The sequence below is a fragment of the Schistocerca nitens genome, chromosome 5 (assembly GCF_023898315.1).
Source record: "Schistocerca nitens isolate TAMUIC-IGC-003100 chromosome 5, iqSchNite1.1, whole genome shotgun sequence".
Lineage (NCBI taxonomy): Eukaryota > Metazoa > Arthropoda > Insecta > Orthoptera > Acrididae > Schistocerca > Schistocerca nitens.
This window is the reverse complement of record NC_064618.1, coordinates 651,763,491-652,916,923: the sequence shown is the minus strand read 5'-3', so window position 1 is coordinate 652,916,923 and position 1,153,433 is coordinate 651,763,491.

Sequence of the window (1,153,433 nt, the reverse complement as noted above, 5' to 3'; positions counted from 1 at the left end):
ACGTTCCGTGGGATTACTTTGGGGGTGGAACTTCGAAATGAAAATTGGTTTTATATTATGTTTCTCTAAGAATTTCTTCCAGGTAACACTCGTAAAATTTGAGGCATTGTCAATGAGTAATGTTTCTGGCGTTCCGAAATGAGGTATGCAATCATTTTCCAATTGGTTTATTATCGTTCTCGTGGCTGTTGTTTTTGTAGCAAATAGCTTTACAAACTTAGTAAAGTTATCTAGGACTGCTACGAGGCATTTGACCCCCCTCTGACAGTTGGCAGAGGTCCAGCGATGTCAATACTTAAAAGTTGGCGCGAAGCAGTTGGAACAATTGACTGCATTAATGTCTGCGATGATAAAGCACACGGCTTTACGCGCTGGCAAATCTCACATGCTCGTGTCATCCGTAGGATCTTTCTATACATGTTATTAAAATGGCAATATATTCTTAGTTTCGCCAGGCACTTCCTTGAACCGAAATGACCCCAAACATTATGTGTATATAGTATTAACTTTTGCTCACATTGCTGCGGAATACATAATAGCCAGTTTCGTGAATCCTCATGTCTTCTAAAGAATAACACATCCTGATGTAACATGTAATATTTACGCAGTTTCGAAGTAGGATCCGTCCTCAGTTGATCCTTGATCTCGTGCCAAATATTATCTATACCCTGTTTTTGTGCCATATTTTTACACATGTCTAGAAAATATTTACGATTGCCCACCATTAGTAACACTTTAAATTCCGATGCTTGCTCTGTGAGTTCACTAAATTGAGGTAAACCTTGGGGTAGCCTAGACAAAGCATCTGCCACAATACAGGGCTATTACAAATGATTGAAGCGATTTCCTAAATTGACATATGGTCACGACACACTACAGATACGTAGAAAAACTCATAAAGTTTTGTTCGGCTGAAGCCGCACTTCAGGTTTCTGCCGTCAGAGCGCTCGAGAGTGGAGTGAGACAAAATGGCGACAGGAGCCGAGAAAGCGTATATCGTGCTTGAAATGCACTCACATCAGTCAGTCATAACAGTGCAACGACACTTCAGGACGAAGTTCAACAAAGATCCACCAACTGCTAACTCCATTCGGCGATGGTATGCGCAGTTTAAAGCTTCTGGATACGTCTGTAAGGGGAAATCAACGGGTCGGCCTGCAGTGAGCGAAGAAACGGTTTAACGCGTGCGGGCAAGTTTCACGCGTAGCCCGCGGAAAATTGGCTCATGCCACAACTGGAGACCGACAGCGCCGACTTCATCTTGCAACAGGATGGTGCTCCATCGCACTTCCATCATGATGTTCGGCATTTCTTAAACAGGAGATTGGAAAACCGATGGATCGGTCGTGGTGGAGATCATGATCAGCAATTCATGCCATGGCCTCCACGCTCTCCCGACTTAACCCCATGCGATTTCTTTCTGTGGGGTTATGTGAAAGATTCAGTGTTTAAACCTCCTCTACCAAGAAACGTGCCAGGACTGCGAGCTCGCATCAACGATGCTTTCTAACTCATTGATGGGGACATGCTGCGCCGAGTGTGGGAGGAACTTGATTATCGGCATGATGTCTGCCGAATCACTAAAGGGGCACATATAGAACATTTGTGAATGCCTAAAAAAACTTTTTGAGTTTTTGTATGTGTGTGCAAAGCATTGTGAAAATATCTCAAATAATAAAGTTATTGTAGAGCTGTGAAATCGCTTCAATCATTTGTAATAACCCTGTATTATTACTTCCTTTGATGTAAATAATCTGGAAATCATACTCATGCAACGCTAATGTCCATCTTGCCAAACGTGCATGAAGAAGTTTACAGGTCCGCAGGAAACTCAAAGCCTGATGATCACAGTATACCCGAACGTGTCTACCATAAACATAATAATGAAATTTGCGAAACGCCCATACCACTGCCAATGCTTCAAGCTCTGTAGTGGAATATGCGCGTTCGCATTCCGATAATACACGACTTGCGAAAGATATTATTTTTATTTGCTCGTGTCTGTCTACTGTTTCTGTTTGAAATAAACACGCACCTAACCCAGTACATGAAGCATCTGAGGTTAATCAAAAATCCTTACTGAGATCTGGATGGTGCAAGATTTCAGCATTTAACAAGCAATGCTTGATCGTGTCGAAATCATGTGCACACTGGTCAGTCCACGCCCACGGCGCATTCTTTTTCAGAAGCCCCAATAGATGTTCGCTGTTAAGCCATTGATTAGGCAGGAACTTTCGGAAAAAGGATACGAGACCCATATATGCCTTTAATTGTCTTTTGCTGGCCGGATATGGACAATTTCTGTTAGCCTCGAGTTTCGTACTATCCGGGAAGATTCCTTCTGATGATACTATATGTCCTAGAAACTTTATCTCCGTCTTTCCAAACTTGGACTTCTTAAGGTTAATCGTAACACCTGCAAGTTCAAATTTGTGTAACACCAAGTTAATTAGTTTGATACGCTCGTCCCACGTTGGTGAAGCAATCTAACAAATATGGGCCTAGGACCGTGTCAAGTGCATTAATAAAGACTCTGGCACTGACATTCAATCCGAATGGCAATACTCTGAATTGAGAGCTTCTTCCTCTATAAATAAATGCTGTATATTTCCTAGATCTTTGCGTTAAGACCACCTGCCAGTATGACGCGCGGAGGTCAAGGCTTGATAGATACTTTATCCCATGGAACTTCCGCAATAGTTCTTCTAGATTCTCAGGCCGTGTCCTGACAGGCGTAATAATGTGATTAATCCGGCGAGCGTCGAGAACCAACCTTACGCTTCCATCGGATTTCATTACCGGTAAAAGTGGGTTACTGTATGGTGATAACGAGGTCTCAATAATTCTCCATTCCAGCATTCGTTTAATTTCTTTTGTTACTGCTTCCGTTTTCGCGCTGGGTATTGAGTACGTTTCATGACAGTAAATTTCATGGGGAAACACTTGCATGTCGTACACGTAACCTTTAATTAGTCCAGGTTTTTTTCAAAAATACTTTATGATAATTAGTAAGTGTGTCTAATAATTGCTTTTGTTGCAGACTGTGAAGACCAGAGGATTGTTGTACTTTTTCTACTATTTCAGAGAGGTGGATATTCTCCTCGTCCTTCACATCTTCCATGACCGGGAATGTACTGCAATTGAAACTATCTTGAAGCCGCCATAAATTTGCGCGAATCGGTTCTATCTTTAAAATTTGACAATATTTGCCATGCAATTCTTTGGTCTTTACCAAGTCTAACCAGACTCTCGTGTCACCGAAACACATGCTGCATTTACCCTTTGCGAGATCGATTATAGTTTCCGTCTCTCGCAAAATATCTAATCCGAGCAGACAGTTCACGGCTAAATTCTTTACAATAGGGAAGGTGCACTCTTTGGCTCCCATTCCAAAATTAATACAAATTCGTGTCTGTTCCCGAACTAGTTGGGATTTCTGACTAATGGCCCCTGTAACTCGACAATTAGTGACTGGAAAAACCGGAATCCTTCTAATCTTCTTTAAGTGAAGAAAGAACGATTTCAGCACAGAAACAGATGCTCCCGTATCTAAAATCACCGTAGTTTGAATACCATACGTATCACAAACTACAGCTGCTTTTACAACTTCCCGTTCAAACAAATTACACTTCTTCCGCAAATCTTGACATAATTCCTCTCGTATATCGACTCCGTCATTATATCTTAACATCTGCATAGTGGAACTACGTTGCTGAGCAACATCCACAGAATTATTCCTACACACTGCATCTTTTGCGTCGTTCGACCCGAACGCTGCTGATTCTATGCGACACACATTCTCATTGTTACTACAGCTGGTTGTCTGCACGCTTGGTTGCTCGTTATTACTAACATCATTCATGCAAGTGCCCCCTAGACACCCTGCGACTGACACACGGGAGCAGAATGTCGTCGCATCTAGTTTGACTGACTGGTACTGGTTGATGGTTGCGGTTCACTTACCTGAATGATCTTGATATTTTCATTCGGTGGTTGCCATGGCTGCGCATTCATATGCTGCTGCATGTTCTTTGACATATTTGTATTGTACGGGGGTTGTACATGTTTGTTGTTGTGATATTGCGGTGGCCTAGGCTGCTGCCATTGCTGTTGTGTATAATTTTGTGTTGACCAGTTATGCGGTGCTTGCATGTTTTGTTGATTATTTGAAAAATTACCGTTATTGTAATTGGCGTTAGCTCTAAAATCTCGTTTCCGTTTCTTTGAAAAGTTCCCGTTATTGTTTTGTCCACTAATGTTCTGTGGATGAATAATTCGGACTATTCCAATGATTTTGATTCCCATAGTAGGTGTTTCTATTACTATTGTTCTTGTGGTTTCGCCCGTTTCCATTACCATTACAATTATTCGACGATTTATTCCCAAAATGGTGTCTGTCCTCTTCGATAACCAAATCTAAAGAGTCCAGTACAGATAGAAAATGTTCCACGTTGTCTTCAGGAATGTGAAACAATTTCTCCTTTAGATCACGCGGTAACTTCTTGTTTAATATCTTTAAAACATCACACTCAGGAATTGGTGTGAATAAATATTTCACTTTGTCCAGATACTTTTCGAAATATTTCCGCAAAGTACCGCCTTTTCCATTAAATGGCTCAGGACTATAAACTTCTTTTCTTAATCGTTCTTGTACCCCACGCGACCAGTACTTGTTTAGAAAAGCTTGTTCAAATTCATCGAAGGAGCTGCATTGTTCAGCTTTCTGTATCGCGAACAACGCTGGCTCACCTTGAATATGGGTAATGGTAAAGACAATTTTGTCCCTTTCGTTCCAACTTTTTGGCATTATTCCGCGGATCCCTTTGATAAACACAATTGGATGGGGCCCGTTCTTATCATTGGTAAACTTCTGAAACTGTGAATTCTTCACTAAAACATCCTGAGTCACCAATGATTGTGTATGGTCTTGATAAACGGATGTTACTCCACGTGTTGGATTGAAATTATTGCCCGTCTGCCCCCTACTTTCAGTTAAAGGCGTTTCAGAATGATCAGGGTGTGTTTCTGTGATACTAACACACTCCGGTGAACTGTTATGAGATGTTCGCATACGTGTTTCATTAAGCACTTTCTGCACGTTTTGTAATTCAGTCTGGAGTTCATGAATCTTTGTGATGTTTCCATGTATCAGTTGTGTTCCTGCTCGTTGTAACACCCCAGGTAGTTCCTTCTGTATAACAGTACTAATTTGTTTGTCTTTGTCATTTAGCCATGTGTTGAATGTGGTCACAACGCGTTCTTCTTGTTCTTTGCATTTTTGTTCTATTACGTTTTGATTATCAACCGTAAGGTTTTCTATCCGTGTACTTATGTTGCGTATTTCTGCTTCCAAAGAAGTGTGTGTTTCTTGTAATTTGTCCACATCCGGGGGTTACTTGCTTCACATTCTGTGGTAAGTCATGGTATGTTTGTTGCATACTTGAAATGTTGTTCTGTATAGCAGACAACTGGGCATCTATTTGCTGTCGCAGCTGGCAATCGTGTTCTTTTAACCGGTCTTCAAGCTTTTGACCTATCTCTTTTGCGCACTATGAAAAGCTTAACTGCGTACGCTCGTCTAATTGACTGATGCGTTCATCCAAGGTCCTAATCCGTTCATCTATTCTGCTAATACGTTTATCTAAATTATTATTATCTCAGTTGCAAGCTGTTTAGCAGTTTCTTGTTCACGCTGTATCTGTGATTGTTCCTGTATTTTAAACATTTGTTCCATTTTCATCATTAAGAGAGAAAATGGATCCATTACTGTTTGTGTTGGCTCTACCGGTGGTAAATCGATTGTAACTAGTGTTTCTTGTGGTTCTGCTTCAGTATGCACTTGAACTACCGTCTGTATTCTGCCTGAGTGTTCTACAGCAGATGGATCACTGACTTTAATATTAGTGTCCTGTTCTATATCCTCTGTCTGATCTGAAAAAATATTATCAATTTCTACATCACTAATATTCCTTCCTCCTCTGAATGTTCTACAGTTACTTCCTGCTGTGTAGCTTTTCTTACACGTCGCACTGTTTTCACCATGTTTGCAAATGTTTGGGTGCAAGTCTAATCGGGAAAACGTCACAAGCAACACATCAATTACTCCGTCACACAAAACATAAAATAATTACTACACTGCACTTGATTGGAATCAGTACTATAAATGTTCAATTTCGTTTGATTAAAATTCAGTTCCAATCTCGTTCAGTTAACCTCTACTGAAAACACTTGATGCTGTATTTTACTGATCCTCCTCGCAGTTATTTAAATATAATTGACTGTTATAGCTTCCTAAGAGGACACACACACACAAAATGTATGTTAATTTATTTTTCTTTTCTTCATAATGTACAGCACCAGGTTGAAGAAGATGTTGTGTCTACCTTATGCAGTGCTTCGTTCTGCTACCGCTGGGATGGAATGGTACAGCAAAAGTATCGTGCTTAGGGTCGTCGTAGATTTCCGCTCATTACAGCATGAAACATATAGAAAAAACACATATTAGCACACACATATAAGTTAGTCCTGTCAATAGGTTTCCACTGAATTGCCCTCTCTGTTTATGGATTGGATAGCCACTGAATTGCTATTTATTTATTTAATGGGATAATAATAATTATTAAAAGGTGGCAATTTTATTTAAGCACTGTTTTTACTATTTCGATTGTTGCGAGTCAGCGATAGTGCAATGCTGCTCGCTTTGGAGAATACACATTTTATAAGAATTATTTGGTCCAGGAAACACTTTTGCGATCACGGTTGCGATTTATACGGTATTCGCATAATTGTACTGATTAAAAGTTATCGTTTCCGAAAGACGCAGGTTCGATTACAGATGTGTGCACTTTTGCGCGTATAACGAAAATATTCATAACACGTCGTGTAACAAAAAGAAACATGCGAATCACAACAGTGATCAAACGAAGAAAATATATGATAACATAAATGTTCTTCGCTGTTATTCAGGACAGGCTCAGATTAGACCTTGCAATTTTTAGCTATAGGAAATCACAAGGCGTTACTCTTTAGAGATATTTGTTTTGAATAACTTGTATTTACCTTCTCTCTCTCTCCTTTTTATAGCCTTTATACCTTCACATCGATTAAGGAACTTTTCCTTCTCTACCAACCACTACAAGAACAAAATTCAGACTCAACAAAATGTCTTACATCGAATTATTACATGCTTAACCCTTAACAATCATATATAGTTTCGTAGTACAAACAATGCTAATTTATTCTGTGCACTAGAAAGTCTTTGATACACTGAGCACAAAAATGAAAATAATAAAATTATAATTACATTTTTAATATCATGAATACTTCTTTAAATCATGAATATAAGGTTTGACATTGTCGTAATATTAATTTTCATCGTTGTAGCAGTACAAACGCCACCCTGCCTATCAACTCCTCCAAGTACTGGTCCGCCTTCCATCTCCTTACTGGTTCCCTTTCCGTTCCCCACTACCCCCTTCTCCATAACGATCGCCCCCTTCCTGACAACCTCAGCAAGGCCAACCACTTCGCTTCCCACCTTTCCGAGGTCTTCTCCCTCTCAGATGATCCCCACTTTGATTATTCTCTTTTCCCCACCGTCATGGAACGTGCCGATACCTCGGTCGCTCCACTTGCTCCTAGTCTCCAGTACTTGGGGCAGTTGCCCCCCTCTGACATGAACACTCCCATCACAACATAAGACATTAAACTTATCCTCCGGTCCAAACACAACACGGCCCCTGGTCATGACTGTGTCACCTACCGCCACCTTCGAGAAAGCCCCTCTTCCTTCCTGACCGTCCTCGCCCATCTCTATAATGTCATCCTCTCTACTGGCCTCCACCCTGACCTGTGGAAGACCTCCTGCGTCCTCTTATTCCTCAAACCCAACAAACCCCCTTCTGCCACCTCTTCCTATCGTCCCATCTGCCTCACCTCCGTCTTCAGTAAGGTCTTTGAATCCATCCTCTCCCACCATATCCATCAGCACCTTACTCAACACCACCTCCTCCCCCTTACCCAGTGTGGCTTCTGACCCTCCTTCTCTGCTGAAGACCAACTCCTAAACCTCATTCACCTTCTGTCCCTCCAGCTCAACTCGCATCGGTCTGCCATTTTTGTTTCCCTTGACCTCCAAAATGCCTATGACCATGTATGGCATCCCGGTCTCCTCTTTAATCTCCAAACCTACGCCCTGTCTTTCAACTTTGTCCATCTGGTCACTTCCTTCCTCTCGCACTGTCCTTCCTATGTCACCCTCCACAACACCAAATCCCGTATCTTTTATCCCATGGCTGGCGTCCCCCAGGGTTCTGTCCTCTCCCCTCTCCTTTATCTCTTGCATATGGCTGATATGCCCAAGCCACCCCCACCAGTCCACCTTCTGCAGTATGCTGATACACTTGGTGTAACCAGTGGTTCCTCCGTCTCAACCCCTCCAAAACGCAGGCAGTCATCATAGGCCGCACCACTCACTCCTTTCGTCTCCATGATTTCTACCTCACCCTTTATGGTCGTCCCATCCAGCTCACCACCACCCTGAGATTCCTTGGCCTCACCCACGACCGACACCTCACCTGGACCCCTCATCTCCAGACCCTCCAGCAGAAAGCCCATTCCCGCCTCCACCTTCTGAAACTCCTGTCTGGCCAGACATGGGGATTGCATCCTTCTACCATCCTCCACACCTACAAATCCTCATCCGTCCTATCCTCTGTTATGCTAACGTTGCCTGGATCTCCGCCCCCCACCCGCTTTTACAAGGCCCTCCAAATCCTTGAACACCATGCGCTCTGACTTGCCTTCCATATCCGCCTTCCTTCCCCCACATGGCTCCTGTATGAACTGATCCCCTTCCCCCACCTCCTCCTGTTCCTCCAACATCTCCGCATCCTTTACATTGTACGCAGGCTTGATCCCCCCCACCCTCTGGTTTCCTCCTTCCTCTCCACCCCCGCTCGTTGCCGCGCCTCTATCGCTGTATCCCTCTCTCTCTCCACCTCCACACCCTCCATCTCCTTCATCAGGGCAATTTCCAGCACCTCCCCCTCCCGGATGACGAACTTCGCCGTGACATCTACCCTTCCTTCTAACTATAACCTGACCTTGTCCCCCCCCCCTCCCCAGGGCCCCCTTTTTCCTCTCTCCACCTGCTCCCAGAGCGGGTTTTCCTCCTCCCTCCCCCTGAGACCCTGCACCCCATACTTGCCTCTTTCCTTCCCACATCCCTCCCTACCTGGCCCTCTTCAGCGCGCCCCCCGCCTATCTCCCCCCTCTCTTCCCCTCCCTCCCTCCCTCCCTTCTTCCAGTCTCCCTCATCTCCTTGCGCCTGGCAGATCCTCCATTTTCAAAAATGGTTCAAATGGCTCTGAGCACTATGGGACTCAACTGCTGTGGTCATCAGTCCCCTAGAACTTAGAACTAATTAAACCTAACTAACCTAAGGACATCACACACATCCATGCCCGAGGCAGGATTCGAACCTGCAACCGTAGCAGCAGCGCGGCTCCGGACTGGAGCGCCTAGAACCGCATGACCACCGTGGCCGGCTCCTCCATTTTGATCATCGTCAGTGTGCCACGTCAGTGTTGTGTTTAGTGCTGTTTCTCCTGTGTATCAAGAGGTGTGATTTTAATTGTGTACTGCCTTGAGGTTCGCTGTCAGTGTTTGTTATGTGCTACGCCATCCGTCGATACTTTTTATGCTCCAGTCATACTGTGCCTTGTGTTCTTTTAATTGTCGCAGTGTGTGGCTTTTTGTGTGTGCTACTTTAACAGTTTTTTATCTCCATTTTACAGTCGCCCCTTTTTTTGTCTATTGCCTTCCATGTTTTTCCCCCTTTTTTATATCTATGTTCACCATATTCTCTCCTTTGTATATTTTTCACTGTCTTCTATTGTTTGTTCTATGTCTTTCGGCTGAAGAGCAGCGCATATGCTGCTGCCAGCCCTCCCCGATGGGGAATTGAAATACAATAAAGAAAAAAAAATCTAAGTCAGTCAGTCGGAGTGACTCTGGGGGTCAGTTTGCCAGTCTCGGCGATTCGGGTCAGTTGGTCAGCCGGGTCAGTGTGTGGCAGTCAGTGTCTGGCGTCCGGAGTGCTAGTATGTGTTAGGCCGCCAGTGTGCTCGAGTTTGTTCAGGCAATGGGCACTGGCGGTTGGATCGATCGGTTGGTCGGTCGCGCACTGGAACACAAGATGACTTGTCCGTCTTGAGCGTCGGCGCATGTGAGATCGCCACGTCAGTCCAGTGGGCCGCGCCGTATAGCGAGGGATAGTGGCTTCGCGGCCGACTGGAGAGCAACGGGAGCCAACCCACGACATCGGTCTGGCCGGTGCGAGCTTGGACGTCGTGAGACGGGATATCGGCACGCCTTCCTGCGTCCGTTGAAGCGGCTGGCAGCGGGCGGTTAGGGAGAGCGTTTTGGGGGTGCTGCACCAGGTCTTCGCCAGGCATAGCAGTTTATTAGAAGTTAAGTGATTCGTGATATGTTGTTTTATTTCCTTGTTAAATTCTACTTATTTTCTTGGTCAATCTCTCGTCCCCAGCTAGCTCGTCTGTCTCCCGTCCGCATTTGTTAGTCAGATAGTGTCTGTCTGTCTGTCTGCCATACGTTAATAGCTGCCTCTGTCATGTTTGTCGGATTCGGTGTTAACGAATTTGTTGCTTAAGGTGTAAAGGCCGAATTCCTGAAATATGTTTTTATCTTGCCTATCATCTTGCGAGGTGGTGTATGTGTAATAGAGCATGTTGGTACATTTTATGTAAATCTGCATTTCATGGATTTTATTTAAATGGTCATTTTAGTATATAAAGTTGCCACCCTTCCACCGCAATAGTTCTTTTAAAAACAAATTGCACTTTCGGTGGCAAATAATTTTTAACGTGAATGTTTTGTACCATTTCCATCCCTCTTACAAGGATGCATAGTTTATGTGTTTGTGTGAGCTGTTAAAATTCTTACTTTAAAGTAAGTGGTGTGTTGCAGATTTGCACCAGTGTAGTCTTTCAGAAGTTGTTGTGAGCGGTCGTGACTGCGGCCGTGTTAAAAGGGAGCGGCAAGGTTCTCAGCCCGAAGGCTCATACTATAAATAATAAAAAAAGAAATATTTCTGCCTCTGAATTAATTGTTACTTGATATTTACAGCTTGCTTTCTGATTATAATTTTAAATCTGTTTCGAGAAAAAAGGCTTTTAGGAATAAAAATTTTTTTAAATTTGTTTCTTCAGTTACCATTGGCAACTACTTCCACGCTCACATAGTGTGATTAAATGTGTTAATGTTCTTGATGAATCGCTAGTAAATAAAGTAAATTCTTAAGAAAAGGTTTTGAAACTAAATTCACGGTTCAGGCTGGTCTATCCAGTGAAATGCAGCTCCTGTCTCAATTTTCTACACGGTGTGATTCAAAGGGCTGGGTACAAACTCAAGGAGCATATAGAATAGTCGAAATACAACAACTCTGGATTATAAAACAACTCGGACAAGCAATACACACGCGTCTTTAAGTTCGGAAAAGATAATGTACTGTCCACTCAGCTATATTCTGCATTACAGAAGGTGTACAAAAGGGCGACCACCACTTTCAACACTGGGTAACGTCTTCACAGAAAATTGTGGCGCACTCTACCAAGTGCACCAGGCATCACCGAAATGCTGCAAGATTAGCGATCTCATACAGCAGCTCAAAATTTAGCGTGGACTTCAACGCAAGATGCTTATAATAGTTTCCACAATGAAACTTTGCCTCGAAACCTAGCAGAAAATCCTAAGAGAGTCTGCTCATATGTTAAGTATGCTAGCGGCAAGACACTATCAGTGCCTTCTCTGCACGATAGCAATATAAATGCTACCGATGACAGCGCTGTTTAAGCAGAGTTACTGAACCAAACCTGAAATTCCTTCACCAAAGAAGTCGAAGAACTGCTCACATGAGCAGATATCCTCGGAGTAGTGAGCAACTTAGATCACTTAATTAATAAAAGCAAGTCTTCCGTACCAATTATGCTCCTTTCAAAGTCTGCCGATGCTATAGATCCATACTTAACAATCATATACAACCGCTCGCTCGACGAAAAATCCGTACCCATAAACTGGAAAGTTTCACAGGCCACACCAATATTCAAGAATGGCAATAGGAGTAACCCACTAATTTACAGGCTCATATCATTAACGTCGATATATAAAGAAATGGCACATCATCTTTGCTGAACTTTCAGCAGGGGTGTGGTCTTGTTGTTCCTGATATTCCAAAACTTTCAGTTGCTCAGGATTATTTCCAGGAGCATAAGTTCCTATTCTAAAGTTGTTTTATTTCGACTTTATCAGTTCCTTCAGTTTGTGCGCATCTATTTCAAACACTCTGCGTATAATAAAAGAAATGAAACGCATCAATAGCACAAAGTCAAAGCTACTTGATTTGCATACCTCAAAATTTAGGTTCAGAGCAAAAATCAAAAGTTAAAACCTCGTACGAATTCATTAACATATTACTTTACACAAACGTAAACAACTTCATTAACGTCTACCTCAGGAGAAAAATAAATAAATTATTGTCTGAACCTCTTACCCTCTCCCCTTTCCCCTTTTAGCAAGAAAGATAATTCTGCACGTTGGGGAAACATGTCACCCGACGTCATCCCCAAGCGCTTCCGTGGAACTCCAACGAATTTTACAAATTTCCGACATGTTCACAGGTTTTCGTTTCTTCTTTTCAACCAGTGATACAGGACTGTAGCTACTTGCCAATCCAAATGACTTCCTTAGCCTCTTATGACCAAAACGTATTAGGTCCACTACTACGAACACAATACAGAGGAACAAGGTGAGTAGCAGAAACATGTGGCTTCACCACCACATAAAAAAGGTGAAGACACAGCCGTCAACATGATCACTATTTCGTAGTCGGATCGTTTGTGATCTCTGACCAGCAATGTGGGATGACACAATATGTTGCAGGGAATCCATTAATTGTTCTCGGTTTCTAGATGCAGATATGAAAGTTGTACGAAAGTCAACAGCACGCCGATCTTCCCATGTGCGGGTCAGACGTGGTCAACCGAAAACTGGACGACGGGTATTCCTGTCCTCGGTTTCGTGTGCAGTCCAGACTCTGGTCACTACGATTACTGAATGCTCCTCAGAGCTAGACATGAGACTATTCGAACAGTTGGCTAAATGGCTCCTCTGAATGAGCTCCCTTCAGATACTGTCACTCAGCTCGTGCTGATAACGCTGTCTGACACGGCTAGCATCTCCGAGCCCTTCAAAGCGCTCATTCAGCATCTCACGCTGTTCACATCCCTTATACAGGTTGGTCCATTGATGGTGACCGGGCCAAATATCTCACGAAATAAGCGTCAAACGATAAAACTACAAAGAAGAAACTTGTCTAGATTGAAGAGGGAAACCAGGTGGCGCTATGGTTGGCCCGCTAGATGGCGCTGCAATAGGTCAAACGGATATCAAGTGATCTTTTTTTAACTAGGAACCCCCATTTTTATTACATATTCGTGGAGTACGTAAAGAAATATGAATGTTTTAAGCGGACCAATTTTTTTGCTTTGTGATAGATGGCGCTGTAATAGTCACAAACATATGGCTCACAATTTTAGACGAACAGTTGGTAACAGGTAGGTTTTTTAAATTAAAATACGTTGGAACATTTTATTTCGGTTGATCCAAGGTGATACATGTACCTTTGTGAACTTATCATTTCTGAAAACGCATGCTGTTACAGCGTGATTACCTGTAAATACCACATTAATGCAATAAATGCTCGAAATGATGTCCGTCAACCTTAATGCATTTGGCAATAGGTATAACGACATTCCTCTCAACAACGAATAGTTCGCCTTCCGTAATGTTCGCACATGCATTGACAATGCGCTGACGCATGTTGTCAGGCGTTGTCGGTGGATCACGATAGCAAATATCGTTCAAATTTCCCCACAGAAAGAAATCCGGGGACGTCAGATCCGGTGAACGTGCAGGCCATGGTATGGTTCTTCCACGACCAATCCACCTGTCATGAAATATGCTATTCAATACCGCTTCAACCGCACGCGAGCTATGTGTCGGACATCCATCATGTTGGAAGTACATCGCCATTCTGTCATGCAGTGAAACAGCTTATAGTAACATTGGTAGAACATTACGTAGGAAATCAGCATACATTGCACCATTTAGATTGCCATCAATAAAATGGGGGCCAATTATCCTTCCTCCCATAATGCTGCACCATACATTAACCCGCCGAGGTCGCTGATGTACCACTTGTCGCAGCCATCGTGGATTTTCCGTTGTCCAATAGTGCATATTATGCCGGTTTACGTTACCGCTGTTGGTGAATGACTCTTCGTCGCTAAATAGAACGCGTGCAAAATATCTGTCATCGTCCTGTAATTTCTCTTGTGCCCAGTGGCATAACTGTACACTACGTTCAGATTCGTCGCCACGCAATTCCTGGTGCATAGAAATATGATACGGGTGCAATCGATGTTGATGTAGCATTCTCAACATCGACGTTTTTGAGATTCCCGATTGTCGCGCTATTTGTCTGCTACTGATGTGCGGATTAGCCGCGACTGCAGCTAAAACACCTGCTTGGGCATCATCATTTGTTGCAGGTCATGGTTGACGTTTCACATGTGGCTGAACATTTCCTGTGTCCTTAAATGACGTAACTATCCGGCGAACGGTCCGGACACTTGGATGACGTCGTCCAGGATACCGAGCAGCATACATAGCACACGTCCGTTGGGCATTTTGATCAGAATAGCCATACATCAACACGATATCGACCTTTTCCGCAATTGGTAACCTGTCCATTTTAACACGGGTAATGAATGTATCACGAAGCAAATACCGTCCGCAATGGCGGAATGTTACGTGACACCACGTACTCATACGTTTGTGACTATTACAGCGCCATCTATCACAAAGCGAAAAAAGTGGTCCAACTAAAACATTCGTATTTCTTTACGTACTACACGAATATGTAATATAAAATGGGGGTTCCTAGTTAAAGAAAGATCACTTGATATTCGTTTGACCTATGGCAGCCCCATCTATCGGGCCAACCATAGCGCCATCTGGTTTTCCCCTTCAAGGTAGACAAGTTTCGTTCCTTGTAGTTATTTCGTTTGACGCTTATCTCGTGAGATATTTGGCCTCGTCACGATCAATGGACCACCCTGTATACCCTACCAGCCCAGGTAACAACATGGAAAACGAACGACAATGATGCATTTAGGTGGCTCTTCTACCAATATCAAGGAATTGCATTTGTATTCACTTATATATTCACCGATGGTGTGTACGTGTATGAAGTTACGTGGACATCGACCATATCTTCTGGGTGGTTCATTGTTTCAGTCAATCAGTGTATTTATATGACAGTTTTAGTTAGGAGGTTAATTTTGGTATTGTGTAATTGTCAGTGGCGATGGGATTTACGTTCTACCTTAAGGATTGAGCTGTTTATTTCATATATTATATAAATTCATTTCTAAAGTGTACCGTATGTCTGAACTGAATAATTAAACATATTAATGTACATCAACATTAAAATTATTTCCTGCTTTTTTTTGAGTTATCAGCCTTTTGGCTCGTTTAATGTGGTCTGCCACGAATTCCTCTCCTGCTGTTCAACCATTTCATCTCAGAATAGTTCTTCCACCATACCTCCTCAGTTATTTGTTGGGCGTGTGGAGTACAGTTTCCCCTATAGTTTTTACCTTCTACAGTTCCCTCTAGTAATATGTCCTATGTCCTGTCCCTTCTATTTGTCAGCTACTTTCTTCACCAGTTCTGTTGGGAATCTCCCCGTTCCTTACCAAATTTTCAACAGTCTTTTGTAGCACAAAATCTTCAGAATTTCTCTTCTGTTCTGTTCCGGTTTTCTCACTGTCCATGACTCACGCAATGTTGTGCCCTAATGTACACTCTCAGAAATGTCTTACTCAAGTTAAGGTATATATTTGATAGCAGTAAACTTCTCTTTGCCAGAAATGCCCTCTTTGTCTGTGCTAATCTGCTTCTTATCTCCTCCTTACTTCTTCCGTCATGGATTATTTAGCTTCCGAGGTAGTAGAACTCATTAACTTCGTCTTCTTCAGGACCGCCCCTTTTCATGTTAACTTTCTCGCTATTCTCATTCCTTTTATTTCAGGATTACTCTTAATCAATATCCTGTACTCAATAGGCTGTTTATTCGATTCAACAAATTCAGCAGTTCTTTTTCACTTTCACCCAGGGTAGGAATGTCATCAGCGAAATCTATCACTGATATCCTTTCCCCCTGAGTTTTAATCCCTGTTTTAAACATTTCTTTTATTTCCGTCACCGCATCTTCGATGCATAAACCGAAAGTAGGAGCGAAAAACTGCGTTCCTGTCTTACACCATTTTTAATCTGAACAATTCGTTCTTGTTCATCCAGTCTTACTTCCCTCTTAGTTTACGTACATACTGTATGTCACCGGTCTTTCCCTGTAGCTTATTCCTTTTCTTTCAGAATCTAGGAAAATCTTCCACTATTTCACACTGTCGATAGCTTTATCTAGCTCGACAAATCCTATGATTATATCTTGATTTTTCTTCAGTCTTGCTTCCATTATCAAGCTCAAAATCAGAACTGTCTCTCTGGTGCCTTTATCTCTGCTAAAGCCAAACTGATCGACATCTAACCAATCCTCAATTTACTTTTCCATTCTTTCGTATATTGTTCTTGTGTTCAGTGTGGATACATGAGCTGTTGAGCTGACTGTGAGATAGTTTTAGCACCTATCTGCCGTTGCTAAATTCGGAATTGTTGGGCGAAATTATGCCGAAAGCCTGATAGTAACTCGCCAGTTTCACAGATTCCACACACCATCGTGAATAGTAGTTTGGTTGCCATTTCCACCGATTTTGAAATTACGGTGGAATGTTACATTTAAAAAAAGCGATGCATAATCATAAAGTTATCCGAATGTGACGGAAATCCGTAGATTTGATCTACATATCGACACAAACAATGATTATAGTTTCAGAAAAACTGGATGATTTGTTCAGCAGAAACAGCTTCACAAATTGATCAAGTCAATGACACGTCGATTCAGTTGGGTCCTTAAGCAAGCAGTTATTCGGTTTAACATTGATTGACAGAGCTATGGATATTCTCCTGTGGGATATGGTGCCAAATTCCATTCAATTGGCGCGTTTGATCGTCAAAGTCTCGAGCTGGTTGGAGGGCCTTGCCCATAACGTTCCATACGTTCTCAGTTGGGTAGAGATCCGACAACCTTGCTGGCCAAGGCAGGGTTTGGCAAGCACGAAGACAAGCAGTAGAAACTCTCACCTTGTGCGGGCGGACATTATTTTGTTGAAACGTAAGCCCTGAATGGCGTGTCCGCAGCTCGTGGTCTCGCGGTAGCGTTCTCGCTTCCCGGGCACGGGGTCCCGGGTTCGATTCCCGGCGGGGTCAGGGATTTTCTCTGCCTCGTGATGACTGGGTGTTGTGTGACGTCCTTAGGTTAGTTAGGTTTAAGTAGTTCTAAGTTCTAGGGGACTGATGACCATAGATGTTAAGTCCCATAGTGCTCAGAGCCATTTGAACCATTTTTGAACCTGAATGGCGGGCCATGAAGGACAACAAAACAGGACGCAGAATATCTTCGACGTAGCACTGTGCTGTAATGGTGCCGCGGATGACAACCAAAGGGGTCCTGCTATCAAACATAGCTGTAGGCGATGATATTGGATGCCCCGCCATGTTGTTCTTCGTGGCAAACTATCCTGGGCTTACATTTCAGCAAGATAATGTCCGCCCGCACACGGCAGGAGTTTCTCCTGGTAGTCTGCGCAATTGCCAAACTCTACCTTGGTCGGGAAGATCGCCGGATCTCTCCCCAAACTGAGAATGTTTGGACCGTTATGGGGAGTTCCCTGCAACCAGCTCGGGATTTTGAATATCTAAAGGGCCAGTTGGGTAGAATTCGGCACGGTATCCCTCAGGAGGACATCCAAGAACTCTGTCAGTTAATTCCAAGTCAAATAACTGCTTGCATAAGGGCCAGATGTGGACCAACGCACTATTGACTTCTTCACTTTATGAAGCTCTTTCTCTTGAATAAATCATGCAGTTTTTCTGAAATTATAATCACTTGTTTGTTTGCACATGTATTTCACATTTATTGATTTCTGTCCCCTCTGATAATCCCACCTTGGTGTGTCTTTTTTGTCTGAGAGTGTATATCCCATCTGATTTGTTTGTGCTCATATCTTCCACGCCTCTTTTAAATTAATACTGGATCTCCTATATCTTCCTTATCGACTCCAAGATCTTCTTTTAAGCAATCAGACAAGTTTTCCCCAGACTGAGGCCTTCGGTTCACTCTTTCCACCTATGCGTTCTGTCCTCTGCGTTTAACAGTGGAATCACCATTGCTCCTTTGCTTTTAATTTCACGGAAGGCAGCTTGACTTTTCCACTGCCGAGTCAGTACTCCCGACGATGGTTGCATTTTCGAATTCATCACATTTTTCCTGCAGCCGATTCGCTTTGGCTGCCCTGCACATCCTTGTTATTCCATTGTGAAGTGATTTATATTGTTGCAGTATTGTGTTTCCCTGAACGATTTTGCAGTTCCTCCTTTCGCCGATCTTCCATTACCCAAAGTTTCTCGGGAGTTAACTTACTATTACATACAGTATGTTTGCCTTTCCTACATCATGATTGCCCTTTTACAGATGTCCGTACCTCCTCAACTGAAATGTGTACTATGATATTCCGTATCCGAGTATCAACATCCTTAGAGAACTTCAGTTTTCATCATGTTCAGTAGTTCAGTATGTTACTTTCATCCACAGTGATTCTTCTCTATCGTTATATTAAATTTCAGTCTTTTCCTCATCATTAATAAATTATAATCTGAGTCTACATGGGCTCCGGGGTATGCCTTACAGTCAAATATCTGATTTCGGAATCTGTTTCTGACCATGAAGTAATCCAACTGGAATCTTCGGTGTTTCCGGGTCTTTTCCAAGTATATACCTCCTCCTCTTGTGATTCTTCAACTAATTATTCCTTACTGCCATCTGAAATATATTGCAGAACACAATTAGTCTTTCTCGTCTCTAATCCCTAACTGCTAGGATGTATTCTCCCGTAACCCCTTCATGTGTTCCACTAATAGCGCGTTGCAATCCCCCATGACTTTTAGATTTTCACCCCCATTTACCCCTTCCATATCCTCATACACTTTGTCTATCTCTTCAAATTCTGCTTGCGACGTCGGCACGTGTATCTGAACTATCGTTGTTGGCGTTGGTTTGCCCTTGGACCTGATACGAATAGTTCTATTACTGAACTCTTCACAGTAGCTCACTCTCTGGCCTACTTTCCTATTCGTAATGAATCCTAACCCTTTATTTCATTTTCTGCTGCTGTTGATATTACCCTATATCCATGTGGCCAGAAATCCTTATCTTCTTTCCACTTCACTTCACTGACCTCCATTATGTCCAGATAGAGCATTTGCCTTTCGATTTCCAGAATTTCTAGGACGTTCGAGCTTCTGACATTCCGTGCTCCGACTCGTAGAATGTATTATCTCTTCTTTGATTATTCCATCGTTGACACTTGATATACAGGCCATACGTCTTGCAGATACACTCATACGTCTGCAGTTCAGTGGTTTTCATTGCCTTCTGCATCATCATGCCGATGATCATTGCTGATTATTCCGTCTTTTTTGGGACAGTTCACACACAAAGAGTAAGGGAGTGCCCGCAAGCTCTGTCTGCTCCTCCGTCCTCTTTGACAAGACCATTGGCGGAACGAGGCTGACTTTTTATGCCGGAAGTCTTCGATTGCCATTGCTGACGAATTGTATTGAAAATTTTATCAATGGCAGAACAGAAACCTGGGACCCATGAAGTTTTTGATAACTAATCAAAGACGCAACCGCTAGATTAAGGGTTGACTAAGAATACTGATGAAATTTTCGATGTTATTTACTTTTTTAGCTCGGCCTGTTCGTCTAAAATAATGTCAGGGCTGTGTAGTCTGCAGCTATGAGCCAAACGTCTGGAGCTGAGCACAGATACACAAAGTGAGTACACGATCCCAGGAAAGAGTGATCGATCTGGTCTGAGGAGCACCGTTAGCCACAGCCGGCGGACACAGAGTCCCGCCACGTGACGTGATGTAAGGTGCTGGGGCGTGGAGCAGCTTCACGTCGCCGCTTGTGCTTAACACTCGTTGAGCCCGGCGACGCCGGTGGTGAGGGCTGCGAGCGACTGTTTCGTATCCCAATAAAGCGTGAAACGTCCCCTTAGAGAAATTAGTGAATTACTGTGCTGGTAAACCCCTTACGTTATTTGATTTTCAAACAGATGATCAAAACTGAACGTACTCAGACATTTCTCTATTTACTTATTCTGATCATCACTAAACTGACACACAATATTTTTAGCGCAACGCAATCTGACTTTTAATAATCCCTACAAAAGAATGGCCCTGAATTACAATAAGCTATACCTTTCATGAATTACTTACCTCACAAAAATCTTCGCTACTCGAACTACTGCAATACAGCGAGCGCCAATACTGCCAGCTAAATAAAAGATTATAACTACTGAAGTCACTAACTTCTGATAGGCATAGTTAGCAAATGAAAGATTTTGATAAAGAACAAACAATGTATTTACCTTAATAGTATTCAAAAGTTATAATTTATATATCAGTTCATGACATCCAGTCTTACAAATTTACTGTCTCTGATGGACACACGTCCAGATCATCCGCTCTCAAAACTCCGCCATCTCTCTCCCAACATCCACCACAGCTGGCGGCTCACCTCCAACTGCGCAACGCTACGCGCTGTTAACAGCCAACTGCCCAACACTACAATAGCGACTATTTCAACAATGCCAACCAGCCACAGACTGCACACAGCATAGCCAGTGATTTTCATACTGAGCGCTACGTGGCGTTACCAATATAAAAACCTAAACAGCCTACTTACATAGCCCCCATGCTCCCCAAAAAAAATTTTACAAATTGTTTTGGGCAGTGGCCAATACAGATTTTAAAAAAAAATTTCATAATAACAATAACAAAGATATCAAATGCACACACTTATTTATACACTGCTGGTCAAAAGCAAAAATTGTTCTCATAAAGAAAGTCCTGATCATTTATCACAATAGTAATCACAGATTTTTTTTTTACAAAGTCTCATTAGTAAAAGAAAATGCACACGGAAGTAGTGGATTTCCATTCTGCCTTGAAGAAGTTCCAACGGAAAGACAGTTCTGACTTTTGACATGCAGACAGGTAATGGGCCACAACAGAGGAAACCTACCGCAGAGTTAGTCGACGTTTTCAAGAATATTGGTATGTAGGTCATCACAAAGCAGTAAATTTGTAAGACTGGATGTCATGAACTGCTATATATATAATGACTTTTGAACACTATTAAGGTAAATACATTGTTTGTTCCTTATCAAAATCTTTCATTTGCAAACTATGCTTATCAGTAGTTAGTGGCTTCAGTAGTTAGAATCTTTTATTTAGCTGGCAGTATTGGCGCTCGCTGTATTGAAGTAGTTCGAGTAACGAAGATTTTTGTGACGTAAGTGATTGATGACAGGTATAGATTATTGTTAGTCAGGGCGATTCTTTTGTAGGGATTATTAAAAGTCAGATTGCGTTGCGCTAAAAATATTGTGTGTCAGTTTAGTGATGATCAGAATAAGTAAATAGAGAAATGTCTGAGTACGTTCAGTTTTGATCAGCTGTTTGAAAATCAAATAACGTAAGGGGTTTACCAGCACAGTAATTCACTAATTTTTCCAAGGGGACGTTTCAAGCGTTACACCTTGGTATTTGTATAGTATGCTATGACTATAGTCGTAAGGTATTATGGGTTTTCGTTTTGTGAAGTACACAGTTTTAAATTCCTGAAAATTTAAAGCAAGTTGCCAATCTTTGCACCAATCTCTGTTCGTCTGCTATGGAGACAACAGTGAAGATTTTGGGGCTCTCCTGTGTCTTCGGGATGTGACGTCCAAAGCTACAAAAACGGAAACAAAAGGAGTGATGCTGTGGAGCATTTGGCCAAAAGTAAGAACTGTCGCAACAGATCGTCAAGAAAAAATGTTCAATTTAACATTTTCATTTTTCTTCTAAAAATTGAATTGGTTCCATTACAGATGGCTCTGAGCACTATGGGACTTAACTCCTGAGGTCATCAGTCCCCTAGAACTTAGAACTACTTAAACCTAACTAACCTAAGGACATCACACACATCCATGCCCGAGGCAGGATTCGAACCTGCGATCGTAGTGGTCGCACGGTTCCAGACTGTAGCTCCTAGAACCGCTCGGCCACCCCGACCGGCGGGTTTCATTACAGCCAGTCACAAATTTTACTACAGAGGTGCAATCCAGGGGGACTTACTTGCACGACAATGAGAAATGTTATGCAAGTACACATATTCTGGATAAGAATTATATGTATACATATTAACTAGATTGCTATTACCGCACCGCAAAAAAGCAGCACGCTAAATAGAGAGCAGCTTCTTGGGACAACAACAAGTTCTTATTTCTGTACTGTTACCGACTCCGAAACTGTGGATATGCGACTTTGTATAGCGACAGACGCAATATAATGTTTTGCGACTCTCCAGATACAATGGCGCGAGACATTATAACTAGGTGAAGAGTTGCTGACCGAACGAACAGAAAATATTGTTAGCAGCCATATTTCTGTATCTTTGTAACATTAATACAAACATAGTAAAACAAATGAAAGACAATGCTGGTCAAAGTCGGGAAAAAGGGCAGCACAGTAGAAAAAGTGCAGAAGATACTATTGAGCGTTCGGGAGGATGCTGTAGATTTTATATCATCTCTGTGCGACTTCAGCGAAATAACAAAGAGAAAGAGAAAAAGTAAAGGTTAGGGCTGAAGGAGCATCGGCAGTTCATCTTGCGCTGAATCTCGAGCAAGCTGCTCTCAGATCTTTCGTGGAGTCCACTCGAGCGCAATAAGGAACTTGAAGTTAAAGTCGAGCAAGCAAATACATGTGATATACGAGTCCAGGAATTGGCGCGATTTATGAACAGTGTGTGCCGAGAGCTGCCGCATAAGGCAGTCATTCAGATGGTAATTGAGTAAACGACTTTTTATTTCAAGAACTCGGCAGTTATGTGCTTCAGCCATAAATTTCAGCACACTGGAGATCCCGTTATGTAATCGAGAAACAAACAGAATCCCATTTAATTAAGGAGCTCTCTACTGGCGGTTACTGCGCGTTATGAGTTTGTATTACTCTATTTACTGCGCTCGCAGCGAAATGTCCTCAATATTTCCTCGCTCCGAGACTACTTAATAAACACCGCGGGAAGAGAAGATAAACCTGTTGGCTGTGAGAGAACGTTTCACACTGCGGCGGCCCTTGCTGCGAACACGAAAGTGATGGTCATAAGTAGTGACACAGGTTACCTACAATAGCTGCCGTTGCGAAAATAGGTACCTCAAGGCCAATTCACCGTTCTACAGCATTGCTAGTTACTGATAATTTTAAATGTTTGCAAAAATTCCGAAAAGAATATAAGATATGTCAGGTATTAATCCAGATAAGATGGCGTACTTTCGAAAAGAAAATTCTTGCCAAATGCTACAAAAAAAATAAATAAATAAAAACTGATGTTACACGAAATTTTGAAGAAAAATATTTTTTACTTCAATTCTTGGAAAAAGAGAACCAGTGACATGTTTGGACTGAAAATAATATGTGAACATTCACAAGGTTTCCAGAATGAGATTTTCACTCTGCAGCGGAGTGTGCGCTGATATGAAACTTCCTGGCAGATTAAAACTGTGTGCCCGACCGAGACTCGAACTCGGGACCTTTGCCTTTCGTGGGCAAGTGCTCTAACCAACTGAGCTACCGAAGCACGACTCACGTCCGCTACTCACAGCTTTACTTCTGCCAGTACCTCGTCTCCTACCTTCCAAACTTTACAGAAGCTCTCCTGCGAACCTTGCAGAACTAGCACTCCTGAAAGAAAGGATATTGCGGAGACATGGCTTAGCCACAGCCTGGGGGATGTTTCCAGAATGAGATTTTCACTCTGCAGCGGAGTGTGTGACATGTTGCATTGTCGTGCTGGAAGATGCCATCGTGCTGAGGAAAAACAAACTGCATGTAGAGGTGGACACGGTCCCCAAGGACGCAGAGCTCTGTTGATTCCTTGTGCCTTCCAGAGTAAGGAGATCACCCAGGAAATCCCACGAAAACGTTCCCCAGACTGTAATGATCCCTCCTTATTTGCTTCCAGAAGCGCCGATGACCATCTGTGCGATAGAGCTTGAAATGTGAGTCATCTGAAAAGGCCACCTGTCGGAAGTGAATGGACGTCCATTTTCGGTATTGGCGAGCAAATTCCAGCCTTCGTCGCCAATGAATAGCAGAAAGCATGGGTGCATGAAAGAGGCAGTGCTGCGGAGGACTCTACACGCAACTTTTCGTAAACGGTAACTGACCAGACGCTGTTGGTAGCCTCTGGGTTCATCTGGGCGGTCATCTGCTCAACGGCTGCACTCTTATTCTCCCGTACACATCTTCGCAGCCGTTGTTCACCGCTGTCATCCACGGCCCGTGGTGCACCACAGATGACTGGGCGACGACTTTGAATAGCGTTAATGTGCTATGCACCATATACTTTTACCAAGTCGACCCGTGAACAATTTACAGACTTAGCCGTTTCAGATATGCTACCAACCTTGGCCCGAAATCGATTGATCATGCTCTTCTGGAAGACAGATAAATCGCTTAGTTTCCGCATTCCGGCGGCGACTGCAGTGTTTACCGCGTCTCCAGAACTCGTGTTATATACTCGCCACTGCTAGTGCTGCTACTTGCCATCTGTGAGTGGTCATTGCACGTTGTTGTCGAACATAGGTAGTGGTCACATTAATGTATCTACACCATGTATGTATACACTGCTGGAAAGAAATTGCAACACCAAAAAATAATGAAAGTAGGGTAATGGAATTTTGGGAATACGTTTGCCCAGGTAACATGCTTGCGTTATTAATGTTGCAATGTCACAGGTGAAAGTAAGCTCGAGATATGGCATCGCAAATATGAAATGCTGCTAAATTAATAAAGGATGTAACTGCCAAAATATTGAATGCAGGCATGCAAACGTGCATACGTTGTGTTATATAAGTCAGTTTGTGGGACTAGAGTTCCATGCTAGTTGCATTTGGCTGGTCAATAACGGATGGTTAATGCTGGTTGCGGATGACGCTGAAGTTGTCGTTCGATGGTCTCCCATATGTGCTTCATCAGAGACAGATCTGGTGATCGACCAGTCCAAGGCAACATGTCGACACTCTGCAGAGAATGCTGGTTTGCAACGGCTTTATCATGAGAGCTGTTAGTGAATGGCAGCGGAACAGGTCGAATGATTAGTTTGACGTACGATTTCGCAGTCGACGAAAGTGCTCCAACGTCATGTATAATCGCACCTAGATCACAGCTCCAGGTGTAGTTCCAGTGTCTCTGGCACGCAGACAGGTTGGCTGCTTACTGGTGTCCTCCAACACGCTGCCATCACTGGTACGAGGCAGAATCAGCATTCGTAAGAAGACGCAACATATCTCCACCCTGCTCTCGCTTGACGCCACTGAAGTCGCTAATGGCGGTGGTTTGGGGTCAATGGAATGCACGCTACAGGGCGTCTGGTTTGGAGCTGACCTTGAAGTGGCTGATCTGTAACAGTTGTCTTCTTGCTACCGTACATTCTACATCTACATCTACATCCATACTCCGCAAGCCACCTGACGGCGTGTGGCGGAGGGTACCTTGAGTACCTCTATCGGTTCTCCCTTCTATTCCAGTCTCGTATTGTTCCTGGAAACAAGGATTGTCGGTATGCCTCTGTGTGTGCTCTATCTCTCTGATTTTATCCTCATGCTCTCTTCGCGAGATATACGTAGGAGGGAGCAATATACTGCTTGACTCCTCGGTAAAGGTATGTTCTCGTAACTTCAACAAAAGCCCGTACCGAGCTACTGAGCGTCTCTCCTGCAGAGTCTTCCACTGGAGTTTATCTACGTATCATCTCCGCAACGCTTTCGCGATTACTAAATGATCCTGTAACGAAGCGCGCTGCCCTCCTTTGGATCTTCTCTATCTCTTCTATCAACCCTATCTGGTACGGATCCCACACTGGTGAGCAGTATTCAAGCAGTGGGCGAACAAGTGTACTGTAACCTACTTCCTTTGTTTTCGGATTGCATTTCCTTAGGATTCTTCCAATGGATCTCAGTCTGGTATCTGCTTTACCGACTATAAACTTTATATGATCATTCCATTTTAAATCACTCCTAATGCGTACTCCCAGATAGATTCTAAAATTAACTGCTTCTAGTTGCTGACCTGCTATATTGTAGCTAAATGATACGGGATTTTTTTTTTCTGTGTATTCTCAGCACATTACACTTGTCTACATTGAGATTCAATTGCCATTCCCTGCACCATGCGTGAATTCGCTGCAGATCCTCCTGCATTGCAGTACAATTTTCCGTTGTTACAACCTCTCGATATACCACAGAATCATCCGCAAAATCGTCAGTGAACTTCCGATGTCATCCACAAGGTCATTTATGTATACTGTGAATAGCAACAGTCCCACGACACTCCCCTGCGGCACACCTGAAATCACTCTTAGTTCGGAAGACTTCTCTCCATTGAGAATGACATGCCGCGTTCTGTTATCTAGGAACACTTCAATCCAATCACACAATTGGTCTGATAGTGCATATTCTCTTAGTTTGTTCATTAAACGGCTGTGGGGAACTGTATCGAACGCCTTGCGGAAGTCAAGAAACACGGCATCTACCTGGGAACCCGTGTCTATGGCCCTCTGAATCTCGTGGGCGAATAGCGCGAGCTGGGTTTCACACGATCGTCTTTTTCGAAACCCATGCTGATTCCTACAGAGTAGATTTCTAGTCTCCAGAAAAGTCATTAGACTCGAACATAATACGTGTTCCAAAATTCTACAACTGATCGACGTGGGAAATATAGGTCTATAGTTCTGTACATCTATTAGACGTCCCTTCTTGAAAAGGGGGATGACTTGTACTCTTTTCCAATCCTTTGGAACGCTACGCTCTTCTAGAGATCTACGGTACACCACTACAAGAAGGGGGGCAAGTTCCTTCGCGTACTCCGTTGACCACTGCTGCCAGCAATCATGTAAGTGGCACATTCCTACCAAGTCTTTCTGCGGTATCGCAGGAGGACATCAGGCATTCCGTAGCCCTCTTATAAAACTCAGTGAGGTACTGATAGTGGCATCTATATCGCCTTAAAGCATCCTTGACTATCATCATCTCACTACTACCAATCTCAAAGGTAACTAATGCTCACGACCTTGAGAGCTTGTACTTAAAGCAAACCCCATTGCATCCTCATAGTGGCTTTAACAGTGCCACTTTCACGCGTCTGGCGTGAAATTTTACTGGACATCATCTTTCAGATGTAGAAACGAGTCTACCAACTTTTGTGTATGTCACACAAAAACCTTACTGCGACTTTTCCAGCATTGTATAACATGCCACTTTGTTCCGAATTTTAAACATTTCGAGGCGAGAATGCTAGAGTCGTGTCACGAGTTTTTGAGAGGAAGAAGTGCCGTCTCACAGCGAACGAGACGTGGAGACGTCATTCCGGCTGGCTTCGGGGTCAAGAGGCGGCAGAGGCCTGTTGCGCTCGGCATTTGTCAACTCACTGTGCAGCGCTGTCAGCGGGCGGCAGACCGATCGGGACTGGCTGTGGCTGCCCAAGTGTTTGCGGAAGCGGCCGATTTATCACAGCGGGCGGGGCTTCCCCTGAGGCGGGCCGGGCCGCTGGATGGCTTGTCGGCTCTCATAACCGCGGCGACGACGTCTGCCCTCGGGGGACTCCTCCAGTCTCCCTAGTCCACTTACTGCACGCGGGGCTCCTGTCCTTCCCTTCAGATTTCTTGACTGAATGATTAATCTCCTGCTCTGACGTGCGCGGCAGATGAATTCAGCAGGGAATTGTCCAATGTATCAGTCACTGAGCAGAAAGGAGGAGTTTCGCCTGCTGACGCTGAAACCATGCACACTCGGCAACAGGGCGCATCCCTTGTAATACCGATGGGTTAAATCAGAAAAGACTGTCTGATCATAAGTCTGACACTTAGGGAAAGAGAGCAACCGGTTTCTAAACACAGCTGAAAAGAGACGAACGAGCTGAGACGTAGAAGCAGTATAACAAATATATCTGAAAATGTCGCGCGCAGAATCAAGGTTTGCAGGGTTCTTGCTGCTCGGTTCCTAGTTGAGCTACGAACATGGGGTGAAAAGGTTTTGGTTTAGCCCGGACCAGCAGCCATTTGCATAGCCATTCGAACAAATGTCTTATTACAACTATGTTACAAGATATTAAGCAAAGTTGGAACAAAAAACTGAAGCCGGTGCCTAGGAAAACTTTTTGTATCGATTAATTGTTCCCAGAAAGAAATGTAACTGCTTTGAAATTAATTCTCAGCTGATAGAACTATTGGTATGAGCACCGTTCGGATTTTACGTGCAAAAACATGCATAAAACACGTTTTCCTAGGAGATTTTTGAAGTGATCCGTTCCTATACTTTACATTTGTAGTAATCGGTTCAAACTTTGCACGCAGATAGGTAAATGGGTAAAATCAAAACGAAACCTTTTTATCCAATAATCTACATCCGTTGTCGACGTACGATGGTTTAACGTCGAGCTAAATGTAGTACGTAAAGAAAGACACGTGTTTCTGGGAGGTAAATAAAGGTAAATAAATGGGTAAAGTCCAAACGATTTTTTTCATCCAGTAATCTTTATCCATTGTTGAGATACAATGGTTTAAAGGCGAGCTAAATATAGCATGTTAATTGCGTTATTATGTGAACTGGATGTGCAGAAACGGTTTAAAGTGAATCAAATAAATAAAAAAAAGCATTTTTACAATAAAGATGAAAATTCGGTAGCAAAAGTCTACTAGCTTCATTCGAATCTTACGCTAAAAATTAAAATTTGAGCCACCCACTTCTACGTTTCAAACTCACGAGAATCGGTTTGAATTTTGTAAGAAGGTAGAAACACACACGCAATTAATGGTCGTCCTATTGTTTTGTGAAAGCTTTGTCCGTTTCCACGATAAAGAGAACATAGTTAGAAGGACAATAAAAAACCTCCACCACATCAGTGGTCACCTGAGTCAACAAAAATCTGCATCGGTTGCCAAGCTATGAACGTCTGATGTCAAATTTATGGTAGAGTAAAATGGCAAATATGTTATGGGCAGAGTTAGGCGTGTAAAAGAAGGGAAATAGCTTTTAGATCTATCTGGCAGCTTCTAACGTATTTAAATCAAAACATAGTCATATATTCGCGCTTTTTTTACGAGTTAACCCTACTTTTCCAGCGCAGTGCGTTATCTTAGCTGCAAGATGTCGGCACATCTGTATCTTGCAATTTGTAGTCTAAAGGACCTGATCCCGTGTCCACAATCCAGAAGATTCATCAGTCATAGTAAATGATATATAATCTCACACGGCTGAAGAGCATACATGTTATTGCTAAAAAAGTTTTTCTGCCGTGATAAAATTCCTAGGGGGTGGATCAGTTGCTGGGGGGACGCTAAAACAATTTCTTGATTTCTGGGTGGGGGGGGGGGGATCTAATGTTTTCTTCGAGGGCACCTTTTCTTCACCAGACTCATACCTTGTTAAATGTACCCTGGGGGGGGGGGGTGCAAGAATAAGTAGACAAATTTATGTAATTCTAGAGAATGGGGTGCATCTACAATATGAAGTAACCTAGAGTAGGGTGCATCTACAATAAATATCCCAGAGCCGGAAGCTATGCATCTTAAACTTCAGTGAGAGGTTGTGTTATTGCTCGACGGGAGATATGCCATGCTGGAGGACACGATGACATGTGCGTCGAGTTACTTTACTTGCCACGATATGTTATATTAAATAACATCGATACACATACTCACAAGTAAGAAAGGGCAAATATTCGAAGATGCTTAGTTTGTGATGTCTTTGAAGCTGCCAGATAAGCCGATAAGCTAGTTCCTTTCTTTTATATCCGTAACTCTGCCCGGGAAGTATTCACCTTTTTGTACTATGATAGGAACATTTTTCATTCTGGTGTATATCTGTGTTGAAACTCAGATTTACAGCTGTGGGCTGCGCGGGATTAACCGAGCGGTCTTAGGCGCTGCAATCATCGACTGTGCGGCTGTCCCGGCGGAGGTTCGAGTCCTCCCTCGGGCATGGGTGTGTGTGTTTGTCCTTAGGATAATTTAGGTTACGTAGTGTGTAAGCTTAGGGACTGATGACCTTAGCAGTTATGTCCCATAAGATTTCACACACATTTGAACATTTTACAACTGTGGTTAAGTACGTCGTACTTGCAATAAATGTAGTTCAAATCGGTACGAGTCTGGAACGCTACAAGCGCTCATTATTCGTCAAAAATAAAGACGAATAAAATATTTATTAAAGAGCAATGCGGTCGCCAGCACACTACGGAAAATACCGGTGTGTAACTAGTTAGTTGTTGCAACAATGGTTTTCACAGTGTAGATACATACACGTGTTTACTATTATGTAAATGCGTCGCGAATACAAAGCGGAAACTCTCTGTTAGATTCAAAATTAAAATACTTTGCAAACACAGGCACGTCCAGCTAGGGACAAAGCGACCGTTGTGAATACTATACATACAAAGCGACCTGAGATCACAAACATTATGATTTTACTAACTGTTCCGCTCGTCATAATGCGGCATCGTATCTCTAACATTTAGAGTATTAGCAACAACATCAGATAAAGCGAATCACTAAGATCGGCTGAAACACATAAAGGCAATTAAACACACTACAAATGAAAATTAATAATAGCATGAGTATATTCCAGATAGCAGATAAAGGATCGTTGTGCTAGAAGGACACGAGATATATACTGAAAAGATAAGAAACCCTCAGAATTGATTACATGAACAGGATGAACTCAATTTGAACTGGTTTACCGCTAACTTAAGTGTTATAAAAGGTTATGCTAATATTACTCTTACTATCGCAATCAAATGTAAGCGCCTCCACACTTGTGCTTTGGTCACACACCTGACCATGATAAGAGTAAACATTAGAGATCCAGCGAACAAACTTCGTGTTTGACTGTGGTACCAAACGATACTTTTAAGTTCTAACTTGTTTGAACCATGGCAACGATTGCAATTTACTGCTTCGTAAGCGGAATTTGTGTGATATATTTCACCTGATGTTGTTGCTGAACAACCCAATTTTAAAAATTTGATGATGGCCATGTACTACAGGCGAAGCCGGAAATTAAATCAAACTGAGGACGAACTGTGACTGTTATCTCAATATTAAGATACTTTGGCTCAAAGAAACACTCTTCTTGTCAAACTAAAAAAAAATAACTACTGTTATTCAGATAATACTAACATGACATGCAAGCGCCTCGCCACACAATAACGCTTACCTATACATAACTACACTATCTGTTGTTGTTGTTGTGGCCCTCAGTCCAGAGACTGGTTTGATGCAGCTCTCCATGCTACTCTATCCTGTGCAAGCTTCTTCATCTCCCAGTACTTACTGCAACCTACATCCTTCTGAATCTGTGTAGTGTATTCATTTCTTGGGCTCCCTCTACAATTTTTACCCTCCGCGCTGCCATCCAATACTAAATTGGTGATCCCTTGATGCCTCAGAACATGTCCTACCAACCGATCCCTTCTTCTAGTCAAGTTGTGCCACAAATTTCTCTTCTCCACAATTCTGTTCAATACCTCCTCATTAGTTATGTGATCTACCCATCTAATCTTCAGCATCCTTCCGTAGCAACACATTTCGAAAGCTTCTATTCTCTTTTTGGCTAAACTATTTATCGTCCACGTTTCATTTCCATACATGGCTACAATCCATACAAATACTTTCAGAAATGACTTCCTGACACTTAAATCTATACTCGATGTTAACAAATTTCTCTTCTTCGGAAACGCTTTCCTTGCCATTGCCGGTCTACATTTTATATCTCCTCTACTCCGACCATCCTCAGTTATTTTGCTCCCCAAATAGCAAAACTCATTTACTACTTTAAGCGTCTCATTTCCTAATCTAATACCCTCAGTATCACCCGATTTACTTCCATTATCCTTGTTTTGCTTTTGTTGATGTTCATGTTATATCGTCCTTTCAAGACACAGTCCATTCCGTTCAGCTGCTCTTCCAGGTCCTGTACTGTCTCTGACAGAATTACAATGTCATCAGCGAACCTCAACGTTTTACTTTCTTCTCCATGGATTTTAATTCCTTCTCCGAATTTTTCTATTGTTTCCTTTACTGCTTGCTCAATATCCTGCCCGATTAAGGGATCTGACATTCCAAGCTCCGATCCGTAGAATGCCAGTTTTCTTTCTCCTGATAACAACGTCCTCCTGAGTAGTCCCCACCCGGAGATCCGAATGGGGGACTATTTTACCTCCGGAGTATTTTACCCAAGAGGACGCCATCATCATTTAACCATACAGTAAAGCTGCATGCTCTCGGGACAAATTCTGTAGTTTCCCCTTGCTTTCAGCCGTTCGCAGTACCAGCACATCAAGGCTGTTTTGGTTAGTGTAACAAGGCCAGATCAGTCAATCATCCAGACTATTGCCCCTACAACTACTGAAAAGGCTGCTGCCCCTCTTCAGGAACCACACGTTTGTCTGGCCTCTCAACAGAAACCCCTCCGTTGTGGTTCCACCTAAGGTACGGCTATCTGTATCGCTGAGGCACGCAAGCCTCCCCACCAACGACAAGGTCCATGGCTCGTGGGGGTGCTATAACAACCAAAATCATTGAAATAACTTTATCGATTAACAAATAAAACAATTTTGCATTTAAAATGGTAATTCATAGCCGGAATGCTGCAAAACTATCCACAACAACGTCAGTTCCGTGAGAATCACTTGAAATTAAGAAACGTGACTGTATGATGTCAGAAAAATCGTTAGTTAACAAATACACTTTAAATTGCTTTTCTGGCACTAATTAGTTTCTGACATTTTAGAGTAAAATTTAGTATTAAATACTTTACCTGTTGAGCCAATTCAATGAGTAAGAAAGCTACTTTAAACTACCATTCCAGATTGGAATTTGTGGCTGACTTATACGATATAATGATACTGTTTATTTCGTTAACCAAACGACACTCGTTTTTGTCTCTGAAATAGATACAGGATCTTGCCAGCTTACCGACAATCATTCTTCCCAAGCACTATTCGCGAGTGGAACAGGGCTGGAAGGATCAGATAGTGGTACCGAAAGTACCCACCGCCACACACCAATAGGTGCCTTGGGGAGTATGATGTAGATGTAGATGTAGAATAACGGCAGACACCCCCTACAATAAAAATGACGCCATAGCATTATTATTATTATTATTTATTATTACTATTACTAATACTACTAGATCAGCACTTCCACTGGTGCAACCTTTTACTCGTTAAACAGCCGGAAAGACGTCCCTTACAAATTGTCGACTTCTCCCTGGCGTCTGACGGTAGTCATCTTCAACAATCCATCGGGCTCCCTGTTCATCTACCTGGCCCGGCGAACATGGAATAAAGCAGATCTGGCTCAAAGTCTTGCCAGTCAGCGCCTGGCTCGCTACTACCCCACAGAGATGTCATGTAATGCGTGTGTTGGCCGATTCGCTATTATTCAAGCGCCACTCGCACCGAACAGCGAGCGCTACGAGTCACTAGAACACTGCGTCAACAACAAAACAGCGCCGGAACAGGTCTCGCGCAGCAAAGGATCAGTTTGCCAAGAAACTACAACTAATAGTTTCACATTACATTTTATACCTTGACGAAGCTCATTGTATACCCATCTCAGTTATGAGGAATATAGTGTGAATTTAATTTCAGCCGCGCGGGATTAGCCGAGTGGTCTCAGGCGCTGCAGTCATGGACTGTGCGGCTGGTCCCGGCGGAAGTTCGAGTCCTCCCTCGGGCATGGGTATGTGTGATTGTCCTTAGGATAATTTAGGTTAAGTAGTGTGTAAGCTTAGGGACTGATGACGTTAGCAGTTATGTCCCATAAGATTTCACACACATTTGAACATTTTTTAAAATTTCATAATCACGTTTAACAAAATTCGTCTGTGGAAACTACAAGCGCATGAACCAGCTACCTGTATCCCTGGTTCGTTCTTCCTGAACAACTTGTACGCCCTGCACCTCCGTCTACCACTAATTAGATAATTTTTTGTTGCATCAAGATGTGTCCTATTCACTGAAAGCTTCTGACAGATTAGAACCGTGTGCCAGGCCGACACTCGAACCTGCAACCTTTGCCTCTCGCGGGCAAGTGTTGTACAGTGAAAAGTAGTGGTCACAGTTTAGAGTCCCGGTCTCACGACCAGTTTTAATCTGTCAGGAAGTTTCAAAACTCTGAACACTCCACAGCAAATGAAAATTCATTTTGTCTTCTCAACTGACTCCTTTTTTTTCGTCAAGTTGTGCTATATTTTTTTTTCTCTGTAATTCGACTCCGTGAATCTTTATTACATATTCGATGCACTCATCTAATCCTGATACATTTCTGTTGTGCTACGTTTAATATTCTCTAATTTTCTTATTCTCTGTACTGTTTTTTGTCATGTGTTCCTCTCGTAAAAGCCTAGAATTCGAACACTTTCGGAAAAGTCATAACATTTAAATTATATTAAATGTTTACATACTCAACATTTCCAGGCAAGGATTTCTTTATATGACCGATCTGCACTTTGTTTCCGCTTTACTTCTACCATCGTCATTTATTGTGCTACTAATATTGCAAAATTCCTTTACTACTTTCAGCGTCTGACTCCTATTTCAGTTTAATCAGTCCCACTTGCTGTAATTCTATTGTCATCCATTACCCTTGTGGCTACTACCTTTCTAACAAATGAAGTTTGACCTCGATTAAATATCAGTTGAGGTTTCTCTCCATCTCTGCTGCTAAGATTCAAATACTACGGTTCTTACGTTTTGTTTCGAATGACCTTCGCAATAACGGACCATGATAAAAATCCCCTGGGAAAATTAATTTATCAGAATAAAAATGAAACCTGTGGCCCTAGAATTCGCAGCTGACTTCACTGAATAACTAACCTTTTCCCTGTGGCTTTGCCCACCTATGCATTCGACACAAGTTCAATACCTCCTTCTCACCCTCTCATTGTGCACCTCTTCCTCTCTCTGCTAGTCTATCATCCTTCATCTCCATGTACGTTTCATCTCCTCCTCCATCTCTCTTTGTCCATTTCCTCCAACCCCTCTCCCTATCCATATCATCCTTCCCCTTCCAGCCGACTATGCCCCTCACTCTTTCCATCACCACCTCCTGCTCTTCCTTTTCCACCTACCTACTATCCATCTATTCCTCCAACCTGCCTCATAAACCCCCCCACCCCCCCCCCCACCCCCCGCCTCTGTCTATCTCAACTTGTCGACAGCAATGCTCATTGGCATGTGCAGCCTCGGCTATACAGCAGGCTGATTCTACTCCCACAGCACACATGTCATTCTAAACCGTAGGGCCCAGAAAAACTGTTTGATTTCCCTAAAACGATATACCCATCACTCAGAGAGCGTATACACCAGGGGCTGGAAAAATACGTTTTTGTCCATATCTCCGCTTCTATTGGAGCTAGTGGCTTATGAACCAAACAGTGATGATACTTGCTGGGCTGCTGTCTTTGTGGCGAATTTGATTGAAATCGAACCAGGGGTTTGGGAGGAGATAGCAGAGGCACACATATACACTCTGCTTTGCGTATATAACTAATGTCCTGCTACTGTGGACGCCACTAACAACCATGCAATACAAAGTGGTCAGTCGAAGAGTAAAAGTCTGTCTCAGCTTCGTGCATGAAATTAAAAACAGCATGCCACACAAACTGACTGAAATTAAGAAACCTCACATTCACATCAGTTCAGCTTGCAAAGGAAGTGATGGCCTATAGAGAACAAAATAGAATATTTTTCCTTAATAACGCTACAGGCCCTGCACCTTGTAATATTATACTTCCTAACAGAAATTCAAATTATGAAAGATAACAGTAACAGCCCCAGCCTGGCACGACTATAAACATGTCAGCCTAGAACGAATACAATGCAAAGACTAACTAAAACTTATACAAAACTTCCTGGCGGATTAAAACTGAGTGCTAGACCAAGACTCGAACTCACAACCAATGCCTTTCGCTGGCAAGTGTTCTACTGACGTTTCCTTTACAGCTTGTATTGGAACATAGCAGACAAAAACAGAACAAAATAACATATAATTATATAATATTACAAATTAAATCGTTTCCAGTACATCAAGACAATGAATAGAACTATCTTATCCAGTAAGAACTATCTTATTGTGCAAACTGCTCAAATACCAGAACGTGCTTGGAAGATTAGTGCAATTGGTTTCTAACAATAGGCAAGTTTATATTTGAGATGCATAAGGTTCCTACATGCAGGACTATACAAAAATTTCCTACTGTTGCGAAATACACATTTGTAACTTATGTAATAGAAAAAACTCTACTACAATTGCACAGCTGATGTTGTAAGTTGATGTATGGTTTATGAAGTGTAATTCCTGAAATACTTAGCAGTGAAACTTCATTTTTCTTTATTACCAGTGGTACTATGTGCTTCCCAAATGTACAAGAAATCAAATATTGAAGTGACATGTGGACAGTGTTTGGCAAAACTTCTTAGAAAGGAAAGTGTCTTCAGTATGCAAAACCATTCATGACGAACATTGTAATATATGCACCACTGACTTTATAGCCAATCCAAGAACCCATTCTGAACATAAACGCATTCTGAAACGTAAGGATTTCCTAATACACGTGTTTCAATTTAAGTGAACTGACAAAATAAAAATCATACGATCCGACAACTAACAATTTTCGTAGAAAGAAATCGCCTTTGCGACACTCTCGATAAAGACAACCCACAGTCACACTACTCAGTGGAATTATTACGTTGGTGACGATGAAGAACGACGCATCTTCTGGCCTCAGATGGATCCTCTTCGTTATGAGTAAGTGGAACTGGCCCACTGAATCTGATAGAACAACATATTTTGTCTTTTCCAGGTTCGAAGTCCTCGACTTCAGAGCATTATCCACTATGACCGGGACTCTATCCGGATACTTTCGTCTAAATTTCCCGCCTTCTTTTCTTTCCTCAAATGGATGTTCTCTGTATTGAATCATGCTCCTAGACTAATGTTCGCATTACACAATGGCGACTGCACAACCCAAGCACGACACACGACCCACGCTCACTGCTGCACTTCCGCCAGTACCTCATCTCCTGCCTCGATACTTCAGCGGAGCTCTCTTGCAAAAGTTGCTGCTGACTTCTAACAGCGACTGCGGTATCGCATTTTTTTCCTGATTCTTCATGAGACAAAGGCTGGTCGTGCATGTTGTTTTTCTTATACCACTGTTTCGTGACTCCTCTGCTTTCACGCCACGTTTCCCGTGTGTAGCGTTCCCCGTAACGCGAAGCTGGTTGGTGGCTCGGACGTTCTTTCCAGACTACATGAAAAATTTTGTTTCAAGAGTATTAACAGAATGATTTTCTCCCACTTTTCGCTCTTCTCCCACGATTCAAAGAAGTCTGATATACGTTACCCTAATTTTTTATGGTTCAAACGGTTCAAGTGGCTCTGAGCACTATGGGACTTAACATATCAGGTCATCAGTCCCCTAGAACTTAGAACTACTTAAACCTAACTAACCTAAGGACATCACACACATCCATGCCCGAGGCAGGATTCGAACCTGCGACCGTAGCAGTTGCGCGGTTCCAGACTGTAGCGCCTAGAACCGCTCGGTCACACGGCCGGCCCTAATGTTTTAGCTGGAAAAAACGTAAGCAACTGTGACTAATGAGGAAGTACTGAATATAATTTGGGAGAAAAGAAATTTGTGACAAAACCTGACCATAAGAAGCGATCGGTTGATAGGACCCGTTCTGAGACATCAGTGGATCACCAGTTTAGTATTGGAGGGAAGTGTGGAGGGTAAAAATCGTAAAAAGAGACATAAAAGTGAACACAGTAAGCAGGTCCAGAAGGATGTAGTTTTCAGTAGTTATTCGAAGGTGCTGAGGCTTGCATAGGATAAGACAGCATGAAGAGCTACATCAAACTAGTCTTACAACTGAAGATTGTAACAGAAACACACTGTGTTTTAATAGAGAATAAAAAAAACTTATGTAAATGACACATCTCACCCTTGTTGATATTTGTATTGTAATATGTTTCCAAGACACTATCCATTCCTTCAACAGCATTTACAAGTTATTTGAGGCCTCCGTCAACGTTACAAGTACACGGACGCGGATGTCCTACGGCATACTGAAGAACATTCGCAGTTTTGTGCCTTTAAATTATAAATATGGAGTAATCTACCAAGCAGCGACGGTGGAATGACTGAACATGTATTACATCGTTAGCGGACATTTTAAAGTCTTTATTTTTGTCTATGACCTTTAATTCCCTTTCCAAATTTCCCATTGGTTTTCTTCAATGCTTGCTCAATACACTTATTCAGTAAAGTGGGGCCAGACAACAACCCTGATTATTCCCTTCATCAGCACTTCTCCCTTTCATGTCTGTACGAGTTATACATAACATTTTCTCTCCTGATTACTTCAGAATCTCAATGAGTGTGTTGCAGTTAGTATTGCCAGAAGTTTCCTCTTGCCTATAAATAGTCTAAATGTAGGTTTATCTTTGTTCACGTTATCTTCACTATGTCTGTATTATCTTCGAAACCGAAACTTATTTTCCTAGAGGTGAGTATCTATCAGTTTTTCCATTGTGCTACAAACAATTCGAGTTAATATTTTCCATGCATGATTTATGAAACTGGTGTTTAATGTCATTTACACCGGTTGGCACCTGCCATCCGTAAAATCAACATTTATATAGTATTATCTCAGTCCTGTCTATCTTGCGTACAACGTGGAATTGTTTTAGAATGGTAACCTCTCTCAAAGACGTAAAAGGTTCTGAGGGAGAGTCGTCTACCCCAAATGCATTATTTCGAATTAGTTCTTGTAGTGGCCGGCCGGAGTGGCCAAGCGGTTCTAGGCGCTACAGTATGGAACAGCGCGACCGTTACGGTCGCAGGTTCGAATCCTGCCTCGGGCATGGATGTGTGTGATGTCCTTAGGTTAGTTAGGTTTAAGTGGTTCCAAGTTCTAGGGGACTGATGACCTCAGAAGGTAAGTCCCATAGTGCTCAGAGCCATTTGAACAGTTCTTATTGTGGTCAGTCAATATCTTCTCGAAGTACCGCGTCACCCATCTCATCTGCAACCACTTCCTCTCCCGTTTCGATAATATTGTCTTAAGGCATATTTATTTATAACATTATACATTTCTCTCACCTTTTAGCCTTCCCTTCTTTGTTTACCATTGACTCACCTTCTTAGCTTTAGATATTCGTACGTCCGCTGCTTTAATTATCATTTACCCGACATTTGTCTTTCACATGTATAAAATAATTTTTCGCTCGCTCAGTGCGTGAATGATATGGATTGGAACTTTGGTAATGTTGGTACGAAGTTCAGTGCGCCAGATGCTGCACAGTAGATTTGAGACTTGATAGTGTGTTCAGAAACACAGTGAACAAACTCAGACAGCTGCGACAGAGTCAATGACAAACTTATTTTGTTAAGGAATCTGGTGCCGAAAATGTATTTTTAATGAGCACTAAGCATGTATAACAACGCACGTGGCGAAGGAGATATTAAAAAATTCCCGTCTCAAACTTGGTTACACTGTTATTGATCTGAGGTACAGAGCGTAGTGTTGTAACGATCTGGCCAACAAAATACATGTACGGCCGGAGAACCCGTGGTCACGGGATAGCGCCTTTGATTAGGCACCCAAACGTCCTCGGTTCCGCGTTCGAAACAACTCACATCTTACATTTTGATTAATAATCAGCATTGGTGGCCGAAGACATCCGGCATAAAATCTCACTCTCATTCTGCCAACGCCTTATGAAATACGGCGGAGGAGCGGACAGACGTTTAGAGTACTGTCTTGTCCTTGTGGTGCGAAACTGCCCCTAAAGCCGAAAGAATCTGCAGTGTTCAACGGCGTGAGGATGCAGAAGGCAATGGAAACCACTGTATTAGATACACGTAACGTATATCCTCAGGGCATGTGGCCTGTAATTGGAAAGTATCATGAAGATCTCTCCATTGACAAAAGATTCCGGAATAGTCCATTTGGATCTCTGGAACGGGACTCCCAAGGGGGACGTGACCATGAAAAAAAGATCGAATAACCAACTAAAAGATAACGTTCTAGGCGTGTGAGTGTGGAATGTCAGAACTTGAACGTGGTGGGGATGCTAGAAAATCTGAAAAGCGAAAGGGAAAGACTCAATCACGATATAGTAGAGGCCATTGTAGTGAAATGGGAAGTCGACAAGGATTCCTGGTCAGATGAATATAGGGTAATATCAAAAGCAGCGTACAATTTTGTAACGGGAGTAGGATTAGTTATGAACAGAAAGATGGGGCAGAGAGTGTGTTACTGTGAACAGTCCAATGATAGGTTTCTTCTTATCAGAATTAACAGCAAACCAAAATCGACAACGATAGTTCAGGTACACTTGCCGACGTAGCGAGCTGAAGATGAAGAGACAGAGGAATTGTACGAGGATGTTGAAAGGGAGTACAGTACGTAAACGGAGATGAAAATCTAATAGTCATGGGACACTTGGAATGAGGTTCTAGGGGGAGGAATAGAATAAATGGTTACAGGGGAATATGGGCTTGGGACAAGGAGTGAGAGAAGGGAAAGCGTAACCGAGTTCTACAACAAATTTCAGTTTGTAATTACGAATACTGTGTTCAAGAATTACAAGAGGAGGAAGTATACTTGGAAAGGCCGAGTGATATGGGAAGATTTCAGTTAGATTACGTCACGGTCAGACAGCGATTCCGAAATCAGATACTGGATTCTAAGGCGTACACAGGGACAGATACAGTCTCAGATCACAACACAGTAGTGATGAAGAACAGGCTGAACTTTAAGAGGTTAGTCACGAAGAATCAATACGCAAAGAAGTGGGATACAGAAGTACTAAGGAATGGCGAGGTACGCTTGAAATTATCTAACGCTATCGGCACAGCAATAAGGAATAGACAGTAGACAGTTCAATTGAAGAGGAATGGACATCTCTAGAAAGGGAGTTCACGGAAGTTGGAAAGAAAAACATAGCTACAAAGAATTTAACTGTGAGGAAACCAAGGGTTGATTGACGAAAGAAGGAACTACAAAAATGTTCGAAGAAACCCAGGAATACAGAAACACAAGTCATCGAGGGATGAAATGAACAGGAAGTGCAGGCAATCTAAGACGAAATGGCTGCACGAAAAATGTGAAGAAATCGAAAAAGTAATGACTGTTGAAGAAATCGAAAAAGTAATGACTGTCTGAAAGACTGACTCAAAATTTAGGGAAGTCAAAACAACCTTCAGTGAAATTAAAACCAAGTCTTTTAACATTAAGAGTGCAGTTGGAATTCCACTGTTAAATGCAGAGGAGAGGGCGGATAGGTGGAAAGAGTACACTGAAGGCCTCTATGAGGGGGTAGATTTGTCTAATGTGATAGAAGAAGAAACAAAAGTCGATTTAGAAGAGATAGGGCATCCAGTACTAGAATCAGAATTTAAGAAAGACACCAAATAAAACAGAAGGGATAGATAACATTCCATCAGAATTTCTAAAATTGGGGGGAAGTGGCAACAAAACGACTACTCTTGTTGGTGTGTAGAATGTATGAGTCTGGCGACAAAACATCCGACTATCGGAAAAATATTATCCACACAATTCCGAAGACTGCAAGAGCTGACAAGTGCGAGAATTTCGCACAATCAGTTTGACAGCTAGCATCCTAGTTGCTGACAAGAATAATATACAGAAGAATGGAAAAGAAAATTGAGGATCTGTTAGATGACGGGCAGTTTGGTTTTAGGAAAGCTAAAGGCACCAGAGAGACCATTATGAATTGACAGTTGATAATGGAAGCGAGACTAAAAAATCGAGATATGTTCATAGGATTTGTCGACCTGGAAAGAGCGTTGGACAGTGTGAAATGGTGTAACATCTTCAAAATTCTGAGTGAAGTAGGGATAAGCTGTATGGGAAGAAGGGTAATATACAATATGTACAAGAAACACGACAGAATAATAAGCGCGGACGATCAAGAACGAATTGTTTCGATGGAAAAGGGTGTAAGACAAGGATGTAGCCTTCCTCCCCTACTGTTCAATCTGTACATCGAAGAAGCAATGATGGAAATAAAAGAAATGCTCAGGAGTGGGATTAAAATTCAAGGTGGAAGGATGTCAATTGTAAGATTCGCTGATGACATTGCTATCCTGAGTGAAAGTGAAGAAGAATTACATGGTCTGCTGAATGGAATTCACAGGCGAATGAGTACAGAATATGGACTGAGAACAAGTTAAAGAAAGACGAAATCAATTAGATGTAGCAGAAATGAGAACAACGAGAAAGTTAACAACAGGATTGATGGTCACGAAGTAAATGAAGTTCAGGAATTCTACCAACCAGGCATCAAAATGACGGACAGAGCAAGGAGGAAATCAAAAGCAAATTACTACTGGCAAAGAGGGCCTTCCTGTCCATGAAACCTCTACTAATGTAAAACATAGGCCTTAATTTGAGGAAGAAATTTCTGAGAATCTACGTCTGGAGCACAGCATTGTTTGGTAGTGAAGCAGGGACTGTGGGAAAAACGGAACAGAACAGACTGGAGATTGCATGCTACAGACTAATGTTGAAAATTTGATGGACTTACACGTTAATTAGTGTCAGTAAGTCGTTTCTGAAAGTATTTGTATGGAGTGTAGTCATGTATGGAAGTGAAACATGGACGATAAATAGTTTGGACAAGAAGAGAATGGAAGCTTTCGAAATGTGGTGCTACAGAAGAATGCTGAAGATTAGATGGGTAGATCACATAACTAATGAGGAGGTACTGAATAGAATTGGGGAAAATAGGAGTTTGTGGCACAACTTGACAAGAAGAAGGGACCGGTTGGTAGGGCATGTTCTGAGGCATCAAGGGATCACAAATTTAGCATTGGAGGGCAGCATGGAGGGTAAAAATGGGAGAGGGAGACCAAGAGATGAATACACTAAGCAGATTCAGAAGGTTGTACGTTGCAGTAAGTACTGGGAGATGAAGAAGCTTGCACAGGATGGGGTAGCATTGAGAGCTGCATCAAACCAGTCTCAGGACTGAAGACCACAACATCAACAACATTCGTTAATGAGGTGGTTCCGCACAGAATCGGAGAGGAAAGGAATTTTTTGAAAACAGTAATTAGTACAAGGGACGGGATGTTAGGACATCTGTTAAAATATGAGGGGATGACTTCCATGGAGTTAGAGGGAGCTGTAAAGGGCAAAATCTGTAGAGGGAGCCAGAGATTGAAAACATCCTGCAAATAATAGAGGACGTAGGTTGTAAGTGCTACTCTGAGATGAACGGGCAGGCACAGGAGAGGATCTCGTGTTAGGCCGCATCAAATCATTCGGAAGACTCATGACGAGAAAAAAAGAAGACCGCTGTACTGCCAATACGATGCAAGCAGCGGTCCACAATGTGACACCTCCGAGACGTGGCAGCTGAGGGCAATGGTCGGAAAGCTCAGCGAATGTACCACGAACGCTTCCATGCATGAAGACACCCGCATTGTTGCACAATCCATAGCTACAGGGAAATATCGGGACGTTGATGTTGCGGCAGCCCAATGTAATCTGACCACAGAGCATGTGTATATTTGCGTTTGACGAAGACGTGCTATTAAGCTTTGAGAACGCGCGCAGGTCAAGCACCTAGCAATTAACGCCGAGTTTGATGTTTATCATATGCGAACTACTCGCTGTTGAGAGGAATGTCGTTACACGTATTGCCAAATGCACTGAGGTTGACGGACATCATTTTGAGCATTTATTGCGTTAATGTGGTATTTACGGGTAATCACGCTGTAACAGTATGCGTTCTCAGAAATGATAAGTTCACAAAGGTACATGTATCACACTGGAACAACCGAAATAAAATGTTCAAACGTACCTACGTTCTGTATTTTAATTTAAAAAATCTACCTGTTACCAACTGTTCGTCTAAAATTCCGAGTCATATGTTTATGACTATTACAGCGCCATTTATCACAAAGTGAAAAAAGTGGTCCAACTAAAACATTCATATTTCTTTGCGTAATACACGAATATTTCATAAAAATGGGGGTTCCTATTTTAAAAAACGCAGTTGATATCCGTTTGACCTATGGCAGCGCCATCTAGAGGTCCAACCATAGCGCCATCTGGTTTCCCCCTTCAAGCTAGACAAGTTTCGTTCTTTGTAGTTTTTTTGTTTGATGCTTATTTCGTGAGATATTTTGCCCGCTCACGATCAATGGACCACCCTGTATATCGCATGTCGTTACATGTACAAAACTTCATTCACATAAGGAAACAAAACAAAAAAACTAAATTTTGATCCAAATGAGTGAACTACCAGTTCAGTCATAGGAATTCAGTACACAATCAATTCTTAAAACCACTGAGCTAGAAGCATATCATGAAAATTGGGGATCACGAATTAGAAGTTATGGAAAAAAAGAAACAATGGACAGAGCAAGAAAGGCATGAAAAGCAGCATCGATAAAAAAAGTAACACATGGGAAACACTAACAAGAAGGATAGGCTGATAAGGACGTCTGTTAAGATATCAGGAGGTAAACGCTCGACACCAGCAGACTTCATTTCACCGCACAGTCTCCAAACAGCGCGAGGCGCCATGGGCGGCCACCGCTGTTGACCCTCGAGCTCCGCGCTATTTGTCGGCAACGTGCAGCACGCACCAACTGCGAGCAGGTCATTGGTTTCCGGTAGCGGATGGTAGTTGCGAACGCTGCAGCTGCCAAAATTACATGGTCACTTCATCCATCCTGTTGCGGCACGAGTGTGACGCACGGCTTGAAAGGAATCTCTGAGGCGGGGCAATCGACTGCGCCTTTCGACCCAGCACAGAACTCGTTGCTTCAACACGTTTCCCCATTTTCGTCATTCTAGAGTCATAGTTTTGGATCAGATGATTATACACCTGTAGTTTGTACTACAGTTTGTGCAATAGGTTAATACCAAACCTCAGTTGCGGTTTACATAATGTGCAATTGTCATAATTTGTGCGAGATCTTCAGAGAAAATTTGTAGTAAAACTATGGGCCGGTACCATGGGTGACTTCTTGCTTGGGTCTCACATGGTGCCCTCTTGACTGTGGTCAATGCACAGCTTGTTCTTGCAAGAGCATTTTCTAACTTTTTTTGAGGGGGCACCCTACGCAGTAGAGGGAGAATGTTGTTCCAGGATGTGGAGCTCCAGTTCTTTTGGCAGTCGGCGGATCAGCCAGAAAGTTCCTGTACGTTGGCGTCATCCCAGTGGCAAAGTGCATTCTACCTGTGAATTAAGTGGAGAAATTGACTGTAAGAAATCTATCAGTGACTACACATACAAAGAACACTCCATACATTTTCCATTGGACATAAGAGACCATGATGCATGGGTACTGGGTCTGTGTAGGGGTAAACAGTATTCAATTTACAAAATTATAGCAATTTTGATCAGAACAATGAAGGATTCAGACTCATTCAACATTGTCAACATTCATTTGCTCTCAGTCACACCAATTGATCTCCTAGATACTCTAAAATTCACTCAAAACGCATTTTCAACGCCTCTTCGATTAACGAAATATATTTGCTGTTGTCTCTGCTATCATATGAACCCTCATCATATCTGTCAGCTTGGGCACCGACTTTTTGAACGCCATGTGTGTAGATGCAGATAGTTGTCTTACTTAAAACGAGCTTCTTAAATAGCGCAGATATTTAACTAAAGGTGGAAATCTTTAAACCTTACATTGGCTCCTGCTATTGAGAATCTCCCAAAGACAAAAATGTAGAAGTTTTCGCTCCTTCCTCTGCCAGCTCAGCATCACGCGTTTATACTGGGTTGCTGGCTGGACGGTGAACAGGAGGGAACAAATGGTCCTGCCTCTCCCTTCCAGGCTGGGATGACGGGCGATGCGTCAGCGGGGCGCGTGTCCGCGGCAGCCGAGCAGCGTGCGGAGCGACGCCGGGCGTCGTCTGGCGGCGCCTCTGCTGACGTCACGCGACGCCTGAGGCGTGCCTCCCGCGGCGCCAAGTCCCGCAGGGCTCACTGCGCAATCAATGTCCGCCGGCTGTCAGTGTAGCCAGCGCTGGGACCCCACTGATTGCACGAGCTACAAATGTATACCCGTTCAGCGAAAGAAAACTGCTCTACTGGCCATTAAAATAGCTACACCACGAAGATGACGTGCTGCAGATGTGAAATTTAACCGGCAGGAAGGAGATGCTGTGATATGCAAATGATTAGCTTTTCAGAGCATTCACACAAGGGTGGCGCCGGTGGCGACACCTACAACGTGCTGACATGAGGAAACTTTCCAACCGATTTCTCATACACAAACAGCAGCTGACCGGCGTTTCCTGATGAAACGTTGTTGTGATGCCTCGTGTAAGGAGGAGAAATGCCTGCCATCACGTTTCCGACTTTGAAAAAGGTCGGATTAAAGCCTATCGCGATTGCGGTTTATCGTATCGCGACATTGCTCCTCGCATTGGTCGAGATCGAATGACTGTTAGCAGCGTATGGGATCTGTGGGTTCAGGAGGGTAATACGGAACGCCGTGCTGGATCCCAACGGCCTCGTATCACTAGCAGTCGAGATGACAGGCATCTTACATGCATGGCAGTAACGGATCGTGCAGAAACGTGTCGATCCCTGAGTCAATAGATGGGGACGTTTGCAAGACAACAACCATCTGCACGAACAGTTCGACGACGTTTGCAGCAGCATGGACTATCAGCTCGGTGACCATGGCTGCGGTTACCCTTGACGCTGCATCACAGACAGGGGCGCCTGCGATCGTGTACTCAACGACGAACCTGGGTGCACGAATGGCAAAACGTCATTTTTTCGGATGAGTCCAGGTTCTGTTTACCAGCATCATGATGGTCGCATCCGTGTTTGGCGACATCGCGGTGAACGCACATTGGAAGCGTGTATTCATCATCGCCGTACTGGCGTATCACCCGGCGTGACGGTATGGGGTGCCATTGCTTACACGTCTCGGTCACCTCTTGTTCGCATTGACGGCACTTTCAACAGTGGACGTTACATTTCAGATGTGTTACGAACCGTGTCTCTACCCTTCATTCGATCCCTGCGAAACCCTACATTTCAGCAGGATAATGGACGACCGCATGTTGCAGCTCCTGTACGGGCCTTTCTGGCTACAGAAAATGTTCGACTGCTGCCCTGACCAGCGCATTCTCCAGATCTCTCACCAATTGAAAACGTCTGGTCAATGGCCGAGCAACTGGCTCGTCTCAGTACGCCAGTCACTATCTTGATGAACTGTGGTATCGTGTTGAAGCTGCATGGGCAGCTGTACCTGTACACGCCATCCAAGCTCTGTTTGATTCGATGACCAGGCGTATCAAGGCCGTTATTACGGGCAGAGGTGATTATTGTGGGTACTGCTTTCTCAGGATCTAAGCACCCAAATTGCGTGAAAATGTAATCACATGTCAGCTCTAGTAAAATATATTTGTCCAATGAATACCCGTTTATCATCTGCAATTCTTCATGGTGTAGCAATATTAATGGCCAGTAGTGTATTTTCAAATCAGTAATTACAAGGTGTAACCATGTACCTTTGTTTATCAAACTGAAAAAAGTAAAAATACTTAGTCAGTCAAGTTTGTTTGCAGGTGCATGTCGGCAGCCCTGGTACACAAGGAGGTCCCCACGCCTCAGTACCGTAGCACCCCGCTAGAGGGGCCAGAACACAACGGCGCAGTACGGCGGAGTATCGTGTGGAAATTATTTTTTTGCATTTGAAGAGGACGAAGGCTGCAGCACTCCATCCTGAAGGATGGAAGTTTACGGCAAATATACACCATTATTAAATGGTTTTGACGCTTCCAGTGTGGTCAAAAACATCGCAACGGCGACGAACAAAGTGGCCGAACATCTCATTGTGAATCACCAGAAATAGCACGAAAGTAATGGCTCTACGTACGGCGTACCACAGTCGAGGAGAGAGCGGAAAAAAGTGAAAATAAGTCACGGATTTCTGTTAAACAACATGCACAGTATTTTGAACACGACAATGGTCATTGGTTGCTTGGTTCCGCTGCTGTTAGTACCCAGTCAAAGGGCGCGTCATACTGAGGCAGTAGCGGAAATGTTGCCACCCAGATAATTTGTTTCGTCCGACGTGAAAGAATTCTGTGTGTACACTGTGACACCAAAACAAAGGCGTGAAGCAAGCAATGAAGCCATATTAATTTACTACCACAGAAAATTGTGAGTTCCCAGTTATTTTCGGCTAAGATGATGATGAGAGTGTTCTGGAACTGCCATGGTGTGGTGCCAACAGACTATGCTCCTAAAGGACTCCTGAATATTTTACTGCAGGGTGCCAAGAAAAAAATAAGGCGAGAAGCTGTACAAGGGGGCGTTTATGCTCCATGAGAACGCCGCAGCTCATTCTACACAGTACGGAAGAAATGGCTGTTCAAATGGCTCTTAGCACTATGGGACTTAACTTCTGAGGTCATCAGTCCCCTAGAACTTAGAACTAGTTAAACCTAACTAACCTAAGGACATCACACACATCCATGCCCGAGGCAGGATTCGAACCTGCGACCGTTGCGGTCGCGCGGTTCCAGACTGAAGCGCCTAGAACCGCTCGGCCACACCAGCCGGCTGTACGGAACAACGTATGATGCATTCTTCAACTACAAAATTATCCCTCACCCCACATATATTCTTATGAAATACCACTCAGTGACTTTCTCCTTTTTGCTATGTTGAATAACGGTAGCGTGGCAGGCGTTTCACCAATGAGGACGAAGTTCTTGTCGAGGTGGAACGTTTCCTGATAGCTAAAATGTAGAGTTCTATAAGCAAGGTCTCCGCCAAGTCATTCGTTGCAGTAAACAGTGTGTTGGCTTGGTGTTTTTCGAGGTGATAATTAATACTTTAGGACTATCGCCCGTATCGTTAGTAACCTTTCTCTGTCTTCAAGTTAAAATTTTCTGGGTTGGTAGTCCGCGTCATATTTCCTTCTAAAACAAACGACGTTTCGACCCCTCTGCTGGGATTTTCTTCAGGATGTTTCAGTGTCCACTATTGCCAGAACATTAGTGTTCTAGCGATAGCGTACACCGAAACATCGTGAATAAGATCCCAGCAGAGGGGTCGAAACGCCGATTAATTTATAAGGAAACAACGAAGAAGATTTTAACTTTAGTGACAATGGCCACGAAAGTCTGCCGACTTACTTTTCTCTGTCTTGTTCACCACGCATTAAGGAGTTCGGGCTAACCCCATCATCAGAGATGACCAGATGTGCCTCTTTGTGGCAAGGTGCAGCACAAGTAGATGTAGAATTAAGGTTCGACCAAGAAAATATGCAAGGTCAGCAGCATACATAGTTATATAAACTGACTCTCTTTTAAATAAGGTAACAAATAATAAACAACTATTCCATAATTAGGAACAAGTTTTAAACAGTAAACCATCTTTTTCTGTCTCAAGAAATTTCCGAGAATGTACGTCTGGAGCACAGCATTGTATGGTAGTGAAACATGCGCTGTGGGAAAACCGGAACAGAAGAGAATCCGCGCGACTGCTACTGTCGCAGGTTCTAATCCTGTCTCGGGCATGGATGTGTGTGATGTCCTTAGGTTAGTTAGGTTTAAGTAGTTCTAAGTTCTAGGGGACTGATGACCACAGATGTTAAGTCCCATAGTGCTCAGAGCCATTTGAACCAGAAGAGAATCGGAGAATTTGAGATGTGGTGCTACAGACGAATGTTGAAAACTATGTGGACTGATAAGGTAAGGAATGAAGAGGTTCTGCGCAGATTAGGAGAGGAAAGGAATATGTAGGACTAGGTGGTGGGACAGGTTGGTACGACATCTGTTGCGACATCAGGGAATGGTTTCCGTGGTACTAGAGGGAGCTGTAGTGATCAAAAACTGTAGAGGAAGACAGAGATTGGAATACATTCAGCAGGCAATTGAAGACGGTGGTCGCAAATGCTACTCTGAGATGAAGTTGGCACAAGAGAGGATTTCTTTCGTGGCGGGCCGCATCAAACCAGTCACAAGACTGTGGACTAAAAAAAAAAAAAAAGAACGCCTCTTTGACCAGATACAATACACCGCATCAAGTACTTCCTGATGCCTCTTTTTCCTTTAATCACTGGACGGTAACAGGCAAGGTACAGAGCGTTCTAGACACATGTTTAGCAATCGCGGGCACGTCACAAACAAAAATAGCAACAGACCAACAACTTGGGTGAGACTAGCAACAATAGTACTCGGGGCTCGGCGCAAGGGCCTCACTACGCCAAACAGACCTATCACGCCCCAAAAGAAATGCATATATAACCGTGAGCAGGCTAATGCATGTATTCAGCCAGTACCAGGCAAAATTCGTAATTGATGGCACGACTGAGGCCGGCACACGCTAGGCCAAATTTAGAATTCAAGACGACAATGTAACACTTATCAACGAGGCACTAGTGAAACAACATTTAAGCTTCCATGGCAGAAATAACTGCTCTTATATCCACACATGACAATGAGATCTTGTGACATATTAAAGAAATGTTAAACCAGTTTCACAAAAGGACATTACTAAATCTGGGAGCCTCGGTCGTGTTGCCTAGCGTAACCTTACAATATGCTTCTGTGTAAGACCAAGCCATTACTACAGAACAGACAACCAGTAGTCAGACCAACGAGGAGTGGCCAGGGAAAAAACAAATTCACGCAAGAAACGCAACAGCCCACCACCAGTGTCTAACACGGTGAGTTCAATTTACACTTGGAAACTAAACCAGAAACCGGACGCCCGTGGCAATGTTCAAGATAACAATCATGTTAGAAACATGCTTAAAAGATGAGATAGAACATCAGACGCGAGTTGTATAACCAACATGAGTATTGTCACCCACTGCCACTTGAAAGAAGCAGCCTTCAGCAGATCCAGAGGTAAGAAAATACCATAACAGTGGAACACACTAGCAGATCCCCAGGAAGCAATCGGACAGGTTACGCCGGACGTCCACGGCACAGCCCAAACGACCGGGCCGCTCAAGAGCCCCACTCCGGATCTTGTTGCTCCCGCTGCCAACTCGTGCAGAATCAACACCCGACGCCGCTGGAAGAAGAAAGCTGCCGCAGTTCACCCGCCTCCAGTCCTCACTCCTTGCGATCCGGGGCCACTAATCCAAACTTCACGAGACGGCGGCCGAAAAAAGCGCACAACGGAAAGATAGCCCAATGCGTCCACATCTAGGTATCGCACACTAGGCAAACGGCTCAACACTTGATGCAAAGCCGGCTGCGGTGGTCTAGCGGTTCTAGGCGGCCAGTCCGGGACCGCGCGACTGCTACGGTCGCAGGCTCGAATCCTGCCTCGGGCGTGGATGTGTGTGATTTCCTTAGGTTAGTAAGGTTTAAGTAGTTCTAAGTTCTAGGGGACTGATGACCACAGCTGTTAAGTCCCATAGTGCTCAGAGCCATTTGAACCATTTTTGAACTTGTTGCAAAACATCAGTGATGACTTCTTGGCACCTCTCGCTGTGGACAGCGGAATCGATACCCTGTTATCATTTCTTCTTTTGGCTCCACCGACCGCGGCAATCACATGAATACAGCTGTTAACTTAATAGGGACTATGTAAGTAGACATGCAGTGTAGTACAAACACGCTGGACTGTACTTTCATTTGGTGAGCGTTGGAGCAGATAATGTGCTACATTGTACCTGATACAGATTTCGAGTTCTTTCTCCGTCTGGGTAATTTTTCAGATTGATCAGTTGTCAGACGACTGGAGGCTGACACGTCTATTAACTTCCTTGGAGAAATTCAGAACATAGCCGGTTTTTGAGCTTTCAGTGTATTTGTGTTGTCTGAAGAGCGCTGCAATGAATCAGATTAATTGCTCTGACACCAGGTGTTACAATGCTATAAACAATAAATTTTCTTTGGACACATGATGTGACTGACCCGTGTTAACCTTAGTAAATAAAACAAAGTTTTTTAAGTCTCTTCCTCTCTCTCCTCTCTCTCTCTCTCACCTGTCTGTTTATTGCAATACTAGCTCACTATCTGGCATTGCCTAGGTTTGTATTTATTCAAATCCTGTTAGCCCACCTCCTCCATTCCTTTCTCTCAGTCAGTCAGTCTCTGCCTCTCCTGCTGATCATTTTCTCTCTTCTCTCTGTCCACATTCTCTATCCCCACTTTCTGTCCATCTCCTCTTTCCACTCTCTATGTCCATCTACTCCTCCCACTACGCGTGTCCACCTCCACACGGGTACCTCGATATGAGTCTAGTAAACGATTTTTTTTATACACAGCGGTTCGGCAGATGCTTAAATTGTCATATGATCACCAACATTTGTCACTATTTTTGCCAAGTTCTCTGACGGTCGGTGTTATTTCCTTACACTCTATTTACTTCCTCTAAACTAAAATATTAGAGCTGTTTGTTTAGGAATTAACTGTTCAAACTACATAATCTTCCATTTTAAATTATTTCATTGTTAATAAAATCGACAAGGCTCTCGTAAGCAAATTTACGTTGTTCTCTATTTTCATGCCGTCTTGATTCTTAACATTCCTCGATATGTTGATTCTCTGTTTGCCTATACGCAGCGAAACAGATCTAGTGATAACTAACAGCTGACACATGCGAGTTTGGCAATTGACTCACAATCGCTGAATCTTTCTGCAATCGTTTTTATTGGTACTAATGTTTCTGGCTGAGGACAGGACATAAGTTGACACTTGTGTTTACCACTTGTCTTTTCCTTCTAGTCACAAAACTAGTATTCCGTATTGTCAGTTTAATTTGATGACCACGATGGAAGAGTCGCAGTGGATGAATCCTGCATTTATGTCGATTCCAATAAGTACTCTGCTGCTGAGGACACTTAGATGCTGCTGGGTGAAAAGATTCGTTTCTAAATCAGGCTTCTTGTCGGCTGAATTAGGCGTAGGTAATGTTAATGATGGTACGTGAAAAAGTAACGTGTGAAAGACATTCAATTATAAATCATAGCTTCAGCGTAGGTCAAGTAAAAGTTGCATGAATTAATATTAACATAAATATATGGAAAGTAAAAGCAAAATTCATATTTAACTTTATCAACGCTGTCCGAATAACCTTTAGAAAGTGAAAAATTATGAAAATAAAATTAAAACTCTTTTATGGAAATTGAATCAGAAAAAAGAATAAAATGTAAAGCAATTACAGTAATTTCGAATGGTTTAATTGTTCATTCAAGTGCTCAGACAATTTATTTATTTATTTATTCAGTGTTTCACAAATTTCTCTCACTATTTATTGAGCAAAGTGTCAACTTAACACCAGACAACTTCTGTTATTCTGGACTGTAGATATACTTGGATTCAAATGAGAATTAAATATTTTACAGTAAATAAACTAATTAAATACAATGGTCTTGTAAATTAGCACTGTTATAGACTTATATATTGGTCGCGGGAAGACTTTGATATGACTTCCTGGAAATTTCCACGCAGTTCTTGTACCTAAAAATATATGCAACACTAAGCTTCGGATATATAACATGTTTAGGATAATAACCAATAAAAATTCCCCAAAATTTAATTTTCATAATTTAGGACATAATTATACTTACATTAATATTTCTGACACATGTTAAATCTTGTTTGTTATATTTTTGGCTGAATGCTGCTACTTTTTTTATAATAAGTGATATGATAGCTTGAAGATTCAACCGGGTATCTGCTGAACTGCACATTGCGGTACTTGAAGGCTCTTTTTCGGATCAATAGTTTTAAATTACGTTTTTTAAATTTTTCACTGTCGAAATCACTCATATCACATACAAAACACGTCTTCACCTTTGCATTACAGCAAACAAAATGCACAGAGAAAGTGAGGAACACCTTGGTACGCTTACGAACACTAAATACTGAAAGGAAGTCGGCGAGCCGGCCGATGTGGCCGTGCGGTTCTAGTCGCTTCAGTCTGGAACCGCGTGATAGCTACGGTCGCAGGTTCGAATCCGGCCTCGGGAATGGATGTGAGTGATGTCCTTAGGTTAGTTAGGTTTAAGTAGTTCTAAGTTCTAGGGGACTGATGACACAGATGATAAGTCCCATAGTGCTCAGAGCCATTTGAACCATTTTTTTTAAGTCGGCGAACACTAAAGTTTCGGCAGCACTGCGCTAGTGAGGGTGCTACAATGTTGGAATCGGCAACGTCGTCGCTGGCGTGGAAACAAAATCTCAAGAAGCCTAAGATTTGCCTACTTATGCTAAGGCAAATCATGTTTACAAAACATTTGTCTACATTTTTATGTACACTTATATAAGGAAATTTGATGAGGGTAATTTACTCAAACTGCCTTCTCTGTTTACATATGGCAAGATGGCGTTTTACTTACGTCTTTTACACTTTAGAGGGATTGAATTAGTTAAGAAATTGCGTCACAATACCTATCGAAAAAATCAAATTCCTCTCCTGTGTAACCTCTTCATTACAGAGTAGTACTTTTAAGTTACGTCCTCAATTATTTTCTGGATGTAGTCCAATCTCTGTTTTCTCTACAGTTTTACCTTCTGCAGCTCCCTCTGGTTCCATGGAAGTTATTCTGTCATGTCTTAGCGGATTTCGTACTATCCTGTGAATTCTTCTTGTCATTGTTTTCCATGTGTTCCTCTCCTAGCTGGTTCCCCGGAGAACCTCCTCATTCCTCACCTTAACACCGACGTTTCAACAATCTTCTGTAGCACATCATCTCATATGCTTCGATTCTCTTCTTCTCCGGTTTTCCCACAGTCCATATTTCACTACCATACAGTATCGTGCTGCAAACATTACATTGTCAGAAACTTATTCTTCAATTTGAGGCCTGTGTTTGACACTAGTAAACTTCTCTTGGGCAGGAATGCCCTTTCTGCCAATGCTAGTCTGCTTTTTATGTCCTCCTTGTTCCGTCTGTCTTGGGTCATTTTACTACCTAGGTAGCAGAACTCCTTAACTTGTTCTGCTTCTTAATCACAAGTCCTGCTGCTACGTTTCTCCTGTTTTCATTTCAGTTAGTGCTTATGACTATCGTCTTTCTTTGATTTACCCTCAATCCACATTCTATACTCATCAGAGCGTTCATTTTATTCATAAGATCCTGTAATTCTTCTTCTCGTTCGCTGAGGATAGCAACGTCATCATTAAATCTTTTCATTGATATTCTTTCACATTGCATTTAAATTCCAGTCTTAAACATCGCTTTTATTTCACTCATTGCTTCTTCGATGTATAAAATCAAGAGTAAAGGCGGTCCCTTTCTTACATCCTTTTAATCCGAGCACTTCGTTCTTGGTCTTCCAGTCTTATTGTTGGCTCTTGGCTCTTGTACATATCGTACAGTACACGCCTTTTCGTATGCCTTACCCATATGTTTCTACATCTACATCTACATGACTACTCTGAAATTCACATTTAAGTGCTTGGCAGAGGGTTCGTCGAACCACAATCATACTATCTCTCTACCGTTCCACTCCCGAACAGCGCGCGGGAAAAACGAACACCTAAACCTTTCTGTTCGAGCTCTGATTTCTCTTATTTTATTTTGATGATCATTCCTACCTATGTAGGTTGGGCTCAACAAAATATTTTCGCATTCGGAAGAGAAAGTTGGTGACTGAAATTTCGTAAATAGATCTCGCCGCGACGAAAAACGTGTTTGCTGTAATGACTTCCATCCCAATTCGCGTATCATATCTGCCACACTCTCTCCCCTACTACGTGATAATACAAAACGAGCTGCCCTTTTTGCACCCTTTCAATGTCCTCCGTCAATCCCACCTGGTAAGGATCCCACACCGCGCAGCAATATTCTAACAGAGGACGAACGAGTGTAGTGTAAACTGTCTCTTTAGTGGACTTGTTGCATCTTCTAAGTGTCCTGCCAATGAAACGCAACCTTTGGCTCGCCTTCCCCACAGTATTATCTATGTGGTCTTTCCAACTGAAGTTGTTCGTAATTTTAACACCCAGGTACTTAGTTGAATTGACAGCCTTGAGAATTGTACTATTTATCGAGTAATCGAATTCCAACGGATTTCTTTTAGAACTCATGTGGATCACCTCACACTTTTCGTTATTTAGCGTCAACTGCCACCTGCCACACCATACAGCAATCTTTTCTAAATCGCTTTGCAACTGATACTGGTCTTCGGATGACCTTACTAGACGGTAAATTACAGCATCATCTGCGAACAACCTAAGAGAACTCGTCAGATTGTCACCCAGGTCATTTATATAGATCAGGAACAGCAGAGGTCCCAGGACGCTTCCCTGGGGAACACCTGATATCACTTCAGTTTTACTCGATGAATTGCCGTCTATTACTACAAACTGCGACCTTCCTGAAAGGAAATCACGAATCCAGTCGCACAACTGAGACGATACACCATAGGCCCGCAGCTTGATTAGAAGTCGCTTGTGAGGAACGGTGTCAAAAGCTTTCCGGAAATCTAGAAATACGGAATCAACTTGAGATCCCCTGTCGATAGCGGCCATTACTTCGTGCGAATAAAGAGCTAGCTGCGTTGCACAAGAGCGATGTTTTCTGAAACCATGCTGATTACGTATCAATAGATCGTTCCCTTAGAGGTGATTCATAATGATTGAATGCAGTATATGCTCCAAAACCCTACTGCAAATCGACGTCAATGATATAGGTCTTTAGTTAGATGGATTACTCCTACTACCCTTCTTAAACAATGGTGCGACCTGCGCAATTTTCCAATCTGTAGGTACAGATCTATCGGTGAGCGAGCGGTTGTATATGAGTGCTAAGTAGGGAGCTATGGTATCAGCGTAATCTGAAAGGAACCTAATCGGTATACAATCTGGACCTGAAGACTTGCCCGTATCAAGCGATTTGAGTTGCTTCGCAACCCCTAAGGTACCTACTTCTAAGAAACTCATGCTAGAAGCTGCTCGTGTTTGAAATTTTGGAATATTCCATTAATCTTCCCTGGTGAAGGAATTTCGGAAAACTGCGTTCAATAACTCCGCTTTAGCGGCACAGTCGTCGGTAACAGTACCATCGGCACTGCGCAGCGAAAGTATTGACTGCGTCTTGCCGCTTGTGTACTTTACATACGACCAGAATTTCTTCGGATTTTCTACCAAATTTCGAGACAATGTTTCGTTGTGGAACCTATTAAAGGCATGTCGCATTGAAGTCCGTGCCAAATTTCACGCGTCTGTAAATTTTAGCCAATCTTCGGGATTTCGCGTTCTTCTGAACTTCGCATGCTTTTTCCGTTGCCTCTGCAACAGAGTTCGGACCTGTTTTGTGTACCACGGGGGATCAGTTCCATCTCTTACCAATTTATGAGGTATGAATCTCTCAATTGCTGTTGCTACTATATCTTTGAATCTGAGCCACATCTCGTCTACATTTGCATAGTCAGTTCGGAAGGAATGGAGATTGTCTCTTAGGAAGGCTTCTAGTGACACTTTATCCGCATTTTTAAATAAAATTATTTTGCGTTTGTTTGTGGTGGATTTGGAAGAAACGGTATTGAGCCTAGCTACAACGACCTTGTGATCACTAATCCCTGTATCAGTCATGATGCTCTCTATCAGCTCTGGATTGTTTGTGGCTAAGAGGTCAAGTGTGTTTTCGCAACCATTTACAATTCGCGTGGGTTCGTGGACTAACTGCTCGAAATAATTTTCGGAGAAAGCATTTAGGACAATCTCGGAAGATGTTTTCTGCCTACCACCGGTTTTGAACAAGTATTTTTGCCAACATATCGAGGGAAGGTTGAAGTCCCCACCAACTATAACCGTATGAGTGGGGTATTTATTTGTTACGAGACTCAAATTTTCTCTGAACTGTTCCGCAACTATATCATCGGAGTCTGGGGGTCGGTAGAAGGAGCCAATTATTAACTTAGTTCGGCTGTTAAGTGTAACCACCACCCATACCAATTCGCACGGAGTATCTACTTCGACTTCACTACAAGATAAACCACTACTGACAGACACAAACACTCCACCACCAATTCTGCCTACTCTATCTTTCCTGAACACCGTCTGAGACTTCGTAAAAAATTCTGCAGAGCTTATTTCAGGCTTTAGCCAGCTTTCTGTACCTATACCGATTTCAGCTTCTGTGCTTTCTATTAGCGCTTGAAGCTCAGGGATATTCCCAGCACAACTACAACAATTTACAACTACAATTCCGACTGTTCCTTGATCCAAGCACGTCCTGTATTTGCCATGCACCCTTTGAGATTGCAGCTCACCCCGTACTTTCCGAGGTATTCTAACCTAAAAAAACCGCCCAGTCCACGCCACACAGCCTCCGCTTCCGCTACCCGTGTAGCCGCCAGCTGAGTGTAGTGAACTCCTGACCTATTCAGCGGAACCCGAAACCCCACTACCCTATGGCGCAAGTCAAGGAATTAGGGACCTCGTCGACCTCGATCTCTTTTCATAATTTTCGCGTCTCAAAATTGTGTTCCACATTCCCTTCAGGTATGAATCCGTCGCGAAGCACGCTTCAGATCAAATCGGGACTCATCTGCGAAAAAAATATTGGCCCTCTGTTCGACTGTCCATGTGGCATGTTGACGTCTCGACTTTAGACGTTCCCTTCTGTGAAGACGCGTCAGAGGCACATGTACGGCATGTTTCTGACAACAAAGGCCACTGTGTCGAGGCCTTCTCTGCACCGTTTGCCTCGATACAAAGCGTCCAGTGGATGCTTCGACATGCCCATTTCTGCACAGTACTAAGGCTGTACCGTCGTACCGTTACAGCCAAATAATGGTCCTCTCCTTCTGATGTCACACGTGGTCGGCCCTGCCGTGGTCTTCGTGATACAGTTTCGGTCTCTATAAACCGTCGCCACATCCGATAAACACCAGAACGATTCACATTAAGCCATCGGGCCACAAGAGTTGGCGACTGTCCTGCTTCAATTCTTCCTATGGCCCTCCACCGCAGGGGGTCTGGTACGTGTCTTTCCGTGCGGTACTGCAATTGCACTGTCGGTGACTGTGTACACAGCAACTGTGGATGCGGGACTATCCGGCAAACACTACTCCGTTTGATAGGTGTCCTGACGTCATGGCTCGCGTTGCTTTCCGTTGTCCGAAATACCATATTTCGCTCAGAACACGATCGTAAAGACATCTCTTGACAGTTTGTATGATTATATCGTCAATTAGACACAGTATGGGGTAATAGTGTTTGCTGCTTAAACTTAGGACACCAGTCTATTTGTTGTGTAACGAACCACCGGATACTGCCAGCTTCTGATGTCAAAGTACTAAGAAATTATCTCTGAACAAACTCCGTTCAACCCATATACTTACCCCGTCATGGATCTCCTGCTGCGCTTCGGGACTAAACTTATCGTCGTAACACCTTACAACCTATTCACACCACTCGAGGTACGCATCAGAATTTCGTACCGTGGTTGTCCTACTTCAAAATTATCAGTTCTGTAAGAATTCAGTGACTCATCTATTACAGGCGACGATAAGAAAGGGAAATGTGCACACTTAACACAGTACGAAGCAAACATTAAAATACGGTTGTACGCTGGATATAAATCTGCAACTACATCTACCTAAGTTATCTGTAAGCCCCACTTAAGTGCTTGGTAGAGGGTACATAGAACCACTCTCAGACTATTTCTCGACCATTCCACTCTCAAATACCAAATTCTTCTGTGATAGCTCTGAATTCTCTTATTTTATCACGATGGTCATTTCTTCCTGTGTACGTGGAAGTCATCAAAATGTTTCCGGATACGGAGGAGAAATTTGGCGGTTGAATTTTCATGAAGAGATGTCATCGCCACAAAAGACGCCTTTGTTTTAGTAATTACTAATACAATTCGTTTACGATATCTGTGACACTCTCTTCTCTATCTTGTGCTAATACGAAAGGAGCTACTATTCAGTGAACTGTTTCAGTGTCTTCCGTCAATCCTGTCTTGTTAGGATCCCATACTGCGCAGCAATCTTCCAGAAGAGGACGAACTAGAGTAGTGAAACGACTGACACTTTCAACGTTATGAGATTTGGTTGGTTTGGGGGATCAAAGGGACCAGACTGCTACGGTCATCGGTCCCAACGTTATGAGAACATAGCGCAAGTGCCGTTTCATGGTTAAATACTTGGCTTGCATTGTATTTGTTCTCTAGAATGAATTTATCGCTGTGTTTCCATATATTTATCTATCCCCTGTAAGTTAGAATCAAGAAAAATTTTGTTCAGGAACAAACACCTGGCATTTAGTTAAGCCGTTTCTCACAAGGGAACCTCCCCATCGCACCCCCCTCAGATTTAGTTATAAGTTGGCACAGTGGATAGGCCTTGAAAAACTGAACACAGATCAATCGAGAAAACAAGAAGAAGTTGTGAGGAAATATGAAAAAAATAAGTAAAATATACAAACTGAGTAGTCCATGTGACCATATGCAACATCAAGGACAGTGGTAGTTAAGAAACGCCGTGGTCCCGTGGTTAGCGGGAGCAGGTACGGAATGAGAGGTCCTAGGTTCAAGTCTTCCCTCGAGTGAAAAGTTTAATTTTTTATTTTCAGTTTATGTGACAAACTCTTACGTTTTCATCACTTTTTCGTGAGTGATTATCACATCCACAAGAAAACCTAAATCGGGCAAGGTTGAAGAATCTTTTTACCCATTCGCTAAGTGTACAAGTTAGGTGGGTCGACAACATATTCCTGTCATGTGACGCACATGCCGTCTCCAGTGTAGTATAGAATATACCAGACGTGTTTTCCTGTGGAGGAATCGGTTGACCTATGACCTTGCGATCAAATGTTTTCGGTTCCGATTGGAGAGGCACGTCCTTTCGTCTACTAATCGCACGGTTTTGCGGTGCGGTCGCAAAACACAGACACTAAACTTATTACAGTGAACAGAGACGTCAATGAACGAACGGACAGATCATAACTTTGCGAAAATAAAGAAAGTAAAATTTTCGGTCGAGGGAAGACTTCAACCAATGACCTCTCGTTCCGCAGCTACTCACGCTAACCACGGGGCCACGGCGCTCCTATGCTCAAGATCTGCTTGATATTGTATATCTTGCACATGGACTACTCAGTTTGTATATTTTCCTTATTTTATTCATCGTTCCACACAACTTCTTCCTGTTTTCTCGATTGATCTGTGTTCAGTTTTTCAAGGCCTATCCACTGTGCCAACTTATAACTAAATCTGAGGGGGGTGCGTTGGGGAGGTTCCCTTGTCAGCAACGTCCTTTCTTCATGGATTGCTAATACCAAAAGGTATGAAAGAGGATTTGCTTGACGTAGTGTCAGAAGTGGAGCCATGAGGGCAGTCTCAAACAGCTTTGCCTGCTAGTGGCAACGTTTCGGGTCCGAAAACTAGTGGATCACACAGTTTTAATCTGCCAGGAATTTTCTAAGCTGTACATACTCCCATGCCGAGAAAAATATTCATTATAGGGACTCTGAACATTTTTAAAACTACTTAGGCTGGTTTATTACAACCACACAGCACATGATCACTTCCTGAAGACATTTTTCACTACGTGTCCCAGGTAAGTGTTTAACAATGTTAGTGGTACACAGATTCCATATCTCATATGGTAGTCAATTAATCATACGTGTTTTTTATTCGACAAATCTGCTTTTTGTGGTGTGTCGTATTCAAATTGTTTGATAACCGGAATTCTTGAAAGACCCATGAAATAGTCTCAGTAGACTTAGTCCATTTATCATTAACAGATACTTGTCCCAGTTCCTCAAATACAAAGTGTACATTTCGGTTTTTCACCGAGTACATTTGACTGTCACTGGCATCCTCGCCGATTTCAGCCTTTCGCTGTAAACGCAGTATGACTATTCCTAGTAGGATAATTAGAAGAATCTTCAAGAAATGTAACTTATAAATGAAGGTGTTAACTTACGATATCTTCACTGCACTAGTTCTTGAGTAGTACGTGCCTTGTCGAGTACGGTTAGTAAACGTGATATGCTCAGCCAATTTCAATGGCAATCACTGCAAGACAAGCATTGTGCCTGACGGAAAAATGTGAGGTTAAATTCAGAAAGACCGCGTTGCAGTTGTGTGGTATTTCCCTCCATAAGGCATCTCATGAATGTCTGCGACAGAAATCTCAGAAAAAATTGAGTTTATGTAAAAGAAATTGAGTTTATGTAAAAGCTTTGCTCCTTTGTTCATCTCATACAGGAGGGATATGGGGAAACTTCCCAGCGAAACAAAATTAAGGGGTTACTTTTTTGAAAACACATCATTTTGACCCAATGCGACGCAGAACTTCAAAAGCTGCGTCGACGATGTCTACAACGCTCCTCTGTAATGGTGAATAAGCGTGGCGCCCGCGACATTACCTTCGGGCTCGGCGAAATTGCAAATGCCAATGTGAAAAAAAAAGGCCAGAAGTCCGAGGTACACTTAAGTTATAAGGTGGGTTAACTGACACTACTTTTCACCAAAATAACACATAACGCCATGAGAAGGTCGTCGTCACAACTCCTCTTACCAACGTCTAACCCGTTGTCTTAACGTCTCTGCGATGAAAGTCGCCAATGTGGCGTCCAGCATTAGAGTCACGTTGTTTTCGTATGGGCGGCTTAGGAAAACATTTTTACACACTACTGCACCGAATGAGGTAACAAAGCCCCAAGGGTGTCATTCAACGCGTGGATTAAAACATCCCTTTTCTTGAAGCGGTTATTTTCATATATTTCACAATCGAAAACGACAGTTCACAGCACAATGCGCAACAGACGACGTTCTTGACAACCTCTAACACCGCTGACTCCCCGAAACGATTCAAGCATTCTCTACGTACATCATGGGACTGCAACGCCGCTGAACGTGATCTCATCCCTTTGAGTGTAGCGTGACCGCAATGTTTCCTCTGGAATACAGAGTGCAACTTTTGGACGACATTTGAACGTAATCGAAAGCAGAAAAGGATATTCAGTCTTTTCATTCCTCCTTTTCACGTTCCCTTGAGGTGTGTGAATTACAGATCGGGAAGTGTGTTGCGACATTGACACACGCATAAGAAAGAGTCCCAGTTCGATAACACCTCTGTACCAACTATGTACCTTTGTTGCCCGCTTTAAAAGTATCCCTGAAAAGGGACACATATTCGCCGATTCCTAGGTGGCAGCAGGAGTGGCAACCCTTTTAACACCCCTCGGCTGTGTGCCACTACACCTCTGCGCTAGCGCCCTTCGCATGTGAAATCTGAGGTGTGATATTTGAAACTGTCTCTTTTCATTATAAGTTAACTTTATCTTACTAGCTAATTATTCACGTTTTCGTAGGAATAGCGCATATTCATTGTTAGCTCTAACTCCTTATATGGATTTTATGGATGCATGTGTTAATGTTTACCAATAAAGTACATTATTCCAATTGATATTAATTCATTAATGTTTTTGTTGTGTACATAGTTCCGCGTAGTCAGCGCGTACACAACTTTCCCACTAGAGCGCGCCCCGCTAAGCACAACAGCGCAGGCTCAGTGCTCGTCCGTCTCCGCACTACGAGATGGCGCTGTCATAGAGACGGAACAAATTCTGCTTCCGCCGATCCGCGTATTAATATGTAACGCAGTCAATGAGATTGCTGCTAACGTAGAACCTTTTCTCCTCGCGGATCACACTCGCGCAGTGATACCTGAACGCTCGAGGTATTATAACGAGTGTACAGACCTCCGATTAGTCAGTCTGCATTAGTCTGCATTAATCTGCATCAGTCTGCATTAGTCTGTACCAGTCTATAGTCAAGTTTCAGTCTGCGGCTAATGAGATTGTCATATTCCTGTACATAGCCATGAAGATAAATGAATAGACACTTTGTCAAGTATCAGAGATATGTGAGAATAAGATTAACATACCAAGACCAAAGGAACTTCAGATTGTCAATTGTAAACAGCATCCAGAATCAAGTTACGTAATGTCTATGATTTTTATTATTTTAATAAATATGTGTGAAAATTAATCAAGTTCTGTTTAAAGTTGGTCACCTTCAATCTGCTACTCTAAGCGTGCAAGTGGCATTTCTATCGTCTGACCTAACGGCAGAAGATAAACACGCCACGATAAGAGCACGAGACATATTGCTGACACTCGCCTATTTCGTTAGAGCGACAAGTCAAGTTATCTGATGGTGTGTGTACCGAAGGTCTTACAGTACGCACACCACAGTTTTAGTATAGTGCGGGCATATGATCAACGTTTAAATGACCAGTTCAGACTTTTTGCCATCTAAGAATTGCCCTCATATGATAATAATGCTCTCTGTAGTACGAACATGGTTTTTGAGCACATTTTGAAGAAAGAAAAAGTTGTGGGGCGTAACATCATTTCAGTAGCTATCCTATGTATAATATATAATTATATATAAGTTCTTTCCCATTTACATGAAAAATATTCATTACAAAAGATTTCTCCTATAGACTTTTGCATCCTCCCCTAGGCAACCCGACTGCCCATGGAATTGTGTGGAACTACAAATACCTGTGGTCACCTCTCCGACGGAAGGTAAAAGAATGTATAGGACGCGCAGCCAGTCAAATATCTTACCGAATTGATTAAAAGTTTTATTTCAAACAGTTTCACAAAGGAAGTTCTCACAGTGGCCTATGTGTCGGTGGAACTTGCAAACGTCAGCATTACACTGCTCCTCTCTTGCTGCTAGACAAGTTAACGTCGTTCCAACCTTTCTTCCGTTGCTGACAAATCAAGGTACACGCGCTACTTAGGCGACCAATAGGGAACGTGGGAGACGAGTCGTATATGTGGTTGTTGGAGCGTCCTGGAAGACAGGGCACTGTATAGAAGCTCTCTTGCGTTTCGCGAAATCGTATACCATTCTGCCGGCAATACAGTCTCAGCTTCAAATAAAGATAATGGAGGTGGATAGCGGATACGCATCGTTCTTCCTGAGGTGGACCACAAGGTTCAGTAGTATTGAGATCTAGTGATAGTGGTGGGCAGGGATATGTGACAGTCCATCCTCCTTCTCACAAAACCAGTCCTGGACGATGCGAGATGTTTGAACCGGGGCCTCTTTGTCTTGGAACACAGCATTACCATCGGAGAACAAAAATTATTCCACGGGATTGAATAGTTTAACCAAAATTGTCACATAATGCTAGGCACTAGTGGGACTTTGTAGAGTACCGATGGCGCCCATCGAATACAATGATATAATTGCCTAAATAGTCACCGAACCTCCGCCATATATCAGTCTCGGACCGCAGTCTCTGCTAGAACTTCGAAAGAGAGTGAAGTGAGACTCATCCGATTAAATGACTGTCTTTCATTGCTCCCTTGTTGAGGTTTCGTGGACTCGGTACCACATTTTACTGTTGGGGACATGTACATTACTGAGAATGATTCTGGATTTCCAGCTCACCCTGCAATCGGCTGCTTTTGGAGCTCCCTGCGCGTAGTTTTGGTGCTGAATGGGTTCATGAGTACGAGATTCAGATCTGCAATGACTTTTGCGGCTGTCGCCCCCTTATGCGTCGACACAATCCTAATCGGTGGCCATCTGTAGCGAACACTCAATATACGCTTTCGTCCGCGTTGAAATTTTCCACTTTCCCTGTAAGCAGTGTAAATCCTCGACGTGGTGCCTCTTGAAACGCCAAACACTTTGACTATCTTGGTCACAGAAGCACACATCATACGATCACGAACAATTTGCCCACGTTCGAATTCATTTAGCTGCGATACAATGCTTTCACAACTACACAGAACACTGTTCTGACCAAGACTGACTCTTGCAGCGTTTTTAAGGGCATTGCCCAGGTGTCGTTCTTGCTCAAATAGAACTTCATAACGTGCAAGCTTAGCTAGAATGTATGTTAATTGTGGTCAAGCGTGCATACGCCGCGCTGTTTCTGTGTTTTTACCCAAGCCCTGTACTTAATCAGAGATGAAAACGCTTGCACAGGACAGACCAGAGTAGGTATTTGCTTCAAGCCAGTCTTCAGTCTGAATACGGACACAGCAGTAAGTGATAACTTATTTCCATTGAAGATTTCTTCAACAGTATGGAAGAAATGTTGAAGGAGAATCAATAATTTGCCTTTGAGAACACTACAGCTGCCCTTCGGTACAGTTTCAAACAGTCCACTATTGAACAAAATACGTAAACACGGAATTTCCAAATAGATGTGCGTTTTTATGATAAACATCCTTTCGTACAGAGCTCTGAAAGCCGTTTTAATGTAAGGGTGTTGTCTGCAGCCAATGTTGCGTCCGGCGCTACTTTAGGTATTATGACGGGGGCCGATGCTGCACACGATATATGAAGATTACTTGGTGAATAACACCACAACGAGGTGACTGACTGGATGTATCCTTCGAAACTTGTTAACCCTGCTGTCCTGTTCACTTTCACTACACAAATGAAGTTTTCGGGTCAATGTGAACCGACTTAATAAAATGCTGAAAAAAATTTCTACTCACACGTATTTTTCGTACAGTTGTAAGCCATCGACATTGTTGTTATATTACAGTATGTTGTTAATGATCATACCAATAATAATAATAGTAATAATAATAATACCAATTATACCATCAACTACAGGAGTCATACCACACAATATCCACCAGTACATCAACGCAATACAGCTAGATCTAACCATATATATACAACTACAGAAATCTGTAATTATTGTTACATGTTCAATTACCCGAAAGTTCCTAAATGCAATGTAACATATACCGTACAGTTAAAAGGAAGTCACGCTTGATCAAGTTCCGCGTCACTTTCCTTTTTTAACCAGACATAACGTCTGAGAAAGGAAAGAATAATAATAATAATAATAATAATACACAGATTGTCACTAAAGGAAATTTATTATTATAATATTCACGCAGGGTATATTACGAACGACAGACATTTCCAACAAAAAATTATTCTAAACAACCATCTGTCCATCTGCCCATATCACGTTCTTTCCTTCTTACTAACTGCAGTTTGGACACAAGTAGGTGATGTGTGTTTCGCATACATGTTTATTACATTTTTTCCACACAACATGTTTCTTTTATTGTCATGTCGAAGGACAGAACTTACAATATGCACGTTTAGTAGAGTTTCTTGTTGTTAATGATTTTGCCACACTTGCCACTCCTTCAGGGTCTTGAATGCTCCTGAACATTCTCAAAGAATCCTCTGTTCGGGCAAAATGCTTCCTTGATGCAATGTGCTCTGCAACTAGTGAATTTCCAAGTTTTCCAAAAATATTCTCCTTCTAGTCCATTTTCTTGCATGGGCCAATTGAAGTCCACAAGACATATGCATTATAAGCTGCAACATCAAGAATATCGTAGAAAACTATCATGGCCCATCTGTTGGTTATATACCTACTAGCTCATTGAGTGTGTCTAAAGCCCCTTTGGTTGAATTATAATCTGAAACCATTTCTGGCTTCTTATCATCCATGTTATTTATTTCAGCGCCATGGTGGAGAGTGCTCATTAGGAAAACATTCTTATTTTTCTGAGGAATATAAATGACCACTGCAGTGTGATTTGTTAATTAAATTGAAGAACTATGAACCTCCTTGTTGGTCTTATTTTGTGAAAGCTCTGTCCTATTTTTACGTATGGTTCCTAACACTGTCTGGTTTCCTTTTCAGAAGCAGCTGTCCTAAATGATATGAGCTCGCAAATCAGAGGTAAGATCAGCAACTACTCTCATTCCCTGATTTTTTTCTGGTGCCGCTCCACTCTCCTTCCAGCATAAAAAAATGGCTCTGAGCATTATGGGACTTAACTGCTGAGGTCATCAGTCCCTTATAACTTAGAACTACTTAAACCTAACTAACCTAAGGACATCACACATATCCATGCCCGAGGCAGGATTCGAACCTACGACCGTAGCAGTTGCGCGGTTCCAGACTGTAGCGCCTAGAACCGCTCGGCCACCGCGGCCGGCTCTTCCAGCATCAATTTGGGTGTTCAGTACCTATGAAGATTTGCTGTCTCACGAAGTCCATATCTTGTACCCATATTTTGCCGGTTTGCTTGGGATGTACTGCTTGAATGGACACTGGCCTCTAAATGCTACCAGCTGCTCGTCGACGGTCAAGTTTTCCCCTGGAACAAAGAATTGAGGTAGGACTCGTAACCACTTCTTCCAGATACTGAAGATTGCGTCGAGTTTATCAGTACGTCTTTCCTCTCTTGTGAATTTCTTATCAAACCGCAAGACTCGCGATATTTTACAGAATGTTTCTAGGGACATGGTTGCTCGATATATGTTCCGCCCAGTATACCTATCCCACAAACTTTCTGTAGATTCCCCATGTGACCGATATACACCGGCAAGGAATAGTGATCTTAAGTATGCTCTAAAAAGAGAATCATCAGTGTATGTGCATAGTTTACCATAAACTCGTTGGCGCCCCCCCCCCCCACCCGCCAATATTTGACATCTCTATTATCTCATTCTGAAGTACTGTAGAAAATAGTACTTCAAATGAACTTTTTAAGTCACTTATTGCGCTGCTTGCATACCTGGTATTTCCTGAGGTACTCCGGATGACGTTCGAAGCAGGTAGGCAGCCGTGTTGTGCTGGTGGTTGTAACTGCCGTTGTTTGTTCCCGTTTTTAGAAATAGAAGTCTGTACACTACTTTGAACAGGCTGCCGACTATCGTGAATGTCATCAGAACACTCGCTTTCACGTCCATTACTGACACGATCTTCGAACTCGGAAACTGATACTTCGTCTGTTGAGCTATTTACTAATTCTTACAATTCAGCATCAGTCAATGACGTAATCGCCATGATGTCACAACTCAGATGGATCACAAAAGACAGAGAACACACACTGAGCAGAAACAATGGATAATTCAAACAGCTGACACACCGTAATGCAAGTCCACTGTTGTAAACGCAGCGCCTTTGTTGACTTGTTGAATGTTGAGAATAAGTATGGACAATGAAAGTCACTACTACTATAAAATATGAGCAACCAGAAAGTATTTGAGTTTTGAGTAATCATATTAATGTCAGGTCACATTGACGAGAACATTATGTATGTAACTGTTAAGGCTGATCACCAGAGGACTTAAAATATTTTGAAAATTTTTTGACCACATACTGCCGTTGCATTTTCAGACAAAGTCACCAAATTTCATAAAGTTACTGTGATATTTAAATAATAAGAAACGAAATTTATCACCATTTAGGATCATATAGACCCTAACAGAACAGAAGGGTTAAGAAATGAAGACAGAATCGCAGATAGTCAGTGCATGTTGGAGGCATTATTACCCTATTTTCACCGTAAATAAGCATAATGTACTGCACGTATATATTCAAAAGCATCGAATTCTGTTCGACGAGTGATGAGTCACTGGTACCAGTAACAACCATCAAGTAATTACCTCTTTTTTCCAGAGATGGTTAAAGTGACACGATGACAATAACTTAACCCATGCGTAAGTAGATCTCTGACTCATATTTATTGAAGGAATCTCTAGAAAGTGGACTCGACGGGGAAAGTTTCACTTACGTGCTCGTTAGTTTATACGATATGAAAATTTAAATAATACGATTTAGTCTCGTTCACTGTTCGCCTGTCTAGACTTCATTGAAAAGTCAAGAAAGATTCAAACAAAGTTGCACAGTTTGTCGCGGGGTGGCTTAGTAGGCGAGTGTCACAGAGAGGCTCAGCCAGTTGCAGTGGTAGACGTTGCAAGAAAGACGCTGTGTATTGCGGAGAGCTTGATTCACACAATTCCGACAGCCCAAGTTGTAAAACGAGTCAAAAGAGCTATCACTACCTGCATCTTATATCTGGAGTATTGGCTACGATGAAAAGGTTAGTGCAACTAGGGTTAATACAGAAGGATACTGGCAGCCTCCCCCTCCCCCCCATTTCATCAACGCATGAGGTGGCAAAGGCAGCGAAAATGATTCTAGTGGAAAGTGTACCCTCCCTTGCAAACTGCACTGTGGCTCGTGGATAGCAGATGTGGATGGTAGATGGCAGACGTTATATTGCCAGGTGTTTTAAGGAGATCTATAGCCGTATATTTCACTTCTTTGCTCGTCAAAACTATGAGAGGGTACAGTTACTCGTTGCACCTGTACAGCTGCAATATGCCCACTGTAACGGACGGGTAGACGTTTCTCTCAGGAGTGGTGTGTGGCCGCGTTCGCCTGCGGCTTAGGCCGCCCGGCAGACAGATGTCCACTCCGTGCCTCCACATCATAACTGTCCAGTGACGGATGCCTGGCCATCCGTGTAACCGCGCCTGGGGCGATTTATCGCTGAATTTCCTGCTGCCGGAGAGGCGACTGCGAACATCCGTCCAAGCGGCAGCACTGGTGTCCTCATCAAATCTAATGCCTGTGTGACGGTCACCACGGCGCTTAGTTATAAAGTTTTGATCATTACGTAATGCCTGTTTGCAGCTATAAGCCTCCAAATTAGCACAGCCCACCCGTAAAGTGAGGACTGGTTGTGGCAAGTGGGTTTCAAAGTTTACCAGGGACAGACTCCGACCTGCAAATAAACGAAAGGCTAATTACCCAACTGTATTGTTTCAACTGATACTTAAAACTTTGTGACTACACCTGGTGCATTATTGTGGCTGTGTATGTTGTCCGAAGGCTGGTTTCCTGCAACTCTCTATGCTACACTCTTCTGTGCAACTCTCTTCATCTCTCTATATGTCCAGCAACCAAAACCCATTTCAGGCAATTTACTGTACTCGTGGTTTTGTATGTCTGACCAGTTTTACGCCATATACTTACCACTGCCACGTAATTAACTACTCCTTTGTGCCTCAGGAAGTGCCTCAGTTAAGTGATGCCATAAAGTATTCGATTCAACACCTCATCATTGTTTATCAAATCTGCCTACCCAATATTCAGCATTCCTCTGTGGCACCCTATTTCAAAAAATCAGTTCTCTTCGTTTCTGACTGTTTATCGTCGACATTTCAGTACTGTGCAAGGGTACATCCAGACAAATACTTTCAGGATAGGTTTACTAACGCTAAATGTTATACGAAAAGCATTTAGCTTTCTCAGATTTCTTTTCCTGTCTGCATTTTACATGGTTCAAATGGCTCTGAGCACTATGGGACTCAACTGCTGTGGTCATTAGTCCCCTAGAACTTAGAACTACTTAAACCTAACTAACCTAAGGACATCACACACATCCATGCCCGAGGCAGGATGCGAACCTGCGACCGTAGCAGTCGCACGGTTCCGGACTGCGCGCCTATAACCGCGAGACCACCGCGGCCGGCGCATTTTACATCCACTGTCCCTCTCCCGTCGTCAGTTACCTTTCCGCCAAAATAGTAAACCTCGTCTACTATTTTAGTGCCTCATACCTTATTCTATTTCCCTCAGCATTTACGTGACTTCATTCTACTGTACTCCACTGCCTTTTTTTTTCCTGTAACCAATGTTCATCTTATAATCTAATTTTAAACATCATCCATCCTTTTGTATTGATCTTCCAAGTCCATTGCCATCTCTGGCAGAATTTGTGTGTTATCAATAAACATAACAGTTTTTATTTCTTGTGCCTGCACTTCAATTTATTTTCCAAGTTTCTTCTCAGTTTACTTCTTATTCTGTGTATAGCTTGAATAACAAAACGGGAAAAAACTACAGTCTCTCCCCGGCTGTAACGTCTCTTTCGTTACTTTCTGCTGTTATACTTGCAGTCTGGACCCAGTACACATTGCAAACAATCTTTCTGTGCTTATACTGTATCAATGACATCCATACATTTCAGTCAACACTGACAGAAAGATTTTAATTTACCTGAAAATCATAAAAAATATATTTCCACATGAGTAAGAAACAAAAAGCTGATAAAAACACTACATTTAAACCAAGGCACAGGACAACACACAAGTAACGTGGTTTACAGAGCTGTGCATGACGACATACTGAGAACTGAGTTTGGTAAAAATATCTTACGTGCTGCCACCAAAATAGATTACTTTTGTTATGGGATTTGAATTCATTGAAATAAGAGGATTAGTAGACAATACTATGGCAACATGATTCCTTAAACATTGGAATAGTACTAGATACAGCATACACATTAGTACAAGAGGTCATTTTTTCTGCGGTTTTATATATGTAAATCAGTAATAGACGTTGAAGAAGTAGAAAAAAATAATATTTTTCTTTCTGTGTCATCAGTCTTCTGACTGGTTTGATGCGGCCACCACGAATTCCTCTCCGGTGCCAATCTCTTCATCTCAGAGCAGCACTTGCAACCTACATCGTCAGTTATTAGCTGGATGTATCCCAATCTCCGTCTTCCTCTACAGGTTTTGCCCTTTACATCTCCCTCTAGTACCGTGGAAGTCATTCCCTGATGCCGTAACAGATGTCCTGTCATCCTACTCCTTCTCCTTGTCACTGTTTTCCACGTATTCCTTTCTTATCCTATTCTGTTCGAAACCACCTCATTACCGTATGGGTCCACCTAATTTTCAACATTCGTCTGTAGCACCCCATCTCAAATGCTTCGATTCTTTCGTGTTCCGGTTTTCCCACAGTCCGTATTTCAGTACCACACAATGCAGTGTTCCAGACGTACATTCTCAGAAATTTCTTACTCAAATTAAGGCCTATGTTTGCTGCTAGTAGACTTCTCTTAACCAGGAATGCCATTTACCCAGAGCTACTCTGCTTTTGATGTCCTCCTTGTCCCACCCAGTAGTATTCCCTAACTTCATCTACTTCGTCAGAATCGATCTTGGTGTTACATTTCTCGCTGATCTCATTTCTGCTACTTCTCATTACTTTCATCTTTCTTCTATTTACTCTCAATCCATAATCTGTGTTCATTAGACAGTTCATTCCATTCAGCATAACATGTAATTCTTCTCTTTCACTCAGGACAGCAATGACATCAACGAATGGTATCATTGATGTCCTTTCACCTAGAATTTTAATCACACTCCTGAATCTGACTTTCATTTCCATCATTGCTTCTTCGATGCACATATTGATCAATACAGGCGAAAGACTACATTCCTATCTTACACTCCTTTTAATCCTAGCACTTCGTTTTTGGTCACGCACTGTTATTATTCCCCCTTGGCTCTTGTACATATTTTATATTACCCGTCTCTCCCTGTAGCTGAAACCTATTTTTCTCAGAATTTCGAACATCTTGCAGCATCTTACATTGACGAGCGGTTTTTCCAAGTGGACAGATCCTATGAACGCGTCTTGATTTTTCTTTAGTCTTGCTTCCATTATCAACAACAGCGTCAGAGCTACCTCTCTGGTGTATTTACCCTAAAGCCAAACTTATGGTAATCTAACACAGCCTCAATTTTCATTACCATTCTTCTGTATATTATTCTTGTCAGCAACTTGGAGCAAGAGCTTTTAAGCTTATTGTGCGATAAATCTCATACTTCTCAGCTCTTGCTGTCTTCGGAATTGTGTGGATGACATTTTTCCGAAAGACAGATGGTATGTCGCCAGATTCATACATTCCATACACCAACGTGAATAGTCGTTTTGTTGCGACTTCCCCCAGTAATTTTCGAAATTCTGATGGAGTGCTATCGATCCCTTTAGCCGTATTAGATCTTAAGTCGTCCAAAGCTCTCTTAAATTCTGATTCTCTTCTAAATCGACTCCTATTTCTTCTTCTATCACATTGGACAAATCTTTCCCGTCATAGAGGCCTTCAGTGTACTCTTTACACCTATCTGCTCTCTCCTCTGCATGTGACAGTGGAATTCTCACTGGAGTCTTAATGTTACTATCCTTGTTTTGACTTCTCTGTATGCTGAGTCAGTCCTTCCGACAACGTTTCTTTTTCAATTTCTTCACGTTTCATGCAGCCCTTTCGTCTTAGCTGCCCTCCACTTCCTATTTATTTCATTCCTCAGCGACTTGTATTTCTACATTTGTGAATATCACTTAACATTTTTAAACCTCCTCCTTTCATCGATCAACTCAAGTATTTTTTTTTTTTTTTTTTGTTACACATGGCTTCTCCGCAGTGAGCTACTTTGTACCTATTTTTTTCCAACTTCTGTGATTTCCCTGTACAGAGATGTCCATTCCTCTTCAACTGTACTGCCTGCTGAGCTATTCCCTAGTGCTTTATCAATAGCCTTAGAGAACATCAAACGTTTCTCGTCTTCCCTTAGTACTTCTTTATCTCACTTCTTTGCGTATCGATTCTTCGTGACTAATATTCATCATTACTATATTGTGATCTAAATCTATATCTGCTCCTGGTTACGCCTTACAATCCAGTATCTGGATTCTGAATCTCTGTCTGGTATGATGAAATGTATCAGTAATCTTCCCGTATCACCCGGCATTTTCCTAGTATAACTCCTCCTCTTGTGATTCTTGATGAAAGTATTCGGTGTTCTTAGCTAAAATTAATTACAGAACTCAATTTGTCTTCCTCTTCTTTCCTTCCCCAAGGCCATATTCATCTGTATTCTTTTCTTCTACTCCTTCCCGTACAACTGCATTCCAGTCCCCCATGACTATTAGAATTTGATCTCTTTTTATGTACTGTATTACCCTTTCAATATCGTCAATACTTTCTCTATCTCTTCATCTTCAGCTTGGGATGTCGGCATGCATAGCTGCACTATCGTTGTCAGTTGCGGTCTGATGTCGATTTTGACAAGAACAACATCGTCACTGGACTGTTCACGGTCGCACACTCTTGGCGCTACCAAAAAATGGCTCTGAACACTATGGGACTCAACATCTTAGGTCATAAGTCCCCTAGAACTTAGAACTACTTAAACCTAACTAACCTAAGGACATCACACACACCCATGCCCGAGGCAGGATTCGAACCTGCGACCGTAGCAGTCCCGCGGTTCCGGACTGCAGCGCCAGAACCGCTAGACCACCGCGGCCGGCTTGGCGCTACCATTCTATTCGTAATGAATCCTACTTCCGTTATACTATTTCCTGCTGCTGTTGATATTAACCTTTACTCATCTGGCCAGGTATCCTTGTCTTCTTTCCATTTCACTTCTCTGAGCCCTACTATACTAGTTGAACCATTGCATTTCCCTTTTCAGATTTTATAGCTTCCCTACCACATTCTAGCTTCTGAAATTTCACGCCACGACTCGTAAGACTTTATCCTTTCGTTGGTTATACAATCTTTTCCTCGTGGTCACCTACTCCTTGGCAGTCCCTTCTCGAAGATGCGAATGGGGGACTACCCTGGAATCTTTTGCCAACGGAGAGATCATCAATGACACGTTTTGAGTTACAGCCCCCATGTCCTGTGGGTGCACGCTATGAGTCTTTAATGCAGTGGTTTCCATTGCCTTCTGCATCCTCATGCCGTTGATCATTGTTGATTCTTCTGTCTTTAGGGGGCAGTTTCCCACTCCAAGGACAAGACAGTGCAATGAACCCTTGTCCACTCCTGCGCCCTCTTTGACAAGGCCACTGGCAGAATGAGGGTGGCTTCTTATGCCGGATGTCTTCGGCCGCCAGTGCTGATTATTAATAAAAAATTAAATGGTGACGGGTTTCGAACTCAGGAGGACCGAGAACATTATGGTCACTAATCAAAGATGCTACCCCTCTTTTTTCATATTGTTCGGTATTTTCCGTTGGGTATCGTCTGGGCGGACGTCATAAGACATCAGTTCGCGTTGATCGTTGATTCCTGTGCAAAGTTTTTTATTACAGAGGGCGAGCAGCCCTCTGACCGAACACGCTGAGCTACCGTGCCGGCTCCCTAGACCACACGTGCATCTAACTAATGTTTATCAACTTCTAAACAATATATCTTGTCACTGTAATTACATGATCCCTTTTGTCATGTCCTCTTCATTACTTCATAATTTTAACCTTCTGTTACGTCCAATGGATATTTTGTAATTTTTCAATATAGTTGTTGAAGGTTGACTGTGTCTACGTAAGAGATTAGACATTTTCGTTTCCTTCTTCTTGATAAGTGCTTTCAGATTACTTCGCTCATTAGATTTCCTTGCCTCCCAGCTGGTCCTTGCTAACTTTCTCATAAACCTCATTAATACCACCAAGTCTTTACTCTTCAGTAAAATAAAAATGAAAATATGTAATAATTAGATGTTCTTCCGTCAGCTTCGCTGCACCGGTCGCAAACCCGGAGCATTTTATCGCTAATGATGAAGAAGGAGGGACGACATAAGTTCAAACATCGTCAAAAAACCAGGGCTCATCTAGCTCCTGATGGTAGCACACTGTCATAGTTCCCGCTGCCAGGTTACGGTAAACCTCAACGGCACCTGCGGGAAAGAAGGTGGACTTCGGCACGGCGTAGGTGGCTCAAATGGCTCTGAGCACTACGGGACTCAACTTCTGAGGTCATTAGTCCCCTAGAACTTAGAACTAGTTAAACCTAACTAACCTAAGGACATCACAAACATCCATGCCCGAGGCAGGATTCGAACCTGCGACCGTAGCGGTCTTGCGGTTCCCGACTGCAGCGCCTTTAACCGCACGGTCACTTCGGCCGGCGGCGTTGGTGGCGTCTCTACTCCAGAGGAGCGGCTACGAAAGACAGCTGACACTTCGTTATGGGCATCCGAATTTGAACCTAGCAGCAGGTACAAAACCCCCACCATGCACTGGCGACATCCCGGTCGGTCAGTCGTTGTTGTAACTAATAGGTCAATAGCGTAAGTTATATTACCGTAAGAAATGACAGTCATTGATTGAAAAAGGAGAACCCACTCCAACGGGACGGAACTAAGAAGAAGAAGAAGAAGAAGAAGCAGAAGAAAAAAAAAGTTGTTATGGTGTAACTTTTAAGATAATGCACATTAGAAGTATGACTTGTGAAAAGCTTTTATCGTCGGTCTATGGCTGGAGTCCGCATTATTTAGTCACAATTAAGTTCGTGAATAGGGAATTTAGTTTAGTAATAGTCACTAGCATGTACAGTCAGTCTGCATGTGTACCATTACCAGCATCTCTTGGCTACCCACACAACCAGAATAATTATTGTGCTATTAGAGGTTGACTGGAGGCAGTTTCAGAACGTATCCTCAACAAAATAAGTGTTCAAAGTCGAAGTAACTGTCAGATTATTTAAAGTTTCCTATAAAATAATAAACACATATTATTGGAACGAGTCTTACCAAATGCTTCACACACAGGAATCATTGATATCAGAGTGATCTGATACTTAAGTCGCATGGTATAGTTAATTGAATAGTAAGTCTCTGTTCTACCTAGTCCACATGTCCACATGTAACAATTTGTATAATGGGTGTATTTTCTCATATATGAAGCAATTCTGTTTTAGACACTGAACAAGCAAACTTTCCTTTGAAAGCAAAATGTTAGACCTGAACAATTAATTTCACTGCACTCCTACGTCACTTATGAGAATATTAACTATAAGAATAATTAGTTGTTGTTACAGTGAGGTGAAAACGATTATCCTTCAAAAACAATATAACTACCATTGCAATTTCAGTATTGTTCGTTGTCATTCGTTTTACATTACTGCAATAAATTCCAGTAGTTTTCAAAGTATACTGAACAATTTCTGTCTTCGGATCAAAGGAATGGTGGAGAGCAGTTTCTCTTGGTTCACCGAAAGAGTTCCGCGTTAACAATAATGTAAACGCAGAGATAAGTTTCCTATTTACAAACAACGTTTGTCACAGTGCCATTAAGAAAGTTATTGTGATTACAGAACTATATTGACTTATTAAGTTGTTGTTTATGTCACTGTAACCATTGCACAATTGATAAGTCTCTAAATTTACAACGAAGTGACATACATAGCAAATCTACATCTGTTTCCATTAGCGACCCAGAAATTAAACAACCGAGCTCTTGTAATTAAGTCTCGATGTGTGGTCTCGGCGTCAACTAAATCACTGACTCTTCATTCAAACCAAAATTATGCAGCTCGGAGCATAGCATCCGTCTTCAACATCAATGGCTCTCCATCATCGTAACACATCTACACTCGAAAAAGTTCTTCCTAAGCCATCAGTATTCTGCTGGAATAAAGTAAGCTATCAGCCTCATTCAATGGACGTCTTTCTTTCTGCCTGTTATTTAATCCAGCCTTACCACGTATGGGCGGGGGTGGGGAGGGGGTTGGGGTAGTCTCTCAGAGGTACTTTCTACCAACTCTTCAGACAAGGCGCAAGTAAAATTATTAACGACAAAAAATCACTAACATAAATGTGACTTAATTACAAGTAAATTAAAAAATTAAAGGTAAATTTATGGAAGTTTTTATCTATAGAAACGGGGCTTTCTTCATTTTTAAATAAAAATATTAATGAGAAAAGGTAAAACGAAAAGTAGTGAGAATAGATTGAAGATGTTGAAAATGTGATGTAAACAGTTATCTTAAAAAAAAAATCTTCAGTGTCACTAAAACTTTAAGGATCTGCCCTAGGAAAGGTCATCTGTTGTTGAAAGGTAGGAGGTGGGCATTGTGGAAGGTAGGAGAGAGGAGGTATAAGGATGAAGAAATGATCCATAATATTAATGGAATAGGAGTGGATGTTGGGAGAGAAGAAGGGAGGAGTAGTTGGGAGTATCAGTGAGGCCATAATCTGAAGGGAACAAGGGACTATGAATGAATAGGCGAAAGGGGAAAATGGGCAGGAGGATAAGGGGGGGGGGGGGAAGGAGAGGAAGCACTGATAATGTGGAATGGGTGGGTGCTTTTACAGTTGGCTGGATGAGTAAATTTTGGGACAGAGTTCTGGTCTTGGAGAGAAATACAGTTGAAATTTCCTGTGGAGAGGGTATGGAAGGTAGAAGGTTGATGGGTTGTGTTGGTAGAGGTGTAGCAGTGTGCTAGAATTGGGAATTAGAGAAAAACAGTGAGGATGAGTAGAAGAAAGGTGAGTCACTGTAGACGCAGAGGGCAGTGCGGATTCTAAAGCAGGCTGGAGACCACCTCCCCTGCTGTGACCTTTGGGCAATGTAAGTAGGTGGATGGTGAAAATGCTGTGGTTGTTTGGATCTCGATGTGATCTTGAAGGGGGTGAGGGCTGCAATAGGAGTGAAGGTGATATGTGAGATTTCGTGGAGGTCTGTGTGGGACTTCTGTGTGGAACTTGGAATTCATGGATTTAATAACGACTAATTCTTTCTGGGATATGGAGGAGGGAATGTCTACTTCTAGATTTCACGATGTAGGAATCTGGTATTAAGGAATTTGGAACCAAGGTCGGATATGCTATGTAGCAGTTTAGCAACAAACTGTCATACAACATATGTTATGCTGTAATAGGCACTTCCCAAGACTAAGCATAGCCGTTTCTTTGGTGCTGCATGACTACCGCGGGTAATATTCGCTAGTCCCAGTGATTGTGCAGACAATTACTTCTTCTGCTCCTTTCCTTTTACTATAGTGACTGGAACTGTTACTTTCTTCTGCCTAGTCAGCTATTTGTACCTGGCTGTAGACATGGGAGTTAATTAAGAGGGACCACAAAGTTACAAATTTGTTCCGAGCTGAAAGCAGTCCTCTGAATCAGGTAGGAGATAGAGAAATCAGTTTGTCCTATATCCGCAGCCTATCAGACATAAAACTGCTTTCTGCAAGATGCTACGAAAACTTTTGGGAAAGATAAAATTAGAAAGCCAGTGTAGCCCTCAGATCGACACAGAGTTTGACAGACTATTTCTCTGCGGCTATGCCACGTATACTCTTCTAGTAACAAAAGCGCTAATAGGCTCACAGTAATCATTTCTGTAGAATTCCAACACGTATGCTTGTTAGTTCAAATGGTTCAAATGGCTCTGAGCACTATGGGACTTAACATCTGTGGTCATCAGTCCCCTAGAACTTAGAACTACTTAAACCTAACTAACCTAAGGACATCACACACATCCAGGACCGAGGCAGGATTCGAATCTGTGACCGTAGCATTCACGCGGCTCCAGACTGAAGCGCCTAGAACCGCACGGCCACACAGGCCGGCGCTTGTTAGTTCGTCGAGGTTAGAAACCTGTCATGGAGCGTGAGATCTTTCTTACCTTCCTCCCTGTGCCAGACCATCACTGGTCAATGAATCACAATATATATGGGAATAAGAGTCTGTAAAACTTATTTACATAAATTATTATTTTTCAAAACCAGTGAAGTCTGTTGCAATTGGCTGGAGAGATTCCTACACGGCAGATCCACCCAAGTTTCAAAGAGTTAAGTCAGGGGCCATTGTCGCCTGAGCGTCAGAGAGAGGACACTTGCTTCATGGCCCGTTGATAATGATCGAGGTGTACCGTCTGTTATCTGGATAAGCAGCTAACTTGGGATTACTAGTCGTGTCGCGGTTTTGTGGAAAGAACTACAGAAACTGTAAATACTCTTCCACGTCCAGGTTATCCTATGTGTCGAATTTTTCATAAGAAGAATTCGTGTGATGGACATTGTATCTGCCAGAGGTGAATGAAATGAATGTTTGTTTTGTGCTGTTATGAAGGCTGGACTTTCGGCCCCACCAACAGTTATCAGTCTTTTGATACACACCATCAGCAGTGTAGCAGATTGCTTGCATTTCATTATCATTTACTTGGGGCCTTTGTCCCACTGCAACGCGGTGTCGGCCTTGTTACTATGGATTTTGGCGATGTTAGTGTCGAAGGGTGGTCGATAGCCCTTCCTGTCGCCACCCCGTATCAAATGGTTCAAATGGCTCTGAGCACTATGGGACTTAACATCTGAGGTCATCAGTCCCCTAGGACTTAGAACTACTTAAACCTAACTAACCTAAGGATATCACACACATCCATGCCCCAGGCAGGATTCGAACCTGCGACCGTAGCGGTCGCGCGGTTCCTGACTGAAGCGTCTAGAACCGCTCGGCCACAACGGCCGGCCCACCCCGTATCCCCTGGGACAGAATTAGTGTACCCCAACTATCTGCATTTAGTGTAAGCTATGAAATAGTGCTATTCCAAATACCTGCGAGTCCTGTAACTGAGGCAGGACATGGGGACCAGCCCAGTATTCACCTAGTGGGATGTGGAAAACCGCCTAAAAACCACATCCAGGCTGGCCAGCACACTGGTGCTCGTCGTTAATCACCTGGGTGGATTCGATCCAGGGCTGGCGCGCCTACCCAAGTCCAGGAAGCTCTCGACTAACCTGGCAGGTGAGTTTGCTTGCATTTCTTATTTAACATTTATATTCATACTTAGACAGTAATTTTGTCGCACACCATCAGCGTTGTAGTAATTCGTGCATCTTCCTAATTTTATGATGTTTATTATGAAGACGTACTGTAATTGTGCTGCTAACTGTTGCACACTGTCTATGACTGATGTCACAGTTACGACACGTATTTATGAACAGATGCCTCAGTGCGGTTATGCAACAGCGCAAGTGTTTGTACATGGGAATTTATCTACTGTTTTTGTATTCATGACATTTTATTACCATTTACACAGGTTGAATGTACCGCGATTGTGTATCTTGAGAATTTCCAGCTTCGTACTTCCACATAATCATACAGTAACACAAGTGTGCCACAATTTGCTATCACTATTTTTAGTTCGTAATGTACATGGCTTACTATAAACGTCAACGTATATTTATTATTCTTGTTATTCAGCGTGATGAACTATGTAGTAGGATATGTTCATAACAGAATGTACGATTTGGTATTGTAACAGAGAAAGTGTGAGTGCAGTAAAAAGAAATCGAAATCGAGTGCTTTTGAATGCAAGCCGTCCATGAGCATGTGAGATTATCAAGGTATTACCTTAGTTCATGAGCACTGAAAAAATAATTGGTATGTGCGTGTGTAGTATTGTATTGCACAGGGTGTCCAAAAATAATGGATACACTGTTTGAAACTGAACATATCTTTAACGAAAGGGGTTAGATATACAATTTTAGTGGTGTTAGGTGCTCGTGGTCCGACTTAAAGTGGTAAATGTTCAAACTGGTGTCCGTCCATCGCAATACACCGTCGGCAACAACTTTATTGTTTCCAACGGAATAGCATCACAGGCTTGCTCAATTTGCACTCTAAGATCATCCACTGCGTGTGGTCTCGCAGCGTAAACTGTGTTCTTGAGAGTACCCCACACAAAGGAGTCTAGAGGAGTTAAATCTTGAGATCGAGCGGGATACTCGACACTCCCTCTTCGTCCTATCCATCTGGCATGGAATGTACGATTGAAAAATGCCCTCACATCCAGGTGAAAGTGAGGTATTGCCCCATCCTGTTGAAAGTAATAATCTTCATTTCCAAACACAACGATAAGAGCAGGAGTTATCATTTCCAACATTTCCAAGTACGAGTCGCCCGTGACAGTGTTGTGAAAGAAGTACGGCCCGATTAACCATCTAGAAGACAGACAACACCAGACTGTTACTCCTGGTAGATTAACATGCCGTTGCTCAGTTACGTATGAATTCTCCCTGGCCCAGTACACGCAGTTATGGCGGTTAATTGTTCCATCAAGTTTAAACGTCGCTTCATCTGACCAAAGAATTCGATCTTGGAAACGTTGTTCCTCTTCACATCTGTTTATGAACCACTAACAAAATATGCTTCGCCAATCAGGATCATCCTCGTTAAGAACATGGAGAAGTCCTGGAATGTAAGGCTTAAAGTTATGAGACCGCAAGAGTCTATGAACACTGCTTCTGCAGATCCGAGTCTCTCGAGGGCATTGCCTCACAGATTTCTTCGGGGATCGTGTGTATGCCTGGATTACTGCATCAACGCTCTCACTGTCTGTTGAACTTCTCTTTCGTCTGCTATTTTCCTTCTTGATGTCATGCACCGTTCCTTCTACTTCAGACTTATCTCTGATTCTTGTAATTGTTACTCTTGTCGGTGGTGCTGTTCGAAATTCAGTTCTCCAACGTCGGCGAACCACACTCACATTCTCTGTTTTTCAGTAACGCCTTAGCACCCATTTCCCTTGTACAAATGATAACGTCAAAAATGTTTGCTAACGATCCTGAAAAAGAAAAGAAAGCATTCTGTTTCAAAGAGTGTATACATTATTTTGAGACACCCTGTGTAGTGCTTCTCTTTCATTATATGTTCTCCAAGTTAATGAACGCTAGGAGGCCTGTGCGTAAGTGATCTTCTGCATTTTCATGTTATCACCCTGGCTCATGTTAACCTTTTCCACCAGTGACATGAAATTTGTCAGTTGATGAGCACGCGAAACAAAACAAAAAAAGAAAAGAAACGAAATTATTACTCATACCCCAGCAAAAAAGTCTTTGATGAACTAATGCTACAAATTAATCTCAGGATAGTTTCAGTGGCATTCAGTTTGAAGATGAAGAGGAATTGATAATACATGGCAGTTCATCACTGAACTGTCGTGAATCATATTTTATATTGAAATATGCACGTCCCAATAGTATTGTCGATCCTTTAACACTGTATCATAACGGCCGATAATATTTACTACTGCCAATGATTGCACATCTAATTACTTCATCTGCTCCTTTCCTCTTAATAAGAGCCTTGGGAACTCTCTAGGTGGCTCTGGACATGGAAGTCAGAATCTCAGAACTGAAAGCAGCCCTCCAAAACGGGTAGAAGGTTGAGAATTCGCTACGCCCGATATCCATACAGCAGGGGACATAAAATTGCTTTCTGCAAGACGCTAGAAGAAATTCTTTTAGGAAAGATAAAATCTGAATGCCACGTGTAGCCCTCAGAATAGCAGAGTGTGGTATTGGCTATTTCTCTGCAGCCACACAATGAAAGAATCATGTTTTAAAATCCTAGCAAGAAGGAACCTGATTGGCTCACATTAATTATTTCTGTGGAAGTTGAGCTTTCCTTCGCTTATCTACGTCTAAGCATTACGGTTGTCCGAGGTTAGAAACATATAACAGAGTGGAAGACCTCTTTAGCCTTTCTCCACACAACAGTCATCATTGATGAACCATGACAAAATTCACGAGAGTAGGAGACACTGAAGGGAGTTCTCTTCCTGCTGAGGTGTCCCACAGAAGGACATGCCCACATTAGAACTGAGTACAGAGGTAGAGCTGGCCTGAGAATCTCGAGCCGCAACTGCTGACGTTTTCCACATTCACATCAGAGAAGAGTGGTAAGAATGAACCAATTATGCTGTCACTAAGTAGAGGACGATGTGAGGCTAGTTAACTTACATCGGGATATAACTGCACAGGTTTAACGCTCACAGCCAGCTAGGTGCTTGCATCATGGTTCAAAATGGTTCAAATGGCTCTGCGCACTATGGGACTTAACATCTGAGGTCATCAGTCCCCTAGAACTTAGAACTACTTAAACCTAACTAACCTAAGCACATCACACACATCCATACCCGAGGCAGGATTCGAACCTGCGACCGTAGCGGTCGCGCGGTTCCAGACTGTAGCGCCTACAACCGCTCGGCCACTCCGGCCGGCCGCTTGCATCATGCACTTTGGCGATTCTGCTGGTGACTGTATTTATTTTTCCGCGCTCTTTCTTTAAATTACCAACCGTTTCTGATTCGCAGTCGTTGGCCGTACCCCTGATATAGTCTCATGTTACGCTTTAAAGTGTCCACCCACCTGTGCCAAGGTTGTATTTCATAAATACAGTCCTTTTGCCCACTTAATTCAGTGTATAACTTATTTCTCTGATGTTTTATGATAATAATGGAAATTGTTATAATGCCCATCTTTTTTGTTGTTAGATAAGCCTTTTCATTAATGTAGCCATGTGAGGTGAGGTATCCGTGCTTTCATGTGTAATTCTGCCACCAATAGTACTTTTATTTCTTTCACTGCTCCCTACCTCCAATGGTTACATAGAAAGGATGGTGGCAGCAGTTGGAAGATATTAAACTGCCAGCCAACATTTCGCCGAACATTCCTATGTATACCACATTAATTGTATTCGTGTAGGTTGCTTGAATTCCTAAACATTTCCAGTTTTTATTCCAGTTTTTGAACTTGACGCCCCTACTGCAACTTCCATTGTAGCCCAATGATGTATTAGGGACATGTCCAGCATGTTTGTCAGTATTATTGTCCACCTGAGTAGCAGTTCCGCTTGGGATGCGAGAGCGACCGGACGTGCCGGTACTTCCCCGTAGTCGTAGCGCCGGAAGCCGTGTTTATAGAAATTCTTGCATGATGACCTGAGATATTCTCAGTGTTTCTTCATCACTACCGTCGTACACACGCTTCTTAATTCACTCACAGCGGTCTTGGCCGCTCATATAGTGCAGTTATGGCTCCCAGTGTACCACGTAAGAATACCCTGTGTTTTGCATTTGAGAAATCTTCCAGGAATGTGCAACCGAGTTCTCTAGAAATCCATGACTGGATCATAGATATTATTGGCATCATGGCCGACCAGGTCCACACAGCATATTATGATATGGCGGAACACTGTTTCTTTGTAGACCAGATACAACTGGAGAAAATTTTGGTGAATACTAGTGGCAACCCCCCATGAACCATAGACCTTGCCGTTGGTGGGGAGGCTTGCGTGCCTCAGCGATACAGATGGCCGTACCGTAGGTGCAACCACAACGGAGGGGTATCTGTTGAGAGGCCAGACAAACATGTGGTTCCTGAAGAGGGGCAGCAGCCTTTTCAGTAGTTGCAGGGGCAACAGTCTGGATGATTGACTGATCTGGCCTTGTAACATTAACCAAAACGGCCTTGCTGTGCTGGTACTGCGAACGGCTGAAAGCAAGGGGAAACTACAGCCGTAATTTTTCCCGAGGACATGCAGCTCTACTGTATGATTAAATGATGATGGCGTCCTCTTGGGTAAAATATTCCGGAGGTAAAATAGTCCCCCATTCGGATCTCCGGGCGGGGACTACTCAGGAGGACGTCGTTATCAGGAGAAATAAAACTGGCGTTCTACAGATCGGAGCGTGGAATGTCAGATCCCTTAACCGGGCAGGTAGGTTAGAAAATTTAAAAAGGGAAATGGATAGGTTAAAGTTAGATATAGTGGGAATTAGTGAAGTTCGGTGGCAGGAGGAACAAGACTTTTGGTCAGGTGATTACAGAGTTATAAATACAAAATCAAATAGGGGTAATGCAGGAGTAGGTTTAATAATGAATAAAAAAATAGGAGTGCGGGTTAGCTACTACAAACAGCATAGTGAACGCATTATTGTGGCCAAGATAGACACAAAGCCCATGCCTACTGCAGTAGTACAAGTTTATATGCCAACTAGCTCTGCAGATGATGAAGAAATAGATGAAATGTATGACGAGATAAAAGAAATTATTCAGGTAGTGAAGGGAGACGAAAATTTAATAGTCATGGGAGTCTGGAATTCGTCAGTAGCAAAAGGGAGAGAAGGAAACATAGTAGGTGAATATGGATTGGGGGGAAGGAATGAAAGAGGAAGCCGCCTTGTAGAATTTTGCACAGAGCATAACTTAATCATAGCTAACACTTGGTTCAAGAATCATAAAAGAAGGTTGTATACCTGGAAGAATCCTGGAGATACTAAAAGGTATCAGATAGATTATATAATGGTAAGACAGAGATTTAGGAACCAGGTTTTAAATTGTAAGACATTTCCTGGGGCAGATGTGGATTCTGACCACAATCTATTGGTTATGAACTGCAGATTGAAACTGAAGAAACTGCAAAAAGGTGGGAATTTAAGGAGATGGGACCTGGATAAACTGAAAGAACCAGAGGTTGTAGAGAGTTTCAGGGAGAGCATAAGGGAACAATTGACAGGAATGGGGGAAAGAAATACAGTAGAAGAAGAATGGGTAGCTCTGAGGGATGAATTAGTGAAGGCAGCAGAGGATCAAGTAGGTACAACGACGAGGCCTAATAGAAATCCTTGGGTAACAGAACAAACATTGAATTTAATTGATGAAAGGAGAAAATATAAAAATGCAGTAAATGAAGCAGGCAAAAAGGAATACAAACGTCTCAAAAATGAGATCGACAGGAAGTGCAAAATGGCTAAGCAGGGATGGCTAGAGGACAAATGTAAGGATGTAGAGGCTTGTCTCACTAGGGGTAAGATAGATACTGCCTACAGGAAAATTAAAGAGACCTTTGGAGAGAAGAGAACCACTTGTATGAATATCAAGAGCTCAGATGGCAACCCAGTTCTAAGCAAAGAAGGGAAGGCAGAAAGGTGGAAGGAGTATATAGAGGGTTTATACAAGGGCGAAGTTCTTGAGGACAATATTATGGAAATGGAAGAGGATGTAGATGAAGACGAAATGGGAGATAAGATACTGCGTGAAGAGTTTGACAGAGCACTGAAAGACCTGAGTCGAAACAAGGCCCCGGGAGTAGACAACATTCCATTAGAACTACTGATGGCCTCCGGAGAGCCAGTCATGACAAAACTCTACCATCTGGTGAGCACGATGTATGAGACAGGCGACATACCCTCAGACTTCAAGAAGAATATAATAATTCCAATCCCAAAGAAAGCAGGTGTTGACAGATGTGAAAATTACCGAACTATCAGTTTAATAAGTCACAGCTGCAAAATACTAACGCGAATTCTTTACAGACGAATGGAAAAACTGGTAGAAGCGGACCCCGGGGAAGATCAGTTTGGATTCCGTAGAAATGTTGGAACACGTGAGGCAATACTGACCTTACGACTTATCTTAGAAGAAAGATTAAGAAAAGGCAAACCTACGTTTCTAGCATTTGTAGACTTAGAGAAAGCTTTTGACAATGTTAACTGGAATACTCTCTTTCAAATTCTGAAGGTGGCAGGGGTAAAATACAGGGAGCGAAAGGCTATTTACAATTTGTACAGAAACCAGATGGCAGTTATAAGAGTCGAGGGGCATGAAAGGGAAGCAGTGGTTGGGAAAGGAGTGAGACAGGGTTGTAGCCTCTCCCCGATGTTATTCAATCTGTATATTGAGCAAGCAGTAAAATAAACAAAAGAAAAATTTGGAATAGGTATTAAAATCCATGGAGAAGAAATAAAAACTTTGAGGTTCGCCGATGACATTGTAATTCTGTCAGAGACAGCAAAGGACTTGGAAGAGCAGTTGAACGGAATGGACAGTGTCTTGAAAGGAGGATATAAGATGAACATCAAGAAAAGCAAAACGAGGATAATGGAATGTAGTCAAATTAAGTCGGGTGATGCTGAGGTATTAGATTAGGAAATGAGACACTTAAAGTAGTAAAGGAGTTTTGCTATTTAGGGAGTGAAATAACCGATGATGGTAGAAGTAGAGAGGATATAAAATGTAGACTGGCAATGGCAAGGAAAGCGTTTCTCAAGAAGAGAAATTTGTTAACCTCGAGTATAGATTTAAGTGTCAGGAAGTCGTTTCTGAAAGTATTTGTATGGAATGTAGCCATGTGTGGAAGTGAAACATGGACGATAACTAGTTTGGACAAGAAGAGAATAGAAGCTTTCGAAATGTGGTGCTACAGAAGAATGCTGAAGATAAGGTGGGTAGATCACATAACTAATGAGGAGGTACTGAATAGGATTGGGGAGAAGAGAAGTTTGTGGCACAACTTGACTAGAAGAAGGGATCGGTTGGTAGGACATGTTTTGAGGCATCAAGGGATCACAAATTTAGCATTGGAGGGCAGCGTGGAGGGTAAAAATCGTAGAGGGAGACGAAGAGATGAATACACTAAGCAGATTCAGAAGGATGTAGGTTGCAGTAGGTACTGGGAGATGAAGAAGCTTGCACAGGATAGAGTAGCATGGAGAGCTGCATCAAACCAGTCTCAGGACTGAAGACCACAACAACAACACTGGTGGGAAAGCATAGTTCCGACATCGTGATCAGTCGGTGAGTACAGTATCAATTACTAACGCTGAAATTGACTAAAGTGCGAGTGTTCAATTTGCCACCTGAGGTTGAGAATTGTTTTCTTAGAGATATCCTCGCCAAATACGGTGACATCCGACAGATTAGAAACGAAAAATGGGTGAGCCGTCTCAAACTCCAATGTTATAGTGGGGTTCGCTCAGTTGACATGGCCGTTAAAGTCAATATACCATCCTATATTATGGTTTGTGGTTATAAGGCTCATGTCATTTACGATGGACAAGTTGGCACTTGTTTTATCTGTAACACGAGTGGCCATTTACGAGATGATTGCCCACGGCGCGTTGTGGTACTTCGAAACAATCTGCAACAACGACAGAGATTAACATTGGCTGATGTCCTAACTCAAAATCAGACGCCTTCTGTGATTGACTCCCAACCAAGTGTATCTGTGTCAGAGAACAACGATCTCGGTAACGGCATCTTCCCACTCTTACCTCAGAAACCCGTGGCCAGTCACCCCTTAGCCGCCGGTGTTGCATTATCTGTCGGTAACAAACGACGCCGTACTAGTGACGGTAGTGGCTCCGGTGACCAGGTCGTAAAAAATCAAAACGATGACGCGGAGCCACGGGCCTCCACACAGGACACGCGTATATCGGATGGCTCAGTTACGACTCGCAAAATTCACATTGAAACTCACGACGCAGAAACTGTCAATACGAGTGCAGCCGAGTGTTTACAGCAATCCGTTCCGAGGCCGCTTCTCGACTCGCCATAGATGGTCCTCACACAAGAGGCGGCAGTCAGTCAACTGCAAACCGTAAACACAGAGGATGATGCACGCGGTGTAGAGCATAACATAAACACCCGCCAGCTGGGAACTGCTTCCAAACAACCTGAGGAACCGGAAAGCTGTATACAAACAGCCAGTGCGGCTCGAAACAGACACAGTGAGCCTACTGAAGCCGCGTTTTCGGACTTGCCCTCACCCGTTCAGAAGCAAGGACTTTTACATACTGCTTACAGCCATGACTCGCCGACTCCGCCGTCTTCTATGACACTTCGGACGACTGTGCGACGGCAAAATGAAGTTAAACCAAATGACTCCGGGGCTGGAAGTAAGTCAAAAGTACAGTCAGCGCAAAAACTGGTACAAAACCTGCAGATGCAGGTTCGAAGTCCGACGGTGAGATGGACCGGGCTTCCTACGCTTCCCAACACCCACACGTCTCTGACGATCATGACTCGAGCTTATAAGTTTTTGTCCCTGAACATTAATAGAGTTAGGACAGATTCAAAATTAGCAATGCTACGGCAGTTTATCTATGAGTCCGAAGCTGATATAGTTCTGTTACAGGAAGTGTCTATCTTAAGTTTTCATGTATCGCGATTTGCAACAATCGTAAACACCGCTGCGGACGGGGGTACAGGTACGACCATTCTATCACGAGACGGAATCCTAATGAGCAATATCGAAATGTTGGACTCGGGTAGAGGCATAGCCTGCCAAATGTTTGACGTCACCCTCGTCAATATCTATGCTCCATCTGGAACGACTCTAAAATTAGAAAGAGCTAACTTCTTTAAACAAGTTGATAATTAGTGGTGATTTTAACTGTGTGATCCACAGGAAAGATCAATCTCCAAACTTTAATTACTGTAGGGAACTACATGATCTGGTGCGTCACCTGCAGCTAAAGGATGCGTGGGAACCAAAACTTCGTACCCAGGTAAAGTGAAGGTACCTGACCTCCACCGCATGTAGCCATCTAGACCGTTTGTACATCTCTAAGAACATTTGCCAACATGTTCTGGACGTCGATGTCATTCCGGCTAGTTTCTCCGACCACTGCGCCCTCTGTCACGATAAATCTGGCCAAACAGCATACTAAATGGCATAGGATTCCGTGGAGCCTAAATGTTTCTATTCTCGCCGATGCCGCGCTACAAGATGTCATCTCCAGGACATAGGATGATTGTTTCAAGCAGTGCTGCAGATATCCGAGCAAGATAGCATGGTGGAATTTTGTGGTGGCAGCAGTTGGAAGATATTAAATTGCCAGCCAACATTTCGCCGAACATTCCTATGTATACCACATTTTGTGGTCAAACGGAAAATGCGATTATCCCTAAAAAACTACAGTTGGCCACGGGCGCAAGATGTCAAGCGCACGATTGATTTTTACCAGACAGTTCTGCGAGAGTTGTATGCGACTACGTCACCAACCAACATGCAGCTGACGACCATCAAACAAATAAAGGCGAAGCTTATAGGCATAAAGCGAACGCAGCTTGAAGGATTGAAGGACTGAATATCAGTTCTAAAGCAAAATCTCTTCAAGAGGACGAACTTGCATCGCTGTATCACCTCATAAAACATCCTGCCAATCGCAAGCGAGCTTTTATCGGGAAGCTGGACACAGATGATGGACTCCGTTTGACCCGACAGAGTGTTATTCTTACTGCAGTTTACCGGTACTGTACGCATGTGTACTCGCAATGCGATGCACATGGTGATGACGGCGGCAATATCGTGCCTGCTGCCATCTGCCACCGCCCTCCCCCCCCCCCCCTCCCTTCGTCACGCCTGCGGAGAATTTGGAGGTCGTACACGATTTTGCTCCAGACGAAGTCCTTGAACTGATTTCCGGCTCGCCATCGAATAAATCCCCTGGCCCTGATGGTTTGCCACGGGAATTTTATGTGCGTTTCTGGCCCATAATCGGACACGCATTTGTTCTCGATGAAGTGATGCGAGGGAGTGACGTGCCGGCCGAAATGAAGGAAGGTCAAATTGTATTAATACCAAACAGCAAACACCGAAAAACCTTAGATACCTTCCGACCGATTACTTTACTCAATTTTGATTACAAAACCTTTGCCAGGGCACTCAAAAGCAGATTGTCTCCATTAATGAAGCAAGTGATTCATAACCATCAATCATACTCCCCCGGTCGCACTATTATGACGCCCCTTTCGGAATATAGAGATGTAATAGCCATAGCGTCAGTCACTAACGTGAATCTCGAATTGCTGTTTATCGACTTTTGCAAGGCTTTTGATCGCGTCCGCCACCCATTAATGAAGCAAGTGATTCATAACCATCAATCATACTCCCATGGTCGCACTATTATGACGCCCCTTTCGGAATATAGAGATGTAATAGCCATAGCGTCAGTCACTAACGTGAATCTCGAATTGCTGTTTATCGACTTTTGCAAGGCTTTTTATCGCGTCCGCCACGAGTACCTCCTACAGCTACTGCAGCGGTGTTGTTTTGATCAACGGGCTATTAATGTCGTGCAACATTTCGTCACGGGCATTACTACCAAAGTCAGTGTAAATGGACCCATCGAGGTCCAAAGAGGAATGCCTCAGAGGAGCCCTCTCTCCATGATGTTATTTGTTTTATCGCTCGAGCCACTCTTACGCTCCATTCATGACAAACTTGAAGGCCTGTTGATCGCCGGGACGTCCTTCGTGGTTCGTGCTTACTCCGACGACGTCGGAGTGTTACTGCGCAAGGAGGGAGACGTATGAACCCTCAAGACCGAGGTAGACGAGTACTGTCGTACTTCCGGTGCTAAAATCAACGCCGATAAATGCAGCTTTGTCAACATTCGAGGATTCGATGCAGTTATTGTACCTTGGGCGAAGCGTGTCGAAGTTCACACCACTCTGGGGATGATTATCGACAAATGCCCGCTAAAAATGAATGCAGAAAATTGGAAGCTGGTCACCAATAAAATGCAGGGTGCCATCTATGAAAATAATTGGCGGTCCGTTGACATTCTCCAACGCATACGACTCCTCAGCAGTTATATATCCAGTTATATTACCAGTCCCCAAGATGCAGGCCAAACAAGTGATGAAACTCTCTAATAGATATATCTGGCAAGGGCATCTGTTCAAAGTGAAATACACCACGCCGACGTCTTCCAGATAGACCGGCGGACTCAACATGGCTGACATTAACCGAAAGTGTACTGCGTTATATATTAAACGAATCACCCACTTGTTAGTCAAGGAACCTCTCAGCGTAACCAGTTGGCTCTTCCGAACCTTACAACCCACCGATATGCATCCACCACTGATGTAGGTAAAATGCATTACAAACTAAGACATGTCAAGCAGTTCCTTCTTGAAGTAAGCTATATTGATGGAAACTATCTCATGCAGGATTTACCGACGACGCACCTGTTATTAAAAAGATGGACATCTCCAATGACGAGGATGAAACGTTACCCAAATTTCAGGACGATGTTTGGTAAGATTAAAGATATAATTTTTGAAAAACAAGGCGTAGAGTAATTCTTGACGCCGGTAAGGACGCAAATGACATGCACGACGATGTAGCGGACAAAATACACAAAGAATAAGGGGTTACACCAGTCCCCCGGACTGCTCCCGTCTTCTGAATGGTGTTATTAACTTCATTTAACGTTTTCCTTCATTTTGTTGCCTGTGCATGTCTTTGTTATTCGTTTGTATGCTCCAAATGACTTTCTGTGAAGAGTTTGGACGGTTGTGAATCAATTGACAGAACTGCAAATGTTTGCGATTAGGTTCTATGTCTCCATCTGGAATTTGGTATGTTTTATAAGCTTAAAAATGGCTTTATATGGCACTATATTGAAATGTGTTCTTCAGTCTATTGTAGGATACAATTCGTGTTGAAACAGTTCCAGTACTTCATTATTTTTTGTGCTTATGTGCTTATATGATTGTTTAATGAAGAAAAAAAAGTAGCTGAATGGTAACGTGTTTATCTACAATGCAGCGGGCTCGGGTTCGATTCCCTGTCGGGTTGAAGATTTTTCTCCGAACGTGGAGTGGGTGTTATGTTGCCTGCATCACCAACCCAGCTTCGCCGGCACGCACGCCGCCAAATGTGGCGTCGACTGAAATAAAACTTTCAACTCGGTCGTCGAACTTCCCCAGATGGGGCCTCCTGGCCATCAATGCCACATAATCATTTCACTTTTTTTCCAACCCTATATTTATGTCTAGGCACACAAGTATCTGCAGCTTCCCGAGCTCCTTAGGAGACATCTCCTACTTTGTTTCACCAACCTGTAGCCCAATAGATTATCGTAGGTTATATTAGAGAAATGTAGATCCAAGACATGCTCTTCAGACGAGATTGGTTTCTTCCACTGGGTTCCTGCACGATAGATCATGCATGTGTGGGATATGTTATTTTCGCATCCAGGGTTAACCCTATGTACTTTCTCACACCCTATACTGCTGGAATTTCGTCGAAGAGCTTAAGATTCCATTGCGTAGCATATGGATCTTCATTAACAGTACTACAAAGTTTTCCTGGAAAAACTTTAGATCCGTTTTCTTACACCTATTCTGAACAGCGTCCAGAGTGAATTGTGCCAACGCACTAGTTTTAACAGTACTTACAAATTTTCCCAGAAATAATATTACTAAATAGTCAACATATACTTGGCCAAAACGGTCTTTAGCATTTGGCTCATTTATGTGCTCATTCACGACTAGGTTTCACAGCAGAGTGGACAAGATCCTACCTTGTGCACACCCTTCACAAAGGGAACGTGCATACTCGTCAGCACCGATTTCCAGCAGATTCATATTATACGCAGAGCTTGGCCAAAAATTAAAGTAGCAAGAGTGGGAGATAGAGATGGCCCAGAGTTTGGAAAAAATAGCACGTTTGGCGCGTGTCTTTTGACGGATGAGCCATAACGTTACCGTATATTTCAGATAATAGACTGCACGGCGTACGCAGGAGCAGATATAGACTCAGATCACAGTAGTAGAGATGAAGAGTAGGCTGAAGTTTAACAGATTAGTCAGAAAGAATAGATACTCAAAAAAGTGGATTACAGAAGCGCTAAGGAAGAATGAGATACGGTTGAAGTTCTCTAAGGCTATAAATACAGCAGTAAGGTATAACTCGGTACGCGTTACAATTGAACAGGAATGAACATCTCTAAAAAGGGAAATCATAGACGTTGGAAGGAAAAACATACGTACAAAGAAGGTCACTGGGAAGAAGCCTTCGGTAACAGAAGAAATACTTCAGTTGATCGATGAAAGAAGGAAGTACGAAAATGTTCAGGAAATTCAGGAATACAGAAACGCGAGTTCTGAGGAATGAAATAAATAGGATATACAGGGAAGCTAAGACGAAATGGCTGCATCAAAATATGAAGAAATCTAAAAAGAAATAATCGTCGGAAGTACTGACTCAACATACAGGAAAGTCAAAACAACCGTCGGTGACATTAAAACCAAGGGTGATAACATTAAGAGTCGAACGAGAATTCCAGTGTTAAATACAGAGGACAGAGCGGATAGGTGGAAAGAATACATTGAAGGTCTCTTTGAGGGGAACATTTGTCAGAAGTGATAGTAGAAGAAATAGTAGTCGATTTAGAAGAGAATCAGATTTTAACAGAGCTTTGGACGTCTTATGATCAAATAAGGCAGAAGAAATAGATAACGTTCCAGCAGAAATTCGAAATGCATTGGTTGTTTCGTTTGTTTGGGGGAGGAGACCAGACAGCGAGGTCATCGGTCTCATCGGATTAGCGAAGGACGGGGAAGGAAGTCGGCCGTGCCCTTTCAAAGGAACCATCCCGGTATTTGCTTGGAGCTAAAAAGCATTGGGGGAAGTGGCAACAAAACGACTACTCACGTTGATGTGTGGAGTGTATGAATCTGGCGACATACCATCTGACTTTCGGAAAAATATCATCCACACAATTCCGAATACTGCAATAGGTGACAAGTGCGAGATTTCTCGCACAATCAGCTTAACAGCTCATGCATCCAAATTGCTGACACGAACAATATACAGAAGAATGGAAAACAAAATTAAGGATGTGTCAGATGACGATCAGTTTGGCTTTAGGAGAGGTAAAAACACCAGGCAGGTTATTCAGGCGCTGCGGTTGATAATGGAAGCAGACTAAAGGAAAATGAAGACGCGTACATAGGATGTATCAACCTGAAAAAAGCGTTCGATAATGTAAAATACTGCAAGATGTCCGAAATTCTGAAGAAATGAGGATAAGCTATAAGGAGAGACGGGTAATACACAGAATCACAGAATGTACAAGACCTAAGAGGGGATAATAAGAGAGGACGACCAAGAACAATGTGCTTGGATAAAAAAAGGGTGTAAGACAGGGATGTAGTCTTTCGCCCCTACTCTCAAATCTGAACATCGAAGAAGCAGCGATGGAAATAAAAGAAAGGTACAGGAGTCAGACTAAAACTCAAGATGGAAGGATATCAATGATACGATTCGCTGATGACACTGCTATCCTGAATGAAAGTAAAGAATTACTTGATATTCTGAATGGAGTGAACAGTCTAATGAGTACAGAATATGAATTGACAATAAATCTAAGAAAGACGAAAGTAATGAGTAGTAGCAGAAATGAGAACAGTGAGAAAGTAAACATCAAGACTGAGGTAATGAAGCTACGGAATTCTGCTACCTAGGCAGCAAAATAACCAATGACGGACGGAGCGAGGAGGACATCAAAAGCAGACTAGCACTGACAAAAAGGGCATATCTGGCCAAGAGAAGTCTACTAGTATCAAACGTAGGCCTTAATTTGAGGAATAAATTTCTGAGAATGTATGTGTGGAGCACAGCTTTGTATGGTAGTGAAACATGAACTGTGGGAAAACTGGAACAGAAGAGAATCGAAGAATTCGTGATGTGGTGCTGGAGATGAAAGTTGAAAAGTAGATGGGCTGATAAGGTGAGGAATGAGGAGGTTATGCACAGCCCCTGACTAGGAGAAAGGACAGGACAATAGGACATGTGTTAAGACATTTGGGAATGACTTCCGTGGCACTAGAAGGATCTTAGAGGGCAAAACCTGCAGAGGAAGACAGAGATTCGAATACATCCAGCTTATAATTGAAGACTGAGGTTTCAAGTGCTACTCTGAGAAGAAGAAGTTGGTAAAGGAGAGGAATTCGTGGCGGCGACATCAAACCCGTCAGAAGACTGATGAGTGAAGAAAAATATTCCAGGAAGCTGCTGGTGCAGCAGATACAGTGCAGAACGGTAACCTGAGGATCATTGGATCGAGTTCCTACGTGGAAACTTTTTTAATTTTTACATTACTTACATCGTAAATAAACCGAAATAATCCGCAGTGCATTATATTTATTAATACGGGAGTGGTTTTAAAACTTCTCAGAACCACCACGAGAGGTCAGCGCTAGCGCAACGAGTTGTTCACGTGATATTCATTGGACTGTTGCCTATAAACACTTGCCACGTAAGTGCTCTTTGAAGAGAGATGCCGTGGTAACATGGCTCTGTTGTTGTTCCTTCGTAATGATTTGCGAAGATAGAAAAAATCGAGATTTGAGCAATGATTAAGTACTTCGTAAAGAAAGGTTTAAAAGCAATGGACATTAATGTCGATTTCCAGAATACCCTGGGGGACTCCGTTCCTTCATATTCAACTGTTGTCAAGTGGACAAATGAATTCAAATTTGGTTGGAGAACTTAGTTGATGATTCGCGCAGTGATCGGCCAAGATGTGTCACTACTCCAGAAATCATTGCAAAAGTGCAAAAAATGGTCATGGAGCATCGCCGCTTGCAAGTGCGTGAAATTGCTCACGCTTGCCAGGTGACATCTCGAAGGGTGTATTACACTTTAACTGAAGAATTAGAAATGAAAAAAATCATCTGCAAGACGGGCGCCGCGACTCTTGACTCTGGATCGAAAACGCATGAGAATGGACGTATCAGAAGTTTGGCCCGTTTTAGGAGAAGCGAATAAGATTTTCTGCTCCAGTGTGTGACCACAGATGAAACTTGGGTGCACTACTGTAACCCAGAAAAAGAAAAGTAAAAGCAGTGGGAACTAACTGATTCTCCGCCAGCAAAGAGAGCAAAGAAAATTCCTTCGGCGGGAAAGATCATGGCATCAGCGTGCTGGTATGCGAAGCGGATTCTGTTTGTAGATTATCTCCGCACTAGGCCAACAGTTACTGGAGAATACTACGATAACCTCCTGAAGAAATTGCAACAAAAGATAGGGGAAAAATACCATGTTTAGCAAGGAAGAAACTCATCTTCCAACAAGACAATGCGCGCCCGCACACATGTGTCGTCGCAATGGCAAAATTACACGAACTAAGGTATGAACAGTTGCCACACCGCCGTTATTCACCTGATATAGCTCTGTCAGACTTCCATCTCTTCCCCAAACTGAAAATTCTCGGTGGACGAAAAAATGAATAAAATGATCGTATGACATGTAGAAGGCCGGGATATCCCCTTCGGCGTTCGGCCGCCATATTACAAGTCTTCTTAGTTGACGCCACTTCGACGACTTTCATGTCAATGATGAAAGAAACACAACACCCAGTCCGCTGCCGGGAATCGAACCTGGGATCCCTTGCGTGCTAGGTGGTGACGCTACCGCTGCGATACGAAGGCGGACGGTGGACGAACATTCACATCAAACGTAGAACTGATAGCCACAGTTGACAACTATTTTGCAGGCCTGGAGGAAACTCACCTTCGAGACGGGATCAAGGCACTGGAACATCGTTGGACCATGTGCATTAATCTACAAGGAGACTAAACTGAAAGACAAAAGAAGTTTCACTGATGTAAGTGCTTTTTTTTCTATTCCGTTCCGACAGCTTTTCAAACCACCCTCTATGTTCATAAAAGGAATGTAAAGAAAAGGCAAAAAAATTCGGATCGCAAATAAATTTCGAAGATGCAATTCGTATATACAATTAGGTACTGTTATTATTTTACGGTTGAATGTATACATGTGCTTCGTCGTAAAAACAGTGAAGCAGTAATTTTCTCGGTATCGTGCATACGCGTTTTTACAACATGGTTCCTTTAAAGTTTCTACACAAAAACAGCCTTGGTTCTCTCTCGTCGCACAGTCTTGCAGTATACCACGCGTAACTCGCCTTTTTAATTTACAGTGGATATATTGTGATGCAGTATTCTCGGGACATGATTTCTCTTTCTCTCTCGGCAATAGCAGTTTTGAAGCTTTTTGATGAAATTCTTTCGCTGACAATAAAAAGAGATATAGCTTGGTTCCACTAACGGTGAGCATTAGAGGGTAAAGAGATTAATATCGCAATCCTTCTTCATCTTGAAAAATTCCGTTGTACAGTTATGGATTTGTTTGTTCTCCACATGAGTCAATTAACAGAAGAAATTTGTTCTCCTGCACATAGGATTCCGTTATAATAGGTACAGTTGTTGAGTACTGACCATTATCTCGGTTTATTTGCCGTGCAAGTAACGTAAAAAAGCTATATAATTAAAAATGTAAATGTTAGTTTCTACAAAATCATAGATCACGGAATTTCTCCACCGATTGCTTTGAAATGTTGACAAAACGTTGGTTTCGAATACGTGCCTGTTTTTAATACCTATTATTGCGCCATATATGATATATATACAATAATTAAAGCGGAAATCAATATAAATATAAATTTACGTTGGTACAAAATCGTTTGTCTCGAAAAGTTTTCCCCGATAGCTTTGAAATTTGACACGACGTTGCACTTAAATACGTGCGTGTTCTTATATTCCTGCTGAAGTTCCATTGTACACACACACACACACACACTCATATATATACAGGGTGGTCCATTGATCGCGACCACGCCAAATATCTCACGAAATAAGCGTCAAACGAAAATACTACAAAGAACGAAACTTGTCTACCTTGAAGGGGGAAACCAGATATCGCTATGGTTGGCCCGCTAGATGGCGCTGCAATAGGTTAAACGGATATCAGATGCATTTTTTAAATAGGAACCCCCATTTTTTATTACATATTCGTGCTGCATGTAAAGAAATATGAATGTTTTAGTTGGACCACTTTTTTGCTTTGTTATAGATGACGCTGTAATAGTCACAAACATATGGCTCACAATATTAGACTAACAGTTGGTAACACGTAGGTTTTTTAAATTAAAATACAGAACGTTTGAACATTTTATTTCGGTTGTTCCAATGTGATACATATACCTTTATGAACTTGTCATTTCTGAGAACACATACTGTTACAGCGTGTTTACCTGTAAATACCACACTAATGCAGCAAATGCTCAAAATGATGTCCGTCATCCTCAATGCATTTGGCATTCCTCTCAAATGCGAGTAGTTCGCCTTCCGTAATGTTCGCACGTGCATTGACAATGCGCTGACGCATGTTGTCAGGTGTTGTCGGTGGATCACGATTCCCCACAGAAAGAAATCCGGAGACGTCAGATCCAGTGAACGTGCGGGCCATGGTATGGTGCTTCGATGACCAATCCACCTGTCATGAAATATGCTATTCAATACCGTTTCAGCCACACGCGAGCTATGTGCCGGACATCCATCATGTTGGAAGTACATCTCCATTCTGTCATGCACTGAAACATCTTGTAGTAACATCGGTAGATCATTACGTAGGAAATCAGCATACATTGCCCCATTTAGATTGCCATCGATAAAATGGGGCCAATTATCCTTCCTCCCATTATGCTGCTCCATACATTAACCCGCCAAGGTCGCTGATGTTCTACTCGTCGCAGCCATCATGGGTTTTCCGTTGCCAAATAGTGCATATTTTGACGGTTTACGTTACCGCTGTTGGTGAATGACGCTTTGTCGCTAAATAGAACGCGTGCAAAAAATCTGTCATCGTCCCGTAATTTCTCTTGTGCCCAGTGGCAGAACTGTACACTACGTTCAGATTCGTCGCCATGCGATTCCTGGTGCATAAAAATGTGGTACGGGTGCAATCGATGTTGGTGTAGCATTCTCAACATCGACGTTTTTGAGATTCCCAATTCTCGCGCAGTTTGTCTGCAACTGATGCGCGGATTAGCCGCGACAGCAGCTAAAACACCTACTTGGGTATCATCATTTGTTGCAGGTCGTGGCTGATGTTTCACATGTGGCTGAACACTTCCTGTTTTCTTAAATAACGTAACTATCCGGCGACACTTGGATGATGTCACCCAGGATACAGAGCTGCGTACATAGCACACGCCCGTTGGGCATTTTGATCACAATAACCATACATCAACACTTATCAACCTTTTCCGCAATTGCTAAACGGTCCATTTTAACACGGGTAATGTATCACGAAGCAAATACCGTCCGCACTTGCGGAATGTTACGTGATACCACGTAGTTATACGTTTGTGACCATTACAGCGCCATCTATCACAAAGCGAACAAAGTGGTCCAACTAAAACATTCATATTTCTTTACAAGCAACACGAATATGTAATAAAAATGGGGGTACCTGTTCCATCATCTTTCGGGCATGGATGACACTTTCATAGTGTGGCCCCACGGAGAGGATAAACTGATAGAGTTTTTGGAACATCTCAATTCCATTCACGGAAACATCAAGTTCACTATGGAGCGAGAGAAGAATGGCTGTTTACCGTTTCTGGATGTGCTGGTTCGCCGGAAAGAAGATGGATCCCTAGGTCATTGAGTATACCGTAAGCCCACACACACAGACCTGTATTTGCAGGCGTCTAGCTGCCACCATGTGTCGCAAATTATGAGTGTTCTGAAAACTTTGATCCACAGGGCTCATGTAGTGTCTGATGTTGACAGCCTGCACGATGAGCTTGTACAACTGGAGGCAGTTTTTAGGAGAAATGGCTATTCGCAACAGCATATTAAGAAAGCCCTGCAAATAAAAACAGCAGAAAAATAACAGGAAAAGGATGAGGAAGTGGAAAGGGAAGTGAAATCTACAGCCTTTCTCCCATATGTGGGTAATGTTTCTTCTAAAATCGCTATAATCTTGAAGAAACATAAAGTTGATGTGATATTTCGCCCACCAGCTAAGACTGCAGCCTTGTTGGGATCCGTTAAGGATGATCTGCTCTTGCAAAAGGTGGGAGTTATGAAATCCCTTGTGAGTGTGGCAAACGTTACATAGGGCAAACCACGCGCACCGTACAGGAACGATGCGTCGAACATCAGCGGCACACACGTCTTCTTCAGTCCAACAAATCAGCAGTTGCTGAACATTGCATTTCTACTGGCCATGCCATGGATTATATAGATGTTAAGATTTGAACTACTGTTTCATCTTTCTGGGACTCAGTTGTTAAGGAAGCTGTAGAAATACAACTAGCCGACAACCCGCTAAACCGTGACGAAGGATTTCATCATGACAATGCTTGGAAACCGTTTATTTCACACCTTCGTTCGGAAAGAATTTCTGCATCTTCACTTCCGACAGATGTTACCACTTTTAAAGATTAATTATTTATTTACAAGCACGGTGGATTCGCAGCAGCGTTATTTTGTTTGCACTCTGCGCTTATATGTTTATCTTTGCTATATACATCTTATCTCTGACTAGCGCAGTAGTGTTGACTTTGATATCTTTGGCGCATGCGCTTTCAATCCTCAGCAGCTTTGTATCACGTGACTCCCCGTATAAATAGGCACGCGCAAACGCTATGAACTCAGTCTCCGACTCGCCTTAAAGATGGCTGGGAGGTTTCTAGCCGAAATATCGCAAGAAGAATTGTCGCTGTCCCGAGTGCATGCCCGAAAGATGATGGAACATTATGTCCGCCGGGAAAACTTCAAGAATCACAATGGTGGTTCCTATTTTAAAAAAAACGCAGTTGATATCCGTTTGACCTATGGCAGTGCAATCTAGCGGGCCAACCATAACGCCATCTAGTTTCCCCCATCAAGCTAGACGAGTTTCGTTCTTTGTAGTTTTTTCGTTTGACGCTTATTTCGCGAGATATTTGGCGCGGTCGCGATCGATGGACCACCCACGAGGTTTGTCCGGAAAATACGTATAAAAGTTGAATAATGTCTTTATGTTACAAGTTGCAGTCACCGCCAGGTGGGATTACTGCTGTAATCAATCCCATCAACGCTCAGTTCGAGTCAGAGCACTCTGCGTGAAGGTGGGAGTGAGTGGCAGCTTGTTGACAGTTACCCTTTTTCACCTGCCGTCGGCATGGAGCTCTCTCTGATCGAGGAACAGCGCGTCAACATCAAGTTTCTTGCAATTCTAAGCAAGAATGGCCGTGAGATTTTTGAGTGTTTGAAACAGGTTTACGGAGACAATTCTCTGAAGGAACCAACTGTGAACAAGTGGTAAAAAAGATTCTGGGATGGCCGAGAAAAAGCGAACGATGACCCTCACCCAGGAGTTCCGATGCAAATGTTGAACGAATTCGGGCTTGTGTTCTTAAAGACCGTAGATTGACAGTCAGAATGATTGCTGACGAACTGTCAATCCGCAAAACAATCGTTCATGAAATCCTGACACAAAAACTTGAAGTGAAGAAATGGTGTGCGAAAATCGCACCGAACCTCTTGACGCCAGAACAGAAAGCAAAGTGGGTTGAGTGCTGTGAGATTGGTTGGAAGCAGAGGAACGAGGGACTTTCTCAACCGAGTCATCACTGGAGACGAGTCCTGCTTTTACGAATTCGATGTGGAGCTCAAATCTCACTGCAAGGAATGGAAACTAGCAGGAGAACCGAGAACAAAAAAGTCGCGAAAATCAAGGTCCAATGTGAAGACAATGTTGATTGTTTTCTTTGATTCTAGGGGCATTGTTCACAAGGAATTTGTCCCTCCCGGCCAGAGAGTGAACGGAAATTTTTACGTTGAAGTTCTGACACGTCTCAGAGCTCATGTGGCCCGAGTTCGAGCGGAGTTGGCAAAAGGGGGCAGGTGGATCCTTCATCACGTTAATGCGCCCGTTCACACGTCGCTCGTTGTGCGCGAGTTTTTGGCCCGAAACTCGATCACCGTGACAGACCAACCGCCTTATTCACCCGATTTAGCCTCGTGTGACTTCTTCATGTTCCCGAAATGCAAAATGGTGCTTCGGGGGCGGCACTTGAGAGATGTGGAAGCCATCAAGGCGGAAACTGAACATCATCACAACTAAAGACTTCAGTAATGTTATCAACAGTGGAAACGACGTTGGCAGAAGTGTATCGCGTCTCAGGGCGAGTACTTTGAAGGAGACCATATTGTAATACCTGAATAATTGTATAATAAAGTTATTATTCAACTTTTATACGTATTTTCCGGACATATATATATATATATATATATATGTATGTATGTATATATATGTCCGGAAAATACGTATAAAAGTTGAATAATATATATATATATATATATATATATATATATATATATATATATATATATATATATATATATATATTTCCATTAATCCGTTCGAGGGAGTGGAGAACAGCACGTTGCAAGGCATCATAGATATGCTCAATAATGTTCATGTCTGGGGAGTTTGGTGGCCAGCCGAAGTGTTTAAACTCAGAAGAGCGTTCTCGGAGACACTCTGTAGGAAATCTGGATGTGTGGGGTGTCGCATTGTCCTGCTGGAATTGCTCAAGTCCGTCGGAGCGCACAACGGACATGAATGGATGTAGGTGATCGGACGGGATGCTGACGTACGTGTCAAATGTCGGAGTCGTACTTAGGCGTATCAGGAGTCCCCAACCACTCCAACTACACACGCCCCACATCATTACAGAGCCTCCACCAGCTTGAACAGTTCCCTGCTAACATCCATGGTCCATGGATTCGTGAGGTTGTCTCCATACCCGTACACGTCGATCCGCAAGATACAATTTGAAAGGAGTCTCGTCCAACCAGGCAACATGTTTCTGGTCATCAACAGTCCAATGTCGATGTTGATGGTCGTAGGTGAGGCCTAAAGCCTTGTGTCGTGCAATCATCAAGGGTACGCGAATGGGCCTTCGGCTCCGAAAGCCCATATGGATGATGTTGCATTGAATGGTTCGCACGCTGACACTTGTTGATGGCGTGGCGCAGCACTGAAATCTGCAGCAATTTGCGGAAATGTTGACCTTCGTCGCGTTGAACGTCTCTCTTCAGTCGTCGTTGGTCCCGTTCTAGCAGGATATTTTTCCGTCTCAGCGATATCGGAGATCTGATGCTTTAGCGGTTTCCTAATATTCGCGGTACACTAGTGAAATAGTTGTACGGGAAAATCCACCATTCATCGCTGCCTCGGAGATGCTGTGTCCCATCGCTCGTGCGCCGACTATGACACCCCGTACAAACTCACTTAAATCTTGATAACCTGCTATTGTAACAGCAGTAAGATCTAACAGCTGCGCCAGACACTTATTGTCTTATATAGGCGTTACCGAACGCAGCGCCCTACTCTGCCCGTTAACGTTTCCCTGTATTTTAATTCTCATACCTATACCAGTTTCTTTGGCACTTCAGTCTGTATATATATAGAGTGGGGTTGGGATTGTTAGATCGCCTATCGGTCACCCCCCCCCCCCTCCCCGCACGCCCCAGGTAGCGGAAAGGGGAAAGCCTCCCAGATATAGGTAGTGTTGAGAAATGAAATACCTTGGGTGAACCAAATACTAACTTTGGCCTAAAACCATTAGTGGCTCTCCTGGCATATAGAAGCTAGTGGTTAATGTCTGTTCAGCAGGTTGGTGCCTCTGCTAGAAATATGTCTTGATCTCAAGAAACATGTCAACATTTATGATCTCCAACAGAGATCACCACAACCACCTTCAACTTAAGAAACTCATTATGGAATAGCATGAAAAATATTCACTACCCAACACCCCAGGAAATACACTGGAGTTTCCTGGTTATCGGATTCTGGGGAACCAGGAAGATCATGAGAAGGAGGTCAGAGTTTCTCGAAACCTATCCGCAAACATTATATTGGCACTCTCAACACAAATTCCCTCATGAAGATAGGGAAACTCAAACAGCATACGGATGATCTGCAAAAAATTCGCATGAGAATCCTCGCAATACAAGGGACACGTTTTATTGACGAAAACCATTTCAGCACAGAAGACTACAGAGTATACTAAGGAAAACCTGCTTCAGAAGAGGAACATCGACAATGTTTGGCACATGATTTGCTGTTCACAAATCATTCATAGACAACATCCTAGATTTCAGTTCAGTATCAGAAAGAATTCTACGAAAACCTTCAAATCAGCAATTAAAAGTTACACAACCATGAATGCACATGCACCTACAAACGATCACAGCAGAAAGAAACCACAAGAAGTCGAAAACTTTTGGGAAGACATTGGAGAAATAAGAAATAGAATACCAACAAACATGTTAAAGTTGTATTAGGAGACATCAGTGTACAACTAGGCAGAGCAGTTCTTGGCGCTTCAGTCCGGAACCGCGCTGCTACTACGGTCGCAGGTTCGAATCCTGCCTAGGGCATGGATGTGTGTGATGTCCTTAGGTTAGTGAGGTTTAAGTAGTTCTAAGTCTGACTGATAACCTCAGATGTTAAGTCCCATAGTGCTTAGAGCCATTTGAACGATTTGAGAAGAAGCACAACCAAACCACAGGCCCATGCACAGCACACAAACACACGAACAAAAGTGGGGAAAACCTCATACTTTAATGTAAAAATTTTATATCAGCGCAATTTGAAAAGCCAAAACGAAAACTCAAAACATGGAAAACGCACAAAAACATATGGAGATAATTTAACATAAATGACATAGCCATAACAAGCAGAAATAATGACTCTAGACCACAACCTTAGTATTACCGTTCTGCACTCTTCTCGTTGGACCAACCGCTGTCTGAAAATTAAGCTAGGGTAAATGAATGATTCGTGTCTCCCACGACCAGCATGTTCTAAAGGGTTGACCATCTGGAGCTCCCACTTAACTCGCTTTCATTTCCGGCCAGACTCTGGATATACAACAAATCTGGATGAAATCAGTAATGACGAGTACATTCGGTTCCCTTGTTAGTGGCTTATATCACAATTTTGACATTCATCTTCGTGATTTCCTGAACATGTAATGCTTTTCCGACCTTCCCAACAAGCTGATGAAGTGCTGTTACGTGTGATTTGCCTGATTGAATACGTTTTGTTTTTTCTTGTAGAGGAACCACAGTTAAGTTCCTTTTCCTAATATGCAAGGTAACAGTTTTTCGAATGTCTTTAGGAGGATGAAAGACAGACTGGTCTCATATCCGTAGCCTTGGTAGGATAAATTCACTCTGGCTCCGGAATGAAACAAGTTTTCACTGTTCACCAAGGTTTAGGAGTGACTCCTGCAGCTGAATTGACACTAAATAGCCTGCATAGGTGTCTGATTAACCCTCCTCTGCTTGTAGCAGCAGAGATGGTAAGATACCATCTGGACCTGTTGACTTGAGTGGTTGAATGTTCCCACTGCTAGCTGGATTTTTTGGAAATCCCCCTAGTTCCTAGGTAAATTACTAGTTCACCCATTGGTTAACTGCAAACCTCTACCTCAAACCGACTGAATCTTGGTGTAAGTCACCTACCAGGGTGAACTACGCAAAAAGAGTCTTAACGAGCACTTTCAGCATCTCATGCGCTGACCTCGTACCTCCTTTTTTAGGGTTCCTCTAGCTTCTTAATCGAAGCTGGCCTTGCACAAAGCACGAGCAATTATTCAATACTAATACGCAAACAAGAGTACAATCGTTTTTATTATTTTACATAAAGAGATGTATTTTACCCTTAAGCGTGTACACATGTGTTTATTATTGGTTGATATTACTTTCTTTATATTCCTTTACTGTGTGTTATAGCAATAATTCTTGAGTGCATAGCATGAATTATATTAAACATACTGTATGTTCATTGAACTTCATAAATATCTGGTTATTACTTGCTCTTTAACTGATTTGTCTAATTCATGTTAAACTTTCCTCCCCTGCGGGGGATGGTATTTTATATCTTTATGGCTTTTTTCTCTGTCTAAGTAAGTTCAGTTTGGTCCTTGTTCAATAATTGTGAATGTTGGTATTATTGTAATAATTACTGCTGATCTCCTTAAGATGCATAACACAGGTGCAGGTAATAACAGTGCAGTTGGAGTAGTTAGATATTTAGAATAGTTTTCACAGAAAATTTTATTTTGATGACACGTGCCCATCCTTTTAAGAACAGCTCATCATTCTGTACAAAGCACAGTGCTGGTGTAGCAAGGTTTGACAAGTAGGAGAAAAAAACAGGCTAAGGGGCTGGTAACGAAGTCAGAGAGTGGGCTCGGCGGGTGCGGACGGAATTGTAAACAAGCCGTGCCCTTATCTCCGCTGGCTGCTAATCAATTGGCAGGCGGGGTCGCGGCTGGTGACGTCGGCTCCGCCCCCAGCCCCCAGCGCCCCAGCGCCGTTATCGCGGCCTCTCGCCTCTCGCCCCCTCACCTCTCGCCCCCGTTATTAATGTTTTCCATTTCTCGCGGCCGCTATCGGGCCACGACTTGTTTTAATGTCGCGTCATATATAAAACTGGTCCGCCTACACACGAGCGGTAGCGTTTCGCCTGGCGCTGACTTCACGACTGGTGGGTGCTGTCTGCCTTTCTTCTTCTGCCCCTGTTTTCCTCTCTCCGTCGTCCACCTGAGACCATTATTTGCTCCGAACAAAGTATGGCCTCTGACGTGATACGCTGACTAACAGCGCTATAGACGAACGTTACTCCACAGCCCAAGGACAAGAAGAGGTACCACTAAAACACCCACAAACGGAAAATGCGTCAAAAGCTTTGTAGTGCTACAGCTCGAGAGGAGACTAGCGGGACATGTCACTGGTTGGTTGATCTAATAGTATCTGTGATATAATCTCTCACTAAAGTAATCTTCATAGCGGGCCATTAAAACTACATACCGGGGAGGATAAATAACGAAGTTATATTTATTGCACTCATACGGTACAGTAGGAAAAATACATCATAAAATTAGTGGTTAATTTACAGATGTGAAAGGTACAACTTTCCCTTTGAAGCAACAATGGCTCTCACCTGGCTGTGCATCGAATCGAACTTGGCTGCATCATGCCAAGCCGCTTGCGTTCTGCGCCAGAGTTCATCAGATTTAGTGGCTGACAAGTGGTGGCTTGTCAGTCTCTCGGTAATTGTTGAACGTATGTGAGAGATCTCGAGAACGTGTTGGCAAGAGTAGCACTCGGAAATCTTTGGTTCGAGATAGGTTTGGATACCAGGGACAATGTGAGGTATTGCGTTATGTTTTTGATAGATATCATCACGGAGACATCAAAGGTAGGGCACGTCGTGCTTGTTGTCGAAACTACCGGTTATGCGAATCAGAGGGAATTGTGTTATGTATCCAGAATTTTGTCACAAATAAGCTTTGTATGAACAGCACTTCAGTAAGTCATTTCTGCTTCTTTTCTTGTATCACAGGAAACAGATCTCTGCTGAAGAGATCCCCAGAAAGTATGTTCAACAGTGGGTTTAATTCATTTGCAGATTATTCGTGATAGTTAGTTAATATATATTACTTGGGGTTCTAGGGTCTTCTTGAGTGTAGGCCGCTTTTCTTCAACACTAATACTGCTTACTACCTCACTCATACTGACAGCGGTATAGTGTTGAATTATTGTAACATTCCCTGTCTTTCTTCTGTGAAGGAAAATTTGAAGATACATCACTCCAGGTTTTACATAAAATGTGTTCGCATCAGCTGTATAATGCAAAGGTGGCAATGAAAATTTGTGCTGGACCAGGACTCGAACAATGATTTCCGCTTATTGCGGCCGGTCGCCTTGCCATCAGGCTATCCGAGCTCGCTTCACAGAAATGGTTCAAATGGCTCTGAGCACTATGGGACTTAACTTCTGAGGTCATCAGTCCCCTAGAACTTAGAACTACTTAAACCTAACTAACCTCAGGACATCACATACATCCATGCCCGAGGCAAGATTCGAACCTGCAACCGTAACGGTCGCGCAGTTTGAAAGGTGGCTACACAGAGCCACAGCGCCAGAGATCGCGCTAGAGAGTATTGTTCCGCCGCCTCCACTGGCAGTGCTTGTCGAGATGTGGCAGTAGTCAGTTCTTGTTGAGAAGTCGTAGTCGGCAGTGATTATTGAGGAGTAGCGGAGGGAGTGCTTGCTGAGATGTCGTAGTGGGCAGTGCTTGTCGAGAGCAGATGTTGTTCCAATGGAGATATTGTATGATTATAGTGCTTTTCGTCAATATATATGAAGGTAACAAAACTCTTATCCTTTTTTTTCATTATTTCAATGTCCTGAAAAATGCGTCATTACAGGTTCAGTCAACAAAGCATCTGGCTTGTGTTCTTGGATTAGAGTGTAATTCTGGTTTTCTTGAGTAATTATGGTATTTCTATTTTCTTTAATTAATTCAGTATAAATGATATTTAAAATTTCTTGTGTTATTGAAGAAGAACCGTGCCAGGTGCGTACGTTGAATCACACTTCCACACACAGAACAGTTATACTTGTGCTTTGGTTTCGTAGGTTTTATAGTTGCTGGGGACTTAATTAATTAATTGTGTTAACGAAAATTTTCATTTCATTCTTTGTTGTTTTTATATGCAGTCAGATTGCGTAATAATACTAGTCAGGGCCAACCGTTTACGAGACTTGTAATCGGACATACAGATACTAAAAAATTAAAATTATTTGCATTCTAAATAATTAAGCCCCCATGCAAGCTCCAGACTGTAGCGCCTAGAACCGCACGGCCACCACGGCCGGCAGCTCGCTTTACAGCCAGACCCAAATTTGCATATGTCATCAACCGCGTGTGTGCAGCCTGCACTCGTGTACACATTACGTATATTTCCGCACAGAGGAGAATGCGATATTGCAGTGCCTATGTTTTTCAGAAGTACCAGGCACTGCGGCGAGTTCAGTCATTATGAAATACTTGAAATCTTCTCGCAGTTGCGAATATGGACAACCATCAGCTATATAATGTAATGGTGACAGTGAAAATTTGTACTGGAGTGGGACTAGAATTCAAATTTCCTGCGTATCGCGAGCGGTCGCCTTACCATTTGGCTATCAGAGCACCCTTCACGGCCAGACCCAAATTTCCATATGTCATCGACCAAGTGTCTACAACATACACTCGCACATCCATTTTCCCATATTCCCCGCCGGCCGCGGTGGCCGTGCGGTTCTAGGCGCTGCAGTCCGGAACCGCGGAACTGCTACGGTCGCAGGTTCGAATCCTGCCTCGGGCATGCCTGTGTGGGATGTCCTTAGGTTAGTTTGGTTTAAGCAGTTCTAGGTTCTTGGGGACTGATGACCTAAGATGTTAAGCCCCATAGTGCTCAGAGCCATTTGAACCCATATTCCCGTACAAGGGAGATTTTAACTGAAAGTCCTTTGCCTGCTGTCGGCGAATCAATACGATATTGCAGTGCCAGTATTTTTCAGAAATACGATGCAATGTTGCTTCGGACACGTATCCATACATGTCCGAAGAAACACTGCAGGGTACTTCTGAACAACACATGCATTGCAATATCACATTCCAGGTTTCGTTCCACTGTTTTCTATTCAGTTTCCAACTAGTTTACGCGTGTCTGGGGAACGATTCATGCACTAGATCACGGGTCGGAAACAAATTTGTAATATGTTTTATGAGTGAGATTCTTTCGCTGGCTGTAGTAAGCATTATTAACTGTGTAATTCCGCCCCCGTTAGGTGAGTGGTCAGCGCAAAAGAATGTCAGTCCTAAGGGCCTGTGTTCGATTCCCGACTGGGTCGGAGATTTTCTCCGCTCAGGGACTGGGTGTTGTGTTGTCATAATCATCATCATCATTTCATCCCCATCGCCGAAGTGGCGTCAAATTGAAAGACTTGCACCCGGCGAACGGTCTACCAGACGGGAGGCCCTAGACACACGAAATTTACACTTTCTTGTCAATTTTATGATGATTTTTATTGTTCAAGCTTTATTAATTATGTCAGTGGTACAGTGTAGTCATGATTTCAGTGGTTCTTCTCCCAAGTGCTTTCTTTGCCTACCGTGGTGCCATCAATTGATCCGTCCTTGTAGTGATACATCCAAATGGAAATGGATTTTAATAGACTCACTGCATGTGCTTCAAAATGTAGAGCCCAGGATTGCAAAGCTTATGTGTTCTTGGATTGAGTACACATAAAAAAAACATTGGTTGTAGTGTTATTACGTACGAGGGCTATTCGTTTATTAATGTCCGATTGGTCTCGTCATGAAACCACTATGAAAAAACAGTGAAGCTTTGCACAGATGTTCTCGACAGTGTCTTTAGTATGCCTGTTCATCGCGTTTTTTCCGTTCTGAGCGCACAGTGATCACGTAAAGATGCCTACAGAATGGTGTCTCTCACCAAGTATGAGGGACTGCTGAAAGATTTCAATTGATTTCATGCAGCCCACATAACGTAACTTTCATGCACTGCCTTTTTAATGGCAATGCTCCGTCGTAGACTGCAGGGGCAACGTGGACGTTGTTGCAGCGATTACGATGGGAAATGTTTGATTACCTCTAATTCAACTCCAATCTGACTCCCTCTGGGTTTCATCCCTATTCACACGGTTCAAATGGCTCTGAGCACTATGGGACTCAACTGCTGAGGTCATTAGTCCCCTAGAACTTAGAACTAGTTAAACCTAACTAACCTAAGGACATCACAAACATCCATGCCCGAGGCAGGATTCGAACCTGCGACCGTAGCGGTCTTGCGGTTCCAGACTGCAGCACCTTTAACCGCACGGCCACTTCGGCCGGCTATTCACACGGACCGCTGGCTATGAAGACAACATTTTCGCACAGACAATGACCTGCAGGTCATCGTAGAGGATTGGTAGAAAGTACAAACGTCTGCCTTCTGCGGCGAGGGTACTGGAAAGTTGGTACAGTGCTACCACAAATGTATAAGTAGAAGCGGCGACAATGTAGAGAAGTAACTGCAAGGTGTAGGTACTTGTAGCAAATAAAATATTTCTGGTTTTCAATGTGGTATCCATTTTGCGACCGATCCGACCTCAATCAAGGAATAGCCCTCTTAATTGGAGTAATCACAGTCATTCGATTGAGCAAAGAGAACTGTAAATACTAGGACTGGCGTGTCTCCCCAACAAATACATTGAAACTTGGCTTGCTCGAGAGTACGTTAGTGGGAATTTTCCGCTGGATACGTTGTTAGCGGCAGGCATGAGCCATAACGCGGGCTCGTAAATGGCGGACTGAGCTCGCGTGCGTTTGCTAGCTGCTACTTAGCAGCTTGGGAGTTTCTTACAAGCGTGACGCTCTTGTATTGCTGTTGGCAAAGAAGAAAATTCTGCCAACGTTTTATGCCATTGCACAATTTTGATGAGTTGTCTCAAATGTCGCATGGGGAGCAGTTCCGCACTATTGGTGCCGCCGACAAATCTCTCCACACGATTACGATATTCGATGACGCCAGCAGCACATAGACTGCAAGATCAATGTTTAGGAAAACAGGTAATTTAAATTGCAAATCTCAGTAGACCATATTATGTAGCATTTTGTGCCAGTAGAGATTTAAGTGGTAGACTTCGTAATTGACGTCATTATTGCCTGTCATAGGTTCCTGACTCTAAGATTACTATTTGCATAAAAAACTATGATAAATATGAACTTGATATAAAGGAATGAAATCTAATTTTATTCCTTTCAAAATTCATGAGTACATTTAAATTAACAGACAGCCAATGTACATTGTAAGAGGGATAGCACCTTTTTATTTGAATATAATTATTTAATACAATTTTAATACTGCCATGAATCAAACAAATTTGCTTTTGTTTCTGTATTGCTGTATGTTGAGGTGTACACTAATTCGGGGTTGTTTAAACAGTTGATGATTCGTAGTGAGTTTCAGTGGACTGAAAGTCTCACCTAATTAATTCACATGAAAATTTACTTTTGAAGGTATGTGTTAGTTTGCTGCGATTATACGTATATTTTTCACGTTCAGGGTCATTTCTAAGGTACAGGAGTCTCAGGACATTTTACTGGATTAAACGAATCCGGTTAAAACCATTGAGAAATGTGATTAGGGCATTGTAAATGCAGTAATTATTTGCATCTGCATACACGGTGCAAAATTATGTGCTCGACTTTTACACGACTGCTGTAATCAGTTGGTTTGGCAGTGAAGTAATCTAGCTGATCTGGTGACTGTATTATACCCAAACCAATTTGCTATTTTCCTGGAGACATATTGAGTCACAACTTTATCTTCGATACGGATAGAAACTGAAGTTAAAAGTCAACATTTGTGGCAAGGCCGGGATTTGAACGGTGGGTATTCTGCTTTCTAGTGAGATGTGTTAACCACTACACCACCTAATATGCAGGAGCCCCTGGTACAAATCCCAGTTTTGGCACAAATTTTAACTGAGTACGTCAGATTCTATAGAAGATAAAATTGAGAATATATCTCTAGGAAAATACAGTAACATCAGATCAATATCTCACCTATGTCTGAAGTACAGGTAGCATTTCCCCATTACGTACAAAGCTGGACTGCTATTCCAATATCGGAGAGACTAGAACAATAGTGACAATTTAAGAAGAGGAAAATAGGCTGAGGTATGAGTTGAAGTTCGTGTTAGGAAGGGCGTTAGACAAGGGTTGTCCGTGTAGCTGTGTGGGCCACAATACCGAGGTGGTGTAGTGGACGACACATTTGCCCAGAAAGAGGAAGGCAAAGGTCCAAGTCCTGGCCTTAGCACAAATCTTGACTCATTGCTTTACCTCCTCTCTTTATCGAAGTTCTTGGTATTAATTCATTTCAATAAACTAAACTATTCAGTCAGTATAAATACTTACGTCCGTGAAAGATCTGAACCAAATTTAATCCTTTTATTTTTTAATGAATCCATATGAGAAATAAAGCTGGGTTGACAACATGATTTTCGGCCGTGCTTTGTAAACGTTTCCCCTTGTCAATTGAGCAGGCTTCCCAGTAAACTGCCTTGCTTCAGAGATCCTTCTACCATACGGTCAAATGGCTTAACCGTTCTGAGCGTGGGGGTGTTAGAAGGCCGATTGATTCTTCGACCACGCTGCTTTCCTCACTTTCAGTGGCATGGTGAGAATTAGCCGTGATTGCAGCCCCACATGCGTGATTTGTATTGTGAAATATATGTACGTACAACTCTTTATTCCGGTGGTATGTGCTGCAACACTTCGAACAGACGCTTCACGACTTACGTGGTGTTGTCGCTTTTGTGCCTGTGTTGGTTGTTGTCGCCTTGCAAAACAGAAGCTCCACGGGAGACGCATCATGTAAGCTATAGGTGGAAAGGCAACATTTGGTCGCCGACACTGTTAAATAAACATCATGGTTCACTCTCACATTAACTTGCATGGCTTGTCCGGAACACTACAAAAATATCACAGAAACACGCCCAATTTGAACTTCACTCTCCAAACACAGCGGGTTAAAAGGCACATTGAGCTGTCGGTGCCCTTGATGACTTTCATCGTCTACAAAGAGGCCAAATCGTGACTCGTCAGTGCACATTTCACACCTCTTGTCAGATAATGTTTAATTTCTATGTAGTTCAGCCACTGCAAACGCACAGTTTTATGCGGCGCTGTGGGTAGTGACCTTCTACGAGATACCCGACTTCAAATATCCGAATATCCGCAGAAGGCAGCTCTGTTTGTAATGTTCGCTTGGAAAGTTTTTGAGGTAGACCTATATTCAGCGAGATTGGCAGTTCTTGTCGGATCTGAAATCGATTTTCATTCAAAAGACGTGACACTCATCTCTGGTTGCTGCCAGTTAGGATGTATCTACGACCACAGTCCTATACGGACGTTGCAACGCTCCATAGTGGCTAGTGCGCTATTTTAACGGGGTGATTAACATTTCTTCAGTTGACTACAAGCACGTATGCAACTCTGTAACACGGATGTGGTATTTCTTCCATTTTTTCTTAAATGTTGTCTAATTTTTCTACTAGAAGAAATACTGGTTTTTCTTAAACACCGAAGTTTAGTCAGTGAGCCAAACAAAATTTGTATTTTGTATTTAATACACTATTTGCCGAACGATTTTTAACTCTCTTTGTAGTTGTATATAAATTATTATTACACTGGGACTCAGTCAACAGGAAAAGGTTAAGGGAAGTTAGATGTTTCTGTACTTGTCAGAAAGGAAACTGTGATGGTACCAACGACACGTCGTCAGAATAAAAATAGGCGGGGAATGTTCTATTGTCAGGAGAGAACCAGTAACAGGAGAGTGGGTCAGTAAGGAGACCTCAGAGACATCGAACATGGGCTGGTCGTTTGATATCACAAGAGTAACAGATTCCTCAAGGACACTTCGATTCTACTAAACACACCCGAGTCGGCTACTGGTAATATGTTTGTGAAGTCGAAACGCGAAGGAAAAATCATAGCTAAACCAAAACTGAAGAGACCTCACTCCCTCACGGCCGGGGCCGTTGAGCATTGCGGAGGGTAGGAGTACAAAATATCGGGATATCAGCGGAAGGAATGACTCGTCAGCTCCGAAGTGCAGCAGGCAGTCCAGTCAGCACAATGACTGTACTTAGGAGGCTAAAAGGAATGTAGTTCACTGGTGGAGCAGCTCCTTATAGGCCACATATGGCTATAATCAATTACCTACGGTTGAGGTGGTATGAAGAGCGGTTCCGCTGGACAGTGGATGACTGGAAACAAGCAGTTTGGAGTTATTAATCACTTAATACCTTATGGCAAACCTATGGAAGGGGTTTTGGCGAATGGCTGGACAACATTACCTGCCATCATCTGTAGTGACAACAATGAAGTATGCAGGAGGTTGTGTGTTGTGGTATGAGGCTGTTCTTCGTGGTTAGGGTGTGCTCTTCTTCTTGAAGTTAAAAACGCTAAATGTGGAAGGATAGCCGACCGCGGTGGCCGAGCGGTTCAAGGCGCTTCAGTTCGGAGCCGCGCTGCTGCTACGGCCGCAGGTTCGAATCCTGCTTCGGGCGCGGATGTGTGTGATGTCCTTAGGTTAGTTAGGTTTAAGTAGTCCTAAGTCTAGGGGACTGATGACCTCAGATGTTAAGTCCCGTAGTGCTCAAAGCCATTTGAACCGTTTGTGGAAGGATATGAACACGTTGCACAGAACTGTGTAACTTTTACAATAAAGAAACTGTTCGAAGACGATGATTGTGTCAGCATGAGAATGCACCCTGTCATAAAGCTGCATTGGTGAGGCAATGGTATGTGGACAGTAACATTACTGCACTGGATTTGCTTCATGGAGTTCCGACCTGAACCTAAAGGACCACCCATGGGATGTGTTGGATGGTCGACTTCACTCCATACCGCACCGTCCAACGTAACTACCTTCTCTGGTTTCGGCTCTTGAGGAATAATATGGTGCCACTCGTATACAGACATTCAGATACCTCAATGAAAATGTCCCTAACAGAGCTTAAGCCGGTATAAATGTTAAGGAAGCACACACCCCATTGTAGTATCGACAGCAATTAAGAAATATATACCACATAAATTAATAAGTGATGGTACTGATCCTCCATGGTACACAAAACGGGTCAGATCGCTGTTGCAGAAGCAGCGGAAAAAGCATGCCAAATTTAAAAGAACGCAAAATCTCCAACTGGCAAAGTTTTGCAGAAGTTCGAAATATAGCGCGTACTTCAATGCTAGATGCTTTCAATAATATCCAGAACGAAACTCTGTCTCGAAATCTGGCAGAAAACCAAAAGAGATTCTGGTCATACCTAAAGCACATCAGTGCCAAGATGCAATCTATACCTTCACTGCGCCATAACAATGATGAAGTCATTGATGACAGTGCCACTAAAGTAGAGTTATTAAACACGATTTTCCAAAACTCCTTCACCAATGAAGACGAAGTAAATGTTCCTGAATTCCAATCAAGAACAACTGCCAAGTGAGAAACATAGAAGCAGATATCATCTGTGTCACGGAGCAGCTTAAAACACTTAATAAAAGCAAGCCTTCCAGTCCAGATTGTATACCAGTCAGGTTAATCTCAGAGTATGCTGATGCAATAGCTCCATATTTAGCAATTATATACAACCGCTCGCTCACAGAAAGATCCGTACCTAAAGACTGGAAAATTGCTCAAGTCACACCAATACCAAAAAAGTGAAGTTGGAGTAGTCCGTTGAATTACACGCCCATATCACTAACGTCGATTTGCAGTAGGGTTTTGGAACATATACTGTGTTCGAACATTATGAATTACCTTCAAGAAAGCAATTTATTGACACATATTCAGCACGATTTCAGAAAGTGTCGTTCTTGTGAAACAGAACTAGTTCTTTATACTCATGAAGTAATGAGTGCAATCGACAAGGGATGTCAAATTGTTTCCATGCTTTTAGATTTCCAGAAGGCTTTCTACACCGTTCCTCACAAGCGTCTTCTAACCAAACTGCGTGCCTATGGAATATCGCCTCAATTGTGCGACTGGATTCGTGATTTCCTGTCATAAAGGTCACAGTTCGTAGTAATAGACGGAAAGTCATCGAGCAGAACAGAAATAATATCCGGCGTTCCCCAAGGAAGCGCTATAGGCTCTCTATAGTTCTTGATCTATATTAACGACATAGGAGACAATCTCAGTAGCCGTCAAAAGATTGTTTGCAGACGATGCCGTGATTTACCACCTTGTAAAGTCATCAGATGACCAAAACGAAATGCAAAATGATTTAGATAAGATATTTCTATGGTGTGAAAAGTGGCAACTGATCCTGAATAAAGAAAAGTGTGAAGTTATTCACATGAGTAGTAAAAGAAGTCAGCTAAATTTCGATGACGCGATAAGTTACACTAATCTGAAGGCTGTAAATTCAACTAAATACTTAGGGATTACAATTACAAATACCCTAAATTTTAACGATGACATAAACAGTGTTGTGGGTAGAGCCAACCAAAGACTGCCTATCATTGGCGAAACACTTAGAAGGTGCAACAGGTCTACCAAAGAGACTGCTTACACCACGCTTGACCGTCCTATTCTGGAGTACTGCTGTGCGGTGTGGGATCCGCATCAGATGGCACTGACTGATGACATCGAAAACGTATATAAAAGGGCAGCTCGATTTGTATTATCATGAAGTAGGGGAGATTGTGCCACAGGCATGAGACGTGAATTGGAGTGGCAATCATTAAAACAAAGGCGTTTTTCGTTGCGACGGGATCTTCTCATGAAATTTCAATCACCAGTTTTCTCCTCTGATTGAGAAAAAATTCTGTTGGCCCCCAACTACAAAGGGAGAAATGATCATCAAGATAAAATAAGAAAAATAACGGCTTGCACAGAAAAATTTAAGTGCTCGTTTTTCCCGCGCGCCGTTCGGGAGTGGAACGGTAGAGAGACAGCTTGAAGGAGGTTCATTGAACCCTCTGCCAGGCACTTTATTGTGAATAGCAGAGTAATCACGTAAATGTAGATTGGGCAAAATACTGCAATTCGTCTTTCTTAATTTGCTAAATTGTAAATTTTTCTGTGAATAATAATGGGGATGGATTGCAGGTAACAACCGAATCTGTGACTTCAGTTTGGAATTGCGCTAAAATCAACTCATCATTAACCTCAAAGTTAGAAAAACAGAATATTGCGGGGCTTTATCCCTCCCCCTATCCTACCACAGTTAGCACTGAAAGCAGATCTATTACGAAAACGAATGTACAGCTAGAACATATAATGAATCATCTTCCTTTAACATTACCTTTTTTTCGTAGATAACCGATATCATGTATGCTACCGATTGTTGCATAGTTTAAAATTATCTGAGCTGTTTCGCTAAAAGAATTCATATGATTTTGTATACGATGTATTACAGTTCAGTCTAAAATGTATAAAAAGAAATTAATGTGTTACAATCGATAAGTACTAACAGTTAAAATTACTCTTCTTTTAAAAATAACTGAAATTAAAAAAAATTGTGGCGTGCTTAAAATTCATATTATTAATAGCACACTCTAACGCTAATTTTTAAATTTATTTCTAGATTTATTTACAAAATAATGATATATTTTAGCGAGGATTCTTCTTTGTTAAAGAAATTTTGTAAGCTCTTTTGCTTTGTAAACTCTTTGGAGTAATGTGAGCACCGCAAAATGTAAGTAGTGGTGGACATGCCTCTGATGGAAGTAGACGTTCTCTGAGTTTGTCACCAACAGTATAATTATTGGTTTTTTTGAATGTGATAAAGAATAAAGTTCAAGAATAATACACTAGGATCTTCTTAAATTATTTAGTCATTAAGAACTTACAAAATCGAAATTTCAGCTGAAAGAATGTACCCAAGACTGAGCCATCGACAACAACAACGAGGTAATGATGATAAGTAAAAAGTTATTCTTTTGTATATCTTACGCCTCACGAAGCTTTCAAAATTTGTACAAAAACAGAGAATTTTAATAGTGATGTGTGGGAGGGTAAGATTATAAACAGGACATCTAGACGGAGAGTAGGGCTGTTTATACAAACTTAAAATGTTCCACAATACACAAACCTTAGAGAGATTAGAACTTTCGAGAACTTTACAGAACTGATAAATATTAAATGACAAATAATAGTATGTGGTTCGGTTTAAAATGGCTACACACATCCTACAGGCAGTAACCACTAAGCAATGCTTCACGCAGCACACCTCGCTATAATATTATTCTGTGAATAAGTACTGCCAAAGCGATATTTTCTGAAGAAACAAAACTGCCCCCTCTTTATGTGTTGGTTGTCCCATGCAGGACAGCGATGCATAGACTTATAGGCTTACACGGGGACTGGAGTGTACGCTGTTGTTACCGGCCTTTCATGTTTCTCGGGCGTAAACACGACGGTGGTGCCGCCCTGGCTACGTGGCAGGTTCGCTTTGCCGTGTAATACAAGGAAGCACCGTGATTACCTCTGCGGCCGCGTCTCCCAGAGCACGAAATAAACAGCGCAGCCCTGCCACAGAGTGACAGCCACTCGCTCACGGGATGCCTGCAAAGACTGCACTCTCAACGACGACCCTGCTTCCACTCTGCCGGCCACCATAAAGCGTATATCGGAAAGTACATCACATACCACTATCACTTTCTACTTTCCTGTTCCGGTCGCGAATAGTACTCTTACATACACTGGAAAACGATTAGTGGTAGGCCTCATGTGAGCTCGCGTCTCTCTAATTTCACCTACTTGGCCTTTTCTGCAGATGCAGACGGGAGAAAGCAATATATCATTCGACTCTTTTAGGAACTTAGGCTCTCGGAATTTTAACACTAATTTAAAACATGACGCACAGTGCCTCTTTTGTAGCATCTGCCAATGGATTCCAGTCCGCGGAGAAAGCCGTGGGTGGTCGATGCGCAGATGGCAGGGCCCGCCTGGGGAAAGTGGTAGTGGTGGGGGTTACTGGCAGGCGCTGTGAGGTAAATGTCTAGTGCTGGAGGGGAAGTGTCGTTCTAAACTGAAGCTCACATTTTTTGTAAATATTCAAAATGTTCATATGTGTGTGAAATCTTATGGGATTTAACTGCTAAGGTCATCAGTCCCTAAGCTTACACACTACTTAACCTAAATTATCCTAAGGACAAAGACACACACCCATGCCCGAAGGAGGACTCGAACCTCCGCCGGGAGCAGCCTCACAATCTATGACTGCAGCGCCTTAGGCCACTCGGCTAATCCCACGCAGCTTGTAAATATTAAACAGGGCCCTAGACACCCATACTCTCATAGACACCTTTGGATAACTTCTGTCACAGCCGCGCGGAGTGGGCGTGCGGTTAGAGGCACCATGTCACTGATTGCGCGGTCAGTCCCATCGGAGGTTCGGGCCCTCCATCGGGCGCGGGTGTATGTGTGTTGTTCTTAGTATAAATTAGTTTAACTAGTGTGTAAGTGTAGGGACCGACGACCTTATCAGTTTGGTCCCTTAGAAATACACACACATCTGAAAATTTTTTTCTTCTGTCACCTCAACTTAGATTAGTATCTAAAAAGAATTCTGCGGACAATGTAACTTTTGAGAGAAGAGTCATGAGTGGTGAACGTTGCGTAAAACTTACACATTTCTCTGACATTCATAGTATTATTTTTTTTTTTTTGGCCAAAACACAGTGGAGTTTACACCGTCTCGTCTCACTAACATGTTGCGCAAGAGAATTCTGAAATAGTGGTTTATTAAGATTATTAAATGAGGTTCAAATGGTTCAAATGGCTCTGAGCACTATGGGACTTAACATCTCAGGTCACCAGTCCCCTAGAACTTAGAACTACTTAAACCTAACTAACCTAAGGACATCACACACATCCATGCCCGAGGCAGGATTCGAACCTGCGGCCGTATGGGGTCGCGCGGTTCCAGACTGAAGCGCCTAGAACCGCTCGGCCACACTGTATTAAATGAGGAACTGAGGAATAGCCAGCTCAGTAGCTTACGAAAAAGCACATCTTCGGTACAAGAAAAACCTGTAATGTTTCACTTATGTTATTCCAAAACCGAGAGCATATCTCGTTTGACCAGCTATCGAAAGCCCTTAAAAATTACATTCTTTCATTGAAAAAGTCTGTACTTAGTGGAATAACAAGGTAGATGATAAAGTTTTACGTAGTAAGGATAAGGGAAAATACTCTCTTCTTTGCGTGCTATCATTTGCCAAAATCTCATTCCGATATCTCAAACTGCGTATGAAAGATGAGGAATGTTGCAGCTATTTTACTCTGGTTTTATCACTGGAGCGGCGCGATCGCAAATGAGTGTGCTACGTCAGATCAGTTTTCTCCAGACTGGTGACAGGTACATAACTCTAAACCATTCTGAAGAAAAATTCAATATGTTAGCTAAATTTCACGTGACAGCATATAATATAACATGGAACCAACGCAAAATCATAGCGATCTCTAATTTTCACCCCAAACTTTCCCAAATTTCGCGTAATGTCTTAATTCTATGTAAATATCACAATAAATAGGCCATTAACGAAATGATAGGCACAAGATCATGAACCTGACACATAAAGCTGTAAGTAAAGCAAAAATTATATTTGTTACCGAATAGTTTCTGTAGAATAGTTTAAGAAGGATTGCGGGGCGTGATCATCGATTCTGTCATCGCTGACCAGCCAAAAGCTGCCTCCCCTTCTGAACAAACGAATGAACTCGCCCAGCATTTTGGAAGAAAACTGCTCACTGCACACTGGCACGGACTACAGGAAGAGTGTCTTCGTGATGCTTCTGCGTATACTAAATGAATCTGTGTCGAAATGCGCTGCTCTTCTTTGGAGCTTTCCAATTTCCTCTATCGGTCCTGTCTGGTAGGGATCCTAGCCTAAGGAACAATTTACAAGTGTTGGACGAAGAAACGTTCTGTGAGCTACCACCGTCGAGGGTGGACGGCGCTACTTGAGAATTCTTCTAATCAATCTCAGTCTGGGATCTGCCTTACCTGCGGTTAGTTTCATACACATACTCTCAACTGTTTCCAGAGCAGTCACACAATAACGGGTCCTTCTGCCTATTTGTGCCCAGTGTTCTACATTTATTTACGTTGAGAGTCAACTGCTAAACCTTGCACCGAGCCTCTATTCAATGCACATCTTGTTGCATTTCGCAGCAGTTATACAGGGTGGTCCATTGATAGTGAACGGGCCAAATATCTCACGAAATAAGCATCAAACGAAAAAACTACATAGAACGTAACTTGTCTAGCTTGAAGGGGGAAACCAGATGCCGCTATGGTTGGGCAGCTAGGTGGCGCTGCCACAGGCCAAACGGATATCAACTGTGTTTTTTAAATAGGAACCCCCATTTTTTATTACATATTCGTGTAGTACGTAAAGAAATATGAATGTTTTAGTTGTACCACCTTTTTCGCTTTGTTATAGATGGCGCTGTAGTAGTCACAAACGTTTAAGTACGTGGTATCACAAACATTCCGCCTGTGCGGACGGTAATTTCTTCGTGATACATTATACGTGTTAAAATGCACCGTTAACCAAATCCGGGAAAGGTCGATAGCGTTTTGATATATAGCTATTGTGATCAAAATTCCCATCGGGCGAGTGCTATGTATGCTGCTCGGTATCCTAGGCGAGATCATCCAAGTGTACGGACCGTTCGCCGGATAGTTACGTTATTTAAGGAAACAGGAAATGTTCAGCCACATGTGAAACGTCAACCACGACTTGCAACAAATGATGATGCCCAAGTAGGCGTTCTAGCTGCTGTCGCGGCTAATCCGCGCATCAGTATCAGACAAATTGCGAGAGAATCGGGCATCTCAAAAACGTCGGTGTTGAGAATGCTACATCAACATCGATTGCACCCGTACCATATTTCTATGCACCAGGTATTGCATGGCGACGACTTTGAACCTCGCGTACAGCTCTGACACCGGCCACAAGAGAAATTATGGGCCGATGACAGATTTTTTGCACGCGTTCTATATAGCGACGAAGCCTCATTCACCAACAGTGGTAATGTAAACCGGCATAATATGCACTATTGGGCAACGGAAAATCCACGATAGCTGCGACAAGTGGAACATCAGCGACCTTGATGGGTTAATGTATGGTGCTGCATTATGGGAGGAAGGATAATTGCCCCATTTTATCGATGGCAATCTAAATGGTGCAATGTATACTGATATCCTACGTAATGTTCTACCGATGTTACTACAAGATGTTTCACTGCATGACAGAATGGCGATGTACTTCCAACATGATGGATGTCCGCCACATAGCTCGCGTACGGTTGAAGCGGTAGTGAATAGCATATTTCATGACAGGTGGATTGGTCGTCGAAGCACCATACCGTGGCCCGCACGTTCACCGGATCTGACGTCCCCGGATTTCTTTCTGTGAGGAAAGTTGAAGGATATTTGCTATCGTGATCCACCGACAACGCCTGACAACATGCGTCAGCGCATTGTCAGTTCATGTTTGAACATCACGGAAGGCGAACTACTCGCTGTTGAGAGGAATGTCGTTACACGTATTGCCAAATGAACTGACGTTGACGGACATCATTTTGATCCTTTATTGCATTAATGTGGTATTTACAAGTAATCACGCTGTAACAGCATACTTTCTCAGAAATGGTAAGTTCACAAAGGTACATGTATCACATTGGAGCAACCGAAATAAAATGTTCATACGAACCTACGGTCTGTATTTTATTTTAAAAAGCTACCTGTTACCAACTGTTCGTCTAAAATTGTGAGCAATACGTTTGTGACTATTACAGCGCCATCTATCACAAAGCGAAAAAAGTGGTACAACTAAAACATTCATATTACTTTACGTACTACACGAATATGTAATAAAAAATGGGGGTTCCTATTTTAAAAAACGCAGTTGATATCCGTTAGACCTATGGCAGCGCCATCTAGCGGGCCAAACATAGCGACATGTGGTTTCCCCCTTCAAGCTATGCAAGTCTCTTTGTTTGTAGTCTTTTCGTTTGACGCTTATTTTTTGAGATATTTGGCCCGGTCACGATCAATGGACTACCCTTTATAGCGTTGCGGCCTTTTTTTCAAATAACAGTATTATCTGCGGGAAGTTTCATGGAACTAATGACGTTATGCGCTAGGTCATTTGTAAACACACGTCAAAGAAAGTTTTACATCACATCGGGTCCAGGAGTTCCGGAACCTGTACAGAAAATTGCAATGGAGACCAACATAAACATAATTTCAACCCCTTTTATTGCTCTCACATATTGTATGTTGTTCCACCATAACGCCAGACGTTAGAAGTGGTGGTCCAAATTGTTGTACACACCGGTACGTCTAATACCCAGTAGCACGTCCTCTTCCATTCATGCGTGCCTATATTCGTCGTGACATATTATCCACAAGTTCATCAAGGCACTGTTGGTCCACTCCTCAACGTCAACGATGACTCGCCAATATGCTGCCGATATGGTTGCGCTATAGGTCGGAGGATGGCATACACGTATCATACAGCCGTTACGGCGCTTTCTACGACCACCAGCGGCGTACGTCGGTGCCACATAATGCCACCCCAAAACAGTAGGGAACTTCCATTGCTGCACTCGCTGAATAGTGTGTCTAAGGCGTTCAGCCTGACCGGGTTGCCTCCAAACACGTCTCCCACGATTTTCTGGTTGAAGGCATATGCGACACTTATCGGTGAAGAGAACGTGATGCCAATCCTGAGCGGTCCATTCGGCATGTTGTTCGGCCCATCTGTACCGCGCTGCATGGTATGACGGCTGCAAAGATGGACCTCGCCATGGACGTAGGGTGTGAAGTTGCGCATCATGCAGCCTGCTGCGCACGAAAAGCGTTATTCAACATGGTGGCGTTGCTGTAACGGTTCGTCCGAGCCATAATCCGTATGTAGCGGTCATCCGCTGCAGTAGTAGCCCCTGGGAGGCCTGAGCGAGGCATGTCATCGTGTACTTCCCTCCTGGTGGAACGACTGTAACTGATCGGTTGTCGGACCCCCTCCGTCTAATAGGCGCTGCTCTTGCATGGCTGTTTACGTCTTTGGGCGGGTTTAGTGGCATCTCTGAACAGTCAAAAGGACTGTGTCTGTGATACAATATCCACAGTCAACGTCTATCTTCAGGAGTCCTGGGAACAGGGGCGATGCAAAACATTTTTTGATATGTGTATGTACTAATGGAGAAAGCCCCAGTATTTACTTACAGCTGTGCGTCCACGCCCATACCAAGCAACGTCTGGCCTTGTGCTTAATGCTTATGACGTCGTTACTCCTGATCTATAAGTCATATAATGATGTAATTTTTCATCAATATTCAGCGGCATATGAGGATACTGTCCTCAAAACGAGTTGCGGATAGAGTTAGTAGCAACCAAGTAATAAATTTAAAGGTGACGCATGAAGCGGCAGTTTTTCACTCATCTCACTGTTTATGACGTCATATCTCCTGAATTACGTGTCATACAGTGATATGATATTGTAGGTACATTTAGCAGTTAGAAGTGAAGAAGTAATAAATTATAACGTCATGCCTAATGTGTGGTACTTTTACTGCATGAACGGCGGGAAAGTGGTAAGCGATAAACATTTTTCCTTTCGTCATTCCGTAAGGGTTTTCAGCAATAGAATGTTTCATAAGGGTTTGAAATTATGTTTAAGGTTTTTTGCAGGTCACTAAATACTGCCATTCTCAAATGCCTGATCAGGAAATTCTGGGAATTCATGTGTCGTCGGTTATGCTTCTTTCTCATTTCACCCCTTTTCGTAGATAGGTGGTTCTTACCCTCACTTCTATTGTCTGCTGCCGGTGAGACATATATGTACGACGTTTATTTGAAATCGGTCTAGTGGCTTAGGAGGAGATATCGAACACATACATACACACACACTCACACATCCACACACACACACACACACACACACACACATATAGCCGGTCGGAGTGGCCGTGCGGTTAAAGGCGCTGCAGTCTGGAACCGCAAGACCGCTACGGTCGCAGGTTCGAATCCTGCCTCGGGCATGGGTGTGTGTGATGTCCTTAGGTTAGTTAGGTTTAAGTAGTTCTAAGTTCTAGGGGACTTATGACCTAAGATGTTGAGTCCCATAGTGCTCAGAGCCATTTGAACCATTTTTGTTCGAATCCTGCCTCGGGCATGGATGTTTGTGATGTCCTTAGGTTAGTTAGGTTTAACTAGTTCTAAGTTCTAGGGGACTAATGACCTCAGCAGTTGAGTCCCATAGTGCTGAGAGCCATTTGAACCAACACACACACATACATACACATACACACATACGCACACACAGAAACTTTTCACATATTGTGAAAAGTAATGGTCCTATAATTCATCTTTAGGGTATGCCGAAAGTAATTTCTAAGTCCGAAGATTTATGTTCGTCAAGAGTGGCTAGTTGTGTTCTGTTTGCCAGGGACCCTTCAGTACAGTAACAAAGCTGGTCTAATATTCTGTACGCTAGTATTTCGTTCATTAGGCGACAGTGCGAAATTGTATCGAAACCTTCTGAATAAGGAACACGGCATCGGCCACCGCGTCGTTATTTACTGCCTTCCAGGTTTCGTGGACGGACAGAGCGTGCAGAATTTCACACGTTCATTGATTGCGTAATCAACGTTGATTGGTACAGAAGGGAATTTTGCTTTCCAGAAACGTCATGGTATGCAAGCATAAAACATTTTCCAAAATTGTACAAAGAACCGATGCCAGTGATAAAGGCCTATAGTTTGATGCGTCCTTTCTTGTAAACGAAAACGACCTGCCCATTTTCCATCCTTTTCCTTTTGCGTACTCTATGTAGAATCGAATAGGTTTTTCGCGTCAGTTGTCATATATTTTGATGTTTATCACTTTGACGTAGATGCTTAAGTTGAATGGAGGAAGTGCAGAACGATCACCCTTAGTGAAACTATTTCGGAAGAAGAAATTTAGTCTTCATAAAAGTTTTCTTGGTATGGTACCACGTCATGTTGTATAAAACTACTGTTGGAGAAACCCAACGCTTCGGCCAAGGTTGCAGCGGTCTTCTTCTGGGTCTAGAGGTGTGTTCTAGCTATACTGTGTCCCTAATAGTCTGTTATTACTCTTCACTGCGCATGCCATTACGTCATAATTTTAAAAAGATACTTCATTTCATTTGTCACTTAACGAAGAACGAGCGGGAATTTTTTTAATTGGTTACTGCTATGGAGGGAGAGCGTAACCTTTGTTGTCTATTGGCTCTTGTATTTTGTGCCGTGATTGGAGGTCACCGGCAAATGATAAGTTGGTTTCTGTTTACTAAATGCTGGACGTTGGCCGCGCGGCGGCAGTTACCTGCCGATAGTGCTCCTGCCTCGAGTTGACAGTGCGGTTTGTTGGGCTCTGATTGCTGGCAGCCAAGATGGGTCAAGCATGAGTCCATCTCTCTATTTATGTTCATAGGGCGCTTAAGTATTTCGATGGTTACAGCGTTTCGTCATAACCGGCTGCTTGGCCAACACACAGGCTTCGCTGAATTTTATTTCTTTTCCGCAATATTGCTAATGTTCCGAATCTGCATATTTGTTGTGTTGCCTTGACGAATATACCGTTCGTGTTCCAGAATGCGCGTTGCTATTGGTCTGCGAGTCTCGCCGATGTATGGCTTTCCACATTCGCATTCCATCTTGTACACGCCTGCAGTGTGTAATGCATCCACTTTGTCCTTAGTGGAGCCTAGTAACGTTTTTTACATAAGGTAAGAGCACTGCTGGCTGCAGTTTGTCTGTTTCTTGCTTACATTGCTTACTTGTATTCGTCGACAAGGTTGTGTGGACCGACTTATGAGTGTAGCCATTGACTAGAAACGTTGTGCGTAGCCTTTTAAGCCGAGGTGTTACACTATGTGATCAAAATTATCCGGATCCCCCGCCCCCCCCCCCCCCAAAAAAAACATACGTTTTTCATATTACGCGCAGTGTGCTGCCACATACTACCAGGTACTCCGTATCAGCGACCTCAGTAGTCATTAGACATCGTGAGAGAGGAGAATGGGACGCTCCGTGGAACTCACGGACTTCGAACGTCGTCAGATGACTGGTTCAAATGGTTCAAATGGCTCTGAGCACTATGGGACTCAACATCTTAGGTCATCAGTCCCATTGAACTTAGAACTACTTAAACCTAACTAACCTAAGCATATCACACACATCCATGCCCGAGGCAGGATTCGAACCTGCGACCGTAGCAGTCACGCGGTTCCGGACTGAAGCGCATAGAACCGCACGGCCACCGCGGCCGGCTCAGATGACTGGGTTTCACTTGAGTCATACGTCTGTACGCGAAATTTCCACACTCCTAAACATCCCTAGGTCCACTGTTTCCCATTTGATAGTGAAGTGTAAACGTGAAGCGACACGTACAGCACAAAAGCGTACAGGCCGACCTCGTCTGTTCAGTGACAGAGACCGCCGACAGTTGAAGAGGGTCGTAATGTGTAATAGGCAGGCATCTATCCAGACCACCACAAAGGATCCGCTGCAAGTAGTATGACAGTTAGGCGGGCGGTGAGAAAACTAGGATTTAATGGTCGAGCGGCCGGTCATAAGCCACACATCACGCCGGTAAATGCCAAAATGACTCCTCGCTAGGTGTGAGGAGCGTAAACGTTGGACGATTGAACAGTGGAAAAACGTTGTGTGGAGTGACGAATCACGGTACACAATGTGGTGATTCGATGACAGGGTGTGGGTATGGCGAATTCCTGGTGAACGTCTTCTGCCAACAGGAAAATTCGGGGGCTGTGGTGTTATGGTGTGGTCGTGTTTTCCATGGAGCGGGCTTGTACCCCTTGTTGTTTCTCGTGGCACTATCACAGCTAGGGCCTACACTGATGTTTTAAACAACTTCTAGCTTCCCACGGTTGAAGAGCAATTCGGGGATGTCTATTGCTTATTACAACACGATCGAGCACCTGTTCATAATGCACGGCTTGTGGCGGAGTGGTTACACGACAATAACATCCTTTTAATGGACTGGCCTGCTCAGAATCCTGACCTGAATCATATAGATCACCTTTGGGATGTTTTGGAACGCCGACTTCGTGCCAGGCCTCACCAAGCGACATCGATACCTTTCCTGAGTGCAACACTCCGTGAAGAATGGGCTGCCTTTCCCCAAGAAACCTTCCAGCGCCTGATTGAACGTATGCCTGCGAGAGTAGGGGCTGTCAACAAGGCTAAGGGTGAGCCAACAACATTTTAAATTCCAGCATTACAGATTGAGGGCGCCACAAACTTTAAGTCATTTTCAGCCAGGTGTACGGAAACTTTTGATCACATAGTGTATGTTTTGAGCATCACTTAGGCGTAGCGTACAGATTGCCAAAGAACGGATGACGGAGTTCTTTCGCGTTGGGGCCGGCCGTGGTGGCCGAGAGGCTCTAGGCGCTCTAATCTGGAACCGCGCGACCGCTACGGTCTCAGGTTCGAATCCTGCCTCGGGCATGGCTGTGTGTGATGCCCTTAGGTTAGTTACGTTTCAGTAGTTCTAAGTTCTATGGGACTGATGACCTCAGATGTTAAGTCCCATAGTGCTCAGAGCCATTTGAACCATTTTTTTTTTTTTTTTTTTTTTTTTTTTTTTTTTTTTTTTGCGTTGGGTGGTGGTAATATTTGCCGTGCAGATACCAGTCTGTAGGTGTAGGCTTGCGATATACTCTTTGCCCCAGTGTGCCCTAAGTTGGCCTGTATACATCGACGTCAAGGAATGGAATTGCACCATTCTCGTACTGTGTGGCCATGGAAGGATCTGACTCGATCTCAGTTAAAAGCGTGATCGAGGCAGTGCAACTAATACTAGTACATACATATTTCTGTTTTACATATATAGTGGAGAAATATGAATCGAGATTTTCTGTGGCTAATAAAGCTTCCTAAACCCGATTCATTTTGTCAATTTACCTTATTGAGATTATGTTCCACTGGTTGTACGGAAATTGAACTTCCATCACATGAGGTTTTGTGTTGAAACTTTTCATGAATGATGCGTACTTTCACACAAAATTTTAGTGGACACGATGATAATGTATCGAGTTCTACACAAGAAAAACTATACATGACATTTTCTGTCAAATATGGGTTGTCATTTCCCTCTTCATGGTTACTATGTGAACGCCTATACGAAGAAAGTTTGTACTACGAGCAGTTTGAGAGGATAAGGGCTTATTTTGCACGTTTTATGTTTTTAATATTGCTATTTTGAGTAATATGTGCCTAAACATATGTGTGTTGACCCTGTGAGCGTCATCACTAGACCGTAAAATAGTTCTGTAGTTCGCTTTATTTCATATTTTAATATTTTGTGAGAATAAAAGATGTGAAGCAGCAGCCATTTTTATACACACATTTTTTATTATAATGTTAGAAGTGGTGCTGTGTCTTAGAATGAGCCCTTACGTTTTCATTTTACTTCGTTAGAAGTGGTGCTGTATTTAAGAGTGAACTCTTAGGTTTTCATCAGCAAAATGTACAAAATGTAAAAGTAATTTTTATCTAGTCTACACTATAGTTTTGTGCATTAGGTCTCTAGATTCCAACTGAGATTTTCTTAATTTGACACTCAGCATTTCTGGTTGAGTTTCTCACTTATGTTTTGATGGATGTCCTTTTCTGCTGCTTCATACACTTGGCACAGCTAATCTCCGTGAGTGTGAAATTTCATTGAAATTAACTTTGGAATTAGTATGTCTGCATGATAAACAGCTCTTTCGCGTTTGTGCACATGCAAACAATATCTAAAAAAATGGGTCAAATGGCTCTGAACACTATGGGACTAAACATCTGTGGTCATCAGTCCCCTATAACTTAGAACTACTTAAACCTAACTAACCTAAGGACATCACACACATCCATGCCCGAGGCAGGATTCGAACCCGCGACCGTAGCAGTCGCGTGGTTCCGGACTGAGCGCCTAGAACCGCTAGACCACCGTGGCCGGCCAAACAATATCTAAGTATCAATATAAATAAAAATAAAAGTGAAAAATTAAATCATGCAAGAAATATTACTGGACTACGTGGTGAATTTATTATAAGTTCGTGTTTTATACCAGAAAGAAAAAGTGTGTCACTTAGCAGTTTCATTGTAAGCCAGAGCTGCCATGCATCATTACTGGTGACCGAAGCCTTAATGAGTACGCGTTTATCAACCATTAAGCCATAATCCTGGCCTCAGCGTTACCTTTTGTGCATCCTTGTTTATCATCTCTGGTTCTTCAGCCAGGCACTTATATGCATCCATACTTACACTTTTCCTAACCTTGCTAGGTTCTCTCCGCTTTACGTCTCAAGGACCATTGCATAATTCAGCCGTGGTGTACCTTACCAACAAATACAGTACTACTACAGCATGTTATATATTATAAGTTACTGTAAAATTATGCTGTTGAAGCTGTTAGCTACAATGTTTTCAAACACTTCCGGATGGACTTGCAAATTTTTAAAAACTGTACAGTTTGCTGCGTCAGTTCTTAAAGTATATTAATCAGAGTGCTGCAATTTTGAGATGGCAGTAAATGAAAAAATCCAAAGGATGGCGGTGGGTTAACCTTGGAAGCCAAGTTACACTCCCCGCTTTATCTCTCCATATCGGATCACAATCGCGTGTAAGACAGCATCTTACAACTGCAAAATGCGTCTTCTACCACAATCGTCAACGCTGCACATGGGGAATATCCTCAAGATCCCGTCACAGAAACCGACGGTGTCTTTCTCCATTAAATTTTACTGGAAGAATGTGTGGCCTAATGAGATTATTGCCTTATGGTCCTTACCACACATTCCATGAGAACCATTACAAATGTGGGGATCCGTGAACGCACTTAATCTAAAAGTTTACAATACTAAAAAGGAAACACATTCCTAGTGTTCTGCATCAGATTATATTTTAAAAATATTTCTACTAACTACGAAAATATTTCATACTGAAGTCAGTGGTGACACGGATCCTTACATACATTATTATTTCGTTAGCTATCCACGTCTAGTGCGACATTTTTGCTTCTGTTAATTTTCGCTGTTAATTATGTTACATCCGGTATATGTAGCCACAGTCGTCAGGAACGGTTCAAATGGTTCAAATGGCTCTGAGCACTGTGGGACTTAACATCTGAGGTCATCAGTCGCCTAGAACATACAAGGGAACCTCCCCATCGCACCCCCCTCAGATTTAGTTATAAGTTGGTACAGTGGATAGGCCTTGAAAAACTGAACACAGATCAATCGAGAAAACAGGAAGAAGTTATGTGCAACTATGAAAAAAGAGAAAATATAGAAACTGAGTAGTCCATGTGCAAGATAGGCAACATTAAGGAACCGTGAGCTCAGAAGCACCGTGGTCCCGTGGTTAGCGTGAACAGCTACGGAACGAGAGGTCCTTGGTTCAAGTCTTTCCTCGTGTGATAATTTTAATTTTTTATTTTCAGACAGTTACTATCCGTCCCTCCGATGCGAAGTAACTGCGCCGTAGTATGGGGACGCTACACCTAAACAAGAAAACCTAAATCGGGTAAGGTAGAAGAATCTTTTAACCCATTCGCCAAGTGTACAAGTTAGGTGGGTCGACAACAAATTCCTGTCATGTGACGCACATGCCGTCACCAGTGTCGTATAGAATATATCAGACATGTTTTTCTGTGGAGGAATCGGTTGACCTATGACCTTGCGATCAAATGTTTTCGGTTCCCATTGGAGTGGCACGTCCTTTCGTCTACTAATCGCACGGTTTTGCGGTGCGGTCGCAAAACACATACACTAAACTTCTTACAGTGAACAGAGACGTCAATGAACGAACGGACAGGTCATAACTTTGCGAAAATAGAGAAAGTAAAATTCTCATGCGAGGGGAGACTTGAACCAAGGACCCCTCGTGCGGCAGCTGCTCACGCTAACCACGGGACCACGGTGCTCCTCAGCTCACGGTTCCTTAATGTTGCCTATCTTACGCATGGACTACTCAGTTTGTATATTTTGCCTTTTTTTCATAGTTGCACGTAACTTCTTCCTGTTTTCTCGATTGATCTGCGTTCAGTTTTTCAAGGCCTATCCACTGTGCCAACTTATAAGTAAATCTGAGGGGGGTGCGATGGGGAGGTTCCCTTGTTAGAACTACTTAAACCTAACTAACCTAAGGACATCACACACATCCATGCCCGAGGCAGGATTCGAACCTGCTACCGCAGCGGTCGCGCGGTTCCAGACTGACGCGCCTAGAACCGCTCGGCCACAGCGGGCGACTCGTCAGGAATCTAAAATTTTCTGTTCGGAGCGATTGTAGGTGTGACAACTACATAAATCCTTCCATGGGAAAGACAGATGGCATACTCGGATTTATAGGGAGAATCCTGAGGAAGTTCATTTCACGAACGAAAGAGATTACTTACAAAAGTCACATTCAACGAGTTAATGAGTGTTGTTTGCTGATAGGGCACTGTCACGATGTTGGATTAATGGAGGTAACTTAAAAGAATCAAAAAAGTACATGATGATTTGTCACGGGTTTGTTAATTCATAAAACCGCAGTGAGAAATGTTACAAGAGGAAAGGTGTGCATCGCAGACGGTCTTGCACTCAAAAGTGTGAAAGCCTGTGTTCGAAAACGAGTCGAGCAGACAGTGTTCCCCCGTCGTACATCATTCGTAATGAGAACATCGAATAGCTCGAGGAATTTGAACCCATGATGATTTGTCACGGGTTTGTTAATTCAAAAAACTGCAGAGGGAAATGTTACAAGAGGAAAGGTGTGAATCGCAGACGGTCTTGCACTCAAAAGTGTGAAAGCATCTGTTCGAAAACGAGTCGAGTAGAGTGTTCCCCCGTCGTACATCATTCGTAATGAGCACATCGAATAGCTCGAGGAATTTGAACCCATAAGAAGTGCTGCCGACGATCAGTCTTTCCAAGTACCATTTCCGAATGGAACTGGAAGGGTTGGCTGCCATACTCCACACATGGACGTAAAGTACGTAAGGAGGTTTTTCAGAAGTTCGTTGTTGAGGGTAATAAACTGTACCAACACCTAAACAAGTAAGACAGTGCGGAACCAAATTATATTTCTTTATATAGCTGACGGTGCACGGAGGAAAAAAATTACTATGGGGTACACCGAGCATATGCAGGAGGGAAAATATGATCGCAATATTAGCCGTTACTTGCTGCATCACACCAGATTCGTAATTAACTGGTGTGAAGAACTTAGCAAGTGTTTTCTTTATTACCGGAATCGGAAACAAATACCGATGAAAAATTGGACGGAACACAAACTACCTACGACGTTCAGCGAAGCACATGAAGCCAACTCTAAAATGCTGGCACTGTTACTAGAAGTAATGCTGAAAGAAAAACTACAAGAGAAATTGTAATTACTTGTGTCCAGCAGTGCAGTTGATGTCACCCTTAAATTTCGTGCAACCACATACCCGCACGATAATTTCATGAATGACAAGCTCAAAATCACTGACTGTCAGCACGGCTATCGCTGTAGCTGCTTCCTTTGACATGCCAGAGGAAACAGGTGCAGTCAGCAAACTCTAGACACTGAACTGGGACCACGTCGTCGTTTCAAACGAGTTCGCTTCTGCGTACAGCGTCATGATGGAAGCATCCATGTGTCATTCCTTCGAGGAGATCGGAAGTTGCCTGACTGAATTCGTCATCGTCATACAAGCTCAACACATGGAGCAATGGGGCAGAGTGACATTGACACACAATAAGATCACGTCTCATTCGTACTTTCTGTATGGTAAAACTAGAACAGACTGCCATATGCTGTAGTTGTAAAACGGCTGGAGTTATTCAGCTATCCTCTTTAAAGAGCTGCCGGTCAGCTGACAGTGAGCCTTTGCCGCGAGTGACACGTATGGTGCTTCCCTTGACTCTTCATTTCAACGAAAAGTAAGTGTTTTTCATGGCTTTAGTTTTTATTACACCTTGATATTATGTAATACGCCAATACTTTTTCCGTAAGTTAGATGAGTAGTTAAGTAAAATCACATTTCAGGGCAGCAAAAGTCCAGTTGTATAGCCTCATATTGTTTCTCTTCGCGTTCTCATCCACCATGTTTGATGACGTGCTATGGCCATCCTCTCTCTGGCGAATGGGAGATATGGCCATATGATCATTGCGATGCTTAGCCGCTCACTGAAAGTATGTCTGTTTTCTATTTACGACGGGATTTCATTTTTTTTGACAGATGCCAAATAAGTACATTCCGAAAATAGGTTCTGATAAAGGAAGATGGAGAGAAGAAAACTACTAATTTCAATTATTAATGCAAAACATTGATACTTATTCAGTCAGAAAAGGTTTTATAGAGTTTAGTATTCCAAGAGCGAGAAATAAAAACTGGTTGTGATTCAAGAACTGCATTGGGTACGGGTTCCTACACTGGTGTCCAAAATTAAAGCTGTAAGGTGTCAGGCAAATCCAACGCCTTCCATGAAAACCCTGACATGATAAGCAAATCCAGTAGTATGTCACATAGCTCCGAATAAATCGTGACATTAAATTAACAAAAGTAATACGAGTAACGAGTGAGCAAATGGAATACCACAGACTAACACAAGAATGCCTAAATGCATGTCATACCTTCCCACCGTGAGACAGACGCAGTTCCGAGGGGAGACACGAGAACAGAAGCCGAGAGCAGAACCGTGTTACGTTGGAAGGCCCTACGACAAGGGACGGACACCCACGTCGCCAGCTAACCGCTAGGACCACCCCCCAGCCCATGTTAAAAGCTAGAGCCCTGCAGAAGAAATGTATAGATCTTACGATAACACAAAAAGGGCTACCCCAGCCGCAAGTTTTAGCGTGAGACTTTTTCTCGTCTCTGTTACGTCAGGACAACCCCCCAGCCCATGTTATAAGATAGAGCCCTCCAGAAGAACAGTATAGATCTTACGATAACACTAAAAGGGCCACCCCCAGCCGCACGTTTTAGCGTGAGACTTTTTCGCGTCTTTGTTACGTCAGGACCACCCCCCCCCCCCAGCCCATGTTAAAAGATAGAGCCCTCCAGAAGAACAGTATAGATCTTACGATAACACTAAAAGGACCACACCAGCTGCAAGTCTTAGCGTGAGACTTTTTCGCGTCTCTGTTACGTTGCAAACTTTAAAAACATTGCCCCACCACGAAAAGTATAACGTTTCTCATTGGATGGACAGAATTTTTGTAGGCGGAGCTTAAGGTTAACATTGAGACCCTGATTGGTCAGATGAAAACACAGCCAGATAGTTTTTTTAAACCAACTTCGGTAAATTGTAGTAAAGAGAAGTTAGGAGAGAGTTGCCTCTGAGACGGCGAGGTGAGCGGAGCTGTGATGCCTGCCACCCCCTGACGAACACCGACAAGGTAATGAACGCACGTGATGCCGCATAACAGGGCATAAAGCTTCACTCAGAACTACAGAAGTCTCATCTGTTACACCCCGTTTTTTGCGTAATACTAGTGTCGATCGTCAATTAAAGCTCATGGTGTTCACATTTGCCACTTGAAGTAAAAATCTGAAAAGCGATGATTTTTCTGTTATATAGTTATTGAGAAGCCACATCAGTCACTGTAATTTAGTACAAGTTAGATAAGTAATTAAAGATAATTGAGGGTCACTGTAGACTATTTTGATAGTTTTCTCTTTTGTGAAACTTAATTTAAACCTAGATTATAGATGTGATATGGCATAGGTCATCCTTCGATCCATTGTACAACTTGGAAACCCACTCAGGTAATATTCGTTCACATTTTTGTTGAACGCAGTTGGCTTTTATCATCCTGTATTAAAACATTTCCTTTTATCAATAGCGCAATTTATAAACAATGTTTTGTGAGTAGAATAAAATTTCCAATGGTAAACTTAGCTGCTTTTTCGACGTTATTTTACCAGCTAACAAAAAATAGGGAAGCCTTGAACCCCTTCCACTAAATTTAGTTAGTATTAAGATTCTTTAACAGGGAGTGCAGTGGAGCTGACGCTGAAATCATTAAGTATTTGGTTATATGATCGCTAGTCTCACTGAACTCTTCTGAACTCTACATGTCACGTGTGGTCTGGCGTCTCGTTACCAGCAACAGGTCCCAGGTTCGAACTAGTCAATTCCCTAAAAAACACGCTCAGAGCGTCGTTGCGCGAAAGTGGTAGGGAGACACGATATAGAACAAAAGACACCACGCAGAATGTTAGAAAGCAACAAACGGGAATTTTGCAAGGCTGCCTCTTTTTCGCAAAACAATGTACACAGATAACAGTAAAGCAGAAAAAATATAATGAATGCAGAATGTAAGCGACTGCAACACTCATAACGGTAGATAAATATGTTCTTCCTTTCCTTCCAACTTGACGGATTTGCACACACATTCTGACTACTGGTTAGCGTGATCAGTTTGGGGTGTGCCCATCTCTAGCAGCAATACTGGCATGACAACGACGGGCATGCTGTGAATGATTTAATTAATGTCATGTTGAGGCAATAACGCCCGTTTCTCCTGCAGTGCTCCTCGAAGCTCTCGGAGAGTGAATGGTGAAAGCTGACGTGATGCAACACGTTTCCCTGTGCATTCCAGACATACTCCGTGGGATTCAAACCGGGGGAGCGAGCAGGCCCGGCCATGCATGCAATATCTTCCGTTTCCAATGCTCTATGAAGGCGAGCATTATCGTCCATTACTACGAAGTCTGAGCCCACAGAACGTAGCAAAAACTACACATGAGATCCCAAGATCACGTCACCATACCTGACGGCAATAAAACCTTGGCCTATTCACGCATATAATTGCGTGAAGAGGTGTTCGCGTGGTTAACATAATGCATCCCCACGCAGTGGGGGATCCTCCTCGATATCAGTCTCTTTCCATAGTCTTTGGAGCCGGCCGGGGTGGCCGAGTGGTTCTAGGCGCTACGGTCTGGAACCGCGTGACCGCTACGGTCTCAGGTTCGAGTCTTGCCTCGGACATTGATGTGTGTGATGTCCTTGGTTAGGTTTAAGTAGTTCTAAGTTCTAGGGGACTGATTACCTTAGAAGTTAAGTCCCATAGTGCTCAGAGCATTTGAAACATTTTGGGTCCCGAAATCAAGTTCCACGTTCCCTACAGGGGCGAATCCGTCGTGAATCACTCTCCAGATCATATCAGGGCTCATCTGTAAAAAGAACATTGGCCTACTGTTTGACCGTCCATGTAACATGTTGATGATTTCACTCTAGACCTTCCCTTCTGTGAAGACGCATCGGAGATACACACACAGCAGGTCTCCGACAGTCAAGGCCAGTCTGCCGCAGCCTTCTGTACACAGTTTACCTCGATACAACGCGTCCAGTGGATGCTGCGGAGTCAGATGCCAGTTGCTTTGAATTACTAAGGCGGCACCGCCGTGCACACACATCCAAATAACGGTCCTCTCTTTCTCTTGTCCCTGGTCTTCGGGATACAGTTTCGGTCTCTATAAACTGTCGCAACATCCTATAAACAACAGAACGATTCACACTAAGCCATCAGGCCACATCACCTTCCGACTGCCATTCTTCCATTCTCCCTATGGCTCTTCACCACAGTCTGATAGGCATCTTTTCTGTGCCATGCTGCACCGTATGTTACTGTGTACACTTACACTGAAGTTGTGGATGAGGAACTACCCGGCAAACACTACCACGTTTGATAGGTGCCCTAATGTCATCATTGGTGCGGTTTTCCGTTGACCGGAATGTCACTTTCCGTGCAGAACACGATCGTATGGACACATGTTGACAGTTTGTGTGATTATTTCATGAACTAGACACAGAACGTGGAAATAGCGAATATTTGCTTTAATTTTGGGCACTAGTGTATTTGGGTTTAGGCGATGAGGAACTACATTTACGATTACCGAAAATTTTTTGTACAAAATTCTTCTGAAATAAGTAGTTCAATGAAGAAATGTTAAGATTATTGGATACTCTTTTCATATGGTTAGCTCTTTGTTGTTTATGTGTTTTGGCAGCTGACCAGCAATCCTCTTTGTGTTGGGTATCTGAACATCTAACCCTAGTGTACGGGTTAAATGGCCAAATGTTACATAATTTTTGAAAAGTCGCAGTTCGTTTGAAATGTTGTATAACTTCGTGAACTAAGTCTTATTTTGTTTTTTATTAGCTGAGGGACTGACACTCCTCCACTCGTTAGCCACAACGGTTGATAAATTTTGGCACGGAGTTGGAGCAGCAAGGAATGACTTACCAATGTCTGTTATGTATTATCGGTTTCACGCAGTGCCCAAGCGAGTTACAGCCACTGTAGCTGCCAGAGATGAGATCTAAGCATGTATTCCCAAATCATATACTCATTTAACATGTACAAGGGGGCGATCAAGTCCGTGCAGTCCAGAATCGGTATGCCAATCATGCAAAATCGCAGTCAACATTGAGATAATCATTCCACCGCCGTACCAGGTTGAAGATACTCTTCTGGTAAAACACCATGTCCTCGTGTGTAAAGAAGTCGTTAACTGCGCACCGCACATCCTCGTCCGATGGGAGTCTTCGACCATTCAGGGTCTTTTTTAAGGGACCGAAGGCGTGATAATCGCATGGAGAGTGATCAGGGCGTTCTAGTGTCTCCCACTGCAGTTACAGTAGCTTCACCGTTACGACATTCGTATACGTGACGTGCAAGCAGCGGTACATCTTACCGTAGTTTTCCGGGACGCTTCGCCTTAATTACATCCTTTTCATTCTTCGATGGTCGTCTAACGGAGTTTGGCCGTCGGCAGCCCTGAAAAGAATAACTCCGCCGGCCGGTGTGGCCGTGCGGTTCTAGGCGCTTCAGTCTGGAACCGCGTGACCGCTACGGTCGCAGATTCGAATCCTGCCTCGAGCATGGATGTGTGTGATGTCCTTGGGTTAGTTAGGTTTAAGTAGTTCTAAGTTCTAGGGGACTGATGACCACAGATGTTAAGTCCCTTAGTGCTCAGAGCCATTTGATTTTGAATAACTCCTTGTTGGTCCAGTTTGGATAGAATTGGTAATAATGTCGCCATAATTCACGTTTACGCATTTACCGTCATGTCATTCCCAATTGAGAGAAGTCTTCCGAAGTAAGAGTGATTTCAGGTGTGCCGCAGGGGAGTGTCGTAGGACCGTTGCTATTCACAATATATATATATGACCTTGTGGATAATATGGGAAGTTCACTGAGGTTTTTTGCGAATGATGCTGTTGTATATCGAGAGGTTGTAACAATGGAAAATTGTACTGAAATGCAGGAGGATCTGCAACAGATTGACGCATGGTGCAGGGAATGGCAATTGAATCTCAATGTAGACAAGTGTAATTTGTTGCGAATACATAGAAAGAAAGATCCTTTATCATTTAGCTACAATATAGCAGGTCAGCAACTGGAAGCAGGTAATTCCATAAATTATCTGGGAGTAGGCATTAGGAGTGATTTAAAATGGAATGATCATATAAAGTTGATCGTCGGTAAAGCAGATGCCAGACTGAGATTCATTGTAAGAATCCTAAGGAAATGCAATCCGAAAACAAAGGAAGTAGGTTACAGTACACTTGTTCGCCCACTGCTTGAATACTGCTCACCAGTGTGGGATCCGTGCCAGATAGGGTTGATAGAAGAGACAGAGAAGATCCAACGCAGAGCAGAGCGCTTCGTTACAGGAACATTTAGTAATAGCGAAAGCGTTACGGAGATGACAGATAAACTCCAGTGGAAGACTCTGCAGGAGAGACGCGCAGTAGCTCGGTACGGGCTTTTGTTGAAGTTTCGTGAACATACCTTCACCGAGGAGTCAAGCAGTATATTGCTCCCTCCTACGTATATCTCGCGAAGAGACCATGAGGATAAAATCAGAGAGATTAGAGCGCACACAGAGGCATACCGGCAATCTTTCTTCCCACGAACAATACGAGACTGGAATAGAAGGGAGAACCGATAGCAGTACTCAAAGTAACCTCTGCCACACGCCGTCAGGTGGCTTGCGGAGTATGGATGTAGGTGTAGATGTAGATGTACCGCACGCATGTCGGAAAGACATGAATGCCACACTAATCCCTTGCCTATATGTCGGTGACTATAAATTACCATCGGTGTCTCGCTAAATTTCAGAATACGCTGCATCAACGCCCTCAATCGGAAACTTTCTGGTCATCCCTCATATTTTCCATGCTTCCGAATGCTGCATTCTTGGACCGAGGGACACAGATATATTGACCCAAGAATTTTTAAGTCTTCCAGACACATAATTTCACTACTATGTCTTACATCAAGCAAGAAGTTAGTATAAAAATTAGAGGAAATGACTACACCAAACATAAAGCAAACAATAGAATATTTCACAAGCTATAAATGGGCTAACTGGTCTGCTCAGTACCGTATTGTGTAAAAGAATATCATAGCAAAGTAAAATTAATGTAAAAAAACGGACTGGTGACCGGTTGTTTGATCCGTTACCCTCCCATCTGTCCCCACCCCCTAATCAACCAACCAACTATCCTGCTACATTGTATCCGCAAAAAAAGTGTAAAATATCGTTATTTGATATCGTTTATGGTGCTGCAGTTCAAACATTAAAAACAAGAACTACACTCTAATTCCACCTTAAGGCGATAACTTATTTCAATCATATGGGTATGTTAAGTTTTTCGTTCTGCCTGTTATCACGCCTAGATTCGCCATCTAACGGGGATATTGTACTGTAACAGGCACCTGAGTTGTTTAGTTGAGCTCTGCAGATTAATCGCGTAACGGAGCACTTACACGCGAGACGCTGCTTTTAGTCTCTCTGGTTTGATGCTTACTCAAGAAACGCCATAAAGCGATAACTAACCACCGCCGCCCCTATGACGCGTTGTGAATTTGCAGATTGTTCTTGAAGTCTCCCCCGTCTGAGCACCGCGCATCGTTTATAGCATCAGCAGTCCCAACTGGGCTCGCCTACGACTTTAATGACGTAGGCGGCGACGCGCCCCTCCCCGTCTCCCCCGTTTTTACGGGTGCCGTTTGCGGCGGGTGAATCCCGCGGTAATGGTGCCCCACTGTCGCATTTAAAACAGCGCCTGGAAATAATGCATCACCTGTTGAAAGTTGGCGCCGCCCTAGCGCCCGTGTGCCTCTCCTGAGGAAGTGCGAACTCACCGCGACCAGAATGCTGATGGCCGCCGGCTCCCGTAATATATTCCCCCACGCCACCCACCTCTGCCTTCCTTCCTCAGCACTCGCCACCGGGAAGGGCGCACAGCACGCGTGGCTCCTTTGTTCGATGCCACCGACGACCTACATCAACACCTAAACGAATCGCTGTCAAGTGCGTTAAGTGGGTACTTCTTACAGCACTCTTCGAGGTCCATTAGTTGTTAGAGCGTGGGAAGAAATACCGATTGTACAGCTCCCTGCGAGCTGTTATTTGCCTCAACTTATCTGTGCAGTCTCTGCGGGTTGGGTATGTAAGTTACTCACGAATTATACTAACGATTTTTTGATTGACACTGGGAATATGCAACTGAATAACGGCATCACTTGTATTACCACAAGCGCTTCGCCTCAGTTTATTACGACATCAGAAGTGGTTGTGTGTGTGCTGATATTGCTCCACTTGTGCTCTTGACGTCGGGATGACAGTTGTACCTTGGAACATTTTTCAGCCAGCCCTTAATATATGTCGTTTTTCATTTTTCACTTCTTATGTGGGTTGGGTTGTTTAGGGGAGGAGACCAGACAGCGAGGTCATCGGTCTCACCGGATTAGGGAATGACGGGGAAGGGTCGGCCGTGCCCTTTCAAAGCAACCATCCCGGCATTTGCCTGAAGCGATTTAGGGAAATCACGGAAAACCTAAATCAGGATGGCCGGACGCAGGATTGAACGGTCGTACTCCCGAATGCGAGTCCAGTGTGCTAGCCACTGCGTCACCACGCTCGGTATTTCTTACGTGGTGCAACCTTTTTCTGGAAGCACAAAAATTACTTCAGAAACTTATGGTATTTCCAAATGGGAACGTATGTTACGAGGTACAACACGGTCATGTACCTAAGAACAAATATTCTGCTGACATCTAAAAGCGTTACAATCGGGAAAATCTTGTCACTTTGGTATTTTATCATCTACCTGTTACTTTATCGCTCTACTATACATCAATAGTGACTTACTGAAATCAAATTAAGCAAAGATATTATCAAAAACCAACTTGAAGTAGAAACTACTGCAAACCAAGAAAAATTTCCTTTATTCAGGACAGGTAAAATTGTTAAGACATTAATGAAACTCAGTTTATTTGCAAATATCATTTGTTCCATGTAAAATATTGTTTTCTATTTAAAGGTACGACATGACGGATCACCAACGAAGAGTGGCTTAACTGTCTACACGTTACATAGTTAGTTTAAAATACTGAATTTTACTTTCATAAAATCCTGTAACTGAACAACAGATTACAAATAGTGTTAATAAATTATGTTGCACTAAAATATTTATAAATGCTACAATAAACACGATTTCAAGCCCATCAACAACAGCAAAAACTGTAGAGCATGATGAGACTGGAATAGAAGGGACAAGCAATAGAGGTACTCAAGGTACCCTCCGCCACACACCGTCGGGTGGCTTGCGGAGTATGGATGGAGATGTAGATATGGCACTATATAGTGGGCATTGCTTCATATGGCCATTCCTTCATTAGTCACTAGATTAAACTACTGACTAAAAAACATCGTGAGTAGCAAGGTACAATATCCTCTAGGTACAACAGTGCCCCTATTGCCGGTATAACTCTTGTAGAGTTTCCTCACAGGTTTACGTAGTAATACAGCATATATACAGGTCAGAATAAAATCTCTCAGACACTCGGCAACATGATTCAGAGCACTGGCCTCCCTAAACGGAGCCGGCCGGGGTGGCCGAGCGGTTCTAGGCGCTACAATCTGGATCCGTGCGGCCGCTACGGTCGCAGGTTCGAATCCTGCCTCGGGCATGGATGTGTGTGCTGTCCTTAGGTTAGTTAGCTTTAAGTAGTTCTAAGTTCTAGAGGACTGATGACCTCAGAAGGTAAGTCCCATAGTGCTTAGAGCCATTTGAACCAGCCCTAAACGGACAGAGTTACAGTTTAACTGATGCTGGATTATTTTAAGTCCGAATCAGCTCAACATACGAAAATTACATGTTTCAACAAATCTCAGACAAGATAATTCCGAGTGTTGGTGACTGTGAAAATAATCACAGTCCCAATTGAACCTCCAAGTGAAGTATTTCTATGTGTTGCGACCGTCGCTTCGAAAAACCTCTATGTTCTTAACCGACTGCTTGTTGAACTGCGTCCAACCAACTGCGAAAGAGACACAATGGCCGATCCCCTTCACCCGAGGAAATTACAAGAATTCACGTCACTCGACATGTAAGAGAAACCAGCGGCCTTACTCACATATTTGTGTAGACAAATCCTTTCTTAAAACTAGTTGCGTCATTAGAAGTGCACTACAAATCTTTCTAAAATGACGTATTACACTAATAATTCGTTGAGTAGTTCTCTCATAAATGTAAGTTCAATAATTATGTATTTCAATGTCAGTGATCGCTTTCCAGTCGTGGCTCACTCACTCGAAAAATTATGATACAGAAAAGTATGGCACATCTATCTCGCAGAAAATGATCCGCTCTTTTCACTGCTGCAATCTTAATTCACGGGGTGATCTTAACTGTGTGATTAATTTTTCGCTTACAGTTCAATTAAGAATGTAAGAAACTCAATTGATGCGTGTACATCAGATCTCTAATTTGATGGGTCGATTTCTTTTGTGTATGTATAATTACGATTGTTATTAAACATTTTGAGAAAACAGTTCTATAACTAATTACACTTCTAACTTTCTTAGTGTGTCTAAATATAATCTAAATCGTCTCTCTCTCTTCTTTAAGACGGTATATTGTGCTTGACTGTGGAAGGTTACAAACTGACTATTGACGACTAGCAGGAGGATGGACACTTCTTTGCATTTATTTAGTCTCATTTCATTGAATTATTGCAGGGAAACGTGTTTTATAAAATTATCAGTGGTCGTCGGTAAATGGACTAATAATTCCAGCCTGTGAATACGTGAGAAACGCACAGTGCTCTGAATGCGGTACGGGTGTTGTGCTGGCTTGTACATATCAAGTGGCTACCGACGAAAGCTTACGGAACTTATGGGTCCTTTTCACTAACTCGGGTTTAGCGGCCTGTGGCGCGAGTCGCCACTTGAGATGGCCGAGGGCGACAATTTCCAGTTCTTACTGGGACACCGAAATTTATCGCAGAAATGTACAAGTCTTGGAATGTTGGGGAAAACCACGGTGAGAACTGTGACCTCGGAAAATTCAGAAGTGTTACAAAACACTCTGATTCTCCCATCGACGGCTCACATCAGACGGAAATTTCTGCGACAAACTAGAGAGCAAGATATGCTCTGATTGACCCGTGACTGACGAGATATCGGGGTGAGAATTTGAAAAACGTGGCATTGACAAGAAATGGTTCAAATGGCTCTGAGCACTATGGTACTTAACATCTGAGGTCATCAGTCCCCTAGACTTAGAACTACTTAAACCTAACTAACCTAAGGACATCACACACATCCATGCCCGAGGCAGAAATCGAACCTGCGACCGTAGCAGCAGCCCGGTTTCAGACTCAAGTAACTAGAACCGCTCGGCCACAACGGCCGGCTGCCATTGACACATTATTGGCGGAGAACAGTAACGTTTTTCCTGATTGGCATTCGCGGCCAGACTGGTGGAAATTGCCGAGTCGGTAGTTGGTGGAAGGAAGAGGGACTCACTTGGTGGACGGAGACAGGTCGCTGGTTTGAGATGTCGTGGCGCTTGGAGGTGTTCGAGTCCTAATGAGCGAGATTCTGATTCTCCATTTCGACTTATTGCCATAGCAGTGTGATGAGAGTAGTTCACTATTTGGGGTTTAATGTTATACAGGAAGCGTCCCGTTGCGGCAGCTCCGCTAAATCCGATTCATGTCCTAGTGTCGTTTGTTGTGGCATTCGATCGACAACTGGAGTTTCTAAATGGATCGTTGAGTTGTATTAGATTTAATGTGCGGCTAGGATACGATAGCAATCGCTCCGCTTGCCTATGTTGTTAGTTGTCGTCTGCAATTAACTTTGTCTCTTCGTAAATTGTTTATACACATATTTTGTGATTGTTTAGTATGTTAAATTATGTTTACCATTTGCATTTTTATTTGATAGAGCACGTAGTTCCCTGCTGTTCACTGATCTATTCTGTTGATTAACGAATAGTTGTATAGTAGGATTATTGCAATTTCCCATCTTATGATTCTATGTTAGGCAATTTCAAGATAGCGATTGTGTTGCGTAACTTGCAGTTGAAATGGCCTCTTAAGGGGAGTGTGACGGAGTCTGGGTACTGTCTCACCCACCGTAAGTTATAGCCACTGTACTAAGGATTGTGCTGCATGCGCGCAAACGTACATAAAGCTATACATTGTGTGTTCTGTATTGACAGACATGACGTCATGTCTGGCCTAGTGTGAAGTTTGACAAGTGGACGTGCTCTCAGCGCCGGGCCCCGTGGTGGCCAGCGTGCCTCTCTGCAGGCTGTCTGGCCTCTGATTTCATTAAAGGACGTCATGTCACAAAGGCACAGCTGTATCGGACGTAAAAAACAGCACTGGTGTGATACAGAGTAATCAATCGCTAACGCAAGCGCTTTCACGGCGTGCGGCAAGCCGGTCCGGCCGAGTACTGTGCCCGCGGCGCAGGTGACGGGAGGACCGCAGCAAATATACACTGAGTATTGTGTACACAAGGAATAAAAGATAAAAGGGCAGTGCATTGATGGAACTGTCATTGGAACTGAGGTGATTCGTGTGAGCATGTTTTCGGCGTTTTTATGGCCGCGCGACGGGAACTAACAGACTTTGAACGCGGAACGGTAGTTGAGGCTAGACGCTTGGGACATTACATTTCGGAGTTCTTTAGGGAATTCCCTATTCCTGGATCCACAGTGTCAGTAGCGTGCTGACAATACCACATTTCAAGATTCACCCCTCACCACGTACAATACAGTGGCCGACGGCCTTCACTTAGCGACCAACAGCAGCGGCGTTTGCGTAGAGCTGTCGGTGCTAACTGATAGGCAACACTTCGTGAAATTCCGTTAGAACAGTGCGGCGAAATGTGGCTATGGCAGCAGACGACCGACACCAGTGCATTTAGTAACAGCACAATGTCACCTGCAGTACTTCTCCTGGGCTTGTGACCATAGCGGTGCGTCCCTGGAGTGCTGGAAAATCCTGGTCACATGAGTCCCTATTTCAGTTGGTAAGAGCTGACGGTAGGGTTCGAGGGTGGCGCAGACTCCACGAAGCCATGGACCCCATTGTCAGCAAGACACTGTAGAAGCTGTGGTGTCTCTATAATGGCGTGGGTGGTGTGTACATGGAATGAACTGAGTTCTGCGGTCCAGCTGAACTGACCATTTTCTGGAAGTAGTTATGTGTGGCTATTACGACAGCACTTTCGTGTTCCGAAACAACGATGGAATTTTTATGGATGACAGTGCGCCATTTCGTTGGGCCACAATTATTCACGATCGGTTTGAAGAACATTCTGGACAATTAGAGCGAATGATCTGGCACCGTCGATCATTTATGGGGGATAATCATCGTGCACTAAATCCTACACTGACAACACTTTCGAAATTATGGACGGCTATAGAGACAGCATGGCTAAATATTTCTGCAGGGGACTTCCAATGAGTTATTGAGAAGGCCGGCCGCGGTGGTCTAGCGGTTCTAGGCGCTCAGTCCGGAGTCGCGCGACTGCTACGGTCGCAGGTTCGAATCCTGCCTCGGGCATGGATGTGTGTGATGTCCTTAGGTTAGTTAGGTTTAAGTAGTTCTAAGTTCTAGGGGACTGATGACCATAGATGTTAAATCCCATAGTGCTCAGAGCCACTTATTGAGTACATGCTACGTCGAGTTCCTGCACTACTCCAGGAAAACGAAGGTCCGACACAATATTAGACGCTACCCATTGACTTTTGTCGCTTTAGTGTAGTACAGATCGTCGCGTGCGCCATTTCTAACATACACAACAGAAACACTTAAAAAGAAAAGTAAACTACTCCTTTATACCAAGCAAGGAGATGCTGGAACTGCCATTTTCATTGTTCAAATATTTCTGACCTGCTTATGGAACTGCTCGTTCCACTCTGCAGTTCCCTCTGAGAAATGGGAGCAAATCCATGACGAACGTTAGTTTTAAGTTCATCTAAAGCGCATGGATTCGATTTGCACGCTTTCTCTTTTAATGCTCCCAGAGTTAAAAATCGTAGTGGGTTAAATTTCTGTGATTGTGTGTGTGTGGAGGGGGGGGGGGGGAGGAAGTGGGGAGCCATACGTGTTTACTGATAACTATATCTTGAAACACGTTCCAAATTTGCTGAAAAGGGTAGTAGGCTGTAGGTGCAATAGCAGAGTTCTGCTGAACGGACGCGAAAGCACCTTATCTGTCAGTTAACTGGCCAAAAATAGCCGCAAAATGTTTTCCACATCTCTCACTGGTTATGGTTTCTTGGGAAAGGATAGGAACTATTATTCTCCCACCACTAATAGCGGACCACTGTCCTATCTTTTGACCATACAGGGCTGGCTCTGAGCACTATGGGACTTAACTTCTGAGGTCATCAGTCCCCTAGAATTTAGAACTACTTAAACCTAACTAACCTAAGGACGACACACACATCCATGCCCGAGGCAGGATTCGAACTTGCGACCGTAGCGGTCGCGCGGTTCCAGACTGTAGCTACTAGAACCGCTCGGCCACTCCGGCCGGCGACCATACAGGGATCCCTTGTTTATTACATTAGGTTTTCCAGTACTTCAATAACGGTTATTTTGTGAATTAACATATCCACTAAGGTGGAATCCCGATTCATGCGAAAATAAAGTTACTTGAGCGTCAATTTCTCCGTCATTCACCATATTTAAAACCCATTCACAAAACCGCATTTTTTTTGCTGGGTGACCTAGTTCAAGTTTTTGCGCTGCAGTTACTTTATAAGTTTGTAACTGCAGTAACTTTGTAGCCCTTTGAACAGAGCCATAGGAAATTCTTATTTCCTGAGGAGGATGAACTGATTTTCTAGGGGACCTTCCAGAAGCACGCCCAGTGTTATCCAGAGTTTCTTGTGTTAGTACTGTACACGGTTGTCTATGTCTCTTCTCAAGAAGACTTCCGATTTTACGAAACTTACGTATCAGTCTATGAATCGTACTCCGGTTAGGCACACTAACATCAGGAAATTCCTCTTCAAATAAACTCCTTACTGGATGCGTACATTTTATACTCATATGACATACATTTTGGCGAACAGAATGCTTGTATTTCGTAATTTCACTCAATACACTGTATTGCATGGCCCAACGAACATGTGCTACCTGCACGAAGGCCTCGCAGCGGAGGAGAAATATACTCCCAGCCAGTGCCGCCGCCAGTTGGCTGCAGGCCGGCAACAACATCCCTTCCGGGCGGTTGCGTTGAGGATAAATTACTCTTTATTTAACCGTCAAAATGTTTTTTTTTTCAAAGCAAGTACAACTTTCAAGACATGTCTAGAACATAATATGCTAGGAAAAGCGATTCTGTAAACGTCTGTGTGCGAACATTTCAGTATTATTGAAGCTCTATGAATCATAATTGTTAATCTTGCAGCCGTAAGTGCGCAGTTGATAGCTATCGATAGCACTGCTAGCTGCTTACTGAACAAAACTATAAAACTGAAAAAAAGGAAACGGTCAAATGTTTTATGAAATTATTTGTAAAAGTTATAAGTAGAACAGATTAGAAGAAACATTTGTTGCACCTTTGAATCATGCTCGAAATCAAGTGGAGCAAATCATGAATTTTTAACTCATAATCTTAGGATTTTACAGGGCTTAGAGAATATTTAGCTCGTGGAAAAAAACTGGACCAAACTGCTGACGTCATTGGTACCTAGACTTACACACTACTTAAACTAACTTATACTAAGAACAACAGACAGACATCCATGCCCGAGGGAGGACTCGAACATCCGGCGAGAGGGGCAGCGCAATCCGTGACATGGCGCCTCAAACCAGGCGGCCACTCCGCGCGGCTTACCTCGTGGATTATGCAGACCATGCAGCGTGTAGTGTGGCCTTGAAATGTGTCTGTCATCCATGCCAGGACAATATTTCAGTCAAAAAAGGTTTTCGGTAGTAAATCCTTCAGATTTAAGAATTGAGAATTTGTCTGGCGCAAAAAGAAATATCTTCCTTACAACTGCCGTCGTCACTATTCTTGGCACCCATGTACATGCAAAAAAAAAAAAAAAAAAAAAAAAAATTGCATGATTTCGATCATCATTCAAAGTTGCGTCTAATGTTTCTATGATATATTTCTTACTGTTAGACAAATAATCTCACAAAACATTTGACCATCTTTCTTTCGAGATTTTTTTTATAGTTGTGCATCTATTTTGCCGGCAGAGACTTTGTAGTGATACATCTACAACGCTCGCAGCAGCGAGCACGCAGATCAGTATTGCGCTTGGAGTTACAATTCGACGCTAGCTGAGTTAACTTCTGGAGACTTTTTTTTTTTCTCATTCATCATTTTTCTGACTCGTTTGATGCGGCACATCACAAATTCCTCTATTGTGCCGAACTTTTAGTCTCTGAGTAGCTGTTGCGACCTCCATCCTCAATTATTTGCTGGATATATTCCTATGCCTGTCTTCCTCTACAGTTTTAGCTTCTACTGCTCCCTGTAGTACCATAGAAGTTGTTCACTGATCTCGTAACATATGTTCTATCATCTGTCCCTTCTTCTTGTCAGTATTTTCCATATATTCCTTTCCTAGGCAATTCTGCTGAGGACCTCATCATTCCCTACCTTATCGGTCCACCTAATTTTCAACGTTCTTCAGGAGCACCACATCTCTGATACTTCGGGTCTCTTCCGTACCGGTTTGCCGCAGTCCATATTTCACTACCATCCAATGCTGTGCTCCCAACGTATATTCTCAGAAATTTGTTCCAGGCCACAATCTGAACAAGTGTGCGACTGGCCATGATATTTGACGACAGCCCTGCAACTGGCAATGACTGAGTGAGTAGGTACATGTTTCCTCAGTTCAGTTTTTGTCTGATGCACACCACTAAGGACACGGTAGGTTTTGAACATATATGTTTCAGAAACGTTAGTGACTAAGTTGACGTAACATTTTAAGGCGGCCACTGCAGTGTCCGACTGCATCTCAAACTGCATTTCACAAACAGTCAACGTATGGAGACCAAAACCAGTGTAACCAGCCACAACAGACCCAAATGACTGTCAGAGTATCAGAACTTGACATCGGTAACATGGCGCCGAACGCCGAATGCGCACAGCTCTTCATTTACCAGTTTTATGTACAAATTGATATTAAGGATAGAAAAATGACTTCCGAGGACATGCGGCAGAAGACGCATTTCGTCCCATAGTTCCACTTCACTTTTAGTCGTTAATGATCCAAAGGAAAAGTTAATTTAATCGTGACTTGACAATAGCGAAACGCCTTGATGAATTCGGGCACGTAGACGATCTGCTAAATGGAAGTAAACAAACGTGCGCCCACTCCTAAGGAGCACAACAGGCGAGACGCAAACAAGGCGTTCTTGCCTCACCACTGCTTTTGGCAGACTGACACTACACCAAGGCTTCTTGCTGGAGATGTTCGAGGGAAAATGGACTGTGTATGCTAAGGTGACAAGTATTTAAGCAGTTGTATCGAGAGGTATTTTATTTCTTACATAAACGTTGATCATAAGATATAAAGGTTCGTGCCGCACAAGAGATAAATTAGTGGACCATATGTCAACCTTTGTGATTCGTATGAATACTCATTGTTACCGTGGACAATGGGACGTGGATTAATTTACGGACGCGATGGCTACATTTACAGTCAGATTCATACCGAACCAACATGAATAAATTGTGGCATCTCTGGAAAAAACGGATTTTGATTTATGACATACAGCAGTTTGAATGAGTAGGACATAATAGTCAGACGTTCTCTGTTGTTTAAAGATTGATATACTAAGTCAATGGATATCGCTTTGTATTACACATGCTCGTTGTCACCACTAGTTATTATTTCCGGGCTGTATTTAATTAGTCTCGTCACCGGGCTAGCCACACGATTTTACCATTTTGTCAGCGGTGATCTCTTTGTAAATTGCCATCCTTTAAAACATCCGACTGCCTATGAATTATATGAACTGTAGAATTTCGAATAGGAAGGCAGTATATGCTATTCACCAAAACATAGACAAATAATTGTAGGTAGCTATGAGATTGGGTTGTTCTCGCAGGAATCACGTAAAATAAGTAATTAAATTGTATTTATTCATCACCACATCCTGTATGACTATTCATAAAGTTCATAAACTGCCAAATGTCTAAAACAAATAAACTTGTTAGTGAATAGTTAAATGAGGCCTAGCATTGATATTTGAAACTTTTCTCACTGGATCACTTTTATTTAATATAGTAGTCCCTCCACATATACATCTTACAACTGGCTTTGTTCTTCTTTCGATTTTAATGTTGTAAAATTTTCAGATTTATGCAGTATCATGATGGACATTCGGAAATTAAGTTATGTGTACATTAACTGTATTGTAAGTTTTCACATGTAAGCTTTAAATTAAGAATGGTTCAGATGAAGAATGTAACCTAGAATACAATGAATAATCTGCCAAAACATCCGGCATATTTATTGTTAGTTACACAATCAACAATACTACTATATAAAGGTCGACTCAGTGTGGATGGGTGGTCAAGACTATGACGGATCAACGACTGCCCTGTTAGGTTACCTTGTGAGAGAAACAATTAAGGAATTCAAGAAGCATTTGCGAAATAGAGATTAGAAATATTTAGACAACGTACTTACAATGAAATATATAATATATTCTGTAACGTGCTTAGGCTATTTTGAAGACTATTGTACTAAGATATTAATCTGAGTAAGTAAATTCATTACACCAAACTATTGTCTTGCAAGTGAAACCATAATGTCAAACAAAACGGAGACGTGAGTTTAGACAGCAACAAGGAAAGCATTTGATGATAATGTGAAATCATATTACAAACTATACTGTAAAATCTAAACAAATCATCACGAAAAAGGGTATATATTTTCAAGAAAAAATAGCTCCAGCAGTAGTAAAATTGAATGAAGAAAAAAGATCAGGGAAAAGGTGAGGTTTTTTTGAAGGTGGGTAATAAACTAATATAAGATATCCCAAAACTGCTGACACGCTGATAATTTTCTTTGTGTCAGTAGCAAGCAACATGTCTAAAACTTAATTAAAATATGGCATAAGATTTATAAGGAAATAATTCTGATACAAGTTTGATAAACGTAAATTACATCCCACAACTCCGAAAGAAGATTCAAATATATGAACTTTCTGAAGAATAAATGTTCAACTGTTTAGTATAAAACACGATTTCGTACCAACCGAAGGCTGGGAACAGTTACAAAATAAACTAAGAAGAAAAACGACAGTCAGTAATACTACAAATAAGTAGCAGGTGCTTAGTGCACTGTCTACGCCTGCTACCCACTGGTATTATTGCTGTTTCATCTTGCAACCATGAAATTTAGGCGGCTCTGATAATTCGAACTCCGTCCGAACGTTGGGAGACCGTGTACTTCGACGGACCAACTAGTTGTGTGAATATTTGTTCCCCTTTTTTTGTGATCAATTGCCCTTCTTTTTAACATTATTACACCTTTTAATTCATATTATATTTTTTCATAGATGTGTACAACTGAAGATGTGATCATATCATCACAAAACCAGTTGCGTGAGGTCCCATGATAATGAACTGCTAACAGTTAATGCGGCTACCAAAAAGTTTTTGAAGATTTTAATAGTTTGTTTATTTTTTTATATATTAAAAGAATAAGTTTCGTTTCCTATAGCAACTGGAGATATTCTGGACATTGTCTATGAATAGGTATATGAAGTTAAGCATACGAGAGAGAGTTGGGTGACGTAATCCTAAGAGAGGATGGCGGTTAGGGCGTTAGTGGTGGGAGGGAGAGGCAAGCAGCGGTGGCAGAGGAGTCTAGATGCCAGACAGCCGTGGTGGGTGGGGGAGGGGGAGGAGGGGGGAGCGACGCGGTGCGGCGTTCCGTCACATAACGCGGTTTGCCTGCTAGGGCGCTGGGAGCTCGACACACGCGTGGCGCGCCGTCACGCAGAAACGCGATTACAGGCAGCCGTGTGTGTGTGGGCGTGTGTGGCAGAGGGTGGGAGCAGCAGCAGCCTGCAGCCTGTCTGGGGACATCGCGCCCTCTAGCGTTCGTGGATCATGCACCAGCGGAGGCGCCGACTGAGGCGAAGTCAGCGGCTGCAGGCCCTGGCGTCAGTGTGGTTCAGCCAAGGGACTCACCGTAGTGACGGAGAGCTCTGCCTTCACACTCAGCTGACCTCACTGCTGGCGTGTGCCTTCCCTCCACTGCGGGGGTTTGTCACAAACTTTTGAATACCACTTCGAAGAAAATCAAATTGCGGCGATAAACCTGGAGACTGTGTTAGGCCTTCTGCCCGATTTCATCCTCCAAGGCCACATGTTCGTACGGTGGTTGATTTGGCGGAGAGTTTAATTGTAAAAGTCTGCACTTCGATGTTCACGAAACGAAATACTTCTCACAATTATCAATATATCCTCCTCCTATCTCTAAATTCCACCTCGGCGCTTATTCCTCTGATCAGCTATTTTGGAATGCGCTTCTTGCTGAACAGACTTCTGCTTTGACTTTCTTTTGCTGGCAGCGGGAGTTGTGACAAAGCTCAGCTTCTCTTCGCGAACTGCCAACGGATTTAGAGGTATAACACTACAATAACATTGATGATTAGTGGCAGAAGACGTCATAGAATCCCTCTGAAAATAGCTCAAACACATTATTTACAGCTATCGGTTGTTTTCACCGGAAATTTGTGCTCATGGAACTTGTATCGATGCGCCATACGTCTTGATGAATTTTTCCGTAGAAATAAAACTACGTGACGATATTCCCCTACGGACAGAGAAATTTAGCGTTAAGCAATAATCTTAGAATACCAGAATGTGCGAAACTTTTGGATATTGTTGTTGTTTTGGAGATCAGAAGGCAGTGTGGTGGAAGCAGCGCAGCGATGAGAGGCCCAGACACGTGTTGCTCTGAGTCTTTTCCTTTGGGGCAGTGCTAGAGAGTGGATGTAAACTCTAACTAAAATAAAGTAATCTATGCTTCCAACTGTGATTTTATTTGGTCCACCTAGCTGCATTTCAGTAATCAAATCGTTACACAACGCTAATACTGGCAACAACTATGTTACATAATCCACTAGAGAGCCAACAAGTTAACTGAAAACCTTGACAAGATGTCCGTAGTGACATGGACCGATTAAAGTTACAGAGGGGAAGTCAACGCCCTCCTTACCCCTCCTTCAGCATTTGGCATTGTGGCTTATTTTCCCTAGGTATCTAGGTTTCTTTGAAGAGAGAAGCAAATGACGTTCCCGCTATCGCTTGGTGTGGGTGGCTGAACACCGATTGCTAACACGCTTGCTCATGTAAGGTTTTCTGAGAACTGAAAACTGTCTCTTCCAAAGCCTAGAGTGCATTTGTTGTGAGTGATTAGTGAAGTGAAGAGGAAAGAAGACAAGGATTTCTGATCAGATGAGTATAGGGTAATACCAACAGCAGCAGAAAATGGTGTAACAGGAGTAACATTCGTTATTAATAGGAAGGTAGGGCAGACAGTATGTCTCTATGAACATTTCAGTGACAGGGGCGTTCGTATCAGAATCGACAGCAAACCAACACCGACAACGATAGTTCAGGTATATATGCCGAATTTGAAAGCTGAAGATGAAGAGATATAAGAAGTATATGAGGATATTGAAAGGATAATATAGTACATAAAGGGATGTGAAAATCTAATAATCATGGGGGACTAGAATGCAGTTGCAGGGGAAGGAGTCGAAGAAATGGTTACAGGAGAATACGGGCTTGGGACAAAGAATGAGAGAGGAGAAAGACTAACTGAGTTCTGCAATAAATTTCAGCTAGTAACAGCGAATACACTGTTCAACGATCATAAGAGGTGTATGTAAACTTGGAAAAGGCCAGGTGATACGGGAAGATTCCAGTTACATTACATTACATTATGGTGAGACAGAGATTCCGATGTCAGATACTAGATTGTAAGGCGTACCCATGAGAAGATTAAGACTCAGATCACAACATATTAGTGACGAAGAGTAAGCTGAAGTTTAAGTGTTTATGTTGCTGTTAAAATAGTTTATCTTGTCGCGAAATTGAAGTAGGTAGTTCCTATTTATTAGTATGGGCAGAGATCATTGTTGGCAACCGGAATAAAGTAATAATTGGATCCCTTTACTGACCTCCCAATTCAGATGATACAATTGTTGAAAGGTTCAATGAAGAGTTTACTGTCAAACACTTACTCGACTCATACAACTATAGTTGGTGGTGACTTTATTTTACCCTCGATATGTTGGCGAAAATAAATGTTTAATTCCGGAGGTACGCATAAAACATAATTAGGAATTGTTTTAAACGCATTCTCTGAAAATTATTTCGAGCATTTAGTTCATGAGCCCACGCGATTAGTCAACGGTCGTGAAAACACATTTGACCTGTTAGCAACAAATAATCCTGAGTTAATAACGAACATCAAAACGGATACAGGATTTAGTGAACATAAGGTTGTCATAGCGAGACTGAATAATGTAACCCCCAAATCCTCCAAAAATGAACGAAAAATGTACCTATTCAAAAAAACAGATAAAAATTTACTTGACGCCTTCCTGAGAGACAGTCTCCACACCTTACAGGTTAACGTTGTAAGTGCAGACCAGTTGTGGCTTGAATTCAAAGAAGTACCATCGACAGCAGTTGAAAGATTTATACCAAATAAATTAACAATCGACGGAGCTGATCCTCCTTGGTACACAAAACGGGTCAGAACATTGTTGCAGAAACAACGAAAAACACATGCCCAAATTTAAACAGACGCAAGATATTCAAGATGGACGATATTTTACAGGAGCTCGAAACTTAGTGCTGACTTCAATGTGGGATGCTAATCATAGTTGTCACAAGGAAACATTGACTCGAATCCTGGCATAAAATCCAAAGAGATTCTGGTCGTATGTAAAGTATGCTAGTGGCAAGACACAATCAATGCTTTCTCTGCGCGATAACAATGGAGATACTATCGAAGACAGTGCTGCCAAAGCAGAATTACCGAACACAGCCTTCCGAAATACCATCACAAAAAAAGAACAACAAAATGTTCTAGAATTTGAATCAAAAACAGCTGCCAACATGAGTAACGTAAAAGTAAGTATCCTTGGAGCAGTGAAGCACTTCATAGAAGCAAGTCTTCTGGTCCAGACTGTATACCAATTTGGTTCCTTTTAGCTAATGCTGATGCAGTAGTTCCATACTCTACCATCATATGCAACCGTTTTCTCGACGAGAGATACGTACTCAAAGATTGGAAAGTTGCACAGGTCACACCAATATTCAAGAAAGGTAGTAGGAGTAATCCACGACATTATAGGCCCACATCTTTAACGTCGATATGCAACAGGATTTTTGAACTTATGGTGTGTTCGAACATTATGTTTTACCTCGAAGAAAACGGTCTATTGACACACACTCAACACGGATTTAGAAAACATGGTTCTTGTGAAACAAAACTAGCTCTTTAATCGCACGAAGTGTTGAGTGCTGCGACAAGGGATTACAAACTGGTCGACTTCATCCACAGTTCATTAAACTGTGGATGAAGCCTGACCAACAGGCATTACATGCATTGATCAAAAATGATCGTGCATTGAGAACGGCTAGTTTCTATCTGAAATCTAGATCTGCCAATAAAATTTCAAAAGCACGACTGATAGCTGAAATCTATTATTTACAAGTGAAATATTATGTAGAGAAAAATGAAGTTTTCAGCTGAAAAAAATCATCATCTATCTAACTTATTAAATCTGTTTCACGATGACTTCCTAGTGGGGGAACTGAAGTTTTCTTACATATGGCAGCATAGTTTTTACAGTATTACAACATATGGTATTTCAGAATATATATTCAACCACAATTTCATCTGTGACCGACCTATTATCAACAATTTCAGTATCCAGCATTTGATATAAATCAAGTATCAGTCTGAGTTGTCTAATCTCATCCAGTCGTGTGCCATTCCAGGTTGGCTCAGTTGTTCAACTTCTCGCTCAAGCAGTTCTAAGTGGGTAATTTAGGAACAAGGATAAGAAAACTAGCTATGTCATTTTTAACTCAAATATTACATCATCTCCCATTTAGGGTTCTAGCCCTACCTTCCAGTGAGAAAACTGGTCAACTTGGTCGTTGCTCAACAGTTTTATTCGTCTTAAAGAACCTGAATTCATAAATCAGTTACATACATATCAACCCCCCCGTGAACCATGGACCTTGCCGTCGGTGGGGAGGCTTGCGTGCCTCAGCGATACAGATAGCCGTACCGTAGGTGCAACCACAACGGAGGGGTATCTGTTGAGAGGCCAGACAAACATGTGGTTCCTGAAGAGGGGCAGCAGCCTTTTCAGTAGTTGCAGGGGCAACAGTCTGGATGATTGGCTAATCTGGCTTTGTAACACTAACCAAAACAGCCTTGCTGTGCTGGTACTGAGAACTGCTGAAAGCAAGGAGAAACTATAGCCGTAATTTTTCCCGAGGGCATGCAGCTTTACTGTATGGTTAAATGACGATGGCGTCCTCTTGGGTAAAATATTCCAAAGGTAAAATAGTCCCCCATTCGGATCTCCGGGTGGGGAATACTCAAGAGGACGTCGTTATCAGGAGAACGAAAACTGGCGTTCTACGGATCGGAGCGTGGAATGTCAGATCCATTAATCGGGCAGGTAGGTTAGAAAATTTAAAAAGGGAAAAGGATAGGTTAAAGTTAGATATAGTGGGAATTAGTGATGTTCGGTGCAGGAGGAACAAGACTTTTGGTCAGGCGAATACAGCATTGTAAATAGAAAATCAAATAGGGGTAATGCAGGAGTAGCTTTAATAATGAATAGGAAAATAGGAATGCGGGTAAGCTACTACAAACAGCATAGTGAACGCATTATTGCGGCAAAGATAGACACGAAGCCCACACCTACTACAGTAGTACAAGTTCATATGCCAACTAGCTCTGCAGATGACGAAGAAATTGAAGAAATGTATGATGAAATCAAGGAAATTATTCAGATAGTGAAGGGAGACGAAAATCTAATAGTGGTGGGTGACTGGAATTCGGTAGTAGGAAAAGGGAGAGAGGGAAACGTAGTAGATGAATATGGATTGGGGCTAAGAAATGAAAGAGAAAGCCGCCTTGTAGAATTTTGCAAAGAGCATAACTTAATCATAGCTAACACTTGGTTCAAGAATAATAAAAGAAGGCTATATACTTGGAAGAAGCCTGGAGACACTGACGGGTTTCAGATATACACTCCTGGAAATTGAAATAAGAACACCGTGAATTCATTGTCCCAGGAAGGGGAAACTTTATTGACACATTCCTGGGGTCAGATACATCACATGATCACACTGACAGAACCACAGGCACATAGACACAGGCAACAGAGCATGCACAATGTCGGCACTAGTACAGTGTATATCCACCTTTCGCAGCAATGCAGGCTGCTATTCTCCCATGGAGACGATCGTAGAGATGCTGGATGTAGTCCTGTGGAACGGCTTGCCATGCCATTTCCACCTGGCGCCTCAGTTGGACCAGCGTTCGTGCTGGACGTGCAGACCGCGTGAGACGACGCTTCATCCAGTCCCAAACATGCTCAATGGGGGACAGATCTGGAGATCTTGCTGGCCAGGGTAGTTGACTTATACCTTCTAGAGCACGTTGGGTGGCACGGGATACATGCGGACGTGCATTGTCCTGTTGGAACAGCAAGTTCCCTTGCCGGTCTAGGAATGGTAGAACGATGGGTTCGATGACGGTTTGGATGTACCGTGCACTATTCAGTGTCCCCTCGACGATCACCAGTGGTGTACGGCCAGTGTAGGAGATCGCTCCCCACACCATGATGCCGGGTGTTGGCCCTGTGTGCCTCGGTCGTATGCAGTCCTGATTGTGGCGCTCACCTGCACGGCGCCAAACACGCATACGACCATCATTGGCACCAAGGCAGAAGCGACTCTCATCGCTGAAGACGACACGTCTCCATTCGTCCCTCCATTCACGCCTGTCGCGACACCACTGGAGGCGGGCTGCACGATGTTGGGGCGTGAGCGGAAGACGGCCTAACGGTGTGCGGGACCGTAGCCCAGCTTCATGGAGACGGTTGCGAATGGTCCTCGCCGATACCCCAGGAGCAACAGTGTCCCTAATTTGCTGGGAAGTGGCGGTGCGGTCCCCTACGGCACTGCGTAGGATCCTACGGTCTTGGCGTGCATCCGTGCGTCGCTGCGGTCCGGTCAAAGATCGACGGGCACGTGCACCTTCCGCCGACCACTGGCGACAACATCGATGTACTGTGGAGACCTCACGCCCCACGTGTTGAGCAATTCGGCGGTACGTCCACCCGGCCTCCCGCATGCCCACTATACGCCCTCGCTCAAAGTCCGTCAACTGCACATACGGTTCACGTCCACGCTGTCGCGGCATGCTACCAGTGTTAAAGACTGCGATGGAGCTCCGTATGCCACGGCAAACTGGCTGACACTGACGGCGGCGGTGCACAAATGCTGCGCGGCTAGCGCCATTCGACGGCCAACACCGCGGTTCCTGGTGTGTCCGCTGTGCCGTGCGTGTGATCATTGCTTGTACAGCCCTCTCGCAGTGTCCGGAGCAAGTATGGTGGGTCTGACACAGCGGTGTCAATGTGTTCTTTTTTCCATTTCCAGGAGTGTATTATGTAATGGTATAAAGAGATTTAGGAACCAGGTTTTAAATTGTAAGACATTTCCAGGGGCAGATGTGGACTCTGACCACAATCTATTCGTTATGAACTGTAGATTAAAACTGAGGAAACGGCAAAAATGTGGAAATTTAAGGAGATGGGACCTGGATAAACTGACTAAACCAGAGGTTATACAGAGTTTCAGGGAGAGCATAACGGAGCAATTGACAGGAATGGGGGAAAGAAATACAGTAGAAGAAGAATGGGTAGCTTTGAGGGATGAGGTAGTGAAGGCAGCAGAGGATCAAGTAGGTAAAAAGACAAAGGCTAGCAGAACTCCTTGGGTAACAGAAGAATTATTGAATTTAATTGATGAAAGGAGAAAATATAAAAATGCAGCAAATGAAGCAGGCAACAAGGAATACAAACGTCTCAAAAATGAGATCGACAGGAAGTGCAAAATGGCTAAGCAGGGATGGCTAGAGGACACATGCAAGGACGTAGAGGCTTATCTCACTAGGGGTAAGAAAGATACTGCATACAGGAAAATTACAGAGACCTTTGGAGAAAAGAGAACCACTTGTAAGAATATCATGAGCCCAGATGGAAAACCAGTTCTAAGCAAAGAAGGGAAAGCTGAAAGGTGGAAGGAGCATATAGAGGGTCAATACAAGGGCGATGTACTTGAGGACAATATTATGGAAATGGAAGAGGATGTAGATGAAGATGGAATGGGAGATACGATACTGCGTGAAGAGTTTGACAGAGCACTGAAAGACGTGTGTCGAAACAAGGCCCCGGGAGAATAGAACATTCCATTAGAACTACTGACGGCCTTGGGAGAGCCAGTCCTGACGAAACTCAACCATCTGGTGAGCAATACGTATGAGACAGGCGAAATACCCTCAGACTTCAAGAAGAATATAATAATTCCAATCCCAAAGAAAGCAGGTGTTAACAGAGGTGAAAATTACCGAACTATCTGTTTAATAAGCCACAGCTGCAAAATACTAACGCGAATTCCCTACAGACGAATGGAAAAACTAATAGAAGCAGACCTCGGGGAAGATCAGTTTGGATTCCGTAGAAATATTGGAACACGTGAGGCAATACTGACCCTACGACTTATCTTAGAGGCTAGATTAGGGAAAGGCAAACCTACGTTTCTATTATTTGTAGACTTATAGAAAGCGTTTGACAATGTCGAATGGAATACTCTCTTTCAAATTCTGAAGGTGGCAGGGGTAAAATACAGGGAGCGAAAGGCTATTTACAATTTGTACAGAAAGCAGATGGCAGTTATAAGAGTCGAGGGACATGAAAGGGGAGCAGTGGTTGGGAAGGGAGTGAGACAGGGTTGTAGCCTATCCCCGATGTTATTCAATCTCTATATTTAGCAAGCAGTGAAGGAAACAAAGGAAAAATTCGGAGTAGGTATTAAAATCCATGGAGAAGAAATAAAAACTTTGAGGTTTGCCGATGACTTTGTAATTCTGTCAGAGACAGCAATGGGCTTGGAAGAGCAGTTGAACGAAATGGATAGTGTCTTGAAAGGAGGATATAAGATGAACATCAACAGAAGCAAAACGAGGAGAATGGAATGTAGTCGAATTAAATCGGGTGATACTGAGGGAATAAGATTAGGAAATGAGACACTTAAAGTAGTAAAGGAGTTTTGCTATTTGGGGAGCAAAATAACTGATTATGGTCGTATTAGAGAAGATCTAAAATGTAGACTGGCAATGGCAAGGAAAGCGTTCCTGAAGAAGAGAAATTTGTTAATATCGAATATAGATTTAAGTGTCAGGAAGCTATTTCTGACAGTATTTGTGTGGAGTGTGGCCATGTATGGAAGTGAAACATGGGCGATAAATAGTTTGGACAAGAAGAGAATAGAAGCTTTCGAAATGTGGTGCTACAGAAGAATGCTGAAGATTAGATGGGTAAATCACATAACTAATGAGGAGGTATTGAATAGGATTGGGGAAAAGAGAAGTTTGTGGCAGAACTTGACTAGAAGAAGGGATCGGTTGGTAGGACATGTTCTGACGCATCAAGGAATCACCAATTTAGTATTGGAGGGCAGCGTGGAGGGTAAAAATCGTAGAGGGAGACCAAGAGATGAATACACTAAACAGATTCAAAAGGATGTAGGTTGCAGTAGGTACTGGGAGATGAAGAAGCTTGCACAGGATAGAGTAGCACGGAGAACTGCATGAAACCAGTCTCAGGACTGAAGACCACAACAAGAACAACAACATATCAAAATCCATGACACTATCATATACTGAAATCTGTTTTTCAACTGTTGTTTCCGACATCGACGGACCAATTTTTAATTTACACTTTGTACAAATAACATGTTTAATATATGAAATGAAATGGTGGTTTATTTATTAGATAAGGTACTTTCGCAGCTACATTTTTTTCACAATATCGGCCAGCGCTTATAACAGTAGATTCTACTAGTAAAAAACAATTACTTTCACGAGACTAAACGCAATACTCTGCCCACACGAACTCGCTATATCTAGCTTCATACTCCATATTGGTATCACTGAATCAGTTACATGATGAACATTATATCGATCTTCATCAACCACTATTCTTTGACACTGATCGTTCTGCTCTCCTACACTCATTAAGTCCTAGAAAAAAAGATGCACAAAACTCTCAAATGTCATTAGCAACAATCATATAGGAAAACACTGCTGCAGCTTAAAGGAAATTAAAGCAGTACTATGGAAACAGAAGATTAAAAATCATTTCAGTATCTCACAGAACTATCGAATGGATTAATCCCTTTCTGTAGCGAACATTTTCATGATAAACAATTATAGAAAACAAATTATACATTTTCAGATACAATAAATACAATTTTAACATCAAGGCACTGCCTTGCTATCTCAGTTTCAAGCTTATACCGTTTGTACCTATTACGAGAGACATACTAGTTAACTGGTTACATTACTTCAGTCATTAAGAATACCTACTGGGCTCATTTGTCTCCCAGAGATAAACCACTAAACTGAGTTCACAACTTAATAATGAAATAATCTCACACAAAATGAATGAAAGATACTTTGAAAACGATGGACAAACGTAGAATTCAACAATAAAACCAAATCATATCTTAAATACAATACGTTTATCGCTAATGCGTCAACTTCAAATGAAATTTTCTTGCACTAAATATCAATGAAATTTGTTCTGTAACAGTCATGGCTTTTTTGTCTTTCAGTTAACCAAACTTTCGACATTTTGAAACTTAGTAATTCTTCTAAGATTCCATAACGTTTATTTTCTGATAGACTAACAAACAGTATTAACGTCGAATCTTTCTGGCAGATTAAAATATATCTGACCGAGATTCGAACCCGAAAACTTTGTCATTTGCAGGCAGTTTTTCTACTGAGTGGCGGAAGTAATGTAGCGAGGACGGAGTGAATCGTGCTTGGGTTGCTCAGTTGGTAGAGCACCTGTCCGCAAAAGTCCCGAGTTCGGGTCTTAGACTCTCAGATAGTTTTAGTCTAACAAAAAGTTTTATATCAGCGGACACTCCTTTGCAGAGTGAAAATTTCATTCTGTAGGCTATAGTGTTGACTGTTTGAGTATTCATAATTATACGAAAAATTTCTTTCATTAAACACTTCTAAAGACTTCCAATAACAGTTTATCAAATAAGTTTTCGGACAGTAGAATTTAATTGTAACACTCAACTTTTCACAGTTATTATAATTATCAAACATTGAAATCAACTTTAGTTGTCACAGTAGCCATTCCATCATCTTCACGAACAGACAATCTTTCTGTAATAGGTGTAACACAAAAACTGAACATTTCCCAATTTTTTCCTATATTTTCTTCGTGTAATTGAACATATAATTGGCAAGAGACTCTGAACAAAACGATAGTCTCTTCTGGCAGTATCTGGCTGTCGGCTAACGTTTTCACTCTGACCGGTGAAGCAATTATCCACTCACAGCGAAGTATAAGTTTCCGTGTTCCTCTGATCTCCATATCCCCAACATGAAATATAACACTCTTCGTAACTATTTCCTGAAATTATTTTGTGTAAATCGCCTTTAAAGAGACTTTAACAGAAATATATTGGCTTACATCATTTAGGTGGCAAAGACAGCTATATGTGCGAAAATTCTGTCACGTTATATTCCTTCCCTCAGCATTTCTCTTCATCTTGTTTCCATTAAAAATTTGCCCTTGATTGGTTACAGGGAACGTAGATCTACATTTTTTTTTGAGTCATCGTTCTTCTGACAAATTGGATGCAGCCCGTCACGAGTTCATCTCCTGTACCTACCTCTTCATTTCAGAATAGCACTTGCCACCTAAGTCGTCAATTATCTGCTGGATGTACTCCAATCTCTGTCTTCCTCTGCAGTTTTAGCCCTCTACACCTCTCTCTAGTACCATGGAAGTAATTTCCTCATGTCTTAGCAGATCTCCTATCATCCTGTCCCTTCTCCTTATTAGTGTTTACCACATATTCATTTCCTCTCCGCGTCTGCGCAGAATCTTCTCATTTCGTGCATTATCAATCCACATAGTTTTCAACATTCGTCTGTAGCACTACATCCGAAATGCTTTGATTCTCTTCTGTTCCGGTTTTCCCATAGTCCATGTTTCACTACCATACAACGCTGGGCTCCACACGTACATTCTTAGAAAATTCTTCCTCAAATTAAGGCCTATGTTCGATTCTAGCAGATTTCTCTTGGTCAGGAATATCCTTTTTGCCATTGCTAGTCTGCTCTTGATATCCTCCTTGCTCCGTCCGTCATTGGTTATTTTCCGCCTACCTTGATATACTTCGTGACCGCCAATGATGTTATGTTCTCATTTCTGCTTCTTCTCATTACTTTCGTCTCCCTTCGATTTATTTTCAGTCCATATTCTGCACTCTTTAGACTGTGCATTCCCTTCAGCAGATAATGTAACTCTTCTTCGTTTTCACTCAGGATAGCAACGTCATTAGAGAATCGTATCATTGATATCCTTTCACCTCGAATTTTAATCCCAATCCTGAACCTTTCATTTACTTCCGTCATTGCTTCTTCGATGTACAGATTAAACAGTATGGACGAGAAACTATATCCCTGTCTTACATCCCTTATACTACGACCACTTCTTTCTTAGTCGCACACTTTTATTCACCTTCTCGATTCTTGCATACGTTGTATATCACCCATCTTTCCTTATAGCTTATCCTTGTTTTCCACAGAATATCGAATATCTTGTAGACTTTTACATTGTCGAAGGCTTTATTCAGGTCGAGAAATCCTATGAACGTCATGATTTTGCTGTAGTCTAGCATCCATTATCAGACCAAACGTCAGAACTGCGTTTCTGATGGCTTTACCTTTCCTAAAGCCAAACTCATCGTCATCCAACGCCTCCTCGATTTTCTTTTCCATTCTTCAGTATATTATTCTCGTCAATAACTTGGATGTATAAACTGTTAAACAGACTGTGCGATAATTCTGCACTTCTCAGCTCTTGCATAGTTAGGAAATTTGTGGATGATATTTTTCCGAAAGTCAGATGGTATGTCGCCAGACGTATACGTTCTACATACTAACTCGAATAGTCGCTTCCTTACCATTTCCTCCAATGATTTTAGAAATTCTGATGGAATGTTATCTATATATTCTGCCTTATTTGGTCTTAAAGTCCCCCAAAGCTCTCTTACATTTTGATTCTAATACTGGATCCCCTATCTCTTCTGAATCGATTCCCGTTTCTTCATCTACCACATCAAACAAATCATCGCCCTGATAGAGGCCTTAAGTGTACTCTTTCCACCTATCCGCTCTCTCCTCTGAATTTAATAGCGGAATTCCAGTTGCACTCTTAAAGTTACCAACCTTCCCGTTAATTTGACCAAAGGTTGTTTTGATTTTTTGTATGCTCAGTCAGTTCTCCAGACAACCTTTTCTTTTTCGATTTCTTCACATTTTTCAGGCAGCTATTTCGTCTTAGCTCCCCTACACCTACCCAGTGACTTGTATTTCTGAATTTCCCTGAACATTTTTGTACTTACTTCTATCATTGATCAACTAAATTATTCCTTCTGTTACCCATGGTTTCTCCACTGTGACATTCTTTGTACCTATGTTCTTCTTTCCAACTTCCGTGATGCGATGAGTATTCCTCCTCAACTATACTCATTACTGGGGTATTCCTTATTGCTCTGTCTTTAAACTTAGAGAATTTCAAGCGTATCTCGTCATCCCTTAGTACTTGTGCATCTCACTTCTTTGCGTATTGCTCCTTCCTGAGTAATCTCTTAAGCTTCAACCAACTCTTCATCACTACTACATTGTAATCTGAATCTATATCCGTTCCTGGGTATGCCTTACAATCCAATATCTGGTTTCAGAACCTCCGTGTGACCATGTTGTAATCTAACTGAAAACTTCCAGTAACACCCGGCCTTTACCAAGTATACCTCCTTCTCTTGTGATTCTTCAACAGAATTTTCGCTATGACTAGCTGAACTTTTTTATCAGTGTTTATTTGTTGCCGAGTCTTAAAAGAAAAATCCGATCACTGTACTGTCCACAATAAAACACTCTCTGCTCTACCTTCCCATTCACAATGAATTATACATCCGTTATACGGTTTTCTGCTGCAGTTGATATTACTCTATACTCATCTGATCATAAATCCTTGTCTCCTTTCCATATAACTTCACTGACCCATACTGTATCTAGATTGAGGCGTTGCATTTCCTCTTTCAGATTTTTTAGCTTCCATTCCACGTTTAAGCTTCTGACATTCCGCTCCGACTCGTAGAACGATACACTTTCATTGATTTTTCAATCTTCTATTTTAGAAAGTACTTACAGAGCCTCAGTTATTTGGCAAAGTACATCCCCTTTGGAAAAAAATCGACTTTTCATTTAAGGAGATTGTGAGTGACTTTCCATTTTTGTTGTTTTTGACAAACTCACTTTTTTATGACGCAATCAAAACCAGTTTCGGCCCACAATGACTATCTCAAGACGCTATCGCCAGCATTTGGTGAACAAATGTTCATGCATCACCCATATCATCTGAGATGGCCATTCTTGGCAAAAATAGGTTATAATTGTGTCATAAAAAGTGTCTACATGAAAATCACAACAAACTTTACAAAACGAATCACAGATAAATACAAATCACCGTTCAAAAACACTTCATTTTATTTGCAAGACTGTTCTACAAACCTTATTCTCTATATATTTTGAAGTTGCAAACATGATTGATTTCAAATCCATCCCAAGTGATGTTAAGTCTGAAGGATAACCTGCAAAATTGATAGCAATAGCCATAAGATAAGAATGCTATGATTTTACGATTTGAAGGATGCAGTCTGTCACTATCTTGATCGTAAGTCAACAGAGGAACTAATTACCATGAAATTTTTGGAAGAACTCATCTCATTTCAACTTTAAACCGTTAGGATATACCCATAATTCTACCAGGATAAATAGAAAATACCGAAGAATAACGTCGCATAGCACCAAACAAATTTTCTTTCACTACGTCATCTGCTTACTTTGCATATTCAACTCAGTTCCACACCTACTCGCATTGTCAGGTACAAATACTTCATTGGAAATCTAGTAACAGAATTTCACTGGCACTACTCTCACAACATCTTTCGACTCAAGGAACAGCTCAAATCTGGTGAGAGACTTAAAAAGATGATTTGAACTTTTCTCCATAACTACATATTCATCAGAACGTAACTTCAGCACCAACTGACTATACTTCAACAACACTACATCGCAGCCCAACTCAACAACTATTTGGTACTTAAAGAAAAAATTAATCTGTGAAATCGCAAAACTCGTAAAACAAAGGAATTCAATAACCACTTGCCTCTTCACATCTATACTTTCTCCATCATTTGCGTCTTTCGCCTGTTTCTACAGTAAAGGAAGAATAGGCCATGAACCTACACTACCACACCTCTGAAATGTCAACTCACTCGACACTAACATCTCCCTACCTGGGTTGAGGTCACAAGACAACAGTTCCCTCATATCTTCAGAATCACCATATTCCATTGTTCATACCTGTTGTTCGTCAATTGCGTCACCTGATTCGGCTGAAGACTGTAGTTGTCAATGATGTGGCATCAGTTTCTGTGCACAGACGACATTCCGCATATCAACTGATCATACCTCCATGGTACACTCATTAGGAAGTCCGTCATTTCGAAGAACACCTCTCCCATCCACTCTACTGCTTTCATTGTGACCAAACTACTTGCCAATCCATCCTTCTCTGTCTCTTCTATAGTCGCAATTTATATTTCGACTGAGTCTTTCCTCCGTATGCATCCACCTACCAGATTTATGTTTATCATGTCGCATATCGTATCACCCACAATAATCTCCCTATCTCTTGGATCAGAATAAACAAACCGATTACCATTCCTACCTTGATAATTCTCGTCATTATGTCATATTCCAACATTTGTAACAAGCACTGATAAGCCTCTACATCATCTTTCACACGGCCAGCAAGAAAAACTTGGCCGTAAAGTGGAGGAGGTGTCATAAGACAAATTTGATTCGATTTGGCGACACTGCAAGGATTGGGAAGTAATTCATTTGGATTGCCAAAACCGTAATTACTGAAATTGTTCATCATCAGAGTGCCACTTTAATTCTACATTGTTCTGCTTCAGACCAGTATGGAAACAAGATCAAATGTCTAAACTCCGCTTAAGATTCACAGTGTACGCATGCACACAGCAGGTTCACCTTCAAAGAAACCACGCAGAAATCTTCTACCCAGCAGGCAAAGTTGGTGGAAGTGATAAATTAAATTACTCTGAGCTCAAAGATGAATAAAATTTGCTGTATTTATAAAGACCTGGAATTTCTTAGTAGATAAAAAGTGATTGTGCTCAAAACCAACATGCCTCCCCAATGTATATTCTCAAGACTGAAATCTTTCTGTGTGATGGCTTCTGTTCCTGGCATAAATTGCACAAGTCTGGCTCCTCTTCATAACATGAATCCACAACATCATTAGAAGCGTGACATCTACTATAAAATGACAACCAGTGACATTATCACCAAGCGTATCCTAAGTCTTGGATAATTTCTCATTAATTATTGAGCTAACTCTCTTTGTCTCCTGCTTACATCCATCTAACCGTTCTTGAATCTTGACAATGATCTCACTTTCTTTTACTAACCAGCTTGTACAGATACTTACCACTAGAACTCTGTTCAGCATGAACAATGAATTGTGCAACAGAAGTCCCTAAATTGACAACTTGCTCAACTACGTGTCTAATTTCATCACTACTATCTGATATTTCTTTCTCTGAAATCGTCCTTAACTTTTCAAAATACTTTCCTAAACCTTGTAGTGTTGTAGCATAAGCTGAAATTTGCTTTTGAGTTTGCGTAACGATTTCTTGACGTGGTATCATCACAACCTCATGACAAATCTGTTTCATTCTCTTCACATTTCTCCTTTAAATTCTGAAAACCAGTTTGCAGCTACTAACGTGGTTCACTAACAACAATCTGAAATTAACTCCACATTTTTTTACTAGTGGTAAGTTTCTCTTCTACAACAATCTGAAATTAACTTCACATTTTTTCACTAGTGGTAAGTTTCTCTTCTACATTAAAATTCTCCCATCAGAATCTGTATGTAATTCTAACCTGAACTATGTGCCAAGCACATTAAATTTCCTTGTAATCTCTACGCTAATGGATTCACATTTTCGTTCTAAACTATGTATCTGTCACTGTAAGTAATAAAATGAGCCTCTAATTTATCAGTCAACTCCGTTGCACTAGCTTCAATTCTCTCCCTGATTTCTTCTCAAGCCCCTTCACACAAACTTCCATTTTCTATGAAAACTCTTACTCTACTTCTTATCTCTGTTCTGAAGTATCTCATTAAGAACTTTCATATCAGCTCCTAATTTTATTATTTTGCATTTTGTTTTTATTCTTCTTTTAACCAAAACTCCTACTCTACTTGTTATCTCTGTTCTGAAGTATCTTATTAAGAACTTTCATATCAGCTCCTAATTTTATTATTTTGTATTTTGTTTTTATTCTTCTTTTAACCCATCCACACTCTTACCTAAGATATGGCTCATGGCTGGTATTAATGTACTGAGCAAATGCTGATCAAAATTACTTCGGGGAACTCTTTTTATACTGTGTTCTTCTATTTGAACATGACAAGCAGCAGAACCAATGGAAGTAACCGGTGACACACTATAATTACTAAAAGACACCGCAGTTGAGCTATATTAGAGACAGCTTCACTCTCCCTCATGAAAACACTATATGTTTCCTGAATACTGACATTAACACACTGTAGACAGAACCCGAGTTTACTTATGTTTTATGTACCATATGTTACAACAGATCTCAAGGAAACGTGAGTTTTCTACAAACTGTCTGTAGACGGCACCTGCTGTGATGTGTATCAAGTACTTCATCTGTACATCAGAAGACAATATATAAAACTTTATTTCCTTCATGTACTTCCTACTTATCATTCTGATTGTCATTTGATTTTTCGATTACTTACTACGAGTTTTCGTCTTGAAGTTACTCCCAGTATTAGAGATTGCCTTGTTCAGAAAAAGAAAGGAGATGAACAAATCTGATTTACTTTTGAAGGTTATTGATGATGATTATGCAAATGTTCCAAGAGAGAATGAAGATCTGGTTGGATGTGTGAATGAATGTGTTTATGGTCCTGAGAACGTTTCCAGGGACAATGAATCATTAGCACTGTAAAGAAAGGGTGGCAGAGTTTTCTAGTGTACTGATAATAATGTTTCTGCTATTATAAATGATTCGTTGTGTCATAATGTTAATCCTTTGAGCCAATGCCCGAGTCTGACTCGAGTGAGACTTGCATCTGTGTTGAATGTGTTAATATCACTGGCTTCGACACCATCTACTTCAATACTAGGCATAATAACCAAATCACTATTGGGTACATGATCGCTTCCTAGGAGTGGCAATAGCTGATAAAACGTCTAGATCAGTGTGTTCCATCACTTCAGATTCTTCACCTCTCTGTTTTTTTTTTTTTTTTTCGAAACGTGCCCTCCTTGGCTCTCTTTGACTCTGTAGGGTTCTTCACCATATACTGAAGAGCAGTACCACCAAAAACAAAAAAATTCAACTACGACTTCTCAAGACAACAATTAACCAAAAAATGCCCAAGTCCTAACTATTTTCAATAATAAAATAGATTTACAAAATTATCGAATATTTCTCTAGAAAACATATACTTATCAAAACAATGAAGACTGCACTCAAATTTTCTCTCAGTGTCATAGATTACCATTAAAAACACAAACACAACAGAAATGAAATTCCTAGAAACAGTCTACAAAGTATTGATCATAAGAACTGTTTGACTCTCCAAAATAACATAAATACTCTCAACAATCTTTCAATAGCCCCAACGTTATCTCACACCCTGAAGCACAGACAAAATTGCTTAGTCCCAGATAACTTTTTTCCAAAAACAGCAAATAAATAACGAAGTGAGAAAAACTGTAAGGTCCCCAACTTTTGTACCATGTTATAATCATCCATAAATGGCACCTGAATTAGGTCTGTAAGACAACTCTTGCACTAAAAATTACATTTTAAGTCACAAAATCTGATTTTGCTAGAAGAACTGCATTTCAGATCATCCTTAATACTGTCAGTCTCTGCATTAAGACCATAGAATGCCAGATACGTATTCTTTTAGAAATACATTTTGCTTGAAACTACATGAAATGCTCAGCAATTCCTAATCCCACTCCAGCACAGCTAAACCACAACTAGTACCCTCACAGATACCAGTCCCATCAAAACATCAGAAAAATATTTCAAGCCGTTTTTTGGGGGGGGGGGGGGGCGTTTGTATGATCATGGGTCCTATCAGACATAGGAACGCGAAGAGAGGAGGCGGACTGTGCGTATACCAGATGTGAGATGTGGAAGACTGTGCTGCCTCCCGATCGTTTCCTTCTGATTGAAGTACACACACACCATCTAGGCTTCTTCCCGACATGAATACCGGACCTTTCTGCTGCTTACATTATTCTACGTCTACCACACAGCCTGCAACACACAAGGAACACACGGCACATGGTGAACATAGCTTTAATTCATCAGCGCCTTCTAAAGTGGCAACGATGTATCCTTGGACATATGATTATAGGAGCTTTTTTCCTCCATTTACAGTCAGGAATCCATCCCTCCAGTTCATCGATTTTATTACTATTCACTCTGTATAAAGGAAAGAACATTAACACTTGGCATTAGCCGGCCGCGGTGGTCTCGCGGTTCTAGGCGCGCAGTCCGGAACCGTGGGACTGCTACGGTCGCAGGTTCGAATCCTGCCTCGGGCATGGATGTGTGTGATGTCCTTAGGTTAGTTAGGTTTAAGTAGTTCTAAGTTCTAGGGGACTGATAACCACAGCAGTTGAGTCCCATAGTGCTCAGAGCCATTTTTGAACTTGGCATTACAAAATTAGTACTTCTCCTGATCACAAAACCTACTTAACTTCAGAATAAGGACGTTCACTCAAAAACCATAGCGGTACTTGATGCTATTCATTTATTTGATAATGTATCTGTCAGTATTTCCAAAATAAAAGTTAACTTTCACTGTTTATTTCAACATAAACCTAATAATTTAATCTCATCCTAATGTCACTAAATTCTGCTTTCTGCACTGTATCTTGGTAAATGGCACACTACATCAGTAACTATTGACAAATAACAATCATTCTCTATTAAACCCAAACATAAGGATCTCAGATGCCATAACTGAACTTCACCAGTATACTGTAAGAACTTTTAATGAATGCACTCCTCAATATACCAAACATTGTAAGTGTAGTTATTGTAGCTACATGAAAAAATTTGGCGATACAAGCAATCTGAACCCACGAGAAAGAGAAATTTTGTAAGTATAAACTGAAATTCTTTTATGAAAAATATGAAATGGAAGATCGTGTTTATATTACTAATCCGAAGGGAGAGAAGTTCTAAATATTGCCACAATTTATGGTGCCTATATTTTAAAATGAAACTGAATGGACATTGTAATTCTCACAGAAAACTGACTTCATGATAAATTCTCTTCTATTTCTATGAATTTGGATCCACGAAAATAGTATTATAGCGCAGTCTGACTTCATGTGGTAGATAATTTAACACAGATGCACTTACTTCGTACAATAGTTAAATCAGGCATCTGGACCGCTTAATTCTCTATAAAAATTAAGTTGACTATCAGAACAAATAACATTATACCTTACAAAATTTTCATACGTTACACCATGTAGGCAAAATATTGCATTGAGCATGTTTCACTCACAACTGTAATTCAGAAAACTTTTTTGTAAGAATCTGATAATACTGAATTTTCGTAGAACGTTGTATAGATGGTGTTGTAGTAATGGATGGTACACAGAATTCGAAGAGAAGTTACCATCTGTAAACTATAAGAAATCAGCTAGATATACTGAAAGCAATCCACGCTGTCGAAATGTCTCCACCACATGTAAAGCAATTCTCACTGGAGTGATACCTTGCTGAAGGCGAAAATTCACAGTAATATCCCATTACTGAAAAAAACCATTGACATATGGCTCCTTGGAAATAACCATTAAAGTCTATATTCTAGACTGAATTACGGGAAGGGGGGGTTAATATATGTAAAAGATTTTGGATCACTTGATAATTATTGCAAGCAAAAATATGTATTCGATTTAAGTGAAATGTAATTAATATTACAAGAACCATGTGGTGGATGTAACACGGGAAGACAAAGAATTAGTTTACAAATCCTTGTGAAAACGCCGAAAATATAATGAAATGTTGGGTGAATGATGAACTCTGCTCGGCTAGAAACTATTATACTGCATAGATAAATCGAGAACTGACACACACTAATCGGAACAGCAATTCCCATCTTGTTCCTAATAAAGGCTCAATACAGACACTAACACTTTGCTTCAACATGGCTCACGAAGCATGAATTTCTAGCAAATGTTTCCTTGTTTTTCGGCCCTCTTCCACAGAGGCATGCGGCTTGCAATTTTCATTATAATAACGCACTTGAAAGCCCAGGCTGTAGTAACATGTCATTCTCCTTCCTTCTCTACATATTTTACAGCAGCCACGTTTCATAAAACACCACAGCACACCCAAGAACCGAACAGAATGGCAGCCAGAACGGAATAGGAAGGTTTGATGTTGTTCAGAGGCACAGGCCATGATTTCTGCTCTGGCCACCTTGAATTCTCACTGGATGAGCTATCGCTCGCCCCGAAGACAGTAGTCAAGACAAAACACCGTAGCTGAGCGAGGAGTGATTAGACAGACATCACGGCAAAGACTATTCAGAATTTAACAGACGCATAAAACATGAGAAACTGGAGTTTGACAGTACTATAACACGCAATTTTCAACCTGTGATACAATTATACATATGGATTTTACGATCTATTTGTATATAATCTTTGTTCGTTTTGTTATCTGAATTCTAATGGTTAAGTTTAACTATGAAATAAGAAGCTTTTCTTGTCGAGTCTTACTTCTAATTATTTGTACACTCTTTCCATTTGCAGGTATAGTCACAACTAGATATTTAAAAGGGAACAACTTTTAATACTATAATCTCAGCTTGTGGTCAACACCTACTGTTGTCACATTCTCAGTAATTTTTACGTTTATTTTCATCTCACTGGTCATTCTTGAAATCACTTGCTCAGCGCATAGCTAGAAACTTAACTAATTTTGGCAATTATCACCTGGTCGTCGGACCTGGTGGTCTAGTGGTGAAGCGCATGTTTGTAAACGGAAAGTTTGCCTGTTCGAATCCCGGTCGGACCACGGATCGCCTCAGAGGGCACGAGGTTCGGATTCCACATTAAATGGTGGATCCTAATTCTGCAGTAAGATCATGGAGTAAGTTAATTGCACGTAAGTCACTGATGTGGCGTCCAATTGAAAGAAGTATACCAGGCAACTGTTCAACAGGGAATTACTGCTATACTTGGTTGTGGTTATTGTTGTTATTGTTGTGGTCTTCAGTCCTGAGACTGGTTCCATGCAGCTCTCCATGCTACTCTATCCTGTGCAAGCTTCTTCATCTCCCAGTACCTACTGGAGCCTACATCCTTCTTAATCTGCTTAGTGTATTCATCTCTTGGTCTCCCTCTACGATTTTTACCCTCCACGCTGCCCACCAATACTAAATTGGTGATCCCTTGATGCCTCAGAACATGTCCTACCAACCGATCCCTTCATCTACATCCTCTTTCATTTCCATAATATTGTCCTCAAGTACGTCGTCCTTGTATAGACCCTCTATATATTCCTTCCACCTTTCAGCTTTCCCTTCTTTACTTAAAACTGGGTTTCCATCTGAGCTCTTGATATTCATGCAAGTGGTTCTCTTTTCTCCAAAGGTCTCTTTAATTTTCCTGTAGGCAATATCTATCTTACCTGTAGTGAGATAAGCCTCTACATCCTTACATTTGTCCTCTAGCCATCCCTGCTTAGCCATTTTGCACTTCCTGTCGATCTCATTTTTGAGACATTAGTATTCCTTTGTGCCTGCTTCATTTACTGCATTTTTATATTTTCTCCTTTCATCAATTAAATTCAATATTTCTTCTGTTACCCAAGGAGTTCTACTAGCCCTCATCTTTTAACCTACTTGATCCTCTGCTGCCTTGACTACTTCATCCCTTAGAGCAATCCATTCTTCTTCTACTGTATTTCTTTCCCCCATTCCTGTCAATTGTTCCCTTATGCTCTTCCTGAAACTATGTACAACCTCAGGTTCTTTCAGTTTATCCAGGTCCCATCTCCTTAAATTCCCACCTTTTTTCAGTTTCTTCGGTTTTAATCTACAGTTCATAACGAATAGATCGGGTCTGAGTCCACATCTGCCCCTGGAAATGTCTTACAATTTAAAACCTGGTCCCTGAATCTCTGTCTTACCATTATATAATTTATCTGATGCCTTCTAGTATCTCCAGGGTTTTTCCATGTATACAACCTTCTTTTATGATTCTTGAACCAAGTGTTAGGTATGATTATGCTCTGTGCAAAATTCTACCAGGCAGCTTCCGCTTTCATTTCTTAGCCCCAATCCATATTCACCTACTATGTTTCCTTCTCTACCTTTTCCTACTATCGAATTCCAGTCACCAATGACTATTAAATTTTCGTCTCCCTTCACTACCTGAATAATTTCTTTTATCTCATCATACATTTCATCAATTTCTTCGTCATCTGCAGAGCTAGTTGGCATTTAAACTTCTACTACTGTAGTAGGCGTGGGCTTCGTGTCTATCTTGGTCACAATAAAGCGTTCACTATGCTGTTTGTAGTAGCTTACCCGGACTCTTATTTTTTTTATTCATTATTAAACCTACTCTTGCATACCCCTATTTGATTTTGTATTTATAACCCTGTATTCACCTGACCAAAACTCTTGTTCCTCCTTCCACCGAACTTCACTAACCCACTATATCTAACTTCAACCTATCCATTTCCCTTTTTAAATTCTCTATCCTACCTGCCGGATTAAGAGATCTGACATTCCACACTTCGATCCGTAGAACGCCAGTTTTCTTTCTCCTGATAACGACGTCCTCTTGAGTACTCCCCACCCGGATATCCGAATGGGGACTATTTTACCTCCGGAATATTTTACCCAAGAGGACGCCATCATCATTAACCATACAGTAAAGCTGCATGCCCTCGGGAAAAATTGCGGCTGTAGTTTCCCCTTGCTTTCAGCCGTTCGCAGTACCAGCACAGGAAGGCCGTTTTGGTTAGTGTTACAAGGCCAGATCAGTCAATCATCCAGACTGATGCCCCTGCAACTACTGAAAAGGATGCAGCCCCTCTTCAGGAACCACACGTTTGTCTGGCCTCTCAACAGATACCCCTCCGTTGTGGTTGCACCTACCGTACGACTATCTATATCGTTGAGGCACGCAAGCCTCCCCACCAACGGCAATGTCCATGGTTCAAGGGGGGGATACTTGGTTAAATGCGAATAATAGATAGTATAATTTGGCATCTACCACCATCGGGCTATACTTATTTCTGTATTGTCTTTAATACCTCTTGCAGGTAAATTTTAAATGACAGAGGCTCTCGTGAACAACTCTGTGGAAGGCCTTTGCTAAGTAGTAACTCCTCTGATAATACAATTGCCCACCTCTACTGAACTGATGCATCAACAATTTATGGCTGTATCTGCTTTAATGTGAACACAATTACCGTCCATGCTCAGCCATAACTTATTTAATGGTGTTCTGTCATAAATCTTTTTGTGTGTATGAATCTTAAATGGACTTTCAATATTTGTCAAGGCTGTATAAACGAGAGTTGCTAAATAGGATTGAGAAACATTTTATTGAAACACAAAAAGAAAACGAATTCAGAACTGATCAGTCTTGTTTATGCAGTATTTTCATCACTTAAAATAAATCGTTCAAACCATGTCATTTTTATTGTCATCAGTGAAACGAAATAAGACAATATAGATTGTTTATTCCAGTTTACAGTATAAATTTGGTTTCAGATCTCTGGAGTATAGGAGGGTATGCCTTTTGACTTCCTAGCAACGCACAGGATGTAAGAAGAACAATGTCCGTCTTTCGCGGAAGATGTAGAGCAGCCATTCCGTTTTACGTGAGAGAAAACTACCTAAGTTGTAAACTCTATCAGGTATATCTGAGTTAAACAGAGCAGAATAATGCGAGACGGGGCCGCAGCCACCGCACAAGTTTTATTGAGCGGAAGCAGCACCACTGCGCGTTCCGTTTTATTCACCGAACGCGGAAAGGGGTGGGGCTGACTTTTCCGGGAGGACGGGCATCCCTGGTTACTGTCGACTGCAAAATCAGCTGCTGCCTCCGTTTATCCGAAAATAGTTCTCAGAATTTTGAGAATAATCGATTGGGCTAATGGGTACTAGCGATTCATTTGCCATTGTCTTCTGAGTGAACTAAAATCCGATAGCGGACCATTATGCTTTATGACCATAGTTGGGCCACGTGAATCCGAAAAATTAAAGGGATTAAGTACTTCGTCTTTCTAAACGTGACAGTAGGTATGGGGCAGATGCCTCTAGTATTGTTTGTTACGAAATGATTGTTAATCTTGATTTGTCTCCCATTTAACATGAGCTGTTCGACCTTTTTCTTTTACCGTTCTTTCCACTTCGTGTACATACACAGCGTTCATCAGTCCAGGTCACTAAGTCGCTCCTTGCAAGATTATTGTGTTTCCTAGCAGTTTCCTCTCTCATCATATCATCATCATCATCATCATCATCGCCTGTCTAGTTATAAGCCTAGTGGCCTGTCACAGGTGTTTCCATCTCTTGCATGGTAAACCTACTGAGCTCTATCCTCTTGATATGTAAGTTAGAATCTGTGTTGACGTTCCGTTGCTCCAGCACTTCAATAGTCTTTTCGTTTGTAACTTGTATGATGTGGTGTGCGTACTGTAAGACCTTCAGTAGACACACCATCAGATTATTTGACTCGTCGCTCTAACGAAGTACGCGAGTGTCAGCAATATGTCTCGTGGTCTTATCGTGGCGTGTTTACCTTCTGCCGTTCGGTCAGACGATAGAAATGCCACTTGCACACTTAGAGTAGCAGGTTGACAGTGACCAACTTCAAACATAACTTGATTAATTTTCACACACATTTATTAAAATAATAAAAATCGTAGACATTACGTAACTTGATTCTGGATGCTGTTTACAACTGACAATCTGAAGTTCCTTTGGTATTGGTACGTTAATCTTATTCTCACATATCTCTGATACTTGACAAAGTGTCTATTCATTTCTCTTCATGGCTATGTACAGGAATATGATAATCTTATTAGAATCTTATTAGGCCCAGACTGAAACTTGACTAATCACTGGTACAGACTAATTTAGACTGGTACAGAGTGCTGCAGACAAATGCAGATTGACTAATTGGAGGTCTGTACACTTGTTATAATACCTCGCATGTTCATGTATCACTGCGCGAATGTGATCTGCGAGGAGAAAAGGTTCTACGTTAGCAGCAATCTCATTGGCTGCATTACATATTAATATGCGGATCGGCGGAAGCAGAATTTGGTCCGTCACTAAGGCAGCGCCATCTCGTAGTGTGGAGACGGACGAGCGCTGCCCCTGCGCTGTTGTGCTTAGCGGGGTGCGCTCTAGTGGGAAAGTTGTGTACGCGCTGACTACGCGGAGCTATGTACACAACATATGACGTGTTATAATTGTTTTCTTAAACTCGTTGACTATTGCTTCACTGGATTTATGAGTTCCAAGGCTATAGGCAGCTTTTTCCATGGAATTTTAAGTTCGGTGACTCTTAAGTCCTCAGTAGATGATATTCGAAAGGTCCGTGCTTCCTTAAGAAACTTTATAATATTTGAAATAAGTTTGGTTTGGACTTTTGTTAAATTTCAAAAAAAGTTACTGATAATTAATCAAGACTCTCACCTATGAAAAGTAATAATGAGCACATTGAATAATAAATAATATGTAAACGCAAATCAGACCTGAACACCAGCAAAATTTTATATTCAGATCGTGATATGTATCACAAGAATAGGCTAGACGCCTGTAGTGAAGGCATATTTACTCCTCTAAAGAAATACAACGATATCTAGTGAGAGTATTAAGATTACGAATTTCAAGTAATCTCGATGTAACAAGCATCGAAGGTGACAAAAAATCTGCTGCTTTTATAAGTGAGACATTATTTCAGAAACACTTGTTTAGAGAAAATCGTGGGTAATTTTCCTGATAATGCTATTATTACGTGGGCATAATCTGCTTTGTCAGTTTAACGTGGGAGAGCTATGCGATTATAACTGGAGCCAGACGAATTTCTCTGAGAGTGTCCTGAAAATTACTTTCAGAACCGACTACTGAGAGCAACGGCTTGAATCGGCTGGTAACGGACAGACACAAACATTTCAATTGAGACAACACCGAGGAGGAAATCAGTTTCTGTGACGCTGTTTTAGTATCATTGATTACAAGTACTCTATATTCTGAAATACACAAAAAAACCGACACACCACGACGGAATTGTCTGAATTGAACGGAAATCGATATGTGTGATGTACATCAACAGACAAACAAATGACCACATGTTCAGAAAATTTGAATGATTTTTTGAAGACAAAGAGTTTCACCAATGGAGGAAGTCAGTAAAGCGTTGGTCTATCTCTAATCCTTATTCAAGCGTTATTAGTCTTGGCTTTGATTGTTAGAGTTCTTGGATGTCGTCCTGAGTGACATTGTGCCAAATTTTGTCAAAATCATGTGTTTAATCGTCAAAATCCCGAGATGGTTGGAGGGTTTTTGTCTATAATGATCCACCTGTTCTCACTTGAGAAGAGATCGCGCGACCGTGCTGGAAAAGGTGGAATTTGGCAAGCACGAAGACGAGCTGTATAAAGTCTCGCCGTGAGCGGACGGGCATTATTTTGCAGAAATGCAAGCACAGGATAGCTTGCCATGAAGGGCAACAAAACGGGACGTAGAATGTAAAGGCTCCACGGATGATAGCCAAGGGACCATAATGTGAAAAGAAATGACACCCAAGACAGTTGCTCCAGGCTGTCGGGCTCTATGGTGAGCGACAGTCAGATTGGTAATAGAGTACTACCTGCGATGGGCAGAGGTCCCGAGTTCGAATCGCTGTCCGACACAGAGTTTCAATCTGTCAGGGAGTTTCATATCAGCGCACATTCAGCTATAATGTGAAAATTTCGTTCCAGTGTATATTTGCTTTGCAAGGGCTACAATGACTAAATTGATTATTACCTGAACGAGCAACATCAGACAGTGTTCTCTGAGGTCAATGTTGTTGAGAAAAAATCATTTAAAATGAGAAGTATTGCTCAAGATAGTTTAGAAATGTAGGTGCCGAACCAGGTTAGGAAGGATGGCCAAGGGGTATCCAGTATGGGTATTCAATACGATTATGTTGTTCTTCATGCAACCAGTTTCTTAATATATTTTTACAATGGTTGCAGAGACAAATCGTGAGCACTTAGCACGACCCGAGACACCTTCAATCATACAATCATACCGCTCCTTTAAGACATCAGCGACTTTTATCATAAACGAAAACTCTACAGATTTTCATCTGCCATATGCACCCTCAAGTTCGGAATGGCTTTGCGAGCAAGTTGTTGTATGAGCACAGTGGCAAAGCAAAGAGTAATGGGCGTCAAACGCACAGGTAAACACACGATCTGTGAGTTATGTGTTTGCATACATGTGTTGCAGTAGGGGAGACAATTCCAGGACAACGGAACAGTAGTTTACATTTGATGAAGTGTACACATGCTATGTCGTTGAACTACTCACCAGCAGCTGTTTCTGTTTCCACACGGAAAAGTACATACTTCCATATTTAAAACAAACCAAGTAGTTGTCTTAATTCAGCAATTATAATCGTTAAACATTTGTCGCAGACGTCAGAATTTTCGCTGCGTTATTCGCTGAATATACAGACAGAATACAAAACTGGAAGTGAGATGCGTTATAGAAAGGATAACATGGTCAATCGCTGCTAAACCGATACTCATGGTACTGGAATTGTTCATCCTTAAGCGAGCTGATTTTCGTTATTTTCAGAACAGAAAAAGTATTCATTCTGTTACACCCCAGGATGGTATCACTGGCAGAACGTAAAAAGTAGTCCAAGTTCTGCTCTTGGTAACTCCCGGAAGATGACTGCCTCTGTCAATGAACGTTAGACTGCCAGCTAGAGGGAAATGCTGAGCGACTTATTGCAGACACGCAAGCTATTGCAAGTAGTGGGCTAAAGCCTGTTCTGAGTCATTTGGTTTGTGTGGGTTGCTTACATTCAGGGCATTGTATCATTCAGGGCAAATTGACTCCATCCCCTTAACCAATTGTTATGCTTCTTAATTTATGAGCCCCTGCGGGCTGATTTATGAACACATGGGTATAATCCATCTTCCTGAAAACCTCAACTCCTCCCCCACACCTCTGGGAAAAGTAAATTTTTTTTTGTCGTCACTTCCCAGTTCACATCTGAGCTTCTTTTCCCCTATCCTTGGATATCCTCCAGCCCATTCCTCCCAATGCCTCTTCACCCCTCCCCTCTCCCAACTATAAGTTGGCGGGAAAAAGACCCAGTCTGTGCTGGGGAGGAAGGATGTCAGGAAACGAGATTCAAATCAATATCGATATCGATTCAATTTGCATATTATTTGTTCAATCAGTTTGTGGGAGACAGAGTTCCTCCTTAATCGAAAATACCTCAATTGCTGTACCTCCATTCTTATGGTGTCACCTTATGTCCTATTGGTGGATACTGATGCATTTAGGTAAAAATCATTACTACATCGAACCTACAACCCATTGGTTCCCCAGAAATATTGAGGCATGTTTGATTGATTGCTACAGTTCATTTGCATTTTTGGCACAAAATATCTCATAAAATTGGTTGACTGTGCGGAATATTGCAATTTGCAGAAAAAAAGCTCTCTTAAAAGCGTCACTGCACCTCATATTGGGTGAAAGAAAAACTTTCCCATCTCTTTGTCAGCTGACTTCAGGGATCCCAGGAACCATGCTGGTCGGGAGATCACGCCTTGCAGTGTGCTGGAATGGGCCACTTGCGCCATACCGACGGCAATCCTTTGAGTCCCAAGTGCTGGACTGGGAGGCTCTGATCGCCTGCAGAGGAATGTGTGACAGTGGATGTCGGGTTTCATCGAAATTTGAGACCAGACTCACTTTCCGTTTTGTTCCCACACATCATCCACAATAGCTCAGTGGAGGTAGTTGCACTATGTCCTCACCCTGCTATGCAGTTGTTGGCTGAGTAAGTTCACAATAACATCAGCAGAATACGCTGGGAGAAGCAACATACCCATCCCACCTTCTTCCAATCCCACCTCCCATACCCCTTGCCTCTTTGGTTACTTCCTGTCAGACAAAGGATCAGGTGGTGGCGAATCTTTGACATTGATATCTGCGAAATTCCTGCTCTCTCTCTCTCTCTCTCTCTGCTCCCTTCTTCTCTCTCCTTCCCTCTCCTCTCTCTCTCTCTCTCTCTCTCTCTCTCTCTCTCTCTCTCTCTCTCTTCCTCTCAAGTAGATTCTTCCTGACCAGTGAGCATCTGTTACATGCCACAAGAAACCGCACTAACCCCTCTTTTGTCCAGAACAGTGTAGAGGGTACCTGGTAAACTCCAGCCCTACTCAAATTGCTGGGCTTTGAATGTCTTGGAAGTAGCCCATTAGCGCTACCCCCACTCATCCAGATTGACTCAATAATTAATTGCCTCCATACCCTCCTTGTTGGATACTAGGCACATATGAATGGCATATTTGGTGGGAAATCCTGGAACTGTCTGGGATTCGATCCCGCAAACGCCCAGTTTCCAGGCCGTACTTTTCCCTCTTATGGATTATCCTTGCCTCCTATTGGCGGATATTGAGAGTTATGTAATTTGGTGGGAAATCCATTACGCTGGAATTATATGAAAATGGCAAAGAGAACTTCAAATTTCAGCTCAACTGTGCTACGTCTTCAATAAATTGCAGGAGAAAGGTAGGGGTGTGACTGGAGTGTGTTCGAAATACCAGTGTCGGAAACAATAAATTGTTCAATCAACTATTTGATGTCAAGACTGAAAGCAGTGGTATATAAAATGACAGTTGCAATTTCAAATTTCGTCAGGTATTTGTGCCGTCATGGATGTGTAATTCCCAACCACATACAGGTCTGCTAAGTGTATTTTTTAAAGCACTCTAAAGGTCTTCCTCTCTGCAAACTTGGTGAGAAATTCTGGGGCTATCTGGGATTCGATCCAGCAAACGCCCCGTTTGCAAGCCCTACGTTTCCACCTCCTGGATTTTCCTTGCCTCCTATTGGCGGATATTGGAACATTTGTGTAGTTTGGTGGGAAATCCATTACCCTGAAATTCGATGAAAATGGCAGCGAGAATTTCAAATTTCTGCTCAATTGCGCTATGTCTTCATCTATCTTGGATCATCTTTGGTCGTAATAGAGGTATACATTTCAACACTTTGATAGCCGTAAGGGGTATGAAAGATTTTATATGGAAAAATACGTCCAATCATAAGGAGGACACGGGTATTTCCAGAGCCAGAGTCATCAGGAGGACGTATTTTTGAAATTTCCCTCGTTGTTGAATACCAACTGATCAGTGCTACATCCTAATATTTAACTGTAGTTAAACTAATATTTATGTGGCTGGTTTCCTAGGATGACTCTGCTTGATGTCCGTGGGCACAGCGGAGGTAGCCGGTGGCTGGAACGAAACAACATTTCCAGGTTAAAGAGTGAGCCACCACTGAGACTCCCGAACTGGTCCGACGGGATACGAGGGTGTAGTTGACCTAACCATGTCGCCCTTTGGCTGGGTGAATAGCGACATAGCGACTAATGCTCAGTAAGTGTTGGCCAGCCTTTGTGATCGCATGTGTTGCGAGTACTCCCGATTTTTATGTAGAAATCAAAGAAGACCAAATATGGCGAATGTTTCCACAAGACGATTGTTTCCCCCATGTAAACTGAATGGTTGACAGCTGGGCGGTCACGGTGCCAGTCTCTCTGACCTCTCAGCAACTGGTACGGCAGTCTTGTGGACGCCAGGAGACTGGGGCACAGCTGCCGGCAAGGCCAATGTACGGTGGTGGCGCACAGACGCCTATAAAAGTTGCCAAGTTCTCCGACATCTAACCATGACAGCTGGACATCACATGCAACATTAGCCCTTACACCACTATTTTGCATCAAAATTGTAACCAATTGCACTGTCCACCTTTATATTACAGCAGAATTAAAGCAGATAATACCATATGCCAAAATATTACAGCAGACTGTAACAAATCACTTCATACATCACGAATGTTGCTTGCAGTTGCAACGAATTGTTGTAGCAAAATTATAAGTTGCCATATTCATCAGCAGGTTACAGTAAAATAATAACAAAGTGCTCTTAAATCGTCATGTTACAGCAAAATTATAAGCAATTGCTCGATCTATCATGATGTTGACGCAAAAATAGTAACAAGATAGCCATCACTGTGTTAGAGCAAAATTGTAACAAGTTGCCCCTGACATAGCAAAATTGTAGCATTTGCCCAAGATATCAACATATCACAGCAGATTTGTATAACAGTGTCACATACATTTACAGTGAATGACAACTAATGGATCTCAAACAGTATTTTAACATCACAAGCTGAGAGTGGGTGTAAACTTTTTTTTTCCTGGGGGGTGTAGCAACTGTCGTAGATTGTTGACTTCTTGAGGCTGGGCTAAGCGATTTTCAGATAACGTCATTCGTTGTCTAGACACTACTGGAACGTATTGTATTTGAATTAAATACACTTAAAATTAGATACTGTGTTATAGTCTACATGCTTTTCTGGCATTTGTCTAATAAACATATTTGCTTATACTTACAAGTACTCATTTTCAAAACAGAAATACTGATTTTTGTGTGGATAAGACTCTGAACATTTTTTTTTCATTATGTAATTCTTATACTGAAGTTAATGAGGCGTGCTGAATACTTTAACAAACTAATTTTTTTCAGTTTTTAACGCTATTAGCTCATTTAATCACACAGCATAGAGTAAAATTTCACAGTTAAAAAATAAATATTAACTGTAGCGCTATAGGCTTTTAACCAGAAAACTTCCCTAAAATGTTATTTTTATAGGTTATGTATCATGCTAAGGCCCACAGGCCTTATATCGTGAATTTGTTTCTGACGTGAACGGCTTTGAACTAGTAAATAGCACACCTTACTGAGGATTCGATCTTTTAGAAGGAACTCGTACTGAAATATGCCATTTAAATCGAGAGACGCAGTCAGCACGAGGTTGACATTAGACTGCGCTTGTCGAGCTTCTTTCGGTCTTGGTGATCCAAATTGCTTCCACTGGATCGACTGAACCCTTCTTTTGCGTCTTATCAATAAACCTATGTTTCATCACTTGTTATCACACACCGTTTCTGTAGTTCTGCACAGCTGTTGACTTCATCTTTGGACTCCTCAGCAACTTGCATTCGCGGCTGTTTTTGTTCAAAATTCAACAATTGTGGAACAGATTTTCTTCCACACATTGCATAATCAACACACCTGAAAAATGTTATGATACGATACGTTAACATCATCATAAAATTCTCTGATTGTAATTCTGCGGCCGTTTGCTGTCAGTTCTTTTATTTTTTACACGATTTCATCGGTTGATGATCACTAACGCCTGAAGCGCGTTCGCCATCTTCAACGTCTTCGTGACCTTCTCCGGAGCACTTATAACACTCGTAAACACCTGCATTGCTCACAGTGGACACACCAGAAGCGATATTTAACCTTCCAAAACTTCGCTCCTTTTTATTCCGTTTTAGCAAATTCTAAATGAAATTCCTTAATCTTTCTTTGCATAAAAGCAATAATAGCTACTATCACTAAGACACATGTCACCTTTTTGACTGTGACTACGGACTAAACATCCGATATGACTAACTCTGTACAGACGCTTTAAGACATTTTTCCCAATACAGAAAATAAAAAATTCGCTTTCATCGAATATATACACTAAGCGAAATTACAAATTCCCCACTACTTTTTGAATATATTTATCTATTTCTAAATTTCACAGATTACTTTCAGAGAATTAAGTAGCACACTAACCAAGTCTCGAAGGTGAGTCTAGAGGCAGAACTGAAAACAGCACAGGTAATTGAATAAAATGTGGTGTCATTTAGCGTTTACAGCACAAAAGTTTTTCCTCCTCGCTTAATGGTGGAACAAGCAGTGGTCTTGTGTTCCTGGAGCCGTTGGAGGGGCACGCACCGGCAAGTTCTGTGAATGCGGCTCAACTTCAGAGTGAGCTGTGGCCAAGTGCCACAGACGTCGGACACTTTGGTGACCAGAACTGTAGCAGCAACCTCTTGGACGCAGCACCAGGACCTGTGGACAGCAGCAGACAATTCATCGGTGCAGCCACACGGCAGTGCATAGCGCGCTGGCCACGCTTCTTTTGGTATCGACGTGGCTGACGTAGAATGTTCTCAGTGTCGGAGAGGTTACATGTAGATGCAGGGCCATCAGCTACGGATAGTCAGAAGCGTTGTAGTTGAGACAGTTCTGAACGGTCTGTGAAGGGGAACACTAATACACTCATGAAAAAAAATCGCAACACCAAAAAGTAATTAATGTAGAGAAATGAAATTTCGGGAACACGTTTATCTAGTTAACGTATTTAAGGGATCAACACGCAAGATCACTAGTTAACGTAAGCGCGAAATAAGTCATTGCAAATGTGAAATGCTGATATAGTAATAATCGATGTAACGGACAGAATGTTGAATGCAAGCATACAAATGTGCATGCTTCGTCTTTTGCTGTACCGGATGTCAGTTTTTGGAATGGAATTTCATGTCTGCTGCACTTGGTCGGTCAATACAGGGATGGTTAATGCTACCTGTGCTTGACGCTTGAGTTGTCGTCCAATGATGTTACATACTTGCTCGAGCCAGATTTGGTGATCGAATCGAGCAGACGGAGACAATATGTCGACAGTATGTGAGAGCATGTTGAGTGGCAACAGCGGTATGTGGGCGAGAGTTATCATTTTGGAAATCGCCACCTAAAATGCAGTTCGTGTCACCAACCTGAGTACAGTTTTACAGTCAGGGTGTGTGGGACAACTACGAAAGTGCTCCTGCTGTCATACGAAATCGCACCCCAGCCCATAACTACAGGTTTAGGTCCAGTGTGTGTAGCATGCAGATGTGTTGGCTATAGCCCGACAAGTGGTCTCCTTCCAATCAACATACGACCATCACTGGCACCGATGCAGAACAGGCTTTCATCAAAAAGCCAACATACTTCCACTCTGCCCTTCAGTGAGCTCTCGCTTGACACCACTGAAATTGCAAATATCGATGGTTTGGAGTCAGTGGAACGCAAGCTGCAGAACGTCTGGCTTGAAGCTGACCTTATAGTAACCGATTTATAACAATTCTTTGTGTCACTGTGGTGTCAGCTGCTGCTCATATTGATGCTGCAGATGAAGTGCAATGGCCGGCCGGGGTGGCCGAGCGGTTCTAGGCACTACAGTCTGGAACCGCGCGGCCGCTACGGTCGCAGGTTCGAATCCTGCCTCGGGCATGGATGTGTGTGATGTCCTTAGGTTAGTTAGGTTTAAGTAGTTCTAAGTTCTAGGGGACTGATGACCACAGAAGTTAAGTCCCATAGTGCTCAGAGCCATGAAGTGCAATGCGCCACAGCCATACGCCGAACACGATGATCTTCCCTCTCAGTAGAGGCACGAGGTCGTCCGAAGCCCAGTGACCACCGCTGCCAGCGATCATGTACAGTGGCAACATTCCTGCCAAATATTTATGCCATATCGCAGAAGGAACATCCAACTTCTCATAGCGCTATTACACGACCACGTTCAATCTCAGTGGGGTGCTGATAATGGAGTCTGTGTCGTCCTAACGGCATTATTGACTAACATCAACTCACCACACTCAATCTCAAAGAGAGATAACACTCACGACTACTACAGCGTAGAAACAGGTGTAGGAACACGGCTACCAAGTTTCGTTTAAGTCTTGTAACTCATTCTTGGCTTTGCGATTTGCTTTACGTCAAGAAACAATTAGGAGTGTGGTAGTAGTCGCTGGGAGACATGAAGCAGGGAGTTGCTCATGTCACACGGTCCCATGTCGATGGAAGAAGGTCGAAGGTCGATAGCTGCAGCGTTTCGTTACGAAAAGGCAGATATGGTGGGTTGGAGGCAGTTCGAAAAGGTCAATGAAGGAGAACTCTACTATCAACTGGGAGTATGTGAGCAGCGGCCAGGTGAGACGGAACAGGAAGCATTAGGCAGAGAAGCGAGGCAACCTCTTAGACGGACGGCCGAGGCTGGCTGGGGATGATGGTAGCTTGCTCTGAACATGGGACATAATTGCAGCCGGAGTAGCGGATGGTGTTTTCCTTCACAGATACAGCGAACACAGCGCAGCTAGGAGTGAAGTGTTGTTTGCCGTAACGCGTTCTCAGACACAACATTTATCGGAGAGGGTTGGTGTAACCAGTGCTAGCCGGCCGGAGTGGCCGATCCCTTATCACTTGTACCCCATTCTTCTTGCCATGTTTCGATTTTCCATTGTTTGAGGTCCCGCGTGATTGTAGGCGCTACAGTGTGGAACCGCGCGACCGCTACGGTCGCAGTTTCAAATCCTGCCTCGGGCATGGATGTCTGTGATGTCCTTAGGTTAGTTAGGTTTAAGTAGTTCTAAGTTCTAGGGGACTGATGACCTCAGAAGTTAAGTCCCATAGTGCTCAGAGCCATTTGAACATTTTTTTGACCAGTGCTAGCCTCTGTTGCATACCACTGAAGGCCGGCCGACTTAAATCGTCTAAAAACTACGTTTGTGGAACGGAACGAGGCCGCTGTTGCGTCTAAGGCAAATAATTGATAAAATTTTATTTAACTTATGTCTAGTGAGATTTTTATTAGTCGTTGCTGTTCAATATCATTGCTCTGTTATTCTAATCCTCTGCTTGGAGGAGGTCTGACTCGTATTTCCTGTCTTGGGTGAAGTAAGACGCCAGATTTCGTTGTAGCCTAGTCGATGAAGGCCAGAAAATGTCGACTGTGGGAGTAGGTTGGGGGAGTATAATGAATAACGTACTAAACAAACCGAACGTTGGGGTATGAGGGTGGAGTGGGAAGGCGGGGTTTAATAGTCACATTTTTGGGGTTTCTTGACTTCGAACTTTGGGGTATGAGCATGGGAGTGCGAAGGTGGGGTTTAAATGTCACAGTTTTAGGGTTTTCTTCACTATGTCGAAAACTGCAGGTATAGCGAAAATGTTTCCCGGTACAAAATGAAACTATTAGGTCTAAAAAGTCGTTATGGTTGAAGTGAGTCTGAAGGTGGTGGCATAGTCGGCGCACGAGCGATGGGACACAGCATCTCCGAGGTAGCAATGAAGTGGGGATTTTCGCGTACGACTATTTGACAAGTGGACCGTCAACATCAGAAATACGGTAGACATCAAATCTCCGACATCGCTGCGGCCGCAAAAAGACCCTGCAAGAACTGGACCAACGATGGCTGAAGACAATTGTTCAACGTGATAGAGGTGCAACCCTTCCGCAAACTGCTGCATATATCAATGCTGGGCCATCAACAAGAGTGAGCGTGCGAACTATTCAAGTAAATATCATCGCTATGGGCTTTCGCACCAAAAGGCCCAATCGTGTACCCTTCACGACTGCACGACACAAACCTTTACGCCTCTCTTGAGCCCGTCAACACAGACATTGGACTGTTGATGACTGGAAACATGTTGCCTCGTCGGACGAGTCTCGTTTCAAGTTGTATCGAGCGGATGGACGTGTACGGGTATGGAGACAACCTCATGATTCCAAGGACCCTGCATGTAAGCAAGCTCAGCAAGCTCTGTAATGGTGTGATGCGTGTGCAGTTGGAGTGATATGGGGCCCCTGATACGTCTAGGGATGACTCTGACAGGTGAGACGTATATGAGCATCCTGTCTGATCACCTGCATCCATTCATGTCCACTGTGCATTCCGATGGACTTAGGCAATTCCAACAGAACAATGCGAAACCCCACACGTCCAGAATTGCTATAAAGTGGCTCCAGCAACACTTTTCTGAGTTTCAACACTTCCACTGGACGCCAAAACGTCGCAGGCATGAACGTTATTGAGCATGTCTGGAATGCCTTGTCTACACCCTCTCGTACTCTTACGGATTTATGGACAGCTCTCCAGGATTCATGGTATTAACTCCCTCCAGCACTACTTCAGACACTAGTTGAGTCCATGCCACTAGTGTTGCGGCAGTTCTGCGCGCTCGCTGGGGCCCTATGCGATATTAGGCAGGTGTACCAGTGTCTTTGGCTCTTCAGCGCACCTGGGAACGTTGAAACGGGAAGTACCACCCCACCCGCCGCATCCAGTAGATATTGCTCCCTCTTCCACGTATCCCCATGAGTGGCACACTGCCTGGCTGACCAGCACTTTCCGTCATACGCAAAAAGTGAAACATGAGATCCATTCATGGATGTAGTCAAAGGGCCCGGTTCTTCTGCCACGGGATTCGTATGTTCTCCAAAACATACGAGGAAGTAGTGGCCAACGATGGTCAATATTTTGACTCGTAAATGTTTTTTAAATTCTTCAGAATAAAGTCTAGAGTTCCAAGAGAAGACGACGGATGCAAGACTGTAGACATAATACAGGGTGTTTCAAAATGAAGATACGGATTTTTGGAATTTGTAGCACATATTATATTCACCTTACCATTATAAGTAATACTCAAAATGAAAGAGAAACACAAACAATTTTTCTTACAATTATTCAGTGTGAACACCGATCACACACCGAGTCGATAGGCAAGTTGTTCCGAAACCTTGATCAATGTGTCACGAGTAACTGTCACAATAACACAGTTTCTAAAGTCGGATAGATAAGCAGGTATCGGAGGCACATACGTATCATCGCGTCAGATCGTGTGCGAACGTGGTCAAGCATAAAATGCTGTGTCAACCGGCCACTTGTGCCCAATCCACTGGTCGGATACAACGTCGTTTAACCAGTCGCGTACTGAGTTACGCCAGTGAGGCGGCGCACCATCTTGCCCCCAAATAAAGACGTGTTGTCCAGCTTCTTCCTATTGAGGCACGGGCAGCACATCAAGATAAGAAACGTGAGCTACAGTTGATTCACCGAAAAAGAAAGGCCCATAAACTTTCTGCGAGGATATTTCTTGGGGCTAAGCGTGAAAGACTCACACTCGTTCAACACGTTTCTCAGTCAGTCTTTGTCATTACATACTCTTCCCATTGCGATCAGGTATAGAAACATAACAGTTTGAGTTGCTCTTTCATTTGGTGTATTATTTACAATTGTAAGTTGAACCTAATAAATGCTACAACGCCTTAAAACCGGTACATTCAGTTTGAAACACCCTGCATATTCAATTTCTTACAAAAAAGGGCTATTGAATCATTCTCTAGGACTAGAAAGGTGCCGCATCACAAGGAATGGAAAAAGGCAAATTATTAACTATAGTGTCTGGGTGGTATAAAATAAAATGCACTATTAAATAACATGTGTTAAGAACAAATATTAATTCTTTGTACCACATGTAACTACAGAAGAATATTAATAAATCATAAATTGTGGACCCTTCTTGGACCTGTCACACCTCATCTGCCAGTAGCGCCACTGCACGACGTTGCTGTCAGTTGCAGAAGACGGCAGTCGGGCTCCGCGCGTCCTCGGAGTAAGAGGAAGGAAGTTTGATTGGTTTTCTATGGAGCAACGCGCGATCGCCCATCGAAATCCATAGTGAAATTCCGCCCCACGCACATATGGAAAAAAGTCTCTCTCTTTAAAAAATATGAGGTAGTGTAGTTGTGAGTTCGCAAAAGGCCATGATGATACGGATGTAAGTGAGCGTTCGTGGCGGCCGCGTTCGTCGCTGACTGACAACAACATTTGATGGCACTAGGTGCAACGACCAATGCCGGCAGTTATTGTTCCACATTGTCACGTCTGCGGGCTGCCATCGGGAGGAATAGCCGAGGGATTCGCAATGTGGACAACGTTGTAATCTCCGTGACAATGCAAGGCCACATGTCATTCTCTGGTCATTTCATTGCGAGAGTCTGGACCTCCCACCACGTTTTCGCTCCGCTGAAGAGGTTCCTGGCAGGAAAGCGATTAATTTGCACCGATGTGAGAAAAACTGCAGTCCAGAGGTCGTTCAACAGTAAGCCAGACGAATTCTATCACAGGGACATCTCAAATGTAGTTCTACAATGGGACAAATGTCTGAACCGTTGCGGGAAATATGTGAAAAAATAGTGAAAGATATGTAGAATTTTACATATACTTGTAACTACCTGTATGGTCCTTATTTCGGCTAACAAAAAACAGGCACCAAGTCTTTCTTATTCGGTCTCGTATTGTTATTATTATTATTATTATTATTACATTAATACATTTTATTTATTTTGTGGTAATGCAGTAATTTATTATTATTATATGAAAACAGTTTATGAGATTGTTATTGATGTTATACATATCATTGGCAACTTTGTAGTTGGACTGACGATAAATTCTCTTGAGTGGATGGGAGGAAAGGGGGGGGGGGGAGAAAAAGACAGTAATAATTGTGATTGTCGCAGAACTGAACATTGGTTCCAACCTCTGACCCTGGTTTCGTCCCTGTATCCCATTCTAGGCTGTCTCAGTAACACTGAGCTTGAACCTAGTGAATAATAAATAGTTCGACTGGAAACGTCTAGATTATGTGTGGCTGTGCGTAGCACTTGAATCAATTTCACGGAAATGAAGTAACTGGAGGTAACGAGGATGAAATCAGGGAAGGTGTCGTTACTTGAAATGATATCAACCGAAATTGCTCTGAAGCACTGGCTAGGCTCTGAGCACTGTGGGACTTAACTGCTGAGGTCATTAGTCCCCTAGAACTTAGAACTAACTAACCTAAGGACATCACACACAGCCATGCCCGAGGCAGGTTTCGAACCTGCGACCGTAGCGGTCGCGCGGTTCCAGACTGTAGCGCCTACAACCGCTCGGCCACTCCGGCCGGCCTCTGAAGCACTGAATTTGCAATTTAACTACCATATTGCCCTGTTTGGAATCATCATTGATTATTAATGTTTGAGTCAGGTTGGGGGTGGATTTCACATAGCCTAGAGGTTGAGATGACAGCTCGGGACACATAGGAAGTCGACGGTCAAGTACCTGATTGTCATAAATTGTCATTAGCTACGACGTATTCAGGGATACCTTATTCTGAAATACGTCAGTGTCGACACGAGCCATGGAAGGACATAAAACACGAGTAGCAATACAGTAAAGTGGGTGGACACCCCTGGATTTGGAACAGTTGCCCCTCAGAGGAAAAGAGCTTACGGGCTGTAATGCCGCAACTCGCGTGGCTGTTGGGCGGTCTGCAACCCCCCCACACCGTGATCCGGCTACTAATTACACGGGGATTAAAATCGGGGGTAGCAGAGAGGTGGGGGCGGTGCAGATCGGCCGGTGGCGGAATTCCCGTGGCGAGGGGCGGCCGAGCTTAGGGGTGGTGAGATTAACGGGCAGTCGCCAGCAGCTAAATCAAACCACCTGTCCTGCGGAGGGTGGCTTAGGCGACCGGCATACCTGACAACGCGGGAAAGACTTTGTGTCTCTCTGTGCCAGGAGGCAGCTGTAGTGGCACGAGCTGGGCATAATAACCCCACATTATACCGCTACAGTCCACTGAGACAGAACCTATAGTTCCCAACTGTTTACTGTAGGGAGGCCGTCTGGCCCACATCTCCCTCCACTCGGTGTTATTGTGGTGATATGGGTTGGTTGTAACGGCCAGACGTCTCACGCAGGCGTTGCAGGTGAGCATTTACACACAACAAGAATCTTTTTCCAAGTATGTTGCTATAGCCGTTTACCTTACGCAGTAAATATGTCACGATCATACTTCCGTTGATAGCACTCACCCTGACTGCAATGAGGATCGCTATAAGTGACTCATAAGCTGCTTGGATATTGGAAATGAGTATTCATACAGTCGTTCACAGATGCCAACAGCTATATATTTATCGTGAGAACCATTCTTATGTTATGTGTACCATTCGTATTCACCAAGACTTTGACTAATAATCAGAAACAATTGAAGTAAAGCGTAATTAAAAAAAAATTGTGGTCAGGTCCTATTGGACCAAACTGCTGAGGTCATCGATTCCTAAGCTTACACACTACTTAAGGACAACACACACACCCATGCCCGAGAGGGGACTCGAACCTCCGACGAGGGGAGCCGCACGAAGCGCGGCGAGGCGTCCTCGACCACGCGGCTACCCCGCGCTGCCGCAATTAAAATCCGCACTAGTTTTACAATCTGTTCTCGCAGTGTATTCGACTTCCTCCATGCACATTGATCTTCACATTGTACCCACCCTTCGTGTCATGCTGTCCTGGAGTCTCTATTGAAGAATTTTAGCCAATCACAGGACATTAAAGTCAGTTCTTCCGCATAAGGTGCGGAAAAGTTGACTTTATGCTACATTGCATAACATCGCAGTTTACATATACCGCATTTTTTGGCTGTCATGATTGTCTGGCTATAATCCAACTCCATGTTTCAGATTTGACAAAAATATTACGCACGCTCTGTGGTAAGTCACACAAAGTTTGTACAGGATTTGATCTCTTGTTCGAGGCGCACGTCTTCTTACTGTTGGACTCTAAAAATTTGTATACAGTACAATGAATTGTGGTGAACCGTTTACATTTTCATGGTGTGTAACTTACCTTGTACAACAAAATTCTTAAAACGTATTGAAAAATGACGAGAATCGCCGTTTATAACAATCAAAATTACACAGCGTATTTAATGTGTATTGTATATATATATATATATATATATATATATGTGTGTGTGTGTGTGTGTGTGTGTGTGAGAGAGAGAGAGAGAGAGAGAGAGAGAGAGAGAGAGAGAGAGAGAGAGAGAGAGAGATACTAGGCCTATACAATACATCTATGTCTGAACTGATTTTGACTGTCTTATAACCGTGCAACGTGCGTATGCATACTCAATTACAAGTCTTAATCCCACTATAGTAACTGTTGCAGTCTGAGTAAGTCTGTCTCATTGTAAATAGACAGAGCCTTCACCAGTGTGAGCAGTCCTTGTTACTTAATCGAATTCGAAATTATCGGCTGGTAAGCACAAATGAAAATGCATACGCGTCTGTTACGTATAAATTTCTAGTGCATTAATCTTACTCTCAAAAGCCAGTCATAACGTATCAAGCGCTAAAGTGTAAGAAGACGATTAATCTGCAAGTAATAATGACTATGGCTACGTAACGTCTCTGTAGTACTGCTCTGTGTCTTATAGATTCGGCTTATGGCGAAACTTACCTTGGAAGTGAAACTTACAGATAGCATGAAATGATGCAAACGGATGTAATTGCGACCTTAGGAATGGAGGGGTGGAAGTGTGGAACATTGAAATCGGCTATAAATTTCGATTGTCAATAGTTTTGATTAGTTGTATATTATTATTAGTTACAGAGATAATTGGGATTCTACGTAGATCATTCCTTTTAACACATGTGGCAAGCAGCTGAAGCTTCACGATAAAATACGAAGCAACGTATTGCTGAAGCCAAATCTGGTCAACACATCAGATCGATAATTTGTTCAAATTACTGTAAGTGCATGATGAAAAACTGATATGAATTGTACGTCAAAGAGCATACAAATTGAGGAAGAAGCCAAAGTGTCTACATGGACATTAAAATCAACTGTCTGTCAATTGTTAGGCAAATTCCATTACAAACGCTTTAGATGGGTCCACTATTTAACCAGAAAGAAAATGTAAGTACTTTGACCTGATTATGAATTTAATGTCTCCCAATAATTATCAAAACTGGTCTCCATATTAAAAACGCACTGCCACCTCCAAATACAGAGTGGTTCTAGATCTAGGCTATATGCTCGCCGAGATTTCCTGTGAAGTGAAGGTGCCCATCCACAACTGGATTGGCCGGGCAAACCGCTCGCAGACCACAGCTGCAATACGTTCGACTGTGTGGACACCGTCGACCGCTAGGCGGTCTCTACCTGTCTGTAGTGACGGAGTGTGGTCTGACAGGTAACGATCGTAGTACGCATATAGGGCTCGCTGGTGGAAGCGACGCAGTCTATGAAAGACAAAGAGGGCATTGCTGTCCCATGTACACTCTAAGAAAAAAAGAAATGAAAATACGCACCGTGAAGGAATTACCTGAATTGAACATAGATCGGTAAATTCGATGTACATGTACAGATAATAAATGGTTACAATTAAGAAAAGTTGGATAATTTATTCAAGAGAAAGAGTTTCATTAAGTGGCGAAGTCAATAATGTGTTGGTCCACCTCTGGCCCTTATGAAAGCGTTAATTCGGCTTAGCATTGATTGATGGAGTTCTTGGGGGCCAAATTCTGTCCAGTTGGCAAGTTACGTCGTCAGAATCCCGAGATAGTTGGAGGGCCCTGCCCGAAATGGTCCAAACATTCCCCACTGCGCAGATATCAGGAGACCATGTTTGCCAACGTAGGGATTGGCAAGCACGAAGACAAGCGGTACAGACTTCCGCGGAATGTGAGTGTGATCTGCAGTTGAAATGTGTTTTCGTAGGACAGAGCGGATCAGGTTATGGTTGTGGAAAGGGACCAAGATCAGTTACTGTTATTGGCACAAAATACACAAATTTTATTTTCCTAAAACACTTGATCACACATGTCCTTAAAAGGATTAAAAAGAACAATACGAGTGAAATCCTCAAAAAAGTTATTAAAATTGCTTTAAGGAAAACACGTGGCTAAAGGCCTTACTTAAAAATATTTCACCTAGAAGCTCAGCTAAAGGCCACATTCTGAACATAGAACAACTCAAGGCTTAAGGGCTTACCAATAGAGCAAAATTCCTCTTTCCTTTTTTTAAACAAAATTGGTTTAAACAAGAATCTTCAAAGTTTTAATTTAAGACGGCTGAATGCCTCATCTTAAAAAAATTTCACGTAAAAGCTCGGCTGAAGGCCACATACTGAACACTGAACGACTCAAGGCTTAAGGCCTGGATAACAAAGATTTCAAATGGAGCCAAGTCTCTATTTTTAAATAGTTTTAAACAAATCAATCTTGAAAACTTAGTTTAAGTCGGACGAAAGGCCTTATTTTCAAATTAACTATAGACGACATAAGGTCTCGCACAGTACTTCAGACTAACAGAAAATCACAATCTAAAACCAACAGAATTGTGGTGCTCAGAAGTGTCAGAAGGGTCGGCCTGAGGAGGTAACTCTAATGTAAAGGTAGGTGAGACCGGCAGCCAAAAGTAAGATAAAATAATCGGATGGCAACCCGACCCAGGGATGTCTGAAGGACCGACCAACCACCTAATCAATTCCTTTCCGCCCGACCAACGCCACGACAACGGAAAATGTCAGCGAGGAGAAGATACCAGCAGCAGTACGTCTTCAAATATTGGCGTCTAAATACAGCCAAGAGGCAGTAACCACTCAAAAATATTAACAAAACCAGAGGCTGCCGGACTATACGCCGTGACGGACTCTGTCCCAACCGACTGACTGATAACTCCAGTGCGCATGCAGAATTAACATAATTGCTCACTCGAAATCACAAAAGCTAGACACAGTTGCACGAAAACACTTTCACAGGGTCTCGAATAATGCTAGAAGCAATCACTGTGTAACAACAAGGACGAATCACAAGGCGAGACACACAGAGAACCCGAAGCGGTCGGCGACCAAATATACGTCGTTCGACGAGAGGATCGACCGGACGACCAACCAAGGTCGTTCCCACTCAAGTCATGTGAGTGAGCAACGGTCGGGCGAGTCTTGGCTGTCCGTACCTCACTGCAGCTTCATCCCGACTCCTCGATGTCCGTTCGGAACTCAGAGACACGACGACCCGTACACACTGGCTCGGACCCAACCATGCAGAGGGAACACTTGCCCATTGGCCACCCGACATCTCTGCACAAGGACGGAACCGACCCACGTTCGGCAATATAACCAACTGACGAGGCTAGGAAACGGTCAGAAGACCAAATACACATCGCCCGATGAGATGACCGACCGAAAGACCAACCAACGGTCGTTCTCGCTCCAGTATCCTTCCGTCCGATAGCGTATGTGTGTCACCAGCGGTCGGCGAGTACTGGTTGTCCGGACCTCACTGGCGCTCCGTCTCAACTGAAGTCTGACAGAGGACGACCCGGAAATGCTAGCGGTCGCTCCAGAGATAGTACGACAGTGTACTTATCGATAAGCGCCGCTGCTGCCACTCACGGGCAAGCAAACCAGCTACTTAGTGACGCCAGTAAATCGAATAAGAAACGAGGCGACAGTACCGTAAAGACAAGCTGTCAAGCAATAAACAGCATGAACACGAGCCGCGCACGGCTTAGTGAGTGACCATCTTCTTGTTGAAATGTAATCTCCGGATGGCTTGCCATCAAGGGCAACGACCGGGCTGTCGATTACCATCGACCTACCGTTGTACTGTAAGGAGTCACAAATGACAACCAAAGGGGCTCTGCTATGAAAATCAGTGGCATCCCAGACCATCACTCCTGATTGTCGGAACATATGGCGGGCAACAGTCGGGTTGGTACCCAACAGCTTTCTGGGCTTCTCCAGACACGTCTTCGCTGGTCGTCGGAGCTCAGTTCGAAGCGGGACTCATCACTGAGTACAATTCTACTGCAAACAGTGACATTTCTGGCCGGAGACCTTGTCTCGAGATAGACGGCACGACAACAAGGAGTGACGGTCTACGGTGCCATTTATTTTCTTAGGAGAACCGCTTTTGTTGTCATTCGCGCGCGCTTATAGCACCGCGTTATGTCGACGACATATTGCGTGCCGTTTTCATGCCTTCTATGACAAGCTATCCCGGAACTGAAAGGGGATTTCGGATTGATTCCATGTTACTACATTTCCAGGTGACTTCCGATACTGTATCTCACAAGATGCTTATAATCAAAATGCGTGCTTATTGAATATCGTCTCACTTATGTGACTCGATTCGTGATTTCCCTGGCCAAGCGGCTAAAGGCGCTACAGTCTGAAACCGCACGACCGCTACGGTCGCAGGTTCGAATCCTGCCTCGGGCATGGATGTGTGTGATGTCCTTAGGTTAGTTAGGTTTAAGTAGTTCTAAGTTCTGGGGGACTGATGACCTTAGACGTTAAGTCCCATAGTGCTGAGAGCCATTTGAACCATTTTTTTTTTTTTTTAATTTCCCGTCAGAGAGGTCACAGTTCGTAGAAACTGACGGAAAGTCATCGAATAAGCCAGAAACGATTTCTTGTATTGCCCAAGGTAGTGTTATAGGTACTCTGCTGTTCCATATGTACTGGGTGATCAAAAAGTCAGTATAAATTTGAAAACTTAATAAACCGCGGAATAATGTAGATACAGAGGTAAAAATTGACACACATGCTTGTAATGACATGCGGTTTTATCAGAACAAGAAAAACAAAGTTCACAAAATGTCCGACAGATGGCGCTGGACAGCAACACGTCAGTGACTGCGCATGACAATCATGTATAAAAGGAGCTGTAATGAGAGAGAGAATCAGATGCGCCAGCAGTCGCAGCATGTTGACGTTACCTGAAAAGGCGCTTTTAGTGAAGCTGTATTATCAGAATGGGGATGTGCTAGTTCAGAGTTACGATCCTATCGCCATAGGAAGGGGATTCGAACGTGAAAGGTCGGTTGACAAATGCAGCTGTGGCGAGAATGATTTCGAAGTTCGAAGCCACGGGTTGTTTAGACGATAGACCCCGCAGTGGCCGACCGAGCACATGGCGTAATGCTGCTGAGACAGTTCAGGAAGAAATGGAGACTGCAGTGGGTTCGTCTATGCACGGGGAAGTGCACGTCGCACCGGCATTCCATACACTACTGTTTGTTTGGCACATAGGCGTACCCTCCGATGCTATCCGTACAAAATCCATAGGCATCATGAACCGTTACCTTGCGGTTTAGTGAAGCGGAGGGCATCTGCGGTGTGGGCGTTTCAAAAGACGACGGAAGATGACGATTGGTTTAGTAACGTGTTGTAGACCGATGAAGCTCATTTCGCGCTCCGAGGGTCTGTAAACGTCCACAAGTGCAGAATTTGGGCTACCGAAAATCCTAGTACTGTCGTGGAAACTTCATTGCACGACGAGAAAGTCACGGTATGGGTTGGATTTACCACATCTACCGTTATCGGGCCTTTTTTCTTCGAGGAAATGCGTGATTCTGGTTTTGTAACTGCTACCGTGACGGGTGAGAGGTACGCCGATATGTTACAGATTCGCATCATCCCCAGCCTTGGTGATAAACACCTGCTGGAACGAACGATGTTTATGCAGGATGGCGCTCCACCCCATATGCTAGACGCGTGAAAGATCCCTTGCGCGCGTCGTTTGGTGATGATCGTGTGCTCAGCCGCCACATTCGTCATGCTTGGCCTCCCAGGTCCCCAGACCTCAGTCCGTGCGATTATTGGCTTTGGGGTTACCTGAAATCGCAAGTGTATCGTGATCGACCGATATCTCCAGGGATGCTGAAAGACACCATCCGACGCCAATGCCTCACCATAGCTCCGGACATGCTTTACAGTGCTGTTCACAACATTATTCTTCGACTACAGCTATTGTTGAGGAATGATGGTGGACATATTGAGCATTTCCCGTAAAGAACATCATCTTTGCTTTTTCTTATTTTGTTATGCTAATTCTTGCTATTCTAATCAGATGAAGCGCCATCTGTCGGACATTTTTTGAACTTTGTAATTTTTCGGTTCTAATAAAACCCCATGCCATTCCAAGCATGTGTGTCAATTTGTACCTCTCTATCTACATTATTCCGTGATTTATTCAGTTTTCAAATTTATACTGACTTTTTGATCACCCGGTATATAAACGATTTAGGAGACAAGCTGAACAGTCATCTTAGGTTGTTTACAGATGATATTTTCGTTTATCTTCTAATAAAGTCATCAGAAGATCAAAAGGATTTGCAGAACGATTTAGAACGGATATATGTATCGTGACAAAAAATAAAAACACATACAGCCGTCCTAATTATTTTATTTTATTTTCTCGCTACCAGTTTCGACGTTTCATTGCGTCATCTTCAGGCTGTTTTGATGCGGTACAGGTTGATACGATCCCCATGCATAACCTATCAGTTGCCAGCACTACTGGATTCGCAGATAATGTGTAAGTCCTCCAACTATCAACTCATGATTGGAGGGCTGACACATTATCTGCGAATCCAGTAATACTGGCAACTGATGGGTTATGCATGGGGATTGTATCAGCCTGAACACATCAAAACAGCCTGAAGATGACGCAATGAAGCGTCGAAGCTGGTACCGACAAAATAAAATAAAATCATTAGGACGGCTGTAGATGTTTTCAATTTTTGTCACGATAGTAAACGGCCGTCGTCCCAGAGACGTCCTGCTAAAAGGATGGACATACAAAAGATATATGTATGGTGCGAAAATTGACAATTGACTCTAAATTATGAAAAGAGTGCGATCGTCAACATGAGAGCTAAAAGGAACCCGTTCAACTTCGGTTACACGATAAATGAGTCGTATCTATAGGCCGTAAACTCAACTAAATACCTAAGAATTGCAATTACGGACAACATTAACTGGAAACAACACATAGATAATGTGTGGAAGGCGAACCAAACACTGCGTTCAATTAGCAGAACACATAGAATATGTATGCTAGACCGGCCTCTTTTGGAGTATTGCTGCCGGGCTGGGGTCCTTACCAAATCGGATTAACGGAGTACATCCAGTAACTTCAAAGAAGAGCAGCACGTTTTATCTTATCGATTATTATGAAGTACGTTTCATTAATCCCTTGCCAGGCACTTCAGTGAGATTTGCGGAGTGTCCATGTAGATGTAGATTACATTTCAGTAAGACAATGCCCACCCGCATCCGGATATAGTTTATACTGCTTATCTGCCTGCTTACCTAACACTGCCTTTGCCAGCGAGGTTGCCGGATCTCTCTACAACGCAGAATGTGTGTAGCTTCATGGGCAGCGCCCTCCAACCATTTCGGAATTTTGACTGTGTAATACGCCGGTTGGACAGAATTTGGCACGAAGTTGCATAGAAGAACATCCAACAACTTTGTCAATCATTACCAAGCCTAATATCTGCTTTCATAATGGTCTGAGTTGAACCATGCTTTATTGACTTGCTCACTGTGTGAAGCTCTTTCCTTTTAGTAAAGAATCCAACTTTTCTGAATTTGTAATCCATCTGCCGATTTCTGTAACATTCGGATAATACCTTCGTGGTGACTCGTTTCCTTTTTCTTCTGTCTCCCTTTTTTTTTTTTTTTTTTTTTGAACTAATGGTGTAAGTATACTGGTGTGAAGCATTTTTGAGGAAGACGTTTCTGTGAACGTACATTTGGAGCACAGCATTGTAGGGTAGCGAATCATGGACAGTGGGAAAAACTGGAACAGAAGAGAAGCGAAACTTTTGAGAATCAGCACGTTCCCTGCACAACTGGTGACAAAAGAAATATATGGAAAATAGTAACAAGAAGAAGGGATAGTATACAAGACAGGCGTTAGGGTATCAGGGATTACCCTCCACGGTAGTAGAGGGAACTGGGGAACTGCAGAGGGTAAAAACCGTAAGGGGAGACAAATATTGGGATACAACCAGAAAATCATTCAGGGGGTAGGGTGCAAGTGCAGCTCTGAAGTGAAGAGATTTGCGCTGGAGTCGAATTCGAAGCGGTCCGCATCAAATCAGTGAGGAGAGTGACGACTCAAAAAAAAAAAAAAAAAAAAAAAAAAAAAAAAAAAAAAAAAAAAAAAAAAAGAGAGAACGTCTAACCACTACGATAAATTTCTAGCAATATTTTCGTGTATTCTATTAGTTTTGTAAATATGGAAAGACATAATTAATCAACTAAAGCAGTATCCTATTCAAAGCGACGCTTCTAGAAACCAGGGAAGACTTTAATCAGGCGTACCACAGTGATACACTCCGAGGACACGTAAGGAAACCTATTTTTGGAGCTACATGTTTTGATTTCCTTGTGTAAAATATATCGCATGACCAACATTCAGCTAGATGAATATGGAGAGGTTCCAAAATTAATTTTAAATTAACCTGTAGAGCAGTACAGAATTTAATAGCCTAGGACCTAACGACGACCGTCTCGCCTCCCCAGCTTGACATAAGCCGGCACGCCCATTGGAATGCGGAATTCGTAGCGATGAGACTGCCTGTTGCATAGTGCTGCAGCCCAAAGAGATCGAGACGGAGCTGTATCAGGTCAGGACACGTTATTTCTCTTAATACTTCACTCTTTATTATGTAGAAACTTGGATTTTATGTTTCCAACCGATTCATAGTATAACATAGTCACATTTTATTCTGGGCTTACCATAATTCTTTTCAAGTCTTGTTTGTCTCGGCGATTCATATTTAAGCTTTGTGTATGTAATACTGATGAGAAAGGAAAGAAATCTCCCGGCAAGGGTGCCAGGCCCTGTACTACGTGTCAGACCGCTTCTATCCCTTAGCTCGATACGGTCTGTACGAACAAGCGGCAGACGGAAAGATGCGTACTCTTTGACTGCTGGGCAGCACCGATAACGCCGTCGCACCAAGACTGACGACCTAACAGACTTAAGCAATAAATTGATCACGAGGCCACAATTTTCGCATGACACTCGGCACTGCTAAATCTATTGTTTATGGAATCAGAGCCATTACTAGAAACGCGGCAGACTACTGAAATGAGTAACGCAGGACTTCTCTCGATTGGGCTGGGTGTTGTGCCGTCGTGGGCTTATTTCATAGAAGTATTTATTACTACCACAAGTGTTTTTGCAGTTGAATGTTAGGAAATTAATAGCAATTCAACAAAATTCTGCCCAGAGCAAATTACTATGTAAAAATGGGTATAACATAATCACACCATAAATAATACATCACTGATCATGATTTTCCGACGTCTTGTTGGTAGATGTGTGGAGGCATGCGATATTAGATGTCTACGCACAGGTCATGTAGTTCAAGTAAATAACGAGCCGCTGATCTGCGTAAGCTTAGATGGCGTCCGACGGCGACCAAGATGGGTTCGATAGCATTTATATCGGTCGAATTTGGTCGCCAAGACATCAACGTGAGTTCACTATAATGCTCCTCAGACAACTGTAGCACGGTTCTGGCTCCGGCACACGGACGGTTACACTGCTGAATCGTTGTCGGGGAAGACATCAAGCATGAAGGGACGTAGGAGGTTCGCAGCTGTTAGCGTGCCTTCGATTGCTACCACAGGTTTCATTTAAGCACTAGAGAATGTCTCCCATAGCGTAATACTGCTCCCAGTAGCCTGTATCCCTGGCGCGTTGCACGTTTCGAGACGACGTTCACCTCGATGGCTACGCTTGTGGAGACGACCATCGACCTAGTATAGTAAAAATGTGATTTACCCGAAGAACGGAAAAGTTTCCATTCATCGAAGGTCGAATACCGATGTTCGCCTGCCCACTGCAGTCGTAGCTGACGATGTCGTTCGGTCAACATGTGAATACATTGTAGTGCTCTGTTGCAGAGCTCTATTTTCAACAATGTACGATCAATGGTTGGCTCCGAAACACTTGTGCGCGTATCAGCATTGTGAGCTTTTGGCAGAGATGCGACAGATCACCATATCACCATCTCTTCTACTTTATAGAGCAGACAAGCCACCGAGCCCCCTGTTCGATGAACAGTTAGGTTAGGTTAGGTTAGTGTTGTTTAACGTCCCGTCGACAACGAGGTCATTAGAGACGGAGCGCAAGCTCAGGTTAGGGAAGGATGGGGAAGGAAATCGGCCGTGCCCTTTCAAAGGAACCATCCCGGCATTTGCCTGAAGCGATTTAGGGAAATCACGGAAAACCTAAATCAGGATGGCTGGAGACGGGATTGAACCGTCGTCCTCCCGAATGCGAGTCCAGTGTGCTAACCACTGCGCCACCTCGCTCGGTCCGATGAACAGTGGTGGACGTCCAACCATTTAGCGCCAGTTGGTAAGTTCTGTGTCCTTCAAACTTTTTCCGTGAACATTCGACCAACTTCACCGTTTTCGAGATACTGGTTCAAAGGCTCTGCACAGTAATAATCTGCCCTTTGTCGAAGTCGCCTATCCCAGTGCATTTCCACATTTGCATCCCATATCTTTGCTAGGGTGATTCGCTGTCCGTGTCTGTTCCACTTGGTCATTGGTCATAATGTTTTGGCTTTTGGCTGATCAGTGTGTGTGTGTGTGTGTGTGTGTGTGTGTGTGTGTGTGTGTGTGTGTGTGTGACATCCAAGCAGGCATCAACCAAGAACGACAGCACAGAAGCTCATTATTCACACACTGTGTCAGTGCTAAATTACGATCAGGCAATTATAAAAGTATAGTACAGTAAATGAATAATATCACAAATGGATCTACGTCTGTTTCCAAGGATGTCCACCAACGGTTTATTACTGCTACACAGGGCTAGCAAGGCTACCTATATCACGGTCGACAACACCAAAAAAAATCAGAAAGATAATAAGTAATAAAGTACTTGCAAACGCCTCCAGCCTGATTTAAAAAACAACACGAAAGTCACTCTTGTAGATAGAAGAACAAGCCCTAAGTGTGGAGGTAAGTCACAGTACAATAGCATACTTCAGCGGCCACACATGTCCACGCCGTCTAATATTGCAACTTGTAATGAACACTTTGTAAGTGAAACACACCACCTGTGGGTAGTACCCACCATACAGTAATCTCAAACTGACAACTTTTCAGCTGTTTATCAAAGACTGCGATACACTTAAGCACTCTCCTTGTGCTCCATATATTACAACAATATCAAAACGTCTCTCTTCCACATCTTGTTGAGTTGGCCATGTTTATGGCCTACCGCTAAACACACATCCACCTTCCGGTTAGGCGTCATCCACAACAACTTGACCAACCCATTCATTGACCGATGAATCCACAGGCTTAGGCTGTCCGGCTTCTCGGTGCACCACATCCCATACGAACTTCCACCTCTGTTGCTGGCAATCTGCCAAATACAGTCTGCTGGAACTGCGGTAGCAACACATTACATACCAAACAAGTCAAGATGCCGCTCCATACTGGGACCAGTACCGCCCCATGACTCACATGGCACCAGCCGGTGTGGCTTCTGCTGGAGGGGATATTTTTAGTCTCTACATATCCCCGTTGTGATGACCAACACTCCAGTCCCAGCCCAGTTCCATTGATGACCTCAGCCATCGATGAAGACAACACGCTGGTGGACTGTTGGCTGCTCTATTGCGGCCCTAGCACTGGCTTCCAAGAGCTGCTGACTGTTTTAAGCGGTACAGCTCTCACTCACTCTGAAACATCTTGGCCCAAAGCACCGATTCAGACAACAATGGCCACCGCACCGATCTTCGGTCCTGACGACGTTCCACAGGCATGTCCACTGCTTCCACAAGCCGGCAGGTCTGGCCTACAGGCTATGTTGTCGTTATGACTTGGTGCAGCAGATAAACCCCTTTCGTCCGCACCATCCAGCTATATTCTGAACGACGCTGTTGCGTCAAAAAACGCGCCAAGTTGTAAACTCTGGCCAAATCACGATAGCCAGAGTAGCGCAACCGTGGCCAGTTGGATTCGCAGGAAGAACATGTCGCGAATTTCAAATCCACGGCAAAAATTAATGAAAAGTTTGCACCTCAGATTCCAAGAGGGCAAGTACCACGTATTGGCCCCCGTTGTAGATGCCTGTGCTAACACAATAACAACAGTGTTTCGAGGAGCATGATGGTGAACGTATGTTGATGTCTTTGCCACCAAAATTCGCAGATGTGGCCGTGGTGGATACATCTTGGACGCTACCTGGTGCCAGATCCGCTCCCTCAAATCACCGGTCCGTAATTTCTGGCAACTGCGTGACCTAAGCGCAGACGTGTGGTGCCACGTACCTCCGGAAACCTTAGAAGGATTTGTTACATACATACCACGTAGAATCGCTGCTGTATTATGTTCCAAAGACCCACGCTATTAACCAAATGGTCTAAATTTTTCCCTCATCAGTATGTATTCATCTGAGCGTGTTTCTTCCTTTCACTAACGGTGTAAGTAGGCTGTTTAGGTTTTTTTTATTGATAACGCCACCTCAGTATGAAAATCACCGGCTGTGCCGTGTGCAGTCTGTGGCTGCTTTGCATTGTTGTAATACTCAACCATTGTAGTGTTAGGCAGCTGGCTGTGAACAGCGCGTAGCGCTGGGCAGTTGGAGGTGAGCCGCCAGCAGTGGTGGATGTGGGGAGAGAGATGGCGGAGTTTTGTAATTTGTCATGATATCAAGGTAAATACATTGTTGGTTCTCTATTAATATCTTTTATCTGCTAACTATCCCTATGAGTAGTTAGTGCCTTCCATAGTTCGAATCTTTTATTTAGCTGGCAGTAGTGGCGCTCGCTGTATTGCAGTAGCTTGAGCAGCGAAGATTTTTGTGAGGTAAGTGATTTGTGAAAGAGATAGTTTAATGTTAGTCAGGGCCATTCTCTTGTAGAGAATTTTGAAAGTCAGATTGCGTTGCGCTAACAAAATATTGTGTGTTGAAAGTCAGATTGCGTTGCGCTAAAAATATTGAGCGTCAGTATAAGCACAGTCTAGTAAAATTATTCAAAGGGGAAGTTTCATATGTCGACCCTTAGCCTAGGATACCTCACTGGAATCTTCTGATTTTTTCTTGTAGTTTGTATAATTAGTGTAGATTTTGTTTATTGCTAGCGCGTAATTGTAGAGAGAATCTCCATTGTAGTTGTAGTTTTTCAGTGTTGTATAGTAAAATAGTTGTGGCATGCATGTAGATTTGCACCAAGTATTTCGCAGCTGCAATTAACTAGATATTATTTTCAGTGTTATGTTAATGTGTTCTCTTATTTTTGCTCTTCAAATTGTGTTTTTTCTGTGTTGTCGTGTGAAATACTGTGACAATAATGGCGTGTGAAAAACGTAACACTAGGCTCCAAAGTAAATTGAGAAACGACAGCGAAGACGAAAGCAGTATGTTAGCGCCGCAGAGTAATGAATTAACTAATGTTAAAAGTAGTAATTTGGTACTTGCGCATAGGGAGATGGAGCGGGTTGCAAACAATGGTGTAGACAGCGAAACAATTAGAGAACAGGGAAGCATTATCGATCGATCGGTCGGCAATAGCTCGGCTCAGGAATCCGAAATGACACGAGATGATCTCACAAATACTGTAGATTCAGGTTTTGGATCCTCACCGTTTTCTCAAATAAGTCAAGACACATTTTCTGCTTGTCAAAATGTGAATGTTGCCGGTGAAAATGCACTGCCAAAAAGCATAGAGAAACAGATTCCAGACACTAATACATTATTATTGCAATTAATGCAACAAATGGAACAAAATCAGAGAGAAATGAAACAAATGGGACAAAATCTTCAAAAGTTAGACACAATGGAACAAAATCTTCAAAAGTTAGACACAGTGGAACAAAATCTTAAAAAGTTAGATACCACACTTGAACAAACACGTGAGGATTTAACTAATGAGTTACATCACATTGAATCGAAATGTCAAAAAGTCTGTAATGACGTAAAAACACAAATTTGTGAACATTTCCAACCTATTTTTTCGCGGCATGAAAATGCACTACAGAATCACGATGCAGCCATAAAAGAACTGCAAACTACTGTTCATGAAAATCATGAGACCTTGCAAGCTAAATTTGACTCAGTTGCATCTACCGATTCGGTTACGCAACTTGCAAAAACCCAGGAAAACTTAAAAGACACAGCAGAAAAACACACTGAGGAAATAAGTACATTATCGGATAAAGTAGCCGAACTTTCAGATCAGTTCACTAACTTATCTACGAGGGTAGATGATGATCTGAATGACACAACACCTGTAGCCTTCACTGACACAGAAGAGTATGAACAAATTAGAAAATTCAAACAAAATCAAAATCAAATTAATACGCAACACCAAAGAGAAATCCGCGAAGTACAAGATCAGCTGACACAGGTAATACAAGAATTACGTATTTCAGAGGACACTCGCGCACCAACACGGGAAGAGGGACATAGAAATACGGAACAACCACAAAATAATAACACAAGACACTTCGGAAATTATGAAAGAAATTGGCAAGGCACACCGAATTTTGAGATGGAACCGCCGACACGACGTAACAATGACCGGTATGCTACTCGCCGACACGATGATTTTGACTATAAGCTGTTCATTACTACACGTAAATTTAAAACATTTAAGAATTCTGCCAACGACATTCATCCACAAGCATGGCTCCATCAATTCTCTCATCGTTTTCCTCCCAACTGGTCGTTAGAACACAGATTAGAATTTATGTGTGGCTACTTAGAGAATGAACCAGCTGTAAGAATGCGATCGGTCATTCACGATTGCCACAGTGAAGGAGAATTTTACCATGCCTTCCTCTCCGCATACTGGTCTCAAGCCACACAAGACCGAGTAAAACATGGCATCATAATGATGAAACATTTCGAACAATCTGAATTCTCCAGTCTTGTGAAATATTTTGAAGACATGTTGCACAAAAATCAGTACCTGTCAAACCCATACAGCCCCTCAGAACTCATCCGCATTTGCTTAATCAAATTACCTGAACATTTAAGACATATTATTTTGGCAGGACGTTGCAAAGACGACATTGAAGCTTTTCAGGGACTGTTACAAGAACTGGAAATTGACACTGACAGTCGCGGGATGCGAAAACAGGAAAACAATCACTACAGGTCACATCCGTCACAATTCCGTGACGACAGAAATAATAAATGGACACGACAAGGCTACTCTCACAACACAAATCGTGACCAAAACAGACACCACCCTTATGACAACCGTTGGCAGAATAATAGTTACAGAGAAAGATCGCATTTCCGTAGTAATGACTATGACAGAGACAATCATAGAAACAGACAATATGGGAACCAAAACAATTATTATTATCAAGGGTGGCAGAATGACTTCAGACGCGACGGTTCGGCGCGCAGTTGCGATTCCGGGAGAGATTCTCCACCACATGACCGACAAACAAGAAACTATGTAAACTACCGACATAACGACAGACCTGAATTGCATCAGAAATGGCGGGATTCTAACAGAGCTGGGCCCTCTCGGCAAGGCGAATTTGTGGAGGTTCGGTCTCCGAATCCCATTAGCGACGCGCGCCAGTCGAGAGACAGACAATGACCCGCACCGCAGGCAGACACCTGCGCCGGCTGGCTCCGAGAAAAATAACATAGCGCTAACCTTGAGAAAAAAAATTCCAGTATTCTTTACCGACGTATACTACTTGACAATTGCGTTAAAGTTGAAACTCTGCATACTAGGAAGAGCAAAGGTTTACACCACATTTCACACGTAAAACGGTTTATTGAGAGATAATGTGCTTTTTTAACTTGAGATTTTAATGCAACATTTTGGTTTATTTGAAAATACATTCTGAAATTAAAGTGCTTTCTGTGAGATACCAGATGACACAGAGGTTAGTTTATGTGACAGCTACACGATGTTATCACGACGCTACTAATGTGTGACACAATTTACCTTGTTGATTTTGCGGTGTATCTGTTTTATATCTGCACAGTTTTCTGAATTCTTCTGGAAAGAAAAACATGTTTTAGTAGTAACTTTTGTGGTATAGCAATAATGAGGCAGCCTTTTTCGTGGCACAACAATACGTTACAGCACAGTACTTTCTTCATCACAACAATAAGCATAACTAAGATATCTATATGCAAAGCATTTCACTTTTGTGTATCATCAGGTAAGTACATTGACTTCTGCAGAACTTAGCTTTCGGAGGACGATAACTACGAGACTTCCACAGAGATTATCTTACAACATGACGCACAGTTTAGCGCTACAGGACACGTATTTGAGTGATTAATTTTGTACTTAAAACATTTATTTTTAAAGATTTTTGAATTACAAAGAAAGTTTTCTGAGATATATTTCACTCCATTGCTGTAATCTGTAATACCTGAGGGTATAATTACATTAATCCTCAGGGGAGTACACGCCTACTTTGTGTACCATGTGTTTGGCGAGCACAAGGAGCCCTAGCTAATATGGTATTTGCTTATACAACTTTACACATCGGTACCATATTCCTCTAACACATAATTACACAGCTATCTGATTATTTGACAGAGATAAACATTTTTTTACTACATCAGTGACACATGTTTACGCAATTACACAGTTGGGTAACTTCACACTTATGAAATTGTATTTTGTCTGTACTTTGTGAAATGCTCATATTTTTTCGGAACCATTGTGATACTATGAGAGCGTTGAATGATGTATTTGGTATGGGATCATGATTTTAAAGTACGTTTGAGGTAAATGACACTACTGACATGAGCAGAGAATTTTTTTAGGTTTTGAAATTATTGCAGAAAGCTACGACGTTTTTGAGATTTGACTGAGGTGTTATGATGTTATTTTGACGACGACGATGTGTTTTATGCTGCTGAGGTATGTTTATGGTCAAGAAGCTGATGCCATATGAGGAATTTGATTATGCTACGTATTTCATGTAATGAAATATTAAAGAAGCGTCGACGAATTTGTATATGTGTAATAAGGTAAGGAGTAATGAGTAGCGGTTAGGAACTCTGCCTTGTGAAGACGTATGTTGGAAACCGAGAATCGTACTTTTAGAATTATGAAATGTGTGTAAATGCGTGAATGTATCACAATGCCGACGAAAATTTTTGGACACTGTTATATTCATAGGATTTTGTTTTTACAGATTTGCAACGCTAATTCTTGACCTGTGAAATATTTAAGACTGCCATTGTAGTGGAAACTGCTGTCGTAAATATTTCCGTACGAAAGTTAAGTGACCACCTGCACGTAATACGTCGTGGGCACACAGCTGTGTCAGACACCTGGGCGACAGCCGCCCGAACAAAAAAAAAGCCATTAGCCTTCCAGCGGCACAGGTAGAAGAAAAAAGAGGCCATTATAATCGCTATTGACGTTCCTTTGTAGAAAGCATCGCAACATTTCACGGCTATTGTCGTGCTAGTTGAGAGAAATGCCATATGGCGACAGAAATGCCTAATGAAATGACGAGAAATATTTTTACACCTGCACACCTGATTACGACAAGCGTCTTTCTACGAGAGTTAACTTATGAAATGTCACATGACTATTGAATGATATTTTTATGCTTTGCCTTTCATAGTTGCTTATTTCATTTGATATTTAGTTTCCAGCTGTTTTGCAGCATGGGTTTTATATATATATATAAAAAATTTATTTGCTAATGTGAACACTTTCTGTCAACAGATCTATTAAATAATTATTTTATGACCCATATTCTTCGAAATAGGAGCTCTTGGAATGGAAAGGACAATAAGAAGGGACTAGTAACAGTAACTGCACACATAATTTTCTTCTCAAGTATATGGTAATATTTTTTTTACAATAAGTTGTTGTGGTGCACCACTTTAATTACGTAGTCATTAAGATGTGAATATACATTTCCCTTGTCTGCATTGTTGTCTTTACTGTAATATTTTTCTGCTTGAGCGTTGTCATGTTTAGATATAATTTATTGCTTTTGCTTCTGCTGTTTGCCAGGCATAATGTTACTGAATTTGACTTTGTATTACGCTGTTAAGCCAGTTTTACTAATGATTATTTTATTGTTTGCTGCGCATTGCCTCATATTAGTTGTATTGTTGAATTGCTTGGTAATTTAGATTTACTGTAGCTTGCTTTGCCATTTTGAAATTTTTGTCATTGGTGTTGATTGTTTTATGTGATGCTGCATTGCCTCGTCCCTTGGTATATATATCTGAGCTCAGTAGATTTAAGTTAGCTTAAGAGGGGGTAGACTATATAAGAAACTAACTATGATGAATTGGAAGCAATGCATTGACAAGGTATATAAAAAAAAGATTTGGGCCTAAATGAGTATTGTACAATGAGCCATATTTATTTTGAAAGACTTATGGTTGGAATACAGAAAAGAGGTACAGATAGGACTTTTTGGGAATAATGATGAACACAGGGAGATCTCCAAGAACAAAAAAGGTTTTGTTCGCACAATACTGCAGTACCAAAAGTTACACTGAAAACGAACCCTATCCATTCCTTTTGTGTCAGCCCTCTATGTGTTTGTGTACCCTTGTGTATTTGTGTTTTTCCTGTCTTTATGTGTTTAGCTGATTAGAGCTATGTTGTAGAATTTTTCTAATACTATGTTATTTACTTGGTAAATTCTGTTTTGTTGCTCATATGTGGAGGTGATGTTTCAAAAGTTATTCTGATCTTTATGTAAGTACTTATGTCATTATTTTTGTAACACTGATGTATATGTTTATTTCTATTCTTTTGTAAAGCCCCTATTACTACGAATGTTATCTCTACTATTATGTTTTTAATGATGTTTTCTGTACCCTTGTAATTGTATTCTTATGTTATAAAATTGTAATTGACACCAGGTCATCAAATTAAGTAACTTGTAAGTTACATTTCACTGCACACGTTTCTGTTGGTCATAGTATATGGACAATATGTGAGAAGTAGGGAGTGATAGTGTTTGCATGTGATTTAATGATTCAGCAAGGGACTGGATAACAGCATTGCTGGTTCTGAGGACAATTCCAAAAACTTTGTGAGTGCACAAGTGGTGGTTATGGACTTGCTACATTATCCGCAAGACTCTTCGATGGTGATTGTGCACCTGCACAGTCACAACAGATGGTTGCTGGCCATCTCTACAAGGACTACAGTGGGTCTGCACCTCTGGTGGCCCACCAGTACCGTCATTTCTACAAGGACTACAGTGGGTCTGCACCTCTGGTGGCCCACCAATACCATAATCTCTACCAGGACTACAGTGGGTCTGCTCTGTGATGACCTACCAAACGATATTCTTCAAAACTTCGATAGACTACGCTGTGGGTTTGCTCTGTTGTGGCCCATTACGTGTCAGCATGTCAAGAGTCAGCACTGTCTTTCCGTTGGAAGGACAACAATACTTCTTCAAGACTGCATGGAAATCCACTACGTCTATGTGCATTTTCTTTTACTGCTCAGACTTTGAGAAAAACACTGAAATGTGATGAATGATCAGGACTGTCTTTATGGACTGTGAGAAAATTTTAGCTTTTGACCAACATTGTATCAATAAGTGTGTGCATTTGATTTCTTAGTTATTGTAATTATGAAAATTTTTTTCAAATCTGTATTGGGCACTGCCCAACCCAATTTGTAAAATTTTTTGTGGGGAGCATGGGGGCTATGTAAGTAGGCTGTTTAGGTTTTTTTTATTGATAACGCCACCTCAGTATGAAAATCACCGGCTGTGCCGTGTGCAGTCTGTGGCTGCTTTGCATTGTTGTAATACTCAACCATTGTAGTGTTAGGCAGCTGGCTGTGAACAGCGCGTAGCGCTGGGCAGTTGGAGGTGAGCCGCCAGCAGTGGTGGATGTGGGGAGAGAGATGGCGGAGTTTTGTAATTTGTCATGATATCAAGGTAAATACATTGTTGGTTCTCTATTAATATCTTTTATCTGCTAACTATCCCTATGAGTAGTTAGTGCCTTCCATAGTTCGAATCTTTTATTTAGCTGGCAGTAGTGGCGCTCGCTGTATTGCAGTAGCTTGAGCAGCGAAGATTTTTGTGAGGTAAGTGATTTGTGAAAGAGATAGTTTAATGTTAGTCAGGGCCATTCTCTTGTAGAGAATTTTGAAAGTCAGATTGCGTTGCGCTAACAAAATATTGTGTGTTGAAAGTCAGATTGCGTTGCGCTAAAAATATTGAGCGTCAGTATAAGCACAGTCTAGTAAAATTATTCAAAGGGGAAGTTTCAACGGGGATCACTTCCTGAAGTCGCTCCCTTAGTTCATCTCCGTTCTGAAATTCAGTACTAGACCTAGCACTGACCTAAAATCCCTCCCCGAAACAATCAACTCAAATAAACATTGATGGTGTCTATTTTTTTAGATAACGACTACTTTTATCTGTCACTAGCAACTGAAAATCAGATGCAGAAGACACGTTATAGCTACCAATAGCCACGATATAACTAGTACTCAATTAGGAATTGAGAAACATGGCTGGAAACATATAGAAATTAATTAAGTATGAAACGTCCCCTTTTGAACAATATACACGACTGTCCTTAACCTGACGCACAATATTTTTAGCGCAACGCAATCTGACTTTCCACACACAATATTTTGTTAACGCAACGCAATCTGACTTTCAAAATTCTCTACAAGAGAATGGCCCTGACTAACATTAACCTGTACTTTTCAGAAATCACTTACCTCACAAAAATCTTGGTTACTCCCACTACTGCAATACAGCAAGCGCCACTACTGCCAGCTAAATAAAAGATTCAAACTATGGAAGGCACTAACTACTGATAGGGATAGTTAGCAAATGAAAGATATTAATAGAGAACAAACAATGTATTTACCTTGATATCATGACAAATTACAAAACTCCGCCATCTCTCTCCCCACATCCACCACTGCTGGCGGCTCACCTCCAACTGCCCAGCGCTACGCGCTGTTCACAGCCAGCTGCCTAACACTACAATGGTTGAGTATTACAACAACGCAAAGCAGCCACAGACTGCACACGGCACAGCCGGTGATTTTCATACTGAGGTGGCATTACCAATAAAAAAACCTAAACAGCCTACTTACATAGCCCCCATGCTCCCCACAAAAAATTTTACAAATTGTTTTGGGCACTGAGCAATACATATTTGTTAAAATTTTCATAATCGTAATTACAATAACAAAGAAATCAAATGCACACACTTATTGATACAATGTTGGTCAAAAGCTAAAATTTTCTCACAGTCCATAAAGATAGTCCTTATCATTCATCATAATAGTAATTACAGTTTTTTTTTCACAAAGTCTCATTAGTAAAAGAAATTGCACACAGAAGTAGTGGATTTCCATGCAGTCTTGAAGAAGTAGTGTTGTCCTTCCAACGGAAAGACAGTGCTGACTCTTGACATGCTGACAGGTAATGGGCCACAACAGAGCGAACCCAGAGCGGAGTCAATCGAAGTTTTGAAGAATATCGTTTGGTAGGTCATCACAGAGCAGACCCACTGTAGTCCTGGTAGAGATTACGGTATTGGTGGGCCACCAGAGGTGCAGACCCACTGCAGTCCTTGTAGAAATAATGGTATTGATGGATCATCAAATATGTAGACCCACTGTAGTCCTTGTAGAAATAATGGTATTGTTAGGTCATCAAAGATGCAGACCCACTGTAGTCCTTGTAGAGACGGCCAGCAGCCATCTGTTGTGACTGTGCAGGTGCACAATCACCATTGAAGAGTCTTGCAGATAATATAGCAAGTCCATAAACCACCACTTGTGCACTCACAAAGTTTTTTTTAATTGTCCCTAGAACCAGCAATGCTGTTATCCAGTCCCTTGCTGAATGATTAACACACATGCAAACACTAACAGTCCCTACTTCTCACATATTGTCCATATACTATGACCAACAGAAACGTGTGCAGTGAAATGGAACTTACAAGTTACTTAATTTGATGAACTGGTGTCAATTACAATTTTATAACATAGGAATACAATTGCAAAGGTACAAAATACATCATTAAAGAACATAACAATACAGATAACATTTGTAGTAATAGAGGCTTTACAAAAGAATCGAAATAACATATACATCAGTGTTGCAGGAATTATGACATGAGTACATACATAAAAGATCAGAATGACTTTCGAAACATCAACTTCACACATGAGCATGAAAACAAAACAGAATAAATAATGTCTAAACATGTTTACAAAGTAAATAACATATTATCAATGCAAATTATATTTGAGGATAACAGTATTCCTCATCATAGTTCATGTAGCTTAGTATTAGAAGAAGAAAAAATTCTATGAAACTACACAGAGACAGGAAGAAAACAAATACACAAGGGTACACAAACACATAGTGGGATAACACAAGGAAAGGACAGGGTTCGTTTTCAGTGTAACTTTTGGTACTGCAGTATTTTGCGAACAAAACCTTTTTTGTTCTTGGAGATCTCCCATCGTTCTTCATTATTTCCAAAAGTCCTATCTATCCTGCTTTCTGTACTTTACTCGTATAGCTTCTCAATGCATTGCTTCCAATTCATCGCTACTCATTCTCTTATAGGCTACCCCCTCTTAAGCTAACTTATATCTACTGAGCTCAGATGCTAAACTAAGGGACGAGGCAATGCAGCAACACATAAAACAATAAACGCAAACAGCAATGACAAAAAAGTGCAGATTTGCGAAGCAAGCAGCATTAAGAAATTAGCAAAGCAATTGTAATATTACAACTAATCTAAGGCAATGTGCAGCAAACAATAAAATTAAATCATTAGTAAAACTGGCTTAACAGAATAATACAAAGTCAAATTCAATAACACTATGCCTGGCAAACAGCAGAAGCAAAAGCAATAAATTATATCTAAACATGACAACGCTCAAGCAGAAAAATATTACAGTAAAGACAACAATGCAGATAAGGGAAATGTATAATCACATCTTAATGTCTATGTAATTAAAGTGGTGCACCACAAAAAGTTATTCTACCAAAAAAAATTACCCAGTAGTTGAAAAGAAAATTCCGTATGCAATTCCTGTGAAGTGAAATATTTTTTTTATGCTCCTTCGTTTTTTTTTATTTACTCGATCTGTAGACAGAAAATATTTACATTAATACATCTATAAAATTTTATTTTTACCAATGCTGCAGTGCAGCTAGAAACTAGATATTAAACAAAATGGGCAAAGCAAGGCGTGAAACGTCATTCACTAGCCATATGGCATTTCTCTCAATTAGCACGACAATAGCCGTGAAATGTTTCTCATCGTTTTCAAGTTCGACCCTGTCGTTTTTGCAATGCTCTCTACAAAGGAAGGTTAATGGCCTCCCTTTTTTTTTTCTACCTGTGCCGCTGAAAAAGAGGCTCGCAATAATGGCCCTTATTTTTTTTTTTTTGTTTTGGGCGTCTGACACAGCTGTGTGCCCGCGACGCATTACGTGCAGGTGGTCACTTAACTTTCGTACGGAAATATTTACGACAGCAGTTTCCGCTACAATGGCAGTCTTAAATAAAAATATTTCACAGGTCAAGAATTAGCGTTGCAAATCTGTAAAAACAAAATCCTATGAATATAACAGTGTCCAAAAAATTTTCGTCGGCATTGTGATACATTCACGCATTTACACACATTTCATAACTCTTAAAGTACGATCTTGGTTTCCAACAACCTTTTCCACAAATCAGAGTGCCCTAATCACTATTCATTACTCCTTACCTTATTACACATATATAAATTCGTCGACGCTTCTTCAATACTTCATCATTAGATACATAGCATAATCAAATTCTTCATATAACATTAGCTTATTAATCATAAACATACCTCAACAACATAATACACATCGTCGTCGTAAAAATAACATCATAACACCTCAGTCAAATCTCAAAATCGTCGTAGCTTCCTCCAATAGTTTCAAAACCTAAAAAAATTCTCTGCTCATGTCAAAAGTGTCATCTGCCTCAAACGTACTTTAAAAATCATGATCCCATACCAAATATATCATTCAAAGCTCTCATAGTATCACAATGGTTCTGAAAAAATATGAACAGTTTACAAAGTACAAACAAAATACAATTTCATAAGTGTGAAGTTATTCAACTGTGTAATTACGTAAGCATTTGTCACTGACGTAGTAAAAAAAATGTTTGTCTCTCTCAGTTAAATGATCTGATAGCTGTGTAATACTGTGTTGGAGAAATATGGTACCGATGTGTAAAGTTGTATAAGCAAATACCATATTAGCTAGGGCTCCTTGTGCTTGCCAAACACATGGTACACAAAGTAAGTGTGTACCCCCCTGAGGATAAATGTAATTATACCCTCAGGTGTTACAAATTACAGCAATGGAATGAAATGTATGACGGAAAACTTTCTTTGCAATTTAAAAATCTTAAAAAATAAATGTTTGAAGTACAAAATTAATCACTCAAATACGTGTCCTGTAGCGCTAAACTGTGCGTCATGTTGTAAGATAATCTCTGTGGAAGTGTCGTAGTTATCGTCCTCCGAAAGCTAAGTTCTGCAGAAGTCAATGTACTTACCTGATGATACACAAAAGTGAAATGCTTTGCGTATAGATATCTTAGTTATTACGCTTATTGTTGTGATGAAGAAAGTATTGTGCTGTAACGTATTGTTGTGCTACGGAAAAGGCTGCCTCATTGTTGCTATACCACAAAAGTTACTACTAAAACATGTTTTACTTTCCAGAAGAATTCAGAAAAACTGTGCAGATATAAAACAGATACACCGCAAAAGCAACAAGGTGAATTGTGTCACACATTAGTAGCGTCGTGATATAGTCGTGTAGCTGTCAAATAAACTAACCACTGTGTCACCTGGTATCTCTCAGAAAGCACCTTGAATCCATAATGTATTTGCAAGTAAACCAAAATGTTGCATTAAAAAAAAGCAGATTATCTTTCAATAAACGGTTTTACATGTGAAATGTGGTGTAAACCTTTACTCTTCATAGTACTCAGAGTTTGAACAATGCAATTAACATGCGGTATACGTCGTTAAAGAATACTGGAATTTTTCTCAAGGTTAGCGTCAATGTTATTTTTCTCGGAGCCAGCCGGCGCAGGTGTCTGCCTGCTGTGCGGGTCAGTGCCTGCCGCTTTGTTGGCGCGCGTCGTTAATGGGATTCGGAGACCGAACCTCCACAAATTCGCCCCGACGAGATGGCCCAGCTCTGCCACAATCCCGCCAGTTCCGATGAAATTCATGTCTGTCGTTATGTCGGCAGTTTACATAGTTTCCCGTTTGTCGGTCATGTGGTGGAGAATTTCTCCCGGAATCGCAACCGCGCGCCGAACTGTTGCGTCTGAAGTCCTTCTGCCTCCCCTTTTTTTTTTTTTTTTTTTTTTTTTTCCAACAGCTTATAGTAAAAATCATTGTGTCGGCGAGTAGCATATCGGTCATTGCTAGGTCGCGTCGGCGGTTCCATCTCAAAATTCGGCGCACACCGCCAACCTCTTTCATAACTTCCGAAATGCCCTGTGTTATTATGTTGCGGCTTTTCCGTATTTCTAAGTCCCTCTTCCCGTGTTGGAGCGCAAGTGTCCTCTGAAATTTGTAATTTTTGTATTACTTGTGCCAACTGATCTTGTACTTCCCGGATTTCTCTTTTGTACTGTATATTGATTTGATTTTGATTGAATTTCCTAATTTGTTCGCACTTTTCTGTGTCATTAAAGACTACCGGTTTTGTGTCATTCAGATTATCATCTACCTTCGTAGATAAATTAGTGAACTGATCTGAAAGTTCGGCTACTTTATCCGATAGTGAACACATCTCCTCAGTGTGTTTTTCTGAACCAAGTTTCAGAGTATTTACTGTGTCCTTTAAGCCCTCCTGAGCCCCTGCAAGTTGCGCAACCGAATCGGCAGATGCAACTGAGTCAAATCTAGCTTGCAAGGTCTCATGATTTTCATGAACAGCAGTTTGCAGCTCTTTCATGGCTGCCTCGCGACTCTGCAGTGCATCTTCATGACGCGAAAAAACAGGTTGGAAACGCTCACAAATTTGTGTTTTCACGTCATTACAGACTTCTCGACATTTCGATTCAATGGGATGCAACTCAGTAGCCAAATCTTCACGTGTTTGTTCAAGTGTGGTGTCTAACTTTTGAAGATTTTCTTCCATTGTGTCGAACCTTTGAAGATTTTGCACCATTCCGTCTAACTGCCGCTGTATTTGTCCCATTTGTTGTATTAATTGCAATAACAATGTATCAGTGTCCGGAATCTGCTTCTCCATGCCTTTTGGCAGTGCACTCTCACCGGCAACATTCACATTTTGACAAGCAGAAAACGCGTCTTGACCTATTTGAGAAAACGGAGAGGACCCAAATCCCGAATCCACAGTATTTGCGAGATCGCGTCGTGTCATTTCGGATTCCCGAGCCGAGCCGTCGCCGACCGATCGGTCGATAATGCTTCCCTGTTCTCTAATTGTTTCGCTGTCCACACCATTGTTTTACGCCTGCTCCATTTCCGTATGCACAATTACCAAATTACTACTTTGAATATTAGTTAATTCATTACACGATGGCGCTAACACACTGCTTTCGTCTTCGCTGTCATTTCTCAATTTACTTTGGAGCCTAGTGTTACGTTTTTCACACGCCATTATTGTCACAGTATTTCACACGACAACACAGAAAAAACACAATTTGAAGAGCAAAAATAAGAGAACACATTAACATAGCACTGAAAATAATATCTAGTTAATTGCAAGCGCAGCTGCGAAATACTTGCTGCAAATCTACATGCATGCCACAACTGTTTTACTGTCCAACAATGAAAAACTACAACTACATAGGAAATTCTCTCTATAATTACGCGCTAGCAATAAACAAAATCTACACTAATTACACAAACTACAAGGAAAAAATCAGAAGATTCCAGTGAGGTATCCTCGGCTAAGAGTCGACATATGAAACGTCCCCTTTTGAACAATATGCACGACTGTCCTTAACCTGACGCACAATATTTTTAGCGCAACGCAATCTGACTTTCCACACACAATATTTTGTTAACGCAACGCAATCTGACTTTCAAAATTCTCTACAAGAGAATGGCCCTGACTAACATTAACCTGTACTTTTCAGAAATCACTTACCTCACAAAAATCTTGGTTACTCCCACTACTGCAATACAGCAAGCGCCACTACTGCCAGCTAAATAAAAGATTCAAACTATGGAAGGCACTAACTACTGATAGGGATAGTTAGCAAATGAAAGATATTAATAGAGAACAAACAATGTATTTACCTTGATATCATGACAAATTACAAAACTCCGCCATCTCTCTCCCCACATCCACCACTGCTGGCGGCTCACCTCCAACTGCCCAGCGCTACGCGCTGTTCACAGCCAGCTGCCTAACACTACAATGGTTGAGTATTACAACAATGCAAAGCAGCCACAGACTGCACACGGCACAGCCGGTGATTTTCATACTGAGGTGGCGTTACCAATAAAAAAACCTAAACAGCCTACTTACAAGTACTGTTGTGATACCTTGAAGATTATTTCGTATCGAGACCATTTACGTCTAGTTATTCTGCAATTCACAAAGAGCTCAAATTTCTGTTGTAGCTCTATGTCTAAGGGCTTTGTAGGTTTCATTCAGGAAGTAGTTAGTGAGATAGTATTGCCACCAGAATATTTAAAAAGTTTCCAGAAAAAAAATTTGTGAACTATTCCTATAATGATTTGAACACGTAAAGATGTCTTCGATGCAGAAATATATGTTGAAGAATGATCTAGATGCTAAGCTAAATTATGCACGGAAGAATATGGCTCTCACCGTACGTCACATTTATTTTTGGCATCACCAGTATCAGGGCACAGGCCCGTTCCATCTTCTTATTGGTGCTGTTACCTTCTCCAGGGTCATCTGTGTGTTTTTCGACCCACTCTTTTGTATCGCCAAACCGTTTTGGCTGTACTAGATTCAAGCAAGTAGCGTGACCAGTTGCTTTTGTATTTTTTTTATCACAAGATTAATACCTTGAACTGCCATCTGGTATCGTACTGCATCACTCCTTTTGTGACAACCCATGCCTCGCAGGATCCTCACTTCCTCCTTTACTTCTTTTTGTTTGTTTGGTACAGCTATTAGAACTCAGTTTTAAATCATATACTTATCATATGATACTGATTTTTTCTTGAGGGGGGGGGGCAGTTTTCTTACTGGTTTGTTGCAGCCCTTGACGAATTGTGCTCCTTTGCCAATCTCTTCATCACAGAGTAGCATTTGCGACCTATGTCCTCTTAACAGATGCCCTATCATCCTGTCCCTTGTTCTTGTCCATGCTTTCCATATATTTCTTTCCTCGCCGATTCTGAGAAGAATCTCTTCATTCCTTATCTGTCCACCTTGTTTTCGACATTCTTCTGTAGCATCACATCCCAAATGCTTCGGTTGTCTTATATTCCGATTTTCCCACTCTCCATGTTTCACTACCGTACAGTACTGTGCTCCAAAGGTACTCAGTAATTTCTTCCTCAAATTAAGACCTATGTTTGAAACTAAGAGACTTCTCTTGGCCAGGAGCGCCCTTTTTGCTAGTGCTTACGTTCTCCGTGCTCCATCCATCGTAGGATATTTTGCTGCCCAGGTAGCACAATTCCTTAACTTCATCTACTTCGACGTCACCATTCCTGTCTTTAACTTTCTCGCTATTCTTACTTCTGCTACTTCTCATTACTTTCGTCTTTCTTCGATTTACACTCAGTCCACGTTCTGTACTCATTAGACTGTTCATCCCATTCAGCAAATCCTGTAATTCATCTCCACTTTCGCTAAGGATACCAGTATCATCAGTGAATCTTAACATTTATGTCCTTTCAACTTGAATTTTAATCCTACCCTTGAAACTTTATTTTATTTTCAGAATTGCTTCTTCGATGTATAGCTTCAACAGTAGAGGCGAATATCTGCACTCCCACCATGCACAGTTTTTAATCCGAGCACACCGTTTTTGGTCTTCTACTCTTACTGTTTCATCTTGGTTCTTGTACATATTTTATACTCCCACCTTTCCCTACAGCTTGCCGTTATTTTAATTTTCAGAATTTCGGACCTTTTGCACCATTTTACGCTGTCGAACGCCTTTCCGAGTTCGACAAATTCTGTGAACGTGTCTCGATCTTTTTCAGTATCGTTTCCAATACCAGCCGCAATGTCAGAATTGCATCATTGGTGTCTTTACATTTCCTAAAGCCAAACAGAAGATCATCTAACAGATTATCAGTTTCCGTTTCCATTCTTGTATATACACTCCTGGAAATTGAAATAAGAACACCGTGAATTCATTGTCCCAGGAAGGGGAAACTTTATTGACACATTCCTGGGGTCACATACATCACATGATCACACTGACAGAACCACAGGCACATAGACACAGGCAACAGAGCATGCACAATGTCGGCACTAGTACAGTGTATATCCACCTTTCGCAGCAATGCAGGCTGCTATTCTCCCATGGAGACGATCGTAGAGATGCTGGATGTAGTCCTGTGGAACGGCTTGCCATGCCATTTCCACCTGGCGCCTCAGTTGGACCAGCGTTCGTGCTGGACGTGCAGACCGCGTGAGACGACGCTTCATCCGGTCCCAAACATGCTCAATGGGGGACAGATCCGGAGATCTTTCTGGCCAGGGAAGTTGACTTACACCCTCTACAGCACGTTGGGTGGCACGGGATACATGCGGACGTGCATTGTCCTGTTGGAACAGCAAGTTCCCTTGCCGGTCTAGGAATGGTAGAACGATGGGTTCGATGACGGTTTGGATGTACCGTGCACTATTCAGTGTCCCCTCGACGATCACCAGTGGTGTACGGCCAGTGTAGGAGATCGCTCCCCACACCATGATGCCGGGTGTTGGCCCTGTGTGCCTCGGTCGTATGCAGTCCTGATTGTGGCGCTCACCTGCACGGCGCCAAACACGCATACGACCATCATTGGCACCATGGCAGAAGCGACTCTCATCGCTGAAGACGACACGTCTCCATTCGTCCCTCCATTCACGCCTGTCGCGACACCACTGGAGGCGGGCTGCACGATGTTGGGGCGTGAGCGGAAGACGGCCTAACGGTGTGCGGGACCGTAGCCCAGCTTCATGGAGACGGTTGCGAATGGTCCTCGCCGATACCCCAGGAGCAACAGTGTCCCTAATTTGCTGGGAAGTGGCGGTGCGGTCCCCTACGGCACTGCGTAGGATCCTACGGTCTTGGCGTGCATCCGTGCGTCGCTGCGGTCCGGTCCCAGGTCGACGGGCACGTGCACCTTCCGCCGACCACTGGCGACAACATCGATGTACTGTGGAGACCTCACGCCCCACGTGTTGAGCAATTCGGCAGTACGTCCACCCGGCCTCCCGCATGCCCACTATACGCCCTTGCTCAAAGTCCGTCAACTGCACATACGGTTCACGTCCACGCTGTCGCGGCATGCTACCAGTGTTACAGACTGCGATGGAGCTCCGTATGCCACGGCAATCTGGCTGACACTGACGGCGGCGGTGCACAAATGCTGCGCAGCTAGCGCCATTCGACGGCCAACACCGCGGTTCCTGGTGTGTCCGCTGTGCCGTGCGTGTGATCATTGCTTGTACAGCCCTCTCGCAGTGTCCGGAGCAAGTATGGTGGGTCTGACACACCGGTGTCAATGTGTTCTTTTTTCCATTTCCAGGAGTGTATTATCCCCGTCAGTAACATGTATGCGAGAGCTGTTAAGCTGATTCTACGATAATTGAGCACTTGTTGTCTCTTCCAGTTTTCAGGATTGTGTAGATAGCGTTTCTCCGAAAGTCTTTTGGTACACCACCAGTCCATACATTGTGCACACCAACGTGAACAGTTGTTTATTGCCACTTCGCTCAATTGTTTTGGAAATGGGAAGTTATCTAGCCTTTCTGTCTTATTTGATGTTAAGGTTTCCAAATTGTGATTCTGATACTGAATTCCCTATTTGTTCCCTATCATGGTTTTCTATAATGTCGTCAGACAAGTCTTCTCCCTTATTGAGGCCTGCTACCAGTTTATAAGATTTGAGAAGGTTTCTTACTGTACTCTGTGAGACGTCAGTAGTTGTGCGGTTCCAAGAAATCTCCAAACATATTAAGTTTGATGTTGGGGCCATGTGACTTACGGTACCATATATCAGAGTAAAGACATCTGCTGTGCTAAGGCATAACGCAAACTGTGTCGGCAACCAACATCACATCAGTGCTTCGAAGATGCCTAAAACATAGGGGAAAATTTTCTTGAAGACAGATGGATATGTTTAGATTGTCCACAATCAGCAGACCAAAGCGCCACTAGATGTCACAGGTCACAAAGACCTATTCTCTTCCCTAAGACTAATGATCGAAAATAGGCCTGCCAGGCAGCACTTGGACCTGACCAGATCAGTTCGTTCCGAATGAGTTTCATGGCACAGACCTCATTCTGCATGGATTCTATCAGTCACCATTCTCAGTCGAGAGCGGCCTCTACCACGTCGCTGCCATTCACGTCTGACTTCGCGATCCCAGCAGCTGCCAACTGTGGTCTTATAGTTTACGTGACCTCCTCTCTGAAAAAGATGGCCGCTCTGTCGTCGTGGCAGACATGTGGACTTGTAAATTAATTCCTGTTTAACTTTCATACGGCTACACACAGGACTTCGACACGTTTGCCTCCTACAGACTTTGACTTTTATGAAGTGTGTGTGTAATGAACTTAAAGTTGTCTTAAGCCACCAGGAGTACTATTGTTCTATGTCCGAAGAAATAGGTACCACGCATATAAATAACACACGCATTTGTGCCTTGATGGCGAATATTGCTACCTATAGTGTGGATGCACACTACATCTGAACTCCTTTGGGAATCAGGTAAAGCTGTGAGCAACGAGGAAAATGGGCAGTGGATAATACACCTGTAGTGTTCATCAAGTTGAGAATTTGGATTCGACAGAAAGCATGCTCACATAGCCAAAACCTATAAGGAGACTGCTCAAGTAAAATGGGAAATCTGGGTTGGAGTTCCAGTCCAGTAAAAATTTTCACTTGCCTCCATTGGTTACACAGTTTTTCAATGCCTGAGTGTGGTTGAAATCTCATTTTCCCTTATGTAATGTACGTATATTACCGCTGAATGAAAACGTGGTGTCTGTTCTTTGACATGTTATGTATGCAGTTTGACGGTAAATAATGATGGATCAGATGAAGAGGCAGTGGACGCTACATGTGTAATGTGCGACAAGTTGAGAATTTGAGTTGGACAGAAAGCGTGTTTGAACAGCCGAAACAGTTAAGGTGACTGCTCGCATGAAGCAAAAAGTCCAGTTTTACGTCCCAGTCCAGCACAACTTTTCACTTGTCGCCACTGGATTCATTTCAATGCTCAATTTCGGCTGAGGTCTGAATTTCTCCTCCATCTCGAATCTAGTTAGCATTAGCTCTCAAAGATCACCCTCCCTAGCGTCAGGTTACCAGTGGCTTCCCATAAAACTCTTGGGACTTCAGTAGGCAAAATGATTAAGACCAAAAGAAAAAAAAAAAAGAGAAAGAAAAGCAAGAGACACAGATAATACATTTTAGAGGTTTGGAGTGAATTGGGTTCTGTGGAAGGACGAATTCTTCCAAACCTGTTTTCATTCAAACCAGAACCCACAAACACCAAACATTATTTTCTTAATATCTACATCGCTGTAAGAATATGCTTGTTGATAATGATCGCAAAACACAGTGAAAGGGCTCCTTTTCGGAACTGATCGGAAACAGGTATCTTATCTCCATGTTAGAATACAGGTTCAGTGTTCTGGGATCACTCGATACTGAAAGTAATATTTGAAGATGCCTAAGCTATGAAGTCCTAGTACATAGGTTCACTAATATTAAGTGAAGGTGCAAAGAAATTAGTTAGTAATACTTTTTAGAACGTAATTTGAAAGCTCATAATTTGGGAAAATGTTGTATTTGATTTCAATATACGTGAAATTTGCTTGGTTCACACATTACTTCCATTACCTTAAATTTGTCAAACAGAAACATTTAAATATTTTTTTTCTCCAAAATTTAAATGCTGTATGTTACATAAGCAAGAATGTAGTCTATTGTTCTTTTATTGTTTTTCAAGTATGCAATTTTTTTATCGCGATTTAAAAACTATGTGCCAAATCATTAACTATTTCACATTTTCTCAAATTTAGTCTCATCAATACACTAAATATAAACTATATAGTGCAATTAATAAGATTAATTGATAAACCTGATATGCTGCGATATAGGATTTTCATTAGATGATTGTTCTAAAACGCTACTTTAGCATGCCAGATACCATAGACTCTGACCCGTGAGTTTGTACATTCTAAGTACAGTTCTGTCTGGATCAATGATGTGATTGTGACAGAGACAAATCATAAAATCATTTTAAGTTTTGTCTTGGTTTTGACATATCATATTAATGAGGTAATCACAACAGGATTCGACCACAATGACCATCTTCTGATGATATAAAAATGAATGGTGTACGTTGAGATTGAGAACTTGAAGCAAGTAAAAAGGTTTTAATTTCGTCTACTTGTGAACTAAGTAAAGTACCTTAAACTACATGTGGATCTTACGTAAGAGCAGAATTTTGTAAACAATAATTCATGACTTCACTTAAAACTTCCGGGCTGATAGGCCGTGGTCGAAGTATCAGTTCGCCGCTTTACCTCCGATGATGTCTCCCGCAGTCGGAGACGAAACGTTAGGAGACAGTTTTATACTTCGACCACGGCCTATCAGCCCGGAAGTTTGAAGTGAAGTCAATACCGGCCGTGAAAGTTTACATTGTATGATCAATAATTCATGAGTTGTCAATTAGAAAGTAACACCAAGACTCAAGGAATTATATAGATTCAACTAAGTGCTTTTCTCTCCCTACTCCCTCCGCTAAATGCGCTCGCTCACTACAACACAATCTTTACTTTTGAAACCTTGAAATATGAGAAATATTGGGTCCGCCTGCTTAGCTGGGTGGTCGCGTGGTCACCTCCCATGCAGGCGGGCCGGGTTCGATTCCCGGCCGGGTTGGAGATTTTCTCCGCTCGGGGACTGGGTGTTATTATGTCCTCATTATCATTTCATCCTCAACAACTGCAGAATGAGGTGGCGACTGAAATAAGTCTTGCACTTGGCAGCCGAACTTCTCCGGATGGGGCCTCCCGGCCGACGATGCCATACACTCATGCTATCAATATTTTTCCATCCTTCTGCAAATGTAAGTGATGGGCAGATGCTAAAACGTCAAAGCAAGTAACGGACGGCAAATTGCTGCACTAGGTCAGAGGGAGACCCCACCAACATACACGAAATATTACAATAAATCAATCACCATCCTCTTAAAAGAAAGACAGCTTTTCCCAAAAATTTCAATTGTTTGTGAGTGTGAAAAGGTAATTTTAAGATTTTTTTGTAACGCAGTAGAAGAGACCCGAACTGTCTGTTCTAACTGCTACGTTGATCCGTCATGGAGAGAGAGAGGTGCAAGGCAACTTAATTTGCAGTAGTTTCGTGCTTACACTTCGATCACTCACTCTTTCGACCAACTAGGACGCGTATTCGAGCTCGGAAACTCTTACAAACACGACTATAAATCTTGGGGCGAGTGCAGAGGGAGAGCAAGCGGCACAGAATTTAATTTTTCAATCGCTGGCGGTCCATGAATCACACCTCCCGCGACATCTCCCTGCAGCTTTCTTCTAATGCCCACACTGTGTGTTGCCGCCAGCTGCGGTTGGCTAGCCTGGAACCCGCCGCTCCTCAAACATTGAGCTGGGGCAGTGTCACCAGTCACCAAGCGAGGCGTAGAACTCTACAGTGATACTCAGGAACAGCAATATTATTCCACTTAGAAAAAGAATTCACTGTAGGTCCCATTCCATCCTTTGCAGCTACATCTTGATTGCCCCTTTATTTCTAGGTTACTTTATATACTTGGCTTGGAGAAGCAAACGCATACTGTTGCTATGTGGTTTGAAATTTTCGATCGAGATGTTTGATTTAATCCTCCGCCAGACACTGTAAGGATGCTTCCAGATCAAAGATGTAGGTGTAACCTTGTGATGTTGGCAGTTATAGTTCAACGAAAAGAAATAAAATCTTCAAGGTTTGCCGATAGTTTTGTAAATCTGCCACAGTAGGTAAAGGGCAGCTGAACGAAATGGATACTGTCTTGAAAAAGGGTTATAAGGTAAAACGCGAGTAATGGAGTTTAGTCGAAATAATTCACATGTTGCAGAGTAAATCACCGTAAGGACGATGTGAGAAAGTGGTAGATGAGTTCAATTACATGTGAAGCAAAATAACTGTCGACGGCCGAAGAAGAGATTATATAATAGGTATACTGTCTTTTACAAGAAAAATGCCTCTGAAAAGGAGGACAGTATTAACATTGAATACAAGTTTGGGAAGTCGTTTCTGAAAGTATTTGTCTGCAAGAAAAGCTTCCAAACAAATTTAATTTGTCCGATAAACATTTCCGAAGAAGAAAGGAAAGAGGGTTTAAATTTGCTTCTACAGAGGAATGCTGAAGATTAGTTGCTTCGATAAGATAACTTATGAAGAAGTAGCGAATGGAAATGGGGATAAAATAAGTGTATGACGTAACTTGACCACAAAAATGGATGGGTTGACAGAACACATACTGAGGGAGATAATGGACGGAGGCATGGGAGATAAAAATTGTAGAGAAAGCGAAGGTTTGGTTACAGTAAGTAGGTAGAAATGGATGGCGGTTGCAATAGATAAGCAGAGATGAAGAGGCTTTCTCGACCTTGACTGGCGTGGAGAGATGCGACGAACCGGACTTAAGTGCACAGAAAAAAAGACGCAACGACAACAGTTTACACCCAAATGTAATAATTTCCAAAATACTTCCTATCTTTGAAGACACTCCTCCAGCACGTCAGAGGAAGGCAGCCAATCTATATACCTTTTCTACTTCTTCCGGAGAAGTTCTGAACACGAAATCACGACAGTTGTATTTGTCAATGTTGACACCGTTTTTGAAGACGAGCTAAATCGTTCTAGCTGTTGTGAGAAGATTTTGGCTTCCGACATGAAATGAGCCCAGGCGTGGGTACGATCGATAGACAGCAGTTGCATGCAAACCTCTTCGTCTCAGAGTAGCATTTGCAACCTAAGTCTTCAATTATTTGCTGGATGTATTCCAATCTCTGTATTCCTCTACAGTTTTTGCCCTCTACAGCTCCCTCTAGTACCATGAAAATCATTCCCCCATGTAGTAACAAATGTCCTATGATCCTGTCCCTTCTCGTTATCAGAGTTTTCCTCATATTCCTTACCTCTCCGATTCTGCACAGAACCACCTCATTACTCACCTTATCAGTCCACCTAATTTTCAATATTCATCTTTAGCACCACATCTCAAATGCTTATATTCTCTTTTGTTCCGGTTTTCCCACAGTCCATGTTTCACCTCCATACAATGCTGAGCTCGAGACGTACATTCTCAGAAATTTCTTCCTCAGATTAAGGCCGATGTTTCATATTATTAGATTTCTCTTGGCCAGGAATGCCATTTTTGCCATTGCTAGTCCTCCTTGCTCCGTCCATCGCTCGTCATATTGCTGCCTAGGTACCAGAATTCCTTAACTTCATCTACTTCCTGACCATCAATCCTGATGTTAAGTTTCTCGCTGTTCTCATTTCTACTACTTCTCATTACCTCGGTCTTTCTTCGGTTTACTCTCAATCCATACTCTGTACTCATTGGACTGTTCATTCCGTTCAGCAGATCATGTAATTCTTCTTCACCTTCACTCAAGATAGCAGTGTCATCCGCGAATCGTATTATTGATATCCTTCCACCTTGAATTTTAATTCCACTTCTGAACCTATCTTTTATTTACATAATTGCTTTCTCGATGTACAGATTGAACAGTAGGAATGAAAAGCTACGTCCTTGTCTTTCATCCTTTTTAATACGCGCACTTCGTTCTTGGTCGTCCATGTTTTTATTCCCTCTTGGCTGTTGTACATCTTGTATATTACCCGCCTCTCCCCACAACTTACCCCTACTTTTTTCAGAATTTCGAACATCTTGCACCATTTTACACTGTAGATAGCTTTTTCCAGGTCGACAAATCCTATGAACATGTCTGGATTTTTCTTGCAAGTGCTTGTTCCTGTAATTGCGCTGCTTCTTATAACCAGCTAGCGTAGCGTTTCGCCATCACATTTGTCCTCGGTACAATGACACTGTTACTTGGTCAATAATCAGTGGTATTATTGAAGCCCGGGAAGCTTCGTGAAGGTTGCGGCAAGTGGAGTACGTAACACCTCGCTCGTTAGCTCAATAACAAGTGCCCCCCCCCCCCTCCCCCAATCTCCAACAGACTGGCCATCGAGCGGGTCATTGCTATCGAATCGGCGACTGCTGTAGAGCGGGCTGCTATCATGAGGCTCAAGCCACTCACATGGCATCCCCTGGAACAGCTGTCTCCATTCGCCATCCTACAAGGCCGCCTACTCAGGCGTTCAGCAACAACATTGCTGGGCCGATGGTGGAATTAAGGTGCTCTAAGCTTTAAATCTACTGGGCGTCCACTGACGCCGATGCCACCCAAGAATACCGACTATGCAAAGCCGCCACACTACTAGGCCACGCTGAGTGTGGGGGACCGCAGCCGTCTTCATCACAACGCATCTCCCACCGCGACCGTTCGTTCGTCGCCCACCCCTTGCTTGCCGTTCGTAGGCGTGAGACTTTCGCACTAAACTGTTGTAAAGAAGTAAACAGAGCAACTGCCTCCAAGCGGTACGTGAATGGAACTGTCCACGCGTACCCGCTACAGAATCCTGCACCCTACGCTGTTTCTAAAATAGGAAACTAGATCATCTGTAGGAAAAGGCAAAATAGGGTACTTTACGGAACGTAAAGGCATGGTATTCTTTAAGTATAGGGTTAGTGGTTCAAATGGTTCAAATGGCTCTGAGCACTATGGGACTCAACTGCTGTGGTCATAAGCCCCCTAGAACTTAGAACTACTTAAACCTAACTAACCTAAGAACAGCACACAACACCCAGCCATCACGAGGCAGAGAAAATCCCTGACCCCGCAGGGAATCGAACCCGGGAACCCGGGCGTGGGAAGCGAGAACGCTACCGCACGACCACGAGATGCGGGCTAGGGTTAGTGAATCGTAAGTCAGTCGCGTCATATAAATATTGGAAAGTAGTTGTTTGTAGGCATAGGATGTGGTAGTTATAAGTAAAGAAGAAAGGCTTTAGTTCATTTGTGAAGCAAGGAAAACTGCTGTTATTTCTGTAAATGAGATTGTATTCAAATCGCTTCGACAGTCCATACTCGAATATTGTTCATATGGTCTATGTGATGTCAGCCTGGTATGGGACAACGAGTGTATACAAAGTACGTGGTACAAATAGTTTCAGTTTTGTTTTATTGGGAAGAAACTGCTACAGAGATGTTGCAAAATCTTAATTGGCAGACAGTCGTAAAACGACGCCATAGATGTCGGTATCCCTCATTAGAAAACAAGAATAATCCGAAATGAAAATTTTTATTCTGCAGTGGATGGTGCGCTGATATGAAACTTCCTGGTTGATTAAAACGGTGTAACGGATCGAGACGAGAACTCGGAGCTTTGCCTTATGCGGGCAAACGCTCAACCAACTGAGCAACCCAAGCACTGCTCAAGAACCGTCCTCAATGATTTAATTTCGTCACTGCCTTGCCTGCTACCTTCCAAACTTCTTCCAGGAGAGATAGTCCCGCGAGTTACGCATATCTTCTGTGACGTTTCAAAGGAAGGGGACTGACGGAAGTAATGCTCTGTGGACGGATCGTGAGTTGTGCTTAAGGAGCTCCATTGACGCCGGGACGGTAGCTCAGCGTATTCTGTCAGAGGACTGTCTACCCTCTGTAACAAAAACACCGAGTGAACTGTTTAACGACGAAGTTAAAGGGGTGTCAAGAGACGTCCACCCAGACCAAAAAACGAAAACAATAACGAACAACACGACTAAAAAAGGTTGATAGAGCACATGTTCGCAAAAGGCGAAGGACCCGTGTTCGAGATTCGATTTGGCATACAAAAATCTGCCAGAATGAAGTGTGAGGAAAGAGACTATGAATATTTATTAGCCTCTGACGTGTCTGTTTTGTATGTATGGTACAAATAATTTAAGGCAAATAACATTTCGCAGGGAAGCGAAATTGCTGTACTCCTGCCACGCTTTATCCGTGATTGGGAGGGGAACAATCGTTACTACAGCACGCTTCGCCACACACTTCAAAGTGATCTAATGAACACAGATGTAGAGTTTCATCGATGAAAAAGACTCGAGTTATGGAAAGAGCATGTCAGATGGGGGATGTTTACTTTCATTCTTAGAGTACTAACAGTCGTCTCAAATTCAAAAATAAAATTCTCTGCCTTGTGCTGCTAATATAAGCGTGTGCAGCGCCAGTTAAGGTTGTTCGGTTGTCCGTCTGCAGACCTTTCCTCCATTTTTCTAACGATGAGACCACCTGTAAGCAGCCGAGTCGTCCGCTAACCGGCCTACAGATGGTGACGTCAGCTGCGACGCCCCTGCCTTGTTACGGCCGCTGCTGCTTCTGCCGCTGAGGCTCACCGAGTCGCAGCCCGCGTCCACTGGGACGGGCAGCCTCAGGGCTCAGGTCAAGGGCCTGCTCCAGCTACGTCATGGCTGCGTCACAGCCGCCACCAGCTGCCTGCTACACGTAGCACCACGCCCGCTGGGCTGCGAAACGACGTAGGAGCTCAGAAATTGCTGACAGACATACTCTCCCACTCGTGTGTAGTAAACTCAAACTTACATAACTAATGAAAGAATTTCGTTACAGAGTAGGCGTAAATATCGATCGCGTAGCGCATAAAACAATATAATATCAACACTCTGAGAAGAAAATGCTGACAAATAATAATAAATTAGATAGAAATGAAACAGCAATTTGTTCAACAAAGTATGTCTGGGAAATAAACGATTGCTTAGAAATGAAAAATTTCTGGCCTACAAGGCAGTAATTCGGTCAGAATGCACATATGCATCAGAAACATTAATTATAGAATCCTTTACAGAAAATATAGAAAGTATGAGAAAAATGTGGAATAGTTAGTAGGAAATAGAACAATGGTAAATACAAAAAAAATGGTTCAAATGGCTCTGAGCACTATGGGACTCAACTGCTGAGGTCATTAGTCCCCTAGAAGTTAGAACTAGTTAAACCTAACTAACCTAAGGACATCACAAACATCCATGCCCGAGGCAGGATTCGAACCTGCGACCGTAGCGGTCTTGCGGTTCCAGACTGCAGCGCCTTTAACCGCACGGCCACTTCGGCCGGCCTGGTAGATACATTTAAATTACAAACTGAAACAGAAGTGTATAATCATGTATAAAAAAATTACCCAATAAAGGAGCAAAACAAGACTGCTGTTCTGTCGGCACACCCAACTAATGAGTCCTCGGAGAAACACATGAGAAACTGAAGAGCATTTTGAAAAATTGAAAGACAAACGCAAATGGCTTAGGAAAGTACAGAAAGACCCTCCCTGATGTAACTGGCATTAACAAACCAGAAACTGGTACTAGAAGACAGAATAAAATGAAAAGATGAAGAAACATTAGAGAAAGCATAAAGCTTAGTGGCTCAAATGCGGGAGTTAACTAGCCTGTAACGAAAAATGAAAGTATCGTAACAGTTCGAGCCTGGTGTGCATCGGCACTGAAGAAATCATTGGCCGACCTCGCATTAATTATATATATATATATATATATATATATATATATATATATATATATATATATATGTGTGTGTGTGTGTGTGTGCTGTCTGTTCTTTCGGACATGTCCATATCCACTCTTCTGTGTTTCGAAACGTCTCATTTTGTAAAGAGGAGTCGCAGTGCTTGTTCAAGTTTGTATCTGCTCTTTGTTAAGATACCGTTTGCTTCCTTTTTCCGTTGCATGTTCTAAGGTTTTTGATATTGAAATTGTGGTAACAGCACTACACAGCTCTAAGCGCACATAATCGTAAGAGCTGTTAGTATGTACGAATATTATATATGTACCCGCTGTATACGTAAGAGTCATCAGCCACATTTTCTCAAATGTTTCTCCAGAAATTTGGATTGTAGCTGGAGTCAGTCCAAACAAATACCGCTCAACACGTTTCTCGTGCTACTCCAAGTGCCGACGAAAAGTAACTGCTTCCCTTTACACAAACACACACACACACACATAAAAGGGTTTTCAAAGGGCAATTATATTACTTATACTTTTGACCGGGCGGTTCGTTATTATTAATCTAGTATGATATTTGTTGTACTGAAATGGACGAGGGCGTAGGTAAAGGATATGCCACAGAAATTTTTATGTGAGTACACCCAAAGCTTTAAAATATTAGAAGGTTTTAACATTCTATATTTACGTTCCTCATTTCCAAATACGTGCATCTTCACGTAATCACTCTGCTAGTTACCTATGAACATCGAGGGGAAATGCATGAGGATTACTTATAGCAGACCACAGTTCTTTCTGCCGGCGAGCGCGAGTAGTTACTCTGTGCAACACTAGTTATTCTTTGCTGCTGTAGCATTCGGGACGATAACACGTGGCGCAGTCACAGTCTAACATATACAGTTGCGACACTCACTGCTGTGAAAATTGTTACCATCCGACAGTAGGTGCGACGTCAGCACCCCAAGCGGCGAGAAAGTAGCCGTAAAATTAAGGTTTGTTTTTAATAATTTTTATAGTTAATTAGCGAAATAGTTATTAAATGTTTGCCTTCCAAGCATTATTAAATTATCGAGGGACAAGAATGATCACGAAATACATTAAAAACGGCCGAATCTCATTGATTCAGTGACATAAGCTATAACTTAATTATGAAGATATACTTTCGAATATGTGCATAATTGCATCTTACTCCACTGAAAACGAGACAATATAAACACATATTTCATGCTTGCGATAACTGTACCTCTTTTGTTGTCTGTTCTTATGATGAAAGGCACTTTCTTGAAACGTAACAACGTTTTACGGAGCCTAATGTTTCGCACAGTCTCAAACTTCTAAATGTAATTACTTTTGTTAGGAAAGCGAATGTTTTGAAGATTTTTGCCGTTTGTGGCTCAGGAGCAGCAACAATTGTGGAATTCGATTCTTCTGTGTTGTAAAACAGTTTTATTGCTTTTGTTCTTTTATAATTGCGTCTGTGCGGTTTTTTCTTCAGTTACGGTTGTGGTTGCTTGTCTACTAGCTTAAGTAATGTAAGTATAGCATTTCATAAAGTTACCTATCTTCCACGTTCATTGATTTGACTGGAAGTGTTGCGAAGTAAACTCCACGTTTTTGAGTAGATATACGACGCGTTCTGCGAAAGGTCAGGTCTTCTGCTGTTTACTAGCAATTTTTTTCTTAAGGAACACGACATTCCCCAGTAAATACCTGTAGATTACAAGAATATCGTAAATAACCTATTTTGTAATGTAGCGGTTCACACCTCCTAGCGCCGTTAGGGAAAAAAAGGCAAATGTGTTTTCTTCTTGTTTTGGCTATAATTTATTGCGCTACAGATTCTGCCATTTGTAAAAACCATTCTGCAGACCACTATAAAGAATTACGATTCACTATCGTTTTCACAAAAATCTACCCGAATTCAACGTCATAACATCCTGACCCCTTGACGCGCTGCAAACGCAGTGGGTAACAAAAAAGAAACAGGCTGTCGCGACAGTTATGTTAGACTGTGGTGGAGCAGTGTCGAATTTGCGATCTCGTGGTGATGAATTTAAAAACTATGGTTGTTGCCCTGCCACTTTCAAGTTTTGTGAATTTACAATTTGGAGTTGTACTTTTTAGCCGGAAGGAAAAGTAGATGTACAGAGAAATGCTGTAGTTAATGTGGAAAATCTATTCCGAATCAGTTCGAACTATAAGGTATGTTTGGTGAACATTACTCTTATTAACACTTAAGGTTTATACACTACTGGCCATTAAAATTGCTACACCACGAAGATGACCTGCTACAGACGCGAAATTTAACCGACAGGAAGAAGATGCTGTGATATGCAAATGATCAGCTTTTCAGAGCATTCACACAAGGCTGGCGCCGGTGGCGACACCTACAACGTGCTGACATGAGGAAAGTTTCCAACCGATTTCTCATACACAAACAGCAGTTGACCGGCGTTGCCCGGTGAAACGTTGTTGTGATGCCTCGTGTAAGGAGGAGAAATTCGTACCATCACGTTTCCGACTTTGATGAAGGTCGGATTGTAGCCTATCGCGATTGCGGTTTATCGTATCGCGACATTGCTGCTAGCGTTGGTCGAGATCCAATGACCGTTAGCAGAATATGGAATCGGTGGGTTCAGGAGGGTGATACGGAATGCCGTGCTGGATCCCAACGGCCTCGTATCACTAGCAGTCGAGATGACAGGCATCTTATCCGCATAGCTGTAACAGATCGAGCAGCCACGTCTCGATCCCTGAGTCAACAGATGGGGACGTTTGCAAGACAACAACCATCTGCACGAACAGTTCGACGACGTTTGCAGTGGCATGGACTATCAGCTCGGAGACGATGGCTGCGGTTACCCTTGACGCTGCATCAGAGACAGGAGCGCCTGCGATGGTGTACTCAACGACGAACCTGGGTGCACGAATGGCAAAACGTCATTTTTTCGGATGAATCCAGGTTCTATTCACAGCATCATGATGGTCGCATCCGTGTTTGGCGATATCGCGGTGAACGCACATTCGAAGCGTGTATTCGTCATCGCCATACTGGCGTATCACCCGGCGTGATGGTATGGGCTGCCATTGGTTACACGTCTCGATCACCTCTTGTTTGCATTGACGGCACTTTGAACGGTGAACGTTACATTTGAGATGTGTTACGACCCGTGGCTCTACCGTTCATTCGATCCCTGCGAAACCCTATATTTCAACAGGATGATACACGACCGCATGTTGCAGGTCCTGTACGGGCCTTTCTGGATAAAAAAAATGTTCGACTGCTGCCCTGGCCAGTACATTCTCCAGATCCCTCACCAACTGAAACGTCTGGTCAATGGTGGCCGAGCAAGTGGCTCGTCACGATACGCCAGTCACTACTCTTGATGAAGTGTGGTATCGTGTTGAAGCTTCATGGGCAGTTGTACCTGTACACGCCATCCAAGCTCTGTTTGACTCAATGGCCAGGCGTATCAAGGCCGTTATTACGGCCAGAGGCGGTTGTTCTGGGTACTGGCTTCTCAGGATCTATGCACACAAATTGCGTGAAAATGTAATCACATGTCAGTTCTAGTATAATATATTTGTCCAATGAATACCCGTTTATCATCGAAATTTCTTCTTGGTGTAGCAATTTTAATGGCCAGTAGTTTATGTTCAGAGTTTTGTCGTCTTTTGAATAAATCGAACGGGAAGATGTGATTTGGGTGTAGGGATACGAACTTGCGAGCTTTACTCAGACAATCTTTTATTGAATGAATTTTCGATGAAAAGAAAGTAATACACTGTACACTTTACTTAGAGAAATTTGGCCCCAAGTGCCCAATCGGCATAGGCTGTTATTTCACTGAAATAATCTCTGCGTGTTTTATGAACGACTGAATGTTTCAAGTTTTAGCACAAGAACCACTGGCGCTGTGAATGAGACATCGCCGTGCAGTATACGCCGACGAGCATACAGATCTTCGACTGTTCAAAACAATAACGTTTTTATCTACAAATTCTTTACTTGTTTTGATGGGATAAAGTATCAGGTACAAAAATCGGCAACAGTTACAGAAAGAACTTTAACCATATTTGTAATAAGAAATTAAAAGTGTAATATATACAAATTTCAGAGTTTCTTTCTTTTCTGCAACAACCAGAAAAGGTAAGGTTGGGCTCAAGTGCAAAGTTTAAGCTCAAACGCGAATTCGGTTGTACATTTCTCACTTTAATTTCCCCATTTGGTGCAGATATTTAAACCAAAACATTTTAAGAGTGGAAGTCAATTAGAGGCATTCACTCACTTTTTCTCATTTCATATTATCTAAGACGCCTTACAAACCTGACCTCTGCTTGTACAGCTTCATGGCTATGGAAGTGAAATGCTCGAAGGTGTTATTTAAATTTTGGAAATAGGTGAAAATCGGGTGAGGCCAAGACGAGAGTGTACGGACTATGTTCGATGACAGTGAACCCAGTGCGTCAGGTTGTGCAGATGTCGCAACCCTCACGTGTGGTCTGAAAGTCCGTGGACGAACTCTTCGAATTCAAGCTTTCAGTCTTCTAAGCTGTTTCTCACGCACTGACATAGATTTACGTTACATACCATCATGTCATGTGAGACAATTTGGAATCCTGTATCGGTAGAGGGACATGAATGAAGAAGCAGAATATTAATAATGTCTGTTTTCTTTAAAACGACTTTAAGAATTTTGCCGTAAGAACTTCGGAGACATTACTTTTAAGCACTCCGTGTAATACGAAAGTAATCAATTGTAACACGGCAGTCTATTGTGAAGGGGAGAGACACTTTATTCACCCACAAACACTCGACCTCGAACGCACAGGCGTCTAAGATCAGGTCACGTTCGTGTTAACTGCTGTTATCAGCCTGACAGGAGCAGATAGAGGGCGAGTTTCACACTATGTTCCACAGACGGGGTTGCCTCTGGACTTCCACCGACCGCTAAGGTCACCGTGTGACCGGGAATTTCTATCCGTTGGACAGCACAATAGCCTCTCATTTCTCACTGACGCTTTTTTCGTCCAGTGAAAAATTAAAACTTAACGCATGAAGTTAAGAATAGCTTTTCTCACTAAATAGAAGAACATTAAAAGTAACCGCAGTACTGTAAATTATAGATATCTAGGAAATTGTGTGTGTAACACATAATTTAAATTGTACATTAATACTTACAAGGGAACCTCCCCATCGCACCCCCCTCAGATTTAGTTATAAGTTGGAACAGTGGAGAGGCCTTGAAAAACTGAACACAGATCAGTCGAGAAAACAGGAAGAAGCTGTGTGGAACTATGAAAAAAATAAGCAAAATATACAAACTGAGTAGTCCTTCCGCAACATAGGCAACAACAAGGACAATGACAGTTCAGGAGCGCCGTGGCCCCGTGGTTAACGTGAGCGGCTGCGGAACGAGAGGTCCTTGGTTCAAGTCTTCCCTCAAGTGAAAAGTTTACTTTCTTTATTTTCGCAAAGTTATGACCTGTCCGTTCGTTCATTGACGTCTCTGTTCACTGTAATAAGTTTAGTGTCTGTTTTGCGACCGCACCGCAAAACCGTGCGATTAGTAGACGAAAGGACGTGCCTCTCCAATGGGAACCGAAAACATTTGATCGCAAGGTCATAGGTCAACCGATTCCTCTACAGGAAGACACGTCTGATATATTCTATACGACACTGGCGACGGCATGTGCGTGACATGACACTAATATGTTGTCGACCCACCTAACTTGTACACTTGGCGAATGGGTAAAAAGATTCTTCTACCTTGCCCGATTTAGGTTCTCTTGTGGTTGTGATTATCACTCCCAAAGAAGTGATCGCATCGGACGGACAGACGGACTGATAATAATTGTCTGAAAACAAAAAATCAAAATTTTCGCTCGAGGGAAAACTTGAACCAAGGACCTCTCGTTCCGCAGCTGCTCACGCAAACCACGGGTCCACGGCGCTCCTGAACTGTCTCTATCCTTGATGTTGCCTATCTTGCACATGTACTACTCAGTTTGTGTATTTTGCTTATTTTTTCATAGTTCCACACAACTTCTTCCTGTTTTCTCGATTGATCTGTGTTCAGTTTTTCAAGGCCTATCCACTCTGCCAACTTACAACTAAATCTGAGGGGGGTGCGATGGGGAGGTTCCCTTATTAGACTTAGAAATCCGGAAAATGGAGGAAAGTCATAGAAATTATTATTTATGGATTAATTATGACACATAAAAGAGAACTGGTAACAGCATAACATTTCTCGGAAAATTTCCGCGTGATTTGATGTATCACATGTTAATAAAAGCTTAAAATTAAGAGTTTCAGCAATTTTTATGTTCGGTACTTTAACTGATTTCAGCAGTGCTTGACCGACGTTTCCCGGGAGAAAAACGGCATTCTGATGGAGAGTCGATGGTCGGACGCCGTTGAAGGCGGTAAGGCTGTGTTAGCCTGTGTTTCGACAAACTTTTATCTGATTAGCGGTGAAACAGCCACTAGTCCGCATGTCTTAATTACTCTGAGTTCCTACTTTTCGACACAGAAACTTTCGGCATCTGATGGACTTGTTATTTTTCGGATTGCGTGTGGTGTAAGCCCACTTAAAACGTTTACGTGATAACCACCGGAGAATTTCTAGTTTGAGACACTGTGGAACTTTAACGGTTTTCCGAGACAACTCACGCAATTAATCGTGGGTTACTCAGCCAATTCCAAGATCTTTATAAACTAGGTCAGCCTCTGAAATTAATTTATTCTGAACTTTGACTTTCGATTTTTCTATGTTATTATTGGAAATAAACTCGTATTTGTGAAACTAAGACATACTTCAGTGCGTACGTTATTTTTGCATAGCAAATCTTGCCTGCATTTATATTACATACATTTGTGAAACATTAGGTAGATAGCGACGAATATGAGTTGGTACCTCATAGACCAAACGTAGAAACACTTGTTGAGTCCAATTAAATTTTCGGAGGCCCATTGAAGTGTTTGTGATGCGTAATGTGTGGGTAAATCTTTTCGCGCAGTAGCATGTGGGGGTTCTGAGCTGATATAGAACTTGTGAACCGCTTAAGACTTTGATTTTGAACGATTTGATGAGAGAGATATAATTTTACTTCGTCATCCACACCACAAGCACGTTGCTTTACCATTTTTACGGTCGCACAGTAATCTAGAGCAACTGCGCAGCGCTGCTGCATGGCGGAAGCAGTGTTCGTGGTGAGGGCGGTGCTGTCGCTGCTTGAATACAGGATATTCTTTGGTTTTTGCTGTCCCAGTTAACACATATCGGTAAAACGCATTTAGCACTAGACTAATTTTGGACCGCTTTATCGAATGGACACGTAAAATTCCGCTTGAAAAATCATTTTGTTTGTAACGGAAAACAAACCGGCGCTCTCCGTCGACTCCGGGGGTTGTAAGAAAGACGTGAAGATTAGTATTTGTTTACGTTGACTCCAGCTGCACAGTGCAGAAACGAAATTGCAGGTACTTGCCGAAATACCATAGAAAATGCGTCTGACGACTCTTAGGAAAGACACCCTGTGTACTCTCATCATAATTAAGAGCGAAAACGGACGTGGGGGGGGGGGGGAGGGGGGAGTGTACGATAATTGAATTCAAGTCATTTGAATAAATATGCACTTGCAAATGAGCAGTTTTCTCTGAGTGGCTATTTACTTCTGTGCGAAATACAGTTGTGACAAGATTTTCGGTGTAGTGTACATATAAAATTGGCGGTAGTCTCGCGTACACAAGTTATAAAATAGCAGTTCATTGGCGGAGCTGTCATTTCTACTCGGGTGATTTACGTGAAAAGGTTTCCGCCGTTATCGTGGCCGCAAGACGGGAATGAACAGCATTTGAACGCACAGTGGTGATTGGAGCTAGTTGCATGGGACATTCTGCACCAGAAATAGTTAGGAATTCACCGTTTCGAAGTTTACAGCACCAAGAGTGCGCCGTGAATACCAAATTTCAGGCATTAACCCGCACCACGGGAAATGCAGTGGAGGACGGTCTTCACTTTACGACCGATAGCACCGTCGCTTGTGTATAGTTGGGAGTGCTAACAGATAAGAACAATGCGTGAAATAGCAGCAGAAATCATTGTGTAACGTACGATGAACGTATCCGTTAGGACAATGCGGCGGAATTTGGCGTTAATGGGCTGAGCCAGCAGACCACCGAAGCGAGTGCCTTTGCTAACGGCACGAAATCGCCTACAGCGCATCTCCTGGGCTCGTAACCATATCGGTTGGACACCAGACCACTGCAAAACGTGGCCTCGTCAGATCAGTCCCGCTTTCAGTTGCTGAGAACTGATGTAGGGTTCGAGCGTCGCACGGACCATACGAAGCCATGGACCCAAGTTGTCAACAAAGCACTGTACAAGCTCCATAATGGGATGGGCTTTGTTTACATGGATTGTACTGATTTCTATGGTCTAACTGTACTGATCTTTGACTGGAAATGGTTTTGTTAGGCTACTCGGACACCATTTGCAGCAAACAACGATGCAGTTTTTATGAATAACAATGCCCTATGTCTTCAGGTCACAACTGGTTGCGATTGGCTTGAATTATATTTTGGAGAACTCGAGCGAATGATTTGGCCACAGAGATCACCCAACATGAATCCTGTCAAACACTTATCCTGAACCGGCAACACTTTCGTAATTATGGACGATGTAATGTAGCAAGTCATTACAAGACGACATTCGTTACAGTAAGTCACGCAACCGTTTCGTACGGTGGCTGCAGGATGGCTACCGCTTTGCTCACAGCGCAGCTGACGCTGCCTGCCCTGAGAACTGCATACAGTAACATTCCGACGGTACGAAAATTCATACCCTCTACGAATCCTAATAATCCATATTAGTTATTATTCGATTTTGTTCAAATTTGGTACACAACCTTTTGCAATTAATGGAATGATACTGTCAAAATTTCAGATCTTTATTTATTATAGTTCCGGAGATAATGAAATTACCTAAAAGTCCTAAAACCGACGCTTATGTTTTAAAACCCAGTTGGGAACAATAACAAATCTATTTTCATTATCATTTGAAGCCATTACCAGAGAGTTCACATGCTCATAAATCTGAAATGAACTCACTAGGTGTTCATCTTACAGACTTTTCTTATGGAGCTATCTAACGTGGTGTTATACGTAGGCCGGTTAGCAAGCGACTATCTCGAACTATTCTACTCATTGCCAACTCCACTAAATTCGCGTGGGAACAGCTTAATTCTGATTGGCTGTTGGTCTAAACGACCAATCAGAATGTTCCTTCCAGATCATTCTCGCAGCAAAACTTGCCTTATCCAATCACTAAATTCAGTGCATAAAATCAATTAATTAGAATTTTCTTTTCAAACCTTTAGCTACTTTACATTATGTAATACAAAAATCGCTCAAAACTATTATTTGCTTGTAATTTTGCTGTGTGAGTGCATGATAATGACTGAGAGAGCGTATGTGGAACATACGCTAAAACTTAATATGTCATTTTATGTAAAACCTCGTACAAACGAACCGTGGGAAAGTTATGGTGCAACTACGATGAAGATGACGTATGTCGGTGTAAGCTTGCTTTTGTATAAAAGTAGCCAGAATGAAAGTTAGACAGAATAAGTTTATTTATCAGTTTGGAGAATATTATGCACTTTGCTTATTTGATTAAACAATATATTAGAGATTGAAATTTTAATGACGCTAATTACTATCAGAGTAGTGATTGGATAAGGCAAGTTTTGCCGCGAGAATGATCTGCAAGGAATATTCTGACTGGTCGTTTAGACCAACAGCCAATCAGGATTAAGCTGTTCCCACGCGAATGTAGTGGCGTGGGCAATGAGTAGAATAGTTCGAGATAGTCGCTTGCTAATCGTCCTACGGATAACACCACGTTAGATAGGTCCATAAAAATAGTCTGTAAGATGAACAACTAGTGAGTTCATTTCGGATTTATGAGCGTGTGAACTTTCTGGTCGTAGTAAAAATTCAGCCGGCTGCTGTAGCCGAGCGGTTCTGGGCGCTTCAGCCCGGAGCCACGCAGCTGCTACGGTCGTAGGTTCGAATCCTGCCTCGGGCATGGATGTGTGTGATGTCCTTCGGTTAGTTAGGTTTAATTAGTTCTAAGTCTAGGGGGTTGATGACCTCAGATGTTAAGTCCCATTGTGCTTAGAGCCATTTGAACAATTTTAACAATCCTGCGTGGCATATTTCGTGCTCTGTACGGAATACATTGGCGAGCACTTTTTATTAAGAAGACCACTGAAACGACCGGATGTTTAACTGGCGAAGAGTTAGATCGTCAAAATCAGTCGGGTCGCACTTGCAAAAATTCTGGCTATTTCCGAGTGAAAATGTGTTGTACAGACAGTGAATTTTTAAGAATGAATTTTATCATATTAAATTCGGACTTGATAGTCATTTCATGTGTTTCCCTATGAATAGAAAGCAGATTCAATCTAAATTTTAAATTACAAGTAGACTGCATCCTCCGAACGCCCGCTTTTTTAAAATATGTACCTTCAGAAGCTGACTCTCAACTCGAGTTACGCGACCTCTGTGTGGTAGGTAACAGGTGGTGGTTTCATCAACGCTGCTTTACACTGCCTAGCATGTATCTGCTACTACAGAGTGAAGGGACGTCGGAAGGAAGGAATATCGAGGTAGGTGGGCTTTCGAAAAGTGAAAGAGAGGACGAAGACGACCGACGCCGCCCCGCTGAAACAGCTATGGAGACAGCATGGTTTAATATTTCTGCAGGGGACTTTCGACAGCTTGGCCTCCAACAACATTTGAGCTCAATCATCTGAATTTTTCTGTATGCTAATAGCACTCCCACTGTGAAAGCTGAATAAGTGGAACAGCGAATAATAAAGTCATATCAAGTTTTGCGAGACGATCCGAAAGTGTGGCATGGAATGTTTTAAGTTACTACAGAAACGAGTGCAGTATTGCATCCAAATGCGAGGATGACACATGAAACACCTTCTGCAAGATGTGTGCTCTGCGCTTGGCAGAAGAAGGCAGACACGATATCAGGAGGTACTCAATTACTCTTGTCATTGTAGTGTGTTGTCCTGATGAGCGCAAATGTTTTTGAAATTTTAACTTTTCGACATATTAACTTAACTTTGCTCAAATATCACACATGGCTCGTGGCTGCAATATTAACTTGGTAATGTCCCCTTGAGGCACCGACAAATTTTAAGTCTGATGTCAGATGACATCTGATAGCAACGATGTCATCGAAAATGGATATGTCGTGCAGTGACTGCCCCTTGGCCTCCAACATGATTTGAGGTCAATCATCTGAATTTTTTTGTATGTTAATAGCACTCCCGCTCTCAAAGCTGAAGAACTGGAACAGCGAATAGTAAAGTCAATGTTAAAAAATATATCGGCTTAATCACTTGTTTATAGTGTAAAACACCAAGATTGACACGTTTCGGAAGTCAAGCTTCCATCATCAGAATAACAAAAAAAGTAAAAGAACCTGTTAAAACTCGCTAAAATGGAACATGCACCAGGCACAACAAAATTGATAATAAAATTAAAACATCGTGACCACTTCCCTTGCTGCAGCGGTGTTTTCCAAGGTGCATCCCCACATAGTCGTCAAAATATAAAAAAACTCTAAAATGGTGTCGCTTACGGCGTTCAACATCAAACCACATGGCTCTCTCCTCTATCGTCGTAAGCCTCCCGTGCGTCTTCGTTGATACCACACACGACGTATCCAAACACGACACTGAAACGCGAGTGAGCTCACGCCAAGTAAACAAGGAAGTCACAGAGATGTCTATACAAACAGATAACGCATACCTGTTCCAAGGATCTGATGAAATGATGGTATCCTGCCAATTGCTAAAAATGTAAAGAAACCAGTAAAATGTTTGAAAAAGTTATTTGTATCACCAGTTAGCTGTTCATTCAGTGTGTTCTGATTATCCACGCTATGTAACGTAATTTCCATCTGTTCTAGTAGATCCAGCTTTTTGCCTTTGTCCTGTCTATGTAAAATAACGAGATCCTGATCTATTCCCAAAATGGGGTGTCCCGTTTCCCAAATATGCGTGGCTACAGCTGACTTTTCGAAATTATTAAGCCGGAAAGCATCGCTATATTCTTTGTAACGTATTTTAAAGGACCTACCACTTTGGCCTACATAGTTGGCCTTGCACGTGTTACACTGAATTTTATAGACCCCAGCTCTCTCATATTTATCGCTTTCCTGCTGTAAATTATTTTTAGTTTAAACCGCAGCGTATTATTGGTCTGAAAAGCGGTATCAACTTTAAAAAGTTTGAAAATGTTAGCCACTTTTTGCGAAATATCACCGAAGTATGGTATTGTGACTCTCGTAATATTATTTGCTGTATTCTTCCTTGCATTCGCGCGCTGTTTCTGTCGTATGGATAAAATCAAAGAATAGTAAAGTCTTTTCAAGATTTGCGATCCGAAATTGTGACATGGAGTTTTTAAGTCACTACAGAAACGAGTGCAGTATTGCATCCATATGCGAGGATGACACATGAAACACCTTCTTCAAGATGTGTGATTGTACAGTTAATTGTAACACGTAAAGGGTCTGAAGTAATATTGTGTTTCTTCTTGCTGTAGACACCGTTGATGACATCTGAACCAAACTGAATGTGGATGCAGGCGAAAGTTTATGTTACAAATACATTCGTACTACCTAGGACAACACTAGCAGCTAGTAAGCACACATTCACAATTACCTCGCAAAAAGGCATATTTGCGGATCAATGTTCACTGAAACGTTGGTGCTTCTAATATAGTGTATTCTATCCGTATCAATTTTCGCTATTAATTATCATGCGCCGCATCCAATGAGCGATATATCGTACGTAAGAGATAGGCTCAGCAGAAGTTATTTCGACGAGCTTACGTGAGTTTCGTTACTTTTACGTCATGGCAACATAATGCACATACTCAGTAAAATACACTACTGGCCATTAAAATTACACCAAGAAGAAATGCAGATGATAAACGGGTATTCATTAGAAAAATATATTATACTACAACTGATATGTGATTACATTTTCACGCAATTTGGGTGCATAGATCCTGAGAAATCAGTATCCAGAACATCCACCTATGGCCGTAAGAACGGCCTTGATACTCCTGGACATTGACTCAAACAGTGCTTGGATGGCGTGTACAGGTACAGCCGCCCATGCAGCTTCAACACGATACCACACTTCATCAAGAGTAGTGACTGGCGTATTGTGACGAGCCAGTTGCTCGGCCACCATTGACCAGACGTTTTCAATTGGTGAGAGATCTGGAGAATGTACTGGCCAGGGCAACAATCGAACATTTTCTGTTTCCAGATAGGCCCGTACAGGACCTGCAACACGCGGTCGTGCATTATACTGCTGAAATGTAGGGTTTCGCTGGAATCGATTGAAGGGTAGAGTAACGGGTCGTAATACATCTGAAATGTAACGTCCACTGTTCAAAGTGCCGTCAATGCGAACAAGAGGTGACCGAGACGTGTAACAAATGGCACCCCATACCATCACGCCGGGTGATACGCCAGTTTGACGATGACGAATACACGCTCCTAATGTGCGTTCACCGCGATGTCGCCAAACACGGATGCGACCATCGTGATGCTGTAAAGATAACCTGGATTCATCCGATAAAATGACGTTTTGCCATTCGTGCACCCAGGTTCGTCGTTGAGTACACCATTGCAGGCGCTCCTGTCTGTGATGCAGCGTCAAGGGTAACCGCAGCCATGGTCTCCGAGCTGGTAGTCAATGCTGCTGCAAACGTCGTCGAACTGTTTGTACAGATGGTTGTTGTCTTGCAAACGTCCCCATCTGTTGACTCAGGGATCGAGACGTGGCTGCACGATCCGTTACAGCCATGCAGATAAGATGCCTGTCATGTCCACTGCTAGTGATACGAGGCCGTTGGGATCCAGCACGGCGTTCAGTATTACCCTCCTGAACCCACCGATTCCATATTCTGCTAACAGTAATTGGATCTCGAGCAATGCGAGCAGCAATGTTGCGATACGATAAACCGCAATCGCGATAGGCTACAATCCGACCTTTATCAACGTCGGAAACGTGATGGTACGAATTTCTCCTCCTTACACGAGGCATCACAACAACGTTTCACCAGGCAACGCCGGTCAACTGCTGTTTGTGTATGAGAAATCGGTTCTAAACTTTCCTCATGTTAGCACGCTGTAGGTGTCGCCACCGGCGCCAACCTTGTGTGAATGCTCTGAAAAGCTAATCTTTTGCATATCACAGCATCTTCTTCCTGTCGGTTAAATTTCGCGTCTGTAGCAGGTCATCTTCGTGGTGTAGCAATTTTAATGACCAGTAGTGTAATATGTTCAACTATACTGAATAATATGGCACTCCATAAAACAAGTGGATATGATCGTTTGAAGCTGCCAGTATTTACCGCAGGACTGGGAAGACGAAATTTCGTTTCCACCTTTCCGCTCTCAGCATCTTTCCAGCGCAGAAGATCGTGGCGTTGCTGTGGCTTGGCGTTCCTCTGCCCCGTTGCCACTACCACCAAAGCGACCTCGCCGCAGCTCCGTCCTACCTGAAGGGCAGCACACCGCGGATTCCGGCACGGTTTTTCATTTCGCAACCGCGGCGGGATTGCGGCCGCAGTGATTAATGTCCTGCCCGGCGCCTTGACCGTCAGCTGCTGATCCTTCCAACACATTTCGCCGCCCAAATTCCGCTCGAAATTGCGTCTCGGATGGAGGCGCAGGCTGCAACATCGCTTCTAGAAGAGAGGGATGGAGAAGGTGGTAGCAAATGCCTGAAAAACTCGAGAGTGCGCCTTCCATCGCGAAGTGTACTTTAAACGACTACTTCAAGAGAACCAATGGGTTGTATAAAACTGTTACACGCTACATCGCAACTGGGTGTGTGTTGGCATGTTCGTATTAAAACAAGACCGAAACACAAGTGACACAGCGTGTCTACTTGAGCGAATAAGGTTCGTGAAGTAGGCCAGAGGACTGCAGCTCACTGTTCCTCAGATTTGCCGTCTATTTTTGCTGACAATCAAACGTAAGTGGTATGACTTTTACAATTTTCTGAATAGTCCGACTTGTTCCCTCAAACGTCAGGGTGCCGTTTTTAATATGCTATCAGGGTAACTGGCTCATACGTGCTTTTAATAAGTGGTCAGCCAGCCGCTTATTGCTGTGAAAATCTTCTAGTTTTCCTCCAGTCTTCGCTGTGATTTAATTGAGTTTTTTTTCACATCTTCTCGTTTGTGGCGTTTTCCATGTTGTGCTTTATTGTGATAAAGCAGGTGATCATAGGTGAGATTGGGAGAGACTGCGTGCGGTTTTATCTGTTTGCCTTTTAGTTCTTTAATCGAATTTTCTACGTTTTAACCGTTTTGTTTCCATCGACCTTGGTATGGGCGCTGATAACCTCGATGTTCAGCACTCCAGACACAGCAACACACGAACATTAATTAGAGGTTTGAGAGGAAATAAATTATAACTGATTTATAGTGTTCTGTCTGGTGCAGAGTCTCTCCGTTTACTTTGGAAGACTGCAGTCTCTCCATCTTATCAGTTGGAAAATTAATTACAACTTCTGATCTTAGTTTGACCGCGTAAGACAGTCGCTTGCTCCTTTAATTGAAGTGGCACATAAACTGATTAACAGATGGTTCAAATGGCTCTGAGCACTATGCGACTTAACTTCTGAGGTCATCAGTTCCTAGAACTTAGAACTAATTAAACCTAACTAACCTAAGGACATCACACACATCCAGGCCCGAGGCAGGATTCGAACCTGCGACCGTAGCGGTCGCTCGGTTCCAGACTGTAGCGCCTAGAACCGCACGGCCACTCCGGCCGGCCAAAAACTGATTAACAGCTTTTGGAGGTATACAGAGGAGACACAAACAAATCAACTTCGTATCATAAAATATTCATACACTACAGCTAGGACATTGCAGAATGCCAAGAACAGTCTTCACAAACGTGCAGTAGGGGACACGAATTCACTGCAGACATCCATAAGTAAAGCGCTGACATCTAAAGGAAAACAACCACTGTTGATAATTTACCAAACAAATAAACAAACAGCTGTTACGGAGCAATGGAGAAAGGTGTATTTTTATAGAAATTAAATTTAACCTGCAGGTATTCTTTCGAAGTAAACTAAAGATATTATTGCATTCATGCCACTTCAATCGAGGCAGCGTAGGGGATGTTGAGAAGTTCTGATGTTTTCTTAAGAGATGGTAATGTCTAAAGTGGTTTGCAGGACCCGGCAGAATAGTACAATGTTCCTGTAAGAAACGGTTGCTCTCACCACTTCATATGTGTGTCTCTTGCCACGCTAATGAACGGAAAAACTGTAACGAGACTCTAGGCAGGAAGTGCCTGGAGCCAACTGCAGTACCGAACGAGGTGGCGCAGTGGTTAGCACACTGGACTCGCATTCGGGAGGACGACGGTTCAAACCCGTGTCGGGCCATTGTGATTTAGGTTTTCCATTATTTCCCTAAATTGTTTCAGGCAAATGCCGGGATGATTTCTTTGAAAGGGTACGGCCAATTTCTTCCCTATCCTTCCCTCATCTGATGGGACCGATGATCTCACAGTTTGCCCCCATCCCCCACATCAACCAACGAACGAAATGCAGTAAAAGTTGTAGATTTTCTAGAACGAAGCTGCTCTTCATCGGTCAAGAAAGAGTAAGCTGAGACAGTGACTTTACTGAGTTTTGTAGTGACTGCTATTCAGTACACTTCGGAAGTGAACAAATTGGTCGCCTGGCAACTGTTGACAAAAGGAGTTACCAATTTCTACCTTTTATGGCATGGACAGCGATTCCCCACCCGCTGATATAGTATACAGGGTGGTCCGCTGATAGTGACCGAGACAAATAAGCATCAAACGAGAAAACTACAAAGAACGAAACTCGTCTAGCTTGAAGGGGGAAACCAGATGGCGCTATGGCTGGCCCGCTGCATGGCGCTGCCATAGGTCAAACGGATATCAACTGCGTTTTTTTAAATAGGAACCCCCAGTTTTTATTAAATGTTCTTGTAGTACGTAAAGAAATTTGAATGTTTTAGTTGGACCACTTTTTTCGCTTTATGATAGATGGCGCTGTAATAGTCACAAACGTATAAGTACGTCGTATCACGTAACACCCCGCCAGTGTGGACCGTATTTGCTTCGTGATACATTACCCGTGTTAAAATGGACCGTTTACCAATTGCGGAAAAGGTCGATATCGTATTGATGTATGGCTATTGTGATCAAAATGCTCAATGGGCGTGTGCTATGTACGCTGCTCGGTATCCTGGACGACATCATCCAAGTGTCCGGTTGGTTGACCGGATAGTTACGTTATTTAAGGAAACAGGAAGTGTTCAGCCACATGTGAAACGTCAGCCACGACCTGCAGCCAATGATGATGCCCAAGTAGGTGTTTTAGCTGCTGTCGTGGCTAATCCGCTAATCAATAGCAGACAAATTTCGCGAGAATCGGGAATCTCAAAAACGTCGATGTTGAGAATGCTACATCAACGTCGATTGCACCCGTACCATATTTCTATGCACCGGGAACTGCATGGCGACGAATTTGAACGTCGTGTACAGCTCTGCCACTGGGCACAAGAGAAATTAGGAAACGATGACAAATTTTTTTCACGCGTTCTATTTAGCGACGAAGCGTCATTCACCAACAGCGGTAACGTAAACCGGCATAATATGCACTATTGGACAACGGAAAATCCACGATGGCTGCGACAAGTGGAACATCAGCGACCTTGGCGGGTTAATGTATGGTGCAGCATTATGGGAGAAGGATAATTGGCCCCCATTTTATCGATGGCAATCTAAATGGTGCAATGTATGCTGATTTCCTACGTAATGTTCTACCAATGTTACAATAAGCTGTTTCACTGCATGACAGAATGGCGATGTACTTCGAACATGATGGATGTCCGACACATAGCTCGCGTGCGGTTGAAGCGGTATTGAACAGCATATTTCATGACAGGTGGATTGGTCGTCGAAGCACCATACCATGGCCTGCACGTTCACCGGATCTGACGTCCCCGGATTTCTTTCTGTGGGGAAAGTTGAACGATATTTGCTATCGTGATCCACCGACAACGCCTGACAACATACGTCAGCGCATTGTCAATGCATGTGCGAACATTACGGAAGGCGAACTATTCGCTGTTGAGAGGAATGTCGTTACACCTATTGCCAAATGCATTAAGGTTGACGGACATCATTTCGAGCATTTATTGCCTTAATGTGGTATTTACAGGTAATCACGCTGTAACAGCATGCGTTCTCATAAATGATAAGTTCACAACGGTACATGTATCACATTGGAACAACCGAAATAAAATGGTGAAATGTACCTACGTTCTGTATTTTAATTTAAAAAAAAACATATCTGTTACCAACTGTTCGTCTAAAATTGTGACATATGTTTGTGACTATTACAGCGCCACCATCTATCACAAAGCGAAATAAGTGGTCCAACTAAAACATTCATATTTCTTTACGTATTACAAGAATATGTAATAAAAAATGGGGGTTCCAATCTTAAAAACACAGTTGATATCCGTTTGACCTATGGCAGCGCCATCTAGCGGGCCAACCATGGCGCCATCTAGTTTCCCCCTTCAAGCTAGACAAGTTTCGTTCTTTGTAGTTTTTTCGTTTGACGCTTATTTGGTGAGATATTTGGCCCGGTAACGATCAATGGACCACCCTGTATACCTTAGACGAGTTTCCACAGTGGGACCCTACAGCTCTTATCTCATTTTTCGGGGTTCAAAGTTATTTAATAAGATCTTGCAATGGGTTTATGGATAACGCAACCTGCTATTAAGGGCCTTAAGCAATGTGTCCTGAGAGTGGTCTCTCTAACTCTCCTCTAACTCTTTACTGTGACTGAGTATTTAACAGATTTGAAATCAAAGTCATTAGTTACAGTATCTAGAATTTATTCTTGTAGTAACGGTATGGTTTGTGAGGGTTAGCAAATCTGATGCACAATGGCATTTACAGGGTGAGTCACCTAACATTACCGCTGGATATATTTTGTAAACCACATCAAATACTGACGAATCGATTCCACAGACCCAACGTGAGGAGAGGGGCTAGTGCAATTGGTTAATACAAACCATAAAAAAATGAACGGAAGTATGTTTTTTAACACAACCCTTCGTTTTTTTAAATGGAACCCCATTAGTTTTGTTAGCACATCTGAACATGTAAACAAATACGTAATCAGTGCCGTTTGTTGCATTGTAAAATGTTAATTACATCCGGAGATATTGTAACTCCGGAGATATTGTAACCTAAAGTTGACGCTTGAGTAACACTCCTCCGCTGTTCGATCGTGTGTCTCGGAGAGCACCGAATTACGTAGGGATCCAAAGGGAATGGTGATGCACCTTAGGTACAGAAGAGACTGAAGCAGCACATTACTTCCACATGCTAACACCTTTTTATTGGTCTTTTTTACTGACGCACATGTACATTACCATGAGGGGTGAGGTACACGTACACACGTGGTTTCCGTTTTCAATTACGGAGTGGAATAGAGTGTGTCCCGACATGTCAGACGAGTAGATGTTCAATGTGGTGGCCATCATTTGCTGCACACAATTGCAATCTCTGGCGTAATGAATGTCGTACAAGCCGCAGTACATCTGGTGTAATGTCGCCGCAGGCTGCCACAATACGTTGTTTCATATCCTCTGGGGTTGTAGGCACATCACGGTACACATTCTCCTTTAACGTACCCCACAGAAAGAAGTCCAGAGGTGTAAGATCAGGAGAACGGGCTGGCCAATTTGTGCGTCCTCCACGTCCTATGAAACGCCCGTCGAACATCCTGTCAAGGGTCAGCCTAGTGTTAATTGCGGAATGTGCAGGTGCACCATCATGCTGATACCACATACGTCGACGCGTTTCCAGTGGGACATTTTCGAGCAACGTTGGCAGATCATTCTGTAGAAACGCGATGTATGTTGCAGCTGTTTGGGCCCCTGCAATGAAGTGAGGACCAATGAGGTGGTCGCCAATGATTCCGCACCATACATTTACAGTCCACGGTCGCTGTCGCTCTACCTGTCTGAGCCAGCGAGGATTGTCCACGGACCAGTAATGCATGTTCCGTAGATTCACTGCCCCGTGGTTTGTGAAACCCGCTTCATCGGTAAACAGGAAGAACTGCAACGCATTCTCTGTTAATGCCCATTGACAGAATTGCACTCGATGATTAAAGTCATCACCGTGTAATTGCTGATGTAGCGACACATGAAACGGGTGAAAGCGGTGACGATGCAGTATGCACATGACACTACTTTGACTCAGTCCACCGGCTCTCGCAGTGTCCCGTGTACTCATGTGTGGGTTCATGGCAACAGCAGCTAACACACCAACAGCACCCGCTTCTCCTGTGACGGGCCTGTTACGGACCCGTTTGCGTGCTACGACCATACCTGTTGCATACAGTTGGCGGTAGATGTTTTACAATGTGCGGCACGTTGGATGCTCTCTGTCCGGGTACCGTTCTGCATACACCCTGCAGACTTCAGCTGCATTTCGTCGACACTCGCCATAGATGAGTATCATCTCCGCCTTTTCAGAGTTCGAATACACCATGGTCACAGTTCCTACAACACTACACTATCACAGACGTCTGGTAACACGGTGTACTACAGTTGGTCTGCGCGCGGAGACGAATGCAGAATAACAATAGCAGCAAGTGCTACGTGCGGACACTGCGACAGCTAGACCAAACCACAATAGTGCACTACAGCCACACTCGTAAACACGGTCGTCATCGTAAACATATCCCTGCAGATGCTGCTCGCCGACCGTGGCCCGTGTTTGTTACAACACGCAACTGAACGTCGGAAGTTTCAAGCGTCAACTTTAGGTTACAATATCTCCGGATGTAATTATCATTTTACATTCCAACAAACGGCACTGATTACGTATTTGTTTATATGTTAAGATGTGCTAACAAAACTAACGTGGTTCCGTTTAAAGAAAACGTAGGTTTATGTTAAAAAACATACTTCCGTGTATTTTTTAATGGTTTGTATTAAACAATTACACTAGCCCCTCTCCTCACGTTCGGTCTGTGGAATCGGTTCGTCAGTATTTGATGTGGTTTACGAAATATATCCAGCGGTAACGTTAGGTGACTCACCCTGTATATAACTAGATAAAAGTTAACATAAAAACTCATCGTTACGTAGGGACAACGTTTCGTGTTGGGTAAACATATTAAAGATGATGTGCTGCAGCCTATCATTAGAGGCACGGAAAATTGTGTAGTAAGTAATCAGTATTTACACATCGTTGAATAGACAGTGAAAGAAGATAAATTTAGTGTTGTGACAGGACTACCTTTACAGAGGCCGCCGCTTCGCATCGAGCTAAGGGATCGTTCTGCCTTCCTAACCCACACGTGGCACTGCCGCAGTGTCCTCTGCTGTGTCGCCCGCCGTCGAGTCGTAGTTATAGTGGCGGTCCTACGTCACTGCCGTCGGGTGCGCGTTATGTTGATCCTCGGTCGTTCGGCCCAAATGTTAATCTCACCTACTCGCTTGCCCCATCTGAATAATACTCTCACTACTCATGTCCGCGTCCACGGGCAGCTCATTTCGTAGCTCTTCAACAGAGTCCTGAACCTCGAAACTCCGAGGCTTGTCTGCCTGACTCCCACGACCACAGATCGCGCTGTTCCTACCCATCTTTTATTTCCTCTTTTTTTGTGCCTCTTTCGGATTATGTCCAATTTCCTCCTTTGCCACAGATGGTATAAACATAATAAGGTATCTCTTCCTCCCTCTTCACCTTTGCATTAACAACCCCCCAATTTCACTTCTTTACCATGTTTTTTGTCCCACCAAAAATCGGATGCGATCTACGTCAGCGCTCATCCATCTATTAAAAGATGTTTTCTTCCCCTCGGTGTCATTTCGCCAGCATGGGAATAATAAAGGGATGAAAGTCCTGTTTTTGTGCATTGCCTGGGAGAGGTACCCGCACTGTTGTACCGTCCCAGCTCGCAGTGTACTTGGTCAGCTTTCTAGGATGTTGTCTCTCCTCGTAGTCCGTATCCCTTTTTGGCGGAAGAACGTTTCTCCGAATTCCTTCATGTAACTATCACGTTCTTTTCTCCTTCAACTGTAAACACCTATATTGTTTGTCGGTGGGGCTGGCGGGAACAGTGCACCATCCGTATTTTTACTACCGTAGCCCCATTTGGCCACATTGTCGTATGTCAGGCTGCTACGTGACCTGCGCTGTTCCACCGACTCACACGTAGTTCACTCGACTGTGCTACATGTCAGTGCTGCCAACATACTGCTCCGGGGTTCCTGAGAGCTCCCAAGTGAGCGCCCGTTGAGTCGGCATCATTACGCCTCGTTATCGGCTACCTCGAACGGCCGACTGTCTGATGCAGAGTGCTACGGGAGATAGGAGGAGATGGAAAGAGATACGAAAGGGGAGGAGATGGGCCTAGGAGGGGAATGGGAAGAGATGCACAGAGAGAGGGGGAGTAGAAGATGGGTAGAGAGATGGAAGAGAAGGACAGGGTGGAAAGGAGCAGATGGACAGAAAAGGAGCAAATAAAATGAAAGAGTAGGGAGGAGGAGATGAACAGAGAGAGAGGAGCAGGAGGAAATGGAAAGAGATTTAGGGTTGGAGAGGGGTTGGTTGAAGGGAGATGGGGAAGGACTAGCTGAAGACTGAGATAAATACTTACCTATGCCATTTGCTACATAGTTATCTCAAACATAAAAGAAGTAAGGGCAGCAATTCACTACTACACATTACTCTCAACCCCACCCAAAAGATACTAGTGGTGCCACATTTAACAAGTCAGCACATGCTCCATTATACTGAATGTTGGTTACCTAAGGCCACATTCAGTTACAAACATTTTATACAAATCACTATCCATATATCCCAAAATTACGTCAAACATCAGAAAAATTTATTTATATGAGCATCTGAAACTCATCCCTTCTCCGTTTTATTGGCATCTTTATTTAGTAATAATTATTCACCTTTAATACAAGCCTGCAGTTCGTGTCAGTTACCTCTCCATAGAATCCAAATTGCATTTTACATGATATTAATTCCTACAACATGACAAAAGGACATCTTCTCTCTAACTACATCTACATATGTGCGTGTCAGGTGTAGTTAAATGTTAAAACCGTTTATATATGTCTCAGTTGACGATATTCCATGTAGTCCACGCATGGTGAGTCACTGTATTACAAGTTCCTCAGAAGATATAAAACTGTTCTTGTTGGGGGCAATATAGAATCACAAGTATCCCAATAAACTGAACAGAGTGATGCCCAGAATGAGATTTTCACTCTGAAGCGCAGTGTGCGATGGTATGAAACTTCCTGGCAGATTAAAACTGTGTGCCAGACCGAGACTCGAACTCGGGACCTTTGCCTTTCGCGGGCAAGTGCTCTACCAACTGAGCTACCCAAGCTCGACTCACGCCCCGTCCTCACAGTTTTACTTCTGACAGTACCTCGTCTCCTACCTTCCAAACTTTATAGAAGCTCTCCTGCGAGGTTCTAAAAGAGGACGAACAAGCATAGTGTAGGCAGTCTCCTTAGTAAGCCTGTTACATATTCATGTGTGAATTGCTGTTTAAAGTCGCATTATATGGTCGAAAGCAGGTGATTTTCTCACTAGCAGAAAATCTGCAGGTGTTGTAGAAGTCCTGGTACAGTGGTAGTTGGGTGGCAGCTTGGCCAGTAGGTGTCCTTCTACGTAGTGGGACAAGGTTTGTATGGCCCCACATTGCAGTGTAGACAAATTTATTCAAGGTAGCGGATCAAAGATGGTTGCGATAGGTATGGCAACATCGCAATAATGTCAAGGCGGGAAGTTCAAATTTTGGCGGGATAATAGGTCAATTGGGCTACTTCCACTAACCTAACATGGACCCCTCACTCCCACTCCCCCACCCCTCCTACAGGAAATGGGGGGATGAAAGGGCACTTGGGCTCCCTCCACTAACCTGACTCGCCAGGCTGCCCACTCTTCCTAGAAATTGGCAGGAAAAGGACTCAGCCTGTGATGGTTAGGATTGCTGAAAGTCTTTATTATGATACAGAGTTTATTTAAACAATTTGAGGCAGTAGATCCCTCCAATGTGTTCACCATGGGGTCTGGAATCCAACTGACCTAGTACACAAAGTGTTCACCATGGGGTCTGGAATCCAACTGACCTAGTACACAGTACTGCCACCAGAGTGAAATTGGTTGATACATTGATAGTGTCTCTTCAACCCCCTTCTTGTATAGAGGCTTAACTTCAGCATATATTAGCCAGACTGTAAATGTTCCGCTACTAAGAGAATGATCGCACAAATAAGTTCGGACAGAATTCGACTCACATGAACCCTCTTTGTTGATATGTTATCATAACAACTAGAATACTTATATTTTATGAATCATATGATGGATGCTACTTCTTTGGGAGACGTGAGTGTCGTTTCCATTTTACCGAAGTTATTGGTAAATAATGGCGTCAGAGACTCCTGTACACTGTTTACCGAGCCTAATAAATCCAAACTGTCAGTAACAGAAACAAAGTACTTGTTTAAAAGGTTTGCAACACTACATGCACTCGTGACAAAGGTCTCATATATCTGGCTGGTTGGTTGGTTTAAAAGGGAGGAAAGAGACCAAACTGCTTGGTCATCATTCCCTTGTTCCTGTGAAAACAATCATAGAAGGGAAAGGAAAAAAACAAACGAGATGTAGCGCACAATACTAAAATGAAGAAAAGATAACAAAAAAGACTGAAAGGGAACAAACGCAGCAAATAACTAAAGAGGACAAGAAAACAACAGAGAGAAGCTAGAAATAGGTAGAAGTGGTTAAAACAATAAAGCTGATTGCTATGTCTGGCTGACCATGAGAATAAAAAGGAGAAGCCAGCCACTCTGCAGCATATTAAAACCTCCACCCTTAAAGCACTAGGGTGGAGGGGAAAGAGGGACAAAGGACATCTGCCCACATTTAGGTCAAATTATAAAACCACCCACACAAATAAAATTTAAACAAAATCAGCCAATGAGGCGTTGTCAGATAAAATAAGAATTAACCAGTCCTGTAAACAATATGTCGGTGTAGGGCAGTCAAAGTAGGATAATGCACCAGGATATGGGCCACTGTCAAACAGATGCCACACCGACATTTTGACGGGTCTTTACTGTATAGGAGGTAGCTGTAGGTCGCCCAAACGTGTGGAGAAACCAGGGAATCATGGAGTCCCTGTAAGAGGCCCTCACTGAGGACTTCGACACATTCGTAGTCTCTGTAATGACACACAGTTGGTTGTGCATAATGAAATTATGCCATTCCATCTCCGAAAGCTGAAAAACCTTGTGGTGTAATAACGAATTCAGGTCAGTTACAGGGATGCCAACCTCCAGAAGCAGTTGCCATGTAGCATGTTTGGTCAGCATGTCGGCATGTTCATTTCCTGGAATTCCAACATGACCTTGGGTACACATCACTGAACGACTAACCTGTTTCAGGGCATAGAGGGGCTCCTGGATGGTCGCTACCAAATGATGACGAGGATAGCACTGGTCGATAGCTTGTAGGTTGGTCAAGGAGTCAGTACACAGAAGAAACGACTCCCCAGGGCATGAGTGGATGTGGTCAAGAGCAAGAGATATGGCCACCAGCTTTGCAGTTAAAACACCACAGCCATCTGGCAAGGAATGCTGTTCAATATAGCCTCCATGAACATACGTGCCGCCAACGTGATTGTCAGCCGTCAAGCCATTCATGGAAACCACATCATGGTCTCAGTACATTTGAAGAACCGAGAGTAAGTGACAGCGGAGAGCCCAAGGGTTAACTGAGTCCTTTGGGGCATTTGAAAGGTACAAGCGAAGCTTCGGCCTTGGATCACACCATGGAGGTGTACGGGAAAGGCTCTTGAGTAAAGGGAAGGACTCCATTTCAGATAGAAGGGACCAGACACGAATCGGAATCGTAAGCCCTGATCTAGGCCGCCAATGTGGGTGGGGAACTGCCATGGGAGGGAAAAGGAGACAGTAATTTGGATGCTCAGGAGAAGTACAAATGTGGGCAACGTAATTGGCCAACTGTAGCAAACGCCCAACCTTCAATGGAGGGACTCTGGACTCCACCAGGATGCTGGTCACTGGAGTCATCCTAAAAGCTCCTGTTGGTGGGCGAATGCCACAGTGGTGCACTGAGTTGAGTAAACGTCGCTGAACCACAAACCAGACTCCCATATCCGAGGCAGGATTGAACAAGGGCTCTGTAGAGTTTCAGCAGCGTTGAGCGATCTGTACCCCAGTTGGTGTTGCTCAAGCAGCAGAGGGCGTTGAGGTGCTGCCAGAATTTCCGCATAAGCTGACGAAGGTGAGGAAGCAAAGTCAATTGGGCGTCGAAAATCAGTTCTAAGAATCTATATGTCTCAACTATAGTGAGTCCTTTGTCATTAAGGTAAAGTTCTGGTTCTGGATGAATGGTACGATGCTGTGAGAAGTGCATGACATACGACTTTGAGGCTGAAAACTGGTTCTGGATGAATGGTACGATGCTGTGAGAAGTGCATGACATACGACTTTGAGGCTGAAAACTGGAAGCTGTGGGCTGCAGCCCATGAATGCGGCTTGTGGTCGGCTCCCTGTAGGTGCCGCTCAGCCACACCAGTACTGGAGGAGCAGTACGAAATGCAGAAGTCGTCTACATACAGAGAAGGTGAGACAGACGGCCTTGCAGTTGTTGGTAGAATGTTAATAGCCACTAAAATATAGAGGCCAGCGAGACACCATTTTCCTGGATATGAGGGGTACTATGAGAGGCACCAACCTGGATATGGAAGGTATGGAGCAACAGGAAATTTTGTATAAAAATAGGGAGCGTAGCCTGGAGACCCCACTCACATAACATGGCAAGGATATGATGTCGCCAGGTTGTGTCGTAAGCTTTTCGTAAATCAAAAACGACACCAATCAGGTGTTGGCGTCTCGAAAAGGCTATTCAGATTGCAGACTCGAGGGACACAAGATTATCAGTGGTAGAGCGACCCTACCGGAAACCTCTCTGGCATGGAGTCAGTAGGCCATCTGACTCCAGGGCCCAACACAACCGCCGGCTCACCATACGTTCAAGCAGCTAACAAAGAACGTAGGTGAGGCTGATGGGCCGATAGCTATCCACATCAAGCGGATTTATACCAGGACTGAGCACTGGAATGATGGTGCTCGCCCGCCATTGCGATGGAAAGACCCCATCACACCAGATCCCGTTGAAGATGTCACTTGTAGTCGGACGAAAGATGTTTCACCATCTGACTCTGGATCTGATCTGGCTCAGGATCTGTGTTGGGGCAAAGTGCAAGGGCGCTGAGGAGATCCCATTCTGTAAATGGGCCTAATGAGGTTCACTGTGAACAAGAAGACCTTCCCTTCTATCCGCCGTTTGAGGGTTCGAAAGGCTGGCAGATAATTCGCCAATACAGAGGCTCGAACAAACTGCTCGACAAAGTCCTTGGCAAAGTCCTCGGCAATCGCGTTTGCGTCGTTAGATAACACACCAACGACGTTAACGCCAGGGACACCTGTTGGGGGTGTGGTAACCAGAAACACGTCTAATCTTCGTCCAGACCTGGGAAGGTGACGTATGGCACCCAATGGTCGAGACTTACCTTCCCAACACACCTGTTTCCGTCTTTTTATAAGCTGGTGAATGTGTGCATGGAGCCCTTTAAAATCCATTAGGTGCTCCAGCGAAGGGTGCCGTTTATGTCGCTGTAGAGGCCGCCTACGCTCTTGACTTGCCTCAGCGATTTCTGGCGACCACCTAGGGACTGACTTTCGGCGGGGGGGGGGGGGGGGGGGGGCACTCTAAGGAAACGGGATCGCAGTGTCCGCCGTGCGCCACAGAAACCATCATTCGAGTGACCAGCTCAACCACAACATCGATGATACCATGTGAGGGAGATTCAACCGTGACAGTAGAGGTGAAAGCTTCCCAGTCTGCCTTGTCTGAAACCCATCTGTGTAGGCGTCCATGGGCATGACGCTGGGGGAATGACAGGAAGATGGGGAAGTGGTCACCACCACACACGTCATCATGAACTCTCCAGTGGACAGATGTGAGAAGTCCTGGGCGGCAAAGTAATAAATCAATGGCTGAGTAACTACCTTGAGACACACTGAAATGTGTGGCCGCCCCAGTACTCAGAAGGCAGAGGTCGAGCTGAGACCATAAATTTTCGATATCTCTACCTCGGCCAGTAAGCACAGTGCCACCCCACAAGGGGTTATGGATGTTAAAATCTCCCAAAAGTAGAAAAGGTTTAGGGAGTTGATAAATTAGTGCAGCCAATACGTTCAGGGATACTGCATCATCTGGAAGGAGATATACATTACAGGCAGATATTTCCTGTGTCGTCTGTATCCTGACAGCCACAGCTTCAAGAGGGGTTTATAGAGGCACAGCTTCACTACATACCAAGTTCAGGACACAGACGCAAACTCCAACTATTATATTCACTACTGTTTTTATAATATCCCCTATAACCATGGAGGGCTCGACCCAGTGCACCACTGTAGCATTCGCCAACCAACAGGAGCTTTTAGGATGAGTCCAGTGACCAGCTTCCTGGTGGAGTCCAGAGTTCCTCCAATGAAAATTAGGCGTTTCCAACTGCTGGCCAGTTACATTGCCCACATTTGTACTTGTCCTGAGCATCCAAATTACTGTCTCCTTTTCCCACCCACGGCAGTTCCTCTCCCGCATCGGCAACCCAGGTCAGGGTTACGATTGCGGTTAATGTCCCTTCTACCTGAACTGGGGACCTTCCCTTTACCACCTCTACTCAAAAGCCGTTCCCGCAGGCCTACATGGTGTGAAGCTACGCCGAAGTTTCGCTTGTACCTTTCAAATACCCCTAAGGACTCTGTTAACCCTGTAGCTCTCTGCTGTCACTTCCTCTAGATTCCTGACATGTACTGGGGCCATGAAGTGGTTTCCATGGACGACTTGATGGCTGACGGACTCGTTAACTTCATGGAGGCCATATTGATCAGCATTCCTGGCCAGATAGCTGTGGTGTTTACCAGCAGAGCTGGTGGCCATATCTCTTGCTCTTGACCACATCCGGTCATGCCCTGGGGAGTCGTTTCATCTGTGTACTGACTCCTTGACCAGCCTACAAGCTATCGACCAGTGTTACCCTCGTCATCATTTGTTAGCGACCACCGAGGAGCCCCGCTATGCCCTGAAACAGGTTAGTCGTTCACTAATGCCCCTAGGTCACATTGGAATTCCAGGAAATGAACAAGCCGACATGCTTGCCAAACACGCATACTCGCTACATGGCAACCGCTTCTGGAGGTTGGCATCCCTGTAACTGACCTGAATTCGTTATTGCACCGCAAGGTTTTTCAGCTTTGGGAGATGGAATGGCATAATTTCAGTATGCACAACCAACTGTGTGCCATTAAGGAGACTACGACTGTGTGGAAGTCCTCAATGAGGGCCTCTCGCTGAGACTCCATGGTTCCCTGGTTTCTCCACACTGGCCACGTTTGGGCGACCCACAGCTACCTCCTATACAGTAAAGACCCGCCACAGTGTCGGTGTGGCACCTGTTTGACAGTGGCCCATATCCTGGTGCATTGTCCTAATTTGACAGCCCTGCAACGAAATCTTCGTGTACCAGACTGGTTAACGCAAATAATATCTGACAACGCCTTATTAGCTGATTTTGTTAAATTTTATTTGTGTGGGTGGTTTATATCATTTGATCTAAGTATCAGCACATGTCCTTTGTCCCTCTTTCCCCTCCACCCTAATGCTTTAAGGGTGGAGGTTTTAATGTCCTGCAGATTGGCTGGCTTCTCCTTTTTATTCGCACGGTCAGCCAGCCATGGCGACCTGCTTTCTTGTTTTATCCACTTCTACCTATGTCTAGATTCTCTCTGAGGTTTTCCTGTTCTCTTTAGTTCCTAGCGGCGTTTTTTGGCTTTCAGACATTTTTGTCGTCTTTCCTTCATTTCGGTATTCTGCACTTTATCTCGTTTGTTTTTTCTTCCCCTTCAATGATTGCTTTCACAGGAACAAGGGAACGATGACCAAGCAGTTTGGTATCGTTCCCCCCTTTTAAACCAACCAACCAACCTAATAAATGAGACCTTCGTCACAAGTGCATGTACTGTTGCAAACCTCTTTAATAAGTACTTTGTTTCTGTAACTGACAGTTTGGATTTATTAGGCTTGGTAAACGGTGTACAGGAGTCTCTGACGCCAGTCTTTACCAATAACTTCAGTAAAATGGAAACGACACTCACGTCTCCCAAAGAAGTAGCATCCATCATAAAATCGTTAAAATGTAAGGATTCCAGTGGTTATGGTAACATATCAACAAAGTGTGTTCATGTGAGTCGAGTTCTGTCTGAACTAATTTGTGCAATCATTCTCTTAGTAGCGGAACATATCGATACTGACTAAAATATCTTGAAGTTAAGCCTCTATACAAGAAGGGGGATGAAGAGCCACTATCAAACTATCGATCAATTTCACTCTTGACAGATTTTTCAAAAACATTGGAAAGCATCACCTTAAGTGTCCGATAATAAAATAATATATTGTCCAACTAACAACATGAGTCCCTTGAGGGTTTCGATATAGAGAAATCTGAATTTTATCCATAGCAGTTGGTGTTGAACTCCATGTCTGTTCCTTTATAGGCTTACTGCACACTACAGAGAAAACTACTTATGTGTACTGTAGTAATGTACTTAATTTGTTAGGTAACAAATTAGAGGCTACAGACATTTTTTGTGATCCATCAAAAGCCTTTGACTGCGTGATTCACAATATTCTCTTAAGCAAATGAGATTATTATGGTGCGACCAGCAGTTCTGAAAAATGATTCAAGTCTTATGTAACCAACAAGAAACAAATGGTGTAATTGCGAAATACCTGTGCAGTAAGCAGTTAGTCTTCATCAGATTGGGAACCACCGAGTGTAGTTTTGCAGTGTTTAACACACTGGGCCCTCATTAGGAAGGAGAATGGCTCAAACCTGTACCCAGCCATCCTAATTTAGGTCTTCTCTGATTTCCCTAAATTGCTTCAAGCAAATCCCAGGATGATTCCTCTGTTAGGGCGTGGCTAACTTCCTTCCCCATCCTTCCCTAACCTGATGGGACCAATGAGCTCGCTGTTTTCTCCCCCTCTCCAAATCAACCAACCAACCAATGACTTGGAATTAATTACATGTGGTGTTCCTCAAGGTTCAATCTTGGGTCCATTGCTTTTTCTTGTGTACATTAATTACCTTTCATCTGTTACATTGTCAGAAGCTAAGTTTGTTTTGTTTGCATCCGATATAAAAATTTCAATATGTAGCAAGTCAAGCACAGATTTAGAAATGGCTGCTAATCAAATCTTCACAGTCTTTAATCAATAGTTTAAGGCTAATTCACTGTCATTCCACTTTGAAAAGATCACTGTATGCATTCTGAACCTGCAAGAGTTTTCCTTCCAGGATGTGTATAAGATATGAAGACATGCGGATCGAACAGGTTGACAGTGTTAAATTTCTTGGATTACAACTCAATAATAAATTCAGTTGGGAAGGGCATCCCACAGATTTGCTGAAGTGCCTAAACAAGTCTGCACTTGCAGTGAGAAGGATGTAGGAAATATAAATATAAAAACAAACTTGCATACTTTGCGTACTTTCATTAAATTACATGGGATCATATTCTGGGATAACTCATCAGACCAAACAAAAGTTTTTAGTATGAAAAAGCGTGTAATAAGAGCCCTTTGAGGTGGAAATTCAAGAACATTTTGTAGAAGTCTCTTCAAGGAACTTTGCATTCCAACCAGTTTTTCTCGGTATATTTATTGCTTAATGATATTTTTTGCAAGGAATATATCTCTAATGTCAACCAATGGCTCAATACATAGTATCAGTACTAGGAATAAGAACAATCTACATAACAACCTAAAATCGCTTACCTTGGACCAAAAATGGGTCCAATATTCAGGAACAAATATTTTCAATAGATTGCTAGCAACTTGGTTCCGGATACACTGCAGTGTAAACAGAGTTTGAAAGACTTTTCGACAGGCAACTTCTTCTACTCTTTAGATGAATATCTTAAGTAAAATGTCTGGTACATTTCATTTTCGACAGAACTTGGTCACAACAATCAGGATTAGGTATATTGTGTATGATAAATTAATTAAAGGTGCATAACAATGTTTCATGCTGACACTGTTTTAATTCCATAAATGTTAGCAGGTCTGGTTTACTGTAATGTATTGACGTATTTTGACAATCTCCTGTCAACGGATCTGGGTAGAGTGTATGATATTCAAATGTTTGATGTTTTTTGTATATTCTGTCTGACTTGTTCCAGACCCACAAGAATCATCTCATTTATGGGTCTATGGAACGAAAAGTGAATCAAATCTTTAATCTAATGTAAGTGCTTGTATACCACTCAGTACATCGGTGGAATGCTTTGAGGACATGAAACACATTATTGTGAAATAGTAGCAAGAACCAAGTGACATGGTTAGTAACTGATCTATTCAGTCAAACCGTGGTGAGTCTAAAGAGAGTAAAATTGTGTGTGAGATGTTAGTGTTACAAATGCATTATCCTTCTGTAATTGATGAAGAGGATTGAAAATTTTTTCAGGGTATTGACTTCCTGTTAATGGGAGCTATCTTAATACCCTGTATCAAAGACTACATCAAGACAAATATGCTCTACTATAACAGTTGTCCAATTAGAAAGGCCTTCATTCGTTGCACTAGGGCTGCAGACTGACAGGAAAGGGAACCCGAAACATGGTTGAAGTTAATTCTGCAGTTATAAACTAACTAATGGCAAGGTTTACCTTAATTCAGAGCTCTACTCGTATGACAATTTACAGGTGGACTGGGGAAATTTTGTTTAGAGCCTAGTATTCTATATGTACACAAGGTTTCAAATCTGATACTATCACAGTGTTAAAGAAGGTCAATTCAGATGAACCATCAGTCGACAGGAATTTAAGGAATTAGAGCCCATTAACATGACAGATTTCTCTAAACAGAATGAAAATGTGAAATCAGGGTCTATAAATGGGTGTATTGAATTTGAATCTTCAAAAACTTTGCCCAAAGTCACTGCAGTGTACACGTAAGTACTACATGGCTGTGTGATTAATTATTTACCACTTAAGAGAATTGTGCAACAAGATGTATGAATGAACAGATGACTCCACCACATCTAAATTGCTTCACGAAGACACCTAAAAGTACAATCAGTATTATAGGGATTCAAGGCTTCCACGATTAATGTGGACCATTTGTATTTAAGAATATTACTTTCATTGTGTTTGCAAATGCTGGATATCTTATAACAATCTGCACAAACGTTGCCTCACCAAAGATGTGCAATGTGCTATTAGCTAATATGTAAGTACCATGGAATATGCTGGAAAGATTCCAGGATACCTTACAAAGATTTGGTAACATTGCTTCGAACATTTTATCATGTATACAAACTGTGTGAGAAAATTTCATGGTTAGGTGATATTTACTGTCAAGCTGAAACCTGGAACCTGCAATTATATGGGGGCCCATTCCTTCACACTCTCAAGCTGAAGTATAAAGAAGAAAAAAATAGTGATTCAAAATTTTTATGACTCCTTCAGACAATTTGAAACTACTATTATAAGTGGTGACAAATAAATGATCTTTTAAATGTGTGCTTATTTCAACTTGCTTACCTCTCCTCTTCCTTTGCCCACAAGTTTGAAAAAGCTCCCAAACTAGTTCAGGTAAGGTTTAATGGAGAATATGTGGTACAAATTAATTGTTTATGCATAGTATGTATGCATTTATTTTTCAGTACATTACTTCCACAAATGAAATCCATGGCATTCATCTAGTACAGGAGATAGCATCTTATGCAGATCTTTGATACATCAATGGAACCAGATACGACCATCTACTGCCTGCTCACATGGATCAGTATGTGTGGTATGATATGAAAAATCAGGCACAATGATTTTGTGAACTGAATAACATTGCTTACCTGGGAACTGCTCATTCTTATCAATATGTGTACCTATGTTGAACACTTCCTATGTAACCTATGTACCTATCCTTTTATACTGACAAGGGAACCTCCCCATCGCACCCCCCTCAGATTTAGTTATAAGTTGGCAAAGTGGATAGGCCTTGAAAAACTGAACACACATCAATCGAGAAAACAGGAAGAAGTTGTGTGGAACTATGAGAAAATGAGCAAAATATATAAACTGAGTAGTCCATGCGGAAGATGGGCAACATCAAGGATAATATAACCTCCGGAGCGTCGTGGTCCCGTGGTTAGTGTGAACAGCTGCGGAACAAGAGGTCCTTGGTTCAAGTCTTCCCTTCAGTGAAAAGTTTAATTTTTTATTTTCAGTTTATGTGACAAACTATTATGTTTTCATCAGTCTTTTGGGAGTGATTATCACATCCACAATAAAACCTAAATCGGGTAAGGTAGAAGAATCTTTTAACCCATTCGCCAAGTGTACAAGTTAGGTGGGTCGACAACAAATTCCTGTCATGTGACGCACATGCCGTCACCAGTGTCGTATAGAATATATCAGACATGTTTTTTCTGTGGAGGAATCGGTTGACCTATGACCTTGCGATCAAATGTTTTCGGTTCCCATTGGAGAGGCACGTCCTTTCGTCTACTAATCGCACGGTTTTGCGGTGCGGTCGCAAAACACAGACACTAAACTTATTACAGTGAACTGAGACGTCAATGAACGAACGGAAAGATCATAACTTCGCAAAAATAAAGAAAGTAAAATTTTCACTTGAGGGAAGACTTGAACCAAGGGCCTCTCGCTTCGTAGCTGCTCACGCTAACCACGGGATCACTGCGACAGTGCACTTGCACTGTCCTTGAAATTGCACATGAAGTAATCAGTTTGTATATTTTGCTTATTTTTTCATAGTTCCACATAACTGCTTCCTGTTTGCTCTATTGATCTTTGTTCAGTTTTTCAAGGCCTAACCACTGTGCCAACTTATAACTAAATCTGACGGGGGTGCGATGCGGAGGTTCCCTTGTGAATGATTTCAACTTCTAGCACATAGATTTATATTGTTGGCCCCAGGTGTCAAGGTGTTGTTTGTAAATAAGAACAACATTTTACGGTAACAAATTTGTTTTTGTTTGTAACTATATATATATGAACTTTACAGCTGTTGGAATAACACAATTTTCAAACATTTTTTATACAGCTGAAGCACTGATTCAGAGACACATCATCAGATACAAAATATGTGGCAGTAAAATCTAATAAATCTCTTTGTATGACTAGCAGCAGGGAAAATAATAACAAGTAATGAAATGAACCCATAAAATACTCAGAGTTCATACACATATACAATTCACATAAATATTATGTGCAATCAACTTAGACACATACATAATACACATTTCAAGCACACACATAGCCATATCTACATATATGCACCTATTTTCACTATGATAGATAGGTCATACTTTTCCACATACACCAATTTTTGCTATATATATATATATATATATATATATATATATATATATATATATATATACCAATTTTTGCTACACACACACACACACACACACACACACACACACACACATATATATATATATATATATATATATATATATATATATATATATAAAATCGCTGTCTCTATTTCTCATTTGACCAGCAGTAATAAGTAAGGTTCTGACTCTGCTTCCAAAAATGAACTGTTTATCATTTTGAAGTGACAGGCTGATTTCCAGTTTCAATACAGTATGTAACACATTACTTCATGACTGAAGATCAGTTTGGTGCCATATGTGGAGGAGCATCACCTACATCAACACAGAGGCATTCCAAACAATTGTCAACTATCACGATCATTGAGGTCACATGTTGCACACCCTTTGCCTGCTTTTGGATGGCACTTCTCACTATTTGGATGCTAGACCCTCAAGCTCCTCAGTCTTTGACTCATTTGACTTATTTGTCTCGTCTATCATTAGACTGACAAACTTATCAGTAGCAGGTTTTATACTATAAGTGTTACACTGTTTAACAAATTGTTTCCAACTCTAAGTTATGCGAGATTCTAAATGTTTTTGATCTGCTGGCCCCGACAGTTAAGCTCCTCATGCTCTGGTTTTGCTGCAATTCGAATTGTTGGCATCTCAGTCACTTGTGTTTTGATTAATTACATACATGTTTCTGTTATCGACAGGGTTGGGATTTTTGTTTCTTTCCTTCTTTAAGATCTGATGTCATTTCGTCATGGCCTCAAAGAGATGTCAATGTAAAAATCGTATAGATTTTCTGTTACGTTTGTGGATACACAATATGACATCCTTTGTAAGGAGCACTTATAAAGCTTAGCTTGGACTTGCTCTTAGCAACCAAAGGAAAACATGTGCCCACATACTGTGTGTCACAGCTGTGAGGAAATGATGTGTGAATGGATGAAAGGGAAGTATTAGTGTTTACCTTTAGGAATCCCCAAGATCAAGGCAGGAGTGTTTAATGGATCCCACATTCAGACATTTGTACACAAAAAATAATTCATGACATAGATCCATATCAGGGAAAAGGCTGCTTAAGTCGCATTTGTGAAGATAATGGAAAACTTTCTCGGTAACAAAAAAATCTGCCTACAATGAAAGTCTCATGGCAGATATGTTGTCACCATTTCATGTCCTAAGCTTAAGACTCCATTTACTATCAGCATTCTTAATAAATTCTCTGACATCTTCAGAGACATCTGTGATGAGCAGTGCCAATCATGGTACAATGGTTAAAGGAGAAAGCTATCAAGGGAGATGAGACAAATGTATGATGGCAGACTCTTACTGAAGTATTTAATGAGATCTCTCTGAAGTAATCCACAAATAGAAGAGCTTTAAATGGAAACTGCTGCTCAATAGAATGTATTAGGTAGTATGAAGTCACTTTTATCTTACTAGAACCTTATCCATGGTGGTATGTATTTCAGTGTGTACCACTGAATGGAATTAGATGGTGTTGCTAAGTAATTTGTATTTAATTTAATTTGTATTACCCAGCTACATTCAAGAGACTTAAATCACATATTGATCCTCCAGCATTATGATGTAAGGATAACAACATGAAATATTGTCATGTGGTGACTGGGAGAAAAGTGGAGCTTTCAGAAAGAAAATCTACCTTACATCTAATATCACTACTCTTTGCAAGAGCAGCCACTGATAGCAACGCAAAAAATATGATGTTGACCATTATTATCAGTGGCATGTCGAATGTATCAGGATAGGACATTATTACCACACTTTTCAACCAATAGATGAAACAGTCCATATCATATGAAGAAATTTTGCAAATGAGTTTTGTAGAGCCATTATGAAACTTCCATATACGGAGTTTCAGTCGCTTCAATATACATATTACAACCAAAAAAAAAAAAAAAAGATTTGGGGAACCTTCCAAATCCTTGTCTCCAGAGCCATCATTCCTTGTTCAGAACTGTAGCCTATTTAAGATTTGGCTTGATGACCAATTGTCTTCTACCACAATGCCCCTTCCATGAACTGACTAAATTAATATTGTAATGATTTCTAACATTCTGCATGGTTTTCCCAAAAATTACATTATTCAAAAGTATATAAAAATCTTTCCCAAAATCACACATTACAGTAGCCCTCTTACCGACATTAGTAGCAATGGAATTCTTCAACCAGTGTAATTGGTCGAATTTAATAGCACAGGTGATTCTAGTGAGTTCTATCCCCCAATTGAGGCACTGCTGGATGTTTCTGTAATGAAGTGTCTAGAGTCACTCCATCCACCTGTCAAACTGTAGTACTCGTCTTCTACCATAAAGTATCTAAAATTTGACACCATGCAGAAGGCATAGCTGCATTAATTGTACTTAGCTTTCTGACAAATGAATTTCTGACAATAGTCTCCCAGCCTCCTCCTCCTTCTTCTTCTTATGCAAGCTCATAAAAATAGGTTCTCGTGGTAGATTTACTTTGATGATTGACTTTAAATTAACAGTCTTGATCATGATGTCTTTTCCAGCAGATGGTTTAATTGTAGATTATGATACAGTTTCAGAACTGATTACAATATTCATATACATCTTAGTTTATAGAGTGACCACTTAACAGACATCTCCTTCCATGTGTCTCTGACAACCAAGCTCCTTGTCTGCATTCATACATCAAAGACCTTCTAAACCCTCCAACCTCTGGCAAGAGCTGTTATTCTGGTTTTAGTTTATACAATTTAGAGACAGATTAATGTCATTTTAAAACTAGAAAAATATGAAACATACAGGTTGAGAATAACTCAGTAACTGTGGGTAATTATTTACAGGAATATGATGTTCATATTGCGTTGACAAAGGCATATTTAATTTGATTTGGATGTGTTATCATCTCTGATTGTGGAACAGGAGATTCACAGTTTTGTGTTCTCTATGAATAGCTTACATCTGTTTTATGTTCCCTAACAGGACTTGCAAGTAGTAAAAGTAATTTTGGTGTGAACAGTTTTGAGAATCGACTATGGTCTTTAATTCAAAACTACAACAGAATTTTCATATTAAAAATGTGGTTTTCCTTCTATTTGGGATACAAGTGAGAAAAACTAAGAAGCATTCCAGTGTCTCTGTTTCCTAAGTTTCCAGATGAGGCATAATGTTCCAAAAGATAATTTAATTAACAATTTCACAATATTGCATGATTTGTAATTTTCTTCTCTTAGTTTGTTATTAGAGTTAACATGGCTATTTATATTATGTTAATGCTCCGTGGTTAGCTTATATACAATACGCATCTTGTCTGTTTCAAAAATTTATGTTTTCTTGATAACTGTGTAGTTGCAAATATGGCTACAAGCGTTCATTGAAGATGATTTGTGATACGCTTTAAAATCAGTATTATATTTCTTTTCTGTAGAACTTATATGGTGTTTACCGATATTATCTGTCGAAAAATATTCTATGATTAGCCTGAACAGATGGTAAGGATGAACTACAAAGTTTTAGTGAATCTACTGGCACCCTATACATAGTGTTATATGTTTTTTGTGCCCTTCAGCGTTGTCATCAGCTGCGGGAGGTAAAATCTCACTGAAAGTGGGGCTCTTGAAATAGTGGGAAATAACTGTGCACATCATGTGAATTACTAAGATATGCAGTGTCCACCTATAAAAAATACTCTACATCACAACCAACTGTAACATCTGAGAAATAACCTAATCTGACAATTTAATCCCAAGGCAGCTATCGAAACTAATCTGACAGGAATAGATTATTGCATGGCATGGATGTATAAATTATTTACATCCCAGTAGAGGATGTATGTCGAATCCTCAGACGTTTTGTTGAACTTTTCACCCATTCATCAGTTATGTACCTTGGTATGCCTTTGGACACAGTTGCAAAGTCCTCTGCAAATCCAAAAAATAATATTATATCAACATCAGTTAAGAGTTTGATATCAACAAATGTGCTATTTAACAATGTGTGTCACATAATCCCAGGCATGGTGTTGTAGAATGCTGGATTCAGCATGTATGTTGCCATGTATACAATCCAGTGTTTCCCAAAAATATCAGCAAGTAAGTGTACATCTGTGTCTACACTCCTGGAAATTGAAATAAGAACACCGTGAATTCATTGTCCCAGGAAGGGGAAACTTTATTGACACATTCCTGGGGTCAGATACATCATATGATCACACTGACAGAACCACAGGCACATAGACACAGGCAACAGAGCATGCACAATGTCGGCACTAGTACAGTGTATATCCACCTTTCGCAGCAATGCAGGCTGCTATTCTCCCATGGAGACGATCGTAGAGATGCTGGATGTAGTCCTGTGGAACGGCTTGCCATGCCATTTCCACCTGGCGCCTCAGTTGGACCAGCGTTCGTGCTGGACGTGCAGACCGCGTGAGACGACGCTTCATCCAGTCCCAAACATGCTCAATGGGGGACAGATCCGGAGATCTTGCTGGCCAGGGTAGTTGACTTACACCTTCTAGAGCACGTTGGGTGGCACGGGATACATGCGGACGTGCATTGTCCTGTTGGAACAGCAAGTTCCCTTGCCGGTCTAGGAATGGTAGAACGATGGGTTCGATGACGGTTTGGATGTACCGTGCACTATTCAGTGTCCCCTCGACGATCACCAGTGGTGTACAGCCAGTGTAGGAGATCGCTCCCCACACCATGATGCCGGGTGTTGGCCCTGTGTGCCTCGGTCGTATGCAGTCCTGATTGTGGCGCTCACCTGCACGGCGCCAAACACGCATACGACCATCATTGGCACCAAGGCAGAAGCGACTCCCATCGCTGAAGACGACACGTCTCCATTCGTCCCTCCATTCACGCCTGTCGCGACACCACTGGAGGCGAGCTGCACGATGTTGGGGCGTGAGCGGAAGACGGCCTAACGGTGTGCGGGACCGTAGCCCAGCTTCATGGAGACGGTTGCGAATAGTCCTCGCCGATACCCCAGGAGCAACAGTGTCCCTAATTTGCTGGGAAGTGGCGGTGCGGTCCCCTACGGCACTGCGCAGGATCCTACGGTCTTGGCGTGCATCCGTGCGTCGCTGCGGTCCGGTCCCAGGTCGACGGGCACGTGCACCTTCCGCCGACCACTGGCGACAACATCGATGTACTGTGGAGACCTCACGCCCCACGTGTTGAGCAATTCGGCGGTACGTCCACCCGGCTTCCCGCATGCCCACTATACGCCCTCGCTCAAAGTCCGTCAACTGCACATACGGTTCACGTCCACGCTGTCGCGGCATGCTACCAGTGTTAAAGACTGCGATGGAGCTCCGTATGCCACGGCAAACTGGCTGACACTGACGGCGGCGGTGCACAAATGCTGCGCAGCTAGCGCCATTCGACGGCCAACACCGCGGTTCCTGGTGTGTCCGCTGTGCCGTGCTTGTGATCATTGCTTGTACAGCCCTCTCGCAGTGTCCGGAGCAAGTATGGTGGGTCTGACACACCGGTGTCAATGTGTTCTTTTTTCCATTTCCAGGAGTGTATATAAATTATTGCATAAGGCCATAAATTAGATACCTTAAACTCGTTTCCAATACTCACAGTGTGCCCATTTTCCATGTCAGATATGGCACTGCCAGTATCATTTCTGGAAAATCCTGTTATGTAAGGCAAAATGATTTCATTTAGTTTCTTCATCAACTGCAGAAATCCTTTTTAGAAAACCCATTTTTTTCATCATGAGCTGAAACTTAACAACATCAGAATTTGTGCCTAGAACTTGATGCATATCCTCACAATGCTAGGTTTCAGCAATTTTCAGAGGTGGTGCTGGCATAAATTGTAGTGGGTAAAGGATGAACGGTGTAATATTCTTGGTGGGTCTCTTGGGAAACGCGACATATTTCTCTGTCCTCTCAACTAGGACGCTAACCTGGTCATTCCACAGACTGAAATAAACCAAATACTCAGCAAAAACCGAGCGAAGTGGCGCAGTGGTTAGGACACTGGACTCGCATTCGGGAGGACGACGGTTCAATCCTGCGTCTGGCCATCCTGATTTAGGTTTTCCGTGATTTCCCTAAATCGCTCCAGGCAAATGCCAGGATGGTTCCTTTCAAAGGGCACTGCCGACGTCCTTCCTCGTCCCCTCCTAATCCGATGAGACCAATGACCTCGCTGTCTGGTCGCCTTCCCCAAAGCAACCCAACCAAACTCAGCAAAAATTTCAGCATCATACCCACCCAGACTACGAAAGGAAATGAGTATGTGTAATGGTAGTTTGTAGTTCAGGGAGATAATCACATCAGCTTCCCCTGGAAGTTATTCAAGCTTGGAGATAAGCAGACATATTGCAGGATATTTCCTGAAATACAATTCAGAATGACTTAGGCTCAGGGCGTATGAACGTACAACTAACATACTGCTGCATGTATCATTCTGTGAGGGTAGTGTGTGTGACAGTCGAGACCCCCTCACACTATGCAACAAGAACAAGAAGACACTTGAAGTCAGTGTATAATACATCTAAGGTTTCACCCTCCTGTCTGTGAAATTTCTTATATTTAAGAAGTTATTCACCTTGAAACGTCCCCTTCGAAAAATTATGAATTATTGTTCTGGTAAACTTCTACGTTATTTGATAGCTGAATAAAGCTGATCCTACACAGACAGTTCTCTCTTTACTTATTCTGATCATCACTAAACTGACACACAACATTTTTTTAGCGCAACGCAATCTGACTTTCAATAATCCCTACAAAAGAATGGCCCTGACTAACAATGACCTATACCTTTCATGAATCACTTACTTCACAAAAATCTTCGTTCAAAAGTCACATCCAATTAAAAAATTTCCTTTTTCTGACGGACACACGTCCAGATCGTAAGCTCAAAACCCTGGCATCTCACTCTCCACATCCGCCACCGCTGGCGTCTCACCTCCAACTGCACAACGCTACGCACTGTTCGCATCCAACTGCCCAACACTACAATAGCGAATATTCCAACAATGCCAACCAGCCACAGGCTGCACACAGCACAGCCAGAGATTTTCTTGCAGAGCGCTACGAGGCGTTACCACCATAAAAACCTAAACAGCCTACTTACAATCTCAGTAGTCATCTGCACACCTACTAGCTCCTGTATAGGGCAATCCAGCAGATGCTGTATCAGTCGCTCACCTATATGGAATGGATTTAGGCACCTAGGGCAAGTATGCCATGCAGATGCCATAGAGGTGAAATAAGACAGGACATATTCCTGATACAGCAGTACTGTTTAGTATCCCTGTGAGATAGTATCAAGATATATGCATATATCTAGTACTGGAAAATAGTGAAGTTAAGGGATCCAACAACTTTATGCTCGTGAAGCTTACTTTCCATCAGGCCACACATGTGATTAGTAATATCGGGATTCTACTGTCTAAATGCAGTGATGTGAGGACATTTAAGAGAGAATTCGGCACAGTAAACGTTGTAATACTCACGAATATCATGCATGTGGCATCGAGCTGCTACACCACATTTTTGTTGTAATTTCTCTCACAAGCCGGAAGTGACCCCTCAAAACAAAAATTGTCTTAATTTTGCAAATTAACAATGCACTTTTTAACAGCTATATCATCTGAAAGATGGATGTGGAAGGATTTCCCCCCCCCCCAAATTAGTAGATCAAACACATGTGAGTGAAAGTTCAAATAGGGAACTCTGTTTAGAGATTTCCCTGATCCTCTTTCTTGCATGTTAGAGACTTGAATATATGAATTCCTTAAACTATTCAACAATTGAGGTACTCCATCACATCTTCATCACACATATGCATAATGTTTCATTTCAACATCACCCCCTTGCTTTAGTGAATACATGGATTGACAGCACAGTAATGCAGAGGACCTCAACACTGAGCTACTTGAAATCATTTTTCATTGTAGAAAATTCCTTATCCAAAAGGGTTGGGCTTGGATCGAGAGAAAGAATCAAATCTCAGTACCTGCCCATAGAATAACTGATGTGAGCACGTGATATCCTATCTCTAAATACTCCTCTGGTCTCTGAGTACAGTGAAGCTGTGGTATGACGTACCTGATGCTCATAAATACTAGGATAGACCAAGAAGCTGCTACTAACAGACTACAGGAACTACTACAGGTTAATGACCTCCATGATGTCAATGGTCCCACTGGGGTCACTGCGAAGTTAACCACCCCAGCTGGAGCGATTGTCACGTCAACAGTTATGGCTGGGGTGATTGTGATGGCCTTGGTTTGACCAAGACCTCCTCCATTCGATTCCAAAGTCCCTTTGATAAAAAGATGTGACAGATAAGTATTGGCTGGCAGAAATAATTCACAAGTGTAAATTGTTATTATATGAAGTGATATTTAACCAAGCAGTCATCTGCATCTGTATTGGAATGTATGGATTACATCTTGTCAGCAGTGATGTAAGGCTGTAATTGGGCAAGGTAATTGAACGCCAGCTCAGTCCACTCCAGCGTATTTATGTGGCAAGGCTGCTGTGATCTGAGCACCTCATAATCATCATTCTCAACATCAACAAGCCCCTGTTTAGCTCTCATGTACTGGCCCATTACCTACTTCCAGCCGTGATGGTGGAGAAGATTGGTTCGAAATTTCTAAAGAAAGGTTGTATATAAAGTATTATGCATAAGTATACAAACATACACAGACACACGTATAGAGAGGGAGAACCATTTTACTTAATGTTACCTGTTGGCTATTTCCAATCATTTCTCCTCGACTCATCATCATTACTATCATCACCACATTCAAGATAGGCTCATCTTCTGCAATCTTTGTGCTGTGTAATCTCGTCATATCTTTCACCTGTTCCGAGAAAATTGTAGTTGATTCATCTGTGTTTGGGAACCATTACTCGGGGTTATTCATAGTGGGTGCACCCGCAGACTCATTTCATTCAAAAGTCCCGTGATGTGTGAAACAAAGGCATCAGATAAGTTTTCCATGCGAGGATAAATTACCAGTCCATCAAATGTAAACGATGTCTCTCCCAGGAGTCGTCAGGCGTATTTTCTCTGGTGCTTCGACATACATTTCGAGTTACATTCTTTCAATGTACAGCTGGAGTCTCCTAAAACATATACTGCTCATCACATCCTTCATGCAAAGTCGAGCGTCGATGAAAAAAGTTAAAGTAGAATTTTACGTTCTCGTTCCATAGAGCAGCCCCAAATTAGTCTAGTGTGAATTTCACTTTATCAGTATGTTTAACAGGGACAGTGAGACGAGTAGAATATGGTGTCTCTCGATGCCCTGTGTAACATCTTTTCAATGTTATGGAACAGCTGATGACTGGGCAGTCTGCCAGTACATATGTTTACGAAGTGATGTGACCTGTTTTTACCGCCTTATAGAAGCACTGTTGCATGGCAATAGCAGTCGTTGTAGGCAAGGGCATTGCACATTCACACGTGTCGATGTTGTCATTTGTAAAAGGGATAGTGAGACGTGTAGAATAACTAGTACACCAGCAGCTATTGTGTAGCACTGTTACATGGCAATAGCAGTCAGTGCTGGTAACAGTGATGCACATTCACATGTGTCGATGTTGTCATTTGTAAAAATACAAAAATTGCTTTCGCTGCTTACATGAAACGTCAGCATCACGACGAAAAGACATACAAATCCTGAAGAGGGTCCAGCTCGTGAAGCAGTGTCTTATGTTTATTCGCTGAGGGTCAAGTGCTGAGGGGGGGGGGGGGGGGAGGTGTGCGTGAATATGCCTCCATTTGCCTTGCTGGTTCAGGGTTACATCATATGCCTACTGAAGTTCTGTAGACATCTGGGGCATGAGCAGTCATGGCCAGCACTCTTCTAGGTGCATAGCCAGCCCAGCCATCTTGGCCGAGTGAGTTAAAGGGTTGGGAGGCCTTTGGAGAAGATAGTTTCAGCCATTCGCAGGGCCAGTGGCATACAGGAGTCTGTAGTTGGCATTCCTAAAACGTGAACACCTCGCCCATGATTCCTAGTAGCAGCTGCGATCGTATAAAAACATTTTTGTAAGAACTCCCGTGACCTGCAGCTAGTTTTCTAATTTCCATGGAATCAAACACTGCGATACACAAGCCCCTTCAGAAAAGTGTGATGTGTTACAAAGATTTATAAATGTTTACAACAAGCTATCCCTGCTGTATTTACTTTGCAATGATGTCTCCGTTGCAACTTATACAACAATTCACGGAATTAACCATCTTAAGCAGCAATCTTGCATTGTGATGTCTTTGAAGTAGCCATCCAGGACGACCAGCTTGGAAAATCTGGCAACTATGCAAGCGAGGTCAACATCTTGAATCAAAGGATAACTACTCTTGAGTAGGGTAGAGGAATAGCAGTGTAATGCATCACTGATAAGCTTGAGAGAGATTTAGCAGCAATGCAGAGTGAGCCAGAACTGTCACGTCCGCCATATTGTTGTTTTGTGTATCTGCTCAAAGACCCTTCTTAAAAATGAAAATAATGTACTACTTGTTTTCAGTCACTATGAACGCTCCATTCCAGTGATCTACAGAGATGATGATGAGGTCCCATACTCCGAGAAGCGTAGGGGACGATGCAGGAGACCCACAACGCCTGCTAGGCAACGTCCTAGCGGAGGTGGTTTGCCATTGCCTTCCTCCGACCGTAATGGGGATGAATGATAATGAAGAACGCGACACAACAACACCCAGTCATCTCAAGACAGGGAAAATCCCTTACCACGTCGGGAATCGAACCCAGGAGATCTTGCGCCGGAAGTGAGAACGCTATCGCAAGACCACGAGCTGCACCCTACTGCAGAGAAGAGCAGCAAATTCTTTCACATATTCTACGCAGAAACGCATAGATATGCCATCAGGTCTAGTGACCATCCTCGATGCGCGATTTCAGTCACATTTTCATCCAGTGGTAACTTACTTTTGTGTCTCTTATTTTGTCGATTTAAAGGAGAAGTTGCAGCATGAGTTATCTCAGGAAACTGTTTTGGACAAATGAGTTTAGTGTTTCTATCGTCTCTCTGGAATCTTCTGTTTTGATGCCAATATTGTTATATCATTTTTAGAGAGAGAGAGCTTTGATCCGTTTACTGATTCAACAAAACATTATAACGTCTTAGGATTTTTGTCAGTTCTTTAGATATTACATCACTTTCGAATTCGTTGAACGCCTCATGCTGGGCTCCCCTTACGCTAATTTTGGCTTCTTTCACGTTTTGTGCTAGGTGAGGCTTTGGTTACGTTTAAATCTCAAGTGAAAATCCCTGTGCTTCCCGTGCAGTTTTTTAACGTGGCTGTTGAACCACAGCGAGCGTTTCCCGTCCGCCAGAACTTTGCTAAGCACATGCTTCTCTATAGTGTACTGTACTTTGTCCATTTGTAGTCAAAATTTTCAGTCCTGCAGATGAATATCTTTTATTACCAACCAAAATAGTAATCATTTTTGCTGGGAAATATAGTGTAAAAGCGTTGTATTCGTTTATTGAAAGCATGTTTTCATTGGCACACAGATAATAATTGTTTACAAAAAAATCGATCAAACTGCAGAAAATTATTTTGCCAGACTTTTACTGTTTGTAGGTTGGTAGCAGAGACATGTTTTAGAGGTACAAATAACAGTTCTATCTTTAAAGGAGATCATGTGGTTTGGAGATCATGTGGTTTAGACACATATTTATTTGTTAGGGATTCTTTCATAGAATCATAATTGTGGATAATCGATAACGAAATAATCAATTTCAAACACTCCAGTCCCTGACTGTTTCAGAATATTAACAACAAATAATCGTGGCCCACGGTGGCTTCAACTGACTATTTGACTGTTATACAAAATTGTAATTGTATCACAGTAAATAAATACTTGTAAACGTTTTTCCCACGTTAAACATTTGATACGAGCATGGGCAGAGAAGTTATTTGTGGCATAATTCACCTTAACAAAGCAACCCCTTTAATTTCTGGAGCCATCCGATGAGTCAATTCAACAGATCGTTTGCAGGGCTACAGGCGGTCGTACCACACGTGCGTGCTGTACGCATTCACTCTGAGGCACTGAGGTTGAAGAATGTAGTATTTAAACCAACATTTACAGCACGCATTAGGAGTTATACAAACACAGATCGAATAAACGCAACCAACTTTTCGTAGCATTAGCTCAGATCCTTTCTCCGTCTGCCTCTAACCATTCAGCAAATACTTACTGACCTTTCGCGAGTTCGGCAGAGCTGTTTATATACAAGAGAAAGTTTGTCGTTTCGAACTGCCTTGCAATGGCCGAGCAACGGACTTCCTCTGTAAGCAAAATGTCATCCTCGAAGCCAGTTACGTGTTCTGAGAAGTTCTAACAGTTCAGAGGAAATTAATGTGGCTCCCGCTCAAGATCCGCAATGCTGTTGCGCGTAAATGGTATCAACATTTAGATGTATCGATTACACTGACAGAAAAAAATAGGAACACAAAAAAATAGTCAGTGTAGAGTATTGAAATTTCTGGAATGCATTTGCCTAGGTAGCATATGTAAATGATTAACTTTGCAAGGTCACATGCTAATGTGAGAGCGAGATAAGCCATACAACTGGTTTAACATCCATAAGCACGCGAACGTTCATGCGTTGGTTGTATAGGTGCAGTATGTCACTCTGTGGGATGGAGTTCCATGGCTGTTCCCCTCGGTCGGTCAAAACAGGGACGGTTGATGTTGGTTGTGGATGACACTGGATTCTCGTCCGATGATATTTCACATGTGCTCTATTAGAGACACATCTGGTGATCGAGGAGGCCAATGCAACATGCCGACACTCTGAAGGGCATACTGTGTTTCAAAAGCGGTATGTAGGCGAGCGTTATCCTGTCGGAAAACAGCCCCTGCAATACTGTTCATAAATGGCAGCAAAACAGGTTCAGAAAGTTCAAATGGCTCTGAGCACTATGGGACTTAACATACGAGGTCATCAGTCCGCTAGAACTTAGAACTACTTAAATCTAACTAACCTAAGGACATCACACACATCCATGCCCGAGGCAGGATTCGAACACGCGACCGTAGCGGTCGCGTGGTTCCAGACTGAAGTGCCTAGAACCTCTCGGCCACACCGGCCGGCACAACAGGTCGAATCAACATACTGAAGTACAGACTTGCAGTCAGAGTGCATGGGATAACTACGAGAGTGTTCCCATGATCATAACTCCAAGTCTAGGCCCGGTGTGCTTAGCACTGGAACAGATTGGTAGCAGGCCCTTAACTGGCCTCATTCTGACCAACACACAGCCGTCACTGGCGCCAAGGCAGAAACAGCTTTCAACAGAAAACACAACAGACCTCCACTCTGCTCTCCACGTAACTCTCGCTTAACAGTACTGCAGGCGCAAATGGGGTCAGAGAATGCACGCTAGAGGGAGTCTGGCGTGGAGCCGTCGTTGAAGTAAGCGATTAGTATTGTCACTGCGGTTCCAACTGCTGCTCAGATTAATGCTGTAGATGCAGTATGGTTCGCCAGAGCCATAGACTTCAATCTCGGTAGTACCACGTGGTCTTCTTGCGACCGCATATTCCCGTGACCACCACTACCAGTATTCACTTACAGTGGCTACATTCACGCAGTCTTTTTGCAGTATCACAGAAGGAACATCCAGTTTCTCGGAGCTCTATCACACGACCTCGTTCAAACTCATTGAGCTGTTGATAATCGTGTCTTTGTCGCCTTGAAGGTATTCTTGACTAATATCAATTCACCATGTCCATTCCCAAAGGTAAATAACACTCATGACCGTTGTAGTGTGTATTTAAAGCAAACTCGATTTGCATACTCATAGTGGCGCTACGAGCGCCACTTTTTTGCGACTGGCACGAAATTTGGGTGGACATCGTCTTTCTGATGTGGAAACATTCCTAGCAACTTACTTTTATATCGCATAACTCCCTCTTGGTGCTCAATGTTTTTCCTGTCAATGTACTATGCTTATATTTCCAAGCGTCTATCATTTCAGTTTCTGTGTTCTCTGTGGCACACTACCCTGTGTCAAACATGACGATTCCTGCTACTCTTCGTTGTAGACGTTCAATATTCCCTGTCAGTTCGGTATAATAGGGGGCGCACGATTGTGTCCTTTGTAGGCTGATTGCGTTGCCCTAGAAATCTACCGGTGTACCGACGACTGCCACCTGCTTTATCTAAGACTGAGCTTTTATTTAAAAATTTATTGTAATGTAATGACGTAGACTTATGATAATTGAATCTCATCATGAACCTCTGTCTACAGACAAAGAATTGGAAATCCGACAGTACACAGTTAACAATCACGCTAATGAAAGTGAAACTATAGTCGCCAAAGATAAAGCGCCGTTTCATCAGTTTCAACTAAATCAAGGACTGGGGTGTCGAAATCTTAACACAAAAAGAAATTGAACAATCGGTCTTCTACACGTTATGAGACCCGGTAAAGACTGTCCACGAAAATCCTCCCTTCCTAGCTTTCCGAAAGTAATTCGATTCTGTACCATATCTTCGGAGTCTCACCGAGATAGGATCATACCGAGCATCTTCGTAGATATGTGACTGTCTCGCTAGATTTTTCGCAAGTAGTATCAAATATGTTATACTGGGCGGTAATATTCAACAGAAACAGAAGTGTAGTAGGGTGTGTCCCAGCGAAGCCCCATATGATCACTAATACTTCCAATGAAAATTGCTCAAAAAAGTTTTATACCATCTACATATCTGCTAATGTGTGTGAACTAACATTCAAGAGCAGCATCGAATGGAAGAACAAACTTTCCTAAACAAAACAAAATTTATAATTTTACTGTGAAATAAAGCAACAAAATTATCAAAATAAAGGCAGTCTGCTCAAAAGTGGACATTTTTGCACGTCAGTCGAATGAAAATATTTAGGAGTAGTACTAGTTGTTTCTTCATCCACATGTATCCCTTAAGAGAATGTTGGACATAATATTATGATTTAAGACGAACGAAGGTACACATTTCACATGTACAGTTTTAGACATAAAAACTGACCACTGGTCGGCCGCCACAGAGACTAAATAATCTGAAACTTTCACTTGAGGTGGCCAATGAAAGCGGCCGACCCTGACGACGCTAAGTCCGGCCATATGCAAAAAAAAAAAAAAAAAAAAAAAAAAAAAAAAAAAAAAAAAAAAAAGGTTCGAATTGCTGAGGTCATCAGTCCCCTAGAACTTAGAACTACTTAAACCTAACTAACCCAAGGACATCACACACATCAATGCCCGAGGCAGGATTCGAACCTGCGACCGTAGCGGACGCGCGGTTCCAGACTGTAGCGTCTAGAACCGCTCGGCCACTCCGGCCGGCCCATTTGCACAATCTGGCAACACTGTAAGGTGCAGAAGTGTCAGAAGCAAGTGTTGACTACTTCCGCGTGTTCTCATGTTGTGTGAGCCAGTCGTCTAGCGGCAAACGTCGTGCATTCTAAACTTATAGTCACGTGTTGGCGTCCAATCGTTTTTTTTTTCCCACATTTCGGCCCTCGTCTAAAGTTATGAGTCTGAATATCGAAGATAATTCGCTTCACAGTCCACCCACCAGTAATACCCAATACTTCCAGAAACAATTCCGCGGGACAGCTTGGGGCTGCGTCGCGATCACATCTTACAATGCAGCGTTTGCCCGCGCTGCAGCGGCTACCGGCCGCCGGCCAGGCGCCAGCCGCCGATTGGTATCCGGCGCCGCCCACGTGAACGTGGCGAGACGCTGTCAGTGTATGTATCAACGGTCATTTTCGAATTGAAGTTCTACATAGCATCTTGCAACTAAGCATTGGGTTTTGCATCCTTGAAAACCACGAATTACGATTAAGCGTTGCAAAATTGGGTCACATGTAGAAAAAGGTGTAACATCTGCAACACAGTAATTATTTTTGGTATAATGGAGGGGTGAATCCAGACGAGGCAGCTCGAAATATTTGAACTGTGTGTGGAGCGAGTACGTTTGGGAAAAATACTCCAGAAAAAGATATTTTTATTTCAACAAAGATCTTTGTGGCATGAATGATTTTCCACATTAAGGAAGTCTCGACTACTGATGTAAGTGATGGATTACCATTTAACCATAATGCGACATTTGCATTCAACAGGCAACGCTCAGACGTCTGGTGCAGGAGTACTGCATGCTCTAATTCGAAAGAACCAAAATTAACGGAATGATTATTATTGCAGATTATTTTTAACGCAATCACGTCGCTCATTGACAATTCCTATGCATTACTCTTACCGGTGACGTTTTATGACGCCTTTATCGTTAATTTCCCAAGAAATGAAGCGCTTAGCCCTACCGAAAGACGTAAACTAGAGAAAAGAGTAGCGTGAACGTAACATTTTCCATCTGATAGCTCCATAAGTGTGTTTTGCACTACGAATTCTTTGCCAAGTGTGTGTCCATCACCGCTGGACTTTCTTACCGACAATTGAGACACCTTTCTGTCGTAGTGTAGGAAAGTCGATCGATAAAACTACATCACGTGTGCTACTGCATGATAACGCACTGTGCTAATTTGAGAAACAAAACTATCCAGGAGATTGATAGGGAACTCATCTGCCAGGCAGTTGTTCCTCTGATCATATACTCGTAAACTTCTACCTTTCCCGCTCTTGATCGGTCAACCGTCAACGCAGTTCATTTCTAGACGAAAATGCTCTTCAAACTACACTGGTATAATGATATCGGTAGAACCAATAGGTTCCTACAGGCGTAGAATTTGTAAACTACTCTAGCGTTGTTACATTGTTTTAGATATTGTGAAAGAATAGACTGTTGCTGATTAACTTCTCTTTGATGATTACTCATGTGTTCAATAAACTAATGGAAAACACAATTAAAATATTCACTGTACTAATACAAATTAAATTGAACTTAATAAAGCATTAAGTGTCCGCAAAACGATTGTGCCTACTTTAACATAAATTTGTCCTGTATCATATTCAAGTATTATGAAAATGCGGCAGTTCGTAGACCAAAGTATGTATTCACAACAACAAAAAATATGACGGCAGATAACATAAGTGGCATTATGAATTTTGCAACACCAAAATGTTTTTGTGGTGTCACCGCTAGACACCACACTTGCTAGGTGGTAGCTTTAAATCGGCCGCGGTCCATTAGTACATGTCGGACCCGCGTGTCGCCACTGTGTGATCGCAGACCGAGTGCCACCACATGGCAGGTCTAGAGAGACGTACGAGCACACGCCCCAGTTGTACGGACGACATTGCTAGCGACTACACGTACGAAGCCTTTCTCTCATTTGCCGAGAGACAGTTAGAATAGCCTTCATCTAAGTCCATGGCTACGACCTAGCAAGGCGCCATTAACCATATCTGGAGAGAGTCGCACTTGTATTATCAAGAGATATGTACCACAAGGAAATTAAAGTTAAGTAAACCTAAGCTCCGTTCTTTTCTTTATAGCATTCATAAGTATCCTGTTTCAGACCTCACGCAAGACGGCGTGAGTTGACGCGTGCCCTTTCGGCTACTTCAGTGTGGCGTAGCTAGCTTGTTGCGCCACAACAGTTTGGCGACGAGTGTAAACGTGTTCTTTCTAATTTGGACTAATTTGCTTGTGTCATGGCTTCACCACAATCTCCAGATGTACTGTCCGAATTTTATCGCTTGCAGAATCAGCAGACGCAGGCGTTATTGGATGCCCTTGGACAGCTCGTCCAGGGTCAACGTGCGCTGCAAACCGATGCGGCCGCCGCCGCTTCATCGCTACCACAGCCACAACACGCAGTTGCACCACCATTTCGTCCGTTTCACGCGGCCGACGAAAGCTGGACAGAATGGTCCCGACAATTTGGATTTCATCTCGCCGCCTACAGAATTCAAGGTAATGAGCGGCAGCCGTTTTTGCTTTCGTGTGTAGGTGTGTCCACCTACCGTGTGATAGTGAAATTGTTTCCCTGACGCGACGTAGCGACTCTGTCCTACGAAGAAATTTTGTCAGCGTTAGATGCCTATTTCAAAGAAACAGTTATTGTCATTGCAAAAAGGTATACGTTCTTTCGTACCAAATGTACGGCCGGTCAGACTAATCGGGAGTGGGTTGCAACTTTGCAAGGACTTACTAGGGATTGTGCATTTGAATGTGACTGTGGACTCCCTTATTCAGATACTATGGTGCGTGATGCAATAGCACAGAACGTTTCTGATGTTCGCATACGGGAACAGATTTTGAAGCTCGTCAATCCCTCCAACAAGTGATAGACATTTTAGATAGGCAAGACACACTTGACTTTGCTCAGGACTCATTTGCAACTTCGCCAGCAGTGTGTCACATTAACCGGCCCGCCGGGCCCGCTGCACGGAACGCTAACCTGCCCTCGCGCACGTCCGCGCTGCTGCGGCCTAGCTCTCAAACACGTGTGCCGCGTAAGCATGCCAATGCAGTTCTGAAATCATGCCCGCGGTGTGCAACTAGACATTCGCGTGAGAATTGCCCATCACGCCAAGCTATTTGCTTTTTCTGTAACAAGAAAGGACATGTTCAAAGTGTTTGCCAGAAAAAGCTCAGATCAGACACTCACAACCATTCCAGGCCCTTTGCTTCGCGCCGGAATCGAACCAAGGACAATCGGGCTCGTGAACCTTCGCCCATGGACATTCATGTAGTTAATTCCACCCCGTCCAGTGTTCCTCTCGCTAACAGTGACTGTGTTCGTCCCACAAAAAGTGTGCGTCGACGTCGACGGAAGTCCCGTCACGTCGCGCGTGATTCTGTTCCAGTGTCTGTTCAAGTTGCACAAAACAGTCGCTCTTGTCGTCAGCAGGACAATAAACTTTTTGTAGATTTGGACTTTGCCAGACAAGTGATACCGTTCCAGCTCGATACCGGAGCTGCAGTTTCATTGTTCAATCACGCCACGTACAAACAACTGGGCGCACCTCCGTTGCGTGCCGCAAATGTTCAGCTCACGAGTTATTCAGGACAGAATATCCCTGTGTTAGGACAGTGCAGCCTTCTTGCAACATACAAGGGACAACCAAAACTTGTGTCATTTTACATTCTTCGTTCTTCTTCGGCAGTGAACTTGTTTGGTTTAGATTTATTTCAATTGTTTAACTTGTCTATCGTCCATCAGGTCCTATCAGTGAATCAGACTGTGCCTTCAGCCAGTGTTTCTAGTCTATGTGACGAATTTGCAGACATTTTTGCACCGGGCCTTGGTTGCGCTAAGAACTATGAAGCTCATTTGGAACTGAAAGTAAACGTGCAACCGAAATTTTTCAGAGCGCGCAATGTTCCCCACGCATTGCGTTATGACGTCGCCAGCCGCTACGATATCTTGTATCGGTCCCCTGCTCAGCACGGAAACGCCGATGCGTTGTCCCGTTTGCCTGTTGCTGAGGATAAAGCATTCGATTCTTCCGAACTTGCTTGCATGTTCATTGATTCGGAAACCGATGACGTGATCGAATCGTTTCCGATTGATTTTCGTCGTGTAGCTACAGCCACAGCTGCTGACCCTGTCCTTGCTACTGTTTTGCGTTTTGTTGCTACGCAATGGCCCTTGTCGGAGTCACGGATCGAGGATCCGTTGGTTCGCCGATTTTTTGCTCACAAGGAGAGACTTTTTGTACGACGTGGTGTTTTGTTGTTGCGTTCTGATAATGATCAGTCCAGAGTAGTGGTCCCACGTTCGTTACAGTCCTCTGTCTTACGGCTCCTTCACCAAGGACATTGGGGTATAGTGCGCACGAAACAACTTGCTCGTCAGCACTGTACTTGGTTCGGAATCGATGCTGCGTTTACGAATATGTGCTCTTCTTGCATGGCGTGTGCCGAACAATAATCCGCGCCGCCGCGGAAATTCTTTGCATGGCCGAATGCCACTTCCCCTTGGCAACGCTTGCACATAGATTTTGCCGGTCCATTCTGGAATGCTCGATGGTTGGTTGTGGTCGATTCTTTCAGTAATTTTCCTTTTGTTGTCCGGATGTCTTCCACGACGTCTTCTGCCACCATCCAGGCGTTATCTGCTATTTTTTGCATTGAAGGTCTTCCACAGACTATTGTTTCCGACAATGGTCCACAATTCATGTCTGCAGAATTTCAGTCATTCTGCAAGGCCAATGGTATTCAACATCTGACATCCGCGCCGTTTTCGCCTCAGTCGAACGGTGCCGCTGAACGATTGGTCTGGACTTTCAAGTCACAGATGTTGAATTTGAAAGAGTCGCATTCTCGGGAGGACGCCTTGTTGCTCTTTTTGTCTTCGTATCGCTCTCAGCCCCGCGATGGTCGGCCGGCCGAAGTGGCCGTGCGGTTAAAGGCGCTGCAGTCTGGAACCGCAAGACCGCTACGGTCGCAGGTTCAAATCCTGCCTCGGGCATGGATGTTTGTGATGTCCTTAGGTTAGTTAGGTTTAACTAGTTCTAAGTTCTAGGGGTCTAATGACCTCAGCAGTTGAGTCCCATAGTGCTCAGAGCCATTTGAACCATTTTGAACCCGCGATGGTCGCTCGCCGGCTGAGTTGCTCCATGGTCGTCCTCATCGAACCTTGATGTCTTTGCTGCATCCGCCGCATCAGGTTCCTGTGCAGCGGCAGACTTCTGCTTTTGCTCCAGGCGACGTTGTATTCTATCGCAACTATCGCGGTTCACGGCGTTGGCTCGCAGGGCGCATTCTTCGCTGCCTCGGCCGCGCGATGTATTTGGTTTTGGGGGCCTCTGGTGAGGTGCGTCGGCATATCAATCAGCTGCGCCTCTGTCGTCGCACGGGTTCTGCCGCTCCCCGTCTGCTTTCAGCGACGGTGCCGTCCGGTCAGCGCCCTGGGGACCCATCTACTGGCTCGCCTCATCCCCAGGTGTTACCGACGATGCCTTCCATTTTGCCTCATGGCGTCGCGCAGCCGCCGCAGCCGCCGCAGCCGCCGCAGCCGCCGCCGGCGCCGCCCGCAGTGGACGCTTCGCTGCAGCCGCCCAGCGCCTCCCTGGGTCACGCGCCGCCGCTCGCTTCCCGTGACCAGCTGTCCTCCGCCATGGAACTCTTGCCCGCTCCGGACCACATGGCGTCTTCGCGCGTCGGATACCCCGACGCAATGGAGGTCGACCCTTCGGCCCCTTCTGTCTCATTACGGGCGCATACACCGCATGTTGACGTGCACCCTGGACTAGGTTTTCAGGTGTTTCCTAGCTCCCCTCGGACCGAATGGCCGGGTGCGGGTGGCACAGCCTCGCCTGTTGTTAGGCTCCCCACCTCATCGCATACGTCAACATGGGATCCTCCCCACGGCGGGCGGAAGCCTTATAACACGACCGTTCGCCGATTTGCGGGGGAGGAATGTGGTGTCACCGCTAGACACCACACTTGCTAGGTGGTAGCTTTAAATCGGCCGCGGTCCATTAGTACATGTCGGACCCGCGTGTCGCCACTGTGTGATCGCAGACCGAGCGCCACCACATGGCAGGTCTAGAGAGACGTACGAGCACACGCCCCAGTTGTACGGACGACATTGCTAGCGACTACACGTACGAAGCCTTTCTCTCATTTGCCGAGAGACTGTTAGAATAGCCTTCAGCTAAGTCCATGGCTACGACCTAGCAAGGCGCCATTAACCATATCTGGAGAGAGTCGCACTTGTATTATCAAGAGATATGTACCACAAGGAAATTAAAGTTAAGTAAACCTAAGCTCCGTTCTTTTCTTTATAGCATTCATAAGTATCCTGTTTCAGACCTCACGCAAGACGGCGTGAGTTGACGCGTGCCCTTTCGGCTACTTCAGTGTGGCGTAGCTAGCTTGTTACGCCACAACAGTTTTCGCTCTGATACTAAGGGGTTCTGAAAGTAGAAAGACGAATATTGCTCGAGAGTTGTCTTACAAATTCCTTATTGGGTTTCTATCTGACTGCTTGTAGCTCTGCTACAAAACAATTAAAAGTATGGGTTTCAACGAGTCTCGAAATGCCTGCTAGACAGGCACTTTATCTCTTTCCTTTTTTCGTTGCGTTTGGTCTGGGCGGACGCCACAAGACATCTGTTTAAGTAGATTCTTAATTCCTGGACTCCGTTTTTTTATTACAAAGAGCACACAGCCCTCTGACAAAACACGCTGAGCTACCGTGCCTTCCCCGCTCAGAGTTAGCGGGCGCTATGACAGATAAATCGCAACACAAGAAACGAGAGTAGTTGTATTTCCTGTGTGGAACGATTTTAGTTGACTCAAAAGTTTTAACTGATATTCTTATATCTCCAAGAGCAAATCACTCACATTTTTCAATTGATATGACACGATAATATCAAGTGATTTAAGCAGGATAGTTCTGTGCCATCAAGGAAGTAACTATTCGGTCACAGAGTTGGCAAACAAATTCGGCTTTGTTGTCAAGTTTCAGTTATACGACGGGAAGGATACCACTTGATGTGTTCTTTGAGTGACCTCGGAAGTGACTATAGCTTCTTCTCGAAGTTGTGGATGGCAAAGGTCGGAATATCCTCATTATATGTCAATGAGTCTTATTCGCATTTCCGTAACTAGGTTTAGGGAATAGAGTGTAATTATTTGTAACACATCGATGCAGTGACTGCAAAAGAAATACCATATAATAATAACTGCGACAATTATTTGTGTTTTACTGTCTTAATCGCAACGAAACCTTGGAAGCGTATTCACCAGACGCGATTCACAATTTTGGAGCATCTTCCAGTGGATGACTTGGCAACGTATCTCTGCTATACAATATTATTATTGACTCACTGTCATTGGCACACCCGCCAGGAGACGGGCATGACCTGGCTTCTTGTTGTCAGCTTTCCTGACGGATATTCTGCCGTTGCTCGAAACGCGAAGACTTAAAGTTGAATTCGAACATTCCATATAGCGAAAATCTGATGGTTCTATTCTTACAGCTCTAACATTAAAAAAATAGTTAGAATAAGCGGCAGAAAAGCGACTGTGAACCGAAAATTAAGAATGCAGTCATAATTAGTGGACTCTGATAAACTCCATCTGTCATCTGATAATTGTAAAAAAACTACTTTTTTTCATTTGCACAGCACAGCAGTATGATCTTAAGGGTTTGGTAGAATTCCTATATTTAATTTCGTTGTGATCGTTCTAAGTGACAATAGAGGAGGAGCAAAATCATCTGACTAGAAATATAATTTCCCAGCGCGATGTGAGTCTTTGGCTACAGTTGCAGTAGCACATCTAGTGATGTATCAAGAATGTGAGCAATCACTCATTGCTGTAGTATAGGCTAAGGTAGATAGAAGCAGGTTTCCCACAAAATAAGGGTGAGAGACGCTAATTAACGTATAAAGTATCCATCTTGCAACTGCAAGTTTTCCAGATAGCTCTCATTTATTAAACAGGAATTGTTCAGAAAATAACAACTATATCTAGTGAAATGAGTAGGTTAATGCAGCTCCAGTCCGTCACTATCACTGAGCTGCCAAACATTATTCGAATAGCACCTAAGATTCAAATATGTATGCGTGCGTGTGTGTGTGTGTGTGTGTGTGTGTGTGTGTGTGTGTGTGTGTGTGTGATGAATCGAATCGAAACAGATAGCGTCGTCGTTGTTGTTGTTGTGGTCTTCAGTCCTGAGACTGGTTTGATGCAGCTCTCCATGCTACTCTATCCTGTGCAAGCTTCTTCATCTCCCAGTACCTACTGCAACCTACATCCTTCTGAATATGCTTAGTGTATTGATCTCTTGGTCTCCCTCTACGATTTTTACCCTCCACGCTGCCCTCCAATGCTAAATTTGTGATCCCTTGATGCCTCAAAACATGTCCTACCAACCGATCCCTTCTTCTAGTCAAGTTGTGCCACAAACTTCTCTTCTCCCCAATCCTATTCAATACCTCCTCATTAGTTACGTGATCTACCCACCTTATCTTCAGCATTCTTCTGTAGCACCACATTTCGAAAGCTTCTATTCTCTTCTTGTCCAAACTGGTTATCGTCCATGTTTCACTTCCATACATGGCTACACTCCATACAAATACTTTCAGAAACGACTTCCTGACACTTAAATCTATACTCGATGTTAACAAACTTCTCTTCCTCAGAAACGATTTCCTTGCCGTTGCCAGTCTACATTTTATATCCTCTCTACTTCGACCATCATCAGTTATTTTGCTCCCTAAAAAGCAAAACTCCTTTACTACTTTAAGTGTCTCATTTCCTAATCTAATCCCCTCAGCATCACCCGGTTTAATTTGACTACATTCCATTATCCTCGTTTTGCTTTTGTTGATGTTCATCTTATATCCTCCTTTCAAGACACTGTCCATTCCGTTCAACTGCTCTTCCAAGTCCTTTGCTGTCTCTGACAGAATTACAATGTCATCGGCGAACCTCAAAGTTTTTATTTCTTCTCCATGTATTTTAATACCTACTCCGAATTTTTCTTTTGTTTCCTTTACTGCTTGTTCAATGTACAGATTGAATAACATCGGGGATAGGCTACAACCCCCTCTCACTCCCTTCCCAACCACTGCTTCCCTTTCATGCCCCTGGACTCTTATAACTGCCATCTGGTTTCTGTACAAATTGTAAATAGCCTTTCGCTCCCTGTATTTTACCCCTGCCACCTTCAGAACTTGAAAGAGAGTATTCCAGTTAACGTTGTCAAAAGCTTTCTCTAAGTCTACAAATGCTAGAAACGTAGGTTTGCCTTTTCTTAATCTTTCTTCTAAGATAAGTCGTAAGGTTAGTATTGCCTCACGTGTTCCAACATTTCTACGGAATCCAAACTGATCTTCCCCGAGGTCCACTTCTACCAGTTTTTCCATTCGTCTGTAAAGAATTCGCGTTAGTATTTTGCAGCTGTGACTTATTAAACTGATAGTTCGGTAATTTTCACATCTGTCAACACCTGCTTTCTTTGGGATTGGAATTATTATATTCTTCTTGAAGTCTGTGGGTATTTCGCCTGTCTCATACATCTTGCTCACCAGATGGGAAAGTTTTGTCATGACTGGCTCTCCCAAGGCCATCAGTAGTTCTAATGGAATGTTGTCTACTCCCGGGGCCTTGTTTCGACTCAGGTCTTTCAGTGCTCTGTCAAACTCTTCACGCAGTATCTTATCTCCCATTTCATCTTCATCTACATCCTCTTACATACATAGCGTCGTTAATCAATTAAATATCGAAGGACAGATGTCCAGGCTGTCACAGGGCGTTAAAATGCAGCTACGCCGGCAGATGAAAATTTGTACTTGACCTGGTTCGAACCCGGATTCGAGGTGTCTTTTCTTTCAGACATGTCAGAAAGAACTACACCACACATTTATGCACATACAGGGTGTTTCAGAAGGAATAGTAGGCATTTTAGATGGTGATAGTATAGTGGAATTGCATAATAAGTTCCATATAAATGTGTCCACTTTTTACTGAGTACAGAGATACAGCTGTTAGTACGCAACTCTAACAAACTCAAAGCAAATTCAAATGACTTTCAAAGTTGATTTTGAAAAATTCCATGCACTTTTGACTTCTCTTGATAACACCACATCTCTTCCAAGGTCATCTTTGCGTTCTTTTATGAGGGCTGTACTATTTATAATTCGAACGACCAACTGGCTTGTGGGTTTATTTTTTCTTTGTAGACTTCGCCTTCAACCATCCCCACAGGCAAAAATCCAAACGGATAATGTCCGGGGACCTTTTTGGCCAATGAAAGCACCCACATCATCTTCCAGGAAATGTTAGGTTTGGATGATGTGTCACCTGACGACAAGAATGTGCAAGAGCACCCTCATGCTGGAGGAAGATACGTATTCTTGTACCCAAAGGAAGCTCTTCCAATAATGCTGGAAGCTCATTTTCAAGGAATTGCAGACAACGGGGTCGTGTAAGGACCAACAAACGAAACGATAATGCATTGAACACAGCTGTATGTGCTTAATAAAAGTTGGACACGTGTTATATGGCGTTTTTTTCTGAAATTTATCTGTACTACCACCTCCTACAATATTTACTATTCTCCTGAAACATCCTGTATACATATCCAGGTCTCGACGGGCCATCGAAAGTTTTCAGTGCTAAACTCGTCATCGTCCGAATCCTCGCTGGAATACAGTGTGGCTGCGAAAGAATGGAAAAATGGACGAGGCTGTACCGCGTATGTGGTATGTGCAAAGATGGGAATTTGCGTCTGACAAGGAGCGTGGGTCGATAGGTCCTGCAGGGAGTTTGTCCGTTGTGTCCCGATAGTGCAACGGTCAGCACGTCTGCCTAGTAAGTATAAGGTCCAGGTTCGAACCACGGTCGGGCACAAATTTTCATCTGCCGCCGTTGCTGTATTTCAACGCTCTGTGACAGTGTGGACGTCTGTCCTTCTGTATTTAAGATGCAATTGTGTTTTGAGTCAATATAGGTGATTTGCGAACGTCTGTCCTTCCATCAATGTAACGGAACTTCAACGGCATCCATTCCCTAGTCATTGCTTTGTGATGGTACTAAACCATGTCATATACATGCAAATCAGATTGTAGCGCTATTTAGTCAACTAACGAATGGTCAGTATACAAGTATTCACGAACAGCCGACTGGTCCCGGTGGAGGTTCGAGTCCTCCCTCGGGCATGGATGTTTATGTTCGTCCTTAGGATAATTTAGTTTAAGTAATGTGTAATCTTAGGACTGATGACCTTAGCAGTTAAATCCCATAAGATTTCACACACACATTTACGAACAGTAGAAGCAGGACTGCAGCGAGCTGATCACATAACCAAGAGCAACATAGAGTATCTGTGTAGCGAATCATTTCAGTTGCATAGCTGACGGTAATATTTGTCAAGCAATTCACTGCAGATTTAATGCAATACCCGCACGATGATCGCTGTGGTCATACTGTAACATTAGCAGCTCGTGAATGGAGTAATATGTTCGGTAAATCAGATTAGTCAAGCTGATGCCAAATTAAGAGAAGCGACGACGCCACCACACTATCTTTACTTAGGCAATCAGCGCTAGATTATGTGCGCGACCATTAACGTTACTGTAAGCAGATTGACAGCATAACACCACCACATTCACTGCCAACTTGTATAATTATCATCATACAGATGTTAGTCGCAGTGATTATAAGTTGCTGATGTTTGTCAAGAATAGCAGAAAGCGCCTCATAATTGTGTAGTTCCATTTTGCAGTACGCCTAGGACAGAGAGAATCCTAAATAACAGTAAGAGGTTACCCAGCGAAGGGAAGAGTTCATGTTCTTGTAGTTTGATATTAATGTAGTTCCTGATGGACTCACACTAACGGGTTCTTTCGGCTATCGAAATACTTGCATGAGAATTATCAAAGTGTGATTGCTAGAACACTCAACTGCCTTAATAGCACCTCATTTAGGATTTAATATGACTCGGAAAGCGACGTTAATTTGAGGTTTCCGTCCGTCTCCTGACGACATACTAAGTGTGAAGCGCACTGACAGTTGTGTTGCCTGCAGCATGAATTCAGTAAAGTGTTGTGGCAGCTGGCAGTCGTTTCTGAATACAGACATGTGCAAATATCTTCACTGCTGTAGGGGAACTCGTCTTTGTTGCATTTTTTTTCATACCGTAATGAACACAATAACATAACGTTCGTTCTGCTGAAGAAATTGATGGCCGCAAATTCCATAAATAAGAATCTGCGAGGGGCAGTAATGCATGAAAGGAAACAGATTGTTGGTCAAAAGAATGGAGAGCTCCCTGCTTTTTGCATTTCCAACAGGGCCTACGACAAAACTCTGGTGTCATTATACTTCAGAACCCTGAACTGTATTTTTAACTTCATACTAAAAAAAAAAAAAAGGCTATGATATGACAAGAGGAAATGATTTACATGCTTCTGTGAAACTTTAGCCTTTTGTGTTTATTTTCTCACTTCATACGAAAACAAGGGCTTTGAAATGAGAGGAGGAAATGAGGCGTACGTTTCCGAGACAATATTTCCTTGTGTGCTACTACTGGGTGCACGATAGTTCTGCAGTTAATTTTTGTGTGTTAGATAAATTTTGATGTCACCTCACATTACATTGTGAGAGGGTTTCTATTTTCTTGGGATTCAAATAGCGTTAACATTTCAAAACTGATGACTAATGACATGATACCCGTTCCCATTGCCGCGCGGGGTAGCCGTGCGGTCTTAGGGGCCCTGCCACGGTTCGCCCGGCTCGCCGTGCCGGATGTTCGAGTCCTCCCTCGGGCATGGGTGTGTATTGTCCGTAGCGTAAGTTAGATTACATAGCGTGTAAGCCTAGGGACCGATGAACTCAGCAGTTTGGTCCTATAGTGACTTACCACCACCACCACCACCACCACCACCACCACAACCACCCATCCCAGTTGCTCCATGGCACTTATGAGTGGAGTCAGGTTGGTTCTATACGAACATACAGGCTGTGATGTCCACTTACAGCAGTCAGGGCCAAGGTGATTTCTTTCTGTTTATGGCGAAACGTCTGCTGCAGTGTCCACAGTCAGCCAACAGAAACAAATCGCGGCGGCATTGGGCACTGCTAATCGCTGCACTTGTCGCGAGCCGCGACGAGTGCGCACTGTCTCTGTCTCTGCTAACGATATTATGGCGATAATACATCTTTCTTACTTAAGGTAATATGCAGAACATGGGTTGGGTAAAAATTCAGTTTGCAGTAAGTAGCCAATGCATTAAAATACTTTAGTTATATTTGATGCAATGTTTACTGTTCTTGTCTCTCTAATGTTAACAGTATTGATGCAGATTGTGCGTGAACACGAAAACACGTGCACGCACATGCACACACATGCACACACCCAGTCATTGACTCCAGTGAGAGTCACGACTGCTGTCTGTTGAACAACACATGCGCCATTCAATTACGCAGATACACTGCGACCGAAAGGCGTCTCAGCTGTTGGCAGTAAATTCCACCTGTGATGGACACGCCCTTGGGACGAATTCATGTGCAAAACACACTTTTGCAGCTATCAGATGGAAAATATGTTAACACAACTCTATGCTTCAGTTTACGTCTTTTGGTAGGGCTCAGCCTTTCATTTCTTATGAAGTTAACGATAAAGGCGTCATAATACGTCACCAGTGAGAGTGTGGCATAGGAATGTTCAGTCAGCGATCTGATACGTTCAAACAAAACTGCAATGATAATCATTCCATTGACTTTTGTTCTTTCGAATTAGAGCATGCAGTACTCCTGCACCAGACGTCTGAGCGTTGCCTGTTGAATGCAAATGTCGCATTATGGTTAAATGGTAATCCATCACTCACATCAGTAGTCGAGACTTCCTTAATGTGGAAAATCATTAATGCCAGAAAGATCTTCATTGAAAGAAAAATATCTTTTTCTGGGGTACTTTTGCCAAAAGCACTCGCTCCACACACATTTCAAATCTTTAGAGCTGCCTCCTCTGGATTCACCCCTTTATTGTACCAAAAATAAATACTGTGTTGCAGATGTTACCCCTTTTTCCACCTGTGACTCAATTTTGCAACTCTTAACTGTAGTTCATGGTTTTCAAGTATACAAAATTCAATGCTTAACTGCAAGATGATAACTAGAACTTCAAATTTGAAAATGAAAGTTGAAACATACACTGACAGCGTCTCGCCGCGTTCACCTGGGCGGCGCCCGATTTCAGGCGTCGGGTGGCGTCTGGCCGGGGGCCGGTAGCCGCTGCAGCGCGGGGAAACGCTCGAGCATAAGCTGTTATGATCGCGACGCAGCCACTAGCTGTCCTGCGTAATTGTTTGTGGAAGTATTTGTTATTACTGGTGGGTAGAATATGAAACGAATTATCTTCGATGTTCAGACTCAAAACTTTAGTCGCGGTCCAAAATGTGGGAAAAAAGGAAATACGATTTGACGTGAACACGTGACTATACGTTTAGAAAGCACGACGATTGCCACTAGGCCAAGGTCTCACACATCATGAGAAGATCTCGGAAGTAGTCAACACTTCCTCCTGACGCCTCCGCACCTTACAGTGTTGCCAGATAGTGCAAATGGCCGGACTTAGCGTTGTCAGGGGCGGTCTGTTTCATTGGCCACATTAAGTCAACAACTCAGTCTTAGTCTCTGTGGCGGCCGGCCGGCTGTCAGTTTTTATGTCTAAGACTGCAGTAGCATTTACATACTTAAAGCACAAGTTTCATGAGGATGGCAGTAGGATCCTTTTTCCAGGAGTGCTAGTTCTGCAAGGTTCGCAGAAGAGCTTCTTTGAAGTTTGGAAGGTAGGAAACGAGGTACTGACGTAACTGAAGTTGTGAGGACAGGTCGTGAGTCGTGCTTGGATAGCTCAGTTGATCGAGCATTTGCCGGCGAAAGGCAAAGGTCCCCAGTTCGAGTCTCGGTCCTGCACACAGTTTTAATCTACCAGGATGTTTCATAACTGTGCACACTCCGCTGCAGAGTGAAAATCTCATTCTGGAATCTCATCCTGATAACCGACATATATGTGAAAAAGATCTCTTTGCCAAGGTTGACCTCATTCAGTCCAGAGTTCATTCACTCACATGAAGCTGCAAGCCAGTAAGAGTACATATAAACAATGCCGTGACTAGTATGAATTATGTTAGACTGAGGAGCCATTGCTACATCACAGGCTTCTGATAAACATTTGATCTGCACTTAAGAGGCCTTGTAGCAAAGATATATACCCACTCACAGCGTATCCTGAGATCAGAGATGTCTAATGTCCCTAATCATTTACAATGTCCTGGAGTTTGAACTGTTTTCTGCTCATTGATTTACCTTTGCTCTATCACTCATATGGTCTCAATCATCAAACATATGCATAGCAAAGATATATACCCACTCACAGCGTATCCTGAGATCAGAGATGTCTAATGTCCCTAATCATTTAGAATGTCCTGGAGTCTGAACTGTTTTCTGCTCATTGATTTACCTTTGCTCTATCACTCATATGGTCTCAATCATCAAACATATGCATTCTCAAATTCTCAATGAACAAGGAAGTCACATGTGTATTCTGTTTATTTTGGTACTTAAGTTGTACAAATTTGTGTATTATTTTCTACAACACAGGCACATAATCAGAGCATTAATAAATGTGCAGACAAATATGTATCTAACAATCAAGACAGTTCAAATAATATATATAAAAACACGAGAAGATATTACATAATGATGTTACAGAAAGCTATCCTATCCCTTCCTCCACAAGGGTCCCTGGGGAGACACATTTTACAATTGAAAATGTCACACGAATTAAAAACATGGCACTTATGCACTCGCACAAACTGAGAACTGGTAGGACTGAAGAACAGCTATTTTTGCTAGAGTGGAATGGCATCTCACTCAGCGAATGACGTGACAGAAGTTGTGGCAGACGTTTCTGACATTTCCTGTAATCTCAAGGGAGCATCTGGTGACTGTACAGCAACCGGCATCTTTGGCAACTTCTTTACCACAGCGGTACCCTTGGCAACATGAGACTCGTCACTCTTGGCTCCACGCTGTATTGGTTAGGCTTGGTGTGCGCCCCGACTGTGGTGCCACCCGACTCACTAGTGCCTCGGTCTGGTGGGTCGTTGGCTGCTAGGAAGTTGCTCCAGCACTTCTTGGTGGCATCCCACTGCCTGAGCTGCTTTGACGATCAGGCTGCTTGACGCAGATGCGTCAGCTGGCAGTGGCCCAGCTCTGTCTAAGCAGGTGGTCCCCCCGCACTCGGGCTGATACAGGCGACTCATTACGGCCGTGATATCCAGTCTGCCATGTTGGTTCCGGAGTCTGCACAATCCTCAAGTGTGGTCAAATGTCATATTCTCTCTAAAATGTCATTTCATCGATATACCCATTTACATTAAAAGAAAATAATGATAAATACAAAATTTGTTTCTTTACTTAATATATTTATTTACTTAATTATTCTATTACTAAGGATGTAAATAAAAAAATAAATTTAATGACTACAGGGCCCTGTTAACGCTGTATAGAAGTAGCGGTGGGAGGTGTCTTTGTGTGTGCACTTGGTTTTCTTTTGTATTTTGGTTAGTTCTACTCCTGTCGTCGTCGTTGTTGTAGTTGTTGTTGTGGTCTTCAGTCCAGAGACTGGTTTGCTGCAACTCGCCATGCTACCCTATCCTGTGCAAGTTTCTTCATCTCCAGGTACTTACTGCAACCTACATCCTTCTGAATCTGCTTAGTGTATTCATCCATTGGTCTCCCTCTACGATTTTTAGCCTCCACGCTGCCTCAGAATATGCTCTACCAACCGATCCCTTCTTCTAGTCGAGTTGGACCACAAATGTCTCTTCACTCCAATTCTATTCAGTACCTCCTCATTAGTAATGTGGTCTACCCTACATTTTATATCCTCTCTACTTCGACCATCATCAGTTACTTTGCTCCCAAAATACCAAAACTCGTTTACTACTTTAAGCGTCTCATTTCCTATTCTAATTCCCGCAGCATCACCCGATTTAATTCGACTACATTCCATTATCCTCGTTTTCCTTTTGTTGATTTTCATCTTATATCTTCCTTTCAAGACACTGTCCATTCCGTTCAGCTGCTCTTCCAGGTCCTTTGCAGTCTCTGACAGAATTAATGTCATCGGCGAACCTCAAAGTTTTTATTTCTTCTCCATGGATTTTAATTACAAATCCGAATATTTCTTTTGTTTCCTTTACTGCTTGCTCAATATACTGATTGAATAACATCGGGGATAGGCTACAACCCCCTCTCACTCCCTTCCCAACCACTGCTTCCCTTTCATGCCCCTGGACTCTTATAACTGCCATCTGGTTTCTGTACAATTTGTAAATTGCCTTTCGCTCCCTGTTTTTTACCCCTGCCACCTTCAGAATTTGAAAGAGAGTATTCCAGTCAGCATTGTCAAAAGCTTTCTCTATGTCTACAAATGCTAGAAAAGTAGGTTTGTCTTTCCTTAATCTATTTTCTAAGATAAGTCGAAGGGCGAGTATTGCCTCACGTGTTCCAACATTTCTGCGGAATCAAAGCTTATCTTCCTCAAGGTCGGCTTCTACCAGTTTTCCCATTCGTCTGTACAAAATTCGTGTTAGTATTTTGCAGCCGTGGCTTATTAAACTGATAGTTCGATCACTTTCACATCTGTCAACACCTGCTTTCTTTGGGATTGGAATTATACTCTTCTTGAAGTCTGAGGGTATTTCGACTGTCTCATACATCTTGCTCACCAGATGGTAGAGTTTTGTTGGCTTGGCTCTCCCAAAGCTGTCAGTAGTTCTAATGGATGTTGTCTACTCCCGGGGCCTTGTTTCGACTTAGGTCTTTCAGTGCTCTGCCAAACTCTTCACGCAGTATCATATCTCCCATTTCATCTTCATCTACATTCTCTTCCATTTCCATAATATTGTCCTCAAATGCGTTGCCCTTGTATAGACCCCCTATATACTCGTTCCATCTTTCTGCTTTCCCTTCTTTGCTTAGATCTGGTTTTCCATCTGAGCTCTTGATATTCATACAAGTGGTTCTCTTTTCCCCAAAGGTCTCTTTAATTTTCCTGTAGGCAGTATCTATCTTACCCCTAGTGAGATAAGCCTCTACATCCTTACATTTGTCCTCTAGCCATCCCTGCTTACCCATTTTGCGCTTCCTTTCGATCTCATTTATTAAGACGTTTGTATTCCTTTTTGCCTGATTCATTTACTGCATTTTTATATTTTCTCCTTTCATCAATCAAATTCAATATCTCTTCTGTTACCCAAGGGTTTCTCATAGCCCTCGCGTTTTTACCTACTTGATCCTCTGCTACCTTCACTACTTCGTCTCTCAAAGCTACCCATTCGTCTTCTACTGTATTTCTTTCCCCCATTCTTGCAATCATTCCCTAATGTTCTCCCTGACGCTCTCTACAACCCCTGGTTCATTCAGATTATCCAGGTCCCATCTCCTCAAATTCCCACCCTTTTGCAGTTTCTTCACTTTTAATCTACAGTTCATAACCAATAGATTGTGGTCAGAGTCCACATCTGCCCCTGGAAATATCTTACAATTTAAAACCTGGTTCCTGAATCACTGTCTTACCTTTATATAAGCTATCTGATACCTTCTAGTATCTCCAGGCTTCTTCCATTTATACAACCTTCTTTCATGCATTCTAATTTTACTCTGGGCCTACCTCTAAACATCCACACGCAGACTTCTCCAATACTAAATACTTAGTGTACTACCCTATGCCTTTTCCATGCATTTTATTCATGGAATACCTCTCTTTTATTTTACTATGTCCGGCAGTGTTATCTGCTGACGCTGAAGTCGTCAGGAACTGCGTCTACTCACTCAACTGCTGGTGATTTACCTGAAACCTTTGTGGTGGCATTTATGATTATGTACACGAAATTTTACATAGTGCAAGGATGCCTCCTGTTTCCTCTGTTAAGATCGCTGATGCTGAAAGAAAAGCATTATGTATTATATACCTATTTGTAAATATTTTTGTAGTTTAAGTCTCATCCACGGTCCATCATTACGTTTCTGCTTCCTATTTCTGGGTCTCGGGTTCGCCACTCAACCGTGACTTGAACTTGTCCGTGCTAATTCCCCATACACAATATTTCGCCAACGGCACCTACATGGCGCTGGTACAACTCCACCACGAGACAGTTGATGGCTCGTATCACACCGAGTCTTAGCGTCGACACGCGCCCAAAGCGTGGGCCGCTAACACCATACGAAACACATCCGGAAATCGATACGCATGGCACGGAGAGCCGCATCAAAGCAGTCTCTGGACAACAAACAATGCTCTATGGCACGATTTACTGTCTTGACACCACAAAAAACGTAAAGTGACGAACATCCGTCCCTTGGGCAGTGTACAAGTAACCACGGAAAGAAAACAGAAGCAATATCATGGACCATGGTGACACTTGTGCAGGCTCTTCTACGAGAATACTATGAAAGAGTACGATTGCAGAAATCGGACAATTGTGAGGCCAAAAGAAATAATAGCAGTATTCAGCTGTTGGGAGTACTCAGCATTGCAACGTGCCTGATTTTGGTATGCTACAAAGTGCCAATTGTCGATGACATATAACTTGAACGGAATTTTAATGCAATCTGCCACCTGCCAGTAAATGTTGGCGTGAAGATGTCATAAATATGCAACTCATTTGACCACTGTCAGAAGGTCTCATGCTGAAAACTAATGGATATGAGAGATTTAGGTTTCGATTCTATAGATGTTTTCAGCCATTTCGTCCATCGTCATTCTTCTCTGGCGAATCTGGCCAGTTACGGTCATTATTTCTACTTCTTTCCCGCGAGATGTGAACTTCATTCACGTACTCGAGTTCGCACAGCGCACTTTTGATGGCTTCAGTTCAATCGCTGCATCTACCGATGAGCAGTTGCTGGTAACATAAAGGTAATTTAATGTGGCAGTGCCTTATAATTTCCCTGGGAATGTACGGATGATCCAAGAATCGGTTCTTCTTCAGCAGGTGTTCGAAGAATTTGACAGGACTGCGGAATCCTTTCCTAAAATGATCTCCTGTTTTATCCTCTCCTGTGTGTCTTGCGACTAATATGCACCAAGGAATGCGTCCTTAAATTCTTGGTAGGAGCGACAACTCTCCGCAACTCCGCGCATGTGTTCTGCAATCGACCGTTCTAAGAAACCACAGATAAAACTTTTATCCATTCTGGATTTGGAACACTGCGACTGTCTTGTTAATTCCTGAAATCATAGTTAAACTGGAGTTTATGCTTTAGTGGCCAAGTTTGTGATCGTATTGTGCAACCCAGGTCTTTGGAGGTAATGTGTTGTTTCCCTCCTTGTAGACTAGAAATTTCTGGATAGACAAGGAAAGTTTGTGGCCGGAAGGTTCAACGTATCCACTGTACGAATTTCCCTCTCGTCTGCAGCGCGTAATTCCATGAATCCGTGCCCAAACGGTCCTCGTGCACTGTTATGGTATCCCCTCTTGCTCTCAGATTCATGTAATAACACTTCTGACCTCGGTAGACCTGTACAATTGCTTTCGGCCCCGGTCTCTGACATGCTGCGTGCTATCGACGGAGCATATTCTACACTCCTGGAAATTGAAATAAGAACACCGTGAATTCATTGTCCCAGGAAGGGGAAACTTTATTGACACATTCCTGGGGTCAGATACATCACATGATCACACTGACAGAACCACAGGCACATAGACACAGGCAACAGAGCATGCACAATGTCGGCACTAGTACAGTGTATATCCACCTTTCGCAGCAATGCAGGCTGCTATTCTCCCATGGAGACGATCGTAGAGATGCTGGATGTAGTCCTGTGGAACGGCTTGCCATGCCATTTCCACGTGGCGCCTCAGTTGGACCAGCGTTCGTGCTGGACGTGCAGACCGCGTGAGACGACGCTTCATCCAGTCCCAAACATGCTCAATGGGGGACAGATCCGGAGATCTTGCTGGCCAGGGTAGTTGACTTACACCTTCTAGAGCACGTTGGGTGGCACGGGATACATGCGGACGTGCATTGTCCTGTTGGAACAGCAGTTCCCTTGCCGGTCTAGGAATGGTAGAACGATGGGTTCGATGACGGTTTGGATGTACCATGCACTATTCAGTGTCCCCTCGACGATCACCAGTGGTGTACGGCCAGTGTAGGAGATCGCTCCCCACACCATGATGCCGGGTGTTGGCCCTGTGTGCCTCGGTCGTATGCAGTCCTGATTGTGGCGCTCACCTGCACGGCGCCAAACACGCATACGACCATCATTGGCACCAAGGCAGAAGCGACTCTCATCGCTGAAGACGACACGTCTCCATTCATCCCTCCATTCACGCCTGTCGCGACACCACTGGAGGCGGGCTGCACGATGTTGGGGCGTGAGCGGAAGACGGCCTAACGGTGTGCGGGACCGTAGCCCAGCTTCATGGAGACGGTTGCGAATGGTCCTCGCCGATACCCCACGAGCAACAGTGTCCCTAATTTGCCGGGAAGTGGCGGTGCGGTCCCCTACGGCACTGCGTAGGATCCTACGGTCTTGGCGTGCATCCTTGCGTCGCTGCGGTCCGGTCCCAGGTCGACGGGCACGTTCACCTTCCGCCGACCACTGGCGACAACATCGATGTACTGTGGAGACCTCACCCCCCATGTGTTGAGCAATTCGGCGGTACGTCCACCCGGCCTCCCGCATGCCCACTATACGCCATCGCTCAAAGTCCGTCAACTGCACATACGGTTCACGTCCACGCTGTCGCGGCATGCTACCAGTGTTAAAGACTGCGATGGAGCTCCGTGTGCCACGGCAAACTGGCTGACACTGACGGCGGCGGTGCACAAATGCTGCGCAGCTAGCGCCATTCGACGGCCAACACCGCGGTTCCTGGTGTGTCCGCTGTGCCGTGCGTGTGATCATTGCTTGTACAGCCCTCTCGCAGTGTCCGGAGCAAGTATGGTGGGTCTGACACACCGGTGTCAATGTGTTCTTTTTTCCATTTCCAGGAGTGTATTAAGGCCGGTTCCCACTACAGCGCGGCAACGCGGCGTGCGGCAACGGCAGTGGCAAGCGTTTTCCGCTTTGACGCGGCGGCTCCCATCTGGAAGCGGCAGACGCTAGCAGTAGCCAATGACGAACAGCCACTGAGGTACGCGACGGGACCCACTGTAACGCCCGGTGCTTTTGATTAACTATATCTTACACCTACATGAAGACGAAGTTGGGTGAAGAGACACCAATTTTTCATTTTCTGTACAATGTACTCTTTCTCATATTCCATTATTCATGTTTTCTCATTCCACCATAAACAGATTTCATGACTACCGTTCGTGATTGTTCACTATCTCCTAACACATTGAAGCAACGTGCCATGAAAGAGATAATTCAGATAGTTAAGCGAGAGAAAAATTTAAAATGTGATATGGTAGTATGTACAGGAAAACAATAAGATCACAGAGGCTTGGGGAAGGGATGAAAGTGGATGCCACCTGATAGAATTTCTCACAGAGCATAATGTAATCATCGCCAGCACCTTGCTTATGAATCACGAAAGAATAATATATATTTGGAACAGTTTTCGAAACCAGATTTTAAATTGTAAGGCATTTCCCGGTGCAGACGCAAACCGACAATAATTTATAGGTTACGAGCTGCAGTTTACAACTAAAGAGACAGTAAACGGTAGCAAATTAAGGAGATGGAACTTGAATAAGTCAAGACCCACAGTTTTTCGATAATCTTAAAGTTACAGTAATGCAACGAATGACTGAAACAGAGGAAGGAATCCGCTAGAATATGAATGGATATCTTTGAGAGAAGTGGTGAATACAGCAGAGTATGTGAACAGGAAAAAGGTACAATAGAAATCGTTCGATAAAACCTGATATGTAGAATTTAAATGACAAGAGGGAAAAAATAAAAATGCAGCAAATAAAGTAGGTCATGGGAAATAGAAATTTCTAAACATGACGTTGACAGTAAGTCCAAAATCGCTACACGATTTAGCACTTGGAAAACATAGGAGAATAAAAATGAGAAAGAAGAAAGAAAACTTTGCTCAAAGGACAAGCAACTGTCATGAACTCATTTGGCAAGCCAGAACTAAGCAAATAAGGAAGGCTACAAAGTGGAAGGAATATGTAGAGAGGAGAGGGGGAGGTGATATACAAACTAACATAAGCACAATGTTAGATTCCTGCGAAACGTCTGAACACGCAAGGCAATACTGATCCTACCACTTAGCTAAGTACACAGACTGAAGAACTGTAAAACTGTGTTTATAGCATTTGCATGCTTAGAGAAAGGTTTTGACAATCTTAATTAAAACATTCTTTGAAGCTCTGGAGATGTCATCGATAAAACACAGGGACACAAGATTATCTACAACTGGTACAGAAACCAAACTGCATTTCTAAGACTTCAATGACTTGAAAAGGAAACTGTAATTGAGAAGGCAGAAGTAGAGAGGATATAAAATGAAGACTGTCAATAGCAAGAAAAGCTCTGAAAAAGAAAATTTGTTCACATCGAATATAAATTCTGATGGCTGGGTACTATTTTACAAGGGTATTTATATGTGGAGTGTAGCCTTGTATGTAAGTGGAACGTGGACGATGAACAGTTCTTCAAGAAGACAATGGACTCTTTCAAAACGTGGTGATAAATAAGAATGCAGAAGATAAGATACGAGGATCGCATAACTAAAGAAGAGGTACCGAATTAAATAGAGAAGGAAGAGGAAATTACGGCACAACTTGACTACAAAAAGGGGTAGTTGACAGGACATATTATGAGGCGTGAAAGAATCGTCAGTTTGGTAATGGAGGCTAAATGGTAGAGTCAGACCAAGACTATATATCTGACTGTAAATACTGTTTTAGCGATGCTGGAAAGAGTAACTGTCAATCAAGTGTTATTACATGTAATTATAAAGTATTCTAAACATTGCAAATAAACAAAATATCTTAAGGCAAAATGAAATAAGAAATTTGTTTACGCGGCCATCACCGACAGCAAGCACAGAAATATTCGTTTTGTAAAAAAACAAACCCCATTTTCTTCCTGTGACGTATTTTGTTTGTTCTATATGCTTTTCGCCTTTTACTTTAAGGCACTTCCAGTGTAATCTTTGTGTTATTTGTAGATTAAGAAACATTTCAGGTCTTTTTTTTACGTGAATAGGTGATTACTGACTATTAATCGAATTTTTGGCTGGCGTCTGCGTTTCCACTCATTTGGTCGCAGGCTGTAGATCGCACTATAAAATTACTGACGAGACGTAAGCACATTAATTTCACGTTGCAAACTTTTTCCTTAACAATTTTATGTTATTTGCGCTAACTGGTGTGGAGCACAATTATTCTTCTGTCACTGGGTGCGAATATTTTACCAAAAACTAATTTAGAGTCGTAACTACTGTGTGTTCAATTTATGTCTCCAGAAAGAGATTTTCACTCTGCAGCGGAGTGTGCGCTGATATGAAACTTCCTGGCAGATTAAAACTCTGTGCCGGACCGAGACTCGAACTCGAGACCTTTGCCTTTCGCGGGCAAGTGTTCTACGAACTGAGCTACCCATGCACGCCTCAAACCCCGTCCTCACAGCTTTACTTCTGCCAGTACCTCGTCTCCTACCTTCCAAACTTTACAGAAGCTCTCCTGCGAACCTTGCAGAACTAGCACCCCTGAAAGAAAGGATATTGCGCAGACTCCGCTGCAGAGTGAAAATCTCATTCTGGAAACATTCTCCAGGCTGTGGCTAAGCCATGTCTCAGCAATATCCTTTCTTTCAGCGGTTCTAGTTCTGCAAGATTCGCAGGAGAGCTTCTGTAAAGTTTGGAAGGTAGGAGACTAGGTACTGGCAGAAGTAAAGGTGTGAGTAGGGGGCGTGGTCGTGCTTGGGTAGCTCAGTTGGTAGAGCACTTGCCCGCGATAGGCGAAGGTTCCGAGTTCGAGTCTCGGTCCGGCACACAGTTTTAATCTGCCAGGAAGTTTCAATTTATGTCTCTTCTTATTTGGTTTATGTACACGTTGCCAACCTAACGAAGCATATACTGAAAACTAAAGTCTGTTCTTTCTGATTTCTTTATATATGTTTATGTATGCATGTAGTTAGTCAGGCTGAGCTGAAGAAATTGAATGTGAGTGTAATATATGCCAGAGTATAGTTGAAAGGTTTCGTGTTCAGCTGATTCGACTTTTGATTTAAGTATCTTGTGGAGGAGTTCACGTAAGAGTGAGGACAAAGGGGTTGGGTGATAGTATTCTGATAATAATCATCTGTTGAAATGCTATTCTACTATTTTATCTGTAAATATAAGCCGTCAATGTACTCTTACATGCACTTCTCCACAAAACATTTAAACCAAAACTGAAATCAGCTGAACACCAAATCTTTCAACCACTGTTTGACAACTACTGCATTCACTTTCAACTTTCTACAACTATCACTGGCTAGCCACACATACATATAGATATAAGGAGAACAGAAATAAATATTAGTTTTCAGCATATAATTCTTTAGGTTGTCAACATGTACATAAACAAACCAAACAGGAAGGGATATGTGGTGAACACACTGTAGTTACGACTTTAAATCAGAGTTTTCAGTAGAATGTCTACACCTAGTGACAGAAGAAAAAAGAGCGAAAATGAAAATGTACTTATGTTCTATAAGCTAAGTTTTACTTCAACTTAAAGCATGTGACCAGGTGAGTGGAAACGTAGATGTCCGCCAAAAATTCGATTAACTGTAAGTAATCATTTATTCATGTAAAAAATGACATGAACTGTTTTATAATCTGCAAGTATCACTTATTAAAACAAAACATAGTCATTCTAGATTCCACCGAAGATGCCTTAAAGTAAAAGGCGAAACGCGTCTTGAACAAATAAAGTAAACTGGATCAAGAAAAAACGTTTGTTACTTACCAAAGGAAATAATAAACAGCTGTAGATACTTAGCAAATTACATCTTATGACATACCAGCAAATTAGTTTTGGTTTAACTTCTCATTCCATATGCTGTTAAATGCCATTTAAAAAAATTCATCTATCCATTCTGAAAAACTGTAGTTACTTTCATATCTCGGTAGATAAATAGATTTTGGATATTTATCATTCGACGAAATACATGAATTTTTACAGGTTATCGTTTGCAAAAGAACACGTTTCGATTTCTTGAACCGTTTACGAAATTTGCTGCTGGTACAACCACAGGGTTTACGACGAGCAGGACGAAGTATCGGTCCCATCGCGAGCGACCCGCGCGCGGTCACCGCACAACCCGTCTGCCGACATATCATTCAATATCTCGAGAACGGTGATATCTATCGTTCTGCTCTCAGCTTTAAAAACAATTTCGATATGTTGACTAAATTTCATATGCTATAATGTATTACCTAAAATGAACTGTACGTAAAGTCTACGCAGTGCGTTTTGACCTCTGCACACCCACTAAAATTTCGTGTAATGGTTTACGTAAATGCGATACCGCAAGTAACAACGACGAATAACGAAAAGAAATTCGTTCCTTTATGCAGAGAAGATATCAGGTTGTAACATGCACAAGAATCAACTTTTTCTACCGAATAGTTTCCTTGGAAATCGGATGATAAGTATTTCATAGCTGCCACCACGTCCGCAACAGAGGTTTGGCGAAGGTTCGTGTGGCCCTGGGTTAACTACCTGACGTCACGCTCAGTGCATCCTGTGATTGGCTGTGCGGACCTGGAGCGCGGCACGTGGCAACGGCAGCGGTTCGACATGGGCAAACCGCGACGTAGACACCGCTGTGCCGCGCAGCTGACGGCGTTTCCATGGCAACTACGCCGCTGCCGCATGGTTTTGACCCAAGGCAGCTCTAGTGGGAATCGGCCTTTATGTGTCCTGCCACTGCAGGATCGTATTCCTGCTGCATTCAGCCATGTGCAGGGGGTGTGTCCTCATGTAGTGGTTTGGAGAATCGAAAAACATTTTCTTCACTTCTGTTATGCTCTCGGTGGCGCCACTCTACCAGACGAGATTGTGTTTGTAATTGCGTGACCCGCTCATGTGCTTGCCGATCGCCCTTTGCCAACTCATTTTGTTGTGTGGCGACTCGGATCTGCTGATCTTTAACTTCAGACATTTTGGCCTGTTTGATTTCTATGTCTTCGATTTGCTTCGCCGCATCGCTCAGTTTTTCCTTCTTTTCTTGAACAATAATTTTGCCTGGTTTTTGGAGAGTTGCAAGTGCCTTTTTTGTCTTACAGATCTGAGTACTGCCCAGTTTAACTTGTTCTTTGACTAATGACGCGTCCTTTCGTGTTACTTGCGCTACTGATCGCGCTGTTTTGGCATCGCGCTTCGCCTGGTTTGGCTCAGTTATACGACAAAGCACCCAAGGATACCAAACGTCAAGACGGGTAAACCTACAACGAATAAGTGTGCCCTTCGTAAACGAGTAGTCCGAGACATTTCAAGTCACACCGTTGGTACAATAAGAACTTTACCACAGGCTCCCCAGTGTAAACTACTTGCAAGTGAAGTCAGTCTCAGGAAAGGTCCCAAGCAGCAACCACAGCTGCCAGAACATCGACCATAAGTCCACTTACTTGACCAAAGTCCAGCACCCGAGTGCATTGCACCTCTTCAGAAAAAAAATCCGTTTTCCTGCAAAGTGCATGAACGAAACCACCTTCATGCCATCTGGAGCCAATCACTGGGCCCTATAGGTGCTAAGTGTTCCCTCCCACACAATACCACAAACTCCTGTCGAACCAGGGCAAGAGTTAAGAAACCTGCATCTCTGGACAAAAAAGAAACCGCCAATACCTGGGTTACTTAAGTTTATGTGGAGGGGGAAGATGTTTTTCTCTGATGTTGCGTCACTCCCCATGGCAGCAAGCAAACAGATGTAATCTTAGAGATCTTTATCTAAACCACCTCTGCCTTGGAGTTTGTTAGTCCTAGGTATGAGGTGTATTAAAGATTCGATCTGTAAACGTTTCTCAGACGCCGGTTTTTTTTATACAACCGAGGCAGCCTACTTGCAGTACTGGCAAACATGAAAACTTGTGAATTTTTATTATGCTTGGCTCTGCAGATAATGCCTGGTTTACGACTACACTGTGTAGATACATCCCTTGAGTCTGGCGCCCCCAGCCCAGCCTTCATCTGGCGCCAATGCAGGTATCGTGGCATTGTTCTGCTAGAGGCCTGTCTCGACTAGGACCTGGTCTGTTGGCCCTGTACAGCTGTGGACCTGTCCAAATGGGTTGGGGTGGCCGCGAAATGCTTTCAACTCCAACTATGCCATTTCTATGAGCTAAGAACGATAAAAATACCTCATGCGTATGGTGCCCTACCAGGCTCCATCAAGGCCTGCTCTGACTGTTAACTTTCTAGAGTCTCGCTCAAGGTGCATCAGGCTGTAATTAAATCTTTAATAATTTTCTGTATATGATAAATACGTCAGAGAGTAACTTGTCCTCTCACAATGTCAAACAATAAAAGCGTATTTTGTAAATGCAATAACGTTCAAAGATCAAAGTGTAAACAGTTTTTCAAAGACTAGTTATTGTTCCATATTTCACGTTATATTCTTTAAATCGATATATATCTTGTACTATTGACTTCCTAAGGAACCTATGTACTTTTGCAGCCTTTGTTTATCTGCTTACCAAATTTCATCACACTCGTTGCAGTGGTTTCGTTGTGAAAACATAACGTGCAGTTACTTTGTCGTTTATAATATTGGCATGACTAATATACTCCACAACACACGTACATTTCGTTCTTTAGTATGGAAATCTGTAAAAAAAAAATTGCCCATTGAGTTATTTCTTAGATAGCACTTCTGTAGAATTCACACTACATTTGTTTTCTTTACATAAGGATCTATGTCAAAATTCCTTAAGTGTTACGCACTGAAATCTTGAAAGAATTCAGGTATGTAAACTTGTGTTTGAGATGACGATTTACCTTCTCGTGTTCATCCCGTAAGTGTGCCCAGTACTGTAAGATGCCCGTTAATTTCAGTCCAAAAATTATATGAATTGTGTGCTCCAAGAGCCATATTGATGCGTGTTGCTTTGCTTTGGGACACTATTTCTATTCGTGTATCATGGCATTAAGAACCTTTATGTTCCGTATGTTCATTCTATTGATTAGATGAATCATGTACCATATGGCAGCATATTTTGGCCACATTGAACAATGTTCGATTGTGTCCTCTGAATTACAGTTTCCACATGTGGCTGACAGTTTTAGCTGGATGGTGTAGAGTTGGAGTTTGTTGCTATTGTTCCGTTTATCACCTTTTACCAAGTCGATCTGATGACTTCTGGTGTCGTCTTCATCGCTAAATTTTCCCGCACGATTTTGCACTGTGCTGTCGAAATCGCGGCTCCCATTTATTGGTAATTGGTAGTCATATGAGAACTATGACCATTATACGAACATATCCTTGGTTTAGGTGGGTTGAGTCTGCAAGGTGGCAACCGATGTCCCCTCCATAATGAGTACAAGATCCAAATCCTCACCCACCTCAGATATTTAATACACAACCATGCAGTTTGCAAATGGTTTTGCGGAATCATTCTGAATACTTCTAATTATCTTCGCACCTGAGTGACCAATCGAGGCAAGTGGTGATTGATAATCACATTTCACGCAAATAGCAAATTTTGTATCAGATGAAAATAATTAAGTTAGCATTAGTTTCTGTGACAGTCAAAACGAGGGAACGGTGGAGTCGGGGCTGTTTATAGCGGCCTTCACGGGTGGCCGAGAGAAAGCCTGCGACACGGCGCCCCTGGCGGGCGGTAGCCTTTGTACAGGACGGGGGTGGGGTGGGGCCCTCGTCCCGTACCTTAAACTGAAAGCTGCGATTTTTCCACTACGTGGAAGGCTGGCTCAGACAGGCCCAAGGCGCCGCGTTAACACAAAAGACGGGTCTGGTGGCGTTATGGGCCGAGTTGGCGAGGTGCGCTCCTTATAAGCCCCTCACACCTTTGCTCTTAGCGTGCGACTCTGCAGAAACAGTCCGATGGTTCCGTTAGGGAAAAGAAGCCTCGTGAACGTTTCAACTTAAAACGCCTCCTACAAGCCACCCATTGGCTGAAATTGTGTGATATGGGGCGATCATTCACGAGCACACAATGTTTGGAGGGAAGACAGGGGATTGGCGGAAAACTGGTTACAAGAAGATAATTGGGCAGCCACTGGTGCCCCGTAGGAGATACTGAGGCTACGTTCGATATGGGAAACAGTGGATTCGTGTTCTGATTGCTTTAACGAGCAGTCGTAGTACTCGAGTATCCGCTACGTAGTACGGAGGTAGTAGTTTTACCTAGGAACACTTTGTTTACCGTGATCGAGCATCGTCACAGTTGCTGCTCCGTCGGTCATCTACGTAGCAACCGATCGAGCAATGCAAGCAGTCGACGCCAGCACCGGTACACCTGCAGTTATTGCTGGTAAATGTACGTAACACCAGCGTACTTTGATCAGCCTTGCTCCATTTTGCGAGAGCGATGGAAATCTGGACATTTGATTACCAGTTGGCACCATTCGTGATCGCCACTTTAAGTTTGTTTTTATGGACTTGTGACAGGATATACATACAATTTTGTGCAGTACATCTGGATAGGGAGAATAGCAGCCGACACAGAAGCTATTTCAGAGTTTACGGTGCCGATTTTAACTGTTTAATTCTTACCACTCAGGGAACACTTTTAACAACAATCTAATTGTTTTGTCTCTGCTGAACCCGAAAAAAACTCAATAGTTATTCTTCATCTACATCTACATTTATACTCCGCAAGCCACCCAACGGTGTGTGGCGGAGGACACTTTACGTGCCACTGTCATTACCTCCATTTTCTGTTCCAGTCGCGTATGGTTCGCGGGAAGAACGACTGTCTGAAAGCCTCCATGGGCGCTCGAATCTCTCTAATTTTACATTCGTGATCTCCTCGGGAGGTATACGTAGGGGGAAGCAATATATTCGATACCTCATCCAGAAACGCACCCTCTCGAAACCTGGACAGCAAGCTACACCGCGATGCAGAGCGCCTCTCTTGCAGAGTCTGCCACTTGAGTTTGCTATACATCTCCGTAACGCTATCACGGTTACCAAATAACCCTGTGACGAAACGCGCCGCTCTTTTTTGGATCTTCTCTATCTCCTCCGTCAACCCGATCTCGTACGGATCCCACACTGATAAGCAATACTCAAGTATAGGTCGAACGAGTGTTTTGTGAGCCACCTCCTTTGTTGATGGACTACATTTTCTAAGCACTCTCCCAATGAATCTCAACCTGGTACCCGCCTTACCAACAATGAATTTTATATGATCATTCCACTTCAAATCGTTCCGCACGCATACTCCCAGATATTTTACAGAAGTAACTGCTACCAGTGTTTGTTCCGTTATCATATAATCATACAATAAAGGATCCTTCTTTCTATGTATTCGCAATACATTACATTTGTCTATGTTAAAGGTCAGTTGCCACTCCCTGCACCAAGTGCCTATCCGCTGCAGATCTTCCTGCATTTCACTACAATTTTCTGATGCTGCAACTTCCCTGTATACTACAGCATCATCCGCGAAAAGCCGCATGGAACTTCCGACACTATCTACTAGATCATTTATATATATTGTGAAAAGCAATGGTCCCATAACACTCGCCTGTTGCACGCCAGAGGTTACTTTAAAGTCTGTAGACGTCTCTCCATTGATAACAACATACTGTGTTCTGTTTGCTAAAAACTCTTCAATCCAGCCACACAGCTGGTCTGATATTCCGTAGGCTCTTACTTTGTTTATCAGGCGACAGTGCGGAACTGTATCGAACGCCTTCCGGAAGTCAAGAAAAACAGCATCTACCTGGGAACCTGTATCTAATATTTTCTGGGTCTCATGAACAAATAAAGCGAGTTGGGTCTCACACGATCGCTGTTTCCGGAATCCATGTTGAATCCTACAGAGTAGATTCTGGGTTTCCAAAAACGACATGATACTCGAGCAAAAAACATGTTCTAAAATTCTACAACAGATCGACGTCAGAGATATAGGTCTATAGATTTGCACATCTGCTCGACGACCCTTCTTGAAGACTGGGACTACCTGTGCTCTTTTCCAATCATTTGTAACCTTCCGTTCCTCTAGAGACTTGCGGTACACGGCTGTTAGAAGGGGGGCAAGTTCTTTCGCGTACTCTGTGTAGAAACGAATTGGTATCCCGTCAGGTCCAGTGGCCTTTCCTCTGCTGAGTGATTCCAGCTGCTTTTCTATTCCTTGGACACTTATTTCGATGTCACCCATTTTTTCGTTTGTGCGAGGATTTAGAGAAGGAACTGCAGTGTGGTCTTCCTCTGTGAAACAGCTTTGGAAAAGGGTGTTTAGTATTTCAGCTTCACACGTGTCATCCTCTGTTTCAATGCCATCATCATCCCGGAGTGTCTGGATATGCTGTTTTGGTTCAAATGGCTCTGAGCACTATGGGAATCAACTGCTGAGGTCATTAGTCCCCTAGAACTTAGAACTAGTTAAACCTAACTAACCTAAGGACATCACAAACATCCATGCCCGAGGCAGGATTCGAACCTGCGACCGTAGCGGTCTTGCGGTTCCAGACTGCAGCACCTTTAACCGCACGGCCACTTCGCCGGCTATGCTGTTTTGAGCCACTTACTGATTTAATGTAAGACCAGAACTTCCTTGGATTTTCTGTTAAGTCGGTACGTAGAATTTTACTTTCGAATTCACTAAACGCTTCACGCATAGCCCTCCTTACGCTAACTTTGACATCGTTTAGTTTCTGTTTGTCTGATAGGTTTTGGCTGCGTTTAAACTTGGAGTGAAGCTCTCTTTGCCTTCGCAGTAGCTACCTAACTTTGTTGTTGAACCACGGTGGGTTTTTCCCGTCCCTCACAGTTTTACTCGGCACGTACCTGTCTAAAACGCATTTTACAATTGCATTAAACTTTTTCCATAAACACTCAACATTGTCAGTGTCGGAACAGAAATTTTCGTTTTGATCTGTTAGGTAGTCTGAAATCTACCTTCTATTACTCTTGCTAAACAGATAAACCTTCCTCCCTTTTTTATATTCCTATTAACTTCCATATTCAGGGATGCTACAACGGCCTTATGATCACTGATTCCCTGTTCTGCACTTAGAGTCGAAAAGTTTGGGTCTGTTTGTTATCAGTAGGTCCAAGATGTTATCTCCACGAGTCGGTTCTCTGTTTAATTCCTCGAGGTAATTTTCGAATAGTGCACTCAGTATAATTTCACTCGATGCTCTGTCCCTACCACCCGTCCAAAACATCTGAGTGTCCCAGTCTATATCTGCTAAATTGAAATCTCCACCTAAGACTATAATATGCTGAGAATATTTATATGCAATGTATTCCGAATTTTCTCTCAGTTGTTCTGCAACTAATGCTGCTGAGTCGGGAGGTCGGTAAAAGGAGCCAATTATTAACCTAGCTCGGTTGTTGAGTGTAACCTCCACCCATATTATTTCACAGGAACTATCCACTTCTACTACACTACAGGATAAACTACTACTAACAGCGACAAACGCGCCACCACTGGTTGAATGCAATCTATCCTTTCTAAACACCGTGTGTGCCTTTGTAAAAATTTCGGCTGAATTTATCTCTGGCTTCAGCCAGCTTTCTGTACCTAAAACGATTCAGCTTCGGTGCTTTCTATCAGCGCTTGAAGTTCCGGTACTTTACCAATGCAGCTTCGACAGTTTATAATTACAATACCGATTGCTGCTTGGTCCCCGCATGTCCTGACTTTGCCCCGCACCCATTGAGGCTGTTGCCCTTTCTGTACTTGCCCGAGGCCATCTAACCTAAAAAACCGCCCAGTCCACGCCACACAACCCCTGCTACCCGTGTAGCCGCTTGTTGCGTGTAGTTGACTCCTGACCTATCCAGCGGAACCCGAAACCCGACCACCCTATGGCGCAAGTCGAGGAATCTGCAGCCCACACGGTCGCAGAACCGTCTCAGCCTCTGATTCAGACCCTCCACTCGTCTCTGTAGCAAAGGTCCGCAGTCAGCCCGGTCGACGATGCTGCAGATGGTAAGCTCTGCTTTCATCCCACTAGCGAGACTGGCAGTCTTCACCAAATCAGATAGCCGCCGGAAGCCAGAGAGGATTTCCTCCGATCCATAGCGACACACATCATTGGTGCCAACATGAGGGACCACCTGCAGATGGGTGCACCCTGTACCCTTCATGGCATCCGGAAGGACCCTTTCCACATCTGGATTGACTCCCCCCGGTATGCACACGGAGTGCACATTGGTTTTCTTCCTTTCTCTTGCTGCCATATCCCTAAGGGGCCCCATTACGCGCCTGACGTTGGAGCTCCCAACTACCAGTAAGCCCACCCTCTGCGACTGCCCGGATCTTGCAGACTGAGGGGCAACCTCTGGAACAGGACAAGCAGTCATCTCCGGCCGAACATCAGTATCAGCCGGAGACAGAGCCTGAAACCGGTTCGTCAGACAAACTGGAGAGGCCTTCCGTTCAGCCCTCCGGAATGTCTTTCGCCCCCTGCCACACCTCGAGATGACCTCCCACTCTACCACAGGTGAGGGATCAGCCTCAATGTGGGCAGTATCCCGGGCAGCCACAGTCGTAGTCCGATCGGGGGATGCGTGGGACGAGCTGGCCGTCCCCGACAAACCCCCATCCGGACCCCCACAGTGATGCCGATTGGCAACAGCCTCAAGCTGTGTGACCGAAGCCAACACTGCCTGAAGCTGGGAGCGAAGGGATGCCAACTCAGCCTGCATCCGAACACAGCAGTTGCAGTCCCTATCCATGATAAAAACTGTTGTGCAAAGAACGTCTGAACTAATCTACAGAGAGCACAAACAAATCGACACAAAATTTAAACAGTTATTAAAATACGAGATTGCCTAGTAAATGCAGTAACGCTGCTACTTGCGCGCTGCTGACACACTGCTTGACGGCGGAAGGAGACTACGCGATTTTACACTATTCAGGTACTAAAACGCGATGCTACAACCTTCAAATACTATAATACGCCCGAAATTTATGAATCTGAACAATGCAAGTACCAAGAACACGCAAAGAAATTAAGAATTAAACTATGTAACAAATGAGTGAGCTAGGAGTATACGACTTTCTGCTGGCAGCTGCTTATCCAACGACGGCAGGGAGCACACTGGCTGTGACCAACCGACACTGGCCGTTCAAAACAAAAACATAAGACAGACGACTACGCGAATTTACACTATTCAGGTACTAAAACGCGATGCTACAACTCTCAAATACTATAATACGCCCGAAGTTTTATGAATTTAAACAATGCAAGTACCAAAAACACGCAAATTAATTAAGAATTAAACTATTTAACAAATGAGTGAGCTAGGAGCATACGACTTTCTGCTGGCAGCTGCTTATCCAACGGCGGCTGGTCCTCACAGCAGATGTCTGTTCAGAATATCCGTTTCTTGCCTCCTATCAATCATTAATTTTGTAGGGTTAAAGAAAGATAAAGATTTAAGTAATCTTATATGAGGAGTCTGCTCACACTGAAGTTAGTTGCATAGCAGGGTGAACATAACAATGTCAGATAGCGTGTTGCGCAATAAAATATGCTCCTCTCTTGGATTAATCCTTTCAATTAAATTGCAGTCATTTGCATTCTAAGTTGTAGCTTTCTTGTGACGACTTTGTGGCCACTTTGTGGCCACTTTCCAAGTCCTTGAAGCCAGTAGCTGGCTGTACGGTAATGTTTTAGGGGACTACATGACTAGTGGAAGTAAATAATTTTGTTTTCGTGTAAATTTAGAAGTGATTTTTTTGTCGGGTTATTTTCCTTATTGAATTGAACTGTATTTCTGTTTCATGGTTGTGCAGACTGGTAAGACCCATTTAGAGGTGCTGAATGAAACTACAGAGGTAAACGTATTCCAAGCCTGTGACCAGAGTTCGGCATCTTCCGTGAAAGTAGTTAGAGATTCCAATTATGCACTTTGGAGTAGTGATGTTTAACGCATCCCGCGGGTCGAACCGAACCTGGCGATCTTATTTAGATTGATCTGACAGTGTAGCACGGTACGTTATTAATCCGAGTCAACCTGTAAACGTTTCCAGTTAAATTCGCAGAGCAATATGTCGTGTAATACTATGTGACGCAGCACGTCGCCGGGAGAACATGAATTCAGTCCGCGGTCGCGAGTGTAACCCCGCTCGACATTATTGAATCTCGAGGCAAGGACGTGAAGGAACGTTTCATTTATCGTTTTTAAGTGTTCTCTTTCCCACATTCTTGGTGCCCCACGGTACCTGGTGTTTTCTACTGTTGACCATAATGGGCACCTAAACGTGAATATCCATTGACCTCTGCTGCGCACTGTCTGTGTCGACAAAGCCTTCACAGCCGCCTCCAGAAAGACAGCGGCCAGTCCTACATCGTCCTCTTTGGAGTGCCAGTGTACTTCTATATACATACTCTACAACCATAGCACGTTGAGTGACGGGGTGTACTCTGTACCGCTACTAGTCATTTTCGTTCCTGCTCCACTCGCAAACAGAGCGAGAGAAACATGGCTGGCAACATGACTCCGTATGAGCCCTGATTTCTCGTATCCTATATTCGTGATCATTACACAGAATGTATGTTGGCGGCAGTAGAACCGTTCTGCAGTCGGTTTCAAATACTTTTATTCCTTTCTCAGGGACTTTGTCCCACGTCACGCAGATTCGGCCGTGTTACTATTGGTGTGGCAGTGTTAGTTGCAGGTGGTGCCCTTCCTGCCGCCACCCTGAACCCCTGGGATGGAATTAGTGTACCCCAGCTGTCTGCATCTAGTGTAAGCCATAGAGTAGTGCGAACGTAATCAAATGCCGGCGAGTCGTGCAACTAAGGCGGAATGTGGGAATCAGCCCAGTATTCACTTAGTGGGATGTGGAAAACCGCCTAAAAACACATACAGGCTGGCTGGCACACTGGCCCTCGTTGGTGATGCGCCGGGCGGATTCGATCCAGGGCCAGCGCGCCTACCCAAGTCCAGGAAGCAGCCATTAGCACTCTCGGCTACTGTGTCGGGTCGTCGGCTTCAAATACTGTTTCTCTAAATTTCCTCAACAGTTTTCTTCAAAAAGAACGTTCAATTCCCTCTAGGTATTTCCATTTGAGTTTCCGAACCATCTCCTTAATACCTGTGTTCACTCCCACCAGTAAGAAATATAGCAGCCCGCTTCTGAAGTGCTTCGATATCTTCCTTTAATCTGACCTAGTGTGGATTCCTAACACTCAAGCAGTAGAATGAGATTTTCACTTTGCTGCGGAGTGTGTACTGATACGAAACTTCCTGGCAGATTAAAACTGTGTGCCACACTGAGACTCGAACTCGGGGCCTTTGCCTTGCACATGCATGTTCTTTACCAACTGAGCTACCCAAACACGACTCACGCCCCGTCCTCCTCTTTACTGGCATAAGTACGCCTGTAGGGACGGGGTGTGAGTCCTGCTTGGGTAACTCAGTTGGTAGAGAACTTGCCTGCGAAAGGCGAAGGTCCCGAATACGAGTCTCGGTGCGGCACACAGTTTTAATTTGAAAGGAAGTTTCACTCAAGCAGTACCCAAGAATAGGTCACACTAGCATCCTTCACGCGATCTCCGAAATTTTCCCAATAACCCGAAGTTGACCATTCGTGGTCCCTATCGCGATCTTCCTCTTATCGTACCACTTCACATAGCTTTGTAACGCTACGCCACGATATTGAAACGATGTGACTGTGTCAACCAGAAGACAACTTTTCTTTGTCCGAAAATTACGGGTTTGTTTTACCTATTCGTCCGCATTAACTTAGTTTTTCTACATTTAGAACTAGCTGCCATTCATCAAACCATCGAGAGATTTTGTGTAATTCATCTTGTATTCTCCTGCAATCATTCACTTTCGACATCTTCCCGTACACAAAACCATCAGCAAACCGCTGCAGATTGCTGCCCATCCTGTCCGCCTGATAACTTATGTATATAGAAAATAATAGCTGTCCTATCAAACTTGCCTGGTGCACTCCAGACGATACGCATAATTTGTAGGTGGTGGTGATTAGCTGGTGATTTTGGCCGCACAAACATTCATAGATAAGCTCAGTTGTTTTCAGACTCACGATAATGTCTGAAAGTTAGGAAGAAGTCGCCATGGTGCCGCCAACCCTTCTTACATTATAGTAACAAAGCACACACTTTCAGGAGTGCTAGTTCTACATGGTTCGCAGGAGAGCTTCTGTAAAGTTTGAAAGGTAGGAAACGAGGTACTGGCAGAAGTAAAGCTGTGAGTACCGGGCGTGAGTCGTGCTTCGGTAGCTCAGTTGGTAGAGCACTTGCCCGCGAAAGGCAAAGGTCCCGAGTTCGAGGCTCGGTCGGGCACACAGTTTTAATCTGCCAGGAAGTTTCAAGTCACCGTCTTGTTCTGTCTTCTGCTAGTATCTTCATTTCTTCCCATCCTATTCATTACTCGTGGCCTTCTGCTTCAACTGACGGTCTCCATGTCGTTTTGGGCCTGCCTCGTCTCAGTCGTCGTTGCGGGATCCAGTCAAGTGCTTCTCTCGCAATATGTTCATTTTGTCTTCTAAGAGTACATCCTAACCATCTGCAATTCTTGCTTCTGATTTTCAGCTCAATTGGCTTCTGGTTTGTTCTTTCCCAAAGAGTTTCGTTAGAGATGACATTGGGCCACTGTATCCCCAGGATGTTCCTCAGGCATCTGTTGTTGAATGTCTGCAGCTTGTGGATTAACTGTTTTGTCACTCCCATGTTTCACATACATAAAGGAGCACAGATTTTACATTACTTTCAAATATCAGCAATTTGGTCCTCAGTGACATTTTCTTCGATCTCCAGATAGAGAGCAGAGTTGTATAAGCTTCTCTCGCTTTGTTGATGCGGCTGTTAATGTCCTCTGTTGCACCGCCATCTGGTATAATTATGCTTCCAAGGTAACAAAACTTATCCACCTTTTCAGTTATCTGGCTCCCGAGCTTAAGCTCTGCAGTGCCGTTATCATTTGCCCGCATGTCTTTAGTTTTTTGGGCGTTAATTTTCAAGCCAACTTCCTTCTCTGCAGATTTCAGATCTTCTAGCTTCTCTTTCATGCCGTTGAGACTGTGAGATAGAAGGCAAAGGTCATCTGCAAACTCTAGGTCTTCTAGATGTGTTCCACTGCTCCATTTTATTCCTCTCACTTTATCTATTGCTTGCGCCATTACAAGATTAAGTACTACGGTAAAAAGTATCAGTGAGAGTATGCAGCCTTGCTTAACTCCTGTTTTCACTGCTATTGGATCTGAAAGCAGACCTTGATGTTGAATCTGGCATGTGTAGTTCTCATACATAGTGGCTGCTTGATCAAAATGGTGTCTGTTTTTCTGACATGTCCAAAATAACGTGTGTTCTTTCAGACATTTCCGAAAGAATAGACAGCACATATGAAGGAATTCTGCTGCCTAGGAAATAGAACATAGCATTTAGGACAAAAGAAACACACTAACACAGAGAAAGAGAGCATTCCTCACCGAAAGATATCTGTTGGTAGAACCCGAGAAAGAAGTTTCTGGGAATGTGTGACTGGAGCACAATGTTGTATGAAAGTGGATAACGGAATATGGGAAAACTGAAAAAGTAGATAGTCGAGGCACTTGAGACGTGCTGTTACAGGAAGGTGTCGGGTGTGAAGTAGACAAGAGAGAAATGGGAATTTTTATAGAATCGGCGAGCGATGTGATTCGTGAAAAATAGCAAGTAAAGAAAAGGAAGAAAATTGAACACGTGTTAAAAAGTTTCGATGTAACGTCAGTGGTACCAGACGGAACATCAGAGGCGAAAATTGGAAGGAAGAAACAGAGAATAGGGTATGTACAGTAATTAACTGAGAAAGTTGCTCTTTGATGAAGAGATTATCAGCGAAAAGGAATTTCCGAAATTAAATTATACCGTGGCCAAAGCGGAAATTCCTATGAGGATAATACATTCAACTATGGAAAGTATTTGCATGTGAGTAATTTATAAAAGCGAGGCCGAAACTAAAACTCGTCGTGCTAGGAGAAAATGATAGTGATGAATTTAATTTCGGCGAAAACTAATGCTACTGAAATTAGTTGTTGGTGTGTCACTATAGTGGCAATGGATAATGTCTTCTAAAGTTATTTGTTTTACCCTGAAATGAACTGTGCAACAGTAAAATAAAGCAGAAATAAAATACCTTTATTGCGAAATACCGCAACCCGATACAAATTTTTCGCATATGACCAGAGCAGGAAGTCGATAGACATGAATAAAAGAACACAAGTACGTTCTCTAGAACCCGAGAAATCTTACAACGAAGAACTGAAACCGTTAGCAAATTATTGCGTATAACAGTAATAACGAAGAAACTGGAAGCTAAACGTCGATCGTACCAAAATCCTACCTAATCTAACACCAGCATTGTCTTAATACTTTGTCTAGTCTCATTAATGGGAGCGCCTTTCATATATATAAATAACCGACTGTTTCACCGCGGATCGCTACAGGGCTTTCAGGACGAGAGGGGATAAGTTCTCGAAGACACCGACAGGGATATGAAGCCATGCAGAATACAGGGCAGTCGCCAGTTGCACTAGTTTTCTCGGTTGAGGATCTACGACGTGAAAAGCCCGATGGAAGAGGTACCACAGATTCTCAATGGGTTGAAATCCGAAGAGTCTGGTGCGATTAACTCATGCTGGTGCTCTTCGAATCCACGCACATACACGGCGAGCTGTGTGACACGCTGCACTGTCCTGCTGGTAGAGACTATCGTGCCGAGGAAAAACAAATTGCATGTAGGGGTAGACATGGTCTCCGAGGATTGATGCAGACATGTTTTGATTGATTGTGCCGTCCAGAATGACGAGATTAGCAGGAAATGCTCTCCGGTGTGGCTCCTTCCGAGGAATATTGCAGTGTTTGCTTTCCGACGTTTCACGCTTTACAGTCTGTCTGATAAAGCACAAAACGTGATTCATTTGAAATACCCACCTATCACTACTCAGTGAACGCCCAGTTGAGGTACTGGCGTGAGAATTCAAGCCTTCGTCGCCGATGAACAGAGCTCAGCGTGGGGGCTTGTGCCCGACGCCTGCTACGGAGGTCCATCGTAGCAACGTTCGCTGAACGGTCTTTGAGCAGACGCTGTTGGTAGCCCCTTGGTTCATCTGCGTGGTCATTTGCTCACAGCTGGACGTCTATTCACTCGTACACATCTCCGCAATCGTGCATCAGTCGCTTCAATGTCAGTTTCGGATAGCACAATTTTGCCGTGCACGGAATACGTGGTCGAGCGCGGCACGTGACCAATTTTCTAGTATAACCAATAATGATAACCATTTTTACTGTCGCCCCGTTTTCGCATCACGATAACGCTTGCACTGTTTCTTGCGTACCCCGACACGCTTTTCATACCCTCCACAACCAATGCTCATATGGCTCTGAGCACTATGGGACTTAACTTCTGAGGTCATCAGTCCCCTAGAACTTAGAACTACTTAAACATAACTAAACTAAGGACATCACACACATCCATGCCCGAGGCAGGATTCGAACCTGCGACCGTAGCGGTCGCGCGGGTCCAGACTGTAGCGCCTAGAGCCGCTCGGCCACTCCGGCCGGCCTACCAATGCTGTCCGTCCCCAGTAGCTGAGTGGTCAGCGCAACAGAATGTCAATCCTAAGGGCCCGGGTTCGATTACCGGCTGGGTCGGAGATTTCCTCCGCTCAGGGACTGGATGTTGTGCTGTCCTAATCATCATTTCATCCCCATCGACGCGCAAGTCGCCAAAGTGGCGTCACATCGAAAGACTTGTACCCGGCGAATGGTCTACCCGACGGGAGGCCCTAGTCACACGACATTTGTGTTTACTATATTTACTACCAATGCTGCCACATGCTGTCTGTGAGTTGCTATTGCACGTTGACGTCGAAAAGTGGTGGTCACATAAATGTGCAAGCAGATATCCTCTTAAGTGTTAAATTAATTAAATGGCGCTTTAAAAACGATATTGTGACCCAACACCTAATGTTTAGGAGGAGGTGCTGCCAATTAAAATTCTCTCGGTTTTCCAATATTACCAAGTTTGCGGACAACAAATCTTAACTAAAGATCGAAATCTACAAATCTAGGTCGACGCAACTTTTCTTCACGAATAATTTGATTAGACTCCCAATTAACTTTCAACTACTAGCTATTATCATAACGTACTTATGCATGCGACTTACCGATAAAAGTGTTGCATCCCCCTAACGTATTTCATGCAAAACTATGTTTTGCGTTCGTGGAGTACATGACCGGTCTCCAAAAACGAAAACTGAGTTTGTTCTCTGTTATACTTATCGAACTCAAATACTGGGATAGTTCTATACTCACGGAAGCAATAACATCGCGACTTACCGAAAATTCGAGAAACTTTCTGCCTGTGAGCGCCAAGTGAAGGAACGACTGTGTTATCCTGTTGTTCTTTAACATTGATAATCACTTGACTCCTGTCTCTGTTAGTTTGTTTTGGTTGTGCAGAAAAGAATTATCGCACTGCTTACGAAATAAAAAATAAAAAAAATACAGAAAACACACACATACACGCACGCACCCACACAAATGTGGGGCTACTCCATTCTTCAACTACAGTACATACATTGATCGTTACAAAACATGTCTCGGGTACTGATATGTCCCCTCTTATATTCCAACTAGAACCTCCCGTCTCTTGCCAGACCTGAAACTCCTTCATAAATATGTTAGTGAAATTTATGCTTATCGGCGGGGAAACGCATTTACGCGTTCCGTCTAACGGGTTCTCCCTAGTTCATTATTCACATAGGAAGCAGTTTCTTCCTAGTGGTGTTAGCAACACAGAAACTACGTCTTATTGTTGCTTGCCTAATTTGAATTAAATTTATGCATGACAGTACGAGAAATTAACCCACCACAGTGTAACATTATTATCCCAACTACGACGAGAACACAATTTTCGTTTTTGAAACGTGATTATACACAGACAAATGTCTTGTACTAATATACACCTCTCCTCCTATTACTCTCTCAGCAGTATGACAATTGGACTGTACTAGAACAGTGACTTCATTTCCCCACCAGGCTCCCACAAGAGTAAATACGTATATACAGCTATATGACAATTAAAGAACTTTCATATCACTGTCAATAATAATTGCCTTTCGTTGCGGCGCCTGAATACTCTCTCCAACACAAAAGTCTGTCGTTCTTGAAGATTAACGAAGCCCTTTTGATGTGGAAAGGCTTCTTACAGTCAAGAATACCTTTATTTCTTAAAATCTATCATATTAAAAGATAAAATTAACAAAATATAGTTACAAAATATATCCCTTTGGTATTTAACAATAAAATAATATCAGCTTTGCTCTCATGTATGTGTATCGGATAATTAGAGATTTATTGCGACTACATTAATTATTTCAGTATTAATTGAAACATATGTTTGTCTCTACATTCCACTGTCTGTACTGAGGTAGCCTCACAACCTTCATATTCCGCAATATCTGATGCAATACGGCATATATAGTTCACCACAAATCCAATGCAAAGGAGACGTGGGTAATTTTGCGCGGCGGGTAATAGTACGTATTCAGTATTAGAAGCTTCCGATAAACACGATAAAATACGATTACTGCTGCACTCTGCTGATTCCAGCAATAACTAACAGGATCTAGAAGACTGCGCCATTTTAACGGTGGGATGAGTGAGTCTGAAGCAAATGAAACAGGCCAGATTCGATTTATTTTCTGCAGACATAAAATAAAAAGGCAGTCTTACAGTTACTCGTGATATGCTTTTATATGAATAAGTTATGAAAAACCTATAATTCACTGGATAATTACACAGGTTCATTTTATAAATATAGCAGGTTAACACGCAGAATCTGATCTCGTTGGTATGCGGTGGCAGACTGGGGTAACGGAGCTCTGAAAGGGAACAGGTGCTCACTGCCATGAAAAAGCAGTGGATCGACTTGAAATGAAGATTAAAATGAAGAATGAAAAAATAAGAGAATGGATTGAAGAAGAATAATAGGAAGCTGTACGTGCGTGCTTAGCTGAGTTGCCAGCAAAAATAAAAATAAAATCAGAAATGAAGAGATAACACCAGAACCAACTTGTATGAAGTATGTTTCCTGCATTTTTTCAGACACCGATTGATGATGATAACCATGAACAGTTTAGTGGCACACTAAGATAATTATCTACATATAGTGAAGAGTGTAATGAGCTTTCTTAAATCTATGGGGACGTCGGTGACGACAAATAATTGTACTACAGGAGCTGGCCGCTCCTTTTGGGATCATACTTCATGTACTCGAGAAAATACAACACTCTGTCTGCGACGACGGCTTATTCTAGAACTGAACAAACTCAAAAGTATTGCAATATGAAACTGAAGTGATTACATGTTTCATGTTACTGGTTAAATCCATTTCAGTTTTCTAATTTTCTATGTATATCTTTCCTGCCCCTCTATCGCATATCGCGTCTAGTATGAGGTCTACATTTCAGAATTTGAGAAATTTTATTTTATTATTGAGTACTGTAGCCGGATGCCATTCCTGGCGCCACAATCGTGAAGATAACTTGAGGACGGGAAATCATGTGCGTCATCTTTGTGTGAATCGAGTAAACTTTGTATTTTGAATGTTTGTACCGTGTTCTCCGAGGTGTAATTAGACCAGCCCATAATTTGCCTTAACGAGCGTGGGAAACCGCCTAAAAGCCGCACTCAGGTTGGCCAGTGTACCAGCCTAAAAACGCTGTTAATCCGCCACACGAATTCGATCTAGGTTTGGCTCACTTTTCTGGTCGTTGCAGTTGTGCCTATACGCCATCTAAAGTGGATCTTTAATTATTAGAACATGTCAAGCTAACGTAAATAGTCATGCTACTGTGAATTTTATTGTGTACCGTGATTTTTATGACATAACAAGCTTCTGTGAGACCTACATATATGGAGATGGCCATGTGCGTAAGCTACTTTTTGATTTTAACATATTTTATTTGTAACAGACCAATGTATAATGTGCTACATGTTATCCACTAACATGCCAATGTTACATGAGGTACCAACTCGAAATCAACACTTATTATAACAAAAACCGTTGATCACCTGAAGATAATAAAAAAGTCTGTCGAAACCGGTTGTTGTAAACAAAGAAATATTTATGCCATCTTCGCCTTAGAGAGTTTTTACCTATTAAACAACGGACAATAACGTATTAATGTCGAAAACAATATTTGTATTTAATCTTCTACATCTGAGCTTAGAAGTAATATAAGATGAAAGATCATCGTTCTGCCAAATGTGAGGAGTTACAAATTATGATATAATCGAGACGCTTGCCAAGATATAAGATCGACAGTGTAAAATGAATGCTATCAGCTCAAATCCAAGGCAATAAACTGGAGTCCCGATGTGTCCGGTTAATCAGGACGCTTCACAAGCGATGCTGGTCAAGGAACTCAGATACCATCTCACTCTAAAACATATACATAAAACAAATTTGAGGTACATACAATACAAATATCTCGAACATTATGCCCTCAGTAATTTTCACAATGAAATCTTCAATGATAAATCCAAGTCAGTAAGCCACAGAAAAAGAATTAATTAGTCACACAAGTATTTCTTTTAAGAGACAGAATGTATTTACCATCAAATTTAATAAATGCCAAAGAATTTTAATCAAAGAATTTTAACAGAGCGCATGCCTCGAAACTGCTAGATACTCAGCACCATCTAATTAACAACCAGGTATAAAAGGAAAACTGGATATACTCTGGAAATTAATTGGGAAAAACCTTAAAGAATTTAGCGAACACGCCTGCTCTCAAACAGGAAATAGGACGCCCACTTCAAATTAATCAACAAGTTGAAAAAGATAAATTGAATATATATTTGAAATTAATTAGAAACCCAATGAATTTTATCTAGAGCATATGCACTCACACGGGATGTATATTATGAGTTAATTTAAAACAAGGTTTTGGAGATAGTAGTTAAGTAACGAACGCTCTGGCGCTCAATAAACAAATACACTGAAAAGCAAAAGAAACTGGTATAGCTGCGTAATATCATGTAGGGCCCCCGCGAGCACACAGAAGTGTGGCAAGAAGACGTGGCATGGACTCGACTAATGTCTGAAGTAGTGCTGAAGGGAACTGATACCATAAATCCTGCAGGGCTGTCCATAAATCCGTAAGAGTACAAGGGGTGGAGACCTCTTCTGAACAACACTTTGTAAGGCATCCCAGATAGGCTCAATGATGTTCATGTCCGGGGAGTTTGGTGACCAGCGGAAGTGTGTGTCGCAATGCCCTGCTGGAATTGCTCAATTTCGTCGGAATGTACAATGGACATGAATGGATGCAACGAATGTAACTCCATCTTCTGTCTGGAATGGATGCAGGTGATCAGACACGATGCTTAAATACGTGTCACATGTCAGGGTTGTATCTAGACGTATCGTTGGTCCCATATCACCCCAACTGCACACGCCCCACACCATTACAGAGCCTCCACCAGCTTGAACAGTCCCCTGCTGACATGCAGGGTCTATGAATCCATGAGGTTTTCTCCATACCAGTACATGTCCATCCGCTCCATACAGTTTGAAACGACACTCGTCCGACCAGGTAACATGTTCCTAGTCATCAGCAGTCCAATTTAGATGCCGACGGCCCCAGGCGAGGCGTAAAGCCTTGTGTCGTGCTGTTGTCAAGAGTACACGAGTGGGCCTTTGGCTCCGAAAGCCCACATCGATGATGTTTCATTGAATGGTTCGCATGCTGACACTTGTAGATGGCCCAGGATTGAGATTTGCAGCAATTTGCCGAAGGGTTGCACTTCTGTCATGTTGAACGAGTCTTCTCATTCGTCATTGGTCCCGTTCTTACAGGATCTTTTTCTGGCTGCACCGCTGTCGAAGATGTGATGTTTTACCGGATTCCTGTTATTCACAGTACACTCGTGAAATGGTCATACGTGAAAGTACCCACTTCATCACTATCTCGGAGACGCTGTGTCCCATCGCTCGTGCGCCGACTATAAAATGTCTACACCAGATTCTTTGGTGCTTCAGTGTGTGTAAAATACACATTTTGAATTAAATAAGGTATAAGTTCCTTAACAAATGGACCAAAGGAGAACACTTTGTGCACGTCAAACCCGTAAAGAAGGGATTGGATACACACAGTCGCTTCGTGATATTAATAACACGTGAGCCCCCCCAGCACCTGGAGCTACTGCACCAAGTAAGCGAGACAGCTCTCCCACCGAGACACAAGGATAGAGAGCATAATATGTTCCCTCAACGGCATAAGTTACCGAATTAAATATTCGATTCTCACTTAGCTGCGAAGCACAAGAGACGAGTGCATTACAAAATTCTTTTATAAATCACAAAATGTAAAGAGGAATAATTGCTAAAAGCCTAAATAAAAATTGGGGAAACTAGATGCACACTTTAAGAGAGGCTGAAACTACCATACAGTAACTTGACAATTCCAAACACCACTTGTTTGGTTCCGGGAAAAGGAATTTATGGGAGTCAATAAGACGAATAGCAGAACGCGCAGCGGAGTCGGTTAACGCTCCTGAAAAGGTTGGAGGAACTGTTCGCATACAAAATGTTATTGCACCAAGGCCGCAACGTGCGTTCCAACACCAAGGAACGTTCCAGCACGTGCTCATCCGTATAAAGTGTCCGACAAGCTGCAAGAGAACACAGGCTGACGTCCGTGTGACGTCGTCTTTCCAACAGTGGTAGGAGTCTCGATTTGCTGACCGCTGTCCACAGGAACAGACACGGCAATAAATGTCAGGCTGGCTATTCCGTGTGCCTGGTGCCGCTCTGATGCACTGCAATCGCATCTGGGAGGACTACAGTTCCAACCCGCGTCTGGTCATGCAGATTTAAGTCTTCCGCGATTTCCCTAAATGGCTCCAGAAAAATCCCGGGATGGTCCCTCTGAAAGGGCACGGCCTAGATCCTTCCCTCCCCTTGACACAATCAGAGCTTGTGTTCCGTTTCTAATGACCTCGATTTCGACGGGACCTTAAAGCAAATCTTACTTCGTCCGGTACTAATGTCCACCGTAAGTGCGTTCCACATGCATCAGAAAAGGCTCTGGCGACGTAACCCGTTGAAAAACACGAGGCCACTACAGCTAACATGGAGCAAAATTGCGACCTGCTTCCGGCTCTGCTTCTCGGCAAACACCACCATGTCCGACCACCGAACGCCCAGTGCAAAACCCAATCGGCTCATCACACCCTGCCGCGGGCCACGACCTGTGGTGAAAGTACACTTGAGAACGTAAGGCGATCTATCGATTTGCGGCATGGTCAGCCTTCCTCCCTTAAACGCTAAGCGCCGACGTAGAGTTTAAAACACAGTAGATAGTATACGTAATTTCGACCGCCGGGCTTAATTTGATACAAGTACACTTGATGGTATTGTGCTGTTGATTCACTCCTGATCCAGAGTGTGATAGGGGTCGGCACATCTAGGATCCGACATGGCTCCACAAAATGTGGTACCAGTTGGCCTGGCATGTCATTACAATGATCCTGTCCTCCAAAACCCTTGATACACATCAGGTCGCCCAACTGGAAACAATCCAGATGCCATCCATGGTTTTACTGTGCCACTTATCTCTGCAGAGCCTTTTCTATGTTTAATTTGGCCCGCTGACAATTATCCTTAATCATTTCTGGGGTGATGATAGCCGAAACAAGTCCTTTGTGTATCAAACATGAGACAATGGGGAATTTAAAGAACAGGAAAAATTAATGAAGTAGCCATTTGGGCGTCATGGTTCGAAGATTTGAACTCTAAGTTTAGCCACAGCAATGAGCGATCCCACTTGGTTTGGGCATCAGCTTGGAATATACTCAACATGGCTTTAGATTCCGGTTGACCCTCTCAGCGATACAAGGCTGAAGGTAATGTTGCATCGTGCAGGTGAGTGTTATGCCATGGTGGAAACAAAGTTATGGAATTGCCTAGACACAAAAGCTGCAGCGTTGTCGCTCAGCGTGGCCTTGGGTGAGCCGAACAATGAAAAAATTCAGGTAAAATGTCAGATGTTGGTTTCCACCGTCACCCGTCCCCCTCCTCCAATTGGCACACTTCACGTAAAACAGGAGAAGATATCTAAGGCTGAGAAAATTAGCGAGGCAGTAGATCCCCATAATCTATAAACAAGCGATCCATCAGGTGCTTGACACGTGTGTACTGGAGTAATCTTTTACATCCAACCGAATTATGCTTGTCACCCTTACAAATCTGCCACTGGCTCGCCAACTCCCTATCGTCCTTACGCAGAAATCGCGAAGGCAATGTGCCCTTGATCTGATGGATCGACTTATAAATCCCCAAAGGACCTACCACTATGGAATAATGATAATATTTAAGTACAGCTGGCATCAACTCGCGGCAGAGTCATAACTCCAATTCCCCTCCCGCAGCATGTGTTAAAAAAAGTATACCTCTCTGTAGCTCATAGCTTGCTACTTCCTCTCCCAATATCAGCCGCACCTTGCCCAGACCTAGATCGGCGTCTCGCTCTTGGTGTTCCTTCAGCAACGAGATGGTGACCTCAGTGAGCGCAGCACTGACCCCTGTTTCCCCTCAGGACCCTCGGAATGGAAACGTCCCCAACATTTTATTATCCTCTTATAAGTTTAAACGAAATATGGAAGGTGCAGATGCGTACTGCAAGGCATGCTATTCAACAGTTCTGTGGTGATGCGCTAACACGCTAGAAAGTGCCTAGTTATCGGTCTCAAGCAAGAATTCCCAGTGTTACAGATAGAATTTAATTTTTCGGGATTGCGACTCCACGTCGCAGGTCGAGTAACGACTCTCCATCAGGGACAAAGGCCTGGGTGCATACACTCTTGGCGGCCTTCTGTCCCTATCCTGCTCGTGCGATAGTACAGCTGCAGCCCCCCAGATCGAATCATCTGTCTGCACGATGAATGGCCGCTCGAAGTCCCACACCGCTAACACGGGAGCAGTAATCGTGCAGTTTTTAACACGTTTAGCACCGCCCGTTGGCTGTTCACCTTTCCACAGCAATTTATTCAAAGGCGCCGCTAATGCTGCAAATTTGAGGATGAGCTTTCTGAAAACAAATTGCCATCCTGACAAACTGGGCTGTACCCTTCTTGACCATAGGAGAGGAGAAGCAGTCACTTGGAATGATGGCATAACTTGATCTTTCGCAATGGCAGGAAACCAAAGCAGAACTGCCCACCTGATCAGTCCAATATTGACGCAGCATTTTTAACACAACCGCATCTCAACAATAGGTTAGTACAAAAACCCTTTGCCACAACTCAGTCCAAAGGCCAGGAATAATCTCCAGTTCTATTAAGCCGCAATGATCCGATCAAGGCGATCGGTGGATGATTAACGATACTACAAGTCTGAGTAAGAGAAAACCAACCAGAAAAATTTACGAATGGATCGGTAACTGTGATACCACTCATAGTTTGATAGTAAAATAATGCTTCCTCCCCGCGAGGAGTAGCTGCGCTGTCTCAGGCGCCTTATCACGGCCAGCGCGGCACCCCTCGTTCGAATCCTCCCTCGGGCATGGGTGTGTGTGTTGTGCTTAGCATAAGTTAGTAGTGCATAAGCTGAGGGACCGATAACCTCAGCAGTTTGGTCCCATAAGACCTTAGGACAACAACAACTAATGCTTCCTCAATCCAGGACGGCACATACTGGCTCATGGTTATTACCAGCACACAAGAATGCGAGCCTGCTGTTAGCCACCACCCTTGACTTGTCACAAGCAGTAGGTAGGGCGCAAGTCCAGACCAAGGCCCTTGTGGAGGGCAAAGTGTCCAGGCCCACCACAACGATAGCAATTATTTCTGACCTTATTACTGGATACTGGTAAACTATAACAGGGGTAATGGTGCCACTCGCCTGGACAATTGTCACCTCACGCCCTCGCTTAAGATCGGCCTGTTTATCGCCCTCAATGCTGGTGATCAGACGTTCTATGTCGTTGTGCATAAATGACCTCTCAAAAAACAAAACTCGCGACCGTCTTCTCGTTTCATACCTTGTAAAGTATTAGCTGTTACGTCGAATTCCGAGACGGCCGTTGTGGCCGAGCGGCTCTAGGCGTTTCATTCCGGAACCGCGCTGCTGCTACGGTCGCAGGTTAGAATCCTGCCTCGGGCATGGATGTGTGTGATGTCCTTAGGTTAGTTAGGTTTAAGTAGTTCTAAGTCTAAAGGACTGATGACCTGAGATGTTAAGTCCCATTGTGTTTAGAGCCATTTGAACCATTCGAATTCCGAAAGTTGCACGTCAAAAGCAAGCGCTACCATGTTTTATGTTGCCTATACACTCAGTCAAACACTCCCCCGTGCAAAATTGGTTCAAATGGCTCTGAGCACTATGTGACCTAACTTCTGAGTGCATCAGTCCCCTAGAACTTAGAACTACTTAAACCTAACTAACCTAAGGACATCACGTACATCCATGCCCGAGGCAGGATTCGAACCTGCGGCCGTAGCAGCAGCGCGGTTCCGGACTGAAGCGCCTAGAGCCGCTCGGTCACAGCGGCCGGCTCCCCTATGCACTGAACCCGAAAAAATACTGATTAAGTAAATCACTTTTAATTTTGGCTGACAGCCTCTCTCTCAGAGCACTTTCTTGCAATTCCTGCAGGAAACCTTGCTCCCAAAGACAACAGTCACCAACTCAGCTATGGAGCGACGACACAAAGAGTATAAAATCCGCAAAATCACCTCTCAACGAAATTTAAAAACATACATCTGTCTCCCTAGGGTCATAGAAAATCATAAAAAATTGTTACTATTGCACAATATCAATATAAATACATTCCACCCGAAGCAGGACGCTTCAAAGAGCGTTTGAGAATTTAGAAAAATGGCATATTATACCACCTCTTCTCTTCCTGTTAATATTAGGAGCGGCCTTGGTAGTTTCTAATGAAGAAGAACTTCCTTCTTCTCTCTGCCTTAGTGGTGGGCAGGAAATCGCGTATCTGTTAGAAATCACAGTGATTGAGAAGTCACAGATATCACAATAACAACTTTACAAACTCTAACTGCGATTTCAGTCACAGTTAGCAGTCGGAAGTAGCATTTCACATTCAACGCCGTGAGCCATCTGTGGGCCGAATTCCATACTCCTTTCTGCGATTTCAGTGACACGTCGCGGCTAGAAGTCGCAAGTAGCAACTAAAAAGCGCAGTTAACAGTGCCATCTGTTGGCCAAAGTTCGTACTACGCTCATATCTGCGACACGCTATCGAGTCCAACTGCGATTTCTGTGACAAGTCGCAACTAAGAGTCGCGAGTAGCAACTAAAAAGCGTAGTTAACAGTGCCATCTGTTGGCCAAAGTTCGTACTACGCTCATCTCTGCGACACGCTGTCGAGTCCAACTGCGATTTCTGTGACAAGTCGCAACTAAGAGTCGCAAGTAGCAACTAAAAAGCGCAGTTAACAGTGCCATCTGTAGGCCAAAGTTCGTACTACGCTCATCTCTGCGACACGCTATCCAGTCAAACTGCGATTTCCGTGACAAGTCGCAACTAAGAGTCGCAAGTATCAACAAAAAAGCGCAGTTAACATACTTTTCCTAGTGCCATCTGTTGACCGACGTACGTACTTCGTTATGAGAGCCTTGTGCCTCGCGAGATCGATTTTTTTTTCCTTTATTGTAATTTTAATCACCTATATAGGCGGGCTGGCAGCAGCACATTACGCTGCTCTTCAGCCTTAAGTGGAACAATAACATGACAGAGGTGATACAGACAATACAAAAAAAAACAGCGGGCAAAAAATGGAGATACAAAAAAAAACAATAAACATGAAGCCGTTCACGTTGGACGATAAAAACACTAACACTTGTTGACACGGCGCACAAAACACGGAGAACGGCGATGGCACAGGTGAACAGTGGAGTCGTAACTGCACGAAACACAAAACGAAGCACACACACAAGATACTGATGTCGATGATCTCCGGCGCGCGAATGTTCACCATGCGTGTGCGAGTCCGGGGACCTGCCAAGAGAGGAGGAGGAGGAAGGGGAGTGGGAGAGCGAGAGGGGAGAGCAGAGATGCCACGGGCAGGGGAAAAAGGGGGGGAGGGAGGAAGGGGGAGGGGAAGCCCGGGGGAAGAGGGGTGGAGGGAGGGGACGGGGGAAAAGGAAAGAGAAGGGAAGGGAAGAGAAGGGAGGGAGGGTGCCTAAAGGAAAGGACACGGAAGTGGGGGGTGGGGCAGGGTCAAAGTTGATAGGAGGGGTAGATGGAGGGGAGGAGGACATCATCAGGGAGGGGGAGCTGGCGGAAGCCACCTTGGGAGAGGGTAAGGAGGGTGGAGAGATGGAGACCGGGTGGGACGTGCGAATACAGGCGCGGCAGCGGGTGGGGGTGGGAGAGGATCGGGGAGACGAGCGGGTGAGGAGGATCGAGTTTGCGGGAGGTGTACAGGATCCGCATCCTTTCAAGGAAAAGGAGGAGGTGGGGGAAGGGGATGAGATTGTACAGGATCCGCGTGGGGGAGGGGAGACGGATGCGATAGGCGAGGCGGAGAGCATGACGTTCAAGGATTTGGAGGGATTTATAAAAGGTAGGAGGGGCGGAGATCCAAGCCGGATGGGCATAACAAAGGATAGGGCAGATGAGGGATTTATAGGTGTGGAGGATGGTGGAGGGGTCCAGACCCCACGTACGGCCAGAGAGGAGCTTGAGGAGACTGAGTCGGGAGCGTGCCTTGGCTTGGATTGTCCGGAGGTGGGGAGTCCAGGAGAGGCGACGGTCGAGGGTGACGCCAAGGTACTTAAGGGTGGGAGTGAGGGCGATAGGACGGCCATAGATGGTGAGATAGAAATCAAGGAGGCGGAAGGAAGGGGTGGTTTTGCCTACAATGATCGCCTGCGCGAGATCGATGTGCTGTGTGTGCATATGAAGGGTTTATTTCAATAGTGGTACAAGTCCATTTTTGTTCATTTTGAGATACAGAGTCGTAAAGTTAAATGAGCGCTGAAAAATCTGCAGTTGGGATACCAGAAATATTCAAGCATATGGCTTCTTGCTAGAGATGAACCTTTATTTATGTTTGTTTGGATCATTAATTTCAGAAGCATTATAGACAGAAAAGTGGAGGTAATGGACTTGTACCACTATTGAAATAAGCCCTTCATATTATATGACGACATGCACATTCAGCATCAGTTAAGTTTGGTCAAATACTGCTGTGGCTCTGAATGTATTATATTAATAAGAAGCAACATTGCCTTTTTCTCCTGGAAATATATAGTAACGTAACAAATGTGTTTGATTCTGCTTCCAATATGACAGTTTTGGTTAATACTCCACATGCCTACAGGACTTTGCAATGTTAACACAGCAGAACTCAGACATCTGTATAAGTGTAGTGAAATGAAAACAGTCATATGAATACCTCACTTTTGTTCCGACACAGTTCAAGACTCGGGAGAAAAGTTTTACACCTGGTGTTCGAAATGGCAACTTCACACACAAGAACTTTTTGCCGACACTACTACCACCTACATAAGTAAGCTTTTCCTGTGTTACTTTCGAGTAATGCACTTAAGGTATTCCTGATTTAACTGGAAGATCTGTACTTCCCACTTTCATATCAACAGCCTCAAAATGCATATTGTAGACTTCGGGATATGTTACAGGTCAGTGTCACACCAAGATTGTCGAGAAAGAGGGGGGGGGGGGGCATGTCACTCTCCAACAAGTGTTTTAAAAAGTAAGTGGCGGAAAATTATGGGTATTAGACGGCTTAACATGTGGAAAATGAGATTTTTATTATTCACTCACTGTATTTAACATTTATTATTCCTGTAAATCGCACAACAACTTCAATAAAACACAGTTTAATCATTCACACACTTATTTCACAATTATTTCACTTTTAAACTGCAAATCCTCTAAGAGCTGTCTTGAATCTTCACGAGTCTCTCTCAACAGCCTTGATGTGGATAGATACGTACAGCAACCAGTAATCAGAGTCAGAACTGCGTCTGCAAAAACACATGGATTATTAAACAATTTTTGCTGTCACTAATTACTAGTAATATAATTGACAGAGTAGATTGCTAATATTTGCTACAATGAATATCACATTTGCAAGAACGAGCTCACTGAAGTAATTAAGTCCATAGAAAAGCTTAGAAACTAACCTCTCCTCTTACGAAAACGGTCTAAAGACGTAGTGGCAATTTCTTCAGATCTGTTGACAATGATATTATGAGTTATCACTTTACTGAGTGACTGAAATTTAGTTCAGGTACCTGTGAACATAACAATATGTTGGAATTCATTTTCTAAACACGAACTATTACGGTACTGTATACTATTAATATTTTCGCAGTTGTTTCTTTAATACAAAATTAAAGCCAACGGAAGAAAAAACGTAAAACATATTTGCCAATGACAGGTTTGTTGAGATGCAATTTTCTGTGTTGACAGATGTAACTTTTTCACACGGTGGTAAGTCGCAGAAATCGCAGGAGTCACAGAAGTAGCAGAAATCGCGGAAGTAGCAGAAATAGCAGTGGCGGAGGGATACACGACCTATGTTCCTTAACTGCGACAAATCACAGTTAAGAATAACAGATACTGAAAAGTAGCATTCACAGAAATCAATGATATCGGAAAATCGCAGTTTAGCCCATCACTACTCTGCCTTGAGTTATTGAGCCATTAAACGCACTCGATTTCATTTTCTCTTACATTACCTTGGCCTGTAACCATATAGTTCTGGTGGCAGAATCGGAACTAAAGGATTCAAGTACACGATCCAAAGTAACCAGTGCACAAACTTCACCTGTACCTCATTACCCTGCGCGAAAAATGAGTGACTACCTTTTAAGAACGCAGTATTATTTTCTGAATGTGAGAGAGAATCGGTGAAGCGCTGAACTGCGGCACAAACAAGGCCAGTTTAGGCCATGGTTACTTGCACCGGTCATTCCACTGCACCGTGCAACCATAAGCACAGCTCTACCGAGCCCCCCACCCCCCACCACCACCGCCACCCCTTTCCAACCGGCTGCATATTCGTAACTCGTACCTCAGTTGGTCCTTCAGCAGGCAGCCAGACGCCATAGGCACCGTAACACCGAGCACACCTGCAAATACACCAACAGGCTCCAACATGGAAATTTACCAAATGTGTTTGAATATTGCGAATGATGTTCAGTTACTGTAAGATCATTTAATTAGTCCGACTCCCGAAGACTACTACGCTCTGCTATCATTTGAAGCACGGCCAGTCCTTTGGTCGCCCTGAAGATAGAAGGAAAGGGCAAACAGGGATTGAATATCATTCGTGGTACATAATAACTTTAAATACAACTTATTGTAACCACAGAGTTCCTTGACAAAACACAAGATGGACAGTGTAAAGTGAATAAAATCAGCTAACATCCAAGGCAACAAGTTTAAGCCCCGACACCACCATTTAATCGGGGTGCTTCACAAAATCCAAATCAATACGTTACAGGGTCTGAATTAATAAGTCACAAGAGCTTTTCTTTTAAAAGAAAAATTGGATTTACCTTTGAATTTAATCAGTGTCAAAACATTTCAACTAATGTGCATGCATCTAAATGGTGAGCAAGATATGCACATTTAACTAATCGACAACCAGGGTTAGAAGGTAAATTGGACATACGATGTAAATTAATGGCAAAAGCCTCAGGGAATATTATGAACGCTTCTGGCCTCGGACAGAAATTAGAACGCACACTTGAGAAGAATGCTGAAGATTAGATGGGTAGATCACATAACTAATGAGGAGGTATTGAATAGAATTGGGAAAAAGAGGAGTTTATGGCACAGATTGACTAGAAGAAGGGATCGGTAGGTCGGACATTTGTTGAGGCATCAAGGTATCACCAATTTAGTACTGGAGGGCAACATGGAGGGTAAAAATCGTAGAGGGAGACCAAGAGATGAATACACTAAGCAGATTCAGAAGGATGTAGGCCGCAGCAGGTACTGGGAGATAAAGAGGCTTGCACAGGATAGAGTAGCATGGAGAGCTGCATCAAACCAGTCTCTGGACTGAAGACCACAACAACAACAACACTTCATATTAATCAACAAGACTGTAGAGTAAATCGAATACGTACTTCAAATTAACTATGACAAGCGCACATGTTCTCACACAGGAAATAGGGTGCAAAATATGAGTTGAGGTTTCAGAGATAGCAGTTAAATAACGAATGCACGCATGGTCAAATAACAAATAAAAAAGATTGGAAATTTGTGGTAAGGTATTATGGTACCAAACTGCTGAGGTCATCGGTCCCTAAGCTTACACACTGCTTAATCTAACTTCAACTAACTTACGCTAAGGACGACACACACACCCATTCCCGAGGGAGGATTCGAACCTCCGGCGGGAGGGGCCGCGCAATTCTGGACATGGCGCCTCAAACCGCGCGGCCATTCAGCGCGGTAACGCTACAATTCGGAACCCTCTAGCGGTAGAGAGAGGCAAATGTGTAGACATGTAGAATGTTAATAACGTTTGCTTTATTTAAAAAGCTTTATGCGTTTTCAAATAAAACATTCGGAGACATTATTCTTCAACTCGTAGTTATATACAATGGATCTTAGGAACATATTAAGATATTTGACCTTGTGAGTTAATATTTCCTTAAGTTCATTAGTTTGTCCCGTGTTCAAAATTTCTTCCCCAGAATTTAGTGACGAACTTCGTCACAGCAGCTACAGACCTGGCATCATTTCGCCGACCTCTGTGCTACGAAGAGGGAGAACGACAGCTGAGAGCACGTAGACGACAACGAAGGGGTGTTGCGGCAGTAAATTTTACGACCTGCTACCGGCCTGTTTTTCTTACAGGAACGGAGAGCTCACGGAGAATGAGATGAAATTTTTCCGGTTTGCCGTGACAATATCTTGAACTTTATGACTGTTGAATGACATTGTTGTTGAAACTGTCACGATACTAGAAAAAACGAAGTCCGATAGCCGAAAAATCGTTCTCCCGTGAATTTATTACATGTTTTGTCAGTTGGTCAATTGCAGTGTCACAACTTAAGTATCCGTAGTGTTAGTGGAGTTACATTGTCTTCGATCCAGAGACTTGTTTGATGCAGCTCTCCATCCTAATGTGTACCGTGCAAGCCCGTTTTTCTGCACGGTTACCGCAACGTAAATCCAGTTCAGCCTGCTTACTGTAGCAAGGTCTTTCAATCCTTCCATACTTGTTGCTGCCACAATGGAACATACAATTCACGAACACTCCGTGTCGCTTAAGCACGCAAGCAATCCTTAAACCTGGAAAGCTACCAGAAGATCCAACTAACTACCGCCCCATCGCCCTCTTGAGTGTATGCTTTTAGTTGATGGAACGCCTAATACTTAATAGAATTCAGGACATCGTGGATGGAATAACCCCTCCATATCAGGCAGGTTTCAGAGACAAGCGCAGCTGTTGCGAACATGTTTTCGCCCTAACATCATATATAGAAAGCGGATTCCAGAACAGGATGAAGTCAAGTGTAGCTTTTGTTGATCTGTCGTCGGCATACCACACTGTGTGGCTGCAGGGTCTTATGCTTAAGTTCAAGAGACAAATACCTAGTTTAAAACTGTCAACCTTAATGAACAACATTCTGACGAACAAGTCTTTGAAAGTGAGCATCGGCCACAACACCAGCAGATCGTATAAAATAAAAAATGGCCTTCCTCAACGATCTATGTTGGCTCCAACCCTTTTTAATTTGTATATTAGCGGCTTGCCAAATACAGTCAGCAGGAAATTTTGCTACGCCAATGATTTGGCACTAGTTGTACAAACTAAAACACTTGGAGAAGGAGCGAACGTACCCACAGAAGATCTGGAGTCCTTGAATTCCTATTATAAAAAATGGCGACTCTGCCCTAATCCAACCAAGACTGAGGTGTGTGCTTTCCACTTGAACAATAAAATGCCTCACCAGGAACTGAATGTGAACTTCTGTGAACAAAGAGCCAAACACAACTTCAACCCCAAATACCTTGGCATAACACTAGACCGCTCCCTGACTTACAAAAAACATCTAGAAAACGTAAGCCAAAAGCTAAAGAGTCGCAACAACATTCTGAGAAAATTGGCTGGCTCGACTTGGGAAGCTCAAGCATCCACCTTACGTACTGCCGCAATAGCCCTGATATATTCTGTTGCCGAATATTGCTCTGCTGTCTGGCATTCGAGCGCTCATACTAAGAAAATCGACGTCCAATTGAACGAGTGTATGAGGATAATAACGGGTACTAATACATCCACCCCAGTCCCTTGGCTGCATACTCTAAGCAATATCTCACCTCCACAAATGGCTCTGAGCACTATGGGACTTAACATCTTTGGTCATCAGTCCCCTAGAACTTAGAACTACTTAAACCTAACTAACCTAAGGACATCACACAACACACAGTCATCACGAGGCAGAGAAACCACCTCCACAATTGAGAAGGCAAGAAGCAGCAGCAAGAGAGTGGTCAGAAATTCATGACTCAGGTTACCCACAGAATCTACCAATCCATGATGTTTTGAACGAAATACCATCGACCTGCTTGAAGTCACGGAAACCTATATGGGTTAATACACAAGAACATTAACCTGACATCAAGGGGCAATGGCGGCACTTTTGGAACGATTCTGGAATTAATAAACAAGGTATCCAAGATCGTACTCTGGAATTACCGGGCTTTGACCTGAAGAGATGTACCTGGACTAAATTAAACCGTATCAGAACGTGCCATGCAAGATGCAATGCATATAAGTACAAGTGGGGTCTATGCGACTCACCAGCCTGGAGCACCAGAACAGAACGTCCGCCATATTATTGAGAAATACCCCTTAAGAAGATACACCGGGCCTGTCTCTGAGGTTATATAAGTGAAACCCTCTGATGTGGATTGGCTCTGCAATCTAGATATTGAGCTTTAAATATATAAATGAGTTTCTAGTCAGGCTTGCCAAGCTTTTAACGTGTTGTTATTTTGTCTTGAGTGTTTGTACTTTATCCTTTTGTGCTATTGCTTGTTTTTTTACGCATGTACTATTTACACATTGTTTTGTTTATACATTTCGTTTACGTATTGTTGTACTTAAATAAATATTTTTCGCTGTATTGCCATAAGCAAAATAAAAAAATAAAAAATAATAAAAAAATTAAAATAAAAGCAGTCTCTGATAATCAGTGGAAGAGGGCTTCACTTTGGCTTAGAGATGATGACTCGGCCTTTCCGTAACCCAGATAATTTATCAGTGGTGTGAGGTCGGAGCCTACAATGTAAGCTCAAGGCTTGGTTTTAATGATTGCCATACAAACTCTCTTACCAAATACATGACGCCGTTTCCGCTGTCTTATGATAAAAAATGGACGGCCGTTATATGACTTTTTTCTGCTAATTCTATGTGATAAAAATCCCATACTAAAGAGCACTACTCTAGAATCGAATGGACGAGTGTATTGCAGGCAGTTTCTTTAGTGGATTTGTAGCTCCTTACAAATGTTTCTTCAATAAAGCACAGTATTTCGTACTCCTTTCCTCCAATTTATTTTGTAGGTTTATTACAGTGTCTGTTCTCTCTAGTAATCCCTAGACATTAAAATAAATCGTCGATGTCTAAATTTGTGCCATTTATCGTGAAGAAATCCAGAGAAATTTTCCTAGTACTCACACCTTTTGTTGTTCGGGGTGAGTTGTCACTTTCCGTATAATTTTGATATCGATTTTATCTTCTATTGACTTTACTCATTGATAAATCATTACATTATCAACAAGAAATCTATGAAACATCCTTAGTCAGTTTCCTAAATTAGTTATTCAGACAGAGAAAAGCTTGCAGGCTACTTTACTTCTTTGGGGAGCGCTAGATACAGCTTCGGATTCGCTAGACGCTAGATATAGCTTCGGATTCGCGAGAAGTGTCCCATAAGTTAGTTCGTACGGTAACGATTCTGCCAGGAAATCGCGAATACAGTCTCTTCACTGAGAGGCTATTCATGAGGTAACTGGATTAGAAGTCCAATGTGAAGAATGTTACCTAGATGGGTGTACGATTTTGCAGATTGCTTATATTTCTTTCTTTCCTGTATTGTTGCGACCTGTACACTTATCACGTCCTTCGGAATGGAACTTTCGCCGAGTGAGCGGTTTTACGCTGGCAATTGTGATGTACAAGTACAGGCAAATAAATTATTATAATTTCAGAAAAACTGGACGATTTATTCAACAGAAAGAGATTCACAAATTGAGAAACTCAGTAACAAGTTGATCCATCTCCAAACGCTTCTGCAAGCAGTTATTCGGCTTGACATTCATTGGTAGAGTTGCCGGTTGCCCTCCTAAGTGCCATCGTGCCAAATTCTGTCCAATTGGCGCATTAGATTGTAGGGCCCTGCCCATAATGCTCCAAACGTTCTCTGTTGGGGAGGTATGCGGCAAACTTGCTGGCCTCGGTAGTTTTTGGCAACCAGGAAGATGTTGCTCTTGTTGTTGTGTTCTTCAGTCCAGAGACTTCTTTGATGAAGCTCTCCATGCTACTCTATCCTGTGTAAGCTTTTTAATCTCGAAGTACCTACTGCAACCTACATCCTTCTGAATTTGCTTAGTGTACTCATCTCTTGGTCTCCTTCTACGATTTTTACCCTCCACGCTGCCCTCCAATACTAAATTGGTGATCCCTTGATGCCTCAGAACAAGTCCTGCCCACCGATCCCTTCTTCTAGTCAAGTTGTGCCACGAATTTCTCTTCTCCCCAAGTCTATTCAATACCTCTTCATAGCGGTCTACCCATCTAATCTTCAGCATTCTTCTGTAGTACCACATTTCGAAAGCTTCTATTCTCTTCTTGTCTAACTATTAATTGTCCATGTTTCACTTCCATACATGGCATCACTCCACACAAACACTTTCAGAAACCAATTCGTGACATTTAAATCTATACTCGATGTTAACAAATCTCTCTTCTCCAAAAAATCGCTCTGAGGACTATGGGACTTAACTTCTGAGGTCATCAGTCCCCTAGAACTTAAAACTACTTAAACCTAACTAACCTAAGGACATCACACACATCCACGCCCGAGGCAGGATTCGAACCTGCGACCGTAGCGGTCGCGCGGTTCCAGACTGTAGCACCTAGAACCGCTCGGCCACCCCGGCCGGCTCTCTTCTCCAGAAACACTTTCCTTGCCATTGCCAGTCGACATTTTATGTCCTCTAATACTTTGACCATCGTCAGTTATTTTGCTCCCCAAATAGCAAAACGCATTTACTACTTTAAGTGTCGAATTTCCTGATCTAATTTCCCCAGCATCACCGGATTTAATTCGACTAAATTCCATTATCCTCGTTTTTTTTTGTTGATGTTCATCTCATATCCTCCTTTCAAAGCACGGTCCATTCCATTCAACTGCTCTTCCAGGTCCTTTGTTGTCTCTGGCAGAATTACAATGTCATCGACGAACCTCAAAGTTTTTATTTGTTCTCCATGGATTTTAATTCCTACTGCGAATTTTTCTTTTGTCTCCTTTACTGCTTGCTCAATATACAGACTAAATAACATCGGTAGTTGGCTACAACTCTCACTCTCACCCTTCCCAACCATTGCTTCCGTTTCATGTCCATCAACTCTTATAATTGGAATCTGGTTTCTGTGCAAATTGTAAGGCCTTTCGCTCACTTTATTTTACCCCTGCGACCTTCAGAATTTGAAAGAGAGTATTCCAGCCAACATTGTCAAAAGCATTCCCTAAGTCTACAAACACTAGAAACGTAAGTTTGCCTTTCTTTAATCTATCTTCTAAGATAAGCAGTACAAACTGTCGCCCTATGGAGGCAGTATTATCTTGCTGAAATGTAAGCCCAGATGACTTGCCATGAAAGGCAACGAAACGGGAGGTAGAATATCGTCGAAGTACGGCTGTGATGTAAGGGTGCCACGGATGACAAAGTGGTCCTGGTACGAAAAGAAATCGCACTCCAGAGCTTCACTACTGGTTGTCGGGCCGTATGGCGTGCGACAGTCACGTTATTAACCCAAGTCTTCGACCTGGAAACTAACTGACTAGAGCAGAGTTGTCTTCCGCAATGAGTCCAGCTTCGACCTGAGCCCATAAGAGGAGCGAAGCCGTGTCTGAAGACACTCCAGAGAGCAGTTGGATACAAACCTTACTGCAACCCTACATACGGCGCGATAACGAGGAGTGATACGATACTGCAATTCCGAGCTACGGTGCAATGTTCCTTTGGACACGCATGTATGTCCTGAACCAATTTCCACTGCTGTCATTCCATTATACAGCTGATAGTTATTCATATTCGCAACTGCGAATACATTTCATGTACCAGGAGTGATGGTCTGGATTACTATTTCTTTTTCATTGCAAGACCGCTGTGGTTGACATTCGCTGCACCCTTACAGCACAGTAGTACGTCTATGATATTTTACGTCCAATCTTGTTGTCCTATGTGACAAATTATCCTGAGATTACATTTCAGCAAGATAATGCCCGCCCACAAACGGCGAGAATTTCTGCTGCTTGTTTTCGTGCTTGCCAAACCCTACCTTGCCAGGAATGTCGCCGTATCTCTTTCGATTTCAAAATGTCTGTGGTTTCTTTGTCTTTTTTTCTTTCTGCATTACGGGCAAAACTCTCCAACCACTCGGCATTTTGACGATATAAGCTCGACAGCAGAATAGAATTTGGCCAACATTCCACAGAAGGACATCCACCAACACTCTTAATCAATGCCAGGCCGAATAATTACTTGCATAAAGATGAGACGAGGATCAATACATTGTTCACTTACTCAACTTGTGAAGCTCTTTCTCGTGAATACCTCACGCAATTTTTCTGTACAATTTTTTTTTTCTGTACATGCAACTTACGTCTACTGATTTTAGTTGCATTGACATAATTCCTTCGTGGTGTTCTTTCTTTTTAGTCCTAGAGTGTATACGTAGCTGTTAAGGCAGAATATTCAGAAAGAAGCCCAGCTATTGTACAGTATGTATCAGCAAGCTTCCCTTTACGAGAAGTAATTATAAAGTAATAATTATCACTTCGAAAAATCTAGCCGCAACCAAGAATTTTGGAGATAGTGTAAATTCTCCTCTGCATGCTCACTCACCGATGCGACTTGCTTTTCCTCTATGGTGGATGAGTGGACAGAGACCTTGGCTGTAAAAGTCTGCATTTTGGTTGTTTACGAAACGTTCCACCTCTAAAATCATCTCGTAGTCATTCAGAAAACGTTTACCAAGCAATGATTTATTTACCCTGGAAAAGAAGAAGGAGCCACCGTGTACCACAGTAGGAGAATGCGGGGATGAGCTAACGTTTGACAGCCTAAAGGAGCAGAATGTGTACTGTGTCCTGTGTAGAATGAAATGCTGCGTTGTCATGGAACAAATAATTCCTTTTGACAGCTTCACGCAACGTTTCGTCTTGACAGCCACCATTAATTTCGTCAAGATATTTCGGCAGTATGCTTCTGTTCGTTTTGCCTCTTACGAAAACAAACTGTTTGCACAACACCATGACACTCCCAAAAATTACTATGTATCATCTCGCTTGATGACAGTTTGGTCTTGGCCTTTCTTGTTGGTGGTGAACCTATTTTTTTTTCACTGTCACCTTTGATCCCTTGTCTCGGGAAAGTAGTGAAATACGCACCACTCGTTCATAGTGATTAGGCGGCCGAAGATGTCAAATGGATTGGGCTGACATACCTCAACATTTCCGCTGCTGCCTGCATGGCGCTGCCGCGCCATTTTATTTTGGCTCTTCTTGTAGCTTTCTACGTTAATAGGGCGTCTTGATTTCAGTGTCTGCCGGGACTGCAGTCATGAAATTGCAGACACAAATTAAACAAATAAAATATTTATAGCAACAGTCTCAGTTGGAAATGGTTACATTTGATAAATACTTTCAATCACCTTTAATGATCATCTTCAGATATGATTAATCATGAGTTGTGAAAAGTCTTAATTTTTAACTTAATTCCTAACTCGAAATTAGTTATCTATGTGACTATTCGTAACTGAGATTGTTACAATAAATACAGGGTGTAATGGGTATATTTTTATGTGTTTTACTATAATATGTACACACATGAGTGTGTTCGTTGTTTTTCCCTGCGTCAAACAGTCTTCCAACAAACATGTCACAAACTCATACCTGACATTTTCTGCATCGTTGTAACTGCACCACTAAATGCAATACACCTGTCAGTATTGATAACCCGTTTTTCTTCCACACGTCCACAGTTCGACACCTGTCCTGCTGCCCAGGGGAAAATAAGCATTAATGTCTTGCTCTTACCACATGTACTTTGAGGTTCTACCCAAATTAAAAACATTCGACTTGAAACACCTACAGTTATTAGTGAGCAATTGGCACATATATTGGTCTACTGCTGTTCGGTACACAGTCCTCAGTCACAGCACTTATACCCTTCACACGAAGTATTTTATAAAATGTATACAGTTCGGTACCTGTCATGACTGTATGTGATCCATTGTTAAAAATTTATTATGTATCATTTTTAGATCGTAATTAAGACTTTATGGCTACCATTTATATTAAACATAAGAAACATTTCTGATCCATATTTGGACTACCTTCACTTCAACGTTGTGTGTTCCTCTCTAAATGTCGCACAACGATTTTGATTGTTTGCTATAGTTAATTGCAGTTGCGAACGGACAGATGCAAAACATTACGCTGCGCTGCGTTCAAAGATTGCGTCGATGTATCTTTCTGTCACAGCCCCAACATTAGTGGACGGGAGCACTTCAGCGAATGTTAATTTGTGATTTAAAACTGATATCAAATTATGCTCAGTGTTGCATTAAAATGGGGGCTCTGAAACAAAACAAGTAATTCTGCTGGCAGTAATGCCGTTGCATATTTCAGTTTGCCATTAAAAATTTTAGCGGTCGTCAGCCAGGTCATTTTCAGTTGTTACGATCAGTTCGGCATCCAACGCGGATTTAATTCTGGACCCACTGTGTGACAGCGCTGCCATCTAATTCGCAATCTCCGGAACTGATTTTAATTTAAACGAAGCGGGCTGGTCTACAGGTTTATAGTTTCTGTGGATCACTATATGTACAGGTTATGCCGTGCTAAGCTGCTTGCTGATTGCAGTGAAGACTTGGATTGGTTGAAGGCTGGTGCTGCATCATCGATATTTCGGATTCATGGCTGTCCAATTTCATTAATGATAAATATAAGAGAATGCACGTTAATGATGTGAGAAAGCCCCCCCTCCCCCATCGATATGTATAACACATGAACGTGTGAAAGTAGTTCAGGAGAGGAATCTTAGCAGTGTGACCATGAAAAGGGGGAAGGGCTGCGCCCAAAGCTCAGAAGGATGACTGGATCACTGCACTGTCGTAACATGTCTCTTGGTAAGAGCGGGCAGGCCAGTGGATGAAACACCGAAATGCTAACAAGACCACTCTTAATAAAAAATCACTTGAACCAGGTTGCGATGTTTCTATAAATTAGGAAAGCAGTAAGGCTAACAAGAACCCACGTCTACATCTACATCCATGTGATTCCCCAAATATTCACAATGAAGTGCCTGACAGAGGAGGGTTCGATGAACCACATTCGAGCTGTCGCTCTACCGTCCCACTCTCGAACGGCGCTAGGGAAAAACGAGCACTTAAATTTGTCTGTGCGACCCCCAATTTCTCTCACTGTATCGTGATGCTCATTTCTCCCTTAGTAGGTGGGTGCCAACTAAATGTTTTCGCAATCAGAGGAGAAAACTGGTGATTGAAATTTCATGAGAAGATCTGACGCAACGAAAACGCCTTTGTTTTAATGATTGCCATTCCTATTCACGCATCATGTCTGTGGCACTACCTCCCCTATTTCGCGATAAAACAAAACGAGCTGCCCTTCTTTGAACTTTTAGGATGTCATCCGTCAGTCCCACCTGATGCGGAACTAGAGGGTCAAGGAGAGTGTGGCCCCAAAGTACCGTTATCGAAGATGGCGGCGATGGCGTCATCCAAGATGTCAGTCATGATGTCAGCTGATGATGCAAGCACCGTTACGCAAGATGACGTCTTTTGGCGGGAAAGTCCCACTACCCTTGCCAGGCTCCCCTGGTAGGAAGTTCAGATTCCATCAGGACAAGGCAACGTACCATGGCTACCTCCTCTAATCTAAGAAAATGGCGGAAAAAAGGGGCACTTGGGCTACCTCCACTAACCTAAACCACCCAACAGCCATCTCTTCCTTAGAACTGGCAGGACTTGGCCTTGGCCTGTGCTGAACTTGTCTTTATTTTCAGTGTTTTGCATGAGGTCCAGAATCCAACTGACCAAGGGCTGTTGTCCCTTCCATGATGAATATACGATGGCCGTCTGGAGGGGGAAAAATGGCGAGAAAATGACTCAACATGTGCCGGGCTGCTGGAGAGAGGAAGGAGTGTACTTTATTCATTTTTGGAACAATTTATTTAGGGATGGGTTTCATGTAGTCTATTTATTACACTAATAGAAAAAACATACACTGACTGCATGGGGTCCCAATCCATAAACTACCCGCAACCCCGCAAATACCTCGTAAATTACCGAAATAACGCATGTTAAACGCTCTGCAGACACGCTCACTAATTCTAAACATTCACAATAATGCACTAAACAGCACACGGACTACTCGTAGCCCGCATCTCGTGGTCGTGCGGTAGCGTTCTCGCTTCCCACGCCCGGGTTCCCGGGTTCGATTCCCGGCGGGGTCAGGGATTTTCTCTGCCTTGTGATGGCTGGGTGTTGTGTGCTGTCCTTAGGTTAGTTAGGTTTAAGTAGTTCTAAGTTCTAGGGGACTGATGACCATAGATGTTAAGTCCCATAGTGCTCAGAGCCATTTGAACCATTTTTGAACTACTCGTAAATTATCAAAATAATGCAGTACACTGATGTACAGACACGAAATCAAGTCGTAAATTACCTAAATAATGCATATATATGACGCACTGCCAACACTCTCACAAAGCTTAAACAGCCGAAAATATTGCACTGCACAAACACTCAGTGCACATAAAAAATGCATTCGAACTGTAGTCAATCACGACGTAACAGAGACTCCAACATGCTGACGTGTCGCTGCCACTGCGAGCCACCACTGCTGCCGAGCCACACACAGTTGTCCATTTGGGTTCCACAACCATTGTTTCCTGCACACGAGACTTTCATCGGCAGAAAAGTCTTTTTCTTTTTTACAAATGTAGCTACACGCCATTGGAAGTGCATCTAAAAAGGTTCTCAGTGTCATGCTGATGTCACATGGCTAGGGACTAATGACCTCAGCAGTTGAGTCCCATAGTGCTCAGAGCCATTTCACATGGCTATGTACAATAAGAACCAAGTCGACCTCTCAGAAATTTTAGTGTCCCAGAAATAGTTAATGCTCGCTTTTGTAGGAGCTTTTGTGATGTCTCAGCTTGTTTGCATGGAAATCCTTGCCCTAACAAAACCTGTTCATGAAAATAGGGCAGAGTAATGTCGAATGCATTCTTCCTCACAGTCCTAACAAAGCACCCCATCCATCATGTGTTACCCTTCCTACTTTCATCGTATACAAACATCGTCACCACTATCTACAAACTCCCCCATCCTAGCACAGAAGATGTCTTGTGAATGGCTCTTATTGAATTTGCCCGCCAAATTACTGACACCGCTTGTGTGGAAGCACCGTCTGCCTTTTTTCTTTCTTTCCACAGACAAGACTTTCAGTGGCAAAAAGCTATATTACACATATCGTCATATTGCACCATCAATGAAACCTTATGATGTGCTCTACATATCATCAGCTATGGATAGACTCTGACTCAGTTACACTGCTCTCCCACTGAGGACAGGAACTTGAATATTAGAGTGTGAAAACGATCTCCAACCCAGCAATATTTCACTGCTTACTGTGTCGATGTAGTAAATATGCAATTACTATCCTGAACCATTCAAAATCATCCCTTTACATCATTCGTACACATACTGTGACGACAGTCAGCATAAGCACATGCACCACAGGTATACTAGTGGCGCTAGATATTTCACTCGTTTCAATATATGAGAGTGCCAGAAATATGATTTACTAGTGGCTGTAATCAATAAAGGACTTCTCCATAGGATCAAACACTGGTATGTGCTCGAATGGGAGGAGTGGATTCCACATCACAGACAGCACTTCTAACCGATAACGTAGCACTAGAGGTCTGAAAAGCTAGTGTATATTTCTTATGACCTCAATCATCACACCATCCACTGTTGTGATCTTTCTCAATCAAATATCGCCTATAGCGCAGTCGATATATCACCAAACCTCTGACATGGCATTGAGACAGAATGTGTTACAAGTACTGGGGAAATATCTCGCAAATACCGGTTCCATACAATGTTCCTTAGCTAAATTACTTTATGAATAGGGTCATTTTATGACAAGGTTGCACTGTCAGCAACGTGTAAGTGCATAGTTGGTCTGATGCTATGTACTACAGCGATCACCATCTATATTCAGTGTTATGGTATTTATCTGGAGAGAAAACCACCTCTTTCAGAGATAGTGTCGTACCTCGATTTGTAAAGTGGGTATAGCTTTCAACATGGTTACTTGTATGCATGTGTAGAACCAAGACCGCTTGTTATGGTAAAATGGTTGTGTTTTTTAACGTCTCACAGTTTCTAAGACACTTACGCCTCTCTTTCTAGGACACAGCCATACGAATCGCAATAAAACTTATTAGACAAGCCCACACATGGTTGATTTTCGGTCAGCATTATTTCATATCGCCGTTCAGGGTTTCTAGAGAAATGATCTTTGGAATTATGTCATTCAAGCGATACTGCTATGCAAGCGATATTGCTATGTGCTTGATATCGAGAAGTACCATGAAAATGGTATGATATTCTAGTAAACCATGTGAAATTACATATGTTCTTGTAGTCCCAGGGTCTGGAGATGTGTATAGAAAAGCAAGCAAGGTAGCATGTCAATACCAGAAGCAGTAACATATTTGTGCCCAGGGGGAAAAGAGCCCCTCTTTGCACAACAGTTCTGAGAGTGACTTCGATCCACTGAGGGTGCTCTGGTCACTCATCGGAAGTGGATGACCACCCGACCTATTGGAAAAGTCTAGTGCGGTATACCTGTGGTGCAGGTGCTTATGCTGTCTGTCTTCATGGTATATGTATGAATGATGTAAATTGGTGTTTTTGAATGGTGCAGGATACGAATTACATGTTTACTACATCGACACGGTACATGGCGATATGTTGCTAGGTTGGAGATCGGTTTCATGCTCTAATATTCAAGCTCCTGTCCTCAGTGGGAGAGCAGTGTAATTGAGTAAGGCTCTTTCTGTATTTGACGATATGTATAGCACTTTGCAAGGTTTAATTGATGGTGCAATATAGCGATCTGTGTAAAATAGTTTTTTGCCATTGAAAGTCTCGTCAGCAGAAAGAAAAAGAAAAGGCAGATGGTGCTTCCACACAGGCGGCGTCAGTAATTCGGCAAGTAAATTCGATAAGGGCCATTCACAAGACGTCCTTTGAGCTGGGATATAGGAGTCTGTACATAGCTGTGAGAACATTTGTGTATGTTGGAACCAGGAAGGGTAACACGTGATGGACAAAATCCTATGTTAGGACACGAGGAAGAATGTATTCGACATTATTCTGCGCTATTTTCGTAAAAAAATTCTGTTAGGGCAAGAAGTTCCATGCACACAAGCTGAGACATCACGAAAGCTCCTACAAAAGCTAGCATTAACTATTTCTGGAACACTATATAATTTATGAGAGGTGACTTGGTTCTTATTTTACATAGCCATGTGACATCAGAATAAAATTGATAACCTTTTTAGATACAATTGCCTTGATATGTAGCTATGCACGCGCATTTCATGGCAATGCATCAACCAAGCTGGGCAGGTAAGTACATGTGCATGGCTAGATGCAGCTCGAATGCTCCATTAGGATCATGAGGAAGAGAAAGCAGCTGGTGCTATTCTGGGTAGCAATGGAACAGATTTCAGCAGCATCTACGAGGGTGAGTCGCTTGGCAAAAGGTCTTTGCACCTGTCTGGTGTTTGCTCCCATCCTCATTGGCAGAGCAGTGTAATTGAGTAAGAGTCTTTCCGTTTTTGATGATACGTAAGGCCCTCTTGCATGGTATGACTGTCAGTGCAATATTCCATCTGTAAAAAGAAAAATAGCTTTTTCCGATGATAGTCTTGTCTGGAAAAAACAATCGCGGATGGTGCTTCCACACCCGCAGCAGTTTGATGGGTAAATTCAGTGATGAACGAGCTGTCCAGTTAGGACGGCAGTAGAACAGTAGAACATATGTCTACAGTGCGACCTGTGATGTCAGTATAACATAGTGAACCTTTAGCTGCTATGCACACACCTATCGGCACTGGACCCACACCACAGCTATGTGTCATCATGTCAGCAAAGGTACCTAGGTGAACACATATTTTCGACAGGAATTTATCACATGTCAAGTATGAAAGCGATACTTGCAGAACTGGAACAGACGCCTATGCGTTGCTCGGTAGTTGCAATGGCTCATGGCAGCTTCGATGTGTGCACATGTTGGAGCCTCTGATACGTTGTGATGGAGTATAGTTCAAAAGTGTTTTTTACGTGCACTGGATGTTTGTGCAGTGCATTATTTTCGGCTGTTTAAGCGTTGTGAGAATGTTCGACGTCTTATATTATGTCATAGAAGGGATGACAGCGCCCTCTGGTGGCAGTACTGTGTACTAGGTCAGTTAGCCTCCGGACCCCGTGCAAACACACTTGATGGTGGTACCGCCTCTAATTGACTGAAAAATAGAGACATATCCAGCACAGGCCGAGTCCCATTCCACCAATTCCTAGATAGAGGTGGTGGTCGGGTGATTTAGGCTAGTGGAGTTAGCCCAAGTGGTCTTTGTTCCCACCATTTTTGTAGGTCAATGGAGACAGGCATGGCGTATTGCATTGTCCTGGCGGAATTTGAACTTTGCACCAGGAGGGTGTGGCAGGGGGGCATGGCACTTCACCACCAAAAGATGACATCTTGGGTAACGGTACTTGCGCCATCAGCTGACGTGACAGCCGCCTTGTTGGATGAGTCATGTGGTGTTACCAAGCCTACAGGCTGCCATCTTGGATTACGTCCTCACTGCTGTCTTGGATATCAGTACTTTGTTGCACACCCGCCTTGTCCCCCTATGTGTGGATCCCACACTGCACACTAATACTCGATAAAAGTGCGGACAAGCATGGTATAAGCAGTCTCTTTAGTAGACCTATTGCACCTTCTAAGTGTTCTGCCAATGAATCGCAGTGTTTGGTTTGCTCTACCCACAATATTATCAATGTGATCGTGCCAATTTAGGTTATTTGTAATTGTAATCCCTAAGTATTTAGCTAAATTTACAATCTTCTGATTTGTGTCAATTATCGCGTAATCGAAATTTAACGCATTTCTTTTAGTACTCAAGTGCATAACTTCTCACTTTTCTTTATTCTGAGTCGATTGCCACTTTTCCCACCGTACAAGTATCTTATCTAAATCATTTTGCAAATCGTTTTGGAAATGGAAATGAGCGTTCGGAGACATTGGCCAGGAGGTCCCTAACGGGGCAGGTCCAGCCAGCTGCCTTGGCGCAGGTCTTATTACATTCGACGCCACATTGGGCAACCTGTTCGCCGGAATTGGGATGAAATGATGATGAAGACAACACAACACCCAGTCCCTGAGCGGAGAAAATCCCCGAGCCGGGCCCCTTAGGACGGCAGTCCGTCACGCTGACCATTCAGCTATCGGGGCGAACATTCGTTTTGGTCATCTGATGACTTTACAAGACGGTAAATGACAGCATCATCTGCAAACATTCTAAGACGGCTACTCAGATTGTCTCCTATGTCGTTAACATAGATCAGGAATAATAGAGGGCCGATAACACTTCCCTGGGGAACGCCAGATATTACTTTTGTTTTACTCGATGACTTCCCGTCTATTACCACGAACTGTAACCTTTCTGACAGGAAATCACCAATTCAGTCGCACAACGGAGGCGATACTCCATAAGAACGTAGTTCGATTAGAAGACGTTTGTGAGGAACGGTATCGAAAGCCTTCTGGAACTCTAAAAATATGGAATTAATTGGACATCCCCTGCCTGTAGCACTCATTAATTCAAGAGTATAAAAAGCTAGTTGTGTTTCACAAGACCGATATTTTATGAATCCGTGCAGACTATGTGTCAATAAATCGTTTTCCTCGAGGTACTTCATAATGTTCGAATACAGTATATGTTCCAAATCCCTACTGCAAATAGACGTTAGTGATTATGGGTTTTAATTCAGAGGATTACTCTTACTTCCCTTTTTTGATATTGGTGTGACTTGAGCAATTTTCCAGTATTTATTTAAGGATATTTCTGTGAGCGAGCGGTTGTGTGTAATTGCTAAATATGGAGTTAATGTATCAGCAAACTCTGAGAGAAACCTGACTGGTATATAATCTGGACCGGAGGCCTTGCCTTTATTAAGTGATTTAAACTGCTTTGTTACACCGAGGACATCTTCTTCTATGTTTCAGGCCTTGGCAGTTGTTCTTGACTACTTCGTCTTCTTTGGTGAAGGAGTTTCGAAAAACCGTGTTTAATAACTCTGCTTTAGTTGCACTATCATCAGTGACTTCACCGTTGTTATCGCGGTGTGAAGGTGTTGATTGCGTCTTGCCACTGGTGTGAATTATGTATGACCAGAATCTATTTGGGTTTTCTGCCAGATTTCGAGGCAGAATTTCGTTGGTGAAACTATCAAAAGCATATCGCATTGAAGTACGCGCTATATTTCGAACTTCTGCAAAACTTTGCTAGTGTTGCGGATTTTGCATTCATTTAAATTTGGCATGCCTTTTTGTTGCTTCTGCAACCGCGATATGACACGGTTTGTCATCATGGGGGATCAGTACCATCACTTGTTCGTTTATGTGGTATGTATCTCTGAACTGCTGTCGAGCTGTCGGTACTATCTCTTTGAAATCATTCCACAACTTTTCTACGCTTACATGATGAGATGGGAAGGAGTGAATACTGACTTTTAAAAAGGCGTTTAGAGCATTTTTATCAGCTTTTTTAGATATATATATTTTGCGTTTCTTTTTTTATTGTTGTAGGTGTTGAGCAAATAATGGTGATGTTACGTCTGTTAGAGATCAAATGTTACATCTACTAAGTGTCGACGTCATTCCCATGTTTCTCTTCTTGACTTACCATGCGCCGGCGGAACAGTGGAATATTCTGGTGATAATTGTGCCTCTTAGTGCTTAAATATAAACATAGGAGATGGTTCAAAGAGGGTAAAATGTCACAGGGGATGGTGTTATGAAGGGATACTAACTTTTCAAGCAACTGATGTTTCCTAAACCTGTAGTTACTGTGTTAACTGACTGTCGCGTTGGTTTATGATAGAGTATTTTGTACATTATCAAACAAAAACACACAATTCTTTTGTAATGTTGTACAACATTGATTGTTTAATCAAATGATCTTACGCTGTTTAGCTATAACCAGGTATAAAGATAAACATGTGGCTAAAACCTGTTATAACGAGATAAACAAGTGTGACTGCGAACTTTGTGAGTTAAAAAATTTTAAATGAGGAACCCAGGTTTCATCGCCTGTCGCAATCCGGGACAAGAAGGCCTCTCTCTCAGCTTCAAAACGCTGCAGCAAATCAAAATAAATGTTTTTTCTCTAGGACTTGTGAACCACCTTGGACTCCACGGGACTCATCTTGCATACTCTTTTTAATATCCAACAGTGCAGATAATTGCACCCACACTTCCTTTGCTGAGTGACTGATGCAGCGACAACTGCCGAGGCGTAATACGTCGGTCCTCAAGAATGACTGTTTCGTGGGTAGAAGTTATGTGCGTTTGTGTAGTTATGTAACTTACTTAACCTCTACCCACGAAACAGTTCTTCACAAATACGCAATAATTTTCTTCATGACTAGTTTGCAGGTGACATGCTGTCAAAAAAAAAAAACGACGATAGAGAGACAAAAAAGCGGTGTATAATAATGCAGTTCATTTAGCAATGTAATTTGAAGGCCAGCGTCTAAACAAAACAAAGGAAATTGTGAATATTGTAATTCTTAGAACTACAACAGTTAAATTGTTATAAATTTGATACTGTATTTAAGTGAAATAAAAAAATTGCCCCATAAAAGATGTCAGATTTGTGTCGAAATATTTCTGGGTAAACCTAAAAAAATAAACTAATTCTGTTTGCGTAAGTCGAATTTTCAAAGCAATCCAATTTTTAAATATAACTGTTTAAAACCATACTGGTTATTGTCATCCTTTATTGTTTACTAACACTTACAAACAGTTTTTTCAGTGACAGTTCCCGGTCGTAGTCAAATCTAAAGTCCTCGAAAACAGCACTTAGTGGATCTCTTTAATCCACTCCACTGTAAAGGAGGAGTAAACAAAAATTTCAGTATTTTCTTTCAAGCAACTAATTTGGGTTTTACTTTATGGTGAGTGAGCTATGCTAAATAATTTACGTAACTGGAACTGAGACTCAGTTTACTTAACATTTTCTTTACACATAATGATAGTAAACAGAAACCTAATAATAAAGCTGTCTTTTGTTTTTCGTATCTCTGAGTGGAGTGCCTGTGCTATAAAAGTTAAACCGAGTAATGTTTACTCAACTACTACTGAAACATCCGGTTTCAAGATAACGTCTTATTTTGATTCAATTTGCAAAGTACTTACCAATAGCTTATTTCTGTTTCTTTAGAAAGTTTTGTTCAAACCTGGTGCCTTCAGTGTCTCACACTGAAATGACTTTAGCTGAGAATATTTTTAAAACTGTATTAATGGAATATTATCGTTCATTCAATCTAAGAACGCGCTGAGGTTGATAAGCATATTTATTGAAAATATTTTTTCTTTAGTACAATCATCTGCTGCTCGGAAGACGGCTTACACTTTGGTAATTCTTATTAATGTTATTATGCGCTTGCTAATATGTTGACTTAATCGGTTGAGATTACCTGGTAAACCGTAAGCCATGGGAGAATAATGTTTCAGATGCGTTAGTAAAGTGTGTTTGGCTCAGAGATACCTTCCGGTAAATTTGATATAAGGATGCACAGTCTCCGGTGACTAGTTATAGAGTATTTCATTTCAATATTGCAGTACCTGTCGCATTGCAATATCGTATTTATCCGCCGATACTAGACCAGCGACTTTCGATTAAAACTATTCCCTGTACAGAAATTGCAGTACGTGTGGTAGTGCAGGTTAATGACGCATGGACGACGACATATGAAAGTCTGGAATCCTGTCTTGAAGCGTGGACGGATAGTCGAAACTGTTAAAGCAAACACTGGTGACGCACGGGATATCCGGGTTCGTGTGTCGCACCTACACAAATTTTCAATGAAGTCATTTCGTTCTGCAGTTGGAGGTTGCCCATATTCGCAGCTGCGAATATATTTCCTGTATTTCATAACTGCTGTGTTTGCCGCAGTGCCCCTTCCTTCGCTTATCACGGATGTCCGAAGAAGCATTGCATCGTACTTCTTGCGAAACAGACATTGCAATATCGCATTTATCCGCCGATACCAGGCTAGCGACCTTGGATTAAAATGTCTCCCCTGTATGGGAATTACAGTAAGTGAACGAGTGAAGGTTAAAGAAGCTTGGACGATGACATATGGTAGTTTGGGTCTGGCCGTGAGGCGTACATGGTTAGCCGAAATTGTTAAGGCAGTCGTTAGCGACAGGCAGGAAATTCGGGTTCGACTCCTGGTCCGTCACAAATTTTCAATGTCGTCAATCCACTCTAGAGTTGGAGGTGGCCCTTAATTGCCACTTCAAATACAGGGTGTCTCACGAAAGGCGCCCGCATTTGTTGCTTGTGGCCGCTGCGTCTGCCGGTTGTCGCTATGCATAGTTCTCGGACGCTAGTACCTTGCGCGTGCCCCTACACTGTGCGACAGAGTGTGTTGTGGTTTCATTTTGCGTTTTTTTGTCAAGTTTGATCGCTTCAAATAATGTTGCTAGACGTCATTGTTGTAATAGCGACGAGTCCGGGTCTTTCCTTGTCCGTATGTCGGTGGCCCGGTCCTCTGACAGAAAAACCGTGTGCGTGTCTTCTATACTGTACGGCTGAGTGTTCGGGTGTTTTGTTTGGAGTTTCCTGTCGAGTTTCCATTAGGTATGGTATACACGAAAGATCAAACAGTGTTTCTTGTGTTTAATTATGCAAAAACAGAACCGTATGTGAAATACTGGCTTGAATTCGTACGAAAATTCCCCGGTGTGTATCTTCTCAATGATTCGACGATTCGTAGATTAGTGAAGAAATTTCAAGAGGCTTGATCTGTGTTACAGAAGCAAAGTGCTAGAGAACCTAGTTATTTTACCAGACTTAAATTAGAGGAGGTAGGGGAGGCTTTGGGCCGGCCGAAGTGGCCGTGCGGTTAAAGGCGCTGCAGTCTGGAACCGCAAGACCGCTACGGTCGCAGGTTCGAATCCTGCCTCGGGCATGGATGTTTGTGATGTCCTTAGGTTAGTTAGGTTTAAGTAGTTCTAAGTTCTAGGGGACTAATGACCTCCGAAGTTGAGTCCCATAGTGCTCAGAGCCATTTGAACCATTTTTTGGAGGCTTTGGAAAGAAGTCCGAGAAAACGTCTGCGCCGTTTGGCACTTCAGACTGGTGTGTCTAGAGCGTCTCCCCACAGAGCTGTGCACAGATTGAAATTGAAACCATACAAAATAACGGTAGTGCACCAACTTAGAAACTCAGATACTGCTGCTCGACGTCGTTATTGCAACTGGCTGTTACAGTCTATGCGCGAGGGGACGTTGATCCTGAGATGCATTTTTTTTTCTTTTTTTTTCTGACGAGGCATAGCTTCCTTTGTCAGGTTACATAAACTCTCAGAACAATCGATGTTGGAGCTCCGATAATCCTCATGAATTACTTCAACAACCTCTGCATGATGTGAAAACAGGGGTATGGTGGGCAGTAAGTGCAAGACGGATTCCTGGGCCGGCCGCGGTGGCCGTGCGGTTCTGGCGCTGCAGTCCTGAACCGCGGGGCTGCTACGGTCGCAGGTTCGAATCCTGCCTCCGGCATGGGTGTGTGTGATGTCCTTAGGTTAGTTAGGTTTAAGTAGTTCTAAGTTCTAGGGGACTTATGACCTAAGATGTTGAGTCCCATAGTGCTCAGAGCCATTTGAACGGATTCCTGACCACTCTTTTTCCACGAAATAATACCTTCTGACAGGTATATGAACAATACACTGAATCCTTCTTTCGAGAACTAACACCCAAGGAAAAGATGTACCGCTATTTCATGCAGGACAATGCAATATCACACATCGCCAATGCTTCTGTGACAGCAACACGAAGTGCTTTTGATGACAGAATAGTTGACCCGCCTCCTCGTTCTCCATATCTAAATCCGTGCGATTTTTATCTTTGGGGAATGCTAAAAGACCAGGTGTATGGAAGCAGTCCGCACTCACTCGAAGAGTTGGAAGACAGGGTTCGGCTAGTTAATTCACAGATTCGACCGCCGAAATTCGTCAAGCGTTTGCTAATGTGTTCAGATGTCAGGGTGTTCTTACCACAGAGGGATGTCATTTTGAGCACCTGATGTTAATAAAGGTAAGCTTAATCAGACGGCAGCGTTGTTAATGCTTAACTCAGGGGAAGCGCGCACGGTCGACTACCGGTAGATCAGTGTCCGATAGTGGGGCGCGGCGGTGGTCAGCGATGCCACGCGACCCGCGAACTCCTCCGCGGCGTCTCTCGTGAGACATCCTGTTACATTTCCTTTATTATTGCGTATAGTTTGGTTTCTTGCCCCAATCAGCTCTGTATCTTTACTGCAAAATTTTAATTTTTTTGTAAATTTATGGTAAGGTGTTATGGGATCAAAGTACTGAGGTCATCGGTCCCTAACCTTATACACTACTTAATCTAACACGCTAAGGACGACACACAAAGCCATGCCCGAGGGAGGACTCTAACCGACGGGAGGGGGGGGGGGGGGGGAGCCTCGCGGACCGTAAACCGTGATAAGAGTGCACAAGAGTGCAAATACTGAAGGTATACGCTTTGCGTCTTGCTTTCATTCCTCACTGTACCTGCTGCAGATAACAGTAATGCCCTCCTTACCTCGCTGCCCTCTACTCTGCGATCAGTACCCCTTCGTACTCTGTACTGTTTTGTTTTCCGGCGGTGTTAGCTGTGCTGTAACTGTGATACACAGTGGTACTATGGATACGTTAACTGATGAAGAGATGGCCGCTCTGCACCTCGCGTAACGGTTCACTGGGTGCAATGGAAGAGCCACACAACGGGGCTATGCCGAGCTGTTTCCGTACCGACGGCAACCACACCGCAGTACTTCTGCACCCTCACATAGGAGTCTACGAGAAACTGGATCCTTCAGTGTCAGAAAGGAAACCCTGGCTGAGTGCTACGCAAAAGAACGTGTTACACGCACTTGGTAACAATCCTAGCCATACTAGTCGGCACGTTGCACAAATTCTGAACACAAACCTATCAGCTGTTCTGAAAATCTTACGTTAACGACACGTGCAACTGAATCATACACGGAAGATGAATGATTGCACCGAAAGTGAACTTCCCATTTTGGCTGTCATTTGCAAATTAGTTCCTACAGCGGTGTCCTGAAAAAGTTTTCTTACTTTTTCATTTTCTTCAGACGAGGCCATGACCGTAAGAGAGTGTACCTTCAACAGCAGCAATAGCCACGTATGGGATGACGAAAATCGACACGCACTGGTGTTTAGATTCTGTCAACAGGAGAGTACGGCGAGTGTATGAATTGGCATTGTTAATGACTTTGTAATTGGACATTGCCTACATCACGGAATGTAGTCGTGTAGAGAACGTTCTTTCAACATGTACTCGCACATTTCCTAGAAGATTTGTCGCTAAGAATGTGTCAGATTCTGTGGTTTCAGCATGACGGATCGCGGCACATTCTGTGTACTCGATATGAGAACCACACTGACATAACGTTTCGACGACGATGGATTCGTAGCAGTGGTCCTGTTACGAGGCCAGCTTGGTCACTAGACATGACACCAGTTTTTTCTTCTGGGGGCATGTGAAGAGCTTAGTTTACGAGACTCTGGTCTATAGTCGCACTTATTGATAGCTAGGATTATCACAGCTGTAGAAGTGAAATTCCGAAGTCATGGAAGTCTTGAGAACAGGTTGAACGTACTGTGATAATAGTTTACGAGTTTCGTCTGAGGGTTGTTGCAATACCGTGTGCTGTCTGTCGCTCGTCTGTAACTAGTCGCCGGAGACAGTGTGTCCCTGATACCAAAGTACTCTTGAAAGCTTGTCGGTAGACATGTTCCATTCTGTGTGCACCATCTGTAAGTATGAGGAAGGCTGCAACTGCCGATAATCGAATGCCGCCGCCAGTTCACTGTGGTACACAACAAAGCATTGGCTAAATTCGGACGCTCATTCCCCCTACGGATCACCTGAGGTATATTTAATTCGTGCCCCGCTCATAAACGAGCTATTCCTCTGTCCATGCTCACTGTATAGATCACAGACACCACAAGAGAAAAATTGATGTTGGGGAGAAAGTTCAATGTTTTGATGCCTTTTTTTGAGTCATAAGTCTTCTGAATGGTTTGATGCGGCCGACCACGAATTCCTCTCGTATGTCTCCCTTTTCATCTCAGACTAGCACTTGCAATCTACGTTCTCGGTTACTTGCTAGATGTATTCAATTTTGTTCTTCCTCTATAGTTTTTGTCCTCTACGGCTCCCTCTTTACCACGGAATTACTCCTCCTTCTTTTCAGTGTTTTCATATATTCCTTTCCTCGTCGATTCTGCGGAGAACCTCCTCGTTCCTTACCTTGTCAGTCCACCCAATTTTCAATATTCTTCTGTAGCGCCACATGAAAAATGCTTCGGTTTTCTTTTGTTTCGGCTTTCCCACTATCCATGTTTCACTACAATACGATGCTGTTCTCCAAAGGTACATTGTCAGAAATTGCTTCCCCAAATTAAGACCCATGTTTGATACTAATAGAATTCTCTTGTCAGAAAAAGTCCTTTTTGCCAGCGCTAGTCTACTTTTTACATGCTCCTTGCTCCTTCCGCCATGGGATATTTTGCTGACTGAGCAGCAGTATTCCTAAACTTCACATACATCATGGTCACCAATTCTGATGCCAGGGCTCTCGCTGCTCTCATATCTGCTTCTTATCATTACTTTTGTCTTTGGTTTACTCTCAGTTCATAATCTGTACTCATCAGACTGTTCATTCCATTCAACACATTGTGTAATTCTTTTTCACTTCCAGTGAGAATAAGAATGCCTGTGAGTGCTAAAAACGTATTAGAAGACAAAGAACTTTGTCAGTACTGCACCAGTGACAGCCTCAGTAACAGTGCGTTCACATACGGATCATTTTACAGTCATATGAGTTATGTCACCTTCATGTAAGGAACCATGAGTTGCCAGTCAGCGATAGGGATTCAATTTCCAGTCCCAAATGCAGTTTTAATTTGTCATCTGAATTTTCAATACAGAATTTTCTTCCATTTAGACACTTGACCCAAAAGAGTAAATAAAGTACCTTTTTCTCCCATTGGAGAAATAAATTACTTTACATCAACATCTACATACATACTCCGCAATCCACCAGACGGTGCGTGGCGGAGGGTACCTCGTACCACAACTAGCATCTTCTCTTCCTGTTCCAATCCCAAACAGAACGAGGGAAAAATGACTGCCTATATGCCTCTGTACGAGCCCTAGTCTCACTTACCTTATCTTTGTGGTCTTTCCGCGAAATATAACTTGGCGGCAGTAAAATTGTACTGCAGTCAGCCTCAAATGCTGGTTCTCTAAATTTACTCAGTAGCGATTCACGAAAAGAATGCCTCCTTTCCTCTAGAGACTCCCACCCGAGTTCATGAAGCATTTCCGTAACACTCGCGTGATGATCAAACCTACCAGTAACAAATCTAGCAGCCCGCCTCTGAATTGCTTCCATGTCCTCCCTCAATCCGACCTGGTATGGATCCCAAACGCTCGAGCAGTACTCAAGAATAGATCGTATTATTTTATAAGCGGTCTCCTTCACAGATGAACCACATCTTCCCAAAATTCTACCAATGAACCGAAGACGGCTATCCGCCTTCCCCACAACTGCCATTACATGCATGTCCAACTTAATATCGCTCTGCAATGTTACACCCAAATATTTAATCGACGTGACTGTGTCAACCGCTACACTACTTATGGAGTATTCAAACATTACGGGATTCTTTTTCCTATTCATTTGCATTAATTTACATTTATGTATATTTAGAGTTAGCTGCCATTCTTTACACCAGTCACAAATCCTGTCCAAGTCATCTTGTATCTTCCTACAGTCACTCAACGACGACACCTTCCCGTACACCACAGCATGATCAGCCAACAGCCGCACATTGCTATCCACCCTATCCAAAAGATCATTTATGTAGATAGAAAACAACAGCGGACCTACCACACTTCCATGGGGCACTCCAGATGATACCCTCACCTCCGATGAACACACACCGTCGAGGACAACGTACTGGGTTCTATTACTTAAGAAATCTTCGAGCCACTCACATATTTGGGAACCAATCTCATATGCTCGTATCTTAGTTAGGAGTCTGCAGTGGGGTACCGAGTCAAACGCTTTCCGGAAGTCAAGGAATATGTCATCCGTCTCATACCCTTCATCCATGGTTCGCAAGATATCATGTGAAAAACGGGCGAGTTGCGTTTCACAGAAGCGATGCTTTCTAAAGCCGTGTTGATGCATGGACAGCAACTTCTCTGTCTCAAGGAAATTCATTATATTCGAAGTGAAAATATGTTCGAGAATCGTGCAACAAAGCGATGTTAAGTATATTGGTCTGTAATTTAGAGGATCCGTCCTTCTACCCTTCTTATACAGGGTGAGTCACCTAACATTACCGCTGGATGTATTTCGTAAACCACATCAAATACTGGCGAATCGATTCCACAGACCGAACGTGAGGAGAGGGGCTAGTGTAATTGTTTAATACAAACCATAAAAAAATGCAGGGAAGTATGTTTTTTAACACAAACCTACTTTTTTAAAATGGAAAACCCGTTAGTTTTGTTAGCACATCTGAACATATAAACAAATAAGTAATCAGTGCCGTTTGTTTCATTGTAAAATGTTAATTACATCCGGAGATATTGTAACCTGAAGTTGACGCTTGAGTACCTCTCCTCCGCTGTTCGATCGTGTGTATCGGAGAACACCGAATTACGTAGGGATCCAAAGGGAACGGTGATGGACCTTAGGTACAGAAGAGACTGGAACAGCACATTACGTCCACATGCTAACACCTTTTTATTGGTCTTTTTCAGTGACGCACTTGTACATTACCAGATGTACTGCGGCGTGTACGACTTTCATTACGCCAGAGACTACAATTGTGTGCAGCAAATGATGGCCACCACATTGAACATCTATTGGCCTGACATGTCGGGACACACTCTTTTCCACTCCGTAATTGAAAACGGAAACCACGTGTGTACGTGTACCTCACCCCTCATGGTAATGTACGGCGGTATGTTTGTACCACCCTCCTGCGTGAAAGATTTCTCAAATGCTAAATTTAAAATTTCAGGTTTCGTTTTGCTGTCTTCCGTTGCCAGGCCAGACTGATCAGTGAGTGACTGGATGGAAGCCTCCGACCCGCTTACTGATTTTACGTAAGACCAGAATTTCCTTGGGCTTTCAGCAAGATCTTTTGCTAAGGTAAAAATGAAATGAAATGTCGTGTGGCTAGGACCTCCCGTCGGGTAGACCGTTCGCCTGGTGCAGGTCTTTCGATTTGACGCCACTTCGGCAACCTGCTCGTCGATGGGGATGAAATGATGATGATTAGGACAACACAACACCCAGTCCCTCAGTGGTGAAAAATCTCCGAATTAGCCGGGAATCGAACCCGGGCCCTTTGGATTCACAGTCTGTCACGCTGACAACTCAGCTACCGGGGGCGGACTTTTGCTAAGGTATGACGGTGGTAGTGGTTGTATGCTTCGCGCATCGCTCTTTTTACAGCAGCACGGATCTCTACTAACTTTTGCCTTTTCTCCCGATCTTTCTTGTACCGCGAGTGCAACTGTCTTTGCTTCCTGAGCATACTCCGAATTGCGCTGTTAAAAAACGGTGGGTCTTTTCCATCCGTAACCCACTTTTTCGGCACACACTTGTCCAATGCGTGATTTACAATGTGTGTAAAATTTGCCCATAATTCTTCCACGTCCATCGTACCGGAAGTAAATGAAGTCGATTCATTTACTAAGTGGGATGCTAACAACTGCTTATCTGCTCTTTCTAGTAAGAATACTCTCCTAGCCTTCTTGGCCGACTTTTTAACTTTCGTAACCATAGTCGTAATGACAACATCATGATCACTAATCCCTGTTTCAACACTGACACCGTCGATGAGGTCTGGTCTGTTCGTGGCTACCAGATCTAACATATTTCCATTACGCGTTGGTTGTCGATTTAGCTGCTCAAGACAGTTTTCGGATAATGTGTTGAAAAGTAATTCACACGACGGCTAGTCTGTACCACCTGTAATGAATCCATAGACATCCCAGTCTATACTAGGTAGGTTGAAGTCGCCTCCGACTAATATAGCATGATCCGGGTACTTTTGCGATACAGGGTGTAGACTCCCTTTGAATGATTCTAGAACTGTCACGGTGGAACCTGGTGGCCGGTAATAACACCCCACAATTAACTTTATTGCTCCTATCCCTGTTAAACGTGTCCAGATAGCTTCACAATCACACTCTACTTCGAACTCGGTAGACACAATATTTTTGTGAACTGCAATGAAAACACCTCCTCCCACAGTGTCTAATCTGTCTTTCCGATACACGTTCCAACCCTCACTAAACATTTCAGAACTTCCTATCTCAGGGTTCAGCCAGGTCTCAGTCCCGAGAATAATTTGCGCGCCACACGCTTCCTGGAGGGCAGTAAATTCAGGAACTTTATTCCGAACACTCTGAAAATTTACTGCTAATATCTTGATAGCTGAAGTGTCTTTACACTAAGCGCGTTCTGATTTCCCTTCCTGGACGTCGACTGGTGAGTGTTCATCAGGACACCTCGCACTACTGCCTAGCCTAAAAAAAAAAAAAAAACCATGTGCACGCCACAAGTACTCTGCTATCCGAGTAGCCGCTTCCTTTGTGTAGTACACCCCTGACCTATCTAGGGGCGTCCTACAATTCCCCACCCAGTAGTGCAAGCCTAGAAATCTGCAGCCAAGACCGTCACAGAGTCGACGAAGCCTCTGGTTGAGACCCTCCGCTCGGCTCCAAACCAAAGCACCCCGATCCACTCTGGAAACGATGCTGCAAATAGAGAGCTCTGCTTGCACCCTGCGTGCGAGGCCAGCGGTCTTCACCAAATCCGCCAGCCGCCTGTACGAACTGAGGATCACCTCAGAACCCAAGCGACAGGCATCATTGGTGCCGACGTGAGCAACTACTTGCAGACGACTGCACCCCGTACGCTCGATAGCCGCAGGCAAGGCCGCCTCCACATCTTGGATGAGGCCCCCGGCAGATAAACCGAGTGCTCGTTAGGATTCTTTCCAGCCCTGTACGCTATTTCCCTAAGGGGCTCCATCACCCGCCTAACGTTGGCGTTACTGAACATCAGAGGAGCACTCTGTCATTAATGGAGTTACCATTTAATCTGACAAACATTGATACATTTACCCAGATCTTTAAGTCATGGAATGGGAATCAAACAGTTCAAGCAACATCAGGACTGGACACACCGAAGGCTATTTAAATGGGAATGTTTGATAACAGCAATAAACTGGTTTTTGTCCATCTGCTGTGTCACACATAACTCATACGAATCTGCATGGCTTCCTAATGACAACTGCTCGTCACATCCATCCGAAACTTCGTGAAATGTGTTACTAAGTGCGTGTATACAAAATGTGAAAACTACCGGACGTTTGCAGAACGTATTTTCACTCTGCAAAAGAGTGTGAGCGATTAGAAATTTCTCGATAGATAGAAATTGTTTGCAGTACAGCACTCTAACCTGATGTCTTTGTTTTTCACGGGCAATTGATCTGCTGTCCCAGCTGTCGAAGCACGTCTCTCGACTCACCCTCAAAGATTAACCCACGCCAGTACATGTTTCCTGCATACTTCGTGCGACTAGCAATCTATGAACAAAGTGTATTCCGACGACGTGGCCCAGTCACAGACTAGGGGATTGTTTCCAATGTAGAACGTCCGAGAGAGGTACTTCTGGAAGTAGAGCTATGAGGATGTGCATGGATGTCTCCGTCAGCAGAGCACTTTCCTACGAAAGGTAAAATTCCTGTGTTCCAGTCCCAGCCCGATAAACATTTTTAATCTGCCGATCGTTTACCTCGACAAGTAACGCTTGCAAGCTACTGAGAAAAATACCTAACAGAAGTGTATAAAAATAATTAAGACCATACTTTAAGTAGCTTAGTTTGAATTCAAGTTTACAGATTAGAAATTTTTACTTTTCGTTTAATATTGGAATGCAAATACAATCACTTCCTAGGATCTGTAAAACTAAGCAAAGTAGACGAAAACGTAGAGTAGATAACGATATTAGAGTTCGTAGAGGATGGGGGCAGAAGTACACGGAGAGAAAGGTAATCTTCAACAACTACAAAGCCGAATTGGTACTGACAGAAATGAACTGCCTAGAAAGACATTTTCATGTTAACAATAATGAATGACAGGGATGTAACCTATCACCATTGTTGTTGTTCTCCACTGTTGTTAAACATGAACGAAGAAATGTGCAAGTGAAAGAAAATTTAAGATGGAGAACAAAAATGGAATGAGAACATAACGAGTGTCTAGGCTCTCAGAAGACGTTGGCCTTTGAGCCAGATGCAAGAAGTACTCAGAAGACTTGTTGAAAGGGAGACGATATGACCTAATTTAAAACAAACCGGAGAGGAAGGCTATGAAGAGTAGTAGAAAGGGGAATAAATAATGGCTTGACATCAAAATTCGCGACATCAGAGCAAAGAAACAAATGGAAGAATTGTACTATTTATAAAGTAAGCTTACAAGAACTCTTGAGGGCGATGTCGCAAAAGGCCAATGATGTTTACGTCATTCGATGCCCCAGATATTGCCTACCATGCGACCACAGTATTGGCTGCTAATGACAACAGAGGGCGGGACATGAGGTGTCCAAACGTGAGCACACCATGACACTACGGAGCGTAGTTAAACTGCTTAGTCGACGATTAACTCACAACAGTGCTACAGTGCTAGTGGCGTTGATACAACGAAGGGCAATGTCAACGATAAACAAAGCAAACATTGCATTATACGCAAAATATCAGTTTCCGAAATTGACATTTCATCAGAAAGTAATCCAAGGAATTTCGCAGTGTGCGAAAGAAGTGGCAGATAATATACTAGCAATTCTGCAAGGTGAGTCAGTGGAATGTGTGGTGACGTATAACCTTGACTGTGCGGACGATGTCCGTGAGGAGTATAATGGTGACAATACGTGCTTAACAAGTGAAGGTGAGATTGAAACAGGTGTCAAGCTATGCCGTTCATCTTCCTTATAAGGCACGAAGCCACAAATCCTGTCTCAGCAATGTCACTGACATCATCTCACCTGTCAAATTCTAGTCCGCCAGACTGAGGGGTAATGATAGGTGTCATTTGAGTATTAATCGATTGTACAATAATGTGATATCTTTCCTATCGAGCTGGGCGCGCGGTGAAGTTGTAAGCTGTACCGCAAGGTTAGATTATAATCTTTGGTGTGCACGTATTTGCAGTAGCAGATAGTGGTTTACTGTGTTAAAATGAGGAAGCAGTTGTTATGTATCAAATGTAAAGTCTAAATTTATCGATGTGTATAATTAAGATGATTATGTAATGGTAACTGATCCGATAAGGAGGCAGTGTAATGGAATTCTTTATTTACGTGAATAAGAATTATAAGGTATTTTTTGGAAGTCATTTTTTTATTATTGCAGCGCCATTTCTCCCCTTCCTTCCTCTTATAATTTTTAATTGATCATGATTTTTCAGAAGTTGAAAAGGAACCTACTGTGTTCCGAAAATACTTAGATTTGCAGCTAACAGAGGGTCTCTGTGTACATATAGTAATTTGCAGCTGTAGCATAACGGCGCGCAAGACAGAGAAGTCCGGCAACGCATTATCCACATTTGAGCAAAACTGAGGTAAGGAATAAATATCTTGATAGCTTTTTTCATTCAGTCGGGGCCAAATTATGAAATTTAGAGACAGTTAGATTTTTCTGTGTTGTATATTAGTTCTAGTTCTTGATCTGGGAACAGTTTTGCAAAACTAATTGTCGTAGAATGAGATTTTCACTCTGCAGCGGAGTGTGCTCTGATATGAACCTTCCTGGCAGATTAAAACTGTATGCCGGACCGAGACTCGAACTCGGGACGTTTGCCTTTCACGGGTAAGTGCTCTGAGCTGCCCAAGCACGACTCACGACCCCTGCTCACAGCTTCAATTCTGATAGTACCTCGTCTCCTACCTTCCAAACTTCACAGAAGATCTTCGCAGAAGGTAGGAGACGAGGTACTGGCAGAACTGAAGCTGTGAGGAGGGGTCGTGAGTAGTGCTTGGGTAGCTCAGATGGCAGTCGTAGGTTTTATGTCAAAGTTCATTATTCAGGTAATTTATACTGTTCCAAATTCTTGCAGTCAGACTATTCACTTTAGCAGAATTAAAGGCTTGCGTTCTCATTATGACATTTCAGTTTCCTATGAAGATTCATTATTACTTCTGCACATCTCTTACTATCCAAAACATAGTGCGTCAATCATATTTTAGTTTTGTAAAGAAAACTTTCACTTGGTGATACCCTTGTATAGTAAGGGCGACGTAGTAATATTTCGAGAAAGAGTCAGGATTCGTGTACTGCTCCTTCTTACTTATTATTATAATTATGGCGCAACGCCAATTTGTCTACTAACATTGTACATCTCTTTTCAGATCTGACGTCTATTGTTCTCAGATTATTCACTGTAGCAGACTTAAAAACTTGCCTTCTCATTTCGACAGTTCAATGATCTATTACGATTCATTATTACGCCTGCACAGCTCTTATTATTCAAAACAGAGTGCTTCAATAATATTTTAATTTTCAAAGAGAACCTTCATTTGGCGATATCCTTGTATAGTACGAGCGACGTAGTGATATTTTGAGAAAGAGTCAGAATTTGTGTACTTTTCCGTCTTACTTATTATTATAATTTTGGCGCAACGTGAAATTGTCTCTTATTATTTAAAATAGAGTACGTCAGTCATATTTTTATCATTTAATTATTATTTAAAAGCCGTGCGGGGTAGCTGCGCGGCTTCCCCCGTCGGATATCCGAGTCCTCCCTCGAGCATGGCTGTGTGCGTTGTCCTTAGTGTAAGTTAGTTTAAGTTAGATTAAGTAATGTGTAAGCTCAGGGACCGATAACCTCAGCAGTTTGGTTCCATAAGACCTTACCACAAATTTCCAAACTATTTAAAGAGAATTTTCAAAACATAGTAAAGGACAATCTTTGCCCAAGGAGCTGGTACGGCATGGACCCGAAATTTTGTAGATGAGATTTATTCCATCGTTCAGTAAGGAATTTATTTTCAACTCTGACCAATGATCTACCAAGAGAGTTCTATCACGACCATCTAGCGTCTTTGCCTTAATGCATTCGTTTGCAATTGAACTGACCGTTAATCTGCATGATAAATTAGATGGAAAGTTATTTACTAGCCGCGAGTAGTTGGATGTGCTCTGTCCCCTACGACTCTTTATCATGTGTGTAATATTGCAAGGGCGGTATGGAATATTTACGTCACAGCAAGCAGGAGTGGGAAAATGGGCGTAAGGGAACTACAACAATGGTATGAGTATTGCTGTTAGCCAATAGCTGATCAAAATAACTCGCTTTTACATGATTGCTGGTCTGCTTATAAAAGTCACACACAATTAGAGGAGCCTCCTGAAATATATGTGACATCGTAGTTCATACCACCATGAACTAATGACCACATTCAGTCTCACAGTGGCCAGCCATTTTTCATTCGGTGTCCATGGTGCAAGTTAATGGTCAGTTTTGAATATTTCTTGAATGTCGACGACGTCCATTTTGTGAAGCGTAATAAATAAGTCCTAAAGAATATTGGTATGTGCACCTTCCAGGCACTCATTTTCTCTCGGCCTCTTGATGCACATGATGAATCATTATCAGCTGATATTTTTCCTGTTATAATTGTTAGCGCAACACTTTTGAAAGAGCTTTACTTAAGATTGAACTCGCCATCTCACACTCAAGGGGTTTCTTGTTAGACAGGATGACGGAATCATGAAGGATTACAGAAGCAGTTTGGTGTAGGTGAAGAAAGAACTCTTCAATAAAAGAGGTCCAATTTTATGTGGCATTTCTGAGATTGGAGAAGAAGAAACTGAAAACATTTAAAATTGGGACCAATGGAAGAACGTTACAAATTATGAGAGAATACTAAATAAAGAAGCATTCGCGGAGCATCTCTCACGTCATCAAGAAGTTAACACAGTGCTGGAATGAGCAGCAGACGGAAAAGTGGGCAGACGATGACTACATTATGATAACTAGAGTACAGTGGATGTTGTCCGTAGTATTAGTTACGTAGCTATGACAAGACTGGAACAACAGACGTGAAAATGGAGAACAGCATCAAACCAGCCAAAAGACGATGACATATATATCATTATGTCGTCTTTTCTGACCGTATAAAGTTTAACTTGGACCACACAAGTTTCCCTTTATCTAAAGCGTCTTCAGTACTCAGTTTTGTGGCTCCTGCATTATTTCCATGAATCCTACATACAGGCGTCCGATTTTTAAAACATTGCACTACAGTAGTCACAATATTTTCTCGTTCGTGTGTTTTTATACATCCAAAAGAACCTCTTGGTTTTGTAACGGCATGAAAATTATGCAAAAGCTAGAATAACAGACTATTGATGATGCTTTAAAATTAAGCGAAATTCGTCTGGTCCAAACAAGATTTTCCCAGTCGCGAAAGATGGAATAACTCCCATTTTACGTGACAAACTGCAGCTGCGAAAGAGAGGTCTCAAAAACAAATCAAGCAATATTCCTTTTTTACTAAGATGGACGTCAACTGATAAAGTTATCGATCTTTTCACAGAAATTTACAACTGATTTCAGTGTGATCTCGCACGCCAACGCATATTCAGAGACGAAGCGTCATTGGCTTTGGAAATGGGAACGAAAGCGTGTAACGCTTGCATGTGGTCACCAGGGAAACGTGTTAGTTCTAATAACAGAGGACATGTTGCCACGGCGGTCAGTTCTGCTTCCATGAGTTTGAAGACAAAACACGACGGGCAATTGCTCGCTGCTGGTGCCACACGCTGACTGAGTCCGTTTTTGTGCGTCAGGCGCTGTGGTCAGCGCTATACGCTGCGGCAAATTATCTCTTTGGATGTGTGCCTGTGGAAGCGGTCAGTATCCCGCCCCATTACGTAATGAGAGCGTTACCTCCAGGTCAGTGAACACACAGTTTTATTTGCCAGACCTTCATTCTACATATTCCGTTATAGATGCAAACACGTTCGGTCCTACTGTCCTGCTCTTTCCCTGACCCTAAGTAAAGGTCACCATTGGGAAAAAGCCCTCTAGAAAGGAAGCTAACAGTCTGTTTCCGAGCGTCAACAGCCATAAAGATTCATCTATACTGGCGTAGCATTTATTGTGTATTTTGAACGACCTATCAACAGTCGCATAAGCAGACTTTACGTCTGTTTCGTTTGCGGATGATATAGACGTTACAATAAACAGCAAAACATGGCTAGTTTTAGAAAGTTCTGTTAACAACATTTTCAAGAATAATTAGTAATTGTTTCAACCCAGTTTACAATCATTAAACACTGGGACAACTACTCAAACGCTGCTCTGGACCTGCAAGAGGTCTGTCCTGTTCTTAGCTGTGTGTAAACTATGTGGATGGATTATGTTGAGGGTGGTAAAATTTCGCGACTAAAATTTGTTGAAGAGTTCAGTTGGAGGTACGCAACGGAACTATTGATATGCCTAAACAGTCATTGTTCGTATTTCCCTGGAGTAATAGAGGAAAATCACGGGCAACAAGACGGCCTGTTGGATTTAAGAGCTAAAATCCTATTGAACACAGCACAAGGCTGTTAACAGTCCTGCAATATTGTTAGGTTTATCTTTAGGGAACGATGCTGTCTTCTATATACATTCCTGCAAACAAAGTTGTTCGTAAAAAGCTAGTGCATGGTTTTTTGTTCAGTTCCCAAAGTCAGTAACTGCACACTGTACACATTTTATACTATACACTGCTATGTTCCATCAGGATCAGTACAACGATATTTGGTTTCCATTTTGTATACCACAGCTAACTTATTCGTCGCCGTTATCCTCAGTTAATGAGATGTGGAAATCAGAAAGAAGATATAATGTTAAAGTTATCCATTGCAGAACCTGGTGTAACGTTATCCATAAAGACACAATTTGGTGTGAAAATGTGTTGCGGAAAGACACGGGTGTTGTATTATGGACTATGATTGCTATAATTTTCCGTGTAAAATAAGTAATCCTACACTACACAGAATGTATCGGTTAGAAGCTATTCTGAGTTACCTTTTTGAAGTGATTGTAATCAGTAATAGGGAGTTAAGGTTACAAGGACACCTTTTACACTACTGGCCATTAAAATTGCTACACCACGAAGATGACGTGCTACAGACGCGAAATTTAACCGACAGGAAGAAGATGCTGTCATATGCAAATGATTAGCTTTTCAGAGAATTCACACAAGGTTGGCGCCAGTGGCGACACCTGCAACGTGCTGACATGAGGAAAGTTTAGAACCGATTTCTCATACACAAACAGTAGTTGACCGGCGTCGAATGGTGAAACGTTGCTGTGATGCCTCGTGTAAGGAGGAGAAATGCGTACCATCACGTTTCCGACATGATAAAGGTCGGATTGTAGCCTATCGCGATTGCAGTTTATCGTATCGCGACATTGCTGCTCGCGTTGGTCTAGATCCAATGACTTAGCACAATATGGAATCGGTGGTTTCAGGACGGTAATACGGAACGCCATGCTGGATACCAACGGCCTCGTATCCCTAGCAGTCGAGATGACAGGCATCTTATCCGCATGGCTGTAACGGATCGTGCAGCCACGTCTCGATCCCTGAGTCAACAGATGGGGACGTTTGCAAGAAAACATCCATCTGCACGAACAGTTCGACGACGTTTGCAGCAGCATGGACTATCAGCTCGGAGACCATGGCTGCAGTTACCCTTGACGCTGCATCACAGAAAGGAACGCCTGCGTTGGTGTACTCAACGTAGAACCTGGGTGCACGAATGGCAAAACGTCATTTTTTCGGATGAATCCAGGTTCTGTTTACAGCATCATGATGGTCGCATCCGTGTTTGGCGACATCGCGGAGAAACCACATTGGAAGCGTGTATTCGTCATCGCCATACTGACGTATCACCCGGCGTAAAGGTGTGGGGTGTCATTGTTTACATGTCTCGGTCACCTCTTGTTCGCATTGACGGCACTATGAACAGTGGACGTTACATTTCAGATGTGCTACGATCCGTTGCTCTACCCTTCCTTCGATCCCTGCGAAAGCCTACATTTCAGAAGGATAATGCACGACCGCATGTTGCAGGTCCTGTACGGGCCTTTCTGGACACAGAAAATGTTCGACTGCTGCCCTGGCCAGGACATTCTCCAGATCTCTCACCAATTGAAAACGTCTGGTCAATGGTGGCCGAGCAACTGGCTCGTCACAATACGCTGGTGACTACTCTTGATGAACTGTGTGTGGTATCGTGTTGAAGCTGCATGGGCAGCTGTACCTGTAAACTCCATCCAAGCTCTGTTTGGCTCAATGTCCAGGCGTATCAAGGCCGTTATTACGGCCAGAGGTGGTTGTTATGGGTACTGATTTCTTAGGATCTATGCACCCAAATTGTTCGAAAAGGTAATCACATGTCAATTCCAGTATAATATATTTGTCCACCCCCCCCATGAACCATGGACCTTGCCGTTGGTGGGGAGGCTTGCGTGCCTCAGCGATACAGATGGCCGTACCGTAGGTGCAACCACAACGGAGGGGTATCTGTTGAGAGGCCAGACAAACATGTGGTTCCTGAAGAGGGGCAGCAGCCTTTTCAGTAGTTGCAGGGGCAAGAGTCTGGATGATTGACTGATCTGGCCTTGTAACACTAACCAAAACGGCCTTGCTGTGCTGGTACTGCGAACGGCTGAAAGCAAGGGGAAACTACAGCCGTAATTTTTCCCGAGGACATGCAGCTTTATTGTATGATTAAATGATGATGGCGTCCTCTTGCGTAAAATATTCCGGAGGTAAAATAGACCCCCATTCGGATCTCCGGGCGGGGACTACTCAAGAGGATGTCGTTATCAGGAGAAAAAAAAACTGGCGTTCTACGGATCGGAGCGTGGAATGTCAGATCCCTTAATCGGGCAGGTAGGTTAGAAAATTTAAAAAGGGAAATGGATAGGTTAAAGTTAGATATAGTGGGAATTAGTGAAGTTAGGTGGCAGGAGGAACAAGACTTTTGGTCAGGTGATTACAGGGTTATAAATACAAAATCAAATAGGGGTAATGAAGGAGTAGGTTTAATAATGAATAAAAAAATAGGAGTGCGGGTTAGCTACTACAAACAGCATAGTGAACGCATTATTGTGGCCAAGATAGACACAAAGCCCATGCCGACTACAGTAGTACAAGTTTATATGCCAACTAGCTCTGCAGATGATGAAGAAATTGATGAAATGTATGACGAGATAAAAGAAATTATTCAGGTAGTGAAGGGAGACGAAAATTTAATAGTCATGGGTGACTGGAATTCGTCAGTAGGAAAAGGGAGAGAAGGAAACATAGTAGGTGAATATGGATTATTGGGGGGAAGAAATGAAAGAGGAAGCCGCCTTGTAGAATTTTGCACAGAGCATAACTTATTCATAGCTAACACTTGGTTCAAGAATCATAAAAGAAGGTTGTATACCTGGAAGAATCCTGGAGATACTAAAAGGTATCATTTAGATTATATAATGGTAAGAGAGAGATTTAGGAACCAGGTTTTAAATTGTAAGACATTTCCAGGGGCAGATGTGGATTCTGACCACAATCTATTGGTTATGAACTGCAGATTGAAACTGAAGAAACTGCAGAAAGGTGGGAATTTAAGGAGATGGGACCTGGATAAACTGAAAGAACCAGAGGTTGTACAGAGTTTCAGGGAGAGCATAAGGGAACAATTGACAGGAATGGGGGAAAGAAATACAGAAGAAGAATGGGTAGCTCTGAGGGATAAAGTAGTGAAGGCAGCAGAGGATCAAGTAGGTAAAAATACGAGGGCTAATAGAAATCCTTGGGTAACAGAAGAAATATTGAATTTAATTGATGAAAGGAGAAAATATAAAAATGCAGTAAATGAAGCAGGCAAAAAGGAATACAAACGTCTCAAAAATGAGATCGACAGGAAGTGCAAAATGGCTAAGCAGGGATGGCTAGAGGACAAATGTAAGGATGTAGAGGCTTGTCTCACTAGGGGTAAGATAGATATTGCCTACAGGAAAATTAAAGAGACCTTTGGAGAGAAGAGAACCACTTGTATGAATATCAAGAGCTCAGATGGCAACCCAGTTCTAAGCAAAGAAGGGAAGGCAGAAAGGTGGAAGGAGTATGTAGAGGGTTTATACAAGGGCGATGTACTTGAAGACAATATTATGGAAATGGAAGAGGATGTAGATGAAGATGAAATGGGAGATACGATACTGCGTGAAGAGTTTGACAGAGCACTGAAAGACCTGAGTCGAAACAAGGCCCCGGGAGTAGACAACATTCCATTAGAACTACTGACAGCTTTGGGAGAGCCAGTCCTGACAAAACTCTACCATCTGGTGAGCAAGATGTATGAGACAGGCGAAATACCCACAGACTTCAAGAAGAATATAATAATTCCAATCCCAAAGAAAGCAGGTGTTGACAGATGTGAAAATTACCGAACTATCAGTTTAATAAGTCACAGCTGCAAAATACTAACGCGTATTCTTTACAGACGAATGGAAAAAGTGGTAGAAGCGGATCTCGGGGAAGATCAGTTTAGATTCCGTAGAAATGTTGGAACACGTGGGCAATACTAACCTTACGACTTATCTTAGAAGAAAGATTAAGAAAAGGCAAACCTACGTTTCTAGCATGTGTAGACTTAGAGAAAGCTTTTGACAACGTTAACTGGAATACTCTCTTTCAAATTCTGAAGTTGACAGGGGTAAAATACAGGGAGCGAAAGGCTATTTACAATTTGTACAGAAACCAGATGGCAGTTATAAGAGTCGAGGGGCATGAAAGGGAAGCAGTGGTTAAGAAAGGAGTGAGACAGGGTTGTAGTCTCTCCCCGATGTTATTTAATCTGTATATTGAGCTAGCAGTAAAGGAAACAAAAGAAAAATTCGGAGTAGGTATTAAAGTCCATGGAGAAGAAGTAAAAACTTTGAGGTTCGCCGATGACATTGTAATTCTGTCAGAGACAGCAAAGGACTTGGAAGAGCAGTTGAACGGAATGGACAGTGTCTTGAAAGGAGGATATAAGATGAACATCAACAAAAGCAAAACGAGGATAGTGGAATGTAGTCAAATTAAATCGGTTGATGCTGAGGGGATTAGATTAGGAAATGAGACACTTAAAGTAGTAAAGGAGTTTTGCTATTTAGGGAGTAAAATAACTGATGATGGTCGAAGTAGAGAGAATATAAAATGTAGACTGGCAATGGCAAGGAAATCGTTTCTGAAGAAGAGAAATTTGTTAACATCGAGTATAGATTTAAGTGTCAGGAAGTCGTTTCTGAAAGTATTTGTATGGAGTTTAGCCATGTATGGAAGTGAAACATGTACGATAACCAGTTTGGACAAGAAGAGAATAGAAGCTTTCGAAATGTGGTGCTACAGAAGAATGCTGAAGATAAGGTGGGTAGATCATGTAACTAATGAGGAGGTATTGAATAGGATTGGGGAGAAGAGAAGTTTGTGGCACAACTTGACTAGAAGAAGGGATCGGTTGGTAGGACATGTTTTGAGACATCAAGGGATCACAAATTTAGCATTGGAGGGCAGCGTGGAGGGTAAAAATCGTAGAGGGAGACCAAGAGATGAATTCACTAAGCAGATTCAGAAGGATGTAGCTTGCAGTAGGTACTGGGAGATGAATAAGCTTGCACAGGATAGAGTAGCATGGAGAGCTGCATCAAACCAGTCTCAGGACTGAAGACCACAACAACAACATATTTGTCCAATGAATACCCATTTATCATCTGCATTTATTCTTGGTGTAGCAATTTTAATGGCCAGTAGTGTATATTAAATTGATATGCAAATTAATTAAATTTGTCAATTAATCACCCGCCCTCCCCCCTCCTACTCCCCGTCCCCGAGCACTCCCTACCCTGATGCTGGATGGCATCAAGTATCTTTCTCAGCCTATACTTGGGCCACAGCCCCTCCCCCATCTCTCTCCTACCCGTCCACCTTCCCAATCTATCCTATTGGTGGGAATTTCGAATTTTGGAGGGAATTTGGAATTATGATGGCAATTCCAAATTTTCGCTCTACAAATCAGTTGTCAGTTCAGAGGACATGATATTAACAGAAATTATTGATGGAAATTGTTTATAAAATGGGAACAGGTGGTAGGAATCGGAAAAAAACAATTCTTATGCTCCGAGAAGGAAATAATTTGCATTTCGTAGGACATAGATACTCTTGGTTAACTTCCGATCACTTCATCGCTTCATGTATTGGGATCGCAAAGTCATTAAGATGCTTTGCTGTGCACTTCGGGGCTCGCACATTACCGTCGTCGCCTCAGGTAGGAACTTAGCGATTGTAGCTTCCACGTGGTTCATTCCCCCCCCCCCCCCCCGCCCCCCGCGAGAGGTAAAAAAGTCCAGCCAGGGAGGCGACCCGCTGCTACCTGCGAAGCTGCAGGCCTGTTGACATTGAGGGCTCCACGCCGTTCGAGCTCGTAACTCTCTGGCGGCCTAATGACACAACGGCGACACATGCGCCACTCGGCTACGTGTTCGGTAGTCTACTGATGACCACTGGTCTGCCTCAGCCAGGGGGGGCGGCAGCTAGCGGTTGGAGTCAGTATACAATTCTGCTCTCAAGTCGCACTTTGTTGGTCATTACCGGTTTCGAAGGTTACCGTCTTCCCCCACAGCTCTGTCGTAAGGAAAATATCAACATATGTTTGTGGGATCCAGCTGCCATTGGGCCTGTCAGACTATTCATCTGTCTCAGACTGAACAAAGAGTGTCTTTCTAAACCTAGCAGCTGCATCCAGTTTTCCATCCACTTGCCGGCAAACATAGGATGTTTTTGAAAAGAACCTCTATTTGTTTCACAATATTGTTTTTGTTTCCCACAGAAACTGCCTGCACCAAGAAGAAAAAGAACACGAAGTTAGCATCTTCCCCCATACTTCTGTCTTAAGGAAATCTACAAAATACGAGGGTGAGTCAAATGAAAATCTTGAGTTTGTAGTAAAAAATCGAAATTTCGCGCCGTTATCCTGTAAGTTGATAAGGGTGCTACAAACAGCGTGCAGAATGGCCTGTAGGTGACAGCATAGTGCAGATGTACACATACCGTAGCAGTATCAGTATAAAGTTTGCCGCCCCACTTGCGCCTTGCACCAGGGAAGAACAGCGTTCTGTTATTCGGTTTTTGCGTAGTGAAGGTGTGAAACCTATTGAAATTCATCGAAGAATGTAGGTTCAGTCCGGTGATGTATGCTTGTCACAGCAGCAAGTCTTCGAATGGAGTAGGAACTTCGCAAATGGTGTGACTTCAGTGGAAGATGCTCCTCGTCCAGGTCAGGCACAGCGAGTTGTGACTCCACAGAACATTACAGCAGTTGAAGCTATAGTGAAGGAAAACCGCCGAGTGACACTGAATGACATTGCAGCATGTTTACAGATTAGTCATAGGTCAGCGCACCACATTGCGCATGATGTGCTCCAGTTTCGCAAAGTGTCTCTAACAAGGGAACCTCCCCATCGCACCCCCCTCAGAATTAGTTATAAGTTGGTACAGTGGATAGGCCTTGAAAAACTGAACACAGATCAATCGAGAAAACAGGAAGAAGTTGTGTGGAACTATGAAAAAATAAGCAAAATATACAAACTGAGTAGTCCATGTGTAAGATATGCAACATCCAAGTGAGTGTAAGCCCATGAGCCCTGTGGTCCCGTGGTTAGCGTGTGCAGCTGCGAAACGATAGGTGCTTGGTTCAAGTCTTCCCTTGGCAGAAAATTTTAATTTTTTATTTTCAGACAATTATCAAAGTTCAGGCACTCACATATAATCAGCTTCGCTCTCGAAAATTCCAGGACATGTTCAGATTTGTTTGGACATATGCAGAATTTTACGGTCTACACACGGAAAAATTTGAAAACGTTAAAAACATATGTTTTGACAGAGCACAGACAAAACTGTGCGACTGTGAAACTGTTGCATTCATTTGTTGCAGTTTATGTGACAAACTCTTATGTTTTCACACTTTTTTGGGAGTGATTATCACATCCACAAGAAAACCTAAATTGGGCAAGGTAGAAGAATCTTTTTACCCATTCACCAAGTGTACCTTCCACATGGACTACTCAGTTTGTATATTTTGCTTAGTTTTTTCATAGTTCCACACAACTTCTTCCTGTTTTCTCGATTGATCTGTGTTCGGTTTTTGAAGGCCTATCCACTGTGCCAACTTATAACTAAATCTGAGGGGGGGTGCGATGGGGAGGTTCCCTTGTAAGATGGGTGCCACGGCAGCTGACTTCTCAAATGAGAGAACTACGTGTCGATGCTTGTGAAGAACTTCTTCGGCACTTTGAACGAGAAGGTGATGGCTTCCTTGCAAGAATCGATACTGGGGACGAAAACTGGGTTCACTTCCACCAACCGGAAACGAAGAGAGCGAGCAAGGAATGGCAAGAATCGCTACTGGGGACGAAAACTGGGTTCACTTCCACCAGCCGGAAACGAAGAGAGAGAGCAAGGAATGGCGCCATTCCCCATCACCAAAACCAAAGAAGTTTCGAACACAACCATTAGCAGGGAAGGTTATGCTGACTCTCTTTTGGGGCGAAAAAGGCGTCATTTTGGAGCATTACATGCCTAGAGGGACCACTGTCACCAGTGTATCATACACAGATCTAAAAAATCATCTGTGGCCTGCAATCAAATCAAAACGACGTGGATTGCTGTCAGCAGGTGTCCTTTTGCAAAATGACCATGCAAGGCCCCACACTGCCTGTACAACAGTTGCAACAATCACAGACATGCCTTTTGAATGTCTTCCTCAATCACCATACTCACCAACCTTGCCCCAAGTGATTTCTATATGTTTGGAGCACTTAAAGACGCAATGGGAGGAAAGAAGTTCCGCTCTGATGAAGAGGTACGCCAGGCGGTGCATGAGTGGTTGTCCGGAATACCAAAAGAATTTTTTTCTAAAGGAATTTATGCACTTTGTAAGAGCTGGAGGACTTGCATTGAGCATGGGGGAGATTATGTTGAAAAGTGATACAGCTTTGTACCACTTCTCCACAATAAATAATATTAAAACAATATTTAAGGTTTTCGTTTGACTCACCCTTGTATATTTCGGGGGATGCAGCATGTCAGACTATCTATCTGTCTCAGAATTAACAAAAAGTGTTTTTCTGAAGGAAGCAGTTGCATCCAATTTTCCATCCACTTGGCAGCACACACAGAATATTTCTCTCACATCTTTCTTTCCTTCCCCCAGAGATGTGATACTTTCCTCAAACAGCAGCAGTAAGCCTGTTTGAAGAAAAAAAGAAGGCAAGTTATAACTTGCTGGTATAGCACTCCGAGTTCATATTGGTCCTCTACAAAATAGAGGGTGTAGTCTGAAGCTATATAAAGCCCAACCCCCACCACAATCATCATCAGATCTTGACAGAGCATAGTTGTGGCAGTGCACCATGAAAGGCTCAGCCAGCAGTGATGCCAGCGGTTGTGGTGGTGGGAAACGACCAGACTTGGGTCGCTTGCCACGTAAGTGTTCATTAAAAAAATTATGAGTTCAAATTGCGACAGTTATACATATTTGCAGCAGAGTATTCGAAATTTTTCGAGATTGTGATACATTTTCGTAAGAAGTGGTTATAAAAGTTCTTTTTTTATTACTATTACATCATTTATTCCCGAAAAATTGATGGAGTTTGAACGCCAACTGGAAACTGAAGGTCTCCAGCAAGCAGAAGAGGTTGTGCTACCATCATGTAAGTACATCTCAAAATTCTGTGTGTGATAGTTGTCTGTTCAGAAAGCGTTTCTTAAAGTGTTCAAGTCGTAACAAGTGCTTGTAAACATCTCTACTGTAGTTCTAGCATTAGAGCAGCAGCTAAGAGCTGAAAGTCCCCCTCAAATGGAAGAGGAGGAAGGAAGAGATTAGTGTTTAACGTCCCATCGACAATGAGTTCAATAGAGACAGAGCACAAGCTCGGCTTAGGGAAGGACGAGGAAGGAAGTCGGCCGTGCCCTTTCAACAGATCAATCCCGGCATTTGCCTGAAGCGATTTAGAGAAATCACGGAAAACCTAAATTAGGGTGGCCAGATGCATGATTGAACCATCGTCCTCCCGAGTGCGAGTCCAGTGTGTTAACCACTGTGCCACCTCGCTCTGTCATGTGGAAGAGCTTGGGCTAGCATCATGTAAGTACATCTCCAAATTCTGTGTCGTAGTTTACATGTTCAGAAAACAGCTCTTGGTGTATGTAGATCGTAACAAGTATTTATAAATCTTTTGATCGCACTGTTGCAACATTAGAGCAGCAGCTGATGGACATTGAGCTGCTGCTGCTGGCGTCTGAAATGCAGCAACAAAGTATGTACTGTTGTAATATATTGCCATTAGCCTTTTTTTCATCATATGCAGTTGTGTGAGGTATACCGTATGATCAAAAAGTCAGGATAAATTTTGAAAACTGAATAAAGCACGGAATAATGTAGATAGAGAGATACAAATTGACACACATGCTTGGAATGACATGGAGTTTTATTGGGATGATGCTCCACCCCATATTGCTAGACGCGTGAAAGATCTCTTGCGCGCGTCGTTTGGTGATGATCATGTGCTCAGCCGCCACTTTCGTCATGCTTGGCCTCCCAGGTCCCCAGACCTCAGTCCGTGCGATTATTGGCTTTGGGGTTACCTGAAATCGCAAGTGTATCGCGATCGACCGACATCTCTAGGGATGCTGAAAGACAACATCCGACGCCAATGCCTCACCATTACTCCGGACATGCTTTACAGTGCTGTTCACAACGTTATTCCTCGACTACAGCTATTGTTGAGGAATGATGGTGGACATATTGAGCATTTCCTGTAAAGATCATCATCTTTGCTTTTTCTTACTTTCTTATGCTAATTATTGCTATTCTGATCAGATGAAGCGCCATCTGTCAGACATTTTTTGAACTTTTGTATCCAAGCATGTGTGTCAATTTGTACCTCTCTATCTACATTATTCCGTGATTTATTCAGTTTTCAAATTTATACTGACTTTTTGATCACCCGGTATATTATTCATTGTTGTAGATCTTGCTACTGCTAAAGAGGAAAATGAAAGTCTGGTAGCGGTATGCACCGATAGTGACGACGAACAGTCATCACTTCCATAGGTTATGAACGTTTTACTTACTTATTTAATTTTTTCGTAGTTATAATCAATATCTCGCTGTAGTCAAAGTCAGTACAAATTTTAGTTGTTGTTTCTAATGACCAATATCCTATTGTAGGCGACTTCTGTGAGATGGGTCGATGTCTGCACAACTATAACAACAGTTCCGGCGTCGGTGAGATGCTTGAGTGGGGGTGCTGAAAGACAGTGCGATCTCTCCCTTCTTGAACAGGAGATGGAGATATTTGACTCGGTGGAAGAACTACCAGAAAGATAGACTGAATTGCTCAATACTGGGACCCTGAATGTAACGGTGATTACGATGTGACCGTCATAAACATATAATTATTGTTCAGGAATGGTGATTTACTTAATTGTCTTTGATAGTTTACAGCATATATTTTTAAAAATCTAGAGCATTGTGCTTAATTTTTTCCCCATTGTTCGTATGTTACAAAGGTGACACCAACACTACCATGACAAGAGCTTGCTGTGGCACGTGCACGTAGAGCGGTGGTTGTGGGGGCAGGTGTCAAACACACACCCCAGCGGCGTGCACCGCCGTGCAAAGCGACTCTTGCTGCCGCAGTGGGAGGCGGCCGCAGCTGCTGCAGTGTCCGCTTCCAAGCCAACACTTACCGCCTGGCGTCCTTGGGTGGTTCAGCCATAGCAACGATCTTCCACCCCCCAGGCTGGCGAGGGTGAAGGCTCCAGTATGCAGGAGCATCAAGGAGCGCACTCGCCTCAGCCTGGTTGCTCCCACAGGAGGTCGCCGCCACCATCTCCTACTACTCACGCTCTGGCTGCTAACCCTCGCCGGCAAGGAAAGGTAGGTGTGCCTCGGCACATACCCCTTCACCGCGAAGGCGCCTCATCCCCAACACCCGCATCCACCAGCTGGACGCAGTCGTCACCTAGCTGTAGTACACTACTGGCCATTAAAATTGCTACACCACGAAGATGACGTGCTACAGACGCGAAATTTAACCGACAGCAAGAAGATGTTGTGATATGCAAATGATTAGCTGTTCGGAGCATTCACACAAGGTTGGCGCCGGTGGTAACACCTACAACGTGCTAACATGGGGAAAGTTTCCAACCGATTTCTCATACACAAACAGCAGTTGACCGGCGTTGCCTGGTGAAGCGTTGTTGTGATGCCTCGTGTAAGGAGGAGGAATGCATATCATCACGTTTCCGACTTTGATAAAGGTCAGATTGTAGCCTATCGCGATTGCGGTTTGTCGTATCGCGACATTGTTGCTCACGTTGGTCGAGATACAGTGACTGTTAATATAATATGCAATCGGTGGCTTCGGGGGGTGATACGGAACGCCGTGCTGGATCCCAACGGCCTCGTATCCCTAGCAGTCGAGACGACAAGCATCTTATCCGCATGGCTGTAACGGATCGTGCAGCCACGTCTCGATCCCTGAGTCAACAGATGGGGACGTTTGCAAGACAACAACCATTTGCACGAACATTTCGACGACGTTTGCAGCAGCATGGACTATCAGCTCGGAGACCATGGCTGCGATCACCCTTGACGCTGCATCACAGACAGGAGGGCCTGCGATGGTGTACTCAACGACGAACCTGGTGCACGAATGGCAAAACGTCATTTTTTCGGATGAATCCAGGTTATGTTTACAGCATCATGATGGTCGCATCCGTGTTTGGCGACATCGCGGTGAACGCACACTGGAAGCGTGTATTCGTCATCGCCATACTGGCGTATCACCCGGCGTGATGGTATGGGGTGCCATTGGTTACACGTCTCGGTCACCTCTTGTTCGCATTGACGGTACTTTGAACAGTGGACGTTACGTTTCAGATGTGTTACGACCCGTGGCTCCACCCTTCATTCGATTCCTGTGAAACCTTACATTTCAGCAGGATAATGCACGACCGCCTGTACGGGCCTTTCTGGATACAGAATATGTTCGACTGCTGCCCTTGTCAGCACATTCTCCAGATCTCTGACCAATTGAAAACGTCTGGTCAATGGTGGCCGAGCAACTGCCTCGTCACAATACGCCGGTCAGTACTCTTGATGAACTGAGGTATCGTGTTGAAGCTATATGGGCAGCTGTACTGGTACACGCCATCCAGGCTCAGTTTGACGCAATGCCCAGGCGTATAAAGGCTGTTATTACGGCCACAGGTGGTTGTTCTGCGTACTGATTTCTCAGGATCTATGCACCCAAAGTGCGTGAAAATGTAATCACATGTCAGTTCTAGTATAATATATTTGTCCAATGAATACCCCTTTATCATCTGCATTTCTTCTTGGTGTAGCAATTTTAGTTGCCAGTAGTGTATAAATGATAATGAACCTTTGGTTAGCAGTAGTGCTCTATCCCATCCTGATAGTGAAGTACATCAGATTAAAGGCGTCACGACTGCTCTATCGGCGGTTCCTAGGGCCTTTGAGGGGTGTATCTCAAATCAGACTTGAGTGATCTCGTGACCCAGCAAGATTTCAAGAAGCGTGCCTCGCGGTGCTAGAGGCAGAGCTCCTGAAATCCCTAGACGATCCGACATATATTGCCATTAAATGTAACGCAGTGCTCAGCTGCGAGCTGACTCACCCGCCCAAACAGCAGGGTGCTGCTGAGGAGAAAACCTCACACTACATCTGTGTTGGCAATGGCGTTATATCTCGGAGTACAGAAATCGCCGAGTGGTATCGTGAGTCCACCTTGGCTGCTACACTGGCCCTGTTTTCCGAGATGGAGGTAAAAGGGTCAGCTAAAGAACTCAGCTAAATACCACACTTCGACATCCATATTCTTGTCTATGACCCGTTAAACGGAGCGTCCTGTTATATCGAACTCCCAGAGGATATTAAGAAGAAGCAGGCTCGGATTAACATTCAAAATGCATAAGAGAATGCTTGTTTTGAATAGTCAGTCCTATCTTGTGAAAGAAAAATTAAACAGCATCTCGATACAGAATAGGTCTTAACATTCGTGGACGTTATAATTTTGATGATATCGAGATCCCTGTAAAGATTGAGGACGTAACAAAATTTTAGGTACAAAATCCCAGAATATCAGTTCACGTTTATGATCTGAAGAGGCAGCAGAGAAGCAAGCCAGATGAGCAGGACAAACATACTACAGTTGGACCACTCCATTTTTCGAAATATTAAGGTGAGCGGGATCTTCATGTAAACATGCTGCTCTTCTCTGAAGGTGATAATCAATATTACGGATGAATGAACGACATATCCCGCCTCCTTTGCACCCAGTTGTCGGAATATAAAGATAAGAAACACATTAGCTTCAGGTGTCTAAATAACTTCTCGGTAGAAAAGTATTTAAAAAGACATCTGACGGACTGCGAATCTAAGAAACCGGTACGTGTTGTTCTTCCTACAGAAGAAAACAACTTTATTAAATTCAGGAATGCCCACCACCAGGAATGAGGTCCGTTTGTTGTATGTATATGCAGACTTCGAAAGTGTCCATGCCCCGACCAGCCACTGTGAAGGGATCTCCTTAGCGTCACATACCACCTTCACGTAAAAACACGTACCACATGCGGCGGCATACCACATTCCATGTTTATATGATTCAAGTTTTCAACGTTATGAATCTTATGTTGGGGATAATACTGCGGTTTAGTTGCTCACTGAGCTTTAAAAACTATCATGGGATGTTGATAGACTTTACAACACCATCGTCCCCATGACTGAATTGGAGGAGGATGAAAAATTATGCAATGATGCGGTTAACTGTCATATTTGTGGGCTGCCGTTAATACAAAAACTGAAACTCCGCGTAGAGTTCATTGTCACCTTAAGCGGGAGTTCTGCAGAGCAGCTCACAACGCATGCAATTTGAAGTATCAGTTACCATGACACATACCTGCTTTCTTCCATAACTTAAGTGGGTATGACACTCACTTTCTAGTTGAGCAGTGGGTTAATTTCGGTTGGGAGAAAATCAGGTCAATGTCCTGCCTGACAGCCTATTGAGAAGTATATTTCATTCTCTAAAAGAATGACGCCAAAAATTACGCACCGTTTGCTTGACACGCTGCATTTAATGCAGGCAACACTCCAGAAACTCGTTGAAACTCTACCTTGGGAGGATATGCTTATCACTCGATCTGCTTACCCTTACGAAGAAAAGGTTCATCTTGTCACTAGGAAAGGGGTTTTCCCTTATGAGTATCTGGATAGTGAGGCGAAACTCGACGAAATCAGTCTACCTGACAATTCTGAATTTATCAGTACTCTCGCAGGCGACGCTATAACTAGTACAGATTATGAGCGTACCGTGAATGTCTGGCGGGAATTCATCATTCCAAATTTAGGTGAATACAAAGACTATTCAAGGACACCGACGCGAGCTTGCTTGCGGGTTTTTCTGAAAAATTTCAGAGCGTACGTATGACTTCGTACTCTCTGGAGCTCGCCTTTTATTACACGGCATCTGTGTTGTCCAGGGACGCAATGCTCAAGAAAATGAGGCGCAGCATTGAACTTTTGACTGATGCCGATATGCTTCTTTTCTTTGAACGTGGGATCCGTGGAGGACTTTGTCAGTGTGTGCATGAACACGCCAAAGTAAATAATCCACGTATGGGTGCTGGATTCAACGCATCCCTCGATTCAAGCTATATTCTATAATTGGATGTGAATAACATATACGGGCACGCCATGATGTCACTGCCGGTTGGTGGGTTTCAGTAGGTGCCCAAAAACGAATTTGAGGGATTAGGTGAAAAAATATTGGGTCTGGTGGCTGATTCTGATGTAGGATATGTGGTGGAGGCAGACCTCATATATCTTGTTAGTTTGCATGAAATGACAAGCTAGTTGCCGTTATGTCCAGAGGAACAAGTTCCGCGAGAAACCACTCTCCCTAAAATGATGACCACTGTCGAAGACAAACGTTGGTGTGTAGTTCATTATCGTAATCTCGAGCAGTGTCTCAGCTTAGGGATGGAGCTAAGCAGAATTACGCAGGCTATCTACTTCAGTCAGTCCCACTGGTTGTCGGAATACATTAAATACCGAAAAGAGGGCGGGCGTGACTAGTTATTTCGAAAAAGATTTTTACAAATTGATGAATAATTCCATTTTCGGTTAAACCACGTAGAATGTGAAAAATGAACGTGATATTTTGATTAGGACCGAATGGGGTGGGACGTGGGGCGTAAGAAATTGCATGGCCAGATCAAATTTTAAGTGGGTCACAATTTTCAGTGAGAACTTTGTTGCTGTTGAGATGTCGAAGCTTTCAGTAGAGTTTACGAAACCAATCTACACTCCTGGAAATTGAAATAAGAACACCGTGAATTCATTGTCCCAGGAAGGGGAAACTTTATTGACACATTCCTGGGGTCAGATACATCACATGATCACACTGACAGAACCACAGGCACATAGACACAGGCAACAGAGCATGCACAATGTCGGCACTAGTACAGTGTATATCCACCTTTCGCAGCAATGCAGGCTGCTATTCTCCCATGGAGACGTTCGTAGAGATGCTGGATGTAGTCCTGTGGAACGGCTTGCCATGCCATTTCCACCTGGCGCCTCAGTTGGACCAGCGTTCGTGCTGGACGTGCAGACCGCGTGAGACGACACTTCATCCAGTCCCAAACATGCTCAATTGGGGGACAGATCCGGAGATCTTGCTGGCCAGGGTAGTTGACTTACACCTTCTAGAGCACGTTGGGTGGCACGGGATACATGCGGACGTGCATTGTCCTGTTGGAACAGCAAGTTCCCTTGCCGGTCTAGGAATGGTAGAACGATGGGTTCGATGACGGTTTGGATGTACCGTGCACTATTCAGTGTCCCCTCGACGATCACCAGTGGTGTACGGCCAGTGTAGGAGATCGCTCCCCACACCATGATGCCGGGTGTTGGCCCTGTGTGCCTCGGTCGTATGCAGTCCTGATTGTGGCGCTCACCTGCACGGCGCCAAACACGCATACGACCATCATTGGCACCAAGGCAGAAGCGACTCTCATCGCTGAAGACGACACGTCTCCATTCGTCCCTCCATTCAGGCCTGTCGCGACACCACTGGAGGCGGGCTGCACGATGTTGGGGCGTGAGCGGAAGACGGCCTAACGGTGTGCGGGAGCGTAGCCCAGCTTCATGGAGACGGTTGCGAATGGTCCTCGCCGATACCCCGGGAGCAACAGTGTCCCTAATTTGCTGGGAAGTGGCGGTGCGGTCCCCTACGGCACTGCGTAGGATCCTACGGTCTTGGCGTGCATCCGTGCGTCGCTGCGGTCCGGTCCCAGGTCGACGGGCACGTGCACCTTCCGCCGACCACTGGCGACAACATCGATGTACTGTGGAGACCTCACGCCCCACGTGTTGAGCAATTCGGCGGTACGTCCACCCGGCCTCCCGCATGCCCACTATACGCCCTCGCTCAAAGTCCGTCAACTGCACATACGGTTCACGTCCACGCTGTCGCGGCATGCTACCAGTGTTAAAGACTGCGATGGAGCTCCGTATGCCACGGCAAACTGGCTGACACTGACGGCGGCGGTGCACAAATGCTGCGCAGTTAGCGCCATTCGACGGCCAACACCGCGGTTCCTGGTGTGTCCGCTGTGCCGTGCGTGTGATCATTGCTTGTACAGCCCTCTCGCAGTGTCCGGAGCAAGTATGGTGGGTCTGACACACCGGTGTCAATGTGTTCTTTTTTCCATTTCCAGGAGTGTATTTGGGTATGTATATACTGGACACCTCCAAACTCCACATGCACCACTTCCTCTATGAGGTTGCTAAAACTCATTTCATGGAACCAAAGTTACTTTATATGGATACAGATAGCTTCACCTACTGAGTGAAGAACTGCGATCCATATGAAGTAATTAGATGTCAGGGTAATGCATTTGACACATCGTGATACGCAGCCGATAATCCTTACGGTATTGTTCTTCAGAACAAGAAGGTTAACAGCTTAATGAAAAATGAGGCGGACTGATTACCGATTGTGGAGTTTGTGAGTCTAAGATCCAAAATGTATGCATATCCTATAATAGATGGAGCCATGCACAGGGGGACTAAGGGTGTGCAACGTGCGGCATCACGTGTCCTCACGGTCGAAGACTACTTACAGTACCGTGCGGTGGAGTTCGCGGTGCTCCACCACAACCTCCGCATCTGGTACAGCAAAAACTAGTATTGGATCGCGAGGTCACGAGGTGTACATTGTGCTGCAATCTAAAGTCGGATTGTCACTTCATGACAAAAAAGAGCCATTTGTGATGTTGGCATCGAAGCCCTCCTATATTCATACTATTTACTTGAAGTGCGAGAGGGGGTGGGGGACTCCGAAGGAATGAATGAGACAGAGTGAGTGAGTGACTGGCTGAGTGAGAGCTTGTACCAAATAGTACGGCTCTTTCATCATAGTTTAAATATTGTATGTGTGATGTATGGCGTGTCTGCATGTGATGTGTGAGTGATTATGTGTGTCCGTGTGTATGCGTGTGAGTGCTTTTGATTATGGATGTCTGTGTAAATATGAGTGCCTGTGTGTAAATATATTCTGTTTTTTTCCTAAGTAAGTACCACAATATCTAGGCACGACTATAGGGCATAAGCAGTACGTGTTGGGAAAAAAATTATAAAAAAATATTTAAAAAAACTGAAAATGTGCAGTGTATTTATGGAAAATATTAAAAAAATTAAACCAAAATCATCAAAAAAGTTAAAAGAAATAGTAAATGAAGGAAAAAACAGTTTACCGTATTTCTCGCTTTTGCACTTCATGTGCGTGTGTCATAGTATGAATGCATTGTTTTTTAATTTTCACCTACCGCTAGCTATCCAAGTCATACTATTTTTTAGTGTGAGGTCCACACAGTTCATTTTGGTGTAGCTGTTTGGGATGAACAATTTAGAGCCATCCACTTCATTGTATTATTAAATTATTTCAGCTGCTGGAGGTGGAAAACGTTTACAGCCACCGAGTTCAAAGTATAAATTAAGTCTTCCGTTTGGGTGGAATTTCACTAGTAATAGTACTAGTGTAAGAGAAACTATACCTCTGCAATAGCTGTAACCAGGACTGCAATGTAAAGTATAAAAAGATTCTTCAGTCAGCAATATTATTTTTAAAAACCAAAAACTGTAAATAGAAAAATTCTAACAGAAACACGAACTGTGAATTTAAAAGCAATATTACTTCGCGTATTGTAACAACAACAAGATTTGTGGATGTAAAGCAGTATTGTTACTGTGGTAATTTATGTTTAAATAAAAAATTGTTATTCGTTAACATACGCCTTTGTTGTTGGCTGGTTCTGAGCACTATGGGACTCAACTGCTGTGGTCATAAGTCCCCTAGAACTTAGAACTACTTAAACCTAACTAACCTAAGGACAGCACACAACACCCAGCCATCACGAGGCAGAGAAAATCCCTGACCCCGCCGGGAATCGAACCCGGGAACCCGGGCGTGGGAAGCGAGAACGCTACCGCACACCTTTGTTGTTGTTTCACAAATCCCTACACTTACAAATGAATATAAAGGCTGTGCAAGATGCACAAAATACTAGTTTAAAGCATGAAGAAGGTGACGTTTGAGATGGAGGTAAACAAAATATGTGCAATTATTGTAAGGAATTTCGCCTATCGTGCTTCACGTATACGTTTTTGGGAACGGGAGGCGCTTGATCGTGACCGCTTCCGAAGACATATAGCAAACATGGCTGGAATTATATCTCCTGTGCTAGAACAAAGTCAAAGACATAGGATCTGAGCAAAGCTACGTACTATCTAGGTAGGAGCTAGATAGAAAAAAAAAAAAACACAGAATGTGAGGTAAAAAAAGTTATTTATTTTCGTTACTTCAACTTATAACTAATTTTATATTTTCAAAAGCAGACACAACACTGTTTTCACATATCTTCTTCTTAAGCCTACGGATAGCTGTATGCCCGTAGAACTCCACGTCTTGAATAGACGCAAACTTGAATAATCGCTGCATCCATGTGATCTTCTCCTCGCGTTTGACATAGATAATGGTCTCAGAATCATCGAATGTTCGAAGTGACGTCATCGTTTCTTTAAAAGGTATACCAGGATCATCCCAGATGAGTCTATGAAAGAAACGTGTTAGCCAATTTGCAGTTCTCCGTGTTTTAGCACAGCTCACATCCTTGAAATGCCTTAGTGATGCAGTCCTTGCTGAGAATGTCTCTATTATACCGGCATCATCTGTGTATGCTATAATTACAACATCTTTAAATGCGAATTGTCTACACTTATTACCATAGAAATCTTGAATGTCGGCAACGACGTTCACACTGCAAGTTGTCATTGTGAAATGCTCTGGGCATGCCACAGCACTTGGCCATTTATACAGCTCGCTGCACAACATCAGTAAGTGGGCAACAGTTAATCACTCGGTCATGTAGAACAAGAGCATACGTTGCAGTGTGCTCTGGGGAATTTTATGAAGATTCAGATTCGATTCGTACATCTGTTGGTTATGATTTAATTATCTAATTATGCTTAGAATAGTCTATCACGATGATTGGTGCCAGCTCCTTGAATTTCCGTGGACTGAGTAGGCATACTCTTCAATACCTTCAAAGTAAGAAGCACGGAACCTCGCATATATGTCAAGATACTAGACTGTATACATTCTGATCCCACTGCAGCAGTAAATTGTCATACGGATAGAATTCGGAATTGAAGTAGACTCAGTCATTTGTTAAATTACAGTTATCAAATACTGTGGAATCATTTGCTAAATTTCCTCTTCCATTGGTCTGGAACACAAGTATGATGAATCCTGGTTTATCCAGCTGCATGGAGGTTTTAATCGCCCATGTTTGTCTACACGCTGTCGGTAGCACTCAAAAACCTCCCAAGAGTGGAGAGTTAATGGCAGATATGTACCGGTATTCAGAACTTTCAAGAGCTTCAAACGCTTCTCGTATGCCACGGTGATTTTCCATATAATTTTATTGATGATGATCTGTTTCTCCTCATGACCTCCTTGAATGTATGAGTTGCTATCTGTTGCTCTCCGTACCAGAATAAGCACCTGTTTAGCATTCATAATAATTCGCTGCATGTCCTCAAAGTACCCGATAAGCATATTTAGAGGTATGCATGCAGTAAATCGGCAGTACTGTTCTGCTGTTCTGTCCCTAGGCTCGTCTATGAACCGTCCTGCAGTTTCTAAGCCATTAAAATCCAAGGGTGATGATGAAACATATGTCTTAAGAGTTGACGCTATTACATTACGTGTATGATCAATCTCTACCCCATTAAGTTCATAACGTATTTCCTGGAACAGGAATGCCAAAGCATTGCGTATAAGCCTTGATTCCGCTGTACGACTACCATCCTTTTTCTTAAGGGATCCATCTAAATATATGAAACTCTTGCATGGGAGAGTTAAAGCGTCTTGATGCTGGATGACAATCCTAATTTCATCGTTTTTGTTAAATGTAGTTAAGCACAAGGTTCATGCGAGAAGTATTCCTGGCGTATGATTCGCTCATCATATTCCACTGGGTGAGATATATTGAGCGACGACGTCATTGGAATGTTTCAAGCCCACCAATTGAAGAAACTCGTACTTCACGCGTGTTATCACCTTGCGGTTCCGCTACGAAGTGCTATGCTGTGCGCTGGTTTTATACCTTACGCCCATCTTGTCGTAGATGTAGTTGTACAATGATGTGCTCAACGTGAAAGTAAACAAGTTGGTTATTCTGATATACAATACGCTGCTCCAGATAGTGCAATGTCTGAACTGTCATTGGAGTATATATAGCGGTGGTAGGAGTATCAGCAATCGTATACCCCATTCCATCTGATGGGAGGAGTCTCAACAATCTAATACCCCGTTCCAACTGATAGGAAGAATCCGTAAATTGAATACACCAATCTATCGTTGCGATAAGAGTTCGTTACAATGCTACACTCAACACAGATTGTACAGAGGGGGAGAATATCCACTGTCTGATCAGATTTGTAAAATTTATTGGTATCCGTCATCAAAACCTGTCTCTTTGTGAAACCGAGGAGTGGGCTTATTGAACCTTTCTGCTTAATTAAGTGTACTGATGTTTGGTTCAAATGGCTCTGAGCACAATGGGACTTAACTTCTGAGGTCATCAGGGCCCTAGAACTTAGAACTACTTAAACCTAACTAACCTATGGACATCACACACATCCATGCCCGAGGCAGGATTCGAACCTGCGACCGTACCGGTCGCGCGGTTCCAGACTGTAGCGCCTAGAACCGCTCGGCACCCCGGCTGGCGTACTGATGTTTGCTAGGAACTCAGTCCCTCCACCAGACTGTTTTAAAACTTCGTTAAGTTCATAAATATCGTATGTGTCAGGTTCAATTTCTACAATTTATTCTTTACCATTTATTTCCAGATACAGTTTATTGTTAGTCACTGTGATATTTGGGATAGCATTGTGTGTCTCCAGTCCAAGCAGATCGTTGCTCCAATCTCCTGCGCTTCGATCAATTGGTGGGAAGTAATTCGCACGTAGTACAAAAGATCGTTCTTTTAATGTCACAGTGTACGACATTGCATCTAAACATCGACTGGTGAATGGCTGTTTAATACCCAGCCTTATATATCATTCGTAAAAGTCAGGAGGAACATGATGCACAGATGACTACACAGGAACGTATTAAAGATTTGGTATCGTCGAAAATTGTAGGACACTTGTCTTCTACCTCCGAAGCATTGTCGTAATTCTTCTGGGGGTTGCAGGTCGCCGAATGAGTCGAAAATCGTAGACGTTATTTGCATTTATTTTTGTAATATATGCTACCCAGTGAGTTCCAAGTGCTCCTGCTACATCCAGGTTCACAATTCCGCATTCTCTTGATTTCCATACAGTCTTCGGAAATGTATTCCGCATAAACACACCTTGTAATATTATTGGGATTTCCGTAGTATGAAAGCTGTCAGTACCCTTGGAAAGGCATTCACCTATCTGTATATTAAATGATCAACTTATGAGATGAGACCTACTCCTTGAAAGACATTTTGTAAGTAGGCTGTTTAGGTTTTTTTATTAGTAACGCCACCTCTGTATGAAAATCACTGGCTGTGCTGTGTGCAGCCTGTGGCTGCTTTGCATTGTTGTAATACTCGCCATTGTAGTGTTAGGCAGCTGGCTGTGAACAGCGCGTAGCGTTGCGCAGTTGGAGGTGAGCCGCCAGCAGTGGTGGATGTGGGGAGAGAGATGGCGGAGTTTTGTAATTTGTCATGAACTGCTATATATATGATGATATCAAGGTAAATACATTGTTTGTTCTCTATTAATATCTTTCATTTGCTAACTATCCCTATCAGTAGTTAGTGCCTTCCATAGTTTGTATCTTTTATTTAGCTGGCAGTAGTGGCGCTAGCTGTATTGCAGTAGCTTGAGCAGCGAAGATTTTTGTGAGGTAAGTGATTTGTGAAAGGTATAGTTTAATGTTAGTCAGGGCCATTCTTTTGTAGGGAATCTTGAAAGTCAGATTGCGTTGCGCTAAAAATATTGTGCGTCAGGTTAAGCACAGTCTAGTAAAATTGATAAAAGGGGACGTTTCATATGTCGACCCTTAGCCGAGGATACCTCACTGGAATCTTCTGATTTTGTTTCTTGTAGTTTGTGTAATTAGTGTAGCATTTGTTTATTGCTAGCGCGTAATTGTAGAGAAAATCTCCTTTATAGTTGCAGTCTTTCATTGTTGTACAGTAGAACAGTTGTGGTATGCATGTAGATTTGCACCAAGTATTTCGCAGCTGCAATTAACTAGATATTATTTTCAGTGCTATGTTAATGTGTTCCCCTATTTTTGCTCTTCAAATTGTGTTTTTCTGTGTTGTCGTGTGAAATATTGTGACAATAATGGCGTGTGAAATACGTAATACTAGGCCCCAAAGTAAACTGAGAAATGACAGTGAAGACGAAAGCAGTGTGTTAGCGCCGCAGAGTAATGAATTAACTAATGTTCAAAGTAATAATTTGGTAATTGTGCATAGGGAAATGGAGCGGGCGGCAAACAATGGCGTAGACAGTGAAACAATTAGTGAGCAGTGAAACATTATCGATCGGTCGGTCGGCAACAGCTCGCCTCAGGAATCCGAAATGACAGGACACAATTTCGCAAATACTGTAGATTCAGGTTTTGGGTCATCACCGTTTTCTCAAATAAGTCAAAACACATTTTCTGCTTGTCAAAATGTGAATGTTGCCGGTGCAAATGCACTGCCGAAAAGCGTAGAGAAACAGATTCCAGACACTAATACATTATTATTGCAATTAATGCAACAAATGGAACAAAATCAGAAACAAATGGGACAAAAGCTTCAAAAGTTAGACATAATGGAACAAAATCTTTAAAAGTTAGACACAGTGGAACAAAATCTTAAAAAGTTAGACACCACACTTGAACAAACACGTGAGGATTTAACTAATGAGTTACATCACATTGAATCGAAATGTCAAAAAGTCTGTAACGACGTAAAAACACAAATTTGTGAGCATTTCCTACCTATTTTTTCGCGTCATGAAAATGCTCTACAGAATCACGAAGCAGCCATAAAAGAACTGCAAACTACTGTTCATGAAAATCATGAGACCTTACAAGCCAAATTTGACTCAGTTGCATCTACCGATTCGGTTACGCAACTTGCAAAAACTCAGGAAAACTTGAAGGACACAGTAGATTCGATTTCAACACAAATGGACAATCTGAAACTTGGTTCAGAAAAACACACTGAGGAAATGTGTTCACTATCGGAGAAAGTAGCCGAACTTTCGGATCAGTTCACTAACTTATCTACGAAGGTAGATGGTAATCTGAACGACACAAAACCGGTAGTCTTAAATGACACAGAAGAGAGCGAACAAATTAGGAAACTGAAACAAAATCTGAATCAAATTAATACGCAACACCAAAGAGAAATCCGCGAAGTACAAGATCAGCTGACACAGGTAATATAAGAATTACGTATTTCAGAGGACACTCGCGCCCCAATACGGGAAGAGGGACATAGAAATACGGATCAACCACAAAATAATAACACAGGACACTTCGGAAATTATGAAAGAAATTGGCAAGGTGCACCGAATTTTGAGATAGAACCGCCGACACGACGTAACAATGACCGATATGCTACTCGCCGACACGATGATTTTGACTATAAGCTGTTTATTACTACACGTAAATTCAAAACGTTTAAGAATTCTGCCAACGACATTCATCCACAAGCGTGGCTCCATCAATTCTCTCATTGTTTTCCTCCCAACTGGTCACTGGAGCACAGGTTAGAATTTATGTGTGGCTACTTAGAGAATGAACCAGCTGTAAGAATGCGATCGGTCATTCACGATTGCCACAGTGAAGGAGAATTTTACCATGCCTTCCTCTCAGCATATTGGTCTCAAGCTACACAAGACCGAGTAAAACATAGCATCATAATGATGAAACATTTCGAACAATCTGAATTTTCCAGTCTTGTGAAATATTTTGAAGACATGTTACACAAGAATCAGTATCTTTCAAACCCATACAGCCCCTCAGAACTCATCCGCATTTGCTTAATCAAACTGCCTGAACATTTACGACATATTATTTTGGCAGGACGTTGCAAAGACGACATTGAAGCATTTCAAGGACTCTTACAAGAACTGGAAATTGACACTGACAATCGCGGAACGCACGAGCACAACAATTACAGATCACATCCGTCGCAATTCCGCGATGAAAGAAATAATATCTGGACGCGACAAGGCTATTCTCACAACACAAATCGTGACCGAAACAGACATCATCCGTATGACAACCGTTGGCAGAGTAGTAATAATTACAGGGAAAGATCACCTCTCCGCGGTAATGACTATCACAGAGACAATCAGAGGAACAGACAATATGGAAACCAAAACAGTTATTATTACGGGAGACAGAATAACTTTAGACGCAACGGTCCACCGTGCAGTGATAATTCAGGGAGAAATTCTCCACCACTTAACCGAGAAGAAAGAAACTACAGGAACCACCGACATGACGACAGACGATATGATCGTAACGACAGACCTGAATTGCATCAGAACTGGCGGGATTTAAACAGGGCAGGGCCCTCTCGTCACGGTGAATTTGTAGAAGTTAGGTCTCCAAACCCCAATAACGACGCGCGCCAACAAAGGAACAGACAATGACTCGCACCGCAGGCAACCGCGTGCGCTGGCTGGCTCAGAGAAAAATAAATAGACGCTAACCTTGAGAAAAATTCCAGTATTCTTTACCGACGTATACCACGTGATAATTGCTTTGAAGTTGAAACTCTGCGTACTAGGAAGAGTAAAGGTTTACACCACATTTCACATGTAAAACCGTTTATTGAAAGATAATCTGCTTTTTTTAATGCAACATTTTGGTTTACTTGCAAATACATTATGGATTCAAGGTGCTTTCTGAGAGATACCAGGTGACACAGTGGTTAGTTTATTTGACAGCTACACGACTATATCACGACGCTACTAATGTGTGACACAATTCACCTTGTTGCTTTTGCGGTGTATCTGTTTTACATCTGCACAGTTTTTCTGAATTCTTCTGGAAAGTAAAACATGTTTTAGTAGTAACTTTTGTGGTATAGCAACAATGAGGCAGCCTTTTCCGTAGCACAACAATACGTTACAGTACAGTACTTTCTTCATCACAACAATAAGCGTAATAACTACGATATCTATACGCAAAACATTTCACTTTTGTTTATCATGAGGTAAGTACATTGACTTCTGCAGAACTTAGCTTTCGGAGGACGATAACTACGACACTTACACAGAGATTATCTGACAACAAGACGCACAGTTTAGCGCTACAGTACACGTATTTGAGTGATTAATTTTGTACTTAAAACGTTTATTTTCTAAGATTTTTGAATTATAAAGAAAGTTTTCCGTGATACATTTCATTCCATTGCTGTAATCTGTAACACCTGAGGGTATAATTACATGAATCCTCAGGGGGGTACACGCTTACTATGTGTACCATGTGTTTGGCAAACACAAGGAGCCCTAGCTAATATGGTATTTGCTTATACAACTTTACACATCGGTACCGTATTTCTCTAACACACAAATTACACAGCTATCTGATCATTTAACTGAGAGATAAACATTTCTTTTTACTACATCAGTGACACATGTTTACGCAATTTCACAGTTGGGTAATTTCACACTTATGAAATTGTATTTTGTCAGTACTTTGTGAACTGTTCATATTTTTTTGGAACCATTGTGACACTATGAGAGCTTTGAATGATGTATTTGGCAAGGGAGCATGATTTTTAAAGTACGTTTGAGGTAAATGACACTACTGACATGAGCAGATAATTTGTTTAGGTTTTGAAATTATTGGAGGAAGCTACGACGATTTTGAGAATTGACTGAGGTGTTATGATGTTATTATTACGATGACTATGTGTATTATGCTGTTGCGGTATGTTTATGATCAGTAAGCTGATGCTATATGAATTATTTGATTATGCTACGTATTTATTATCAGGAAATATTGAAGAAGCGTCGACGAATTTGTATATGTGTAATAAGGTAAGGAGTAATGAATTAGGGACTCTGACTTGTAAAAAAGGATGTTGGAAACCAAGAATCGTACTTTAAGAGGTAGGAAATGTGTGTAAATGCGTGAATGTATCACAATGCCGGCGAAAATTTTTTGGACACTGTTATATTCATAAGATATTGTTTCTACACATTTGTAACTAAATTCTCAACCTGTGAATTTTTTTTATATGAGACTGTCACTGTAGCGAAAACTGCTGTCGTCAATATTTTGGTATGAAAGGTAAGTGACCGTGACGTAATTCGTTGTGAGCGGCCAGGTGTGCCAGCCGCCTTGAGAAAAAGCCATTAGGTGGTAGAAAAAAAAGGGGAGGCCATTATCCTCGCTATTGACATTCCTTTGTAGAAAGCATCGTAAATACGACACGCTAATAATAACTTGGAAACATTTTTACATCTGCACACCTGATTATGACAAGCGTCTTTCTATGAGAGTTGAGAGATTTTCTGTACTACCTTATGAAATGCCCTATGGCTAATGAATGATGTTTCATGCCTTCCTTTGTACATATTTACTCATTTTGTTTAATATCTAGTTTCTAGCTGCACTGTAGCATTGGTTAAAATGAAATTTAATATATGTACTAATATAGTTATTTTATGCCTACAGATCGAGTCAATAAGAAATTTATGATCTACTTCCAAGAAAACGAGGGCACATAAATAGACATTTCCCTTCACAGGAATTGCATAAATAATTTCTTTACGATTTGGTAACTTATCTGCTAGTGTAAGTTCTCGTGATGCATCACTCTAGTGTTAAGATGTGACATAGGTATTAGACATGGCCATTTTTAGTGTAATACTTTTTCTGCTTGAACTTTGTCATGTTTAGGTATAAGTTATGCTGTTTGCCAGGCATAGTGCTACTGAATTTTAATTTGTGTTACTCTGCTAAGCGAGATTTATTTTTCTTGTTTGCTGCACATTGCCTTATATTAGTCGTAATATTGCAATTGCTTCGCTAATTTCTAAAATGCTGCTTCCTTTGCAAATCTGCACTTTTTTGTCATTGCTCTTTGCGTTAATTGTTTTATGTGCTGCTGCATTGCCTCGTCCCTTAGTTTAGCATCTGAGCTCAGTAGATTTAAGTTAGCTTAAGAGGGGGTAGACTATATAAGAAACTAGTTGTGATGAATGGAAAGAAATGCATTGAAGGTATATGAAAACGTTTTGGGCCAAAATGAGTATTGTACAATGATCCGTAATTATTTTGAAAGAAATATTGTTAGAATACAGAAAGGAGGTATAGATAGGACTTTTTGGGAATAATGATGAACGAAGGGAGATCTCCAAGTACAAAAAAAAGTTTTGTTGGCAAGATACTGCAGTAAAACAAACCCTGTCCTTTCCGTTTCTGTTATTCCGCTATGTGTTTGTGTACTCTTGTACATTTGTGTTCTTCCTGTCTTTATGTGTTTATCTGATGCGAGTTGTAGAATTTTTTCTGATAATATGTTATTTACCTTGTAAAGATGCTTAGACATTATTTATTCTGTTTTGTTTTAATGCTTATGTGTGAAGTTGATGTTCCAAAAGTTATTCTGATATTTAATGTATTTACTTATGTCATAATTCCTGTAACATTGATGTATATGTTTATTTCTGTTCTGTTGTAAAACCTGTACTACAAATGTTATCTGTATTGTTATGTTCTTTAATAATGTATTTTGTACCTTTGTAATTGTATTCTCATGTTATAATATTGTAATTGACACCAGTTCTTCAAATTAAGTATCATTTCACTGCACACGTCTCTGTTGGTCATAGTATATGGACAATATGTGAGAAGTAGGGACTGTTAGTGTTTGTATGTCTGTTAATAATTCAGCAAGGGACTGGATAACAGCATTGCTGGTTCTAAGGACAATTCCAAAAACTTTGTGAGTGCACAAGTGGTGGTTATGGACTTGCTATATTATCCGCAAGACTCTTCAATTGTGATTGTGCACCTGCACAGTCACAACGGATGGCTGCTGGCCATCTCTACGAGGACTACAGTGGGTCTACGTCGTTGCTGACTCACCAGTACCATAGTCTCTACAAGGACTACAGTGGGTCTACATCTTTGATGATCCATCAGTACCATTATTTCTACAAGGACTGCAGTGGGTCTGCACCTCTGGTGGCCCACCAATACCGTAATTTCTACCAGGACTACAGTGGGTCTGCTCTGTGATGACCTACCCACCAATACTCTTCAAAACTTCGACTGACTCTGTGGTGGGTTTGCTCTGTTGTGGCCCATTACCTGTCAGCATGTCAAGAGTCAGCACTGTCTTTCCATTGGAAGGACAACGCTACTTCTTCAAGACTGCATGGAAATCCACTACTTCCATGTGCATTTTCTTTTACTGCTCAGACTTTGAGAAAAACACTGCAATGTGATGAATGATCAGGACTGTCTTTATGGACTGTGAGAAAATTTTAGCTTTTGACCAACATTGTATCATTAAGTGTGTGCATTTGATTTCTTTGTTATTGTAATTACGAGTATGAAAAATTTTAAGAAATATGTATTGCCCACTGCCCAAAACCATTCGTAAAATTTTTTGTGGGTAGCATGGGGGCTATGTAAGTAGGCTGTTTAGGTTTTTTTATTGGTAACGCCACCTCTGTATGAAAATCACTGGCTGTGCTGTGTGCAGCCTGTGGCTGCTTTGCATTGTTGTAATACTCGCCATTGTAGTGTTAGGCAGCTGGCTGTGAACAGCGCGTAGCGTTGCGCAGTTGGAGGTGAGCCGCCAGCAGTGGTGGATGTGGGGAGAGAGATGGCGGAGTTTTGTAATTTGTCATGAACTGCTATATATATGATGATATCAAGGTAAATACATTGTTTGTTCTCTATTAATATCTTTCATTTGCTAACTATCCCTATCAGTAGTTAGTGCCTTCCATAGTTTGTATCTTTTATTTAGCTGGCAGTAGTGGCGCTAGCTGTATTGCAGTAGCTTGAGCAGCGAAGATTTTTTTGAGGTAAGTGATTTGTGAAAGGTATAGTTTAATGTTAGTCAGGGCCATCCTTTTGTAGGGAATCTTGAAAGTCAGATTGCGTTGCGCTAAAAATATTGTGCGTCAGGTTAAGCACAGTCTAGTAAAATTGATAAAAGGGGACGGTTTTATATTATTTACGTAACTGTAAATCTAGGGCGGACGATAATACATCGATTGCGCAGTCAAAGAAACATTTTAATAGAAGCTGAACTGACGTTCCGCTTCGATCTAAATAAAAGATGACACTAAAAAACTTTTGTAGATCTTCAGATTTTAATGTACTTCTGCTTGTAATGTGAAAACGTAAAGAAGGTCGACTTTAAGCTATTAAAGTGAACGGTTTTGCCAGTGTGCAGACAACATTATTAATTAATAAAATTCAAGTAATTTATGTTCGAAACTGTAAATCGGCAAGTTATTGTTATGAAGGTGTTGAACAGTGCAAGAACTGTCTTAAGGGGCTCCGGAAAGGCTCAAAATCATGAAAAGTTCAATTTTTACTTTTTTGCGTGTTCTGAATCTGCAGACTATTACCTTTTAATAGATATATAATTTATTCAATTCCGAAGACTACAACTATTTTTAAATTTTTTCTGAAATGTGTTCTACATGGGCGTGACCCACTGTGGCGCTGTTAAACTGCTGTCAAATGGTGTTATTATTAACGTCTGTGTTCATCAGGTACATTTTAGTGATGTGAGATAAAGTATGTGTTGTGGCTAACCTGTGTTGGTTCAATATATATCGCTGGTGTGATTGTCGATTGTTTCATGTTTATTTACTCTGTCGTTATCTCGAAAATATTCGTAATTAATTCTGTTTATTGAGTCTCTGTTTAGTTGAAGTATAATAATGAGTAAAAGTAAAGTTATTAGAAATCCTCTGAAGGCTTTTAAGAAAAGGAGAAATGTTGGAAAGCCAAAGGTATTTAGAAATATGGGAATGAAGATAGGTTCTAACATGGTACGAGCGATGCTTGCTTTAGACAAGGAACGCCTTCGGGCTGCAGACAGGGTTGTAAAGAGTCTAGAAATACAAGCAAGAGTAAACAGGAGGAGGAACAAGAGGAAGCTGGAGGAGGAGTTTGCAGAGGATGAAGAAAATCCATCCTATGGACCTGGAATGCACTAAAAAGTTAATCCAATCTTTGTAGCTCGATTCCCAAAACTTTTATTTTCTCGTACTAATTACATGTTTTCTAAGGATCTTCCAAACATATTTGTTTCAAACTTTCAGTAAATGTTGCACAGTACCTTCTGCATAATTTAACACAGCCTTTTTCCAAAAAACTGTATATTTTTGAATATATAAATAAAAAATTGCAAAAAAATGTTGTGAATTTTCATTACAATTGAAAAAAAAAATCATCTTTAATAACTGAACTAAAATTTTGTAAAATCCCTGTGTTAAGTTGTAGCCCATATTCCAATAAATAATCTGTAAAAAGTTCAACTTCCTACCTCAAATACTTTGTGAGGAAAGATGTAATTTATAAGCGTTATTTTAACATTGCAAGTATAGGGCGTTCCGGAGCCCCTTAACGAAGGAGAAAGGTAATGACTGTAATTCTGACAAAAACGTGAACCAAGGAGACAGCACAGGACAGGCTGAAATCTGATCGCACCATACAGTTACAAAAGTACTTACGTAAGTTATACTGTTTATAAATAAGCCCTAATTTGCTAGTGAGAATTGTTTGAATATATTTAGTGATTACCACATATCTTATTCTGTTCTTTTCCTTTATATTTTTTTTCACCCCCATGTCATATTATTTTTGTAAATATCAAACAGCCACTACAGCAGAGAATACTCGCGTCTTGTATAAAAAAAGACTGTTTTCCGGTATTTCTTTCCTTACTGCTTCATTTTATCCTATCGCTGTTATTTCCTTGCAGAGTTGCTTTTTTACGTAGTTAGAATTCATTTCTGATCATCTCCTCATGCAAAGTTTATTTGTTAGCATTATTAGCATCTTCATTGTTGCTACGGATAAGAACACAAGATGGATGCCATAATAGCAGGATTAAGTGTCTAATAGGTGTTTGTCACTTATTTTCAAAGTTAGGTGCCATCTTGTCTTCTACCCGGTATAGCTCTGCAATTGTCAGCTACCGCGGTGTGACGTTTGACTATCAGGAAGCGTCGCAGCGTGCCGATCTGAGAGTTGACGATCGGCGTGCTGCGAAAGATTTCTTTGAGCAGTTACGTCACAAACTTGAAAATAAACATGTCAGATTGCAGAGGCAAGCCGACAAACAGTGTGGATGACGTTGATGACACAGTTGTCAAGTCATTCCCACTACGTTCGCGAACGGGAACAGGCAGACCCGATTCGCGAATGGAGAGAATGGCAGACGATGATAGTGTGCGTGACGTATCGTCACAGCAATCATCGTCACAGCAAGCGGGAGAAAATTCGATGGTTGAAATGATGAGAATTTTTTTTCAAGAAAGAGAACAAGAGAAACTGGAAATGGAAGCTTATGAATTAAAAAAAAAAACGTGATAGAGAACAGGAGAAACGGGAAAGGGAAGCTTATAAATTACAAAAACAACTAGACAGACAAGAAATGGAACAAGTTAATGAATGTCAGTGACGACGACACCGAGGCTTTTCTGTCAGTACTTGACAACCTTGACATGATTCAAGAAGACGTGCGTGCAAGTGCGCGGAGTAATAGTAATATTGGCCCGCACACTACACAGCCGCACGGTGTAGGCGCAGACTCAGGTATGTCATACCAACCCAACAACATAAAGGACACGACGTGCCGTGTGATAATAACAACTACTATCGCCGCAACGGGAAGCAGAAACATAAATTCCAGAATCAAAACAGGTACCACCCCATATACCAGACAACACAATAACAATACGGTAATTCACCAGTTAATTACAATGATCGCTATCACTACCATAACGATCGCAAGGCAATAATAATTTCAAAGGAAAAGGACGTTGGATTAACACCAACAGTCAACAGCAGTATGGTATCCAGCCTACATTCCAGCACTGTTCTCAAGGAAGAAATGCTCCAGATCCTTCCAAGCAATACAAACAACGGTTTGCTCCAAACTTTAGGAATAGTCCTCCACCTTTTACTAACAATCAAGTTCAAAATCATGAACCTCAAAATTCTCGCATCTATTATGCTCGAGGAAACCAGCCAACACACACCATCTCGGCTGAAATTCCGGCAAATAGCCCGCAACTTAGGTGGAATACGGAATCAAACTTTGTACCGAGCACACCGCCCGGTACTTCAAAGGTAATTGTGAGCAAAATTCAACCTCATGAACATGCGGAAAACTAATAGCAGCTTCTTTTTCTTGCCTCCTTGGGGAAGCTGCGAAACATGTTGGGGGTGATTTCATTAGAGGTAAAATCAACCATTTACGATATGACAATGACTGTGACTTACGGGATAACCTGTTGAAGTAGAATGACGTTTTGAATGGTGAGGATTTATGGAAAAACCAGGTTCAGGCATCCACTATGATTCATATTCATGATATACCACTTGTCGCTATAATAGATACTGGTGCCAATATCAATGTTTTGTCTTTATGTTTATATAAGAAAGTGTGCTCTGTAGCAAAAGTCCTGTCATTGCCAGTACAGGGGTGTACCGTATCCGAGGCTGTAGGCTCTTTAGTTCAAAAGGTGACGCTACAAATTTATGTACCAGTGATATTTGCATCAGACTCCGTACCATGTACTTTTCTAGTTCTTAAAAATCTGTCAGTACCTTGCCTCATAGAAATGGAGTTTCTACGTAAGAATCGTGTCATCATAGATTTGTATGAAGGTACATGTACTCTCAGATGCAGTGATAAGAGTATAGTGATTCGACTTATGAGGTCCAAAGTTAAGTTGTCCAGCCAAGAACATAAAGTAAAGCTCCGCAAGCTCACATCTCGACAACAATATTTCAATTATTTAGACGAGTCAGGAGATGCGGACGAAGACTTTGACTTATTACCGACACATGAAGAATTACTGACGAAGGCTAATGAATCTGACGGATTAGGTGACCGACAAAGAAAGGAACTATACGACCTGTTGACACAATTTATCAATGTGTTTTCTAAGAAACCGGGAATCATAGCCAACTATGTTTTTGACATGAAGGTTAAGCCCCACAGCACCTACCGTAAAACCACCTATGCAGTTCTGCAATCCCGCAAGGAAGCAGTACTACAGGAAATGCGCAAAATGTAAACAGGAAAATAATTGAGTCCTCTGACTCTCCATATTCGAGCCCATTATTGTCTATATTTAAACAGGACGGAAGTGTTCGGCTTGTTCTAGACGCCAGGAACATCGACAAAATTATTGTTCCTGTGTGTACCCGACCGGAAGCATTGGAGGAGCAACTGCAAAGGTTTTATGGTATCAAATTTCTAACCTCCATCGACCTTCGAAGTAGCTATTGGCAAGCGAAGTTGTCGCCATCTTCAAGGAAGTACACGGCCTTTATCTTTGCGGGTCGGTCATATCAATTTTGTGTCGTACCCTTTGGCTTGAATATTAGTTCAGGTGTCTTTATTGCCGCACTTGACCATGTCGTAGGTCATGATTTACTGGACCAAATAACTGTCTATGTCGATGATATCTTAGTACCTTCGACTTCATGGGAGGAACATCTTGACTTGACTCGTAAAATCTTCGTGAGGTTTGCTAACTTTGGCGTTACTGCCAATTTACAGAAATCAAAGTTTGCAAAAAAGAAAGTAAAATTCCTTGGTCATATTATCTCTTCTGAGGAAATCTCTCCCGATCCTAACAAACTGTCTGCAATAAGGAATTTCCCTGTGCCCTGCACTAAAAGACAATTAAAAGGGTTTCTAGGGTTAACGTCTTTCTTTCGTCACTTTATACGAAATCAATCCATGGACAGTCCAGTGTTGCACAATCTAGTAAAGAAAAACGTTCATTGGTTATGGACCTCTGAATGTCAGCAAGCCTTTGACAAAATCAAACAAGCTCTTCTGAATTGCAATATCCTCAGTCATCCGGATATGAACTCCGAATTCTGCATTTCTTGTGACGCCTCATTTCAAGGCTTGGGCGCTTGTTTGTTCCAGCTGAAGAAAACTGGAGATAAAGAAGAGATTAGGATAGCTAGTGTAAGTAGGCTGTTTAGGTTTTTTTTCCGGTAACGCCACGTAGCGCTCTGTATGAATCACTGGCTGTGCTGTGTGCAGTCTTTGGCTGGGTGGCATTGTTGTAATATTCGCTATTGTAGTGTTGGGCTGTTGGCTGTTAACAGTGCGTAGCGTTGCGCAGTTTGAGGTGAGCCGCCAGCAGTGGTCGATGTGGGGAAGTGAGATAGCGGATTTTTGAGAGCGGATGATCTGGACGTATGTCCATCAGAAACATTACATTTGTTAGAATGGATGTTATGAACTGCTATATATATTATGAATTTTGAACACTATTAAGGTAAATACATTGTTTTTTCTCTATCAAAATCTTTCATTTGCTAACTATGCCTATCAGTAGTTAGTGCCTTCAGTAGTTTGAATCTTTTATTTAGCTGGCAGTAGTGGCGCGGGCTGTATTGCAGTAGTTCGAGTAACGAAGATTTTTGTGAGGTAAGTGATTTGTGAAAGGTATAGGTTAATGTTAGTCAGGGCCATTCTTTTGTAGGGATTATTGAAAGTCAGATTACGTTGCGTTAAAAATATTGTATGTCAGTTTAAGCACAGTCATGTATAATTTTTCTAAGGGGACGTTTCATATGTCGACCCTTAGCCGAGGATACCTCACCGGAATCTTCTGATTTTTTTCTTGTAGTTAGTGTAATTAGTGTAGCTATTGTTTATTGCTAGCGCGTAATCATAGAGAGAATTTCCTTTGTAGTTCTAGTTTTTCATTGTTGTACAGTAAAACAGTTGTGGCATGCATGTAGATTTTCACCAAGTATTTCGCAGCTGTGCTTGCAATTAACTAGATATTATTTTCAGTGCTATGTTAATGTGTTTTCTTATTTTATTCTTCAAATTGTGTTTTTCTGTGTTATAGTGTGAAATATTGTGACAATAATGGCGTGTGAAAAACGTAACACTAGGTTCCAAAGTAAACTGATAAATAATAGTGACAACGAGCGTAGCTTATCAGCACCACTGTGTAATGAATTAACAGACATTCAAAGTGGTAATTTGGTAATTGTGCATAGGGAAATGGAGCGGGCGGTAAATAATGGCGTAGACAGTGAAACAATTAGTGAATGGGGAAGCATTATCAATCGATCGGTCGGCAACAGCTCGCCTCAGGAATCCGAAATGACAGGACACAATCTCGCAAATAGTGCCGCTTCAGGTTTTGGGTCCTCACCGTTTTCTCAAATAAGTCAAGACATATTTTCTGCTTGTCAAAATGTGAATGTTGCCGGTGCAAATTCACTGCCGTAAAGCACTGAGGAACATGTTTCAGACACCAGTGCGTTGTTATTACAATTAATTCAACAAATGGGAAAAACACAGCAAAAGCTTCAAAAGTTAGACACAATGGAACAAAATCTTCGAAAGTTAGACACAATGGAACAAAATCTTCAAAAGTTAGACACAATGGAACAAAATCTTCAAACGTTCGACACAGTGGAACAAAATCTTCAAATGTTTGACACAATGGAACAAAATCTTCAAAGGTTAGACACCACGCTTGAACAAACACGTGAAGATTTAACTACTGAGTTGAATAAAATCGAATCGAAATGTCAAAAAGTCTGTAATGACGTAAAAACACAAATTTGTGAGCATTTCCAACCTATGTTTTCGAGGCATGAAAGTATATTACAGAATCACGAAGCAGCCATAAAAGACCTGAAAACTATTGTTCATGAAAATCATAAGACCTTGCAAGCTAAGATTGGCTCAGTTGCATCTACTGATCCGGTTACGCAACTTGCAAAAACTCAGGAAAACTTAAAGGACACAGTAGATACGATTTAAACACAAATGGACACTCTGAAACTTGGTTCAGAAAAACACCCTGAGGAAATAAGTTCACTATCAGAGAAAGTAGCCGAAATTTCGGATCAGTTCACTAACTTATCTACAAAGGTGGATGATGATCTGAATGACACAAGACCTGTAGCCTTCACTGACACAGAAGAGTATGAACAAATTAGAAAATTCAAACAAAATCTAAATCAAATCAATACACAGTACAAATGAGAAATCCTGGAAGTACAAGATCAGTTGACACAGGTAATACAAGAACTACATATTTCAGAGGACACTCGCGCTCCAATACGGAAAGAGGGACATAGAAATACGGAACAGCCACAAAATAATAACACAGGACACTTCGGAAATTATGAAAGAAATTGGCAGGGTACACCGAATTTTGAGATGGAACCGCCGAAACGACGTAACAATGACCGACATGCGACTCGCCGACATGATGATTTTGACTATAAGCTGTTTATTACTACACGTAAATTCGAAACATTTAAGAATTCCGACAACGACGTTCATCCACAAGCATGGCTTCATCAATTCTCTCATTGTTTTCCAACCCAACTGGTGATTAGAGCACAGATTAGAATTTATGCGTGGTTACTTAGAGAGTGAACCAGCTGTAAGAATGCAATCAGTCATTCACGATTGTCACAGTGAAGGAGAATTTTACCATGCCTTCCTCTCAGCATATTGGTGTCAAGCCACACCAGACTGAGTAAAATATAGCATCATAATGATGAAACATTTGGAACAATCTGAATTTTCCAGTCTTGTGAAATATTTTGAAGACATGTTGCACAAGAATCAGTACCTGTCAAACCCTTACAGCCCCTCAGAACTCATCCGCATTTGCTTAATCAAATTGCCTGAACATTTACGACATATTAAGTTGGCAGAACGTTGCAAAGACGACATTGAAGCTTTTCCGGGACTCTTACAAAAATTGGAAATTGACACTGAGAATCGCGGAATGCGAAAACAGGAGCACAACAATTACAGGTCACATCTGTCACAATTCCGCGATGACAGAAATAATAACTGGACACGACAAGGCCATTCTCACAACACAAATCGTGACCAAAACAGACACCACCCTTATGACAACCGTTGGCAGAACAATAGTTACAAAGATCGCACCTCCGTAGTAATGAATATGACAGAGATAACCAGAGAAACAGACAATATGTGAACCAAAATAATTATTATCAAGGGAGACAGAATAACTTCAGACGCAACAGTCCACCGCGCAGTTATGATTCAGCGAGAAATTCTCCACCACGGACTGACAAGAAAGAAACTATGGAAACTACCGAGAAAACGACAGACCTGAATTCCATCAGAACTGGCGGGATTCAAACAGGGCAGGGCCCTCTCGGCAAGGTGAATTTGTAGAAGTTAGGTCTCCTAATCCAAATAACGACGCACGCCACAAAGAGACAATGACTCGCACCGCAGGCAGCCACGTGCACCAGCTGGCTCAGAGAAAAATAACACAGAAGGCAACCTTGAGAAAAATTTCAGTATTCTTTACATTCAGAAAGTCGCCTTTGAAAACTTCATCTCCACATCTTTAAAGGGCATTTCTCATGAACAAGATAAATATCCGATTTGGAAAGACATCAAAATTAAATGGCATGAAATGACACACAGTCAGATTTGGCATTATTATCTGGTTAGATACAACATACTCTTCAAACGCTGCACTGTTGATGACTAGCTATGGGTACTTTGCATTCCAGACGATTTTGTTAATAAGCTCATTTGGTACATTCATTTCAGCTACACACATTTTGGTCCACGAAAATGTTATCATATTCTTCGAACGACATTTTATTTTAACAATATGGAAAAGAGAATTCGAAGAGTCTTGTCTATTTGTAAATTTTGTCAAAAGGCGAAACCATCTACTATCTCACATCGTGCTCCGTTGTTTCCTATCATTCCTTCTAAATTAAAAGAATTTGCTGCTGTTGATCTCCTGGGACCCCTTGTCAGTACATCGAATGGATTTTCGTACGTTCTAGTCACTGTTGAACTTACTTCAAAATTTGTTTATTTCACACCGTTACGTAAAGCCACTGGACGGTCTGTATCCACGCCTTTGTTAAAAATTTCTTATGTGAAGTTGGACACGTTAGTAAAGTCATTTCAGATAACGGACCACAATTCAGATCTGCTGTTTGGTCACGCATGCTTCGAAATCATAAAATCAAACCTGTTTTTATTTCATTGAACTCACCACATTGTAACCCGTCTGAACGGATTATGAAAGAAATCAATAAGCTTTGCAGACTTTATTTTCAAAGAAAGCATCAGCATTGGGACAGATATTTACACTTATTTCAAAACGTGCTGAATGAAATACCTCATGACTCCACTGCTTTACCACCTATTCTTGTACTGAGGAATGAAGAACCTCCGATCTGAATCAGAGAGCTTGTACATTTTTCGAATACACGTAAACTTCGACACAAAGACATAATTGATTTGGCTATTAAAAATATAAAATCTGCAGCAGACAAAAGGAGAAAACTACATGGTAAAGCAAATGCAATGAAATTATATATTGGTCAGAAATTTCTCATTAAAGCTCATTCATTGTCACATAAGAAGAAACACTTGAGTCACAAATTCTTTCTGATTTACAATGGACCTTACAGAATCCAACGTATACCACATGATAATTGCGTTGAAGTTGACACTCTGCGTACTAGGAAAAGTAAAGGATTGCACCACATTTCACATGTAAAACTGTTTATTGAGAGATAATCTGTTTTTTTTTTAACTTAGTGCTTGCTATAAAATTGTTCACTTTACATTACTAGTATGCTTTGTCAGACTTAGAATCGGCTAACATGCAACAATGTTTGAAGTTAAATATCCAGTCAAGAACCAAGAGAACTTCTTTAAACAGAAATTACAAATGCATTGTTATAGTGAACAGAGGACACGGTCTTATTGTGTGTGTACATTATTGCTTGTTATTTGCACGATTATGTAACGACTATAAGGCTTATATACTTAGAACATATACTACAAGTGAGATTTTAATGCAACATTTTGGTTTACTTGAAGAGACATTCTTTATTTGAAGTACTTTCTGTGAGATTAAAGATGACTTAGTATTTGGTTTCTTTGACAGCTACACGATTATATCATGACGCTACTAGTGTGTGACACAATTTACATTGTTGTTTTTGCGGTGTATCTGTTTTATATCTGCACAGTTTTTATGTATTATTCTGGAAAGTAAAACATGTTTTAGTAGTAACTTTTGGGCTATAGCTACAGTGAGACAGCCTTTTCCGTAACACAACAATACGTTACAGTACAGTACTTTCTTCATTACAGCAATAAGCATAATAACTACGATAGCTATATGATGAGGTTAGTACATTGACTTCAGCAGAACTTTGCTTACAGAGGACGATAACTACGACACTTCCACTGAATTATCTTACAGCAAGACGCACATTTAGCGCTACAGGACACGCATTTGAGTGATTAATTTTGTACTTAAAACTTTTTTTTAAAGATTTTTGAAGTACAAAGAAAGTTTTCCGTGATACATTTCATTCCATTGCTGTAATCTGTAACACCTGAGGGTATAATTACATTAATCCTCAGGGGGGTACAGGCTTACTTTGTGTACCATGTGTTTGGCAAGCACAAGGAGCCCTAGCTAATATGGTATTTGCTTATACAACTTTACACAACGGTACCATGTTTCTCTAACGCATAAATTACATAGCTATCTGATCATTTAACTGAGAGAGACAAACATTTTTTTTACTATGTCAGTGACAGGTGTTTACGTAATGACACAGTTGGATAACTTCACACATATGAAACTGTATTATGTCTGTACTTTGTGAACTGTTCATATTTTTGTCGGAGCCATTGTGATACTATATGAGCTTTGAATGATGTATTTCGTATGGGATCTTGATTTTTAAAGTACGTTTCAGGTAGATGCCTTTATTGAATGTCTTGAAATTATTGAAAGAAGCTGTGACGATTTTGAGATGTGATTGATCTGTTATGACGTTATTATTACGATGACGATGTGTATTATGCTGTTGAGGTATGTTTATGATCAATAAGCTGATGCTATATGAGGAATTTGATTATGCTATGTATTTATTATGATGAAATATTGAAGAAGTGTCGACGAATATGTATATGTGTAATAAGGTAAGGAATAATGAGTAGTGGTTAGGGACTCTGACTTGGGAAAAAGGATGTTGGAAACCAAGAATCGTACTTTAAGAGTTACGAAATGGGTGTAAATGCGTGAATGTATCACAACGCCGGTGAAATTTTTTTGGACACTGTTATATTTATAAGATTTTGTTTCTACAGATTTGTAACGCAAATATTTCGACCTGTGAAATCTTATTTGTATCAAACTGTCACTGTAGCAGAAACTGATGGAAATATTTTGGTAAGGAAGGTAGGTCACCTTGACGTAATGCACTGTAAGCACCCAGCTGCGCAACAGTCGCCTGGAAAAAAAGGCATTAGTGTGTGCCATTCAGAGGCACAGGTGGAGAAAAAAAAGAGGCAATCATCCTCGCTATTGACATTCCTTTATAGAAAGCATCACAAATACGGCACATTCATTACTTGGAAACATATTGTACTTTGTGCTACTTACTGAAATGATTATGAATTGATGGGAAATATTATATGTCTGCACACCTGATTATGACAAGTATCTTTCTACAAGAGTTGAGAGAATTTCTGCTAACTTATGAAATGCCACATGACTATTGAATGATATTTTTGTGCTTCGCTTTAGACAGTTGCTTATTTCATTTGATATCTGGTTTCCAGCTGTGTTATAGCATTGGTTTTATAAAATAAAATTAAATGCATTTGTTAATGTGAAAACTTTCTGTCCACAGATCTATTACATAATAATTTTATGATCATGTTCTTCGAAAAAGGAGCACTTGGAAATGAAAGAACAATAAGAAGGGACTAATAACAGTAACTGCATACACAATTTTCTTTTCAAGTACTTGGTAATTTTTGTAGAATAAGTTTTTGTGGTGCACCACTTTAGTTACATAGTCATTAAGATGTGAATAGACATTTTCTTTATAGGCATTGTTGTCTTTAGTGTACTATTTTTTCTGATTGAGCTTTGTTATATTTAGGTATAAGTTATTGCATTTGCCGCTGCTGTTTGCCAGGCATAGTGGCACTGAATTTCACTTTGTATTACTCTGTTAAGCCAGTTTTACTACTGATTTATTTTTCTTGTTGCTGCACATTGGCTCATATTAGTTGTAATGTTGCATTTGCTCTGTTAATTTAGATTTACTGCTGCTTGCTTTGCCAATTTGCATTTTTTTGTCATTGCTGTTTGCGTTAATTGTTTTGTGCTACTGCATTGCCTCGTCCCTTAGTTTATGCATCTGAGCATAGTAGATTTATGTTAGCTTAAGATAGGGTAGGCTATATAAGAGAACGAGTTGTGATGAATTGGAAGAAATGCATTGAGAAGCTATAAGAAAATGGTTTGGCCAAAAAAGGATTTTGAAAGAGGATATGAACAAAAAAGTAGGGTTTAGCGACAACAGGTTTAGGTAGGATTTTCTTGGAAATAAAAGATGAGGTAGGATAATGGAAAATAAATAATGAGGTAAGAAAAATGTGAACGTATAAATACAGAAAGCATGCTTGGAGAGGATTTTTTTGGTGGAAACAAATGTTGAAGTAAGAGGAAAGATCAATGGAATGAAGTTTTGGGTTGGACTGCAGTACCTAATGTCACATGGAAAACAAACCCTGTCCTGTCCTTTTGTATCATTCCGCTATATGTTTGTGTACCCTTGTGTATTTGTGTTCTTCCTGTCTTTATGTGTGTATCTGATAAGACTTATGTTGTAGAATTTTTCTAATACTCTGTTACATTCACTATGATGAGGAATACTGTTATCCTCAAATATAATTTGCATTAATAACATGTCATTTTCTTTGTAAAGATATTTACACATTATTAATTCTGTTCTGTTTCAATTCTCATGTGTGAAATTAATGTTTCAAAAACTATTCTCATTATTTTATTTATTTATTTGTGTCATAATTCCTGTAACACTGATGTATATGTCTATGTCTATTCTTTTGTAAAGCCTGTATTACTACAAATGTTATCTGTATTATTATGTTCTTTAATGATGTGTTTTGTACCTTTGTAATTGTATTCTTATGTTGTAAATTTATAATTGTATAGACACCACTTCTTCAAATTAAGTTAAGTTTCACTGCACACGTTTCTGTTGGTCATAGTAATGCACAATATGTGAGAAGTTGGGACTGTTTGTGTTTCCACGTGTGTTAATAATCCAGCAAGGGACTGGATAACAGCATTGCTGCTTCTAAGGACATTTCAAAAAAAAAAATTGTTTTGTGAGTGCACAAGTCGTGGCTCATAGACTTGCTATATTTACCACAAGACTCTTTGATGGTGATTGTGCACCTGCACGGTCGCAACGGATGGCTGCTAGCCATCTCTAGAAGGACTACAGTGGGTCTACACCTTTGATGACACATCAATACCGTTATTTCAACAAGGACTGCAGTGGGTCTGCACCTCTGGTGGCCCACCAATACCGTAATCTCTACCAGGACTACAGTGGGTCTGCTCTTTGATGACCTACCTATCAACATTCTTCAAAACTTCGACTGACTCTGTGGTGGGTTTGCTCTGTTGTGGCCCATTACATGTCTGCATGTCAAGAGTCAGCACTGTCTTTCTGTTGGAAGGACAACACTACACCTTCAAGACTGCATGGAAATCCACTACTTCCGTGTGCATTTTCTTTTACTGCTCAGACTTTGAGAAAAAAAAAACCTGCAGTTTTACTGTGATGAATGATCAGGACTGTCTTTATGGACTGTGAGAAAATTTTAGCTTTTGACCTACATTGTATCAATAAGTGTGTGCATTTGATTTCTTTGTTAATGTAGTTATGAAAAATTTTTTCAAATCTATATTGGACACTCCCCAAAACAACTTGTAAAATATTTTGTGGGGGTCATGGGGGCTATGTAAGTAGGCTGTTTAGGTTTTTTTACTGGTAACGCCACATAGGGCTCTGTATGAAAATCACTGGCTGTTCTGTGTGCAGTCTGTCGCTGGGTGGCATTGTTTTTCGCTATTGTAGTTTTGGGCTGTTGGCTGTTAACAGCGCGTAGCGTTGCGCAGCTGGAGGTGAGCCGCCAGCGGTGGCGAATGTGGGGAAATGGGATGGCGGATTTTTGAGAGCGGATGATATGGACGTATGTCCATCAGAAACAGTACGTTTGTAAAAATGGATGTTATGAACTGCTATATATATTATGACTTTTGAACACTATTAAGGTAAATACATTGTTTTTTCTCTATCAAAATCTTTCATTTGCTAACTATGCCTATCAGTAGTTAGTGCCTTCAGTAGTTTGAATCTTTTATTTAGCTGGCAGTAGTGGCGCGGGCTGTATTGCAGTAGTTCGAGTAACGAAGATTTTTGTGAGGTAAGTGATTTGTGAAAGGTATAGGTTAATGTTAGTCAGGGCCATTCTTTTGTAGGGATTATTGAAAGTCAGATTGCGTTTCGCTAAAAATATTGTGTCAGTTTAAGCACAGTCATGTATAATTTTTCTAAGGGGACTTTTCACTAGTTTCGCCAGTCGTGTGCTGACGGAGTGCGAGAGATCGTACTCTGTTACAGAGTTAGAAGGATTTGCAGTTGCATGGGCGTTCCGCCGTTTTAATTATTACATTTATGGTCATCCGACCAAAGTGTATTCCGACCATCAAGCTCTTAGCTTTCTCTTTTCGTGTAAGCTCTGTCATCGGAGGCTTACTCTCTGGTGCCTATTTCTACAGGAGTACAATTTCGAAATTGTTTACGTGAAAGGCAAGAACAACATCGTTGCAGATCCACTGTCACGCATGCCGGAAGGTATGCCGGAGCCTACGGAACTTGTAGAACAGATTTCCAATCACAAGATACTCTTTATGAAAGATCCCTTGAATCGTAGTTATTTTCTACGTCTTTGCCGACAGATGGGTAATCTGCAAGAAAGTGAACGTAAATGGAAGAGAGTCAAACAGCTTCTACATGACAACCCCAATCATCGTTTGTCGAAATTTTATAAATCACACAATGGTGTTTTACTGCATCGTACATCTGTGTTGACGGAGCAATGGTGTGTTTGTATTCCTAAGGAGTACGTTGAATGTCTCATATGGTACACTCACCTATCCTGGGGACATTATGGTCCCGAGAACTGTAAAAGAAAGATTTCTGCCTATTGCTACGTACCCAATCTGCATACGAGAATTCATAAACTGCTAAGCACTTGTTTAATCTCTCAGAAGGCAAAGCCCCTCAATCTTTCGAAAGTCATACCTTTGAATCCTATCTACACTGAGCGTCCTAACCAAATAGGCAGTCTCGACTATGCAGGTCCACTTCCGAGAGAAAGAGGTGGTAGTAAGTACCCTGCTGTTTTGCTAGACCTTCTCACTAAGCACGTGCGTTTATACGCGATGAAGTCTTCCAGTGCAAAATCTTTAATAACACGAATAGAAAAGGATTATTTTCCTCGTTTTGGTAAGCCGGAAACCATGTTGTCTGAAAATGCTTCAGACTTCGTTGGAAAAGAGTGGAGACAGTTTCTTGCCAATAATGGTATTGGACAGATTCTAATCTCAAGATTTGGACCGCAAAGTAACCCGACAGAACAGGTCTTCAAATAATTTAATCGTTTTATTCGCACCTATGTACCGAACCAGCAAACACGGTGGGTCGATTTCGTTACTCCATTTGAAGAGATTGTAAATAATCTTCCGCACACCGCAACCCGTTTCACACCTTCAGAACTAATCTCCAGCCAATAGGAAAGCAATGATAGGACTGATCCTACACCCAAGATACAAGGTCCAGAAGTCAACCTAGATAATAAGTTAAGACAAGCCCTGATCTCTCTCACAACTCATGCCAATTTAAGAAAAAAGGCATTTAACCGGCATATCAATAAAGTTCTGTCTTATCGCTTGAACGAGCGTGTTCTTCTGAGGACACACTTCAAACCACCTCTCATCTTACGTAAAAAATCGTAAGTGGCAACACCTATACGAAGGACCGTTTGTTATAGTCAGGAAGCCACATATTGGTTGTTACCCGTTGGCAGATACAGTTAGTGGACGAATAAAAGGACTTTACCACCATGTAGACCTAAAGAAGAACCATGAAAAACATTTTAAAAAATATCATTTATTATGTTAAGCTGCAACTTGAAACAAGAGTGTGATCTCCTTAGAAAGTATGTGAGTCAACAGCATGTACATGTATTCTGCAGGTGACGTAATCATTTGAGTGAGGTGGACACAAAGTAATGATGGAGCTTGAAAGATATGAAGTGATGAAGAAGGTACTCTATGTATTTGAAAAAAAAAGATTTGGCTTAGTTTTAAGGCAATAGAGGGCTGCAGTCGTTGAATTGAGTAAGGGATGTGCCAAAGTGCCACCTGCTCCTGTAGTTTTAAGTTACGGCAAATCTCCTTTTTTACCAAGTACTAAAGGTTTTCTTTAAATCCCTCATTCAGACCAGAATGTCCTTATATGTGAAGTAATAACCTTAGTTAAGCTTTCAAAGGGTTGATATTTTAAGTCGCTAGAACCATGTACGATGCAAAACTGATACATTGTAATCTGTAGATTACACCGAGTATAAGCAGCAACATATAGTTAATGTACAAAGAAAAGAATAATGGAAACCGCAACTGGAGAGCAGCTTTAATTTATTTATTACTATGAGTCAACCAGTCGAGAAATATGCATTTATAATGATAATTAGGTCCTGTATTGGAGAAACTTAGAGAGACTATTCCTATGCCACGAGTATCATACAGAAATCTTCGCTACTAAGATACCTAGTTGGGGACTGAGATAATCTGCTTATATTCTTCTGCTATGTCAGCATGGCGTGATTTTGAGATATATTTGAAGATGCTTTGGAAGCGGATTTGTGGGACATTTTAATACTGAAGTCAAGTTATGCCGCGTGCATGAGACTAAAAACGGTCGAGCCGAAGAATGAATTTGTTAAATTGATTATTTCACCTATTATCTATCTTCGTATCTTTGATTTCTTTGCACTATCGTATTGTGGTTTTCTTCTGTAGCATTCTTACCTTTCTACCCTACCCAGTAGGGGAAGAAATTTGGAAATTGGTTCAAAAGACTTGACGTGTGTATATTGTGTGTATTGACGATCGTGGCTCGTTGGTTAATGCGTATCTGCCGTTACTTATCGAAACGTGATGTAAATCTGATTTGCTGTGAGCAAATGCATCCTAGGAAATATGAGTAATTTTCCCGATTTCTGTTAGATGAAGTTTTGAACGTGAACTGTTCGGCACACCAAAGAGGGTATATTTTACTGATTATTGATGTAACCAAGTAAATGAACAAGGAAACTAAGAAAAAAGCTGTTATAGAACAATAAGAAAAGGAAAAGAATCAGATTTGAAATACATATAAAATCTAACGTGCTTCAGAAGCACGATTCAGAACTGCAAACACGTTTTTCGTTAGGTCTTGGACAGTAATTAAAAAAAGACTATGTATGTTTTGTAAATGATCCTTTTATGATAAGTAATTTTAGCATTACCTGTGCTACTCTGTGGTATAGAGACACCTATATGGACACGTATGGATTGCTGTGTGTGACTCAGTGACAAAATGATGGACACGTATGGTGCGTGTAAAATCGTAATTTGACACATGTATGGTCACGAAAAACTAGTTATCTCTTGTGTGAATCAAAACTGTAATAAACTTATGGACTTGTGTGATGTTCCGCGTGGGAAGTTGCGTTACAAGTATTCTCACGTTGCAACGACGGTACAGTGACTATCAGTCAAAGGATAGACAAGCTATTGTACTCACTGCAATAGTTGACAGTAGTCATTTTCATCGATAACTGTTCTTCGTCGCTGGTGCAGTCAATTTACCGTCCAGGTTGACCATGTCGCCTTGACGAGCTGCTCCAGTACCCACGATTCAACAAAATGCACAAGTTTTTTTTTTTTTTTTAAAAAAAAGAAGGTTGATAGCCTCTGAACTATCTGCCTCGTGCTCGTGCAGGACGCGGACTGCCAACGCTGTTAAACCGCCAGTTCGTTACCACGTGACTGTGAAGCACTGTGGCAACATTCAATGACTGCTCGCCAGCCCGCACTCAACAATAAGCATTCCTCTCCATAACGGGCGCGAGCGTGCTCCAGATTTGAGATGAAAATGGACATAAAAATAATAAAACGGTGATAAACTACGCACGATTTTACTATATTTACATGAAAAGGACACTAATGATGACTTTTCCTTGAACATGAATAATATATAATGTATATGTGCATAGTCTATGTAGTAATCTTTATTGTCTTAAATTCTTACTGTATATTCCCTTAGATTAATATGCTAGCAAATGAGCAAGTCCTAATACAGATTTTCTTCTGTATTTTCATGTGCTGAAACATGAATTGGAATGAGATTAAGACAGCCACCAAACTGACTCATTTGTCATTAAACCAGTCATCAACTTTGCTGTTTCCAGACATGACTCGATGGATCGTCGAGTCAAGGAATATCACTTCCCCTTAACATGGTGAAATTCCCAGTGTTTTCCACCAGTATGTGAAAAGGTGATCCCCAGTTTTAGTGCAGTGAAAAGTGAGAGGTGATGAAAGAATTCTCCTGTGAAAATCACCCGAGTTTATGAGAAATACTCCCAACTACAAAGTGAAGAGTGACGTCGCTACGAGAAAGACTGATAAAAGTTTTATGTTCTATTCAAAATTGGCGGAAATGCACCAATACTGTAATCAAATTTTGTTCTTCTTGTCAGTATTTATGCATATATGTATCTGTGTGTGTAATTGATTTCTAGTTGTATCTATGTTAGTATTTCAATGTTTCTGTTGATTGAATGAGAGTAATTCTTGAGAATACGCAAAAAAGGAACCTATGTTAGATCCTTGAACACTTATGATGTCATCATGCCACAACCAAGTTTATTACTGATCAAGCTACTGTGAGTCGCTTTGACGACTTAGTGTGAAAGGTATATAATGTCTTATGGTATGTTTGTTTTGCTCCCTACAAGGAGAGATCCTTAAATACTTCATTTATTTTCGAAACTGTAAATCGGCACGTTATTGTTATGAAGGTGTTGAACAGTGCAAGAATTGTCTTTAACGAAGGAGAAAAGTAATGACTCTAATTTGTGACGAAAACGTGAACCAAGGAGACAGCACAGGGCAGGCTGAAATCTGATCGCACCATACAGTTAGGAAAGTACTTATGTAAGTTATACTGTTTATAAATAAGCCCTAATTTGCTAGTGAGAATTGTTTGAATATATTTAGTGTTTACCAGATTTCTTATTCTGTCCTTTTCCTTTATTTTTTTTTTACCTCCATGTCATATTATTTTTCTAAATATCAAACAGCCTTTACTACAGCAAAGAATACTGCGGCATCCTGGTCGTAGACAGAAGGCCGCTCCTTGTCTTCTATACAACTCATAGCTGCCCCATTTATTAATGATTTCATTTGCAAATGCAATTTTTTTTATTCTTCATTGTTAAAGTTCCCTTAGGTAATTATAAATATCATACTAATTACGTAAAGAAATCCGGGTTGTTCTTTTCCAAATAATAGAAGTCTTTGCGTAATCAAAAACTAGCCTCCTTCTGACAACGATCAGGAGCCGACCAGAAGACGGACGTCTTCGACCGCAAAGCTGTGTCAAACTGGGCAAAGCTGTGCCAAAATGGGAACACGACATTCTAGTATGAAACACAATATATATAAATATATTTTGCCTATTTTCTTTATCATACTAGAACCTCGCAAACCCGGAATGTTGAATTTCTTCCTAACTAACATAAGAAGATCTGCATTTGTAAGCACCCGGTCTCGCATGACTGTTAGAGGGCTTTTTTGTTTATGAAGAGACATAGTCCTTTCTTGTATGGCTTCAAGTATAGCCCTTTTCCGATGGCTGCTGTCTCCATCATGCGTTTATGTCTTCGTGTCTCCTGCGGTTTCTCCTGAGAGCTTTGTGCATTCTTGACCGTCCTGGCAATAGCCCCAGCCAGTGAATCCACCGTTGAGAGACCGACTAAGGCAGCAATGAGGAAGGGGATAATTACACCCGACGTCTTGGGTATTGGTAGAACCCTGGGTGGTTTAATCGATCTTTTTTATCACTCCTTTCTGCTTCAGAGCGCTTTTAGCTGCATACAACGCTGTCAGGATACAGTTCGTCATGAGCCCTTTAGTTTTCATCGTCTTCCTTAGCGCCCTACGTGCAGCCCTCATAACTTGGCTGGACTTCTTCACACCCGAACCCAACTTAACTTTACCACGCACAGTTTTTCCAACTGAAAATGTTTCAATGCGTTGATCTATACCAACATCCTCGCTCGCACGTATTGCCTTAGCTTTATCAGTTAAATTCGAACGGCGGTGTGGCGATCTTTATTCGCTGCGTAATCGGTGTCGTGTTCCATACACGCTTCGTCGAGTAGATTTGTCCTTTTATCACTGCCTGCCAATAGTATATGAAGTTTTTTTACAGGTCCACAGTAGTTATATTCAGGAATGTGTAATTCGACTGGTAGTTTATCGAGAATACCATCTCCTCCTCTAATGCGTCTCCTATCACACACGTTATGCTACTGAGATGCGTGTGGTCTGAGCTCCCTGTTATATAACAAATCGTCAGCGTCGATCCAGCTGTTTCGTGATGCGGGAAACCAAGCCATTTAACCAACTCTCAATTCCCTCGACGCATTTTGACCCTCTCTACGAGACACACATCTGGTTCCGAGCTCTTCTGTAACTCTTATGTAAAAGCATCCTGCAATTTCAGTACCACTACTGTCCTTTAAGAGGTAGGTTCTAGGATTCGTTCTCTGCAATTTGGAAACTATGAATATTTCGGTTCACCAGTTTGGCATGTATGACTTCTCAAATGTTATCTCGTGTTTGGAATACGTATTAAGTCACTTATATGAAATTGCTGCTTGTTCGCATCTGCGCATCTGCCATTTTAATACGATTGTATACAGTATCTAGAAGTCTATTATCACGTACATCGAATGGTTTCATTTTTATTGTGCGATGTTTGGTTCGATTATACTGTGTAATGATTTGCGGGAGGGTATCGATCCATCTGTGTGAGCCACGAAGATTTAATTACGTTCAATCTGGGTTTACACTGTTCTGTTCAGACGTTCCACGATACTCGCCTTCAGGTGGGTGAACGTCGAGTAGTGATGTATTCCATACCACTCCATCACAGCCTTGAAATATTTATTGTAAATCTCACTGCCGTGATCTGTTCGAAGGTCGTCTGGGCATAGGTGTCAATGACCATTAAAATATATCTGACTCCGTTATTCACACGTGAATAGACTCTCATGTTAACAAGATCCGCCTGCCACAGGTTGTCCAAACCTTTAATCATAACATATCTTCGCGGGTATGTTTTGCGTGCTGGTTTTTGCAGTTCTCAAACTACAGTCTCCATACTTATTTGATGATGCCTCTCTGTCTGAGCTCAGAATCACTGAAACAACTTCATTCGAATGAGCTGTATTACCGGTGACAGCTGATGCCATGAGCAATCGTAGCCGGCGTATTAGCACATTGGGATCGTCGAAGTGTACACTCTGCGGGAGTCGATTGCTCACTCTTTATCCTGAATGTCAATACCATCACCACTGGTATTTTTTCACCATCCAAAATGGGTCTTATAATGGATTTGTATTTCACATTGCTTCGGCTTCTTACAATCTTATGCAGATCAGTTAAACCAATATTTCACGATACATTTCCAAACTTTAGGCGAATAATTTACAGTTTTTGTGGGTCTTAGGAAAACAAGGTTCAGTAGACCTATTGTTCTATGACATTGTTTATCGCCGATCTGTATCGTTTTTTCATTTAATGTTTATGCTGTGTACCCATCATGTATGGTATCTCACCACTAATACCGAATGTTTTTTTTTATGCTAGCGACGCTGTGACGGTTAATGAAATCGGCAATAGCGTCATCGTCGTCGTTGTGGAATTTGGCTGAGAGTTCATCGAGAAGTTCAGTAACTGGTTTAAAGGTTCCCTCGCAGTGTCTGCTCTCGCAACAAATGCTCTAATCTCAGCAACCGTAACTTCTCGCTAACGGCCCTCTGTGCCTCGATGACTTTATGCTTAGTCGACATTCAGGTGAATAGAAATCGGACTTCTATGCAGCGGGAGGTTTTATATATCCGCTCCTTTTCTTCTTAGGCTGCTCCCCCTTCTCGGTAACAGCTATTTTCCCTTCAGTTAAGTTGCTTATTTTCTTTTCAATTGCATTAACCCGTTCGTACAATGTCTCGTTCTCAATGACATCAATTCCCTCTTCCGTTAAACCATTTACTTTCTTCTAGACTGCATTAACCCGATCACTCAGTGTACTGTTCACTCTCACAAGGGTTTCACAATACGTCTCTAGTACCTTGCGCACAACTCCAACTTTCCAAATTTGTGTTCGAGACTTTGAACTTTCGCTTTGGAGTACAAACGAATAATTCTGTTTATGGACATCCATCCTATCAAACTGAGCTCCCGGCATGCGTGCAAGTTTATCCATGGTGATGCGTATACTGATGTACTCACTTCTTTGCATGGCTATATATAAATAGGAACTCCTGGAAGTTCCGTCTGTACCTGCCATTATTCAGTTTTCTTGTTTTATCAATAACGTGAAACCCATACTGTGACTGATTCCAGTAATCTGCACATATCGTTACAAAAACATTGAACGACATGTCGGTTCCTACATGAACCTGGTAGGTGTGTTTTAAACACAGGTTGTCCTGTTTGAATGCTACAATTAGTTCAAAATGTTCAAATGTGTGTGAAATCTTATGGGACTTAACTGCTAAGGTCATCAGTCCCTAAGCTTACAAACTACTTAACCTAAATTATCCTAAGGACAAACACACACACACCCATGGTCGAGGGAGGACTCGAACCTCCGCCGGGACCAGCCGCGCAGGCTATAATTAGGTTCGCATAATCGTTCACCAGCTGTTTATGGATTCCGGAATACGTCTGACTCAGATAAAATACATCAACAGTCATATGGCGACAAAAACAAATATCGCCTAAATTGATCTTGGTTTTCCACTGCAACATCGTCAAATATGAACAATGTGTTTGACTTTACTTTTTACGATGGAGGGATATCAGTGCTCTCACTGAATGTCGTGTGTGTCATACTATCTACACTCTACAGACTCTCCTGTAATGGTTGGTATTTGGGCTGAAACATTGTTTTTGAAAATACACATTCATGCTCAAAGCGGTCTATCCGGATGTGTTCGCAGCGACGTGAGAACATTTGAACTGCCGTAGTTGGATGGACCTACAGTTATTGAACGTATGTTGTCGGGAAGGAGTGCGCCATTCGTCTTCTTCCGATCTTCTTGCGCACCGACACAGCTCCAGTCTCTTACAACAAAGTCTTGATGCTTCACCCACCCTACCATGATACCTACGAGTACTACGTCAGGTACTGGAGTGCAATGGGTTTTTACAGAAAATCGTGAACACTATGCCCTTTCCATGATACCGACCATTTCAGGTACTGGCGTGCAGTGGACTTTTACGGAGAATTTAGTTAAATGATATAATTTTCTACTGTTGCATGTTTCCAGCGAAAATATTGGGGCAATAGCATTAGTAATTGCAATATAATAAGAGGTAAGAAATAAAAAAACACATACATGGTTTTATACATTTTTTTCAAAAATTCAGTAATCATACACAGGATGCACTACTTCAACTGCTTCTTTCTTTATCTTAACGCCAGAATGGAATACAGAAAATGAAGCCTTGTTGTAAACACAGAATCCAGCATGTATTTCTCTCAAGCTTATTGGCAGTGCATTAGTTTTCGTTGGCACCATACTGATCCACTGTCCGAAGTTGTCTACATGCACACTATTCATACTTAGATCCTCTGCAATGTCTCTAGACACAGCTTTAACACAAGGCAGCCATCTGTTCAGTCTTTCCAACACAATAGATAGTACCGTCTGTAGATCGAAAAAGTTTTGAATGATGGAGTGCTGTAGATAAATGGATGTGTTACCTCATTTCACACGAAATGCAGAGTCATTGTACACTGTTGTAATGGATAGAGTTAGAGCAGCTGAGTAAATATCCGGAGGAGGACGGCATGGACGATAGTCGGCGGTCAACTGCTGCAATATGTTCGCTTCTGCACTACAGAGTTCATCCCATCTCACCTCCCTAAACTACACTTTAATACTTTCAGCTGCATACACGATCTCTGTCACAATACGCCAGCCTCTTTCTATTGTTGCTTCGCCGGCGGAGTGGCCGAGTGGTTCTAGGCGCTAGAGTGTGGAATTGAAACGTGGTCCTCCTGGGCGGAAAGCCCAAGTGCACACCCCGCCCACAACACAATTAAACCACCAGAGGCAATTGGCATTAACGGGAAATTAAAATAGCGGTGCCGTTTCCGGTACTAGAACACTGTTTCTATTGGATGGAAAGCACCACCCATAACACAATTATAACACCAGAGGCGATTGAAACTGGTAGTAGCCATTAGGAACGCAGCACCCGATTACAACGGAGATATAAGGCGCGCCCAGCAGCTCTGCAGTCAGTCATGCAGAATGAAGCGCCAGTCGAGATCGTCCAGCGCCTTCCAGCCACGTCACCAACAGAATACCAAGAAGCCGCCGTAGAGTAAGTACTCCCTGCTTATTGACTGTGCGCATTGACTCGGACATGGATGTGTGTGATGTCCTTATGTTAGTTAGGTTTAAGTAGTTCTAAGTTCTAGGGGACTGATGAGCTCAGAAGTTAAGTCCCATAGTGCTCAGAGCCATTTGAACCATTTATTGTTGCTTCTATACCAATATGTTAATGTTTCGAACCACTATCGCGTAAATTATACACTGAACAGAAGGGTAGTGATGCACAATGATTAACTGGTATATTCAGTATCACTGGAATATTCTGCGATGGAGCGTATGATGAGGGCCAGTTCCGACCTGCATCATGGTGATTAGGACCCCCGGTGCACTTCAGCGAGTCAGTGGGTGGCTGGGTGTCTTCAACCGACAATAACAGCTGATTGTCCAGCTCCATCACGCTGACCAGGTGTGCGACAGGATCCCAGGATGCTGCCGCTGCTGCGGGTCCCGACGGGCTAGGACAAAATGGCTCTGAGCACTATGGGACTTAACATCTGAGGTCATCAGTCCCCTAGAACTTAGAACTACGTAAACCTAACTAACCTAAGGGCATCACACACATCCATGCCCGAGGCAGGATTCGAACCTGCGACCGTAGCGGTCACGCTGTTCCAGACTGAAGCGCCTAGAACCGCTCGGCCACACCAGCCGGCGGGTTTGGACACATCGCAGTTTCAGACCCCGACAGGCTGGGGAACGTTGCATCCGCTGATGAGCAAAGAAGAAAAACCGTTACAAGCGATGATAGAAGCGCAAAGACCCCCACACGGCAGTAAACACAGTCAATAACCAGGGAGAACTTACTCTACCGCGGCTTCTTCGTATTCTGTTGGTGACGTGGCTGGAAGGCGCTGGACGATCTCGACTGGCGCTTCATTCTGACTGACTGCAGAGCTGCTGGGCGTGCCTTATATCTCCGTTGTTTTCGGTGCTGCGTTCCTAATGGCTACTACCGTTTTCAAGCGCCTCTGGTGTTATAATTGTGTTATGGGTGGTGCTTTCCATCCAATAGAAACAGGGTTCTAGTACCGGAAACGGCACCGCTATTTTAATTTCCCGTTAATGCCAATTGCCTCTGGTGGTTTAATTGTGTTGTGGGCGGGGTGTGCACTTGGCATTTCCGACCAGGAGGACCACGTTTCACATCCCGGAAAGGGCACCGCCAATTTTAATTTCCCGCCAATTTCCGGATGGGGAGGAGGGGTGGAGCGTCGGCACAACCCTGAGACCAAGACGTTCCCACCAAAATTCGAAATTCCCGCCAACAGGGTAGGTTGGGGGAGAGTGGAGGGGCTGGGGCCCACCTGCAGACTGAGAAAACACATGACGTCATCCGGGGTGTGATACTGGAGTTTATATTATCTCACAACTATTTCCTGTTCAACAACAAGTTTTACATTCAGGAAGATGGATTGGCAATGGGTAGTAGTCTTGCAGGCTTGCTAGGAGACATATATATCAATAACCTCGAAGACATCTTTCTTAGATCCCAAACCCAACTAAAAGATAAGCTGCTTCATTACAAACACTATGTTGATGACACTCTCATTCTCTTCAATGGAACAACAGAAGAAATAGATAATCTAGCCAAAGAAACTAATAAAATACACAATAAAATTCAATTCACAGTAGAACATGAAACACCAGAAGGCATTAACTATCTTGATCTAACAATCTGAAATAAAAATCAAAAGCATAAATTTCAAATTTTCAGAAAATCAACAACCACTAATGATACCATTAACAAATCCTCTTGCCATCCAGACCAACATAAAAAAGCATTCTTCAGAACAATGGTTAATCACATGCTTAAAATCCCAATGAACAAAAATGAAAGACAAAAAGAAACAGAAACTATTAAACTAATTACCTCCAGCAATGGGTACAGCCCTGCAATAATAGATAAACTAATCCATAAAGAAAAATTAAATCAACCAACTGCTGAACAGCCACCCACAAACAAGAAGACCACATTTATAAGCCTGCCTTTAATAGGAATGATTTCTCAGCAAATTGCCAACATCTTCAAGACATAAAACATAAAAATAAGTTTCTTCACCAACAGCAAAATACAAAATAAAATCATACACAACACCAAAACCACTATACAACAATATCAAAAGTCAGGTATGTACAAGTTCATTTGCAACTCATGTCGAAGCTTCTACATTGGACAAACTGGTAGAAGCTTCACAACAAGATTTAAAGAACACATAGATGCACTCCGTCTCAAGAACCTGAATAAGTCCAGCTTTGCCTCACATATTGCCCAACACAATCATTCTGCAAACAACATAGAACAGAATTTCCAAATACTCCATTTTGCCAACAAAGGCACAATACTTGACCTTCTTGAAAAAATTGAAATATTTGTCTACACAAATACAGCACCTGACGACCTACTCAATGATCAAATTGAACTGAGAAACAAATTTTTCCTTCAGAACTTTGAAGATCTACTAGTTCAAACAAGTAACCAGTCAACGAACCCTACACCGCCTCCCCATCCCAGCCCCAACGACACCCCCCTTCCCTCTCCTTACATCCTAACTACACCAGTGCCAATGTAATATTTTAGCACAGAATAAAACCTGTACTATATTTCTACATGTTAAAGCCCTCTACTGCTAACAAAAATCAGTACTTTTATATATATTACTTCCAGCTGGAACAAACAGAAGCTGCCTTTACCAATATTCCAGATCACTTTAATGTTAGAAGAAAAATAAAAATAAGTCAACAGTTAAAGAACTTTTGTTCATGGTTTTTAAATATAACATGTACAGCCATACAAATAGCTTTAGTCCATTACAATCACTAGAACTTTTATACATATACCTTTAGATAATATAAACAGAATCTACTCTTGCCAATACCCCAGATCATGTTAACATAACAACAGAAATAAGTCAACAGTTCATCTGAAGGTTTGTTATTGATTTAAATTTAAATATAAAGGTCCTAGTCTAACAGACAGCTGCATCTAACTGCAGATACAATAAATCTGTGGCATTGATTCGTGGGTATCCATGTTAACACCAGTTACGTTAAAGAAATAAAAAAAATGCTATTAACTGCCTGTATTATACGTAATATACAAATAAAAATAAGATATCAGATCACCTGAAGTTTGTTATTGTAGTAGTTTATTTATTTATTTTATTTTGTACTCTCATGTTATCGCCAGTATGATTAAAATATTTGCCCTTATATCGACCTTAATACATGTAAAGATGAACAAATTACATCTCTGTGCAAAGCAGTCGTATGCCATATCTTTCTGTCAAGATCTTTGTTACAAGAAACAGTTGTAAAGCGCATGCTGGATGCTGGAAAAGTCTCGCTATCAGAGAGTAAATTAGTATAGTTTCTGTGGAAGTGTGTGCAGTGATACAACAACTGGACATCAAAATGGAGGCAGACAGATGGACACTAACTAAAAAAAGAAGCCTATACTGTCGCAGTAAGTAAAAAACTAAATTTACATCCATACCGTCAGATAAGCTATAGTCATGGCGATACATTAAAGTGTGTTCCATCTTTTTGTCATAGCGACAGCACCCAGCATTATGCTAGCAATAATGATGTAACTTCCTGAAACCATCTGACGATGAACCTGAAAAGGTTGGAATAAAACACAATTATTCAAAAAAGTGACTGGTTGCAGTTTTGTATAACTTATTTACGTTTATAGTGGTTCGTTACAGAGGCAGCAGAACATCAGCTGCGGGTGATAGCTGTTGACTGAGTTTTCATTCATCCGTGACAAGCGAATTAATGTACTTCTGCGCTGTATTTCACGAAACCACATCTCTCAGTGTCCGACGCCACAGGGCGCTATAGTTTGCAATAACAGCATTATACTTAGTGTCAGTTACCTATTACTGTTTTTTGTTTTCCAGCATTTTTACTACATTTTCTCCGCAAGACTTCAAAAGTGGGTGTTCACTAGATGTACTGTCTGATGTGAATAATTTATTGCTCTACCCTGTAGCTCATCTGTATATTCACACGCTAAGTTCTTATTTTTGGTTTCTGCATTATACATTTTTAGTCTCTATATCACTTTTTTGCTGGAATCAGTAAACTCTTATAAATCTACACTGACACAAATATAATCGGAATGCCAATAAGGAGTTGTGTGACATAATCTGAAGTTGGTGGGCGTGATTCTACACTTGAAAGATTGTGGCTTTTCAGATTTCTTGCCAGTCACACAGGAGTGGCGCTTGTAGCTGTGGCGGTCGTGGGCGTTAATTACTTTAGAGATTGGGCGTGGTGAGTTGATGTTAGTGAAGACTGCCTTTAAATAGACCACGACGCCATTATCAGCACCTCACTGAGTTTGAAAGCGATCGTGTATTAGGGCTAAGAGAATCTGAATGTGACTGCTTGCAGTGGTTGCCACGAGACTGTACAGTTCTAAGAAGAGCGGGCTCGGGGCGGCCAAGAGACACTACCGAGAGGGAACACCATTGTGCTCGGCGAATGGCTTTGGTGGACCGTACCGCATCTGCAGCAGGAATGTGAGAAGCAGATGGCACCACAGTGACACAAAGAACTGTTACAAATCGGTTACTTCAAGGATAGCTCCGAGCCATTTGAGAATTTGTTTGTGTCAAGCGAGAGCTCATTGGAGGCCGGAGAGGAAGTCTCTTGTTTTTTCTGAAGAAATCTGATTCTGCCCAGGTGCCAGTGATGGCCGTGTGTTGGTTAGAAAGTGGCCCGTTGATGGCCTGCAATCAACCTGTCTGGGTGCTAGACACACTGGAACTCTACTTGGAGTTGTGGTTTGGGGTGCGATTTCGTATGACAGCAGGAACATTCTCGTTGCTATCCCATGCATCCTGATTCCAAATCTGTACGTCAATTTGGTGTTTCGACCAGTCATACTGTCACTCACGGAACGACATTCCAGGGGTTGTTTTCCAATAGGTTAACGCTCGCCCACATAGCACCGTTGAAACCGAAGACGCTCTACAGAGGGTCGACATGTCCCGTGCCCTGCTTGATCACCAGATCTGTCTCCAGTCGACCACAACGGAACATCAACGAACGACAACTGCAGCGTCATCTACAAACAGAATTAATCGTCCCTCCATTGATCGAACAAATGCAACGAGCATGGAACTCCATTCCACAAACTCTCACCCGCCACCAGTACAACAGCAAACATGAACGTTTGCATGCCTGCATTCAACATTGTGACGGTTACATCGGTTATTAATGTACCAGTATTTCATATTTGCGATGGCTTGTTTCGCACTTACATTAACCTGTGATCTTGCAATGTTCGTCATGTAAATATGTTACCTAGACAAATGTATTCCAGAAATTTGATTACTCTCATTAATTACTTTCCGTATTAAAAATTGAGGCATACGGCTTATTAGAGACTATTTTATGGATATGAGGATCGTAAGGATGTGGGAGAACTTTTTAATGCCTCCTTTTATAGATTTTTCTTCTTTTGTTCTATACATTGACACTGACGTTGGTACTTTTGGAAATGTTCTTTCAAAATACCTTCATAACATTGCTCTTATAATGTTGAGAACGTACACACTTTTCTATTTCCATTGGTCTCTGTCAACTATATCTCCACTAGGGTTCGCTAACTCTCTTGGGGAAGTCTTGCGTTTTCACTTTTGGTAAAATTCTTTGTAAGTCTTCCATACTCCCTTTTACTGTTATTATTTGGCACAATTGAAATGAGAATCCAGGATATTTTACAGCTTCAGCGCTTTCCCCTGTAGATATTTGTGGTCATGAAGTTGATTAATGATGCCGTTTTTGTAGTTGTCGTGTTATACCGTTGACCAACAAGGATGTGTTGAAACTGTGAAGGATGTTCATGAAGGTGCTATCCATTCCATCTGTTACATTTGTGTTCATGATCACACATCCACATAAAATGCAGTTATTATTCAGGTTGAGACTTACCTACAACTTCTGCTGTCTGGCGGAAACACTACCACTAGTCTGTCTATAAACTCACAAAATGGTTAATTTCTTGTTGATTCAAAGTACCGTTAATTCAATGGCTGATATTTCAAAGTGTTTATCTTCACCAACCGTGCTAAGGCGCTAAGGTAATGTCTGTATATATGCGTCTTCTGATTAAGAACTTTCAAGTCTGTGACATGTCGAACGGTACTAGTCCCAAAATCATAATTTTCTTCATCACATCTGTGTGTGCCCTTTGGTGTGTCATGGCCTACAAAATCTTTTACACAAATGTAACGGCTGTTCAAGCACAGGAACTCATTGGCTGGATTCATCCTAAAAAAAGACCTACAACTCCTACTCACGTACTTTACCATGAATCGCCCGAGACCCATCCCCTATTCCTTCGTGAATCTGCTTTACCAACTTCGCTTCCCAGCTCTTTTCAGTTTTAGGTCACGGCTACTGAAGGCAATGTGTCGATAGTCCTAACTCTTACCAGAGCAACATGCGGCAAAGACAGCTGTTGTCAGAGCAATTTCGAATGCAGCGTTAGTGTGCCTATCAGTTTCATTAAGGAGTGGCAGGTAATGACGTCGGAACAGTTCGACGAAATACACATTGTTACTTTTTCGACACGAGCCAGGGAGCCTATCGCGTCCAAGTCACGTACGAACTGTGTCGTATGCTCCACCCATGTCCAAACTGCTTCCCATCCCATCTGCTATAACTATGGCCTTTTTTTAAAAAATATCTTTCCACAAAGGCCCTAAGTCTAAGGTGTTTCTCTTAGCCCTGTCCTCTTGTAATGTCTCTTGCAGCGGTCTCTCCGCGATATTTACAGAAATTTTATAAATCATATAACTCAGTACATATCTCGAAATATCTCTTCTTATCTTACCGATTATCAAGGCAAAGTAGTTTCAAGCCCAATTATTCCTTGGAGCGTTCATTTACTCCATGGAATAGCTTCTCTGTTATCTACGTTTTGTCTTAGGAAAAAGAATAGAGGACTTCTTGCCGATTAGTCGTGAAAGAAGGATGTATATGTACGTATTGTTGAGCTAGTCGCCATATTGATGAGATTCTGTATGAGAAGGAATTTAATACATGAACTAAACTAAAGTAAGTGTGTTCGCGTATTATTTAACGGATTATTATTATTGACAGTGTCTGCTTACTACGCTGTGTTGCACGGGATCAGTGGGGAACGTCTGATTTACATTGGACGAACCTGCCGTTTTGTATGCTCAACATATCCAGTTACTTCAAATAAATAGGCTGACACGGTCTTACCAGCAGATCTCTGGTCTTCCCCATGTGATCACCGAAAGTTAATAATTATTACAAATGTTTCCAGGAGATCGACTGACAATTTTCGTCGCACCGAGACTTCGAAATTGCTTCACTGCCTTATGGAATTTAAGTTAAGCTTAATTTAATCAGGATAGAACAGTATTGAACTGTGTGAATGTGATAAGCCTGCTTTGTCAATGAAAATTCCCTTAATATACGCATGTTTTTACTATCCTAATCAGTGAAGCTAAATCAGGCCGGTGTGAGAGAGGTTTTTAAATTTTGGATCCCATACAAAACAAAAAAAAAAAAAAAAAAACATTGGGTTGTATCTGCGACCTGTTCGATTGTCTCTGAATCTGCCCCTCGCAGCACTGTTATTGAAATTTCCATTTCCGTTGCAATTGTTTCCGTTAAATCTCTGACTATTCCTAGTATAATAATTATTAAAGCCGTTTCCATTCCGGTTTGCATTTGGCGCCTCAATCGCTCTCCTCTGCATAACCGGTTGTCTTGGCCGATGTTCATCTTCCTCGATCATATCTATAGTGTCAAGCGTAGTCATGAAAGAGTCAAGGTCACACTCATTAATGTACAGCATTCTATTTCTGATGCTGGCGGGAAGTCGAGATTTTAATATGCCAATCACGTCTTGTAGAGGCATAGGCTTATCCCAATACCGCGATTTGTTTATATATTTCTCAAAGTATTTCTTTAAAGACCCACGTGAAAAAGAAAAAGGTTCCGGGTATAATACCTCCTGCCTTAAACGTTCTTGTACTCCTTCGGACCAGTATTTGGATACAAATGCTCGTTCAAAATCTTCATATGTGTCCCAAGTTGATATCATATCAGATGCCCATATAGCTCCTGACCCCTGAATATAACCGGTCAAGAAACTAACCTTTTGCCACTCACTCCAAATTTTTGGCAATACTCCCCTAAAACTTCTTATAAACACTACGGGAATAACATTTTTCTTGTCTGGGTTGTAGATCTGGAATTGGCGTTGTTTCAACATTTTCTCCTCAGTATTGCTTTTACAATTACAGGCATTATGACTACCCTCATAGTGTTGTGATTGATGTTGATTGCAAAAACGAACGTGTGCATTAATGTCCGTGTCTGTACTTGATCGGGTAAATAATGTAGCTTCATCGATAGATCTTGTCATGGGTTCATTTCCTTGCGTGGAACACAAATCTTCTCGAGATATATTTAAAGATCTCTCAATATTTTCTTCCCATTGTTTAAGTTCTTCTCCTAGTTGTTCTTTGGCTTCTCGAAAACTTTTATAAAATAAATTTTCTTCAGAACTCTCGGTCATAGATTGCATAGCTGCCCTGACCGTATGTTCAATATTGTCTGAAGAAATGCTTTTCCTTTCTAAACTTAACTGCGAGAATTTTCCCGCGAGAATGTTTACCTTATGATCAACCTCGTCTTGTCTCTCCTTTATGTTATTTATGGATTTATCCAAATTTTGGATGTCCTTCGGGATCTTGTCTTGTGATTGTCTCAAATCCTGCATATCTGCTGACATCTCGTTTACTTGTTGCTTTAACTCATCTTGAACTTCAACTAATACCGGAATTACTGCGATAGAACATTGCATCTATTCTTGTGCTTGAACTATCTGTGGGATTGACTCGACCTGCTCTTTAATAGTATCAAGCTTAGTAGCAACATACTCAGTTAGCTCTAGGCGTAACTTCTTCGCATTTTCATTACACTGCTGAGTGACTTGCTCAATTTGAGCAGCTAATTTTAATTCTGTCTTTTGATTCTGAATTTTCAATTCTTCCGCAGTTTTATTTAATTTATCATCAAGTTTCTGGAAACTCTCTACTAATTTATTATTTAATTTCACTTTATTGGCTGCTAGTTGTTCATTTATTTCCCTTTTAGTCTCTATTTGCACTTTGGTTAATTCCCTTTTAGTCTCTATTTGCGCTTTAGTTAAGTCTGTTACATTTTTGGCTAACAGTGTTAACTGCTGCATGATTACAGTCAATGGGTTTATTTCGTCCTGCTCAGATGACATCGAAACACTTAAGCTTTGTTGTGGGGTCTGAATAATGCTGCCGCTAGGCACTACTTCAGTTAAGCTAGCGTCTAATGTTTCACTAACCTCAGAAACAGCTGAGGACTGTTGTGATTCGCTCTGCTGTTGCATTGCCATTTTATAAGCCGCCCTAGTAAGAACTATTAATACACAGAACAACAAACATATAATGTCACTCGCATCTGAGTTAATAATGTCACTGACCTAAACTTTGCATAATACTCACTCCTAATAAACACTTCGTATCTAAAGCTCAACCCAATCAATCTGATTCAAACCGATAGACATTTAAATAGTTATTATAAATTTCTATCTACAAAAATTTAATTGTATATTGTCTGGCCTGAACGACGTTCTCGTAGGTTGTGGCGAAATTGTGACTTCTGGAACAGGCCTCGTCTTCTTTTGTCTCGTGCACATGCAACATGAAATTCACACAATATTTAAGTAATGCTCAAAAATGAGTCCTGTCACAGTGAAGCCAAATTTAATAAATTTTGTATGGGATCTAAAATTTAAAAACCTCTCTCACACCGGCCTGATTTAGCTTCACTGATTAGGATAGTAAAAACATGCGTATATTAAGGGAATTTTCATTGACAAAGCAGGCTTATCACATTCACACAGTTCAATACTGTTGTATCCTAATTAAATTAAGCTTAACGTAAATTCCATAAGGCAGTGAAGCAATTTCGAAGTCTCGGTGCGACGAAAATTGTCAGTCGATCTCCTGGAAACATTTGTAATAATTATTAACTTTCGGTGATCACATGGGGAAGACCGGAGATCTGCTGGTAAGACCGTGTTAGCCTATTTATTTGAAGTAACTGGATATCTTGAGCATACAAAACGGCAGGTTCGTCCAGTGTAAATCAGACGTTCCCCACTGATCCCGTGCAACACAGCGTAGTAAGCAGACACTGTCAATAATAATAATCCGTTAAATAATACGCGAACACACTTACTTTAGTTTAGTTCATGTATTAAATTCCTTCTCATACAGAATCTCATCAATATGGCGACTAGCTCAACAATACATACATATACATCCTTCTTTCACGACTAATCGGCAAGAAGTCCTCTATTCTTTTCCTAAGAGAAAATATAGATAGCAGAGAAGCTATTCCATGGAGTAAATGGACGCTCCAAGGAACAATTGGGCTTGAAACTACTTTGCCTTGATAATCGGTAAGATAAGAAGAGATATTTCGAGATATGTACTGAGTTATATGATTTATAAAATTTCTGTAAATATCGCGGAGAGACCGCTGCAAGAGACATTACACTCTGGTATGCTGCCCTAAACTTTCCAGTAATTGAGGGCCTATAGTTACTACATAACAGCAACACTTCCTTCTTCCTAACATTTTGCACAATGCTAGGCTTTCTGATACCGGCTGAAGTCTTCTACAAGTTTTCTGTTTCTATATTAAATGTATTCGCAATTGCGAATATAGACAAGCATCAGCCATAGAATAGAATGACGACAATAAAAATTTGTGGTAAATCGGGACTTGAACCCGAACTTCCCGCTTATTACGAACGGTCGCCTTACCATTTGGCTATCCTCGCATGAGTCACAGCCAGACGCAAACTTCCATATGTCGTCAACCCTGTGTCTACAATCTGTCCTCGTACATCCGTTATGTATATTCCTACACAGGCTAGACGTTTTACTTGAAAGTCGCTCGCTCGGTGTCCGAGGATAAATACAGTACGCAGTGTCGTATTTTTCCTGTTCCTAGACCTACCTGAGGCACTTCTATACTTAACTGCGGCAGTGGTTGGTATGTGTTGTCAGTATTTGTGATGAAACTATCACATTGCGTGTTCTTTTTTCCTGTCAACTGCTAGGTCCCAATCACTGCGCTCTCTTTGGTCATCCGTCATCCTAATTAGTTTTTGCATTGCTGGAAACCATACGTGAAGAAGAAGACTCCATTGCATACTCTGCAGTCCCGAGAGAATCTCCACAATATTCCCAACGTTTGAAACGTCCCCTTTGAACAATTATACATGACTGTGCTTAAACTGACACACAATATTTTTTAGCGCAACGCGATCTGACTTTCAATAATCCCTACAAAAGAATGGCCCTGACTAACATTAACCTGTACCTTTCACAAATCACTTACCTCACAAAAATCTTCGTTACTCGAACTACTGCAATACAGCGAGTGCCACTACTGCCAGCTAAATAAAAGATTCAAACTACGCAAGGCACTAACTACTGATAGCATAGTTAGCAAATGAAAGATTTTAATAGAGAACAAACAATGTATTTACCTTAATAGTCATAATATATATAGCAGTTCATGACATCCATTCTTACATATATCAAAACTCCGCCATCTCTCTCCCCACATCCACCACTGCTGGCGGCTCACCTCCAACTGCGCAACGCTACACGCTGTTCACATCCAGCTGCCCAACACTACAATGGCAGACAACAATGCAATCTAGCCACAGACTGCACACAGCACAGCCAGTGATTTTCATACAGAGCGCTACGTGGAGTTACCAATAAGGAAACCTAAATAGCCTACTTACATAGCCCCCATGCTCCCCACGAAAAATTTTACAAATTGTTTTGGGCACTGGCCAATATATATTTGTTAAAAATTTTTTCACAATTACAATAACAAAGAAATCATATGCACTCACTTATTGATACAATGTTGGTCAAAAGCTAAAATTTTCTCACCGTCCATAAAGACAGTCCTGATCGTTCATCACAGTAAAATTTCAGTGTTTTTCTCAAAGTCTGAGCAGTAAAAGAAAATGCACACGGAAGTAGTGGGTTTCCATGCAGTCTTGAAGAAGTAGTGTTGTCCTTCCAACGGAAAGACAGTGCTGACTCTTGACATGCAGACAGGTAATGCGCCACAACAGAGCAAACCCACAGCAGAGTCAGTCGAAGTTTTGAAGAATATTGGTAGGTAGGTCATCACAGAGCAGACCCACTGTAGTCCTGGTAGGGAGTATGGTATTGGTGGGCCACCAGAGGTGCAGACCCACTGCTGTCCTTGTAGAAATACTGGTATTGGTAGGCCATCAAAGATGCAGACCCACTGCATTCCTTGTAGAGACGGCCAGCAGCCATCTGTTGCGACTGTGAAGGTGCACAATCACCATCGAAGAGTCTTGCGGAGGATATAGCAAGTCCATAGACCACCACTTGTCCACTCACAAAAAATTTGTTTGAAATGTCCTTAGAACCAGCAATGCTGTTATCCAGTCCTTTGCTGAATTATTAACACATGTGCGAACACTATCAGTCCCTACTTCTCACATATTGCCGATATACTATGACCAACAGAAACGTGTGCAGTGAAATGAAACTTACAAGTTACTTAATTTGATGAACTGGTGTCAATTACATTTTTATAACATAAGAATACAATAACAAAGGTACAAAATACATCATTAAATAACACAACAATACAGATAACATTTGTAGTAAAACAGGCTTGACAAAAGAATAAAAATAAACATATACATCAGTGTTACAAAAATTATGACATAAGTACATACATAAAAGATCAGAATAACTTTTGAAACATCAACTTCACACACGAGCATTAAAACAAAACAGAATAAATAATGTCTAAGCATCTTTACAAAGAAAATAACATATTATTAGAAAAATTCCACAACATAACTCATATCAGCTAAACACATGAAGACAGGAAAAACACAAATATACAAGAGTACACAAACACATAGTGGGATAACACAAGGAAAGGACAGGGTTTGTTTTACTGCAGTATTTTGCAAACAAAACTTTCTTTACTTCTTGGAGATCTCCCTTCATTCTTCATTATTTCCAAAAAGTCCTATCTATACCTGCTTTCTGTACTTTTTTCGTATAACTTCTCTATGCATTTCTTCCAATTCATCGCAACTCATTCTCTTATACATTCTACCCCCTCTTAAGCTAACTTAAATCTACTGAGCTCAGATGCTAATTAAGGGACGAGGCAATGCAGCAGCACAAAACAATTAATGCAAACAGCAATGACAAAAAAATGCCAATTGGCAAAGCAAGCAGCAGTAAATCTAAATTAACAGAGCAAATGCAACATTATAACTAATATGAGCCAATGTGCAGCAACAAGAAAAATAAATCAGTAGTAAAACATGCTTAACAGAGTAATACAAAGTGAAATTCAGTAGCACTATGCCTGGCAAACAGCAGCAGCAAATGCATTAACTTATATCTAAACATGACAAACCCACATGCAGAAAAAATAGTACACTAAAGACAACAATGCAGATAAGGGAAATGTATATTCACATCCTAATGTCTATGTAATTAAAGTGGTGCACCACAAAAACTTATTCTATGAAATAAATTAGTAAGTACTTGAAAAGAAAATTATGTATGCAGTTCCTTTGAAGGGAAATGTCTTTTTGTGCTCCCTCATTTTTTTGGAAGTATATCACAAAATTATATCTACTGGAACTGTAGACAGAAAACATTTATGTTAGTACATCTATAAAATTTTATTTTAACCAATATTGCAGTGCAGCTAGAAACTAGATATTAAACAAAATAGGAAAATATGTACAAAGGAAGGCATCAAACATCATTCACTAGCTATATGGCATTTCATAAGGCAGTGAAAAATCTCTCAACTACAAAGACAGTAGTCATAATCAGGTGTTTAGACATAAAATATTTCTCGTCATTTCATTAGGCATTTCAATAAATATTATAAATTAAGAGCTCCACAGTGTAATCATATGTTTTCAAGTTTGAGCATGTCGTATTTGCGATGCTTTCTACAAAGGAATGTCAATAGTGAGGATAATGGCTTCTTTTTTTTCTCCACCTGTGCCTCTGAAAGGCACACACTAATGGCTTTTTTCCAGGCGACTGTCGTGCAGCTTTGCGCCCACAGCGCATTACGTCAAGATCACTTGGCTTTCTTTCCGAAATATTTACGACAGCAGTTTGCACTACAGTGACAGTCTCATATAAAAAATTTCACAGGTTAAGAATTTGCGTTACAAATGTGTAGAAACAAAATCCTATTAATATAACAGTGTCCAAAAAATTTTCGTTGGGATTGTAACACATTCCCGCATTTACATACATTTCATAACTCTTATAGTACGATTCCTGGTTTCCAGCATCCTTTTTCACAAGTCAGAGTCCCTAACCACTACTCATTATTCCTTACCTTATTACACATATACATATTCATCGACACTTCTTCAGTATTTCATCATAATAAATACATAGCATAATAAACATTCCTCAACAGCATAATACACATCGTCGTCTTAATGATAACATCATAACAGATCAATCACATCTCAGAATCGTCGCAGCTTCTTTCAATAATTTCAAGACCTTCAATAAAGTCATCTACCTGAAACATACTTAAAAAATCATGATCCCTAACGAAATACATCATTCAAAGCTCTCCTAGTATCACAATGGTTCCGAAAAAAAATATGAACAGTTCACAAAGTACAGACAAAATACAGTTTCATAAGTGTGAAGTTATCCAACTGTGTCATTACGTAAACATCTGTCACTGATGTAGTAAAATAAATGTTTGTCTCTCTCAGTTAAATAATCAGATAGCTGTATAATTCTGTGTTAGAGAAACATGGTACCGATGTGTAAAGTTGTATAAGCAAATACCATATTAGCTAGGGCTCCTTGTGCTTGCCAAACACATGGTACACAAAGTAAGCGTGTACCCCCCTGAGGATTAATGTAAATATACCCTCAGGTGTTACAGATTATTGCAATGGAATGAAATGTATCACGGAAAATCTTTTTATCATTGTACTTCAAATATCTTTAAAAATAAATGTTTTAAGTACAAAATTAATCACTCAAATACGTGTACTGTAGCGCTAAACTGTGCGTCTTGTTGTGAGATAATCTCTGTGGAAGTGTCGTAGTTATCGTCCTCCGAAAGCTAAGTTCTGCAGAAGTCAATGTACTTACCTCATGATAAACAAAAGTGAAATGCTTTGCGTATAGATATCTTAGTTATTATGCTTATTGCCGTGATGAAGAAAGTACTGTGCTTTAACGTATTGTTGTGCTACGGAAAAGGCTGTCTCCTTGTAGCTATACCACAAAAGTTACTACTAAAACATGTTTTACTTTCCAGAAGAATTCAGAAAAACTGTGCAGATATAAAACAGATACAACGCTAAAGCAACATTGTAAATTGTCACTCATTAGTAGCGTCGTGATAAAATCTTGTAGCTGTCACATAAACTGACAATTGTGTCATCTGGTATCTCACAGAAAGTACTTTAAATCCAGAATGTATTTTCAAGTAAACCAAAATGTTGCATTAAAATCTCATTAGCAGTACTGGTCAATGTTCTAAGTACGTGAGCCTTATAGTCGTTATGTAATCGTGCAACTAACAAGCAAGAATGTACACACACAATAACACTGAGTCGTCTGTTCACTATAACAATGCATTCGTAATTTCTGTTTAAATAAGTTCTCTTGGTTCTTGCTGGATATTTAACTTCAAACATTGTTGCATATTGACAGATTCTAAGTCTGACAAAGCATACTAGTAATGTAAAGTGAAAAGCTATATGGCAAAGACAAAGTAAAAAAGCAGATTAAATGTGGTGTAAACCTTTACTCTTCTTAGTACGCAGTGTTTCAACTTCAACGCAGTTATCATGTGGTATACGTCGGATTCTGTAAGGTCCATTGTAAACTAGAAAGAATTTGTGACTCAAGTGTTTCCTCTTATGTGACAATGAATGAGCTTTAATGAGAAATTTCTGACCAATATATAATTTATTTGCATTTGCTTGACCGTGTAGTTTTCTCCTTTTGTCTGCTGCAGATTTTATATTTATAATAGCCAAATCAATTATGTCTTTGTGTCGAAGTTTACGCGCATTCGGGAAAGGTACAAGCTCTCTGATTCTGTTCGGTGGTTCTTCATTCTTCAGTACAAGAGTAGGTGGTAAAGCAATGGAGTCATGAGGCATTTCATTCAGCACGTTTTGAAATAAGCGTAAATATCTGTCCCAATGCTGATGCTTTCTGTGACAATAAAGTCTGCAAAGCTTATTGATTTCTTTCATAATCCGTTCGGAGGGGTTACAATGTGGTGAGTACAATGAAATACAAACAGGTTTGATTTTATGATTCCGAAGCATGCGTGACCAAACAGCAGATCTGAATTGCGGTCCGTTATCTGAAATGACTTTACCAACGTGTCCAACTTCTCGTAAAAATTTTTTAACAAAGGCGTTGGATACAGACCGTCCAGTGGCTTCACGTAATGGTGTGAAAGAAACAAATTTTGAAGTAAGTTCAACAGCGACTAGAATGTACGAAAATCCATTAGATGTTCTGACAAGCGGTCCCAAGAGATCAACAGCAGCAAATTCTTTTAATTTAGAAGGAATGATAGGAAACAACGGAGCACGATGTGAGATAGTAGATGGTTTTGCCTTTTGACAAAGTTTACAAATAGACAAGACTCTTCGAATTCTCTTTTCCATATTGTTAAAATAACAAGTCGTTCGAAGAATATGATAACATTTTCGTGGGCGAAAATGTGCATAGCTGAAATGAATGTACCAAATGAGCTTATTAACAAAATCGTCTGGAATGCAAAGTACCCATAGCTTGTCATCAACAGTGCAGCGTTTGAACAGTATGTTTTTTCTAACCAGATAATAATGCCAAATCTGTGTGTTTGTCTTTTCATGCCATTTGCTTTTGATGTCTTTCCAAATCGGATATTTATCTTGTTCATGAGCAATGTCCTTTAAAGATGTGGTGATGAAGTTTTCAAAGGCGACTTTCTGAATGTAAAGAATACTGAAATTTTTTTTGAGGTTGCCTTCTGTGTTACTTTTTTCAAGCCCAGTCGGTGCGCGTGACAGTGCGTCCGCAACAATGTTCTCCTTGCCAGGAATGTAGACTATTGTGAAGTGGAATTCTTGCAGAAACATTGCCCAACGTTTTAACCTGTCATGATTTAATTTTGAAAACATAAGAAATTGTAATGCATGATGATCACTGTATACTTTTACGTGCTTACCAGAAAGAAAGCAACGGAATTTGTTAAATGACCAAACGATAGCTAAAGCTTCTAATTCAGTAACGGAATAATTTTTTTCTGATTTTGTTAGCACTCGGCTAGCAAAATCAATGGTTTTCTGAACGGTTGTGTCATTTTCTATGGCTTCTTGAAATAAATGGGCACCAAGACCGACTTTAGAAGAATCCGTGCTAAGGCAGAAATCTTGTGACAGATCTGGATGAGCTAGTATTGGCGCGTTAAGTAGCGATTCTTTCAAAGAATTGAATTCCAACTGTGCTTGTTCGTCCCAGTTCCAAATAGTATTTTTTCCAGTGAGAGAACAAACTTTTGGTGTAACAAGAATTTGTATATTCAGAAAACGACGGTACAAATTTACGAGACCTAGAAAACTGCGGACTTGTTTTTTTGTTGATGGAACTGGAATGGCTCTGATTGCTTCTAACTTTTCAGGATCCGGCTGAATGCCTTCAGAAGAAATAATATGTCCCCAGAACCTCACCTTTGACCTACCGAATTCAGACTTTTCCAAGTTAACTGTAATTCCAGATTCTGCAAAAATACGTAACAAACTGTTGAGGATGCGATTATGTTGTTCCAATGAAGCTTCTGCTATTAGAATATCGTCCACATATAAGATGATGTGACGTTTTAGGAACTCAGGTAATATGGAATTTAGCCCGCGAATGAATGCTGCCGAAGAAATGTTCAAACAAAAAGGAAGTTTCCGAAACTGATAACAAACGCCGAAACAAAGGAAAGCTGTGTATTTTCTACATTCTGGATGAAGTTCGATCTGATAAAAGCTGGATCTGAGATCAATGGAAGACAACACTTTTACACCATTAAAATTTTGAAGAAGTTCTTCCAACGTTTGCAGCCTGTCTGTTTCAGGAATAATGGTAGTATTGATTTGTCTCGAATCTAAGACAAGCCTGATCGATCCATTTTTCTTCTCAACAACATGTAATGGATTGTTGTACGAGCTTACTGCAGGCTCAATAATGCCCTCGTCAAGCATAGATTGTATTTCTGTTCTAACACGGTCCCTATAACGTGCTGGAATTACGTATGATCTAACACAAAATTTAGTATGCTCACGAACACGAAATTGGTATTGAAATCCCTTGATTGTTCCTGTTTTGTGAGTAAAAACTGTGGAATGTGCTTGTAAAATCTCAAAAAGGTCCTGCCTATCACTGTCATTACAATTGTCAATTGTTTGAATTTTATTCTGAATTAACTCATTAGTTTCAAATATGCCGTCGATATCATCCCTGTCAGTACTTGCAGAGTGATTGTTAGTGTCTAGTTCCGTAGAAAATTCCGAACTGTTCTCTAACAGAAGGTAAAGCAGATTAATTTCTTCGTCATGATTTGAGAGCCAATCTTCAAATTTCAAAGCTATTGACTTACCTTCTTTCTCTAAACTTATTTCAGCATCGTGAAAGTTTAAGATTGCTTTGTATTCATTCAAAAAGTCTACTCCCAGTATAATTTCCGTCGACAATAATGGAACAATAAGACAGTTCATAGAGAAGCTGTGGCTTTGACAAAAGAATTCTAAGTTGGTTTGTTGGCGTATATCTACACTTCTTCCAAAGATTGCACCTTGTAATTTAATCTTACGTAACGGAAGTGTGGGGCAATCGTTCGATTTGTTGCAATTGCTAAAGGCTGTTTCACTAATTACTGAAATGGGACTGCCAGAGTTAAGTACTGCCATAAATTTTGCGTCATTTACTGTAGTGTGAATCACAGGATATGCAATGTTGTTATGTTTTACGTCGTGTTCCTGGAGTAAGATGTCCCTAATGTCTTCCATTTTTACGTAATTACTAGCTACGGCAGCTGCGTCGTCAGTTTGATAAGTACGTTTTGTGGCTGCCAGCGGTATGAGTCATTGCCTATTGTGTCTTTGTTGGCGCGCTTCGTTATTGGGATTTGGAGACCTAACTTCTACAAATTCACCTTGTCGAGAGGGCCCTGCTCTGTTTGAATCCCGCCAGTTCTGATGCAATTCAGGTCTGTCGTTACGATCATATCGTCTGTCGTCATGTCGGTAGATTCCATTGTTTCTTTCTTGTCGGTCACGTGGTGGAGAATTTCTCCCTGAATCGTAACTGCGCGCTGGAGTTATTCTGTCTCCCTTGATAATAATTATTTTGGTTCCCATATTGTCTGTTTCTCTGATTGTCTTTGTGATAGTCATTACTGCGGAGAGGTGATTAGCCGGCCGGTGTGGCCGTGCGGTTCTAGGCGCTTCAGTCTGGAACCGCGTGACCGCTACGGTCGCAGGTTCGAATCCTGCCTCGGGCATGGATGTGTGTGATGTCCTTAGGTTAGTTAGGTTTAAGTAGTTCTAAGTGATGACCACAGATGTTAAGTCCCATAGTGCTCAGAGCCATTTGAACCATTTTTTTGGAGAGGTGATCTTTCCCTGTAATTATTACTACTGTGCCAACGGTTGTCATACGGGTAGTGTCTGTTTTGGTCACGATTTACGTTGTAAGAATAGCCTTGTCGTGTACTATTTCTGTCATCGCGGAATTGTGACAGATGTGACCTGTAATTGTTGTGCTCCTGTTTTCGCGTTCCGCGATTGTCAGTGTCAATTTCCAGTTCTCCTAACAGTCCCTGAAAGTCTTCAATTTCGTCTTTGCAACGTCCTGCTAAAATAATATGTCGTAAATGTTCAGGCAATTTGATTAAGCAAATGCGGATGAGTTCTGAGGGGCTGTATAGGTTTGAAAGATACTGATTCTTATGCAACATGTCTTCAAAATATTTCATAAGACTGGAAAATTCAGATTGTTCGAAACGTTTTATCATTATGATGCTATGTTTTACTCGGTCTTGTGTAGCCTGAGACCAATACGCTGAGAGGAAGGCATGATAAAATTCTCCTTCACTGTGACAATCGTGAATGACCGATCGCGTTCTTACAGCTGGTTCATTCTCCAAGTAGCCACACATAAACTCTAACCTGTGCTCCAGTGACCAGTTGGGAGGAAAACAATGAGAGAATTGATGAAGATATGCTTGTGGATGAATGTCGTTGTTAGAATTCTTAAATGTTTTGAATTTACGTGTAGTAATGAACAGCTTATAGTCAAAATCGTCGTGTCTGCGAGTCGCACATCGCTCAATGTTACTTCGTTTCGGCGGTTCCATCTCAAAATCCAATGCGCCTTGCCTATTTCTTTCATAATTTCCGAAGTGTCCTGTGTTGTTATTTTGTGGTTGTTCCGTATTTCTATGACCCTCTTTCCGTACTGGAGCGCGAGTGTCCTCTGAAATATGTAATTCTTGTATTACTTGTGCCAACTGATCTTGTACTTCCCGGATTTCTCTTTTGTACTGTGTATTGATTTGATTTTGATTTTGTTTGAATTTTCTAATTTGTTCATACTCTTCAGTGCCCGTGAAGGCTATAGGTCTTGTGTCATTCAGATCATCATCTACCTTTGTAGATAAGTTAGTGAACTGATCTGAAAGTTCGGCTACTCTGTTAGTGAAATTATTTCCACTGTGTGTTTTTCTGAACCAAGTATCAGAGTGTCTATTTGTGTGGAAATCGTATCTACTGTGTCCTTTAAGTTTTCCTGAGTTTTTGCAAGTTGCGTAACCGAATCGGTAGATGCAACTGAGTCAATTTTAGCTTGCAAGGTGTCGTGATTTTCATGATCAATATTTTGCAGTTCTTTTATGGCTGCTTTGTGATTCTGTAATGCATTTTCATGACGCGAAAAAATAGGTTGGAAATGCTCACAAATTTGTGTTTTTACGTCATTACAGACTTTTTGACATTTCGATTCAATGTTATGTAACTCAGTAGTTAAATCTTCACGTGTTTGTTCAAGTGTGGTGTCTAACTTCCGAAGATTTCGTTCCATTGTGTCTAACATTACAGAATTTGTTCCATTGTGTCTAACTGTTGCTGTGTTTGTCTCTGGTGTTGTTCCATTGTGTCTAACTTTTAAAGATTTTGTCCCATTTGTTTCTGATTTTGTACAAGCGTTGTGTCTAACTTTTGTAGCCTTTGTCCCAGTTGTTGCATTAACTGTAATAACAGTGCACTGGTGTCTGAAACATGTTCCTCAGTGCCATTCGGCAGTGCATTTGAACCGGCAATGTTCGCATTTTGAAAAGCAGGAAATGTGTCTTGATTTATTTGAGAAAACGGTGAGGACGCAAAACCTGAATCTACAGTATTTGCAAGATTGTGTCCTGTCATTTCGGAATCCTGAGGCGAGCTGTTGCCGACCGATCGATCGATAATGCTTCCCTGTTCACTAATTGTTTCACTGCCTACACCATTATTTGCAGCTCGCTCCATTTCCCTATGCACAATTACCAAATTACTACTTTGAACATTAGTTAATTCATTACATGGTGGCGCTAACACACTGTTTTCTTCTTCACTATCATTTCTCAGTTTACTTTGGAGTCTAGTATTACGTTTTTCACACGCCATTATTGTCACAATATTTCACACGATAACACAGAAAAGCACAATTTGAAGAGCAAAAATAAGAGAACACATTAACATAGCACTGAAAATAATATCTAGTTAATTGCAAGCGCAGCTACGAAATACTTGGTGGAAATCTACATGCATGCCACAACGACAATGAAAGACTGCAACTACAAATGAGATTCTCTCTACAATTACGCGCTAGCAATAAACAAAATCTACACGAATTACACAAACTACAAGAAAAAATCAGAAGATTCCAGTGAGGTATCCTCGGCTAAGGATCGACATATGAAACGTCCCCTTTTGAACAATTATACATGACTGTGCTTAAACTGACACACAATATTTTTTTGCGCAACGCAATCTGACTTTCAATAATCCCTACAAAAGAATGGCCCTGACTAACTTTAACCTATACCTTTCACAAAACACTTACCTCACAAAAATCTTCGTTACTCGAACTACTGCAATACAGCGAGCGCCACTACTGCCAGCTAAATAAAAGATTCAAACTACTGATAGGTATAAAAGATTCAAACTACTGATAGGTATAGTTAGCAAATGAAAGATTTTAATAGAGAACAAACAATGTATTTACCTTAATAGTCATAATATATATAGCAGTTCATGGCATCCAGTCTTACAAATTTCGAAACCCCGCCATCTCTCTCCCCACATCCACCACTGCTGGCGGCTCACCTCCAACTGCGCAACGCTACGCGCTGTTCACATCCAGCTGCCCAACACCACAATGGCAGACAACAATGCAAACTAGCTACAGACTGCACAAAGCACAGCCAGTGATTTTCATACAGAGCGCTACGTGGAGTTACCAATAAGAAAACCTAAATAGCCTACTTACACGTTCTTCCCGCTTCATCCCCAGAAATGAAAAATTTGCTACTTGGTACCCCACAAGTTCCCATTGTATGGCAGCCCCCACCCTCCTTACGCAAGGTCAAGGTATTTAAATGAATAATAATTAACGTAACAGAATCTGAAGTGTTTCACAATACATTACATGAAATAACCTTATGAAGTTTGTTAAGGCTGTGTATAAGTAAAAACGACAGTAACGCATTTTGTTCTTTTGCAGAGTTTTTGTATAAGTTAGAAATATACTGACACAAGAATAAATTCGTAGTTGCTTTGTTTTAACCCTCCTCTGCTATGGTGGTTTCAGATCACACATGTACTACTACTGGGTCAGATAGGACCTACGCGTTTATTGTGTCATGCGTTAAACAAATAAACCCCTATAGCACGTGGAAAGTGGATACCAATGAAAACTAATGATACTATAGGATGAAGAACAGAAATTCGACAGAAACGTAATCAAATATAAGCGTAGTTTACGTATAGGTGGTAACCTCCTTTTGGTAATTCAGTCGTCACAGTTTCAGACAGTCTGGTAAATTCAGCTCTTACAGTTAGAGACTCAAAATATATCGACATGGTACTAAACAAAACATAAAATTCTAACGTCACATAATAAAATATGGAATTGAACGACCAAAACAACAAAAAATTGACCAGAAAAGACAAGAAACTAATCAAAATTGTTTATCACAAACATTCTTCATCGTAGGTCAAGGTACAGTTGGGGCACAATACAATTTTATGTTCGCCACACATCGATTTCCCGCAGGAAGTATGTAACGCCGGAAATGTATATCCTATATCCATCTATTGTACTATGAATTTTTTCCTTGTTTTGTTACCTGAAGATATGACATGTCTGTGTCTTCATATATTGTAATTGAAATTTACGCTGAGTCTGGCCTAGGGAAAACTATGCTATCGAACGATTACATCGATAGATCGTGTGGAGAACCAAAGTGTTTAGGATATTTGGTAGTGTTAACTCTGCCGAATGGAGCGCAGGCAGAGAGAGTCTGGCTGGAGTAGGGCGGTGGAGCAGGTGTGTTGTGTGCGCTCCCGCGAGTTGCCGCGCTTTCGGAGTTTGGCAGCATGTAATTGCGCTCGACTTGCTATGATAGTTACTGACACGGTGTCGCCGACGGGAAGCATTAGCTGGCGCACAAGAGCCTATTTCGCCTGGTGTCAGTGTCGAGAAGAAGGCGCACCAACATCCAGCTTCTGCAACAGCGACAGCCGACAATGAGTGACTGTCGCCACCTCCTCGATCGACGACTTCAAATCTTCAATCAACCAACAAGGAAGACTGAAAGCACGTAAAGTTTTAGAACTGTATGGCAGACCTCAGCTTTTCAAAGTATTCCATTAGCAAAATGCAGCAACATAGCATGAACCTTTGTTGCTCATTGTCCCAATTGCATTACCAAACAGGGTCCTTATCCGAAATGAACTCGAGTGTCGTATAAATTCAAACGCGAGCATTAAAGTAATATTATTCGATTTAGCTGCTTTAATTTCAAAGTTCAGTTAAAGTATTCATAGCTGGCTCCAATATTTAGGTTACACAAGCACAAATTAAGCTTCCATATGATACAAAACGCTACGTAGGAAGCAATTACAAGGCAGTCAATGACTTCTTGGAAAGAGTTGAGGATGAGGACAATTGGCGCAATAATCGCTAAAGTGGTAGAGGCCGTGGTAAAACCAACGGGTACCACAACAACCACAACAACGATAACCATGGGAATAATGCATACCGCAACCATGGCAGCAATAACAATAATGGTTCGGACCGTAATAACAATCGGTACAATGCAAATAATAACAGGAATGACGGAAACCAGTATCATACTAACGTGATACTGGCTTCACAGAATAGTAATAACGCCAGAGGGTGTGATAAGCCGCCTCAGCAGCATCCGGGGAGCAGATCTGCTGGAATGAGGCAGGGAAACCATTAGCCGCGCCGGTGAGGGGCCGACCGGACGTGGAGAAATTTTGGCGTCCCAATAACAGGAGAAAACCCAGGTGTCGCCGTTATGAAAATTCTGTATGGAATAATCAACGGCGTGAGAGTGTGCCAGTGTTAAGAGATAGGAGCGTGCCCACAAGTAGTAGATCAGCTGTAGACACGGCAGTAGAAAATACATTCACTGTCAGTGAGAACAATTTAAGCAGTGTTCCGGAAATCGATTATAAAGTGGCAGCTGTAACACCCACAGCGGAACTGGAGATTGAATTTGAGAATGATCCGCAATTGTTGAGAGAAGATCAGATGTCGGATAACACGTCCGTCATCGAGCGAGGGGATGCAGAGAGGGATGAGGTCTGGTTAAGGCAGTTCGGTCGCTTATGCGACGAACTTAGAGATTATAGTGGCCCGTACGGGAGAAGTGTTTATGGGGAGCGCGGGCAGGATTTGCCGCGTCTCGTCCCGCAGGAAGATAGTGTTTGTGAAGTGACAGAAAGTTCTGGCCCTAACCGGGAGACCTTACCGAAAGTTATAGTGGTAGAAGTAGCCGACCCATCCGACGCAAAACTCCAGTTTAAACATTGCGAGAGTATTAAGGAGAAAGATTCCAAAAATTTTAGTGTTAGCCGGAAACGATTGGTAGAAAAGCACGTAGATTACAGCGTGTATGAGGTTAGAGCTGACGTTATACGGTCGGACGGTAGCAGTGTGGGTTGCGCAGATCCAGAGCAAGTAATTGCAAATACTACTGGGCACATTCCTCCCGGTAGATTGGCGGATGAGATCAATCTGGCCAAAGAGGAATCAACGAAGGTGACAAATGGTGAATTGAGAGCAAAGCAACACTCACTAGTTGACGAGTTACAGGAAAAGGTTTCGGTATTGGAGGCGAAGCTACGGACTAACTACAGAGAGTCTGGCTGGAGTAGGGCGGTGGAGCAGGTGTGTTGTGTGCGCTCCCACGAGTTGCCGCGCTTTCGGAGTTTGGCAGCATGTAATTGCGCTCGACTTGCTATGATAGTTTCTGACATGGTGTCGCCGACGGAAAGCACCAGCTGGCGCACATCAAGAGCCTATTTCGCCTGGTGTCAGTGTCGAGAAGAAGGCGCACCAACATCCAGCTTCTGCAACAGCGACAGCCGACAATGAGTGACTGTCGCCACCTTCTCGATCGACGACTTCAAATCTTCAATCAACCAACAAGGAAGTCTGAAAGCACGTAAAGTTTTAGAACTGTATGGCAGACCTCAGCTTTTCAAAGTATTCCATTAGCAAAATGCAGCAACATAGCATGAACCTTTGTTGCTCATTGTCCCAATTGCATTACCAAACAGGGTCCTTATCCGAAATGAACTCCAGTATCGTTGAAATTCAAACGCCAGCATTAAAGTAATATTATTCGATTTCGCTGCTTTAATTTCAAAGTTTAGTTAAGGTATTCATATCTGGGTACAATATTTAGGTTACACAAGCACAAATTAAGAGTGCGAGTTTTGTTACCATATTTTAGCTTACCTGTGACTGCAGCTCAGCTTGGTACATACTAAATTTTACTATTGTTAATTGTTCAGAATCACTTAATTCTAGTTCAAAGTTAAATTTCTTATTTCTAAATTGCGTAAATTCAAGTAGCTTTTGAAGTGATTGTTGAGGTAGCCCAAGACTAACCTTACTTTATTGAATTTCGTAGTGCTTCAGAAACAAAGTTCACTATTAATTTCAGTCACTAAATCAACTTTCAATTTTCCGGATTATTTAATTCTTTTGCTAAATTAAGTCAGAGTGTAGCGAAATTTATTACTTCTGACAAACATTCTGTTTTCACATAACACGTGTAAACCTTCAGTTGCCACGCTTTTAGTGCTAAGTATATGGGCATAAATCTTTCATTTTCAGTTATTATAGTAGTTGTCCATAGGACTGGCGACCGTAATTTTCCCCAATTCTCAAATAGCTAATTAACGCCAATTAATTGTTAGCGTAACGACCGCACATTTACTTTATTAATTTTACCCTTTTCTCAAAATTAATTTTCACCAATTTCATTTGCATTTTTCCTTTCATTTAGATGTAACCCTTCCTCCCTCTTTACTGACAGATTAACTTCGGTGACGATTGCTCTTCCCAAATTTCCGTTAGGTGCACGCGGTTTAATTTTTCAGTGTCATTAAGGTCGATAAGTGAGGGGGAGCTAACAAGTACAATACGAATTTCCTTTCCCGTCGATGACGCAGAAGTCGCACCGTCTCCGGTTTTCGGTCGTACTGGCGTCCGAAGAAGTGGCAGGTCTTGTAAGCTTTTTGCTCAATTGTTCTCCTATATTCGTTCTCAAATACCAAGGAAGACGTTCGTTAACGAATCTCGTCTTCATCCATGGACTAGCTAAAGCAGTGGCTAAGTTTATGACAGGAGTCGAACGGATTGTATTGGGATATGGCTTCGTGTTCGTTTTCCACTTGTAAAGAACCAGGCTGCTTACCCCCGCGATATGAAGGATACCATGAAAGCAGGGCATCGGCCATCGATTGCTTTTTCTCTCTGTGGATGAAGAATGGCACAATTTGTCTAACACGTCGACTCCTCCTTTAGTCATGTTGTAAAATCGAGTTATTTCTGGTAATTTGGAGACACTGTCTACCTCCCCATCTAAATAAGTTGATGATAACAGGAAGATTTTTTTTATTTTTCTTGGGAGTGTATGCTACAAGCGTATTTTCATCATCATAAGCAAATTTTGAGGTCGAGACAGAGGCGTTGACTAATAACGATGGAGGAATCTGCAGTTTATTTTTTCGCAGAGTACCGAGATACGTTAATCCCCCTTTTTCTTTTTCTTTTTTTCTTTTTTTTTTTTTTTTTTTTTTTTGCAGCTCTTCAGTCAACTCAGCTGATGAAAACCAATTATCAGCGGTAATCTCCAACCACTGCCACTAAGTGGTTCGGTAATTTTCGCAACGTATTGCGTTATTGTCGTTTCTTTATCCACTTACGCTATTCCACCACAGAAACAAAAAAATTTCCCATCAACAAGCGACACTGTTTTTAGACGTTAATGTCTGGTTTTAATGGGAGATACTTTTAGAAAGGACAGAGTCCTCGGAATCCAGTAGGGTCTCATCGACGGTAACGAATTGCGTAGGAGCAAAATTTCGGGAACAGCTGGCATTGACTAGATCCCAAATCTCCCGAAAGGCAGCATATTTGTCCTTTGGTTTACGTTCTTCTCTTATGTTTTTATCGCAAAAGCGCCAATGTTTCAGAAGGAACTGGAATCGTGAGAGAGACATAGTGAAGCGAAAAATCGGGGGCCCGTACATTTTCGAAAACATTTCAACGGTATTCAGTGTCGATTTTTTCTAAGCGTCGCTCATAAATAGGAGGCCGACGAACGCTCTAAATTCAACGTCATTCGAGTGGCCAGTGAACAAACAGTCTTTATTGTAACTGCAGCATACGCGATCTATGTATCTCTTCATTTCTGTGTATGAGAATTGTGAGTATCATTTCACCAGTGATGAAAAGTGAAATCAGTTTCAGTATATCAGTTTTTCCAATACCCTCACCTCTTGGTCCAGGGTTCCCTTTGATGACATTTATAGGCGGATCTCTGGCGAACATAGAACGAATGGGTTTGTACCTCCAAATACTTTCTCCACCCTTTCCCAACTCAAACTGACGGTCGGCTGCACTATATTCGCGTTCATCATTTGATCTGCTTTCGATATCATCGTCCACATCAAAATTGTACGCCAGGGCAGCATTCCATCTTCATTTTCAGAAGCGACTTCATTGTCATTTTCAGTCACAACATCGTCATCATCTTCGAGGCACTGGCGTCGAAAGTCTCCCAAAAATCTCTTCTGGGATGGAAAAAATTGTGTTGAATGCAATTTTTCTGAAATTATAAATGAGGGACTTTACTATAGACATTACACACACGAACGAAAGTCCAGTAAAGACATAACAACTGTCGAACGCAAATACATCATAGATTATACGTACTACATTGGGGTCGCATCTGGCCTGATACATTGTATTGCCGTTGGCTCATATGCAACCAAAGGGGCGATAAGTGAAGAAGTGTAGATATCATATCGATGTGATCAGGTCAATGGCTTCCTCACGACTGACGAGGAGGTACCCTCGGACGACAGCATTGATCGCCCTCTAGGTTAACCGTGGCATGAAATATAACTTTGAACTGAGTCACATGCATGCGCATTAGTAACATCGTTAGCTCAGATGTTTCGCATTTGATAGCTCAAAAAAGCTTACATAAGATGCTTGTATCCAACTAACGAGTGATACGAAATGTTTTATGAACAAATATACTAGCATCTCCAGCAAAATAACATGGAACTGATTAATAAACACTATTTAGAAACACCAATTTGCTATCAATGGTGACGGTAGGCACTGATTTGTTTGTTGGCTGTTTTGAAGTAATTTACGCTGTTAATAAAATTTAAATAGATGTTTCGATATTGTCAGCACACAGATGTACGTGAAACACGAGGGGCGTTCTATAAGTAATACAAGATCTATAAGTAATACAAGGTTTTCTTCATGATTTCAATACATCATACTATTCCCCACTCTTTTGGCCAGAAAACCCTGTTGTTCAACATAATCAACTCAATGCGACGGCCTTACGCGGCCTTACTGGGAGGACCTGTATATCTGCTTGGTGCCACTCTAATGATCGACATCAGAGCCAACGTGTTGTTGCTTCAATAATCTCCCCATCATCCACGCACTGCTTCCCTGCGGAGTTCATCCTTTATTGGGCCAAGCAGATGGAAATCGGCAGGTGGGAGATCCAGGCTTCGGGCTGGATCTGAGCGGGCACACACCTTTGAATAACAAACTGGTGGACGACTATGTCAGCACTACCAACAGAGACGTCCAGTTGAGCAGCGAAGTGTCTCGTTGTGATCCGTCGATCACCAAGTATGGAAGTGTCCGCACTTTCCTATCGGAATTTCATGAAACTACAGGGGCTGGGCGGAAAAAAAATGTGATGCACTACTTATTGAACGCCCCCTCCTCTGTAGTTCGTACTACAATATTCGCGATAGCATCGGTAAATCTTCTATTTTGTAACGACAATAGACACAGCAAGAAGAACGAAAGAAGAAATAAATATAATATTATCCACTACACATGCCTAATAACTAATTTATAAGCACGAGGTATAGATGTGTGTCCGACTGGGCGTCAATTTTGATGGATGATGAAGTACATGTTAACATACTGCACATAAAATAGTCGGAGGAATTCGTCAGAGTATGATTCACTATTCGTGATAAATGACTGGAAACAGTAATAATGGTAAAATATCCGTTAGGGTGGGTGAGCAGTGAACTATAGAGTAATGGCTGAATAAAACTATATGCATAGAAAGTAAATGCCAGGCTGAAATTCAATGGAGGAAGCCTAAGGAAATGAAATTCGTCCACGAAACAAATGGCTTATAAGATCCTTGTTGTACCCGTTCTTGAATGCTGCTCGTCACTCTGTGACCATTATGAGTGGGGTCAACAGAAAAGATAGAAAAGTTCCAGTGAGAATATGAGCGTTTCAGACTCTACATCAATATCTACATCTATACACCATAATCCATCTTACGGCGTGTTCTTTCTTTCTTTCTTTCCGCTTTCGTCATAGTCCTGCAGCGATCACAGGGTCGGCGTGGTTACAATGGATTTGGCAATGTTAGTCTGAGGGATGACTGGATGCCCTTCCTGCCGCCACCCTGTACCCCCCCCACCCCCCCACGATGGAATCAGTGTACCCCAACGGTCTGCGTCTAGTGTAAATCATGGAATAGTGCGGACCGTGTTTCAAATGTCTGCGACGTGTGTAACTGAGGCGGAACGTGGGGACCATCCCGGTATTCACCTACGAGGATGTGGAAAACCGCCTAAAACCACATCCAGGCTGGCCGGTACACCGGCGGATTCGATGCGGGGCCGGCGCGCTTACCTGAGTCCAGGAAGCAGCGCGTTAGCGCTCTCGGCTACCCTGGCGGGTATTCCATCTTCCGGTGTGTTGCAGATGGTATTTCTTGTATCATAGTTTACCCCTGCCCTGAGCCTCCCAAGAAGGATGCATGGATAGAATGACTGTCGGTAATGCGGTATGAAAGTCAGTCGATGCTACACAGCGGGCGGACAATCATACCAGGTTCAGAAGTTGGCACTAGAGGCTCTGCTGTTGCCTGACCGTGGCAGTGGCAGTGACCGGCACCGACCAATGCTGTGTGCGCGACAGCCACGTCCCCTGAGTGGACGCTCCACCGGTGACACGGATCAAGTGGAGGTTAAGAGACCGCCCAGCTGCAGCTCCATCCCAGTTCTTGCCGAGTACTTGGCAAGTTGTCGAGTGGCCTCAGTTGGAGGGTCGTCATAGTACACTTGCAACTTCCCCTACGAAAGCAGTACACTAGAAGTAGCCTCAATACTTATGTTTATTCCTGTATTTCGAACTGTTAAAGTATTTAATTTATCCTGTTATTTCCTACGACTCGTATATTGATTTCATCAAGGAGTGATTGTACTTAAGTATAATATGGTATTTCTCTCAGAGCTTTTTTTTCTTTTAATTTTATTTCTGCCTTAGAGCACACGCACCGTCGCGACGGGACAGAAGTACTTTCGGGGACGAGATTTTACTTGGTGACTTCAGGTAAAGGTTAGTGTGATATCCAAATACTCTGATTTTCTAGTCGTGATCACTTAGGGAGTCGTAAGTGAGAGGGGAATTAATATCTTGACGGCTCTTCATGAAACGTACGCTCACGAAATATCAATAGTAAACTTCTGTGAGATGTTCAACGCCTCTCTTGTAGTGTCTGCCACTGAAGTTCGTTGAGCTACTCCATAACGCTCCTGTGCTTACTAAACAAGTCGGTGACGAAACTCACCGTTCTGTATATATTCTGTTTACGCCATCAGGCAGAGATAGTTACTGTTTCCAGTGATTCGTCACCATTAGAATAAATGAACACTTGAGGATATCTTCGGCTATTTGCTCACAATGAGCTATAGTTAATTACGCTCAGGATCAGTGGCCATTTTCTGCACCAATCGCTAATTTACTGCAGGTCTTACTGCATTTTGCAACAGACTTCGGGCGTTGAATCTTCCATTCTACCACAACATCCCTCGCGAACGGCTTCACGCAGACTTGAAAATTATAGACTGCACTAGACCGTTACTACACAAGGAAAACAGTAGCTGCTCCAAATACTCCCTTACAGTATTCTCGAACGTACGCTTGCATCTTTCGATTTTGTCCCGTTAATAACGAAATATTCAGTTCTACACTATGTGATCAAAAGTATCCGGACACCCCCTAAAACGTACGTTTTTCATATTAGATGCATGGTGCTGCCACCTAGAGCCAGGTACTCCATATCAGCGACCTCAGTAGTCATTAGACATCGTGAGAGAGCAGAATGGGCGCTCAACGGAACTCACGGACTTCGAACGTGGTCAGGTGATTGGGTGTCACTTGTGTCATACGACTGTTCGCGAGATTTCCACACTCCTAAACATCCATAGGTCCACTGTTTTCGATGTGATAGTGAAATGGAAACGTGAATGGACACGCACAGCACAAGAGCGTACAGACCGACCTCGTCTGTTGACTGACAGAGACCGCCGACAGTTGAAGAGGATCGTAATGTGTAATAGGCACACATCTATCCAGACCATCACACAGGAATTCCAAACTGCATCGGGATCCACAGCAAGCACTATGACAATAAGGCGGGAGGTGAGAAAAATTGGATTTCATGATTGAGCAGCTGCTCATAAGCCGCACGTCAGCCGGTAAATGCCACTCGTTCATCTCAACCCATCACGATATCTGAATATGCTGCCATCTCAAAAGTATCATGTATGTAGAGCCCATTCCAGGTGTGGAGACGCGGAAGCAGCGTATTTACGCTGCCTTTGACACTTTGCGGATGCAGGCTGGCCGATGTGAACATGTGGGACAGAACATGCTACGGCGATTACATACATGCGTTGATGCACATGGTAACCATTTTCAGCACATACTGTAACTGAGGCTGTATGGTGCTGCTCGTATTAGACCGCAGTCTCTCTAACAATGTATGAATAAGTGGTCTCTAGCATGGAAACCATACATTTCCGGACGTAAGTTCATTAGACCTTACTTGTTCCGTATCCCTTCATCGCTCGATCCCTGGAGTTTGAACACTGTAGTAAAAATCACCCTGTGTAACATGAAAGACATTTCTCAGTCATGTGTCTTCAGCCTTTACGCCTAAGAGTGGTTTTTCTCCTGTGAACCCTCTGACACAACCAGTGGGAGTGTGATGTAGTTAACTACTGTGGTAATATACAAACAATTAATCAAGTGCTTTACCGTCAATAAAAGTTAGAGTTGAGAGCCTGTAAATGATGCTTAGCCTACTCTAATAACGTTTATTAGCTACACAGTTTCATCGTGCTCAGTACTTCCTATACTTATAAAAATAAAGCATAAATAAAAGTAACAACCATTTTGTGGCATAAAGCCAACACGGGATTTTGTTATTTCTGTTGAAGTTTCGAGAACTTATCTGCCTTGAGGTGTCAAACTATATATTACTCCCTCCCACATACGTCTCGCAAAATGAAGACTTGAAAACAAATGACAATTGGATTCACATTGGGGCTTAAATACACTCATTCTGCCCATGCCCCATTCCCTAATGGCCTAACCAAGGGAAGGGCGGAAAAATATGGCACAAGAAGGGTGCGACGGACGGCAGTGGGATCTGTATTGCGATCTTCTGCGGTGATTAAATTCTGGAAGCAAGGATTTAGTATCTCTAACTGTAATGCATCCCCTTCTGATACTCTGCGATGAGTCAGCATTTGGACGGCTGTCAGGGTCCTGCTTTCAACTCTCGGAGTAGACGTCCGTTAAATCAACAACGTAAGGGAGATGGATTAGGTGTCGGGCAGATTTTAAGTTTGGTTTTCAATGATGTTTAGAAGATCAGCCACTCCTAGTAGTATATCTTTAAAATTCTATTCTCTGACAAGTGTTCAGCTAGGTGTCCGGAAACCAGTTATTAAATAAAATTAAAATTCTTAATTAGTTTACAACCTTCGAACAAGAAATTATTTGCATTTCAACTTCCTCACTGCACTCAGTCTCCTACAAACAAGCGGCATTTCTGTTTCTGATCCTCCGTTTTGGTCAGCGCCAGTGTTCACCACGGTTTTTCAACAAGTACTACATATTATCTACCCAGCCGCTGTGGCCGAGCGGTTCTAGGCGCTTCAGTCTGGATCCGCGAGACCGCTACGGTCGCAGGTTCGAATCCTGTCTCGGGCATGGATGTGAGTGATGTCCTTAGGTTAGTTAGATTTAAGTAGTTCTAAGTTCTAGGGGACTGATGACCTCAGATGTTAAGTCCCATAGTGCTCAGAGCCATTTTAACCATTTTTGTACATATTATCTAAACAACAGCTGTAAACAGCTTTTAGAAGCCCACGCTTGTGGAGAATCTACTTAAGAAAAAGGTAAAAAATCACCCTGAAACGCTGTTATATCCGTCAACCGTGCCGCGCATTATTCTCAGAGAAATATGTGTGCTACAATTTGGTAGAATGTCTTCCAATATAGGCACTGTGTTTAAAAAGGGACAAGAAATATTCTGCAACCTAGTATATCATAAAGAATTTAGACGAAGGTTTGTTTGATCACAAACACAAGCAGTCTTCAATGGACTAAAACGGGGTCATTAAGATGAGTACCACACATTGTGGCCCATACTACACAGGAAAAGTAGGTGTATCGCTACGCACCAGAATTAAAAGTAAATCATAGAAAATGCAAGCTGCAGTAAACAGATTACATCGTTGCGCAGTATTGTTTGCAAGCTAGAGATATTTATCTAGTAAGTGAAGAAATACTGCACTCTGGCTGCAATGCACAGTAACAGTACATGGTTCAAATACTGGGGATCAAGTTGCATGGAAAGAACCATCCCGAACAGCTGCTGAATGACGAAACAGACTTCCGTTTCTCTCCACTCCCTGGTACTGGCAAACCTGATTGATTACCTGATCCATTTATATTAAATCTATTTGGCAGTTATTTGTTTCACCACTCAATAACTGTGAATGAACTATTTTGTGTATTACAAAGTGGCGATTAATTTCACGATAATAGCAAATTCCTTACTGTTTCTGTTTATAACAGTAGGGACAACCAAATGTTTCTGAGAATGCTAGACACTGGGCCAATAATCTCAACCTATATTGCAAAAATGAAACAGTGAATCCACTGCAGAAAATGCGTTTTTCCAAATGAACAGTGACAGCTTAATACAAAACAATGTCATCATGGCGCTCTTTGTTTCCCGCTAGATAAACCTGAAACTGTGTGTATTCGGAGATCGTACTCAGACAATTTAATGAGGTTCTAATTATTCACAAACAACACCACCAGTAAACTGAAGCAAATTAATTATTTTGAAGCAGCATGTATCTACGAGGGTTATTCGGAAAGTAAGGAACGATCGGTCGCGAAATGGAAACTACCGTGAAAATCCGATGAAGTTTTGCACAGGTGTGTTGGGCAGCGTCTCTAGTATGCCTGTCGATCGAGGTACGTCGTTCTTTTTAGTTCTGAGCATACAGGGGGCAATTAAAGATACCTAGAACAATAGCGTCTCCCGCCAAGTACGAGGGCTGGAGAGAAATTTCGCCTGAAGCTATGCAGCCAATATTACATAACTGTCATGCTGTTTCATCTACAAGCCAGTTCTCAGCCGCATTCTGCAGGGGCAATGAAGATGATCCTGCATCGTTTTCAATTGGAAATGTTTGATTACCCACAATACAGCCCGTAATTGTCTCCCTATGAGTTTCGTCTCTGCTCACATGAACCGCTGGCTATGAAGACAACATTGTGACACAGACAGCGAGCTGTAGGCCAGCGTAGAGAATTGGCGGAAAGCACTGGCGGCTGCCTTCTATAACGAGGGTATTGTAAAGTTGCTACAACGCTACGACAAACCTCTAAATCTGATCGGCGACTATGGAGATCAGTAGCTGGAAATTGTAGCTAACAGTTTCAAATAAAACAGTTTTGATTTTCACCGTGTTTTCTATTTAGCGACCTATCGTTCCTTACTTTCCGAATAGCCCTATGTTGACACAATTTTCGAGTAAATGAAAGCGCAGCAACTCGATATCTGTTCGTGAACACATCAGTCTTTTGTCGACAGCAGATCTGTGATTCCACGATAAACGTATATCCTTGGCTGAGTCGTCTTTTCATCTTGCAAGAGCGAAATTACTCTCACGTGCAGCATTTTAGCGCTACCCTCAAGGAAAACATTACGGCGAAATCCATTTTGTGCACCACAGGCGGTATATACGCCTCTGCGGCGAGGAAATTAAAAGAAGGGAAGGAGAGAATCAGAAGGGAGTGGAAGGGCAGGGAGAGCACAGCACGGCACGGCACGGCGAATGCTTTCGTTTCCCCGGGAGATGCGCCTCGGAGAACTGCCCGTCTCCCGAAGTGGCACTGCGGTGTGCAACAGCTGTTAGTCTGTGCGCCGTACCTCCTGCGGCGGCAAAACACCTGTTTTGTTTATATTATGCCCAACTCCGGCCCTGATGCTTATCTAAATTACGGCGGGCATGTGGCGAGAGGCGAGGGGAGAAACAGGTGCGAGATAAAGCGTCGGCGGAATTGTGGAAGTGCGAAAAAAAAAACCCTAACAAACAAGGCCTGCTCCACAGCTTGTACCCCAGCTTATGACGGAGTTCGTGCAGTGGATAATAAATGTAGTTCCTCTTTAACAGGTAACGTGACATCCTCGGTACCCATCGTGGTAACTAATTTTTTTTAACAGGTGGAGATTCAATATAGCAAAATCCCGGCAAGGCAGTCGATGTTCATGGATCCATTCATTCACACGTCGTTTCCCGTAAATTCCATCGCGAAGGGCCTGGCTGGTTCAGCGAAAAGCGCTGCTGCTGGGCAAGTCGCAGGTACAAAGCCCAGATACAAAGTCGTCAAAAAAAAAAAAAAAAAAAGTTCAAATGTGTGTGAAATCTTATGGGACTTAACTGCTAAGGACATCAGTCCCTAAGCTTACACACTACTTAACCTAAAGTATCCTAAGGACGAACACACACAACCATGCCCGAGGGAGGACTCGAACCTCCGCCGGGACCAGCCGCACAGTCCATGACTGCAGCGACTTAAACCACTCAGCTAATACCGCGCGGCACTAAGTCGTCAACGAAAGGGCGGATATGGATAAAACACCGTTAGAGGAAATCTGGACTGCGGTCGCACTCTTAATAGAAGAGGCGATGCACCAGGAATGGCGGAGTGTCAGACATGCTGAAAGATGGCTTCTTACAGCACTTACAACTTCTGCAATGAATTATTGTCAAATAATAATGTACGTAAATACAAACACATCTGCGATATCAGAAAAATGAGATGCAGCTAGTGACACAACATTATTTTCAATATCTTCAGAACAGCACAAGTTAATATTTTAAAGTGTCAAATATTTTCTCATTGAACCTTTGAATTAACTACCTTGAAATGCTTCATGTGATTTCAACAAGCGATATCTCAGATGATAGCATCACACTATAGCTACCATGCCTGAATGCCACTCATCTGTATCTATTCGATTTATTGATTTGTGACGTATTTTATATCTTTTCCACAATAACAGAAGAAATGAATGCAGGATGACCTCATATCTTGTCATACTCGTGTAGTTGTTTAAGGAATATTTTACTATTTTAGCCAGATATTTATTTAACTGTTGGTTACAATTGGTAATACAAAATCAGGTGATTTCAATAGTAAATTGCTTGTGTTAAAAGAGTGCCAAAAGACGTTAATAGCAAGCACAAGTAAGTAATCATTTAAACAATATTTAACGACGATTTGTTGCCATTTAATGTACCATTGTTAAAAGAATTATGGCTTATTTATTTATGTACAAACTATTATTTATATTTAGTTTGAATGATCTGAGTGTGACCAAATATTTATAAAATTTCTTTTACTTAAATTGTATTGTTGCAGTATATTAGTTCAGTGAGGCAAGAGTAAAAATTAAGTCAAATCGTGTCTGTTGAACTTAAGAACGATGTATTTTTGGTGGGAATGGTCTTCAACCAACGGAAAAAGAAGCAGTGGGGAAACACCACTAGAATCATATGGAGACAAATACTATTCTAGTGATGATCTAAAGGCAGCGAGTCTGGTCTTTTTACGTTTGTGCTTAAAGGAGGCAGACCAACATGTGCTAGCGAGTGGTATTGGATCGTGTAGGTGACAGATTCTGAGCGATGAACGGCCATTACAACCCGTGCAGCTTTCTTGTCTTTGGGTAATGATCTTTTGTCGAGCAAACGGTTGTTTATGATTGTCAAGAATGGAGATATTGCATCGGAATACTCTAAAAGGAACCTAACTCGTATATATTCTGGTCTGGAAGGCTTGCTTTTATGGTTTTAAGTTGCTTCACTACTCTGATAATATCTACCACTGATGGCTCTCAGACTGACCGTGGCGTTGGGTGTGCCGTCGTCGTTGGTGCCCATGTCTTTCGATATCGGCTTCCGGCACACTGCCCAGTATTTACAGCCGACCTCTTCGCTTGTATCAGGCCACGGAGTACATTCGGCGACAAAGACTAGTAAATTGTGCTCAGACTCACTCAGCGTCCTTCAAAGTCTATGTGCACTGTACGCTGCCCATCCATTAGTGCGACGGGTCTAGGAAAATGGTCACTCACTCTTGGTGGAGCTACTGTGATGTTTGTAAGGGTTCAGGAAACGAGGCTGCTGACGCCGCTGCCAAGGCTGCAGTCCTCGTACCTCAGCCCACTAGTTCCTGTATTCCCTCCGATGATCTCTGTGTTACGGTTTCTCAGCAGGAGGTGTCCCTTTGGCATCGCCCATGGTCTTCTCTTCATGGGAATAACCGCAGGCTTATTAAGCCTCTCCCAGCTGCTTGGACGACCTCCTCCCGGCCCTCCCGGCGGGAGGAGGTCATTTTAACTAGGCTGCGTATTGGACACTGCCTTTTTAACCATCGTCATTTGATAAGTGGCGCTATCCCGCCACTTTGTACACATTGCGCCGGTCCACCACTTTCTGACGGAATGCTCATTTTTTAACCTTTTACGTTCCCGCTTGGGTTTCCCGTCTGAGTTATCGGCCGTTTTAGCAAATGACGAGCGGGATGTCGACCGCGTTTTACTTTTTATCTGTGTAAGCAATACGGTAAAGGCCATTTCGTTTTTAGTTTTGGACCTACGTTTCCGTATGGTGTCTTATTTAGCCCTTCTCTTATGTCAATTGGGACTGACGTATAGACGTTTTTTAACTCCAATCAGTCTTCGTGTTTTATAGTTTTAATTGGGCCCGTATGACCTAAGTTGTTTTTGCGCCCTAAAACAGAACAAAAGAAAACAAAAACTTCTAAGCTACTCATGTTGACAGCTGTTCTTGATTCGAATTTTGGAATATTTATTTCGTCTTCTTTGGTGAAGGAGTTTCAGAAGGCTGTGTTTAATAGCTCTGTTTTAGCAACACTGTCATCGATAGTACCTCCGTTGCTATTGCACAGAGAAGGCATTGATTGTGTCTTGCTGCTACCATACTGTACATACCATTGGAATCTCTTTAGATTTTCTGCCAGGTTTCAAGACAAAGTTTCGTTATAGAAACTTTTACCGCACCTGGCATTGAAGTCCGCGCTAAATTTCGAGCTTCTATAAAATATCACCAATCTTGGGGATTTTGCGTTCGTTTAAATGTAGCATGCCAATGTTGCCACCTGCTCTCTGTGAGCGATTACTGCACGCTGATGTCGAACATAGGTGGTGGTCATATTAATTTGACTGGACTGTGTCGTTAACGAAGAACCATCTAGATCAATGGTTCTCAAACATTTTTCCTCTGAGCGTCCCCTTCCAGGGGAAACATTAGCCCTCGCAGCCCATTTCATTAACAAAAATAGTGATTTTAAATTTTTTATCTAGTTCTCTGTTTTACTAAATTTACGCAAAATAACTATACGAATACTTATAACGGAAGTATGGAACAAATTGTTTATCTTTATCATGTTTCCATTTATTCAAAAACTATAAAAACTATGTAAAATTTTTCAAACAAATTTTGCAGGAGCATTAAAAATTTAAATTACAAAACTGAATGTGATGGAAAAGTTTACTTTTGAGAAGAAAGTCCCTTAAGAAGTGGTCTAACATCAGGAACAGCTACTCGAACTTCTTTGCTTACATTTCGCTTTGAACGGTATTTCGACTTCTTTGCTGCTAAAGCTGAAAAGCGTCTCGTACAAGCATGTTCTTGCAAAAGAGATCAGGATCTTCATCGCATTTTGGGTCAACGTTTGGAAATCCTTGCTGATATGTGGCCAAGACTCCATGAAAGGTACTTCAAATGGTTCAAATGGCTCTGAGCACTATACGACCTAACTTCCGAGGTCATCAGTCGCCTAGAACGTAGAACTAATTAAACCTAACTAACCTAAGAACATCACACACATCCATGCCAGAGGCAGTATTCGAACCTGCGACCGTAGCGGTCGCTCGGTTCCAGACTGTAGCGCCTAGAACCGCACGGACACTCCGGAAAGGTACTTCAGTAAATTTACTCGTCAGTGAAGTATCAAGATAAATAAGTTGTTCTTGCTCTTTTATATTTAGACGGGATGGTGCAGGAGCATTTTTAATCCAATTAAAGTTATCAACATCGTCGCTGATATGCTTTTCGCAGTAAACTTTTAGAGTTGAAGGTGAAGGTTCGCTTTCATTTTTTTCATTCCAAGATAGTACCTTGAAGTGAAGTGTTAATAATAATTAAGTTTCTCCAAAATGTTAGTGAGGTAATCCATTTTCAGTACAAAATCTCAGTGGCTGCAACCTTCTTCCAGAGAAGGAATTTTCTCCTTTAATAAACAGAAAACCTCAGTCCACAGAGCAAACATTCTTTTTAGAACTTTACCAACTTAAACAATCGAACATTACTAAAAAAGAGGACTTGAGAGTGACCAACATCCATCTCCTCACATAGCTCTTCTAAAAACTTGAATTTATAGATGTGGCCTTAATAACATCTACTGTTTCTATAACCGTTTGCAGCACTTCGTGAATGCGTGGGCTATGTTCTGTAGCGGCCAGAGCCTCACAGCCTCCCGACCTATCATACAGTGAGTCCATAATGCATAAGGAGCTACAGTTTTGAGTTTCGCTTGCAATCCACCACTAATTCCATACGGTGTGCGAGTTCCATCTGTGCATTCTCCAGTGCACATGTTCCTTGATATTAGACTTCAATTAACAAGGATATTGATCAAGCAAAAACGGATTTGAGAAGTAGCTGTTTCCAATGTCGGCTCACAGAAAAGCAATTCCTCCTGAATGCCAAACTCATCAGCGAAACGAACATAAGCAGTCAAATGAGCGTATGGAGGAACATCAATAGATTTGTCCACTTGAAGCGGAGAACAGTTGTTAAAGCGTTTAGCGGTTAAGTGTTCGAGCAAATCTTCAACTGTTGAGTAGCTGAGTCACCAAACATAGTTGGTACTACAGCAGTCGTTGCTGGTAAAACCACAGTTTCTGCAAACGTGTGTGGCTTATTGAATTTAGCAGTCCTATGCGAAATCTGGTAAGAGACTAAAAGGGCTCTAGATGTCACATTAGTCGTCTTAGCATAGTCCTTCTGGGTAGACAATAGAACATTTAGTTTTCTGAGAAAAAGTTCTTTTGATTTTCCGGTTAATTCGGGATGTTTGGTTCCAATATGTCTCTTTAACTTGTTAGGCTTCATATTATGAGGAGCTGAAATGGCTCAATAAATTACACACTACGGACGTTCTTCAACACTGATTGTAGTTTTCGTGAAGTCTAGCAATAAGTAAATCTCATCATACCGTCTCGTTTTCGCCCAAGGAGTATCTCTCTCCCTTCCACCAGTTGGAGGACCACTGGTGTCTTGATGTTTGTCACTAACCAGGAACCACTTCGTTCTGCAGTGAAGTTTACCTCACCAAGTCTGAAAGACAGTAAGGAGGCGACGAGGTACATGAGCCAAGGCTTTTACTGCGCGCTATGGTTAAGGACGCAGCCACAGTGCAGCGTACATCGTGTGATTCCACCGACCGCCGACGTCGCCCAGCTCGCCCAATCATTTCAAACAATGGTAAAAAACATGATCCCGATTTCATTGTAGTCAATTGCGTCTGCCGTAAAACCGACGTCGGGCGAAATTCACTCTAGATGGACGGCATCTTCTTTGATCGAAGAAAAATACAAACAGATTTGCACATCAAAAATTGCGGAAATAGAAATTGCTATTGATGTGCGGTTTTGATAGAATGGATTCCTAGTCAGGGGCTCGTATTTCAGCCAATGAATAGATTGTAACTTAGAAAGTGTATTTTTGTGCAAACATGCATATTTTTAAATGTAAAAGTGCCTGTTGACATTAACAAACTAAAAGTAGGGTAAATTAGAATGCTGGCAGCGTTGCAGAACTATAGTGAGAGTCCTTTACTTGATATCGTATTTTGGAAAGTTCCCACGTCAACACTTGTACAGTATCTGTCGTAGTAAAGAACAACACAATTGCATACACTAGTTAGGTGGATTCTGACCAGTGAAGAGACAGCTGACCATCATGGGCTGTGCTCAAAACGACCACCGGTAACGCTACGGAATGAAAGTTGCGTTTCAGTGGAGATGTCCGAGCAGGTTGCAGGAATATGTCACTGTATATCATCAGGTGTAGTTGGTATGTCATACGTCCTCGTAGTGTCAGTACGCTTTCCCTACAGGAAAAAGTCTAGAGGCGTCAAAACTGGGAAAAGGGTCGGCCAAGGTACAGGCCACTGCTTCCAATCCCACGATTTGGAAACACTTCGTGAAGATATGCTGTAATACTTCTTGGGCTATGGGCTGGACAGCCATAGTGTTGGTACCACAGGTTCCTCGTAGTCTACCGATGAACGTCTTTAAGTATCCGTGGAAGATGGTCTGTCAGCAAGTGCGATAGTAGCACGCGTTCAGTGTTGCGTCTATCTAAAACAGGCCTATGAGCTGTTGGTCCACTGTCCCACATGATACTTTTACACCCCGTGGCCACTGATGTTCCATCTGACGGAGCCAATTGGGATTGTCAACAAACCAGTAGTGGATGTTTCGGTGGTTTACCTTGGCTTGGTTGGTAAATGCGGCATCACGACTAGATAACACAGATGATACGTCTGGAGTATCGTGTCTTAATGCCCATATACAGAAGTTAACACTATTGTCATAATTGTTTCCATGCATTTCTTGATGGAAGGAGATGTGATAGGGATGGAGCCTATGTCGACGGAGAATGGGTAGGACACTTGCTTGACTCATGCCACTTTCCTCACGCGAATCCAACAGCAACGAGAGCCTTAATTTCTCCGTCTTCTGTCTTCACTTGTTTCCTTCTGTTACGTTGTGTACGTGTTACACGTAACTCATAGAAGAAAATGATAAGTAACTGACGAGGTTGTTGACGTCTATTGGGATACCTTGCCACATACACCATACAAGAACGAACTTCATTCTTCTTACCCTCTCCGTACACCACGAGGATGTCTGCTTTTTCTGCATTGGAAATTCTTATCATCCAGTCATGACCTACTGCTTGGTTTGTCAGATACCAGCTGACGAGCAACTCGAAAACCACTCAACTAACACACGCCGGCCGGAGTGGACGAGCGGTTCTAGGCACTACAGTCTGGAACCGCGCGACCGCTACGGTCGCAGGTTCGAATCCTGCCTCGGGCATGGATGTGTGCGTTGTCCTTAGGTTAGTTAGGTTTAAGTAGCTCTAAGTTCTAGGGGACTGATGACCTCAGTTGTTAAGTCCCATAGTGCTCAGAGCCATTTGAACCATTTTTGAACGAACACACAAGCACGTAAGCAAACATGACATAGTACTTATCATCTACACAGGTTTAATGGCGCAAAGAAGCGACGCCGTGGAAACTTTTCAAACTACGATATCTCGTACACAAATCGCTCCAGATTCCAGTAACAAACACCATCGACATTCTAATTTTACTTTTAGTCTCTTAATGTCAGTAGGCATTGTTCCATTTAAAAAAGTATGTTTGCACGAAAAATACACTTTCTAAATATTATTACAATCTTACAATGTAGGCTTTCGCGGACGATGTTGTCTTCAGTTGAAACTTCTGGGCTGAGAGGCCGTGGTCGACGTATAAAATTTCCACCTAACGTTCGGTGGAAATTTTATATATCGACCACGGCCTCTCAGCCCGGACGTTTCAACAGATTATTACAATCTGTTTACTGGCTAATGATACCACCCCTTACTGCCAATCCATTCTATGAAATTGCACACCAATAGCACGTTCCATTTCAGCAGTTTTTGGTGCAAATGTTAGGTGATTCACCCTGTATACCGCACCTACTTTGTACGCCATTCCCTTCGTTCCGCCGCCCCCCACCCCCCTTTCCGCTGTGGATCACGCCATGACATTTGAGAACCACTGGTCTAGATTATCTTCTGAAACTTTATTTTGCTGTGATTACAATAACTTCAACTGTTAGATGGATACCACATAGCAACTGAATCGCACTTTTTTGTGATCTCAGAAATACCTATCCTGCACGGACCTGCTCAGGGAACTGAAGATACTTACTAATGCCTCCTAACATTTTTATCACTTAATGAAATGTTCAGTAATAATTATCTCTTTCTCGCACATACAGCTCAGTTTACGCAACGAAAATCTAGAAATATGAATCATATACACAACCGATTTAAAGACGGTGGACAAAAAATGGAAACGCCTGAAATGCAACACATTACCAAGCCTAATACGGTTTAGGAAAACCTTTGGCATTCAAAACTATCCCCAATCGTTTTGCAATGCATTCGTACCTGTTCTGTGTGGTTTTCAAGGGTACGTTGAAAGGAGTCTAGTGGGGTACACTTTTATGTCGCACCCGATTATGATAATAACACTAATGTAACGATGTATGTCTCTGATAGACTCTAAAAGTGGATCGCTGACTGTGCACGACCGCAGAGCCATAGATACTGCTTTTGGTCTGGGATTGTAGTGTTGGAGTAAGAGAGCGCGTGGCTCACAGTCGTGGGTAGCTGCCTGTGAGCGAAAGACGATTGAGTACGCAGTTGTTGTGGAGTGTTCTGTGAGACCACCAAGTGTTAGGTTATGGTGTAGGAATTAGAGCACACGTATTATTGGAAATAGAAACTAGGAAGCAGAACTCTTCTCCCATGCAAGGTAAAGACAAATATTTATGATCATCGTTTTGTCAGTGCATTAGTGTGGATGAGTTGGCTGATGATTTACAATTGTTGCGCATCCCCAGAACGTACGTAAAATTATATGATATAAAGAGTAGTTCGTTATTTCCATTTTGTAATGTTTCTAAATTGTTAACACAGGTATATGTACACTTCTGGAAATGGAAAAAAGAACACATTGACACCGGTGTGTCAGACCGACCATACTTGCTCCGGACACTGCGAGAGGGCTGTACAAGCAATGATCACACGCACGGCACAGCGGACACACCAGGAACCGCGGTGTTGGCCGTCGAATGGCGCTAGCTGCGCAGCATTTGTGCACCGCCGCCGTCAGTGTCAGCCAGTTTGCCGTGGCATACGGAGCTCCATCGCAGTCTTTAACACTGGTAGCATGCCGCGACAGCTTGGACGTGAACCGTATGTGCAGTTGACGGACTTTGAGCGAGGGCGTATAGTGGGCATGCGGGAGGCCGGGTGGACGTACCGCCGAATTGCTCAACACGTGGGGCGTGAGGTCTCCACAGTACATCGATGTTGTCGCCAGTGGTCGGCGGAAGGTGCACGTGCCCGTCGACCTGGGACCGGACCGCAGCGACGCACGGATGCACGCCAAGACCGTAGGATCCTACGCAGTGCCGTAGGGGACCGCACCGCCACTTCCCAGCAAATTAGGGACACTGTTGCTCCTGGGGTATCGGCGAGGACCATTCGCAACCGTCTCCACGAAGCTGGGCTACGGTCCCGCACACCGTTAGGCCGTCTTCCGCTCACGCCCCAACATCGTGCAGCCCGCCTCCAGTGGTGTCGCGACAGGCGTGAATGGAGGGACGAATGGAGACGTGTCGTCTTCAGCGATGAGAGTCGCTTCTGCCTTGGTGCCAATGATGGTCGTATGCGTGTTTGGCGCCGTGCAGGTGAGCGCCACAATCAGGACTGCATACGACCGAGGCACACAGGGCCAACACCCGGCATCATGGTGTGGGGAGCGATCTCCTACACTGGCCGTACACCACTGGTGATCGTCGAGGGGACACTGAATAGTGCACGGTACATCCAAACCGTCATCGAACCCATCGTTCTACCATTCCTAGACCGGCAAGGGAACTTGCTGTTCCAACAGGACAATGCACGTCCGCATGTGTCCCGTGCCACCCAACGTGCTCTAGAAGGTGTAAGTCAACTACCCTGGCCAGCAAGATCTCCGGATCTGTACCCCATTGAGCATGTGTGGTACTGGATGAAGCGTCGTCTCACGCGGTCTGCACGTCCAGCACGAACGCTGGTCCAACTGAGGCGCCAGGTGGAAATGGCATGCCAAGCCGTTCCACAGGACTACATCCAGCATCTATACGATCGTCTCTATGGGAGAATAGCAGCCTGCATTGCTGCGAAAGGTGGATATACACTGTACTAGTGCCGACATTGTGCATGCTCTGTTGCCTGTGTCTATGTGCCTGTGGTTCTGTCAGTGTGACCATGTGATGTATCTGACCCCAGGAATGTGTCAATAAAGTTTCCCCTTCCTGGGACAATGAATTCACGGTGTTCTTATTTCAATTTCCAGGAGTGTATTTAGATGATTTGTATTTATGCTTTTTTAGTGAGGTTAGATAATTCTTGCTGTATAAATCTCGTTACTGTGACTCAATTACTAAAAAGTATATAATTTTTCTGAGTAATTTAATTTCTATTGTCAGATGTTTTGAAAAGCCAAACTTAACTTCGAAACAATTTTACTATCTAAAAAGTCAGTGTTAGTAATTAAACCAAATCAGTACCGCCTACCTGTCCAGCTCATACTTTTTTCAAAGATAATGAATATTTCTTAAATGTTTTCATTTATCAGCTGAAAGAACGCCACGTACACTACAAAGTATTTCGGCCAGCATTACGCACCGCTGAGCCTCTAGCTAGCATTTTTTTTTCGTGAGAGACCAGAATATAATGCGTTCCTCCTTTGCTGCTTTAGAGGTAAGACAGTCGGCCACACGATTCACCACCAACTCCTCAAAGTCTGGTATTCGGACATGTCTTTGGTAGGAACGCTAGCCGGGTCCCTGTGGCGTGAAGGTCACCTCTTTCGTAAGCTGGTATCGATAGAGATAAACTTCTTCCAGCTAAGGGACTCCTGTTGAAAAAACGTTCGTGCTGCCTTACAGGCAGTAGTTCCTACCACGCCGTACGTTAAATGCATGTCCGCCAACTCTCGTGACGAATAACGGTCCATGTTTGACCACACGTCACGCACTGTACACGGTGACACACCTCACCATAGAACTTCACAAGCTATCTGACGCAATGGACAACTGGCACCAGAGATAGTGTTGTGCATGTGGCAGAAGTAAATGCGCCGTCTGTATGGTGGTCCGGGGTGGACGCTGTTTATTAGCCGATACCGTCTCCAGTGTACAACAGAAAACTGGGATCTTTGCAGTGTTTCAGTAGAACAACATGCGTCGTTTGCAGTACATGGACTGGGACTGTCGGTCGCCACTTTGAACAATTATTACGACCTAGGTTATTGTAATGTTGTGTATGCTACCCATGTCCACAGGTAAGCAGCTCGTGGTCCAGTGACCAGCGTTGCTACCTCTGGATCATGAGGTCCCGGGTTCGATTACCGGCCAGGTTGGGGATTTTCTCAGCCCAGGGACTGGGTTTTTATGTTGTTTTCATCATTTCATCGTCATCCTCATCATTCGCAACTGTGGTTACATTACAATGCGAAAAAATTGGGGCTTTGTGTGGGCACTGATAACCGCGCAGTTGAGCGCCCCCACAAACCAAACATCTTTGAAACTTCCTGGACATTTCTTGCCACATTGGCACGGGATGTGGTAAGCCTTCCGTAAACTGAGGTCATCTTTGACTGTCGCCAATAATGCCCGTGTTTTACTAGAGACGCAAAAGACTGTTCTTACTTCGTGTTTCGAAATATGCACTAAGGTTATCTCATCAACTGAGACTGTGCCTCTAATCTCAGCAAGGCAGCCGGCCGGTGTGGCCGTGCGGTTAAAGGCGCTTCAGTCTGGAACCGCGTGACCGCTACGGTCGCAGGTTCGAATCCTGCCTCGGGCATGGATGTGTGTGATGTCTTAGGTTAGTTAGGTTTAAGTAGTTCTAAGTTCTAGGGGACTGATGACCACATATGTTAAGTCCCATAGTGCTCAGAGCCATTTGAACCATTTGAACCAACCTCAGCAAGGCCTGGGAAGCAGCACTGCGTCTAATCAGGAAGACACTCAGGGGAAACGAGCGAGTTGGCTCCTACTCCACACATGCTGTAGCCGGGGGACTTCGCCGGGCATCGCTGACCACAGACGCCAGCGGAGTCGCCTCTTCGGCCAGCAACACGCGCCGTCGGGCGCGTTCTCATACCGAGCGGTCCTCGAGTAGGAATGTAAACCGGTAAACAGGCAGTGTACTCGTAGCAGGTCACTTCGTAAGTTCACCTGGCGTTGGCAACAGGTCTCATCGCCAAGATATTGTGCCCCTGCTTTCCACATACTCCAACGATCCACTTCTCGCATTAGTAATGTGAGTTAAATCCGGCCGGAGTGATACAGGTAAACGTCTTGTAAGAGTGCACATTTATTTTCCGAATTTATTTGCAAAATCGGAATTCAAAAAGCCATGTTGTGAGTTTGAATCTCCAAATTAAGAATTCAACTCTTCCAATAAATTTTTATAATTTGGAATCTAAATATCGATATTTACTTTCAAAGTGAGAGTTTAAGTCCCTTATTTTGCTCAAAATGAGATATCACTGATTCTGATTTACTGGCATGTGCACTCCCAACGTATGGTTTATTGGCTCGCCAACTCCTTGTTCCAAATCTCAGTGATTTATTCATCTAGACTGCCATGGGTGACACAAGAACTCACAATACACAAATATGCTGTAGCATCTGTACTTAACTTAGCTAGAGGTCACTTGCAGCGTGTGCCGACACAAATCTTCGAACTCGCACGTTAATATGGTCATGGTGTGGTGTCTGTGCCCAGCTACGTCCTGCTGCTTCTATGCGACTGTACGTCTGCGACCGACACTGTAGACCGGAAATGACGTGAAATCTCAGATTGCTGTCGGCAGCAAAGCGCTGTCCCGTACTGACGAAATGATGACTGCAGCAATGCAAATTTTGAGACAGCCGATACGTGTAGGTAGCACTGCGGTGTGTAAAGCACCAATACGTGACTGCCATATCTTGGTTTTCTTCTTAAGCCGTTCTAGCGCTGCGAACTGCTATCAACGGATCTGATTACCAAATTTCAAGGAATGCCGGTCCAAGGCACCAATTTCCTTGTTACCGTCCTGTTTTGGTAATCGTGTCTTAGAAGAGGACCATAAATGCAATTTAAAATTGATTTTGGTCTACCAGTTGTAGTCCAGAGATCGATCGTTAACTGCTGCGCTACAATTCTAATTTTCTTTTAAGTTACAAATTTATAAGGTCTTTGCAGATTTTCTAACTGCAATATACGTAAATGAATGATTTAATCAAATGAGTTAGGCTACACTAGAAGTTACTTCAGATTTCATAAGTTCTTTCACTAAAATGTATGTCTCTGTTGTAGCGGCATAAGTTATCTCAGCAAGTCTGTAAGGCAGACAAATTCACAGTACCAGACTCAGCGTCCCTCACATGTCGTAAATAAATGATGAAACTCTTAATTCAACAATGTGTATCAACACGCTTCCTATAAAAGCTTTAAAGTTCCTCTGTGGGGTCACTCACGGGATAATTGTATGACGTTGTGTGAACTGGACTCCTGAAATAATCGAAGCCCTAACAGTTGCACTAAACGGCCCAGAAATCACATCACACAGACATTACAAACTCTCGTTCTGAAACCGGAACCCCACACTCGGTTTACTCTCAAATCCATGTTACTCTGGGCCTCGATACCCAAAACCACTTTACCATGAGTGTCCCCCACGACTTCTTTCGGTTTGTTTCCTATTCGCTGCTGTTATAGTCTCTTCTTAACGATGGCACTCCGTCCTGCTGACATTACGTTTCGCTTTAATATAATGTTTTAACCAATTGGCCAACGTTAATTAAAATAGCTTCATAATAAATTGCGGTCAAACGCAGATCAAAATTATGTCAACCACTATATGTTTAAAACGGACAGCCTGTCATAAAATAATATGACCAAGTTTTGCATGTAGTGGTGTGTATATTAAATTTTTGTAAGACTAGATTTGATGGAATTTCCACTTAAGTCACTAATGGTGAGAGTTCCATCCGTACACCAGTGCCCGCTGGCTAAGCCCTTGTGCCGGCCCCAGCTTGGCTCCTTATGTACCTGCTCCAGCTGCTGAACACTTTGACCAGTCTATACAGCATGACAAATGACATTCGGTAAAATAGTGGTCCTTTGCAGCTTTCAGAACTGGAAATATCTCACACCCATTTACACACAGAAATGACCAGACCTACAAAATTTCTGTACCAACTTGCCACAAAAGTTTTATATAAACTCAGTTGCAAGTCTGTGGGTTAAATTCATTATCTCGAATGCTCTATATTTAGCGTTTCTCATCGGAATCCTTTAACACATTGCAACTAACAAAAGACGACTCAATCTAGACAGGAATGTTTCCGTAATATATGTGTCTAAAAGATGACACCAATCCTCCTAATCATTTATAGAGTGGATACCACCGAATGAGTTGTTATTTTCACACACTGTTCTTTTCATCGTTTCCTTATTAATTGATGTTCTCGAAATCTTCATCTGTTCCTCAGGTATCGGTGTCTTCAATAGCTTTCCTCAAATATCTACTTGCTACCTTCTTTCCACAACCGCAGTTAAAGTTCCGATATGCCCAGCATCTTGTGTGAACCTATGTGGCTTCCTCTACATATCAACCCTGTCACACTAGAAAAAATTAGTTTGTAACTTACGATTGATCCACAACCACGCTTCATTCAAGAGGAAACAAGCTATGTGTGTTACGATTGGCGTTGCATGCCTCTCGCGACATCGCAGCAGCATTAATGCTAAGAGCGAACCAGTAGTTTTGTCGCATTGTCAACATCGTCGATGATGTCTTCGTCCCTATCTATTTCTTCCTGTCTTTCTATAATCTCTTTCGATATATATAGCCTGGTGCGAGTATTTCTCGCTCTTCCCCAGACTAGTCAGTTTTTTCCCAGCTTTGATTCCTTTGCACTGCTACCATCCAGTTACGCCAATACCAGAGCACTTCTATACAACAGGAATTTCATGATATTCGAAAATTACTTAACAAAATGTTTACGAGATTGACATTACTGTAATACTTAAACTCATTTCTGTAACTACTTTTATTACCTCCATTTTCACCACAGAAATTACTTTTTAAGTCTACTCTCAAGTTACTCCCACTTCCTCAGCAGTAAGCTGGTGATTCAAGTAATTTCACAATAATGATAAATGTTCTTCGGGTTGTAGGACCGCGTCATTGTCCAAAATACTTGAATTAGGAACTGTAAAAACAACGTTTCGATCCTAGTACAGCGCCTTTTCTGAGGGCAAGACTGATTTTGGTGGAAACAGGTTCATCTATTGCAGACGATCGGTGTCAATACGTTATATTTGTGAAACTTTATTGACCCTAGAATGTAACAGTGTAATCATGATTAAGGGAAGGGCATAAGAAAGAAGTTATTACTGAGCAAGCCTATTTGTCAGCGGTTGGCAACGGTTTACAAATCTGTGCTTGGTTTCTGTGGGCACATTTTCTTCCTGGCTTGTGCGGACGTACACTAATAGTTCCGCTGTAGCTACTTGTCTAGGCTGTCGCGTCCACGCTTGGTGAGGCTTCTGCCACGCGGCCCCTCGCAGCCCTTTGGACAGGGATAGCCGACAGTCAGGTCGCCAGAAGTTTGTAGCCGTCCTCTCTGTTGATAATTTCAGTCGCCTCTCCAATTTTACGTTCGTACGTCCACGACACTTTCTCCAGGGCACGGCGTTCCTGGGAGAGGTCACGGTGTTTTCCCGCTATCGCCGATTTATTACGCTGTGCTGATCGCACAAAGCGTTAATGGTCTGCTACTCGTGCGCTAACTGGTCTCTCCGCGTCCCTTATGTAGGCAGCATCTCACTCACAACGTGGTGCATTTACTCCTGTAGCATTTAGTTTGTTGACCGCATCGTTAGTAAAACCTACCGTGCTCCGGATCCTGTGGCTGCGGAGAAAGATCAGTTTAAAACCTCGTCGGCGGAGCTCGTTGCCTAGCTGTTCGCTGGGGCACCTAACATATAGTAAGTGCACATGCGGAAGGTTGCACTCTTTCTCTTGTTTATTTGGATTGGCCTTGGTTCCAATTCTTGTAGTGTTGTTGTTAGCCGGCCGAAGTGGCCGTGCGGTTCTAGGCGTTGCAGTCTGGAACCGCGAGACCGCTACGGTCGCAGGTTCGAATCCTGCCTCGGGCATGGATGTGTGTGATGTCCTTAGGTTAGTTAGGTTCAACTGGTTCTAAGTTCTAGGGGACTAATGACCGCAGAAGTTGAGTCCCATAGTGCTCGGAGCCATTTTGTTGTTGTCACAATCATACGCGGGAAAAGTGTGGTGTAGCTTTCTCAATTCTTCTTTAACGTTGTTAGAGTCACTTATCCTGTAGGCACTGGCAATCATCTCGAGAAGAGATGAATACTTCTGATCCGGGTGATGCTGACCTTACATGTGCGGGTACTGATTTGTATGGGTTGACTTCCGGTAAAATTTATGATCTTTTCAATGCACCATCCGCAGCTCTACATACCTTACACGTCCAAAAATGATACTGCACCGTTATTTTCAGTTTCGTGAGAGAACTTTATCATCTTATGCAGGCTGTTTAAATGCTGAAGGAAGCTTCCAAACTCCATCTCCACGAGTGACCAGATAACAAATGTGTCGTCTACTTAGATCTCCACAAATATTACGTTTGTCACCGATCGTTTGCAGTAAATAGAGACATCTTTCCTCCACCAAAACCAGCTTTCCCTAAGGAAGTACCTAGTAACACGGTAGAACCGTTGGTTTTACTGTTGATTGTTACAGCATTTCATGCAATGACGAGCTACAACACTCAGAAGGACTTTGCAATAGCTTAGGCAAGCAATGAGCTATTCCAGGAGAATATCGGCTATTTCAATGTAGTACTGCACCTTGAGGCTCTAGGCGGAGCACTCTTCATGTCTTCTTTTTTCCTGATGTCAAGCTACCAAGGATCACGGCGATTACACGAGTTTTAACTTTGCAAATTCGAATCACCTAAATGCTCAGCCATTTGTATTTAAATTTCTCCTGATGCGCATTGTCAACAATCTTCCTATCACAGGAACTGAGTGAGAGCTGTACAGGATGATCGAATAGTCACGAACATTGGCTAACTTTTTATTTACTTTTTTTCCATTGATATTTCCCAGGTTTGAAGACCAGGTATGAGAGATTGTTTACATTTATGTGTGGAACTGAACCTCAGGTATCTGTCCATCATAACATAGATTATTCACAGCTGTAATCTATTTTGGCCCTACATATATTAGCAGTTGGCTGATGTTGTGATGAACCAATCTGCAGGAGAGAAATAGTACATGCAGACGTTAGTTAGTGAATTAACTACAGAAAAGCGTGTTGGTGTTCATTACATTATTATCATTTCCTTTACTCTCTTATGCAGGGCAGGTTTAAAGCCAAAGTTACACAAACGGGCGCTTGGGATGCTGCACTGTGAGATGTGGCGGAGGTGTTCAGGTGCAATGTATGGCGTGTATCATAATTAGTAGCGATAACTAGAAAGCTGTAGCAAAATCAAAAGCCTTTAGAGTTAACATGGCTCCACAAACGAGTTTTTTTATAGATAATTAAGAATGTATGGCAAGGACACTACAAGAATTCATATTTCTTTGTTGTACGGTAGTTTAGTATGAAGTTATGGTTAGGATCAAGGAGCCAAGTTTTCAGTAGAGTTAACGCAAACCTAAAAAGTGCTGCTGATCTAGTTGAAAGTGTTGGCAGTTTCTTCAAGAAAGATGAGGTCAGATTAATACTTCATACTGTGGTAACGAAAGCAAAAAGTTTTTACATACTGGGTACTTACTTTGAATTCGTGAAAAAAAAAACGTCCCATTGGAGTGATGAAACAATTTAAAGGTGACTAACGATGAACCTTTTGACAAAGGCTAAGAACAACGCTCTTTTAAGACCCATTTTTTCTACCTTATTGTCGATACAGCTATCTGTTCAGTAAAAGACAGATTTTAGCTCATGTACTCTTTATAGTAAGAGCTTCAGCTACCTATCCGATATTCGTGCGTTCTTACTTTTGGAAGTTCTCCTCAAAGCTTATATTTCAAAAAGCATTTTCATTGTACTTTATTGTCAGTGTTCCCAACACTTTTGTAAGTTTCGAATGCTCTTCACTTTACCTCTGGTAGTGAAAGGAGTCATTCAAAACTTAAGTTGATAAAGACATACCTTGTGCTGACTGTACACTTTGGCAATTGAAAGCGATGCCATCAAGGTCGTACATTAAAATTCTATTTTGAACCATTTTGTGAGTTAAAAGCTAAAGAAATTCACAATGACGTTTTTACCCAAGCTGAAAACAGCCATACTAAACAAAGGAACAGTATATAACTTTACTGATTGAATATATATCTTTCGTATCGCAAACAAATCTGTTTTTTTCTTTTTCAATTACAATGTAAAAATATACGATGGAGCTGGTGGGTGGGAGGGAATATGGGGAAAAGCGTCGAGTGATATGTTACTTCAGTGGAAAAATGTTCTATAACCGGCCCTGCTCGTATTCTGACGAATACATTTGGAGAATATGGCATCATCAAGTTTATTTAACTTTATTTAATAATGTCGCTATTAATTTTGAGTGTATTTGAGCTAATGATTCGGTATGAAAATCATTTTCTTCTTCTTTTTCGCAATACTGCATTTATGGAGAGATGTATTGTCCTTAATCGCATCTGTCAGAGAACAGTCGAATTACTTTTACTCATTTTACACCCAGATGCAGCTGCTACACAGCAACGATCCTACACTATGACACTGAAAATACTAGCACACCATCTAAGTACAAAATTCAATATAAATGTCATAATTATTAAATATCAGGTTACAATTAGAGGCGACAATCTCCATTCTCTGTAATAATGCTGAGAACTGTAATTTTGAAGAGGCTTACTTTTATCTATTCGTCGGTTTTAGTTGTCTTGTAAGTGATTCTAAAAGGTACGTGTATATTGCTAAACGTCAGGACTATATAAAGATGAGCTCACAGTCTTGAAGTATTTGCTTTCTCTTCCAAAGATCATTATTTATATTTTTTTTATTCTGATAAATATAGCCACAGTGATTAGTGATTTGAAGCATCTCAAGCAACTATGAACAGTTAAGACTTTTTTGTCATGTGGACAGTAAAATGCAACTCTTATCATAATAATGATTTAAATCAGTAGTGTCATTTAAACATGACAAGTAAAGCGAAGTTTTCTCCATTTGTCTTAAATGGGTAACACTTTTAATCTAATAATTAACAGAGCGATCAATCACCATTAAGGTCTTTCCAGGATTTTCATGTGAAAAAATAAGCAAAGCCGAAGTTTGAAAGGAAAAGCTCTAAACTGAAGTATGAAAGAGTTTCTTTTTTTCTTTAACTAAAATGCCAACCATAATTACCTGAAAGCCTTTTATCTTTTACTATTTGATTATTTCTTGAACAGTATTTACAACCTATTCAGGTGTTTACTAGACTTCTTTCAAAATAATGTATATAACGAGTAGATTTTCATAGTACGGAGTTCATTTCAGAATTAAAAGTTCTGTTCCTATCACTGATCTTCGAATTATTCTGAACATCCATGGAGTACTTTCATACGGCAGTTGAAACGTATAGGGGTATGTTTATGTAGCTGATTTCTCGTTTCCCACGAGATTTCACCACCAAGTGGTACCGTTACTTTCCAAAGAAAGGGAATTTTGAAGTACTAAGGCGATAGTTTTAAGTTACTTTTCTTTAAAAATAATAGTACAGGATTTGCGTCGTGATATTTAATGTTGCCTGGACTGCATGTGAATTGCACAGGGTTAGGAAATAAAATACTGGACTTTGCAGTACCATTGTCATGCCAAAAGGAAACTAGTTTGAATTGAAGTAACACTTGCAGCAAAGCACGACTAGCTCTTCGCAGCGACTGTAAAAATAATTAAAACTAAAATGTATAAAAAACACTCCAACTCTTTCTGACACGTTTGAAACAACAGCATGGCAGGCGTAAGTGTGGGTGGTGACAACTTACGAGTTCCACGGTGTCAAGTTTGTTAGCCGCAAACCATTCGCTCAGTATGTGTTTGTATAAAATATTATCGGACTTCTGACAGCATCAATTAATGGTAAAACCTTAACTTTCGGTGATTAAATCCATCGTCTTCGTCAGGAGCAACTGACTGTAAAAACTGATGCTGTTGTGGCCATAAAGGGTCCATAGACGGCTTCCGATTGGTCGGTGCAGCGACAGCATATATATTTACTGATCAATCAGGAGCCGATTTGGACCATATAAGGCCACTACAGCATGAGTTTTGACAGTCAGTTGCTCCTGACGAAGACGATGGAGGTAATCGTCGAAAGCTCGAGGTTTTATGACGAACTGACGAGGCCATCTGGCATTTGGGATGTGGGATCTAACCCCAAGCTATGGCGCTCAGGACGGTGATTATTAACTTCGGGTCCCCGTTTCGCATCATCTTCTCTGCAAAATAATGGCAACTGAATTTTCTTCCATGAGCAGTATTAGAACGTACTACCGTATACGAACGCAGTAGCGTCCGTTACAAGCTCAGACTTCAGACGCGAGTGACAACTGTAAACAAAAATGGTTCAAATGGCTATGAGCACTATGGGACTCAACTGCTGAGGTCATTAGTCCCCTAGAACTTAGAACTAGTTAAACCTAACTAACCTAGGGACATCACAAACATCCATGCCCGAGGCAGGATTCGAACCTGCGACCGTAGCGGTCTTGCGGTTCCAGACTGAAGCGCCTTTAACCGCACGGCCACTTCGGCCGGCTAACTGTAAACAGCACTAGGGACATGCACTGCTAGATAACCGGTAGAATAATTCACTTTTCATTGAGAATGGTTTAAGTTTACGAAAGTCATGTTGCAAACCACACCGACAGCCGCTAAGTGAGTAGCTCTCTTGCACCGTCAATTTCCATCTACAAGGTCGCGAATAACATTGATTCGCTTTGTAATTTCGTTCATACGTGACTTTCAAAGTTATAAATTTAGAATCAGATTTCGTGGTGCGTATTTTAACATAACTTCCACAAAATATGGGGCAGCTGCGGAACACAGTCTCTTAAATATGTTTCAGTTAATGTTTATTTCGTAACGTACGGTGGGATGTATCAGTCACGAACAACACGTTCTTTTCCGAGCATTTTTGTTAAACGTCACTGCACTCAGTCAAGTCAGCTTCAGCGCATGCAAGCCGATTCAGAAAGTGACGCATCACGCATAGGACGAGCTACCCCTGCCACTGTAGCTGTACGTAATTGCGGGTGTGGTAGCTCATGGCCAAGGTGGTAATGTATAGGGTGGTTGTAATTAACTTGCGCTACTTCAGAGGCCCCGTGAAAAACGACTGATCGTAGCACAACGAAACTTTATGGAAACATTTTTAAGGGCACATGGAAGAGAAATAACGAATAAACCGTAGAAAGAAACATATTTTAAATTCCACATAAGATGGTAACATTCGTTAATTGCGTATCACGTTTACGTTCCAGGTTACAAAAGTTGCAAGGATCATATGTTGGCGAGGCACACATGCTAACGTAAGCCGTTTGCGCTGCATGTCCTTGGTCCTCTGGGTTAGAGTTTCGCAAAGAAAAATGGACCAGTAGCGGTGCCTAACGGCAAGTCGTGACACTAACACCACTGACAACGCAAATCCTGCTGCGCACAGTCTGAACATCATTCATATAAAGTTGCGTACCTATACTGTAAATAGTTCTTCATGTACTCTGGCTCAAGTAGCCAAAGTTTTGCTATAACTTCACTGTGCATTCAAGCGCTGATAGTAACTTATGCAGTAGCCTCATTCTCCGAACGGCTAACTACATGAAAAAAGCTAAAAAGTTAACAATTTAAAAACCCAAATTTAATTAATACAATTTATAAACGGTGACGTATTGTGAAATCGGCCACAAAGGAGATATTACTAATATGTACGAAATTCGTTTCAGAGCTACAACGATATCAACTTCAGATTCAGGTATCGGACATATGAGGGAACATGGTCGTATTAAGGCCTCCATTAGCAATTAAACTATTAGTTAAATCGTTTTACTTTACATTTTTCGCTTTGTATTACACTTATAAATAAATTCGGGAGAAGAAATGTCTGTACTTTGGTGATGTAATAATATCAGATCCACTTATTTTGTACGAGGTGCATTCAAGTTCTAAGGCCTCCGATTTTTTTTCTAATTAACTACTCACCCGAAATCGATGAAACTGGCGTTACTTCTCGACGTAATCGCCCTGCAGACGTACACATCTTTCACAACGCTGACGCCATGATTCCATGGCAGCGGCGAAGGCTTCTTTAGGAGTCTGTTTTGACCACTGGAAAATCCCTGAGGCAATAGCAGCACGGCTGGTGAATGTGCGGCCACGGAGAGTGTCTTTCATTGTTGGAAAAAGCCAAAAGTCACTAGGAGCCAGGTCAGGTGAGTAGCGAGCATGAGGAATTACTTCAATGTGGTTATCACGAAGAAACTGTTGCGTAACGTTAGCTCGATGTGCGGGTGCGTTGTCTTGGTGAAACAGCACACGCGCAGCTCTTCCCGGACGTTTTTGTTGCATTGCAGGAAGGAATTTGTTCTTCAAAACATTTTCGTAGGATGCACCTGTTACCGTAGTGCCCTTTGGAACGCAATGGGTAAGGATTACGCCCTCGCTGTCCCAGAACATGGACACCATCATTTTTTCAGCACTGACGGTTACCCGAAATTTTTTTGGTGGCGGTGAATCTGTGTGCTTCCATTGAGCTGACTGGCGTTTTGTTTCTGGATTGAAAAATGGCATCCACGTCTCATCCATTGTCAAAACCGACGAAAAGAAAGTCCCATTCATGCTGTCGTTGCGCATCAACATTGCTTGGCAACATGCCACACGGGCAGCCATGTGGTCGTCCGTCAGCATTTGTGGCACCCACCTGGATGACACTTTTCGCATTTTCAGGTCGTCATGCAGGATTGTGTGCACAGAACCCACAGAAATGCCAACTCTGGAGGCGATCTGTTCAACAGTCATTCGGCGATCCCCCAAAACGATTCTCTCCACTTTCTTGATCATGTCGTCAGACCGGCTTGTGCAAGCCCGAGGTTGTTTCAGTTTGTTGTCACACGATGTTCTGCCTTCATTAAACTGTCGCACCCACGAACGCACTTTCGACACATCCATAACTCCATCACCACATGTCTCCTTTAACTGTCGATGAATTTCAATTGGTTTCACATCACGCAAATTCAGAAAACGAATGATTGCACGCTGTTCAAGTAAGGAAAACGTCGCCATTTTAAGTATTTAAAACAGTTCTCATTTTCGCCGCTGGCGGTAAAATTCCATCTGCCATACGGTGCTGCCGTCTCTGGGATGTATTGACAATGAATGCGGCCTCATTTTAAAACAATGCGCATGTTTCTATCTCTTTCCAGTCCGGAGAAAAAAAAATCGGAGGCCTTAGAACTTGAATGCACCTCGTAGTTGTCTGCAATTCAATGTTCAACCCCCTTCAAGACAAAGTGGTCACAGGTAAAGGAATCACGAGACAGAGGCTGCACGGTTTGGGACAACAAACGATATAATGCTGCATTTTCAGCCAGTAGTGTCCACAGGTACGTGAAATAATATAGACTGCACTATTTTTTATACGTAGGTCGATGAGGAATAAGTAAATCAGCGTCATTGATGAACAGTGCATTAAGGAATAATGGAAGCAAAGTGTAACTGTGCAAGATACTAGGAGCCTTAGACATGGCTAGTAAGCGTCGTCATCCTCACTAATGCACTGATTAACAGTATGAAGGCAGTGGGATCGTCCATATTTCTCGGCTGCGAATAGTGGTGCAATCCACCAATACTAGCTATTGGAAGGCCGTTGCGTGGGAGAGAACTGTAAACCAACGGCGGATTCGCTCGTTATGTGAGCTCAGGAAAATCCGAGGCCCCTTCATCGAGCCCTGGACTAACCCAAATGATTGTGTGCAGAATTTAATTGCTCACCTAAAATGTCTGCAAAACTACTTCAGCAACACAAAAATGCAATGTCTATGGTAAGTACCGCAATTTAATTTTCACACACACAGAAACACACACACACACACACACACACACACACACACACACACACACACACATCTGTCAAAACTGAAGTCTATAACGTGATCGTATACTGTTAAGTCCAAGCCAAAATGGTATTTCCATATGTAAACTGTTATCAGACATGTGTAGATGAACATACTAAACAGGTGTCACAAGTCAGTTTCCCACTTCAAATGTCTGTCAAATAAGCTGTTATTGCTTTTTATTATATTCATTATAAGGGAACTCCAAGTTCCGTACAAAAACCTATATTATGAGCAAGGCTGTAACATATATTGAGCAGAACTATGGTGTCAAGGCCCTCTAAAACGTTTCAGACTGTATTTTCACGGTCAGCTTCTAAACACTATCAAAATCTAATCACAGTGCTCCGAAGTACATTAAACATACAACATAGCCAAAGACAAATGAAATGACCAAACACCACTTTAAGTGGGGAAGAAAGGATTTTATGAGATTTTTATTGCATTGTAACACTTAAACTGTACAGTTTCATAATACATTCTTATAACTTCATAATGCTCTCAATATGAAATGAAACTTGACGAAACACAATGGTGGAACAAGATTCCACACAAAGATACGAGACTTCGATATCTCTTTACCCTGCAGGGATCTGTTCATGAACATAAATTCGATCATAATACGCAAGTATAATTACACATTTCTGATCGCATGCAAAAATTCGCTCTTTGCACCAGCTTAAAAATTTCCTCAAAATATGTAAGATTTCGAGCACAAAACACACATGGCACTATGACCGTCACTCCATTCCTCTAAAAGACTGAGAACGATACACATCGGCATCATACTGGCACCACTAATAAAAGTTACCAGTTACGATACGCTGCTGGTAATTAAAGTTCAGTTATTATATCACCTTTGTAAGCAGAATGAAACCTTAGATTAATTATTTCCACATTTAAATTGTTTGTATTGCTTATCAAAAATACACAGATCACTCACTATGGTTACTCAAATTAATTATGGACCAGGCAGTGGGTTTCATTCGATTTTTGTAACACAGATTTAAGAAATCAAAATATATATAACTTACTTATGTAGTATCACAAACCACACTAGGGCACTACAACTGATCCGACATACAGCTTTAAGTGCACTTACGGATGAGAATAGTTTGACACTTCTACCAAAGTAAACAATGCTATTTCCTCATTTTATTCGATCTAAATTCCTGTTAGTTTGGATTAAATTGATATCAAAGTCAGCCGAATATTATAGCAACAGCATGCTGCGGTATCAACTTTATATTACACTACAAATGTTTCTCATCTTCTCTTATGACGCAGTGGAGACTACCTGACACTTCAATGGAAAAGAATTCTAAACGGCAGTAATAAACATTCTTACAGGTAAGTAACGAGGCTAGGTATGCTTCCAGCCACCCACTCTCGAAGTCAATCATTTCAGCAACCCCACACTGAGGTATTAACTTTATCTTACAGTACAAACGTTTACTATCTTCCACTATTGCACACTGCAGACCAAGTGACAACTCGCACTATACAAGAACATGTTATAGCTAAATTGTGTCGAAATGCCTCATGTTACAGGAACGTTGTAATGAAATGTCCAATATCTCGCTAAGTAATAGCAAAATTATAGCAAGTTATCCCATACATTGACTTGTTAGAGGAAAACTGTAACAAATTGCCTCATGTATCGACATATTACAGCAAAACTGACAAAATTTAGGCCATACATTTATAAATTTACAAAATGCATATGTCTCCCATATACAGTGTTTAATTCTGTTTGTAACCTTCGCTTTCTCTTTTTCCTATTGGAATACAAGTAGCGAATTCAAATAAAGGGAAGAAAAACAAGTTTTGCTGTAAAAACGGGTTAATGATTTATGCTTGTCATCAACATATTTGTCCTGCATTAGAACAGTGTCAACATTGTTATAAACTGATGTGGCGTAGTAAATTTAATATATTTGACAGCTGTCCTTTCTGTCACCAACCCATCGCCCTAGGACGGAATATGCGCACCCCAAATGTCTGCATGTAGTGTTATCGATGCAAACATGATAAAGAGTTTTATAAATCTTTGTGAATCGTGTAACTGATGTGGGACTTGGGTACCAGCCTTGTATTCGCTTAGTGGGACGTGGGGAACCATCCAAAATCACATCCAGATTGCCCACTATACCGCAATCATCGTTAATCTGCCGCGTGAATTCGACACGTGGCCGGCAGTCTCCTGGTCCCAGGAGAAGTGCTTTAATAATCACGGCTACCTGGAAAAGTTTTTGATTTAAAATTATACTTAACTAAAAGCACAACATTATTTCTTTTGTATATTTCCTGTGCGTTGTCTCCATTTTTACACAATACACCACTTGTAGTAGTAGTCGTAGTAGAAGTAGTAGTAAATTATCAATTTCACGATGCCGTTTGTAAGCCACCAGTATCAAGACATTGGTCCATATTCCATACTTCGTGTTTTGTCAGTAGCACTGAATCTTGATGGAGTCATTGGCTCCTAATTTCCATTTGCCATGTCTCAATGCCTTTGGAAAAAATTAATTCCACTTCTTGTCAGTTATCCCATCTTTTAATGGAGTACTCAGCTTCAGTTCTGCAGTTAGCTAGTGGACAAAGTCTATTAGCTGTCAGATGGCTTCCACTAATAGGAATCCATTTCTTTGACTCTTGAAGATCCACTTTAGTAACCAAGCCTTACATTTTTTCCCAATGTACAGCAATGGCCGATCTGTCTTTGAATTGGATGTTTTCCAGAAATTTTATACAATTTGTTTTGGGCATTTTGTATAATGTACTAGCGCTTGCTATGGGGATCCCATTTTTATGGCTTCCAACGCACGTATCGTCTGATGTTCTTCATACTTGAGAATATTTTTCTCTTTTTTTATCATCTCAAGTTACATTTGGAAAACTGAAACAAAATAATATACTAAGCAGGGCAAGCAGTGGTAGATGACAAAAGCAAATAGCGTCCATAAGTGACAATGACTGTCAGCTACTGGATCTTAGAAACGTAATGCAATACAAGGAGCTATCATTGTGTATGTGCAGTGTGTGTGAGGCACTGAACCTTAAATAGTTTTCTAACACCACTAGGTAATATTGTGTACGTGTAGGGGAGGATAGTGTCTGTTAGTGTGTGCGTCAACTACTGGTGGTTTCAGCTACTGGCGGTGTATGCTGCCAGCTACAGGAGACGTCATCTCCTGGAGGTATCAGCTACTCGGCATGTCAGCTACTTGGGAAGGGTCAGGAAGTGTTAGTCACTGCTTCTTAAAACATTATTGCAGATAGTGTGTATGTGCAGTTGGTGGACCCAAATGTAATGTTGATGCTAGTGTGGGACAATGAAGATAGTTTATTGCGCGCAGCAATGATGGTCATCTGAAGAACTTCCTGTTAGCCATCAGTTGTAACAAGTTATACTCTGTTTTCTAGTGGATTCGGTCGCATCGATCGTCTTGGAAGGAAGAATCCTACAAAACCAAACGAACAATGTGTATACAAGGTAAAACAGTTGTCAAGTTGATCAAGGTAAACACGTAGAAGCAAATACATAAAATCTACACTAAATGGATATGCTCTCTGCTATCGATATGATAAATTCAGAATCATCATAGTCATAGAATGGTTACTGCACTACGTATAAACAGGTCATGGTTTCGGTACCAACACAAAACTCACTTCGCAATGATTAATCTCTCCTACTAACTGTGGTTTCTCTTATTTTGTTACAATAATCATTTCTCCATACACAGGCTGGGGGCCACCAAAAATATTTTCATATTCAGAGGAAAAAGTTGGCGACTGAAACTACGTAAAACGCCCTTGTTTTAATGAATACCACTCCAATCGTCTTATGGTATCCATGACACTCTCTCCCCAACCGTAAAACGAGCTGCCCTTCTTTGGCCTTTTTCGATATCCTCCGTTCATCCAGTCTGATATGGAACCTATACCGCATAGTAATACTATAACAAAAGATAGGGAAGCGCAGTCTTCTTAGTAGACTTGTTCAAATGGTTCAAATGGCTCTGAGAACTATGCGACCTAACTTCAAAGGTCATCAGTCGCCTAGAACCTAGAACTAATTAAACCTAACTAACCTAAGGACTTTACACACATCCATGCCCGAGGCAGGATTCGAACCTGCGACCGTAGCGGTTGCTCGGTTCCAGACTGTAGCGCCTAGAACCGCACGGCCACTCTGGCCGGCAGTAGACCTGTTCCATCTCCTAAGAGTTCTGCTAAAAAAAATTCAGTCTTTGATTTACCTTCCCCACAACACTATCTATGTGATCGTTCCAATTTAAATTGTTCGTGACTATAATTCTTAGGTATTTAGTTGAATAGACAGTTTTTATATTTGTGTGATTTATCACGTAACTGAAGTTTAACATATTTCTTTCATCACTCATTTGGATAACTTCACAAATTTTCCTATTTGGAGCAAACTACAAATTTCACAACAACAGCATCGTGTCTAAGTCATTTTGCAGTAGGTTTTGATCTTCTGAAGACTTCACAAGAAGGTAAAGATACTATCGTCTGCAAACAATGTACGAGGTCTGCCGAATTGTCTGTTAAACATTTTATTCATAGAGTAGGAACAGCAGAGGATCTGTAACACTTCCTTTGGGAAGGCCGGATATCACTTGTGTTTTACTCGATAACTTTTCGTTCATTACTACGACCTGACAGGAATTCACGAATCCAAACGCACAACTGAGATGGTAGTTCACAGGCACGTAATTTGTTTACTAACCTGTTGGGAGGAACTGCTGCTACTGCACAAAATGACTGCGTAAATCGGACTTCGTCCGTGAGGCGAACGAAGTAATTTAAGTATTGTATATGTAAACGTGATCGCCGATACTGAGACAAAATATGTATTCCAAATTGTTCGCTGTAATGTAATGAGAGAGAAAGTCAAAACCTGGGTTTCAGTGTACAGATGGGGTCTACATTTTACAGTTGCAGTTTCTGTCTTGTAGTGTGACAGGTTGTAATCCGTGGGTATCAGATAAAAATAGACTGACGGAAAAACTGCAGCACGAAGAAGGAGTTGTGCGACATAATATAAAGTTGGTAGGCGTGTTTCTTCATTTGAAAGGTGGTAGCTATTCAAATTTCCCGCCAATCAACAAAGGCAGTAGGAGTAATCCAATTAATTACAGGCCCATATTATTAACGTCGATATACAGCAGGATTTTGGAACATATATTGTGTTCGAACGTTATGAATAAATTCGAAGAAAACGGTCTATTGACACACAGTCAACATGGGTTTAGAAAACGTCGTCTTGTGAAACACAATTAGCTCTTTATTCCCTCAAAGTTTTGGGTGCTGTTGCCAAGGGATTTCAAATCGATTCCGTATTTCTGGATTTCTGGAAGGCTTTTGACACTGTACCACTCAATCGGCTTGTAGAGAAACTGCGTGCTTATGGAATATCGTATCAGTTATGTGACTGGATTTGTGACTACCTGTTAAAGAGGTCACAGTTCATAGTAATTAACAGAAAGTCATCGAGCGAAACAGAAGTGATTTCTGGCGTTCCCCAAGGTAGTGTTATAGGCCCTTTGCTGTTTCGTATCTATATAAACTATTTGGGAGACAATCTGAACAGACGTCTTGGGTTATGTGCAGATGACGCTGTCGTTTATACACTAATAAAGTCATCAAAAGACCAAATCAAATTGTAAAACGCTTTAGAAAAGATATCTGAATGGTGTGAAAATTAGCAGCTAGCCTAAATAACGAAAAGTGCGAAGTTATCCACATGAGTGCTAAAAGGAATTCGGTAAACTACGTTTACACGATAAATCAGTCAAATCGAAAGGCTGTAAATTCAACTAAATATCTAGGTATTACAATTACGAACAACTTAAAATGTAAGAACCTATAGAAAATGATGTGGGGAAGGCTAAACAAAGACTGAGTTTTCTAGGAAGGACACTTAAAAAATGTAACAGATCTACTAAGGAGACTGCTACACTGCGCTTGTCCATCCTCTTTGAGAATACTGCTGTGCGGCGTGGGATCCTTACCAGATAGGACTGACAGAGTACATCAAAAAAGCTCAAAGAAAGGCAACACGCTTTGTATTATCGTTTTGTGTTATCGCAAAATATGGGAGACAGTGTCACAGAAACGATACAGGATTTGAGCTGGACATCATTAAAAGAAAGGCGCTTTTCATTGCGACGGGATCCTCTCACGAAGTTCCAATCACTAACTTTCTTTTCCGAATGCTAAAATATTTTGTTGACACCGACCTACATATGAAGAAACTATCGCCACGGTAAAATAAAGGAAATAAGAGCTCGTACAAAGAGATATATGATTTCTTTCTTTCCGCGTGCTATACAAGATTGGCATAATCGAAAATCGTAAAGGTGGCTTGATGAACCCTCTGCCAGGCTCTTAAATGTGATGTTCTGTGTGTCCATGTAGATGTAGATGTTGACGTTAATAATTCACATCTTAGTGTACAACACAAATCGATTATTAAAATGTGATCTTTGCATTGCAACTTGTCTACGTTTCTCGTATAAACATGTATTCTTTGATGTATTCCTATCAGCAGAAGTCAGTCCTCGTGTTACTGTCATAATCATCGTACTGTTTTATCAAAGTTAAGTCAGATTTGTGCTGGTACCGAAATTGTTACCTGTTACATGTGGTTCTAGAAACGTTTTGTGACTGATTGCTTTTAAGTTATCCTATAAAGAGTACTGTTCCATGTCCATCGAAAGTACAGCTTTTATGTAATATCTTCCACATATTCACCATGATCAACTTGACAACTCATTTGTTTCGTCTTTTATGTTTGGTTTTGTCGTTTTAGTCTTCCTGTGAAGACTGTCATTATGACGGAAACTGATTGAAAATAAAGTGTAAATTGCACAACTCTGACATACATGCAACTCTTCCAATTCCAGCTTTATCGAGTCACCTCATTAAAAATCAGCGATGGTAAATTTAGAGATGGGGCAACGACGCCCAGTTGGCAGGGTGACTTCTGTTGATCAAACAAATAGTACTGGGACTAGTGGTATTGATGACCTGCTGAGATGATGTCTTTCGATAATCTGCATGTCCGTTTTGCCCACTTGGCGAAATATGTTTGCTTTGATATTGCATCAGTGAGGATGGGAAGGCCTCAGCAATTCTAATTGTCATGTCTCTTCTGGTTATGCCTTCTAAATTTGGAACAAGACTCGACTTGTTTTCCATTGCGTAATAATTGCTGAACAGTTAACATGAGATGCACAATACCATACCAATACCACCAAAAGGATAAACCGTTGTCTTGCAAGTATTACAATGACATACATTGCATATACCGTCAGTGAATGAGTGTTTGATCAGTCAGTTATTCTCTTTATGTTGAGGGTGATTTCTTGGAATATCCTGTAATCATACCATCGTTAGAAGTCTCAGTGAAGAAAATACTATTGTTCAATACATCATAAAGTTGAAATGACACTGGCAGTAACAGCAAACATCTTTTTGGGCATGACGTTCGATCTGGAGTTATTCCCAGTTATGATCTTCGGAAATCCCGGATACTGTGACGTATTTATGTGATAATCCAATGCTGAACATTGCCATGTTCAAAAGAAATACGTAACTGTACTCAGCAGAAGGGGATCAACATAGAATTTGTGCTCGTGATTTCTAGCAAACAGTGAAAATTTTCGTTAATATAGAGTACACTCATCGGCAGAAACGCACATTGAAGAACCTAATGAACTCTGGCTATGCCTCGCAGAAATCTGCAGATGAATAACTAAGCTGGCGTACGTATGTTTACCGTTTTTTAGGAAACTTGAAGACCAAGAGAATTCAATTTTCGTGTCAAACTACACAACCTACTGAAGATGTCAAACGAATAACTTGGTAAATGTTCTACATCAAAGTGCAAGAACATGAGTGATTTCACGACACCAGATGTGAGTCTGGAACAGTGATTATGCTTAAACTTATTCATGTATCCTGCTATATCTAGTAGTTTACAAGTAAAAAGTAATTCGTAAGGGGTGTATGTGTGTGTGTTTTCTTGCCCTATAAAATACCCTGCATATTAATGTAGTCATTTATTTAACAAAACGAGTGCGTGAGAGATAGCTCCCCTCCATAAGGACTTCTTAGTAACTGTCTGGTCTTTCAGTAATATTGAACAAAGGACTATTCAAAGACATTGAATTTTCTCATTTGAGAAGACAGAAGGAGCGATCTGCTTTATTTGTTAAAACCACGCTAAAGCCAATATCGCATAAATATTTCCTTATTGAAAACAACAGATTCTGACTGACTTTGCTGTCCTCTTCAGGTCTTAAAAATATTTTTGCAATGTAACGTGTTCAGTTTAAGTTCGACTTTATGCCAAGTGGTGATGTGGATAAAAATCACCACATTATGTAAGGTTTGTCAGAACTAAAATATTTAAAAACATAAAGCACCTTGTGAAAATTGCTATGTCCACACACACACACACACATTAACCTGGAGAATATATCATTGTAAAGTGTACTGTGTTTTTGTGACGTAATAATCATCTATGAGCGGTATATGTATGGATATATCTATTTCCACAAGGTGCTTTATGTTTTTAAATATTTTAGTGATGACAAATCTTTCATAATGTGCTGTTTTTTATCCACATGACGACCTGGCATAAGGTCCCATTTAGAATGAACACATTTCGTAACAAAAACATTTTTAAGACCTGAAGGTGACAGAAAAATCTGTCGAAATCGTTTGTATTAAATAAAAAAATTTATGCTATCTTGGCTTTAGAACCTTTTTAGTAACGAATCAAGGTGTATGAATTCTTGGTCAACAAGTTCTCATATGAACAGAGTCAAATTCTAAATTCAGGAGGAACAAGAGGAAGTGACGTCATTATTAAATATGATGACGTACAAGCATGAGCACTGATACAATCTCAAAGCATGTCTTTCTTTTGCCAAGTCGAGATAAATGTAAGAAGGGGAAGGAGGGGGGTTATGACAGTCAACTGACCATCACTTGCATTACCCTAAATGCTACAGGGGGGGAGGGCGGCAGTGGTAGTTAACTTGCAAAATGATCATCATTGCTCCAACTTGTAGACAGACCATCATTGACCCAATCTGTAAACATTGCTCCACACTGGTATCAACCATACATGTGGGGTAACGGCAATCACTCACTTTTTGTATTCTACCCATGCGACAATACTGTTGTAAGAAACAGTAGCTGACATCCACCAGAAGCTTACATCCATACCAGCTGGTACCCAGTAGCTGACCCTCTTAGTTGGTGGCAGCTCTCTCCCCTGCATATGCACACTGTTGGCATCTGGTGTTCAGACACTGTTTAAGATCCAGCAGCTGGTACCTACCACACATAAACACTGTCAATTTCTAATGTTATAATACAGTTTTAAGACCCAGTAACTATCATTAACTGTATTTTAATAATGTTCCAGTTCTGAATGCCAATTTGTTTGTGTCAGCTATCACTGCTTTGCCTGCTTAGCTTTTTTTTTCAGTTTTACAACTGTTACTTGGGATGGTGAATGAAAAGGAAAAGCAGGCTTAGGTACAAAGAACAGCAAATGACCGAAGCTTTGGCAGCTTTAAAAATCGGGTGACTACAGCTAGTGCTAATAAAACAAAGACCATATAAGAATATGAAGTATAAAAATTCTGAAAATTATCCAGTAAAAAACACAAAAAATCTCTTGTGCGCTAGGTCAAGAAAGTGAGGCTTGGTTGGTTAATCAGATATTGGGGGGTCAAAATAGTGAAGTCCCTATTAGTTGAAGTCAACTGATAGTAGATGTCCAAAAACTAGTTGAATAGTTGAAGATCGAACTCAATTCAAGCATGGGAAAAGTGGCCAGAAGTGGACAGAATTGTGCTTGAAGAGATATGAATACATTACTTCAAAAAGTCTAAACACAGTGACTCCCTCCAGATTGAATGTTACCTAAGAAAGACCAAGAAGAGAGTATGTACCCTGTGTTGTGCCATCAGGAGTTTACCAACATTAAGAGAAGTATGAGAAGATAAAATAACTACTACTCTAGCACATTCAGTAAAAATATGGAGAAAGGTACGAAAAATGTTAAAAAATGAACAATATTGTTATGTTATTTATGTTTATGAATAAATGAATATTCATTTTACAATAAATTTCACTTTCAATTCAATTTACACATCCTCATTGAAAAAAGAATATTTGAGGGCAATGAATTGTTTGCTCTAACATGATGAAGTGTGGGGTACCTGGTTAAATTTTGCGGTAACATGGCGATCTATAGGAAAATTTTGTTAAATAATTATTGTAACACTAATTGAATCCTATGGTGTTCCCACCAAAACTCACTAACCATGAGTGTGTTCCATCACAAAAGTTATCTGTTTAAGGTAATAGGATGTAAGATTCTTGTGGCCTAGCAAACGTGTGAGATCGGAAAAAACACCAAATATTGAGACAATGGGTGAAACTGACAGAATACTTATCACTCAGAACTCACCTGTTTACTTAATAAAAAAACGTTTTACATGCTGGAATAATGAATTACAAAGCGTGCAGGGGAGGGAGTAAATAATTTCATGACTGTATGTGACTGTATGGAAAGCATCACATTGTCTTGGTAATGGAAAATAGTTTCATACATATATATTAGATTGATATGGAGTTTAGTGATGATTTTATTCTACAGGAATATTTCTGCTCTCATAGATTTACGTAAATTTACCTAATTACTTATTTCATGGTCGATGACCTTAGCATTTTTGTCCCATAGGAACTGCCTACCACTTATTTCATTTTTCAAAACAGCTAAGAATTAATCTGTACGCTAAACGTAACGCATTCATTTGATAGGTAACTTTCATGGATGACTTTTGAATCACGTTACCCATCGTATGGGAGAGTAGTCACGTTGACCATATCTTTGGAATCGTGATTCTTCTGGTATAAAATGTAGCCTATGTGTTGGTTCAGAGTATAAGCTATCTAAATTTCATAGTTCATTAAAATCTGTCCTGCCGCTTCGGTGTAAAGGAGTAACGAACATACTTACTGGGTGAAGAAAAACTAAGCATTTTCTAATTCAGTACAGTGCCAATTTTATAATATTTGTATGTGTAACAATCTCACTTGCCTTCTCATATGAGCTTGTTTCCAACTGATACGCTTGCATATCATAACCAAGTCTTCCTGTAATCTGTTGCACAGCATTTAAATGACACTGTCATTGTGAGTATTCAAGCACATTAGAAGCTGTAAGGTATGCCTGACGCTCAGTGGCTAAATTGCAATGGGCTTACAAGGAAGTATGGGTTTAACTCTTTGAGAATTGTATAAACATCATATTGATTACGTTGAATCGTATAACATAGGAGGCATTAAACAACGAAAGTAATTTCCACAAATACAATACAGTTCAAATGTCGAAGAGTATATAGTTTTTCTTAAGGTAATTATTTTTGTACATTCCTCATTATACAATTGAGATCAACAAATATCTAGCACTACACACTTTTAAAAGTAACCCATGTGTTAATTCAGGATATAAGCTAATACTATTGCAATCTCTTCCAAATCTGTGCAGGTGTTTCAGCATGTAGGAGTAAGAAACATACTCACACACAACCTTTCATATTCGTAATATACATGGTACTGTGGCAGTTAGACATTGTTGGAGCAAAATGGTGATATAAGGAGAATTAGTAGTAATTTTCCTGTAAGATGGCACTACATGAAGCAATAGGTTACGATTTTGCCGCAACATGAAGCAATTTATCACAATTTTGCTATAACAGGGTGATGTAATTTTTTCTGTAAAATGACCATGTATGGGGCGAAGTGTCAGGTAGTCTCCACTGGGTGATAGCAGAAGATGAAAAACATTTGTAGTGCAAGCTAAAGTTAACAATCCACCATTGTGTTGTTATAATGTTAGATTGACCTGGATATCGGTTTAGCCCAAACTGACCCGACTTTTTGCCAAAGTTACATATAGGAATAATATTGTTTACTTTGGTACAGGATCTAACATTTTCGATTAATAACTGCACTTAAGCTGTAAGCTAGATCATCTGTACAATCTATGTGCCTCTACATCTACATTTATACTCCGCAATCCACCCAACGGTGTGTGACGGAGTGCACTTTACGTGCCACTGTCATTACATCCCTTTCCCATTCCACTCGCGTGTGGTTCGCGGGAAGAACGACTGCCGGAAAGACTCCGTGCGCGCTCGAATCTCTCTAATTTTACATTCGTGATCTCCTCGGGAGGTATAAGTAGGGGGAAGCAATATATTCGATACCTCATTCAGAAACGCATCCTCTCGAAACATGGACAGCAAGCTACACCGCGATACAGCGCCTCTCTTGAAGAGTCTGCCACTTGAGTTTACTAAACATCTCCGTAACGTTATCACGCTTACCAAATAACCCTGTGACGAAACGCGCCACTCTTCTTTGGATCTTCTCTATCTCCTCTGTCAACCCGACCTGGTACGGATCCCACACTGATGAGTAATACTCAAGTATAGGCCGAACGAGTGTTTTGTAAGCCACCTCCTTTGTTGATGGACTACATTTTCTAAGGACTCTCCCAATGAATCTCAACATGGCACCCGCCTTACCAACAATTAATTTTATATGATCGTTCCACTTCAGATCGTTCCGTACGCATATTCCCAGATATTTTACAGAAGTAATTGCTACTAGTATTTGTTCCGCTAACATGTAATCATACAATAAAGGATCCTTCTTTCTATGTATTCGCAGTACATTACATTCGTCTATGTTAAGGGTCAGTTGCCACTCCCTGCACCAAGTGCCTATCCGCTGCAGATCTTCCTGCATTTCGCTGCAATTTTCTAATGCTGCAACTTCTCTGTATACTACAGCATCATCCGCGAAAAGCCCCATGGAACTGCCGACACTATCTACTAGGTTATTTATATATATCGTGAAAAGCAATTTGTCCCATAACACTCCCCTGTGGTACGCCAGAGGTTAATTTAACGTCTGTAGACGTTTCTCCGTTGAGAACAACATGCTGTGTTCTGTTTGCTAAAAACTCTTCAATCCAGCCACGCTGCTGGTCTGATATTCCGTAGGTTCTTACTTTGTTTATCAGGCGACAGTGTGGAACTGTATCGAAAGCCTTCCGGAAGTCAAGGAAAATAGCATCTACCTGGGAGCCTGTATCTAATATTTTCTGGCTCCTCATGAACAAATGAAGCGATTTGGGTCTCACATGATCGCTGTTTCCGGAATCCATGTTAATTCCTACAGAGTAGATTCTGGGTTTCCAAAAACGACATGATACTCGAGCAAAAAACGTCCTAAAATTCTACAACAGATCGCTATCAGAGATATAGGCCTATAGTTTTGCGCATCTGCTCGACGACCCTTCTTGAAAACTGGGACTATCTGTGCTCTTTTCCAATCATTTGGAACCTTCCGTTCCTCTAGAGACCTGCGGTACACGGCTGTTAGAAGGGGGGCAAGTTCTTTCGCGTACTCTGTGTAGAATCGAATTGGTATACCGTCAGGTCCAGTGGACTTTCCTCTGTTGAGTGATTTGAGTTACTTTTCTATTGCTTGGACTCTTATTTCGATGTCAGCGATTTTTTCGTTCTGCGAGGATTTAGAGAAGGAACTGCAGTGCGGTCTTCCTCTGTGAAACAGCTCTGGAAAAAGGTGTTTAGTATTTCAGCTTTACGCGTGTCATCCTCTGTTTCAAAGCCATCATCATCCCAGAGTGTCTGGATATGCTGTTTTGAGCCACTTACTGATTTAACGTAAGACCATAACTTCCTAGGATTTTCTGTCAAGTCGGTACGTAGAATTTTACTTTCGAATTCACTGAACGCTTCACGCATAGCCCTCCTTACGCTAACTTTGACATCGTTTAGCTTCTGTTTGTCTGAGAGGTTTTGGCTGCGTTTAAGCTTGCAGTGAAGTTCTCTTTGCTTTCGCAGTAGTTTCCTAACTTTGCTGTTGAACCACGGTGGGTTTTTCCCGCCCCTCACAGTTTTACTCGGCACATACCTGTCTAAAACGCATTTTACGATTGACTTGAACTTTTTCCATAAGCACTCAAGATTGTCACCGTCGGAACAGAAATTTTCGTTTTGATCTGTTAGGTAGTCTGAAATCTGCCTCCTATTACTCTTGCTAAACAGATAAACCTTCCTCCCTTTTTTTATATTCCTATTTACTTCCATATTCAGGGATGCTGCAACGGCCTTATGATCACTGACTCCCTGTTCTGCGCTTACAGAGTCCAAAAGTTCGGATCTGTTTGTTATCAGTAGGTCCAAGATGTTATCTCCACGAGTCGGTTGTCTGTTTAATTGCTCGAGGTAATTTTCGGATAGTGCACTCAGTATAATGTCACTCGATACTCTGTCCCTACCACTCGTCCTAAACATCTGAGTGTCCCAGTCTATATCTGGTAAATTGAAATCTCCACCTAAGACTATAACATGCTGATAAAACTTGCGTGAAATGTATTCCAGATTTTCTCTCAGTTGTTCTGCCACTAATGCTGCTGAGTCGGGAGGTCGGTAAAAGGAGCCAATTATTAAACTAGCTCGGTTGTTGAGTATAACCTCCACCCATAATAATTGACAGGAACTATCCACTTCTATATCACTACAGGATAAACTACTACTAACAGCGACAAACACGCCACCACCGGTTGCTTGCAATTATCCTTTGTAAACACCTTCTGTGCCTTTGTAAAAATTTCGACAGAATTTGTCTCAGGCTTCAGCCATCTTTCCGTACCTATAACTATTTCAGCTTCGGTGCTTTCTATCAGCGCTTGAAGTTCCGGTACTTTACCAACGCAGCTTCGACAGGGAAGTTCTGATAAATACCGAAGTGTTGATAAATATCAAAGTTTCATATCTGTACGTGGAAACTTGTTTATATGTTTACTTTGGTAAAAGATCTAACATTTCTGATTAATAAGTGCACTTAAGCAGTAAGTTAGATCAGCTGCAGAGTCTATACCGACGGGCCATGTGTATTTTGACAAATATGGAGGTTTTGATAAATGTCGAAGTTTGATATCTGTGTGGAGACTTGCTCTGCCATTGTCGTCGGTCATGTTTCCAGCATGTATTCAGAGCATTACCATTTGTGTAGTACAAATATAAGTAATTTAAGCCTTACAGCTTAATAAGGTTTTGGTCAAGACGCTTTCTTCCCCTCCTAAAATGGTTTTTGCTCACTTTGTTTCCTTTTTTTATCTTGTGTGTTCAGATATTGTATTTTGATCAGTTATGATCATATTTGTTTGTTATTTAGTTGCTGCTTGTGGGAACGATTCAGAGGGCTGTAACACCATAGTTCGAGTCCGCAAATGTTACAGCCGTCCTCGAATATTTCTTTCTGCACAAAACCCCCAGTATATCCAGGTCAATTGTAATAAGAAACAATAATAGTTAAACCAATAGATATTTAAAATGAGAGAAAAAACTGTAACATTTAACTTATAATACATCAGGCGTGTGCTGTTGAGTTCTTATCCCCAAAAATGGCTCTTGCCCTGGTTTGGTTTCGTATTGTGGCCAAGATGCACAATAGTTGCATTCCTTCAGTGGCTCATAGTTATTCAGAGAACTTACTTGTTGGTGGTGCTTGCATGGTCAGCATAGTATTTTAGCCAACAGGTGTTTTGTGCAGATTTAGACTTGTTCACGTTTGTTTTGGTACATCACCTCATTTAAGCATAAAAATGAAACGCCAGCTGCCCGCTTAGGATGCTATTTTTAGTCACTCTTGTTTTGTAAAAATGTGTACTTGGGAATGTCATAGGAGCACTTAACACGAAAATCCATAGTCATTCTTTAGGCATCAATTTTGATGGACATTTGTGTGTGTGTGTGTGTGTGTTTACTGGAGGGTGGGTAGGTGTATGAAACTAACACTGGGGCATCTGATAAGCATTAAGAAATTCATAGAACAGCTTGGAGGTTGAAATATTTAATCAAAAAGTCCACTGATCCTTACACTGATTTTGGTACAAATCTCGAACTATGGACATTGACATAGAGTGTCTAAACTCTAAATTAGATCACTAGTGCGAAGTTACAATGGTACTGGCAACTGCTTTAGATATTTTTTATAAATAATCGAATCTTTTAATACACAGCATTATTTTTTAAAAATTTCTGGCGACGTCTAATTATTCCTGATGTGGAAATACTGCAGTATTGCTAATATGTAAACACATGTTTGAAGATATTGCAAATTTCGTGTGATTTGGATAAAAATCAATTTGGCATTCTGATGGCTACGAGAAAAATCTGTACGAGTCCACTGTCTTGGACTTTTTTTAGATTTCATAGGATGTTTTTACTTTTTTGGTTTTTTTATTTAATTAGTTTACTTTTTACTTCCATTTATTACTTTTTCATTTACCACTAGGACAATTGTGGTAGTACCACAATCTTACAGTTTTTAATTCCATGCCAACATCAGCTTGATAACATCATGAGGTGAAGGTTAGAGATCACTGATGACATCAGGCGTTTGCCGCCGTCACGTCAAATGTTGGTCCTAAGTCCCCTTTGTCTTCTTGGTCTAACAAAAAAATAGCAAGGAATGGACTCGCGCACAGTTCTTGATAGGAAAAACTCGAGAACTTTATTAGAACCAGCCACGTGGAACGCTCGTAAACACATCGACGTGCAAACGGTACTTATTCTAGAAGTGCTCGGGAAACAATATTTTTTATGGGTTGTAAACATTAAGCGGAAGTACGCTACACCACCGTTTTATCAGCAGGGCCATTAACTTAGGAAATGAGTGCAGGAATGGTAGATTTTAACAGGTATCTGTCGGTTTTATACACTACATTTTTACGGCTTTATTGCACGGCAAGGAGATGTGGAGGACGCTTGAAAGTTACGAAAGTTGTACTTAAGATCAACATCTAATTTGGATGACGATTTTTTTGTATCTCTGTTAGGCAGAATATACTATAATGGTAGTAGTAGTAGTAGTAGTAGCAGTTTTATTGCTACGTAGTTTGATTTTACAAAAATAATGGGCATTTCTTGGTCTTAGGGATTAACAACAACAACAAAATTCATACTTAAAAGCATATACTTACCTTTGAGCCTAATTTAACAAATATTGGGAAGGTATTCAACTGTTGTATTGTGGTACCAACTCCATTGCCATTTCTCTGAGGTAACAGGAAGCTTTGAAAAACTTAAATCACGGTGGCTTGATTATCCTCTCAAATAAAAGACTAGTCTGACTTCAACAGCACAGCCTCGTTCAGTTTATCCATACTGCACAAAATCATTTTGTTGATACCGTTTCTCGTAAAAAAAATTATTTAATAATGTACATAGACAGTGCTGCGTTACCCATGCGATACACACTATCAGATGACATCAGAGCTCTGATGATGTGTGGTTTGCAATTTATACACCATCACTGAAAATTTGCTTCCTCAAGAAATTGACTCTCCATCCCTCTACACTACGAGTGAGGTGCAGAGCTCAAACAGAGGATCAAGTTGTAGAGCTTCGGTGTATGGTTTTAAAGAGAGAAAAAAAATACGTTGTAACCTGTGTGTGATGAACTGACAGTTGTTTTATTATTGTTACTGTTATTATAATAATTATTATTGTTATTTACTTGCGTTATATTTTTACTGTACGAGTACCTCTGCCCTGTGTTATCCACGTTATCCTTGTCTCTAAAGAATATAATGCAGAAAAAATTCCATTTTGGAAATAAACTCGTCGTCAATGTGGAAAGCAGTAGGTGTGACAATTTCCCGCACAGAATGAGCTGCGTTGTTGTCATGGTGCGTAAACACTGTCTCCGGCGGCTTCCCGCAACACTTCGACTTGGCAGGTTGCCGCGAGAGATTTCCGTAGTATATCCCCTTAAGGGTTCCCATCTTACGAACATGATGCGTTAAAACCACACTATGGGAGGCCCAAAAAATATCAGGCTAGTGCGTAAGTTCGTAGCTCTCTTCCGTGTTTAGTAAACACAATAGATACACATAATACACACTTTAGTCATCAGTAATATAATCTTCTTCACTATTTAAAACAGTCCGACAACGCTGGAGTAAATTATCGATTCCACGACTGCAGAAAGCAGGTGCTTTCGAAGCGAAGAATCGTCGAACCATGTTCAGAGAGCATTTTCATCCGGAAAGGAATTTGCTTGACAGTTGTTCGGTAGAGAGCGGAAAAGGTGAAAAATATGAGTACGCAAGACAAGGTGCGGAGTGACTTCCCAAGTCAACTCATGATAACGGGCATTATCGAGGAGCAGCATCACTTCACGCAGTCTTGCTGGTCGTTCTTCTTGGATTGCGTCTGCAAGACCTCTCATTTGTTACCAATATATGTTAGCAGTGATGATTACACCTCGGGAAACCAGTTCGTAGTACACCACATCGTCACTGTTCCGCCAGAAGCATAGCTTTAACTTTTATGGATGCCCGCAGATCTTTGTACGGGGAGATGCTTTTTTTTCCCTGTGTTATGACTGGTTTGATGCGGCCCGCTACAAATTCCTACGTCCTCTGTTAGTTGCTGGATGTATTCTAGTATCTCTTCCACTACAGTTTTTGCTTTCTACAGCTCCCTCTAGTACCATGAAAGTCATTCCCTCATGTCTTAACAAATTTCCTATCATCCTGTCCCTTCTCCTCGTAAGTGTTTTTCACGTATTCCTTTCCCCTCCTATTCTGCACAGAACCTCCTCATTCCTTACCTTATCAGTCCACCGAATTATCAACATTCGTCTGTAGCACCACATCCCTAATGCTTCGATTCTCATCTGTTCCGGTTTTCCCACAGTCCATGTTTCGCTACCATACGGTGCTGTGCTCTAGATGTACAATTTCAGAAATTTCGTCCTCAAATTAAGGCCGATATTTGATATTAGTGGACTTCTCTTGGCCAGGAATGGCCTTTTTGCCATTGCTAGTCTGCTTTTGATGTCCTCCTTGTTCCGTCCGTCATTGGTTATTCTACTGCCTACGTAGCAGAATTCCTTAATTTCATCTACTTCGTGACCATCAATCCTATTCTCATTTCTCCTACTTGTCATTACCTCCGTCTTTCTTCGAGTTACTCTCAGTCAATACTCTGTGCTCATTAGACTGTTAAGCCGGCCGGTGTGGCCGAGCGGTTATAGGCCCTTCAGTCTCGAACCGCGCGACCCCTACGGTCGCAGGTTCGAATCCTGCCTCGGGCATGGGTGTGTGTGATGTCCTTAGGTTAGTTAGGTTTAAATAGTTCTGAGTTCTAGGGGACTGATTACCTCAGATGTTAAGTCCCATAGTGCTCAGAGCCATTTGAACCATTAGACTGTTCATTCCACTCAGCAGATCATATAATTCTTCTTCGCCTTCACTCAAGATAGTAATGTCATCAGCGAATCGTATCATTGATATCCTTTAACCTTGAATTTTTATTCCACTCCTGAACCTTTCTTTTATTTCCATAATTGCTTCCTGTATGTATAGATTGAACAGTAGGACTGAAAGACTACATCCTTGTCTTACATCCTTTTTAATACGAGCTCTTCGTTCTTGGTCGTCCACTCTTGTTATTACCTCGTGGCTGTCCACATATTGTATATGACCCGTCTCTTTCTATAGCTTACCCCTATTTTTCTCAGAATTTCGAACATCTTGCACCAGTTTACATTGCCGAACGCTTTTTCAAGGTCGACAAATCCTATAAACGTGTCTTTATTTTTCTTTGGGCTTGCTTCCATTGTTAACCGCAACGTCAGAATTCCATCTCTCGTGCCTATATTAAAGCCAAACTGATCGTCACCTAGCGCATCCTCAATTTTCTTTTCCATTCTTCTGTATATCATTCTTCTCAGAAACTTGGATGCATGAGCTGTTAAGCAGATTGTGCGATAATTCTCGCACTTTTCAGCTCTTTCTGTCTTCGCAGCTGTGTGAAAGATATTTTCCCGAAAATCAGATAGTATGTCGCCAGACTCATACATTCTACACACCAATGTGAATACTCGTTTTGTTGCTACTTCCCCCAACTATTTTAGAAATTCTGATGGAATGTTATCCATTCCTTCTTCCTTATTTGATCTTAAGTCCTCCAAAGCTCTTTTAAGTTTTGATTCTAATACCGGCTCTCCTATCTCTTCTAAATCGACTCCTGTTTCTTATTCTATTACATCAGTCAAATCTTCACCCTCATAGAGGCTTCCAATATATTCTTTACACGTATCCACACTCTCGTCTGCATTTAACAGTGGAATTCCCATTGCATTCTTAATGTTGTCACCCTTGCTTTAATGTAACAGAAGGTTCTTTTGACTTTCCTGTATGCTGAGTCAATCCTTTCGACAATGTCTTCACATTTTTCCTGCAGCCATTTCGTGTTGGCTTCCCTGCACTTTCTATTTATTTCATTCCTCAACGACTTGTATTTCAGTATTTCTGGGTTTCCCGGAACATTTTCGTGCTTCCACCTTTCATCAATAAATTGAAGTATTTCTTCTGTTAGCCATGGTTTCTTCGCAGTTATCTTCTTTGTACCTATGTTTACTTTCCCAGTTTCTGTGATGGCCCTTTTTAGGGATATCCATTCCTCTTCAACTGTACTGCCTATTGAGCTATTCCTTACTGATGTATCTATAGCCTTAGAGAACTTCAAGCTTTTCTCGTCATTCCTTAATACTTCCGTATCCCATTTTTTCAAGTATTGATTCTTCCTGACAAATGTCTTGAACTTCAGTCTACTCTTCATCACTACTATATTGTGGTCTGAGTCTATATCTGCTCCTGGGTATGCCTTACATTCCCGCATCTGATTTCGGACTCTCTGTCTGACCATGATGTAATCTAACTGAAATCTTCTCGTATCACCTGGCATTTCCAAGTATACCTCCTCATCTTGTGATTCCTGAACAGAGTATTGCTATTACTTACTGAAGTTTATTACAGAACTCGATTAATATTTCTCCTCTCTCATTCCTTCTCCCAATCCCATATTCTGCCGTACCCTTTTCTTTTTCTCCTTCCCCTACAACAGCATTCCAGTTCCCAATGACAACTAGATTTTCATCTCCCTTTACATACTGTACTACCCTTTCATTATTCTCATACAATTCCGCGGGACTGCTACGGTCGCAGGTTCGAATCCTGCCTCGGGCATGGGTGTGTGTGATGTCCTTAGGTTAGTTAGGTTTAAGTAGTTCTAAGTTCTAGGGGACTTATGACCTAAGATGTTGAGTCCCATAGTGCTCAGAGCCATTTGAACCATTTGAACTCATACAATTTCTCTCTCTCTTCACCTTCAGCTTGCGATTTCGGCCTGTATATCCGAATTATCGTTGTCTGTGTTGGTTTGCTGTTGATTCTGCTAAGAATAACCCATCAATGAACTGTCCACAGTAACACACTCTCTGTCCTACCTTCCTATTGAAAACTAATCCTACTCCAGTTATACCATTTTCTGCTGCTATTAATATTACCCAATACTAATCTGACCACGAATCCTTGCTTTTTCTCACTTCACTTCGCTGACCTCTGCTATATCTGGATTGAGCGTTTGCATTTACCTTTTGGATTTTCTAGCTTCCCTATCACTTTCAAGCTCCTGACATTCCACGCCCCGACTCGTAGAACGTCATCATTTCGTTGATTATTCGATCTTTTTCTCATGGTAACCTCCCTCTTACAGTGTCCTCCTGGAGATCCGAATGGGGGACTATTACAGAATCTCTTGCTAAATGAGAGATCATCATGACACTTCTTCAATTACAGGCCACATGCCCTGTGGATACACGTTACGTGTCTTTAAAGCAGTGGTTTCCATTGCCTACGGCATCCCCATGCCGTTGATCATTGCTAATTCTTCCGCCTTCCCACCCCTCGAACAAGAGAGTGCCCTGAACCTCTGTCCGTTCCTCCGCCCTCTTTGAAAAGGCCGTTGGCAGAATGTGGGTGACTTCTTATGCCGGAAGTCTTCGTTTCCTTATATTAGCGTAAAGACACAATTTTTCGTGATCAGTAGCGATTCAAGATAAAAAAAGATCAGTCAGTGTTGTTTTTGTACCAATTGATGGCGAGTAAGCAGAGATGCACATATGGCCAACCGCTGATTTTTGTGATTTTGGCTTAGAGCATGCAGTACCCAGTTTTGAAGTTTCCCCACTGCGTGTAGGTGTCACACGATGGCGGAATGATCACAGTTCATCACATTATCCAGTTATCAAGTGCACTGACGTGGATCACTATGGATTAACGCGTCTGAACGATCTTCGTCAATCCCCGAACGTCTTTCTGAAGCTATGGAATCGTTAACGTCCAAACGATCCTCCTTAAAACAAGAAAACCATTTTCTTGCCTTGTTCTGTCCAGTTACATTATTCACACGGCGCAAAACTTTCCTGCTGCCTCCGCTGCTGTTATCTCTATTCTCTATTGAACTCAAACAGAAGAATATGTCGGAAATAATCCGATTTCTCCACTTGGCACTCCATTTTCTAGCGCCCAAAAGTCCACACACTATCATCAGATGAAATCATTAAATAAGTCCATAGCAACCAGAATACTAACACGCAAAACCAAAATGTTGCAAACTTAAGCACCAACGTAATACATTCAGCATTACCTTGCCCGATGATGGGACATCGCCCATTGTGGTGAATCCACGCGTTTCCACTACTTTCTTTGCTCTTTTGTCATGGGATCATAGTGATACACTCAGCACTCGTTGGTGGTTACTAGGTGGCTAAAGCAGTCCTCTGAATTGGCCTGACAATACTGCAGCATCATCACAGCGCAGTCGGTTCGGCGAGTCGTCAAACGCTAGCACATTCTTTTGTCTCGTGAATCCCGGCACTTCAAGAAGGTGTGGACTGCATCTCGTCCGCAGCTCGTGGTCGTGCGGTAGCGTTCTCGCTTCCCGCGCCCGGATTCCCGGGTTCGATTCCCGGCAGGGTTAGGGATTTTCTCTGCCTCGTGATGACTGGGTGTTGTGTGATGTCCTTAGGTTAGTTAGGTTTAAGTAGTTCTAAGTTATAGGGGACTGATGACCATAGATGTTAAGTCCCATAGTGCTCAGAGCCATTTGAACCATATGACTGCCACTCCATTCTTCGTTATTCGTGCCTGTTTGACTACAGTGGAAACAGTGCGCAACTTGACCACTGACAGATAATGGTGCTAACTTGATGTATATTTGTTCCAACGTAGCGGGGGTAGTAGAGCCAAATGTCTTGCCTCAGTGTTCCCACCAGATCACCGACGTAAATCGCATTCGGTTTTGGCTAGCACCTGTATGAGTCACCGTCTACGTCTCCGAGTGCTGTTGGCAATCGGGGTGCATTCAGCCCTTGTGAGATCAATTCTGGAGCTGCTTCATTGAGAAGTAGCGGCACGTGTCACGAAAACTGACATCGGCTAGGAGAGCGGTGTGCTGACCACACGCCTCTCCTATCCGCATCCGGTGGCGCCTAAGGGCCGAGGATGACTCTGCGGCCGGTCGGTACCCTTGGGTCTTCATGACCGGTTCGGACGGTGTTTCTTTGTCTTTTTGCATGGATAGGTCGAGCGCTGCAACGATTCATGGGCTGTGAAGCATATAAGGGGAATGTAATTTCTCACTTTCCTTTGTAAATTTGGAACATCAATTTAGTAGCATTCAGAGGAGAATAGATTTCATTCACTGATTGTGTACAGCGAAAACCAGCAAGTATTATATTTGAATGTTATTTATTTTTTAAAACAAAAGTAGGTAAACGTCATCTTCCTCTTCTGATCTTCACTTCTTCTTTTGTCTCCTTAGCGAATAGAGGTACGTGTAATCGCTCTATGCAGTTTGTAACTACACTCCTGGAAATGGAAAAAAGAACACATTGACACCGGTGTGTCAGACCCACCATACTTGCTCCGGACACTGCGAGAGGGCTGTACAAGCAATGATCACACGCACGGCACAGCGGACACACCAGGAACCGCGGTGTTGGCCGTCGAATGGCGCTAGCTGCGCAGCATTTGTGCACCGCCGCCGTCAGTGTCAGCCTGTTTGCCGTGGCATACGGAGCTCCATCGCAGTCTTTAACACTGGTAGCATGCCGCGACAGCGTGGACGTGAACCGTATGTGCAGTTGACGGACTTTGAGCGAGGGCGTATAGTGGGCATGCGGGAGGCCGGGTGGACGTACCGCCGAATTGCTCAACACGTGGGGCGTGAGGTCTCCACAGTACATCGATGTTGTCGCCAGTGGTCGGCGGAAGGTGCACGTGCCCGTCGACCTGGGACCGGACCGCAGCGACGCACGGATGCAAGCCAAGACCGTAGGATCCTACGCAGTGCCGTAGGGGACCGCACCGCCACTTCCCAGCAAATTAGGGACACTGTTGCTCCTGGGGTATCGGCGAGGACCATTCGCAACCGTCTCCATGAAGCTGGGCTACGGTCCCGCACACCGTTAGGCCGTCTTCCGCTCACGCCCCAACATCGTGCAGCCCGCCTCCAGTGGTGTCGCGACAGGCGTGAATGGAGGGACGAATGGAGACGTGTCGTCTTCAGCGATGAGAGTCGCTTCTGCCTTGGTGCCAATGATGGGCGTATGCGTGTTTGGCGCCGTGCAGGTGAGCGCCACAATCAGGACTGCATACGACCGAGGCACACAGGGCCAACACCCGGCATCATGGTGTGGGGAGCGATCTCCTACACTGGCCGTACACCAATGGTGATCGTCGAGGGGACACTGAATAGTGCACGGTACATCCAAACCGTCATCGAACCCATCGTTCTACCATTCCTAGACCGGCAAGGGAACTTGCTGTTCCAACAGGACAATGCACGTCCGCATGTATCCCGTGCCACCCAACGTTCTCTAGAAGGTGTACGTCAACTACCCTGGCCAGCAAGATCTCCGGATCTGTCCCCCATTGAGCATGTTTGGGACTGGATGAAGCGTCGTCTCACGCGGTCTGCACGTCCAGCACGAACGCTGGTCCAACTGAGGCGCCAGGTGGAAATGGCATGGCAAGCCGTTCCACAGGACTACATCCAGCATCTCTACGAACGTCTCCATGGGAGAATAGCAGCCTGCATTGCTGCGAAAGGTGGATATACACTGTACTAGTGCCGACATTGTGCATGCTCTGTTGCCTGTGTCTATGTGCCTGTGGTTCTGTCAGTGTGATCATGTGATGTATCTGACCCCAGGAATGTGTCAATAAAGTTTCCCCTTCCTGGGACAATGAATTCACGGTGTTCTTATTTAAATTTCCAGGAGTATATTAGTGAATGACATGTCTTAATTTCATACGTAAAAGGTGTTTGAAAATCATTTGTAGAATTATTCATTTGCTCACATAAATTTGTTGTCTCAGTTTATTTATGGTCAAGAGGGGTATATATCACGATTGTGCAGTCATTGTTTGAGAGCAGAACGACCGAATGCTGTATCACGTCGTGTCGTTCATCTTACATAGGAAGTCGAACCTCCACATCTTTTACTGAAGTCAGAACTCATCCTTATCACCACAATTTCTTACGTGAAAATTAATAAAATACCATCACGGTCATAGAATGCTTTCATACAATTAGAAGTACAATATCCACCATGGTATAATGCGATGGTAATAGTATGACAAAAACTAATCGAGCGATGTTAAATGCAATAATTCAACTTCATGTGACGTATGTAATATTAATAACTCCGTCGTGTCATCGTACGTCTTCCCGAGGCAACCATTCTTACATGTTCAGCTTACATTTTTATCATGTCCAGATATTTATTTCCAAATTTTATTTTGCCAGTAGGGAGAAGCTACGTTACAGCCGCGCGATTTTATTTCGTCTTCTCTGTCGAAATGCTACGGAACTGTAGCGCTGACATTTTAATGTGTATCAGGTCTGTACACATGTAGCGGCGAACAAACAAAAAATTAATTATGGAACTTCGTTTTTACGACGCGTTAATTAAAACGTAATGACTACGCCTCGTAAAATCAACTCATTTAATCATAGTGTAGTAAGTCCTGTAACAATTAAGGGTTAGTCCATTTGGGTCCTCTGTGTATCGAGCTGAAAAGTGGTTTGCTATACATCAGTGAACTGCGTACGTTTCAGTGAGTGTCTGAGAAATGCAGACGCACGTTCCGTGACAGATGCTAGCGAGTTGTGCTCCGTTGGTCTCTTAGCAATACTGCCCGATCGGCTGTTATTGATACGCTCCCTGACGCAGCACCGACCTCTGAATATTAAAGCAGGCGGGTGGCCGTGTGCCGGCGAGCTGTCCAGCAGATGTAAAAACAATTATTCGGGCACGTTCGGCGCGCATCAGTGCGTAACAGCGCATTTGTGCGTAAATTAGCTGGAAGTTAACTGGAAAGCGTGGAGTTGCGTGCGGATTGACGTCGGAGGGCCCGTGGTAACGTGACCACCGCTCGGTGAAATATCCGCTCACGATCTAGTTCGGGAATTACGTATTGATAATAGTTTTGTAGCCGATCACCAATGTTTGGTACATTCCGTAGGGTCTACTTCAATTTTACTGATATGCTTTTTGATAGGTGCTGTCTACAACGTTTGGTTGGCCGTAACACTTGTTTATACTTATTTATATGTAAAATCTATTTTATTTAAATACTAGAAAAAGTCTCGAAGAAGTCGGTCTAATCACCCAGAGTCGAAAAATATCTGTTTAGTGAAACACCCTCTTCAGGGCAGTTCCAAAGTATGGCTCGGAAGATAGTTTTCCAAATACCGAAATAGTTTTGTGAATAATTGTGACAATGTTAGTGGCTATAACATCTCATGAGCGCAGTTCCAGCAGATTAAAGAGGATAACATCTACTTTAAGTCAAATATGAGTGAAAGCAGACTGTAAAATTATTTAGCTATGCTGTCGATAGAATGCGACACAGCTACTAAATTTAATTTCAGTGACATTATTAAATCACAAAACGCAACACAATTCCTGGCAAGGGTCATTTTTATACCCGTTATTTATAAACATTTATTCCTTCTAAACATCCTGTATGCCGGACCGGGCCTCGAACTCAAAGTCTTTGCCCTCCGCGGGCAAATGCTCCACAACTTGAGTTACTCGAGCGTCACTTACGACCCGTCCATTTCTACCGCCGGTATCTCACGTCCTACAGTCTAAACTCCACAGCGAATCTCCGGCGTAACTGGCGGTACTAGCACGCCTGGAAGAAAGGATATTGCGGATACACGGCTTAGCCTTAGCATGGGGGATGCTTCCAGAACGAATTTTCGCTCTGCAGTAGTTTTCATTGATCTGAAACTCTCGGACAGAACTAAACCATGTGCCGAATTGGCACTCGAACCAGAGACATTTGCCTTTCGCAGGGAACGGCTATACCAAGTATTTATTTATAATTTATTTAAACTGTGAATCCTCCATTAACGCTCATTGATTTATCAAGTTTTTTTCTTTTCTTCAAAAGACTAATTTTTTTAGTGAACCTCGATTTTATTTGCTAAACAACGATATCTTCTTGTAACATGAAAAAAAAAAAAGTTGTCTTAATGCTTCTTCTTGTAGCTGCTCAAATAAAATCAACGTTCTTGCGTAATAGTTGGAAGCCAGATTCTGAAAAGATATACTAATCGAGAAGTCATTCATCCTCTGTTAAAAAGAAGTCTTCCCCTGGTAGCTGAGTGGTCAGCGCGACGTAATGTCATACCTAACTTTCCGGGTTCGATTCCCGGCTGGGTCGGGGATTTTCTCATCTCAGGAAGTGGGTGCTGTGTTGTCCTTATAATCATCGTTTTATCCCCATCGACACGAAAGGCGCCGAAGTGGCTTCATCTCGAAAGACTTGCACCAGGCGAACGGTCTACCCGACGGGAGGCCCTAGCCACACGGCATTTACATTTTTTTTTTTTTTGTTAAGGAGGATGTACAACTCTTTCTCACACATAGAATTTGAAATGTTGTGGTAAAATGTCTTTTTGTCTCTGAAATCAAATAAAAAAACATTTTCTTTTCTTTCTGGTGAACGAGATCATAAAATGTCTCTTCTCATAAAATATTTAAAGGAGAAAAAGGGAAAAGTAATATATCGAATGTTAATTCTTCATGACGATTTCATGTCAAGTTAAATTCTGTGAAGCTCTGGTCAATATTTTCCCATTAAAAGTGATTTGTAATGTTTCACATTGTGACTCAATACAAGAAAACTGTTCTTTTTTGTAGTGTTTTTGTGCTGTTGAGTAGTGAGATACGTCCTGTAGTCTTATTTGCTTCTTTCAAGATGTAATGCACCCTTTTATCTACTTCATAGCATTTTATTTTGTTGCTGGTTTTTCTACTACGTCTGGATACAGAAATTGTGTAAGTGTGATGGCTTTGGACGAACTTCCGGTAATAATCACTAATTTCTCTTCACCAACTGCCAAATGTCGTTTTGCGCCTGCACATACAAATCTACGTTCTTCTATATCAGTAAGGCTGCATGATGTGCACAAAGCTGAATTTGCAACTTGTGTATCATGCAGTTTTACAATTGGTCGGTACTTTTCTATTGACAACAAAATACCATATAGCATTCTCGATGGAAACCAACTTCCGATCGTGGACGTTTTTCCAAATTGTTGGTCAGTCATAGTTGGGGTATTTTCTTGACCTATGTTTCTTTCCTTGTTTTCCATTTGTTCAGCTGAGACATCTTTCATTACTGGCATCTTTTGCTCTGGTATTCTCGAGGAGACATAACCATATTCAACTACAAGTTTTTAAAGATAAAGTCCGTTAGATATGTGGTGTACTTCTATTGTTGGTTGTTGGCTGGCAGGAACTATTTCATGGCTCACGAAGTCCCCTATTGCCGAAATGATTCTTTAGACTGTGTAGGTAAAGCTTGTGCAACATACTTAAGTTTATAAATTAGCTATATATTGATTAGTGTGGTTTTATGAATCTCATGAAATTGCGTCAGAGTATTTGCTTGTAAGGATGTAGCTATTTGTGGTTAGCAGTAATAGTGTGTCGAATTTTGCCCTGAATTCCATTCCCAAATCATCTCAGTTAGGATACTAATGTTATGTTTCTCTGATGGTGCATGCGTATCCCTCTACCTGCATTCGGCCGGCCGCGGTGGTCTCGCGGTTCTAGGCGCGCAGTCCGGAACCGTGGGACTGCTACGGTCGCAGGTTCGAATCCTGCCTCGGGCATGGATGTGTGTGATGTCCTTAGGTTAGTTAGGTTTAAGTAGTTCTAAGTTCTAGGGGACTGATAACCACAGCAGTTGAGTCCCGTAGTGCTCAGAGCCATTTCTACCTGCATTCGAGATGCAGGAATTGCTTTCAATTAACTGAGCATCAGATGCAAGATCGTATGAGGTGACAACCTGCAGAGCTTACTGCATTCGTGAATGGGAACCCTATATCATCTGCGTAGTCATGTATTACTATTTTCTCACCACTTATGCAGCCTCCTATGTCTAAGTAAGATAGCCTCTCAGAGGTGTCGTGTAGTCCCCCAATGCGCTAATAAGATATCATTCAATTAACAGTCATTAATTTCCGAGAATATTTCAATCACTCTCTTTCTCTCAGTAGAACCTAGCAGCAGATGTGGTGTGTCCCACTGCATGGAAGCGCAGGGTAGTGTGTCAGAGCCCGGCGAAGAATCTGAGGATGCAGCCCGTGACATATCTTGAGGTCAGTGCCGCAGCCCCGTCACAGTTGCGTGCTGTGGCCAACACGTTTCTGCAACCTGACATTGCTGTGAACTCTGTTGGAACCTCAGCTCTTTCGTGCAGTACAGCTGTACGTAGACGCGGTCCCAGAAATTTACGTTACTTGTTGTTGGTTGTTGTAATGGCTTGTGGGCGGAAGACGTAACTGTGTCTTGGAGGACAGCCTGAGAGGCAGTCCCAGCCTACAGACGGTAAGGAAGTACTTGAACTGTCCGGGAGTGGCTGCACAGGAGCCTTGCTATCAAGATGAAGAGCTCATGGATGGGCAGAACGGTCGGTCATTCACAGAACATCAGACCTCCCTCGTCTTTAGACTGTCATGGTGCGATCGACACGAATGCAGCTCGCAAAGTTCCCTCACAGCTGCACAGCTGTGGATTCGTAGTAGTAGACTCCAAGCTAGTGGCAGCTGTTAACACTTCGTCGTATTCATTGCGTCAACCTACAACTATTAGAACTTGTCTTCCATCAGTATCCGTGAGGCAGATGGTGAGGCCTGACTAATATTGCGCGTAAGGAAGGTGAGACTTCTATATCAGCCGATGATGTGACGCCCTCGTATTGGTGACCAGATCTGCTACTGTTTTCTTATCATGTCAGCATTCTTGGCTGGTCTAATTTTTAGTTTCAAAGCTTCAGAGCACTCTCCTGCGCGAAGTTTGCAGCGTGAAAGGTACTTTTATCTCGTCTTTAGGTGTAGGTACTACACGTAGCCCTGTCGACAGAATAGCGTTGTGCGTTGTGTCTGCTCTGCACTGTTGTCAAGGTGCTAAATCAGGCGTTCCTGACTTTCTCTGTTCCACAGTCTGAGTTCATGATCTCCCTGCTTGTTTGTATTTCGGCTCTTCCAACCGGTGACATCGGTTACGCCATCATTGCATACTCGTCGCGCGTGCTCCTTTTGGTGTTGTCCCAACGAGACTGAACTAATTTTATTCTTCACTTAATCGCTGTTCTGCTGTGCACCAATTCCCAGTTTTTTAAAAAATTCTTCCATAATTTTTGCACTACTAGCTACTAGCTACTTACTAGCATACACTTTCCATTAATCCACTGTTATTTTGATATCTCTGTTTTTAAAGTAAAGTTAATTACACAAGTATAATCCCCTTAAACAGTTGCACTAATTCCTAATCAATTATTTATACAATTACTTGCTAGTGTTAACTCCACGATTCGACTCGATGACTCAGTCGTATTCCGTGTCATACTGATAAACGAGGCATCAGATAATTGACGCGTAGATGATTCTCAGTGTTGTTCAATTCTTCACTCGTGATAAACGTAAATTATGCTAATGGCGATCAAAATAAGTACAGCACTGGTGGCTGAAAGATTTACATTCATAACCTGGCTCAGAATGGTTCAAATGGCTCTGAGCATTATGGGACTTAACTTCTGAGGTCATCAGTCCCATAGAACTTAGAACTACTTAAACCTAACTAACCTAAGGACATCATATACATCCATGCCCGAGGCAGGATTCGAACCTGCGACCGTAGCGGTCGTGAGGTTCCAGACTGTAGCGCCTAGAACCGCTCGGCCACTCCGGCCGGCTCATAATCTGCTTACGCTACTTTTCACGATACTGAGGGATATGTTGCAACATCCGTTCTGCGGAAATCTGTCACTTCTGTGATGCTGTTAGCTGGTCTGATAAGTGAAGGACATCCATGTTGAAGATATCACTCGTAAATGCTACGTTTCAGACTGGCAGTATCCCTAACGAGTTCTCTGGCCAAAACAGTAACTCGACATTATCATAACCCTACAAATGGGTGGTAAGCGACATATTGTCCCAGCTATGTCACAAACCGTACCATTTACTAGTATTACACTTCTCTTAGCTCCATCTTGAACATATTTGTCACACCCCTTTCTTGAAACAGTTCAGAGCTATTACCTTTGTAGTCTATACGGAACAAATCCAAAGTGCACATTATTTGAATTTGCGGATAGGGGGTTAATAATTCCGTCTGGAACTCTGTTACTTCGGATTTTATCAGAAACAAGTTCACCTCGCATGCCTGTGTGCCAGTCCGGACCACACTATTTGGACAGATCGTGATACTCTTCTGTTGGCAACCCTGTAATTCTTCCAAAGACATAAGAGCATAAGTTCACCCATTATGTGAAATTATTAATACTTTTCTAGTGCGTACTGGTACCCCTTTTCGTATTGTTCCCCATTTCATCGGGTAAGGGTGTACTATAAACACATTGAAGCTTAAACGTATCGACACATGCAGTCACTCCATCTGTCCCCGCTTCGACTACTGACATATGGGAAAACAGCGCCAAATGGCCCTCAGTTGGTTCCGCTAAAAGCCGTAACACACTTATGAAATCCTTCTATGCATCCATAAAGACATCTTGTAACCTGTGCACCTCATTTCTCATCGTTCGCACATTGAGAGTCAATCCAGGCGTCCACCGACTATTTGTTAACATGACGTCAGTTGTTTAGAAACAACAGGTTAAAGAGGCTGGGTTCGCAATTCACCCCCTACTATCCTCTCGACGAGATGTAGAACCAGCAGAATTACCATAGTCTTCCTAGCTGCCCAATTGGCACGGAGTCCAAGAGAAAGGAATTCCTCGTCAGTTTCCCTCCCTCCTTACAAAAGCATTCGTGCATAATAAAATACCACCGAATGCTACAGTAATATGAAACCCTTATCCAACCTGGTACAAACAAGAAACAAACCCACAAAGCGAAACCAAATGAAATGAACCCAAATGGCTCAGAAGCAACAAGTCATAATATAAACAATGAACAAAAGAAAACTAAATACGTGGTCTTAACGGATACGGTATGATGCGTGAACCCTTATAATTTTTGAGTACTGGCTTATTGACATGCTTTATTGTTCTTCCTTTTCGTGAATAGTGCTCTCGTATTTGTTCGTTTGGCGTTCTGCTAAACTTCTCTTAACAGTTTCGTAAACTTCCTTGTTGATTTCGCTTTAGCACCTACTTTATGTTTCAGAACCCCAAAAGGAGGAGTCATCTTTCTACTGTGTACCAATTCATATGGTGAAAAGCCTGTACGTTGAGACGACGTATTATATATATTTGTCCCAGTTACGACGCTGAGTGTCTGCATAATGCTATGAAACCTTTTGGTACGCCCACTCGTGTGTGGATGAAAAGAATTAGTGTAAAATGATGTGAGGCAGGCTGAGGCATAGCGCCCTGTATCGCACTTATATATAAGTGAGACAGTGGCGAGCAAGTAGCTTCATACATGAATCATGGTTCTAGCCCCATAGATGTGGTCTTACGATGCAGCAGTTCTTAATACTTACGACTGTGGCTGAAAAGTACCAGCATCTTACGGGCTTAAATTATATGTAGTCAAAAGAGTACGTTTTGAAAACAAATTTATTGTATTAATTCATGCTTATTTATTTTTCTAATTATTAGTGTTAATGATTCAAATGGCTCTGAGCACCATGGGACTTAACTGCTGAGGTAATCAGTCCCCTAGAACTTAGAACTACTTAAACCTAACTAAACTAAGGACATCACACACATCCATGCCCGGGGCCGGATTCTGACCTGCGACCGTAGCGCCTAGAACCGCTCGGCCGCACCGGCCGGCAGTGTTAATGTGAAGTATTAAAATAAACGAATATCATAACAACTATTAACTAAGTATACGTTACAGCGAGAACTGTGGCTGTATAGAGAGAGTGTATCGTACACTCAGGAAAAATTCGTAAAGTGTAATTCGCCGGATTATGCTACTGGGAAACAAGAAACGTTCTACGATTATGGATTTATTTGAAGAGGGAATTATTTCAATATTTTTGGGTTTTATATATTTGTTCTCTTAATAAACTTCTCATAGAAATCTATTATGTTGTGACTAGTTTCTAGTACAGGACCCGGGGTTGTACGATTCATGATATATATTAGGCAATCAGGAGACACTACATTCGCACGTATTTTGTGAGCTAAAGAATTGATTTTTGATGTAAAGTGAGATTCGTTACACACCTTTCATGATGTTAAGATTGCGTATATAAGGAAATCTGAATAGATGTGATAATTTTGCGGAATTATGGGTTAAATTCAACTGTGGAGTGCCGAGAAGTCACAGCAAATGAGTGAGAAAAACGAATACGTAAAATTCTGGGTTTTATGTGTAAGCTGCGACATTTAAAATAACCAAAATCCGTGTGGCGAATTACGGAAGTCGGGACCGAGATCTAAAGGCATCGAACAATGGAACAGGGGAACATTTGAGCGAGCATTCTATCACAGACAGTCCGTTTTATGATTTTTCGGGTAACAGGTTTGGTTAGATATTATAAGTTATGTCCCAGAGTTCATCGACAGCCTGCAAGCTAACTACTTTCTTTTGAAATCAGGAATTTAATAAAAATGGAAAGGTAATGTTGATCAGAACACAGAGAGAGGTTGTGATCTAAATGACAATAGATTTATTCTTTCTTAACATCACAAGAGAAAAAAAACAGACTAAAGAAACATCACACAAACATTTTCATTTCACAAACAGTTTCACGAATATGAGGTCTGTGGTGGACAAAGTGATCAGCTGGGGATCGACACTAACCAGAACACTAATCGCTCTATCTGACTTCATACACGTGAATCCGGGGTATGGCACAAAAACTACCCCACAATCAATCATCTCTACTCTACAGTTAAAAAAAATGATTCTAAAGAAGAGGGTGCAGAGAAAAATATATATATCACAGACCTGCGCCATAGCAACTAATACATTACCCTTCTGCTGGTCAGGACATCACACCACGATGCGTTCGGCGACTGATGTCATGGACGGCCGCAATCCGTTATTAAAGACGCGCTCCCGAAAAATGCAAGTACACGTCTTGGGTTCGGTTAATTAGGAATGCAGTTACTTCCCTATGAGCCTCTGAAATCCCCGTGGATTCCAGTGTGCAGGTGGGCCCGTTTACTGGTCTACCAAAGCAATTTGACTCCGTGCCACGACTATGCGTGACAGAATATGTCAAACGTTTAGACGGCCGACTCATGATGTATGAAGCCAAATCGTAATAAAGATCGTCTTCCCTAAGAACATGTAGTTGCATAACACTGAATCAGAAATGAGAGTACCCTGCAATCTCTCAAGCCCACACACACCCCGATCGGTATCTGCATGCCATGAGTTGAGATCCACCCTACCAATGCTGTGGCATCCTTAGGAAGCTGGTTCACAGAGAATTAGCCATTTCTGACGTGGACAGTTTAACCCAAGAACTTGTATATTTGATGGCTGTTTATGAGAAAAATGTATATTCTGATAAGCAAATTCGTCGGGATATGTAGTTTGGACCATCCCTGGAAATGCACGAAAGGCTCACCGATCTGTGGCAATTATCTCTTATGCTGGGGGCATATCGTTTAATATTGGAAGAATTCTAATGAGTTTTAACATTAAGAGTGGGTTCCGTCCACCTTTGTGAAAGATAATTTGGGGCTTAGGAAGCCTGTCATATATAAAATTCTGTTGCAGTGTGGGAAGGCTTACATTGGCCTTTCCACTCGCACAGTTCAGGACAAGTACATGGAACATTGCCGTCAAAAAAGGCTACAACAGCCAGAAAAATCGGCCATAGCAGAACATTTATTAAACGAGGGACACAGAATGAAATTTGACGAGACGGTGATAGCTGCCAACACTTCCAGTTTTTGAGACAGTGTGAAATTAGTTTACAGACAACTTGATTAATAGAGACAATGGCTCTCCTCTCAGCAGGACATGAAACACTGTATTAGCCAGCATCAAAACAAAACGTTCTTCCATGTAGCCAGTCCGAGTGTGAAAGTATTTGAGTGCTGCCTATCATTGTCGCCGGTGTTCCACTAAGGGCGGGTCCCCTGCCCACTCTTGCAGGACAGCTATTGTAATAGGTGGCGCATGTGCCGTGTAGGCTTGCGACACATATATTAGAGGGCAATCTGCAGCCTTAGTAGCAGTTCTCAGTGGGACCCAGCAGGAGGAGAGTTCCCCTGAAGATGGCAGAAAGTTAGATCGGTGAAATACTCAATCAGGTTGATTTAGGATCCGGCAGAACACCCGAAGAGACCATCAATACCTGTCGTTTAGTAGCTCAGTAATCCAGATACAAAACATATTTGTGGCATCCTTTAAACACTGAGAGTGTGATTCGTTCCACTATAGCTTTTACAGCTGAGATACATTGTTCATTTTCGAATAGGGAAGGAGTGAGGATCGGACTGCAGAAGAACAAATAACCAGAAGGTAAGTGAGCATTTATGAAGGAAGGAAGAAGCATAAACAACGCCATTGCAAGTTGACATAAATGGTTCAACATAAAACTTGAACCTTAAGCTTCAATTATTGTATCACAAACTCCAAATATTAGGCTAAAATTACAACCATCACAATTACGACTGTACCCGCTCACTTGTCTGGAATCGCTGTTATTGCTACTAACCGAGAAAAGTGGCTTTTTATTGTTTAAATATACTTATTTCCAGCTGTTGTCCAATTGGATGATCCAAGAATATCCAAACCATGCAATTCAAGGGGTTTTGTCGTTTCTGGCAACCTTTTGCATGACACCGGCTAGTGATTATTATTTGCTCTTTGCACACGTGGCACACAGTCTCTCACATATTGTTCAGTGCCTTGTTTTCTTGTTTCTCCACCACAACGTTTCTAGCCGGACGGTGTGACCGAAAGGTTCGAGGAGCTTCAGTCCAGAACCCTGCTGCTGCTACTGTCGCAGGTTCGAATCCTACCTTGGCCATGGCTGTGTATGATGTCCTTAGGTTAGTTAGGTTTAAGTAGTTCTAAAGTCTAGGGGACTGATGACCTAAGATGTTAAGTCCCATAGTTCTCAGAGACATTTGAACGACAAAGTTTTTGGCTGTCCATTTATCCGTCGTTCCATGTCCCCCGTGACCAGTAAACAGGGGGTGATGTTGGTGTTGCAATACATCATTTCTGAACAATGAGGGAATCAACATGTGTGGTCCTCACTTCTGCACAGTAAGCCATTGTGTGTCACGAGTTGTGGCTGTGATGTAAGAGCCCTACAGTCTATGTCAGCCACTTGTGCATTTTGCACTCCGACAAGGTTTTGCCTAGTGCTCGCAGAGCTCAAGTTTTCCTATTTAGCGTGTCTACATTATTGTTTCTTTTCCAAGGCTTATAGAAGGGTTTTTAATCCGAACAGCCGCTAATGGGAAGCATGAGTGGTAATCTTCTTAATTGTATGCCCACATAACTAACAGAGAACGCAGGTATTACCATAAATAGCAGTTATATTTCTTTTTCTGCCATTGACTAGTTGTATTCCGCCTTTTTCAGTAGTCTTTATGCATAAGCCACTGTATGTCTCATATTATCCACAGTTTGGCTCGAAACACAGCCAGTTACTGCATTGCTCACATCGCACGATAGGATGGGCTCTTGCTTGAAGTCGGGAAATACCAACGAAACCAAAGAATTTCCTAGACGTGGCTTGAACTCTGCTGACCGTTAGAATTTCACTCCTTTTATTAATAGACACTGTAATTTATACAAAATCCCTTACAGACGTTCCATAGTAATTACAGCGGCCTAAGGAGGACTGTAACTGCATTGTAGTCTGTAGTGGTACGAAAACATGAAACACTGATATCAGCCACGGACCAGTTTCTACTCCTTTCTGGCTAACTACAAGCACTACATAGTTTACTTCTGCTGGAGCGAAATGGCGCTTACCGACACTGAGTATTGGGTATAGTACTTTAAGGCATTTCAAAACGTCTTCCAGTCCTTTCATGTGTATATGAAATTACAGTTATGTTGGCTTGTTCGCTCTCATTTATTTTCTTTAGCTCCTTGCTGCTACAGACGTGCGCTTTGCATTCTGTACGCAGGCGACTTTTGGTATGGCTGTACTGCTCGCCAAATTCTGGTCCCTACACTGAGAGAAGGCGTTCCAGCCGATATTAAATATTTATCATTAGATTTTACGGAAAATATTAGGTGAAAGAATTTGATTTTTTTGCACATTACAGTCTGATATCTTCAGTCGGCAAGCAAATCAATTAATTTTCGTTGTCAGTCATATTTACTGCGCCATTAAGGAGTTCTCAGAGGCAAAAACGCATTAAGTAAACTTTGCATATGTCTGATATATTTCATACATTGCAAAGGTTAAGTTGCAGACAACATTCAGAAATGTTATTTAAAACTGAGAACATAACAATATCTCATTTTCTCTCGAGTTATTGTGTTTTATATTTGAAGGACGGTCGAGAGCGACGTGCCCAGTACCATCAGTGTGGACTTGCTGGCTGCTATGAAATAGGGTTTTAAGAAAACTGTTTGGTGAAAAAATTTGATCTTGCGCGTCTTACAGTCTAATATCTTCGTTTGATAAAGGACTGGGTTTCATCAAATTAAAAGACGCACGAAATTGTAAAGATTGTGCAGAGGTAGAAATGCAGTACATAAACTTGGCGTATAGTTGATTTTCGCTGACAGATAGCAATGAATAAATGTAGACAAGATATAGAAATTTTATTTAAAATTGAGAGAAGAAGGATATCTCATTTGTTTCTCGAGTTATTGGTTTTTATAGTCGAAGCACAGCCGAACTCGATTCACCTTTCACGTTCTGGGACTTACGAAACATGTGATCATAACTATCGTCATATTCATAAGGGATTCAGTACACTGAAAGTAGTTTTGTTTTCTCAAACGATAGCACACAATGAGACACATAACTTGTATGATATCTACATCTACATCTGCATCTACATGGATACACTGCAAATCACATTTAAGTGACTGGAAGAAGGTTCATCGAACCACCTTCACAATTCTCTACTATTCCAATCTTGTCTAACGCGAGGAAAGAACGAACGCCTATATCTTTCCGTACGAGCTCTGATTTCCCTAATTTTATCGTGGTGATCGTTTCTCCCTATGTTGGTCGGTGTCAACAGAATGTTCCGCATTCGGAGGAGAAAGTTGGTGACTGAAATTTCGTGAGAAGATTCCGTCGCAACGGTAAACGCCTTTCTTTGAATGATGTCCAACCCAAATGCTGTATTATTTCAGTGACACTCTCTCTCATATTTCGCGATAATACAAAACGTGCTGCCGTTCTTTGAACTTTTTCGATGTACTCCGTCAGTCCCATCTGGTAAGGATCCCACACCGCGCAGCAGTATTCTAAATGAGGTCCGACTAGCGTAGTATAGGCAGTCTCCTTGGTAGGTCTGTTACATTTTCTAAGTGTACTGCCAATAAAACGCATTCTTTGTTTAGCCTTCCCCACAACATTTTCTATGTGTTCCTTCCAATTTAAGTTGTTCGTAATTGTAAATCATAGGTACTTAGTTGAATTTACGGCCTTTGTATTTGACTGATTTACAGTGTCACCGAAGTTTAACGAATTCCTTTTAGCACTTATGTGGACAACCTCATACTTTTCGTTATTTAGGGTCAACTGACTATTTTAACACCATTCACATATCTTTTCTAAACCGTTTTGCAATTTATTTTGATCTTCTGATGACTTTATAAGTCGATAAACAACAGCGTCATCTGCAAACAACCTAATACGGCTGCTCAGATTGTCTCTCACATCGTTTATTTAGATAAAGAACAGCAAAGGGCCTTTAACACTACCTTGCAGGAATGCCAGAAATCACTTCTGTTTTACTCGATGACTTTCCGTCAGTGACTACGAAATGGGACATCTCTGACAGGGAGTCACAAATCCAGTCACATAACTGAGACGACATGCCATAAGCACGCAATTTCACTACAAGCCACTTGTGTATTAGTGTCCAAAGCCTTACAGAAATCCAGAATTTGAGCGAATTGTCCCTGTTCCAGTGCATCCCATTTCTTTTAGTGAATCCAGAAGTGGTAATGAAGTAAAAAATTATCAAAAAACAAATCATATCTGTTCATTCTCAAATGGAACTTTCGATACTAGGTCTAACACAACTGAACCATCTACACCAAGCTCAGGTCTTGTGTTGCGTTTTGCAGCACCCTGGTATGGTTCAGCTTGAACTAGGTACCCCAGTCTTGTGCAAAGACACCAAATTCTATAACCAAACCTAATCGGTTTACCTGTAATATCTTTGGATAAGCTGATGTTATCACAGACGTGTATATATTTCACATTTTTTTCAAATATTCGACTTGACATTGCTTTTGACACAGCTAGACTATGGCAATCCTTGTTCATTTTCGAGTACATTCTATATCGTGGTAAAGGGTTGTAACATGTCAGAAGAACTAGTCTTATTTTTGCACTTGACACTTTGAATGTTGCATCTCCCGGCTGATGTGTGAAAATATTTGTGTAATTGGCTAGTATGGCCACAGTAATGTCATCATAAAGCAGTTCAAATAGCTGTGCTGGTGACATTCCTTCCGCCAAAATTTCCATAAGTGTCCATGTCTTCTTCTGCACTTCATTTATATCATTCTGGGTCCATCTCCTGTCAGCACTCTTTCTTCTGCCGGTAACGGGAATAGCATTTGATGTAGTAAATTCGGGACTGAAAACACTATCAATATGGGCAGCACCGGAAGTTGAACATGATGGCTCATTATACTCCCTAGGACCTATCTATAACATAAAACATCAACATTCTAGAATCTATAAATAATACTTATGTAGTTACAGATAAATAATTTAGAGGATTCTGATAAGCATATTTCCTAATCAAATTCTTCAATTCATAGCACTGTCTAATATTTATGTCCTGGGTAACAATTTCCGCATCGCAATATTTTGTATGTTTGGCTTCTGGAACAGATCTTAGCTGGTTGTCACTTAGATGATTTATATCACTTTCACACTCGTCACCTGAATCTTCATTTGACCGCCATTGGTTAACAGGGGGATTTATGTACAAATCAGCATCAGAAAAATCAATATCCTCTACCAATAAACCTATAATTTCATCGGCAGTCGACCTAAGATGCAAGTGCTTTATTGTTATTTGAATGCACCCATTCAATCCCACTGTTCCAAAAATGGAACACTCAGCTGTAATGCATTATAACCCACTGTGGAGAACAGATATGAACAAATAACATACAAACACTATCGTTCTTGAAATTATACGTCATATTTAGAAATTATAATATCGTTATCCACTGTCTTATATAGTAAAAACTACTTAACCTTTTCTTGTAGTCATTTTTCCATAAACAGCAATTACTACAGCACCAGAAACGTGGCTATGCAGACGCTCACAGCACAACTGGCAGTTTTGTGCAAAACAAAGGAGCGTGTAGAAGGCCAGCAGTGTGACAGACTTACCAAGATCTAAAATAACTGTGCAGACAAAAATTACAAACTTTTCTTCCAAAAATGGAACAGTGGGATAAAATGGATTAAGCTTTACATATAATTGATATCCAGTTCCTGAAAAGTTACAAGTCTTTACTACAACTCAGTACAGAAAAATGTGGCAGCCTGTGCTCCAAAAATTGATTGCTGTGGCAATTTACGAGAAGACTGCCCCTTAAGAAGATCTTCTCAACAGTAATATATTAGTTTATATTCATTCCTCTAACGGAGAAGTGAAGTGCCTTACTTTCATATAAGACACATCAAAATAGTTTTACCTGCAGGGACCAAAACTTACATCTCATAATAATAACCTAAAGCCACAACGTGTGAACTCATGCTCAGAAACTAAAAAGTAGAATCAAATAACTAGCATACAGTAAATCACCCATAGACAAGCCCAGATAACTTTAACTTGGGGCTCTTCGATTTGGTCCGTGCTTTCGTAGAAAAACAACAATATCAGAAATTGAGACTGCCTTGATTCACATCACCTTGTTATTTGTTTACTTGCTTCTTTCCCAAACTATTTTTGGCGACAAAAATCACCATCAGTGGTCTTCTTTTTAAATCTAAAACATGAAGAAAATAGCATAGTTATACGAACAGAGTAACACTATTATTTTTACCATTCGTTTTATGAGATATAGTTTTCTACAGATATTTTCATGCTACCTTATTTATTGTACGTTATGGCATGTTTTTGAGAATTATTGTCTGTGCTTTTTTCTGTTGCCGTTTTTCCTCAGCGAACATCATGTCATCCGCCACTGTGTGAACGGCTGTTAGTAAACAAATACGAAAAGGTGAACTTTTTATTTCAACAATATACACTTGGGGTTGCGGTAGTGTTGTGGAATCCAGTTTTTTGGTGTGTACTCGGCTGTTACTTAGTTATTCGTGTACTCACGTTCGTTGGACAGCATGTAGCCGATTCTATACACAGGGTGTGTAGACCGTTTTCGATATTAGTGGGGTTATGGTTTTTGTTCGTTACATGTTCTGTAAAATTTGAATGTGTGCTGCCACTCATTAGAGCTCTAACGTACTCTGTGTATCTCGTTCGGACGTTTCTGCTGGTTCGTCGCATGTATTGGGTCTGGCAGGAGTTGTGTGTGACTTGACATTGATGAATTTGTCTAAGATTTTTCTGACTGGTCTTAACCTTTTCTGAACTGTATTGTTTGTTCTGAATGTTACTGGGAACCCTTGATAGTTCAAGATGTTTCCAGTTCTATGTGATATTTTGGTATTGTATGTTAGTGCGTACCATCTGTACTTTTTCCTGATGTGGTGTGGTCTGCTGCGTTATGTGTGTGTAATGCGTGTTTCATTTCTACGTTGTTGTTGAGTTTCTTTATGATGTCTGTTTTGTAGGCGTTGTGAACAGCAGTTTGATTATATTTAGTTCCTGTCTGCAGTTTTCTGGTTTAAGAGGTGTTCCGTGTATCCTGTGGAGCATGTGTGTGAAACTGGATTATTTATGCACTGTCGGGTGGTTGGATGAGCTGAGGATAACAGTACTTGTGGATGTGGGTTTTCTGTAGATGGACAATTCATGTTGGTGGTTGTTTCTTGTGATTGTAAGATCCAAGAAATTTAGTTTCTTGTTTTCTTCCGTTTCCAATCTGAAGTGGATTTGTGAGTGTACCGACAACTAAAAATAGAAGAAAATTACTACATACAACAGGCTATAAACGAAGGGAAAAGTTTAATAAACGAAGACACAACACTTTGCAACAACAAACTCCTTACCGCTCAGAGAGAGCTGGCCGAAGACGTAGAACAGAAAGCACACAAGCGCAAAAGAACCACTTCCCCATCACACAGAGAGCCATAAATAAGGAGCGGAAGTCGACGTAATTCCCACTACAGTTTTCATCCAAATCCTGTATCAATTCAGTGACACTCTGTCCCATATTTTGCGATAATGCTAAACATGGTGCCCTTCTGTGGACTTTCTCGATGTAATCCGTCAGTGCTATCTAGTAGGAATTCTACACCGCGCTGGAGTATTCTAAAAGAGGACGGACAAGCGTAATAGAGTCAGTCTGTTTACTAGATCTGTTAAATTTTCTAAGTGTCCTGAAAATAAAACGCAGCCTTTGATTAGCAAACAACCAGCATATAGCATGTATTGCATGCTGATTGTTTGATTCTAATTTTTAGTTTTTGAGCATATTGCTACGCATTGTGGCCTTCGGTTATTATAATCAAATGTAGTTGTTAGTCACTGTACAGAAAACTGTTTACCATGTTTTATATGAAAGTAAGGCACTTCTCCGTTGGAAGACCGAATGTGAACTAATGTATTACTGTTGAGATGATCTATTTAAGGGTCAGTCTTCTTGTAAATTGGAGAATTAATTTATTTTTGGAGTGAAGTCTGCTGCACTTTGATCAGTAGTGAAGACACATAACTGGATACATGTGTAATGCATAAAAGTGCAACTACTGAGCGTAGCTCATGCACCTGTAGTATCTTCTGTAGGTGACATATTATGACGTAACCATAGGACTGTGTAAGGCCAACAAGATATACGGCCCTGCAACGAACTTGTGACGTCACACTAGTAGGCCTGTCCGCCACACTTAGCGAATGCTCGGCTCCGTGCAGGGTCCGCGGGGAAAAAAAAATCTTTAAATGTGTGTAAATTCCTAAGAGACCAAACTGCTGAGGTCATCGGTCCCTAGACTTACACACTACCTCAACTAACTTAAACTAACTTATGCTAAGAACAACACACACACCCATGCCTGAAGGATAACTCGAACCTCCGGTGGGAGTGGGTGAACAATCGGTAACATGACGCCTCTAATCGCTCGGCCACTCCACGTGACGGGAAATCAATATTGTAAGAGGTGATTCTTGGACATGTAATTTCAGCAGAAGTCATTGCGCCTGACACGGAGAAACTTCAAGCTTTACGTGACATTACTGTACCTACGACGAAGAAACAACTACGCAGCTTTCTGGGATTAATTAACTTTTTTCGTAAATTTATTCATTACTCTGCTTTAGACACCCCTAGATTATGTCAATTGCCAGGTAAAAACACTATTTGGCCCTGGGATAGCCAAGCGCAGTCTGAATTTGCTAATCTGAAACAAGCTTTGTTGAATGCACCACTTTTATCACACCCAGATCTAACTAGAAATTTTTCCATTGCCACCGACAGTTCTAACACCGCTTTAGGCGTACACATTTTTCAGGAAATTGAAGAAGATGGTTCTACAGTAATTAAAAATATCGCCTTTGCGAGTCGCATTCTGTCACCTGCTGAACGCAATTATTGTTACAGAACTTGCAACGTTATGTGTTGTATGGGCATTTACGAGATTTCGGCATTTTCTTTATGGAAGACATACGACCGTTTACACAGATCATAGAGCGATACAGTTTTTACTTTCCGCAAAATTTACACATGATAGGTTAAGCAGATGGAAACTTTATTTACAGGAATTTAATTTTACAATTGTTCACATTCCCGGTACACAAAATATTGTAGCAGACGCACTGTCCCGTTCTCTCAGCAACAATCAGCAAGACATCGCAACCAACTTCTGCCAAGCAAATTCTAGCGTCATGTATTATTCAACAAGTTGCATTCGAAAATTTTATTTCGGCATCATTACGAGACATAGCACAGGAGCAGAGCAAAGACAAAGCATGGAAAGAAATTAAACGCCTTTGGCAAGATAGGAATAATGTTACCATCAGAAACCATTATACTGTACGCAATAACATTCTGTTTCGCCGCTCTCACCCTGACAGCAACAACTGGTTACTATGCATTCCTGACGAACTTGTTAACAAATTAATTTCGTATACTCATTTAAGTTACGCACATTACGGAGCCAGAAAGTGTTTTCTTATACTGACACAGAACTGTTATTTTGCCAACATGGAGAAACGTATTCGACGAATTTTAGCGTCATGTAAAATCTGCCAGAAAGCCAAGTCAGACACGACTTCACATATTCCTCCGTTACATCCCATTGTACCTGTTAAATTGAGACACATGGCCGCTGTAGACATTTTTGGTCCGATTCCCAGAACTAATAGAGGCTTTTGCAACATCATTGTCACTGTTGAACTCACTTCGAAATTTGTTACCTTCACTCCGTTACGCAAAGCTACTGCTAAAACTGTTTCGAAAGCATTTGTAAAACATTTTCTATTTCATGTAGGACATGTATTGAAAGTGATTTCCGACAATGGACCACAGTTTGGATCTGCTATATGGACACGTATGTTACGAGCAAGAAACATTTCTCCGATCTATATATACAAGTATCACGCTTCTTCGAACCCTTGTGAACGACTAATGAAAGAAATTGGTAAACTGTGTAGAATATACTGCCATAGAAAACATATTGATTGGGATACACACATACTATCATTCCAGGAAGTAATTAACTCGATACCAAATGAATCTACTATGCTATCTCCGACTGTTATATTGAAAAATATTGAACCACCTAACAAAATTAAAGAATTAGTATCCTTTCCAACATCTCGTCGACTACGCCACCATGAAATAATTGACATTGCACTCAACAACATCAAACGTGCCGCGGAGTGCCGGAGAAGACAGCAAAAACAGGTTTGTACACGCTGTGACTTTCACGTTGGACAGAAGATATTAGTACGCACACGTTATTTATCCAACAGAGGAAAGAGTAGATGTAGTAAATTGGAGCTTCTATACGCAGGTCCATGTCGAATTCGCAGCATTCCTCACCCCAATGTAGTACACGTCGAAACTTTGAGAACCAAAAAAAGCAAAGGCAATCACCATGTCTCCAATATTAAACCCTTTATTGAATGAACATACTCTATGATTTATCACACTGTAATGCCATTTCCTGAATTTTATATGACCACTTATGCAATTATATTTATATGAACACTTACTGACGATTATCATATTTTTCCTTGGCAAGTGCCTGGCAAGGTAAGGTTAGCAAGTCGCTTTTCTTGTCGTTATATATCAGACCGTGCACATTTTCCATTTTTCGTGTATGTATGATTGTTTTCCTGTTTTGTCTGTATGCACTACGAAATCTTTAAGATATAACAAACACCAGTTGATTTGACATTTTTTTCTTATGATATTTCACATCTTGACTATTTTACATTTTTTTTTGCTACTACATTATGATACTCCGTGTACATTTTTTTTTGCACTAGAAAACTGTCTATGTTTTTGAATAATACGTTTTCTGTCATGCTATGCTGTATGCTTAATTATATCACTAGAAACAAGTTTCTATTTAATGAGTATATGATTTAAATGCAAGATATTAATCCTTATTCATCATTTTCAGAAAGCAATAACGTGTAAAAGAAATAAATTAAACAAACCACAGTGGATTACTATGAAATGGGAATTTCACCTTCGGAATGAACGAAAGAAAATGCAATACCATGTCATGAAGAGTAAATGGATCACAATTAACAAGCATTAACAAGAATATACCATACACATCATATGATAGCAGTCTTAACTAATTATTTTTCTTTCAGAATACGAGGCGATTGATGCAGGCTGTCAGACAGAACTACACATCTCAGTTTTAGTGATGAAATATGCTAGAAATAAGAAACTCTATGCTACGAATAGTTGTATGAAGTAAATGGTAATATGAATAATGAATAATGAAGTGTCTTTTTTGCAGATGATAGTGAATGATGATGAATAGTTATATGAAGAATACGCTAATATGAATAATGAGGCTTTTCTTTGCAGGTGATGATAGTAATGAAGTTATGGTAATATGAATAATGAAGTTTTTATTTGCAGATGCGGATAATGATGAAGTTTATATATTTACTGTTAGTTAAGAAATGCTATAAAGTTGTTTAAGTATTTGTTGCAGTTCGTTTTCACAGTATGTCTTATGTCGCATGGTATAATGACTGAATGTTTTGGAAAGGACAGCTAGAGTACATACATATTGAGTACACGTTTCATTACCTGTTAATTCGAAGTTCCCTACTTTTCAGCATATTATGCGTTTCTTCTTTCAGCTCAATAATCCATTTTGTATTTTTTCCAGGAGAAGCTATTCATGAAATTAATGTGCTATAAGCAGTTAGTCATTAAACCTGTTCAAGTACTTGCATTTTTTTTTACACATTTGTGTGTGTCATTCATGAATGTGATCACATATACTCTATTTGTTTCATAACCTTGCTACAGCTGACTCATGACGAATGACGTTATTAATCCTTCTTTCAAGCAATAAGTCAAAAGCAAATATTTTCATGCCCCAGCAATTAATTATCGATCCAAACGCAATGCATTGCTAGCACAAAAAAAAAAAAAAATTACCAGTCCCAGCTATTACCAGTATACAACCAAATAATGCTACTAGTTTAAGACGTATTTCTAGTTCTAAATATAATGCAAATTTCTCAGATGTATTGAATCCATTATATCTATGTATTATTGGACCACAGCCCTTGAGTAATAGTTACAGTGTGTCACATTTTAAATATGTCGTGTGTCACTTGAATGATGAGTTCTGAGTAATACTGAATGATGTTTTGTAATAATCCATAAATGCTATGCCAATAATTTCTGTAAATAATATTTTTGTTATACTATATAAATGCTATGCCATTAATTAACTCTTGTTTTAAATGATGACTTCTGAACAATGCATAAAAATGATTTGTAACTGGCCAATGAGTGCCAATGATTACTATAATTAGATGAATTATGTAAATGCTATGCCATTAATTAACTCTTGTTTTGAATGATGACTTCTGAACAATGGATAAAAATGGTTTGTAACTGGCCAATGAGTGCCAATGATTACTATAATTAGATGAATTATGTAAATGCTATGCCATTAATTAACCCTTGTTTTAAATGATGACTTCTAGACAGTGCATAAAAATGGTTTGTAACTGGCCAATAAGTGCCAATGATTACTATAATTAGATGAATTATGTAAATGCTATGCCATTAATTAACTCTTGTTTTAAATGATGACTTCTGAACAATGGATAAAAATGGTTTGTAACTGGCCAATGAGTGCCAATGATTACTATAATTAGATGAATTATGTAAATGGTATGCCATTAATTAACTCTTGCTTTAAATGATGACTTCTGAACAATGCATAAAAATGGTTTGTAACTGGCCAATGAGTGCCAATGATTACTATAATTAGATGAATTATGTAAATGCTATGCCATTAATTAACTCTTGTTTAAAATGATGACTTCTGAACAATGCATAAAAATGATTTGTAACTGGCCAATGAGTGCCAATGATTACTATAATTAGATGAATTATGTAAATTCTATGCCATTAATTAACTCTTGTTTTGAATGATCACTTCTGAATAATGCATAAAAATGGTTTGTAACTGGCCAATGAGCGCCAATGTTTACTGTAATTAGATGACTTATGAATAATGTTCTGTAATACTTCATACATAGTACAGAAATGTTTAGTAACTAGGCAATGAGTGCCAACAAATCGGTTGATAGACTAGTGTAATTGTCAGTGATGACTAGCATAAGACTTAATGTCCTTCACCTTCTGACCTAATTACCAGAAATTACTGCAATATCCGTTTGTCCTGTCTATCCTTATGATCATGCAGCACTGTATTTGGATTTTGTACTAATTCTACGTTGGTGAAAGACTATAGATTCTACAAGAATGTGGTGTTGACACATCATGCTGTCCACCACCTTGAACGATGGAGATGTTATTATGGTCCCACTGTTTGGTGTACCTAATATACTACCAAAATGATAACATTGAATATTAATACAACATTTTAGTGTCTTGGCTACACTGATTAATACTTCAGAGAAGAGAACTTCAGATTGTCTCACTTGGTGTTGTGCTTCTGTAGAAAGATATGGACTTTCAGTGCAGCTACGTGAAACCTACTGTGCTACAACCATGATACAATCCTTCCATTTCCTTTCCTATTTCTTGTAAAATGGTAAAAATATATACAGTGCGTGTGCACTTTATGTCATTTGTTAATTTGTTTTGTGCTCATTGCGTATACATTTTGTCATTTCTTGATATGTTCTGTACTCGGTGCATCTGCACTCTATTTCATTTCATGTTCTGCACGTATACACTCCTGGAAACTGAAATAAGAACACCGTGAATTCATTGTCCCAGGAAGGGGAAACTTTATTGTTCACATTCCTGGGGTCAGATACATCACATGATCACACTGACAGAACCACAGGCACATAGACAAAGGCAGCAGGGCATGCACAATGTCGGCACTAGTACAGTGTATATCCACCTTTCGCAGCAATGCAGGCTGCTATTCTCCCATGGAGATGATCATAGAGATACTGGATGTAGTCCTGTGGAACGGCTTGCCATGCCATTTCCACCTGGCGCCCCAGTTGGACCAGCGTTCGTGCTGGACGTGCAGACCGCGTGAGACGACGCTTCATCCAGTCCCAAACATGCTCAATGGGGGACAGATCCGGAGATCTTGCTGGCCAGGGCAGTTGACTTACACCTTCTAGAGCACGTTGGGTGGCACGGGATACATGCGGACGTGCATTGTCCTGTTGGAACAGCAAGTTCCCTTGCCGGTCTAGGAATGGTAGAACGATGGGTTCGATGACGGTTTGGATGTACCGTGCACTATTCAGTGTCCCCTCGACGATCACCAGTGGTGTACGGCCAGTGTAGGAGATCGCTCCCAACACCATGATGCTGGGTGTTGGCCCTGTGTGCCTCGGTCGTATGCAGTCCTGATTGTGGCGCTCACCTGCACGGCGCCAAACACGCATACGACCATCATTGGCACCAAGGCAGAAGCGACTCTCATCGCTGAAGACGACACGTCTCCATTCGTCCCTCCATTCACGCCTGTCGCGACACCACTGGAGGCGGGCTGCACGATGTTGGGGCGTGAGCGGAAGACGGCCTAACGGTGTGCGGGAGCGTAGCCCAGCTTCATGGAGACGGTTGCGAATGGTCCTCGCCGATACCCCGGGAGCAACAGTGTCCCTAATTTGCTGGGAAGTGGCGGTGCGGTCCCCTACGGCACTGCGTAGGATCCTACGGTCTTGGCGTGCATCCGTGCGTCGCTGCGGTCCGGTCCCAGGTCGACGGGCACGTGCACCTTCCGCCGACCACTGGCGACAACATCGATGTACTGTGGAGACCTCACGCCCCACGTGTTGAGCAATTCGGCGGTACGTCCACCCGGCCTCCCGCATGCCCACTATACGCCCTCGCTCAAAGTCCGTCAACTGCACATACGGTTCACGTCCACGCTGTCGCGGCATGCTACCAGTGTTCAAGACTGCGATGGAGCTCCGTATGCCACGGCAAACTGGCTGACACTGACGGCGGCGGTGCACAAATGCTGCGCAGCTAGCGCCATTCGACGGCCAACACCGCGGTTCCTGGTGTGTCCGCTGTGCCGTGCGTGTGATCATTGCTTGTACAGCCCTCTCGCAGTTTCCGGAGCAAGTATGGTGGGTCTGACACACCGGTGTCAATGTGTTCTTTTTTCCATTTCCAGGAGTGTATATATGTATATACTCTGTGACTGTAAACTTAGTTAAATAAGTAGATTATAGAAAAATTTGTTGCTCATGGCAAGTCCAATTGACTCACCATCGCTGCAAATTTTTTGCCCCCCCCCCCCCCCCAGTGGAGGGTTATGTAAGAGGTCCGAGCAGATGTAATTTCGATGTATTGCTCATGCGCTGCCTACGATATGCAAAGTATAAGAGAATCTCTGACCAGAGAGCAGTGTTGACTGCTGTAGGAACTATGTAGCTGTAGCAGTACGTTGTTGCCAGTCTGCTGTCTGCTCTCGTCTGGTCTGGTGTATCATGTTGGCTGGGCCGGTCGCGGTGCAGCGATGCCGGAGCCTGAGTATTATTGTATAAGGTAAAAAGCAGCCTCGCGCATATGTAGTAATGTCATCTCAAGTCCCATGTAAATGTTTTAAAAATCTCGTAATAATAATCTTTCCCATAAAAGTAACTTTTAACAACCATTCATTTCAATTTAAAGAATTTACTAATTTCTCCCATCCATGATCATCCCGATTGTTGCAAAAGAAAAATCAGTTGCTTCCTTTCATAAATGACAAATCTATCGGCCAGCATTGCACAGGGCTGTGCCAGAAAACATTATTTTAAGAGCAGATATATATGCGTTATCCGGCGACTTCATTGAGGTAACAATTTTTCTCTTTTTTATTCAAAATGATCTTTCAGGGCCATGACGCAGCACTGCTGACGTCCAAAATTTACCAGGTTAAATTCACAGTCAATTATTGAAAAGTTATAAGTGAGCGACAATTTAATTGAGAGGTTAGTTACATTGTATTATTACCAGGTTACTGATTTTTTTTTGAGTCGTTACACTGAATGTGAACGACATACTTATAATTTTTTACTGTTGAGAGATTTAGGAATTTTTTTTGTTTTGAGCTTACATTAAATGAGAAAATGATTTTGTGGGAAGGTTAAATGTGAACGAATTTTGTAGAGAGGTTACACTAAATGTGAATACTATTATTATTATTTTTTAAAGAATTTTTGTGGGGAGGTTACAATATTCATTTCAAAATGTATCCACTATAGGTACTACTTTTGCCGTATGGTTTCGAGAACTTACATGCATTAATACGCGCAGTTAATAATGATTAAAATCGCCTGAAATAACGACTTTGCTTGGGCATATAGCTACACACTCCCATCCTGAGAGTGCTGCTGGTACTGGTAAGAGCTGCAGTATCTCATGTTGTGACGTATGCTACACTGTCTATCGTAATCGAAGGACAGGAGGACTTTGGTGTAATTCGACCTACTAGAGATCAATAAGTGTTCTTAGAAAAAGAAAAAAACGAACTTTTGGCATTAAAGTTTTTCCGTTACGACAGTGCGGTGGATTTAGGCGTTAGTGGACTATGGGAGCAGACGACCAACGCGAATGCCTTTGCTAATGGCATGACATCACCTGCAGCACCTCTCCAGGTTTCGTGACCATATCGGCTGCGCCCTGGACGACTGAAAGACCGTGGCCTGGCCAGATGACTCCCTATTCAGTTGATATGAGCTGATGGTAGAGTATTGCAGAGACCCCACGAACCATGGGGCCAGGTTGTCAACAAGGCATCGTGCAAGTTGGCGATGCTTCCGTATAGTGGGAGCCTTGTTTACTCGTAATTAACTAGATCCTCTGGTCAAACTGAACGATCGTTGACTTGAAATGGTTATGTTCGGCTACTTGTAGGCCATTTGCAGACATTCATGGAATTAATGTTTACAAAAAAGATGGGATTTTTATGGATGACAATGTGACATGTCACCAGGACACAAATGTTCGTGATTGATGTGAACATTCTGGACAGTTCGAGCGAATAATTAGGTCACCCAGGTCTCCTGATACAAATCCCATCGAACAGTTATGTGACATATTCGAGAAATCAGTCTGTACACTAAATCCTCTACCGGCAACACTGTCAGCCGGCCGAAGTGGCCGTGCGGTTAAAGGCGCTGCAGTCTGGAACCGCAAGACCGCTCCGGTCGCAGGTTCGAATCCTGCCTCGGGCATGGATGTTTGTGATGTCCTTAGGTTAGTTAGGTTTAACTAGTTCTAAGTTCTAGGGGACTAATGACCTCAGCAGTTGAGTCCCATAGTGCTCAGAGCCATTTTGAGCAACACTGTCGCGGTTATGGATGGCTCTATATTTCTGCATAGGACTTCCAACGACTTGTTAAGTCCATGGCACGTCGAGGTGCTGCACTACGCCCAGCAAAAAGAGGTCTGGCACGATATTAACAGGCATCCCATAACATTTGTCACCTCAGTGGACTTAAAACCCTGTGCTGTACCGTGGGTGTGTTCCCAAGTGACAGTCAACTGCAGCTGTGGACTATGCACTCCAGTTCTATAAGTTTATTGAAATTTGCTGTGAGATCTTTCGGACTGGGAACAGAATTAAAGTGACCGGCTAAGATTATGTGATCTTGATGATTTCTGACAAGAGGAATCATGTCACTTTTAAAAAATGAAGCTCTAGCGTGCCTATTATTGTTACAAGACAGGACGTCGGGGTTGATGATTCGGGTGTTATTAACACTTGTCCCAATTCCTCTGATACTTTTCAACTTTTTTATTTGAGTGGCATGAATGCCTTCTATGGCAGTTTCCAGCTCTGCCCCACCACCAGAAATGGTAGCAGAAATGTTTGCGCCGCTATACACACTTAACTTCTCTAATCGAATGTGCTACTTATTGTAAAAATAGTGTTTCAACGTTGGCTGAGTCCAAGACGTATTGCAAATGTTATAGGTGCAAGGAGGGGAGGATCTTATCATTGTTCAATGTGGCTACCTTGTACACTTGTACTGGGTTCGTAGTTTCTTATTCATTGTCATTTTTAATATTCGTCGTTAGAAGTGCTGTCTGAAGCATATCTGTTCCACGTGTCCGTTCCTGCAAAGATTTTTCTGTCTTGCTCGAACAAAATTTCTTGCTGTCAGTGGATATTCCCCGTTCCTCGAATTTTAACCAGTGCTTCATCTTGGTTCGTCTCGTGGATTCATCCGCCCTGCTTGTTCACTTTCAAGAAGTACTTTCTCTATATTTTGGTGGCTCCCGGTAGCAGTGTTTCGGAAAACAAATGATCCACTGACATGGGGCTCGATGTACTTGTTTCAGCTTGCATTGAATCAGCTGCACGAATGTTTAAAACCAAACTTCCACGTATTTCCTCAGATACCTTGTTGCCGATTTTATTCTCTTTCTTACACAAAATCGGTGCTTGTTATTCATCGCCCTTGTGAGCCAGTCTTCCCTTTTATGCTCTTGGACGAATGTCTCTGCCAGTTGTTTCGGCTTCTCATCTTACAATATTTGTCTCCTGCAACGGTTAAGTTCGTCAGCAGCTGAAGCCTCGGGTGCGTTCTTTTCTTAAGGGGTGAGTTCGGACTGAGGAACGACTTCTGATTTTGGGGTTGCTTCCGTTTTTGCAGTTACACTCCGTTCTTGTTCTTGGCGCTTCTGTTGTGTTGTCACTGTCGCGTCGGTAGCGCCAATTACTATTTCATTGTCACGAGCTGTTATGTTGGGGAACTTCACGAGCTTGAGGCAAAGGCTTTATCTGGTGGGGGTAGCAGTGTTGACAGTCATCGGTTTCTAAGCTATGCTGGCAGGTAAGCTGCGTCATCCTGCGTTGTAGACACTGTAAGCGGACTTGGGCATGTTCTTGGCTGCCCATCATATTAACTGTACCGTGATAACTGCAAACATTGTTGTATGAAGTTTATGCCTTTCTAAATATACACGCAACTCCATAATTTCATTCAGAAGAGGAAAATTGTGAGTAGGAGGCCATTTTTCTTCAAAATTACTGACTACGCTTCCGCAACGAGCCATCACTGTTCAGCAGTGATTCTGAAAGACAGCTCAAAGATACGAGCAATCCTAATTCGTGACGGAAACTTCACCCATGACGTTCATACTTAAAAGTTCCACCACTGGATTCTACAATTTTCTCACACATTTCAGTGTTTTTAAGCTTTAAATACTTTGTACAGCTCCTATCTGACAGAAGGATACCTATAATATTTTAGAAAGAAATTTCCACAGTTTCCACAAGCCACGTCCCGAATTCGTTCTCAGAATGGTCTGGTCAAATGTAAATTTCAGTATGTCCCTCTTATTTGGCTGACTCATCTCTGTATCTACCACGAACCTATCAGTAATCACAAAGAACGCGGCTAACTACCCCGCTTTCACTTACCGAGCGAGCAGAAGCAGACCACAGCGCACAACACACATCGGAGATTGCCTAACCACGGCAGCCAGAGGATGACCATTCCAATTGAGCTACCTCCGCGGGACTCACATACCGTCCTCACAGCTTTACTTCCGCTAGTGCCTAATCTGCTACCATCCAAACTTCCCCACATGTTCTCTTGCTTGATTTGCGCGGCCGGCTCTCCTGGAAGGAATGATATTGCAGAGACATGGCTTAACCACAGTCTTGGGGGATGTTTCCAGAGTGAAGTTTTCACTCTGCGGCCGAGTGTGAGCGAGTATGAACCTTCCTGATGAAATAAAACTCTTTGGCGGATCGGGGCTCGAATGCTAAATACACTCCTGGAAATGGAAAAAAGAACACATTGACACCGGTGTGTCAGACCCACCATACTTGCTCCGGAAACTGCGAGAGGGCTGTACAAGCAATGATCACACGCACGGCACAGCGGACACACCAGGAACCGCGGTGTTGGCCGTCGAATGGCGCTAGCTGCGCAGCATTTGTGCACCGCCGCCGTCAGTGTCAGCCAGTTTGCCGTGGCATACGGAGCTCCATCGCAGTCTTGAACACTGGTAGCATGCTGCGACAGCGTGGACGTGAACCGTATGTGCAGTTGACGGACTTTGAGCGAGGGCGTATAGTGGGCATGCGGGAGGCCGGGTGGACGTACCGCCGAATTGCTCAACACGTGGGGCGTGAGGTCTCCACAGTACATCGATGTTGTCGCCAGTGGTCGGCGGAAGGTGCACGTGCCCGTCGACCTGGGACCGGACCGCAGCGACGCACGGATGCACGCCAAGACCGTAGGATCCTACGCAGTGCCGTAGGGGACCGCACCGCCACTTCCCAGCAAATTAGGGACACTGTTGCTCCCGGGGTATCGGCGAGGACCATTCGCAACCGTCTCCATGAAGCTGGGCTACGCTCCCGCACACCGTTAGGCCGTCTTCCGCTCACGCCCCAACATCGTGCAGCCCGCCTCCAGTGGTGTCGCGACAGGCCTGAATGGAGGGACGAATGGAGACGTGTCGTCTTCAGCGATGAGAGTCGCTTCTGCCTTGGTGCCAATGATGGTCGTATGCGTGTTTGGCGCCGTGCAGGTGAGCGCCACAATCAGGACTGCATACGACCGAGGCACACAGGGCCAACACCCGGCATCATGGTGTGGGGAGCGATCTCCTACACTGGCCGTCCACCACTGGTGATCGTCGAGGGGACACTGAATAGTGCACGGTACATCCAAACCGTCATCGAACCCATCGTTCTACCATTCCTAGACCGGCAAGGGAACTTGCTGTTCCAACAGGACAATGCACGTCCGCATGTATCCCGTGCCACCCAACGTGCTCTAGAAGGTGTAAGGCAACTACACTGGCCAGCAAGATCTCCGGATCTGTCCCCCATTGAGCATGTTTGGGACTGGATGAAGCGTCGTCTCACGCGGTCTGCACGTCCAGCACGAACTCTGGTCCAACTGAGGCGCCAGGTGGAAATGGCATGGCAAGCCGTTCCACAGGACTACATCCAGCATCTCTACGATCGTCTCCATGGGAGAATAGCAGCCTGCATTGCTGCGAAAGGTGGATATACACTGTACTAGTGCCGACATTGTGCATGCTCTGTTGCCTGTGTCTATGTGCCTGTGGTTCTGTCAGTGTGATCATGTGATGTATCTGACCCCAGGAATGTGTCAATAAAGTTTCCCCTTCCTGGGACAATGAATTCACGGTGTTCTTTAGTTTCCTTTCGCGGGCAAGTGCTCCAATTGCAGAAGTGTCTTTTTATCGGGAGGGAGCGCAGCTTTGGCAATTTCGCCAGGGATTCAAGATCACTTTGGTATGTCCCTACTGACATGAAAGAATGTAAATCAGTTTAAGTTTTAACATCCCATTGACAATAAGGCGAGATACAAGCGAGCTTTGGGGCAAAAATAGAGAATGAAATCTGAAGGTTTGTTTCATAGGAACTAACAATGGACTCACCTTAAACGATTTAGAGAAATGACAGAAAACGGAAATCCAAATCCCCAGACGGGGATTTGTAGCACCCTCATATCATGAACATTTTCTGTGTCCTAGTACTCTACAATGTCGCTTATCTTCACTATCAGGAAGGGTCGAAAGCCTTCTCGATACGTAATCGATAACTACGTATTTTACTACGTTTTCTACTAAAATGATGTGCAACTGATGTATCGCATCAGCATTGTGACTGAGATATAAATATCCTGTCAGAAAGGTCGCTCTGTGTATATCTTAGGGGAGCTCATCTGTCTAATGAATCCTTTTATCCAGCATTCCCCAAGGATGTGTCATTGGTACTTTCCTACCGTTTATCTTTTCGATTAATAGAGAGCACATTCTGAGCTACGTGAATAATAGAGGAAACTATCTGAACAGCACTGTTACATAGTTTGCAGATCATCTCGTCGTTTACTGTGTAGCGTATCGACAGTATTCTGTCATAAAATACACCACAGTGGAAGTGAGTGGCAACAGAGCCAGCTACAGGCCGGTAAGTGCGTTATACGTTGCGAAGCAATATACCACCGAGAGGTGTTGAGAAGCAGAGCCAGCTGGGCGCTGTTTAGCAACAGCCGACGCTGCAGTACCCTAGTGGAAGGACGGAAGCCTTTCTCACTTGCCACAACGGAAATGTTTAGCATACTTGCCTTGAAACCTAAAGGGAAGTGTATTAGTACTCAGCCATTCGTGTATTAAAATATTCTCGTCTCAGTATAATGCACTACGCCATGAGCCTGTGACACCCAGAGCAACATCCCAGAATGCAGTAAAGGGTCCGCTGTTCGACCACGGAGTGGGACAGACTGCCACTGGAGCAGAGAGTCGTCCGCTACCTGGAGGAGGTCACCATTGCCTCTGCGGTGAAGTCAGCTGCGCTGCTGCGCTGTCATCATGTTCGCACCCGGAGACGTCGCTGACGGCGACATTCGAGTGACGCCATGCTCGGTCTGCACTTTGCGCTGTCAGCAGTGCCAGACATCTATTGTTTCGCAGGAGAGGCAAGTGGACGCTTCCACGAAGTTGTTCCTCAGATACTATGGCCGAAGGCCAGAATAAACAAGTTAATGAAACAAATTTACTGTCGTACTGATGTCTCATTTTACTCCCCACTGCTGACATTCCTTGGGTCGTGTAACACTGGTGTCAGATCATTGAGCCGGCCGGAGTCGCCGAGCGGTTCTAGGCTCTACAGTCTGGATGTGTGTGATGTCCTTAGGTTAGTTAGGTTTAAGTAGTTCTAAGTTCTAGGGGACTGATGACCTCAGAAGTTAAGTCCCATAGTGCTCAGAGCCATTTGAACCATTCAGATCATTGACGTCGCCTTATTAGAGCAACACCTGAACCACTCCAAAGAATTTTGATTTATTTTGATCTTAGAGAAAAGATTTGACAGATTTTGTTGTTGTTGTGGTCTTCAGTCCTGAGACTGGTTTGATGCAGCTCTCCATGCTACTCTATCCTGTGCAAGCTTCTTCATCTCCCACTACCTACTGCAACCTACATCCTTCTGAATCTGCTTAGTGTATTCATCTCTTGGTCTCCCTCTACGATTTTTACCCTCCACGCTGCCCTCCAATGCTAAATTTGTGATCCCTTGATGCCTCAAAACATGTCCTACCAAGCGATCCCTTCTTCTAGTCAAGTTGTGCCACAAACTTCTCTTCTCCCCAATCCTATTCAATACCTCCTCATTAGTTACGTGATCTACCCACCTTATCTTCAGCATTCTTCTGTAGCACCACATTTCGAAAGCTTCTATTCTCTTCTTGTCCAAACTGGCTATCGTCCATGTTTCACTTCCATACATGGCTACACTCCATACAAATACTTTCAGAAATGGCTTCCTGACACTTAAATCTATACTTGATGTTAACAAATTTCTCTTCTTCAGAAACGATTTCCTTGCCATTGCCAGTCTACGTTTTATATCCTCTCTACTTCGACCATCATCAGTTATTTTACTCCCTAAATAGCAAAACTCCTTTACTACTTTAAGTGTCTCATTTCCTAATCTAATCCCCTCAGCATCACACGATTTAATTTGACTACATTCCATTATCCTCGTTTTGCTTTTGTTGATGTTCATCTTATATCCTCCTTTCAAGACACTGTCCATTCCATTCACCTGCTCTTCCAAGTCCTTTGCTTTCTCTGATAGAATCACAATGTCATCGGCGAACCTCAAAGTTTTTATTTCTTCTCCATGGATGTTAATACCTACTCCGAATTTTTCTTTTGTTTCCTTTACTGCTTGCTCAATATACAGATTGAATAACATCGGGGAGAGGCTACAACCCTGTCTCACACCTTTCCCAACCACTGCTTCCCTTTCATGCCCCTCAACTCTTATAACTGCCATCTGGTTTCTGTACAAATTGTAAATAGCCTTTCGCTCCCTGTATTTTACCCCTGCCACCTTCAGAATTTGAAAGAGAGTATTCCAGTCAACATTGTCAAAAGCTTTCTCTAAGTCTACAAATGCTGGAAACGTAGGTTTGCCTTTCCTTAATTTTTCTTCTAAGATAAGTCATAAGGTTAGTATTGCCTCACGTGTTCCAGCATTTATACGGAATCCAAACTGATCTTCCCCGAGGTCCTCTTCTACCAGTTTTTCCATTCGTCTGTAAAGAATTCGCGTTAGTATTTTGCAACTGTGACTTATTAAACTGATAGTTCGGCAATTTTCACATCTGTCAACACCTGCTTTCTTTGGGATTGGAATTATTATATTCTTCTTGAAGTCTGTGGGTATTTCGCCTGTCTCACACATCTTTCTCACCAGATGGTAGAGTTTTGTCATGACTGGCTCTGCCAAGGCCATCAGTATTTCTAATGGAATGTTGTCTACTCCCGAGGCCTTGTTTCGACTCAGGTCTTTCAGTGCTCTGTCAAACTCTTCACGCAGTATCTTATCTCCCATTGCATCTTCATCTACATCCTCTTCCATTTCCATAATATTGTCCTCAAGTACATCGCCCTCGTATAGACCCTCTATATACTCCTTCCACCTTTCTGCTTTCCCTTCTTTGCTTAGAACTGGGTTGCCATCTGAACTCTTGATATTCATACAAGTGGTTCTCTTCTCTCCAAAGGTCTCTTTAATTTTCCTGTAGGCTGTATCTATCTTACCCCTAGTGAGACAAGCCTCTACATCCTTACATTTGTCCTCTAGCCATCCCTGCTTAGCCATTTTGCACTTCCTGTCGATCTCATTTTTGAGACGTTTGTATTCCTTTTTGCCTGCTTCATTTACTGCATTTTTATATTTTCTCCTTTCATCAATTAAATTCAATATTTCTTCTGTTACCCAAGGATTTCTATTAGCCCTCGTCTTTTTACCTACTTGATCCTCTGCTGCCTTCACTACTTCATCCCTCAGAGCTACCCATTCTTCTTCTACTGTATTTCTTTTCCCCATTCCTGTCAGTTGTCCCCTTATGCTCTCCCTGAAACTCTCTACAACCTCTGGTTCTTTCAGTTTATCCAGGTCCCATCTCCTTAAATTCCCACCTTTTTGCAGTTTCTTCAGTTTCAATCTGCAGGTCATAACCAATAGATTGTGGTCATAATCCACATCTGCCCCTGGAAATGCCTTACAATTTAAAACCTGGTTCCTAAATCTCTGTCTTACCATTATATAATCTATCTGATACCTTTTAGTATCTCCAGGATTCTTCCATGTATACAACCTTCTTTTATGATTCTTGAACCAAGTGTTAGCTATGATTAAGTTATGCTCTGTGCAAAATTCTACAAGGCGACTTCCTCTTTCATTTCTTCCCCCCAATCCATATTCACCTACTATGTTTCCTTCTCTCCCTTTTCCTACTGACGAATTCCAGTCGCCCATGACTATTAAATTTTCGTCTCCCTTCACTACCTGAATAACTTCTTTTATCTCGTCATACATTTCATCAATTTCTTCATCATCTGCAGAGATAGTTGGCATATAAACTTGTACTACTGTAGTAGGCATGGGCTTTGTGTTTATCTTGGCCACAATAATGCGTTCACTATGCTGTTTGTAGTAGCTAACGCGCACTCCTATTTTTTTATTCATTATTAAACCTACTCCTGCATTACCCCTATTTGATTTTGTATTTATAACCCTGTAATCACCTGACCAAAAGTCTTTGACAGTAGTTGTGGTGTCACCGCTAGACACCACACTTGCTAGGTGGTAACTTAAATCGGCCGCGGTCCTGTAGTACATGTCGGACCCGCGTGTCGCCACTGTGTAATCGCAATCCTAGCGCCACCACATGGCAGGTCACAAGACACGGACTAGACCTCGCCCCAGTTGTACGGACGACATTGCTTGCGACCAGAAGTACGACGCCTTCCTCTCATTTGCCGAGAGACAGATTGAATAGCCTTCAGCTAATCCATAGCTACGACCTAGCAAGGCGCCATTTATATCGGTGCTTATAGCTTACTACTATTCAAGAGATGTATTCCAACAAGAGAATAAAAGTTAAGTAACCTCTACGTACTTTTCTTCTTATTCATTAATAAGTCTCATGTTCCAGAACTTCAAGCCCGTCTGCGTTAGTTTAGCGTGCACCTAGCTACCTCATTGTGTCTAGGCTGTATGGTCTAGACACAACAGTAGTGGATTTTATAAAGCAGATTTTATTGCAAGTAGAGAACCAGTGGATTAGTCTAGTTTTAGAGGTAATGGAAGTCACGATTGATTAGCATCTGTTTAGCGTTCTCGCTTCCCACGCCCGGGTTCCCGGGCTCGATTCCCGGCGGGGCCAGGGATTTTCTCTGTCTCGTGATGACTGGGTGTTGTGTGATGTCCATAGGTTAGTTAGGTTTAAGCAGTTCTAAGTTCTACGGGACTGATGACCATAGATGTTAAGTCCATAGTGCTCAGAGCCATTTGAACCATTTGATTAGAAGTTTAGGGTATTGCCTTGAGGGCGACTCAGCCCAATGTATAGAATCAGTTCCAGTACAGTCTCATGCATGTTATCGTTAGGGGTATATGGCTAGGCAATGCCGGAAATCGAGATGGCTCATATTTAGACGTAAAAATTAAATTAATGTGCTTTGTTTTCTTGTCTTGTGAGTGTTAGTTCTCAAAATGAGTGTTGGGCAGAGTCAGAGATCCAAGGTGTTTCAGAGCCGGAAGCAGCACACGTATTTCTACAAAAGGTGGCACACTTAGCACCGCATATTGCAGAACTGTGTTGATTGCTAGAATCGCAATCGTCACGGTGTGGTGTAGATTTCCCATTCGCAAGTGTAGCTGCTCCTTTTTTTGGGGGAGGGAACCTACGATGTGCATGCCTTTCTGGGAGGCCTTGTAAATCTGACTGAGATGGAAGGTTGGCCTGATAAGGAATGATTGAGTGTTGCAAAACTGAAACTAACGGGAGAAGCTATAACCTATGTAGGTACCGAAGCTCTGAAGGGAGCCATGACATTCGGAGAATTTATAATTCAGAGATATACGGAAGAAGATTGTGCCAGATACTATAGGGAAAAATTAGAGGTTACAACTAAGAGAAACACGGAAACTGTGGAACAATTTTCAGGTAGGATACCGAAAATTAATGGATGCGTCTATGAATTAATGCAGGATGCTCCAGTCAATTAAATTATTTAGGAGAAGCTTAGCAGTTAGCGCTCAGTACTTCTTTAAGAAGGTTGAAAACATAAATGTAAAGACGTGTATGGACAGGGAGTCCGACAGATTTGCGCACAGTAGTGTGAATGGCTATAGAGCTTGATGAGATCGATTTGTCGACTGGAATGTAGGACAATGTTTGCAACTAAAATAAAATGTTTCGGCTGTGGATCAACGGGACATGTAAGGAGACATTGTCGACAGCCTCAGGGTGATGTGAATAAAATAGGAGGAAGTAATAGTTTTATAAGTAGAGGACTGGGGAGGAATAAGGCGTTAAAAACCAATGGATCCGCAGGTCCACCTATTGTCATTCTCAGTAATTCTGAATGTTACGAAATCGTATGCGGAGGCATAGTGTGCAGTACGAGGAATAGTGGGAAAAAAGGATTTCAGAATATTATTGGACACAAAGAAGCATGTGTCAGTCGTCAGTAGTTCAAACGGTTCAAATGGCTCTAAGCACTATGGCGCTTATCGTCTGAGGTCATCAGTCCCCTAGAACTTAGAACTACTTAAACCTAACTAACCTAAGGAGATCACACACATCCATGCCCGAGGCTGGATTCGAACCTGCGACCGTAGCAGCAGTGCGGTTCCGGACTGAAGCACATAGAACCGCACGGCCACAGCGGCCGGCAGTCGTCAGTAGTGATATGGTGAAACATATGTAATGGAGCCCATCACGACACAGACAACATGGAGCTGGGCTAAAGATGTCACACAGTTAGGATCAGTGGACTTAGGCCTTTGTCTGGATACGGTTCAATTTAAACAATGTGTAGAGATTTTGCCACATGTAAGTGATCGATACAACATGATTGTAGGATTACATTTCTTATATCAGCGTGTGCTATTATAAGTTTGTTACTTTAATTTGCTATGTAGGCGTTACTGCTAGGCAATAAAAGCGGGTTATAAGCTGTGAGCTGTCTGGGGAAGTTAATCTTGCATTACTAAGCAACTGTTTCATCAGGTATCTAGTGTAGGTTTACCAAATTCCCAAACAGACTAACATTAATTACAATCTTTTAATAGTCATACAACAACCAGTAATATATATATAAAAAAGAGAGAATTTAAATTAAGAGAAAGAAATCAGTTTATGTTTGGAAATTTATTTTAAGATTGATCATTGAAATTTCAGCATATTACACTTGATTCCTAACTAAACTGGTGCCTTATTTAGGATTGTGAAAATGTGAGATTGCAATCTTACGGAACACATCAAATATGGAGCCAAGATTGGGAGACTGCATACAACACTGCATTCATAAAACAACACACAAAGAACGTTGAAACGCATGCAAGAGAAAGTTAACCACTACAAACAGATTCAAATTTTCACCCAAAGAAATTACGTTCGTAGCACAATCCTGTCCGTCATGTAACTACCACACACTGGTATACTAAATTCATATTAACTCTTTGTGAAATCTTCGCGAAAAGAATAGCTGAGGGCTACTTTGATGATTACACCACATGCTTCACGTGGTCAACTTGGTTTACACAAAGCGTATAACTCCACAATAACTTTGATAATTAAAATAAATTAGATCGAAAGGCAATTTACAAAAGAAAAACCTCGAACTGTTTACTAACGTCTTACTGTTAACCTGACGGGTCAAACAGTTATATAAGCACGTGGTACTGGTCTCGCAAAGTACACCCCACGTGGGTTGAACATAAAGAAAAGTTGCTATATTGAAAAATATTGTCGAGACGAGACGTTATAATCACACAAGCATTCGCATTTAAGATTGATCTTAGTTAGAGTTACTGATCAACACGTGGTTCCACCTTACTCATAAAGTAGTGACAAAGCAACTACCGGAAAATAATCAGAACTTCACACGAGATTTACACTGCGCTGCAATTTAAGATAACTTTAGATATTTTAGACCTAAACCCGAAATAAAGGTGTTTAAATTTTCAGTTAGGGTGAACTTAACAAATCTATTGTCCTACGGACTTAGCAGACACGCGCTTAGCCGGAGATCTTACCACTTCAGACGCTCGCCACGGACCAACTGAACTGCGCTACTACCGAGCGTGCTTCCTGAGGGTGGCTCACAAATACAAAACGGAAGTGGCCAGAGGGGCAGCTTCCTATACCAACATGACAACGGACGGACAGGACCATACTAAGGATAGAAACCTCATGCTTTTAGAAAGCGTAGCTACCTGTTCCGACGTTGGTCCTACTGTTCTCTAGCAGACAGCCTTGTCTGCTACCCTCAAGCATGCAACTAGAAATACGTTTGCTCATTCATCCTCTCACACAGAAGGGAAGGGGGATGACAGTATATTATCATATACAGTATATAAAAGAAAGCGGATGTAGGTTCCGTATGAGACTGTGTGACATGAATTACATATAAACTGTGTTTTAAAGTGTAGTAGTGTGACAGATCGTTCTTGTTTATGTGTAAAAGTAACACGTTCCACTACTCAGTCTCCTCCCAGATAGTCAGAAATGCCACAGTAAATTTAGATGAGGAATTTATGCCGTAAATGACAACAGATTTAAGAAATTAAACATGAAAGGAATCCAACAGAGACCTTTCATAACCCCAACGCTCCGGGAAAAGACTGTGCAGGGAATTTTCTGGCCACGCTAGGACATTCCCAAGCAGGCTTCTCACACCCTACTTAAACCAAAAGTGTAAAGAAAAGGCAAAAGGTCACCAGCTACTTGCTAAAACACAATAATTTCAACAGATCTTTAAAATCTACTAATTTCAAACAGAAATAAAAGAACACCATCTGTGACACCTATTTAAAAGATAGTGTAGACTTAATTCGGTCAGCAAGTAGAAACAATGGTTCCTGTGTCATTAATATGAAAACAATTTCTGGTTGTTACCCTTATGGAGTTCACCAGTATTTGCTCATTGCAAGAGCCAACTGATCACAGGAAAATTTATGACTGTTTATTAACAAGTAAAATTTATGAAAATAGCAAAGGTGCCACAGCAATTAAAAAAAACATGAAAATAACATCAGTATTATAAAGCAGAACATTTCAATGCACAACACGCAAAAGCAAAAAAAAATGATAAGAGAAATAACATGTTTTACAAAGTGGTTATCGCACAAAAATTCTATATCTTATAAAACTAATAATTTGTAGAATTAAAATAACTATGTGGCACTAATTTAATCACTCTACTATATTTCAATTAGTTAGCAAACAATGAGCACTGTGTCATTATACTGAAACTACAATAATTATGTGATTGTTACCCTTAAGGGGTTCCTCACAATAAATATGCCCCATGCAAAGGCTAATCGATCACAGCCCAATGAGAATGAATAGCAATCTGACTGATAAACGAAGCAATGCCACTTGAATGAATTTACGAAACAAAATATCACAAATCTAATACATCACACAAGAACAAACATTGATCAATAAAACAGTACAATAGTCAACATTTAAAAAAAACACCAATAAATAAAACACCTGCAAAATACAAGAGTCAAAGTCTAAAAAAAACAATAAATAGAACACCTGCAAAATACAAGACTCAAAGTTTAAAAAAAAACAAAATAGAACACCTGCAAAATACAAGAGTCAGTCTAACATACACCAATAAATCGAATCCCTGCAAAACACACGAGTCAAAGTTTCTGTGACCGAAACACACGTATATGCATTGAACTAAGAACCGTATAATCACTGTTCACTGATACACTCACTAGTTCCACTGTTCTAAGGCACAATATAAGGGGTGGGGGAGGGGGTTCGTCGCCGCAGCTGTCAGTAGGGATTTTTGTCCATCTGTTGCGTGCGATCCCGCCGTCTCTGCCCTCTCATGAAGTTTCTCTTGGTGGCCCGTGTCACGTACATCTCGATTTGGTTCCATGTTTGTGTTGTCAAATTCGTGCGGTATCCTCGATTGACACACCAGGTTGATATTCCTGGGCAAGGATGACACTTAATGGCTCTTCTTTTGTGCCACCCTTAGCGACCAGAGAACAGCGAACCATGATTTAATGTCGCTTGACAGTAGGCATCCGTCAGGAAATGTCGATAGGCGTCGTTGACGTCTGCAAGTTTCTCTGGACAGTACCTGTCAAAAGGCTCCACGCCCTTCTATCCCCTGTCTTTTGTCGTTTCACCGCGGCCGTCTCGTCACGGTCGCGTGCATGTGGTGCGTTGCCAGCAGATGGATTTCCGCGCGGTGGACCACTCGCCCATCTCAGGTCATCGCCTTCAGGTAGGGTCGCACGGGGCGGCCGCCCATTAGCTCCAGGTGCAAGGGAAAGTGTTTGTCGCATGGCCTTCTTTTGTTGTCGACCGCGCTCCCGAAGTGGCCCAGTTGACAACAGCGTGTCCTGCTGGGAAACCCGCCAGTTTACAACTAGTCCAGCTGCTCCCGCTGTCTCGTAAGAGTTTAGCCGGTTCACTTTCACGTTCTCAACTGCATTCACAGAAATTTTTTTATCATAGTTATGTGATTACACAATGTCATACATAATACCACTTAGTATTGTCTTTCACAATTTTTAAGAACAAAAGTGGGACTTATTTTTTTTTAAAAATAAAAAAATTAGATGAATCGACAATATAAAATAAAATTTAAATGACTTAACAATGTAAAAAAAATAAAAGTGAAATGACTTGACAATGTAAAAAATAAAAATTAAATGAACTGACAATATATAATATTTAAATCCACATCACTAATGTGGTTCACTTACGTTTTAATAAATCAAATGCTATTTATTAATTCACTAAAATGAATAGGATTATGCCTTGTGCAAGTATAGGTCAATAGGTCAGGGCAGCATAGGGTTCACATGTTATTTACACACACACGTGCACACCTGTTGTCTATACTACAAACTAACTACCCAAAAACATGTATTACTCAAAATTCTACTTCAATCCACTACTAGTTAATCCAACAAGCTACTTCAATGCTACTTCAACAAAGTGTTTACACCACTACAACATTGTTCTAATTCGTCCTCTTCCTGACGCTCGCTGCATGTGTCTTGTCACATGATAAATATGGAGAAACTTTCCTTAAACATACACAGTAAAAAGAACAATGGTTATTTACACGCCAAAACATTTATACCAGTTGACACACCTGATAAGAGACTCGCAATTATATATTAATCATACTCATATGTTTTATGTATAAACAGTAAGACAATTTCATCTAAAATTACGTTATCACAAGAGTTAATCACGCAGATGACTCTGAGAAGGTTAAAAATATCTGCATTATACAGGTTATACTACATTTTCTTACCCATTTTGCTGCGATTTCGTTCCTTCTTTAAGTTACCTTTCGCTTCCAAATCAGTTATTTCGCCTGTGGTGGTTATTCTGGATTCATTTCTCATGACTGGCAAAATTGTGGTCACCTCTATTCTGTAAAACAGTTTCATCTTAACATATTGAACTTACAACAGACACAAAAGATCCGAATCTTCCTGTAGTCTAAATGACAAATGTTTTGCTTCATCCTTAATACCTTAAACCAAGCTTTCCTTGGTCCCATAATCAAAATTATTTAATCTTCCTCTACCTTCAACAGGGAAGTTTCCTCAGTACAAATCATATAGGCTGCAGTGCATCCCGCACCAGCGAAAACAGTAAGCTGTAATGCTCACAGCATCAGCAAAACACATAAACGTCGCTTTTCTAGGACAAGTATTAACGCAGAATAATTTTTCAGGCTTTGGCTCAACATCAATCAAGACTACAAAAAGGATCCATATTTCTGTTCCATTCTCCATTTGCTGAAAAACTGCTCATATTTGACTACCACAATAATATTTCAGGGCCACGTAAATTACACAAACCACAATTCTTCTTTCACCTTGAAGGGAATCATTCTACTTACGAAATCCACAGACAGCACTTTACGTACTCAGCTATAAAGAACAAAAAGGACATATATCATCAATATTAACATATCATCGCATATTGGGAAGCCATTGGTTAAATAATCGTATTATCGCATCCTGTTTTCAAGATTCCAAACTTACTCATTCCTTTCTCAGAGTTCTCCTATCTTAAAATATTTATACAACACGCATACTATAGTAAGAGATCCTCATTTATACAGACAGATATAGAATAGTAATAGATAGATAGTAGCACTGAAAGCAGAAAATCGGAAACAAGGCTACTAACAGCTGGGGACCTGGGTTTGCCAGACCCATAATAACCATAGATCGGATATTCCCCTGAGTTTTGCATTAATTCAACACAGATCTTGCTTCCCTCAGGAGCGACTCTTTTCAATTGACACAAAAAAAACATAAACAGCATTTCACTCGTTCACAAAGAAACCTTTTATCTTCACGTTTCAATCAAACTAAATCCTAATTGCACAAGGAAAGAAAAAAAATTAAAACATCACTTCAATCAATCACATAGAAACAACTTTATCATTATTTTTACCAACATATTATTCAAAATGCTTTTATCACAAATGTAAACTAATCAATTGTTTCTCTTCACCGTCCTCTCTACTCCTCACTGCCCTTCCTACTCAATGTATGGTTTTACGTTTGACACAGGTGTAGCCCTTTTGATTTCTTCGATCGAAGAGTTTCCACTTCTATGGCGTTTTCATGGGGAATCTTCCTTATCCGATACGGGCCGTTAAAGAGATTAAAAAATTTCTTGCAGACACCTGACTGTTTGTTAGACAGCTTGTGTGATCTGATAAGAACTTTTTGTTCTACATGAAACACTGTTTTTTCTCACGTGTTTCTTATACGCGTTGACTCTGGCTTCTGCTGCACGCTTGATGTTGCGTAAAGCTAAGTCAACAATTGCGTTCCGGCGTAGTCTCGGCTCTAGTGGCCAAGGCACCACCTCTTTGATTTTGCTTGGGGGCTCCTTGTTTTTTAGCACAGTGATTGGCGGAAGCTTTGTTGACGTATTAGGCAACTCATTAATTATGTTCTGAAATCCTTTTAGGTGTATGTCCCACGATCGGTGATCACGACTGCAGTATAACCTACATAATTTTCCTAATTCACGCATAATACGCTCACTGGGGTTCGAGCTGGGGTGAAAGAGAGATATATATATAGGTTTAATTCTTCTTCTTCGAAGCATCCGCTGCCAGTATTGCGATCTAAATTGTGGTCCATTATCCGAGATAACCCTTTTCACGCTCCCAACTTCATGCAGAAACTGCTTTGCAAATGCAGTTGCCACTGCCCTTCCTGTGGCTCGCTTCAACGGAGTCAGACACACAAACTTGGAGGTTAGCTCTACCGCTACGAAAACATATGCAAAACCTGCTTTAGATCGTAGTAGTGGCCCAAATAGATACACGGCCGCGAGGTCACAAAGTTTGCTTGGTATTATCGGGTGCAATGATGCAGCATAAGTCACTGTGGCCGCCTTTGCTCGCTGACAAGGTCCGCACACTCTAAGTACACCACGAATACGCCGTAGCATGTTATTAAAATAGCATGTCTCTTTCAGTTTTTCACAACATTTCTGTGCTCCGAAGTGACCATAACTCAAATGTATGTACCATATAATTTTGTTTACGAGTTCCTCCGGAATCACCAACACCCATCTGGAGTCGTCCGGGGCTCGTTTCTTGAATAATATTCTATTGCGCACTAAGTAGTACTGGCGTATTCCTACATTCTCCTTGTCCTCCCACTTCTTCTTTATATCTTTCAATACTGCGTCCTTATCCTGTTCGTCCGCTATACTCCCTAAAGAGGTGGTAACAAAATTCTCGAACGCTACATTCTGTAAGTATAGGATGCTAAAATTCTTTTCACCGAGTTCTCTTTCTTCTGTGTGAACCAAACCTATAGGAATGCGCGATAAAGCGTCAGCAATTACATTTTTCTGTCCAGGAATGTATTCTACAGTGAAGTTATATTCCTGTAGGCATAGTGCCCAGCGTCCTAGTCTCCCATGCGTGATTTTTGTGCTCATAAGAAATTGGAGTGCACGATGGTCAGTGTACACCTTGGTGGTCCTCCCAAATAAAAAATACCTAAATTTTGAGAATGCCCAAACTATCGCGAGTGGTTCGAGTTCCGTCACGGAATAATTTTTTTCACATCGAGAGAGCACCCTGCTCCCAAACGAGATTGTTTTCCAAGTTGTAATATCATCATTTCCTTCCGTTTGAAACAGTACCGCACCTAATCCTGACAAGGAACTGTCCGTCATTAAACAGAATTCTTGTGTCAGGTCGGGATGCACGAGGATGGGAGCCTCTACCAATGCCTTTTTCAATTTATAAAATTCATCCTGTGCCTCTTGATTCCAGACCCACAAAGCGTTCTACCCTGTTAGTCCACATAGATGGGGTGTACCAAGTACACTAAAATTTATAAATCGCTTATAATAATTACACAGGCCTAAGATTGCTCGCAACTGTTTTTTATTTGTCGGCATTGCACACTCCGCTATCGCCGCAATTTTCTCCGGGTCAGGTTGTATTCCATTTGCTGAGACAATATGGCCTAAGAATTTTATGTTCTCTCGTCCGAACTGTGACTTATCCAAGTTGACTGTTACACCTGCCTTCTCAAAAACATCCAGTAGTCTGTTCAGAACGTCATTATGATCCTCCCACGACTTTTCCGCAATTAATATGTCATCCACGTAAATTGTCACTCGCTGTTTCAAATCATCAGGTAAAATGCTATTTAATCCCCTTATAAAAGCAGCTGATGAGACGTTTAGTCCGAACGGGAGACGCCGGAATTGGAAACAATTTCCGTAACACAGGAACGCTGTATATAATCTGCAAGATGGGTGTAGCACGATTGGCCAAAAACTCGAACGGAGGTCGACAGATGATAGTACCTTTACCCCGTGGAAACGTTGTAAGAGTTCCTCAAGGCTCTCAGGCCTGTCCGTTTCCGACATAATAATTGTGTTTATCTGTCTCGAGTCTAGCACCAAACGAACTGAGTTGTCGCGTTTTGGCACGACAAGCAAGGGTGAGTTGTACGAGCTTACTGCTCGCTCAATTATTCCTTGTTCTAACATCTTGTTTATTTCCTTCTCCACCTGGGCTTTATACGCCACGGGAATAGGGTATGGTCTAACAGAAAACTTCTGATGGTCACGTACTCTGAATTGGTAAGTAAAACCCTTAATCGCCCCCGGAGTCTCAGAAAGTACCCGTTCATGATTCCTAAGTAGGCAATACAATTTCTCCTTTTCCCTGTCCGTGGTTCTGACACCCGCGATGCTCTTTCTCAGTGCATCAGCAAAAGCAACATCTTTCCCCTGCTCACCAGACGTAGAGCACGACTCACTTACATAGTTCAAGAGTATCTCCAGTCTGGGTTGCGACTCGGTTTGAGCTTGAAATTTTAGGCAACTAATTTCTGACTCGGCACGTAATATGCATTCATCAAATACTAAATTAATTGGCTGATCCCCAACTTGAACTGTCATTACTCCTCCACCCATGTCAATTACTGCATGGTGGGCATTCATGAAGTCATTTCCTAAAATCATTGCCACATTCAGCATTGGGAGCACAAAGAAATTGTACTCAAACTCTCTTCCCTGGCAGGTAAAATTAAGCCGAGCCTGCCTTCGGATTTCTATGCTCTTACCGTAGATTGAGCCCTTCACCTTTATTCCTCGCACTTGAAAAACGGGCAAAGTCCCAGTCCCTTCGCATTTTTGAAATGCTGCCTCGCTCACTATCGAGAAAGGGCTTCCAGTGTCAATGACACACTTAAAACATATTTCGTTTACTGCAACTGTCACGACTGAATTTATTCCCGAAATTTTAGCACTCGTAGTTTCTTGCAACAAATCCTCTCTAATATCTTCCCTCTCTATATACCGTATGCACTCCTTTGCCATGTCGTTCATTTGTTCCGATTGGGCGCCTTCAGCGCTGATCGTTTGTCATTGCCGGTTTTGTTCATTTCCATTTGCTGGATTATGTCTAGGGTTAGCTGGCCGAATTTCAACATCATGAGGTGCTCCGCCTATAGTCCTATTCCCACCGTGTTCACCGTAGTATCGATTCTGGTTGCCGTAACTGTTCCGTTCACGATTCTGTCCACGTCCTCGATCATTTCCGTTGTTCCACCTGTGTTCGCGACCGTTACCCCAGTTTCTATACGGCCGGTCCCGATTATTGTTCCGTTCGCGTCGCGAGGACCAGTCACGCCGTTGATTAGTACTACGGCCACGACTGCGATCGCGCTGCTGTGCCCCGTAATAACTTTGTGCCTGATTAGGCGGGCATTCTGCTGTATTATATTCCAACTCTTGGAGAAGTGTCTTAAACGTTTCCACGTCCTCTTTGCATCGTCCCGCAAGAATGACGTGGCGCAAGTGCATCGGCAATTTGGTGATGCATATCCTAATTAGTTCCGCAGGCCCGTATGGGTCGTATAAAAATTGATTTGCCTGCAGCATGTGGTCGAATAGGCGTGCAGGGCTGCCGAAACCAGACTGGTTCAAATTTGGCAGCATAATTATGCCATGTTTGACCCTATCTTGTGCCGCTTCCGACCAATAGGCGGACAGAAAGGCTTGTCGAAACTCCCGAGTGGAGTTGCAGTGACGCGCTGCCGACCTCATGCGACTCGCCGGTTCGCCTTCCAAATAGCCACACATATATTCTATCTTATGTGAACTTGCCCAGTCGGGGGGAAGACAAAACTCAAATTGCTCGAGCCATGATCGTGGATGTATTCCTTTTTGCGAATTTCGAAATATCTCAAACTTTCTCACCGTAAGGAAATGTTTGAAATCAAATCCCCGCATTTCCTCCTGGCGAGGCCCTTGAATGTTTCTATTATTCTCATGTCTGCCCCTCAAAATACATTCTTCCCTGTCGTCAAAATCTCCCTCGTGGCCGGAGTCCCTCTCTGTACTGTTCGTACGGCTATTTTTAGTGCTATTGGCGAGTTCGTAATCACACGCCATGCGGTTTTCCAGATGCGCCACGCGTTCTTATAATTCGCCTGTTACAGCTTTGTGCTGCCTGTTCACTTCGAACTGTCCCTTCTGAAATCTAAGAAGCGAACGCACTTCTTCGGTCTCTGCGGCCGCTACCGGTGTAGTATTGTTCTCCCTTTCCGTCAGCTTCATCGTGCCTACAATGTCCACTAATGCCGCAATCTTATCATGTATTTCTCTCTTGTCCTCCGCCCCAGTCTGTTTCAATTGTTCTACTTGCTGTTCCATCTCATGGATCGCTAGACTGTTGTCCGCTATTGTGTTGCTAACGGACGTGGGACAATGCGTTTCCGCCTCTTGGACCCTCGAGAGTACCTGCTGGTGTTCTCTTTGGCATTCTTCTCTCAGCGCTTGGAAATTCCTAAGAAGCTGTTCTTCGCTCTCTTTCGATTCCGTATCGCGAATCCGCTTGCCCTGTTCTAAGGCTTGCAGACGATCATCGATTTGTTCAAATGTACGGCCTAATTCTTTCACAATATCACTTTTTATTTCACTTGCCAGATTGTTTATTCTTTGTGAGATGTCATCGGACACTCTCTGCATCGACTTGTCAACTTTATTTGTCGGCTGGATTAATTTTTCGTCTATTTGTTCGCCTAGCTCTCAGATCGATTTTTCTGATTTCTGCGTCATTTGTTCGCCTAGCTCGCGGATCGATTTTTCGGATGATTCTTTTTGCTCTCGAAACGATTTTTCTGATTTCTCTGCGTTTTCTTTATTTTGTTGCAATAAGGCTTTCATGAGTTCTGCCAAATCAATTTGGTTAGTTGGAGGCAAATTAATTTCTGGCTCTAATGTGAGCCCGTTCGTCCTGTTTTGCATTTCGTCTGAAGTATTTCCCATTGTATTTTCGGAACTGTCCGACGCATTAATATTCGAAATCCAATTATCCCCTTGGTCCATGTTGCTTAAGTTGTCGGACCGCTTACTTTTAGCTTGGTTACGTGTCTGCATTAGTGCAATTTATACCCGGTTCGCGACACACTAATCAAAATAAATGTGTCCCCCCAAAATTACGACAGTCACACGAAAGATACCCAACCTAGTACACACTTTTTCACACCAAAACAAATATTTATCTTTGGTCGAAACAGTGGAATTTACAAGCGAAAAAAAAACACACACACACATATAAAACACACAAATATAGAAAACAAAACAAGACAAACAACTCAACGCCGCTCAACAACGCCGTGAATCTTTTGAAAGTCTGCTCAGAACAACGCAGAAGTTGTTTGAGCGCTGCAGGGAAAAAAAATTTAAGATTATACAACGCTCGCAATCCAACGTTTCAGAGATTCCAGAGTCTAGCGGAATCACAGTACAGGGTCGCCATGTGTAAGTTTGTTACTTTAATTTGCTATGTAAGCGTTACTGCTAGGCAATAAAAGCGGGTTATAAGCTGTGAGCTGTCTGGGGAAGTTAATCTTGCATTACTAAGCAACTGTTTCATCAGGTATCTAGTGTAGGTTTACCAAATTCCCAAACAGACTAACATTAATTACAATCTTTTAATAGTCATACAACAACCAGTAATATATATATAAAAAAGAGAGAATTTAAATTAAAAGAAAGAAATCAGTTTATGTTTGGAAATTTATTTTAAGATTGATCATTGAAATTTCAGCATATTACACTTGATTCCTAACTAAACTGGTGCCTTATTTAGGATTGTGAAAATGTGAGATTGCAATCTTACGGAACACATCAAATATGGAGCCAAGATTGGGAGACTGCATACAACACTGCATTCATAAAACAACACACAAAGAACGTTGAAACGCATGCAAGAGAAAGTTAACCACTACAAACAGATTCAAATTTTCACCCAAAGAAATTACGTTCGTAGCACAATCCTGTCCGTCATGTAACTACCACACACTGGTATACTAAATTCATATTAACTCTTTGTGAAATCTTCGCGAAAAGAATAGCTGAGGGCTACTTTGATGATTACACCACATGCTTCACGTGGTCAACTTGGTTTACACAAAGCGTATAACTCCACAATAACTTTGATAATTAAAATAAATTAGATCGAAAGGCAATTTACAAAAGAAAAACCTCGAACTGTTTACTAACGTCTTACTGTTAACCTGACGGGTCAAACAGTTATATAAGCACGTGGTACTGGTCTCGCAAAGTACACCCCACGTGGGTTGAACATAAAGAAAAGTTGCTATATTGAAAAATATTGTCGAGACGAGACGTTATAATCACACAAGCATTCGCATTTAAGATTGATCTTAGTTAGAGTTACTGATCAACACGTGGTTCCACCTTACTCATAAAGTAGTGACAAAGCAACTACCGGAAAATAATCAGAACTTCACACGAGATTTACACTGCGCTGCAATTTAAGATAACCTTAGATATTTTAGACCTAAACCCGAAATAAAGGTGTTTAAATTTTCAGTTAGGGTGAACTTAACAAATCTATTGTCCTACGGACTTAGCAGACACGCGCTTAGCCGGAGATCTTACCACTTCAGACGCTCGCCACGGACCAACTGAACTGCGCTACTACCGAGCGTGCTTCCTGAGGGTGGCTCACAAATACAAAACGGAAGTGGCCAGAGGGGCAGCTTCCTATACCAACATGACAACGGACGGACAGGACCATACTAAGGATAGAAACCTCTTTGCTTTTAGAAAGCGTAGCTACCTGTTCCGACGTTGGTCCTACTGTTCTCTAGCAGACAGCCTTGTCTGCTACCCTCAAGCATGCAACTAGAAATACGTTTGCTCATTCATCCTCTCACACAGAAAGGAAGGGGGATGACAGTATATTATCATATACAGTATATAAAAGAAAGCGGATGTAGGTTCCGTATGAGACTGTGTGACATGAATTACATATAAACTGTGTTTTAAAGTGTAGTAGTGTGACAGATCGTTCTTGTTTATGTGTAAAAGTAACACGTTCCACTACTCAGTCTCCTCCCAGATAGTCAGAAACGCCACAGTAAATTTAGACGAGGAATTTATGCCGTAAATGACAACAGATTTAAGAAATTAAACATGAAAGGAATCCAAAAGAGACCTTTCACTATCTTTGGCAACACAGGGGGGAACTTGACGGAAAATGTTTCAGGTAGGTGAAGCCATTGCCAGGATAGCGATGTAACGAGAGCAGCCTGTCACGAAAGAAGAAACAAATAATCCGTGGACGATCACACGAAGACTTGATTCACACGACTGTGTACCTAAGGGTATTTGAAAATCACATTGTGCCAGTGCTGAATCTGCTTATCAGTAGGAATTTTTGTTTGTGGTGGAACCGTTAGAAGAGAATGAAGTATTAAATCGGGAGGCTTGCCTGGCTAAAAGAGATGCTGTGTGACTACAAGACATAAACGGTGAAGAGGAGGTATCTGTTTTTATAGATAATTTTAGCACAGAGGACACAGGATTAACAACGGCCTTGTTAATTACTAATATGGATATCCTTGAGGAAGAAGAATGGGACACGAGGAGTGTCAGCCAGTCAATCGCCGGACACCACTGAAACTGCATTACGAGGAAAAGTCAAGCACCTACAGGGAAGCAGTTGGGGACGAATGAAAAAACTGCTTTTGGAATTTAAGGATTTATTTTTTTTCCAAATGGTCTTTTCCAGCTACTCATATTACACAGCACCGTATACCAAAGGGAAATGAGTCATCAGTCTACTACAAACCAAACACAATACCTAGATACTTATAAGCTATTTTGGAGGACTTTACCGATCAACAGTTGAAAGACAGAATAGCTATAGAAAGTAATAGTGCATAGGTGCAGGATTAGTCGTCATGCCAAAAAATCGATGGATGGAACATGAAAATACAGGTTTTGTTGTGACTGCAGATATCTATATGCGAAAACCATAATGGATGCCTACGCTTTGCCAAACATCACAAAAACCTTTGACCATTTAGGGCCATGCAAATATTTTTCAGCAACGGGTTTGAAAATATGTTATCACCGTGTACTGGCTGAACCGCAGGATTAACACACAGAAGCGTTTTTGGCACCCCGGGAACATTAACAGTTCAGATGAATGCCAATCGGATTAAAAAAATGCACGTGGAGAGATTCACAGATTGTTGGACAGAGTACTCAGAGGTTTGAAACCACTGCAATGCTCAGTGTATATCGGTGACATAATCGTCTATGAGAGAGATATAGAACACCGTATACGGCGATTAAGGGAAGAAATCATAAGGTTGAAAGCAGGGAAGTTAATACTGAGTACCGAGAAGCGTAATTTCGTAATGGAAGAGGTAACAGACACAGATCATCTCTTAAGTAAAGATGGGTTTAAGACAGACCCAAGTTTAATTAGAGCTGTACGTGAATTCGTGTACCAGAATCTGTAAACGACTTGCAAACATTCTTAGAAGTGACAAAATATTACCACCAGTCTGTAAAAGGATTTGTGGATATTGCCATATCGTTGACACAGTTGTTAAAGAAGGGTTCTAAATTTGTGTGGTCAGAAGAGTGCAGGCGTGATTTAAGGAGCTAAGAGATACTTTAACATAGAGTCTGATATAGGTATTTCCTAACTTTAATAGAGAATTCCTTTTTATCATGTGATGCATCAAACTATGCACTCGGCTGTATGTTGTTACAAGAGGTAGAAGGCTTAGAACGTGCGGTAGCTTACACACCAAGATAACAAAATTCTGAAGAAAGAAGTTATTACACAACGGAGAAACAGATGTTAAGCACTATTTATGGAATTACGTATTTCAGAAACAGTAAAAAGTTGATTAAAAACAGATCACGTGGCATTAAAATAGTTGTTGGGTTTAAAGAATCTTTCTAGTAGATTGACTCAATGGGCAGTAAGACTAAATGAATTTGATTTCGAAGTCACACATAAACCTGGGGAGAAGCACGGAAATGTTTAGAAATACATTAGCATTACATATTGGGGGTAATGTCCACAAGGAATGCACAGAGGGTGGATGACGAATGTAAGCCATATTTTAAGCAGTGACACTTTTGTGTGCGGGATAGGTTGGTATGCAGAGAAATCAATGTGGTACTCCGGGTAGTGGTATCAGCAAAGCTAAGAAATAGAGTGCTTCAAGAAGCTCGTGATCACATATCAGAGGGAGGTAGAAGTTGCAGATCTACCAACAATGGAGTAGCGGGAAGGCACTGGTGGAGGAATAGAAAGACGGATGTAAACCACTACGTTCAGAATTGCTTACAGTGCACACAGACAGCCGATTTGGGTTCAAAAAGAGTACCATTGCAGAGGTTACCGGAAGCATTAGCTCCATTCGAATTTCTGACGACTGATGTTTTAGGTCCATTCAACAACACAGGATTAACAACGGCCTTGTTAATTACTAATATGGATATCCTTGAGGAAGAAGAATGCGATACGAGGAGTGTCAGCCAGTCAATCGCCGGACACCATTGAAACTGCATTACGAGGAAAAGTCAAGCACCTAGAGGGAAGCAGTTGGGAACGAATGAAAAAACTGCTTTTGGAATTTAAGGATTTATTTTTTTCAGAATGGTCGTTACCAGCTACTCATATACCTGCAGGGAATAAGTATGTAATCTCAATCATGGATCATTTTTCAAGATGGGTAGAACAGTCAGATAAGCACTTGTTAATAATTGGATACTGAAGTTTGGACTGCCTGAAAAATAGTAACAGTTTAGGGAACTTCATGTCAGATCTATTGAAGGAAATGTGTAAGTTATTGAATGTGAAGAAGTTAAGGACGAGTCCTCTGCATCCACAAGTCAATGGAAGAACTGAAAGAGTGCACAGGGCAATCAGGAAGATGCTCGGATACTAGACTGACCCATCATATCAACTAGGATGTCTATTTGAAGTAGGCTATGTCGTTTCCGATTACAACTCGAAACAGCGTACGAATATAGGATTGTCGCCATACGAGGTAGTATATGGTTGTAAAATACCATCACCGTTAGACATATTGAAAACGAAGAAAGGGATAAATGGAGAGTCGGTTAAGGAAGTTGTCAAAGTGATTAGGGAAATATCCAATAGAGTATGGACGGCAAATACAAGAGCACTGGAGAAAGAGGAAGAAGCAGTGGGTCATACGACAAGAACGCCACAGTATAAATCTGATCAGTGGGTAGTGTTATCAACTTCGTAAACGCCGAAGGGAAAGACAAAGATGTTTCTGCAAAGAGTCAGGACAAGAACAAGTGATACAGACTACGTCAGCAGTAAATGTCAAGATTCAGTTGCGGACATGAAAGACAACTGTGACTGTAGGGCGGTTGAAACCTTTGTTAGGGGAGTCCTAAAGCTATTCCAGGAATCGGAGATACTTTAAATAGACATCCCAGTTCGTATGATGAAAGTCAGTGTAGTATCCGAGCATCTTCGTGATTTTCCTATGCACTCTTTCAGTCCTTCCATTGGCTTGTGGATAGACAGGAATGGTACTTAACTTCTTCACATCCAATAAATTACACAATTCTTTCAGTAGATCTGATATGAAGTTCCCTAGTCTGTTACTATTGTTTCACGCAGTCGAAACTTCGGTATCCAATTATTCACTAGGGATTACGTAAATGTTCTACTTATCTTGAAAAATAATATATGATTGTGATTACATGCTTATTCCCTGGAAGTATTTTATTGAATGGACGTAAAGGGAGAGTGAGAAGAAAGGTATCGGAAGAAAGACAAGAGGCATTGAATGAAACGGTAACGAGAAACCCGTGTGGATTAAGGCGTGGCAGATAGTGATTTAATATTTTTTTTAGGTTAGGTACAAATTTAGTGTAATCAGTAAAAGCAGGCGTCGAGTATCAATGAATTAGAAGTATTCCTGCCCATAGGTGTGGTTTAGAGAAGGCGAGATATGCGGTTCATGGGGGATTACTGATCTTCGTCAGGGTGGAAGTGTTGCGGAACCAGCGCCTGGCAGGGGGAGTGATGTTCACCAAGCAGGAAGACTTAGTGACTGCCAGTCATCGCTGGGTTATAAAGGTAGCTTTCATCAAATAAGAGATGCCTAATGAGGTGAGAAGATGGGAAGAAGCATTCGACAAATTCCGTCAGGGAACGGAAAGGAACTGGATACTCTAAGGAAGCGCCGGACTATGTGAGAGAGTACACTGAGCGCATGTGAAATTAGGGAGTGGAATTACGCAGATACTGGGGGTTATTCCGCGTATGGGAAGGAAGAGTGGTTAGATTGAGGTTAGAGGTCGGCTTATGGAAAGAAAATTTGGCACTGTTGATGAGGTAGACATTCGAAGGGTGAACAACACTGTAGAAGAGGTTAAGCAATGGGCAAAATGGAACAAGGCCGTCAGTGATTGGCACGCTACGCAGGTTGCAAGTTTACAGAAGGGCTTATTGAATAGCCCACTACTACTATGACAACTGAGAGCTGAAATAATGCGGTGTGCCAGAGATACAAAAGAGGCAGTTAATCATGATAAGAACTACAAACCGACGTCGAAGTCTTAGATACGGAAATGATAATGACAGAATGGTTGCAGTACGTAGAAAATACTGTTTGGGAAGCACAAGGGAAAATAACAGAAGTACAGGAGGCTATGCAGCAGGTTGCAAGAGGTCAGTTAGGGAGAAACTTGTCGCCAGAGCAGCTTTTGTGGGTATAAGGACAGTACAGACGGAACTACTGCCGGAATTAGGTTGCTTTTATCTTTTTATTTCAAGGTTTCCACAGTATCTGTGAGAACTGGTGGAGCAAAAGTTTACATTTCCGTTTCTATACCAGTAGCATGGATAGAAGCACGTTACCGGTGCTACTAAAGCCATGTGTATCCTGCCAAACGGGGAATTTGGAAGAAATCGATAAGCGTAAAAAGGCAGTGACTAATTGCAAGAGTCATTGGAAGACATGTAGAAAAAAGCTAAGTGAAGATGCGAAAATGCTAGCGAGGGAATTCACAGTCGGTCCGAATATGTTAATAAGAGAATGGTACAATTCTTGGTCATTTAAACTGTTAATAGGACAAAAGGAAGCAAGAGAACGCAATAAAGAAGTGATCGAGCCGGAATTGTACTTTCAGCAAGTCGAGGTGCGTTGGATGTGTGGATGTACAGTACCTTTAAGAAGACGGCACTAGTGGCTAATTGTTTCAAACACGGGTATCTTATATCAATAAAGAGCCTAAAATGAAACGGGAATGGTTTGTTATTAAATGGAGCAGCATTCGAGAGAATGGTTCCTACTTTTTACCTGCCACCATCATTTCAGCGATAACTCGCCTCAGTATTTCACAGCCTTATTTCCGTTGACCGGAGGAACCCATGGAAGTGCTACCTACGGCAAATCTAACGAGCATAAATCAAATTCTAGGACCAGAATTAATGTAAACACGATTCCGAACCAGCAGCAGGGACGTATATTCCTGGAAATCTTAGTGCAGCATGTAAATTTGTTTCGGGAAAATCAGTACCGGAAAGAGTAAACACTGAATATTGTCATACCGACCACAATAGCGACCCTTTTCCGGCTGAATGTAGTCGTTGTTTTGGCAGGCAGAAGGCGAGGAACATGACTGAGCCGGGACCCAGCCGTCATTGAAATTCCATTGGATTGGATATCCCAGGCATAAAAGCAGCAGAAGGAAGATAAACGTACAGAGGGGGTAGTATTAAGAACCATTCATTCATTTGAGATTGTAAGTTTGGAATAGAGAGTTAGAAGTTATTGTGCAAGAAGCCTAGGAGTAGGGCAAGGAGAAATGCAAAAATGTGCAAGATTACAGATATAGGGTTAAAGAAACCAATTATTAGAATCATTCATCAGAGGCGAAACAGCGCCAGAAGGGTACGTTGTCAGTAACTCTAGTGTACAGGATGATCTAGTTTGGTCGATCTGTTGATCTGCGTCTTGATAAGAAGGACGGCAATGTAGCGTATCGACTATATTCGGTTAAAAGGTATGCCAGAGTGGAAGTGAGGTGCAACAGGGCGAGTCGCAGGCAGGTAAGCGAGTTATATGCTGCGAAGCAAAACATGGACGACATGCGTTGCTGAGCAGAACCAGCTGGGCGCGTATAGCAACAACCGCTGCTGCAGTGCGCTAGCAGAAGGACAGAAGCTTTTCCTCACTTACCACAGTGGACGTATTTAGAGTACATGCCTTAAGCCTTAAATGAACAAAGTTTGGAGCGTGTGAGTACGGAGCCATTGTCATCCCAATATCACAGCCTACATCATGAGCCTGCGACACCTAGAGCAACATCCCAGAATGCAGTACGCGGTCCGTTTTCCGATCATGGGACAGGGCAAACTGCCCTGAGTCACGAGAGCAGCCGCCGCCAGAGCTGGAAGGAGGTTACGACCACCTCTGCGGTATTGTCAGCTGTGCTGCTGCCCTGTCATCGTAGCCACAACCAGAAACTTCGCTGATATTGGCATTAGAGTGACGTCTTGCTTGGCCCACTCTTTTCGCTGTCAGCAATGCCAGATGCCTATTGTTTCGCATGAGAGAAAAAAGATTAAAGAAAAATAATAAAATAAAGTAGTTAATGGAACAAATCTACTGTCGTCCTGACGTGTCATTTCACTCTCCATGGGTGATTATCCGTGGGTCATTTAACACTAGTCAGGCCAACAGACGGTCGAAACGAATTACAAAATGATTAGGATAGGATATCTGAACACGAGGACAAGTGGAAGATGTCTTTCATACAGCAACTGAAAGAAAACTGTTGAGCTTCTACTACATAATAAATGACACAAAGTTAGACATTGACGATTCAGCTACATATCAGGGGATTACAGTCATTGATAGCTTCAAATGTAACGATCATACAGACAATATTACAGTGGAAATGATCAAATATGGTGTTTTATCGAACATTATGTGATGCTGCAAGTACACTTATTAAACTGCTTATAGTAGCCTTGCCTGTCCTCTTATGCAATTTAGCTGCTCCGTGAGCAACCCTTAGCATGTAAGGAATCAAATACAAATTGCTCTGAGCACTATGGGACTTAACTTCTGAGGTCATCAGTCCCCTAGAACTTAGAACTACTTAAACCTAACTAACCTAAGGACATCACACACAGCCATGCCCGAGGCAGGATTCGAACCTGCGACCGTAGCGGTCGCGCGGTTCCAGACTGTAGCGCCTAGAACCTCTCGGCCACTCCTGCCGGCTATAAGGAATCCTCAACATCGATTTGCTGCAGCATTCTGGAGCATATTCTGAGTTCGAATGTAATAAATTTCGTAGAGAGCGAAAAGCTCATGTCTATGAATCAGCACGGCTTTATAAAGTATCGCTCGTGCGAAACCCAGCTTGCTCTTTTCTCAGGTGATATACTACAGCTGTGGATGAAGGGCAACAGCACGTTCCCTATTCCTAGATTTCCGAACAGCTTTCGACACGGTAACCCGCTGCAGACTGTTAATGAAGATACGAGCATACGAAATAGTCTCCCAGATATGTGACTGGCTTGAGGACTTCTTAAGTAAAAGATCCCAGTACGTTGTCCTCGACGGTGATTGTTCATAGGGGACAGGGATAACATCAGGGGTGTCCCACGGAAGTGTGATAGGGCAGTTGCTGTTTTCTATATACATAAATGATCTGGCGGGCAGGGTCAGCAGCAATCTGCTGTCGTTCACTGATGATGCTGTGTTGTACAGGAAGCTCTCATACGGAGGCATATGGATAGTCGTTTTTCCTTCGCTCTATCTGCTAGTGGAACTGAAAAGGATCTACTAGTAGTGGTACAGCGTACCCTCCGCCATGAACCGTGCGGTAGCTAGCGGGGAATGTATGTGGATGTAGAAGGTTGACAGAAGAAATAGAGATTTAGAGGAGAGAATGCCACGGATTCGATAAATATTTTCAAGAATTGCCACTCCACAACTTTATTGCTGAGAACGCTGAAATATATTGTTTCTTACCATTTAGGTAGAAAGGAACAACTATCGCAATAAATGAAGGGTAATAATCAAGGCCCGCAGGGAAATGTTTATGTCCCCATTTTTCGCCTTACGCTATTAAGAAATGGGTCTGTGTGAATGAACCCGTGCAAGCACTGACGAGTGAATTTTGGTGTGATTGTCTGAATTAGTTGCTGAGCATTGATTTAATGCATAATCTGAGAAAATAATATTTTAAATGTAGATTCCTATATTTTTGTCTTACAAGGTTTTGCTTATGGACTCAGTTTACAGGATAAAAATGACACTAAAGCTGATCATAGATAGTGGATAAACTATATTGTTTTTCTATATTGGTTGCTGCATTTCGTTTTATGGTTCTTCATTCTGTGGATGACGTGAATCATCAACATCATCACCATATATATGCTATTTCTCAAGCCAGCATTCCTTTTTCTCAACACATACTAATTGTATAGGGATGAATAAAATATCATTCGAAAGGTTTCTTAACCGACTCCTGACACTGCATACCGATTTTGCGCTAAAACGTGCAATTTGTGGAAAATTTTAACATGAAACAGACTTTTAACCATAATAAATAACACGTCATAATGGATGCCCGGCTTCACAACTATATTTTACGGATCTGCATTAGTCACGATTAACAGAGTCTCTGTTCATTTTACTTTATTGCACTTACTATCTTGTTTGTTTTAAAGTATTTCTTAACTACACAATTTGTATACCGCATTGTCATAGATAGTAACCGTTACCAATGTAGTAGACCATTAGGTCAGACTATTGTACAAACTGACTATTCTAAACGAATGTATGTTCCGAAACGCTGAACGAATTTGTCATTCTCATCGTGCATTGTGGTTTACCCATTGGCACTACCGCATAACGTGCTAACTGTGATTGAAAATTTACGTCGAGTTAATGTTATAGGTTATGAAGCCGTACTGAAAAACCGGGACAAATATTCTGTATGCAAAACACTTTGTGGACACATGGAAATGTATGTGTAAGGGTGTATCATAAATTCATGAATATTATATCATGTCTCTGACAGAATTACAATGTCATCGCCGAACCTCAAAGTTTTTATTTCTTCTCCGCGGATTTTAATACCTACTCCGAACTTTTCTTTTGTTTCCTTTATTGCTTGCTCAATATACAGATTGAATAACATCGGGTATAGGCTACAACCCTGTCTCACTCCCTTCCCAACCACTGCTTCCTGACCGCTACGGTCGCAGGTTCGAATCCTGCCTCGGGCATGGATGTTTGTGATGTCCTTAGGTTAGTTAGGTTTAACTAGTTCTAAGTTCTAGGGGACTAATGACCTCAGCAGTTGAGTCCCATAGTGCTCAGAGCCATTTGAACCACTGCTTCCCTTTCATGCGCCTCGACTCTTATAACTGCCATCTGCTTTCAAGTATAGATTTAAATGTCAGGAAGTCGTTTCTGAAAGTATTTGTATCGAGTGTAGCCATGTATGGAAGTGAAACGTGGACGATAAATAGTTTAGACAAGAAGAGAATCGAAGCTTTTGAAATGTGGTGCTACAGAAGAATGCTGAAGAGTAGATGGGTAGATCACATAACAAATGAGGAGGTATTGAATAGAATTGGGGAGAAGAGGAGCTTGTGGCACAACTTGACTAGAAGAAGGGATCGGTTGGTAGGACATGTTCTGAGACATCGAGGGATCACCAATTTAGTATTGGAGGGCAGCGTGGAGGGTACAAATCGTAAAGGGAGACCAAGCGATGAATACACTAAGCAGGTTCAGAAGGATGTAGGCTGCAGTAGGTACTGGGAGATGAAGAAGCTTGCACAGAATAGAGTAGCATGGAGAGCAGCATCAAACCAGTCTCAGGACTGAAGACCTCAACAACAACAACAATATCATGTCGCACGGTTCATTTCTAAAGATGTGTTTTATCCATTCCCACAACTGTCCTTATCACAGGGACTGCACTTCTTGCAAATATCGTCATTATTTAAAACTGTAAAAGTGTGAAAGTTTCGCACGGATCCCGTGGTCAATAAAAACAGCAACTTTAAAAAGAGCGCACTTCGGAGTTTCCCAAGCGTTCCACTCTTCAAAAACACGAAATTACGTCGTTACTGCACCTTTTCTTACGTCATCTACCTCCTTTTCATTAGGTGCCGGTCTCAGTACTTTTCTATCCTGGAATGACAGAAATCTAATAACTTGCCGAACATGGGGACTACACCCTTTTACCGTCCATCTCACATATAAATCCCCGATCCGCACCCTCCTTTGCTATGTATATGTTGCATGGATATCTGAGCCACCCAGTTTCTATAAGGCCCTCCAGATCCTCGAACCCCGTGCTTTCCTCCTTGTTTTCTGCATACGCTTACCTTCCTCCAGAAGAATCCTTCACTGAATCGTCAAGTTCCCACCTTTCCTCACTCAAATTGAAATCCCCTTACTAACTCTCACCATCCACAGACTCGACTCCGAGAAACCTACTGTGTTCACTCGCCCTTCAACTCCCAGAGCGCTGCCGTGCTTTTACCTGAACGTGACACCAATACACTACTTGCACCTCAAACTACCCCAAAGAAATTTCAACACTCTCCCAGACCACGAACACTGTCCCAACATACACCTATCCTACCAACTCTGACTCCACCTCACTATATCCATCCCCTCAAGGGCTCTCTCCGCGTCCTCTCCCCATACCACACCCCACGTTTTCCCCTTTTCTGTCGCTCCCCACCTCCCTTCCCTCTCAAATTTATAGAGTCCAATACCAGCAACACCTCTCTCCTCGTCCTCCACAGCCACATCTAATCTCGTCACTATCTCTTAACAGACTTTATTCCTCATCACCACCACTCTCCAATCTCCATCCATATTCACCTTCCTTTTCATCAACAGTCTACCATCCCAGGGTAGGTCCTTTCCAGTTTTACTGAAAGTGTACAATGTTCCATGTTTTGTTGTCAGTGTCTCTTCTGTCATGTTCAGCGTTTTTTTAGGTGTTTAGTGTTCTTAAGTGTTTTTAAAGTGTTCTTAATTGTGCTGTCTGTCCACAGTTTTGACACTGTTTTTAAACTATTCACATTACTTCCTACACTCTCCCATTAATATCACCTCTTAGAAAATTTTAAATTCATGAAATTCATGGTAAGTATGTGTCCTTATTTCGTGTTTCGCATCTAAGATAGTGAATAATGTCCACTGGCTCAAGTGTGGGTTGACTGTACCGCTACCAGCCCATCGTCCCCCCAACTCCCCCCCCCCCCCCACCCCCACACCCTCGCTCCACCTACAAGTGGCGAGGAGAAATGAAATAGCAATAAAGGGTAAAAAATCTTCAGTCGAAATTTCGCTGTGTCGTTATAACGTTATAACTACACGTCATTACTTTGATATCAGGATTCGCTACGCCTTTGGTTTTCACTCTTGGATACACTTTCGGACTTGTTATTTTGCCGTGTCGTCTGCATTGTGTAGGCTATTGAGTTGTGGCCGGCCTTGTCAGATTTTGATCACTGTATGGACAACTTAATTTTTAATGTTGTCCTGGGCACATACTGCACAATAGATCCCTGTCATACCTTCACGTCAGTCCAGGTTGCTGTGCTGATTTATCATTGCAAGAGCTCCTCCACTTGTGGTATTCGATGCAACATCATGCCCCACACCACTATCTGGACGACCAATACCGTTCCAGTGTTACTGGGAGCATTAAATCATCCCACCTCACGCTACGTGAGAGTAAGTAGAGTATCAGTGTTGATAATCATTCTGTTCTCGTACGATAAGATCACGCGACCCCCTACTCATTGGTCTCGTTCGTATGCTCTGGCGGCATTGCATATGGTGCCATCTACATATACATATATACTCTGCTAGCCACCAAGTCATATCCCCCTCCCCTCTCTTCCACTCGCGGATCGCGCGAGGGAAAAACGATTGTCTGAACGCCTCAATACGAGCTCTGATTTCCCTTATCTTTGAATGGTGATCATTGCGCGATTTGAAAATTGGTGGTAATAAAATTTTCTCTACATCGTCGGCGAAATTTGGATTTCGGAATTTAGTGAGCAGCCCCTTCCGTTTAGCGAATCGTCTATCTGCAAATGTGCCCCACTTCAAACTTTCTATGAGATTTGTAACGTTCTCGCGATGGCTAAATGACACCAGTCACAGATCTTGCCGCTCTTCTTTGGACCTTCTCAAATTCTTGTATCAGACCCAACTGGTAAGGGTCCCATACAGAAGAACAATACTCTAAGACTGGACGAACTAACCTATCGTAAGCAGTTTCGTTTGTTGAAGGACTGCATCGCTTCAGAATGCTACCAATAAACCGCAATCTAGAGTTCGCCTTGTCCGCTGCTTGTGTAATCCGATCATTCCATTTGAGATCATTTCGAATAGTCACACCCAGATACTTGACTGATGTTACCGCTTACAAAGACTGGGAATTCATTTTGTACTCGTACATTAATGTGGACTTTCGCCTTGTTATACGCAGTAGGTTACACTTATGGATATTGAGAGTCAACTGCCAGTCATTACTCCAGGCATTTATTTTCTGCAAATCCTCATTGATTTGTTCACAACTTTCGTGAGATACTACTTTCATGTAGACTACAGGATCATCGGCAAACGGTCTAATGCCGCTGTCAATTCCATCAACCAGATCGTTAATGTAAATAGTAAAAGGCAGCGGACCTATTACGCTGCCCTAGGGCACACCTGAAGTTACGCTTGTTTCTGTTGAAGGCACCCCATGCGGGGCGACATGCTGTTCTCCGTTACAAAACTTTCTATCCAACCGCATATGTCATCGGATTGACCGTAAGAGCGTACGTTTTGGAGCAAGTGACAGCGAGGAAATGAGTCGAACGCCTTTAGAAAGTCGAGAAATATGGCATCAACCCGAGAGCTGTTATCTAGAGCCTGTTGTATATCATGCACAAAGAGGGCCAGCTGTGTCTCGAATGAACCCTGTTTCCTAAAACCGTGCTGGTTTCTGCAGATGAGCTTCTCAGGGTCTAGAAAGGCCATTATGTCTGAATACAAAATATGTTCCATGATTCTACAACAAAACGATGTCAGTGAAATTGGCCGCTAATTACGTGCAACCGATTTTCTGCCCTTTTTATAGATTGCTATGACCAGGGCCTTCTTCCAGTACCGTGGGTGTCTCAACGGAATACAATATACTGCCCGTTCGGCAAAGAGACCACCGCCGCGCAGTCGCTTTGCCACTTTGGAGCATGTGATGCGGTGCCTTGCAGTCCTGTTAAATGTGGTTGCAATTGCACCCGCTGTTTGACATAGGTACAGTCTTGCCTACGGCACAATATAGAGTCATTTGCTGCTGTATATGATCTTTCCATTGGGCACCAGTGCTTGTGCTTCGAAACGATCCACTTGCAAGTGAAATAAAGCTGTGGGCTAAATTCGTCGCACGTCCTTCTTCTTCCAGTTTTCCGACAATTTTTCCCCTTGTGAAATCATCCAAATGTTGTCTTCGGGCCATGTGATGAAGATAATAGTTCGCGGATTGACACATATTGTCCTCTCCCATACTTTAAAATTACTCGTGTTAGTGGGCTGTATTTGGCTCTATAGTCATGCTCTATAGTCATGCTTACCTCACTCCGTATAACGTTCAGCTTTCTTTGTGCGACTCAGAGACATGTGGCAATATGCTCCCGCACTTTCATTCACTTCCACACAGTAGTTAATACGTTATTTCATATTTCTCGTCCTTATTTATTGCAGAGTAGCGTACATTCATGTAGATACACAACAGTTAAAGATGAACCTCCTGTTGCTGAAAAGCTGGCTGGTGCCAAAATAAAATTTAAGAAAAGAAAGGAAACATTGTACAGCGATTGGTCGTAGTATCATTATGAAAAAGCCGCTATCTTAACAACAGTCGCTGATGCAGTGTTAGTAATAAATAATATAATATTTAAGCTGTCTTTCATGTTTTGATCATTACATTTGCCACAGAATTAAATGGAAGTAGTGGGAAGATGTTTCACACATTGCTCTCATAACCTAACCTCGCAGTACCACGTGCCGTTAACGACCGACGGCCTCGCCGGTATAACTGATAGAAGCGAGTGCTTCTGCCACGGCGAGCGCGTGCGCAAATGGAACGTCCGTGACAGTAAGCGGCTTCGCGCATGCACATTTGGAATGGTGGCGGCATTCTGCCGGCGGGTGCGTCAACGTTGTACAATGTTGTATACTCCCGCGACGCTCGGCGGACCGGAATCAAGAGCTCGCCGCAAAAATCTGCCTGTTTAATTGTGCAGAAAAACTGTCTGCCAGGAAAAAAATTTCTCTGCAGGGCCGTTTAAAAAAATTGCGTAAAAATATTTTAACGTTAAATCTCTCTAGTTGGAGGGTATATTAAACAGGACGCCAGTAAACACGTGAAATTTTGGGCACGCATTGTAGATATTTCCATGTGGATTACTTTATCGGAATACACGCCGAATATGGCTGCAGCACTCGCTGCTTGATAAGTTTCCCACGGGTACATCAAACGCGTAACATTTTTCAACAAATAATGTCAGTATCGGACTTCAAATGAACACAGCTTGCTGAAATATCAGCTCAGTTGTTTTAGTATTGCCATTTTTGGATGCTATCGGCAGCAGAATAATAATAATAATAATGCTTCTAAGGTAAGGAAGTCTGTACTAAGTACAATACTGTGGCCTGAAAAAATGAAGGATTACTAGGTTTAAGCGACCCATCGACAACTAGATCATTGGCGATGGTGACAAAGTTGGTTTGGGAAAGGATGATGAATGAAACCGGCTGGGCCCTGTCTGAAGGAATCACCCCGACGCTTGCTTCAAGTAATTTAGGTAAATAGGGTTAAAGCCTGATTCTAGATGGCCAAATAGGGATTTGAACCGTTGTCCCCCTAATATTTGCCCAGTGCCTCACCACTGCACCATTCACACAGTGCTAAACTGGAAAGTGGCTCAAATGGCTCTGAGCACTATGGGACTTAAAATATGAGATCATCAGTCCCCTAGAACTTAGAACTACTTAAACCTAACTAACCTAAAGATATCACACACATCCATGCCCGAGGCAGGATTCGAACCTGCGACCGTAGGGGTCGTGCGGTTCCAGACTGAAGCGCCTAGAACCGCTCGGCCAATCCGGCCGGCAAACTGGAAAGTGGAAAGAGTGAGATATTTCATGGCAATATTATGGTGTTGCGAGAACACACCTCTATGCAGACCATAATCCGTGGCAAGGCGATCAAGCTAGCTGCCTCTCAAACTCTGATGTGGTAGGGATGTTGTAGATCCAGGAAGCTCCAGTCCTCCACAGAAGTATGCCCTAGGCTGCACTGTCTTGGTCCCCTATATAACTGAAGGTTGAGCCCTGTCACAAAAATGTTTGGAAGAGCATCTATAAATACTTGCCGCTCAACCATCGGAAGTATCTTGTCTTCAGGTACTACCGACAGTGACACACATTCCATGCCAACCGACGGGTCCACGTGGCCGATTAGTTAAGCCTGTGAGCAGGAGTCTCGTGCACTGGCTGGTGGTCTACGAGCTGCAGCTAGAAACGATGCTTCCGACGGGTCCACGTGGCCGATTAGTTAAGCCTGTGAGCAGGAGTCTCGTGCACTGGCTGGTGGTCTACGAGCTGCAGCTAGAAACGATGCTTCCGGGGCTCGAGCAGCTGGAACTACCTAGAGGGTACCACCTCCAGAGAGACTTTGTCCTGTCTCTGGGTGTCTTCAAGGGGTCCTAAGCTTCACGGTTCGCACCTTAGTGTGCTATGTGCCTGACTGACCACTAGACTGGATGGGTGCCCAGTGCATGGGCCTCCCGGCTGCCGAATGTCTGCCGTCAGTTTAACGGATGCAAGACCACACGCTGCCACTGCTACGACGCTGAGGAAATCTCTCGCTCCGCGACCTCGCCCTGCTGTGACCGAGCACGCCACTTTGCGTTCGTATGGATCAGCAGTTGGTCCCTGGGGCTAGCCCAAGCCATCAAGTTAGCAAATCAACCACTATATGAGGATATTACTGAATAACGAATGTATGTGTTTGTTTCGTTACCGCTTTATTGCTGGTACTACGCCACGCGGCCTGCACCCGCTATCCTTCGTTAGTGACGATTATCTTGGCAAATTACAGATGTCGGCAGCACTGATCCCACTACAGTGGTATCAGTAGATATGAGCAACATCTTGAGATGGCATTCAGAGTTATCATCTCAACGTGTTCATTGAGAACTGATTATTTTTACTGCTAATTATTCAAGTGCCTAAGAGTTGATGAACGGTTGCACTGGAGAGTCAGTTGGTAGTTTTAGTACTTGATACTAGTCACAGACGTTGACTTGAAAATATCTACAGGCAACACTAGTTAGGTGTGGGGCTGTGTAATTTGCAGGGTCATAAAACTCCATGCGCTTAGACTTCAGGGGTGATGCGTTTTATAAGTTGGAGAACTTGATATTATACAACAGAATGTAAAGAATGCTCATGACCAGCACCTAGGCGTAAAGACCAATAGAATATGCAACGGCGATACTAGTATTGAGTCTTTCCTCTGACATTTCTCCCACTGAATTTCTTCCTATTGTTGTACACACAGGCTTTGGAATGTGTAAACCAGAGGAGCAAGGGATTACCACTACAGGAGGCTTTGGTATAACAGATGACCCAAATATGGGTAAATAACATAGACTCACAGAAGCAGGCAGATGCGTTAAGGTAGTACAAATCCTCGTCCATTATGTCACTCATTAATCGCCTAGATGCCAGTACCAGCTCCCTACTTTGTCCTTTCTTTAGTAACGCAGAAGAGGATGTATTAGCATTTGTAGTCCGCTTATTAACAGGGATATTGGCCAGAAGGATAATTTTTATATATGGTCAAGTTACGACTGGTGAGAGATTAAAACACATGTTTCATTTATCGTGAGGGGTTAAGAAGTGCTGAGACATTTGAAACACTGCGAGCAGGCTCTGTACAGCGTTATAGGAGGGGAAAAATTGTTGCACATACTACTGGTAGCAATTGAGAACTGTATCACCAAAGCAACGGGAACCAATCTAAAGTTTTATGCAGACAGAACTAGAAAGCTTAAAGCGTATCCACACATACTGTATAAGCTGATGGGAAGAGATACAACAAATAAAGTCCTGCAAGAACCAGAACATAGAGCATCAAACACATTTGTGTGGGTTTTGTCACTCGCTGTGTCAAGAAAGGTAAGGGCAAAGTTTCCTAAAGACTGAGCAGGAGACATAAGAAAAACAGCAGCATAACAAGAGACAGACACAGAGACCAGAATCCTTTAAAATTTTATCCGTTTAGATTCTTGGGTATTCCACGACCGTTAAATGTACTTGGTGAATAATGCAACCACCCACAAATGCTTTTTGAAGGTTTCATTCCAGCACCATATCCACTTTCGGTCTGCCCTACCCAACTTCACATGTCTTCATTTCCAGTAACATAATTTTTTTTTATTAAAAGCATATCATCTGCCCCGGCACTGCACAGGAGTATGGGAATATTTAGTGCCATTTTATCAGTTATTTCATTAATAAAAACACGGTAACCTGTTTGAATTTATTCTGATATGGTGTGAAATACTTGTATTCACTTTTATGGGTTACAGTAGATGGCGATTTGTTTTCTTGTGGTCCATACGATTTCCAGGACGATGTATATGTTGTTAAATAGTTGCAAACAGCACATATGTTGTGAATAATTTGTTGTGGAAAAATTCATAATATTATTAATGCTAGTGTTGAGTGTCATAGATGTGCTACACACTTGATTTCCTTGTTTACAATCCAAAGATTATCCATTAACCAAAGATAGAAAGTATCATTAATTTCCTGTTAAGCAAGGATGTAAAGAGATCAAAGATGATGTGTGGGATGTGAAAACGCAACATTTTAATTCCAGAAATACGTCTGCACTCTAAATGTGAACTCATTATTAAAGGCCTGTAGGACAAGGCATTTTCAAAATTTTTTATGACATTCGGCGGAAATTGTGAGGAAATATTTTAAAGGCAATTGACTGCTTACTATAAACTATACATACATGTACACACATTTAAATATACAGTCATTTGATTATCATTACAATTTATAAGTTAATTTGTCGAAACGTAAAATTAAAATGCTGGTGGATGGGTGGGAGAAACGCATTTGTCCGCCATGATAGTTTACATTTATACAATTTTATACTGGCGTCATACATAGGATTTATCTTTGTGCAGAAGTCTGGCGGTTAGGCATCCAAGCTAATTCCTGCAATAACTCAGGGAAAATATTCTTGGCTTTGTTACTGTTATGTAATATCTGTTAGCTGTCATTACTGTTAGAAAAAGAGTGTCCATATTGATTGATGCGAGTAACTATTGCAGATTTCTTCACATGTTTTCAGTATAAAGGCTTCCATGTGTCCACAATATCTTATACTGAAACTTCTACCAGTCTGTCCAACATAAAACCTAGGGCAACTGCCACAAACAATACCAAGCTGTTATGGTGGCGGTGTGGTTTATTCTGTTGATAGCGTTATTTTTCACATGTTATACTATGTACATAAAACTCCCCTCAGTTTATTTGCATAGGGGAAATAAAGCAATACTATGAAAATTGTAGCTAAAAATAATGGTAATCGGCCACAAATAATTGATTGCCTATATAATTAAATTAGACGTAGTAAATCACCTGCAGTAAATTCATAAATACCAGTAGAAAAGGAACTATTAGCACGCATTTCCTTCCTTGGCACAATCTCATACCAAGTTGTCATCCTTCCTGAATGACAGGAGTTCAAATAAGTATGCACATCAATGACACTGTGTAACTTAACATTACTCACATCACCAAAACCACTAGCCCAGACCTTGAAATATGAGGAATTTACAAGATTGTTTTTGACAACTGCCGCATCTTGTATTTTGAAGAAACCGCCAGAAGCTTCATTATAAGATATCGTGAACACATGGTTGCCCTTACGCTGAAAAACAATTAAATAAATCTACCATATCCACTCACATGAATCAGTCTGCATGCAGTGTTTCTCTCCCCACATTCTAAATGAACTGCTGGAGCAAGCCAATAAACTATTTCTAAATAATGTCCTTGGGAAGTTTACACAAATGAAAGATAAATTTGTCCGATGTGAGCATCAACACTGAAAAAAAACCTTGTTTATGACATTAGTATAAAATTGCATAAATATAATCTATCATGGTGAATAAATGTGTTTCTCTCATTCTAATATTAACAAATTAATTTTATAATTCCCTCAGATAACTTATAAGCATTCACGATAATCGAGTTACTATGTATATGGGTGCGGATATATGTCTAGTTAATAGAATGCAGGCAATTGATTTTAAGATATTTCATCAAAATTTCCACTGAAAGTTACATAAAAATGATGTATACGACTTCTCCTATAGTCCTTTTACAATAAGTTCGCTCTCAGGGTGCAATAATTTTTCTATTATTAACATGTTGCATTTTGTACGTCGCATACATCATGTCTGCTCCGTTTACGTTGTTTCTCAATAGGAAATTAATGGCATCTTTGTATCTTTGGTTAATGAATAATCTTTGTTTTGCAAACAAGAACATAAAGTGTATATTACATGTTTGTATTCAACAACACAAACATCTATCTCTAAAACCATATGGATCACAATAAAAAAATCGCCATCTATTGGAACTTAAGTAAGTGAATTGAATCATTTTACTCTACATATCAATAAATCAAAACACTTTAGCGTTTTATTATTAATGATACATCTAACAACAATGCGGCACAAAATTTGCACATATTCTTGTGCAGTACAGGAGTGGAGGACAAGCTGTTGATCAAATCATCTATGTAATTTAAAATATTAATCATTTGCAGATGGGTATATTAGCCCGAAACTGCGATTATGCCACTGAAATAAAAATTTTTAAAACATATTTGGGGCTGACTGCATATTTCACCAACGATCCACATGAAATGTTTTTAGTTACCGCTTTCATCAGGTTTTACCGTTGCGGAGACTGCTGCAGGCGTAGTTTGGGAAAGAGTTGGACACTGGGAGCGGCAGTGCAGGTTTAGCAGGATACAGGACAGGAAGCTACCAAATAGGCATAAGCTGACACTAAATAGGAATGGGGGCTCCAGGTACGTCGAACGGCCCATCGAAAACGCGTAAGGAGGCGGACGTTTCTTTAATTGGCTTACTAGGCGCCAGAACACAAGTTTCTATTAGGCACAGGTACGCACGTGTATGTGGCACGTTAGGATCTAATGGGAAAGAGGCGGTTAAGCCCATCACGATATCAGTTATGTTGAGTGGGTGGTAATTATGTGTATTCCCTGGTATCGGCGTTATTGAGTTTCTGAGTGGGGAGAAAGCTTTACCGGGAATGTACAGAAGTTTTCCTTATTTAGGTGATCGTTACTGCGCACTCTTAGATTTTGATTTACTGTGGTAACACGATGCTAAAATTAACCTTGAGCAATGTACAGTGGAACTTAATGGATCACCGTTTCAGCTCGGAAAAGGCGCTGTTTCCGCCACACTGTTGCAAGGTGCCGGCCGCGGTGGTCTCGCGGTTGTAGGCGCGCAGTCCGGAACCGTGCGACTGCCACGGTCGCAGGTTCGAATCCTGCCTCGGGCATGGATGTGTGTGATGTCCTTAGGTTAGTTAGGTTTAAGTAGTTCTAAGTTCTAGGGGACTGATGACCACAGCAGTTGAGTCCCATAGTGGTCAGAGCCATTTGAACCATTTGTTGCAAGGTTCGTCTCTAGTGAAAGCGAATTCATTAATATACCCGCGGGGCTACTAAGGAGTAATTCATGTAATACTGTACCGCAAAGTACAGGGAAAATGAAACTTCCTGGCAGATTTAAACTGTGTGCCGGACCGAGACTCGAACTCAGGACCTTTGCATTTCGCGGGCAAGTGCTCTACCATCTTTTTTTTGTTTGTTTTTTTAATCTCATTTTCTTCGCTTTCGTTCGTTTATCTGTTCAGGGCGGACGTCGTAAGACAGCCGTTTAAGTTCGTTGGTGATCGATTAACTCAGTTGTGCCGCGTCCATCTGAGCTACCCAAGCACGAGTCGTCCGCACAGCTTCAATTCTGCCAGTACGTCGTCTCCTACCTTCCAAACTTCACACAAGCTCTTGTGCGAACCTTGCAGAACTAGCACTCCTGCAAGAAAGGATATTGCGGAGACATGGCTTAGCCACAGCCTGGCAGATGTTCCCAGAATGAAATTTTCACTCTGCAGCAGATTGTGCGCTGATATGAAACTTCCTGGCAGATTAAAACTGTGTACCAGACTGAGACTCGAACTAGGGACCTTTGCCTTTAGCGGGCAGGTGCTCTACCATCTGAGCTACCGAAGCACGACTCACGACCCATCCTCACAGCTTCAGTTCTGCCAGTACCTCGGCTCCTACCTTCCAAACTTCACAGAAACTCTTCTGCGAACCTTGCAGAACTAGAACTCCTGGATGAAAGAATATTACAGAGACATGGTTTAGCCACAGCCTTTGGGATGTTTCCACAATGAAATTTTAACTCTGCTGCGGAGGAGGCACTGATACGAAATTTCCTGGCCGATTAACTTGTTAATGGTGACCTTAATACGTGATCATTCACTAACAGAAATCCCCGCACAAAGTAATAATCTAAATTTAAATATCAAATTTATGAAAAAAGCTGAGGAAAAAATGTATGGTTAGTCGTAATAACAAACACAATGAAATTAAATAGTTATTATTATGCAAAATGAGCACAAACAACAAATTCTCTACATAACACTGACCAAGCAATAATTTATTATGACCGTACCACGCAGTGGCTGACCAGGAAGAGAGAGAGCAAAAGGTCGCGAGTCTTTGTTCGCTTAAATTACATAGATAATATAATTACAAAAATACTAATTTCCTTGTAATCAAAGTGTTTTTTTCAGCGATAAAGGCGTCTCTGCGCTACTGCACGAAGACACACAGTCACGAAATCCGCTAACCCCTGGGGGAACATTATACAGCCCCCTAAATTTGTAAAAGTTTTTCAAGTCTTTGTAAAAAGTTTTAAAAATTAACATCGCGTCATTAACTTTTAGTCTTTCGTTTCTTCTATCTTTCATCATTTTATTCGTTTGAGCTGGAGCCTGTTTTAGTTTTGCCAGAAATGTAATTTGCCTTGCCATTCGGGTGCGATCATGCCGGAACCTGACGAAACGATAGGAAAGGCTTAGGCATCGAATTCCTTTTCTTACATGCTATGTTTTCTCACAACATTTTAAAAACATTACACTTTGACAGAATCAGAACATTCAGTACATTAATCAGAATGAACAAATTACGTCGTTAGGAAAAAACATCGGGGTAGTGTTTTACAATTTTAACAGTTATTTGACCTAGTGATTTGAGTTTGAGTTTTGAAATGTTCATATTAAACACTTAGGAATCATCGTATGAGTTTTCGTAACAGAAATACGTGTGGTTTTTGAAACAGTTTACAATAATAATTCGGTTGAACATCATTCATTCTTGCTCGACGGTTGTAAAGGCGACGCATGGTAGGCGAAATCGGTCGTGCTGCAGCATTCGCCGTTGCTGTGGTGCAGAGGGGTCACGGCGGCGTTCTAGCTATGTTGACAAATCTGAATACGTGTGAGCCACGACGATCTGCGTTGTCTGCGATGGAGCAAGAAGATTGCGGAATTCTGGACCAGTTGAGCTCGATGGTATCCAGTCAGCTCAGGATACAGGAATTACATGAAACATTCGTAGATTGAGGTCGGTAACACAATTTTAATACACATTCCCTAAAAAGATTTTTGATTAGTACGTAGTTGTAATCACTTGCCACACTAGTTTACACCAGTTTATTCGGTGATAGCTGTGGGTTACATAGTATACATGCTTGCGTTGTGATAAAAAATGTCTAATGTATGGTTTTTGTTCATGCACTTTACTGTCAGTTGACATCAACACCGTTACCGCACAAACATGTTCATGTTAGTTCCGGTTTCCGCACATTCATTAGTGTCCTCAGAATACCGTAAATTACATATGTTTGCTAAGTGTTTATCAAAGTTTTCGTTCCTTAAGCGCTTAGCTTCGAGTCGGAGTGTAACAGTCACGTGACATCACATTCTTAAAGTTCCCGCGCTGCAGTCTGATGCACAGTACATGCGCGATGCTATCTGAGTTTCAAGTAAGATAACACTTCACTGTGTTCCACTTCAGCGGATCATCACATCACTTCAATGCTGTCGTCTGGGTGAGTACACAAATTAAGCCACTTGCCGCTAAGAGTGCCGTCCATATTCGATAATAGTGCAAAGTGTTCGTATTGATTTCACCAGGCGAAATTGTTTTATCACGCGTATAACGTCTTCTCAGAGTAATTGTCATAATAATTCTGCTCCCAATTTTCACAGAAGACTACCGCAACCGTCAGCAACAGATTGGCAGTCGAACGAAGACGTAGAGCAGCAAAATCAACGGGAATTTGTTGAAATAAGGTCACCAGTTCCTCGAAACAATTCCTGTGAAATAGCACTGTGACTAGCACAGCCAGTAGCAAAAGTACATTATAATAGAAACGACAAAGACACTACAGCATTAAATTTTGTACACTTAGAAGATCCAAGGGATTTTCTATTAGAGAAAAAGGAATATAATAGGAACACTATTGTCCATCCAATTATATCAATTTCAGTTGGGGCAAGCTTTTAGAAGTTTTAGATTCAGGTAGTCTTGTTTCTGTTGTAGGTCATGTCATATTTATTCAATGTTGTAAAACCATGGACTGTCCAGTCCTTCCCTTGCAAAGGACACGAATTAGGGGTACCATCACCGGGAAGAGTGGGAATGTGAGGGAACAAACGAATATAAGTTTTAAGTGTCAGGGTCATAGTCTCTCAGCAGACTTCGTGATTGTGCCCTCCTGTCTTCTCAAATGATCTTAGGAGTAGACTTTTTAAGTGCACATTAAGCGGTCTTAAACCTGAACGAATGAGAAGAAGAACTACAAATAGAGGGTAAACTTGTTCGCCTACAATCTGATGAATGGATCTTTCCTCAAAAGTAAGATGCTAATTGTCTATGTTTTCTACAAGATCATAATACGTACACCTCACAGATTAGCATAGGTGACGAATTAAATTCAAAATATGATTCTTAGTAGAACACTAATAAGGTCATTGATATAGATTGTATAATAGATGACAAAGTAGGAAGCGCACGACAGTGCCCAGAGGATGACAAACAAGACCTTGCAAACATACTGAATAATCATACTGAAGTCTTCACCTATCGTCCTGGCACCATTAAAGGCTTTAATTATAACTTCCAGGTAAAACCTCGCCATAAATTTGGAGTGCCACCATGTATCATTCCTGCACACTATAGAGAAAAGGTTAAAGCTGAAATTCAAACTACGTTACAACACGGAATCATTGAGCCAACAGTAAGCTCCTACAATAGTCCGTCACACATTGTTAAGAAGAAAAATGGCTCGATCCGTTTGATCTTGGATTCGAGACAAATTAATACCATTCTATTACCAGAAACTGATAGGCCTCAAACTATGTTCTATGGAGAACAGGTCCTGTCTTTAGTTAACCTCTGATCAAGTACTTGACAAATCGAACTTCATCCAGAATGCCGACAATACACGGCATCCTTGTGTTTCGGTACATGTTATCAATTCTGTAAGCTACGATTTAGGCTCAAAATTTCTACAGTAGCGTTTATTCGTGGGCTAAATACTATTCTCCCTGCTTATTTGAAAAACCATGTTACGGCTTATGTCGATGACATTCTTATAGCAGAAAAATCTTGGCAACAACGTAATACAATTCTAAATTCTCAGCTGCGATTCTTTCTTGACGCAGGCCCTACTGTAAATCTGGAGAAATCCGCATTTGGAAAATCTAAGGTAAAATTTTAGGCCATGTAATTTCATCGGCAGGCATAGAACCAGATCTTGACAAATTGGAAAGTGTAAGGTTTATGTCTTCACCCAGTAATAAGTGAGAAGTTTGCAGTCTCCTCGGATTAATCAGTTTTTATCATAGATTTCTGAACTTAAAAGTTATTACACAGCCAAAATTGTATGTTATTGTATGTTCTATTCCCTGTGGGAATGGGATGAGCAGGCTAAAATGGTATTCCAATGCATGAAGAAAGTTTTGCTTGGAGCTAAAATATCAGGTCATCCAGACTTATCTAAAGATTTTTGCTTGTCCACAGACTCTTCCAAGGTTGGGCTTGCGGCTCACCCGTTTCAGGAGGTGGAGGAATTTTGTTATTGTACAAAGGATCAGAGCCTTCGGTAGTCGCACTCTGACAAAGTCAGAAAGAAACTACTCAGTCACCAAAGTGGAGCTATTAGCCATTGTATGGGCTTTTACGAAATTTCGTTATTTTCTATATGGTAAAACACGAAGGTCTATACAGATCATAGTGTACTGCAATTTCTAATGTCTTCGAAACCGACACAAGAGTGCCTAAGACGCTGGGCCCTGTATCTTCAAGAATTTCAAACGACCATTATCCACATCCCTGGTTAGGAGAATATTGTTGCAGGTAGACTCTCTCGTACACCCGTTGGACTATCTAGAAATAACAAGGAAGTTCAACATGACAATAATTACAGTCTTCCTTACGTAAAGAAAGTCATGTTTGAGACATTCGTTTTGTCCACATTACAGAGTATTGGGAAAGAGCAAGGTAAGGACCCAGTACGGAATAACATTAAGGAGAAGTGGAAAGAGAAAATTAACACAAAATTAGGCGTTATTATCTAATCAGGAACAATATTCTCTTTAAACGTAGCTGTGGTAAAAATTCTGTTTGGGTGGTATGTATACCAGATGAGCTATTGAGAAAAACTCATTTGGTACATTCGCCATGTTATGCATTTACGGAGCACGCAAGTGCTTCTATAAAATTGGCGCAACATGCTATTTTAGTCATATGGCGAAGAGATTTAAAAATGTCCTTAGCAGATGCAAGATTTGTCAGAAAGCAAAACCACCCACTGTGTCACTTCTAGCCCCATTGTTTCCTACTATCCCTGTAAAACTGGGGCATTTAGCAGCTGTTGATTTATTAGGACATCCTGTAAGGTCAGAAAATGTGTACCCTTAAATTTTTGTAGCAGTTGAATTTACGTCGAACTACATTTGTCTCACTCCCTTGAGAAAAGCTACAGCAATGACAGTTGGTGCAGCTTTCTTACAAAATTTTCTAACAGAAATAGGCCAAGTTGATAAGGTTATATCCGATAATGGGTCCCAGTTCCGTTCACATACTTGGGTACGCAAGCTACGTCGGCAGAAAATGAAACCTGTCTTTATTTCCCTGTGTTGGCCACAATCTAATCCAGGGGGACGTAGTATGAAAGAGATCAGTAAATAAATTGTGCAGACTGTACTGTACTGGTAAACAAAACATGGGACAACCATATTAAGGTATTTCAGGACAAGATAAACGATTTACCACATGACTCCACGTCACTGCCACCCATCCTAGTTCTGAAAAAAGAACAGCTACCACATAGGATCATGGAAATGGTACCCTTTCCGGCAACAAGGAAGTTAAGGCACAGAGATGTAAATCTTGCACTCCACAAAATAATACAGGCAGCAGAACGAAGAAGTAAATCTCTGTCTAAAGGGATCAGAGTAACAAAATTTGCCATTAATCGGAAGGTATTGGTTAAGAGCCACAGTCTCTCCAATAAAAGTAAGAGTCTTAGTAAGAAATTATTCCTCATGTATAATGGCCCATATTGCATTCGTCGTATTGCGCACGACAGTGCGGTTTTACTGGAAACTTTACGTACTCACAAGAGTAAAGGCCTACAGCATATTTCACACATAAAATCATTCAATCAATAAGCTGTTTATTTTGAAGTGTATTCTTCTATGTATTTTCTGTATTATGCATTAGTTTTAAGATGTATTTTCTTCATTATGTTAACAACAAGCGTCCACTCAAGGTAAGAGCCTACGACACATCAATAAGCTTTCGAGAGACAGCAAGGGGAGAGTGAAGCATTTTTATTTTCCTTTAGATTGACGCAGCTGGCCATAAGGTAGGTCAAGGCCAAAGGCATTAGCGGGATTTCGTCGCCCAGCTTAGGACGCCATTACCAGCTCACCTCTTCTGGGGTATCACACTAGCCGATGGGTTGTAAATAGGTCACAGCCCTCGCTGAAGCATTCCTTTTCAGGAACGGATTTACTACCTTGTGAAACGAAGTGGTCGCTGTTGTCTCCATGAAAAAAATTCCTCTGTCCTTCTATCCTTAAATAAACGATACTCACTGTTGTATCATTAGCTCCATTAAAGAATCCAGCGCTTACCTAGCGATGAAATAATTATTCTCACAGATTATGACGAGACATGTTACGTGTAGAAACTTCCACTTGTTAAAGCAAAACGTTAGTTTTCAGAATACTCCAGAAGTTGGTGCATAATCCCACTTATCAATTGTATCAGCTGCCAGTAGGAACAAATGGAAAAAGCATAATTAAAACAACAAGATGACACCACTCCCAAAAAAGGATTAGAGTTAAGTAATACAAGAGGATTCAACGGAGTTACTCCATATTAAAGTAAGTAAATGAAGGTAAGATGCGTTGAGCGTCCATTGTAGACGCCTCCAATACTAAACATTTTGTATGAAGGTCTGTGGAAGACATTTCGATTATTATATTATTAATAAATCGTGATTGTTACGATTATTGTAGGTTAAGAAAACTTTTCTAATGAGCCAAGGGAGTCTCATACTTCAGGGCATAAGTAGAAAAAGGAAATGGGACGGAAATGCCAACTATGTAACATTTATGGAGAAAGGAAAAACTAAAATCACGGAACAATGTGACATTCAGGTTTGTCTGATAAAGGTTTTCACTGTCCCAAGTAAACATAGACAAATACAACGCTGTAGAATTTATAAGATATATATGTGTATGCCACTAACGAATTCTTTTCAGGTAATAATAGGAATCCGACAAGGAATGAAGGAACCAGAGAAGGAACTAAATCATACTAAAATAAAAGCAAGCGGACCACAAAGGGTTAATTAAATAAAACTTAAAACATATGTCATGTGTTACTTGTTAGCTTAGACACTAATAAATTTCTTCCTTTAGAAACCAAAATGACGACAATAAACTTGCCAGCACCCACTGTAACGTAAATCATGAATGTGAAAATAAGAACTTTATGTAACATTTATACTACTGTTAGTATAAGAACTAATCAAATTCTTTTCATATGGAAAGACAAGAACATATGTTGAACAGTATTGTGTAGTAAATACAACAATGAGAAAGGTACCTATACCAATCCCCTCTACCACAGTTCATATCCTGTAGAAAGATGTATCCAGTTTATATGTAGTATAGATCCCTGTCTGTTTTGTGGTAGTTAAGTTGATGGTAGGATAGTACCTCCATCCCCCTACAAAAGTGCACTTCTGATCATACAGATAATTGTTAAGATTTTTAGTCAATGTGCGGAAAATACTGCCTGTGCAGAACAATAATGTTTATTAGAACCCTTGCATATAGCTGCCTCAAGCAGCATATCCTATGTACATATATATACGAGTACAAAGCATTTTTATGCAATATAACATTTTTGTGTCATTTTGTTTCTGATGCTGCAATTTGCAAAGGATTTCTTAGGCAATATAAATTTTTGTGTCATTTTTGTGTGTAAAATTGTATAATGCAGCATACTTTGTTTGGTGTTGATATTTTAAAGTACACTGCCTTTGCAGAATTACTTAATATTTTATATGTTTACCTTAATAAGGTCCATGAGCAAATATCTTAATTAGTAATTAAAGAGTCACATATATGAGTTCTATGTACAATAAATTTATATTCCTGTTTATATATTGGTGTCGCATATGAAACAATTTACAAACTTTCATTCATATAAACTGCATGTGCAGTTGCTTACTTCACTATCTTCACTTATGTTTACAGGAATATGTAAGAATTTTTGGTAAAGTTGTTATGATAAGTATTTTCTGTCCATAGAGTACGATATAACTGCAATATGCCAGGGCACAAACAAATTACAAAGTGCGCATGCACACTTGATGTCTGCAATAATGTCGCTTCCAATGATGGCAGCAACCAAGGAGGTCTGCCATAATGAAGGATGTCCGCAGTAAATACTTGTTCTCGAGTGGCAATCACTTACCAATGCTGAGCCTTGCCTTCGAGAGTCACAATTAAACAGTGCTGTCTCAGTGAAAGGACAATGACAATACAAGCCAAAAATGCAGTTTCTCCAAGTAAAGGTGTCACTGTGACAGACACTGTACACATTGCTGCATGATTCTACTATACACTACGTTTCTACATTGACGTGTTAGTGATATAGACACTAAACACACCTCTACGCAAAGTTTATGACGTTGCTTCTCCTCTCGAATTTCTACAAGTGTGCAAATCGCAAAACAATATAAAACAACCTGTGCAGTGAACATTCCCTTTTTAAAATCAATAACACTCTACATGTTTTTCTTGTTCTATTTCTAAACTTTACATTCTGAAATTTTTCATGTATGAAAATGTGCCTAATTACTTATTTTAAAAAGCTCACAAAACGGTCACAAGGTAATTGAGCCAATAATGAACAATCCTTTTAACATTAATAGATTAATAGAACTTCTACATCTAATTTTGTTTAAAAATTTGAATTGCGAATTTTTAGCTCCTTTTGTCCTATTTGTAAATAAGTCCCGTTCACATTCTTAAAGAAGCGACAGAGAGGTTATGTAAGGAATGTGTCACAACTCTCCGTTACATGAAACAATATATCCTACTTAACGCTATTCTTTGCAAAGTATAAGCACTCAGATATCGATACTAACAATCTGATGGCGAAATGTTAATTTCAGTTCTAACCATTTTTTTGAGACGAGGTCTGTTTGCGAGAGTGGAAGTAGTAGTCGAGATCTCGGAGACAGAAGATGAGTCACGCTGCCCTCAGGTCGGTGATGGCAGATCTTACCACTCTGGAGGCCTGATTTCATTTTTATAGCCAGGAGAGGTTTAGATGGCTTCACTGCCGTTGTAGATGGAATTCAGGGTAAAATTCGCAAGCAGAGTGCAAAAGCAATTGCAGTGTTAGGCCTGTGATTTTTAGTTCGAGTTTGCAATAATCCCATGTTTCACTTGTCAGTGAAAGAAGCCTCCTTACCCTACAAATAATAAATTGTTCTCCACATCTAAATAACACGCTGTGGTTAGCAAATGTTGATGTAACTTTGGAGTTGATATAATTTGTTAATCTGGCACTCAGCCGTTTTTGATGTGTTGTTCTGCTCTTCAGTCCAGAGACTGGTTTGTTGCAGCTCTTCATGCTTCTCTATCTTGGTGCAAGTTTCTTCATCTCCACTACCTACTGCAACCTACATCCTTCTGAATCTGTTTAGTGTATTTATCTCTTGGTCTCCCTCTACGATTTATGCCCTCCTCGCTCCCTCCTATACTAAATTGGTGATCCTTTGATACCTCAGAATATGTCCTATAAACGGATCCCTTCTTGTAGTCAGGTTGTGCCACAAATTTCTCTTCTCCCCAGTTCTGCTCAATACCTCCTCATTAGTTATGTGATCTTCCCATCTAATCTTCAGCATTCTTTTGTAGCACCACGTTTCGAAAGCTTCTATTCTCTTCTTGTCCAAAATATTTATCGTCCATGTTTCTCTTCAATGCATGTATACACTCCATACAGATACTTTCAGAAAAGACTTCCTGACCCTTAAATCTATACTCAATGTTAACAAATTTCTCTTCTTCAGATACGCCTTCCTTGCCATTGCCTGTCTACATTTTATAACCTCTCTACTTCAAACATCATCATTTATTTTGCTCTTCAAATAGCAAAAGTCATCTACTACTTTAAGTGGCTCATTTCCTAATTTAATTCCCTCAGCATCACCCGAATTAATAATATTACATTCCATTATCCTCGTTTAGCTTTTGTTGATGTTCATCGTATATCCTCTCTTCAAGAAACCATCCATTCCGTTCAACTGCTCTTCCACCTCCGTTGCTGTCTTTGACAGAATTGCAATGTCATCGGCGAAATTTCTAAGTCTTTTTTTCTTGCCCATGTATTTTAATTTCTTCTCTGATATGTTCTTTTGTTTCCTTTACTGCTTGCTCCAGATACAGATTGGATAACATAAGGTATAGCCTACAACCTAGTCTCACTCACTTCCCAACCACTGTTTCCCTTTCATGCCCCTCGACTCATAACTGCCATCTGGTTTCCGTACAAATTGTAAATAGCCCTTCGCTCCCTGTATTTTACCCCTGCCACCTTCAGAATTTTAAAGAGAGTATTCCAGTCAACAGTGTCACAAGCTTTCTCTAAATCTACAAGTGTAGGTTTGCCTTCTCTTAATCTATCCAACATTTCTACGGAATCCAAACTGATCTTCCCCGAGGTCGGCTTCTACAGGTTTATCCAATCGTCTGTAGAGTGAGTATTTTCGTATGTATTTTGCAGCCGTGACTTATTAAACTGATAGTTCAGTAATTTTCACATGTGTCAGCACCGGCTTTCTTTGGAATTGGAATTATTATATTCTTCTTGAAGTCTGAGGGTATTTCGCCTTTCTCATACATCTTGCTCACCAGATGGTTGAGTTTTGCCAGGGCTGGCTCTCCCACGGATGTCAGCAGTTCTAATGGAGTATTGTCTACTCCTGGGGCCTTTTTCCGCCTTTCTGCTTTCCCTTCTTTGTTTATAACTGGGTTTCCACCTGAGCTTTTGTTATTCACGCTGGTGCTTCTGTTTTCTCTAAAGGTCTCTTTAATTTTCCTGTAGGCAGTAACTATCTTAGCCCTAGTGATATATGCCTCTACATCCTTGCCTTTGTCCTCTAGCCATCCCTGATTTGCCATTTTGCACTTCCTGTTGATCTAATTTTTGAGACGTTTGTATTCCTTTTTGTCTGCTTCATTTACTGCATTTTTATATTTTCTCCTTTCATCAATTAAATTCAATATATCTTGCGTTACACAAGGATTTCTACTAGCCCTTGCCTTTTAACCTACTTGATCCTCTGCTGTCTTCACTATTTCATCCTTCAAAGCTACCCATTCTTCATCTACTGTATTTATTTCCCCCGTTCCTGTCAATCGTTCCCTAATGCTCTCCCTGAAACTCTGTGCAACCTCTGGTTCTGTCAGTTTATCTAGGTCCCATCTCCTTACATTCCCACCTTTTTGCAGTTTTTTGATACATATGACAATTGTCATTGTCATTATTAATACTTGTTCATGACGGTTCTGAAGTTTTAAATAGACTTAATTAATGGAATTCCTTCTCAAAAGTTATGTAGTAGTTAACAGCTTCCAAACAAACTTGTTTTTATTACATTCATTTGTAGCAATAATAAGCTTTAGTCATTGCTGCTGCATGCTGCTGCGAATTGCTGTAAACCACATGGAAAAAGGTACTGATATAAAGAGGTGATAGCAAAATTTATTGCCAAAACAGAGACACTGACACATCACAGCATGTCATGTACTCTAGTCCAGTAAATTCCATTGCACAAGTGAGATTCTATATTACTTGAAAATTCTTGTTCAAGAACGCATTCAGATAACTCATCCAAAGGTTAGTTTTAAGTTTTTCATGTAAAGATCTGTTGAGGGCTTAAATGACAGTGAAACTGACACTCATACAACACACAGAGTGTTATGCAGAGTAGATTCCGTTCACTGATAGCTCAGGTTGCTTATCGAGTCCAGTTTCACAGACGAACATAGGCAATATTGGCAGTAGCTACATTACGTATATAGATTACATATACGTTACATCTTAGTTACACACACGTTACTACAGATGACTCAATAAAGAAAAAATATCAACAATGTAAATCTAATTCGCAGGCCGGTGTGGCCGAGCGGTTCTAGGCGCTACAGTCGGGAACAGAGGGACCGCTACGGTTGCAGGTTCGAATCCTGCCTTGGGCATGGATGTGTGTGATGTCCTTAGGTTAGTTCTAAGTTCTAGGGGACTGATGACCACAGCAGTTAAGTCCCATAGTACCAATTAAATCTAACTCGATTACAATTTCCGGTTTCTGTCATATTGATTCCATTAACCTGTAACCTTACATGCAAAAATTATGCTAACTGTGTTCTTGGTGCACTGTATTAATGGTTCGATAGATGAAAGGAAGAAGGAGGGAAGATTAGGTTCAGCACCTGATTGACTGTGTGGGCATTAGAGATCGACAATACAAAAAGGAAACGTAAGTTTTGAGATTAATTACTACGCCTATTTGGTTTACGTAATAAACTGAATCCACGCCTTCTGCAGGTGGGTACGAAAACACCCGAAACCAGCAAAGAATAGAAAATAAATTGAATCACCCAAAATCAGAGGAAGGGTTGTCTCATTTGAAAATATGCACCCACATGTTGCGGCCAGATGCTGGGTACGGTGGCGCTAGTGGTCTGTTACAGCGAAGTAGATAGTGAACATGGCAGGGCGTCGCATGTTAACCAAATTTGAATGCGGGCTGATACTAGGTGCAAGGCGCGTGGATAATGGAATGCTGGAGATTACGCAGGAATTTAGTTTCCGATGTCAACTGCGTCAAGCGCGGATCTTCAATATAACGGAGACATTGTTTCCACATGTGTAAACCACCGAAAAGGACGGCAACAAGTGTGTAACAAACGGTCGCCACATCGCCTCCACACAGCTAGAAAGAGCTATTGACCACCTACTACGAGACAAACTGCAGGTCATTTGAATGCGGTGCTTCAGAAACCCTTCAACCATCACTTTATGTGGCATCCGTCTATCCTCGATGGATGATGGAGTAGTATACTTGGTTCAGACTCCGCAACATCTGCTATGGCTGAAAAGTACCACTGAAGAGTGGCAGTCTCTACTGCAGTTTGGGCACTTGAAATGTGAAGTACTTCCACCAGGGGCCGCTCTCTGCTTCCGCCTAGCCATCTTCCTGAAGTCTTCTTGCATGCATTCGTTCTCTGCAAGCTCAACCCCACTGTGCACACCTTGTCGCCACTTGACACCGCCACCAGCTGTATTTTCCCACTGACTTGGATCGACGCTGGCATTGGTCAGATCTCTTTTTCAGACATCCTTGAAGTGAAGTTGCGGTCTTCCTACAGACTTCACACTCTCCCGAAGTTCTCTGTATCGCACTTTTATCGGTATTCGCTCAGGATCCATTCGCCTGACATGTCCCAGCCACCTTAGACGACGGTGGCTAAGGAGTGCATGAACGCTGGTAGTGCATGTGAGCCGTAACATTTCAGTGTTGGGTACTCTAGCCTTCCAAGAGATTTGAAGGATTCTCTAGAGACAACGGAGATGGAAGCTGTTCAGTCGGGATTTGTGTTTAGCAAGAGTTTTCCATGTCTCACATCTATACAAAAGGGTGCTGATAATACAAGCATTATATACTTGCAAAATTAGTTTTTAATGTGAGTAGTCCATTCTTCCATACTCTGTTTTTCAGTCTACCCATGACAGCCGATGCTTTTGCAGTTCAGTTGGTAATCTCAGTGTCCGCAGACGAGTTGCTATATATTGTAGATCCCAAGTAGGTAAAATAATCAACTACCTGGAGAGGATTGCCGTCAATGCTGATGGATGGAAGGTTGGTGCTTCCCTGCGCCATGATCTCAGCCTTTTGGAGGGTGATAATAAGACCAAATGTTCCACATGCATGTGATAACTTTTTGATTAGATACTGCAGCTCACGCCCTGAGTTTGCTACCAGAGCTGCATCGTCTGTATGTAACAACTCGTGAATAGCAATTGTATTGACTTTGGTCTTGGCCTCCGCGCGGTTCTGGCGCTGCAGTCTGGAACCGCGAGACCGCTACGGTCGCAGGTTCGAATCCTGCCTCGGGCATGGATGTGTGTGATGTCCTTAGGTTAGTTAGGTTTAACTAGTTCTAAGTTTTAGGGGACTAATGACCTCAGCAGTTGAGTCCCATAGTGCTCAGAGCCATTTGAACCATTTTTTGGTCTTGGCCTAGAGACGGGCAATGTTGAGGAAATTTCCATCAGACTTTGTATGGATACACACTCACTCCTCACAGTCTTCAAAAGCAGAAGAGGAAAGAAATGCCAAACAGAATAGGAGCTACCACACACCACTGCTTTACACCGTTTATAGGGCATTATTCCGATGTTTTGCCGTTCAAACAGACTGTAGCCTGCAATTTCTAATTGAAAGAGACAGTTATTCGTAGTAGTTTAGGTGGTCATCCAGTCTTCCGCAGCAACTTGAAGAGCCCAATTCTGCTCACTAAATCAAATGCTTTTACGAGGTCAACAAAAGCAATATACAGTGGCCTCTGCTGCTCACAGCACTTCTCTTGCAGTTGTCGTAGAGAAAAAAATCATGTCCACGGTTGATTGGCCAGGCCTGAAGCTGCATTGAGATTCTAGATAGATTCTAGATGCAATGAATTACAGTCGCATTCGGATGACTCTTGCATAAGCGTTCCCAGCTACACACGACAGTGAAATGCCTCGGTAATTCTTGCAATAACTTCTGTCTCCTTTCGTTTATTTAATAATCTTTGAATTTCACATTCTTCCCACATGGTTGTGAGAAGTGAAAGTAGGTGCAGCTAGGCAATCTATTACTCTGCCAAGTTCTTCCATAGTGGGCATTGCATCGAGCTGTTCCATGACTGCCATTTGTTTCATGGCATCAAGTGCATCTTTGCTTACTTCATTTTCAGCTGCATTCAGCTCGAGGTAGTGTTCAACCCAGCGCTCCATCTGCTTGCTTTCATCAGTAATATCTTCTTCTTCCTCCCCATGAACCATGGACCTTGCCGTTGGTGGGGAGGCTTGCGTGCCTCAGCGATACAGATAGCCGTACCGTAGGTGCAACCACAACGGAGGGGTATCTGTTGAGAGGCCAGACAAACGTGTGGTTCCTGAACAGGTTCAGCAGCCTTTTCAGTAGTTGCAAGGGCAACAGTCTGGATGATTGACTGATCTGGCCTTGTAACAATAACCAAAACGGCCTTGCTGTGCTGGTACTGCGAACGGCTGAAAGCAAGGGGAAACTACAGCCGTAATTTTTGCCGAGGGCACGCAGCTTTACTGCATGATTAAATGATGATGGCGTCCTCTTGGGTAAAATATTCCGGAGGTAAAATAGTCCCCCATTCGGATCTCCGGGCGGGGACTACTCAAGAGGATGTCGTTATCAGGAGAAAGAAAACTGGCGTTCTACGGATCGGAGCGTGGAATGTCAGATCCTTTAATCGGGCAGGTATGTTAGAAAATTTAAAAAGTGAAATGGATAGGCTGAAGTTAGATATAGTGGGAATTAGTGAAGTTCGGTGGCAGGAGGAACAAGACTTCTGGTCAGGTGACTACAGGGTTATAAACACAAAATCAAATAGGGGTAATGCAGGAGTAGGTTTAATAATGAATAGGAAAATAGGAATGCGGGTAAGCTACTACAAACAGCATAGTGAACGCATTATTGTGGCCAAGATAGATACGAAGCCCACACCTACTACAGTAGTACAAGTTTATATGCCAACTAGCTCTGCAGATGACGAAGAAATTGATGAAATGTATGATGAAATAAAAGAAATTATTCAGATAGTGAAGGGAGACGAAAATTTAATAGTCATGGGTGACTGGAATTTGAGTGTAGGAAAAGGGAGAGAAGGAAACGTAGTAGGTGAATATGGATTGGGACTAAGAAATGAAAGAGGAAGCCGCCTGGTAGAATTTTGCACAGAGCACAACATAATCATTGCTAACACTTGGTTTAAGAACCATGAAAGAAGGTTGTATACATGGAAGAACCCTGGAGATACTAAAAGGTATCAGATAGATTATATAATGGTAAGACAGAGATTTAGGAACCAGGTTTTAAATTGTAAGACATTTCCAGGGGCAGATGTGGACTCTGACCACAATCTATTGGTTATGACCTGTAGATTAAAACTGAAGAAACTGCAAAAAGGTGAGAATTTAAGGAGATGGGACCTGGATAAACTGTAAGAACCAGAGATTGTACAGAGTTTCAGGGAGAGCATAAGGGAACAATTGACAGGAATGGGGGAAAGAAATACAGTAGAAGAAGAATGGGTAGCTTTGAGGGATGAAGTAGTGAAAGCAGCAGAGGATCAAGTAGGTAAAAAGACGAGGACTAGTAGAAATCCTTGGGTAACAGAAGAAATATTGAATTTAATTGATGAAAGGAGAAAATATAAAAATGCAGTAAATGACGCAGGCAAAAAGGAATACAAACGTCTTAAAAATGAGATCGACAGGAAGTGCAAAACGGCTAAGCAGGGATGGCTAGCGGACAAATGTAAAGATGTAGAGGCTATTCTCACTAGGGGTAAGGTAGATACTGCCTACAGGAAAATTAAAGAGACCTTTGGAGATAAGAGAACGACTTGTATGAATATCAAGAGCTCAGTTGGAAACCCAGTTCTAAGCAAAGAAGGGAAAGCAGAAAGGTGGAAGGAGTATATAGAGGGTCTATACAAGGGCGATGTACTTGAGGACAATATTATGGAAATGGAAGAGGATGTAGATGAAGATGAAATGGGAGATACGATACTGCGTGAAGAGTTTGACAGAGCTCTGAAAGACATGAGTCGAAACAAGGCCCCGGGAGTAGACAACATTCCATTGGAACTACCGACGGCCTTGGGAGAGCCAGTCCTGACAAAACTCTACCATCTGGTGAGCAAGATGTATGAAACAGGCGAAATACCCTCAGACTTCAAGAAGAATATAATAATTCCAATCCCAAAGAAAGCAGGTGTTGACAGATGTGAAAATTACCGAACAATCAGTTTAATAAGCTACAGTTGCAAAATACTAACACGAATTCTTTACAGACGAATAGAAGAACTAGTAGAAGCCGACCTCGGGGAGGATCAGTTTGGATTCCGTAGAAACATTGGAACACACGAGGCAATACTGACCTTACGACTTATCTTAGAAGAAAGATTAAGGAAAGGCAAACCTACGTTTCTAGCATTTGTAGACTTAGAGAAAGCATTTGACAATGTTGACTGGAATACTCTCTTTCAAACTCTAAAGGTAGCAGGGGTAAAATACAGGGAGTGGCAGGTTATTTACAATTTGTACGGAAACCAGATGGCAGTTATAAGAGTCGAGGGACATGAAAGGGAAGCTGTGGTTGGGAAGGGAGTAAGACAGGGTTGTAGCCACTCCCCGATGTTATTCAATCTGTATATTGAGCAAGCAGTAAAGGAAACAAAAGAAAAATTCGGAGTAGGTATTAAAATCCATGGAGAAGAAATAAAAACTTTGAGGTTCGCCGATGACATTGTGATTCTGTCAGAGACAGCAAAGGACTTGGAAGAGCAGTTGAATGGAATGGACAGTGTCTTGAAAGGAGGATATAAGATGAACATCAACAAAAGCAAAACGAGGATAATGGATTGTAGTCGAATTAAGTCGGGTGATGCTGAGGGAATTAGATTAGGAAATGAGACACTTAAAGTAGTAAAGGAGTTTTGCTATTTGGGGAGCAAAATAACTGATGACGGTCGAAGTAGAGAGGATATAAAATGTATACTGACGATGGCAAAGAAAGCGTTTCTGAAGAAGAGAAATTTGTTAACATCGAATATAGATTTAAGTGTCAGGAAGTCATTTCTGAAAGTATTTTTATGGAATGTAGCCATGTATGGAAGTGAAACATGGACGATAAATAGTTTGGACAAGAAGAGAATAGAAGCTTTCGAAATGTGGTGCTACAGAAGAGTGCTGAAGATTAGATGGGTAGACCACTAACTATTGAATAGGATTAGGGAGAAGAGAAGTTTGTGGCACAACTTGACCAGAAGAAGGGATCGGTTGGTAGGACATGTTCTGAGGCATCAAGGGATCACCAATTTAGTATTGGAGGGCAGCGTGGAGGGTAAAAATCGTAGAGGGAGACCAAGAGATGAATACACTAAGCAGATTCAGAAGAATGTAGGTTGCAGTACGTACTGGGAGATGAACAGACTTGCACAGGATAGAGTAGCATGGAGAGCTGCATCAAACCAGTCTCAGGACTGAAGACCACAACAACAACAACAACAACAATCTTCTTCTTTCTTCGTCTTCACAGGAGCTGTTTTTCTGAGTTGGACCAACTGCTTTCCTAATACCATCGTACGTTATCTTAATGTCCCGAGAATCGGTAGCTTTCTGTAAAACTGCACATCAATTTTCCTAGTAGTTATTTGCGCATCTCCTAAATGTTTTTTGTGCCTGTTCTTTGCTTCTCTTCGGTCATTCGGAGTTCTTCCAATTGGGTTTCTTTTATAACCAAGCAAGGCTTTCCATTTTGCCACAATGACCGGTTCAATCTCCTCCAAATTTTGCTCGTACCAGTCCTCGTTTCTGTTCTCATTCATTGCACAGGCCAATATGGTCGAGTTGTATATGGCGTCAGAAAGTGGTGCCCATTTTTTTATCAATATTAATGCCTGTTTGTGTGTTTCTTGATAAAGCACTATCAAAACTACTGGCAAATTCTTATTTTCGTTGTGAGCTAGGAACATGATAAGTGTTGATCCGCGGTAGACCTCTCTGTTTAGCGTGGTGATATTTCTTAGGGGCGAGCCTCAGTCTACTCGCCACCAAAGCATGGTCAGTGTTGCAGTTATCGCTGTGACAGCTTCGTCTCACTAGGACATTTTTTAGATCTGTACGCGTGGCTATTATAAAATCAAGTTGGGGCCAGTGATGAGAGCGGGCGTGTCGCCGGGTTACCTTGTGTAGATCTGCAAGTTGGAAATATGTGTTTGTGATACACAGACCATGAAACCAGGACACTTTCAGCAGTCTCTGGCTATAATCACCTGTTTTTCCCAATCCATGATGACCCAGGCAAGTCAGCGATGTGTTATTATCTGCCCCAACTCCAGCATCCTTCTCTTCTACGTTGGATGATAAGGCAGGAGCGTAAACATTAAAGACATTGATAGTTCCGATTGAAGAGCATACTTCTATAGTAAGAATACGTTCTGTTCCACCAGACGCAATACTGTTCAGGAGGGTGATTTAACCGCGTATCCTACACTGTGAATTCTTGGTTCGTCTTGTGACTTCCCCTGCAACAAGAACATGTAAACAGCTTCTCTAGTAGAGGCTGTATCGGTTATCCGTATCTCCTGTAGTCCAAAAATGTCCAAATTTAAGCGATGGAGCGCCCTATCAATAACTGCAGTCTTACGAATGAAATAAACCTCTTGGAGATCGTCAAGGTGTCTTGGACACATGTGTTGTAACTGCAACCGGAATGGTTGTGGGGTCGACATGACGGAAAGCGCGGCGGTACCCACGGAGCAGCCCGCGAATAACAACATAAATGGAAAAGGACGGACACCACCAACGATGGACCAGACGAACAACAACATGACCGAAACAACTGAATCACAAGAAAATCACGTCCATTCGTACACCGAACAAGAAAGTAAATACTCTGTCTAAGGCAAGGCGATATGTCCAGACAAGCACACAAGATTAGACTGGCTGGTGGAGGGAGAGGCAAGCACTTTAATAAATGATCGGGGGTGCCGCTATTGGCCGCCAGGACCACGTTTCCCACTGTGGCGCCCCCCCCCCCCCCCCCCCGACACACATTAATTGTGGGCCGGGAAGCCCGCGACGCCACGGCTTACGGCGCAATGGTGCAGACACCTCTAGGAGTCTTCGAGCTCCATGCTGCGTCGCGCGGTACCAGATCCCTACCCCCTGAAACTTGCGCGTAGGGGAGGAAACGCCTCGGACTGTACCGAGGTGGGTGGCAGTGGGAAGAAGAGCCAGGCTTATCAACCGTCGTCGGTGGGGAGGAAGGGATGCCTGAGGTATCCACGACGGCTGACCCAGAGCCCAGGGCGGCGGAGGAAGCTGCTGATCCACCTGGGGGCGAGGAGGTCCGGTGGCAGGCCCACAGGGAGACGACAACTGGGCGTAGGGGTGGCGACTCGAGGACCACGCCCTTACCCAAAGGCGTTAGGGGAGGAGGTGGCGGCGCGAGTCCCGCAGGGGCACGTGGGTGGAGCTGATTATGATGGCACCTCTCCAACCCTTTTGACATCTGCACCAGGGGCATAATGCTGCGAGGTCCGGGAGTGGGGGCGGGAAGAGGATGGCATCGGCAAATGGAGCAGGGTCCGCAGTTTCTGCCCGTGAAGGAGCTCAGCCGGACTGCGTCTGTCAATTGGCATAGTGTGATAGGTGCTCAAAAACAGGGTGAGGGACGATGTGGTTGGAGATGTGTCGACCACCTTTGTCAACTGTTGCTTGAAACTGCAGACAAGCCTCTCCGCCATGCCATTGGACAACATTGGACAAAGAGTGGAAAGGGGGGGGGGGCTACGGCTATGTTTGATACGGTTGGCCTGACAGAAGTCGTGGAAGGAGGACGCCATGAATTGGGGGCCATTATCAGAGACCAACGTGTGTGGCAGCTCCTCAATGGCGAGAACCTGGTCCATGGTCGTGAGTGTAGCCTCCATGGTGGTGGATGCCATGCAGACGACATATGAGTACTTGGAGTAGGCGTCAACAATAAGTAATCACATGGACCCCAAAAACGGGCCCGCAAAATATGCGATACCAGCGGCGAGGAACAGGCCAGGGTACAAACGACTGAGGGAGGGCTTGCCTGGTGATGCGCACACACAGTGCACCCACAGACCAGGCGGTCAACAGCGTCATTGATGCCGGGCCAATACACGTGCTGGCGAGCCAAAATTTTCATATGGGACATAGCCCAGTGAGCAGGCTGTAACAAACTGAGCACCCAAAGCCGCAAAAACGGAGTGCTGACCACCCGATGGGCATCTAACTCCGTGGCCTACAGAAGGACATCATCGACCACAGAGAGAGCCTGTGGGACAGGTGGCGGAAGGGGCTGAAATCAGACCGCACCCGACGAGTAACATAGGAGGGCTACCCGTGGACCAGGTAGTGGAAAACCTGTCACAAGATAGGATTTCGGCGGGTAGCCATGGCAATCTTAGCAGCCTTGAGAGGCAGACCATCCAGTGCATCCTGGCTGGCGGAATCAATGTGAAAGCAGAGGACCTCCTGTTGGTCAAAGGCAGGATCGTGGCCTGCTGGTAGACGTGACAAAGTGTCCGTGTTAGCATAGTGGGCGGTGGGCTTATACCGGGTGGTGTAAGCGTAATTTCGTGAAAACAACGCTCAGCACTGGAGACATTAAGCCGTCCACTCTGGAAGGTGAGAGTGGGGTCCGAAAAGCGTAACCAAGGGTTTATGATCCGTCAGGAGCGTGAACTTTGCCCAAAAAGATAGGTGTGAAATTTTTGGACGGCGAACACGATCGCCAGGGCCTCCTTTGCAATCAGGGATAGTTCCATTGTGCTGGGGCTAACGTCTTAGAGGCATAAGCGTTGGGCTGTACGGAGCCATCGGCATCCCGATGTGCGAGGACGGCCCCAGTGCCGCATGCCGACGCATCAGCCGCCAAGACCAAGGGGCGGTCTGGAGAGAAAGGGGCGGACTGCAGCATCACCTTCAAATGGAGAAAAGCCTGGTTACAGGCAGGAGTCCAATCAAAAGGTATCCCTTTGCAACGCAAGTGATTGAGGGGTTGAGCAACAGAGGAAGCCTGGGGCGAGAACTTTAAATAATAAGTAACCTTGCCCAAAAATATCTGGAGGTCTGATGAGTCCTTGGGACAAGGAAGGTCCTCAATGGCCGCGACATTACGACCAGAAGGGCGAATGCCATCTTTGCTAAGCCAGTGGCCTAAGTATTCCACTTCCAGTAGGAAACAAAAAAAAAAAAAAAACCAACACTTGTCCAGCCGACAGCTTAAATCTGCGGATTGCTGAGAGTGAAATAAGACACTGAGAGTTTGCAAATGATCCTGGCGGGAGCGCCCGATGACCAAGATGTCATCCAGATAATTCATGCAGGCAGGGATAGGCTGTGTAAGCTGCTCCAGGAACTGCTGGATAATGGCCGGCGCCGAAGAGACACCAAAGAGAAGGCACTTGTACTTGTACAAACCAAAAGGCGTGTTGATAACGATAATGTTATGAGATTCAGCATCCAAGGGTAACTGGTGGTATGCAAGCTTGGCGAGAAGGTCTTCCTGTTGGGGAATGGGGTAAGTGTCGCGAGGGACTGAGTATTGACAGTAGTGCTGAAGCCCCCACACAGCCGAAGGGACCCATTGGTTTTCCGGTGGACCACCAATGCTGTCGCCCATACACTGTAAGTCACCGGCTCCAGAACGCCAGCAGCCTGAAGCCAATCAAGTTCCTGCTTGACTGCCGGCCGTAAGGCCACCGGAAGGGGCCGGGCGCGGAAAAAGCGAGGCTGCGCATTCGGCTGAATGGTGATGTGCGCCTGAAAACTGGAAGCACATCCGAGATCCGCTGCAAACAACGACGCAAAAGCGGAGCACAGACCGTCCGGGTCCTGAAAAGGAACAGCCGTGGGAACGACCTTAACTTCGTCGGAAAATGAAAAATCAAACAGTTGAAACGCATCTAGGCTGATAATATTTGAAGCCGGAGGATGGACGACGGCAAAGAGGGTAAGGAGCTGGGGAACACGCTTTTACTTAGCGTGGACGACGAATTGTTCACGAAGGCGAATGGAACCATCTTCATAGGCGACCAAACGGCGAGAGGGAGGTGACAACTCAGGAGAGCCCAGCCAGGTATATGTCGCCATATTAATCAGGGAGACGGTGGCCCTAGTATCGGCCTGAAAACTGACATCCTCAATGAAAAGGCGAAGCATGAGGAAAAGCTTCTGCGCCGATGGATCGTCCTGTCGGACTACCGATTGCAAAGCGTGGACGGTATCTTGAGGCCCAGGAAGGGCAGGACTGGAGCGAGTCGAGCGACTACGACGAACGGATCGGGTGTGGCCCTCCTTGTTACACAGCATGCAGGTTTTCCACCGGTACGGACAATCAGCTCGAGAATGTGCAGTAAAGCAGTGTGGGCAAGACGGAATTGGGCCACGCGACCGGCGACGAGGGGCGACCAGAGGCACTGATGCCATAGAGACGTTGGACAACGAGGAGTCTCGACGGCGCCGGCCTCTGTCGGCTGGTCCACGTCGACGGCGCTAGGGTGGAGCCCGCCGTGACGCCTCAATTGCCACCACTTGCGGCCGCGTCATAAGACGCTCGTTTGCGGCTTGAGCAATTTCAAAGGAGTGGGCAATGCGGAGGATCTCTTGGAACGAGGGGTTATCGAGTTTCAACGCTGCAATACGGACCTCAGGATCGGCAGCCAGCTGAACCACCACGTCTCGGATCAAGGAGTCTGTATACAAAGCTTTACACTGCTGATTGGTGCATGTAAAATCGCATCGACGGCTGAGACCTTGCAAGTCCGTGACCCCGGAACGATACGATTGACCAGGCTGTTTATGGTACTGGTGGATCTCCAGCCAAGAGGCGACCATATGATAGCGTTGGGAATAATAGTCAAAAAAGGCAGATCCCCTGGAAAGAGAGAGACACCGGATCGGACAACGGTGCCAACTTGCAGAGAAGAAAGAACGTGTCTGTGGAGGCCTAAGGCAAAAACAACGACCGCTGCAAGGAGTCGTCCGTAACTCGAAAAGCCATGAAATGTTGTTTCAGTCGATGTAAGTACGCCGCCCAGTCTTCTTTAGCTTCATTAAATGGGGGGAACGACGGCGGACATGGGAACGCATCGGACACCCGTGGACTCGGAAGCTGTTGTGGCAACGTGTCCCGGGCATGGACCTTGTCCGTTAGCAATCACAGCGACTGCTGTAAGATGTCTGACTGGAGCTGCTGCTGCTGCATGAGCCGCTGCTGCTGCTCCAGCAGATAGACCAACTTTGCCTCCATGCCAACAACGACCACTCTTTACCTCGTCGTCAAAATGTTGTAACTGCGACCAGAACGGTCACGGGGTTGACGTGACGGAGCACGGCGAGACCCACGGAGCGGCCCGCGAACAGCAACATAAATGGAAAAGGACGGACACGACCAATGAAGGACCTAACGAACAGCAACAAGACTGAAACAACTGAATCACAAGAAAATCACGTCCACTCGTACACCGAACAGGAAAGTAAATACGCTGTCTAAGGCAATGCGATATGTCCAGAGACGCAAGCAAGGTTAGACTAGCTGGCGGAGCGAGAGGCAGGCGCCGCTATTGGCCGCCAGGACAACGTGTTCCACGGTGGCGCCCTGACACTAAATGTGGGCCAGGAGGCGCTCGCCTCCATATCTTACGGCACAATGGGACCTCTAGGGGTCTTCGACCTCCATGCCACCTGGCAGGGACTCAAATTCCGTGGCGCGCGGTACCAGAACATGGTCATGACATTCCAGGTGGCGGTTACTTTACTAGCCGGTCGCTGGTGGCCGAGCGGTTCTGGCGCTACAGTCTGGAACCGCGCGACCGCTACGGTCGCAGGTTCGAATCGTGCCTCGGGCATGGATGTGTGTGTTGTCCTTAGGTTAGTTAGGTTTAAGTAGGTCTAAGTTCTAGGGGACTTATGACCTCAGCAGTTGAGTCCCATAGTGCTCAGAGCCATTTGAACCATTTTTTTACTTTATTATTTCCTTTTTGTTTTTCGAAGGCGTACTGTCCAGCTCCTTCTTGACGACTGTAGGGATCTATATCTGGTGTTGGAGACGTCAATGGAATACACGTCTAGGACAACAGCAGACAACCATCTACACAGCTCTGGCTTGAGGTCAGCAGCTATAACTGGCGCTTTGTAACAATATGGTGTGCAGAGTCACTGATGTTTCTTTGCTTTCGTCTTGTGTGTGCGTGTGTGTGTGTGTGTGTGTGTGTGTGTGTGTGTATGTGTATTTGCCTTACTGAGTTCTAGGGATTTTCAAAGTACGTTAAAACTGTCATTTATTAGAGAACAGGCACCTGCCGACTTTTCTCAGATCCGTGGGAGCACTAGAGAAGATTACTTGCAGCCACTTAGGTGTCCATATCGTAATTTATCAGGGCATGACTTTCCATGTGTTCAAGTTGTGTCAGCTACCTGTAGTACATGTAGAAGAGTTGGTCACGGGGCAACCATAGCACAGAATCTCTTTGGACAATGACACGACATAAATATTAAGCGAAATTTAGCTCTCTTTTGCCCATTGTGTGTGTCACTTCCTCCTTTTCTAGCATACCGACAGAAGCAGTTTACAAAAATACCAGACACATGAGCAGCAGCCCTGAATGAACTGGTGGAAGCTATCATGGGGCAGATATCCGTGTTGTTGGAATCTACAGTGCAACAGGGGTAAGACAAGGTAATATTTCGTAGGAGAATAGAACAATGGGAAGCTGTTGGGGGGGGGGGGGATTGGGAGAGAAGGAATATTTGATTCAGGGGGAAATAAAACCGTGTTGAGTCTACTCGCCCATTCTAACGACCCCGCAACATCTAATCTCACAGCGACTTTTCTGGCGAAAATGATCGAGGATGTATCTGTTTTTATTACTGATGAATAGACTGACGACAAATTAGGAAACGGTCAGAAGAAACGTCCTTAAATACGGCTAGATATATAATCAGTGGAATCCTACTCTGACAGGTTTAGGAAGCTGAGCTCTCAAACATTTGAACTAATGCAGAATGCGAAGACCAATACTTTTATTCTCCACGGGGCAGAGAATAGTACTTATAAGGGGTATTTTTGCCGATATATTAAGGAGGGTCAGAACGGAGAACCCAAGTGACTTTTCTGCTGCCATTAGGACTGGAGGAGATCGACATTGCTACACTAAGACAGAGTGATCACAGTGTTTTTTCTGCTGAAGTGAAGTGTTTTAGACGTGGGCGTACGGGCCACATCAGAAAACAAAGTCATCAGCCCGAATGATATGAACGTTGGGAGGCAGGTCACAAAGTGCGCAAGTGTTGGAAGAAAACACAGGATACGCAACGTCCTAATTATTGGTTTTTAAACAGCCTCATCCGTCGGACGGCATTCCCTGTAGAAAAAAAAATACTGCTGAAAAGTTTGCAGAGAGATGGGATGCTGCTTGCTAGGTAAAGTAAATGGTTGGGAACATAAATTTCTAGTGGATACAGGGTCACATGTCAGTAGCCAATCTGATAATCTTGGGAAAAAAGAGACTGAGGTCGTCATGACACAGGTTACGTGGAGTAGGTGAAATTGACGTGAAGTAATTGTGGAGAACGCAACTCAGTTTTAGCGTGGGAAATATGTGTTTTCGAGAGCACGAACGTATATTGCCGCTTGTTAACGAGGGGTTCGCCTATCATAAAGGTGGTACCCAACAAATAATGGACACAGGCGTTGAGGTCCAGTTTGCAGGATATGATATGTCAAAGTACAGGGAAGTTCTTCTCGGTTAGAATAGATACGGACCTACCTAATCGTTTATTATATGCTGTAGAGCCACTGGAAACTAATGAAGAATTGAATAAGTAACATCGTTTCTTACACAGAAGTATAGCACGCGTCAGTGACGACACTGGAGATTTTACGGTTCCAGTCAGTCTGGATAATTTTGGTAGGGACCAAGTGAGTGTGCCATTTTGCTAATTTGGATGTTTTAGACGAAGATGATGTGGATAGGTCAAGTGAGGACCTCTGCCTCAAGCTAACTGTCAATGCATTAGCATTATCTGAGAGAGTGAAACATTTACAAAAGAATAATAGGTAAGCAAATGAAGCTTTGTTACTGTAGTTCATGGATTTGTTTAATCTGAGTGGTCTGTTACTAGTAACATCACTCCCGCAACACACAGAATACGAACAGGGAATAGTGCTCCGTTGTACAAAACCCATATCGCGTTCCAAGGTGTATGCAACTGATAATAGAAGAATATATCGACCAACAGCTAACTGCCAGGGGGCACCCGTAATTCAGGTCCTGAAGAAGTCACCAGATGACAGTAAAAAATACAGATTTTGCTATGTCTACCGATATCTCAATGCACAAACAATCATTGATGCATATCCACTACCAAGAGATTCTTGACAACTTGCGCCAATGTAACTATTTCTCCACAATCCATTTAAAGAATTGATATAATCAACTGGAAGTAGCACCATAGGACCGGCAAAAGGCAATTTTTCCGTTCCTGGAGTCATATTCAATTTTGTCAAATGCCATTCAGACTCAGGAATGCACCTGCCACGTTTCAGAGATTGCGAGGAAGTGGACACAGGAGTTCAAAATTTTTCTCCCCCAAAGACAGTTAAACAGTTGCAAAGCTTCATCCATCTCTGTAATTATCATTGTCAATTCGTGAAGCAGTTTGCCATAATTTCCAGAACATTTCTTATGAAAAGGAGCAAAATATGGAAAGTCTGCTGAATGGTAGAAGGCGTTCAATACTTTCAAGCAAGCACTGAAATCGGATCCAGTTTTGATATTTCCCAATTCTGAAAAAGAATTCATTCAATTTTGTGATGAAAGTAATATGGCTCTGGTGTGCGTCTTGGACAGAATATAAATGGTAAAGTGCAGCCTGTGGCGTATGCATCCCAACAGCTGAACAAAGCAGAGCAAAATCTTTCCTCTACTGCAAAAGAGTTGTTAGCAGTAATCTACAGTGTAATGTACTTCTGCTGCCCTTTATATGACCAAAAGTTTAAAGCAGTGACAGAGCATGATGCTCTCAAATAGTTATTTAGATTTAAATATCCTTGCAGCAATGTGGGTACTCCGCTGAAATGAATTTGATTATGAGGTAATACATAAGCTATGAAAAACCATACCAAAGAAACGGTTTGAGTAAGAAAACTGCAGTTGTGTGAAAACTCGGCAGGACCGTTGATGGACGGCGAAAAGCTCAAGCTGATGATGCTCACTATCAAGAATCCACATCACTACCTCATTATGTGATGCAGGTTCCTATGTAGAATAACAAAGTGCAGACAACGAGTGGCAGAACCTGCACCTTTCCAGAACAATAGTGAGATGTCAATCAACATGTCAGGAACTGAATACCTTATGTGAAACGGGCTGACTTTAGCCGCTGACCAATTCTTTTAAACGTCTACCAGAATCGTCTAAATCATTTAATATGATTGGGATTGACATTTTACGCCCAATCACCAGCAGTAAACAACGCATATTGACTATAATTAACCATATCTCACATTATACTGTAATTGTGGCAATTCATGACCAAAAAGCAAGTACAGTTGCTAAAGTGTTAGTAAATAATTGGTTGCTCACCTTTGGCATTTAGCTTTACCAACCGAGGTACCAATTTCATGTCCTATCTTATGAAACAACTGTTTAGATTACACTGAATTAGGAGGCTGTAAACAAACCCGTTCCACCATCAAGCCAATGGGAGAGCGGAAATAATTCATCACACGATTTCGATTATGTTGAGCTATTATGTTAATAGTAATCATGAAAATTGGGGTGTATGTTTAAATTTTGTAACTGAAGCATATAATTCGATAGTCCATATAACTACCAGTTATTCACCATATGACGTAATACAGGATGTGATCAATAAGTAGTAGGACTGAATTTCTGTAGCGATAACATGGTGTTGTAGGGGGAGGGGGGGGGGGGGCGGTCAGACCGCCTCAGACCGCCTGGGCGTGATAGCGGGGGAGCTTTCCGGAGAGACCGATATTTTTTCCAGTCGTTTGCAGGGAAGTGGAAAAAGAGCATGTCGATTTTTGTGGTCCTGCTTTCATTAGAGCGGTCGCGTTTCAAGATGGAGAAAAATCTCGAGCAGCACTATGCCATCAGATTCTGCGCGAAACTTGAGAAAACCGGGATGGAGGCCCTCATAATGACGAAGGACTCCTACGGGGATTCTGCCCTGAGCTGCTCAACAGTGTTCTAGTGACACAAGCTGTTCTGGGAGGGGCAGAGCTCGTCGAAGACGATTAGCGAGCCAGTTGCCCATCAAGGATTGATGAAAATATGGTCAAAGTGAAGGCGGTCCTGGACTGCGACCAGTGCTTACACATTCGTCTGATGGTTGATGAGCTGGGACTTTCATACGGTACCATCCTAAAAGCTGTTAGTGAGGATTTGGTCGTGCGAAAGGTATGCGCCAACTTTGTACCAAAAATCCTGAGTGGTGAACAAAAACTGAATCATGTGCAAATTCCCCAGGAAATTCTGAACTGTGTTCAAGAAAACCCAAATTTTGTTCACAATGTGATTACCAGTGATGAATCGTCGTGTTTTGAGTGCAACCCGGAGACCAAACGCCAGAGTACTGAGTGCAACAACACCAATTCCCTGCATCTGAAGAAATCCAAAATGAGTAAGTCAAGAGTCAAAACCATGGTCATCGGCTTTTTTGACCATCATGGTGTGATTCAACAGGAATTTGAGCCCCCTGAACAAACTTTGAATGCTAAATTTTATGTGCAAGTGCTTCAAAGGTTGTGCAAACGTATCCTCCAAGTGGGGCCAGACATCGTCACTTGTTGGAAACTGCACCATGACAACGCGCCGTGCCACTAAGTACTACAGGTGTGGGAATGCTTGGCCAAGCACAGGGTAGCACGTTGCCCCATCCTTTCTACTGTCCAGATCTGTCACCAGCGGACTTCCACCTCATTCCCCGGCTCAAGCGAGAACTCCAGGGACAGCTATTTGGTTCCGAAGAACACGTCTAAAACGCCTCGACGGCGTCTCTAAAGAGGATCGCGGAAAGCGAGTTACAGAAGGCGTACGTTACTTCGAGGAAGACTAAGGATTTGTACCACTTAGTTAAATAAAAAAATTTAAACTAATTCAGTCCTTCTACTTATTGATTACATCCTGCACACGGGAGAAAGATACCTCCGCCTTTCGAAATGATTAAACCAAAAATTAGATATTTGTCGAATTAGTAATAAAATTTGGTAAGAAATTAGAAACAATTTGTATCAAATAAAAGCGCAAATATGAAACTCTTAGAACGATAAGAGCAGATACGACAACATGTAGGGAGGCTACCACAATAAGGGATTGGCCAGTTGGAATCAGTAACGAATCCATCTACACCAAAAAGCAAATTGAAGAAATTTCTGAGCCGATACCATGGAATATAACAAGTAGCAGAAATGGCGTCACCTGTCAGTGTCGAATTACAAATAACATCGAAGACTGATTATTTATGTGGAACTTGTTAAGCTATTTAAGAGTGCTGCCGATGCATAGCCACAGATTACAATGGCCACTGCAGTACAGAATGCGAACCCGCATGGAACAAAGAAGAAACAGACAACCTGAGAACATAGTACATCTAAAACACCATAAGCCATTAGGCCATTCAGATAAATAGGATTTAACATTGTTGTTTGCCTGTATTATACTTTACTTGAATGGATTATTACGAAGTCATGTGGTTTTAATTCGTTCCATTTGTAATATGTTTTAAAGTGTGTGTTTATTAGTCATTGTCATGAATCGATACAATGTAGATTTTTACATGAAAGTTGTATAGTTTGTCTGGGTAATCTCGTCCTCTGAAGGGAGGGAGAGATAGTGATAGACGTTCCTTTCTCTTAAGTCGCATACTGTACTGGAGTCCTGAAAGAGTGTCGTGTCATGGTGATGCTGCATCTAGCAGAATGCGAGTAAGAACTGGTGTTATGGGTCCAACCTCTTGGATCTTTAGTAATGTTCTCCAGGCAACCAGACATCATGCTGAAAACCCATCTGTCGGTGCTTTTACTTACTTTCAGTGCATGGGAGGTTAGTAATGAAGTGCATAGATTGCAAGATGCATTTGAGGAGCTGCATCAAGAAGTAGAGGTAGAGGGACTATTAACTACAATAGAAAGGGATTACTGAGGTTTACAACTCCCGTATGAAACACTAAGGCAATAACTTAGGCAGCTAATGGACTTGGTAACACGACTCCTCGTACATAAGAGGGGCTCGCTTGATGCTAGTGGAAAACTACTAAAAACAGGTGTTTGGCCCTGGTGACAGTGAAGACATCCGGAATTTGAACGACATAATAGAGAAAATACAGGAACTAGCGGAGGCTAATAAATCTACAGCGCAATGGAATAACACTCAGCTGTCAAACATGGAAAAGCGTATGCTAAACAATAACAGGACAGTACGAGAATTAACTGCCGAACTATTGCAAAATACATGAGATTATCAGCTCACAGCACATTTCTTAGAAAAAATATGTTGAATTTAGGAGACTGTATACCAAAACGTGAATGTGGCAATCTATCTGTAATTTATGGTTTATGAGAACGAAATTCTTGTGGTTCTCAGGAATAACGTATTTCAGTATGTGTCATCATAGTTCGTGACATGGTTTCTGACTTAGTTTCGGTTTCTTGTAAGCATATTATGAAGTTAAGAAATACCTAAAGGAAGAGTAATTGAGAATTGGTGGGGAATGCTATCAGTTACATCATAGGATGACATTTCCGGTATCAGAGATCCGTAGATCGTTGACTAACACATTTATCTTGATTTGCCACATGTAGCAAAGCTGATATGAAACTTCCTGGCAGATTAAAACTGTGTGTCAGACCGAGACTCGAACTCGGGAACTTTGCCTTTCGCTTGCAAGTGCTCTACCAACTGAGCTACCCAAGCACGACTCACCCCCTGTCTTCACAGCTTTAATTCTGCCAGTACCTCATCTCCTACCTTCCAAACTTCACAGAAGCTCTCCTGCGAACCTTGCAGAACTAGCACTGCTGGAAGAAAAGATATTGCAAGGTTCGCAAGAGAGCTTCTGTGAAGTTTGGAAGGTAGGAGATGAGGTACCGGCAGAATTAAAGCTGTGAAGACAGGGGGTGAGTCGTGCTTGGGTAGCTCAGTTGGTAGAGCACTTGCAAGCGAAAGGCAAAGTTCCCGAGTTCGAGTCTCGGTCTGACACACAGTTTTAATCTGCCAGGAAGTTTCATATCAGCGCACACTCCGCTGCAGAGTGAATATTTCATTCTAGAAAGCTGATATGAATTCAGAGGAATTTTCAAGTCTGCGGATACTTATCAAAGATAGCTGTGGAATTGGATCCACGGTTCGACTACCAAAATTTTCATCTCTGTCACTCCGTATGACGATTTTGTAGTATAGCTTTAAGTTACATTTCATCCTATTCCGTAGTAGAATAGTTTACAAAGTCCATTTGGTTTAATGTCAATCGAATTAAAGTTAAATCAAAATTATCTTCTTCAGCTATATTTCTTTGGTTAATTGGTGCTTCTGTTTCTATGTTATTGTGCCTATCAGTTCGGACAGGCTAATGTTCTTGTTTAAAGGCTGAGCAGATCGTTATGCTTCTACAAAATTACGCAAAGCTTGGGCCATATGTCACAGTATTGCTTACGAATGTTATGTCTGGTAGTATTTATTATGACGTGAATTTATCACGTCCAGAATCATACGGACGTCGCCAGTAACTAACAATCCACAATCCAGCACAAATTTAAGCTGATTTACTCAAAGATCCATCAACTAGATTAAGATTAGAATGTAACAATCATTACTCGTAATGCTGTATTTCTCCTGCAGTTAATGTGAATACGTTCCTATCCACGATTATGAGGGCTAATCTATATATTGATGTAAATGTTATGCGTATTCACTATGACCACCGACTGACACATAGCAAAATACACCACATAAGGTTATTTAGTTGTTATTCTTACCAAACATACGCGCCGGCTGGAGTGGCCGAGCAGTTCTAGGCGTTACAGTCTGGAGCCGCGCGACCGCTACGGTCGCAGGTTCGAATCCTGCCTCGGGCATGGATGTGTGTGTTGTCCTTAGGTTAGTTAGGTTTCAGTAGTTCTAAGTTCTAGGCGACTGATGACCTCAGCAGTTAAGTCCCATAGCGCTCAGAGCCGTTTGAACTAAACATAGGCAAAGACACTACCAGTACAATAAACAGAATTACTTTATATGTACCCTGTATTTCCAAAAGATGGTGATAAGTTACAAGTGAATGTGTTGTGAGCATGCTGCATTGTGATCCCCGCCTGAAGAATGGCTGTAGGCGGCATGTTCTCACTTCAGAGTCACTTGTAACGATAATATTAGCACGTGACGAAAATATCGAAAGTAAGCCTGCATAAGGATGAAATTTTTGCCAACATAGCCCACAGTTACATAGAAATACCTCAGTATTAGTTTGGTGGCGCTCGGTCAAGTGCTCGTTGAGTAACACTCTTCATTTCCATCAGAGTAGTAAAACCCATACTCAATGTAAAAGTTTCCCACAAACATACTGAGAAGTATCTCTTTTCAGGCTTCGTGGGCCGATGTTTGCAGGCCCGTCCTCTACAGGGTTGTGACTCAAATGTTCAAATGTGTGTGGATTCATAAGGGACCAAACTGATGAGGTCATCAGTCCCTAGACTTACACACTACTTCAACTAACTTATGCTAAGAACAACAAACACACCCATGCCCGATGGACAACTCGAACCTCCGGCGGGAGGACCCGCACAGGGTTGTGACTCGTCGGCTTTATTAGAAAAATAAAACAAGCCTAGCCAGCTCCGAGTTATATATAGCAGGCGGTGTCTTCGTCCTCGCCGTGCATGACGTAGGGCCGTTGCTGTATCTCCATGCGCAAAACAAATAGCCGCCAGGGGTGACCACTTTATTTCCCGCAGCCGAAATTGAATTGGCCCCCGCCCCTCGACCCCTCCCTTTCCCTGCGCCATAAACAGGCGACTATCGGCGGCAGGTATCTGGGAAGACGCGCCATATTAGCCGCTGCGTGACGTCGGCCCTCGCCCATGCGAGCTATCGTATCGCTCGCGTCGTCGTCTACTATCGACTATCAACGCCTGCCGCATGGGCCGCACCGCCAATAAATTTTACTACTCTGCCTGCTCGTAAATACGCAATAAATCGCCGCGATATTTCCATTAACTTCTGTGAGAAATTTTTTTGCCGCTGCCGTCAGCTGCGAGGTTAATTTCGCGACGGAAATTTTCCCGTCCTGATGCATGTGTACGACGAAACCAATTATCGGCGTAAAGAAAACAGAAAAAAATGAAGCAAGGGGGAAAGGTAACAAAGTAGGCCAGTCAAAATATCAGACAAACACACACACACTCACTCACTCACATACACACGTATATACTGTGGTGTTCAAAATTTACTGGTTTCATTAAATTTCTTGATAGCTGTATCGAGCTAGAAATCGTGTGAATTTATAGTTCGTTGAAAAAATAGTTGGCTGTTTGCCTTGTCTTTCATATTATAGTATTCCTTTTTTCGATGTTTTCAAGTGGACCTGGTACAGTTCTTCATGTGATACGGTTCCAAATACTAAGTAATGTGACTTCTTATGCATCTTAAAGTAACTTTCAAATCTGTGCAGTAATTTCCTCCACTGTTATACGGACAGTGTACCATTTTTCCGCTCACTGAATACTAACATCTTGACAAATCACTATTATGCCTTAAATGTAGTTGTCGAATAAAGAATTCCTTAGAATCCTGACTTTACTGTTTGGTATCGCACTTCTGATTTTGAGAGCATGTCAAAATTTGCACGGTTGTCGCAGTGATGACGTTTTTTATCTTGTGCGTGAGAAATGCCCTAACAGACTCATACTCTCACTAACCCACGTAACTGTTGCAGTAATACCACAAAAACTGATAGTGAAGGCCTATTGAAATCAGAAACAGTTTGCCTTAAACACTGACTCTGTTATATTTTCAATTCATAGAAAATATTCCTAAGATATCATATCTTCATCACATCAAACCAGCATTCACATGACGCATAACTTCACTAGGCTTAGCAACTGCCTTTAGGATGAGCAGGTCGCCGTAAGAAATTACACGTTTTCTCCTATTCACACAGAAGTAACTTGACTCAAACAATTGTTACTCTTCGCTCCCTCAGACTCGACTGCCACATCGGTATTGGCCAAAACGCATACACGCCAAGATGGTTGTGCATCTCGGCGACCTCTGTTGGCTCCTGTCCGTCAAAAACGAGTAAGGTAATGTTTCTACACATAGGAACTTCATCCAAATCCGTAGCCTAACAAAAAAAGAAAGCTTCAGTAAGCACGTTGTATGAAAACGTACTCTAATTTTTGGCAGAAGTGTAGCAACATGTTGAGACAGAACATTCAAAAGAAACGTAAGGAATGCCTCAAAGATTATTCTCCTGTCATTAGTCCTGATGTCTTTTTGATAAACCCTTCGCTATTAACATTGATTCTGTACTTTGTCTTCTTTAGCTTTTTGTTGTGCTACAGCTACACAGAGTACTGAGATACTGATCAGCAGTGGTTAATGTTCCTTCGAGCTCATATTTCTGTCATTATCTTGTTCTCATCTACTCACCTTTTTACCTAACAACGTGATTGTACGGCTGCTTTGCACAGACTGGCTATGGTGATCTATTCCTGCACAGACCACTGGAAAGTGCTCTGCATTTCTTTAGGACAAAGAACATAATACATTAAACAACAAATAAAATGAAAAAATCAGTTGAGTTTGGCAGGTAATTAATCTGCAAAATATTTTTCACAGTGATTGGAAGTTCGTAACATGAAATTAAATTCATACATCCTCATAAATTATCCTGGAGAATTTGAAATTTATAATTATATCAGTTATGTTATGCAATCAAAATGAAATGATAAGTTCAAGAGCAAAGAAAGGCATTACAAGAATCCATTTCATGACATACCTGTAAAAAGCGATGTTTTGGATTAACAAATCGAACGTAAGGAAGAGAAACACCAAAAGTGGAATGTAAACTTAAGTTAGATACTGTCTTTGAAAATTTACCGTTAGAAGTATCATGTCACTAGGATGACTACAGAATCTCAATATCTCAGGCTGTCCAAAATATTCGAATAAAATTGACAAGGAGAATAACAAGACATTTGGTGTAATGATATGTATGAGAACGTCAGATATAAAATTTTTAAAAAAATAATGGAAATTAGTGAACCCTCACAAATAAAAGCAAATAGCAAGGATGGTAAAACAAACGTTTTAATTTGTCGGAATGGAAAATGTAAATACACTAAGAAAATCAATAGATGTGATGTAGATGTACAGCCAAACAAATTTCAGAAAAATTGGATAATTTATTCAAGAGAAAGATTTTCACAAATTGAGCAAGTCAGTAACGTGCTGGTCCATCTCTGGCCCTCAGGTAAGCAGTTACTCGGCTTGGCATTGATTGACAGAATTGTTGGATATAATTCTGAGGGATTCAGTTAGACAGTCAGCGAGAGCGCATCGCTAGCTCCTGCTACTACTAAGGCGAGTACACCGTTTGCTTCTTACATATTTTACAAACAGCAGCGACTTATTTTCAGTTATCTGTGTAATTACTAGTTTATTTTTGTAATTTCTTGCGTGTTCGAGTGCTTACTAGGTAGAACCTTTTATTTCAATAACAGTGTTTTTGTACTTATTTGCTGCGCTTAGCTTTTAAATAGTTTTTCTGGGAAAACCTAGCGTAGTTTTCGCGTCTCGTATTTCAGTGAGTGAGTGTTTCTTGATTATCAGAGTAGCTCATCAGAAGATTATCTTGGGAATTTGTCACCGTATAGAGTAGGGTAAACATAGTCATGTGTAGGGACTGTGGTTGTTGTGAGCGGACGCAAGGAGAATTGGCCACTCTTCGGGGACAGGTGGAGGCTTTGTCTGTTAGGCTCATCGAGCTCGAGGCGCAGGCGTCGGCTCGTAGTGGCGTTGGGGCAACTGTGGTGAGACCTATGCCTACTTCGGTGGCCTTGGAATCACATGGAACCCCTGATGTCGCTGCGTCTTCCGGCAGTGAGCATCTTACCGGTCAGCCATCACTCCAGGGTGAATGGCGGACAGTGGTGGGCTCGCGCGTGCCTGGCCGAAAGGCGAAGGTGGGATCTGGCCGCGTGGCGGCTGCCTTACCCCTTTCCAACAGGTACGGGGTGCTTCCTAGTGGTGATGACATCGTTTCCGAGCCACCACAGGATGCCTCGCCTGTTGGGCCAGTGGCCGATTCTCCGGCAAGGTCCCGACAGTCACAGAGGGCGGGCCTATTAGTTATAGGGAGCTCCAACGTTAGGCGGGTTATGGAGCCCCTCAGGAAAATAGCGGGTAGGTCGGGGAAGAATGCCAGTGTGCACTCGGTGTGCTTGCCGGGGGGTCTCGTCCGTAATGTGGAGGAGGCCCTTCCGGCAGCTATTGAACGCACTGGGTGTGACCGGCTGCAGATAGTAGCACATGTCGGAACGAATGACGCCTGCCGCTTGGGTTCTGAGGCCATCCTTGGTTCCTTCCGGCGGCTGGCTGATTTGGTGAAGACAACCAGCATCGCACGCGGAGTGCAAGCTGAGCTTAATATCTGCAGCATAGTGCCCAGAGTCGATCGCGGTCCTCTGGTTTGGAGCCGTGTGGAGGGTCTAAACCAGAGGCTCAGACGACTCTGCGACTATAATGGTTGCAAATTCATCGACCTCCGTTATTGGGTGGAGAACTGTAGGGCCCCCCTAGACAGGTCAGGCGTGCACTACACACCGGAAGCAGCTACTAGGGTAGCAGAGTACGTGTGGCGTGCACACGGGGGTTTTTTAGGTTAGAGGGACCCCCCCTTGGGCGAAACGATAAAATACCTGACGGCTTACCAGAGAGAACATTATCATCGTTGATAAAGAACGTCCGTCCTCAGAGACCAAAAACAGGAAAAGTTAACGTAATATTGGTAAACTGCAGGAGTATCCAGGGCAAGGTTCCAGAATTAGTATCTCTTATTGAAGGAAATAGTGCGCATATAGTATTAGGAACGGAAAGTTGGTTAAAACCGGAAGTGAACAGTAACGAAATCCTAGACACAGAATGGAATATATACCGCAAGGATAGGATAAACGCCAATGGTGGAGGAGTATTTATAGCAGTAAAGAATTCAATAATATCCAGTGAAGTTATTAGCGAATGCGAATGTGAAATAATCTGGGTTAAGTTAAGTATCAAAGGTGGGTCAGATATGATAGTCGGATGCTTCTATAGGCCACCTGCATCAGCAACCGTAGTAGTTGAGCGCCTCAGAGAGAACCTGCAGAACGTCGTGAAGAAGTTTCGTGATCATACTATTGTAATAGGGGGAGACTTCAATCTACCAGGTATAGAATGGGATAGTCACACAATCAGAACTGGAGCCAGGGACAGAGACTCTTGTGACATTATCCTGACTGCCTTGTCCGAGAATTACTTCGAGCAGATAGTTAGAGAACCAACTCGTGAAGCTAACGTTTTAGACCCCATAGCAACAAATAGACCGGAACTTTTCGACTCCGTGAATGTAGAAGAGGGTATCAGTGATCATAAGTCAGTGGTTGCATCAATGACTACAAGTGTAATAAGAAATGCCAAGAAAGGAAGGAAAATCTATTTGCTTAACAAGAGTGATAGGGCACAAATCGCAGAATATCTGAGTGACCACCATCAAACGTTCATTTCTGAGGAAGAGGATGTGGAACAAAAATGGAAAAAATTCAGAAACATCGTCCAGTACGCCTTAGATAAGTTCGTACCGACTAAGGTCCAAAGCGAGGGGAAAGATCCACCGTGGTATAACAATCATGTACGAAAGGTACTACGGAAACAAAGAAAGCTTCACCATAGGTTTAAGAGTAGTCGAATCATAGCTGATAAGGAAAAGCTGAACGAAGCGAAAAAGAGCGTAAAGAGAGCAATGAGAGAAGCATTCAACGAATTCGAACATAAAACATTGGCAAACAATCTAAACAAGAACCCTAAAAAGTTTTGGTCATATGTAAAATCGGTAAGCGGATCTAAATCCCCTATTCAGTCACTCGTTGACCACGATGGCACCGAAACAGAGGACGACCGAAGAAAGGCAGAAATACTGAATTCAGTGTTCCGAAACTGTTTCACTGCGGAAAATCGTAACACGGTCCCTGACTTCAGCCGTCGCACGGACGCCAAAATGGAAAATATTGAAATAAACGATATCGGAATTGAAAAACAACTGCTATCACTTAGTAGCGGAAAAGCATCCGGACCAGACGAGATACCCTTAAGATTCTACAGTGATTATGCTAAAGAACTTGCCCCCTTTCTATCAGCAATTTATCGTAGATCTCTGGAAGAACGTAAAGTACCTAGCGACTGGAAGAAAGCACAGGTCGTTCCCATTTTCAAGAAGGGTCATAAATCAGATGCGAATAATTATAGGCCTATTTCACTTACGTCAATCTGTTGTAGAATAATGGAACATGTTTTGTGTTCTCGTATTATGACGTTCTTAGATAATACAAATCTCCTTCATCATAACCAACATGGATTCCGCAAACAGAGATCATGTGAAACCCAGCTCGCCCTATTTGCCCAAGAAATTCACAGTGCCGTAGACACTGGCGAGCAGATTGATGCCGTATTCCTGGACTTCAGGAAGGCATTTGATACGGTTCCGCACTTACGTTTAGTGAAAAAAATACGTGCTTACGGAATATCGGACCAGGTTTGTGATTGGATTCAGGATTTCCTAGAAGAAAGAACACAACATGTCATTCTTAACGGTTCAAAATCTGCAGATGTAGAGGTAATTTCGGGAGTACCGCAAGGAAGCGTGATAGGACCTTTATTGTTTACAATATACATAAATGACTTAGTTGACAACATCGGTAGCTCCGTGAGGCTATTTGCAGATGACACGGTTGTCTACAAGAAAGTAGCAACATCAGAAGACTCGTACGTACTCCAGGAAGACCTGCAGAGGATTAATGAATGGTGCGACAGCTGGCAGCTTTCCCTAAATGTAGATAAATGTAATATAATGCGCATACATAGGGGCAGAAATCCATTCCAGTACGATTATGCCATAGGTGGTAAATCATTGGAAGCGGTAACGACCGTAAAATACTTAGGAGTTACTATCCGGAGCGATCTGAAGTGGAATGATCACATAAAACAAATAGTGGGAAAAGCAGGCGCCAGGTTGAGATTCATAGGAAGAATTCTAAGAAAATGTGACTCATCGACGAAAGAAGTAGCTTACAAAACGCTTGTTCGTCCGATTCTTGAGTATTGCTCATCAGTATGGGACCCTTACCAGGTTGGATTAATAGAAGAGATAGACATGATCCAGCGAAAAGCAGCGCGATTCGTCATGGGGACATTTAGTCAGCGCGAGAGCGTTACGGAGATGCTGAACAAGCTCCAGTGGCAGACACTTCAAGAAAGGCGTTACGCAATACGGAGAGGTTTATTATCGAAATTACGAGAGAGCACATTCCGGGAAGAGATGGGCAACATATTACTACCGCCCACATATATCTCGCGTAATGATCACAACGAAAAGATCCGAGAAATTAGAGCAAATACGGAGACTTACAAGCAGTCGTTCTTCCCACGCACAATTCGTGAATGGAACAGGGAAGGGGGGATCAGATAGTGGTACAATAAGTACCCTCCGCCACACACCGTAAGGTGGCTCGCGGAGTATAGATGTAGATGTAGATGTAGATATCGTGCCAGATTCTACCCAACTGGCGCGTTAGATCGTATAATTCCAAGTTCGAATGATGGTCGTGCCAGTTGTTCTCAAACTTCCTCAGTACGTGAAAGATCCGTCGAACTTATTGGCCAAGGTAGGGTTTGGCAAGCACGAAGAAACTGTCACCGTTTGCGAACGGGTATTACCTTCATGAAATGTAAGTCCCGGATGACAGTAAGATGCGCCGTAGAATATTGTGACGTATCGTTATCGTGTAAGGAAACCGCGGATAACAACCAAAGGGGTCCTGCTATGAAAAGAAATGACGCCCCAGACCATCACTCCTGGTTGTCGGGCCGTACGGCCAGCGACAGTCAGACTGCTATACCATCGCTTTCCAGTGCCCCTCCAGACATGTGTTTGGCCTGGAAGCTCATTGACTGGAGTATTATTGTCTTCAGTGTTCGGTCCCACATAGAGACTGGGCTACGATAACCACTGAAGACTAGCCTGGAGACGTCCCAAAGAGACGTGAGTTGCCAGTTTTGGGGCAGTGAGTGGCTGACCCATCATGTGGCAGTGAGTGGCTGACCCCTCATGTGGTAGTGTGGAAACGTGCTCACGTACTGGATCTGGATCTGGATCTTGACTGAGTGGACGAATATGCTTTTCTTCCTCACAGAAAGCATTAGCCTTTTAAATCAAAAGAATATCTGAAAAAAGAGCAAAATACCAGTCAGATTGTGGTTGCATCTTTGTTTCTGGTAGCGTCCTGTTTCATGTGCATACTAATTTGTTGTGATTTGATGCCAAATTACGCTGTAAGTCCTTTTATCTTACACATTTCTTACCATTTCTGGACGCCAGACCACTGAAGGTAAATTAACAGTTACTGGGAAATGATTCTAAGATGACTTTATTGTTCATAAAACACGAAAAATAAGTAATAGTCATGCATCTCTTAGACACTCTTGGTCTGGGTGTGACATTAATTGTTTATCAGTTAATCTGTTTGGGCCCTTAATGCAGCTATCTGATACATGGAAAATTTTGAGTGAACAACTTAGTGAAATATAACTACAGTGAAAATGTAAGTTCCTTGCCTGTTCCGGACTAACTGGATGGGGAGATGTTAAAAAAAATGGCTCTGAGCACTATGCGACTTAACTTCTGAGGTCATCAGTCGCCTAGAACTTAGAACTAATTAAACCTAACTAACCTAAGGACATAACACACATCAATTCCCGAGGCAGGATTCGAACCTGCGATCGTAGCAGTCGCGCGGTTCCGGACTGAAGCGCCTAGAACCGCTCGGCCACCGCGGCCGGCAAAAGACTAAGTGACTAAGTATGTGTCATTACTGTCGCATATCGCTACGCGGTATTGATTCATGTCTGAAATTATTTCGGGGTTTCTTTTGTGCGCAGGAGGCGATGAATAAATCTCAATAGGTGGGGCGGAGGAACCATGAGAGTTTGGCAGTTTTTCAGAAGTAAGGGTAACGCCTGCTTCGTGTTTTTGTAGTCCGAGCCGGGCCTCTCACAGCCCTGAGCGAAGGGCACTGTGCTGCCATGCCATCCACAGAGAACAGTAGCGCAAGACTTTTTTTGCTCTTCTCTTGGAATATCAAAAGGCGAGACACCGGTACGCCTCCTGACCATTGTGGGATGCTGCACTGATTTCACCCAAACATTTGGTGGATCCAGTCGAACTGAGTAGGCCCGCCATAGTGCTTGGTACAAAAAAAGTCGACCTCTCGAGACTGGTCCATCCTACTACAATCCTTTTATTGGTTAAGGTTCATTTGTATGCTATTTCTACAACGTTCCTATTTTTTCATGAAATTATCGGTATTCTCATCCATCACGTTGGCAACAGCACTGAGCTGTCCCCGATATCTACATGATTCTCTTTTGAATAAAGTAAAGAGTTGTGGAGACATATGTTTCGTGGTCTTTTGCTCGCTGCCGTTATGAGTCATTTGTCTTCTAGCCACTGTTTGGTGTTGATGGATGTATCGTTTGTCGATTTTTGAGAATGTAAGCCTGACAGTACTACCCATTTTCTGAGCAGCTGGCTACTTGCTCACTCTGCCACGCAACTTGTGTTGCTTTGTTCGGTTATAATTTGTCGTATCTTGTGGAATCGTTAACTTTGATTTCGCAAGCTACCCAAATGAGCAGATCGTGGTGCACTTTGTCCACACAGACTTCCACACTTTGTGGAACCTCTCACAGTTTTAGTGTGTTTTTGTAATTTGATATGAGTTTTAGTGATCTTTGTTGCCTTTTTTGTCATTTTTATTAGTCGTTACACGAAAGAAATGTCTGTAAATCTCATTCTTGACTAAGATTCCAAGGTTCCTTAAGTTGACCTACAAAATTTACATGATTAGGCGACCCACTAATAACAAGCCAATAATAAGGATACCCTGGGATACACCTGAGCATGTTGCTCTCACTGTGACGGTGTTATCTTTGTGCATAGTAGCAAAACTCAGTGACCAGTAATGTAGTATGAATTCAAAGAAAGGAACGAACACTGTACTCTCTCGCCTTATATGATCAAAGATTTGTTTTATAACGAACATTCCATTTGTGCTCCTGGCTATGTTTCAGGACTGGGACCCAACTTGCAACGATTCACTATATCAGTGCTGAATGACATCAGACAAACAATAACGTAACTTTTAATGTGTGGGATGTTTTTAAGTAATCTGCAACACCTATGCTAGGAGTGCTCAAATCGTGGCCCGCACGCAATATGTGGCCAAAGCAGGTAAGCAGGTATGAATCTGGCCAAAAAAACCATAAAAGTCCGATTATGTGAAGTTATGATAAAATGAATATTTTCATTATGGAACTGCCACCACACGATGCTCTTGTCTCACTGGTCAGTCGCACTTTTTTTGGTATTGTTAGTGTTAAATATCTTACGTGTGGCGCTAAGATACTTTTGTTCTTCCAATGTGGCCCAGATAAGCTAAAACGTTCGACACTCCTGATCTAGGTAATGCAAGCAGTGACAGGGAGCGGATCAGGCCTCCTGTGGATCCAGAAATTCGTGGGGATGAGCAGATGAGCTGGATTGCTACCCAGGTTACAACTAGTCCATCACAACCAGCCAAGTAATATCCAGTCAACCACAGTCTCAATTCTACAGCTAGACTCCGTAATAATGCTGACGCTAGCTGTCGTCAGGCCGCCGTACAACCACCAATGCTGCGTTTTGTCGTCGGTAATGGGCCATGCTGCGACCTGGCGCAGCACAGCGCAACGCCGGACAGAAGCCCGTCTCCTACGACAACGCACATTGCAAGGGAATATAATAATACTACTAGCTCAGTCGAGAAAATTATTCGGCATCTTGCATTCTACCAGTATATTCTCCTGGTCAGTTACCAGTCGAACATACTTGCACAAGAAGTCTACAACGAGCAGCAGCGTCTATTATTCGGAGGCGCTGACTTGCACGTCGACGGCTCGTGTGGACAGTTATGGGCTTCGAAGGAAATCCACTAGGGCTAAGTCGCTCAGTGGTCAGCATTGTTTGACACATCAGGAGTCTACAAGCCTTCAGAGCTCATGTCGGGTAGCCTGCATGTTTCTGTTAATCGCCATAAGCTGCGAGCAGGTGGCGTGTACTCGGCACTGGCTTTATTGCGCGGAGTTAACGCTGTGCTGCCTCAGCGGGAGCGCCAACACCACCAGCTGCTGTAGCTCTGCTTCAGTATTCCGTCACACACTACCTGTGGGACACGGGCCATATCACGGCAAAGACCACGGTACTGACGTATGAAGTCATCGACCACTAAATAAATTAGAAATATATCTTGCGTTCCTAATTTCGTGACCATTGCAGTAGGGACGGGTGTCTTGTACCTTGAAATACTTTCCAGACTTGAGCCTGTAGCTATCGCTTGAAATAGAAATGTAATACATTTTCTAATTCCATTTTTAAGTGATGACTTCCATTTTTTATGCACTGGAGTCTTTTCCTGAAATTTTCTTTTCTCAGTGTAGGCACCGCTAACGTCGACATGGACACCAACTCTGGCACCATGACATAATTCTGACGTACGCCATCAAATCACAGGTCATCTGTAAGCTACAAATCGTCCCCGCAACAACAGCTACGGCAGTCAGTTGTTACTTAGGATGTCAATGGAGAATTTCTTTGAAAGCTCGGGGTTTTTTTTTTTTTTTTTTTTTTTTGCTCGGATTGAAGTGACAAATAAAACAGAATTTCTTACACTACTATAATATGTTCTGCAGATGGTTCTATGTTTTCTGTAGCGCTTGACTGAATTTAGGCGTTTTCTTTTCGAAGCTTGTGGACGTAACAGCGCTCATTGATTGACAAAGCTTATCAGAAAAGCGCTTGCACATCGAATTCCTCGGTTTAAGCAGTTCGATATTTGCTACTGTGATGGATGGAGGTAAGCAAGAGTGGTCCCCCTTCAGTCTTATATTAATGGCGACGACATTCTGTCTCAGTTATGGCAGAGCTTACTATTTACACTTTCTTTACAGACTTGACTCAAGAGAGGGCACTAAAAGGGGATAAAACCGGCTACCAGAAGCAGAAATTAGTAAGTACACATTCGACACGTATCTTCACACATCTTTATAAGAGTACGGCTATTGTTGAATCTCTGTGTAACATATTGACGTGTATTTTATTGTTTCCTTCTTCAGATTCATAAAACAACAAAAAAATCTCTCACCTGAACAAGATTGTTGCAGATCAGAGAGGAGACGTCCATTTACACCAACACTAGAAGGGCAAGTGATGTGCATGTGGTGGGTTACAGTACCCCACATCACAGTGAGCAGCTAGCTATAACAGCTGATCCTCCAGTCGGAAGCTCTTCTCAGGTAAGTTCTGCTGTACATTACCACAAGTATTTTCACTAAACTTGCTAACATACATGTTATGAAATGCTCTGTGTATATAACAAGTAACTTGTTATGTTTAAACGTGGAGTCCCAGGCCAGGAAATCCACAACACCACTGCCACAACGACGGCAAATAATGAAAGCCTACAGAACTACCACCAACACCATGATTGGCGCCAGCACCACCACCATCACCACCACCAGCATGATCAACGCTACACATAACTCTACTGTAAGTCACCTACTAAATCGCTTCTGTTTAAGTTTACAAGGGAGCCTCCTCTGAAATGAAATTTGCAGTAATGTGTAGAGTTCTTAAAAGAAGAGTAATTTATGATACCATCCAAAATACTGGCTTCAAGATTACTCATTATTCTATGAGACACCTTGTTCAAGGATAAATTAGTGAAATTATTTCTAACTGACATTCAACTTAGTAAAATGTTGATTGGTACTACTCTGTTAATTTCAATCTAAAAGGGAGATCAGAAACACCAAATATTTATTTATGAGGGGAGGAGGTAGGGCTTATTACTTGTAGCCTGGATTTATGTGAATTATTTGTGTGCAATATACATAAAAAAATTACACACAATTTTCGTAATTTCACGTGCAAGATTGTATAATTTCTTTAAATTTCATTACATCGTTAAATGTTAACATTTTAGGTTCGGTCCAGTACGCAGTTGGTCAAGTTACTTTCCTTTACCAGGGGAATAGTAAGTTAGTGCGCTATACGCAACATTCAGAATAATTAACATTTCTTTCTATGGTCACTAATGTCTGCTATCAGAACGAGTATTAAAAACCCTCAGTGTAGGTCAAGTAATACGGATATCCATGATATCTCTAAGGAGTTGGCACACACTGGCATCTGCATCCCAATAGAGGAAAGAGATATAGCTTAACATGAGCCGATAAGACCACGCTATGTTTTCTGACCTCAAGATATTGTCAAAGAAGACAGGAACTGAAGACAATTTGCTGTAAGGTCACAGCACTTTTAACATACAAAGTCACGAAGTACCACGTTAAGCTTGCGATGCAATCGTCCTCTGCAATGGACAGCTGTAAACGTCGCTTCTTTGGCGGTTTTAATCAGTCCTGGGGCTACTCCCACTGGTACTGTGTGTGTGTGCCCTGTGTGCATTTGCAGCTTCAGAACTGATTAAAACCGCCAAAGAAGCGACAGCTACAGTTTTGCACTACAGTGGGCACCTACACCAGAGCGCTAATTGGCTCCGTATTTCAAGAGCCGTGTGACAGCACTACACAAATACAAAGTATGTCTACATCGCCTTTACTTCAACTGTCTGCGCACGAACATGCGGTGCACGTTAGTGATAGGTGCTTAAATGTTTTAAGACGATGATTTGCTTTAGACTGTCGAATGTCAGACCTACTTTCTTGACTCTGAAAACAACGTAAAAGTTAATAACTCTAAGAAAGAGGACCTTGCCCATTCGTGCTGTACGCAGACATGGAGAGCCTACTAGTTCCTATGCAGACCTGTGCAACCAATCCTAATTATTCACATCGAATTCCACTCCAGAAAAAATAAACCTCTGAAGCGCTCATCAGACTGTCTGCTCATTTGATGAGAGCCACTCTTGCTTCCGTTCAAATCGTGGTTAAAGACCCGCAAAACTGCTTCTCAAAGAGCTAATGCACCATTTCACAGAGGTCCAAACACTATATAACACTACTCTTCCCCCGAAAATGTCTTGTGGAGATGAGATGACGCACCAAAGCGCAATAGCCCGGATTTAAATAAAGACAGCCATCATTGTCATGTTGCAGGCAAGTTTCACAGAACTGCCCATGAAAAATACGATCGAGCTTAGTAATTACTGTCTTACATTCCAGTATATTGTCCGCCCCCGGTAGCTGAGTGGTCAGTGTGATGGAATGTCAATCCTAAGGGCCCGGGTTCGATTCCCGGCTGGGTCGGAGATTTTCTCCGCTCAGGGACTGGGTGTTGTGTTGTCCTAATCATCATCATATCATCCCCATCGACGCGCAGGTCGCCGAAGTGGCGTCAACTCAAAAAGACCTGCACCAGGCGAACGGTCTACCCGACGGGAGGCCCTAGCCACACTTCATTCATTCATTCATTCATTCCAGTATATTTACATAATCTTTGTGAATATGGTGGTGATTTCGACGCAAAAGATATAGATATAGCAATTGCATCCTCTATGTGGGGAAGAGACTAAAAATATCACATTGAGGTTTATCGTGTCATGACCGGGCAGTATTTAGTTAAATGTAAGACAATAAGTGGAACAACCCCGTCGGCGCTTCTCGGCAGACACCCATCGGTGTTTGGTGCCAGGTCTCACAAGGCGATGCAAACCCAGATATTTGTAAACAGAAGCAGCTGACTTCCGGTTATCACTTAACCGCCTTCCAAGGTTGAAGGCTGTAGGTAACACTTGTTAATCCGCCAACTAGGTCGAGGACTGAGGTCAAACTCGTGATGGGAGAAAGCCAGCTCTGGATTGGCTCCTAGATGGAAATTACGGTGATATGTAGATGGTATGTTCCAAGTTGGAAGAGTCACTCAGGAAATATGCAAAGTGTCAGCTATTGGCAGTAATGTATAGGGTCAGTGAGGTAGTCAATGTTAATGGAATATGCAGAATATCAACGATTGTGCCAGCAGTTTGGACGGCAGCAGTTATTAATGGAAAAGTAGTACCTCCTCCACAAAATCCTGTACTACTTCGGACGATGCGACAATAACTGACTGATGAGTAGCAATCTACAACTGTCTTACATATGTCTAATTGAATAGTGTTGAACAGAGTCTTTGTTTCAATTAGCAATGCAGTGGATTTCATATACTGCTAGGAAAAATTAGCTGAATGGTACTTGTCTCCTGCGAGTTGGGCTACTAGGCCAGTGATTCAATAATTAGGCTAAACGGACATTGAGTTTGTAGTGAGGCAAAGAGACCATTGTTTCAGTAGGCGACAGGACAAGTGGCAACAACTGCCCTTGTCTCTGAGCCAGGTAACCTAGGTCATGCATTTTATCTTGATTACAACAAAAAGCTAGGTGTTTCTTGTATTTTTATAGTGGGATACCCATGTATAGCATGACGCAATCAGAATGTTAAACTTAAAAAGTTCGTACCAGATGTAACCCAAGTACATATGTTAGTTGGACCGACATTTTGCGTATAGACGTATCTAACGATAAATTAACTTCTTTTACGAGTTCACTGCGTCTTGCTACTTTTTCAGATCACCATCCCTGCCAAAGATCCTTCTCTGTTCCCCAGATTCGACCCCAAAACAACCAAGGATATTCTATTCACTCTCAGCTCGATTCTAAAAGTTATTTAGGGGAAAACACAACTAACAACGTGACCATGAACGTCCTGATTGCGCCACACAGGACACATAATCTATGTCGGTCGCTTGGACCTGCGCTGGAATTCGACGTAAAATTTCGTTGTCAGGTGTGTGGGGCGTGTATGTTACGGCAGGAACATAAGAGGAAAAATATTATTTGTGTCACAGAATAGCACTGGAAGATGCAGAAGTCCAAACGACTAGCAGCACCCAATGGAAGACTGGAGAACCAAGGAGGTTTAGAACCACACGAGTAGCAGCACCCAAAAAGTAGGTGACCAAAGGAACCTAGCGGATTGAATGAATCACACCATGTCAAGACAACAGAACACACATTGTAGTTCATCGAAACAAAATATAAGATCTTTTGTGATTTTCTGAAACGGCGTCCTGCTGTAGTGATAATAATGGTATAAGTGCTAAGCAGGCGTTAGTATTAGTTCCTGTAACCTATGAGGATAACAAATGGAAACTGCAGGAGTTCATTAGGAATGTGAGTACCGTATTTGAGGTACTTAAAGTGCGGACAAATAATAATTACTTGGATACATCAAGTCAAAAATTACGGGAGGTGTGAAAGCTAAGTTTAAAGTCAGAGATAATGTGAATAGCTTGCCAGATGTGAGAAGTATATTAGATGAGAGCTACTCTGATAAATGTGTGGCTGATTTTCATGCATGTAAAGTATTTCAAGCCAGACAATATTCAGAGGAATGAAAGTCTCATAGGGAATAGGATAGATGATCTATTCAAATCATTCAGGGTTGCTCTAATGAAAGTGGCAGAAAAAGTATAATAAGAAGGCTGTATAAAATTGGTTTATACACTAGGACTAGCATGCTTTATTTCAGGGACTGACAAATAACAGAACACAGACCCTCGTATGTAGCATGGGCAAGAACATTAAGACATGCTGTTGAGGTAGCGCTGCAAGTGGGAAGTGTAATAATTTCAATGAAAGAGACCAATCAAGAGACTATGGGAACATGCTGTCAGAGTACATGCGGCAAATTTGGGCCTCATGCGGGAAAGAATGTTAGGTGTGCCATAATGTTGGTTAAGAGGATTGGGTGGAAATACTGTATATTTACTGAGTTCAGGTGTATTGAATTTCCGATTATGGTAAAAATGTTGGGATTTTTATGTAAGTTTTGCTTAACATAGGCTATGGTTTGCGTAGTGCTAGAATAACTTTTCTGACTTAAAAATAACACCGAAATTGACTTTGATCAGTGCATGGCACAACTTGATGGTGTATAGTTCCATCTGGAATAAACTGCTGAGTGTGGCACAATGCCACCATCTCAGCTGCAATAGTGCACTTGGAAACAACAGAGAGATAGCAACAGGACAATTATTGTTAGAGTATGACGCTCGGTTTACTACTCATGGATCTTTTGCAGAGACCCTGTGACACAGCACAGAATTCCAACTACGTAGAAATGTACTGCCCGTGTATCGTAAGCCATAGATCATACCACATTATCAGCAAATAGTAACTGAAGAATTTTGGTAAGCAACAGATACAAGGTGGCATTGTTGATGAAGTGGCAGTCCCCTGTGAGTAACAATGGTGTTCATCTTCAAGTATAGTATGTATTGCAAAAAGAAATATCTTTTTGTTGTGATTTTTGGTACCTTAATAAGTGTGCTGCTACAGATACTTATCTAATCCTGAATGTAACAGAAACTTTAGATAATCTGGTGCAAATCAGATGTTTTTCTACAATGGATTTGTGCAGAGGTTATCATCAGCACTAGAGGTCCAACCAAAGATGTCATCTACACTCCTTTAAGAGGATGTTACCAGTATCAGTGAATACTATTCACATCGCATAATGCACCAGCTACATTTCAGCATCTCTTAGATGGACTTCTGTGGGGACTGAAACCTAGGCACTGTACAGTGCATTTTGATGAGATAATTGTCTTTGCGAATGACATTGAAGGGCATGTGGTGCGACTAAATAAGTGTTTAAGCGTTTATCCATGGTGCACCTCTCACTCAGTATAGAAAAATGTCGATTCATGCTAGATAAGTACGGAATTTAGATCTTGTAATTAGTGACGAGGTAGTGTGAACAAACCCCAGGTTAATAAAAGCCAGAAAATATTTTGAAGCACTGGTCATGGAGATGGAGCTGCAATCTTCCATGGGTCTAGAAAATCGTTACTGGAAGTTTGTGTCAAATGTCACAGGAATAGCATGACCACGTACACATGGAAAAAAGGAAATAAACTTCAGGTCATTAGCGTACAAATATTGAGAAAGAGTTGGTGTTGTGATGAAATGGAAGTGCTGTGTCTTTGATTGTAAACTGAGTAGGGAAGAAGATGAGGCAGAACATCCAGCTGTCAATGGCTCATTTCAGCTGGACCAAGCAGAAATGAACTGCTGTATAGTGGAGAAAGAGATGCGGACCCTCACATTTCTCACATCGTCTATTATTCTCATGATGTTCATTATTTATGTAATAGGAAATCTGAAGACATAATTGATCACACAGCCTTCAAATAGCTTTTAGGTCTAAAAGATCCATCGAGCAGGTTAACGTGCTGGCAATAAAACTCAATGAATTTCATTTTGAGACAACAGATTCAAAAATGCTGATGGACTGAGGTAAAAAGTTATTCATTCCAGTGAGTAGGGTCCACCTCCACAGAATTGCTGAAGGTGCAAGCAACTGACGAAAATTTTAAGCTAGTTGCAGTGCAACGATAATTCATTGCACATGACACACTTTTATGTAAGTGAACAAAGATCAGAAATTCTTTTGTTATACTGGCTATGTTGAGAGATAAATTATTAAAGTAGGTGCTCAACCAAATGTCACCAGATCATGAGTGTCATAGAACAGAACGACTGGTAACCAAACGGTATTGGTAGCAAACATGCAGCCAGAGTGTGGAACATATGTAATGATCTGTGCATGATGTGCGAAATGCGTCAGGTTAGGTCATTAACATATGCTGCTGGAGATATTAATAGAAGCCAGTAGACCATCTGAGATGACTGGTTTCCACATCTTAGTTACCTTTTGGCATTGGCAAGAAATCAATATTTTTTAGCAATATGACATCACTTTTCATGCCACATAGAAACGATAGCTATTCCAAATCAAAAAACCAAGACAGTGGCTCAATCCATCGTGAATAACTGGTTATTAAAGGTCACTGGTCTGGCGACCACAACTACAGGCCAAGGCACAAACTTCGTGTTAGACGTGATGAAGAAAGTTTCTTATGTGTTACAGATTTGTAGATTAAAAATAAGTCTAGTACACCTACAAGAAAATAGATAGAATTAATTCACTTCATGATAGTGAAGATGTTTAGTCTCAGAGTCAACAGTGATCATATTGATTGTATTGATTAGAATATGCTGCTACCTTATGTTGTTGTAGTTTAAAATTCGAAAATTCACAAGAGTGTTTGTCTACACCGTATGATATAGTATGTGAACAGAAGGTGCCATCACCATTCTAGACAGTTAAACTCAGAGTTGATGAAAACGGGGAATTTCATGAATATCTTATGGAGGGTGTGGTGCCAAGTACATAAAAAGAATATGAAGGCTCGGGAATAACAGAAGTGAATGGGGAAATGGAATGCCACATTACCGCAGTACTGTGTGCGCAGTGGGTAACAATGGCTTCTTATACCACAACGGGAAAGCTAAAAGGTTTTATGCTTTCTGTCAAGGTCTGTAGCATGTGGTCCTGCCCCATGAACCACAGACATTGCCACAGACACTGCATGTCTCAATGATACAGGCTGGTGTACCATAGGTGCAACCACAATGGAGACATATCTTTGGAGAGGACAGACAAACTTGTGCCTTCCAAAGAGGGGCATCAAACTTTTCAGCATTTGTAGAGAAAGCAGTCTAGAAGACTGATCTTTAGAAATGCTAGATCACTTAATCAGGTAGGTACGATAGAAAATTTGAGAAGGGAAATGGATAGGTTGAAGTTAGATATAAAGACGTTCAGTAACTGGTGAACAAAACTTCTTGTCAGATGAGTTGAGTTCAGTATTATATACACAGAATCAAACAGAGAAAATGCAGAAGTCACGCTAACAACGAATAAGAAAGCAAGAATATGGATAAGCTACTATGAATAGTATAGAAAACGCATTATCATGCAGAAGACAGGTACAAAGCCAACATATATCACAGTAGTGTAAGTTTTTATGCCAACTAACACCAAAAATGATGACGAGATTGAAAGAATTTATGAGAAGCCAAAGTAAATTATTCTAATAGCTAACGGCGAGAAAAACCTAACTGTAACGTGCTATTGGAAGTCAGCAGTAAAAAGGGGATGAGGAGGGAAAGTATTAGGTGAGGAGGGAAAGGAAAATAAGGAGATGCCCTCTAGTACAATTTTGTGCAGAGTATGGTTTAATCATCGCGATCACTTCGTTTAAGAACCATGAAAGATGGTTGTATAAGAGGAACAGACCTGGGGAGGAAGGATGGTTTTAGATTAATTGACCTTTATGATGCTAAGATAGAGTTCAGAACCAGATCTTATACTGCAAGGCATTTCAAGGGGTACACGTGGACTCTCACCGTAATCTGTTGGTCATAAATAGTAAATTAAAACTGAAGAATAGGCAAAAAGGTAGAAATTTAAGAAGATATGACCTGGGTAAACTAAAAGAACCCGTAGGTAATGAGAGTTTCGAAATGAGTTTTAGCCAAGGATTGGCTGAGACATGGGAACGAAATATACGAGACAAATGGGTAGCTTTGAGAAATGAAATAATGAAGGCTGGAGAGGATCATACAGGTAAAAATAAAAGGCACAGTACAAATCCTTGGATGTTACATGACACGTTGACTTTAATTTATGAAAGGAGAAATTATAAATACGAAGCAAATGAAACAAGCGAAAGGGAATACAAGCATCTAAAAATGATATTGACAGGAAGTGCAAAACTGCTAAGCACGAGTGGCTAGACGAGAAATCTATGTGAATAGAAGTGTGTGTAACTAGGGGAAATGTAGATACCGTCTAGACAAAAAAAAACGGCCTTTGGAGGAAAGAGAAGCAACTAAATGAATATCAGGAGCTGAAATAGAAGCCAAACCTAAACAAAGAAGAGAAATCTGAAACGTGAAAGGAATATATAGACGGTCTATACAATGTAAATGAACTGGTAGGCAATATTATAGAAACGGAAGAGGAAACAAGTGAAGATGAGATTGGGGGTATGATGCTGCGACGCAAATTTGGCAGAGCTCTGAGAGACGTAAGGCCAAACAAGGTCCCTGGAGTAGACAACATTCCATCAGAACTGTAGATGTCTTTGGGAAAGCCACTCATAACTGAACAATTCCACTTCATATGCAAGGGCAGGGGAATCAGTGGTGGAGAAGGGAATGAGAGGGTTATGGTGTATCTCCGATGTGATTTCATCTACACACTGAGCAAGGTGTGGAAGACAACCAGCATAAATTTCGAGACGAAATTAAAATCTTGGGAAAAGAGAAAGCTTGAGTTTTGACATTGACTTTGTAATCCCGGCAAAGACAGCAAGGGATTTGGAAGTTAGTTGAACGGAATGTACAGTGTCTTGAAAGGAGGATGTAGGAAGACCATTAATAAAAGTAAGACGAGGGAAATGGAATGCAGTTGAATTAAATCAAGCGATGCTGATGGAATCAGATTAGTAAATGACACATTCAGAGTAGTAGATGAGTTTTGCTATTTGAGCAGTAGAATAACTTAGATGCCCGACGTAGAGAGGAAATAAAGAGTAAATGGCAATGGAAAAAAGCGTCTCTGAAGAAAAGAAATTCGTTCACATCAAATACAAAAATTTAAGTCTAAGGAAATCTTCTCTAAGATCATTTGTCTGGACTGTAGCTTCGTACAGAAGTGAAATATGGATGTCACGTAATTCCGACAAGAAGAGAATAGACGCTTTTGGAATGTGCAGGTATAGAAAAATAGTGAAGATTAGATGGGCGGAGCATGTAAGTAAGGGGGAGGTAGTGAATATAACTGGCGAGAAGAAAATAATAACTTGACGAAAAGGAGTGATTGGTTGAGAGGCCACATTCTGAGACATCAAGGAATGCTCAGTTAAGAATAGGAGGGGTAAAAGTTGCAGTGGGAGACCAATAGACGAGTAAAGTTAGTAGGTTCAAATGGATGTGGTTTGCACTTGATACTCGGAAATGAAAAAGCTTACACAGGATGTAGTAGCGCAGAGAGTTGCATCAAAACGGTCTTCGGAGTGAAGACCACAACAATACCTAGTGTTTAGATGACCTCAGTAGTAAATGTGAAACAACAGCTGTCCACATTGGTCGTATTCGACCCTTTCAGTGTTCACTGGGGACTTTGCCTTCATTACAGGATACAGTCCAAAAAAAGTAGGTAACTAAGGAAAAATGGCACAGCAGGGTCAGCTATCCACTCCTGCGCAATCTATATGGCACTTCCCAATACGCATTACAGATAAGACTACGTCACTGTCAAGGAGAAAAAAGAATAATTAGAGTAGCAAGAAATAACGAATGCTCTATGGTACTACTGTATTCACTAAATTCGGGACTTCAGGCAAATTTGTACATATTAGAATAAAATGTAGCTTCGTTTAAGTAAGGAGGATTAGACAAGTCCACGTCGAGGTTCCCATTACCACGTCACAATGCTCGTACCGCATGCTGTACTGTTTGAGTGTGCAGGTACTGTTCTGCACCATTCCACTCATTCTGGCATGGCTACTAGCTTATCGAGAGAACTGAGTGTAGTGGAATCTGGGGTATGGAAGCACGATACAGCTGTTCAGTGCAGCCAGTGCAGCTATTTCTTGGAAAATGGCAACATCGATTGGCGAGGAGAATGACACAGATATCTATAGATCAATACGAGGAACATATTTCGGATATAAAATGTTGATGTATGCCATGTATTCCATGTATTTCAAGGTGATTATGCAGGTCATAGACTTAGATGGAACTCTAAAGAGAGAAAGTAAGTTACAGCCGGTATAGAACGTAGCATTGGAGAGATTGTGGAAGCTGAATGTTTTTGGTGTGTAGTGATTTTTGCAAGTGTCACTTTATGGTTAAGCAGTTAGAAAGTGGTGCTTGGTCCCTAAGTTGACAGCAGAAGAGCTTCGCCGAATCCAGAGAGAACATATTACTACATGGCTCTCCAAGGTAGCAGAAACTCTCATGGAGACACTATTTCTCGAGTAAACAGGTGCAGGAGGATGCCCAAAGGACATCCACACTGCCCATCTATATTTTCATAAAATAGTCTCTAGCCCAATTACAGGTAACACCAGCTAGCTATGACAAGTACGCTCACAGGGATCAGAAAATTTGTACTTACAGGACAGCGAAATACTGCTAATCGGGGCTGAAATAATGCCAAAAAAGAACCAAAACTATCTGAACAATATCCTAGAGACAACTACATTTAGTTCTCTCGATAAAGTAGTGGACGGGCAGAATGGATAGAGCACTGCAAACAGGTTCCCGCAGAATCAACAATTCACCATCGTGTACGAGCAATGCTTCATGGCTGGAGAGAAGGCCATGAACTCGAAGTCGAGGTCCTTACCCACCAACACAGTGGATCACCCCAAAGTTTGAACAGTGTGGGCATTTCAGTCGCCAGGCACTATGTGATCGAATTTTCAGGGAAGGAGAACAGATAATGTAAAATGTTTCGAGAAGTATGTGGTATAAAAGATGCCATTATTACCAGAGGAAAACAGGGCGACACCATATCGTTTCAGTAGTTCCCAGGTTCAGGGGCAACCTTAAAATCGGAGGATCGAATTCTTCCAATGGTGTGAGGAATTGCTGTGATATCAGCCACGAGTAATAATTTCCAACCAGCCGAAGGGCGTGCATATTCACCACCTACACCTACTTTAGTTTATCGAGACGGAAGCCTATTATTGTCTTTCAGCCCAATCTTGGGCCACGCCAGGACACCTTTGTTGTCCAGTCTCAAATCGTCGAGGTTGTATCTATAGGGGTAGGTGTCCCATGTCTTGCACAGCAACACAATCGCACTTTCCGTCATTCCATGTTGTTTTAGAGAGGCCACCTCTATTCTAACGCAGTCAGAGTCCTCCACATGTTCCACTTTGTTGTGGAGCCGTCAGGTACTAACTGTGATGGTGGGTAGTCAGGAAGTGGTTCTCCAATGGCCGTGTAGTATTTCAAGAAAGTCGATGATCGATGAATTGTCTGAGCCTCTCTCTGAATTCATGAGATGGTCTACGGGATATGGGACTCGCAAGTCCAGCAGCTCTGTAAAGTTTTGGTAGGATTGTGGGTTGAATACACCCTGTTGTTATTCAATGTGTTTGATTAAGGCTTATGTCACTTTCTTCGCATTGGTTGATCTGGCCGATACCAGGTAGAGGTATTCACATGTATAGAAGCACAGTGCTTGTGCAGTGGTTCTCAGTATAGTGCGTTTTGCTCCCCATTTACTGTTCACGAGTTTCCGCAAAATATTATATCTGGGGCCCAGCTTCTCTCGGATATTTTTACTGTGGTGTCTATAAGTCAGAGAGCTATCCAACGCCTCACTGTGACAGGTTGGTTTATCTGTGTGTTCCAGAGTGGTATTATTCAAGGAAAGATTGAGTTACAACTTAAATTGCAGAGATCGAAGAAGGAGAGCGCATACTCGAGATTCGAAAGAACCGTTTTAAGGGAGTTATTTTGACAATATTCTGACATCACTCTGTTTTCTCCAGGTACTGTTCTACATCCTCGAAAGTCCTGCCCTATGCTGTGATTGCCAGGTCATCGGCACCACGTACAAAATCTTACAGCCGGGTACTGAAATGACGCTGCCATTGCATTCGCCAATACAGCAGTCTACCGTAGTGGTGAGCAGGGTTACCACATGCCACAGGCACAACACCGCACCTCCACAGCCACCTATATGAAGGGAAAGGGCTCCTTCCCAGTACATCCTAAGCAGAGCAAGTAAAAAAGCTCTCCGTTCAACCATTAGCAGCCCATCTTCATTGACTTTTGACTTTGCATGCGCTGTGGCCAGTCACAATGTCAGCCTCGAGTCCACTGTGTGACCAAACAGCTCCAACCTCACCGGGAAATGTTATCAGATAGACGAAGACTCTGATCTATGAACCACGAGGGTCCAGATTAGAACTGGTGTTACCTAGAGGAGGCGATAGCACTCTGAAGATAGCTTCAGCAACAGGAGTCTCTGACCAATGTGCGTGTCTGCAGAGGAGGGGCCTCGCCTTCGCTGTCATCACTTGACACTGCAACCGATTGCAAGGGTGCAGGGTCAATGAGAGGCGTCTGTACAACTCTTGCCAGCCACCTGGAGTTATCTACCGTGTCTGCAAGTCTGGGGTACGGTTGCAGGCCGCCAAGCTGACGCCAGCCTTGCATCAGCAAGGCTCCACACACTCTCAGCTGTTGTTAAGCTAAGGCGGCACAACTCTACCTCGTTGTCCACACCCACCTGGCCACAGTCATCGATCTTCTGTATGGAGGCAGTCTTTGGTTCAGAACTTTGTTGTTGGGTAAGAATTCTTCACGCTCGACACAGTATTAAAGGATCTCATCCCACACATCCCACACACGACCCTCTCGGGCAGAAGTGGCCATCCAGGAAGTACTAGTGTCGGCGTTGACTGATGCTCTGACGCAGCATTACAGTGATACAGCATATCTATTTCCCTACAATCAATTTAAGTGGTGACGACTATGTTATGGGATTAGCTGATTTTCAGAGATATAAATCTATTCCTAACATCATAACAGCTCTATAAAATAATAGTGCCTCCTTTCTTATCACTCAAAGGAAAGGCTGTATTACCAAAAAAACGAATAAAAAAAGAAAATAAAAAATTTCTAACAGCGGAGATGACGTACTTAAGGATAACGAATGACTACACAAGACGATCGGAGACCTTAGAATATAATAAAATATTTTTAGTATGTATGAAAACATTCAAACGTTTAATGAAAAAGCCGGCCGTGGTGGCCGTGCGGTTCTAGGCGCTGCAGTCCAAAACCACGGGACTGCTACGGTCGCAGGTTCGAATCCTGGCTCGGGCATGGATGTGTGTGATGTCCTTAGGCTATTTAGGTTTAAGTAGTTCTAAGTTCTAGGGGACTGATGACCTAAGATGTTAAGTCCCATAGTGCTCAGAGCCATTTGAACAATTTTTTTTTTCATGAAAACTGGAGACAATACCCCATGAGAATGGCGGCCTGCAAGCTTACAGCCGGACTTGCAGATACGTTAGATACCCACAGGCGGCTGGCAACGGTGTACAGAAGCCTCACATTGACCAAGAACCCTTGGAATCGTCTGGAATGTCAAGTGGTGACAGCGAGGTAGATGCCTCCTCTGCAGGCACGCACATTGTACAGAGACTCATGTTGCCAACGCTATCTTCAGAGTAGGAAATAGGTAATCTGCACTCATAATAGACAGAATATATCCCATCTTAGAATACAGCTGCTCCCACTCGACCTCAGTGAACAGCACCTTCGTATTGATCCGTGTTTCTCCATTTGGATTACAGACTCATGTTCTCTATTACCTGCTAGGTCAACAGTCATACATTTACAGGAACTCGAGGCTATCTTGGACACAAAAGCAAAAAGAAATGCAGAAGCCATGCTGAAAGCAAGAAAACAATCTGGTAAGAGAAATATTACGTAAGAAACACGAATGCCTTACCGTGAAGTTCAGTACGTAAATATTTGCGACTTACTTGCATGAAACATGTGACTCCCAGGTGAGAGAGATATCTGTTTGTGTAGGTAATTGTGATGAAAACAGATACCATTATTTATTTATACGTTTCCCCTCTTTTAGCCGCCATAGCTCGTTTCCTGTTGAGGACCCAACACTACACTCAAATAATATACAGGTTAGGTTTCCATTATCTGAAGGCCCAAGAGTTCTGACGTGACAGCTTAATTCTTCTATAGGCCTTACAACAGTATATACATATGCCTGTCCCATTTACATAACCTACACTCTTTAGCACACAGTTAGCTGTTAAGAAGGTGGAGAGAATGACAGCAAGTCGAATTGGATCTAATTCTAGTTTTTCTGGCACCCAAGCTAATATTTCTCCATTTGACTGAAATGTTTGTATGGCGAAACACAGACTTCTGGAGTATGCGGCAGATTGTGACTGGCTTATATAAACACGTGCCGATAATACATCCAATCAGGAAGCTTCACTCCACGTGACCATACCTTGTGGCCTACACTATGTGGCGTCTCCGACTGCCCAAATTATCAGAACTGATTCAAAACCAGCCCGTCAGTTTACCACAATCTGATATCACACTGAAGTTACTGAGACGTTAAATGGTGGGCATTCCTCAGATTGGACTTTTGTGAACTGACTGTGATACTCTACCGTTCATGTTGCAATGAAAATAGTTGAAAGCGGAAACCTGCTCCAAAGCTTCATTCCGCGATACGTTTTTTGAACTGAATGTCCTCTCGCCTTTGAATGAAGTTACTCGTGTTTTTGCTGTTGAGTTCTTGCGTTACATTCCTTTCCAGTAATAGAGAAATTGTATAGCTGAATCTGAAGCTGATCCTCGGTTTCATCTAGGAGGAGTAAACCCGCGGTAAATTCAAGACCTTTAATATTACAATTGCTCTAAATCCTAAGACCTAAAAGTGCTGCTTTGTATAAAATCTGAATGTATCGGTTATAAACTGCATCTTTGAATAATGCTTCTACCTCTTTTGGTATCAGGTGCCCTGTCTAGCATTTTCATCCTACACTCACTCTACGCCACATCAGTGCTTTAAAGTCATGCTAGAGTGAACTCTGCTGCCTTCCAACATATATTGAAGGTCGTCATTAAACAAAGTTTCATCTGGTGCCAACAATGCTTAGGCAATAACGATGTTAACCGGTCTGCTTGTGAAGTCTTTCTGTTGTTCGTATCTCATGGTACTGAACATTGTTCGTTCATCTAAACAGCGTCGGTGTGATAATTACTATTTTCTTCATGTTTCTTTATCAGTATCGTTGTGCCACATCAAAGGGTTATTGGAAAGAAGGACCATTATAATTTTGATTCTTTAATTCAGTGTTTTCATCCTTGCTCCTGCCTCTTTTGATCTTTAGTTGCTTTACACGCAGTTGAGGCTGGTATCTTTGTTAACTACGTCGGTGGATGTACAAGCAACTAAAGGGGAATAATGAAAGTGGAAAACCAAAAGATAAGTGGCTTGGATTAAAAACAGAATATTGGAGAAATGCATACTTTATGTGTACTGTTTAGCCTGTAAATCGAAGAAGTGATGTAGGAAATAAGACACAGTTTCAAATGTGAGTTTAAAATTAACAGCGAAAGGATATCAATGATAAGATTCGATGATAACGTCGCAATCCTCTGTGTAAGTTAGGTAGAGCTCGAGGGCCAGTCAAATGAAATGAAAAGCATACTCATCTCAGGACGTGGGTTGGTAATAGCACCCTCGTCCCCATAGAAAAGTGATTACGATCAGGTGCATCAAAAACGAATTGGCGATAAACTTGATATGAACATTGGGGACCACGTCCATGTATTATGCTACATCGGAGTCAGTGTATCGTCTGCTGGATGAAGAAAGGAAGTCGTAAGAACCAAAGTAACACAGAGCTACAGCTCTGACACTGATGCGATCTTGAATAAAAATCGTAAGCTAGGGTGCCTGAGTATTTTAGGAGTCGCCCTCATTCTGCCAACGTTATTGTCAAAACAAGGTGCATGTTCAGATAAAGTTTCACGTAAAACGTTACCGACGACAGAAGAATCAGTAATGCTCTACGGCACAGAAATGGTAAAGGCAATGGGAATGTTGGCATAAGAGGATACATTGTGTGTGTCCTAAGGATATGTGGCCTGTTCTCTATCCTAAACGTCGTAGGTAGTAGTTTATGACCCTCGCCAGTGACATGGAAGCCGGTGAAACAGGTAGGCGATTTCTGTAATCGATGACACGGAGCTTACAAACTGGATGATTAATCACAAGCAAAGTCCGGAGCAATGCGAGTGTCCGAAAACTGTCCAGGAAGCGATCTTCAACATTGTCAGTACAGACTAGATCAACCACTGTGCTATCATATGACACGTGCCAACGGCTTGAGAGAATACTGGGAACTGTCGAACTATCGCGGGGCCACAGCATTTACTGGCATTCTTCACCAGTCGACGGACTGATATGACAGGCCCACGGCCTCGGGGCTCGCCATAGGAGGGAGCTGTGTATAAGCTACTAAGCCTGAGTATCTCTGACCTTTCCCCCATTCTGATAATCTGGCTGGGAGGGGATTCCAATGCACTGTTGGATACTAATGCCTGTACGTGCAGACGTCTGTGACATTGTGATGTCTCCATTGGCGAAAGTTAGTCCCACATTTGGATATAGGGGAGAGGACTACCAAGGCTGGAGGGTGGAGGGGGGGGGGGAGTGACGATGAGAAAAAGTCTGAGAAAACATTGAAAGGGTGACAGTCTGTAATCATGCACAATGTAAAACGTAAAAAGTAGTGATTGAGGTAGGGATGCTGGAAAATCTGAAAAGGGAGATGCGAAGGCTCGATCAAGACATTCGAGTATTCTGTGGAATAAAATGGAAAGAAGATGAGCATCTCAGCTCATCAATGTCAACAGAATATAATATGATGGACTAGGGCAAAGAATGAGCAGCTGCAAAGAGTTCAGTGATATGATTACTTTAATCAGAAACAAAACGAAACCAATGCCAAAAGTTATAATTCATGTATGTATGCCGACATTACAGGCAGCAGATGATGAAATAGAGTATGTGAGGGAATAGGTGGATTGCTCAGTTTTTAAAGAGATGATGAGGGTATTATTACAGTGGAGGAAGGAGTGGAATGCAGAGTTACGGCAATACAGACGCTGTTCTTGGAATGAGAAAAGGAATTTTAACCCTTACTCGTTCACTGAAAAGCCACTACAAGAGGAGTTGTATGCAACAAATGACTTACAACATTGGACGTAAATACACCTCTCAGATGAAAATACTGGCAAAGGAGGGGATATCGTGGCTCGACACTTTAAACCAGTCTGATAAGTGATAGTCCCAAAAAAAGGAAGCGTTGTGCCAGAGGAAATGTATGAAAAATTCGAGAAATATGTGCAGAACTAACAACTAAGATAGCCATTGGTCGAGACAAATGGAAGTTAAAAATTGTAATGCAACATCTTAGAGCGAAGTACTGGAACTGTTTTCAACAAACTGCTGTGGATTAAAGACTAATTTGTATTGTAACGCATCACTGCTCATTAAACTAAAAATTCAGAGCGCATCAGCGGTCTGAGAGAAGCGTTCGGAAACAAAGTGACCAGACGGATGATCCCATTATTTGCAATGCATATTTCTTGCTGAAGTGAAACTCGTCGCGCGTGACACCGGTAACATGATTTGTGGCCTACCCTCATAAATATTCAGCCGCATTTGCACAAAAAATGACTCTCGCAGGTATAAATGAGGGCGAAAACGTTGCCTAAAAATTGCTCTAGCGACCCACTAACTCGTCAGTGGGTTGATGTTAATCAGGAGATCTGGCTGATTGTATAACGATACTTATCAGTACCAGATATCTACGAGCATTATTTAAAATAACCTTTCTGTCCATAATGTATATTAGGTACAGTGATGCTTCCAGTAAACCTTAGTGAGGGAGCTTGGAGGATCGGAACACGTCATGAAAACAAAAACATGAAGTGCGAGAGATCTCTTACATTTTTTTTCCTCAGATCAAAGTGCAGTAATGACAAAAACATAATAACAATAATAATAATAATAAGAAGAAGAAGAACAAGAAAGCCTACGGTTCTTTCTCCTCCTTCCTAATACAACAGTTTAATAACTATGTATAATCTTACTCATGTACTTCTTGCTTTATTTATTCTAAAATGGTATTCAAATATCTACTGCAAGTATATGTAAAATATGCCACATTTTGGTAACTTTCATTCTAATACAGTTTTCATTCCATTAATGCTATCCGCTCATTACCCCACTAGTTAGAGTAAAATTTACGTTGATTACTAATATTCTTGTTATATTACTGATGAGATAAGAAAACTAGTTCAAAAGAACTTAGCGTTAGTCATTAGAGTAAACTCAATTTATGGGAAGTAATGAAAAGGTAAAACCAGAGGCGCAAACACGTGACTGAGTCTATTGGACTGCTTTTTGGTGGAGTAAAACCTTTCTTCGCCATGGTGGTAGGGAAAAAGGTGGTACTTCCATCGCCCCAGCAGCCTTTTACCGCCAGGAAGGATATTCAGTGCTCCTTTGATAGCAGCTTGAGGTCGCGAGGACCTCGGGCCACCTTGCAGGGTCTGGAATGAGAATGAGGAAAAATCCCCGCCCCTACCCGGCACTGAATCCTGGGCCTCCTGGCCCGGAGTCTTTGCTCTGATTAATAGACCTCCACGGCCTTTGGTAGGCAAGGAATATGACAAAATTCAGTTTTTAGCCACACAGAGGCGTATATCGCGTTTTAAGGTCGTTAATATTCAGGCAGTTTACTTCAGGTATAGTTTCGGAATGCATACAATAATTGTAAGTTTTATTTACTTATTTATTTATATTTTTGTGTGTAGAACATCAAGCTGATGTCTTTTGCAAGCGTCTTACATAAGCTGAGTAGGTCACTATAGATTGCACTTACATACAGTAATGGTACATAGTTTTGTCTTAGTATTCTAATTATATTACGTGTTACAAGAGAAGACAAGTAGATTAGAATTCACTGAGTGAATATAAACATTTATTTACTAAGAAGAATTTTAACTACCTTTAGAACAGCTTTGGTTCTCAAGTTTTCAAAGCATGTGGCAACTTGCTGAAAAATGTTTGCCCATCCATATAAGGACTGTTGCTAGTTATTTTCAATTTTGTCCTCTGCCTAAAGTAGTTTTCCTTATTTCTAGTATCATAATTATGTATATCACTTCACTTATTTACTTTGTTTTTACTATTTAGGTAAAAATATTGTAAGTTTATACAAATACAAGGATTATACTGTTAGATATGTATGTTGGACAAAGGTTTCACGTCAGGACTCTCTGGACTTTAGCCCATGAATTACCTAATGTCTCATTTAAGTAACACTAATATTCTGTTCAGGTGCAGGTCTGCCGCACAACCCCACAGTTTAATTCCATAAAAAAAGAAATGGATAAATTGTTCCATAGTAAACAATTTTTAGTGTTTTGATTGGCCTTATTTTTTACAACTGACTCTTAAGATGCAGGCTACAGCTGATTTTCTTATGCATACAAGTAATGCGGTTTACCCAACGGAGATTTCTGTCCAGGTGAACACCAAGAAATTTAATGTTGTCTGTTTCTGCTGAAGCAATACCACAAATAATGTTTTTTCAGCATAATGAGAACCAGTTGTTTTAACTGTTAGAAACTGAGATTTACTGATGTTGGTGTTTAGGCCACGATGTAGAAAATAGGTGGTTACTTCCTACACACTTTATTTGCAACTGAGAGTAATGTCTCCAAGTATTTTTCATAAAATAAGAGGGAGGTGTTGTGGTGTCACCGCAAGGCACCACACTGACTAGGTTGTAGGCTTCAAATAGTCTAAGTAGGGTCACCCTTTTTCCATGAATCCCATAGTTCCGCCTCATACATAAGAGGTGTCATCAGTATAGGTTACTAGATGTGAGTTGAAGAGTTGTCACGTCATTGACATAAATCAAGGAGAGAAAGGGACCTATGATCGATCCCTGCGGTACCACCTGGAGTACTGTATCTCTAGAAGATTGGGTGCACCCGTGGTCTAGGGGTAGCGTATTTGATTCATAATCAATACGTCTTCGGTCCCGGGTTCGATCCCCGCCACTGCCTAAATTTTGATAAATAATCATCATTGGCGGCCGAAGACTTCCGGCATAAGAAGTCAGCCTCTATCTGCCAACGGCCTTGTCAAAGAGGACGGAGGAGCGGATAGAGGTTCAGGGCAGTCTCTTGTCCTAGGGGTGGGAAATTGCCCCTAAAGGCGGAAGAATCAGCAATGATCAACGACATGAGGATGCAGAAGGCGATGGAAACCACTGCATTAAAGACACGTAACGTGTATCCACAGCACATGTGGCCTGTAATTAAAGAAGTGTCATGATGATCTCTCCATTGGCAAAAGATTCCGGAATAGTCCCCCATTCGGATCTCCGGGAGGGGACTGCCAAGGGGGAGGTTACCATGAGAAAAAGATTGAATAATCAACGGAAGGATAAAGTTCTACGAGTCGAGTCGTGGAATGTCAAAAGCTTGAACGTGGTGGGGAAACTAGAAAATCTGAAAAGGGAAATGCAAAGGCTCAATCTAGATATAGTAGGGGTCAGTGAAGTGGAAGGAAGACAAGGATTTCTGGTCAGATGAGTATTGGATAATATCAACAGCAGCAGAAAATGGTATAACAGGTGTAGGATTCGTTATGAATAGGAAGGTAGGGTAGAGGGTGTGTTACTGTGAACACTTCAGTGACCGGGTTGTTCTAATCAGAATCGACAGCAGACCAACACCGACAACGATAGTTCAGATATACATGCCGACGTCGCAAGCTGAAGATGAACAGATAGAGGAAGTGTATGAGGATATTGAAAGGGTAATGCAGTATGTAAAGGGGCACGAAAATCTAATAGTCATGGGCGACTGGAATGCAGTTGTAGGGGAAGGAGTAGAAGAAAAGGTTACAGGAGAATATGGGCTAGGGACGAGGAATGAAAGAGGAGAAAGACTAATTGAGTTCTGTAACAAGTTTCAGCTAGTAATAGCGAATACCCTGTTCAAGAATCACAAGAGGAGGAGGTACTTGGAAAAGGCCGGAAGATACGGGAAGATTTCAGTTAGATTACATCATGGTCAGACAGAGATTCCGAAATCAGATACTGGATTGTAAGGCTTACCCAGGAGCAGATATAGACTCAGATCACAATATAGTAGTGATGAAGAGTAGGCTGAAGTTCAAGACATTAGTCAGGAAGAATCAATACGCAAAGAAGTGGGATACGGAAGTACTAAGGAATGACGAGATACGTTTGAAGTTCTCTAACGCTATAGATACAGCAATAAGGAATAGCGCAGTAGGCAGTACAGATGAAGAGGAATGGACATCTCTAAAAAAGGCCATCACAGAAGTTGGGAAGGAAAACATAGGTACAAAGAAGGTAGCTGCGAAGAAACCATGGGTAACAGAAGAAATACTTCAGTTGATTGATGAAAGGAGGAAGTACAAACATGTTCCGGGAAAATCAGGAATACAGAAATACAAGTCGCTGAGGAATGAAATAAATAGGAAGTGCAGGGAAGCTAAGACGAAATTTGCTGCAGGAAAAATGTGAAGACATCGAAAAAGATATGATTGTCGGAAGGACAGACTCAGCTTACGGGAAAGTCAAAACAACCTTCGGTGACATTAAAAGCAACGGTGGTAACATTAAGAGTGCAACGGGAATTCCACTGTTAAATGCAGAGGAGAGAGCAGATAGGTGGAAAGAATACATTGAAAGCCTCTATGAGGGTGAATATTTGTCTGATGTGATAGAAGAAGAAACAGGAGTCGATTTAGAAGAGATAGGGGATCCAGTATTAGAATCGGAATTTAAAAGAGCTTTGGAGGACTTACGGTCAAATAAGGCAGAAGGGATAGAAAACATTCCATCAGAATTTCTAAAATCATTGGGGGAAGTGGCAACAAAACGACTATTCACGTTGGTGTGTAAAATATATGAGTCTGGCGACATACCATCTGACTTTCGGAAAAGCATCATCTACACAATTCCGAAGACGGCAAGAGCTGACAAGTGCGAGAATTATCGCACAATCAGCTTAACAGCTCATGCATCGAAGCTGCTTACAAGAATAACATACAGAAGAATGTAAAAGAAAATTGAGAATGCGCTAGGTGACGATCAGTTTGGCTTTAGGAAAAGTAAAGGGACGAGAGAGGCAATTCTGACGTTACGGCTAATATTGGAAGCAAGGCTAAAGAAAAATCAAGACACTTTCATAGGATTTGTCGATCTGGAAAAAGCGTTCGACAATATACAATTGTGCAAGCTGTTCGAGATTCTGAAAAAAGTAGGGGTAAGCTATAGGGAGAGACGGGTCATATACAATGTGTACAACAAGAGGGAATAATAAGAGTGGACGATCAAGAACGAAGTGCTCGTATTAAGAAGGGTGTAAGACAAGGCTGTAGCCTTACGCCCCTACTCTTCAATCTGTACATCGAGGAAGCAATGATGGAAATAAAAGAAAGGTTCAGGAGTGGAATTAAAATACAAGGTGAAAGGATATCAATGATACGATTCGCTGATGACATTGCTATCCTGAGTGAAAGTGAAGAAGAATTAAATGATCTGCTGAACGGAATGAACAGTCTAATGAGTACACAGTATGGTTTGAGAGTAAATCGGAGAAAGACGAAGGTAATGAGAAGTAGTAGAAATGAGAACAGCGAGAAACTTAACATCAGGATTGATGGTCACGAAGTCAATGAAGTTAAGGAATTCTGCTCCCTAGGCAGTAAAATAACCAATGACGGACGGAGCAAGGAGGACATCAAAAGCAGACTCGCTATGGTAAAAAAGGCATTTCTGGCCAAGAGAAGTCTACTAATATCAAATACCGGCCTTAATTTGAGGAAGAAATTTCTGAGGATGTACGTCTGGAGTACAGCATTGTATGGTAGTGAAACATGGACTGTGGGAAAACCGGAAGAGAAGAGAATCGAAGCATTTGAGACGTGGTGCTATAGACGAATGTTGAAAATTAGGTGAACTGATAAGGTAAGGAATGAGGAGGTTCTACGCACAATCGGAGAGAAAAGGAATATGTGGAAAACACTGATAAGGAGAAGGGATAGGATGATAGGACATCTGCTAAGACATGAGGGAATGACTTCCATGGTACTAGAGGGAGCTGTAGAGGGCAAAAACTGTAGAGGAAGACAGAGATTGGAATATGTCAAGCAAATAATTGAGGACGTAGGTTGCAAGTGCTACTCTGAGATGAAGAGGTTAGCACAGGAAAGGAATTCGTGGCGGGCCGCATCAAACCAGTCAGAAGTCTGATGACCAAAAAAATCTATTACCTTGTTATCAATTTTACATGAGAGTTTAGTACATTGTTTGCGATTTGTCAAATGCATGGTCAGTATTTGCATAGATGGGTCCTTATGTTGTAATCCTTCGATTTCTTAATGAACAATCCATGGTTGACTGAGTCGAAGGCTTTGAAAAGATCTAAGACTATCCCAGGTGTTCTCACATCTCGGTGTAGGAGAGTGTACACTTTATGGAGAAATTCAGCAACTGCAGTAGTTAGTTGTACACTGACCTTTCCTAAGGCCTGCTGTGTTTGTTAGCAGTTTCTTCTTTGTAAAATGAGCAGAGGACTGAGAAAGGATGGCCATTTCAAAAACCTTACTAAAGGTACGAGTCAATGATATTGGGCGGTAGTTTGAAATCTCTTCTTTACTTCTTTTGCAGTGGTTTAACAATGCTTATTTTTAAAGTATTAGGGTAAGTGGTTTCTCTAACACTACAGTTTATGATATAACAATTTCTTTTATGTATTTTTTAACTACTACACTCGACATACCATCCCATCCAGCTAAGTACTTGGACTTTAATGTAATGATTGTCTTTCTGATGTCATTTTCTTTACCCTTGTTAAATTCAACACTCACTGCACTGCTTGGGGGATGCACTTCGGTATCTCTCGGTACAGTTCTAAAGCGTGTGTTGGATTTCCTGTTGGTGATATGAAATGTTCATGGGAAAGGTTACATAATGCTTTGGGTTCTTCTTACCATCCTGTATGGTGCATAGGGGTTACTGTCCCTATCTGTGGAGGTTTTTCGATACTTATTGATAAATTTCCATGATGTCTTCCTTACGTTTGTAGATTGAGAAATTTCATTATTATTGACTTGTTTTCTAAGGTCTGAAAGTTCTGCTTTAAAGATTTTCCTATCTATGTTATGTTTTTGTTTGAAAATGTACAGTCTTGTTGATTTTTACAGGTCATCCAGGTCATGAATATATTGTCTGAGCTCAACAAGGCTGGATGTAAGTCTGAGTTTATTATTTCTTCAATTCTGTCTGTGTATTGGCCCTGTCTGCATTTTTTTTATGGGACAACCGGAATCAGTGTCTTCATAGGATGTTACAAAACCCATCCCATTTGTTATCTGGTCTTTCCACATGATAGATTCGATCCTGCTTCTCTTCAACTAGTTTAATTTTCACAGAGTTGATATTACTGTTGCTCAAAACTCATTTCTTTTCAAACGTATGTGAAATCATTTTAGGGGCTGTTTTTCTAGATTCTATCTGTTGTGCAAGGTGGTCTGAGTAATGAAAGTCTGTGTCACTAAACGTAGTAGTGTCTTAAGAAGTTTTCTTAATTATTTTCCAATCTATCCTGGTAGAACTAAAATCTGAGACTCTAATATCCATGGTAAATATATTTCGAAGATTGTCTGAAGTTAATATACCTACAAGTCTCATGTTAACAATGATGTTGCAGTTTATATCATTGTTAAGGTTTCCAAGTATAGTTTGGTCATTGGGACCAGTTTGCCTAATTGTGGTACCGAAGTTGTTGAGAAAATGGATTACATCTGTATATTGCTATTATTTTGTGTTTTCCTACATTGACTCCATGTGAAACGTCCCCTTTGAACAATTTATACAAGACTGTGCTTATCCTGACACACAATATTTTTAGCGCAACGCAATCTGACTTTCAAGAATCCCTACAAAAGAATGGCCCTGACTAACATTAACCTATACGTTTCACAAATCACTTACCTCACAAAAATCTTGGTTACTCGAACTACTGCAATACAGCGAGCGCCACTACTGCCAGCTAAATAAAAGATTCAAACTACGGAAGGCACTAACTACTGATAGGCATAGTTAGCAAATGAAAGATTTTAATAGAGAACAAACAATCTATTTACCTTAATAGTCATCAAAAGTCATCATATATATAGTAGTTCATAACATCCAGTCTTACAAATTTCAAAACTCCGCCATCTCTCTCCCCACATCCACCACTGCTGGCAGCTCACCTCCAACTGCGCAACGCTACGCGCTGTTCACATCCAGCTGCCGCTGCCCAACACTACAATCGCAGGCAACAATGCAAACTAGCCACAAACTGCACACAGCACAGCCAGTGATTTTCATACAGAGCGCTACGTAACGTTGCCAATAAGAAAACATAAACAGCCTACTTATATAGCCCCCATGCTCCCCACAAAAAAATTTTACAAATTGTTTTGGGCACTGGCCAATACAGATTTGAAAAAATTTTTCATAATTACAGTAAGAAAGATATCAAATGCACACACTTCTTGATACAATGTCGGTCAAAAGCTAAAATTTTCTCACAGTCCATAAAGACAGTCCTGATCATTCATCACAGTAAAATTGCAGTGTTTTTTTTTTTTTTTTCAAAGTCTGAGCAGTAAAAGAGAATGCACACGGAAGTAGTGGATTTCCATGCAGTCTTGAAGAAGTAGTGTTGTCCTTCCAACGAAAGACAGTGCTGACTCTTGACATGCAGACAGGTAATGGGCCACAACAGAGCAAACCCACCACAGAGTCAGTCGAAGTTTTGAAGAATATTGGTAGGTAGTTCATCACAGAGTAGACCCACTGTAGTCCTGGTAGAGATTACGGTATTGGTGGGCCACCAGAGGCGCAGACCCACTGCAGTCCTTGTAGAAATAATGGTACTGGTGAGTCAGCAAAGACGCAGACCCACTGTAGTCCTTGTAGAAATAATGGTATTGGTGGGTCATCAAAGGTGCAGACCCACTGTAGTCCTTGTAGAGATGACCAGCAGCCATCTGTTGCAAATGTGCAGGTGCACAATCACCATCGAAGAGTCTTGCGGACAATATAGCAAGTCCATAAACCACCACTTGTGCACTCACAAAGTTTCTGGAATTGTCCTTAGAACCAGCAATGCTGTTATCCAGTCCCTTGCTGAATTATTAACACACATGCAAACACTATCAGTCCCTACTTCTCACATATTGTCCATATACTATGACCAACAGAAACGTGTGCAGTGAAATGTAACTTACAAGTTACTTAATTTGATGACCTGGTGTCAATTACAATTTTATAACAGAAGAATACAATTACAAAGGTACAAAATACATCATTAAAGAACATAACAATACAGATAACATTTGTGGTAATAGGGGCTTTACAAAAGAATAGAAATAGCATATACATCAGTGTTACAGGAATTATGACATAAGTACATACATAAAAGATCAGAATAATTATTGAAACATCGACTTCACACATGAGCAGTAAAACAAAACAGAATAAATAATGTCTAAACATCTTTACAAAGAAAATAACATAGAATTTGAAAAATTCTACAACATATCTCTTATCAGATAAACACATAAAGACAGGAAAAACACAAATACACAAGAGTGCACAAACACATACCAGAATAACACAGTAGGAAAGGACAGGGTTTGTTTTCAGTGTAACATTTGGTACTGCAGTCCAAACCAAAACTTCATTCCATAGATCTTTCGTCTTATTTCAACATTTGTTTCCACCAAAAAAATCCTATCGAAGCATGCTTTCTGTATTTATATGTTCACATATTTCTTACCACATTATTTATTTCCAAGAAAATCCTACCTAAACCTGTTGTCCCTAAACCCTACTTTTTTGGTTCATATTCTCTTTCAAAATAGTTTTTTTTTTGGCCAAACCATTTTCTTACAGCTTCTCAATGCATTTCTTCCAATTCATCACAACTCGTTCTCTCATATAGCCTACCTCATCTTAAGCTAACTTAAATCTACTGAGCTCAGATGCTAAACTAAGGGACGAGGCAATGCAGCAGTACAAAACAATTAACACAAACAGCAATGACAAAATATTCAAATTGGCCAAGCAAGCAGCAATATTACAACTAATATTACGCAATGAGCAGCAAACAAGAAAAATAAATCAGCAGTAAAGCTGGCTTAACAGAGTAATGTAAAGTGAAATTTAGTAGTACTATGCCTGGCAAACAGCAGAAGCTAATGCAGTAAATTATATCTAAAGATGACAGAGCTCAAGCAGAAAAATATTACAGTAAAGACAACAATGCAGATAAGGGAAATGTCTATTCACATCTTAATATCTATGTCATTAAAGTGGTGCACCACAACTTATTCTACAAAATAAATTACCAAGTACTTGAAAAGAATATCATGAATGCAGTTCCTGTGAAGGTAAATGTCTTTTTGTGCTCCCTCATTTTTTTGAAAAAAATATTATTTACTCGATCTGTAGACAGAAAATATTTATATTAGTACATCTATATAATTTTATTTTAACCAATGCTGCAGTGCAGCTAGAAACTAGATATTAAACAAAATGAGTAAATAAATACATAAAGCAAGCCATATGGCATTTCTCTCAATTAGCAAGACAATAGCCTTGAAATGTTTCTCATCGTTTCATTAGGCATTTTAGTAAATATCATAAATTAAGAGCTCCACAGTATAATCATATGTTTTCAAGTTCGACCGTGTCGTTTTTTGCGATACTTTCTACAAAGGAATGTCAGTAGCGAGGATAATGGCCTCTTTTTTCTTTTTTCACCTGTGCCTCTGAAAGGCACTCACTAATGACTTCTTTCCAGGCGACTGTCGCCCATCTGGGTGCCCACGATGCATTACGTGCAGGTGGTCACTTAACTTTCTTATGGAAATGGAAGTGACAGTCTCATATAAAAATATTTCACAGGTCAAGAATTTGCGTTACAAGTGTGTAGAAACAAAATCCTATTGATATAACAGAGTCCAAAAAATTTTCGTCAGCATTGTAATACATTCACGCATTTACATTCATTTCACAACTCTTAATGTACGATTCTTGGTTTCCAACAACCTGTTTCACAAACCAGAGTCCCTAACCACTACTCATTATTCCTTACCTTATTCGTCGACACTTCTTCAATATTTCATCATAACAGATACGTAGCATACTCAAATAACTCATATAGCATCAGCTTATTGATCATAAACATACTGCAACAGCATAATACACATAGTCATCGTAATAATAACATCATAACACCTCAGTCAACTCTCAAAATCGTTGTAGCTTCCTCCAATAATTTCAAAACCTAAAAAAAATTCTCTGCTCATGTCAAAAGTGTCATCTGCCTCAAACATATTTTGAAAATCGTGATCCCATACCAAATATATCTCTCATAATATCACAATGGGTCCGAAAAAATATGAACAGTTCACAAAGTACAGACAAAATACAATTTCGTAAGTGTGAAGTTACCCAACTGTGTAATTGCGTAAACATGTGTCACTGATGTAGTAAAAAAAAGTTTATCTCTCAGTTAAATGATCAGATAGCTGTGTAATTTGTGCGTTAGAGAAATATGGTACCAATGTGTAAAGTTGTATAAGCAAATACCATATTAGCTAGGGCTCCTTGTGCTTGCCAAACACATGGTACACAAAGTAAGCGTGTACCCCCCTGAGGATTAATGTAATTATACCCTCAGGTGTTACAGATTACAGCAATGGAATGAAATGTATCACGGAAAACCTTTGTATCATTGTATTCCAAATACCTTCAAAAATAAATATTTTAAGTACAAAATTAATCACTCAAATACGTGTACTGTAGCGCTAAACTGAGGGTCATGTTGTAAGATAATCTCTGTGGAAGTCTCGTAGTTATCGTCCTCCGAAAGCTAAGTTCTGCAGAAGTCAATGTACTTACCTCCTGATAAAAAGAAGTGAAATGCTTTGTGTATAGATATCGTAGTTATTACGCTTATTGTTGTTATGAAGAAAGTACTGTACTGTAACGTATTGTTGTGCTACGGAAAAGGCTGTCTCATTGTAGCTATACCACAAAAGTTACTACTAAAACATGTTTTACTTTCCAGAATAAAACAGAAAACTTTGCAGATATAAAACAGAAACACTGCAAAAGCAACATTGTAAATTGTCACTCATTAGGAGCGTCGTGATAAAATCGTGTAGCTGTCACATAAACTAACCACTATGTCATCTGGTATCTCACAGAAAGTACTTTAAATCCAGAATGTATTTTCAAGTAAACCAAAATGTTGCATTAAAATCTCATTAGCAGTACCAGTGTGTGTCCTAAGTTTGTAAGCCTGATAGTCGTTACGTAATCGTGCAACTAACAAGCAAGAATGTACAAATAACAACATTGTGTCGTCTGTTCACTATAACAATGCATTCATAATTTCTGTTGAAATAAGTTCTCTTGGTTCTTGACTGGATATTTAACTTCAAAACATTGTTACATGTTAACAGTTTCTCAGTGTAACAAAGCATACTAGTAGCACGAAGTGAAAAATTTTATGGCAAAGACAAAGTTAAAAAGCAGATTAACATTTAAGAAACGGTTTTACATGTGAAATGTGGTGTAATCCTTTACTCTTCATAGTACTCAGAGTTTCAACTTGAATGCAATTATCATGTGGTATACGTCGGTAAAGAATACTGGAATTTTTCTCTTGGTTAGCGCCTATGTTATTTTTCTCTGAGCCAGCCGGCGCACGCGGCTGCCTGCGGTGCGAGTCATTGTCTATCTCTTTGTTGGCGCGCGTCGTTATTGTGATTAGGGGACCTAACTTCTACAAATTCACCTTCACGAGAAGGCCCTGCCCTGTTTGAAGCTCGCCAGTTCTGATAAAATTCAGGTCTGTCGTTACGATCATATCGTCTGTCGTCATGTCGGTAGACTCCATAGTTTCTTTCTCGTCGGTCACGTGGTGGAGAATTTCTCCCGAATCGTAACTGCGCGGAGGACCATTCCGTCTGACGTTTTTCTGTCTCCCTTGATAATAATTGTTTTGGTTTCCATATTGTCTGTTTCTGTGGTTATCTCTGTCATATTCATAATTACGGAAGTGCGATCTTTCTCTGTAACTATTATTCTGACAACGGTTGTCATACTGGTGGTGTTTGTTTTGGTAACGATTTGTGTTGTGAGAATAGCCTTGTCATGTCCAGTTATTATTTCTTTCATCGCGGAATTGCGAAGGATGTGACCTGTAATTGTTGTGTTCCTGTTTTCGCGTTCCGCGATTGTCAGTGTCAATTTCCAGTTCTTGTAACAGTCCCTGAAAAGCTTCAATGTCGTCTTTGCAACGTCCTGCTAAAATAATATGTCGTAAATGTTCAGGCAATTTCATTAAGCAAATGCGGATGAGTTCTGAGGGGCTGTATGGGTTTGAAAGATACTGATTCTTATGCAACAAGTCTTCAAAATATTTGACAAGACTGGAAAATTCAGATTGTTCAAAGTGTTTCATCATCATGATGCTATGTTTTACTCGGTCTTGTGTAGCTTGAGACCAATATACTGAGAGGAAGGCATGGTAAAATTCTCCTTCACTGTGACAATCGTGAATGACCGATCGCATTCTTACAGCTGGTTCATTCTCTAAATAGCGACACATAAATTCTAATCTGTGTTCTAACGACCAGTTGGGAGGAAAACAATGAGAGAATTGATGGAGCCATGCTTGTGGATGAATGTCGTTGCCAGAATTCTTAAATGTTTTGCATTTACGTGTAGTAATGAACAGCTTATAGTCAAAGTCATCATGTCGGCGAGTCGCATATCTGTCATTGTTACGTCGTTTCGGCGATTCCATTTCAAAATTCGGTGCACCTTGCCAATTTCTTTCATAATTTCCGAAATGCGCTGTGTTATTATTTTGTGGCTGTTCCGTATTTCTATGTCCCTCTTCCCGTATTGGGGCGCGAGTGTCCTCTGAAATACGTAATTCTTGTATTACTTGAGCCTACTGATCGTGCACTTCCCGGATTTCTCTTTTTTACTGTGTATTGATTTGATTTTGATTTTGTTTGAATTTTCTAATTTCTTCATACCCTTCAGTGTCAGTGAAGGCTACAGGTGTTGTGTCAATCAGATCATCATCTACCTTTGTAGATAAGTTAGTGAACTGATCTCAAAGTTCAGCTACTTAATCCGGTAGTGAAATTATTTCCTCTGTATGTTTTTCTGAACCAAGTTTCAGAGTGTCCATTTGTGTTTAAATCGTATCTACTGTGTCCTTTAAGTTTTCCTGAGTTTTTGCAAGTTGCGTAACCATATCGGTAGATGCAACTGAGTCAATTTTAGCTTGCAAGGTCTCATGATTTTCATGAACAATAATTTGCAGTTCTTTTATGGGTGCTTCGTGATTCTGTAATGCATTTTCATGCCGTGAAATAATAGGTTGAAAATGATCACAAATTTGTGTTTTTACGTCATTACAGCTTTTTGACATTTCGATTCAATATTATGTAACTCAGTAGTTAAATCTTCACGTGTTTGTTCAAGAGTTTGTTCCAATGAGTCTAACTTTTGAAGCTGTTGCTGTGTTTGTCTCTGGTGTTGTTCCATTGCGTCCAACGTTTGAAGATTTTGTTTCATTGTGTCTAACTGTTGCTGTGATTGTCTCTGGTGTTGTTCCATTGTGTCTAACTTTTGAAGATTTTGTTCCATTGTGTCTAACTGTTGCTGTGTTTGTCTCTGATTTTGTTTCATTTGCTGCATTAATTGCAATAATAAAGTATTAGTGTCAGGAATCTGTTCCTCTATGCTTTTCGGCAGTGCATTTGCACCGGCAACATTTACATTTTGACGAGCAGAAAATGTGTCTTGACTTGAGAAAACGGTGGGGACCCAAAACCTGAGTCTACAGTATTTGCAATATTGTGTTCTGTCATTTCGGATTCCTGAGGCGAGCTGTTGCCGACCGATCGATCGATAATGCTTCCCTGTTCACTAATTGTTCCACTGTCGACGCCATTATTTGCCGCCCGCTCCATTTCTCTATGCACAATTACCAAATTACCACTTTGAATGTCTGTTAATTCATTACACAGTGGTGCTGATAAGCTACGCTCATCGTCACTATTATTTCTCAGTTTACTTTGTAGCCTAGTATTACGTTTTTCACACGCCATTATTGTCACAATATTTCACACGATAACACAGAAAAAGCACAATTTGAAGAGCAAAAATAAGAGAACACATTAACATAGCATTGAAAATAATATCTAGTTAATTGCAGCTGCGAAATACTTGGTGCAAATCTACATGCATGCCACAACTGTTTTACTGTATAACAATGAAAAACTACAGCTACAAAGGAAATCCTCTCTACGATTACGTGCCAGCAATAAACAATAGCTACACTAATTACACAAACTACAAGAAAAAATCAGATGATTCCAGTGAGGTATCCTGGCAGGGTCGCCATATGAAACGTCCCCTTTGTACAATTTATACAAGACTGTGCTTATCCTGACACATAATATTTTTAGCGCAACGCAATCTGACTTTCAAGAATCCCTACAAAAGAATGGCCCTGACTAACATTAACCTATACATTTCGCAAATCACTTACCTCACAAAAATCTTGGTTACTCGAACTACCGCAATACAGCGAGCGCCACTACTGTCAGCTAAATAAAAGATTCAAACTACAGAAGGCACTAACTACTGATAGGCATAGTTAGCAAATGAAAGATTTTAATAGAGAACAAACAATCTATTTACCTTAATAGTCATCAAAAGTCATCATATATATAGTAGTTCATAACATCCAGTCTTACAAATTTCAAAACTCCGCCATCTATCTCCCCACATCCACCACTGCTGGAGGCTCACCTCCAACTGCGCAACGCTACGCGCTGTTCACATCCAGCTGCCACTGCCCAACACTACAATGGCAGACAACAATGCAAACTAGCCACAGACTGCACACAGCACAGCCAGTGATTTTCATACAGAGCGCTACGTAACATTGCCAATAAGAAAACATAAACAGCCTACTTACACATGCTCTTTTAGTTGAATTGAAATATCACGCACTTGTAATACCCCTTCATCACTGTATTGCTCAATAAATGTAAGTTTCTTACATTTAATAAGTTCTCTCACAAAGATTGCCACAGCTTCACATTTATGCTGTTTCCTACAATAACTGTTTACCAGTACATAACCATTTACGTTATAAAAGTTAATTTCATTTACAAATACCTAAGGTACCGCACGTTCAGATGAATCATGCTAAGTGATGGCTGGATTTCTTCTCTGTTTGTATGTCTGTGGATGTTGTTACGTTCCGTGAGAGTGGAACCAACATTACCTTCACTGTTGTATTTATCATCTACATGTGTGATTACACTGAGGGCAAAGGGTTCACAAACATCTGGTTTGCCTTGTCGATCACTGCTGTAATGCTTCTTTCCTATAAATAAGCTTCAGGTTTACAATCTAGTGCTATTAGTTCCTTCTTGTTGATGACAGGGGCACAGAGAACTTTTATTTCATTCACTAACCTTAATTTTCTCTTCCTGTTCAAGTGTAGTCCATGTTGGGTATGTTCATCTCAGTTCATTTTGCTAGTATCTATTAGTTTTACATTGCTGAAGTTTTCACAAAGTTTTTGTAGCACTGAATTTTGAGGTTTTAATTCTCTATTGGCACAATACCACTCTGGAAGGTTACATGGTACTGGTACGTAGGACTATACAACGCTGTCTTGTGAAAGGGCCCTTTTGGTCTATAACCGACGTAACAACCCTACTTTTGTAAGAGGTATGGGTCTTCTATTCTGTTAAGAGATTTTTATTCTAGGTAATGATTCCACGAACTGAGCTGTTGGTTTGAACGAAACAATTTATTACGGAAGAAACGTATCAAGATGCTTTAGTTAGTACATCTACGTATGTCTTTTTAACACGGTGACTAGAGCGGGCCGCTAACGCTCTAGGCGGATGCATGTAAGCGCACGTGAGCTGAGAGCTGAAATCATACCCCTGCGAAATCTGTAAGTTCATGTTGTGCACGTACGTAATATTGACAGCGAATATAACGTTTGCGTAAGAGGTTGCGGTAGATTTAGAAATACAAGTACGTTTTAGCTACATGCCGATCATGTGATAATTGCTGCATGATTTGTGACACCTATAAGCGTCATATGCATTTATTGCAAACAATTATAACAACGCCTTTGATTTATTGATTTTATTGCAAACTGAGAAGAAAATGCAATTCCAACGATACATCCGTTCCATTGAGAAAGAATTAGTCTGAAAACATCAAAAAATGTAAAAAAAGGGAAAAAAGCAGGACTCATCTGCAATATGGCGCTACAAAAACCCAGTCCCATGTAACAATTAAGTTTGCAAGGTGTAGAGTTGATGTTTTTATAGCAAACCGCAAAGAAGTCCACGTACTCTACAGAAAGCAATCAATGTAACAACACTTTACTGGGCCATCAAATAAAACAAATACGAACACTTTACAAATCAAACACGAACAAATCTTCCTCTGAGATACGACATCCCATTACATTACGCATGCGTAATTGTGCAGCAGTTGAAACAGAATTCAGGTTTGTTTGGACACGTTATGCACAAGTATGGCGTAGCCATGTACTTGCCGCTTCCGCACACGTTGTACTTCCCTTCCTCATAAATTCATTCTTCCCTTCAGTTGCGTCCTGCTTTTGCACAACGTTTATGTCTTTACGATATTTGTTACGCACACCTTATGTATCGTCCATTGGTGGAAGTACTACCTTTATTATTTGTATTCTGTAATCATACAACGTTATTTTGTGCCCTGAGTATTTGTTATATGAGTAGTGTGAATTGAACATTGGCATGTCAACTACACGGAGGAACAGTTTCTTTGGCCAGCGGATAGTCTTCCGTTCACATAAATAATACGACGTCTGGTCCTGCCTATCGGTCCCAGACATACAACTGTTGTATTTGATAATTGACAGTGGTTTCGAGACTATTTTCTGGCGTAAATTCGGCGCACTTTCCATTGTATTAGGATACTCTGTGGAAATGTAGGAGACCTCTCGTCTATCCTTTCATTTGCCGATAATTACGTCGTCCAGATATCGTGCAATAGTGTCTCCATTCCTCAGTTTTGCGTATACCACGTCATTAGGGGTATTTTTCCTATTTACCCTTAGTGTCTTGGTGCACGGTGTTTTTGCATTCAACAGGGCTTCAGCTAAAGGAAAAACTGTTGTAAAAATTGTCCGTGTAAACGTGATGGCCAACATGCAGCTTCTCTTCCAATAAATGTAATACTATCTTTTCAACATGCCCTTTTCCCCCCATATCACCACACATCCCCGTGTGCAGACCGCATTTATTTATGAAACCGTCTGAATTATTTAGCATGGCTCAAATGGCTCAAATGGCTCTGAGCACTATGGGACTTAACATCTATGGTCATGAGTCCCCTAGAGCTTAGAACGACTTAAACCTAACTAACCTAAGGAGATCACAGAACACCCAGTCATCACGAGGCAGAGAAAAATCCCTGACCCCGCCGGGAATTATTTAGCATGTTCAATCTGATGCCATATTTATTCCTTTTATTCTCTACATATTGTCTAAGTGACAATTGTACCCTCCAAAGAATCATTGAGTCATCTAAAGATAGATCCCTACCTGGATCATACACCTGACACATTCTGTTACTAAAATAATTCAATATAGGGCGTACCTTACATAGCCGATCATCTGGTTTCGGGCCCCCTGATTCTGGATTTTTCGTAAAATGCAGTGAGCGTAAGATGAGCACATATCTGTCTTTGCCCATACTCATCGCTATTCCTCTATATTCGAACAGCGGGTCTTTCTTGAAGTAATCTTGTACTCGGGCGTATTTTTCATTACCCATATGTATTGAAATACGCAGTAAAACTAGTATTCTCCTGTACTTACAGGTTTCCAACTACTAATTCTAGAGCTCTTTTCCACTCGCAAATATATTGCGTACGTTACTGTTCGTTTCATCAACTACGAGTTGCAGTATGTCATCTGTAACCAGTAGCATAAAGAAACCCTTTGGCGTATTGCCGGCAGGCTTTATGTATAAACATTCTGCTTTTCTAAACGGATGAGCCCGCATCCCGTGGTCGTGCGGTAGCGTTCTCGCTTCCCACGCCCGGGTTCCCGGGTTCGATTCCCGGCGGGGTCACGGATTTTCTCTGTCTCGTGATGGCTGGGTGTTGTGTGATGTCCTTAGGTTAGTTAGGTTTAAGTAGTTCTAAGTTCTAGGGGACTGATGACCATAGATGTTAAGTCCCATAGTGCTCAGAGCCATAATCGGGTGACACTGCATACCATGTGGTTCTTCATGCCAAGTCGCACCTGCTTTCTTTACTTTTGCAAGCGTGGATTCTTTATCGTCGGCGATTTCAGTCCGTATCGTCCGATTCCGAACTGTCGCGAAACATATTCGACAGTTCTGCTTCCACACTGTCATCACTATCGTATGTTTCTGCAGTCTCGAAATTCCAGCCACCCTTCTGTGGTTCGTCCCATCTGAATTCAACATACTATCTTCTAACAAACTCAGCAACTCATGATCAGTTTATTGTTCACTCTTCCTACTCTTTTTTGGGTTAGAACGCCCCGGAGTCGATTGATTCGCTGCCATTGCAAGCAATGCACAACAGAGACGACTAAAGACGAAAACACACAACTGCAGACAGGAAAACGTTACGTAATATTTCGTTGGCTGCCTGTACTATTATGAGTGCACAGCCGAACAAAATAAACTGAGTACTCAGCTAGTCAGCGCGCTGCTTATAAGCGTTACCCGCACTGGCTTGCTGCTCGCAGAAACGCTTGTGTCAGCCGCAGCGAACGTGTTAACAGGCTTCTGCTAGACATTCTTGATTTCATATCTCAGATAATTCGTATCACCCTTTTGGAAAACTTTGTACGTCTACATATACACTCTCCAAAGCGCCTTACGATGTATGGTAAACAATACTTCTGATACCACTATCTGTTTCCCGTCCCTGGTCGATTCCCCATTTGGCCGTGCATTGTACGAAGTACGTATGGAAGTAATATGACGCCTGGCTCTTCCTAGAAGTCGCTCTCTCCGAAGTTGAACAATAGTCCTCCGTGATGCACAATGCCTCTCTTAGCCATTGTACTTGCTTTTGTATTCCGCGATTACTTATGAAAATATCTGCCCTGTCGGCGTTCGTGTGAAAGCTGAAAGCAGGAATCCTGTTATGATCATCCGTGGTGAAACTGTTACTGAGCACTGAATTCAGTATTTCGGCTTTCTCTCATTCATGTTTCTTTTCAGTGCCAGCTTGGCAACTAAAGATCTGAGTGGATGATTTCAGTCCACTTACTGACTTTGTAAGTAGGCTGTTTAGGTTTTTTTATTGGTAACGCCACCTCTGTATGAAAATCACTGGCTGTGCTGTGTGCAGTCGGTGGCTGCTTTGCATTGTTGTAATACTCGCCATTGTATTGTTAGGCAGCTGGCTGTGAACAGCGCGTAGCGTTGCTCAGTTGGAGGTGAGCCGCCAGCAGTGGTGGATGTGGGGAGAGAGATGGCGGAGTTTTGAAATTTGTCATGAACTGCTATATTTATATATGATGATATCAAGGTAAATACATTGTTTGTTCTCTATTAATATCTTTCATTTGCTAACTATCCCTATCAGTAGTTAGTGCCTTCCATAGTTTGAATCTTTTATTTAGCTGGCAGTAGTGGCGCTTGCTGTATTGCAGTAGTGGGAGAAACGAAGATTATTGTGAGGTAAGTGATTTAGTGATTTGTGAAAGGTGTAGTTTAATGTTAGTCAGGGCCATTCTTTTGTAGGGATTTTGTGAAAGTCAGATTGCGTTGCGCTAAAAAATATTGTGTGTCAGTATAAGCACACTCGTGTAAACTTATTAAAAGGGGACGTTTCATATGGCGACCCTGCCAGGATTCGAACCTGGAATCTTGAGGGTATAATTACATTAATCCTCAGGAGGGTACACGCTTACTTTGTGTACCATGTGTTTGGCACGCACAAGGAGCCCTAGCTAATATGGTATTTGCTTACACAACTTTACACATCGGTACCATATTTCTCTAACACATAATTACACAGCTATCTGATTATTTGACAGAGATAAACATTTTTTTTACTACATCAGTGACACATGTTTACGCAATTACACAGTTGTGTAACTTCACACTTATGAAATTGTATTTTGTCTGTACTTTGTGAACTGTTCATATTTTTGCGGACCCATTGTGATATTATGAGAGCTTTGAATGATATATTTGGTATGGGATCATAATATTTAAAGTACGTTTGAGGTAGATGACACTATCGAAATGAGCAGAGAATTTTTTTAGGTTTTGAAATTATTGGAGGAAGCTACGACGATTTTGAGAGTTGACTGAGGTGTTATGATGTTATTTTTACGACGACTATGTGTATTATGTTGTTGCGGTATGTTTATGATCAATAAGCTGATGCTAAATAAGGAATGTGATTACGTGTTTATATGTATATGAATAATGGATAGAAGTTAGGGACTCTTGACTTGTGAAAAAGGATGTTGGAAACCAAGAATCGTACTTTAAGAGTTATGAAATGTGTGTAAATGCGTTAATGTATCACAATGACGGCGAAAATTTCTTGGACACTGTTATATTCATAGGATTTTGTTTCTACACATTTGCAACGTAAATTCTCGACCTCTGAAATTTTTATATGAGACTGTCACTGTAGCGGAAACTGCTGTCGTAAATATTTCCGTAAGAAAGTTAAGTGACCACCTGCACGTGCGTCGTGGGCACACAGCTGTGTCAGACACCTGGAGAACTAGCCATTAGGGTGTGCCTTTCCCAAAGCACAGGTAGAAAAAAAAAATAACGGGAGGCCATTATCCTCGCTATTGACATTCGTTTGTAGAAAGCATCGTAAATACGACACGCTAATAATAGCTTGGAAACATTCTTACATCTGCATACCTGATTAGGACAAGTGTCTATCTACGAGAATTGAGAGAAATGCCATATGGCTTGCTTTATGTATTTATTTACTCATTTTGTTTAATATCTAGTTTCTAGCTGCACTGCAGCACTGGTTAAAATAAAATTTTATAGATGTACTAATATAAATATTTTCTGTCTCCAGATCCAGTAAATAATAGTTTTGTGATATATTTCCAAAAAATGAGGGAGCATAAAAAGACATTTCCCTTCACAGGAATTGCATAAACAATTTCTTTACGATTTGGTAACTTATCTGCTAGTGTAAGTTCTCGTGATGCATCACTCTAGTGTTAAGATGTGACATAGGTATTAGACATGGCCATTTTTAGTGTAATATTTTTTCTGCTTGAGCTATGTCATGTTTAGGTATAAGTTGCTGCTGTTTGCCAGGCATAGTGTTATTGAATTTGACTTTGTATTATTCTGTTAAGCCAGTTTTACTAATGATTTATTTTTATTGTTTGCTGCACATTGCCTTAGATTAGTTGTAATATTACAATTGCTTTGCTAATTTCTTAATGCTGCTTGCTTCGCAAATCTGCGTTTTTTTCATTGCTGTTTATATTAATTGTTTTATGTGATGCTGCATTGCCTCGTCCCTTGGTATATATATCTGAGCTCAGTAGATTTAAGTTAGCTTAAGAGGGGGTAGACTATATAAGAAACTAACTATGATGAATTTATAAGAAATGCATTGAGAAGCTATCAGAAAATGGTTTGGCAAAAAAAAAAAAGGATACTGTACAGTGGAGAAAAACTATTTTTGACAGAGGATGTGAACAGAATACAGAAAACAGGCTTAGATAGGACTTTTGGGAATAATGATGAACGAAGGGAGATCTCCATGCAAAATACTGCAGTAAAACAAACCCTGTCCTTTCCTTTTGTGTTATCCCACTATGTGTTAGTGTACCCTTGTGTATTAGTTTTCTTCCTGTCTCTGTGTAGTTTCATAGAATTTTTTCTTCTTCTAATACTAAGCTACATACACTATGATGAGGAATACTGTTATCCTCAAATATAATTGGCATTAATAATATGTTATTTACCTTGTAAATATGCTTAGACATTATTTATTCTGTTTTGTTTTACTGCTCATGTGTGAAGTCGATGTTTCAATAATTATTCTGATCTTTTATGTATGTACTTATGTCATAATTCCTGTAACACTGATGTATATGCTATTTCTATTCTTTTGTAAAGCCCCTATTGCCACAAATGTTATCTGTATTGTTATGTTCTTTAATGATGTATTTTGTACCTTTGTAATTGTATTCTTCTGTTATAAAATTGTAATTGACACCAGGTCATCAAATTAAGTAACTTGTAAGTTACATTTCACTGCACACGTTTCTGTTGGTCATAGTATATGGACAATATGTGAGAAGTAGGGACTGATAGTGTTTGCACGTGTGTTAATAAATCAGCAAGGGACTGGATAACAGCATTGCTGGTTCTAAGGACAATTCCAGAAACTTTGTGAGTGCACAAGTGGTGGTTATGGACTTGCTATATTATCCGCAAGACTCTTCAATGGTGATTGTGCACCTGCACAGTCACAACAGATGGCTGCTGGTCATCTCTACAAGGACTGCAGTGGGTCTGCACCTCTGGTGGCCCACCAGTACCGTAATCTCTACAAGGACTACAGTGGGTCTGCGTCTTTGCTGACTCACCAGTACCATTATTTCTACAAGGACTGCAGTGGGTCTGCGCCTCTGGTGGCCCACCAATACCGTAATCTCTACCAGGACTACAGTGGGTCTGCTCTGTGATGACCTACCCACCAATACTCTTCAAAATTTCGACTGACTCTGCTGTGGGTTTACTCTGTTGTGGCCCATTACCTGTCTGCATGTAGAGTCAGCACTGTCTTTTCGTTGGAAGGACAACAATACTTCTTCAATACTGCATGGAAATCCACTACTTCCGTGTGCATTTTCTTTTACTGCTCAGACTTTGAGAAAAAGACTGATATTTTACTGTGATGAACGATTAGGACTGTCTTTATGGCCTGTGAGAAAATTTTCGCTTTTGACCAACATTGTATCAATAAGTGTGTGCATTTGATTTCTTTGTTATTGTAATTATGAAAAAATTTTTCAAATCTGTATTGGGCACTGCCCAAACCAATTTGTAAAACTTTTTGTGGGGAGCATGGGGGCTATGTAAGTAGGCTGTTTAGGTTTTTTTATTGGTAACGCCACCTCTGTATGAAAATCACTGGCTGTGCTGTGTGCAGTCGGTGGCTGCTTTGCATTGTTGTAATACTCGCCATTGTATTGTTAGGCAGCTGGCTGTGAACAGCGCGTAGCGTTGCTCAGTTGGAGGTGAGCCGCCAGCAGTGGTGGATGTGGGGAGAGAGATGGCGGAGTTTTGAAATTTGTCATGAACTGCTATATTTATATATGATGATATCAAGGTAAATACATTGTTTGTTCTCTATTAATATCTTTCATTTGCTAACTATCCCTATCAGTAGTTAGTGCCTTCCATAGTTTGAATCTTTTATTTAGCTGGCAGTAGTGGCGCTTGCTGTATTGCAGTAGTGGGAGAAACGAAGATTATTGTGAGGTAAGTGATTTAGTGATTTGTGAAAGGTATAGTTTAATGTTAGTCAGGGCCATTCTTTTGTAGGGATTTTGTGAAAGTCAGATTGCGTTGCGCTAAAAAATATTGTGTGTCAGTATAAGCACACTCGTGTAAACTTATTAAAAGGGGACGTTTCGACTTTCCTTCTTAGGGCTTGTAAATCCGTCATATGGAAAAATTTTACTTTCAAATTCATTGGACACTTTTCACATTGCTCTCGTTTTATTTTATTTTATTTTATTTTATTTTTTTTGTGTCAGATAGGCTTTGACCTTGCTTTAACCTGTGAGGAAGTTCTCTCTACTTTCGCAGCAGCTTTATAGCATGTCTATTAAATCACTTTACGTCTTTTCAATCCTTTAAAATCTTGCTCAGCACATACTGGTATAAGGTGTATTGAACAATGCTTTCGAATTTTCCTTTTTTGTGCGCCCCATATTCGTTGTCAGAGCCGAATATTCGCTGTTGACAACCCATACATTCTTCAGTTTGTATCCTGTCACTATTACTAAGCGAAAAGATATTCCTCTTTTTCTGAAAATTCCTTGCGACACGGGTTCTCACTTATGTTCTCGCAGCCTTGCGGCCATTCTTGATTTCTGAAGTGAGTTTATCACTCATCGCTTGGAGGGGTTCTCTAATATAGAAAAAGCTCATACGCATGGAACGTATGCTATTCTATGGCAGGGCTTCCTGTTGTATTGAACTTACGGTCTATTAATGAAGGCCCCACCATTCCCTAGCCGATAGTGGACTCGAGAAACTCAGTACCGGGACCGTTGCAGCACAGTCTCATCCTCTTGTTTAGGCGTTCAATTCGACTCCATGACACAAGCCCTCAATTGGCTTCGGGTAAAGCTCTGCAAGTGATGAGTCGTGTTTGCAGTATGCGTGCTACACTAGCCGTCTTCAGCAATCCAAGCGTCATTCATGGCGACACGAGGTATGATTTTCACCCGGCTGCACGCACTGGATTCAGTAGCTGTCGCGACAGAGCCTTTGACACACTCGGATGAGATGTCTTGACAGACATATTGAGTATACTCTGCATTTCTCTCCCAGCCTCTCTGAAGGGACAACAGACGAAATATTAAGAGCTGTTCAAGTTACATTTTACGAATACAACCTGTTTCAAACAAACAAAGAGAGAAGACATACGTTTTCTAATCAAGTAGGTGCTCGCAGCAACGTATGTGATTGTTGTTGTTGTTGTGGTCTTTAGTTCTGAGACTGGTTTGATGCAGCTCTCCATGCTACTCTACCCTGTGCAAGCCTCTTCATCTCCCAGTACCTACTGCAGCCTACATCCTTCTGTATCTGCTTAGCCTATTCATCTCTTGGTCTCCCTCTACGATTTTTACCCTTCACGCTGCCCTCCAATACCAAATTAGTGATCCCTTGATGCCTCAGAACATGTCCTACCAACCGATCCCTTCTTCTAGTGAAGTTGTCGCACAAACTCCTCCCAAATTCTATTCAATACCTCCACATTAGTTATGTGATCTACCCATCTAATCTTCAGCATTATTCTGTAGCACCACATTTCGAAAGTTCTTGTCCAAACTATTTATCGTCCATGTTTCACTTCCATACATGGCTGCACTCCATACAAATACTTTCAGAAACGACTTCCTGACACTTAAATCTATACTCGATGTTAACAAATTTCTCTTCTTCAGAAACGCTTTCCTTACCATTGCCAGTCTACATTTTATATCCTCTCTACTTCGACCCTCATCAGTTATTTTGCTCCCCAAATAGCAAAATTCCTTTACTACTTTAAGTGTCTCATATCCTAATCCCTCAGCATCACCCGCCTTCATTCGACTATATTCCATTATCCTCGTTTTGCTTTCATCCTGTATGTGATACAGTAACAAATAGCGGAGCGCTGCATCACACAAAACACTGGGAGGTGTCACAGAGGCTCTCCCACAGTGACCAGAATATGGTACTAATAGATATTGATACACAAAACGAGATAACTTGTAGTTGGCGCCTAAATCTGCGGACTGAGAGAAACTTCGCGACGTAACATTCTCCTTCCCAGTTCATGATGTGAAAGGTATTGTATGATACAGGACATGTGTAATGACCTACGTACTAACACTTGTGCAGAATGAAGTCATCCAAATCGCCATCATTAGATCTAGAAAAGGTAAGATGGAATGAGGAACTGGCTAGACTAAGGAAGTGCCGCTCCAGAAACAAATCTGCAGCGACATGAGCCGACGTGGAGGATGGGCTCGATGACATAAGGCAGCACGCTGAACCAACGTAGCATGACAGCGCTCCCCGCGCATCCTAGCCCGCCTGCTTCTCAGTTCCTGAACGCTTACAGCAACGAGGATACTTTGGCAAGCGGCATACGTGATTTCTGGCACGAATGAGTATTGGACATCCTATCAGGCTGGGTATGCATGGAAATAGCGAGTCTTCAGGTAGTCAATCGTCACAGTGTTGGGCTCCGCCATAAGGCTGCTACCACTCTGCGGACATCCTGAGAGCACTACGTATCAATGGGATTCAGCTGTCACCTTATGGACGCGGGTCAGACTGGGGTCTTCTTAGCCAGAGAGTCACTAGAGCATACGGTTGAGTGTTTATTCTTTAAGATGTAGTGATGAGGCATAATGGCTGATTAGGATTGTGTGTCACATGAAGAATGGACAGATTAAATTGAAAAACATGAGTGGTATGCTGTTACGGCTAACTATAGAGTTGAATATAATAATACGTGGAAAAGGGAAATGTGAAGCCTGAGTTTGAAAACACTGCTTCAGTTGTAAAGTTCTTTTATTATCACACGACCGGTTTCGGGCTCTTATGAGCCCATCTTCAAGTGTCGTAACCCCAAGCGCCGCGGTGGACGTGTACTAGGCGCGGTGTGCTACCTATGAGCGCAGCTCCCTGTTCTAGCTCATAGGTAGCACACCGCGCCTATTGCACGTCCACCAAGGCGTTCGGGGGTCACAGCACTAAGTTATGACACTTAAAGATGGGCTTATAGGAGCCCGAAACCGGTCGTGTGATAATAAAAGAACTTTACAACTGAAGCGGTATTTTCAAACTCTGGTTCAAAAGGTACAAATGGCTCTAAGCGCTATGGGACGTAATATCTGAGGTTATCATTTCCCTAGAACTTAGAACTACTTAAACGTAACTAACTTAAGGACATCACACACATCCATGTCCGAGTCAGGATTCGTATCTGCGGTCGCGCGGTTCCGGACTGAAGCGCCTAGAACCGCTCGGCCACAGAGGCCGGCACCAAACTGGTATAATGCTCAGTTGCGGATGTTCCTTCAACAGGACTGTTTTGGAAATGTGAAGAATCAAAACATTACTAGGTATACTGTTGTAGGGTGCCTCCCAGATTACCATAGTATACTGTTGTAAGGTGCCTCCTACATTACCACACCCCTATTCTCACTGGATGTTCGAAGCAGATGGTCATGGACTGAAGGAGAGTTATGGACTCATCGGTTAGACAACTCATCGGGCATTGCTATCCGCCTGTCAGCAGCACCCGGACGGTTACTGCATCCACGGACACATTGGCACACACAATATAAGACTTCTGCAGCTTCAACGCCACAACAAACTCGTTTCGCGACTCCCCCCGTCGGAGGTTCGACTCCTCCCTCGGGAATAGGTGTGCGTGTGTTGTCCTTAGGGTAAGTTACTTAAAGTCAGATTAAGTGGTGTGTAAGCTTAGCTACCGATGACCGCAGCAGTTTGGTCTCACAGATTTTACCAAAAATTTCCAAATTTTTGCAAACTCGTTTTGGAGCGAATCAATACCGCCCATCCAGCAGGCTGGTCATCTGACGAAACAGCAAGTGATCGAGTAGTAAACAGTCATAGTTTCGGCCTGCTACGTGGGATTACCATCGCTCTGAGGTCGTCACGGCAGGAAAGCACGCCGAGGGGGTCCAATTGCCTCCTAATGGGCTGAGGTTGGAGCTGAGATCCTATTATCCACCTAACCACTGAGTCTGACATTAGCGCCAGCCGCCTTCAGCCAGCTGCAAGTCTGGGGTTCGCTCCCTGAACGTCTGTGCCTTTAACTTAGCATGGACAGGTGGGACTCCACGTCCCATATTCAGCGGGCCGTGTCAGCCTGCCGCGCCAGACATGAGTTGCTCGGCCACGATCGGGACCGTTAAGTACGAAAGATCATGCCATGTATGGGCTGCTCTAACCACAGCAGTGGCCATATTTCAACGCTTCGCTGGCAGGGTCTTTGAGTGGATTTCCGCCTTCCAGCACCGTCTGATGTGAGCCTGAGTTGCACTACGCACTGCTGGGTGTAATAAATGGTTCAAATGGCTCTGAGCACTATGCGACTTAACTTCTGAGGTCATTAGTCGCCTAGAACTTAGAACTAATTAAACCTAACTAACCTAAGGACATCACACACATCCATGCCCGAGGCAGGATTCAAACCTGCGACCGTAGCGGTCGCGCGGCTCCAGACTGTAGCGCCTAGAACCGCTCTGCCACTCCGGCCGGCGGTGTAATAAAGAGATTATACAGATTCCGATGAGTTCCTGACACACCCCGAACCAACTTCCTCCACCAGAGTACACCACAACTTCTACAGCCGTAAGCTGTACGAAAGCGCTGTGACAATCGGAGACAAGCAGGTCAGACTTACACAGTTTAGACAAGTTACTCGTAAAACTGCATATCAGCATGCACTGTTCCCAGCTGGGAAGAGAGACTGGGGAAAGTTAGATGGGCTGTCAGTCGAAAAAACAATCACTGGGGTGATCCATTTCAAATTCTGACAGAGAGAATAAAAGGCTATATGGACTCTGTGGTAGGAAATGGTGAAATAACGCAAGGATGGAGGCACATGAAGCAGTTTGAGCTGTGTAAGCTGCTCCCTGGCGATGATCTGCAGAGTGATGAACCTGAACGCACGCAGTTAGCACAGCTGGAAACAAAATACACCTTTGTCCGCCCCTTTGCATGAGAGGAAGTCGCTTTAAGGGTCATTTAGAAACTAAAGAGAAAGAAGGTTCTCGACACTGATGGAAATCACTCACAAGTGCTACAATAAGTCGCACTTAAAATCACTCCATACTTGGTGATATTTTTGTAAAGAACGCTTCGGGATGGGACAAGTGTCTTCATCCTGGGAGGTGGCGAATACAGTTGCTGTTAAGAAAATCTGTGAAAAAAATTCCATCAGAACCAAAATTCGATCTATTGATTAGCCTTTAAATTCACAGGCTAAGGTCCAGGACTTAATCGTCTGTGATCGCCGGACTGATACTCGGGAACGAGACATATTAAGCTGTTAATCAGGCTATTCAAATAGTAAACAAATCAGAAAAGAAATACACAAGGATGTGATTAATATATGTCATAGGTAGCTTCGCATTTTATGCTGGGCCGCGATGTACTCACGCCTTCGAAATCTGCAGCTCCCGGCGGCCTTATACAACAGTCTTCCCGGCAATTGCAGAAATAGTCTCCAAGTGGCGCGGGCGGAATTGGAATATTTTCGAAAAGACTTCTGTCTGATGCCGGCAGGGGTAGACTTGTGGACTTGTTTCTGTAACAGCACCACTGAAACCATATTATTATTACTAGAACCGGACGATCGGTCGTAGGGAATATACTGACGACCTCTTTTCTTGTGAAAGCGGCCAGCTGGAGAAAGCAGTTGGAAGCGGAAACATCAGCAGTACTCTAAAATCATGAGGAGCTAATGTCGTAGGACCAGACTCACCGTTGCAACATATAAAACCCTAGACATTTCGTTGAAAGGAAACTTACAAAGGAATCATATAGTAATATGGAAACGGTATAGAAAGAAACATAGCTACAAGATACTTGGGTACATACTTTGGCCAGAATTTTAAATTTAATCAACATATCAGAACGGTTAAGGAAAGAGTATGCAAGTAACTGCATAAACGTGCCAAGATTAGCACTGTTAACTTCGCACTAACCATGACTGCAATAAGACTGTACCACAGTAATCTTATCGAGTCAATAATCTGTTATGCTGTGCGTGTGGGCACATTGACCCTTCACCGTGGCTAATATGTTGGTGGTAAGGTGAGAAGAGAGTTGAGTTTTCTTGTGGCTATAGGGGGTTTCGACACCACATTATTGGAACACTGTGCCTGGTATCTGGGATACACGAAAGTCATATAACTATTAAGTATCGCTCAGCAAAACACTGAAAACAGGTAGAGCAGACACAATGATAGGCCTTTTACGGTACGACCCTGAGAGAACGCAAACCTGGAGAGTGAAATAACGTCCAAGGGAGCTGGAAAACTTCGAAAAAGCCCTTGGGGGCTCCTTATTCCTCTTAAGATAAGGGATCCCAGTGACCAACATAGCCACAAAGCTGGATGTTCTACTACCCTTTTTGATTTTACATCTGTTATGTCTGACCATTTTCACGTTGGAACCGAAGATTTGTTTAGGTATTTGAGTTGCTTTCTTGTATGATCCACCCCACTAAATTAGTTAACTATTTTTAATTACAATAGTTTAGAACTTTCAAACTACTATTGACTGTCCATAAATGTGGTACATCTTTTCAGTGGAAACCTCTTCCATATTCTGAACTGCATATAATGAGCTATCTTTTAAAGCGTCATTTCATTAATAGCCGTTTATAAAACTTTATGTGACTCACTAAATATCTAATTATTTGTGTCGTCTGCAAATGCAACTTTAAAATATAAGAACAGAATCCGGTCACCTTATGTACAGTGTCAGGGCTTAGATGGTTCATGGAGCCTTATACTTTCAATATTTGTTATTACATGCTACTGAAATTTATAAATATTTACGGAGTGGGTTTCGTATTCATATAACTAGAAAGTCCGATATGATCCAAACAACATTTAGATTGTTGACAATTAATTTCTTGCTAAGATGACATAGTTCGATACATACATCGATCATCATCCTGTTATTTAGTTCGAAGAAGAGGCAATCTTTTATCATGATTTTGGATAATGCATACATTTAAATCATAGTGTGCGGTTACACAAAGGGCATGATTTGCGTTAAGTTGTAACATCACCTACACAATGAAGAATCTGAGAGGAAGTGGATGTACAACGTAGTCTGGATCACAGAGACATTGCTAGTATGAAGAAGTTGTCAACAGTAGTGCAGGACATTAGTGATCGCTGACACATTACGTGGTTGGTAGTTACAGCAGCCGTGACAAAGCGTGGTTTGCGAATCATTCCCCTTCAGCGAGTGCTTCCCCCTCCACCTCGACCCGTGCACTGTGTCACGTTCCCGCCGCCGCCACAGCCACGCCGACCATTTGCAGCGGCGACAGTCAACTCTTTCAGGACTGCTAGCCCTACCTACTCCCTGTTGGCAAAAGTAAACTCTTATTACTTAAGTGATCTGTAACATTTCTAAGAAACGCTAATTGTAATAAGGAAAAGTGAACCCTTCACTTTCCGTTCAAACTCCAAACTATTTTTATTAAAAAAACTTCTTAACTCCTAAGGAAAAGAAAGAGATGAACTTCTCCTGCAAGCAGACAACGATTTCGGAATGAGCAATTGTATCTCCATATACTGCGTCATCTTTTTCCAAAAAACTGCTTAAACTTTCAATGAAACAGTGATGGGTTTCCTCAGCATATTATGTTCGCACTTTTTGTTATCTTTTCCCTTGCAGACCCCGTTCCAACATGTTTCTCACGTAGTGTGTCCTGATGAATGATGCAATGTGAAGGTAAATAGGTTATTCCTTTGTTCATAGCAGACAAATGAAGCTATTTATGCTGTCCATCATAAGTGGTACACCACCAGTACAAATTGCAGAGCATTTCTGAAAACCACCAGTTTTCTCAACATACTTTCTAACGACATTAAAAATACCCAAACCTGCTGTTCAGAGCAATGGAACTTATGCAAATAATTCTTAGTACAGAGAAAAGTGATCTATTATCCTGTGAACAAAAAATAATTTTTTACTGAGAGATGTTTGATCAGTACTCTAGATCAGAAGTTTGCAATTAAGTTCTTTAGTTTCCTACTGCTACCCGTATCAAAAAGTAAACTATTTACAGCATTATGTTACAAAGCAGTTATTCTTAAACATTAGCGACATCGTCGTAACTGATTGCTTTTGCCATATATAATGCACGTTCTTTCACGAGTCTGCCGTTACCGAAGTGTTTCTGATCTTTTTCGAATATTGAGCACATCGCATACATGCAGTTAACCACTTTTCTCTATACTTGATGGCCCACGTAACTTTTCTATTTCAGTTTTTAACATATCCACTAAAGCGCATCGTTCATCATAAGAGGAACACCCATGTGTTCCTTCATGAAATGAAGGGAAATGTCGAGCAAGATTGCTACCTTTCTTTTGACTTATATATTAAACGTTCGGAATTTTCATCGGAAATGTGTTAAAAAATAAAAAAAAAACTTAATCAGTTGCTCATCATTGAAAACACGGTTTCCAGTGTTCTTTCTTTTTGACAGTCTCAAAACCCAAAATAGCCACAGAACTAATCAGAATATAAACTAGAATAACAGCCACAGGAACAACCAAAGTGACGACCTGAGCGACAGACAGATGTTAAGGGGAGTAGAACTAAGTAGGGTAAATCGCTGACAGCAAATAATGCCTGCCAATATACACTACTGGAAATGGAAAAAAGAACACATTGACACCGGTGTGTCAGACCCACCATACTTGCTCCTGACACAGCGAGAGGGCTGTACAAGCAATGATCACACGCACGGCACAGCGGACACACCAGGAACCGCGGTGTTGACCGTCGAATGGCGCTAGCTGCGCAGCATTTATGCACCGCCGCCGTCAGTGTCAGCCAGTTTGCCGTGGCATTCGGAGCTCCATCGCAGTCTTTAACACTGGTAGCATGCCGCGACAGCGTGGACGTGAACCGTATGTGCAGTTGACGGATTTTGAGCGAGGGCATATAGTGGGCATGCGGGAGGCCGGGTGGACGTACCGCCGAATTGCTCAACACGTGGGGCGTGAGGTCTCCACAGTACATCGATGTTGTCGCCAGTGGTCGGCGGAAGGTGCACGTGCCCGTCGACCTGGGACCGGACCGCAGCGACGCACGGATGCACGCCAAGACCGTAGGATCCTACGCAGTGCCGTAGGGGACCGCACCGCCACTTCCCAGCAAATTAGGGACACTGTTGCTCCTGGGGTATCGGCGAGGACCATTCGCAACCGTCTCCATGAAGCTGGGCTACGGTCCCGCACACCGTTAGGCCGTCTTCCGCTCACGCCCCAACATCGTGCAGCCCGCCTCCAGTGGTGTAGCGACAGGCGTGAATGGAGGGACGAATGGAGACGTGTCGTCTTCAGCGATGAGAGTCGCTTCTGCCTTGGTGCCAATGATGGTCGTATGCGTGTTTGGCGCCGTGCAGGTGAGTGCCACAATCAGGACTGCATACGACCGAGGCACACAGGGCCAACACCCGGCATCATGGTGTGGGGAGCGATCTCCTACACTGGCCGTACACCACTGGTGATCGTCGAGGGGACACTGAATAGTGCACGGTACATCCAAACCGTCATCGAGCCCATCGTTCTACCATTCCTAGACCGGCAAGGGAACTTGCTGTTCCAACAGGACAATGCACGTCCGCATGTATCCCGTGCCACCCAACGTGCTCTAGAAGGTGTAAGTCAACTACCCTGGCCAGCAAGATCTCCGGATCTGTCCCCCATTGAGCATGTTTGGGACTGGACGAAGCGTCGTCTCACGCGGTCTGCACGTCCAGCACGAACGCTGGTCCAACTGAGGCGCCAGGTGGAAATGGCATGGCAAGCCGTTCCACAGGACTACATCCAGCATCTCTACGATCGTCTCCATGGGAGAATAGCAGCCTGCATTGCTGCGAAAGGTGGATATACACTGTACTAGTGCCGACATTGTGCATGCTCTGTTGCCTGTGTCTATGTGCCTGTGGTTCTGTCAGTGTGATCATGTGATGTATCTGACCCCAGGAATGTGGCAATAAAGTTTCCCCTTCCTGGGACAATTAACTCACGGTGTTCTTATTTCAATTTCCAGGAGTGTAGTATTGCAGTGTCTGTATTATTCAGATTGTGATGTAAAGTTCCTTTGGACATGCATGCATCTCCAAAAGAACTTTGCATAGTTATCTGAATAACACAGACACTGCAATATCGTATTTCTCTGCCGATACCGGACAAGCGGCTTTCAAGTACAACGTCTGACCTGTACCGGAATATACATAGTGGGTGTAAGAGTCCAGGTCGTAGGCGCATGGTTGACGACATATGGAAGTTTGCGTCTGACCATGAGTCACGGGTAGCCAAATAATAAGGCGACAGCTCGCGATAAGCCGGAAATCCGGGTTCGAGTCACGGTCCGGCAAAAATTCTCATTGTCGTCATTCCATTCTGCAGCTGATGGTTGTCATTATTCGCAACTGCGAATACGTCTAGTGGATGCCTGTAAAGGTGTGAAAGCCTATGCTTTGAGGAAACGGTTGAAGGAAGAGGCTGCCCCTCTGGACTGAAGATAAACAAGAGCATTGTATGCGGCGGCGTGGCACTGACCACAGACTGCGAATAGTGTAGGAGGGGGAAGCATCTGATGTAGGAAAATCGCTCACGAGCTACACTGACCAAGGTCTGAGTTACAGGGAGAAACAAGTGTGTCAAGGATCATCCGGATAACGTTCTTCTCGGAATTAGTATCCAGCAGATGTGAAATAGAATATTCTGTTGAGGAGGACTCACGTGCTTCCTCTTGATTATCCTACGAACGAGGTAAGTGTCTAATTTGATGTACGAGGATAAAGAACATTTTTGTGCCAGTTGTTAAAGTTGGCGGACAAAGGCTGTGTTAGCACAGAAGCTTTTATTCCTACTTTTCATTTATTGGTTCTACAGCGTGTGTTTTTCGCACATCAAGACCATTGATACACTATTCTGCAATACGTCCACACAAAGTATTAGTTTTGAATTCAATTCCTAAGATTTACTTTTAATATTTTCTTTTCGCTCTTCGGGGCAACGTTACCTGAACCGCATCACAGAAAGTTTTGAAACGATTTCAGCTGTGTTGAAAGGTAACTCTTGTGGAACAATTTAATTGATTGAGAACGTTGGCAAAATTTGGTGTACTAACAACATTTATTTTTTAAAATCAGACATAAATTATGCTAATCAAGTTATAGATTGAATTCCCTAAGCTACTAACAGATGCTATAATACTTCACTGGGTGGGTTGTTGTTGGCAAAGATAGTTTAACTAGGTGATCTGTGAGTCAACTACTCTGGCCCTAAAAATGTGGATAACGCAAGCTGAATTGGTCTCGATTGATTAAATATAATGAAGTTTCTCTACATAAGTGCAGCTGAGAGCAAGTGGAGATTGAGATCTGTACACGCTGACAATGCCGGAGCGGCAATACGTTACTCTCTTTACTTCGTGTTTCAAAAAAATTGTTCAAATGGCTCTGAACACTACGAGACTTAATATCTGAGGTCATCAGTACCCTAGAACTTAGAACTACTTAAACCTAACCAACCTAAGGACATCACACACTTCCATGCCCGAGGCAGGATTCGAACCTGTGACTGTAGCAGTCGCGCGGTTCTTGACTGAAGCGCCCAGAACCGCTCGGCCACCACTGCCGGCACTTCTGTTTCCACGTGATTTGTAGCTGGCGAGATGTGTGCGGAGGAGGAGGTGAGAAATGGAGGCGGCTCCCGTGAATCTATCGCAGCCATGAAAGAAATGCAAAAATCTCACTGTCTAGCGATCAGGCAGAAGGATCGCAATTTACTCTCTACCAGAGCCCTGAAATCACGGTGGATTTAAGTGTGTAACACACCCGTTCGCTGATCGTACCAAGGACCAATTTGGCTCACTTGCTTGACAGAGAGCACAAGGATACCAAACGTCAAGGCTGGTAAACCTAAAACGAATAAGTGTGACCACGGCAAACGAGTAGTCCGAGATGTTTGCAGTCACACTGTCAGTAAGGTAAGAACTTCACCAGAGGCTCCCCAGTCTAAATTACTAGCAAGGGAAGTCAGTCTCAGGACAGGTTACAAGTACGAACCACACATGCCAGAGCTTCGACTAGATGTGCTTACCAGACCAAAGCCTCGCAGCCAAGTACTTCACACCTCTGCAGAAGGAACTTCCGTTTTCCCGCAAAGTGCACGAACGACACCGCCTTCACCCCTTCTTGAACCAATCACAAAGCTGTACAGGCGCTAAATCTCCCCTCCCACGACAGTAAAAACTCATGTCGAACCAGGGAAAGAGTCAAGAAACGTGCGAATCTGAAAAAAAACGAAAGTCAACTGTTGGCTTTTTAAGTTTTCGCAGAGGGGGAAGAGATGATTTTTTTTTAAAGACATGTCACTTCCTACGGCAACAAGCTAACAGATACATTCTCAACAATCTTTCTCCTGTGCCTTGGAGCTTGTTAGCCCTAGCTATGGGGTGTAATAAAGATTTTATCTCCAAACGTTTCTCAGACGCTAGAGGTTTCTTATACAACTGTGGTGGCCAAGGGGAGTGGTTCACCGGTGTATTTGCACTATTGGCGAACACGGAAACATATGGATTTTTATTACGTGTGGCTCAACACACAATGCCTGGTTAACAGCTACACTGTGATGACGCTTTCTTTTAGACCGTTGTCCGCACCCAGGCTTCTGCTGGCACCTTGGCAGGTATCGTGGCATTGTTCTTCTGGAGCCCTGTCTCGATGAGGGACTACCCTGTCTGCCCTGTACAGCTGTGGGCCTGTCTGGCAGGGTTCACTGAGGGATGGGCTCGCCGCCAATTGCTTAAAACTTCCAACAAGCCGTTTCTACAAGCTAAGGATCATAAATGTACCTCATGCTATTACCGTCCTACCAGGATCCATCAATTCTGCTCACACTGTCAACTATTTACTATAGTCTCGCTCAAGGAGTGTCAAGTGTAATAAAATTTTTAATAGCTTTCTGTATATGAAAAATAGGTGAGAGAATAACTTGTCCTATCTCATTGTACTACCAGAAATCTGTGAATGAGTGAGAGATACTGGCTCCATGAACCACTAAGCCCTGATACTGTACATAAGGTGACCGGATTCTGTTCTTATATTTTAAAGTAGCATTTGCAGATGACACAAATAATTAGGTACTTAGTGAATGACATAAAGTCTTATAAACGGCTATTAATGAAATTACACTTTAAAAGTAACCTCACTATATGCAGTATGATAATCGTAGCTCTTGGATGAAGACCTCTACAAGCAACATTTGTCAAACGACTCTTCGAAAGCACGCATGCCATTAGGAGACAATCCGCTTCTCAGAAATTTAAATTACTGTTTACCGAAGAGGAAGCCGAAATCTAAAACCACATTCCTCGTGTTTAAAGGAAAAGGAAGCAAGTGACATGTATAACAAACCCATCACACATTGTTCATTATTTCGTCATAAGTTGACGATATTAATCTCGAAAAATAGGTGGTTGGTAGTTCTGAGTTCGGAGCTACTGATTAATAGCTCACATACTTAAAAAGTATACGTATTAAAATTTTCTAGCGGTTTTTCAAACTGATTCAAAATTTATTGAAACATTAGAAATATTTCGTCTAGCCACCTGTCGAAAATTGTATCAACGTAAACGTCATCAGATTCGGGAGTTGTAGTAGGAAAAGGAAGAGAAGGAAAAGTAGTAGGTAAATATGGAATTGAGCAAAGGAATGAAAGAGGAAGCCGCCGGGAAGATTTTTGCACAGAGCGTAACTTAAGCATAGCTAACACTTAGTTTAAGAATCATGTAAGAAGGCTGTATACGCGGAAAAGGCCTAGAGACACTGGAAGGTTTTAGATAGATTATATAACGGTGAAACAGAGATTTAGTAACAAGTTTTAAATTTTAAGAAGCTTCCAGTGGCAGATGTGGACTCCGACCACAATTTATTGGTTAATAACTGTAGATTTCAACTTAAGAAACCACAAAAATGTGGGAATTTAAGGAGATGGGACCTGGATAAACAGAAAAAACCAGAGAGAGAATTAGGGAACAATTGACAAGAATAGAGGAAAGAATTAAAGGAGCAGAAAAATTAGTAGCTGGGAGAGATCAAGTAGGTAAAAAGACGAGGGCTATTATAAATTCTTGGGTAACAGAAGAGATATTGAATTTAATTAATGAAAGGAGAAAGTACAAAAACGCAGTAAATGAACCAGGTGAAAAATGAATACAAACGTCTCGAAATGAGATCGACAGGAAGTGCAAAATGGCTAAGCAAGGATGGTTAGAGGACAAAAGTAAGGATGTAGAGGCATATATCACTAGGCGTAAAATAGATACTGCCTACAGGAAATTTTGCCGGCCGAAGTGGCCGTGCGGTTAAAGGCGCTGCAGTCTGGAACCGCAAGACCGCTACGGTCGCAGGTTCGAATCCTGCCTCGGGCATGGATGTTTGTGATGTCCTTAGGTTAGTTAGGTTTAACTAGTTCTAAGTTCTAGGGGACTAATGACCTCAGCAGTTGACTCCCATAGTGCTCAGAGCCATTTGAGCCAGCCAGGAAATTTAAAGAGGCCGTTGGAGAAAAGAGAACCTCCTGTATGAATATCAAGGGCTCAGATGGAAAGCCAGTTCTAAGCAAAGACGGGAAAGCAGGAAGGTGGAAGGAATATGTAGGGGGGTCTATACAAATGCGATATAAGGACGTAGATGAAGATGAAATGGGATATATGACACTGCATGAAGGATTTGACAGAGCACTGAAAGACCTAAGCCGAAGGAAGGCCCCAGGGGTAAATAACATTCCTTTAGAACTACTGATAGCTTTGGGAGAGCCAGCCACGACAAAACTCTACCATCTGGTGAGAAAGATGTATGAGACAGGCGAAATACCCTCAGACTTGAAAAAGAATATAATAATTCCAATCTCAAAGAAAACAGATGTTGACAGATGTGAGAATTACCGAACTATAAGTTTAATAAGGCACAGCTGTAAAATAATAACGCGAATACTTTACAGACGAAAGGAAAAATTGGTAGAAGATGTCCTTGGGGAAGATCAGTTAAGATTCCGTAGAAATGTTGGTAGATGTGAGGCCATACTGAGCCTACAATTTATCTTAAGACAGACTAAAGAAAAGCAAACCTATCTTTCTAGCATTTGTAGACCCAGAAAAAGCTTTTGACAGTTTTGACTGGAATACTCTCTTTCAACTTCTGAAGGTGGTAGGGTCTATGCGAAAGGCTATTTACAATGTGTATAGAAACCAGATGGCAGTTATAAGAGTCGAGGGGCATGAAAGGGAAGCTGTGGTTGGGAACGGAGTGAGACAGGGTTGTAGCCTCTCCCTAGTGTTATTCAATCTGTATACTGAACAAGCAGTAAAGGAAAAAAAAAAATTGGAGTGGGAATTAAAATCCATGGTGAAGGAATAAAAACTTTGAGGTTTGCTGATGACATTGTTATTCTGTCAGATACAGCAAAGGACCTGGAAGAGTCGTTCAGCGGAATGGACAGTGGTGTCCTGAAAGGACGATATAAGATGAACATCAACGTAAATAAACGAGGTTATGGAATGCAGTCGAATTAAATCAGGTGATGCAGAGGGAGTTATATTACGAAATGAGACACTTAAAGTAGTAGATGAATTTTGCTATTTGGGCAATAAAATGACTGATCACTGTCGAAGTACGGAGGATAAAAAATGTAGACTGGCAACGGCAAGAAAAGTGTTTCTAAAGAAGCGAAATTTATTAACATCGAGTATAGATTTAAGTGTCAGGAAGTCTTTTCTAAAAGTATTACTGTAGAGTGTAGCCATGTATGAATGGGCAACATGGACGGTAAATAGTTTAGATAAGAAGGGAATAGAAGCCTTCGAAATGTGGTGCTGGAGAAGAACTCTGAAGATTAAATGGATAGATCCCGTAACTAATGAGGGGAGGAATTTTTGGCACAAGTTGACTAGAAGAAGGGATCGGTTGGTAGGACGCGTTCTGAGGCATCAAGCGATCTCCAATTTAGTATTGGAGGGCAGCGTGGAGGGTAAAAATCGAAGAGGGTGACCTAGGGATCAGTACACTGAGTAGATTCAGAAGGATGTCGCTTGCAATAGTTACTCGGAGATGAAGAGGCTTTCACAGGATAGAGTAGCATGAAGAGCTCCATCAAACCTGTCTCTGGACTGAAGACCACAACAACAGCAACAACTTTTGTGTCAGAGATGCCATGCTAGTTTTAGGGTAGTATCATTAGCAATCAAACACTTGTAGACACGATGAGTTCTCAATGCGAGATTCTAGGGATCAGCTGTGTAGGTCTTTATGACTGACTGCTTAACAATCGTAATTTAAATCTTCGATGTCAAGTTGAAAACTCTTGACCGTGCAGTAATGGAGATATTCAACTGACAACATACTGCTCAGTGTGCGTTCCTCCATAAATGCATGGAGACATCAAAAATTTAAATTTATTGCAAACCATGACTGCAGCTACACGAATGTATTCAGCAATCCAGATTAACAGGAGCTTGGTCCCTCATGCCATGGGCAAAGTGAACTGCAGCGTCGGTCGCAGGTTCGAATCCTGCCTCGGGCATGGATGTGTGTGTTGTCCTTAGGTTAGTTAGGTTTAAGTAGTTCTAAGTTCTAGGGGACCTATGACCTCAGCAGTTGAGTCCCATAGTGCTCAGAGCCATTTGAATCATTTTTTTTTTTTTTGAACTGCAGCGAAGAGATGCTGGAGGTCAGTACTCCCATTATGACAGTGACTGAGTCTCAAAATGAAGTGTACCACAACACGTACTGGGGATTTTTGCCGCTTTTCAGCTGTAACACGATGAAGATAGAAAGGTCTCGACGTATATCACGTCTTTTGTGCTTCAAAAGTAAATATTTTCTCCGATTTAATGACATATGTAGCTGGTATACAGGGTGGTCCGTTGATTGTGGCCAAATATCTCACGAAATAAGCATCAGACGAAGAAACTACAAAGAACGAAACTCGTCTAGCTTGAAGGGGGAAACCAGATGGCGCTATGGTTGGCCCGCTATATGGCGCTGGCACAGGTCAAACGGATATGAACTGCGTTTTTTGTTTTTTTTTAAATAGGAACTCTCACTTTTATTACATCTTCGTGAAGTATGTAAAGAAATATGAATGTTTTAGTTGGACCACTTTTTTCGCTTTGTGGTAGATGGCGCTGTAATAGTCACAAACGTATATAAGTACGTGGTATCACGTAACATTCCGCCAGTGCGGACGGTATTTGCTTCGTGATACATTATCCGTGTTAAAATGGACCGTTTAGCAATTGCGGAAAAGGTCGATATATTGTTGATGTGCGGCTATGGTGATCAAAATGCCCAACGGGCGTGTGCTATGTATGCTGCTCCGTATCCTGGACGACATCATCCAAGTGCCCGGACCGTTCGCCGCATAGTTACGTTATTTAAGGAAACCCGAAGTGTTCAGCCACATCAGTAGCAGACAAATTGTGCGAGAATAGCGAATCTCAAAAACGTCGGTGTTGAGAATGCTACATCAACGTCGATTGCACCAGTTCCATATTTCTATGCACCAGGAATTGCATGGCGACGACTTTGAAAGTCGTGTACAGTTCTGCCACTGGGCACAAGAGAAATTACGGGACGATGACAGATGTTGTGCACGCGTTCTATTTAGCGACGAAACGTCATTCACCAACAGCGGTAACGTAAACCGGCATAATATGCACTATTGGGCAACAGAAAATCCACGATGGCTGCGACAAGTGGAACATCAGCGACCTTGGCGGGTTAATATATGGTGCGGCATTATGGGAGGAAGTATAATTGGCCCCCATTTTATCGATGGCAATCTAAATCGTGCAATGTATGCTGATATCCTACGTAATGTTCTACCGATGCTACTACAAGATGTTTCACTGCATGACAGTATGGCGATGTACTTCCAACATGATGGATGTCTGGCACGTAGCAAGCGTGCGGTTGAAGCGGTACTGAATAGCATATTTCATGACAGGTGGATTGGTCGTCGATGCACCATACCATGGCCCTCACGTTCACCGGATCTGACGTCCCCGGATTTCTTTCTGTGTGGAAGGTTGAAGGATATTTGCTATCGTTATCCACCGACAACGCCTGACAACATGCGTCACCGCCTTGTCAATGCATGTGCGAACATTACGGAAGGCGAACTACTCGCTGTTGAGAGGAATGTCATTACACGTATTGGCAAATGCATTGAGATTCACGGACATCATTTTAAGCGTTTATTGCTTTAATGTGGTATATCACATTGGAACAACCGAAATAAAATGTTCAGACGTACCTACGTTCTGTATTTTAATTAAAAAAAAACTACCTGTTACCAACTGTTCGTCTAAAATTGTGAGCCATATGTTTGTGACTATTACAGGGCCATCTATCACAAAGCGAAAAATGTGGTCCAACTAAAGCATTTATATTTTTTACGTACTAAACGAATATGTAATGAAAATTGGGGTTTCCTATTTAAAAAAAAAAACGCAGCTGATATTCGTTTGACCTATGGCAGCGCCGTCTAGCGGGCCAACCATAGCGCCATCTGGTTTCCCCCTTCAAGTTAGACAAGTTTCGTTCTTTGTAGTTTTTTCGTTTGACGCTTATTTCGTGAGATATTTGGCCCGGTCACGATCAATGGACCACCCTGTATATGCAGTTCTTAAAGAATTACAATTACAATTAAAGTCGTAAGAAATTTGTTTGTGTGTTACCTTATTTTCCATTATTTCAATTATAGAGCTCTGATTAGACCTCAGCGACAAGGTCTTTCCAAACTGACGTAATATGTTCCTTTGAAATGTGACGTTGCAGAAGGAAAATATTTGTAGATCCGCGCGTGGGAGAGCATCGTCGCTATTTAGTGTCACTAGCACGTTAGTTTCTCAAAACAGGCACTCACTCTACTTGTTATTCTATCTGTAAGATATTCTTCTCTTTGTATCCTGCATATTTCTCTGCGATACTATCAGTTCCATTATTCCAAACTCCCATTTACTGGTACTGAGTGCTGCTGTTGCAAAGTAAACTTATTGACGTTATGGCGTTTTTTGATATTTCTGGCGCTGCATTCATATTTTTTTCCTGTTTCCTTTATGTATAGCACTCATTACTCTTGGCAAAGTTTTATTGTTTCCATTTCCAGTTTTGTACGGTTCCCCTTTATGTGAGTACCCAAATTGCATCGCAAAAACATTACACATACGTGTGTGTTACAGCTACCATTCTGCATTCAGTCCACGTCTAAATACACCCACTAATTTTCTCTGTCTCTCTACCTGTCTCTGTCTATCTCTCTCTCTCTCTCTCTCCCTTCTCTCAGCCTCTCTCTACCACAATCACACACACACACACACACACACACACTACGGCAAGACAAAAAAGAGGAGAGTGTGGACGTGAGAGAGAAGAGATATATACGTTCGTATGATAAATCCCTTCCCCCCAAATTATTCTCTTCTTCATACCTCCTCTGTGTTAACACAGATTAGGTGTCACTGATCTCTTTTGTACTAAGACTGCAGTACACGCGAGGTGCCTATTTCCTTCCACCGCCCAGAGTGGAATGCATAACTTCTAATGAAAGTTCACCAACCTGCAGTCTTCTGTTGTGGTTGTTCCCTGCGCAGAAAACCGCATGTAGGTAATGGATCCGTAATCTTGTGCCTGTAAGAAACTCTTAGCTTGGAATTGATGTTTTAGAAGTGATTAATTTTCAGTTAGTTTCTACAGGATGTCACTCGCTTTTTGTCAGCAGCACACGAGAAACTGCACAATTATATTCCTGTTTAGAGTCACAAATGATTTCTATTCTTCAACAAATTAATGAACTGCATATTTCCGTAATTAGCATCACACTATTATTAACTAGATGGCTGTCTTCCGACACCGCCGAACCAGCTCTGAACTTACACACTAGACATTGTTAATTAAGTTTCAACTGATACCACGGCGGTCAAAATGTCCTTAGACTGGTGAACGAGCACTGATCTTACAGCCGAATCACTTCGCCAGCCATCCAAGCTAGACGCGATCCGAAGGTCATCGAAGTGGATCGCCTGCCTTTTCGTTTTGCAGTAGTTTATTATTCTGCGGATTATTAATACTTATGAAATAATGGAATGATAGAATGCTATTGACAGATGCTTTAATTTGAAATTCAAGTAAATACACAGTTTTGTTTGTCTAATATTAATAACAGAAGATTACCATTTTGGCGTGCATCTTCCGAACGCAGCGGTCAATGGCGGAGAAGGACCGCAATTTAGGCGATCTTTCTCACCACACCCGTACCGAACAAACCATCTGTCGTCGGTACCTCACACCACATCACGTCATCTTGCCGCAGCTGCCTTCTCTACTCCTCTAAAATGAGCTTCATGGCCGGCCGATGTGGCCGTGCGGTTAAAGGCGCTGCAGTCTGGAACCGCAAGACCGCTACGGTCGCAGGTTCGAATCCTGCCTCGGGCATGGATGTTTGTGATGTCCTTAGGTTAGTTACGTTTAACTAGTTCTAAGTTCTAGGGGACTAATGACCTCAGCAGTTGAGTCCCATAGTGCTCAGAGCCATTTGAACCATTTGAGCTTCATGTGGCCGAATATGATAGCTGTGAAGCCAGAAATAATGCAACACACAAAAAAGGGGGAGAGAGAGAGAGAGAGACAGAGAGAGAGAGAGAGAGAGAGAGAGAGAGAGAATGGAGGGGGACAGAAGCAGAGATTGTGCAAAAGGCGTAAGCTCACTCTCGCTAGCAATTTTCAGTAAATAAATTTTAATAAGAAAGCTCAAATCGTTGATCCATGCATATGGTGATAATTAAGTTTCTTAGTGTGTTAGGTGTAATGTAGTGCAGTATGTTCTTTCGTCATACGTCCATAATCTTTATCGACAAAGTGTACTTCATACTAATGCATTACTCATTACAAGAAGATGAAACACAATTAGTGAATGAGTGTATCAGATGATCCGAAAGGTAACTGCGAACACACTGTATAAACGGTAATGAAAACCTCCAACTGTAGTGAAAAACTCCTGAAGTCATTTGTAAGCTATTTCCTTCATAAGATAAACGTCTTCCTCATTTGAGGTGACAGGCGTATGCTGTTACGGTAGCCATCGTTTCCTTGCTGTGGCCAGATTTCTTTGTTGTCTTAGTCTGTAGTTCCTAATTTCAAGAAGCTGTATTTAACTCTCCATTCATCCTCCATTAATTTCAGTTTCTCTTCTCTTTCGAAAGTTATAAATGTTGAGTTCTTCTCTAATGGACCTATCATGAGATTTCCTTATGCCAGTACCACATGGATAAAGGGCCCAAAAACTTCCATACTAGATACAGAAAGAACAATAATGAAAGAGGCTTACAACTGACTCACAGAAAATGGTTTATCCTTTTATTTAGCAGACTAATATTACGCAGTTTCATAAGAGTTGTCAGTGTTAGGCCTTCAGCCGATTTGAACTTAACTTGTTTACTTCAGCTTAACTAAACAACTGTTTTAAGATAAGACTTGCCTTTTAAATTCCTGATTATGCTTGCGTTTTAAGTTACTGGCCTTCAGATGCTTTTAGATAAAGTGGCTTTCAGCCGGTAATTAAGTCCCAAAGACTAAAGCTCTGTGTTTTAAAAAAAAATTTTTTTTGGGCTCTTGTAATGTTCGATTAAATAATAAAGTTGTACGTTCGAGTGTAACAGACAGCCCCTTATTTTAGCCCCTTTCCACAATTTATACTATCTGTCCTGTCCTGTGGGATTAACAGGGCGTATCAAACATCTCTATCTTTTCTCTCTCTTTCATCATCCGACCTGTAGACAACAAAAGTGTATCAGGCAAAACCCAGTCCCGCCAATAGGGTTAATAGGAATGAGATTTAAATAACAAGGCTCTGGCAACGCTGTAACTGCGTGCGAGAAGGCCAAGAACAGGTAGCACGAAATCTGAGCTGTGGGGGAACTGTCCCATGTGTCTAGTATACGTTCGGCGGAGGTCGTGTGCGGACCTCCGCTGTGAGCTGCGGCTGTCCCGCTCGGTTGCGGCAAGTGTGAGCGCTTATTGAAGCTTTCCGGTGTGGTGCTTGTGTTTGTGTGAATATCAGAATATTCAAATAATAAACCATCTAAATAGGGCAGGCACTTTGAACTTCACCTTCGATCGGAACTTTGTTAAACCTAGGTCTTACGAATTTGAATCTTTTCTTGACGTAACTGAGAAGATAGGTTGTGACCATTTTGTAGGTATCTATTTTTCGGTTGTGAGAACTGTTGTGCATGTCAAACTAATAAGTTCCTACCTTTGTGATAAAATTGTCTAAAGCAGTGGAGAGATCTTTAGATTGACGCACACTGACGGAAACGTTAGTGATGTTAGTGTTATCCGTGCAGGTTTCGGTATAAGAACAGTAAGGTTTTTCGAATTACCATTTGATGTTGCAGGAAAACAAATTAATGCAGTAGCGTCGTCTTATTGGAAGCTGCTCAGCAGTATTCTAGAAAAATAGTTGAAACCACGTACGTTTCCGGTGCTGAATCTACATCTACATCATACTCCACAAGTCACCTAATGCTGTGTGGCGGAGGGTACTTCTGGCACCACTTTTTGGTACCTGGAACCCTGTTCCACTCACGAAGAGTGCGTGGGAAGAATAATTGTCTGTAAGCCTCTGTATTGGCTCTAATTTCTCCAATTTTCTTCTCGTGGTCAATACGCGAGATGTATGTGGGGGAGAAGTAATATGTTGTCTGACTCCTCCTGAAAAGTGCTGTCTGGAAATTTCAACAGCAAATCTCTCCACGATGCACAACGCGTCTCTCTTGTAACGTCTGCCAACGGAGTTTGTTTAGCTTTCCGGAACCATCTATCGCTAGCTAAAGAATCCCATGACGAAACGCACCACTCTTCATGGGATCTTCTGTATATCCTCTATCTGTCCTACCTGACAGCGGTCCTAGATACGTGAACAATATTCAAGAATCTGGCAAACAAGCGGTTTATAAGCCAATTCTTTCGTGGTTGAGTTACATTTCCTTAAAATTCTTCCGATGAATCTGAATCTGCTGTCTCCTTTTGCCAGTATCTGTTTTACATGGTCACTTCACTTAAGGTCGCTCTGGATAGTTACGCCTACATATTTTACAGGAGACGCTCTCTCTAGCTGTTTATCATCAATGGTGTAGTTGTGGAGTAAGGAAAAGAAATCCACATGTATGCGCAATATGTTACATTTATTTACGTTCAGGGTCAACTGCCAGTCTCCTCCATTGATCAGTTCTCTGCAGGTCGTTCCGCAAATTCTTACTGTCTTCTGGCGTTGCTACTTTGCTATAAACAACTGCATTATCTGCGAATATCCTTAAAGATCATCCGGAATTTTCTACTAGATCATTTATATATATTCCGAACAGCAACGGTCCTATCAGACTTCCATGTGGTACTCCTATATTACCTTTACCTGTGTCGATTTAGTTCCGTTAAGTGCGACGTGTAGAGTTCTATCTGCAAGGACGTCTTGATTCCAGCCGCAGGTCTGCCCGATAGATACTCCGTAAGCTTGTATTTTTTTCATTAAGCGGCGATGCGGGACGGTGTCAAATGCCTTACTGAAATCAAGGAACAAGGCATGAACATGAGCACCGTTGTCAACTGCGCTGTGATTCCCTTGGAGGAACAGAGCGAGCTGAGTTTGGCAGGATCTCTGTTTGCGGAGCCCATGTTGATTTTTATAGAGGAGATGTTCATTTTCCAAGAACGTCATAATTCCTTAGCATAAACCATGTTCCATAATCCTACACAGATTGACGTCAACGATATAGGTCTATAATTGTATGGGTCTGTCTTACGGCCCTTCTCGAAAACGGGAATGACCTGCGCTTTGTTCCATTCGTTAGGTACCTTTCGTTCGTCAAGTGATCTACGATAAATTACTGCTAGAAGGGGAGCAAGTTCTTTCGCATAAACGTTATAGAATCTTATAGGTATCTCATCTGGTCCTGAAGCCTTTCTACTACTAAGCGATTGTAGGTGTTTTTCAGTTCCGCGATCTGTTATCTCAATATCTGCCATTTCGACGTTCGCACGACGATTGAAAGCAGGGACAGTGTTACGATCTTTCTCGGTGAAACAACTTCGGAAGACCGATTTCAGTATTTTGGCCTTCTCTCTGTTATTTTCCGTTTCGCTGCCGGTGTGGTTGCTGAGAGAATGAATAGATGATTTTGACCCAATACTATCTGCGACTATGTGCGACCAAAATCTCTTAGGCACTTTACTCAGGTCGGTTGACAACGTCTTAATTTCAATATCATTGAACGCTTCTCTCATTGCTCTCCGCCGGCCGCGGTGGTCTCGCGGTTCTAGGCGTCAGTCCGGAGCCGCGCGACCGCTACGGTCGCAGGTTCGAATCCTGCCTCGGGCATGGATGTGTGTGATGTCCTTAGGTTAGTTAGGTTTAAGTAGTTCTAAGTTCTAGGGGACTGATGACCAAAGATGTTAAGTCCCATAGTGCTCAGAGCCATTTGAACCATTGCTCTCCTTACCCTCATTTTCGCTGCTATAGCTTTTGTTTGTCACCTACGTTTTTACTTCTCTTGAATCTGAGATAATGTGCTCTTTATTTACGTAGCGCTTTTCTAACACAGCTATTAAACCTTGGCGAATCCATCCCATCCCTTAAAACCTTACTCGGAACATCCTTGTCTAGGCCATATTGAACGATGCCTTTGAATTTTTTCCAGTTTTCCTCCACATCTTCGTCCTCTTCACAGAATATTTGATGCTGACTGCTGAGATATTCTGAAATTTGTATCCTGTCACTCTTACTCAGCAAATATATCTTCCTACCTACCTTAACATTCCTTGTAGGACCCGTCGTCATAGATGCTGTCACAGTCTTATGATAACTGATACTTTCCTCTACGTTAACTGATTTGATAAGTTCTGGTCTGTTTGTTGCCAGGAGGTCTAAGACGTTTCCCTCACGCGTTGGTTCTCTATCTGCTCAAGGTAATTTTCGGACAAGACATCCAGAAGAATGCCACACCATTCCCTGTCTCTGGGGCCAGTTATGATGGCATAATACTCCCAATCTATACCTACCAAGTTGAAGTTACCCCCTGTTACAACAGCATGATCAGGAAAATTACTTATGATATTTTACACGCTCTGTCTGAAGCGCTCTACAACTACAGATCCTGGCCCAGTTGGACTATAAAAGCAGTCCGATCACCATTTTTTTACTGCAAGAAACACGCCGCCACCATTGGTGACTAACCTATCGTTACGATAAACATCCCAGTCTGAACTTAGTATTTCGTTGGCATTGACGTCTGGTTTCAACCAGCTTTTTGTTCCCAACACTATCTGTGTATTATAAGCTTCAGTAAGCGATACTAATTCTGGGACCTTTTCTTGTATGCTCCTGCAGTTTACGAAAATCATATTAATCTTCCATATCAGTACTCTGCGAGGACCAGGATTCCCTGAGATCGCTGTGGCTGATTTAACAGGCAAATCGTGTTTGCTCCCAAGAGAGGAGTCCTCTAAACTAAAAAAGCCCCATGTGCACCGCACATGTACTCCGCTTCCCTAGTAGCCGTTTTCTGCGTGTAGGGCACGCCTGACCTATTAAGAAGATCCCAACAATTCTGCACCGATAGCGGAGGTCGAGAAATTAACGTTCGATACTGTCGCAGAGCAGTATGAGTCTCTGGTTTGGACATTCCACTCTGTTCGAAACCAAAGGACCGCGATCAACCCTGGGTACGATACTACAAATAGACAGCTTAGCCAGCACCCCGCTTGCGTTGTTAGTTGCCTTCACCAAATTAGCCAGCCGCCGAAAAGAGCCGAGGATGGCCTCAGAAACCAAGCGGCAGGTACTATTCGTGTCGACATGTGCCACTGCACGCAGTCGGTTGCACCCAGTGCGCTCGATAGCCACCGGCAGGGCCTCCTCCATATCACGGATGAGACCTCCCGGCAAACTTACAGAATCCACACTGGAATTCTTTCCCGCCTTGCCTGCTATATCCCTGAGGGTCTCCATCACCCATCCAACATTGGAGCTCCCTATGACCAGCATACCCACCCTCTGTACTTTTCCGAACAGGCAGGAGAATCAACCGCCGGCCCAACAGGAGAGGCATCTTGTGCTGGCTCAGAGTTGTCATCTACACCGGGTAACACCCCGTACATGTTGCTAGAAGTAGGGAGCCAGCCGTAGGGCCTGCTCCCTCTTTCGTCCTCCGCCCAGTGACACGCGAACCCACCACTGTGTGCCACCCACTGTGGAGTGAGGACGGACCGGTCGGATGTTACGTATCGGAGGCCGCAGCGACGTCCGGGTCACCAGGGGACTCCAGTGGCACCTAAGGTGTTTCAGGTCTCGTCACTGGCGCCCCGACGTCACCGAAACTTCGAGCATTAGCTAGAAGCTTGTCGACGGTAGCCAACGCAGCTTCCAGCTGTTTACGGACAGCAGCCAACTCTCCTTGTGTCCGCTCACAACAAGCACAGTCCCTAGCCATATCGTACTGTGTATAACATAGATATAAGGTCTCAAATGGCGCTACTGAGTTTGAAAATATATCAAAGAAGAATAAAGCGTGCCCAGTGTATACAATGGTGCGTGGCCCAGCTGCCGGCCAGTGAAGTAGTTAAACCTGCAGCTATGTCTTCTATGCCAATAACGTACGTGGCGGCTGTTACTTGACTTCCACTCGCAGCCCCCATACTGGTCACTCCTCAAACTAATACTGCCAATGTTAGTGGTACTCCATTGGAAGTCAGTGAGGTAGCGGAGGTAATTCCAGCCACACTGCAACCGACCGAACATTACCAGTTCCGGAAAGTACTCCGAAATCGGATGGACCATCTGCTGACAAGAATATCACTCAACCTGAACAGGATACTGCAGCAGAAACATCTGCAAGCTCATCTAAAGGCCGCTCACTCAGAAAAAATAAGAAACAAAGGGTTGGGTATCAAGCTGCTGAGAAAGTTGTTCCACAGATGAAAGAAGAGGTCAAACAACTAGCGCAGGAATTACATTAAAGCTCAGAAGATGATTTCAATCGTACTCAAGTCGCTTGTACTATCTGCATCCTCCGGCTCGCACATACACACACACACACACACTAAACGACGTAAATGAGCAGATTTTCTTAGAATATGAAATTGTCCTCACTACGGACTGTGTTATGGTAACATCATTCTAGCGTCGTACGTCCCAAATATCAAGTCCTTAATTTTAAGCCGTCTGCTGGATTAGAATATAAAAGTAAGGAGTTCAATTTAACTGACACGGCGGAGCACAAAATGGTGACGCGCCTGGTTTTACGTTCATCACTAATTGCTCTACAAGTCGCTTGGCTAGGGTATACATGCCTAACAAATGAAAAACTAATATTCTGCACACAGAAGTTCAAATGGTTCCAATGGCTCTAAGTACTATGGGACTTAGCATCTGAGGTCATCAGTCCCCTAGGATTAGAACTACTTAAACGTAACTGATCTAAAGAGATCACACACATCCATGCCCGAGGCAGGATTTGAGTCTGCTACCGTAGCAGCAGCGCTGTTCCGGACTGAAGCGCCTAGAACCGCTCGGTCACAGCGGCCCGTCACCGTTACTGACCACGCAGTACTTCTACGCATAATTAACATGGAGAATCAGGGCACCTACCACGCTAGAAATTACTGAAGGCTAGACGTTGCACACTTGCAAGCTGCCGCATGCCGCGAGCTTTTCCACAAAACTCTACAGGAATGCGAAAGTAAGTTCACATCCTAGGATTCGTCCTTGACGTGTTGGCTAGAAAGCGCGAAACCACGACTAAGGAAAATATTAATCTACTATTTTCGGGAAAAATGTTTTTGGTAAATGAAAACATTCGAGTTTAACTTCCAGTGCCTGTGCACCTGTAAAAATTGAATGGTTCAAAAATGGTTCAAATGGCTCTGAGCACTATGGGACTCAACTGCTGTGGTCATAAGTCCCCTAGAACTTAGAACTACTTAAACCTAACTAACCTAAGGACAGCACACAACACCCAGCCATCACGAGGCAGAGAAAATCCCTGACCCCGCCGGGAATCGAACCCGGGAACCCGGGCGTGGGAAGCGAGAACGCTACCGCACAACCACGAGATGCGGGCAAAAATTGAATGCATCATTCATTAAAAGCTATGTTGTGATCAAGAGAATCATATCCAAGAATTTGGCTCTGAGCGAATACAGGATTACAAGCACGTGTGAGAACGCAGAGTGCTGTTTTCCGTGTAGAAACTTCGATATTTCATGTAAAACTTGAAGAGAAGAGAGCATAAAGAAAAATTATCACAGAAGTTAAAAGACCTCTTCTCACAAAACAGAACGACATTAAAAATAAAATCAATGGACATCTTACTGATATGATGTCCGGCAGTGAAGTAAATTGCGAGACACAAGAAGACTTCTTTCAAGATCTTCAAGGCAGACTGAGCACTGCTGCATCTCGGAGTCTTTGTAGCAGAGAATGACGACGATGGTCTGGTAACCGCAAATGCGCAGAATTCCAGAAACAAAGGGGCGGCCCTTTTGGCCTTCCGACAGTCATACCAGGTTTTCCAGGCGCGAAAGAAATTTAAATGCTCCTCTCATGTAACGAATTAAAGAATTCAGACAGAGAAATCTCAAAGGAGTTTCTAGAAGGAATTGTGGTGGTAATTTCGAAACACCCATACAGCATGTCAATAAGAAAACTAACACAAACTACTCTCCTGAATAGTGACTTACAATTATTGTGCGCAAGCTTGCTCGAGGACTGAAAGTGATAACGCACGATGTCAGCGGCCCATATCAAACTAGTGCGAGTGAAGACAGATCAATTACCCATAATGTTCGAATATTAGGGCATCATCGCGACAGCAGGTGCTGTCAGACTTCAGTGCGCTATAATGACTCCTGATTTCGAGGAGGCTTTCGACAGGCTGGGCCACCGGTACATTTTCAAAACAATGACAGCAGTGGATTTTCTCCAATGTTTTGTCAACATCATTGATAGAATTTCGAAGAACATCACGTCGAAAATCGCGATTAATGTCCAGCTAACCAGGCAACTTGCGTTGACGATTTCGGTGACACAAGGCTGTCCTCTGTCCTCGTCTTCGGTTGCTATTCAGACTCTGCCAACCATTCTGTAAAAACAACTACGACGGCTCTTTTTAACACGGCCAAAATAAAATATGCAAGGCATACGCAGATGATGTTGGTCTCGTGATGACATGTGAAAGTGACGTGGAGAAGGCACCGCAGGTCATCGGCAAATAGGAACATGCAGCAGCTGTGAAGCATGGGGGGAAATCTCTGCAAATCACGGGAGAACTAAATGTGGTTACCTTTATGTAAATTCTGGGTATAGACTGCAGGTGTAATATAAAGCATACTTCAGCCGAAAACTTTAGGAAAATCCTTTCAAGGGTGCGTGTCAGCATCAAAGAATATGGCGTGAGAAGACTTGACGATATGCAAAGAGCATCCTTTGAAAATATGCTCAAGGTCTTTAAGTCAGCCATGTGGTACAATTTTTACCCATTCCAAGTGAACAGCAACTAAAATTCTCTTAGTTTGGGTCATTGTGGTATTTGTGATAACATTTTCAAAGTCACGTTTCACACGTAAGTAGTAGGGAGCTTGTGGCACGCACGCAATTTTCATTGCAAATTAATATCAAATTGATATTCAAATTCATTAATTTGAGTAATTAATTAACCCCACCCCGATCACGCCAACCCCCACCCACACCCACGGGTGACGTCATGTGCTTCCCTAAGCCTGCACGTGAGTCCGAGCATCCTCTCCCTCCCACACACTCCCACTCGCCTCCCCAACCTACCCTACAGGCGGAAATTCCGAATTTTGGCGGGAATTTCATTGTCCCAGGACTGTGCTGACGTTCCACCCCACCCCCGCCCTGGAACTAGGGGGGGGGGGAAATTAAATATGGCGAGGTGCTTTCTGCGATTCGAACCCTGTTCCTTTTGAACGGACAGCCAAAGTACACCCTTAAGACATGGAAACTGCCCAGCTGCAGTAAGGTTAGTGTATTTTACATATTTTTGTTGGGAAACTCAAGTAAAGATCGGTCTTAATCAAGAAATTAATTATACGGATTTGTCCTAATTTCACAACTATATGCATAGGGTTACACAAGGACTCTTCCCCCATGAACCATGGACCTTGCCGTTGGTGGGGAGGCTTGCGTGCCTCAGCGATACAGATGGCCGTACCGTAGGTGCAACCACAACGGAGGGGTATCTGTGAGAGGCCAGACAAACATGTGGTCCCTGAAGAGGGGCAGCAGCCTTTTCAGTAGTTGCAGGGGCAACAGGCTGGATGATTGATTGATCTGGCCTTGTAACATTAACCAAAACGGCCTTGCTGTGCTGGTACTGCGAACGGCTGAAAGCAAGGGGAAACTACAGCCGTAATTTTTCCCGAGGACATGCAGCTTTACTGTATGATTAAATGATGATGGCGTCCTCTTGGGTAAAATATTCCGGAGGTAAAATAGTCCCCCATTCGTATCTCCGGGCGGGGACTACTCAAGAGGACGTCGTTATCAGGAGAAAGAAAACTGGCGTTCTACGGATCGGAGCGTGGAATGTCAGATCCCTTAATCGGGTAGGTAGGTTAGAAAATTTAAAAAGGGAAATGGATAGGTTAAAGTTAGATATAGTGGGAATTAGTGAAGTTCGGTGGCAGGAGGAACAAGACTTTTGGTCAGGTGATTACAGGGTTATAAATACAAAATCAAATAGGGGTAATGCAGGAGTAGGTTTAATAATGAATAAAAAAATAGGAGTGCGGGTTAGCTACTACAAACAGCATAGTGAACGCATTATTGTGGCCAAGATAGACACAAAGCCCATGCCTACTACAGTAGTACAAGTTTATATGCCAACTAGCTCTGCAGATGATGAAGAAATTGATGAAATGTATGACGAGATAAAAGAAATTATTCAGGTAGTGAAGGGAGACGAAAATTTAATACTCATGGGTGACTGGAATTCGTCAGTAGGAAAAGGGAGAGAAGGAAATATAGTAGGTGAATATGGATTGGGAGGAAGAAATGAAAGGGGAAGCCGCCTTGTAGAATTTTGCACAGAGCATAACTTAAACATAGCTAACACTTGGTTCAAGAATCATAAAAGAAGGTTGTACACCTGGAAGAATCCTGGAGATACTAACAGGTATCAGATAGATTATATAATGGTAAGACAGAGATTTAGGAACCAGGTTTTAAATTGTAAGACATTTCCAGGGGCAGATGTGGATTCTGACCACAATCTATTGGTTATGAACTGCAGATTGAAACTGAAAAAACTGCAAAAAGGTGGGAATTTAAGGAGATGGGACCTGGATAAGCTGAAAGAACCAGAGGTTGTAGAGAGTTTCAGGGAGAGCATAAGGGAACAATTGACAGGAATGGGGGAAAGAAATACAGTAGAAGAAGAATGGGTAGCTCTGAGGGATGAAGTAGTGAAGGCAGCAGAGGATCAAGTAGGTCAAAAGACGAGGGCTCATAGAAATCCTTGGGTAACAGAAGAAATATTGAATTTAAGTGATGAAAGGAGAAAATATAAAAATGCAGTAAATGAAGCAGGCAAAAGGGAATACAAACGTCTCAAAAATGAGATCGACAGAAAGTGCAAAATGGCTAAGCAGGGATGGCTAGAGGACAAATGTAAGGATGTAGAGGCTTGTCTCACTAGGGGTAAGATAGATACTGCCTACAGGAAAATTAAGGAGACCTTTGGAGAGAAGAGAACCACTTGTATGAATATCAAGAGCTCAGATGGAAACCCAGCTCTAAGCAAAGAAGGGAAGGCAGAAAGGTGGAAGGAGTATATAGAGGGTTTATACAAGGGCGATGTACTTGAGGACGATATTATGGAAATGGAAGAGGATGTAGATGAAGATGAAATGGGAGATAAGGTACTGCGTGAAGAGTTTGACAGAGCACTGAAAGACCTGAGTCGAAACAAGGCCCCGGGAGTAGACAACATTCCATTAGAACTACTGACAGCCTTGGGAGAGCCAGTCATGACAAAACTCTACCATCTGGTGAGCAAGATGTATGAGACAGGCGAAATACCCACAGACTTCAAGAAGAATATAATAATTCCAATACCAAAGAAAGCAGGTGTTGACAGATGTGAAAATTACCGAACTATCAGTTTAATAAGTCACAGCTGCAAAATACTAACGCGAATTCTTTACAGACGAATGGAAAAACTGGTAGAAGCGGACCTCGGGGAAGATCAGTTTGGATTCCGTAGAAATGTTGGAACACGTGAGGCAATACTAACCTTACGACTTATCTTAGAAGAAAGATTAAGAAAAGGCAAGAAGAATATAATAATTCCAATACCAAAGAAAGCAGGTGTTGACAGATGTGAAAATTACCGAACTATCAGTTTAATAAGTCACAGCTGCAAAATACTAACGCGAATTCTTTACAGACGAATGGAAAAACTGGTAGAAGCGGACCTCGGGGAAGATCAGTTTGGATTCCGTAGAAATGTTGGAACACGTGAGGCAATACTAACCTTACGACTTATCTTAGAAGAAAGATTAAGAAAAGGCAAACCTACGTTTCTAGCATTTGTAGACTTAGAGAAAGCTTTTGACAATGTTAACTGGAATACTCTCTTTCAAATTCTGAAGGTGGCAGGGGTAAAATACAGGGAGCGAAAGGCTATTTACAATTTGTACAGAAACCAGATGGCAGTTATAAGAGTCGAGGGGCATGAAAGGGAAGCAGTGGTTGGGAAAGGAGTGAGACAGGGTTGTAGCCTCTCCCCGATGTTATTCAATCTGTATATTGAGCAAGCAGTAAAGGAAACAAAAGAAAAATTCGGAGTAGTATTAAAATTCATGGAGAAGAGGTAAAAACTTTGAGGTTCGCCGATGACATTGTAATTCTGTCAGAGACAGCAAAGGACTTGAAAGAGCAGTTGAACGGAATGGACAGTGTCTTGAAAGGAGGATATAAGATGAACATCAACAAAAGCAAAACGAGGATAATGGAATGTAGTCAAATTAAATCGGGTGATGCTGAGGGGATTAGATTAGGAAATGAGACACTTAAAGTAGTAAAGGAGTTTTGCTATTTAGGGAGTAAAATAACTGATGATGGTCGAAGTAGAGAGGATATAAAATGTAGACTGGCAATGGCAAGGAAATCGTTTCTGAAGAAGAGAAGTTTGTTAACATCGAGTATAGATTTAAGTGTCAGGAAGTCGTTTCTGAAAGTATTTGTATGGAGTGTAGCCATGTATGGAAGTGAAACATGGACGATAACCAGTTTGGACAAGAAGAGAATAGAAGCTTTCGAAATGTGGTGCTACAGAAGAATGCTGAAGATAAGGTGGGTAGATCACGTAACTAATGAGGAGGTATTGAATAGGATTGGGGAGAAGAGAAGTTTGTGGCACAACTTAAGTAGAAGAAGGGATCGGTTGGTAGGACATGTTTTGAGGCATCAAGGGATCACAAATTTAGCATTGGAGGGCAGCGTGGAGGGGAAAAATCGTAGAGGGAGACCAAGAGATGAATACACTTAGCAGATTCAGAAGGATGTAGGTTGCAGTAAGTACTGGGAGATGAAGAAGCTTGCACAGGATAGAGTAGCATGGAGAGCTGCATCAAACCAGTCTCAGGACTGAAGACCACAACAACAACAACAACAACACAAGGACTGCCTAAAATCGCAATAAAGCTCCAAAATTGACGATGCCATACAACTGGTGTTATTCTGTTGGGGGAAAAAAAATCGCAATACCACTCAAAACTAGTGGCAGATGCACCTCTTCCGATATATTTTCCTCTGATTATAAAGTAGATGAGCCATGCGTGGCTCGTGTTCGTGCCATCTAATACTTAATATCCTGTTTTTGCCGTACTGCCATGTCGTTATGTTAATTTCCATTACTGGTGTCACTGAGTTGCTGCCTTGCCTGCCGGTGAGCGGGAGCAGCAGTGCTTATCGATACAAGCCCTGTTGTATTATCTTTGCTGCACTGCTATTACTTCCCGGTCGTTGTGTGTCGTCCAGTTAGTAGGAACGTGGCAGAGTTAGTTCGGAACTGGCAGTGTTTGAGTTGGCACGCGGCCCAAGTTCAGTCGGGCGCGGCAGCAGTGAGGTCCGGACCGCCATGCCTCGCCCGACGGTTACCGACACACGTGATTGCAGTGGAGACGACTTTGGTTGGTCGTCGGTCGGTCGTCCTGCCGGACGACGTGTATTTGGCCGGCGGTCGCTTATGGGTTGGCTGTATGTGCTGACTCGTGATTCGTCCCTGTTATTGTACAGTCACTGCCGTTAGCATTGCCTAGTTTTTCGTGCAAGTGTTCCTGAAACTGTGTGTTGTTTGTGTGACTTTGACTGACAAGTTATTTTAAATGGTGTCGGCGTACGGGCTCTGAGAGTCGATGGGTTGGCGTGGAGCAGTGAGGAATTCTCGGCGGGGCGTAGTTTGGCCGGGGCCCGCTGGCGCTCTCTACGCGGTGTCGGAGAGTGTGGCGCTGTTCTCATTGCTACGAGATCCGTGGCTCACCGACCCTGGACTCGAAAGTTGAGTTTTGATTTAACCTACCAGCAAGTCAAGACTGTTGACATTGTGTCGTTTGGAATCCGTTGTCGATTGTTGGGATATTCCCAAGAGCAACAACGTGGTTTTCAAGTTTCTACCCACCCTCCGGTAGATTTTCACTCTATTTGGTTATTTGAATGGAAGTGCACCAGCGGTATCTTCTGCCTTTTAGCCGTTAAGGTTCCGGTTACCTGCCCCGAGCGTTGACGTAAATTTCAGTCAGTGTAATTTCCTCATCGTGTTGTTGCTGTCCAGCTCGGTGTGTAGTTTGACAGCTCCGTGTGTGATTGGTTGTGGGCGCCAATATCTTCTACGTTGTTCCGTTGAACTCCCTGTTGTGCCCTGGTCGGGTGAAGTGGAAATTATCTTGTCGGTGGGTCGGATGGGTGTCGGTCGGTTGGGTTGTCGTCGGATTGTGAATGGTTGGCCCGACTGCCTGTCTTCACCTAAGCGAGCGTTAGTGTTTGAATTACAGGCCGAACCTCGAACATCTGGGCACTCTTGTGTGTACTGCCTTATTTTTTAAAAATTGTTCTTGTTGTTGGCATTTGTATGGCTTATAGCCGGTTTTGTGTTTTAAAATACAGTTGTTTTATTCTTAAGGCCTTCAGCCTAGTTTAAAGTACTGTTTCACGTAAGCCTTTTGGCATTTTAAAAAGTTTTTGAAGTTTTACGTCTTCGGCTTTCAGCCGATTTGCATTTAAATTGTTTACTTTAGCCTAACTAAAGAAGAGTTTTTGGTTAAGGCTTGCCTTTAAATTTCTGATTACGCTAGCGTTTTAAGTTATTGGCCTTCAGCCGTTTTTAAATTAAAGTGGCTTTCAGCCAGTAATTATGTCCCAAAGAATAAAGCTGCGTGTTTAAAATTATTTTTTTGGGCTCTTGTAATGTTTTATCAAATAATAAAGTTGTATGTTCCATTGTATCCATTGTAACTGACAGCTACAATTTATTCTATCTGTCCTGTCCTGCGGTTTAGCAGGGCATTTCAGTATACACCACTTGATTTATAATCATTGTGTCTTTTTTCTGACATGTAAGCTAATGTTGTGAAATATTGTATCCTTTAATGTTAATTCACGTGTCTGAAATGTTTGTAACACACATGTATGATAGTTTATTTACAGACACTGTTTTGAACACGAGAGGAGCTCTCAGGTCGTGTAATTTGTCCAGCAACGTGAAAGAAATATCACAGCATAGATGTTTTTTCTTTGGAGTTTAAATTTTCGCTTTTTCTTTACTTCAATGACGGTTTCGAAATAACGAATACATTCTGAAGTTATCTGTAGTTTTCGCAGCAAAATAGCGCAGGTTTTTCCTCCCTGTTTTATGCAGCGTAGACATGTGTGTGGGATGTATAGCCTGAGTTCTGAATTTTGGTCGTATGTATTTGGCGGCAGTGCACTTCGTTGGATTTCTTAAAATAATGAGATGAGAATTGCATCCTTGCAGTTGAACGTAAAAACTATACCAGTTTTGCTCATAAAAAGTTGACTGCACCTATTTTCGTGGAAGTAAGCTGCTTATCATCATCGCAATTTTGTTTTCTTTTTAAATAGATCCTTTTTTATAAGAGATAAGTTGTAATTAAATACAACTGTTACATCGAATGGTTTTTTTTTTCCTGCCACAGAAGGGTGGTCACTTGTGGTGACGGTGTGGGGATGGTCCTGTGTGCGTGAGATCGCCGAAGCAGCTGCACACACTCATTGGGGCAGCACGTAGGGCGGAACAGTACCACTAAGTTTTCCTTTTGTGTTAGTGAAGAACTGCCGAATTGAACATCTGGCTACATGTCGCACCCCAGGGCCGCAACTGGGGAAGAGTGTGGCCTCCATTAAGTCCGGGGCTGTGGCCAGCGGAGGTGGTGGAGGTTCTCCGCCTGTTCTGCTAGCAACGGACGTTTGAAAAAGCGATCTGGAAAGTTCTCCAGAATTTTGTTGTTGTTCCACGACGGTCCAATCCTTTCGAGAAATACATTTAATATTGCTAGATGCGACCGCATTTTGCCTTTCGTCTGTCTGTAATTTCTGCAGCCTGGAGAAAATATGTCAACGCCACCAAAAGGATCTCTTTATGGACCAACAGCGACATGATAGAACAGGCCTCTATCCCTGCCTACGTTGAGGAGAGAGACAGAGACAGAGGAAGGGAGGAAGGGAGGGAGGGTTAAGACTGCCAAAAAGTTGGTTAGTTCGTGAGCGCCCACGAAGATTAATGCACATTCAGCTACCGCTCCCTCTGCAGTCTTTCCGGACGACGATTTTGCCCAGTATATGTATTGCATTATGACCCATTCGTTATGAGTGCCTATTTTTCCACGACAAGTGTGACGTGTAATTAGAACAGTCATTCATTTTACATCAGCTGCGTAGTGTGTATTGGCTGGACTGCAAGGTGATTGTCGAGCAGCCATCTGAAGCGAAGTCTAGCGTCACACAGGCCTCCTATCTATTTTTACAGCCTTCATCTCTATTTTTACAGGTATTAAACTCGTCTCTGTCCAACACCTGCATGTCATCAGTTGAATATATTTCCTGCCAAAAAAATGAAGATAGCACCTGACACTCTAGGCTTTTTTCCCACCAGCTTGTATGTGAAGAGTAGAGTTTGAGTACGTCTGCCACTAGCTTTGAGTGGTATTGTGAAATTTTTTCCCAGCAGGATAACACCAATTGTATAACATCGTCCATTTTTGAGCTATATTGCGATTTTAGGCAGTCCTTGTGTAGCCCTATGCATATATTTGTGTAATTAGGAGCGATCTTTACTTTAGTTACCCAACCAAAATAAATAAACTATAGTTTAAATTATATTAACCTACCTTCCTATCCCGCATCTGGACGTTTTCCATCTGTTGGGGGATGCCCTTGGGCTTTCTGTCCAGAAGGACCAGGGTTCAAGTTCCGGAAAGAGCACCAATAGTTTTAATTTCCCGCCATTTCCAGGATGTGGGGTGGAGTGGGACGTCAGCTCAGCCCTCGGACAAATAAATTCCCTCAAACATCTGAAATTTCCTCCAAAAATCGTTCTCGCCGTAAGGGTACGTGGGGGGAGGGAAGGGATGGGAAGGGAGCAGGAAATGGGGACCCACACGCAGGATGAGAACACATGACGTCATCCCACGGGTTGGGATGGAGATGGGTGTGGTCAGGACGGGGATAAATAATTGATGAATTTAATTAATTTGCACATAAATTTGATATCAAAATTTTGCTAATGTCTCCATCTTTCCACTACTCATGTAGACCCTCTCAGCCTTAAACGAGTGACTCAGGTTCACTGACAATGGGAAAATGTCACAGGCTTTATTCCTGTGTTCCACGTACAGTCTATGGAAGAAGACACCATCAGTCTCGCATCCCAACTACTAGACGAAATTACTCCCAGCGTCTTGAATCCATCCATAGATGTGCCGCACTTCCCCAACAGCTTTTATGATTTTGAGAATTTTTTACTAGAAATCAGTTATATCCAAAACAGAGTGTCATAGGCAAGGGGTAAGCACACCATTCTTGTTCTTCATCTGAGTGCATTTGGGTCTGGAAAGAAGGTTCGTGTAAGTAAAAAATGTGTGTATTATAATATTGTGTATATTTGCTATAACATTGTTGTAGATACGAGAGTCGTTGGAGCCCAAAAGGAGATCAGTGCACAAAGCAGCAGCGAGGCAGCCACTGGCCGTCGCAGAAACTAGAGGTTAGCGGCTCTGCAGAGTAGCTGCCCACCGCTCGAGCTCGTCGAAGACAAACGATAATAATGAGAACAGTGTCAAAAGTCGAGGTGGTGTTTGTTTCCACTGATGATTCCAAATGACTTGTATTTGAGGATAGACAGTCCAAGTTGAGCTTAGTAGGAGTCAGTTTGTCAAAAGATGACATGTCACAGTCTGTCTAGACTGAGCTCTGATTTGTGGTCTGGCTAGGCCACACTTTCTAATGAGCAGATTTATGGGTTTGTTGAGTCGAGTGTTGTGAAGAAACTACTGTTAACTGGCATGGCTGCCAGATTTTTTCTTCCGAGCCCGATTTATGGCTACCTTGGTTAGAGTACATTCCACTGGTTGTATTCGCTCCTACGAATTGTTTAGTACCAGGTAACATCAAAAATGCTGATAAAATACCTTCTCCCACATCCAAAATTTTTCGCCGTTTGATATCTGTTGGTATGTTGTAATATACTGATATTACAGAATATGTAAATTTTATTACGGAGACTGGATTTAATACTAAATAGATGTAAGAATGTAATTATTTGTGAACGTATATAATTGACTGTAAATATAATGTTAATACTGTAAACTGCTGGGTAATTGCCAATGGAACTTCGTTTGGATACAGTGAGAGTCAGGAGGAAAGGTACATGCTTTGAGTATTGATAGTATTAGTGATTCTGAACAAAAAACTTCACGTGGAGGTATGCCCTATTCCGAATGGTTTCCGAGATGGGACATATTTATTATCACTTTTGTTCGTTCTTCTTGAATAACTCGAAAACCGCGCCTTCTGCCGAAAACGTGTCAAAGTACAAAATTAAACTATATTAAATATCCTACAAGAAAGGTAGTATTAATTTTTTCTCTAGAACTAATGGTTGGTGAGAAGTGAGCGCGAGAATGTTGAAAAACTCGTTCGACGCACATGCGCTGTAGCCTATGTATCTTTTGTAGGCTAATTTTAGGTATTTTCCCAACGTGATAGATCACAAGTGTCCCGTATCAAACTGTTCGTCTCCACCTGCTTCCTCAATATGCTACCTCAAATAGGCCTACAAAAACTACATAAGCTACAGCGCATGCGCGTCGTGCGAGTTTTTCAACATTCTCGCGCTGTCTTCGCACAAACCATTAGTTCTAGAGGAAAAAAAATGAATAGAACCATTTTGGTAGGAAATTTAATATAGTTTAATTTTGTACTGCGACACGTTTTCGCTGGAGGGTACGAAATGCTAGTTATTCAAGAAAAATGTACGAAAGTGATATTAAATGTGTTCTATCTCGGAAACCATTCGGAGTAAGGCATACGTCCATATGAATTTTTTTTGTTCGCACCTGAAAGCACGTACCTTTCCTTCTGACTCACCCTGTATATCGATGGCACTGACGAAATTGCAGTAGCTTTGCGATTGTTTATCTTTGCGTGTGGAGAGTATCTGTCGCGCTGTCAGCAGAGAGAAGACGCAGCAATTGGGCGCTCCTGCAGACGCGGTGTGCAGTTATGATCACCCCATTATAGGCACATATACAGGGCTATTACAAATGATTGAAGCGATTTCATAAATTCACTGTGGCTCCATTCATTGGCATATGGTCACGACACACTACAGATACGTAGAAAAACTCATAAAGTTTTGTTCGGCTGAAGCCGCACTTCAGGTTTCTACCACCAGAGCGCTCGAGAGCGCAGTGAGAGAAAATGGCGACAGGAGCCGAGAAAGCGTATGTCGTGCTTGAAATGCACTCACATCAGTCAGTCATAACAGTGCAACGACACTTCAGGACGAAGTTCAACAAAGATCCACCAACTGCTAACTCCATTCGGCGATGGTATGCGCAGTTTAAAGCTTCTGGATGCCTCTGTAAGGGGAAATCAACGGGTCGGCCTGCAGTGAGCGAAGAAACGGTTGAACGCGTGCGGGCAAGTTTCACGCGTAGCCCGCGGAAGTCGACGAATAAAGCAAGCAGGGAGCTAAACGTACCACAGCCGACGGTTTGGAAAATCTTACGGAAAAGGCTAAAGCAGAAGCCTTACCGTTTACAATTGCTACAAGCCCTGGCACCCGATGACAAAGTCAAACGCTTTGAATTTTCTGCGCGGTTGAAACAGCTCATGGAAGAGGATGCGTTCAGTGCGAAACTTGTTTTCAGTGATGAAGCAACATTTTTTCTTAATGGTGAAGTGAACAGACACAATGTGCGAATCTGGGCGGTAGAGAATCCTCACGCATTCGTGCAACAAATTCGCAATTCACCAAAAGTTAACGTGTTTGGTGCAATCTCACGGTTTAAAGTTTACGGCCCCTTTTTCTTCAGAGAAAAAAACGTTACAGGACACGTGTATCTGGACATGCTGGAAAATTGGCTCATGCCACAACTGGAGACCGACAGCGCCGACTTCATCTTTCAACAGGGTGGTGCTCCACCGCACTTCCATCATGATGTTCAGCATTTCTTAAACAGGAGATTGGAAAAGCGATGGATCGGTCGTGGTGGAGATCATGATCAGCAATTCATGTCATGGCCTCCACGCTCTCCCGACTTAACCCCATGCGATTTCTTTCTGTGGGGTTATGTGAGAGATTCAGTGTTTAAACCTCCTCTACCAAGAAACGTGCAAGAACTGCAAGCTCGCATCAACGATGCTTTCGAACTCATTGATGGGGAGATGCTGCGCCGAGTGTGGGAGGAACTTGATTATCGGCTTGATGTTTGCCGAATCACTAAAGGGGCACATATCGAACATTTGTGAATGCCTAAAAAAACTTTTTGAGTTTTTGTATGTGTGTGCAAAGCATTGTGAAAATATCTCAAATAATAAAGTTATTGTAGAGCTGTAAAATCGCTTCAATCATTTGTAATAACCCTGTACTTTGTTAACCAGCGAGTATTGTGAGCACGGTCGGAATGGATAGGCGGAGGATGCAGCAATTCTAACGATTGTCTGCTCCATAATTATCTGTGGGTCTGGAGACGAATGGTGGTTCTCAACGACCACCACCACCACCAGCAGCAGCAACTCACCACTGTCATCGTCTACATTCTTCATCGTCTGCACAGCTACAACCTCTTAGGACTATTATATGACAGAGTATAACTAATATTGTACCCTTGGCATTTCTGTAACAAATTTTAATAACTAAATCTCTTGAATAATAACCCGCAAGATTCAAAACCCCTAGGACACCTTCGTTGTAATAGTCCTCAGACATGATTACCAATAAAGATCCCTTTCCTTTCCATGCAGTCACAGTGTCATAAAAATATGAAAGCTGATTAACTATTTACTGCCTATTTTCCTTGCTAATGACCAGTTTCAGTCTAAATTCTGCTGCCTAAATAACTTCGCTCTTGAATTGTATAACAAAGGCTCAACTAACTCGTAGTTTTGAGTGTTAACTTCACTCACTTACAGTAACGTTCAATTTCACTGGAAAATTAATAACGAAAGATACAGTACAAATTAAGAGAGCGCAATTTCATTTATTCTGTATTTGGCTAAGCGAGTGACTTCTGCTAGCTTCGTACGTACTTTGTTGTTCTTACGTTAAAAGTAAATCAATTGCTCATTTACTTAGGTAAATTCAATTTAGTCTTTCAATAATTAAAAGTAAATTGCTTGCTTTTTTCCAAATTTTGCATTAGGTGAAGATGATCTTACTGAAAGTAATTTTCCGTTACAGTCAGCCACTTATTTAACCAGCAACTTCAATTAAATTTGCTTTCAAAGTGTAGTATTTCAGAATAAGTAAATACAAACTCAATGCTTTCTGATTCGATTATTTTCTCGTGAACTGGTGTGTTGCGGAAAAACGTGACAACATTCTGTCGCCACGCCAGTGATTATTTACTTAATTTTCGCTGCCATTACCTTTCTTAGGTTTCTGGATACTCATTGCCCCATTGGGCTGCTGACCGTTTAATTATCCTTTTCTTGCTAATCAGTATTTTTTGTATTAAATATTACGTGGTACCCTCTTCCCCTGTGCGGTTCGTTACCGATTGCACTAAATTCCAGACATCTCAAAATTATTATCAGTATTTAGATTAGGTTCAGAATAGTTTTCCTTCTGAAAGGTCTGTTGAACACTCTCCTCCTACTAACCGGTATTATTATCTTTCGGTAATGATTACCTTACTCATTGTAAAATTTCATTATGCATACGCAATCATAGTCATTGATATCGCAATCCGATAGGCCAATTAGGAAGGGGGATGTTTCAAATGGCAAGAGAGGTCATTGCTGATTAATATTATTTTATGGCAAGTAATAATGATGAATTGTTTACGTGTAACGTGGAAGTCTTGTTGGGTTTATATGGTGGAAGAGACGAGACAGCGAGGTCATCGGTATCATCGGATTAGGGAAGGGTGGGGAAGGAAGTCGGCCGTGCCCAGTCGAAGGAACCGTCCCGGCATTTGCCTGAAGCGGTTTAGGGAAATGGCGGAAAACCTGAATCAGGGTGGCCGGACGCGGGATTGAACCGTCGTCCTCCCGAATGCGAGTGTAACGTGCTACCCACTGCGCCACCTCGCTCGGTAACGTGGAAGAAACTGTAGTAGCCTAGTCTTTGTATTGATGGAAGGCGTTGGAGTAATTGATTATATCGAAAATCATCCGAGTTTTGTCCGTGTTGTCCGACTAGATGTCTGAAAGCACTCCGAGAGGTAACTGTGTTGCTTCTCTCATTTTTTGGTGAACTGGGTGATTTTGTGGTGCCACGAGGAAGGTATTGACTCGAGTGCACGTTGTCGATTTATGCATTTATAGGCGCTAGAGGATCGCGACCGGAAACGTTCGGCTTGTTAATACTGTCTAGGAAAGCAACCTGCTTTTCACAAGAGAAAAATAAAATAAATAACTTGTGTTAATTGTTCATTTGAGTATATAGTAACATTTCTGGTCTCTGATCGAAGTATTTTTGCACTGCGTGCTAGGAAGACTTAACTTGTTAAGAGAAAAAGACATTTGCAAATTTCACTTTTGTCTTAGGAAGCTTAAGTCACCATTACGGAAGAGTTAATTTTGTTAACGACGGAGAAAATACGTAAGGAAAGTAAGTGACTAGAACTGGTTAATGCCAACTAAAGAGTACTCATATTATAGTTAAAGCAGGGCTCGTTACAGGAAAAGAACTGAAATGAGTCTTCATTGAAATTTGAGTTTTGTTTAGAATGAAAACATTTACTCCGATGATTCTTTTCCGCAGTTACTGAAAGTGATAGCAGAAAATCAGAGGCTGCATAAGTAAAGAAAATATTTCCACACGATCAGTGTCACTGTATTATAAAAAAAGAGAAATCAGTTTCTCTCATACCAATATTAAGGTAAAAACAATTCGCATTAAATTAAATCGCCAATGCTCTGTAGCAGCTGAAAATTATATCAGACTAAATTCTCAAAGGTATAATTTATTTTCCATTACTGAATGTGTTGCTATAAACAAAGAGAGCAGTTTTCACATATTTCGTTAGAAAGAGATTTTTCTAAGTTTTTCTTCGCCTATAAAGTTGTTGCCTTTTAATGTTGTTCGAGCTGGGTCCATTCGTTAATTATAACATTAGTCTTTAGTAGGGGCTGTGATAATTAAGTTGTTGACATACGTCGCTTAAGACTGCGCTGCACAGTGTGTTTACAGGTTCTTTTTCTTTCTTTTTTTTAAGCTAAAGTTTTTTTTCCGTTGAAGCAACAGTATACATGTATTAAAAGAGTAGGATTGTGTAGTACGGTTTTATTTACCTTACAACGTTCACTCTGAGACAGTAAGGACTCTCAACAATCCCGGAATGTAACCTGAAAAGTCAGTCATAACGATTAACAACACCTTCTTTCACAATCACTGTATGTATTTCGGGCGTGCTGAACGGTAGATGTACCAAAGCAGTAGCGCAACAATTGACTAAACACTGTATGACGTACATTCATAATGACTCACTCTATGCAATAGTTTAAAAGTAAACATAACTCTGGTTTACACTCCGCCACTAAGTCATTTAAAAAAAACAATGCTTAAAATTAAAAATTATACCAAATTAAGCAAAAGGGATAATTACATGAAATCTAATGTCAATAAAATTGAGCAAAGGAAAAGCAGTATGCTTTGAAACAAATACGAAATTAGGGCTACCTTTAAACGGAAGAACTTTTTGAATCTCAGGATGTATAAATTACACCTCTCCCCTCATGTTTCTCCCTGTCTTCAGCTTAACAGACCAGAAAATAGAATACAGGAGTAAATGCATTGATATTACTGATGAGAAGAAAACTAATGCTCTTATTAGCGAACAGCTAGATTCATCCTTTTAATCATCTCAATAGCAGCATAAATTTTTTCCACAGTGTGTTAATTTAATCTACATTCAATTCTCTGCTTCTGAAATGTCCCTCCGTAACCAAGGTGTGAGGTATAATCTTCCACTTGTACTAAGTGATACGAATACTAGACGCATTATTGCTGATACAAGAGTTGCAGCAAAAAGAGCTAAACTTAACAAACACGATACCTATAGTATTGCTCTTAAATCAAAGGAAAAAAATTGAAGCACTCGATAAAGCAGTCAATGACAAACTTACCATATACCAATTGATAAAGCGAATGCAGATAAAGGAGATACACTAGTTGTAATCACTGAAGGTATCTATATCGAAAAAGTTACAACATTTTTCCGAGAAAATAATATCAAAAAAGTAAATAAGGATCCACTTTCAAAATATCAAGAAAAGATTAGGAAACCAATTGATGAAAATGGAAACTTATTTTCACGAAACGAAAACCAACAAATAAAAATAATGAATCCACAGGTGCCAAAACTTTGGGCCCAGATAAAGCTTCATAAACATGGTTGGCCCACCCATCCAATAATGAACAACATTGGTTGTCCCTGATACAATCTCAATAGAAAACTGAATGAAGATTTAAAAGCGTGCTATATTTTCGAACAGAATTTCTCCATTAAAAACAGTTATGAAACGGCAGCAAATATATACAGGGTGTCACATTTATCTTGACCACCCTAAATAGCTTTTTGTCCAGATGCTAATTACAAAATGTTTCAAGCAAATGTTCTTTGAATTATGGAGGTCATAAATCAGCATGATTGCCTTCGTTGTAGCTTTGTTTTTTTTTACAAAGATATGGACAGCGGTATGACTTTTTTAAATGGCACCCTGTATTTTTTATTCGGTAATTAATTTCCTCTCCTAAAGACCTATTCAAAAATCACTGAAACACAATTTTATAAATTACTTAACATAACATTGACGCTCCCAGCGCTTATTGCAGGTACTCGGGGTAATGGAACTCATCCACGTGCTGACGTTGACAGAGGACAAATGTAAACGTAATTAGAATGCACACGCATCATTCCGTCAACCACCGTCAGTTGAAGAGTAGTGTGAGTAGAACGTACACTAGCTCAGAGAAGGTAGAAATGCTACTCATTTATAGGGAATGTAAGATAGCAAAACAATAATTGCTCTACTGTTTTCTTATGTACGGGTACATTTAGTACAGTAGTTTAGTCCTTTTAAATACTGTTGTGTAAAGTAGGCATACAGTAAAGGCTGGTATTCCAACAAACTGCATCGACATAACATTTCTTTTGTTGTTGATGTGGTTGAAGGGAGGCGAAATGCTACGCAGGCAGCAGAACTTACAGAGAGCGATATCCTGACAAGAACCCACCTTCCCGACAGATGTTTTCTTGTCTTGTTGCGACGCTTCAGGAAACGAGAAGTTTCAGCCCACGTCAACGCAATCGTCGTAGCACTCGCACAGACGAAGCTTCCGAAGTTACTGTTCTCGCTTCCGTTGCTATGAGTCCGCATGTGAGCACACGGCACCTTGAACACGAGATTGTCATTCCTAAAACCAGTGTACATCGTATTCTTATACGTCAATGGTTACATCCTTACCGTGTACACCTACATCAAGAATTGCTTGGGAATGATTTCGAGAATCGTGTATAGTTCCGTCATTGAGCACAGCAGCAAATCTTCGCCAAGCCGAACTTCTTCACCAATGTTCTGTTTCCGATGAATGTTCCTTCTCAAACAAAGGACAGGTAAATACAAGGAACATGCATTATTGGTCCAGCGACAACCCACGATGGCTTAGACAGGTGGAACATCAGCGTCAATGGAGAGTTAACGTCTGGTGTGGGATGCTGGGTACTGCAAGTATTGGCCCTTATTTCATCCATTGTATTCTTAACGCGACAGTGTATGCCAACTTCTTCAGACGAATTCTTCCTCCTCTTCTGGATGAAGTGCCGCTAAGAACCAGGATGCTTATGTGGTGTCAACAAGATGGATGTACAGCACATAATACCTAGGGTGCACGTCGTGTTCTGAACCGAAGGTATCCTGTCAGAAGGATTGGTCGAGGAGGAACAGTTACTTGGCCTGCTAGGTCTCCTGATTTAAACCTCTGTACTTTTTTCTTTGGGTATGCATTAAAGACGTCGTCTATTGCGATATTCCAAAACTCCAGAGGACATGTAGGAACGTATCGCGCTTGCTTGTAATTTTCTTCAGCAGGGAACACTGGAAACAGTAAATAATTCTTTCATTCAACGAGTGCACCAGTGTATCGGTGTCAGGGTCACCACTTTGAGCACCTTTGAATGTTCTACTCCTGGGCAGTGGTACACGAGAGTCAAAGTCAATTTTGTGTTATGTTTTTACTTGGTTTTCATTTGTTTTCTGCCAACTCCAGCATGTGGACGAGTTTGTGATTTCGGGCTCAAACTCGATGTTATGTTATGCAATTAACAACGTTATGTTTCAGTGAATGGTACACTGTGATACATTTTTGAATAGGTCTTTAGAAGAGGAAAATAATTACCAAATAAAAAATGCAGCGTGCCATTTAAAAAATTCATTCCGCTGTTCATATCTTTGTAAAAGACAAGCTACAACGACGGCAATCTTGCTAAAGAAGATTTGCTTGAAACATTTTCTAATTTACATATGGACAAACAGTTATTTGTGGTGGTCAAGATAAATGGGAGACCCTGTATATGTTTCATTCCTTCCAGATGCACGCGTTGCTTAGGTTGATATAAAAAAAAAACCTGTATAGAAAAATTCCTGTGGCTGAAACTGTTAATATCATCAGAGAAAATATAGTAAATCACAATCTGCTTAATTCTGGTGAAACATCTTAGATCATTGAGCTTCTGGAGACATCATTGGGATTTAATTACTTTTCTTTTAATACCTTAATATTTTTACAGAAAGATGGCCTAGCTATGGGGAACTCCTTGGCTGGTACCACTGACGACGTCTTTGTCAAACACAGTGAAGGTTTATTTTTTTTTTATTTTTTTTTTTTTTTGGAGATAGTCCACATAGTCTTGGAAGTCATCTATCATGAATGTTATGTGAATGACTCTCTTATTTGGAGGCTCTGAGGAAGAACTTAACGATCGTACCGATACATTGAATAATATGCATTAAAACCTTGTTTTTACTATTTAACATAAACAACAATAGATCATAAATTTTCTGTATTTAACAATTTCCAATAATGGAAGGCAATATACTTTTTCCATATGTAGAAAGCCTACCACTACTAATGCAATTATACATGCCAAGTAATGTCATCCAAACAAATATAAAACTGCTTTTTTCTGTTCAATTTTGAATAGAATGAATAAGCAACCTCTATCACCAGATCAAAAACAAAGAGAAATTTCTGCTCTCAAACAAACTGTAACAGCTAATGGTTATGACACTAAAATGGTTGACATTGTTTTTCAGAAGATACAGTTGCAACAACAACGGGCAAATACTGAAAAGTGTTTCTCGCAAATTGTCTATTTTGGAACTGTGTCTCATAGCATAAGCAGTTTATTTCCAAATACTGACATAACCCCTACAACAAACATACTTGCAGATAAACGGAAGTACACTCTCGGAAATTCAAAATATCGATTCACAAGATCTGGGGTATATAAATTAACACGCAAGGATTGCCATAAGGTATATGTTGGGTAGGCTGGTAGAAGTTTTCAGACAAGGTTAAAAGAGCAGATGGAGGGTACAGCCCGCAGAAAATCTGCATTTGGACGACTTCTGACGATCACTAACCATTTAGAATATGATACAGAATACGATATGCAAATCCTACATACTGTCCAAAAATCCTCCCTGTTAGATACTTTCGAAGTACTTGAGATTTTTGTCGACCAAAGAAACGACCCATCCCTTCTCGTTAACGAACACATAGAACTTCAGGATGAAGCATATTCTGAACTTTTTCGTAGTATTATTTGAACCTAAGAATGTTGCTTTCCCTCTTTCAATTTGCGACTCGTGCTACATGTTCTTTCTTACCTTTATTTTACGAAAATTACTGGTTGTTGCTCTTTTTATTCACGTCACACGTGTATGTCAGCGCCACTTCATATTTCACATACTATGCATTGTATAGTGTATCTTGGGACCATCTAAGTTAAAATGTACTGGCACATAGCTATCTTTTAAATGTTTTATATTTCCATTCCTGTAAATTAATAGAATAACATTAATTTATCCTAATGCTATTAAGAGCTGTGTAACCATTTATCATCATATTGCCAACTAGACCATGTCGTATTTGTGTTCAAGTATCTAGAAGCCCATGCCATGAATACGCCCACACAGAGCTGCCACTCTGTCACTAAGGCACACTAACAATAGCAGCTGCTCTCGTGGTTGATGTGGTTCGACATTTGGTTTCAATAATGACGCTGGAGAATACTAAGTAACTTTCCTACAGCGCTTATTTACGAGCCGTCGGCACGAACGTCTTTGATGATTTCTACCTGAATCGATACCTTGATCGTAGTCGGCGACTCCAGACGTGCTTCTTTGATTTTTCGAATGCCACGTCGGCCGTTGAGTTACCATGACCAGGGAGTCTTTTTCAGTGCACACTGCTATGATATCACGGCGGCCATCTTAACCTTCCCGTTGTCTAGGCAATGGAATCGTTTTTAAATTGTTACCAGAGAGCACTGCTTTGCAAACATACAACGGCGCGTACGTATTTTAATGCTTCTATCTTATAATGTAATTTAACCTCTCATTACCTCTTTACGTAATATCTGTGTGCATATAGTTACCACTCTCGTTTATCCGTATCGACAAAACATTAGTAAGGACAACGTGTTTGTCTTTCACGCCACTGTCGATAGAATACACTGCTTCTTTTGTTGGTTTGTAAATTTGTTTATTTTATTTTAACATAAATGACTACTTGACTTACGACTGATAATGTTTTAACATCTTATGTAATCGCACGTGAGCTAAGAGAACTTACTGAGGGAATTTCATACTGCTCTTGTGAAGCGTTTGCTATTGGTTGGTGATGACGTAAGACACATCCCGCGCGCGAGCTGCACACTATTTAATCGGTGGCTCCACAGATATCATTCAGTGTACTCTCATGGTATCACAAGACAACTGAGGAGCCACCAACACCAGCCATAGGGTAATGACTACAACCCTTTTCTATTTTTTTTAACGGCATATACTGTCTGCAGTTTTTACTATAGATTTTCTGTATCTTATTTTAAAGCCATTTGTAATAATACTGTTTGTAACTTTGCTGTTCCTACCCTTGCAGGACCAAAAAATTCTAAAGATGGCTTTTGCATAAGCCGAAATCGGTAAATAAACAAATATTATTGCGATATTGACCGTTCGCTCTTACAGACTACTGTGGCCACCGTGGAGACAGGCCGGATTCCAGCCCTCCAACTGCTCGTCCATGATCGTAAGCTTCCAGGTGATGCATTGCTGAAACGATATCGTACCACACAGAATGTCGTACTAATCGATTCCATACCAAGCTTCGTCAAACACCGTACTGCATGAACTGCAGAGTGCCTACACCACATTCATAAGCAGTCTTCGCTGCAATTAGCACATGCCGCGCTCTACCTTTCCTTTTACTGTCATTGCTAGGTTTCTCTGTAGCAATTGCTAGTTGTTTCTTTGCATGTGTCAGTTGTTCATCAGCAACTGTCAACCAGTATATTAATGCTAGAGAAGCTGTAGTTCGCACTAATTCTCATAGGACCACGTATCACCGAGATGAGTTGTTCGAAATGGAGACACGTCTCCAACCAAACATGTGAAGGAACGTAGCCTCTGTGAATTGCTGGATCACGCAGATGCTCTGGAAGTAGCGCATCTCTACGTCTGTGTGTGTGTGTGTGTGTGTGTGTGTGTGTGTGTGTGTGTGTGTGTGGAATTGGCGGCGACAAGATGCTCCCCGTGTTCGACACACGTGACGTGAAATGTACCATCTCGAGTCTCCGAGGAGATTCGTCGTTTCCCGGAAGCGGCTTACGAGGCACGCGTGTAGCCGAGGAGCTGCAGACGTGGTAATTTGCGGCTCCCGTCAGCAGACACACCTTGTCACCTGTTTCCCCAAGAGGGGAAAGGAAAGCCACAACGGAGCATAAGGCGTGACGTAGTCTGCCTGTACTTCACTGGAATTCCTTCAGTCTTGCTGTCTGCTAGAAGGAACATTTCTGCTTCAGCCAGCAACTTCTCTGTAGACTCTGTTATCAGAAATATCAGAGTATTCTTCTTTCCTGCTGTTGGAAACAAGTTCAGCTTTAGATTATGTTTATCCATTACTGATATTTTAGAACCGTGACTGTAAACGGAATGTAAATTAATTATACAAAACTGCAACCAATCATTTTTTTCAATTATTTTTATATTATTCCATGAAACAGTTTTCAAACCTCTTCAGGTTCGTCTTCAGAGGGTTTCTGGAAGCTACATCAGTATTGCTAGCATAACGCTGGGCGCTGGCTCTATGACAAAAACTTGGAACACGCTTTAATGTATCACCAAGACTATTGCTTATCTGTCGATATGGATATAAATTTAGATTTTTACTTATTGCGGCAGTATGGGTGGCTTTTTTCGATTAGTGTCCATCTGTCTGCTCCATTTTGATGCCCAGTTGTCAAATCACTACACACAATTCCACACAAACTATATTAATTTACACTCTGACAGCGAGAATTTTCCAGCATCCAACATGTGCTGTACAACAGTTTCTTGTAACAAAGATCTTTACAAAAAGATATTACATAGGCCTACATTACACAGAGATGTAATTTGTTCTTTTTTACATGTATTAAAGTCCATATAAGGACACATATTTAATCACACTGGCAATAACATGAGAGCACAAAATAAATAAATAACTGAATATATTCAACAAGAATAAATTTCAGGTGATCTGATACCTTATTTCTATTTGTATATCAATCTTTAATACAGGCAGTTTATAACAAATATTTTAACCATGATTGGCATTGACATGAATGCCTTGGAAACAATGATAAAGAGATCATATAAACAGCTTTTGTCCATTATAAACAGTATAACTTTTATACATATACCTTTAGCTAAAATAAACAGAATCTACACTTGCTAATATCACAGATCATGTTAACGCAACAACAGAAATAATTCAACAGTTGATTTGAATGTTTGTTATTAATTGAAAAGTTTAAATATAAAAGTCCTAGTCATACAGACAGCCGTATCTCATTGCAAATACAATAACTATTTATCATTGATTCTTGGGCATTCATGTTAACGCCTATCATGATTAAAATATTTGATATAAACTGCCTGTGTTGTACGTTAATACACAAACAGAAGTAAGATATCAGATCACCTGAAGTTTGTTCTTGTAGTAATTTGTTTCTTTATTTATTTTATCTTTTGCTCTCATGTTACCGCCAGTCTGATTAAATATTTGCCCTTATATCGACTTAAATACATGTAAAAAAAGAACAAATTACACCTCTGTGCAAAGGAGGCCTAAGTAATATCTTTTTTTGTCAAGATCTTTGTTACAAGCAGTAATATCTTTTTTGTCAAGATCTTTGTTACAAGCAGCACCTGTAAAACGAACGCTGGATACTGAAAAAGTCTCGCTGTCAGAGTGTACATTAATATAGTATGTGTGGAAGTCTGTGTAGTGCTATAACAATTGGACATCAAAATTGAGGCTAAAAGATGGACAATAACCGATAAAGGCGCCCATATTGTCGCAGTAAGTAAAAAACTAAATTTACATCCATATCGACACATAAGCAATAGTCATGGCGATACATTAAAGCGTGTTCTATCTTCTTGTCATTGAGCCAGCACCCAGCATTATGCTAGCAATAATGATGTAACTTCCAGAAACCATCTGAAGATGAACCTGAAAAGGTTCGAAAACTGGTTCATGGAATAAAATATAACTATTGAAAAAAGTGACTGGTTGCAGTTATATATAACTTATTTAAGTTAACCTTCGTTTCATAAAAAGATAAATCTTGTTCACTTTTTTCTTCTCATGGAAGTAAGACTTAGAGGAGAAAAAAGCTAGACGCTCTCAAAATCTTTGACCATCTCCAATAAGCGTTCGATAATGTAGAGTGTTTGGAAGATGTTTTATATCCTCAGAAAAATAGGTCTAAGTTGTATGAAAGTACGGTTAGTATACATTATGTTCATTTTAAAGAAGACAATGAAATATCCCGAAAACTATATATCGGATCAAAAGAAGTTGCACTTTGTTTGTCTCGGAGGGGGACATCCAATAATACCGCACTCAACCGCCACCCCTTTCACCCAGTGCGTGGGTGGCGGGGACCAGCTTCGAAGTCTTCAATGGGAACTCTCGTTTTTTATTGCACTCACGAATCTACGGCAAAATCAACGTGTGTTTTATCTGAGGCATTTGCTTCGTTTCGCCACAGATATCGCTATAATCGGAGGAACAGAAATGGGTATACAATCGTAATTTACGACATGCTACTCAATGGCCCTTGAATATCCAATGGCACGTGGGACCCCAACTCCATCCTGCGAGGGTCGGACAGGTCAGTATTTCATAACATCTAATTGAACATCCTTTTTGCAATGTTGTATTCCTCCGACATATCGAAAGCGGACTACGCGTCGCAACACCGTGGCCGTGTAGCGAACTACAACGTATCAAAACAGACAGTACAATGTGACCGGAGCTGACGCATCGTCCACACGTAGAACAGATAATGGTTGTAAACTTCACAACACCTGCGCAGAGTTTATGACCACCCCACCTACCTATCATTTGGACGACAGATGTGCTAGTGGACTATCAATGTTGCGACCATAGAAGAAATATCTGAAATGATCCTTATTTAAGGAGAATGTAAGAGATATGTTGAGGCTGCTGTTGCCTTGTATGCCGAGCGTTTTCCAGAGAAACCTCGCTCTCGTTCGTGTTTTTATAAGGTTGTGAACGCCTTTATGTCTTATGGCAGGAAACAGACCGGCAAAAGGATACGAGGCAAACGCATTTCACAAGAGGTCGAAAAGGACCTACAAAAAGCCTGAGATAAATCATTTAGACATTTCTGACAGAAAGGTATTTAAGCAGAAAGTTGACAGATGGGGTGTTAAGTCAGATAACAAAGCTCCGAAGAAAGCAGGAAGAAAGTGGACAGAGGAAAGGAATAGTGCCCATGCAGAAAAAATGAGAACAATGCGCAAAGAAATGGGAAAGAATCGTGAAGCATTGTATGATCCAACAGGGTCTAATCGCACATAATAATAATAGTAATAATTATACTACACAAAATTCAGGCGGAATGTCACAAAATTTGTGAGACGATTCTACATGTGAAAATAAACCGAAAAAGTCCTATGAACTTGCGTAAGCACACATCCATGAGCAATTACAAAAGACAAGTATGGAAATTGCTTACCGAAATGCTGTGTAGGCGCAGTGTAAGACAGAATAATAGTGGGTACAGGTGAATGATTCTTCGTTATGGTGCCTCTTGAAACACCAGACGTTTGGCCTTCCGTGGTTACAAAAGCACCCACCATGCGCCACCAAGAATTTGGTGACGTAATGCAGTCACAGCTACGCAGAACCCTGCTCTGACCACGACTGAGACCAGAAACGTACTGAGATCATCGCGCAGGTGGCGTTAGTGGAGAAGTACAACAGCGCCACTTGCAAGCTTGGATAGCACTTGCACTTACGTACAAGAATTTTTTCTCGCGGTGTTTCCATGTTTTTATTCACCTCTGCATGTAATAGGCACAAAACAGTTTTGCACCGCCTGATAAATCTGATAAATTACAATTTTTCTGTTTGCGTATTTCTTTTTCAACAGTCTTTTGAACACAGGTTATCGTCATTTGCAGACCAAGTAAATGAATGTTTTCATTTTCAGTGTAGTTCAGCATAGAGAGCTGTCTTCAGTCGTGTTTGGGACAATGCGGCTTGTGGACACAGATCAGTTAAAAAACTTCGAAGGGACATTTCAGGCTTAGAATGTCCGCACTATCAAGTTTGGCATGAATAGTTGTCAACTGACGTACGCTAAAGCGATCTCATTCAATTATTCAGCCGCTATTGTGAGAAAGGAAACATTGAAATTACGGCTCTGAGGTACCCCGATAGAATGTAAAACAACAGTCCTCTGCCTTTTTGGAGTCGGTTGTCAGTGTTGTGTCGACACAGACTGTACGCTCCTTCCTCCAAAGGATCAGTTTAGTTCCTGGCCTCCAACACCGAGAAGTGTGTGAAAAGTAACACCCGGAACGGATCCTGGATCGATCTAATGGAGGTTATTGCGCGGCACTAGTGCATGCTTACAGTAATTTTTCCGTCATTCACCATGCTACTGGACAGAAAAACGCTAATATTGTTACGAAGTTACTTCCACCATGCACTGACCAATGGCTTGCGGCGTGAAACATAGATTCGCGTGGCCTGTTACAAGTTTTTCGTGTTCATACTGTTTTATATTGCTTATTTGTGCTACCCTTAGGTGTTTAAAAGATATAACATTCTCTAGATGTTCATCACTAGTCTTTTGGTTCTTTCTATTTCTTACCGGTGTTATCTTCCATTTATCTGTATAGAAGTCGCAGCCATTATACTAGGTGAAAGCACGTACCATTTTTTTCTGAATATGTTAGGATTATTCACCGAGGTCACTCTCCTGTGAAAAACACAGTTGTCATCTATATCTACAGCTGCTGCTATATAGATACTCTTGAAACAACCTTACGGTGTGTGGCGTCCTACTGTTAGTTATTCAATTACCTGCTCCACCTGCAAATGGAGCGAGGTAAAAACGAGTATCTATATTCCTCCCTACGACCCCTGATTTTTCTTACTCTGTCTTCGCCGTCATTACGCGAAATGTTTGTTTATGTTAATAGGATTGTTCTGCAGTCTGTTGTAAATACTGGATCTCTAAACTTTTTCACTAATGTTACGTAAAAAGAAAATCTTGTTCCATCCAGGAATACCGATTTGGGTTCATGGAGCATTTTCGTACCACTCGCATGTTGATAGAACCTACCGGTAACAGATCAAGTCTTTGTATTGCTTAAATGTTTCCCTTATAAATGAGCTACTTGAGATCCCAAACACTCGAAATGCACTCAAGAATAGTTCGCACAGATGATGTGAACGCGATCCTCTTTGTAGATGAGCTACGTTTTTCTAGAATTCTCCTAATAAACCAAACTCGACCACTCATTTCCATACAAACGACATAAGGTTACCAGAATGAGATCTTGACTCTGCAGCAGATTCAGCGCTGTTATGAAACTTCCTGGCAGATTAAAACTGTCTGCCGGACCGAGACTCGAACTCAGGGCCTTTGCCTTTCGCGGACAAGTGTTCTACCATCTGAGCTACCCAAACTGGTACAGCACTTGCCCGCAAGGGTCCCTAGTTCGAGTCTCGATGCGGCACACAGTTTTAATCTGCCAGGAAGCGACATTAGATTAACATTCTATTTCTTTTCGCTTTGCAACTTTACACCTAGCTATTTAATCGACATAACTGTGTAAAGCGGCACACAACTTACATTATATTCTTACGTTACAGGTATTTTCCAGCTCATATGCAATGACTTGCCTTTTTCCACATGTGGAGAAAATTACCATTCACCACACCAAACATATATTCTGACCAATTATCCTGCCTTCCTTCAGTGTTCCGTACACTACAGCATAGTCTCCAGAGAGTCGCATATCGCTGCTGATCCTGTCCGTGAGATGGTTTAAATATGTCGAGAACAAGTACGGTCCTATTACGCTTCCCTGAGGCACTCCTGACGATACCTTTGTGCCCAGAGGAACCTACTGGGCTCCGTTACTTATAAATTTTTCGAGACAGTCACATACCTGGGAACCTTCGTTAACAGTATGCAGTATGGTAGTGTGTCTGAGAATATCCTGTCCGACGAAGTTTTTTGGGTTGAGTATAAGGGCCTCTCTGTGATATTTTCGTATCCGATAAATATTTGCAGTCCAGTATAGCGTGCTGGGTTGTATTCACTTAGCAACATTTACACGTTGTAGATTTATAGAAAAGATCGTAACCGGAGTACATTCTTTGGAATTCTGAAGGTAGCAGGAAAAAAACATAGAGGCCAACACGTCATTTATGATCTGTACAGATACGAAACGGCAGTTACAAGAGTCGAAGGGCATTAAAGGGGGGGGGGGGGGGGGTCAGTGCTTAAGATGGGAGTATGATATTATTGACCCTAACCCGTATTTTGTTCAGTCTGGACATAAGGCAAGCAATAAAGATAGCCAAGGAATAATTTAGAGATGGTTAAATTCCAAGGGTAAGAAATATAAACATTGAGGTTCGCAGATGAGAGAACACAAAGGATTTGGGTTTTACCAAAACACATACGTATGGAAGAACTTGGAGAAGCAGCTGATACACAAAACATCGCTTGATGAAAACAGTTTAAGAAACGAATATGAACAAAAGCTAAAGGGAGGTTAATGCAATGTAGTCGAAATTAAATCAGGCACCTTCTAAGGTAAGCTGTAGGATCAGTATCGCTTACATCTTCCCAAATTTTTCCGAAATCCAAACTGATGATATCCGTCTGTAATTTCTACACGGCCACATGAGAGTTTCTCAGATGTACCAAAGAATTAGAGATAGGCGAACGCAGCCGTGAGGACGAGGTGAAGTACCCCGCGGCAGCAGACACATAGCGGGTGCCGTGACGTCAGCTCACACGTGGCGTCAGCCCACACGCGACGCAGAACCTGGGTGACAGGCGCCAGGCGTGATGTGACGTGTGATATTACACGGGTAGTGCGGCGAACGGATGCTGTCTCCGGTGACACTCCCTGCAGCAATATAATGAAACGCTGGTGGAACTGCGCCCCTCAGGGGATTCACAAGCCCGAGATATTTGCCACAGTGCGGAGGCGCTGGGCGTGATGCATTCCACAGTTCAAAACTGCAGGGACGCTGTGGAAGCTTGATAAATTCTGGAATCAGCACGTCCACATATTTATTATCTAGCATGAACAAGAAGTTAACCTGTTCCTATTTTGACGTATTTAAAAATTATAGCTCAAAAAGATACTGAAAAGAGAAATGCCTCCTATCTAAAGGGGTAAACCCAATGAAAATCATTTCAAAATACGAAGATGTGTCTGTTGTAACACCCATAAAGGTAATTTCTCTGTAAATATCTTTATCTGTGTAGACCCTAGCTTTGAATGTTAACAGATATAATGACTGTATAAAGACAATTTCCTGATAAGACAAAAACGAATAATTATGATGGACAGGTTTAAACGTGTCAAAATATGATATTATTTGACACAAAGCTAAACATTTACTTGAATTAACGTTATGTTAACATGTACAGTACTTACAGAGTTATATTTCCTCCAAAACAGATGTTGATGTGTTGTGATACGCTGTTCCCTCATTTGCCATCTAAGTCTAAACGTGATGTTTCATTGAAGTGATTACAACACAGCGTAACGGAAAATATGTTGGCGAAGACTTTGATAATGCGACCACTATGGGTTTAACTTTGGACTGCTGCAACACGAGTACACCAAAACTGCTGTAGCATGTAAAATTATTTTCCTAGTCAAGTGTGCAAACTTTTCCATTCCGCAGTAAATGTCTTTGTGAAACTAGGTACATGGCAACAGAAAAACGATAAGCGATGTGCTAATGATTAAAGATCTGTGCGAAACATGAAGATGTTAGCGTGATTAAAAGCCAAAATAAATCTTATGGCTACAACAAATCTAATAATTTCGATTGTTTTCCCGTCAACTTTTAAGTGCAGATAAGATTCGTAATTTGGATGATAAGTGGCGTTAAATAGTTCATTAAGCTGCCTGCTTTACTCTTAATAATTGCTACCCAGTTATACCTGTAGGTCCCCATATGAGTGCCCATGTAAATGAGTTTGCATATAGAACCATGCCCAGTGGAGATGAAAAAACCACCCAACGCTACTGCTCATCGTTAAGTGTCCGTCGAAGATATAATTACGTAATTAATTAATGTGCTTTACTTCTAGGCTCTCGTTTGAAGGGAGAATACTTGTGGAAGGCTCGAGAAGAGAATCTTAACATAGTTTCAGTTAACTGTAGGAGCTTCTATAGAAACATTTCAAAACTACTCTTGCAAGTAAACGGTAACAATGCCTACAAAGTTCTAGAAAGGGAAACCTGACTGAAACCAGATCTTAACTGCAATGAAAATCTAGATTGCTATTGGAAAGTAAGTCAGCCGTAAAAATACGATAATTCCAAGTGAAGTTAGTACAGATTTTTAATGCATCATAATTTAACTGACGATAAGTAACAAAGAAGGATGAAACATGGCCATCGGATTTACAGATTCCCCTGCCTCAGTTATTTTAGTGACGGAACGTTTGACGGAAAACCTGAAAAATATTTCTGGAACAGTTTCCTGGTCAAGTCCTAGTATTATGTGAATATTTCAACTCACCAGCTGTAGCCTGGATGTCCCAAGTGATTAGGGCGGGTATAAGAGACAAGAATCATACGAAATTGTCAACAGACATGTGACTTGAAATGATATTTTATTTCATTTTGAAGGCTAGTAGTTTCAGCATTTCACTATGCCATCTTCAGCTTCTACCAAGTCTTCGAATGTAGCACTAATGCAATGATTGAATTCACAACATCCAGGGATTTATGGCTCTATATGACTTTTTTTTTTTAATTTGGATAGACGCACATGGGGCCTGAAGGTGGCATAGTGAAATGCTGAACTGGTAGCCCTCAAAACAATATAAAATAACATCTTAAGTTCCATGACTGCAGGTGAATTTCATTGACATTGACAAATACTTAACTAACTCTACAAGATATTAGGCAGGTGAACTAGTTTCTTTGCCTCTTCAGTGTAGAAGACTATGTAGCAGGAAAGCAACTAAAGTCCCTGAACAGAGGACAGGCCATGGGACCCATCCTAGTATCATCTCGTTCTACGTAGAATATGCGAAATAGTTTACTTCTCTTCTAACACCAATGTACTGGAGATCGTTCGAGGAGCGAGGGGTTCCTAAGCAGACACACAGCTGTATGACTGAACTGAAGAGTTCTAGCAAACAGAACACAGCATGTCATCCTCAAAGGAAAGATATATTCACATGTAGAGATAACGTCAGGTGTACACCAAGGGAGATTAATGCTACCATTTCTTTCCACAATATATGTAAATGACCTAGTGGATAACTTCGAAAGGTCCATATGGCTATTCGCTGATAGTGCTGTTGTATGGACAATAGAAGCAACGTTAGGAAATTGTAGCGAAATGCAGGAAGACCGTTAGTGACTCGACACTTGCAGCAGGGAGTGGCAATTGATCCTCGATAACAGCAGATGTAAGGTTTTGCATATAAATAGGTAGAAAAACCCACCGTTGTATGACTACGTGATTGTAGAACTATCACTCGAAACAATTACATCCATAACATATCTAGAGCGATTTAAACTGCAACGACCATATAAAAGATACCGCAGATGAGGCACATGCAAGACTCAGATTCACTGGAAGAATCTTCAGGAAATGCAGTCAACTCACAAAATAGTCGCTCAACCAGTAACTGAGAAAATTTCTCGTGAGCTCGGGATCCATACCACGTTTGATTAATAGGAGAAATCGAGGAGCTCGAAACAAGAGCAGCGTTTCTCGTAACAAGTTCATTTAGTGAGGGCGAAATAATCGTAGAGATGGTCAGTTAAGTCCAGTGGGAGATGCTTCAAGAGAGGCATCCTCCATCATGTCGTGGTGTACTGTTAAATGATCCGAGAAAGTATGTTTCTAGAACAGCTAACCAAATATTATGGCGGCCGGGGTGGCCGAGCGGTTCTTGACGTTTCAGTCTGGAGCTGCGCGACCGCTACGGTCGCAGGTTCGAATCCTGCCTCGGGCATGGATGTGTATGATGTCCTTATTTCAGTTAGGTTTAAGTAGTTTTAAGTTCTAAGGGACTGATGACCTCAGATGTTAAGTCCCATAGTGCTCAGAGCCGTTTGAACCAAATATTGCCTCCTCCTACTTTTTTTTTCGCTAAACTCTTCGTCTGATAGAATAGCACTCGTACGTTATATTCTCCATTATTTGTTATCTACAATCAAATCTCTGTGTTCCCTTACAGTTTCGCTGGTCTTCTGTTCCTTCATACGTCTGACGCAAAGCCTATCAAGGTAAAAAGTACCAACCTATGTTTGCACGAGCTATTAGCGAGTGGAACTTGAAAAGAGGGAGGTCACAGCGGTATACCGGGCATCTCCCGACACACACCACATGGTGGCTTGCGGAATATCTATGTAGATGTAATTGTAAGAGTGCAATAATCGAAGAGCTCTTGGTACACTACTGGCCATTAAAATTGCTACACCAAGAAGAAATGCAGATGATTAACGGGTATTCATTGGAATAGAACTGACATGTGATTACATTTTCGCGCAATTTGGGTGCTACGATCCTGAGAAATCAGTACCTAGAACAACCACTTCTGGCCGTAATAACGACCTTGGTACGCCTGGGCATTGAGTCAAACAGAGCTTGGATGGCGTGTACAGGTACAGCTGCCCATGCAGCTTCAACACGATACCATAGTTCATCAAGAGTACTGACTGGAGTATTGTGACGAGTCAGTTGCTCGGGCACCATTGACGAGACCTTTTCAAATGGTGAGAGATCCGGAGAATGTGCTGGCCAGGGCAGCAGTCAAATACTTTCTGTGTCCAGAAAGGCCCGTAAGGAACCTGCAACATGTGGTCGTGCATTATCCTGCTGAAATGTAGGGTTTCGCAGGGATCGAATGAAGGGTAGTTCAAAAATGGTTCAAATCTCTCTGAGCACTATGGGACTTAACATCTGAGGTCATCAGTCCCCTAGAACTTAGAACTACTTAAACCTAACTAAACTAAGGACAGCACACACGTCCATGCCTGAGGTAGGATTCAAACCTGCGACCGTAGCAGCAGCGCTTTTCCGGACTGAAGCGCCTAGAAGGTCACGGCCACAACGGCCGGCAATGAAGAGTGGAGCCGCGGGTCGTAACACATCTGAAATGTAACGTCAACTGTTCAAAGTGCCGTCAATACGAACAAGAGGTGACCGAGACGTGTAATCAATGGCACCCCATACCAACACGCCGGGTGATACGGCAGTATGGCGATGACGAATACACGCTTCCAATGTGCGTTCACCGCGATGTCGCCAAACACGGATGCGACCATCATGATGCTGTAAACAGAACCTGGATTCATCCGAAAAAATGACGTTTTGCCATTTGTGCACCCAGGTTCATCGTTGAGTACACCATCGCAGGCGTTCCTGTCTGTGATGCACCGTCAAGGGTAGCCGCAGCCATGATCTCCGAGCTGATAGTCCATGCTGCTGCAGACGTCGTCGAACTGTTCGTGCAGATGGTTGTTGTCTTGCAAACGTCCCCATCTGTTGACTCAGGGATCGAGAAGTGGCTGCACGATCCGTTACAGACATACGGATAAGATGCCTGTCATCTCGATGGCTTGTGGTTCAAATGGCTCTGAGCACTATGGGACTCAACTGCTGTGGTCATTAGTCCCCTAGAACTTAGAACTACTTAAACCTAACTAACCTAAGGACATCACACACATCCATGCCCGAGGCAGGATTCGAACCTGCGACCGTAGCAGTCGCACGGTTCCGGACTGCGCGCCTAGAACCGCGAGACCACCGCGGCCGGCGATGGCTTGTGATACGAGGCCGTTGGGATCTAGCGCGGCGTTCCATATTACCCTCCTGAACCCACCGATTCCATTTTCTGCTAACAGTCATTGGATCTCGACCAACGCGAGCAGCAATGTCGCGATACGATAAACCCCAATCACTATAGGCTACAACCCGATATTTATCAAAGTCGGAAACGTGATTGTACCCATTTCTCCTCCTTACACACGGCATCACAGCAACGTTTCCCCAGGCGAAGCCGATCAACTGCTGTTTGTGTATGAGAAATCGGTTGGAAACTTTCCTCATCTCAGCACGTTGTAGGTGTCGGCACCGGCGCCAACCTTGTGTGAATGCTCTGAAAAGCTAATCATTTCCATATCACAGCATCTTCTCGGTTAATTTTCGCGTCTGCAGCACGTCATCTTCGTGGTGTAGCAATGTTAGTGGCCAGTAGTGTGAAACGTCCCCTTAGAAAAATTATACATGACTGTGCTTTAACTGACACACAATATTTTTAGCGCAACGCAATCTGACTTTCAAAAATCCCTACAAAGGAATGGCCCTGACTGACATTAACCTATTCGTTTCACAAATCACTTACCTCACAAAAATCTTCGTTACTCGAACTACTGCAATACAGCGAGCGCCACTACTGCTAGCTAAATAAAAGATTCAAAACTACTGAAGGCACTAACTACTGATAGGCATAGTTAGCAAATGAAAGATTTTGATAGAGAACAAACAATGTATTTACCTTAATAGTGTTCAAAAGACATAATATATATAGCAGTTCATGACATCCAGTCTTACAAATGTACTGTCTCTGATGGACACACGTCCAGATCATCGGCTCTCAAAATTCCGCCATCTCTCTCCCCACATCCACAACTGCTGGCGGCTCACCTCCAACTGCGCAACACTACGCGCTGTTAACATCCAGCTGCCCATCACTACAATAGCAAACAACAATGCAAACCAGCCATAGACTGCACACAGCACAGCCAGTGATTTTCATACAGAGCGCTACGTGGCGTTACCAATAAAAAAACCTAAACAGCCTACTTACAAGTGTACATGTATTTCGTAATGGTACATTTGTCATTCTGAAATGATTTTCACAATGACAGTTAGGCCATTGATGTGCTCCTGCTTTCTTAGATGTAAGTCGAACTACAGAAACACCCATCCTCCAGTCGAATATGTGAGTACTGTCAACCATGTACTGTACAGAAACTTCTGGAATACTTGCTCTGGTAAGATATTGTCTAAAAGAAGCTGGTACCGAACTACATGGAAACCTGAGCGTAAACAGGACGACATTGTCGTCAGAAACATTAATTACAACAAAAAAGTTAAAAATACCTGAGTGTGTGAAAGGTGTCATAGTGTGGAAGCATGTAAGAACAGTTTTTTGTAGAACATTATTTTATGTACACACAGTAATTACGTTTTAGAGTATTTCCCAAATAATACTTTTCTATACGAGGTGTGGCTAGAAAAAAACCGGACTAGTACTGGTGAAACAATAAAACGAATGCAATAAGGCTGAAAGTCGCGTGGCCTGTCACGTGACTCTCGCTCCGCCTACTGCTCGAGTTTCATCTGCCTCCTGCACTCAGTCTGCCCGTGGCGTCTGTTTTAAGTAGTTGACGTTTTGTCTGTGCGTCGGAAAATGTTGAGTGTACAGAAAGAACAGCGTGTCAACATCAAATTTTGTTTCAAACTAGGAAAATCTGCAAGTGGAACGTTTGTAATGTTACAACAAGTGTACGGCGATGATTGTTTATCGCGAACACAAGTGTTTGAGTGGTTTAAACGATTTAAAGATGGCCGCGAAGACACCAGTGATGACACTCGCACTGGCAGACCATTGCCAGCAAAAACTGATGCAAACATTGAAAAAATCGGTAAACTTGTTCGACACTTTCCTTGTCAACTCCTGTTAACTCAGACACTGCTCTGATTGTTAAACGGCGATCTTATTGCATTCGTTTTATTGTTTCACCAGTACTAGTCCGGTTTTTTTCTAGCCACACCTCGTACATCATAATAAACCGTTCTTTCAGACATGCATTGAAAGCTCTTTACGTCAATTACAGCATAAGAGTCATTGTGAGGTGCTAGGCTTAAAGTCATAGGCTTAGATCAACTTGCAGTCAAAATTGTACATATTGGTGAGTAGCACTATCCTGCTAGCACGTCGCTGAGACTCAAGTTCGGTAACTGTAGTTATGCTATAACGCTGTTGGATGACACCGTGTCTGCAGACATCGTGTGGACAGTGATTGAGTGCAACTGTTACTGAGGCTAATGTAGGAGCTTCTGCGTGTCTTAGTCTGTAACAACAGCAGCAACTAAAAACCTAATTACAAGCATTATTAATTTATCACAATAGTTTAGAGCGTCTGTGATATACACATGCATGCAAGCAGTATAGTCTATCACCACTGAGGAGTACTGTGGCACGCACGCGAAAAATTGGTAATAACTATATTCTTATAATGAAAGGAACGAACAGATACAAACTGGTAGGCTTCTTTTTCATAGCTGACTTCTGCTGCTGCTGCTGTTTCATACTGGACAGTCGTACGTACGGTAAATGATGGCGCTCGCTCTATTGAACTACAGAAGTTGCTCAGGAGGAGGGGGTGGGGGCGCAAGCTTGCACGTTACGTTATAGGCCATTCCACGTTTTAACAGTTTTGTAACGCCAGTGGCAACAAGAGTGTGTGGAAGGGGAGAAAGGGGGAGGTAATTCTTCAAATAATGTCCTTATATGATCGCTGGACACTGTCGTCAGCGATTCCAGGAAAAGAGCAGATGCTGATATCATCACTTTAAGAGTGCTGATGATAACGTCAGCGATTTACACTAGAACGACCAGTGATCGTCTGCTGACCTCTGGGAGATATAGGCGTGGGGTACACGGGGGCCGAGGTGTGGGGCTTTTCTGATGAAACTAGCGGTCTTGAAATATTTGCATACGATGATGTCACACAATGCTGCGATATTGTTCTGGTGTGCCGTCCTGTATGGGCCACGTCTGCAGACTTTGCTACCATGGTACCTTCACCAGCAAGTGATAGATACTTCTTTCTTCAGTTCTAGATAAATACGCCATTCACAAATGAAAATAACTTTTTTGAAAAAGATAAGGAATAAGACTGCATACAATGTCGTTATAACGAATAAACACTGAATATTGAAATTTTCGACAGCCGAAATACGTAGCAAATCTTATAAATGGCATGGGAAGCGAAGCTAATGAAGAGGTCTCATGTGCAGATTGCAAAACAGTAATTTTAACGAATGATTATAGCGTTCATTTATGGAAGAAAATGTTAAATTACTTACTGTGTGTAACAACTGATAACGTTTATCCTATGTAAGAAAACTGATGGTATTTAATTTTAAAATAAAGTAGTGAAAGCTATGAGTTTCGGGAAATTCATGAAAACAGTGACAGGGTATTTGATGTTTTGGTGTCACTGTTCTTCTCACAGTGTATGTCTGTCCCAGTAACGGTCTTTATGTGCAGTTAACTAAGTTTATATACAAACGTCTCATTTTAAAACTAACCAAGTTGAAGACGAACGAACTGTTTTCTGAGACAGGTTGAGTTCCATTATGCAATGTGTTATTCGCAGAAGGTCATAATATAACATCAAAAATACAACGCCTGCTCAGAAATGCAAGTATCAGTTACAGCTAAAAATATACACCTTCCAACATTTGCTTGATTCTGGTCTGTTGAATATGCAAGCTGTTATTACTTACTAGGTGTTCATTACATTAGAAATCCCAGAGAGGAAGGAACTATTGTAATGCCTGCACACAAAAAGCAATGTGCAGACTGACTACCGGCCGCGGTGGCCGAGCGGTTCTAGGCGCTTCAGCCCGGAACCGCGCGACTGCTACGGTCGCAGGTTCGAATCCTGCCTGGGGCATGGATGTGTGTGATATCCTTAGGTTACTTAGGTTTAAGTAGTTCTAAGTTCTAGGGGACTGATGACCTTAGATGTTGAGTCCCATAGTGCCCAGAGTCATTTGAACCATTTGAACCACACTGACTGGCTGATTGACTAACTCGTCATCACCTAGCCCAAACCACTAAATATAGGAACTTGATGTAAGGAGGCGGTGTGAATCTTATAGTGCAGGCATCTTTCAAGAATGGATTGTCCAAAATTCCACTCCTAAGGGACTGAAATAGGAGATGAAAAGCTTTTCGAAAGTATGTCGCTATTAAAGGAATTTTGTAGCTGGAACTACGCAAATTGGCATTTGGTTTGTCAGTCAGAAAATAAAATGCACGTGTTTCAGCATTATTGGATAGTAAGGGATTATTGGACCAAACTACTGACGTCATCTGGCAGCATTATTAGGCATTCAACCACTAAACTAAACTAAACTAAACTAAACTCTACCCGAGCAGGCCTTGGAAGACCTAACAGTACCGACCGGACGCCGTGTCATCCTCAGCCCATAGGCTCCAATGGATGCGGAGAAGAAGGGGCATGTGGTCAGCACACCGCTCTCCCGGGCGTGTCAGATTACGAGATCGGAGCCGCTACTTATCAATCAAGTAGCTCCTCAGTTTTCCTCATAAGGGCTGAGTGCACCCCGCTTGCCAACAGCGCTCGGCAAACCGGATGGTCACCCATCAAAGTGCTAGTCCAGCCCGACAGTGCTTGATTTCGGTGATATGACGGGAACCGGTGTTACCACTGCGGAAAGGCCGTTGGCAGAAATTCAACCACTATGGGAGGAAAACAGTGGGTAAAAATAAATAATCACTAAAGTACTACTAAACGATTTCTAAGGCTGCATCTATGACAACTGGTATCTGACTTCTCGGTACAACAGGGGATGAAGATTTTTAAGAAAATACTTCGTTACATTAAAAAAAATTAAGCTACATTTATGAAAACCGGTATTTTGCTTCTCGGTTAGATATAATGGAGTATCTGTTATGGGATGAAACTTGCTGTGTAAATATCACCACAAGAAATCAAAAGGCATGATTAACAAAAACTTTGGACTTCAGGTACCAGATTCGCTTTTTCGTTAAAGGTACATTCCGGAGAGGTCATGCTTATGTTCCCTTAATTAGCGTGAAAAGCTTAGAAGCTGTTGCAGTTTGTAAACAACATAAAAATTCGTTTAAATAATAACAAAAAAAATCTCTGCAGGCCAGACGATTTACGCGAGTGAAGCAGCGGTCCCTAAGCTATCCATAATAAGTGTGCAGAGGGTCCAATAACGATATCGGAACTGCTGATACATCCGGCAGACCAGGTACTTATTTCCCGTAACTAGGCAATGGCTATTCCCAGTGACGGTGTTGCTGCGATCTCTACAGTCCGTGTGAGAGTACAGATGAGCCTTCCACATAACCCTGTGAATTACAAAATGATCAGCATCAGTTGGAGTGTCTCATATCGTCTTACGAACGCTCCCAAGTAAACCAGGCGCTAATGAGTGCGCGGCCGACCGCACAAAATAGGAAACAAGGAATGCATCGGGAAGTAATCAATGAATATTACCTTATGTGACAGATTCAGAACCTTTTGATGAGGAAATAACCATTGCTGTATCCACAATTTACATCTCAATTTTATTTCGATGCACCTAAAAATTCACCCATGAATTAAAGGTTCCACGTAATCACAGAGAGGATACAGACTTTATATAATAAAAATTCACACATGAATTAAATGTTCCACGTAATTACAGAGAAGATACTAAACTTTATATAATAAATCCCAACAAAGAAAGGAACCGAAATCTGTTAACAGATTTTGGCTGCCATCATTCTGAGATGAATTAATAATTCGTTCATTGTGTCGGCAGCCATCAAAAACATTCAAGTTTAAGTGGGGCGTCTTCTTGGCCTTGAGATGCTCACAATTACAAAAAGACTGGTGTTCCAGCGGCTGAAGCTGCGCCAGGTGAAGTAACCTCAGGGGCAAATCATTTAATGAGAATCATATGGCGCAACGGATTGTTGCATCTCACAAAAGATAACAAACAACTTGTTCATCTAACTATGAAATGTAACAGTTATCAATATTGGTCTCCGTTTATTACGAAATTATCTACTGATACTCATGCATAACAAATTATTAGAGGATCAGTTGTTAACATGAGTCAATACCAATCCATCACGTGAACACTTCTGCAAGGATTGGACAGTTCAGGTGAAGGGGACACGACAGTGATCTATGTATGATCTATGGAGAAGCAAATTCGTGGTAATCGCACTGTGCTTGCCTGTGTCTGCCAGAAGAATGAAAGAACTGCACATGCAATTAGCATTTCCGATTGATTCTAAATGAGGATACAAATACCTGTGAAAATATTTGATTCCAAAATGTGGCTAGACGAAATAACAGCGTGCCAGTAGATGAACACTGATCATCTCCAGAGCAGGAGAGTTACTCTGCTATTCGTTTAGGTTAGCCAATGAGGAGGCGTCTTTTTAGGTCATAGGTCATTCAACCTGCACAAAGTGGTGACACAGAGTCGGTTATGTGTTCCACGTACAGAAAAGTACTCCTGTTCACAAAGCGTTCCCGCTGCTCTGCTTCTCACAGCACATCAGGATGTTTATCGATCTCGGACCACCCCTCACATAGCTTTCCCGAATGGTGCGTTCTCTGCAGAAAACTAATTTCCTTTGAAGCCTGTTTAGCTCTGCTGGCCCTAATTGTAATCACTGCGACCCTCTTCTGAGTGCAAGTGTTCCGCACGCCACGTTAATTGTCTCTGTGAATGCGGTCCTAGACCCATGTCATGCACAGAGCAACGAGCAGCAAGTTAGGACGTGTGTTGTAGTGACATGGACTGAGACCAGTTTCCGGCCCGCACCCACGAAACATGCTAGATTACGTAGTTGTTCATCTGCGTGGGTGTGTGTGTGCTGTCCCTTCTGAATACAGCAGCAACTGTATAGGTCAGAGAGTTCGCACAGCTGGAGAGCGTTGCACCGACAACAAGCGACATATTAAAACAGGGAACTCGACAAGTCGGCAGTGGCTGAGCGTTGCCTGAAACACGGGCACAAAGTACTTTTAGAAAAAAAGGAGAGTCTTGGCTCATGCCTCAACACCCTGGGATTCCGTTATAAAAGAATCTGCTGCTGTGAGAATGAAGAGATATAATTTTAACAGAGACCGTATGTACACACAGTAGGCGTGGGGGCGGGCTTTGGATGTCGAAAGGAAACAACGGCGGATACTTGATACTTGTAGGGAGGCGGGGCAGCAGTTCCAAATGTGTCGTAGGTCCCTCGCGCCATCTCACATCATTCGGTCTAGCTGCGGGCCGGAGCTTCTATGAGCTAACCAATCACCTTCCGCTCACGCGTCTTTTCGGCTCTCTTTGATTGGTGCCAGAGGCCGCATTTCTGGCTGTATAAGCACTTGTAGCCTAGGGGTTGCCAGTACGGTAGCTGCCGGCACCGTAGCTCAGCCCACGGTCAGAGGGCTAGCTGCCCTCTGTAACAAGAAAACTGAGTTACAAAAAAGAAAGAAAAGCGTGTTCGGTCAGAGGGTTAGGTTCCCTCCCTAATAAATATAAAAAACTGAGTTCGTGGAACGACGATGAACTTGGACAAGCGTCATGGGACGTCCGTCCCGAACAAATAGAACGAACAATTACGGACAAAATATCAAGGGAAAACATCTTCGATCCCGGGTTCAAATCCGACCGCTGCTTAAATTTTGATTAATAATCAGCATTGGCGGCAGAAGACTTCCGGCCAACGGCCTTGTCAATGAGGGCGGAGGAGCGGACAGAGGTTCAGGGCACTCTCTTGTCCTAGGTGTGAGGAAATGCCCCAAAGGCGGAAGAATCAGCATTGATCAATGGCATGAGAATGGAGAAGACAATGGAAACCACTGCATTAAAGACACTTACCGTGTATCCACAGGACATGTGGTCTGTAAATGAAGAAGAGTAGTGATGATCTCTTAATTACCAAAAGATAATAACGTTCTACGAGTCGGGGCGTGTAATGTCAGAAGATTGAACGTGATAGAAAATAGAAATGTGAAGTCTCAATCTAGGTATAGTGGGGATCAGTGTAGTGGGAAGAAGACAAGGATTTTTGGTCAGATGAGTATGGAGCAGAAAACGGTATAACGGGAGTAGGATCCGTTGTCAATAGGATGTTAGGGCAGACAGTGTGTTACTGTGAACAGTTGAGTGATAGGGTTGTTCTTATCAGAAATGACAGCAAACCAACACCGACAACGATAGTTCAGGTATACATGCCGACGTCGCAAGCTGAATATGAAGAGATAGAGAAAATTTATGAGGATATTGAAAGGGTAGTACAGTATGTAAAGTTGCATGGAAATCTAACAGTCATGGGGGACTGGAATGCAGTGGCAGGGGAAGGAGAACAAGAAAAAGTTACAGGAGAACATGGACTTGGGACAAGGCATGAGAGAGGAGAATAATTGAGTTCTGTAACAAGTTCCAGGGAGTAATAACGAATACTCTGTTCAAGGATTACAAGAGGACGAGGTATGCTTGGAAAAGGTTGGGTGATGCGGGAAGATTTCAGTTAGATTACATCATTGTCAAGCAGGGATTTCGAAATCAGATACTGGTTCGTAAGGTGTACTCAGGAGCAGATATAAACTCAGATCACAATATAGCAGTGATGAAGAGTAAGTTGAAGTTTAATAGATTAGTCAGGAAAAATGAATGCACAAAGAAGTGGGATACGAAGTGCTAAGGATGAGATACGATTGAAGTTCTCTACGGCAATAGATACAGCAATAAGGAATAGCTCAGTAGGTAGTAGAGTTGAAGAGGAAGAGACATTTCTAAAAAGGGCCACCACGGTAGTTGGGAAGTATAACATAGGTGCAAAGAAGGTAACTGCGAAAAACGATGGGTAACAGAAGAAATACTTCAATTGATCTACGAAAGGAGGAAGTAAAAACTGTTCCGGGAAACTCAGGAATACAGAAATACAAGTCGCTGAGGAATGAAATAAATGGGAACTGCAGGAAGTTAAGACGAAATTGCTGCAGGAAAAATGTGAAGACTCCGAAAAAGAAGTTACTGTCGGAAGGACAGACTCAGCATAGAGGAAAGTTCAAAAATGGTTCAAATGGCTCTAAGCGCTGTGGGACTTAACATCTGAGGTCATCAGTCACCTAGACTTAGAACAACTTAAACTTAACTAGCTTATGAACACCACACACACCCATACATGAAAGTTTAAATAACCTTCGGCGACATTAAAAGTAATGGTGATGACATCAAGAATGCAACAGGAATTGCACTGTTAAATGCAGAGGAGAGAGCGAATAGGTGGAAAGAGTACACTGAAAGCCAATATGAGGAGGAACATTTGTCTGATGCGATAGAAGAAGAAACGGGAGTAGATTTGGAAGATGCGGTATCCTTTATTAGAATCAGTGTTTAAAACAGCTTAGGAAAAGTTATGATCAAATAAGGCAGAAGAAATAGATAACATTGCAGCAGAATTTCTAAAGTCATTTGGGGAAGTGGCTACAAAACAACTGTTCACGTTGGTGTATGAGTCCGGCGACATAACATCTGGATTTCGGAAAAGCATCATCCACACAATTACGAAGACGGCAAGAGCTGGCAAGTGCGAGAATTGTCGCACAGTCAGCTTAACAGCTCATGACTTCAAGTTGCTGACAAGAATAATATACAGAAGAATGGAAAAGAAAATTGAGAATGCGCTAGATGACGATCAGTTTGGCTTTAGGAAAGGAAAGGGCACGAGTGAGGCAATTCTGACATTGCGATTAATAGTGGAAACAAGACTAAAGACAAATCAAGACACGGTCATAGGATTTGTCTTCCTGGAGAAAGCGTTCGACAGTACAAAATTATGCAAGATGTTCGAAATACTGAAGGAAGTAGGGGCAAGCTATAGGGAGAGACAGTTGACATATAGTACGTACAGCAGCCGACAGGGAATAATAAGAGTGGAGGACCAAGGACGAAGTGCTCGTATTAAAAAACGGTGTAAGACAAGGATGTAGACGTCCTCCCCTATTGTTCAATCCGTACATCGAGGAGGCAATGATGGAAATAAAAGGAAGGTTCAGGAGTGGAATTAAAATTCAAGGTGAAAGGATATCAGTGATACGATTCGCCAATGACATTGCAGTCTTGAGTGATCTGGTGAACGGAATGAACAGTCTAACGAGAACAAAGTATGGACAGAAAAAATCGAAGAAAGACGAAGGTAATGTGAAGTAGTAGAAATGTGAACAGCAAGCAGGATTGATGGTCACGAAGTAGATGAAATTAAGGAATTCTGCTACCTAGGCAGTAAAATAACCAATGACGGACGAAGCAAGGAGGACATCAAAAGCAACTAGCAATGGCGAAAATGGCAGTTCTGGCCATAAGAGGTCGACCAATATCAAATATAGCCTTAATTTGAGTGAGAAATTTCTGAGAATGCACGTCTAGAATACAGCATTGTCTGGTAGTGATACATGGACTGTGGGAAAACCGGAACAGAAGAGAATAGAAGCATTTGAGATGTGGTGCTACAGACGAACGTTGAAAATTAGGTGGACTGATAAGATAAGGAATGAGGAGGTTCTGGGGAGAATCGGAAAGGAATATGTGGAAAACACTGACAAGGAGAAGAGACAGGATGATACTACATTTGTTAAGACATGAGGGAATGACTTCCATGGTACTAGAGGGAGCTGTAGAGGGCAAAAACTGTGGTAGGACAGAGATTGGAATGCACACAGCAAATAATTGAGGACGTAGGTTGTACGTGCTACTCTGAGATGAAGAGGTTAGCACTGGAGAGGAATTTTGGCGGCCCGCATCAAACCAGTCAGAAGACTGATGGCAGTCTCTTTGCAGGAGAGCTTCTGTAAAGTTTGGAAGGTAGGAGACGAGATACTGGCAGAAGTAAAGATGTGAGGATGGGGCGTGAGTCGTGCTTTGGTAGCTCAGATGGTAGAGCACTTGCCCGCGAAAGGCAAAGGTCCCGAGTTCGAGTCTCGGTCCGGCACACAGTTTTAATCTGCCAGGAGGAAACATATCAGCGCACACTCCGCTGCAAAGTGAAAATCTCATTCTGTAACCATGACGATGCTCGACAAAAAATTGTCACGCTCGGCCACGTAATGCGCAACAGTTCCGCAAAGATGTTCCTTCATGACTCTTTGTTGTCTTCTATTAGGCGGCGAGGAACCTAGCAGGCAGATACCTGGTGGACTAGTGTGTCAGCACTTCCAAGAGAGATATCCAGTAGTGTAGCGAAGTGTTTGATTGCTATCCGTCGATCGCATAAGTTGAGTGTCCACACGTTCCTTCACTGCACGAGTCTCAGCTATCTGCTGCTGGTCTACCCGCGAGAGATCAGAGAGATTTCCGCGAGCTTGTTGCGATGATGACAGACGCGTCATCAAAAGTCTCAATGTATTTTTGTTCACTGCCAGGTCTCCGTAGACATACTGAAAGCGCCAATGAATATCTGCGGTTTTCCGCCAAAAGAAAGGCAATGAGAGCTATCTGTTTCGAATACACCTACATTGTAGACGCCATTTTAAAAGCTACGTACAGTGCCACCACCTACCCCAACATCATGAAGCTATAGCAACTGCGCCGGCCGCGGTGGTCTCGCGGTTCTAGGCGCGCAGTCCGGAACCGTGCGACTGCTACGGTCGCAGGTTCGAATCCTGCCTCGGGCATGGGTGTGTGTGATGTCAGGTTAGTTAGGTTTAAGTAGTTCTAAGTTCTAGGGGACTGGTAACCACAGCAGTTGAGTCCCATAGTGCTCAGAGCCATATAGCAACTGCAGCACTAATATTTCACGATGTCCCACAAAAAGTTTCGAATTTTTTAACTGAAACTGGCAGAGAAGAAGAATGTGATGCTTTACTTATCGAACGCCCCTCGTAAGGTTTCCCTCATGTCTGTATTGAGATTTTTTACTGTACAATAGCTTGCGAATCCTGCCTGACCTGTAAATACTACATATTACTCATCACAAGTTGCTGTCCATGAATCAATAGGTGTTGCTTCATTAAAGAAAATTTTCTTCTATTTTTGACCTATCGATTTCTCTTCCGGGTGATTTCCTCCGCTTCGTTCCCCGTCAGGTCATCGGTGGCGATGCAGCTGCGCCGAGCCGGTGGATCGAATTTTTCGCGGCAAGCGAGTCTCGTTCGGACGGCAATGCGAGGGGACTGGGGCTCTGATCTGAAGCGCTCCGAACGACGGTTGGCCGATTGTGTGGGAAGTGACCAAAGGCTCTGTTCCATTCCAGGAGAGGCTGATGGCTACTCATTTTCCATCCAAAGTGTGTTGCCGCCCCCCCCCCCCCCCTTATTGAGTTTCCGTCCGACAAAATGACTACAGTCTGGAACCGCGCGACCGCTACGGTCGCAGGTTCGAATCCTGCCTCGGGCATGGATGTGTGTGATGTCCTTAGGTTAGTTAGGTTTAAGTAGTTCTACGTTCTAGGGGACTGATGACCTTAGAAGTTAAGTCCCATAGTGCTCAGAGCCATTTGAACCATTTTTTTGACTAAATGACGTCTTGGTAAAAAGCTGTCAGTTGGCGATTCATCTGCAACCTTTTCCCTTTCCAGTGATTTAATCGGGAACGACCGTTGGTTGGTCGGCGGGTATTCCCACTGACGATATGTTTTGGGTCCTTTGGCCGCTTCTGAGCTCTGTGTGCCACTAATTAACTCCTGTTCATCCATGTAGCTGCACAGCGACTGCTTTCAGTACTGCTTGAGTTGCTTGTGGTGCTGTTTTTTGGTGTATTTGTGAAGGGTACCTACTATACTAGTCCTACTGGGATAGACATTAGGGCTGTTGATAAAATACTGATAGATCGGTATTTTTAACAAAAGTTATCGATATATACATATACAGGCAAACGTTTTTTTCGCTGACATATCGATATCGAAATGGCAATATCAAGTGTCGATATTTTTATTTTATATTACATTTTTTCGTAATTTTTGTTAAATATTAGAAACTGTTCTTTTGAAATTGTAATAGAATATAATTTTACTTCCACTGTGCGACGGAGTGTTAATAGTTTTTCGCTCTCATTACTTCGAGTCTTCCTCTTTTACCGTGTGAAGCAAGTACAGGTGGCACGAAGAAGAATCCAAACTGTACTAGGTGGGTTAATATAATAAGAAGATTTCCGAAATGAGGAATTAGGACACCAAACATTTTTTTACAGAACTGGCGTGCCATTTCTTCACACTTCAGAAACACTTCCTTAAAATGATGAACAAAAACCTAAATGACAAGATTTGTCTTCCCAATGGCCTCAGGCGTGTGAAGCAAAATGCTGATGTAATTGGCGTTCGACGCTACCAACATAACAGCAATTCTGACACTTCAACTGCTAGGTCGCTCGCGTTTGCAGAAATGTCGAAACAAAGTGTTCGAGACAGATCCAATAAGCGACGAAACAAAACGACAACCCCATCGGACATTTTTATTGTGCCACTTAAATGCAGTTACCACTGTTAGCACAGTGGTTATCGCCAAGGCTGAACGTGGTACGTTTTCTTTTAGCTGTGGTTCTAAGGGGTTTGAGCAGGATTTTGCTGTAAATAATATATAATAATAAATTAAAACTTAAATATACAGTTCTAAAACCGGCAGTGTATTTACATTGTGTACTCGATGTTTCTATTGGCCAGTACGTCGATATATACCCCGTCGATATATTGATACTGTTTTCAAGATGTCGAGGGTCCAAAATGATGCGTTTTTAAATATCAATACATCGGCTTCCCTATATTTTTTACAAAATGAACAGTTCTAATAGTCTGCGCAGTTACTGCACCGTATTTTTTTAATTGTGTGTTAGAATTACGTTTGCACCCAGGTGGGCGTCCGTTAGCCCTAACGTCATAGGGAAATGGCTGTCAAGTAGTTGACACTGTGCTCTAAATTGGTAAGGTGCAGTATTTGCATCTAGTAAAAATTTCGAAACAGCAGTCAATCTCACCGTTGTCCGAATACTGGATTTGTGGAGGCTGCTTGTCGTAATCATCTTGGATTATTCTTCTGTTTAAATATTATCCTTTAGTTTCAATGTTTGTCAACCCGCCAGGTTGGCCGAGAGCGCTAACGCGCTGCTTCCTTGACTGCGGTAGGCGCGCCGGCCCCGGATCGAATCCGCCCGGCGGATTAACGACGACGGCCAGTGTGCTGGCCAGCCTGGATTAGGTTTTTAGGCGGTTTTCCACATCCTACTAGTTGAATATCGGGCTGGTCCCCACGTCCCCCCCTCAGTTACACGACTCGTAGACATTTGAAACACATTCACACTCTTTCACGATTTCCACTAGATGCAGATAGCTGGGGAACACTAATTCCGTCATGGGGAGGGGGGGGGGTATGAGGTGGCAGTAGGAAGGGCATCTGGCCATCCCTTAAAATTAACCATGCCAACTCCGTACTTAACCCTGCCGACCCTGGGCACAATGCGGGCTAAAGGCGGTAGCAAAACAAAAAGAAAGTTTAAATGTTTGTCAGTAAATATTTTCTGTCGTAACCACAATCGTCGGAACGAAGACGAGTAAAGGAAGACCAGAGAAGGCGGTGAAACGACGTCGATCAATGGTGTGCGGAATAGGACCGCACCACGACAAAGACGCCCTCAAACCCAAGTGAATATAAGCGCCGCTCCTGCCAGCCTCGGCCGCTCAGATCTGCTCAGTATGCGGATGTAAGTGGACAGGATTCGCAGAGCAGTATTAGTGACTTGTGTCAACTTCCAGGAGCATTGTGTATAGCACGAACTGTACTGTTTGCATGTCGCCTCTCGCTTCCGACACCTTTGTAAATACAAGTGAAGTATTGTCAAGCTGCTTTATATAAATAAAACTACTAATGTTATTTGCTTCAATTGTTGTATAGCATTCCGAGAACGCAGCATCCCTTGGGCACCCCCTATACGAAACGAGTAGGCAAGACCCAACGGAATACATATTCAGAGTTCTGGGGAAAAATAATATTTTTATTCCAGTTGTCTATGATTGTTTCTTCGGCTTGTTTTAATCTTACTGAAGCATTTGTCATTTTTCTGAAGGGAGCAAATCTGCAGCAGGCTCAAATGGTTAATTATTCTTGTGTTTTACGTGGTTACTGTCTAAGTTGATCGGACACTAATATCAGGTTGATAGTTTCGCAGTCTGGTCTATTTAGCCGTATTGTACGCTGACTCAGCTCTTGGTTGTCTCACCGGCCTACAAATCGTTCCGGTGTGCCCCACCATACAGCTGACTTGACGGGAGATGAAGTGTGTGTGGTTCCGTTCGGAGGCCGGTACTAGGACCTCATTGGGACCTTTACTCCGTGCCTACGTGTGGTTGCGGGTCGTCGGTCGGTTAAGTTCTTATGCTTACTGCGACACTCTGTCCTGAAGATCTTCTTAATTTTCCGTTCCTAGAAAAATTTTTTCTTCCCTACCTACCACTCACGGAATCAAGTCTCAACATTGTGCAAATAGGAAGGTTTGAAGCCATCAGACAGTTATTAAATTTCAAAAAAGTGTTTTCATTAAGTAAAGGGAATATTTCTATGCCTTCTGCGACTTTGTATTGTTCTTGACCTTGTAGTAATACTAAAAAACTTCTAGGCAACTTCTGAGTCTTCTACAGCTTGGTGAGTATTGATTTTCATCTTGTAAATTTCTTAAAGATAGAATTTTAAAGTAAATTCTAAGCCTTCTGCCGTTCATGCCGCTAGTGATGTTGAACCTGATGTAATGGTATTTTTTCCTTCTTTTTAAAGGATGGATTTCAAAGCAAATTTTTAAGAGATTCTCGCGATTCGTGATAATTGGTTGTTGTTAACTGGCCTTTCGCTTCATTTCATTGTAAAGGGAAATTTTAAATGTTTTCACGAAATAATGCTAAAATGTTAGTAACCGCAAGTGTTGTTAAACCTGGGGCTGGCCCTTTCGTGAATTCCTGCCGCCACCAATGAACGAACATTTTAGGAACATATGTTACTTTTTCCAACACTATGTAGCAGGTACTCACGTACACTAATAAGCCAAAACATTACGGCCACCCTGATGGCATTGCAGGCACGTGAAGCGGAAACAAAAGTACGTATGTATGCGGAGCAGACACGGAAATGGGATCACCATAGCGAAGATATGGGCTGCAAATGAGTAAATCCATTAAGATAAGCGACTTTGAGAAAGGACTAATAATTATCACCGAGAGCATGTGAACGAGGATCTCGAAAATGTCGTAGCTGGTCGACTATTCACGTGCTACTGTCGTGAGTCTCTACGGAACGAGGCTGGAGGACAGCGAATGGTTGGACGTCCAATACTCGGCTTTGGAGGCTTGTTTGCTCTGTAAAGTAGGGTTGATAGTGATCTGTGGCATCTCCACCGGAAAAGCACAATGCTGGTGCCCGCTCAAGTATTTCGCAGCACACCGTTTGTCGCACTTTGTTGAACATGGAGCTGAACAGCAGATCACCCCTAAGTGTTCCATATTGACTCAACGACATCGTCAACTACGATTACAGTAGGCACGGGACCATCGGGTTTAGACCGTCGATCGACGGAAACGTGTCGGCTGTGAGGTAACGGGCGAGTTGCGGCGCCCTGGATATATTCTGAGTTGGCGGCCACCGCCCGGGTCGCGCTGCAGGGTCGAGCTCATTAGCAAACACGTGGTGCCAAACCTTAGTCGGACGAGAGGGGTAGCCCTAGCGCAGGGGCGGGCAAACGTTGCACGCGGCTAATGAGCACACAGCGTTGCACGTGTGCTGCTCGCGTGCAATCGTCGAACGGAGCAGTGGCGACAGCCGGCAGGTTGCCGCAGTGTAGTTCCAGGCTAAGCTGCGGACGTTGAAGCGAAGCGACCACTACGTAGTGAATTTCAATAACCGGAAAATGCAGAGTGAATCAAGGAAACGGAGAATTGGAGATTTGCTATCTTTTAAAAAGGAATGGGAGAATAATTTTTTCTCTGTGCAAAAACGTGAAAATTGGAAATGTATAATATGTGACAGTATTCTCGCTGGTCAGCTGAAGTTTAATATTGAACGCCATTATAACAAATTTCAGTATGTTGCCGTTCTTAGTGCAATAAAAGAGGAATTTCTCAAGCGATTTGGGGATATATCTTACTTATCCCAAGGTTTAGAATAGTTCTCGAGACAATCTGCTGTTTCTGTAGATGATATTCATCCCAGTTTGCAAATGGAATTAATAGGTCTACAGCGTAATTCTCGTCTGAGAGACAGGTTCCTTTTGGCAAGACGTGTGATAGATTTTTATCACGACTTTCCACAGCAAGTTTCCTCGTCTCCATCGTGAAGCCGCGAAGATAATGTCAATGTTTGGCTCGACATACGTTTGTGAGAGATTTTTTTCTGTTATGAAAATTAATAAGTCTCGGTTAAGAGCAAACATCAGTAATGAAAATTTGCGTAACTGTTTGCGTTTGTCTGTATGTAGAAATGTTGTTCCAGACATTAAACGTATTGTAAACTCCAACTGTGATAATTAAATAAAACGTATCGTAGGTAATAGGTACTCTTCCTAACGATGATTACTTTCAAGCACTCCTACTAACCTTATTCCTTCATTCAATAAAGCGGGCTAGGAAACAAAACGCATTACAGAAGAAGAAGCGGAGAGAAGGTATGTGGGGAGGGGAGAGAAGCGGGTGGCCAGCTTGCCCCTGTGTGCACGCAGAACACCTGTTAACTGCACACGTGCATGTTGCACCGCACACGTGCAGAATTCCTGCCCGCCCCTGCCCTAGCGCATGGTTCAGCCGCGTGGCTGGGAATTCCGCTGTGACGAGGACGGTGCTTTGTCTCGATGAAGGAGATGTCTATGCCCGGAGTGCACTTTCATTTTGTGAAACCTTAATGGCAGACATTTCACAGTTCGTATGGAAATTAATAGTAGCCAGATGAATCAGAATACCTCAAAAAGAAACATGTATATTACTATTATTTGCACGATGATTCTGATGGTGTAATCAGATTTTCAATATATTTATTAGTTTAAACTTTAGTATATGACGACAAATTATACAAGTAAAACCCACCAATGAATTTCCAAAATATAAACGCTTCATACGATTTTCTCGATCGCATTGTCTTTAAAAATCTGTTAGTATAAACCTAAATTGGTATGAATTACAGGCATGAAACTTAAATACTGCATGAGTTATTGGAGGTCAAATTGGCAAATTACTATCGATCGCGTTAGGCCATAAGTACTTCACAGTTACACGGAGAAACGGTAGCAGCATGCTTATAAATATATTTATTCATCTATGTCTTTGTTTACATCCGATATATATACTATTCATGAAGAAACTGGTTAGATATTTACTGTGTTTTAGAAAGCACACAGACATCAGGCTACTGGCCTACCTTTTGTTCTATTCCTTTGATATACACTACTGGCCATTAATACTGCTACACCAAGAAGAAATGCAGATGATAAACGGGTATTCATTGGACAAATATAGTATAGTAGAACTGACATGTGATTACATTTTCACGCAATTTGGGTGCATAGATCCTGAGAAAATAGTACCCAGAAAAACGACCACCGCCCGTAAAAACGGCCTTGATACTCCTGGGCATTGAGTCAAACAGAGCTTGGATGGTGTGTACAGGTACAGCTGCCTACGCAGCTTCAACACCATACCACAATTCATCAAGAGTAGTGACTGGCGCATTGTAACGCGCCAGTTTCTCGGCCACCGTTGACCAGACGTTTTCAGTTGGTGAGAGATCTGGAGACTGTGCTGGCCAGGGCAGCAGTCGAACATTTTATGTATCCAGAAAGGCCCGTACAGGACCAGCAACATGGGGTCATGCATTATCCTGCTGAAATGTAGGGTTTCGCAGGGATCGAATGAAGGGTAGAGCCACGGGCCGTAACACATCTGAAATGTAACGTCCAATGTTCAAAGTGCATTCAATGCGAACAAGAGGTGACCGAGACGTGTAACCAATGGCAACCCATACCATCACACCGGGTGATAAGCCAGTATAGCGATGAAGAATACACGCTTCCAATGTGCGTTCACCGCGATGACGCCAAACTCTGATGCGACCCTCATGATGCTGTAAACAGTACCTGGATTCACCCGAAAAAATGACGTTTTGCCATTCGTGCACCCAGGTTCGCCGTTGAGTACACCATCGCAGGCGCTCCTGTCTGTGATGCAGCGTCAAGGGTAACCGCGGCCATGGTCTCCGAGCTGATAGTCCATGCTGCTGCAAACGTCGTCGAACTGTTCGTGCAGATGGTTGTTGTCTTGCAAACGTCCCCATCTGTTGACTCAGAGATCGAGACGTGGCTGCACGATCCGTTACAGCCATGCGGATAAGATGTCTGTCATCTCGACTGCTAGTGATACGAGGCCGTTGGGATCCAGCACGGCGTTCCGTATTACCCTCCTGAACCCACCGATTCCATATTCCGCTAACAGTGATTGGATGTCGACCAATGCGAGCAGCAATGTCGCGATACGATAAACCGCAATCGCGATAGGGTACAATCCGACCTTTATCAAAGTCGGAAACGTGATGGTACGCATTTATCCTCCTTACACGAGGTTTCACAACAACGTTTTACCAGGCAACGCCGGTCAACTGCTGTTTGTGTATGAGAAATCGGGTGGAAACTTTCCTCATGTCAGCACGTTGTAAGTGTAGCCACTAGCGCCAACCTTGTGAATGCTATGAAAAGCTAATCATTTGCATATCACAGCATCTTCTTCCTGTTGGTTAAATTTCGCGTCTGTAGCACGTCATCTTCGTGGTGTAGCAATTTTAATGGCCAGTAGTGTATGTTTATTTAATTTGTTTATGTGTTAATGTGTTTACGGTTCAGCCGTAGGAATATTTATTTAATTTCAAGCATTCAAACGTAAATCCAGTATTTCGCATGTGCTTAAGTATGTTTGTGATTGGACGTTGGTCTGGAGACAGAGCGGGAGCGCTCTAGCCAATCACAACGATCATTGCAAAAAGGACACGTGGAGAGACTGTATGGAAGTGGGGAGGAGCATCGTCTCCAGAGAGGACGAGGCAGTTCAGTAGTTCGGAACGGTGTTGCGCAAGGGGAGTCGCAAGAGGGACTTGGAGAGTGGAGCGGTTTGCTCGTGGTCGCGAGATACAGAAATACTACTGAGTGCCGAATTCAGAACTTGAGAGATATCCGTGCCGTCTACAGTGAATACGTAATTTGCGTTTAGAGGTGAATATCTCGCGAGCTATGTTGTTGTTCATAACTAATTACGTGAAGTAGGAATCTATTGTTTCCCTATTATTAAACTTATATTTTATTTAATTGCTGAACCGTCAACACCACTAAGTGTTTTCCAGAAATATACAGCATTCTCAAAAGTACTTCTGCGAGCGTGCTAATCATTTAAAGTCGTTAAGATAGTACCTGCTGATTTTATTTAATTGCCATCGTTCATTTATACATTTATATGTGACATTCATAATTCGCAATTGCCGAGTGATAGGAGTCTTCAGTTATTCGATTCATTTGTATATTCATATTTCATACTGTAGACTCAGCAGTATTTGGCCTGTAATGCGGCAACTATGCATCGAAGCCCCTAGACAATGGAACCAGCCAAAACTTTTAATATTGCAACTCTGAGTCGGATTGTACGTAGTTGAGGGCCACCACACCATCATTTCAACTTTTTAGAAAGCCCGCACGGCTCCACTGGCGAATCACATTTTTGCCACACAAACGCCATCATCAGCGTGAACAGCAGCTCGAAATGTGCAGCGCATTACGCACGCATGCTGGTGGGAGAAGCGTTTGGTATTTGAGACATTCTCGTGCTCAGGTATGGGACCTGTGGTAGTAATCGAAAATATGCTAACAGCTCCGAACCACCTGCATCTCTGCAGACTGCATCTCTTCCCCGACGGCTATGCCGTCTTTCAGCAGCATAATTCTCCGTGTTTCCAAGTCTCCGCGCCAGAACTGTCCTTGGAGGAGCATCATAGTGAACTCACGTTGATGTCTTGGAGACCAAATTCGCCTGATGTAAATCCTCTGGAACTCATCGGTGTCGCTAACGGGAGCGATTACCGCATACCCAAATCTGCAGCCCGTTATTTATGGAAATTATATGACATGTATGTAAACATCTAATACCATATACCTTCATAAACATTCCAACAAAGTCGGATCTCTGATATGCAGAATCAGTGACGTAAATCATTCGAAAGATGGACAAACAAGATATTAAGCAGATGGTCATATTTTTTTTCTCATCAATGAATTCCATTACACTAGATAAAAGGAAGATTTTGAAACGTCCCCTTTAAACAATTTTACTAGACTGTGCTTAAACTGACACACAATATTTTTTTAGCGCAACGCAATCTGACTTTCAATAATCTCTACAAGAGAATGGCCCTGACTAACATTAACCTGTACTTTTCACAAATCACTTACCTCACAAAAATCTTGGTTACTCCCACTACTGCAATACAGCAAGCGCCACTACTGCCAGCTAAATAAAAGATTCAAACTATGGAAGGCACTATCTACTGATAGGGATAGTTAGCAAATGAAAGATATTAATAGAGAACAAGCAATGTATTTACCTTGATATCATATATATATATATATATATATATATATATATATATATGATATCAAGGTAAATACATTGCTTGCTCTCTATTAATATCTTTCATTTGCTAACTATCCCTATCAGTAGATAGTGCCTTCCATAGTTTGAATCTTTTATATATATATATATATATATATATATATATATATATATATATATATATATATATATATATCAGTTCATGACAAATTTCAAAACTCCGCCATCTCTCTCCCCACATCCACCACTGCTGGCGGTTCACCTCCAACTGCGCAACGCTACGCGCTGTTCACAGCCAGCTGCCTAACACTACAATGGCGAGTATCACAACAATGCAAAGCAGCCACAGACTGCACACAGCACAGCCAGTTATTTTCATACAGAGGTGGCGTTACCAAAAAAAACCTAAACAGTCTACCTACAATTTTTAAGGTGGCAGAATATATGAAGGTCAATTTCGCACCTTACATAAGAGTTTTATACACTACTGTTGTGTACATAGTTCCGCGTAGTCAGCGCGTACACAACTTTCCCACTAGAGCGTGCCCTGATAAGCACAACAGCACAGGCGCAGCACTCGTCCATCTCCGGACTACGAGATGGCGCTGCCTTAGAGACGGACAAAATTCTGCTTCCGCCGATCCGCGTATTATTATGTAACGCAGCCAATGAGATTGCTGCTAATGTAGAACCTTTTCTCCTCATGGATCACACTCGCGCAGTGTTACCTGAACGCGTGAGGTATTGTAATGAGTGTACAGACCTCCGATTAGTCAGTCTGCATTTGTCTGCACCAGTCTGTACCAGTCTGCATTAGTCTGTACCAGTCTATAGCCAAGTTTCAGTCTGCACCTAAGAAGATTATCATATTCCTGTACGTAGTTATGAAGGTCAATGTATAGACACTTTGTCAAGTATCAGAGATATGTGAGAAAAAGATTAACATACCAAGACAAAAGGAACTTCAGGTTGTCAATTGTAAATAGCATCCAGAATCAAGTTACGTAATGTTTATGTTTGTTATTACTTTAATAAATGTGTGTGTAAATTAATCAAGCTCTGTTTAAAGTTGGTCATCGTCAATCTGCTACGCTTAGCGTGCAAGCGGCATTTCTATCGTGTGACCTAACGGCAGAAGATAAACACACCACGATAAGACCATGAGACATATTCCTGACACTCGCCTACTTCGTTAGAGCGACAAGTCAAATAATGTGATGGTGTGTGTACCGAAGGTCTTACAGTATACACACCACACCCATAATGGGAAGGTGAATATGACACCTAACTTACTTGGGCGGTAATGAGCAGATCTGCCTATAACTATGTAATGCCAAAGGGATCACATTCAGTCGATGGTAGCTAAAGGGATGATACTCAATCAACAGTATTAACACATCGCTCCTATATAATGCATGTCAATGAGCAGAAGGTGAAACAAGCAGAGAGAGGAATCTTTTTGTGTGGAAACAGGTGCAGGCAGAAGCTGAGGCCGCACCACGGGAGGCAACAAGAAAACCTCTTAGGGGGCGTCCCGCGGTGGGAGTCAGTGACTGGACAGGTGACGTATACTGGAGAGCAAGTAATGGGCCACCAGAAGTAGGACAGAAAAAGCTTTACAAAACTGCGTTTCGGAATTCCAAATAGATACAAACAAAACCAGTGACGCAGTTGATCATGTGAATAGTGAGTGTGGTGAACACATGTAACTTCGAGGCGTCTGGAGCGGACACAAAATGCCCGATTGGCGGAAACGAACTAGGAAGTAGTAAAGTGCGGAGATTTCGACACAGTTTAATGGTATGGCCCTTGCGATTGGCAGAGAGAGTTTCCACAAAAAAGAGGAATGATCCTATTGGTCGAAAAAAGCCATGACGTGGGGAACGAAAGAAGCCAGGTGGGAAGACAGTTTGCCTACAAAAAAGACAAGAGCGAAATTTTCGGAAACTCTTCTCTGAATGGCATCAATCGCAGAACGGGGCGCATAACGCTCTGTACGATGCAGAGGAGAAATTTATCTGAACAATGCGTTCACTGTGGCTGCCATTCAGCTAGATATTAGCTGTACCGTTGTTGAGCTCCAACTGTGGAGAAACGAACCAGCCAGTTAGTTAATTGTTCTTGTGAGAACTGAGAGAGCATTTGAATATGCATGCTGCTCGCGCCATGCTAGTGCATATCGTCATATTCCAAGACTAGGGATGAGTACATATTTTCTTGCATAATGAGAAACATAGGGAGAGTTTCTGTTGGAAAAAACAGCAAAGGCTTAATTAGTTTTTATAGGAATTTCAGAGGACGAGAGCAGGCAAGCAGACGACAGTTCACAGCAGCTAAGGTAAATACTGCGAGCAGAGTCGTGAACTTGTTGATTCACCAGGTTGTGTCCACTGTAAACTCGAGCGACCTTGGGTAATCGTTTGCTCAACTTGTCGCAAAACTAACGATCCTCCGTAGACTGGTTGTCATCCTAAATAGAACCGGAATCAGATGATTTACTGTAGTAATGGCCAACATAGTGACATAGTCGTAAGAACAATTTTTTAAAGTAACTTCTAGTTAAAAATTTACCATTGCTGTGTTTAGGATTAATGCACTTTCTGACGACGAGATGCGTTCGTTTGAGAACTGTCGTAACATTGTCGCATTGTAAACTGTGTAAATGCGTGTATTTCTGCGATAACGTTGCAACAGTAAACCAAAAAAATCTTACAGCTTACACAGTTGTCCTCAAAACCTTACAGATTCATTGGCGTTAGCACATAAGTATCATCAGTTCCAGCATCTAAATGAAATTGGTAAAATTACATGCTATAGATATACACCGAACTAGTATGAGAACCTGTCACTTATGGCACATTTTGACAGTTCACAGTCCACTGGATAATACCTCACGTAAGCCGTAAGGAATATTCATTGGCAAAAGTACATAAATATCATCAGTTACAGCATCTAAGTGAAACAGTTAAAATTACACGCTATAGATGTACACCGAATTAGCATGCCAACTGGTCACTTGGCTGCACATCTTGACAGTTAACAGTGTACTGTGTATCGTAAGCTGTATCACAAGCACTGAAGACGGAAAAAGCTGATGTTTATTTTCATATGACCGCAGGCTTATTGCTTACAAGCTAGGACAATGGATCGTAAATTCATCAGAGCAGTTAATAGAATCTATGTTTTGACACACACACATATATATATATATATATATATATATATATATATATATATATATATATATATATATATAAAGATTCGTAGGAACACACACACAGATATATCAGAATCTTTCTTTCATCTGTTGTACTTTATCTCTGAGTACTTGCTATATACATACATGGTTCTAATTAACCTTTCGCTACTTGAGCCAATGTAAGCGGAAAAATGTATACCGTATCGGTCCCCAATGCATGAATGACATTGCAGACTGAGTGCTGCAAGATTTGTTGAAGTGATTTATTCATTAGTTTCATTCCGTATGTCCATAAAAACGTTCCCACGAAGTTTCACTCTCAAACGATCACTTGCTTTTCATGGGGGCCCTCTCATGCAGCGAAAATTTTATTGTAACCACAATGTACAATGGTTACATATAATTATTTTGACCTGTACTATTTCTAATACATTGTTAATATGTAGATGGACGCTCGACCAGAAGTGGTCTCTGCAAATCAACACAGATTATAGCAGAATTTTTTGGTATCACTGAGACGGACCTATTTTGGCACTTCTTTTGGTATTCTTGTGACAGTATTTCATTAAGTCAATATTTCGGGGGTAGCAACGCTAAATTATACATTTTTCTTTACTTTGTTTCTTTCAATTGTTTTCAGCTACCCTAAAATATATGTGAAATAACATGTTATAAGAAAGTGTTTTGTAAATTGATATTATCAATTTGAGTTATAATAACATTCACAATGTACCTGTGGATGTTGTCTACGTATTACTGGAAGCTCAGGTCCATTAGAAATAACCATATGTTTATAAACGCTTCACGAATGCAAGAGAGGCGATTGAGGAGCCAGTTGGTCCAGGAAGGGGACGCGAATGTGTAAGACAGAAGTCGCAAGTATGGAGGAATTTGTTAGTCTGTGAAAAGAAGACTGTTTTAGTAGTGTGAAAATAAGGAACATTTTGGAGAATAGTATTTTATCATGAATTATACTGAGCAGCCAATGAAACTAAATTTTCGTGATGTATAAGACCAACTACAGACTCTGATTTTTGTTGTTTCGCTTTAATGACTAGTGAAAATTTGACTGAAGTTATTCCGTCCACAGAACCGTCGCTTACTGTCACATCTCAAAACGTAATTAAGCTGCCGCCATTGACTCTCCCACACATCTACTTCCTCACCAAACTGTTGACTGACAGTAGTTATCACTACAGCAGCCACTAAAATGTTTTGTTTGTTATCTGTTATACTTCTTATGTATTATTTGTTTGTTTTTTTAAATGTGGGTGGAGTTATGTCCACATGTGGAGTGGATCACATGAATCAGCTGCAAGGAGACAACCCTGCTGCAAAATATTTTAATGAGTACATTTCCTCTTGTTGGAAAATTCCTGTATTAAGTGGAGTTTGGTAGAAGAGATGTGATATGCGTAGGTACATGATGAAAGACCCAGTGGACATGGAAAAGCTAAAATTTATTTTTAAAAAATAAAACAGCGATACTGACCAAAGCAAAGAACGACCGTAAGCGTCAGCAAAGACATTAATTATGATTGTGTGATAAGGCGCAGACAAATGAACAAAAAATGTTATTCACTTCTCTTTTTCTATGATTTTGTTTCACTCTCTCTCGTATGTAGAAGGACAATTAAGATGTACTGCTCGTAGTATGACTTGCTACGAGTATTACAGGTATGTATTATATGGGATTCTGAATAAGAGTTAACAACAGCATTACGTATTTTAATTGAAGTGAAGTGGAGCACAGTTGGCAGGATTTTCTTCATTTTTTGAGACTCACTGGTGTCCTCGGAGTCGGCTGCCTGCATCTTAAATTGGAATGTAAGAGAGGAAGTCCGAATAGCACATGCAGAACATTTACTAATAATGTTTTTGTATTATGTTATAATTTTTTCCATTTATATATTCTTTATCTATTGTAATACAACTGGAGACCGTGAAAGGAATTCAGGACATCGGTTGTAAGTAGTGTTGGTTAACTATTGTTATGGTAAGAAATTTCTATAACATTGTTATTAGTGAAAAAAATTTATTCTATGTGTTTTCCACTTTCATGATTCACAATGGGGAGCAAATGAAGCAAAAAGGCAAAAATTGAGGAGAAAAGTTTGGAAAGAAATAAGAACTGGACCCAGGTTGGTGCAGCAAAGGTAGGACAGTTACGCAAGTTGCCTGCATGGCTACACTTGGTAGTGCCTCTTTTGATGTAGATAGAAACCTTTTCCTGATTATTCCGTTCCTTGTATTTTATGGTGGAAAATTTACAGGAATTTGTCAGTGTGATACACATTGTCAGAGAAACATAAAGAGTAGCAACACAATAGTTTGCATATCTTAATACATGTAAAACAGGCTTTGGCAATGCAAAAATTACAATTGTCAAGTTTGATAATTAGCACATGAAATTTTAACTTTTTTTTGAATTTTTATTTTTGCTTATTTATACAACATGGCAGAAAAATATATGTCCATTATTAATAGCAACAGCGAAAATGCAGATGGCGTAGAAAAGCGCGATCGAACAACTGAAGTTCAGGCGCAATGCATGCCTACTGCAGAAGATTTAGGTAGGCCAGAGATGAGTGTCGCAGGTGTGACAAATGATAGCGACGCTCCACAGCAGAATAACATTGACTGCACAATGTTTAAAACTGATGAGACAATGTTACGCATCTCCCCGAGGACATACCCCTCATAAATGACACATTCGAGAGCGATACAAATATTAATCTTGACAACACGTTACGAACACCACTTCATAACACAAACATTAACTTGCAAAGCTCAACTGACAGCAACCACAGTAGTACAACTGACGTGCTGCTATGACAGTTATTATCTAACATAAACACTAAATTATATACACTCCTGGAAATGGAAAAAAGAACGCATTGACACCGGTGTGTCAGACCCACCATACTTGCTCCGGACACTGCGAGAGGGCTGTACAAGCAATGATCACACGCACGGCACAGCGGACACACCAGGAACCGCGGTGTTGGCCGTCGAATGGCGCTAGCTGCGCACCATTTGTGCACCGCCGCCGTCAGTGTCAGCCAGTTTGCCGTGGCATACGGAGCTCCATCGCAGTCTTTAACACTGGTAGCATGCCGCGACAGCGTGGACGTGAACCGTATGTGCAGTTGACGGACTTTGAGCGAGGGCGTATAGTGGGCATGCGGGAGGCCGGGTGGACGTACCGCCGAATTGCTCAACACGTGGGGCGTGAGGTCTCCACAGTACATCGATGTTGTCGCCAGTGGTCGGCGGAAGGTGCACGTGCCCGTCGACCTGGGACCGGACCGCAGCGACGCACGGATGCACACCAAGACCGTAGGATCCTACGCAGTGCCGTAGGGGACCGCACCGCCACTTCCCAGCAAATTAGGGACACTGTTGCTCCTGGGGTATCGGCGAGGACCATTCGCAACCGTCTCCATGAAGCTGGGCTACGGTCCCGCACACCGTTAGGCCGTCTTCCGCTCACGCCCCAACATCGTGCAGCCCGCCTCCAGTGGTGTCGCGACAGCGTGAATGGAGGGACGAATGGAGACGTGTCGTCTTCAGCGACGAGAGTCGCTTCTGCCTTGGTGCCAATGATGGTCGTATGCGTGTTTGGCGCCGTGCAGGTGAGCGCCACAATCAGGACTGCATACGACCGAGGCACACAGGGCCAACACCCGGCATCATGGTGTGGGGAGCGATCTCCTACACTGGCCGTACACCACTGGTGATCGTCGAGGGGACACTGAATAGTGCACGGTACATCCAAACCGTCATCGAACCCATCGTTCTACCATTCCTAGACCGGCAAGGGAACTTGCTGTTCCAACAGGACAATGCACATCCGCATGTATCCCGTGCCACCCAACGTGCTCTAGAAGGTGTAAGTCAACTACCCTGGCCAGCAAGATCTCCGGATCTGTCCCCCATTGAGCATGTTTGGGACTGGATGAAGCGTCGTCTCACGCGGTCTGCACGTCCAGCACGAACGCTGGTCCAACTGAGGCGCCAGGTGGAAATGGCATGGCAAGCCGTTCCACAGGACTACATCCAGCATCTCTACGATCGTCTCCATGGGAGAATAGCAGCCTGCATTGCTGCGAAAGGTGGATATACACTGTACTAGTGCCGACATTGTGCATGCTCTGTTGCCTGTGTCTATGTGCCTGTGGTTGTGTCAGTGTGATCATGTGATGTATCTGACCCCAGGAATGTGTCAATAAAATTTCCCCTTCCTGGGACAATGAATTCACGGTGTTCTTATTTCAATTTCCAGGAGTGTAGTACCAACAACAATTTCAGTGGTATGAAACAAGATATGAACACCAACAGACAATTTAACACAGGATATGAACACAGTAAAACAGCAGCAAAATACTGTTGCACAAGATCTAAATACAATATAACAAGAACAAAAATTACTATTCAATAATTTGCAAAACACGGTCTCACAGAAATTCATTGGCTTAGTCAAAAATTTTTGCACTGAAATCGACAAAAAATTTAATGATATGAGAAAACAATTAAAACATGAAGTGCTTACTGAATTTAAGAGTAACATTACAGAGTTAAAACAGAAGGTAGATTGCTTTAACGAGAATCATGATCTAATAGAGCAACAGATAAAGAAAATCCATGATGCGTACACAAATATTGAAGCCACACAAAACCTGTTGTGTTTGACAGTGAAAAGGTAACCACGTCGTTAACAAACTAAACAAAGACTATGAAGATGTACCTCTAGCTGTAGAAGCGCTTACCATAAGGGTAGCCACATTAGAAATTCACTCAGCGTGTGCTATGAAGGAGAGAGAGAGGTTCAATGAAAATCTAAGTGATATCATTAGTCAGACTGAAGCAGGTACGTTAGATAAGAGTAATATCACTGAAGAGTAACTGGTAACCGATTGCAAGTTATACACAGATGTACTAGAAAAGGCTATTCAGAAAAAAGAAAATGAAATAGTGAACAAAGTAAAAATTTATCTACAACCTGCAGAAGATAAGATCCGAAATTCCTTAGAGGAAAATATTACCGTCTTTCGAAATACGCAAATAAATAATACCCTGGCAACAGTGAACAAATGACAAGCTGTCGGTACTTATCTATAAATTGTTACGAGTCCTGCAGCAGGTAACAGTGATAGTAGTAGAATGAAAAGTGTACATTTACCCACAACTCCAACACATGAGCAATTACCAACCGGAATTACAGGTAACTACAATAACAACATAAATACGACACAAAATGCCACGTGTCTATCAACAATTTTTGCAGACGAAGGTTTGCTGAGACGTCGGCAGTTTCACACATTCACTACCGAAGGTAAAAGTATGAACCCAGTAGTATTTATCAGCGCTTTTCGTCACGTATTTCCACGCAATTGGACGGAACCACAGAAAATCAGATTTGTTGTGGGACATACCCTAGGTGAAGTTCTTTTATGGGCAACTGAATTGGCCAAACGTTGCAGCACTTATATCCAGTTTGAACGAGGTTTCCTCAACAAATTACTGGTCTGAGGCGAGGTCTTCAACCCTGCACCATTCAATGGCAAATACGGTAGTCTACGCGGGTACTTTGAATAATACTTAAACAAGACACCCTACTGGATGAACCCAGTATCACAGGTAGACGTGTTAATAGTTTAGAAAAGTCGTCTACCATCGCACATTGGAGAAAAATTAGTCACAACGCCAGATCACGACACTGAGTGCTTTCTGCCGGTGCTTGATTCTATCGACTTAATCCATGAGGGAAGACCTGTACCGAATAGAGCAACAGAAAATCATGCACAACATCAACATAGTTATGTAAATCAGTCAGTGGAACATGATCTAAACACACAGCTGGGATGGTACACACAACAGCAAAGAGGTAAGAAAACGAACCATTTAAAAGAAATTTTCAAAACAACAGAAATAATTTCAGTACATGGTCAAATTACAATCCACCATCACAAGACAATATGCCGAATATAAACCGAGCCGCAGCAGTGGCGACACGCTGCAAGAATGCCACGCCTTACGCTGTACCGCAGCCGATATTTGGCAAACAAATTGGCGGAATACCCATGCTGTGGAACTGAAATTACTCCAGGTACTGAATTAAGTCATACTACGCCGTTGGAAAACACCAACCGGTCGTAGTTAACCAACCGCCCCCCCCCCCCCTCCCCCAGGCTATTGACCTCTCTGAGAGTGAGGGCAAAGCAAAACTACAAAAATGTTCCATAAGATTTGACAAACAAGGTGACATCAAGGATGATCTGTATCAGCATGAGTTAGATACCACGAATAATATCCAGGAAGGACAAGTTAATTTTAGATACAGGTTCAACTGTGTCAAATGTGTTTTTCTGTGAACGGAAGAAGACAGGTAAATTTTCAACTCTTCTGTCCAACATTGCAAGGTGCAGTGAGACCAAATTGATTAGATATCAGGAACTTATTCCATTATAAACTGAATGAAGTCCAATTTTCTTATAATTTACAAACTTATAGTTAATCGTCTTATTAGGATACATTCGTTTAGAACATACAAAACACAGATTGAAATATATAATGGTATGTGCCACTTTTATGTAAAGGATGTCTCTATTGACTTAGTCAAAACACCTGATGGAAGTATAAAAAAACAGTATGATACATAATAGTACAATATTCTTTTGCAGCTGTGTATTTCACGAACTAATTTGATACTGAACAAGAAGTAAACACTGAGGGTAGCTACGAAATGGTAAGGCAGAAACTAAGTGAATCAAAGATGCTAAATTAAATAAACAACAAGAACTTTCTAACTTTATATTTACGTACGCAAATGTTATCAGCAAGAGACTGGAGCAATCAAAGACTATGAATATAAATTTGAAGTATATCCACATCAAACAATTTGTGTAGTGTCATATCCTATTCCACGGGCAAAACGAGAGACAGTAAGGGTGGAGATCAGTTGTATGATTGAATGCGGAATTATGCTGCCTTCATTTTCATGCTATTGTAGTCCTATATAGTAAGTAAACCAGATGGACATGTAAGATTAGTTCTCGATGCTAGAGGTATCAATAAGATTTTAGTGCCAGTATGCATAAGACCAGACAACTTGGACGAAAATCTTTTAAAGTTTTACAATACAAAATATTTCAGTGTACTCAATCTCATGTGTCCTACTGGCAAATAAAGCTCCACAAAGAAAATAGAAAACAAATAACATTTGTTTGTGGTAGCAGAAATTACGAATTCCGTGTTCTACATTTTGGTCTGAACATTAGCGCAGGTGTTTTTACATCTGCACTGGACAAGGGCTTAGGACCAGAATTGTTTAGCAAAGTCACTGTTTATGTAAACGATATGCTAATAGCCACACGCAATTGGTTAGAACATATCAGGGTGATTGAACAAGTACTGAATCGATTTGCAGGTTATGGAGTAACAACCAATTTAAAAAAAGTCTAGTTCTGCTAACGAGCAAGTCAAATTTTTAGGATATGTTGTGTCTGAAGCAGATATAATACCTGATCCGAAAAAAACTTAATTCCATTGTAACTGTCCAGCTCCAAGGAGTAAAAGCAATTAAAAGCTTTTTTTAGAGTAGCATCCTTTTCTCGTAAATTCTTACCACAGCAACTGATGAACAGTGATGCATTACTCAACTTGTTACGAAAAAAATTGGCCTAGGTTATGTGATGACAAGTATCAGGATGACTTTAGTAACATTAAGCAGACATTAGTCAATTCAAACATTCTTAGCCACCCTAACATGTCGAAGGATTTTTGTTTATGCATAAATGGCTAATCTCAGGGGCTGGTGTCATACTTGTTCCAGATGCGAGAAGAAGGTAAGGAATTACCCAAGGTCATCAGATTTGCTGGTCGAACATTATCAGAATCAGAAAGGTCCTACTCTGAGGCAGAATTGGAAAGTTTAGCTGTAATATGGCCATTTAAAAAGTCTGAATACTTTTTGTCAGATAAGAATACCAAAGTTTACCGTGACCATCAGTCACTGTCATTTCTTTTACCATGTAAAATATTGCGTCATAGATTAGCTAGGTGGTGTCTATATTCAGTTTCGATATCATTTATAATAAGTAAATTAGGAATGTTACTGCAGATGCCTTGTCTAGGTTATACAGGGGTTAGAGGAATTTAGTGAATTAACAGAGCAAGATACAGAAATAAAAACTTCATTAGTGCAAAGTACAACACAACAGACTGATTACAATAAGTTTTGTAATCAAATGAAAATTATACAACAGGAAGATCTTAGATGGAGTAAAGTCATGCAAAACTTTAATCAAGATGAAGGAGGAAGGTAAGTAAATAGTGTCAGAATTACAAGGTCATTTTGTTACATAGAAAACATGAAAAATCTAATCAATGGTGAATTTATAAGACACACAAATAAAGTATGGGGACATTATGCAGTAGGCAAAAGTACTGAAAAAAATTCAACACTCTGTTGTTTTTCAGATTTGAGAATGCGAGTCTAAGAGGTATTAAGAAAGAGTGCAATATGTCAAAAAACAAAACAGTCCAGTGTGTCGAAATATAGTGAGCTACACCCAGTACTTACAAGATACCCTCGAGATATAGTATTCTTGGACATAGTGGGTCCATATCCGAGAAGTAAAGGAGGGGTGAGATACATAGTAGCACCATACGATATTTTTCTGTTACATATCAAAACGTGTGCCATAAGAATGCAACAGCCATAAATACCAGAAAAGACACATTCCTGTAGTGGCCATTTTTGCAGCAGCTGTATATAAATTGAAGTTGTTTCAAAGAAAATGTCTTTTTTGCATGCTGCACATCGAAATTTTTATTTTTATTTATGCACCCAGACGCGTTTCGCCTTTTTTACAAGACATCTTCAGTGGGTGTCCTGAAATGTTACATTATTTGTCCATTTTTACACATACTTTATAGTTTCACATCTAGGTTATAGATTTAAAACAAGTTCCTTAACGTTATTTTATGAAATGAAAGCTACTTACAGATAACTTCTAATTCATTGCATCTAAGCAATCTGCTTTTTCTCATCTGGCAACCAGGTGGACATCATACATTTCACTTTCAGTCCACTGTTTACGTTACACATAACTGTAACTGCCATCTTTTTAATACAGAATTTCATTTGTTTTTCTAAGTCTTACCAACATCCTCAGTTTTCTGCATTCAACAGTTTTTTGAATGTGTGTAGTTGTGTGTGTGTGTGTGTGTGTGTGTGTGAGTGAGTGTGTGTGTGTGTGTGTGTGGTATTAGAGAGGGAGAGAGATTTTTTAATGAAATAAAAATTATTTATTTTATTTCTATTACTATTTATATTCATTTATTTATTCTTAATAATAATAATAATTATTATTATTATTGTTATTATATTTTCATGTATATACTTATGAGATGAATCAGATGTGTAATCATTTGTTGGGATTTCTAACTATTATATGATCTATCAGTGTAAACAGTTAGTGGTTAGTCGTATTTACTTGGTCATTTAGTAGTTGTTTCTTTTCAGCCTTTATTTTGTATATGTGATAATTTTTGTCTAATGTTAGGAAATTTCTTTAATTATTTATTCTAATTATTTTCATATCATCTTCTCTTGTAGTACATTTGTGGTTATTTTCTCTCTAATGTTCTGCAAAAGTTGAGTTGGTCGTTTCATTTTTCCATACTCTGATATGCTCTTTGAACCTGGTGTCAAATGTTCTGCTAGTTTGTCCTACATACCTTCCTTCACATGTGTTGCACTATAGTTGGTATATTATTCCTTTTTTGTAGATATCTGTGTTTTTTGTTATTTTTGGAATGTGCTTTTGGAGTGAATAGTCTGTGTTGAATGCTGTGTTTATTTCTTGTCTTTTGAAAAACGTTGTTATTTTATGTGTGAGTTTGTGCTTGTATGACATTGTGTACCATCTTGAGTCTTCTTTCTTGTTTACCTGTATTCTTTGGGTCGTTATTGTTCTGTCACGGTTTGTGCCTGTTTGTGTAGTGGTCTGTTGTACTGTTGTTTGTGGGTGATTATATACTGAGTTCAGTGACTGTATTCGTTTTTAATTTTTTTTTGTTTACTTTGATGACTAGATCCCTATTGTACCCATAGTTTGTTGCTATTTGTGTGATGATGTCTAGTTGTTTCTGGTAACTTTCTGCGCTGAGTCTACGAAGCATGTATCTGAGTGGTGATTGTTTCTGTGAGTGTGGTTGATTAGATATAACCATTAAAAAAGAAAACAATCAGCGTAGCTTTGAAATATACCGTAAACCTACAACAACTGACACAATTCTACATCAGACCTCTAATCACCCACTCTCACAGAAACAATCAGCACTCAGATACATGCTAGTAGACTAAACACAGTACCACTCAGCACAGAAAATTACCAGAAAGTACTAGACATTATCACACGAATTGCAAAAAACAATGGGTAGAATAGGGATCTAGTCACCAAATAAAAAAAATTAAAGAAAACAAATACAGTCAGTGAACACAGTACATAAACACCCACAAACAGCAGTACAACAAAACACTACAGAAACAGGCACAAACCGTGACAGAACAATAATGACACAAAGAATACAAGAAAACAACGAAGAAGATTCAGGATAGTACACAATGATGTACAAGCAAAGACTCACACATAAAATAACAAACATTTTCAAAAGACAAGGAATAAACATAGCATTCAAACCAGACAATTCACTCCAAGGGCACATTCCAAAAATAACAAAAAACACTTATATCTACCAAAAGCAGGAATATACCAACTACAGTGCAACACATGTGATGGAAGGTGTATAGGACAAACCAGCAGAACATTTGACACCCAGTACAAAGAACATATCAGAGCATGAAAATATGGGAGAAGCCTCTCAACTTTTGCAGAACATTTCAGAGAAAATAGCGACAAACCTACTACAAGAGAAAATGATATGAAAATAGTTAGAATAAATAATTAATGACTTCTCCTAACAGTACATAGAAATTATCATATATACAAAACAAAAGCTGAAAAAAAAACAACTACTAAATGACCAATTAAATATTTACACTGATTGATCATATAATAGTTAGAAACCAATTAATTTTCATCGGATCACAGGAAAGCTTAAATAATGACATTTTCAAGCACTGGAGGAAGATAAGTTTACAATGGCTGAAACCTCTTCATATTTAACACTAAGGTATATGTAAATTGAAGTAACCTTTACTAGTGCATGAAGAAACAACATCATAATACATGAATGATTAGTCAGTACACATCATTTCCATGAAATAAAAGTTGCTTAGCAATTATTCCATGATCTTACGAGCAACATTTCCTCATAAATCTTTGAGGCAGTATGTGAGTAAGTCCTTTCTTCCCTCCCAAACAAAGGAGGTGGCGCCAAGCGTAGTTAGTCCAGCAATGCGTACTGCTTTAATCCCAGCCGTGCGGGGTAGCCCTTGGTCTTAGGCGCCTTGTCACGGTCGGAGTGGCTCTCCCCGTTGCCTGTTGGAGGTTCGAGTCCTCCCTCGGGCAGGGGTGCATGTATTGTCATTAGTGTAAATTAGTTTAAATTAGATTAAGCAGTGTGTAAGCTTTGGGACTTAAGACTTCAGCAGGTTGGTCCCATAAGACCATTTTGGATATTTGTCTCCCTCCTCTACCTAAGGCAGAAATGAGCTCCAAAAAGTGATAAAACCCCATCTATAAAATGAAGTATAAAGGTATCACATGCTTATATTGTATTATCATAATGTGTTTTGTAATTAATTTGCATATGTGATGTGAACGAATACAAGTTAAAAACCAACAAACAACTGTAGCAGCAGTTCATGAAAAAATTATGGCGTTTTAAAACTTACGTAATTTATGTACGTAATATAAGCGATGGATGGAATGTCAGCCATAGGTATAACCTATCGTATTATGTATTTTATTGTAACTCAATACTTGTATGAATTTTCTTTGGAAACCAAACTTCATGTGAAGGAATGAACTTTAAAGAAAGGCAATTTATAGAGTGTTTTGGGCAGATGTATGTGTCTTTGAACAAGCAGACGGTCAAGTGTGGTGACATTAACATACATGTGCAACGAAATAATTTTTGGGTATAGTGTCTCACAACGCCTGGTATGTCCGTAAGTGAACTACAGTTCTTCGAGACAATACTTAACTCGACGACAAATACTGTTGGCCAGGGTTTTCTCCGCTGAAAATGCGAGTATGTGTGACGTCTCCTGGCAAGACATTTGTAAAATCTGTGTAATATATGAAAAAAAACATTTATCTGTGTTCTTCATATTGCTGTATGAACAGTTATCGATTATGTGGATCCTGTATAAAAGAAATAATCATTTTGCATTTTTATGATCGTATAATATTATGTATGTCAATTTTGGAAATAACGTCTGTGGAAACCGACGCAGACAATGATAATAAAAAATATAACAAAGATATAAATTAGCATATTAAATTGCTTATAAACATTGGAGACATCGACATCACTGTCTCTGTCTTCTCGCAGCCGTGAATGTTGTAAGAGCTTGTGACGCTCTCTTTAACGCTTAGTTCGCTTTCATTTGTTTTTTCGTCGAGAAAGACGCCATTGGGCGCTGATGTATAAAAAAGGCGTGTTCTTTTAATTTAATGTTAATTCTGAATATAGAAATGTTTAAAATACTTGTAATAATTTGTAGCTCGCTTGCCCAGTATTTCATCCCAAATTTTTAGCCCTTTTCAGCGAACTTAGTTTTTTTTTTTGATGCACTGGTGCGCCAGGATTGCGGGAGCTGCTGTCGCGGCAAATTCAAACTATAGCTGAATGAAAGCAGTTTTCCTGAAACTAAGCGGGCAGATAATTGTAGATTAAAATTATTTCTTTCAGCTTCCGGTGACTATTGCAGATTTTATGTCATTTTCTGATGGACATGGGCAACTGCTAGTACAATGATAGTGACGTAAATAATTGACGTAAATCAGAGAGTGAAAACTTTACTTGTGTGAGATCAAAGGCTGCTGTGTTGAAATCTGGTCAGGCTAATAATATTAAAATCATTTTCATTTTTAGTTTCATGCTCTCGTGTTACCCGTGGCAATCAATAGTGTTCAAATATTAAAAAATCCACTGCAGCTTTTATGTCTGGAAAGCATTGCATACTGTAACTTCTGTGCATGTATTAAAAGTAATTTTCTGTGCATTTCAGAGACTAAAGTAGAGAAAGACATGTTTAATTTCGTAATCAGGTACAGTTATGATACAGTGTTTCATTTCTAACAAGCGAGGTCAGAGTTATGAGAACATATTTTTGCAAATTAACGATCATACATTCAGAGCAGGAAATCCTTTAGTGTTGTATTTATCCCACGTAATAGGTCAGAGTGCATGAAGTTAAATTTTCAACTACAGAAACCAATAGTGAGTACTGCATTTTATCTTTTGTGTTTGCTACGATAATCAACATTTGGTTTACTTAAATTGCTACGCAATATAAACTGTATTATAGTCAAATATCATAACAGTTCAGTCCATGATTATATTACTACCAAGCAAATGAATAACATTATTTTACATTTAGTCAAACTGTATATAAAATCAAAGTGCACAGGGATACGTAACACACGACGTGTAATGACTCCCGGGTCGTAAGAATGGAGATCTTCTGCAACACCGTCGGACTATGAACAATAAGCTCACACCCACTGCACCCAGAATGAAGACAAATGCAACGGCAATTCTTTAATATGTAATACTCAACTGGAAGTGTCACACTCAATGTGAAATCAATACTAAAGAAACGAGTGCACGCAAGTGCGACGGTAGCAGCTAGCATGTTGACTGTTAGCGACTTGTGCTTAGCCGCCAAACCTACTGCTCAGCAAGCGCTAATCCCGGCAGCGAGGCCGAAGCAGAGTGAACGTTATTGTCAGTGCCCTAAATTTAAAATATGTAATGAACTATCACGTTATGTAGATAATGTTTCAGTTTCTTGTAGAACCTTAACATACATAGGATAAGCTGACATATCCATTCCATTAAATAAAAGAGAAGCCGACAAATAAATGGCATCCACGCCTATCGGCGAATAAAAATATAAATACGTACATACAAAAACACTGTACGTCTCTATACCATGTCAACGTACAGTGTGGTGGCCATTGTGTAGGTACATAATGAAAGTGCGCCCTCCCACCCCCCCCCCCCCACCGGATATAGTAAAGTTGAAATGAAGAACGATACTGAAGGAAGCGAAGAACGACCGTAAGCGCCGGCAAAGACACTATTTATGAAGGCGCAGATAAATGAACAAAAAACATCATTCACTTTTCTTTGTATATGATTTTGTTTCACTCTCTCTTTCGTATGTAGAAGGATTGTTAAGATGTATTGCTCGAAGTATGATGTGCTACAAGTTTTAGGTATTATATGTGATTCTTAATTAGAAAAGATTTAACAACAGTATTAAGTATTTTATATTGAAGTGGAGCCATGTTGGGAGTATTTTCCATGTTTTGAGACACACTGGTGTCCTTGGAGTCGGCTGCCTGCATCTTCAATTGAAATGTAAGAGACGAAGTCCGAACAGCACTATTTCGTACATGCAGAACATTTACTTATAATGTAATTGCAATATAGTTTTTCCCATTTACATTTTTTATTTATTATAATACAAACATCTCGTGTTATATTTAGTCAATAATGTGTTGTCGTGGCCACAATGTATACAAAGTCGTTACGTGTCTAAGTCAGCATAGTATACTTCTGATATGAGAGTTTAAATTATAGAGCGTGAGGAGAAAGTATCTATTCAGGTCATACGTGGTACCTTCCGTCGGAGCTACTGCAGATCACATTAAGTGATTTCCTTGCAAAATTTCACGAAACTGTCTTAACCCAAAGCTGGAAACAGGCGTGATGACTAATCAGTCATACAGAGAGAGAGAGAGAGAGAGAGGTGAATTAGGGCAGATATATACTGACACTCTTCTTTAAACCTAGTGAAGGATGTTTCTCAATTCACCTGTGTCGTGATGATGGTGTTTGGTTTATGGGGCGCTCAAATGCGCAGTCATTTTTCCACATTCCGGTCTAACCACTGTCATCGATACACCTGGCACCGTTTGGAGTCTGTCGTGTCACCTATCAACAAATAGTGGTACTATGTTTACGGTAGTTGTTTGCCTGTTGGTCATAGCACTCCACGCTTAGGTAATAACTCTCTCCCCTCCATTATGAATTGCACTAACAGTAAGTACAATTAAAACAGTGCTGTAGTTGGTAGGAGCCGGAGAGCACACTCTGGCAAGTGATTTAAAGCACTCCGCAGGGCGAAAAGTGGATTACTTAAGTTGTTACCGGGATTTTCACGGATTTCTGCTCGCGAGTACCGGCATGTGAAGCGGCCGAACACGCGCGTGATGCCGCTGTAATCGCCGATAGAGCTCTGCCGTCGGTAATTCGTTTTCTCGCCAGCCAGCGCAGTTACACGAAGAATGGCTGTGACGAGTAATGTTCGGCCAACACTGAACTCAAATGGTGTGTCACGTGATTACTGCGAGCGCTGCAAGATCAAAGCAGAGCGCCGCACCAGAATATAATATCGGTGAGAGCTGCAGCCATACGAATTGCTAAATGGACGCGATAAACGGATAATAGACCTGATAATGCTAGCTAACACCTACGTCATCCGAGACATCTGTTAGTAAGAGCGCTCGCATGTATTGGCTAATCTCGTAATGTACTGCATTCTGCGTGTGACGTCATTGCAGTGTCTACTTCTATATCATTTCCTGCTAGAAAATTACTGATGTGTGGCGGAGGGTGCCTCTGTACCACTATCAATTCCTCGTTCACTGTTCCACTTGCTAATTGTGTATGGTAAATTTTTTTTCTTGTAAGCCTTAATCGTAGTTGTTCTTTTCGGCCGTAAAACTGGTTTCTTGCAGCTCTTCACGCTAATCAATTCGGTGCAAACCTCTTCATCTCTGCTTAATTGCTGCAACCTGTCTTCACTACTAGATTCAAGCTTCAGTCTCAGTCCTGAATTTGTGTCCATGATACTATCCTTCATTACCAAACCGACGATCCCTTGATTTCTCAGAGTGTGTCTTCTCAACCAATCGCTTCTTTCTCTAAAGCTGTATTGTAAATTTTTTTGTATCCAATCGACTTAGTACCTCCTCTACCCACCTAATTTTCAGTATTTCTCTCTAGCAGCATATTTCAAAAGCTTCTGGTCTATGATCTTCACTTAGCTGTTTGTGGTCCACCAACCACATACATACAAGGGTACACTCCAGACCACAGGCGCCGAAACCTTGGGTGCTCTGGTGCTAGCCCCTGCAAATTTTATTAGGGTGCTTAGCAACCAAAAAAAATTAGCACTCCGTCCTCAGGCCACGATTGGCCTACCGGAACCATCCGACCGCCGTGTCATCCTCAGCGGAGGATGCGGATAGGAAGGGCGTGGGGTCAGCACACCGCTCTTTCGGTCGTTACGATGGTATTCTTGACCGAAGCCGCTACTATCCGGTCGAGTAGCTCCTCAATTGGCATCACGAGGCTGAGTGCACCCCGAAAAATGGCAACAGCGAATGGCGGCCGGGATAGTCACCCATCCCAGTGCCGACCAAGCCCGACAGCGCTTAATTTCGGTGATCTCACGGGAACAGGTGTATCCACTGCGGCAAGGCCGTTGCCAACCAAAAAACATAGAGAAGGAAAATAAAATAGAATACATAAAAAACAGAAAATTTGGGGGAAATCTTAAAGCGATCAATTACTACACCATTTTGATGTCGCGTTATCACATTGTTTCATGCAAGCACGGCCTCCAGAAGCACCTGAGAAGCGCACGGTGTTACTCTCACGCGGAAACGTCACGAAAGTTCTGAACGTTCCGCCGAATGGGCAATAGCCGATAGAGATGTAAACCGCTTGCTTTGCGTCGACAGATATTCATTCACTCAGTACCGTTGTTTGTAGAGCAGTAACTTTTAGTTTACGTTTTTATTGCGTTACACGGTATCATTCCCAATTATTTACATTTACAATTTATTTTGTTTATTTATTTGTTGTAGTTGGTTTTTGTAATGGGCAGATCCATTGTTCGCTCGTCAATGAAGAAAAGTGATTCGGCTATGAAATTTGCGTATATTGCTTCATGTGGCTGCGGTACAATGGCTATATCGAATGAAAGAAAGAAAACTGATCAAGTCGGTGTGGTCTTTCTTTCGAAAAACAGTGGAAAGCCAAATAAAAGTGGATATTATACGACGAAAAGCCTGGAAAAGTGTTTTGTTCTGTAGGTAAGGAAATGTGTTCCCCTAGTGGCGTTTTGCGAAGAAAACTATACCACACGAAGATGTAACAAAAACATTCGAAGAAGTCGGGTTTCCCTTTGCAACAAAACATTAGAAACGTTTGCCTGTCATGAAAAGTGAATTACCATATGATTTGATGTAGTAGGAAAAGTGCAACTGATAAAGTTGTGGATGTGCAGTGTTCGGCGTCTAAGGGTGAGGAGGGAGAACTGAAGTCTGCCAGAGTAGTTTTGTTCAGAACGTTATATTAGCAGCATTATCTCATGATGCAGGGGTTATCAATCTATGGTCACACTGATGAAAATTCTGATTATAATAGATTGTTAGAATTAGTTGCTGAAGGCAACTTCGAATTTTCCTCTTGGCTTCAGCGTAAAAAGTTCAGGTGGCTTTCGTACGTCGTAACAAACGAAGTAGGTTCTGTTACGGCTCATGAAGTCTTATACAATCTGATAAAGTTTGTATAATATTCCCAATACTAATCCATAAATTTGGATCAAACTAAACATACGTTAACGCAAGCAAGTTTCTGTTTGTTTTAGATGTGTCAGTGGTGACAATTTTCCAATGAATGAGCTATGCTTGCGTTTCTATAATATTGAATGTACTACATCTAAAATGTACTACACCTAAAATGTATTCTCACTCGTTTTTCACTAAATATAAAGCCATGCAAAGGTATTGCTGATGTCGGAGCGGCAAATATGACCGCCGCTTCTTCTGGGTTGCAAGCAAGCATCAGAAAAATTCAGTGTCGGCGTTCTGCACGTTCTCTGTTTGGCCCATTATTCGAATCTTGTGATGCAAAAGGCAATGGAAAACACGACAATGGTTAGAGACTATCTTTCAAATGTGAAAGAAACGACGAGTTTGGTACATGGTCCCTCAAGCAATAGAAATATTTCAATCCCTGCAAACTGCCCAAGGTTCTAGCGTTATTTATCCTATAGTTCTCCTCTATAATTGGTGTTACAGAGTAAGTTCGTTGAAAACTATTTTTCAGAATTACAGGGGAATCTAGCTCGAAAAATTCTATTCCGTTGCTAAAGCTAAAGATTTCTTAAATTTTCTGTGCTCTTTTGAATTTATCTTTGCCACTACACTTCTTATTAAAATTTTAAAGCTAGCCAAAATTTTGAATGCTTTCCTGTAGAATTCCTCTCTACAATTCCAAAAAGCTATAGACGATATTAACGATGTCCGATATGCTGTAATGTTACGTCGGACTGATAAAAGTTTCGATAAAGAGTGGAGTTCTTTCTTGCAATATTCCATAAAAACTTATGTTGAACATCTGAAGCATGCAAAAAAAAAAAAAAAATAACTCGAAAACTTGACGTCACCATTCTGCCCTATAGATTGGCCAGACCACGTGAATGTTACAGGAGAATTTATTTCGAGAGTTTTCATATTGTAATTTAGTGTTTCGAGGATGGATTGTCTAAAGCTGCTATGACTCACTTCGAAGAAATAGAATATTTTTGCTTTCCTCAATAGGATCGCAGTTACGTAACAGAATTTTCTAAGAATGACTTTGATCGAGAAAGATCAACTTTGTACAGGAATATGATGCTAGGTGTGTGTTTCGATAAAGTGTGCAGTTCTTTCTTGCAATATTCCAGAAAAACCGATGTCGAGCATCTGAAGCATGCAAAAAAGTTTCTCGAAAACTTGATGCCCTATATTTTTGCCAGCCCACGTGAATATTACAGGAGCCACGGAAGACAAATTGCGGTTGTTTTCTCTCAAATATTAGTATCGGCGAATTGGTTCCAGATTCGATGAAATTGATAAAGATCACTTTAACTACAGGAGTTTATACGTGTGCAGCAGAATGTCCCTTCTCCCTCAGAAGATTAAAACATATTTGGGCAAAGCATGATGCGAGAGAAATTGAACAACAGCGCTTTCATGCATTTCCATAAACGAGAAACAAAAATTCAGAAACCTGACACTGACTTGACATCAAACAAACTACTTTTCGTAGACACGTTCTTCACGAGTGATGATTAAGAATTACACAAAAATTTGTAAAAGAAAGACTTCTATGTGGTTTGTGTATTAGTTTTCATATAAATTTATTAGTGTGGAAAAAGAATAGAATAAACAATAGTCCGTTTACCTTTATCACGTTTTCCTCATTCAAAAGTTTTCAACATTTGTGAACTGAGATTTCGAACAACCATACTGATTTTCAGAACTAGGCACCCTTCGTCAGATATATACGTTTAGAAAAGACTTCCTGGCACTGGAATTTATATAACACGTAAACAGATTTCAAATGTGACTATCGTCAGCTATTTTACTGCTCAAACAGCAACACTGTCTACTACTTTTGCTGTCTCATTATTTCATCAAATTCCATCAGCATTCTCTTATTTAATTTAACTACTTCCTATTACCCTAGTTTTGTTTTTGTGCTATTCACTTCAAAGTAAGTTTTCAAGAGGCTATTCATTTCGTTCAAGTCTTTTTCCAAGTTCACCGACCTTGACACAGTTACAATGTCATCGGCATAGCTCAAAGATTAAAATTAAACTCATTGAAATTCAGTTCCCTTTGTCTTTGCTTTCATTTACTGCTCAGTGCGAAGACTGAATTACATCGAGGATAAACTACAAGTGTCTCTCACTTCTTTCTGAATTCCTTTTCATGTCCTTCCAATCTGGCCTCCCTTTGAGTCTTAACACCTCTGGTTTTCCCATCGTATGTCTTTTTTGGAACGTATTGTTTCGTATTCGCCTTTTCGAAACGAATCCGCGGCGAAGCTTTATAAGAAAGTAAATGCGTTCTAGGCTGTTGTCACCATGAACAACTTTTTTAAACAGTTGCCGAAATGATGTCTGAAGTTAGCCACCAGTTATCGTGATTTCAGGCCGTTTCTGTGCGATGTGTACGCTGTGGAACAGACCCAGAAAATTTCTTCATATTAGTGGAAGTACGGTAATTGAACCTGGTTTTTGATATTTCACAGGAAAAGCGATCAGAAGCAGAGAAAATGTAGGTCAGCTTTTGAGAGTATTTGTAATTTGTTATTAAATATTCTGGATATGATCAGCACGCACATCCAGGAAATGTAGATTTCCCATTTTACATATTTCCATATCCATTACTGATAAGTATACCCTCTGACATCAAAGACTGCCGTGAACTGTATGGTCGAGTATTGTCGCTGAGAATACCAATAATTTTTCTGAGTATTTCATGTATTTTGGCGTCACTATTTGGCATCATTAGGATACTTGCATTACCAGCAAAGAACACTCTTCCTACCGCATCAGTGAAAACGTAAAATTAGTAACAGGCCTTGAACACTGTGTAAGGAATGTAATAGTCTGATCGCCAGTTAGCTAAATTAACATGTAAACTGTATGGTCTCAATTTATCCTTTGTAGTACTAGCTAATCTCTGTGGCCTGAGCCGTAGTAAAGTTAGCTTTGAAAAGCGCGCCGCAGCGCGTAGCGTGAAGCAGTCGCCCTCCGTTTTCTGCCGGTGGCCCCGTTGTCGCAATTGAAGTAGAGAGCCTGTATACAGAGAGAGTGGCCATAGGAGAAATGGCCCGTGATTGGTTGATTAGCTTTGGAGCAATTTTTCTGCCAAACGTCTCTCGCGTTTCCTATGTTCGCCGTGCTTCTGAGTTGAAGTTCAGAGGACTTTTGGATACGATTAAGAGGTATTTGAATTATTGAGAGACTTGTTATGCGTTGTGCATGCATGTTCGATTTAGTTGTATATCGTTTTTAGTACGTAAGTAGCGTTTGCGGGCATACTGATAGCATCCCAAGTTTTTCTGAAGCCAATATCTGACAGTCCTTGCTGGAAACGGAAAGTTCCTGTATTCGTTGTGCCGTGTTCATTCGACTTTATAGCGTGAAACTTTATTTCGTTCCGAACACTAGGCGTTATTTTGGTTTCAGTATTATTGCCTGACTGTTGACGCAGGCAAGTTGTAGCCACGTTTTCCACAGTTGTCGTGGTTGCTGAAACAAAGTGGCCGTGCGGTTCTAGGCGCTGCAGTCTGGAACCGCGAGACCGCTACGGTCGCTGGTTCGAATCCTGCCTCGGTCATGGATATGTGTGATGTCCTTAGGTTATTTAGGTGCAACTAGTTCTACGTTCTAGGGGACTAATGACCTGAGAAGAGTCCCATAGTGCTCAGAGCCATTTGAACAACTTTGAAACATTATTCGTAGTAAATAATTGTAGGTACTCTTGAAGACAGTTTTCAATAGGCCTACTTACTGTGGGGTAGAAGGGATACGGTAGTTTTCTTGTTATATTTGGTCGTTATTACAGTGGCCTACATTTAACATTACCTGATTTTTGTAATCTTTTTCGTTTGTTATCTACGAGAGGTATTCCAGTTGTTTACTTGTGACATGCAAAAAGTTTGAAGACGTGACAAGAAGTACTAATACGTCACACACTTTTTGCATGTCACAAGTAAACAACTGCTTACGACTTTCATTCATCTGGCGTAATACAGGTACGTTAAATCTTTAGCGTTATGCACTTCCGATACAAAACAAATGCTATACACTATATTTTTTTATTTACGTTACTTTCATTGCAATATGTCTAGTAAACGAACTGTAAAGGAGATAAATGCAAGCAACGAATAATTTTTACAGTCACTGTATCAAATATTCCTGTGCTGTACGTAGTAGGCTACCATGGGTATATTATATCCGTAAAGGTGAGTGTGTACTCCACTACTCCACTAGTGGCCATTTAAAAGTCCCGCCCGCAGTTTGGCAGAAAAATGGCCGCCGTATCGTCCAGTTGGCCACACTCTCCCTATACAGGCCCTCTAAATTGAAGGCTTCGGTGTCTCTCTCTAGCGGGAAAGGGAAAAAGTGGGCTGTTCGCATGGGTTTAATAAGTGGCTGCACGGGCTCTCGTGGAGAGTTGGCAGTCGGGGCATCAAGAAACGAATTCTGTGCCGGTGCTAGGGGGGTAGCACACAGACCGCGGCATCAGCGTAAGAGAAGCGAGCAGCGGATCCATGGTATGGGGCGTTAACTGCTCGTCGCGAAAGGAATCTTCCTGAGCGTGGGTCCGCAAGGGGCCTAATTTGCAGTTCGGCCGTATGCTGTCGACCGCCGAGGAGGTTCTGAAAATCGGCGTGCCTTCCTGCGTCCGTTGAAACGGCTGGCAGCGGGCGGCTCGGCAGAGCATGTGGAGGTGCTGCGTTGGTTCAGTACTGGGAGTTATAACGCACCAGAAGTTGATTATTGATTGTTAACAGATTTTATGCAGTTTAACTGAATTCAGTTTAAGATGCAAGGCACTAAGACCTGAGCCATTCCCTCGCCTGCCATAACTAGTATTACTAGACTCACGTGTAAAAGGTTCGCTAAGAAAGAAAAAAAATTCCTTTTGCCTCGTGGTAAGAACTAGTCAATTGCATAACGAATTCCTGCTCATCTGGAAGCTGTAACCTACGTAAATTTGTGTCTATGTGTATCTGGCTATAATCAAGTAAGGTTGTTAATGTACGCCGCAGTGGATTTTTTATCTTGTTTCTAGTCAGCAAAAACTGTTGTGTGTTTTTTCCAATTCAATACCTTTTAAGGCTTTTACTCGACGTGCTTACGTGTTTTATACAGGTAGCTGGTTATTTGTGTGTTTTCGTGCCATGAAAAAGCTTGCCGTTTCATTACGGGTAGAAATTGTTGCCTTGAAAGGAGAATGTTGTAAAAGTTCGTAAGTCCTACCTTGCGAGCGTGTGTGTTTGCGTAAGTTAACTGGCAGATTTGTAAAATTTGTTTTTTCATATATTAGGAAACGTTAATGTTATTAACTGTGAGTGTCCACCCCTCCCCCCCCCCCCCCACTACCCACCACCCCACCCCCCGTGTGCATGACTCATGCGTTTTGGTTTATCTATTCTGTAAACAGGATTGATGTCTTTATACGTTGCAGACAAGTTAGATGCTGCCTCATTTAATGAGCCTGAGTGAGGCTGTTGTCGGCGGCCGTAGCTATGGCTGTTGTAACCAAATGTGTAATTTGTCTGCCAAAAAGTGAAGTCATATATTCAAATTGTATTCATTTATTAATGCAGTGAAATTCACCTGTAACTTAGCTGAGCTTGAAATACTGTACAGCGTCGCGTTGTATAAGTTAAATTGCTTGCCTGTACTTGCCTTTTATTGGCGTGAAATTTTTTATAATAATTTAATAATTTAAAAGTCCTTTCCTATCGTAAACTGTGACTTATTGGCTAAATGACTGTTGGTTTTTTTAAAAATATCGTAAAGTCTTGCACCAAATTTGAATAAAGAGTGTTACCGAAAATTGTGTGTAATTTCACCAGTTATTCCTTAGCACATACTTCCACTTTACATTTTATGTATTAATTGTGATTAATAACCTTTGGTCATCCAGCAGTAATTGAATTACTTCAAGACATACAGCAACCACCCTGTTTTTATATAGCTCTATTTATTATCATGGCGCGTTCAGCGCTTTCATCAATCGGCCGTTGGGAGAATAGATTTTATCTTCAGCAACGCAACGCTTTCATCAACTACATCTTTATAGCTGGTGTACAATTTAATTTTGTAATTTGCAGCTTGTTTACTTTGTACTTATATCCATAATACACATAGTTTTAGATTCACTTATACAGTGAAGCACATGCTATTTGGCAACTCATTACATTTACGATCACGAAAATGGTGGATGGTATTTACACTGGAAAGACCCTTCTGTAATGAAAGCTGTGGCTGATTCAAAATCTCATATTTACAGTTATGCAGAACTAGTTTCAGGTACAAAGCTTTTTCCCAATATTTTTAAAAGAAATTTATTAATTGAATTTGTCGATACTAATATGTGTTCTAATGCCGTAACAACCCGCCTTTGGGAGAGGGTACATCACAAAAAAGCGTTAGTATTGCTGAAAAAAGTAACAGAACGGAACGGTGAGCATGATTTACCACTTCATCTGCGACTAAGAGTTTGATAAAACTTTTGCATCAGCTTCAGCCGCATCTGTACTGACAGCAGTAGGCAAACATAGCATTTATTCAACCAAAGTTAGCATACTGAATAATACACTACTGGCCATTAAGATGCTACACTACAAAGATGACGTGATACAGACGCGAAATTTAACCGACAGGAAGAAGATGCTGTGATATGCAAATTATTAGTTTTTCAGAGCATACACACAAGGTTGGCGCCGGTGGTGACACCTACAACCTGCTGACATGAAGAAAGTTTCCTACCGATTTCTCATACACAAACAGCACTTGACCGCCGTTACCTGGTGAAACGTTGTTATGATGCCTCGTGTAAGAAGGAGAAATGCGTACCATCACATTTCCGACTTTGATAAAGGTCGGATTGTAGCCTATCGCGATTGCGGTGTATCGTATCGCGACATTGCTGCTCGCATTGGTCGAGATCCAATGACTGTTAGCAGAATATGGAATCGGTGGGTTCAGGAGGGTAATACGGAACGCCGTGCTGGATCCCAATGGCCTTGTATCACTAGCAGTCGAGATGACAGATATCTTATCCGCATGGCTGTAACGGATCGTGCAACCACAGCTCGAGTCCTGAGTCAACAGATGGGGACGTTTGCAAGACAACAACCATCTGCACGAACAGTTCGACGACGTTTGCAGCAGCATGGACTATCAGCTCGGAGACCATGGCTGCGGTTACCCTTGACGGTGCATTACAGACAGGAGCGTCTGCGATGGTGAACTCAACGACGAACCTGGGTGCACGAATGGCATAACGTCATTTCTTCGGATGAATCAGGTTCTGTTTACAGCATCATGATGGTCGCATCCGTGTTTGGCGACATCGCGGTGAACGCACATTGGAAGCGTGTATTCGTCATCGCCATACTGGTGTATCACCCGGCGTCATTGTATGGTGTGCCATTGGTTACCCGTCTCGGTCACCTCTTGTTGGCATTGACGGCACTTTGAACAGTGGACGTTACATTTCAGATGTGTTACGACCCGTGGCTCTACCCTTCATTCGATCCCTGCGAAACCCTACACTTCAGCAGGATAATGCATGACCGCATGTTGCAGGTCCTGTGCGGGCCTTTCTAGATACAGAAAATGCCCGACTGCTGCCCTGGCCACACATTCTCCACATCTGTCACCAATTGAAAACTTCTGATCAATGGTGGCCGAGCAACTGGTTCGTCACAATACGCCAGTCACTACTCTTGATGAACTGTGGTATCGTGTTGAAGCTGCATGGGCAGCTGTACATGTACACGTCATCCAAGCTTTGTTTGACTGAATGCCCAGGCGTATCAAGGCCGTTATTACGGCCAGAGGTGGTTGTTCTGGGTACTGGTTTCACAGGATCTATGCACCCAAATTGCGTCAAAATGTAATCACGTATCAGTTCTAGTATACTATATTTTTCCAATGAATACCCGTTCAACATCAGCATTTCTTCTTGGTGTAGCGATTTTAATGGCCAGTAGTGTATATATGCCAATGCTGTAACGCAGATTACGCTTCATCCGAATGGTCAAGAAATGGAAGGGGAGGTAATTAAGAGATTTATTGTACCAACTTTTTGTTTTGCTTTCGAGATTTTACTTCCTGTCCCTGCCGTCTCTACTGGCACGATACTTAACGGGATTGTAGAATACCCCAGATGCATATAATGGCGTATGTCATAAGTGAATGAATATGACCAAAGTGGACTAATTTTCGCGTTTGGCAATCACTTATAGCAGATTATGTTCTAATGGCAAGTATGTGGAAGTTTGGAAGGTAAACATGAGGTACTGGCCGAACTAAAGCTGTGAAAGTCAGTCCAACGCTTGCCCATGAAAGTCCTGGGTCCGAGTTCCGATCTGGCATACAGTATTAATCTGTCAGGAAGCTTAACAGAGTGGTATTTAGTTTTGTTCAATATCCTGAACACGGGATTTCCACCAAAGCTTACCATCCGTTTGAATAGCAAAGAATTAGGATTGTTCAGACTCGCACGTCACATACCCACTCTATGTAATCAAAACGTCAGTTTTAATTGAATTGCGTTTTAGCAGATGTAAAAGCTGAGCATTATTTTTACGAAACCTCTATTTATTTTCTGCACGGAATGAAATAAACGCGTATACACATATATACAAACACACAAAAGAAATGTAAGAAAAACCACAGCAGTGGTCCCAGCGCTAAAACCCTTCCATAACTGTGCCCCAATCAAACACCTGTGCATAGCCGTCCTCATTACTGTGGACAATGAACTTTTGCTGTCTGTTCTTTAATTATGAGAGGAGACAGTTGGGAGTTAATCCTCTGCCGAGGCACGGCTTAGCCACAGCCTGGAGAATGTATCCAGAAGAAAAATTGAGAGTAGAGGGCTTGTTTAGGTAGCTCAGTCCGTAAAGCACTAGCCCGCGAAATACAAAAGCCTTGAGTTCGAATCTCGGTCCAGCATACACTTTTTGTCCGCCAGGAAGTTCCCACACTTATATTTTATGATCAACACAATCAAACGTCTTAGTTAAATCAAAGAAGTCGGAGACTGTCCGCAGCTTTTTGTTGAATTCGTCCAGAGCCTCACAGAGAAAAGAGAATACTGCTTTTTCAGTTGTTAATCCACTTTTACAAACGAACTCAGCGTTATAAATTATGTGAACTGAAGTGTTTAATTACACTTACATATTCAGGCTTTTCAACAAGTTCTTCAAACACCTGTGCCTTAGATATAGGTCAAAATTGTTTGAGGTTGGCACGTGAAACACAAATGGTTTGGGTTCGAGTCACTATATGACAAGCATTATTAATCTGTCACAAAATGTAATAAAGTCGTAATGATGATGAAGTACCATACTCCGTATCAGAGCTTAGGGGACGATGGGGGAGACCCGCACCGCCGTAATAGGCAAGGTCCTAGTGGAGGTGGTTTGTCATTGCCTTCCTCCGACCGTAATGGGGATGAATGATGATGATGAAGACTGCACAACAACACCCAGTCATCTAGAGGCAGGTGAAAATCCCTGACCCCGCCGGCAATCGAACCCGGGACCCCGGCTCGGGAAGCGAGAACTCTACCGCGAGACCACGAGCTGCGGACAATATAGTTGCATTTAGTTTTGTATAATATCCTGAAATGACCATTTCTAAAGGAAATATTACAGAGGTGGCTAAATACTTAACTAACGCATTGAGCTAAGTGTTTTAGTATCCTGCTACGTACCCCACCGTACCCATGTAAGCGGGTTATCCACAGTAATTTAATTACTTACTAAACCTCTCCCTTTTCAGAATGACTCAAGTGTACTTCAGAAGTAGCCTCGGACAGCTATTTTCTAAGAGATTTATATTATCCCGTATAGAAATTAAATTTTTATGTGATTCACTTTCTATATTCAAAAACTGATTATTAAATACTGACTTATCAGTAACAAAAACACTGTTACTGCCGACTGACATTACATCCTCGACTTCGTGGTACAGGGCAGACGCTTCCTTCACGAATGACCATATGGTTTGAATTTTATCCTGAGGATTAGCAATTGTATTTGCGCACTACGTCCTTTTTTCCTTACTAACGAAATTTTTATTGCCATGGTCCTGTGTGAATGGGACTTTGTACCTATGCCATTAGTCAACCACCCAGGTCGCCTGTTAGTAACTGTATCTTGTTTTAGATGTTCTAATAGAAGTAAGTTGACAAAGAGCATGAGAAATGTGTTGAGGCGAGCGTTATATTTGTTGTCTATGTATTGGTACTATAAATATCCGTACTCCTTGTTCTTTAATGAGGTTAAAATGTCTTTTATCACTGGAATAAGATTTCTAAATAGTTTCTGATCGTATTAAAATCTGTGCAACATTTGAAAGTTTCCTATATATATATTTAAACACGTGCTTGTAGGTGTCAATTAATATCAAAGTCACCATCACTTAGCAGTTCACTAACTTAATCTTTAATATGTCTTACGTTTTTGTGACATATGCTGATTCCTTGATTACTTAGGTATCTTACCTTTTTTGAAGGTGGTTCCTTCGTTACAGAGACATCCCTTTAGCAGGAATACCTATCCCTGACTTCAACCTAAATAAGGCGGAGCCCCAACACCAATTACTACAGGAATTTTTCCGTGAGTGATCCCACGACCTGTCACTACACTACCACTTATCAGCTTTGCTTACCTCCCTGTCCCATATCCATCTACATCTGTCGACAACTTTTCATACAAGGTGACATACTGCGTCCTGCCTACCAAGAAATTTTCGATTGAGTCAGAAATTTCGCTACATACCTCATAAGATTATACTCTCCATCTTAGCGGTAGAACAGGGTCAAAGTCATTTCGGAAGTCAACAAATATTGCTCCACCCGACTGGCTTGATCAAAATTTGGCGTTACGTTGTAAGAGAAAAGTGAGAGATGGGTTTCACTTTATCGATGTTTTCAGAATCCAGTATGAGTAAAGCAATGTATTACTGATGTATCAACAGAAAATAATATAAATTAACAGTGGAATCAGAGAAAAGCTGATGAATGTTTACATTTCTGACAGTTGAACACAATGGCTGAATGATGAGGGAAGAGTAAAAGTGTCGTATCGTGCTTTTGGCAAACTATAAACGGGATGTCTGAAAAGGTACGGTATAACCTTAATATGTTATAGAATACAAACTAATTAAGGCATTCACCCCATGTCTGGCTTACGTGGCACATTATCACTTAAAGTCTTTATGTTATTCAATGAACTGCAACACGTGCGCCTTTGCTTACACGTACAACATCTAGTCTGTAGTCAAGCTCTGCCCAAACTCAGCACAAACATGTTCGCATCAGCAGCACTGGCAGCGACGATTCGGTTGTTCAAATAATTGACGTCTGACAAACACTCGATAAATTCTGTCCTTGACACACACCTCAGAAAGGTGTCGAACGTAGTAATGTCAGCCGACCTAGGATGCCTGCGAATTAAACCACCCACCAATCCAGCTATCTGGGAACATCTGCTCTAGAACATATCGCACGGTATGAGCCCAATGTGGCTGTGCACCATCTTGCTGGAAAACGACTGTGTCTTGACGGTCAGTCTGCTGTGGTAACGCATACAGCTAGAGCATTTCAAGATAACTTTTTGAATTAACTGCTTTGTCTGCAAGAAATTTTCCTACCACGCAGTCAACCACCTCTTTAGGGGTGTCACGTACCTCTACCATCGCTGTATGGGGACTGAAAGTGTCTCAGATTCAAACATTGTGTTTGTTTACCTTTGACAGGTGGAATGGTGCTTCGTCAGAAAATGCTACGTTGTTTAGAAAATTTACATCCTCATCTAAAAGGCGAAAAACTTCGACAACGAACTGGATACATTATGGTTTGTTGTCTGGTTTCAATAAGTACCACAGCTGCCTTCGGTACGGATATATCTGTAAGCGTTTCCGAAGGATCCGGTGCATAATCGCCCTAGGGATTTATGACTCCTGTGATGCCCTCCGAACAGACTTACGTGTGAACATTGAAAAGCCATCAGTATCCGTTCTGTATCGGCTCCAGTTGTTCCAGGTTGTCTAGTATGATCAACGCTTCACGTTGTGATGTTACAAAATAAAAGTGATGTTCTTATTCAATGGAAAGTTGGAAATTGAGATTTAGCTTACTATTTTATCAATCACAATTGGCGTAAGAATCATGGATTGACCATTGTCATAAAATATTGCGTTATGAGATGTGATTAGTTTTTACTTGCAGTTTCGCATGGTTTGAGGCAGTCACAACTAGCGTGCTATTGATTAAGAAATCGCATTATCGTCTTTCTAATTACTTCATGATCGTAGATACGATCATACCCGGTTGTGAAGTTATTGTTATGACAAAACAATTTCCTAAGGGACCAGAAAGTTCTTAAGGGCGCAAAAACAACTGTAACATCACACAAAAGGGAAATTCAATATTAAAGCTGATGCAAGAAGACGATAAAACTGTTTTCTTTTTATCAATGTAACACGCACATTGGACTGCTGATCTCCGTGTCTGTAATCTTAGCAAAATGCATAATTAAAATGAAAATAATACTGAGGAGATAATAGGAATGAGCACTGCTAAATGATTCAGTATTCCCAAAACAAATATTTATTATAACTAAAACATATATCGTACCTTAAGCTTAGTACTACAATGACAGTAGATTTTTATGTCTGTTTAATGTCCATTGAGCGCTCTTTTATATGGCCATTGTCTTCTTTGAGTCGCTCGTGCGTCGTCACGGTAAGTTATAACAGTTCTTTACACTTCACTCAAACTTAGACATAACACGTTTATATACATTTAGCAAAAAATTAGATCAGACTGCCACAAATCTGCGTCCGTATTACTCAAGAAAAACAGTAGAAGTCTCTTAAGCGCTCCCTTCTGGCTGAAAGTATTAACTACTCGTATTTGCTGTTTTAATTAAGTCAAAAATAGCGAATATCACAACGTCTCCGTAATATTCCTGTGACACAGGCCTACCGAGTCCGTGAGGATGGTTCAAAATGGTTCAAATGGCTCTGAGCACTATGGGGCTTAACTTCTGAGGTCATCAGTCCCCTAGAACTTAGAACTACTTAAACCTAACTAACCTAAGGACATCACACAACACCCAGTCATCACGAGGCAGAGAAAATCCCTGACCCCGCCGGGACCCGTGAGGATGGATGCTTCAATACTTCCTACACCGTGTTTGGAATTTCCTTGAATCAGCGTGTACGATTTGATATGAATAAACCATTCCTGAGTATGACCTTGAACCGTTGTCATAATGCTTCTTCGCTCAAGATGACCTGGAACACACGAAAACTAAAATTCCTGAGGTTTTCTGTCCATAAGCGAAACATGATGTGACTATCTTAATTAGGATGGGTGCTATAACACAATGGAATTGAAGCTACCTTCTGAGACACATTCTAAAGTTTTACAAAACAATTTTTCGATATTTAAAACTTATGTATTGTTAAATTTTAGATAGAGAGACATGGACTTTTAACGTGAGAAACGATCTAAAAACTGAAGAGAGCTCAATGGAGAGACGCACGTTAGGAAATGTTAGGAGAGAGAGAAAAAAACAAACAGAAAAAAAGAAACAGAGAAATGCATTATGGAATAGATAGGAGTAGAAGACGAAATTGTGAACATAATAAAACAGTTTGGCGGGACACCTAGTGCAGAACATGGGTGGTAGGTCGACCAACGAATTTTTTTGCTGGGTTCCAGGAGATAACAGATAAACGAAACAACGAAGGAACCAGACATATTTGGAAAACACACAGAATCGAAATGGATAAAGAGTGTAATGCATGGAAAAGTTTACACTTTATCCACCTGTGCTGGTCAAATGATGTCTTATGATGATGAATATTCTAACACAAGTATCTAACAATTGTGTACTTTATCAAGAAATGTGTATTGTTCCTGATCTATATTAACGACATAGGAGACAATCTGAGTAGCCGTCTTAGATTGTTCGCAGATGATGCTGTCATTTACCGTCTTGTTAAGTCATCAGATAATCAAAACGACTTGCAAAATAATTCAGATAAGATATCTGTATGGTGCGAAATGTGGCAGTTGACCCTGAATAAGGAAAAGTGTGAAGTTATTCACATGAGTTATTAAAGAACTCAGCTAAATTTCGATTACGCGATAGGTCACACAAATCTGAAAGCTGTAAATTCAACTAAATACTTAGGGATACAATTACAAATAACCTAAATTGGAACGATCTCATAGATAATATTATGGGTAGGGGAAAAACAAAGACTGCGATTCATTGACAGAACACTTAGAAGGTGCAACAGGTCTACTAAAGAGAATGCTTACACCACGCTTGTCCTCCATATTCTGGAGTATTGCTGTGCGGTGTGGGATCCGCATCAGGTGGGAATGACAGATGATATCGTAAAAGTACAAAGAAAGGCAGCTCGTTTTTTATTATCGCGAAATAGGGGAGATAGTGTCACAGACATGATACCTGAATTGGATTGGCAATCATTAAAACAAAGGCGTTTTTCATTGCGACGGGATCTTCGCATGAAATTTCAGTCACCAGTTTTCTCCTCCGATTGCGAAAACATTCTGTTGGCACCCACCTACATAGGGAGAAACGATCATCACGATAAAATAAGAGAAATCAGGGCTCGCACAGAAAAAATTAAGTGCTCGTTTTTCGCACGTGCCGTTCGAGAGTGGAACAGTAGAGAGACAGCTTGAAGGTGGTTCATTGAACCCTCTGGCAGGCAATTTATTGTGAATAGCAGAGTAATCGCGTAGATGTAGAAAATAGTTTACGATTCATAATATTGCCCTTCTGTTCCACTACCGGCTACTGGCGCCAATAAGGAAGGCGAACCAGTTCTGGCGTAACTACAAGCGCGGGAGCGAAGACGGAGAACACAAGACCATTGAAGGCGGTGAAACGACATCGGCCAGTGGTGCGCTCATTAGGACCGCGCCACGCTAGGAGAGACACCTGCAAGAAATGAGTATAGGCGCCGATCCTGCCAGCCTCGGACGGACATCAGTGGACAGCATTCGCGTAGTATTAGCACGGCCTAGCAGAGAGTGCTACGAGATCTGTTAGTAGTGATCCATATCCATTGCTTGTTTAAACATTGTTCATGGCAAGAACGCGGATTTATTTTGTATGTCGTCCATCGCTTGCCACACCTTGGTACATTCGAGTTAAATATTGTCAACCTGCTTTATTGAAATAAAACTACTAAGTGATTACCTTGAATTGTTGTATAGGATTCCGAGAACGCAGGTTCCCTTAGGCACCCTATAAAGACGAGTGGGCAAGATCCCACACCTGGCGACGAGGATCCAAACGAACTATGTGCCGCCGGCCACGATCTTCCCGTTTATATCGTGATGGCGCTTAATATTTTCTTGTCTTTACTTTGCAGGGGTTGTTTTCGCTAATCAGTGTTTTCAAGGGGGCGTTGCAGAAATTTTCGTTGCCTTTGTCCTTGTGTTGATTACTTGCCTTATCTATTCGTTACATTTGTGTCTTCCAATATGCTCGCCCTACCTGTCCCTCCCCCTGCCGAGGCGCTGCAGGTGCAAGCGTTAGATGCGACACAGCTAATGCAGATGTTTCAGCTTCAGACGCAGCAAATCTCAGGGGACAGCAGCTGCGCGACCGACGGAACAAGCACCGCCTACTACAGCTGCTATACCACCTTTTCGACAGTTTAGCGAACAAGACAAGGAATGGCTTGAGTTATTGCCCCATTTCTATGCCAATATACTAGCTCACAACGTCAGGTACTGTGAAATATCCCTATCTATTATCCACAGTAGGAAGTGCAGTGTCCAGATTAATTCATAAACTCTTTCCTAACGCCACTACGAGTGAAGTTGTGTATGACAGTGTTATCGACTCGCTAACAAATTATTATGACTAACAAGTGAATGTGGTAGCAGCTAGGTATCAATTCTTTACTTGTAAAAAACGGTTAGAACAAACTTATCGCGAGTGGGTAACAGATTTGCAGTGTATGACAAGGAGATGCAAATTGAAATGTGTATGCTGTGCTTTATATTCATATATTACATTGCCTGATGCGATCGTGTACAGCGTGCCTGATATCAAATTCAGAGAACAGATTTTGAAACAGTCCGATCCATCGTTTCAGGCGTACAGATTGAAGTCTTGCCCTAGGTGTTATTCACGGCACAAGCGCCAAAACTGCCTCTCCCAACAACCTCAGTAACACGCTTGTGGTAAGGAACGACATGTACAATCCGTATGTTTGCAATGGAACAAAAACAAGGATTCGGCCCATTCAAAAAAATCTAGTCACAAGACCCATGTCATTAACGCTGTATATTTAAAGTCTGCAACAACAAAACTAACAAGCGTGCAGTTTCTACAACGATACGCCAGTCAAACAAACTTTTTGTTCATTTACTTATCTGTGGGAAAAGTCGGAAATTTCAATTTGACACGGGTGCCCCTGTCACACTGCTAATTCGTTATACGTATGAACTGTTTGGCTCACCACACCTGCCTAAAACTAGCACGCAGCTAACGGATTATAACGGACAAGACATTCCAATTCTCCGAACATATGCTTTGCCTGCCATGTATTGCTCGCATATGCGAACAGTGACCTCTACAGTGCTACAATCATGCGAGTATGAGAACATATTTGGTCTTCATTCTTTCGAGTTGTTTGGCTTTAACATTCAGGACAATGTTTTGTCAGTGTCTGGATTCAGTACAAAAGAGAGTGTAGGCAGCCTGCTAAAAGGATTCCCGGAACTCTTTTCTGAAGGTTTAGGCAGAGCTAACAATGTTTTTGCGCATATTATTCTGAAAGACAATGCTCAGACGAAATTTTTCAGGTCCAGAACTGTTCCCATTGCATTATGGGACAAAGTCTCAGCTTAAATTAAAGAATTGCAAGATAACGGAGTTATTGCGCCCATGTCAGAAGGTCAATGGGCAGGTCCACTGGGTTTGTTCCCCAAACCTTCAGGTCGCATTCCCCACTGTGTTGAAGTCTACAATTAACCCACAAACTGCCATTGATACTTATCCATTGCCACGCCCGGATCACATACCCAAATTAGGCGCTGGACGCTATTTTTCCAAAACTGATTTGCGCGACGCATATCTTCAAATACCGGTCGATGAAGAATCTCAAAGAGTATGTGTAGTAAATACTCACTTGGGTTTGTTTAAATATTTGCGTTTGCCTTTTGGCAGCGCTTTCGCACCCGCCATTTTCCAACGGTGTTTGGAACAACTGACTGTACAAGTGTCAAACTGTTCAAACTATTTGGACGATATTGTCCTAACATGTCGTACGCCTGAAGAACATATTGCGAATTTACGTTCTTTGTTTCGTGTCTTATATGGTGCGGGGATCAAGTGGAGACTGGACAAGTGTGATTTTTTTTTTAAACCTGAGTTGTAGTATCTTGGTCATGCCATCAACAGTCAAGGTGTATATCCTCTTCAGTCGCATGCTGCACAAATCGCGGCTCCATTTCATCGCTTGCGTCCCAAGACTGTCCCCTATGTTTGGACAGATAAGTGGCAAGCAGCCTTCAAAAAATTGAAAGATGCATTGCTCATTGGTCGATGCTTAGTTCATTTTGATCCTGACAAGCCAGTTGTATTGCTTCCTCTTACGAAATCGGTGCAGCGCTTCGCACAGAATTGGTGAAGAAGACAGGCAAATCGATTTCGCATCAAGAGTGTTGTCCACAGCTCAGTGTAACTATTCAAATGTTAAATTGCTTGGCCTAAGTCGCAATCACCATGGCAACGTGTGCACATCGACTTTGCGGGACCGTTTTGGAATACTCAGTGATTGATTGTGGTTGACTCACATACACAAAACAAATTTCCTTTTGCTGTGCCAATGAACTCGACAACGTCGTGTAGCACAATTCAGGAGTTGTTAAAAAATGGTTCAAATGGCTCTGAGCACTATGGGACTTAACATCTGTGGTCATCAGTCCCCTAGAACTTAGAAATACTTAAACCTAACCAACCTAAGGACATCACACACATCCATCCCCGAGGCAGGATTCGAACCTGCGACCGTAGCGGTCACGCGGTTCTAGACTGAAGCGCCTAGAACCGCAAGGCCACAACGGCCGGCTCAGGAGTTGTCATTGATTTTTTACGTAGAAGGTTTACCTGAAGTAACAGTGTCAGGCAACGGACCTCAGTTCACGTAATACGAATTGGAAACATTCCGTGAACGAAATAGCATACAGCGTCTAACTACAGTACCGTTTCATCCAAAGTGAAACGGCGAAGCGGAACGTTTTGTGAGAACTTTCAAGCATCAGATGGCAAAACTTCGCTCCGCACGCACTAGGGATCAAGGATTGTAATGTTTCTCGCCTCGTGTGGCTCGCACCCGCGTGATGAACGATCGCCGGCGGAATTGCTTCACGGCCGCCGCCACCGGGTACTGCTCCACCGGCTCCCCCATAGCATCGGGCGCCGATGGAAGGCCACAAGTATCGATTCACGCCGCATTATATTGTCTTTTACAGGGTTTTTAGCGGCAGCAGACTGTAGACGTGAGGCGAGAACGTCCGTCGACTAGGCACTTGCATGTATCTTCTTTAAGGTCCCGATGGCTTGCAGCGCCACCATCAAAATGGTTCAAATGGCCCTGAGCACTATGGGACTCAACTGCCGAGGTCATTAGTCCCCTAGAACTTAGAACTAGTTAAACCGAACTAACCTAAGGACATCACAAACATCCATGCCCGAGGCAGGATTCGAACCTGCGACCGTAGCGGTTTGCGGTTCCAGACTGCAGCGCCTTTAACCGCACGGCCACTTCGGCCGGCCGCCACCATCAAAATCACCTTCGGCTCTGTGATGTACACGATGATCTTTCAGTCTCTCTTCCCCGTAAATTCAAGGGTGCAGAGGACACAAAGCGCGGCTACAGCAGCCGGCAGAGTGTGTCATCACGACACCGCGGGACGACCCCATGGCGCCTTCCCTCCTCTACCTCCTCTCGTCCCACCGATGGAGCTGGACCCGCCCATACCGCAGCAGTCAGCGTCTTCTTCATCTGATTCATGGCAGCTGCAGATGGTCGCGTACCCTTCTTTTTGGAGTATTAGTACGGCCTAGCAGAGCGTGCCACAAGAACAGTTTATAGTGATCCATATCCATTGCTTGTTTGAACATAGTGTATAGCAAGAACTCGGATTTACGTTGTGTGTCACCCATCGGTTGCGACACTTTGGCACATTCAAGTTAAGTATTGCCAACCTGCTTTATTGAAATAAAACTACTAATGTTAATTGCTTGAATTGTTGTATAGGATTCCGAGAACGCAGCTTCCTTTAGGCATCCTATACGAGACGATTGGGCAAGACCCGACAGAACCAATATTAGCCTAAGGAATTTTAGCCAACTTCATTTACTCTCAAAGAACGAGGTTAAATTTCCTTCATGAACGAACGCCCAAAACGTTTTCAACAGTTTTCCGCCACCGTAACAAGGCTCTTGAGGAAAATACTAGCAGATGAATCAAAATGTAGAGTCTTGAGTAAGAAGTTTGAAGAGAAATTTCACGCAGCACAATCACCACCTATGATTATCTTGAATGCCTATGGCCACAAAAGGTCTCAGACGTATACACTGCTAGCCATTAAAATTCCAACACAATGAAGACAACACAAAACACACACAAAATGTCATTCTCGGAGAAGCAAGTTGTTAATACTTCCGACCAATCACAAAAAAACAGGAAAGAGTAGCGTCATCAGCATTCTTTATGTAAGGAAAGATTACGCAGCGGGTGAGATGATAGTGGCGTTACTCGCATAAGAACGAAGAATGGCTATCAGCTCTGTCGGAATTCGTCTGCAGTAGGATTGTGGATTATCGAGACTACAACTTGACATTTTGCAGCCGGCCGCTGTGGCAGAGCAGTTCTAGGCTCTTCAGTCCGGAACCGCGCTGCTGCTACAGTCGCAGGTTCGAATCCTGCCTGGGGCATGGACGTGTGTGATGTCCTTAGATTAGTTAGGTTTAAGTAGTTCTAAGTCTAGGTGACTGATGACCTCAGAGGTTAAGTCCCATAGTGCTTAGAGCCGTTTGAAAAAAATCGACAATCCGCGATTTTGCTCTGTACGTTAATCGTGTTCCACAGCTGTAATTTATAATTGGAATCGACGGGTTCAGAACAGCCATACTCAACTCAACGCACGGAGTCAACGGCGCCATGCAGCTAGCGCCCAGAGTGTATAATCTTACAGCCATGTCACTTACATTGCGTCAGGCAGCAGGTTTACTTGGAGCAAGACGAGTATCTATACGGACAGTACGATGACGTCTTGAACAATACAGACTGTCAACATGACGGCCACTATAGAAGTTTCCTTTGTTGTGTGAGCAGAGACAAGCGCGTCGACGAAAACACTGGTCACGTAGCCTCATCAGACGTGCCACTCTTCTGCATACAGCATCACGATGGACATATTCGTGTGTGCAGAAATTGCCAAATTATACAGGGTGGTCCATTGATAGTAACCGGGCCAAATATCTCACGAAATAAGCATCAAACGAAAAAACTGCAAACAACGAAACTCGTCTAGCTTGAAGGGGGAAACCAGATGGCGCTTTCGTTGGCCCGCTAGATGGCGCTGCCATAGGTCAAACGGATATCAACGGTGATTTTTTAAATAGGAACCTCCCCCCCCCACTTTTATTACATATTCGTGTAGTACTTTAAGAAATATGAATGTTTTAGTTGGACCACTTTTTCCGCTTTGTGACAGATGGCGCTGTAATAGTCACAAACGTGTAACTACGTGGTATCACGTAACATTCCGCCAGTGCGGACGGTATTGGCTTCGAGATATATTACCCGTATTAAAATGGACCGTTTACCAATTGCGGAAAAGTTCGATATCGTGTTGATGTATGGCTGTATGTATGCTGCTCTGTATCCTGGACGACATCATCCAAGTGTCCGGTCCGTTCGCCGGATAGTTACCTTATTTAAGGAAACAGGAAGTGTTCAGCCACATGTGAAACGTCAACCACGACCTGCAACAAATGATGATGCCCAAGTAGGTGTTTTAGCTGCTGTCGAGGCTAATCCACACATCAGTAGCAGATAAATTGCACGAGAATCGGGACTCTCAAAAACGTCGATGTTGAGAACGCTACATCAACATCGATTGCACCCGTACCATATTTCTATGCACCAGGAATTGCATGGCGACGACTATGAACGTCGTGTACAGTTCTGTGACTGGGTATAAGAGAAATTACGGGACAACGACAGATTTTTTGCACGCGTGCTATTTAGCGATGGTGCGGCATTATGGGAGGCAGGATAATTGGCTCCCATTTTATCGATGGCAATCTAAATGGTGCAATGTATGCTGATTTCCTACGTAATGTTCTACCGATGTTACTACAAGATGTTTCACTGCATGACAGAATGGCGATGTACTTCCAACATGATGGATGTCCGGAACGTAGCTCGCGTGCGGTTAAAGCGTTATTGAATAGAATATTTCATGACAGGTGGACTGTTCGTCGACCACCATACCATGGCCCGCACTTTCACCGGATCTGACGTCCCCGGATTTCTTTCTGTGGGGAAAGTTGAAGGATATTTGCCATCGTGATCCACCGACAACGCCTGACAACAAGCGTCAGCGCCTTGTCAATGCATGTGCGAACATTACGGAAGGCGAACCACTCGCTGTTGAGAGGAATGTCGTTATACGTATTGCCAAATGCATTGAGGTTGACGGACATCATTTTGAGCATTTATTGCATTAATGTGGTATTTACAGGTAATCACGCTGTAACAGCATGCGTTCTCAGAAATGATAAGTTGAGAAAGGTACATGTATCACGTTGGAACAACCGAAATAAAATGTTCAAACGTACCTACGTTCTGTATTTTATTTTAAAAAACCTACCTGATACCAACTGTTCGTCTAAAATTGTGAGCCATATGTTTGTGACTATTACAGCGCCACCTGTCACGAAGCGAAGAAAGTGGTCCAACTAAAGCAATCATATTAGCGTCAGTGAAAAAGACCAATAAAAAGGTGTTAGCATGTGGACGTAATGTGCTGTTCAAGTCTCTTCTGTTCCTAAGGTCCAATACCGTTCCCTTTGGATCCCTACGTAATTCGGTGTTCTCCGGTACACACGATCGATCAGTGGAGGAGTGGTACTCAAGCGTCAACTTTAGGTTACAATATCTCCGGATGTAATTAACATTTTACAATGCAACAAACGGCACTGATTACGTATTTGTTTATATGTTCAGATGTGCAAACAATACTAACGGGGTTCCATTTAAAAAAACGTAGGTTTGTGTTAAAAAACATACTTCCGTGCATTTATTTATGGTTTGTATTAAACAATTACACTAGCCCCTCTCCTCACGTTCGATCTGTGGAATCGATTCGTCAGTATTTGATGTGGTTTACGAAATATATCTAGCGGTAACGTTAGGTGACTCACCCTATATATATATATATATATATATATATATATATATATATATATATATATATATATATATACATGGTCTGATGGAATGGGATGACTTTGGGTAGACGACACGCACGATCACCACCAGTTCCCACAGACGGTCATTTGGACAGAAGACATTACATGCTTGACGTGTTAATGCCGGTAGCTGCATCCTACCTTTTAGGTATCTATGTCAGTACCTTTCGAGAACATAAGGCAGGGCTACTTGTATATGGGTTGTCGAGGTACTGGCAAGATGCAACTCGCCAGTTACTACGTTTAATCAGCTCTGTGACAGAGTGGAAGAAAGCGGAATAACACACCCATATCCGTCTTCAAACTCATTTCAACTGGATACCCCTCCGGGTTAGAGACATAGTTGCAGCCAGAGATAGCAGCTCTGTGTACAAGATTTCGCAATTTGAAAACCGTCAAATCACCTACAAATCGAATAATTTATTCTTTCCACGACAAGGGGCGATCAGAAACTAAGCTTACAAGCCCAATATTCCTCGAGTTTCATATGTGAATGGAGAAGTTAGTAGTGTGCGGTAATTGTGACACGTGCAGATGGCAACTATGCAGAGTCTTAGCCACCCACCACTTGTAAGCAAACACAAATGTCGCCTCGTTTCTAAAAGTAGTCTCGAGAAGAGATCCACTCATTTATTCGATTTCTGTGGGCGCAACATGTAACGGCGACTGAAATTCACCGGCAGCTGCTTGAGGTCTGCCGAGAGACTGTAATACATCGTCAGTAGGTCACAGAGGGGTGCCGAAAGTTTGCGGCCGGTAGAGATAACATCACAAACGAGGATCGTAGTGGCGGTGGCAGACCCAGCACGGCATCAACAGATTTAAAGACAGCTCTAGTGGACGAGCTGATTTGGGACAACGTGAGGATCACGTTACGGCACATGACGGGTGAACTGGGACACTCGCTCGAAAGCGTGAGTGAACAAGTTCAAATGGTTCAAATGGCTCTGAGCACTATGGGACTCAACTGCTGTGGTCATCAGTCCCCTAGAACTTAGAACTACTTAAACCTAACTAACCTAAGGACATCACACACAGCCATGCCCAAGGCAGGATTCGAACCAGCGACCGTAGCAGTCGCACGGTTCCGGACTGCGCGCCTAGAACCGCGAGACCACCCCGGCCGGCCTGAGTGAACAAGCATCGACAGGATTTTTACCATGACGTAATCTTAAAACCTATCCCGTTAAGCGTCATTTGCCTAAACCGATATGAAGACTAGATCGAGAAATAAAGTAATTTGGATACTATCAGTTGGCTGTATTGGTTATATGAATTAAAATGTATGTGTGTTTATTGAAATTTTCCCGGCTTAAAGAGTATTCCATTGCTAAAATTCTTCTCGGGTATGCAGCCGGATCATGACGTCTTCAAGACACAATATTTCTGCGGTCCAACTGGCCGCCATCATCAGGTGAGAGCGCTGGTGCACAATCTCGCCGGAACTGACTTCCCAGCGCAAGCGGCAGCCCATATATAGGCCGCAGAAGGCCCACAACGCGTGCGCGAGAAGGTGCCGTAGCTGCCCTCTAGTGCCGTAAACATGCCGCGCCGCCGGTGGTGGAAAGAGGCGAAATCGAGATATCGCTGTCAAAAATAAAATAAATTTAAAAAAATTCTATTCCGACGATTGAGACGCAGACCGTTGTTTTTTAATGTCGGATAACACCGGGTCCCAAGTCTTACTTAAAAGACTTGGCTATACAGATAAACAGATCCGTCGTGCTTTCCAGTTTGGACCATCGCCTGAACCACCAGAAGATACCTGCAAATCGGTGGCTTTTCTGCCTTTTGCTGGGAGCATTTCCTCGAAGATAGGAAGAATTCTAAAAAGATATCACATCAAAAGTATTTTTCGTCCGCCGGCCAAGCTTAGAGCGTTTCTTCGCTCTGTTAAGGATGACTTGGGTTTGAGGAAGCCCGGTGTGTACAAGATCCCTTGCCACTGTGGGAAGGCTTACATTGGTCAGACGATCCGGACCATTCAGGACCGATGTGTTGAGCATCAGCGGCACACACGGCTGCTTCAACCCGAGAAATCCGCAGTGGCGGAGCACTGTCTCACCCAGGGACACAGAATGCAATATGATGCGACACAAATGGTTGCCCCTGCATCTCGCTATTGGGACTGTGTTTTAAAAGAATCAATAGAGATTCGTTTATCTGACAATCTTATTAATAGAGACAAGGGTTATCTTTTAAGTAAGACTTGGGACCCGGTGTTATCCGACATTAAAAAACAACGGTCTGCGTCTCAATCGTCGGAATAGAATTTTTTTAAATTTCTTTTATTTTTGACAGCGATATCTCGATTTCGCCTCTTTCCACCACCGGCGGCGCGGCATGTTTACTGCACTAGAGGGCAGCTACGGCACCTTCTCGCGCACGCGTTGTGGGCCTTCTGCGGCCTATATATGGGCTGCCGTTTGCGCTGGGAAGTCAGTTCCGGCGAGATTGTGCACCAGCGCTCTCACCTGATGATGGCGGCCAGTTGGACCGCAGAAATATTGTGTCTTGAAGACGTCATGATCCGGCTGCATACCCGAGAAGAATTTTATCAATTATTACGCCGGGAAAGCCTTCGTAGTCACATCAGAAGCCTCTACGGGGAGGAGATGGTGGAACTCGTGAAGAAGTTTGATAAACTTCGTAAGAAGAAGGGCAAGTTGCTGAGTGCCCTCGCCTTTTTGCTAAGATGCCGCGATGGAAGAGTGATACCTTAGTTTGCTAGATTTGTGCATTTTATTGATACGAAAACGGCCAACAACATCAAGAAGCGTGCCAGTTTCGCCTTAGTCAAGGAGCGTATTCGCTTCACTCGAAGACAACTGGATCTCATATCCAAGGATTTACTTTTCGTGCACTTGGAGTTATCGTCGCTGCTGTCGGATGAATCCTGGGAATGGGTGGATAGTTCTTCTTGGGCACTATCAGATTGGACGCATAGGAGCTCCGTCAGGAAACAGTCTTCTAAGTTTCAACGGCTTTGTTCTCAACCTATGATATCTGATGACGACACCCGTCGACGGACAGTGATTAACCTCACGAGTAAAGAACTGGACGACGCTACACTGTCAGTGTTGGAGAAAGGCCTGAATTTTGCCCCTACACCGAGGAATGTGCCTATCACCGAATTCATCTGTGCAGTCGAACAAGCAGTGTCCAACCTTTCGGAGGGCCAAGCTGAAGAGATTAGGCAAGAGGTCTCACATACATTGCGGCGGGCGCCGCCTCCACGGAGTAACATCTCCTCTCTCGAAAGGGCAGCCGTCCGATCCATTAGAGAAGACGAGGATCTGATAGTTCTACCAGCCGACAAATGCAACGCAACGGTTCTTCTGTCACGTGATGACTATCTGGGAAAGATGGATCTCTTACTTGAGGACTCGGCGTACAGAACATTGCAGGACGACCCAACTGAATGGATAAAACGGAAGACGCTTTCACTGTTGAAGAAGAGTTCTTTACCTGACGACGTTCTCAAAAAACTTCGTCCTGGTGCTGCCGTGCCACCGAGACTATACGGCCTACCCAAGATTCATAAGAAAGGGGTCCCGCTTCGTCCGATCGTGAGTAACTTGGGTGCTCCTACCTACAATCTAGCCAAGTATTGAGCATCTGTTCTTGGCCCTCACGTCGGTAAATGCGAACATCACATTCCCAATTCTATGGTGTTTATTCAGAGATTGAAGTCCTTGTCTCTTAGTCCCTGCGATTTGCTTGTGAGCTTTGATGTCGTGTCGCTTTTTGCCCGGGTTACTCTGGAAGAATCCTTGCAATTAATTGGTGAGAAACTGGATGAGGACACAACCAGGCTTTGTCGCCACGTGCTGACGTCAACGTACTTTTTATTCAATGACAAATATTTTGAACAGACTGACGGAGTGGCTATGGGGAGCCCACTGTCCCCAATAGTCGCCAACCTTTTTATGGAAGATTTGGAGGACATGGCGCTGAAGACGGCGTCCTTAAAACCAACCTGTTTTTGGAGGTACGTTGACGACACGTTTATGGTGTGGCCTCATGGGAGAGAGGCTCTTGACCGCCTCCTAGATCATTTTAATTCCCTGCATCCTAGCATCAAGTTTACCATGGAGGTGGAAAGTGATGGAAAGCTTCCGTTTCTGGATGTTCTTGTGTACAGAAAGGATGATGGGACACTGGGACACAGTGTTTATCGAAAGCCTACGCACACGGACCGTTACCTGCATGCTTCTAGCTGTCATCCATCGTTCCAGCGTACAGGGGTCCTGGCGAACGTTGGCGTGAAGAGCTTATGCCATTTCAGATGGAGAAAGCTTGACACAAGAATTGGACCACCTTAAGGTTGTGTTCAAGCAGAATGGCTATACAGATAAACAGATCCGTCGTGCTTTCCAGTTTGGACCATCGCCTGAACCACCAGAAGATACCTGCAAATCGGTGGCTTTTCTGCCTTTTGCTGGGAGCATTTCTTCGAAGATAGGAAGAATTCTAAAAAGATATCACATCAAAAGTATTTTTCGTCCGCCGGCCAAGCTTAGAGCGTTTCTTGGCTCTGTTAAGGATGACTTGGGTTTGAGGAAGCCCGGTGTGTAAAAAATCCCTTGCCACTGTGGGAAGGCTTACATTGGTCAGACGATCCGGACCATTCAGGACCGATGTGTTGAGCATCAGCGGCACACACAGCTGCTTCAACCCGAGAAATCCGCAGTGACGGAGCACTGTCTCACCCAGGGACACAGAATGCAATATGATGCGACACAAATGGTTGCCCCTGCATCTCGCTATTGGGACTGTGTTTTAAAAGAATCAATAGAGATTCGTTTATCTGACAATCTTATTAATAGAGACAAGGGTTATCTTTTAAGTAAGACTTGGGACCCGGTGTTATCCGACATTAAAAAACAACGGTCTGCGTCTCAATCGTCGGAATAGAATTTTTTTAAATTTCTTTTATTTTTGACAGCGATATCTCGATTTCGCCTCTTTCCACCACCGGCGGCGCGGCATGTTTACTGCACTAGAGGGCAGCTACGGCACCTTCTCGCGCACGCGTTGTGGGCCTTCTGCGGCCTATATATGGGCTGCCGCTTGCGCTGGGAAGTCAGTTCCGGCGAGATTGTGCACCAGCGCTCTCACCTGATGATGGCGGCCAGTTAGACCGCAGAAATATTGTGTCTTGAAGACGTCATGATCCGGCTGCATACCCGAGAAGAATTTTATCAATTATTACGCCGGGAAAGCCTTCGTAGTCACAGTATTCCATTGCGTTTCGAGACTGCATCTGGATAATGTTGGCAGCCATCTTCATGTGAGTGTGTTGCACTGGAGATAGCTAATCGCTAACTTTACACCAAAAACTGTCTCGGATACGCATGCGCGAGGACAACAGCTACATGAGCAACCTCTGTCGACTTTTGCGGCCTACTTGAATATTGTTCCGTCCAAGGAGCGTGCGCATACATAATGCTGATACTATAAGCTCTCACTCTGTCGCAAAGTGGGATACGGAGTTAAAATTCAGGTGTCAAATTAATAAAATTAACAGTCATTGGATGTGTCACTACTCATAATTTTTTTTCTGAAGATATTAAAGAAGTCACTAAGTCCTATGTTTATCCAGTTAAAAGCAGCCATCAACCGATTAACGAGATCTTCCGCCAAACGTATATCCACCGATTCCTTAATAACTGAATCCCAGAAGGATCTCGTCGAGACCAAGATTTTAATGGCACAATAAGGCATGCAATGTCCTGTGAAGATAAAATGCTCAGATATGGCCGACTCACTGGGCTCCGAAAGGCGTGTGTGGAAGTCATGTTCAAGGCACCTTTCACTCACTGTGCGTGTTGTTTGACCAATGTAGGCTTTGATGGGAGATTGGAAGCAATCTCTACGTGCAGATGAAATCGCATCCAGTTCATGGCAACTAAAACGAATCCTATAATTCACTAGTGGTAGGCATCCCTTACGTCTCTTGAACTTCACAGTGGCGATCTTGATAAAATTTTATTAGACCCCTAAATTCTAACTCCGCAAGTCCGCTTTCCGACCGAGAGTCCGCTTGTAGTATCACTATTACGCATGTCCTTGAGCGCCATAGATGTAGCAATAATCGAACACGGCGGGAAAGACGACTGAGGGCGCTCTTAGCATGCGTCTTCGCACATATTTTTTGTATAAAGTTGGTGATGTGGACAAGTAACGACCAGTGTAGCACGCTCACCTGAAGATGTCTGAATGGTTGTCAACCGAAATATCGTCACAAAAAGTCGACATTATCCGGCTGCAATAAAAACTTCAGACTTCGTAATCTTTGTTTCAGGTCACTCACTATGTAAAATATCCTTATTTACTCCCATTCTCAGTGTTGAAACTTTAATAACCGACAGTGTAAATATGGACTGCTTCTCAGCGCTCTCCATCTACACCGAGCACCCCATCCTCGCCTTTCGCCCGCATTCACGACTTTAGTTGCTCTACCTGCGCCCTGCTGGCTGTGGCTGGCGAGGCGCTGGTGATCCCTTTAGGTGGATAAGGCTGGCTCCGGCTCTGCTGGGCTACCTGCCCGCTTTGTCAGTGCCCTCCCCCGACTCATGGCATCCAGCTAAGCTCTGCCCGTTCCCTCCACTGCCGCATTAGCACACTTGAGTCTCCAAGAGCCGAGGCAAATGCCCTGCGGGCTACGCGCCTGTGGGTGCTTCATCTAGCCACATAAGACTAGGCCACTCAAGAGCTACATATTAAAATGTTTTCTGTGGCACACAGTCGAATTCACAGTATCGATTTCTAAAGAGTCTGATGTTGACAGCGCTATTCGGATATACTTGTTTTATAGAGTGCTGACCCTCCATGGACTGGCCACAAGGCATCACACCAGCCTTTATTACAGCATGGTCTATCTGAGTGACGAATGGAGAGTGCACTAAGTAAATTATGTCAATACTTTCAGTGCCAGAATTGGGTAATTCAGAAAGTTGCCTTTCATTTGATATGCATCTCGAGTTGATAAAATACACTGTCGGGAAAAACATTTGTCCACCGGTTTAGAGGTTTCCAATTCCCTCAAGATTTATTGTTGCAACAGTGCAAATTGAGTACATGAAATGAATAGGTTTACGGAATAATATCACAAGCGGTTCTGAGGCTCTAGGTTTCGAACCAGGCTGAAACTCCCGTATTAGTACATGGTGTAGCCTCCACTGGAGGCAATGCAGGATCTGATACCGGCATCCAGTCGATTTCACAGATGGCGAGTACTGTCCTGTGTTTCTTTACGACACAGCTACTCGACCTGTTCACGTAGTTCAATAAGACTTGTCGGTTGACGAGTTGCACGAGTCGCTTCTCATCCTGTCATATCCCGCACATACTGGACTGGACACAAGTCCGAAGATAGTGTTGGTGGCAAGCATTATCCTGTAGGAATAACACATCACCTTCCTGTTGCAAAAAAGGTAAAAGAACGGGTCTAAAAACATTCTGCACAGACCAAGCGCTGGTTAACGTCGCTTCCAGAAGCATTAAAGGTGAACGAGAGGTGTAGTGTATCGCATCCCACCCTATAAGGCCTGAGGTGGGGGTCAGTGTATCTTGGACGAATGTTCTCTACGAGAGAGTGCTCACCAGGTCTACATGACATGAAAAAACGACCTCACTTGCGTGCAGGCAGAATCTGCTTTCATCGCTGAAAACGACGGCACGCCTCTTCCAAGCGACACTCTGACGGCGTCGGTCTATAGTCCCAATGCTAATAAGCAGTTCCCCACATATCGTGTTGACACTTCTGGGCGCACAGCCCTCTTATCTGGGCTTTGGAAGTTGTACGATCTGCCACTACTAGCCTTACACTACGACTATGCTGGCGGGCGTCAGTCTGCATGTACGTCCAGAACCTCTTCTACAAGTCTGTCAATGTTCAAGCGTCCACTGATACCAGCATCGTCGCGCAATAGACGTAGCACGTCCAACGTATGTCACAGTTCTCCGGAAGGACTGTCTCGCCAAGCGGAAGGCCACAATTTGGCCCCTTTAAAACTAACTCACTTGGCTGTAGGAAGCACGAGTGCCTCTCCGAGGCATACTGCCCTGCTTGCTTCACAACTCTGAGCCACACTGACCCTTCTAGCTGTGAGTATTCCCTACTGAAGGGTAGCGATGCCACTACGTTATCTTTTGGCAGACGACGTACAAACCATTATCAGCACAGCTACTGTCCTCCAGGTAGTATATGCAGTCATCGCGTCAAAATCGACATTGTCTCTCCTGGTGTTTTGATTTTCTACCGGCACTGTATTTCAGAAGCCGTCATAATTGGTTCAAGTTGCTCTGAGCACTGTTGTTGTTGTTGTGGTCTTCAGTCCTCAGACTGGTTTCATGCAGCTCTCCATGCTACTCTATCCTGTGCAAGCTTCTTCATCTCCCAGTACCTACTGGAACCTACATCCTTCTGAATCTGCTTAGTGTATTCATCTCTTGGTCTCCCTCTACGATTTTTACCATCCACGCTGCCCTCCAATGCTAAATTTGTGATCCCTTGATGCCTCAAAACATGTCCTACCAACCGATCCCTTCTTCTAGTCAAGTTGTGCCACAAATTTCTCTTCTCCCCAATCCTATTCAATACCTCCTCATTAGTTACGTGATCTACCCACCTTATCTTCAGCATTCTTCTGTAGCACCACATTTCGAAAGCTTCTATTCTCTTCTTGTCCAAACTGGTTATCGTCCATGTTTCACTTCCATACATGGCTACACTCCATACAAATACTTTCAGAAACGACTTCCTCACACTTAAATCTATACTCGATGTTAACAAATTTCTCTTCTTCAGAAACGATTTCCTTGCCATTGCCAGTCTACATTTTATATCCTCTCTACTTCGACCATCATCAGATATTTTACTCCCTAAATAGCAAAACTCCTTTACTACATTAAGTGTCTCATTTCCTAATCTAATCCCCTCAGCATCACCCGATGTAATTTGACTACATTCCATTATCCTCGTTTTGCTTTTGTTGATGTTCATCTTATATCCTCCTTTCAAGACACTGTCCATTCCATTCAACTGCTCTTCCAAGTCCTTTGCTGTCTCTGACAGAATTACAAAGTCATCGGCGAACCTCAAAGTTTTTACTTCTTCTCCATGAATTTTAATACCTACTCCGAATTTTTCTTTTGTTTCCTTTACTGCTTGCTCAATATACAGATTGAATAACATCGGGGAGAGGCTACAACTCTGTCTCACTCCTTTCCCAACCACTGCTTCCCTTTCATGTCCCTCGACTCTTATAACTGCCATCTGGTTTCTGTACAAATTGTAAATAGCCTTTCGCTCCCTGTATTTTACCCCTGCCACCTTCAGAATTTGAAAGAGAGTATTGCAGTTAACGTTGTCAAAAGCTTTCTCTAAGTCTACAAATGCTAGAAACGTAGGTTTGTCTTTTCTTAATCTTTCTTCTAAGATAAGTCGTAAGGTTAGTATTGCCTCACGTGTTCCAACATTTCTACGGAATCCAAACTGATCTTCCCCGAGGTCCGCTTCTACCAGTTTTTCCATTCGTCTGTAAAGAATTCGCGTTAGTATTTTGCAGCTGTGACTTATTAAACTGATAGTTCGGTAATTTTCACATCTGTCAACACCTGCTTTCTTTGGGATTGGAATTATTATATTCTTCTTGAAGTCTGTGGGTATTTCGCCTGTCTCATACATCTTGCTCACCAGATGGTAGAGTTTTGTCATGACTGGCTCTCCCAAGGCCATCAGTAGTTCTAATGGAATGTTGTCTACTCCCGGGGCCTTGTTTCGACTCAGGTCTTTCAGTGCTCTGTCAAACTCTTCACGCAGTAGCGTATCTCCCATTTCATCTTCATCTACATCCTCTTCCATTTCCATAATATTGTCCTCAAGTACATCGCCCTTGTATAAACCCTCTATATACTCCTTCCACCTTTCTGTCTTCCCTTCTTTGCTTAGAACTGGGTTGCCATCTGAGCTCTCGATATTCATACAAGTGGTTCTCTTCTCTCCAAAGGTCTCTTTAATTTTCCTGTAGGCAGTATCTATCTTACCCCTAGTGAGACAAGCCTCTAAATCCTTACATTTGTCCTCTAGACATCCCTGCTTAGCCATTTTGCACTTCCTGTCAATCTCATTTTTGAGACGTTTGTATTCCTTTTTGCCTGCTTCATTTACTGCATTTTTATATTTTCTCCTTTCATCAATTAAATTCAATATTTCTTCTGTTACCCAAGGATTTCTATTAGCCCGCGTCTTTTTACCTACTTGATCCTCTGCTGCTTTCACTACTTCATCCCTCAGAGCTACCCATTCTTCTTCTACTGTATTTCTTTCCCCCATTCCTGTCAATTGTTCCCTCTGAGCACTACGGGACTTAAATTCTGAGGTCATCAGTCCCCTAGAACTTAGAAGTACATTAACGTAACTAACCTAAGGACAACACACACATCCATGCCCGAGGCATGATTCGAACGTGCGACCGTAGCGGTCGAGCGGTTCCAGACTATAGCGCCTAGAACCGCTCGACCACTTCGTCCGGCTCGTCATAATTAATCCTTAATTATCACTATAAGGCTAAGTTTCCCCAACGATTTTAGGTACCATCGATTTGTCTAACCCGCCTTCTGTGGGCTCGTCGGAGCAGACGAATTTTCTTGCTCTTAATTTGAATAATTCTACAATAACGCTAACGGAGAGTACTTGCAGACGCTAACCAGGCGTTAGCTTAAAATTCAGGACACGGCTACTTGCCGTGGAAAGACACGAGAGTGCCCGTCGTTTTCGAAGCCTTTTCAGAAGCCCCAACCCCTGGGCCATTTCTTGTGACCGTTGCACAGGGGAGCTAACGGCAAACACAGCGTTGGTTAGGTTGACTATGGGGCACTCTTCACATCGGCGAAAGCCAGCTGTGAAAAGTTGATCGAGATGAACGGAGGGGAGCAGTTACGACGGTCGTGATTTCGGGACGACGCGCCATCTTTGCGTCGGTGAGTACGCTTCGTGCACCGTTCGCCGCCAGGGCTCTATCCACTCGTGAGGTTGCAGATAGTCAAATTGATCTCCGAATTCCCATTCAGTAGCGTTCCTAGTTATGCTGCTAAGCATTCAGTATGGAATATATCCGGAGCTGTTTAAGATGATACCGGAATAGTTGTTTGAATGAAATGCATGTCCGGTCTGCCGCTATCTTTCGTGCTAGCAAAAGAGTTCTTCATGTTTTCTCTGTCTGCAATATTTTTAGTTCAAGGACTCGACTGTTTCAATTCAGAGCCTTTCACATGACTGAAAGGTTTATATTTTATGTTCTTATTCTGCAGCATAGGAACTGTCTTTCATAAATTTGAATTTATACTCGTGTGTCGTACTACCTCTCCAATTCATTCTGTTTCTGGAGGAACAATATCGTAGCTTCTGCCAGAACAGATGCATTTTCTCTTGTATGTGGCCTATCTATTATGTTAATTAACCACCAGCTGTATCCCTGCTAGAAGAGAATTACTCCGGTGCCAGCCACGGTCGGGGCAGTCTCCGTACTTGCAGGGAATCAGAGGAACCGTCTGCACAAGATATTATTTTTCCACTTCTCTTCAAATTAACCTGCACTGATATTGACGCAATCGTCTACTGAAGTCAACTGCTGCTACAGTATTAAGACAATTTTTTATAAAGCAATATTTTTGTAGACACAAGCGCATTTAAAAAGCAGTCTCGTTGTTGTATAAAAGATTATATCTTAATCTACTTTTCAACTTAATCACTTTAAAATAATGGGAAGTTTTACACCCCAAACCCAGAGGCCGTTAAATTTGTGGAGAAGTTTTTCACGTAATGGGTATTATTTGATTAAACTTTCGTTCAGTTCAGAAATAATGTCCATCTTCAATAACAAGTCTCACACCCACTAATATTAATACCTTGTCCTGAATGACACCTTTAGGAAGTGTTTGCCATGTTGCAAATACGTGCTGGTTCAGTCCACGAAAACTACTGGTCGGAGGACGGTACAGAACTATAACCTTCCCATCGCATTGCAGACGTTCTCCACTGGTGACAAATCAGAAGACCGAGCATACTCGTCTGCTCTGTCCCCGTGCACCTGTATATTATTCAAGGCGTTTTTCATATGAACAGCAGTGTGGGGCCGTACATTATCCTGATGGAATGTACTATTAGGTACTCTCGTAATGACGTTAATGACAAAAGGCTTTACCAGTATTCCCAGAAAAAGGCTCACTTCAGTAATTACAAAATCAGTTCTTTTGTCGCCTGAAGTACCTCCCTATTTCCTAGTGCCACGAATTTGAGGATGATGATCTTGAGAATGCTTGATTCCTATGAGCTTTCAACAGGTCTTCTTCAGACACAACTTCGATCTGACCACCGCAAACAGAAGCGAAGGTCATCGCTGGACACCACAGAATTATTAAGAGAATTTACAACAACTGGTAGACCGCGGAATAATAGTCATCTAATGTTAATGGAATCCTTCTGTTTTTACAACACGTGTTTCGCTCACTGCCTATCTTCAGATTATCTACTAAAAATAGTGACAGACTTTTTGTTACAGTTACAAACAGATATACAAGTGTACTAAATACATTTACATCTACATACATAGTCCGCAATCCACCATACGGTGCGTGGTGGAGGGTACCTCGTACCACAACTAGCACCTTCTCTCCCTGTTCCACTCCTAAACAGAACGAGGGAAAAATGACTGCCTATATGCCTCTGTACGAGCCCTAATCTCTCTTATCTTATCTTTGTAGTCTTCCCGCGAAATGTAAGTTGGTGGCAGTAAAATTGTACTGCAGTCAGCCTCAAATGCTGGTTCTCTAAATTTCCTCAGTAGCGATTCATGAAAAGAACGCCTCCTTTCCTCTAGAGACTCCCACACGAGTTTTTGAAGCATTTCCGTAACACTCGCGTAATTATCAAACCTACCAGTAACAAATGTAGCAGCCCGCCTCTGAATTGCGTTTATGTCCTCCCTCACTCAGACCTGATAGGGATCCCAAACGCTCGAGCAGTACTCAAGAATAGGCCGTATTAGTGTTTTATAAGCGGTCTCCTTTACAGATGATCTTCCCAAAATTCTACCAGTGAACCGAAGACAACTATCCGCCTTCCCCACAAATGCCATTACATGCTTGTCCCACTTCATATCTATCTGCAATGTTACGCCCAAATATTTAATCGACGTGACTGTGTCAAGCGCTACACTACTAATGGAGTATTCAAACATTACAGGATTCTTTTTCCTATTCATCTGCATTAATTTACATTTATATATATTTAGAGTTAGCAGCCATTCTTTACACCAATCACAAATCCTGTCCAAGTTATCTTGTATCCTCCTACAGTCACTCAACGACGACACCTCCCGTACACCACAGCATCATCAGCAAACAGCCGCACATTGTTATCCACCCTATCCAAAAGATCATTTATGTAGATAGAAAACAACAGTGGACCTACCTTACTTACCTGGGGCACACCATATGATACCCTCACCTCCGATGAACACTCACCATCGAGGACAACGTACTGGGTTCTATTACTTAAGAAGTCTTCGAGCCACTCACATACTTGGGAACCAATCCCATATGCTCTTACCGTAGTTAGGAGTCTGCAGTGGGGCACCGAGTCAAACGCTTTCCAGAAGTCAAGAAATATGGCATCCGTTTGATACCCTTCATCCATGGTTCGCAAAATATCATGTGAAAAAAGGGCGAGTTGCGTTTCGCAGGAGCGATGCTTTCTAGTGCCGTGCTGACGCATGGACAGCAACTTCTCTGTCTCAAGGAAATTCATTATATTCGAACTGAGAATATGTTCGAGAATCCTGCAACAAACCGATGTTAGGGATATTGGTCTGTAATTTTCAGGATCTGTCCTTCTACCCTTCTTATATACAGGCGTCACCTGCGCTTTTTTCCAGTCGCTCGGGGCTTTACGTTGGGTAAGAGATTTGCGATAAATGCAAGCTAAGTAAGGAGCCAATGCAGTAGAGTACTCTCTGTAAAACCGAATTGGAATCCCATCATGACCTGGCGATTTATTTATTTTCAACCCATTCAGATGCTTCACAACCCCAGGGATGTCTATCACTATGTCCTCCATACGGAAATCTGTACGAGACTCAAACGGCGGTATGTTTGTACGATCCTCCTGCGTGATAGATTTCTCAAATGCTAAATTTAAAATTTCAGCTTTCGTTTTGCTGTCTTCCGTTGCCAGGCCAGACTGATCAGTGAGTGACTGGATGGAAGCCTTCGACCCACTTACTGATTTTACGTAAGAACAGAATTTCCTTGGGTTTTCAGCAAGGTCTTTTGCTGAGGTATGACGGTGGTAGTGGTTGAATGCTTCGCGCATCGCTCTTTTTACAGCAGCACAAATCTCTACTAACTTTTGCCTATCCTCATTCTCCCGATCTTTCTTGTACCGCGAGTTCAACTGCCTTTGCTTCCTGAGCATACTCCGAATTGCGCTGTTAAACCACGGTGTGTCTTTTCCGTCCGTAACCCACTTTTTCGGCACACACTTGTCCAAGGCGTGATTTACAATGTGTTTAAAATTTGCCCATAATTCTTCCACGTCCATCGTACCGGAAGTAAATGAGGTCGATTCATTTACTAAGTGGGATGCTGACAGCTGCTTATCTGCTCTTTCTAGTAAGAATACTCTCCTAGCCTTCTTGACCGACTTCTTAACGTTCGTAACCATAGTCGTAATGACAACATCATGATCACTAATCCCTGTCTCAACACTGACACCGTCGATGAGGTCTGGTCTGTTCGTGGTTACCAGATCTAAAATATTTCCATTACGCGTTAGCTGTCGATTTAGCTGCTCAAGACAGTTTTCGGATAATGTGTTCGAATGTAATTCACACGACGGCTTGTCTGTACCACCTGTAATGAATCCATAGACATCCAAGTCTGTACTAGGTAGGTTGAAGTCACCTCCGACTAATATAGCATGATCCGGGTGCTTCTGCGATACAGAATGTAGACTCCCTTTGAATGATTCTAGAAGTGTCACGGTGGAACCTGATGGCCGTTAATAACATCCCACAATTAACTTTATTTCCCCTATCCCTGTTAAACGTGTCCAGATAACTTCACAATCATACTCTACTTCGACCTCAGTAGACACAGTATTTTTGTCAACTGCTATGAAGGCACCACCGCCTACGGTGTCTAATCTGTCTTTCCGATACACGTTCCAAGCCTCACTAAATATTTCAGAACTTCCTATCTCAGGTTTCAGCCAGGTCTCAGTCCCGCGAATAATTTGCGCGCCACTCGCCTCCTGGAGAGCAGTAAATTCAGGAACATTATTCTGAACACTCTGAAAATTTACCGCTAATATCTAGATAGCTGAAGTGTCTTTACACTGAGCGCGTTCTGATTTCCCTTCCTGCACGTCGACTGGTGAGTGTTCATCAGGACACCTCGCACTACTGCCTACCCTAAAAAAAAAAAAAAAAAAAACCATGTGCACGCCACAAGTACTCTGCTACCCGAGTAGCCGCTTCCTTTGTGTAGTGCACCCCTGACCTATCTAGAGGCGTCCTACAATTCCCCACCCAATAGCGCGTCTAGAAATCTGCAGCCAAGACCGTCACAGAGTCGACGAAGCCTTTGGTTGAGACCCTCCTCTCGGTTCCAAACCAGAGGACCCCGATCAACTCTGGGAACGATGCTGCAAATAGAGAGCTCTGCTTGCACCCCGCGTGCGAGGCCAGCGGTCTTCAACAAATCCGCCAGCCGCCTGTACGAACTGAGGATCGCCTCAGAACCCAAGCGACAGGCATCATTCGTGCCGACGTAGCTACTTGCAGACGACTCCACCCCGTACGCTCGAGAGCCGCAGGCAAGGCCGCCTCCACATCTTGGATGAGGCCCCCGGCAGACAAACCGAGTGCACGTTGAATTTCTTTCCAGCCCTGTACGCTATTTCCCTAAGGGGCTCCATCACCCGCCTAACGTTGGAGCTCCCAATAACCAGCAAGCCTTGGCCCCCGTGTGCCTACTCGGGCCCTGCTGAAGGAGCGGCCTCCTGCCCACTGACACGATGAACGGGGGAGGCCAGCCGGACAGCCTCCACATTGACCTTAATAAGAAATATATGTATGAAAGATTCAAAATTACGTTGTGGAGACATCTTAAAGAGTTCATACCGTTGATAAAGTAGTGAATACTAAGCTTTAAAGCCGTTTTCAGACGTGAATAAATGCGACATGAAGACTCGTGATATTCACGGTTCGACTCCTGTGAGCTCACTTTAACATTAATTGCAGATGACTTAATGTAGCGGCTACAACTCCGCACAGGTAGGCTCGCTAACGCCGGACAGTGTAAGCGAACAGATTCTATGCGGTACCTGATCAGTTGTATTACCTTAAACAATGTTTTCCAATCAAGATAATTGTATAGCTCTTGGCTCTGAGCACTATGGGACTTAACATCTATGGTCATCAGTCGATAATTGTATAAAATGCATACTAAGTCATACCTTTCATGCAAAGGCAAACACAAGGAGTAGTATAAATACTTATAAGAGATTATTATTAAAAGCCATTTAAAATTATTAAAATCACAAGAAGGGCATGTGTCATAAGACACTAGTTTCCCTTATGAAATGGAAATGCCGTGAGGCTAGGGCTTCCCGTCGGGTAGACCGTTCGCCTGCTGCAAGTCTTTCGATTTGAAGCCACTTCGGCGATTTGCGTGTCGATGGGGATGAAATGATGATGATAAGGACAACACAACATCCAGTCCCTGAGAGGAGAAAATCTCCGACCCAGCCGGAAATCATACTCGGGCCGTTAGGTATGACATTCCGTCGCGCTGACTACTCAACTATCAGGGGCGGACTCTTATGAAATGAAATAATTCGAACATTATTGAATTGTACTGCAAGGAAAAAAGTAAGAACAGCATTTTTTTCGCCTCTCTATTGTAACTAAACACAAAAAATATTGAAAAACCATTGTCTTTTAGTATCAGCCTGTTCGTTAATTATACTATTCTGGCTATACGACGATGGGCGTATATTTACTTTTCCTCGAAAACTTCCCAAATTTTTCCTTTCCTCTGAGTCGAAAGTAGAAGGTGATTAATTTCAGTTAAATGGCAACTCGACAACTGTTGTTTTTAGTGTAATTAAGCAATCTATATCTTACTTTCAACTGCACGTCTGATCAATATACAAATTATCACACCAACCGTATTTTATGTTATGAACACCTGATACACTTTAATCATCTGACCTTGCATCCATGGTATGGTGTAAACGTAGTCCATGTATTTTTCGTAAGGAACCTTAGGCATCAGACAATTTCAGAACAGGGGGCCTACATACGAAAAGGGAATATGAGCAAAGGTCACTCTAATTTTAACCGTTTTCCTTTCCATCTTTTTTGAAAATTTTTTACCCAACTCACTAATAGCCGTTTTGCAAATCCATTAGCCATAACAACTAGTATTATTGTGTCAATTTATCTATTGAAACTTTACATTTTATAAGCAATCGGTGTAACGTAAGCATGTCTGAATGCTGATGGATGAAAGAGGCACCTGAAATAATTACGTCTATTGTTGTGGGCTTGCAGCAAGTGTCTATGTTCAAAGTAGACCCCGACCTACATATCTGCAAGTTTAAACATATTTAGTAAGCCTTCCGTTTCACGTTCAGCGGTGAATTGAAATTTTTAATGCGTACTAATAAATACATGCTCTATGTCCTGGATTTCACCAACGTTCCCTAAATAACGATTGAAAACGTCATCAACGCACCTGCGATACAGAAGGACTCTTTTACACAGTTCTCTATAGGTACTGAAAAATTTGTTCTCCAAATCGTTAACAAAAACGTCAGAAAGCATCCCGAATTCACTGGAGCCCACTGCGAGTCTGTCATTTAGAAAAAAACGTTTTTTGACTAAACATTAGTCTCGTAAGTTCAATTAATTCCACAGTATAAGCGTATTCGACTTTCCTAAAACCCTGCTATTTTTTTAGGACTATACGTAAAGTCACTTTGACTGGAACGTCAGTACTTAAATTTGTAATGTCAAAAGAGACAAGTGCTGCATTTTCTGAAAGTTCTACTTATTCAAAATTTGAACCGTTTCCTAGCTATTCTGAATAATCCCGAAAGTTCAAACTTGATTTATTTTTGCCTAGAAGAAATAACAAAAGTAATTAAGACAGTGTACTAATAACCGGACAAATGGGATGACCCTTCTTGTGTAGCTTCATTTGTGAACCCAACTTCGGCATTTTTTAGTCAGACCTATTAATGTATCCTTTTAAGTCACAGACAAAATCTAATAATGGGGAATGACTTCTAGTTCGTAGCAAACAAGGTTGAGATAAGAAAGGACAGCAGATTACACCGAACATCATTTGCCAAGGTGCTGGCCAAATGCTTCACTTCATGGGCAGCTCTGATTTAACTTTTTCTACTTCTACGTCTTCATACATACTCCAGAAGCCACCATATGGTGCTTGGCGGAGAATACCGTGAACCGCTACTAGCCATTTCCTTTCCTGTTACACTTTCCAACAGGGCGAGGGAGAAACGACTCTCTATATACCTCTGTACGAGCACTAATCTCTCTGGCCTTATCTTTGTGGTCCTTACGCTAAATGTACGTTGACGGCAGTAGAATCGTTCTACAGCCAGCTTCAAATGCTGTTCTCTAAATTTTCTAAACTGTGCTCCTCGAAAAGAACGTCGCCTTCCGTACAGTGATTCCTGTTTGAATTCCCTGAGCATCTCCGTAATACCTACGCGAAGTACCGATAACGAATCTAGCAACTCGCCTCTGAATTGCTTCGATGTCTTCCTTTAATCCGACCCGGTGCGGTTCCAAAACACTCAAACAGTACCCAACAGTGGATACCACTAGCGTTCTATATGCAGTCTCCATCACAGATGAACCTCACTTTCCTAAAATTCTCCCAATAAATCGAAGTCGGCCATTCGCCTTCCCCAGTAAAATCCTAATATGCTCGTTCCGTTTCATACTGCTTTGCAGCTTTACTCGTACGTATTTAATCGACTGCGTCAGGCAGCACACTACTAATGCTGTACTCGGACATAATTGGTTTGTTTCTCCTATTCATCTGCATTAACCTACATTTTTCTTCATTTAGAGCTAGCTGTCGTTCGTCACACCAACTAGATACTTTGTCTAAGTCATTTGTATCTTCCTAAAGTCACTCAACGACGACACCTTCCCATACACCACTTCATCATCAGCAAACAGCCGGAGACTGTTGCTTACCTTGTCCGCCAGATCATTTACGTATATAGAAAATAAGATCGGTCCTATCACGCTTTCCTGGGGAACTCCTGACGATACCCTTAGCTCTGACGAACAATCGCCGCCATGAACAACATACTAGGCTCTGTTATTTAAGAATTCTTCGAGCCACTCACATATATGGGAACCTATTCCGTATGCTAGTACTCTCTTTCATAGAATCCACCTGTTACCCTTCATCCATAGTTCGCAGCATATAATGTGACAAAAGGATAGCTGGTCTCGCACAAGCCATATTTGCAAAAACCACTCTGATTTGTGGACATAAGCTTTTTCCTAACGACGAAATTTATTGTTTTCGAACTGAGAATATGGTCAAGGATTCTGCAACAGACCAGTGTTAAGGATATCGGCCAGCAGCTCTGCCGGCTCGTTAACTTCTTATTCACCGTACGCGCTGCGCTTATTTCATTTTTCCTTTCTCTTGGGACTTTACGCTGGGAAAGAGATTTGCGATCAATGCGAGTTAAGAAAGGGGCCAATGATGAACACTTCGCAAAAGCTAACTGGGATTCCATCAAGACCTGGGAACTTATTTGCTTTCAACTCTTTCAGTTGTTTCTTTACACCAAGGCTGGTTATTACTATGTCCCCCACATGAGAGTCTGTGCGATGGTCAAACGACACTATCTTTGTACGAATGTCCTGGGTGAGCGATTTCTTAAACGGAAAATTTGTAACTTCAGCTTTTCTTTTTCTATTCTCCATTGCACATGATGCTGACGGCAAATGGCAGGACAGCAGCTGTAGACAAACATAGCAATTTTACATAAGAGCAGAGATCTCTAGGGTTCTCGGCAAAGTCTTTGGCTGTAGTTATTGTAAGCATAGTGCATCGATATTTTTATAGACGCACGAATTTCTATCAACTTTCGCCTATCAGCATTTGCGCGCTCTCTTTTGAACCAAAATTGCAACAGCCTTTGCTTCATCAGCATTTTTTGAAATTTATGTTAACCACTGTGGATCCTTTCTGTCCTTAATCCACCTCCTAGTCAGCACTCAATTCAGGTTCATGGCATACTCGACTTATTATTAATTGTTCTAGCTATTTCGTTATTATTAGTCACGTTTGGGACCTATTCGAACATGTGGTGTACAACAGACAGAATTTTCTTTTTGTTCCCATATTACTTTCATTCCCTCGGCATGGGCTCCTTCACGGTCGTCAGATCAGATTCTCCCGATCTTCTTGAGCTTCATGCCAGACAACTGTGCTTTATTTTGATATTTTTCCTCACAGGTTGTTCATCTCGGCTACAGTAACTTGCAGATACTTGTCAAATCACCGTGATTATGCTTCATTATAGTGCACTTTCAGGAAATTAGTGGCGCAGTTCTATCTATAAACCTGACAGTGAAAGGTGAGACAATCGCATCCTCCCTCTCTCTATCCCATCTTAACACTAAAGAACCAAGAACAAATAATACGATTCCAAATTGCAAAATAGTAAATGATTTCTACCGAGCATTTTTGTCAGCCTGCTGGACGCAGGCAGTTCATGAGCAGGTAAAACACAGCATTTTAGTGTTACCAAACTTTGAACAGTTTGATTTCTCTAGCCCAGCAAAATACTTTGAAGACGTGGTGTTCAGAAATCAGTACTTATCAAACCCATACAGTCTGTCAGACCCAATTCGCATTTGTTTGACGAAGTTACCCACACATTTGACACGTGTAATTTTGGCCATCAGATGTAAAGATAATTTAGAAGAATTTAAAACGTTACTTCTTGAATTGGAATTTGACAGTGAGAACGGTTTAACGAAAAGATACAGTAACCATTACTATCACACGACTGATGCTTTTGTACCGTATGGAAACAAAAATCACTGGAGACGATAATTTCGCTCAACACTGATTACTATTCTGTACTGTGAAGCACTCTTTTAGCTTATGGTACATCATTGAACGTATTGTGACTTGTCTTTGTGCTAGAGTATATTTTCTCGTTTATACTGATGAATGACATTATTTTTCCAAGATTTCTAGACAGCTACATGCATGCGAAAAATTAACTTCCGCTGACTTCTGTAAATCTAATCTACCCTTCTGGTGTCTAACAGGTAACCTTTGCATATGTGTGAGACGAAGTTATCACAATATTATCCATTAGTCTAGGTGTTTGGTAAATTAAAAATTTTTGGGAAGTGAAGATGAAATTCATTACTCGCAGGTGTGACATGGACAGACAATATGGAGAAAATAATCATTATGATTTTCTTTTTAATTTACAGCTTTACTCTTACTCTTTCTGCCATGAGATGTAGTATATATATATATATATATATATATATATATATATATATAATGGATACTAATAAATACATGCTCTATGTCCTGGATTTCACCAACGTTCCCTAAATAACGATTAAAAACGTCATCAACGCACCTGCGATACAGAAGGACTCTTTTACACAGTTCTCTATGGGTACTGAAAAATTTGTTCTGCAACTATATATATATATATATATATATATATATATATATATATATATATATATATATATATACACTTGTATGTGCGTGTCTGTATGTGTGTGTGAGTGAAGTAACATAACAACATGCATTGATTTAGCTTAAGGAATTTTCAGGTTGAATTTGCCTCTTACCCTTGGGGTGTTTATTTAATTTCTTTATTATGAATATTCCCTATATAATTTGTTGGCACAGGATGCAGCATAATTAGTATAATAATTATGTTATGTGTAGTACTGTAGGAATCTCTCATACAACATGAAAGATGTATGAAAATCATGAAAAGTGTGTAAGGACGAAACAAAGAGAACAGTTTAAGAAAGGAAGTTGTGCTACAAAGATGAGTATGAGATGAGAAATAATTATGTAGTGTCAATATCAGATGAAATATGATTAGGAAAGCCAGAGAAGATAAATGGTTAGGTAGGTCAATAAAGCTAAATAATATGTCATTAAAAATGTGTGAAATATACGACCGAAAGATGCAAAAAGAAAGTAAACAGTTGTATTTGTAGGAAGTTTGATGACTTTATGGGCAAAAGGATTAAGAGGTACACAAACTAAGGGTAGGAATATATCTAGATAGCATGCTAATTACTAACGATATTAGACATTGTAATAGATTGACATTGCACTGACTGCAAAAAGTATTCTTTAATGGGAATATGGGTGCTCCCTATTAAATATTCTTTCATCTATATATTTATGTTCTTCATATCTGTATTTGTGACTAATACCCTCATGCGTTTAATTTTGTGTGTGATCACCTTCATTATCTGTCTCTCCCTACCTTACTCTCTAATTTTTTGTATTTTTCACTAATCTCCACGCAGACATATTTATTTGAATAGATTTAGAATTTTCTGAAGGTCATTCTGTAGATATAATAATTGTTTCTTATCGTCTCTATTACTGTACACTGTTTCACGTGATTAACATATCGAATTTTTCTGTAATTTATTTTTGCAAAACCATGACATAATTTTTTTCTTACTTTTCTATACACAGAGAAATTTGCTGTTTCCGTTACACTACATGTGCTTTCAGATGCGATGATGTACAATCTTATTACTCCTGTCTTAATATTGGTAACTGTGTGTGGTAAATATAACAAATTGTAGCTGATTGACGATTCAACATACATGATCGAAACTTGCCAGGGTAGAAGAAATAAGTCTGCCCATTATATACTGAAAAATTCTCTGAAACTAACTTTTATAAGGAATTCTTCGATATTAGAGGACAGGTTTGGAGTTATCAACGTATCTACAGTCTCCTTCAAGCAGATAATACTACATTCTACTGACTGTGCCTGTTAGGGTACAGAATGTTATAGCCTCGCTGAGACTGCTTCCTCATAACTTCTCACAACACTGACAATATTTGCAATGAGCTAAAGAAAGTTTGGTCAATCATAACAAAGATAATCTTCTACCTGCTTTCGTCGTGCGTAGCTTTGTCCCATATAGAAACACTAGTCTATTTCTAGTGTGCTAGAAAAACAATGTCGATCACCAATACTACAACAGTACAAAATGTGACATATAAACTTGCAAAATAGTCCTGTACAGAACGTTCTCATAGACATTATGAAACATTATAACCCGGCGGTGATGAATTCTATTAATTGCTTCACTAATACATTCTTGAATTTTGTATAAATTTTAAACTTATAGTTCTTTAGCTCACATTCTTGTAAAGCTATTTTTTCTCTTTGTATTTGTAACGTATTTTGTGTGTTTTGTCCTCATCCCATTCCGATCTGAAATGACCTTCGTACAAAATTCTGCTCTGAGAAGGTGGTCGATATGGAAGGTGCACATGTCATTTTCAGTTTTGTATGATATCTGTGTTTCATATCAGAGAGAGAGAGAGAGAGAGAAAGAGCAAGTTATATTCCTGTTAATAATCTTTGGTCTTCTGGTAGTACAGACTTTGCCACTGCGCAGACTTATACATTCTTAGTTGAAGTGTGGTAGCTGATGGATGTATTCAGCAGTGCTGTGTTGACCTATGATTGTAACTATTGGATGAAAAAAAGAAAGGATGTATATGATGTATATATTGAAAGGGGAAAGGAAAATAAATTTTGAATGATGTTATTTGTGGAAGACTGCAGCACTGCATACCAAATTTGTAGAAATGACTACTAGCAGCTAGTTAATTTTCTTAACTTACTCAGACTTGAGAGAAAGACCACTCAATTTTTCAGAAACGTGCTTTAACACATTAATTGATTAAGCTGATCGGATTTTATATACATTCCCTGTTGACACTGCACCATTTTAAAATCATTGTTCACTTTGTTAAGCATAGTATTGATTCTTGAGTTTCTCCCGGCGTATTTGATAATCAAAATATCCACGGGTGTACTGCCGGTCTACAGTGTCCAACGGGCACAATATTTCGGCGACCATACATATCGCCATCATCAGGTGAACTGACGGACTGAGCTCCTGTGAACGTGCCGGCACGGAAATCCGTACGCTATGGCTGCTCAGAGGGAACCAACGACGACCTCATAAACCGTGACTGTGGCTATAATTGTAGCAAGGCTTGGGAACCAGCGACTGGGTTAATCAAGAGTAAATCGAGCAAACGTATAGTTGTGACGACCACGGCGGACAGAGCCATCACACCGACGTCATCTCAGACGCCGTCGCAATCTGTTCCACCGCGCGACCGTGGCGCGGGGCGCGGACGGCGGAGGGAGCGCGCCGCGGGCAGAGGGTATTTAAATCGGCCGTCGCCGTGACCGAACCCAGTTCCCTCTGAGCAGCCATAGCGTACGGATCTCCGTGCCGGCACGTTCACAGGAGCTCAGTTCGTCAGTTCACCTGATGATGGCGACATGTATGATCACCGAAATATTGTGCCCGTTGGACACTGTTGACCGGCAGTACACCCGTGGATATTTTCATTAAGCATAGTATTGTTCAGAAAAGTGTTGTAAGTGAAGATCACTCGAAGTTTTACTCTGTCTTTGTGAATAGATACTTCAATCTAAAATGTTTGTCTTGGAACTGCATTTCAGAGGAGTAATGACTCTCCCCACCCCAGTGTTTATCATTATTCATTACCATATTGAACAGTGTGGTACGCTACAGTTTGAATATTGTTTGGAGCTTTTATTTAGAAATGGAAATCTAGCTTAGCTGCCTTTTGCTTGCTGTTGTGCTTTCGAGAAGTCTCAAAGAATGTTGTCAAAACTCTAGGAAAGTGGAAATTTTGGTAAGGGCTAGATAATTGTTTGATTTCAATTGCGCGTTATATTTAGAGACAAGTTGTATTCAGATTAGTTACAGTTCAGTTCAAATTAAGATTGGTTTAATCAAAGGCTAGCAGACGAGTGTAAGGTGGATAGCAGTTTGTGGGTACACAGTTTTGGTAATACGTCGACTTTTTGTAAAGTGTGGCAATTTTCATACAGAAAGAAATATAGTGGGGAGGTTACATGTGATGACCTTTCTGCCAGATTAATTCGTTTGTTCTTCTTGTAAGATGTGGTCAGACAATATTTGACGTCTCGAACATTTTGTATTCAACTTGAGAAATTTTTGTGTTGTGTGACTATCATTCATCACTGTATTACATAAACTGACGGCGTAATAGTACAGAGTCTGTGTGGATTTCACTCCTTTTTGAGTATTTACGTGCACCACAAGAACACATTTTGTTTGTCTGGCGATTGTAGCAATTTTGTCCTTCAAAGAAATAGTATTTCATCACGTTTGGCACAATAGAAAACTATGAAAATTCATAGTAGCACAAGACAACAGGCACTGTTCAAATAACCATTCTTTACAGTATGAGATAATCCACTTTTAGCAATTAGCTGAAATCAATAGTTAACATGAGACTGCAGGAAGTTCCACGGATCCACAATTATTAAACAATTCAGTGAACAACAATGAAACAGAACAAACGATAGCTAATGAACACGTTAATTCTGAAGCTATGTCGGTCGGCGGTAAGCCTCCACAGTGTAGTGAAAGCTTACAAAAGTCGCCACAGTCATACGAAATTCTACGACAACTAAAAACAGACATATCAGAATCAGGTTTTGTGTCAATGTTGGAACACGTGAGGCAATACTAAACTTACGACTTATCTTAGAAGAAAGATTAAGAAAAGGCAAACCTACGTTTATAGCATTTGTAGACTTAGAGAAAGCTTTTGACAACGTTAACTGGAATACTCTGTTTCAAATTCTGAAGGTGTCAGGGGTAAAATACAGGGAGCGAAAGGCTATTTACAATTTGTACAGAAACCAGATGGCAGTTATAAGAGTCGAGGGGCATGAAAGGGAAGCTGTGGTTGGTAAAGGAGTGAGACAGGGTTGTAGCCTCTCCCCGATGTTATTCAATCTGTATATTGAGCAAGCAGTAAAGGAAACAAAAGAAAAATTCGGAGTAGGTATTAAAATTCATGGAGAAGAAGTAAAAACTTTGAGGTTCGCCGATGACATTGTAATTCTGTCAGAGACAGCAAAGGACTTGGAAGAGCAGTTGAACGGAATGGACAGTGTCTTGAAAGGAGGATATAAGATGAACATCAACAAAAGCAAAACGAGGATAATGGAATGTAGTCAAATTAAATCGGGTGATGCTGAGGGGATTAGATTAGGAAATGAGACACTTAAAGTAGTAATGGAGTTTTGCTATTTAGGGAGTAAAATAACTGATGATGGTCGAAGTAGAGAGGATATAAAATGTAGACTGGCAATGGCAAGGAAATCGTTTCTGAAGAAGAGAAATTTGTTAACATCGAGTATAGATTTAAGTGTCAGGAAGTCGTTTCTGAAAGTATTTGTATGGAGTGTAGCCATGTATGGAAGTGAAACATGGACGATAACCAGTTTGGACAAGAAGAGAATAGAAGCTTTCGAGATATGGTGCTACAGAAGAATGCTGAAGATAAGGTGGGTAGATCACGTAACTAATGAGGAGGTATTGAATAGGATTGGGGAGAAGAGAAGTTTGTGGCACAACTTGACTGGAAGAAGGGATCGGTTGGTAGGACATGTTTTGAGGCATCAAGGGATCACAAATTTAGCATTGGAGGGCAGCGTGGAGGGTAAAAATCGTAGAGGGAGACCAAGAGATGAATACACTAAGCAGATTCAGAAGGATGTAGGTTGCAGTAGGTACTGGGAGATGAAGAAGCTTGCACAGGATAGAGTAGCATGGAGAGCTGCATCAAACCAGTCTCAGGACTGAAGACCACAACAACAACATGTTCAACGAACACAGCACTCATCACCTTCAGTGAATAGTTATGCACAAACACACAGTGCGCATCGGACAAATCTTGTAGAATCAATTCGTCAGATGCGTAAAAAGAAGCCAAAATGCGTATGGAAATCGACAACACACAAGACGATATGAGTAAGAAAATTAACAAAACACAACATGAAATGAGTAAGAAAATCAACAAGTCACAGGAAGAAATTAATTAATCACTTAGGGATCAAATTAAACTAAGCTTCAACCAATAATAAGCAGTTTCGCAAATATATTTTCTGACCTTGTAACAGATAATGAAAACTTGAAAACTAATCTGCTTAATGACAAGGTCGACTGCTAGCTGAAATCGACAACGTAAGTCCAAGTGCGACAGTTATATGGGTAAAAGAACAGAACAAACATCTTAACACAATGGTAAAGGAAATTTCACATTCGATTCTGAAGAACATAAAGAACAGTTAGGCAAAAGAAAAAGTTGATGATCTGATGACGAGAATGACAAACTTGTCAACCAGTGTAGACAGAGAGTCAAATGACGCAATGCCAGTACAGTTTTCAGACACAGCAGAATATGTCACTAACAAATTTAGAGACAAAAAGGTGAAAATTAATCGGGAAGATAAGCGCCATAAGAACACCATATATCAAAAAGTCGAGCGTCTTGAAAGAAAGCTTAACAGCGTCGATGAGAAGGATGAATTTGATCTCGTACATTCATAGTCAGAATACTTGGGTAACTACAAATTTATGCCGTGTAGGTGATTTCCCGCGAGAGCAATACCACACGCACCCCGATACGACAAAGAATTGCCGATGAGGTGCAATGGAGATCAATCTGCTTTGCATAGACAGTGACTTCGAAAACCAATACATTTCTACAGTACGTAAATTCAAAGTTTTCACGAATTATCCTAACGAAAATCACCCCCTGGACACAAATTAGAATTTCCGTATTGTTGTTTGCAAAATGAACCAGCGATAATAATGCCATCAATTTCTGCCGAGCATTTTTGTCAGCCTAATTACCGCAGACCACACAAGATCAGGTAAAACATAGCATTATGAAGTTACGAAACTTTGAACAGTCTGACTTCTCTAGAACAACAAAATACTTTGAAGACATGATACGCAGAAATCAGTACTTATCAAACCCATAGCTAATTCGCGTTTGTTTCACAAAGTTACCTATATATTTAAGACATTTAATTTTGGCCGGAAACTGTAAAGATGACTTACAAGCATGACAAACATTATCTACATCTATATCTACATGACTACTCTGCAATTCACATTTAAGTGCTTGGCAGAGGGTTCATCGAACCACAATCATACTATCTCTCTACCATTCCACTCCCGAACAGCGCGCGGGAAAAACGAACACCTAAACCTTTCTGTTAGTGCTCTGATTTCTCTTATTTTATTTTGATGAACATCCCTACCTATGAAGGTTGGGCTCAACAAAATATTTTCGCATTCGGAAGAGAAAGTTGGTGACTGAAATTTCGTAAATAGATCTCGCCGCGACGAAAAACGTCTTTGCTTTAATGACTCCCATCCCAACTCGCGTATCATATGTGACACACTATCTCCCCTATTACGTGATAATACAAAACGAGCTGCCCTTTTTTGCACCCTTTCGATGTCCTCCGTCAGTCCCACCTGGTAAGGATCCCACACCGCGCAGCACTATTCTAACAGAGGACGAACGAGTGTAGTGTAAGCTGTCTCTTTAGTGGACTTGTTGCATCTTCTAAGTGTCCGGCCAATGAAACGCAACCTTTGGCTCGCCTTCCCCACAATATTATCTATGTGGTCTTTACAACTGAAGTTGTTCGTAATTTTAACACCCAGGTACTTAGTTAAATTGACAACCTTAAGAATTGTACTATTTATCGAGTAATCGAATTCCAACGGATTTCTTTTGGAACTCATGTGGATCACCTCACGCTTTTCGTTATTTGGCGTCAACTGCCACCTGCCACACCATACAACAATCTTTTCTAAATCGCTTTGCAACTGATACTTCTCTTCGGATGACCTTATTAGACGGTAAATTACAGCATCATCTGCGAACAACGTAAGAGAACTGCTCAGATTGTCACCCAAGTCATTTATATAGATTAGGAACATCAGAGGTCCCAGGACGCTTCCGTGGGGAACACCTGATATCACTTCAGTTTTACTCGATGATTTGCCGTCTATTACTACGAACTGCGACCTTCCTGACAGGAAATCACGAATCCAGTCGCACAACTGAGACGATACCCCATAGGCCCGCAGCTTGATTAGAAGTCGCTTGTGAGGAACGGTGTCAAAAGCCTTCCGGAAATCTAGAAATACGGAATGAACTTGAGATCCCCTGTCGATAGCAGCCATTACTTCGTGAGAATAAAGAGCTAGCTGCGTTGTACAAGAACGATGATTTCTGAAACCATGCTGATTACGTATCAATAGATCGTTCCCTTCGAGGTGATTCATAATGTTTGAATACAGTATATGCTCCAAAACCCTACTGCCAACCGACATCAATGATATAGGTCTGTAGTTCGATGGATTACTCCTAATACTCTTCTTAAACACTGGTGCGACCTGCGCAATTTTCCAATTTGTAGGTACAGATCTATCGGTGAGCGAGCGGTTGTATATGATTGCTAAGTAGGGAGCTATTGTATCAGCGTAATCTGAAAGGAACCTAATTGGTATATAATCTGGACCTGACGACTTGCCCGTATCAAGCGATTTGAGTTGTTTCGCAACCCCTAAGGTATCTATTTCTAAGAAACTCATGCTAGCAGCTGTTCGTGTTTCAGATTCTGGAATATTCCATTCGTCTTCCCTGGTGAAGGAATTTCGGAAAACTGCGTTCAATAACTCCGCTTTAGCGGCACAGTCGTCGGTAACAGTACCATCGGCACTGCTCAGCGAAGGTATTGACTGCGCCTTGCCGCTTGTGTACTTTACATACGACCAGAATTATGAGATCTGTAAAACTAACCTGCCTTACCGTAGTCTTACAGAACTTTACATGTGTATAAAACAAATGCATCACAATATTTCCATTAGACTCGGTGTTCGGGAAATTATAAATTTTTGGGAAGTGAAGATGAAATTCATCACTCGTAAGGTGTGACATGGACAACAGACAACATCCAGGAATTATGAGAAATAAAAACGGTAATTTAATTTTTTTACCCTTCAGCTTTATTCTTTTTCATTAGCTAGGATAAGATTCCTTTATATATACTTCATAAGTAAATAGAAGGCGACAGTACTCTGAAATGCTACACATTATACAGGGCGAGTCACTAACTATTGCCACCCAGAATAACTCCGAAAGTATAAAAGAATAATAGGAGCTGAAAAGTTTGATGAACGTCCATGTACAGAAGGCGTTCGAAGTGATGGCCTTTGATGGCAAATAGTTAGTGACACACCCTGTATAATGTGTAATGTAAGGTAACATAATAATATGCATTGTCTTACTTTAGGGAACTTTCAGGTTGAATTTGCCTCTTAAACTTGCGCATTCTATTGAGCTGTATATATTGTTACTATAGGATGCAGCGCCATTACTACAGGAATAATGTTTACTGTATACTGTATGGAGCTCTCATAAGTCGTATCCTTATGTATCTGTCTCTACCTTACGCTGTATAATTTTGTATTTTTCGCTGAAGCCCAACCAAACATATATATATATATATATATATATATATATATATATATATATATATATATATATATATATATATAGAATATTATGGACGTCATTCTGCACGTTTAACAATTGTTTCTTATGGTGTGAATTACTGTACACCGTTTCACTTGACTAATGTGTCGAATATTCCTGTAATTCATTACTGTAAAACTATAATACCATTTTTTTCTTACTTTTTCAGGACAGGGAAATCAGTTGTTCCAGTTTGTAAATGTAGCAAATTGTAACTGATTGTCCATTCACCATGAATGGTTGAAACTTGCCAGGCAGAATAAATATGTCTACTCACAATACACTGAAAAATTCTCTGCATACGCTGGCATACTTCGCCGATGACTATGGTCTGCTTCAAGTGATGCTACTACATTTTACGGATTGGGATTTGTGTGTTGTCAGGTGAGAACTGTGCTTAGTCTCATTCAGTCTGCTTCCACATAACTTCTCAAAACAGCGACATTATTTGCAATGAGCTAAAGAAAGTTTCATCACATATGACAAAGGTAATCTTCTACAAAATTACTACTGCCATATGTGACTGACCATCAGAAATGTAGACCTTGTGTCATTTAGACATTCTTATCTACTTCCTCTGTGCTAGGAACACAATGTCGATCACCAGTACTACTTCAATACAAAATGTGGCATATAAACTTTCAAGATAGTCCAGTGCAGAACGTTCTCATAGACATGATCAGACATGATAACCTGGCGGTGGTGAATTTAATTCATTACTTCATTTATAAATTTTGGAATTTCTTACAGGTTTTGTACTTATAGTTCCTTAGCTCACATTGTTGCCAAGCTATTTTTGCTCTTTGTATTTGTAACATGTTTTGTATGTTTCTGTCCGTAATGTTTAGTGTTTTGTCCCCATCCCATGTGAAATGACCCTCATACCAAATTCTGCCCAGAGAAGGTGGACGATATGTAAGGTTTCAATGCTATTTTCACTTTTGTATGTTATCTGTGTTGAATGTCTGAGAGAGGGAGAGATAAAGTTAAAATACTGTTAGTAATCTTTGGTCTAGTTGTGGCACAGTCTTTGCCACTACATAGTCTGATTTATCCTTAAGTGTGGAAGGTGATGGATGTGTTCAGTATAGCTGTGTTGACTTGTGATTGCATCTCTTGGAGAAAAAAATTGTATAGAACAGCAAGGCTTAATGTGACGTAAATATTGAAAGGCGAAAGGAATATAAATTTTGAATAACGTTATTTTTTGAAGACTGCAGCACTGTGTACCTAATTTATAGAAATGATTACTGGCAACTAGTTGACTTTGTTAACATACTCAGAGCTGAGAGGAAGACCGGCCCACTTCCCTGAAACATGCATTAACTTATTAACCGAATAAGCGGTTCGGTTTTTATAGAAATTCTCTGTTAACAGTGCACCCTTTTGAGGTTATTATTCACTTTGTTAAGTACAGAATTGTTCAGACAAATGTTTCGTGTGTGTGTGTGTGTGTGTGTGTGTGTGCATGTCTGTGTGTGGAGATCGGTCGTTTTGAATACGAGTACTTCATTCTAAAATCGTCGTCTGGAAGTATTATTTCAGAGGAATTGTCACTCTCCCCCAAGCCACCGTTTATCATTTCTCAGTATCACATTGCACAATGTGTTACGCAACAAGTTGAACATAATTTGGAAATTTTATTTAGAAATGGGAATCAAGCTTTGCTGCTGCCTGTTTGCTATTAGCTGTCGTGCTTTCGAGAAATCTGCAAGAGTGTTGGCCAGGCTTGAGGTAAGTGGAAATTTTGATTAGTGCCAGATAACTATTTTGCTTCAACTGCGCATTGTATACAGAGAGAAGTTGTATTCAAATCAGTTACAGTTGAATTGAAATTATGTTTTGTTTAATCGGAGGTTAGCATACGAGTGTAAGTTGGATAACTGCATGTGCATACATATTTTTGGTTATACTTTGACTTTTTATGGGGGAGGAGGTAAAGATGGATTAAATTTCACACAGAAACTAAAGTAGTGGGGAGGTTGCGCGACTAGTGAAATGGAGTTTAAGGTAAATCTGCAATCTGATTGTAATTGAGGAGAGTAAGCTGCGACCCCAGTGGAGAATGGCTCATTGATACTTGTGACGACTGTTCAGTCTGTCAGTGTTTGAATGGAGAATAGCACAACGATTCTTGTGACTACTGCTCGGTCGGTCAACGTTTGAAGCATAAACGGTGTGCACATAGTCACTTTACGGCCAGAAGGTCTGTCAGCATTGGAGTTCGCCCCTTAATTGTTATACACCACAGCGACGTCAGAAAAACAATGAAGCGCCCCCCCCCCCTTCCCCGCCTGACACAAAACACTAAATTTTGTAGTGTTCGGGAAGTGGTCAGCAGCAGCTAATTACGGTTACCTGCCAGTTGTTGTTAGGTACTTCGTGACGCTTATAACAGAACTGTGCGCTGACTTTTCCGAGGCACCTGAGAGGGCTGTGTTAACCCACACAGTAGTATCCACGACGAACAACTGTACCAGAACCCCAGGTCTTGTAACAAAGGTTCGAGCCATAAGTATCTCCAGAGTTTTAGAATATGACTGTTCGAAAATTAAAAGAGAGATACATATCATGGTATACAGCATCGCTCTAATTTGTAACTCACTCTGTAGGTGCTGAATAGGGCAATGTTTACGACTAATCACACGTGAGTGCAAGTAATTGAAGTAGCTGGCAGAATTTGGCTGAGAAGGAACGAATGCAGCCTGCTTCGGATTTATGTACGCAGGTGCCGACTAAGTATATTGATAGTACCGAGCAGATACTTTATCAACATGTTCTGACATTCCTGTCCCCCTACTGAAACTACGCTACAATGCGTATTACAAATTTAAATTTGTAGAGGTGATCTATCCACTGACACGTGTCATTTTTCCGTACTGGCGGTTCTCATGCAGTCATCTTTTGACGACCAGGAGGTATTTACGAATAATCATGTACATCACAACACCACCAGAAGTTACTTAACTCTTTACGTTTTGTTTAGTAATTTGGTGTAGCGTTTTCATCATTGCATATCTCGTAGGCTATCATATGGATTAGGCGCCCTTCTGAACAATTTTATCTCCGCTTTCGCCTCATTTTCAATAGTAATAAAATGAATGAAAAATGGAGATTCAGATGTAATTATTCATCTCACGCTTAATGCTGGGCCGATCGGGTATAAAAAAAGGTACTTTCACGGTTTATTTCATATTTTACGGAACGTTGAGTTTTAAAATACGTTGGTGTGGAACACGTCATTCAATAATCTGTCTTATGCAGTCTATGTTACAAAGAAAAGGACGCAAAAAAGCGAAAGAATTGAATTTTTTCAGTTGTTCTATACATTATATGCAGCGGGGCGGGGTCCGTCGCCTACATTCTATCACTCATCAATAGTCCTACCTCATGCCTACTATTCAGAGGCCGCGTAACCTGAAAGTTGATTTTTTAAAAAATCGGGCGTTCAGAGGATGCAGTCTACTTGCAGAAAGCATTTAAAATTAGTTTGAATCTACTTTTATTCACATGGAAACACATGAAGTGGCTATAAAGTCCGTATTTACTACGGCAATACTCAATCATTCAAAGTTCACTGTCTGTAGCCAGAATTTTTGCAAGTCCCACCCGACTATTTTTCACGTTCTAACAGTCACAGACCCACAACTATTCGCCAGTTAAACGTTTGGCCGTTTCACTGGTTTCCTTAGTAAGAAGTGCTCGCTAAAGTATGCGATACAGAGCACGAAACATGCCACGTGGAATTGTTACCACGACTAAAAAAGCTCACAAACTTATAACTGTCAAACTATTTAATTTAGAAACACCACACTTTCATTAAAATGTTCGTAACTTCAGTCGCTTCAGTCACAATGTATTCGAACCGCAGTTAACTCACTATTTCTTCATTTCTCAGAGTATTTTTACGGAGCTATCTACCATGGTGTTATCCGTAGGCCGGTTAGCAAGAGACTGTTCTACTCGCTGCGCACTCCACTATATTCGCGCGTTAACAGCTTATTTCTGATTGGCTGTTGATCTAAACGACCAATCAGAATGTTTCTTCCTGATCATTCTCGCGGCAAAACTTGTCATATCCAATCAATAATCTGATAGTAATTAACGTCATTAAAACTTCAGCTTCTAATATATTGTTTAATCAAAATAAGCGAAGTGCAAAACATTCTCCAAATTGATAAATAAACTTATTCCGACTCTAACTTTCATTCTGGGTGCTTTTATACAAAAGCAAGCTCACAACGACATACGTCATCTGAATCGTGGTTGCACCATAACTTTCCCACAGTTCGTTTGTACGAGGTTTTACATGAAATGACATATTAAGTTTTAACGTATGTCCCACATACACTTTCTCAATCATTCTCATGCATTCACACAGCGAAATTATAAGCAAATAATAATTTTGAGCGATTTTTGTATAACATAATGTAAAGTACCTAAAGTTTTGAAAAGGAAATTCTAATTAATTGATTTTATGCACTGATAACTTTGTAATGGCTTCAAATGATAATGAAAGTCAATTTTTTATTGTTCCTAACTGGGTTTTAAAACATAAGCGTCGGTTTTAGGACTTTTAGGTACTTTTCATTATCTCCGGAACTATAATAAATAAAACTCTGAAATTTTGACAGCATCATTCTGTTAGTAACAAAAGGCTGTATACCAAGTTTGAACAAAATCGAACAATAACTAATATGGATTATTTAGATTCGTTGTGGGTATGAATTTTCTTAGCAGCTGAATGTTACCCTATGCAGTTATCACGGCAAGCAGCGCTGTGAGCAAAGGGAAAAAAATGTAGCCATCCTGCAGCCATCGTACTAAACGGCTGCGTTACTTACTGCTACGAATGTCATCCCGTAATAACTTGCTACGTTACACGTGGTGCACGAACACGTGGGCAAGGACACGCCTGTTTGGAACGAAGTATCAGTGACGTCGTGTTTCCAGCACTGAAGGAGTGTGCCATTCGTCTGAGGTCTGATGGATGTCGTAGTATGTAGAAACGAGCAGGTACCGATGAATGTCGGAATCATGTAGATCCACACGGTCAGTAAGGAGGTGGGTCCGTCCCTGTACCAGAAACGGGTGTCAGATGATTCTCTCTGCTATCGAGGGTTATTATAATTGCTGTAGTGAACCTAGCAGAATGCTGTAACCTATTTCCCAGCCCGACAGTTAACTTATTGGCAATGGGTTCATCTTTGAAGACAACAATGTACCAGCACAGAGCACTTACCCGCTAAATGTCTCGCATCAGAAGGCAAGAACCAACGGAATGGAACGACCTTCGGTACCTGCCGGCATGAATGTGCGTGGGATCAGCCGAACCTACAGAGTGTGGTCACAGGATCCCTCTCCTTCACCTTGTAGGCAGCATGCCAAAGGGAATTCAAGCAACTACATTGCGCGAGGTGGAGCAACACAGTACTTGATGTTACTCACTAGTAGATTTTGATTTCACAAATGCAAATGTGAACTTTCGAACGGACTGCCGTTAATTTAGTGAATGTTTTCTTCTTACTTATGGTTTACTGTTATATAAGTCTCATTCTTGTATGCCTTGCAGCATCTAAATCTAAACCCTCACACGTTAGAAGGGAAACATGCAGTGCAAAATACTCAACAGTTTTTATGGCGTGCTCCACTATTATATGTACAAGCGAAAATGCTAGAATAGGACACTGATACAAATAAATAATTTCCGTAAACGTACGTCAGAAATTCAAAGCTTTCGCCGATAAGATCTCTGCACATGTGCAGTCATGTCATTATTACAGCACTGTGTTTGTGTAAGGCAATGGTTTTTTCGAAACTTTGCTAGTAATTCGTAAATTACGAACAGATAAACTGGATTCGTTTAATTTTATCTTTTTTTATTGTCATTAGTCTTCTGACTAGTTTCATGTGGCCCTCCACGAATTCTTCTCAGGTCCCAAACTCTTCATCTCATAGTAGCACTTTCAGCCCACGTCCTCATTTATTTACTGGATGTATTCCAATCTCTGTCTTCCTCTACAGTTTTTGCCTTCTACAGCCCCCTCTACTACCATGGAAAGTTATTCCCTGCTATCTTAACAGATGTCCTATCAATCTGTCCCTTCTCACTGTAAATGTTTCCCTCTCCGATTCATCGCGTAACCTCCTCATCATCCCTCATCTTATCAGTCCACCTAATTTTCAATGTTCGCCTATAGCACCCCATTTCAAATGCCTCGAGTCTCTTCTCTTCCGGTTTTCTCATAGTCCATGTTTCACTGCCATACAATTGCGTGCCCCGACCGTACATTCTCAGAAACTTCTTCCTTCAATTAAGTCCTATGTTTGATACGAGTAGACTTATTTTCGTCAGGAATGCCCTTCTTGCCAGTGCTAGTCTCCTTTTTATTTCATCCTTGCTCCGTCCAACATTGGTTATTTTGCTGCCTGGATAACAGAGTTCTATAACTTCATGTACTTCCTGATCAGCAATTCTGATGTTAAGTTTCTCGTTTGCCTCACTTCTGCTACTTCCCACTCCTTTCGCCTTTGATCGTTTTACTCTCAATCCATATCCTGTACTTATTAGTGTCGATAGCAGCGAATCTTATCATTGATCTCCTGTTACCTTGAATTTTAGTTCCACTATTGAACATTTATTTCCGTCAACGCTTCTTCGATATATATATATATATATATATATATATATATATATATATATATATATATATATATATATATATATAATACGGGCGAGAGACTACATTTCTGTCTTACACCCTTTTTAATCCGAGCACTTTGTTCCTAGTCATCCACTCTTATTATTCCCTGTCGGTTCTTGTACATACTATATATTACCCGTCTCTCCCTATAGCTTACCCCTTACCACCACTTTTTCAGAATTTAGAACATTGACGAACGCCTTAGGAGATCGACAAATGCTATGAACCCGTATTGTTTTTTATTTAGTCTTGCTTCCATTACCAACCGCAACGTTAAAATTGCGTCTCTGGTTCCTTTTCCTTTGCTAAAGCGAAACTGATGGTCATCCAATAGAGCCTCAATTTTCTTTCCCATTATCCTGTATATTATTCTTGTCAGCAGTTTGGATGCATGATCTGTTAAGCTGATTAAGCGATAATTTTCGCGCATTTTAGTTCTTGCTGTCTTCGGAATTGTGTGGATGATCTTTTCTCGAAAGTCAGATGATATGTCGCCAGACTCATGCATTTTACACACCACCTTGAATACTCGGTTTGTTCCCACGTCCGCCAATGATGTTAGAAATTCTGATGGAATGTTATCTATCCCTTCTGCCTTATTTGATCTTAACTTCTACGAAGCCTCTTAAATTCTGATTCTAATACTGAATCCCTCATCTCTTCGTAGTCGACTCTGGTTTCGTCTTCAATCACATTAGACAAATGTTCCCCCTCATAGAGGCTTTCAATGTATTCTGTCTGCCTATCCGCTCTCTCCTCCGTATTTAACAGCGGAAATCCATTTGCACTTTTAATGTTACCACCATTCCTTTTAATTTCATCGAAGGTATCTTTGACTTTCCTATATGCTGAGTCAGTCATTCCGACAATAATTTCTTTTTTTACAATGAAATGAACACCATTAACAACTTACAGGCGTTGACATACGTCAACGGGGACAGATGAAAATGTGTGCCCGACCGGGACTCGAACCCGGGATCTCCTCCTTACATGGCAGACGCTCTATCCACGTGAGCCACCGAGGACACAGAGGAGAGCGCGACTGCAGGGATTTATCTCTGGCACGCCTCCCGCGAAACCCACATTCTCAACGTATTGTCCCGCACTACATTCGTAGGGCCACCGCCCATTATACTCATTACTCGGGGCGTGTTGCCGATTCCCGTAAGATTTCGGGCACTGTTTGTGCATTCGCACAGAAGAAGAAGATGGTCAACTGGCCGGTGAGCCTGAACTATATATATATATATATATATATATATATATATATATATATATATATATATATATATATATATATATATTAAGATGGTATCTGTTCTTTCGGACATGTCCGAAAGAACAGATACTATCTTAGTATATATACACTTCTTTTTTATTTCTTCACATCTTTCATGCAGCCATATCGTCTTAGCTATCTTGCACTTCCTGTTTATTTCATTCGTTAGCGAATTGTATTTCTGTATTCCTAAATTTCCCCGAACATTTTTGTACTTCCTTCTTTCGTTGATCAACTGAAGTATTTCTTCTGTTACCCACGGTTTCTTCGCAGTTACCTTCCTTGTACCTATGCTTTCCTTTCCATCTAGTGTGATTGCCCTTTTTAGAGACGTCCATTTATCTTCAGCTGTAGTTCCTACTGAGCTGTTCATTATTACTGTACCGTGGTGTAGGGTAGCTAAGAACTGGTAAACACCACTCCCAAGAGTGTTTCGAACGTGCCTCACCAATACCGTAGCCTCCCACGTCCTCAGACTTGAACCAGTAGGATTATTTTGTGTTGGGATATTTAAAGGTGTTGATGGATTCCAGCACTATTGTTAGTGTCGACGAACTGCGGGAAAGACTTCTGGATGGTTTCCAATGCATTCGCAACATGCCCTGGATTTTTAAACATACGACCACTGATAAGCGGTTGTGCTGAAGCCTGCCACCACAAGAACAGTTGGTATGAGGAACACTTGATGTATTATATTTATCCACAAGCGCATATCTGCAGTTTGGATCCTTGGGGACTCTGTTATAAGATATTCATGTCCTCAGTAGTAAACTGTCATATCGAAAAACCGTTCCTTTCGGGATCTATCGTTACTAGGATTATTTAATTGTTTCGTTGTCTTCTCCTCAGCCCCATTTGTTAGTACGAATAATAGTGAAATACCCTGTTCACTCCGCAAGCTAAGTGCTTACCAGTATTTACATTTTTTGTCCTGTTACACTCGTTTACTGAGTAAGGAAAAATATGTGCACTTGGGTCTCTCTATGACTTTAATCTCTCTTACCTTACTCTCTCCAATCCGACATGAAATACGCGATGCTGGGCAGAATTATCTCACAGCAGCAGTCTTCTTCCTACACCTGTTATCTAAATTTACGCAACAGTTGTTTACCTTTCTTACAAGGGTCTTCACACTCAAATTCCTGTAACTTTTCTGTTACTCTTTCATATGAACTGTGGAGGTCAATTATTATTCGAAGAACGTGTCTCACAATTTGTTCGATATCGTTTCTCATGCCTGCTTCACAATAATTTCAAACACAAGAAGGTCTCTGAAACTGGCCCCAATAGTGCCTAGTATTTTCCTTTGTGGGTACACTACTCTTTTCCAAACCATTCAGAAGAATCTAGGTCTTCAATCTGCCACCCCTAATACTGATTTTCATTTTTATACTATGCAATATCGCTTCTTATTCCATCTATAAGTTATTAACATGACGTTATGTGTCGCAGACATTACCACTAATCTTTTAATCGGATAACATCAGGTTCTTAGTCTTTGTTATGGGCATTATATTGTATTTAGTAACATTTAAGGAGATATATTTTTTTCACCGAACAAAGCATAAATTTTGTTCAGGCTTTTTGCATACGAAGACGAGAGTTTCGCGTATACAACAGTCACCGAGAAGTTGATAGTCCTGCTGATCTTATCTGATAAATTATTTACATAGGCCTGTTTTCAAAATATTAGAGGTCGTACGACGCTTTTTTAGCATACATTTGTTGTTACTGTAGCTTCTGTTTAACATTTGCCGTCTAAATTTTATTCCTAATCGAGCCAGTCGTATATCTGTGGAAATGTTCCGTATGATAGTAGTAGGACGGAATTCTCATGCCGTGTTTATTTATATATTCTTTCGTCCTTTTCTTTAGATGTTGTTGACTATGGTACATAAAACATGTAAATTTGTTTCTACGTAAATTTTGTGCATGTAGGTTTTTGTTGTCTGAGTCACACATACTTTCAACATAATGTGACGCACTGCCTATTGGCTTCTGTCTCGGGTTCTTCGGCCGACGTTCATCTAATGATTTTTCTGACGTTTCACCAGCACGAGTGGCTGGCATTGTCAAAGCTTCACCCTCCATTGCCGGTGAAGCTTTGACAATGCCAGCCACTCGTGCTGGCGAAACGTCAGAAAAATCATTAGATGAACGTCGGCCGAAGAACCCGAGACAGAAGCCAATAGGCAGTTTGTCAACAAGTGGCCACGAAAGCCTTAACAATTTTGTATAATGTGACGCCTTTTTGACGTGAGGAGTAATAGCGGCAGCAGAGCGATCTTTCAGCTTTCGTCACCGTTCATTACGGACCTTTATCGTCCTTTTAATTAACAAAATGCTGTGATTTTGAGACGCTTGCTTCTCTTTGCCCTGAGATTCGCTGGTTTTCATTTTGTAATAAGTGAATTTAAGAATACTACGAAAAATTGTATTAGTGATTCTACAGTCGCATATGAAGACTAGTTATTTTTTTGTTGTAGAAGCGGTCAAGAAATCGAAGATCTCTTTACTAAACTGAAATGTGTCTCATCGTCGGAATCCTCCAAGGTTACAAGCACTAATAAAAAAAAAGAACTTAATTCTTTTTGGTTCTGTAATGTTGTAGTCTACTGGAAAGAATGTTAGTTGACTAAGATTAGCAGAATCACACCGCAAGTGGTTAGTAAACGAAATTAATTTATTTCTTCAAGTGAATGCAAATTATAATCGTTACTTTTAATCCATTGTGTATTTAGCATTTGGTAATATTTTCTGTTAACTTTCTCCTTGGGAAACTTTGTTTCTACTGTTCCAGGGACTCCTAAATTCTTACATCACCATTTATATAGGGAATTTGAAATACTTTTTCATGGTTCAGCGTTTAGGGTGAATTTGCAATATACAAAGAGTGTCTGCTCAGGCCGAAATTTCTTGATAAATATGACACTGCTGTTCCTGATAACCTGGTGTGTAACATTAAACTTTTATATTTTCTGATGTACATATGCATCAAGTCAAAGGAAATATTGATTTTATGCAAGGTGTCCAAATGTAAATATGAGTGTATGTAGTTAGCATAGAAATGTACAGCTAATGTTTCATACTTCAAAAGTTGTGTGAATACCAAATTGTTGCATTATTTCTTTACTTTTTCTCAGTGTAGTTGTGCGTGCAATTACATCATATTAGTTTCTTATACAATGAACAGAATTAATAATTGTTGTTAAGGATAACTTAAGCCATTAATATTAAACTCCTTTTTCACAGCGTTTGTAGTTCTTCTGGTGGCATTTTCTTTTTTCGTTCTTGACCTATTGTCACAAACGTTTTAAAATTCTTTTGCATAGCTGAGCACACAAATTTGGGATTTAGCTTGTTTTCCCTGCTACGTTTTAAACTATGTTTGGATCTTCTCTCATGTTCATGTCCAGACCAATTTTCTGATACTGAGCTATACATTTATTTGTTCATGAATTAAATGAATGTACCGCCGGCAGTCACAATGTTCATTTACTTTTCAAACCTAAAAACCTTTAAGGACTGTGAGAAGTGACTGCAGCTTGTCAGGAATTTCTAAATCAAGAGTTTATGAATCTGCCATTGGCCGCTGAGAACATATTGAACTGCCATAATCATCTTTCACTCACTTCCAAGAAATTCAATAACATCACACTTTTCTCTCTCTACAAATTACAATGTAGTTAGTGTTTGAGAATGTTTATCCTTGAAGCCTTGGTAACTAATTATGTGATTCTGTAACGGTTCTTATTTTAGGGAAATTACTGTACTGTAGAGTCTAACGTGATATGCACGTCTTAGTACAGTTCTACTCCGTACGCCATGTAACACTGTTAGTCGTCTCGTTTCCTGTTCCACTTGCAAATAGAACGAGGGAAAAACGACAGTCTATATGCCACCGTACGAGGCGAAATCCCTCTAACGTTGTATTCGTGCCCCTTAAACGAAACGTTCGTTGACGGCAGAAAAATCGTTCTGCTGACAGCCGCAAGTGCTGGTTCTCTAAATTTCCTCAATAGTGTTCTTCGTACCTGAAGTATCTCCATAATATTAGTACGTTGTTCGAACCTACCGGTAACAAATCTAGTAGCCCGTCTCTGAATTGCTGCGATGTTTTCCTTTAAGGTGAGGATCCCAAATACTCTAGTTGTTCTCAAGAATGAGTCTTACTAGTCTCTTTTATGTGGTCTCCTTTAGATATGAAACTCACTTTCCTCAAGTTCTCCCAATAAATCGAATTTCATTCCACTGTACATTTCTTTGCTACGTTAGAGCCTGATATTAAATTGACGTCACTCTCTCAGGCAGGACACTGCTAACGCTGTATTTAAAATTATGGGTTTGTTTTTGCTACTCATCTGCATTAACTTACATTTTTCTACATTTAGAGCTAGCTGTCATTCATCACATTCAATATAAATTTTCTCTAAGTCATCTTTTCTCCTCCGACAGTCATTCTACTTCGACATCCTCCCATATACCAGGGATTTATCAGTAAATAATGGCATATTGCTACTCGCTCTATCGGCCAGATCATTTACTTGTTTAGAAAATAACATCGGTTCTACCACACTTCCGTTGAGCGCTCCGGAGGGTTTCCTTGTCTCTGATGAACACTCACCGTCGAGGACAAAATACTAGGTTGCATTAATTAAGATGTATTTGAGTCACTCATATATCTGGAAACTATTCTAACGCTCATACTTTAGCTCACAGTCTGCATTGGGGTATCAAATGCTTTTCGAAAATTACAAATATGGAATGTGCTTGTTACTTTTCTTCTATAGTACGCAGGATATCGTGTGGAAAAAGAGCAAACCGAGTGTCGCACGAGCGATGCTTTCCAAAACTGTACTGATCTGTGGACAGTAGCTTTTCCCTATCAAGGAAATATATTCAAACTGAGAATATATTCAAGCATTCTGTATCAAACTGATGTTAAGGATATTGGTCTGTAATTTTGCATTGTGCTTTTTTTTGTCAGTTTTTGGGACTCTGCGCTCTGCGATCTGCGAGAGATAATCCGTTATTAAACACTTCGAAGTTACAAGCGGTCTTTAAAATCTTGTACGTGGCAGTATCTGGTTTTATTTATAATACGAGAACGGTACATTTGCTCTGCATCAAAATGAATGAGTTGAATATTATAATACTTTTTGCTGCACCCTACAGGCTGATCATGTCAACCGCATAAAGAAAAGACAATTGGTTTTGGACACAAAAAAGTCACAGCCCTGCCACATTTTCATTAAAGTGTGTTACCCTTTACCCCGGCTATTTAGTACAGTCAGTGAATGATTGATCAGGATGAGAAAATATGAGTATAGTGGAAATGGTTGCAGTCATACTGCTTCAAATATGCTGTGTGTGCCTAATGTTTCTAATCGATTTTTATTGTGTTACAGGTTGCTTACAGTTTGAAGCATCTCTTGGAGTTACCAGATAAATTAGAAAGTTTTCTTTGCTATTATGTGGTTGCCTTACGACCAGTAAATCACACACAGAGCAGAGGAAATGTAAAATTACGTGGAAATCTGTATTCTCAGCTAGATTTGGATATATAATATGTATTAAAAATGGAACATTATCAATAATAGGAATTAAATTGCTTCTTGAAATATTTCTTGAGGAAGCCTTCAGTTGACGAGGCAGACTACACAGTGTAAAAACTTCATTTTACCTGACAGACTTAATCATTTATAACCACCTGTATCGCGCTCCTAATGAGAAAAAAGAACAGTATTGGATTTAATAATGAATGCCAATATGGAATTTTTTCAGACCTTTTTAAATGGCAATGGAGAATTGCAATAATTGCTGGTTTGCTGCTAAAACATATAGAAAAAGGGAATAAGAAGAAAATGTGGGAAACTGTATGTTACATGCAACATACAGAGCCACTGACCACCAAATACGATATTCCTTTATTTTTCCTGACAGTAAAAGCAATTATGTGCTTTTTAGTGATCGGCTTCTTTTTTTTTCAGGCAGAAAATATGAACTAATTTTGCAAAGCTCTGAAACTTTTCAAACGACAGGATACAGACTTTGACTCAAACTACTGGATTACAGATTATTCGGAGTCTGAGATAGATGCAATTAGGGAAGCGTTCGCGATATTCAGAGTATATTTATTTTGGTTTCAACGGTTACAGGAGTGGAAACGATGACTTCGGAAAGTGGGGCATCTATCTATATCAAGTGATATCGAGATAATTATGGACAAATTGATAAATACTGCTGAAACTCCGTCAGAGAAAGAACGCAGAGCTACGAGAGATAAGCTAAGTTCTCATGAAATGGGTACAGCAAATCATTGTCTTACTTTCGAAATCAGTGACTTTCTGTTTGTGAACTGTAAGTGAAAGCATTTGAGGAAAAGGATTTTTTTCCCAGTTTTACAAATACGAAAAGAGCTGAAACGATTAATAAGGTGGTTAGATATGCTTTCCTGAAGTACAGTACAAGTAAGACGTTAACATCTGTCACCAAGGTCTTAATAAACAATTTTCTCCCTTGTCTCTTTCAGATGTACTGTCAGAAGAATTCTACTGTGAAAACATACAACAAATCTCTCCCTTCTCATACATACAACAAATCTGTCCCTTCACTATCACACAGAAAAACGTCTGAATGTGTGAAACATGTCATGGTGAGATACGTTTAAGCCGAAATCTACTTTAGTGAAGATTCAGTATCAATGAAAAATCCAGGATTGTTTACTCTAAAAAGTGCAGTGCTCCAAGATGTTAATCATGAAATACATTTTAGTGAAGCCAAATGCACATGGAAAGATTTTCAAAAGTGGAAATTTTCATGTAAACATTTCTGTGCCATTTTCCCCCAATGGGGATTTAAGAAACTGGATGAAAAATATACAAACAGCCACCAATTTGTGTAGAACAGGAAAACGGCTTAGGCACAAGCAGCAGTAGCACTGCACAAACAAGTTGTGTAACAAGAGAAATATAGAATACTAGCAGTAATAATAAAACTAACAAAGAACGAAACAATCCTGAAACATCAAACTCTTTTGTTCGTCCCTGTATTAAAAGGCAAGGAAGATATGAAAAAATATCATAAATCTCGTATACAGTTATAATAATGAAACGATAAGTAAACTAGTATGTAGCCTAAAAGAGGTGCAACATAATGTAAAATTGTCCAACCCTGCAAACAATGCTCTTCCTTTAACATTATATTAACTTCAAAAATGTAGATATGCTATTGAGTCGTGTTCAGAGTTGTACAGTGTTCACCTTTTCCCATTTGAATTTGTAGATATTAGCATGCAACTTAATATCGATTATTATCCAGTATTATCTGGTCTGTTTTTCAAGAAGTAATTAAATTGATGTTATTGCTGTTCATTTTTATTATGTCTTTGCTACAAACTGGCGTGAGGAACTCAGTAGCTGGAGGAAAATCATGAAACTGACTTGTTTTGAACGGGATTTCGGGAAACCTGCGAAGTCAGATCTTCGGACCTCCGTACTTCCTTCTAGAATATAATTTTGTTTAAGATTTATGTGACTGCCCTTATTAAATATGATTGTTATGAATTTACAAATTTATTTTGGAGGTCATACCAATAAGTGAATGAGTGTGTGTTTGTATGTGTGTGTGTGTGTGTGTGTGTGTGTGTGTGTGTGTGTTTGTTTACAGTTCATACATTTTCGATGAAAATGACGGACAGAGCTTCATTTGAGTCTATGTACAAACGGGCCAGAAGTTTAATTACTAGCTTACCTGTGATGTCACATTAGATCACGACTTAGCAAATCCACAATTTAATTAAGTAATTTTAGGATTCCGTAAGTCAGACGGTAGAAGCGGAACCATTGCAACATCTCTTTGGTTTCCGTCTGCTATTCCCAAAGTAAAAGACCCCTTTTTTAGGTACAGATTAATATATCTTGTTGAGATTGATGTCACATACTTAAGATCTACTTCTCCTGGCAGTATAATAAACGTAACCTTCGAGGTCAGTCCTGTCAAAAAATATAGCTGATTATGTCACACATTTCGACACTCGCAAATTCACTCATCGAAACCTTATAGGGTTAACAAAGAACTATGAAATTTGGCTAAATGTAATGTTTCATAGTAGAAGTAAATGAAAAAAATCAGAAGACTGGTATTTTTAAATTACATCACACGCCACCGATATTTCTTGTGTTAGTAAATGTGAAATCACAACGACTTTATCTTAAAACATAATAGTATTACATTCTCCGAAGTCTTGGATTTCCTGGGACCTTCACCTTCTCAGTATCGATCTTGATGGCAGGCAAAAATCGTCGTGATTCGCGATTCTTGGAGTGGATGCACTGTCTATATACACAATTAACTTTATAGGAAACCTCTGAGAACATTAGTCATACTCTCACCTGGCCTTTTATTAAGTGGTTTTAAGGTGTTAAATACGAGTTGTGGGAGTACCAGATTGTGCAGATTTCACAATACGTCCATATTTCTTTTCGTTGTGTATATAGGACGATGCTACCGCCTCCACTGCATCGCCAGTTGGCTTTGCATTTATGTATTAAGATATGCACAAAAATATCGGAAGCAAACACTATAACCAGAAAAAACATGAACAGAAATTACACGTGTATGCACCTGAAAAGAAGAAACCTTGAAAAGAAGAAACCTACCTTGAAAAGAAGAAACCTGTACCTAAAAACCACAACACGTATTTAAGAATTTCTTAGGCGTTTCTAATATTACAGGAATACTCGACCAATTCTGAATTGATTTCAGTGGTGTATGTCACAGTAAATTACGAAATAATTTTCCACATGTTTCATAAAGGTCTTCCGTAGCTCTGTCACAATTGTTTTCTCGTTTGGAGAAGTCCTCTCTGCGTCACATAATGTTACGAAGCAGAACTTCATTGTTGAAATATCGTTTGCCAAGAATACTCGAAAAGTACCTCTGAAATAATAACGCCTGACATAATGTTTTTCTTAACCCTGCGACGGGCGAGTTGCGGCATACAGTGCCGCCAATTTTGTTTTCGTTCAATAATTACATCAGCGCGCCGAGCTGCTAGAGGTGCAAGATATGCTTCGATTGTTTAGTAACGCGCCAAACTGCATTACTGCGCCGTCATTATACCCGCCATAACAGCTGTGACTCACCTGTGAAATGGACGGCTCCACCGAGACCGAGACGGCACAGCGTACCGCACGTGCCCAGTAATGTAAGTACACGTAGCCGTACCGCTGTCGAATGTTTTGATGATTAGAAGCTTTGTTTTACAACTCTGTGGGTGAATGACGATTTAGTTATTAACATTACTTTGCTATTAGAATTATTTTATTGTCTCCCAGGTCCGCACAAAGGAAAGGACTAACACCAGAAGAAATTGAGCTTCTTCTTCTGCAATCATCTGAAGAAGAAGATTACGCAGATTTCTCTGACAGCGATGAGGAAGCAGAAATAATTGAAACTGCGGATCATTCCAGCGAATCTGTGAAGTCGTGCGTTAATGGGAATGAAGTGAAAGGAATGTCACATGATGACTGCCATTTTTATATTGGTAAGGACCAAGAAACTTTGTGGATAAATCATTCTTTAGCACTACCAGGGAAACCAAAACGTAAGATTGTAATCAAAGTCCTACCTGGCCCGAAACGCAATGATAGAGAAGCTAAATCTGAAATTGAAAGTTTTCTCAAATTGTTTGATCCGAAGATAATTGATTATGTCGTGGCAAACACAAACATGTACATAAATAACAAGAGATCATCTGTGAATTACTCAAGGCTAGAGATTGCAAAACTACTTCTGCTTCTGAAATAACGGCTCTTTTAGGAGCACTGTTTCTTATTGCTGTACAAAAAGGCGTACGCACAAATGTATTAGAACTGTGGGCATCAAATGGAACAGGAATGATTATTGTAAGGGCAGCATTTAGCTGCAAGCGCTTTCTGCTCTTGCTCCGGTCACTCAGGTTTGACGATAGTGCTACAAGAAAAGAACGACTAACAACTGATAAACTTGCTGCCATCCGCAATCTCCCCTCAGCATTTCTGAACAACTGCAGAAATAACTGCAGTCCAGGGGAGTTCACAACCATAGACAAAATGCTTGTCCCATTTCGCGGACGTTGTGGTTTTGTTCAGTACATGCCCAATAAGCCCGCTAAGTATGGTTTGAAGTTGTATGCACTGTGCGATAGCAAGACATTTTATACTTTTAATTTTGAAGTATACTGCGGCAGACTGAATCCTGGTCCATATGTTGCATCTAACCAGCCAATGGATATTGTAAAGAGATTGGTGGAGCCAATCAAGGGAACTCACAGGAATGTAACTACGGGCAACTACTACAGTAGTTACCCTGTAGCCCAGCATCTTGTAGAAAATGGGCTAACGTTCATTGGAACATTCAAAACGAACAAGAAGGAAATTCCTCCGGGATTTTTGCCCAACAGATCGCGAAAAATTGGAAATTGTCTTTTCGGATTTCCAGATGACTTCTGTCTTGTTTCGTGCCAAACATAAAGGAACAAGGCTGTGCTTTTCCTGCCGTCAATGCATGAAACTGCTGAAATCCATTCCGCTAGACAAGTCTGTTGTAAATTTGGACTACAATGCAACAAAAGTTGGAGTCGATACTGTGGATTATATGTGTACATCCTACTCTACGCAAAGGACCACAAGAACATGGCCCTTAGCATTGTTTTTTCGTTATCTGGGTATTGCTGGGATACATTCCAAGGACTTGTTTCTTAAAAAGAATCCAGAGAAAAGATTCAGAAGAAGAACCTACTTAACAAACCTGGCCTTGGCTTTGATGGACCGCCATTTGAAAGAAAGGGCTCAGCTCACTACTCTACCACGAGATATTCAAGGATTTCTGTCACCTCTTCAATTAATTCCTACCAATCACCTTGAGACTGTAAGAAGGTGTGAGAGGTGCCATATTTGTGGTGGTAAAAAAAAAAATAATAATAAAATTACTGTCACTTGCAATAGCTGCAAAAGATTCGTTTGCAAGCAACACTGCCACAATGTTGTCACCTGTAATGATTGCAGAGCTTCTCCAGAGGAAGGAAGTGTCTGATTCTTGATATGTAGTTGGCGACTGCCTTATTCTTTATTATAACTACAAAGTTTTTATGCATATTACACGTTTTTATAAAACTTGCTTTAACAGTGGTAAACAATCGAATCATATCTGTGGTTATAATTAATTTGGAATTTGTTATTAAAGTAGCGCTTAGGAAATATCCTGGAAATGTATGTCAGATATTCTGCAACAGTTTTAATTTTCCAATGCACCTTGGATATATGTATACAGATCATATTAAAAGTTGCTCTTAAGAATGATGTTATGAACAATAAATAATTAATTCCACCAAAAAAATTTAAAATACAGCTTTTTTATGTATTTAAATGTAGGCAGCACTGAGTGCCGCACGCCCTAGCTGACGCAACAATCATAAGCGCGTCTGCCGCAGGGTTAAACTCGGAAAACGAACATCAAGCAAATGTATGTTGATTTTGTAATTTATTAAAAAATGTACTTACAATCTATCTCTCCACACGAATAACAAGTGTAAAATCATCGAATCTCCCAGTTTCTTTCTTGGAAGACGATAATGTATATAACTACTCTGCAAATTCTCACTGAACCAAAAACTGATCACGGAAAGAAAGATACCATAATTCAAAGTTTTATCTAAAATCGTCATGTCTGTTGCTCTGTTTGTTTAGTAGAAAATCAACATGTTTTGAAGATTTACTCGCATTTGGGTGTTTCATGCTTCATTTGTAATTCATTGACAGTGGCAACTGACCCTTGGGAGAGTGCTCTTATCTAGAACCATTACTGCCAAAAATAATTGTGTGAGGTTTAATTATAATAACTGTAATAAATCGCCCCAAGAGCCGCGTGTATTTGTAAACCCGCGGTACAAGTCCATGTAGTTCTGAGAAAGGCACATATTGAACGATGAAGAAAGTCGATAGAAGATCTTTCTGTCATCACCATTGCTCGATCCGTCAGAATTAGACTGAATGTTAAAGAACAGAAATAAGAAAAGAATATGATTAGTGTGAAATTTTCTGAACGTCGAAAGTGTGGAAAATGAGAATATCAACAACTCAAGGGCGACCAATTAGAAAAAATTGTGTACGAAAATGAAGTAATGAATGTGTGATTCCAAACAAGTAAAGTAGTTGAGACTTCTCAAGCGATTTATGAGCATAGAGGAGCCAACATTTGAGTTATAGATAACGAGAGAATGTTACTCATTGAATCAAGGGAAGTTATTATTGATTACTAAGTCATATTTCCGTGCAAAGTATTTATAATCGCTTTATGTGTCTTAACCAAACGTGGCATAAAATCGATAGCGTGAGGAAATTGAAAGTTTTAGTCTCACCTTGATATTGCTTCACATATTGCTCCGAATACAAGTGTACTTTTAGAAGAGCTTTCTTATTCTAGTCAGTCCATCGTACAAGAACATGAATAATTATTTTAAATTATACTAGCATAACAACAACGAAGGCGCCACTCCATCGTAGCAAAATCAGTGAAGGCTGATACTGCAGCATCACTTGCCGTCTACATAGATAACAAAACTGACAGCTAAAGTGAACAAAAAAAACTGTCACAGGTATAGAAGGGTAGCAACAACCAATACAAGTATTAAATACTTTATTTAGGTATGAATAAATCATTTTAGAATCATTCTCGTAGGCGAAATCTTGAACTTTTATTATATTTACTTAGAAGTGTTAGAGCAGTTGGTATTGTTGAAGAGATCACCACATGCAGTTGTTATTTAACATTTCCCTATTAAAATCATGTTTGTTCCTTCTTGCACTAGGCTGTTAACGGAAAACGAATTAATTGTTGAGTCTGGTGTCTTATGGATGAATGGATTGTTAATCCTGCTGTTGTACTGGCCCCGCTTCAGAACTTACGACGGTTATATAAACGGTTAGTTCAGACCATTTGTATTGACAAGCCCTGCCTCTTAGCTGCGCGTACCATATCAATGAGGCCTCCACCGTGTCCCCAAGTGACACGAACGCTGTATACCTCTTACTTCCCTCTTCTCCTGATAACTGACTCAGTAATACATAAAATTAACAATAAAGGTCACTTGAAATTGAAACACTTTGTGCTACGCACTGTGTTTTTACACTTTAAGTTCATAGAAACACTCTTATATTGTATAAAGTTCATTTATGGTGCACTGCCGTTCACACATCTCCACTCGAGTTATCCAGTGCTTTACTGATTCAGTTCAATGGCCGAAAAATATTATATGTTCTTTTATTTCATACAAAACTAGTGTGAAGCAACGATTGTTAACGTTCGCACCTAGTTTCAGCATTCTGATGAGTGACTGTGGAGGATACACTCGTCTGCGATTCATTCCGCTGGCTCCTCAGACCAGCTATCGTGCGCCGAATCGGCAGATGCCAAACCGCTCCCGAACTCAGATGACTGGGCATCCTCGCACTACCCCGCTGGTCCTAGTCCAACAGAGATGTGCAAATGTGTAACTGTACATCTTTAAAACGCGTTTTGTAATTTGGTGATTAATGTTCCTAATTTGAAGACTGTCGTTTTATCAGTATGGAGGAAAAGAAATGGGGGCTACGTAACCCCTAAGTAATCGCACATGTGAGCTGGAACTTGTATCTTCGTAAGAAAAATTTTAGTCGACAATTGATGCCTGCATTAAGCAAAGGTTTTATTGATACTAAAATTGAAACTTGTTTTACAATCTCTAAATTTGGTTGAGGGAACATTGAAATTATTTTATCTTTTTTCATTTGCCATCTTTTGTAACTTGATAATGTGTATAAACTTTTATTTCACTGAATACCTGTGGGGTCTTATAGATCCCATGTAGTGTACACCGGATATCTTGGCCGTATTTTGATAAACTAACTGTGACATGTGGTATAATTGTGCACGTGGTAAAGTCCAGCAAGATGACAATAAAAATTATTACTTGTAATTAATGTAACGTGAGGTTCTATTTAATCAATGCGTTTCCCAGATAATGATTGTTAGCTTGTTGAAGAAAGATCCAACTGGGAACATGTAGCAATGTTGCCTGTCAAGCAGTGTGAATGTCACTAAGTTCATTCACAAAAGTAATCATTTATAACCAACAAACAAGCTAAATATATGATAAGTAATCTGAACCAAACAAGGAAATGATTTTTAGTAATTTCAGTGCTACTAATTAAAAGCCTGCTTGCTAGTTGCCGATCGTTTATCAAAATTAACGCTGCTGTTATCTCGAGGTGGGAACACTAGTTTTCAAGCAAAATGAACAGTTCTGTCACAATACCTCACATACTCAATACTAATGTATTTTCCTGTCGAAATATTTCATAAAAGTTGTTACAAAATCACCAGGCTTCATATATCAGCAGATAAGAATATATATCACGTAAAATGCTATTTGCACTCATAGAAATTCGGTGTGTTCACCCTCTAACCGGTATTTATTAGCTTCGAGTACCATTAGTACACAATTGTCATTGCAGTTATAGCAAACAATATTTTAGTCTATATAAAAAATCAGTTTATAACTACCACAGCAACATTTCGCTAAGATGGCGGCTAACATAAGGCAATCACTTACCGATTCTGCTTTAGGCTGTATTTTAGTCGTGATAAATAATATATATTAAACCTTTTCTCTCCTTCCCTATACACATATATATTCCAATGTGCTTATAGGGTGATATATATATATATATATATATATATATATATATATATATATATATGTGTGTGTGTGTGTGTGTGTGTGTGTGTGTGTGTGTGTGTGTGTGTGTGTGTGCTTATGCAGTCATATTGAACCATATTTCAAAATGGTTGTTTTCGAAGTATGACTTCCTCTGTCTGAGTGCATTGTATACAATGACATTTCATTTATTATTATGTTTCCAGGACACTGAACTCCCGTCTGAATAGGCCTTGAAAGACCCAAAGGTACCGAATGGCCGCCATGCCATCCTCTCAGCCAAGGGGCATCACAGGATGTGGATATGGAGGGGCATGTGGTCAGCACACCGCTCTCCTGGCTGTTGTCAGTTTTCGTGACTAGAGCTGCTAGTTCTCAGGCAAGTAGCTCCTCAGTTTGCCTCACAAGAGCTGAGTGCACCTCGCTTACCAACAGTGCTCGGCAAACTGGACAGTCACCCATCCAAGTGCTAACCCAGACCGACAGTGCTTAAAGTCTGTGATCTGATAGGAACCGGCTACAGCACATTGAATATATATAATTCTGGGAATTATCAATCAATTACTCTTGAATGCATTATGGGAACAGCAGTGATCAATGTCTTATAAATAATTACTATTAAAAACAGTCTTGATCACGATTTATTTAACAAGGTGACCAGTTTCGACCACTACTGTGGTCATCTTCAGACCATTGGGTAGGAACCTCTTTCTGTTGGAGAATCACTACTAGTGATTCTCCAACAGAAAGAGGTTCCTACTCAATGGTCTGAAGATGACCACAGTAGTGGTCGAAACCGGTCACCTTGTTAAATAAATCGTGATCAAGACTGTTTATATATATATATATATATATATATATATATATATCACCCTATAAGCACATTTGAATATATATATGTATGTTACTGTAGAAGCTAGATGATTGATAATTCCTAGAATTAATTGGTGAAATCTATGACTTACCGTCACAGTGTGGTAAAAGTCTGAAATTTCTTATTATAAGCATAGATTTCGAACTTTCACCAAGAGACATTAGTAAATCCTAGGATGTATCCATAACAACTGTTAAAAACGCATTCATTAAAAAAATCACCTTATCAGTTTATTAAAACAGTTTGTATCTATTGTAAATTTATGTATTTTAAATATTCTTGCATTCCAATGTGATTATAATAAGAAATATTCCATAGTAGTGAAAAATGTTGTAAAAATATGTTACCTAGTGAACACTAATTTTTGTTACAAGGATGATTACTGTAGCATTTCGAATTATCTGATAACGAACATGATTTTCACAAGCCTCTTTTTGGTTGAAGGCTTTTTCAAGCAATTGTGCTTTTTGAGTCCTTATCCTGCAGCAAAAGATTGTTTGGCACCCACTTCCTGTAGACTAATTTCTTCTTCGACGTGAATAAAGTTTCCCTTGTACAATGTAAATTCGTTCCTAGTGTACAATGACTTAAATTTACCAGCTTTGGTAACAAGTTGATAAAATTCCCCATCTTTAATATTTGTTACAACTGCTGTTACAGATTTTGCATCTATGTTTGCCCTATCTACATCCGATACTGTAATTCTCACTGAAGGTTTTGAAAATGTGTTACATAAGACTCCTTTCATTTTCTTAGCCTCTAATTGAAGACCTTCTTTGGCAGCTTCACTTTATTAACTCTGTTAGACGTTGTCAACTTCTCGTGACAACAATCAACTGCTGCCAGTGTCTCGTTGTTAACTATGTTTTTGGTGCTTACTAACCTGCTGCAGCCACACTTTCTACCTCTGTTCCTTCTGTTCCAGTACTTGATTCACTGGCGTCAATTCTTTGGCCATCATTGTCAATTTCCTGTGAGTCATTGGAAGTTGTGTTTAACGTTGTTTCCAAGTCTCCTTCAGCGTTTACATTTTTTATAAAATCATGTGGAACAACTGAAGTCGCAATGCCCATTTTCACTGGAACCCCAACAATGGCTCCATATAGTCAACATCAAAGCCCTTAATGAAAAGCCCTATTTTTCATTGTTTGCATAAATTTCACCATTTCAGACCATTCTGAAGATTCATTTGTTTCCATCCAAGTTGATTACATCTTCAATATCTTGATTTGCCCTTTCGACTGATCCCTGATACTGACTGTGCCTCGGCTTCCCGTGGACTATTTTATATCACTCTACAACCCACACAAACTTTGAATGACTTGCCTACAAAACTCTCTACCATTATCAGAACGAAAGATACTTGGGGCACCAAAAGTGGTAAAAATGTCCAAAAAATTATATTTCTACTTCATCAGCCCATTTCGACGTTATTGCACAGAGGATAAACGATTTTGTAAAATGATCATTGTATAGAAGTATGAACTTCAACTTATTGTCTGAATTTGCCTGCATGTCGATTAAGTCAATTTGGCATCTTGAATTCATTACACTGTGTATGATAGGTTTCACTACAACACCCCTTTTCAATGTTTTTTTACTTTTTCTGAGATGGTTCACATAATCTCAAATAAGTAACGATTGATTCGACATTTACATTCTTGCACTCACAATTCCGTTCCATAATCATTTGTGTTCGGTGGACATGGCCTATAGCAACGTGGGTGCCATGTAGAACATTACACAGTTCATCAAAATGATCGTAATCACGAAATTCTTCTTTTGCAGCAGACACCAGTGCTGTGAGTTTCTCTTCAGATCCGATGCTGAGAACATCATATCGCTTTAAACGTTTGTAGTGTAAATATTTTTGATTGGAAAGTACTGTTGCTTTCTTCACCTTACTTAACAGAATATTACATTGTTCAGCAGTCTCATAAAATTATTTATCCTTCTTCTTATTCATTGATTCATTTAAAAGTCCTTAAAATCTGTTACGCACAACATCACTCATTCTGATGCAAATCTGCAGAAGAAACACCACTAAAAGAGGCTCAAAGATGACTGTAGGAACGATGCCCGACGCACACTGAAACTATGCAACGCTGAGCGGTCTGAGCACTCATAATTGCCAGCAAAGAAACTTACCTGAACACAAAATTGACAACAATGAAACTTGTCTGAACATACACGACGGAGGCGGGAGTCTCCGACCCAGCTTTGATCGGTTTTCACTGGTAAATCCTAAGATTTAGTTCGAAATCTGTGCATATAATGAGAAATTTCGGACTTTTACGACATCGTGATGGTAAATCATACGTTTCACTGGTTTATTCTAGGATTCTACGATTTACCAATCATATATATAACCCCTTTAGCATATTGGAAAAACATACACATACATAAACACACACGCAAACACACACGCACACACACACATCCAATGTGCTTATGGGATTATATTGACCCAAGTGGTACTAGGAGGCTTACAGTGTGTGCACTATACTTATTATCTGAGAATCACTTCATTGTTAGATTCCTTACTTCTGAACTGGCAGAAATTGAAAAAGTTATAGCTACCAATTCTTCGTGTCTGACCATAGTCACAAATATTAATAACGGTATTAATTATTATTATTATTATTATTATTACTGTAACACTGTGTGGGCCTTATACATATGTAGTAACGGTAATATAATCACTGTTTTATGAAACTGTCAATTACGTAGTTCAGTTATCTGTTGCGAAGTAAATGATAAAACAAATTCTACTTAACTCCGGCGACTGCCTGCAACTCGGAGAAAGCATTTTCACGAGATCCTGAGGAATATGTCACGTATGTGTCTGAATTTTACTTCCAAAGAACCATGGTGCAAAGAACAAAATATGGATGTAGTGTGTGGATTATGTGAGAAAGATGTTGCTCATACATTCGTTGCACACTTGGTACCTTCCACCATACTGTGTTACATGCCATACTTGTATGTGAAACTTAAGGACGGAAGTAACTTTATCGTTATGTATCGTTGCAAGTAATATCGTTAGATGAATCTTGTAACATACAGAGAAAGAACTGCTGTAGTAGTGGTATAGTACAGAAAGTTAGTGAGAGCAACACGGAGTGTTACGAACAGAAATGACACTTTTGTCTGGGACTATAATTACGTTGAAGTCGGAGCGATTTGTATTGGTCCACTGAGCTTTATGAAAGGCGGGATATAGTTCTTAGCAGGGTGGGTGATCACCATGGACGGCCGTGACGCTCTCCTACATGCACCCATGCCACAATGTTGGTAAAGAGCCTTTGTGGTCGGGTTTTATATTCCTCCAGCATTGCGGTTAACTTCTGCTGGAAGGTCGTTGGAGCATGTGGATGTGCTGCAGTACGTCTCTCGAACGCATCCCATACGTGCTCGATGGGAATTAAGTCGGGGGAGCGGACAGGCCAGTCCATTCACCTACGATTAATCGTCCCAAGAACTCCTCCACCTGCGCTGTTTATTGCAGTAGCGCATTCTCACCCATAAAAACGAATTCGGGGTCAAATGCAGCCCTGAAAAGTCACCGATGGGGAAAGAGAAAAGCGTCGCAATGACATTGAACGGTAAGTGTACCACGTTCAAAGTTTTGGAGTCCATGTAACATCGTGCCTCCCACCAATGGACCACTAAAACGACCAAGTTCAACAATGTTGTATATACCGTCATATGGCGAGAGATGGAACACGTAATGACGGTAATGCACCCAGGAATGTGCACGAAAGACAGTCCAACATTTGTCAACCGCGCTGATGAAGGAACGGAACGCCCTACTATAAAACCTTTGTGGTTAGCATGGGAGCACGTTCCTTGGTAATCACATATGCTATTAACATCCATGCCTTGCCTTTTGTAGTACCCAGGAGCCAATCATGATTTACGACGACTTCAGTGTAGTTATTGTCTCTGAATGAAAGTGTAGTTCTGTTCGCCCCATTGCGTGTTTCTTTCGCTTACCTTCTGTACTAAATTTAGAAAACTCAGAGAACTGGCATTTGATATTCACTGCCGAAACATTCTAATGCCATTAACATACATGTCGCGTAAGGACCACGAAGATAGGATACAAGAAATTAGGGATCATGCGGAGGCATACAGACAGTCGTTTTTGCCTCGCTCTGTTTGCGAGTGAAACAGGAGAGGAAATAACAAGCAGTAGTAGAGGGTACCCTCCGCTACGCACCGTACGGCGGCTTGCGGAGTATCTTTGTAGATTCTGATGTACTACAATGTAAATGTTATTTCATCGCGCTGTCATACTTGACAGTGACAAAGTATCACAGTCTTATGAAACCTTGGCAGCGAGAGGTAGTGGTCATGTTTGTGTGAGTTGTGTTTACGTGAGTGTGATTGTGTATATTATCTATTCTAATCAAGGTGTGTTTGCCGAAAGCTTTATTTGACAGTCTATTTGTTGTGGCTACCTACAACTCACCAGAAATAGTATAATAGTAATAATATTTTTAAAATAATTAAGTTCACCACTGGAATATAATCGAATCGTTTTGTTTTTACTCCTTAGAAGATTTTATTTTAACTCCCCTCTGGGTATTTATCCCTATGATGGGAACCACTTGTCGGGACATTTTATTCACAGAAAAAAATTATGTAAGTGCAAGATTCGAAACTGAGGGACTGTATCAGAATTTATGCCCGTACACGAGTGACAACCTTGACTACACAGCAGTGAGAAAAGTTTTGAACCAATGAGAAACTCGTTTGTGACGAATAACGTAACAATTCTACTGGTTGCAGTGTTTGAAAACTGAGAAAATTTTCCAGGTGTTGTTGTTGTGGATTTGCATGAAGTTTAATATTTTACCACCGAAGCAAAGATCAATAACGAGACAATATTATGAATAAAATAAAATAAAGGATACCGACACAACTATTATACAGCCTTACTTGTCGACGATGTGGTACAATGCAAAATGCCTTTCAAAAATCTTGGAGGTGGGTTAGGAATTTTTTAACTCTTAAAAGTAGCATATTCAGTCGTAATATTCCATTTTTATGGGCAATAGAAACTTGTTTTAGATTCAGAACTTGATTCCCAAGAGCTGTAGTGATATTTATGGCTTTACATATGTTTCAGTTTATCACCCAACAGTAAACGACTGAAACGAATGTTTGTTTTCCCTAGGTGGTGTCTCAGACGAGATAACTGAATAAATAAATAATTATTATTCAATACTTTCATTTGGTCATGAAACATTTGTCTTTCCCATTGGTTAAGAACTTGATCTCCACTTATATTTCAAACAGTTGAACATATTTGTCAGTGTAGTACACAACTCAATGACAATTTAATTTGAGATTTCAGGATGAATAAAGAGCTCAATTGTAACATCATCCTTAACAGGTGGATCAGAACGAAATACAATTATTCCAAAAAGTTCATTTTAATGCTTTTCTTAAGTCCTTAAACAAATCTTACAAGAATTTATAATTTTGGTTAGCATTCTGGGTGACTGAAATCACTCGACTCAACTTGTGATTCAAGGATTATTCAATCCTTACTCTGAGGAAACAGGTAACAGTGTCTTTCATTTACTTGTGGGACTGAATCAGATGTAAAGTCCCAAGAGGTCAGTTCAGCTCTTGAAATACGTGTCAAAATTTCGAAATGCGTTCGATATAGACCAAGTATAAAAATTTTATGAGAAGGATTTCCACTTGATAACGTGTTGGTACGGCGGCCATTTTGCACAGTATGTTGACTACAACAGTTTTGGCTGCAGTATAGATTTCATTGCTTTATTTATTCAAGACGCACGTTTTGCCTAGTACAGAGCAATCTTTTGTTCTCACCACATAAAATTTTGTGTCTGAAGACGGCATACTACTTACCGAAGTAACCCCATTCTAGAAACCATAGTTAACACATGACGATCACTAAAGATAATGATGTCTACAGGAAATTATTGTAATAAGACGTTCATTAAGAATTGTAGAGAGCTACGGTGTAATGAATGACAGCTCTCTTTACATAAGGGTAAGTGTAAGATAACGCCAGATTACGAATTAGTGGTGAACATTTTCGATACATCACGTCGTGTAAATATTTAGGTCTAATACTAAGCAGCGATTTTAGATCAGAGGACCACCTAAAATCAGTGTTCGGTTTGGCGAATGGTAGAATTAGATTTGCTGGCATAGCTCTGGGAGAACATGATGTATTTGTAAAGAAAATCGCATACATGACGCTACTGCTATCGATTCTAGAGTATTATACGAGTTACGAAAAATTTAAGTAACGTGCTGCCAGTACCTTAATAGGTCGGAAAGGCCAATACGAAAGTGCAACAGAAATTCGTGGTTAATTTCAGTAGGAATAACTAGAAGAAAGAAATTCAGTTCTCGCAAAAACTTGTTGGTTTAGTTTGGAGAACCTGTATTCTAAGAACTTTGTACAGACATTCTGCTGCTATCATCGTGTATCTGTCGCAGAGGTCTTGATGGTAAAATAAGTTAAATTAGGGAATGTGTAGGGGCATACTGACAGTTGTTTCTCCGTCGCTCAGAACGCGAACGGAATAGGAATGAAAATCGCTAATACAGGTACAATATTCCAACCACCATGTACTGTGCATTGGCGTGCAGAATATGTCGATACAGAATACAGCTAGTAAGACGGAACCGGTTTGTTCACCGTGCACCATCTGTTTGTTTCACTTCTGCCCAAGTTTTGCTGGTTGTACCGTAGGAACGTTTGTTTTCCTACAGATAGTGACGTAACAAGAGCACAGCGCCGGGCTGTCAGGGTGCTGTCGGCTTGAGCCCGGCGCCATTATTCGTGGGGCGGCGTAAGCTCCGGCCGACATAACAAGTCCCGCTGCGGCCACGGAGGCCCGCCTGCTAATTACGTGACTGGAGTCCCAAGTCAGCCCAGAGACCCCATGATCCACCTGTCACCGCGCACGCGCAGAAACACCGCTCAGGCCCCCAGCGGAGCGTATTTCTTACTTGACAGCTCGCAGTGTTTATTGCACACCATGAAGAGTTATTGCTATTTACGCCGTGAGACTGTCTTTACCAGTCTCGACGGGTTTTTATCCCTATGAAAGTTGCTAGTCGTAAAAATTACTGCGCCAGGAAGGGTATAAAATAATGAATCTACACTTATTGTGTATATAGAGCATTGTAGGAAAAATACATGCCTACATTTCTTGGTGACTTTCAGGTATACAGGGTGAGTCAGGGTTATGGTACTGCTGATTCTGAACAAAAAACTTCAAATGAACACATGCCCTTTCCACAGTCGTATCCGAAGTACAGCTGTCTGAAAATTACGGGTGTCAGTCGCTCGTGTTTCTTCATCAGCACCCCACAACACAGCCAAAGCGACCTTAGGCTACGTTTCATTTGGAGCGATATTACTGATGACCAACTCACCAATCCAGTGGTTTTACGTGTCCTTATAACTGCAGTACGGTATGTTGATGTCATTCAGAATGTGCTACAGAATGCTTGGCAATACGACTTCTTGTGTACGTTCAGAACGATGGGGCTCCTGCACGTTCCGTACGGTCATTGGCACTTTACCTTACCGAAACGGTTGCTGGGCGTTCCATCGGTGGCCTTGGAGTATTGGCCACAGAGCACACCCGATCTTACTCCATTTGACTACCATTTTTGGCTTAAGGGCGCAGTCTACGTGCCCGGAGTGGAAACAAAGGAGGATCTTCTCACTCGTATTTTACATGCATGGGCTCAATTGAAGGACCGTACGAATGAGCTGAGATCAGCAACACAGCATCTCTCTACAACAGCTACAAACTGCTCTCCAGTTGTCGGTGGACTTCTGAATAACTTTTGTAAGGAAATGTTCACAATTAAACAAAACATTAACTCACAATGTTTCAGTTACTGTCACCTACATTTACCTGTTCTCCATTGTGTTCATCTGTTTCCTCGGTAACTATTAAGAAGAGGAAATACATCCATGTGATGGTTTTGTTCAGAATCACTAATAGTGACACCTCTCAATACAGGTACCTATCCTAGCAACTCATCCTGTATACACCAAAATCGCCACCAAATTTAAACATGTACTCTTCCTTTTATACTCTATCGGCACAATAGTTTATGGGTCATTTGAGAGATTTGAAGAGCATACTGGCCAAATCAACGGTCGAAGATCGTCTGTATCGATGTAAGTCAGGACATCACAGCCAATATGCTGTCCTGCATCATCTTGTTGAAACATAACGTCACGGACACTTTGAAAACTAGGCATATCTATCAGCCTCAGCATCTCGAAAATCCGAAGGTTACTGTTCAAATTACCAGCTATGTAAATCGGAGATGACCATGACAAGCGCGCAATGGCACCCCTACCATCACACCATGTGTTGAGCTCGTAGCACTATGACGAAATCAATTCGGCAACGTTCATCCACCACAGAGACTTCTGACAAGGATTTGTCTATCGTGACGCTTAAACAAAACCGAGACACGTCTGTGACCAGTGAAGCGACCGAGTTCATCACTGTCGGCTCCCCTGGCTCTCTCCACTACTGCAAAATGGCAGTGGCAACGAGGGCGCCGTGATGACTGTGGTACCGCACACGTTCTCGCCCAGCTCTCGTCGATACTCGTCTTGCTGCATCCTGACTCAGCGTATGTAACACGGCTCTGCGGTCCTTCACAAATGTGTCAACATCATGTATGTCCTCTGGTGATTTAGTGCACTGAGGTCGCTGCGATCTTGCATGTGTTTCTGATGCAATCAATTCTATCTACGTCTACCTCTGCACCTAAGTGATTGTTCTGAAATTTCGAACGTAGTGCTTCTCAGAGTGTTATCGGACCACTTCAGGATATTTATTTAATGTTAGTGGGTATGTTGAGGGCACTTGGCATGTTTTTACCGCACAATCTTTTGCATGAATGAATTAATTTAATTATATCATATAATGTAATATGATGTAATGTAACAAAATTAATGTAATTAATTCGTAAAAAAGGTAGTGCATTAAAAACATGCCAAGGGCCGTCAACATACTCGCTTACTACTATATATAAAAATCAAACCCATTCTTAGGACATGAAAAAAGTACATTATTCCTAAACTATCTAATTAAAATTTGTATGGAATGAAATAAAATTATTGGTTGAAAATAATGGGCACTTTGAGCTAAGTAGAACTAATTTTTTAAAAAATTACAGGTCATGAAATTCATTATCATTGTTTTTATAAATTTTCTCATTCCTGATTTTATTTTCTTTATAATAATAATATTGAAAGAATATTAATATAATAAAATAAATAAATAAATAAAGAAGTAATTGACAAGAAAAAAGAGCATAAAGAATTAGAAGAAGAGAAAAGACATACTTTAGCAATGGAGAAGGCAGATGGCGCTGGAATTAAAAGAAATAGAAGAAACAAGTCCATATGTGGCCCAATGCACTAACAAATTTTGATATAGAAAAACTTGTAAACAATTAAATGGTTTTTTCATGACTGAAGAATTACCTTATCATCCTAGAGATTACAAGATAGAATACTTAATTTAGATACCTCTGATCATACTGGCTTACAGTGGAGGATATATTGCTAAGTTATTAAATATCTTGGGTAAAGTGAGTTTCATCATAGTAGCTAACGAAAACAAAATGAAGTAATGAGGGGCCATTTCTGTTTACTTGTTTAAAACTGATATCAGATAATTAAAAGCTTAAGGATATTTTGAATGTAGTAAATGGATATTTTTGGAAAGATGCTGCAGCTTACATGTAGAAAAATTAACTTAAATGTAACAGAACCAGAAAATGAAAATTTAATCAAACAGTCTCACAAAGAATTACATACCAGATTAAAGTAACTGAGGGATATATTGATTTTAAAGGTAGGTGATAAGTAGAGCATAAAGATCACATAAGCTCTTATGCTACAGCTGCCAAACAATAGTTAGCAAAGGATATGGTACAAAACCTGAATATATAAGTGCTCTGACAGAACATCATAACGTTGTAGCCATCTCACTACAACACATCTTAATGAAAAAATTAATCAAATTCATAGTGATGACTCTAACAGTATAACAGATTCACTCTAAAAGGAAGGAAATGAAAAAGCTTTTACTGATAATTTCTCAAAGCCAGATTTAACATCATACTTATACCTGTTAAGTATTCTTCAAGCCAGAATGTGTGACAAACATGAAATAAAATTTAATTTTGTTACTGCTGATGAAGTATGAAAATGTACATTTGGCTATGATGCGAAAATCAACAGAATGGTTTAATTTGGAGTACACATAAATGGTCACCTGCCACCTAATAATTTGAAAATAGAGACAATAAGATATAATGTCAATGAACTGTAAATTTTATACGTAACACAAATCAGCAATCCATCACTTGAAATGAAAGATGAAATATTTATATCTATGAATGAAACTGTTAAATCTGTATCTGTTTAGGGTGAATTACTATTTTCTTTTGAATCTGTTTTCGAATGCAGTGATGTTAGTAGATAGGGGCATAAATTAAATTTTTAATCTACATTAATTAATAGTCACATCTGGTTCTTGAGGTACAGAATATTTACTGGGGTACACAACCCGCAAAGAGTAACAACTAAAAATGAAAGGCAAAGGACAGAAGTAATTTTTATGGTATATAAAACAAAAAACGTAAATTTATTAAAAATAATATAAGAATAAGAGAGATAATACTCCCAGACCTTCAAAAATTCGTAAATAATTTGTTAATGAATTATATAAGCCATTTGAAAAAATTTAAAAGCAGAAATATAGTTAATTTTGCTATAAATGATTTACGATAAGCAGATTCAGTACAAACAGTTTCTGCTAATTTAAAAGGAAATCCAAAAATAGATATAGATATAAATACTTAGTAACTGTAACAGATTTTTCATAAAATGTTCTTGGAGTACCCCAGTGACATAGAAACACTAGTAAAAATGTAATTAATTATTTTAAAAAACTTAAAAGGGGGATTTAGTCTAAAGACTGTGTGCAGTGCTGAGACTGCTTCAGCTGTCGTTGGTTTAGCTGTCACTAGACACCCATGAAGTTTTCAAATACGTAGTTAATCATAATGAATCCTTTAATCAAGATTGTTAAGAATTTATGAAAAAATATTAAATTAAACATTAGTCTCCTTTTATTGAATTAAAGGCGTCTTAAAGGAAAGTTGTGGAAAAAATTTGACTGTCAAGAAAATAATAACTGGGCAGAACTATTTGAAAAAGTGGTTGATTAATACAATAATACAAAACTTTCAACAATAAAAATGAAGCCAACAGAAGTTAATGACAAGTGTTATAAGCAAATTATCATTGTGTCTAATGCTAAACCCTAAATATAAAATTGATGGTAGAGTTAGACTCTATTAACTTCAAGGAATTTTTGAAAAAGGTAAGAAATGTAATGGGTCAACAAAAATTATTGAAATTGACAATGTTATTCATGCTAATCCTACCACATTTTTAATAAAATCATTGAATTGAGAAAAAAAGGAAAGTTATGAGTATGAACTACATAAGACAAAACATCCTTATGTATATTCGGTTAAAAAAGTTCTGGGAAAGAAAGGTACTCAAGTACATGTTAAGTGGTTGAGGTTTAGTGATTCCTGCAACAGTTGTTAGTAATGGCCACATTATTTTATAAAGGGTTTCGTACAACTTGTAAAATTTGTTGTTGAATATATCCATTAACTAATGAATAATAATTTCAGTTACAATCAATATTCCAATTCAATTTTTCTTTACATTTCCTGTAAACGTTGATCTGGTTAGAGCTATATTCTATTCTTATCATTTCTTCATTAATTCTATGTATATCTTCTACATCTACATCTAAATGGGTACTCCGAAAATCACATTTAAATGCCTGGTAGAGGGTGTGAAACGTCCCCTTTGAACAATTATACACGTTACTGGGCTTAAACTGACACACAAAATTTTTAGCGCAACGCAATCTGACTTTCAAAAATCCCTACGAAAGAATGGCCCTGACTATAACATTAACCTATACCTTTCACAAATCACTTACCTCACAAAAATCTTCGTTACTCGAACTACTGCAATACAGCGAGCGCCACTACTGCCAGCTAAATAAAAGATTCAAACTACAGAAGTCACTAACTACTGATAGGCATAGTTAGCAAATGAAAGATTTTGATAGAGAACAAACAATGTATTTACCTTAATAGTCATCAGAACTCATTATATATATATATATATATATATATATATATATATATATATATATATATGAGTTCATAACATCCATTCTTACTAATATCAAAACTCCACCATTTCTCTCCCCACATCCACCACTGCTGGCGGCTCACCTCCAACTGCGCAATGCTACGTGCTGTTCACATCCAGCTGCTGCTGCCCAACACTACAATGGCAGACAACAATGCAAACTAGCCACAGACTGCACAAAGCACAGTCAGTAATTTTCATATAGAGCGCTACATGGCGATACTAATATAAAAACCTAAACAGCCTACTTACATATCCCCCATGGTCCTCCAAAAAAATTTTACAAATTGTTTTGGGCACTGGCCAATACATATTTGTTAAAATTTTTGCACAATTACAATAACAGATAAATCAAATGCACACACTTATTGATACAATGTTGGTCAAAAGCTAAAATCTTCTCAGTCCATAACGACAGTCCTGATCGTTCATCACAGTAAAATAGCAGTGTTTTTCTCAAAGTCTGAGCAGTGAAAGAAAATGCACATGGAAGTAGTGGATTTCCATGCAGGCTTGAAGAAGTAGTGTTGTCCTTCCAACGCAAAGACAGTGCTGACTCTTGACATGCTGAGAGGTAATGGGCCACAACACAGCAAACCCACAGCAGAGTCATTCGACGTTTTGAAGAATATTGGTAGGTAGGTCATCACAGAGCAGACCTACTGTAGTCCTGCTAGAGACTACAGTATTGGTGGGCCACCAGAGGTGCAAACCCACTGTAGTCCTTGTAGAAATAATGGTACTGGTGAGTCAGCAAAGGTGTAGACCCACTGTAGTCCTTGTAGAAATAATGGTATTGGTGGGTCATCAAAGATGCAGACCCACTGTAGTCCTTGTAGAGATGGCCAGCAGCCATCTGCTGCGACTGTGGAGGTGCACAATCACCATCAAAGAGTCTTGCAGACAATATCGCAAGTCCATAAACCACCACATGTGCACTCATAAAGTCCTTGGAATTGTCCTTAGAACCAGCAATGCTGTTATCCAGTCCCTTGCTGAATTATTAACACACGTGCAAACACAAACAATCCATACCTCTCACATATTGTCGATATACTATGACCAACAGAAACGTGTGCAGTTACAAGTTAATAATATGATGAACTGGTGTCAATTACAATTTTATAACATAAGAATACAATAACAAAGGTAGAAAATACATTATTAAAGAACATAACAATACAGATAAATTTGTAGTAATACAGGCTTTACAAAAGAATAAAAATAAACATATACATCAGTGTTACAGGAATTATGACATAAGTAAATAAATAAAAGATCAGAATAATTATTGAAACATCAACTTCACACATGAGCATTAAAACAGAACAGAATAAATAATGTCTAAACATATTTACAAAGTAAGTAACATATTATCAGAAAATTCTAGAATGTAACTCTCATCAGATAAACACATTAAGTCAGGAAGAACACAAATATACAAGAGTACACAAACACATAGCGGAATAACAGAAAGGGAAAGGACAGGGTTTGTATTACTGCAGTATCTTGCAAACAAAACTTTGTTTACTTCTTGGAGATCTCCCTTCGTTCTTCATTATTTCCAAAAAGTCCTATCTATACCTGCTTTCTGTACTTTTTTCATATAATTTCTCAATGCATTTCTTCCAATACATCGCAACTCATCCTCTTATATAGCCTACCCCATCTTAAGCTTACTTAAATCTACTGAGCTCAGTTGCTAAACTAAGGAACGAGGCAATGCAGCAGCACAAAAGAATTAACACAAACAGCAATGATAAAAAAATGGACATTGGCAAATCAATTGCAATATTACGACTAATATAAGGCACTGAGCAGCAAACAAGAAAAATAAATCAGTAGTAAAACTAGCTTAACCGAGTAATACAAAGTGAAATTTAGTAGCACCATGCCTGGCAAGCAGCAGCAGCAAATGCTATAACTTATATCTGAACATGGCAAGGCTCAAGCAGAAAAAATATTACACTAAAGACAACAATGCAGACAAGGGAAATGTATATTCACATCTTAATGTCTATGTAATTAAAGTGGTGCACCACAACTAATTCTACAAAAGAAATTACCAAGTACTTGAAAAGAAATTTCTGTATGCAATTCCTGTGAAATGTTTTTGTGCTCCTTCGTTTTTTTAAGTACATCATTAAGTGATTATTTACTGGATCTGTAGGCATAAAATATTTATATTAGTACATCTATTAAATTTTATTTTAACCAATGCTGCAGTGTAGCTAGAAACTAGATATTAAACAAAATGAGTAAATAAATACATAAAGCAAGCCATATGGCATTTCTCTCAACTAGCAAGACAATAGCCGTGAAATATTTCTCATCGTTTCATTAGGCATTTTAGTAAATATCATAAATTAAGAGCACCACAGTATAATCATATGTTTTCAAGTGTGAGCGTGTCGTATTTGCGATGCTTTCTACAAAGGAATGTCGATAGCGAGGATAATGGCCTCCCCTTTTTTTTTTACCTGTGCCTCTGAAACGGCACACACTAATGGCTTTATCTCCAGGCATCTGACACAGCTGGGTGCCCACGACGCATTACGTGCAGGTGGTCACTTAACTTTCTTACGGAAATATTTATGACAGCAGTGTCTGCTATAGTGGCAGTCTCATATAAAAAATTTCACAGGTCGAGAATTTGCGTTGCAAATGTGTAGATACAAAATCTTATGAATACAACAGTATCCAAAAATTTTCGCTGGCATTGTGATACATTCACGCATTTGCACACATTTCATAACTCTTAAAATACGATTCTTGGTTTCCAACATCCTTTTTTCACAAGTCAGAGTCCCTAACCACTATTCATTACTCCTTACCTTATTACACATATAAGTATTCGTCGACACTTCTTCAATATTTCATCATAACAGATACGTAGCATAATCAAATTCCTCATATAGCATCAGCTTATTGACAATAAACATACCTCAGTGGCATAATACACATCGTTGTCGTAAAAATAACATCATAACACCTCAGTCAAATCTCAAAAACGTCGTAGCTTTCTGCAATAACTTAAAAACCTAAATAAATTCTCTGCTCATTGAAATAGTGTCATCCACCCCAAACGTACTTTAAAAATCATGATCCCATACCAAATACATCATTCAAAGCTCTCATAGTATCACAATGGTTCTGAAGAAATATGAACAGTTCACAAAGTACAGACAAAATACAGTTTCATAAGTGTGAAGTTATCCAACTGTGTAATTGTGTAAACATGTGTCACTGATGTAGTAGAAAAATGTTTGTTTCTCTGTTAAATAATAAGATAGCTGTGTAATTCTGTGTTAGAGGAATATGGTACCGATGTCTAAAGTTGTGTAAGCAAATACCATATTAGCTAGGGCTCCTTGTGCTTGCCAAACACATGGTACACAAAGTAGGCGTGTACCCCCCTGAGGATAAATGTAATTATACCCTCAGGTGTTACAGATTACAGCAATGGAATGAAATGTATCAGGGAAAACTTTCTTTGTAGTTCAAAAACCTTGAAAAATAAATGGTTTAAGTACAAAATTAATCACTCAAATACGTGTCCTGTAGCGCTAAATGTGCGTCTTGCTGTAAGATAATCTCTGTGGAAGTGTCTTAGTTATCGCCCTCCGAAAGCTAAGTTCTGCAGAATCCAATGTACTTACCTCATGATAAAGAAAAGTGAAATGCTTTGCGTATAGATATCTTAGTTATTATGCTTATTGCCGTGATGATGAAGGTACTGTGCTGTAACGTATTGTTGTGCTACGGAAAAGGCAGTCTCATTGTAGCTATACCACAAAAGTTACTATTAAAACATGCATTACTTTCCAGAATAATACAGAAAAACTGTGCAGACATAAAACAGAAACACTGCAAAAGCAACATTGTATATTGTCACTCATTAGTAGCATCGTGATAAAATCGTGTAGCTGTCACATAAACTAATCATTGTATCATCTGGTATCTCACTGAAAGTACTTTAAATCCAGAATGTATTTTCAAGTAAACCAAAATGTTGCATTAAAATCTCATTAGCAGTACCAGTATATGTTCTAAGTATGCAAGCCTTATAGTCGTTACGTAGTCGTGCAACTAACAAGCAAGAATGTACACACACAATAACATTGTGACGTCTGTTCACTATAACAATGCATTCGTAATTTCTGTTTAAATAAGTTCTCTTGTTTCTTGATTGGCTATTTAACTTCAAACATTGTTGCGTGTTAACAGATTCTAAGTCTGACAAAGAGTACTAGTAACGTGAAGCGAAAAATTTTATAGCAAAGACGAAGTTAAAAAGCAGATTATCTTTCAATAAACGGTTTTACATGTGAAATGTGGTGTAAACCTTTACTCTTACTGGTACGCAGTGTTTCAACTTCAACGCAATTATCATGTGGTATACGTCGGTAAAGAATACTGGAATTTTTCTCAATGTTAGCGTCTATGTTATTTTTCTCTGAGCCAGCCGGCGCACGCGGCTGCCTGCGCTGCGAGTCTTTGTCTGTTTCTTTGTTGGCGCGCGTTGTTATTGGGATTAGGGGACCTAACTTCTACAAATTCACCTTGCCCAGAGGGCCCAGCCCTGTTTAAATCCCGCCAGTTCTGATGCAATTCAGGTCTGTCGTTACGATCATATCGTCTGTCGTCATGTCGGTAGATTCCATAGTTTCTTTCTTGTTAGTCACATGGTGGAGAGTTTCTCCCTGAATCGTAACTGCGCACTGGACTGTTGCGTCTGAAGTTATTCTGACTCCCGTGATAATAATAGTTCTGGTTGCCGTATTGTCTGTTTCTATGATTGTCTCTGTCATATTCATTACTACGGAAATGTGATCTTTCTCTGTAATTATTACTACTCTCCCAACGGTTGTCATACGTGTGGTGTCTGTTTTGTTCACGATTTGTGTTGTGAGAATAGCCTTGTCGTGTCCAGTTTTTATTTCTTTCATCGCGGAATTGTGACGGATGTGACCTGTAATTGTAGTGTTCCTGTTTTCGCGTTCCGTGATTGTCAGTGTCAATTTCTAATTCTTGTAAGAGTCCCTGAAAAGCTTCAATGTCGTCTTTGCAACGTCCTGCCAAAATAATATGTCGTAAATGTTCAGGTAATTTGATTAAGCAAATGTGGATGAGTTCTGAGGGGCTGTATGGGTTTGACAGGTACTGATTCTTGTGCAACATGTCTTCAAAATATTTCACAAGACTGGAAAATTCAGATTGTTCAAAATGTTTCATCATTATGATGCTATGTTTTACTCGGTCTTGTGTAGCTTGAGACCAATATGCTGAGAGGAAGGCATGGTAAAATTCTCCTTCACTGTGGCAATCCTGAATGACCGATCGTATTCTTACACCTGGTTTATTCTCTAAGTAGCCACACATAAATTCTAATCTGTGTTCTAACGACCGGTTGGGAGGAAAACAATGAGAGAATTGATGGAGCCATGCTTGTGGATGAATGTCGTTGCCAGAATTCTTAAATGTTTTGAATTTATGTGTAGTAATGAACAGCTTATAGTCAAAATCATCATGTCGGCGAGTCGCGTATCGGTCATTGTTACTTCGTTTCGGCGGTTCCATCTCAAAATTCGGTGTGCCTTGCCCATTTCTTTCATAATTTCCGAAGTGTCCTGTGTTATTATTTTGTGGTTGTTCCATATTTCTAAGTCCCTCTTCCCATGTTGGAGTGCGAGTGTCCTCTGAAATATGTAATTTTTGTATTACTTGTGTCAGTTGATCTTGTACTTCCCGGATTTCCCTTTGGTGTTGCGTATTAATTTGATTCTGATTTTGTTTGATTAATTTTTTCGCACTCTTCTGTGTCATTAAAGACTACTGGTTTTGTGTCATTCAGATTATCATCTACCTTCGTAGATAAATTATTTAGCTGATCCGAAAGTTCAACTACTTTATCTGATAATGAACTAATTTCCTCCATGTGTCTTTCTACTGTGTCCTTTAAGTTTTCCTGAGTTTTTGCAAGTTGCGTAACCGAATCGGTAGATGCAAATGAGTCAATTTTAGCTTGCAAGGTCTCATGATTTTCATGAACAATAATTTGCAGTTCTTTTATGGCTGCTTCGTGATTCTGTAATGCATTTTCATGCCGCGAAAAAATAGGTTGAAAATGCTCACAAATTTGTGTTTTTACGTCGTTACAGACTTTTTGACATTTCGATTCAATTTTATGTAACTCAGTAGTTAAATCTTCACGTGTTTGTTCAAGCATGGTGTGAAGATTTTGTTCCATTGCGTCTAAATGTTGCTGTGTTTGTCTCTGGTGTTGTTCCATTGTGTCTAACTTTTGAAGATTTTGTTCCATTGTGTCTAACTTTTGAAGCTTTTGCTGTGTTTGTCTCTGATTTTGTTCCATTGTGTCTAACGTTTGAAGCTTTTGTCCCATTTGTTGCATTAATTGTAATAACAATACACTGATGTCTGAAACATGTTCCTCAGTGCTATTCGGCAATGCATTTGAACCGGCAATATTCGCATTTTGAAAAGCAGGAAATGTGTCTTGACTTATTTGAGAAAATGGCGAGGACACAAAACCTGAATCTACAGTATCTGCAGGATTGTGTCATGTCATTTCGGATTCCTGAGGCAAGCTGTTGCCGACCGATCGATCGAAAATGCTTCCCTTTTCACTAATTGTTTAACTGCCTACACCATTATTTGCAGCCCGCTCCATTTCCCTATGCACTATTACCAAATTACTACTTTGAACATTAGTTACTTTATTACACGGTGGCGCTAACACACTGCTTTCGGCTTCATTGTCATTTCTCAGTTTACTTTGGAGCCTAGTACTACGTTTTTCACACGCCATTATTGTCACAATGTTTCATATGACAACACAGAAAAGCACGATTTGAAGAGCAAAAATAAGAAAACACATTAACATAGCACTGAAAATAATATGTAGTTAATCGCAAGCACAGCTGCGAAATACTTGGTGCAAATCTACATGCATGCCACAACTGTTTTACTGTACAAGAATGAAAAACTACAACTACAAAGGAAATTCTCTCTACAATTACGCACTAGCAATAAACAAAGGCTGCACTAATTGCACAAACTACAAGAAAAAATCAGAAGATTCCAGTGAGGTATCCTGGCAGGGTCGCCATATGAAACGTCCCCTTTTGAAAAATTATATACGACTGTGCTTAAACTGACACACAATGTTTTTAGCGCAACGCAATCTGACTTTCAATAATCCCTACAAAAGAATGGCCCTGACTAACATTAAACTATACCTTTCACAAATCACTTACCTCACAAAAATCTTTGTTACTCAAGCTACTGCAATACAGCGAGTGCCACTACTACCAGCTAAATAAAAGATTCAAACTACTGAAGGCACTAACTACTGATAGGCATAGTTAGCAAATGAAAGATTTTGATAGAGAACAAAGAATGTATTTACCTCAGTAGTGTTCAAAAGTCATAATGTATATAGCAATTCATGACATTCAGTCTAACAAATTTCCAAACTCCGCCATTTCTCTCCCCACATCCACCACTGCTGGCAGCTCACCTCCAACTGCGCAACGCTATGCGCTGTTAACATCCAGCTGCCCAACACTACAATGGCAGACAACAACGCAAACTAGCCACAGACAGCACACAGCACATCAGTGATTTTCATACAGAGCGCTACGTGGCGTTACCAATAAGATTTGAACAATTATACACGTGACTGGGCTTAAACTGACACACAATACTTTTAGCGCAACGCAATCTGACTTTCAAAAATCCCTACAAAAGAATGGCCCTGACTATAACATTAACCTATACCTTTCACAAATCACTTACCTCACAAAAATCTTCGTTACTCGAACTACGGCAATATAGCGAGCGCCACTACTGCCAGCTAAATAAAAGATTCAAACTACGGAAGGCACTAACTACTGATAGGCATAGTTAGCAAATGAAAGATTTTGATAGAGAACAAACAATGTATGTACCTTAATAGTCATCAAAAGTCATAATATGTATATAGGAGTTCATAACATTCATTCTTACAAATATCAAAACTCCGCCATTTCTCTCCCCACGTCCACCACTGCTGGCGGCTCACCTCCAACTGCGCAACGCTACGCGCTGTTCACATCCAGCTGCCGCTGCCCAACACTACAATGGCAGACAACAATGCAAACTAGCCACAGACTGCACACAGCACAGCCAGTGATTTTCATACAGAGCGCTACGTAATGTTGCCAATAAGAAAACAAACAGCCTACTTACAGGTGCATCAAACAACATTCATAACTCTGTATTATTCAAGTCGCCTATAGCGAGCAGAAAAAACGAACGTCTATATCTTTTTGTGCTAGCTCTGTTTCCCTTACACTGATGGTTTCTTTGTATTTAGGTTGCATCAACAAAATATTTTCACATTTGCAGGAGACAATAGGTGACACTCTGTCCCCTATTTCGTGATAACAGAAAATGTCCTGCTCTTCTTTGAACCTTCTTCAAGTGCTCCATTAATTATGTCTGGTAACGATCCCACACCATACAACAATATTCTAAAAGGGGATGGACAAGTATAGTGTAGACAGATCTGTTACATTTTCGAGGTGTCCTGCAAATAACATCAAGTCTTTGTTTAATCTTCCCCACAACATTTCATATGTGTTCCTTCCAATTTAAGTTGTTCATAACAGTAATTGCCAGGTATTTAGTTGATTTAGAGCCTGCATATTTGGATTTATCATCACATTTGACATATTCCTTTTAGTACTCATGTGGATGACCTCCAATTTCTCGTTATTTAGAGTCAACTGTCTATTTTCGCAAGGGACAGATTAGTTTTCTAAATTATTTCATAATTTGTTTTCATCTTCTGATGACTTTGCCAGTCGATTAAAGACAGCGTCATCTGTAAACAACCTATGACGGCTACTCAGATCGACTCCGAAATCATTTTTACAGGTAAGGAACAGGAAAGAGCCTATAACATTACCTTGGGAAACACCAGAAATCACTTCGTTCTACTTGACGACTTTCCATCAGTTACTATGAACTGTGACTTCTCTGACAGTAAATCAGCAATGCAGTCTCATAACTGCCAATATTCCATAAGCATGCAGCTTCACCACAAGCCACTTGTGCAGTACAGTATCTAAAGCGTTCTGGAAATACAGAAGTATGTGATCAATTTGAAATACCTTGTCAGTAGCATCCAACACTTTGCGTAAGTAAAGAGTCAGTTGTATTTCACATGAACGATGTCTTATAAACAAATGTTGACTGTTTGTCAATAGACCGTTATCTTCAAGATAATTAATAATGTTCATACACAATATATGTTCAAAAGTACTGCTGCATATCGATGTTAATAATATGGGCCAGTAATTTAGTGGATTACTCCTACTAGTTTCCTTGAATATTGATGTGACCTGTGCAACTTTCTAGTCCTTCAGTAAGGGTCATTCATTGACCTACATTGATATATTATTGTTAATTATGGAGCTATTTTATCGGTATACTCGGAAAGGAACCTAACTGGTACACAATCTGGACCATAACATTTGCTTTTGTTAAGTGATTTAAGTTACTTCACTACTCTGGGTACATATAATAATGAAAGTTCCTGGCAGATTAAAACTGTGTGCCCGACAGAGACTCGAACGCGGGACCTTTGCCTTTCGCGGGCAAGTGCTCTACCATCTGAGCTACCGAAGCACGACTCACGCCTGGTCTCACAGCTTTACTTCTGCCAGTATCTCTTCTCCTACCTTCCAAACTTTACAGAAGCTCTCCTGCGAACCTTGCAGAACTAGCACTCCTGAAAGAAAGGATACTGCAGAGAAATGGCTTAGCCACAGCCTGTGGGGTGTTTCCAGAATGAGATATTCACTCTGCAGCGAAGCGTGCTCAGATGGTAGAGCACTTGCCCGCGAAAGGCAGAGGTCCCGAGTTCGAGTCTCGGTCGGGCACACAGTTTTAACCTGCCAGGAAGTTTCATATCAGCGCACACTCCGCTGCAGAGTGAAAATCTCATTCTGGAAACATCCCCCAGGCTGTGGCTAAGCCATGTCTCCGCAGTATCCTTTCTTTCAGGAATGCTAGTTCTGCAAGGTTCGCAGGAGAGCTTCTGTAAAGTTTGGAAGGTAGGAGACGAGATACTGGTAGAAGTAAAGCTGTGAGACCGGGCGTGAGTCGTGCTTCGGTAGCTCAGATGGTAGAGCACTTGCCCGCAAAAGGCAAAGGTCCTGAGTTCGAGTCTCGGTTGGGCACACAGTTTTAATCTGCCAGGAAGTTTCATATCAGTGCACACTCTGCTGCAGAATGAAAATCTCATTCTGGATACATATAATAATATTTGAAGATTTCTTCGTTAGCACCCAATCTATTGTGATCATACTCAAACTCATTATCAAGTAACCGAAGAATAAAATACATATTTCTCACCTAAATATTTTCATATTTTGGAAATTTGTGGTAAGATCCTATGAGACGTTACTGCTGAGGTCATCGGTCCATAAACTTACACACTACTTAATGTAACTTAAACTAACTTATGCTAAGGACAACAAACGCACCCATGCCCCAGGGAGGACTCGAACCTTCGACGGGGAGAGTAGCATGAATTGTGGTAAGGCGCCTAGGACCGTGTGGCCACCCCGTGCGGCGGAATAATCAGTTGCTACAACAACATATGGTTGCTTTTCTGTAATTGGTTCTACAAACAATTCTTATCACCTTTTTAAATTTGTGACTGCGTCTCTTCTTTTCTTCATAACACACAAAGGCATTTTTTTCTGAATCTGTAAGTCTTCAATTTGTTCTTTCAATTTATCTATAATTGATTGTAGTTTGCATTGACCATGTTTCCTAAGTGAGTATAAAACGTCTTTAGTTAATATAATTCAATTCTTATTTCACATATAATGAAACTAAGCGTGGTATCCCTGATATATGTCTATGATTTTTCATTATCTCTTAACTATGAGGAATTCTCTGGGTTTAAATTTTCGAATATTTTTGTCATGTCCATCAACATGTTTTCCAATTGGAAAGTCACTACCTTTGTACTCCAGTATCTCTACAACATCCTTAGCTTCAAAATATGTGTTATTCTCTGTGTAAGGGATTCATTCACGTTCACACTACCAAATTTTTTTGCTAATTTCTAGAAAGGGCAATGAAGGAGGACACTTGAAACTGTGTAGTTCCATATTTGAAGGTGGATCAGTCGTTCCTCCCATGATGAATCACACAATAAGAAATTGTTCTTTAAGAAAGTTTATATATAAATGAATGAGAAAATTAACTGTCATATTTTCTGTCTCTAAGTCATCCTGATAATGACTATGTATCAATATTCTAAGACCAATTAACTGATGACTATATGAATAATTTAGAAAATCAAGGAGGAGAAATATTGTTCATGAATACTTAAAAAAAACCGAATAAATATTTGTTTTCCACTCTATTCCCAAATATTCCTTTAGTAAAATTAAAGACTGGTGTCCTTCATGGTTAGTACAGTCAGTGCTTTTGCAGGTTGTCAAATTCTTGAATTCATGGAAATCTGTATCTTTGTAGGGGGGTTAATTTTTTACTCCCGTGACATCTTCATAAATAGAGCATAAAATATCTTAAATTTGACTTGAGCATAGCTACTCCAAATTCTGACAATTGCCCTTCAGTAATGTAATTTTATGTAAGTAACCTTTATGCATCATGAAATTTGTCATCTTGGTTAATGTGTTTTTGTCATACCTGACTTTCTATGTATTACTTTGATGGGATTTAGCAACAGTTCGTTCTGATGATGACACCCCTAATAGGTATCAAAACCTAGATCTAAGTACTTGACAGTGATTTGTTCAACGAGTTTGCTGTTTAATCCTGTGTTGAAACTAGTATATGGTTACCGAATAAGAACCATGTTAAAAACTTTAATATTAATGAACACATTTTTCTCTTCGAGTAAAGTAACCAATGGCAGCTGAAGCAGTTTCTGACTGTGGCAAATGTCTCTAAAGAACCAAAACTCAGCTGATGATTGTTTTCCTGAATAAATCCAAATATACTCACCATAGAGGCCTCACAACGAGGGGTTACAGATTTATCACCTCGGAAATCTCCGTTTACTCATTTATTACTTTCAGGATTGATACTCAGTTTCTCTGCAACACCTTAATGAATATCGTGTATGATACTTAAAATTTTTGATTAAGAGATTTAACATAAACTTGCCAGGTAAAATAAATGCATAAATAAATAATTGTTTTTTTTACAGAGGAGAAATTATTCTAATCTGGAATTCCATGCAGAAAAGCTAAACTATCATTAGTAGTTAAGACATATTTCTCTTCAAATATCTCTCTCTTTTCTGGAAAAACAATATTATAAATGGAGAGCCTAAAAACAAGTGAATTAAAAGCTAGATCAAAACAATGAGGAATATTAGGTTTTCTAAACTAATTGATCATATTAACAGCGTTAATAACAATAATAATGAAACAATGGCAGCAACAACAATAATAATAATAACAAGAGCCATAGCAATGAGGTGAATGAACTGAAAGCTAGAGAACAACAACTTATGCAAACTGGAAACTTATTCAGATGAATCATTTTATTTTTAAAATATTTAAATTTTGTGCCATTATATGAACTATATGGATGTATAGTTGTTGATCTGATTAAAAATGGAGATCCATTTACTGAATTTCGTTGGGTATATGTATGAAAGAAAGAAAAATTATCTGAAGATTTTATGAGTAATTTAGAGATATATTAGACTGGTATAATATATAAAGGTTTAAAAAATTATGTGACGATTTTGTAAGAAAATTCAGGTTAAAGTAAATTGGACATGTATATCAGTGTATCAAAGGTAATCTCAAGATTTTACAAGAGAATTTCTGGATAAAGAAAATTATGACAGTATGTCATACCAAGAAAAAATATCTGAACACTTCTTAAGACAATTTCAAGAAAAATTTAGTTGTTCAGATGTATCATATCATTAAAAACTATCTCAAGGTTTTATCAGAGAATTTTACAACAGAATAGATTAGAGTCAAATATCAGGTGGACAAATAATGTCTCAAAATGTTATGAAAGAATTTCTAAATAGAGTAAATTGGGAGAGTATATCACTGCTTCAGATCTTAACTGAAAATTTTATCGGAGTATTGCAAGACACAATACGTTGGGTTAGTTTATCAAGTGAACAAGTATTGTCTGAAAACTTTATAATAGAATTTAAAGATCAAGTTACCCAAAAAAACTTAAAGCTGTCAAAATTTATCTCATTCATTCATACATAAAATAATACATTATGTAATAATGGCTGCGTCTGCTGGTAAAGATTGTTCTAAACGTTCAGTTGATCAAAATTAGCGATTTGTCAAAAGAAAATATTGTCATATTTTTCGATATAAGTGCGTTCAAAGGAGAAGTAATTATAGGTGAGGATATGGTTCGTCATGGCGGCGAGGTAGGAGGCTACAGGTCTGGAATCTGTCAGGCTTTGGGAGAGGTAGGTTTAAGTACTGGTAGGGCCATGGGCATTAGGATTGTTATCGTAAAGAGATGTGGCATCAGTAGTGATTAAGAGGGCACCATGCAGTAGAGGAAGAGAACTGTGGAGAGTCAGTGGAGCAAATTGTTGGTATATTTTTGTAGGAGGTTAGGTTGTGGGTAATAGGCTGAAGGTGTTGGTGTATGAGATCAGAGATTCTCTCAGTGGTAGCTCAGTAACCAAGCACAATGAAGTATCGTGGGTGGTTCGGGCTATGGACCTTAGGAAGCATGTAAAAGGTGTGGGTGCAGCGAGTGGTAGGGGTGAGGAGACAGAGGGACTCGAAGGAGAGGTCCTGGGATGAGCCTAAGGATGTGAGAAGAAACTAGAGATCCTGTTGGATATCTGGAGTCTCTGTGGTAGGGTTTGTAGGTATATTAATCTGACATCTGGCGGCATCCTGGTGCCAGGTAGTTCATGCGGTATAAAACAACGGATTTGGAGCCTTTGTCAGAAGTTAGAATTATAAGGTCTACGTTGTTTCTACGTTAAATACGTATTTCTACCCTTATTTATCCGCCACCATGGATCCTTGCTCCTTCCATCTCCATCAGTACAGAAAAGTCTTCTTATCTCTCGCCAGAACTCAGTCCAATATACTGTTCCTGCGTTGTTGCCTGGATAATTTAATTTCCCCAAATGGCTTTACCTTCAAATTATCCACCACAGTTGCCACACTTCCTTCCACAATGACCTCTATCTGTATGGATTCCACCAATGCTTAGGCCATACAAACATAGTCTTGCAAATCCTAGTCAATCAGGCCCATACTTCCTTACAATAAGAGCTCTCCATACAGGAAATTCTCCTGATATGCAATCCCAAGTACCTGGGCCCAACATCACATATTGAAACTCCTGTCCCATCCAGGAGCTCGAGCAATGTGCACAATACCACCTCAGAAAACTGTTCAAACTTTTCAATTCCTACTCCCACCTTGCACTACCAGCATCCACCACCTCTACAACAACCTCCAAACGTCCCTCACATCCCCCTCACAGCTGACAAAGCCGGTCATACAGACCTACAAAATTTACCCACCCTCAAGAACTACCTCCCACTACCATAAACAATCCAGAACCTAAACAGATCTGAAACACTGCCATGAACCTTTCATCGAAAAGCCTTAGTCTCACACAAGTACTAAAGTGCGCGTCATATATCTTGGCGGCCGAGTTTAGGTTCGTTCTGCGCATCTGACGTCACAAAACACAGTCAGCCAATGAAGAGAGAACGACGTTGCCAGATTTCGACTGCAGTGCAGAGCATGGACGAGTGTCTTCAGTTTTAGAAACGTTCAGTCATAAATAAAGTAATAGAACAAAAGCAATGTCTTGATAGCAGACTTTCTTTTATAGGGAGTTTGGAAAAAGCATTCTTTATACGAATTACTTCATATTCTATTGATTAATTAAACCAAACAAGCACTAAGAGTCCTAATTCAGGCTATAGCAAGGAAAGGTGTTTGTAACAATCTCACAAACTGCTTTTTCGCAATAAAGAACAGCGGTAATTGTTTATTTCCTATTGTACTTCGACGAAGCGTGAGTAATTCATAGTCATACCAACAGTGTTTATAAGTAGTTGCATGAGATGTTAGAGTCCTTATGAGGTTACTGTGCTTGATGAGCTGAGGTAGCGGAATGATTAAGGTGTTGGGCTGCCAAATGAAAGGTTATGAGTTCAAATCTTGTGCGCTGTTTAATATTTTATTTATTTAAAAACAATATTGGAGTGCCTTACTTCACGAATTTTATTCGTTTGAATGAAATTTCTAGTGCTTTGCCTCTTCATTAACTTTTTCGCTGCTGCAGACACGTGCTCCCCGCATTCCGCGCTGTGCGCCATTTTGTCATCACTGCACTTCTCGCCTGTGCTGACACATGGTGTTCCCACTGCTTTCACACACTTATCATTCGATTTCACAAAAACTATTTGGCCCAAAAATTTGATTTTTACACGTCTTCTTTACTGATACCTTCCCCCCATAAATGACTTAATTTTGTTTTGATGTGCAGCATTAAATGTAGTAAACCATTGCACGAAATTTTGAAGTGTTTGCAGAGGTAAAAGTCCATAGCGTATACTTTCCGTATGGTCGATTTTAGTTGCCACAATGTTGACAATGAAATGTGGACAAGATACCTAAATTTCATATAATATTTACTGTATAACAATATCTCATTTAATTTAAGTACCACATAGGTGTCGTATGTAATATTGAGAAATATTCCGTCTTTCGCGACTGTAATAAAAGTTTTATTTACACAGGGCGCGTTTGGCTTTATTTTAAAGCACTTCCATCGGTGAAAGGTATGGCACATACACAATGGTATTCATGTTCTATTTCTTGTTTTTGTTCCACAGTCGCAGTTTTACCAATAGTATTGAAATATATCCCTCTTCTGCAACTGTAATAAGTGACTTATTTAGACCAGACGCGTTTCTCTCTTTTGAAGCATCATAAGAGGACTGTATTTTGTGTCCTCCATTGCCAAGTCACCTTTCGTAGTTTTGTGCTGCGGTAGCACAATATTCAACGTTTGTGTTGGCTCATCAGTGTTTTAGCAAATAAATGCTGTTTGTGTGTGCCACACACAAAATTATATTTGACATAGCTCTGAGCACTTCACTGACAGACGACATATTCAAGTCCTAATGTTTTTGTAAGTCCACAGTTTTGTTTAATGTATTTTGTCTACTTCCTTTTGATTGATTGAAGTGCTTTAAAATAAAGCCAAACGTGCCCAGTGTAAGTAAAACTTTTGTTACAGTCGCGAAAGGTGGAATATTTCTCAATATTACATACGACACTTATGTGGTACTTACATTAAATGAAATATATAGGTATCTTGTCCACATTTCATTCTCAACATTGTGGCAACTAAAATAGACCATACAGAAAGTATAATCTATGGACTTTACCTCTGCAAACTCTTCAAAATTTCGTGCAATGGTTTACTATATTTAATGCTGCATAATAACTGCGTTGAACATCGAAACAAAATTAAGTCATTTATGGGGGGAAGGTATCAGTCAAGAACATAGGTAAAAATCTAATTTTTGAGCCAAATAGTTTTTGTGGAATCGAATGATAAAGAGTGTCAAAGCAGTCGGAACACAATGTGTCTGCACAGGCGAGCAGTGCAGTGACAAAATCGCCCACAGTGCGGAATGCAGGGAGCACGTCTTGGTAGCAGCGAAAGGGTTAATGCGGCCGTGGTGGCTTTACTTCATGAAGTGCGTGCTCCCCCCTAAACGGAAGCTTGCGAACTATGCTATACTATGGCGCTGCTTCTCTTGGCGCGTGCGTCGTGTGCAACTGGCAACGCAGCAATCTCCCGCGTCTAGGCGGGCATGCGCGAGCCGCCAAGATAAAAGAATTGAACTATAGTCCTTTCCTAAGGACCTACCTTTTCTGACACTCCCAAGTTTAGTCATGCAGTACTTGTTAAGGACCTTCTCTCCCTCTCCTTTTCTGCCACCAACCATAGCAATCAGACTCAACCAAAGATCAATACTGAATACTGTGTCACTCAGTTCACTCCTCCATTCAAATGTAAACAACCCCATTGGCCCTAAATGAAACCTTTTTAACTTTCCGGAATATCTTAACCTTGGACCTTGCCTCACCATCAATCCCAAAACCCCTAAACAAATGAACTAACATTACATCTACAGAAAGAAGCGCAATTCACCATATGAAAACTAATCCTGACCTCATAATCCTACCTGCTAACAAAAGCTCCACCAATGTTGTTTTTGAACTACAAGGATTGCCTGGTAGCAGGACTCCACCAGCTGTCAGATACCTCCACCAACAAACCCTGCCACAGTGATCCCATTCCAGAAATCCAGCATGATCTCCTGATTGTCCTGAAATCATTAAATTCATCCCATAAGTTCTCCCTGGAGTACATCTCTATCGTCACTGATACCAGTCCAACACCCCTACTATCTACATGCTTTCTAAAGTCAATAAACACAGTCACCCTTGATGCCTCGTTATGGTCAATTACTGTGCCTCCATTGAGAGAATATTTGCTCTTGTAGACCAGCACCTTCAGCATATTACTGGCAACCTACCCTCCTATACATAGTATACCAATAATTTCTTCAACCAATTCCTGTTCCTTTACCACATGGTGCTTTGTTTCTCGCTACTGATGTCACCTCCTTTAATACTGACATCTCTAATGCACCTGGTCTTACTGCTAGTGAACACTACCTTTCCCAAACCCTGATAGATTTCAAATCTGCAATTTACTTCCGAGTTGCTATGACCAACTATATCCTTTGCCACAATTACTTCTCCTTTGGAGGAATTACCTACAGACTCATCCAGGGTATTGCTATGGGCTCCTATATGGCAACATCCTATGCCAAGCTATTGATGGACCATCTAGAGGAATCCTTCCTAAACACGAATCCCAAACCTCTCATCTGTTCATATTCATTGATGACATCTTTGTGATCTGGACTGAGGATGACGATACGGTATCCACATTCATCCAGAACCCGATGATCTTCACCTTCATTTGCTGCATCTGGTCCTACTGAATCCCACAGGCCATCCTTCTCAATGGTGAATTCCACCTCAAAGATAGCTACATCAGGACCTCCCTCCATACAAAACATATCAGCAATACATATACTTTGATAGCTCCAACCCATATGCTCCAATAAATCTCTCCAGCGTAACATATCCGCTTGTGGTTGTCACATATGCATTGATGAGGGTACCTCTCGAAATATACCAAGGATTTCACTGAGTCCTTCAGGCATAATTACCCTCCCAGCCTCGTAGAAAACAAGACCTCCCAAGCGTTATCTCTCCAGTAACCCACCACCTCTCGAAGTTTCAATGTTTGACTACAGAGAAGCATTCCCTTGTGACTCACTACCACCTAGGACAGGGGAAACTGTGGAAACTGTATCAAATTATCTGCCAACGTTTGGACTACCTCTCCTCATGAGGAATCTCCTACCCAGTATCCTCTCCACCACTCCCATAGTGATATTACGCCACACAGAGCCTACACAATATCCTCGTCCATCTCTACTCAACCCCTGCTTCCTACCTCTTGCCTCTTGGTCAGTATCCCTGTAATACATGAAAGACCTGTCCCACCATCACTTATTCCAGTCCAGTCAAAAGTGTCACCTATCCCATTCAAAGCAGGACTAATGTAAAACCAGACATGTGGTCTACAAGGAAAGATTTAACCACTGTATTGCATTCTACATGGGCTTGACAACAGCAATCTGTCAGCATGAATGGCCACTGAAGAAATGTCACCAAGAAACTCCTGAACCACCCCATTGCTGAGCACACAGCCCAACACGACCTCCTTCATTTCAGTGACTGATTCACAGCCAGTGACATCTGGATTCCGCCCAACCTTGTGAATTGTGCAGTTGGGAACTCTCCCTGCCATCCTATGTACCCACAACTCACCTGGCCTCATCCTTCGGTAGTCAATGTACATACCCACAAGCTCCTCTCCTGTTTCCATTCCACCACTACACAGCCCTCTATTCCGCAAATGCACCCTCAGTCTTTTTATTTCTCTCTGGCTGCCCAACAAATCTCCTGACTGCACCTAGCTGTCCTACAATCCCTTCCAACTGCGCATAGTTGTCCTACCCTCTGTCCTACTCTTGCCTGTACAGTCCCAGAAGCAGTACTGCCCCACCCCCAACACAGCTATCCCTCTCCTTCCCCACCTCAGCCTCCTTACTCCCAACACCTGCTTGCCTCTCCCATCATACACTGCTGCTCACAGTCTGGCCTCATCAGTCAGAGACTGTGATCATATGTGTCTGTTTCCACTGAAAGCCTTGCTGGCTGATAGCTCACTTTCTGACCGTCTTCTTGTTATGTCTCTCTGCGACACAGCATCTCCCCCCCCCCCCCCCCATACAGTGAATAGGAAGAATCCTTTTATTACTATTGTTACATTTCATCCTGAATTTTCATTTCTTTTACGTAATGTTTCAGATATCTACAAAGTGTAGCATTTTAGAAATAAAAGCAACATGCTGTTTAAAACTTACGTGGGAGACTTCACGAAAATAAAATTAGAAACCAGCTCTGTTGGGTTTGAAGCAAAAAGATGTACAGAAAATATGTAAAAAAAGTAGGTATTGACTTAGATCCTGATAAGATAAGAAAATCCAGGAAAACTTGCTGTAGCTAAGGTATGTCTAAATTCATTACGGGGAAAATTTTGACAATGACAAAAGAAACTAAAACTGAGTATGTGACAGGTTTACAACTATTTTATGAGACACTATTGGATGATGTATTAGATAATCAAGATAGGAATTTTATTAATGTTAATAAGGTTCAGATGAAGAACAGTTTTATTGATTATTATATGGAAAATATCACAGTTATAAATATTTTTGAAGTGTCATTCACTACATCAAATGCAAGACTCAATTTATACGACGTATTAGATAAGCTAGGAACAGCTGTTACATGTTTTGATATCGATGATTTGATATATTGATAAACATGAAAATACTGTGGGAACTGATAGTATGGTAGGTGAAAGGACTGATTAATGAAAGAAATAACTGCATTATAGGCTGGGCTTGATCTGGACCTAAAAGTTTTAATTTTGAGAAAAAAATAAAACTATGAAGATGAAAATAAATGGTTTAACTTTAACCTAAAAGAATATTTAAAACCTAAACGGTGAGTCCAAGATAAGATTGAGGATGCATTGAAGGAAAAGATACAATTGAATCAGTACTTGGAAGAAGGGAATAAACATCGAAAATAATAAATCGGGATTTTGCCGAATTCGAGTCATGAAAGGGTACACGCAACTATAGAATACAAGAAGGAACGAAAACCAACTCATCAAGCCTTGAAAACCAGGTCTGAATATTCCGTAAGTTGGAAGAAGGAAACAAAGACTAGATTTATTTCTGTCTCCCAACAACTGCCACACATGGCCAAGACATGGCAACATGGCACGGAACAAGTTCGTTCTTCCTCCATCTACTGCATATCTTCTAACTAGTTAGATTGAAAACAGTTAGTTAATGCGATTACGTGTTCGTGTTCAAATGTTCAAATCAAATGTGTGTGAAATCTTATGGGACTTAACTGCGAAGGTCATCAGTCCCTAAGCTTACACACTACTTAACCTAAATTATCCTAAGGACAAACACACACACTCATGCCCGAGGGAGGACTCTAAACTCTGCCGGGACCAGCCGCACAGTCCATGACTGCAGCCCCCGAGACCGCTCGGCTAATCCCGCGAGGCCACGTGTTCGTGTAGAGCTTTTACTAATAATTATTTTCTTCGTAATACAACATACTTATATAATGTCATCGATTTCCGAGAGTGATTCTGCAGTGGCTTCATCGTTCAGAAACAACCGGAAAAATGGAGTTCGCAATGTTCACTACCATAAACGTGAAGTACAGAAGAGGCAGCGTCTTCTTGCGCAACAATGTGTGAGAACCTCCACAGATAACACTATTCCTGCAAAATGAAACAAACATTTCGTTTTCTTGCAATTTGAAATGTACAGATTACTCCCCTCCTGAAGAGAATAAATATTTTCTAGATAATTTATATGATGGACGAAACAAAAATGAACAAGATTCATTCCTAAAGGGTCTGATAAGGCGACGTGACCCAAAATGCCGCCGTTCTAAGAACGAATACCCTAAGAAATGAGACAACGTTTTCGATTTATTCGTGCTGAACAAAGCCAACAAAAGAATTCAAGTTTGTAGAAGTGCATTTTCCGTTTTATATGCCATCAAAAATTTATCGATTTTCCGTTTGGCTACTTTAATTGCTTCTGGAAAATCTGCAATTGATAAGCGCGGTAAACATATGAACCGGGGTAATGTGTTACCTTCACAAATACTAGGTGCTATTTATGATCATGTAAATGAGTTCCCAATGCACCATTCTCATTACTTCACTAAGGAAATTAAATATCTGAGCTAGGCATAAAATTTTTGTACCGCCTGTTTTGTGAGAAATATCCTCATTACGCATTTAATGTCAAATACGATTTTTATCGGAAATAGTATAATGAGCACCATAGATATAGATTTCGGAGGCTCCAAATTGACGTCTGTAGCACATGTTCACAACGACACCGCAAAACGTGTCCCAGTCGCTGAAAAGATGGTCCATTTACGTCGAGCTAAGAAATTTTACTCCAAACAAAAAGAAGTGTTGCAACTGTGCAATGAAAAGAAGAAGCAGGGTGCCTCGTCTTTAACTACTTGCAAAATCTTCCAATGCCGAAAATTCTGGTGCTAGAGACGTTCTATATAAGAAACCTTTCATTGAACGTTTTCTGTATCCATGATGTGAAAACAAGATCAGCAAATTTCTATACATATCCATAAGGTGTGACTAAAAGAGGCCCTGACGAGGTATGTAGCTTACTTTGGTTGAAGATTCAGGACATGAGTCCAACTGTTAAAGAACTTCACATTCTTACCGACGCTTGTGGCGGACAGAAACGAAATAATACCGTCGTCAGATTTCTAGTTGCCTTGGTACCACTTTGCCGTTTTGCTATAATTCACCAATATTTTCCTATTCGTGGACATTCGTTCCTGCAGTGTGATAGGATCTTTGGTACCGCCAAGCGTAAGATTAGGAAAATGGACAGAATATACACTCGGGACGAGTACTGTGAGTTGATACAAACAGCGAGAGAATCTGGATACTCTGTGAGATAGTGGACTTCAGAACAAATCGTGAACTATGAGGATTGGTGGCCCAAGTACTTCAAGAAATCAACGAAAAGTACTAACAAACACTCAAACTTTTGTATTTCTAAACACCGACACCTTCAATATTCAACTGAGTCGAAGGGTTCTGTAATAGCCTCCGAATTCATTGATGGAATCCTTCAGACGAGATTTATCCTTAAAAAACCACAGGTATTGAATGAAATAAAGCTTCCTACAGAGATTGTATACACAGGAAAAACGCCCATAAATAAGAAAAAAATGCAAGACGTCGAGAAGATTATCACCTACATACATATAGAAAAGAAAGATTTCTACGAGGGCTTAATGACCTGTCCTACCACCTCAGATCCAGCTGATCATGATGATGAGCGATTTTTGTGTCCAAGTTTTCTTCTCTAAAACTTTCTGCGCATTCTTGGGGTCAAATAATTGATGCCCTTTTAAACTTTTCAGCTATATACATTTTTCCAATAGCCTATAGTGTTAGGTTTTAACAATTTTGAATAAAATTTGAAAGGCATTATTGACTTATTTCTTTATTTTTAGTCACATTTTCAATCAGCAGGAAGCAGGAAACAAATGCATCAACTTTTTTTAATTTTACGAGTCAAAGTACAACACCTCGAAATTGTACAAACACTGCAAACGGATAGAAATGTTGTTCTGTATGTGCAATAAAAAAAATAATTTCTCGTTCTATGAAAAATGCATAAGTTATACAATTCTTTTGAATTTCCCAATGAACAGGTTTATGGAGTTACTTCCTTCTCCCAATTGCCGATTCAATTAGAGAACAACCAAATAACTAGAGACGTAAATACTAAAAATTTAATGAACAAACATGTTCAGAAAGAATTCTCATTTCAATATAGTAAAAGAACGGTTACAGAAATTTATGATACAGATTTCAAATTTTATTAATACATTTTTATTCCATATAATGGAAACCTTACTGAAGGAGGTCAGGAACGCTAGCAAAATTAATTTCATAAAAAAGATTAGAGAGCTATAAATTTATTTTAGATATAACATTACTCGTTGCGAATATTTGACTACTACACATGGAGATAAAATATGTTTGGCACTAAATAACGAGTTTAAAATTATTTTACCAGTCAGATATTGGAAATTAATTAGTGACTGGCATTTTAAGTTTTTTTTTTTTTTTTTGATAGAGAGAATATTAAACTGAGATATAAAGGAATGATGAAACTTAAATGTACTGATGGTGAATTTCACGATCAGACTTTATACTTTAAATACTCTGATTTTTTCTAGGTAATCTCTTGGGACATGGACATGGCCATCATTTTCAGGGTGCAAAAGCATGTGATAAGAATCATTGATGGTGTACATTCAAGAACATCTTGTAGAAACCTGTTGAAGGAACTCTGTATTCTAACCACTGCTTCTCAGTATATTTATTCCTTAATGAAATTTGTTGCAAGTAATACATCACTTTTTCCAACCAATAGCTCAACAGATAGTATCAATACTAGGAATAAGAACTATCTACATAAAGACCTAATATGTTAACAGAGACTGTATAAGCCAGCTTAAGTAAAAATATCTGTTAGAGTTCAGTTTTGACAGCATTTGGTCACAACAGTCAAGATTAGATATTTTGTGTATGGTAAATTTATTAAGAGTGCATAACAGTGTTTTATTCTGACAGCATGTTAATTCTGTAAATATTATGTGTTCAAATTTACTGCATTGTAACCTGTTTCGATACTCTCCTAACAAATGAACAGGGTAGTAAGTATTATATTCAAATGTTTTATGTGTTTATGTTATACTTTCTAACATGTTCTACACCCACAAGAATAATCTAATTTTTCAGTTCTATGGAACGAAAACAGAATCTAATCTAATCTAATCTAATCATGATAATTTAGTGTTATATGATCATGTAACACTGAACTTCATACACCAAAATGAATTTAAAAAAAATTAATTCTAGTGCACTAAAATTGCCCTAATTTTCCACTAAAATTTTATTTCATTCTGTAAGCATTTGAAATAGGTAGTATTACAGATAAGTTGTAATTTTTTAGTGTTCTCCAAACTGGTTTGGGTTTTTATATATAGGTGTATTGAGCATACTAGCATGTTTTTAATGGACAAATTTTTTACTAAGTAATGAAATTAATTATATTACATTTTAAATATAGTGTTGTAAATATAATATAAGATAATTAATTTAATTAATTAGTAAGAATGACTGTGCATTAAAAACGTGCCAAGTGCAGTCAATGTACCCATTTTCCACAAACGTTTCACTCTCGCACTTCCCTCGCGACTGAAATGTCATGAGAAGATACTGTCTAACGACAAACGCATTTGATTGACTGACTGTCACCAGAATTCTCGCATCGTATCCATGGCTCATTCTCCTCTATTTCATTATACTAAAAAACTAGCTACCATCCTTTGGACTTTTAAAATGCTTTCAATCAATTCTATCTGCTGTGGATCACACAATTCACAAGCAGTTCTCCAGAAGAGGGCGTAGTGTAAGCAGTCTCTATAGTAGGCCTGTTACATTTTCTGAGTGTTCTGCCAGTAAATCGTAGTCTTTGGTTTACTCTACCGACAACAATATCTATGACATTGATACAATTTAAGTTATTCGTAACTGTGTTCCCTAGGTATTTAATTGAGTTTACAGCCTTTCGATTTGTGTGATTTATCGTGTAACTTGTTGTAGAGAGGTTGCAGAGAGTTTCAGGGAGAGCATGGGGGAAAGAAATACGTAGAAGAAGAATGGGTAGCTTTGAGAGATGAAATAGTGAAGGTAGCAGAGGATCAAGTAGGTAAAAAGAAGAGGGCTAATAGAAATCACTGGATAAGAGAAGAGCTATTGAATTTAATTGACGAAAGAAGAAAATACAAAAATGCAGTAAATGAAGCAGGCAAAAAGGAATACAAACGTCTCAAAAATGAGATCGACAGGAAGTGCAAAATCGCTGAGCAGGGATGACTAGAGGACAAATGTAAGGGTGTAGAGGCGCATATCACTAGGGGTAAGATAGATACTGCCTACAGGAGAAATAAAGACACCTTTGGAGGAAAGAGAACCACTTGCACGAATATCAAGAGCTCAGATGGAAACCCAGTTCTAAGAAAAGACGGGAAAGCAGAAAGGTGGAAGGGGTATATAGAGGGTCTATACAAAGGCTAGGTAGTTGTGGGCAATATTATGGAAATGGAAGAGGGTGCAGATGAAGATAAAATGGGAGATACGATACTGCGTGAAGAGTTTGACAGAGCACTGAAAGGCCTGTCGAAAAAAGGCCCCAGGGGTAGACAACATTCCATTAGAACTACTAACAGCCTTGGGAGAGCCCGGTCTAACAAAACTCTATCATCTAGTGAGCAAAATGTATGAGACAGGCGAAATGCCCTCAGACTTCAAAAAGAATATAATAATTCCAATTCCAAAGAAAGCATGTGTTGACAGATGTGAAAATTACCGAACTATCAGTTTAATAAGCCACGGCTGCAGAATACTAACACGAATTCTGTACAGACGAATGGAAAAACTGAAAGAAGCCGACCTCGGGAAAGATCAGTTTGGATTCTGCAGAAATGCGAGACAATACTGACGCTACGACTTGTCTTAGAAAATAGATTAACGAAAGGCAAACCTACGTTTCTAGCATTTGTAGACTTAGAGAAAGCTTTTGAAAATGTTGACTGGAATACTCTCTTTGAAATTCTATTGGTGGTACGGGTAAAATACAGGGAACTAAAGGCTATTTACAATTTGTACAGAAACTAGATGGAGGTTATAAGAGTCGAGGGGCATGAAAGGGAAGCGGTGGTTGGGAAGGGAGTGAGACAGGGTTGTAGCCTCTCCCCGATGTTATTCAATCTGTATATTGAGCAAGCAGTAAAGGAAACAAGAGAAAAAATCCGAGTAGGTATTAAAATCCATGGGGAAGAAATAAAATCTTTTAGGTTCTTCGCTGACATTGCAAAAAAAAAATGGCTCTGAGCACTATGGGACTCAACTGCTGAGGTCATTAGTCCCCTAGAACTTAGAACTAGTTAAACCTAACTAACCTAAGGACATCACAAACATCCATGCCCGAGGCAGGATTCGAACCTGCGACCGTAGCGGTCTTGCGGTTCCAGACTGCAGCGTCTTTAACCGCACGGCCACTTCGGCCGGCTACTGACATTGCAATTCTGTAAGAGACAGCAAAGGACCTGGAAGAGCAGTTGAACGGAATGGACAGTGTCTTGAAAGGAGGATATAAGATGAACATCAACAAAAGCAAAATGAGGATAAAGAATTGAAATCGAATTAAATTGGGTGATGCTGCGGGAATTAGATTAGGAAATGACACGCTTAAAGTAGTAAATGAGTTTTGCTATTTGCGGAGCAAAATAACTGATGATGGTCAAAGTAGAGAGGATATAAAATGTAGACTGGCAATGGCAAGGAAAGCGTTTCTGAAGAAGAGAAATTTGTTAACATCGAGTATAGATTTAAGTGTCAGGAAGTCGTTTCTCAAAGTATTTGTATGGAGTGTAGCCATGTATGGAAGTCAAACGTGGACGATAAATAGTTTAGACAAGAAGAGAATAGAAGCTTTCGAAACGTGGTGCTACGGAAGAATGCTAATGATTAGATGGGTAGATCACATAACTAATGAGGAGGTATTGAACAGAATTGGAGACAAGAGAAATTTGTCGGACAACTTGACTAGAAGTAGGGATCGGTTAGTAGGGCATATTCTGAGGCATCAAGGGATCACCAATTTAGTATTGAAGGGCAGCGTGGAGGGTAAATATCGTAGAGGGAGACCAAGAGATGAATACACTAAACAGATTCAGAAGGATGTAGGTTGCAGTAGGTACTGAGAGAGAAAGAAGCTTGCACAGGATAGGGTAGTATGGAGAACTGCATCAAACCAGTCTCCGGACTGAAGATCACAACAACAAGGACGTGTAACTGAAATTTAGCGGATTCCTTTCAGTAACTTTGCGTGTAACTTTACAGTTTTCATTTTTTACATTACTTTGCCACTTTCATACACCACAGAGACATCTTGTCTAGTTCTCTTTGTAATTCGTTTTGATCTTCTGATGACTTTACGAGACCGTAAATATGAGTACTAGTTTCATGTGAAAATAAGCTAAGAGGGCTGCTCAGATTGTCTCCTAAAACGCTTATGTAGATCGGTAACAACAGAGGGCCTGTAACACTTCGTGGGAAACGCCAGATATTAATTTTACTTTGCTCCATGACTTCACGTCAGTTACTATGTACTGTAACTTCTTAAAGAAAATCACGAATCCAGTCACACATCTGAGATGGTGTCCCATAGCTGCCAATTTAATTGGAATTCGCTTGTGAGGAACGGGGTCCAAAGTCTTCTGGAAATCTAAAGGTATGAAATCAATCTCACATCGCCCGTCGGTAAGAGTGATTACCTCGTGAGAATAAAGAGCATGTTATGTTTCCCAGGAACGATATTTTCTGAAACCGTACTGGCTGTTTGTCAATAAATCGTTTTCTTCGAAGTAATTCACACAGAAAACATTCCAGAAGCCTACTGCGAATCGACGTTAGAGATACTTGTCTGTAATTCAGTGGATCACTCGTATTTCGTATTTTGGGTAATTCTGTGACTTCTGCAACTTTCCATTCTTTAGGTACGGGTCTTTCAACGAGCGAGCGGTTGTACACTCCTGGAAATTGGAATAAGAACACCGTGAATTCATTGTCCCAGGAAGGGGAAACTTTATTGACACATTCCTGGGGTCAGATACATCACATGATCACACTGATAGAACCACAGGCACATAGACACAGGCAACAGAGCATGCACAATGTCGGCACTAGTACAGTGTATATCCACCTTTCGCAGCAATGCAGGCTGCTATTCTCCCATGGAGACGATCGTAGAGATGCTGGATGTAGTCCTGTGGAACGGCTTGCCATGCCATTTCCACCTGGCGCCTCAGTTGGACCAGCGTTCGTGCTGGACGTGCAGACCGCGTGAGACGACGCTTCATCCAGTCCCAAACATGCTCAATGGGGGACAGATCCGGAGATCTTGCTGGCCAGGGTAGTTGACTTACACCTTCTAGAGCACGTTGGGTGGCACGGGATACATGCGGACGTGCATTGTCCTGTTGGAACAGCAAGTTCCCTTGTCGGTCTAGGAATGGTAGAACGATGGGTTCGATGACGGTTTGGATGTACCGTGCACTATTCAGTGTCCCCTCGACGATCACCAGTGGTGTACGGCCAGTGTAGGAGATCGCTCCCCACACCATGATGCCGGGTGTTGGCCCTGTGTGCCTCGGTCGTATGCAGTCCTGATTGTGGCGCTCACCTGCACGGCGCCAAACACGCATACGACCATCATTGGCACCAAGGCAGAAGCGACTCTTATCGCTGAAGACGACACGTCTCCATTCGTCCCTCCATTCACGCCTGTCGCGACACCACTGGAGGCGGGCTGCACGATGTTGGGGCGTGAGCGGAAGACGGCCTAACGGTGTGCGGGACCGTAGCCCAGCTTCATGGAGACGGTTGCGAATGGTCCTCACCGATACCCCAGGAGCAACAGTGTCCCTAATTTGCTGGGAAGTGGCGGTGCGGTCCCCTACGGCACTGCGTAGGATCCTACGGTCTTGGCGTGCATCCGTGCGTCGCTGCGGTCCGGTCCCAGGTCGACGGGCACGTGCACCTTCCGCCGACCACTGGCGACAACATCGATGTACTGTGGAGAACTAACGCCCCACGTGTTGAGCAATTCGGCGGTACGTCCACCCGGCCTCCCGCATGCCCACTATACGCCCTCGCTCAAAGTCCGTCAACTGCACATACGGTTCACGTCCACGCTGTCGCGGCATGCTACCAGTGTTAAAGACTGCGATGGAGCTCCGTATGCCACGGCAAACTGGCTGACACTGACGGCGGCGGTGCACAAATGCTGCGCAGCTAGCGCCATTCGACGGCCAACACCGCGGTTCCTGGTGTGTCCGCTGTGCCGTGCGTGTAATCATTGCTTGTGCAGCCCTCTCGCAGTGTCCGGAGCAGGTATGGTGGGTCTGACACACCGGTGTCAATGTGTTCTTTTTTTCCATTTCCAGGAGTGTATATGTTTGATAACCATAGAGTTATTGTATCAGCATCCTCTGAAAGGTACAATCCGGACTGGAGATGTTATCGTAGTGATTTAAACTGCTTCCCTGCACTGAAGATATGTACTTCTAAGTTACTCATGTTGGTAGTTGTTCTTGATTTAAATTTGGGAATATTTACTTGGTCTGCTTCAATGAAAACCATGTTTAGTAAATCTCCTTTAGCAGCATTGTCTTCAGTAACGTCGATATTCTCGTAGTGTAGTGAAGTTACTCATTCTTTCCGCTGGTGTACATTACATATGACCAGAATTTCCTTGGACTTTTTAGCAGATTTCGAGATCGAGTTTCGTTGAGGAAGCTATCAAAAGCACCTCGCATTGCATTACGCACTTTTTAGATATTCTGTGGAACTCCACCAATCCTGGAGGTATTGCTTTCCTTTACATTTGGCCTGCTTTGTTCGTTGCTTCTGCAATGGTGTTCTGACCTCTGTTCCATATTCACATGACAATAATAGCGTCTCTATCAAAGCGATCAGCAATATATCGCAAAACATAAATCGCAGTCTCCAAACGCCCTCCATATTGTCAGATTCCATGTGCTGCTCATTTGTATCCTTCCATCACAAGGCATAATAATGACCTCATCAAGGATGATTGTCCAAATGCGATTTGTAAATGAGAAAACCTTCAAATAATAGTTATTTAGCTACAGAATTTAACTGTGTTACTTATACCTACTTTGAGGAATTCCCCTGAAATGCTAATCATTTGTACGTGCCAACATATACACGCTAATGCATGGTGTACGTTCTGCCTCAACTGCAATGCGACTCTTTCAATGTGGATGCACAAAGTCGCTTATCCCATTGCGGGAATACTGTGAGGCTGCAAGCAACGGGGAAAATAAACCGTGTCACAACATCAGTGGTGAGCAGCCCTTGGGTACTTGAGGCAGACGGACAGCTTGTCCTGGTGGTCTAGACGCTTAAGACATCTGTTTTAGAGAAGCCAAGTATTCCGGTTCGAGTCCTTGTCCTGTCATTACTTTTCAAGTGCACCTGTTGAATTATTTCAGCTCCCGAAACAGCTCCGTCATACAAATTCCCCTGTAATTAATGTACGTTTGTTGCCTTCCGTCCTCGCGGCGTAGCAACAAGGTGGGCGACGTACATCTGGCAAACGTTACAACTGCAGCGATGTCCATCTCCACATTAAATGGAAATTCGGGGTGGCTCACGAGTGACCGAAGCGATAACGTCTGAACCAGCACTCAGGAGGCAGGCTGCAATCACCACATGCGCTTCAGCGCGTCCATCGAACTGAGGCTGGCTTATAGGATTTAGTTGTACAAGAGCAGTTTGGATCGTCCCTGAACGTAAGCACCTGTCGCTCATTGTGACTTTCGCCACTTCTGAGTGGTGTGTCGGTGGTTTTTTCTAGCGCATCGCTTTTGAAGCACCTCCGTCGACCCTGCTTACAGGTGTGGATGAGGCTGTCAATTTGAACACCAATTACTAAATCTGGTACTTGTAGGTGAGGAGTAACAGGCGTACCAGAATCATAACCATCTGAGGAGCTAAATTTGACTCATTATTTCAAACTCAATCTGCGTTGAAAATTGACAGACAAACGGGAAAACGATTGTTAAACACTGAAATCTGGAGAGATACACAGTATTGAGAATGAGATTTCAACATTATAAAACATAAGTTACAATAAAAGTTGCAAAATGGTACCATGGAAATCACTATAGGATTGAGACAAGCGAGAGAGAGCGTGACTGTGTGTTATGTATGCAGGTCGTAACATTTCGCTGTGTTATACAGACTACGACTGGCACTAGTCTTCCGGTTAAATGAAGCACGTGCATCATTTACATCTCGCGAACAGTGAATGCCTTACTCGACGTACAAAGGCTTTCAACGATCCAGTAACTGTGTGAAGCCTTAGAACCATACTCTCACTGACATTCTACCTATCACGATGTTCTAGATACGTGATGCTGGACTCTAATACTGGCTGCTACAAGACATCAACAATAGTGTGGCTGAGTAAATATGCTGGATCCTATTTAAGCACTCGGCCCCAACAAGAATACAGCAGATTTTCAGGAGGGGAACCATTTTCTATTACCAGCTTAAAAGGCCTTTCTACACAAATCCATGTCCGTCTTACAAACGAATTCTGAAGGTACTCTCCATATGTGTTAGGTTGGCATTATATGACTATTACCAACTGCCAGTTACCTCCCAGAAGTTATGTCGCTTTGGTGATGTCGTCCTTTTTCAAACAAAGATGCATCTCTGACGGTCATCTGCCACCTGGTGACCAGTAATAGCTGTGCTGTGCAAGGCTTCTATTAAAATTTGTGTTCCTAGAATTATTCCTATACAGAGGCAATGATGACTTGTAATTTCCATCTCACTCTCGCCACGGTAAGGCATAGAAATTCATTTTAATTTATAACTTAATTCCCTGACAAAAGAAATGTAGTGTCACAAGGGCTGTGCACGAACTGAAACTTAATAAAGTAATGATAGTAGGACACCCTCCATCGTTCACACACCACAATCACTCTGATATGTGATCTGATCAAAATAGTGCAACACAAATCAGAACATCAAAGGTGTGATGCAACAGTGAATCGAAACGGTCACCTACATCTAAAACTACATGAATACTCCGCAATTCATACTTAAGTGCCTGGCAGAGGATTCATCATAGTACTTTCAGATTATTTCTCGACCGTTTTATTCTCGAATAGTACTAGCGAAAAAATGAACACCCAAATCTTTTCCTGTATTTTCTCAGTACGAATATTCGGCCTCCACTTATGGGGATGGGAAGTTGTGTTGTTTAGCTTTAACAGTGAATTTTCTATCACTAGGTGCCGAGGTAGGTGAAAAAAATGTATTGGCTGTTGATAATCTGTATTCATTCGTAGTCAATTGATTACTGTGCTTCAGTTACAGAATAAGACGTAATAAATAAATATTCATACCGTTCGACTTCTCTTCCAAGTTACTTGCTGTCTTCACCTGATTTATAACGTTATAAGAAAACTGAAACGTGTTTGTTTCTTTTCCGCTAGTTTTAATTCCCTTTCCTTTTTTCATTAATTTCCACTACAGGTTACCCATGGCAGAGATATAATAACGTCGATTACAGATACAACCTTGTCTCACTGTCTTCTCAATCGCTATTACTCTTTCACATCCTTCGACTCTTACAATTTCAATCTTGTTTCTGTACAACTTGAAGATAACCTTCTGTTCCATGTGTTTTTTGGCTGCTACGTTTCGAATTTTAAAGACTGTACTCCATTCAATCTATTCAAAAGCTCTCTCGAAACCTGCAAATACTGTGAACTTAGGGTTGCCTTTTTCTTCAATTTTCTTCAACCATTGTTCTAAGGTAAGACGTGGAAAAAGCATCTCCTCACGTATCCTACATTTATCCAGAAAGTACATTGCTTTTCTTCGACTTCGGCCTCTGATTGTGTTTTCAGCCTCCAGTAAATAATACGTCTCAGTATTTTGCTACAATGAACTGGTAGTTCAGTAAAGTTCAAACTCGTCGCCACTTGGCTTTTTTGGAATTCGAACTATTAGATTACTTTTGAAGTCGGTATTTTGCCTCTGTCATATATCTTGCACATTAGGTGGAACCATTTTGTAACGGCTGGCCCTCCAGAGAACCTCATATTTCTGAGTAAGCGTGGTCTACTCTAGAGAGCTAGTTTCATCTTAGGTGTTCAAGTCATCTGTCAAATTCCTCTCGCAGTAAGGTATCTTTTATCTCATCTTTATCTTCTTCCTCTTCCGTTTGTACAATATGGCCTTCAAGATCATTTCTGTTGTACATCCCTTTAATACATTCCTTCTAGCTTTTAGCTTCTAGCCCTTTCTTACGAGTATATTTCCATCCGAACTATTGCTGTTCATACATCCACTCCTCATCCTTTGTTTTCTTTCAGTTAGTGAAAGCACGGCTTTCGTCAGTTTAAACATGAATTTCATATCGAGCTGCGATTACTCTGATTAGAGTCTGTTTCTTCTCTTGACTTCCTGTTACAATGCTTCTGTTCATTTTCAGAATACTGACCTGCTGTTACCTCTACATAATCATGTCCGAATACTACAGAAACCACTTTGATACCCGCCCCTGTAGCCGAGGTTGCCACCACGTGCCTTGCGGTAGTTGTTGACTCGTAGATATCCGCTTCTAATACTGATGATACAAGGAATTACCAACGCAAGTATTTGACTTGCAAAGGGTGATGTGGTAGTGTAATGTTTCTAACTAGCTTACCAGAATCTTCACTAATCTTCTGGATTCATTTACGAGCAGCTCCACAGTATGCCATGAAGTGAGCCATGTGACATGGATAATGGTGTATCATCCATCGGATATGGACGTTATTCCTGTTGGCCCACCTTGGTGCTGTATGAGATCGGTGGGTTTTAAAACAGCACCAGGTTTTTCTCTCTTCCTTGTCTCATTACAAAACAACACAAACACGAAAGGACCCACTTGTCTTACAGTCACCTGAGTATATCAGGTTTACTCATAATGAAACTTCCATTAACGGCAAGGAATGGGGTTGGAGGCAACATCACTCCGATTAGCTGGCTGATCTTACCCCCAAAAGACTCTCAGCTAAAGACGCCATACGTTTCTTTTTCTTCGTCACCACTTTGAATATTCAGCTTATTTTTCGAGTACGTCGTAGCACCCATTACTTCAGTAAAGCCAACGGGAGAAATCCCTTGCCCCAAACCGCATTGAGTGTTCCCTGTTCTACTGACATTTACGATCTGTAATTGTGACTTCTCTACAGCCTCAGCTTCAGTAAGTGAGCTCTACTCTTGTCAGATACAGTAATGAAAATTAATGGCTGAAACTTTATCTCTGGAAGTAATACGTGAACTGTTAGACCTCCATGGTACGAGGTGCATTCAAGTTCTAAGGCCTCCGATTTTTTTCCCAATTAACTACTCACCCGAAATCGATGAAACTGGCGTTACTTCTCGACGTAATCGCCCGGCAGGCGTACACATTTTTCACAACGCTGACGCCATGATTCCATGGCAGCGGCGAAGGCTTCTTTAGGAGTCTGTTTTGACCACTGGAAAATCGTTGAGGCAATAGCAGCACGGCTGGTGAATGTGCGGCCACGGAGAGTGTCTTTCATTGTTGGAAAAAGCCAAAAGTCACTAGGAGCCAGGTCAGGTGAGTAGGGAGCATGAGGAATCACTTCAAAGTTGTTATGACGAAGAAACTGTTGCGTAACGTTAGCTCGATGTGCGGGTGCGTTATCTTGGTGAAACAGCACACGCGCAGCCCTTCCCAGACGTTTTTGTTGCAGTGCAGGAAGGAATTTGTTCTTCAAAACATTTTCGTAGGATGCACCTGTTACCGTAGTGCCCTTTGGAACGCAATGGGTAAGGATTACGCCCTCGCTGTCCCAGAACATGGACACCATCATTTTTTCAGCACTGGCGGTTACCCGAAATTTTTTTGGTGGCGGTGAATCTGTGTGCTTCCATTGAGTTGACTGGCGCTTTGTTTCTGGATTGAAAAATGGCATCCACGTCTCATCCATTGTCACAACCGATGAAAATAAAGTCCCATTCATGCTGTCGTAGCGCGTCAACATTGCTTGGCGACATGCCACACGGGCAGCCATGTGGTCGTCCGTCAGCATTCGTGGCACCCACCTGGATGACACTTTTCACATTTTCAGGTCGTCATGCAGGATTGTGTGCACAGAATCTACAGAAAAGCCAACTCTGGAGGCGATCTGTTCAACAGTCATTCGGCGATCCCCCAAAACAATTCTCTTCACTTTCTCGATCATGTCGTCAGACCGGCTTGTACGAGCCCGAGGTTGTTTCGGTTTGTTGTCACACGATGTTCTGCCTTCATTAAACTGTCGCACCCACGACCGCACTTTAGACACATCCACAACTCCATCGCCACATGTCTCTTTCAACTGTCGATGAATTTCAATTGGTTTCACACCACGCAAATTCAGAAAACGAACGATTGCACGCTGTTCAAGTAAGGAAAACGTCGCCATTTTAAGTATTTAAAACAGTTCTCATTCTCGCCACTGGCGGTAAAATTCCATCTGCCGTACGGTGCTGCCATCTCTGGGACGTATTGACAATGAACGCGGCCTCATTTTAAAACAATGCGCATGTTTCTATCTCTTTCCAGTCCGGAGAAAAAAAATTGGAGGCCTTAGAACTAGAATGCACCTCGTAGAAGGAACTTCAACTGTTTGAACTTCAGAGCAGTTCAATGATATTCAAATTTAAGTTAACAGACAGTCTGTGAAATGAGGAAATACTAAAAACACGAAAGTGGCTTGACATTTCTATGGAAGCTCCTTTACAGAAGTAGTGACAGGTTTAGGGGGACATGTGCTGCGGTATCTCTAGAAGAAGTAGTAGAGGGAACGAATAGTAGTGGCAGACAGGGATTTGAATAAAGGAAACAAACTGTTTGCAATGTGTGGAATAGTAGTTGCGTGGAGATAACTAAATGAAAACAAGAGGAGAACAGAGTCAAATCAATGGAAGATTCGTGAATTAAGCTAAAAGGAGATTTCCATCGGAGCCAACTTGACTGCAAGAGGTGAAACGGGAGCTTTGTATCACTTCCACACACAAGAGGAAAACAAGAAACTCACTCACCCAGTGAGCTGAGTGTGGCGCTCGACAGACACTCACCCCTGCCACTGCCGCCCCTCCGTATCCCTTCTCTACTACCCTCAACCATTGTCCAATGGTCAGAGCGGAAGCGCGGACAGATTCCTCTCATCTGTCTGCCGGTGATTCTGCCCCAGAGCACTCAGCTCGCCGACCAGCTCTTCATCTGAACGGTGGTGTGGCGGTCACAGCAATGGGCTGCCTTTCCTGATGCTGGGGGTTTCCTTTTTTTCTTTTTCATAGCGGTGGTGTTTGGTGGTTTTCCTTTTTCAGCCACGTAGTCGATGCTGGAAATTTATCTCCAAGAAATGTATTTTTTTAGATGACTCAGTCTTCTGACTTGTTGAACTCTGCCTACGAGAATTTCGTGTCCCACACTGACCTCTTCATCTCAGACTAGCAATTAACCGAACGTCTTCAATATTTATATGCTTCAGGATTAACGGAGACCAGTCACTGAAGAGCAGAAGCGTCGAGTTTTCAATAGGCAAACATAAAAGCAACAAAACTTAATACACTACTGGCCATTAAAAATTGCTACACCACGAAGATGACGTGCTACAGACGCGAAATTTAACCGACAGAAAGAAGATTCTGTGATATGCAAATGATTAGCTTTTCAGAGCATTCACACAAAGTTGGCGCCGGTGGTGACACCTAAAACGTGCTGACATGAGGAAAGTTTCCAACCGATTTCTCATACACAAACAGCAGTTTAGTGGCATTGCCTGGTGAAACGTTGTTGTGATGCCTCGTGTAAGGAGGAGAAATGCGTACCATCACGTTTCCTACTTTGATAAAGGTCGGACTGTAGCCTATCGCGATTGCGGTTTATCGTATCGCGACATTGCTGCTCGCGTTGGTCGATATCCAATGACTGTTAGCAGAATATGGAATCTGTGGTTTCAGGAGGGTAATACGGAACGCCGTGCTGGATCCCAACGGCCTCGTATCACTAGCAGTCGAGATGACAGGCATCTTATCCACATGGCTGTAACAGATCGTGCAGCCACGTCTCGATCTCTGAGTCAACAGATGGGGACGTTTGCAAGACAACAACCATCTGCACGAACAGTTCGACGACGTTTGCAGCAGCATGTACTATCAGCTCGGAGACCATGGTTGCGGTTACCCTTGACGCTGCATCACAGACAGGAGCGCCTGCGATTGTGTACTCAACGACGAACCTGGGTGCACGAATAGCAAAACGTAATTTTTTCGGATGAATCCAGGTCCTGTGTACAGCAACGTGATGGTTGCATACGTGTTTGGCGACATCGCGGTGAACGGACATTGGAAGCGTGTATTCGTCATCGCCATACTGGCGTATCACCCGGCGTGATGTAATGGAGTGCCATTGGTTACACTTCTCGGTCACCTCTTGTTCGCATTGACGGCGCTTTGAACAGTGGACGTTATAATTCAGATGTGTTACGACCCGTGGCTCTACCCTTCATTCGATCCCTGTGAAACCCTACATTTCAGCAGGATAATGCACGACCGTATGTTGCCGGTCCTGTAAGGGCCTTTCTGGATACAGAAAATGTTCGACTGCTGCCCTGAGCAGCACATTCTCCAGATCTCTCACCAATTGAAAACGTCTGGTCAATGGTGGCCGAGCAACTGGCTCGTCACAATACGCTAGTCACTACTCTTGATGAACTGTGGTATCGTGTTGAAGCTGCATGGGCTACTGTACCTGTATACGCCATACAAGCTCTGTTTCACTCAATGCCCAGGCGTACCAAGGCCGTTATTACGGCCAGAGGTGATTTTTCTGGGTACTGATCTCTCAGGATCTATGCACCCAAGTTGCGTGAAAATGTAATCACATGTCAGTTCTAGTATAATATATTTGTCCAATGAATAGCCGTTTATCATCTGCATTTCTTCTTCGTGTAGCTATTTTAATGGCCAGTATTGTAGCTTTCGGTGTTATCGTTTGACCAGCTGGAGTAAATACGAAACAATTATTTATTAGATTTATTTCATTCTCTGCCTTAGTTTAAAATTTGGCTCTCTTCGACACAATCTAGCACCATGTAAGTTAATCTCTGATGTCGTAGAACATAGCTATAGGACTGTCGTTCTTTTATCAAGTATTTTCTTCTCCCTGCGGAGAGGTCCTCGTCCTGTCCCCATTTGTTTCATAATCCTGTTTTACCACCACGTCCCTACCTTCCGTTTACCGGTTTTTCTAGAGTGCGTGATTTACTTCCATGGAACGTAACATAGCTGACGTACATCCTCAGAGATACGTGTCCTAATTTATGGGTTATGACTGATACCAGTAGATAGCTTTCGATGATGAATGCTCCATTTACCCGTGTTACTCGGCTCCCTAAGTCCTCCTGCTTTGTTAGCCATAGTTAATTCTGCTTGCGAGGCAGCATTTATTTAGCACATTTCCTTCGCACCGCCTGCCACCGAGGTTCTTAATTTTTATTTTAAGGTTGTTATTAATCTCACATCTGCTATTACCTAATACTTCCTCGTTTCTTTGCTTCGCTCGTCTTCTACATATTTTGTTCAGTACATTGTTTATCCTGCTCTAGTCTTTCTAAATAGTAACGGCGTAGCCGAGTCTGTTGATCTAGTTTCAGTTTCACTTTCGAATCCTTCTTGCATTTAATTGAGAGCTTCTTCATTGTGCAGGTTGAATAGTACAAGAGAAAGATTGCGTGTCTTCGTATCTGTTAACTATTGATTATCATAATGATTATGACCCTAATGGGTACACTTACTTTTCTCGAGATTTACTAGCACTACTAACTAATGAGGAGGTATTGAATAGAATTGGGGAGAAGAGGAGTTTGTGGCACAACTTGACAAGAAGAAGGGTCCGGTTGGTAGGACATGTTCTGAGGCATCAAGGGATCACAAATTTAGCATTGGAGGGCAGCGTGGAGGGTAAAAATAATAGAGTGAGGCCAAGAGATGAATACACTAAGCAGATTCAGAAGAATGTAGGTTGCAGTAGGTACTGGGAGATGAAGAAGCTTGCACAGGATAGAGTAGCATGGAGAGCTGCATCAAACCAGTCTCAGGACTGATCACCACGACAACAACAACAACATACCGTGTCAACCACCTTTTTAATGTTGTCGTCACCTTCGTCCGGTTGATACATTGTATTGATGTTAACAATTAAACAATGATGACAGTAACACACTTGCTCGAGGAAGGCAACTATTCTGTTTCACCGACCCGCTTTTCTGATCACTGCATTCCACAAAAAAGAATGATTTCTGATCGATATTTTTGATAGTGCAGGTAAAGAGACAGCCCAGTTATGTTTCAACTTTATAAATCACAAACGGAACGTTGTGTGAAAATAAAACTGCAATATTCGTTAGATATCGTGAATTATCAAGCTGCATCAGTGTTTACTGGCATCATGCTCTGCAAAAACAAAAGTCGTCGTCCTGAAAACAACGCAACTGCCAGCGTACCAAGACTACCTTGACCGTCACTCCCACGTCGTTAAACAATACTTAGGTCGTAACTGCGACGTATCTTGCTAACCAAATTAACTGTTGCTTAAATTTAAGTTATACTGATGGCTAACTTTTAGTCCCTAACAAGTTATGGATTCTTGTCGCATGCAAACTGTCCTTTTGATATACTGACTGAACCAAATTGAACGGGTTGGAAGAGCTAAAAGGATACAAAAACAAAAATCGTCTTAAGTGAGCATGGTTGTCTGCATCGAAATATTGTGATCTTCTGAATTACGTCAAATGAACAGAAAGGCTTTTCTAAATGAATGTCAAAATTTAAGTGAGCGGTGTTCTCATATCAGGTTTTTTTTTTCACCACAAAACGTCACTAGGAGTAAGAGCTGGTTCTAAATTCCAAAATATTTTAGTAGAGCTTGGGATAATTTCTAAAAGAGAAACCAAATACGAAAACGTGAACACGCGAGGAAAGATAATCAACTAAAAATAAGTGAAACTGTCGACGTGCAAAGGGACGGATAATTTCAAGCAGTTATGTGTGCTAGGCGAAAGTGTTACGTTGCATCAGAAACCTCTTTGATTGCGTAGAGTTTATGTGACGAGGAACAAAGGAATGTTCAACTGAAGCATTCGATTCGAAAAGCTCGTGGTCGTGCGGTAGCGTTCTCGCTTCCCACGCCCGGGTTCCCGGGTTCGATTCCCGGCGGGGTCAGGGATTTTCTCTGCCTCGTGATGACTGTGTGTTGTGTGGTGTCTTTAGGTTAGTTAGGTTTAAGTATTTCTAAGTTCTGGGGGACTGATGACCATAGATGTTAAGTCCCATAGTGCGCAGAGCCATCGATTCGAAATATATCCATTGGTCGCAAATGATCTCGGCCCTGCGTAAAGTGCGGCCCGTTGACTTGAATTATATTAGAAATCTACCCAGTAACCCGCGCAGGATCTAATGACAAGGTACATCCATGACGAGATTAAAGCATGATTTATTGTCATCAGCGTAGCTTCTCTCTAAATGCCTTCTACCTTCCTTCTGTCCAACAGGGACCATTGTCTCTGTCACACTATCAACAGTATATAATTTTTTCTCTTTCCTATCTGATTTTCTTCCATCTCAAAAGGAGACGCTTGTAGAAGGTGAGTTTTGCCGTTTGGGCAGCAAGACAGCTGATGATGGCCGAAGCAGAGAGAATTTAAAGTAAAGACCGGAAATGGCAAGAAAAGCGTTTCTGAAGAAAAAATGTTTGTTAACATCTAATAAGGATTTAAGCGTTACGAAAGTTTTCTGCAGATATTTGTGTGAAAGTGAAACATGGATGGCGGCCGCGGTGGCCGATAGGTTCTAGGCACTTCGGTCAGGAACCGCGTGACTGCTACGGTCGCAGGTTCGAATCCTGCCTCGGGCATGGATGTGTGTGATGTCCTAAGGTTAGTTAGGATTAAGTAGTTCTCAGTTCTAGGGTACTGATGATCTCAGAAGTTAAGTCCCATAGTGCTCAGAGCCATTTGGACCATTTTTGAAACATGGATGATAACCAGTTTAGACAAGGAGAGAATGTGACGGCTACTCGGAAAGTATGTTCAGATCAGTCGCGAAGTGGAAAGTACAATGAAAATCCGGTGAAACTCTGCGTAGATGTATTAGACAGTGTCTACAGTATGTCTGTAAAGCGCTTCGTGTCACTCTTTTCAGTTCTGAGCACACAGTGAACACGTAGATATCTCTAGAATTTAGTGTCTCTAGCCAAGAACGAGTGACAGTGATTCCCCCTCATTTCACGCAGCCCAAACTACGTAAAAGTCGTGCATTTCTTTATTCATGACAATTCTCGGCAGTGGCAATGAAGACGATCCTGCGGTAATTGATCACTCATCATACAGCCCGGACATAGTTCCCTCCGGGTTTCATCTCTGCGCCCATTAACCACTGGCTGTAAAGTCCGCATTTTGGAACAGACAAAAAGCTGCAGATCGGCGTAGTGAACTGGCAGAAAGCAAAGGCTCCTACCTTCTATGACGAAGGTATTGGATAGTTAGTATAATGCTACGACAGATGTCTCAGTCGGAGTGGCGACTGTGTAGAGAGGCAACTGGTAGTTGTAGCTAGCTGTTGCAAGTAAAACATATTTAATGTTCACTGTGGTTTCCATTTCACGCCCGATCTGACTTACTTTTCTGATACTCAAAGTAAGCTGTTGATACGTGGTGCTACAAAAGAACGCTAGATATTATATGGGTAGGGCACGTGAGTAATGAGATAGTACTGAGTAGAACTGGGGAGACAAGAAATTTAGGACATACGTTGTCTACAAGAAGAGATCGGTTGATAGGGCAAATTCTGAGACGTCAGTGGATCACCTATTTAGTATTGGAGGGAAATATGAAACGTAAAAATACTAGAGGAAGACCCAGAGGTGAATACAGTATTGGATTCAGAAGGCTGAGGGTTCCAGTAGTTATTCGGAGATGATGAGGCCTGCATTGGATAGAGCTGCATAAAACCAGTCTTCGATCTGAAGACCGCACCTATTTCTGTGTCTTTCTACGATGTCATCTGCGATACTTTTTACTGTATGCTCTTCCATTGACGACAGAGGCTTGTCATTACTGTTTTAGACAGGCACATCGAGCTTATATAATAAGTAATCGGAGGCTGACTCAAAGTATGGACTCATACAGTTAAGATTTGAAGGCGAGATAAATTTTGATGCTCATGTCGTAGTCGGCACCTAAGGTATTATGTTACCATGTGGAGAGCACTTGCCCACGAAAGGCAAGGGTCTCGAGTTCGTGTATCGGCCTAGCACCTAGTTTTAATCTGCTAGGTAGTTTCATATCAGCTCACACTCCGCTACCGAGTGAAAATCTCATTCTGGTCCTAAGCAGTTTGCTCCATCCGACAAAAGTCGTATAAAAGCAGAAGATCACTAGAATTTTGATTTCATGGAGAACCATTTGTGCATGTATGCTGTAAATGTTTGTACATTAGTGGCAATAGTATTGATCCTTGTGGTAGGCCATCACTACGTTCTCTAAGACCGATACTTTTGCTTCTCATCCGAAGACCCAGTTTCCTACTTTTTAAACGACTGATTATATTCCCAACAAAGATTTTTAAAATAATTTTGAGTAATATTTTTTGTAGTAAGCTGTGAAGTAGTGTGAATATGGTTCGTCTTTTATTATACTCTTGCTCGCTGAGAATATTTTCAGTTCCAGCTATGAATTTTTGTGTGAAATAGCCTTTCTACAGAACGAGCACAAATTTTTTTAAATGATTATAGCACGAAATTGTCGTGTCCTTTATTCCACTGCGGTTATGAGTTTCTACTATTAAATGTTTCCCACATGTGGAATAGGTAATTCTTTCTTCAGTGCACTTATGTTTTTATTTATCTTCTTTCACAGTTTTTAAATTATTTTGTGTTGTGGTATTTGCATTTAAGTGTAGTCCAGTTGTACACTTATAGGAGATGTGAGTTTTGTAGTGTACTGCGGTCAGCAGGAAAGAATTATCAATCAAAGCTGAACACACTTTATTATGACAAAAAACGCCTTCTTGGGGTTCTCCAATTTCCAAACGCAAGAAGAACACAACTCTTGCTGTGGCCAAAACCAGATAAGAGTACACGACAATGACGAGAAAGTCATGAGCAAAGTACTACTCTACCACTTACAAAGATACAAAGTTCTACTGAATGCTATGGCGAGTGTCTACTATGCTAGAGCCGGCGTAAGTATTGGCCAGGCTGTCCTAGCCGTAGGTACATACTGCAGGTCTGACCCTGCTGGCGTGCTTATAACGCCGATTCGGCGGTGTGCTGCAAGCAGTCACTTACTTTAAATTGGTGGATCACTGTCACATGGCTTTTCACGAAGTAGTTCCGTGTTTATGCGGATAGCCTGTTGTTATTTACATCCACTGGTGTTGTTTCGATCTGAGCTCTTGAAGGGACGTCGGCAGCCCACCTTGCTTGTCTATCGTGCGAGACCTCTAAATGATAAGGTGCCACAAAGACACGTTTCTTTGATGAGCTGTTTGCAGAATGCTTTGGAGGGTCATTTTGTGTTTGTACAATGAGTTGACTTTTCTGAAGTGATGTCTGTTGTATACCACTGTTATGTTTTAGCACATGTGGACTTTTATTATTCTGGTTTTATGTTAGTATCTTCATTCTAATAGTGTTGTGTAGAATGCTCACAGTTTTGATGTTGTATCCATCGCTTTGTTTTGATGTAAATATTCTGAAATGTAGAAGTATGCACTTCAGAAAAACGAGAGTACGTAGTATCCTATGACTACAATATCGGCAAGTTACAACTGAAATTGGTCAACTCATACTGACACCTTAGTGTAACATATTGTAGGAATAGGAGGTGGAATGATCTCATGGGATTGGCTGTAGATGATGCAGGTGGCAGACTGCATTTGATTGGTAGGGTACAGGAGAAGTGCTTTCAGTGTACAAAGAGGACTGGTTACAAATTGCACATGTTACACTTCCTACAGTTTTGCTCATTTAAATGGAACAGGTGTAAAATAGGACTGATGCAGTGTACTGAATGTACATAGAGAACAGAACATAAATCCTCATAGATTTAACACATAAGACCCATAAGATGTTGAAGGAACTGAACTGGAAAACACTTGAATGTAGACACTAATTTTCCTAAGATAGCCTACTCATAATATTTCAAGGTTCAACTATAAAAAATAGATCTAGGGAAATACTACAACCCTCAACAAATCGCTCCCTTAGGGAAAATGAGTACAATATTAGATTTATTATAACATGCACACCATAATGAATAGAATGGGAAAAAGGGTTAATAATTAAATGGGGAACACCTTTAGTTATGCACCTCTTAGTGACTTGCAGAAAAAATGAAATCTGTGTGAATTCCTAAGGGATCAATCTGCTGAGTTCATTGGCCCCTGGACTTACACACTACTTAAACTAACTTATGCTAACACACACACATAATATGTGACGGGGGGGCCTCTAACCACACCGCCACTCTGTGGAACTGACTTGCAGAGTATGCATATAGATTTAGATGTTGATGATAATTTTGACCTCTTTTTGATATTTTTTCTTAGATGTGTCCTGTGTTGTCTGTAAGTCACGTGTGTGGTTGCTGCCAGTTTGTGAGAATGTGGGTGGTTTGGTTCATTGTGAACAGATATGTCTGAAGGTGTTATTTTCTGCTGAAAATCTTGAAACTGTATCAGTTGTTAGAATTTGTGTTTTACAGGACTAGGTAGTGTACTGTCACTTCTCTCTCCACATCCAAAACGAAATTAATGTTGCGGTGTACTTTATCTGCATGTGTAAACTGTTCATAAATTATGTTTCTACCGTGAGGCATATCATATTGCCCACATGTGTGTGCCAGTATAGGACTTACTTTTTCCCTTCATTTCTGCAAAAAAATATGTGTGTAATGTGATAGTAACTGCATTGAAGGAGGGATATTTTAGTGGGTGCAGATATGTTCGCTGGTAAAACCGCAGTTCCAACTACCCTGAGTACTTTTCACCTATGCAGAAATATATTCAAGTTGAATTAAATTAAGAGATTTAAGCAATAGTTGCCTAGTTTGTCGCATGTCTGTTTTGTACAACGTGCGAGTGTCAGAGAAATACTTGACAAACTGTAGTGAAAGACACTACACGGGCCACAAAATGTGTCGTGGAGATACTTAGTCACAATTCAAGAGGCTATGTTCCAAGACGAGTTATAAAGCGTATAACTTCCTCCGTCATACATTTCGCGTTCTGGATATGACGCTAAAACTAAAGACACCGTGGTTCATACGAAAAGGTTCTATTAATGTCTCCATTGCTTGTCTTTATATATACGGCCAGTAAAATATAAAATCGTGGAAAGCCGACATCGACTTTAATCTGATGACGCCATATACCCCTGGGGCACAGTAGGAGTACTTACAGTGTTTCAACGTCATCAGCCCACAGCTAGTGGCACAGCTGCTAGAGCGCCAACTGTGTCTATAGCTTCATAGGGAATGATTAGCGGCGAGAAAGCTCAATCTGGTGCAAACGTGTGAAGAAACCAGGCAACCATGTCATGGAGACGCACTCGTGCTTCCTACAGACAATTGAGTGAGTTTGAAAGGGGTCAAATTGTGGCCATCGAAGTGGCGGGGTGGTCCTTTCGGAGATTGCCACATAAGTTTGAGGTGATGCATGAGTTGTACACGATGTTGGCACCAGTCGTCACGTCATCATTCACACGCCTGAAGACGAGGTTCTGGACTCCACGAATCACAGATGCCCGCCAGGATCGTCATATTGCGAGGGCAGCAGTGGTAAGTCGTACAACTATCACAGCACAAATAAGAGGGTTTGTGAGCCCAGAGGTGTCAACACGAACTGTTGCGAACCTGTTATTAGCAGTGGAGCTACAGGCACACGCCTCTAGCCACTCTTCCATTCATGCCGCATCATCGAGGTGCACGGCTTGACAGCTGTCATCAGAGGATCGTTTGGAAGATGGAATGGCCCGCCGTGGTCTTTAGCGATGAAAGCTGATTCTGTCTGCATGAAAATGATGGTTTTATGCGTGAACGACGTAGAGGCGAGTGCTGGCTCCTAGAGTGTATTCGATCAAGACACACTTATGATGTGGGGTGCGATAAGCTACACTTGCCGTTTACGTTTGGTATTTCAGGAGGTGATGCTAACCAGCGCTCGGTACATACTGAATATTGTTACAGAAATTTGTTTGCTCTTTTTGCAACAGGAAGGTGATGTTCTGTTCCAACAGGATAGCACACGCCCACACACTCTCCTCGAAACTCAACGTGATCTGCAAGATACGCAGCCAACACGATCTTCGGACTTGTCTCCAATCGAGCACTTATGGGACATGATGGGACGAGAAGTGACTCGTGCGACTATTTAACCAACCACTCTTACATAACTACGTGAACAGGTCGAGCAGAGGTGGCATAACATGTTGTGTTGTTGTTGTGGTCTTCAGTCCTGAGACTGGTTTGATGCAGCTCTCCATGCTACTCTATCCTGTGAAAGCTTCTTCCTCTCCCAGTACCTACTGCAACCTACATCCTTCTGAATCTGCTTAGTGTATTCATCTCTTGGCCTCCCTCTACGATATTTACCCTCCACGCTGCCCTCCAGTGCTAAATTTGTGATCCCTTGATGCCTCAAAACATGTCCTACCAACCGATCCCTTCTTCTAGTCAAGTTGTGCCACAAACTTCTCTTCTCCCCAATCCTATTCAATACCTCCTCATTAGTTACGTGATCTACCCACCTTATCTTCAGCATTCTTCTGTAGCACCACATTTCGAAAGCTTCTATTCTCTTCTTGTTCACACTAGTTATCGTCCATGTTTCACTTCCATACTTGGCTACACTCCATACAAATACTCTCAGAAACGGCTTCCTGACACTTAAATCTATACTCGATGTTAACAAATTTCTCTTCTTCGGAAACGCTTTCCTTGCCATTGCCAGTCTACATTTTATATCCTCTCTACTTCGACCATCATCAGTTATTTTGCTCCCCAAATAGCAAAACTCCTTTACTACTTTAAGTGTCTCATTTCCTAATCTAATACCCTCAACATCACCCGACTTAATTCGACTACATTCCATTATCCTCGTTTTGCTTTTGTTGATGTTCATCTTATATCCTCCCTTCAAGACACCATCCATTCCATTCAACTGCTCTTCCAAGTCCTTTGCTGTCTCTGACAGAATTACAATGTCATCGGCGAACCTCAAAGTTTTTATTTCTTCTCCATGGATTTTAATACCTACTCCGAATATTTCTTTTGTTTCCTTTACTGCTTGCTCAATATACAGATTGAATAACATCGGGGAGAGGCTACAACCCTGTCTTACTCCCTTCCCAACCACTGCTTCCCTTTCATGCCCCTCGACTCTTATAACTGCCATCTGGTTTCTGTACAAATTGTAAATAGCCTTTCGCTCCCTGTATTTTACCCCCGCCACCTTTAGAATTTGAAAGAGAGTATTCCAGTCGACATTGTCAAAAGCTTTCTCTAAGTCTACAAATGCTAGAAACGTAGGTTTGCCTTTCCTTAATCTTTCTTCTAAGATAAGTCGTAAGGTCAGTATTGCCTCACGTGTCCCAGTATTTCTACGGAATCCAAACTGATCTTCCCCGAGGTCGGCTTCTACTAGTTTTTCCATTCGTCTGTAAAGAATTCGTGTTAGTATTTTGCAGCTGTGGCTTATTAAACTGATAGTTCGGTAATTCTCACATCTGTCAACACCTGCTTTCTTTGGGATTGGAATTATTATATTCTTCTTGAAGTCTGAGGGTATTTCGCCTGCTTCATACATCTTGCTAACCAGATGGTAGAGTTTTGTCAGGACTGTCTCTCCCAAGGCCGTCAGTAGTTCCGATGGAATGTTGTCTACTCCGGGAGCCTTGTTTCGACTCAGGTCTTTCAGTGCTCTGTCAAACTCTTCACGCAGTATCGTATCTCCCATTTCATCTTCATCTACATCCTCTTCCATTTCCATAATATTGTCCTCAAGTACATCGCCCTTGTATAGACCCTCTATATACTCCTTCCACCTTTCTGCTTTCTCTTCCTTGCTTAGAACTGGGTTTCCATCTGAGCTCTTGATGTTCATACAAGTGGTTCTCTTATCTCCAAAGGTCTCTTTAATTTTCCTGTAGGCAGTATCTATCTTACCCCTAGTAAGATAAGCCTCTACATCCTTACATTTATCCTCTAGCCATCCCTGCTTAGCCATTTTGCACTTCCTGTCGATCTCATTTTTGAGACGTTTGTATTCCTTTTTGCCTGCCTCATTTACTGCATTTTTATATTTTCTTCTTTCATCAATTAAATTCAATATTTCTTCTGTTACCCAAGGATTTCTACTAGCCCTCGTCTTTTTACCTACTTGATCCTCTGCTGCCTTCACTACTTCATCCCTCAAAGCTACCCATTCTTCTTCTACTGTATTTCTTTCCCCCATTCCTGTCAATTGTTCCCTTATGCTCTCCCTGAAACTCTGTACAACCTCTGGTTCTTTCAGTTTATCCAGGTCCCATCTCCTTAAATTCCCACCTTTTTGCAGTTTCTTCAGTTTTAATCTACAGGTCATAACCAATAGATTGTGGTCAGAGTCCACATCTGCCCCTGGAAATGTCTTACAATTTAAAACCTGGTTCCTAAATCTCTGTCTTACCATTATATAATCAATCTGATACCTTTTAGTATCTCCAGGGTTCTTCCATGTATACAACCTTCTATCATGATTCTTAAACCAAGTGTTAGCTATGATTAAATTGTGCTCTGTGCAAAATTCTACCAGGCGGCTTCCTCTTTCATTTCTTAGCCCCAATCCATATTCACCTACTACGTTTCCTTCTCTCCCTTTTCCTACACTCGAATTCCAGTCACCCATAACTATTAAATTTTCGTCTCCCTTCACAATCTGAATAATTTCTTTTATTTCATCATACATTTCTTCAATTTCTTCGTCATCTGCAGAGCTAGTTGGCATATAAACTTGTACTACTGTAGTAGGTGTGGGCTTCGTATCTATCTTGGCCACAATAATGCGTTCACTAAGCTGTTTGTAGTAGCTTACCCGCGTTCCTATTTTCCTATTCATTATTAAACCTACTCCTGCATTACCCCTATTTGACTTTGTGTTTATAACCCTGTAGTCACCTGACCAGAAGTCTTGTTCCTCCTGCCACCGAACTTCACTAATTCCCACTATATCTAACTTTAACCTATCCATTTCCCTTTTCAAATTTTCTAACCTACCTGCCCGATTAAGGGACCTGACATTCCACGCTCCGATCCGTAGAACGCCAGTTTTCTTTCTCCTGATAACGACATCCTCTTGAGTAGTCCCCGCCCGGAGATCCGAATGGGGGACTATTTTACCTCCGGAATATTTTACCCAAGAGGACGCCATCATCATTTAATCATACAGTAAAGCTGCATGCCCTCGGGAAAAATTACGGCCGTAGTTTCCCCTTGCTTTCAGCCGTTCGCAGTACCAGCACAGCAAGGCCGTTTTGGTTATTGTTACAAGGCCAGATCAGTCAATCATCCAGACTGTTGCCCTTGCAACTACTGAAAAGGCTGCTGCCCCTCTTCAGGAACCACACGTTTGTCTGGCCTCTCAACAGATACCCCTCCGTTGTGGTTGTACCTACGGTACGGCTATCTGTATCGATGAGGCACGCAAGCCTCCCCTTTCTCCAAAACCGAGTTAAGCAGAGTGAGTGACAGGGCATCTCCTTGCCTCATTCTTGTCTTCGAATGGTTTCGATATGTCTATCATCAATTTCACTATGGAAGCTGTATTTTTTCGGATTTTATTAAGTCTTTAATTATTTTGTTTAAAAATTTTGTAATTGCCATCTTAGAGTCTATGAATTTATCCATGTAATGGCAAAGTAATAGTGGCTTTATTGATCACATGAGAGTTTGTAAACAATTCTAAAAATCTATATCTGCATCTGCATTTACATCCACATAGATAGCCCGAAAGCCACGGTATGGTGCATGCCGGAGAGTAACCTGTACCACAACTAGTCATTTCCTTTCTTGTTCCACTAGCCAATAGAGAGAGCGAAAATCGACAATCTGTATGCTTCAGTATCTTATCTTCGTGGTACTTACGCGCATTGTTTGTTGGCGGCGGTAGAAATGTTCGGCAATCACCTTAAAATGCCGGTTCTCTAAATTCTCTAAAAGGACGTTGCCTTCCCTCCAGGGATTCGCATTTGAGTTCCCGAAGCATCTCCGTAACACTTACGTGTTGTTCGAATCTACCGATAACATATCTAGCAACCCGCCTCTAAATTGCATCGATTTGTTCCTTCAATCCAACCTGGTACGGATCTCAAACAGTCGAGCAGTACTCAACAACAGCTAGCACCAGCGCCCTACATGCAGTCTCCTTTACAGGTGAACCACTCTTTCCTAAAATCCTCCCAATAAACCGGACTCGACGATTCTCCTTCCCTACAACAGTTCTCACATGCTTGTTCAATCTCATACCGCTTTGTATTGTTACGCCCACATATTTAAACGACGTCAGAGTGTATAGCAGCACACTAATAATATTGTATCCGAACATTACATGTTTTTTCTTCCTACTCATCCGCATAAACTTATATTTTTCTACGTTTAGGGCTATCTGTCCCCGCGTGGGATTAGCCGAGCGGTCTCAGGCGCTGCAGTCATGGACTGTGCGGCTGGTCCCGGCGGAGGTTCGAATACTCCATCGGGCATGGGTGTGTGTGTTTGTCCTTAGGATAATTTAGGTTAAGTAGTGTGTAAGCTTAGGGACTGATGACCTTAGCAGTTAAGTCCCATAAAATTTCACACACATTTGAACATTTTTTTGCTAACTGTCATTCATCACACCAACTGGAAATTTTTTCTAAGTCGTCTTGTATCTTCCTACGGTCAGTCAACTTCGACACCATACATTACACCATGACATCATAAGCAAACAACAGCAGATTGCTTTCTATCCTGTACGCCAAATCATTTATGTATATAGAGAAAAACAGCGGTCCTATAATACTTCACTGAGGCACTCCTGACAATACCCTTGTCTCTTATGAACACTCGCCGTTGAGGACAACAACATATATGGTTCTATTACACTGGTCAACACTCATTTTCTTGCCAAGGATATTTGAGTGGCTTTAGGATGGGTTAGTGGTGCTGAGGACGAATATAGCAACCATTTATGCAGTTTGGCTCTAGTTTTTGAGATAATGCATGATTTATTCAAAAAATTAGAAAAAATTGTTAATACTGAACTCGAGCGCTACAAACTACAATGAAAAAAGAAAATAATCTTTATAAATAGCTTCTATGAAAACCTGATAGGCATTTGTTAGTTTCTCTATAAGTATATCATTTTCCGTCCATGACGAACCGCTTCCTGCACGCTTTCCTTTTATAGGTCTCTTCAGAACAGTCACGTTGCAGATTCCAGCAATAATCTGCCATCATATGCCTGTCCCATCTTCCTTTATTCCTTTCATATCTTGATGGAACCGCTCTCCTTGTTCCTCACTGAAATCACCTAGATTACGAGGAAATCGATCCAAGTTTCTGTGAAGGAAGTGCAATTTTATGCTCATGTTAGCTCCTAAGTTTTGAAAGTTAGTGAGCATGTTTTTGACCAGTTCCTCGTAATTGGGAGCTTTATGATTGCCCAAAAAACATTTTACAACAGCGACAAAACTGTTCCAGGCCGATGCTTCAGTGACAGTCATGACACTCGTAAAATTGGTATCGTTGATGAGCCTGCGAATTTGAGGACCATCAAATATTCCTGCCTTAAGTTTTTCACTACTGAGTCCAGGGAACGTATTGCAGATGTATGTGAAGCAATTACCATTTCTGTCTAAAGCTTTGGTGAATTGCTTCATTAGTCCTAACTTAATATGTAATGGTGGAAGAACAATCTTGTCCCTACTAACCAGAGGTTCATTAATGATGTTTGCTTCACCAACAGCCATATGTTCCCTTGGAGGCCATGTTTTCTGCTTCCAATGTTCGTGCTTTGCCCTACTATCCCACATGCAGATAAAACATGGGTGCTTTGTGTATCCACTTTGTTGGGCAAGCAAGAAGTTCACCATTTTCAAATCAACACAAATCAACCACTGGTGCTGCATATACTGAATTTTCTGCAGAACCATCTTGATGTTAGCATATGCTTCACAAAGTTTTGTTGAGTGGGCAATTGGAATAGATGCGTAACGATTGCCATTGTGTAGGAGAACACATTTTAAACTTCTAGTGGAACTGTCTATGAAGAGACGCCAGTCCTCTGGTCTATATTCCGGCAGCCCCAAGTCAAGTAAAAGTCCAAGTATATTGCTGCAATACACTATAACCTCTTCTTGGTTGAAGTATGGAAGAAGGTTTTCTTCTCTCGTCCGGTAAGCTGTTATTTTAACACTTGGATGAAGACAGTTCTTTTCCTTAAGCCTGGATGCTAAGAGTTCTGATGCTTGCTTTGAAAGATTGAGTTCTCGTATCAAGTCACTGAGCTCCTTCTGGTCGAACTGCTGGGGTTGTGTCTCACGTCCTTCGTATTCCGAACCACTACTTGTACATTTCTCGCCGTGTACATCGTCATCTGATGATGTTAGCGTGGGTAATGTTGTGAAGGTTGGTACAGGAACATCGTTGCTGTGCACCACCGGTCTTCTTGCTGACTCCAAATCGGGATATTCCCACTTTCGTTTTTTGAACCTATTAAAACCTTTCACATTAACAATGCAAAAATAGCAATCATCTGTATGGTTCTTCTGCTCTCGCCATACCATAGGCACTCCGAAGTTTAAGCTTTTCCTTTTTCGTTTTGTCCACTGCCGTAAACACTCCACACAGCATTTACAAACTTTATGGGGTGCCCACGCCGTGTCTTGATCTCCAAGTTTAATTCCGAAATATGCCAGATACGCTTCCTTCACAAAAGGAGTGATATTCTTCCTGTTCTTTTGAAGAACGTATTCACCACAAATGTAGCAGAACTCATCTGGATGGTTCACGCAAAGACGGCGTGAAGAACTCATGTTTTCCTAAAACAAAATTGCACAAATACTACATATTATGCAGAACTTTCTTGTATTTGCATGTCAATCGCATCCAACAAACATCATTAATTGTTTTGTGTGAAATGAATACTCACCTCTTATTTGCTACGTCACGATGAAAAGGTTCTATCTCCTTGAAGCTGCACTGCACATGTGTGTGACTTTCGACCATCGCCATTTTTCTTGTTTACACTGAACGCTAGCTATCGGCTGTTGCGGGGATTACCTCGGCCAACAAATGAATGTCGAGTACCGCCGAATTCAAATCTGCGCAACCCTCAATATCTTCAACACACGCACCGCACATGCTGACAGTGTGATGTTTGCATGATGTAATCCTCAACCACACAGATGCACTCCCTGAGCACAATTATTTAATAAAGATAGTGCAATATCACTAATTAAAAAACAGGTAGCAAATACATTACACCATATATGGACCCTGCAGTCGATATTATCCACATGAAACTCTCATTTCCACAAATAACCTATATCTCAAAAACCAGAGCCAATTTGGAAAAAGTACAAATATACTCGGAATGAGTATCATAACAATATCCCATTTTCGTTCAAACTTCCCTGGCAACGAAAAAAAAAAAATTATTTTGTAGAGCTGTGTTATTTAAGAATCCTTCGAGCCACTCATTCACATGTGAAGTTATTCCATAATCTCTTACCTTCGTTAACAGCAATAGCCGGTCGCGGTAGCCGAGCGGTTCTAGGCGCTTCAGTCCGGAACCGCGAGACTGCTAGGGTCGCAGGTTCGAATCCTGCCTCGGGCATGGATGTGTGTGATAGCCTTAGGTTAGTTAGGTTTAAGAAGTTCTAAGTTCTAGGGGATGGTGACTTAAGATGTTGTCCCATAGTGCTCAGAGCCATTTGAACCATTTTTTTAACAGCAATATGTAACAAAAGTAAAACGATTTACCTTCGTACCAGCTAGGACATCACAAGATCGAAATGTAGGAAACAAAATTTTCAGAAATTGAGTGTTTCGACCTCATGCTGCTTTTGACGTTTGATTAATACTAGACGTAAAATAAGAGACCCACGAGAAAGAGCGAAGAAGTGTTTCATAAGCTGACAACCGTGATACAGGCGTAATAACTCTGCTGCCGCTGCCAGAAGTGCTGGGTCAGGCCGCAGAGCGGGCGTTTACACAGCGCTGCATAAACAGGAGACGCGTTCGGCAGAGCAGGTGCCCGTGCAGCTGGGCAGGGCAGCGTTAATCTGGCCGGGACACGGAGCGCCGGGCAGGTGCGGCCGCGGCCCGTACCGGAGAGCGCCGGCTGCAGACAATGGCAGGCCGAGCTGTCCGCAGGGCGCAATCAGCCGCCAGCCGCCGATGAAAAGTTGTCCGCCGCCGCGGCCGCAATTAACGCCGGCACGGGATTGCCCGCCGCGGGCGCTTCCGGCCGCCGACACTGTCAGGGGCGCGCAGGCGCCTCTTACAGCACAGCTCTGGCTCGCCGTTTTAGCGCAGACGATATCCTCGGTTGTCGTTGTCGTTGTTGTCGTTAATGGTGACGCTGCGTGTTTCTAAAATGAAAAGCAGGTTCTCAAATGATTAAAATTGTAAAGCACGCCGTCAACTGTGTATTTCATACATAAAACGACGCCTCTCAGGGATTAATCCCATCTTTAAGTGTACCGATTTACACTGAGGTGACGAAAGTAATGGGATACCTGCTAATATCGTGTCGGAACCTCTTCTGCCCGTCGTAGTGTAGCAACTAGTCTTGGAAGTTCTCTGAGCCATGCTGCCTTTGTAGCCGTCCATAACAGCGAAAATGTTGACAGTGCAGGATGTTGTGCACGAACTGACGTCTTGCTTATGTCCACAAATGTCCGATGGGACTCATGTCGGGCGATTTGGGTGGCCAGATCATTCGCCGGAACTGCCACGAACAATTGTGGCCCAGTGACGTGGCACGCTGTCACCCATAAAAATTTCATCGTTGTTTGGAAACATGAAGTCCATGAATGGCTGCTAATTGTCTCCGAGTAGTAGTCAGTTCTATATAAACACAGTCCATAGAATTACGGGCCGCCACTAGCTTGCACAGTGACTTATAGACAACTGGTGTCCATGGATTCGTGAGGTCTGCGGCACAATCTAATCCTATCATTAGCCCTCCTGACATTTGGACTCATTTGACCAGGCCACGGTTTTCCAGAAATCTAGGTGAAACCGGTATGATGACGAGCCCAGGAAAGGTGCTACAGGCGATATCGTTCTGTTAACAAAGGCACTTGCTTCAGTGATCTTCTGCCATAGCCCGTTAACACCAAATTGCGCCGCTCTGTCCTAAAGGACACGTTCGTCGTACATCCCACAGTGATTTCTGCGGTTATTTCACACCGAGTTGCTTGCCTGTTGACAATGACAACTCTACGCAAACGCCGCTGCGTGTAGCTGTAACTAGCACTCGATCTTCAGAGTCTATTACCTCCCGTTTTGCAGCCACGATCACTTCGGAATCCTTTTCAGGTGAATCACCTGAATACAAATGACAGCTGTACCGATGCACTGCCCTTTTACACCTTTTGTACGCTAAACTACCGCCATCAATATTTGTACACATCGCTATCCCATGACTTCTCTCACCTAATTGTACACTGGTCTTGCATGCACTTGAAAATGAGAGTAATTTGCTGTATGAAAAAGTGCACCAGGTTCAGTGTTTCTTTATTTAAATAATTAATGACACATTCACAGGTTTTAAGAAACATCGGTTATGGTGAGAGAAATTGAAGATTTACAAATGTGTTCAGGTCGAGTGGCTGGATGACTAACCGCAATGTTGTACCCTTGTTATGTCGTCATTGGTTCAGGATATGGAGGTTTTAATATGTAGAAGGGTACGTAATTTTGTCCCTTGTGTATACTCTCCGATCTGGTGTCAACCGATCTATTGAAGCGAATATACAGACCATCCCATTAATGTGACCCCGATCTATCTCGAAGCCAACGTGCAATAACCATTCACAGATGGCAGATCGGAGCACTAGTAGGGCGTACAAAGCGTGTTAGCGGGATGCGTAAAACAGTGCAGTCTTTGTTGTAAAGATGGAACAGACCTATTTACCTGACATCCAAAAGGACATGCTCTTTGGCTTTAGAGTCAAGAGTGGAAGCATTTCCGAAGCGGCTAAGCTTGTTAACTGTTCGAGTGCCACCGTGGTTAAACTATACCGTGCGTTGCAAATGGAGCTATTCAAAATTGGCGCCGAGGCAACTGCAGTGTACCACGGGCCATATATGACAGGTACGATATGGCAATGCTTGTGTTGTTCCGAATTCGATGTAATGTCCCTTCGGACATTCATGCGGGTGCGAGGGATCGTTTCAACGTAATTCGGAATAACACAGGCACTGGAAGATCGCCTTTATCGGCCGACCCTGGGCAATGGACTTTCATGTATAATGTCCCCCCTGTACGGGAATATACGTAATGGACGTACGAGTACAGATTGTGTCAACATGGTTGAAGACATATGGAAGTTTGGGTCTGGCCTTGAGTCGTGCTAAAATGGTAAGGCGACTGCTCCTGATATGCGGGATATCCGGATTTGAATCCTGTCATGATCATTCAGTTATACAGCTGATGGTTGCCCATATTCAGAACTGCGAATATAATTCGTGTATATGTGATATGATTGGACAACGACTGCCGAGATGAGTATGGACGAATATACTTGCTAATGTTAAGCGACTGACCGCCCTTATGAAACAAGGGAGTAGCACCGTGTCACCTGAATGACCGTTCAGTGAACGTTGCTCTTTACGTTCCTCCGAGGTAGATTTCCGGTTCATGCTGACTACTGTCCATTGGCGACAAAGGCTGGAATTTGCACGCTAATACCGCAACTGGACGTCCATTGAGTGGTGACGGGTGGCGTCTTCAGATGAATCACGTTTTATGTTCCATCGGACAGACGACTGTTGGCATGTTCGGCCCTGCAACGATCGTAGGAAGCATCCATGCCGGAGGAGATAGCGTTAAGTTCTGAGGAATGTGTTCGTGGCATTCCCTGGTTGATGTCGTCATTTTGAAAGGCACCATGGATCAACAAAAGTATGCATCTATCATTGAGGACCACGTTCACCCTTTGTTTTTTCCTCGGCGCTATAGCAACTACCAGTAGGATTACGCAACGCGTCACACAGGTCGCAGTGTGCGTCGTCCGAAGAGCACCATGGTGAGTTTGCCGTACTCCCCTGGTCACGAGCCGGCCGCGGTGGTCTAGCGGTTCTAGGCGCTCAGTCCGGAACCGCGCGACTGCTACGGTCGCAGGTTCGAATCCTGCCTCGGGCATGGATGTGTGTGATGTCCTTAGGTTAGTTAGGTTTAAGTAGTTCTAAGTTCTAGGGGACTGATGACCACAGATGTTAAGTCCCATAGTGCTCAGAGCCATTTGAACCATTTGAACCCCTGGTCACGAAACTCCCATTATTAAAACCTGTAACACCACAGCTTTTATGCTGTATGGATTTATAATTTTTTTTTTTTTGCTTTATTTAATGTTACATTGTTGATCGTCTGTAAATGTGTTTGAATCGATAAAATAAAATTGTGTACTCTTTTCTTTGTCAAGCCTTTGATGTCGTGATTTGATTCTATGCAAAGTAGTGTACCTGTTATTTAAAATTCTTTGTCCCATTTGGAGGGAACAAAACTTACTGTATATAATTGTAATTTTGTATGAATAATTTTTTTGTAGAGGTGTCAATATGTGAAAATGTTCTGTCTTATTTAATGTATTTGATTGCTGTTATGTAAACTGCTGATCCTCACTTAGGGCTCTTAGTATTCTGTGTATAAGAGGTGTAGTGGTTCCCCTCGGGAACGGAACTGTGTAGCGCGCGCAAAATGTGGTTGGCTTAGGTGGTAAAGGTGGAACAAGACTCAGTCGAGGACGAGCCAGCAGTCAGAGATGAGCTACGAGTCCGTGCACTGCCGTATAAAAATTGCATAGTGCTGGTTTCGAGAGAGGCTTTTCTGTTATTTTCCAATGCCTCGGGGATGGATGGATAAATAGCTGGGCTATTCTGGAATTTGTATCTATCATCGCCACCAAGAAATGACAGAGTCCAGCAATTCTGCCTGCAATTCCACCTACCAACATGCCGTTGCCACCACATTGCGCAATCACTGTAACGTAATACTATAATGATGTACAGTGAAGAGTCAGCTTAATGGATGTGTTATTGTGCTGAAATATAAGGTAATTTATATCTGAATTTATGTACCAACCTTGATTTTCTCGTCATCATAACACCTCTCAGGTTCCTCTCCGTTTGAGCTGAAGTGATATCCGAGTGTCCTTACTAAAAGAAGTTAAAGCCTAGAGTTTTGCTAATTAATATCTCTTCAACGTACTAAAAAGAAAGTTAAAGTTAATGTGGCAATAGAGTGAGTTAAAGTAAATATTATTTCCTCAAAATAACTTTCCTATTAAAACTGCTATTTAAAGTGCTGTTGCTAACTTCAATATTAAAAGTTCTTAAGACTGAGACTTATAAGGCAAATGATCACATTATTGTCTGTAATGAATCCTAAAAGGTGAGTCAGTTTCTTGCAATTTGGTCAGTATTGTGTTTCGCTGTAGTAAAAGTGAGAAAGCTGCAGTTGTGAAACTTTATATATTCATGTTTGCTAAGTGTTTGTGTATCTTGTGTATTAGAAGTGCATGTTAATAGTAATATTATAAAGACCATTCACTTTATGTAAGCCTGAAAGTAATAGGGTGTTTCGGTATCTCTTATAATTTAGTAAATAGTTTGTGCTGCTCCAGTTGTTAGCTTCAATCTTAAAACATGTGTGTGTCAGAGTTTATTGCACTCGCGTGTGGCCAAGTCTAGGTTGTGTTTGTCCGTTATAGTTACTTATACCTACTTTCTTAAACGAGAATGTTAATCATTCTCTTGCCTAGTTAGGCTGGCGGCCGTTTTCTTTATCCGTTGAACAGTGCAGATAGGCAAAATTTTGTTTGGTACTGTTCAAATATTTACGTAATTCTGACTTTCATTTCCGGTAAGCCATTTGCGTTAGGTACAACACGGTCAACTTAACAAAAATCCTCCCAGAGGGTAACACTGCTCTGTTGCTTTATACCATAATTGCTATAACAAAATAGTTTTATTTCAAAGCCTGTTTCCAGCTTTAAGGTTATGGTACAATAGTAGCAGACAGGAGTGTTATAAACCCAGTGGAGAATCTGCGGAAACACCTCAATCGGGCAGTTCGTGCCATGGGTCATCAACGGAGAAACCTAGCGCAGCTGACCACGGCACTGGAGTCACCGTGGCTCAACATCGCTGCTGGTACTTTCCACAACCTCAGTGACTCTCTTCTTCAACGTCCGCGGTGAACAGAGTGATTATTTAGGCTTTTGACAGGTGAACACATCAATATGACTGGATCGTGAGTGTTCAGTTCTTTTGTTAATGGAACAATGCACCTGTTAAAAGTATTCGAAAGCTTTTGAAAAGACGAGAACACATACCGATACCGCTATGATGTATCGAATGTTACCTTTACCTATGTGCTGTACCCTGTATCATAGGTTCACTGGCGACTTGATGATGCCTTCTCGGAGTGAGGTGAAGTTTTGGCGCCAGCAGAGAGAAGTGCGTAGTTAGTGAGCCCCTGCACGGTTGACTCTTGGAACAGAGTACTAGTTGGGAAGAGAAAGTAATGGTGTGAATAATAGTGCGAAGCATTTATTCCATGATTATTACTGTGCAATATGGAAAAGTATTGTTCCGTACAGTGACCGTACGAACTCAAAAATGGCAATAACTGACTCAAATGAAAATGTGAATAGTGTAAGAGATAATCACCCAGTGATAAACAAACTTTTTCTTTTCCGGTCCCCTTTTCCACATAGTGTGTTTATTTGGTCTGTTGTATTGAAGAGTGGCTGTAGCAGACTACGAGGACACTTGCAATATAGGTACACTGTTATGGAAATTATTGCCGTGATACGTGCACCTCTGGTGTAACATTTCCGGTAATGCTCACTACAAATAGACCGATGCCGAATCAATACGACAGGAGACAAAAGCTCAGAAATGTTACTGAGCCAATGAGCAGTTTATTATAGTGTCAAAACGATCGGAATTGTTGCAATATTACGCAAAAATATCAAAGTCATGAGTTAAAGTCGAAAGGTGACGCGAGCGGAACTGACTTCTGGATTAACACCTCCATGTGAGGTCTCATTCCACGCTCTGTCGTTATAAGCAGCAAGAAGATTGTCCTATGCTAATAAGATAAAACGTATTATCTGTTAACTCCGCTTAATCGACACAGGTAAAGGGTCAGCTACAATTGTTGTAAATGCAAGTGCATCCTAAGTGTATCAGAGAGGGCTAAAAAGACTGTTTTAAAATTGTGTAAATATTCTTATTTTTATTATTCAGCTTTGTGGAAACAAGTAAGCCTTCAAAAAACACCGGTGGAGCCTGCTACGAAAGACCAACTTGGCGGCGTTAGCACCACTACAGCAGATTCCTGCCATCTTACCTCACGATCTTAGCATCTTTCTCAGATACTTATGCGGAAAGTTTTAATGTCATCATTAACAGAAGCTATGTTAATGTTGTTGTTGCGGTCTTCAGTCCTGAGACTGGTTTGATGCAGATCTCCATGCTACTCTATCCTGTGCATGCTGCTTCATCTCCCACTCCGTACTGCAGCCAACATCCTTCTGAATCTGCTTAGTGTATTCATCTCTTGGTATCCCTCTACGATTTTTACTCTCCACGCTGCGCTCTAATGCTAAATTGGTCATCCCTTGATACCTCAGAACATGTCCTACCAACCGGTCCCTTCTTCTCGTCAAGCTGTGCTACAAACTCCTCTTCTCTCCAATTCTATTCAATACCTCTTCATTAGTTATGTGATCTATCCATCTAATCTTCAGCATTCTTCTGTAGCACGACATTTCGAAAGTGTCTATTCTCTTCTTGCCCGAACTATTTATCGTACATGTTTCACTTCCATGCATGGCTACACTCCATACAAATACTCTCAGAAACGACTTCCTGACAGTTAAATCTACACTCGATGTTAACAAATTTGTCTTCTTCAGAGCCGGCCGGAGTGGCTGAGCGGTTCTAGGCGCTACAGTCTGGAACCGCACGACCGCTGCGGTAGCAGGTTCGAACTCTGCCTCGGGCATGGATGTGTGTGACGTCCTTAGGTTAGTTAGATTCAATTTGTTCCAAGTTCTAGGGGACTGATGACCAAAGAAGTTAGATTCCATAGAGCTCAGAGCCATCTCCTTCAGAAACGCTTTCCTTTACATTACCAGTCTACATTTTATATCCTCTCTACTTCGTCCATCATCAGTTATTTTGCTCCCCAAATAGCAAAACTCCTTTTACTACTTTAAGTGTCTCATTCCCTTATCTAATCCCCTCAGCATCACCCGAGTTAACTCGACTACATTCCATTATCCTCGTTTTGCTTTTGTTGATGTTCATCTTACATCCACCTTTCAAGACACTGTCCATTCCATTCAACTGCTCTTCCAAGTCCTCTGCTGTCTCTGACAGAATTGCAATGTCATCGGTGAACCTCAAAGTTTTTATTTTTTCTCCATGGATTGTAATACCTATTCGGAATTTTTGTTTTGTTTCCTTTATTGCTTGCTCAATATACAGATTGATTAACATCGGGGAGAGGCTACAACCCTGACTCACTCCCTTCCCAACCACTGCTTCTCTTTCATGTCCCTCGACTCTTATAACTGCCATCTTGTTTCTGTACAAATTGTAAATAGCCTTTCGCTCCCCGTATTTTACCCCTGCCACCTTCAGAATTTGAAAGAGAGTGTTCCAGTCAACATTGTAAAAAGCTTTCTCTAAGTCTACAAATGCTAGAAACGTAGGTTTCCCTTTTCTTAATCTAGCTTCTAAGATAAGTCGAAGTGTCAGTATTGCCTCAGGTATTCCAGTATTTCTACGGAATCCAAACTGATCTTCCCCGAGGTCGGCTTTTACCAGTTTTTCCATTCGTCTGTAAAGAATTCTCGCTAGTATTTTGCAGCCGTGACTTATTAAGCTGATAGTTCGGTAATGTTCACATTTGTCAACACCTGCTTACTTTGGGATTGGAATTATTATATTCTTCTTGAAGTCTGAGGGTACTTTGACTGTCTCATACATTTCGGTAGTGTAGACAATTTGTTTCTCCCCTAACTACATAGTCTTTCAGTTTGTGTACATTTTCAGAAAAACTGCATACCGGAGAACGTTGTGTTTTATTTGCTTGCTCCCCGTTGGTTTTACAAGAAAAACGGAAGCTGCATTTTTGATTATAATACTGCTAGGAAATCTGAATCGTCAGACATCCTGTAATCTTACCCACGCACATATTAAAGCTATTTGAAATACTCTCACTGATGCTACCATCCTCACACAGATCCAACAGCTGGAGACGTGTCTCTCATATCCTGTATACCAATTATTCCAACCAATGAGCTCATTTATTTTTCATTTGAAGCGACTTCAGTTCCATTCAAAGTTTCGTTCGCAATGACAATGAGCAAGGTTCATGGTCAGAGGAAGGAATGGGGGTAAGAGGACAGAGAAGGGAGGGAAGAAATGGAGATAGAGAGGGGACAGTACTAGGTGGACTAAGAGCGTGAGTAGGTGATGCATGTATAGATTGATAGAAATGTGTATCAATTTCCCATACATATTTAACAATTACAATTCGCTAGTATACAGTATATAGAAAACGAAAGAAACGAATAATACAATGGAACACCAAGAGAAAAGTTCCGGGATGAAAAAAGATGTATGTCACATATTCACTCTTTGTCCTGTACATCTCAGCCTGTGCATGGGAGAAGGTATGAAGGAAATGTAAGAAAGATCCAAACGTGTAATCCGAAATGAGAGTGAAAGACATTAGTGACATGATTTGCTGACAATATGGCTATCCTCAGTGAACGGGAGTAAAATTTGCTGGAAGTATTGTGTGAATGTGAACACAAAATACCTATTGGACAATCTAGTGAGCTCAGGAAAGGGGTTGAAAGCAAATCAAAGACTGGTTTCAGTTCTGAGATGTAGCAGGAATCAGACTAGCGACGAACCTAACTTCATAAGTGGGGACAACGAAATAGACAGAGCGAAGGAATTCCGCTACATAGCGTGGTAAGCAAAGAAATAAGTACGTAGAAAGATTACCAGCACAGACGTACACTACTAGGAGGAGATATAGAGCACAGATTGAGAAAGAAAATTTCAAAAGTAAAGCATTTTGTGGAAGTGAAACGTGGTCTGTGGGAGACCAGAAACGAAAATAGCGAACTATTTGATTTGCAGTGGAACAGAAGGGTAATAGAAATGAAGTGAATTAAAAACATATGAGAAGTTCTCCGCAGAATTGTCGTGGGAAAAACTGTGTGAAAACGCTATTAGAAGGGACAGGATGGTAGGGTACTGTTTGTTGCCAGAGGGAGCAGAATGCCAAGGGAGGTGTCCTCCTCGTGGAGGAAACTTCACTATTATGGTGGACGTGGATCTCATCAGTGTCTACTAGGAGGTTACCGAAGGCTTTGCTGTGAGATTAAGCAGTGATAGACAATGGAGGTTATGGCTAGTACGTCCAAATCCGTCGTCACTATAGCCACTGTCTGGATATGCTGTCTGCTGGCTCACACAAGAGACCACCTGACGCTGCATGAAGACTGATCGTCTTCTGGTAATGGTATGCAGTGCACTTTTTGAGTGAAAGCCGACTTGCCAGTACTTTAGCTGTAAGTAATAACCAATAACCAGGAAAACGTTGGATACATTTTTGTTTTCTTGTAAAGCTTGATGTGTGATGGAAGAACGATAACCGTTCCAGAATAATTTTCGTAGCATGTAGCGACATAATGTCAGCTGTTGTACAGAACAATACATTCTGTACATATACAAGTTCTTTGAATTTGCTTTAACTACATTTCTTCATCAGGTTCACCCGATCTGATTGCAAATTGCGCCCTCTATATACAAGATATACAGTTAATATATGAAACCGGCACAAATTCAGCTTTAAAGGCGAACAATGTAAGAACGTATCACCACTAAATTTTCAGAGCAGGACTACCAAAATCGTCACTGTATAAAAATGGTTACATAACTAAACATCACAACTGATCAAGGAGTTAATTTTGGAAATCTAATGGTTATATAAAGTACATGAGTAATTTTCAGCAAACATCATTTTCTCCATATCGATAACTAAACTTTGGGATCATATTTTTGCCGACCAGAGAATGTCGTCACAATTCTGCAAACTTTTTCTTATTTTTTTTAGGGCGCAAAAAACTCTGGTCTGTAGTGCCCATGTCAAAACCTTAGAACAATAATATGAAAAAGAATTTAAAATCGACTACACGTAAAGCCCAATCGACGGAAGGAAAGAGAGCTAAGAATAAGGATTTCCTCTTGGAGAAAGTTCCACAAAATAAGCCGTAGAGACAGTGGAGGACCCGAACCAAAGATTAAGGGTCTTTCGCAATATTACTATGACAAATAAAAAATAAAATGCAGTCGACAAAAACGTGTCGTTCGCTAAAACGGCCAATAACTCAGACGGCAAGTATGTACCAGAACGTAAGCAGTTAAAAAAAGGGCACTCGGTTACGAAATGGTGAACCGTCAAATGTTGACGACCATAAACGTAAGTGGTTGGCGATCACCACTTAATAAATGGCGATGGCTAGAAAGGCAGTGCTCAATACGGAACCTAGTTAAAACAACCTCCTCACGGCAAGAGGGTCGAAGAGGATGGCCAAGCCACTGGGAAAGGTTTAATGCCACGGAGGTTTTTCCCATGAAGAGAAGACCTTTGGCGTTGCCAAAGTGACTCCATTTACTGACAGGCGGCGACACGGAGATCATCCGAAGGAATGGAAGAGCTAGCGGGCCGAGGTACAAGGACTGCAGCCATGGCAGCAGCGATATAAGGGTCATTTTCCGTCAGACCGATGTGACCAGACACCGACATGAACATCTCAGTGGCTCCCTCAGCAAGCGAGTTCAAGCTTTCTTGGACCCGTTGCATTAAGGGATGGACTGTGTACAACACAAAGAGGCTCCGAAGGGCATTGATGGAATCGGAGCATGCGAGACAATTAAAAACCTGTGTCGCCGGATGTACTGGGTGGCATTATAGACGGCAAAGAGCTCTGATGTAAATATTGAAGCCGATACCGAAAATGGTTGGTGCCAATGGTGGAGGCAAACCTTTTAAAGTAGTTAGTCTTAGAGTCACCAGTGTACACGAAGGTGCTATCGCTAAGTAGGGTGTGATGTCAAGATGGTGAACTGTTCACATCCGTATGGAACGTGAAAGATAGGGTGCAGTTAAGCTGCTGGAGCAGTAGCCGAAAGCAAACTCCGGGAGGTAACAGAGAAGAAGGGCATGCCTCTCACTGGCGATCATCGAAAGACGTAGAATAGGATGAGTGGCTGGGCGTGGCAGACAAAAGGCACGTGTATCAGCTGAAGGGAACATCACGAAGTATGGCAGTGGCATTTCAGCAGCTTCTGTAAAGATACTCTCAACTTGGCTGCTGTAAACGCGCCATTGTTCAAACAGATTTCACGATGGTGGATTGTATCAATACGGCGTAAGGTGGAAGGACGTGCATTTGAATAAACGAAACACCCATAATATAGTTTCGAACGGATAAGGAATCGGTACAAATGCAGGAGTGTGGTCCGATACGCTCCTCAGGAAGTACCGCGTAAGACACTTAGGACATTGTGGGACCGCGTATAGCGTGTAGCCAGATAAGGCAAGTGGAAGAACTAAGACAGTTTTCTATCAAGCATGAGCCCCAGGAATTTCGTAGTTTCAGTGAACTTAAGGAGAAGAGCCCCAAAATGTAAAGAGGGTCGCCATAAATTCATACAAATAGTTTTTTCAGCCGAAAAGCGAAAGCCATTGTTGATGCTCCACGATTAAAGATGAACAGTACAATGCTGAAGACGCCGCTCAAGGAGATAAGTCCGTGGAGAACAGCAATTGATCCCAATGCCGTCGACAAAAATGGAGCTGGAGATGCACGGTGGGAGACAGGCCATTATAGGTTTAATGGCGACAGCAAAGAGGACGCCGCTCAGGACAGAGCCTTGAGGAATCCCGTTCTCTTCGATGTCGAGACCAACAAGGCCAAACCAACATGTACCTTGAAAACTCTTTCTTCTGTAAATTCCTGAAGGAAATACGGCAGGCGGCCCATGCAGCCCGACTTGTAGAGAGTACGAATGATACCAGTCCTCCAGCAGATGTTGAAGGCTTTCTCCAAATCAAAAAACACAGCGACGGTCTGGCATTTCCGCAGAAAACCGTTAATAACATGAGATAGTCGACTGTACAACGGTGCGCTCGAAATTCACATTCGGCAGTGGTTAGTAGATTGCGAGATTCGAACCACTTTACCAGCCGACAGTGAATCGTATGTTCCATTGCCTTGAAAACACAGCAGGTGAGAGAAATAGCTACAAGGAATGTGTTTCTCCTTACCGGGCTTAGGTGTGGGTATGACAGTGGCTTCACGCCAGCGTCTGGGAAACGTGCTATCTGCCCAAATGAGATTATACGTATGAAGTAGAAACTGCTCGCCTGCAAGAGAAAGGTGTTCCAACACCTGAATGTGAAAGACGTCGGGCTCTGGGATGGAAGATCGAAAAGTTGTTAGAGATTGTAAAGCCGACGTTGTAGCATCCACCATTCTGAGAGGAGAAGTATACCATCTGAGCCGCCCTCTGCACGTTTGCGAGGGAGGGAGGTGAGGCGATAGTGGCATTTTTGTTGCCTCAAAGAATGCACAAGCAGCTGTTTATAACGGATACAGTTTTCCATCGTAGGATGAAGGTTAAGAACGACGAGGGCACGTCTGGGCGACCTAATCGCGTAGCGGCCTTTCCTCAGTCCACCAGGTGAGAGGGACACGACATGGTAAAGATGAAGTACGAGGTAAGGAAAACTTCCGTAAGGAACCCTACGTGGTCATCACAACCGGGAAAATGTTGTTTATCGAAGGCCGCCAGGGAGGAGTAAAGCCTCGAATCGGTCTTAGAAAGCTGTTTACTGGGTTTACACACAGGCTGGGTAGAAGTCAGCAAGCATATAGCATACGGGAAATGTTCTCTCATGTCAAAGCGAATGGACCACACAAGGCGATGGGCAAGTTGGGCAGTTAAGAACGAGAGGTCCAAATGGGAACAGGTGTGCTTGCAGTCTGAAAGGAACATGGGTGCTCCAGTGTTAAGACAGATGAGGTTGTCGACGAGAAGGTCTTCCAAAAGGGAACTCTTCGGACCGGTTCTGGATAAGCCCCAAAGGCGATCATGCACATTAAAGTCACCGAGCAGCAAAAAGGAGTGAGGGAGTTGACCAGTAAACTAGAGGCTGTCTGCGCTGTTAATACCGAATGATGAAGGGATGTAGACGTTACAAAGAGAGGAGATGAAGCAAGGAAGCATAATGCAGACTGCAACAGATTGCAACCGAGTGTTCAGTGTGATGGATTAGCTATGAATTTCACCCTGTATGACCACGAGATGACTCCCCCATGAGAGTGCCGTCCTCGGGAGGAAGGAGAAAGTTGACCAGAAGGAAATGCGGGAGGGCAAAGTGGTGCAAGGACGCAATTTTGTTTGTTGGAGGCAGAAAACGAGTTGACGTTGCGATTCCACGGGCATCCATATTTCTTATTTGTTGGATCTAATGCCATGAACTGGAGAAGAGTCAAAATGGTGAATGAGAAGGAGAGAATCAGTGAAGGGAAGTCACCTTGGTGACTGCATTCAAAGACTCACTGCTACAAGGCGCAGGGGCTGGAGGATCCTGTTCCATGAGATCTACAGAGGCGTTGGCATGTTTCCTGGGTTGGCCCGCGGATTTCAGGTAAGATAAACGATAGGCAGTGCACACCGGTGAAATGGAGGATCTTCGAGTCTTGGAAGGAGGAGACCGTTTGCTTTTCTTTGATTTCGTAGAGCCATTGCGGTTGGCAGACGAAGAGTCAGATGTTTGTTGTCGATTTCTAAGGGATTCACATGACGGCCACCTACTTTCATCCCATATATAAACATAGCTACCTCCTCAAATCATTAAGAGGACCGGCTACCTGTGCCCAATTGTGCACAAATCTGCAAAAAAATTTGTCATGTATCTGGCAACAACTTCCTTATTCTTAGACGCAGGGAATTTGCGCAAATCAATAGTTCGCTCTTGGTCGGTCCTAATACCGTCTATAGAAACTAGACGCCCTAAAAGAGATATCTGAAGGCATGGTAACGTGATGATAGATGGCTTCCTCTGTAAGATAGACCAGAATTGCCTCCATCTGTCGCCGATGTTCCGAAAAAGTTGAGCTGTAAATGACCACGTCATGAAAATAATTATAGACACACTTGAACTTAAGACCATCCAAAACACAGTGTAGAAGACAGGATAAGGCAGCAGCTCCCGTTGAAAGACCAAAGGGGACCCTGCTGAATTCGTGTGGATTCCAATCAGTTCAAACGGTGACAGTGTGCTTGGAATCCTCAGTTAAAATAATCTGAAGATATGCCTGGTTGAGATCAAGAACATTAAAAGACTGTGTCCCAGCGAACCAAGGGAAACAATTATATAAATCTGGGAGTGGTACAGACCCTAGAATCACCTTTTCATGGACTAACTTATAATGAAGAACAGTACGAACGTCTCCACTCTTCCCATTACACACCAGAGACACAGGTGAATTACATTGTGCTGTGGAAGTCCTGATGACGGCTTCGGGCAAGATACCGTGAATCAAATCATGTAAATTCGTCTTCAGTGGAGAAAGGCAATACGGCGCCTGCCTCACAGAGATCTCATCTGTAAGAAGGATCTTATACTCAGTTTTATTGGCAATCCCCAGTTTGTCTGTCGACAACTGGGATAGCGACTACTGACTTCCAAAAGCTGGTTTGCTTCGACCAGATCCAAACGACCGACTTCAGATCTTGAGGGAGACGGTAATACACTACAAAAAAATGGTTCAAATGGCTCTGAGCACTATGGGACTCAACTGCTGTGGTTATCAGTCCCCTAGAACTTAGAAGTACTTAAACCTAACTAACCTAAAGACATCACACACATCCATGCCCGAGGCAGGATTCGAACCTGCGACCGTAGCAGTCCCACGGTTCCGGACTGCGCGCCTAGAACCGCGAGACCACCGCGGCCGGCAATACACTACAGATTTCCAATAGAAGCACAAGGCCACCCTATCATTAGCACGAAAGAGAAAGTTAATAACTCCATCCTGACAACCCAATATCAGACCTGTGCTAAGTATAAAATCACAACCGAAAATCAAGGCCACTAACAAATTGTTAACCACCACCAACTTAATCGACCACGAAAAGTTCGAAACACTCAGTTTCGCTTGCAACTCCCCAACCAGAGGCGACGTCTGCGCTTAAACAGCTAGACAGCTCTACATCCCCGGGAGGATGGACGCAAGCAAGGGAACTTACAGGTAGTCCTAAATTCCAAGCGCCTTTTTTTTTTTTTGGTCATCAGTCTACTGACTGGTTTGATGCGGCCCGCCACGAATTCCTTTCCTGTGCTAACCTCTTCATCTCAGAGTAGCACTTCCAACCTACGTGCTCAATTATTTGCTTGACGTATTCCAATCTCTGTCTTCCTCTACAGTTTTTGCCCTCTACAGCTCCCTCTAGTACCATGGAAGTCATTCCCTCATGTCTTAGCAGATGTCCTATCATTCTGTCCCTTCTCTTTATCAGTGTTTTCCACATATTCCTTTCCTCTCTGATTCTGCGTAGAACCTCCTCATTTCTTACCTTATCAGTCCACCTAATTTTCAACATTCGTCTATAGCACCACATCTCAAATGCCTCGATTCTCTTCTGTTCCTATTTTCCCACAGTCCATGTTTCACTACCATACAATGCTGTACTCCAGACGTACATCCTCACAAATTTCTTCCTCAAATTAAGGCCGGTATTTGATATTAGTAGACTTCTCTTGGCCAGAAATGCCTTTTTTGCCATAGCGAGTCTGCTTTTGATCTCCTCCTTGCTCCGTCCGTCATTGGTTATTTTACTGCCTAGGTAGCAGAATTCCTTAACTTCATTGACTTCGTGAGCATCAATCCTGATGTTAAGTTTCTCGCTGTTCTCATTTCTACTACTTCTCATTACCTTCGCCAATCTCCGATTTAGTCTCAAACCATACTGTATACTCATTAGACCATTCCGTTCAGCAGATCATTTAATTCTTCTTCACTTTCACTCAGGATAGCAATGTCATCAGCGAATCGTATCATTGATATCCTTTCACCTTGTATTTTAATTCCACTCCTGAACCTTCCTTTTATTTCCATCAGTGCTTCCTCGATGTACCGACTGAAGAGTAGGGGCGAAAGGCCTTCTTAATACGAGCACTTCGTTCTTGATCGTCCACTCTTATTATTCCCTTCTTGGTTGTTGTACATATTGTATATGACCCGTCTCTCTCTATAGCTTACCCCTACTTTTTTCAGACTCTCGAATAGCTTGCACTATTTTATATTATCGAACGCTTTTTCCAGGTCGACAAATCCTATGAAAGTGTCCTGATTTTTCTTTAGCCTTGCTTCCATTATTAGCCGTAACGTCAGAATTGCCTCTCTCGTCCATTTACTTTTCCTAAAGCCAAACTGATCGTCACCTAGCGCATTCTCAATTTTCTTTTCCATTCTTCTGTATATTATTCTTGTAAGCAGCTTCAATGCATGAGCTGTTAAGCTGATTGTGCGATAATTCTCGCACTTGCCAGCTCTTGCCATCTTCGGAATTGTGTGGATGATGCTTTTGCGAAAGTCAGATGGTATGTCGCCTGACTCATATATTCTACACACCAACGTGAATAGTCGTTTTGTTGCCACTTCCCCCAGTGATTTTAGAAATTCTGATGGAATGTTATCTATTCCTTCTGCCTTATTTGACCGTAAGTCCTCCAAACCTCTTTTAAATTCCGATTTTAATACTGGATCCCCTATCTCTTCTAAATCGACTCCTGTTTCTTCTATCACATCAGACAAATCTTCATCCTCATAGAGGCTTTCAATGTATTCTTTCCACCTATCTGCTCTCTCCTCTGCATTTAACAGTGGAATTCCCGTTGCACTCTTAATGTTACCACCGTTGCTTTTAATGTCACCAAAGGTTGTTTTGACTTTCCTGTATGCTGAGTCTGTCCTTCCGACAATCATATCTTTTTCGATGTCTTCACATTTTTCCTGCAGCCATTTCGTCTTAGCTTCCCTGCACTTCCTATTTATTTCATTCCTCAGCGACTTGTATTTCTGTATTCCTGATTTTCCCGGAACATGTTTGTACTTCCTCCTTCCATCAATCAACTGAAGATTTCTTCTGTTACCCATGCTTTCTTCGCAGCTACCTTCTTTGTACCTATGTTTTCCTTCCCAACTTCTATGATGGCCCTTTTTAGAGATGTCCATTCCTCTTCAACTGTACTGCCTACTGCTCTATTCCTTATTGCTGTATCTATAGAGTTAGAGAACTTCAAACGTATTTCGTCATTCCTTAGTACTTCCGTATCCCACTTCTTTGCGTATTGGTTCTTCCTGACTAATGTCTTGAACTTCAGCCTACTCTTCATCACTACTATATTGTGATCTGAGTCTATATCTGCTCCTGGGTACGCCTTACAATCCAGTATCTGATTTCGGAATCTCTGTCTGACCATGATGTAATCTAGTTGAAATCTTCCCGTATCTCCCGGCCTTTTCCAAGTATACCTCCTCCTCTTGTGATTCTTGAACAGGGCTGAAACTTGTTACAGAACTCAATTAGTCTTTCTCCTCTTTCATTCCTCGTCCCAAGCCCATATTCTCCTGTAACCTTTTCTGCTACTCCTTCCCCTACAACTGCATTCCAGTCGCCCATGACTATTAGATTTTCGTCCCCCTTTACATACTGCATTACCCTTTCAATATCCTCATACACTTTCTCTATCTGTTCATCTTCAGCTTGCGACGTCGGCATGTATACCTGAACTATCGTTGTCGGTGTTGGTCTGCTGTCGATTCTGATTAGAACAACCCGGTCACTGAACTGTTCACAGTAACACACCCTCTGCCCTACCTTCCTATTCATAACGAATCCTACACCTGTTATACCATTTTCTGCTGCTGTTGATATTACCCAATACTCATCTGACCAGAAATCCTTGTCTACCACTTCACTTCACTGACCCCTACTATATCTGGATTGAGCCTTTGCATTTCCCTTTTCAGATTTTCTAGTTTCCCTACCACGTTCAAGCTTCTGACATTCCACGCCCCGACTCGTAGAACGTTATCCTTTCGTTGATTATTCAATCTTTTTCTCATGGTAACCTCCCCCTTGGCAGTCACCTCCCGGAGATCCGAATGGTGGACTATTCCGGAATCATTTGCCAATGGAGAGATCATCATGACACTTCTTCAATTACAGGCCACGTGTCTTTAATGCAGTGGTTTCCATTGCCTTCTGCATCCTCATGTCGTTGATCATTGCTGATTCTTCCGCCTTTAGGGGCAATTTCCCACCCCTAGGACAAGAGACTGCCCTGAACCTCTATCCGCTCCACCGCCCTCTTCGACAAGGCCGTTGGCAGAATGAGGCTGACTTCTTATGTCGAAAGTCTTCGGCCGCCAATGCTGATTATTTATCAAAATTTAGGCAGTGGCGGGGATCGAACCCGGGACCGAAAATGTTTTTGATTATGAATCAAATACGCTACCATTTTTTTTAATCTCATTTTGTTCGTTTTCGTTCGTTGTATCTGCTCGGGCGGGCGTCACAAGACACCCGTTTCAGTTCGTCATTGATCCATTAACTCAGTTTTTTAATTACAGAGGGTAGCTAACCCTGTGACCGAACACGCTGAGCTACCATGCCAGCGCCCTAGACCAAGGGTACTGGCTTCCAGCCCCACCTATAGTCAAAGAGGGAAACAGAGCTACCTGAGTCAATAAGTATGTACTAAAACCCCTGATTAAGGCAGAGGTTCCCAAACCACAAGAAAACCTTAATACCAAGATAGAACTTAAGCAAACCACAGCATATACGCCTCTCCTGCCTCTGATGACGTCAGCTGTTCGGCCTCTCCCTCCGATGAATAGGTCACTGCCGGCCAGTGTGGCCGAGCGGTTCTAGGCCCTTCAGTCTGGAACCGTGCGACCGCTACGGTGGCAGGTTCAAATCCTGCCTTGGGCATGAATGTGTGTGATGTCCTTAGGTTAGTTAGGTTTAAGTAGTTCTAAGTTCTAGTGGACTGATGACCTGAGATGTTAAGTCCCATAGTGCTCAGAGCCATTTGAACCACTTTTGAATAGGATACTGACGCACGAAATGCTCCTCTTCGTTGCACCGAAAACACGCTTCACGCTTGTCCTTTTGCAATAAAGGAGTTTTAGGTTGTTGAAAATCCACTTGTGCATCCTGATTTTAGACTCTAACCCCACCGCTGCCCATGTTAATGGTGGTGGTGGTAAGTTCCTATGTGACCGGTTAATCCGTGAAGCTCAATCCTTGGACAGCGCAAAACAAAGCACCTAATTCAACAATAGTTGAAAGTTCACTGAAGAATATAATACACCAACAGTCTTCCGGCATCATGATTTAGCCGACAATTGTGCCCGAGCGTTTCTAGGCGCTTCAGTCCGGAACCGCGCTGCTGCTACGGTTACAGGTTCGAATCCTGTCTCGGGAATGGATGTCTGTGATGTTCTTAGGTTACTTAGGTTTAAGTAGTTCTAGGTCTAGGGGACTGATGACCTCAGATCTTAAGTCCTATAGTGTTCAGAGCCATTTGAACCTCAAGCTTTCCAATATGTTGTCTATTACTTGCAGCTCCGTAACCTGCATTTCCAATGGCGAAAATGCAGTCCGAATCTGCTCAATATATTTGGATAAGGTCTCGTGGGGGACCCGAATCCGCCAAAAATGCTTCCGCTCAAATTCACTCTTAAGGCAGGATGATAATTTCAACCCGATAATACGTTCTCGCAGATCCTTTAATGTCCCATGTTATTCGCTAAATTTAAGAGAATGTGCGGCTCAATATGCGTTAATGGGTACATGAACCGGAATGAAATTCAAATCTGACTGTCAGCCAGAATATGGATTCCACCTGGCTCAAACTTCCGACAGGAGGGTCCTCAGTGCTCTGAAGCAAAAGCTCATCTGGTTAGGCTATTTACCGAATGAATCCCCAGATGGCACCTCCACTGCTCCTATGACATTACCACTACTTCCTACAAGTAAGTGTTCGGTATAAGACTCCTGTTTCCCACTCATTTCCCCTAAGTCATCTAACCCCACGTGATTTTCCCCATGATCTAAATCTGGCCCCTTTGTATGCAAGTGCTGGGATAATTTAACCTATTGAGTATTAAGGTCACATTTGAATATCACCTAAACGACTTTCCCAATGAACAAGCTGCGCCTGTGGGCTCTAAATTTGCTTGCGGGTGGGTTGGCTGATTTCTGCAAATTCCGTGTTCTGACGTAAGGCTGATATATCAGCGTTGCAATCAGATAGCGCGGTATCTGTGTCGCCATTCCTGTCAGTAATGATAATCAAGGGGCTGTCCAGACCCACGCGCAAGCGGGCAGCCAATTCAGTAACTTTTCCATCGCACGGAGGGCAGCGTTTTCTAAGCTCGTAAGCGATATTTTTCCTGTTTCAGCGTGGACAAGCCGGGACAGTCACGAGGTCCCATGCTTAACAGTAAGTATCTACGAGGGCTATTCCGAAAGTAAGGTCCGATCGGTCACGAAATGGAAACGACTATGAAAATCCGATAAAGCTTTGCACAGATGTGTTGGGTAGTGTCTCTAGTATAACCCCAGTTAGCATCACGTCGCTCTTCTCATTTCTGAGCTCGCAGTGAGTGCGTAAAGATGTCTAGAAAATAGTGTCTGCCGCCAAGTACGGGGGCCTGGTGAGAAATTTCCCCTGAAGCTATGCAGCTAACATTACATAACTGTCGTGCTGTTTCGTCTTCAAGACAATTCTCAGCCGCATTCTGCAGGGGCAATGAAGATGCTCCTGCATCGTTTTCAAATGGAAATGTGAGATTACCCACAATACAGCCCGTAATTGTCTCCCTCTGAGTTTCAGCTCAGGTCACATGAACCGCTGGTTATGAAGACAACATTTCGGCACAAGACAACGAGCCGTAGGCCAGCGTAGAGAATTGGCGGAGAGCACTGGCGGCTGCCTTCTATAGCGAGGGTATGGGAAAGTTGGTACAACGCTACGATACACGTCTAAGTCGGGTCGGCGACTATGGAGATAAGTAGCTGCAAGGTGTATCTAACTGTTGCAAATAAAACATTTTTGATTTTTACCGTGGTTTCCATTTCGCGACCTATCGGACCTTTCTTTCGGAATAGCCCTCGTAAAAAGACAGAATTAAGTTAGATCCAACATATAAGACCACAAATCTAACCAAAGTACGAACAGAAAAAAAACAAGCAATGCTGAATGAAACAACGAGGACAAACTTCTATCTTTTCACAGGAGAAACTACGCTCTGAACCATCATTCAATTGGCGCCCGGGCACTCAGAATGATTTCCATGAAAGGACTGGACCGAGGTTCGGGTAAACATCATTTATCGTTTGTAAAATATATATTATAAAACAGTGTAAGGCGCAAACATCCAATTTTACAAAAGGAAAACTTTCTGAAAATACCCATTGGCTATTGAAGCTTAATAAATTTGAAATAGAGTGAGCCCAAAAATATCCTTTAACAATTTAAGAACAAAGTCTACAGTGCACTTAAATAAAACTTGAAACAGAAATAAAGGAATTTACTCTAATTTTGAGTTTAGACACTTAGTAGAAAAAGGAAAAATGAAAATATCACTGTCAACATGCGGCATAATTATTCGGATAAAGAGGACCAGCTTGACTACTAAAATCTTATACCACAATTCAGATCGACAAATGGGATCGCGACTAATATGAAACTAAGAATATAATGTGTAATAAGGACATTTACTTATAAATGCATCCCATTAACACATTGCCTGTACATTTAAAAGCCCCTCTAATTAAGAAAACTAGGCCAGTGTTAGACAATAAAATCTAAAAAAAAAAAAAAATGCAAGAAACGACCATTCACAGCTGTTCAAAGATTAAACCTGTCTTCCGTCAGATAATATAATTTAAGGAAATTTAACCAACTAGAAACGGCTGTCCATGCCCCTGGGATCCATTAACCCTACAGAATGAAACACTTAAACTCACATTAATTAAAACAAGAAATAGAATAACATCTCTTTTAAAAAGGAAAATGAAACAAAAAATATTAGAATTTTTGCGGTAGAAGCCCGAAATAAAATTAGGTAACCCAATTCTCTGTGGCTTGAGGTGAGGCAGGAGACGGAAGGCTCAGCGAAGACGGTCTTGGCAGTGTATGCACGAAGGCGGCCGGTCCACAACATTACTTTGGGGCCAGCATATTCAGTGTGTCACAACAGCCGTAAAACTGGAAAAACTTAGGAAACATGTAAGTTGCGGCACACAGCTACTTTCACAACCTCCCGTAAACGTTAATCGCGTGTTCAGTCAGGAAAGGATGTCCTTAGCAAGCACCACCTCAGAAAAATTCGACTGTTCTCCGCACAAGCAGTCACCCATCATTTGTAAAATGTTAAATATTTTCACATTGTCAGATTTACTACTGAGCATAAGAACCAACAATACGATTACTAGAACCACATCTCAGGCATTCCAGCACCTGGATTCTCCCCAGCACCGGGAGTCTAGATATCCGCACAGTAAACAAACCCAGACACCACCAATATCGCCTTCTCGTGATTTAGCCCATCTAATGTGCTTAACCAGCTTCAGGCTTACTGGACCGAAGGATAGCACGGCAATCCCATAATCCAAAGGCCAAACACGTAATGAATCAGAGCCTGCAAAACACCAGCCTCGCCGGGAATTAGTTCATACAAAGTGAATTCCCAAAAGAGAGGAAAATTACTTGAACGTACAAACAAAATAAATTTTGGCCCTCAGGAAACACACAGGGCCAAGATCGCTTATAATAGTGCTCATTCGGGAGTAACGATGGAGAACAGCCGTGTCAACATGCCTTGTACCAAGTACTATCAGCCAACTTGACCAATCGCAGGCTTCACATAGCGCATCATTCCTAGGCGCTGACTGCAACCTTCCGGCCGCTCGCGTCGTCCGGACCGCGCCCCCTAGTTGGAAATCGCTGTCTCTCGTGAGGAAACACTAGTTGTCTGGTGCGCGCGACAGGAGATTTAAAAGAACGTTTCCATTACTAAGCCGCGCTGGATTAGCCGAGCGGTCTGGGGCGCTACAGTCATGGACTGTGTGGCTGGTCCCGGCGAAGGTTCGAGTCCTCCCTTGGGAATGGGTGTGTGTGTCTGTCCTTAGGATAATTTAGCTTAAGTAGTGGGTAAGCTTAGGGACTGATGACCTTAGCAGTTAAGTCCCATGTCAATGGACGTCCTTAAGTCCTCATCTTAAATCGGTCAACGAGTGTCATAAGTTTGGTGAGAGCCGACGATGAACACACGGTAGTCTGAAACTTCCTGGCAGATTAAAACTGTGTGCCGGACCGAGACTCGAACTCGGGACCTTTGCCTTTCGCGGGCAAGTGCTCTACCAACTGAACTACCCAACCAAGACTCACGCCACGTCCTCACAGCTTTACTTCCGCCAGTACCTCGTCTCCTACCTTCCAACAAAAAGGACGGGGTGTGAGTCGTGCTTGAGTAGCTCAGTTGGTAGAGCACTTGCCCGCGAAAGGCAAAGGTCCCGAGTTCGAGTCTCGGTCCGGCACACAGTTTTAATCTGCCAGGAAGTATTATATCGGCGCACACTCCGCTGCAGAGTGAAAATCTTATTCTGGAAACATGGTGGTCTAATTATCTTGCTGAGATTAGAGGTTACGTTGCAGTTTTTCCACATGTGCATGTTATTTCTTTTATTTCGAACTTCTGCACACTCAGTACTTTTATTTGTCATTTGTACCTACATGTTCTGTACCTGCTTGCTGTGATCAGTGCCTGTCATATTTACTCTTGAAGCTTTATCAATTTAAAGGTTCGACTGTACAGTGTGGCCTGCAGTTATTCATTTGTGGTTCGACAGCCTGTCATGCTTGTTGTTTCATTGCGAATTCTTGATGCATTTCATGTGCTATAGTTACGCATACTGACAATATACCCACCCCTATACCATGCACAAAACACAACGAATACTTAATACGGTCAGAGAACATACCGTGCATGAGATCAGGCACAATATTAATTAATGAAACTTCGAAAATAAAAGCGAAACCACAGAGAGAGACATATAGAGGTCGAAACGTATGGATGTCTCCAGTGTTTACTGTCTACTCTGAGGCATTGTGTCATTACTTTTCATTTCCAGTCAGCTTCAGTCTGAAATTCATCCATTCTTTCTGTTGTAATTTTCCTTTGTGGCACCTTTAGCTGATTCATAATAAACCACCCCTAAGCAATAAAAAAAATTATATAATCACTACACTGTTATAGCATACTTTTGTATTTTCCATAAAACCACATATTCTATCCACTCTACCGCTGGTGTGGCCGAGCAGCTCTAGGCGCTTCCATCTGGAACCGTTCGACCGCTACGTTCGCAGGTTCGAATCCTGCCTCGGGCATGGATGTGTGTGGTGTCCTTAGATAGGTTTACGTAGTTCTAAGTTACAGGGTACTAATGACCTTATATGCTAAGTCCCATAGTGCTCAGAGCCATTTGAACCGTTGAATTTGTTTATTCTTTTATTTGTGGTAGAATTCGCTAATCAGTCTTATCCCTATTTCCTATTTAATTTATTTGTTAATGCTGGCGTGTGCTGGAGCGTGACTGACAAGTGATGGACTGACACATTTCATGTACAGTTGCTATCGATTTAGTTAATCATAACCCTTAACATGTTTCGACGGAAAGATGTACATTTGACACCCATAATATGGATGATATAAGAGATTTATAAGATCGAGCCACGAACACATGGCATTGTTTCCTTCCACCTGCGTAGTTCATTGTATGTCCCTTAGTTTTTATATTGTAGGAATCTGGCACAGTCTTGTATGGGCCCACAGTAGGAAGCACAGGGCCTACAGGTGACCGGTCCCTGGCGCTCCCTCGGGGAGAATAGCTGACTTGTAAAGATTAGGTTATTTGGATCAGGGAAAGGCAACTCGAGTGCAGACAACCAGGAAGGCATTCACGCGACCAGTATTGCCTGCCTCGGACCAGCGAGGCCTGTGCAGTAAAGATTTCACAAACTGCAACCTCGCACTGCGCAGTGCTGGGTGCTGGCTTAAAATCTCAGTTTAATGATCTGTGCCGTGAAATAATTCGCAGATTCGGATATGGGCAGCCTTTAGCTGTGTAATGGGATGACGACAATGAAAATTCGTGCGCGACTGGAACTCAAATCAGGATTTCCCGTCTATCGCGAGTGATCACGTTACCATTTGGCAATCCGAGCACACTTCAAGACCAGATTCAAATCTCCATTTGCCCTCAGCAATGCGCCCACAATCTGTTGTCGTATGACCATTACTTATATTCCCATTCCGTCGAGACATTTTTAGTCGAAAGTCGCTTTCCTGAGTGAAAAATGGTTCACGGCGTACAGACGTTCGTATCTGGTTGTGAAGTGTGCTCGGATAGCTTAATGGTAGGGTGACCCCTCACAATAAGCGGGGTATCCTGGTTGGAGTCCTAGTCCACCAAAAATTTTCGTTGCCTTCACTTCATTGTACAGCTGATGGTTGTCAATATTCGCAACTGCAAATACGTTTCATGTATTCGATAAAAACTGCAGTCGCCACAGTGCCTATTGAATCTTACTTCTGAACAATACAGGCACTGCAGTATCGTATCGAGGCATGTCACATACTCTACCAGTCCAGAATAAATTATTCTTAGAAGTAGGCATTTTTGCTCAAAGGACTGCATGATGGAGTGTTGTTTCCATAGAAAATAGGACGGTACCATGCAGGTAGGAATATGTTTATCTGTGCTTTCTCATTGGAAGCTTGGCGGCCGTTGATTGTTAAAAGTTTTTTCTCCTCCCCTTGTGAGGGAGGAAGTGTGAGCTGTGTGCTATTCTACACGGAGTGAGAATTTCTCTCGCAAACAATATGGGAACTGTGCGATCTTAAAAAAGTTGTAACTCGGAATGTAGGACGACATTTTCTAAGAATTTTCTGTGCGGGAGAACGGCATATTGGGTGAAGTAATAAAACTGAGAAGTAGCAGTTCGTTGCTCGGTTTCTCAGAATTGTGTACATCGGAAGGCAGCTCATTGGATAATTAATAGATCATTTGCTATGAGGAGCATTACTTCATTGTTCTAAGAAAAAGTATAACTGATTGTTGTCTATCGAAGCCACCTGCAGGTGAAGTATCGATTGTGCAGATTTTGTGCAGAACAGAAAGAAAAGGATGGAGTTTTTCTGGCACTGAGCGGATGCTCAGAGGAAATTCTGGAGAAGCTGCGGAGGCAGACTTGTATCCCAGGGAGCCGCATCCCATCACATTGAGGGTGACGAGTAGCAGTCATCAACAAGCTCGACCATGTGCAGGAAAAGACTCTCCACTTTTTTAACTATTGTCAGAATATCTGACGGCAGACGCTACTCAGAAATGACAGCAGTTAGGGGATTTTTCAATGCATTGCTTTTGAACTCAGTTGGTTCCCATAATTTAAAGAGCAAACTTTTTCATTTGCATGTGTATTTCATATATCTTTCTGACATGATCGGGGCAATCACTGCAATGTTTATAATTGGCAGTTTCTCTCGCTTCGTACCTCGTTAATCACGTTCATGTGTAATTAATTGAGACTTTGTTGATGTATGTGCCCTCAAGACTAGATTTCTAATCCAATAATTCGGTTAACCCCATTCTAATTAGCTGAACTTTACTATTTTTTTAAAGCACCACCACCTGAATCCTACTTTTTCAGTTCATTCAATTTCTAATGCTACAACAGACAGTATGTAGTGTCTATTTTCATCTTTTCCAGCTAAATCTGTCATCTGTTCAGGCCTTCTTATGTCCACGCGGAATTTTTATGACAGGGATTCTTACCAAATTTGTGTTAGTGAAACAGAGCCCCGAAATATGTTCTGTGTCAAATGACTGTAATGAATGTTAAATTTTTCAGCCCGTCGTAATTTGTGGTAACTAATTATGATTTCGCAATTTCCTTATGATATCAGTGATCTCTTGTGTAACTCATATATCTCTTGGGTCATATTTTGCTACTACGCCCTGAAACTTTCCTTACAAATTCCTTGTTTTGTTTCCAAATATCTGTATATCAGTAATTCTACCAATTTTCACAATCACCAAACCACCTATAGTTTTGCAGCCAAGTTAGAGTTTCCGAGTTTTCCCTTTTGTAATTAAATGTTTTGTTCTTATTTTTGTTCTCAGGCGTTTTGTGTGCTTTTTGTTTCTGATTAGTTGGTAGATGATAAACAGATCACATGTAGCTGTATAAAGTAGATTGATACTTGAATATGTTCGTAGCAAATACATTACTCCTGATGCCTCACTTCATTCCCGTTTAAGGTGTGCTATTGGATTTTGTTGCTATGTCACGAAGTTTTCACAGAGACTGAATGTCTTTCGAATGTTTACATTGTGACGGCGATTGTCACTGCTGAGTTACAGAAAGATTTACTTTCATTCACAATTTGTTTGATATGACATAGTTAAACTGAAACCCCGTGGGCTCATCTGCGAGAGCATTTTACATCAGTTTTTATCATTCTTGTGACAGTTAAAAATGTTCTTAAGATACCACATTTTCTTCTACTTTCTTACAACATTATAAAATATGTTCACTTGAATCTATTAAGGTTTGCTTCAACTCGTTATTTTGTACATTTCTGACATGTCTTTTTAGAGTGCAAGCTATTGCCAGCAAAGAGAAATAAGGTCTACATGTTTTAATTGTAATTGTAGTCTGGAGGAAAGAGTGTAAAAATGTCTGTGTAAATATTCGCTGTGTGTGTACTTAGTTATTTAAGTTACATCTTCGAAAGCAGTTGTAAATTGTTGTAAGAAGGCAGAAAGGAATTGTAACAATTTATGCGTCTGTACAGTCTTGCCTGAGACTCGTTCAGTGTTCCCATTTCGGCACTCTGGGACTTCATGGCTGTTATTATAATCTATTCCATAATGATTGACTCCTAGATACATGTTCCTTCCTCTTGCAGTTCCATCTTATGTTGTGGATCGACGTCTCGTATCTCTACGAAATTGTGAAAGTGTCTTTTTCCATTTTATATATTGTTACATAACGCATATGCTGGCGTGCTTCCGGCTGGTTAAAATCATTGCAATGCTGGTTATGAAAGTAAGTTCATGGTGAAGTGCAGTAGGAGTGCATGGTGTTCTTGGATTTGGAGGGCTTTATAGAATCCAGAAGGGGCGAAAATCCAACCGATGCTGGCATAACAAAGGATGTTGTGGATCAAGAATTTGTAGGTGTGAAGGCTGGTGAAAGGATGCAGTCCCATATCTGGCCAGACAGGGGTTTCAGGAGGTGGAGTCTATTGTGGGCTTTGTGTTGGATCAAAAGGTGATGCGGGGGGGGGGGGTGTTCCAGATGAGGTTACTGTTGAGGGCGAGACGAAGGTATTTCTGGGTAGGATTGAGGGGGATAGGGCGACCATCAATGGTGAGGTAAAAATCGTGGAGCTGGAAGATGCAGGTGGTACGACCTGTGATGATTGCCTGGGTCTTGAAAGGGATGATGCGAAGGAGCCACTGACTGCACCAGGTGGTGAACTGGTTGAGGTGGGTTGGAAGGGTACATTGGGACCATTTAAGGGTAGAATAAAGGACTAGGAAGGCGGTGTCATCAGCAAATTACGGATCATGAAAAGGTTTAGGCATATCTGCAGTATACAGCGAATAGAGGGGAAAGATGGATCCTTGGGTCACGCTGGCAGTGGGCTAAAAAGTACGGCAGTTGGTATTCTGAATAGTGACATAGAAGGGACGATGGGAGAGGAAGGAAGCAACGAGATGGACGAAATTGAAGGGTAGAGCATAGTTCTGGAGCTTAAACAGCAGCCCAGGATGCCATACACGCTCGTAGGTGTTCTGGAAGTCGAGGAAAACATAGTGGAGCGATGAGAGATAAGTTGGAGGGAAAGAAGATTGGTAAGTTTAAGGAGCTCACAAGGAGGGCCAGAAGCCACACTGGGTAAGCGGAAGGAGGTGGTGCTGGTTAAGGTGGCGATGAACAGAGCGGGAGAGGATGAACTTGAAGACCTTACTGAACACTCAGGTGAGGCAGATGGTACGATAGAAAGAGATGTCAGGTAGGGGTTTTCCACACGTCAAGGTAAAAGCTGGTGGAGAGGAGAACGTTGTACAGGGTAGCAAAGGCAACCAGGAATAAGAAAGTTGATTCCTTGAGGTTGCAGTAGGTGACACTGTCATGACCCGGGCTGAGGACTGGTTTGATGTCGTGTGTGTTGATGGGAGTGTTTATGTCTGAGGGGTGTAACTGATACAAGTACCGGAAACTAGGGATGAGTGGTGGGCTAGTGATATCAGCGCATTCAAGGATGGTGAGGTGGATGGAGTAATCAAAATGGAGATCGTCAAGAATGGAAAACAACATGTTTAGCCTTAATGAGGTTGTCAGGGAAGGAGCAGATGTCATGGAGAAGATGGTAATGTGGAGCGGGGTGCCTACCAATAAGGCGACTGTGTATTCGAGGTGCAGCAATAATTATGCTGGCCGCGAAAGACACTATTGGCCAGTGTATTCAGGTGGCTACACAGTGGCATACGCTCTAGGCGAATGCAGCGCTGCGGCGACACTGTCCTCTACCGTCCATTAAGGTCCATTGCTCCTTCAGGCATTCATCTCCCTCACAGCCCAATACGAGAAATAGTGACTAAAGACTGAAATGTATGCTTTTTCAGTATTGAATTAGTCGCTGTTACACGGAAGGTACATCAGGATTATGTGAATGATAATGAAGTTATGCTAGCTTTTGCGACTGTATGAAACCTGTAACTGTGGAAAATGCCTCTCAAAAACAAAAAGACAATATATAGATGAACCAAGTCAAACATTTCAATGCAGCCTTGAGCTAATATACCAAGGAATCAATCTATATAACTATCTAAGTGTAAGAATCTATTACCTAACTAGGAAGACCTCAGACATGGGACACGGACAATGGATTTGGCTCAAATGTGGCAGGTCGGTTTGTGCAACCTGCAATGAAAGACTCAGACAGATTTTGGTTCAATGCCTCTTCTCCACTACCCCACTCCTCCTCCGCCGCCGGCACAATTTCATGACAACCACCCCTAAAGTTCATGACGCATAGTCGGAAATAGTTTACTTGATCGATATATAATTGAAATCTGAGTATTTTCCATCAACGTATATGGAGGTCGCAAGCGCATATTTTGCAAGAAACCAAGGAAAGAAATTGCTGCGACTGCCGCTTATGTATCCATAATGTAAACACCGGAAGAGCCGCTGGCATAGCGAACAAGGCATCTGGATTGAGAGCAAAGAACCTGTACTCGTCTATCAAATGAATTCTGCAGTTTTTTCTTTTTTTATCGAAATTGGTAGGATTAGGAGGGTCAATGAGACAATCAATAAGAAATAACAACAAGAATGGAAAACAAATTTCTCGTACAGCATGGATTGGTAAAGCTTTAAAGTCTTAATCCTTGTTGTACGAAAACAATATTCCGAGTAATATTGGTGCGGGAAAAAAAGAGAGAGAAAGGAACAAATAGGAAAAGATCAGACATTTACAAGCCGGCCGAAGTGGCCGTGCGGTTAAAGGCGCTGCAGTCTGGAACCGCAAGACCGCTACGGTCGCAGGTTCGAATCCTGCCTCGGGCATGGATGTTTGTGATGTCCTTAGGTTGGTTAGGTTTAACTAGTTCTAAGTTCTATGGGACTAATGACCTCAGCAGTTGAGTCCCATAGTGCTCAGAGCCATTTGAACCATTTGTAGACATTTACAATAAACAGTTGTTGCTCCCACGAAAACGTGTTTGTTTTGGATGAGTGCTTTTTTTCGGTCATCAGTCCAGTCTCAGGTTCTCACTGATATGGGTAATATGGATAGAGCTGTACATGTAAAATAAAGTTAATGATTTCTGTGTCGGGCTACCAACAACTCGTCAGTTATGGAGCATTGCACGCTTACTTCAATTCCTCGGGCTGTAAGCAACAAGATACCATGCAGGGCACTGATCTATAAGGAATAGATATCAGATGTACGTCGTGCCATAAAAAGGAGTAAAATTTCATTTCACGAACGGCAACAACAACACGAAAATAATAATAATAATATGAGAAGAGCGAAAGGAAGACACTTCACTATCTCGCTGAAAGAGCGCGCAGAATTTTGAAATCACTATGCAGCAAAAAGGCCGTGAATCGAGAGGAATATTTCTCAGCACGCCACCGGGCTGGCAGCACAAACCGGAAAGCGCAGGGGAGGTGGCACAACAAATCCTGTGGGAGTGGAGCAGCTCCTAGAGCTCGCCCCCGCTTACTAAACAGCACACTGAGGCGGCTCCGCCCTTTCCGCCTGCGACTGATAGTGCCGTCCTTATTGAAATCTTCAAAGCGACGCCGCCGTCGCCGCTGACGCCGCGCCCATAATCGCCGTCGCTTTTTCCGCCAGATGACGGCTGGCTGGCTTATGCCGACTCGTCCGCCGCCCGGGGGCGCACAGTAGTTCCGACCGCCCCCCCCCCCCCCACATCCCCGTCATCCAGACCCACAATCCTCCGTCCCATCCTCCACATCCTTCAACTCACTGCCTCCTTCAGAAAGAAAATGAGGGGTCGGAGCTCGAAAAAGAATGGTAGGGCCTGGGGGGTTGCGACACTTAGCAGAAGAAAATGTTGGTCCTCGCAAAATGAACACCAGGCCGTTTATATTGCGAACGGCTGTCTGCGAGGGGGAGCGCTGTCGAGAAACGTCTTATTAAAATCCGTGGCAGAGGTGAGGGCAGGACAGGGCAGGGAGGCACAAAAAGAAAGCAAAGGCCGCCATCGTTCTTCGTCACAGGCAGAGGCCTCTGCTGCCAGCGGCTTCTTCCGGAGAACAAGGAGATTGTGGCCTAGCGGAGCCAGAAGGACGGAGTTTCGTACACCAGTGCTGTCTTTATGTACACGTGCTGTGGTTTTACACATAGAAACTAGGTATCGGCCACAACTAATTAGCCCTATGCATCCACTAAGCAAGCTTCTTTAACAGGCGTTAGTGTGTAAGGGATTGATCTCTGAGTCACGTGCTTCCTGTCTTGCTAGAGACGTGGTATAACCTTCTTCGTCTCCTTCTCCTTCTCCTTCTCCTTCTTCTTCTTGTTCTTTTTCTTCATTAACATTTTCTGTTGAAGCTGCGCTAGAGTTTTCATAGATGGCATTTACTTCTTCTCTTCCCAGAACCTCTCCATGTTCTATGTTCTTCTGTACCGCTCTTCTTCCTAGGTCTTCAACATCCTTTTGTCTGCGCAACTGCTTGATCCCCTTTCTTTTCCTGTGTACTTCTCTGTCACAGATCTGTGACATATTGGACGGTATGTACTTGCTTCTCCAACTTTCCTTCCCTTCCACTTCGATCTGCAGCTCCGATCAGTTCTTACCGAGTTCAACAGCTTACTTCGTTCTGGTTTTTCTTCTTGTCCTCCACATTTTTTCCCGTACTCTTTCCGTCATTCTATTCATATTCATCCCAATTACGTGTCCCGCAAAACTCGCTCTGTTCCGTCCGCGTGGTCATAACGCTGACATTATCCATCACTCACTACGTCTTCTGTTGCCCAGTGTAGTCCTCAGTATTTTACTTTTTTCTTTCTCTAGTTCTTCTGAGCCAACCTTCCTAGCGTGGTAGTCCTAGCCACATATAATACCGCATTCCTTGTGGTGGCCTTGTCCGTATATATTTTCCAGTTATTCTATCTATCTCTTGTTTTACCAGAAGCTGATATCTTCTTCATTCTCTTTTTCCTTAATACCACCTGTTTCTTCTTGGTACTAATTCCCCCAGTTATTTACATTTGCCCACGTATTGCAGGATGCCTTCTGGTGATTTCCAATCCTTAGTGGTATTCAATGTAACTGTGTTACTACAGGTGAACCTCAGCCCTATCCTAGATTGTCGGTTTGTTTCTTTGCGTCTTCTGTCTCACTCACTATGGCTATGTCGTCTGCAAAGGCTAGGCAGCCCACTTGGGCCCTATTCGTTTTTGTCCCCCGTGTGCCTCTTTGGTATTCCTATTTCTCATTTATTGCTGTACACTCTCTAAGGACGTTGCCCTATGAAGTAACATTACATTGGAAGATATGTGGCTACGGGGACCGGCGCACTCCGTTGCTTTATTAGGAAATGTAGTTTTCTCTGGATTCTGATTGGCTTTGGGAGAAAATGCAGATGCTCCCGCAGTGGTGCAGCAACACAAAAGAAGAGACCTCGTTTGGTGGTTATTAGGTGTGAAAGCGAACCCGTTGTGAGTACCAAGGAGGATCAGCTCCGTCGTTTATTAATTCATTTGGTATAAATCTCTCAGTTTCTGGGGATACTATTTCTTTGAATTCAAGCTAAATCTGGTCTCCACTTACATTATTCATTTGGAATGAGTGAGATTGTCTCTCAGGAAGGCGTCAAGTGAATTTTTATCTGCCTTTTGAATACGTATATTTTTCGTTTATTTTTGGAGAATTTGGGGATTACAATATTCAGTCTCGCTACGACAACCCTGCGTTCACTAATCCCTGTATCGGTTCTGATGCTCGTTATTAACTCAGAATTATTTGTTGCTAAGAGGTCAAGAGTGTTTTCACAACCGTTTATTATTCGCGTGGGCTCATGAACTAACTGCTCGAAATAATTTTCAGAGAATGCGTTCAGCACAATTTCGAATGATATTTTATGCGTACCTCCGGAATTAAACATGTATTTTCGCCAACACATCGAGGGTAAATTAAAGTCACCACCAACTATAATCGTACGAGACGGGTATGTGTTTGAAATCAGACTGAAATTTTCTTTGAACCTTGCAGAAAATGTACCATCTGAATTTTGAGTCGGTAATAGTATCCAATTATTATTTTATTCTGGTTGCTAACAATGACGTCTGCCCATTCTAAGAGGCAGTATCTACTTCCATTTCGCGACAAGTTGAACCACTTCTAACAGCAGCAAACACGTCACCGCCAACCGTGTTTAGCCTATCCTTTCGGAACACAGTTAGGTTCTTCGCCAAAATTTCGGCTGAGCATGTATCCGGCTTTAGCCAGCTTTCAGTGCCTATAACGATTTGTGCATCAGTGCTTTCTATTAGCGGTTGGAGCTCTGGTACTTTCCCAACACAGCTACGACAATTTACAACTGTTGTACCCATGGTTCCTGTATCACGTTCTTCCTGTATTCGGCCTGCACCCTTTGTGACTAAAGCCCTTCTTGTGTTTTCCCGAGACCCTCTAACCTAAAAAACCGCCCAGTCCACGCCACACAGCCCCTGCTTCCTGGTCCGCAGCTCGTGGTCGTGCGGTAGCGTTCTCGCTTCCCGCGCCCGGGTTCTCGGGTTCGATTCCCGAAGGGGTCAGGGATTTTCTCTGCCTCGTGATGACTGGGTGTTGTGTGATGTCCTTAGGTTAGTTAGGTTTCAGTAGTTCTAAGTTCTAGGGGACTGATGACCATAGATGTTAAGTCCCATAGCGCTCAGAGCCATTTGAACCCTGCTTCCTGCGTAGCCGCCTCCTGCGTATAGTGGACACCATGTCGAGGAATCTTCATTCCACACGGTCGCAGAATCTTCTGAGCCTCTGATTCAGACCCTCCACTCGTCTCTGTACCAGAGGTTCGCAATTGGTCCTGTCGACTATGCTGCAAATGGTCTGCTCCACTTTCATCTTGCAAGCAAGACTGGCAGCCTTTAACACTTCTGTTAGCCGCTCGAAAACACAGAGAATCTCTTCTGATCCAAAGTGACACACATCATTGGTACCGACGTGAGCAACTACCTGCAGTTGGTTGCACCCTGTAAATTCCGCGCATGCGGAATGTACGAGGGCTATTCGGAAAGTAAGGTCCGATCGGTCGCGAAATGGAAACCACAGTGAAAATCCGATAAAGCTTTGCACAGATGTGTTGGGTAGTGTCTCTAGTATAACCCCAGTTAGCATCACGTCGCTCTTCTCATTTCTGAGCTCGCAGTGAGTGCGTAAAGATGTCTAGAAAATAGTGTCTGCCGCCAAGTACGAGGGCCTGGTGAGAAATTTCCCCTGAAGCTATGCAATCAACATTACATAACTGTCGTGCTGTTTCTTCTTCAAGACAATTCTCAGCCGCATTCTGCAGGGGCAATGAAAATGATCCTGCATCGTTTTCAGTTGGAAATGTTTGATTATCCACAATACAGCCCGTAACTGTCTCCCTCTGAGTTTCATCTCTGCTCACACGAACCGCTGGCTATGAAGACAAGATTTTGGCACAAGACAACGAGCCGTAGGCCAGCGTAGAGAATTGGCGGAAAGCACTGGCGGCTGCCTTCTATAGCGAGGGTATTGGAAAGTTGGTACAACGCTACGATACACGTCTAAGTCGGATCGGCGACTATGGAGATAAGTAGGTGCAAGGTGTATCTAACTGTTGCAAATAAAACATTTTTGATTTTTACCGTGGTGTCCATTTCGCAACCTATCGGACCTTACTTTCCGAATAGCCCTCGTATACCTGCCGCTATTGGCTATCTACAGAAGCTGTTACGGAAACAGAATGTCCCTGTAAATTTTTTCTGTACTTATTTAAAATTCCTCAGTTACTTTAAAGATCAGAGGGTGTGAAGACCGCACAGCGATGATTCGTCCGTGTGAAACTGACTTGAGAGTAAACGAAGTTCTTCACTTGATTAGTGATATCTATGGAGGAAACAATGTAGGCGATGAATTGATACGAAAGTTGGTTGTTGCAACCTAGTCGTAATAAAGTTCTGGACGAAGTGCGAGAGCCGGCCGGAGTGGCTGAGCCGTTTTAGGCGCTTCAGCCTGGAACCGCGCGACCGTTACAGTCGCAGGTTCGAATCCTGCCTCGGGAATGGATGTGTGTGATGTCCTTAGGTTAGTTAGGTCTAAGTAGTTCTAAGTTCTAGGGATCTGATGACCTCAGATGTTAAGTCCCATAGTGATCACAGCCATTTCATTTTTGAAGTGTGAGATGGGGACCCCATTTAAATACATTTGCGCTTACATTCTAAGCAGGATGTGATACAAGCTGTGTACAGAAGCTACACTACTACTTTTATTGATCTCAGCTTGTCTACAATAGCAAACGGCAAGAAATCAGCGAAAGGAGAGCACGGCAAATACTTGTTCGTCTGTTACACATTGCAGATGTGACACCGCGCACATCTGGTGGATGTCAATAGCCACAGTCAAATGTGAGTATCAGCTTTACACGCCCATCAGCAAGAGTAGAAAAGGATGGATCTGTCATCCATAGCAGAAATGCCTGGCAATGAATTTGTTCTTATTAATACCTAAAGTTGCTTTATTACTTTCACTCCATTTTATCGTTAGTACCGATAATGGACTGAGTAAATTGAAGCTGTCTGTTTGGGTTAATATCCGCTACACACACAGCTAGGAGCGCAATACTACATTCTACGGGAACCAAGAAACTTTTAGCAAGTAATCCAGTTTTTAGATTCAAGCGAGGCAAAGTGTAAATGCTTTTTCCTGAATTAAGGGCAGTTAGCAAGAGCTATCATACCAGTGTCACTCATAGAACAATATCCTGATATTGTCACAAAATTAGATCTCGATTGTTGAGATCGAGAAACTTGCCTTGGTTTCCTTTCTAGAACCCTCTTTCACAGCTGGCCTTGGACTGTTACGGCAGGTAATAATAATTACAAGTGTACTCAATCTTCTCAGAAACTTACAGACTCCGGTAAAATTAACGATTATTGCAGAGTCGTGTGAGAGCCTTTATCAACACTTGCCACTTTAGCGTAACGTCTTTGGCCCATTGCAAGAACACTGGTTGAGCGTCCACTGCAGTACTGTGAACTGTGGGCGACATTTTGTTGACGACTCCTTGTAACGGCCGAGGGACTGGCTTCAGCAGCTGGGTCGGCTTGGAGTACCGAGACGGTCGTGTTGACCGTTAACGGGGCGGTCACGCTGTTGGAAGTTGCTGTTTTCTTCTTGCTTGGGCAGCGGCGAGTCGCGAATTGGAGTGCGAATGTCTGAATACACTGCCTTTTCTGGTGGACAGGGAACTTTTGGCGTCTTTAATTTGGTACAGGAACAAAGTGGAAATTATGGTAAGCGTCTCACCACAGCGTTAACCGGTACTTACAATTCGTTGTGGCCTCTCACACTGGTGGCCGTTAGGTGATTACCCTTCGGTGTATTCTCTGGTTTTGGTTTTACTGCCTGAAGACTGAATACCAGATTTGCTTGATGGATTTTAAATCCAGATTTAATTCAGTGCGTTTGTCAGACTAGTAATTGAAAACTTAGCGAGTTTTGGTGCACTGTTTATAGGCCTTGACACTGTAAGAAATTTATAGTCCTAAGAAACGTACCAGTGGAGGGCTTTGTTTAATAAAGGTTTTTGTTCAAGAGCTGTTTTCAATGTTTTTGTAACTAATCTGAAACGTAGTTGGGCACCTTAGATGGATGATTATATTCTGATTTGATTGTCTGTAGTAGGGGTCCGGATAAATTATACTGACTATGAACTAAAAAATTCATGCTGACATTGCTTGTACTACTGCAGCTACAGCCACTAACAGTGGTAATAATAATAATAATATTAATATTAATAACCTAATAGTAATAATGATGGTAATGATAATAATTGTGACGTTAATAACTGTAATCACAATGCATGTTAAAGAAGAATTTATAGGTCTGCAAAACAGACGTTATCTGATATAGCGAGTTTTAGGAAATAGAAATTTTAAGGCTTTGGATAGAGGGAAATGAGGAAGATCAGGTTGGAACGAGGGATGTACAAGGGTAACGAGTGCGAATAGGGACAATGATAATCTTTCGTTGTTTTAGTTGATATGAGCTGCCCTCTGAAGCTAGAAATGTTATTTAGCTCTCTAGTACGATGTGGGAGCGAGTTCCAGAGTCTGGTTCCTATCGCTAAGGACTAAGAGAAAGTGTCTGAACGATTAGAGGGGGGGGGGGGGAGGAACATAAAGTATTTGCGGGCAACGGCAGTTCCTCCGTATTTTTCAGACAAGAGTGTTAAGGTCGAGAACAGATATGAGGGACAGTATTCATTGATAAGAGAGTAAAGAAGACAGAGAGTATGGAAATCTCCCCATTTGTCTGCGCACAGACGGGAGCATATGATGATGAAATTTGATCAAAGAGTCAAACATCAGAGATACAACGAACATAAGTAATCATAACCGGTTTCAGGCAGCATGAGCTTTCCTGTGAAAGGCAGTCGGTGATAACATTGCTGCAGTCAGTAACTGGAAGCATAGGTGTTTGTACAAATTTCTTTCTCAGGGCAAGAGGGAAGAGCTTTTTGTATTTATGTAGGCCATGGAGAGGTGCCGAAGCCCTCTTGCACATTACAAATACATCTTCAGTCCAATTCAGATTTTCATATATTATTACTGCTAGACTTTTTCACAAATGAGAGAAATTGATATTTATTCCATTTAGGGTTAAAGATCGTAGGTATTACCAGTATTTCGGGCTAACGAGCCTCGAATGACCAAACAGTGCCGTTTAGTTTTTGGGTGGGTTGAACTTCAACCTTATCCTGCGTCGATTTTTATAATGCACATAGGTCAGTAACTGAGATTCCCGATACCTGTCTTCAGATTTATACGAGCAACAAAGAGGAGCTACCAGTTGTAACTTTTTAAAATTACATTTAAATTTGTTGGTCGCTATGAAGCCCCTTAGTTAATTACTGTGTTTCTTTATTCTATTCCCTTTTAGGCTCGTAATACTGCAGTGGTTTCTCGTTGTTTATTGCTCGAGCCGTCATTATTCTGAGTGTATACCAGAGCTAAAATGTATTAGGATGTAAATTGTCTTACTGAAGTGTCGTCCAGGAAAATTAAGACAGCTAAACGACTTGTTGTTTTTGATATTTCAAAATGGTTCAAATGGCTCAGAGCACTATGGGACTTAACATCTATGGTCATCAGTCCCCTAGAACTTAGAACTACTTAAACCTAACTAACCTAAGGACATCACACAACACCCAGTTTTTGATATTTCAAAATGGTTCGAATGGATCTGAGCACTATGTGACTTAACATCTGAGGTCATCAGTCCCCTAGAACTTAACTAATTAAACCTGAAAATCCTACGGACATCACACACATCCATGCCCGAGGCAGGATTCGAACCTGCGACCGTAGCGGTCGCGCGGTTCCAGACTTAAGCGCCTAGAACCGCTCGGCCACAGCTTCCAGCGATACTTCTTTATCTCCTTGTTACTTCAATTAATTGAAACTCTAACTATTCACTTGATCTCTACAATTCCAACCATGACTATTATTTTCATTTGAACAGTAAGCCCGTCAAACAAGTTCACTGTCCCACTTTTTGTATTTTATTGCAAGTCTGACGTTTCCAAAAGCTGCTAAGAATGCATGAAGTATTGACAGGTAATTCGTACCGATCCCAGTAAATAAACTGTTAGTAGTTTGAAAGTTTTATCTGATGTAGGAAGAACGCTGTTTAGCGTACTTACTGATTCTACAATGAAATTTGTATACGGATTCAAGGATTTTATTATCCGACACCAATGGTTTTACGTCATCTAATTTAATATTGCAAATGCTTTGATCAGCCTGATGATGGTCAGTGGACCGATGCTGGTTGTTTAGAGATTTTATCAATAGCTCTTGGCGGTAACTATGACATTCGTCGGACATCTTGTAGTTCAGGGCTCCGGACGCCCCTCTCAGCTTTGCGCCATATGCACGGCGTGTGACGACTGTGCATTAAAACGGCCCTCGACGGCGCGCAGTAAAAGGAGACGTCGAAGTACCGCAGCACGCCATTAGAGCTGCGAAAAACAAAATGGCACAGCCCATCTCCACTCTGTCCACGGATTACAGAAGTGCAACTTCAAACAAACAAAAATTTAATAACGTCAGTTTATTTTTTCGAGCTGATGATAAAATCTTTATGACTACCCCTCGTCAATGATTTATCGGACAGCCTCACTGGTATTCGCACAAGCAAACCCTTGGAACAGCTTTCAATACTTTTCCACAGACAAAGATTTAACGAAAACGCTCTAAATCGGCAAATCCAAAAACTCTCTGTTTGCCAGAAGCACCTAAATCTATGATGTTTAACGTAATATATTGATTTCATAACTCATTGTGAACCGTCTTTCGGCTTTTTAAACCATCTTCAGAGAACTTAAGAGTAAAAAGATAATTCGCACCATACCAGTGACATTTTGTAGCTGCACGAAGATTGTTTATTTAAATATATGTTGTCTTTTAGCATTTATTGTGGAACGATATTGTGTATTTAAGTTTTAATACCTCTATCTTTTTTCAAGTACCGACGGAATATTCGAAAAATGCTAAACATCTTAACGTAACGTCTTTATTATAACACTTTAACCGTAATACAAGTAGGATTTGAAATGTACAGGAAGCAAACATATTATACACACTCATGTTTTGTAGTAGAAAAAATTTAATTCCTGTGTACACATTCTTTCTTTGAAATGTTTATAGTGGTATTCTAGATGGAAATATGAAAAAGGAAAATATTGTATTGTATGAAAAGTGTAAATGACTCACACTTCAAGTTTGTTCAACGAACGTCTTAAACACTGAGTATTCTTTGTGCGAAAGTTCATTTTAGTCATAGCTATTTCGTCATAAAAATGAAATTTTGGTGTAAAACGGTCATTGGGAACCGCTACATACAAATAACCATGAAATAAATGTTTCAAGATGAGAGTCTAGCGTTCGAAATATGTGGTGGGTTATTATATAAAAAGAGTAATTTAAGTAGTGCGTTCGCAGTTTCAGGGATAGAACGGTAACAAGTTTATCCGAAGCGGGGTGAAGCAGTCAGTACTAACGGAATGACACTTCTTAGGGTTCCATACTTCATTCGCTAAAAACGGAATCCTAATAACATGACTTTGTTGTCCGTCCGTCTGCCCGATTCTTAAGACAAATTTTTTTCATGGGTTGGCATATGCAGTTGAAATTTATGTCACATATTGTGGTCTACGGTTCCTTGGCGATGTAAAAAATTTAATCTTCTAAGTCAATCCAATCAAAACTACGGCCATTTATGTAACATATATAGATATTCGAGAACTCACTTATCAAAAGGTATAGAGTGCTTTCCGCTGACCTGGAATCATGAAATTAGGCATGAAGCAAGGTTTTACAGTCAAGGTAAAGCGAAAACTCGAAAATTGTAGTTATATCGTATACAGGATATCTTTTTGTCATTAGAAGTTACAAGACATTCATCATCCGTCGAAAAGTATAATAGAAAAATATTACTGCACACAAACATAAAATGTAAGCTGTAGCTATTTTTATAATTCAATAAAAATATTTTATCAAATATTTTCTATTTACACATATAAACTAAAGCCACTTGCTCCTTCTTTTGATATGTCCAGGCTAGTCTCAGGAACTACTGTATAGGCTTTGACACGGTCTTGGAATTCCTGGGACCGATATCTTCTTAGTATCGATATCGATGGCCAGCAAAAATCGTCAAGATTCTTGATTTCCTGGATGGATGAACTATCTAAATACATGATTCAGTTTGTACAGAAACTTTAGTGCTCGAATCCTGCCCGCACGTGGTCAAAATTTTTTTTCAGTTTTTCCCGTAAGTCCTCTGGCTGGTTTGATGCGGCCCTTCACTAATTTCTCCCTTGTTCCAAACTTGTCATAGCATAGTACCATTTGCACTCAGCTTTCTGAATTATTTGTTGGTTATATTTTAATTTTGTACCTTGTCCTACAGTTTTCATAATATAGAGCTCCAAGAAGTATCATGGCGGTTATTCACGTCCTAACACATGTTCTATAATCTCGTCCCTCCTCTTGATCAATACTTACCATGTGAGCTTCTCCTCGCCATTTTTGAGGCGAAACTTTTTTGATATGTTATCAGCCCACCTATTCATCAACATCGTTCTATTACACCATGTTTCAAGTGTTTCGATTCTCTTTTTGTTCTGGTTTTACCGCAGTCCATGATTCGCTCACGTACAGCGCAGTGCCTTAGACATACATCCTCATACCCAAACCGCCACATGTCAGACCCTCAGATCGATACCAAACATTATATGTCGATGGAGTATCAACCGAACCATCGATTTAGTTCGTGTTGTGTGCTGCCGTCCAGTGGAACATCCATAAACGTAATTAAAAGTAATACTAGAATTATGGAGCAAAGGAAAAGCGAATCTCTGAACAACCAAGCGTGAGGTCGTTGTATCGAAGTCCCGCGTTCTAACCCAGCAGCGTCAGTTTTTGTTTGTTTATGCGTGAAATTGTTACATGAGAGAACATTTTTCTGACATTTAAAAGGACTTTTTGAAGTTTGTAGCAACGTTCTTTTGGCATTCTACTTTCGCTTCGTTAATTGAAAGTACCAAACCTACAGAGTACATGTGTGTAGATAGGTGTGGTGTTCTGTCGGACATGTGCTAAAGAACAGACAAAACTTGTGGTGAAACAGGTAGAACATCTGTAATTTCACAGAATAAACATAAACAATCGGAACAGTAGAATAAACAATTGTGTCACATGTGCAGCAGTGTTAATTATAATAATAATTATCTAGTGTTCGTCGTGACCTGTACGTACAAAACCATCAGAAGAAAAACTGAAAATTCACATAGTTCCAGCAGACACAAGCTCCATTTGTCAACCGCTATTATTGTCATTATTATTATTGTCATTAATTCCGCATTTGTGAGGAATTGTTTCTTTCTTTTTCTACTCTGATCGTATATTCTGTGAAACTACAAATGTACCCCATAGGTTTACTACTTTCAAACAAACGAAGCGAAATCAGATTGCCAAGAGAACATTGCTGTAAACTCCAAACCGCCCTTTTACATGTCACAAACATGTTGTCCCATAGAACACATTCACGCATAACACAGTAAAAATGTTGTCATCATTGGGGTATGAAGCTAGCACCCTTGATGCGGCAATCCAACGTTCTACCGTTTTCCCTACCCAAGCAGTACATATTACATACTCACATTTCTGCTTTTCCTGTGCTCCGTCGTTCTGGTGTTACTTTATACTAACGTTTGCGCACTTTCTGCTCTACGACAGCACATAATACGAACTAAATCGGAGAGTTGGTTGATACTCTGTCGATATATAACGTTTAGTACCGATCTGTCTGACAACTGGTAGTTTGGGTGTCAGAAAATTGTTCCTCAAATTGCAGAAAGCCCTCTTTGTACAAGCTAATTGAAACCTGGTTGGTAGGTACTTAGACAGCACACAAGATAAGGTTACGATTGTGGATGGGGCTGTAAACAGTTACTGTGAGTTGCACAATCGAACGCACAACTTTATTTTTCTACGAACCACTTATTTACACATTGCTTTAAAAGATCACAATTAGACAATACGGCTGAAGGCCTAGTTAAAGAAAACGTGAGATGCTTTCTGGGCTGAAGGTCCAAAACCACATCAAAAACAAGAACGGCTGAAGGCCTGGCTCAGAAATCAAAAGCCATTAAAAGTAGAAGGTAAAAATTTTTTCTTAAAGGTACGCAGTTGAAAACAATTAGTGGCTGAAAGCCTACACTACACGTCTAAAAGACAACTATAACTAAAACAGATCAATAAACAATTTTTTCGAACTAAGAAATTTCTTTACAAACTTACAAGTCTAATTAAAGAAATATTAACTTATTACATGGCTGAAGGCACAAACAAGTTGAAATAACGGCTGAAGGCCTGAACAACAAGTGAGACAAACAATTTAAAACAAAACCCTCCCTTCTTACAAAAATTTTCCTTTTAGAAACACACACGGCTGAAGGCCTTATTGAAAGGGGTTCACGTAAATCCTTAGCTGAAGGACACACATAACACATAGAACAACTAACGGCTTAGGGCCTGGACTACAAACAATTTTAGATAAAACAAATTTTAAGGAAAAATTTTTAAATAAAATGAAATCTCAAAAATTTAACACGGCTGAAGACCTTTATGTAAAATTTAAATAGCACTGAATTAATACATGGACGAAGGCCTCGCACAATACTTCAAACTAAAATGAAAATCACAGTATAAAACAAACACAACAAATGGTGCTCAGAAGTGTTCCAAGGGTCGGCCTGAGGTGGTAGCTCAAACGTAAGGCGAGGTGAGACAGGCAGCCAAGAGTTGAAGTTAAATAATCGGATGTCAACACAAACTAGGGACGGCGGAAGGACCGACCAACAATTTAACCAATTCCCTTCCGTCCGACCACCCGCACAACGATGGAAAATATCGGCCGAGGACGAGAATACGAACAGCACTACGTCTTCAGAAATTGGCGTCTAAAAACAGCCAAGGGAACAACAACCACTCTAAGCAAAATATGAAACAAACGACTTAAAAGGCTGTCGAACTACACGCCGTGCCGGACAGCATCAACACGAAGAGGAAAGGCAACTGCCGGAAAACTACGCTAACGACCAAGGCAGGTAACAGGGGAGTCAACAGCCACAGGGCAGAAAATACTGCTGTTGCGCTTTGCCACACGTAACAGTCAATTTAATAATTAATCACAATATAGGAAGACGGCCGCAAGATTTCGACGACTCCAATACATCTTACGCTGCTGCTAGCCTGAACGGCCCAGGGAACAAGAACACGCAGATGAACGAAGAGATGTCACAATAGTTGAGGTTTCATAACAGGTTAACAGATCGCTCAACTTCAGCGTCCAGGTTCGTTGGGCAACGAACTTTGTCGCTCTCGCAACTAGCGCCTCACGATCTGACAGCGTGTGCATGCTGTCAGGGGTCCAGGTCTGGCCATGGAGACTTCCTCGCTGCTCCGTTCCAACCGACTGATCACCACACACACCACCACCACCCGGAAATACTAGCGGTCACGCCAAATATAGTACGACGGTACGAGTATCGATAAGCGCTGCTGCTGGCACTCAAGGAGGCAAGCCAGCAACTCCGTTACGCCAGTAAGTAAGGAAAAAACAAGACGCTACTCGATGTGACAAAATGCCAAGGAACAAACGGCATCAACGCAAGCTGCACACAGCTCACTAATATGCTTTTTACGTCATACTTTCTAGCTCTGTCATGTTTTGATTTGCTTTAAAAGGTGCAGAATTCCTTCACTTCGTGTTCTTTGTGACCAGCAGTTCTGATATTAAGTTTACCATTAATCTCACCTCTGTTAGTCTTCGTTACACTGACTTTCTTCAGTTTACTCTTGAACCATAGAGTCTACTCATTAGCCTGTTCATTCCATTCAAAAGTTCCAGCAGTTCTTCTTCACTTTCACTGAGAATTGTGAAGTCAGCGAATCCTACATATGATGTTAATATCACTCCTGAACATTCTCTTTTCTCTGTCATTATTTCTTTGCTCTATAGTAGATTGAAAAGTAGGAACAGAAGACTACATCCTTATGTGGTATCCTTTCTCATCCGAGAACTTTGGTCTTGCTCTTCTGTTCTTATTTTCCCCACTTGGTTCTTGAACATTTCGTATATTACCCGTCTCTCCCTGTAGGTTACACATGCTTTCTTTAGAATTTCGGATACCTTCCACTTATTTTACACTGTCATTCGATGTTTCCAGGTCAACAGTCCTGCAGGCATACCCTGGATTTTCTTTAGTCTTACTGTGTGAATGAGCCTACTCCTGTTGAAAAATGATGCCAAGATACCGTCGCATTAGGAGTACCATATGAGGAGGCTGGATGTCCGTGACGTACCGTTGTGCCATCAGAATTTACTCACTCACTACCAGTCGTGATGTGAAGTCACACTCGACTTCTCCCCACACCTTGACGCCAAAAGAAACACCGCTGATCCTCTCCATGTCATTGGAAGAATGGTACCTCTCCCCATGTCGCCACCGTACTGGAATACTCACATGTGATGATCATTCAGGATAGAGCACCAGGTGTTCCATATCAGCGAGCTCAGTTGTCATTAGACATCGTGAGAGAGCAGAATGAGGCGCTCCGCGGAACTCGCAGACTTTTAATGTGGTCAGGTGATTGGGTGTCACTTGTGTTACGTCTGTACGAGAGATTACCACACTCCTAAACACCTCTACGTCCACTGTTTCCGATGTGGTAGTGAAGTGGTCAGATGATTGTGTGTCACTTGCATCACACGTCCGTACGCGAGATTTCCACACTCCTAAACACCCCTAGGTCCACTGCTTCCGATATGATAGTGAAGTGGAAACGTGAAGGGACACGTACAGCATGAAAGCGTACAGGCCGACCTCGTCTGTTGACTGACAGAGATTGCCGACAATTGAAGAGGGTCGTAATGTGTAATAGACAGACATCTATCCAGACCGTCACACAGGAATTACAAACTGCATCAGGATCCACTGGAAATACTACGACAGTTAGGCACGGCGTGAGTATGGTAAATGCCCGGTGAGCGTCATCTGCCAACTTGTGTAGCGCCAACAGCAAATTTCGATGGTGTTATGGTGTGGTCGCGTTTCTCATGGATGGGGCTTGCAGAAATTGTTGTTTTGCGTGGCACTATCACAGCACGGGCCTCCACTGATGTTTCAAGCACCTTCTTGCTTCCCACTGATGAAGAGCAAATCGCAGATTGCGATTGCATCTCTCAAAACGATCGAGCACCTGTTCATAACACACGGCCTGTGGCGGAGTGATTAATGGACAATAACATCCCTGTAATGTACTGGCCTGCACAGAGCCCTGATCTGAATCCTGTAGCACACCTTTGGTATGTTTTGGAACGCCGACTTCTTGCCTTTCCTCACCGAGCGACATCGATACCTTTCGTCAGTGTAGCACTCCATGAAGGATGGGCTGCCATTCCTCAAGAAACCTTCCAGCACCTGATTGCACATATGCTTGCGAGAGTGGAAGCTGTCCTCAAGGGTAAGGGAGGGCAAACACCATACTGAATTCCAGTATTACTGATGGAGAGCGCCACGAACTTGTAAGTCAATCTCCGCTAGTTGTCCGGATACTTTTGATCACATAGTGTATGTCACGGCGAGGCTGCAGACAGAAGGCCAACGCCAACGACGCTGTCTTGACGCGATTGGAATGCAGTAATTACCTGTTCCTGTGAACGCAGATCCCTGCGGCCATCAACGAGTCCGCGAGCCGATTAAAACGGTGGCCGCCCTGAACAAAGAGACTTGCGGCCGAACCGTCGTCTGCAGAGAACAGCGGACCTCGCTACCTGGACGCACTTTCGCTGCCCTGGGCCAGACATAATAGCAGACGCCGGGTGTCGTCACACCCAGCCGAGCATGGCGTGCTGAAGCGCCGACGACACCGTTAGGTGCACCTGACCTGCACCAGCCACATATCAAAAGCGTCGCCGTCACTACTTCTGCACGAGGCGGCCTCCTGCGATTGCAAACGGAGGACAGTGCGTTGAATAACAATTTGTTACTGGAGCAGGCTCGGTGCACCGAGAGGGTGGGGCATTGCGAGTCGGCATATGACGCATAACGTCGCGGGCAGTTGACTTGATCTTTTTTTTTCTTTTTTTGCCGAGGGGCACGCAGAAGAGCTCTTTAGTCCTTCCCTTGCACAGGACCCTATCATTAATTATGCTCCGAGATAGAACGAGGTCCACGCCTTAGTTCGACCACCAATATGCGTCGTCATTAGAGCAGGTGGAAACACCTAATCACCTTACGGCCGTCTGCTGACAGCAAGTTTCTCTGCTGGCAGCGGGAGCACGCAGAAGAGTTAATTAGTGCCACACCACTTGCGGCATTACCTGACACGCTGCCAGCCAAGAGAGGGCACACAAGAGTTATCGTGGAGAGGACCGCGTGAATTCAGTGACTGGAGAGTCGGGTCTTGTACATAAACAGTCATGCCCACTGACAGCTGGGACGGCGAATCCCCTCCTCCTGTTCCCTCGACGATGGACTCCACAGAAAGTGCTCCCCCTGTTACGTTGTGTTTGTGCTGGAACAGATATCAATCTCGCGTACAGCAAAAGTATTAGGGAAAGTGATTATATTAATTATGTGTGTTATCTCTGTCATGAACTCACTGAGTCTTTTAAATGTCCACTTTTCTATGCATTCATTTTCAGCGTACTACAACTTCTTAAAAAAAAAAAAGAACACACACACACACACACACATACACAAAGAATTACATCTTACCTAGTGTGACTTCAATAATTCTCACACACTTCACTGTGATTTTACAATTATGTGCTTAATCATAACCACACGTTTGTGTCATTACTCGCCACTCAGTTGATCACGTAATTGAATTTGTTTACTAGTGTGATATTATTTTCTTTATCATGTTACACAGTTTTCATTTATTGCTCAATACTTTATGTTTTTAACATCATGTCTTTTTGCTTAATTATTTTTATTATTTTCTATAAATGTGACACGTTTGAATCTCATTATTGTTTCGTAAATATTTACTGTCTTGTTAGTGACATATAGTTTTTAGTTTCACAAGAAAATTCATTTAAATTTTGAAACCAGTGTCACAGAAGCTGATGACAAATTTGTAAAATGTTAGGTTTATGTTATAGAGGTGGTTGCCTGTTATCAATCTTGATTATTTTTCATACTGTCCCTGTTTTTCTTGAGCAACTGTTTACAAATATCTGTCGGTGGCATGGGTTAAAGCGTGCTTGGATGTGTCCTGACATGACAAAGCTACTCACTGCATAGTCTTTTCTCTGGAGTGTGTGTGTGTGTGTGGTGAAGGGTCTCTGCAAGAGGCTCTTCACGATTTTGCTATACTACACAGCTTCATTTGTTTGTCTCTGGCAACTCAATTGTTCGTGCAAATGGTCTATTACCCTAAACGTAAAGAAGAAAAGGCAAAAGACTGAGCAGCTGAGTATGTTTATGGTGGCCACAGGATACTCTACATATTTCGTTTTAACATTTCGTTAGGTTATTGATACTTCTGGAAGACACACACCCATGTTTGATATACATTAAAGTGCCCTATTTCAATGTATCCTTTCTTTCCTCTTCTTGTCCGATGAGTTGAACGTATGAATAACAGTGTGCAGGGATTTCAGTGTGTAGGTGTGTAGATCTGTGGGGGTGTAGTAGTCTGCCACTGTGTCGGAACAGCCAACTGTAGGAAACACGTTCCAGGTAGCAAAGAGGTTTATTTTTGCCTTGGACGAAACTTTTGTATAGGTTGGCACCACAATAGGGGTTCCTCTGGCCTCTTCCGTAGGCACGGGGAGCGGTTTTGGTTGGAGAGCGAATGTTCGTGGAGTGTTCCGTGGGACGCGAGGCGGGTGAGATCTACTGGCGGTAAGTATGCCTTTTTGATGAGAAGTTAATGTTATGTTTTATGTATGTTTTCCAAAGCTAGTCAAAGCAAATGATTCCTTTCATCGTTCACAGTTTATTATCGTGTTTGTCAAATTTTACTTGCTAAATCGCGAGTGGTAAATGCGTTAAAAACCAGGAACAGTTGACTGTTAATGATAGAGGTGGAGCCGTGTTGGGTTTACTGTGATTCGGTTCCTTTTCTTTAGTATCCTTTCGGCGAGAGCACGTATATTGCGTATATTTTCCGTGATTTAATGATTGAATTCCGTGCAATTCGTCTCGCGTGATAACTTTTTTGTGCACACTTTTGTTTGTGAGGATCACTTGGTCGTGATGTAATGAGAAAGTTTACAGTGCCAAGGCCATAGTGATCTCCCGCTGTAGAATATCTGAATTAATTATGATTCTTAATCATGCTTCACTTTTACAGCAATTCACTTGGTAGAGAAATTTTATTCATTTGTCGTGCTTGTTAAAATCTAGTGAACAGCCCCTCTTGCTACCCACGGTTGCTGTGGTGAAGGGTTTTAGTTTTTTTTTCCTTCCTGTTGGTCTCTCAAGTGCGTGTGAATGTAAGTGTTTGTGATTAAACCGTCCTTTGATCATTCTTCTTCCATAGATCTTAGACCTTGCAGGGGACTCCGAAGTAAAGTTCTAGGGTTAATTAATATGCTGCGTAATAGATTGCAGGCAACAGCAACCATCATATTACTCACTATACACTTTCATGTATGCAATTAATTTCACCGATCTAATAAATCATCTTTACCCAGAATTTTTGTTTACACTCTCACTGCTAAAATTCCACTCCATGCTTCATCCAGCTCTGATCTACTGCACATCCTCCTGAATTGGGTTTGCGTGAGAGTTGTAATGAGGCCACACTTTACCCCCATATTCAGATTAATTATAAGGATACCGCTTAATAAAGAGGCACCTTTCAACAGTAAGAAACTGCTGATACCAAGAATATTGCATTAATCTTCAGTAATATCAGAGGAAACAACGAACGCCATTCGTATATTTATCAAGGTTTTGCAGTTGGTGCTCACTGTATCTAAAGCCTGCAGTAACATTATAATTTACTTCCTTACAATGATACAGCATGTTCAAAATGGTTCAAATGGCTCTGAGCACTATGGGACTTAACAGCTATGGTCATCAGTCCCCTAGAACTTAGAACTACTTAAACCTAACTAACCTAAGGACATCACACAACACCCAGTCATCACGAGGCAGAGAAAATTCCTGACCCCGCCGGGAATCGAACCCAGGCGTTGGAAGCGTGAACGCTACCGCACGACCACGAGCTGCGGACTACAGCATGTAGTTGTTGTTGTTGTTGCTGTTGTTGTGGTCTTCAGTCCAGAAACTGTTCTGATGCAGCTCTCCACGCTACTCTATCCTCTGCAAGCTTCTTCATCTCCCAGTACCTACTGCAACCTACATCCTTATCTGCTTAGTCTATTCATCTCTTGGTCTCCCTCTACGATTTTTATCCTCCATGCTGCCCTCCAATACTAAATTCGTGAGCCCTTGATGCCTCTGAACTTGTCCTACTAGCCGACACCTTCTTCTAGTCAAAATGTGCCACAGACGTCTGTTCTCCCTAATTTTATTCAGTACCTACTCATATGTCATCTACCTATCTAATCTTCACCATACTTCTATAGCACCACATTTCGGAAGCTTCTATTCTCTTCTTGTCTAAACTATTTACCGTCCATGTTCAGCTTCCTTACATGGCTACACTCAATACAAATACTTTCACAAAAGACTTACTGAGAAATCTATACTAGATGTTAACAATTTTCTCTTCTTCAGAAACGCTTTCCTTCGCATTGCCAGTCTACATTTTATATCCTCTCTACTTCGACCATCATCATTTATATTTCTCTCCAAATAGCTAACCTCATCTACTATTTTAAGTGTCTCCTTTCCTAATCTATTTCCTCAGCATCACCCGATTTAATTCGACTGTTTTACATTATCCTCGCTTTGCTTTTGCTGATGTTCATCTTATATCATCTTATATCCTCCTTTCAAGACACTGTCCATTCCGTTCAACTGCTCTTGCAGGTCCTTTTCTGTCTCTGACAGATTTACAGTGTCACTAACAATCCTCAAAGTTTTTATTTCTTCTCCATGGATTTAAATAGCTACTCTGAATTTTCCTTTTGTTTCCTTTACTGCTTGCTCAATATACAGATTGAATAACACCGGGGACAGGCTAGAACCCTGTCTCACTCCCTTCCCAACCACTGTTTAACTTTCATGCCCCTCGACTCTTGTAACCGCCATCAGGTTTCTGTACAAATAGTAAGTAGCCTTTCGCGCCCTGAAAGTGACCCCTGCCACCTTCAGAATTTTTAAGGAAGTATTCCAGTGAACATTGTCAAATGCTTTCTCTAAGTCTACAAATGCTAGAAAAGTAGGAATGCCTTTCCTTAATCTATATTCTAAGACAAGTCTTAGGGTCAGTGTTGCCTCATGTGTTCCAAAATTTCTGCGGAACCGAAACTGATCTCCCCGAGGTCAGCTTCCACGAGTTTTTCCATTCATCTGTACATAATTCATGTTAGTATTTTGCAGCCTTGGCTCATTATAGTTCGGTAATTTTCACATCTGTCATCTGCTTTCTTTGGGATTGGAATCATTATATTCCTCTTGAAGGCAGAGGGTATTTCGTCTGTCTCATATGTCTTGCTTACCGGATGGTACAGTTTTTTAATGCCTGGATTTCCCAAGACCTTCAGTATTTCTAATGGAATGTTATCTACTCCTGGGGCCTTGTTTCGACTCAGGTCTTTCAGTGCTCTGCCAAACTCGTCACGCAGTATCATATCTCCCATTTCATCTTCCTCTACTTCCTTTTCCATTTCCATAGTATTGCCCTCAAGTACATCGCCCTTGTATAGACCCTCTATATACTCCTTCCAGCTTTCTACTTTCGTTTCTTTGCTTAGAACTGGCTTTCCATCTGAGCTGTTGATATTCATACAAGTGGTTCTCTTTTCTCCAAAGGCCTCTTTAATTTTCCTATAGGAATATTCAGTATATACAGCGTACGTTGCAAAATTAGTGATTATAATTAGATTGCAGTACGATACTAATAACCCATCTATGATTAACTATATGAGGGACTGTAGCTGAGATGTAACGAATTATCACTGAAATGTTAATGTTGGTTAAATTTCTCAGAAACTCATTATTATATGACAATAACATTTAACAAGGGTTGTAGCAGGAAAAACGATAGTTGACATGAACACGAAGGATAGAAATATCTATCAGAGAAATATTACAGGTAAGTGAACGTGAAAATAATGACAGCAGATGATCAAGCTTGACTTCGAAAGAAAAGACACGGTAAATGCAAAAGAAATTTAAAAATTTTTTGTTTGATATATCTGGTTTTTTAAGGTACATATATGGTTAAAACAGTTAAAGCTCTGAATGAAACCGTGGCAAAGGGGTGAGAGAGTGGTTGTTTCGGATCTGAACCAATCTGTAGATAATGCAGGACAAAGACAAACTTTTGACATACAATAAGTATTAAGATCATTTACATTGCAAATTGAAGAATAACTGCAGGTTAGTGATGATCTCTTAAATTATGAACTGAAATAAGAAATGAAATCAGATACGGAACAAACTTTCAATCATTTAAAAGAATATATTAACAACCAGATTACAGAAATAAAAATCTGTTTAGATAGCGCAGTATAAGTAAACTAGCGTGTAGTCAGTTTTGTTGAATATGAAAATGTATTTCAGGCGACTAGCACTGCTTTTGTGTTGCCTAAAATTAATCAAATATGAACTTACCTCCACCCCATGAACGATGGATCTTCGTGCGGAGACTTGTGTGCCTCAGCGATACAGATAGCCATTCCGTAAGTGTAGTTACAACAGAGAGGTATCTGTTGAGAGGCCAGAAAAAACGTGTGGTTGCTGAAGAGGGGCAGCAGCGTTTGCATAAAATGATATAGGGTAATGTACGAATTCGTTTCTGCACAGTAAACTACTACTAACAGCATAGTGAATACATTATTGTAGATAAAAGAGACACGAAGCCAGTGCCTACCACAGTAGTAGAAGATTATATGCCAACTAGTTCCACAGATGATGAAGAGATTGATGAAATGTATGATGCGATAAAAGAAATTATTCATATAGTTAACGGAGATCAAAATTTATTAGACATGGGGGACTGGAATTCGATAGCAGAGAAAGGAAGGAAATGAAAAGTAGTGAGGGATTATGCACTGGGGGTAAGTAATGGAAGAGGAGGCCCCCTGGTAGAATTTTGCACAGAGCATAACCGACTCATAACAAACATTTGGTTTAAGAAACAAGAAAGAATGTTGTATATGTGGAAGAGGCCTGGAGACACTGGCAGATTCCAGACACCTTATACAATGATAAGAGGTACAGGAACCAGGTTTAAATTGTAAGACATTTCAAGGTGCAGACGTGGACTCTAACAACAATTTGTTGGTTATGACCTGTACATTAAAACTGAAGAAACTGCAAAAAGGCAGGAATTTAAAGAGATAGGACCAGGATAAATTAAAAGAACCAGTGGTTGTAGACAGTTTCAGAGAGAGCATTAGGGAACGACTGACAAATATAGGGGAGAGAAATACAGTAGAAGAAGAATGGATGGCTTTGAGAGATGAAATAGTGAAGGCAGTAGAGGATCAAATAGGTAAAAAGACGAAGGCTAGTAAAAATCTTTGGGTAATAGAAGTGATACTGAATTTAACTGATGAAAGGAGAAATTATAAAAATGCAGTAAATGCAGCAGGCGAAAAGGAATACAAATGTCTCAAAGATGAGATCGACAGGAAGTCCAAAAGCGCTAAGAGAGGATCGCTAGAGGATAAATGTACCGATGTAGAGGTATCTATCATTAGGGGAAAGACAGATACTGCCTACAGAAAAACTGGAGAGAGCTTTGGAGAAAAGAGAACCACCTGTGTGAATAACAAGAGCCCAGATGGAAAACCGGCCCTAAGCAAAGAAGAGAAAGCAGAAAGCAGGAATAAGTACATAGAGGTTATATACAACGGATATCTACTTCAGTGCAGTGTTATGGAAATGGCTGAGGATGTAGATGAAGATGACATGGTAGATATGACACTGTGTGAAGAATTTGATAGAGTACTGTAAAACCTAAGTCAAATAAAGCCCCTGGGAGTAGACAACATTCCATTAGAGCTACTGATGGACTTGGGAGAGCCAGGCATGGAAAAACTCTACCATCTCACGAGCAAGTTGTATGAGACAGATGAAATCCTTTCAGGCCTCAAGGAGAATATAATAATTGCAAGGTGCCAATTGGTGTGAATATTACCTAACATCAGTTTAATAAGTCATGGCTGCAAAATACTAACACGAATTGTTTACAGACGAATGAAGAAACTTGTATAGGCCGACCTCAGGGAAGATCAGTTTTGATTCTGTAGAAATGTTGCAACACGTCAGGCAATACTGACTCTACCAGTTATCTTAGACAATAGATTAAGGAAAGGCAAACCTACGTTTCTAACATTTGTAGACTTAGAGAAAGTTTTGACAATGTTGACTGGAATACTCTCTTTCAAAATCTAATGATGGCAGGGGTAAAAAACAAGGAGTGAAACAGTATCTTCAATTTGTACAGAATCCAGATAGCAGTTGTAAGAGTTAAGGGGCATGAAAGGGGAGTAGTAGTTGAGAAAAGAGTGAGACAGGGTTGTAGCTTATTCCTGATGTTATTGAATCTGTATTTTGAGCAAGAAGTGAGGGAAACAACTGAAAAATTTGGACTAGGAATTAAAATCCATGGAGACGAAATAAAAACGGTGAGGTTTGGTAATGACATTGTTATCCTGTCAGAGACTGAAAAGGACCTGGAAGAGCAGTTGAAAGGAACGGACAGTGTTTTGAAAGGAGGATATAAGATGAACATCAGCAGGATAATGTAAAACAGTCGAATTAAATCGGATGATGCTGAGGAAATAGATTAGGAAAGGAGACAGTTAAAATAGTAGATGAGGTTAGCTATTGGGGGAGAAAAATAAATGATGATGGTCGAAGTAGAGAGGATATAAAATGTAGACTGGCAATGGGAAGGAAAGCGTTTCTGAAGAAGAGAAATTTGTTGACATCGAGTATAGATTTAAGTGTCAGGACGTCTTTTGTCAAAATATTTGTATGGAGAGTAGCTAAGTATTGAAGTGAAACATGGACGATAAATAGTTTAGACAAGAAGATAATAGAAGTTTTCGAAATCTGGTACTACAGAAGAATGTTGAAGATCAGACAGGTAGATCACGTAACTAATGGGTAGATCACGTAATTAATGAATAGAATTGGGGAGAAGAGGAATTTGTGGCAAACCTGATTAAAAGAAGGTATCGGTAGGTAGGATCAAGTAGTCATCAAGGGATCACCAATTTAATATTGGAAGGAAACGTGGAGATATGGTAGATGGAGACATAGAGATGAATACACTAAGGATGTTGGCAGCAGCAGTCACTCAGAGATGAAGAAGCTTGCACAGCATTGAGTAGCTAGGAGAGTTGCAGCAAGACCACAACAACGACATGAGCATACCTATCGCATGTGACAGTAAACGTTCACTGAAAACTCTGTGTCACAAAAATCTAAGTAAGTGTTAAGTAAATGCAGTACTGTATATTGTGAGAGTTTGTATGACAAGTGATCATGGTTCTTTTATGTTATAGCAGACAAATAAGAATAAGACATTGCCTGTGGTAGTTTTCTGTGAGAATTTTGGCTTTATTAATGACTTGCCAAGGTACAAACTGGAATTAAGAAAGGTGCGGGTGTTGTCAGTTTTCATAGGGAAGGGCTTAGGTAAAGACTTACAGAGAACTCAACTAGAAGCAAGTGTACGCCATTTTCTTGCCAATGTACCGCGAAAGTGAGGCACAGAGAAATGTTAATCCTTAAGTTGCTATTCAGCGTCAATAGTTGAAAGCGATGAGCTATATGAAATCATTGATGAAGAACATTGATGAATATATCTCCAAAGAATCATAAGTTCTATTTGGTGAGAGTGTCGCTAGCACCAGATTTATTGTTCAAGCAGCAGCGTTTCAGAAATTTCCTTTTATATTCTGCATGCTTCTGGTAATTCATTTTTTAAAACTTTTACATTAGTTTCTTCTGTTGACCAGTCTTCTTTCTGCATAGAATAATATTGTAGATACATACATCTCCATTGATAAAAATAATCTCACAGTGGCAGAATAAAATAGCTCTGTAATAGTATCTGATGGAACTGAAAAATATTCTCCAATATTTGAGATAAAACTACTTGCTATTGTTTATGTGAAAAAAGTTTTGACTATGAAATATCACTTATTACATTTGAAGATTTAGTCTTCCTGAATTTCATGAATTGCATATGAACAAAATTGTATTTTGGAAAACTTACATGCTCTTTTCAAACAAAACTAACATTTGATCTGGATCATTTAAATGAAGTGGTGTTGTACTTTAATTTTTGCTTTGTTGAAACATGTAAATGCAAACAGATATTAATTACTAATGTTTCTGGAGAACTTCGATGTCATTTTCAAAGGAGATTAGGCTTTCACAAGATTGAAAATGAAGTTGCAGATTTTTACTGTTTTATTGTGATTACAGTCTTAATAAGGGAATTTGTTGGAAATAGAAGTCTCAAAAGAGAAACAGGCTTGCCAGACCTTAGAAATAAACAAATCATGAAAAGTTAAATTTTGTATGAGTAGAGTGAAACATTTCAAGGATCAATTCCCACGTCTTTTTTCTCTATTGGCTTTGAAGTACACATTGTGATGTCAGAGATGAAGTATGTGAACTATTTCTTGAACAAATTTATATTTGAAATATAGTACTATGGTGATGGTTTGGCGTTATGTGAAGGCTACAGAGAAGTATTTTGTGAGATATGCGTACATGGTATTATGATGAGTTTCTGCAGTTTTGTGGGAGCTATTGAGAAGAAGTTTTGATGACGTTTTCATGATGCACTGTGCAAAATTTATAGTGTTTATAATGTTGTTAGGATAATAATTCCTTAATGACTTACTAGTGCTCCACTTTATGATTTGCTATGTTCTCATTTGTGACATTACACTGTTTATGGTTTTGGAAAATGACTATGGTGACAACTGTATGTACTGAAGTAAAACGTTTATCTCTGGTTATATTGACGATTGTTATAAAATCTTTGGAATGGGACTGACATAATTATGATATGTGACTTTGAACTGATAGCTTAATTTTCAAGACAAAGTATTGGTATGAAAACATTACTACACTGATCTATGTGAAATGTTGAATATAGTGTTAAAACTAAAATTAAAATGTAATACCTGATGATAAACTTCGAAACTGTCTGACATATTATTTGTGGAACTGGATATAAATGAAATGGAAGGATTATTCAATACAAAGCGAAATGGGAAATGTGGGATTGTTCCTGTTGGAAAAAAATTGAGAATGTATCATGGTTATGGTATAATCGAGGTAAACAGAGTGTATGTGGCTGTTATTTGTTATGCTTCTAACAATATTATAAGATTTTCAATGTATGTTAAGAGCAAAGTTGGAGTAGTCTGTGTGTTGTTTCTGTGCACAATAGGTTCAGTTTCAATAGCCTAGAGAATGAAGTCAAATTCTTGAATTCAAAAATTTCTTTTCAATATATGTTTATAGCTCAAGAAAAGAAAATACTATTCAAAATAATCAAATGCTTTTCTTGTAGCCAACTTGCATATTGCATTTATATAAAATATGCATTGTTTCATATCTCAGAAAACGAGGAGTTTAAATATGTTTGTAATATTGCCTACTATGTGTTAAAATTCGATCACTACTGTAATGTGATTAGATTATCTTGCGAATATTGCCTGCACCATCTGGGTGATTTCATTTTCGCTTCCTCAAATTAGTTAACTCCTTCATTATATTTTCTGCCGATTATAAAATGTGAACATGATTATCTTGTACACAAACTCTATAAATTGAGCTTTAATTAAAAATATTATGAGATATGCTGGTTTCTTCAAACCTTCGGTATTTCATCAACAGATTCTAATTGCATTTTGTTTTATCTTTGTTTGAAATGTCCTTCATAGGTTATACTTTCTCCTGTTTCCTTTGAAAATTTGCTGCTCAAGGTCTTAGTAAAATCAATGTCATCAGTTTTGTGTATTCTGTTACAAAGACTCATTAGACCTACAATAACTCTAATAATGGCTTTCTTAAATGCCAATTAGTAATCGACTTTTCTGTCACTTTTTTCTGTGTGAAAGTGGTAATTTGCTGTAAAACATACAACTCTAAAACTACTTTTCAGAACCTATGAAAAAACAATTTACATGCATCTCCTTTCTAGTTTAAATTATGTGATTGTCTTGTTTAACAAAACTAAATTAGGAAGATGCTGTGAAGAGATTCTGTGACAAATACATTTTTGTATATTCTTGTTTTTGTATGTCTAAGAAAAAGTTTTTATGTAGCTTGTGTACTGGTAATGAGAGTAGAGATACTTTGAAAAAGATGAAGTTATGTTAGCAAAACACAGAATCAATATGTTTCCATGTTTAAAGGAAAAATTTAAAATTGCATTTGTGCTTCGAAACTTGATATACAACTTCTGTACTTCTGCTTGCAATGTATTATTGCTGGCACTGATTTTGCATTTAACATTTGACAGTACCATTATAGCTCCAGTGTATTAGGACTTGTTCTTATAAAACAGATCTGAAGATGAACGTTACTGAATGAAACTGGCAGTCTGAGGACCTACAACTTTGTGGCCATAGATGTGAAATAAAAGAAGTTTAAATGAAATTTTTACGTATATCTTTCTGAAATTACTGAAATTTATGACACTACTTTATTTTCAGGAATGTTGGTACCAATTTACTCACATAAAGTATGAAATTCATGTTTTTCCATAATCACACAATGCATTAATATACTCTATAAGTTCTGTGTTGTTCAAAGTCAGTCCGTTACCTAAGAAATACCTTTACAAGTTTCTGTGTTTTAATGTTTTGCTTCAAAAAGTAGTTATGATATACATTTCATAACAAATTACCACATACAGTCTTGTTTAACGTTTTCCTCTCGAAATAGATGTATTGTCAGCTATAACAAATCCCACTAGTATATAAACCATTTAAAAACATAATTTATGTGAAGCTTGAGATGTGGCATACTTTGAAAATTATATAATCTTTTTCCACAATTAAATAAACATCTTTTGTTTCTATTAGATATCTAAGAATGTTTCCTCCACAAAATATGATTTAATGAAATGTGTCACTATTATTGAAAGTGTAAAACTTAAAGTTTCTTAAACTAACTAACAGAACCTTTGAGTTGTTTCTAGAATGAACTGTGTTTTATACATTCAAGCCAAAGGCATCTGTTTTAGCTCACCACTTCTGTTCAGTTAGTTCAGTTTGTGACTTCAGGCCAGTCTTTCTGTTGATGTTCTTAGTCTAGACATACACTGTGCAAGTAGTTTTTGTTCGAACTTTATGACAAAGTACTCAGGAAAATGTTTCTATCTTATGTTAAAGTACTATTAGTCAACCTTCGGAAAAGTTAACTAAAAATGAAATGTGTTAATACTATGAATACTCCATTACTCTTCAGTTCTACCGAGGAAACGACACATATTATATGCATCTTTTCCAAGGTTTTATGAAGGAGCCCTCAGTTTGACGCTTACTGAGTATTTAAGATAAGGAGTAGCAAATAACATCTTTCTTTAGAACAACACAACACATACTGCAAAATTAGTATACTAAATAGCATCAAACCTTTAACAATATACCCAAGGGGACTTTATAATAAAGTGATGGACAGACGATTTATGGCTTCCCGATGACCAAGACTAGCTTGCTCTATGACATCAGTATTACTTTCAGATGCTGGATGTAACCGGAACTGGCTCCATAACTGAAACCTATATTTGGGAGCCGTGCTACCTGGAGTGGAAGAATAAGGGTCCCTCCCACTTTCTGACACATAGCCTGTGTAGGAAAAGTATTGCGGCAATTCAGGCGAATTTGGCGCCCACAGTTTCGGTCGATTCGTCTTTAAGCCAACCTTTAAACTTATTACAGATCATTTTAAAAGTAGAGCAGCAACAGCTAAAGTAATTGTACATAAGTGACCAATTTATATAGTATAGAAGGTATATATGTGTATGTGCTAAACTAATGAAATATGAAACTGGATGAAAAGTCCAATACACCCCTGAAGCTGTGGTTTGGCAAAGTTGCCAGCCTTCTTCAATTGATAAAAAGCGTCGTCAATGATGAATGTCCGGTCTGCGTTAATATGACGAATTGTCATCAATCCGCTGATTAAACTGGTTCCTAGGTCTATGGCAAGCAACAGACGGTGTCCTTAGTAAATGTTATCTGTTGCTCATTTCTCGTAGGAGGGGTTTAACCTGTTTTTGCTTTGCTGACTCTAGTGGCAAATAAATTTTCGTGCTATACACTGACGGCGAAAATACTCGTAGAACGTTGTTTCGACAGCTTCTACCAGCAAGACGTTCTCACTGATCACATCTCTCCAAGGTGGTCGTTTTGCAACATTATGATATAAAAAGATACACAATCAATGATTCAGAGGACGAGGAAATTATGCATGATCAAGAGAATGTTACGATCTGCACCTATCCAAGTTTCAGCTATGGATGTCTGTGTGCTCTTCTACTATCCCCACCTTCCGTCTTAATTATTTATTAACCCTTACAACAATATAGTGTAACATATTTAGGTCTACGTGTGGGGTGTACAAAGTCTGAAGTTAGTTGAGTTAATCACTTACGAGAACCTCGAAATTTTATCGTAATTTTCAGTTAATTCCACTAAACCTGCAAACCTAAGAATTTAATAGTTGTGTATTCAACATTGTCCTGAGAAGTTTAATTAATTACTGTTCTCAGCATTTTTGCAAGTTATTAAGTAAAGTATACATGCGTGATGAAAAAACAGTAAATCAACACATATTGTCAACTATTCTTCCTTGCCGTGTTACTTATAAATTTCTACATTATATTTATCACGTAAAATAATAACTCGAAACCAGTTTTCACGTTTTGTAATAATACTGGTCTATAGCACGTCGGATCTAGAATCAGCACTTTCGATAGTGAAGATCTGCAAAACTTATAACGTAGGTAATTACACTCCTGGAAATGGAAAAAAGAACACATTGACACCGGTGTGTCAGACCCACCATACTTGCTCCGGACACTGCGAGAGGGCTGTACAAGCAATGATCACACGCACGGCACGGCGGACACACCAGGAACCGCGGTGTTGGCCGTCGAATGGCGCTAGCTGCGCAGCATTTGTGCACCGCCGCCGTCAGTGTCAGCCAGTTTGCCGTGGCATACGGAGCTCCATCGCAGTCTTTAACACTGGTAGCATGCCGCGACAGCGTGGACGTGAACCGTATGTGCAGTTGACGGACTTTGAGCGAGGGCGTATAGTGGGCATGCGGGAGGCCGGGTGGACGTACCGCCGAATTGCTCAACACGTGGGGCGTGAGGTCTCCACAGTACATCGATGTTGTCGCCAGTGGTCGGCGGAAGGTGCACGTGCCCGTCGACCTGGGACTGGACCGCAGCGACGCACGGATGCACGCCAAGACCGTAGGATCCTACGCAGTGCCGTAGGGGACCGCACCGCCACTTCCCAGCAAATTAGGGACACTGTTGCTCCTGGGGTATCGGCGAGGACCATTCGCAACCGTCTCCATGAAGCTGGGCTACGGTCCCGCACACCGTTAGGCCGTCTTCCGCTCACGCCCCAACATCGTGCAGCCCGCCTCCAGTGGTGTCGCGACAGGCGTGAATGGAGGGACGAATGGAGACGTGTCGTCTTCAGCGATGAGAGTCGCTTCTGCCTTGGTGCCAACGATGGTCGTATGCGTGTTTGGCGACGTGCAGGTGAGCGACACAATCAGGACTGCATACGACCGAGGCACACAGGGCCAACACCCGGCATCATGGTGTGGGGAGCGATCTCCTACACTGGCCGTACACCACTGGTGATCGTCGAGGGGACACTGAATAGTGCACGGTACATCCAAACCGTCATCGAACCCATCGTTCTACCATTCCTAGACCGGCAAGGGAACTTGCTGTTCCAACAGGACAATGCACGTCCGCATGTATCCCGTGCCACCCAACGTGCTCTAGAAGGTGTAAGTCAACTACCCTGGCCAGCAAGATCTCCGGATCTGTCCCCCATTGAGCATGTTTGGGACTGGATGAAGCGTCGTCTCACGCGGTCTGCACGTCCAGCACGAACGCTGGTCCAACTGAGGCGCCAGGTGGAAATGGCATGGCAAGCCGTTCCACAGGACTACATCCAGCATCTCTACGATCGTCTCGATGGGAGAATAGCAGCCTGCATTGCTGCGAAAGGTGGATATACACTGTACTAGTGCCGACATTGTGCATGCTCTGTTGCCTGTGTCTATGTGCCTGTGGTTCTGTCATTGTGATCATGTGATGTATCTGACCACAGGAATGTGTCAATAAAGTTTCCCCTTCCTGGGACAATGAATTCACGGTGTTCTTATTTCAATTTCCAGGAGTGTATATCAGTAGGCGATTATAATTCACTTCACAGTCTAATAGAGGAAATCTTCCCCTGCTAGAAAGGAAGTTGGTGTCAACTCAGACTGTCAATCGTGACAGCTATTTAGGTTCTGCGAGCTGAAAGAGCTTCTTTTTAGCCTATAGCAGTGTGCTAGCTGAGAGAAACCTGAGTGCTCCTTCAGACGTCCACGTTCATGGAAGGCGTTAAATTCTTTGTGGACCATAGGGCTGTCTATGCATAGCAGTTAATGTGAGCAGTCTACACCGAGCAGTTTGTGTGGTCAGGCCATGTTATTCAGTGACAAGCTGTGATAACTTAAGCTATATTCACATGTCTCAGATGGGCTTATGGAACGCGAATGTGAATACTTCATAGACACTTACGAAGTTGACTCGTTTGCTTGATGTTTACCTAAGTAGACAAACCTACTTGAAGCGATAACATCTCAAAGTTCGTATAGTTTTTGTACGCCGCCGGCGTATGGTACTGCGTGGCAAGTGGAACGGTAAAACATACCGCTTCTAGAGGGAGAAAATTAACAGTTGAACCGGCCGTCCAATGTGTACATGACTTAAGGGAACCAAACACTGGAACATTACAGTACCTTCAAATCGGAGCTGTACCAGAGGCTTTTTATTTGCATTCTGTGGAAGAGCTTGCTTACGATGTAAACTTTCAAGATACAGTATATTTTAAGTCACACTATTTATATTAATTTTATCCTGAAGAGCATACCTTACTTCCATTACCGTGCACTTAGTGTTTTTTACGAAACGGCGATGGCAAGTGCACTGAAGTTCACAGGTACTGATTATAGACTATTACCTATTTATTTGTGGACTGGAAGCGACTGTACCACTGGGTGGCAAATAAAACTGGTTGTAGGGAGGGCATATTAAATAGGACTAACTCGGTAAATGAAAGTGGAAATGGTTATGTGGAGCCCTACAGAACCGTATCTAGCATTCCATTTCCCTATCAAAGCCGAAATTTGCCGACGTCATATCATTACTCTATTTGTTTGGGTCATTTGTTTGGGTCACCAGTCTTCTGACTGGTTTGATGCGGCCTGTCACGAATTCCTCTCCTGTGCCAACCTATTAATTCCAGACTAGCACTTGCAGCCTATGACCTCAATTACTTGCTGCATGAGTACTAGTCTCTGTCTTCTTCGACAGGTTTTGCCCTCTACATTTCCCTCTATTAGTATGGAAACCATTCCCTCATATCTTAATAGAAGTCTTACCATCCTGTCCCTTCTTCTTATCAGTGTTTTTTACATATTCCTTTCCTCTCCAATTCTACGCAGAAACGCCTCATTCGTTACTTTATAAATCCATATAATTTTCAACATTCGTCTGTGGCACCCACCCCACTCTCCACTGTTACCATTTTTTTTTTCAAAATGGCGAATCCATGAGGGCGATGATATATGTGGCAACATCGCAATGGCATCATGGTGGAAGTTCAAATTTTGTTGGTAAAATAGGTCAATTGGTCTACCTCCACTAACTAAAGCCACTCCCCCCACACCCACTCTCCACAATCTCCTCTTCCCCCGAAAATAACAGGAAGTCAAATTCCAGCAGGATAATGTAACACAAAATATCTGCCTCCACTAACCTGGGCTACCTCCACTAACCTAAGTCATCTGACAGCCACCTCCTTCTAAGAATTGGCGGGAAGAGGACTTAGCCTTTGCTGGATAGAATGGATGTAACTCTTTATTTTGCATGCGCCGTTTATTTAAAGAATTTGAGGCACTAGCCCCATCGAGTGTGTTCACCACGAGGTCTGGAGTCCAACTGACCTAATACACAGTACTGCCATCATATGGCACCATCGTCCCTCCCGTGACGAAATCCAAGATGGCGGTCTGAAGGAGAAACATAAAGGATTCAGCCTGTTCTGGGCTGCTGTAGAGAGAAAACAGTGTATGTTATTTATTTCGGAACAATTTATTTAGGGACAGACTTGACATATTTACTACACTGATACAAAACACTCACGCTGAGATGCTTTAGCTCGCAGTAAATAGTCTAAGGATCTGCAAAATAATGCATGTGTAAAGCTATGCAAACATGCTCACAACGCTTAAACATCCGTAAATAATGCAGTGCACAAACACTCATCGCTCGTAAAAACCTATCGTCAACAGCGACGTGCAGAGAACTGTTCAAAAACATGCATGCATCAATGCTACCACGAGCCACCACCAGACAGACGACAATAGGACTCGAACTATTGCTCTCAGGCAGCTGCCAACGGCTGGTGAAAGTCATATCTACAGTTAGAGTTTTCCAAGTGTTATAATGACGTCACATGTCTATGTAATTAAGGGGCAAGTCATCGTCTGGGCTATGTCCACATGTTTCCGTTGCTGGTGCAAAACCTCTCTACCTGTGGATACAGATGTCACAGGTCTCGCTATACAAATCTGTTCCAATGCTTCCCGGAATAACACCAAATGCGTTCTTCCTGATACTCCCTACGGCTGAGCCCCTCCATAGTATATCAGCTCCTCACGGAAATCGTAAAGTGTCCCAGAAATAGATAAAGGTCGCTTTTGTAGGAGCTTTTGTGATGTCTCAGCTTATCTACATGGAAATTCTTGCCCTAACAGGAGCTCTTTACGAAAATAGCCTAGAATAACGCTGAATGCGTTTCTCCTGATGGTACTAACGTGGCACCCCCCCCCCCTCCATCATATGTTACCCTTCCTAGAAATCTTCGAGTCCTACTTCCAACGTACGTCTCTAAATGCAAACGTTCTCACTACTATGTAGAGGCTCCTATGTCCCAGCACTTAGAATATCTCGCAATGAATGCAGCATTTTAATTGGCTCTTACTGAATTTACCCACCAAACTATGGATGCAGCTAGTGGGGAAGCACTGTCCGCCCTTTTCTTTCTCCAGGCGAGACTTTCAGTAGAAAAACTATTTTGTATAAATCGCCATATTTCACTGACAATTAAACCCTGCAAAGTGGCCTACAGATCGTCAAATATATCCCATGTACTCACCGTGCCACAGTGCAATGCCAATGGAGAAAATTACCACCATTAACATGGCCCATGACCACTGCTGCAGAAGTGTATGTCAGCCTGAGAGAGGCCAGCCGGCTGTGGACGACCTCTTACCCCAGGAGGATTTGAGTAATAGGAGTTTGAACACTGTCAATAGTCCCAGCACACACACACTCTTCTATTTACCTCTCCAGTTGGAGCCACGAGTAAAATCATCATAAGTCGAAAGCTTTCTAGGACTCTCTGAACTGGTGTACAAAGGATGGCATGCTTGCTTGCTGCTATCCTTTTTTCGGCCATCTCCAGACTCACAAGAATATTGGGAACCACACACGTATTTATCAATGTAACTACAATTAAATATCAGGATTTCTGCCGCAGTCCGACTCCGAGATATGTACTTAATATGTCCACTCTTTGCGACCATGGCTCTGGAACAAATCTCAGTATCTATACCGCACTTAATTTTCCACGTAACAATTTTTTTTTATTCCGCTGATGCCTATCAATGTGTTGATCTATACCTTCTTCATGATAGGACACATAGTAGCGAATACCAGACACTCACACATATACTGCGAAGACTGTTGTACAAAGGCTGGGTCAGTTCCCCTCAGCACAAATACATCACCGTTTTTGGTCCTGACCTGCTTGGTTGCTTGCTTTCCACGCCAATCTCCAGACTCTGGAATTAGAAGAACATATGTAATTTCACACAGTATTGGATAGATTTCGTGATCGTGTGGAAATGTGTTTGTGTTGGACTATATTTTCCATCCATGTAAATTGTCAGGTGGACACTGCTTCCACACTGGCAGTGTCAGTAATTTGGAGGGTAAATTCAGTAAGAGACAATCAAAATGCTCCATTCATTCAAAAGACATACTTTGTGCCTGGATGTAGAATTCGATACACACCAGTGAGAACGTTTGCATTTCGGAGACATATGTTGAAAATGGGACTTAACGATTTCTAGGAAGCATAACACATGATGGACGGGGGGGGGGGGGGGTGCCACAAAAGGACCATCAGGAGGAATGCATTCGGCGTTATTCTAGGCTGTTTTCGTAAACAGTTCCTGTTAGGGCAAGAATTTCCATGCAGCTAACCTGAGACATCACAAAGGCTGATACAAAAGCGACGGTTGTAATCTATTTCTTGGACACTTCACGATTTCTGTGAGGGGCTGATACGTGATGGAGAGGCTCTACTGTTAGGAGCATCAGGAAGAATGCATTCGGTGCTATTCTGGGCAGCATTGGAACAGGTTTCTATAGCATAATCTGTGACATCAGTATCCACAGGTAGAGAGGTTACGCACCAGCAAAAGTAAACAAGCATGCAGCCCAGAGGGTAACTTGCCTCGTATTTATTTAGACATGTGGCACCAGTATAACACTCAAAGAACTCTTAACTGTAGACGTGACTTTCACCTGCCATCAGCAGTGGCCTGAGAGCAATAGCTCGTGCCTGTATATTCATCTACCCAGCGGCGACTTGCAGCAGTGTGTACGCATGCACTCATTGCAACAGTTCACTGTATGTCAAAGTAAACGATAGCTAAAAAACTTTTTTTTCCGTGCAATAAGTGATTGGGTACTGCATTATTTTCGGCTGTTTAAGCGTTCTGAGTGTGCTTGCAAGGTGTTGCACTTGCATTATTTTGGTGATCTACGAGTAGTTTGCACGTCTGTATGCTGTGTACTGCATTATTTCAGTAATTTAAGAGTTGTTTGCGTCTCTGCACATCAACGTACTGCAGTATTTACGAGTAGTTTGCTGGTCTGTAGACTATTTACTGCGCCCTCAAGTACGTCATGGAGAGTGTTTTGTACCAATGTAATAGATATACTATGTCTGATCTGTCCCTAAACAAATTGTTTTGATATAAATAAAGTACACTCCTTCCTCTCTGCAGCATCCCAGAACAACCTGAGTCCTTTTGCTGCCGTTTTCCCCCTCCAGACCGCCATCTTTGGTTACATCACCGAAGGGACGATGGCGTTCTCTAGTGGCAGTAGTACGTCCTAGGTCAGTTGGACTCCAGACCTCATGGTGAATACATTGGATCGAGCTACCGCCTCAAATTGTTTAAATAAACAGTGCATGCAAAATAAGGTGTTACCTTCATCCTACAGAGTACAGGCCAATTCCTAGCAAGAGGTGGTGGTCAGATGATGTAGATTAGTGGAGGTAGCCCAAGTGACCTATTTTCCTGCAACTTTCTTCGGTTGGTGGAGGTAAAGGTGGTGTGTTTCATTGTCCTGCTGGATTTTTAACTTCCCGCCAATTTCTGGAGGAGCCGACAGGGAGGAGAGGGGAGTGGAGTTAACCCAATTGACCTAGTTTCCCAGAAAAAATTGAATGTCCCACCATGTCATCATTGCGATGTTGCCAAGTCTATCGCCACCATCTTGGAGCCGACATCTTAGATCCGCTATCTTGAATAAATCTGCCAACAATGGAGAGTGGGGTGGTACTTATTTTGTCCTACTACTCTCAAATGCTTCGATTCTCTTCTGTTCTGGTTATTCCACAGTCCATATTTCTCTACCATACAATGAGGTACTCCAGATGTATGTTCTTAGAAATTTCTTTCTGAAATTGAGGCCTATGTTTGATACTAGTAGACTTGTATTGGCCAGGAATGAATTTTTTGGCATAAGTAGTCTGCTTTTGATGTCCTCCTTGCTCCATCTGTCATTGGTTGTTTTACTGCCTAGGTAGCAGAATTCCTTAACCTCACCTATTTCGTGATCATCAATCCCGATGTTATGTTTCTCGCTGTTCTCTTTTCTGCAGCATCTTATTACTTTCGTTTCCTTCGATTTACTCTCAGTCCATATTCTGTTCTCATTAGATTGTTAATTGTGTTGAGGAGATCATATAATTCATCTTCACTTTCACTAAGGATAGCAATGTCATCAGCGAATGGCATCATTGATATCCTTTCACCTTGAATTTTAATTCCACTCCTGAATCTTCCTTTTATTTCCATAATTGCTTCATCGATGTACAGATTGAACAGGAGGGGAAGGAAGACTACATTCCTGTCTTACACCCTTTTTAATCCAAGCTCTTAGTTCTTGGTCGTCCACTCTTATTATTTCCTCTAGGTTCTTGTATATATTTTATAATACCCGTCTCCCCTATAGCTTACGCCTACTTTTTTCAGACTTTTGAACATCTTGCGCCATTTTACACTGTCGTCGAATGCTTTTTCCAGGTCAACAAATCCTATGGATGTCTCTTGATTTTTCTTTAGACTTGCTTCCATTATTAACTGCAATGTCAGAATTGACTCTCTCGTGCCTTCCTTTTTCTACAGCCAAAGCGATCGTCATCTAGCACATCCTCAATTACCTTTTCAATTCTTCTGTATATTATTCTTGTCAGCAACTTGGATGCATGAGCTGTTAAGTTGATTCTGCGATAATTCTCGCACTTGTCAGCTCTTGACGTCTTCGGAATTGTGTGGATGATGCTTTTCCAAAAGTCAGATGGTATGTCGCGAGACTGATACATTCTAAACACCAACGTGAATAATCGTTTTGTGGCCTCTTCTCCCAAAGATTTTAGAGATTCTGATGGAATGTTATCTATCTCTTCTGCCTTATTTGACGTAAGGCCTCCAAAGCTCTTTTAAATTCTGATTCTTATACGGGATCCCCTATCTCTTCTAAATCGACTCCTGTATATTCTTTCGAATTCGTCACATTTTTCATGCAGCCATTTCGTCTTAGCTTCCCAGCATTTATTATTTGTTTCATTCCTCAGCGGCTTGTATTTCTGTTTTCCTGAGTTTCCCTGAACATTTTTGTACTTCCTCCTTTCATCAGTCAACTGAAGTATGTCTTCCTTTAAACATGGTTTCTTCGCAGTTATATTCTTTGTACCTACATTGCCCTTCCCAAATTCTGTTATGGCCCTTTTTAGAGATGTCCATTTCTCTTCAACTGTACTGCCTACTGAGCTATTCCTTATTGCTGTATCTTCAGCCTTAGAGAACTTCAAGCGCATCTCGTCATTTCTTAGTACGTCTGTATCCCACTTCCTGGTGTATTGATTCTTCCTGAATAGTGTCTTAAACTTCAGCCTACTGTTCATAACGACTACATTGTGATCGGAGTCTATATCTGCTCATGAGAACGCCTTACAACCCAGTATCTGTTTTCGGAATCTCTGTCTGACCGTGATGTAATCTAACTGAAATCTTCCTGTATCACCCGGCATTTTCCAAGTGTACCTTATCCTCTTGTGATTCTTGAACAGAGTATTCGCTGTTACTAGCTGAACCTTGTTACAGAACTCAATTAATCTTCCCCTTCTCTCATTCCTTGTCCTAGGCCCACATTCTCCCGTTACATTTTCTTCTGTTCCATCCCCTACAACTGTATTCCAGTCCCCCATGACCGATTTCGTCTCCCTTTAAATACTGTATTACCCTTTCAATATCCTCATATATTTTCTCTGCATCTTCAGCTTATGACATCGGTTTGTATGCCTGAACTATCGATGTCGGTGTTGGTTTCCTGTCGATTCTGATAAGAGCAATCCTATTACTGAACTGTTCACTGTAACACAGTTCCTTAATCTTCCATCTTGCTGGAAGATGTTAGGGATGTTAGGTGAGTTGCTGCAGAGGACAATGAACTACACTATGTGATTAAAAGTATCCGGACACATCAAAAAACGTACTTTTTCATATTAGGTACATTGTGCCGCCACCTAATGCCAGGTACTCCATATTAGCGACCTCATTAGTCTTTAGACATAGTAAGAGAGCAGAATGGGGAGATCCGCGGAACTCACGGCCTTCGAAGGTGGACGGGTGTTTGGGTGTTACATGTGTCACACGCCTGAACGCGAGATTTTCACACTCATAAACATCCCTAGGTCCACTGTTTCCGATGTGATAGTGAAGTGGAAACGTGAAGGAAGACGTACAACAGTAAAGCGTACAGGCCGACCTCGTCTGTTGACTCACAGAGACCGCCGACAATAGAAGAGGGTCGTAATGTTGTAATAGCAAACATCTACCCAAACCATCACACAGGAATTCCAAACTGCTTCAGTACTATAGCAGTTAGGCTAGGTGAGAGAACTTGGATTTTATGGTCGAGTCGCCCATAAGCCACACACCACGCCTTTAAATGCCAAACGATGCCTCGCTTGGTGTAAGGAGCGTAAACATTGAACGATAGAACAGAAACGTTGTGTGGCGTGAGGAATCATTGTACACAATGTGGCGATCCGATGGAAGGGTGTGGGTATGGCGAATGCCAGTTGAACGTCATCTGCCAGCGGGTGTAGTGCCAACAGTAAAATTCGGAGGCGGTGGTGTTACAGTGTGGTCGTGTTTTTATGGAGGGCACTTGCAGCCCTTGTTGTTTTGCATGGCATTATCACAGCACGGGCCTCCGTTGATGTTTTAAGCACCTTCTTGTTTACCACTGTTGAAGAGCAAATCGCGGATGGCCATTGCATCTTTCAAAACGATCGAGCATCTGTTCATAATACACGGACTGTGGCGGAGTGATTACACGACAATAACATCCCTGTAATGGAGTGGCCTGCACAGAGCTCTGACCTGAATCCTACAGAACACTTTTGGGACGTTTTGGAACACCGACTTGTTGCCAGGCTTCACCGACCGACATCGATACCTCTCCTCACTCACACTCTGTGAGGATGGGCTGCCATTCACCTAGAAAACTTCCAGCACCTGCTTGAAGGTATGCCTGCGAGAGTCGAAGCTGTCATCAAGGGTAAGGGAAGGCGTACACCATATTGAATTCCAGCACTACGGATGCAGGACGCCACGAACTTATAAGTCACTTTCAGACAGGTGACCGGACCTTTTGACTGCATAGTGCATTTATTCTCTTTATTAGGATGTAAACTTCACTTAGCTGTTGTTGCACTACAACACAGTATATGACAGTAACATAGTCCTATTAATAAAATATTTAGTTCTATTGTTCCTCGAATTTGATTTTTTTCCATACCCATATTACGTATGATCATTTTCATAGTTGTATAAACATCTATACATATTACTAAGTTAACGTCTCCCGCGGCGTTTTCTGTTTCAATGTGAAAACTAATCTCAGTAACTTTTGTAGGGTTTTTGAGAAGGTTTCCTATAACAGAATGACCAATTCAAAAGGAAATTATGTGTATAATATTTATAAATATCTGCTGAAAAGTGGCTGAAATTTGATAAATTAATGCGTTGAATGCCGTATGGTCTCCGGCAGCCACATCAGAACAGCACTTCTGACACCGTGTGCCGGGCTTGGGTTAGCGGTGAAACCCAGTTAACATGTTATACACAACCGCTACGTTTTTCCGTCTGCGCATAAAGGGTAATTTCGGGAAATGCTGTAGAAATACTGATACGGTTTTCACTAATAGATACACTGATTGACATGTGTAGAATATATCACCGCTATACCAGCCAAATCGTCCAGTCGCGCTACCTGCGCGAAGCCAGAACGTCGGTAGTAGGTAAACGAAATGTGAAAAGTGCAGTTGTTATAAGCAAAATATTATTCTAAATGATTAAAAAGTTTTTATGTCTCTACAGTAGGGAAATTAGCATTGTTTAAGGTGATATACTGTATGGAGTCACTCAGACTGAGTGAGTGATTAAAGTGAAATATTAGAATTCACGTGAAACGAGCGCTATATAATTTTAAGAGGTACTGAGGTGAGAGAGTGTGCCAGGGCTTACTCCAGTTGACTACGTCCAGGGCTCATCATCATAGCATGCCTGTGCTTAACATACAAATGACTTACTCATAACTGAGGAGTGAAAGCAAAAATTAAAATAATCTCTCCAGACTTGTAAATGTATGCCTAATTATATTTATTGATTGGCGACTCCATGTTGTCTTGTGCACTACGACCAGATAACAGGTATACTTGAAAAAAGAGACAGCATTGGTCGTATATTTTTTACTATTGCAAAATCGATTTTCTGTCACTGAGTGACCATCTTCAGTGCTATATTGTATAACTTAAATTGGGATGCACTGTTGTCACTAAGCTTACGGCAATCACATAGATGTGATTGCCGTAAGCTTAGTGACAACAGTGCATCCCAATTTAAGTTATACAATATAGCACTGAAGACGGTCACTCAGTGACAGAAAATCGATTTTGCAATAGCAAAAAATATACGACCAATGCTGTCTCTTTTTTCAAGTATAATTATATTTATGTTAACATTCTACAGTATTAGAAGATCAAATGAACATGTTAGGCAAAAAAACGATCTTAAGAAAAAAGTTGTGGTGCTGAATGATAAAACTAGAAAACTAAAAACAGGTTAGAATATGTACAAGTGTGTCGCAATTAAGAGTTACAACTCTCAGCTTGATCACTGAAATATTTTGGTTAAAATAGGCGATTTTATGAAAAATTGAACCCTATAAATGTTACTCAGGAAGATGAAAATTCAAATGTAGCCTCGGTTTCTCGTAAAAAACATCAGTTATGTGACACCAATAAGTTATCTCCATTAGTTTTCAAGTTACTTACTAAAAACGAAATATGCAACGAAAACGTCCATTTTTCATGGTAGCTGAAGTGTCATTTGTAATTGGAAGTTCTGATTACAGCACTCGATTACACCCATGAAATAGTAGAGCTATACAAAGTTTCATGACTGTATTGTAAATTACAATCGCTATAAGAAATCTTAATGAAACAGCTTAGAGTTCATGTTCCACTGTCGGTTAGGTTCCAAAATTTCTGGCTGACCTAGTTTAAATACAGTCCAGCTACAAAAATTTCAGTAACAAAAGAAAACTTAAGTCTGTTTATGGAAAACTGAAGAAGATTGTAAATTGTCAAACGACGGAATATTATTTAGTATATGTGTGACAAAGGGGTCATTTACATACAGCTCCTTGTGCCTATGGCGGCGATAGCAGTTGTTCCGTTTGACGGTCCACCGCGCCTCTATAGAAATACAGCCAGAGAAGCAGTGGGAGGACTCACTTCCCACCGGGGTATGAAACTGTCCGCGTCAGTCAAACGCCCGAACGCGTTGTGCCTCGGATGACGTCAGAGCTGTGCAGACTTGAATGCGCTTTCGGAAATGTAGGAAGCAAACTCACGAGGACTGTACACGATCCTGGATCGCTTATGTTTGACGGAAGTAACTGTTTGTGTGCCGTCGATAATGTCGACAAAAACGTGTGTCAACTGGCGAGATTATTTCTACTTTTAAGCTGAGCAACTACTTTTGGTGATTAGATGTCTGGGCGACACACCATTTTACTTGGAACTTCCCGTAGATGTCACCTCTGAGTTGTTAATAGTGCTTTTTCCGAGAGGAATATTAATTACAAACTAAGACTTACAGTATATTATGTGTATGTGAACCTTTACAGAATATTGCAATCAGTTAAAACTCAAAAGTCTTACTTATAGTCATAGTTATTGATCCCGGTGAGTAGACAGCGATTAGAAATATTTTCTCTCAGTGAGCACAAAGAGTATGTGGACTTGTAGACTATAAATTACGGTCAGTGTGTTCTCCATTGCTGTCTAGCTGATAGCAAAAATAGTTTTCAGACTCTTGTAGGTGGTAAAGGTAGTCTTTCCATAATGACATAACACAGTAATGGCCATCTGATTATGACCTACCTTACAGTCAACCACATGTGACATTTAAATAGAAACAAAGTAACAAAATGTCAGTACTATAGGAGGAACATTATACGTAAGTCCGTGGAGTCAGAATATTATATTTTCAATGAACAATGCAGAAACCAAAATCCCTGTGCTTAATGTAATTACAATAGCGCAAAACACATATAACCGACATATCTGATAGTCCTTATAGTAGCACGTAATTCTATGATCAATTCCTAATAAATTAGGAGGTGTTATAGCACTATTCTTAGTGCCTCATAGTGTAGGTGGAGGATTTCGATGAAGTTATTAAAACAAACTTGAAGAGAACAGTGTGATCACCTTACCAAAGTCACGTCTTTACATTCTAAATCACTTTCACGTTCAAGCAGTGCAGTATTGCTAACATAACTTTTCCACTACTTTGTCCTTGACCTAAAACCTTTTTTACATTATTATTATTAGATTATTGTAGTGTGTAATTCTCTTTAATTATGTTTCTGTGTATTTATATTCTGTGTAAGAGCAGGGAAGGACTTGTGATGGAGGCAAACATTTTTTTTTCCTTCAGTGTAGGGGAGGGAGAAACCATGATGAGTGGACATATAGCAGTGTGATGGAGTGTAAAAATGGTTTAAATGGCTTTGAGCACTATGGGACTTAACTTCTGAAGTCATCAGACCCCTAGAACGTATAACTACTTAAGGGGTGTAGGACGTCAAACGGGCCGACTTGGAGCAGGAGAGGCACCACAGGACATTTTATTTTCTACTGTCTATACTTTTACAAATAAATTCATAAAACTTTGTCAGCATGACCAGGAAGGATTCAGGATTCACACCCATAGCAGTGGAAGTGCAAAAACGTAACAAAATACATTTTTTTAGATACGGAATTTCATCATTTTCTCACTTACTGTTGGCTGCATTTGTTGATATAGGTACATTTTTCTTCACAAGTAAGTGAGATTATTTGATGAATTTTGCACAGCATAGAAACCATACTTACAGATGTATGAAACTCCAGAATTTTCCAAATCCTCAAAAAAACAGTGGTAGAAATTTAGATAATTAACTACAAAATTTGATTTTTTTCTAAACATAAAGTGTAAAACGTAACAGCTCATTCGTTTTTTCATAAATTAACTAGATTCTAGAGTTTCTGACACCTGTACGTATGGTTTGTAAGCTGTGCAAAATTCATCGAACAGTCTCTCTTACTTATGAAGAAAAGTGTACCTATAGCAACAAATGCAGCCAATAGTGAGTGAAAAAAAGATGAAATTTCACATGTAAAAAATTATTTTGTTATGTTTTTGAACTTCCGCTGCTGCGAGTGTGAATCCTGAATCCTTCCTGGTCATTCTGACAAAGTTTTATGAATTTACTTGTAAAAGTATAGACAGTGGAAATTAAAATGTCCTGTGGTGCCTCTCCTGCTCCAAGTCGGCCCGTTTGACGTCCTACCCACCTTAAACCAAACTAACCTAAGGACATCACACATATCCATGCCCGAGGCAGGATTCGAACCTGCGAACGTAGCGGTCGCGCGGTTCCAGACTGAAGCGCCTAGAACCGCTCAGCCACAACGGCCGACTGTATCATTTGTTTGAATTATTCCACACATCATTTTCTTAAGCGAAGTAAGGAGTCCACTACCTACCACCAAATCTCACCCTTATTGTAGCTCCTCCTCCTCCATACTTCGATACGTGCACTACACATGATGATATACAGCGTTTCTCAACCATTCGGGACAACAAAACCGCGCCATCGAACAGCCACAGGTCATAGCATGATTCACTGCTACAAAAAACTCGTTTGCAGTCATCCACCGTCCATCGGCGTCGCTCTTTGTATCACAGGGTGTTTCAAAAATGACCGGTATATTTGAAACGGCAATAAAAACTAAACGAGCAGCGATAGAAATACACCGTTTGTTGCAATATGCTTGGGACAACAGTACATTTTCAAGCAGACAAACTTTCGAAATTACAGTAGTTACAATTTTCAACAACAGATGGCGCTGCGGTCTGGGAAACTCTATAGTACGATATTTTCCACATATCCACCATGCGTAGCAATAATATGGCGTAGTCTCTGAATGAAATTACCCGAAACCTTTGACAACGTGTCTGGCGGAATGGCTTCACATGCAGATGAGATGTACTGCTTCAGCTGTTCAATTGTTTCTGGATTCTGGCGGTACACCTGGTCTTTCAAGTGTCCCCACAAAAAGAAGTCACAGGGGTTCATGTCTGGCGAATAGGGAGGCCAATCCACGCCGCCTCCTGTATGTTTCGGATAGCCCAAAGCAATCACACGATCATCGAAATATTCATTCAGGAAATTAAAGACGTCGGCCGTGCGATGTGGCCGGGCACCATCTTGCATAAACCACGAGGTGTTCGCAGTGTAGTCTAAGGCAGTTTGTACCGCCACAAATTCACGAAGAATGTCCAGATAGCGTGATGCAGTAATCGTTTCGGATCTGAAAAATGGGCCAATGATTCCTTTGGAAGGAGTGGCGGCCCAGACCAGTACTTTTTGAGGATGCAGGGACGATGGGACTGCAACATGGGGCTTTTCGGTTCCCCATATGCGCCAGTTCTGTTTATTGACGAAGCCGTCCAGGTAAAAATAAGCTTCGTCAGTAAACCAAATGCTGCCCACATGCATATCGCCGTCATCAATCCTGTGCACTATATCGTTAGCGAATGTCTCTCGTGCAGCAATGGTGGTGGCGCTGAGGGGTTGCCGCGTTTGAATTTTGTATGGAATAGAGGTGTAAACTCTGGCGCATGAGACGATACGTGGACGTTGGCGTCATTTGGACCGCAGCTGCAACACGGCGAACGGAAACCCGAGGCCGCTGTTGGATCACTAGCTGCGCGTTGCCCTCTGTGGTTGCCGTACGCGGTCGCCCTACCTTTCCAGCACGTTCATCCGTCACGTTCCCAGTCCGTTGAAAGTTTTCAAACAGATCCTTTATTGCATCGCTTTTCGGTCCTTTGGTTACATTAAACCTCCGTTGAAAACTTCGTCTTGTTGCAACAACACTGTGTTCTAGGCGGTGGAATTCCAACACCAGAAAAATCCTCTGTTCTAAGGAATAAACCATGTTGTCTACAGCACACTTGCACATTGTGAACAGCACACGCTTACAGCAGAAAGACGACGTACAAAATGGCGCACCCACAGACTGCGTTGTCTTCTATATCTTTCACATCACTTGCAGCGCCATCTGTTGTTGAAAATTGTAACTACTGTAATTTCGAAAGTTCGTCCGCCTGCAAATGTACTGTTGTCCCAAGCATATTGCAACAAACGGTGTATTTCTATCGCTGCTCGTTTAGTTTTTATTGCCGTTTCAAATATACCGGTCATTTTTGCAACACCCTGTACCTATATCAACAAATGCAGCCAACAGTAAGTGAGAAAATGATGAAATTCCATATCTAAAAAAATGTATTTTGTTACGTTTTTGCACTTCCACTGCTATGGGTGTGAATCCTGAATCCTTCCTGGTCACGCTGACAAAGTTTTATGAATTTATTTGTAAAAGTATAGACAGTAGAAAATAAAATGTCCTGTGGTGCCTCTCCTGCTCCAAGTCGGCCCGTTTGACGTCCTACACCCCTTAAGTAGTTATACGTTCTAGGGGTCTGATGACTTCAGAAGTTAAGTCCCATAGTGCTCAAAGCCATTTAAACCATTTTTACACTCCATCATACTGCTATATGTCCACTCATCATGGTTTCTCCCTCCACTACACTGAAGGAAAAAAAAAATGTTTGCTTCCATCACAAGTCCTTCCCTGCTCTTACACAGAATATAAATACACAGAAACATAATTAAAGAGAATTACACACTACAATAATCTAATAATAATAATGTAAAAAAGGTTTTAGGTCAAGGACAAAGTAGTGGAAAAGTTATGTTAGCAATACTGCACTGCTTGAACGTGAAAGTGATTTAGAATGTAAAGACGTGACTTTGGTAAGGTGATCACACTGTTCTCTTCAAGTTTGTTTTAATAACTTCATCGAAATCCTCCACCTACACTATGAGGCACTAAGAATAGTGCTATAACACCTCCTAATTTATTAGGAATTGATCATAGAATTACGTGCTACTATAAGGACTATCAGATATGTCGGTTATATGTGTTTTGCGCTATTGTAATTACATTAAGCACAGGGATTTTGGTTTCTGCATTGTTCATTGAAAATATAATATTCTGACTCCACGGACTTACGTATAATGTTCCTCCTATAGTACTGACATTTTGTTACTTTGTTTCTATTAAAATGTCACATGTGGTAGACTGTAACGTTTAGCGTGGAAATGACGCAGACTGCTGTTTTTTTATGAGTAATTGTCATTTTAATCATGATTTCGTCCCGTTCCGGGCGTTCGAGGTCTAAGATGTCTCTTGTTACGGAGACATCAGTATATCCCAAGCAGTACTTCTTTACAGAGACGTACGCGCCGCAATAAAAAGAAATGGATTGCTCTAATTCTGAGAGCAGGTTTGCCTTATCCTCCCCAAGAAGTGTCCTAAGAGACAAGTTACGCACAGCCTTTCTCTCTAGTTTGTATTATTCTATCTAAGGAGTCTGGAAAAGTTTTCAAGTCGCTAAACCACTGTTCAAATGTTATTCTTCAGTTTCTCCCGGCGTATTTCTTGCTCGAACAGTCCACTTGTGTACTGTCGGTCCATAGTGTCCAACAGGCACAATATTTCGGCGATCGGACATGACGCCATAGCAGGTGCGTAGACGAACTGAGCTCGTGAGGGCGGGCGGTCGTATTAAATACCCTCCCCCAGCGAGGTGTTCTCTCCGCCAGCACAGACGCCGACACCAGCGTCTCAGCGACCGCCAACGCTCGGCAGCAGGCGCGGACGGCGGAGAGACGTCGCCCACGCTCAAGAGCTCAATTCGTCAGCGCACCTGACGATGGCGACATGTCTGATCGCCGAAATATTGTGCGCAGGGAGAAATTGAAGAATCACATCATATACCTCTACAGGGAGAAATGTATCGCAGCATGAAGAAATTCGACAAGCTGTGCCACCGAAGTAGCTATTTTCTGAGTGCTCTTGCTTTTCTGAAGAGATGTCATGCCGATTAGGTTGTAACAAACTTTGTTAAGGTCACGAATCACGTCGATTGTGCAGCAGCTATGAGAATTAAGGAGTGTGCTAGCCTCGTCTTTGTTCGTGGGAGGGTGCACTTTACCAGGCGCAGCCTTGTGTACAGCTCCTAGGAACTACTTAAACTACATCTACAACTAGCCAGTCATTTTAATTAGGGGACCAGGAACTGGACTGATGGTGTTACCTGGGTGACCGCCGATTCTGCACATATGAAGGCCCCGGGACGTCAGATATGTAAATTCTCTCGTCTCTCTGACAAACCATCGCTGGAGACTCCACACAAGAGGGTCATCAATCTCACGGACACTGAGCTGACTGGGGATGCTGTTTCTGATCTGGAGAAGGGACTTAATTTTGCTCCGACACTTAGGTTCACGTCGATAGCGGACATTGTCAGTGCAATTGAACAGGTTGCTGCGCGACTACCATCTGAAGAGGCTGAAGAAGTACGCTGGGAAACCTGCCATGCTCTGACGAGAACTAAAGTGATCAAGTTGAATATTACCAGCAGGGAGAGGGCAGTCATTCGAGACCTGGGACAGAGCCGTAAGACATCTTACCGGCTGACAAAGGCAATGCTACCGTTGTTCTTTCCCTTAAGGACTACATTGAGAAGATGCAGAGCCTGCTAAATGACGGATCTTACAGGATGATCAGCGCTGACCCCAAAAAGAATGAGGAGAACAAGACTAGGGCTCTTCTCAAGGACGCGGATTTACCAGAGGGTGTCGCCAAGGAATTGATCCCTCAAGGACCTGTACCGCCAAGACTTTATGGAGTCCATAACGTCCACAAAGAAGGGGTTCCGTTACTCGGAAGTGTTAGCAACATTAGGGCACCTACATATTAGCTGGACAAATACCTGGCAGAATTCCTAAGCCCTTATGTGGTTTAGTGCCCTCGTCACGTTCGTAATTCTATGGATTTCGTAAAACGCCTCGACGACTTCAAGCTGAAAGACTCAGATATCCTGTTGAGTTTTGACGTTGTTTCATTACTCACCAGGGTGGCTCTTCGAGAGTCAATTGAGCTTATTGCACAGAAATTTGACAAGAAGACGACCGACCTTTTACGGCACGTTCTGACCTCCACATATTTTCTCCTTAATGGAGAATACTATGAACAAACAGAAGTAGTCGTAATGGGGAGCCCACTCTCGCCTGTGGTCCCAAATTTCTGTATGGAGTACTTCAATGACGAAGCTTTGGCGTCATCCAAATGGAAAGGTACTTGTTTTCTCCCTTATGCGGATTACACGTTCGTGATCTGGCCCCATGGGAGGAACAAGCTCCTATCCTAGACTTCCTTACACACCTGAACTCCATACATCCGAACATCAAATCACTATGGAAACCGAAGCAGAAGGAAGATTATCTTTCCTGGACGTCATGGTCAAAAGAAGAGTGGATGGCACCCTGGGGCACGAGGTATACAGGAAGAAAACGCACAAAGACCCGTATTTGATTGCGGATAGCTGCTACCACCCTTCCCACCTTCCCACTGGAATCAGATGCGCTCTCCGCCCCCCCCCCCCCCACCTCATCTACGGTACAGTTTGTGGAGACGGAAGAAGTCACGGATGAAGAGATAGCCACTACCTATATACTGCATAGTGCCGCACTATCGGGGAAAATAGAACGAATATTGAGGAAACACCGAGTGGGAACTTTTTCCCACCCAATAAAACACGAGCATTATTTGGAAGTATCAAAGGCGATCTCGGTTTGCGGAAGGACGGCATATACCAGATTCCGTGTCAGTGTGGGAAGACTTATATTGGACAGACAGTGCGCACCATCGAAGATTGTTGCAGAGAACATCAGAGGCAGATTCGACTTAGATACCCCAACAAGTCGGCAGTCGCAGAGCACTGTTTGTCCGAAAATCACGATATGGACTACCAACATACCAGGGTCTTGACACAGACATCTAAATACTGGGACACCTTCGTTAGAGAGGCTATCAAAATTCGTACCTGGGATGGACTCATGAACCGAGAGATTGCTGTTGTAACCTCATCAAGGCATGAGAACCAGCATTGAGTCTAATTAAAAAGACGCTCAGCAAAGAAAACGAATGGTCGACCATGGCGGACGAGGCAGTTACGCCGACGTAACCACAGACGCCTTCGCCAGCCTCTCAGCGACCGCAGACGCGCGGCCGCGGGCGCGGACCACGGAATGAACGCCCCGCAGGGGGAGGGGATTTAAGAAGGCCGCCCGCCCTCAGGAGCTCAGTTCGTCAGCGCACCTGATGATGGCGACATGTCTGATTGCCGAAATATTGTGCCCGTTGGACACTGCGGACTGGCAGTACACCCGTGGGCTGTTGGAGTAACTGTTCAAAGAGTCATTTTTGACTGCTGTTGTGGAATACTGTGATACTGGAGAAAGAAAGTTGTCGAATTAATAAAATCTCCTTTTCCCCATTTAAACTTAATCATAGTATGAATAGGGAATAACGTCGTAAGTACCTGTAGGATTACTTTTAAGTACATTTCTGTTTCGTGTAGTAAATTTATCTTGGGAATTATGTTCTCTTTAAAGAAGTCCTAGCTTCCTAGCAAATCAAAGCTTAGTTCACATCAGTCATTTCATGCATCTTCAGTCCTGAACTCCAGTGCCTCTTTGTTCCTACAAATTTTTCAGAGACAAGTAGGAGATGTATGACTCTTTGTGAGTGTTTGTGTGTGTGTGTGTGTGTGTGTGTGTGTGTGTGTGTGTGTGTGCACTCGCGCACGCGCGTATTCTCTAGAAAGTGCCCATGTACCGTGTTCCAGTACCTTCTAGGTCCATATGAAACAACGTATACTCCCTATGTCACAATTCAAATGCAATTACGTGTCAGGAAGCGTCTTGCCTTTGTAAGCCAACTATTTGAAGAACGCCCTTGCTCGGTAGTTATGCAGCACGCACACTCCAAGCCGAGAAAAGATGCAGATAAGGTGATAGAGGAAGAGACGTAGGGAGACAGAGAGAGAGAGAGAGAGAGAGAGAGAGAGAGAGAGAGAACCTCTGGAAGGCAGCTGAGAGGTTTTGGTGGCAGAACTACAAAGGAGGCGTCAGCTGCCGAGTGCGCGGGGTCAGTGGTTCGGAAGCGAGCGCCGCCCAGGGCAGGCTCTGTCGGGGAGCAGCAAGGGAGCCGACAGCGAGACTCTGCCGAACCGCGGGACAGCGAGGCTAAGCTGCTCTAGCTATTACCTGCAAATTCCCCTCCTGTGAAACAACTCCAGTTAAAGCAAAGGCGTCAGTAAAGTTACATATAGCACATGGCTTTGAGCTTAAGATACACTGACGAGTTTCGTTTCAAATTGTATCGAGTGGATGGACATGTGCGGGTATAGAGACTACCTCATGAATCCATGGACTCTGCATCTCTGCACGAGAATGTTCATGCTGGTAGAGGCTTTATAACCGTGTGGGGTATGTGCATCTGGAGTGATGTGGGACCCTTGATATGTCTAGATACGATTCTGACAGATGACACGTACGTAGGCAACCTGTCTTATCACCTGCATCCATTCATGTCCATTGTGCATTCCGACGGACTTGGGCAATTCCAGCAAGACAATTCGACACCCCACTCGTCCAGAATTGGCGCCGAGTGGCTCCGGGGACACTTTCCTGACTTCAAACACTTCCGCGGACCACCATACTCCCCAGACATAAACGTTATTGAGCATATCGGGGATGCCTTGATATTCAGAAGAGATCTCCGCCTCCGCATACTCTTGCAGATTTATGGATAGCCCTGCAGGATTCACAGTGTCAGTTCTCTCCAGGACTACTTGAGATATTAGTCGATTCCATGCCACGTCGTGTAGCGTCAGTTCCGCTTTCTCGCGGGAGCCGTACACGATATTAGGCACGTTTACAAGTTTCTTTGGCACTTCAGTGAATTTATCGTTGTGTACGGGTAGAGTCTTTAACTAATGACCAATACTTACTGTGCTCCGGGTTGGACACCAGTCAATGCTTAAATTATGATTAAAAATCATTAGCAATGGCGGCGGAACACTTCCGGTAAAAGGTATCACAATCAATACGTCAACGGACTTGTCAGGGGATGGAGTAGTGGACAGGATAACAGGGCACCTTCTTGCCATTGGATTGGGGAACTGCCTCCTAAAGAGAAAGAATCTGCGGTGGTCAACAGTATGAAGATGCAGAGTACAACGCAAATCACTACGTTAAATCCAAATTCTATAGGGGGAGATCAAAACGTACAGTCCAGAAACGGTATGCCATGAGCATTGAGAGAATCATCCTAGCGATGCACGAGGTTGAAGACACCTGCTTGCCTGAACGCCATGTCCTGATACATGAAAAAATCCATAAATGTCTGCTGCACGTAGTCCTCCGACGGGAATCGTCTTCCTCTCAAGGCCTTTTTTACGGGACCGAAAACGTGATAATTCCATAGGTGGAGATCAGGACCTTGGAGTGTGTGCTCGAGTGCCTCCCACTTGCTTTCGCGTAACTTCCGACTCACCTTACAGATTGACCGGCCTTTGGTGTGGAATCGCGATCTCTCGATAGACATCCTGTCCTAAAGAGAATCTTCATTCTGCGATGAATGTTTACTGGTCTCTGCCTTTCGTCAGCCAAAAAAAGAACACGTTGGTCCAGCTAGCACAAAATTGGTAATATTTTTTTTTTTGGTCATCAGTCTACTGACTGGTTTGATGCGGCCCGCCATGAATTCCTTTCCTGTGCTAACCTGTTCATCTCAGAGTAGCACTTGCAACCTACGTCCTCAATTATTTGCTTGACGTATTCCAATCTCTGTCTTTCTCTACAGTTTTTGCCCTCTACAGCTCCCTCTAGTACCATGGAAGTCATTCCCTCATGTCTTAGCAGATGTCCTATCATCCTGTCCCTTCTCCTTATCAGTGTTTTCCACATATTCCTTTCCTCTCCGATTCTGCGTAGAACCTCCTCATTCCTTACCTTATCAGTCCACCTAATTTTCAACATTCGTCTATAGCACCACATCTCAAATGCTTTGATTCTCTTCTGTTCCGATTTTCCCAAAGTTCATGTTTCACTACCATACAATGCTGTACTCCAGACGTACATCCTCACAAATTTCTTCCTCAAATTAAGGCCGGTATTTGATATTAGTAGACTTCTCTTGGCCAGAAATGCCTTTTTTGCCATAGCGAGTCTGCTTTTGATGTCCTCCTTGCTCCGTCCGTCATTGGTTATTTTACTGCCTAGGTAGCAGAATTCCTTAACTTCATTGACTTCGTGACCATCAATCCTGATGTTAAGTTTCTCGCTGTTCTCATTTCTACTACTTCTCATTACCTTCGTCTTTCTCCGATTTACTCTCAAACCATACTGTGTACTCATTAGACCATTCCGTTCAGCAGATCATTTGATTCTTCTTCACTTTCACCCAGGATAGCAATGTCATCAGCGAACCGTATCATTGATATCCTTTCACCTTGTATTTTAATTCCACTCCTGAACCTTTCTTTTATTTCCATCATTGCTTCCTCGATTTACAGATTGAAGAGTAGGGGCGAAAGGCTACAGCCTTGTCTTACACCCTTCTTAATACGAGCACTTCGTTCTTGATCGTCCACTCTTATTATTCCCTCTTGGTTGTTGTACATATTGTATATGACCCGTCTCTCCCTATAGCTTACCTCTACTTTTTTCAGAATTTCGAACAGCTTGCACCATTTTATATTGTCGAAAGCTTTTTCCAGGTCGACAAATCCTATAAAAGTGTCTTGATTTTTCTTTAGCCTAGTTTCCATTATTAGCCGTAACGTCAGAATTGCCTCTCTCGTCGCTTTACTTTTCCCAAAGCCAAACTGATCGTCACCTAGTGCATTCTCAATTTTCTTTTCCATTCTTCTGTATATTATTCTTGTAAGCAGCTTCGATGCATGAGCTGTTAAGCTGATTGTGCGATAATTCTCGCACTTGTCAGCTCTAGCCGTCTTCGGAATTGTGTGAATGATGCTCTTCCGAAAGTCAGATGGTATGTCGCCAGACTCATATATTCTACACACCAACGTGAATAGTCGTTTTGTTGCCACTTCCCCCAATGATTTTAGAAATTCTGATGGAATGTTATCTATCCCTTCTGCCTTATTTGACCGTAAGTCCTCCAAAGGTCTTTTAAATTCCGATTCTAATACTGGATACCGTATCTCTTCTAAATCGACTCCTGTTTCTTCTTCTATCACGTCAGACAAATCTTCTCCCTCATAGAGGCTTTCAATGTATTCTTTCCACCTATCTGCTCTCTCCTCTGCAATTAACAGTGGAATTTCCGTAGCACTCTTAATGTTACCACCGTTGCTTTTAATGTCACCAAAGGTTGTTTTGACTTTCCCGTATGCTGAGTCTGTCCTTCCGACAATCATATCTTTTTCGATGTCTTCACATTTTTCCTGCAGCCATTTCGTCTTAGCTTCCCTGCACTTCCTATTTATTTCATTCCTCAGCGACTAGTATTTCTGTGTTCCTGATTTTCCCGGAACATGTTTGTACTTCCTCCTTTCATCAATCAACTGAAGTATTTCTTCTGTTACCCATGGTTTCTTCGCAGCTACCTTCTTTGTACCTATATTTTCCTTCCCAACTTCTGTGATGGTCCTTTTTAGAGATGTCCATTCCTCTTCAACTGTACTGCCTACAGCGCTATTCCTTATTGCTGTATCCATAGCGTTAGAGAACTTCAAACGTATCTCGTCATTCCTTAGTACTTCCGTATCCCACTTCTTTGCGTATTGATTCTTCCTGACTAATGTCCTGAACTTCAGCCTACTCTTCATCACTACTATATTGTGATCTGAGTCTATATCTGCTCCTGGGTACGCCTTACAGTCCAGTATCTGATTTCGGAATCTCTGTCTGACCATGATGTAATCTAATTGAAATCTTCCCGTATCTCCCTGCCTTTTCCAAGTATACCTCCTCCTCTTGTGATTCTTGAACAGGGTATTCGCTATTACTAGCTGAAACTTGTTACAGAACGCAATTAGTCTTTCTCCTTTTTCATCCCTTGTCCCAAGCCCATATTCTCCTGTAACCTTTTCTTCTACTCCTTCCCCTACAACTGCATTCCAGTCGCCTATGACTATTAGATTTTCGTCCCCCTTTACATACTGCATTACCCTTTCAATATCCTCATACACTTTCTCTATCTGTTCATCTTCAGCTTGCGACGTCGGCATGTATACCGGAACTATCGTTGACAGTGTTGGTGTGCTGTCGATTCTGATTAGAACAACCCGGTCACTGAACTGTTCACAGTAACACAGCCTCTGCCCTACCTTCCTATTCATAACGAATCCTACATCTGTTATACCATTTTCTGCTGCTGTTGATATTACCCGATACTCATCTAACCAGAAATCCTTGTCTTCTTTCCACTTCACTTCACTGACCCCTATTATATCTAGATTGAGCCTTTGCATTTCCCTTTTCAGATTTTCTAGTTTCCCTACCACATTCAAGCTTCTGACATTCCACGCCCCGACACGTAGAACGTTATCCTTTTGTTGATTGTTCAATCTTTTTCTCATGGTAACCTCCCCCTTGGCAGTCCCTTCCCGGAGATCCGAATGGGGGACTATTCCGGAATCTTTTGCCAATGGAGAGATCATCATGACACTTCTTCAATTACAGACCACATGTCCTGTGGATACACGTTACGTGTCTTTAATGCAGTGGTTTCCATTGCCCCTTCTGCATCCTCATGTCGTTGATCATTGCTGATTCTTCCGCCTTTAGGGGCAATTTCCCACCCCTAGGACAAGAGACTGCCCTGAACCTCTATCCGCTCCACCGCCCTCTTCGACAAGGCCGTTGGCAGAATGAGGCTGACTTCTTATGTCGGAAGTCTTCGGCCGCCAATGCTGATTATTTATCAAAATGTAGACAGTGGCGGGGATCGAACGCGGGACCGAAGACGTTTTTGATTATGAATCAAAGACGCTACCCCTAGAGCACGGGTACTAGAGTAATATTATCGAACGCGAAATCTTCCCTTTCACGGAAACAGATTGAACTACCCACGCACATCCCCTACCCGCACCGTAACATTCCTTTACTCGAAACTTCCATTGCAGTTAAGAAATAAGTAGATAATTCATCAAATATTAAAGGGAATATGAATCTTCATAGGATTACCTAGACCACAGATGTTAATTGTAGTAATTTAGCTGTGCCTTCCTTCCTTTGTTTCCCTCAATCTGAATATGGCAATTATCAACACAGAGTTTGATTCTAGTACGCTCTTGAAATACACTCCTGGAAATTGAAATAAGAACACCGTGAATTCATTGTCCCAGGAAGGGGACACTTTATTGACACATTCCTGGGGTCGGATACATCACATGATCATACTGACAGAACCACAGGCACATAGACACAGGCAACACAGCATGCACAATGTCGGCACTAGTACAGTGTATATCCACCTTTCGCAGCAATGCAGGCTGCTATTCTCCCATGGAGACGATCGTAGAGATGCTGGATGTAGTCCTGTGGAACGGCTTGCCATGCCATTTCCACCTGGCGCCTCAGTTGGACCAGCGTTCGTGCTGGACGTGCAGACCGCGTGAGACGACGCTTCATCCAGTCCCAAACATGCTCAATGGGGGACAGATCCGGAGATCTTGCTGGCCAGGGTAGTTGACTTACACCTTCTAGAGCACGTTGGGTGGCACGGGATACATGCGGACGTGCATTGTCCTGTTGGAACAGCAAGTTCCCTTGCCGGTCTAGGAATGGTAGAACGATGGGTTCGATGACGGTTTGGATGTACCGTGCACTATTCAGTGTCCCCTCGACGATCACCAGTGGTGTACGGCCAGTGTAGGAGATCGCTCCCCACACCATGATGCCGGGTGTTGGCCCTGTGTGCCTCGGTCGTATGCAGTCCTGATTGTGGCGCTCACCTGCACGGCGCCAAACACGCATACGACCATCATTGGCACCAAGGCAGAAGCGACTCTCATCGCTGAAGACGACACGTCTCCATTCGTCCCTCCATTCACGCCTGTCGCGACACCACTGGAGGCGGGCTGCACGATGTTGGGGCGTGAGCGGAAGACGGCCTAACGGTGTGCAGGACCGTAGCCCAGCTTCATGGAGACGGTTGCGAATGGTTCTCGCCGATACCCCAGGAGCAACAGTGTCCCTAATTTGCTGGGAAGTGGCGGTGCGGTCCCCTACGGCACTGCGTAGGATCCTACGGTCTTGGCGTGCATCCGTGCGTCGCTGCGGTCCGGTCCCAGGTCGACGGGCACGCGCACCTTCCGCCGACCACTGGCGACAACATCGATGTACTGTGGAGACCTCACGCCCCACGTGTTGAGCAATTCGGCGGTACGTCCACCCGGCCTCCCGCATGCCCACTATACGCCCTCGCTCAAAGTCCGTCAACTGCACATACGGTTCACGTCCACGCTGTCGCGGCATGCTACCAGTGTTAAAGACTGCGATGGAGCTCCGTATGCCACGGCAAACTGGCTGACACTGACGGCGGCGGTGCACAAATGCTGCGCAGCTAGCGCCATTCGACGGCCAACACCGCGGTTCCTGGTGTGTCCGCTGTGCCGTGCGTGTGATCATTGCTTGTACAGCCCTCTCACAGTGTCCGGAGCAAGTATGGTGGGTCTGACACACCGGTGTCAATGTGTTCTTTTTTCCATTTCCAGGAGTGTAGATACGGCACATTTTCAATCATCTACGCTGTTAGTTGTAATCTGATGTACACTATCCGGTCAAAAGTACTCGAAACATCAATTAGCGTACATTAATATGGGAGTGTCAACTCTCTGTTTTTATGTTGGGTTGACACTGCTGGCGACAGTTTCGTAGTTCAAAAATGCCTCTGAGCACTATGGGACTTAACATCGGAGGTCATCAGTCCCCTAGAACTTAGAACTACTTAAACCTAACTAACCTAAAGACATCACACACATCCATGCCCGAGGCAGGATTCGAACCTGCGACCTTAGCAGTCGTGCGGTTCCGGACTGAGCGCCTAGAACCGCTAGACCACCGCGGCCGGCAGTTGCGCAGTTGTACGATTGTCTCTGGATGAGTAGCAATACAGTCTTTCTCAGGAGTTTCAACCAAAGGTACTAATGTAGGACGCTGGGGTCTGTCACAAAGTAATTTTTACATTGGATTCTGGTCAGCACTCTGAAGAGGCCAGTCCATTTTGGGAATGCTGTTGTTCACAGACATCGCCTCACAGACGCTGCCCTGTGGCATGGTGCTCGGTCATGCTGATACCGTCATCGTCTCGGAACAGTTCGTCTGCAGTATTCAGTACACAATGCCGCGAAATGTGTTTATATCCATCATAATTAATCGTTTTCCTTATCACAATATGGGAACCACAGCCTAATCACAATTAAGACTCCTGTCCAATACCAGCACCATTTGCCATACACATTGTTGGCGCTACGCGTACAATACCATCACCCTTGCTATGCTTCATTGTTGGCGCTACGCGTACAATACCATCGCCATTGCGCTACACTTGATGGCAGGTAACTATTCGCAGGCGTCCTCCAAACCCAAAGCCTTCCATCGGATTATCACAGCGTGTAGCGTGAGACAACACCTCAAATCGCTTGTTTACAACCATCCACTGGCTATTGGCGTCGCTCTTTACAAGAAATCAAGTGTTATTTAGAACTGAATCCAGAGTTATGTCGCTTATGACGAGATGCTCGTGCATTCAACCCCATTCATTTTAATTCCTTATGCGCAGTCAGCCTTCCAGCTGGACTGTCCCTAGCACTTTGTAACTCACTAATGATAACTTCCGCTGATTTCATGCGATCTTTTACAATTATCCTCCACAGTGGTCGACGTTCCGTGTCCTTCCGAATATGAGGTCTGCCTGGTCTTGGTTTACCTGTGATCGTTCTTTCGCATTTCTGCTTCACAATCCCATCACAACAGTCGACTTGGAAAACTTTACAAAGATTGAAATTTCGCTGAATGATTTGTTACTCGTTTAGCATCCGGCGACTAATCCACTCTAAGAAGTCCCTCCCGACAGATTCTCTTCATGGTAAGTACATTTCTATTGACAACAAAATACAGCCCGCTTCCTTTTACACAGTTGGTTGCGTCTCTCTTGATATCTAGTGGTCAGTGCCGCACTGCACATGTCTGTCAGCATATTTTTGATCTTATAGCCTTAATCTGCCATTACATACAAGTCTATAGATACTACGGAATATGCATTAGTAATATAAAAGTGATGCGAAAATTTTGTCCAATGTCACACGCAAGTAAATTCGTGGAAAGAAAAAAGAAGATAACTGATAGGAAAACATTGAACTCTTTTCAACGTCTTGGAATTTTTACTTATGCGAATATAAGCCTTTTGTTCCCAGACGAGAATAAATGTTTAAAAATTCTCAGTCTCGAAGCAGAGACAGAGTATACAAGATCACAGAAATTATTCACTGGGACTGAATCGAACGAAACTCCCCATGAAATAGAAGAATGAAAGTTATAGTTTCAACAGCTTCGCTTTCTCTTGTGCAAACGAAGACGTTATATGACTGCAGTTTAACGGCAATGCAACCGTGGTCTAGGTTAGCTGCAATGTGTAATAAAAAACTGAGTCAACGGCGCAACACTGAACTGGAACGGGTGTCATGGGACATCCGCACCGAACAAATGCAACGAACAATATCGAATAAATGAGAACAAAAAAAAAGGGGTAGCGTTTTTAATTCATAATCAAAATGTCTTCGGTCCCAGGTTCAAATGTCACCGGTACTTCAATTTCGATTAATAATCTGCACTGGCGGCCAAAGAATACCGGCGTAAGAAGTCACCCTGTTTCGGCCGATGCCCATGTCAATGAAGGAGCAGTATGGGACAGAGCTTCAGCGCACTCTCTTGTCCTAGGGTTGGGAAAGTGCCCCTAAAGGCGGAATAATTAGCATGATCAACGGCATGAGGATGCAGAAGGCAATGGAAACCACTGCATTAAAGACACATAACGTGTATCCACAGGACATGTGACCTGTAATTGAAATAGTGTCATGCTGATCTCTCCATTGACAAAAGTTTTAGAACTGTCCCCAATTCGGATCTCCGGGAGGGGACTGCCAAGAGGGTGGCGACCATCAGGAAAGGACTGAATACTCAACGGAAGAATGACGTTCTACGTGTTGGGGCGTGGAATGTCACAAGCTTGAACGTGGCAGGAAAAACTAGAAAACCTGAAAAGGTAAATGCTAATTGTCAGTCTAGATATAGAAGGGGTCAGTGAAGTGAAGTGGAAAGATGACAAGGGTATCTTGTCAGATGAGTACAGGGTAATATCAACAGCAGCAGAAAATGGTATAACAGGAGTAGGATTCGTTATGAATAGGAAGGGATGGCAGAGAGTGTGTTTCTGTGAACAGTTCAGTGCTAGGGTCGTTCTCATCAGAATCGACAGCAAACCAATACCGATATCGATAGTTCACGTATACATGCCGATGTCGCAAGCTGAAGACGAAGAAACAGAAAAAGTATACGAAGATATTGAAATGTTAATACAGTATGTAAAGGGAGACGAAAATCGGTCAAGATGAAGAGACAGAGAAAGTGTAAGCGTATATTCAAAGGGTAATACGGTATGTAAGGGTGTATGAAAATCTAATAGTCGTGGGGGACTGGAGTGCAGTTGTAGGGGAAGGAGTAGAAGAAAAGGTTACAGGAGAATATGGGCTTGGGACAAGGGATGAAAGAGGAGAAAGACTAATTGAGTTCTGTAACGAGTTTCAGCTAATAATAGTGGATAACCTGTTCAAGCATCACAAGAGGAGGAGGTATACTTGGAAAAGGCCACGCTATACGGGAAGAGTTCAGTTATATTACATCATGGTCAGACAGAGATTCCGAAATCCGATACTGGTTTGCAAGGCGTACCCAGGAGCAGATATAGATTCTGATCACAATATAGTAGTGATGAAGAGTGGGCTGAAGTTTAAGACATCAGTTAGGAAGAATCATTGCGCAAAGACTTGGGATACGGAAGTACTAAGGAATGACGAGATACGTTTGAAGTTCTCTAACGCTATGGATACAGCAATAAGGAATAGCGCTGTAGGCAGTACAGTTGAAGAGGAATGGACATCTCTAAAAAGGACCATCACAGAAGTTGGGAAGGAAAACATAGGTACAAAGAAGGTAGCTGCGAAGAAACCATGGGTAACAGAAGAAATATTTCAGTTGATTGATGAAAGAAGGAAGTAAAAAATTGTTCAGGGAAATTCAGGAAAAGAGAAATACAACTTGCTGAGGAATGAAATAAATAGGAAGTGCAGGGAAGCTAAGACGAAATGACTGCAGGAAAAATGTGAAGACATCGAAAAAGAAATGAGTTTCGGCAGGACTGACTCAGTATACAGGAAAGTCAAGACCACCTTCGATGACATTAAAAGCAAGGGTGATAACATAAAGAGTGTAACGGTAATTCCACTGTTAAATGCTGAGGAGAGAGCGGATAGGTGGAAAGAATACATTGAAAGCCTCAGTGAGGGTGAAGATTTGACTGATGTGATAGAAGAAGGAACAGGAGAGGATTTAGAAGAGGTAGGGGATCCACTATTAGAATCAGAATTTAAAAGGGTTTGGAGGACTTACATCAAATAAGGCAGAAAGGATAGATAACATTCCATCCGAAATTCTAAAATCATTGAGGGAAGTGGCAACAAAACGACTATTCACGTTGGAGTGTAGCATGTATGAGTCTGGTGACATACAATCTGACTTTCGGAAAAGCATCATCCACACAATTCCGAAGACGGCAAAAGCTGAAAATGCGAGAATTATCACACAGTCAACACCTCAATCATCCAAGTTGCTGACAAGAATAATATAGAGAAGAATGGAAAAGAAAATTAACGATTCGCTAGATGTTGATCACTTTGGCTTTAGGTAAAGAAATGGCTCGAGAGAGGCAATCCTGACGTTGCGTTTAATAATGGAAGCAAGACTAAAGAAAAATCAAGACTTTTTCACAGGATTTGTCGACCTTGAAAAAGCGTTCCACAATGTAAAATGGTCCAAGGTGTTCGAAATTCTGAAATAAGTAGGGGTAAGCTATAGGGAGAGACGGGTAATACACAATTTGTTCAAGAGCCAAGAGGGAATAATAAGAGTGGACGACCAAGAACGAAGTGCTCGTGTTCAATCTGTACATCGAGGAACCTATGATGGAAATACAAGGAAGGTTCAGAGGTAGAATTAAAATTCAAGTGAAAGGATATCAATGACACGATTCGCTGATGACATTGCTATCCTGAGTGAAAGTGAAGAAGCATTACATGATATGCTAAACGGAATGAACAGTCTAATGAGTACACAGTATGGATTGAGAGTAAATCGAAGAAGGACGAACGTAATGAGAAGTAGTAGAAATGAGAACAGCGAGAAACCTAACATCAGGATTTATGGTCACGAAGTCGGTGAAGGTAAGGAATTCTGCTACCTAGGCAGTAAAATAACTAATGACGAACGGAGCAAGGAGGACATCAAAAGCAGACTAGCTGTGGCAAAGGGTTTGGGTTGTTTAGGGAAGGAGACCAGACAGCGAGGTCATCGGTCTCATCGGATTAGGGAAGGAAGTCGGCCGTGCCCTTTCAAAGGAAACATCCCGTCATTTGGCTGGAGCGATTTAGGGAAATCACGGAAAACCCAAATCAGGATGGCCGGACACGGGATTGAACCGTCGTCCTCCCGAATGCGAGTCCAGTGTCTAACCACTGTGCCACCTCGCTCGGTGGCTATGGCAAAAAAGGCATTCCTGGCCAAGAGAAAGCTTCTAATATCAAATATAGGCCTTAATTTGAGGAAAAAAGTTTCTGAGAATGTACTTCTGGAGTGCAGCATTGTATGGTACTTAAACATGGACTGTGGGAAAAGCGGAACAGAAGAGAATCAAAGCGTTTGAGATGTGGTGTTACAAAAATGTTGAAAATTAGGTGGACTAATAAGGTAAAGAATGAGGAAGTCCTACGCAAAATCGGAGAGGAAAGGAATATGTGGAAAACATTGATAAGGAGAAAGGACTAGATGATAGGACATAATACATGAGGGAATGACTTCCATGGCAGTACAGAGAACCGTAGAGGGTAACAACTGTAAAGGAAGAAAGAGATTGGAATACATCCAGAAAATAATTGAAAACGTAGGTTGCAAGTGCTACTCTGAGATGAAGAGGTTAGCACAGGATTGGAATTCGTGGCGGGCCGCATCGAACCAGTCAAAAGACTGATGGCAAAAAAAAAAAAGTTACTGGCGGTATGAACCATAAAAAATGCTAGAGCGAATGTATAACATAAAACAAACCAAGAGCTGGTGCTCAGTTTTCCAAAAGACTTAACACCTAATATAATATCGCGAAATTATCCTCCCGGTGCACAGTAATAATAAAACCCTGAAGGTGGTGCAAATAAGTACATAATTAGGTAATCTTAATCTGATATACCTATATCATCCTATATAAAACATCGCCTCACTAAGATCGGCTTTACAAATGGGGCATTCGATATTATGTATACCAACTAACACTATTCTGCAAAGTATCACATGAATACCCTATTAAAACCAACAAGGCCAACCCACGCAATCCATATCAAAACCTACACGATTCATAGCGACTCAATACCGAAACGTACATCGTTAATCAAAACACACAGATGGCAATTTGAGCCACTAAAATATTATCACAGAAGCTCAGTTCCTCAGAAAATTCACTGCTTTACAATATTCAGGTCAAACATTGTCTCATTATGTTTCATCAAAATACAACGTACTTTTACAACACACAATAACAGCCCCGCCGTGTTTCATAAGGTCCTCACCCTTGCAGTACACAGATGCCACCACATACTTGAAGGACAGAACAACAAGATGGTACAAATCATTATTGAAATCTTTCTTTAGAAAACAATTTCTGGCTCTCAGCTACAATATCCACTGGAAGTACAGGGGTTAAAACTGTCTGTTGCTCCTGCCAAACAATGCCTCTCGTTAACAGCAGACTACACCAAATGTTCAAAAACCCACTGCCTTACTGCCGCCACGCTATCTCCAAACCCGCAGGGAAGCGTTTGCTTTCACTAGCGATTCGAATTGGGTTTGACTCCTTCGTTTACTGAACTGCTATCATCACAGCAACTCCATAAGCTAGCCACGTTGATACATAACAAGTATTCCAGAATGAGATAACAAGTATTCATTTCCGGCGCACCACGCAGCCTAGGACCTGATGCTGGATCCGAGTTCTAGTCCATGCTCTGTTTCAGTACTTCCATCTCTTGCTGCCGTCTATATTCATTCCATCTCTGCTACTGATCCCCGCTGCTTCATGATAACCACGGCTACCCGCAACTCCATCCACTAAGAGAAGCTACTGCTGACTGCCTTTAGCTAACCGTCAGCCGTGTGCCTAGACGCCACAGCTCAGCAGTGGCTCCGGTAGGTAAACAAGCCCAAGCGGCACGGGTCACATGGACTAACACTGCATCCAAACACATGTCCAAAGCTGCTGCCCATAACACTGGTGCCGGCTACAAGTTTTTTGCTGCTTCCTTGCCGTACCACAGACTGTCTTCCGCTCTGTCACATCGCCGCAGCTAACCAAAGCATGAAGTATTGAATAGGATTGGGGAGAAGAGAAGTTTGTGGCACAACTTGACTAGAAGAAGGGATCGGTTGGTAGGACATGTTCTGAGGTATCAAGGGATCACCCATTTAGTATTGGAAGGCAGCGTGGATGGTAAAAATCGTAGAGGGAGACCAAGAGATGAATACACTAAGCAGATACAGAAGGATGTAGGTTGCAGTAGGTACTGGGAGATGAAGAAGCTTGCACAGGATAGATTAGCATTGAGTGCTGCATCAAACCAGTCTCAGGACTGAAGACCACAACAACAACAACCAAAACATGGCATTGCCTCCGACAACTCACCGATACCCACGTTCTCTGGTGCGACGGTTACACCGAGCCACTGCGCTTACTGCTCGACCACACAGATATTTAAGCATGCTTTGGAATAGGTTATTCACGCAGCAGAAATTACTGAGGTGGGACTTCCATAAATTGAAAGACTCAGATATTGCTCAAAGTTCCAAAAATAAATTAGGCAATGGGAGAGTAACACAGCCGAAATGAATCCAGTAGACTAGAATAGGTGATGAAGATTTGAAAGTAGGAGAAGAAAAAAATAGGAAATAATACAAAACCCAAAAGAAATCTTTGAATAACTCACAAGATACTGAACTGAACTTACGAAATAAGAACGTATATAGAAACGATTGTAACGAAGCAGACGAAATGGAATCTGAATGTGAAAGAAGTCAGACTGATATAATGTGCAAAATAGGTAGGCAGTAATGGCTAGAGGATAAATCCAAGGCTGTAGGAGCATGCATGACTGTAGGAACGACCACTACACGCTGTTGGATGCTGCACTGGTAGAAGGTTATAAGTGAAAATAGCGATCAAAAACAGCAGAGGTTGTCCATAAGTTGAAGTTTTGTCCCCTTACTGTGGAACGTAGTGATAAACGAACTCATTAAAATTTTAAATGCAGGATGTTACTACTACCAAGGATATGCAAAGGATTTAGTTATAGTAATACTTGCTGATTTGCTCGTACCATGAGCATATTGCGCGAAATTGCTGCAAGAAAAAAGATTCTAAGGGTCAGTTCGACAAAAAATTTTTGTAGTACTCTTCACAAGCAGGACCTGGTCTTGAAGATTAAACTCTTCCACGAAATTCTGTCAGTAGAAGGATAATGAATTATCTACTCATACATCTGGATGCGAATGTAATATGTACTCCTTACATTGAGAATATGAGCTCCAAGGCAAAAGGAGCCCTATGTGCACTAGAGCAGCCGGTGCAAAGGAACTGGTCTAAGTCCCAGGACCATGTACTGGACACACACTTTTCTGATATTACGCTACAGTATGATGACGTAAAATAGAACAGAGGGTGGGTGCTAAGGAGGTGGAAAAGATACAGAGACTGCCCTGCCTAGACATAATAGATGGATTTAGCAACACACCCACTGCTGTGATTGAGACTGTACTACACATACATCCACTACAGGTTTATATTACAAAAGAGAAAGAGGGCACACTCGTTAAAAACCGGGAAAACGGACATCTTTATGATGTCGAGAATCAGACACTACTGTAATGAATGTGGTAAATATAGGAATGGTCCGAGAAATGTCAGTTGATTGTTCGGTAGCTTCCAGACGCTTCAACACACGTTTTAGTTTAACTGTTCAAAGTAGAAGCTGGGCTGACTGACGCCAAACGCCGCTCCAGTGATATATTTCTAGTACACTTTGCGAGGTGCTGGGGCTAGCAGTGTATGTAACACTAAATTGTTCTCCAATTTTCATTTGGAAATGATGCTCTAAGTCACCCTTTTCTAACTCTGACTTTTGCTGTTGCACATGGATTAAGAAGAAACGCGAACTGACTGTAATCGACCCTGCTAGTGGAGTAGAAAAGAGTTTGGCACCGCCAATAATTTCATTTGATAGAAATTAGTTAGATAAAGGAAAGTTTGATTAACATAGTGAGAAATGAAAGGGTTGCTCTACCGATTAACAGAATGAAAGTTCTGTCCAAAATAACAATTTGATTTATTATGACTAAACTGAAAATAATAAACACAACACATGAAACATTTACAATACGTCAAGTTAAATACTCAAATAAATGCTGTGAAGGTGAAGTTGTCCGTCAACTAGCTTGTGACGTTTATGTGGTGTGTGGAGGCAATTCCTTGCAACTCAAGTCTTAAGAGAAACACCCAGCCAACCCAACATTAATTGCTGTTACAGTAGCGAGAACTCAATGAACACCCAAGACAGAACCACGTAAGAAAAGACAGGAACAGGCGCGCTCTGCTGAGCTCTGATTATCACAGAGCAAAATTCCCTAATCTGCCGGTGCTGCGGACATACATTACCAAGCTGTCTTCTTACCTGCACGGACGCGATCTGCCGTACTGGAAGCGATGGCTGGTTGCTTCGACGTCCAGTCGTGGTGATGATAATGTCGAGAGTATAGCCCGAAACAAATTATCCTGGTCTGGTTGTTCCAGACTGAAGACTTCCTATCAATACAAATACGCCTCTGAGGGAGACGAAGAAGGCCCGCCACACAATCACTGACGGTACAGTGATAGATTTAACAAGCAAAGTCACACAGTAACTACGATACAGTCAACTTTAGCCAAAACTGCTCAAGACGGACAACATAGGCCGCTTGTACGCAAACGCTCAATTGCCAACTGTACTCGGAAAGTTATGTTGAAGTCGAAACTTCAGCAAGTTTGTCAAACAGTTACAATTAAATGAAAGTACATTAGGCAGCCAACGGAAGGCAGGCTGTCCAGAGCAGCGAGAGTTCAGTCTTGTAACCTACTCCGACCGAAAGACGAGAGCCGACTCTCTCAAGAGCACCCGTACAAGCCGAACACAGAACATTCCCGCCCCCACGACAGTGGCCGTGGTTAAATGTTCCAGTCAGCAACTCGAAAACCGGCGGAAAATTCCACTCTACTACCGACGCACTACTATTCCACCAATGGAGATACTTGGCGCCAATTTCTGCGCCGATTTTGATACGTCACGGAGTTTTCCCCTGAGCAAGCCGATCACAGTTATGAATTTGCAGAAAACGCGAGAATTGGCCTGCCAAGACTGCCTGGGAACACAAGTCATTCCCACGCCTTACTGGTAGCCCTCCAGAAAGTGTTTTCACTAAGTTTCTGCGGAGTAACGGAATCTCTAGCCCAGTCGCTCCGCCAGACCCCTGTGGGCGTGTCGACCCTGCTCTTATGACAATGTCGGCGTCTGAAAAGCATCTATTCGACTCCCTGACACCTGTCGGCTTAACCCTTTCAAGATCAACAGAACCCGCCTGTCACCGGATACCCGGGTGATGAGAGACGCTGCGTGGGAAGTCCGTGTGTGAAGGAATAGCAACTTTTCACCACATGCAATTAGAGCGGAAAATCGAATTGCTCAGAGTAAGATAGAAGTATAAGAGGGGGCTGATGCCACCTCTCATTGCTCCTACGCCATATTAGATTGTAATTGGTGAGTGGTTGGCTCACTTAGGAGCAAGGTAGTGAGTCAATCGCCCATGAACAGTCTTGCAAGCTGACTCCACATGCACACTATATAAAAAAAATCACTGCAACAGAAGATGCAGCTCATAGAGCGAGGATTATTAATGATGTAGCCAACTTCACCTTCTTAATATCGAAATCTAACACTCACATAACACATCTATACCCAGGGAGCCCCTTGCAAACACTGATTCACACAGACATTCACACTCTAAATATGGGCCACTCATGTGAGCCAAATATGGAGCAGTTTATTCTTTACAATCAGAGTTGGAGTGCTCCGCAATTAAATGCTTTAGATGTTACAATAGTTTCAATTATTAAACTAACCTGAACTCAATCACACTTGATACTATTTAAGTTAACAATCTCCTTGTGAGCTTTCAGAATCTAATTACAACGTCCAATTCACTCTGTCTCCCTGTAGCAAGAACAACCTTTATAAAATGTTCCCTGAACTGATAGTCCAGTCACAGTGGTGGTATCTGCTTCGGTTATGGGGACTTCAGGCACACTGCATACACACAACAATAAATACAGATTACAAAAAAAAAAAAACATGATGTAGGGAACAATACAGCAATTTGTGTGCCCTACTCTATTACTTACATAAGAATTACAATGCAAAATGCAAACAAATACAAGGTATAACATAAATTACAAAAACAACACTGCAGAAAGAAATTTAAGAAAAAACAAGGTTCATGGGGTGTCCAGTTGTGCTTGCACATTGCACAATGTTCATGACTGTGCTGAGAATGAGGCACTAAATCACATTGTTAGAAATATTCGAAGCACTTCACAAATTCGTTGGTTTCTCTGAGGGGGTTGGTATGTTGAGTCATATGCATTGATGCACGTGGTTCCATGTCTTGAGCATTGGAGGGGGCTTTTGGGATGGGGCCACAGTACTGACATCACATAATGGTAAATGTCGCGTGTTGCTACGTTGTTGCAATAGCAATAGGGTGTGCTGGAGCATCTGCAGTACGCTGTTGAGATTGCAGCAACACCCACGCATATGATTACGGCAGTACGATAGGAAGACATAGTGATAGGCTCTCCTCACGTCGATTACTTGTCTGTGAGGCCTACTAGTTGGGATGCATCAGTAGTCCTGATCTCTTTTCTCCCTGGACAGTACTTTACGTTTCCCAATATTGAAGTTCGACGAGGGATGATGGCATGTGGAGTGACTCCACAAGTGTGTGAGGTCATCCAGACAGGATCGATCTAGGAGCGACGATTGCTACAACTGCTCTCTAAGTGAGAGGAGAAGTTAGAAATGAGACTATTCATTTGTTAGAGTTTGTGGCATGATACTGCTTTGTGTATGCAGATCGGCCAATGCTAGTGAGTTGTAAAAACTCAAACAGGTGAGTATATAGCGTCCGTATCTGTCCTGAGGCACGTGAGGCACAGGTTCTGACACCGTATGTGATCTTCTTCATGTACTCACGACAACGTGGTCTGCCGCAGTGCATCCCTCCAAACGGCTGCCGCGTCCGGAGAGCTATCTGTCTGTTGCGTTCTGGTTGTGTGTTAGTGTCAACAGCCAGCCTCACTCTCGCTTGTGGCCCAGCGAGGGTTGTCCCCCTCCTAATCTCTCAGGTATATGGCCCGGTTACTGTCAGCTTGTAGGACCGGACGCTCCCGAGCCCTTCTCGTCAGGTGCCGCGTTGGGGCTCCCCTTCTTGCAGATAGCCGATGACCTTTTGTTTTTGCTCCAGCTGGCCTCTGCATTGCCACGATTCCCATCATCTGCACAATTCTGACAAAAATCATACGCCTAACTTTGCCCATGACTTTCTATGTTATAATAAATTTACATAACGATACATTGATGGTCTGTCATTTCAAACACTCTATTTTAATTTTATAGTTATCAATCTATGGCTCTCATTATAACAAAATCTTGATGTATCTAATATAGACATGGAAATAATTTATCTTGATATTTGTGTAGAGACTGGTCTCACTACTGTACATGGTATGTGACGCTATATTGGATGAACAAGTAAATGTGCGGGCCCGCACTAATATTACTATTACTTATATAGAGCGACAGTAGACATGCTCAAGAGTTAACTACCATTTGCCAACGATCTACATTCTATGTCTTTTGAATAAGTTATGTTATTATGCAGGTGGAAGTTTTACTGAGTTATCAAGAACATGCAACAATTCTAATTTCGCTCGCCCGTCGCCCCTCCATCTCGGGTCTGTGGTTTGGTGACCTGAAAAATAGCATCCCAATAGGCGCGCGCCAAACACTTATAGTAGAAAACCCCACAATATTAAGGATCTAGTTATTGTTAAATCCTAAAGTTTAACTTATCCTAGTATATGGTACTCATTTTTTTTACCTTATACAATACGCTCACATAATTCCTGTTATGCTGAGATGTCTCGCTGCCCGCCGCTATAGACGATGACAGTGATGTGCGCGCCGTATGACACGGCCTCCGAGTTCTCACTACGCCTCACTGAAACTCCAGAGACTGGGTTAGCCATGGCTATACAAGGCAATAAATTTATAGTTGCAACTTCTTTTTCTATGTGATGCGTTTTTCGCGATCAAAGTGCACCTTTCCAGAGGCAATGTAATATGACCAAGCCAGGACTGGTTCCTGTTGAGAATTCCGTCGCCCACCACACCACACCTACACAGTATGGCACGAATCTCCAAGTGTAATTCCTTGGTTATTTGTCTGTGACAGTCACGAGCAGCACGCTAAATCCCCAACCAGCACATTGGCATGGTAGGCTTTACGCCCGCATTTCTACCGTCTGGTGCACCATTGGAGTCAAACGCTCACTGGTTCACCCCGACTTGCAAGACAACGATGCTGGCGCTCCACTGTAAAAACAATACTGCCCATATTCATCCTCGAAATCACGCAATATACCAAAATCTAGCAGTGCACTGACGCGTGCTTTTAAGCATTGTTATGAACGTCTCGCAAACTGGTTGTGGCCGCTTTGGAGCGCATCATGACTTCCCAGAACGCTTCTAGGAGCACATTCTTGTATGCGCCCGTTTGTGCGACCTCTCCTCACTCATCATTATCCATCAACATGGATACCAGACGGGAAAGGACAAAAACATCGCTCATGGAATGGTAGTGCCTCCTCCTCCATCGACATTGTATGTCGCGAACATAAACCAAAAAGGATAGCAGCAGTAAATTCGTATGCGAGACAACGCAGCGTGTTAATACCTTAACAATCTTAATCTATTAATGAAATGATTATTTTTCCCCGAAGAAAGGTTCATATATTTGCCTATTCTACTATGAACACCACTTAAACTACTATTATTCCATGAACTTCTTTGTGTGAGGGATGTGGTGGAGTCCTATGGACTAGCGCCAATCCCTTGTTAGACTCACCCACCTCTGACGTGCATTAGGATTTGCAGGTCTAATTTCAAAATCCTGTTGTCCTTGATTTCACTCTCTCCAATTACGGTCGCTTTGCCGTTCGTTATTCTTCCTGTCCCCGCTTCCTTGTCTGGCATGATCCTGTTCCCTGACGTTCTGGTTTCCGTGTCTCTGGTTTCCAAAACCTTGATTAGCGTAACCTTGATTTCCGTAACCCTGGTTTCCTAAATGACCAGTGCGATTATGCCATCTATTGTCGTCCTCTCTTGCTGGTTGTTGGTATTTTTTACTCTGCCCTTTCTTCATGTCCTTTGCGTCTTGTTTGTCAAAGACAACTTCGAGTTCACGCAATAGACTCTTGAATGCTTCTATGTCAGATCCACACTTCCCGACAAGTGTCTGTTGGTACATAACTGGCAATTTGGAAAAACAAAATTTGATGGTTTCTCCCTTGCTATATGGACTATCTACAAAATTGATTCTTCTTGAGTAAATCAACAAAAAATTTGATTTCGCTCCTTTGCCCGGACACTTCCAGTTCAGGACAAAATATTATTTCCTCTTTAATCCTGTCTTGCGTTTCCTTTGACCAGTAGATCCGCAGGAACGCATCAACAAATTCCTGATAAGTCTGACACGTCGCTGCCACACCCCGCATCTCTTCCGCGGCTTGGCCATCGATGTGTCCACACATGAATTCTAATTTTGCCAGGGTTGGCCATGATGACGGTAATGAATTTGTAAACTGCATCACCCAGCTCTTGGGATGCATCGACCCTCAATTATCTCGGAACTTTTGGAATTTTAGTATCGATAGGAAGTGATTTTGATCAAAATAATGTCCGATCCTCGCACTGGTGTAGTCACTCGTTTCCGATACCTGCACGTCTGCTAAGTGTCCTGATCTATCTTGCTGATAACTGTGATGTGCTACCTCTGTATCACACTGGAAATGACACTCAGAATTCACTCTCATAAGTGGGCTACAGTTATTGGAGCTATCACTCGCTGTTTCTGCGTGTGCATTGTTAGTTCCGCATTCGGTCATTGGGCTAGAGCACGGCAGGCTTTTCCTCGGAGACAAGATTCTGTGTACTCCATCATTGGTATCCGAACGCGCAGTGCTAGTGTGCCCGTTTCGCTCTAGTTTTGCTATCCGACTCTCTACTTCTTTCATTCGTTTTGTGATGTTCGTAACCGCGACATTACCTTCAGTTTTTAAGAACGCTAGGGATTTTGAGTGGGCTTCTGTCTCACGTCGCAAGCACCCTGCGAGTTGAGAAGTTCCTTTTGCGATTTCCATTGCCCCTGTTGCTGCCGTTTTGTCTATGGCTGCTACTTTTTGTGCTACTATTGACATTTGTTTTGCTTCTCCACATTCTTTCTTTATTGTTAGTAATTCCCCACGAATTGCTTCTATATGCGAAATTATTGCCTCAGTGTCTTTCTTACGGTGTTCGTCAGCTTCTTCCTTCTTCTTACGCTGTTCGTCAGCTTCTTCCTTCTCCTTCTTACGCTGTTTCTCATCTTCTTCCTTCTTCCTCTCACGTTGTTTCTCATCTTCTTCCTTCTCCTTCTTACGTTGTTCGTCAACTTCTTAATTCATTGATCGTAGGAAGCTTAGTATTGGGTTAATATCATCTTTTTGATCCTCGCCACACATGTGCGATGTAACTCTGGACACCTGGGCGCTAGTGCTCTGATGTGACCGAGCTGGCCTCTGTCTGCACTCGTTCGTTTGACTATAAACTTCTACTACGGTCTCGACCTGTGTGCCTGTCTCTCTTTCATCAACTACCTCACAATCATATTCATGCTCGCGACGTTGCTCTAAGATCGCGTCCAAATCACCTTCCTCATCAATGACCCTGGCGTCCTGTCCTGCTAAAAATGTGCCCATCTCATCTGCGAAGCTATCCCCGTCAGTAACCTGCTTCTTATCCATTATCCTATCCTCTTTTGTTTTAGCTTCACTCGATACTAGTCGTGCCTTACTTCTCGTGATCATTCACGGACAGCAAATTTATCTAAAATGTACCATAAAAATAATATACTCCCAATTTTTTTAAACATAAACATAAAATTTCAACAACGTCGTTCCAACGCTGTAATGACATGCACGATTTGTTGTGGTACAGAAACCGCACAGAAACCCGACAAAGTGTGATATGGTACGGACACCACATAAAAGAAACACAAAAAACAATGAACAAACAAAAAATATGTACGCTTATAACAAAAACTGTAATCATGCGCAGCTACATAAGAACTGAACGCGGAAGTACCAGAAAAAAACTTGGGTATTAATCATTAAAAAAAAATTAAGCAAATAAAATCTTGAATGTTCATACTGAGAATACTGCTTGCTTATCAGCGATTCACAGGAAAGATCCAAGTCTAAGGGTCGCCATTTTATGCGAGGTGCCGGGGCTAGCAGTGTATTTAACACAAAATTCTTCTCGAATCTTCATATGGAAATGATGCTCTAAGCCCCCCCCCCCCCCCCCCCCTCTTTTATAACTCTGACTTTTGCTGTTGCACATCGATTAAGAAGAAACGCGAACTGACTGTAATCGACCCTGCTAGTGGAGTAGAAAAGATTTTTAGGCACCTCCAATAATTTAATTTGGTAGAAATTAATTATATAAAGGAAAGTTTCATTAACATAGTGAGAAATGAAAGGGTAGCTCTCCCGATTAACAGAATGAAAGTTCTGTCCAAAATAACAATTTGATTTATTATGACTAAACTGAAAATAATAAACACAACACATGAAACATTTACAATACGTCAAATTGAATACACAAATAAATGCTGTGAAGGTGAAGTTGTCCGTCAACTAGCTTGTGACATTTATGACCAAGTGGTATGTGGAGCCAATTCCGTGCAACTCAAGTCTTAAGAGAAACACCCAGCCAATCCAACATTAATTGCTGCTACAGTAGTGAGAACTACGACAATGAACACCCGTGACAGAACCATGTAATAAAAGACGGGAAGAGCCGCCCTCTGCTGAGCTCTGATTATCACAGAGCAAAATTCCCCAATCTGCCGGTGCTGCGGACATACGTTACCAAGCTGTCTTCTTAAGTGCAAGGACCCGATCTGGTGTAGCGGAATCGATGGCTGGCTGCTTCGACGTCCTGTCGTGGTGACGACAATGTCATGATTATTGCCCGAAACAAATTATCCTGGTCAGGTTGTTCCAGACTAAAGACTTCCTATCAATACAAATGCGCCACTGAGGGAGACTAAGTCGGCTTGCCACATAATCACTGACAGTGCAGTGATTGATTTTAACAAGCGAAGTCACACAGTAACTCCAATACAGTGAACTTTAGCCAAAACTGCTCAAGACGGACAACATAAGCCGCCTGTACGCAAACGCTCAATTGCCAATGTACTCGGAAAGTTACGTTGAAGTCGAAACTTCAGCAACTTCGTCAAACAGTTACAATTAAATGAAAGTATATTAGACAGCCAAAGGAAGGCAGGCTGTCCAGAGCAGCGAGAGTTCAGTCTTTTAACCTACTCTGACCGAAAGATGAGAGCCGACTCTCTCAAGAGCACCCATACTAGCCAGACACAGAACACCCCCGCCCCCACGACAGTGGCCGTGGTTAAATGTTCCAATCAGCAACTCGAAAACCGGCGGAAAATTCCATTCTACTGCCGGCGCACTACTATTCCAACAATGGAGATACTTGGCGCCAATTTCTGAGCCGATTTTGCTACGTCACGGAGCTATCCCCTGAGCAAGCCAATCACAGTTATGATTTTGCTGAAAACGGGGTAATTTGCCCGCCAAGACTGCCTGAGAATACAAGTCATTCCCATGCCTTACTGGTAGCCCTACAGAAAGTGTTTTCAGTAAGTTTCTGCGGAGTAACGGAATCTCTAGCCCAGTCGCTCCGCCAGACCCCTGTGGGCGTGTCGCCCCTGCTCTTATGACAATGTCGGCGTCTGGAAATCATCCATTCGACTCCCTGACACCCGTCGGCTTAACCCTTTCAAGATCAACAGAACCCGCCTGTCACCGGACCACCTGGGTGACGAGAGACGCTGCGTGGGAAGTCCGCGTGTGAAGGAATAGCAACTTTTCACCACATGCAATTAGAGCGGAAAATCGAATTACTCAGAGTAAGATAGAAGTATGAGAGGGGGCTCATGCCACCTGCCACCTCTCAACTTTATTGATGGATCGAAAACAGACCTATTCTCTGGGAATGGGTTACACAAAGTACATTATAGTCTATGGAGTGCAATATCGCTCAGGTACCTAGCTACGGTATTCCACGGGTGGAGGTATTAGCTATCGTACTGTGTGCAGGGAAGAATTTACATAGCCATTAGAAAGATTGCAGTGCTTACATTCTTTCAGACAGGCAAGAAAGTGTCTCACTCGATCAATTTTCTGTCATTCTTTAACAGATATCCATGTCAATTTAAATACATATTGTTCTCTTTTCTAAAGATGACAGCAGTAAACTGGTAGTGTTACTATTACCTCCCTAGACATAGAGTAGAATGTTGTTAAAAACCAGATTGCAACTTTTCCGTAAGGGTTTTTTAAGTTGACAGCGGATGGTTTGTATCTGGTAGAGAGTATAGAGATGCACACTCTAAATACTGTGTATTAAACACTTAAACATTCTTGCATGGAGTCAAACACACGATCCATTCAGTAGTTGTATATTGCAGTCCCCAGGCTGGTAATACAATGCTCATTAGCTAAACAGGATGTAAACTTTGTAGTAGTCACATGTATGGACACTGTAAATACTGTTTGTTAGAGTTTAAATCACTTAAACAGTCCATTCTGTAGTTGTATACTGCAGTCCCCAAGCTAGTAATACAACGTTATTTAGCTAAGAATGACTTAAGGTCTATCGTAGTTACATGTCTGTACACTTTACAAAAATCTGTAAGGTGGTTGTCAATAACTCTGGGACACACCTGGGCTTGTGATCGGAAATGTATAAATTTATTGCTCTACATTTGTTGGTCAGCTACGTTAAACAATCTGTTCCAGCTGTATTATCGCTGTCCACGAAAAATTACTGTTCCCTTGGTTACCAGTGCTTCCAGGTCAACGTTTTCTCGCATTTTTCAGACATTTGAGTAGTCTATCATTCACCCTCAATTATCCCACATTTTGGCGTATTTTCCCTCGATTATACGTATTTTCCGTCAATTTTCGTTGTTGAGTGGTACTTAAGATAGGTAAATAAATTAGTGAAATCAATGTGAAGTGAAGTAAAAATTAGAAAATAAATGTAAACTTAGTTTAGTTTAGAAGAATTACACACTGGCAAACAGCGGGCTGAGCAGCAGTGGAAACGGCTGGCACTTGCAAGTCAGCACGTTCAGGAGAATCCATCGCCCTCCCCACATAAGCAGAAGCTGTCGATTCAGAAGTCTGGGCATCGCCCGACCGGCTCACGTGTTTCTCAGTTGTCACATGTGATCAAAGGCCCTCACCTACATTCCAAGAGCCAATGACCGATGTTAAGAAGATTCTTCGAGAAGCTTTTCAATGTGACAGAAGAGGCAATGACCGTGAAGTCGTTCACCTCCAGTGAATTGAAGTGAATAAATACGCGAGACACAGTGGGGCCGACAGTAGTAGTTTTCAGTTCAGTTTCGGTGCTGAAGACCGTCATGCAGGAAGAGACTACATCGTACACAGAAGCACCAAGTCCGCTGCTGTAATGGAATAGCAAGCAGCAGCCTCGCCGCCAGAAGACAGAAGTTAGAAGGTATTTGAAGACTGATTTTTATATACCCGGGTGAATCGTGAGGACGGAAGGAGACGGCCTCACATCAGCAGTCACCTGTGAGCTGGTGATGAAGATCTGACAGCCTAAGACTGGCAAGCTGGAGTCCGTTGTTCGAGTCCAGGACACTGGCCTTACCCCGTCGCGCTGCTCCACTGGCCGACGCCCAACACTGACAAACGTGGCCGCATAGAGAAGAGAAACACTGTAACGCCACATCCCAGGTATCACAATCCGATTCACGACTTCGTTCTCAATAATTAAACGGGCCACCTCACGATGCGCGTCTCCAGTCAACTGGGCGAAACAGCGACACGAGATATACACTGCCAGGCGTAATAGGACGCCGCCGCCCACGTAGCAGAAGGCTTCGCAGACGACACAGCTGCCGCTCTCCCAGCTAGAACAATCCAGTAAGGAAACCGTTGTACAAAACTTTCAATAAAAGTTATCTTACGTAAAAATGCTGTTTCAATGTACCTCATACCCGAGCCAAGGAAGAACCCACCCTGACCACATCTTGTTAAGAGAGAAAAAGTAATTTATTTGGTCTTTTTCACCGTCATAATGCTTTAGAATCAAATGCCCTTTGCAGTAATGCTCATCCTGAAAATTGACTAGCATCAGAAGAGGTTACCCAGTTACATAGTAATGTATGATCATGAACTCACTCTGGGCATATATTCTAAAACTGCTTGTAAATGTAGTACAGTTACACCTATTGTGACTGCGATATTTTTCTGTGTGTGTGTGTGTGCGTGTGTGTGTATGTGTGTGTGTGTGTGTGTGTGTGTGTGTGTGTGTGTGTGTGTGTGTGTGTGCGTGCGTGCGTGCGTGCCTGTGTGTGTGTGTGTGCATGTGTGTGTGTGTGTGTGTTTGTGTGTGTTTGGTCAAGATACAATAAAATTATCATTATTCTGAGCCGAACCTGTAGGAAAGAGTATCTGCTACGTGAAGTCTTAAGTCATCAGGAGAAGTGACAGCAAGCGAAGCTCTTTGTCATCCCCATCTCCACAGGGTGCATTGGATTCACCAACATAAATGCCCCACCCTTCTTATCTAATTACCGATTGTTGTTCAGTGTGAATTGTTGACTGTCCAGAGTTCAGTCCTAGCCCTAGTGTCAGTTGCATCTATTTAGTAAAAGGGGAGACTATGGAGGTCGACTGTCGGCAAGCCTACCTCTGTTCGATCGTATATGGAGCCATGACTCAGGCTGGAAGGACGCTACTCGGTGCTATTGCCAGCTGCACTGACACCTTCCGAGACAATTCTGATGGGGTGCGGAAGTGGCCAACAATCTACAGGCCTGCTGGAGGCCTGACCTGCATGACCAAGATGCTGTCTATCAACGGCCTTCAATAGGGAGGACCAATGCTATAGCTAATCCTGTTCCTGATGCCGCCAACAACGCTGTCGGCTCCTGTCTCCTAAGCAGGACTGCGAACTGACCCCTACGTGTCAGCTAGTACTTCAGGTGGACCTGGGAGCATGACTCTCTAGAGCAAATCTTCGGTGGCAACGAGATCACTTTGGAGATCGGTACACAGAGCTTGAGGCCACCAGCGTCCATGGATCTATGGCCATTCCGTAACGTAACCACCGAGACCGAACGCTTCACTGCACTGGCAGAACAAGCAACCGGCCCTCTTCGAATGACAAGGTCGACACTGTGCCGGTCCAGCTGTGGCACGGGCTTTGGATCACAGTCTTGTATTGCTGCTTAATAAATGCGTTATTGGCAATGGAGTTTTGTTGGCCCTCTAGAGTTTATTGGTTTGGTTTTATCTAACATTACTCGATGTTTTAAGGGGAAATTGCAACAATGCATGCCCAGGAGATGTTCATATGCCGTCTGTCACCGTCTTTCGGACTTTCTAATCGTTGCCATGAGTGACTTGGGAGCACCATATCGAGAGGTCACACACACAGATGGCTGTTTTGAATTGAAAGCAGAACGAGTGATGACGAGATGCACTGAGGACCCCTGTGTGTGGAAAGAGTAGAGACGCCTCCTTCCAGGGCTACACCACGACAATGTCTTAGGATTCTTTAACTGACTCTGACGAGACGAAGGATGACATCAGCTGAAGTACTCACTGAGGTTACAGTTGGAGTGTAGCCTCGAACCATTGGAGAAAGGTTCCTGGGAAGTGGAATTAGATTTCCAGTTTCCTTTCGTAACATACTGCTGACACCAACCCACATAAAATAGAGACTTGCATTGGGCAGAGCCCGAGTCAGCAGAGATGCTGAGTGACACTCTTTTAGTAATTTTATTAAAACTTGTAGAACCCCTTTGTAATGACTTTTAGTCACATTTAAAATACTTAGTGACAAGCTGGGCATCACATTAGGCTAAGAAATTTACCTTTCTAAAAGACTGATCGTGACAAACCAAATGAAAAATTAGCAGCAAATATCCAGCAATTATATTTACTCCTAATCGTACTGCTAATGTGCCCAGTCTAATAACGTTTCTAATTGTTTCAATTAGATCATCTCTATTCAATGAGGCCAAAATCAAGATACATATCAGTATATACAGTGCACAGCTTGTTAAATATAAATATGATAATTCTAGGTGTGCTGAACTTACAACTGTTTTAGACCGTGACTGACTCATGAGCCCATATAGCATAGAGAATACATTAATATTTCAAAGCATAGACAATCATTGCTCGAAGAGAATCACTGGCTGGCAGTTACACTAATAAATACGCGCACCTACTGTGCCGTGGAGTTGCCCAGCTGTGCTGGAAAGCGTATCTGACACTTAATGGTGGCGCCATCCTGTGTCCGAAAGCAGTGCTACAGGGGCGCAGGGTGGTAGTGTAAGTTGGCAGAAGGAGACGGAAAATTCTTCCAGAGGACACTTAGTACGGATTTTATGCGAGTATTTTGCCTAAAGGCACTCAGTGGTCTTTGATAGTAATCGTTGTTTATACTAATTTCAGGGACGGGTGTCCATATGGATATAGCTTGTAACTGTATGGCGGAGATTGTTGGATTTTGTCCGACAGTAGTATGCTGGGTGATGTAACGATAGCAAAGTATTAAGCGTTACGTTTAATCGTGTGTTGTACACCTATATTACTGCTGTATAGTGGGTGCCTAAATTTCGAGTTAACCAGACTGTGTGGATGCTAGTGGTGATATGTCTTTGAGGTTGTTATTTTATACAAAAAATTGTCGCTAAAATTTTACATAAAAAATTGACACTTTTAGAGGCAATTGCAATTCATACGTTAGATAGAGCTGTTTCTCACTTCGCCATAACCTTTCTGAATATGTGTATGTCAGCATATGATTGTGGAATGAGCTATTTCTGGATGGTATAACCAGAGTGATTTCGAGGTGTCCATTGCAGTGACATTTAGATAGAAACATATGTAGAATCTTGTATGCCCAGTGGGGATTCTTCCATTACAAATAGTACTGATTCTATAATTTTCAGTGCAATAAGGTCTGCCACTACGATGAATTTTTTTTAATGAGTTCGTAATTCCTTGACCTTATGTTCTCTGTATTTCATGTACGATTGTACAATTTCTGACTTTGTTCATTTTCAAGTATCTAAATCGAAAGCATTATATATTTGATACATTAATGACATTTGAGATTTTGATTTAGGAACAACTAATATCTATAGATATACTGGGCATCTATAGATGTACTAAGTGCATTATAAATTACTACATTGGTGATTTTTAGTAGTAAATTATGCCATGCATGTCGTTGCAGCTATCACTCCATGTTACGCTACAAAATAAATTACAGAGATTTTACGCTATTGTAGGAACACGTTACTTTCAAGCAGTTGTTGCAAAGCTCTTACATATAAGGTCCATGTTTTAACGTATTTAACACATGGAAGATTATAATTATTTTATAGACATTTGTTAATTATCCTGCATATGCTTTACTTCTATATTAATTTTAACTATCGTTCATCATTGGCGTAAGTACGACTGTATGTAATTTCGTTAAATAACTTGTAAATATTTCTTTTACTTCATATTTGGATCTTTTAGATGAATGTAAATTTTAATGTCTTCCATTACACCCATGATTTTCCCTTTCAGTAATTTATGTAATATTTTAAATGATCCATCTCTATTAGGTATTTTCTGGTTGGTATCTTTTAAGCATGCAGCAAATGTGGATGAGCTATTGTCGCTTATTGTCGTGTGTTCTTTAAATCGTTTACGAACATTTCTTCTGGTTAGTACAGCATAAAATTCTGGCTATTATTCATAGTTAGTTTTTTTTATTCTTGACTGCCAAAACAGTTCCGATTTCTGTGGTATGTATCTCAGTAATCATTGTAGATTGTTAGTGCTTCTGTAGCTGGTGTATAATTTTATATTCTTGAAACATTGAGTAATATTGTCGGAAATACTACCTAGATGTAGGCATATAACAACTTTATTTTTCTCTGGTTCGTTTGTGTCTTTGTTTAAAGTTATTTCATCTATAGGATTGTCTGATGTTAGATTGGTTTTCTTTTTGAATAATGTGTCCACTACGTTTTTAGGGTATCCATTGCTTACAGCTACATATCGGGGAAGATCTAGTTCTTTCTCAATATTTTCTTTTTCCACAGGTAAGCTGTTTAGTCTACTAACATAGAATGAGGATATGTGAGCTTGTGTGCTCTAAGGTGGAATGACTGGTTGTGGATACTTCTGTCTGTTGTCGTTGGTTTACGAAAAATATCGAATGTGTGTTAAAATTTTTCATTTGAAAATTTAAGATCGAAAAAGTTTATGCTCTTATTTTTTCACTTTCCATAGTGAATTTAATTTTTTGTTGCAAACTACTGAATTGTGAAGGCATGACGTTACTCTCATCTATTGTGCCCTCGAATAGGATTAAAATTTCATGGACATAACCGTTGTAATAAAGAATTCTTTTTAAGTTTAAGTGAACTTGTTAAAAGCTTTTGCTTCTAAAGTGTTGACGAAAATATCAGCTAATGTACCTGCTAGGCTTGAACCCATTGCTATCTCATCCTTTTGGAGATAAATTTTATTCCAAAAGGAGAAATAATCGTAGGAAGTAACTAAATGTAAAAGTTCTATTACTTCACAAACTTCTACTTGACAGATTTTCTTGTATTTGAGAAAGTTGTTTTTAATGAATCGTGCAGTTTCTGTTACTGAAGCGTTTGTGTGCAAGTTACACGTATTGAGTGATAAGAGTGTTACATTTTCAGATATTTTTATATTTTTAATTTTATTGACAATGTTGTAATAGCTTATTGTAGTATATTCTTTCTCATATGTGTAATATTACATAAGGAGTAAGGTGAGTTTTTTACTGACAGCATCTCTTGAGCTATTAACGATATTAACAACTGGACGAATTGGGATTTGTTCTTTATGTATTTTGGGCAAGGCATGCCATGATGGTGTTTTTAGATTCATTAATATGAAATCTTTTATACCTTTTTCTGTGGATATGAAGTTATATATTTTAATATTTTCTTTAATTCTGCATTTAATTTGTTTGCATTTTGGTATTATTTTGGTCGAAAAATTCAAGTACTTCAAGTACCTACCTGTTGTAATCTTCTTCTGACATCAATGTATTTCGCTAATCTGATTTTACACTAATTGAATTCTGTTCTTGAAGCTTATTATTTGCCTGATGTATAATACTACTGTACTTCGCTCTTACATTGGTAATATTTTCTCGTTTACTTGTACTGGATTTAAAAATTTCAAACAAAAAATTTAAACACACGTTCGATATTTTTCGCTTAGGACGAAATTGTACAGTCGCACAATAAATAGAGAGAAATGCAGCTGAAGTCATCCCGAAATCATTAAAATACTCATGCTGTCACTATGCAATGTTTTGAGCTAATTAAATGTCAGGGGTATGTGAGACATTGGTAAATTTTTAGTGTTGCATGGTCAACCATGGTGTCATTGTAATACATATATATGTGTGAGTGTGTGTGTTGGAGAATAGTCTCTAAATAGTATTACTATAATTTTCTCGCAAGTTGGTTAAGTCCTGGGGGTAGCTCATATTAGTGATACTGGTCTCCATGAAGTAATTACGGGTGTGAAAGATTATGTGGTGAAATGTCAGAAATAAGGTAGGGCTTGTGGAACTCCAGCGAGTAGTGTCAGTAGTACTAGTCCAGAGCCAGTTGCCACTGTATGCTGCTTGGCGGACGTCTACTTTGTGGGTCTGAAGCTGCTGGGGCGACTGCGTGTCAACCAAGCTGAGGTCAATAAAAATTTAATAATCCTTCTCAGTTGTTGGTAATTTAACATAAGCTTTAAAGTTGTCGAAGCTCGCCTGATTGCGACAGTACGTGAGATGCTGTCATTGCCTGGTGTGCAATATATGGACAAAAAAAAAAAAGAAAAAAAACTTAATTACTCTTTCGTGTTTAACACACAATCGTGCCTGTTATACTGAGCTGTGAAAATAACACTATGGTAATACGGATTTTTCTGCTCAAGCATTTTCAAGTAAACTTTAATTTTGTAAATGGTCATTTAGCTTTTAGAGTTTTTTGTTATTTAATTTCAATTAATTTAAAAAATTAAAGGGAAGTAGTTCTATTTAGTTAACAGTTTCCATGAATTATTTGACTGAAAGTGGTTTGCAAAATATCTACTGGGACGTATAATCCACAGAACCTGTATACAAAAGGAAGAGTGTGATTTCTAGTTTAATAATCGTATTAATGTTTTGATAAAAACATTAAAGTGTCATTCTGCCTTTCCAGTACCCAGTCCTTGCTCCATATTACCTTCTATTACATAAATGGTAGAAGAGCGAAGAGATCTGGTGGGTAGGGCGGCCTGATATGTCGCTACTCAGGTTGCTGTTCCTGCTCTGTTTTATTTGGACTATGGCGATGGCGATGGCGATGGCGATGCTTGCGGAGAGATTTGTATAAAATTAGAAAGAGACGTACGGATCCTCAAGGAACAGTGGATGAATTAGTGCAAAAGTTACTACATTTTTTAGGGAAACCTATAGCTGTCGAGTTTCGCCGAGAGGAGGTAACCCAGGCCGTCGATGCAATGTGCCCTGCTCTTCAGATATTTGAGGTACATAAAGAGTTCTTTCATGAATCGAGGCACACTGTTCGCCAACTTAGGAAATTACAAACACGCTTTGAACAATGTAAAGACAAGTTAGCGGATATGGTGCGCGTGGCGGTCGATGTCATTTCTAGAGTACAGCCATGAACATAGTAAAAAATTAAGGTGCAAAATTACTCAAATTTTATAATCAGGAGGAGGATTTGAATAATTTTAGTAAGTTTTGGAATCCGTTGCGGGAGTATATTCTGAGAAGTAAAGATTTCTTGGGTAACTATGTTACGGGAACAGTAGAATTTCTAGAATCAGAAGTAGATGTCCAAAACATGGTCAGGTAATGATCTTGGTGTAATGGGGTGTATAAAGGCAAAGATGAGGGTAGGACAATACTGATGGAAAGGTATGGTGAGAATCGTTATGCGACTCTCATGCATTTTAGGATCGGACTTTGTTGGGATGGTTGGGCTTATTTGAGATATGTTGAGATATGTTTGAGCAAACGACATCGGTTTTGGTATGAACTCTTAGAAAATCACATTCTGTCAAGATAATTAGTAAAATAGAATCGAGTTTCCTAGTGAAGAGGAGAACCTTTACAAACAGATAGTGTGGCACACCAGAAACCTGATCCGATGGGACACTTACAGGAGATATTAAACGTAAATGCAAGGAGATATTGAATCACTTTCAGGATGTATTGTTATTGTTGTTGTTGTGGTGGTCTTCAGTCCTGAGACTGGTTTTATGCAGGTCTCCATGCTACTCTATCCTGTGCAAGCTTCTTCATCTCCCAGTACCTCAGGATGTAATACCACTAAACTAGGCTCTACATCCTTGATTGAATATACGATTGAACTCACAGATAACAGCCCAGCATGAAAACATTGTTATAGATTGGCGCCATCCGTGTGAAAATACTGAGACAACTGATTCACGAAATGTTGTCAAAAGATGTGATCAGACCATCTAAATCAACTCACACAGCACCTGTATTTTTGGCACGAAAGTCTTAAGGTGAAATCAGACCAGTGGTAGATTACAGAATATTAAATAGAAAATCTGTGTCCTTCTCAGTTGCTCTTCCGGACTCGTATTACAGTTTTAGATTGTTAAAGGAAGCTAAAGTATTTGGTACATTGCACCTTAATCAGGCGTACAATCAAATTCTGTTACACGAGAAATCCAAACCCAATACGGCATTTGCTACTGACTGGAATATATACAAATTCAATAGCGTACTATTTGGTTTATCTACATGGGTTGTAGTGCTTCCGCAGTTGATGGACCCCGTATTTCATGACATTAAATTTACCTATGTGTATAGTTATTTGGATGATGTGGTTATTTACAGTGGAGATACTGAAGCGATTTGCTACATTTGAAAGAAGTATTTTTACTTTTCGGGAAAGTGGTGTTCACCTTCAATTCCGATAAAATGAAGCTAGCATACTGTACCATGGAGTTTCTGCAACATGTAGTCTCACCCGAGGGTGTAACTGTAGACCCAAAAATAATACCAACTATCGTAGACTTTTATGCTCCGAAGACCATTAAAGAAGTGGCTCATTTCATCGGAAAGGAGAATTTTTCACGAAAATTTATTGCAGGATTTGCTAATAGATTAGGTCATTTGAATTACCTACGTTAAAAGATACGCAAGTTTCAGTGGGGGGAAGCGCAAACTGCATCATTCGATGATATCAAAAAAGCATTGCGTTCAGCTCCAGTTTTGGTGTTCCTGATTAAAATAAACAATTTATTTTGCAAATAGATGCCTCAGTGGGAGGAAATGGAGCAGTACTTCTACGAAACAGTGAAGGACGTCGAGCAATAGCTCATGCATCTATGGCCCTTAATGATCTTGAAAACGAATATTCCGTCTACGAAGTAGAGCCGTTAGCAGTGCTCTTTGTCCTAGAAAAATTGAGATGTTCCTTAGAACACACACATTTTCTTATAGAAATAGACGACGACACACTTAGCTGGGTCTTGGGTAAACCCAGGAAAACACTGCATTAAATTTGACGCCTTCAACCTTCGCGGAACTGATAGGATGATAGTCGACCCTCTTAGTAGGATGTCTGAAACAGACGGTGACACGGAGGGAAAAAGGCAAAGAGTATTGTATTAATTTAAGATTAACTGACCTGCTTCTAAAAGTGAAGCCTATAAACCTTATTTACTACAGAAGGATGTGCTTTCTTCTATTGCACGTTATGATAAAATTGTAAAATTTTGGTTTCTGAAGAACCAATTCCTATATTTTTCAGTTGTGCTATGGATCACCAATTGGAAGTCATTTGTAGGTGTTTAAGGCAAGAAATAAGATAGTATGGACAGAGATACAAGGAACAGAATTTCAATTTGTAAACTGTGTGCGGAAAGCAAGCCCGCTCAAAACACCAAGACAGGATTGCTTGCCTCTAAACCTTTGAAGAAGGTATGCGATAGTATTTATTTTGATTCTACGGCGTTACTACGGTGGTTCAAAGAGGGTACTAGTAATGTTTCAGTTCGGATAACTGCATTCTCGCCATTTACGTGGTTCCCTCTTACCAAGGTAGGTACCACCAAAGCGAGAATTCATAAACTGAAGAGTTTGTTTTCCAGGCTTAATTGGTTATCACCGTGGACTAGTCTCTACCATGGTTAGTGTTCGCCTTTAATACCACCAGACCACACCTGTCGTTTTTCTTTCCGCGCTTAAAGCTACTACTCCACTAAGCAACCCGTGGTCTATAGAGGGATTGTTGCCTGACAGGGTTTCGCCATATCAATTGGTTGTGCAGTGGAGGAAAGCACGGAGGAATATCATAAATTTTCATAGGCGAGGAGCACGGAAATACAATAGAGGCCGGCGGCCTAACCCTTATCACACTGAGGATAATGTTATGGAGCAGATTCTGAGAGCAACTAGGACGGCTATTGATAAGTTTACCAAAAATTACTGCCGCGATATGACCGGACTTAGCTGATGGAGGAGTTTATTACGTCAGTAGCCTTGTTACTCTTGGATACTGTCAGTAAACGAACCATAAGAGCTCATCTGTCCCAATTTAAACCGGTAGTTAAAGGCGTAGGACCCTTAACAGGGTGTTCCATTTACCTTGACCACCCTAAATAACTGTTTGTCCACATGCAAATTACAAAAGTTTCGAGAAAATGTTCTTTAGCCGTCAGGGGGACATCAATCATCAATCAGCATGATTGCCTTCGTAGTAGCTTTGCGTTTTCCAAGGATATGACTTTTTTAAATGGCACCCTGTATTTCGTATTCGGTAATGCATTTCCTCTCCTAAAGACATATTCCAAAATGTATCACAGTGTATTATTTACTGAAACCCAACGTTATTAATTACATACCACAACACTGACGTTGAAGCTCCCAGCGCTTGGTGCAGGTACTCGGGATAACGGAACACATCCACGTGCTGACGTTGGCAGAGGACAAATGTAAACATAAGTAGAATGCACAGTCTTCATTCCGTCAACCATCGCCAGTTGAAGACTTGTGTGAGTAGAATGTACACTCACAAAGAGAACGTAGAAATGCTACTCATCTATGGGGAATGTAAGTTAGCAGAATAGTAATTGCAGAACCGTTTTCTTACGTACGGGTACATTTAGTACGGTCATTTAGTCCTTTTAAATACTGTTGTGTAGAGTAGGAACACAGTAAAGGCCGTCCTTACTACAAACTACATCGACATAACGATTGTTTCATTGTTGTTGATGAAAGTTGGTGAAATGCTACGTAGAAAGCGGAACTGTACAGAGAGCGATATCCTGACAAGAACCGACCTTCCCGACGGATGTTTTCTCGTCTTGTTACGACGCTTCAGGAAACAGTAAGTTTCAACCAACGACAACGCAATCGTCGTAGCACTCGCACAGACGAAGCTGACAAAGTTACTGTTCTCGTTTCCGTTGCTATGAATTCACATGTGAGCACACGACAGCTTGAACACGAGACTGGCATTCCTAAAACCATTGTACATCGTATTCTTACACGTTACCGGTTCCATCCTTACAATGTACACCTACTTCAACAATAGCATAGGAATGATTTATAAGAATCGTGTACAGTTCTGTCAGTGGGCACAACAGCAAATCCTCGCGAACCCGAACTTCCTCTCCAATTTTCTATTTACCGATGAATGTTCCTTCTCAAACAGAGGATAGGTGAATACAGGGAAATGTATTATTGGTCCAGTGACAACCCACGATGGCCTGGACAGGTGGAACATCAGCGTCATTGAAGATTTAACGTCTGGAGTGGGATGCTTGGCATTACAATAATTGACCCTTATTTTATTAATGGTAGTCTAAGCGGAACAGCGTATGCCAACTTCGTCAGGCGAATTCTTCCTGCTCTTCTGGATGAAGTGCCGCTAGGAACCAGACTGATTATGTGGTATCAACGTGATGGATGTCCAGCACATAACGTGTTGCGTGCACGTCGTGTTCTGAACCGAAGGTATCCTGCCAGATGCATTGGTCGAGGAGGAACAGTTACTTCGCCTGCTAGGCCTCCTGATTTAAATCCTCTGGGCTTTTTTCGTTGGGGATGCATTAAAGATGTTGTCTATCGCGATATTCCAACAACTCCAAGGGACATGCAAGAGTGTATTGTGCTTGCTTGCAATTCTATTCAGCAGGCAACACTGGAAGCAGTAAAAAATTCTTTCATTCAACGAGTGCACCAGTGTATCGGCGTCCAGGGTCACCACTTTGAACACCTTTGAATGTTCTGCTCCTGGGCAATGGCACAGGAGAGTCAGAGTCAATTTTGTGCAATGTTATTACTTGGTTTTCATTTGTTTTCTGACAACTGCAGCAAGTGGACGAGTTTGTGATTCCGGGCTGAAAGTCAATATTGTGTTATGTAATTAATGACGTTCTCTTTCAGTGAATGGTACACTGCGATATATTTTTGAATAGATCTTTAGGAGAGGAAATGAAGTACCGAATAAAAAATACATGGTGCCATTTAAAAAAGTCATACCGCTGTTCATATCTTTGTAAAAAAGTAAAGCTACAACGACGGCAATCCTACTGATTGATATCCCCCTGACAGCTAAAGAACATTTGCTTGAAATATTTTGTAATTTGCATCCAGGCAAACAGTTATTTAGGGATAAATGGAACATCCTGCATAAAGACCCTAAATGGTAGTTGGTCATTGGGGGTGGAGGCACGCTCTAGGCTTGCGACGGGCGACGGGGAAGGGTTGGGGGGGTTACTTGCCGTGGAGTGGGTAATTTGTTTTGGCAAGCATGGGCAGGAAATGGGACTTACAGGCGCCGAGTGACAGTTAGTGTAAGTTGGCACGAAGAGAGGTCAGGTCACTCCTGGGCACGTTTAGTATGTGTTGTGTTTGAATTGTCTGCCTAAAGGAACTCATTGGACTTTAAAAGGGATCAGGGTTTATCCAAATTTTATGGTCAGGTATGCATATGATGTTGTGCAACTGTGGCCTGAATCGGAAATCATTGGATTTTGTACGACATTAGTTTGCTGGGTGACTTAGAGATAGCAAAGCACTAAGGCGGTACGTTTAATCGTGTATTCTACACCTATATTAATGCTGCAAACGCATGCTTACATTTCGAGTTACGCCGCCTGTGTGACTAATGGTGGTAGCAGTATCCTTCTTAAGTTGCTGGTAATGGTTGTCGAGCGGTTCTAGGCTATTCAGTCTGGAACCGAGCGACCACTACGGTCGCAGGTTGGAATCCTGCCTCGGGCGTGGATGTGTGTGATGTCCTTAGGTTAGTTAGGTTTAAGTAGTTCTAAGTTCTAGGGGACTCATGACCTCAGATGGTAAGTCCCATAGTGCTCAGAGATATTTGAACCATTCTGCTAATGGTTGTGCTTGCATAATAAAATTGACTCTCATGGGAGCAGTTATAATTCGTATTTTAGTAGGAGCTGTTTCTAACTTTATGCAACCTTTATGATTAGACACTGATCAGCCAGAACATTATGATCATGTACCTAATACCAGGCTCCCACATTTGCCTCGAGTAACAGCGGGGACGCGTCGTGGCATGGAAGCAATGAGGCCTTGGTAGGTCACTGAAGGGAGTTGGGACCACATCTGCACTCACGTCACCATACTCCCGTAAATTCCGGGGAGAGGGCGATGAGTTCTGACGCCACGTTCAAATACTTCCCAGACGTGTTCGATCGGGTTCACATCTAGCAAGTTGGAGGGAGGTGGAGGGTTGGGGGGTTGGCAGCTAAGTAGCCACTATGCTGCTCAAACCAATCCTCATATCCTTTTTGAGATGGCGCATTATCTTGCTGAAATAGGCCACTAGCTTCGGGAAATGTGGTAATCATGAAGTGGTGTACGTAGTCAGCAACCAGAGTACGATACCCTTGGACCATCGTGGTGCCTTGCTCGAGCTCCAATAGACCCATGTATGCCCACGTAAATGTTCCCTGGATCGTAAAGGAGCCGCCGCCAGCCTGTTTCCGACCCCGCAGTACTGGTGTCACTGGGTGCTCCCCTGAAAGATTACGGATCCGCTCCCTCACATCGGTATGATGAAGAAGATATCGGGATTCATCAGACTTTGCAAAGCTCTGCCACTGCACCAACGTCCAGCGACGATGCTCACGTGCCCATTTCCGACGTAGTTGCCGATGTCGTGGTGATAACATCGGCAGATGTGTGGGTCGTCGGCTGCGGAGGCCGGTCTTTAGGTATTTTCGGTGCACTGTGTGTTCAGACACACTTGTACTCCGCCCAGCGTTAAAGTATGAGGTTAGTTCTTCCATAGTTCACCGCCTGTCCTGTCGTACCAGCCTGCCCATCATACGACGTCCGACATGAGCAATGACGGGTGGCCGCCCAACCCCACGACGTCTTGACGGGGCTTCACAATGGTTTCGCCGAACATCCGACAAGTCGTGCGGTTTCCGTAATCCTCGTGCCCAGCCTCCGGGCCACCACAATAAGCCCTCTGCCAAAACCAGATAGATCGGCAGTCTTTCTCATTCTACACAAGGACAGCACGCTCGCTGATACTACATGCACCGTGCGTGTCTCTGACTATCAGTCATTCCTCGCCAGGTGGCGCTGCTATCGCCTGGACGGGTTTGCATCTACAGTAGGTCCGTGGACACGCAGTGATTTTAGAGGTTCGCATTACGTTGACAGCCGGCCGTTGTAGCCGAGCGGTTCTAGGCGCTTCAGTCCGGAACCGCACTGCTGCTACAGTCGCAGGTTCCAATCCTGTCTCGGGCATGGATGTGTGTGACGCCCTTAGTTAGGTTTAAGTAGTTCTATGTCTAGGGGAACGATGACCTCAGATGTTCAGTTCCATAGTGCTCAGAGCCATTTGGACAATTTTTGAACCATTACGTTGACAAACACTCAAATACAGATCTCTGTAAAAAGCCTGGTATTTGAGGGCACTGAAGAGATATCCTTATATTAAAAACAGAGTTCGTTGTTTTACTCATGCTGTTAGTGCACGATGATTGAGCTAATTATGCGACAGGAATACCTGAGACAAGTGTAAAGTATGCCTGACCACCGTGTTGTTGTAAAAAAGGAATTATCTACAGTAGACTAGTTTCTCAATGGTGTCACTGCAATTTTCCCACAATTTGGTAAAATCCTATGGATATCTGCCCTCATATTGGCTTCCAGAACCTAATTGTGTTTTCATATTATATGATAAAATATCTGATGTAAGATAACGTTCCTGGAACTCAAGTTAGTAGTACCAGTGCGGCGCCAGAAACCTCTATATGCAGCGTGGCGGTTGTCTGCGTAGGGAGTCCGAAGCTACTGGGCCGCCTGGGTGTCAACCAAACAGCGGAAGAAATTTAATAATCCTTGTCAAGTGTTGGCAATTTATTGCAACCTTAAGGGTTGCTGAAGCCCCATTGAATGTGACATTACGTGATATGCTTTCATTGACTGGTTGTTGTTGTTGTTGTTTTCGTCTTCAGTCCTGAGACTGGTTTGATGCAGCTCTCCATGCTATTCTATTCTGTGCAAGCTTCTTCATCTCCCAGTACTTACTGCAGCCTACATCCTTCTGAATCTGCTTAGTGTATTCATCTCTTGGTCTCCCTCTACGATTTTTTCCCTCCACGCCGCCCTACAACGCTAAATTTGAGATCCCTTGATGCCTCAGGACATGTCCTACCAACCGGTCCCTTCTTCTTGTCAAATTGTGCCATAAACTCATCTTATCCCCTATTCAATTCAGTACCTCCTCATTAGTTATGTGATCTACCCATCTAATCTTCAGCATTCTTCTGTAGCACCACATTTCGAAAGCTTCTATTCTCTTCTTGTCCAAACTATTCATCGTCCATGTTTCACTTCCATACATGGCTACATTCCATATACTTTCAGAAACGACTTCCTGACACTTAAATCTATAATCGATGTTAACAAATTTCTCTTCTTCAGAAACGATTTCCTTGCCATTGCCAGACTACATTTTATATCCTCTCTACTTCGACCATCATCAGTTATTTTGCTCCCCAAATAGCAAAACTCCTTTATTACTTTAAGTGTCTCATTTCCTAATCTAATTCCCTCAGCATCACACGAATTAATTCGATCTTATATCCTCCCTTCAAGACATTGTCCATTCCGTTTAACTGCTCTTCCCAGTCCTTTGCTGTCTCTGATAGAATTACAATGTCATCGGCGAACCTCAACGTTTTTATTTCTTCTCCATAGACTTTAATACCTACTCCGAATTTTTCTTTTGTTTCCTTTACTGCTTGCTCAGTATGCAGATTGAATAACATCGGGGAGAGGTTACAACACTGTCTCACTCCCTTCCCAACCGCTGCTTCCCTTTCATGCCGCTCGACTCTTATAACTGCCATTTGGTTTCTGTACAAATTGTAAATAGCCTTTCGCTCCCTGTATTTTACCCCTGCCACCTTTAGAATTTGAAAGAGAGTATTCCAGTCAACATTGTCAAAAGCTTTCTCTAAGTCTACAAATGCTAGAAATGTAGGTTCGCCTTTCCTTAATCTATTTTCTAAGATAAGTCATAGGGTCAGTATTGCCTCAGGTGTTCCAACATTTCTGCGGAATCCAAACTGATCTTCGCCGAGGTCGTCTGTAACGAATTCGCGTTAGTATTTTGCAGCTGTGACTTATTAAACTGATAGATCGGTAATTTTCACATCTGTCAACACCTGATTTCTTTTGGATTGGAATTATTACATTCTTCTTGAAGTCTGAGGGTATTTCACCTGTCTCATACATCTTGCTCACCTGATGGTAGAGTTTTGTCAGGACTGGCTCTCCCAAGGCCGCCAGTAGTTCCAATGGAATGTTGTCTACTCCCGGGGCCTTGTTTCGACTCAAGTCTTTCAGTGCTCTGTCGAACTCCTCACGCAGTATCGTATCTCCCATTTCATCTTCATCTACATCCTCTTCCATTTCCATAATATTGTCCTCAAGTACATCGCCCTTGTATAGACCCTCTATATACTCCTTCCGCCTTTCTGCTTTCCCTTCTTTGCTTAGAACTGGGTTTCCATCTGAGCTCTTGATATTCATACAAGTGGCTCTCTTTTCTCGAAAGGTATCTTTAATTTTACTGTAGGCAGTATCTATCTTACCCCTAGTGAGATAAGCCTCTACATCCTTACATTTGTACTCTAGCCATCCCTTCTTAGCCATTATGCACTTCCTGCCGATATCATTTTTGAGACGTTTGTATTCCTTTTTGCCTGCTTCATTTACTGCGTTTTTATATTTTCTCCTTTCATCAATAGCCCTTGTCTTTTTACCTACTTGATCCTCTGCCTCCTTCACTACTTCATCCCTCAGAGCTACCTATTCTTCTTCTCCTGTATTTCTTTCCCCCATTCCTGTCAATTGTTCCCTTATGCTCTCCCTGAAACTCTGTACAACCACTGGTTTAGTCAGTTTATCCAGGTCCCATCTCCTTAAATTCCCACCTTTTTGCAGTTTTTGCAGTTTCTTCAGTTTTAATCTACAGTTCATAACCAATAGATTGTGGTCAGAGTCCACATCTGCCCCTGGAAATGTCTTACAATTTAAAACCTGGTTTCTAAATCTCTGTCTTACAATTATATAATATATCTGATACCTTCTAGTATCTCCAGGATTCTTCCATGTATAGAACCTTCTTTTATGATTCTTGAACCAAGAGTTAGCTATGATTAAGTTATGCTCTGTGCAAAATTCTATCAGACGGCTTCCTCTTTCATTTCTTAACCCCAATCCATATTCACCTACTATGTTTCCTTCTCTCCCTTTTCCTACTCTAGAATTCCAGTCACCCATGACTATTAAATTTTCGTCTCCCTTCACTACCTGTATAATTTCTTTTATCTCATCATACATTTCATCAATTTCTTCATCATCTGCAGAGCTAGTTGGCATATAAACTTGTACTACTGTAGTAGGCATGGGCTTCGTGTCTATCTTGGCCTCAATAATGCATTCACTATGAAGTTTGTAGTAGCTTACCCGCATTCCTATTTTCCTATTCTTTATTAAACCTACTCCTGCATTACCCCTATTTGATTTTGTATGTATAACCCTGTATTCACCTGACCAAAAGTCTTGTTCCTCCTGCCACCGAACTTCAATAATTCCCACTATATCTGACTTCAACCTATCCTTTTCCCGTTTTAAATTTTCTAACCTGCCCGCCCGATTAAGAGATGTGACATTCCACGCTCCGATCCGTAGAAAGCCAGTTTTGTTTCTCCTGATAACGACGTCCTCCTGAGTAGTCTCTGTCCGGAGATCCGAATGGGGGACTATTTTACCTCCGGAATATTTTACCCAAGAGGACGCCATCATCATTCAACCATGCAGTAAAGCTGCTTGCCCTCGGGAAAAATTACGGCTGTAGTTTCCCCTTGCTTTCAGCCGTTCGCAATACCAACGCAGCAAGGCCGTTTTGGTTAGTGTTGCAAGGCCAGATCAGTCAATCATCCAGACTGTTGCCCCTGCAACAACTGAAAAGGCTGCTGCCCCTCTTCAGGAACCACACGTTTGTCTGGCCTCTCAACAGATACCGCTCCGTTGTGGTTGCACCTACCACGGTATCGGTGAGGCACGCAAGCCTCCCCACCAACGGCAAGGTCCATGGTTCATGGGGGTGGACATTGACTGGTATGCGACATAAATTTGTAATAAAAATTCGTTAACTATTTTTCATGTTTAATATAAAACTGTGCCGGTTATAGTGAGTTGTATACATAGTTTTGGTTTTACAGCTTTTTCTTCTCAAGCAGTTTTAACTCAGTTTTAATTGTGTAGATGATCATTCCGATTTGTCAGTTTTTTGGTTTAATTTCAAGTAATTCAAAATTTTAAAAGGGCGGAATTCTATTTAGTTAATAGTTTCCCTGAATTATTTGACTGAAAGTTTTTTTCTAAGTATCCACTGGGATATATAATCGATACAAGGTATACCCAAAAAGGAAGATTGTGATTAATGATTTAATAACTGTATGAACATTTAGTTTTAGTAAAAGTACCAAAGTGTCAGCTTGCCTTTCTAACACCCAGTCCTTGCTCCATATTATCATCAAGTCCAGAGTCTCGCTAGCATAAATGCGAACGTCGCTAGTATAACATCGTTGTCTCTTCGAAAATTTGTGTGGTAACTCCATTACGAAATTGACTATTTTTTGATACCCGACACTATGATCAACCAATCCATCCCTTTTGTAATCAAATCATAAACATCTTTAGTAACCGATTCTGTTCCGTGTCTTCATTGTTTATCCGAAAAAGCCATGTAATACTTAACGTTTTTATGTGATAGCTACCATACTCCAAAAGTTTCTTTTTATTTTTCTTCTCGTCTGCATTCTCTAGTTTGAAACTTTCTGTGTCATAAAAGGCCATAGTTGCGGCAATTACTTTCGAAAAGAAGTCGTAAATCATTTTTATATTCTACGTTAACATATTTCTCTTACACTTTCTTGCTATTGATAGTCAACATTTCATATGCTCTCTTTTTGGCATCGACAGTTATTTGGCTACCCAAACTTCCAAACTATTCTACTTCTTGTAGACGAATACCCCCACCTCTCAGAACACATAGTCCCTTAATTCCCTTCCATTCATTAATGGTGATAAATTCCCTTTTCGTGCTTATCTTATAATCTCTTATACTAAGACTGTTCGCATTCAGTTCAGCTGATCGTTCTAGTCCCTTGCCATCTTTAAAACGAATTACAATATCATCAGCTGACGTTAACGTGAACTTTATTTGTTTCTGACTTTTGGTTACGGCTTTGTTTGTGTACACACCGAATGACACATCATTTTCTGGCTTCATCTACCGCCTACCTTTCACCATTTTCGACGCTTAGTTGACTACGTAAGTACGCTTTCTGTGCTTCAGCGAACTCTGTGACACTAAAAGGAAGTGATATTTCCGTTGGATTGTTTTCTGGTGCTTTCAACCTGCTGAGTATTTTTGCGTCGGTAATGACCCAGATCACGTAAGAAACAGATTGCCCGATCGCTTGGTCTAGCAGGCAACCCTTGTCAGGGAACGGCCACCAGGCGGCAACAGTGTCTCACCCTTACTTCTGGAATCAACCACTAGATGGGACTCCGTTCTGTGAAATATGTGGCAACATCGGCCGAACGCGTGCAGCTCTCCACTATTTGGCGTCTGTGAAGTACAGCTGTTTCTGACATACCGGTGGTAGTGGATCGAATCGTCATACCGAGGACCTACGAGTATATCAGCTGTGGAAGGAGTAGACGAACAAATCCTGAACTAAAAATGTTCAGATTTCCCGTCAAAGATAAAGAAAGGTTACGCGAGTGGATTTTAAATTCAGGTAAATCAATAAATTAGTTACGAGTAAGAATTAATAAAGAGCAATAAGCATTCGATCCTATTTAAATTTTGGCGATGTTATATTCGATATAACGTGGCATCCCTTCCTGTACAAGAATCAATTCATATAATTTTTAATGAAATCTTTGCTGCGATTTGGACTTTTTAAAACTGTTTATACACTTCACTATCGTAATTTTGGGTGTAGAGGCATTTTTGTGTGCAATGTGGAAACTGAAACCAATATAACATATGGATAACAAAATGCAAAGCATAGTGTGGTAACATTTAGTAAACAATTTAAGAAGCATTACCTTACAAGACCTTTCCCTTGGTACTTGAAAATGGCTCTAGAGCTGAAATCGCAACAGTGAAATAAATGAATAATAGCCGTCATCTAACTGCTAGATCATCGGTCCCTCTAAATCCTGGTATATACTAGAGCGAACGAAGTGAACGAGTGTAAAACCTCGTTTACACTGCTGCAAACGAGTATTCATAGATAATTCGCCAATGTTCACTGCCATTCATTTATACTTGTGAACAAGCGTTTATACTGGAATGAAGGGAGGAGAATAGAAGAGAACGAGAATAACATGCAAACTATAGACGCTCCCTATTTTAATTTTTTTTATCTGTGCGCTAATAATCCTCACACAGCTTTCACTTGAAAACAACACTACTTATAGTAACAGGTCTGTGCGAGTGCGGATATCCCCAGTAATAACTGTGTTGCAGATAAAAGCGTACGTCTGTTGCGAATATTTGCGGGTTATCTTTATACAGTACGAAGTAAATTTTTAACATAATTATGGTTTGCCGTCTGTGGCTCTTCAAAGTTGACACCGCCAAAATATGCTCGAAAAACACGCTTTCACTTGTATATTACCGCGTTTGCAACCCCCTTTCAACAACAATCCAAAATTCATCGTTTTGTGCCACTCTTATATCATTTACGATAACTTACATGCAAAGTAAAAGAATTTAAATTTGAAATGACTGTCACTGAAATATGTCCAGCCTTAATTCGCATCATAACCGAGTGCGCATTTTGAAAACTTTCTAGTGTTAACCTGCACGTGGAGATCTTTTTTACCACCATAATCCGTGTCAGAAGAGCTGTATAGCAAAGAGGAAATAGACGGCACGGAAGGCGAGTGTAAAACCCTTGCGACTGTAATACAGTCTGCATTTAAACAGTAACTCGCGAAAATGTTTGTGTGGTACTTTTCATTTATTTCCATTTCGAGTATGATTGTGAGAAATAAACTTGGTTTGTAGAATTACAGGAGCTAATCTATATTCTTAGATTGAAAACTCGGGAAAAACCACAGCCGATCATGAGCTACAGTCAGCAGTGTGACGAATGCATTTCGAGCGCAGCGCTCTAGCCGAACGCAAATCAGCGTCATTCACGTCACCGAAGATACAGCGTTGCCAATTCTGCGACATGGACAGGTCAGTTAGCATTGTAGCGTCGCCTGTGACATCTGTTGACCGACGGGAAAACTATTTTTACGGTTGCCTGTTCCGCCATAAGGACGGTCAATCTGTTTCTTACGTGATCTGGGGTAATGACATACAGTTTCACCTTGGGATGCAGAGAAGTATTACAATCGCATATGAGTCAACTATCCCTTTCTCACAACAGCGTCGATATACCCAGGGGCAAAGGGAGAATGCTCTCCAATTCGGCCCCCCCTCCCCCCTTCCCCCCGACCCCCCCCCCCCCGGTAGCTCCCAGGGAAAGAAAAACAGTATAGCGTAGTTAACTCTATTTCTTCAAAGATGATGATTTAGAAGTAGCAATCAGGTAGAATCGGAACTGTAACTTACTAGTCGTCATGCGTCTTCCAAAATATGAAAAATTCTCCCCCCAACCTCCGCCTCACCCTACATACTATCGTAGGGCGCACCTGCTGTGATACCGCATAGAAAGAATGAAAGATGCACGAAAATGGAATGTGGAACCCCAGAAATTATGCAGCATCAGGAAATAGTTATGTACTGGGAAATTTCGATGAACTGTCCCACTCAAGTCTGATAGCAAGGAAGTAATCACGTAAGTAACGACGGGGTAGTGACAGGAATAAAGGAATTAGAGGGAAAATCTGAGAGATGCATAGACGGGTAACTGGGAGCAATGGCTGCGAATTGTCACTGGACAGCCCTCTAGTCATAAAAAGGAAGGAATGTAGGGGGGAAACCCAGGAATGTCCCGTCGACAGCGGAATCCAGAAGAGTCACTGTAAAAGTCAGATTCCTGAAGTGTAATTCCTGCGCCAGTTCGGCTAATGAGAATTTTGATGGGACGCATCTATTCTGCATAAAAGAACGGAAAAAATTATACTCCGGAAATCTTGTGTTCACAGTTTAAGTTTGGTAATAGGAAAAGTATGTGTAGGAATAGTATTTTCCTCTTAGGCAGAGGAGACTAGATAGAGTTGAAGAGCAGTACTAACCAATGTATGTGAAAGTAGCAGCACGTAAGAAGGTGAGACCGCAGTGTCTACGTTACAGCACCGCACCGCCCATACGGAACAGCAACAGGAATGCTAGGGGAACGTAATATACAAGTGCGAAAAGAAAGGAGGCATTGCTCTTGCAAAATACTGGTGATCAAAAAGTCGGTATAAATTTGAAAACTGAATAAATCACGGAATAATGTAGGTAGAGAGGTACAAATTGACACACATGCTTGGAATGACATTAGAACCAAAAAAATACAGAAGCTCAGAAAATGTCGGTCAGATAGCGCTTCATCTGATCAGAATAGCAATAATTAGCATAACAAAGTAAGCCAAAGCAAAGAAGTTGTTCTTTACAGGAAATGCTCAATATATTCACCATCATTCCTCAACAATAGCTGTAGTCGAGGAATAATGTTGTGAACAGCACTGTAGAGCATGTCCGGAGTTATGGTGAGGCATTGGTGGTGGATGGGTCTTTCAGCATCCCTAGAGATGTCGGTCGATCGCGATACACTTGTGACTTCAAGTAACCCCAAAGCCAATAATCGCACGGACTGAGGTCTGGGGACCTGGGAGGCCAAGCATAACGAAAGTGGCGGCTGAGCACAGATCATCACCAAACGACGCGTGCAAGAGATCTTTCACGCGTCTAGCAATATGGGGTGGTTCTAATAAAACCCCATGTCATTCCAAGCATGTGTGTAAATTTTTACCTCTCTATCTGAATTATTCCGTGGTTTATTAAGTTTTCAAATTTATACTGAATTTTTGATCACCCGGTATGTTGGCTGTTCTTAGGGGAAGGATATTCTAGGAATACTCGGTCGTTCTGCTGCCATCTTCATATACACAATGGCTAAAAAAAAGAAACATCTTATTTGAATAAATTCTCTTCTGAATCGTTTGATGCGGCCAGCCATGAATTCCTCTCCTGACCATCGTTTTCATCTCAGCATCTGCTGCATACGTCTTCAATTATCTGCTGGATGTATTCCAATCTCTGTCTTCCTCTATAGTTTTTTCCCTCTACAGCTTCCTCTAGCACCACGGAAGTCATTCCGTGATATCTTAATTGGTGACCTATAACCCTGTCCCGTCTTCTTATCAGTGTTTTCTAGGTATTCCTCACCGATTCTGTGGAGGACGTCTTAATTCCTTACCTTATCAGTCCATCTAATTTTCAACAGTGTTGTGTAGTACCACATCTGAAGCGCTTCGATTCTGTTCTTTTTCGTTTTTCCCACGGTCCAAGTTTCACTACAATACCATACTGTACTCCAAACGTAGATTCTCAAAAAATTCTTGTTCCAATTAAGACCTGTGTTTGATACTTTTACCTTTCGCCAGGCCTGGCCTTTGTGCTACTGCTAGTACGCTGTTTATGTCCTCCCTGCTCCGTCTGTCATTGGTTATTTTGCAACCTAGGTAACTTTGTGACGTGATGTTAAATTTCTCGTTGTTGTCATAGCTGCTACTTGTCGTTACTGTGGCCTTTCTTCGATTTACTCTCAACCGATATTCTGTACTAATTAGACTGTTGATTCCGATAAACAGATAATGCAATTCTTCTTCACTTTCACTGAGGACAGGAGTATAATAATGCCGTGTGGCTAGGGCCTCCCGTCGAGTAGACCGGTCGCCTGGTGCAGATCTTTTTAGTTGACTCCACTCCGTCAAAGCAACAAATAAAGTCCTATTAGGTGATCTTGGACAGTACTGTTCCATACATTTACAGAATATCGTTGCTGGAGGCAACTGATGTGGATCGCACGGGGATTCTCGTCACTCCAGACATGGCTGTTGGAAACAGCATCACCAGGGAATGAGGACTCATCCGTAAACAATAGAAACTGTGTGAAGTTGGGCACTACAGCGCCGCCGTTGATAATCCTCTGACAGAAGTGAATGCCGGGCTCGAAATCCTTTGAACCCAGTGCTTGCACACCTTGACGTACAATAACTGTCCCGTCAGTACCCTGCACCTTGTATTCTCTGAAGTCTGTGCTCCACAGCCGGCCGATGTGGCCGAGCGGTTCTAGGCGCTTCAGTCTGGAACCGCGCTTCCGCTACGGTCGCAGGTTCGAATCCTGCCTCGGGCATGGATGTGTGTGATGTTCTTAGGTTAGTTAGGTTTAAGTAGTTCTAAGTCTAGGGGACTGATGTCCTCAGATGTTAAGTCCCATAGTGCTTAGAGCCATTTGAATCTATACATTCGTACTACATCACGGACACAACATCCTGCCGCACCGTATATTAAATACGTCAGCCAACTCTTGTGAGGAGTCCATCTTTGACTACCAGTTATGCACTGCACCCAGTAACACACCTCATCAAGTACACACCATACACACCACAAGCTGTCTGATGCTATGGACAACTGAAACCAAAGATACTGGTGTGCCCGTGGCACAGGTTAAGGCGCCGGTGCGATGCATGCGGTCGTCACATGACATAACGTGCAGTCAGCTAAGCTGGTTTGGTGGTCCGGTGTCTACACTGTTTATCACCCACTGCCTGTTGCAGAAGACACCATACACCTGGGGTCTTTCATAAAGTGCAGCTGAACTGCACGCGTCGTTGCAGAACTTGCTTTGAGACTGGCAGTCATCACTTTGAAGAATTACTATGAACTATGTTGTTGTTATGCAGTGTATACTGTATACGTCGTAACACAATAAATAAGTACTGGGTGTTTCAAAAAGAATATACTATTCCAAAATATTATTTTATCCACAGAATCGATTGCTGCTCCTCGACTCGGCTATTGGAGAAACGAATACATAGTCTACTTTATACTAATAAATGGCTCTGAGCACTAAAGGATTTAACATCTGAGGTCATCAGTCCCCTATAACTTAGAACTACTTAAACGTAACTAACCCAGGACATCACACACATCCATGCCCGAGGCAGGATTCGAACCTGCGACCGTAGTGGTCCCTCGGTTCCTGACTGAAGCGCCTAGAACCGCTCGGCCACTGATGCTGGTTTATATTAATAGCCGCTAGATGTCAGTTGTCTTCTGTTTTGCTTGGTAACCGTCATATGTTTAAAATGGCTGCTCCGCAGCAGAAATTTATTTGTATTCTCGAGTTAGCGAAGTGCACTTCCGTGATTACGGAGCAAAGACGTCTCAGGTTGAGGAACCAAATTGATCCTCCGAATGGGTGGAACATTCGCAGGTGGTATCGACAGTTTCTAGACACGGGATGTGTATGTAAAGGAAAGAGACCCGGCCACCCTCGTGTTCCTGAAAAAATGTTGCACGCATTCAAACTGCTTTCCAACGTAGTTCTTCAAAATCAACTCGTCGTGCCAGTCGGGAGTTAAAACTGCCTACAACAACAATTTGGCGTGTTGTGAGACCTCAGTTGGTAATGAAACTGTAAAAGTTACAGCTGCTACAACCTATGCATCCTCATAAAAAACGCAAACGTGTGACAATTTGTAACGCGATTCTTGATGCTATTAAAAATGATATCACTTTCGCACAGCGCACCGTGTTCAGTGATGAAGCGACTTTCCATGTTAGTGGTCAGGTAAACAATCACAGTGTTCGAAAATGGGGCCGGGATAACCTACATGCAGCCACTGAACATGAACGAGATTCGCCCAAAGTCAATGTGTTTTGTGCGACATCCCGATCATTTGTTTACGGCCCATTCTTCTTTGATATGAACGCGGTTAACGGCCAGCAGTATCTCGCTATGTTACAAAACTGGTTGTTTCCGAGGCTGCATGAAGAAAACTTCATTTTTCAACAAGACTGGGCACACCCTCCCTAGCTGGCCTAATGTGGCCGATCGGTTCTAGGCGCTTCAGTCAGGAACCGCGCTGCAGCTACGGTCGCAGGTTCGAATCTTGCCTCGGGCATGGATGTGTGTGATGTTCTTGGTTAGATTTAAGTAGTTGTAAGTGTAGGGGACTGATGACCTCAGATGTTAAGTCCCATAGAGCTTAGAGCCATTTGAACCATTTTTAACACCCTCACTGGAGTCGCCAAGTGTGTGAATATCTGAATGAAACTCTACCGAACCGTTGGATTGGTTGTTAAGGAGCTTGCGACTTAGCATGTCTCAGCTGGACTCCGCGGTAAACGGATTTGATACCCTCTGACTTCTTCCTGTAGTTTTTTTTAAAGACAACGTGTATGTACCACCACTCCCACAGAACCTGGAAGAGTTGAAGAACCGGATCCGTACTGCCATAACATCAGTAGCGAAAGACATGCTTGCCCGAGTATTGGGGGAATTTGAGTATCGATGTCATATTCTTAGTGCTGCAGATGGAGGACATACTCAACATCTGTAATTGGAACTTGACGGGTTCGTAAAAATGTGTGAAAAGTTTGGTATTAAGTTTAATAAATATATGCACTCGAAATACGTATATTCTTTTTGAAACACCCAGAATTTTCGACCAGTGGTTTTCTATCTCAATATAATCGGTTTTTGGCCCACTATCATCTATTTCAATTATACCCAAAAGGTTACAGACACCCTGGATTATTATTGTGACTTTTTGTACTATAGAGAAACATGACGATAACGCAATTGCAGTTTAAGGATGCAGAAGTATTCATCCGAAGTTTGCAGAATGAATGAGTTCAAAACAGTAAAACATAAATAAATGTTACATTTAATTCCGCACGCTGTTAGTTTCATAAATTGAAACAACTTTTCCTTGCTGCAGTATAATTTGTACAACAAACATTTATATGCTCTTTGTGTAAAATTGCCACACCAAAGCAGTTAACAACATTTAACTAACCACGGTGTTCGTTTTATAAACTGAAACGATGTTTTTGTGGTGCAATCTAATTTATAAAACAAATACTTATACGTTTGCTGCGGAAAATGGCAACACTGCAAAGTTCTATACACGTTGTTTGTGCGTATCGGAAAGAACAAATTTAACATTGTGTCTCAAATAATTTCTTTGAAAATTCCTTCTACTATACAGATAAATTTTTATTTAAAACTGACAGAATGAGTAAGTTGGAAGCCAGTGACGTATGCTAGTGAACCTGAGTGTAATTATATAGCATAACGCGTCATTTTAATTTTTATACGTTCAGTAACATCAAATTTAAACCACTGTGTTATTTAGTGTAAATTATATACTCATTCTTACAGAAATACAGCATGTATAGCTATCCTGTGAAGTCAGTCATTTCGCGTCATTTTCTTAAAAATCGAGCAAATGATCGGCGGAATGTAGAACAAACGAAGTGATTCTACCGTCACAATCGTTAGGATGTTGTACTACTTTCGGACGTAGAGAGGCAAGTGGATTGTGCCTTATTTGCTGGTAAGTGCCTGCAACACGGTGACTGCGGCGCGTGGCGACTCTTTAATTCATTCGCGAGTACCGTCACACAGAACTGCTGCAAAGCAAACGCCGCCGGCCGCAGCGGCAGCAGCAGGGTCATTACGTAACGGCGACGTCACACAAAGCGGCAAAGTGTAACCCCCTACTGTGAGCACGGAGCTGCCGGCCGCAGGCTTTTGTGGCGCGTCCTGACATAGCGAGAACACAGGACGGCCGAGAAACGGGAATGCGTTGAGTGAAAAGGCAGTGTTCTAAGCTGCTCAGTCATAGACGCAAACTTCTGTAGAAAAGTTTTTCATGGGTGCGTCCTCCAGTTTCTCTACCATTACAATGAGAAACTAAGATTACAATGACTAGGAAAGGAAAAAAACAGCTTTTATAAAGCAACGTAAATATAAAACTCAAGACCAAGGACATATACTGGGTGGTCCATTGATCGTGACCGGGCCAAATATCTCATCAAATAAGCGTCAAACGAAAAAACTACATAGAACGAAACTTGTCCAGCTTGAAGGGGGAAACCAGATGGCGCTATGGTTGTCCCGCTGGATGGTGTTGCCATAGGTGAAACGGATATCAACTGCGTTTTTTTAAAACAGGAACCCCCATTTTTTATTACATATTCGTGTAGTACGTAAAGCAATATGAAAGTATTAGTTGGAACACTTTTTTCGCTTTGTGATAGATGGCGCTGTAATAGTGACAAACATATGGCTCACAATTTTAGACGATCAGTTGGTAATATCTAGGTTTTTTAAATTAACATACTGAACGTTGGTACGTTTGAACATTTTATTTCGGTTCTTCCAATGTGATACATGTACGTTTGTGAACTTACCATTTCTGGATCTTCCCCCATGAACCAAGGACCTTGCCGTTGGTGGGGAGGCTTGCGTGCCTCAGCAATACGGATGGCCGTACCGTAGGTGCTACCACAACGGAGGGGTATCTGTTGAGAGGCCAGACAAACATGTGGTTCCCGAAGAGGGGCAGCAGCCTTTTCAGTAGTTGCAGGGGCAACAGTCTGGATGATTGACTGATCTGGCCTTGTAACATTAACCAAAACGGCCTTGCTGTGCTGGTACTGCGAACGGCTGAAAGCAAGGGGAAACTACAGCCGTAATTTTTCCCGAGGACATGCAGCTTTACTGTATGATTAAATGATGATGGCGTCCTCTTGGGTAAAATATTCCGGAGGTAAAACAGTCCCCCATTCGGATCTCCGGGCGGGGACTACTCAAGAGGACGTCGTTATCAGGAGAAAGAAAACTGGCATTCTACGGATCAGAGCGTCTCAAAATCTTAATCGGGCAGGTAGGTTAGAAAATTTAAAAAGGGAAATGGATAGGTTAAAGTTAGATATAGTGGGAATTAGTGAAGTTCGGTGGCAGGAGGAAAAAGACTTTTGGTCAGGTGATTACAGGGTTATAAATACAAAATCAAATAGGGGTAATGGAGGAGTAGGTTTAATAATGAATAAAAAAATAGGAGTGCGGGTTAGCTACTACAAACAGCATAGTGAACGCATTATTGTGGCCAAGATAGACACAAAGCCCATGCCTACTACAGTAGTACACGTTTATATGCCAACCAGCTCTGCAGATGATGAAGAAATTGATGAAATGTATGACGAGATAAAAGAAATTATTCAGGTAGTGAAGGGAGACGAAAATTTAATAGTCATGGGTGACTGGAATTCGTCAGTAGGAAAAGGGAGAGAAGGAAACATAGTAGGTGAATATGGATTGGGGGGAAGAAATGAAAGAGGAAGCCGCCTTGTAGAATTTTGCACAGAGTATAACTTAATCATAGCTAACACTTGGTTCAAGAATCATAAAAGAAGGTTGTATACCTGGAAGAATCCTGGAGATACTAATAGGTATCAGATAGATTATATAATGGTAAGACAGAGATTTACGAACCAGGTTTTAAATTGTAAGACATTTCCAGGGGCAGATGTGGATTCTGACCACAATCTATTGGTTATGAACTGCAGATTGAAACTGAAGAAACTGCAAAAAGGTGGGAATTTAAGGAGATGGGACCTGGATAAATTGAAAGAACCAGAGGTTGTAGAGAGTTTCAGGGAGAGCACAAGGGAACAATTGACAGGAATGGGGGAAAGAAATACAGTAGAAGAAGAATGGGTAGCTCTGAGGGATGAAGTAGTGAAGGCAGCAGAGGATCAAGTAGGTAAAAAGACGAGGGCTAATAGAAATCCTTGGGTAACAGAAGAAATATTGAATTTAATTGATGAAAGGAGAAAATATAAAAATGCAATAAATGAAGCAGGCAAAAGGGAATACAAACGTCTCAAAAATGAGATCGACAGAAAGTGCAAAATGGCTAAGCAGGATGGCTAGAGGACAAATGTAAGGATGTAGAGGCTTGTCTCACTAGGGGTAAGATAGATAACTGCCTACAGGAAAATTAAAGAGAACTTTGGAGAGAAGAAAACCACTTGTATGAATATCAAGAGCTCAGATGGCAACCCAGTTCTAAGCAAAGAAGGGAAGGCAGAAAGGTGGAAGGAGTATATAGAGGGTTTATACAAGGGCGATGTACTTGAGGACAATATTATGGAAAAGGAAGAGGATGTAGATGAAGATGAAATGGGAGATAAGATACTGCGTGAAGAGTTTGACAGAGCACTGAAAGACCTGAGTCGAAACAAGGCCCCGGGAGTAGACAACATTCCATTAGAACTACTGATGGCCTTGGGAGAGCCAGTCATGACAAAACTCTACCATCTGGAGAGCAAGATGTATGAGACAGGCGAAATACCCACAGACTTCAAGAAGAATATAATAATTCCAATACCAAAGAAAGCAGGTGTTGATAGATGTGAAAATTACCGAACTATCAGTTTAATAAGTCACAGCTGCAAAATACTAACGCGAATTCTTTACAGACGAATGGAAAAACTGGTAGAAGCGGACCTCGGGGAAGATCAGTTTGGATTCCGTAAAAATGTTGGAACACGTGAGGCAATACTAACATTACGACTTATCTTAGAAGAAAGATTAAGAAAAGGCAAACCTACGTTTCTAGCATTTGTAGACTTAGAGAAAGCTTTTGACAACGTTAACTGGAATACTCTCTTTCAAATTCTGAAGGTGGGAGGGGTAAAATACAGGGAGCGAAAGGCTATTTACAATTTGTACAGAAACCAGATGGCAGTTATAAGAGTCGGGGGGCATGAAAGGGAAGCAGTGGTTGGGAAAGGAGTGAGACAGGGTTGTAGCCTCTCCCCGATGTTATTCAATCTGTATATTGAGCAAGCAGTGGGGGAAACAAAAGAAAAATTCGGAGTAGGTATTAAAATTCATGGAGAAGAAGTAAAAACTTTGAGGTTCGCCGATGACATTGTAATTCTGTCAGAGACAGCAAAGGACTTGGAAGAGCAGTTGAACGGAATGGACAGTGTCTTGAAAGGAGGATATAAGATGAACATCAACACAAGCAAAACGAGGGTAATGGAATGTAGTCAAATTAAATCGGGTGATGCTGAGGGGATTAGATTAGGAATTGAGACACTTAAAGTAGTAAAGGAGTTTTGCTATTTAGGGAGTAAATAACTGATGATGGTCGAAGTAGAGAGGATATAAAATGTAGACTGGCAATGGCAAGGAAATCGTTTCTGAAGAAGAGAAATTTGTTAACATCGAGTATAGATTTAAGTGTCAGGAAGTCGTTTCTGAAAGTATTTGTATGGAGTGTAGCCATGTATGGAAGTAAAACATGGACGATAACCAGTTTGGACAAGAAGAGAATAGAAGCTTTCGAAATGTGGTGCTACAAAAGAATGCTGAAGATACGGTGGGTAGATCACGTAACTAATGAGGAGGTATTGAATAGGATTGGGGAGAAGAGAAGTTTGTGGCACAACTTGACTAGAAGAAGGGATCGGTTGGTAGGACATGTTTTGAGGCATCAAGGGATCACAAATTTAGCATTGGAGGGCAGCGTGGAGGGTAAAATCGTAGAGGGAGACAAAGAGATCAATACACTAAGCAGATTCAGAAGGATGTAGGTTGCAGGTACTGGGAGATGAAGAAGCTTGCACAGGATAGAGTAGCATGGAGAGCTGCATCAAACCAGTCTCAGGACTGAAGACCACAACGACAACAACACCATTTCTGAGAACGCATGCTGTTACAGCGTGATTACCTGTAAATACCACATTAATCTAATAAATACTCAAAATTATCTCCGTCAACGAGAATGCATTTGGCAAAACGTGTAACGACATTCCTCTCAACAGTGAGTAGTTCGCCTTCCGCAATGTTCGCACATGCATTGACAATGCGCTGACACATGTTGTCAGGCGTTGTCGGTGTATCACGATAGCAAATATCCTTCAACTTTCGCCACAGAATGAAATCCGAGAACGTCAGATCCGGTGAACGTGCGGGCCATGGTATGGTACTTCGACGACCAATCCACCTGTCATGAAATTTGGTATTCAATACCGCTTCAACCGCACGCAAGTTACGTGCCGGAAATCCATCATGTTGGAAGTACATCGCCAATCTGTCATGCAGTGAAACATCTTTTAGTAACATCCGTAGAACATTACGTAGGAAATCAGCATACATTGCACCATTGAGATTGCCACAGATAAAATGGGGGCCAGTTATCTATCCTTCTTTCCATAATGCCGCACCATACATTAACCCGCCAAGGTCGCTGATGTTCCACTTGTCGCAGCCATCGTGGATTTTTCGTTGCCCAATAGTGCATATTATGCCAGTTTACGTTACCGCTGTTGGTGAATGACGCTTTGTCACTAAATAGAACGCGTGCAAAAAATGTGTCATCGTCCCGTAATTTCTCTTGTGCCCAGTGGGAGAACTGTACACGACGTTCAAAGTCGTCGCCATGCAATTCCTGGTGCATGGAAATATGGTACGGGTGCAATCGATGTTGATGTAGCATTCCCTGCACCGACGTTTTTGAGATTACCTATTCCCACGCAATTTGTCTACTACTGATGTGCGGATTAGCCGCGACAGTAGCTAAAATACCTACTTGGGCATAATGATTTGTTGCCGGTCGTGGTTGACGTTTCACATTTGGCTGAACACTTCCTGTTTCCTTAAATAAGGTAACTATCCGGCGAACGGTCCGGACACTTGGATGATGTCGTCCAGGATACGGAGCAGCATACATAGCACACTTTCGTTGGGCATTTTGTTCACAATAGCCACACATCAACACGATATAGACCTTTTCCGCAATTCGTAAACGGTCCATTTAGACACGGGTAATGTATCACGAAGCAAATACCGTCCGCACTATCGGAATGTTACGTGATACCACGTAGTTATACGTTTGTGACTATTACAGCGCCATCTATCACAAAGCGAAAAAAATGGTCCAACTAAAACATTTATATTTAGTTACGTACTATACGAATACGTAATAAAAATGGGAGTTCCTATGTAAAAAAAACGCAATTGATATCCGTTTGACATATGCCAGCGCCATCTAGCGGGCCAACCATAGCGCCATCTGGTTTCCCCCTTCAAGCTAGACGAGTTTCGTTCTTTGTAGTTTTTTTTGTTTGATGCCTATTTTGTGAGATATTTGGCCCAGTCACTATTAATGGAGCACCCTGTTTATTCTGAGTTCCAAAAGCACGACATACTTTCTGAAACATCGAGTGTGTTGAAGTCAACTCTTTTCGCTATGGTTTAGTCTCTCACTATTTCAGTTATTTTTTTTGTCCGATTTAACACAATATTACAAAATACTCAGTCATAAAGCTTCGCCATAACTACGAGGCTTGGAACTTTAATAATGACAACTATTTATTTACAGCTCGTTTCAAGGCTTTACAGACCTTCAAAGTAGTCATCGGCATTGCATATAACCCGTTGCCAGCGATGTGGAAGTCCCGTTCCGTTTTCCACCTAAAAATGTACGCCACCTACTCCCACAACCAGGCCCATTTCACCTTCTCCCATCTCGACACCCTCGTCTAAATCCCTGTCATGGCGCGACATGTTCAACAACATCCGTTCCCTTCCCACCAACAAGAACCTTTCATGCACACCCTTGCAACCCACAGCGTGGATGCCTTCCTCCTCAATGAAACCTTCCTCGAACACCACCACACCGTCCACACTTCGCCCTACCTTCTCCACCGCTCCGATAATCCCTTCCCAATAGCGCGTGGCGGAGTTGCCATTGGTCCCCACCGCCAGATCCTGGTTCGGCTCGAACCTCTCCTTCCCGACCCCACCGAACACCTGATCCTTAGTCTCTTCTTCCCTGGCGTTACCGTCACCTGTGCCACCATCTATGTCCGCCCTAACACCCCTATTCCTTTCGACACATTGATCGTACCTTCTCCTCCTATCGCTGCCGACCTCAACATCCATGGTCGTCCCGCCACGCAGTTACGTCGGTGGCATCGGTTCCTCTCCACCCTCCAAAGCGACCTCGTCCCAATTCCACAGTACACCCGCCCCAAATCCTACTGCACTCCCGATGTCATCCTCTCCTCCCCCAGCCTCCTTGGCCGCATAACGGTGGATGTCCTGGACCCCATTGGTAGTGAACATCTCCCTGTCCGCCTCACCGTTTCAGACGGTCGTCGTGACCGGCGTCGTGACCCTCCCCCAAAGTACGTCCATGATTATTCCCATGCCAACTGGAATGCCTACCGGGATACCCTCTCCACCCAGTTCAATGGCCACCCCTTTACCTACCACCACCCTGACAATGTTACCCATGCCGCCTCCTTTCTCCAGCAGACCTCGTCTGAGGCCGTGGCGTCCCACGTCCCTTCAGTCGCCATCCACCCCCACCGTCCTACCTTACCCCTACAGGCCGTCCTCCTCCTCCATGAATCCCGCTGTCTGTACCGTGTCTTCCTTCGCATATGTGACCCAGACACACTACGACGCCACCGGCAACTCTAGAGACACATCCGTAACTTGCTCGCGGGTAAGAAACGCCAGTACTGGCGACAGACATGCACCCACTTAAACGCCACCCTTCCTATCAACTCGTCCAAGCACTGGTCAGCCTTCTGCCGCCTTACCGGATCTAAAGCCCGCCCCCCCCCCTACTATCCTCTCCTTCATGACAAACAACCTTTCTTAGACGCCATTAGTAAGGCCAATCACTTTGCTTCCTACCTCTCTGATGTCTTTACCATTCCTGACGATGCCCAGTTCGATTACTCCCTCTTCCTAGATGTCCGCGATCGAACTGAAACTTCTGTCCCTCCCCTCACCCTTGGGTTACAGTACTTGGACAACATTGCACACACAGGACTCAATGCCCCTATCACTACACAGGATCTCATTGCTACACTCCGCACGAATCGCAACACTGCTCCTGGTCACGACCGTGTCACCTATCGTCACCTTCGTGAAGCTCCTGTCTCTTTCCTCTCCACCCTGGCCAGGCTCTACAATGTAGTCCTGTCCACCGGCTACTACCCCGACCAGTGAAAAACCTTCCATATCCTGATGTTCCTTAAACCCGGTAAACCGCTGTCCGCTGTCTCCTCCTACCGTCCCATCAGCCTTACCTGAGTCTTCAGCAAGGTCCTGGAATCCATCCTCACCTGACGCATCCACCAGCATCTCCGCCAGCACCGCCTCCTTTCTGTTACCCATTGTGGCTTTTGGCCGTCCTTCTCTTCCGATGACCTTCCCCTTCACCTCACTCATCTCCTCTCCGAACATCATAATTCCCATTGTTCCGCTATCTTCCTCTCCCTTGACCTTGAACGAGCCTATGACCGCGTGTGGCATTCCGGTCTCCTCTACAAGCTCCAAGCCTTCGTCTGTCAGATCTGCTCCTTTCTTTCCACTGTCCTTCCTATGTCACCATCCACAACATGGATTCCTACACCTTTTTCCCCTCTGCCGGTGTGCCCCAGGGTACCGTCCTCTTCCCTCTTCAGTACCTCTTGTATACAGCGGACATGCCGCCGCCTTCATCCCCCATTCAATTTCTCCAGTACGCCGATGACACTTCCTTCCTTGCCCTTGTCCCCACCCTGCAGCGTTCCCAACACCTTCTCCAATCCCATCTTGACCGGTTCACCGCTTGGTGCAACCAGTGGTTGCTTAAGGTCAATCCTGCCAAATCCCAGGCGATCATAGTAGGCAAAACCACTCCTTCCTTCCGCCTCCTCGACTTCTACATCACCATTTATGGCCGTCCTATCGCCCTCACCCCCACCCTCAAGTACCTTGGTGTCACATTTCACCGTCACCTATCCTGGACCCCCGACCTCCGGATGATCCAAGCCAAGGCACGCTCCCACCTCTGACTCCTCAAACTCCTCTCTGGCCGAACTTGGGGTCTGAACCCCTCTACCATCCTCCATACCTATAAATGCCTCAATCGTCCTATCCTTTGCTACGCCCACATTGCCTGGATCTCCGCTCCCCCTATCTTTTACAAATCCCTTCAGATCCTGGAACGCCATGCTCTTCGCCTCACCTATCGCATCCGTCTCCCCTCCCCTACGCAGATCCTGAACGACCTAATTCCCTTACCCCACCTCCTCCTTTTCCTCGAACGGATACGGATCCTCTACACCTCCCGCAAACTCGATCCTCCTCACCCACTGGTCTCTCCCATCCTCTCCCGCTCCCGTCCGCTGTCACGCCTGTACTTCCATGTCCCGCCTGCTCTCCATCTCTCCACCCTCCACACCCTCTCCCAAGGTGGCTTCCGCTAGCTCCCCCTCCCTGATGATGCCCTCCTCCCCGCCATCTACACCTCCTACCAACTTTGATCCTCCCTCCCTCTTCCTGTGCTTGTTTTCTTTGGGCACCCTCTTTCCCTTCTCTCCCCCTTCCCTCCCTCCTCCCTTTCTCCCGACTCCTCCCCGGGCTTCCCCTACCCCCATCCCTCAACTCCTCCTCCCATCTCCTCTGCCATTGGCATCTCTGCTCTCCCCTCTCCTCCCCCTCACCCTCCTTCCCCTCTTGGCAGGTCCCCGGACTCGCACACGTTACGTGGACATTCGCGCGCCAGGGATCATCGCCATCAGTTTCTCGTGTGTGTGCCGTCGTGTTTGTGTTAGTGTTCATCGTCACACTCCTACGTTCACCTGTGCCGTCGAATCATCAGTGTTTGTGCGCCGTGCCAACGTGTTTCAGTGTAATTTTTATCGAGTGTGAACGGCTCCGTGTTTTGTATTTTTGTATGTCTAATGTTTTTTACCTGTCACTCTTACTATTACTGTATCTTCTTACTGTTTTTCATCAGTGGAAAATCGAAGGCTGAAGAGCAGCGTACGATGCTGCTGCCAGCCTACCTATGTATCTGTATAGGCATGAAAATTACAATAAAGGAAAAAAATGTGGAAGTCGTAGGATACTCATAGCATGCTAGTTGTGTTGACAGTCTGAGCGGCGCGGTCTATTGACCGACGAATTTGTAGCAGTTCTGAAGCGAATGCCGTCACGTGTTTCCTTCTGTTTAGAAATCTAGTTGAACGCACAAGGACTTAAGTCAGGGGAGTGCAGTAGGTGATATAGCACTTAGCAGGCCCATCAGTCAAACAAATCAGTAACAGCTTGCACTGTACGTACTTGAGCATTGTCCTGCAAAAAGATGGTCAAGTTCTGCAGAAAGTGTCATCATTTCTGTCTCTGTGCTACTCATTTTTGGAACACAACCGACGACCAACTTAGAGACAGAAGTGATGACGCAACTTGCTCACGAAACACTCGAACCAGCCTGTCTATCACACAATTCCCCGCGTCTTGTGTAGTCTTAGAACCCGTAATGCAACAACTGCCCTTCACTGCCTGATCAGGACGCAACATTCATATGTAATATCCAACTAGGTTTACGACCAATCGAAAATTCCCGAACAGGTGGCAGGTGAGATGCACCTGTTTCTTATAGACAGCAAGTAATCTACGGTCACTGAATGGTCGGGCGTTGACCTCCACTCATCAACCTCCAGGAAACTAGAATGATCGTTTGTGTATATTCTAAGTTGCTTATTTAGCTTTTACTTTGTGCTTTAGCTCTTTAATTACTACATTCCATACATGTTTGTGTATTTAACATTTTCAGTGCTAATGACGTGACACAATTTCAGAGACTTTACTCGTCCATACCCATATGATTTTATGAATATAGACTGGAATGGCAAGGGAAAATTGGTGCCTACTCCAGGAATTGAACCCGGATATCATGCTTTCGTCGTGGCTGCCTTAGCCATGGAGCCATCTTACCAGAGCGATTCAGACAGGTCTGCGGATTACTCTAGCACGCCTCCCTGCTCGAACCACATTCTCAGCGCCATCCCTATCTCCTTTAAATTGCCCCTTACTCACGAAAAGAACTGCCAAGGCTCCCTATGTTCTGGAACAGCATTTCAGCATCAAACGTAAATGGGGGATCCCTTCTGAAACCCAGGTGCAAGTACATTTACAAATGAAATGATTCAATTTAAGAGAATTCATGTGTGTAGACTGCAGACTGCAGGTCTGTGACGTGCTGTGTCAAGGTAGCTCAGTGGCTAACGCCCCTGCCTTATAAGCAGGAGACTTGATTCGATTCCTGGACTTGGTAGAAATATTTACTCGCATCTTCAGTGAACATACATAAAACCTTTGATTAGTACTGGTTTCTGCCTGAAACCACCAATTTATCATACTTTTCAAGCATCAGTGCCTTTGCATGAAACCACCTATGCAAGTCTAGTTGTGTACTGAGGTACTCCTACGAATGTAATGCATTATAGCAGTGACTTACAGCCATGGAGACCCATGAATGTGCCAAAGTTAATATAACGACGACGGCAACTCGACTGAAATGGGCGTGATCATAGGCACTGGAGGTTGGAACAGTGGCAGAGCGTTGTTTTTGTCTTCTTCATTATACCGATGAGAGGGCACGACTCTGTCACCTTCCAGGGGAATAGTTCCTTGACACCTGTACTGCGGCACTGAGACAACCGGCGGCGGCTCCTTTGTGCTCTGGGGAACATTCACGTGGTCATCAGTGGGTCCAGAGTAGCTCGTGAAGGGTACCTTGACGGCCGAGGAGTATTGTAAGCTACTTCCAGGCCACGTACACCTCTTCATGACGATCATGTTTCCCGATGGCAGTAGCATTTTTCAAAAAGATAAGGCGCTATGTCACAAGGCTAGGAGTGTGATGGAGTGGTTCGAAGAACACAGTGGCTAGTGGCAGTTGATGTGCTGGCCCCTCTACTCACCAGATCTTAATCCGATCGAACACATCTGGGATGTAATAGAAGGTGGTGTCAGAGTTCATTGCCCTCCCAGGAATTTATGGAAATTAGGTGACTTGTAAGAGCAGGTGTGGTGCCAACTCCCTCCAGAGACCTACTGCTTCCATGTCACGACACGTCTCCCCTGTTATCCATACCAAAGGGGGTCATACTGGCTGTTAGGTAAGTGGTCATAAAGTTCTGGCTGATTAGTATATCTAAATTTATTGTATCGTAAATTTGAATTTTCACAGTTGCTTTTATGCGTGGTTTCGAAAATAAACCATTAGTGCAGGATGTATTATTGGCAGATTTTTGCTTGTAATTTAGACAATAATTTGTTTTAGGCATTATGCGTTCATGGACTTCTCGATATGTGGAACTATATCCGGGAAACATGCAAAACTTCTTACAAATATGTCTCATAAAATGATGAGAGGTTGAGAACAGTATGTTCCAGTGTTTCCAAAATGAAACCATCTCCTTAAAACGAATTATAGTTAAATTTTTTCCAGTTTCTTCGCGTATCCTATGATAATGAAGGTCAGTTTCATGATATATGTTAGAATTATGTATTATCATAATTATAAGTGAAACAACACTTTAAAATAATGGAGTGCTTACTTTCTGCCAGTTTCTTGTAGAAATTTTAAAATTAGTTTTTCATATTGTTGAGGCTTAATGGGCTAAGAGGAGCTTTGTGTCTTAGCAGTGTTTAGAGGTATAGATTTACTCCATCTTTAAGGCAGCTGGCAATTGATTTGAATGGCCAGCGACCATTTTAGACAGATCAGTGAGACACCATCTTCCGCTCCTGAACCACGAGGAGGGCAGATCGTTTGTTTACATCTGTCAACGTGCAGTGAACTAGTCTCAAAGACAGACTCGGTGTTTTAAAGTAGCATGGCTCGTATTTTCAACAAGTGTAGCAGCACAGATCATGGTCTATAAGACGAAAAGGCTCGGTTTTGCCTTTTTCGTACCTATAGCTCTCAACTGAATTTTAGTAGTACCCGCATCCGTGTGCAGTCATGTTCAGGTTGTGGTTCACCAATGATGCCTTTCCTTACTATTGGCCTCGCCCGACTGATGCAAGCATAGTTTGCAAGTTGATGTATCGTTTGATCAGGGTCCTTTATTCTGTAGCCAAAGGAGGGTCTCAATGAGAGGCTCCATCGATTCCTGGCTACAGACTTCTGGACCTAAGTTAGCAGTAGGAAAGTTTTAGGATTCCCTCCAGTCGGTATGCAGGGAGAGGAATCAGATCGCCTTCAAAGTAATGAGCGTCGAATGTCCAAACTGTAACACTGATGAAAAATTCATAACAGAGTTCCTGAATTTAATGTCTTACAGTAATGTTGTACAGCGCAAACTATGCTCGAAACCGAGAGCTGGATGGCAACCAAAGTAGATAGCTCTGGAATATTTAGGTCTGCATGTAACCTATATCGAAACGACAAGTTAGACGACATAGGAAGATGCATGTTCATCGCAATCGACAAATATGTTGTCCCTATCGATGTCGAAATTGAGTGTGACAGTGAAGTTATCTGGACGCAATTAACCTTTCTAGATGAACTCCGTCATCAGATGTTTTACGGCATTCCAATTGAGCTAAAGCAGTTGTAAAATCATTCTCAGAAAGTTAACTCTTGGTTACGCGGACCCGCAAAATTACAGACTAATACCCTGAACATCGGCTTGCTAGTTTCGAATATGATGCATGTAAATTGATACAGAAAAGTGTCTGTCAACAATTCATCCTAAATTCAGCATGCACTTCTGTCGTTAGATATCCTGTGAACCATGGTTGAATGGTATGATTCCATGTTCCTAAATTTCCGCAAAGTGTTTACCACGAAGCCCTGCTACACGCTGTTAACACAAGTCCCAGCATACAGAATGTTTCCGGGTAAGTTGAGAGATATACCCGAGGAGTAACCTCAGCCAAGTGATAACAACTTAATCTCATCGCTTCCAACAAAGCTTCAACACAATAAGTAAATTGGAATGGTGTCGCCCGATTCTTAATGCATTGTGGAACCTTCACGACAGAACAGACCTCCACCAGACACAGGCAGTCTTTCTTCAACCACACAGATCTGCTCCAAACGCTACACTCGAATCTAACATCCAATTGAAAGTAGAACAGAACAGAGAGAGAATGGCGAATCCTCTTTGAAATAATAAAGACTTCATAATCTGCAAACTGCGAACGATTCCTATAGGCCAGAAACCAAGTGACTCCCCACAGATGCAAAACTGCTTCAGTGATCGTTATCAAGGCACACAACCCTCCGTCTCCAATTAAAATCGTCAATTGCTTTCGAGCACCTTTTTAAGAATACTATCATAAATTTTTGGCATTGATTTTAAATGAGAAGGAATTTCGTAATAACACTTTCAAATAAAAAATTACCCATCTCGTTCTTACAGGCCTTCATCGAAATTATGGCTGTTCCAATAACTTCTTAAGTCCCGTAGGCCTTATGGGTTCGTTTTTGAGAAAAAAGTATCCTGCTGCTTAATGAATTTTCATCTACCGTTTATATTTTCTTGATGTGATATTTAAGTATAGTTTCTGAATTTCTGTTTCCATGCCTTGACATCACAGTTTCATGACAAGTGTTTCACAAAATTCCTCCTTCACTCAATAAAACGCTGAAAAATTTTGGTGCCTTCCGGTCAGGCCGCTGTTGTGGTAATACCCCTTAGGCACGTTCCCTTTCATTTTTGTTTTGGTAATTATCTTACAATTTCATTCGGCTTTGGTGTATCTAAATTTTCCTTGACAGATATTGATCTCATGGAAACCAATGATTGATCTCACAGTACTTGCATGAGTAGCAATACTGGAATTAAATTCGGTAATAGAGGCAGATTTTTGGGCGTTGGAGATGACCACTGCATTAGGGGCAGCTTTAGAACATTCCTCGAGCAGCAAGTGAGTTCGTGAAGCCTTCTCATTGCTACTCTCCCTTTGTCGTCACTGAAACTGGCCGTGGGTCCTGCAGGGCAGTGGTTTATGGGCCGCCATTCTGGCGGTCGGGCTTGTTCCACTAGCGGATGATGCAAGAGGGTGGGAATGCCGTGGCTGAATGCGAAATGACACTTCTTTAGAAACTGATGGCGCCGGTCATCCCGGCTCCTGCCCAACCACTTTATAATCTGCTGGACTTGGTGTGGGACTGTGGTCTCCTTCTACCGTGTGCGGGTTGTGGGGCGGCGAGTTTGAATTGAAAATTAATCGTTTGCTGTATAAAAGTTTCCATGTTGATTCAGCTTCTGGCTTTTAGAATGTTGTTAATGCTGTCTTCCGCCGTTCTCAACACTGGCTCTCTATTTACTTTTTAGCCCCCAGAAAGCGATTTAACAAAACGTGAAGCCTGTAATTAGAGTTCCTAGTGCCCACTTCATCTGAGAATAATATTATAGCTGCAGCTTATAGCTCTGAGGAATTAGGAGATTGTCCGGGATTTCTAATCAAAAACGATTTTCCAAAATAGTTGAGTATATTCTCAAAGTCACAAATAAAAAACACAAGTATCCCTACAACCTAACTAACAGAGCAGTTCAGAGTCTAATGCGCTGATGCAACTATAAATGTCCGAATTAAATGTTAAAAAGAATGCTCGCCATAATTTGATGAGAGTATTTCATCAAACGCCACGCTAAATTATTGGTAGAATGTCTGTCCCGCGACGGCACGTGAAAATACGACAATACGCAAACTGAAGCTAGATAATGAAAGTCAACCCAGAATTAACACTTCACTTGAAATGATTTCATGGTTACGCGCATCTCGAGTAACTGAATACGGCATCCGAGGCTGTTTGTCGCAGTGATACCGACGCGACGCGGCTGCCGACACAGATGGCGAGTGATTCAGCGTCTGGAGAGAACTGGGGCCTTGCTTCCTCGCGCAACGCTCTTATATATAAAGCCGAGGTGTGGACGGCTAAGGGAACGCCTGATCAAATCGGCTCTCCCGACTAGCCGCTGGGCTAGTAACGCACCACTTCAAGTTACATAATAAATTATAGCTTCTTTTGTTGATGGCCGATGAAGCTCTTAATTTAAATGTGCATTCAGCACACAGGTAAGTATTGATAATAAAATTTTGACGTGGCTAAGTTAAATATTTTGGGCGAGAGATTTAATTTAATTACCCTGCACGCAGCAGATGAGCTCTGAACTGTCCCTTTTGAGATCCGCTATCGCTATAATTTTATAGGTATTCAAAAGAAACTTTTCACATCTTCACAGTCATAGCGGACCTCCAACCTATTTAAATCTAAACATCCTAGCCTTATTTCTTAGCCTACTTAATCTATCTTGCTTCCTTCAGTTTTGAGACGAAAACCAGAAAATCATGAATTTCCACTAAAATCTTAATCTGTGAAATCCAAAGTACTGTTTTTATTAAATCATTATGAAAGATGAATCTAAATATAAATTTTGAAGTCTCTAGCTCTTTTCTGTTGCGCCAATGATTTTTACAGAAAAAGTCCAAATTTCGGAAATGGCTTAAGTTATCGAACTGATTTTTAACACACATTAATTTAGTATTATTCCTGACATGCCAGAAAAGTTTTAGGTCATTTGTTTGATTTTTAAGGTATTGCGCAACATTTACGATGTCAGAGCTAGTTACAGCAGACTGGCTGGCACACAATGGAAACTGATGTGAATTTACTACAGCGTGAGTAGGCTGCTTCCCTACATCACCCTCTACTTAAATTTATTGTTTATGAATGTTAATGAATGAAAAAAAATAATTACAAAAAGGGAAGCAAGAGTACAGTTTAACTCCCTATGAAAAATAAAAATTGAAATGTAAACATGTAGAAACATTAAAAGAAAACTGATTACCTACATTAATTATTTAAATTGTGGGCATGTTCACTGCCTTTTAAACAATGTCATTACTCGAAATTTTAAGCAAAGTCAATGAAATATTTTGGCATACATATTGCCTTAGACAAACAAACACATGCAAATTGAAAAATTATGAAAATCTTAGATCCATTAAATACATTAAATACATTTTTACATACACAAATTCAAAGAAAATAACATGATACATAAACAGATGATTATCTCTTAGCACTCTTTTCTAAACCTGAAAGAAAAGTTTACAAATAATTTTTACGCTTGTGGTTGTAGCCGCTTTGGCTGGCGTCCTACACTTCCATTCACAAGGGTAGAGGAGGGGAAGTTGCTATGGTGTGCATCCTTCACGTTCTCTCTAAATTACATGGGGAAAGGGGAGGGGTCACTGTGAGCTGTGCCCAAGTCACTCCACGCTTTCACGCAGCTACCAGGCTGCCATTATCTGGTTTGTCCTGTAGAACAAACAAAAAGAGTGCCTCAGACTCTGTTCACTTAATATCTATGGGTGGGTCACAATGAAATGGGGATATATACATTTAATCTTTCAATATTTTTCTGGAACAAAGTTAACAGAACTTTTCCAGTTTTTACTCTCGTGGTTACTTAATTGTCATAAAATCGGTAAACAAATGGCTCAAAACGCCGTTAGTCACGTATTAGAGAAAATTTATGCTCAAGGCATATAATCATAAATCATATCTAATTTGAATTTATCCTCTCTGGGTCGGAACACTGAACCAATGCTCGGTACATTCCTGACAAATCTGTATTTTATTCACTTAGCTGACATCTTTGATTACCTTATTCTTAGAGATAGTATGAGTATATTTGATTAGTAGTTGTTTTCTCAGCTTCTTTGTACATGTGAGTAACTTTTGGTAATAGCACTGTTGTGAGTGTTCAAAACACACTACGTTTAGTTGACTACTAACTCCACTTATTGGTCCTCTGCTGTTGTGTCAGATCCACATCTGCAATTAGGTACATACTTACTTTGAAGTGTATTTATGCTGAGCTAAAATCATGTTTTACGTCTGCCATTATGTTACTTATTTACTTTGCTAGTGTATGTACTTATTTAATACTCACTCTATTAATATTTAAAGCATAGGATAGCACATTTATTTCATATCTTTAGTGTATTGCAGCTGATCAGTTTGCTCACGTGGCAATCCATTTCCACTCGATCGGACGCTGAAACCACAGGTAGTCTCTCTCGACTTACCACTGAAATGCATCAAGTAATTATGGACGTGCGTAATGCTAAATTCCTGAAACCTATAGGACACCATGAGCTTCTCTGTCTCATCTAACATAAGGGTACCTATGGTCGCATTCACGCCTCCAATTCATAACCTCAATATGTGTAGGTGTATCCTGTCACACACTACACCAAAATAATGGCCAGCTCCAACTTTATAAATACTTCAGGGACGTGTCCTTCACGTCTCAACCACAAACACTGCTCAATTCTATTACACTGCCATTCCTTGCTACACAAGGTGAGTTTATTCTTACAACTTGTTTGCATATTTTTCTTATAACACTAAGCAATCTCTTTCTTACTATTTATTAGTTAGCTCTAATGCATACACTAGGTTTCACTACCACTTCAGATCCTGCTTGTACATAAATTTGTACATCCTTTTAAAATATTATTGTGGGACCATTTCCAATAAAACAACACTTTGTACTTACAATATTACCAGGGTAATATACGTAATTGTTACTCAAATACATTTTTTTCTTAATTACGTCATACTTCTCTGTTGTTTGTCACTATTAGGTTTCTCACATTCGGTATTTTTCTTCACTAATCGGTGGATAGAATAGTTACAGAACACATGACGGAAAATTTTTGTGTTGGAAAGGAAAGGTCGAAATTTTTGTGGATAGGAAAGATGAAGATTGAGTGACACCTGAACTGGGAAAGAAGATCTCACACAGCTGGGACTGCACAGCTGCCACACTGTGTAGAGGTTACAGAACAACCTCCTCCCTACAGCATTCATTAATTGAATGCTGGCTTCAGAAAATTTTCGTAATGGAAAGAAGGGGTCGAAATTTTTGTAGATAGGAAAGATGAAGAATGAGTGAGACCTGAAATGGGAAAGAAGATCTCACACAGCTGGGACTGCACAGCTGCCACACTGTGTAGAGGTTACAGAACAACCTCCTCCCTACAGCATTCATTAGCTTAATGCTGGCTTGATAGTCATAACGGAAAATTTTGTGTTGGAAGGAAGAGGTCGAAATTTTTGGAGATAGGAAAGATGAAGAATGAGTGAGACCTGAAATGGGAAGGAAGATCTCACACAGCTGGGACTGCACAGCTGCCACACTGTGTAGAGGTTACAGAACAACCTCCTCCCTACAGCATTCATTCACTACCTATGACCACGCCACGTCGATCTGAAAATACTTTATGGTGCCTTTTTAGAGCCAGTCTCAGTTCTTCCTTCTGATTGTCTGAAATCTTATCGATTTCCTACAATTTAGCTCCTATTTTGTCTAAAATAATGCCTTCTTCTTCTTCTGTGTTCAGCTTACTTCTACTAAGATTAACACCTTCGTCCCAATACCTCCTATTTTTCAGAACTCGTATAGGCAGCTCCCAAGTTACATCATCAGTTACTACATGTTTATCACTAAAAGGGACTGTAATTACTCCGGTTATCGGCAAGACCATTTTTAACTGGCTTCTTTCAAAGTCAACAACACTCTGATATTTTGACAAGAAATCTATGCCAATTAAAACCTCAATACTGAGATTGTTTACAATTAAACATGGATGATCAATTAAATTACCGTTAATGTTAAAGGGCAGTAAAGCTTCTTGCTTTACCGTTTTTGACACCTTGCCAGTAGCACCAATTATTCTTAGTCCTGATACCCTTTTTACTGTAAGCTTGTCTTTACCCGGTAATGCATCAAAGAAGGACTGAGATATTGCACTCACCTCACTTCCACTGTCCAAGAGACAACGTACATTGATACCCAACATATTCACTATTAGTATAGGGTGGCTTATTCTAGGTTGTACAGGTGGTTCCTCAAATTCATCTAATAGTTCCTTTTGGATTTGTCTCCAACTAAAGTGATCAACATCTGTCTTCATTACATTTAGGTCACAGTGTGTAGGGGTTTCCTGAATTACATTTTCAGCTGCCTTTTCCAGTCGGTCTATTAATTTTAAATCGAAACACCGCACGACTTCATTACATTTAGTTTGCTGAACATAACCCAAACTACTGTAGTCTGAGCGATTCTGCGTCTCCAGACCGGGCATAACACTAGTTACAGCTAAACCACTTTCACCATTATCGTCGGTTTCCTTCTCAAGTGACAACTGGTCACAGCTACTGGGTTCATCGACCCCCAACAGCCTACCCTCTACATTCTCACTTACCTCCTGTCCTAAATCTATTAGTACATTATCAACATCCTGCACAGGCACTTTAGATAAGAGCACATCATCTTCATCGTAAATATAAGCATGAATTTCTTCTGCTTCTTCACCTGACAATTCAGTATTTTGTAGCTCTTCCCTACCATTACACTGCTGCGCCTTCTCTTGCTCTTCCCACTTAGAAAGCGTCTCTAACACGGTATCTATCAAATACTGTGAGTGATCTAATATTTCTGTTGTATCCTTAGGTGCTACCGACTCTTCACCCACATGTTCAGTCTGAGTATTTTGATCTGTCTTACCAATTATCGTAACTACTGGCTTAGGAAAAGTAACCGCCTGGTGAGCGCCAGTGTCCTCATAGACGGGAACTAGTTTTCCTGCCTCGGCCTACTGCTGTTTGCTTTATTTCCATTATAATTAACAGGCACAGCATTGCCTTCCGCACTGTTGTTTACCTGCATAATTCTGTTTGGAACAACATTACTGTCATTTAGATGCCATTGTTGGTTCTGATAATTATTTCCCCAATTCCTACCTCTCTTAGGATGGCGAACACCTACTGTTCTGATGTTTACATTGCCATTTTGCTCGTTCCTAAAATTACTACTATTGTTATTAGCATTTCTATTATTACGTGCTTGCTCCTCATTGGCAGCAACACGTTCTACACGTTCCAGATACTCAATGAAACGATCCAGATTGTCTCTAGGGGCAGATATAATTCTAGTTTGCCAATACCATGGCAGTTTGGCTTCAAGACCTAGTATAATCATTTGAGGTTTCAGCTTTTCGTCCAAATGTGACAAACGCGAAATCCATGACCTAGCAAATTCTTTAATAGATTCTTTGCCTGCATTGAAGCGTTTTCCACTCCAAAATTCTCTCAACACTTCATTTTGCCTATTGCTAGACCAATACTCATTAATAAAAGCTGTTTTAAACTCCGCTAATGTTTTACACCTTAACATAACATCAGCTGACCAACGCATGGCGTCACCTGCTAAATGGCTTTTAATAAATGAGATTTTCTCTCGTTCAGACCAAGTTGGTGGAATCATATCTTCAAAATCGTTCCAGAAATCTAGCGGGTGGATATTTTTATCTGGATCGAACCGCAAGAACTGCCGACACCCGATAAAAGCGGCGTTTGCAGCTACAACTTGTTGTATACTACCATTACCAGAAGCTACTGAAGCTACTTTACTCTCAAGGTTATGTTAGTACTGATATTTTCTACTTTCATTTCAACATTATCTACCCTTTGTACAATATGAGTAGTATCAGTTTTGATTGCATCTATGTCTGCTTGACATATGTTTACTTTTATATTATCATCTTTAAATCTATCTGAGCACAGTTCAGATTCCGCCTCGATCTTTTCTGTTAACTTGTGCTCCAGCTTCGCATCTTCCATTTGGAAGTCTTTGCGAACCTCAGAAACTTCGGATTTAACTGTTTTATACATTTCAGAAAACTGTTGAGCAACCTTTTTCTTAATATCCTCATGATTGTAATCAATTTTATAATTTAAACTGTCTAGATCCTATTTCAACTTATTGCAACCAGCATTTCCTCCAATCGTTTATTAAAATTAGTTTGGCTGTCTACAATCTCATACTTTAATTCAGCATTATAGGATTCTAATTTATTGTCCATTGCCTCAAACCGTTTATTAAAATTTGTTTGGCTGGCCACAATCCTGTTATTTACCTCAATTATATCAGATTTTAAATCAGCAGTCATTTGAGCATTACTGGCATCTATTGCTTGTAATATAACATTTAGATCAACAGCACCAGTATCTTTGGGTTGCTCACTAGCTGGCTTTTTATCACACTCAGGTGACGAGAAACTAGCTCCAATACCAGAATCATCAAAACTAAATGAAACTTCTGATTGATTAGTCATATCTAACTTCTCCTGTTTAAACTCTACTACCTCCGTTGACTGATTCATTTTTAATTCATCAGAGAAACTATCATCCAATAAATTAACAATTTCTGGTTTCTGTTTTACTACAGGGGTCTCTATTATTGAATCATTGCCCCTTTGCACACTACTGTCAGGAGACAATACTTCACATTTCACTTTAACATTACTACTTTCATGCATGTTTATACTTGAACCGTTGTCTGGATTTACAGTTCCCTCAACAGACATAGGTTCTAATTTAAGTTTAAACTCAGTTTCTTTTGGCGGTTCCATCGCCGACAGTCTTTTAGTGCAGGTTAGTAAAATTTTTAACAGCTTTTCACTTAACTTAGTTCCTTCTGCACGACGTATGGCGTTGCCGGCGCGGCGTACCAGGATTACTGATGCGACGTGGCACGTTGAACTGCAGACGGCACTCCTACGGCTGTTGTGTGTTTGCGCGGCCCGCAATTGCAGGCGCGATTCCGGCTGCTCCAGCGGACGACTGCGGTGAGGTGAAACTGGCGTCTCTCGATGCCGGCAGCACCGCTAGACTCAGTGCCAGCTCCGTGAATCCAGATGTGTTCTTAATCCAATTGCGTCGTCCACATGCACACGTAACACTTTCACTGTTCTATTACACAGCTGCGTGTCGCATTCCACACGCGAATCCGAATAGTTAAAAATCACTTTCACTTAGTTGATTTCCCGGCCGATGCACCATATGTGGGGCGGCGAGTTTGAATTGAAAATTAATCGTTTGCTGTATAAAAGTTTCCATGTTGATTCAGCTTCTGGCTTTTAGAATGTTGTTAATGCTGTCTTTCGCCGTTCTCAACACTGGCTCTCTATTTACTTTTTAGCCCCCAGAAAGCGATTTAACAAAACGTGAAGCCTGTAATTGGAGTTCCTAGTGCCCACTTCATCTGAGAATAATATTATAGCTGCAGCTTATAGCTCTGAGGAATTAGGAGATTGTCCGGGATTTCTAATCAAAAACGATTTTCCAAAATAGTTGAGTATATTCTCAAAGTCACAAATAAAAAACACAAGTATCCCTACAACCTAACTAACAGAGCAGTTCAGAGTCTAATGCGCTGATGCAACTATAAATGTCCGAATTAAATGTTAAAAAGAATGCTCGCCATAATTTGATGAGAGTATTTCATCAAACGCCACGCTAAATTATTGGTAGAATGTCTGTCCCGCGACGGCACGTGAAAATACGACAATACGCAAACTGAAGCTAGATAATGAAAGTCAACCCAGAATTAACACTTCACTTGAAATGATTTCATGGTTACGCGCATCTCGAGTAACTGAATACGGCATCCGAGGCTGTTTGTCGCAGTGATACCGACGCGACGCGGCTGCCGACACAGATGGCGAGTGATTCAGCGTCTGGAGAGAACTGGGGCCTTGCTTCCTCGCGCAACGCTCTTATATATAAAGCCGAGGTGTGGACGGCTAAGGGAACGCCTGATCAAATCGGCTCTCCCGACTAGCCGCTGGGCTAGTAACGCACCACTTCAAGTTACATAATAAATTATAGCTTCTTTTGTTGATGGCCGATGAAGCTCTTAATTTAAATGTGCATTCAGCACGCAGGTAAGTATTGATAACAAAATTTTGACGTGGCTAAGTTAAGTATTTTGGGCGAGAGAATTAATTTAATTACCCTGCACGCAGCAGATGAGCTCTGAACTGTCCCTTTTGAGATCCGCTATCGCTATAATTTTATAGGTATTCAAAAGAAACTTTTCACATCTTCATAGTCATAGCGGACCTCCAACCTATTTAAATCTAAACATCCTAGCCTTATTTCTTAGCCTACTTAATCTATCTTGCTTCCTTCAGTTTTGAGACGAAAACCAGAAAATCATGAATTTCCACTAAAATCTTAATCTGTGAAATCCAAAGTACTGTTTTTATTAAATCATTATGAAAGATGAATCTAAATATAAATTTTGAAGTCTCTAGCTCTTTTCTGTTGCGCCAATGATTTTTACAGAAAAAGTCCAAATTTCGGAAATGGCTTAAGTTATCGAACTGATTTTTAACACACATTAATTTAGTATTATTCCTGACATGCCAGAAAAGTTTTAGGTCATTTGTTTGATTTTTAAGGTATTGCGCAACATTTATGACGTCAGAGCTAGTTACAGCAGACTGGCTGGCACACAATGGAAACTGATGTGAATTTACTACAGCGTGAGTAGGCTGCTTCCCTACAGGGTGTACGTAAAGTGGCGTCGGGCTGGCGCCCGGCTAATGTATTTATTACAAGAACAGCGTACCTTGTGTGATGAGACGACGAATTTCTTCGAATTTTTCGTTTCTTTCATGTCGCCGCGCCTCACCAAAATGGCGCCCACCAAATCGTTTTATGGACGAGACGGAGCTTGTTTCCACTAGAAAGGTAGCCTCATCTTGTGAAATGCGCCGGTGTTTGACTGCAGGATCTCCAGGCATTGTGTTCTGTTTTTTGGAGAAGGTGCACTGCTCTGCAGCGATTGGTTGAGAAAGATCGGGTGTCCTTGATAGAAAACACGACTGGCATGGTAGCCACTGCTGGGCCATGACAGGTTTATTCAAGAACATTGGGGGAACTGCTGTTTTTTGGAGAGTTTTGAGCAACGGGAGAGGCAGGGACTTGTCTCTCGACCATCGTGGAGTACAGGCGCTAGAATTCTTCAATTTATTTGGAGAGAGCAGTTAGTTGCAAACATGTCCTGACACCTGGGCAGAACTTTGTATTTTCGCAGACCCGAGACAATTACCGGTGTATGTGGGGCACCTCCCACAGTACAACACACTACCGAACTTAGTAGCTTCGGGAGCGCATGCACGCAGACTTCAGCATCTCGTATTTTACTGGCCATGCCACTAATGTAGCACAGCTTTGGCAAATTCAGAAGCTAATCAATCGTTTTCATGTCCATATTTTTTTATGGCAGCCCTGTATTCGCAGTAGTCACTCCCAGTGTCCATTGCATGCTTAATTATATTCTGACACAAAAGACCGATCAGTGGAACGATACAGCAGAGTGTGCTTGCCTAGAATGGCATTCTTTCTCTCACAGCAGCCAGTCTCATCTACACATAAAGTCCAGTTAGTTTCCCCAAATCTATTGGCAGCTAACCTGAGTTCGTGTTAATGAAATGATATACCGTTGAAGTTTCTGTTTATATGTTTGTTCTTTCTTGATGTTGATATTAGATAATAAATCTCTTTGTGATACCGTAGGTCCTTGTTATTAATTTTTCAATGACACCCATTCACACTCCGTGCAGTGTCGTTTTTCTTGTTGTGGGTTTGAATGCATTAAATTAATTTTATGTCAAGTTAGTCAACTCATTAGGTGATCCACCCAGGGACCACTAGTGACGAATGTCAGATTACCTTGCTCTATTGATAAGCATCGCACCTCTTCAATGTGGTCATTTGGCAGACGGAGATCTGTCGCCGTCATATGCTACCTCGCAACGTTACTGTTTCTGATGCTCCTTAATTATCTCATACAAAACTACTACTACTCTTTACTGATACACAAAAATCAACAAAAAAATACCGTAGATCATTGTCCACAGATATTTGAATGCATAGACACCTATATCCAAGGACATGTAACAATATCGAAATTATTTTCAAAAATACAGCAATATGTTTAACATTTCATTACGAAAAGCAACGATTATGGGACACAATAAGTGTTATCATAATGATGTATCGAGGAGATAAATACTGTATTATCTGGAGTATTGTAATCTACGATAGTTCGGGAAAAACGAGGAATGCTGAGCAGTTCTATTACACCATGCAAAGAAGTTGCTGCAGAACCTACATCGATTAATCGATTCTGATTCTAGAAGACTCGAGCAGTGTGTGGCATAAATAAGTGTCGAGAACTGCAAAAAGGTAATTACAATGCAAAGACCTGGAATTAGAATTTCAATAGGCCACTTTCAATGTGAGTGGCTCGAAGACTTCTAAGCTAAGGAACCCAGTGCTTTTTCCTGGGCTATGAGTGTTCATCAGAGACAAGGATATGGTCAAGAGTGCCCCAGGAAAGTGTGATAAGACCATCCTTGTTTATATACACAGAACCTTTGACGGATGGGATGGGCAATATTCTGCGATTGTTTGCTGATGATAGTGCACTGTGTAAGGGAAAATCTTGCCTTTGATGACTGTATGAGCTCGCAGGATAACTTAGTGTAAATTATCTTTCTTTATTTATATCTTTTTGGGTGATTAAATTTTGAATAAGACTGAAGTTACTTCTCTTGTAAATTATTTGAAGTTATCACGTCTCTTTAAGTAAGTACTATGACTTCCTTTTATCATCTTGGGGGTGGGGGTAGGGGTAGAATATAATACGCAGTACAATGTGTGTACACGTTGTTTGGTCAGTCGTCATGGTCAAGTTTCTTATTTCATTTAAATGAGTGGAGGGGAACTTCATATGTTCCAGAGCTGCATGCTCTGTACGCTACGCCGTGAAACAACACCATCACCATACTACTTCCAGCAAACGTACTTGAAACATACTCGCATATGAGATAAATAGTGGGTGTATATTATCGTCTACAAACCCTAATATACAAACCCCTACGTAAGAGAATTATAATTCTCAGAATAGGTTATTTAGACTTCGATAATACGTTGACAATAATTAATAAAGCACATTAATTCCATTTGGGCAAGTACAATTTTCTGTACACAAAATGACCATGTTCGGCATGTTTATCCACTCGTTATTAGAAATATAATGCACCATACTTCATTTTAGGCGAGAAGTTAACGAGCAAACGAGAAAGAGCAGCGATAATATTATGCCCTTAAGCTTCACTGCGACCACCCAACAATTGCTTTAACTTTCACGCTGCGAACGACTATCTAGCTACATTATGTAGACTGCATTTCTATCTGATGTGGTGAATGGCAATTTGTTCTAAATTTATAGAAATGTACGTTAAAGCAGATAAGGAGGAGAAAGATCTGTAACGTTCGAGTACAGCATTGTCTTGATCTGATTGACAAAATCAAGTCGATTAAACATCTAGACATAATTTTGCAAAGCGATATGAAGTCTAACGAGCACCTTAGGCCGCTAGGAAGAGGACTTCAGTTTATTCGGAGTATTTTACTGAAGTACAGCTCATCTGTAAAGGAGACGGCGTGTAGAACAGTAGTGTGGCCCATTCTTGAGTACTGCTGGAGTGATTGCGACCCCTACAAGGTCAGATTAAAGGAAGATATCGAGGCAATGGAGAGGTGCGGTGCTAGATCTGTTACCCGTAGGTTCAGTCACCACGTAAGTGGTAGGGAAACGCTTAGTGAACTCAAATAGGAACTCCTAAAGGGGAGAAGTTCTTTTCGTGAATATTGGGAAAAATTAGTGAACTAGCGTTTGCGTGTGACTGCAAATGACTCTACTGCCGCCAAAGTATATTTAACGACAACAACTCGAAGACAGCTGAAATTGTGGTTTTGTGGGCGCATAGAGAAAGTCACCTTCCCTCGCTCCATTTTTGAGTGGACAAGGAAAGCGAATGACTGGTAGTGGTATAATTTACCCTCCGCTATGCACCGTATCGTCGCTTGGTGAGTATGTACGCAGATGCAGATATAGGTGAAGTAGTAACTGGCGTAACTTCATTTAATTTATTACTGACTATGCATGGCTACGAGGAAATTCTATACGGTAAACACTGCAGTAATACACACATCAAAGTTTTCCATCACCTCGGTTCCCAGAACTCCTGAAGATAGACTGTGACTGTGGATATTGTTTCACAGACACAGTCCCTCTGACTGTCCAGAGATGTCACTAAACCCGCCCCAAGATGTAAACAACAATGCATGAGCAGCGCCTATTAGACGGAGCGGTTCCGACAGCCGATCAGTTTCAGTCATTCCACCAGGAAAGTGGTGCCCGACTAGTGTTGTCTGTAGTTCAACCATGCCTAGGTAGTGAATAACGCGGTTCGATCGCTTTCAGATTCTTACTTTGTGCCAGGAAGGGCTCTCAACAAGGGAAGTATCCAGCCGTCTCGGAGTGAACCAAAGCGATGTTGTTCGCACATGACGGATATACAGAGAGAGACAGGAACTGTCGATGACATGCATCGCTCAGGCCACCCGAGGGCTACTGCTGCAGTGAATGATCGCTACCTAAGAATTATGGCTTTGAGGAACCCTGACAGCAACGCCACCATGATGAATAATAATTTTTGTGCAGCCACAGGACGTCGTGCTACGACTCAAACTGCGCCCAACAGGCTGCATGATGCGCAACTTCACTCTCGACGTCCACCTTAGCAACCACGACACCATGCAGCGCGGTACAGATGGGCCCGACAACATGCCGAATCTTCTGCTCAGGACTGGTATCACGTTCTCTTCATCGATGAGTGTCGCATATGCCTTCAACCAGACAATCGTCGGAGACGTGTTTGGAGACAACCCCGTGAGGCTGAACGCCGTAGACACACTGTCCAGTGAATGCAGCAAGGTGGAGGTTCCCTTCAGTTTTGGGGTGGCCTTATGTGGGGCTGACGTGCGCCGCTGGTGGTCATGGTAGACGCCGTAGAACCATCCTCCGACCGATAGTGCAACCATATCGGAAGCATATTGGCGAGGCATTCGTCTTCATGGACGACAATTCGTGCCCCCATTGTGCACATCTTGTGAATGACTTCCTTGAGGATAACGACATCGCTCGAGTTAGGGTGGCTAGCATGTTTTCCAGACATGAACCCTACGGAAAATTCCGGGGATAGTTTGAAAAGGACTGTTTATGGACGACGTGACCCACCAACCACTCACAGGGATCTACGCCGAATCCCTGTTGAGGAGTGGTACACTCTGGACCAAGAGTGTCTTGGTGAACTTTTGGATAGTATGCCATGACGAACACAGGCAAGCATCAATGCAAGAGGACGTGCTACTGGGTATTAGAGGTACCGGTGTGTACAGCAATCTGGACCACCACCTCTGAAGGTCTCGCTATATAGTGGTACAACATGCAATGCGTGGTTTTCATGAGCGACAGAAAGGGCGGCAGTGATGTTTATGTTGAACTCTGTTCCAGTTTTCCGTACAGGATCCGGAACTCTTGGAACCGAGGTGATGCAAAGGTCTTTTTTGACGTGTGTATATTTTGAAATATTGAAGTAAAATATCGAACTGGAGTAGAGGCGGGTTTCAGCACCTAATGTAGGCAAATGTTTCACGAAACTTGAAATCGGATTATTGAATCACAACTTGAATGACTAATGTCATACTGATTCTGAGATTACACTGTGAAGAGACAGTAAGTCGACCGCATAGCCTCCGCTGCACATAAAGTAAACAGCAGGTTATTATGCACAGAAAGGATACTGGAAAACTGTAGTTTGTTTGCAAAGGTAACTACATACACACAAATGTACACACTCCATACCTGAATACTGCTCAAGTGTGTGGGTATGGGATCCTTATCATGTCATAATAACTGCCTACATCGAGCATATACAAGAATAATGGTGCGAATGGTCACAGGCTTGTTTCACTAGTGAGAGAGTATGACACAAATACTGAAGTAATAAAACGACATATGTGTTGAGAAAATATTTAAAAAACCTCAAAAACCGTCTTTTCAGACACAAACTGCAACTTCAGTTCGCTTCGTGTCTCTTCAGTAGAGACCGCGCAGGTAAAATTATTGAAACACCAGTTCCATCTGATATGAGCAAGCAGTTATTCTTCGAAGATACATCGTGCTCAACGTGTAGATATCATAATATATTATATAACAAAAGATACCCTCTGCCGCTTGCTTGGCAGTGATTTGCAGAATGTAGATGCAGATGAAGGCCAGAGGATAATAACATAAAACTATTGAACAGTACCAAACTTCAACAAACTATAAAACGTAAGTAATACCAATTCATTGGTGCTATTTAGACGTGGTCACGTAGTCTTTAAGTTCCACACACGACTGTAAGAAGAGCCTGGCAGAGGCAAAGACATCTTGTGCGTTTGGACGTACGGTGACGTTGTTCAAAGGGCTATAATACGGGTCTCAGTAACGATAAAATCTTCTCCACCTTAAAGCCACATCAAATGAATCAGTACCGAAGGGTTTTCGGCCGAATGCTCATCAGCCATTGTCGCTTGGTGACTGTCGTGTAGCTGCTACTGCCCCACTTACGTAACGATGCTGTCGTCTGTCATTTCATTGATGGCCACGCCACCATCGTAAATGGTAATGCTTTTGTTGGGCACCCACCGCACCCATTTCAGCTTACTGGTGGCCGGATCTCAGACTTAGCTGCAGAGCACCGTCTTCATTGACGAAGTTCACAGAAAATTTCATGTCCATCGTTTCTTTTATAACACTATCACAGAAACCGTTTTCCGCTTAGCAATGGCTGCTTTGTCGAACGTAACTCGATGCCCGTTTTCCAGTCAACTCTTCTACGCCTGATTTCTCAGGATAACGTAAGCTGATCACATCTCGTCTTCTATGCTATACTATTCCGTAGTACGCTCCGTCGGCCCACCACGAAAACTTGGCATACCCACACGGAATTTTGCATACTCCTTGGCGTTCCGAGTCCTATATCATTCTTCACCAGCCTCAGTTTTCGAATTTCTGCTGGACAGCTGAAAACTGATTCGATTTTATGCTTGTCTGACTATCAGATTACCCTTACTGTTAGTGAGCCGCAGAACTGTGAAAAAGCTAGCTCCTTACATGAATTTTCTCGAGAATTGACACCTTTTTAGTTCAAAGTCTATTACTGGAGCATTTATGTTGTTCTCAGTCGTAGCACTATGAAGTGAACTGTTGATTTGGAAGATTAACACAAACTGATAATATTTTGTCTCACCCTTACTACTTACATAATTTGTCTCTTTATTTTTTTATCATCAACCTTCATCTCAGTATTATATTTGTTGTGTATCGATACTTGAGACCACTGTTTTGGCAGCAGGAAACCACTTTATACCTGTGCAATAGATATACAGGTAAACGTCTAAGCCGAATGCCAGGCAATTGAGTGTTTTCTGTCTTCAATTGTGAACAAAACAATCTGTACAAGATTCAGTCTGTTACCAGAAACGGTCAGCGCAAATTGCCTCTTCACAAGAAGTTTTGACAGCACGGGAAGTTGGCTCCTGATTTGGTGTTGCAGGCAATATCATTTACACCATCTGTAGCTTTGTAGAGTCTTGAAACAATCGAGATCTGTCTCATGGTCGGAGCCCTTGGTCAGCTACACCACGTGATGACCAATAGCTACATATAATGACTTGTAGATACGCCGAGAAGATTGCAATAGATCTTTGCAGTGCCTTTCATGAGGCAATTTGAGCATGGCTTACTTCTAATGGCACGTGGACGAACAATGTCGAGTTATCGTCACTGACGAGTGCAGTTTTTCTGACGCCTAATGCTGGTCTGAGAAGAGTGTGGTAGGAGTCAGGCACCAGCGCATGTTTCAGACATGCAGTCCATCACGTTCACCAAGTTGATGGGTCAGTTATGTTCTGGGCAGATAGTGCGTACGGTTGTCGGACACCCTTCGTCAAAACCTCTCATCGTCGTCCAGGGTAATTTGGTCATGCAGTAACAGGTTCATGTGACAAAACGAAAATGGACGGGCACAACGTGCCCATCTCATCAACACCTTGCATCAGGAGGTAGGAATCAACATATTGCAATGGGTTGCTGACAACATCCCGACTTAGCGTGCTTGACACCACGTGAGCGTTGCAGTGACATTGAAGGAACACTCCTCACACGGTGAATAAGCTCAGGAAGGCCGCCATTGAAGAATGAAACTAGCCTGGCCTAAAATGTGAAGTTTCGAACTTCCTAACGTCATTTAGGCTGTTGTTTGTATTTGAACGTATTTTTTAATCTTGATAACACTTATTATATTCCCGGGTTCGTAGAACACAAGTATTTATACTCCATACTGAACTCCTGTGAATAGTTTCTTAGTGTTTTGGCATAATAGACAGGCGCACTCCAGTGGCTAGTTACAGAGTAATTATCTTTGGTTCGTTTTCTGAATCCCTTTATGTATGTATCTAAACTGCACTGAAAACACCTGTGTGTCTTGTTTGGAAACAAATTTGATCGAATCACTGACGGTACTTGCGGCTGACAACGGTAATGCGCATTTCAGTGTTCGCCCTCACGCCTGCATCCAGTACGGCTCGGTTCTGTCCCCGATTTGTTTTTCTGGCCGTATAAGTTGTACGTTAACCGTGAGACACTGCAGTATAGATATGTTTACTGACGAAGTATGCACGTCGCATGTGGGTTCGCTGATGCTACTGACGAGCAGCGTAACGACGCTATGCTCGGCTGTTTCTGCAGCGACGCAACCCGTATCACAGCACGTTTGCGGCACTCTGTCTCTTGTGGTGCACTTTTCAGTGACCGTGTATTAAAGGTATTTTCACTGCTGTCGAGTTATTTTTTCAGAAACAGTGTGTAACACACCGAACAAATCGTTCAAAATAGTTCAAATGGCTCTGAGCACTATGGGACTTAGCATCTGAGGTCATCAGGCCCCTAGACTTAGAACTACTTAAACCTAACTAACCTATGGACATCACACACATCCATGCCCGAGGCAGGATTCGAACCTGCGACCGTAGCAGCAGCGCGGTTCCGGACTGAAGCGCCTAGAACCGCTCGGCCACTACGGCCGGTACCGAACAAATCGTAATTACATTTTTGCTCTGTAATGAGTCACTGGAGATGGCTGGTCAATTACATAAAAATGTTCGGAAAATTTTGTCAGTCGTATCCGCGTTCACACGGTACATAGGAGGTACAAATATGTTATGAGTAGATTATTACTTACTCCATAATCAGAAGCCAAAACTAGTTCCTATAGTGACTCTGGAAACTCTACGAGGACAGTTACTATCCTCGAAATACTACTAAGAAGGGAAACTTCACACCACATCCTCCTCAGAATTTGTGGTAAGATGACTCAGAGCACAGCCCGTCCAAAACTGAACACAGATCAACCATGGAAACAGGAAGGAAGTGTATTGCAATGTGAAGAAGAAAAGCAAAATAGAAACAAGGAACTATCGAAGAATGAGAAGTGCAATGTAGAGGAGTCTACTACGGCAATGGCGTCGTGGTTTACTGGTGACGGTGTTGCTCTGCCACGCGCGCGTGTCGTGCTCAAACTCCAGCAGCACGCCTTATTAGCGTCTCACGTGTAGTGCTGTTGGTGAGCGTGCAATTGTTTACTTCCGCCTAGCGCCTTGTCTTAGACTCCGACTTCACTGTCCATCATGGCGATTTCTTATTACCAAGCGACAATTAAGTTAACTTTTCTGTTAGATCATGAACAACTGAAGGCGTATGAAGTTGGGACAGAATGGCTGCCTCAGTGGCCCGTGCATACACTGTGTGTGGCCTTGTACTCGAGTGGAGTTGGAGTGTCGTCAGGATGCTGGCAGTCGACTCAGCAGTCTGCATCCCTGCTGACTCAGCACCGCTCGGTGTGAGCCACAGGCGGCCAGCTGCGTGCTTCTTGTTGACGTGGCTGAGATCGCAGCAACAACAAGCACCCGCGATCCGGCGTAAGAATCTGCGGCCATCGCCTCGGGATTTCTCCGGCGTGTGTTGGAAGCCAGGACAACTGCCCATGGTAGCGAGCCATGGAGTGGCCCGCCGCTGGCTGGCTACGGACCCAACATCGGCCTCAGAGATTCAAACCAGCGACCCGCCGTGGACTGGAACGCTGGCGACCCATCTGCTGCTACGTGTAGATGGTGGTACAACACGCCCCGCCATCCAGGAGAGCTGCCACACTTGAGTGCATCTCTTTAGAACCCTGCACCTATTTAATTGCTGCTCTGCACTTCTGTTCTGCCACATGCGCCACTTCGTGTCATGTACTCATAAAATGCTAGGTTGGCCAGTGGGCGCCTTTTGCCTGTGATTTGAACTGCTACGTATACTCTTTCAGAAATTTGACAGCAATGTGGCCTCTATTCTATTTTGCAACTGTTGGTGTGTGTAACTCACTGCATTCCGGCCAGCAGCTGGCTGTAACTAGTGCTCAGAATATTGCACAAAACTACCTATCTCCATCGTAAACTGTGGTGCCGCTACACCTCTCTTCAGAAAGACACAGTACCCAGTCGACCCCTAACTAGGTTTTAACTTGTTTGGATCGGCACCTATGGCATATTTCCTTACTATTAGATAACTTAAATGTGGTCTAGGGCCCCTTAAAAACATGACATGAAACAAAACTTAAAAATTCCTTAATGGAAGACCACTGCTCGATCAACTCATTACCTACTCGTCTCATGCCCTCGATATCCAGTCCCCTCTGACTTGGACTATCCTTTGTCCCCTCTTGGAATTAGCTCTCTGCCTGATCAGAAAGAAAACGACACATAACAAAGTTAAGGCTGCGATGACACTTGGCACACAGGTGCTCAAAATGACCGTCATTTGCTGTTGCCTTTCCCTATACTGAGCGACATGTTGCACTAGCTGTTCAGCTGTTATGCGACCCTCTTGCTCTAAAATGAACTGGTTTACGGATCTCCACAGACCTGGCTCCAGAGTTTGATTTTACAAGGTTAGATTCTGCCTTGGCAAAAACTCTCAAGTGTCTTGTGGCCGGTACAGCTGTGGCTGCATAACATTCAATTGTGGTACTCCTGAAATTGACGCTGACAAGTGAATGGTTGGTCCTATTATGTTACACTTAGTTCCATTGATTAAAATTCCGCTCCCCTCGAGCTCTATACGTTTCGCTTGTGCAAATACTTCCCGCTCAAAACAACTTGCTACCACTACCAAATTCCCATTGGTGGAGAAGATCCAATGCATCCCGACTTGTTGCAAGCTCAATTTTGGCTCCACGATGTCCCTTGGGCAGTCTATTCCTTTCTCCCTGGCTAAAAATAACAGCACCGTGCATGTGTCCAGATTGGCACTGACCACCCTTGCTGGACATACCGTTACCTTCCCTCTATGGTAGCATCGTAATTCCTCGCACGTCATCTCGGCGTACTGGCTGTTAACTGCCGATGTAAGCAATACCTCCTCAGTATTTTACTTCTACCAACTTGCTCAACGCTCTCCTTTTCAGTGCCCTGAGGACAGTGATCACCATCTCCCTTCCTACCTCTTCAAAAAGACTGCTATCCGCAGCGGGCTGTATTCGAAAATACATACAACATATGAAAATACAATGCCTAATTACTCTATGCAAACCCAATGATATATGACACAAAGACAAAAAAAAGCTACAAATACTCTACTACTTTCTGGATCACAAAGCATACGGTACTTTATGCTGTACTCTATCTTCCTGTTTTATCTGTGCTTAACAAATCTCTTCATTCTCTCTTTCTTCCTCTTTCCTTCCTGTGACACGCCTGGAATCACATCTGGGCAACCCTTAAATGGCCGTAACCTCCCAATGTGTACTATCGTTGTTCTAGTTAACAGCTGAAGCTTAACATTAACGGGGGATGTGGTTTCAACAACTTGGTACGGCCCTTGATACCTCGTGAGGAACTTCTTCGTTTTCCCTTTTTGTATATAGGGACTGGACAGCATTACCCTTTGCCCCACTCTATACTGCAGTTATCTTCCTTTCCACTTTACTGCTTCTTCCTGCCTTTCCAAGGCCTTCGTATTTGCCATTTGTACTCGTTTCCTAACATCCCGAATTGTCATTGTGAATTGACGTACAGATTCACTAGGCCTTCCTTTCTGTAGCCTCACCAAATCATAGGGTGACGGCATTTTTCGTATGTACAATATCTCATATACCTCAAATGGAAACAAACCGGTATTTGTATGGACTTTCGCATTGTATGCGCATACAATATTCTTCAAATACTCGTCCCACTGATGCTGATGAGAATCCACATAAAACCTCAGCATCTTCCCGATTATTCTGTGTACCCGTTCTGTCCTTCTGTTGGCCTGTGGATGCAACGAGGTCGTCCTCAACTTCTTTACGTTCAACAATTCACACAGTTCCTTCAATAAATCCGAAATAAAGTTGGTTCCTTGATCAGTAGTTATTATCTCTGGTAAATCAAACTTCAAAACCCAGTTGTTTACAAATGCTTGCTGTCTGTTGATCTGGCATAGCCACCATCTCCCCATACCTCGAAAAATGGTCTATTATTGTCAGAACGAATCTGTTCCCCGATGGTGTTCACCTGAAAGGTCCTAAGACATCGATCCCCAGCATAGAGAATGGACATGTCGCTTCCGGCGATCGTTGTAGCTGTATCTGTTTCCGACTCAAATCTGCTCTCTGCGCACATGGTATACAATCCTTGACATACTGATCGACATGTACTTTCCTACCTCTCCACCAATACCTCTCCGCCACTCTCGTATTCGTCGCTCTACACCCTCCATGACAAGATAACACGTGATAATGTGCTTCTTTTAAAACCTCATCCCTTAACTTCGCTGGCACTAATACCCTTGGCCCTAACGTCGTCTCCCTGCACAGAATATCGTAGTACGTATTAAATTGTGGCTGTGTCTGATACAATTTACAATCGTCCGCGTCCTGTAATTCTTGTCATACTGCTAGATCATAACTTACGACTTCTACTTTTGCCACCTCCCTACATAGTGCATCCGCATTACCGTGCTTCTTCCCAGGCTTGTGCACCACCTCGTAGTCGAATTCACTAAGCCTCACAGCCCATCGAGAGAGTCTAGTGGACAGATCCTTCAAGCGCAACAACCACTTCAATGCAGCATGATCTGTCACTACCCGAAATCTTCTCCCATATAAATAATATTTAAAATATGTGATTCCATAGTGATTCGCAGGAGTGCTTCTGTGAAGTTTGGAACGTAGGAGACGAAATACTGGCGGAATTAGGGCTGTGAGGACGGGTCGTGAGTCGTGCTTGGGAAGCTCAGATGGTAGAGCACTTGCCCGCCAAAGGCAAAGATCCCGAGTTCGAGTCTCGGTCCAGGCACACAGTTTTAATCCGCCAGGAAGATTCCTTTTATTCCATAGATTACGATAAGCATCTCCCTCTCAGTTATTGAGTAATTCCTCTCTGCTGCATTCAACTGCCTGGACGCATAAGGCTTCAGGATGTTCTTTCCCATCAATTTCCTGGCTAAGAACACACCTTAATGATTGATTCGATTCATCGCATGCTATTACAAACTCCTTTTCAAAATCTGGCAACACAAGAACCAGGCTTGATGTTAACACTTCTTTTAGTTTGTCAAATGCTTCTGACATTCTCCTGTCCATTCAAATTTCACACTCTTCCGTAACAATCACGTCAATGGCTGTGCTAAATCTGCAAAACCCTTCACGAAATTTCGATAGAAATTGCAAATTACGATGAATGACTGCACTTCCTTAACTGTTTTCGGTTCCCTAAGATCCCTTACAGCCTGTACCAACCTCGGATCTGTTCGCACTCTGTGCTTACTAATAACATGACCCAAATATTTTTCTTCTTCTAATGCAAAATGATATTTCTCCAGGCTCAACGTCATACGAGCTGCTCTTAACCTCTTAAAGACTTCATTTAACCGCTGTCTATGATGCTACATACTACTTGGAAACACTATAATGTCATCCAAATAGACAAAACCCTGCCGTGATTTCAAATCCCTGAAGACACTGTCTAGCTACTTCCGAAACGTTGCCGGAGCGCTTTTAAAACCGAATGGCATTCTACTGAACTGATAATGGCCTCCAGGAGTAGAGAAAGCAGTTTTAGGACGATCGTCTGGAGCCACCTCCAACTGGTGATAACCACTTGACAAATCCATCGCAGAAAAGTACTGGCACTGTCCTAAGTGATCCAAAGTCTCCGATATGTTTGGAATGAGGTATACGTACGTTACTGTCTTATTATTGAGGTATCGGTAGTCACAACAGAACCTGTATTTCTTAGTTCTAACCATAGATTTTTTAGGCACAGCGACAATGCCCGCTCCCCAGCCACTATTACTATGCTCTATAATAACACTCCCAAGCTGCTGATCAATGAAATCCTCTACAATCGGCTGCAAATACCTCAGTATTATATATGGTTTATGGTAAACAGGTACTTCATTCCCTGTTGGTATCCTCTGTTGATCTAATGGAGTTGCTGGTAACGGCCCTTGTGTAAAAAACATTTCCTTAAATTCCCACAATAATTCTTCCATATGCTCTCTTCCTCCTTCTTTCAAATGCTTAATTTTGTCACGCAATGCAGTTCTACCGGCAGTTAGTGGTTGATCGCTTCGCCTACCTCTCGAACACCAGTCTTCGTCATCTGGCACATCCTAATTTGCTACTAAAACTGCATTCCTCAAATTCGTGTCTACAGCACTAAAATTATCCACTTTCTCGGAAACTACTCGCCCCTCTTTCCCCTTCTATACGCGTACAACAGTACAACACTAGATTTCAAAAACAACCCAAAGGACCCTAAACTTCAATATCGACTAATGGTTCAATAACACATACCGTACTCACAGGTACATTTGACTCCACACTTACCGTAAGCGATTTCCCGGTGCCACTAGATACACACTCATGCGAATTAAGCCTTAATGCTAATGTCCGCAGTTCAATTGGTTTGGTCATTACGTTGAACGCCCCTCGTGACATATCTGCACTGACAACAGTTTCCCCTATCTGAAATAACATTCCACCACAGTTCGTCGTCCAAGGTCCATTTTGGCATGATCTTGATGCAAGAAATCTACTCCTAGGATCATGTCGTAGCCCTCGCTTACCCATGATACTACCTCCATGCACGCATTAAATCGGACTTTCCCTATGCGAAAGTCAACTGTCACCGGCCCAAAAGGCGTGACCTGCATATCCCCCACTCCACGCAACCTATAACGTGGTGGGTCTAGCTTCCTTCATCCCATTATATTCCTAGTAGCCACTGTCACTTGCGCCCCTGTTTCCAACAATATCTTAAACTTTTTAGTTCCTATGGATGCTACCACTGAACATCCCACCTCTGCATACGTATTCGTAGCATTGAAATTAAACTGGAGCTCCCTTAGTTTGGTCTTGGGTCCCCTCTGCCGTTTAATGCTTGTCCACCTCTCCTGTCTCCACTTCTCCACCCCTCCCCACTGCTGGTTTCCACCCCTTTCTTTATTTCTCGGTGACTGGGAACATTGCCTCTGCACATGTCCCGTCCGACCACACTTAAAACATTTCACACCCGCTGTAAACACCGTCTGCCTCACGCATACCCCTGTCGCCATGTCTATTTCCTCACGTTGAATTGCCAGCTGAATGGCTGAATACAAATCTTTCGGAGTACGTTCAGGCACTTTCTGTAAGCCGGTAACCCTCTCAAAAATACATCAAGTGCTCTTTGCTCAGCGACCTGCAACAGAACACTATTCGCTTCATCGCTCTGACCCAACTCGTAAGTATAATCATTATTTCCCTTATCCTAGCCGCAAATTTCTCCATCGTCTCCCCCTGTCTCTTTGACATTGTACTTGGCCTCTCTCTAAAGTACCGAGAGCTATTCTGTTTTTTGTACCTTTGTAAAAATCCTTCCTTTAACTGATTAAACTGACCTGCCTTCCTTAAGGCCTCAGAACACCTTGCATATGTTTTTGCTACACCCGTTAATGTAATCTTGGCTACACGTAAAAACTGCTCATCAGACTAACCATTCATCACCGCTGAAGTCTGCAAGTCCTCCACAAGTGAATGCACATCCACAGACGCCTTGCCAGAAAACGGAGTAATCAAACTAGTGGCAGCTGGATCAATCCCCTGCACCCTAGGCGACAACTAATCCGATGCGGTTTCCCGCTCACTTGTAGATGTTAATTTACTCCTCAACAGCGTATTGTCAGCTGTCAACTGTGCTACCATTTCTAACAAAATCCGTACCGCTTCTGGTTCGGACACACCTCGAATCCCTGATTCTGCCATTGTGTTGCTTTCGTTCCCAGTTAGTCCCCAAACAAAAGATTTAAGTACAAGAATAACCCGATTCCCTGCACCTCAGTATCATCATACTCGATAAAATCATACTCAAACCAATACAAAAGTAATTAAACGTCACGAAAAAAGTAATAAATCTTACTCTACCAAATACACTAACACTTATTCTGAAAAAAATGCCTACGCAAAACCTCTAAACCGGCTGTTGTGGCCGAGCGGTTCTAAGCGTTTCAGTTGGGAGCTGGGTGACTGCTACGGTCGCAGGTTCGTATCCTGCCTCGCGCATGGATGTGTGTGATGTCCTTAGGTTAGTTAGGTTTAAGTAGTTCTAAGTACTAGGGGACTGATGACCTCAGATTTTAAGTCCCATAGACCTCAGAGCCATTTGAACCATTTTTGAAAACATTTAAAATGACCTGCCATGAGCCACGTCAGGTAGCCTGGTTTCGATGAGTTTCACCATAGTACCCAGTTGAAACATTTAATTCTCGAGGAATGTATCTCGAGTGATGTGCATATTCTTCTGAGCCAGAATTTTAACATGTTTTTGGAGTGAGTCAAGCAAGCGGACTGTTATCCAGGCGTCATTTGTTTAGTGAATATGTTTCTCAACACCTCTGGGAAGGACACCGACCTGATCCTCAGAGATAAACTGAGGATCATACCCCTTTAAATTATGAAAGAAAACCGCCATGTGTCGTGGTAACTGATACCTGAAGATGCATTTATAGTGAGCTGCGCCAAGGAACTTCCCCTTAAGATGACAGCGGTCTCTACAAGCAGTTAAGAGCTTTACTATCCAACGGCAGTCCACAAATATGGTAGTCAACAGCCTTCATGTACAAAGCACTATCTTCCTTTGACTCAGTCGTGGTAAAGCTTATCAACCTCTCATGAAAGTTTCTCAAGGTCAGTGAGAATCCAAACCACAGTACTATCCCCAACATATGATTTGTGATGACTGAGATTTGAATCTTAGGAAAATAAACTTCGTACAGTATATGGTACTTGTGTTTCTGTGAAGGTAGTACGTGAGGCTTTAGCGTCACCTTTACAGTTTGTCACAGTAGCGAGGAGACATTCGAAGTCTGCGTAAACTACAAAGGGGCATGAAACTTCCTGGCAGATCAAAACTGTGTGCCGGACCGAGACTCGAAGTCGGGACCTCTGCCTTTCGCGGGCAAGTGCTCTACCAACTGAGCTACCTAAGCACGACTGACGCCCCGTCCTCACAGCTTTACTTCTGCCAGTATCTCGTCTCGCGCAGGGTTCACAGGAGAGCTTCTGTAAAGTTTGGAAGGTAGGAGACGAGATACTGGCAGAAGTAAGGCAGTGAGGATGGGGCGTGAGTCGTGCTTGGGTAGCTCAGTTGGTAGAGCACTTTCCCGCGAAAGGCATAGGTCTCGATTTCGAGTCTCTGTCCGGCACATAGTTTTGATCTGCCAGGAAGTTTCATATCAGCGCACACTCCGCTGCAGAGTGAAAATCTCATTCTACAAAGGGGCATTCCTCTTGATGGTGAGCATTCTTAAACTTTATAAATTTCTTTTCCTCAGTAGGCATAACTACGTGTACCTGGTCCTTGGAAGAGGCATTTGTAGCAACTTGTCTGAGGAAAAAGCATTCAGGCACCTGAAGCAAAGATGCTACACACGATGAGTTTTTGACAACTGGGAGGAAACGAGTCAGGACATGTCCCTGATCCGAACATAATGACGTCTACCTCCATCGGAGAATAGCAGCATGTTCACATGCATATTACAATCACTGGCCAATTTGGAGAAATGGAGTGGTCTGACGACTATATGCTTTTCCTGCTTTTTCTGCTCATCTGACTTGCGTTTGTCCAGACCATAAAAATGAACTGATGTTCCGGTATTCTCCACTTCAAATTTAGCTACGTCCTGGATCTTGATGGAGAACTCGATACAATCAAGGTTATAACACTTACGAACGTCAAGATATCTACCATACCGAAATGTGAACTCTGAATCTTTCTTGTGATTTCTTTCACAAGATAGGATTGACTATGGAAAACAAGTGAGTACTGCTCGAGCGTTTGGGATCCCTATCAGGTCGGATTGAGGGAGAACATAGAAGCAATTCAGAGGCGGGCTGCTAGATTTGTTACTGGTAGGTTTGATCATGATGCGAGTGTTACGGAAATGCTTCAGGAACTCGGGTGGGAGTCTCTAGAGAAAAGGAGGCGTTCTTTTCGTGAATCACTACTGAGGAAATTTAGAGAACCAGCATTTGAGGCTGACTGCATTACAATTTTACTGCAGCCAACTTACATTTCGCGGAAAGACCACAAAAATAAGATAAGAGGATTAGGGCTCGTACAGAGGCATATAGGTAGTCATTTTTCCCTCGTTCTGTTTGGGAGTGGAACAGGGAGAGAAGATGCTAGTTGTGGTACGAGGTACCCTCTGCCACGCACCGTATGGTGGATTGCGGGGTATGTATGTAGATGTAGACAAGCCTTGTCAGTGTTATTTTCGCTATTAATATACACCTTCTCAACAACTGTATTTTTAGGAAACGTGATATAGCTTGACCCTCCATTTAATGCTACACAGGACTCTGTCCACATGGTAGTTTCCTCACCGCCCCCAGTACTCGTGCTATGGTGTCATGTGGGGATGAGTGCTGCAAGAATATCGACAAAAAAAATTAGAACATTCCAGATATTGCCTGCTGCTGCTGCGATGAAAGGAATGACACTGATTATATAGAAGTAAAGTGAGTACACGTATAAATTACCTATACTGCTCGGGCTGCATGATATATCCCACAGGTCATTGAGGATCATCCCTGGAATCTCCACATGGCAATGAAGCTCTCTCTCCATCTCCTGCACCCATTGTGGCAGCTCATCTTTCTTACCTGAATCACTGTGGATCTATCCATCTAGCTGTCTAAATCGCCTACAGCATATTGGTCTAATAAGAAACGTAATCACATAAAAACTATGAGGAATATTTTTTTTAGCATATGCACTTACATGAAAGCTGTGATGTGGATAGCATCACTGTCTCTGCTACTCCCTGCTCTTGATCCTCGAAATGAAATGCAGCAACAAAGTATATGTCTCATACTCCCTGGCCGCAAAATAACAAAACATATTTCTTATAGACACTACTATGACGAAATTGTAGAAAGAATTTTTTAACGAAAAGTATGAGTCTCAGACTTAGCGACCATTAAAAAACCGGATCATGTTAGATATAACAGCACTTCGATGAAGAAAGATACAGATACTTCCAATGCTGCTGATGCTGTCGCCGCTGCTTGCATCTCATGTTACAGTTGATCTATGATTTGGTGGATGTATTCTGAAAGAATAAGGCGACATCTAATCAGTACTACGAAATTATTAGTGAAAGAATTGTAAAACGAAGGAGCTATAGTTATCGATGTGAATAATGCTTACTTGATGATTCCCATTACTTTGACTGCTTACGATGTTTGCCACTGGCACTGCTGCTGGTAGTGGCTCAATGATTCATCTTGCAATAACTAACTAATAAATGCCGAATAATACCAGTCAACAAGCAAGAAAACAAGTGACCTGACACAACTGCAGATGATGGGAGAATGAGGCAACTATGGAGCGGCTATGGGTTATATAACTTTAAGTTCCTCCCATCTGTTTTTGTGGCAGCCAGTAGGATTGCAAGAACTGTGACCAGCAGGTTGGAGCAAATACACTCCTGGAAATGGAAAAAAGAACACATTGACACCGGTGTGTCAGACCCACCATACTTGCTCCGGACACTGCGAGAGGGCTGTACAAGCAATGATCACACGCACGGCACAGCGGACACACCAGGAACCGCGGTGTTGGCCGTCGAATGGCGCTAGCTGCGCAGCATTTGTGCACCGCCGCCGTCAGTGTCAGCCAGTTTGCCGTGGCATACGGAGCTCCATCGCAGTCTTTAACACTGGTAGCATGCCGCGACAGCGTGGACGTGAACCGTATGTGCAGTTGACGGACTTTGAGCGAGGGCGTATAGTAGGCATGCGGGAGGCCGGGTGGACGTACCGCCGAATTGCTCAACACGTGGGGTGTGAGGTCTCCACAGTACATCGATGTTGTCGCCAGAGGTCGGCGGATGGTGCACTTGCCCGTCGACCTGGGACCGAACCGCAGCGACGCACGGATGCACGCCAAGACCGTAGGATCCTACGCAGTGCCGTAGGGGACCGCACCGCCACTTCCCAGCAAATTAGGGACACTGTTGCTCCTGGGGTATCGGCGAGGACCATTCGCAACCGTCTCCATGAAGCTGGGCTACGGTCCCGCACACCGTTAGGCCGTCTTCCGCTCACGCCCCAACATCGTGCAGCCCTCCTCCAGTGGTGTCGCGACAGGCGTGAATGGAGGGACGAATGGAGACGTGTCGTATTCAGCGATGAGAGTCGCTTCTGCCTTGGTGCCAATGATGGTCGTATGCGTGTTTGGCGCCGTGCAGGTGAGCGCCACAATCAGGACTGCATACGACCGAGGCACACAGGGCCAACACCCGGCATCATGGTGTGGGGAGCGATCTCCTACACTGGCCGTACACCACTGGTGATCGTCGAAGGGACACTGAATAGTGCACGGTACATCCAAACCGTCATCGAACCCATCGTTCTACCATTCCTAGACCGGCAAGGGAACTTGCTGTTCCAACAGGACAATGCACGTCCGCATGTATCCCGTGCCACCCAACGTGCTCTAGAAGGTGTAAGTCAACTACCCTGGCCAGCAAGATCTCCGGATCTGTCCCCCATTGAGCATGTTTGGGACTGGATGAAGCGTCGTCTCACGCGGTCTGCACGTCCAGCACGAACGCTGGTCCAACTGAGGCGCCAGGTGGAAATGGCATGGCAAGCCATTCCACAGGACTACATCCAGCATCTCTACGATCGTCTCCATGGGAGAATAGCAGCCTGCATTGCTGCGAAAGGTATACACTGTACTAGTGCCGACATTGTGCATGCTCTGTTGCCTGTGTCTATGTGCCTGTGGTTCTGTCAGTGTGATCATGTGATGTATCTGACCCCAGGAATGTGTCAATAAAGTTTCCCCTTCCTGGGACAATGAATTCACGGTGTTCTTATTTCAATTTCCAGGAGTGTTTATTAGTAGACCTGTCTCAACATGTTGCACCAAGAGTATTTGTCCTGCCACCATGTAGGTGATGCCATTGTTTTCAATGGTTAGAGACCTGCCAAGTTCTACTTGGTGGTCTCTTTCTTAGAAGGGGCCAGTAGATCGCTAGCGAGATAAACTGCCATGTTTCAGAGAAAATTGAAAGTTTCCACAGAGAAAGTAACAGCCTACTTCTTCTCCTGGGTTGGTCCAGACTCCTTTTTGAAGGGTCAAATATCCCCTTCCAAGATTTAGTCGGTATTGGCCTTGACACTGAAATATTTTGTTCTGTTTTGGACAAAGCTGCAGTCCGAGGTTTCCTGATATACAGAGACTTATCGAATTCCAGTGGGTGGTCTGGAAAACTTTGTGAGCATGCGTTTTCTTAGAAGGAGGTGGCAGATTGCCATCACTTCTGAAAACGACATAAATTGCACTGTATCCAGGAACTGCCTATTTCCTCTCTTGGGTGGTCTTGACGGGTTTGTGCGGTAAAACATTCTCTCCCTGGAAGAAGTCAGTATCACTTCGACAGTGAAATATGTTGTTGTATTTCAGAGAAAACTACTGGTCCCAGTGTTTTTGGTAGACTCGGAAACATACCCAGGAATGCCGCTAGCGAGTCGTGTAATGTTAAGGCATCTTCAAATCATTCTCGGGTTACACCTGTTTCCCACTAGAAGAGCAGGCGGAGTCCAAGCAGGTCATTAAGAGATATGAGGCATTTGCTGGATAAATTGTAACAGGCAGTCATCCACGGCAGTGGTGGTGAGGGAATCAAATACACGCACGCACACAGACACGCACACGCACGCACACACACAAACACACACACACACACACACACACACACACATAGACCTGGACAATGTGGGCCACGAGCAGGTAGTGAGACAAAACCCTCGAGCAGGTACCACATAACAGGCCACATACAGTAGCTGCGCTCTGTCTGTGGGAGCGTGCCACCTGTGCTCGTGTGCTAACCAGTGCAGCTCTGTCACTTGAATGACAGGTGCCACTGTGGCAGGAGACCACTAGTGGCAGCATGTGATTTATTTAGATTTGCCGGTGGCAGGTGTATCATGTGTCGAATCAGAGAGATCTTGACAACGTAATTTAACAGCTATTTTTTCATGATATGACAATTTATGACAAGCTGTTTTGTATGTCTAGAGCAGTTTGTAATGTTTTTGCTCTATCGATTATTCAGCACTTTGCAACTAGGGAAATTTTTATCGAAGTCTTTCTTGCGATATGCAGTCCTTTTGTGTATGACCATTTCATTGATATATTTTGTATCTGTAGCAAGCAGAGTGTTATTACAGCAGTTGTTTCTTCTGTCTAAGTTTTCAGATCTTTTTCTATGTGTAGTCGAAGTTTCACGATATGCACTGAGGTACAAACTGTTTTTTTGATGTGTAGGCGGATTTTGGTTTTTGTTGCAGCTACCGGTATTTCGTTTTGCTGTGAATAATGGTTTTTCCATGAGAGCACTTTTCTATAGTCCTGTCAATTTTAAGGAGTTCTGTTTGTATTAATTTCAAGAAGCACGGCTGTAAGGTAAGTGTCAGTTTGGTTTCCACGCTCAAATTTAGGAAATTCTTGCAGCAGAATAATACACATATACATAAATAAACACATTCCCAACCACACCTTACATTTTTCCTCTTCAGCAGCTCAGCGGAGTCTTTTTCTCATCTATTCACAAGTGGGGGATGGGAGGGGAGGAGCCTCGTCTCTTGCAGACTTATTAAATAAAAAATACACTGACTGAAACTTACGAACACACGATGTATCCTTCCACACTAACAGGTCATCACAGTGTATTTCCGCCAATTTCCACATGGGGGAGGGCAGTGGGAAGGGATGGGGAAGGGGAGAGGAGAGGAGAAGAGGAGAGCAGAAATAGGGGACACAGTGAAGTGGTAGTGGATTTCCTGGAGGGGGAAAAAGTGGTCCAGAAGTTAACTGGGGAGGCTTGAAAAAGAAAAGTATCTCAGGATTGTATTCCTTTTCCCACAGGGGTGGTGGAGGAGATGGGGGTGGGAGAAAAGTAGAGGTTCTTCAGAAGGATGAATTATTCTGATAGTGTCTAAATCAATTACCGAAACAATATGTTAAGGATAGGGGGACAATGTACACTTGTCCCTGAATGTATGAAACCTGCACAAACTAAAAGAGCCTGAACGATCATTGTCTCGCTACTGTTGTGAACTATTCACAAATAAGGGAGAGAATTACCACCTTCCCCATAATACTAGATTTTACATTTACACCATTTGCCACAGCACATTTAATATGGATATATTTTTCTACTCTCAACTTGATTTAATGACGTGCATCACAGATGTTCACTTGCCACCTTAACATACACAGCAATGTGCAACTGATTGGCTAATTGCTTGCATCGTGATATCATATTAAAATCGATGTATCATACCATTATGGTCCATATATCACATATTATAGGATTCAATTACGATATTTGATAACTTGCCTGCCCCTTGTAAAAAATTATCGGATACTGCAGTGCACCATAAACTTTATCTGTAACAGATACCCTGGATAATCTGTCATCAATGGTGTGTTATATCGTCACCTGTGTTCCCCATTTGTTGTACTAATTTGTAATCTTCTACTGGTATTTTCTCCAAACCAGTTTCAAAAGTGGTTATTACATGGGTTTGTGCAAGGAACATTCCCTGAATATTTGAAACGGTCTCTTTTAGCACTCCTTGGTTATTATTATTTCACTTGCTGTCGGCTTCATTGGTTTCATTGCTCGTGAAGTAAATCTATAAGAACTTACGTTGATTATATGGTGAAAAAAAAGAGCCCATTCAAAGGTAAATTTGACAGTGAATCATAAAGTTGGAGGAAAAGCTGATATTTTGACTTGTATCTTAACCAGATGAAATTGTCTGAAAGCATACATTATGTTTCCCTATTATATTTTAAAAACATCTCTATTCATTATATTCAAACAGAATCAGATTTTTCAGGGGTTCTTATGGCTCATTTAGTACTGGAAGTGACATTTTGCCATCAGAGCGACACATGTTTCTTCCTTCCAATTTGATTATTATAACACTTATAATTTAGAACCGTTTTCCCTACACGGCAAACCGATGATTAACATAGATAATTAATCCATTATAGCGAAAGGCAGCTACCCCAAAAGACACCCACGTTCTACACATAAAGGCACGACGTCTCTCTTTCTGTCGTAGAGCATTTGAATGACGCTGTCGTTGTGAATCAGGAACTGCAAGAGACACTTGACGCTCAGCGTCTAAAATGTCACGGACTTGTGACTGTTCTGATGTCTCTGTGTCTCCTGAGGCGGCATGACATCCTGCGTCTGAGATCCGGTGGATCTGAGACTGCTCTGAGGTTTGCTGCGCTCGAATAATGTTCGCAGGTCGAGCCATTTCATCAGTGGGTCAAATCGGACTTTTCGAAGAGGATTTTTTTCCTTTTTTTAGGATGGTTTTCAGGCTTAACGTTTCATTCTACTATCGTATCTCCGCAAAAACTTTCCAGCTATGCCAGTTGGTGTGCTTTAGTCAGACACTAAAGTCAGAGTCATTGATGGCAGACATGTGACTCACACGCCAGCAGACAGATATGTGACTGACAAGCCACTTCCCAGCTAGAAACACTGCTGTACCGTACAAATGTGAGTCCCTCATCGCCAGCGCTCCTTCTACGCAGAGTATGTTAGCAAAATGTACTTGTGTACTTTGATGAGGTGGTGGGGGGGAGGGGGGGGGGTTCTACGCCACCATTAATGTAGCCATGTCAGGAACATCTCATCAGTCTCATCAGAGATATCAGACAAAGTGTGTGCCAAGTCATAAGAAATGATTGCCTGTTTACAATACTCATTCAAGAAGACGCCAAAATGGGGCACGATCCGCAGTGCTCTAGCGTAGAATGGCCACGTCACATAGCAGTGGCGGCAGCTGGGGCATTCCATTGGCGGTGCCCAAAAGAAAATTACTTTGGTGGCATCTAACGCATTACGGAATTTTGTCAATAATTCATATTATATCAAACAAAACGTATAGGGAAACAGAAATAAACACTTATTAGAAGAGCGCCCTTCTTATGCGCAGTAGGAGTTTGGAACATGAGAGAGAGAGAGAGATTTCTTTTACAGGATATGTGCGATCAATTTTACGTGGCACACGTAATAGGGGGTGTTTTCATGTATGGTTGCTTAAGATACCGGCAAAAATCGAGCCTGAACTACCACGTTAACGTCACGGACAGCCTCTGCTAACAATTAAGCTCTAGCCGGTACCGAATGATTTATGTGCTCCGCTTTGCTTTGAATTGTGTCAGCTGGTTGTTACCTTTTCTTATTTAGAAATGAGTGCGGGGAGCAATCTTGTTCTGTCACAGGGTTCGAATACAACTCTCACAACACCAGATACAATGAGCGATTGCAGCCTGGAGCGGCCGCGCGGTATGAGGCGCTATGTCACGGAATGCGAGCCCGCTCCTGCCGGATGTTCAAGTCCTCGCCAGCGGCTGTGGCCGAGCGGTTCTAGGCGCTTCAGTCCGGAACCGCACTGCTGCTGCGGTCGCAGGTTCGAATCCAGCCGCGAGCATGGAGGTGTATGAAGTCCTTAGGCTAGTTAGGTTTCTATAGTTCTAAGTCTAGGGGACTGATAACCTCAGTTGTTAAGTCCCATAGTGCTTAGAGCCATTTGAACCATTTTTCGAGTCCTCGCTCGGGCATGGGCATGTGTGTCTTCTTATCATAAGTTAGTGTATACCGTGAGTAAGTCTAGGGACCGATAACCTCAGTAGTTTGGTCCCTTAGGAATCCACACACACACATTTGAATCAAATCAGCGATCCATAAGCCCATTATTATGTCGGCTCTGCCTTCCCAGGAGCACAGCCAGCCCTGTGAGATGGGGGGGGGGGGAGTTGTCCCCCCCACTCCGCTCTTCTCCCCTCGACAACAAGAACTCCTCGTTTGTTTTACGTTCGCGGCCGACTGCCAGAAAACATGAGTGCCAGTACGAGAGATAATAGAGTATGTCAAAATTATTCGAATTTTGAATCTGGATTTTGTGAAGCAAATTTAATCAAATTACCTACAGTTAAAATTAAACGTATTGTACTTACCAAAAGGAGCAGTTCCATGACCGGGAAGACAACTTCAAAATATAGGAAATCCTGTTGCGGCTCCTTCTTGTTGGCAAATAAATTTGTCACTTTCAAATTGAAATATCCAATTTTACACAAAAATGGCTTTTCACAGGATAGCATCCCTAAGGCACTCAATAGTTCATCTTCTATGGTGTTTCGTAGGAACGTTTTAATTCTCTTGAACATTGAAAACCACCGCTCAGCTTCTCATGTCGAGATAGTCGTCGTGATTAGCCGTTCTAAAACCTTAACGATCCCTTCGAATGTGTCACCAAGTTCATCCTCTAGAATCAGTGAATGAAATGGAACTGCGCCAGAAACTGCTCTCAACTTAGGCCTTGACTATAAGACTTGAAGCTCACTCTTAAACTTTCTTCTTTCAAGAACTGTATATGTGCCTGTAATATCAAGGTCTTTGTCTGCAAAATTTGTGATTTACTTGTCAAACTGATTTACAGCAAATACGTAGGCTACAATGTCATGTCCAGTGAACTAAAGACGTAATTTTATTTCAGAAAGGATGGCATCGCCCACTTCCTAAGCATGTCTTCCTTTACTTACATCAAGAATCCATGGCTTCTTGGCAGACATCATTTCGTCATTTTCGAATCTAATCTCGTTAAGGATGCGGTCAATGTCATCTTTGATGTTTAGAATTACCGCTATAAAGTTCTGATTGTCTTGCTTTGCTTTTGTCGGTTCGTTTACCTTATTTTGAATCTTATTAAAAAGTACTTCTGCATGAGGCATTATCTTACAGAAAAGCGATAGCCAGAACATGAATTTGTTATCTTGCAATCTTTGTGTGTGTGTACCAGCATTTTCAATAGCTGAAGATAGATTTATGCTCTCACATGTTTCAATGACTTCCATAAGATTAATAAGATTTTACCTGTTTTCAAAAACATTTTTTACTACTCGCAAATGTTAATCCATTTCGTGACACACACACGGGGCAACCTATTTTGAATAATGTTCTGCAACACTTTACAACTCTGAGGTTGAAACGTCCCCTTAGAACAATTATACAAGACTGTGCTTAGACTGACACACAATATTTTTTAGCGCAACGCAATCTGACTTTCAATAATCCCTACAAAAGAATGGCCCTGACTAACATTAACCTATACCTTTCACAAATTACTTACCTCACAAAAATCATCGTTACTCGAACTACTGCAATACAGCGAGCGCCACTAGTGCCAGCTAAATAAAAGATTCAAACTACAGAAGGCACTAACTACTGATAGGCATAGTTAGTTTAAATAGAGAACGAACAATGTATTTACCTTAATAGTCATAATATATATACCAGTTCATGACATCCAGTCTGACAAATTTCAAAACTCCGCCATCTCTCTCCCCACATCCACCACTGCTGGCGGCTCACCTCCAACTGCGCAACGCTACGCGCTGTTAACATCCAGCTGCCCAACACTACAATGGCAGACAACAATGCAAACTAGCCACAGACTGCACACAGCATAGCCAGTGATTTTCACACAAAGCGCTACGTGGCGTTACCAATAAGAAAACCTAAACAGCCTTCTTACATAGCCCCCATGCTCCCCACAAAAAATTTTACAAATTGTTTTGGGCACTGGCCAATACATATTTCTTAAAAAAATTTTCACAATTACAATAACAAAGAAATCATATGCACACACTTATTGATACATTGTTGGTCAAAAGATAAAATTTTCTCACAGTCCATAAAGACAGTCCTGATCGTTCATCACAGTAAAATTGCAGTGTTTTTTTTTTTTCAAAGTCTGAGCAGTAAAAGAGAATGCACATGGAAGTAGTGGATTTCCATGCAGTCTTGAAGAAGTAGTGTTGTCCTTCCAATGGAAAGACAGTGCTGACTCTTGACATGCAGACAGGTAATGCGCCACAACAGAGCAAACCCACAGCAGAGTCAGTCGAAGTTTTGAAGAATATTGGTAGGTAGGTCATCACAGAGCAGACCCACTGTAGTCCTGGTAGAGAGTATGGAATTGGTGGGCCATCAAAGGTGCAGACCCACTGCAGTCCTTGTAGAAATAATGGTATTGGTGGGTCATTAAAGGTGCAGACCCACTGCAGTCCCTGTAGAGACGAGCAGCAGCCATCTGCTGTGACTGTGCAGGTTCACAATCACCATCGAGGAGTCTTGTGGACAATATAGCAAGTCCATGAACCACCACTTGTGCACTCACAAAATTTTTTTGAAATGTCCTTAGAACCAGCAATGCTGCTATCCAGTCCATTGCTGAATTATTAACACACATGCAAACACTAACAGTCCCTACTTCTCACATATTGTCCATATACTATGAGCAACAGAAACGTGTGCAGTGAAATGTAACTTACAAGTTACTTAATTTGATGAACTGGTGTCAATTACAATTATAAATTTACAACATAAGAATACAATTACAAAGGTACAAAATACATCATTCAAGAACATAACAATACAGATAAGATTTGTAGTAAAACAGGCTTTACAAAAGAACAGAAATAAACATGTATATCAGTGTTACAAGAATTATGACATAAGTACATACATAAAAGATCAGAATAACTTTCGAAACATCAACATAAGCATTAAAACAAAACAGAATAAATAATGTCTAAATATCTTTACAAAGTAAATAACATATTATCATTAAAATTCTACAATGTAACTCTCATCAGATAAACACATAAAGAGAGGAAGAACACTAATATACAAGAGTACACAAACACATAGCGGAATAACAGAAATGGAAAGGACAAGGTTTGTTTTACTGCAGTATATTGCAAACAAAACTTTCTTTACTTCTTCAAGATCTCCCTTCGCAAAGTGCTATCTATACCTGCTGTCTGTACTTTTTTCGTAAAACTTCTCAATGCATTTCTTCCAATTCATCGCAACTCATTCTCTTATATAGTCTACCCCTCTTTAGCTAATTTAAATCTACTGAGCTCAGATGCTAAACTAAGGGACGAGGCAATGCAGCAGCACAAAACAATTAATACAAACAGCAATGAAAAGAATGAAAATTGGCAAAGCTAGCAGCAGTAAATGTAATAACTTATATCTAAACATGACAAACCCACAAGCAGAAAAAATAGTACACTATAGACAACAACGCAGATAAGGGAAATGTATATTCACATCTTAATGTCTATGTAATTAAAGTGGTGCACCACAAAAACTAATACTACGAAAAATTACCAAGTACTTGAAAAGAAAATTATATATGCATTTACTGTTATTAGTCCCTTCTTATTGTTCTTTCCATTCCAAGAGCTCCTTTTTCGAAGCATGTGGATCATAAAATAATTATTTAATAGATCTGTTGACAGAAAGTGTTCACATTAGCAAATGCATTTAATTTTATTTTATAAAACCAATGCTGCAACACAGCTGGAAAACATATCAAATGAAATAAGCAACTATGTACAAAGCATAAAAATATCATTCAGTAGTCATGTGACATTTCATAAGTTAGTAGAAATTCTCTCAACTCTTGTAGAAAGACACTTGTCATAATCAGGTGTGCAGATGTACGAATATTTCCCATCAATTCATAAGCATTTCAGTAAGTAGCACAATGTATGAGTAATCATGTTTCCAAGTAATGAGCGTGTCGTATTTGCGATGCTTTCTACAAAGAAATGTCAATAGCGAGGATAATGGCCTCTTTTTTTTCCACCTGTGCCTCTGAAAGCCACACACTAATGGCTTTTTTCCAGGAAGGTGATACAGCTGGGCGTCCACGACGCATTACGTGAAGGTCACTTAACTTTCTTACCGAAATATTTACGACAGCAGTAACAGTCTCATGTAAAAATTTCACAGGTCGAGAATTTGAGTTACAAATGTGTAGAAACAAAATCCTGTAAATATAACAGTGTCCAAAAGATTTTCGTCAGCATTGTGCTACATTCACGCATTTACACACATTTCATAACTCTTAAAGTACGATTCTTGGTTTCCAACATCCTTTCTCACAAGTCAGAGGCCCTAACCACTACACATTATTCCTTATGTTATTACACATATACATATTCGTCGACACTTCTTCAATATTTCATCATAATAAATACGTAGCATAATCAAATTCCTTATATAGCTTCAGCTTATTGATCATAAACATACCTCAACAGCATAATACACATTGTCATCGTAATAATATCATAAAACCTCAGTCAAATCTCAAAAACGTCATAGCTTTCTGCAATAATTTCAAAACCTAAAAAATATTCTCTGCTCATTTCAATAATGTCATCTACCTCAAACGTACTTTAAAAATCATGATCTCACACCAAATACATCATTCAAAGCTCTCATAGTATCACAATGGTTCTGAAAAAATATGAACAGTTCACAAAGTACAGACAAAATACAGTTTCATAAGTGTGAAGTTATCCAACTGTGTAATTATGTAAACATTGGTCGCTGACGTAGTAAGAAAAAGATGTTTGTTTCTCTGTTAAATAATCAGGTAGCTGTGTAATTCTGTGTTGGAGAAATATGGTACCGATGTGTAAAGTTGTATAAGCAAATACCATATTAGCTAGGGATCCTTGTGCTTGCCACACACACGGTACACAAAGTAAGCGTGTACCCCCTTAGGATTAATGTAATTATACCCTCAGGTGTTACAGACTATAGCAATGGAATGAAATGTATCATGGAAAACTTTCTTTGTAATTCAAAAATCTTGAAAAATAAATGGTTTAAGTACAAAATTAATCACTCAAATGCGTCTCCTGTAGCGCTAAATGTGCGTCTTGCTGTAAGATAATTTTGTGGAACTGTCGTAGTTATCGTCCTCTGTAAGCAAAGTTCTGCTGAATGTACTTACCTCATCATAAACGAAAGGGAAATGCTTTACGTATAGATATCATAGTTATTTCGTACCTTACCATGATCAAGAAAGTACTATAATGTGACGTATTGTTGTGCTACAGAAAAGGCTGTCTCATTGTAGCTATACCACAAATGTTACTACTAAAACATATTTTCCTTTCCAGAATAATTCAGAAAAGCTGTGCAGATATAAAACAGAAACACCGCAAAATCAACATTGTAAATTGTCACTCATTAGTAGCATCGTGATAAAATCGTGTAGCTGTCACATAAACTAACCACTGTGTCATCTGGTATCTCTCAGAAAGTACTTTAAATCCAGAATGTATTTCCAAGTAAACCAAAATGTTGCATTAAAACCTCATTAGCAGTACCAGTATATGTTCTAAGTATGTAAGTCTCATAGTCGTTACGTAATCGTGCTACTAACAAGCAAGAATTTACACACACAGTAACACTGTGTCGTCTGTCCACCATAACAATGCATTCGTAATTTCTGTTTAAATATGTTCTCTTGGTTCTTGACTGGATATTTAACTTCAAACATTGTTGCATGTTAACAGATTCTAAGTCTGACAAAGCATACTAGTAATGTAAATTGAAAAACTTTATAGGAAAGACTAAGTTAAAAGGCATATTATCTCTCAATAAATGGTTTTACATGTGAAATGTGGTGCAATCCTTTACTCTTCCTAGTGGACAGAGTTTAAACTTCAAAGCAATTATCATGCTGTATACGTCGGTAAGGAATATTGGAATTTTTCTCAATTTAGCGTCTATGTTATTTTTCTCTGAGCCAGCCGGCGCACTTGGCTGCCTGCGGTGCGAGTCATTGTCTGTCTCTTTGTTGGCGCGCGTCTGTATCCAGAAAGGCCCGTACAGGATCTTCAACATGCAGTCGTGCATTATCCTACTGAAATGTAGGGTTTCACAGGGATCGAATGAAGGGTAGAGCCACGGGTCGTAACACATCTGAAATGTAACGTCCGCTGTTCAAAGTGCCGTCAAAGTGAACAAGAGGTGACCGAGACGTGTAACCAATGGCACCCCATAGCATCACGCTGGGTGGTACGCCAGTATGGCGCTGACGAATAAACGCTTCCAATATGCGTTCACCGCGATGTCGCCAAACATGGATGCGACCATCATGATGCTGTAAACAGAACCTGGATTCATCCGAAAAAATGACGTTTTGCCATTCGTGCACCCAGGTTCGTCGTTGAGTACACCATCAGAGGCGCTCCTACACCATCGCAGGCGCTCCTGTCTGTGATGCAGCGTCAAGGGTAACTGCAGCCATGGTCTCCGAGCTGATAGTCCATGCTGCTGCAAACGTCGTCGAACTGCTCGTGCAGATGGTTGTTGTCTTGCAAACGTCCCCATCTGTTGAGCCAGGAATCGAGACGTGGCTGCACGATCCGTTACAGCCATGCGGATAAGATGCCTGTCATCTCGACTGCTAGTGATACGAAGCCGTTGGGATCCAGCACGGCGTTCCGTATTACCCTCATGAACCCACCGATTCCATATTCTGCTAACAGTCATTGGATCTCGACCAACGCGAGCAACAATGTCGCGATACGATAAACCGCAATCGCGACAGGCTACAGCCCGTGCTCTATCAAAATCGGAAACGTGATGGTACGCATTTCTCCTCCTTACACGAGGCATCAAAACAACGTTTCACCAGGCAACGCCGGTCAACTGCTGTTTGTGTATGAGAAATCGGTTGGACACGTTCCTCATGTCAGCACGTTGTAGGTGTCGCCACCGGTGCCAACCTTGCGTGAATGCTCTGAAAAGCCAATCATTTGCATATTACAGTATCTTCTTCCTGTCGGTTAAATTTCGCGTCTGTGGCACGTCATCTTCGTGGTGTAGCAATTGTAATGGCCAGTAGTGTATTTAAATGAGAGCACAATCCTCGTTAACTCACACGTTCCTAAAAAATGTTAGAGCTGCTATTGTAATTGATTTAAAAAGACAGATAAGCAGTTGTATAAACACATACTTAAGTGGGCAAACTGCTGATCAGCAAAATGTTAATGAGAGTATATTTCGAGACGATGTAAAGGAAATGGTGAAGCTTACTGGGTACTGAAAGTACAGAAAAACGCCGATTAACCGGGATTGGGTCAACCGAAACTCAGTTTACCAGGAAGGATTCCGGATAGCCCAAAAAGAAACAAAAAAAGAAAGCTTTTGCTGCACGGAAATAAGCGCTCAGGTTATCGGCGAGTGGTAAACGCCTGACCTTGAGTCTCAACGAAGCTACACTGCCAACAGTAGTGCTTGCAAGTGATTGATTCTTCCCGTACAATGAGTATTTTTACGCCGTGTCAACTAAGAAGAAGCGTGTTGTGATTACTTCCGCTGATAAATTAGCCACTATAAATGAAGTTGAAGAAGGAATTTTACTGAAAGCTTTTGCGGCTGATTTTGGACTTCGTGTTTTTACCATTTCAGTATCGGCAAAGGAGCAGTCTAACTTTCGAGAGAAATCTGTGAAAGATCTCATAGAAAAACTTGGAAACATACGACTATGAAAAAAAGTCTTCATTCCATCCTACAACAAGACAAAAGTACGTCTTTGACTGGCCCAGCAATGTAAGAAAAAGCTAAAATGTTAACTGAGCTGTTAGCCGAGGAAGGGGTGGATTTTGTTTAAAACTTTCGGTGATTATACAGGTTTAAAACCAGGTATGACAGTTGTTAATTTAATGTATACGGAGGAAAGTTTTGTGCAGATTCAGACGCGGAATTGTTTTCAAAGCAGAGTTTGAAGGTTACACACACGGCTACACTACCTCCCATATTTACAATATCGATGAAGCGAGATACTAGTATATTTTAATCGCTTATAATCACTTAATTACGACACCGACTAATTTTTCTTTTTTTTTTTTCAGTGTAAGTTTACATTTTTTCTGTGGCATTTGAAAGAAGCTTCTGAGAGAACTTCAACGACGTAACATGTATGGGACTTGATGAAATAGTATCAAGGTAACGCTGCCGCATATCACTGTCACGCCGTCAGGACAACAGGTACCACAACCTTCTGCCCCATTACACCAAATGTAAGCAAACACGTGCACGCTTGAAGTCCATCAGTCTGTGTCTGCTGCTCTAGTGGCCAGATAAATTGCTCGTAAGGCTTGTAACACTGTTATCAGTATTACCTATAATGGTCATATCTAACTTCTTTGTCTCTTTTTACTAAATGTGATTTCTGTGTAACTGTACTTTCTGATGTAGCATCAGTGTAAATGTTTTATTGATGTTGTTGTTGTTGTGGTCTTCAGTCCTGAGACTGGTTTGATGCAGCTCTCCAAGCTACTCTATTCTGCGAAAGCTTCTTCATCTCCCAGTACCTACTGCAACCTACATCCTTCTGAATCTGCTTGGTGTATTCATCTCTTGCTCTCCCTCTACGATTTTTACCCTCCACGCTGCCCTTCAATGGTAAATTGGTGATCCATTGATGCCTCAGAACATGCCCTACCAACCGATCCCTTCTTCTAGTCAAGTTGTGCCACAAACGTCTCTTCTCCCCAATCCTATTCGACACCTCCTCATTAGTTATGTGATCTACCCATCTAATCTTCAGCATTCTTCTGTAGCACCACATTTCGAAAGCTTCTATTCTCTTCTTGTCTAAACTATTTATCGTCCATGTTTCACTTCCATACATGGCTACACTCCATACAAATAATTTCAGAAACGACTTCCTGACACTTAAATCTATACTCGATGTTAACAAATTTTTCTTCTTCAGAAACGCTTTCCTTACCATTGCCAGTCTACATTTTATATCCTCTCGACTTCGACCATCGTCAGTTATTTTGCTCCCCAAATAACAAAACTCCTTTACTACGTTAAGTGTCTCATGTCCTAATCTAATACCCTCAGCATCACCCGAGTTAATTCGACTACATTCCATTATCCTCGTTTTGCTTTTGTTCATGTTCATCTTATATCCTCCTTTCAAGACACTATCCATTCCGTTCAACTGCTCTTCCAAGTCTTTTGCTGTCTCTGACAGAATTACAATGTCATCGGCGAACCTCAAAGTTTTTATTTCTTCTCCATGAATTTTAATACCTACTCCGATTTTTCCTTTCGTTTCCTTCACTGCTTGCTCAATATACAGATTGAATAACATCGGGGAGAGGCTACAACCCTGTCTCACTCCCTTCCCAACAACTGCCTCCCTTTCACGCGCCTCAACTCTTATAACTGCCGTTTGGTTTCTATACAAATTGTAAATAGCCTTTCGCTCCCTATATTTTACCCCTGCCATGTTCAGAATTTGAAAGAGAGTATTCCAGTCAACATTGTCAAAAGCTTTCTCTAAGTCTACAAATGCTAGAAACGTAGGTTTGCCTTTCCTTAATCTAGCTTCTAAGATAAGTCGTAGCGTCAGTATTGCCTCACGTGTTCCAACGTTTCTACGGAATCCAAACTGATCTTCCCCAAGGTCGGCTTCTACTAGTTTTTCCATTCGTCTGTAAAGAAGTCGCGTTAGTATTTTGCAGCTGTGACTTATTAAACTGATAGTTCGGTAACTTTCACATCTGTCAACACCTGCTTTCTTTGGGATTGGTATTATTATATTCTTCTTGAAGTGTGAGGGTATTTCGCCTGTCTCATACATCTTGCTCACCAGATGGTAGAGTTTTGTCAGGACTGGCTCTCCGAAGGCCTTCAGTAGTTCTAATGGAAGTTGTCTACTCCCGGGGCCTTGTTTCGACTTAGGTCTTTCAGTGCTCTGTCAAACTCTTCACGCAGTATCATATCTCCCATTTCATCTTCATCTACATCCTCTTCCATTTCCATAATATTGTCCTCAAGTACATCGCCCTTGTATAAACCCTCTATATACTCCTTCCATCTTTCTGCTTTCCCTTCTTTGCTTAGAACTGGGTTTCCATCTGAGCTCTTGATATTCATACAAGTGGTTCTCTTTTTTCCAAAGGTCTCTTTAATTTTCATGTAGGGAGTATCTATCTTACCCCTAGTGAAATAAGCCTCTACATACTTACATTTATCCTCTAGCCATCCCTGCTTAGCCATTTTGCACTTCCTATCGATCTCATTTTTGAGACGTTTGTACTCCTTTTTGCCTGCTTCATTTACTGCATTTTTATATTTTCTCCTTCCATCAATTAAATTCAATATTTCTTCTGTTACCCAAGGATTACTACTAGCCCTCGTCTTTTTACCTACTTGATCCTCTGCTGCCTTCACTACTTCATCCCTCAAAGCTACCCATTCTTTTTCTACTGTATTTCTTTCCCCCATTCCTGCCATTTGTTCCCTTACGCTCTCCCTGAAACTCTGTACAACCTCTGGTTTCGTCAGTTTATCCAGGTCCCATCTCCTTAAATTCCCACCTTTTTGGAGTTTATTCAGTTTTAATCTACGTTTTATTGATTATTTATGTTAATTTACATAAATGTAATTAATCTATGAATGTAACATTGAAAGTAATGTGTTGTAAAAGAATGAAAATGTTATATTTTACTGGTTCATACATAGGAAAAAGATGGTTGTAATCATGTAGAGCCCGCATCTCGTGGTCGTGCGGTAGCGTTCTCGCTTCCCACTCCCGGGTTCCCGGGTTCGATTCCCGGCGGGGTCAGGGATTTTCTCTGCCTCGTGATGGCTGGGTGTTGTGTGCTGTCCTTAGGTTAGTTAGGTTTAAGTAGTTCTAAGTTCTAGGGGACTTATGACCACAGCAGTTGAGTCCCATAGTGCTCAGAGCCATTTGAACCATTTGAATCATGTAGAACTTGGAGGGAAGCCTCTCCGCAACGGAACTTGTTAGGTGAGAGCAGAGAAAGTGGATCTGGCGGTCGACCTACAAAGCTCCTTTGTTGCAAGATTTAGTCGGTGGCTAGCAAGCAAATTGAGAGCATACGGTGCACTGAAAGAGGCGACAAGAACTGCAAGAATATATAATATAGCCTCGGATGCGGAGTTACCGGAAGTACATACCAAAGTTACGTGTTTGCTTACATTTGGTATAGTACGGCAGGTGGCTTTGGAACTCTTCTCCTGTGGCGCTGTTATCTAGATGCCAGTTCGTTAAGTCCCACACGTGGCATACTTTGGTTAGTTCTGTACTACGAAAATCCGAAGCTAAGAAGATAATTTTTAACGTTTGTTACTCAGGAAGAGCCATGGATACTTTTTCCGGCTTTTGAGAATAGCACAGGAAATAGACGCTATTACCATCTTCAGCTCAAATTATAAGTTGAATAGTGTATCATTGCCTGGACCAGATCTGTGGATTCGTTTTCAATAACAATTTTCTATTCTTTGTGTTGAGCCACCGTATTTTATCCTTAGTCAATTCCCTAGACACGGTCTAATCCCAAGTGCTACGAAGAATCCCAGTATCCTGTTTTACTGAACTGTAACGCTATTATTTTTCCTTAACGAAAGTTAAAAGAACCTTGTGGAGTTGTGAAGTACATAATTATTTATCAGTTAAAGACATGAAGTCTGAAAATGAGTACGTGATCATATTTTTGGCACTTTATTGTAAAGGTCCGTCTTTGTCACATAAATTTTTGACATTTCACTATGACCGGTTTCGAGCACTGCCATCTTCAGATCTGTTACAAAAACAAAAACAGTATGTAACCAACCAAGCTAGTTCGCTGGCGCTAATTCTACAAAAGTCCTGACGCTACGTAAGAAAGATAAAATTTTTACATGATTAAAAGCCATGTATACCAGCCATACATACCATAAAATATTCTGATGTAGTATCAACGCCTAACTAAACATGTAGGTACATAACAAGTGCCGGTGATGATCAGAATGCGTCTGGTATTCATGCAAGGAAACTGAGGCCAGCAGAGAGCACTATAGCTACGCTACATGATTAACCAGTATTGCAACTGTAACGGTTAAAATGTGGTACGCGTAGTCATAAATTAAAATTATTTCACATGGCAAAAAGAGCGTCTGATAATAAACATGTACAAACGTACTCCACATGGAATTGGATCCATAGTTGAAATACACATAAAAAGTGCAAATATTGATAATGTGAAGCTTCTAGCCTGGCAAGGTAAAACATACAGTTACAAAAAAGCCAGTATAAAAAGTATCAGATTAAAAACACCTATAAAATAAAATCTTCGAGCCTGACAGATAAATTACCGTATACGTAATTGCAAGGTAATTAACGAATCAGTGACTATTCATTGAAAATTAAAAAATCGATAGTCGATAATACTTCTGGAGACAGAATTTGTTAAACCTTATTTTCATTATATCTTTCATAATGCGCATTTTTATTTTAAGGAACAGTTTTACCTGAATCTTGGCCTGACTCGGCACAAACCTATCAACTAAAGACATGAAGTTTGAAAATGAGTCCGTGCTCATATATTTGGTATTTCATTTTGATCGCATAATTTTTGTACATTTGAGAACAGTACTTTTTGTTTCCAGATGAAACAGAGAAACGTAGATAGATTAAAAATAATGAATCTATCCATTCCTGTGCTTCGTTCGCAAATTAAATTACATAAAACAGGGGAACCGATTCGGCCGATTATTAATAGTATGTCATGTCTGAACTACAAATTGAACCGGGATAGCAACAACAAACTAAGGGCAACATATGCTTATAAAAAATCATTAAATGTCAAGAATAGTTATGAATTTGCCAATGAGATTAAGGATGTACCAATCCCGGCGGGAGCTACATTGGCTTCTTTCGATATTGTTAACCTTTATACTAACGTCACAGTAAACGATTCGTTGGAGATTATAAGGAAAAACTTGCTAACATATAAGAAGAGTAGTCAGGGCGAAATAGCAGAACTTTTGGAAATTTTAGAACTTTTCATGTCACTACATGTTTTATTATCAATCTCTCATTTTGCCATGTGAAATAGTTGTAATTAATGGCTACGCATACCACATTGTAACCACTACAGTTGCGATACTGTTTAATCATGTAGCCTAGCTATAGTGCCCTCTGCTGGCCCCAGTATCAAAAATGGCTCTGAGCACTATGGGACTCAACTGCTGAGGTCATTAGTCCCCTAGAACTTAGAACTAGTTAAACCAAACTAACCTAAGGACATCACAAACATCCATGCCCGAGGCAGGATTCGAACCTGCGACCGTAGCGGTCTTGCGGTTCCAGACTGCAGCGCCTTTAACAGCACGGCCACTTCGGCCGGCGGCCCCAGTATCCTTGCATAAATACAAGAAGCATTCTGATCATCACTGGCACTTGTTATGTACCTACATGTTTAGTTAGGCATTGATACTACATCAGAATATTTTATGGTGTGTATTTCTGGTATACATGGCTTTTAATCATGTAAAAATTGTATCTTTCTTATTTAGCACGAGGACTTTTATAGATTTAGCGCCAGCGAACTAGCTTAGTTAGTTACACATTGTTTTTGTTTTTGTAACAGATCTGAAGATGACAGTGGCCGAAACCAGTAATAGTGAAATGTCAAAAATTTATGTGATCAAGACAGGCTTGTAAAATAAAGTACTTAATTATTTAGTGAGCATAAGTTTTGAAATGCTCCATGTAGTTTCCGTTAATGGACAGTTAAAATATTGAGTCTAAACATTCTTTCATTTGAAATAATGGTGATAAAATCTTCTCGAGTTGAGAGCCGAGTCAATGCGTTGTTCTCCAGCAATCTTTCAGCAAGTTTCTTACTTGCTACCTTCAGGCGAAGTGTCGGGTTCACACTGCTGCTTACATCTAATACTTTCCCCTCTTTGGGGAAGTGTGAGGGGGAGTTTGTAGCCTTTCGGCTTTTACTCCCCTGTGTACTTGTGTGTGTGATTATTTCTGTACTTTTTTGATGTCTGTGAGATGTGATGTTTGTTCTGTGTGAGTCTGGTACTTGCCTGAGGTTTGGCGAGATAATTGTAGTATTTTGGGTAGGAGCAGGATTTGGGGATGGGTATTGGGATTTTTCTCTTCGACTTAGTCGTCGAAGATCGTCATGGGGCGATTGTGTTTATCGCGGGACATGTCATACCGACCTAGGGAGTGAATGAGGGCGTTTCCCGACCTGGAAGTACCTTCACAGAAGGCCCTTGCCGGGTCTTGGAAACGCTCTCTCAGGAGTGGGATTTCCGCAGCGGCATGTAGATCGTCAATAGGGAATCCAAGGGGTAAACGCAGTGCCCTCCCGAGGGCGCGGTTCTGCAGCCTCTGGAGAGTGTCCAGGTGCTGCTTCGCCGCGTATCCCCAGACAGGACACGCGTATTCCACGACTGGCCGGATCAGGGCCTGGTATACGTTCACTCCTACTGAGCAGGAAAGGGAGCTGGATGAGTTGAGGATTGGGTACAGGATGGACATTCTGGCGCAGACCTTCCTATGGACCTCGTCTATGTGGGGTTTCCACGTAAGACGAGAGTCCAAGGTTACGCCAAGGTACTTGGCGGTTCTGCGCCAGGGGAGTTAGGTTCCGTTTAGGTGAAGGTGGAGGGGGGGGGGGGGCGTTGAGGAGGTTCGCGCCTTCCGAGCCTACGGGTAATCAGCATCGCCTGCGTCTTTTCAGAATTGATGGTGATTCGCCAGCGACGGGCCCAAGTTTCTGTGTCATCTAAAACCCTTTGTAGCCTACGGATGACCAGGTCCTTGTTCGCGTTTCTTGTGTAGAAGGCTGTATCGTCAGCGTACTGAGCGGTGTGCACCAGGGGGGCCGTTGGTGTGTCCGCAGTGTACAGACTGTACAAAACGGGCCCCAGGACCGATCCCTGTGGCACCCCAGCACGAATTCGCCTCTTGGTGGAGGTGGCTGTTTCTACTTTGACAGAGAAAGTTCTGTTCGAGAGATAGCTTTTGATCTGCTTAACTATACTCCCGGGGAACCCTTGAGTGTACAACTTGTAGAGTAGCCCTCTATGCCATACCGAGTCAAAGGCTTTGGCTACGTCTAGTAGCACTATCCCGCAGTAGCCTCTGTGGTTGAAGCCCTCTGTGGCTGCTTCAACCACTCTCATGATCTGTTGTGGGGCAGAGTGGTTCTGCCGGAATCCGAATTGGAAATCCGGCAGAATTTGCTCTCTCTCGGGTTCACATCTCGTCCGGATGTTTATAGCCGTTGGACCACTGGTTTCTCTGCATCCTCGGCACCAACGGGTCAATCACACCGCGAGCGGAATCGACGCGGCGGCGCGTATTGGGGGTGGGGAGCCACGGGTGCCTGCTCCTGGCGTCTCGTTTCGGTGTGACCTTTTTAGCTGTTTATTCCAACCGCCGTCACCGACCTGCCTCCATCGGTGGGCTCTCGGCTTATTCTTGATAATGTTGTGTTCCACGCAGTGTTGAGTTCGCAACCACTATCGTGATTGACCAAGTTATCACTGACCCGTATCTCCTCGGCCTCTTTAGTAATAGAGTCCCAGAAACCTTTCACTCTACACTGTCTCTCGGCCTATTCGAACTGAAACGTGTTTTCTTCACTGAGGTTGTGCTCCACTACATCAGATTTTTCTTTTTGTCCGAGGCGAACACTTCTCACATGTTCAGAGATGCGTTGTGTTACGCAACGCTGCGTCTGTCCAATATATTGTTTCCTACATTCACAGTAAATAATATAGCCATCTGGAGTTCTTAGACCCTAGTTGTCTTTCATTGAGCCCAGCATATTTCTGATTTTCCCTGGAGGATGGAATGAAGTTTTTATCTTGTTGTTGTCCAGTATCCTGTCAATCTAGATCATAGGCGGCCCTGCGTACGCGAGGAATGCCAGACCTTTGTTGTTCTCTTCTTCCTGCTCGTCTCGAGAGCGTGTCTAATCTGTTTTCATGAGCTCTGTGGACAAGGATAGTGAGCACGGATTTCTATTGTGCTGGGTGATGTCATCTGTTAGTGTTGAGGTACAGGTCTATATGTGTTTTCTTTTGGTAGATCGAGTGTTACATTGTGCCTTCTGGCCAAGATTGCCAGGATGCTGGAGAAAAACAAGATAAAAGCCATCTTCCATCCTTCAGCAAAAATCAGGCTGGGCTCAATGAAGGACAACTTGGGTCTAAGAACAACAGGTGTCTATAACATTTCCTGTGAATGTGGGAAACAATATATTGGACAGACGCAGCGTTACGTAACACAACGCATCTCTGAATATCTGAGAAGCGTTCACCTCGGACAAAAAGAAAAATCCGATTTAGTGGAGCACAGCCTCAGTGAAAAACACAAGTTTCAGTTTGAGGAAACCAAGAGCCTGTGTAGAGCGAAAGGTTTCTCGGACTCTGTTATTAAAGAGGGAGTAGAGATATGGGTCAGTGATAAACTGGTAAATTGGGATAGTGGTTTTCAACTCAACACTGCGTGGAACACAACATTACGAAGAATAAGCCGAGAGCTCACCGATGGAGGCAGGTCGGTAACGGCAGTTGGAATAAACAGCTAAACGGGCCACACCGAGACGAGGCGCCAGGAGCGGGCACCCGTGGCTCCCCCCTCCCCCCCCCCCCCCCACCCCAAATCCCCCAATACGCGCCGCCACGTCGATTCCGCTCGCGGTGTGATTGACCCGTTGGTGCCGAGGATGCAGAGAAACCAGTGGTCCAACGGCTATAAACATCCGGACGAGACGTGAACCCGACACTTCGCCTGAAGATGGCAAGTAAGAAACAATCTGAAACGTTGCTGCAGAACGACGCATTGACTCGTCTGTCAACCGAGAAGACTTTAGCATCGAGATTCTCATATGAAATAATAGTGTTTACAATTTCATTTTATGTGTAGTGAACAGTGTTTCCTATTTACTGTTGTGGCTAAAGTGTTCAGCCACGATCTGAATCTATCTACAAATTAGTTTCTGGGTCCCCATGCAAATCGCAGAGCCAAATTTAAATGTTATTTTACAATAATACCAATCATAAATAATGAACTGGCTACTATTGTTCAAACTGTACTAGATCTATGTGCCTCATATTCCATTTTAACTAAATAATACAAGGTAGGGAATATTCCTTGAGAATGCAAATAATAATCAGTACAAAAGATATTATTACTTCATAACTGTTTCTATAATAGTAATTCCCTATAATTATACTGACAAAAGAACTTCTTTTTCATGTTAATAGTGCTCCACCATTAGTAATCAGGTACCTATCATTTTCCTACTGTAATGTACAAATAGTATGCGCTATTGAGAGCCTGTTTTTGCCTAAACTCATTAATACTTCTCCAGTCTAGTTGAAGTAAATTCACTGCAACATTACTTGCTAAACAGTGCTACTGTCCTGTACTTTATCAGCAAAACAGTAGATCATTATCGGGTAAAGTCAACCTATATAGTTAATTTTCTTTATGAAACACGCTAGAACTTGGGTAAAACATTTCCTAATTAGGCTGGCGACCGTTTCTTTTTATGTAATTACAGTTTACTTGATTACTAATGAAAGCTTGGTTCTATTCCTGTTTATCTTGTTACTGCTTTATTTCAGTGGAAACACGTAGAAAAACAAACCTAGTCTTAAACCCTACCTCTACACACACACACGGTCACAAAAGTAAAAATTCTTTCGCAGGAATAACATTATCGGCATATTACTATTCTGATAGTAGACTGCAGTGTTATATGCTACTGAGACATTCACAACGTATACGAAAGACAAAAAAGTGAAAATTTTTATGGCGAACGTGGCCACGCCATTACTCCAAGTGAAAAGAAGACCAGCTGATGAAATCAATGAAACTAATATTTTAGCAGCAGTATCACACAATGCAAATGTAAGGAAGTGGCACCTCGCAAGTGGGAGAGGGATCGACCAAACGAGTGTTTTGGGAACACTACAGTCCATCGAGTTCCATCCTCTTCACATTTTGCTGCATGTACTGCATTATAATAATGACTTCCAAATATGTGTTACAATTCTCTGAATGCTATCTACGAAAAGCACAAAGTAATGCAGGATGTCAGTGAAAAATTTTGTTTAAGGGTGAAGCATCGTTTACAAATCTTGGGAAAGTCAAACTCCCCAACATGCACTAATCGTCAGTTGAAAATCCACGGTAATTCAAAGAAGTAGGTAAAATAAACGCTCTTGGCGCATCAAAGTTTGGTGCGTTTTTGAAGAAGCGTATCGTTGGTCTCTGTTTTATTGATGGGAATCTAATACGCTCAAGTCTGTCGAGTTCCTCAGATATGCTGCTGCCGCAGTTATTGAAAGATGTCCCACTGCACATTAGGCAATCAGTATGGCACCAACATGACGGGTGCCCTTCCCGTTTCCCACATATAATGAGAGACCCTATTAAAAGAACGTCTGCACAGCGCTGGAATGTTCGTTGAGAAAACTCAAAACGGGATGAGCACTCACCAGAGTTAATCCTTCTACACTTTCATCTTAAAATAAAACACGTTAGAGGTCCTATTACGTTTCTTTCTGCCACATCTAATGTTATATTCGTTTCTGTGGAACATTCGCTGTCCAGTTTACCGTACCAGGTTCTACTAGTCAAATACACTCACATGACAAAAGTCATGGGATAACTCCTAACATCGTGTCGAAACATGTTTTGCCCACCGCAGTGCAACAACTCGAAGCGTTATGGACTCAACAAGTCGTCGGAAGTCCCATGCAGAGATAGTGAGACACGGTCCCTTCATAGCTGTGCACAATAGCGTAAGTGTTGCCGGTGCAGGATTTTGTGCACGGCCTGACTTCTCGACAATGTCTCACAAATGTTCCATGCGATTCATTGAGGGCAATCTGGGTGGCGAAATCATTCGCTCAAATTACCGGGAATGTTGTTCAAATCAATTGCAAACGATTGTGGTCCGGTGACATGGCGCACCATCATCAACAATAAATTCGTCTTTGTTTGGGAGCATGAAGTCCATGGATGACTGAAAACGGTCTCAAGGTAGCCGAACATAACCATTTCTAGTCAATGATCGGTCCAGTTTGATCAGACACCACTATGGCGCCACCAACAGTTAGCACAGTACTTTGTTGTAACATGTAGCCATGTCTTCGCAGGCTCTGTGCCACACTCAAACCCTACGATTAGCTATTACCAACTGAAATCGGGATTCATCAGGGCAGGCCATGGTTTCCCAGTAACATACTCGTATAGTCCGTCCGTCCCATACGGTCGTGAGCCCAGAAGGATCGCTACAGGTAACTGCCGTGCTGTTACGAAAGGTACCGACGTCGGTTGTCTGCAGCCACAGCACATTAACGCCAAATTTCGCCTCACTGTGCCAACGGATACGTTCGTCGTAGGTTTCACTTTGATTTCTGCGTTAATTTCACGCAGTGTTGCTGGTCAGTTAGCACTGACAACCCTGCGCTCTCGGTCGTTAAGTGAAGGCCGTCGGCAACTGCTATTTTCTGTGGTGAGAGGTAATGCCTAAAATTTAGTATTCTCGGCACACTATCGACACTTTAGATCTTGGAATATTAAATTCCCCATGAAAGTCCAATGCAGGTAACACCAGCTACCATTCGTCATTCGCCGGCCGCGGTGGTCTCGCGGTCCTAGGCGCGCAGTCCGGAACCGGGCGACTGCTACGGTCGCAGGTTCGAATCCTGCCTCGGGCATGGATGTGTGTGATGTCCTTAGGTTAGTTAGGTTTAAGTAGTTCTAAGTTCTAGGGGACTGATAACCACAGCAGTTGAGTCCCATAGTGCTCAGAGCCATTTGAACCATTCCGCATTCGAAGTCTGTTAATCTCGTTGTGCGGCCATAATCACGCCGGAAACATTTTCACATGAATCCCTTGAGTACAAATGGCAGCTCCGCCAATATACTTCCCTTTTATACATTGTGTTTGTGATACTACCGCCATCTGCCTATGTGCATATCGCTATCTCCGATCAATCATGTATTTACGAAGATAGTCTGTGTGACCATTTATTGGTCAGTAGTCGGCGATGTGATACAGTGTCGAAGGCATTACAGGAATCTGGGAGAACGCACTCTTCGTATTCGGCTGCCTCTATTTAAAGTAGGATGTTGCATATGGATAAAGCAAGCTCCGTATCACACGAGTGTTTTTCCTAAATCCGTCCTTCTTCTTTGAGAGAAGTTTGATTTTTCTCCAGTGATCCTATAATGACTGTGCTTTTAATATGCTCTAGAGGCCTGTGAAGGCGGACTTACCTGGACTGAAATTTAGTTCTAGACATCAGGTCTCTTACCCTTTTGTAAAGAGGAGTCACTTGTCCTCTCTACCAGTCACACTGAACTGTTCGGTACGTAAGCGATTCTCGATAAATATGAGCTAGAAAAAGAAGCCACTTCGGTGGCACAGTGATGGAAAATCTATCTGGAATTCCTTTCGCGCCAAGTGCCTTGGACTTTTTAAGGAGCTTTGTTTTTCAATACCGTGCGTGCTTATACTCATATAGCTCATCTGTGAGTCTGTACGGCGGTCAGACATTCGTACAGTAGTATCATCTCGGCCGAATACATTTTTGAATGCAGAATATATAATCTCCATTTTTTTACCTAATTTATGCCCGTATGGTTTAAGCAGGGGCAGTGTTGTACTTGCAGGATAGTACATCTAGGAACACACTATGTTTCTGGTAGGTGTTTTAGATCTATTGACTGATTTTAGAACCACACCACGGAATGCGCGGTATAAAATGGTTGAACAAGTTTCTGACTTTTATAGTGATTTTTATTTATTTTATAATTTTTTTAGTGAAGAATGCGGTTGTGTTTCGTGCAGCGTTTGTGAATAATACGTGCTGTACATATTTAACTGCTGTATAATGTGTTTGAGCTATTCGGGAGATCCCTTAATTACTTAGTTACAGATTTTCATGGTGAGTAAAGCACTACATTTTTTGAAAACAAATTACATGAAGTGTGGACTGTTAAGCCATGTATCTTCAGTCGTGCGCCTCCCACAGAACATGTGATATCTGCCAATGAACTGAGTTTCCTTAACGTCTTCATAATTGTCCCTGTCAATAAAATGGAAATTTAAGTGGGTTACCACTAGCTTCTATTTCAAAATGGTTTTGACTTATAAATTGTTTTTCATAATGCTTATTCTCAATTTGATTCCACTTACTCATTATTAGAGTTTAGTGGAGTAATAAAACTATTAAATACGGTATCGACAAGATTATCTCGACTGCAACACCTTTAAATCTGAATGCAATAATTGTTGCTTGGTACCCGACCTTGTTGTACCGGGGAACAAATTTTCACATTTGGAAAAGCATTATTTTTCTATATTAACTGCTGTAATTTTGGGAAAGGCAGCAGCTGTTAAGTGATTGAAATGGTGTGAGGCAGGGAGGCTGTCTCTCGCCCCTACTGTTCAATCTATGCATCAAAGAAGCAATGACGAAAAAACAAAGTCCATGAGTGGAATTAAAATTCAAGATGAAAAGCTATCGGTGGTAATTTTCGCTGATAATATTGCTATCCTCAGTAAAAGAGAAGAAGAATTACACAAGCTGTTGAATGGAATAAACACTCTTATGAGTACAGGATATGGATTGAGAGTAAATCTAAGAAAAAAGAAGTAATCAGAAGTAGCAGAATTGGGAACAGCGACTAAATTAACATTACAACTGGGGATCACGAACAAGACAAGGTTAAGGAATTCTGCTACCTAGGCAGTCATTTAACTCATCATAGATGGATCGAGGAGGACATAAAAAGCACACTACACTGGCGAAAAGGGCATTCATAGCCAAGAGAAGTATACTAGTATCAAACATGGGCCTAAACTTGAGGGAGAAAGTTTTGAGAATGTACGTTTCGAGTACAGCACTGTATGGTAGTGAATCAAGGACTGTGGGAAACTGGAACAGGGAGAATTGAAGCAGTTCAGATGTTGTGCTACAGAAGAATGTTGAAAAATAGGTGGATACTTAAAGTAAGGAAGGTGGAGGTTATCTACAGAATCAGAGAGATAGAAAATATATGGGAAAGACTGACAAGGAGAAGGAACCGGAATGTAAGTCATCTGCAAAGACACGCGAGACGGAACTGTGGAGGGTAAAAATGGAGAGGAAGACAGACATCGGAATGCATCCAGCTAATAATTGAGTATGTAGGCTGTAACTGCTGCTCTGAGATGAAACTGCTGGCATGGAAGAGTAATTTTTGGCAGGCTCTATAAGGAAACAATTGAACTTGTATTATAGCCTAGCGGAAGGTTACTGGCTTTCAAACATAATGAATGAAATGAAATGATGTTGGTGGCTCTCAGCTACATACCCTCCGACTCAGAGTTGCAATATTAAAAGTTTGGGTGGTTTCGTTTTCTAGGGACTGGGATACGTAGTTGCCGCATTACAGGCCAAATACTTCTGAGTCTACAGTACACGATAATAATACATACACGAATCGAATGGTCGAAAGTTTCTATCACTCGGCAACTGCGAATTATGAATGTAACATATAAATTTATAAATGAAAGTTTGCAATTAAATAAAATCTGTAGGTACTATCTTAACAACTTTAATTGATGAGTACGATAGTAGACGTACTTCTGAGAATGCAGTATATTTCTGCAAAACACTTATTGGTGCCGATGGTCCAGCAATTAAATAAATACAAGTTGAATAACAGGTAAACAATAGATTCCTACAGCACGTAATTAGTCATGAACAACCACAGAGATCGCAAGATATTCACCTCTAAATGCTCACTACGTCTTCACTGTAGAAGCCACGGAAATCTCACAAGGGCACAAGTCGGCACTCCGAAATATTTCTATCTACCGCGACCACGCGCAAACCACTCCACACCCTCCAAGTCTCTACCGTGACTGTGCCTCCATCGCGCCGTCGCGACAAGCACTTCCCATGTCCTGAGTCATCCCGTCTAGCACTGCAGCAGTGCCAGACCTACCCCTGTGTTCTCTCTCGAAATGATCCTCCTCCTCCACTTCCATACAGTCTCACCCTTAACGAGCGCTGTGATTGGCTAGAGCGCTCCCTCCATGTTTCCAAGACAACGTACACACACAAACATATTTAAGCACATACGAAATACTTGATTTACATTTAAATACTTGAAATTAAATAAATATTCCTACGGCTGGACCATAAACACGCTCTAACCCACATTATTAAATATATAAGCAAATTAAATAAACATATATCAAAGGAATAGAGCAAAAGGTAGGCCAGTAGCCTAATGTCTCTGTGCTTTCTGAAACACAGTAAATATTTAACCACTTTCTTCATGAATAGTATATATCGGATATAAACCAAGACATACAGGGTTATTACAAATGATTGAAGCGATTTCACAGCTCTACAATAACTTTATTATTTGAGATATTTTCACAATGCTTTGCACACACATCCAAAAACTCAAAAAGTTTTTTTAGGCATTCACAAATGTTCGATATGTGCCCCTTTAGTGATTCGGCAGACATCAAGCCGATAATCAAGTTCCTCCCACACTCGGCGCAGCATGTCCCCATCAATGAGTTCGAAAGCATAGTTGATGCGAGCTCGCAGTTCTGGCACGTTTCTTGGTAGAGAAGGTTTAAACACTGAATCTTTCACATAACCCTACAGAAAGAAATCGCATGGGTTTAAGTCGGGAGAGCATGGAGGCCATGACATGAATTGCTGATCATGATCTCCACCACGACCGATCCATCGGTTTTCCAATCTCCTGTTTAAGAAATGCCGAACATCATGATGGAAGTGCGGTGGAGCACCATCCTGTTGAAAGATGAAGTCGGCGCTGTCGGTCTCCAGTTGTGGCATGAGCCAATTTTCCAGCATGTCCAGATACACGTGTCCTGTAACGTTTTTTTCGCAGAAGAAAAAGGGGCCGTAAACTTTAAACCGTGAGATTGCACAAAACACGTAACTTTTGGTGAATTGCGAATTTGCTGCACGAATGCGTGAGGATTCTCTACCGCCCAGATTCGCACATTGTGTCTGTTCACTTCACCATTAAGAAAAAATGTTGCTTCATCACTGAAAGGTGTCAGGGCTTGTAGCAATTGTAAACGGTAAGGCTTCTGCTTTAGCCTTTTCCGTAAGATTTTCCAAACCGTCGGCTGTGGTACGTTTAGCTCCCTGCTTGCTTTATTCGTCGACTTCCGCGGGCTACGCGTGAAACTTGCCCGCACGCGTTCAACCGTTACTTCGCTCACTGCAGGCCGACCCGTTGATTTCCCCTTACAGAGGCATCCAGAAGCTTTAAACTGCGCATACCATCGCCGAATGGAGTTAGCAGTTGGTGGATCTTTGTTGAACTTCGTCCTGAAGTGTCGTTGCACTGTTACGACTGACTGATGTGAGTGCATTTCAAGCACGACATACGCTTTCTCGGCTCCTGTCGCCATTTTGTCTCACTGCGATCTCGAGCGCTCTGGTGGCAGAAACCTGAAGTGCGGCTTCAGCCGAACAAAACTTTATTTCTATGTATCTGTAGTGTGTCGTGACCATATGTCAATGAATGGAGCTACAGTGAATTTATGAAATCGCTTCAATCATTTGTAATAGCCCTGTATATGAATAAATATATTTATAATCGTTCTGCTACAGTTTTTTCGTGTAACTGTGGATTACTTATGGCCTGGCGCGATCGATAGTAATCACCCACATTGACCTCCAATAACTCATGTACTATTCAAGTTACATGCCTGTAATTCATACCTGTTTAGGCTCACACTAATAGCTTTCTAAAGACATGGCGATCGATAAAATCGGATGAAGCGTTTATATTTTCGAAATTCGTTGCTGGGTGTTACTTGTATAATTTACCATCAAATACTGAACTTTAAACTAACAAAGATATTGAAAATCTGATTACACCATCAGTATCGTCATGCAAAAAATTGTAATTTACATGTTTTCCTTTGGAGGTATGATGATTCATCTGGCTACTATTAATTTCTGTATGAACTGTGAAATGTTTGCCATTAAGGCTTCAAAAAGTTCTCCATCTTTGGCCCTCCCGGTGCACAGTGTCACCAAGGAATTCCCAGCCATGTGCTCGATGGACAACACACTGGGGCTCCTCTCATGCTCAGCTAACGTTTGGCACCACGTGGTCGCTGCCGGGCCACAGCTTTGACGAGCGTCGTGTGCGCCCCCCCCCCCCCCCCCCCCCCCCCCATCTCCGAACATACAATATTTCCAGGGCGCCACAACTCGCCCATCACCTCACAAGGCGAAAGTTCAAAACGTGTTCCAAGCTACAACATTCTCCCTTACATATGACCACACTGTTACCATTACACTATTATTATTCCTATGCCTTCTACAGGAAACTGAAAGGACTGAGCATGTTATATTGCTAGTATGCCAGCAATCACGCTGTGGAGTCCGACTGCGCAAATTTTTTGGTTATCATGTGTGCCGATAAGACTGTGTGGCAGATTGTAACTAGTACGGCAGTGACTTGAGTGGGAATGTCGGTGGGAGACTATCGCGAATACTCAATAGCAGCGGGTCCAGCGTCACACCTTGATCAGAAGACCCAGCGACATCGTAACACTGAGAGAGTCTGGTCGGGAGAGGAGCTGGGACACTAGCGTCCTATGAGCTGGTGCTTCAGTGTTCAGCACACTTCACACGTGGATAAGAGAGCTGATGCTATACGTTCCTAGACATTTGTTAAGAAATGTCAATCAGTCAGGCGACTACAACTACCAATTTGACATCTGTTTCCCAGTGATGGCTCGAAAATGGTTCAAATGGCTCTAAACATTATGGAACTTGACATCTGAGGTCATCAGTCCCAGAGACTTAGAACTACTTAAACCTAACTAACCTAAGGTCATCACACACAACCATGCCGAGGGAGGATTCGAACCTGCGACCGTAACAGCAGTGCGGTTCAGGACTGAATTGCCTAGAAACTCTCGGCCACAGCAGCCGGATTTCCCAGTCATGTTCATTGATGTGTATTGTAGCGATATTCCAGTAAGTCCAAACGTTTTGCTATGATAACGTTTGCCTCCTCAAGACACTGGACGTTGAGTCTTGACCACTGCAGTTTCCACATCGTACCTAGATCTCCTCTGGAGCTTATTTTCCAAGTGACGTAGCATTGGCTCAGGAAGCATTCCGTGTTTTTGTCCAACTTCAGCTTTTCACTCTCATTTTCCACCACGCACCTACAACTATATCTACAACGACACCTACATCTGCATATAAATCTACGCTGATAAGCCAAAATGCTATGACCAATGTAAAACGCGCAACTGAATGCCTTTGGTGGCGTTGCGGGCACGTGAGGCGGTAGAAGAGGTGTAAATGCGCGGCAGGGACAAATGGAGAATCATTCTAGCAGTGATACGGGCCGCAAACTGGAAAGATCCTCTGACATACGATGCTTTGAAAAGGGTGGATTGTTATGGCCCAGCACCTGGGGTCGTGCATATCGGAAACGGTGGGCTCGATGTCTGTCTGCATTCTACTGTCCTGAGCATGAAAGAAAGTGTTTGTAAGAAACTGACAAGATGTCATTACCGAACTTATCACTGTAGATCTAGAAAAATCCGCACGCCAAATGAAACGATTACAGCACCATAGTGGCTGAGCTGCTACTTTACACACATCGCTTACAGACTGACAGAACTCATGGAGCACGTGATCAGAATACCATAATATTATTTTGCCAATGATATCTAAGACTGAGCGCTGAATATCCCTATTTCCATTACCGATGAGGTTGATTCACACAGAGTGGAATGCTAGATTATCACAATAAACTCATATGAGAAGATTAATACTCCCGAACAACAGGGAAACTCTCCGTTTGCTTCTCCATGTATAACATAAACGTTTAAGAACGATGAATTAGTCGGACAGGTCCAGTAGCCTGACATTCCCTATTCCCTCTCATTAACCCCTTTGATATCTGACTAGTAGCGTGTATAAAGGCATTGGTATATTCCATACCCACCCATAAATGGCAAACGTAACAGATGGATACGTTCCACCCATGTGAAGCATTCTGGGGTCAGCCAGGTGTTTTCGGATGAGGGAAAAAGTGAGTGATAACCACATTTACAGTTTAACGTCAAGCAGTGTCAACAAATAAATGGCTATCATAGGCCAGAATTCTTAGCTTTAATTTCGATCATTACTATCTTATGTACGAATGTAATATATATATTTCTTAAATATCCTGTACGATGTATATTAATTGCTCAACTGAAACTATTCTCACACCCCGTAAGTTTGTCCTATTAAGAACGGTTCTATCTGCGACGAACCATTCACTCCGTTTACATAGCTGGTCCGATATCCAGCATGCTCATATTTATCAATTGTACATATAAATTCTGTTAGTGAGTCCACGATCATACTGTCTCACTTTATTTGCGAAGTTTAGTCTTGATCACACAAACCTTTTTTTTACTATCCACTGTCATCAGTTTCGATTACTGCCATCTTCAGATCGTAAAATATTCTGATGTAGGTATCAAAGTCAAAATCTGTACAAGTGGGTACATAGTAAGTGATCACTACCATTTTCCCATTTACTATGTACCCGCATAGGAAAAAATACTAGTAATATCAAGACAGAACTTTACAAATAAAAGCTTATAATTTTTCACTACATATGAGTAGCCTAACATTTAGTACAATACGCAGTGGCATAACTGTGGCCAGAATTTAATTTCGAGATGGGTTTTCAACAAATGGCCATCGCAATGAAGTAGATTGTAATAAAACACTAGAGAACAACGTATATGTACAAAGAGTGTATGTATTTATATACAAAATTTAAGTTATTTTAGATCAATTAGCTAATAAACTCATCAGTGAGTAGAAATCGAAAATGTCAAAGTTACCAAATATGTAGAGCACTAAACTCTGCTTAGAATCATGTAGATTGAGTTTTCACGAGCATTTCGTTACATATTATGCTCTATGACCGAGCGAGGTGGCGCAGTGGTTAGACACTGGACTCGCATTCGGGAGGACGACGGTTCAATCCCGCGTCCGGCCATCCTGATTTAGGTTTTCCGTGATTTCCCTAAATCACTCCAGGCAAATGCCGGGATGGTTCCTCTGAAAGGGTACGGCCGGCTTCCCTCCCCATCCTTCCCTAATCCGATGAGACCGATGACCTCGCTGTCTGGTCTCCTTCCCCAAAAACAACAACAACATTATGCTCTAGACTGACTCTGTGATTCAGTGTTTCATTGTGTGTTCACTGTGACTTCTGAGTTCGTTTGTAAATTGCTGTGATACTGAAAATAAGTAAAAGCATTCATTTTAGCAATAACATTCGGGGTACTTTCCCATTGTTTCACGGAAGATAGGGTGTTTCACAGCAAACTGGTACTCGATATGAGGAGAGAAGTGTTAGTCATGGTAGAATATACACTACTGGCCATTAAAATTGATAAACCAAGAAGAAATGCAGGTGATAAACGGGTATTCATTGGACAAATATATTATACTAAAACTGACATGTGATTACATTTTCACACAATTCAGGTGCATAGATCCTGAGAAATCAGTACCCAGACAACCACCTCTGGCCGTAATAACGGCCTTAATATGCCTGGGCATTGAGTCAAACAGAGCTTGGATGCCGTGTTCAGGTACAGCTGCCCATGTAGCTTCAACACGATGCCACAGTTGATCAAGAGTAGTGACTGGCGTATTGTGACGAGCCAGTTGCTCGGCCACCATTGAGAAGACGTTTTCAATTGGTGAGAGATCTGGAGAATGTGCTGGCTAGGGCAGCAGTCGAACATTTTCTGTCTCCAGAAAGGCCCGTACAGGACCTGCAACATGCGGTCGTGCATTATCCTGCTGAAATGTACGGTTTCGCAGGGATCGAATGAAGGATAGAGCCACGGGTCGTAACACATCTGAAATGTCCACTGTTCAAAGTGCCGTCAATGGGAACAAGAGGTGACCGAGACATGTAACCAATGGCACCCCATACCATCACCCGGGGTGATACGCAAGTATGGCGATGACGAATACGTGCTCCCAATGTGCGTTCACCACGATGTCGCCAAACACGGATGCGACCATCATGATACTATAAACAGAACCTTGATTCATCCAAAAAAAAAAAATACGTTTTGCCATTCGTGCACCCAGGTTCGTCGTTGAGTACAGCATCGCAGGCGCTCCTCTATGTGATGCAGCGTCAAGTGTAACCGCAGCCATGGTCTCCGAGCTGATAGTCCATGCTGCTGCAAACGTCTTCGAACTGTTCGTGCAGACCGTTGTTGTCTTGTAAACGTCCCCATCTGTTGACTCAGGGATCTAGACGTGGCTGCACTATCCGTTACAGCCATACTAATAAGATACCTGTCATCTACGCTGCTAGTGATACGCGGCCGTTGGGATCCTGCACGGCGTTCCGTACTACTCTCCTGAACCCACCGATTCCATATTCTGCTAACAGTCATTGAATCTCGACCAACGCGAGCAGCAATGTCGCGATACGATAAACCGCAATCGCGATAGGCTACAATCCGTTCTTTATCAAAGTCGGAAACGTGCTGGTAAGCATTTCTCCTCCTTACACGAGGCATCACAACAACGTTTCACCAGGCAACGTTGGTCAACTGCTGTTTGTGTATGAGAAATCGGTTGGAAACTTCCGTCGTGTCAGCACGTTGTAGGTGTCGCCACCGGCGCCAACCTTGAGTGAATGCTCTGAAAAGCTAATCATTTGCATATCACAGCATCTTATTCCTGTCGGTTAAATTTCGCGTCTGTAGCACGTCATCTGCGTGGTATAGAAATTTTAATGGCCAGCAGTGTATTATGAATGTTTAATTCTAAAGAGCTAGATGGTAGAGACCCAACATGGTATACAAAATCCTTAAAAAACTTCTCAATAAACAGCATATTCTGCGAATTAACATAACCCGAAAACACGAAACCGCTGATCAGAAAAAGTTGGCAGTCAGATAGGCAATGCGTGAAGCGTTCAGTACCTACTGAGGCAAAGCATTGTTAGAGGGGCTCTCCCAAACACCTAAGAAATTTTAGTCGTAGTTTAAGGCTGTGAGTGGCGGAAGATTAAGTATACAGACACTCACTGACGAGACAGGAACCTAAACAGAAAATAACAAAACTAAAACCGAAATGTAGAATTATATCTTGCAATGATCCTTTGCAATAGCCGTACTGACAGAAAGACGAGTGACACTGTAATCAGTACTAGCGGTATTGAACTCACATTTATAAAGTAGAATAAAACTGCAGTGCCCGGCGTGGTCCCTGACAGCTTACAAAAAGAATTTGCGACCGAATTAGCCATCCTCCTTCGCGGGGCCCTTCTGCAAGGAATTGTTCCTAGTGATTGGAAAACAGCACAAATCACACTCAACTGTATAAAAGAAACTAGAATGGGTACACAAAACTACCGCCCTATATCGCTCACGTAGATCTGCATCGGATTATTAGAATGTATTCTGAATTCTAGCATAATTATGAACTTGAAATAAAATGAGTTACTCCTCGGAAGCCTACAAGGATTCTAGAAATACCGATCATGTGAAAGTCAACTTGCACTGTTCACACGTGCTATCCTAAGCGTCAGGGACAAAGGCAACAGTATGGATTCAGCGTATCTAGACTTCCAAAAGTAGTTTGATTTCGTGCCACCTAAACGCCTGTAACAGAAAATACGCTCTTACGAGGATTTCTTGATGGATGCAATGCAGAATTTTATTCTGGATGAAGAATCTTCCTCATAAATGGAAGTAATATGTGGTGTGCCACAGTGGAGCGTAATAGCACAGTTACTGTTCGTGCAAATTCATGGATTAAGGGATAAGAGTGACAGGAATCTTAGACTTCTCAGACGACGCTGTTATTTACTAGGAAATTCTGTCTGACAAGAATAATTGTAGTAGTATACAGTTAAAAAAGCACTCCGTCTTCAAGGCACTAGTGGCCCATCGGGACAATCCGACCGCCGTGTCATCCTCAGATGAGGATGCGGATAGGAGGGGTGTGTGGTCAGCACACCGCTCTCCCGGTGGTTATGATGGTTTTCTTTGACCGGAGCCGCTACTATTCGGTCGAGTAGCTCCTCAATTGGCATCACGCTGCTGAGTGCACCCTGAAAGTATACAGTTAGAACTACACAAAATACCTGGATGTTGCGCGAACTGGCAACTAACTGTAAATGTAGTCAAATGTAAACCTGTGCACTTTACGAAACATGAATGTGTCGAAGTCTCTGATTACAAGATAAATGGCTGGCAACAGAAGCAGTATAGTCATACAGATACTTGGGAGTAACTATGTGTAGAGATATCAAGTGGAGAGATCACTTGTGAGCAATTGTAGGAAAGAGAAACGTCAGACTTCTATTCGTCGATGGGATTCTCGGAAACAGGTTTGTCAACGAGATAAACTGCTGACAAGACACTTGTGTGGTTCGTACTTGAATATGCGCAAGTGGGTGGGTGACACTCATATCAGGACAGACTGATGAGGGACATAGAGCGTGTACCAATAAAGGCAGCGCGAATGGTAAGAAATATATTTGACTAGGGAGAGAGCGTAGCGGATATCCCGAAGAACGTGAATTGAAAACACTCGAAGAAAGACACCCTACATCAAGCGAGAATTTAATTAAAAATTTCAGGCGCTGGATTTTATGACAGAAAGAACATACATTCTTCATCCAACATCCATCATCCAACATCCATCGACGATCATGATGACATAATCAGGGAAGTAAAAGCACGCAAAGAGAGGTATAAGCCGTCGCATTCGTGAATGGAGTGGGGGGAAACGACGGTATGAGGTACCGGTACACCAAAAAGTACCCTCTGCCACACACGTAGCGATGATTCAATGATTCAAGGAGTTTAGATGTAGAAGTATATGTTGGATGGGAGAAATAACAAATTAAGTCTACCTTTGTACATCAGAAACATTTTGGCAGCCGAATTCTGGTCAATATATGTTTTATTTTCTTTCTTTAGCTCTGCACTATCATCGAAATCAGCTGCATGTCCTTAGTGTAAAACATATTTTACTCTCAAACAGTCTGCCATTGTCGTGGTAGGTTCGATTTCTTTGTAGTCCTGGGGACCCTAATTAGGATCTCAATTTGTCGATGGAATTCAGGTTTTCTGTTTCTTGCAACTACTGCCAATCTATAGTATCTAACAATAAGTGTACCAGTTTACAATGAAAATGAGGGTGAAAAAGGGAAGTGGTTTCATTAGTGTACCCCTCAAACCTACTTGAGACATAAATAAATTTTTCACGGTAAATGATAACAGCCAAACAGTTGCAGGATAAAGATTTATTGAAATCCTTGACCACGGTTTCGGTATATCTAAATATACCTTCATCAGAAGCAAAAAATACACTAAAATCACATCCTGCAGTTGAGATTCATAAAGCAATCCTGCCAAAGGCTTCGTCAGTAGTTAAAATTAAAATTAAAATTAACTACTGACGACGCCTTTGGCAGGATTGCTTTATGAATCCTCAGTTCAGGATTTCAATAAATCTTTATCCTGCAACTGTTTGGCTTTTATCATTTACCGTGAAGATTTCCAACAGTTGCTGCTTCAGCCATGTTTAAAATTTTGACATAAAGAAATACTGTAAGAGATGTATCCAAGGTTCTCGGGTGTCCAGCCGGATCCGATCGTCGAAGTTCCACGATATTTCGGCGAGTAACCGTTCCGCCATCATCAGGTGGTACTGATGGAATGATCTGTCTGCGCTGTGTCCGTGGTAAGACAGATCATTTCATCAGTACCACCTGATGATGGTGGAACGGTTATTCGCCGAAATATCGTGGAACTTCGACGATCGGATCCGGCTGGACACCCGAGAACCTTGGATACAGCACATTCGCCGGGAAAGCCTCAGATCACACAGTAAGAGGTGCGTTTTGTGATGAAATGGGCATCATCGCAGCAGATCCATTAATCTCAAAGTCACGGCGCTTTGAGAACGGACTCTGGTTGTCATGGAGTAGTGGATTTTGTGTAAAATAATTTTTTATGTCAAAAATAAACAGTTGGACAAACAGTAACACCACTGAATGTGACGGAAGAAGTTCTGAATAGAAACAGCGGAAGGATATCTCACACCCCAACATAGAAATCGCGTGACCATCTCTATAATAATACTTTAGACGTGAGGACCGATATTGAGGGGTGAAAGCAACATTTTTTTCCCTCGTTCGGTCCGTGAATAGAAGCGCTGGAGAGTAGATGATACAATGCGTCAGGGTATGTTGCGGCTTGCGGAGTACAGTGAAACAAATGTTAATGTAGAAAGGCAATGTAGAAAGGCAAATGTAAAAATACAGAAAGATTGTCATACTGCGCACACTAGTCGGTTCCCTCACCCACATATCATTATCTAAAATAAACATTTAAAAAACAAATACTACGATGATAACAAAAACGTCGGCAGTTTCCAGAAAGCACGATACCGACGGCAGTTCTGTTAGCTCCTGCCATGCGAACGAATGTCTTGTCACTGCTCCCACTCTCAGCAACTGACAATTAGAATGACCTCACGCAGGGACAGCGCTGCCCACACTTTCCAGGACTCAAGAAAATCGGAGTTCTTTTTAGGCTCAATATACACGTGCTGACATTATTGTCGCGAACGCTGACTCATCGCTGCCGTAATGTTTCGCGTACAACGCCACGCTGGCTATAGAGGCGGTTTGAAAACGCTGTAAATTTGAAATTAAGTTAACGTTCCAATCACCTTTAAGAGCACTTCTCCATTCACTATGGCTTCGTGAACATTTCAGGGGTGTTTAAGGCCCAAAAGATCCCCCTCTGGCTACACCTACGAGCGGCGACGAATAATGAAGGCCGTTCTGTTGTAGGATGGCAGTCTACACTATAATGTTTTCAATGTCCTTATTCCGAGAATGTTGTCGGCTTCTAATTAACCCTACCATATTTTCTCCTTGAAAATACCGCGACACCTGCAAAATTGTGATAAACTAATCAGCAGTTTCATAAAAACTCTAACATGAGTGGGCCTTAGTCTGTAAAAACCGACTGTACTTAAATTTTTTGTGGATATTATGTGGAAGTATCAAGTCAACCTTCCTTTACTATAATTAATGTGAAAGCTCTGTGGCCTTCAATATCAGAGCTTTGATTTAATGACATCCTTTCAACAAAACATGTGGGTACTGGGAATGTTTTACGTTTTTAAACATATATTTGTACGAAAAGAACTTAAGCAAAATATCTAATAATGTATGAAATACACTTCACAACAGTTTAAAAATTTTATTTATTTCTTTACTTAGTTTCTTATCTTAGCAAATAAGGAAGAAAAACAAACTTTCGTTTGTCCCATTTATTGTGCTGCAGTCTGCACGATATCAGAGTTTTCACTCTGCGCAATCGAATAGAACGTGGCAATGCAAATTTCATATTAAACTTGTTAACTAAGCTTTTTTTCTTCAAGGGAAGGTTACATTTATTTTATGTTGGAACAAAAGGTGCATTTGCTTGCCGGCCGGTGTAGCCGAGCGTTTCTAGGCGCTTCAGTCCGGAACATCGCGGCTGCTACGGTCGCAGGTTCGAATCCTGCCTCGGGCATGGATGTATGTGATGTCCTTAGGTTAGTTAGGTTTAAGTAGTTCAAAGTTCTAGGGGACTGATGACCTCACATGTTAAGTCCCGTAGTGCTCAGAGCCATTTGAACCATTTCCATTTGCTTGTAGACATAACAGCAGTGTTCACTCAAATGACAACACACCTCATCAACTGCCAACAAGACTACTTAAACTTTGTAGTCTGTCTTCTTTGCCCACAGAAACCGCTAAAATGTTATAAGAATAAGTGATAAGAGTCGATCCAGCACACATCAGTGAAAGTAACTGCAAAAATTATTTATTCTTTAAATTACAAAGACAGTGTCAAAAATATTCAGACCGTATTTGCGTCCTAGCTAAAATTCCGGGAAACAGTGCCTGTCCCGTTTTCTTTACAGGACGAATTCCATCCGGCAGGTGTGCTTCTTCTGTTCACTGACAACAGAGAAACAGGCGACAATGAAATTAAATTATTCTGTATTGTCGTTCTTGCATAGCGCAGTTATGTCAAGTAAGCCGAGTTGTCGGTTCATCGCTCTGTGTTTAAAAGAAAAATCTTCGTGCTCGTGTGCCGTGCTTAAAGTAAAAAGCTTTGTGCTTATGTGCGGTGTAGTACGACTCGAACTGGATACAGTCTCTTTTTTTTCCTTTTACAATGTTTTTTGTTTTGACTCTAGGTTGACAAATGAATAACAGACAAACGTGCAAAATTAGGCGGTGCAGGATTTCGGAAATTATTTAAAGAAGGGCGAGAACGAGAAGTTTATGTTCTGAAATCGCTTGGCAAAGTAGATACATTTTTCGTAAAAAATGTTGCCTGCCCGACTTCGAGTTCAAGTAGTACTGATGATATTTCTGGCACTGCACCTGTTGTAAAAGAAGTAAACAGAGACGAAACAAAGTTAAAAATGAAGGAAAGCAGATTGTTTCTGATTTCAAGTTTCACGAGAAATTAAGTGTCGAGTCGGACATTACAAAAAGAAATAATGTCGCTATTGATGAATGATGTGTCAACAATCGACATTCTCTTACAACGTGGCAATAATCAGAGTTGTAACGGTGAATTTTCTAATTCAAGAAGATCAGTAGGCGATAAAACTAGATATTTAAACAAAAATGTATTTTACCATAAAATTTTAAATGGTGATCAGCTTTGGTTAATTTTCTGGTAGACTCCTGTAGCACAGGTGCTGTTTTTTATTTCCATGTAAATTGTTCAGAAGCAAGGTCGCGATTGCTTCTAATTGTATTGCAGATTGGAAAAATATTTCTAATAT